The sequence below is a fragment of the Phyllobates terribilis genome, unplaced genomic scaffold (assembly GCF_046119375.1).
Source record: "Phyllobates terribilis strain yellow unplaced genomic scaffold, ASM4611937v1 Scaffold_4__5_contigs__length_816908805, whole genome shotgun sequence".
NCBI classification, from domain to species: Eukaryota; Metazoa; Chordata; class Amphibia; order Anura; family Dendrobatidae; genus Phyllobates; species Phyllobates terribilis.
In genome coordinates this window covers 571,014,713-572,105,065 of record NW_027362764.1, presented here as the reverse complement: position 1 = coordinate 572,105,065, position 1,090,353 = coordinate 571,014,713, and the positions used below count along the sequence as shown (strand labels likewise).

General features: G+C 43.3%; 3 protein-coding genes across 9 annotated transcripts; 2 read left to right on the top strand and 1 right to left on the bottom strand.

Moving 5' to 3' along the window:
• Positions 1-72,052: 72,052 nt before the first annotated feature.
• On the top strand, positions 72,053-92,409 carry LOC141265697 (myosin regulatory light chain 2, smooth muscle minor isoform). Of its 2 annotated transcripts, none has more exons than XM_073679110.1 (4): positions 72,053-72,207; positions 81,129-81,330; positions 84,255-84,416; positions 91,948-92,409. In XM_073679110.1, the coding sequence occupies exons 2-4, from the start codon at positions 81,147-81,149 to the stop codon at positions 92,118-92,120; spliced, it is 519 nt and encodes a 172-aa protein (XP_073535211.1). In that variant the 5' UTR covers positions 72,053-72,207; positions 81,129-81,146; the 3' UTR covers positions 92,121-92,409. The 2 variants fall into 2 exon arrangements, with proteins under 2 accessions (XP_073535211.1, XP_073535210.1); XM_073679109.1 differs by lacking the exon at positions 72,053-72,207 and adding an exon at positions 79,544-79,670.
• Positions 92,410-216,853: 124,444 nt separating this feature from the next.
• Positions 216,854-224,813, top strand: TGIF1 (TGFB induced factor homeobox 1). Its single transcript, XM_073679108.1, has 3 exons — positions 216,854-217,075; positions 221,260-221,486; positions 223,389-224,813. The coding sequence occupies exons 1-3, from the start codon at positions 217,060-217,062 to the stop codon at positions 223,962-223,964; spliced, it is 819 nt and encodes a 272-aa protein (XP_073535209.1). The 5' UTR covers positions 216,854-217,059; the 3' UTR covers positions 223,965-224,813.
• Positions 224,814-247,885: 23,072 nt separating this feature from the next.
• DLGAP1 (DLG associated protein 1) lies at positions 247,886-1,082,399 on the bottom strand. 6 transcript variants are annotated; one of them, XM_073679102.1, is made up of 15 exons: positions 1,082,130-1,082,399; positions 981,408-981,473; positions 837,837-837,913; positions 691,323-691,451; positions 685,501-686,537; positions 617,653-617,870; positions 518,524-518,701; positions 513,124-513,364; positions 511,171-511,260; positions 355,314-355,678; positions 351,803-351,894; positions 316,766-317,190; positions 298,598-298,689; positions 294,845-294,997; positions 247,886-252,410 (listed from the first exon to the last, which is right to left on the bottom strand). In XM_073679102.1, the coding sequence occupies exons 5-15, from the start codon at positions 686,464-686,466 to the stop codon at positions 252,195-252,197; spliced, it is 3,036 nt and encodes a 1,011-aa protein (XP_073535203.1). In that variant the 5' UTR covers positions 686,467-686,537; positions 691,323-691,451; positions 837,837-837,913; positions 981,408-981,473; positions 1,082,130-1,082,399; the 3' UTR covers positions 247,886-252,194. The 6 variants fall into 6 exon arrangements, with proteins under 6 accessions (XP_073535203.1, XP_073535202.1, XP_073535205.1 ...); XM_073679101.1 differs by lacking the exon at positions 691,323-691,451; XM_073679104.1 differs by lacking the exons at positions 981,408-981,473; positions 1,082,130-1,082,399 and adding an exon at positions 877,693-877,866.
• Between the last annotated feature and the right edge of the window lie 7,954 nt (positions 1,082,400-1,090,353).

Below are 1,090,353 nucleotides of genomic sequence, written 5' to 3'. Positions count from 1 at the left end.
TTTACTGAATGTCATTTATACATGTAGGCCGAAAAGGAAATTTCAGACCCTCAAAATCAAATGTTATACGGCAATAGTCCATAACGGTCATTATTAATAATTAAATGTTGTGTGAAACTTGCAAATATATACATACAGTGGGGAAAATAAGTATTTGATACACTGCCGATTTTGCAAGTTTTCCCACCGACAAAGAATGGAGAGGTCTGTCATTTTTATCGTAGGTACACTTCAACTATGAGAGACAGAATCTAAAAATATAAAACAGAAAATCACATTGTATGATTTTTGTAATGCACACGCCCGGGCTGAGTGGCGTGTGCGTGTGTATGTAGTGATTCCACTGTGCCATGAACCGGAAAGTGCCTGGAGGGGCGTAACTAAGTATCTGCCCGATCCGACCAAGGTCGCACGACGGCATACGACGCCAGTGCACCAGGGAGGAACCGGGCAGAGTGACCAGGTGCTACTCCAGGTCAGACCCCGGACACGGCTGTTGACCCACACAGGGGAATACTGGAACAGGCAGGTTAGGCTGGCACACAGACTGGTGGGTATAGGCAGACACGGCTGGAATACAGACGGGTGGATGCTGGCGAGCACGACTGGTATGCAGGCAGGGAGGTACTGGCTGGTATGACAGGTTGGAGCACAGAGTGGATAGGACCCAGTTCAGACTGGGACTCAGGAACAGAGCCGCAGATGCAGCGGACAAACACAGCAGAGTGAGACCGCCCGGAGCGGCGAGCAAGAGCAGAGCAAGACGAGACCGCCAGTAGCGGTGAGCGAGAGTAGAGCAGGACAAGGCCGTCTGGAGCGGTGAGCAAAGGGTCAGAGCAGAGCGAGACTGCCGGAGCAGTGAGCAAGGAGTCAGAGCAGAGCGAGACTGCCGGAGCAGTGAGCAAAGGAGTCAGAGCAGAGCGAGACTGCCGGAGCAGTGAGCAAAGGGTCAGAGCAGAGCGAGACTGCTGGAGCAGTGAGCAAGGAGTCAGAGCAGAGTGAGACTGCCGGAGCAGTGAGCAAAGGAGTCAGAGCAGAGCGAGACTGCCGGAGCAGTGAGCAAAGGGTCAGAGCAGAGCGAGACTGCCGGAGCAGTGAGCAAAGGGTCAGAGCAGAGCGAGACTGCCGGGGCAGTGAGCAAAGGGTCAGAGCAGAGCGAGACTGCCGGAGCAGTGAGCAAAGGGTCAGAGCAGAGCGAGACTGCCGGAGCAGTGAGCAAAGAGTCAGAGCGGAGCAAGACTGCCGGAGCAGTGAGCAAAGGGTCAGAGCGGAGCAAGACTGCTGGAGCAGTGAGCAAAGGGTCAGAGCAGGCCAGAACCGCCGGAGCGGTGAGCAAAGGCAGAGAAGGCTAGAACCGCCGGAGCGGTGAGCAAGGCAGAGCAGGGGGGACAGGGCTCTGTACACACGGAACAGACAGGAAGGGAAAGGCAGAACCAGATACCCACGGGGTATTTGCAGTGTAGTAGCGAGTGGACCACAAACTCACAAACGGAAGTACAGTGACAACGAGCAGGAGTTAGGGACGAGTTCAGACTCTGCAGAAAAAGGGAAGGTACGGACATAGAGAAAAACAGGAAACAGGCTAGGAGAGTATTCAGACAAGAACAGACACAGCAGCAAGATACAGGAGCGGGTCTAGGTATGCGGCCCCTAGAAGGCGGAACGAACAGGCTAGGAGCGTGTTCAGACAGGAACAGGCAAGATACAGGAACGGGTCTAGGTATGCGGCCCCTAGAAGGCGGACAGAACAGGCTAGGAGCGAGTTCACACTGGCCTGGAAATACAGCCTCCAGGATAGGCAGAAGACAACAGGCTAGAAGATAGTACAGACAGGACACAGTTCAGACACGGGAACTGATACCGAAGGCAGGAAACATAGACAGGACCTGGCACATCAGTGACTAAACGCCAACTGACAAAACACAATGCTCAGGCAGGGTTTCCTGGGAGGAGCTGGGTTAAATATCAGGTGACAGACAGCAAAAGGCTGAGGAAGCACAAGGGGTGTGCCCGCAGCAGGTACAAGAAACAGGAAGTAATCGGGCACCGCCCTTAAGCAGCAGAAACAGAGGCAAGCAAACAGCATGGAGGGAAGCCAGGCTAGCAGACTGGACTGGAGATCAAGTGCGCGCTCTTGCACAGTGGGAGATGGACCACTATGCAAGGACGCCGCCAGGTACGTTACAATTTTTAAATAATTAAATTGCATTTTATTGCATGAAATAAGTATTTGATCACCTACGAACCAGCAAGAATTCTGGCTCTCACAGACCTGTTAGTTTTTCTTTAAGAAGCCCTCCTACTCTACACTCATTACTTGTATTAATTGCACCTGTTTGAACTCGTTACCTGTATAAAAGACACCTGTCCACAGACTCAATCAATCACACTTTAACCTCTCCACTATGGCCAAGACTAAAGAGCTGTCTAAGGACACCAGGGACAAAATTGTAGACCTGCACAAGGCAGGGATGGGCTACAGGACATTCGGCAAGCAGCTTGATGAGAAGGCAACAACTGTTGGCACAATTATTGGAAAATAGAAGAAACACAAGATGACTGTTAAACTTCCTCTGTCTGGGGCTCCATGCAGGATCTCGCCTTGTGGGCTAAGGATGATTCTGAGAAAGGTCAGGAATCAGCCCAGAACTACATGAGAGGACCTAGTCAATGACCTGAAGCGAGCTGGGACCACAGTTTCAACCATTACAGTAAGTAACACACTACGCCCTCATGGATTAAAATCCTGCAGGGCACGCAAGGTCCCTTTGCTCACGCCAGCGCATGTCCAGGCTCGTTTGAAGTTCGCCAATGACCATCTGGATGATCCAGAGGAGGCATGGGAGAAGGTCATGTGGTCAGGTGAGACCAAAATAGAACTTTTTGGTATCAACTTCACTCGCCGTGTTTGGAGGAAGAGGAAGGATGAGTACAACCCCAAGTACACCGTCCCAACCGTGAAGTATGGTGGGGGAAACATCACACTTTGGGGGTGTTTTTCTGCAAAGGGAACAGGACGACTGCACTGTATTGGGAGGATGGATGGAGTCATGTATCACAAAATTTTGGTCAACAACATCCTTCACTCAGTAAAAGCTGTGAGGCAGTGAGGGGAATTATATGCAAGGGACAGTATGTATCCCTCAGAATGCGCATAGAAGCATATTGAACCCACTGGAGTGCATTGCAATCACAGACATAGCTGTGGTTGCAGTGCAGAATAGAAGTAAGTTTGCACTTGGTCAAGCTATTTGACCAAGGCAGATTTAGTAAAACCCGGCATGGGCTTTTATTCTTGGAGTGGACTACAGGATGCCAGTGGGGCGGTCCACTCTCTCCAGCCCAGGTCTTGCATGTGGCTCATGTCCACAGTTTTCATTTTAAAACCTGCAGCAAAGGTTTGGGTGTGTCAGTTTTGTGTTTGCAAGCTGCAGAGCTGGAGGCTCTCCAATACTGGCCTGTTTGACCTGAACACAGGACCCAAGAAGGCAAAACTCTGACGCACCTCAGAGTGATACGACGGTACAGTCGCCCACGGCAACAGGTTTTGGAGACGGGCTGTTTAACGCCCCGGCTGCAATCTGGAGCATATTGTTTGCCTTTTCTTTGTGAATTTTTGGAAAATAAAGACATTTGAGTTGAACATTACTAGGTCACTGCCTCATTACAGCACAGTGTGAATAGCGCTGCACTACATATGGTGGAGAATGCGGGCAGTGTGAACTGAAGCATATCCCAAAAGCTGCATGTCCGTGATCAGGCCTGCCGACAACAAGGAGGAGCTACTAAAGCAGTTGGTACTCACTGAGTAGCAGCAGCTGCAGTTTCAGCAGCAACAGCAAGAGCAGCACGAGCATCTCCAGCGGCAACAACAGGAGCAACACCAGCAGCTTCAGTGGCAACAGCAGGACCAGCATCAATTGCAGCAGCAGCAAGAGCAGCACAATCAGCAGCAGCAGCTACTGTACCAACAGCAGCAGAAGACTAAAGATCTTATTCTGCAACAGATTGCGGCTCTGCGGGAGACACCCCCAACATCAAGCCCGGTTCATCATGAGGCTCAGGACAAAGTAAGGACAGCGTTGAGGAAAATGAGTCCTGAGGACGACATGGACATGGAAGCCTTCGTCACAGTCTTTGAACGCACAGTGAAGCGGGAGTGTCTGCCAGCCGATCAGTAGGCGGAAGTGGTGAAGTGGTGGCCCCTTTCCTGATGGGAGATGCCCAGAAGGCGTTCTTTGACCTCACCCGGAGGATGCCCTGAACTATGGGAAGCTGAAAAATGAGATCCTTGCCCAGCTGGGGGTTAACACTTATGTGCGGGCACATCTGTACCAGTGGTCCTTTGCGGAGTCCCGACCCGCTAGGTCTCAGGCATATTACTTGTTACAGTTAGTCAAAAACTGTCTCCAGCCTGAGACCTTGAGCCCAGCCCAAATGTTAGAAAGGGTAGTGGTTAATAGGCTGGTGCGAACTCTGCCAGCAGCCATACAACATTGGGTGGGGCAAGGGGACTTGGGTAACTTGAACCAGGTGGTTAGCTTGATCGAGAATTATACAGCCACCCAGGACTTTCTACGGGAATCTGCCCCAATGCGAATGGCATGCCAGCCCCTGCAATCCCAGGAGTCTGGGAAAGGGACCCGTCCCTCTGCTGGGGACAGTCGGAACCAAGCCCATACTGAAGGGGTACACCGGGGTGAGGGTGGAAGGAGACTAGTTTCGCTTAAATCGGTCTCGAGGACTGGCGCTGCCACCACTAATACGTGCTGGCAATGCCAATGGCCAGGCCATGTGGCTGTCAACTGCCCCAATTGCTGAACCTATGGACTACAGGTTTACACACCAGGTGTCTATGTAAGCTCGCACCGTCTACGGCAGAACCCCATCTGTGTCAAGTGCGCATCAATGGACATCGAGTAGAGACTCTCTTGGACTCAGGGAGCCTAGTGACCCTCGTCCATGGGTTATTGATCTCGGGGTTAGAACCGGCTAGGGGTAAAGTCGGGGTCGTTTGCATACATGGTGAACTCCGCGAATATCGACGGCGGAGGTTACCTTTTCCACAACGTTTGGAGATGTTAAACAAGTTGTGGGAGTAGTAAAGACTCTTCCTTACGGGACTGTGCTGGGAAGAGATTTACCCCTGTTTTGATCCTTGTGGGAGAGTAAGATTAACCAAAATAAAGATGTGTCCGGGTGCAGAACCCGAAGATCCTGAGTCAGGGATACCTGCCTAGGGATCGCCAACCTAGGGGCAGAGTGTAACCCCGATAGGTTCCCCCTAGAGGTATTGGCAGGAGAGATTGAGGAGACCCCATCGATCCCAGAGCTGGAAGTGTCCCCTGGTACGTTTGGGACAGCTCAGCTGCAGGATCCTACCCTGACCTGGTCACGGGAATGGGTAATAGAGTTAAATGGGGTGGCTCAGCAACCGGGTGCAGAGACTGTTTTTCCGCACATGGCGGTCAACCAAGATTTATTCTATAGGGTTGATAAGATCCGGGACAAGGTCATGGAACAACTAATAGTGCCTCAGTCGTACCGTCGGGCGGTTCTCAAGATGGCCCACACACACCTGCTGGGTGGGCATCTAGGGGTTAAAAAGACGCAAGAGCGAAACATGCAGCGATTCTTTTGGCCTGGGATTTTTGCTGAGGTCCAGAGGTATTGTGAATCTTGCCCGGAATGTCAGATGACCACACCTACTACAAGCTTCTGTAGTCCATTGGTACCTCTGCTGGTTATAGAGGTACCTTTTGAACGGATTGCGATGGATTTGGTGGGGCCCATTGTAAAGTCAGCTCGTGGCCACCAACACATGCTTGTGGTCGTCGATTATGCCACCCATTACCCAGAGGCTATTCCGCTACGCCACACCTCAGCTAAACTTATTGCCCGGTAGCTGTTTGCCATGTTCTGTCGCCTTGGGCTGCCAAAGGAGATCCTTACGGGTCAGGGGACTCATTTTATATCCAAGGTGACAAAGGAACTGTGCAAGCTGCTAAAAATAAAAAAAACAGTTGTGCACGTCGGTGTACCATCCACCGACCGACAGTTTAGTCGAGCGGTTTAATAAAACTCTCAAGTCCATGTTAAAAAAAGTGGTCTCCAAGGACGGGAGGGATTGGGACATGTTCCTGTCCTATTTAATGTTTGCGGTCCGCGAGGTACCACAGACTTCCACGGGGTTCTCACCCTTTGAGCTACTGTACGGCAGGCATCCTAGGGGTCTGCTGGACATAGCCAAAGAGACGTGGGAACAGGAGCCTACCCCACATAGGAGTGTAATATAACATGTGGCAAGTATGCAGGACCGGATCGCAGTGGTCATGCCCATAGTAAAGGAACACCATCTGGATGCTCAGGCAGCGCAGAGCAGAACATATAATAGAACGGCCACAGGTAGGTTCTTTAAAGAAGGGGATCGGGAATTGGTCTTAGTGCCCACTGCATAGAGTAAGCTCTTGGCCAAGTGGCAAGGGCCATATGAAGTCCGGGAAAAAGTTGGGGAGGTGAATTATCCATAGTACCAACCCAGGAAGAGGAAATCTGAGCAGTTATATCACGTCAATCTGCTTAAAGCCTGGAAAGACCTGGAATGTATGATTACGGATGCAACTACGGTCGTTTCGTCTGTGGACCCTCCAATGCTGGCCCGGGAGGGGGGCGCAGGAGCGGTGAAGTTAAGTGACGCTCTCACTAAGCAGCAGCGGCGGGAGGCACGGACATTAGTGCAGCAGAATATGGATGTATTCTCCGAACTACCCGGCCGCACCTCTGTCATCCAACATGATATTGTTACCGAGCCTCGGGTAAGGGTGCGGATGAAACTGTACTGTGTTCCAGAGGCCTGGAGGCAAGCCATTGCAGCTGAAGTAAAACAAATGCTCCAGTTAGGAGTCATCGAGGAATTCAGGAGTGAGTGGGCTAGTCTCATTGTGCTGATTCCAAATCCAGATGGATCATTACTATTTTGTAATGACTTCCGAAAATTTAATGAGGTATCAAAATTTGACCTTTATCCAATGCCTCGGGTAGACGAGCTGATCGAGAGACTGAGGCAGGCCCAAATTTCACCATGCTCGATCTGACCAAAGGATACTGGCAGTTGCCACTGACGAAATTGGCAAAAGAAAAGAAAGCCTTTGCAAAACCAGAGGGTCTCTATCACTATGTCGCCTTGCCTTTTGGATTACATGGGGCCCCGGCCACCTTCCAGAGGTTGATGGACATAGTGTTAGAGCCTCATCAGAAGTATGCGTCGGCATATTTAGATGATATGATCATCTTTAGTACCGACTGGCATACCCACCTGTCCTCAGTACAAGCGGTGTTAGATTCACTCAGAGTCATGGAGTTAACAGCGAACCCAAAAAAATTTACAATAGGTTTCAAGGAAGCCCGGTACTTAGGGTCCGGATTGGCTGTGGGGTTATTAAACCACAAATAAACAAGATTGAGGCCATTCAAAACTGGCTCCGGCCTCTTACTACTAAACAGGTGAGAGCGTTCCTCAACATTATTGGGTACTACCGCCGGTTTATACCTAATTTTGCTAGGAGATCGGCACCCCTGACCGATCTCTTAAAGGGGAAGAATTCGGTCATGGTTCGGTGGAACCCTCAGGTGGAAGAAGCGTTCCAATCCATGAAGTTGGCATTGTGTGGACAGATGTTCCTCATCAGCCCCAACTTCAAGAAAAACTTCATCGTGCAAACGGATGCCTCAGAGGTAGGCCTAGGTGCGGTACTGACGCAAGAGATGAACGGAGATGAATATCCAGTCACCTACTTGAGCAGAAAACTTAACCCAGCAGAGAAAAATTATAGCATAGTGGAGGAGTGCTTGGCTATTAAGTGGGCCTTGGCGTCCCTACGCTATTATTTGCTCGGGCGACAGTTTCGTTTGGTAACGGACCATTCGCCCTTCGTCTGGATGAGAAATGCAAAGGAGAGGAATGCTCGGGTCACCAGATGGTTCCTGTCCCTACAAAATTTTAGTTTTTCGGTGGAACATCGGGCTGGGAAGTCACAGGGAAATGTGGATGCCCTGTCACGGGCACCCTGTATGGTGACAAGTGTTCAACCACACAAGTTTGAACAGAGGGGGGATATGTGAGGCAGTAAGGGGAATTGTATGAGAGGGATGCATCCCCCAGAATGCGCATAGAAGCATATTGAACCTGCTGGAGTGCGTTGCAATCACAGACACAGCTGTGGTTGCAGTGCAGAATAGAAGTAAGTTTGGACTTGGTCAAGCTATTTGACCAAGGCAGATTTAGTAAAACCCGGCATGGGCTTTTATTCTTGCAGTGGACTACAGGATGCCAGTGGGGAGGTCCACTTCCTCCAGCCCAGGTTTTGCATGTGGCTCATGTCCACAGTTTTCATTTAAAAACCTGCAGCAAAGGTTTGGGTGTGTCAGTGTTTTGTTTGCAAGCTGCAGAGCTGGAGGCTCTGCAATACTGGCCTGTGTGACCTGAGCACAGGACCCAAGAAGGCAAAACTCAGAGTGATACGGCGGTGCAGTCGCCCACGGCAACGGGTTTTGGAGACGGACTGTTTGACACCCCGGCTGCGATCCAGAGGATACCGTTTGCCTTTTCTTTGTGAGTTTTTGGAAAATAAAGACATTCGAGTTGAACTTTACTGGGTCACTGCCTTATTACAGCACAGTGTGAACACCGCTGCACTACAGAGCATTGAAGGTGGGTCGTGGCTGGGTCTTCCAGCATGACAATGACCCGAAACACACAGCCAGGGTAACTAAGGAGTGGCTCTGTAAGAAGCATTTCAAGGTCCTGGAGTGGCCTAGCCAGTCTCTAGACCTGAACCCAATAGAAAATCTTTGGAGGGAGCTGAAGCTCAATGTTACCCAGCGACAGCCCAGAAACCTGTAAGATCTGGAGAAGATCTGTATGGAGGAGTGGGCCAAAATCCCTGCTACAGTGTGTGCAAACTTGGTCAAGAACTACAGGAAACATCTAACCTCTGTAATTGCAAACAAAAGTTTCTGTAACAATTATCAAGTTCTGTTTTTCTATTGTATCAAACACTTATTTCACGCAATAAAATGCAAATCAATTACATAAAAATCATACAATGTGATTTTCTGGATTTTTTTAAAGATTCTGTCTCTCACAGTTGAACTGTACCTGCGATAAAAATTACAGACCTCTCCACTCTTTGTAGGTGGGAAAACTTGCAAAATCGGCAGTGTATCAAATACTTATTTTCCCCACTCTGCAAAGAAACAAGGATTGATCTGCTATTGTGTGTAAAGTCTTCAATTATTCTGCTTCTCTGTTTCTGACCTATGAGTATCTCATGTATACAAGTAGTCTATCAGTCCTTGCTGAGCAGTGGGGGGAGTCAGAGAGTGCCTGTGAGTCCTATGCATTCTCTATTAGGTGCAATTAACCAAATGACATAATACACAATATTTACACAATATATGGTTTGTGCTGTTTGGGCTAATAGCACAGCGGACCTATCTCCATATTATGTTTAAAGGGGTTCTTCACTACTATAAAATTTAAATTTATTGGGGCCCAGGGCAGAGTAAGAATAAAAAAACCAAAAAAAAAAACCTATAGACACCTTCCTGCATGATTCATTTTCCATCAGTACAGATTTCATAGTGTGTCTCCCATCGGTCTCTTGGCATCAACATCAGGCAGTGAGTATCACAGCCAGGAAAAGAATAAACTGCTTTCTAGGACCACCTCTCTGAGGCAAGACGTGAAAATTGTGTAGCAAGACAGACGCCTCCATCCAAACTTATTGAGATACAGCTAGATTGCAAAGAAGAATGGGCAAAAATTTTAGCCTCTAGTTGTGCAAAGCTGGTAGAGACCTACCCCAAAAACTTGCAGCAGCAATTGCAGCAAAAGGTGGTCCTGCAAAATATTGACTCGGGGGGGGGGGGGAGAGGGGAGGGGAGGCACTGAATAAATGCATGTCACAATTATTAGATTTATATTTTTAAAATATTTAGAAGACCATGTATTATTCCCTTTACACTTCACAAATATTTGCTACTTTGTGTTGGTATATCACATGAAATCTAAATGTAACGTGAAAGAATGTGGAAAAGTTCACAGGATATGAATACTTTTCCAAGGCACTGTATTTTTTCTATAGTGGGGAGCCCCTTAAACAGGGCAGCATTGTATGGTAATTGTTTTCCTTTAACATCGAATTTGGGGCTAAATAGTAAATTCTAATTAAGTCAACATTAAGAAATGTTACAGTAATAAAAAAAAGTCATAAACATTATGTAAAAAAAATTATTAAATACATTTTAATAAGCATAATTGTTACATATTTGACAACAAGGCGGGGGCTACTTGGTGAAATGTGTATCATGATAGCGATTCTAAGACAAGTTGCGTGCCCAAAAACAACTGTGCAGCTTGTCTGCAACTTGCTGTCATGCAACTATGTTGGAAAGGTGATTTTGCTATAAATAAATGGCCAAATCGCAGGCAAGGTGCACGCAAGTCACATGTGACTTGCATTAAAGTCTATGGCAAATGAGGCACGTGCAGCTCGCGAGCAGCAACAGAAAATTGAATACATTTGGAAACATTTACGACTCTGTGTTGCAGTCGGTTGCAGGTAATTATGCGACAACATAGGAAATCATTAGATGTGATATTGTAATTTGACACTGCAATTTGAGTATCACGTGACCTATGTTGCGTGACTCAAGTTGCAATGTAACCCTAGCCTTATTGTAACAAAGTTAAAGGGAAACTGTCAGCCCAAACCATGGGCAGGATGAATTAGATACTGGCTGCAAAATTGCAGTCAAGTATATTTTTATCTGAAATGCTATGACTTTTCAGAGAAAATAAACTTTAAAGATCCTTCTGGGGACCATAGCCAGACATGAGAGTAGTCCAGTTCTGCAACCGGCCGGCACTTTCCAGTGCCGCTAGAGGTGATTGGACACGCCTATTGCTCTGATAGACCTATCGATCATCTACAGCTCTGAGAACAGCCAGTCGGGGGCAGAGCCGTACAAGTCTCGACTCCAGCTATGGGACCCTGGCTGTATATTTAATGTATATTTTCATGCTGCTTAAAACAATCAGGTAACAGGTTCACTTTAACCTTTCATTTATATGTTAAGTAAGTAAAAACTAAATTAATAGCATAACTAACTTTTTTTCTGCATTCCTACACACCATAAAAAATGCATACAAACATGTATCCTGAAAAATAAGCATAACAAATCTACCCCAAAAAGCATCCAATCACTCATAAAACCATAAAAACTAAATAATTTATGGATTTCATAATGAATGCAGGCCAAATATTACAAGCCTCGCCAAGCATAAAAAATAGGTGTGAGTTTTAAGGCAATTTGCAGGTAACATTGCCCTATGGAAGCATCTGGTGCTCCCCTGCTCTGAAATATTTTTTTTGTAGAAATATGCAAATTAGTTTTGAGAGTGCATTTGTGGCTATATCAGTGCACTTACAGTCCTTGGCTTCTCTTAGCATCTCCCTACCTAACTTCACCTTTGCACTTCATTGTCAATCAGGAGAGAGGGTGGCGGTAGTGGGGAGAAGTGTAGAGGCGCAAAGGACTACAAGTGCACAGATACGCCCATGGCCGCCATCAGGGAATTACTGCCCTTACTGCTGTATGGGGCCCAGTGAGCAAAAGTACAGAGGGGGGGCCCGGACTGTCTGGGCCCCCTCTTGTGCTTCTTCTCAACGGGCCCCAGGGTGTAACAAAGTGCTGTGCACCGGGGTGATGCCTTTGGTGGCGCACACCTACTCGCTAGGAGATTTCCCGGAGCCCCACGACTGTCAAATCTGAAAGGCTGCGCAGGTCCAGCTCCTTACGCCTTTTCTGCATTTTTAGTCAGGTGACGGCGAATACGCGATGATGTCATCGCATATGTGCAGTCATGTATGCGAGCCACTGGCCGTTGCCAGGACACCAGAAGTGGAGCTGCTCCTGCAGAAGATAGTAAGTGAGGTAAGTATGAAAAACTTTTTTTTCTTTATAAAATGAATTAAATGGGTGAGGGGGACTGCAAGTGATGAAGTGAGGAGGGGGGACTGCAAATGATGAAGGGAGAGGGACTGAAAATTATGAAGTGAGGATGGGGGACAGCAAATGATGAAGTGAGAAGGGGAGTGGAACTGTAAATGAGGAGGGGGACTGCAAATGATGATATGAGATTGGGAGGGGGACTGCAAATGAAGAAGTGAGGGGGGAAAGGACTGCAAATGATGAAGGGGAGGGGGACTACAAATTATGAAGTGAGGGAGGTATGAGGGACTGCAAATGATGGAGTGAGAGGGCGAGGGGGACTACAAATGATGGAGTGAGGGGTGGGATGGAGGACTGCAAATGATGACGTGGGGGGGCTGCAAATTATGAAGTGAGGAGGGACTGCAAATGACGAAGTGAGGAGGGGAACAGGGGACTGCAAATGATGAATTGAGGGGTGGACGGGGTACTGCAAATGATGAATTGAGGGTGGGGACAGGAGACAACAATTGAATTGAAGGTGGGGGTGGAGAGAGCAAATGATGACTTGCAGGGCTGGGGGAAGCAAATGATGAATTTTGAAGGTAGGGGGAGTAAATGATGATGTATTGATACTGTGGCATGGGGGACAGTAAATGATGATGAATTGAGGATGGGGGCAGCAAATGATGATGAATTGGGAGTAGGGCAGCAAATAATGATAAACTGAGGGAGGGGAGAGTAAATGATGTATTGAATGTGGGGGAGATCAGTTGATAATGAATTGAGGGTGGAGGTGGGAGAGAGAGGATATGACATAATGAATTGGGCCAATGGGGGGCATGTAAATATAACGAATCGGGGGAACCGAAGGTACAGATTGGGGGGGCATTGAGGATGCATGAGTGTGACTGGTATTGAATTAGGGAAAAAGTACAGGTGCTAACTAATTTTATATATTTATTAGGTGGGGAAAGTGGCTATATATAGTTAGTGGGAACGCAGTGGTAGATTACAATTTATATTTGGAATTGTGGGTGGCATAATTACTAATTATATATTAATGGTGAGTTCACGTCTGTATTCAGCTGTGTAGAAGAAGGGGAAAAAGTGGGCAATGTGCTCTGGAGGCGATGTTCTAGATAACTGTGTGTTATTTTCTGCAGAGATGAGTCCTGGCTGGAAGAAGTGATGGCTGTCTGTGCTGGGTGGAGAAAAGCAAAGATGAATATCTTCAACTAGAGACGTCACTGGTGAGTCAATGTATTACCTGTACATTTACCCTATATACTATGTACATAGCGCCCGTGTATAATGTCACTGGTGATCACTGTATTACCTGTACACTATACACTATATACAGAGCTCCTGTGTATAATGTCACTGGTGATCACTGTATTACCTGTACACTGACACTATATACAGAGCTCCTGTGTATAATGTTCCTGGTGATCATTGTATTACCTGTACACTATAGACTGTATACAGAGCTCATGTGTGTAATGTCACTGGTGATCTCTGTATTACCTGTACATTATACACTATAAACAGAGCTCCTCTGTATAAAGTCACTGGAGATCACTGTATTACATGTACACTATCCACTATATACAGAGTGTATAATGTCACTGGGTGGTGGGACTGTGGAAGGTTTGAGGGGTGGAGGTAGAGCCGGGGTGGAGCCTGGGTGGAGTCACAAGGAGGCCTGAAAATTTTGCCAGTATGGAGCCCTGAAATTCCTGGTGGCAGCCCTGGATACACCTACTGCATCACTTGTGAAGCTAATTGGCATATGAATAAAAAACAAATTTCAGAGAGAGGGAGTACCAGATAGCGAAGAAACAGGTATTCATGGAAAGGTTTTACATTGCGTTTGCCTGCAGTAACTCTGCTAGCCTACGACAAATGTAACTGACAGATTCGCTTTAAATAAATCAAATTTAAGGTTAAAAATCCTACAATGCAGATTTTGTTGAAGAAATTTCTGCTTCTGAAAATTGGTTCTGTACATTTGAATGGGGTTGTTTTAGATGAATGGTTGTGTGGGAGTTCACTTAAAGGGAATGTGTCACCCCCCTGGGCGATATCAGACCTCTACTATAGGCATACAGGTGATAGAAAAGTAAATCTATACTTACCTGTATGGCCCATAGCAGAGGTCTGATTGCAGAGAAACATGTTTTTATAAACTCTGTTTTCCAGAGGCTTGGCATCCGGGGGACGGCAAGCAAACCCCTCTTATCTGCTTACTATTCCCCTAAATCGCTGCCTCTGTTCTCAATTACAATATTCCCCCCTCCCCTGCACGTCACAGGGCCCTGTGACTGGCCCTGTGACGTGCCCTGTTCTGTCTACCCTCCCGCGCATGCGCAGAGCGCCGCTCTCATAGAGCGCGCTTTGTTTCCCTCCGACCCCGTTTGGCTGTTTTGTTTTTCCCCCAGACGCTAAGCCTTTGGTAAACAGACTTTATAAAACCAGATTTCTCTGCAATCAGACCTCTGCTATGGGCCATAGAGGTAAGTATGGATTTACTTTTCTATCACCTGTATGGCCATAGTAGTGGTCTGATATTGCCCAGGGGGGTGACACATTCTCTTTAAGATAAAATCTGCAGTGCTGTAATTCACATCAAAGAGTTTTCTAGGCTTAAGATATAAATGACTGATCAATATTGGATTGGAGGGGATCTAGCACACGACACCCACAGCAATCAGTGATTTTCAACTCCAGCTGGATGTAAACAGTGAACATGGTTGGGAAAGCAGAGCTCCGTTCACTGTGCAGTGGTTGTTGGTCATTTCAAGCTTCTATGAAACTGATATTGATGACCTATAGGGACATAAATATTGTACGCTCAGAAAACCCCTTTAAACTACAGTGGGGAAAATAAGTATTTAACACACTGTCAATTTTGTAAGTTTTCCCACCTACAAAGAATGGAGAGGTCTGCAGTTTTAATCATAAGTAAACTTCAACTGTGAGAGACAGAATCTAAAAAAAAATATAGAAAATAACATTGTATGATTTCTACATAATTATAATCAATTTGCATTTTATTGCATGAAATAAGTATTTGATGCAATAGAAAATAGAACTTAATATTTGGCTCAGAAACCTTTATTTGTAAATACAGAGGTCAGACGTTTCCTGTAGTTCTTGACTAAAGCCCCCGTCTCACATAGCGAGATCGCTAGCGAGATCGCTGCTGTGTCACGGTTTTGGTGAAGTAACAGCGACCTCACCAGCGATGTTGCTATGTGTGACACTTTGCAGTGATCAGACCCCTGCTGTGAGGTCGCTGATCGCTGCAAAGTGTCCTGGACCATTTTTTGGTCGTTGCCCACCCGCTGGTCAGCACACATCGCTGTGTGTGACCAGCGGGAGCAGCGATCAGGCTGGTAACTATGGTAAACATCGGGTTACTAGGGGCACACGCGCACCTAGTAACCCGTGGTTTATCATGGTTACGAGCCTGCTAAAGTGAGCGGTAACCTCCCGCTCACTGTAGCAGAGTGGTAACCATGATAAACAACGGGTTACTAGGAGCGCGTGTGCCCCTAGTAACCCGATGTTTACCATAGTTACCAGCCTGCTCCTGCTTCAGCAGGCTCGTAACCAGGAGCAGGACATCGTGGAAAGATTCTTTCCACGATGTCGCTGCTTCCCTGATCGTTGGTGAGCCTGCCTGTTTGACAGCTCACCAGCGACCACATAGCGGCGCAGCAACGATCCCTGACAGGTCGTATCGTTGTCGAGATCGTTGCAGCGTCGCTAAGTGTGACGGGGCCTTAAGTTTGCACACACAGCAGCAGGGATTTTGGCCCACTCCTCCATACAGATCTCCAGATCTTTCAGGTTTCTGGGCTGTCACTGGGCAACATTGAGTTTCAGCTCCCTCCAAAGATTTTCTCTTGGGCTCAGGTCTGCAGACTGGCTATATGGGCGTATATTTCTTTAATTTCAAGATTAGTTGGCATTTGACCAATCATAATGTTAAGGCACATCCTAGTGTAATTACATAACTATCCTAAAATTCTTAGAATATCCCTTCAACAGTAACAAAGATATAGAAGTGTATTTTAAATGGCTTTTAAAAGGGTTGTCCACTACAATAATTTATTTTACTAATGGGTCCATAGAGATTTTAAAAGAAAAAAAAAATCTAACTCACCTAACAGACCCCCGCTGTTTCTTTGCACTACTGGTCAAGTCTCTTGTTGGTTTAGCTTCCACTTCCAGCGGAGGACATTATGTGACAGGCAGGGGACATGGCTAGCTAGGAGTGTGGCTCTCCGATAGCTGGGTATGTTTTTTTTTTTCAAGATCTTCATTTTTAGTCTCTTTTGTCCTTCATTAGTGAAGGACAATATTTTAGAGGATAACCCTTTTATTCTATGTTGGTTTTTCTTCCTGTTCATTCTATGCTTCATGTGACTTTAAGAAAACCAGAATATTTCTATCCATGATGGAGAGACTGTGGATTTAAGGTCTAAATGTATTAGTGATTAGTCACACTTTATAATCCAACATGACAGCATATAGTTTACAAAGACCCAATTATGCAACTATTTTAATCTTTCTAATCGCTTTACTAACAATTTACTTTGTAACTCGGGCGATAGGAAGTTTTTATAATAACCTTTAATTGCTAGAAAATCCTTAGTATTTGCATGCAGAAGAGACTTTCTTCCTATTCTGATTTGCACCTCTAAAGAGGTCACTGGATGTACAGCAACAGCTGCTGAGGGATGATGTCAGGGAAAGCATTTAAAGACCTATTGACATGCAGCTTGAACAAGGTGATATGCTGACATCTATTTTTGACATTTTAATTTTGTTCCCTCTTTACATCAGTTTTGTAAAGATAAATAGTATTATCGATACTTTTAATTGTGTGGTATACAACTTATACCTAAACTATATTATACCTAAACTATAAGTGAACAGTGATGGTCTAGAACTTAAACATTGTATAAATTCCATTGGGAAAGTTAGTGGAGTTAGCAATATAAATTCTATTCCATAAAGCAAACTGCCTCTTCAGAGAGGAAGAGGACTAAAAGGATTGCTACTTCCAATAGGTGGCACTAGAGTCGGCAAATTGAGATTCTGGTTTGGCTTTTATCCTGAGTCATGTGGCAAGGCTTAATAAAGGGTCGATATTAACTTTTAGGATTGCTACTTTCAATAAGTGGAACTAGAGTTCTAGTCCTCTTCGTCTCTGAAGAGGCAATTTGCATATTTCTTTTCCCAGAGGAGCATTGCATGGCTTATAAGCCTCCTGTAAGGGAAACTATAACTAGTTATAGTTTCCCTTACTTTAACTAGTATAGTAAAATAACTAGTTAAGTCTGCATCCACAAGACTGTCTCTACACAAAGGACATAACCTCTTATTGCAGGAACTCAGAACCACAGGGGGTCTCCTGGAATAATACTGAGAGGTGTCAATCGTGACACCTCGGTCTAGTGAGGGAAGCTTCAAAGTGTGGGCAGAGGGTGATTATAACCAAGCTAAATATTTCCTATGTACTGTAGCTAGAGACAAAGGATATTTGAAATGCAAGGCCCTGGCCCTTAAATTAGCCCACCCTCTAGTCACAAACAGCAATTTTTAAATAATCCAATCCAGGCCGACTTGGAAACCCGAACCCAGGATCAAGCATATAAAAGCTTTGTTGCACAAAAGAAAGTTGTTCAGATGTGGAGATCAGCGTCTGCTGATTGTGAGCCATAATTCATTTCTCCTTCCCTCAAGGAAACAAAAGATAAAAAGAAAAATTAGATATTTCTGTTATTTCTCACTTTTTATTTTATAACTGTTTTGCATATTTGTGTGTCACTTTATTTTTACCTTTTAACCCTTGCAGGTGCACCTACGTCACGTGCTGAGAAGGGTGTACGTGACACCTCCTCACACTGGCATGACAGGCATCCCACTCTCTAAAAGGAGAATTGTTATCCTTTAGATTCCATAAGGCAGTGATTCCTATGCAGTGTGTCAGGAGTTCCCCAAAAAGCAGTAGCAAGACTGGTTACTTTTGCGATAGGAATGGCAAACTGATTTTAGCCTATCCTGCTTGGCATGGACATAGGCAACAAACCTTAGCAAGAATATACAGTTTTAAAATACTTTACCTGCTCCTGCATCAAGCTGTGTTATGGTAAGAATGTGACTAAGGGGTCTCCAGAGATGGAAATATTTTCAGGGGTTCCCCAGGGGTAATTTGTCTATGGTGAAATAGTTCACTTGACAATTAAAATGCCATTGCCCCATGATAATAATAAACAATGTGACTCTGGGACCAAAAGGTTGTATCGCTAAGCTCCTGAAATCCCCCATCTGCATTTATACTGAGCATCCTAATTGTCAATACACTGTGCTGATAGAACAAGTATACAGACACCATTTTATTTTACAATTTTTATTACTTTACCAATATTATATAACACAACAACAAACATACAAAATCATGTAGGCAAACCATATAGTATTGAGGACAGTTGTAACAGTCATTATTAAGAAACTACCAAAGAAATAGCGTGTGAGGACAATTACCGCCACCAGTTAAATGGCAAATGTTGCCATATACTCCTCTGTCATCAGAGATGAGGTCAGTAGTTCATGGATTTAGAAATGATCAACTGTTGGTAAAATTAGGCCAAATAGCAGTTAATTGTAAAAGATATATTCCAGAATAAAAATAGGGGCCTTTGTTCTCAAGTATTACAGAAATGATATATGGGTCAAACAAAGTGCAGGTATTTGGTATTATTATACTTGGAAGGATCAAAGGATTAGATTTTGTAATAATTTGTTTTATCTTATTAAACATAATTAGCAGAAAAAAATGAAGAAAATTTTATACTGTACTATTTCATACCTTTTGCCAATTGTTCTCTATATCAAACTTAAAATGAAAAGAAACAGGAGCTTTGATATAAGAAATAACAACCTATGCGCCAAAATATTTAAAAACCAGAGTATAAAATACAACAATATATGCACTTACTTCTGGAGAAATGACATTTAGCTTTGTACCTTGGTTGTGAAGGTATTAGTACTACACAATTCTTGTTCCATCCACAGTTACTCTCACCATAAAGAGTTGTGTAAGGACAGATGACACTATTATAATTCATTCACTAAATAACACTGAAGTACAAAATATGCATTATTAACATTTTTGGACATTTCCATGTAAATACAGTATCTCACAAAAGTTAATACATCCCTCATATTTTTGTAAATATTTTATTATATCTTTTCATGGGACAACACTGAACATATGACACTTTGATACAATGTAAAGTGGACAGTGTACAGCTTATGTTATTAGTGGAAAATTGGTGTGCCCTCTAAATAACTCAACACACAGCCTTTAATGTCTAATCCGATGGCAACAAAAGTGAGTACACCCCTAAGTGAGAATGGAGCTGTTGGATGTTAGAGACCTTGCGCTCCTTCACCTTCCATTTGAGGATGCCCCACAGATGCTCAATAGGGTTTATGTCTGCAGACATGCTTGGCCAGTCCTTTAACCTCAGTTTCTTTAACAAGGCAGTGGTCGTCTTGGAGGTATATTTAGGGTCGTTATTTTGGAATACTGCTCTGCGGCCCAGTTTCCGAAGGGAGGGGATCATGCTCTGCTTCAGTATGTTACAGTACATGTTGGCATTCATGGTTTCATCAATGAACTGTAGCTCCCCACAGCTGGCAGCACTCATGCAGCCCCAAACTATGATACTCCCACCACCATGCTTGACTGTAGGCAAGACACACTTGTCTTTGTACTCCTCACCTGGTTATCGTCACACACGCTTGACACCATCTGAACCAAATAAGTTTATCTTGGTCTCATCAGACCACAGGACATGGTTCCAGTAATCCATGTCCATAGTCTGCTTGTCTTCAGCAAAGTGTTTGCGGGCTTTCTTGTGCATCATCTTTAGAAGAGGCTTCCTTCCTGGACGACAGCCATGCAGACCAATTTCATGCAGTGTGCGACGTCTATTTTGAAAAGACAACCTCTGGATATGACGCTGAGCACGTGCACTCAACCTCTTTGGTCGACCATGGTGAGGCTTCTTCTGAGTGGGCTTTGTCTTGTTAAACCGCTGTATGGTCTTGGCCACCGTGCTGCAGCTCAGTTTCAGGGCGTTAGCAATGTTCTTATAGCCTAGGCCATCTTTATGTACGGCAACAATTCTTTTTTTCAGATTCTCAGAGTTCTTTGCCATGAGGTGCTATGTTGAACTTCCAGTGACCAGTATGAAAGTGTGAGAGCAATAACACTAAATTTACACACATGCTCCCCATTCACACGTGGGACCTTCTAACACTAATGAGTCACATGACACCGACAAAGAAAAATGGGTAATTGGGCACAAATTTGGCCATTTTCACTTAGGGGTGTACTCACTTTTGTTGCCAGTCGTTTAGACATTAATGGCTGTGTGTGAGTTGTTTAGAGAGCACACCAAATTTACATTGTTATATAACAAAGTACACTGACTACTTTACATTGTATCAAAGTGTCAGATCTTCAGTGTTGTCCTATGTGTCTCAGCCCCTACATCATGATGTCCTCAGATTACATAGCAAAACCTAGAATTCAGCCAAATCAGTTTTCAAAGATGGAAAGATCTTCTCCCAAAGGAAATTATATATATGTATAGCAATTTGGGAAATATAAAACATAACTTTTAATTTTCAAAGCTTAAAAACACCACAATTCAGGTATAAGAAACACACACAAACATATAAACCTGACTCACAAGGTACATGTAGAATTAAATATATTGGCTTAACCCCACAGTGATAAGCTGAAAATCTAACAGCAGATTCAAATAGATCTCTCACTGCAGAGAGAAGAGATATATTTTCATTTTCACAATATACACCAGAACAAAACGTAACACATTTCATCTCAAGTCAGTTGTATAATAAATAATAAAAGGAACAATCATACCCAAAGTCAGCAGATCAGCAGACAAGACGTAAAATTTCATAAGCTTTATTCCATCAGGTTAAAAGCATAAGTGTGGATATCCAGACATTTCAAAAACAAGTAGTCATCTTTCTGACGCGTTTCTGGCCGAAGCCCTTAGTCGTACGACTACGACTAAGGGCTTCGGCCAGAAATGTGTCTGGATATCCACACTTATGCTTTTAACCTGATGGAATAAAGCTTATGAAATTTTAAGTTGCTTGCACCTTGTAGATCCTGTTTTTTTCTCTACTTTTTTTTTTGGGATTTTCCATTGGCCAACGGCTTGGGATTCTGGTGGAACAACTGAGGAGCTACCTTTGATTTTTAGCACATGGTGAGTTTTTTTCTCATTTACATTTCTTTCATCAGGGGATGGAGTAGTTCCATTTAAGGGGTGTTAGAGTAGAGTAGGTGAACAAATAGGAGGTGTTATACTACTATAAATAACTATTGGGTGCATTATACTATGGATGTCTATGGGGGTGCATTATACTACTATTGTTGACTATGTGGGTACATTATACTACTACATTATACTACTATTGTTGACTATGGGGGTGTATTATACTACTATGGATGTCTATGGGGGTTCATTATACTACTATGGATGTCTATGGGGTGCGTGCATTATACTACTATTGTTGACTATGGGGGTGCATTACACTAGTATTTTTGACTATTGGGTGCATTATACTACTATTGTTGACTAAGTGTGTACATTATATTACTATTGTTGACTATGGGGGTGCATTATAATACTATTGTTGATTATGAGGGTGCATTATACTACTATTGTTGACTATGGGGGTGCATTATACTTTATAGGATGACTATCGGAGTGCATTATAGTACTATGTTTGACTATAGTGGTGCATTATACTTTATAGGATGACTATGGGGGTACATTATACTACTATGGATGACTATGGGGGTGCATTATACTTTATGGATGACTATGGGTGCATTATACTTTATGGATGACTATGAGGGTGCATTACACTACTATGGATGACAATGGGCTGTGCATTATATTGTATGATGGATATGGGCTGTGCATTATATTATACTATGTGGGTGACTATGAGCTGTGAAGTATATTATATGGAGGACTATGGGATGCATTATACTATTTGGAGGAATATGGGGGGTGCATTATACTTCTTTATGGAGCCCCATGACTTCTATGTTCACCGCTGGTGAGTATAATGGTTTATTTTCTTCAATAAATTAAAGAACAGCGGCAGAACAGGGACACATATACCAGGATGGGGATATATATACCAGGATGGCACCCAGGATATGGGACATATACCAGAATGTGGGATATGTATACCATATTCAGGATGTTGTTGGTGAACCCGGTCCAAATCTTGCACCGGGGCCCATCAGACTATAGTTACCCCGCTGTATAGAGGTATTATCTCTTATTGCAATCCTACCTCTGAAAATAAGAACCTTGCTGAAAACTCTTCTTGAAAGGCCAGGAAATATAAATCTAAAAAAGCCTCTGTGGCCAGGGAGAAAATTGCAAGTTTACTAAAAAAAAAATTCTGAAAGAAAAATGCCATAAAAATACATGTAACACAAAATGCTGATTTAAAAAAATTCTCTGTTTTCTGATGAAAGCTTCTCTATAAGGGACTATTGTACACTGTAACGTTTCCATGTTCTAAATCCACTGCTCAGTAAGAAATGACATAATGAGAAGAAATAAGAGTATCTTACCAATACTATTTCTTGCTGCCCCTGAAAGTCCCTGCCAGTACTTAAAGTGATCCAGTCTATAAGTCACCTGATGGCTGCAGCCAATCAGAAGCTTCAGGTGTCATGTACCAATTTTCTACTGGAGCATGAAGGTCACTGATCAACAGGACATACAGTAAGCCCTTCCTGTATTGTCAGGGATCACTGTTGGTGCGGCGCTGAAGCTGTGGGAAATTCAGTGGGTAAGTACTGCTCATTTTGTAACATTCCCTTGGGAAAACTAGAAATCCTAACGTTCTTGTTGTAAATAGCAATGGCTAGGGGAGCAAGCTGCATATGGGTTTACTCAGCTGTCATTAAACTCAATGGAAACTTCAATTGGGAGCAACAGGCAAAATGTGTGATGTAAAAGAGAAGTATAGAAACCTAAAGAAATGAATTGGCATATAAGTTGGTGTGCATGCAGTACGTAAGTGCATGGTCACACTGGCTACTAAACAGACAAAACCAAAGATAGACACATAATAAGAAAATACCCTGCACTAAATGAATAAACAGTAATAGCGCATGAAAATAATATAGCGTACTTAGTTAACATAATTTTGGGGGAAAAAATGCAAAAGCAATCCCACCACGTCACGGTGACCTTAATCGGGACGGTCCTAACCTCTAATATTAAAACCTTACCGTTTATCAAGTGACATGCATTAGGATAAAGGCTGAAAAGGACTGAACCCGGCTACTACACACACAGCCATGGGGAACCACATGATTATAATGCCCATCTCAAAGAAAAGGCAGGCTACACCTTCATATACACAGGGTGCAAACAAACTGAGAAAAAAACCTAAAGAAATTAACTGGGATATAAGTTGGTGTGCATGCAGCATGTAAGTGCATGTTCACACTGGCCACTAAACAGACAAAACACAAGACAGATCCACATGCATGTCACTTGACTAACAGTAAGGTTTTAATATTAGAGGTTAGGATCATCCCAATTAAAGTCACCGTGACATGATGGGATGGCTTTTGCATTTTTTTTATCACAATTATGTTAACTAAGTACCCTATATTATTTTCATGCACTATTGCTGTTTATTCATTTACTGCAGGGTATTTGCTTATTATGTTTCTATCTTGGGTTTAGTCTGTTTAGTGACCAGTGTGAACATGCGCCTACACGTTGCATGCACACCAACTTATATCCCAGTCCATTTCTTTGGGGGTTTTTTTTTCAGTCTGTTTGCACCCTGTACATACAAAAGTGTGGCCTGCCTTTTCTTTCAACTAGGCATTATATTCATGTGGTTCCCCATGGCTGTGTGTCTACAAGCCAGGCTCAGTCCTTCACAGCCCTTATCCACATGCATGTCACTTGACAAATGGTTAGGTTTTAATTAGTGTTGAGCGAGTATGTTCTGTTCCGAGTATGCTCGGGCCGAGCTCCGAGTATTTACAGCTGCTCGGTGATATGTTTGTATCGCTCCCGTGTGCATGATTTGCAACTGTTTGACAGCTTTAATACATGTGAGGAATGTGTAAGAAATAGACATTCCTCACATGTAATAAAACTGTCAAACAATCGCAAATCATGCACACGGGAGCGATTCAAACATATCACCGAGCAGCTGTAAATACTCGGAGCTCGGCCCGAGCATACTCGCCGAAAGGGTTAATAGAACATACTCGTTCAACACTAGTTTTAATATTAGAGGTTAGGACTGTCCCGATTAGGGTCACCGTGATGTGGTGGGATGGCTTTTGCATTTTTTCCCCCAAAATTATGTTAACTAAGTATCTTATATTATTTTCATACACTATTGATGTTTATTTATTTATTGCAGGTTATTTGCTTATTATGTTTCTATTTTGGGTTTTGACCTTCCAACCAATGTATAATTACATAATAGTTAATCAATAGAATGTGTTATATCTGTATAAAGTTCATGAATCTCATCATTTCATTTCTCTGTGCAGCAATAAAGTAGAATAATATATAATGCATAAAACTACACTGTAGTAAAAATAGAAACTGGCAGCAGCCTAAAGGTATGTTATTACAAGGGCACTTGGCACACAGATAAAACAATCAGAGAAGCAGTAGAATTATGTAAAAGAATGTTGAGGGTGATGATAAGAATCCATAATTACAGTGTAGTCTGGGCTGAAATGTAAGAGCACCAAATGCTAAATGGCGATGAATCCGTCTACATACCGTACATTCGTGTACATACAATACATGATGTATAATGAATGCTGCAGAGCAGGCCGCAGTCCCACTGTACATAGCAGTACCTTACCCTGAAAGGAGCTCCCTCTGCTGGTGTATAATCTCATGGATGGTGCGAACCAATGAGGCTCTAATATTCATTTTTACATACAGATGAGTATTTTGAGGGGAGGCTGGCCTAAAGTAGGAATGGATTCAAATGTATAAACGTATATATTCTTATCTGTAGACAAAAAAAATCATGCCAAAAATCCTTAACCCTTAATTGCTAGGATTCCTTGAATGTTTTGGGGCAGCACTGTGGCTCAGTGGTTAGCATTGCAGCTCTGGGGTCCTGGGTTCAAATCCCACCAAGGACAACATCTGCAAGGAGTTTGTATGTTCTCCCCCTGTTTACATGGGTTTCCCCTGGGTTCTCTGGTTTCCTCCCACACTCCAAAGACATACTGATAGGGACTTAGATTGTGAGCCCCAATGGGGACAGTGATGACAATATCTGTATAGTGATGTGGAATTTGATGGTGCTATATAACAATGTTTTTTTTCTTTCAGAGTGTGAGAAGTGTTAGTGCACTGTGCTCCGATCCTCTCACATGAGAGAATCACAGCATAGGTGCGGAGGAGACGGAGAAAGTAATTTCTCCATCTCCTCCATTGCCGGCTTTGGTGGTAACCTGACTACACTCGGATGACTTCTGAGTGCAGCCCGATGTTTCACATGCACCCATATACTTGTATGGGTGGGTGTGATCCGAACTACACCACAGCCGGAGAAGCGAAAATCACAGGACATAGTACGGAAGTGCACATAGACCTATGTGTATATATACAAACTCATATATGTGAGCATCATATAAAAGACCTTATACAATACGAGCATGGACTACATATTATCACTTATGGGAACTAGAGAGAATGACCTCCATATCTCTCCACATCTAAATAACACATACAGATTATGGGAATAGTTGTACATAAGATATCAATACATAGGTCGAAGTATACTAAATAAATGGAACTACTCTAAGGCTATGTGCCCACGATGCAGAAATGAAGCAGAAAATTTCTGCAGCATTTCTGCATCTCCCTGGCAGAAAAAACGCATGCAGATTGTGCATGCCTTTTTTCTGCAGAATACATGCGGATCCACATGCGTTTCCGCATGCAGATTGACAAGCGCTTTCCAGGCGATAGCATCACTTGGAAAGTGCTTGACAACTAGGTCACACTGTATAAATCCATGCAAACAGCATGGATTTATACAGTGTGAACCGTAAAAATTAAAACAAATAAAGCTATACTCACCCCCGAGGCCCCGGTGTGTGCAGCAGCGCTCGTTCCTGGCTGGTTCCCGGCTGCCGGCATATCACGAGACAGAGCGGTGAAGGGCCTGCGGTCACATGACTGTGACGTCACCGCAGGTCCTCAAGCGATGCCGGCATTCAGAGAAAAACCTTCGGAAAGGTGAGTATAAACTTTATTTGTTATTTTATTCTTTTTTTACAGGTACAAAGGTACCCAGGTCTGGATGAGAGTCTCCTCTCCTCCAGAACTGGGTACCATCCGCACATAGAGACGCATAGAAGCCGCTTGTTCAAATGTACAGTCGCGGTTTCTATGCGTTTCAATGCAAGTCAATGGCGGGAGTTCCGCTGCGCTTCCGCAAAATTAAATGACATGCTGCGGATTTTTGTACGCAGCATAAACACTGCGGAAAAATCCGCAGCATGTGCATAGAACATGCGGAATCCCCTTGGGGACCATGGGGTGCGGATTACCTAGCGTTTAACAAGCGTTTACGCTGTGGAAATTCCGCAGCATAAACGCTTGAAAAACGCTACGTGGGCACACAGCCTAACAAAAAGGTATTAATGCATATATATATATATATATATATATATATATATATATATATATATATATCGCGGAAAGGTATAACAATGTAGCTTGCTACTTCATCATGATTTCTTGATGTGTTGATGGGGTGTCATTTTTCATAGAGCTATACAATCTTGCCATATCCCCAGAGGTATAGAATATCCCATTGTTGCGGCAAGGGCAGAAAACACCGAGGAACTTGAACTGTATGTCAACAAATCCAAAATGGATGCCACAGAACCAGAAGACTTTATGATGATAAAAACACAATAATTAAAATACATAAAAACAGCACATAGCAATATATGTGCATGTTCAAGGCCATGTAGAAAGCTCATACAAGACTGGTGATCACAAAAATGGCACAAAACATAAATTTTCATTCAACCCTGCAGGGTGTAAAGTGTTCAGTGTCCATATCCACCTGCACTCCAATTGGGCCAAGTGATGGGATATCCGTCCACCACGGATTCCCACCTCAATCATATCAATTCCTCTCATCCTTAGTAGGTTACCATTGCTCTGGTGATGTAATTTAAAATGGCGCAAGATCGTTTTCAATGTGGATACATCCATGTGGTCCGCTGCGGCAATCACAGTATACCCAAAACGTGTTCTCTCACACATACCTTAAGTTGGCGTGTCATAAGTCCAACATAAATTAACCCACACGGGTATGTGGCATAATAGATGACATTTCTTGAGAGACATGTAATGTATTTTTTGATCTTATAGTTAGTAGACCACTAGACTCAGAGAAGTCACTACATCGTTCCACATTAGGACAAACCACGCAGCATCCACAAGGAACGCATCCACATTTCTTTACAGCACCATCCAAGAATGAGGGTGTTGGTTCACCCATCTAATAGCTTCTACTAGCCGATCCCGAAGATTCTTCGGGCGCCGAAACACAATGGCTGGTGTCTCTGGTATAAATTTTGAGACTATCGGGTCTGCTTTAAGGATAGGCCATGCTCTACAGAGGGCTTCCCTCATAGCTGGAACTTGTGTATGAAACTTGGTTATGAATCTCACCAAATCACTGTCATTGGTAGCTCGAGATCCATAAAGGAGGTTCTACCGGGATGAATATTTAGCCCTGTTGTATGTTCTCTTGACCATATTCTGGCTATGTCCTCTGTCATAGAATCTGTTTTTTAAGTCTCGTGCCTGATTTTCAAAATCCTGCTGCATGGAACAGATCCTGCGGAGATGCAGGAACTGTCCCACGGGAACAGATTGTACCATGTGTCTAGGGTGAGAGGATGAGGCATGTAGCAGCATATTAGTAGATGTGGGCTTGCTATATATGTTGGTCTGTATAGCATTCTCTCCATCCCTCCTCAATATGACATCCAGAAATTCCGCCTTGTTGGAATCATATTGGTACATAATATGGATGTTAAGGTCATTGACATTCAGATTAGACATGAATGTATTCAACTGTTGAACAGGACCCTGCCAGATCAACAATATGTCGTCAATGTACCGCGTACAGGAAAGGACGTGGTCCATCAACGACCACTGATCGGACAGGAAAAGGTTCCTCTTTCACAGTCCCAGGAACAGGTTAGCATAGGAGGGAGCGAAGGCCACCCCCATAGCTGTTCCCTGGAGCTGCAGGAAGACGGACCCTTTAAAGATGAAAAAAATATGTGTTAGTGCGAATTTGAGTAATTCAATCACCAACTCACGGATGGTGATTGGTAAATTAGAGCCCTCCAAAAAAAATTTAGTTGCCCTAAGGCCATCATTATGCTTAATGTTGGTGTACAGGAACTCGACGTCCGCTGTCACCAACAATGCATCAGGCTAACCCCTTAAGGACTGAGCCGCTTTGTACGCTAATGACCGAGCCTCATTTTCCAAATCTGACCAGTGTCACTTTATGAGGTAATAACTGTGGAACGCTTCAACGGATCCCAGTGATTCTGAGAATGTTTTTTCGTGACATATTGTACTACATGTTAGTGGCGAAGTTTGGTCGACATGATTTGCATTTATTTATGAAAATATCCAAAATGTTACAACATTTTTTAAAAATATTTAGATTTGAGAGTCCTCAGTGGTTGATGCCTTTTAATGGCTAACTGAAAGGATGGTAACAAGTTGCAAGCTTTCGAGACTACTCAGGCCTCTTCATCAGCCATAGTATAACCCAATATCTGAAGAGTCACATATTTATACACATTAGGACACAGAAATAATGCAATAGATGAGACAGGTAACCTTAAGCAGAGCAATTACTGTGGGAGAAAAATAAACAGTTCTGGCTGTAAATATTGGACTGGTTCATAGATAAGGACTGGTATGATGACCCCAAAGTTCTGAGGACCACATTACTTAGTTGATGTAGAATGACATAAATCCATGCGACACATTCATTCCTGCTCTGAAGGTGTCAAAGGTCATCATCAGTTTATATTCCCAAACCTTTCTGTCTCTCTGAGATTTCAAGTTACCTTTTAATACCAATAATTTCATGTCTGTGATGTTGTGATCAGGTAAACAAAAATGCTTGGTCACAGGTAGATCTATTTTTTGCTTCTTTTATTGTGTGGCATTGATGATTCATCCTTGTTCTAAGTTTTTGCCCTGTCTCACCTACATGCAGACCACCTGATGGACATTTGGTGCATATAATTAAGTATACTACATTAGATGTGATGCAGCTGAAAGTACCTGGGATCTTGTAGTCCTGATGTGAATTGGGGATCTTTATCTTGTCTGTGGTCATTATAAATGGACAGGTTTTACATTTTTTCTGGTTGCAGGGAAAGGAACCTGTAGGTGGTGGAGTCACAGGGAGCTTCTGACAATGATGCTTCTTAAATTTGGGGGTTGCCTGAAACACAGAAGTGGGGGGTCTGGAAATATGGATTGTAATCGGGCATCTTTTTGTAGTAAGGGTTGTAGTTTCCGTGCAGCTTTTCTTAGCACCTCCAGATTTGGGTTGTAGGTGAGTATTAGAGGCATCCGGTTGCTTTCTTGTTTAGTTTTGTAATGTAGGAGATGATTCCTTATTATTGGGTTATACTATGCCCGATGAAGAGACCTGAGTAGTCTCGAAAGCTTGCAATCTGTTACCATCTTTTCAGTTAGCCATTAAAAGGTATCAACCACTGAGGACTCTCAAATCTAAATATTTTTCTATCGACTGGCTAACACGGTACAAAAATATATATATATTTTTTCCCTGTAACAACATTTTTGAAAATGTTGCAATTTTCAAACTTTTTTATGCCCTTAAATCAGACAGTTATACCACACATAATAATTAAGATAACATTTACCACATGTTTATGATGCGCCCCTGGGCCTGTGTCGAGCTGCGTTGCGCACGCGGGAGCTTACCCGGAGCCGGATCTCTTGAGGGTTGTAGTCTCGTGGCGGTGATCCGGTCCGTGCCCAGGGAGTCAGACTAAGTGGCGCTGTATCAGCGGTAGATGATGGACGACTACGCCACCCGTTGAATGCAGCTATGGAGCTGCCGCTGCAGGGCAGACCGCTGAGGCCGGTGGAAGGATGGTGCAGCGTGGATGGTATAACCCCCAACGGGAGGGGTATGGCCTCAGGGCAGCCGACGTGGATGATGGGGGTAGCAGGAACCACTCAGAGACGATGCGGTGTAGTTCAGGGTCTTTACTGGTGACAAAGATAGACCCTCCCGGAGTACTGGCTAGCGGTTGGGGCCTGGTCAGTCCTTGAGCAGATGGGATCTCCCCTGGCCAGGCGGAGTTGTAGGCCTCCCAAACTAACGATACTCTTCTGGCTACCTTGCTAGAAGCGAGTATAAGTAGCCCACGTCCCTGAGTGTACCGTGTGGTGCTCACCCGTATGGCCGGTGACTCGGGGCCTTCTAGTAGCTTCCGCTCCATGACGGCGGTGCTGGTCCCATGCGTGTGACCGTGCCTTCGGGTTTCTTGGCCAGAGGACCTGAAATCCCCTGCCTGACGGATTCTGCTGCTGGGTAGGAGTTAGTCCCCACAGCCTCGGACTCCGGGTCCGGTAAGAAATCTTCTCAGTCAGGGCGAGCTCTGCAGCTGCCAGCCCCTGACTCCTTGTAACACTGCTCCCACAGATCTCCTGTTGTTTCTTCCTATGCTGCTTCTCTTCTCTACTTCTTCTCTACTCCTGGCATGGCCCAGGAGCTGGGCCCAGCCAGAGCCACAGCTCCCTGTCAGCCCTCCTGGCTGAACTCTCCCTCTGAACTCTCTAACCCTGCCTCAGCCCCAGGTTTATACAGGGGAAGTTCTTCCCCTCCCAGGACTGGGCAGGAGGTGTGGCATGCATAGGATTCCTGACCAAGAGACCTCCCACCTGCTCTCAGACATAACATTGCATTACTGTGGAAACCAGACCCCTGGGGTGCCACATTTACATTACATTTGCATCATTTTATTTTGTTGGGAAGTTATAAGGCTGTGTGCCCACGATGCGTTTTTCAAGCATTTACGCTGCGGAATTTCCACAGCGTAAACACTTGGGAAACGCTTGGTAAACCTTCCCCCATGGTCTCCAATGCAATTCCACACTTTCAATGCCCATGCTGCGTATTTTTCCGCAGAGTTTATGCTGCGCTCAAAAATACGCAGCATGTCAATTAATTTTGCGGACACGCAGCGTAATCGCCGCCATTGACTTGCATTAGAATGCGCCAATTTCGCAAGACTACATCTGTACTTGCGTAATTGGCGCGTTCTAATGTGCGGATGGTACCCAAGTCTGGAGGAGAGGAGACTCTCATCCAGACCTGGGTACCATAGAATCTGTAAAAAAAAGAATTTAAAATAAAAAATAAAGTTTATACTCACCTTCCGATGTCCTCCTGGTGTTTTGTCCAAGCCGTCCGGTCTCTTGCAATGCTCGCGCTGTTGTGAAGGACCTGCCATGACGTCACTGAGTCATGTGACCCATCACATGACTCAATGACGTCAACGCAGGTCCTTCACAACAGCGCGAGCATTGCAAGAGACCGGACGCAGCAGAGATGACACCGGGAAGACACCGGAAGATGAGTATAATCTTTTTTTTTTATTTTTTACCATTCTTATTCTTTTTTTTAACTATTACTTGGTCACACTATATAAATCCATGCCGGTTGCATGGATTTATATAGTGTGACCAACTAGTCAAGCACTTTTCCAAGTGATGCTTAAAAAATCGCTTGGAAAACTGCTTGAAAAAAAGCATGCGAAAACGCATGTAAAAATGCTGAAAAAACGCTTCTCTCTGGCAGAAAAAACGTATGTAAATCTGCATGCGTTTTTTTCTGCCAGAGAGAGGCAAAAACGCTCTGCATCAAATCTGCTATGTGGGCACATAGCCTAAGGGTTAAAAGTTTATCAGCAGGATTTCTATCATCTCCCTGAAGATGAGTTTTACCTCCCACAGTTTTCACATAATGTCTGACTTTTAGAAATGTCCTTGTGGTCCTTCTATATATTTCCTTGCCTCTCTTTCATTTCTTGTCTTTTATTCTAGTCAATAAACTGTAAGTTGTCTATTTGAGATGAAGAATGGAACCAATAGATGTTTTATATTTCATGAAACGAAGTTCTCTTTGAAAAGGATTTCATAACACATAATATATTTTGCAGAAACTCGTTGTCCCATGTCTTTTTTTTGTTACTGTTGTAAAAGTTAAAAATAATAAAGCTTGAATTGGAAAAAAAAGTTTATTAGCAATTTCTTATTTTATCAACAAAATTTACAAAATCATTTTTTTAGGAATCACCTCACATTTGAAGTGACTTTGAGGGGACTATTTGACAGAAAATACCCAAATGTGACACCATTCTAAAAACTGCACACTTCAAGGTGCTCAAAACCACAACCAAACCATTAAAGGAATATGGAAGGAAAAAATGAAAATGTTACTTTTTTCTCAAAAATGTTACTTTAGCCCCAAATTTTTTATTTTCACAAAAGTAACAGGAAAAAGTGATTTTTGGAGTGCAAATTTTCTGGAATAGTTTGTGGATGCCATGTTGCATTTAGAGAACCGCCAAGGTTTCATAACAGCAGAAACCCCACACAAGTGACCCCATTTTGGAAACCACACCTCTCGAAGAATTCCTCTAGGGATTTAGTGAGCATTTTAAACCCATAGGTATTTCACAGAATTGTATAACATTGGGCTGTGAAAATTAAAAGTTACATTTTTTCCACTAAAATTATGTTTTAGCCCCAAGTTTTAAATTTTCAAAAGGGCTAATAGGAGAAAATTGATCAGAAAATTTGTTATGCAATGCCTCCTGAGTACCAATGCCCCATATGTGGTTAAAAACTACTTTTTAGGCACAGTCAGAGCTCAGAAGGGAAGGAGCGCCATATTGGAGTGAAGATTTGCGTGGAATGGTTTGTGGGACCATGTCACATTTTACAGAGCCTCTGAGGTGTCAGGACAGCAGTACCCCAAAAAGTGACCCTATTTTACAAACTACACCTCCTGATGAATTCATCTAGGGAGGCAGAGATCATACTGACACCACATGTGTTTCACAAAATTATATTCCATTGAGAGGTGAAGAAAAAAAATTACATTTTTACCGCTATAATTTTGTTTTAGCCCCAGATTTTACATTTTCACAAGGAAAGGGTAAAAATGACCAAATGAACCCCATATGTGGCTGTACAGTACTGTTTGGCTACATGGCGAGACTCGGGAAGGAAGAAGAGCTATTTGACTATTGGATACATTTACGTAGAGTACTTTTGCGGACTCCACATACAGAGCACCTAAGTGCCAGAAGAGCAGAATCTCCCTCAATTGACCGCAATTTGGAAACTACACCCTTCTGGGAATTTATCTACAGGTGTAGTGATGATTTTGACTCCATGGGTGTTTTCCAGAAATGAGCAGCAATGGACATTGCTGAGTGAAAGTGCAAATATGCCATTGTAGTGCCCAATACAATGTGCCAAGCTTTTTCTTCTGGAGACATGGACCCCGTAAATTAAGTGGACTATTCTCATTACAGTAATGCCAAACTTGTGGACGCCGACTGCAATTTCAGTTTAGGCACACTGTGTAGCTCAGGAGGAGGGGGCATTTGTATTTGGGAGCGCAGATTGACTGACTGATCACAGTGATCTGTGATGGCACATGCACAAATTTAGATCTTGGCTCCATGACGAGCCAAGACCTTATTCTGCGCATGCGCCGTATCTGGCGGCCATCTTCCTGAAGTCCACCACCGGGATATCAGTGTGCGCAGCGCGAACTCCGCTCCTGCCTCGTACCACCGACATTTTCCTTAAGCCCACTGCCGGGAGATCAATGGCTCCTGCCTCGCACCCCTGGGACACCCCCTCCTCCCAGCCTAGGGCCTGCTGCATTGCCCCACTCCTGCTGCCATTGGCTTCCTGCAGTGGCGACCCTGCCTCCTGTGACCCCGTTCTACCACTGCCGCCCCAGTAAGCTAAATTCGGACTATAAGACGGACCCCTATTTTCACCTAAAAATTTTTTTCCTATTTTCCTCCTCTAAATTTTGTATGTGTCTTATGGTTCGGTGTGTCTTATTGTCCGAAAAATACGATATATGTGTGTAGGGCACCATGCTGGCTAGCAGTCTATCAGTCACACTATTGAATCAGCCCTCAATCACACCTTCTCAGAACATCCCGCAAAGTACTGACACCCCATTTACTCCAACATAATAACATACCAGAAATGTGAGCATTAGATGGAAATCAGAAATGTTTGCTTACTAGTGAGTACCAATCCAACCAGGACACCACAGCTCGATCTTTTGATGTTCCCTGATACAGCTGTATTAACTTTGGCTTTCAATACAAGTGTTGCAAACTTTTTGGACATTTGGCCCTTAAAGTGTATAGGTAAGTCAACGCATATGTGAAACTGTGTAAATTTAATCTAAAACTAGCTAGAGGGTAGTGATATGAATTGATTTTTATACTTAGCTATGCAATATGAGGAGAAGAAAAATGTACTGCTGGATTTGTACAATGGACCCATTAAAACAAATGACTTCTGCTAGATAAAATTCTGGTGTTTCTAATTTTGACAGAAATTATAGTTCTGCTTGCTGCTTTAGACTACCCATAATATATATCAGAACCTGTGACAGAGGCTCAGACAGATGTGACCAGAGTTATGAACATAAAAGGCTACAGCTACATAGAACTTTTCCAGCTTTCTATAGAACTTTTGTCATCATAGGAAACTACGGCACGAGGGGCCTGCATCTGGATGTGTTATCATAAACATTTACAATCATCTGTTAGCAGCTCCTCTCTTCAGTACACCGGTTTACAAATAAATACTACAGGACTTCTACAATATCCTATTCTACCAAGAACACAACTCCGGGCAGGCTCCAGTTTCCTTTGTAGACTCACAGGGATGTGACTGGTAGCGAGTGGAGCTCAGAGACGCTCAAATACAAATCAGAACACCTTGTCTCGTTCTGGGCGCCCATTACATGGCCAAAGACATAACAATTGTCATAAGTGACTGGCTGCTTTCCTCTAGGGTCACATGTGGCAGAAATACTGCAGATTTTATCTGTATTTGTGGATGGAAAATCTGTAGCATATCACAATAGCAGCAAAGAAGATGACATTTTACCAAATCTCATTCACATGCTGGGGAAAAAAATCAAAAATGGAAACTGACCTACTGTAATATGCAGGCCAGTACCTATCCCCGAGGCTTCCTCTTTGGACGTTGAGCGGCCTGCACCTTTATTGACCGTCCAGGCAGTGATAATCTCCTGGTGCTAAAACCTTCATTGTGTGGAAACAATAGCCCACAGCCTAATAAATGACACATCGCTGACACTTGCGTCACAGTTCCTAGCTCATGCTGCCCTCAAATTACATAGCACAAATCTACTGACAATCTCCCTTTAAAACATTTTTTACTTTATTTATTAATCCACCATGGAGACTTGAAAATGTGATCCTACGATTGCATTAGTAATATACAGCACTATTTAGATAACCTTTCCTGACAGTAAATAGCAGACTTGGAAGACTTTTGTCAGGCCTTTGGTTGCCATAGCAACATATAGCATTGTGGGGTTGGCGATGGGCTGACAGAGGGAGTGCGCTCTCTTGGTCAAACTCCTCATGTGCTGCTGTCACTACTGACAACAGGATGTGAGAGGTCAAACTTCCGGGATTGTGGAGAACGCCGATCCTAGTAGTTACAGGAGGACCTCGGCTGTGTGTATCAGTCGGGCTCCTGTTGCTGATTGCATCAGTAAAGAAGTCGCCTGTGTGATCAGTATGACGCACATATCCGTCATGGCAGGGGCAGATATACCATTGGTGCAACCTGTGCAGCCACACAGGGGCCCAAGAGATAAGGGGCCTGTAACATACCTGGCGGCGTCCTTGCATGGTGGTCCATCTCCCACTGTGCAAGAGCGCGCACTTGATCTCCAGTCCAGAATGTCTCTCTGGCTTCCCTCCTTGCTGTCTGTTTGTCTGTTTTGGCTGCATAGGGCGACGCCCGCTGAACTTCCTGTTTCTTGTACCTGCTGCGGACACGCCCCTGTTGCACCTTCAGCCTATTGCTGTCCATCTTTGGGTATTTATACCACCTTCTTCCTCAAGATGGCGCCTGAGCATTGTGTCCTGTCAGTCGGCTTTTTTGTCTCTGACATGCCAGGTCCTATCCTGTTTTCCTGCCTGTTTTCCAGTTCTGTGTCTGAACTGTGGTCTGTTCTTGTGAACACGCTTCTTGCCTGTTCTTTCGCCTTCTAGGGGCCGTATTCCTAGATCTGCCTGTCTGTGCCTTGCGGTATCTGTTCCCGTCTGAACAGAGTCCTGTTTGTGTCCCTGCCTTGCGGTATCTGTTCCTGTCTGAACTGAGTCCTGTCTATTTCTCCTGTCTTGCAGTATCTGTTCCCGTGTCTGAACTGAGTCCTGTCTATGTCTCCTGCCTTGCGGTATCAGTTCCCGTGTCTGAACTGAGTCCTGTCTGTGTACTCTTGCCTGCTGCCTTTCCTGGAGGCTGTATTTCCAGGCCTGTCTGAACACGCTCCTAGCCTGTTCCTCCCGCCTTCTAGGGGCCGATTACCTAGATCCGTTCCTGTATCTTGTCTGTCCTGTCTGAACACGCTCCTTGCCTGTTCGTCCCGCCTCTCTGGGGGCCGTATTCCCAGACCCGCTCCTGTATCCCGCTGCAGTGTCGGTCTCTTCCGTACACTCAGTTCCAGTCTGAACTCTCTCCTATCCTTTACCTGTTTTGCCTCTATGTCCGTTCCTTTCCTTTTTCTGCAGAGTCTGAACTCGTACCTAACTCCTGCTTGTTGTCTCTGTACTCCCGTTTGTGAGTTTGTGGTCCCCTCGCTACTTCACTGCAAGTACCCTGTGGGTATCTGGCTCTGCCTTTCCCTTCCTGTCTGTTCCGTGTGAACAGAGCCCTGTCCGTCCTGCTCTGACTCCTTGCTCACTGCTCCGGCAGCCTTGCTCCGCTCTTGCCCTTTTGCTCACTGCTCCGGCAGTCCTGTCCTGCCCTGCTTCTGCCCGCTGCTCCGGCAGTCCTGTCCTGCCCTGCTTCTGCCCGCTGCTCCGGCAGTCCTGTCCTGCCCTGCTTCTGCCCGCTGCTCCGGCAGTCCTGTCCTGCCCTGCTTCTGCCCGCTGCTCCGGCAGTCCTGTCCTGCCCTGCTTGTGCTCGCTGCTCCTGCAGCCCCGTCCTGCTCTGTTCTTGCCCACCGCTTTGGGCGTTCCCTCTCTGCTGTGGTTGTCTACCGCATCTGCGGTTCTGTGACCCAGTCTGTACTGGGTCTTAACCTTTCTGTGCTCCAGCCCGTCCTTTCGGCCAGTACCTCCCTGCCTGCATACTCGCCTGTATCCACCCCTCTGCATACCTGCCGTGTTTGCTTACATCCACCAGTCTGTGCCAGCCTAACCTGCCTGTTCCAGTAATTCCAGTGTGGGTCAACCCCCGTGTCCGGAGTTTGACCTGGAGTAGCACCTGGTCCCTCTGCCCGGTTTCTCCCTGGTGCACTGGCGTCGTATGCCGTCGTGCCACCTTGGTCGGATCGGCCAGATACTTAGTCACGCCCCTCCAGGCACTCTCCGGTCCATGGTCCAGTGGAACCACAACACCCGCACACGCCAGTCAGTCCGGGCGTGTGCATAACAGCATGCTCAGGCCATGGTTCCCGTTGAGCCCCACGGCCTTCGCTCTCTGAGAAGTTTTCCAGCGAATACATGCATTAAAAATAAATAAATAAAATTTATTTTTTTTTTCTCAGCTGAGTTCCAGGCGAATTACGCACCCGTCCAGATGGATCTATCTGCTCTCGTTCCTGCGGATCCGCCACGTTACTATGGGGATCCAAGACAAAGTCGTGCATTTGTGGAGCAATGCATGCTACACTTCAAGTTCTACCCTCTATGTTTTCCCACCGATCGGGTTAAGGTGGCATTCATTATGTCTTACCTGGCGGGTGATGCCTTGGAATGGATCAACCCCCTATATGAAACACGGGATCCGATCCTCCTGGACCTAATGGCCTTCCTGGTGGCCTTTCTAATGGTCTTCGATGATCCTAACCCGGAGGCTCCTGCTGAAGCTTCACCTCCCAATATCCCGGAGCAGCCCCGATGGGTAATGTGTGTGGGTAGCGCAATAGTCCTCCAGCCCAATGAGACTACTGCCCACCCAGAATCCTCACAGGGTGACTACGCTTTCCGGAATACTTCTCCCAACCTCAAGAGGCAGTCCAGACGTGCTAGACGTAGAGGCAAGCCGTCACGCCAGGGTCTGTCCTCCCTGAGACCTCCTGACCCCAACCTTGAAGTCCCTACTGAAGCTTCATCTCCCTGTATCCCGGAGAAGCCCCAACGGGTAATGTGCGTGGGTAGTGCTCCGGTTCTCCTGCCCGAAGAGACTTCTGCCCATCCAGACTCCACACAGGAGAACTTCCTGCACCCAGCATCAGATGCTTCACCCACTTTAACCGGTGTGCATGTCCAAGGATGCTCCAAAGCTGTGGTTACCTCTGAGTCTGTGCACCTCTACTACCTGGCGGAGGACCCCCTGTTGCCTCCTGAATCCTCCGGGATACCACTCGATGACAAATGGAGAGAGACTTCTCTACACTCGGTACTCGATACTTTGTCCGCTTCGTCCTGTGAGCCTGACAATGGGTACCCCAAAGTGGTAGTTACCCCCGAGTCTCTACACCCCTCCAACCAGGCGGAGGACCTCCAGTTGTCTCCAGAACCCTTCGGGGTGCTACCTGGTAGCGAAAGGACAGAGACTCTCCTATACTCTGTACCTGATACCTCGCTCGCTTCGTCCAGTGAGTCCAACCTAGTGTACTCCGAAGCAGAGGTTACTCCCGAGTCTCTACACCCCTCCGACCAGGCGCAGGACCTCCAGTTGTCTCCAGAACCCTTCGGGGTGCTACCTGGTAGCGAAAGGACAGAGACTCTCCTTTACTCTGTACCTGATACCTCGCTCGCTTCGTCCAGTGAGTCCAACCTAGTGTACTCCGAAGCAGAGGTTAATCCCGAGTCTCTACACCCCTCCGACCAGGCGGAGGACCTCCAGTTGTCTCCAGAACCCTTCGGGGTGCCACCTGGTGGTGAATGGACAGAGACTTTCCTATATCCTGGATCTGATACCTCGCTTGCTTCGTCCAGTGAGTCCGACCTTGTGTACTCTGAAGCAGAGGTTACTCTTGAGTCTCTACACCCCTCTGACCAGGCGGAGGACCTCCAGTTGTCTCCAGAACCCTTCGGGGTGCCACCTGGTGGTGAATGGACAGAGACTTTCCTATACTCGGTACCCGATACCTCGCCTGCTTCCTCCAGTGAGTCCGACCTAGTGTACTCTGAAGCAGATGTTTTCTCTGAGCCTCTGCACTCTTCTGACCCGGCGGAGGACCTCCAGTTGTTTCCTGAATTCTCCGGGGTACCACCAGATAACAAAGAGACGGTGACTTTTCCTCATTATGTACCTGATAACCCGTCTATTTCTTCCTGTGAGCTTGACAAGATGTACCTCGAAGCAGAGATTACCCCCAAGTCTCTGTCCCCCTCCAACCCGGTGAAGGACTTCCAGTCGTCTCCTGTACCCTCTGGGGTGCCACCTGAAAATATGTGGAGAGAGACTTCCTTGTGTGCTGTTCCTGGTACTCCACCCGTTTCGTCTGTTGCTAGGGATGGCTGGATAGGAGGTAGCATCCTAGCTAACCAGATGAGATCAATTTTTCCTGTGGACAGTGGAAGTGATCTCCTTGAAGTGAACGACTGGTCCTCGAATTCCCTGCGGAAGATTCTGGCAGGCCTGAAGAAGAGGGGGCGTAAGGGGGGGGGTACTGTAACATACCTGGCGGCGTCCTTGCATGGTGGTCCATCTCCCACTGTGCAAGAGCGCGCACTTGATCTCCAGTCCAGAATGTCTCTCTGGCTTCCCAGACTTGGAAGACTTTTGTCAGGCCTTTGGTTGCCATAGCAACATATAGCATTGTGGGGTTGGCGATGGGCTGACAGAGGGAGTGCGCTCTCTTGGTCAAACTCCTCATGTGCTGCTGTCACTACTGACAACAGGATGTGAGAGGTCAAACTTCCGGGATTGTGGAGAACGCCGATCCTAGTAGTTACAGGAGGACCTCGGCTGTGTGTATCAGTCGGGCTCCTGTTGCTGATTGCATCAGTAAAGAAGTCGCCTGTGTGATCAGTATGACGCACATATCCGTCATGGCAGGGGCAGATATACCATTGGTGCAACCTGTGCAGCCACACAGGGGCCCAAGAGATAAGGGGCCTGTAACATACCTGGCGGCGTCCTTGCATGGTGGTCCATCTCCCACTGTGCAAGAGCGCGCACTTGATCTCCAGTCCAGAATGTCTCTCTGGCTTCCCTCCTTGCTGTCTGTTTGTCTGTTTTGGCTGCATAGGGCGACGCCCGCTGAACTTCCTGTTTCTTGTACCTGCTGCGGACACGCCCCTGTTGCACCTTCAGCCTATTGCTGTCCATCTTTGGGTATTTATACCACCTTCTTCCTCAAGATGGCGCCTGAGCATTGTGTCCTGTCAGTCGGCTTTTTTGTCTCTGACATGCCAGGTCCTATCCTGTTTTCCTGCCTGTTTTCCAGTTCTGTGTCTGAACTGTGGTCTGTTCTTGTGAACACGCTTCTTGCCTGTTCTTTCGCCTTCTAGGGGCCGTATTCCTAGATCTGCCTGTCTGTGCCTTGCGGTATCTGTTCCCGTCTGAACAGAGTCCTGTTTGTGTCCCTGCCTTGCGGTATCTGTTCCTGTCTGAACTGAGTCCTGTCTATTTCTCCTGTCTTGCAGTATCTGTTCCCGTGTCTGAACTGAGTCCTGTCTATGTCTCCTGCCTTGCGGTATCAGTTCCCGTGTCTGAACTGAGTCCTGTCTGTGTACTCTTGCCTGCTGCCTTTCCTGGAGGCTGTATTTCCAGGCCTGTCTGAACACGCTCCTAGCCTGTTCCTCCCGCCATCTAGGGGCCGATTACCTAGATCCGTTCCTGTATCTTGTCTGTCCTGTCTGAACACGCTCCTTGCCTGTTCGTCCCGCCTCTCTGGGGGCCGTATTCCCAGACCCGCTCCTGTATCCCGCTGCAGTGTCGGTCTCTTCCGTACACTCAGTTCCAGTCTGAACTCTCTCCTATCCTTTACCTGTTTTGCCTCTATGTCCGTTCCTTTCCTTTTTCTGCAGAGTCTGAACTCGTACCTAACTCCTGCTTGTTGTCTCTGTACTCCCGTTTGTGAGTTTGTGGTCCCCTCGCTACTTCACTGCAAGTACCCTGTGGGTATCTGGCTCTGCCTTTCCCTTCCTGTCTGTTCCGTGTGAACAGAGCCCTGTCCGTCCTGCTCTGACTCCTTGCTCACTGCTCCGGCAGCCTTGCTCCGCTCTTGCCCTTTTGCTCACTGCTCCGGCAGTCCTGTCCTGCCCTGCTTCTGCCCGCTGCTCCGGCAGTCCTGTCCTGCCCTGCTTCTGCCCGCTGCTCCGGCAGTCCTGTCCTGCCCTGCTTCTGCCCGCTGCTCCGGCAGTCCTGTCCTGCCCTGCTTCTGCCCGCTGCTCCGGCAGTCCTGTCCTGCCCTGCTTGTGCTCGCTGCTCCTGCAGCCCCGTCCTGCTCTGTTCTTGCCCACCGCTTTGGGCGTTCCCTCTCTGCTGTGGTTGTCTACCGCATCTGCGGTTCTGTGACCCAGTCTGTACTGGGTCTTAACCTTTCTGTGCTCCAGCCCGTCCTTTCGGCCAGTACCTCCCTGCCTGCATACTCGCCTGTATCCACCCCTCTGCATACCTGCCGTGTTTGCTTACATCCACCAGTCTGTGCCAGCCTAACCTGCCTGTTCCAGTAATTCCAGTGTGGGTCAACCCCCGTGTCCGGAGTTTGACCTGGAGTAGCACCTGGTCCCTCTGCCCGGTTTCTCCCTGGTGCACTGGCGTCGTATGCCGTCGTGCCACCTTGGTCGGATCGGCCAGATACTTAGTCACGCCCCTCCAGGCACTCTCCGGTCCATGGTCCAGTGGAACCACAACACCCGCACACGCCAGTCAGTCCGGGCGTGTGCATAACAGCATGCTCAGGCCATGGTTCCCGTTGAGCCCCACGGCCTTCGCTCTCTGAGAAGTTTTCCAGCGAATACATGCATTAAAAATAAATAAATAAAATTTATTTTTTTTTTCTCAGCTGAGTTCCAGGCGAATTACGCACCCGTCCAGATGGATCTATCTGCTCTCGTTCCTGCGGATCCGCCACGTTACTATGGGGATCCAAGACAAAGTCGTGCATTTGTGGAGCAATGCATGCTACACTTCAAGTTCTACCCTCTATGTTTTCCCACCGATCGGGTTAAGGTGGCATTCATTATGTCTTACCTGGCGGGTGATGCCTTGGAATGGATCAACCCCCTATATGAAACACGGGATCCGATCCTCCTGGACCTAATGGCCTTCCTGGTGGCCTTTCTAATGGTCTTCGATGATCCTAACCCGGAGGCTCCTGCTGAAGCTTCACCTCCCAATATCCCGGAGCAGCCCCGATGGGTAATGTGTGTGGGTAGCGCAATAGTCCTCCAGCCCAATGAGACTACTGCCCACCCAGAATCCTCACAGGGTGACTACGCTTTCCGGAATACTTCTCCCAACCTCAAGAGGCAGTCCAGACGTGCTAGACGTAGAGGCAAGCCGTCACGCCAGGGTCTGTCCTCCCTGAGACCTCCTGACCCCAACCTTGAAGTCCCTACTGAAGCTTCATCTCCCTGTATCCCGGAGAAGCCCCAACGGGTAATGTGCGTGGGTAGTGCTCCGGTTCTCCTGCCCGAAGAGACTTCTGCCCATCCAGACTCCACACAGGAGAACTTCCTGCACCCAGCATCAGATGCTTCACCCACTTTAACCGGTGTGCATGTCCAAGGATGCTCCAAAGCTGTGGTTACCTCTGAGTCTGTGCACCTCTACTACCTGGCGGAGGACCCCCTGTTGCCTCCTGAATCCTCCGGGATACCACTCGATGACAAATGGAGAGAGACTTCTCTACACTCGGTACTCGATACTTTGTCCGCTTCGTCCTGTGAGCCTGACAATGGGTACCCCAAAGTGGTAGTTACCCCCGAGTCTCTACACCCCTCCGACCAGGCGGAGGACCTCCAGTTGTCTCCAGAACCCTTCGGGGTGCTACCTGGTAGCGAAAGGACAGAGACTCTCCTATACTCTGTACCTGATACCTCGCTCGCTTCGTCCAGTGAGTCCAACCTAGTGTACTCCGAAGCAGAGGTTACTCCCGAGTCTCTACACCCCTCCGACCAGGCGCAGGACCTCCAGTTGTCTCCAGAACCCTTCGGGGTGCTACCTGGTAGCGAAAGGACAGAGACTCTCCTTTACTCTGTACCTGATACCTCGCTCGCTTCGTCCAGTGAGTCCAACCTAGTGTACTCCGAAGCAGAGGTTAATCCCGAGTCTCTACACCCCTCCGACCAGGCGGAGGACCTCCAGTTGTCTCCAGAACCCTTCGGGGTGCCACCTGGTGGTGAATGGACAGAGACTTTCCTATATCCTGGATCTGATACCTCGCTTGCTTCGTCCAGTGAGTCCGACCTTGTGTACTCTGAAGCAGAGGTTACTCTTGAGTCTCTACACCCCTCTGACCAGGCGGAGGACCTCCAGTTGTCTCCAGAACCCTTCGGGGTGCCACCTGGTGGTGAATGGACAGAGACTTTCCTATACTCGGTACCCGATACCTCGCCTGCTTCCTCCAGTGAGTCCGACCTAGTGTACTCTGAAGCAGATGTTTTCTCTGAGCCTCTGCACTCTTCTGACCCGGCGGAGGACCTCCAGTTGTTTCCTGAATTCTCCGGGGTACCACCAGATAACAAAGAGACGGTGACTTTTCCTCATTATGTACCTGATAACCCGTCTATTTCTTCCTGTGAGCTTGACAAGATGTACCTCGAAGCAGAGATTACCCCCAAGTCTCTGTCCCCCTCCAACCCGGTGAAGGACTTCCAGTCGTCTCCTGTACCCTCTGGGGTGCCACCTGAAAATATGTGGAGAGAGACTTCCTTGTGTGCTGTTCCTGGTACTCCACCCGTTTCGTCTGTTGCTAGGGATGGCTGGATAGGAGGTAGCATCCTAGCTAACCAGATGAGATCAATTTTTCCTGTGGACAGTGGAAGTGATCTCCTTGAAGTGAACGACTGGTCCTCGAATTCCCTGCGGAAGATTCTGGCAGGCCTGAAGAAGAGGGGGCGTAAGGGGGGGGGTACTGTAACATACCTGGCGGCGTCCTTGCATGGTGGTCCATCTCCCACTGTGCAAGAGCGCGCACTTGATCTCCAGTCCAGAATGTCTCTCTGGCTTCCCAGACTTGGAAGACTTTTGTCAGGCCTTTGGTTGCCATAGCAACATATAGCATTGTGGGGTTGGCGATGGGCTGACAGAGGGAGTGCGCTCTCTTGGTCAAACTCCTCATGTGCTGCTGTCACTACTGACAACAGGATGTGAGAGGTCAAACTTCCGGGATTGTGGAGAACGCCGATCCTAGTAGTTACAGGAGGACCTCGGCTGTGTGTATCAGTCGGGCTCCTGTTGCTGATTGCATCAGTAAAGAAGTCGCCTGTGTGATCAGTATGACGCACATATCCGTCATGGCAGGGGCAGATATACCATTGGTGCAACCTGTGCAGCCACACAGGGGCCCAAGAGATAAGGGGCCTGTAACATACCTGGCGGCGTCCTTGCATGGTGGTCCATCTCCCACTGTGCAAGAGCGCGCACTTGATCTCCAGTCCAGAATGTCTCTCTGGCTTCCCTCCTTGCTGTCTGTTTGTCTGTTTTGGCTGCATAGGGCGACGCCCGCTGAACTTCCTGTTTCTTGTACCTGCTGCGGACATGCCCCTGTTGCACCTTCAGCCTATTGCTGTCCATCTTTGGGTATTTATACCACCTTCTTCCTCAAGATGGCGCCTGAGCATTGTGTCCTGTCAGTCGGCTTTTTTGTCTCTGACATGCCAGGTCCTATCCTGTTTTCCTGCCTGTTTTCCAGTTCTGTGTCTGAACTGTGGTCTGTTCTTGTGAACACGCTTCTTGCCTGTTCTTTCGCCTTCTAGGGGCCGTATTCCTAGATCTGCCTGTCTGTGCCTTGCGGTATCTGTTCCCGTCTGAACAGAGTCCTGTTTGTGTCCCTGCCTTGCGGTATCTGTTCCTGTCTGAACTGAGTCCTGTCTATTTCTCCTGTCTTGCAGTATCTGTTCCCGTGTCTGAACTGAGTCCTGTCTATGTCTCCTGCCTTGCGGTATCAGTTCCCGTGTCTGAACTGAGTCCTGTCTGTGTACTCTTGCCTGCTGCCTTTCCTGGAGGCTGTATTTCCAGGCCTGTCTGAACACGCTCCTAGCCTGTTCCTCCCGCCTTCTAGGGGCCGATTACCTAGATCCGTTCCTGTATCTTGTCTGTCCTGTCTGAACACGCTCCTTGCCTGTTCGTCCCGCCTCTCTGGGGGCCGTATTCCCAGACCCGCTCCTGTATCCCGCTGCAGTGTCGGTCTCTTCCGTACACTCAGTTCCAGTCTGAACTCTCTCCTATCCTTTACCTGTTTTGCCTCTATGTCCGTTCCTTTCCTTTTTCTGCAGAGTCTGAACTCGTACCTAACTCCTGCTTGTTGTCTCTGTACTCCCGTTTGTGAGTTTGTGGTCCCCTCGCTACTTCACTGCAAGTACCCTGTGGGTATCTGGCTCTGCCTTTCCCTTCCTGTCTGTTCCGTGTGAACAGAGCCCTGTCCGTCCTGCTCTGACTCCTTGCTCACTGCTCCGGCAGCCTTGCTCCGCTCTTGCCCTTTTGCTCACTGCTCCGGCAGTCCTGTCCTGCCCTGCTTCTGCCCGCTGCTCCGGCAGTCCTGTCCTGCCCTGCTTCTGCCCGCTGCTCCGGCAGTCCTGTCCTGCCCTGCTTCTGCCCGCTGCTCCGGCAGTCCTGTCCTGCCCTGCTTCTGCCCGCTGCTCCGGCAGTCCTGTCCTGCCCTGCTTGTGCTCGCTGCTCCTGCAGCCCCGTCCTGCTCTGTTCTTGCCCACCGCTTTGGGCGTTCCCTCTCTGCTGTGGTTGTCTACCGCATCTGCGGTTCTGTGACCCAGTCTGTACTGGGTCTTAACCTTTCTGTGCTCCAGCCCGTCCTTTCGGCCAGTACCTCCCTGCCTGCATACTCGCCTGTATCCACCCCTCTGCATACCTGCCGTGTTTGCTTACATCCACCAGTCTGTGCCAGCCTAACCTGCCTGTTCCAGTAATTCCAGTGTGGGTCAACCCCCGTGTCCGGAGTTTGACCTGGAGTAGCACCTGGTCCCTCTGCCCGGTTTCTCCCTGGTGCACTGGCGTCGTATGCCGTCGTGCCACCTTGGTCGGATCGGCCAGATACTTAGTCACGCCCCTCCAGGCACTCTCCGGTCCATGGTCCAGTGGAACCACAACACCCGCACACGCCAGTCAGTCCGGGCGTGTGCATAACAGGGCCCAACATCCAGCTCCAAAGCAGGTGAAATTATACACTAGGATGAGCTATTAGTCTTCACAGGGCCTATATATTAATTATTCTTGCTCAGCAGAAGTCTTCTGTCTGTGTCTGCTCCTGCGTCATGGAGCAGAAAGTGACATATACCCATGATGGATATCTATGTCATATAGCGTTAAGGGGTTAAAGAGAAACATTGTAAACGATGGATGCGCCCCAGGTCTCTTCTATAGACAGCTGTGGATTTAAAGCGCACCTGTCAGCAGGATTGTGCTCAGTAATCTAGATACACTGTCAGGTGGGCGACATTACACTGATTAGAATGATACCTTGGTTGATGAAATCCGTGCTGTGGTTCTTGTGTAATCTTTACTTTCAGTTTGGAGATAATGATATGCTCATGCTCCGGGGTGGCCTGTGGGGGGCTCAATCTGGTGCTCTGCTTACATATTCATCTGTATGCTCTTATGACAGCTCACTGTGCCTTCATTGACCTGCCTCCTATTTTTCCTAGCCCCGCACTACTAGATGCATTATGTAATATAGGAGGCAGGTCAGTGAACGATTACTAACCCCATTACTAACTGCGTAGTAAAATGGTTGGCGCATTTTCAATAAAAGACACGGCCAGAATAAAGAATTTTACAAATCTACAATTTTTTTTTATTACCCGCCTCCTTGAAGCCCTCAATCTCCTGAAAAAAAACATAAAAAAACAAACAACAATATTCCTCACCTGTCCGCCGTCAACGATGTAATCCATGTAATGCCAAGGTCCCACAACGATCCGGATCATTTCTACAGCTGTGACATCAGCAATCACTGATGTCACAGCTGTAGAATACAGCACTGTATACTGACAGGGGTGTAAAATCACCCCTATCAGTATACAGTGCTGCAGGAGAGGTCACTGGGGTTCATCAGCTGAAGATCAGCTGATGAGCCCCGGTGAGCTAGAGAGTGTGGGAAAATTCTTGTGAATTTTCCCACGCTCAGCATCAGCTGATCGGTCATAAGACCGATCAGCTGATTACTGGCTTTAACAATCAGCTGATGGTCATGTGACCATCAGCTGATTGCTGCGGAACTGATCACTTGATGGTCACGCAACCATCATCTGCTCGGTGACCATCAGGTGATCAGTGACGTCACCCCAGGTCCTGGAAGTACACTGCGTGGCGCGAGCCCACACCCCACAGTGTGCAGCGAGCCACCGACGGGACAGCATCGGCCAGGAGGACACCGGGGGCCGCCGAAGAGGTGAGTTTGAAGGTTTATTTTTTTATTTTTACTTTTTGATTCTTTTTTACACTGCTGCTGGGAGGCGGGCTGGGAGAAGCAGGCTCCTGCTTCTCCCATCCACGCTGCTGTCCGAGCTCCATGTTTGCGGCGTGATTTTGCGCCTATTGTTTTACATTGAAACGCAGCGTGTATAGATATTATACATGAGGGTTTGCTGCGATTCAATGCAAGTCAATGGGCGCGATTTTGTTGCAAAATCGCGCCTAAATTGGTTGTGCTGCAGTTTATGCCGCAATGATAATCCACAGCGGAAATTTCTACATAATGTGCGCAGCACATGCGGATTATCATTGCTGTACATCGCAGACCTCTTACCAAGCGGTTTTAATGCATTTCCGCTGCGTTTTTTCCGGAAAACGCATTATAAACGGAAACGCATTAAAACCGCATTGTGTGAACTCAGCCTTATGCTGTCCTCTAATGATTATTAATAGTAGAATTATTGTAATTATATGTTAAGATGTTAATAATAATATAAGAGGACAAATATTTAAAAAAAAATGATTTGCAGGAAAGGAAACTACAAAAGTTTACTGTAGATGCAGAGGACTATTTAACTAATGATGCACTGTTATGGGGTAGGGGGTCTGGGTCAGAAATGTACCCCAATTCTGTACTAATATCCCCCATTCTGGTATATATATGCCCCCATCCTGGTATATATGGCCCCATCCCCATCCTGGTATACATGGCACCCCCATCCTGGTATGCATGGAACCCATTGGCGTGGGGAGTAGTGAATATTCATTCTCTTTAGTAGCGAGCACACTGTTAGCCGCAGCTGCTGCAGGAAGCCGGCGGCTGTGCCTGACACTGTGCACGCTATTAAGGAGAATGAATATTCAGTGCTCTACACGCCCATGGGCGTGAGGAGAAGTGAATATTCATTTTCTTTTAACAGCAGGCACAGTGTTTGCTATAGCAGTCGGCTCCTGCCTCCTGTGCCCCGCTCCTCCGCTGCCGCTGCCCCCCACACCATCCACACCTGGACTATAAGACGCACCCCCCACTTTCCTCCAAAATTTTGGTGGAAAAAAGTGAGTCTTATAGTCCGAATACGGTAAATATATTTTTCCTAAGAGTCATTTCGCTAAATCCGTTGGTCAATTACAGTGGGTACGGAAAGTATTCAACCCCTTTAATTTTTTCAATCTTTGTGTCATTGCAGCAATTTAGTAAATTCTAAAAAGTTCATTTTTTTTCTCATTAAAGTACACTCTGCACCCCATCTTGATGGGAAAAAAAACACAAATGTAGAAATTTTTGCAAATTTCTTAAAAAAGAAAAACTGAAATATCACATGGTCATAAGTATTCAGACCCTTTGTTCAGACACTCATATTTAAGTCACATGCAGTCCATTTCCTTGTGATCCTCCTTGAGATGGTTCTACTCCTTCATTGGAGTCCAGCTGTGTTTAATTAAACTGATAGGACTTGATTTGGAAAGGCACACACCAGTCTATATAAGACCTTACAGCTCACACTGCATGTCAGACCAAATGAGAATCATGAGCTGAAAGGAACTGCCCAAGGAGCTCAGAGACAGAATTGTGGCAATGCACAGATTTGACCAAGGTTACAAAAGAATTTCTGCATTACTCATGGTTCCTAAGAGCACAGTAGCCTCCGTAATCCTTAAATGGAAAAAGTTTGGGACCACGAGAAGTCTTCCTAAACCTGGCCGTCCAGCCAAACTGAGCAATCGTGGGAGAAGAGCCTTGGTGAGAGAGGTAAAGAAGAACCCCAGGATCACTGTGGCTGAGCTCCAGAGATGCAGTAGGGAGATGGGAGAAAGTTCCATAAAGTCAACTATCACTGCAGTCCTCCAACAGTAGGGCCTTTATGGCAGAGTGGCCCGACGGAAGCCTCTCCTCAGTGCAAGACATATGAAAGCCTGCATAGAGTTTTCTCAAAAACACATGAAGAACTCCCAGACTATGAGAAATAAGATTTTCTGGTCTGATGACACGAAGATAGAACTTTTTGGTGATAATTCTAAGCGGTATGTGTGGAGAAAACCAGGTACAGCTCATCACCTCCCCAATACAATCCCAACAGTGAAACATGGTGGTGGCAGCATCATGCTATGGGGGTGGTTTTCAGCTGCAGGGACAGGATGACTGGTTGCAATTGAAGGAAACATGAATGCAGCCAAGTACAGAGATATCCTGGATGAAAACCTCTTCCAGAGTGCTCTGGATCTCAGACTTGGCCGAAGGTTCACCTTCCAACAAGACAATGACCCTAAGCACACAGCTAAAATAGCAAAGGAGTGGCTTCAGAACAACTCTGTGACCATTCTTGACTGGCCCAGCCAGAGCCCTGACCTAAACCCAATTGAGCATCTCTGGAGAGACCTGAAAATGGCTGTCCACCAATGTTCACCATCCAACCTGACAGAACTGGAGAGGACCTTCAAGGAAGAATGGCAGAGGATCCCCAAATCCAGATGTGAAAAACTTGTTGCATCATTCCCAAGAAGACTCCTGGCTGTACTAGCTCAAAAGGGTGCTTCTACTCAATACTGAGCAAAGGGTCTGAATACTTATGACCATGTGATATTTCAGTTTTTCATTTTTAATAAATTTGCAAAAATTTCTAAATTTCTGTTTTTTTTTCATTCAAGATGTGGTGCAGAGTGTACTTTAATGAGAAAAAAATAAACTTTTTAGAATTTACCAAATGGCTGCAATGAAACAAAGAGTGAAAAATGTAAAGGTGTCTGAATACTTTCCGTACCCACTGTATGTAAAGTGCAAAATTATAGTGCCAGCAGCAAAACAAACAAAAAACAAAGACAACACATATAACAAATTAATACAATGAAAATAAGGTCATTTTGTGAGGTCAGAAAAACATAATATAAAAACAACACAATATTGCAAACGATCTAAGAAGCTGAACCACAATAAAAAAGATGTATTTCCATAAATCTATGAACAACAAACAATAGCACACACTGTCCTAAGAACGGAGCCCTAATATTAACCCCTTAGTGACCGAGCCAATTTTAATGACCAGGCCAAATTTTTGAAACTTGACCAGTGTCACTTTACGTGGTAATAATTCTGGAACGCTTCAACAGATCCCAGTGCTTCTGAGACATACTGTTCTTCATGATAGTGATATAATTTTTGGATATGACTTGTGTTTATTTGTTAAAATATTGGAAATTTGCCAAAAATGTTTACAATTTTTGGAATTTTCAAACTTTTTACTTTTATGCCCTTAAACCAGAGTTATATTACGCAGATTAGTTAATACATAACATTTCCCACATGTCTACTTTACATCTGCATAATTTTTTAAACATAATTTTTTTTGTTAGGAAGTTATAAGGATTAAAACTTGACCAGGAATTTCTCATTTTTGCAACAAAATTTACAAAACCATTTTTTAGGGACCACATCACATTTGAAGTGACTTTGAGGGGCCTTTATGACAGAAAATACCCCAAAGTGACACCATTCTAAAAACTGCACCACTCAAAACCACATTCAAGAAGTTTATTAACCCTTCAGGTGCTTCACAGGAACTAAAGCAATGTGTAATGAAAAAAATGAACATTTTAGTTTTTTTTCTCAAAAATTTACTTTAGCCCCAGTTTTTATATTTGCACAAGGGTAAGAGGAGGAAAATTACTAAAAATGGTGAACACGGACATAATTTCAAAAAATATCACAGTAAAAGATAATGCCTTACCAACACCAGCAAGCCTCCATGATAAAGGCGGGGGGACCACATGTGCAAAATACTGATGCAGACAGCCACTCACTAACCTACCAATTCAAGGAGGGGGTGGCTGTGTAGTATTATACATGCACATCGATGGAGTCTGCATAGGGCGCCAGTCACACAGATATGTGTGATGCACAGTGTCTGGCTTGCAGCCTACTGATGACGCCCATACTATTAGATCAGGTGGGTTGCCCAGCACTATATACGTGCACCCCCACAGGACAGACGTCCCAATTCACCCAGCCAACACTAAAGAGGCCGGGCCGCATCCTGCAAAACTTGATGAACTTTTGGTATTCATGTAGGCCCTGAACATTAATGCTCTGAACATTAAATTGACCCATAAGATGGGACGTAGGGATATCGACTTCTTAGATGTGCTGTTAGAAATTGATAATTCTGGTACTATCCAAACGGATGTCTATAGAAAGGAAACTGCTGCCAACTCTCTGCTACATGTAGAATCTTCATATCCAAGGAAACTTATCAACAGCACACCCATAAGTCAATTCTTAAGAATGAGCAGGATCTGTTCAAAGGATTTGGACTTTGAGAAACAGTCACATGATCTTACAGAACGCTTTTTAGAGCGTGGCTACTCGGAAAAATCTATACAACGTGGATATCGCCGTGCAAAGTTTACAAAAAGAAATACACTCCTATATAATACAAAATACAGGGAGGGTAAGGACATTGTTAGATTTATATATATCTACGTTCAACTCCAGGAGCAAAGAGATTTGGTCTAGTTTGAACAAATACTGGGATGTACTTACCATGGATCCTATCCTTACGAATCATGTTACAAAACATCCAGCAATCACTTATCGAAGATCGCATAATCTGAAAGATTTATTGGTACAGAGTTATGTAAAGAAAGATGACCAAAAAACACTTTTCAACAGTGGCAGGCCTAATTGGGGTTGTAAACCCTGTGGATCATGTGTGGCCTGCCCGAATATTATTAAGACTGATTCTTTTACGGATTCGTTGAATCTTAAAAACTACAAAATTACTCATGTAATCACATGTAAAACCATTGGTATCATCTACCTGGTTTATTGTCCCTGCAACAAATACTATGTTGGTTTAACCACACGAGGGTTTAAAAGGCGTGTTAGAGGCAGCCAAAGGAAGCACAGACTCTGTTGAACTCAAGACCCTACCACGTCACTTTAAACAATATCATAATTGTGACAGTTCTAGATTATAGGTTAGGGGCATTGACAGGGTGTATATTGACTCGAGAGGTGGAGATTGGAAGAGAATTCTTGCTCAGAGGCAAGTAAAATGGATCACTCTACTTGACACACTTACACCTAAGGGTCTTAAAGAAACAGTAAGTTTTGTCCCGTTCTTATAACTGTATTTTTTAATGAGATATACATATTGTGGTCCCTGTTCTTCTTCTGTTTTTAATTGTTTTTATCTATTTTGTATTTACTCATTGGTTTTAATTCTTCTGTTTGTAGTTCTTTTGCCAACGAGAGGTTCTTCTATTCCATTGGCAGGATGATGAATACACTCGGACTGGGGATTTCTGTTGGAGCTGCTATATGTCCTTATCTTAAGTGTATTTTGCCATAATCCTTATCCAATAATATTAATATGTGATTCTATTTACATCTTTCTATATATTACATTAAGCCCCTTTATGGTTATTCTTCTGTGTTCATTCTGTAGAGTGAGTAGGAATTTGATTTAATATCTATGTCATATTGATTTTCTATTTTTGTAATGCCTTCTCCTCACCTATGAACTACAGTATTTACTTTTGACTTGTACTCTAAGGAGATTGATTATTGCTCTGTGCACTTTATCAGTTGGCACCTTATCTATCTGTGACCTTTTCTGCACATGATCTGGTGCGGCACATATTTCCATTGCCCCCCTCTCCAAGTATGTTTTGATATACCGTTCCAACTTTGGATAATGATTGTTAGGGTCCTATGAGCTCTCTAGTTATTATGCACATTTGCACCTTCTATGCACGGTCACTTTACAAGATCTCCTCACCGCCATTTGATAACAAGTTTTTGTATTGTTACTCAATTAATTAGTGGATAATCTATGGAGAGGTGCTTTGCTACTTATTATTTTTGAGCTCCCGGTACCCTTTATGAATACGGTTGAATTAATACCATTTGGTTTGTCTTTGACCTGCCTTTTGATTATCATGCATATTTTTATGGGTATTTTATATTATAAAATCATGATATACAGTACAGACCAAAAGTTTGGACACACCTCATTTAAAGATTTTTCTGTATTTTCATGACTTTGAAAATTGTACATTCACACTGAAGGCATCAAAACTATGAATTAACACATGTGGAATTATATACTTAACAAAAAAGTGTGAAACAACTCAAAATATGTCTTATATTCTAGGTTCTTCAAAGTAGCCATCTTTTGCTTTGATAACTGCTTTGCACACTCTTGGCATTCTCTTGATGAGCTTCAAGAGGTAGTCACCGGAAATGGTCTTCCAACAATCTTGAAGGAGTTCCCAGAGATGCTTCCACTTGTTGGCCCTTTTGCCTTCACTCTGCGGTCCAGCTCATTCCAAACCATCTCGATTGGGTTCAGGTCTGGTGACTGTGTAGGCCAGGTCATCTGGTGTAGCACCCCATCACTCTCCTTCTTGGTCAAATAGCCCTTACACAGCCTGGAAGTGTGTTTGCGGTCATTGTCCTGTTGAAAAATAAATGATGGTCCAACTAAACGCAAATCGGATGGAATAGCATGCCGCTGCAAGATGCTGTGGTAGCCATGCTGGTTCAGTATGCCTTCAATTTTGAATAAATCCCCAACAGTGTCACCAGCAAAGCACCCCCACACCATCACACCTCCTCCTCCATGCTTCACGGTGGGAACCAGGCATGTAGAGTCCATCCGTTCACCTTTTCTGCATCGCACAAAGACACGGTGGTTGGAACCAAAGATCTCAAATTTGGACTCATCAGACCAAAGCACAGATTTCCACTGGTCTAATGTCCATTTCTTGTGTTCTTTAGCCCAAACAAGTCTATTCTGCTTGTTGCCTATCCTTAGCAGTGGTTTCCTAGCAGCTATTTTACCATGAAGGCCTGCTGCACAAAGTCTCCTCTTAACAGTTGTTGTAGAGATGTGTCTGCTGCTAGAACTCTGTGTGGCATTGACCTGTTCTCTAATCTGAGCTGCTGTTAACCTGCGATTTCTGAGGCTGGCGACTCGGATAAACTTATCCTCAGAAGCAGAGGTGACTCTTGGTCTTCCTTTCCTGTGGCGGTCCTCATGTGAGCCAGTTTCTTTGTAGCGCTTGATGGTTTTTGCAACTGCAGTTGGGGACACATTCAAAGTTTGCCCAATTTTTCGGACTGACTGACCTTCATTTCTTAAAGTAATGATGGCCACTCGTTTTTCTTTACTTAGCTGCTTTTTTCTTGCCATAATACAAATTCTAACAATCCATTCAGTAGGACTATCAGCTGTGTATCCACCTGACTTCTGCACAACACAACTGATGGTCCCAACCCCATTTATAAGGCAAGAAATCCCACTTATTAAACCTGACAGGGCACACCTGTGAAATGAAAACCATTTCCGGTGACTACCTCTTGAAGCTCATCAAGAGAATGCCAAGAGTGTGCAAAGCAGTCATCAAAGCAAAAGGTGGCTACTTTGAAGAACCTAGAATATAAGACATATTTTCAGTTGTTTCACACTTTTTTGTTAAGTATATAATTCCACATGTGTTAATTCATAGTTTTGATGCCTTCAGTGTGAATGTACAATTTTCAAAGTCATGAAAATACAGAAAAATCTTTAAATGAGAACGTGTGTCCAAACTTTTGGTCTGTACTGTATAAATTACTTACAAATATCTATGTGTACTCAGTATGTAACTATATCATTTTCAGTGCCCCACTATTTAATATCACCTGTTGGATTCTGCTTTTCTGAATTTGTTTGTCAATTTTACAAAATAAAGTTGTTGGATTTGCTATTACTTGCTGTTGTGCAATCTATCTATAGGGTGTTATGTTTTGGCGTTTGCACAGCCACTATATGTTGATTTATATTTGCTGCTAATCTAAGGTTTTTTATATTTGTAGATGTTTCATATTAAGATTCTATATGCATATATGGTGGTAGTTCAACATGTCTTTGCTTCTGCTCACCGGGCCCCATACACCAGTAATGGCAGTAATGCACTGGTGGTGGCCCTGATTCCAGGCGAAGCAGGGTAGTGATTTGGCAGCCCTGCTTAATTCCTGCCACTTTTCGTGCTTCTCAGTCAGGGAGCTATGGATTGAACTTCTGGCTGTTTACATTGTTCCTTACCGTGAGCCCTGGGCAGTGCTGTCTCTCACTGCTTATCTACTCTCATTCAGTCCTGTGATTTCAGCTCCTGCTGAGTTTTTTGTATTCCATTTCCTATTTTTTTTCCCTTCTGATTTTGTACCTGAACTGCCTTCCTGGTTCTGACTCGGCTATCTGACCATTCCAGCCACCTTGCATTGGGTACTGGTAAATGGAGTGGCTTGTGATAAATCTGTCTGTGGAGACTATAAAATAAATCACTGGAAAATCCACATTAAATCCGCTTTTTTTCATTGTGGATGTGTGAATTTTACATTTTCCATAGTAATGAATAAAGTCCGCTTAGAAAGTCTGCAGCATTTCTGTAACAAATCGTGCTTGCTGTGGATTTTCAACTAAAAATAAGAACTCGTATGTCTGCTGACAGTTGAAGAACTTTGCTGACATAACTTGTGTAATTTGACAAAATTAAGTTCAACCAACGATCAAAGGAAACCAAACCCATCAAACATATGAGGCCTGAATACCAAATCACCCCAAAAATCAAAGTAAAAAAATTTGAAATCACAGCCGGATCCAGATCTGATGTGACTCAGTAGTTTATGGCCCCCATGTGCCTGTATGCACACCCACAACGTCTGAGCATGTTCCTGACGTCAGATGGTGTCCTGGTGAATCTTCTTCTAGACCTGGATCAGGACATACAGGTGCATCTCACAAAATTAGAATATCATCAAAAATGTATTTCAGTTCTTCAATACAAAAAGTGAAACTCATATATTATATAGAGTCATTACAAAAAGAGTGATCTATTTCAAGTGTTTATTTCTGTTAATGTTGATGATTATTATTATTATTTATTATTATAGCGCCATTTATTCCATGGCACTTTACATGTGAATATGGCTTACAGCCAATGAGAACACAAAAGTCATTATCTCAGTAAATTAGAATAATTGACAAAATACACCTGCAAAGGCTTCCGATGCATTTAAAAAGGTCCCTTAGTCTGTTTCAGTAGGCTCCACAATCATGGGGAAGACTGCTGACTTGACAGATGTCCAGAAGGCAGTCATTGACACACTCCACAAGGAGGGTAAGCCACAAAAGGTCATTGCTAAAGAAGCTGGCTGTTCAGGCTGCTGTACCCAAGCATATTAATGGAAAGTTAAGTAGAAGGAAAAAGTGTGGTAGAAAAAGGTGCACAAGCAACCGGGATAACCGCAGCCTTGAAAGGATTGTTAAGAAAAGGCCATTCAAAAATTTGGGGGAGATTCACAAGGAGTGGACTGATGCTGGAGTCATTGCTTTAAGAGCCACCACACACAGACGTATCCAGGACATGAGAAAAATATGGATATATAGGTCCATTGAATATATTATAAGGAGTTACCCACAAGAATCAATACCCATTAATGTATCTCCTTCATTAGTTTCAAATATTATATAAAATAGTCATATTCATTCATATTTGATCAATACTTTTATTAAGTCACAGCAGACAGAAAAGTGATAAAAAAATCTTCATTATGCCCATAAAAACATTTAAAACCCTTTCGGGCAATGTGGTATACATATATAGCCTAAGGCACATAGATTAGACCATTAACATCACATATTGACAATATTTAAACACAAAATCTTTCTAATGTTGTAGATTAGATTGTGTACACCATAATGTTCTGTGCACTATTAAGTCAATAAATATATATCATGGTAAAGATTAGCTTATTATATTTAGTAAAGCATTACACAATCAATTAACAGATATATACCAAGGTAAAAGTTAGCTTATTATATCCAATAGAGCATTGCATGATCAATCATATGGGTTGCCACATTGTCTTGTACCCCAATGCAGTGCTATATTAAACATTTGTATACCTTAGTAAACAGTTAATATATTATATTCAAATAGATCATTATATTACCAACCATGTGCCATATTAAAGGCTACCACATTGTCCAGCACCCCAACGCGCGTGTCGCGTATATTGCTTCCTCAGGGGGTATTGAAGCATAGTGCCAGCAGATTATAAAGTAGCCCAACTTTTTAATGGGCCAAAGGGTCTGGCAAATCACCAGTCCCACACAACAATGTTGCCTAATAAGGCATAATTACTATTAGTACCTGTCCAATATCACCGGTGTGTGTTGTGGCGCGCTCCCATCGCCCATAATGCGTCACCCACCGCGGTCGGCATTCCGGAAGTTCCACCGCGCATGCGCGCGTGTTGAAACCTCTAATTGGACGCCGAGCGCTGGGGGCGAGGACAGTATGACGCGGCGGGGGCGCGCACCACCATAGATAGTCTACCACCATTTTGCAAATGGGCAAAATTTGCCCTTAGCTATTCACATCTTGCCTTCTAGCCCAACATTATGCAATTTCCACAGAAAAGATCCACAATATCTATTTTAATCATTTAAATGTGGTATGTTTTATATATCTATTATTAAATCTTGTCTTCTAAAGATGTCTTCCCGGGCACTGTGCTTAGGGCGCGCGCGCGCACGCTCCCTCTCTCTTAAAGGGGCCACGCGCGCCGTCCTAAGGAGTCCCCGGCCAATTGCGGGTGGAGCTCCCATATATAAGGCACCTCCTCCAAAATGGAGGTGCCCGAGCAAAGTTGTTGCAAAGCCTTTCACCTCTGCTTCAGCCCTCAGGTCCCGTTGCCAGTCTGTTTTCCAGCTCTGTTTACCTGCTTGCATTCCCTGCGGTCCGACAGTCTGTCTACCAGCATCCGCCAGTATGTCTATGGACCAGTCCGCCTGCGGATTAGGAAGCACCTGCCTGATACGTGTCTGATACCTGCCTGATACCTGCCTGAGACCACCTGCCAGCCAGCCGTGAGACTCTTACCCGCTCACCTGGGAGCGCTCACCTGCTACCCGCCAGCTAGCCTACCTGGAGGCTCTGCCGTCACTTGCCGTGACCACCTGCCAGCCAGCCGAGAGACTCTTACCCGCTCACCTGGGAGCACTCACCTGCTACCCGCCAGCTAGCCTACCTGGAGGCTCTGCCGTCACCACCTGCCAGCCAGCCGAGAGACTCTTACCCGCTCACCTGGGAGCGCTCACCTGCTACCCGCCTGCTAGACTACCTGGAGGCTTTGCCGTCACTTGCCGTGACCACCTGCCTGTCTAGAGACTCTTACCCTGCTGTCACTTGCCGTGACCACCCGCCTGTCAAGAGACTTTCCCCACCACTTGCCGTGACCTCCTGCCCTTCTTCCCAGAGACTGTACCTGCCACTTGCCGTGTCTACCTGCCCGCCTTCCCTGGGAGCCACCCGCTTCCTTACAAGGACTGCCCCTTTGTATAGCAGCTCAGAGGTTCCACCTCCCAGACCCGTTACAGTTTGCTCGGGCCATGGAACCCGGTGGCACCCAAGCTCCCTCGCTCTCGGACCTATGTCATGAACTTTCCCGTCAGAGGTCCCAACAGGACTCCATCTTGGGCCACCTGCGTAGTGTTCACTCCCGCCTGGACACACTGACTGCCTCGTCGGGAGCTGCTTCCACTCGCACAACTACTATCCTGGCAGCGCCGCTGCCCATCAATACCATGGCATCCCTTCCCGGTCCCCGCCTTTCCGCCCCGCCTCGTTTTGGTGGAGATCCTGGTCAGGCACGGGGCTTCATCAACCAGTGCACCCTGCACTTCGAACTTTTGGCACACCAGTTTTCCACCGACCGAGCCAAAGTGGCCTTCATCATGTCCCATCTCACTGGGGAGGCGCTGGCTTGGCTAAATCCTCTATGGGAGAGAGGAGACCCCCTGGTGTCCAACCTGCCAGCCTTTCTCACGGTCTTCCGGAAAGTCTTCGACGAACCAGGACGAAAGACCTCATCCGCCTCATCTCTGCTACGCCTCCGTCAAGGGAGTCTCACCGTGGGTCAATATGCCATACGGTTCCGTACCCTTGCTTCTGAGCTTGCCTGGGATAACGACGCCTTGGTGTCCGTCTTCTGGGAGGGTCTATCCGGCCGGATTAAGGATGAACTTGCCGGTCGGGACATTCCAACCACTCTCGACGATTTAATAACACTTGCCACCCGGATTAACATCCGGTTCCAGGAGCGTACCAAAGAGGTCACCCGTGAGAGGAGGTTTCCTCGCCTTGCTCCTACCTTCCAGAATCCCGTCACTTCCTCTGTTACTCCCCAGGCGCACTCACCCGAGCCTATGCAGGTCGACCAGACCAAGATGGTCAAAACCCGTCAAGAGTCACGCCGAGCCGAGGGGAGCTGCTTCTACTGTGGCAGTAAAGAGCACCGGATCCGTTCCTGCCCGGAGAGGTCGGGAAACGCCTGTGTCTAGGATCAGAGAGGTCGTCCTAGACAAGAATAAACCCTCTCCATCTCTGATGCTGTCGGTCTCTATCATCTGCGGGGAGGACCGTTACTTTGAACTAGCTCAACTTGATTCTGGAGCTGCCGGAAATCTTATTTCTCAGTCCCTGGTAGAGAAATACTGCATTCCCACCAAACCTCTGGCCGAACCCTTATCTGTCGCCTCCGTGGACGGGGGTCTCTTACCGCATCCCATCCAACTTATCACCGAACCCATAACTCTGCAGGTGGGAATGCTGCACTCTGAGAGCATCTTCTTTCATGTTCTACCTGCACTCTCTCATGCCCTTTTGCTTGGCCTACCTTGGCTCCAGAGACATGCACCCGTGCATGATTGGCAGACCGGAGAAGTCCTTCGCTGGGGACAGGACTGCCATAAGACTTGTTTAGTTCCCGTTCGTCCTGCCCGTCCTTCTCCTCCCCCAGCCAATCTACCCGGCCTGCCAGTACCCTATTGGTCTTATGCTGATGTCTTTAATAAAAAGGAAGCAGAGACACTACCTCCTCATAGACCATACGATTGCCCTATCGACTTGGTACCTGGCGCTACTCCGCCCCGAGGGCGTATCTACCCTTTGTCCGCTGCTGAGACCCGGTCCATGTCTGAATATATCGAGGAGAACCTAGCCCGGGGATTTATCCGGAAATCTACCTCCCCGGCGGGAGCAGGCTTCTTCTTCGTTAAAAAGAAGGACGGCTCACTCCGTCCCTGCATAGACTATAGAGGCCTTAACCAGATCACGGTGAAGAATAAATACCCCCTTCCGCTCATTCCTGAATTATTTGACCGTCTGAGGGGTGCTAGAATCTTCACCAAGCTGGATCTCCGTGGGGCCTATAACCTGGTTCGTATCCGTCAGGGGGATGAATGGAAGACGGCATTCAACACCCGGGACGGCCACTATGAATACCTCGTAATGCCCTTCGGTCTCTGTAATGCTCCCGCCGTCTTTCAAGAGTTGGTCAATGATATCTTCCGTGACCTTCTCTACTCCTGCGTGGTGGTCTACCTGGACGACATCTTGGTCTTCTCTCCGGATCTCCCCACACACCGGAGGGACGTTCGTCAGGTCCTGCTCAGGCTCAGGCAAAACCACCTCAACGCAAAATTTGAGAAGTGCCTCTTTGAGCAGACCTCGCTTCCATTTCTGGGCTACATCATCTCTCAGACCGGTCTACGAATGGATCCTGAGAAACTTTCTACCATCCAGAAGTGGCCCCGACCGGAGGGGTTGAAGGCTATCCAGCGGTTCCTGGGCTTCACCAACTACTACCGCCTCTTCATTCCGCACTTCTCTTCCCAGACTGCCCCCATCTCTGCGCTCACCTGTAAGGGCGCTAATCCCAAAGAATGGCCGCCCGAGGCAGAGGAGGCCTTCCTGTCTTTGAAACAAGCTTTCTCCTCCGCTCCTGTGCTGCATCGTCCGGACAGCAACAAACAATTCTTCTTAGAGGTAGACGCTTCCTCCTCCGGAGCCAGAGCGGTGCTCACCCAAAAGTCGTCATCCGGAAGAATGGTAACCTGCGGCTTCTTCTCCAAACTCTTCTCCTGTCACGCTGTCTCTGTGTACTGGAGGTAGGGGGCCTAAGCTGACCCTAAGCTGGGGCCCTGACTAATCCCACTACCTGGAGGTACTGTTAAAGGTACAGAGGTCCAGGCCGCCAGCGTAACCCCTACCTCCTGAGGATCCCTGCACCTAAGTAATCTAGTCCTGAGAAGGACCCCTGATCACAACAAAAGGGGACAGGTAATAATATGCCCACACTCAGTACTTAGACGAACGAGACAGTACAAGGGTAAAACCAAAACCACCTTGCATACAAAAACTACACAACTACAACAGAGGGAACACCAACGGGAAAGGAGATAAATGATAAAGCGAGGAAGGGAAAAAACGCTCCAAATACACTTAGCTCTGAAACTCCAAATACCACGATCCGCTCTGTTAGTCTGCATGAAATGCTTTCACCGACAATTCCCCAACAGACCGGCAGGCATTAGAAGGAGTCCCACTACAGCAGCATTGATTGCAGCTGGGCGAGGCTGGACCTGTCTAGCACAGAGAGAGAGAGAGAGTTAACTCCCTCACTGCCGAAAAACACAAAGCACCAAAAACTCAGCTGCGAGAAGTCAGGCTGTGTAATCGTGACGATCTTCGTGGCGACACACCCGTGACAGTACCCCCCCTTCTACGAGGGGCCTCCGGACCCTCAGGGCCAGGTTTATCCGGGTGAGTCGTGTGGAAGGCCCGAACTAATCGGTCTGCGTTAATATCCGACGCAGGAACCCACATCCTCTCCTCAGGACCATACCCCTTCCAATGAACCAGGTACTGAAGGGACCGGCGATTAAAGCGTGAATCGATGACCCTCGATACCTGGAACTCCAAGTTACCATTGACCACCACTGGAGGGGGAGGTAAAGGTGACGGAACCACCGGCGCCACATACCTCTTAAGCAACGATCTGTGGAACACGTTGTGAATTTTAAACGTAGGGGGGAGGTCAAGACGGAATGCCACCGGATTAATTATAGAACTGATCCTGTACTGCCCGATGAACCTGGGACCCAGTTTCCAGGAGGGAACCTTAAGTTTTATATTCCTGGTAGACAACCATACCCGATCGTTCACACTTAAGTCCGGACCAGACACTCTCCTCCTATCAGCCATACGTTTGTATCGGTTCCCCATAGTATTCAGATTCTTCAGCACCCCTCTCCATACTGAAGCGAGTGATGAGGAAAATCGTTCCTCCTCAGGAACCCCCGAAGAGCCCCCCCTACTGAAAGTACAAAACTGGGGGTGAAAACCATATGCCCCAAAAAACGGGGACTTACCAGTGGACTCGCTCCGCCTATTATGAAGAGCAAACTCTGCCAGAGGTAAGAAAGAAGCCCAGTCCTCCTGGTTCTCTGACACAAAACACCAGAGATATGTCTCCAAGCTCTGGTTCATACGTTCCGTCTGACCATTGGTCTGAGGATGAAAAGCCGATGAGAACGATAAATGCATCCCCCGCCGTGTACAAAACGCCTTCCAGAATTTGGACACAAACTGAGACCCCCGATCTGACACCACCTCGGAGGGTACCCCATGAAGCCTCACAATCTCCCCAATGAACACCTGCGCAAGAGTTTTAGCATTAGGAAGAGCAGGAAGAGCGATAAAATGTGCCATCTTGCTGAACCTGTCCACTACAACGAGTATGACCGTTTTACCCGAAGACGGAGGGAGGTCCGTAATAAAGTCCATAGACAGATGAGTCCAAGGACGCTCCGGGATCTTCAAAGGTAAGAGGGCCCCAGACGGACGGGTATGTGAGGTCTTAGAGCGCGCACAAACCCCACAGGACGCGACAAAAGTTACCACCTCCTTATGTAAGTTAGGCCACCAAAACCGACGCGAGAGGAGATCCACAGTTGCTTTACTCCCCGGGTGTCCTGCAAAAACTGAGTTATGGTGTGCCTCGATCACCTTTTGTCGCAAATGATCTGGAACAAACAGTCTCCCCGGAGGTCCAACAGGGGCGTCCCCCTGAGCCTCCAATACCTCCTCCTCAAGCTCAGAGCATACTGCCGAAACCACCACCCCCTCCTGAAGGATAGGAATCGGGTCGTCCGTATTCCCGGCCCCAGGGAAACTACGAGATAAGGCATCCGCCTTCACATTTTTTGACCCAGGACGATATGTAACGACAAAATTAAACCTGGTAAAAAACAATGACCACCTAGCTTGTCTGGGATTCAGACGTTTTGCGGACTCCAGATATAGCAGGTTCTTGTGATCGGTGATGACGGTGACCGGATGGACTGCCCTCTCTAAAAAATGGCGCCACTCCTCAAAAGCTAACTTAATGGCCAAGAGTTCCCTATTGCCGACATCGTAATTCCTCTCAGCGGACGACAATTTTTTAGAGAAAAAGGCGCACGGATGCCACTTACCAGGGGACGAACCTTGTGACAATACTGCTCCCACCCCTACCTCGGAAGCGTCCACCTCTACAATGAATGGCTGTGACGCATCAGGTTGAATGAGTATGGGTGCCGAGGCAAAACATTTTTTCAAGGAGGAGAATGCTTGACAAGCCTTGTCAGGCCACCTAGAAAAATCCGTCCCCTTTTTAGTCATGTCTGTGAGAGGCTTAACCATGGATGAGAAATTACGAATGAACTTCCGGTAATAATTAGCAAACCCCAGGAAACGTTGTAGTGCCTTAAGATTCTCTGGCCGATCCCACTCAAGAACTGCCCGCACTTTCCCAGGGTCCATACGAAAACCGGACGCTGAAACCAGGAAGCCTAAAAACTGGAGTTCCTGTACGGCGAACACACACTTTTCCCATTTGGCATACAGTTTATTATCCCGCAAGATCTGTAACACCTGCCTAACGTGCTCCTGATGAGACACCAGATCCGGCGAGTAAATTAAGATATCATCCAGATATATGACAACAAACTGTCCCACCAGGCGGCGAAAAATGTCATTAACAAAGTGTTGGAACACCGCCGGGGCATTAGTCAGACCGAATGGCATGACAAGGTTCTCATAATGCCCCTCCGGAGTGTTAAACGCCGTCTTCCACTCATCCCCCTCCTTCATCCTAATCAGATTGTACGCCCCCCTGAGATCCAACTTAGAGAACCATTTGGCGCCCACGATCTGATTAAAGAGATCGGGAATAAGTGGGAGCGGATACGGATCTTGGACCGTAATCCGATTAAGTTCACGGAAATCCAGGCAAGGGCGTAGGCCTCCATCTTTCTTCTTAACAAAGAAGAACCCCGCGGCCACCGGTGAAGATGAAGGTCTAATATGCCCCTTAGCCAGACTTTCTGAAATATAATCCTTCATGGCCAGCCTCTCAGGACCAGAAAGGTTATACAACCTAGCTTTAGGTAACTTGGCCTCAGGGAGCAGTTTTACAGAACAGTCATACTCGCGATGAGGAGGTAGTTCCTGACACCCTTTCTCCGAGAATACATCCTCAAAGTCCGCCAGAAATGGAGGTAAGACCCTAGGAGTAACCGCACCGATGACCGTATTCATGCAGTTTTTATTACAGAATTTACTCCATTGGCTTATCTCTCTGGATTGCCAATTAATAACCGGGTTATGCTTAGTTAACCAAGGAAGGCCCAACACTATAGGAGTGGGAAGACCCTCCAACATGTAGCAAGACAACAGTTCTTTATGCATCGCCCCCACTTGAAGTTTTACGTTATGCACAGCTTGCAAAAAACTTCTCTGACCGAGAGGCCTGGCATCGATCGAGAATATGGGGATGGGTTTAGCCAACTCACTCAAACGCATACCTTGAACCCGGGCAAACCGAGCGTCCACCAGATTAGCCCCGGCCCCACTATCCAGAAGAACAGATATCCTCTCAGTTCTCGTACCCACCACCACCTCCGCCGGTACGAGAAACTGAGACGAACCTAGGGACGAAATACCTACTCCCAGATTGCCGTCCACCACACAACCTGGGATCAACAGTTTTCCGACGACTCTTCACTCTGCAAGGGACGGGATGGACACCCCCCAATAAAATGTCCCTTTCTCCCGCAGAAGAAACACCTTCCTGTCTTATGGCGCACCACCGGTCCCCTCCCCCGAAATAATGTCCCTCCTAATTGCATAGGCTCCTCTGGACTGACCAGGGGAACCACCATATGAGGGGACCTTGTAGGAGGTGGAGTCATCACAGGGGGTGGAGTTATCCCGCACCTCTCCCGAAGCCGTCTGTCAATGCGAATAGCAAGGGCCATAGCGGCTTCCAGTGACGCGGGAGAGTCATACTGTGCCAACACATCCTGTAATTTGTCGGATAAACCTTGACAAAACTGGCTCCTAAGAGCCGGGTCATTCCACTGGGTGTCAGTGGCCCACCTACGGAACTCCAAACAGAATTCCTCCGCCGGACGATCTCCCTGCCGGATCCTACGTAACTTAGATTCAGCAAGGGAGATCCGATCCGGGTCATCATATACAAGACCCAGAGCAGCAAAAAACCTATCCACTGACTGAAGAGCCGGGGAGCCCGGGGGAAGAGAGAACGCCCAAGATTGTGGGTCCCCTTGTAGGAGCGAGATGACAATTCCCACCCTTTGTTCTTCACTCCCCGATGACCGAGGCCGCAGCCGAAAGTACAACTTGCATGCCTCCCGGAAAACAAAAAACTTGTCCCGCCCCCCAGTGAACCTGTCAGGGAGAGCTACTTTAGGTTCTGGTCCGGCTTGCTCCTGAGGATACAAAACCTTGGACCTAACGTCCGCCAGCTCCATGGACAAACTCTGCAACTGCCGAGCTAGACCGGCTACTGGATCCATGGTAGCTGGAGAAAATCTAAGTGGTCGGTGAAAATGTCACGCTGTCTCTGTGTACTGGAGGTAGGGGGCCTAAGCTGACCCTAAGCTGGGGCCCTGACTAATCCCTCTACCTGGAGGTACTGTTAAAGGTACAGAGGTCCAGGCCGCCAGCGTAACCCCTACCTCCTGAGGATCCCTGCACCTAAGTAGTCTAGTCCTGAGAAGGACCCCTGATCACAACAAAAGGGGACAGGTAATAATATGCCCACACTCAGTACTTAGACGAACGAGACAGTACAAGGGTAAAACCAAAACCACCTTGCATACAAAAACTACACAACTACAACAGAGGGAACACCAACGGGAAAGGAGATAAATGATAAAGCGAGGAAGGGAAAAAACGCTCCAAATATACTTAGCTCTGAAGCTCCAAATACCACGATCCGCTCTGTTAGTCTGCATGAAATGCTTTCACCGACACTTCCCCAACAGACCGGCAGGCATTAGAAGGAGTCCCACTACAGCAGCATTGATTGCAGCTGGGCGAGGCTGGACCTCGTCTAGCACAGAGAGAGAGAGAGTTAACTCCCTCACTGCCGAAAAACACAAAGCACCAAAAACTCAGCTGCGAGAAGTCAGGCTGTGTAATCGTGACGATCTTCGTGGCGACACACCCGTGACATCTCCTCATCTGAGCGCAATTATTCTATAGGAGACCGAGAATTGTTAGCCATTAAGTTGGCACTGGAGGAGTGGCGTTACCTGCTCGAGGGGGCTCTTCACCTGGTAATAATCTACACGGATCACAAAAACTTGGCTTATCTCCAGAGTGCCCAAAGACTTAACCCACGCCAAGCCCGGTGGTCCTTGTTCTTCGCCCGCTTTGATTTCATCCTTCATTTTCGCCCGGCAGACAAAAATATCAAAGCTGATGCCTTGTCCCGATCCTTTTTGTTCTCCGATCTAGAGGAGGAGCCAAAGCACATCATCGACCCCGCCAAGGTAATGCTGGTGGCTCCCGTGGATCTAAATCGTCTTCCACCCGGTAAGATGTTCGTAACAGTACCTGATCGTGAGAAAGTCCTACACTGGGGACATTCGTCTAAGCTAGCTGGCCATGCTGGCCAGAAAAAGACCCTCCAGCTTATTACCCGGCATTACTGGTGGCCTACGCTGCACAAGGACGTAATAGACTTTGTCTTAGCCTGTGCGTCCTGCGCCCGCAACAAGGTTCCTAGACATCTGCCAGCCGGCCGCCTTCTGCCTCTTCCCATACCTGCTGCCCCGTGGCAGCATATAGCCATGGACTTTATAATGGATCTCCCTGTCTCTCCTGGTTGTACGGTCATTTGGGTGGTCGCTGACCGCTTCTCTAAGATGGCTCACTTCATTCCCCTGCCAGGTCTTCCATCTGCATCTGAATTGGCTAAAGACTTTGTCCATCATATTTTCCGTCTTCATGGTCTCCCTCTCCACATCGTATCCGACCGAGGAGTTCAGTTCACCTCTCGCTTCTGGAGAGCCATGTGTAAACTGCTGGGGGTCACCTTGGACTTCTCCTCTGCTTATCACCCACAGTCCAATGGTCAAGTAGAGCGGATCAACCAAATTTTAACCAGTTACCTCCGGCACTTTGTTAATGCCCACCATTCCGACTGGGTGGATCTTTTACCATGGGCCGAATTTTCCTATAATAATCACGAGAGCGAGTCTTCCTCCAAATCCCCGTTTTTTATTGTCTACGGTCAACATCCTAGGATCCCGTTTCCAGTCTCCGCCTCGGTGGATAATCCGGCCGCGGAATCTCTTGCTAGCGAATTCTCCTCCATTTGGGAGAGTACCAGATCCACACTTCTTCAGTCCTCCGAGCGGATGAAGAAACAGGCGGACAAAAGACGTCTGGATCCGCCCCAATTCCGTCCTGGAGATAAAGTCTGGCTCTCGTCCAAGTATGTCCGGCTCAAGATTCCTTCCTACAAGTTAGGGCCTCGATTCATCGGCCCACTGGAAGTTATCAAACAAATCAACCCGGTGGCCTATAAATTGAAACTCTCGGCCAACTTGCGGATCCCTAACTCCTTCCATGTATCTCTCCTCAAACCTGTGGTACTTAACTCTTTCTCCAAGTCTACAGGTATGCCTCCTGCTCCGGTTTCCGCTGAAGACGAGTTTGAGGTAGAGAGCATTCTGGCCACCAAAAGGGTAAGAGGAAAGACCTTTTTTCTAGTGGATTGGAAGGGGTTTGGTCCTGAGGAGAGAATGTGGGAGCCCCGGGAGAACATCCATGCCCCGCTCATCCTTGATAAATTTCTCTCCGGCCTAAAAAAGGGGGGGCCTAAAGGGGGGGGTACTGTAGCGTCGGCGTCCCTGCCTCCTGCTAGGCAGAGACACCGTTCCTCTCACCTCCCTGCTCCGTCCTCGGCATCCTCTTCCCACGCTGCTGGCAGCGCTCGCCGCTTCCCGGGCATTGTGCTTAGGGCGCGCACGCTCCCTCTCTCTTAAAGGGGCCACGCGCGCCGTCCTAAGGAGTCCCCGGCCAATTGCGTGTGGAGCTCCCATATATAAGGCACCTCCTCCAAAATGGAGGTGCCCGAGCAAAGTTGTTGCAAAGCCTTTCACCTCTGCTTCAGCCCTCAGGTCCCGTTGCCAGTCTGTTTTCCAGCTCTGTTTACCTGCTTGCATTCCCTGCGGTCCGACAGTCTGTCTACCAGCATCCGCCAGTCTGTCTATGGACCAGTCCGCCTGCGGATTAGGAAGCACCTGCCTGAGACCACCTGCCAGCCAGCCGTGAGACTCTTACCCGCTCACTTGGGAGCGCTCACCTGCTACCCGCCAGCTAGCCTACCTGGAGGCTCTGCCGTCACTTGCCGTGACCACCTGCCAGCCAGCCGAGAGACTCTTACCCGCTCACCTGGGAGCGCTCACCTGCTACCCGCCTGCTAGCCTACCTGGAGGCTTTGCCGTCACTTGCCGTGACCACCTGCCTGTCTAGAGACTCTTACCCTGCTGTCACTTGCCGTGACCACCCGCCTGTCAAGAGACTTTCCCCGCCACTTGCCGTGACCTCCTGCCCTTCTTCCCAGAGACTGTTCCTGCCACTTGCCGTGTCTACCTGCCCGCCTTCCCTGGGAGCCACCCGCTTCCTTACAAGGACTGCCCCTTTGTATAGCAGCTCAGAGGTTCCACCTCCCAGACCCGTTACACCTGCTAGATTAACAGAAACGGTACGCACAGACACTAGTAACACCCCTGTCCACACGCAGCACATAAGGACAAATCCCTGCCAGGTTTAGGGAATAAGCATGAAGTGCCTAAATTGTAAATAGTTACCCAGTTGGGTATTGCCTATTATTTATTGTATGAACTGTCAATAATATGTGTGCATTTAGTTACCCGTCAGGGTATAAAGACTTGTAGGCTGAGGACTGTGAGCAGCCAAAAACTGTTCCTGTATATAGTTTGCACTTATCAAAGTGCCCCTTATTTGACCACAGAACAAAAACCCGTTTGGCGTGGCCGAAGACATGGTCCAGCACCTGGATCACTTATGCCCTGTAGCCACGCCCAGGGCCTACGTTGAGGGTTTTCAGACGGGTTCCTCATGTTTCTCCCTGTTACACTTTCATCGGTGAAATGGACACCTGGTTACGGGACATACTGTAACTCTATTATTGTTGTTGTAATAATTATTGTTATAACCTGTTACAAAATGCTTCAGTCCGGGAGTACTGAATTGTACTAGGGAGGAATGTGGCGCACTGCTGTTCACAGGTGCCGCAGGACCAAGGGTGCATGGACGGACTTCTCCACAAGAGGCCCTCATTACATACAAACACCTCCACCCTTCCACCTCATACCACCAGAGGGAGCCAGTTAGGGATATATATATGGAGGGTGGAGCCAGGCAGTTCAGTTTAGAGTCAGAGAGTCTGAGAGCAGCGAAGACGCAGCACGTCTGCTGCTGAGTTCTGAGGGCCCCGAGTGTGGCCGACAGCAAAGAGGAGAGGAGTTGAGGGGGCAGAGGAGCATCATAGGCTCACCCCAAGATACAAACCGGACACCTGGTCCGCGCCTACAGGGTCCTTTATACCCAGTAGGGACCACCGGCATTCCAGGAGGACTACAAGTCCCTGGCAGACCTGAAGCTAGACCGGACAGGACCAGGAACCACGAAGGCCCCAGCGACCAGGGATAGTGGTTGCCAGCAGAAGGTCCCACTACCAAGTGACAGGTGAAGGAACAGCACGACACATAAGCTAGGCCCAGTTGCAGGCTGGCCAGGAGCATACAGAGAGGCAGACACGGACCGACCAGGAGGCCTTATACCCGCTCACTGGGGAGAAGTCCTGAAGTGCACCCTTCCTACCAAGTACCCTGGACCGTACCTGACATCCGCACCAGTAAAGGTATTGAAGCGAATCCCCTGTCTCTGTCAGTTACTCCTGCTGCACCATTCCGCCTGCACTACAGGTCCCAGCATCACCACCCACCATTCAACTCTACCCTGCCCCGAGGCCCGCTCCACTTGTGGTGAGCCATTCCATCCTAGCTGCCTTTCAACTGCCTCAGAGGTCTGCAGCAGTGCTGGTACAAATTACCAGAAACCACAGGTGGCGTCACAAAATATTTACTTATTTATTTTATCCAAGTTCCAAATCCCCTTTTTCAAGAGTAACCCCAGGGTACAGCCCGGGAGCTGACCACCGCAACATCCCCAAACAAAGTAAAGACCGGGTACCGAGTCGTCCCCATCCCCTGGGCGAGTCAAGTGCACACCTCCAGCAAGGCATGATTGAAGAGTTCAGCTCTGAAGCCTGCATTCTCCTGTGCTATAATAATGGCAGTAAGTGACTGTACTGGTGAGCAGCTCCACGTGTGACCAGACGCTGAGTCTGCAGCCAGACATGCGCTGTGCGGTCACCGAGGCTGCAGCTCCACCCCGGAGTGACTGACGGGTAACCACAGCCGCTGCCGCCGCTCTCGTCTCCCCAGGACGGCAGCTGCTGCAACTCCCGCGAGAACTGAGCGGCCACTGCCATACAAGGACATATGTCAGCCAATGTCTCATGACGTCATCCCGCCTGGAATGCGTCCCACCCTTCACCGAGGACTCTACCATCTGCGGCACGGGAACACACCTCGTTCCTTTGTTATTTAGCTCATAGTTTCCATACAGTAAGAGCAGCCATTTATAGGGGATAATGTAACTAAAGACAGTTAAAAGAAGCCTGATATTTTGTAAGATAAGGACTTTGTTTGAGTCCCCCTCACCCCTAGTTTTTGAGTGGTGCGGTCCATCCGCTCCCAGTGGCGAGTAATGCGGAAGTGAGTGTGGGAGGAGGAGTTGTGTGCGGGTGTTGGTCGGAGGCTGAGCTGATCCTGTCTGTGTGACTGACTCCCGCTCCGGCTTCTCTCCGCTCTTCTCCGCTTAGTGTGCGGTAAGTGGGGAACACTGGGGTCGGGATGGGGAGCCATGTCCGGGGTCAGCGGCACCCGGCGTCCTGCACAGCCGGCACCGCTGCAGTGGCGCTACAGTGGGCAGAGCTGTGCGCGGCCATAGCTGGTGTTAGCAGGGGCACAGCAATCACTGCTCCTGTCAGTCTGCCCTGCCAGACCGTGCTGGGAGTTGTGGTTCCACAAGCTGACTCCCCAGTCCAATGTGCGTATTGTGCTCTCCCTGGTACAAGGCCTGGGCTGGGGGGTGTCCTACAGTAGTGTATCATATGCTGCAGACACTATGGATGCTGTGATGTGCAGCCGCTACCCATTGTATGGCCTAATATTTACATCAGGCCAGAGCCTGTAACTGGTGGGTAATGGGAGCCTGACCCCCTCCCCACTAGTATGACTGCCATGACTTTCTGAAGAACTCCCTCTTTATCAATGAATGATCATATAATCACTGGTGAAAGCTTGTCGTCGTTGTCTGGACAGGTGTCGGCCATGGTTGAAGCTTTCTCCAGTGTTGCTGACTATGGGGGTGAACCTGAGCCACAGTGACCACCGCTCTGGAATACAGTATATCTGTGTAATGCTCTTATGTCAAGCAGGAGCGGGCGCAGGCAGGAGAGACCCCTGAGCAGAACAGTATATGGGCTCTCTGTAGTCCCGTAGCTCCTCATAATGCTGCTTTAGAGGGGGAAATGTCTCCCCTTATCCCTCAGGCCCTGTGCACCGATTCTATGCCCCCTAGTGTTAGACCACTGACCTGATTTGTATGGTCGTCTATAGTTGTACCTCCCTGCTCCCAGCCATCCTGTACATGGCTGATGGTGGCAGACTGATGTATGTGTCAGTCACTGTGCTGCTGAGATGTCACATTGAGACTCGTTCTCCAGGAAGCCTCAGATCTTTCTTCAGTCTTGTGAGTAGATTCTTTATCTAGAGGGTGCACCCATGTTGGCGCGACTTCCTTCCCCTTTGTTTTCCTGTTTCTGATGGGTAAAGTATGAAGTCTGCGATAGGGGTGACATGTTTTACTATGGAGAGGTGGATTATGTTGGGGCCTTAATTAGGACGTCAGTAAAACCTCATTCAGGAGTTCCACAATGTCTTGCTATAGGTCACTGGTTCTTTGCATGTAATTTTTAATTCTTGTATTAATACGTCTCATGTTTCTGAAATTAATGTAATGTTTTTGGGGGCTACTAATATCTATGAGGGTGACTTTTATTAACATTGCAGAGTCTGACAGAGACCCATCAACATGTTGAGATAATTAGGAATTCTGAAAAGCCAACTAAATGAATGCAGATGTTCCTGCCTGAGAGGATTGCACAATCCTAGTCCCAGTCTACGGCTGCGTACATTATGCCCTACAGGTTTGCGCGGCCCTGTGGAGACATCTGTCGGGTGCTCTCCATACATCGGGTTGGGCTCATACACATGCCTCCTATTCTAGTTCTTCTGTTATGATTGGATGCTGCATTACCAGTTGGAGAGATCTTTCTATAGAACAATCTGTGGCATCTTTTTCCTACGTGCCCTGAAATAACAGCCGCTGGGAAACCAGTCCGATACTGCACGTGTGTGAACATGCCCTTCCTGAGTTGCTCCAGGAATAACTTGCCAATATTGCAGAGGGAAGAGCTATATTAACACCGTGTAAAACCTGTTCAGTCATGCCTGGATCAATCGTCACTTTTTTTTTGTCTCTACAGGGTTGAAACTCTTGTATTGTCATAGTGTTGACTAAGGGGCATTTAGGCTATGTGCCCATGATGCAGAAATGCTGCATATTTTTTCCGCATCTCCCTGGCAAGAAAAACGCATGCGAATTTTACATGCATTTTTCCCGCCAGGTAGAAGCGTTTGTCAAGCTTTTTTGCATGCATTTCCGCATGCGGGTTATCAAGCGCTTTTCCAAGCGATTTTAGCATCACTTGGAAAAGTGGTTGACAACTTGGTCACACTATATAAATCCATGCAACCGGCATGGATTTATATAGTGTGACCAAGTTAATAGTTAAAATAAGAATAAAAATTGTAAAAAATAAAGATTATACTTGCCTTCCGATGGCCCACGGTGTTTTCTCCGCTACGTCCGGTCTGTTATATCACCAAGCATTTTTTAAGCGTTTTCACTGCGGAGATTCTGTGGCAAAAACGCTTGAAAAATGCATAGTGGGCTTACAGCGGCTGATCGTGGTCGTTAAACAACTGCCGATCGGTCACTAATTGCTTATTAGCCTGATTAGACAGGTTGATTGCATTTCCATGTGAACAGAATGATCATTAAAAGGATTGCCTCAAAATCCAGCGCACTGCTCTCACTGATCCAATCACTGCACTGTCCCAGGCTTCTAGCTGATGGAGCTTTGACTCTGCCGCATGGGAGAAGCACCGAGGGACTGAAGCTGGCCGGATTGTCAGCTCTAGAGTGACCCGAGCAGGCTGTAAAGCATGGAGCCCACGAGGTCCTAACGTATATAACTGGTCACTCTCGGAATAAAGGCTGGCTGGTAACCTAGGCAACCAGCTTTACACTGTGAAATATAAAGGGGTCTGTGTTTGAGCATGGAGAAGATTTTTAAGGAGTAAACTACAAAGTTGATTGTTACAAGCTCTTTGCAATTGTACCTATTTTTGAACTTGACACCCGTCCCCCCCCCCTTTATTACAATCAATCTGTGCACAAAGAATATTGTTGTTTTTGGCAGCACATCCTATTTACACAGGACAATGTGCTGCCGACAATGATGATTTTTAAGTAAGATTAAAAATCATTTCTCCTTACGAAAGAACACTTTGCTTTCCTTTTGGGCAATTGGCGGCCTGTCGAGACATTCCCATTATCGGGAAACTAGTTTGTCTTGGAATACTTGTTCCCAATTATTAGCCAAGGTACTTGCTTCTTTACACTACAATAATGTGTACCTGCAGGATTGTACTGCTCAATCGCAGAAGATCGCCTTGCCAGACTGCATTTTAATGCCACTAGTATGGTGGTGGGCATGGGTGCCATACAAGTCATAGTCCTCCTTTTGTAATGTGTGCACCTATTGTTTAAAAGGGGGTTATCGTCCAGCTGTCAGAGAATGAAATAACAAATCTGCTTAAAAAACTGACATCCCTTTTATGTAAAAGACTAGGTACATTTGCTTGGTGATCGGTGTTGTATTGCTGGCCATATACCCAGCTTTCCCAGGGACAGAGATGGCTTAATACAATTGTAAGAAAAAAAACAAAACACTAACAATAACAAACTTAAAGGGAATCGGTCACTAGGATCATCCCTCCTAAGCCGTCTATATGGACATGTAGGTCATAGGAAGGTGAATAAAATGATTCCTTGATATCTGACAGTGAGAGGATTGACAGAGAGGAGAGACCCGGGAATAGCAGGGGGCAGGTGGATTAGTCAGGCAGCAGAGTTTAGGATAGATTGGAGGGATGCGAGAGTGTTAGAAGGGAGGCCACAGAGCAGGAGGTTGCAGTAGTCAAGGCGGGAGATGATGAGGTCGTGCACTAGTGTTTTTACAGATTCGTGGTTGAGGAATGTGCGGATCCGGGAGATATTTTTGAGTTGGAGTCGGCAGGACGTGGAAAGGGCTTGGATATGTGGTTTGAAGGAGAGATCAGAGTCCAGGGTTACCCCAAGGCAGTGAGCTTGTGGGACTGGGGAGAGTGGACAGCCATTGATGATAGATAGGTTAGATGGGGGGGTTTAATGAGATGGTGGAAAGATGATGAATTCTGTTTTATCCATGTTAAGTTTTAGAAATCTAGCAAAGAAGGATGAGATAGCAGACAGACACTGTGGGATTTCGGTTAGTTGGGAGGGGGTATCGGGTCCAGAGAGGTAGATCTGTGTGTCATCAGCATAGAGGTGATACTGAAAGCCGTGAGACTCTATGAGCTGTCCTAGGCCAAAGGTGTAGATGGAGAAGAGCAGGGATCCTAGAACTGAACCTTGGGTGACACCGATAGAGGGCTAGATGAGGAGGTGGTGTGTGAGTGGGAGACACTCTGTTAGGTATGAAGAGATCCAAGATAGGGTTAAGTCTGTGATAATGAGAGATGAGTCTGTAGTAAGAGGGAATGGTCCACTGTGTCGAAGGCAGAGGACAGAGTAGTGTCGCTTGTTGATGTATAATGACATAAATCCATGCGACACATTCATTCCTGCACTGAGAGTGTCAAAAGTTATCATAAGTTTGTATTCCAAAATTTTTCTGTGTCTCTGAGATTTGAAGTTGCTTTTTAATACCAGCCGTTTCATGTCCATAATGCTGTGATCAGGGATACAAAAAATGTTTGGCCACAGGTAGATCTATTCTTTCTTTTTTTTGTGTGGCGATGAGAATTCATCCTTGTTCTAGGTTTTTGTCCGGTCTCCCCAGCATACAGACCCCCAGTATCCAGGATCACAGCATCATGGACTTGATGTTACTGGTATTAAAAGGCAAGTTCAAATCTCAGACAGAAAAATTTGGGCATACAAACTCATGACAACCTTTGACACACTGAGTGCAGGAATGAGTCGCATGGATTTGTCATTCTACATCAACTAAGGAATGTGCTCCTCAGACCTGTGGGGGCATCAGAACCCTGGGCCAGACCTCAATCGCAGGACAGTAAAACTTTCACACTCCTTATCTATGACCTGCTCCAAGATTTATGGCCACAGCTTTCTCCCCCCTCCCATACTAATAGTTCTGCTTCACATCACTTGTCTCATCTATTGCATTATTTTTGTGCCCTGTTGTGCATAAATATGTGACTCCTCCGATTTTGTCTTATTCTATGCCTGATGAAGAGACCTGAGTAGTCTCGAAAGCTTGCAATTTACCATCTTTTCAGTTATCCATTAAAAGGTATCAGCCATTGAGGACTCTCAAATCTAAATATTTTTCTATCTACTGGCTAACACGGTACAAAAATACATCTTTTTGCTGTATCTGAATGGTTCCAGTAACTTCTCTGATCAGTGTGCTGTCATGATTAAAAATGGCCTGCACACGGATTACAAAAAAGATGTGCATGTAGCCTAAGACATGAAACTTGTGCAGGCGGGGTGAACAGTAGCGCAGACTACAATGCTCTATGATGAAAACCCAGGAAAAGAACTGACAATGCTGACAGCTGCCATTACAATACAAAAGAGAGGAAAGAGCCGCGGCCCAGCAAAGAGGAAACTGCAGCGATCAAGATATTACAGTACAAAAAATCCAGCATGGCTTCTAGTACCAGGAAATAAGCGACAGAATGGACTATCAGAGCGTGACCTCGAAATATGAACATAGATGGGTGCACGGATGTAGTGACGAGCAGACCACTAGAGGGAGTCCAAGAGCAACAGTCCCTCTTATCCACATTAGTTAAGAGCTTCTTTTCTAAAACTTTCTATGTGCAGGAACAATGAGACATTAGTCATGGTCCTCCTGTTCAGCTCTGCATGATATATTTATACAGCAGAACCTATATATTAGGCTTCCTACTAGATAAAGTATACGTTACCTGTATAGAAAAGGAATTAAACTTCTTTTTGTGATATACCGTATGGAAAAAAGCATTACACCTGCAGCAGCTTTTATGGCACCCTATGCTAAATCCATAATCATTAATGTGGTGTTTCCATTCTTCCAGGAAGGCCTTCTATAAGATTTGCGTGTCTGTGGGGAGTTTTGTCCATTGATCCAGAAGAAGATTTATGTCGGGCACTGATGTTTGAGGAGCGGGCCGGGCTCAGGATTCTGTTCAGGCTGTCATGTTCTTCCACACCAAACTCGCGCAACCATGCTTTTAAGGGCATTGCTCTGTGCAATGGGGCACAGCCATGTTGGGACATGAAAGGACCCTCACCAATCTGTTCTTAGAAACTACAATTCTCCAAAATGTTTTGCTATGCTGAAGCATTAAAGGTCTTTTTTTTTCTCTTTATTTTACTGCTGGAGTGGTGCTACTAATCTAATTCCCTGTCCCTAGTATTATACTTACCAGTTGTCTTCAGCAGGTCGTGAGCTGCTGGATCGCTCCAGTGTTTGCTGGGTGAGCCTGAAGTCATTGTAAGTCCACGAGAGCGAGAACGAGGCAATATAGACAGATTCATAGCTTGTGACTGTTACCTCTGACTTACTGTCAGTCAGAAGTTGTGGTCACAATATGACGATGCGGGACCGGAGCGACGCCGGGAAGAGCTGAAGATGGCAGGTGATGAGTATTATATTAGGGTCATGGACCTTACATTAGTGGCACTACTCCAGTGCTGAAATAAAAAAAGAAAAACAAACAAACTCTGGAGTAGTGCTTTAAGATTTCCCTGTAATGGAACTAAGGGATCTAAGTTGAGCCCTGAAAAACAACCTCATAGCGTCAACTTTTCAGTTGGCACGATGCTGTCAGGCAGGTAACGTTCTCCTGGCACACACCAAACCCAGACTCAACCATCAGACTCGGGAGAAACGTAATTCGTCACTCCACAGAACATGTACATATGGCTCCTGTGGCCTTGTGCTTTACACCACTCCATCTGACGCTTGGCATTGTGCTTGGTGATGTAAGGCTTGTATGTAGCTGCTCAGCTATGAAAACCTATGCAATGAAGCTCCCAGTGCTCAGTTTTGTGCTGTTGATGTTAGATGAGGTTTGGACTCTGCAGTTATGGAGTCAGCAGAGTGTTGGTGAATTTTATGTACCTCAGTACTCTGCAGCCCCGCTATGGAATTTTATGCGGTCTCCTAAACGCTTCCACTCTCAATAGTGCCCTTCACAGTGATTCGTGGAGTATTTAGGAGGGAAGAAATTCCATGAGCTGACTCATTACAATGGTGGCGTCCTATTACAGGACCGTTCTCGAATTCCGGGAGCTCTTTAGAATGATCCATTCTTACAAGTGTTTGTGAAGGCCACCTGCTTGGCGAAGATAAAAATGATCAAGGAGTAAAATATGTCAAAATCGGGGTGTGTTCTTTTACATAGTAAACTTCCTGTAATGAGTTTTGATATCGGAGCTCATTAAGGACCAATTTCAGCTAGTGAAGATCCAGGGGGGTTCACATGAGCAGTTCAGACAATCACATGTTGCCCCTTCTGTCATTAGACAATATCCACTTACACAAGGGGATTTTATTACCTACCACTGATAATTTTCAGGGCCATATAAAAATGTGACTGAGACCCCCCCAGCATGGTTGTCGGCTGATGGCTGGGCAGTGATTGGGAACAAGTGTCTCTATGTATAAGAGCCTTAATTAGACGAGAAGTAGAGACGTGCTGCCTGCCAGAGGATTCGCCCAGATCCCACAGTGATCTCATACAATATATAAAGCTGGCCTTTATTTGGGGTTTGCGTTACATGGCAGTTATGTGACCTTTACGTGCTGGATGACGGTGGCACCACAAAGCCTATTAGAGGTTCTCTGCCGCTGCTGCCGGGTATTGTCCTGTGGAGATGAGTCAGGTAACGCCGGCTCTATGCCGCCAGCTTTATATCTGTAATTCTAGTGTACATGTGTGGATTGAGATTGTGTCCAGTTCACTTGTAGCTGCTGCTAAGGATGTTTGGGTTGTTTAATAGTAATACTGTCACAACATCAATACTAGTCATTGGGCTCATACAGTTTGGGAGCTTTGAGTCAAATGAGGTCTAGGTAATGTCCTCCCTTATAGACATATAAAGGTAGGGCACGGAATTCTGTGTCGGCCATTATTATGTTATTCTGTCTAATTTACTTCCTAACCATTGTCAAGATCTCCTGGTCTCAGGGAATGGAAGCTGTTTTCATTTGTTTTACATTTACCAGCTGAGATATTTGTGCTGCCACATTCAGCGGAGTATGTCCATACTGTGCATTATATCACACTGCTGCTGTGTGAGTAGTAGGTCTGGACCGGGGGGCCGTATCTGGATGTACACAATACTCGGCTTGTCTGCAGTCTGGATCACAGTACAGGCGACATCGTCTCCACATCATGACTGAGGAGCGGATAACGCTCCGAGCCCTAAGTGTCCCTTTGTATGACTGATGTTGGATGCAGTAGGACCCCGCTGCCTATTACGGCTCTGTCTGGGGTCCGTTACATGTCAGACCTGAAGAAAAAGCGCAGCATACACAACTTTTTCTCCTACGCTACAAAATTAACATGTAATGAAACCAAGATGTAGCCCATAATAATCTGCTTCCTTTAGCATCAGTTACCAAATGGATCTGCTTTGGGCATGAATTCAGTTTCTCTGATCCTAAATTGGAACAGACAATCGGACATGTGAACAGAGCCCAAGTTGTAGGGCAACCTGCAAATGTGGAGTTCATCACTGGGTGCAATATGTTTTGGAAATTGATGTGTAATTTTTATTATGATTGTGGACCTGATATCCATGTGGTGATGGCGGTGGGGGTGCTTTATTGTGGGACAGCGCTTTTGATCATTCCCAAATAGTCGTGTGTAGAAGTTGGGGTCTATGAACCCACTGCTGGCATTGAAATGTCAAATTTATTTAACAACTGGATCTTCCTGGTATTCCTGTGTAATTGTCAGACCAGAATATTATACTCTATTGTATCGTAGTTGGACCAGGCAGTGAAATTTCTCAAACACCATGAGTGAATAACTCAAAGTTTGGTGCTTTTAAATTGCTAGGTACCTTACCACCCGGGTCCGGGGATATGTCCAAGCTTCATATCCCTCTGACAAGATATTCCTCGTTGTCCTTCCTCAGTAGCACATCTGTAGTATGATACGTCTTGTAGGACATGAACTTGTCCTGCTATCAAACTTTATAGGTTGCTTGTGAAACGGAAGCCTTGAGTGGCACCAGCAGCCATCTCCTTATTTTTTTTTTACTAACTTATTAACCCTTTTATGCTATGAGACTGTTATTTAGAGATTCACCAATTCAACTTCATTTTCCTTTTAGACTAACACCACCGCCAAGATGTCAAGCAAAAGGGCAAAGACTAAAACCACCAAGAAGCGCCCCCAGCGCGCAACATCCAATGTATTTGCTATGTTTGACCAGTCCCAAATCCAAGAATTTAAAGAAGCCTTCAATATGATTGATCAGAATCGGGATGGCTTTATTGATAAGGAGGATCTGCACGATATGCTGGCTTCCCTTGGTAAGTAATAGCCCTCTGCATTTATCTCCACTTCTTCCATCCATGGCCGATGAGGCATGGATGGAGGACATCAACCTACTTAGGAATTACGTTTCCCAATAAATTATTTCCGTTACAAATAACGTAGTAGTAAGACCTTCATTGTCTGTGACCATCAGTGGTGCCTACATTCTGGTGAGAGTCTGCATTGCAGAGCTAGGGATGTCCATTTCCCCTCAGCCCCGCGAGCATATTGTCAGAGCAGCTCTCATTTTCTAAGGGAAGAAATGCCATTAATTATTATTGGACAGACCTAACAAATACTTGACAATTAAAGGCTGCATTCACAAATTGCAGCTGCGGGGCAAATAAAAATAAAAATGTGTAATCACAGCTGGAGGTCTAACTGATGGTCCAGTTTTGTTTTTTTTTTCTTTAGATTGTACCTGATTTATCTTGGTGTTTAACCTGCTGTTACAGGAAAATGCATGCTCAATTGCAATTTTCTTTAAAAAAAAATTAACTATTACTTGTGCTTCTGCTGCTTATCACCTTGCCAGGATTTGCCAGCAGCCTAGTGGTCAGCGGTAAGTGCAGCAGACGAGTCACAGGTTCACTATTCTGTTCTCTTCCGACACCCGTCCCTATCCTATATTATGACTATTTTTACTGTATCCTGGGTGATGTCGGGTGCTGGCATTAGAAAGGAGGCCAAGGAGAGGAACAGTAGCCAATGAGCCCCTTTAGTAATTCTGAGGAGGGCAACGGGTGCCAACTGGCACTTTCCTATCTGTGGGGAGTAGTTACTCCAAGCTGATTCCTCTCTAGATTTGATTCTGCTAGTCGGTCAGATAACCCTGAAGGCAAGAGGCATGAGGAATTTATTATTGCATTTATATAATGAGTTAATTAAATTTGCTTCTAAAATAGACATCTTGAATTCATTTTAGGTTTGGGCAGGGGAAGGAAGGCACTCAGGAAGGAAGTTCTTATCTGCACCAATAAATCTTTTTACTTTGATATAAAATCCAGCCAAGATGTGGCATAGTAAAGAGAAAAGTGTCTGACAAGGTGACTTTATCACACAGCAAGCGACACTGGTGAATTTGGTGCCGTTTCATGCTGTCTAAATTTAGGACAAGTTCACAGGGAACCTGACGTGTCCCCCATGCCCACCATACCACCAGCAGTTGTATATTCCTTTATAAGTGTTTGACACTTTAACAGGTGTTTTTAGGCTGCGTGCCCACGATGCGTTCTTCAAGCGTTTATGCTGCGGTATTTCCGCAGCGTAAACTCTTGGGAAACGCTTGGTAATCCGTCCCCCATGGTCTCCAATGCAAATCCGCACTTTCAATGCCCATGCTGCATATTTTTCCGCAGCGTTTATGCTGCGCTCAAATCCGTAGCATGTCCATTCATTTTGCGGACACGCAGCGTAATCGCCGCCATTGACTTGCATTAGAACGCGCCAATTCTGCAAGACTGCATCTGTACTTGCATAATTGACGCGTTCTAATGTGCGGATGGTACTCCGGCCTGGAGGAGAGGAGACTCTCATCCAGACCTGGGTACCATAGAATCTGTAAAAAAAAAAAAAAAAAAAAAAGAGAATTTAAAATAAAAAATAAAGTTTATACTCCCCTTCCGATGTCCTCCCGGTGTTTTGTCCATGCCATCCGGTCTCTTGCAATGCTCGCGCTGTTGTGAAGGACCTGCCATGACGTCACTGAGTCATGTGACCCATCACATGACTCAATGACGTCACCGCAGGTCCTTCACAACAGCGCGAGCATTGCAAGAGACCGGACGCAACGGAGATGACACCGGAAGGTGAGTACAATCTTTTTTTTTTTTTACCATTTTTATTCTTATTTATTTTTTTTTTTTTTTTATAACCATTACTTGGTCACACTATATAAATCCATACCGGTTGCATGGATTTATATAGTGTGACCAACTTGTCGAGCACTTTTCGAAGTGATGCTCAAAATCGCTTGGAAAACTGCTTGAGAAAACGCATATAAAGACGCTGAAAAAACGCTTCTCTCTGATAGAAAAAACGTATGTAAATCTGCATGCATTTTTTTCTGCCAGAGAGAGGCAAAAACGCTCTGCATCAAATCTGCTACGTGGGCACATAGCCTTATAGTGTTTTTAATGCGCAAATTTTTTGACTAGTCGATGGGGCGTTTTTTTCCCCAGACTAGTCGTCCCCCTCAGCATGTGATCACTTCCCTATGGGTGTGAGAACATGATTTGCAAGAGCCGGTGTCATCGCTGGCTCTCTACAAATCTTGCGCATGTCATTGTGACATTTCGCACACCTGCTTAAGAGGCGCACTTCACATGTCCAGGGGCGATGAAGCTTGATGATCGGCTCCTCAGTTGACGTAAAGCTTCTTCTTTGCTGCCAGACGTGCGCAGTGCACCTCTGGAGCCGGGTGCAATAACCCGTGGGAAAGAAAGTCATGCGCAAGACTTGCAGAGCGCTGGCGTTGCCATACCCATAGGGGGGGTGTGATGACCTGCTGAATGGGGCGACTAGTCTGGGGAAAGAAACGCCCCATCGGCTAGTCGAAAGATTACTGTAAACAGTTTTTTTTTTAAAGGTCTGTTAATATGTCAAACACAGTACAGGGCTTGTTAGTCAGGATGCTTATAAAGGAATAGAGAAATGCCGGGGATTTGGAGGGCATGGACCTGTCCGGTTCCCTTTAATCTGCCCCGCACTGCAGTAAATAGACCTGGGATGTCCAGCTCTTATATCAATGTTGTATAGAGCTTGGAAACTCTTGCAAACCAGCTTTGTGTGAAATGAATGCAAGTAGATTCTAGTCTGTAGGTTAGTTTAGTGCAGGCTGTAAATCTGAATTACTGATGTACATAGTTTAGAATGAACAGCCTTCTGGAAATTGACGACATTCAATGATTTCTGTTTTAAGGTAAGAATCCAACAGATGAGTATTTGGAAGCCATGATGAATGAGGCGCCTGGACCCATTAACTTCACCATGTTTCTTACCATGTTTGGGGAGAAGCTGAACGGCACAGACCCAGAAGATGTGATCAGAAACGCCTTTGCCTGCTTTGATGAAGATGGGAACGGTATGTAACTGGTTCTGTGGCATCAGGTTGTGTAAAACAGGAAAAAATAATTGGAAACACCAAACTTATTGAGAAGGCTGAAGTGGCATTTCTAATTGTGGCAGAGCATTGTACAATAAGTCAGGGTCCTTTTCTTTAACCCTTTCACACCAGAGCCTGTTTTCACCTTCATGACCAGGCCAAATTTTACAATTCTGACCAGTGTCACTTTGAGGTAATAATTCTGGAACACTTTGATTCCCAGTAATTCTGATATTCTTTTAAATTGAGGCCAATATTTTTTTACCTTTTTATTTGTGAAAATATCGGAAGTTTAGTGAAAGTTTCGCAATTTTCAAACTTTTAATTTTTATTTCCTTTAAAGGAAACCTGTTATCACGATTTATCCCTATAAACTAAAGGCATGGCTATAATGGCGCTGTGATGCTGATTAATGATACCTGATGTGAAGGGATACGCTGAGTGGTTGTTTAATACTTACCTTATGAAGTTTTCAGAACATGACATCTTGGGCGCTTTGGGGTGGGACATGGGGGCAGGTTTTCTTCTCCTTCTCCCCTGTTTTTTTCTGCAGGTCCCTGATTATTCAGCAACCTGCTCCCTTTTAAAATCCAGCACCGCCGCCATCATTATGTGTACGGCACATGTCGTGTCTCTCCCTTCAGCGCGGGCTCCGGCGATGAGCCTGCACCTTTCCGGTGACATGACAGCTGATCCACCCAGCGGTTGGCGCTCATAGCCAATGAGCAATTCTGCTACACACAGGCGATCTGATAATCACAGCTTCTAGTCACCCATGGAGACTATTGAAGCAGGTTTTGTTTTTTTTTAACAAACATTACATTTTTTTCATGACTTAAATAAAAATGAACCTGTACATGTTTGGTATCTACGAACTCTTAATGACCTGGAGAATCATAATGGCAGGCCAGTTTTGGCATTTAGTGAACATGGTAAAAAACGAACAAACAAAAAAAAAAAAGCGAATAGTACAATTTCTCCTGAGTACACAATTACTCCATATGTGGTCGAAAACTACTTTTCAGCACAGTGCAAAGCTCAGACGGGAAGGAGCACCATATTATAGCGCAGATTTTGTTATGGTTTGCAGGTGCCAGATCACATTGTCACAGCCCCTGAGGAGCCAAAAACGGGAGAATCCCCCAAAAGTGAACCTTTTTTACAAACCACACCTCTCGGTTCATCTAGGCATGCAGTGATCATATTGACACCACAGGTGTGTCACAGAATTTTATACCATTGGGCTGTGAAGTAAAAAATAATTCCATTTTTACCACAAAAAAATATTTTTAGCCCAGGGTTTTACATTTTCACACGGGAAAATGGGTAAAAATGGCACCAAAATGTGCCACACAATTTCAGCGGAATGTGGCAATACGCCATATGTAGCAATACAGTATTGCTTAGTCAAACGGCGAGACTCGGGAGGGATGGAGCGCTATTTGCCTCTTGGAGAACAAATTTTTGTAGAATAGTATGCAGACTCCATATAGTGAGCCCCAAAGTGCCAGAAGAGCAGATTTTTCCCCTTTAGTGACCCCCATTTTGGAAATTATACCCCTCTGGGAATTTATCTACAGGTGTGGTGACTATTTTGACTCGGGGGTGATTTCCACAAACAAGCAGCAGTAGTGGATGTTGCTGAGTGAAATTTGCAAACTGCTGTTGTAGTGACCAGTATGTTGTAGTGACAGTACGTTATGCCCAGCTCATGCTTCTGGAGAGACGCACCCCATAACTTAAGAGGGCTCTCATCGCCACACTGGAGAAGGGAGAGAGCATTTGGATTTGGGAGCGCAAAATTTGCTAGATTTATTTTGGGCGAGGAGCCATTTTGCTTTTCCAGAGCCTTTGTGCTACCAGTAATGTGGAAGTCCCCCTATATTTCCGTTAACAGATGACGGACCTGAGTGGGGACTTTTTTTGTGGATTCAGTTGAAGCTTTTGTTACGAACATTTTGCATAACATTTGGGATCACATTTATCCTTTGCTCTACGCTGAGCACTGACATCGGGGTTTCCATCTTAATCTCTGAGTGACTTGATTCAGATGAACCCCTGAGGGATCCATTCACTACAATGAGGCAGCAGAGTTACTCTGGACTCCATGTGGCCTCTGTTCAGCTGTGTCCTTCTTTTCATAGGTGCATAATACTGTGGTTGACCGCGCTTTTATGCACGCCTAAAAAGACTGACACCGCCGGATCACAGGTCAAACGGTGTCCACAGTGTCTCCATCTGCCTCATTACATGGAATCTTCCGCTGGGGTTTCCGTCTGAATCGTGTATCTCAGAAATTTACACGGAAACCCCGGTGTAAGCACTCAGTGTAGAGTGCAGGATAAATGTGAGCCGAGCCTTACTGTGATCTTTGGGAGGCAGAATGAACAAATACACAGCAGATTAAGATTAAGAATTTGCTTTTATTTATTTATTTATTTACGGCTTTCCTTGTGCGGTATAAGTGATTAGACGACCGTATTCTTTAGGTTGGTGCGATACCAGATTTATAGTTTTTCATGTTTGGCTGCTGTCACACTAAAAAACACTTTATACAATAAAATTTAAATTGTTTGCATCACCATATTTTGAAACCTATAATTTTTTTTAGATTTCTCCTTAGTCATTGTTTTTTGCTGGACGAGTTGATGTTTGATACCATTTTTGGTCACATGACTTTTTTTTTTTTTTTTTAATCTTTTTACTGTTTTGATTTTTGGGAGGCAGAACAAAAAACAGCAATTCAGATTGGCTTACGAAACTGTCAAGTGCAGAGGTCTAACACTATTTAATGGTACCTTTGGTCAATGGGCTTGGTACAAGCCTCTGCAACTGTATCACCCAGCGTGCGCTTGCACCTTAACCACATCCATTGTGAAATGACCACAACAGTATGCCTGGAGGAAGGCAACAAATTCCGTTCTTTACACCCTTCCCGACATCCGTTGTACATGTGCAGTGTGGGTGTATGAAGTGGTCTCAGAAGCTGAGCACGCAAAATCTGGCAGATACCAGCTGTTATATAACCAGCATCTGCCTGAACCGTAAAAAATGTGGCGATGACATTTTTGGCAAAAGGTGCCCATGGCCGCCACGGTAATACATGCAGTGCTTCATAGACATCCATGATTTTAGATAAATACCGCAATGCAATATAGATCAAGAGATCAGATGATCGCAGGTTCAAGTTCCCTAGAGAAAAAAAAATGGACCTCATACAGTACAGACCAAAAGTTTGGACACACCTCATTTAAAGATTTTTCTGTATTTTCATGACTATGAAAATTGTACATTCACACTGAAGGCATCAAAACTGAATTAACACATGTGGAATTATATACTTAACAAAAAAGTGTGAAGCAACTGAAAATATGTCTTATATTCTAGGTTCTTCAAAGTAGCCCCCTTTTGCTTTGATGACTGCTTTGCACACTCTTGGCATTCTCTTGATGAGCTTAAAGAGGTAGTCACCGGAAGTGGTCTTCCAACAATCTTGAAGGAGTTCCCAGAGATGCTTAGCACTTGTTGGCCCTTTTGCCTTCACTCTGCGGTCCAGCTCACCCCAAACCATCTCGATTGGGTTCAGGTCTGGTGACTGTGGAGGCCATGTCATCTGGTGTAGCACCCTGTCACTCTCGTCCTTGGTCAAATTGCCCTTACACAGCCTGGAGGTGTGTTTGGGGTCATTGTCCTGTTGAAAAATAAATTATGGTCCAACTAAGCACAAACCGGATGGAATAGCATGCCGCTGAAAGATGCTGTGGTAGCCATGCTGGTTCAGTATGCCTTCAATTTTGAATAAATGCCCAACAGTGTCACCAGGAATGCACCATCACACCTCCTCCTCCATGCTTCACGGTGGGAACCAGGCATGTAGAGTCCATCCGTTCACCTTTTCTGCATCGCACAAAGACACGGTGGTTGGAACCAAAGATCTCAAATTTGGACTCATCAGACCAATGCACAGATTTCCACTGGTCTAATGTCCATTCCTTGTGTTCTTTAGCCCAAACTTGTCTCTTCTGCTTGTTGCCTGTCCTTAGCAGTGGTTTCCTAGCAGCTATTTTACCATGAAGGCCTGCTGCACAAAGTCTCCTCTTAACAGTTGTTGAAGAGATGTGTCTGCTGCTAGAACTCTGTGTGGCATTGACCTGGTCTCTAATCTGAGCTGCTGTTAACCTGCGATTTCTGAGGCTGGTGACTCGGATAAACTTATCCTCAGAAGCAGAGGTGACTCTTGGTCTTCCTTTCCTGGGGCGGTCCTCATGTGATCCAGTTTCTTTGTAGCGCTTGATGTTTTTTGCAACTGCACTTGGGGACACTTTCAAAGTTTTCGCACTGACTGACCTTCATTTCTTAAAGTAATGATGGCCACTCGTTTTTCTTTACTTAGCTGCTTTTTTCTTGCCATAATACAAATTCTAACAGTCTATTCAGTAGGACTATCAGCTGTGTATCCACCAGACTTCTGCACAACACAACTGATGGTCCCAACCCCATTTATAAGGCAAGAAATCCCACTTATTAAACCTGACAGGGTACACCTGTGAAGTGAAAACCATTTCCAGTGACTACCTCTTGAAGTTCATCAAGAGAATGCCAAGAGTGTGCAAAGCAGTCATCAAAGCAAAAGGTGGCTACTTTGAAGAACCTAGAACATAAGACATATTTTCAGTTGCTTCACACTTTTTTGTTAAGTATATAATTCCACATGTGTTAATTCATAGTTTTGATGCCTTCAGTGTGAATGTACAATTTTCATAGTCATGAAAATACAGAAAAATCTTTAAATGAGAAGGTGCGTCCAAACTTTTGGTCTGTACTGTATGTGTCGATGGAAAGATAAGTTATGGTTCTTGGAAGAAGGGGAGGAAAACTGGCTGCGGCAGGAAGGGGTTAAAGAGAGCTTGCATAAAAAGTGTGCTTGTTTTACATATAATGTGGACAAGTTACCAACAACTGTTGTATAGAGCTGCGATCTGTGAGATCTCTCATTAGATGGTGTACTGACAGCTCAGGGTGACAGGTGGAGGAAGGCTGGTATCGCTGCACAGTGATCTCTGCCCGCACTGATAGGTGACAGCCCTGCAGCGCGGCATGATGCCATGTGTGTAATAACTGGATATGCCAAAAAGAAAAATCTAACTTATGAACTTCCAACTAGAGCACTGGATTGTGTATCGCATACAAAGGAACAAATGATTCTATTCAGCTGGGCTTATACACAGATTTCTGACCCATCCCCCAGTATCAGCAATGAACTGTCAATCATTACCCTGTGTGACAGGCCTTACACCCACACGTTTCAGATCAATCCTACATATACTAGATTAGTTTACACACTATTCATTTGGAACCAATTCTCACCTTCCTTACTTATGATCATTCTAATATAAAAACTGTTCTATTCCCTATAAGGGCTTGTTCACACATTGCATTTTTGGGTGTGTTTTTTTTCCTGCATGTTTTTCAACGGTAAAACAAAACTGCTGCAGTTTACACTACCAGCAAAATAAATCAATTTCTAAAATCTCATTCACATACTGGCTATTTTTCCCTTGCGGATTTTAGCCACAAATGTATTGAATCAGCATGTCAATTCTTTCAGTGTTTTTGCAAAGTTTTTCACGCATTCAAGTGAATGGGAAAAAAAATTATGTAAAGTGCATATTTCATGCAGCAGGTTTTTTTTTATTTTATTTTTTTACTCCGCATAAACTGACCTGATGTTTCAAATCCGCAGCATGTCAATTTCTCTTCTGTTTTTAGTGTGTGTCTACAGCGGAATTGCATCAAAAATGCATGTAATCCACACTATAAGTATATCAATAAAGTTTTGTCAAAGCCGAATACCAGGAAAAATAAAAAAAGAAAGCAACTTTGTTTAAAGCAGTGTTTCCCAAGCCCCGTCCTCACGGCCCCCAATACATCATGTTTTTAGGATTTCCTTAGTATTGCACAGGTGAGAGAACAGTTGTCAGTGTCTGATCTCTTAATATTTCCATCACCTGTGCAATCCTAAGGAAATCCTGAAAACATGACGTGTTGGGGACCGTGAGGACTGGAGTTTGGGAAACACTGATTTAAAGCAAGACAAACACAGCATCAAAATCCCATGTTAAACGTGCACAACATGCAAGTAACCTAGTTACATAAGTGCAGAAATTCTGCAACATCAAAAACTCACCAAAAGCTCATCATGGGAACGTAGCCTAATAGTCTCTTTTGTATACTCTATACCCACTATAATAATTGTGATTAGCTAAAAAAAAAAAATATCTAGCAGTTTCGATTTGATAATGGTCTGATTTTACAGATATCTGTATGTGTGATGGCACCCTTAAAGGGGTTGTCCCACAAACAAAGTACATTTCAATTAATAGATCTTGAAATAATAATTGTAAGTTCTGCATTTGGATATGTTAAAAAAAAATAATAATAATAATTTCCTGTGCTCAAATAATACTTTAAATGTACCCCTGTTGTGTACTGTATATTGGCTGTGTTCGACAATGCAGAGCTGCTCCAGTTCATAGTCAGCACTTACCACATCTCCTGACCAGAGGAGAAAGCATAAGTCACTTAGAAGTGAGTAGACCGGGCTTGCAGCTGCTGCTTTCTGAGATGACACATTTCCCTGCCTGAGGTAACACAGGAGTGAGTGTTTTCTACTGCATCTCCAGCCCACTGAGCTCCTCATAAATCAAGTCAGTGACGTAGGAGCTCCAGGCCCCCCTCCCTGCTGACCTTATGTCACTGACTTGATTTATGATGAACTTTCAGGACTGGTGATGTGGCAGAAACACTCCTGTGATAAAACAGGCAGGGAAATATGTTGTCTGAGAAAGAAGCAGCTGCATCTCCCTGCTGTATCGTCTGTATACTCTCTTATCAAAAGGTACGTATTCTCCCCCCTTACATCCCTAGCCGGGAATTGTGGTATGTGCAAACTAATGGCCTGGAGCAGCTCTGCAAAACAAATAAGAAAACCTAGCAGGGGCACATTTATAAGATTCTCAGCACAGGAACTTTTTTTTTTATACATCCAATTGTTGAATTTATAATTCCAAGATCTATTGATTAAAATGTACTTTGTTCTTGGGACAACTCCTTTGCTTTCCCCTGTACTGCGACTGTGGGGCATCAGCAAATTCTAATGAGGTTGAAAGTTATGTACTGTCCTCATACCAGGACTAAGGACACTTAATACATTGGAAATCCGCTGGTTATCAGTGCCGTACTGTATCCCTTTATTTTAAATTAAATGTCAATAAACATGGGAGGATTTTAACCTATTGGAATTTGGACCATTTTTTTCCATGTTGGAAGTTATGTTCACATGTCAGATTAGTTGCAAAAGTTTCTATAATTGTTCCATCCATCTGAATGGGTTGTGCAAAAAAACCGCATGTCTGTGCGCTGAAGCAGCCGTATGTCTGTGATGTATGGATGAAGGCTGATTTTAGGGAAGCCGTAATTTCTGCTTCATGTTTGTACTGTTTGTCTGCAGGTCATATACCAGAAGAATATCTGAGAGAGCTGCTGACCACGATGGGAGACCGATTCACAGATGAGGAGGTGGACGAGCTGTTCAGAGAAGCACCGATTGACAAGAAGGGCAATTTTAATTACATTGAGTTTACACGCATCCTGAAACATGGCGCTAAGGACAAGGATGACTAAGTCTCGGCCTTCATCTCCACTTTTCTCTAGCTTTCTGCTCTGAGTTCCTTCTGGTAGATCTGTGCATGCATGTAGCTCTGTAAACCTTTTTTGTGTATTTATGGATTTATTCCAAGCCAGTATGGCGTACGCACATCTATAAGCAAACTGGAAACAGGAGATGTAATTGTAACATTTTACTAGGAAGTATAAAGAATCGCTGCACAGCCGACCAAAAGATTATGTTTTTTGACTCAAGCTGGATTTTTTGCAATTTTGTAATAAAAAAAAAATAAAAAATAAAATAAAATGGAAAGAACGAGCTGTATCACATTGCATCTTGGTGTGGTCTGGCAGAGTGGAAACAAATGATGCTGAAAGTGGCTATGGTTCAAGAGAAAATGTCACTGTGCCTCTTCACTTCCAAGATGCTAAAACCATACGCCTTGTCTCACCTGCTAAAGGTCACGCTATTCTCTCTGGTAGCTGCCTGCGCTGCACATTGTTCTTTCATCTTCTGGATATTCTATTTCTGAGACTGTGTTACATTAAGTATTGAGGAAGGTGCACAAGGGTGCTCCTATAGGTGTTAGCAAGGAGAATACACCATCAGCATGTATGAAAGGGCCAACAGATACACTTTTATTTTCAGATCAGTTGCAATATGTCAACATTTTTATAAAATAAAAGTGTTTATATCAAATTTTGTTTGTTTTAATGTCTGTGACTTTGACTACTACAGAACTAATACAATTAACAAATGAGTAAAACTAGATTATTGTAGAAAAAAAAAAAAGGTTAATGTTGTCATACATATGAATAAAAACATCAGCCTAAGGCCTCCGTACACCAAAATTGGAATATCACGATTTTCATGGATGGCACTCAGACTATCACAGGTACAAGGGGCCATTCACTACTGTGATTTTTCGCAGAGCGTTCTGCGGACAATCGTGGAGACATGGAAGATCACACTCTGCTCAAATTCTGTTGAAGTTCTGATCCAAAAAAACTGACTATTATAAGTGGAAATATTGGAAGTCTGAATTAGGCTGAATTCCCACATCCGTGTGCCGTTTTCTTTCTTGGACTGGACATGGACCCATGGATCATGGACCCGTGGATCATGGATCATGGACCCATGCATACATCTATTTTAAAAAAACAAATCCACTTGTCCGACTTCTTGAGACTAAGGAGATGTTCTATTTTCATCCTTTTTTGTGGATCAAATTTGGCCATTAGATGTGTATCTGTATAAAAAGGATGAAGCATAGAAAACAGACTTTGTACTCCAGTTTTTCATTCATGTTTCATAAAATTCATAATTGATCCACTGCTAGAAGTCAATGAATAAGCAAAAGTTCAGAAAGTCTACCTTCTTCAGTCTTTAGAAACGGTTGAGAAAAAATCAGGCAAAATGTGAGATGAGAAAAATGGATTGTTTTACACATATGTAAAAATTGATACTGATGCGTGAATGTAGTCAAATTGAGAAATCATGTGTCCATATCCGTTTATTCCTACTTGCACAAATATGAAATTTACATGTACAGAACGGTGTCATTATTTTTTCCCTCAAATGCAATGCACACTAGGAATAGCCGTGTTCCAGCTTTTCATTTTTCCTTAATACCAAAAAATATGAATGTATGCACAAAAAAGCGCACAAAAAACAAGGGCCATGATTCATCAAAGCAATTTTGCCAGAATTCTTGTGTAAACTGCTTTGAAAAGTCGCCAAGTTTTGGCGCAACTCGGAGTTGCGTAAGAATTTAGTGATTTTTATGCATTTTCACAACATGTTTTCCCAGCTTTGCCAAAATGGGTGGAATGGGGTGCGGATGCCACAGGTCATCGAATACATGACTTACTGTGGAGTTCAGGAAATCTTACCCCAGTCACTCACGGAGGTGCACTCCACTCATCAGAAGCTCCTGATTCATGAGGCGTTCACATCTTCATGAATAGGGAGCGTCTATGCCAGCATGTCAAGATTGGTTAAAATGTTTCTGGTCTTGATGGATCTGGGCCAAAATATTTTTTGTTTTGTTTTTGTTTTTTTTGTTTGTTTTTTTACAAGCCAAGAAAAAGTTGACTAACCTTCAAAATAAAGGAATTTTGTAAGTTTAAAGAGGTTGTCCCTACATTGTATAATGCATCCATTGATTTACACCACATCACATGACCACCCCCTCCCCCCAGGCGGCAGCTGCTAAAGACATCCACTGATGCCATGTCAACTTCCAGACTTCCTTGATTCACCCAGTCTCATACACCACACTTCACTGCCCAGTATCCAGCGCGCGCGCTTTCCCTCTCTTCTGCTTTCATTGGCAGAGCCCCGTAAGCACGCGCTGGATCCTGGGCTGTGACATGCGGTGAAACACCGCCCACAGCCTCGTCAATTGGGGGGAGGAGGTGAGGGGTTGCATGCAACTAGGTGAATCAAGGAAGTTGATGTGACATTGGCGGATGACAACAGTGGATGCAGCCGGGGTCACCTGATGCAGACTGAGCAAGCAGCAATGGCACCGCTCACAAGCACATATAACAAAAAGGTATTTACAAAGACTTTATAAAAAGGTGTAAATCGATGGATGAATTATACAATGTAGTGGACCACTTCTTTAACAAACTGTTTATTTGTGGAATTACTGATGAGAAATGTCAGAGGACCTGCACTTGTATTCCCTTTTGTGTCCTTCTTTCATTATTCCCCCTGGAAATCCACACATAAATGTACAACTTTATGATTTTCCATGTCTGAGATGTGCTTCCACATTATCTGACCCTGTCCAATCCCCACATCAGGTGTCCACAATTGGGCTGCATTTTTAGGCTACATAAAATGTCACACACACTGTTCATTTCTGGGGAACTGATCAAGATACAGTGGTGGATCCATAGTACCCTAAAACACTGATTGTTTCACTGGAATTGGCCCAGTTCTTGTCTCCTACATCTAAAAAAATATATGTAGTGTGTTTGTGTGTATATATAATCTATCATCTCTAGAATCAGTTTCCACTTAATATAAAATGACCATGTTGTTGTCTAGGCGGTTTTAGATCTACTTTAGGCAGTATATACTAATCTTTCTTTATCCTGAAAAGCTGTCTTGTTAAATTTAGAGGACAGCTGCATCTATTTGGATTCCTAATCTATGCACAATGGCTCCTCAGAAGTATGCGAGTTATTTATCCCTCTCACTCATGGCAAAGGAATTGCTGTATTATCCAAGACAGATGCAGTAGAAAAACAGAAGTACTGATGACAGGAGACACCAGAAGTAATTATGTAACTAGGACAAAGTGCTGTGACCCTGAAAATGTTATATGTGTGCAGTACAGAATTGGTAATATGTTCCTCTGAAAACTGGAGCCCTTTGTATATGGTCATATGGGGTTGCTGCTTTATGGTCACACATCCACTGTGATGCAGCAGAAAGTGTTTACAAGCAGTGAAGTACTATATGGGACAAGCATTAACAAACTGAGTAAGTAGGATCATGGGAAAGGTAGTGATATCACAGTAGAAGTGCAGAACTACTTCATCAAATTAATGCTGCAATATCAATGTGTCATTGCTTTTTTTTTTTTTTGAAAGGGAACTGGTCATGAAAATGCAGTCCAATTCGCTGGCACAATGTTGTAGATCATGAGGAACTGAGCAGATTGATGTATAGTTTTGTGAGAGAAGATTCAGTATAACCTGTGATTTCATCATGTAATCTTCTAAACCACTACTATTACTGAACCCCCCAGAAAGAACAGAGGTCTAAATGTTTAAACACAGGTTATACTGACTGGGTCTTTTCTCAAACAATTCTATATCCATCTGCTCCTCTCCTCCTGCTCTATATTATTGTGCCTGCAGATTGGACTGCATTTTCATGGTGCCAGGTTCCCTTGAACATAAAGCAGCACTCTACTTGTTTTTACCTGTACGGCTATGTTCCCACGATGAGCTTTTGGTGAGTTTTTGATGTTGCAGAATTTCTGCACTTATTTAAATTAAGTTACTTGCGTTTTTTCATTGCGGGTTTGTCTGCGCTTTCTAACTCCTGTTTTTGAAACTGGGCGTTTTTGTCTCTTTTGGTATGTCATGCTTTAAATAAAGCTGCTTTGTTTTTGATGCTTCATGGTATTTGGCTTTTACAACTTTATTGACATACTTAACTGCAGACTACGTGTTTTTTATTAGTTTCCGCTGTGGAAACACACTAAAAACGCATATGAGTTTTTTTACCTTCAGATTTTCCACAGCTAATGCAAATCTATGGGGAAAATCCACACAGAAAAGTCAGCGTACTTGCAAGAGAAATTGACATGCTGTAGATTTAAAACGCACTGCAGGTCCGTTTACGCTGAGTAAAAAGAAAAGCACAGTAGGCATGAGATTTCTATAAATCCCATCTATTTTGCTGGAGCTGTAAGACGATGCGTTTTTGACACCGCAAAAATACACAGCGTCGCTAAGGCACCAAAAGCTCGTCGTGGGAACCAGATGGTATGAGCATACAAGGGCTTTTTCAGATGGGCAAACCCACTGAATATTTCTAGTGCACACATGCCAAATTTGGCCCTCAGGGTGATTATTTTTGGCCCGCGACGCCATATGAAAGACTATGCCATTATGCTGTATGGAGGGCTATACGGGGCCATTATTCTGTATGGAGGACTATGCGGGGTCCATGATACTGTATGGAATACTATACGGGGCCATTATTCTGTATGGAGGGCTATGCGGGGCCATTATTCTGTATGGAGGGCTATGCGGGGTCCATTATACTGTATGGAATACTATACGGGGCCATTATTCTGTATGGAGGGCTATGCGGGGCCATTATTCTGTATGGAGGACTATGCGGGGTCCATTATACTGTATGGAATACTATACGGGGCCATTATTCTGTATGGAGGGCTATGTGGGGCCATTATTCTGTATGGAGGGCTATGCGGGGTCCATTATACTGTATGGAATACTATACGGGGCCATTATTCTGTATGGAGGGCTATATGGGGCCATTATTTTGTGTTGGGGTCACCATACTTTGCCAGGGTAGTTGAGTGGGTGGGGTATAGTAGGGTCACCATACCATACGTGTGGAGGAATTTGCAGTGGGGTTATACTGTGTTTGCGGGCCAGTTATATTGGCATCATATTTTATAGGGTCAACGAAAGGGCAATCTAGGGGCTTCTATAGGAGGAAAATTACTTTGTAAGGTCTGTAAAGTTGTGAGATATGCTTTTCTGTGACCCTACCAAATATGAAAGTTTTTTTTTTATTAAATATCAAGGCTGGCCTGCGACTTTGTCCAAGTTTTTAGTTTGTATTTGAGTTTGAAATCCCTGTTCTAGAGGAAGGTGCTTCAGGAACCATCAGTGTTTTTGACTTTTTTTTTTTTTTTTTTTCCCACTTTTGGTCTTTGGAAATCTGAATTTTAAAAGAGGCTCAAAAACCTGGACATATAAACAGTGAGTCGTTTTGGCATATGTCCATTCCGTTGAGCATTTTTTAGTTGCTTTTTCAGTCTGTTTTTGGGGCAGAACTGCCTGAGAAAGACATTGTGTGCACATAACCCAACAACTCTAATGAAACGTTCTTCATATGAAATATACTTACATGCCACTAAGTAAGGCTCTGTTCACATCTCCAGTCAGCAAATGTGCAAGGATACCTCCTGACACACCAAAGACATCCACAGGCCGTCCATGTTGCACGTATCTTTTTTTTCACGGATACAGCACATACCCATTATAATCCTTGGTTATATTCACATGTCCGTGTTTTGATGTTTGCTGGTGCAATAATCTATTGAATTGAGTAATAATGTGACCTATATGTGCACAATGGTATCGGCAGACTTTTGATTGTAGGACCCTGTAGTTGGTCCTATGATCCTAGGATGGGACAAGGCATGTCAGTTCTCTGCCCATGATATTGCAGATGCACCATAACCTTATATACAACATTTACACCAACCAGAATGCAAAGTGGTGTAAAGGTCCGGACATCTGGAGCAGATCTCAAGGGGTTAAACAGAGTAAATGTAATATTTTCTGAGATTCTTTTAGGCTATGTGCCCACGTTGCATTTATGAAGCAGAAAATTTCTGCTGCATAAATGCAAGTCCTCTCCCGGAAAAACGCATGCGGAATTCCGCACGCGTTTATCGCGCATTTTCCACATGCGGAATTGCCTTGCGTTTTTTATGCATTGGACAAAGGCAATTCTGCTTGCGGAAACGCAAAATTAAATGACATGCTGCGGATTTTTGAACGCGGCATAAACGCTGCGGAAAAATCCGCAGCATGTGCATAGAACTTGCGGAATCCCATTGGGGACCATGGGGTGCGGATATACATGCGTTTTTCAAGCGTTTACGCTGCGGAAATTCCGCAGCATATACGCTTGAAAAATGCTACGTGGGCACACAGCCTTATACCATGGTTGTTGTATTTCCTCTGTGGAGATGACTGGTGACAGTAATTATACAGAATATATGTTATTCCGCAGTATATTTGGGATTTTTACCCTTTGAACGGAGTAGAAAAGCAGAAGTGTTCGCTTGTTATTGAATGTAGCGTTTCTTCTGGGAACATTTTATTGTGTAAGCTGATGCATGGCGGCGTCTGGCCACACACAGAGTAGACAATGTATACAATGTGCTAGTAAGGAAATGCTAATGTGCTTTTTCCTCTCTGTTAATGCAACCTCCACCTGTGTCCAGGGGCCACACACTGAGCAGCGGGGGGCACAGCCATTGTGTGATCTGTAGTCCTACAGGATCTGTCCCTGCATCCAGCCATCATGTCAGCTGAAGCCAAGGCACGTGACACTAGTATCCTACAATGCACTTTTAGCAGGTGTCCTTTCATGTTATTCCTACTTCATAGTAGGGTTGCCTTTCCCTTGTGGCCCATCCCAAGCAGAGAGGATGAATAGAGGAAAAGCAAACTATTTTGGGGTGCGCTAGAGACCCACAATGCCATTCTGTGCAGCTCTACTCATCAAGACACAGACATGTTTGTCCTCATGGTAGAGAAACTCACTGCTGCCATCCCTCTGAACCAGAGAACTGAACGGTCATTAGAGGGCAGCTGAGTCTTCTCTTCAGGGCAGGACAAATACATGTGAGTGCCCTCTAGTGGCTTCTCAGAGAATTGGTGAGGAGCTGATTGCAGTACCCGTCAGCGACCACTAAGCAGTGTACTAAGCTGTGGAGTTCAGCTTCATACAGTTTCCATCTGGTCACCACCAGAGGTGACAACAGCTGATCACTGGGGGTGCCGGGTGTCAGACCCCCATGATCTGATATTCATGACATATCTTAAGCAACTCCTTTAAAGTAACTCCAGCAACAATAGGATAAGATTTTTTCACTGTTCTTTTGTTTTTACACAGAAATATTATAGTTAAAGAGACCCTGTCTCCAGCTTTGTACTATTTCATCAGAGTGGAGCATAATGTAGGGGGAGAGACCCTGATTCCAGTAATGTGACAATTACTGGTTTGTTTTCTGCAGTTTTCATAGAACAGTGTTTATGCCATGTAATCCTCCATATTCATGAGCTCTGGCTATCCCCGTCCCCACCACTGATTGGCAGTTTTCTGCCTATGCACAGTGTACACAGAAAGCTGCCAATCAATTGCGCGTGGGGTGGAGTGTGAGTTATGCAGCACTCATCAGTGAGAAGACGAGCCGAGATGCAGCCGATAAAACAGGCATTTTATTACAACTAAAATAGAAACCCAGTAAGTGACACACACTGGAATCAAGGTTTTGGCCTCCACGTTGCGCTTTTGGATACGGGACAGCAAAAATCCTGATTGTAATAGGACTTGTTTTATGTCAAATGCAGGAATATATAATTTTTTTTTATGATATGCCTAGATATGATTACTAGTTAGACATTTTTGAGACATTTCACCAATGCACACTACGGGCTCATGCACACCCACGTGCAAATTGGTCTGATCTCGGACCTCAATGCAAAGACTAGTGACAGCTCTACCGGCCCGAGTGTCACAGCTTCATATGAGACGGTCACACTCGGGTCGGGAGAGCTGCAACCAGTGCGTGCATTGAGATCCGAGATCAGGCTAATTTGCAGCAAGGTCTGCGTGAGCTCTTAAAGGGGTCGTTCACTTTTAGGGACAATTTTTTTTCTTACTTACATGAATGTAACTGGAGCTAAAATTACTTCTGCAGTTGATTTTCATTAAAATTTTTGACATATTTGCCTTCCATAGCCTCTGTCTTGTATGGTTGCTGGATACACAATAAGTTGACTTAGAATCCGTTAGTCAGCTTGCTATAATGGTCAGATGGGGAGTTTGTAACTCGTATCTGTCTTTTTCTGAGTTCTATCAGCTGATTTATAACCACAGACCACATCAAAGTTGAATTTTTAATGAAACTCCATTGCAAAAATTGTTTTTTGCTCCAAATACCAGCATTTAAGTAAAAAATAAATCCCTAAAGGTGTACAACCTCTGTGAAGATGCAGAGAAAAACATACTTTAATAGCTGCACTATACACTAGTCAGACAGGCGGGTCCCTGGCGGCTTCTCCTCACCCGCTGCCGTGGATTGACAGGTCTCTGCCTATACGTGCACGTAGGGAGATACTTGTCAATCCATGGTAGCAGGCGGGAGGAGGAGGGACCAAAAAAACACATTGCTGGCGTTTTGATCCTCCTTTCGCATTAAAGCATGTAAACATTTTTTTGATTGAAAAAGCTTTTGATTTTAGTAAATGTGACCTCTTACTGCTGCAATTTCTTTGGAAACTCTTGTGCAGAATAATTAGGAGCAGTGCCTTTAGAGTTTTTTAGTCTAAAAAAAAATACTGTTATCATTGGGAGGTTTGTCCAATAAAATCTGATTTATCATTTAACGGTTGATGAGTCCGTATAATGTTCAAATCATCTATATCAACCATTTAGGAAGATCAGAGAAAAATAGCATTTGTATAATAATTTGGAACGCGGTGTAGTGTCTCAGACTCCTATAGATAAACTTCAGAGGAGGACTAAGATGGCGGTGACGGGGGCTTAGAGTAGACCCCGGCTGCTATAGTAACCCATTTGTGCCCTGCGATCATGTCACAGATGTAAGCCGGTAAGCATACGTAGCGGCGCGTGTTCCATTTAAATGCTGCTGGCAGAGGCTGATAGCGGAGTTTAAATGGTTAAAGCCACAGCTGGAGCTCGGCTCTGGCCACAACTGTTAGAGACAGATACTGACTATCTAATGTAGCCGGTATCTGTCACGTGTGGAAAGAGCTCAGCTCCTGAGTCCACATCTTTCCACCGCACCCTCTGCTGAGCCGTCACAGGCAGCGCAGAGCGGGAAGACGCCGGCGCGGGTGAGGAGTCCGGAGCAGCGGCAGCAGGTGAGAAGTGAAGTGAGTATTTCATTTTTTTTCCCTTATGTATGGACGCATGGGGAATGACATCCTGCATGGAGAATTATATGGGGGGAGTGACATCCTGCATGGGGCATTATATGGGCGGGGGGGAAGTGACATCCTGCATGGGGCATTATATGGGGGGGGGAGAGACATCCTGCATGGGGCATTATATCGGCCGGTGACATCCTGCATGAGGCATTATATGGGGGGGGGGGGGGAGTGACATCCTGCATGGGGCATTATGTGTGTGAGGGGGGACAGCCTGCATGGGGCATTAGGTGGAGGGCACAGCCTGCATGGGGAATTATAAGGGGGCCAGTATCCTGTATGGAGTGTTATATGAGGGCCAGTATACTGTATGAAGTGTTATATGGGGGCCAGTATTCTGCATGGAGCGTTATATGGGGCACATAATACTGTATGGAGGACTATATTCGATCTGCACTGTGAGCTGCGAGGATTCGCCGGTTTCTGAGCTATTGTAGAATTTACAATAGATATCGCTCATGTAATGTAAGAAGTGAAATCTTTGGCCTTGTACTATATATATATATATATATATATATATATATATATATATATATATATATATATATATATATATATATATATATATATATATATATATATATCTGCGGTATCTGTGCATCATGAATCGTGGTTTGTGTTAAAGGGGCCCACTCAGACTCTTTCGCCCAGGGCCCACGGCAACCTGGAGCTGGCCCTGCATAGAAGTCATATACAAATTAGGCTATCACTGCACTGGGGTGTGTCAATGTACTGGGAGGTGTCAGTGCACTGGGGGGGGTGTCAGTGCACTGGGGGGTGTCAGTGCACTGGGGGGTGTCAATGTACTGGGAGGTGTCAGTGCACTGGGGGGGTGTCAATGCACTGGGAGGTGTCAGTGCACTGGGGGGTGTCAATGTACTGGGAGGTGTCTCAATACACTAGGGAGGTGTCAGTGCACTGGGGAGGTGTCAGTGCACTGGGGGTCAATGCACTGGGAGGTGTCAGTGCACTGGGGGGGTGTCAATGCACTGGGGGGTGTCAGTGCACCGGGGGGTGTCAGTGCACTGTGTGTGTGTCAGTGCATGAGGGTGTCAGCGCACTGTGGGGATGTCAATGCACTGGGGGTCTCAGAGCACTGGGAGTGTTGGTGCACTGGGGTGTGTCGGTGCACTGGGGGGGTGTCGGTGCACTGGGAGTGTGACTGTGCACTGGTGAGTGTCAGTGCACTGGGGGTGTCGGTGCACTAGGGGGTTGTCGGTGCACTGGGAGGGTGACGGTGCACTGGGAGGGTGACGGTGCACTAGTGGGTTGTCGGTGCACTGGGGGGGTGTCGGTGCACTGGGAGTGTGTCGGTGCACTGGGGGATGTCTATGCACTAGGAGTGTGTCGGTGCACTGAGGTGTGTCGGTGCACTGGGGGGATGTCAGTGCACTGGGAGTGTGACTGTGCACTGGTGAGTGTCGGTGCACTGGGGGGTTGTCGGTGCACTGGGGAGTGTGATGGTGCACTGGGAGTGTGTCAGTACATTGGGGTGTGTTGATGCACTGGGGGGGGTGTCAGTGCACGTGGAAGATGCAGTCTAATTGCATTGGCAGGGCCCAGTGCGCACTTCCAGTCTGTTTTGCATAGGACTTATTTGCTAGATGACTAGCACGTTGGGTCTCTACAAATAAAGATATACTTTTTATTAGGGGATAAGAGCCAATACTTGCTTGTGTACAAATGAGCTGACAGATTCAAACAAGCGTGAAGATCTTCCATTTCATAAGTTGTATATTTAGTATAAGCGGTCTACTTTAAATCCACCGTCACTTTCAGTCTTTTGTAATTGGAAGTCATTTACCTGAGAATATTCGGGATCTTTAGAAAATGTTGCACTACAACCTACAATTCCAGCATCTGGCAGTGCGGACAGACAGATGTGACTCACCGCTTATGTCAGCACATTGCTTTGGGCTAACTGTATGGGAGGAAAATAACTAATGTTCTAGCTACAGATCGGGGCTGAAGTATAGGATGTGTCAATCGTGTGCAGTAACTGTAAGACCTGACACTACAGAACAAATAATACCTGTACTTATCTAAACTGTTCTCTGTAAGCAGCCACACACGGCGGGCGAGAAGCTGTAGAACTATTCAATGGAAATACTGGCAGGAAGTCTACAAGTTTGGAAGACTTGATTTCACTACTTTGTCTCAAATATTTCCCGTTCTGAGAACCTCCATAAATACGTGCATCCAGTCTAGGCAATGCTCTGCGGCTAATCGGCCAAAACTGCAGATGTACTAAAGAATAACAGCCAGAGGGGTTTATGCTGCTGCTACTGAAAATGGTGACTAAGGCCTCATTCACATGTCAGTTTTTTTTATGTACAAGAAAAACTGACATAGTTTCATCATGCCAGAGCCGGTGTGTCACTCTCCACAAGGAGAAATGTTACCCCTTAGACCTCAGTCCAGAGCCCCTCATCTAGCCAAATCAGTTCTCATACTTTGCACTGACGAGGGTCAACAGCCCGAAACACCGTGTCTGCAAATCGAGATTCTGATTTGGCTTTTATCCTAAGTCATATTGCACGACTCGTTAAAAGGTCAATTGTGACTTGTAGGATTGCTGCTTCCAATAGGTGGCGCTATAGAGCTCAAGTCCTCTTTTTCTCTGAAGAGGCAATTTGCATATATAGTTTCATCAGTAATTTTAGGTCAGAGTTTCATTAGAGTTTTATCAAAGTTTGGTCTGAATTTCATCATTTTTCTCGTACGTGAAAAAAAAAATTTCTTTATCTTTTCTTATCTGTCAGTCAGTTAAAATTGGACAGCACATGGATGGCATCCGAGTGCTGTCTGATTTTTTTCACAGACACATAGACTTGCATTGCAGATTTTGATTTGACACTCAGATCAATATTGGACACATCTCTGCGATTTTGCACGAACCTCTCGGATCATTCACATAGAGTGACGGCAGACTTTCATGCAATATCCCTTTAAAGGGAATCTGTCAGTAGGATCAACCCTCCTATGGGTCTATATGGCCATGCAGGTCATGGGAAGCTGAATAAAATGATACCTTGATATCTGCGATTTGATGTATTATTCCAGAGAAATCCATGTTTTTCTTACAGGTAAATAAGCTGTGAAGATCTATGGGCGCACACTGATCAGCTTGAGGATCTAAATTCAGAGATTATTTTTAATAAAAGTGGGAGTTATCAGTGTGAGACAAGTAACTAACACAGGACAGTAGAACTGAACTTTGTCTCTTAACAAACACATGAGCTCTACAGCTCGGCTGTATTGCAACCCTGGCTGTCTGTGAGATGGAAGCTGAAGCTGAGAGGAAGCTGCAGATGTGTCAGTGATAATCACACACAGCTCTGCAGTGAGATCAGGAGAACAGAGAGCGGCCATTACACATCACACTGGTAACTCCCCCTTTTATTAAAAATAATCTCTGGTGGCAGATTCTCATGCAGATCAGTGTCCGGGCCATAGATGTTAACAGCTCATTTACATAAAAGAAAATTGTGGATTACTCTGGAATAAGACATAAGATCACAGATATCAAGGTATCATTTTATTCAGCTTCCTATGACCTTCATGCACATAAAGATGGCTTAGGAGGGTTGATCCTACTGACAGATTCCCTTTAAGATCCATTTACACTGCACAATATTTGTGAACAAGCTTTTATAAGAACGCTGGTTTCCCAATCATCGTGTAGTCTAAAAAAGCTGTCAATGACCCTACAAACGAGCAAAACGCTCGGTCATCAAATGAAAAGATCTTTTGGGCTGCATGAAAGATCATCATTCTAGGCAGTGCGTGGTCCTGTTTAACCCCTTCACCCTTCATGATCGGAGCATTTTCCGTTATTGCATTTTAATTTTTTGTTCCCCTTTATTCCAGAGCCAGAACTTTTATATTTTTTGGTCAATATGGCCAAGTGAGGGCTTATTTTTTGCGGGACGAGTTGTACTTTTAAACACCATCACTGGTTTTACCATATTGTGTACTGTAAAACGGGAAAAAAATTCCAAGTGCGGTGACATTGCTAAAAAAATGCAATTCCACAGTTGTTTTTTGTTGTTTTTTTGGGGGGTGAAAAAAAATTCCAAAGTTTTCTAAAAAAAAAACCCAAAACCCGTAGCGTCTCCACTTTTCGGGATCTGGGGCCGAGTGAGGGCTTATTTTTTGCGCACCAGGCTGACGTTTTTATTGATACCATTTTGGGGTAGATCCGATGTTTTGATCGCCCGTTATTGCATTTTATTGCAATATTGCGGCGACCAAAAAACGTAATTCTGGCTACGCCATTTACCGATCGGATTAATTATTTTTTTTATATTGATATATCGGGCGATTCTGAACGCGGTGATATGAAATATGTGTAACTGGTTTATTTTTTATTATTTTATTTTGAATGGGGCAAAAGGGGGGTGATTTGAACTTTTATATTTTTTACATTTTTTTAAATACCTTTTTTTTACACTTTTTGCTTGCTTCAATAGTCTCCATAGGATACTAGAAGCAGCAGCTGTCCGATCGCCTCTGCTACATAGAGGCGATGAGCAGATCAGCTATGTGTTATGTGCGCCAACCACTAGGTGGCGCTCATAGCAATCTTTACATGACAACCACAAGGGTCTGCTGCAGACCCCGGGTTGTCATGCCCACACATCGGTGACCCGCGATCAAGTGACGGGGTCACCGATGGGCGGGGCCAATGCCGCACTTCCGGTGCGGCGATGTTAAATGCCGCTGTCAGAGATTGACAGCGGCATTTAACTTTTTAACAGCCGCAGGTGGATCGTGAGTCCACCCATGACTGTTGCGGGCACATGTCAGCTGACATGTGCCCGGTTCAGTGCGGGCTCAGCACTGGAGCCCGCGCTGATCAGGGGGTGCCGACGTGGTGCGTACTATTACGTACCACGTCGGAAAAAGGGTTAAAGCACAATCGGATCACATACAGATGACACTCAGATCAAAATCTGTGTATATGCTTTTTTTTTAACAGCAAACACGCTCAAACTGACGCATTGGGATCCAATGATTTTTTCAGCCCTTGTTCCATGGCTTAGATGGATTGTGTATAATGAAAGTACACAAAAGCTGAAAGTCTAGCTGCACCATGTAATTAACTCATTTTTATATGTTCAGGCCTATAGTTATGGGAGTGGTTCCTGCTGTTTGCCCCAGGTGTAAACGGCATGTCCCATCATTGATGTTACCATGTGTCCCAACATTACTTCTATATAGTCTTTATTTTATTTTGTTTTTACAGGCAGTCACAACAAGCAAATGTAACAATACCGGTTTGTGTCATGCAAAGACAAAAGAAAGTTGGCACATGCAAAAATCACTGGAAATACTGATTCTTTTTCTAGCAAAAGTCTGTTCAGAAGTTCTGAGTTGTGGGAACTCATCATGCTTGTCACAACCCTGCACGGAGACATTTGGAGTCAGACTACGAGATCTCACTGTTCTGACTAAACAGTGCTGTTTGCACTTTAACAAGTTACAGATCGGTACCATTATTGCAGGAGTTACCTGCAGTTATTGTTTAAGGCCACAGCCCCACTATCAGCATTCGGTCAGTATTTGTTCTCAAAACCAGGAGTGGGTGATAAATGCAGAATTGGTGACTTGTTTCTATTATACCTTTTCACTGATTGCTCCTCATCTGGTTTTGGCTCCCACTTCTGAGAAAAAATACTGACTGAATACTTACCAAATACTGATAGTGGGGCCATGGCATTAATGCACAAACAGCACTTGTTCAGTCAGAATAATGATATTTTGGAATACTCTGCATGAACCCAAAACCCAGAAGTTGGACCCCAACTTGCTAGAAAAATTAGGTTCTTTAGAGGCAGTTTATTTTTTCTCTAAATTTTAAATAGAGATATTTAGAAAATAATGTTTAGTATCTGGCTGGCTATTACTTATTTAGATTTTACTTGTGTATATAGCGCCATTAATTCCACAGCGCTTTACAGACATTAATATCGCTGTCCCCATTGGGGCTCAAAATCTACATTCCCTATCACTATGTCTTTTGGAGTGTGGGAGGAAACCAGAGATCCCGGAGGAAACACGGGGAGAACATACAAACTCCTTGCAGATGTTGTCCTTGGTGAGATTTAAACCCAGGACCCCAGTGGTGCAAGGTTACAGTGCTAACCACTGAGCCACCATGCTGCCCTATATATAGTACAATGCTAACCACTGAGCCACCATGCTGCCCTGTATATAGTACAATGCTAACCACTTAGCCACCATGCTGCCCTGTATATAGTACAGTGCTAACCACTGAGCCACCGTGCTGCCCTGTATATAGTACAATGCTAACCACTGAGCCACCGTGCTGCCCTGTATATAGTACAGTGCTAACCATGAAGCCACCGTGCTGCCCTGTATATAGTACAGTGCTAACCACTGAGCCACCGTGCTGCCCTGTATATAGTACAGTGCTAACCACTGAGCCACCGTGCTGCCCTGTATATACTACAGTGCTAACCACGGAGCCACCATTCTGGCCAATTCTCTCCGTATATAAAATAGGCAGCCACATACTGTGGTAGGTATTCTTTAAGATTCACATACACTTTAGGTAGCAAACAGAGAAATGCTCGATTGGCCAACAGCAATCCCCTCCGATTCCTGCATGCATGTGATGTTTTTTGTAGGGAGCTACTTCCAGACACCTTTGTTCCTATATCTCCTGCTAAAACAAAGGATCGGGCATGTTGTAATTCAACATGGCTCATCCTTTTTTTTCCCCTGACATTCTGGTGAACTCCATACAAATTAGATAGTAACTGTCAAAATGTTGGCAAGCTTGGTCAACATTTCACGAAATATATATGGGAACGCCAAATGCCTCAGATATAAGCACTAGATGCCGGGTACGAACTGTCAGCTGGTAGCTTACGGGGTGTTCTTTGGGATTTTCACAATAATTTTTACTATTAGGCTATATATATTGTGTGATCTCTTGTAAATCACATATTAGATAATCATTACAGGAAAATAGTAGATCAGATTAGAACAATTCTCATTTTCCTTCCCAATAGGACAATGCTCATACTGTGTCCTTCAATGATGAGAGATAGGCTTTCAAGCTGCTGTAAATTGAGGTTTCATGTTTCATGTCAGCTCTTCTCACCTAAGGCCATAGTCTTCTGGAATTCTGGAGACTAATTCCATTGTTTACTGCGGCACAGGGTTGGCGGCTGATGACAGCAAAGCCTGTTCTGCTGTTTGACTATTTGGCAATGTGCATTTAGGTGTCATTAGGTGCTGAGTCACTGTCTCTGAATGTCTGATTTGTAATCCTTGTCAGAAGAGCTTCAAGGCTTCTAAAACAAACTATCTGGGAACTGAATTGCTTTACATTGTTGTACAAAACAGTATTCTCTACAATGATCTGTTTTAGCAAAGGTGAACAGGGGATCGTCCACCTAACTGAGCCTCTCTGTAGAGAAAATAAAAGATTAATATCAGTCAATCAGTAATTTACATGGATCTTCCCTTTCCTCTAACAAAAAAATAGAATCTGTGATTGCTTGTATTATTATATACATTAAATGCTCTAGTAGGAACACTGCTGTGATCTTCCCTATGATGTCAAAGTGCTCTAGAGTGCCCACCAAGACCACCATCCACAGTGCCCTCCAAACAGCCCCATCCATTGTGCTCTAAATAATTCCTGTCCCATCCAGTCTCTTGTCTGGGACACTCAGAGTTCGATCAGATAGCTAACAACAATGCACCCCAAATACAGCCAGTTTAAGGCCTTTTACACAAGACAGTAATCATTTAGAGATTGTTCTTATAAACAACAGTTCCCGATCATCACCCAGTGTAAATATTTCCAGGGTTCAATTATTGCAAAATTGTATCACATTTGCTTACCTAAAATCTTCCTGTTACCTCTATCTACCACCCTACCCAGGTTCTCTGGTAATGATCCAAGATTTACCTCCCCCTTAATCTGAACCTCCCAATCCTGTCTCCAAGATTTTTCTCATGCTGCACCTATTCTCTGGAATGCACTACCCCAGACAATCCGGTTAATTCCAAGTGTTTTCAGTTTAAAGTGTGTCCTAAGAATACATACTTCAAGGCAGGCATATCAACACCTCACTAATATAACTTTTATCAGTGCATTCCTCTATTTGTCCTCAAAACTTGGTCCCTTCTTTTTATCAGTTTTCCCCATCTTCCAGGCACTCAGTAGTACTTTGCATCTATACATATACAGGTACGGTATGGATTTAAATTAATACCTTTATTGTAAAATATTGCTGGACAATACCCTACAAGTACTTTTTACCTTTTTTGGCACCACTATTTCCTCACATATTGTAAGTCTGCAGCAGTGCGCTCAATCATTGTTAAACTATATGTTACTCTGTAATCTCTGATATTATTTGTACAAATGGAATAAGTTGGCGCTATATAAACTATTATTATTGTTGGTTGGCAGTACCTGCACCCATGTACACAGGGCATGTCCTGCCAACAATAATGTAAACTAATAGTGGTACATGTAAAATGCTAAATAAACATTATAGATCCAGTGATAATGAGGAGCCATGACCTTTTTACATACAGTCAGGGCCGAAAGTGTTGGCACCCTTGAAATTGTTTCAGAAAATGTATTTCTCACAGAAAATTATTGCAATTACACATATTTTGTTATACACATGTTTATTTCCTCTGTATTAGAAAAACACACAAAAAAACAGCGAATAAAGACAAATTGAACATAAATTCAAACAGAAAGCCAAAAATGGGCCGGACAAAAATGTTGGCACTCTCAACTTAATATGTGGTTGCACACCCTTTGGAATAAATAACTGCAATCAATCACTCCCTACAACCCTCAACAAGCTTCTTACAACTCTCAGATGGAATTTTGGACCACTCTTGTATGTTTGGGGTCATTGTCCTGCTGGAAGACCATGACCAAGGCTGCAAACCCAGCTTTCTGACACTGGGCGCTACATTGCAACCCAAAATCCTTTGATAATCTTCAGATTTCATGATGCCTTGCACACAGTCGGGGCATCCAGTGCCAAAGGCAGCAAAACAACCCCAAAATATCTTTGAACCTCCACCATATTTAACTGTAAGTACTGTGTTCTTTTCTTTGTAGGCCTCATTCCATTTACAGTAAACAGTAGAATGATGTGCTTTAACAAAAAGCTCTATCTTGGTTTCATCTGTCCACAAGAAGCCTGCTGGCCCTCTAAAAATAGTGTGTCCTTTTCTTTGTAGGCCTCATTCCGTTTTAGGTAAACATTTGAATGATGTGTTTTACAAAAAAAGCTCTATCTTGGTTTCATCTGTCCACAAGAAGCTTTCCCAGAAGGATTTTGGCTTACTCACGTACATTTTGGCAAACTGCAATCTAACTTTTTTATGTCTCTGTGTCAGCAGTGGGGTCCTCCTGGGTCTCCTGCCATAGTGTTTCATTTCATTCACACTGACACTGATGCACCCTGAGCCTGAAGAGCAGCTTGGATTTCTTTGGAACTTGATTGGGGCTGCTTATCCACTATCCTGCGTTGCAACCTTTCATCAATTTTTCTCTGCCGTTTACGTTAAGGGAGATTAGCTTCAGTGCCATGGGTTGTAAACTTCTTGATTATGTTGTGCACCGTAGACAAGGAGCATCAAGATCTCTGGAGATGAACTTCTAACCTTGAGATTGTTGACATTGTTCAACAATTTTGTTTCTCAAGTCCTCAGACAGTTCTCTTCTCCTATTTCTGTTCCCCATGCTTAGTGTGGCACACATAGACACACAATGCAAAAATTGAGTCTACTTTTCTCCTTTTCATCTGGTTTCAGGTGTTATTTTCATATTGCCCACACCCATTACTTACCACAGGTGAGTTTGAACGAGCATCGCATGCTTGAAACAAAGTTGTTTACCCACAATTTTGGAAAGGTGCCAACAATTTTGGGGTTTTGTGTGAAATTATGTCCAATTTGCCTTTTTTTATCTGTTTTGTGTTATTCCAATACACACAAAGGAAATAAGCGTGTATAACAAAACATGTGCAATTGCGATAATTTTCTGGAAGAAATACTTTATTTTCTGGAACAATTTCAAGGGTGCTAACAATTTCAGCCATGACTATAAATGTATATTTATTTATAGAATTTATCAAGCTGCATCAAAAGTTTTGAAAAGGATTTTGTAAGATGAAGGGGCCAAGACAGAATATTCAAAATACTTTGCTGCAGAAGGCCGGTATTCTTTGTTTTGCACAACTGATATACCTTCTAAATAGTGATGCGCTAACGTGCTGGGATAAGGGGTTATCCGAGAACGCTCGAGTCCTAACAATGTATCTTCGGCGTGCTTGGAAACCATGTTCCCGTCGCTGCGGCTGCATGTCTCGGCAGCTGTTAGACAGCCGTAACACATGCAGGGATTGCCTGTTTGTCAGACAATCCCTGCATGTCTCGCGGCTGTCAAACAGCCGCGGTAACGCGAACATGCTTTCCGAGCACGCCGAAGATACTCGGTTAGGACTCGAGCATTCTCGGATAACACCTTATCAAAGCACATTCGCACATCACTACTTGTTAACAAATTCAGCAAAAAGGTAATAGAAAAAAACTATGACATTGGTACAGTTCAGTGCAGATGAAGCTGCAGTCAAAGACTTTGGAACAGGTCACTTGTGTATTTCCCGTATCTACATCTCTACTGAATCACAAAGACAAGGAAAAGACAGTGTTGATTTCTGTACATCAACGGCAGCATATCCTGAGTAGAAGATTTAGGGCCAAATGCAAAATAAGGATGAATTGGTAAGGTCCATTTTTTAGCACAGATATAAAAGAAAGTGGCCAACTTCTCAGCATAATTTAAAACAAAGTGGAGTCTGCGGCTCAATTGTTTCAGTAATTGTTAACAAAAATATTGTGTTTACTGTATTTATATATTGACTAGATGGTGGCCCGATTCTAACGCATCGGGCATTCTAGAATATGGGTCGCGGCCGGGTGGGCGCGACCAATCAGCGAAGCGAGGTTTAAAGGGGTTGTCCACTACTTTAAATTAACCCCCCAATGTATCCCTCCGGGGCTCCTAATGAATTTCGTAAATACCTCGTGTTGCCAATACTGCCTGTGCGCGGCGCTATCACTGATCCCACACAGGCAGCACGTGACCCCCGGCTGCAGCCGGCTCTTGCTTCCGCTTACGTCACGACTATTTGGGGCTTCAGCCAGGGGTCTCCCGTTCCGCGTTCCATGGTGAGTGACAGGTTGTGGGCGGGGTTATCCCCCCATCGCGTTACAACCGGCATCTACCGCGCGCCCATTCATTGTGCTAAACTGAGAACGGCTTTAGGCTATGTGCACACGAAGTGTTTTTGCTGCGTTTCCGCTGCGGTTTTTCCGCCACGGAAACCCTGCGAAAACGCTTGCCAATCGGTCTGCCAGCTATTGCAATGGTAATCCTGATGTGCTGTGTACATGATGCGGAAATTTCCGCTCCGGATTACCATTGCGGAAAAAAACGCAGCTTGTCCATTCTTTGCGCGTTCCCGCCGCAAATTCGCATCTATTGACTTGAATTGAACTGCAGCAAATCTGCAGGTATAATATCTATAGCTGCAGATTTGCTGCGTTTCAATTAAAACCAATAGGCGCGAATTTGCGGCGGAAATGCGCTGCAGGTGTTTTCCAGGTCAGCAGAGGAGGACTACTACTCCTCTCATCCGACCGCTGCTCCCGATGATAACACTATACTCACCTGTTCGGCGCCACTCGGTGTTCTCCTTGTCCCTGGTGATGTCTTCAGGCCGGCAGTCGGCAATACACTGCGCTCACTCCCAGCTGTGTACTGCGCTACCAGGACCTGCGGTCACGTGAGCGATCAGCTGATCGCTCACGTGACCTCATCGTGGGAACATTCTGAATAATGTTCCCACCAGTACTGGTGGTAAGCTTACCGGGGCTGATCAGCAGATCTTCAGCTGATGAACCCCATTGATCTCACTCCAGCAGCAATGTATACATTGCTGTCTTCTACAGCAGTGACATCAGTGATTGCTGATGTCACTGCTGTAGAAGTGACCCAGATCGTTGAGGGACAATCGTTGGTGGTAATCGTGGATTGCGTCGTGACGGCGGACAGGTGAAGGATATGGTTGTTTGTTTTTTAACTTTTTTTTTCAGAAGATTGAAGGCTTCGGCGACTGACAGCGCAATAAAAACAATTTTAAAACCAGAAATTACATGAATGGAAATGCTAATGAGGTTGGGTGAATGGGATTAGCTGACACCTAGCTCTTTTGTTTGGTGATGACAAAGTGTCAATCAGACCCTTTCATCACCAAACCTAATTAAAGTAAAGAGTTAAATAAACACACAGAGTAAACACATTATTTGAAATACAACAGACACATTCTTTAATCATTTAAATTAACCGATATACTCACCCCAGTTCTGATGGTAATCCAAGGGTTTAAGCAATGTCCCACCAAATAACTTTATTTAGCGCCAAAAAGCATACATTGATGCACAAAAAACGCTTCAAAACCGCATCAAAAACGCGGCAAAAACACTTCAAAATTGCGGCAAAACCCCACGGTTTTTCTGTAGCGTTTTTTCTTGCCAAGGAGATGCAGAAAAGCTCAGGAAATTTCTGCTTCAAATCCTTAACATGCGCACATAGCCTTACATGGGACACCTGGCTACTGATCTCATGTCGTTGGAACCTTCTGCTTTACACACATTGTAACCTGTTACTTTCACGAGACGTAACATGAACTTTACAAACAGAAATCTAATCTAATGGGTCCATCTGTTTGCGAAGGAAACACTTTTATTACATCAAAACCACAAAACCGACACTCACTGCAGTTTCCAAGGCATTCAACCAAGGGTAAAGCTTTCGCTGAATTCTATAAGTGGCGTAAGTGCCTGATTGACAGAAAATAAGTGATGTTTGTGAAAATAATAACAGAATAATATTTACATATGTCACATCTATACATGTTGCCCTCCAGTCCATGGCTCTAAAGCTGGGTGACAATTCTGTTGGATATATAGACCAAAACAGGTTAGCTGAAAATGTGCAAGCTTGTCTTACCTGATTGTGAAAATATGTTGAGTAAAGGTTCAGCTGGGGACGGTTATAGTCATTCCTCATTATTCCCCTTCTGTCAGATACATATAATTCTGTAAAAATCGTACATGTAATATAATGTACCCATAGGTTTATGTGGGGCAAATGTGTGCCAAAAGGACGTGGATATAACAGTTTCATTCGAATATGCGATTCAATACATCAAAAAGCTTTCGGCCCAATACATCAAGACGGGCGTAGTTTAGTCCGGTCTTGATGAGAAGATGGGCTAAAGTCGGATGCTCCTGATTCATGAAGAAGCATATACCTCTTCATGAATCAGGAGCGTCAGATGAGTGGTGTGCACGTGTGTGCCTCGCCACCAATCCTAGCGGAGGTTGCAACGCCCAATCCAGCGCTGCCCACTTTGTCGGAGCTGGGTGAAAATGGTGTAAGAACGCCAAAAGTTGCAGAATTTTAGCACATCGACTTTTCAAAAGCTTTTTATGCCAGAATATTGGTGTAAAAACTTTGATGTATCAAGCCCTATATGTTTACCAGCACAGTTTTCCTGCGACAGATTTTCAGTTCCACCATATAATATTCGTCTTTTTTTAGAAGACCACCCTCCTACTGGCTGGCTGTCTTAAGAAGTTTCACTGTGTGTAATAAACAGCAGAAATGGTTGTGAAGAATAAGTATTTTCCCTTTGATCCCTATGTATCTGCTTTGGATTTCATGATGATTGTTAAACCTTATATACTTTGATCAAAAAATACAGTTTAAAAAAAAAAGAATAAGTATTTTCTTTAAATACATTCAAATTCTTAATTTAATATAGTATTGTTTAATAAATTTACCCGTTATACTTCTGGACAATCCTTTACTTTACATTGGGGAAGCTCATCAGAGTTAATGCTCATTCATTCTTCTTATTTATTACAGGTCCTGAAAGGATAGATGTTTCCATCTTAAATCATCCGACAAAAACATGTAATTGGATAAATTTGATTATTTCTTCAAAAAAAGATATATACTCGTACATGGTAAGAGACATAACAGACAAACAAGAAAGGATGCCATTTTTACAAAGCCCTTAGACACAATGATCTAGACTATAATTACATTATTACGGTATTTCACTGCAGTAAACATGACACTATTTTACCACTAGAGGGAAGCAAAGCAGGGCTTTACTGTGGGAATCTGGTCTTCAGAGTGGAACAGATTTACAATGACTAGTTCACAAATCAAGATTTGAAGTAGGGATGTTTGTAAAAAAAAAAAAAGGAAACAAAAAGTTTTAACTCCTTTACTAGAACTTGGTTTTATATTGTACAAGGCACAAAAATAATTTGTAAAAAATAATATATAAATAAAGAATTGCTGTGAATGTAGATCTATCCTTAAGGGGTTTTCCACTTTTAGAACAGTCAGAAAAGTAGTCCCCAAGCTACTCCTGTACTGTAAAATAAGTTAATTTTTCTACATATACAGTACAGACCAAAAGTTTGGACACTCCTCATTTAAAGATTTTTCTATATTTTCATGACTTTGAAAATTGTACATTGACACTGAAGGCATCAAAACTATGAATTAACACATGTGGAATTATATACTTAACAAAAAAGTGTGAAACAACTGAAAATAGGTCTTATATTCTAGGTTCTTCAAAGTAGCCACCTTTTGCTTTGATGATTGCTTTGCACACTCTTGGCATTTTCTTGATGAGCTTCAAGAGGTAGTCACCGGAAATGGTTTTCACTTCACAGGTGTGCCCTGTCGGGTTTAATAAGTGGGATTTCTTGCCTTATAAATGGGGTTGGGACCATTAGTTATGTTGTGAAGAAGTCAGGTGGATACACAGCTGATAGTCCTACTGAATACAGAAAAATCTTTAAATGAGAAGGTGTGTCCAAACTTTTGGTCCGTACTGTATATATATATATATATATATATATATATATATATATATATTATTTATTATATCAGAATCTGGTAATAATTAGTAAGCCTGACATATATATATATAGTTATTAAGCTTACTAATTCTGATAATTCCATGAGGAGCCCTCACAGCATGTTTCATATCACACATACTTAGGGGCACACTTACAGTCAGAGGATATGGTCCATTTGTTGTTGAGCCATTTGTTGCCCCTAGATTTGAATTAGAAATTACCTTAGTAAAAGGTGCTGTGTGATTGGTGTCAGACGTGGAAGTCATGTGCTAATTGTGTCCCTGACAGGCAGGATGAGGGAGACATTTACACATCACACAGTTGATCACACATATGGGAGTCGATGGAAGATATGTGTATTTAGAAATAAATATTATTTCTGTACAAGAAATCAAACGTTGATCACAGTGGCTCAGCTTCACGTCTATAGTGAATATATCTTTATAAAATCATCAGAACTGGAGAGACCACTTTTACAATTTTTCAAGAAACTTTCAGAAAGCTATTTTATTAGTGGTTGATTCAGTTCTCAAGTTCCTTTGAGGAGGCAATATATTTCTTAGGCCACAGCCCCACTATCAGTATTCAATCAGTATTTTTTCTCAGAAGTGGGAGCCAAAACCAGATGAAGAACCATCAGAGAAAAGGTATAATAGAAACAAGTCACCAATTCTGCATTTATCACCCACTCCTGGTTTTGGCTCCCACTCCTGAGAAAAAATACTGACCAAATACTGATGGTGGGGCCGTGGCTTTAGAGGCCATACACAAATCAACCCATTTTAAAAAGTGCACCTATTGAAGTATTCAAAATAATATTTATGAAGCCTGATAACACTTCATGTACTTCACATGAATTAACACCAAGTGAAAAGAAAAAAATGAAAAATTTAATTTTTTACATTAAAATATAGTATAAGCCCCAAATTTTTCATTTTCATAAGGCGTATTTGAGGAAAAACACCCCACATTGTTACCAAACTTCTTCAGATTATGACAATACCCTCTATGTGGTAGAATTCTACCGTTTTGGCGCAAGGTACAGCACAGAAGAGAAAGATTTAGCATTTGGAGTGCAAGTTTTGTGGGATTGTTTTCATCTGCTATATCACAATTACAGAGCCCCTGAGGTGGTAGTAGTACTGAGGAAACCTCTCCTTCCCCAAAAAGTGATTCTTCTAAGGGTATAGTGAACATTTTTATTAAACTAGCGTTTTACAGATTTCTTTACCATTGGCCCATGGAAAAGTTATATATTTACTATTTATACACTGCTCAAAAAAATAAAGGGAACACTTAAACAACAGAATATAACTCCAAGTCAATCAAACTTCTGTGAAATCAAACTGTCCACTTAGGAAGCAACACTGATTGACAATCAATTTCACATGCTGTTGTGCAAATGGAATAGACAATAGATGGAAATTATTGGCAATTATCAAGACACCCTCAATAAAGGAGTGGTTCTGCTGATGGGGACCATAGACCACATCCCAGTAGCAATGCTTTTTGGCTGATGTTTTGGTCACTTTTGAATGTTGGTTGTGCTTTCACACTCGTGGTAGCATGAGACGGACTCTACAACCCACAGAAGTTGCTCAGGTAGTGCAGCTCATCCAGGATGGCACATCAATGCGAGCTGTGGCAAGAAGGTTTGCTGTGTCTGTCAGCGTAGTGTCCAGATGCTGGTGGCGCTACCAGGAGACAGGCCAGTACACCAGGAGACGTGGAGGGGGCCGTAAGAGGGCTGCAACCCAGCAGCAGGACCGCTACCTCCGCCTTTGTGCAAGGAGGAACAGAAGGAGCACTGCCAGAGCCTTGCAAAATGACCTCCAGCAGGCCACAAATGTGCATGTGTAGCACCCCGAGGGCTTGGCTGCTACAGGGGTATTGCACCTCAAACCAGAGGTGTGATATTCCACTCCCGGGTAAGGATGGATTGAGGACCAGGACTCAGTAGCTGCATGCACCACACACACCCCATTTCCGAGGGACAGGTCAACGGTGATTGCGGGTGACGGGTTGGCAGAACAGGGTACCGGAACCCAAATTGGTGGAGGCAATAAATTCCTCAGCCAAAGACCGGAGGTTGTGACCACAACTTGGTGCGACCCCTCACTACATCCACCAGGAAGGCATACCACATAGGGTCAGGGAAACCGGAGATAGATTTCGCCAAGAGAAGGCCCGAGGAAGCTGGACAAAGGTGGGTCACTGGTGGGGACGGCCAGAGAAAGGAAGAGAAGGGAGCCCTGTGCCACGCTCTGGAATTGCCTGGGAGTTGGTAGAGCCCCTTGCCTGGTGGACGCAGCACGGCTTGGGCAGTCACCGCCGGTACCGAGGTGACTAGGACCAGTAAAGAACTGTGAGTAAAGCATTGGAAACTGCAACCACACGTCTCTGTGTTTTATCGCCGCACCAGCACCATCAGTACTGGGACGCTCACACCATCACCCTCATCATCCACATTAGCTGCCCTGAGGCAATACTTCTCCCGTGGGGAGTTATCCCATACTTGGCTGCGCATACAGCATCAGCCTCAGCGGTCTGCAGCGCAGTGGCGGTCCCCACTGACCGCAATCCACGGGTGGCGTAGTTGGACACTTGTTATTACACTAAGACTGCCACTGAATTGACCACCCTGGGCACGGACCGGGTCAGCGCCACGGAGACTACAACCCCCAGCGATCCGGCTCTGGGTATTCCCTGCACAACACAGGCCCAGGGGGCGCGTCAACTTTTGGCGTAGTCGGCAGGATTTTTACCAACCCGCCACAAACTGGTATTGCGCGCCTGAAAAGAGACTGTTTTATTGTGTTAAAGATGGAGCCCGCCCCAGAACAAGCGCAATAATGTGTGCGCCAAAAGACAACAGGAAGCCACCTCCCATCGTGGGCCAGGTCCCAGAATGGCGCCAAAGAAGGAGCCCGCTCCCACCAGCCATGAATGCAGCAGTGGAGATGTCCATCAACGTGGGGGGGCTGCCCCTAAAGGTGATTGTCAGCAGATGCCCCCAAGACCACCCCCCATGGGGGCGGATAGGAAAGAAAACTGTGGGGCCGGGTGCAGCCTGGATCAGTCTGGAACTGCTGCACCCGGAGATGGAGGGAGCAGCGAACCCCACCAGCACCCTGGCCCGCAGCCTGCTGCAAGCAGAGCCACCTTGCAGCTTAACGGAATTGCTGCACAGCTGCCCAGAGACCCGGACTGCGCGCGAGCTGCGCTGGAGGACCTAAATAGGAGGATGGTCCGGGCGCAGCGAGATGTGTTTGCCGGGTGGAAGGAGGAGCTGGCCTGGCAGCACGTAACCGGCCAGCAGGAGACACCGCGAGGACCAAGCGGCGCGCCTGCCTCTGAGGGCGGAGAAGATGGACCGGCGGCTGCGGACGACACCGCGGAGGAAGCCACGTAGAGGCCGAGGCAGGTAACGGGGACGTCATCGCCCCAAGCCCTGAGACCACCAGCCTGCCCCCACCCTCCATTGCGGGACCCGAAGCCCCGGGGACCGTACCTGATACCACACCTCCACCGCCATCAGCAAGGCCTCAGGCTGCAGGCGTCGCTGACACGCCCCGCCCCGCGCTGTGCCCTCTGAACCCGGGCGCCATAAAGCAGGAGACGTCACAGGCTGGGACGCAAGGCCTAGTACACCCGGGCGCCGCTGCCTCACCAGCGCCCCCTGCCTTGCCACCCCCGGACACGTCCAGCAGACGACCACCGGCCTGGTCGCAAGGCCGAGTGCCCCCGGGCACTGCTCCTCACCCGGGGCCCCGTGCCATACCACCCCTGGGCGCGGATCTCTTCGCCCAGCATACGGGCCCAGATGGAATGCCCCTGGTGCGGCCGGCCGAGCTGGCGAGCGGCCCCCCAAGGAGAGTTCCACCCCCGCGTGAGCCTCGGATACCAGCTCCGGAGCCCGCGGAAGTCGCCCAGCCCGCACTACAGGAAGCCCAGCCCGAATGGGACCCCACCGGCGAAGATCTAATGGGGTTCCCCCAAGGAACACGGGCGGACGCGGCCCGTCGCCTGGATCCCTGCCGTCAGCAGCTGGCCACCTTTGAAAGAGAGCGACGGCAGAGGCGCATCAGGGAGGAGCGACTCCAAGCCCGGAGCGCAGAACAAAAACGGAGAGCCCGTCAGAACACCCAAGCCATCCGCGGTTCCAGAGCCACAGGGACTGTAGTAAAATTCCAGCGGGAGCATGGCTGGGGTTTCGTCAGAGACCCGGAGGCTGACACCGACGTCTTCGTCACTAGTAGGGACGTTGAAAGCCACCTGCCAGAGGGACATCACGGACGTGACCTGTACCCCGGTGACGTGGTCACCTACACCCGGCACAAGGGCGCAAAGGGACTGTACGCCCTCCATGTCCACCGTCTAACGGAGGAGGAGCTGCGGTACCGCCCAGACATGGACTACCCTGAGGGCCTGGACGGGTCTGAAGATTATGAGGAAGGTGCGCAAGGAGGACATCGCCACTGTAAGGTGACAGTGCATAACTGTAAATAGTTACCCGTAGGGGTATGGGAACTGTTACTGATTGGAGTGTGGTCCCCGTTGGGACTAGTGTGGAACTGTTAAAGGACTGCTACCTGTGTGCCCCTAATCCCTAACCAGGCTGAGGACTGTGAGCAGCCATTCCCCTATCCCCACTGGCCGAGGACTGAGAGCGGCCACCCTTGTAAATAGTTGCGCTTCTTAAAGCGCCCCCCACTGGTTTTATACAAAAACTGCAACGTCTACCTCAAGATTAACTGGACTGTTGCACCTTCACCTGGTCGCAAGTTGCACAGCGGCCAGAACTCAAGAATATGTTCTGAAAATGTTTTACTTGAAAATGCCTTAATGTGAAAGGTCTATGTGCTGCCAAAATAGAAATGCCAAAGTTTTATATGGTGTTTTTGCAAAAAGAGTTCCGGTGGCATTAGCAAAATGTTTTAGAACGATTATACCAGTAACGTTAAAAAGAAAAGAGTACCTCCCATAAAGGGATGAGTAAATAGTTAATGTCTTATATGTGAATGCATTCTAAAAATTTTGTATGTTTAAATTGCTTTTATTCTTTCCAGCCCGAGGACGTGCTGTGATTTACCAGGGGGGAATGTAGCACCCCGAGGGCTCGGCTGCTACAGGGGTATTGCACCTCAAACCAGAGGTGTGATATTCCACTCCCGGGTAAGGATGGATTGTGGACCAGGACTCAGTAGCTGCATGCACTACACACACCCCATTTCCGAGGGACAGGTCAACGGTGCTCCCACGAGACAGGAGTGCAGGCACGACAGCATCTGTCCCTGTCTGGAGTGGGGAGGGGAAGGAAAGCCCAGTGGTGTAGGAGCAGATAGGGGTGGGTCTCTGGGCATAGGTAGGAGCCCATTGGTTGCTAGTCACCTGGGCTCACACATAGAGGGAGGTATATAAGGTGGGCACCATTTTAGAACAGTGTTCAGACCGAGTTCAGTTCAGTGAGAGAAGGAGTTCAGCCAGAGAGGGCTGACAGGGAGCTGTGGCTCAGTCTGGGCCCAGCTTCACGAGGCAGGCCTAGGGTGAAGGCCGGAGCCAAAAGGAAGGAACAGAAACAGAAAGGAAAGTAAGAAAGGAACAGGAACACGGAGAAAGGCCCAGAGACACGAGGACAGAAGGAACCCCATAGGCCTAGGAGATTGCGGGTGACGGGTTGGCAGAACAGGGTACCGGAACCCAAATTGGTGGAGGCAATAAATTCCTCAGCCAAAGACCGGAGGTTGTGACCACAACTTGGAGCGACCCCTCACTACATCCACCAGGAAGGCATACCACATAGGGTCAGGGAAGCCGGAGATAGATTTCGCCAAGAGAAGACCCGAGGAAGCTGGACAAAGGTGGGTCACTGGTGGGGACGGCCAGAGAAAGGAAGAGAAGGGAGCCCTGTGCCACGCTCTGGAATTGCCTGGGAGTTGGTAGAGCCCCTTGCCTGGTGGACGCAGCACGGCTTGGGCAGTCACCGCCGGTACCGAGGTGACTAGGACCAGTAAAGAACTGTGAGTAAAGCATTGGAAACTGCAACCACACGTCTCTGTGTTTCATCGCCGCACCAGCACCATCAGTACTGGGACGCTCACACCATCACCCTCATCATCCACATTAGCTGCCCTGAGGCAATACATCTCCCGTGGGGAGTTATCCCATACTTGGCTGCGCATACAGCATCAGCCTCAGCGGTCTGCAGCGCAGCGGCGGTCCCAACTGACCGCAATCCACGGGTGGCGTAGTCGGACACTTGTTATTACACTAAGACTGCCGCTGAATTGACCACCCTGGGCACGGACCGGGTCAGCGCCACGGAGACTACAACCCCCAGCGATCCGGCTCCGGGTATTCCCTGCACAACACAGGCCCAGGGGGCGCGTCACATGCGTCTGCACAAACGGTTAGAAACCGACTCCATGAGGGTGGTATGAGGGCCCTACGTCCACAGATGGGGGTTGTGCTCACAGCCCAACACCGTGCAGGACGCTTGGCATTTGCCACAGAACACCAGGATTGGCAAAGTCGCCACTGGCGCCCTGTGCTCTTCACAGATGAAGGCAGGTTCACACTGAGCACATGTGGCAGACGTGACAGAGCCTGGAGACGCCGTGGAGAGCGATCTGCTGCCGGCAACATCCTTCAGCATGACCAGTTTGGCAGTGGGTCAGTAATGGTGTGGGGTGGCATTTCTTTGGAGGGACGAACAGCCCTCCATGTGCTCGCCAGAAGTAGCCTGACTGCCATTAGGTAAAGAGATGAGATCATCAGACCTCTTGTGATACCATATGCTGGTGCGGTTGGCCCTGAGTTCCTCCTAATGCAGGACAATGCCAGACCTCATGTGGCTGAAGTGTGTCAGCATTTCCTGCAAGATGAAGGCATTGAAGCTATGGACTGGCCCGCCCGTTCCCCAGACCTGAATCCGATTGAGCACATCTGGGACATCATGTCTCGCTCCATCCACCAACGTCACGTTGCACCACAGACTGTCCAGGAGTTGGCGGATGCTTTAGTCCAGGTCTGGGAGGAGATCCCACAGGAGACCATCAGCAACCTCATCAGGAGCATGCCCAGGCGTTGTAGGGAGGTCATACAGGCACGTGGAGGCCACACACAATACTGTGCTTTATTTTGACTTGTTTTGAGGACATCACATCAAAATTGGATCAGCCTGTAGTGTGTTTTTCCACTTTAATTTTGGGGGTGACTCCAAATCCAGGCCTCCATTGGTTAATAAATTTGACTTCCATTGATGATTTCTGTGTGATTTTGTTGTCAGCACATTCAACTTTGTACAGAACAAGGTATTCAATGAGAATATTTCATTCATTCTAGGATGTGTTATTTGAGTGTTCCCTTTATTTTTTTGAGCAGTATATGTTTAATATTATATATTTTAGGTTACTATAGATTTTGGCTTTTTTATGGCATTCACTAGGAGAGCAATGTGAACAGATAGCTTTTTAAGTTCGGGTCAGTACAGACCAAGCGCCATCAAATATGTGTATTTTTTTCACTAGCGAAGGACTTTAAAAAAAAAAGGCTATTTCAATTTTTTTATGTACAAGCATAAGGAGAATGAATTGCAGGACTCACCTGTGCAGGAAATTCCCAGGACCAGGAAGAAGTGCCTGCTCGGTGCGAAACTGCTGTTGTCCATACACTGAAGTATTCCACATGCTAATACGCTGTATTTTTATATTTTTGCAGAAAAGTCTGCTGAATATTACGCACAGCTGAGAGCCTCAATTTCTTCTCCTTATACTTGTACATTTTTTCTGGACTCCTTTTATCTCCTTGGTGAGCACTTCTGAAGTATGTATCCTCTAAGGATAAGTCATCATCATCATCATCAATGATAATGTAGCGGACAACCTCTTTAAGTTAGAGACATTAGCATGCAGTGTCCAAATCTTCTCAAACTGAACAACTTTTTCAATGTGAATTGCTGGTAATTTTTCACGTACCATAATTTTATTAATTTGAATTATAATCATATCCAACAACAGACATGCTGTCTCCACCACTGTGCCAGTTGGATATGAGCCACCATGGCAATATGATGTAGTAATTTAAAAGCAGGATTTGTAATTTTGGGAGATTTGTTCCCCATGAACATTATAGTGTGATAAAAATTAGTTGTACGACCTATGGCTGCCAAAATTAGCCAGGAGACCCGATTCCAGAATCTCTGGGATACAGGGCAGATCCACCATATGTGAAGATGTGTTTAAGTATCATTTCAGTCTCAGAAGCAAAGGTCCGATACACCATAATATATTCTATTGAGTCCAGCAGGGACCATATAAACATGATGCAGAATGTTTTGTAAAGTTTCTGTCAATGACAGCTATTCTTACTTAAAAAGTGCAGGAATGGTGCCAGCGCTCAGGGAAAATGGTGGTCTAACTTTAATGCCTAATATCCTCAGTAAGGTCGTGACTAAAATGGCAGATTTTGTCACGGAGTTGTCACTTTGAAAGGGTGTGTAAGATATGTCCTTGGCAGGGAAAAGGAAGGGGTTAAAAAGTAAAAATGCCCTCCTCCCCCCTTAAAAGTAATTATGAAAACTGTAAAAAAAAAAAAAAGAATAAAATAAAAAATAAATATATACTTACCTTCCGGCGGCCCGCGATGCGCTCCTCCTTGCTTGGCTGCAGTTCGCGATGGAATGAAGGACCTGCGCTGACGTCAGAGTCATGTGACGGGTCACGCGACGCTGACGTCGGCAGGTCCTTCAATCCACCGCTGCCGGCAGCCGGGACGGTGAAGCAAGACAGGCCGGGCCATCGGAGGGTAAGTATACATTTATTTTTTTTCTTTTTTGACATTCTCTCGGTCACACTATATAAATCCATGCTGTTTGCATGGATATATATAGTGTGACCAAGTTGACAAGTACATACCAAGTGATGCTAAAATCGCTTGGAAAGCGCTTGACAACCTGCATGCGGAAATGCATGTGAAGAACGCTTCACTTCCACATGTCCCTGGCAGGAAAACGCATGTACAATCCGCAGGGAGACGCCGAAACGCTCAGGAAAAAATCCAGAGCATTTCTGCATCGTGGGTGACGCGCCCCTGGGCCTGCTGTGTCGCGCAGCGTCTCGCGCACGGGGGCTTACCCGAAACCGGATCAGATGAGGGTTGTAGTCTCCGAGTGGCGGGGACCCGGTCCGTGCCCAGGGAGTCAAACTCAGTGTGTGGCAGTCTTGATAGGTGTTATTTGAGTGTCGACTACGCCACCCGTTGATTTGCAGCTATGGAGCTGCCGCTGCAGGGCAGACCGCTGAGGCTGGTGTAGAATTGTGCAGCGTGATAGTATAACCCCCAACGGGAGGGGTATGGCCTCAGGGCAGCCGACGTGGAAGATGGGGGTAGCAGGAACCACTCAGAGACGGTGCGGTGTAATTCAGGGTCTTTACTGGTAACAACGATAGACCCTCCCGGAGTACTTGCTAGCGAACGGGGCCTGGTCAGTCCTTGAGCAGATGGGATCTCCCCTGGCCAGGCGGAGTTGTAGGCCTCCCAAACTGACTGTACTCTTCTGGCTACCTTGCTAGAAGCGGATATAAGTAGCCCACGTCCCTGAGTGTGCCGTGTGGTGCTCACCCGTATGGCCGGTGACTCGGGGCCTTCTAATGGCTTCCGCTCCACGATGGCGGTGCTGGTCCCACGCGTGTGACCGTGCCTTCGGGTTTCTTGGCCAGAGGACCTGGAATCCCCTGCCTGACGGATTCTGCTGCTGGGTAGGAGTTAGTCCCCACAGCCTCGGACTCCGGGTCCGGTAAGAAATCTTCTCAGTCAGGGCGAGCTCTGCAGCTGCCAGCCCCTGACTCCTTGTAACACTGCTCCCACAGAGCTCCTGATGTTCTGTTCCTATATTTGCTTCTTTTCTCTGTCTCTACTTCTTCTCTACTCACTAACCCTGCCTCAGCCCTAGGTTTATATAGGGGAAGTTCTTCCCCTCCCAGGACTGGGCAGGAGGTGTGGCATGCATAGGATTCCTAACCAAGAGACCTCCCACCTGCTCTCAGACATAACATTGCTGTTACTGTGGAAACCAGATCCCTGGGGTGCCACATTCCCCCCTAGTGAAATTTAGTACTCCGGGACTAAACATATTTTAGAAAAACATAACAAGATATAACAATAACAATACAATAAAGAAACACATAAAGGTGGTCACGGCATGTCCGTAACCGGGTGCAGTCTTTGAAGAAAGCAAGGTGTCCATTTCACCAAAACAGGGAGACGTAACCAGGTAGGGGTCTGTCCTGCCCCGAGTCCTTAACAGTCTTTAGTCCGTCCTGGGTTACGCTCCAACTATGTACACAGGATTCCCGGTAAATCCACCAAAGACTCCTATAAACAACTAGAAACACATAATTATACACAAGCAACAAGAAAAACAGGTAACCACAAATAAAACAATTTATACACTTCAAATCCTCCAACGTGCGGGTAACTGGCCTCTAGTGGCCCTAGTGGACCTACGGAGCTGACTGTCTGGCCCTGAACTACAGGGTGTAGGAGCTGTTAAGGGTAAACTGGGCAGCGGTCTACGGGCCCTTTGGCTCACTAGGGATATGGCAGGCTCACTGCAAGCAGAGGGTTGATCCTCCTGGTCTGCTGGTGTGGGGTCTTCTGCCTCCTGGACCGGCTGTTCTTCCAGCTCTACCTGTTGCTCCGTAGGCGCTTGGGATGCTGGTTGGAGGAAGGTGAGTACGGGTACCACAACTGCACCATTGACTTGAGTCCAAGACCGAGGGAAGTCTCCGAGCACAGTACTAACCATATCTTCCCTTTCCTCTACGGGTCGATGGTCTTCTTGTTCCTCTTCAGGGTTCCGTAGCTGTTCAGGACACTTCTTCAGGTGATCCCGGGATACAATGGCTGTGGTCTCCCCTCCGTCTTTACTGATGGTACAGACCTTCGGGTTCTCGTGGCTTGAGGGCAGTACGGTGTACGGGTCCTTCTCCCACTGGTCGTCCAACTTGTGGAGCCGTCTTTTCCTCTTCAAGACCTGCTCTCCGGGCACCAGGGGAACAGCGGGAGCATACTGGTTGTAAGTTTTCTCTTGTCTCTCCCTAGCCTGACAGAGACTTCGCTCCACGCTCTCCTGTACTTTCCGGTACTGCTGCTGCCTCTCTGTGTCCCAGTCTGCTTCTGGTGAAGTGTCCTCGGGTGTCAGGACTCCCATTTCCAGGTCAACAGGTAACTTACCAGGTCTCGCCCTCATTAGGTAAGCCGGGGTACAGTTGGTGGAACCTACCGGGATGTGGTTGTATAGGTCCACCAGATCGAGCAGCTTCTCAGGCCACAGACTGCGTTCTTCCAGGGGCAACGTTTTCAGAAGATCCATTACCACCTGGTTCATTTTCTCACAAAGTCCATTAGTTTGCGGATGATAGGGTGTCGTCCTTATCTTCCGGCAGCCATACAGATTGCAGAATTCCTGGAAGACCTCCGCTTCAAAGGCAGGTCCCTGGTCCGTCAGCACTTGGTCCGGGTACCCGTGTGGACGGCAGAAGTGCTGCTGGAAGGCTCTAGCTGCTGTTTGAGCCGTTAAGTCCTTGACGGGGACGACAACCAAGAACCGGGAGTAATGATCCACGATGGTTAACGCGTAGACGTAGCCACTTCTGCTTGGGGTCAGTTTTACATGATCCAAGGCTACCAGTTCCAACGGCTGCCGGGTGACGATGGACTGCAGGGGAGTCTTCTGGCTGGCACGGTCCTTCCTCCTCAGGTTGCACGGGCCACAGTCTCTGCACCACCTCTCGATGGTTCCCCTCATGCCTACCCAATGGAACCGCCCGCGCAGCAGGAACTCCAGCTTCTTCCATCCGAAATGCCCAGCTCCATCGTGGTATGCCTCCATCACCATGGCTGCGTCTCGTCGTGGCACCACTACTTGCCAGATTAGTTCATGCGTCCGGGAGTTAACCATCCTGCGGCACAACTTCCCCTTGTAAAGGAACAGTCTACTCTTTTCTGCCCACAGTTGCTTGGCTTCCTCCGGAGCGTCTGGGTCAAGGCGAGCCTCTGGCTGAGTCAGCATCTCCTTCACCAGCCGGACAGCAGGGTCACTGTCTTGCGTTTCCGCTCAGTTGTAGTGAGGTAAGGGGTTAAGCGTAGCGCCTTGCTTACTCCTTACCCGATGGGAATACTGGATAGTCCCATGACGGTGAAACGCGGGGAGTTCGACTTCTTCCAGTCCCTCTGGATCTTCTCCTACGTCCGGTAGGTTTGGCATCCTGGACAGGGCGTCCGCGTTGGTATTGGAGCGTCCTGCCCGGTATTTGATGGTGAACTCGTAGTTGGACAGGCGGGCCATCCATCTCTGCTCTAGGGCACCGAGTCTTGCCGTGTCCAGGTGTGTCAACGGGTTGTTATCCGTGTACACGACGAACCGGGAAGAAGCGAGGTAGTGCTTAAAGCGTTCGGTGACTGCCCACACCACTGCCAGGAACTCTAGCTTAAATGAGCTGTAATTCTCAGGGTTTCTTTCGGTGGGTCGCAGTTTTCGGCTGGCGTAAGCGATTACTCGCTCTTTCCCCTGCTGGATCTGGGACAGCACGGCTCCTAGCCCGATGTTACTTGCGTCGGTGTAGAGGATAAAGGGCTGGCTGTAATCCGGGTACGCCAGGATTTCATCCCCCGTGAGGGCCATCTTCAGCTGGCGGAAGGACTCTTCTTCCAACTTCTCCCATCTGAAGGGCGGCTTCTGGTTCTTGGCCTTCCGGGACTGGCCTATCAGGAGGTCCTGCATAGGAGCTGCCTTTTTGGTGAAACCGGGGATGAACCTGCCGTAGTAGCCTACCAACCCGAGGAACTGCCGCACTTCCTTTACACTGGAGGGACTTGGCCATTCCTTAATTGCGGTGATCTTATCAGGGTCGGGAGCCACTCCGTCAGCGCTCACCACGTGTCCCAGGTACTGCACCTTTGGTTTCAGGAGGTGACACTTGGAGGGTTTCACCTTTAGGCCGTAGCTTGCCAGAGCTTCGAACACTTCCGCCAGGTGTTTCAGGTGGTCCTCATAAGTCTTAGAATATACGATGACATCGTCCAGGTACAACAGGACCGTCTCGAAGTTTCTGTGGCCCAGACAGCACTCCATTAATCGTTGGAAGGTTCCTGGTGCGTTGCAGAGTCCGAACGGCATGCAGGTAAACTCGCTAAGTCCCATCGGGGTGGTGAATGCGGTCTTCTCCCGGTCCGCCTCTGCTACAGGAACCTGCCAGTACCCACTAGTGAGATCCAAGGTAGAGAAGAAGTTAGCAGATCTTAAAGCAGCCAAAGACTCCTCTATCCTTGGTAAGGGGTACGCATCCTTGTGTGTGATACAGTTGATTGCAGCGGCGGCAGATGGGTCGTCCGTCTTCGCTGTATCGGTCACTGGGTCTTCCTCTGGCCGGTGGGGTCCTCCTTGGTCGACGCCACGGGATGTCCTCCGGTCCGGATGCCAGCTGGATCTTCCCTGGGGTGGAAACCTGTAAAGACTGCACAGTTCGGGTTAGCGCAGCAACGCTCTTAGCTAGCTCTTGGACCTGATGGTGTAGGTCTGGAGCCGGGTCATTGTCCAAAGCCTGCGCATCAGCTCCCACAGGCCCTGCCGACAAGGGCGCCGCCTCCTGGTGGTAAGTGATAGCTGGGCGCCTGTGGGTCACAACGCCACCCGGTGCCGGTTCTCGGAGCACCCGGATGGCTCTGTCCTTGAACTGTGCAAAGCCCAGATGGGGATCCTGTAAGGCCATCGCTCGCAACTGGGTTCGGTGGGCATTACAATATAGTCCCTCTATAAATTCTTCGGTCAACAGCCTGTCCTCGTTTCCCACTCCATCAGGGTCGGTCTGCTTAATGGCCCTCAGGGCCTCTTGTAGGTTTAGTGCATAGTCCCTTATACTCTCATGCGCTCGCTGCTTGCACCCGTAGAATCTAAGCTTAATCTCGGCTGAGGTGCGGGTATCAAAGGTATCCTTCAGCCGGGTTAGTATCCCTGCGACAGTCTTCCTCCCAGGTGGCCAGGATTTTACTTCCCTTTTGGCTGCCCCGGTTAGTTGGGCCACCAGGATGCTCACTTTTTGCTCTTCTGTGAGGGGGTACACCTGGAAGAGGCTATCCAGCTTTTCTCTAAAGTCATGCAGGGTATGTGACTCCCCTGAGTACTGGGGTAGCCAAGCTGCTCCCGGGATATAGGGCATGGTGAAGGGCATAACTGCAGCAGCGGTGGCGCTGGCGGGGGTTGAGGCAGTGAAGCTCTCCTCCGCATCCGACATCTTCCTCCCCCCTAGTGGACCGTGGCCTACCTTGCGATGATCCTGTTCCGTAGGCCGCGGCTCCGCAGTAGATCGTCAGGGTTGAGGACCTTCCGTCGCGCTCCGGTGACGTCGGCGTCTGCTGGGCTCCTTCCAGGACCTTACGCAACGTCCGGACGTGAGGCGGGGCTTCAGTTCTCGCGCGCTTTCGGAGTCCACGCCCCTCTTCTTCCCGCGCGGCGTCCTCAAGATGGCGTCCAATGGCGGGAAAACTCCACGGATGGCGGGAAGAAGGCTGAAGATGGCGCCGGATGGCGGGAAACCTCACCACTGGTAAGTTTGAACAGTCTTTGCTTTTCAGGCACGCAGTACCCGGTGGTTGCGGGCACGAAATCCTGCCGACTACGCCAAAGTTGACGCGCCCCTGGGCCTGCTGTGTCGCGCAGCGTCTCGCGCACGGGGGCTTACCCGGAACCGGATCAGATGAGGGTTGTAGTCTCCGAGTGGCGGGGACCTGGTCCGTGCCCAGGGAGTCAAACTCAGTGTGTGGCAGTCTTGATAGGTGTTATTTGAGTGTCGACTACGCCACCCGTTGATTTGCAGCTATGGAGCTGCCGCTGCAGGGCAGACCGCTGAGGCCGGTGTAGAATTGTGCAGCGTGATAGTATAACCCCCAACGGGAGGGGTATGGCCTCAGGGCAGCCGACGTGGAAGATGGGGGTAGCAGGAACCACTCAGAGACGGTGCGGTGTAATTCAGGGTCTTTACTGGTAACAACGATAGACCCTCCCGGAGTACTTGCTAGCGAACGGGGCCTGGTCAGTCCTTGAGCAGATGGGATCTCCCCTGGCCAGGCGGAGTTGTAGGCCTCCCAAACTGACTGTACTCTTCTGGCTACCTTGCTAGAAGCGGATATAAGTAGCCCACGTCCCTGAGTGTGCCGTGTGGTGCTCACCCGTATGGCCGGTGACTCGGGGCCTTCTAATGGCTTCCGCTCCACGATGGCGGTGCTGGTCCCACGCGTGTGACCGTGCCTTCGGGTTTCTTGGCCAGTGGACCTGGAATCCCCTGCCTGACGGATTCTGCTGCTGGGTAGGAGTTAGTCCCCACAGCCTCGGACTCCGGGTCCGGTAAGAAATCTTCTCAGTCAGGGCGAGCTCTGCAGCTGCCAGCCCCTGACTCCTTGTAACACTGCTCCCACAGAGCTCCTGATGTTCTGTTCCTATATTTGCTTCTTTTCTCTGTCTCTACTTCTTCTCTACTCACTAACCCTGCCTCAGCCCTAGGTTTATATAGGGGAAGTTCTTCCCCTCCCAGGACTGGGCAGGAGGTGTGGCATGCATAGGATTCCTAACCAAGAGACCTCCCACCTGCTCTCAGACATAACATTGCTGTTACTGTGGAAACCAGATCCCTGGGGTGCCACATGGGCACATAGCCTTATACTCACCTAAGCAGGATAATCTAATGAGCACAGCCGCAGGGATGCTGATGACTTGAGTGCAGCCTTAGCATTTTGTTGGCCTAAAGTAGACTGCGGCCTACATGATGGAGAATGTTCGGGTAGAGTGCCAATAGCCCCCTGCTGTACCATCAGTATCAACTGTATCCGCGCCGTGTGGATGCTGATGTAATTGGGAGTGGTGCTCATATAGGAATCTGAAGCAACGGTGGGTCCCATCATGCCAGTGGGCCCAAGGCGGCGGCCTACAATGTACACTTGTTAGTTACATTACTGCCTCATGCAAACATGACCTGTATACAAGTGCCAGTATATTACTGCAAGCTTACACTTAGTCTTAAACTTCGCTAATAGCCCAGGGGTCTTCTAGCCTGGACCAATGTACCAGTCTTCTACTTTTAACAGGCTTCAGGACAAATTATAAATACTATGGTGAGCATGCGTAAAAAAAAACAATATGTTCTCTCATTGCCCATAATGGGGTTTTTATACAATCCTAAAGGCCCCGTCACACATAACGAGATCGCTAGCGAGATCGTTATTACGTCACGGTTTTGGGATCGCTGGAGAGTCGTTTCATGATCGCTGGGGAGCTGTCAAACATGCAGAACTTCCCAACGATTTCGGCCGCCCCAGCGATCTAACTAACGATCTCGGCGGTTGTTGGGACGCTTTCACACAGCAGCTATTTCAACGATCCACACCTTGATAGGGACTGTATTGTGTCACAAAGGCGTGCATAAAATTACTTTTCCGCGCCCACTCATCTCCGATTGGCGGCTGTGACTCTGTATCCATTCATCTGGGCTTTGTTCCTGACAAGCGTTCTGGTTTGTGGATTGTAGTAGTGTTCTTCGGCTGTGACTCCACATATCAACAGCCCGGAGAATTCTGCTAGGATCTGCAATCCAGCACGAGGTCAGAAACAAAGGATGGAATCGCTATTTTGTTGCCTTCTTTATGCACGGCGGAAAATGAGAACGCTGTAGCGACCACCAATCGGGGACGAGGGGTGCGGAAAAGTCCAACTTATGCACGCCTACGTGTCTCAGTTCTGAATCGCTAACGGGGTCGTTGATAAGGTGTCAAATACAGCGATGCACACTGCCCAGCGGGAGCGCAACGACCCAGGAATGGTCCAGGAAGCTTTGTAACGATCATTAATCTCACAGCAGGGGCCTGATCGTTGCTACCTGTCAGACATAACGAGATCGCTAGCAAGATCGCTATTGCGTCACAAAAAACGTGACGTATCAACGATCTCGCTAGCGATCTCGTTATGTGTGACGGAGCCTTAAGATGTGAATATATGGACTTATATATTCACCTGAATTGCAAGTTTTGCTTTGCTTATATAGCACTATCATATTCCACAGCACTTTACATACATTACACAGGTCTGTAAGGGTAAAATTGTATGAAAAGTAAGAGGTGATTTTTATACACTTTCGATCGCTGAACTTAGTAGAAATATCTAAAAAAAAATCCGTCACATACAGTTTTTTCACAAACACTGAGTCCATAAGTTTCTTCTTGCACTTTACTTTGACCCCTTTGCGTGACTTTTGGTGGATGATTTTGGTGTCATTAGATTGGTTAGAAATTAATGGACGCTGTGCTGCAATTGGCTGCTGTGGGCAGGGAAAATTTTCTTAACTCAACATCCAAAGAATGTGGTGGTGTCCATAGCATCCAATCATATCAAATCTTACAATTTACGTCAGCAGTATAAGAAATGAAAGCTGTGCTGTGATTGGTTGTTATGGGCAGTAAAGACAGATTTTGTCTTTGTCACAGTTAATAACAGTGTGGTGATGTCCATAGCAACCAATCAGAGCACAGCTTTCATTTTAACTCAGCAGTATAAGAACTGAAAGCTGCACTGTGATTGGTTGCTATGGGGAGCAAAGGCAGATTTTTTTTAGACAGAGTTCATAAGAGTGTGGTGGTGGTGTGCTTACCACGATTCCCTTCAGTATTTAGTGATTATGGTGGATTAAGCTTCTGCTTCTAACAACGTGATCGAAATGTCTACAAGGAGGTGTCTTAATTCACCCGACAACTTTTGCTACATTTGCGGTTATTTTGTAGTGAAGAAACAATAAAGGAACATTATGGACTTCGTTAGAAAAATGTATTATGCGTACTTTGGTGTAAAACTAGGTGATCAGGAAAAGTCGTGGGCTCCACATGTAGTGTATTCTCTTTGTGTAGAAGAACTACGACAGTGATTAAATGGGAAGAATAAGAGCTTTTGTTTTGGCGTGCCTATCATCTGGTGGGAACTTCGAAATCATAGTGATGACTGCAATTTTTGTACATGCAACATGGAGGGCTTCAACCTTAAAAATAAGAAGTTAATTACCGTATTTTTCGGATTATAAGACGCACCCCAGGTTTAGACAGCAGAAAATAGGAAAAAATGTTTTTCCTATTAATTAAAACTTCCCTGCTGATGTAAAGTGGAGGGATCATTATCACTAATTATAATGTACAAGGGTAGAATAGGGAGGTAATAAATCAATTTTTAGTGTCTCTCTGCAGTGTTATAGACACACAAACAGCTGTGCTACATGCACATATAAACACACAAACAGCTCTTCTACATGCACATATACACACACAAACAGCTCTGCTACATGCCCATACAGACATACACCCCCACACACACAATACATTACCACATTCTGCAGCAGAAGAGCATCTGAAGGACCTTCCACTTGATTAAGTCAAACACCTTTGTGACTGATCACATGACCTGAAAGGTCCTGCAATTACTGTTACAGAAGGTCCTTCAGCTGCTCAGCTCCTGTAGCCTCCGTTCCCGTCTGTAAGCGTCCTCTCCTGCTCTGCATCAATCACATAGATTAGTGCAGAGCAGAAGGGGAGACAGTAGCTCTCTCGGTGATTGGGGAGGACACGTGTTAGCGTTCTCCTCCATCACAGTAAGCTGCCTTCGGACTACAAGACACACACTTTTTAAACAAGAGTTTTTCTTGTTAAAAAATGTGTCTTGTAGTCAAAAAAATACAGTATATATCTGGAACTTCCGTCATGGATTCACCCTGTGACTCACGGTCTAGGAGTACCTGTCCCTTCACCTCCAGGGAAACTTGAAGATATACCTGATTCAGAACATGAACACCAGGATTCTGATGAAGACTTTCATGCTAGTACTAACGAGCCACAACTTTTTTTCACAGCTAAAATTATATGATTTTGTCATGGCCCTGGACCTTCCTAAACATTCTGCAGAACTTTTAGGCTTTAGACTAAAGGAAAAGAACCTGCTAGCTCCTCGTATCTGTTTTTCATGGTACAGAAGCAGAGAAAAGGAATTCCTTCCATACTTTTCTCAAGATGGTGCTCTAGTATATTGCAGTGATGTTCCTGGGCTGATGGAAAAATTTAACATTGAGTACAATGTGAGTGAGTAGAGACTTTATTGATTCATCCAAAAAAAGTCTGAAAGCTGTGCTACTGCACAATGGCAGCAAGTGTCCTTCAGTGCCAGTAGGGCATTTTGTGCACTTGAAGGAAAGGTATGAGAATTTGGACTTTATTCTCAAGAAACTTGACTATAAGGATCAAGGATGGTCGATATGTGGTGATCGGAAAGTTCTCTCCTTGCTCCTTGGGCAACAAGGAGGAAACACTAAGTATCCATGCTTTTTGTGTGAATGGGACAGCCGGGATAGGACTCATCACTGGAACCAAAAAAGTTGGCCAAGGAGAACATGTTTGCAACCTGAACTCATGAACATAGTTGCAGAAAGTTTAGTTGATCCCACTAAAGTTCTACTGCCACCACTACACATTAAGTTTGGACTGAAGAAGCAGTTTGTGAAATGTTTAATGAAAGAAGGAGAGAATTTTAAGTACCTGTGAACCAAGTTTCAGAGACTGTCCAAAGCAAAACTGAAGGAAAGCTTTTTTGTGGGTCTGGATATTTGGAAACTCATGGAGGATGACATGTTTGAAACAAAAATCAAAGCTGTTAAGAAAATGGCTTGGGATTCTTATAAAGAAGCCGTGAAGAAATTTCCAATGTAACAACAAAGATCTAAAATTTAAGTCCATTGTGGAGAATATGCTGAAATGTTTCAAAGCCTTAGGTTGCCTGATGAATTTGAAGTTATATTTTTACATTCTCATTTGTACTACTTTCCGGAAAACCTTGGTGCTGTTATCGAAGAGCAAGGAGAAATATTTCATCAGGATGTCAAGGAGATGGAACAATGATACCAAGATAGATGGAATATGAACATGATAGGGGACCACTACTAGATGCTTCACAGGGAAGATCCGCAGGCCTTCTATAAGAGAAAATGTATCAAAAGGAGCAAGAATTAATTTCCAATAAAGTTGCAGAATAAATGTTCAATAATTTTTTATATATAATAGTGTACATTTTTGACTATAGTAAAGATTTTTTCATCTCGCTTTTACGTAATTTTACATGCGTTTTGTGCAAAATCCATACGTGATGGTTAAAAAGAGAAGTGTTTTTTTAAATCAGGGCATAAGAAAACATAAAAATCAGTCACTGGATTTTAAAAAAATTTCACAAACCCAAATTTTTCATACCTGTGTTATCTTTGCTGTCCCCATTGGGGCTCACAATCTAAATTCTCTATCAATATGTCTTTGGAGTGAGGAAGGAAACCGGAGTACCCCGAGGAAACCCATGCAAACCTGGGGAGAACATACAAACTCCTTGCAGATGTTGTCCTAGGTGGAATTTGAACCCAGAACGTCAGCACTGCAAAGCAACAGTGCCAACCACTGAACCACCGTAATGCCAAAATCTATTTGCACAAAATTTTTGCGAGTTTTGGAATTTTTCTGCCAGTTATGCCAACTTTATCTTACTACTGTACACCCTCAATCAAGACTGGTGTAAGAAATACAGTTTTGATGAATTGGACCCATTGTGTATAAAATTACAAAATATGAGGCACCGCATTTTTAAAACAGTCAGAACAATTGTATCTTCATCTGAGCTTTAATTTCGACATTTTAGGCACCATGGGGCATCACAGTAGCTCAGTGTCTTGAAGTGTTGTTTTTAAGTACCAATCTAACCTGGGAACATCTGCATGTAGTTTGTATGTTTTCAGTGTAATTGCATTGGTTTCCTCTCCTCTCATTTAGTTAATTTGGCTTCTGAAAACCACAAAGGTATACACTGCACTAATGAATATAATGGTGCTTAATAATCAATATATTGGTGTAGGATGGATTCATTTGTATAATAGTGGGTTTATATGCAAAATAGAATTTGTATAAACTGTGACAAACTAATAAGTTTGCACAAGCAATTATAAAATATATCAAGAAGAAATTTCAATGTAAATCAGGATATGCTTTAATACATGAAATATATACAACATTTGCCTATTTTCTATGTCTATTAAAGGGAATCAATTTCAAAAGCTATTGAATGTGATGTGAACATTTATGGACAACTGTTAAAGGGAATCTGTCACGTAGGTCATAGAAAGCTGAATAAAATTATATATTGATATCTGTGATCCATTGTTTTATTCCTGAGAAATCCATGTTTTTCTTTATATATCAATGAGGTGTTAAGATCTATGGCACAGGCATAGATCTCCCTGAGATTCTGCTTCCAGAGCTTATTTCAAATGAAAGGAGTCGTTACCAGTATGAGACATGTACATCAGGAGAGCAGACTGTCAGTCATCACATGTCACACTGGTAACGCCTCCTTTCATTTACAATAAGCTCTGGAGGCAGATTCTCAGGGAGATCTATGTCCAGCCAATAGATCTTAACAGCTCATGTACATATTAAAAATATGTGGATTACTCTGGAATAAAAACATCGGATCACAGATATAAAGGTATCATTTTATTCAGCTTCCTATGACCTACAGTTGAAACCAGAGATTTATATACACTATATAAAAAGAGACATATGCATGTTTTTCTCAATACCTGACATGAAATCAGAACAAACTTTTCCCATTTTAGGTCAATTAGGATTACCATAATTTTTAATATTTGCTAAATGGCATAATAATGAGAGAGAGAATGTTTAAGGCATTTTTATTACTTAATGTAAAGTCAAAAGTTTACATACACTAAGATTACTATGCCTTTAAACAATTTTGGACTGCCCATATAATGATGGCATGTGTTTGGAAGCTTATATTTTTTTTGGAAACATCTGAGTTAATTAGAGACACACCTGTGTATGTATTTTAATGCACACCTGAAACACACTGCTTCTTTGTGTAGCGTCATGGGAAAGTCTAAAGAAATGAGCCAAGAAGAGAATTGTGGACTTGCAAAAGTCTGGCTCATCCTTGGGTACAATTTCAAGATACCTGAAGGTGCCTCGTTCATTTGTACAAACAATTATACACAAGTACAAACAAGATGGGAATGTTCAGCCACCATACCGCTTGTTACGCTCACGCCTGGACCGTCTGGCGTGAGCATGGATTGTGGTCCCACTAGGCCACGGACCGAAGAGTGCCTGGAGGGGCGTGACTAGGGGCCTCGCCAGATCCGACCTCGGATGCACGGCGGCTTAACGATTCCGTGATCTGAGGAGGGAAGAGGGAGGCGGACCAGGTGTTACACCAGGACAGACCACGGACACACAGCTGTCGACCCACACCGAGGTATGCAGGTACTGGCAGGTTAGGCTGGTGTGTAGATAGGCACTGGCAGGTGCAGTAGGACCCACGGGAATGCAGGCAGGCAGGTACTGGTGGGCATGACTGGTATACAGACAGACTGAAAGACAGGCTGGATAGGGCCCAGTACAGACTGGGATACCGGAGCAAAAAAGCAGGTGCGGACAAGAGCGGAGCGGAACCACAGGTGCGGACAAGAGCGGAGCGGAACCGCAGGTGCGGACAAGAGCGGAGCGGAACCGCAGGTGCGGACAAGAGCGGAGCGGAACCGCAGGTGCGGACAAGAGCGGAGCGGAACCGCAGGTGCGGACAAGAGCGGAGCGGAACCGCAGGTGAAGGCAAGAGCGGAGCGGAACCGCAGGTGAAGGCAAGAGCGGAGCGGAACCGCAGGTGAAGGCAAGAGCGGAGCGGAACCGCAGGTGAAGGCAAGAGCGGAGCGGAACCGCAGGTGCGGACAAGAGCGGAGCGGAACCGCAGGTGCGGACAAGAGCGGAGCGGAACCGCAGGTGAAGGCAAGAAGGAACACCGCAAGCGCGGTCAGGCAAGACAAGACTCTGTTCACAATGAACAGACAGGGTAAGGAAAGCACAAGAGAATAGCAAGTACACAGAAGGTAAATACAGAAACAGGGAAGCAGGACAAAGAGCCAAATACACACAAGGTACTTACTATGAAGTAGCGAGTGGACATACTCACAACCTGAAGTACAGAGATGACAGGTAGGAGAAAGGTACTGGAACAGACACAGGAGGTAAAGGGAAGGATCGGACATAGAAGCTAACAGGTAACGGGTAAGGACACAGTTTAGACAGGAACTGACACAGGATAAGGGTACGGGCCTGGGTACACAGTCCCCAGAGTGGCAGAACAAGCTAGATAAGTCTCAGGTACAGGTTCAGGATACAGGCCTGGGTACACAGCCCCCAGAGTAGCGGAAACAGGCAAGAGACAGGACCTGGCAACTCAGCAGTTGCACAGAACATACTGAAAGATAGTGTTGCTCAGGCACCTTCCAATGGGCAGAGGTGCCTTAAGTACCCAGAGACTCACAGCAATAGGTTTGGGACACATTAGGAATACATGCACTGTTCCTTTAAGAATCAGGAAGTGCTGCTGCCGCCGCCGTAAGCATGCAGCCAAGTCACATGCACACAGCAAACAGAGGAACACAGTGTGCAGCCTGAATTGGTGAGTAGGTTGATGGCCTTGCATAGTGGGAGCTGGAAAGCCATGCCAGCACGCCGCCAGGGATGTTAAACCGCTCAGGAAGGAGACGGGTTCTGTGTCCCAGAGATGAATTTACTTTGGTCTGACATGTGCATATCAACCCAAGGATAAAAGAAAAAGACCTTGTGAAGATGATGGCAGAAGCTGGTAAGATTGTGTCAATATCCACAGTGAAATTAGTACTGTATTAACATGGGCTGAAAGGCCACTCTGCCAGGAAGAAGCCATTATTCTAAAAGAAACATAAAAAAGACAGATTAATGTTTGCAAATGCACACAGGGACACAGACCTTCATTTTTGGAGACATGTCCTGTGGTCTGATGAAACTAAAATTGAACTTTTTGGGCATAATGAATATCGTTACCTTTGGAGGAAAACAGGAGAAGCTTGGAAGCCTAAGAACACCATCCCACCTGTGAAAAATGGGGGTGGCAGCATCATATTGTGGGGTTGTTTTGCTGCGGGAGGGACTGGTGCACTTCACAAAATAGATGGCATCATGAGAAAAGAAAATTATGTGGCAATACTGAAGCAACATCTCAAGACATCAGCCAGGAAGAATGTACAATGACCCGAAGCATACTGCCAAAATGGTAGCAAAGTGATTTAAGGATAACAAAGTCAATGTTTTGGAGTGGCCATCACAAAACCCTGATCTCAATCCTATTGAAAATGTATGGGCAAAGCTGAAAAGGCAGGTGCGAGCAAGGTGACCTACAAACCTGGATCAGTTACACCAGTTTTATCAAAGGGAATGGGCCCAAATTCCAACCGACTATTGTGAGAAGCTTTTGGAAGGATATCCCAAACAATTGACCCAAGTCATTCAGTTTAAGGGCAATGGTACCAAATACTAATGAAATGTATGTAAACTTTTGACTTTGCAGTAAATAATAAAAATGCCTTTAAACATTCTCTCTCTCATTATTCCAACATTTGACAAATATTAAAAATGATGGTAATCCTAATTGACCTAAAACAGGAAAGGTTTATTCTGATTTCATGTCAGATATTGTGAAAAACATGCATATGTTTCTTTTTATATACTGTAGTTATGTAAACTTCTGGTTTCAACTGTATATGCCCATATAGACAGCTTAGGAGGGTTGATTCTACTGACAGATTCTCTTTAACAGCTGAGTCCATAAATATTCATATCATATTTAACAACTTTTGAAATTTATTTTTCAACACACTACAGTTGTTAGAAAGTAACATTCCTTAAAAATTCTGGTAAAAAAGTTATTCTCCATTAAATAACACGTTGGTGGTCCTGAGGGACTTAAGGTCAAAAGGAGAGATTGCAGTCATAACGCTGATCATAAGACATTAGCTGAAGGTCTACAACTGTCAAACAATTTGGACAGTTTTAACAAACTATTAGGCCATGTTCCCACTTAGCTTAAATGCATTTTTCCTGCTGTGTAATTTTGTGTTGAAAATCCTTTATGTTTAACAGTGCAAGCAAAGTACGGTAAATGTGATTTTATGAAAACTCATACCCATTGTGTGTTGAATTTAACATAGCGTATTAAAGCTTGTTTTTTTTGTGGGCCAAGTTGTAGTTTCGAATGACACCATTCATTTTATCATATAGTGTACGGAAAAACACAAAAATTATAAGTATAATGAACTGCTGAAAATAAAACAATTTCACCATTGTTTTTTGGGGTTCGTTTTTATAGTGTTCATTATGTGCTAAGAAATATCTGACAACATGATTTTCCAGACCAGTATGATTACTGTGATACCAAAACGTATGATTCTTTTTAGATTTTAGTGGTTAAAAAAAATCTAAAATTTGTAAAAAAATTAAAAAAAAAAGATGGGTTTGTGTCACCATATTCGGAGATCCATCTTTTTTTTATTCTTCAGTAGGTGACCTGTGTGAGGACTTTTTTTTCAGGTCTAGTTTATTTATTTTTTTTTTTATACCATTTTAGGGTACATACAATGTTTTGATCACTTTTTTGCATTTTGAGGGAACTGTTCAGACTGGAAAACACCAAAACTGGAATTTCCATTTTGGCGTTAACTTTATGAGCTAAACATTTTCATATATTTTTAGTTCAGTCCATTAGCTATGCAGCAATACCTAAGATGTTAATCTTTTTATCTTTTACCTTTTGCTTTTTACGATTGAGGAAAACTGGGGTGATTTAAACTTTTAATCCTTTTTTTTAAACTTTTTTCTAATATTAAATTTGTGTTCTAAATAGTCTGTTTTTTAATAGGTCTGATAGGGATTGCTTGATCGCCTATGCAATTCACTTTATGAAACTGACAGTCCCCCTATGAAACCTGAGCCACAGACTGGGTGTCATTGGAGATTTCACCAAGCAGACATGGGGGGCCATCAGAGGGCCCCCAGCTGGCATGACAACCAGAAGTGACTGCGGCGATGTTGAGACCTGTAAAAAGCTCCTAAGCCCACTCATATAGTGATTGTGTGCAGGCACAGTACATGAACGGATGCTGTCATTAAGGAAGATAAAGCTGAAATTTAAGAAGATAAGTATAATACAAAAGTTAGTAACCTATAGAGAGACAAAGGGTATAGTAGATGGCTAGAAACTACCCTCTCCAGAGGCGTACTGTTAGAAAACAAGAAGGTAGGCAACTGGCCCAAAGATAATATAAAGGGTATAATAATAATCTATATTTCTATAGCGTCAACATATTTAAAAACACTTTACAATTCAGAAGGGACATGTACAAATAATATCAGAAATTACCAAACAACATGTAAGAGGAGAGAGGGCCCTGATCATGAACCAGTCATTAACCAGTATCTGTATATATTCAGATACAAAGTGTTATTAATTGCATGGAGGGTATGGACATAGGCGATACAAGGGACCAGATTTCTTTTTTTTTTTCTTTTTTTCAGACTAAAGTGATTTTTTACAGATACGTTTTTGTTGACAGCAGATTAATCTCTCCATTGTCCAGCCGTTCAACAGTGAATATATTGTTATTCAGGAACAAAGATACAGCTTACAACTGGTATTTCCTATAGCTTAGGATCTTAGCATTTTGTCTGTCAGCTTGCAAAGTGAAAGGAAAGTGTGTTACGGATCCGGGTGGTGGAACCTCTGTGCTACGGTGCAAGGAGGGACCAGAGGGGTGTAACTAGGTATCAACTCGGACTGACCAAGGTTGCATGGCGGCTCAATCGACTCCGTGAACCAGGGAAAAACCGAGCAGAGGGACCAGGTGCTACTCTGGACCAGTCCTTATATGAGAGCAGGTGACTTCCATGGGTCAGAAGGCAGGGACTGACCGCTATAGCAGATGAGCGAGCACGGCAGGCAGGCTGACGGGTGATCCAGGAAGATGGACTGGCAGACACCACGGGTAGCTGGCAGGAGCCTCCAGGTAGGCTGGCTGGTAGGCACAGCAGGTGACTGGTACGGTCTCCGGGTAGGCAGGCAGGCCTGGCCCATAGACAGACTGGCGGGTTAGGACCGTAGGCAGACCGTCGGGCTGGAGAGTGTACTTGGCAGGCGGACAAAGGTAGACAGGCTGGCGGACTGGAAGTCAGGCTGGCGGACTGGACTGGAAGTCAGGCTGGCGGACTGGACTGGAAGTCAGGCTGGCGGACTGGACTGGAAGTCAGGCTGGCGGACTGGACTGGAAGTCAGGCTGGCGGACTGGACTGGAAGTCAGGCTGGCGGACTGGACTGGAAGTCAGGCGGGCGGACTGGACTGGAAGTCAGGCTGGCGGACTGGACTGGAAGTCAGGCTGGCGGACTGGACTGGAAGTCAGGCTGGCGGACTGGACTGGAAGTCAGGCTAGCAGTGGGACCTGAGGGCTGAAGCAGAGTTTAGATCACAGAGCTACAACCTTGCACGGGCACCTCCATTTTGGAGGAGGTGCCTTTTATATGAGAGGTCCTCTGGCCATTGGCTGGGGACTCCTTAGGACGGTGCGCACGGCCCCTTAAAGAGGGAGGGAGCGCGCACCCTAAGCACAGTGCTCGGGAAGCTGCGCGTGCCGGCAGAAGCAGCAGGAGAGCCGGAGGACGCCGGGCCCGGAGCGAGGCGGTAAGGCGTCTCTGCCTGTCAGGGGGCAGAGACGCCGATGCTACAAAGTGTGCTTCAGCTACACACAGAGTGAACAGGAACTTCCTCGTTTGCTTTTTTTTGCTTTGTTCTTTTAACAGTTCTTTACTGGCAATATAACACTATTGCTGGAGACATAAATTCATGCACTATTAAACAGTAGTAAATAGCATTTGTTGCAATATATTCAATAATAAGCATTATTCCAACAGTTTTTCTCACCTAGAGCAGAAAATGGGATTAGTGTGTGTGCCAGGGTTGCCATAGTCTGTCCAGGGGTGTTCTGCTTGTAGGGGGTGCAGCTTCAACAAGGGCACTTTCAAATGTATTATGTGTCAAAGCTATGTCAGGACAGGAGGAGGAGGAGATTGGAGCCAAAGATGACTGTAAATTGTTCATTAGTTGCAGGGTATTGATAGCATGCAGATTTCTGTCTGTATGGTATGTAGGAATGTCCTGAGTGGAGTGACACATCTTGACAAAAGGAAAGAAGTTTGTGGTCAGAGAGTGGGAAAGGGGAGTTTGTAATATCATACACTGAGCAGAGCCAGGAGAAGACCAGGTTTTCCTGTCTTCATGTATAGGGGAGTTAGTAAGCTGTGAAAAGTCAAAAGAGAAAGTTAGAGTTAGAAGATGAGTGGCAGATAGGGTGATTGGATTATCAATGGGGACGTTAAAGTCCCCGTGATGAGAGTGGGAATGTCATAGGATAAAAAGTGCAGAAGCCAGATTGCAGAGTGATCCAAGAAGTGGTGGGATTGGCCTGGAGCTCGGTAAGACAGCCACCACTAGCATGAAGAAGGGTGGAATAGTCTGATGGTGTGGACCTCAAAAGAAAGATAGATAAGTGAAGTTACTCAGGGAATGACCTGAAAGAAGATTTTGGTGAAGAAGCAGACCACCTGGTTTGTTCTCAGGTCTGGGGGTATGAGAAAAATGAAGCCCACCATACAAGAGAGCAGCAGCAGAGGTGGTGTCTGAGTGCTGGATCCAGGTTTTAAGGAGAGCCAGAAGAGTAAGGCTGTGTGCCCACTATGCATTTTTTAAGCGTTTCCGCAGCAGCAATTCTGCTGCAGAAATGCTTAAAAAACGCATGGTAGAAGGTCTGCCATGTTCCCCAATGATAATCCGCATGTGCTGTGTACATGCTGCGGAAATTTCCGCTGCGGATTATCATTGTGGAAAAATCCACAGAACTACCAATTATTTTGCGGAATCGCAGCGTTTTCGCCGCCATTGACTTGCACTGAATCGCATGATATCCGCATCACTGCATTTGCACATGCGGATACCATGCGATTCAATGTGCGAATGGTACCCGGGTTTGGAGAAGAGGAGACTCTCCTCCGGACCTGGGTACCATAGTACCTGTAAAAAAAAGAATAAATTAAAAAATATACATTATACTTACCTTCTGATGACCCCCCGTTCTCCATAGCGATCCGTCCTGGCTTTCCGGCAGCTCGAGATGGTCTAAAAAGGACCTGCCATGATGTCATTTAGTCATGTGATGGGTCACGCGACCGCTGACGTCGGCAGTCGCGTGAACCGTCACATGAATAAATGACGTCATGGCAGGTCCTTTTAGTCCACCGCGAGCTGCCGGCAAGCCAAGACGGATCGGATAAGGACACCGGGGGCCATCAGAAGTCAAGTATAATATTTATTTTTTACCATTCTTTTACGATCACACTATATAAATCCATGCCATTTGCATGTATTTATATAGTGTGACCAAGTTGTCAATCACTTTCCAAGTGATGCTAAAATCACTTGGAAAGCGCTTGTCAACCGCATGCGGAAATGCATGCAAAAACGTTTCACTTCCGCTTGTCCCTAGCAGGAAAAACGCATGTAAAATCCGCATGCGTTTTTTTCTGCCAGGGAGATGCAGAAACGCTCAGGAAAAATCCAGAGAATTTCTGCATCGTGGGCACATAGCCTAAGGGAATTAGAAAGGAAGAAGTTGTGAATGTGGGGGAGTTTATAGGGTATAGGTTGCACAGTAAATACCAGGCGTTTCTGTCCAGAGGCAAAAAAAGGGTGAATTTTCATAGGAACCCTTTTTCATTTTAGGGGCTGTTCCACTCCATTTAATTCATAACAATTTGTTACAATGATCTAAACAAATAAATAATACTTTAATGGCCAGTTCCCTGCCACTCTTGTACACATACTTTTCTGGTCTCCTGGCAATCTTTCTAGTGACACCACTGAGGTCACCACTGTGGCTTGACAAACAAAAAGAACATAAAAAGGTTTGCCAGGTCCAAGAACAAAGTCTGGAATCACTATATGCCACGGCAGACTTCTAAATCATGACCACTCAATACAGGAGAATCGTCACCAGCAATACCAGGGAATTGTGAGTGTGCGCACCGCACGCTGTCATAATTTAGTAGTCTGCAATCACATAAAGTGACTGCAGACTTTGTTCTCAAACGTGGACGACCCTTTTAACCCCTTCACGACATGCACAGTACTTGTACAGCGCATGTCGTGTCTCCCCCTTTGATGCGGGCTAAGGCTAAGCCCGCATGTTTCCCGGCACATGACAGCTGATCTGATCTTCTGTCATGTGCCCCTAACAGCCATGGGTGGAATCGCGATCCACCCGCAGCTGTTAACATGTTAAATGCCGCTGTCAATCTCTGACAGTGGCATTTAACATGGCCGCATCGGAAGCGCGTCACAAACCAAGCCCATCGGCGCCCAAATGATCGCAGCTTCTAGTCTCCCATGGAGACTATTGAAGCAAGTAAAACGTTTTTAAAAATATTAAAAAATATAAAAGTTCAAATCACTCCCCTTTCCCCCATTCAAAATAATAAAAAAAAATAATATACATATTTGATATCGCGTAGTTCAGAATCGCCTGATCTGTCAATATATAAAAAGAATTAATCTGATTGGTAAACGGTGTGACAAGAAAAAAAATCAAAATGCCAGAATTACTGTTTTTTGGTTGGCGTAACATTGCAATAAAATGCAATAACGGGCGATCAAAACATCACATCTACACCAAAATGGTATCATTAAAAACATCAGCTCGGTGCGCAAAAAATTAGCCCTCACCCAACTCCAGATCCCGAGGAGCCATTTTTTTTTTTTTTTAACAAACTTTGGATTTTTGTTTCACAACTTAAATAAAAAAGAACCTATACATGTTTGGGATCTACAAACTCGTAATGACCTGGAGAATCATAATGGCAGGTCAGTTATAACATTTAGTGAAGATGGTAAAAAAAAAAACAATTGTGGAATTGCACTTTTTTGCAATTTCACCACACTTTAAATTTTGTTCCCGCTTTCCAGTACACAATATGGTAAAATCAATGGTGTCGTTCAAAAGTACAACTCGTCCCACAAAAAACAAGTCCTCATATGGTCATATTGACCAAAAAAATAAACAAGTTACGGCTCTGGGAAGAAGGGGAGCAAAAAACGAAAGCGTAAAAACGAAAAATGCCCGCAGCGTGTAGGGGTTAATGTTTCAAAAAACATATGCTAAATAATATTTGAGCCAATCAAAACAATATAAAAAAAATCTATGGATTTTACATTGCATTTTGCATTTACCCCACACAATAAATGCCAAAAAGATAAACCCAATTAACAATGGCAAAATTACATATTATATATAATCAACACTACATTATACATTATACAACAGACATTAAAAATACAACTCACCCTACAAAGCCATGTTTTTATATGCCTTTTTATGTAAAAAAAATATATGTATTGCTTTTAAAACATGGAAAGAGTTGCTTCCTTAGTGGGTAAATGTATATTCCTTATGTCATTAATTAATAATGAATATATACTAATGTGTAATATTGATCTTCTTGATTTCTAAGGACATCAACTACACTGTGTTCCAAATTATTATGCAAATAATATTTTCTCAGATTTTCACAGATTACCTTTATGAATTGCAGTCACTGTAATTTTCCAGTCAAATAACTATTAGAGTACAATTGAAAGGAATTTGTACAAACTGCCTATGATAACAGTATATTTTTTAAAAAATAAAACACTCAAACTGCACTCAAAATGCATGTTCCAAATTATTATGCACAGCAGAGTTTTCAACCTTTTCATTTTAATAAAGAACAAAAAAATGGTCATTTTTGAAATTATAAGCATTAACAGGTTATTACACACTGAAATCAAACAGTTTTCAACTCAAAACTTTATTCTAGGTGATGTTACATTTGCACATAGGACCGCTTGTTCGAAAGGAGCTTCTGAACTCTCTCGTCCATTGAATTTGTCAGGTTTTGGATGGTTTCTGCTTCAATTGTTTTGCATGAGGACAGAATACCCTCCCAGAGCTGTTGCTTAGATGTGAACTGCCTCCCGCCATCATAGACACTCCTTTTGATGATGCGCCAGAGGTTCTCAATGGGGTTGAGGTCAGGGGAGCATGGGGGCCACACCATAAGTTTGTCCCCTTTTATGCCCACAGCAGCCAGAGATGCAGATGTGTTATGTGCAGCATGAGACGGGGCATTATCATGCATGAAATGATCTCGATGGTCCAGATGGATGGAGTGGAGGATGGCTAGTTGATGGACACCCCATGCAAACACGGCTACGGCGCCAACAAGGAGGAGGTGAAGTAATGTTTTGGGCTGGAATCATGGGGAGAGAGATTGTCGGCCCTTTTACGATCCCTGAAGGGGTAAAGATGAACTCCATAATGTATGTTGAGTTTCTCAAACAGCACTTCCTGCCATGGTTCAAGAAGAAGAACCGTGCATTCCACAGCAAGATCATTTTCATGCATGATAATGCCCCGTCTCATGCTGCACATAACACATCTGCATCTCTGGCTGCTGTGGGCATAAAAGTGGACAAACTTATGGTGTGGCCCCCATGCTCCCCTGACCTCAACCCCATTGAGAACCTCTGGAGCATCATCAAAAGGAGTGTCTATGATGGCGGGAGGCAGTTCACATCTAAGCAACAGCTCTGGGAGGGTATTCTGTCCTCATGCAAAACAATTGAAGCAGAAACCATCCAAAACCTGACAAAGTCAATGAATGAGAGAGTTCAGAAGCTCCTTTCGAACAAGGAGTCCTATGTGCAAATGTAACATCACCTAGAATAAAGTTTTGAGTTTGATTTCAGTGTGTAATAACCTGCTAATGCTTAGAATTTCAAAAATGACCATTTTTTTGTTCTTTATTAAAATGAAAAGGTTGAAAACTCTGCTGTGCATAATAATTTGGAACATGGATTTTGAGTGCAGTTTGAGTGTTTTATTTTTTAAAAAATATACTGTTATCATAGGCAGTTTGTACAAAAACCTTTCAATTGTACTCTAATAGTTATTAGACTGGAAAATTACAATGACTGCAATTCATATAGGTAATTTGGGAAAATCTGAGAAAATATTATTTGCATAATAATTTGGAACACAGTGTATATCATTTAATTAGAGAGCTATAATATTTAATGTATTAGGTAGATTAATATTTATTTAGTAAAATGATTTCTTGAATGTACGGTAATTACTTCCTCTCTGTTCATTAATATATTTTTGTATGTTGGGAATGTCACTAGCACTCAAGGAGAAGTAAATTACTCAGCTCAATAAAATGGACAATTAGGATGACAGAAGTGTATGGAGCACTGTTAGCTCATTTGAGCAGTGGGATTAACCACCAGCTGCATATAAACTGCGCTATGGAACCTCTGAACAAAGCGATCAGGTTTCTAAATCCTACAGTAATAACTGGGTCACACTGAGACATTATTATATTCTAATAATAAATCTATTCTTCTAAAATAAAATCAAGACCCATGAAATAATCTGAGGTTAGCCTGGTGCAATACCACATTCAAAGTTCATAAACGCCCATGTACTGAGCTATGACCTCAATTCATCAAAGCTTTCAAGCGGGGATTCTGTAGTAAAAGCTTTGAAAAGTCTCACAATTTAGGTGCTACTCGGAGTCATGCCAACATTTTCCGACTTTTGGCGTTTTCACACCAGATTCTCCCAGCTCCCACAAAATGGGCGAAGCTGGGGGAATTCCCTATGGCAGTAATCTCGCTCCAGTACCTGACTAGAGTGAGATTTGTGGCATGGGGCATGGAGTCACAAGCCACTCAGACACTCCAGATTCATGGATCTGAAGCATCTAACTTCAGCATGCCCTCTCATCAAGACTGGTGTGAACAAAGCGGGTCTTAATTAATCGGGCCCTACAACTTTTTAAATTCAAAACAATACAAAAATGATAAACTTCTATTACCTTTAAAGAAGTTGGCCACTACTTTTTATGATTGCCCCAATCGATGGACCCTGTGCCCCTAAGTGTTTTTCTAATTACCTCCTGCAGTCTTTATTGCCTGTGAGTGGCGCTATCACTGGCCGCTCACAGGCATCACGTGACCCCTGGCTGCAGCCGGCTCTGACATCCGCTGATGTCACATCAAGTTCCGGCTGCAGCCGGGGGTGACTTACTTCTGCGTTCCATGGTGGATGCTGGGCTGTCGGCGGGGTTACCCCGCAAATCACACCCAGCATCCACCGCGCGCTCTCTCTCTCTCCACATTCATTGGGAAACCACAAGGTGGATGCTGGGTTTGACGCGTGGGATAACCAAGCCCACAGCCCATCAATCAGGGAGCACGTCACGCCTCACTTGACGTGACATCAGCGGCGGGTCATGTGATGCCTGTGAATGGCCAGCGGTAGCGCCACTCACAGGCAAGAAGGACAGCAGGAGGTAATTAGAAAAACACTTAGGGGCACAGGGTCCAGCGATTGGGGCAATCATAAAAAGTAGTGGCCAACTCCTTTAAAGGGGTATTCCCATCTCCAAGATCCTATCCCAATATGTAGTAGGTGTAATAATAATAATTGTCGTATGGAGTCGGGAAGAAATTTTTTTCCCCAATGTGGAGCTTAGTGTTTGACACAGGGTTTTTTTTTGCCTTCCTCTGGATCAACATGTTAGGCTATGGGTTGAACTAGATGGACTTAGTCTTCCTTCAACCTTAAAAACTATGTTACTATGTAAATACCTCTAATTATAAATGTAGTGTAGTTTTTCTGATTCGCTATGTCTCTTTCCGCATGTGCAGGCATTGCAGGAACTTAGGTATCCATGGTTACGAGCACTAGCAACTAGCTAACTTACTGTCACTATATCAATGGTCATAACTATGGATATCCAAGGTCCTGCAGTGCCTGCACATGAGGAAAGAGACATAGCGAATCAGAAAAACTATACTATATTTTTAATTGGAGGTATTTGCTAATATTATTATTATTATTATTATTATTATTATTACTACTACTACACCTCCTACATATTGGGATAGGATCTTGGAGATGAGAATACCCCTTTAATGCTTAAAAGGAACCTGACAGTTGACACATGTTGCATGATGTATGGGTAGAATGTATCAGACACTGGCTGTATGATGTCAGCCAGGTATGTGTGATGCTGCTACATTTCAGAGAATAACTTAGCCACTGGGAACCAAGCTGCATGGGTGACTAGTTGGACAGTCCCCAGTGGCTTCTCCCCATCCGCTTACCCTGGAGTGACTGATCTCTCCCTGTGTGCCTGTACAGGGAGAGATCTATCACTGCTGGACAGTCGGTGGGGAGAAAGAAAGTGACATCAAAGAAAGTAGGAGAATCGCTGCATGAGCCGGGACTGATCGTTGCAGGTAAGAACAGGCAGGTGTGTAGCAACTACCTGCTGGTAAGTTCTTAGAAAAAAGAACTAAGAAAAATAATAACAAAAAGAACTAAAAGTCGCGAATAAACCCTTTTAAAGAGTAACCGTTGTTTTAATCTTTAGTTTGTAAATCAACATGACAATAACAACTTCGTTATATATCTTATCAGAGATATTTGCTTCTTTCACCTCCTGGACTGATCTTTCACTCACAATTCATTGGAAAAATCTGAATTAAGACAGATTTGATGAGATAGATGACAATTGGAGCTTTTAAAATTAAATAGTAAAGGGAATGGGGAGGAAGAGGGAAGAGCTTCAGATATTCTGCTGCAAGTTCTCATAAAATGAAAGTTACAGTTTTCAATAGAAAGTTATGAGCACCAACCATTATCTCCTATGTCAGTTAATTTTAAGAATGAATGACAATTTTAAGAGTGAATAACAATTCAAATACCTTTAATTTTGCTCTCCTTGGAGATAGGTGACCACAAGTGGTATATGACAGTTACTTAGTATACTTTTCCAACTGAAAGTACGTGAACGCTTGGCAAATGCAAGAATTCAAGTGTATTGGAAATGCATTACATAGGTAATCAATAGCCTTTGGCCAATCAGTTACTGACCTTTGGTCTTTAATTTGTCTATTGTGGAGAGAATGTGGAGATATGCATGCAAAACCTGAAATCATAGGTGATGCGGCCGCTTAATTACACACGTGAGACTGCTAAAGAATGACATCGTTAGAACAGGCTTCATCTTATACTGTCTAACAACACATTTTGCAGCTTTGAATACAAGGACGAAAACATACAGTGTATCAGTAAGGACAGTGATTACAGTTGAGCAAAAATATTCGCAAGACCTTGGTCCAGCGTCAGCATTGGTAGACTGTGGCCACCGGACCAGAGCACTGAGAACCTCTTACTACCTCTAGCATTTTGGGAGCCTCTTCTGATTAGTAGGCTGCCATGATGTCACGAATGTGTCTTTACTTATTAACGTTTTGAGGCCTTCTAATCAAAAAAGGTGCGGAGGATGCCACAGGTAGTAGGAGATTTGCATTGCTCTGGTCCGGCATCCATGATCTACCAACATGGGCATCGGACCAGGGTCCTACGAACCTTTGTGCTCAACTTGATCATTAACAAAAATGACAAAACAACCCCTTTAAAAACCTCAAATCTGAAATGATTTTTTTTCTTTTGTACTGAAAACCACCTACTAGCGTTACCTCGATGGAAATCTAGAGCAGAATGTTCCCTGTTCCATAAATAGAATATTTTTTTTTGTACAGGGAACTTGCAGAGCCATGAATTCTGATGTTTTGACATTACTAGGAACAGATTTTTTTAGGGAAAGAAGTTGTGCAGAAGTAAAAATTCTAAATTGTCACTAGTATAAAAATACTCTATGGAAATATGCAGTTCTGAAATCCTGCAGACAGAAATCATGTGAAGGTCCAGAGTATGAAGCAGACCACCCTTGCAGTGTGATTTATATTATGAGGAACCTAAAGACAGTCACTTCCCAATTCTCACTTGATCCAGTGGGAAATGTTCCTTTTAAATCATTTTGTGTATTTATTCATTCATTTGGTTAACTAGCAGAAAAGAAGAAATACTACTGACTAAATAAGCTTTAAGTCATGTTATAGAAACAAAGCGTCAAAAACGCAGTGCGGTAATAGGATGTAGCTTTATATGTTTGCAATTAAAAATCTTAATATGTTATGTTAGTGAAGGATGTATACCTATAATCTGGTTACAAAAAGCCTGATTCTGTAGTAAGCCCAGGCTGTGGTCTCAGTGGTGCTTTTCTCATTTACTAGCAGCCAACAGTAACTAAAGAAGCCCCCAAAAATAGTTTTCTTTTGCAACAAGTTCCATGTGAATACCATAGATTGTACAAAACACAGGAGCAGATACAAAATTCCTATAATGTATTGAAATGAAGAATTGAAATGTATTATAAAAGTTACAAGAAAAATAAAGTTAAATAACATGTTTGAAAATATTAAAAAAAGGTAAAACAAATAAAATATTTTTTAAAAAAGTAGATGTTTCACTAAATACATTTATTTGGATATCTGACCCCTGGGACCCCTAATAATCGTGAGGGGTCTCAAAGTTCCCTGTGCAAATGGAGCGGGCTGAAGGTCTGTTGTAGTCCAAGGATCCACCATAGTGAGAGGGAAGCCTGTAGAAAACCACAAACTTTAAAAATCCATCCCAATTACATGAATAAAAATAATGTTTATACTTATGACGCGTACTCTTGATGTGAAGGGAACCAAACAGTCAAACAAAATCCACACTCCAAAAGCTAAATGGCAGCCGTTATCTTCTGAGCCATGCAAGATCCATACTCCAAAAGCTGAATGTCGACCAGTTACCTTCTGAACCATGCAGTGTGCCCAGTACACATAAAAAGCATTGTCATATCAAGGAGACCATACTTAACATTTTATGGGGTGTAACAAGCTACACAATGTGTCCAATATATTGTGTGAAGTTTACACATTGCATCATCTGCTGCTCATTAATTTATGAGAAAACAACTGTTGGGTCAAAATGCTTATTACACCACCTGATACATGCAGTTTACAACATGGGGTAACTTTTTTTTTTGGGGGGGGTATTTCACTTAGGTGCTTCTCTAGTTGGTAGATACTTGTACTCTTTCACTCTTGAGCTCTGCTGTGTGTTCAGGCAAATGATTAAAGGGGTTTTCCACTGCTAAAACAACCCCTTCTTGAACTAAATGTTTGTCCCGAAAAAAATCTAAAAACCTATACTTATCTCCCGTGCCAGGGCCGTTTCAGTGGTGTCAGCACTCGCGGTCCCGAAGCACTGATGCTGTGGAATGACACATGGAGAGGGAGTCCGGGCTGCAGCTGAGCTGTGGCTTCCACTTTATTTTCAATCCATAAGTAGGAGGGGGGACAGTGATTCCGGCGCTGATAGGGTGCTGAGCACCACGTGTCATTCCACCGCACCAGAGCTCCGGGACTGCGAGTGCCGATAGCACTAGAACGGCGCTGGCACGGGAGATGAGTATAGGTCTTTCTATTTTATCGGGGCCAAACATTTAGTTCAAGAAGGGGTTGTCCTAGTAGTGGACATCCCCTTTAATGAGTTGTGTTTTCCAGACTTATGGCATTGATAATGACATATCCTTACAAAAGGTAGTCAATACCAGATGGGTACATGGCCGACACCTGGCACCCAACGACTTGGTATGTTGCACAAACCTTTCCTTATAAAACAAGAAGTAATTATTTTTCTCACAAAGAAGCTCAACAAGCTTAGCAGTTACCATCAATTTATGTGGCACAAGATGTCTAATGGTTACACTTACATTTGGAACAACTTAAGAGCAGAATTATTGCAGGGAAATAGACACAGTTTCTTGTTGGAGCCTGGAGGACTCATTGTCATTCCTAAAATCACCCAAGATGGCTTTTTCATCATCACTGTGGGTCTAATGGAAGCTAACTGCTGCCACAGTATGACTACCTCTGCTTTTTCTGGAGTTGCACCACCCATTTGTATATCGATGACCTTATGCCTGTAAAGGTCGCTGTGACTGACAGTCCAATACCTGATCTTCAACAGATGCCTGCATACAGTGTAAATGACCCCAGTGTGCTCAAGTAGAGAATGGCCAATATATACCTTGCGGTCACTGACTATTGGCCAACTGTATTGTTTCTGCCTTCAGGAGAACGGTCACTGCAGACTCCTTAATGTTTACATGCTACAGCACTACAGAGTGTAAGGCTAAGTGCTCACAATGCAGAAATGCTGCGGAGCGTTTCTGCATCTCCCTGGCAGAAAAAACTCCAGGTAGAAGTCTTTGTGAAGCGTTTTGAACATGCGATTTCGCATGCGGGTTGTCAGGCGCTTTTCCAAGCGATTTTAGCATCACTTGGAAAAGTGCTTGACAACTTGGTCACACTATATAAATCCATGCAACCGGCAAGGATTTGTGTTGTGTGAACAAGTTACGATGCTGAAAATGCATGCAGGATCAATAGTAAAAAAAAAAAAAGAATAAAAATGTTGAAAAATAAAAAAAAAAACATTATACTCACCTTCCGATGGCCCCTGGTCTCCTTCTCTGGTGCATCCGGTGTCTTCGGCAGCTCACGGTGCTCTAAAAAGGACCTTCCATGACGTCATTTAGTTATGTGACAGGTCACGCGACCGCCGTCGTCAGCGGTCGCGTGACCTGTCACATGACTAAATGACGTCATGGATGGTCCTTTTACACCACCACGAGCAGCCGAAGAGCCATCAGCGCCGCCGGGAGCAGACAGGGGGACATCAGAAGGTAAGTATGTTTTTTTTAAATTTTAATTCTTTTTTTAACTACAGGTACTATGGTACCCTGGTCTGGAGGAGAGTCTCCTCTTCTCCAGACCCGGGTACCATCCGCGCATTGAATTGCATAATATCCGCATGTGTTTGTGTAGTCATGCGGATGTTATGCAGTCCAATGCAACTCAATGGTGGTGATTTTGCAAAATTAATGGTAGTGCTGCGGATTTTTCCGCAATGATAATCCACAGCGAAAATTTCAGCAGCATGCGCACAGCACATGCGGATTATCATTGGGAAACATGGCAGACAACGTAACAAGCGTTTTTAATGCGTTTCGACCGCGGAAACGCATTAAATCTGCATTGTGGGCACGCAGCCTAACTTTGTTATGTATGGAGATCTCTACTCTTAGTAAGCACCTGTACACACCAGTTTTCTGTTTGGAAGTTACGGTCAGTCTTTTGATATTTATACATAGGCTCTCTGACTGAGCACCCCACCCATCATTTCATATATTCATGTACAACTTTATTTCTTAGTGCTGCAGACTCCTTAGACAGAGATGTCAAACTCAAATACAGAGGGACAAAATTAAAAACTTGAGAGAAAGTTGTGGGCCAACCTTGATATTTATTAAAAAAAAGTCTACTATTGAGGAAGTTTTTCCTTACCATCAAATATAACGATGAACCTTTTCATATGGAAACAAATTTAGAGGGGATGTCCCACAAATAAAGTACATTTTAATTAATAGATTTTAAGAGTCAGATCACATGACCAGAGCATTGGGTATTTCCTCACGGGAGGTGGAGTACATAGAAATCATGGGGCCCCCATAGCAGGAATTCTATTCCCCACCCCCCAAAAAAACACTTTAATATTTGGTGGGGTCACAGAGGAGTATATCTCACAACTTTGCAGACCTTACAAAGTAATTTTACTCATATTAAAGCGCCTAGATTGCCCTTTCATTGCCCCCATAAAGTATGATGCCAGCATAAGTGCCCCCCAAACACAGTATGATACCCCCACAGTGATTTCTTCCGCAGTACTCGCCACACGCACGGTATGATGACCCTCCTGTACTCCCACTCCAATCCCACTGGCAAAGTATGGTGACCCCAACACTTTATGATGTTCCAACTGTGATCTCCATACAGAATAATGGGCTCCACATAGTCCGCCATATAGTTTAATGGGCCCAACATAGTCCTCCATACAGAATAATGGTCCCACATCGTCCTCCATACAGTATAATGGCTCCCTCATAGTCCTTCATACAGAATAATGGCCCCACATAGTCCTCCACGCAGTATAATGAGCCCCACATAGTCCTCCACGCAGTATAATGAGCCCCACATAGTCCTCCACGCAGTATAATGAGCCCCACATAGTCCTCCACGCAGTATAATGAGCCCCACATAGTCCTCCACGCAGTATAATGAGCCCCACATAGTCCTCCACGCAGTATAATGAGCCCCACATAGTCCTCCACGCAGTATAATGAGCCCCACATAGTCCTCCACGCAGTATAATGAGCCCCACATAGTCCTCCACGCAGTATAATGAGCCCCACATAGTCCTCCACGCAGTATAATGAGCCCCACATAGTCCTCCACGCAGTATAATGAGCCCCACATAGTCCTCCACGCAGTATAATGAGCCCCACATAGTCCTCCACGCAGTATAATGAGCCCCACATAGTCCTCCACGCAATATAATGGGCCCTAGATAGTCATCCATAAAGAATAATGGCCCCAGATAGTCATCCATAAAGAATAATGGCCCCAGATAGTCATCCATAAAGAATAATGAGCCCCATGTAGTCCTCCATACAGAATAATGGCCCCACATGCTCGCATCGTGGCCAGGAATGATGAGCTCCTGTGCTTGTATCATTAATGTGACAGCACAATATCGTAAACGATCACAAAATCTCCTGATGAACCCATGATAATATATGGGTGAAACGCGTCGAGGTATGAATGAATAGTGTGAGGGAGGTTGTATATCTGAAACCCCCAAACAAGTAGTGCGACTATAAGAGCCATAGATGGGTGGAGAGGGTCTATCACTGAAAGCTTGGCAGCAGTATTAGCATGATCTGATTAGGTAGAGAAGTCCTGGCAAATACAAAGCATTTCTATTAATGAAGGAGCTAGAACAGCCTAATGCAGAAACCATGTAGGGAGTTATCCGATTCAACCAAAAAACCTTGAATGGGGGATTCAGTGAATGAAATTTGACCAGAGTTACTATGTTAACAGTCACCTAAATTGAGGGCAAGATGCAATAATATCAATTCTAATATATCTATGTGGCTGTAAAGTCTATTAAAATGTGTAATATGTTGCTAGGAAAGGGGAATTTATTATGAATATCTGAGGGCAAAGTGCAATATTTAAGGACTCTGATATGATTACACATTGATGCATAATAATAGACTAAAGGGTATCATTAGAAAAATAATTCCCTTGTGAGTATCTGAGGGTAAAGTAATATCTTGGAAATCTGATAAATATATTTAAGTAAAAATTGAGATATACAGTACAGACCGAAAGTTTGGACACACCTTCTCATTTAACCCCTTAAGCCCCGAGGGTGGTTTGCACGTTAATGACCAGGCCAATTTTTACAATTCTGACCACTGTCACTTTATGAGGTAATTACTCTGGAACGCTTCAACGGATCCCCCTGATTCTGAGATTGTTTTTTCGTGACATATTGTACTTCATGATTGTGGTAAAATTTCTTCGATATCACTTGCGTTTATTTGTGAAAAAAACAGAAATTTGGCAATTTTCAAAATTTTAATTTTTATGCCCTTAAATCAGAGAGATGTCACACAAAAGAGTTAATAAATAACATTTCCCACATGTCTACTTTACATCAGCACAATTTTGGAACCAATATTTTTTTTTCTTAGGGAGCTATTAGGGTTAAAAGTTGACAAGCGATTTCTCATTTTTCCAACAAAATTTACAAAACCATTTTTTTTAGGGACCACATCACATTTGAAGTCACTTTGAGAGGTCTTTATGACAGCAAATACCCAAAAGTGACACCATTCTAAAAACTGCACCCCTCAAGGTGCTCAAAACCACATTCAAGAACTTTATTAACCCTTCAGGTGCTTCACAGGAATTTTTTGAATGTGGAAGAAAAAAAATGAACATTTAACTTTTTTCATAAAAATGTTACTTTAGACCCAATTTTTTTTATTTTCACAGGGGTAACAAGAAAAAATAGACCCCAAAATTTGTTGTGCAATTTCCCCATGGCACGCAGATACCCAATATGTGGGGAAAAAAACACTGTTTGGGCACACGGCAGGGCTCGGAAGGGAAGGAGCACCATTTGACTTTTTGATTGTAAAATTTGCTTGAATAATTAGCGGACACCATGTTGTGTTTGGAGAGCCCCTGTGTGCCCAAACATTGGAGCTCCCCCACAAGTGACCCCATTTTGGAAACTAGACCCACCAAGGCACCTATCTAGATGCATAGTGAGCACTTGGAACCCCCAGGTGCTTCACAAATTGATTCGTAAAAATGAAAAAAAAAAAAAACCTTCATTTTTATGAATCAATTTGTGAAGCACCTGGGGGTTCCAAGTGCTCACTATGCATCTAGATAGGTGCCTTGGGGGGTCTAGTTTCCAAAATGGGGTCACTTGTGGGGGAGCTCCAATGTTTGGGCACGCAGTAGCTCTCCAAACGCAACATGGCGTCCGCTAACAATTTGAGCCGATTTTCCATTCAATTTGTTAGCGGATACCATGTCGCGTTTGGAGAGCCCGTGATGTGCCTAAACAGTGGAGCTCCCCCACAAGTGACCCCATTTTGGAAACTATACCCCTCAAGGATTTTATTAAGGTGTATAGTGAACATTTTGAACCCAGAGGTACGACACAGAATTTGTTTACATTAGGTTATCATATTGAATAAGTTGTCATTAGTCTTGAGCGCAAGTGCTCGCTACTTGAGTTTGCATCGGGTACTCAGGTATGCACCATGTACAGCGTGTGCTCGAGTGACATGCTCAAGTCCCTGCTCTGCATGTTTCACGGTTATTAGACACCCAAAAAAAAACATGCGGGGATCGCTCGTGCATGGCAGGCAATCCCCGTAAAGTTTTTTTGGCCGTGAAGCATATGGGGCAGAGACTCGAGCATGTCACTCAAATACCCACAATACTCAATGCATACCAGAGCACCCGATGCAAACTCAAGTAGCGAGCACTTGCGCTCAACACTAGTCGCCATATCGTCATCTTTTTTTCTTACTTTTGAAAAAAATCCCAACCCTAGCACAACCCTAACCCTAGCACAACCCTAACCCTAGCACAACCCTAACCCCAAACCCAGCCCTAACCCTAGCCCAAGAGTTTATTTTTGACGCCGTTCCTCATGCGGTATAAGTGATTAGACGACTTTATTCTTGGGGTCGGTGTGATTACAGCAATACCAGAATCCTATGGGGTTTTTATGACTGACAGCTGTCACACACTAAAAGACGCATTTTTTGTAAAATCTAGTTTTTGCATCGCCATATTTTGAGAGCTATAATTTTTCCAGATTTTGGCAGATAGTCATGTGACTGCTCGTTTTTTGCGGGATGAGTTGACGTTGTTATCGGTGCCATTTTCAGGCACGTGACATTTTTTGATCGCTTTCTATTCCAATTTTTGGGAGGCAGAATAAACAAAAAACAACAATTCAGGAATTGTTTTTTTTTTTTATTTTTTATTCTGTTCCGCGTGTGGTAAAATTGATAAGGCAGCTTTATTCTTCGGGTCAGTACGTTTACAGCGGTACCACATTTATATAGTTTTTCTATGTTTTGCACTTTTACATAATAAAAGCAATTTTATAGAAAAAAATATTTTTTAGCATAGCTTTATTCTGAGAGCTATAACTTTATTTTTCGGCTGATGGAGCTGTATGGCAGCTTGTTTTTTGCGGGACGAGATGACGTTTTCAGCGGTACCATTTTTATTTATATTTGTCTTTTTGATCGCGTGTTATTCCATTTTTTGTTTGGCGGTATGGTGATAAAGCATTGTTTTTTGCTTTGTTTTTTTTTTTTTTACCGTGTTCACTGAAGGGGTTAACTAGTGGGACAGTTTTCTAGGTCAGGTTGTTCTGGACGCGGCGATACCAAATGTGTACTTTTATTGTTTGTTTGTTTTTTTATAATAATATTTATTGATGGGTACATTATATTTTTACTTTTGGTGGATTATTTTTTTTATATTTTTGCAATTTATTTATTTTTTTTCACTTTCTGAAAGTTTATATACTTTATTACTTTGTCCCACTCTGGGACTTTCACTTTTTTTTCTCTGATCGCCTGCATGGCACAGGAATGCAGCACCATCCCTGTGTCATGCAGGCTGTCAGCGCTGGACAGGGAGAAGATTGTTTGGAGATGCACTGCGCATGTCCAAACAATCTTCCTGCTGTCTGGTGACCCGGATATTGTCATGACAACATCGGGTCGTCATGGCAACACCCGGGAAGCCTTTGCAGACAGCGCTGGAAGCCGGAAGAGGAGGTGAGTATCTGTGATCACCTCCCCTTGCCCCCACAATGCTGCGATCGACTTCGATCGCAGCATCGCGGGGGTTAATGTGCTGGGAGCGGTGCAGGACCACTCCCTGCACATAGTATCGGGTGTCAGCTGTGACAATCAGCTGACACCCGGCGGCGATCGCGCCCGCACAGCCTGTGTGCGCGCGCGATCGCCATGACGTACTAATACGGGTCTGGCTCTTAAGTCCCAGGGCACAGACGCGTATTAGTACGTCAGATGTTGTTAAGGGGTTAAAGATTTTTCAGTATTTTCCTGACTATGAAAATTGTACATTCACACTGAAGGCATCAAAACTATGAATTAACATATGTGGAATTATATACTTAACAAAAAAGTGTGAAACAACTGAAAATAGGTCTTATATTCTAGGTTCTTCAAAGTAGTCACCTTTTGCTTTGATGACTGCTTTGCACACTCTTGGCATTCTCTTCATGAGCTTCAAGAGGTAGTCACCGGAAATGGTTTTCACTTCACAGGTGTGCCCTGTCAGGTTTAATAAGTGGGATTTCTTGCCTTATAAATTGGGTTGGGACCATCAGTTGTGTTGCGCAGAAGTCAGGTGGATACACAGCTGATAGTCCTACTGAATAGACTGTTAGAATTTGTATTATGGCAAGAAAAAAGCAGCTAAGTAAAGAAAAACGAGTGGCCATCATTACTTTAAGAAATGAAGGTCAGTCAGTCTGAAAAATTGGAAAAACTTTGAAAGTGTCCCCAAGTGCAATAGCAAAAACCATCAAGCGCTACAAAGAAACTGGCTCACATGAGGACCGCACCAGGAAAGGAAGACCAAGAGTCACCTCTGCTTCTGAGGATAAGTTTATCCAAGTCACCAGCCTCAGAAATCGCTGGTTAACAGCAGCTCAGATTAGAGACCAGATCAATGCCATATACAGAGTTCTAGCAGCAGACACATCTCTTCAACAACTGTTAAGAGGAGACTTTGTGCAGCAGGCCTTCATGTTAAAATAGCTGCTAGGAAAGCACTGCTAAGGACAGGCAACAAGCAGAAGAGACTTGTTTGGGCTAAAGAACACAAGGAATGGACATTAGACCAGTGTAAATCTGTGCTTTGGTCTGATGAGTCCAAATTTGAGATCTTTGGTTCCAACCACCGTGTCTTTGTGCGACGGAGAAAGGGTGAACGGATGGACTCTACATGCCTGGTTCCCACCGTGAAGCATGGAGGAGGAGGTGTGATGGTGTGGGGGTGCTTTGCTGGTGACACTGTTGGGGATTTATTCAAAATTGAAGGCATACTGAACCAGCATGGCTACTACAGCATCTTGCAGCGGCATGCTACTCCATCCGGTTTGCGTTTAGTTGGACCATCATTTATTTTTCAACAGGACAATGACCCTAAACACACCTCCAGGCTGTGTAAGGGCTATTTGACCAAGAAGGAGAGTGATGGGGTGCTACGCCAGATGACCTGGCCTCCACAGTCACCAGACCTGAACCCAATCGAGATGGTTTGGGGTGAGCTGGACCGCAGAGTGAAGGCAAAAGGGCCAACAAGTGCTAAGCATCTCTGGGAACTCCTTCAAGATTGTTGGAAGACCATTTCCGGTGACTACCTCTTGAAGCTCATCAAGAGAATGCCAAGAGTGTGCAAAGCAGTCATCAAAGCAAAAGGTGGCTACTTTGAAGAACCTAGAATATAAGACATATTTTCAGTTGTTTCACACTTTTTTGTTAAGTATATAATTCCACATGTGTTAATTCATAGTTTTGATGCCTTCAGTGTGAATGTACAATTTTCATAGTCATGAAAATACAGAAAAATCTTTAAATGAGAAGACGTGTCCAAACTTTTGGTCTGTACTGTATATTAAGATTAAATACCTATATGCACTACATTGAGTGATCTTAATTCATTAAAAATCGGATTGAGTATTTGGCAATAAATAATACTCACCCATACAAATGTATATGCTATATATTTGTATCCGTGTCTGACACGTAATAGGTGCGTACAGGATGGACTGCAATTTTGGTACGGTGGATATAGGGGTATTTTTATCTAATAAAATAAAGGTTAAATTTTAATTGAGGATTCTACCGCAGTCAGTGATTTTTGTTTAGGCGAATATTAGGCTATTGACTCCCTATTCCCTCCCTTTTACTTGTTTGTATATGGTACTATTGAAGGGCAGGGATGTCAATTTGATAGCTCTTTGAATTTACACCGTGACTTCAATCATTTATAAAATGTGTTTACTCTATATTCACTGTGTATACTCTGAACTATCTATACTATTGATATTTATTATAATTCAATATATTTATGTCCTTACCAAGTTGGATATGTCAATCTGTTTGTTATTCAGGCCTTTTGCTACCAGTGCCTTATGCTACCCTCAAAGTCACTTTGTTCTAAATATTTGTAAATTGTGTATGTTTTTTAGCTTGATATAATAAATGAAAAACTTTTTTAATGCCTTAAAACTCTCTATTCTCCTATTTATTAATGTTTTCGATGAGTTGGCACGGTTTGGCAATCTGGGATAATACTTTTACCCAGATGCGCAAACGTAACCTTTATAGGGTCAAATTAATAGAATATAATCACCCCGCGGGCCAGAGTCTGACATGTTTGCCTTAAGGTGTCCAACTGGAGTGATTCTTCAGCCTGATTATTGCTTCGGTTTCTGACCATGTGGGGTAAGCCAGTCCTAAATATTATCTTAAATTGCTTATGATGCGCTATCTACAATATGCAGTCACTGGAAATCTGATTCTTAGTAGTCACACACACTGCCCAGTATTACTTGTCGACAAATTCAGCAGTGAACACAGTTACATTAGTGTACAACAAGTCTATAGAAACATCAAACCACTTTTTTACATAAGGAGCAACATACAGTGGGGAAAATAAGTATTTAATCCCTTCCTGTTTTTGTAAGTTTGCCCACTGACAAAGATATGAACAGTCTATAATTTTAAGGGTAGGTTAATGTTAACATTGAGAGATAGAATATCCCCCCCCAAAAAAAAAAAAAAAAAAAAATCATTGTATAAATTAGATACAGCAGGAGATCAAATACTTATTTCCCCCACTGTATATGGTTCACCCTGCTTACAGCCATATACATTATTAGGGCTATCATTTTACATGTAAGGCTAGGCTCACACTTAGTTCAGGGTGAGAGAAGTACTACTGACACCACACCGTTCATCACTCTCAGCAGACACCTGTATTAATCTCAGCTCATGTGCTCAGAGATTCGTTTAGTGGTGCAGATAGCCAAGTTTATGTCCAACAGTAGAGACAAAAAAAAAAAAAAAAAGGTAAAGGCAGCACTCACCGAATCTTCATGGAAAAATCCTTTATTTTCAAATGCAAAACATGGTGGCGGTCGGCATGTGGCAGGATCCCCGGAGGGAAGTACGGGGGAGAGGGGAGCAGAGGACTACAGCCGTTTCGCAACCCTCCGGTGCTTCACCGGAAGGTTGCGAAATGGCCGTAATTCTCTGCTTCCCTCTCCCCCGCACCTCCCTCCGGGGATCCTGCCACATGCCGACCGCCACCATGTTTTGCATTTGAAAATAAAGGATTTTTCCATGAAGATTCGGTGAGTGCAGTCTTTACCTTTTTTTTTTTGTCTCTACTATTAGGCTCAGACTTATACAATGCTCTTCACCATGCACTATCTCGTAGGCCTCATTCAAGTGAATGTCTCCGTCGGTGTTCCTGTCGCAATCCAGGTTTTCAGAGATTCTGACAGACACTCTGATGTAGTGCTTGGTTTAGAGCACTGTATAAGTGTGAACTTAGCCTAACATTGATCTGTAATGCCTGTGTGTGCCTGAATCCTAAAGCTTTTGCTTTCACATTGCGTTTTTTCACATGCTCGGTGGCTCCATCAGGGCTTACGTCCAAACCCCACGCAAAATGGGATTCGGGCATATGCGCCGATGGGGCCATAGACTATAATGGTCCCGACAGAGTGAACCTGCACTCTGTCGCGCATCATTTTCGTCTGAGTGTCCGCCTTCAGTAGGCGTATACACACGACAGAGCTCACGTTCACCCTGTCGGCACCATTATGGTCTATGCCCCCATTGGCGTATACGCCCGAATCCTGTTTTGGTAGACCAAGGAACGTGTGACAAAATGCTATGTGAAAGCACCCTTACTCTGTGTTGGGACCCCTGGTTTGCACTGAGCACTGGGTCCAGAATGTGTGACAGTGACCTCCTTATTGTTGCTTCTTGTAATTTTTACTGCAGTGTAAAACATCCATTTATTTTCTTCTGATTTGAGCTTTGCTTGCACTTAACATATAGAAATGCCCAACGGGAAAAGATTTCTGATACTCCCTCATTTTGTTTAAGCCAAGGTAACCTACACGAGTCTGATTTTATGCTTCTCTGATTTTCTCTTGCTTTTAACATTTATTTTTAACATCTTTCAGTTTTCCTTTTGAAGACTAAAAAACTGCTAAAGAGCCAAATGAAGCAGAGTAGTGTGCTGAGAACCCTGCACGTTTCCATGCTGCAGAGGGTAAAGTGATACTCTGAAAGCTCAAATTACTCTGCATTCCTCCATGTGGTAGAGTGACATAACTGCTGCAACGGCTGGTTTGTGTTTCCAATTGTCCTCAGTTCCTCTCAGCAGATCTGCTGCTATTCAATCCCCACGTTACAGTCTTATTATGATAGATTTGCCTATTTGTTCACATGTCTGAGATCTTCGGAACTGTCAATTAAGATTTACCTTTCAAAAACTACAGGTTCAAAAACAAGACACAGCAAAGCTGATTGCTTTACATTAACCCGTTAGTCTTTCACAACTACAGCTTTATGTGCCTCTATTGCTTTGAAAAATGAGCCATCTATGACCAAGTATAGAAATACTTTACCTGTTGCAAGGGTTTTTACAGCTGTATGGTCTTAAGGCGGAAGGTCAGAGAGGGTCATCTTAAGTGGTTTTAGAAGGCCATTTGTTTTCCTTTTTGCATGTAAGATTGACTTACCATGCAGATGGAGAATGTGAAGACGTTGACAGCATGGTACTGCCCTAAGCTATTAATTAGCATGACGCAGTTATGTGGGATATGCCGCCACACTACTAAATAGTAATGTTAGACTTTATATGTAACAACATATTCCACAGCACTTTATAATACAGATGTTACATATACAAACAAAATCATACATTAAAGTCAAAAATTATTTAAATAAGGCGTTAGGGCCCTGTTCACAAGCGTTTGCAATTCTCGATTTAATGTCACAGAAGGTAAAAAGGGATTGTTCTTTGCAATGCCCCAGACATCTGTAATTTTCAAAAATAGGGAAATATGCATACAGTCAGTTGAAAGATGGCTGGAACATTGCATAAAACAACTACAGTCATGGCCAAAAGTTTTGAGAATGACACCAAAATTATATTTTCACATGATCTGCTAGCCTCTGGTTTTTATTAGTGTTTGTCTGATGTTTATGTCACATACAGAAATATAATTGCAATCATATTATGAGTACCAATAGGTTATATTGACAGTTAGAATGAGTTAATGCAGCAAGTCAATATTTGCAGTGTTGCCCCTTCTTCAAGACCTCTGTAATTCTCCCTGGCATGCTCTCAATCAACTTTTGGACCAAATCCTGACTGATAGCAGTCCATTCTTGCATAATCAATGCTTGCATTTTGCCAGAATTTGTTGGTTTTTGTTTGTCCACCCGTCTCTTGATGATTGACCACAAGTTCTCAATGGGATTAAGATCTGGGGAGTTTCCAGGCCATAGACCCAAAATCTCTATGTATTGTTCCATGAGCCATTTAGTTATCACCTTTGCTTTATGGCAAGGTGCTCCATCATGCTGGAAAAGGCATTGTTGGGCGCCAAACTGCTCTTGGACGGTTGGGAGAAGTTGCTCTTGGAGGACATTCTGGTACCATTCTTTATTCATGGCTGTGTTTTTAGGCAAGACTGTGAGTGAGTCGATTCCCTTGGCTGAGAAGCAACCCCACACATGAATTGTTTCAGGATGCTTTACAGTTGGCATGAGACAAGACTGGTGGTAGCGCTCACCTCTTCTTCTCCGAATAAGCTGTTTTCCAGATGTCCCAAACAATCGAAAAGGGGATTCATCAGAGAAAATGATTTTGCCCCAGTCCTCAGCAGTCCACTCCCTGTACCTTTTGCAGAATATCAGTCAGTCCCTGATGTTTTTTCTGGAGAGAAGTGGCTTCTTTGCTGCCCTCCTTGAAACCAGCCCTTGCTCAAAGAGTCTCCGCCTCACAGTGCGTGCAGAAGCACTCACACCAGCCTGCTGCCATTCCTGAGCAAGCTCGGCACTGCTGGTAGTCCGATCCCACAGCTGAAACAGTTTTAATATACGGTCCTGGCGCTTGCAGTTCTTTCTTGGGCGCCCTGGAGCCTTTTTGACAACAATGGAAGCTCTCTCCTTGAAGTTCTTGATGATGCGATAGATTGTTGACTGAGGTGCAATCTTTGTAGCTGCGATACTCTTCCCTGTTAGGCCATTTTTGTGCAGTGCAATGATGGCTGCACGTGTTTCTTTAGAGATAACCATGGTTAACTGAAGAGAAACAATGATACCAAGAACTAGCCTCCTTTTAAAGTGTCCAGTGATGTCATTCTTACTTAATCATGACTGATTGATCGCCAGCCCTGTCTTCATCAACACCCACACCTGTGTTAATGGATCAATCACTAAAACGATGTTAGCTGCTCCTTTTAAGGCAGGACTGCAATGATGTTGAAATGTGTTTTGGGGGTTAAAGTTCATTTTCTGGGCAAATATTGACTTTGCAAGTACAGTAATTGCTGTTAAGCTGATCACTCTGACATTCAGGAGTATATGCAAATTGCCATTACAAAAAATGAAGCAGTAAACTTTGGAAAAATTACTATTTGTCTCATTCTCCATACTTTTGGCCATGACTGTACTTCTTAGCTTATGTGCCATTTAATCATAGATTGCAAGTTCTTGTGAACAGAAGCCTAACATATCCCAGGCAGGAGCTGAACATACTGAGCTACAAGCTCAGGTGATGTCATGAGAACTTTCTATACTTGATCTGTTATAGCAGGGAGAATAAAAGATTTTTTTTTTCCTATAAAATTACAAAAAAATTATGAAAAACACTTAAAATATTGTCATTTTAATGCACTTTTAAAAAATCAGCACATAACATGGACATATTTGATGTCCCTGTAATCCTAACGACCTGCACAACACAGCGATCAGATTATTTACGGGGATAGGTAAATGGCGTAAAAAAATGCCATGATTGATATTTTTTCTCTATTAAACTCATATAAAATGTATTAAAAACAAGGCTGAGGCTGTATTCACACGTAGTGTAAATGCTGCTTTTTTTCTACAGGTGTCCGCACCACACAACGCAATAACAATCTTCTCTGATTATTGTGTGTTTGCAGTGTTTCTTTTATGCGTTTTCCCCCATATTTGATGCAATTTTGGTGCAGAAGTGAATCCACATTTTTAACACTTTTTTATAGTACAGAAAAGCTTTGATTCTGTGCTTAAAAATGCAACGGCGTTTTTTTCTTCAGAAGAAGTCTATAAAGAAAAAATGCACTAAAACCGCAGAGTTCAGCAGCATCTCCAGATGTACGGAGAGCGGAGTTTCTTGGAATCACATTCACTTTGCTTGGACATTTAGACTGTGTTCACATGTAGTGTATATGCTGAGTTTTTTTCTACTGTTTTTTTTTCTTTTGCACAGAAATTCTGCTCTGTTTAACTGTCCAAGGAAAGTAGATGTGATTTCATGAGAACTCTGCCCCCTGTGGTCTACAGACGCTGCTGAACTGTGCGGTTTAGGTACTTTTTTTCTTGTCTTCTATTTGGAGCCTAAGGCCACGGCCCCACTATCAGTATTCAGTCAGTATTTTTTCTCAGGAGTGGGAGCCAAAACCAGGTGAGGAACAATCAGAGAAAAGGTAGGACAGGCAGGATGAGGGAGACATTTACACATCACACAGTTGATCACACATATGGGAGTCGATGGAAGATATGTGTATTTAGAAATAAATATTATTTCTGTACAAGAAATCAAACGTTGATTACAGTGGCTCAGCTTCACGTCTATAGTGAATATATCTTTATAAAATCATCAGAACTGGAGAGACCATTTTTACAAATTTTCAAGAAACTTTCAGAAAGCTATTTTATTAGTGGTTGATTCAGTTCTCAAGTTCCTTTGAGGAGCCAATATATTTATAAGGCCACAGCCCCACTATCAGTATTTGGTCAGCATTGTGTCAGTATTTTTTCTCAAGATTGGGAGCCAAAACCAGGAGTGGAACAATCAGAGAAAAGCTATAATAGAAACAAGTCACCAATTCTGCATTTATCACCCACTCCTGGTTTTGGCTCCCACTACTGAGAAAAAATACTGACCAAATACTGATAGTGGGGCCGTGGCATTAAAAAAAAAGCATGTAAAAAAACTGCAAATACTTTATTAAGAATCAAAGCTTTTCTGTACTATAAAAAGCAATTAAAAAACGCGGCTTCACATCTGCACCAAAAATGCATCAAATAAGGGGAAAAGGGCATAAAAAATGCAGCAATAATTAGAGAAGACTGTTATTGTTTAGTTTGGTGCGGATCCTGCAGAAAACAAAAAACACAGTATTTCTACAACGTGTGAACACGGCTTTACAGACACAAAAAAGCTGGATGTCATATAGTGAAGCTACATAGAGATGAGAAAGTTCTGGCGGCTCCGACTGTGAATGAGGGAACAAAAAATAATCCACAGGTCCCAACTAGAGATGAGCAGGACGCACAGATGACGTCGTGCTGCCCTGGAAGATCAAAAGCCGCCAGGGACGCTGGATGGTTAGAGATTCGTGGCCTCCCGTCCAGCCGCCAGGTACCACTGATCTGGACGCTGGACCAGAGACCCAGGAATCCATCTGCTCATCTAGTCCCAACTGTCCTGGATACAGCTGACAGGCTGGATTTTGGTCTACGCCCTGCAGTCTCGAGCGTCTGCTGAATGTCCCTCACTACCAGCGCCCCTCTGACAACTCCTCCTGCTAGGGGAGAAAGAAATGGTAAATGGGCGTGGAATGGGGTGTGACCTGGAGTGTGGCCAAAATTTGCCACACAGCGCCACAACATCTGTTCCTCTTTCTGTTCTTCAAAAGTTGGGAGGTATGCCTAGCCATCCATCCAGCTATTATCTACACAGAAAAATAGTGCATTATGGTGGAGGGAGTGTGTGCGGTACGGTTAGGCTTCATTCCGATATCAGTTTTTCACAGATATATATGACGCGCCCCCAGGGCCGTGGGGTACTCGGCAGCCGGGCCTCTGGCTGCTTGCAGGGGAATATCACGGTGGCTGGTCCGGTCAATGACCCAGGGCGGTCAGTGCAAAAGGGGGTTATTATTGGAAAGTTTGTGACGCCACCTGTGGTGTCTGGTGGGGATCACCAGCGCTGCAACAGTCCTCTGAGGCAGATGTTAGGGCAGCTCGTGATGGAACGGCTCCCCACCGGTGGAGCAGGCCTCAGGGCAGTGTGGTGTGAGAGAGGTGGTTGCGCTGGGCGTTGTAGTGCAGGGGATACAATGGCTCCGATGAAAGAATGGACGGAGGCAGTACAGTGCAGTCATCCGAGATTTTACTCACGATTCTTCAGACAGTTCACAGGTGCACTGTACAGGTGCAGGCCTCCCGCGTCGTGCTGCGTTCACCGGGCAGGGGTTCAATCCTTCCTCAGACAGCTTGAGGATACCTGGCAGAACCCCACTTTCTTGTGTTCCTATTTTGACCGTCTTCACACTAGGTCCTTCTCCCTCATGCTCTGCGCTGCCCACTCTCAGTCCTGTTCGGGTACTCTGAAGTCCCTCCTGTCCGTCGGAGTTACACAGACTTGCTTGACCCTCAGGGGACTAGAATGCGGCTACGATCCCTCTGTCTTCTGGCAGATGCGGGGCGTACGGGTGCCATCCTGCACGCGCCGCACCCCCTAGGATCCTTTCTTAGAATGGAGCCTACTCCCTGCTCCCCTCCTGGGCCTCCTGACTTGGCCCTACTTGTGGAGCAGATCTCCTAATGAGACTCTGCTCCTGGACCGTTCTTTTGAACTGTCCCGAGCTGTTCTTCTGAACAGCTCCCTAGAACTAGCCACTTGATTAATCTAATCTCATCTCCTTTGCCTAAGATGGCTTCCCTACTTTATACTCCTACCAAAGTGCTCCCTCTAACTACTTCCTCCACCTACACCAATTACTGGTTCCCCCTACCTTTGGGTTCCCCCCACTCCAGCCAGGGTCAGGGCTCAGCAGCTGCGCTCTGCATGCTGCCCCTCCAGCCGGCCTGGAGTAGTGTAGTGTTGGATGCAGGTGTTTGGGGTTCCGTGCAGCACTCCTACCTTACCTGAGAGAAGGGAGACACCACACCTCTGGGTGAGGTGCAGTACCTCTGTGGCAACCGAACCCTCACTGGCGCCACATATACTATACACATTATAGTCTATGGGGCTGTCCACATGCCCGTGTTTTTTTGCGGACCGTGTTATGCAAAAAAAACATGGAAACATGTCTATTTTTGATCATTGTCATGGATCAAAATCACCCGTACAAGTCTTTGAGTCCCAAGGCAGTGCATGGATGCCATATGTGTGTAATACGTGTGCGGTTTGTTTTTAATGTTGTAATGAGAAGAAGCTTTGAAAATAAGTATATACACTGGTGGCCAAAAGTATTGGCACCCCTGCAATTCTGTCAGATAATACTCAGTTTCTTCCTGAAAATGATTGCAATCACAAATTCTTTGGTATTATTATCTTCATTTAATTTGTCTTCAATGAAAAAACACAAAAAGAATTGTCCTGAAGCCAAATTGGATATAATTCCACACCAAACCTAAAAAGGGGGTGGACAAAAGTATTGGCACTGTTTGAAAAATTATGTGATGCTTCTCTAATTCGTGTAATTAACATCACCTGTAACTTACCTGTGGCACCTAACAGGTGTTGGCAATAACTAAATCACACTTGCAGCCAGTTAACATGGATTAAAGTTGACTCAACCTCTGTCCTGTGTCCTTGTGTGTACCACATTGAGCATGGAGAAAAGAAAGAAGACCAAAGAACTGTCTAAGGACTTGAGAAACCAAATTGTGAGGAAGCATGAGCAATCTCAAGGCTACAAGTCCATCTCCAAAGACCTGAATGTTCCTGTGTCTTCCGTGCGCAGTGTCATCAAGAAGTTTAAAGCCCATGGCACTGTGGCTAACCTCCCTAGATGTGGACGGAAAAGAAAAATTGACGAGAGATTTCAACGCAAGATTGTGCGGATGGTGGATAAAGAACCTCGACTAACATCCAAACAAGTTCAAGCTGCCCTGCAGTCCGAGGGTACAACAGTGTCAGCCCGTACTGTCCGTCGGCGTCTGAATGAAAAGGGACTGTATGGTAGGATACCCAGGAAGACCCCACTTCTTACCCCGAGACATAAAAAAGCCAGGCTGGAGTTTGCCAAAACTTACCTGAGAAAGCTTAAAACGTTTTGGAAGAATGTTCTCTGGTCAGATTAGACAAAAGTAGATCTTTTTGGGAAAAAGCATCAACATAGAGTGTACAGGAAAAAAAAAAAAAAGGCATTCAAAGAAAAGAACACGGTCCCTACAGTCAAACATGGTGGAGAACACCTGTGGGGAGATCTCAAAATGGCAGTTTGGAGAAGGCACCCTTCAAATATCAGGGACCGGGAGCAGTTTGCCAAAGAAGAATGGTCTACAATTCCAGCAGAGCATTGTAAGAAACTCATTGATGGTTACCGGAAGCGGTTGTTCGCAGTTATTTTTGCTAAAGGTTGTGCAACCAAGTATTAGGCTGAGGGTGCCAATACTTTTGTCTGGCCCATTTTTGGAGTTTTGTGTGAAATGATCAATGATTTGATTTTTGCTTCATTCTCTTGTGTTTTTTCCTTGCAAGCAAATTAAATGAAGATAATAATACCAAAGAATTTGTGATTGCAATCATTTTCAGGAAGAAACTGAGTATTATCTGACAGAATTGCAGGGGTGCCAATACTTTTTGCCACCACTGTATATGTAAAATGTTTGTATACAGGAAAATCACTGACAGTAAAAACATATGTGGAAAAACAGACATCTTTATCAGGCCTTAAATGAAGGAATCCATTTCTTGGGAATAATGTAAAAGGTGAAGGTTAAAAGGAAAGGAATCAGATTAGATGTGTTTTAGGGCTCAAAACTGTGGACATTGTGAATTAATCTGATTTTCTGGGATAGTGCATTCCAGAGAAATAGTGCAGCATGGGTAGAGTCTTGAAGGCAGGATTGGGAGGTTTGTACTGTAGAGGATGTGTTATTCTAAGATTGTTGACATACTATAACTTAGAACATGGAAAGGGTGGTAGAAAGATAAAAGGAGGAGATGTAGCATTGTGGAAAGTTTAGGCACATTTAGACAAGCCGATAAATGCTCAGATGCAAACGGTATGACTCACTGTGCACAATAAGGCTACATTCCCACGATGAGCTTTTGGTGCGTTTTTGATGTTGCAAAATTTCTACACCTATTATTTAAATTAGGTTCCTTGCATTTGTCATTGCGTTTTTATGTGCGGTTTTTTAACATGCGTTTTTATCGTGTTTTTTACGCTGCGGTTTTTGTCTCTGTTTGGTTTGTCATTTTTTAAATAAAGCTGGCTTGTTTTTGAAACTTTCTGGTATTTTGATTTCACTGAACTATATTGACATACGTATGTGTGGATTACATGCGTTTTTTATGCGTTTCCACCAAGGAAATACACTAAAAATGCATGTGCGTTTTTTACCTGCAGATTTTCCGCATCTAATGTAAGTATATGGGGAAAATCTGCACAGAAATCTCAACGTACCCAAAAGAGAAATTGACATGCTGTGGATTTGAAAAACGCACCGCAGGTCAGTTTACACAGCGTAAATAAGAAGCACAGTGTGCATTAGATTTCTATAAATCGCATCCACTTTGCTGGAACTGTAAGTTTTTGATGCAGGGAAAACATGCAGCGTCAAAATAAAAGCTCATCCTGGGAATGTAGCCTAATTGTGTAATGTACATTATCTAAACAAGCAAACTGTATGGCCAAAAATGCTCATTCGTGCATTGAATTATTTATGAGAGTGGAAAAAATTATTCTTGCGCATTTATACATTGTGTGTCACCATACATCTCCACTCTCATCTCTATCTGTCCATCACCCTACTCGTGATCTCTATGAACTGATCATCCTCCATAATCTGAACCTCCCACTTTTCTAAAATGCACTGCCCCAGATAATCTGATTTACCTAGCTCCCACATTTTTAAGTGTGCTTTAAAAACACATCTCTTTAGACAGGCCTATTACCTCACTACACTAATCTAACTCTTCCCCCTTTCTAAATTTTCCTCAGAATCTGTTCTCTCCTATTCCTCTGTTTCCACATCCTACATGCACTCAATAGCATCCTTCATCTCACCTAACTCCCCTAGTTGATCTATCCATCTATCACAATAAAGGACATCCGCTGCGTTGGAGTAACCCTTGACTCTGCCCTGTCCTTCAAACCACACATCGACGCTCTCCCCACCTCCTGTCGCCTCCAGCTCAAAAATATTTCCAGAATCCGTCCCTTCCTAAACGCTAAATCCACTAAAATGCTTGTGCATGCCCTCATCATTTCCCGCCTTGACTACTGCAACATCCTCCTCTGTGGCCTACCCGCTAACACTCTCCAGTCCGTCCTTAACTCGGTTGCCTGACTAGTTCATCTCTCAACTCGCTACTCCTCTGCTTCCCCACTTTTTAAGTCTCTTTATTGGCTCCAAATTCCCCAGCGTATCCAGTTAAAACTACTAACACTGACCTACAAAGCCATCCATAACCTCTCTCCTCCGTACATCTCCAAACTAATCTCCTGATATCTTCCCCTCACGTAACCTCTGGTCTTCTCAAGACCTCCTTTTCTCCTCCACAGTTATTCGTTCCTCACCCAATCGCCTCCAAGACTTCTCTGGAGTATCCCCAATCCTCTGAATTTCTGTGCCCCAACATGTCCAATTATCCACCACACTCAGATCCTTCAGGCGGAATCTGAAAACCCATCTCTTCAAGAAAGCTTACAACCTGCAATGACCACACTGCCACCTCAACACTATCGGAGCTACTGCAACCTCCCTACCTACTGTCTGTTTCCCTATCATCCTGTAGAATGTAAGCCCGCAAGGGCAGGGTCCTCTTCCCTCTGTACCAGTCTATCATTGTTAGTTTGCTTACTGTAAATGATATCTGTATTTTGTATGTAACTCCTTCTCATGTACAGCACCATGTAATCAATGGTAGTATATAAATAAATAATAATAATAGCACTTTGTGACTGTACCTAAACAGATACTGGCTGATGACCAGATCATGCAGCTTTATTTTAAAACCCCTATTTATTATAATGATGGCTGGACCACATATGACAAGCACTTTCTTCCTTTTGCCTCCCCCGATTTCCTTATAGTAAGCTTGCAAGCAGGGCCCTCATTCCTCCTGTAACTGTTGAACTATGTGTTACTCTGTAATATCTTTATTGCCTGTACATGTCCCAGCTTAATTGTAAAGTGCTACAGAATATGTCAAGAAGGGAGTTATCTGTAAAATAGCGGATTAGAGGAGAGTGGACCAGCATTCCAGGAGTTTAGAGATGAAGGGGAGATAAGAGACCTGTCTGTAGTTAGCAGAGCAGTTCTTGTCTAGGGATGTTTTTTTTTTTTAGTAAAGGGGTTATGTTTGGATTAGAAGGGAAAGATACCAGAAGAAAGAAAGAAAGAGGTTTAATTATTTTAGTTAGGTGGGCAGTGACAGCCAGAGAGAGGAGATGTGCGGGAATAGGATGATTGGTGCAGGTTTTAGGGTGAGAAGAAGCGAGGAGCCTTGTAACTTCTTCCGTGACAGGTTCAAAGGTGAAAAGTGAACGGGATCCAAGCTGTGACAAACAAACAACAAAAAAAACATTTTTATGACAAAAACTAAAACGGTGTTCTGTAGAAACACAGTTTAGCTTGAAGGTTGTCATGACTGATGAAAAAGGAAATATGGTTTAGATATCTGTCAGGCTCACTATGCCCACAGCTTTTCCTTTCTGATTGCACCATAAACAAAGTTTCAGCTCAGCGATTTAGGAACAAACTCTAATGAGACTGTCACAACTCTGACTGACTGTTGTCAGATATTCCGAGGCCATGGTCTCCTTCCTTGTACCTAACGCTAGGGGCGCCCTAGCAATCCCTGCTCCCCGGATAACTTCTAATGGTGAAAACGCCAGGGCCACATACCTTTCTTAGCACCAAGCAACAGTCTTTAGATAGACATTCCCAATGCCTCCTCAAACAACCAAGCCCAACAGCTCCAGAACCAGGCAGCATGAAGCTAACAATGGCATCCCTGATAGCCAGAGGCATTATATAGAGGACAAGGGAGTGGCCAACACTGAACAGCTGAGATCATCAATGCTGGAGAGCTCCAGAAGCTCTTAACTGAACAAATTAACTCCTGCACTGCAAGCAGAAACATGCACCGTTTAATATGATGGTGAAGTGTGGCTAATCAGTGCAGGAGTACAGGAAATCAGACGTTGTGGTGTTCTGGGATTTGGTGAGTTTTTGATGTTGCAGATTTTCTGCACCATTTCTGCACCTATTAGGTAAATTAGCTTACTTGTTTTTTTTTTACAAGCATTTTTACAGCGTTTTTTTACGCTATGGTTTGTACGTCTTTTTGGTGTCATGTTTTAAAATAAAACTGCTCTGTTTTTGATACTTCCTGGTATTTGGTTTCGATAAAACTTTATGTGTGGATTACATGCGTTTTTTACCTTCAGATTTTCTGCATCTACTGCAAGTCTATGGGGAAAATCTGATCATGAAACTTAGTGGAGCTGAGAAATTGAGATGTTGCAGATTTCAAACACGCACCGCAGGTCAGGTTACGCTGAGTAAAAAACATAGTGGGCATGAGATTTCTATAAATCCCATCCACTTTACTGGAACTGCAAGACGCTGAATTTTTGCCTCAGAGAAAATACATAGCACCAAAAACTCATTGTGGGCAAACAGCCTAAAACACTAAGGCATTGTTCACACGTTGCGTTTTTGCAGCTTTTTATTCTGCAAGCAAAAGCTGCTCTCTTGACAGTAAAGAAGCTGCTTATAAAAGCAGCATTGTGGTGGGTTTTTGCTGCTTTTTTGGTGCAGATTACATGTGTTCTTTGTCTACAGTACATGTTTAATAAAGTTAGTTTTATTCACCAAAAACACAACAAAAAATGCAGCAAAAATGCAGTGTTGTGTTTTTTTCCCAGCATTTTTGCACTTTCTCATTCCTTTGTATGGTGAAAAACCGCTGCAACAACACTGAAAGAATTGACGTGCTCCAGATATAAAAAAAAGCAGCAGTTATCCAAATCAGTTATGAAAAAAAGCAAGAGTGTGCAAGAGATTTCTGAAATCTAATAGCTTTTACTGGTACTATAAAAAGCAATCTATAATTTGCATAAAAAGCAGCAAAAACACAGTGTGTGAACATAGCCTAAGGATGAATTACCATTTTATGCATTTTATCTGCATATATTCTGCAGGAGTCCACACCATGTGCTATAAGACTGCGTGCCCACGATGCGTTTTTCATGCGTTTCCGCTGCGGAATTTCCGCAACGGAAACGCATCAAAAACGCATGGTAATCCACACCCCATGGTCCCCAATGGCATTCCGCAATGTCAATGCACATGCTGCGGATTTTTCCACAGCGTTTCTGCAGCGCTCATAAATCCGCAGCATGTTCATTAATTTTGCGGAAGCGCCGCCATTGACTTGCATTGAGACGCATATAATGCGCGTCTGTACATTTGTACACGCGGATTATATGCGATTCAATGTGCGTATGGTACCCAGGTCTGGAGGAGAGAAGACTCTCTTCCAGACCTGGGTACCATTGTACCTGTGAAAAAAAGAATAAAATAACAAATAAAGTTTATATTCACCTGTCCGGCAGCTTCTCTCTGCATGCCGGCAGCTTCTCTCTGCATGCCGGCAGCGCTGAAGGACCTTCGGTGACGTCAGTCATGTGACCGCAGGCCCTTCACCGCTGTGTCTCGCGATATACCGGCAGCCAGGAACCAGACAGGAATGAGCGCTGCAGCACACACCGGGGCATCGGGCGTGAGTATAGCTTTATTTTAAGCATTGTTTTACGGTCACACTATATAAATCCATGCTGTTTGCATGGATTTATACAGTGTGACCTAGTTGTCAATCACTTTCCAAGTGATGCTATCGCCTGGAAAGCGCTTGTCAGTCCGCATGCGGAAACGCATGTGAATCCGCATGTATTCTGCAGGAAAAAAGCATGCACCATCTGCATGCGTTTTTTCTGCCAGGGAGATGCAGAAATGCTGCAGAAATTTTCTGCTTCATTTCTGCATCGTGGGCACATAGCCTAACAATCTTCTCTGATTATTGCCTTTTCGCAGGTTTTTTAATGTGTTTTTCCAGATTTGAAGTAGCATTTTTAGGCCATGTTCACACGTTCAGTATTTGGTCAGGATTTTACCTCAGTATTTGTAAGCCAAAACCAGGTGTGGAACAATCAGAGGAAAAGTATAAGGGTATGTGCACATGATCAGTAATTGCTGCGGATTGTGTGCTGCGTCCAATCCGCAGCGCCAGATGTTACAGCATAATGGATGGGATTTGTAGAAATCCCATGTCCACTATGCGTCTCCGTACACCCGCGGAAACTGACATGTGGTGCGTCTTTCCAGACCGCAGAATATCAATTTCTCTTGCGGGTCCGCGTACAGACTTTCCTCATAGACCTAATGTCTATGAGGAAAGTCTACATGTGGAAAAAAAAATAGTGCCGCTCATTAGCATATTGAGCGGAAGCCACAGGCGGCTTCTCCGCAGTGTCGGGGCCAAAGGTGGCTCCGTATGGTGGGAATGTAGTCTGATAGAAACATGTCACCACTTCTGTATTTTTCACCCACTCTTTGTTTCCATTTGCAAATACTGAGGCAAAATACTGACCAAATACTGAACGTGGCCTTAATGTGTTGTATAGTACAGAAATGTTTTAACTCTGCACTTAAAAGGAACCTGTCAGGTCCTCCATGCCCTCCAACCAAGCAGCATTCACCTATGTATAAGTAAACTCGCAGCCTAACCAGCCCTGCATAACGTTATTGAGTGAAAACAAGGTATGAAAAAAGCATTTATAATGTCCGTTTCCTATGTTAATGTGGGCTTTGACTAGTCAATGGGGGGTTAGTTGCCCAGACTGGTCAACCCTCTTTCCATGTTATCATACCCCAGTGAGGGTGATAACATAATTTGCATGAGCAGCGTCATACAGGTGTATGCGTCCCGGCTTCAGAGGTTCGCACTGCGCATGCCCGGAAGCTTAGAAAATGGCTTCCGGTCATGCGCAGTGCACGCATCTGAAGCCGGGAAGCATACACCTGGTTTCAGAGATGCAGTAATGCTGCCGGAATGCACGTTGCACATGCGCGAGATTTGCATGAGCGGCAATGACGCCGCTCGTGCAAATTATGTTATCACGTTAACACGGCCGTGATAACATGGAAAGAGGGCTGATTAGTCTGGGGCAGCTAACGCCCCATCGACTAGTCAAAGCCCTCATTAGCATAGGAAACAGGGACATTATAAATGCTTTTTTTAGGCTGTGTGCCCAAGATGCGTTTTTTTAAGGGTTTCCGCCGCGGCAAAAACGCTGCAGAAATGCTTAAAAAACGCATGGTAGAAGGCCTGCCATGTTCCCCAATGATAATCCGCATGTGCTCTGCACATGCTGCGGAAATTTCCGCTGCGGATTATCATTGCGGAAAAAAACGCAGCACTACCAATTATTTTGCGGAAGTGCTGCGTTTTCGCCGCCATTGACTTACACTAGATCGCATGGATTACGCATCATTGTATATGTAAATGCGCATTCCATGCGTTCTAATGTGCGGATGGTACCCAGGTCTAGAGAAGAGGAGACTCTCCTCCGGACCTGGGTACCATAGAAACTGTAAAAAAAAGAATAGAATAAAAAATAAATATATACTTACCTTCTGGCGGCCCGCGCTGCGCTCCTCCTCGCATACCGGCAGTTCGCAATGGAATGAAGGACCTGCGCTGACGTCATAGTCATGTGACGGGTCACGTGACGCTGACGTCGGCAGGTCCTTCAGTCTACCTCTGCCGGGACGGAGGGGATCAAGACAGCGGGGGCCATCGGAAGGTAAGTATAGATATTATTTTTTACTATTCTTTAAGGTCACACTATATAAATCCATGCCGTTTGCATGGATTTATATAGTGTGACCAAGTTGTCAAGCACTTTCCAAGTGATGCTAAAATCGCTTGGAAAAGCGCTTGATAACCCGCATGCGGAAATGCCAGTGAAGAACACTTCATTTCCGCATGTCCCTGGCAGGAAAAACGCATGTACAATCCGCATGTACAATCCGCATGCGTTTTTTCTGCCAGGGAGATGCAGAAACGCTCAGGAAAAATCCGGAGCCTTTCTGCATCGTGGGCACAAAGCCTTATACTTTGTTTTCACTCAATAATGTTATACAGGGCTGGTTAGGCAGCGAGTTTACTCATACATAGGTAAATGCTGCATGGTTGGAGGGCATGGGGTACCTGAAAGGTTCCCTTTAAAAAAAAAAAAAAAACAATTGCGATTTTTTTTAAATGTGTTTTTCCTATAGAGAAAAGATGCATTAAAGATGCACAGTTCAACTGAGTCTTTAGGCGTAAAGTGGGCAGAGTTTCCATGAAATTACATCCACTTTGCATGGACAGTTAAACACAGCAGATTTCTGCTCACAAAAAAATTCAGCTGGTAAAAAACGCAGTATTTACACTATGCGGAAATATGGCCTAAAGGTACAATTTTGGAGGGGGGTGGGTGGGCGGGGGCTATGTACTCGATAATGTGCTGTGCTTAGTTTACAGACTCATTTTACAGATTCCCTTTAACAGAAAACTAGGCAAATAGATCTCCGTGATGTGATTTTCATTGCTGTTATTTTTTTTTTTTACATCAGTAGACATAAGCTCCCACTAATACACATTATTATGCAGATGCTGCATAGCTGAGACATTTCCTGGCTGCAAAAATTACATCCAAAAGATATTTTATTACACATGAATCTCACTGTTCATTAGACAGAAGATGTTAATGATTTCTCAGGACATTACTAAGAAGTCATTGATGAGAGGCAGCAAATAAAACTGAACAGTTCTGCATCTAGAAAGCATAATGAGCAGCCGTAACACACCATTCAGGTCTGTCATTCCTTCTTGTGCTGACCTTTCTATAGATTTTAAGTAAACAAGCACTGCTATATATTAATGTGCACTAGGGCTCATTCACACTAGTGTATAAATCAGACGAGTGCAAAGCGAGAAAAAGGCTATGTGCCCACGATGCAGAAATGCTCCGGATTTTTTTCTGAGCGTTTCTGCATCTCCTTGGCAGAAAAAACGCATGCGGATTGTACATGCGTTTTTCCTGCCAGAGACATGCGGATGTGAAGCGTTCTTCACTTGCATTTCCGCATGCGGGTTGACAAGCGCTTTCCAAGCGATTTTAGCATCACTTGGAAAGTGCTTGTCAACTTGGTCACACTATATAAATCCATGTAACCAGTATGGATTTATATAGTGTGACAGTAAAGAATGGTAAAAAATAAAAAAATAAATATATACTTACCTTCCGATGGCCCCCGGAGTCTTTATCCGATGCGTCTCGGCTTGCCGGCAGCTCGCGGTGGACTAAAGGACCGGCCGACGTCAGCGGTCACGTGACCCGTCACATGAATAAATGATGTCACGGCAGGTCCTTTTCAGACCATCGCGAGTTACCGGCAAGCCAGGACGCATCACTATGGAGACCGGGGGCCATCAGAAGGTAAGTATAATATTTATTTTTTATTTTATTCTTTTTTTACAGGTACTATGGTACCCGGGTCCAGAGGAGAGTCTCCTCTTCTCCAAACCCGGGTACCATGCGCACATTGAAACCTTGGATTCCGCATCTTGGAATCTGCAGCATGTGCACAGCACATGCGGATTATCATTGGGGAACATGGCAGACCTTCTACCAAGCGTTTTTTAAGTGTATCTGTAGCGGAATTGCCGCTGCGGAAACGCTTAAAAAACGCATCGTGGGCACACAGCCAAAAAGGGATTGTGCTTGGAACAATGTTATAACGAGGCAGTGCAGATCTGTGTATTTTTTCTCAGCTGTATTCGGCATGCTGCGATTTCACTCCGAAATCTGATGAGTGTGAGAAAAAAAATCAAATGTCATACGGAGCATCAGTACGGCATCCGATTTTTACAGATATATTCCAATTCTGTAACATAGGAAACTGTAATAGCTGCTAAGTAAAAAAACGGATTGTATACGGATTATAAGTGAGAAAAAATATCGTCCCACTTTTCTGGATGGGAATGGGACTGCTTTTTTTATACGCCAGTGTGAGTTTCGCTGCTAATCATTTTATGGGTAAGTTCACACAAGCATTTAAAAAATTGTTCAAAGAGTGATTCAGAATTTTGTTTTCTCACTTCTCATCCGTGTACAATCTGTTTTTTGACAGCAGCTGCTATAAATCATTCACAGGAACATTTACAGTTTCCGATGTTACAGAATTGCAATGTATCAGTAAACGGATTCTGTACTGTGTATCTGTATAGCATTGGATTTTTTTGCGCACCCATAGACTTGAGTGGGTGAGTCTCATCTGATTTACATAAGAAACTTGTGCAAGATGCGATTTTTTTCACACGCAGATTTAGTTCCATGAAAAAAAATCGTTGGTCTGCACTGCCCTACTGAATAACATTGGTCCGAGTGCCGTCCGTTTTTTCACAGACAGAACCCAGACCAAAAATACATATAAACCTGACCTGTTAGTATATGATGCGCTCCATGGGCATAACTATAGTGGGTGCAGGGTTAGTAGCCGCACCTGGGCTTTGGTCCCTTTGGCACATATGAGAAGACCAATACTATAGAAGACTCGTGATATTTGGGAGCCTTGTTGGAGATTTTGACTGGACCCACAAGCTATAAGTTACACCACTGATTCGCTCCATTCTGCTCTTTCCACCATCAGTTTCTCTAGATATTCCTATGAGGCCTTTGATGTGACTTGGGGAAAAATAGTCCACCATTTTTGGGATTCCGCTGTTTCAAAGTTCATTTTATATTAAAAATATACCTTTGTCCTATTGGTCACTACAGTTATGGTGATACCAAATTTATGTAGCTTTTTTATATTTCTACTTAAAAATAAATAAAGTGGTTCATGTCACCATATTCCAGAGAGATATATTTTTTTTTAAGTCCATGCAGTATTACGAGGGTTACTTTTTCATAGTATGAGTTGTAGGTTTTATCACTACTACTTTTATTTCCACTTTTTGGGAGATGCAGTGACCCCCTAAAAAACCCAAACCACAAAAAAAAACAGTAATTCTGCCATTTTGATTATTTTTTTTTGCTACATTCATCAAATGGAAAAAAATAATAAGACAATTTATGAATTTTGACAATTACGGTATATATGCTGCTCTACCAAATATACTATTTTATTTAAGATAACAAAGGGGATACTTTGAACTTATATATAACAATTTTTTTTATTAATATTTTTCATTGTTTTTTACATTTTTCCAATTGTTCCCAAGGGGCCTTGAACCTGTGATCACTTGTGTAAGACTGTAATATTGCATTGTATTCTATAATTACTGATCTTCTATGCTATGTCATAGCACGTGGCAGACAAGTGGGTCTTCAGTAGACCCCATCTGCAATCACATTGTAAGCGGGCTGAAATGTGTTGAAAGGGAAACATCCCACCCATTTCCAATCTGTCATAATTGACAGCGGTATCTAAGGCCATGTGCACATGTTCAGTGTTTGGTGAGTTTTTTACCTCAGTAGTTGTAAGCCAAAACCAGGAGCGGGTGATAAATACAGAAGTGGTGACGTGTTTCTATTATACTTTTCCTCTGATTGTTCCTCTCCTGGTTTTGGATTACACTGAGGTAAAAAACTGACCAAATCCTCAACGTGTACACGTGGCCTGAGGGGTTAAGTTGCTGCCTCGCAATCTGCATCTTGCTGTGTTGCACTAGCCTAATGAACGTCTTGTAGGCAGGAAATTGAACTACATAAGGCTGGAGTCACATATCCATGTTTTGTGGCCCAAGCAAGGACTGTGGTGCAGGTCTCCTGAGCTCGACAGCCAAATATATGACGCTGAAATGGATCAAATACAAATCAGGTATGCAAGCATCCATACGTGAAACACACTTTATAGGCTTCAATGGGTGTTTTCTATCAGCAGTAGATAAGAGTAGAGCAAGTATTATAAAATATACTGTACATGGTAATTTATAAGGCTATGAGTGTATGAAATACACTGGCTCCACGTAAGACATTTACATGGCAGTATTTTCAGTATTGGTAACCAAGAGTGGCTTCACAAATTATTCAAGGGCAAATCTTTCCCTATAGGCCACATTCACACGTTCAGTATTTGAGGTTTTTTTTACCTCAGTATTTGTAAGCCAAAACCAGGAGTGGGTGATAAATACAGAAGTGGTGACGTGTTTCTATTATACTTCTCCTCTGATTGTAAGCCAAAACCAGGAGTGGGACAAATACTGATGTAAAATACTGAACGTGGCCTTACAGCTCTGTCAGACGCTCCTAAAAACAGCATGAATTTCATGTGCTTATAACCAAGTGTTCCTAGGACATTACTGCTAAATGGAAAGTTTCTTGCACTTTGAGGCTGTGTGCCCACGTAGCGTTTTTCAAGCGTATATGCTGTGGAATTTCCGCAGCGTAAACGCTTGAAAAACGCATGTATATCCGCACCCCATGGTCCCCAATGGCATTCCGCAATGTCAATGCCCATGCTGCGGATTTTTCCGCAGCGTATATGCTGCGGTCAAAAATCCGCAGCATGTTCATTAATTTTGCGGAAGCGCAGCGGAATCAATGTGCGGATGGTACCCAAGTCTGGATGAGAGGAGACTCTCATCCAGACCTGGGTACCAAAGAACCTGTAAAAAAAAAAAGAATAAAATGAAGTTTATACTTATCTTCTGATGTTTTCCCTCCGTCGCGCTGTTGTCTGAAGGACCTGCCACGTCATTGAGTCATGTGACCCACCACATGACTCAATGACGTCACCGCAGGTCCTGCACACAACAGCGTGAGCCGCTCAAGCCTCCGGACGGGGCAGAGAATGCATCGGAAGGTGAGTATAAAGTTTATTTTTTGATTTTTTTTTTTTTTTTACCATTCTGAACAAGTTGTCAAGCGCTTTTCCAAGTGATGCTTGGAGAAGTGTTGATAACCCGCATGCGGAAATGCATGCAAAGACGCCTCACAAACGCTTCTACCTGGCGGGAAAACCGCATGTAATATCCGCATGCGATTTTCCCGCCAGGGAGAAGCGTAAAAAATATGCTTCAGGTCCGCAACGTGGGCACATAGCCTAACGATGATTTGCACGTTGATCATTGATGTGCGTCTAACAGTCACTGCTGCCTGTCACTGAGATGACAGCAGTACTTCCAGGAAATGAAGGCAGACTCCTACAAGCTGAGTCATTAGCTCCCTTCTACTGTCACTTCTTGACTGCCGTTGTTTCCGCTATAGGACTGTTTGCATTTTGCTTCAAGGGCTGCGAGAAGACACTTACTGGATGTGGATAGAATTCCTCGTCTTCACCTGCTGGGACTCTGATTCAAAGGATTAGTCAGACCCAAAACCAGGTTCTCGTGCACAAACACCTGTCATATTGTTAGATTTCGAGCAGCCTGCAGTGCTTGGCCCCTGTAGCATGAGTACTCCCTGCTCTCTTCTGTTACATGTCTTTGTTGTGCTGAAGCCAGATGTTGGCTGGAATTCATTAAGAATCAATGAAAGCATTTTTTAGCTGCTGTTTGTTTTTTTTTTCTCACTTTTGCATTTATTTTTGTGGAAAAAAAATAAAAAAAAATTATATATATTTTTTTTTACACACCATGCTCTACACATCGGTGACAATAAAATGACCAAACAGTTGCAGCGTATTCCAATATCTTCAGCAGGTGTACAGGGCGAAGGCCAACGCCCAGAGTCAAATGGGAGTATCTACGATTTGTATAATGCGTTACACATGGTGTTTACCAGGCAGTTTTTGGCATTTTTCTGTTAAAGCATATAAAATAAATGTTTCACCTGTAAGAACCGTGAGGTCAAAAACTGCTTTACAAATATTCAGTTTTGAATAAGGCCTATATAAAGTCCCTTTTTTTTTTTTTTTACATAAAGACCTAAATAAATAACCTTTTATTGGCTAACTAGATGTGCACCAATTTTATATGGAACGTGGCGAAGTTTTGACACTTGAAAATGGAGAGGAAAAAAATCTAAGGATTTTTATAGGGCTAGGACTACAGACACCTGTCGCTCTACCAAAGTTCACTGTGTCGCTGTTACATTGCAGCTTAATACAAGTGAATGGGGTGGCATTGTGACCCTGAGGGTACTGCAACAAGCAAGGCGCAAAAAATCTGACACTATTGGATTTTTTGCAATTTGCATGCCGTGGTACCCTCATGATCGCCATGCAACAGGTGTCGCTGCCAAAGTCGTTATGTAGCCGCAGCCTAAAGCAGCTGTCCCATGATGGTGAATATTGTATAGAGTTTAGCCCAAACTGTATGTTCAGACACAACGTATTTCTTAAGAGATTCAGTCCTAGCAAAGTTGTTGTGATCCCTTCTAACCTCACTGACACATTTCTTTTATTTTCAAGCTGGAAAGTGACCGGTTTTGCAGACTCTTCTATCCGCAGCATGTCCATTTCATAAATGATACAGATTTTTTTGTGCATTTTCCCAACAGACAACTAGAATGCGTGGCTAAATCCCATAATATATGTGTAACACAATGGAGTCTGTAGATCCTCAGGTGAAGATGTGCATAAAAACCTAAACCCTCCAGCCCCGGCAGAGTCTATATCTGCTGGTCTCCCTACAACCCGGCCCCCAGGGAGGATGATTGCCCCATGTGACGGCTATAGCCAATAAGGGGCTGTAGTGAAGCGCAGGCACAGGGGCTTGGAATCACTGGGACCAGAGACTCCCCTGCACAGGTATAGATTTATATACAAATACGAGGTATAGATTTATATACAAATACGAGGTATAGATTTATATACAAATACGCCGCTAGCCTAAAACATGTAGGATATTGTGCTAACCTGCAACTACTGACAATGTCCACAGTCATCTGCAAGATGTCAATTTACCCAAACCCCATATTTCTCAATGTATCTGACTTGATGACTCAGTTTATCAGTTATGGCGGATACTGAGCCATCAGACATGACTATGGCGGCCATGGTGCTCCACACTTCTGACCACTCCAGATGCAGAAAATACAAAAAAATGTTTAATTGTATCAGAAACACAAATGAATGTGGACTTTGTGCAGATGGTTTTATCCATTGTTTATCTAAAATAAAGCTCAAAGGTTTCCTGCTCCATGTCACAGGCGTCTGAGCAATCCCCCAGCAGGACAGGCTGCAGTGGGGGGTCTGACAATGGCAGAGGGGTCCTGCTGTGGAATCCCACAGCCCAGCAGAGATGAGGGAGCGCGGTCCAGACAGTCTGATGCACTGGGCTGACATGGAGGCAGCACTAGCCCTGCCATGATGGGGGCAGCACTAGCCCTGCTGCCCCTTGCCATGATGGGGGCAGCACTAGCCCTGCTGCCCCTTGCCATGATGGGGGCAGCACTAGCCCTGCTGCCCGGTGATGATGGGGGGGCAGCACTAGCCCTGCTGCCCGGTGATGATGGGGGGGCAGCACTAGCCCTGCTGCCCGGTGATGATGGGGGGGCAGCACTAGCCCTGCTGCCCGGTGATGATGGGGGGGCAGCACTAGCCCTGCTGCCCGGTGATGATGGGGGGGCAGCACTAGCCCTGCCATGATGGGGGCAGCACTAGCCCTGCTGCCCGGTGATGATGGGGGGGCAGCACTAGCCCTGCTGCCCGGTGATGATGGGGGGGCAGCACTAGCCCTGCTGCCCGGTGATGATGGGGGGGCAGCACTAGCCTTGCTGCCCGGTGATGATGGGGGGGCAGCACTAGCCCTGCCATGATGGGGGCAGCACTAGCCCTGCTGCCCGGTGATGATGGGGGGGCAGCACTAGCCCTGCTGCCCGGTGATGATGGGGGGGGCAGCACTAGCCCTGCCATGATGGGGGCAGCACTAGCCCTGCTGCCCGGTGATGATGGGGGGGGCAGCACTAGCCCTGCTGCCCGGTGATGATGGGGGGGCAGCACTAGCCCTGCCATGATGGGGGCAGCACTAGCCCTGCTGCCCGGTGATGATGGGGGGGCAGCACTAGCCCTGCTGCCCGGTGATGATGGGGGGGCAGCACTAGCCCTGCCATGATGGGGGCAGCACTAGCCCTGCTGCCCGGTGATGATGGGGGGGGGCAGCACTAGCCCTGCTGCCCGGTGATGATGGGGGGGGGCAGCACTAGCCCTGCTGCCCGGTGATGATGGGGGCAGCCATGTGCTGTGTCGGCTGCAGGAGGCGGACAGCCCGGCAGGAATGTCTCACTTTACAGCCCTCACAAGCTGCAGCTTGGCGGATAAACAAAAGCAGTTTCTGTTTTTCAGCTGCCAGAGAGCAGTAGTGGGGGAAGGTGGAGGCGGAACCATGCGGAATCAGGTCTCCCGCCCTCAGCAGTGACTCAGGCTGACTGTGTCTGGCCCCTCCGTAAGCCGGATGTGAGCCACAACAGCACGAGTCATGTAACCCACACAGCAGCCACGTCTGCCTCACTGCCAGTGTGTGACTCCACACCTGCCACTCACAGCCAGCGCCCGCCCGCCATGTCCACTGCGCTGCGCTGACGACTGGTGGAGGGAGCCGGCTGCCCTCACGGCGTGTAGCGATGTCACTAATACATGAGGGCAGTAGTCCTGTCAGTCAGTCTAGTCAGCCTCTGCTCGGCTGTTGGAGCTGACAACAGAGAACAGCTTGTTGCTGCACTGTTTGACCACAGTAATGGGCTCTTGCTGACTGACTTCCCTAAATATTCTTCCCCATTCACCCATTTCCAAAAACCAGCACTACGGCCATATTATTGCATTTGCGCCTTTTTCCCCTTTGTGTGCGGAGTATGGGATTTCCAAATATTTTCAGCGGATTCATCACTTGCAACTTCTTTTTTTGTAAAAGGAAAACATTTTTTTTCTGCTGGGGAAAAAAAAAATTGCAAAAGTTTAAAGGCAAAAAGAGCAGCTTTGATTAAAATTCGTGAACAACGTTCATCATGTTGAAGATTTTGTATTTAGCTTTTTTTTTTTTTTTTTTTTCCCCACCAAAAGCAAAACAAACAATCCTGTTAGGCGGTGTGCCCACGATGCAGAAATGCTGCGGATTTTTCCTGAGCGTTTCTGCATCTCCCTGGCAGAAAAAACGCATGTGGATTGTACATGCGTTTTCCTGCCAGGGACATGCGGATGTGAAGCGTTCTTCACTGGAATTTCCGCATGCGGGTTGACAAGCGCTTTCCAAGCAATTTTATCACTTGGTATGTACTTGTCGACTTGGTCACACTGTATAAATCCATGCAACCGGCATGGATTTATATAGTGTGACCCGAGAGAATGTAAAAAAATAAATCTATACTTACCCTCCGATGGCCCCCGGTGTCTTGCTTTGCTCGGTCCCGGCTGCCGGCAGCAGTACACTGAAGGACCTACCAACGTCTGCGTCACGTGACCCGTCACATGACTCTGACGTCAGCGCAGGTCCTTCATTCCATCGCGAAGTGCCGGGAAGCAAGGAGGAGCGCATCGGGGGCCGCCAGAAGGTAAGTATACATTTATTTTTTATTTTATTCTTTTTTTTTTTTTTTTTTTTTTTACAGCTTTTTTAATGGTACCTGGGTGTGGATGAGACTCTCCTCTACACCCGGGTACCATCCGCGCATTAGAACGCGCCAATTATGCAAGTACAGATGCAGTCTTGCGGAATTGGCGCGTTCTAATGCAAGTAAATGGCGGCGAAAACGCGCTTCCGCAAAATTAATGGACATGCTGTGGATTTTTGAACGCAGCATGGGCATTGAAAGTGCGGAGTTGCATTGGAGACCATGGGGGAAGGTTTACCAAGCGTTTACGCTGCGGAAATTCCGCAGCATAAACGCTTGAAAAATGCATCGTGGGCACACGGCCTAAGGCAGTATACCCACGATCAGGATATAGCAGCGCTTTGGACACAGCATAATTTTGCTGCGTCCGATCACGCAGGTAAGTCCGCATGTGTTCACTGAACAATGTAAAGTTACCGCCCACTATAAATTCTGTTGGGGAGACCAGCATCTCCGCTGCAGATAATTGACATGCTGTGGCTCGTAAATCCGTGCCGCTGATGAGTTTACGCAGCATCAAATAGAAGCACAGTGGGCATGGGATTTCTATATATCCATCCACTATGCGTGTGTTGTAGAATGCAGTGTTTTGGACGCAGCGCAGGTGAGCTGCGTCCAAAACACTGCAAATACTGATCGTGGGCACATCCCCCTAATTGATTAATCTGGCCCTGTGTGGTCAGTGGCCATATGACACATGGGCTGCAGTAAACCCACATAAATGAGTGAGCTGGTATGTGAGGGCATGCATTGTACCCTGGAGTGAGTTCACACATGGAGATATGTTTTTAATGCTGAAATATTCCAATGTATCTAACCATAAAAATCACAGTTGAACCGTCAGGGAAAACACCACTTATAAACTCAACCTTAGCGCTCATGTATCACCTCAAACCAACAAGTTGTATGAAAGCACTTTAATACAGAGTTTCATGGGCCCTACTGTACCATCATAATCTCTTGAGAGAGATATATATATTTTTTACAGGTTCTGTATGATATTGTTGCATGTTACATTAGATGTATTATTGCTGAGTTACTCACTCTTGGGTTACGTTCCCACAATTGGTGTTTGGTTAGGCTTTCATGCAGCTGAATTTCCATGTGAATCCTGCACCTCAGTTCACTTGCGTTTTCCTTGTGTTTTTGTCTTTTGTATGTTAGACTAGATGTGCGAATATATCTGTGACACATCAGTGCTTTGCGTGTGTAGTTTACTGTAAATGTATGGTATTAACCTAATAAATGAAGAAAAACGACGTGAGGTCCCCTCTATTTTTCTTAACCAGCCAAGGTAAAGCAGACAACTGCGGGCTGATGTATTTTTAGTCTGGAAAGGATCCTTCCCAACCTAATAACAAGCCCGCAGCCGCTACAGAATTGGTGCATCACATTAGATGCGACAATTCTAGCGCTTGGCCCGGCTCTTCCTGATTGCCCTAGTGCGGTGGCAATCGGGGTACTGGTATTAGGTTTGGATAGGTGTCTATCAGACATCCCATTAATAAAAAAATTAAAAAAACACAAAAAAACTTCATTTGAATAAAGACTCCCTCATTCACCAATTTAATGGAAAAAATAAAATAAAAATCCCATGCAGGTCTGAAGTAATCCACGGAATCCGAAGACGTTGCAGGCGCCGTGTGGTGAAGACAAAGCTCATCAGAGAAGCTGGGTCTCACTGACTGTACTTATGATAACAAACACTGCACTTCCGGGTATACTTTGGTGCACAAGTAGAACCCCAATCCTTTTAAACAGTGTAAGAAAGACTTGGCAATCGCTTCTTCACATAGACTGAAATATTTTATTGTACATAGAAATTCCAGATTCAAGATGTTTCGGTCAGTAAGACCTTCACCAGTCATCTGGGAGTTGATTACACTGCAGTGGGCAGCACTGAAAAGGAGTCTACGATATACACTGCTCAGACAAGTGGCCTTCATCAGTCATCTGGGAGTTGATTACAATGCAGCGGGCAGCACTGAAAAGGTGTCTACAGTATCCACTGCTCAGACAAGTGGCCACTTGTCTGAGCAGTGGATACTGCAGACACATTTTCAGTGCTGCCTGCTGCAGTGTAATCAACTCCCAGAGGACTGATGAAGGTCTTACTGACCGAAACGTCTTGAATCTGGAATTTCTATGAACAATAAAATATTTCAGTCTATGTGAAGAAGCGAGTGCAAAGTCTTTCTTTCACTGACCTTAACTGTGAGCCAGTACAAAGTGGTAATGTTCACATATAGATGTATATGAAGCCATACTGTGGTACCCTGTCGACAGAGTGGAAAAGAAACTGCTGCTCTGTTGACCTGCCCAATGATCTCTACCAGCTCAAAGCGGTCACAACAGGCAAGTAGTTGGCAACTAGTGAGAATAATAACCAAACAGCTCAAAATGTACAATAATACATTTTTAAAAAAAAATCTGTGACCAATGTAGCCAACATTCTGTTCAATAACAGTCGTAAGCCTTCCAGCCATGGAGTCTGTCAGCTTCCTAATTTTGTTGACTATTAACTTTTTTTGGGCAGCACCAACCACAGCCTCCCAGATACTGTTCAGAGAGCTGGACAGTTTTTTCCTTCACAGTAAATCTTCTATTTAGGAAGGGCCCACAAGTTCTCAATAGGGTTTAGGTGAGGAAGGGGATCATGTCATTATTTATTTTTTATCCTTAAGACCTTTACTGGCAGCCAAGCAGTGGAGACTTTGCTGCATGCGATGGGGCATTGTCCTGCATAAAAATCACGGTTTTCTTGAATGATGCACACTTTTTCCTGTACCACTGCTTGAAGAAAGTGACCTCTAAAAACTGGCAATAGGTTTGGGAGTTGACTTTTGAGCCCATCTTCAACCCCTAATGGTACCTGCCCACGATCTGTACTAGCAGTGTTTTGGACACATCCCACCTGCGCCGTGTCCAAAACGCTGCATGGCCCAGTGGATGGTATTTGTGAGGGGGTACAGGGTGGTAGTAGTGGCGAGGGACTGCAGTTGTATATTTAAATTCTCTTCCTGACTGCCCACAAATAAAAGATAATGTCCTTGTTGTATTGTGATTTGCATGTAGTGCACAGCACTCACAATCCCTTGTTGTCCCTCCGTCTGCTTTAGGAGTCCAGTAGTTGAAGGCGAGCAATCCCTGTCACACACAGTCTCTTTTATATAAAAACCTACTTTACTTAACTTTTTCTTCAGTTCAGTTATGGTCATTTAATACATTCTTTTGGGACATCACCGTTACAGTTTCAGCTTCCTCTACAGTCCCTCCCTGTCCTATCCTCAGAGTTAGTTTTCCAGAACACGGTCCTACTCTCCTCAGGTATGACCCGTCCCTTCTCCCCTCCTTGGCAGTAGTGAAGTCTGGCTCCATCAGTCCTTCTACAGGCCTTGGACGATTAGGGGATTTTCCTCCAGAGTTGTCCGCTTTATGGTTCCCCAAGCTGCCCAACTCTTTTGCCATCATCCGTCTGTATCTCTATTGACGTTCAGCCCCCAGGGCCCTGAACTTCTCCTCAGTCTTCCTCCAGCACAGACTTAACATTACCAACAGCAACTACAGCTCTGACTGACCTGATTCCTGACAGGAATAAGGCTATGTGCCCACGATGCAGAAATGCTGCATATTTTTTACGCTTCTCCCTGGCATGAAAAACGCATGCGGTTTTTACATGCGTTTTTCCCGCCAGGTAGAAGCGTTTGTCAAGCGTTTTTGCATGCATTTCTGCATGCGGGTTATCAAGCGCTTTTCCAAGAGATTTTAGCATCACTTGGAAAAGTGCTTGACAACTTGTTCACACTATATAAATCCATGCAACCGGCATGGATTTATAGCAGTGTGACCAAGTTAGTTAAAAAAAAAAGAATAAGAACGGTAAAAAAAAATAAAGATTATACTCTCCTTCCGGTGTTATCTCCGCTGCGTCCAGTCTCTTGCATTGCTCGCGCTGTTGTGAAGGACCTGCGGTGACGTCATTCAGTCATGTGTCAGGTCACATGACTCAATGACGTCATGGCAGGTCCTTCACAACAGCGCGAGCAATGCAAGAGACCGGATGGAGCAGACAAAACACCGGGAGGACACCGGAAGGTGAGTATAAGCTTTATTTTTTATTTTAAATTATTATTATTATTTATTTATTTATTTTTTTACAGTTTCTATGGTACCTGGGTCTGGATGAGAGTCTCCTCTCCTCCAGGCCTGGGTACCATCCGCACATTGAACCGTGTGATATCCGCATGTACAGATGTAGTGATGCGGATGTCACGCGGTCCAATGCAAGTCATTGGCGGCGATTACGCAGCGTGTCCACAAAATTAATGGACATGCTGCGGATTTTTAAGCGCAGCATAAATGCTGCGGAAAAATCCGGAGCATGGGCATTGACATTGCGGCTTGTCATTGGAAACCATGGGGACAGATTACCAAGCGTTTCCGCTGCGGAAATTCCGCAGCATAAACGCTTGGAAAACGCATAGTGGGCACACAGCCTAACCGTTGCGCTCCTCTGGTCCAAACTCCTCCCCCTTTTTAACTGGACCAATCAGAAACCGTCTCTACTGGTCGCTGGGCAACCTTCTCCCTTCACCAATGAACTGCCGTATTCACCCACTAATAACGTACACTAAACTTCCTATACTCTACACTATGCCTTATCTTCTATATACTAATAGGCCACCACTGCCTATCTATCACTAACTAAACCCTAGGCAGTGTCCTATGCTTTCCCTATATACCATGTATAAATAACAACATTATACATTAATCACAATACATTACATTAACTGTGTACATTAATGCCTATAAAACAGATTAATATAGTCACCAAAATATAATAAAACCATGCACTTGGTACAAACACTGTTTAGAGAGGGTGAGGCATATGACAGCCCCTGTCACACCCTTACATATTAATAGAAATCCCATGCCCAATGTACTTCTATTTGACGCTGCGTAAACTCACCGGCGGCGCGGCTTTAAGAGCAGCAAGACTGCTATTTCTGTTGCGGAGGCGCAAGTCCAGAAATTTCCACAATAGAATGGTTAGGGTACTGTAACTCCACATGTGTTCAATGAACACATGTGGGATCGGACGCAGCGAAAATACACTACGTCCAAAGCGCTGCTATAGCCTGATCATGGGCACTTACCCTTAAAGGTCCAACTATCTCACCTTTAATAATACCAGCCCATAACCGTACTCCACCTTATTGGCATCCCAAGCTATTACTGATCGAGCCACGGGCCCATCCATCTAGTCTGTCAAGTGTCACTCTTGTCTCATCAGTCCATAAAATCTGTATTCAGCTATTTCTTGGTCTAGTTTTGACATTTCAACTTTCATGCCTTGTTCAGTGGTGGTCGAGTTTCAGCCTCCCTTGCCTCGACCATGTGTCTGAGCACTGAACACCTTGTACTTTTGGGCTCTCGAGGGAGGTCACAATTTTGGAATATGACATCACTGGAGGATAATGGGATCTTGGTTGCTTCACGTCCAGTTATTCTCAAATCTTTTGCAGTTAACATGCGTTGTTTTTTTATGTCTGTTGTTTGCAGTGCTAAGTGAGCTCAGCGGCTCTGAGCACTCGTGCCATCAACTCTAGCTGAGCTCAGTGTCTGCAGCGCCATCGCGCCACCTCAATTCTGCAGACAATAACAGATACTACGCTGCTGCTCCCAGTGTATCAGCACTGGTCCTGGGGAGGGTGTGTGTATGAAAACTCCTTTTTAAGATGCGCAATGTTGTATCGTTTATCCAGGAATTACTGGTTGGGGCTGCTGTGGAACATTTGGGCTCAGCCAGGATCTTACAAAATATGCATCGAATAAAGGGGAAAATGCAGCAAAAACGCAATAATCAGAAGATTTTGTATTGTGTATTTTAGAGCCAACACCTGTAGGGGGGGGGGGGGGGGGGGACACAGCAGAGAAAGTGTTTTCACATGTGGGAACATGGATGTCAGGAGGTTCCACAAATGACTTTTTAGGAATAATGCTGTTTTCTCTCTCTCTATATAACCATGGCCAGGTGTTTGGTAAAATACATGCACCACATGCAATGCTTATTTGTTTGTGCCATATTATTATTTTTTTTTTTTTTTATCGCTTTTGGTTGGATTTTGGCAGATTTTTATTTTGTTCAGTTTTTCCATATGCTTCTTTAAGTGATTCAAAAAACTCCTGAAATAACAAATGTATAAATGAAAAATCAAAACCACGCACATATCAAATATTAGGAATTTCAAGCGTTCTTTTACAGGACCCTAAAGGGAATCTGTCACCAGAACATACGCTGTTAATCTGCAGGTTAATAGCGTTATTAACCTGCCAAACACTGTCAACATTCGGGTTCCTGTTATAGGGGAGGCGCGGGCTCAGTATAGAGTGGTGGTTGTAACTGTGCCCCCGGCACATACAAACAGCCGGCCCTAATGCATGTGTTTGTTTTTTGTTTTTTTGGTGACAGGTTTTCTTTAAAAATGTAACTATTTGTGAAGAAGGCCATAAAGCATAAATGGCAGGGAGTCCAAAACACACATTCTATTGTCTACAGTCAGACCATCAGATACAATCTGACATGTTCTAACCCTACAGATGGAGACAAACACCTTTTTAAATCAGGGCTATTAGGCTATGTGCTCACGATGCAGAAATGAAGCAGACCATTTCTGCATCTCCCTGGCAGGAAAAACACATGCACAAATACATGCGGATTTGAAGCTTATTCACATGCGTTTCTGCATGCGGATTGACAAGCCCTTTCCAGGCGATTTTAGCATCACTTGGAAAGTGCTTGACAACTAGGTCACACTATATAAATCCATGCAAACAGCATGGATTTATATAGTGTGACCGTAAAAATGTTTAAAAATAAAAAAATAAACCTATACTTGCCTTCCGATGGCCCGGCGTGTGTAGCTGCGCTCGTTACTGGCTGCCAGCTGATCGTGGGACACTGCACTGAAGGGCCTGCGGTCACATGACTGTGACATCACTGCAGGTCCTTCAATCCTGCCCGCAAGCAGAGGGAAGGAGAGCGGGGGCCGTCGGAAGGTGAATATAATCCTTTTTTTTTTTTTTTACAGGTACAATGGTACCCAGGTCCGGAGGAGAGTCTCCTCTCCTCTAGACCTGGGTACCATCCGCACATTGAAACGCATATAATCCGTGAGTACAAATGTACTGACACGGATTATATGCAAGTCAATGGCGGCGATTACGCCGCGCTTCCGCAAAATTAATGGACATGCTGCGGATTTTTGAGCGCAGCATAAACGCTGCGGAAAAATCCGCAGCATGGGCATTGACAGTGTGGCTTGTCATTGGGGACCATGGGGGGCGGATTACCATGTGTTTTTGAAGCGTTTACGCTGCGGAAATTCCGCAGCATAAATGCTTGAAAAACTCATCGTGGGCACTCAGCCTTAGGCTAAGTGCCCACGATGCAGAAATGCTGCGGAGCGTTTCTGCATCTACCTGGCAGAAAAAAAACGTATGCGGATTTTACATGCGATTTTCGCATGCAGGTTGTCAAGCGCTTTCCAAGCGATTTTAGTATCACTTGGAAAAGTGCTTGACAACTTGGTCACACTATATAAATCCATGCAACCAGCATGGATTTATGTTGTGTGACCAAGTTACGATGCTGCAAATGCAGCATCAATAGTAAAAAAACAAACAAAAAAACATTATACTCGCCTTCCGAAGGCCCCCTGGTCTCCACTACGGAAGCTCGCAGTGCTCTAAAAAGGACCTTCCATGATGTAATTTAGTCATGTGACAGGTCACGCGAGCGCGTGACTAAATGACATCATGGAAGGTCCTTTTACACCACCACGAGCAGCCAAAGAGCCAGCAGCGCCGCCGGGAGCAGACGGGGCCATCAGAAGGTAAGTACAGTGCCTACAAGTAGTATTCAACCCCCTGCAGATTTAGCTGGTTGACACATGCAGAATTAACTTGGCATTGTGACATTTGTACTGTAGATCAGCCTGGAAGTGGGAAATGCACTGCAGCAAATTATTATTATTTTTTTTTTTAAAAACGTTAAAAGTTAATTCAGAGTGTCCTTTATTATTCAACCCCTCAAGCCACAGGAATTCTGTTTGGTCCCCCTAAAGTATTAAGAAGTAGTTCAGGCACCAAGAATAATGAGCTTCACATGTGTGGATTAAAGATCTTTTGCCAGCCTTTTCTGACTATTTAAGACCCTCCCCAAACTTGTGAACAGCACTCAGACATGGTCAACATGGGAAAGACAAAGGAGCATTCCAAGGCCATCAGAGACAAGATCGTGGAGGGTCACAAGGCTGGCAAGGGGTACAAAACCCTTTCCAAGGAGTTGGGCCTACCTGTCTCCACTGTTGGGAGCATCATCCGTAAGTGGAAGGCTTATGGAACTACTGTTAGCCTTCCACGGCCTGGACAGCCTTTGAAAGTGTCCTCCCGTGCCGAGGCCAGGCTTGTCCGAAGAGTCAAGGCTAACCCAAGGACAACAAGGAAGGAGCTCCGGGAAGATCTCATGGCAGTGGGGACATTGGTTTCAGTCAATACCATAAGTAACATACTCCACCGCAATGGTCTCCGTTCCAGACGAGCCTGTATGGTACCTTTACTTTCAAAGCGTCATGTCAAGGCTCGTCTACAGTTTGCTCATGATCACTTGGAGGACTCTGAGACAGACTGGTTCAAGGTTCTATGGTCTGATGAGACCAAGATCGAGATCTTTGGTGCCAACCACACACGTGACGTTTGGAGACTGGATGGCACTGCATACGACCCCAAGAATACCATCCCTACAGTCAAGCATGGTGGTGGCAGCATCATGCTGTGGGCTGTTTCTCAGCCAAGGGGCCTGGCCATCTGGTCCGCATCCATGGGAAGATGGATAGCACGGCCTACCTGGAGATTTTGGCCAAGAACCTCCGCTCCTCCATCAAGGATCTTAAGATGGGTCGTAATTTCATCTTCCAACAAGACAACGACCCAAAGCACACAGCCAAGAAAACCAAGGCCTGGTTCAAGAGGGAAAAAGTCAAGGTGTTGGAGTGGCCTAGTCAGTCTCCTGACCTTAACCCAATTGAAAACTTGTGAAAGGAGCTCAAGAATAAAGTCCACATGAGACACCCAAAGAACCTAGATAACTTGGAGAAGATCTGCATGGAGGAGTGGGCCAAGATAACTCCACAGATCTGTGCCGACCTGATCAGGTCTTATAAAAGACGATTATTAGCTGTAATTGCAAACAAGGGTTATTCCACAAAGTATTAAACATAGGGGTTGTATAATAATTGACCCACACTTTTATGTTTAAAAATTAATAAAATTCAACTGAGCAACATAACTTTTTGGTTTGTAAGATTTATGCTTCTGTTCATAAAACCTACTCTCGTTTGCAGTTTGAAGGCTCTAACTTATTTGCATCTTATCAAACCAGCTAAATCTGCAGGGGGTTGAATACTACTTGTAGGCACTGTATGTGTGTGTTTTTGTGTGTTGTGTGTGGTTTTTTTTTTTTATTTATTTATTTATTTATTTTTTAATACTTCTTTAACTACGGGTACTATGGTAGCCGGGTCTGGAGGAGAGTCTCCTCTTCTCCAGAACCGGGTACCATCCGCGCATTGAATCGCGTAATATCCGCATGCGGATGTTATGCGGTCCAATGCAAGTCGATTCCGCAAAATTAATGGCTGTGCTGTGGATTTTCCGCAATGATAATCCGCAGCGGAAATTTCTGCAGCATGTGCACAGTACATGCGGATTATCATTGGGAAACATGGCAGACAACTTAACAAGTGTTTTTAATGCGTTTTCGTGGCGGAAATGCATTAAATCCACATCGTGGGCACGTAGCCTTACCATCCAAGAACAGTTGAAAACCAGATTGCAAGAGCCACCAGGATATCAAGGAATCATCTCCTACTTTACAAAACCAAAGAAGAAAGCAACTGGGTACCGCTAGTCATCATCTGCAATTCGCATCTGAGGTGTTAGGCTATGTGCCCACGTTGCATTTATGAAGCAGAAAATTTCTGCTGCATAAATGCAAGTTCTCTCCTGGAAAAACGCATGCGGAATTCCGCACGCGTTTATCGCGCATTTTTCGCGCGTTTATCACGCGTTTTCCACATGCGGAATTGCCTTGCGTTTTTTATGCATTGGACAAAGGCAATTCCGCTTGCGGAAACGCCAAATTAAATGACATGCTGCGGATTTTTGAACGCGGCATAAACGCTGCGGAAAAATCCGCAGCATGTGCATAGAACTTGCGGAATCCCATTGGGGACCATGGGGTGCGGATATACATGCGTTTTTCAAGCGTTTACGCTGCGGAAATTCCGCAGCATATACGCTTGAAAAATGCTACGTGGGCACACAGCCTTAGGCTGTGTGCCGACGATGCGTTTTTGGTGCATTTTTTGGTGCGTATTTGCAGCGCATAAACGCTCCAGAAACGCATTGCATACCTTATCCCATGACTTCCTATGACATTCTGCAAGTTCTGTGCACATGGCCCGTATTTTTTCTGCGCAGATTTTACTCACAGAAAAAATACGGACATGACCAATTCTTGTGCGTTTCTGCATGCGTATTTGCCTATACAATGCATTGGAAAAACGCATGGCAAATACGCATGCAAAAACGCATCAAATACGCGTCAAAAACGCATGTAATAACCACATGCGTTTTTCTGCCAAAGAGATGCAGAAATGCTCAGGAAAATTTCTGCTTCATTTCTGCATCGTGGGCACTAAGCCTTAAGGGGAGCTGCACAGAAATTACAACTTTTGTTATAAAAAGATGCCCAACTAAAATCTATATTTGCAGAACCTTCCCCCCTCTTCTCCTGTGTTTTAAGAAGCCACTGCAGCTGATATATCATCTTCCATGCTAGGTCGCCAACTTATTCCGCAGCACTTTTACATTTTAGCGGGGACTTGTACAAATAATAAAGACATTACAGAATATCACATAACTTGGCAGATACCAAAAGGAGTGAGGTCCCTGCTCTCAAGCTTACAATCTGAGGAAATGGTGGAGACACAAAAGATAAATGGTAGAAAGTGTTTGTGTTGTACGGTCCAGCCATCAATAAAATAAATAGGGTATTCCCATAACTCTGCATGAAAGTGAGCTAGATGCCATTAGGGAGGGAGAACAATGCATGATGTTAGGGGAATGGGAGAAAATTTCCTGTCAGATATGGTAATTTTTTTATTTTTTTTTTATTTGAAATAATTGGCCAGATTGTCAGTGGTGGGGGGCCTGCACTCTTGGATTGAGGAGAGAATGACAAGTGTCAGTCGTTTAGGATTGTTGGATAGTGAGGATGCTTGAAGTCGTTTTGTTTGGAGGGGTGAAGGGCAGAGTTTTATGTCTGAGGATAAACTTTTATAATGGATGAAATCTTCAGGCAGATTGGATTTTCTCTACAGACGTGGAGACACCGTGGAATATGGAACACAAATTTGTGCGGGAAGAAGCCTGATCGGAGCCACAGGTACCATGTGATGCTGCACATTTCAGGGTCAGTGTAATGGCAATTACTTGCCTCAGTGATGTTCCTTAAGTGACACTGCTGGCCGTGCAGCGGCAGACAGTAGAGCGGCACTCTGATGGGGGACGACCTCACTATTGGGGACACTATTATTTTTAGCATCACTGTATTTCTGGGTCGTCGTCGGTAGACATTCTACTACTGTAATTCATTTTCACATGAGACATCTGAAGTGCAGATTGGGTGGACTGTTAAGTCTGTTGTAAACGGTCCCACACAAGGTCACAGCAGCCAGTGACAGACAACGGAGATGTGTGCGGCCATTCCTGTGCAGGACGGGTCATCTCATAGTAACTGGAGACACGAGCGGTGGCAGCTGTCAGAGTAGACCCGAGCACTGGAGCTTCCTTCCGTCTGTCTGGGAGACTGTATAATGATGCAAAACCATAGGAGATGGTGTACAGACCCCTTTATACATGTTGAATTTACATTATCTAACATTTTATTGTGGGTTAACTAAGAGGGTCGGCCACAGATCTAAAAGTGTGATTAAGGCCTTTAAATTACAACTTACACTTGAAAATTTAACATACAAACCTGAATATCAACAGTGTTGATATCGGCATGAGGGATCAAAATTCTAGATTACCATAAAATTAACTCCATGCAGGAGGTCACTTGACCTGATTACATGATCCTCTGACCCCCAGCCAACATGAAGTGCCCTCTTTATAACATCTTGTAACCCTGACAAAAAGATGTCCATTCCTATACTGGAAAGGAGCACCCTGTCTGCAGTTTATAGGTGTTTGTGCTTGTCAAACGTCCTTCTAATGCCTATGGACAACAATTCCAGATTGCGATCTGACAAAACACGATACTCTTTGCGGTGATTGAAAGTGGTCGTATATTCCTGAACACAATGTCCCCAGTTCCATGCTATGCTGCACTAGGGATGATCTCCGAAAATAAAGATTATTATTATTATCTCCGACGAAGTCAAAACTATTTGTTGGAATAAAGCAGTGAAGCACACCCAAGTCTGACTGAATAATAATAATTTTTATTTATATAGCGCCAATATACTCTGCAGCACATTATAATTAGGCTATGTTCACACATGTTGGATTTTTTAGTGTTTTTTTGCAGCAGATTTTTATGCAAATTCTCAGCTGTGTTTTGCAGTACCAGCAAAGTCTATGAGAAACCAGAATTCTCTGTTCACACTTTTTTTTTTTGCATATTTTGTGCCTTGGTTGGGTTTTTGGAAAATGGAGCATGTCACTTCTTTCAGCGTTTTTCACCCATTGGAAATAATGGGTAGTGAAAAAACGCTGAAAAAAACATGTGTGAACATAGCTATCAGGTTTTGCTGTGTTTTTAGTGAAAATAAGCAAGTACAGCAGTATGTGAAACTCATTTATTTTTGTGATTTTTACAGTCTTGTCACTGAGATGGTTGTTTGTATTAGGAGAGTTTAATTAAATTAGTGATGTGTAATTTCTTCAAATTTAATGTTCATACCATCCATGCAGTGAATAGCCTCTGTCTGGACTGTACGTATACTGGCTGGCGACAAGTTCATGTAGTGTTGGGTACATACACTAAATTGGGTATTATACAACATATGTACATGTTACCTTTTGTGTCTCCCCTATTTCCTCATAGACTGTAAGCTTGCGAGCAGAGCCCTCACTCCTTTTGATATGAGTTATGCTTAGTCTGTATTGTCTATATAATTCCCCCCCCTAAAATTGTAAAGTGCTGCGGAATATGTCGGCGCTATAAAAATTGTGTACAGTGTAAACATTAGCTGAGCTACGTGTGAGATTGAACAATGTCTGCAACTGAATGGCAGACCCCATAGTGTGAAAGTAAATAGTGTCATACAAACTCAATGCATTGCTAGTGTCTAAACTATTCCTGAACAATTCACCTCCCCCCACTATGCCAAAACCAGAATAAGTTGTTTGTTTTTTTTTGTTGTTGTTTTGCTTTTTTTCTGTCACCCATGATAGCACAACGAGAGAGGGGATCTGCCCTTTAAAGACAGGAAATCTTCAAGATAAAAAGGGCGGCTCCTCTCTCCGCCTCAGTGGTTTCCTGTCCTTGATGGGGGACCTTCTTACTCGTCAGCGGTGACGGCAGCAGGAAGATTTCTTACCTGGGCCAGCCTTTTGTGGCAGGGCACAGTCTCTGCTGCGGCCGATCCCGTGTCCTGGAAGCGCCGCGGAGGGCGCTGACATTTGGTCTCCTCGCATGCGGACGGGGGTTTGCGGCACCTACACAGCATGGTGGCCGGCAACCCCGCGTCCCGGATGTGACATCACTGGGCGAGTCCGGAAGTGACGAACCGGAAGTCGTGCCCCGATGACTCACACCGGGACCTCTGACCCCGAATGTAATTTTCGGGGGAGGTACCGGAAGCTGCGGGAATGCCGGCCGGTGATCTCCCTGGCACAATGGGAGTACTTAAGGGTAGATCACGGGCTAGGCAGGGGCGCAGTGCACCGTAATGGCCTCACAGCAGCCCTCCCCACCGCATCAGCAGCAAGAGCAGCAGACCATGCTGCAGCAGCACGAGGAGATAGAGCAGCCTCGGCGCCAGAAGCGCACCCAGGAGCAGCGTCCACCGCAGAGCAGGAGAAGTGGGCATTCTGGGACTCGCAGAACCAAGGATTCAAGATGCAGCCGGCATAGCTCAAGCAGGATTGATGATTCCAGGGTCTCCCGAGGAGAAATGTCTGATACCGTCCTGCCTCCCGTTCCGGTACCCTGTTTTTATCTACTAGATGGTGAGTGAGCTACGTGAAAGTCAACTTATTAATGTAGACTTTTTTTTTTTTTTCTGTTTTCTCTCGCTCTCCCTGAGGGATATTCCTAAGAAATGTACGGGGAAATCCAAATACAGAGTGTGTGCCTTGTGTGAACGGGGTCTGACTAAAGACTGGCCTAAAAAGTTATGCCAGCCATGTATTGAGGAAACCATTTCAGAGGGAACTCTGGACTTTGCTTCAAATTTAAAAACCCTTATTAGGTCTGAGGTGGAAAGATTGCTAAAATCGTTTTCTCAGGCAAAAGAAGCGTCCCAGACCCATAGAGCAAAAACCCTTTCAGACTCTGAATCCGACGAGGGAATGCTGGATGACTCCTCTGACTCTTCCTCTTCGGATAGCGAGACAGACACAGGTCATTGTTTTCCCCTTGAGAGTGTTGATAGCTTGGTTAAAGCCGTCAGGTCCACAATGGCGTTAGTTGACCAGAAGGCAAAAAAATGGGTCCAAGATATTATGTTCGGTAACTTGGATCGGAAGACAGAGTTTTTCCGATTAACGATAAGGTGCAGGGACTTATCAAGAAGGAGTGGGATAGGCCGGAGAAAAAGGGTCCCCTTCCATTCTCCTTCAAAAGAAAATATCCCTTTGATGAGGAAGATACCGCATCCTGGAATAAAGCCACGAAGCTGGATGTTGCGATGTCCAAAGCTTCTAAAAAATCTTTTCTCCCTTTTGAAGATACAGGGATGCTGAAAGACCCATTGGACCGGAAGGTAGATGCCTTCCTTAAGGCTACTTGGGAATCATCAGCGGGGGCATTGAAACCAGCCATAGCGGCAACCTGTACTGCAAGATCCCTCATGGTTTGGTTAGAAGACCAGGTTAAAAGCAACGAGTCACAGGACTCTATTCTGGCCTCTTTTCCAGTATTGAAAGGAGCTGCGGCCGCCTTATCTGACGCCTCTGCGGATTCCGCCAGATTAGCGCCTAGATCTGTGACCCTGTCTAATGCCAGCCGTAGAGCAGTCTGGCTGAAATGTTGCCCAGGGGATATACAGACAAAAAGGAAGCTATGTTCTCTTCCGTGTGAAGGAGACTTTCTTTTCGGTACCTCTCTTGACACAATTCTTGAAAAGGCGGTGACAACAAAAAGGGATTTCCTAAATCTTCCTTCTCGGCTTTTAAACGGTCCTTTCGGAGGAAGAAATTTGCCCGCAGAAGAACATCCACAGAACAACCTAGATGGGAGGATCGTTCCAGAAAAGGAAAAGGTTTTTTATTCGGCGGGCCCTCCCAAGATAGTCATAAACCCCCAAAATATCCTCTCTACCGGAACAGCGGGCACTGGAGGAAGAGATTTCAGGTCTCCAGCGAAAGAACATCTTACGGGAGGTATCACCGCAAGAAGAAAGAGAGGGTTCTATTCCCCCTTATTCCTTGTAAAGAAACCAGACAACTCATATACAGAGTAATTATCAACTTGAAAGCCCTGAACAAATTCCTGAACATTCCATCATTCAAGATGGAAACCATAAAATTAACAATAAGCCTTCTATTTCCCGGCTGCTACATGGCAGTGTTGGACCTAAGAGATGCGTATTATCATGTGCCAATCCATCACGACTTTCAGAAATACCTCAGAGTAGCCGTAACTGTACAGGGAGTCGTCAGGCACTTTCAGTACAGAACTCTTTACTTCGGCCTAGCCGTGGCGCCCCGCATATTCACAAAACTTATAGCAGACGTTACGGCTCATCTCAGGGAGAAAGACAGATTGATCATCCCGTACTTGGACGACTTCCTAATAGTGGGAAAAACTCACGATCATTGCCAGGCCCAAGTGGATCAGGTGTGCGCCATCTTAAAAAACTTAGGATGGTGTTTAAACCTGGAAAAATCAAAACTGATCCCGCAAACAACTCAGATCTTTTTAGGCCTTACTCTGGATTCGGTTCGACAGGAATGCCGCCTGCCAGAACAGAGAAAATAAAAAATTTTTGGTTTCGGCGGCCATAGCAAACCCAGTAATGACTCTCAGGGGGGCCATGTCTCTGCTGGGGTCCCTCACCTCCTGCATTCCAGCAGTATGCTGGGCCCAATTTCACTCAAGGGAATTACAATGGGACATCCTAAAGAATGAAGTCCTCCTCAGGGGGCATCTAGAGGGCAGATTGACACTCCCTCACAATGTAATTCAGTCACTGCACTGGTGGTTAAGGACTAACACGTTCCGAACAGACGTTCCCTGGGTTCCCCTTATTACCAGAGTAATTACTACAGACGCCAGCCCCAGGGGGTGGGGGGGGCGCACCTAAACAACCTCCCGATACAGGGGACTTGGTCAGAGGAGGAGAGTCTGGAGTCTTCAAACATGTGGGAACTACGAGCAGTAGAGAATGCTCTAATCAGCTTCTTACCCCTTCTACGAGGACATCACGTAAAAATTCTGTCCGACAACCAGGTCACTGTAGCATATGTGAACCACCAGGGGGGAACTCGCTCAAAATCTCTAATGCAGGTTGCGGGGAGGATATTTTCTCTAGTGGAAGGGAAAGTTCTCTTTAAAGGCCCTTCATATCAGAGGAGAGGACAAAAAGAAGACAGACTAAGTCGCAGGCCACTATTGCAGGGAGAATAGACTAAAAATCATTCAGTCTTCCATCAGCTAGTGGCCATGTGGGGGTCTCCAGAGGTCGACCTATTTGCAACTCGTCAGAACAGCAAATTTAAAACAAGTTCTGCTCACTGAATCCCACGGAAAATCCTCTAGTAGTAGACGCCTTCCAGTGCAGATGGGATTTCAGTCTGGCCTATGACTTTCCCCCAACATGCCTAATTCCAGCGGTGTTGAGGAAGATCCGGGAGGATCAGGCTCGAGTGGTCCTCATAGCCCCCTTCTGACCCAAGAGACCATGGTTCTTTTGGCTGAAAAGCATGTCAATCACGAACCCCTGGATTCTTCCAGAGATTCCCGACCTTCTTGCTCAAGGTCCTATATTCCATCCTCAGGTGAAAGGATTGCACTTAGCGGCCTAGAACTTGAGAGGTCGTTGCTAGAAGGTTGGGGATTCTTATCGAATCTAGTTACTACTCTTCTAGGTAGTAGGAAACAAATCACTACTAAGATTTACAGTAGAATCTGGAAGAAACTCTTGTTATCTGAGGGATTCTCTCTTGGGGAGGGGGGGGTGGCGGTCAAAAAATCCATTATTGAATTTCTTCAAAAAAGGGCTGGAAAAAGGCCTAGCGGTTAGCACCCTAAAGGTCCAAATCTCTGCCTTAGGGGATTGTATAATTATAATCTGGCCGACAACAAATGGATTTCCAGGTTCGTGAGGGCATGCAGTAAAGCCAAACCAGCCCCTATAATAAGGGTCCCTTCTTGGGATTTAAACTTTACTGTGTTTAGCACTAACAAATTCTCCCTTTTGAGACCCTTGGCTCAGGGTCCATAAAGTTATTTACCCTAAAAACAATACTTCTTGTGTCCTTAACATCAGCACGGAGGGTTAGTGACTTACAGGCTTTGTCTGCAGATCCACCTTTTACCTTAGTTCTAGACGATAGGATAGTTTTGAGACCAGACCCTGCTTTCCTACCTAAGATTGTATCCAAGTTTCACATGTCTCAGGAGATGGCCCTACAATCCTTCTGTCCTGAACCAAAAAATGGCAAAGAGGAAAAATTTCATACCTTGGATGTCAGGAGATGCCTTATACATTATTTAGCATCCACAAGCTCATGGAGGAAGGATAGGGCTCTATTTGTCTCCTTTCAGGGCTCCCAAAAGTGATAGACTGTCTCAAAATGCACTTTATCAAGGTGGATCTGAGAAACCATCACGATGGCCTATACGGGATCCTCCTAACAATCTGAAGGCCCACTCTGCAATGGCCATGGCTGCTTCCTGGGCAGAAACAGCGGACATGCCCATTGAGCAAATGTGTAAGGCGGCCACATGGTCATCTCCGTCCACTTTCTATAATCACTACAGGCTTGACCTCTCTGCCTCCTCTGATCTCACATTTGGGAGAAGGGTTCTGCAGGCTGTGGTCCCTCCCTTACATACCTAGTTCTCTGTAATTCTCTCGTTGTGCCGTCTTTGGTGACAGAAAAACACGTATATTACTTACCGGTAATGTGTTTTTTTTTCGGAACCCATGACTGCACCTTTACATTCCCTCCCTGTCACTATGGTGATCACCTCCAGTTGGTGGGTATTAAAGTATTCACATGGGTGAAATTTGTATATAGTTAATAAGATTTATGTGCTCTAACTGGAGTGTCCTCTCATGCTCTGTAATCCACTGAGGCGGAGAGGCGTCACCTTTTTATCTTGAAGGTTTCCTGTCCTTGAAGGGCGGATCCCCTCTCTCGTTGTGCCATCATGGGTTCCGAAAAAACACATTATCGGTAAGTAATGTACGTGTTGTGTTTTTTTTCACAGAACTTTATGTACATGCATAAATGACAGGACAGTGAAAAAAGACAGCAAAACCTGCATTTTTAACACAGCTGATTTCCTGCCAGAATTGGGTTTTGCTGCAGATTTGAGCGCTGAAAAAACCCAACATGTGGGGACAGATACAAACAATAAATTCAATACAAGGTAAGACAGTTTAAACCGTTACATTAGGAGTGAGGGTCCTGTTTGCAAGCTTACAATCTACAAGGAAATGGTGGAGGGCACAGTAGGTGAAAAGTGCTTGTTATTTCAGGTCTACCAATTATAATAAACAGGGGTTTTCATATAAGGCTGCATGATCCGGTCATCAGCCAGTATGTTTTAGTGCAATTATCAAGTGCAGTTATATGCATGGAGGGTGTGGAGACAGATGAATAGGAGGGAGTAGATTCTGAATAATATTTAGAAGGAGGGAACAGGGGAATGTTAGTTTACTGAGTTGAGGTGGTAGGCTTGTTTAAGGCTATGTGCCCACGATGCAGAAATGAAGCAGAAAATTTCTGCATCTCCCTGGCAGAAAAAACGCATGCAGATTGTGCATGCGTTTTTCCTGCAGAATACATGCGGATCCACATGCAGATTGACAAGCGCTTTCCAGGCGATAGCATCACTTGGAAAGTGCTTGACAACTAGGTCACACTGTATAAATCCATGCAAACAGCATGGATTTATATAGTGTGAACCGTAAAAATGAAAACCAATAAAGCTATACTCACCCCCGATGCCCCGGTGTGTGCAGCAGCGCTCGTTCCTGTCTGGTTGCCGGCATATCGCGAGACAGAGCGGTGAAGGGCCTGCGGTCACATGACTGTGACGTCACCGCAGGTCCTCAAGCGATGCCGGCATTCAGAGAGAAGACTCCGGACAGGTGAGTATAAACTTTGTTATTTTATTCTTTTTTTACAGGTACAATGGTACCCAGGTCTGGATGAGTCTCCTCTCCTCCAGAACTGGGTACCATCCGCACATAGAGACGCATAGAAGCCGCTTGTAAAAATGTACAGTCGAGGTTTCTATGCGTCTCAATGCAAGTCAATGGCGGGAGTTCCGCTGCGCTTCCGCAAAATTAAATGACATGCTGCGGATTTTTGTACGCAGCATAAACGCTGCGGAAAAATCCGCAGCATGTGCATAGAACATGCGGAATCCCCTTGGGGACCATGGGGTGCAGATTACCTAGCTTTTCACAAGCGTTTATGCTGCGGAAATTCCGCAGCATAAACGCTTGAAAAACGCTACGTGGGCACTCAGCCTAAAGAGATGTTTTTTTTTTTTTTTTTTGTTTTTTTTTTTTTTACATGCGCTTGAAGATGTGGGGGCTAGGTATCAGTCGGATCGTCTGGGGTAGTACATTCCAGAGAACTGGCGCAGCACGATTAAAGACTTGGAGACGGAGGTGTGAGGTTCGAATTATGGGGGATGTTAGTGTTAGGTCATTTGTAGAATGGAAGGCGCGTGAATAAAAGCAATCTACTATCCCAAATGAATGTGTCATAGATCACTACCCCCCAACATGAATGAACAGAATAGTGGTGATTTGAGGATGTCTATTGATATCTACCACTTTGGGCAAAGTCTCTAGCCAGCACAGGGACCACGCCAATGTACAGTACAGACCAAAAGTTTGGACACACCTTCTCATTTAAAGATTTTTCTGTATTTTCATGACTATGAAAATTGTACATTCACACTGAAGGCATCAAAACTATGAATTAACACATGTGGAATTATATAATTAACAAAAAAACGTGAAACAACTGAAAATATGTCTTATATTCTAGGTTCTTCAAAGTAGCCACCTTTTTGCTTTGATGAATGCTTTGCACACTCTTGGCATTCTCTTGATGAACTTCAAGAGGTAGTCACCGGAAATGGTCTTCCAACAATCTTGAAGGAGTTCCCAGAGATGCTTAGCACTTGTTGGCCCTTTTGCCTTCACTCTGCGATCCAGCTCACCCCAAACCATCTCGATAGGGTTCAGGTCTGGTGACTGTGGAGGTCAGGTCATCTGGTGTAGCACCCCATCACTCTCCTTCTTGGTCAAATAGCCTTTACACAGCCTAGAGGTGTGTTTGGGGTCATTGTCCTGTTGAAAAATAAATGATGGTCCAACTAAACGCAAACCAGATGGAATAGCATGCCGCTGCAAGATGCTGTGGTAGCCATGCTGGTTCAGTATGCCTTCAATTTTGAATAAATCCCCAACAATGTCACCAAAAAAGCACCCCCACACCATCACACCTCCTCCTCCATGCTTCACTGTGGGAACCAGGCATGTAGAGTCCATACGTTCACCTTTTCTGCGTCGCACAAAGACACGGCGGTTGGAACCAAAGATCTCAAATTTGGACTCATTACAGTCAGACCAAAGCACAGATTTCCACTGGTCTAATGTCCATTCCTTGTGTTCTTTAGCCCAAACAAGTCTCTTCTGCTTGTTGCCTGTCCTTTAGCAGTGGTTTCCTAGCAGCTATTTTACCATGAAGGCCTGCGGCACAAAGTCTCCTCTTAACAGTTGTTGTAGAGATGTCTGCTGCTAGAACTCTGTGTGGCATTGACCTGGTCTCTAATCTGAGCTGCTGTTAACCTGCGATTTCTGAGGCTGGTGACTCTGATAAACTTATCCTCAGACGCAGAGGTGACTCTTGGTCTTCCTTTCCTCGGGTGGTCCTCATGTGAGCCAGTTTCTTTGTAGCGCTTGATGGTTTTTGCAACTGCACTTGGGGACACTTTCAAAGTTTGTCCAATTTTTCGGACTGACTGACCTTCATTTCTTAAAGTAATGATGGCCACTCGTTTTTCTTTACTTGGCTGCTTTTTTCTTGCCATAATACAAATTCTAACAGTCTATTCAGTAGGACTATCAGCTGTGTATCCACCAGACTTATGCAAAACACAACTGATGGTCCTAACCCCATTTATAAGGCAAGAAATCCCACTTATTAAACCTGACAGGGCACACCTGTGAAGTGAAAACCATTTCCAATGACTACCTCTTGAAGGTCATCAAGAGAATGCCAAGAGTGTGCAAAGCAGTCATCAAAGCAAAAGGTGGCTACTTTGAAGAACCTAGAATATAAGACATATTTTCAGTTGTTTCACACTTTTTTGTTAAGTATATAATTCCACATGTGTTAATTCATAGTTTTGATGCCTTCAGTGTGAATGTACAATTTTCATAGTCATGAAAATACAGAAAAATCTTTAAATGAGGTGTGTCCAAACTTTTGGTCTCTACTGTATGTTTGTATTATTGAAGCCTAACCTTACAAAGAATTCAGAACGCCAGCGACCAGTCTGATGCAAACTGTCTTCTCACATGGCTAACTCGCTGGCCATGGTAGCAGCCCCATTTCTAAAGGCGTGTGTATACTGAAATCATTTAATGGGAAAGCCAGCGGATGACATGGAGCATTTTGAAAACCACGGTAGACTAATATCATGGTTTTTTTTTTTTGGTTTTTTTTTGTTTGTTTTTAGAGCACCATTGATTCCATTGTGCTATATGTGAAAAGGGGATTAAATACAAAATATAAATTACAATGAACAAACTAACAATGACAGAGGGGGAGAGAGCCCTGCCCTTGTGAGTTTATAGTCTACAGGATAATGAGGAAGGAGACAGTAGGTTAGGGGGTTGCAGCAGCTCTGATGGTGGTAAGGTGGCAGCTGGGTCATTGCAGGCTGTAAGCTTTCTTAAAGGAGTGGGTTTGAAGATTCGAATGTGTTGGATAATCAGACGTATTTGGGCATGGAATTCCAAAGGATGGGGGATACTCGGGAGAAGTCTTAGAGGCATTTGAGTGAGGAGTCTATAAGTGTGGAGAAGAGAAGGAGGTCTTGGAAGGACTGGAGAGTACATGTGGGTATATGTTGGGAGATTAATTCGGAGATATATGGAGGATACAGATTATGGAAAGCCTTGTAGGTCAATGTTAGTTTGAACTGGATTTATTGGCGAGTTAGAAGCCAAAGAAGGGATTTGTAGAGGGGAGAAGCTAAGGCGGAGAAAGGTAGATTAACTGGGCAGCAGAATTAAGGATGGACTGGAGGAGAGGTGTGAGAGTGCTAGCTGGGAGGCCACCATGGAGGATATTGCAGTGGTCAGAGTGGGAGATGAGGGCATGTACTAATATTTTAGTAGATTCAGGGTTGAGGAAAGGATGGATTCTGGAAATATTTTTGACTTTGAGATGGTGAGAGCTTGAATGTGTGGTTTGAAGGACAGGGCAAAGGCAAGGATTACTTCAAGGCAGTGAACTTCTGGTACAGGGAAAAGCGTGATGCCATTTATTGTGACAGATTGGGTAGGTGAGTTAAGTGGGAGGGAGGAAAGATTATTAGTTCAGTTTTGTCCATATTGGGCTCTAGAAAGCGTGATGAGAAGAAAGAGGATATGGCTGATGTACACTCTGGGATTCCAGATAGCCGAGAGGGAGGTAGATCTGAGCATCATCAGTGTATAAGTGGTACTGGAAGCCAATGGAGTTTGAGTTGTCACAGGCCAAAAGTATAGATGGAGAAGAGTACGAGTCCCAAGACATAGCCTTGAGGGACACCAACAGAGAGATGGTGGGATGAGGAATTAGTATGGGAATGGGAGAAGCTAACTGTGCAGTTAGCAAAGTATGAGGAGATCCAAGGTCTTTGATGCCAAGGGAAGAAAGGCTCTGTAGTAGGAGTGAGTGGTCGATTATCTAAAGCATAGCACAGGTCAACAAGGAAGAGTATTGAGACTTGTCTGTTCAATTTGGTGATAAGTCTTTTTTTTTAATTTTGGTTAGGGCAGTTTCAGTGGAGTGGTGAGCAAGGAAGGCAGATTGTAAATTGTCAAAGAGTGAGTTAGATGCAAGGTGGGGGGGAATAGTCCAATGTGGATCGATTTGTGGAGTTTGAAGGCAAATTGGAGCAGGGATATGGGATGATAGCTTGATGTAGCGTTTGGGTCAAGGGATAGCTTCTTCAGGATAGCTTTGATTGATGCATGTTTTAAAGTGGAAGGAAAGGTACCAGAAGTTAATGTTGGGTTAGGGCTGGGATAAGTGTGGTGGTGAGGTTAGGGAGGAGATGGGATGGGTTCAAGTGCACAAGTGGTGAGGTGCGATTTGTTAGATTTTTCTATCCAAATTGGTCAAATGTAATGCATTCACTCTGTATCTCAAGAGATTACGTTACCGACTCGACCGAGCAAGCTATGGTTTTTACTGCGTAAAGAAATCCAGCATCCTTTACCATAAATGTCAGTTTTAGAGCACTGAATATGAAAACCTAAGTCAGAATTGGATAGAACCAAATCTTCAAAAAAAAGAGGCCTCCAGGCTTCAAGGCACTCAATGGGACGAACTTCAAAATGCTCAGTGTGCCAAAAAATTCCAGGGCAAAAGCAGTTTAAAACCTTGATACCTCAAGTTGTTAAGAATAAATCTGAGGTATGATGGAAATTAATTTTAATAGGATTGAAAAAGAAACCAGTCACAAAGCCTCCTGCCAAACTCTTTTTTTTTCCCAGCACTTTAATATTTAAGAAATTTAAAAAGGACTCTTGCATTAAACCATCCACAAAGCTTGAAAAAGAAAGCTATGCCTGCCAACCATCACTGCGCAACCATTCCTGAGAAGTTCTGTGAGCAAAATTTTTCTAGATATTCCATTGTCACTGTTGCTCACAGACTATCTTCCCTCCCAATGACTCCATCTCCAGCTACTTTCTCTATCTCTCTCCTTTACAAACAAGAAATCGTCTAAGTAGCGTGTGACCGTACCATTCGCGGTTTCATAGTGCAATACCCATTCAAAAAGAACCTAAAAAGTTCGAAATGGAATACCCCATTGGTAAATGCATTTCATAGTAAAAATAACAGTCAAACTGGCAACCAAGCAGGTGAAAACAATAGGGATGGACTGGTAACAAACAAAAGGCTGACTCCACATCTGACTTTACGAAATGAACACCTTGACCTGCCTTGCACACCAGCTCAACTAATCTATCAAAGGAAACCTAAGAATACTGAAACCAGGTCTTTTTTAATGCCATCATTCACAGAATACCCTTTGGTATGGAAAGGTTAATAAGGCAACATTTTTGGCTAACTACACAACCCAAAATTGCAAAAGCCTGTATCCAGTTATTAAAGGCCTTTGCTACATTGGATAAGGAACATTGTTTTGAGAAATGTGTGGGAAACCCAAAGACCAAGAGTCCACATACTCCGTATTTTTGTTTTATTTTTTAATCTCATCTCTGGTGTCACCAGATAGAGGAAACCCTACAAAAATATATCCCTGAAGGTGGGAAGTGGACTTCAGCCATCATTTCTATGTATGACCCTGCGTGAAAGCAACATGTATTACAGCTATAGTGGGTGGACTGGGAGGATGACCAAGAATCTATGTAGACCAGAATGTATCCAGGGCCAAGTTTGCCTGCCAGCATCGGGGAAACTAAAGAAGCTGGCAGGACCACTGGATCAAGGGCATGGGGCTCATGTCCATTTAATTGAGGTTCCCAATCACTGTCAAACAGGGGATCATCAGTGTGAGGGATCTGTGATTCAGTGCAGCCTCACCTGTTGGCTGTGCTGGAGGAGGCAGTGAGCTGTAAGTAGTTGTGGCCATGTAAGCTGCCTTGCTGAGCTCTCCACAGCAGTAGCTGTTTGTCATTGAATGAACAGTACCCAGGGAATGGGACACACACTGCCCCAGAAGTGCGTGAATGAGGCTAGGCTGCTGGAGCGCCCATCCCCCCGAGCTGATGAGGACTTAAAGCACATACTGCCCAGACTGGAGGGGGGATGCAATCCTGACCAGCTCCTTCTATAACTAAAGAGACTGCAGGAGTAGTAGGAGTCACCTGAACAAGAGCATTGGACGTAGCTGAGGAGGAGCAGCAGGTGAATGTGGCAGGGGAGAGCCTGCTAGGAGGGAGAGACTTACGAGGGGGTCATCGCTGGCACAATGTTAGTGTAGCCAGGGACCTATTCCAGACTCTCCCACGCATGAAGCCAGGCAGCCCTTACATGCTGTGTTCACTGCTGGATAGCCTGAAGCATAGTATCGTCTGTAGAAGATATCCTAAGTGGTAGCACTTTCCCCAAACAACGTAACAGGAAGCGACTGCAGGAGAGGAGTGGAGCGCCCCCTGGTGCCGGCTGTGTGTGTGCACCATGTCTGGAGGAAAGGGGGAAGCCATCTCGCCGTCTCTCCTCCCCTTGTGTCTGACAGGCGCTGGGAGGGTTTGATGAGAGCGCAGCTCGTGCATTACCAGTGAGTGAGGAGCAGCGGGACACTCCATCCAGCCTGTGATCGTGTGCGGGACATCCCGGGACACGCCGCCCTCTCCTCTCCGCACTGTCAGCAGCAGCCGGCCACACCATGAAGGCAAAGAAAGGTGGGTGAGGGGATGTCGGGGCCGCCGCTGTCCGGACTCCTGTTTTCTGTGCTGTCATCCCGATAGTGCTCAGCCTCCATGTGCCCAGCCTGTGCACCCAGCTGCCCTTTGTTTGTTGGCATGTGTCTGATCTTCCTGGTACAAGTCCTGCTTGGATCTAGCAGGGCTTATGAGTTGTGGAGGAAGTTTTTGCCAGTCTCTTGTGTTTTGGGGAAAGAAGGGAATTGTTCCTGTAAGTTTGTTGTGATTGGTAAAAGTTTGGTGCGAGGAGTGCAAGCTGCACACAAAGGAAGAGTGGAGCCTGGCTCAGCCTCACTAGTGGAACAAAGAAACTTTCTGCTCCACGAGGGAGGTCACTCCGAGCACATGTTCTCTGGGTACACCAGCAGCTCCACAGCTAGCCCAATGCCACCAGGGGACTTGTGCCCAGCTTTTACCCCTTCCAGAAGTTTATTCCCCCACGGGCTTCACCAGACTGAGCTTCCTGGGAAAGTCTTTGTTTGGAGAGTAGACTTGCATTCCTGAGGGAAGGGCTACATAACTTTTTAGGACAACCATTTTGCTGATTATGAGCTTTTTCAGTCTCGTTAACCACTTTCCTAAAAGTTTGGAGAGAGTTAGAAGCCAGATGGAGGAGTCTTTGTGAGTGCTCTGCTCACTCCATCGCTCCCAGCCTCACAAGTTTGAATTCCTTTGTTCCTCTGAGCACCATGTGCTCCAGCCACTACTGACATAGTGAGTATGGGAGCTGCATGCCTAGAGCTGTGCAGGGCACACAACCCTATGTGGAGAATAAATGGCACAGCCTTTTGACAATTTGCTCTTCAGTTGATCATTTAAAGGTTAATAAGGACTTTGCTTTGACTTGGTCTGAGCATTACACTTTTTTTTTTTTTACCTTTCTTGTCGTTGAATGTTATTTGCCACGAGGAAGTGCACAGTTGAGGATATTCAAAGAGTGAGTTTCACATTAAAAGAGCTGACTATATGTGCCATGTGAGGCTGATTGTGTGTGCTCAGCATTGTTCACATAGAAGACAGCAGGGCACGTTGGAAGGAGAGGAACAGGGTGACAGGGAGGGGGCAGTGCTGCTGACAGATCAGGATGTGAGAAAGTGCTTGCAGATGCTTGAAACTTTTTCAAGCAGTTGAAACAAAAGGCTTGCTCCCCATCCCCCTGCCATTTGGACATGTTTGGAGCTTTTGTTCAGATGGTTGCAAGGAAGAAAGGATAGTAGTGCCGCTTCGCTTCTCTTCCAATATTGTAGTAGACAGACAACTTCAAAGCTATTTAGTGAAGTAATCCGACCACTAAGACTTTATGGCTAGTGTATTGCTGCTGAATGAATCTAGTGAGACATTTATCAAGTTGTTGTTTTAAAGGTCCTTGAAGAGGAACTTGAGAAATGAGTCTTTTTGGAAAGTCCCTTAGATTCCTGTTTGTGAAAAGTCATCCAAGTACAAAGTTGACATTTTCTTCTTTTTGACACTTCTGATGGTACAGATCTGTCGTGTCCCGGCAGTAAGAGAATGCACATTTGTCTTCCTTGGATAATTTTGTTCTAAAAAATGTTTTATTGCGAATCTGTTTAAATCAAATAGAAAGACATGTCATAGAAATAAAAAAGCAATTTTTCTTCAAAGGGCCATGATCACTTAAGTGGATGATTGCTTTGTTGTGTTTGGCATAATCAACAATTGGTGGATTTTTTTTTTTGGGCTGTGTAGCAAATGTTTGAACTTGTTCTTCTACGTCATTCAGTTCCACAAACTCATAAAGCTGTGTGTTTTTATATATTGTTCCCACAATCGCCACGTGCTTTGTTTTCTAACCACTTCCACCCTCACAACAGTATTGTATTGACATCTGTCAGTGTCAACTTTTCAACTTTAAATGTCTAAAAAAAAAATTTTTAAAACATTATACAGTATATTAGTCGATATTGCTTGTATTGAGCTTGGTAAAACAGCTGTTTCTAGTGTAGATCTTGAAGAAAACTCTTTGAAGCTGTATTGGTAGATTACCTCCTGTGGATTCCTCATGTGGTAAGCAAAGCCAGCTCATACACAGGACTAATGACCCTACTACTCCTTTTCTTTGCTTCCAACCAGCAGTGGACTTTGGATGCCAGCACTGCCACCAATCCTAATTTTACAATAAATGCTCCTATGATTGATAAATAGGTAGTTGTGGTTGTCATTGTGCTTTTGGCTAAAAAATGACATTTTCAGCACCATCATTTTTGAAAACTTAACAAAAAGGAGCATGGCTTCGATTTATTCTAAACAGGAAAATGAAGATGAGCAGGTGCTGCCCCATCTTGGGCAAAGTCTGACCTGGAAATTGCACCCGTTCACGTACTTTCAGCTCTGTTTCTAGTATTTCTTTTCTGCACTTTTTTTTTTTTTTTTTTTAATTTGAATATATTGAAGAAAAAAACAACAAAAAAACTAAAATATTGAATTGCCACCATGTGTGAAGTGATCTAAAGCAGGGTTCCCCAACTCCAGTCCTCAAGGCCCACCAACAGGTCATGTTTTCAGGATTTTCTTAGTATTGCACAGGTGATGGAATTATTGCCTGTGCAGGTGATGGAATTATCACCTGTGTAATACTAAGGAAATCCTGAAAAGATGACCTGTTGGTGGGCCTTGAGGACTGGAGTTGGGGAACCCTGATCTAAAGTGTATTGTGCTCGGGCTTTATCTTGTTAAACTCTTCTTCCGTCCAGTCACATATCACACAGACATTTTATGGGTGGTTTTCAGCTGAACAAGTAACAATTAGAAATGACAGGTTCCTCAAGTGAAGCGGTTTGAACGCCACTATTTACTTACGCAACCGATAAGAACTCTGACTACTTGTGTTTTCAGTCTGAGCAGTTTCCTGTTGGGATAGATGGCCTTAAAGCAATTGCAGCTTTTATATCTGTTGGCATATCCAGGCACTGTTTTTAACGTCTGGCAGGCTTCCTGGAGCAGTTCCTTACTTGAAGGCGACTTAACCTTCTTTTTTTTTTTTTTTTCCTTAGCGAACAAATAATCATATCTTCTGCATTCTGCTTTAACAAAAACAATTTTTTATTCGGCTTGGGTTTTTAGGGGATTTCTTTAATCGCTTGTGCTTTGAGAGTAAATATATACTGCTTTAAGTACAGTTTGTACCGGGACAGTATAATGATAGCCCGTCCTCTTTGTGTAAATGCCTCGCAGCCCTGCGCCGGACCTGCCTCTATGTTCTCTGTGTAAATGACGAAACTTTCCTTGCTGCGCGAGGATAAAGCGGTGATGTGAGCCACCCTCAGGTTTCTGTTTTGCAACATACTTGAGTCATCTGTCAGGTCTGTGTCAGTATGAAATGACATAAGCATTGCTCAGAAAGGGAAAGTACTGTGCTAATAACTATTAGCAGTGATTTTATAATGCGGGAGCACTCGTCTGACACACTGCAGTGCTGGCACTGAATTCACAAGACTGTTTTATGTTAATATAACACGAGTAATTTCTTTGAATGTTTATCTTTGTAATGAGAGTTTTATGCATTTGGTTTGTGGTGTTTGCTGTAGTAATGGGGGGCATTTCTGGCTTTTACAACATGGCCATCTCCTGAAAATATCCGTTAGTGTCCCAGCTCATTCAGATTCCACATTGTGTTGGAGACAGCGTCTGTCACATTCATCCTGCGACACAATACTCTTCCAACAATCCTCAGTGATTGATTAATGCTGGTGCCCTTAAACACCGCTCATCTCGCATTGTATAGAGGAGGTAAACAAAGCAATGTCATTGAAGGTTTTATTTTCATGTTAAAGAGCTCTGCGCCTCAGTGAGAAACCGATCTGGGAATATAAATCTATTCAGCCGAGTCCCAATCTATGAGTACAACCATTAGCTGCAAGGTGAAAATATCGTGCTTTAAGAACAGACTTTGTAGGTGCTCCGTGCCTTTGTCTGACTTGTGATACCCTCTAGGTGGGAATACTGGACTGATGCATTCTGCTATGAAAAGTAAATGACATCAGAGGGGGACGGAGTACTGTAAAACACTGCGCTGTGCTCGAGTGATGTCACCACTGCTAGATTCCTGGCATTATACCTACAGGGACCTGGGACGTATTTCCCACCCCTTGATATAATCATATTGCATTTGACACCAAGTTAATTTTGACCTGTCTTTTTCTTAGGGTTAGTTCCGCTATCAGGCAGTGAGACTGAGGATGATGATGGTATGGATATCCCCCTGGATCTCTCCTCCACTGCTGGCTCAGGGAAGAGAAGGAGGCGTGGAAACTTGCCTAAAGAGTCAGTCCAGATTCTGCGAGACTGGTTATATGAGCATCGCTATAATGCCTACCCCTCAGAACAAGAGAAAGCCCTCCTGTCTCGGCAGACGCATCTCTCCACACTACAGGTATGTTTGAGCAACCTGAAACTCCGTGTTGTAATCATCGGAGGCCGAGCTGTTCTTCGTAGGTTTATGCTGGAAATTACGTTGTGCCTTTTAGGTGTCTTTTATATAAGTAGACGCATTGGAGCATGAGGTGGGTTGCCTACGAAAACATGGCACGAGTGATTCTTCTATGTTGTTTTTTCTATGCTGCAGAACATCTTTGTCATTTCAGTATATGAGGCAAACAATAGCCAAATCTCCACATGGCTGAAAATGTTAAATCCATGCACTCCGGATTTTAACATTTCTCCTTTCCTGTAGTTCACCCAGGAAGCATTACATCCTCTCCTAAAAGGAATCTGACCAGTAAACATGTAGTTGTGAAAAGGGGCAGTTCTCATCATTACGTTTTGTGAGGAAAGATACCCATGTGAATTGTAGCCTACTTTATATTTTTGATGACAGATCACCCTTGTTTTGCTGTCACATGGAGGCTTTTAAGTGCTGAGGTTGTATATTCTGCAAAGTTGATGCATTGTGAATAAGTACCATGAAATTGCTCTTTATAATTGTGTAATGTTGGACTATTGCAGCTCAGTTGTCAGAGTTTTTATTTTTTATTTATTTTTTTTTATTCCAAGTTTGAATGAACTTTCTTTTAAGAAAGGAAGAGCACAATAAAATGGGGTATGTTATTGGGGCACTGGGAATAAAGGGTTTCACCTTTACTATGTATGGCAGTCTCCATAAGGATCTGTTCTCTGTTAAGACCTGCTCACTCCCACACACAATTTAGAGAACGCTCGTCTTTTTTTTTTTTTTTCCTCATCCCCAATCTTGAAACTGGGAGGCTTGCTTTGATTGCAGGGGTTAAATCTGTCCAGGTTGGCGGGAGGTAACCAAAGATATGCCTGGTAGCACAGTGAGCTCAGCAGTCAGTGAGTCACATCAGTCTCATCTAACAGACAAACAGCATCTTGTTTCAAAGCTAAACTTCCCACCATTAGCCTAAGGTATGGGAAATAACAACATGTGAGCAGCATTATAAGAAATGAAAGCGTTCAGACGTAACATCCTCAGGCGTTATTAGACAGGGACAAGTAGACCTTTTATTTTAGTAGAAACTTTGATTCTGATGTATAGCAACCTGTACACGGAAGTTTGAGTCAGAGGTCAATACTTAGATCATTAACTGTAGTGACTGGTTCCTGATAATTCTATATTAGGACATCGGTAACTACAGCCTTTCTGGGGCATCTTGTTGGTCTGATTTTGTGTGAAGTTGCGGGTATAAAACACATCTGCAGCGGTAACAGCAATTTCAAAAACCGCAAGGATTTCAGCACGACCTCTTGGGGAATAACGCTGCAAAGAAAGCACCCAAATTTGAAATATTTGCTGCAAATATGACAGAATGCAGGCAAAAATGGCTGAGCTATGGCAATCTATGCATTACTTTGTGCCAAACCTATGTGTGGTCTTATGGTTGTTCAATGGCTTTTATGATGGCATACAAATAGTGGTGTGTATGTATAACAAATGAGTGGTAAAATAACCACCTTGAGCTACTATGGACTTTTGCCGCATTGACATCTCTTAGAAATCAAGTGCATACTTTTTTTCTTGGGCGTAACAATTCTGAGAAGTGTATTGGATGTTTGAAAAATCCAGATACCAAGATGATCAGAATTCATCCGGCATTTCCCATCCCAGAATTACAGCGGGGCTGGGCAGCTTTCCCATTACAGTTGTTCTTAAACCTCACCTCCTAGGATGCTTAGCCTGCCATGAGTTCAGCAACAGCTGAACGCCAAAGAATTCCCATTCTTCCTGAATGTCATGTCAATTTGCTCATTGTGAAGCCTAACTCCAGTGTAATGAGGATGAAAGTCATGATTTTTTTTTTTGTTTGTTTCTTTGTAGGTTTGTAACTGGTTCATCAATGCAAGGCGTAGGCTTCTGCCTGATATGCTGAGAAAAGACGGAAAAGACCCTAATCAGTTCACCATTTCACGAAAGGGAGCCAAAATTACCGATGTGATCCAGATGGACTCTCCGACGGGAACAAAGCCCTACATTCCCACTATAGATGAGAACTCTTTTCATTTCAGTTCTACCGGGTCAAACCAAAACTCAGGGAAGTTACTGGCATCTCAACTGTCATCTCAGCAATCTCTCCTGGCCCGACCCTCCGTCATCTGTCATACCACTGTCACATCACTAAATGACGCTCCTTTCAACTTCACCCATGTATTGAATGCTGGACAAATCCCAGAACAGCACGATTCTGAGGCAAAAAAACTAACTGAAACCTCACTTGTCTGCCACGAAGACACTATAAAATTAGGACAAAACACAAATACACAGAGTGGATTATTCAACACTCCTCCACCTACCCCACCGGATCACAATCAGGATTTCAGTGGCTTTCAGTTATTGGTTGACGTTGCCCTCAAACAAGCAGCAGAGATGGAGCTGCAGTCGAAACTCATGTCCTAAAACTTCACTTGTCAAAAGTGTTCGGAACATTTCCTTCGAACTGCCCAAGTCGATATCAAAGACAATTTGCATTAATTGATACCGTGTTTTTTGTTTTTGTTTTTTTTATATATATATTCGTGTTATTTGCACACGGGATTATGAAAGTGAAGCTTTCTTGACACAAAGAGGTCTTACCCTTTTCAATGACTATTTTTGTTATATTTTTTTTTTCCTTGGTCCTTTATGACTGTGACTACAGCCTTTGACTTTAGTGAGGTTCTCCATTGCCATTCATGGATATTGAATTCCGAAAGTTGCCATGTTTTTTTTTCTTTTTCTTCAGTAATTTAAACAAATCTCAGGGGTGAAGGAGAGCAGATATCAAGTGTTTGTGTGATTGTATATATTATATAATCACACCTACATCCTAACTATACTGTATTTCATTCCAATCTTCAAGATAGAGCTACTGTAGAAACAACATGCTTTACGTTTCTTGGTAGATTTTGCTTAAATGTGAGGTGTTTCCCAAGATTGTGACTTTTTTATAATTTTTGGTACCTTTCAAGCTGTGCAATATTTAGACTGAAACCGATAGACCTTTTTTTATCATTCCAGAGCAGCAGAAAATGCTCACATACTGTCTACATTTTTAGTTTTCATTTTTATTTCCAGTATATAATAAAATATTTTGTTTGAGGTAATGTAGAAAATGTGTTTTTGTTACCTGGGGATGGAATGAGAATGCTATGTAACTGGATACTGTTCCCATCTGGAATATTACTGCTATGTAAAGGTTTTTGTTTTGTTTCTTTGACTTATTTTTTGTATGTTTTTTTTTTGTAATATAGAAAATAACAAATCACAGTGCAGTTTTGTTCGTGTTTTTTTTTTTTTTTTTTTTTTTTTAATTGAAGTTTGTACTATTAAAAAAAAAAAAAAAAAAAAAACATCCTTCTACTGAATCTGAACATCCATAAAAAATTGGATGTGACTGTTTAAAAATCTACCTGGGGGGGAAAAAAAATTACTGTAACCTAGGTTTATCTCTTAACCACCTATAATGTATATTTTCATCACAGGTTGCATGCGGGATGTATGGAGTGAGCTGAACCCGATCCATACCAGGCAGATGTAAGCTGTTGCTATACTGCCAGCATCTGCCTGTAACAGCAGCTACCAGAGCTGTTAGCTCTAACTGCTGCTGTTTAACCATTGAGATGCCGTTGTCAGTCACTGCCAGTAACATTTACATGGACTAGTTGCCGGTGTGCATGCAATAGTTCCTGTTACGACCCTTGCGCCGCAATCACCTAGAAGTCCAAAAAAATAAAGTTTTAAATTTTTTTTTTTTTTCTAAATGAAAGGTTTAAATAAACTTCTTTTTTACTCCCTTTCAAAAAAATGTAAATGCTTGGTATCTTGTCCAGAAGTCTGATCGATCAATATAGCGAAAAATGGAAAATCGTCCGGTTATGAAAGGATTAAGTAGTTATAATCCATATTTAGATCACAATATATTAACATGGACATGTTTTATTAAATGTACTAAAGTAAAATTGAGATGGTTTTTTTTCTAGGATTTTTTTTTTTAATAGTGAATGGATCTAAGGCTTTGTTCACAAATGATGGTGGCCAACCATGCTCCTGCTCTGTACAGTATCAGGAAAACCTTTTATGTGGAATTTCATATATCTTTAAATACAGTAAAGCCGCATGTACCTCACATGGTGCCCAATGACTCCAGATATAATGGAACAGCACTATGGCCTAGTGTGAAAGGCACGTTCACCATAGATTGGCCGCCACTTGATAGACCAGTCAGCTGTCAGAATACATAATTTAGCAGCTTCCTCTCCATACCAATAGGAACATATCTTAAAGCCACGTGCACATGTTGAGTATTTTGTGCATTTATCACCCACTCCTGGTTTTGGCTTACAAATACAGAAGTGGTGACGTGTTTCTAGTATACTTTTCCTCTGTTATACTCCTGATTTTTGGCTTCCACATACTGATGAGTATTTGATCAGTATTTTACATGTGCACGTGGCCTTAATGACTTTTGTACATGTACTCCGGGGGTTAGCCACATCTATCAGACTTGTTGCAGAAATGTCTACGACTGTAAATCCATTGCCATGCAGCTGAATAGGGTTGTATCTGTGGACTCATTCCTACAGAACTCATTCAGATGAAGAAGATGGTTGAAGTCATTTCTGCAACAAAAATGCCTTGTGTAAATATATATTCTGGATCTGCAGAAAATTCCAGATGTTTGCTACGGTGAATACCTTTTATTATCCATGTTATTGGTAGAACCTTTCAGTGCTGGTGTTCCCCAGTAGTTTTAGATTGACATTTTAAGGATTATAATATTTACACAAATTATTGTGAAGCTTAACCATGTGATTGGAGTGTCTGAGTGCAATGTACTTATCCATAGGTCATGAACACGGCTGCCTGTTACTAAAGCAAGCCCTTACTAAAACGTTTGTCAGGAGAACTGACTGTTCCTTTTTTGTTAAAGCCAAGAAAGTGATTTTCAGACACCTTCTAATTACATCCTTTAAGTAACCCCAATAGCTTTTCTTCTGCAGATCCTCTATAGGATATCTAAGGTCTGACACGATGGCATCCTAGTTTGAGAAATTGTGTTACTGCTTCCTATATTTCATTTCATCCGGACAAAAACCGGTAAGGGTTACTTTGGCTCTTTATGCGGTCATAGGACTCCTTTCTCCAAGAAGCCATATGGCTATTTAACGGCTCTTATTACAGACATATTGCCAGAAACCTGTCCCCTTTGGTTCTAAATATTCCATGTACTCTAAACATTGAATCCTTTTAGAATCTAAAAATTGGGTCCTGACTCCTTATGCTTACTGCTTTTATCAAAATGTCCCATAATGTCCTTCAGGACATTATAGGATTGTGTTAGATATTTCTTCACAATTTACCAGTTTTTTATATGTTGTGTATTTTTTGTAAGTAACATGACTTTAATATCCTGTTCATGCCAATTTAGGGTAATACAGCTGTGTTTAGAAGTCATATATTTAAGGCCACAAGATGGAATCCTACCAGCTTTCCTATAACATGTCTGTTTTGTACAGTGATTTATCTATTACTATGACTTCATTACATACCTAAACACCTTTCTAAGAGTGCTGGAAATTGTGCCAACCCAGTAGCTGCTTCCATTGGTGCTTTTTTATTTTTATTTTTTTCAGTCATGGAAAGCCAGGATGAATGACACATTACGAAGCTGCCCTATATACAGTGGTGGCCAAAAGTATTGACACCCTGGCAATTCTGTCAGATAATACTCAGTCTCTTCCTGAAAATGATTGCAATCACAAATTCTTTGGTATTATTATCTTCATTTAATTTGTCTTCAATGAAAAAACACAAAAAGAATTGTCCTAAAGCCAAATTGGATATAATTCCACACCAAACCTAAAAAAGGGGGTGGACGAAAGTATTGGCACTGTTTGAAAAATCATGTGATGCTTCTCTAATTCGTGTAATTAACAGCACCTGTAACTTACCTGTGGCACCTAACAGGTGTTGGCAATAACTAAATCACACTTGCAGCCAGTTAACATGGATTAAAGTTGACTCAACCTGTGTCCTTGTGTGTACCACATTGAGCATGGAGAAAATAAAGAAGACCAAAAGTCTGAGGACTTGAGAAACCAAATTGTGAGGAAGCATGAGCAATCTCAAGGCTACAAGTCCATCTCCAAAGACCTGAATGTTCCTGTGTCTTCCGTGCGCAGTGTCATCAAGAAGTTTAAAGCCCATGGCACTGTGGCTAACCTCCCTAGATGTGGACGGAAAAGAAAAATTGACGAGAGATTTCAACGCCAGATTGTGCGGGTGGTTGATAAAGAACCTCGACTAACATCCAAACAAGTTCAAGCTGCCCTGCAGTCCGAGGGTACAACAGTGTCAACCTGTACTATCCGTCGGCGTCTGAATGAAAAGGGACTGTATGGTAGGATACCCAGGAAGACCCCACTTCTTACCCCGAGACATAAAAAAGCCAGGCTGGAGTTTGCCAAAACTTACCTGAGAAAGCCTAAAACGTTTTGGAAGAATGTTCTCTGGTCAGATGAGACAAAAGTAGAGCTTTTTGGCAAAAAGCATCAACATAGAGTGTACAGGAAAAAAAGAGGCATTCAAAGAAAAGAACACTGTCCCTACAGTCAAACATGGCGGAGGTTCCCTGATGTTTTGGGGTTGCTTTGCTGCCTCTGGCACTGGACTGCTTGACCGTGTGCATGGCGTATTGAAGTCTGAAGACTACCAACAAATTTTGCAGCATAATGTAGGGCTCAGTGTGAGAAAGCTGGGTCTCCCTCAGAGGTCATGGGTCTTCCAGCAGGACAATGACCCAAAACACACTTCCAAAAGCACTATAAAATGGTTTGAGAGAAAGCACGGAGACTTCTAAGGTGGCCAGCAATGAGTCCAGACCTGAATCCCATAGAACACCTGTGGAGAGATCTCAAAATGGCAGTTTGGAGAAAGCACCCTTCAAATATCAGGGACCTGGCGCAGTTTGCCAAAGAAGAATGGTCTACAATTCCAGCAGAGCATTGTAAGAAACTCATTGATGGTTACCGGAAGCGGTTGTTCGCAGTTATTTTGGCTAAAGGTTGTGCTACCAAGTATTAGGCTGAGGGTGCCAATACTTGTCTGGCCCATTTTTGGAGTTTTGTGTGAAATGATCGATGATTTGATTTTTGCTTCATGCTCTTGTGTTTTTTCCTTGCAAGCAAATTAAATGAAGAGAATAATAGTAAAGAATTTGTGATTGCAATCATTTTCAGGAAGAAACTGAGTATTATCTGACAGAATTGCAGGGGTGCCAATACTTTTGGCCACCACTGTATACTAGAAAGCTGCTGGCCGAGCCATCATTCAGCTGATGGCTAGCTTTCCCGACTCTACAAGAGAGCCGCTGCCAGACTCCTTTTTACCAAGGAGGAAAAAACCATCAGACATGCTGGATCATTATTTCTCCCCTACATCGCCTTTTGGGGGTAGACTAAGGAGGCCCTAAAGCACATTAGACTGTCAGCCAGGTTGGGCCTATGTTAATCTAATGTTTATGCAAGCCCTTAAGGAATAGAGGACAAATTGGGTCAATAAATGGTTATACCAAGGGGTAAGTGGTAATTTCCTGATCTTTGGTGTTCCATTGATAGGTCCCCCTTCCCACACCGATCTTTTAGAATGGGTCTCTGATGTTCCCATAAATTGTTTATAGTACTGCTAGAGACAGCCAAGCGCTGAAATCTCCTATACAATGAATCTAGTGTGCATGCACAGGCAATGCTTCATTTGACCATGGCTATTTAGAGCCCCCTTCTCAGGATAATATGGGCTTGAACGTCAAGACGTCACCTATTCTTAACCCTCAACTGGTGAGGTAGGGGTTTGCCACACCCCAGGGAATTTTTGTTCGGCTGCCATTCATTGAAAAATGCTGGTATATGAGGATACGTGTCTCTCACTAGCTTCCATCCATTTGTTGGTGTCAAAAATTTGTTATACTCATGTGTAATCAATCGCCAATAAGAAAATGATTAAAACAAACGTGATCTTTGCATTTTCTGTAAAAATAAGAGATTTCTAAACACTGGGGTATAGGAAACCCCACATCACCAGTTGCGTGACAAAAACCCCCACCTCACCAGTTGAGGGTTAACTCAAGTGCTTTCTTTTACTCTGTATTGGTGCGTTAGCATTTTAATGCTTGACTTTATTTTTTTCTTCCACATTGTAAAGTTGCTCTTGACTGTAGTTAAGGGGGATTGCCATCATCTTCTGTGCAATGGAATTCTTGCTGCTAAGGACAAGTCCGGATCAGTACTGTACTCTGCCATAGTGTTGATGGACGCACCCAATGGGAGACAGAGGAGAAATGGCCACAGTGATAAAATTTGTTTTGTATAATTTTTCAGAGGCCCCTTTTGAAAATGAAGTCAGTTAACTGGTTATCAAGAACAACTATTCTACTTTTTCCTTTGCACCAAATTTGATACATCTCCACTTCAGTTACTCCCAAAATATAAGAAATCATGACACTTTGTTTTCAATTATTTATTTTAACTTTTTCTTTTATAGGTGCTGCATGGAATTTGTACAATGTCTTTCTTCATGTATAACCTACAGCAATCTTTCTAGTTTTTTTTTTTTCAAAGTACAACAATGCAATGCATTCTCATCTACACTGCTCAAAAAAATAAAGGGAACACTTAAACAACAGAATATAACTCCAAGTACATCAAACTTCTGTGACATCAAACTGTCCACTTAGGAAGCAACACTGATAGACAATCAATTTCACATGCTGTTGTGCAAATGGAATAGACAATAGATGGAAATTATTGGCAATTATCAAGACACCCTCAATAAAGGAGTGGTTCTGCAGGTGGGGACCACAGACCACATCTCAGTACCAATGCTTTCTGGCTGATGTTTTGGTCACTTTTGAATGTTGCTTGTGCTTTCACACTCATGGTAGCATGAGACGGACTCTACAACCCATAGAATTTGCTCAGGTAGTGCAGCTCATCCATTATGGCACATCAATGCGAGCTGTGGCAAGAATGTTTGCTGTGTCTGTCAGCGTAGTGGCCAGAGGCTGGAGGCGCTACCAGGAGACAGGCCAGTACACCAGGAGACTTGGAGGGCAACAACCCAGCAGCAGGACCACTACCTCCACCTTTGTGCAAGGAGGAACAGGAGGAGCACTGCCAGAGCCCTGCAAAATGACTTCCAGCAGGCCACAAATGAGCATGTGTCTGCACGAATGGTTAGAAACCGACTCCATGAGGGTGGTATGAGGGCCCGACATCCAAAGATGGGGGTTGTGCGCACAGCCCAACACCGGGCAGGACGCTTGGCAGTTGCCACAGAACACCAGGATTGGCAAAGTCGCCACTGACACCCTGTACTCTTCACAGATGAAAGCAGGATCACACTGAGCACATGTGACAGACATGACAGAGTCTGGAGACGCCGTGGAAAGCGATCTGCCTGCAACATCCTTCAGCATGACTAGTTTGGCAGTGGGTCAGTAATGGTGGGGGTGGCATTTCTTTGTAGGGCCTCACAGCCCTCCATGTGCTCGCCTGACTGCCATTAGGTACAGAGATGAGATCCTCAGACCCATTGTGAGACCATATGCTGGTGCGGTTGGCCCTGGGTTCCTCCTAATGCAGGACAATGCCAGACCTCATGTGGCTGGAGTGTGTCAGCAGTTCCTGCAAGATGAAGGCATTAAAGCTATGGACTGGCCCGCCCGTTCCCCAGACCTGAATCCGATTGAGCACATCTGGGACATCATGTCTCGCTCCATCCACCAACGTCACGTTGCACCGCAGACTGTCCAGGAGTTGGCGGATGCTTTAGTCCAGGTCTGGGAGGAGAACCCACAGGAGACCATCCGTAACCTCATCAGGAGCATGCCCAGGCGTTGTAGGGAGGTCATAGAGGCACGTGGAGGCCACACACAATACTGAGCCTCATTTTGATTTGTTTTAAGGACATTACATCATGGTTAGATCAGCCTGTAGTGTGTTTTTCCACTTTAATTTTGGGGGTGACTCCAAATCCAGGCCTCCATTGGTTAATAAATTTGATTTCCATTGATGATTTTTGTGTGTTTTTGTTGTCAGTACATTCAACTTTGTACAGAACAAAGTATTCAATGAGAATAGTTCATTCATTCAGATCTAGGATGTGTTATTTGAGTGTTCCCTTTATTTTTTTGAGCAGTGTATGTGGATGTTGACTCTCTAGATAGAGCCTTTTATCTGCTCCCTGCGCATTCTTTAGATTCCTAGTAATGACAGTATAGATATATTTGATACTATGTAAACTGTATACGTGGGAATATTAGCATTAAAAGAACAATGTGCGTAAATCTGTCTGTACATATAGATGTAAAGGGAAAATGAAACTGACTGACCCAAAGGTAGCATAAAGTAAAGGCAGAGACCCTAATTCTGGTTCAGTTACAATGTTGCTATCTTATATGCTGCAGTTCTGCTAGTACGCTCAGTCATGAGCTCCTCCTACATGGTCCTCAATATATGTGAGCTTTGACTATCCTCATAAACCCACGATTATTACCAACTTTCTGCCTATATACAGAGTAGGCAGAAAGATGTCAATCAGTTTTTCAAGACTAATAAGTTAGAGATGCGAACCAAAGCACCATGCTGCATCAGAAAGACCAAAGAAACGTCAAATGTATAGTAAGTGTAGCGCTATTGCCGGCGCCCCTGCATGGTGTCCCCTTCTCCGTCCATGCAGGGACGTCTGCTTACTCATTGCCCCTGTCCTCGGCGCAGCCCCTGGCATTCTCCTGTCTCTTGTCACTTCCTCCTCTGTGCACATTGCACTGGGCTCCAGCGGCGTGCCTAGTACACGTATGTGCGCGCTCCCCTGTTCTTAAAGGGGCAGCGCGCGCTCCCCTGCTCTTAAAGGGGTAGCGCGCACATGGCAAAATGCCCCCAGCTGATAGCTTGGAGGCATTCTGCTAAAGTAATCACCTGCAAGGTGTCTCCCAGCCAGTAACTGGGAGATATCTTGTATAAAAGGCACCCTCCCTAATTGGGAGGTGCCTGAACAACCCCTATAGTTATGTTAGGTGGTTTAGTGTGCAACTGTATGTTGCCAGGTGCCCCGTCCCTAGTCTGTTTTAGGTTTGCCGTGTCCTGTCCCTTTAGTCCAGTATAGTTGTCCTTGTTCCTGAGACCACTTCAGCGGAGTCCTTATCCTGAAACTGCATTGGATGTCACATACTGAGCCTAATGCATCTAGACAGTGTCTACACAAACCATCAGAAGATATTTGCATAACATTGGGCTTCAAGCCACACGTCCATGTACAGATGTTATATTGACCTTGCACCACAGCTATCATGGTGCTGAGAAAGATGGCAATGAAGGTTGGAATGGAGGTCTTTCCTCTTAAGCCACTTTTGGCTTGCACACAATGATTGATAGCTAGAGATTGGTCTGGAGACCATGTGGGCAAAGCCAGGAAGAGACCTTCTTGAGGGAATGTCACACCGGTCCAACTCCCGGGATTATGGTTTGGGTCGCATAATATATACTAGGCAGATCCCACTAGTCTTCATTTCGGGTACACTAATGGCTCTGTGTTACATTGATTTAGTCGTGGAACCAATGGTGCATCCATTTTTTCAAAGTGTCCTAGGAACAATATCTCAACACGATGCCAGGCAACATGTTGCCACTGTATTAACAACAAAGTTCCGCACTTGGAATCCTGAAAATTGTTACTGGTTATTAAACTCAATTCACATTGACACACCTACTCTTCTCAAATGAGAAGAGTAGGTGTGTCAATGTTGCCACTGTAGTAAACAATATGGAATATATGGGGTAATTCAATCGTGAAAATGTATACAACCCCATATTATGACTAGTTTATCCATAGAGAGGGGACTACCGAAGTATATATATATACTAAAAATTAAACAACAGAAGAGAAAACTTCGGAACACGTCCCAATTAGAAAAAATCGTAAACTTTTATTTCACAGAATATAGAAATAGGAGGAGACATATATGGATCACACACAGTTATATAAAAACAATAGAACAAAAGAGCTTGGAGATAGGAATGGTATTATCTTCATAAAGGTAAATCAAAATGTAAATACAATGGAAGCACAGATAAAGTGAGTCATAGGGGACAATATATATGTATGTACTGGCATATCAATTAGATTCTAAAATTTATTGAATATCATGTCCCATATATGACTACTCAGTATTGCTACTGCAAGGCCACAGTGAGTATTACAAAAATTTACATATTTTAAACATTAAGTTGCCTTAGATTAATCCTCACAGTAGTACTCTGTATATGAAGATGTCATAATTACACCATGTGTGCCCATAATAATGCATGATAGCGGAGAGTATCTAGACTCATATGCATTCTCAGTCACTGTAAGAAATAATAGGGAAGTTGTGCTTCATAAATATGCATAATGTGATCAAAAGGGATCACTTACTTACAGCAGTTGGGAGAGCCACACCGCTTTCTCCTGCTCTGCCCTACGCGCGTTTCGGCTGGGATTGCCACTGTGAAAATTCTCTGTAGCCTAAATGTGTTACCACATCCTTAAGCGTCTCCAGACTTTTCTCCCATTGAGACACATCTGAGACGTTATTGATCAGCAATTGCAAAGGTAACTGCCAGCAGCGGATCTTGATGACTTGTGTTCCAAGTGAATTCAGCATGGCAGAACATTCCTCATACAACCATTAATAACTTCATTTATAGCAGAGAAGGTGTGAAAGCGATGTTATATTTGATAAGGAATAAATTGAGATGCTTTAAAAATTTTGTTAAATAAAAAGGCCCATATCTCTGCAACTTTTTGCAGTTTTCAAAAAGAAAAAAAGCAGAACGCCCATGGTAGCCACAGGAATAAAATAAGTGCAAAAACTGGCAACTTGTCAACTGGTGACCGATTCTGTTTAACAAAAACTAGGCAAAAATGCAGAAGCATTTCCAACGAATCAATAGTTTGTAGAACCACCTTTTCTTTTCTTTTAACTTTACACTTTTTACCATACAATAAATACCATGTTACACTTATTCTTTGGCTTTAGATATCAAATATACTTGTTTTTTCATTTTACTTTGCTATTTTTGCACAATAAAGCCTATGATAAAAACAATGAGCAAATACCCTGTAGGAAGAAAATAGTAATAGTACTTGTAAATAACAAAGGGTACTTGGTTGACACCATTTAGATCAAAAAAGTGTAAAAGACATCCCACTGTGGCAAGGTGTACCCAATCAGGGTGGTCCCTAATTTGTTTTGTCACCTCACCATGTGCCAGCAGGCCTCAAAAAAGGCAAGGGCAGAGGAGGACCCAGGCCTGACTGTGCTATTTACTTACTACAGGACATTTGCTCATTTTGTTTTTATGCTAAGTTTTGTTTGTTAATGGCCACAGTGTGAATGTGCGCCGACACATTGCACTTATACCAACAAGTGCTTTGGACCATTTTTTCATTTTTACTTTTCTCCAATAGTAGTACGTTTTTATGGAATTTATACATTTTGGGGGAAAATTAAAATGATTGATTCACTTTTACAATTATTTGAAGGGTAATATAGTAAACAAAAAAAAGCAATTCTGTTATTTTTTTTGCAGATTCATTTACGTTCACTACATTTTTAAATAATCTGCTTACTGTACACACTTTGAGAATTGCAATGATACTATATATATATATATATATATATATATATATATATATATATTTCTTTTTTTAAGAAATAACTTGTTTTAGCATGTTTAAAGGGGATATCCAAAAAGGCATGGAGGTGCCAACAGAGGCAACTACCTGATTATTGAACCTGGGCCGGTCATTGACCTCTCCTGCCAGATATTCAGGTACCCCCTGTCAACAGAGCAGCAATTTCTCTTCCTGTTGACAGGGCGGGACTACTGGTGTCATGCTGATTGACTGCCGGCTATCTGATGCCTAATTGGAGGAAGCCAGCTGTCAATCAGCATGAAGCCTGTAGTCTCACCCCTGCTTTTGCAACTTGATGTTATGGTGCTGGAAGGATTTGTAAAGTGCGGCAGAATATTTTGATGCTATAGAGATAAATTTATTATTATTATTATTAGGGCTTACAAACTTTAATAATTCAGGACTTACATTAGCTTAAGCACGCAAATTAACAACCCGACAAAACCACATTATAGTTTTGCACATTCACAACTTTTTGGTTAGTTTGTTCTTGAATAAAAAAAAACTGAGAAAGAACATTTAAAGAGTAACCGTCGTTTTAATTTTTACTGCATAAACCAATAGTACACATGAAAATAAGCACCTCTGTAATGTATCTTATCAGAGAAATCTGCTTCTTTCTCTGTCAGAATTGATCAGTCAATGTCGAAATTCTCAATTCTGAGGTAAAATCTGTATTCAGTGAAGACAGACTTTCCCATTACTGAGATAAGAGATGACAGTTACTATGGATACAATTCTATGTAGAGGGGAGGAGCTAGAGGCAGAGCTCCTCCCCCTCCTATCTAGATAAGGTTCTATCAATAGCAGCTTCCATCTCCAATCACAGCTTCTCAGCAATCTGCTCCCTGCGCTCACTGTCAGACCTGTGTGAGCGTAGGGAGCATACATTGTGCACACTGGGGGTGGGGAGTTGGGGGGAACTCTTATGATGACAGGAACTGCCATGCTCGGCCAGCTGATCGGCCACTGGGAGGACAGAATGGAATAACGTAAGGGGGGGACATACTTCAGCAGATGAAAGCTGGTTATTTTTTGAATGGAGCATAATTTTTAATAACTGTACATTACAAAACCATTTATTTCCACCTTGTCCACTTAGTTAAATGTACTCTTTATAGTGGCACAACCCCTTTAATTTCATCATAAATTTAATAGAAATCATCTGAAGTGATCTTGACATTTTAGACTGTAATATGTATGGGGTCTGTCCCATGTTTCACTGATGGCCGATTTGTGGTGAAGGATGAGTTTCAAGATGCCCCCGCCTTTGTTTCCAAAGGACTATAGTCACCTTCAGGCTCATTCCCATCACCCAGGGAAGTAAACCCACCGATCCGAGTGTGCTCGTTCCTGGCGGAGTTGTAAAGAATAGCTGATACACAAACTACAGCTGACAACTATCTAAATTGTTTGGCCAATTTAACCAATTCTAGATCCCTTAAAACTAATATTTTGCACCAAACTCCAGACTTTAGTCATAACAGAGATTTTTTTTCAGAACAGTAAGCTAATGTGAAGGGAAATGGTAAAGTGTATTTCCCTTTAAACTAACAAAAAACACTATAAATATTTCTAATGCAATTTGGTTGATGAGCTGAGAATATTCTGTGTAGCTGTTACTAATATTTTCTGCAGTTTTCCCAGTCTCCTGAATGATAAATCTGCCCAATTATGCTATCATATATGGTTTCCATAACTAGGCGGATTTGCCAATAAGGGATCTGAAAAAAAGCTGCAGGACAATCACTTGACAAAGTCTCCAGATTGTTTGTTGCCCTCCTCTACTAGAAATAAATAGGTAAGAAATGTCTGAAAATAATATAATAGCACCAGAATTATGTTTTCTGGTAATTTTTTAGTACATTTCTGAAGGCTTATACATTAATATGATAAATAAAAAAAACTATCATCATGTATGATTCTGACACTTGTTAAAGGGTTACCCAAATATGTGTGCTAAAAAAGGTTGACATGAAAATTAGGTTATGAATATTGAGTTTCTATGTAATTTAAGACACAGTGCTAAAAAGGTATATTTTTGTAAATGGTCGTCTTACGGATTTCCTAGATACTGCCATTCCTCCACTGGAGACTTTTGGCATTCCCTTGTAGGCACGCTCAGTCATAAACATCCAGTCTTCCTTAGGCATTCATTAATGTGCTCACTCTTTGGCATCCATTCTTTCACAGCTGGTAGCTGCAGTAGCAGCAGGATTTTGGCATGTGATTAATCTTCCGTGTTCTTCAAAATCTCTTGGGATAAATTACCCAATTACCTCAATAGTCTTCACGCCAACATAGCCCGGTTCTTCACCAGAAATAAGCTTCTACATGTCTGTAAAATTGTCCCAGGCTGACCACTGCGCATTTCTTCAGCCACTTCTTGTTTTTTGGAATGAATACTTTTCCAGTTGGCTCATTCTCAGCTCAAACATCATAACCACGCTGCCCTGCTGCCCTGAAACTATGAGCACTTATGAAATGAGTGCTGAGCTGGCATTGCCTTATGTATGGGCTGTTTCAGCTTAATAGAAGTATACACGTTCCAGGTTACATCTACAGGATGAATATTTGTGACCTGCATGTAAGTAGGGAATATCAAGAACAATTGTTTTATTGATACATGTAGTCTGGCCATTGGTGTTGAATATGTAATATGAATTTTCCAGCATCTGATATTGATATATAGAAGAAAATGTGCACCCCCAGTCTAGTGAAAAGGAACCTACTGGGCCCATAGTCATATTCATTAATTCAATAAGACTGGCGTTGTATGGGCCATTTTCAATGAAAGGGTGTGATGGAGTAAGAGGCACCCCATTCATTAAGAGGTGCACGTCGCTTAATGAATCAGGCGCATCTTACAGGTGGCGTGTGCCTCGCCAGAAATCTTACTCCAGTCCAAGACAACTGGACATGAAATAGACAGGGCGGACGTTGCCGTGCTCCCGTCCCGCCCATTCACTGTCCATGTTAGTGATGCTGGCCGTGACGGGCTAAGTTGCAAAACGTGTATTTCGCAAAAAATTAGCTTTTTTTTTTAAAGTGTTTGAAAGCCAGAAATCTGGCAAAAACACTTTGATGAATTACCCCCCTATGTGTTCTTACTTTATAATTATTTAACACTCTTGGTCAGGTCAATAGGCAAATTACTTTGCCAGCAAACAAATATTGATTAATCTCAAGGCATAATGAGGCTAATATAATAATATAACCAGCACTGCATGCACTCTACAGGTATAACATTCTGAAGTATTTCTGTTAGTTTTTCCAAATTTTTGTGCTCACCACACTTAATAACACTTCACTGCTAATGCTGCAATGGCTGTGGGGGCGCATTTGATCGTGAAGGAGATATCCAACATCCTAACTATTGGTGGTATCAGTAACCTGCAATACTCATGACTTATATATTTTTCTCAGTACTGCATGGTAAGCCTTTTACTAGAACGGGCCAACAATGCGATAAAACAGACTGAAGGCCATTATTGGCCCAGCACTTGCCTTGCTAATTTTCTACTCTGTTCTACTCATTGGAATAATGTATCTGTGCTACGTAAAGGGCAACCACAAAGGTTTTCCTGTTGAGCCCATGATTCTCCCCATTGCAGCCATGGCACATACATCCTGTAAATTGCACAGACTGTAGTGGGAATTAATGTAACCATCGCAGCATTTCTTCCATTTTTTTAATGGGTACTGTGGGTATATTTTTAATAAACATGGAACTGTGAAAAAGAAACTTTTTTTCTGAAATCTTACTTTTTTCAAAATCAAAAATTTACATGAAAAATCTAGTACAATCCTAAAACATTAAATGATATTAAAAATGTTATTTTTCAAGAGTAAAAGGGCTATTGATAAACATATATACAGTACAGACCAAAAGTTTGGACACACGTTCTCATTTAAAGATTTTTCTGTATTTTCATGACTATGAAAATTGTACATTCACACTGAAGGCATCAAAACTATGAATTAACACATGTGGAATTATATACTTAACAAAAAAGTGTGAAACAACTGAAAATATGTCTTATATTCTAGGTTCTTCACAGTAGCCACCTTTTGCTTTGATGACTGCTTTGCACACTCTTGGCATTCTCTTGATGAGCTTCAAGAGGTAGTCACTGGAAATGGTTTTCACTTCACAGGTGTGCCCTGCCAGGTTTAATAAGTGGGATTTCTTGCCTTATAAATGGGGTTGGGACCATCAGTTGTGTTGTGCAGAAGTCTGGTGGATACACAGCTGATAGTCCTACGGAATAGACTGTTAGCTACTTTTTTCTTGCATAATACAAATTCTAAGTAAAGAAAAACGAGTGGCCATCATTACTTTAAGAAATGAAAGTCAGTCAGTCCGAAAAATTGGGAAAACTTTGAAAGTGTCCCCAAGTGCAGTTGCAAAAACCATCAAGAGCTACAAAGAAACTGGCTCACATGAGGACCGCCCCAGGAAAGGAAGACCAAGAGTCACTTCTGCTTCTGAGGATAAGTTTATCCGAGTCACCAGCCTCAGAAATCGCAGGTTAACAGCAGCTCAGATTAGAGACCAGGTCAATGCCACACAGAGTTCTAGCAGCAGACACATCTCTACAACAACTGTTAACAACTGTTAAGGAGACTTTGTGCAGCACTGCTAAGGACAGGCAACAAGCAGAAGAGACTTGTTTGGGCTAAAGAACACAAGGAATGGACATTAGATCAGTGGAAATCTGTGCTTTGGTCTGAGGAGTCCAAATTTGAGATCTTTGGTTTCAACCACCGTGTCTTTGTGTGACGCAGAAAAGGTGAACGGATGGACTCTACATACCTGGTTCCCATCCTGAAGCATGGAGGACGAGGTGTGATGGTGTGGGGGTGCTTTGCTGGTGATACTGTTGGGGATTTATTCAAAATTGAAGGCATACTGAACCAGCATGGCTACCACAGCATCTTGCAGCGGCATGCTATTCCATCCGGTTTGCGTTTAGTTGGACCATCATTTATTTTTCAACAGGACAATGACCCCAAACACACCTCCAGGCTGTGTAAGGGCTATTTGACCAAGAAGGAGAGTGATGGGGTACTACGCCAGATGACCTGGCCTCCAAAGTCACCAGACCTGAACCCAATCGAGATGGTTTGGGGTGAGCTGGACCGCAGAGTGAAGGCAAAAGGGCCAACAAGTGCTAAGCAACTCTGGGAACTCCTTCAAGATTGTTGGAAGACCATTTCTGGTGACTACCTCTTGAAGCTCATCAAGAGAATGCCAAGAGTGTGCAAAGCAGTCATCAAAGCAAAAGGTGGCTACTTTGAAGAACCTAGAATGTAAGACATATTTTCAGTTGTTTCACACTTTTTTGTTAAGTATATAATTCCACATGCATAGTTTTGATGCCTTCAGTGTGAATATACAATTTTCATAGTCATGAAAATACAGAAAAATCTATAAATGAGAAGGTGTGTCCAAACTTTTGGTCTGTACTGTAGATCTTGGAAAACCTCTTTCAAAATTGGAAAGTCATGGAGGACCCCTATCCTTACAGAAAAGTTTTCATTTAATTATTTTATCAAATCAATAGGAGGCGGATGTGCCTTACCCTGCCACGGCCACTATCAGAAGATGGAGCAGCTCCGCAACTGAGCACTCCTGGCTGGCGGCGGCCGTAGAGAGCAGCTGATCGGCGCGGGTGCCGAGTGTCAGACCCTGACCAATCAGATTAATGATAAAGTGGACAACCTCTTTAATGTTTGCACAATAGAAACAGCATTGATAATTTATTACTATATAATGAATATATATTTTGGATTTTTTTCAGAAAAAATTGTAATTATGATGTGAATTTGATGTTGATCATAGCAAGTCCTTGTAAGAAAAGAAAAAAAGTAAGCATCCTGTCCATTGTAAATTAATATTGTTTACTATCATTGGATTTGGAAATCACGTGTAGAGACATATTCACTTTATGAAAAGTATTTAAAAAGTGGCAGAGAAAGTCTTGGCCCCTTTATCCGTACAATAAGTATATGTAATATGTATTATACTGAATCATTCTTTGTAAGCTTAGAAAAGTTAGACGGTATTTATATTAACCATTTTTGTGTTCTTTGGCCCCGATTCTTCATTGCCTTTGCGCCTGTTTTTTGTCTAGTTTTGTGTGTTTTGCGTTGTTTTGTTTGAACCCAATTCATTATTCTATTTGAGCCTTTTTTAAGTCCATTTTATATGTGCTTGTTTGTTATTTTTATTTCTGGTTTGCATGCAGAATTTAGCAATTTCACATGATTTAGCCTGATTCATCAATTGCGACTTTTTGAAAAGGCGCAAATCCGCTCCGGTCTCCCATTGGTGTAGTTTTATGGATGTTTTTCAAAAGTTGCATCTTTTGGTGACATTTTGAAAAATATACGATTTTTTTCTCAAAAAGTCTCAAAAATGTTTAATGACAAGAAAGAAGCCCTTTTCGAACTTTGCACCATACTCATGCACCATGTGAGCCATTTTGATGAATTTGGCAACATAAACATCAACGAATAGCATGAAAAAAACTGACTTTAAAAAAAAAACGCAAATGTTCAATTGGAGCCTTTGTAATTATCATTTTAGTTTATCTTGAAATGAGACTGACATTGTAGAAACCATTTTAAGACTATCACAAAGAGAAGAGCTTCAATACCATATGCGCTCCTGCTCCCCTTACCGGATCCTTAAATTGAGGTCTTGCTTGTTGTCTTGCTTGATGTACAAGGAAGTTTCAACCAATCGGAGGCTCAGAAGGGACTCCCGATATGTTATCTTCTGCCTGCCATTGGTACCCATAGGAATTAGGTGTCAACAATTGTAAAATAAAAAATAAATACTACTAATCTGTTATTTTCCTTGGCGATCCAGTGCTAATGCACTGACCACTGATGCCTGTTAAGTATGATGCGTGACTGCAGTGGCCACTGATGGCAAATAATCCACGAGAACTGCTGAGGCTTCTATACTGATAATCAAGGAATGAAGACATGAGTAGTGTTTATTTTTTACTTTTTTAAAATCTGCTGCTCTTTTTATTTTTTTTAAAGGAGCTTACACATTACTTCTACCTATTCAATTATTCAGTCAATATTTATTGCACAGATAATATCCTCAAAGTATCCTGCACCCAAAGCCAATTTAAAGAATAAATGGTAATAATGTGCTATTCTGGGCTCTGTGTGGTGTGCAGGCATCATTTTTATATGTTGCATTTAAAAAAAAGGGATATTTCCAACCACACTATAAAGAGAATCTGTCTGTGACAGATATGTTAAAATACAGACATTAGTATGAAATTAGTAAAAACAAACTTGCAAGCGTGACTACAGTCATCCCAAAGTGATGGGAGGAAAGCATTTTCTGGTTTGCGTCATATGATCCTTCTCAGCCGGTGTATGGCTCCCTATTGGAACATGTGATACTAATTGTATCACTAGTATCGAAAAAGTTGTGTAGCATACATGTATGTCACTTGATTCTTTGTCAGACCACGTTTGGTACTTTAGTGGAGTGTTCAGAGGGTGAAATTACACTGACTAATAATATCCTATCAAGAATCATATTCATTTATTTGACATACCCAAAACAAGAGGCCCACCAGCTCATTATAAGCAGCTATTGTTAGTCCTCAGCACGGAAGAAAAAGCCCCTGCTTGGCTCATAGTGCAGTCATGACAATCGAAGATCTCCAGCCAGTTAAAACGTCTCTAATTTTATTTAGAAAGCTTTAAAATTCCAGTTCCATTAAAATGTGGCATCAAGACAAAAACCAACGCATTTTGGGCATTGCCGTATCTGAAACGCATTGGATCACATCTTGATGCCACACTTTAATGTAACTGGAAATTAAAAGCTGTCTAAATAAAAATAGAGATGTTTTATCCTGAACCTGGCTGTAGTCCTTCCTTTATCTTAGTGTGAACACATCCAAGTTTTTTTGTTGGCCAACTCCTGGGTGGACTTGGAGGTCAAGGTGGACTGTTGGGACATTGTGACTTTAGCACTGAATGTGTATATGAGTTAGTGACTAATGTAGTCTTCAGATTGAATTTGATGTGTCCTTTATATCATCCTATTTGGTGTAAAGTGTATATTCTTCATGGGCACATGTTACATAGTTACATTCTTCATTGGCACATGTCCCATGTTATATTCTTCAGGTAGACTACTTTTGCTGACTGATTAATGGTATCACTATTTTATTAAAATCATCCACAACCATTACAATAAATGCATTAATAATTTTATTCCGTTTCATCTTTTTATTTCTTTTTTTTTTTGTTTTAATTTTCTTTATTTTTTTACATTGTGGGAAACATTAATTTATTTACAATTTTTCAGTCCACGCACCAAACTTGGAAGGTGACTCGAGGAAAGTTCTAGTCCATAAAAGCATACAAATGCTCTTTCACATCTATCAAAATGCTTTCAATTTTTTTTTTTAAACTGATTGGAATAAGCAAAACACTTAAAATCACAACTGGGAATGCAGGTCTGACACTTGTCACATTCCAGGTATGGTTTTATTTTATGCAATCAAATACAAAAGAAAAATTAAGAAAAAAAAAAATAGAAGAATTGCTGCACAATTTTAAATATAATTCAGAGGTGCACATTCAAACATTGACAATACAGGTAAAATAAAGTGAAATATAAATAAATCAATTTTTTTTCAATATTAAAAATTTCATTTTTATTCATCAACATTCATTACAAAAAAAGGTCCAGAGTTATGGCAACATCTGCAAAAAATATAATACTTAATTTCTAAACAACTCTTAGTACTCAATACAACTCATATCACCATTTTTATGTATATATTTTACTATATTTGCCTATAATGTAATGTGAGAATATTTGTAATGAGAATATTTCAGACTCTTTGGTGAGATACTGGATATGAGTTACATCTTTATGCGAACACATTGGGCTTATTAGCATTAATTCAGGGTGCTGTTTTTGTGTTTCACAATTGCATATGAAAATTTTATTAAGAAAGGCAATGCTTAAAAATGCGGATTGGGATGCAGATCTTAGTAATATAGCACATACTTTTTTTTGTCCCTCTACAAATACAAGCCATTTTAATTTGTACATAGTGTGTAGAAATAAAGAATAGATAGGTCAAAAGTAAAGTAAATCTATACACATGACATCTAGATTATAGCGATGAGCATGTAGATTCACTCTGCCCTGGTCCGCTGTTCAGTTTGGTCCTCCATGCCAGCCAGTCTTCACTTCCGATCCTGGGATCCTTGATCCTTTTCGTGACGTCAGGAACGCCAGAGGTGCCCATGATCTCAGGCTTAGGATGCCCAGGTCCTGGGCACAGAAGTGAAGTCGGGCCGCCACAGAGGACAGCATTGGACATCGGACAAGAGCAGTAGAATTTCTCATCTCTAGTAGATTACTCATTGTGTGCAAAAAATGATAAATCTATTGCTTTGTACTTTGTGTACTGAAAAGCAACAGCTGAGAAAAACTTCATAGAAGGTCATTAGAATTAGTTGCATATTTCTAAAATAGGCTAAAGCTAGGCCAGCGAGCCAACAGAGTTGGATCCTGTTGGGAAAATTTGGCAGAATATAACTATGGCCCATGGAGTTGTAACATGACCAAGTGAACGTGAACAAGCTTTCAATACATAGTCCGCGGACTAGAAAACAAGTGACTATTTCAGTCCCATGGACTTTGAATGGAGCACTACAAATTTAACCTATGAAGTAGAGTGGAGTTGGTTTCACATTTTCTTATGTCATACAACTTTTTTAGGAGAAGTTTAACTAGCAAAGATATTTTATCGATCACTAACAGGTGATAAATACCTAATCACCCACTGCTGAGAACCCTACCGATCAGGAGAACAGGGGTCACTATACTCCATTAAGTTCAGTGTCTAGGGATTTGATGGCGATAGCTATGTGCTGAATTCAGCAATCTCCGTAGACGCAGATTGTCCTTGTTTATCCACCTGCTCCAGTAAATTCTGATTATATTGAGAAGGATCCAGGGCTCCAGTGGTGGGATCTCCCACAATTAGATGTTTATTATGTATCCTGTACTACAACTGATTGCACTGTGTTTATGATGGGATTTCTTAATCCAGAATTTATAATATCTAACCTCTAATCTAAATTCACATTTCCTGTATATCTATGTGAAGATTTCCCTATTAATAAGAAAGCCAATGAACACAGAGCAACATCTCTGGAAACATCTCTGGATATCCATTTTTAAGACAAACCTTTGACAAATGTCCATAAGGATTCTGGATTTCCAAGAATAAAAAGCTGCTCTAAAGCGACCTACTCTTTAAGTAGACCTGTAATCCACATTACAACTGCTTCCTACAATTAAATACTTCCAAAGAATTTAGTTTCTGTTATTGCTTTAATTTTCTTCTTTCAACAAGATTTTTTTCTAATATATTCCTGCTGATCAGAAGAAGGTAGTTATTAAGACCTACACGATAGGAACTCCCTGGACATCTGACAGTGGCTGCTGGACTGTATTTGCTTATAGTGAGCAAAACTGGACTGATAGGACTATTTTTATTAAATTGGGAACTTTACTGTTTACGTTTTTGGGAATCCTTGGGCATGGGCACATAGGCAATCTTATAAACCAATGAACACAGTCTTTGAGAACCCAACAAATGACAGCAACTGAATTGGAATAAACACAAGATATATTATTGTCGGGCCTCGTTAATCATAACAGAAAAATTGGCTTTGATGCTCATCACAACCAATCACAGGGCAGCTTTCACTGAATGCGATGGGTAACAAAGCCAGTTACTCTTTCAGTTTTGATAAGTGAAGGCCAATTACTGACATCACTAATCCAATCTACATGTTCAAAATAAAAGTCCAACTAAAGGGTTGTGTCTAACCACGGGTGATCCCACCACTTAGACCAACACAGATCACAAGATCCAGGCTCCATTAAAACCAGTTTCAATGGAGAAACAGCCGAGCATGAACACTACAGCTCCATTCAAAGATGTGGGACTGACAGAGATAGTCAAGGACAGCGCTTGGGTATTTCAGTCTCGTGGATTTTAAATGAAGTACCACCAAAGATACAGTGCCTTGTGAAAGTATTTGCCCCCCTTGAACTTTTCTACCTTTTGCCACATTTCTGGCTTCAAACATAAAGATATAAAATTCTATTTTTTTTTTAGAAGAATCAACAACATGTGGGACACAATCGTGAAGTGGAAAGAAATTTATAGGATAGTTTAAACTTTTTTAACAAATTAAAAACTGAAAAGTGGGGCTTGCAATATTATTCGGCCCCCTTGAGTTAATACTTTGCAGCGCCACCTTTTGCTGCGATTACAGCTGCAAGTCACTTGTTGTATGTCTCTATCAGTTTTGCACATCAAGAGGCTGAAATTCTTGCCCATTCTTCCTTGCAAAACAGCTCGAGCTCATTGAGGTTGGATGGAGGGCGTTTGTGAACAGCAGTTTTCAGCTCTGTCCACAGATTCTCGATTGGATTCAGGTCTGGACTTTGACTTGACCATTCTAACACCTGGATACGTTTATTTTTGAACCATTCCATTGTAGATTTTGCTTTATGTTTGGGATCATTGTCTGGCTGGAAGATAAATCTCTGTCCCAGTCTCAGGTCTTTTGCAGACTCCAACAGGTTTTCTTCCAGAATGGTCCTGTATTTGGCTCCGTCCATCTTCCCATCAATTTTAACCATCTTCCCCGTCCCTGCTGAAGAAAAGCAGGCCCAAACCATGATGCTGCCACCACCATGTTTGACAGTGGGGATGGTGTTTTGAGGGTGATGAGCTGTGTTGCTTCTACGCCAAACATATTATTTTGCATTGTGGCCAAAAAGTTTGATTTTGGTTTCATCTGACCAGAGCACCTTATTCCACATGTTTGCTGTGTCTCCCAGGAGGCTTGTGGCAAACTTCAAACGAGACTTTTTATGGATATCTTTGAGAAATGGCTTTCTTCTTGCCATTCTTCCATGGCCAGATTTGTGCAGTGTACGACCGATTGTTGTCCTATGGACAGACTCTCCCATCTCAGCTGTAGATCTCAGCAGTTCATCCAGAGTGATCATGGGCCTTTTGGCTGCATCTCTGATCAGTCTTCTCCTTGTTCGAGATGAAAGTTTAGAGGGACGGCCGGGTCTTGGTAGATTTGCAGTGGTCTGATACTCCTTCCATTTCAATATGATCACTTGCACAGTGCTCCTTGAGATGTTTAAAACTTGGGAAATCTTTTTGTATCCAAATCTGGCTTTAAACTTCGCCACAACAGTATCTCGGACCTGCCTGGTGTGTTCCTTGGTCTTCATGATGCTCTCTGCACTTAAAACAGAACCCTGAGACTATCACAGAGCAGGAGCATTTATACGGAGACTTGATTACACACAGGTGGATTCTATTTATCATTACCAGTCATTTAGGACAACATTGGATCATTCAGAGATCCTCACTGAACTTCTGGAGTGAGTTTGCTGCACTGAAAGTAAAGGGGCTGAATAATATTGCACGCCCCACTTTTCAGTTTTTAATTTGTTAAAAAAGTTTAAAATATCCAATAAATTTCGTTCCACTTCACGATTGTGTCCCACTTGTTGTTGATTCTTACCAAAAATTTAGAATTTTATATCTTTATGTTTGAAGCCAGAAATGTGCCAAAAGGTAGAAAAGTTCAAGGGGGCCAAATACTTTCACAAGGCACTGTACAAAAGGGTGGCAAAGGATTGTTGTACTCTTGATCGGTGGGGGTCCCAATGGTCAAACACCAGAGGCCTTTGAACTCCCTTTTATTGTGACCTATCTATACATCTGAGTATTTTGGGGAGTAATTTACCAAATGATACAAAACAATGTTAGAATTTCCATATGCAAGTGAAAGCTGCAGTAAGAATCTCCGGACATGGAAACTGCTGGTGGTGGTGTTACAATTACGTTTCTTGTACATTTCTATATAGTATCTCCCACTTTCATAGGCACCGTTCCTTAAATATATAATATCTAAATGTTTTAATATATTGTACATCGTTATAATGACTAGATTTTAGGTGATATACACAGTAGCCTTCTGTAGTTACAGTGCAATTTAAAAGCATTTCTTCTTGAAGACTCCATAGTTTAGTGGTATATATCCAAAGTTTATATCTATTGTATAAGGCCTAATGAGATTCTACGTAAATGGATTCATGTCACGGTTTATTCTTATCCCATGCATCATTCATATTAAAGATATGTCATTTATCTAGGTTCAAAAGTGCATCAAGTACTCTGAGACCATGTTCCCATGTACACAAATGCTGTTTTTTGTTTCATTTTTTCCATTGTGTTTTATGCACGCTGTCTGCACTAATGTACAAAATAGCAATCTTCTCTGATTATTGCGGTTTTGTATTATTTTTTGTGCATTTTTCCCATATTTGATACATTTTTCCTGCACATCTGAAGCAGCATTTTGCTTAATGCTTCGTTATTTTTGTAGTTCACAAACACTGGGATCTTGCTCTTAACCCAACTGCTTTTTTCTCAAGCTTTTTTCAGGCTCGCTGCACCAAAAAACCGCACAGTTTAACACCATGTTTAAAAGCACAGTGGGCAGGAGTTTTCATGAAATCGTATACACGGATTTTTGCCGCAAAAAACATAAAGCAGAAAAAATGCAGCATTTAGGCTATGTGGGAACTTGGCCTTAGAATTGTATGATACATTGCACATCATGTTTCTGCTGTTGTACAACTGAGTTAAATGGGACCATCATCATGAATTATTACTATGTGCTCAAATTCTAGTACAATGCTATATCTGAATGCAAACTTTGATGATGAAAATCACAGCGTGGATATTTCTCCTGAGCTCCTGTTCTCCAACCATATTAAGGTAAAGTGCATCGTTATATATATATATTTTTTAAAACATTATCTCTCACTGAACTACTGTAGACATTTAGCAAATTATGTACAAAAATAGAAAAACAAAAACTGTTCGAAAAAAATCTCCAAAAAGTTTAATAAAACAATAATGTAGTGTTTTATTTTTGAGAAATTAAACTCTAATGGCATATGATGGGTTAACATATGCTAATGCGAGCAATGGCTGTATGTAGTATAGTGTTCTGGATGTATGGCTATGTTCACACCTTCAGGATTCGACACCAGCATCCAGCATGTATGTTTCACAGAAAACACAGCAGAAAGAGGCTGACTCTTGGTTCTCTGCCGTGAATCTGCTAGCGGATCAGCGCGATCATCAGCCCCATTGTCACAACTTCTCCATGCACAATATTCAGCATGCTGCAGATTTTACAATAAGTGCAATAATTATTTCTCCCAGATTTTTCCACTGCATGTGAATGGGGTATTAAAGGGAATCTTTCACCAGATTTCTGCCACGTATTCTGATAGCAGCACAATGTATAGACAGAGGCCCTGATTCCAGCGATGTGTCACTTACTGAGCTGCTTGCAGTAGTTTTGATAAAATCACTGCTTTATCAGCAGAAGACTATCACTGGAGGACTGGTAAACCTGCTGCCATGTAGACCTCCATATTGATGAGGTGTGTATAACCCGCCTCCACCACTGATTGGCAGCTTTCTGCCTATGGACAGTTACACAGAAACCAGTTAATCAGTGGGCGTGGTTATACAGAGCTCAGCACTCAGAGAACGGGTAGATTTGCCGAAAACAAAACAGTGATTTTATCAAAACTTCAGCAAGGAGCTCAGTAAGTGACACATCTCTGGAATCAGGGTCTCTGCCTCTAGATTATGCTCCTCTAAGATGGAGTAGCATAAACCTGGTGACAAATTCCCTTTAAATCTGACATTTATTTGCTTAGGATGCAGAATGTTAGTAGCTTTGATGAGGATTGAATCTGTATCAAAATCCTCATCGAATTCCTGAAAATGTGAACATTGCCAGTAAGTACCGTACATATATTAAAGAGAGAGCGCTTTCTAAATTGTTGCTTTCTAGCTGGTTCTGGCCTTTGATTTACATATTTTCTTCCATAGGAATAACTGTACTTGTCTTGTCTTCTAGATACTGCAGCTGCTCAGTATTTCCAAAGCAATTTGTTTCCCATAGCATCCCATATAAATGTCTCGGAGGTCTTCTGGCGATAAGACCTTCTTCCCCTCCCCTTACTATAATAAAGGGATGCGCTAACTCAGATTGTCTTGCAAATAAATTGTACGGTGTATTGAAGCCTTTCTGTTACTCCTGCCTCTGCTTAAACAGCAAAATATCTCATTACAGTCACTGTGCTCTCTAGTAACTTGTGTGATGGACTGATCCAAACCAGCTCACCTGAAAAGTATGTTTCCAGCAAGGCAAGGAGAGATCTGGCACAGTTATGGGTATTCCTGCCTTGTTTCTAGAAGACAAGATCTAGTCTTTAAAAAAAGGAAAACTATATGCATAAGATGACTTTTAGGGACATCTGATTTCACACACAGGGAGCAGAATAAAGTGGAAAACTACTTTAAAAAGAGAATCTGTCATCAAGTTTTTGTTGTTCCATCAAGTAGTTGCCAAGACCCCTATTCCAGCGATGTGTCCCCTACTTGCTTTAGTTTTGATAAAACACTGTCTTGTCTCTTGCAGCTCCGCAAGTCCTCTCAGTAATGAACTCCTGACATGTAGTCCTCCACATTCATGAGCTCTATATATCCGTCACCACCACTGATTGGCAGTTTTCTGCCTATGCACAGTGTATTTATTTTTTATTTATTTTAATTCCACAGCGCTTTACAGACATTATCGGAATCGGATATATCAGTTTATACTATAAGCCATCTGTCAATGATGCGAGGGAGGTTAGACAAAACTAATCATTGAGTAGACTAGCAAATAAAACAGTGATATTATCAAAAGGACAGCAAGAAGCTCAGTAAGCGACACAGCACTGGAATCAGGGTCTGTTTCCATACTTATGCTTTTATCAGATTGAGCATGAAGAATGAACCTGGCAGCAGATTCACTTAACGGAGCAAAACAGTTTCTGGACCTTCAAAGCAACCAATGCTCGCACCTATATCCTAACAATGAGCACAAATTTTGGCCTTCTAATTTTCAATCTATCTTTTCAGATTATTGCCTTTATTCCAAAATGATTTGTTGGAATATGAACATTCCATTCTATATTATTACAAGTCTGAATACATATATATTTTTTCCATTGTGAACAAATCTGTAAGTGCACTCTTGTATTAGCATAAGCACGTTTCATAGTGTGTCATGCAGGCAAGTGTGAAAGTCCTGGAGTGTGAAGAGATATATTACCTGCCCGCCTGTTCCTTGGAAGTACAACTACTCTCCTCTGTCACCTGTTGCCTTTGGGGAGAGGTGCGTCTGTGGCCTACAATAAAGTGCTCCATCTGCTCTACATAGAAAAGAAGTTGGGAATTCGAGCCCATGCTTTTCACATTTAGAATAGGAAGACATCAGAGTCCACAGTACTGTATACCCTACAATTTTCTATTGCTGTACACTAGATTACAGACTACTGTAGCTCTAGACAAAAGGGAAATAAAACAGGGCACAATGAGAATTTCTATACAAAGGAGTTATTCTTCCTTTATTTTATGTTTGTAAAATAAAGGAAGGTCCAGTTGAGATGACTTGTGTATAAGATCATTATAAAGAGAACATGAGTGAGAGGGGGAGATGCAGGATCATAGCCTGAGAGAACTGACTGCTTACAGCACAACCCGAAAGAAGGACTTCATGACAGCTAGGTGGAAATGAATGAAGTAAAAGAGAGTATAGAAAGAGAAGAAAAATACAAAATAACATATACACATGATTGTGTTTCCAAACCAAACTAGAGGATATATTATATATGTAACTTTGTGTCATAAATATATATAGATATATAATATTCCCCCAGTGTTGCTTGTGATGGCTTCATAGCCTGGTTTGAGCCTCTGGGATGTAGATCTCAATGCTATCCGCACTCTCAGTAGCTGAATTCTGCCGGACAGACGCAGCGCGCTTTGCCGACATCAGCCGCTTCCGGGCCTCATGCCGCTGTCTCTCTGTGCTTTCCAGAGATCTGTCCCGGACCAGTGGGGCCTGACCTTTCGATGGCTTCTTTGGCACGGGAGGAGGGACCCTTCTCTCCTGATTAAAGCAGAAGGTTTATTGCATTATACAGATTCTCCACACAAGCTATGAAAGCTTTTCTCTCTGTTTCCTTATTATGTTTGAGCTTAATAAATAGATTGAAACATATGGGTACAATTACCAGTTAAAAGGGTTTTCCTGGCTAAGTATAATATTTTAGCAGTAGCTGTATGTGATTGCAAATTACCAATTTATGAAAGTGCGCAACTTTTACACAGTCAGAATTGCCCTTTATTGTCAGCTCAAGTGGTCATCACGTAACCACAAGTATGCGATTGGCGGTCACATGCAGACTAGCAGTTATTTCTGCTTCTCTCAATGTTTTATTCATAGAAGTAGAAACCAGTCAGAACATGACTGCAAGTAGGCAAATCACAGACTTGTGGTCACATGGTGAAAATAGAGGGAAATCATGACAGTGTGCATATAGCACAGTCAGTATTTGGCAATCTGCAGTCACATAGAGCCACTGGAGACATTTACACTCAGACTATATAAACATTTTATTTCCTATATGGAAATAAAAATCCAGCGGATATTTAAGAGAAAATATAATTCAGTGCACATTAATATGAATTGGCAACCAGGTTAGGCTGGATTTTCACATGGTGTTTCACATTGCATTTTTCAACTACATTTTTGAAAACAGGCAGCAAATTTACCTGGAATTTGCCACAGTTGCACAGCAAGTCCCAGTGAGGTACATTAAAATTAGGTCAGTCATCTGTTCGTTTAGCGGATCTCGAAGGAAGCCTAAGAAATCCTTCTCATAGAATGAACATCTCCTGACGATTACAGTAGACCTGCATCAAGTACAGGCAAAGCACAACTTTAATGTGTCCAACCAGGGCTTGCTGAGAAGCCATGGCAAATCACCAGTGGTTTTGTCACATGGTTATCAGACACACAAAACTCTACCACTTCACAGTCGTCATGAAAAAAAACTCAGCCCAGTACATGTTCATCTCCAATCTGTAAAGATTTTACATCAAAGAAGAAATTGGTAGAAGATGCCCATGAACCACATGGAATTCTATGCATAAACCATCATTGATTTCTTCATGGACTATTTGCGATTTTGTGATGATTAGTTATAGTTTACGGAATTACATATTTCCACCTAAAGAGGGAAAAAATACCCAGCTTTTAGAGAGGTTGTACATTATTACTTAGTTTAAGAATGGGCCCATGGTGGTGCTAACAAAAAGAGACCACATGGTCACCTAACTGAACCTCTGATTGTCTTCATTGGTCTTGTTCCATCCAAGCCAGAAGAAGAGCCAGGATTCCAGCTCAGGTGGAGCATGACTGCTGCAGTCAATCAGTGGTCGATGAGTCGCTTGCTGTTCCTTGGAAGACATAGACTTGGAAGCACCAAAGGACACTGGCAGCGGTACAGAGGAGCAGCAGGGTTCAGTAGTTATGTTGGGTTTTTACTGTTAACACCAACATGGACCCATTTATAAGCAAAGTAGTCTACAACCCCTTTATTGATTGTACTAAACAGTATCAGGGAACAAGTCTAATAGAAAGATGAACAACAGGAAACAACATTAATTGTAAAAACATCACAAGGCTTTATTTGTATACAATAATTGGAGGTAACTGATCATAGGAATACTTCATTTGGTCACACACTTCAGCATTGTAGTCAATCACCAAATGTAGACGTGATACCGCAGTTACAATACAGATGTCAATATTCACTATACTGGAACTACATTTTCTATGGTTGTTAATTCTTTCACTTATGGAACTATACAGAGTATCACTGATTATTTGAGACAAAACTGTAAAATAATATTACGCAGATTGTATCGATCTATTCCTTCTGTAGTCAATAAATACTTATGGTTAGATATTAGTGGCGTACAGAGAGAACGCCATGTCCAGTGTTATACCCTCCCATGTAACCATTGAGATTGTGATTAGATTTGCCAATAGAAGTTACTCTCGATGGTTAATATGATATTGTACGGTCTCAATAGGAGATTGTAAGTAAATGTCCTTTGTTCTAGGTGTTACTAGTGAAGGTGAGCTATTCACAAGACATCTACCAGATGGTGACAAAAGCGCTTTCTTGAGTTATTGCAAGGTAATTACCAGTAGATTTCTGGCAAAAGTGTATTCTAAGGCTGCGTGCCCACTGTGCGTTTTTCAAGCGTTTTTATCGCAGAATTTCCGCAGCGAAAACGCTTAAAAAAAGCTTGGTAATACGTGCCCCATGTTTCCCAATGATAATCCGCATGTGCTGTGCACATGCTGCGGAAATCTCCGCTGCGGATTATCATTGCGGAAAAATCTGTAGCATGTCCATTATTTTTGCGGACACACAGCGTAATGGCAGCCATTGACTTTCATTGAATCGCTTAATATCCGCATGACTACATGTGCAGATGAGGATATTAAGCGATTCAATGTTCGGATGGTACACGGGTCTGGAGAAGAGGAGACTCGGGTACCATAGTACCTGTAAAAAAAAGAATTTAAAATAAAAATAAACATTATACTCACCTTCTGATGGCCCCCGGTCTCCTGTACGATGCGTCATGGCAGCCTGGCGGCTCACGATGGTCTAAAAGGACTTTCCATGACGTCATTTAGTCATGTGACAGGTCACATGAGTAAATGACGTCATGAAAGGTCCTTTTACACCACCGTGAGCCATACAAGAGACTGGACGCATCGTACAGGAGACCGGGGGCCATCGGAAGGTAAGTTTAATGTTTGTTTTTTACAATTTTTATTCTTTTTTTTTAACTGTTAACTTGGTCACACTATATACACTGCCCAAAAAAATAAAGGGAACACTCAAATAACACATCCTAGATCTGAATGAATGAAATATTCTCATTGAATACTTTGTTCTGTACAAAGTTGAATGTACTGACAACATAATCACACAAAAATCATCAATGGAAATCAAATTTATTAACCAATGGAGGCCTGGATTTGGAGTCACCCCCAAAATTAAAGTGGAAAAACACACTACAGGCTGATCCAACTTTGATGTAATGTCCTTAAAACAAGTCAAAATGAGGCTCAGTATTGTGTGTGGCCTCCACGTGCCTGTATGACCTCCCTACAATGCCTGGGCATGCTTCTGATGAGGTTGTGGATGGTTTCCTGCGCGATCTCCTCCCAGACCTGGACTAAAGCATCCGCCAACTCCTGGACAGTCTGTGGTGCAACGTGACGTTGGTGGATGGAGCGAGACATGATGTCCCAGATGTGCTCAATCGGATTCAGGTCTGGGGAACGGGTGGCCAGTCCATAGCTTCAATGCCTTCATCTTGCAGGAGCTGCTGACACACTCCAGCCACATGAAGTCTGGCATTGTCCTGCATTAGGAGGAACCCAGGGCCAACTGCACCAGCATATGGTCTCACAAGGGGTCTGAGGATCTCATCTCGGCATCTAATGGCAGTCAGGCTACCTCTGGTGAGCACATGGAGGGCTGTGCGGCCCTCCAAAGAAATTCCACCCCACACCATTACTAACCCACTGCCAAACCGGTCATGCTGAAGGATGTTGCAGGCAGCAGATCGCTCTCCGCGGCGTCTCCAGACTCTGTCACATGAGCACAGGGCGCCAGTGGCGACTTTGCCAAACCTGGTGTTCTGTGGCAAATGCCAAGCATCCTGCACGGTGTTGGGCTGTGAGCACAACCCCCATCTGTGGACGTCGGGCCCTCATACCACCCTCATGGAGTCGGTTTCTAACCGTTTGTGCAGACACATGCACATTTGTGGCCTGCTGGAGGTCATTTTGCAGGGCTCTGGCAGTGCTCCTCCTGTTCCTCCTTGCACAAAGGCGGAGGTAGCGGTCCTGCTGCTGGATTGTTGCCCTCCTACGGCACCCTCCACATCTCCTGGTGTACTGGCCTGTCTCCTGGTAGCGCCTCCAGCCTCTGGACACTACGCTGACAGACACAGCAAACCTTCTTGCCCCAGCTCGCATTGATGTGCCATCTTGGAGGAGATCCCACAGGAGACCATCCGCAACCTCATCAGGATCATGCCCAGGCGTTGTAGGGAGGTCATACAGGCACGTGGAGGCCACACACAATACTGAGCCTCATTTTAACTTGTTTTAAGGACATTACATCAAAGTTGGATCAGCCTGTAGTGTGCTTTTCCACTTTAATTTTGGGGGTGACTCCAAATCCAGGCCTCCATTGGTTAATAAATTTGATTTCCATTGATGATTTTTGTGTGTTTTTGTTGTCAGCACATTCAACTTTGTACAGAACAAAGTATTCAATGAGAATATTTAATTCATTCAGATCTAGGATGTGTTATTTGAGTGTTCCCTTTATTTTTTTGAGCAGTGTAAATCCATGCCGGTTGCATGGATTTATATAGTGTGACCAAGTTATCAAACACTTTTCCAAGTGATGCTAAAATCTCTTGGAAAAGCGCTTGATAACCCGCATGCAGAAATTCATGCAAAATCGCTTGACAAACGCTTCTACCTGGCAGGAAAAACGCATGTAAAATCCGCATGTGTCTTTCCTGCCAGGGAGATGCGGAAAAAATCTGCAGCATTTCTGCATCGTGGGCACATAGCCTAAGTATCAGGAATTCTAGTATGTAGCAATAAACTCCACTCACTATTAAAAGCAATGTATTACATGATCTTGAAGGGAAAGAATATTTCAGAAGTAGCTGGGAAAACGATTATTCACAGCTTTGTAAATTATCACCTATCCACAGCATTGGTGATAACTGATTGCTGAGGGTGTGACTGCTGAGACCCAACTCTTCCTAAGAGCATTGTCTATGGGACTACCAGGGCATTTCAGAACTACACTCTTGGAATCGGTGGAGGTCTCAGCAGTCAGCCCCTCAGCCACCTCCAAGTTATCACCTATTACATGGACTCTGACTATGAAATAGTGGCTCAGTAGGGTCTGACTCCTAGTAAGAGCCTCTTTTTTTATGAAAATTTACTGGTGACACTCTCCTCCATTTTCTGTTCCTGCGTAAAGACCCTATATAATAGCACCCCATCACACAAAATGCTTACTTTGGTGAAAATGCATTCAGATCTCCTACTGCACCCGTTTTTTTTTGTTTAAAACAGCTTTCATTTGTTCTAGGGAATGTTGGCTTTCTATAATACTATGCTAAAGTTTGGAAAGAATTGCACAGAACCTAACGTTACAAATGTTTCATGGCCTGTAAGTAAATACAGATGTATGGTTTTCCTGATTTCTATTAAATACAAAGCAGCTATGGCTACGCCACAGTCAAGTAAGGTTAATGAAATGACATCATTGAGCAGTGTGCACTGAGGAGACAGTAAAAGCTGTTTGGCTTCTATTAAAATCAATTCTATATGCAGATTGTTGGCTCACACCAGCCATAACTAACTCGGTTTAATGCAATAATATAATAAAAGACTACAAAAATAAGGCCGCGTGCCAATATGTATATGCACTGATGATGAGTGCGCTATTAAAACACATCGAAACTAACCCAGCTTCCAATAATACATGCCGTAGTCTATGTAATGTATTTATTGTACATATGTAAGCTGGATACCATGTAGCAACAACTAGATGTGCTGTAATAAACTCCAATCTTTCTTGGCACATCAGGAGTAGTATTGTATCTGAGCCCTTACTGTTGTCTATATCTTTATGGACTGGTTATGGGATACAGTGAGACATTACTTAGAGGGATTGTCTAATACTGACATCACATATTATATAGCACTGTGTACTTAAAATTGCTTATTTTGCCTTTCTTCCCAGCTAATTCTTCTCTTTTCCATTAGGTCTTATTGAATACAGACTGGCTGAATCCGTCTAAGCCAGGGGTCCTCAAACTACGGCCCGCGGGCCACATGCGGCCCGCGGAGAACTTTTATCCGGCCCGCCGGGCTGTGGGCGGAGGAGAGCGGTGCCATTGCCCGCCCTTCCCCCCGCTTTCTCAGAGCCCCGGCAGCCAGATACTTACCTCTCCCCGTGCCTTCGCAGATCCGCTGTCTTCCTGGTCAGCGCTCCCTGTGACGTCTCAGGTCAGAGGGCGCGGTGACGTCTTTCCACCGCGCCCTCCCCTGAGCCGTCACAGGCAGCGCAGAGCGGGACAACGCCGGAGACGCTGGAGTCCGGACCTGAGCAGCGGCAGCAGGCAAGGAGGGAGGTGAGTATTGGATTTTTTTTTTTTAATGTATGGAGGCATGGGACATAATATTAGGGGTGACATCCTGCATGGGGCATAATATGGGGGGGGGGTGACATCCTGAATGGGGCATTATATGGGGGGGTGACATCCTGAATGGGGCATTATATGGGGGGGTGACATCCTGAATGGGGCATTATATGGGGGGGGAGGGTGGCATCCTGAATGGGGCATTATATGGGGGGGTGACATGCTGCATGGGGCATTATATGGGGGGTGACATCCAGCATGGGGCATTATATGGGGGGGGTGACATCTGAATGGGGCATTATAAAGACAGGGGAGTGATATCCTGCAACTGTCATTATATGGGGGGGGGGTGACATCCTGAATGGGGCATTATATGGGGGGGTGACATGCTGCATGGGGCAATATATGGGGGGGTGACATGCTGCATGGGGCATTATATGGGGGGTGACATCCAGCATGGGGCATTATATGGGGGTGTGACGTGCTGCATGGGGCATTATAAAGACAGGGGAGTGATATCCTGCATGTGTCATTATATGGGGGGGGGCGACATCCTGAATGGGGCATTATATGGGGGGGTGACATCCTGAATGGGGCATTATAAAGACAGGGGAGTGATATCCTGCATGTGTCATTATATGGGGGGGGGGGTGACATCCTGAATGGGGCATTATATGGGGGGGGGTGACATCCTGAATGGGGCATTATAAAGACAAGGGAGTGATATCTTGCATGGGGCATTATATGGTGGGAGAAAGGGAAATCCTGCATGGGGCATAATAAGGGGGGAACAGCCTGCATAGGGCATTATAAGGGGGAAACAGCCTGCCTATTGAGGACCTATGCTGCCTATTGGGGACATTTACGTGCCTATTGGGGACATTTACCTGCCTATTGGGGATATTTACCTGCCTATTGAGGACCTATGCTGCCTATTGGGGACATTTACCTGCGTATTGAGGACCTATGCTGCCTATTGGGTACAGTTACCTACCTATTGAAATACCGGTTGATTTAACTTTACTTGTTCTTCATTTTAAATATTGTATTTGTTCCTGTATTGTTTTTTTTACTATAAAATAAGATATGTGCAGTGTGCATAGGAATTTGTTCATAGTTTTTTTTAAAAACTATATTCCGGCCCTCCAATGGTCTGAGGGACTGTGAACTGGCCCCCTGTTTAAAAAGTTTGAGGACCCCTGGTCTAAGCTCTATGTAGAAACAGGAAGTCTCTTTTCCCTGTATGAGTCACCATTAGAACTACAATTCTAACTCACTGCAAAGTCCCTGGCATGGAGGGAGGAGCGGAGCAGCTGGGTTGGGAGTTGAAGAGGGGGTGGAACTTGGCTGCCAGGAACTTTGCAGTTATGTAGACATGTAGTCCTAATGATGACTCATGGAGGAAAAAGAGACTTCCTGTCTCTACACAGAGCTTAGAAGGATTCAGCTGGTCAGTTTTTAATCACGTGCTGTCAGAGAGCTAATAGAAAAGAGAAGAATTAACTGGGTAGAAGGGCAAAATGAGCAATTGTAAGTACACAGTGCTATAAATTATGATGATTGCAATATATTAAAAGCATAAAAACTTTAATGGGAGGGGTGCTTCTTTAATCAATTAACAACAGAGTATTAGAAAACTATTGTTTGTGCAATATCCAAATGTAGAAGTCAAGCATAGAAACTCGGAAAACCACAAATTTTCACAGAGTGTTCTCTATCACTGGACTGTGTAGAGATGCCATGGATCAGCCGAAAATGGAGCAGAACACTCATTATACAGGACCTGTCACATGATGTAAATATAACATTTTTGTACCTGGTATAAATGACACTACTCTCCTGAATCTGACACTGTTTTTCTTTTGTTCCTGCACCTCTTCATTTATGAGATATGTTACTCTCTCCCATATATAAATATAGTCTTGTTAGCCAAGGGGGTGTGGTCCGCAAGAAGACTCCCACAGAGGAGCATTGGGGACTATGCCCACTTGGCTTACAAGCCTAGATTTATTTACAGGGAGCAGGGGGCCATATCTCAGAAATGGACAGACACAAAAGAAAACTACGCTGGATTCAGGAGAACAATGGCATTTACATTCAATAAAAATATGCATTTATCGCAAGTGACAGGTGGGCCTATAAACTGTTATCAGCTGCACATCACCCTGGCTACTCATGGAATGGGCTGTTAACAATATGCCTGCTATTAATGATTATTCTGTCCCATTCTGTTTGTATCAGACAATGTAAAGGGGCCTGTAAAAGAGCAACGATTGACTTGTTATGTTGTTCATCGGTGCTCATTAGGCCAATATCTTGCCTGTGTAAATGTAAATGCCCCTTAAGTGATTGGTTAAAGCAATTGTACACATTATGACTGCTTTTATTTTTTTCTTTAAAATTTCTCTGTGGCTTTGAAGTCCAAGAACAGATTGGTACAAAAGAGGCAAACAACCATTTTTTTTTTTTATAAATGTATCAATGCAGGTCCGTTATACGAGGACAAATGAAATGTACTGCAAGAAATTAGTAATGTGGATTGTTTACTAGATGACATCAGCAAAACAGTTATCCAGGCACCTGAGTGTCACAGCGCCAGCACAAAATGTGCTTGAAAGTGTCCAAACAAGGTCATGTTAGTTCAACTGTATGGTTACAAGTGGATAGAGCAGTGACACAAAAGTATAACTTTCAGCCTGCGGCTGTTTATAGAAATCATTGCTCGATTTATAAAGCTGACTTAACTGGAAAAATCCCTGAACAAAACACAAAGAGCTAGATGCCACTGGGCGTCAAGTTGTTAATATCCAACTTTCTCACACTCATCAGGTGTTAATTAGAAGAGATTGATAACCCCATAAAATTCATAAATGTGTTGACATTTTTTAAATGACAAAAGGAAATTAAAGGGGAATTCTTCTTGGCTTGTATTAAAGCACAGGCTAAAAATACTGGTATTGTAAGGAGTTTTGCAGGATGTCAATGATTGGCTGCAGCGGTCACATTAGTAGACAACATGTGACTACTGCAGTCAAGAAAACAGCGGCAGTCAGGAAGCACTGGAGAAGTGGCACAGGATGGACAAATGTTGCACTATGTAGGTAATGGCTCTTTTGCTATTTTATGCCATTTACTACTTAATTTTATCTGATGCTAGAAAAGCCATCAAAGTTGGTGTTTGACTTTGTGCTGAAAATTAGCAATTAAAAAGATATAGAACATGTATTTATTTCATAACTTTATTATTTACAACAGTAAATAGCAGTTATTAATATTTTAAAGGGAACCTGTCATGTCCTGTGTAGTATCTAAACTGCCCCCATTGCGTTGTTAGTGATGCAATGTGCATCACTAATACGCTTTTTTCATTAAAATCGGCGCTAATATCATGTGTAAAAAACACTTTATATGTTTATATCATACCTGCTCGTTTAGTCATAGGGGTGTGATTCCCCGCATTCAGTCAGGATTGGCACCGCACTTGTTACTCTGGGAGCCACGCATGCGCTGTGACGAGCAGCTCCCTGCGCAGTGAAGCTGTGTGTAGTTCCCTGCTGCACTGTGTGCGGCCGGAGCCGCTCGTCACAGCGCATGCGTGGCTCCCAGAGTAACAAGCGCGGCTGGCCATGACATACTGTGCAAGCACGGCTGGCCATGACATACTGCGCAAGCGCGGCTGGCCATGACATACTGCGCAAGCGCGGCTGACCATGACATACTGCGCAAGTGTGGCGCCCCTGAGGGTTCGACCGCCACAGGGATGCTGCACCTCTTTAATGGGGTGTGGTGTCCCTCCTTCGAGGTAAGAACGGTGCAATGGTCAGGACCCCACCTCCACATCCAACACCACACTTCACCCACCAGAGGGGACTAGTAGGCACTAGAGTGCCGCCCCTACTGGAAAATGGGAGACTGGGGAACCAAGAGATAGGGGGAACCAATTAGTGGGTGAGGGTGGAGGACTCACATCTAGTGACACTTAATATTTCATATTTAATAGACAGCCATCTTGGCTTATGGTTCTTTGATTGTGATCTATCTCCCTGAACGTGGCTTCTGGGAGAACCGGCAGCGGATGGGGACACGGCCCTTGTACCCTGGCCTTGGGTTGAGGGGCAGGTTGCAGATAACATATGTCTCAACCCGGTCAAGGACCATGACCAAGAAGGCCCGGAGCTTAGGAGTGTAGCTCCACCGCAAAAGGACCCCAGGGGGATGCAGACGGAGCGGTATACGCCACCTGTCCTCGCTATTCTGGCCTAGCCAGGGGGATTCCGGCTGCAAGAGGGGTACCGACCCCCGACACCTGACCTTGCTACTCTACGTCCTGGTCAGGGAAGCCCGGTAGGCCCAGAGGATCCCACCGGGTAACGGAAGGAGCGGAGCTGCCACCCGTACCCTTTTTCTGAGCGAAGTCCAGAGGGAGACCCGGCCTATCTACACACACACAGACAGGAAAGGACCCGGTCTGAAGTCTAGGAACACTCTGGTGCAGGGTCCTGATTGAGCACTTGAGTTACTCGGAGGTAGTTGGACCCCCTTTCCTGGTGATCGCAGAACTCTGCGAGGAGCAGGGAGAAGCCTTGCAGCTGTACTCTCCACCGTGAGTAAAAACCCTGGAAGTCGACCCCTATGGCCTCCGGACTCTTTATTCTGCACTGCACCGCACCACTTAGCACCAGATCTCCTACACTACACCCCCCTCCATCCTTGTCTCTGCCCTGAGGCCCAGCTCCGCCTGTGGGGAGTAGTAACAACTTCGGCTGCCACAACATCCCGCCTCGGAGGACTGCAGCAGCGCTGGTGGCCTTCACCAGGTACCACAGGTGGCATAGTCGATAGCAACCACTCAACCCTGATAAGCCCGTACCACCCTTTTTAATGTGACGGCCCTGGGCACAGAGCGGGTCCGGGCCACGGCTTCACCCCACCAACAACATAGGACCCGGCTCCGAGTCCCCCATCTCCCAGGGTAGGGCTGCGAGCGTCACACACAAGCGCAGCTGGCCATGACATACTGCGCTAACGCGGCTGGCCATGACATGCTGCGCAAGCACAGCTGGCCATGACATACTGCGCAAGCGCGGCTGGCCATGACATTCTGCGCAAGCGCGGCTGGCCATGACATGCTGCGCAAGCATGGCTGGCCATGACATACTGCGCAAGCACGGCTGGCCATGACATACTGCGCAAGCACGGCTGGCCATGACATGCTGCGCATGCGCGGTTGGCCATGACATACTGCGCAAGCACGGCTGGCCATGACATACTGCGCAAGCACGGCTGTCCATGACATTCTGCACAAGCACGGCTGGCCATGACATTCTGCACAAGCGCGGCTGGCCATGACATATTGCGCAAGCACGGCTGGCCATGACATACTGCACAAGCATGGCTGGCCATGACATACTGCGCAAGCGCGGCAGGCCATGACATACTGCGCAAGCGCAGATGGCCATGACATACTGCGCAAGCACGGCTGGCCATGACATTCTGCGCAAGCACGGCTGGCCGTGACATACTGCGCAAGCACGGCTGGCCGTGACATTCTGCGCAAGCACGGCTGCCCATGACATTCTGCGCAAGCGCGGCTGGCCATGCCATACTGCGCAAGCACGGCTGGCCATGACATACTGCGCAAGCACGGCTGGCCATGACATACTGCGCAAGCACGGCTGGCCATGACATAATGCGCAAGCACAGCAGAGTGACGTCACCGCAAGCTGGGAACAGAATTCAAATGCGTGGGCAGCAACCCTGACTAAATGTGAGGAATCACACCCCTATGACTAAACGAGCAGGCATGATATAAATATATAACGTGGATTTTACACATGATATTAGTGCCGATTTTAATGGAAAAAGTGTGTTAGTGATGTACATTGCATCACTAACCACGCAATGGGGGCAGTTTAGATACTACACAGGACATGACAGGTTCCCTTTCATAGATTCCTTTTTCTCTCACTGGTCACAGTTATAGTTTGCACTAGGCACAATGGATTAGCTCGGTCAAGCTTGAAGGTCTCATGCATACTGTTATATTACAGCTTCGGACCTGCTGTTATTTGTATGGAGCCAAAATACAGCACCCATAGAAGTCATTGGGGTCCTAATATATTGCTCTGTACTTCTGATTTAATATGGGGGAATAATAAACTGTTGTATGGATCTGGCATAAATATGGCATCTCACGCTATATTGGAGAAATATTACAAGTTAGAAGAATTGCTTCTTATGGTGACATCAAACAGTTGCACATGTCTGGCGCTCCGTGATGCTGTATTCCACATGGAGCTAATAACACATACTATGGGCCTAATTTATTAAAACTGACGTTATGTCGGTCTTATTGATGGGCATGCAGGAGTAGGATGCTCATAATTCATTTTAAAAGGATAGGTCACTTAATGAAATCAGCGTATCTTATCAGTGGTGTGCGCCTCGCCAGAATTGTTACTCAAGTCATGAGCTGGGGTAACATTTCTGGTGCAAGGTACGCCACAACCTTTGGTGAATTTATTGGGTGGGCTTCAGCACATCTGGTCCTGCCCTAGCTGCACCCGCATGGGAGAAGATGGCATGAAATTACGAAAATTCGCAACATGATTGTGCAATATTATGTGATATTTAAGAGTGTTTTATGCTAGTATTCAAGCAAAGGCACCTTCATGAATTGAGCCCTATGAGTTTAACACCAGAAGCCTCCATAGACCGCTCAGAGTTCATGTTTAATACTCATAATAAATATCCTAAAATGAGGCTGTATAATCATCATGTGAATCTGACCTAAATGTGTAAGGCTGCGTTCACACAATGTTTTAAGTGCTTGCTCAGCATATATGCTGGCAAGAATCTCTTGACATGTATGGTGACCTACCCAAAGTCTTTAACAGTCAAACATGTGCAAAAACATTGTGTTTTAGGTATACAATTGATATATTCCACATGCAAGTATTTAATGCGCACCTATCACTACATTTTTTATTATTTAAATGAAATACAGATGTAATAACATTTATCATTTGACCAAAACATTATAAACAAGGCATATACCAAGTGGGAGAAAAACTCCCTTTCTTGGCATGAGCCTCCATTCAACTGAGCCGACTTCAGCTGAAGTCAGCCAGGCAGGGGAAATCCTCCTTCTCTGCTGTGCTGACCTCACTCTCCCATGATGCAGTGCATCAAGGAAAGTGAAGGCAGTCTGCTGATCTGAGCCCAGGCAGGCACAGTGACTGAGCTGGATGTGATCAGTCCAGCCTGCAGCTCTGGGTATGTGCTGTCTGCTGTGCTCCATAACTCACCAGGCAGTGAGCTGGAGACTGCTCTCCTGTTTCCTTCTTCACCTCCCAGTTCCCTTGCTCACACTGTCCAGCAATGAAGCCTGCTGGAGTAGTGATTGCTTGTGCCCCTCCCCCACTGTCACCACAAGCACCTTGAAAGGAGAAAGATGTTGCCAGCTACAAGAACAAACTAAGCTGAGGAAGATATGTGCCAGAAAAATGGGGTGTTCTTTACTTCATATGGTCAGTGTATGTCTAATTGTGTGTATACATGTGTGAAATCTCTGCACATATGTGAAAAGTGCATGCATGAGTGTATGGTGCATTTGAGAAATGTATGTTAAACATATATGCAGTGTGTGTATATGTATATATATGTCTGTCTCTGTGTGTATGTATGTGTGTGTGTATATATATATATATATATATATATGTGTGCGTGTATATAAATTATATAGAGAGAGAGAGAAAAAGCTAGGGATAGCGGTCTTTTATGTAACTGCACAATATGGTTGGGTCTCTGTCTACATAATACATTTATATGTAGCTCTCTCTTGAGATATATTTACAGTACAGACCAAAAGTTTGGACACACCTCATTTAAAGATTTTTCTGTATTTTCATGACTATGAAAATTGTACATTCACACTGAAGGCATCAAAACTATGAATTAACACATGTGGAATTATATACTTAACAAAAAAGTGTGAAACAACTGAAAATATGTCTTATATTCTAGGTTCTTCAAAGTAGCCACCTTTTGCTTTGATGACTGCTTTGCATACTCTTGGCATTCTCTTGATGAGCTTCAAGAGGTAGTCACCGGAAATGGTCTTCCAACAATCTTGAAGGAGTTCCCAGAGATGCTTAGCACTTGTTGACCCTTTTGCCTTCCCTCTGCGGTCCAGCTCACCCCAAACCATCTCGATTGGGTTCAGGTCTGGTGACTGTGGAGGCCAGGTCTTCTGGCGTAGCACCCCATCACTCTCCTTCTTGGTCAAACAGCCCTTACACAGCCTGGAGGTGTGTTTGGAGTCATTGTCATGTTGAAAAATAAATGATGGTCCAACTAAACGCAAACCGGATGGAATAGCATGCCGCTGCAAGATGCAGTGGTAGCCATGCTGGTTCACTATGCCTTCAATTTTGAATAAATCCCCAACAGTGTCACCAGCAAAGCACCCCCACACCATCACACCTCCTCCTCCATGCTTCATGGTGGGAACCAGGCATGTAGAGTCCATCTGTTCACCTTTTCTGCGTCGCACAAAGACACAGTGGTTGGAACCAAAGATCTCAAATTTGGACTCATAAGACCAAAGCACAGATTTCCGCTGGTCTAATGTCCATTCCTTGTGTTCTTTAGCCCAAACAAGTCTCTTCTGCTTATTGCCTGTCCTTAGCAGTGGTTTCCTAGCAGCTATTTTACCATGAAGGCCTGCTGCACAAAGTCTCCTCTTAACAGTTGTTGAAAAGATGTGTCTGCTGCTAGAACTCTGTGTGGCATTGACCTGGTCTCTAATCTGAGCTGCTGTTAACCTGCGATTTCTGAGGCTGGTGACTCGGATAAACTTATCCTCAGAAGCAGAGGTGACTCTTGGTCTTCCTTTCCTGCGGCGGTCCTCATGTGAGCCAGTTTGTTTGTAGCACTTGATGGTTTTTGCAACTGCACTTGGGGACACATTCAAAGTTTGCCCAAGTTTTCGCTCTGACTAACCTTAATTTATTAAAGTAATAATGGCCACTCGTTTTTCTTTACTTAGCTGCTTTTTTCTTGCCATAATACAAATTCTAACAGTCTATTCAGTAGGACTATCAGCTGTGTATCCACCTGACTTCTGCACAACACAACTAATGGTCCCAACCCCATTTATAAGGCAAGAAATCCCACTTATTAAACCTGACAGGGCACACCTGTGAAGTGAAAACCATTTCCGGTGACTACCTCTTGAAGCTCATCAAGAGAATGCCAAGAGTGTGCAAAGCAGTCATCAAAGCAAAAGGTGGCTACTTTGAAGAACCTAGAATATAAGACATATTTTCAGTTGTTTCACACTTTTTTGTTAAGTATATAATTCCACATGTGTTAATTCATAGTTTCGATGCCTTCAGTGTGAATGTACAATTTTCAAAGTCATGAAAATACAGAAAAATCTTTAAATGAGAAGGTGTGTCCAAACGTTTGGTCTGTACTGTATATATACACACACGCATATATATATGTTCGTGTATGTCATAGAGAGAGATGTGAATAAAGTTCCGCTATATATAAAGCTATAGATATAGAGTCAAAATTGGAATAGCACCATATCTTCAAAATATCGGGTGCAAGGCCCCCAAACAGATAAGTATAGACAGTATAGCAAAAAAACGGCAGGCAGCACTCCAAAAGATCTTTGAAAAAAGATGGACTTTATTAGCCCGGTGTGGTGACGTTTTGGTTGCGGTGCGGTGATCAAGCAGTGATGAAGGTTGTCCGCAACCGAAACGTCGCCACACCGAGCTAATTAAGTCTATATTTTTTCAAAAACCTTTTGGAGTGCTGCCTGACATTTTTTTGCTACAGATATAGAGAGATATATGGAAAAATATCAGCAACCAGTCAAAAACCTTCAAATTAGGAAAAAATAGAATGGAAACAGCACTTCAATGAAAATAAGTGGTACAGACAGACGTTATTCCCCCATCTGATCTGGATGGATAAAGTCAGCCTTTCTCACTTATTTCCACTGGAGCGCTTCTTCAGCTCTATTATTCAACTTGTCCATTTTTAGCCAGGAGATGTAAATGAGGATTTTTATTAGCAGATCTGGGTGATACATGCTGTGGTTAATCTGCAGTTTTCTCTGGCTCTACACATAGTACAGTTATATGAAAAAGTTTGGGCACCCCTATTAATCTTAAGCTTAATGTTTTATAAAAATTGGTGTTTTTGCAACAGCTATTTCAGTTTGATATATGTAATAACTGTTGGACACAGTAATGTTTCTGCCTTGAAATGAGGTTTATTGTACTAACAGAAAATGTGCAATCTGCATTCAAACAAAATTTGACAGGTGCATAAGTATGGGCACCCTTATCATTTTCTTGTTTTAAATACTCCTACCGACTTTTTACTGACTTACTAAAGCACTTTTTTTGGTTTTGTAACCTCATTGAGCTTTGAACTTCATAGCCAGGTGTATGCAATCATGAGAAAAGCTGCTTAAAGTGGCCACTTGCAAGTTGTTCTCCTGTTTGAATCTCCTCTGAAGAGTGGCATCATGAGCTCCTCAAAACAACTGTCAAATGATCTGAAAACAAAGATTATTCAACATAGTTGTTCAGGGGAAAGATACAAAAAGCTGTCTCAGAGATTTAACCTGTCAGTTTCCACTGTGAGGAACATAGTAAGGAAATGGAAGAACACAGGGACAGTTCTTGTTAAGGCCAGAAGTGGCAGGCCAAGAAAAACATCAGAAAGGCAGAGAAGAAGAATGGTGAGATCAGTCAAGGACAATCCTCAGACCACCTCCAGAGATGTCACTGTGCATGGGTCAACTATACAACGCACTTTGCACAAGGAGAAGCTGTATGGGAGATGTGATGAAAGCCGGCCGGTGGGTGCAGCTCTCTGGCGCCCCCTTACCTCTCAGGTCAGTCAAGGTACTGCACCTAGAGAAAGTAGTGCCAGGTAGCTGCAACCAGCGCAGGGAACACGGTAGTGTGTTATCCCTTCAACGTCACTAAACCGTAACGTCACTACACAGCACAACTCGCTAGCGCCCTCTTAGCCTCAGGTCAGTCAAGGAACTGCACCTAGGATAAGCGGTCGCCAGGGAGACTGTCCTGTAACCTACTGGGTATCGGGGCCCTCTGTAGTGAGGGCGGTATATATATCTTCCTTGGCCGCGCCAGGAATATATATATCTGAACCTCCGACCGTCACTACCAGCCTTCCCCAATCCCCAGTTGGTATGCTGCCACCAGTCCCTATTTTAGATATACGCCCAGTCCGTGAATGGGCCTATATCGGGTCAGGAACCAACCCTGGGTAGCGTTTTGGCTTGAGCCGAGCTCACACGGACGTGCGTTCGTTATGCAGAATAAAAGGCAGGCCCACAATTACTTGAGGTAATTGATTATAATAATACACTAGATACACGATATACAACTAAATATACACAGGTATAAGGTCAGGCTAAACTATACAACAATGGAATACAACACACAGAATCACCACAGCATATCAGTTACCGGTTTCTTGATTTTCTTGTGACGCAGGGAGAGGATTCTGCGGTCGCAGGCACGGTTCTTTGTTACAGGCTGAGGCCTACCACCGCATGGTCAAACTGCTCCTCCCCTTGGTGGCCTCAGCTGGTGCTCAGATGTTCAGCACCCCACTCTTGGGTCAAGACTGACTTATCTCTTGTCTGTCCTGCTATCTTACCTGCCCCGTCCCGCCCACTGCTGGTGAGGTCAGCTGGCTCAGTCTCCACCCTCAGGTCTAACTTCGATCAGAAGCCCAAATTCTATGGAACCCAATAACTTCTTCTGGGATGGTCTCATGATACCCCCAGGGGTTCCCATGGATTCGGGCCGCCGTAACCGACCTTTTGATATCAATTATGATACCATACGGTCCTCAGGAATGGCTCCGCGCTATATCTTGGCTTCCAGAGCACGTACAAACGTCTACCGCGGAGGCTTGTGTGCGCAATGGCTCCGGGACGCCGTGATATTTTTTTTATTGGCCCATCCCATGCAACATGCGTGTACTTTTCATGTTTCTATATCTTATGCCTCCATGCTTGTGACAGACAAAGAAACTAGTCCTATGGGACAAATGGTCAGGTACAGATAGACGAAGCACCCCCCCCTGCTGGCTGTGTTTCCTCTCGAAGTCTTTGAAGCTCCTAGCATTCAAGTGTTAAGTAGGCCCTGGATGGGGGAAACTATCTAGTTGACGTTTTAACAGAAGGTCCCAAGGGTGGGGGCTGCTGAAGTGTGGCCATCCCTGGATATGATTTATCATTACCAAGATGGCGGCTACGGGTTCATCACACCTCCCCCTATACGAGGGCGCGAGGGGGTAGCACATTCCTGTGTTCCCCCGTGCGTCCTTCTGCACCCTCCCCTTGCCGGGATAACCCGTCAGCGTTACCGTGGTCACGGCCTCTTCTGTGGCGAATGGAGAAGTGGTACTGCTGGAGAGCGAGGCTCCAGCGTAGCAACCTGCCATTCGACCCAGAGACCGTGTGTAACCAGCTGAGGGGGTTGTGGTCCGTCTCCACGGTGAAATGGCTCCCGTACAAGTAGGGCTGCAGACGCTGCAGGGCCCATACAATTGCCAGGCATTCTTTTTCCACCGTGGAGTAAGCCACCTCCCGGGGCAGTAGCTTCCTGCTCAGGTACAAGACAGGATGTTCCTGGCCTGTCGTGTTGACCTGACTTAGCACAGCACCGAGGCCAAAGTCACTGGCGTCGGTCTGTACCACAAACGGCCGGTCGAAGTCGGCAGCTTGCAGTACAGGGGAGCTACTTAGGGCGGCCTTGAGTGCCCCGAAAGCTGTCTCGCAGGCGACTGTCCAGTCAACTGCGACGGGCAGCTTCTTCTTGGTGAGGTCCGTCAGGGGCTTGGCCAGGGTGCTATAGTGTGGGACGAACCTCCTATAGTACCCGGCGGTCCCCAAGAAGGACATCACCTGCTTTTTGGTCCTAGGAGTGGGCCAGGATGCGATGGCATCCACTTTCCCCGGTTCTGGCTTCAGAACCCCCCCGCCTACCCGGTGACCCAGGTAGAGGACCTCACTCATGCCCAGCTGGCACTTTTCCGGCTTGATGGTCAAGCCTGCCCGGTGGATCCGACCGAGCACCTGCCGCAGGTGCTCTAGGTGATCCTCCCAAGTGGGACTGAAGACTGCAATATCGTCCAAGTACGCAGCCGCGTACCCTTCAAGTCCCTCAAGCAGCGTATTGACCATCCGCTGAAAAGTGGCAGGGGCATTCTTCATGCCGAATGGCATCACTGTGGACTCGTACAGTCCAAAAGGGGTGATAAAGGCAGAGCGTTCCCTTGCCGCGGGGGTCAGAGGAATCTGCCAGTACCCCCGGCTCAGATCCATGATGGTCAGGTACTTAGCCCCGGCCATCCGATCGAGCAGGTCATCGATGCGTGGTATGGGGAACGCATCGGTGGCCGTTACAGCGTTGAGCCCCCGGTAGTCCACGCAGAACCGTGTAGTTCGGTCCTTCTTTGGTACGAGGACTACAGGCGAGGCCCACGCGCTGCTGGATGCCTGGATCACCCCCAGCTTCAGCATCTCGTCTATCTCTTGGCGCATGTTTCCCTGCACCTCGAAAGAGACCCGATATGCTGAACGCCGGATCGGCGGGTGATCGCCAGTGTCCACGTCGTGGACAGCCATCTCAGTCCTTCCGGGCAGGCTGCTGAACAGCCCCCGGAAGGGGTGCAGGGTGGTCCCCAGCTGGGACCGTTGGTCCTCCGTGAGCTGGTGGCCAACCCCCACATCCTCGATGGACCCACCCGCCTTGGCTTGGGTGAGCAGATCCAGGAGGGTTTCTACCTCTCCTTCCTCGGGAAGGTTGCACACTGGGTGGGCAGTCGCTTCCCGCTCATGATGAGCCTTCATCATGTTCACGTGGAAGGCCTTCCTCCTTCCACGGGCGTGATCCAGGGTGACCAGATAGGTGACGGCATTGAGTTTCTGGTGCACGAAGTAGGGACCTTCCCAGGCTGCCTGAAGCTTGTTCTGTGGTACGGGGACCAGTACCCACACCTTTTGACCCACCTGGTAGGTCCTCTCACAAGCATTCTGGTCGTACCACCGCTTCTGGTCGGCCTGGGCCTGGGCCATATTGTCCTGCACCAGCTTTGCCAAGGCCATCATCCTGTCCCGGTGGCGCACGACATACTCGATGACCGACACCTCGGGGGTGGCCAAATCCCCTTCCCATGCTTCCTTCACCAGAGCCAGGGGGCCCCGTACCCGTCGCCCGTACAGGAGCTCAAAGGGGGAGAACCCCGTTGAGGCCTGCGGAACCTCCCGGTAAGCAAATAGGAGGTGTGGGAGGTAACGCTCCCAGTCTCTCCCGTGGGAGTCGACCAACATCTTAAGCATCTGCTTTAAGGTGCCATTGAACCGCTCACACAGGCCATTAGTCTGTGGGTGATACGGGCTGGCCACCAGATGTTGCACCTGCATTTGCTTACAGAGGGACTCCATCAGCCGCGACATGAACTGGGTCCCTCGGTCGGTGAGCATTTCTTGGGGGAAACCCACTCTGGAGAAGATCTCCAGTAAGGCGGTAGCCACCTTGTCGGCCCGAATGGACGACAAAGCTACCGCTTCCGGGTACCGGGTGGCATAGTCCACTACCGTGAGTATGAAGCATTTCCCGGAGTGGCTGGGAGTGGACAGAGGTCCAATAAGATCCACAGCGACCCTCGAGAAAGGCTCTTCGATGATTGGCAGAGTTACCAGTGGGGCTTTGGGGCGCGGCCCCGCCTTCCCCACCCTCTGACAGGTGTCACACGAACGGCAGTAGGCACCCACCGCGGCTCCCATCCCAGGCCAGTAGAAATGCTGAGCTATCCTGGCCTTGGTTTTAGCGATCCCTAGGTGTCCGGCCATCGGAATCTCGTGTGCGATCCGCAACAATTCCGCCCTGAACGGATAGGGTACCACTAACTGTCGGTCCCTGGGCCACGCCTCCGGTGAACCCTGCTGGACCGTTACCCGGTACAGCCGTCCCTGGTCCCAGACCACACGCTCGCAGTCTGACTCCATGGGAGGCTGTGCCGCCTGTTCCTTGAGAGCTTTCAGGCTGTCGTCTGCTTCCAACGCAGCCTGAAATTCCTGACTTGATGTGGCCAGAATCGACGAAACTGCCACATCCTCCGTCAGCCCCTCCGGGCATGTCACCTGGCCGCTGTCTGACCTGGCAGACACTTGGTCAGAAGTGGGGAAGCCGTCGGACCTCTGCAAGGCTCCTTGGGCTCCGGCGCTCCCACTCCTGGTGACAGCGGCTATGACCGCTGTGACCGTGGGTAGTGCCTGCTTCCCCTCTGTTTCTGACCAAGCCGCCCGATCAGGCAGGCTTCCTAGGCCTTTGGACCTCTCGGATGTGGGGAACTCCTGCCCTGGGGTCTTACCTGGCGGCTCCTCTCTTGGGACACCCCCACCTCCCATGGCCTGTTCCTCCCCCTGCAGTGGGCCTATACTCAGCAGCCTGGATACCCCTGGGAGCCCTACACTGCCGGTAGCTGCCCCCCTCTCCATCCCTGAGCTTCCCTCTACAGAATCCTGCCCGCCCCCTCCCTCACCGGAGGACAAGAGGTCACGGCACGCCGGCTGAGCACCTCTGCGGGCATCCCCACACTCCCCACCTGCTTTCACTAACCCTGTTTGTGTTGTGTCTGTGCAGGTGTTACCCTCAGGTTTCACTCCCTCCTCCTCAGCAGGACACACACTACATACCACATGGTTGGCATTAGCAGCAGACAAATCAATACACTCTTGGGGGGCCGAACTTGGGGGTTCAGAAGGTACATACTGCGATACTAGACGCCCCAAGTCGGTCCCTAATAAAACATTTGCGGGAATATTTGGCGTTACTCCCACCTCCCGCATCCCCCTTCCGGCACCCCAGTCCAAATACACCATGGCAACGGGAAGTGCCGGCTCCACGCCTCCAACCCCGGAGACGGAAAGAGTCTTTCCTGGTACCAAGTCCTGGGGGGACACCACCTCAGGCCGTACCAGTGTTCGTTCAGCGCCCGTGTCCCGCAGTCCCATGACCGCAGAACGGCCTATGGTGACGGGTTGGATGTTGTCCAGGGACCTACCACCACCCCCTCCCACACACAAAACATTGGGCGCTCTCTGGGACTGGGATGGGGTCTTTTGGCGCTGGGGACACTCAGCCCTAAAGTGTCCTGGTTTGTTGCATAGATGACAACGTCTTACGTCTGGTCCTTGCCTGGAGAGGGCAACAGGGGGATACACCCCTTGTGTTCTAGGGGCCGGGGAAACAGGGGCATGACTGGGCTTACCCCCTCTCCAGGTGCTGCTGGCAGACTTCTTCAGCTCAGGCGCCCTGTTATTGGCATACTCGTCTGCCAGGGCGGCTGTAGCAGAAGCCCCTGTTGGTTTTCGGTCACGGAGGAACTGTCGGAGGTCCTCTGGGCAGTTCCACAAGAACTGCTCCGTGACGAACAGTTCCTGGACCTCCTGGCGGGTAGTAAGCGCTAGACCCGAGGTCCAGTGCTCTGCGGCTCTCAACAGCGCCCGCATATGATCGGTCCAGGTGTCCTTGGGGCCACGCAGCAGGCTCCGGAACTTCTGGCGGTACGACTCGGGAGTGAGGTTGTACTGCCGGATCAGGGCCCGCTTGATGCAGTCGTAGTTCTGTACCTCCCCGGCAGGTAAGTCCCCCAAGGCATCCAGGGACTTACCCCTCAAACGGGGGGTCAGGTATCTGGCCCACTGATCCCGGGCCAGATGGTGCTGAAGACAGGTCCGTTCAAATGCCACCAGAAAGGAGTCCAGGTCCCCATCCTTCTCCAGTAGAGGGAAGTCCTCAGCTCGGACTTTGGACGACTTGGTCTCCTGATGGGTTGGTTGCTCTAGCGGAAGCCCCCGCTGGGCCAGGTCCAGTTGGTGCTGGCGCTCCGCAGCTCGCTCTGCACGCTCCGCAGCCTCCCGGCGCTCTGCAGCTTCACGCTCCGCAGCCTCCCGGCGCTCTGCAGCCCGCTCTGCACGCTCCGCAGCCTCCCGGCGCTCCGCAGCTTCGCGCTCCTCCTCCGCTGCCTTCTCTGATGCTGCCAGGAGGGTTTTGTAGACGGCATCGCCATGAGACTGGAGACTTGCCATAGCCGCTTGTAAAAGGGCTTGTGATCTGGACAGGCTGGGCTGGGTAGGTGGTGGGCAGCCCACTGCGGGACCGTATACTGGGGACTGGCTCCCTGAGGTGCCCGGGCTGGACTCCTCCTCGCCATGAGTAACAATGTCCTCCCCTCCTGCCACACGGACCGTAGCATTAGCCTCCTGCAGGGTCTTGCTCCTGGTGCCGTCTGCCATCTTGGTAACCGACACCGCTGCAACCCTGAGTTTGCACACACCTTGTTATACTTTTAGCCTGACCGTCTAACGTTGGGCTGACCTTAAGACTCCAGCAGTGGAAGTTACCACTGGCAGTCTTTAGTGCCTGGGAGTAGGGGTCCCACAACACTATTATTCTGCAATCCCACCGCTCTGCCACCAATGTGATGAAAGCCGGCCGGTGGGTGCAGCTCTCTGGCGCCCCCTTACCTCTCAGGTCAGTCAAGGTACTGCACCTAGAGAAAGTAGTGCCAGGTAGCTGCAACCAGCGCAGGGAACACGGTAGTGTGTTATCCCTTCAACGTCACTAAACCGTAACGTCACTACACAGCACAACTCGCTAGCGCCCTCTTAGCCTCAGGTCAGTCAAGGAACTGCACCTAGGATAAGCGGTCGCCAGGGAGACTGTCCTGTAACCTACTGGGTATCGGGGCCCTCTGTAGTGAGGGCGGTATATATATCTTCCTTGGCCGCGCCAGGAATATATATATCTGAACCTCCGACCGTCACTACCAGCCTTCCCCAATCCCCAGTTGGTATGCTGCCACCAGTCCCTATTTTAGATATACGCCCAGTCCGTGAATGGGCCTATATCGGGTCAGGAACCAACCCTGGGTAGCGTTTTGGCTTGAGCCGAGCTCACACGGACGTGCGTTCGTTATGCAGAATAAAAGGCAGGCCCACAATTACTTGAGGTAATTGATTATAATAATACACTAGATACACGATATACAACTAAATATACACAGGTATAAGGTCAGGCTAAACTATACAACAATGGAATACAACACACAGAATCACCACAGCATATCAGTTACCGGTTTCTTGATTTTCTTGTGACGCAGGGAGAGGATTCTGCGGTCGCAGGCACGGTTCTTTGTTACAGGCTGAGGCCTACCACCGCATGGTCAAACTGCTCCTCCCCTTGGTGGCCTCAGCTGGTGCTCAGATGTTCAGCACCCCACTCTTGGGTCAAGACTGACTTATCTCTTGTCTGTCCTGCTATCTTACCTGCCCCGTCCCGCCCACTGCTGGTGAGGTCAGCTGGCTCAGTCTCCACCCTCAGGTCTAACTTCGATCAGAAGCCCAAATTCTATGGAACCCAATAACTTCTTCTGGGATGGTCTCATGATACCCCCAGGGGTTCCCATGGATTCGGGCCGCCGTAACCGACCTTTTGATATCAATTATGATACCATACGGTCCTCAGGAATGGCTCCGCGCTATATCTTGGCTTCCAGAGCACGTACAAACGTCTACCGCGGAGGCTTGTGTGCGCAATGGCTCCGGGACGCCGTGATATTTTTTTTATTGGCCCATCCCATGCAACATGCGTGTACTTTTCATGTTTCTATATCTTATGCCTCCATGCTTGTGACAGACAAAGAAACTAGTCCTATGGGACAAATGGTCAGGTACAGATAGACGAAGCACCCCCCCCTGCTGGCTGTGTTTCCTCTCGAAGTCTTTGAAGCTCCTAGCATTCAAGTGTTAAGTAGGCCCTGGATGGGGGAAACTATCTAGTTGACGTTTTAACAGAAGGTCCCAAGGGTGGGGGCTGCTGAAGTGTGGCCATCCCTGGATATGATTTATCATTACCAAGATGGCGGCTACGGGTTCATCACAGGAGAGTGATGCGAAAGAAGCCGTTTCTGCAAGCACGCCACAAACAGAGTCGGCTGAGGTATGCAAAAGCACATTTGGAGAAACCAATTTCTTTTTGGAAGAAGGTCCTGTGGACTGATGAAACCAAGATTGAGTTGTTTGGTCATACAAAAAGGCGTTATGCATGGTGGCAAAAAAACACAGCATGCCAAGAAAAACACTTGCTACCCACAGTAAAATTTGATGGAGGTTCCATCATGCTTTGGGGCTGTGTGGCCAATGCCGGCACCAGGAATCTTGTTAAAGTTGAGGGACGCATGGATTCCACTCAGTATCAGCAGATTCTTGACAATAATGTTCAAGAATCAGTGATAAAGTTGAAATTACGCAGGGGATGGATCTTTCAGCAAGACAATGATCCAAAACACCGCTCCAAATCTACTCAGGCATTCATACAGAGGAACAATTACAGTGTTCTGGAATGGCCATCCCAGTCCCCAGACCTGAATATCATTGAACATCTGTGGGATCATTTGAAGAGGGCTGTCCATGCTCAGCGACCATCAAACTTAACTGAACTGGAATTGTTTTGTAAAGAGGAATGGTCAAAAATACCTTCATCCAGGATCCAGGAACTCATTAAAAGCTACAGGAAGCGACTAGAGGCTGTTATTTTTGCAAAAGGAGGATCTACTAAATATTAATGTCACTTTTCTGGTGAGGTGCCTATACTTATGCACCTGTCAAATTTTGTTTGAATGCAGATTGCACATTTTCTGTTAGTACAATAAACCTCATTTCAAGGCAGAAACATTACTGTGTCCAACAGTTATTACATATATCAAACTGAAATAGTGTAACGGGTCCGGGAGGCGGAACCTCTGAGCTACTATACAAGGGGGAGGCCCTTGTAAGGGAGCGGGTGGCAGTCTCTGGGTGAACGGACAGGGAGTTACGGCAAGTGATCAGGGCAGTCTCTGGGTAAGGGGTAGGTACGACCTGTGATGGCAGAGCCTCCGGGTAGGCTAGCAGGCAGATGGTAGATGTGTGCTCCCAGGTGAGCAAGCGAGAGTCTCTGGAATAGCAGGTGGTCACGGCACGTGACGGCGGAACCTCCGGGCTGGCAGGCAGGTAGGTAACGGAGAAGCGCTCCCAGGTGAGCGGGCAAGAGTCTCTGGAATAGCTGGTGGTCACCGCACGTGACAACGGGACCTCCGGGCTGGCAAGCAGGCAGGTAACGGAGATGCGCTCCCAGGTGAGCGGGCAAGAGTCTCTGAGATAGCTGGTGGTCACAGCACGTGACAACGGAGCCTCCGGGCTGGCAAGCAGGCAGATAACGGAGAAGCGCTCCCAGGTGAGCGGGCAAGCTGGTCCATAGACAGACTGACCGGAGTAGTAAGGCAGACCGTCGGACCTCAGGCAAGCAGGCAGGTAGCTGATATGCGCTCCCAGGTGAGCGGGCAGGCTGGTCCTTTAGGCAGACTGACAGGAGTAGTAAGGCAGACCGTCGGACCTCAGACTGGCAGACAGGTAACAAGTATTCAGGCAGGAATCAGGCAGGTAACTAGCAGGAAACTGGCAGGAAACTGGCAGGTAACTGGCAGGTAACTGGCAATGGGACCTGAGGGCTGAAGCACAGGTGAGACACAGGTGCAAACAACATTGCTCGGGCACCTCCATTTTGGAGGAGGTGCCTTATATATGATGAAGTCCTCCGGCCATTGGCCGGGGACTCCTTAGGACGGCGCGCGCGGCCCCTTTAAGAGGAGGGGAGCGCGCGCGCGCGCGCCCTAAGCACAGGGGCCGGGAAGGAGCGCGCGCTGAGAGCAGAGCGGGAGGAGGACGCCGGGAAGGAGCGCGCGCTGACAGCAGAGCGGGGAGAGGACGCCGGGCACGGAGCAGAGCGGTGAGGGGAGCAGCGTCCCTGCCTAGCAGAGGGCAGGGACGCCAGCGCTACAGTACCCCCCCCTTTAGGCCCCTCCTTTTTTAGGCCAGACAGAAATTTAGCTAGGATGAGAGGGGCATGGATGTTCTCCCGGGGCTCCCACGTTCTCTCCTCAGGACCAAACCCCTTCCAATCTACCAGAAAAAAGGTCTTTCCTCTTACCCTTTTGGTGGCAAGAATGTTCTCTACCTCAAACTCGTCCTCAGCAGAAACCGGAGCAGGAGGCGTACCTGTAGACTTGGAAAAAGAGTTAAGCACCACAGGTTTGAGGAGAGACACATGGAAGGAGTTAGGGATCCGTAAGTTGGCCGGGAGTTTCAATTTATAGGCCACCGGGTTGATCTGACTGATGACCTCCAGTGGGCCGATGAACCGAGGCCCTAACTTATAGGAAGGGATCTTGAGCCGGACATATTTGGACGAGAGCCAGACTTTATCCCCAGGGCGGAATTGAGGAGGGTCCAGACGTTTTTTGTCAGCGTGTCTTTTCATACGCTCGGATGACAGAAGGAGTGCGGACCGGGTACTCTCCCATATGGAGGAAAATTTGTTAACAAGAGATTCCGCAGCCGGATTGTCCGCCGAGGTGGAGACGGGAAACGGGATCCGAGGATGCTGACCGTAGACTACAAAAAACGGGGATTTGGAGGAAGACTCGCTCTCGTGATTGTTGTACGAGAATTCGGCCCATGGCAGGAGATCCACCCAGTCAGAATGGTGGGCATTAACGAAGTGCCGAAGGTAACTGGTCAGGTTCTGATTGATCCGCTCCACTTGACCATTAGACTGTGGGTGGTAAGCGGAGGAGAAGTCCAGGGTGACGTCCAGCAATTTACAAGTGGCTCTCCAGAAACGGGAAGTGAACTGTACCCCACGATCCGACACGATGTGACGGGGCAGGCCATGAAGACGGAAGATGTGGCGGATAAAGTCTTTAGCCAGCTCGGGTGCAGACGGAAGACCTGGCAGTGGAATGAAGTGAGCCATCTTGGAGAAGCGGTCAGCGACCACCCAAATGACCGTACAACCGGCAGAGACGGGTAGATCAGTAATGAAGTCCATCGCTATATGCTGCCAGGGGGCAGCAGGTACTGGCAGAGGTAGGAGGCGGCCGGCCGGCAGGTGTCTCGGAACTTTGTTGCGGGCGCAGGACACACAGGCAGAAACAAAGTCTATTACATCCTTGTGCAGGTTAGGCCACCAGTAGTGCCGGGTAATAAGCTGGAGGGTCTTTTTCTGACCGGCGTGGCCAGCTAGTTTAGACGAATGACCCCAGTGTAGGATCTTCTCCCGATCAGGTACTGGTACGAACGTCTTACCAGGAGGAAGACGATTTAGACTCACGGGAGCCACCTGCATTACTCTGGCGGGATCGATGATATGTTTCGGATCCTCCTCGAGATCAGACACCAGAAAGGACCGAGACAAGGCGTCCGCCTTGACGTTTTTGTCAGCCGGGCGAAAATGAAGGACAAAATCAAAACGAGCAAAAAACAAGGACCACCGGGCTTGGCGCGGGTTAAGTCTCTGGGCATGCTGGAGGTAAGCCAAGTTCTTGTGGTCAGTGTAAATTATTACCGGGTGAAGAGCCCCCTCGAGCAGGTAACGCCACTCCTCCAATGCCAGTTTGATGGCCAATAACTCTCGGTCTCCTATGGAATAGTTGCGCTCAGAGGAGGAGAAGAGTTTAGAGAAGAAGCCACAAGTTACCATCCTCCCGGAAGATGATTTTTGAGTAAGTACCGCTCCGGCTCCAGAGGAGGAGGCGTCAACTTCCAGGAAGAACTGTTTGTTGCCATCTGGGCGATGCAGCACCGGGGCGGAAGAGAAGGCCTGTTTAAGGGAAAGAAAGGCCTCCTCTGCTTCGGGTGGCCACTCTTTGGGATTAGTACCTTTACGGGTGAGCGCAGAAATTGGGGCCGTCCGGGAAGAGAAGTGTGGTATGAAGAGGCGGTAGTAGTTGGCGAAGCCCAGGAATCGCTGAATGGCCTTCAACCCCTCCGGTCGGGGCCATTTTTCGATGGCAGACAGTTTCTCAGGATCCATTTGTAGGCCGGTCTGAGAGATAATGTAGCCCAGAAACGGAAGCGAGGTCTGCTCAAAGAGGCACTTCTCAAATTTAGCGTAGAGATGGTTCTGCCTTAGCCTGAGCAGGACCTGACGAACGTCCCTCCGGTGAGTCTGGAGATCCGGAGAGAAGACCAAGATGTCGTCCAGGTACACCACTACGCAGGAGTAGAGAAGGTCCCGGAAGATGTCATTGACCAACTCTTGAAAGACGGCAGGAGCGTTACAGAGACCAAAGGGCATTACCAGGTATTCATAGTGGCCGTCCCGGGTGTTGAATGCCGTCTTCCATTCATCCCCCTGACGAATACGAACCAGGTTGTACGCCCCACGAAGGTCCAGTTTGGTGAAGATCCTAGCCCCCCTCAGGCGATCAAATAATTCTGGAATGAGCGGAAGGGGGTACTTATTCTTCACCGTGATCAGGTTTAGGCCTCTATAGTCTATACAGGGACGGAGAGAGCCGTCCTTCTTTTTGACGAAAAAGAAGCCTGCTCCCGCCGGGGAGGTAGATTTCCGGATGAATCCTCTGGCCAGATTCTCCTCAATATATTCGGACATTGACCGGGTCTCAGCAGCGGATAAAGGATAGATACGCCCACGGGGAGGAGTAGTACCGGGTAGCAGATCGATGGGACAGTCGTATGGTCTATGTGGTGGTAATGTCTCTGCCTCCTTTTTATTAAAGACATCTGCATAAGACCAATAAGGAATCGGAAGTCCAGGTAGATTAGCTGGGGTAGGAGAGGGACGGACGGGATGGACGGGAACCAGGCAGGTTTTATGACAGTCTTGTCCCCAGCGAAGGACCTCTCCGGTTTGCCAGTCTAGCACGGGTGCATGTCTCTGGAGCCAGGGCAGACCTAGCAAGAGGGCGTGAGAGAGTCCAGGCAGAACATGAAAGGAGATACTTTCAGAATGCAGCATTCCCACCTGCAGGGTAATGGATTCGGTGATGAGTTGAATGGGGCGAGGTAAGAGGCCCCCATCCACGGCAGCGACAGACAAGGGTACAGCCAGAGGTTTGGTGGGGATGCGGTATTTCTCAACCAGGGACTGTGAAATAAGGTTCCCGGCTGCTCCAGAGTCAAGTTGGGCTAGTTCGAAATAACGGTTCTCCCCGTAGATGATCGAAACTGACAACAGCAGGGATGGAGAGGATTTATTCTTGTCTAGGTGGACCTCTCTGAGCGAACCTAGACACAGGCGTTTCCCGACCTCTCCGGGCAGGCACGGATCCGGTGCTCCTTACTGCCACAGTAGAAGCAGCTCCCCTCGGCACGGCGTGAGTCCTGACGGGTTTTGACCATCTTGGTCTGGTCGACCTGCATAGGCTCAGGAGAGTGTACCTGGGGAGAGATGGAGGGAATGACGGGTTTCTGGAAAGTAGGAGCTAAACGTGGAATCCTTCTCTCACGGGTGACCTCTTTGGCACGCTCCTGGAACCGTAGGTCAATCCGGGTGGCAAGGGTTATTAGATCATCGAGAGAGGTAGGAATGTCCCGACCAGCAAGTTCATCTTTAATACGACCGGACAGACCCTCCCAGAAGACGGATACCAGAGCGTCGTTATCCCAGGCCAGCTCCGAGGCAAGGGTGCGGAACCGTATGGCATATTGGCCCACGGTGAGACCCTCCTGACGGAGGCGTAGCAGTGATGATGCGGATGAGGTCTTCCGTCCGGGTTCGTCGAAGACTTTCCGGAAAGCCGAGAGAAAAGCAGGCAAGTTGGACACCAGGGGGTCTCCTCTCTCCCATAGAGGATTTAGCCAGGCCAGGGCCTCCCCGGTGAGATGGGACATGATAAAGGCAACTTTGGCCTGGTCGGAATTAAACTGATGGGACAAAAGTTCAAAGTGCAGGGTGCACTGATTTATGAAGCCCCGAGCCTGGACGGGGTCGCCTCCGAAGCGAGGAGGTGCAGAAAGCCGGGGTCCGGGGTAGGATACCATAGTATTAGTGGGCAGCGGAGCTGCCGGATTGCAAGATATGGCACTGGCGGAGGTTGTTGGTGGATCAGACAGAGTGTTCAGGCGAGTATTAACATTCCGCAGGTGACCCAGGATGGCCTCCTGTTGGGACCTCTGACGGGACAGTTCAAGACAGAGGTCCGAGAGCGAGGGAGCTTGGGTGCCACCGGGTTCCATGGCCCGAGCAAACTGTAACGGGTCCGGGAGGCGGAACCTCTGAGCTACTATACAAGGGGGAGGCCCTTGTAAGGGAGCGGGTGGCAGTCTCTGGGTGAACGGACAGGGAGTTACGGCAAGTGATCAGGGCAGTCTCTGGGTAAGGGGTAGGTACGACCTGTGATGGCAGAGCCTCCGGGTAGGCTAGCAGGCAGATGGTAGATGTGTGCTCCCAGGTGAGCAAGCGAGAGTCTCTGGAATAGCAGGTGGTCACGGCACGTGACGGCGGAACCTCCGGGCTGGCAGGCAGGTAGGTAACGGAGAAGCGCTCCCAGGTGAGCGGGCAAGAGTCTCTGGAATAGCTGGTGGTCACCGCACGTGACAACGGGACCTCCGGGCTGGCAAGCAGGCAGGTAACGGAGATGCGCTCCCAGGTGAGCGGGCAAGAGTCTCTGAGATAGCTGGTGGTCACAGCACGTGACAACGGAGCCTCCGGGCTGGCAAGCAGGCAGATAACGGAGAAGCGCTCCCAGGTGAGCGGGCAAGCTGGTCCATAGACAGACTGACCGGAGTAGTAAGGCAGACCGTCGGACCTCAGGCAAGCAGGCAGGTAGCTGATATGCGCTCCCAGGTGAGCGGGCAGGCTGGTCCTTTAGGCAGACTGACAGGAGTAGTAAGGCAGACCGTCGGACCTCAGACTGGCAGACAGGTAACAAGTATTCAGGCAGGAATCAGGCAGGTAACTAGCAGGAAACTGGCAGGAAACTGGCAGGTAACTGGCAGGTAACTGGCAACGGGACCTGAGGGCTGAAGCACAGGTGAGTCACAGGTGCAAACAACATTGCTCGGGCACCTCCATTTTGGAGGAGGTGCCTTATATATGATGAAGTCCTCCGGCCATTGGCCGGGGACTCCTTAGGACGGCGCGCGCGGCCCCTTTAAGAGGAGGGGAGCGCGCGCGCGCGCGCCCTAAGCACAGGGGCCGGGAAGGAGCGCGCGCTGAGAGCAGAGCGGGAGGAGGACGCCGGGAAGGAGCGCGCGCTGACAGCAGAGCGGGGAGAGGACGCCGGGCACGGAGCAGAGCGGTGAGGGGAGCAGCGTCCCTGCCTAGCAGAGGGCAGGGACGCCAGCGCTACAAATAGCTGTTGCAAAAACACCAATTTTTATAAAACAATAAGCTTAAGATTAATAGGGGTGCCCAAACTTTTGCATATAACTGTATATATAGACAGGAGACCCCTTTATATAGATTGTCCCCCTTTCTATTACAACCATTTGATTAAATGAGCTCTTAGGGTCACTATACTACTGACCAGAGGCGCTGCCTAGCAACCAGCCTCTGGGGGCGTGTCTCAGAACACAGCACACTGAGCTGCCAATCCCAAGATGGCCGCTCCCATAACTGTGATTCTTATTTCATAACGCAAGTAATTCTTCCAAAGGTAATTTATTTCCTGTTTATTTATATCTATAGTCTCCTTACTGTAACATACCGTAATATGTGTGGAGTGATAGGTCCTCTTTAAGTAAGGGGCAACTGGTGTTTTATGCACATTTATGGTGATTTTTGTATCTTTTAGTATATTTTCACCCATAATTGTATACATTAATATAGCAAATCAGAATTTCAAGTTGTCAAAACTTTTTAATTATTTTTTTAGGTGCCCATTCTTAAACAAAGACTGAAATGCAGCCATATTGGGTGTGATTTTTTAATTAGCTTTTTAGAAACTGATGGTAAACTGTCCTTGTGTTAGGCTGGCTTTTGGCACAAAATAGAAATAATAAGCTACTGAACCAGCCTTGATTTTGGTTTAAGTGTGAATTCATGGTAAGGCGGATAGGGTTTGGTGTGGATGTAAAACAATGAATACAGCTAATCACTAGGCTCAGCGATGATGCTAAGGTAGACGGAACAAAACCGCTGAGCCCAGTGATTGGCTGCAGCAGTCACATAGAGACATGACGTCACCACTGCATATCGTCAACCAAGACTGGGGACAGCGTTGTGAGCCGCCACTGAATAAGAGGTCAGGTGAGTAAAGCTCTGTATATTTTTAAACAGTGTAAGCCTATGAGGTAAAAATGTAATTAGTGGAAAAGTACTTTGATGAAGATAAAGCAATATTAAAAAACATAGACTTGAAATGTGATGACTATAGCTAATATGGCCACCAGAGTGGTCATCACTTAGCATTGTTTCTTGGCATCAGAGCAACTTAAATAATAAAAGGTGAAGTCATACAATGCAGTAAACTATTCTCAATAAGTATAAGACGTTTCAGAAAAGAATGGACTTATGCATGAAATTGCTATGAATTGCGCATATACAATTAGCTGAGGCACTTGGGCATGTGAGTTGTTAGAGTTGTGGCCAACAGGTGAAAACTGAGCAAATCAATAGGGTTGGTGTGAATGAAGCTAATAAATGTTTGTATAACTCAATGGTTGTTTCATATTAGGACATGACTGAAGTCACAAGATGACTGGACCAAAAAGATCCAAAGATCTGCACAAGTTCTTGGACTATCTTTGATATACTACAACCCCTGGCAAAAATTATGGAATCACCAGGCTCGGGGGTTGTTCATTCAGTTGTTTAATGTTGTTGAAAAAAAGCAGATCACAGACATGGCACAAAACTAATGTAATTTCAAATGGCAACTTTAGGGCTTTAAGAAACACTAAAAGAAATCAAGATTAAAAAATGTGGTACTCAGTAAGGGTAATTTTTTTCAAACCAAGCAGAGGGAAAAAAATTATGGAATCACTCAATTCTGAGGAAAAAAATATAGAATCATTAAAAACAAACACACAAAAGAACACTCCAATACATTACTAGTATTTTGTTGCACCACCTCTGGCTTTAATAACAGCTTGCAGTCTCTGAGGCATGGACTTAATGAGTGACAAACAGTACTCTTCATCAATCTGGCTTCAACTTTCTGTGATTGCTGTTGCCAGATCAGCTTTGCAGGTTGGAGCCTTGTCATGGACAATTTTCTTCAACTTCCACCAAAGATTTTCAATTGGATTGAGATCCAAACTATTTGCAGGCCATGACATTGACATTATGTGTCCTCTTTCAAGCAGTGTTTTCACAGTTTTTGCTCTATGGCAGGATGCATTATCATCTTGAAAAATGATGTCATCATCCCCAAACATCCTTTCAATTGATGGGATAAGAAAACTGTCCAAAATATCAATGTAAACTTGGGCATTTATTGAAGATGTAATGACAGCCATCTCCCCAGCGCCTTTACCTGACATGCAGCCCCATATCATCAATGACTGTGGAAATTTGCATGTTCTCTTCATGCAGTCATCTTTATAAATCTCATTGGAACGGTACCAAACAAAAGTTCCAGCATCATCACCTTGCCCAAGGTGAATCGCAGATTCGCGATTCATCACTGAATATGACTTTCATCCAGTCATCCACAGTCCACAATTGCTTTTCCATAGCCCATTGTAACCTTGTTTTTTTCTGTTTAGGTGTTAATGATCGCTTTTGTTTAACTTTTCTGTATGTAAATCCCATTTCCTTTAGGCGGTTTCTTACATTGACTCACAGACATTGACTCCAGTTTCCTCACATTCGTTCCTCATTTGTTTTGTGCTGCATTTCCTGTTTTGGAGACATATTGCTTTAAGTTTCCGGTCTTGACGCTTTGATGTCTTCCTTGGTCTACCAGTATGTTTGCCTTTAACAACCTTCCCATGTTGTTTACATTTGGTCCAGATTTTAGACACAGCTGACTGTGAACAACCAACATCTTTTGCAACATTGCGTGATGATTTACCTTCTTTTAAGAGTTTGATAATCCTCTCCTTTGTTTCAATTGACATCTCTCTTGTTGGAGCCATGATTCATGTCAGTCCACTTGGTGCAACAGCTCTCCAAGGTGTGATCACTCCTTTTTAGATGCAGACTAACGAGCAGATCTAATTTGATGCAGGTGTTTGGAAATGAAAATTTACAGGGTGATTCCATAATTTTTTCCTCAGAATTGAGTGATTCCATAATTTTTTCCCTCTGCTTGGTCTGAAAAAAATTACCCTTACTGAGTACCACATTTTTAATCTTGATTTCTTTTAGTGTTTCTTAAAGCCCTAAAGTTGCCATTTGAGATGACTTTAGTTTTGTGCCATGTCTGTGATATGCTTTTTTCCAACAACATTAAACAACTGAATGAACATCCTCTGAGTCCGGTGATTCCATAATTTTTGCCAGGGGTTGTAAGTTATCAACACATTCGCAAAAGTTACATATGATCATATAGGAGTTTAAGCAATGGTATCCATAATGATATCCATTTTACATTTTGGTACTGACCTTATTAAACTTTTATCCTTTAAATGGTACTATGGATTAAAGTGTTGGGAACAAGGATGTACACGTTTTATTCTATGTAAAAAAAAAAATAGTTGATATGAATGATGAACCAAAGAAATTGAAAGCTACAACATGATTGCTGGCGCTATACAACTGCTCTACTTTTTGCACAGTCTAATTATTTTCCATGAGGCCTTTTCTCTTTTATTCTTTGAGATGCTTTAATTGGAAATTCTGGAAAGTTCACAGCCTGACTCAATTTCCCTCACACATCTAGTAAGAAGGTAACTAAATGTTTAATCACTTGGATAAGAAGCACTTGTATAAGAAGCCAAACCAGACACTCCATTTTCAAACACATGTTTCGGGGTGTTTACCTTTCATCAGTGCAAAGCAGGAGGTTTGATTTGACTAGGTAAGAGGCCTTAGATAGGGAGTCTAAGGGAGAAAGTTCTTCTTGTGGAAAGTGCCAAGCCGGCGTAAGGAGACTTATAGGCCATGCAATGCTTCTTTAGAAATTTAAATAAGCAAATAGCCTTTTCATAGAGGAAGAAAACTTGAACTCTAGTGCCACCTAGGCAAACATCCCAAAACACGTATCGTCAAATGAAGTGTCTGGTTTGGCTTCTTATCATAAAGGCCCCCATACACAGTAGACTAATGTCGGCTGAATACCTTGATATCAGCGGGTTAGGCAGACAATCTGATAAGGATATTTCAGCACTGACCAACTGCCGATATTTTCGTTCTCTCAGAGACAAGCCGCCGGCCAACGTTTCATCAGCTTTCTCATAGAGAACACAGGAGCGCTCAGCTGAACAAGCTCTCCTGTATATGGGAGAGTCGGCTGAGATGGCTGTCAACTGATCGGCCAACAATCATCTAATGTGTATGGCGGCCTTAAGTCATGTCACAAGACTCGTCAAGAGTCATTATTGACTTTTAGGATTGCTACTCCAATAAATGGCCCTAGAGTTCAAGTCATCTTCCTCTCTGATTAGGCAACTTGCATATTTAAATTCCAAGAGAAGCATTGCATGGCCTATAAGTCTCCCTAAACCCCATAGTGTCTAATCCCTGAGGGATCCAATAGTATAGTGTCCAGTCCTTTGTGACAGATGAGAATTGTGTCCAATTTTTGTGTAAACCAAAAAATTGCACCATTCCTGGTGTCTGGTCGTAACTTACTTGTCTCCAGGAAGGTAAAAACACAATCAGTGTATCACAAGCCGATCTGGCTTCTAAATTGATTAGTCTGACTGATGTTCTGGCACATGGCAAGTGTGACCCAGGATTGGGGAATCCCAAAGAATTGCCCCAGAAATCAATTATTCTAACACACAAATGTATAGTGGTTTTTCATATGTATGTATCAGAATACATACATTATACAGAAAGTAAAGTGTAGACATGTCACAGCTAACATGGGTGATTTCTTGCTTGTCTCTGGCACATCCATGTGTCCTAACACTACTGAAATTCCTGTCATCAAGATATTTAAGTATATAGTATAATAATGGAAGACTATTGCTTCCGGTGAGGTAGATAACGAAGGTTATATCATACACATTTACTCACAGTATTAATATGTTTTATTGTAAATCAATTTACTTTGGAGGTGCTATAATAGAATACAAACTAGAACAAACTAGTGAATAGGTACTAATAAGTAATCATAAAAAAACAATAACAATTTAAATATTTGCCTATTTAATCCAATATCTTATTATTGTTATTTTAATACTTTTACTATTTATTTTTTATTTTTTATAATTGTTAGAGCATTAAAATATTTGTATATATCTTGGAATTATTAATCTACATAAAAAGTTAATTTTTCTTATCAAGCACTGATCGTATAACTATGCAGATCCTATTGAGAGTTGCATTCACAAATCTGAAATCATTAGAGCTGAAATCTACCAGAATTTATTGATAGCTCAAAATCTTTATAGATTGTTTCCACAATTTGCATTCATCCAACTGTTTGCACCAGAAATCTTTGGGTATATTTGAAATGCCTTTAAATCTTGTGACTTTTGGCATTTCATGCCACCTCCAATAACATTTTGAAAAGTGCACAAATATATCATAATTTACCCCACAAAAGTGGCGCAAGTCAAGACAGGAATGTACTCCAGTCAATGATTGAAGTATATATCTGATGCTGGCACACGGCAGCTTAAAGATGTACTAAATTCATAAAAGGGATTTCACATCCCAAACTATTTATATGTACTTGTAGCTCTTTTAAAGACAAATCCAGCACTACTTTTATATTGCCAGTCCGTTCCTCCATTACTAAGAAATCAGTGTTTGAATTGATATGCAAATGTGTCTGAAGAACTATTTATTGATCTGAAGCTTCTGTCACTACAGCTCTATTTCCTGCCTATCGCCGCTTCCTCATGCTTGACTTAAAGCCACTATGTTATGTGACTTCAGGCAAAGGAACCATCAGTCAAGCAGGAGGAGGAGGCTGTGGGCAGGGAATAGAGCTGGAGTGACAGAGGCTTCAGATCTACAAATAATTTTACAGCCTCAATTTCAAATTGATTTATTTATCCCTATCAATATGACTTTGGAGTGTGGGAGGAAACTGGAGTACCCGTAGGAAGCCCACATAAACACAGGGAGAGCATACAAACTAACTCTAATTTCTCATTAACTGAGGAAGGGACTGACCATATCCAGGTATTGCTGGACTTAGCTTTAAAAGAGCTACATATATACAAAGTTTGTAGAGGAGGATGAAATCCAGCTGAGGGATTCATTGTAAAAGAAGCGATCCCATCAAAGTTTTTATATTTATATATAGCAATAATCATATTATATAGTACTGTCTACTTACAATTTCTTATTTTGACTTTCTACCCAGTAAATTCTTCTCTTTTCTCTGCTCTAATTAGAAACAGAAAGTTTCTTTTCCCTGCAAAAATAATTCCCCTTTTTCGTTCCAGACCCAGCTCTCCGCTCCTCCCCGTCAGTGACTTTTGCAGTGACTCGTGACTTATACAGGGAAAATTGACCTCCTGTTTTTACATAGAGCTTAGAAGTATTCAGCTAGTCTGTTTTTAATTACGTGATGTCATAGGCCTAATGGAAAATAGAAGAATTAATTGGGTAGAAAGGCAAAATGAGCACCTGTAGGTACACAGTGATATATAATATGATGACTGCGATATATTAAGAGGATACAATTTTGATGGGAGGAGTGCTTCTTTAATGAATTTGGTGCATCTTGCTCCAGCAGACTCTTTATCAAGACTGGCATACAAAAATGCCAGCCTTGATGAATTGGATCCGTAGTCTTTAGACCAGATCCTGCACATATTGGATTCTGGAAAAACTGAGCATATATAACATAAATATCAGCCAAATCTGACAAGTTCATAAAGACCAACTGACAGACTAATGTATGTTGTCTAGTATGACTGTACCCCCTCAGCTGGCAATGGATTAGCTCTGGCCTATAATACAGGATGTAACTTAGGTACACACTAAGATACATAATGAAAGGTATGTGTGTACAGCACCATGGAATCAATGGCGCTATATAAATAAATAATAATAATAAAAAAGGTATTTAAAAAAGTTAATAAAATGTTTTTGTAGACATCACCATGGCCATAGTTTTTTTTTAGCCCAACGGAGGCCAAGACCATATATTTTTGTCTTCTAATTGGTCCCTATACACATATAGTATATCACTTATGAAAGAGGATGGCTTGGTTTAATGATATTTCACTCATCAGAATCCAGTAAAAAAACATATACATTAAAGGGAAACTAACACCAGGTTTTTGCTACCCAATTTGAGAGCAGCATAATGTAGGGGCAGAGACCTTGATTCCAGTGAAGTGTCACTTACTAGTCTGAATACCGTAGTATTGTTTTCATGAAATCATTGTTTTATCAGCAGGAGTTTATCATTAGAGGACTACTTGGCTTGCTGCCTGGTAGTTTAGCCATGCCCCCATTACTAACTGACAACTTTCTGCCTATGCACAGTGTACAAAGAAACCTGTCAGTCAGTGGTGTGGGTGGGGTTATACAGAGTTCAGCTTTCAGAGAACTTCTGGATCTGCAGCAGATAAAACAGTTTTTAACCATAACTGCAGCAAGCAGCCCAGTAAGTGATACATCTCTGGAATCAGGGTCTCTGGCTCTATATCATGCAAAACATCTGAAACTTCAATTAAGGTGCAAACTGCATATCAGGGCACATGCAATGGAATGAAAGAATGAAGACTGCAAACTGAAACAATTTTATTAATAAAGGTATACCACTAGATGTTTGCTTTGTAAATAAATATGGTTATATTTTAAAGATCTTATATAATTCTAGATATCGATGATGCTCTGTATCAGATATGAGGTTTGGACTTTTGTTTGTTAGTGCAAAAATACAAAACAAATTGTAATCTGTTCATATAATTTATACATCTTGTTCTTAGCCCATAGCAAGATTCAGTTAGTTGTTAGCGTAGCTTACAAGTGTTAAAATGAATACTATATATATACGAGTATATATGCCATTATAATAGTGGTTACAAGTTGTCCATTATATTGTAAGATGTAGCCTTACTTTAGTCCTTAGGTATAATAAAGTGGCTACGACACACTGTTAGAACATTGACATCTACATTCCTGTAAGATGACCACAAGGTTTCCAGATTTTTATGACCCAGCAAACAGAAAAACTAGAATAGACTTGAGAAACAGGTTGCACAGATCCCTTCATTTAGCTGTTTTCTCAATATTCATCATAAGAGTCTGCTTTCTGCAATATGTCATTTCCACACCTAATGGATATCACAAGTTTGTATTCTCCATTTCTCTTTGGCTATATAGGCTCTGTTCACACCACATGTTTGGTATTTGTTTAATGCATACCCTATGCAAAAAGGTATGCCAAATTATAACAAAGTAATTCTCTAAGTTTCTATATGACCAACATTTGCCAATAATGTGTAGTTTTAGCTCAAATGTACAGTTTTTTTAAAGTAATGTAGCCTGCTACACCATTCTGCACCGCAAAAAAACCCACCAAAAAACGGTGGACCCAAACATATAGCATTGAGCTTTCATATAGTTTCATAGTTGACGCTTGGATGAAGAAAGTTCAAGTTTGCATCTTTTTAAATTAAAAAAAGTAATAAAAAATAAACAAAAAAAGTCTTTTTAATAGAAAAAAGAAGAAACATATTTCCATGTGTATACTTTTTGGAGAATTGTGGAGTGAACAAAACCTAATATTTTAAAAGAGCCCACAGAAATTATAAGGTTTGATGATTTAATTAACCAAAGGCTCTGGTTTTCCAAGTTTATTGGTCTCAGTTGTTTCTTTGGGTCTTTATTCTTCTGGAGTTTCTTTTAAATGCCAACCTACTAAATAACTTATGGAGATTTGTTTTATATAATAGTAAATTGATTGCTTTTATAGTAAGCTCAAACCTAGTTAGATGCAGCCTACTTACAGTGATATTCCTATTCCAAACCGTCACCAGGTTTTTCCCATATAAAGTAGGGCCAGCACCGGTAAGCCCTCTGTCACAGTATTCTAGAATGCTGGCTATACATCCCCAATTCACCTACGGTGCGGTTCGGTCTGATGGTCGTCGATGGTCTTGGTCCGGCGCCTCCTCTCTTCTTACGATCGCCATCCTCCTTCTTGCTTTGTGTGGATGATGCATCCTACCCAGAGCAAAGTATTGTAGTGCGCATGCGCCGGTGCTTTTTCACTATTCCCCACGCATGCATATTACAGTAGTTTGGTCTATCCTCGACAAGGCAGAAAGAAGTATGTCTGCGCAGGAGCGCGATGCCGAGGATACTGTGTGGTGACATAGGACACGTCATCCGCACAAAGTAAGAAGGAGGACGATGATCGCAAGAAGAAACGAGGTGCCGGACCAAGACCAGTGATGCCATCGGATCGGAATGCACTGTAGGTGAGTGTAATAAAAGCTATTTTTTAGCTTTATGGAGAGCGGATTGGGGACATCTAGACAGTATTATACATTAGAACACTGTAACAAAGGGCTTACATGTGCTGGCCCTTCTTTATATGGGAAAAACCTGGTGACAGGTTCCCTTTAAATGTACCCAAAATTGTCATAATTACAATAGTAATCCTACCCTACACACCACCTAGTCAGATAGGGTTGATAAATGTATTGGTGGATCTCGGACAGTCATCAGTTGTTGCCCAGCAGGTAGCTTGTTAAAGGTAGATAAAAAAAATAAAAGGTTCAGACCTCGTCAGATCGGCATCTGAAGTGAAATGTTTTACAATCGGCAAATGATTCATTTTGTAGGGAAAATATTAAAATATTACCTGAGAATGAACACCCCACCAAAAAGATATAAATAATTACGCGTAATAAGTTAAAAGGTATATTGTGTCCTAGTTTTGAAGGATGGCAGAGGTTCCTTTGCAGTTTTTGTTGCTGATTTTTGTAGTTCAGTAGCGTTTTCTGTGCTTCCTTAATTTTCTTGGTAGCACCTCCTAGAATGTGCAAGTAAATTGATGATTGCTCTTTACACCGAAATATACCGCAAGCCTATTTTTTTTTTCAACAGAATAGAATGCCATTGCAAACAATTCATTTCAGCCATACTGAGAAGTACAGCTCTGGGGATTGAGCCCTGTTCTGTATGTCAGTCAGGGCTCAATCCTACCAGTGCACAACAGCTTACAGAATCCCTAGGTTTCATTTTGATAATATAGGATAACAGCTCAAAGTTGTTATTTCTTGTAGTACATACTATACAGCAATATGCTTTGGTATAAATTACTTACCTTTTTATCTATAGAGTCCATCTTTTTCCAGCTATTGGCCTTCATCTGATGAAGTTCATCGAATTTCATACTAATGTTTTCTATTGACAACTGTAGCATATCCCAGAACCCAGCTAAATCCTGAGAAGTAGGTCTTGGATGTGCATTAGGATTCTGCCAGATACAAACACAATGGGGATTATATGGATACTTTTCTTTGGTATGTTTGTTCTTTTTTACAATTGGCTTCCATATGTAATTCTAAAACATTTTACTGAAAAACGAAATATAACACAATCTAATTAGGCTATAAGAATTACCCTACTGATAGAGCACATGGACATCGTGAAGGGTAGGATTCCTCATTTTGATTCCATCATTATGAGCCAGAATGCTATGGTAAACCCAAACTGTCAATACTTTCCATGATCAGCTATTAAAGAAGCACTCCTCCCATCAAAGTTTTTATCCTATTAATATATAGCAATCATCATATTACATGCCACTGTGTACTTACAATTGCTCATTTTGCCCTTCTACCACCTACTTATTCTCTTTTCTCTGTTCTGTGTAAAAACAGGAAGTCTCTTGTCCCTGCATTTATCATTCCCCTCTTCATCTCCAGTTCCAGTTGCTCCTTCCTCCCCCAGCCTGGGACTTTTGCAATGACTTATGACTCGTACAGGGAAAATTTACCTCCTGATTCTGCATACAGCTTAGAAGGATTCATCTAATCAGTTTCTAATTACGTCATGTCATAGACCAAATGGAAAAGAGAAGAATTAGCTGGGTAGAAAGGCAAGACGAGCAATTGTAAGTACACAGTGCCATATAATATGATGACTGCAATATATTAAGAGGGAAGAAATTTTGATGGGAGGAGTGCTTCTGTAATAAGGCCAGACAAAATTTCACCCAACAATTTCAGCTGCTTATCATTTGGTAGACAAGCTAGACCCACAATAATCAGCTGATCTTTTTACAACGGGGATGTCTTCATTACAGAATCCCATTCAATATGCACATCTGATGGTGTGGTTGAAGAATCATTTTGAGCCATAGCACTGCTAATTAATTTATATCAATGACCATTGTTTCTTAGCCTTCTTCTAAGATTTAATTTTTCATTATGATTTTGTGGCTTATACAATTACAAATGATATGTGGTCCATAGGAAAGTCTCTATTTAATACTGCTATACAAATTGATACTGAAATGGAATTATTATGTTCAAGAGAGAAGAATCTCTGGCGCTGCTGGTATTCCTCCTTTATATTACACATCAGAAGATATGCCTCAGGGACATGCTGCTTGTGGCATTGGTGGTGCTCACCAAAGGCAGGTTGTAATATTCCAATCAATAGTATAGGTGAAAAGTCGAAAATTAGGGCACTCACCACTGCTTCACTTCATTCTATTTATTATTGCAGAAACATCAGAACGTGGATGAATAGTGGCCTATGGCCGTTTCACGCTGTATCACGCTTTGTCAGGGCATCCTGTACTACTCCTATACTACTGATTGGAAAATTAAACTATTATATGACCTAATAGTCTCTAAAAATAGATCCCTCCGGACAGATGATGTCAGGGAGTGAGGAATCGGGCATTTTGTATTTAAATGCTCAATCCTTTTGTTCTCCTATGAGATAAGCTTCCACTAGAGATGTCTGACAGCGTCTAAAGCTGGCCATACGCAAGAGGTAACTGTCGGCCAAATGTTCGTTCAGCAGACAGCTGTCTCCCTAATCCACCTTACACATGAGCGTTTGGCTGAGCGTTCATGTGTTTTCAACAGGAAGATAGGGTAAAGCCGCTGCCAGACTCCTCTAGTCTCACCTCACCTGAAAACAAAATTCCATCAGTCTGATCCTTCCCTCTCCCTTAGACATCACATGGTCAACAGGTCCTGCCCAAATTGACTTTCATTTAATATGTTTGACTCTCCTTTCTCATGATAGAACATATGGACTCTCAGTTGAACTGAGCAGACATGTCTATGATGGCGGAAGAGTAAAATTCAGGAGAGATAATTTTCAGACAAAAGAGCATTAGTCAACAGCTCTCAGATGTATATGGACACTTTAAATAGAACATGTCATCACGGTTATGGATATTAAAGACAAGGCATGCACATAACACTGGTATTCTCATTTAATACATACATTCAGTGAAGAAATCCACAGATTGATCTCCTGGCAGTCTTCAGTAAAATGATGCCAGTGTCGGCTCTGGCTTAGACTGAGATCTCAGCTTGTCATTGAACCGAAATCTTAATCTGTGCATGTGCACTGGCTCCGTGTCACGAGTGTGTCAGGTTTGACAGACAGTCATTCTGGATCCGGCTGTAGAAGGTCGTTGCGCTTGGCCTTGCAGACACTTTCTTGATCCTTTCATCAGCCCTCCCTGTCTAGGACCCAGCAGTGATCTCACCTTCTGCTGCTAACACACCCTGGCTGGATCTTTAAATACACACAGTTGCCCCAGCGAATCGCTGGTGATAGAGTATATTCCTCTGTTTAGGTCTGGAGTTCTAACAGTTGCCTACATTCTTCTTAGAGTTCCTTTGTGGATTGTAGTCGTGATCTCTCTGGTGTTTTCTCAAAGCTAAGTGTATGCCCTTGTCTGTTTCCCTTATTTGTCTTTAGTTGCTGTGCTCACCCCTCCCCCTCCCTACCTAGGGCAAAGGTATCTTGCTCGGCGATAGGTGTGGAACCTATTTAGGGACGATAGGGGAGTTAGGGCGTTGTTAGATCTGCCCAGGGGTCTCCATTCTCCCTTTCCCTAGTTGCTGGGCTTCCCCCCTTTTCCCATCATCGTACACTGGGTCCTTCCCATACCTAGCATGACACTCCGTTTTCCTGAAGGCTCCCAGGAGATCAATCTGCGCAAGTGCTGCCCACAACTAGGATGGCGCAGGCACGAAATTTAAATCAGGCAGAAGATAAAGACACCAGAGGCTGTGGAGGGGCCGTGGCAGAGCCAAAGACCCTACCCACAGTCCCACCCCAATACTCAAAGACCAAAACTTCAAAAGATGGTTTTAAAACAACCAGGCTGCGGATTTTTTCACTGAATGTATGTATTAAATCAGTATAACAGCGCCAATATGGGCATAGCTTTAGCTTAATATGCATAACCCTGATGACAGGTTCTCTTTAAAGATGCACTGACTGAAGCTTATCCTCCTAACAACATAAATGGCAAAGCATTATCTATCTTCCCAGCTTACCAAGGTGCCCTTGGGAGGAAAGACAACCATTCCAAAAATGTAAACTGAAGTTGGAGTCATCGCTAAGCTGCTGCACTATTTTCCCATTTCAAAATCATATATGACAGATGTGAGGCGAAGAAGAGTAATTCCAGCAATTACTGGGATTTAGGTCATCAGAAGTGCTAATACCTAATAACTGGAGAGGCATGTTATATCAGTGCATTGGCGGAATAGAGTTCCTCTTGCCAGCACTGGAGTCAGCATGCCTGGGCAAATGTACATATGGAAACACAAACAATGTGCTGTATGCAATACAAGTCATTGATGTTTGCCAGGGAATTGTAATGAGGGGGATTAGAAACAGGAAAACTCTCTGTAACTTTAGAGCATGTTCAACCAGACACAATAAAAGAGTACAGAAAATTCCCAAAGAATAGGCATGCCAGGTCAGCTGCTTATATTTAGCCACAATTTATTATGTCTTTTTTCTGTAAAAAATTCAATAATATAGGAAGCAATAAATTGCTGCTGTTATTGTATTGGATATGCTTTTTACATACCAGATTTTCCTCGCAAAGCTCTCGGAACTGGTAGAATTTCTGTGACATCAGGAGCTGGGCACAGCCAACGGCACTGCGAATCTTCTCTAAAACTAGAAGAATACGGAGAACAGTTTACATTGCTTACATAAGGCCATTGAGTAGTGACTATGTGACACGTGTAGCCAGGAGTATATACTTGTGGCTACAGGTTTGTTGCACCTTTATGTTGCAGAAAGTATAGATGTCATTGCCAGGGAGCTGTCACTTTGGAGCAGATTTGCTCATTGACAGATCAGTGCAATGGTCCTAGATCACGTCTTAGGATTTGACAAGAGTTTGAGATTTACACTGCCTATATTGTGGAGGTGTAACCAGAAAGTAGATACTTAATCGTCAGGAATTTGAAGTTTTTTTACCAATGCATTCAAAAAAGCATGATTACTGGAGATCCAATCTCTGGGAACCCCACAGATCCTGAGATGGAGACCAAAGTCCCCCTGAAAATTGTGTGGTAATGTGTACTTATGGCCCCCACTCCTTTCACTTCTATGGGACTGATAGACATAGCCCCTTAGAAAATCCCGTAGGAAAAGAGGCTCCATGCCAATGATGCAAAAATGCTACAAAATTCCAACAAAACATCACAAAAATAATAAGTATTTTAGGTCTCCTAAATATTTTCTACCTACATGAGAATATTGAGTGATTAAACAATTTCTGGGTCAGAGTTCATTATAATACAGGAAATCAGTTTCTAGAAATTAAACTTGGTTTAGGGCCTTGGTATATTATCCTTTATGTATTCTGACTAAAAACTAATATTACTGCAGTAATATGACAAATATGTCATACTTTGTAATTTGCAAAAATTACGGGTAATCATTAATATTGCCCATGATTAAATATAAGACATAGGAATAGTACATTCTGTGAATGAATATATGATTCTACAGATGTTGTGTTGAACCCTGTCCTATGTAGAGACCTAAGGAGTCTCAACAGCTTGCCATTTGTCATTACATCTTCAGTTAGCCATTAAACCTCTGAGGATTCAGAATTTTTACATTGCACATATTCAGATATATACAGTATATATTGGCGAAAAAAAGGAAGGAAAGAGAAGAAGGAAGGAAAGAAAAGGGAAGGAAGGAGGGAGGGAGGGAAGTAAAGAAAAAGGGAAGGACGGAGGGAGGGAAGGAAGTAAAGAAAAAGGGAAGGAAGGAAGGAAGTAAAGAAAAAGGGAAGGAGTGAGGGAAGGAAGGAGGGAGGGAAGGAAGTAAAGAAAAAGGGAAGGAAGGAGGGAGGGAAGGAAGTAAAGAAAAAGGGAAGGACGGAGGGAGGGAAAGAAGTAAAGAAAAAGGGAAGGAAGGAGGGAGGGAAGGAAAGAAGTAAAGAAAAAGGGAAGGAGGGAGGGAAGGAAGGAGGGAAGGAAGGAGGGAGGGAAGGAAGTAAGGAATGAAGGAAGGAAAGAAAGAAAAGGAAGGAAGGAAGAATAGCATAGAATGTTGGCAGGCAGCACTCATGAGAAAGGCTCACCAGTCACCACTGTTTGTTTTTTTCTGCAGCCGAAACGGCACATTTGAGATGTGTCAATAAGGTCCCATTACTTTTTGCACACTTTATTTGGAGTGCTGCCTGTCTTCTTTATATTTTAGATATATTTTATATAAAATAATGTAATTTGTTTCCAAAAGTGCAGCATTCTTTTCAATTTAAATGGAATCTGTCACCCCCTGAGACGTATATAACATACTAATATGGGCATACAGGTGATAGAAATGTTAAAATAGTCCTACCTGTAGGCCTCATATTAGCAGTCTTGTTGAGAAATCTTATTTTATTTCTTTATGCTAATGATTTCTTCCATACGGATTGTGGAGGGTGTGCAGGACGCAGGGCAGGCGCGGGATTCTGGAGCCATGACTGCACGTTACAGGGCATTGTGACATATATGGGAGGGGGGTGGTATTATAAGAAAGAGAGGAGGCGGGATTTCTTCCGGGCACTGAATGCCGGAGCCTGGAAGAAATCATTAGCATATAGAAATAAAATAAGATTTCTCAACAAAAAGACCTCTAATATGAGGCCTACAGGTAGGGCTAGTTTAACATTTCTATCACCTGTATGCCCATATTAATAGGTTATACACATCCCAGGGGGTGACACATTCCCTTTAAAGGTAACCAGTCAGTCGATTCATTGTGCCCAAACCACAGGCAGCATGATTCACAGCCTGCTAATTACAGCCAGGTATATTTTAATCCCACCTCTTCCGACAAGCCTACAGCCTGCAGAAACCCTCACTCCACCACACCGCTGCACGACCAGCTCTACCCCCACCTACTGTATCCTCACCCATCCCTTGTAGATTGTGATCCCTCGCGGGCAGGGTCCTCGCTCCTCCTGTACCAGTCGCTGTCACATTGTGTTCAAGATTATTGTAATTGTTCTTGTATTATACCCCTTTTTCACATGTAAAGCGCCATGGAATAAATGGCGCTATAATAATGAATAATAATAATAATAATCTGAAATGCTTTGACATTCCAGAAAAAATATAGTTTGAGGTACTGGCTGGGGTCCATAGCCAGAGATGAGACCGGGTTTAACCTTGGCCAGCATCTCCCTGCCAAACACGGACATGTAAACAGCCCTGTAGACTATAATTCATACGTATTCGATCCGCGAAAAACTTGGATAGAACATGTATGTGAGAAACGGATGTTTGAATAAGGCATAAGAAAAAAAAGCCTAATGTGGATGAGGCCTAACCTTTAGTATATACTGATGTAAGTGATGACACTTTCTGTACAAAGCTGCAGAATATATTACCGCTGTACAAGCAACAAGAAATAAATACTAGTTGCCTTTTCTGCTGGGGAACCTTTATTATTGCATGTGTGCACCATAAATGAATGTGCACCTGTAGGATCACTCAGAAAGCCATTTCTTCTTCTACAGCAGCAATTAGATTAAAGAAGGACATAATTGATTCCTTACTTTGTGAACTGCAAAGGATAACAGCAGAGAAGGAATGGTATCTGGTTAAGCATTGTCAGTAAATCTGCCTGGCTGCGCTGTTACTAGGAAGCTAATAATGTCAAGAATGCTTTTATCTTTGCAAGTCTGAACTGACTGCTGTGCTTTCAAGACAGACAGAAGGCTCTTCAGTCTCCATGTAAAGGAAGGTGAGACATCTAAGATTTACACTGGTCAGTAACTTTATATGTGGATCCTCAGTGTTCAGTCTTTGTTATCAGTCTCTGCTGTCAAAAAACATTTTTCTTTCCTTTATTTTTATTTTTTTAAATCAGCGGAAATATTTATCAAATATTCTATTTCCCATGAATGAAGTGACAATATTTGTCACTGGCATCTCTTGACTACATATGTCTTGCAGACGTACAGTTTGTAGCCTGGAATACTAACTATTGAGTTTATCAAGCAGTTTAGCTGCCAGTGAGATAATGGCACCCAGATCCCCGCAGTGTTACAGGCTGTTGTCAAGTTGTAATGAGCTAGCTCCATGAAGCAGCTGTTTCACACAAGGGCTGCTTTGTCCTACAAAGGCCTGGATCATTTTACTGGGAGTGGCCAGGCTTCATGTGCGCTGCAGCAGTTCAAGGGAGACAGATTGAATACAATGCAGATTTTCTGTAGCCGGACCCTCTAGTAAAACTACACTCCAATTACTCAAAGAGGTGGGCTAGCTGGGGTTTTAGATGTAAAAAAACCTTCCATACATCTTCTGTAGAAAACAAAAGTTAGTACCGAAAATATACTCAAAGCCAACACTACCGTAAAAGCCACGTTAACGCCTGAAATATGAGTATATCTGCAAAATGTTTATATAGTATAACATCAGCGTATTACCAAGGATGGAGGTTATAAATGATGGAGCCATTCAATAAGTAGTCATAGGAATGACTACTTCCTGCTATGCGCAGTTAAAGGGTTATTCCAAGAATCAAATTATTTTTCAAAAGACACAGTAACTGCATACTTATTGTTAATATACAGACTTAGCCCAACATAAAGTTTCTATTTGCATCTCCTTCTGCCTCTCTGTGCATCAAGCTTCACATAGCAGAATGGGCTGACCTATTTTATCTGCTAAAACTACATTTCCCAGCAGCACTTTCTTCTCCTCAGTGCTGCTGACCCCTCCTCCCTCTCCTGACTATCCCCACTTCTCTGAGTTATCATTGAGCTAATCAAAGTATTGAATTTACCTAATGCTTCTATTGTGCAATCTCTGCTCCTGTACAGAACCCTTCATCTTCTGCCATCTACATAAGTATAGCTGCTGTTTGGTTTTACATCATTAACTGGTTACAGCAGAGATCTACCTCCTGCATAATGCACTGCAGAGCTTTGTTTGCTGCCTGCTGCAGAAAGATCAGTGTTGCGAGGCTGCAAATGCTGCTCTATTGATGCATATGGCAGAAGACAATCGTCTGTTATATGAATCAACATGCAGTTTTACATCACTGATCTCTCAAGAGCAGGTAACAAAGACCGCTCAACTAATTTCAGCCCCTGTGCACAAAGCCCCATCCTGCAGTATATTTCTTCTCTCAGCTTACTGTACACAGGTAACACAGCCCATCCTACATTATAATGCTTCTTCCAACCACCTCTTTACTGTAATGATGGAGGCTACGCTCATTTCCATTACATCATAAATCACAGTGCAATCTCAGATCTAGACATGTTCCACAGCACAGCCTACTGAGAGAGACTGCACTGCGCTTGTTCGTCCATGAGTTGGAACTACTAAAATGTGGTTCCAATGCAACTGAAGAGTAAATTGTCCTTAGGGTTAGGCATCATCCTGTGCAAAATGGGGCAGATTTTAAAATGTGTTTTATTGTCACACATAAATCTATATATGTACATTATTATAAGATCACATTGTGATTTTGGGAGTACCCTTTTAATTACTTTAATATTAATATGTATTTCCTTAATTTAAGTGAAAAATCTGAAATTCTGAAGTTCTCATACATACACTATGGCATCAGCATTTTTTCTATAAGTTTGTATTGGGCCATACATATTATTTAGCTATCACTTGCTATTTGTACACATTTTATTTTGTTTACTACTCTTGATGCTTGCTTGCCCCTCTAACTCCCAAAAATCTATTATTTATCCAAAATATCAATAAATTGTAACTTTTGCTAAATTATTAACAGATAATTTTACTAAACCATCAACTTTTAAAATTGCTTTTTATTACGACCGTTTATTAGAGATTACAGTAGATGTTTGTAAGTAAGTTAGATGATTTGCAAAAGTGACCGTAATATCGGAGATGAACACTGACTTTAGATGATCGCTTTTTGCAGCATTTTCAGTAGAAATATTACCCATGCGAGGTAAAAAAAAAATAGATAGTCCTTCCCAGTCTTTGTACACTCCTATTCTGTTGTAGCTTTTTTTTAGCCTTTTGTTAGTGCGTTGACCCTTGATTCACTAATATATAAAACGTTTTTTTAACGGACAGGGCTGAAAAGTGCCCAGTTTTTACGGACTGTCCTGGAGTTTCTGGACGGTGGCAACCCTGGTTATACGGCTATAGACCCGAACTAAGAACATTACAGATCCCTATATTGCTGCTAGTTTGGGTCATGAAACCTGCAAAAAGACCAGGATTTGCAGCACTAAGGCTAAGTCCATACTGCATCGGTGCACTGAGCCTACAGTTTACTTTGGTTCCTATTCCCGACATATACTGTAACATTCCCATGGCCCCCGTTGGCCAAACAGAGGCCAAAGTGAGTTTTTGTCAGCCTCCGTTTGGCAGGTATGCTTCTATATATATTTGTTTAACAGTATGGTAAAGCATAGCAGACTGTGCTCTCCTATACAGAGGTCCACTACAAAAAAATGTATACCATGCATACATAGACGGGTTCCTGTGTAAGAGCAGTATGTGGGCCCTATGAAGCCAAATAGTTATGTCTTTGAAAGAAGCTGCTTGCAGCTTTGGAGGTAAATGTGCCCCCCCCCCCCTTACCTCTTGGGTCCCTGTGCGTCTACACAGGTTGCAGAAATGATATGTCCGCCCCTGCCTTGCAGTATAAGTAATATTCTTATAATACGTCCCTATTGTGGATGGATTCCTAGCCATTTATCCTGATAGTAGCCACTGTTGGCTGCATACAGTACCTCCTGAGTGTGCACAGACACATGTATCTAGCCTAAATACGGATGCCAACATCCACTACTGCCATCCGGAAAGTTATTATAACTCAGAAAACCCCTTTAACAAAATTCTGAAGGGTCAAAAGTTTGCTGCGTTCAACTTCCTTCTCATTGTCTATAAACAAGTCTTCATGTCTAATGCTAGTGTGATACCTCAGCCGAACTGTACTTGATTACTTCCTGGGGACCACCCAGAGAGAAGAGGTAAAATATCTCCTAGCTTAATATGATAAATAATGCTTATACTGATGCTAAGTTCCTGAGTTTTGATGTAGTCAGAACACATGTTTCTAAATGCTTTAACTCCTGTAGTGTAACAGGAATGGAAAGAAAGGTTCCTGCTAACAATGCAGAGTAAATGTCTTTCAGCTATGAAAACGTCATAGGGGGCTTTAAAGACAGATTGCTTACATATGTATCCAGTTACATCCAGACACCCACCCTGACACCGCGCATAGTATAAACACCAAATCCTGATCATGGTTTATGTATGTCAAATCATCATATAGAATATATATAAACTGGAACGACCCCGTGATGATTACATTACTAAAGTAGTCTATGTACGTAGACATAAATAGACAATGATATAATAATGCAGCCAGATGAAAGCCACAATATACCCAAGTATTAGACATACAGAAATAAAGCTTCTGCTACTGTGGGTTGTAATACACCAAGGAGCTGTAGGTAAGAACCAAAGTGTCTTAAAGAACTGGTTTTAAGTGTAAAGAGGTGTTGACAAGAGTTTAGTCCAGAGCTGGATATCTCAGACGTAAGGCTCCAGTTGACAGATGGTGCTGGAGTTAATGTGGGACAAGCAGAACGGAATTCCATTAGTAGGAAACAGTCAGCGGTGTCAGAGGGCAGTGATCATCATCAGGCAGGAAAAGAAGGCAAGAAGGAGACTTGTGGGACACATGCCAAGATGAAGTGTCAGCCCCTGACAGTGCTATGTCTTTCCATGGTGAGAAGAGCTGTTTGTGGCCAGTGCCATACACTAGTTAGACTTGTGCAGGAAATGTCATTAGTTAAGATGTGAAAGCGTCAGGGCATTGGGCTATGTCTACATTGTCTGCATACCACAATCTTGTTTTCTATAGAAGCGATTTTAGGAATATTAAATAAGTATAAAAAATTCGCGCTGAGCTGTCGGAAAAGAAGGAGGGAAAGAGATTGGATTATCAATAAAATGAATTTATTACAAATAAGTTAAAAAGGCATAAATAGCAATTCAAAAGGTAATATGAATGTGTCCCCAGAGGTGGGTAAATAAAAGTCCAATTGATAGTAGCCAGTCAGGGTATCAGAGGGACCATAGATTAGCAATGATACCTAGAAGGGAATGAGAGGGGAGGTGTATCAGTAGAGAATGTTTTGGTTCTTATTGTAAAGGCTGATGAAAAGGAATAGTTACCTTCCTTGTACAAGTGTGTTCCTATATTGCGTATTCTCACCGGGAGTGGTATCCAAGTGGCTAGAATATATAGGTGCCTATTTGTGCAAGAGATTTATAAAAAATTGTTAGTTAGAAAGTCTTACAGTAGTACTTATTATTTTTAAAATAGTACTTTTTATGATTTTTTAAAACCACAGGATACCTGGTATCGCAGTTCTGTGTATGATCCTAGGATATTGCTTATAGATAAGAAAGAATCTTATTGGAGGTGGAGCAGAGCACTTAGTTATCCTAGAAAAGATAGAAAGTGATAACTAAATCAAAATAAATGCGTCACTGTATAGGTCTCCCTAATAAGTGGTAGTAACGGGAGGAGGACCCGATACAAGTGTCCACCATATAGGTTATATTGTACCCAACGCAAATATGTGTCCAGTAGGTGCACATATTGGACACATATTTGCGTTGGGTACAATATAACCTATATGGTGGACACTTGTATCGGGTCCTCCTCCCGTTACTACCACTTATTAGGGAGACCTATACAGTGACGCATTTATTTTGATTTAGTTATCACTTTCTATCTTTTCTAGGATAACTAAGTGCTCTGCTCCACCTCCAATAAGATTCTTTCTTATCTATAAGCAATATCCTAGGATCATACACAGAACTGCGATACCAGGTATCCTGTGGTTTTAAAAAATCATAAAAAGTACTATTTTAAAAATAATAAGTACTACTGTAAGACTTTCTAACTAACAATTTTTTATAAATCTCTTGCACAAATAGGCACCTATATATTCTAGCCACTTGGATACCACTCCCGGTGAGAATACGCAATATAGGAACACACTTGTACAAGGAAGGTAACTATTCCTTTTCATCAGCCTTTACAATAAGAACCAAAACATTCTCTACTGATACACCTCCCCTCTCATTCCCTTCTAGGTATCATTGCTAATCTATGGTCCCTCTGATACCCTGACTGGCTACTATCAATTGGACTTTTACTTACCCACCTCTGGGGACACATTCATAATTACCTTTTGAATTGCTATTTATGCCTTTTTAACTTATTTGTAATAAATTCATTTTATTGATAATCCAATCTCTTTCCCTCCTTCTTTTCCGACAGCTCAGCGCGAATTTTTTATACTTATTTAATTTTCATTTTTTGGACAACTGTGGTTTTGTTTAAATTCGCTGCAGACCTCTCGGTTTTATTCCCAAGAGCGCCACTGATATATATTTTTATTTTCTTAGATTTTAGGAATAGTTTGTGGCTCTGCTTCTTTAAGAATCAGACAATTTATCTTGCGGTAATTCATAGAAGCAGTGATAAGATGAGAGGGAAAATATAACAAATCACACTTGGGCCTCATTCAGACATCCATTTTTTTCTTGAGCTTGAAAAAAAGGGAATGATTTTATCACTGTTTGGTCAGTGTGTCTGTTTTTTACCATTATAGCATCATCCGTTTTTTTTTTATATAAAAAAGTGAAATCTTCTCTTAATCATTAAATAGTAAAAACAGACGGCACTCCGATACAACGCGCATAGCATCCTTGTGCTGCCTGTTTTTTTCCACGTAGCCATAGATTTGCCTTCACAAGTTTAATCCCAGATTCGAATCTTTTTGCGGACAGTTGGTGAACAGACCCATAGTGTAAAGGTGAACTGTTTGTGGAACCTGGCAACTCTTAATATGGCTTCCACACAGATTGTGTGCGAGACATTCCATCTAGTAGGTCCCAGAGGTACCCTAGACTTCATTCTTTAACTCCTTTACAGGGATCTGCAGTTACAACAGGGACTCGTTGGAATCTGCATTAATGGATTAGCTGTCGCTGCTGGGGCAAGTTGGTAAAAGAAGGTTGACTAGTTGGGTCAAAACCAAAGAGGGCAGATACTAAACAGAATCAGGAAGCAGAAATGAGGGCAGGAGGTATCTGAGATTAGAACTAGGAGGATGGAGTCAGAGGCAGAATAGCCAGGTAAATAGAGGTTTAAGTGTCACGGGTGTGTCGCCACGAAGATCGTCACGATTACACAGCCTGACTTCTCGCAGCTGACTTTTTGGTGCTTTGTGTTTTTCGGCAGTGAGGGAGTTAATTCTCTCTCTCTCTGTGCTAGACGAGGTCCAGCCTCGCCCAGCTGCAATCAATGCTGCTGTAGTGAGACTCCTTCAAATGCCTGCTGGTCTGTTAGGGAAGTGTCGGTGAAAGCATTTCATGCAGACTAACAGAGCGGATCGTGGTATTTGGAGTTTCAGAGATAAGTGTATTTGGAGTGTTTTTTCCCTTCCTCGCTTTATCATTTATCTCCTTTCCCGTTGGTGTTCCCTCTGTTGTAGTTGTGTAGTTTTTGTATGCAAGGTGGTTTTGGTTTTTCCCTTGTACTGTCTCGTTCGTCTAAGTACTGTGTGTGGGCATATTATTACTTGTCCCCTTTTGTTGTGATCGGGGTCCTTCTCAGGACTAGATTACTTAGGTGCAGGGATCCTCAGGAGGTAGGGGTTACGCTGGCGGCCTGGACCTCTGTACCTTTAACAGTACCTCCAGGTTGAGGGATTAGTCAGGGCCCCAGCTTAGGGTCAGCTTAGGCCCCCTACCTCCAGTATACAGAGACAGCGTGACATTTTCACCGACCACTTAGTTTTTCTCCAGCTACCATGGATCCAGTAGCCGGTCTAGCTCGGCAGTTGCAGAGTTTGTCCATGGAGCTGGCGGACGTTAGGTCCAAGGTTTTGTATCCTCAGGAGCAAGCCGGACCAGAACCTAAAGTAGCTCTCCCTGACAGGTTCACTGGGGGGCGGGACAAGTTTTTTGTTTTCCGGGAGGCATGCAAGTTGTACTTTCGGCTGCGGCCTCGGTCATCGGGGAGTGAAGAACAAAGGGTGGGAATTGTCATCTCGCTCCTGCAAGGGGACCCACAATCTTGGGCGTTCTCTCTTCCCCCGGGCTCCCCGGCTCTCCAGTCAGTGGATAGGTTTTTCGCTGCTCTGGGACTCGTATATGATGACCCAGATCGGATCTCCCTTGCTGAGTCTAAGTTACGTAGGATCCAGCAGGGAGATCGTCCGGCGGAGGAATTCTGTTCGGAGTTCCGTAGGTGGGCCACGGACACCCAGTGGAATGACCCGGCTCTTAGGAGCCAGTTTTGTCAAGGTTTATCCGACAAATTACAGGATGTGTTGGCACAGTATGACTCTCCCGCGTCACTGGAAGCCGCTATGGCCCTTGCTATTCGCGTTGACAGACGGCTTCGGGAGAGGTGCGGGATAACTCTACCCCCTGTGATGACTCCACCTCCTACAAGGTCCCCTCATATGGTGGTTCCCCTGGTCAGTCCAGAGGAGCCTATGCAATTAGGAGGGACATCATTTCGGGGGAGGGGACCGGTGGTGCGCCATAAGACAGGAAGGTGTTTCTTCTGCGGGAGAAAGGGACATTGGGGGGTGTCCATCCCGTCCCTTGCAGAGTGAAGAGTCGTCGGAAAACTGTTGATCCCAGGTTGTGTGGTGGACGGCAATCTGGGAGTAGGTATTTCGTCCCTAGGTTCGTCTCAGTTTCTCGTACCGGCGGAGGTGGTGGTGGGTACGAGAACTGAGAGGATATCTGTTCTTCTGGATAGTGGGGCCGGGGCTAATCTGGTTGATGCTCGGTTTGCCCGGGTTCAAGGTATGCGATTGAGTGAGTTGGCTAAACCCATCCCCATATTCTCGATCGATGCCAGGCCTCTCGGTCAGGGAAGTTTTTTGCAAGCTGTGCATGACGTAAAACTTCAAGTGGGGGCGATACATAAAGAACTGTTGTCTTGCTACGTGTTGGAGGGTCTTCCCACTCCTATAGTGTTGGGCCTTCCTTGGTTAACTAAGCATAACCCGGTTATTAATTGGCAAACCAGAGAGATAAGCCAATGGAGTAAATTCTGTAATAAAAACTGCATGAACACGGTCATCGGTGCGGTTACTCCTTGGGTCTTACCTCCATTTCTGGCGGACTTTGAGGATGTATTCTCGGAGAAAGGGTGTCAGGAACTACCTCCTCATCGCGAGTATGACTGTTCTGTAAAACTGCTCCCTGAGGCCAAGTTACCTAAAGCTAGGTTGTATAACCTTTCTGGTCCTGAGAGGCAGGCCATGAAGGATTATATTTCAGAAAGTCTGGCTAAGGGGCATATTAGACCTTCATCTTCACCGGTGGCTGCGGGGTTCTTCTTTGTTAAGAAGAAAGATGGAGGCCTACGCCCTTGCCTGGATTTCCGTGAACTTAATCGGATTACGGTCCGAGATCCGTATCCGCTCCCACTTATTCCCGATCTCTTTAATCAGATCGTGGGCGCCAAATGGTTCTCTAAGTTGGATCTCAGGGGGGCGTACAATCTGATTATGATGAAGGAGGGGGATGAGTGGAAGACAGCGTTTAACACTCCGGAGGGGCATTATGAGAACCTTGTCATGCCATTCGGTCTGACTAATGCCCCGGCGGTGTTCCAACACTTTGTTAATGACATTTTTCGCCGCCTGGTGGGACAGTTTGTTGTCATATATCTGGATGATATCTTAATTTACTCTAGCCGGATCTGGTGTCTCATCAGGAGCACGTTAGGCAGGTGTTACAGATCTTGCGGGATAATAAACTGTATGCCAAATGGGAAAAGTGTGTGTTCGCCGTACAGGAACTCCAGTTTTTAGGCTTCCTGGTTTCAGCGTCCGGTTTTCGTATGGACCCTGGGAAAGTGCGGGCAGTTCTTGAGTGGGATCGGCCAGAGAATCTTAAGGCACTACAACGTTTCCTGGGGTTTGCTAATTATTACCGGAAGTTCATTCGTAATTTCTCGTCCATGGTTAAGCCTCTCACAGACATGACTAAAAAGGGGACGGATTTTTCTAGGTGGTCTGACAAGGCTTGTCAAGCATTCTCCTCCTTGAAAAAATGTTTTGCCTCGGCACCCATACTCATTCAACCTGATGCGTCACAGCCATTCATTGTAGAGGTAGACGCTTCCGAGGTAGGGGTGGGAGCAGTATTGTCACAAGGTTCGTCCCCTGGTAAGTGGCATCCGTGCGCCTTTTTCTCTAAAAAATTGTCGTCCGCTGAGAGGAATTACGATGTCGGCAATAGGGAACTCTTGGCCATTAAGTTAGCTTTTGAGGAGTGGCGCCATTTTTTGGAGGGGGCAGTCCATCCGGTCACCATCATCACCGATCACAAGAACCTGCTATATCTGGAGTCCGCGAAACGTCTGAATCCCAGACAAGCTAGGTGGTCATTGTTTTTTACCAGGTTTAATTTTGTCGTTACATATCGTCCTGGGTCAAAAAATGTAAAGGCGGATGCCTTATCTCGTAGTTTCCCTGGGGCCGGGAATACGGACGACCCGATTCCTATCCTTCAGGAGGGGGTGGTGGTTTCGGCAGTATGCTCTGAGCTGGAGGAGGAGGTATTGGAGGCTCAGGGGGACGCCCCTGTTGGACCTCCGGGGAGACTGTTTGTTCCAGATCAGTTGCGACAAAAGGTGATCGAGGCACACCATAACTCAGTTTTTGCAGGACACCCAGGGAGTAGAGCAACTGTGGATCTCCTCTCGCGTCGGTTTTGGTGGCCTAACTTACATAAGGAGGTGGTAACTTTTGTCGCGTCCTGTGGGGTTTGTGCGCGCTCTAAGACCTCACATACCCGTCCGTCTGGGGCCCTCTTACCTTTGAAGATCCCGGAGCGTCCTTGGACTCATCTGTCTATGGACTTTATTACGGACCTCCCTCCGTCTTCGGGTAAAACGGTCATACTCGTTGTAGTGGACAGGTTCAGCAAGATGGCACATTTTATCGCTCTTCCGGCTCTCCCTAATGCTAAAACTCTTGCGCAGGTGTTCATTGGGGAGATTGTGAGGCTTCACGGGGTACCCTCCGAGGTGGTGTCTGATCGGGGGTCTCAGTTTGTGTCCAAGTTCTGGAAGGCGTTTTGTGCACGGCGGGGGATGCATTTGTCGTTCTCATCGGCTTTTCATCCTCAGACCAATGGTCAGACGGAACGTATGAACCAGAGCTTGGAGACATATCTCCGGTGTTTTGTGTCAGAGAACCAGGAGGACTGGGCTTCTTTCTTACCTCTGGCAGAGTTTGCTCTTAATAATAGGCGGAGCGAGTCCACTGGTAAGTCCCCGTTTTTTGGGGCATATGGTTTTCACCCCCAGTTTTGTACTTTCAGTAGGGGGGGCTCTTCGGGGGTTCCTGAGGAGGAACGATTTTCCTCATCACTCGCTTCAGTATGGAGAGGGGTGCTGAAGAATCTGAATACTATGGGGAACCGATACAAACGTATGGCTGATAGGAGGAGAGTGTCTGGTCCGGACCTTAGTGTGAACGATCGGGTATGGTTGTCTACCAGGAATATAAAACTTAAGGTTCCCTCCTGGAAACTGGGTCCCAGGTTCATCGGGCCGTACAGAATCAGTTCTATTATTAATCCGGTGGCATTCCGTCTTGACCTCCCCCCTACGTTTAAAATTCACAACGTGTTCCACAGATCGTTGCTTAAGAGGTATGTGGCGCCGGTGGTACCGTCACCTTTACCTCCCCCTCCAGTGGTGGTCAAGGGTAACTTGGAGTTCCAGGTATCGAGGGTCATCGACTCACGCTTTAATCGCCGGTCCCTTCAGTACCTGGTTCATTGGAAAGGGTATGGTCCTGAGGAGAGGATGTGGGTTCCTGCGTCGGATATTAACGCAGACCGATTAGTTCGGGCCTTCCACACGACTCACCCGGATAAACCTGGCCCTGAGGGTCCGGAGGCCCCTCGTAGAAGGGGGGGTACTGTCACGGGTGTGTCGCCACGAAGATCGTCACGATTACACAGCCTGACTTCTCGCAGCTGACTTTTTGGTGCTTTGTGTTTTTCGGCAGTGAGGGAGTTAATTCTCTCTCTCTCTGTGCTAGACGAGGTCCAGCCTCGCCCAGCTGCAATCAATGCTGCTGTAGTGAGACTCCTTCAAATGCCTGCTGGTCTGTTAGAGAAGTGTCGGTGAAAGCATTTCATGCAGACTAACAGAGCGGATCGTGGTATTTGGAGTTTCAGAGATAAGTGTATTTGGAGTGTTTTTTCCCTTCCTCGCTTTATCATTTATCTCCTTTCCCGTTGGTGTTCCCTCTGTTGTAGTTGTGTAGTTTTTGTATGCAAGGTGGTTTTGGTTTTTCCCTTGTACTGTCTCGTTCGTCTAAGTACTGTGTGTGGGCATATTATTACTTGTCCCCTTTTGTTGTGATCGGGGTCCTTCTCAGGACTAGATTACTTAGGTGCAGGGATCCTCAGGCGGTAGGGGTTACGCTGGCGGCCTGGACCTCTGTACCTTTAACAGTACCTCCAGGTTGAGGGATTAGTCAGGGCCCCAGCTTAGGGTCAGCTTAGGCCCCCTACCTCCAGTATACAGAGACAGCGTGACATTAAGTCAGTCCAGGGTCAACAACGGGTATTAAATAAGCAGGGTGAGATAGCTGGGAATAACAGGAGTAACAAACCAGGGTAAGTAGATCTTAGAACTAGCCAGGATCATATTCCTCTCCAACCGCTACACCAATGCCTCTACTCTGTGCCAGTCATTGCACTGGTTGTCCATCCAACTAATCCAATATAAACTTATCTCTCTCACCCACAAAGCTCTCCACAGTTCTGCAGCACCCTACATCTTCTTCCTCTATCTGTTGAATTATGTGTCACTCTGTAATGTCTTTATTGTCTTTACAAGTCCCCTCTGCCTCTGTTTGTGGTTGGCATAGTGATTGGTTACTCAGAAATAAAGTGCTGGTTACTATATTGGTGACTGTGTTGACATCTTGTTCATGCGGCGGAAGGAACCAAATTTGGAAGCTCCTTTTATACGTATAATGGACTGTCATGGACATATTGGAAACTGTAGGATTTGCGCAATGAATGGGACTTAGTTCTAAATCAGACATTGCCAATGAAGATAAGTGGCACTGTTTTTGGAATAAAGAGTGCATGCCTTTTTAATGAAAGTATGTAAGCCCATGAAAGTGTCTTCACCAGTTTTCTGGTGTGTCAAATGTCACAATTTTTTTAGGACAACTCCAGCATTTTGCAACTTTCAATGTTTTTACACCAGTCTCAGACAATTTTACCAAAAAGTGCAGAGCACAACAAGACGTTGCACAGCCCACCCAATTCATCAAAAGTTATGCTACTTCAGTGGCATAACTTACCCCAGAAAAGTGACATTCACACAACGCCAATATTAATGCATCTGGCACTTGGCCTTAAAGAGCATATAATCTCTATAAAATAAAATTACATCTTTAAACCCTTCACCACCTTGCGATTTTCCATTTTTGCTCTTTCGTTTTCTGATTCTTTTCTTCCCAGAGCCATAACATTTTTTATTTTTCCATCAATATGGCCGTATGAGAGCTTGTTTTTTGGGGGACGAGTTGTACTTTTGACTGACGCTATTGATTTTACCATATAGCGTACTGTAAAAAAATTGCCGTGAAATTGCAAAAAAAAGTGCAATTCCACAATTGTTTTTTGGGTTTTTTATTTACCATGTTCACTAGATGCAAAAACTGACCTGGAAATATGATTCTTCAGGTCAGTACACAGATGCCAAACATGTATAGGTTCTTTTTTATTTAAGTAGTGAAAAAAAAATCAGAAATTTGTAAGAAATTTTTTTGCTTATGTTTCCATTTTCTGAGACCTGTAGCGTCTCCATTTTTCTTGATATGGGGCTGGGTGATGGGCTTATTTTTGAGCCTCAAAGTGATTTTTTTATCGATACCATTTTGGGGTAGATACAATGTTTTGATCGCCCGTTATTGCATTTTATTGCAATGTTGTGGCGGACAAAAAAATGTAATTGTGATGTTTAGATTTTTTTTCGTTACGCTGTTTACTGATTTGATTAATTTACTTTATATTTTGATGGATCGGCCATTTCTGAAAGCAACGATATCAAACGTGTATTTTTTATTTTTTTTATTGTTTTATTTTCAATGGGACAAAAGGGGGGTGATTTGAATTTTTATTTTTTTTAATATTCTTTAAAACTTTTTTTTTTTTACTTTTTACTGGCTTTAATAGTCCCCTTAGGAGACTTAAAGCTGCGATCATCCAATTGCCTGTGCTATACATAACAGTGCTTCAGCCCTGCTACGTGTAGCAAAAATCACGATCTCCTATGAATGCTGGACAAAAGCCGGCGTTCATATGAGATTCACAGTGACAGGCACTGGGGTCTTGTGATAACCTCTGGCTATCATGACAACTCATCAACGCCCTGCGACCACGTGAGAGGGGCGCCGATGTGGGGGACTTGTGACGCGCTTCTGCCTGGCGCGTGTTAAATGCCTCTGTATATTGGATTCATCTATCCAGGCCAAGGGGCTTGCTGGATCTCCGTAACCTATGCGATGGTGGATGCCTGCAACATTGAGCTCATTCAGTTTTCTGCTTTTAGGTCATGGCCCCACTATCAGTATTCGGTCAGTATTTTTTCTCAGGAGTGGGAGACAAAACCAGGAGTGGGTGATAAATTCAGAATTTGTTCACTTGTTTCAATTATACCTTTTCTCTGATTGTTCCTCACCTGGTTTTGGCTCCTACTCCTGATAAAAAATACTGACCAAATACTGATAGTGGGGCTGTGGCCTAAATTGAATATGTTTAGGCTGCCCGGTGCACCCTGAGTGTGGCCAAGAGGCTCAGCGCACTGATCCGCCCACTAGTATTGCGAGCCCTACCTCCTTCCCTGGAGAGTGACAGCACTGGCTTGCAGAAAAAGCTTAGCTAAGCCATTGCTGTTAAACACCAATGAGGGAGGTGCAGGCATGCAAAACCAGTGGACGAACATTGCACTGAGCTGTTTAGAGACAGCAAAGGTTAACAGAGCACCCTAATTAGCATTTTTGATTAAACTTCAGTTTCTGCAAGATGGAGGCAGCGATTAGAGCGCTAATTTGGAATTTTTACTGGAACTATATCCCCTGCAAGACTATGTGCTTAGTTTATACTGTCAGTTTGGACGGCTGTCAGACTCCCTTTTATCTCAAACCCCCAGAGTGTGATCCATGCAAGAGGGGAAAAACAAGATATACCAAGCCGCCTCCAACAATAGGTTGATACAAATATGAAGTAATGAAGACAAGTCAAGGACAGAACTAGCCTTATTATCAGAGAGGAATAACAGTTCTAAACTTCAAAGTCAAATGTGAAAGAAAGATTTAGTTGCACTGCAAATCACTGTAATTTTTTTGTTTAGGAGGAACCAGGACTTTCCCTTGTTAATAATTGTAGTGGACTTTTTTTTCAGGAATCACTTTCTACGCAGTAGGTGCTTTCCAAACTTTAGACATTGAAATTGAAACGGCTGTCTAGAACTGAGATAAGGAGTCTGTGCCTTCATGTAAGGTTTTTGACTATTTAACATAAAAAGTAAAAGAAGAGATTTCTATGTCTGTGTATCCAGAGTAGACGTTCTGGCAACATACTATACATTTATTTTCACATTACAGTTTTATATGGTAGGCTTTGATTTATTATGTATATAATGAAAAACTTACTAATATCAGGCAAATGGTTTTCCTGTTCTTCTCTTTCCATTTGTTGACACCAACCCTCCATTCTGTCCTTTTCTGCTTGAAGAAGTTTTAAAAACCAGTGTCCATCTCTATGACAAACTGATCGGTGAACTGCTTCCAATGGATCTTCTGTTATGGAGTCAATCCAGGGGTCTGGAGGAGGTAGTATGGAAGGATCAAAATCAGCATCAAAGTCCTCCTCCACTGCGCAGGCATGGTAATGATTGCCTGAGCCCTGGATGCTGACTGTGGAGGTACATGCATCTCTGGAATACTGTTTGGTCAATGGCCGGCTATATTGAAATTCCTGGTCAGCCAGCTCCACTGGACAATCAAAATGCTCCCTGAGGTCCAAATCTGCTTGCACAGCAGCAGTAACACTGTTTGACCGGGTCAGTCTGCGCAACCTTTGATAAAGAGATAACATGAAAAATTATGCAGTGAACAGCTGAGCATCATAATAACATCTCACGGTCTGACAAATAGAAGAACACTATAGTTTCAATATCTTTCCAATAATGTATGTGCATAGAAGTTCTGGTGTGAAGATTGGAAGTTTCTAAAAACTAGACAACAAAGAAATGCAATATTGTGTCCTAGCACTGAGAACCATAAAAGGACTTAAAAAGCAGCTGCTACTGCTTTAAAATGGACCCAGGGTGGTGTAAGAAATAAGAAAAACTAAACTCACCTACATGACCATGCCACTCTGGTCTCCTGACATCCAGCATGGGGAATCACGTGACCACTGCAGCTATTCAGCATCCACTGATGGGCTGCAGCCTTCACTTTCTGTCCAAACAGGAAGAAATATCTCTTTTCCTGTTTTGACAGAATGTTAAAGATACAGGTGATTGGCTACATCAGTCACGAGACACCCATTCCCACCATATGTGGATACCAGGAGACTGGTTGGAAAGCAGTACTAAGTGCAAGTGTCGCTGTTATGTTAGGTGCGTATATTTTCATTTATTTTTTACACTACTCTGGGCCTATTAATGTTAGCATATAAGTTAGTGGACAACCGTTTTGACAATTTGGCCAATTCTGTACTGGACTTGCACACAAAAGTTTGGGGACTTAAGTACTGGAACCATACACATCTGTAGGTGCCCTATTACAGTTCTGTACTACACAACGTTATAATACAATCCATGGAGTTCAATAAACTGCTGTTAGGATATGTAAAAATATTATATTTAAAGGGGTTGTCCACTACTTAGATAAGCCCTCCTCATTTGCTATAATCACTCTTATAAAATAAAAGCATCCTAAACTCACGTCCAGGGCCAGCACCGTTCCAGCGCTGACAGCACTGGCTCTCCCGGGGCTTGCATGACGTTATGTCACACAAGCTCTGTAGCCAATCAGTGGCTGCTTCACTCTTACTTAGGACGAAACTGAAACCCGGAAAAAGTGAGATCTGTTGCTGCTGTCTGTTGTCCTCCGAATGTTAATTATGTCCAAAGGAAGTAAGAGTGAAGCAGCCGATGAATGGCTGCAGGGCACATGTGACGTAACAATGTCACGTAAGCGCCAGTGCCATCATCGTTGGAATGTCGCCTGAACCGGAGGTGAGTATAGGCTGCTGCTATTTTATGAGATGGAATACACCAATTAAGAAGGTGTTTTCCAAATAGTGGACAACCCCTGTAACTATAAATAATACCTTTCAGGTTTTTTTTTCTCATCCAATGTCCCTTACATCACCAGGTAATACACTGTTCATAAATGTGCCAATCACTACATGGATAGAGACTTGTACAGTGTGCCAGTATTACTATGTTTCCTGAAAAAGGTAGAGAAAAAGCATGTCCCGATTTCTTGGATAAAAACATCCAAATTTTATTCCATCTTCATTAAAAAAGCAGCATATTGTAGTATGGCCTATACTCCTTAGAAAACGCCTGACGCGTTTCTGGCGTTAGAAACGCGTCAGCTGTTTTCCTGATCTTTTCATGCTCTTGTATATATGGATATTACTATGTTTCCCTCTATGTTTGAGTAGTGCAATTTAGGCACAAATTGAGGAATATGTTTTAAGATAGAATACACAATTTATATCAGAGGCTGGATCTTGACGCAATACTCCTGAAATATAACTAACTTCCACATATCTATAACAATGCACACATCAATGACAACACATTTCTAACGCAAGTTACTTTTATCCTTTTTTTATCCTTATATGTATTCATGTATAACCAGGTAACTGAAACAATGTGCCCCGAGGACAACCTGTTAGTGTATGGAAAACAAACTGTATAGTGCTAGTTTGCTTCTTTTATTGTATTCAGTAACATGTGACATTGCCACAATTCAAGCAATTCTAATTACAAAGCAAACAGGACAGAAATGGTTTCTTTAAAGGGAATGTGTCACCCCCATGGGCGATATCAGACCTCTACTATGGCCATACAGGGTATTGAAAAGTAAATCTATACATACCTGTATGGCCCATAGTAGATGTCTGATTGCAGAGAAATCTGGTTTTATAAAGTCCCCCGGATGCCAAGCCCATGGAAAACAGAGTGGATAAAACCAGATTTCTCTGCAATCAGACCTCTGCTGTGGGCCATACAGGTAAGTATAGATTTACTTTTCTATCACCTGTATGGCCATAGTAGAGGTCTGATATCACCCAGGGGGTGTCAGATTCTCTTTAAATATTGTTATATGTAAATCAATGACCAAGGATGAAATATTCACAGAGAAAATATATTTTTATTTTGCATTCATAACAGCTCTGTGGCATGGGCTGTGCAGGTCGTAGCCTATGATTATAATATTAACATAAAGCTTCTGCAGGTTACTGAAAGTGGATGAAATATTTGTGATTCATGTCTGAACCTGCTCAATTTTATACAAACAAAATTCTCTGCACAATAAACATTGCAGGATGTGCTATGTCCTGTATTTGCATCTGATCCCCTTGTGCACAGCACTTCACTTTCATGTAGCTAAGGTTACATATTGCAAATGAAAACATTTATCTCTGTCACAAAAGGTGACATCACAATAGTCTGCAGCGGTTTGGACCCTGTTCAGTGTTTGCATTCCTCTTTTGATAAGTCAGGTCTGTCACTAACAGATAAATCCGTTCCTTTGAAGGCGTGGGAACATAGGTAGAGGGAATGCACATGCTTCACAGTAACATGAACCATTGCTTTGGAGTTCTATAGAATAGTTAAAGCTACAGTGCTGCATACTTGTCAAGTCAATAAAGTTGGCACGTGGTTGGACTTTGATGTTGAAGCAGTGAAATCAAAAGGATTGGTTACTAACGAATATATTTACAGTGCTCAGCATAAATGAGTACACAGATTTGTCAGAAAACATTTATTTTCCTTTCAGAATCAACATTTTCTATGGGATACCATATTAAAAAATACTCCCACAAATGTTGACCATTGTTTGCAAACAAGATTTGTTAGTTTTCACGCCAAAAAAACTAAATTTTCCTAACAAATTCTTTCAAGAAAATGTTGCAAAAGTGAGTACACCCCAATGAAAGTTTTATGAGCAAAGCTACAGTTTAGACTACAATATTCTAATTAACAAGAATTCAGCCACAGGTGTCCAGCAGACAGTATAAAAGAGCATTACTTAACAAAGAAAACTCCTTCCCATTTCATACTGTCAGCAATGGCACCACATGGAAGAGAAATGTCACAAAACCTGAGAAAAAAATCATTTCTTTACACAAGAAAAGTGAAGGCTACAAGAACATCAGCAAAGTTTTACTTATCAATTAGAATACTGTAGCAAAAGAGGTACAAAAATTTAACAAAGATGGAACTGTAACCATCTCACAGAGATGTCCAGGCCGACCATGGAAGTAAACACCTAAACTGGAGCATCTTCTGATGAGAAGGATTGAAGAAAATTAACATGCAAGTTCACTGTAGTAAGCTAAAGAAGTAGTGATAATGATCCAGAACACATATATAACGCCACTGTTGTATTTCTGAAGAACAAGGTGAAAGTGATGCAGTGGCCAAGTGTGTCTCGAGTCCTAATCTGAACGCAAACCGAACACCTATGGGGAATTCTGAAGAGGCAAGTTGAGTATCACTCAGCATCCAGGATCTAACAGAGGTCGTTCTTACAGAATGGAAAAATATAGATGTTTGTATGGGTTTGCTCTGGGAGCTCCGGTTTCCTCCCAAACTCCAGACATACTAATAGGAATCTAGATTTTGAGCCCCAATGGGGACAGTGCCAATAATGTCTGTAAAGCGCTGTGGAATTAATGGCGCTATATAAGTGAGTAAAATAAATAAATGTTGCAACATGTCACCAACTTGTTTATTTCATGCCTAGAAGACTTGGTGCTGCCCTTAAAAATGCTGGAGGGCCTACAAAATCCTAGATTAGTAGTTTTTGATGTAGGGTGGAATTCAGTCTTGTCAAAATTTTGTATATTGTTGTGTTAAGTGAAATACTGATTAAAATCTTTTCAATGGGGGGTGTACTCATTTATGCTGAGCACTGTATATTTGTGTGTATATACAGTCATGGAAAAACCTAAGTACACCCTCTTTGAATTCTATGCTTTTATGTATCAGGACATAAAAAAACCTCAGGTCGTTAGAAAGCCTTGCAATTTGGAAAATATAACCTCAAATGAACAATAACAAATTACACTGTCATTATTTCTTTACAAAAAAAGAGGCCAAAATGCAGAAGCAGTGTGTGAAAAATTAAGTACATCCCCTGAATTAACAGCTTGTACTACCACATTCAGAAGCAATAACTAAGTTTTTCTCATTCATATATATATATATATATATATATATATATATATATATATAGTACAGACCAAAAGTTTGGACACACCTTCTCATTTAAAGTTTTTTCTGTATTTTCATGACTATGAAAATTGTACAATCACACTGAAGGCATCAAAACTATGAATTAACGCATGTGGAATTATATACTTAACAAAAAAGTGTGAAACAACTGAAAATATGTCTTATATTCTAGGTTCTTCAAAGTAGCCACCTTTTGCTTTGATGACTGCTTTGCACACTCTTGCCATTCTCTTGATGAGCTTCAAGAGGTAGTCACCGGAAATGGTAGTCACCCCTTTCTGACGTTTGACCTAACAGTACATCATGGTGACCTGGGCCGATTGGACCAATGACTTACTATTAGGTCATACGGGGATCGCGCCCGCACACAAGCGGTGTGGGGCGATCGCCGGGTGTCAGCTGATAGTCACAGCTGACACCCGGTGCTATGTGCAGGGAGCGGTCCCGCACCGCTCCCGGCACATTAACTCCCTCAATGCTGCGATCGAAGTCGATCGCAGCATTGCGGTGGCAGGTGGAGGTGATCGTGATACTCACCTCTCCTGCCGGCCTCCAGCGCTGTCTGCCGCGGCTTCCCGGATGTTGCCATGACGACCCGATGTCGTCATGACAACATCCGGGTCAATAGACAGCAGGAAGATATTTTGGTCATGCGCAGTGCATATCTTTGCATCAGCAGCACTAACAGCCTGTATAGCACAGGGATAGTGCTCCATCCCTACGCTATGCAGGCGATCAGAATAAAAAAACTGAAAGTCCCAGAGTGGGACACAGAATAAAAATAATTTGTAAAAATATAAAAAAATAAATAAAAAAAATAATCCACCAAAAATAAAAATATAATGTACCCATCAATAAATATTATCATAAAAAAAACAAACAATAAAAGTACACATATTTGGTATCCCCGCGTCCGGAACGACCTGACCTATAAAACTGTCCCACTAGTTAACCCCTTTAGTAAACACGGTAAAAAAAATAAAAAAGACGGAGCAAAAAACAATGCTTTATCATCATACCGCCAACCAAAAAATGAAATAACACGCGATCAAAAATATAAATAAAAATGGTACCGCTGAAAACGTCATCTCGTCCCGCAAAAAAACAAGCTGCCATACAGCTCCATCAGCCAAAAAATAAAAAAGTTATAGCTCTCAGAATAAAGAGATGCAAAAAAATATTTTTTTCTATAATATAGCTTTTATTGTGTAAAAGCGCCAAAACAAAGAAAAACTATATAAATGTGGTACCGCTGTAAACGTACTGACCCGAAGAATAACGCTGCCTTATCAATTTTACCACACGCGGAACAGCATAAAAAAAAAACATAAAAACTATTTTGGAATTGCTGGTTTTTGTTTATTCTGCCTCCCAAAAATCGGAATAGTAAGCGATCAAAAAAAATGTCAAGTGCCTGAAAATGGCACCAATAAAAACGTCAACTCATCCCGCAAAAAACAAGCCGTCACATGACTCTCTCAAAATATGGCGATGCAAAAACTAAATTTTGCAAAATAATGCGTCTTTTAGTGTGGGACAGCTGTCAATCATAAAAACCCGATACGATTCTGGTATCGCTGTAATCGCACCGACCGGAAGAATGAAGTCATCTAATCACTTACACCGCACGAGGAACGGCGTGAAAAAATAAACTCTAGGGTTAGGGTTAGGGTTGGGCTAGGGTTAGGGTTGGGCTAGGGTTAGGGTTGGGCTAGGAATTTTTTTCAAAAGTAAAAAAAAAAAAAGATGATGATATGGCGACTAGTGTTGTGCGCAAGTGCTCGCTACTTTAGTTTGCATCGGGTGCTCTGGTATGCACTGAGTATCGCGGGTGCTCGAGTGACCTGCTCGAGTCTCTGCCCCATATGCTTCGTGGCCAAAAAAACTTGCGGGGATTGCCTGCCATGCACGAGCGATCCCCGCATGTTTTTTTTTGGGTGTCTAATAACCATGAAACATGCGAGCTGGGACTCGAGCATGTCACTCGAGCACCCGTGATACATGGTGCATACCCGTGTACCTGATGCCCACTCAAGTAGCGAGCACTTGCGCTCAAGACTAATGACAACTTATTCAATATGATGACCTAATGTTATCAAATTCTGTGTCGTACCTCTGGGTTCAAAATGTTCACTATACCCTTTGATAAAATCCTTGAGGGGTGTAGTTTCCAAAATTGGGTCACTTGTGGGGGGGTTTCTACTGTTTAGGCACATCAGGGGCTCTCCTAATGCGACATGGCGTCCGCTCTCAATTCCAGCCAATTTTGTGTTCAAAAAGTCACACAATGCTCCTTCCCTTCTGAACTCTGTCGTGCGCCCAAACACTGTATTTTCCCCACATATGGGGTATTGGCGTACTCAGGAGAAATTGCACAACAGTTTTTGGGGTCCATTTTCTCCTCTTACCCTTGTGAAAATAAAAAAATTCGGGCTAAAACGTTATTTTTATGGAAAAAGTTTGATTTTTTTATTTTCACGGCTCCATGTTATAAACTTCTGCAAAGCACTTGGGGTTCAGGGTGCTCACCACACATCTAGATAAGTTCCCTGAGGGAACTCCAAACGCAACATGGCGTCCGCTAATTATTCAAGCAAATTTTACATTCAAAAAGTCAAATGGCGCTCCTTCTCTTCCGAGCTCTGCCGTGCGCCCAAACAGTGGTTTTCCCCCACATATGGTGTATCGCTGTGCTCAGGAGGAATTGCACAACAAATTGCATGGTGCAATTTCTCTTGTTACCCTCATGAAAATGCAAAATTGGAGGCTGAAAAACATTTTTGTTGCAAAAATGTGAAAATGTTATTTTCACGGCTCCATGTTATAAACTTCTGCAAAGCACTTGGGGGTTCAGGGTGCTCACCACACATCTAGATAAGTTCCCTGAGGGGTCTACTTTCCAAAATGGTGTCACTTGTGGGGGATTCCACTGTTTAGGCACATCAGGGGCTCTCCAAATGCAACATGGCGTCCGCTAATTATTCAAGCAAATTTTACATTCAAAAAGTCAAATGGCGCTCCTTCTCTTCCAAGCTCTGCCGTGCGTCCAAACAGTGGTTTTTCCCCACGTATAGGGTATCTGCATTCTTAGGAAAAATTGTACAACAAATTTAGGGGTCCATTTTTCCTGTTACCCCTGCGAAAATAAAAAAAATTGGGTCTAAAGTAACATTTTTGTGAAAAAAGTTAAATGTTAATTTTGTTCTTCCACATTCCAAAAATTCCTGTGAAGCAGCTGAATAAAGTTCTTGAATGTGGTTTTGAACACCTTGAGGGGTGCAGTTTTTAGAATGGTGTCACTTTTGGGTATTTTCTGTCATAAAGACCCCTCAAAGTGACTTCAAATGTGATGTGGTCCCTAAAAAAATGGTTTTGTAAATTTTGTTGGAAAAATGAGAAATCGCTGGTCATCTTTTAACCCTTATAGCTCCCTAATAAAAAAAAATTGGTTCCAAAATTGTGCTGATATAAAGTAGACATGTGGGAAATGTTATTTATTAACTATTTTGTGTGACATATCTCTCTGATTTAAAGGCATACAAATTCAAATTTTGAAAATTTCAACATTTTCTAAATTTTCGCCAAATTTTTGTTTTTTTTTCACAAATAAACCCAAGTAATATCGAAGAAATTTTACCACTATTATGAAGTACAATATGTCACGAAAAAAGAATATCAGAATCAGCGGGATCCGTTGAAGCGTTCCAGAGTAATTACCTCATAAAGTGACAGTGGTCAGAATTGTAAAAATTGGCCTGGTCATTAACGTGCAAACACCCTCGGTGGTAAAGGGGTTAAGTGCTAATTCACAAATAGCCTATTTGATTTTGTTGATGAAACTTCCTCTGTATGCCATAATCCCCAAAAAAGTGTATGATGGAAATAAAAGTAAACTTGTATAAGTTCGGTATAGAAAGAAGATGGGTCACAGAACAGTTTCTTCTGGTGATTTCTGTATATTCTTGATTCCCTCCCCATTTTAGCATGTATTTCTTTGGTACTTTGTGTTCCATTTAGTGACTTGTTTATTCACACTGTACAAGCTCATTGCTCTGCTCACTATTTCATCTATGGTTCATTGGGATCCTTTGATCTCCTGCCCAGGGGTTCATTCTTTATTTGGACAATATCATATTTTCTATAACACAAGGTTATAACAATTCATTTTTATGTATTTTGTGCCACAATTGGCATAGTTATTTTTTGGCAAAGTGAGAGACTGTTGACAGAGAATGAAGTTTATTACAAGCGTCTATTATAGAACTCAGTGCACAAATCAACAATAGCAATATACAGTACTTCTTTATTGTACTTTTAAAGTGTATTTGCCACTAAGAAAAAAAGGTAATATAAGTAACTGAATTGGTGAATTACTAGAAGATCTATTCTGAGAGTTACTCGTTGCTGATGTGGCCAGTAATCTAGGCAACTATCAGTAAACTATAACATTAAAAATCCCATCCTTTCTTGTGAACGGAGAGGATGATTTTTTTAAATTTCTTGCTAAAGGGAATCTGTCAGCAGGTTTTTGTCACCTCATCTGAGAGAAGCATGATGTAGGCAAAGAGAAGCTGAATCCAACGATGTATTACTTAGTTTACTGGGTGGAGTAGTTGTGACACAATCCGAGTTCTTAAGCCCCAGTCTCACATAGCAATATCGCTAGCGAGATCGCTGCTGAGTCACGGTTTTGGTGACGCAACAGCGACCTCACCAGCGATGTCGCTATGTGTGACACTTTGCAGCGATCAGGCCCCTGCTGTGAGGTCGCTGATCGCTGCAAAGTGTCCTGGACCATTTTTTGGTCGTTGGGCTCCCGCTGGCCAGCACACATTGCTGTGTGTGACCAGCGGGACCAACGATTAGGCTGGTATCCATGGTAAACATCTGGTTACTAGGGGCACGTGCGCACTTAGTAACCCGCTGTTTACCATGGATACCACTCTGCTACGGTGCGCGGGAGGTTACCGTTCACCTTAGCAGAGTCGTATCCATGATAAACATCGGGTTACTAAGTGCGCGTATGCCCCTAGTAACCCGATGTTTATCATGGATACGACTCTGCTAAGGTGAACGGTAACCTCCCGCGCACCGTAGCAGAGTGGTATCCATGGTAAACAGCGGGTTACTAGGGGCACAGGCGCACTTAGTAACCCGATGTTTATCATGGTTACGAGCCTGCTCCTGCTTCAGCAGCAGGCTGGTAACCGGGAGCAGGACATTGTGGAACGATTCTTTTCACTATGTCGCTGCTCCGCTGATCGCTGGTGAGCCTGCCTGTTTGACAGCTCACCAGCGATGTATTAGCGACGCAGCAATGATCCCTGACAGGTCGTATCGTTGTCGGGATCGCTGCTGCATCGCTTAGTGTGACGGGGCCTTAAGATGTAGGATGAAGCAGAGCTGAGAAAGCTAACCCCGCCCACACCAGTCTCTGTATGTACATTATCTCTTAACAGTAAGCTGCTTATCACAGGAGGGGGCGGAGTCAGATGAATACTTGCTCCGCTAGTCCCAGCAATGATAATGTCCGAGTGATAAAACCTTCACTGTAAGTAAATAATAGCACACAGGCTGATAAATGACACATTGTTGAATTCTGTGTTTTAATCCCTACCCCATGCTGTCTTCAGATTATATCGCGAAAACCTTCTAAGAGCCCCGTCACACTAAGCGACGCTACAGTGATCCCGACAACGATACGACCTGTCAGGGATCGTTGCTGCGTCGCTATGTGGTCGCTGGTGAGATGTCAAACAGTCAGATCTTCCCAACGACGCAGCAACGATACGGCGACCCGTAACGATCTGTATAACGATGCACGCCTATGTGTTTCTGTGTCTGAGTCGTCAACAAAGTAGTTGGTAAGGTGTCAAACGCACCGATGCATGCTACCCAGCGGGGCTTCAATGATCAAAGAAATGTCCAGACCACTCCGACACGACCAGCAATCTCACAGCAGGGGCCTGGTCGCTGCAAAGTGTCAAACGTAGCGAGATCGCTACTGAGGTCGCTGTTGCGTCACAAAACTTGTGACTCAGCAGCGATCTCGCTAGCGATCTGTCTCTCTTAGTGTGACGGGGCCTTAACAGATTCCCTTTAATCCTTTTTATGAATGGGGAATAATGTTTCTTTTTTTTTAGTACAAAAGAAAATGTCTTACAATCTAGACTTTTAAGTGCGACTGTCTGCCTCACGAAGTGTGCGTGTTACTTTTTTTTTTTGCACATCTGTTTTACTAGTCAAATTTTACATTCATACACACCACACTAATACAGTGCCCGGTTGATGGCGCTGGCTTTTTGGCCATGTATCTATCTAGCATTACTTATAATCGCATCATTTTTTGAAAAATGTTGAATTTTGTTAAAAAAATATTTAAAAAAGGAGACCTTTAACTGTGCATGTCTCTATTTGTACACCTGTTTTACTAGTCCAATTTGACAACCAAACATACCAGGGCTATAATACAGCCTGCGGTCATTTTTTTTATTTATTTGACTCGAATATATAACACCATCACATCCTGCAGCACTTTACCAACATCATCATCGCTGTCCCCATTGAGGAATGAATTTCCTTTCAGAATGCCTTTGGCGTGTACAAACTCCTTGCAGATGTTGCTCTTGGTGGGACATGAACCCAGGACCCCAGTGCTGTACAGCTACTGTGCTAACCACTGGGTCACCATGCTACACATTCTAATTCCTGTACATCCCTACCTAGCATTTCTTATTACATCCTTTTTGGGAAATATTGAATAATTGGGGTTGAAAACATTGTCAAACATTAATTATAGTGTTGTATAAGATGTATGGTAAGTGAAAAAGTAGCAACAGCAATGCATGGGGTTGTGTAAAAGAAAATAAAACCATTACCATGGCTAAGAATGTGGGAGCCATTAGCAGAATCACCACCACCACCACTGGCACCAGCCAACTGGGCAGCAGTACTAACAAACTCAGGCCACATAATGGCCTCTTTGCTTCTGGAAAGTATATTAATGAGGAGGAAGAGGAGGGCGTTATTGAATATATGGACCATTAAATGTCTCAGTCACAGCAGCCTTATTTTACCTTTGACACCATCAGTCTGAGTACGTGTTCTTCACAGAATGGTCTGTCTGATCAAAAATGACTTAAAAGGATAATTTTTGGACTCTTTATTTTAATAAAAAAACATGAAATGTCTGTCAGTGCACTGTATTATTAAGTGGGCTGTTGGTTACTACCGGGCTACTGTCCATTTCTATGGTGAAGTTGCTTTGATATTACTAAGTTTGTTTTTTTGTTAATGAGCTTGAAAGTGGTTGAATAGAGTCTTCAGAGACCTCAGCGTGTCCCACACCTCTTTTCAGGGCAATTAGAGGCTTGGCAGTATTGTGATTTGCTGCCAATTACATTTTTTGGAAAAATTGGTCGAACTTGATGAATTTTAATTTCAAAATATTCACTCATCTCTACATCTACGTGCCACCATTTTTTAGATGGTTTGATCTGCAAATTGCATCAAAAACCAACATGTTTGACAATAATCCGTCACCCTAAAAACAGACAAGTGAACATGGCCATAGAATATAATGGGCATGTGTTCTATCCATAAAAAACACAGATAGAATACATGTTTGAAGTACAGGCGTGTGTGAATGGGGCCTTAGGCTTATTCATATGTAATATAATGTATATTAAGAAAATGCATCTGAAATGGTTAATGCTAAAATAGCAAGCGCCAACATGCATGCTCCCACAACCCACAGTCCTGCTCCATCTGTGCATCTATTGTTGCTTCAAATGAAAGTTTTTCTAACAGGACAACAATGATCTCTTTCATGTATTGGAAGATGTCTTAGTCACCTGAATGTCACTGTGGATAACCGGAGTGCACCAGCTTACGTGCCATCAGCCTGACACACCAGTGAGTTGTAAGCTTCATTTCTGAAAGCAGTTACCGTAATTCAGAAGTAATTATCCACTGCTCTAGATAATGCAGTATATCTAATGCTTAGGACTTTTGTTGCTTTCCCTTTGTAGCAATCTGAGTCATTCATTTTCTTGCATGACTTCACAGAAAAGAAGGCAAGCCACCGCAGGATTATACACAGTATCCATTTGTAGAAGAACCCATCTTTGATGAGACTTGTTAGAGGCCTTCAGATGTAGGTTTTGGTGACCATTAGTGAAGCCTGTAGAGTCGGCGTCTCTGCCTCCTGCCGGGCAGAGACGCCGATCCCCTCATCGCCGTGGTCCCGGTCCAGCGTCCTCCGGCTCCCCTGCTGCATCTGCCCGGGGTGCGCGCACCACTCGCAGTTCCCCGGGCACTGCGTGCGCTCCCTCCCTCTTAAAGGGGCCGTGCGCACCGTCCTAAAGAGTCCTCAGCCAATAGCCGGAGGACTGCTCCTATATAAGGCACCTCCTCCAAAATGGAGGTGCCTATGCAAGGTTGTTGTTTGTTGCTAACACTCTCCTCAGCCCTCAGGTTCCAGTGCCCGCCAGCCTATCAGCCGTGCCCGCCAACCTGTCTATCAGCCGTGCCCGCCAGCCTGTCTATCAGCCGTGGCCGCCTGCCTGTCTACCTGCCGTGCCCGCCTGCTTGCCTTCCCGCATCACCTGCCTGTCTACCAGCCATGCTCATCTGCTGTGCCTGTCGGCTTCAGCCATCAGTCCCGTGGGTTCACCTTCCCGGTCCCTCCTTGGTTCACGGAGTCGACTAAGCCCTGGCCAGGGTCGGTCTCGGTAGGCAATTAGTTACGCTCCTCTGGTCCCTCCTTGCAGCACAGCACAGAGGTTCCACCACCCGGATCCGTAACAAAGCCTAACCTTGTTTATTAGAAAATTACACAAATAACAGTTCCTAAATGTATTCCATACGTGGTATAGTTAAGATAGATTTGTCCATCAAATTCAACCTAGTAAAGATTATGGAAGAAGAAATAAGAAGCGAATCCTAGTTTTCTATTGTTATTTGCATTGGTACCTTGAGGCTGGGGTCCAAGATAGCAGCCTCTTTCTAAAAGTAACAACAGGTTTGCACTGTATAATTAGAAACTCATTGTAAACTTCTTACAATTCTTAATAATAATAATAATAATAATAATAATAATATTAAATGAATAATAATTAAAGGGATAATCTCAACATTGCTCTCTCTTCAGGAGCACACGACTCCCCTGCCTCCCGACTTCCTGCTCATGGAGGGCGGTGTGCTCCTGATTAACAGTACGCGCGGCAGCCTGGTTGCGCCTCTGGTCAGAACTGTACATTCTCTCATGCTGCAAGCAGAGGCAGCTTCGCTTCTGCAGCATCCAAGACACTCAGTTGTACTGAAACGTTCTGGATCCAGTGATCCATGTAGCTTCAGAACAGCACTTGCAAGCTCTATAGCAAAGCCTCTTTGCAAGGAGACCATCCACTTCTGATAGACTGATGAGGTGGCCGTCACCTGGGCAACGAGGTAAATTACAAAGTTGTTTGTTTTTACAAGAAGTTAGCAATTTTAATAATTTATAATATTGAGACAACCCCTTTAATTCTTCTTTATTACACAAGAATTGCTAAAACGCTTCAGGACTTCAGTATGTTTAAATAGTGCTCATGGATAGTGAATGTAAATAAGCTACTGTATAAATGGATTCCCAAAATGGCATCAGCTACTTCCTCTATTGCACAGGTGTTTAAAGGGTTATTCCCAAACTAAAAATGTATCCCCTATTCAGAGGGTTATTAGCTGTTTTTTTGGGGTTCTGAGACCTCCAGCAATACGGAGAAAAAATGTTTGTGAACCCAAGAATGGACCTACAATGGGTACGGAAAGTATTCAGACCCCTTTAAAATTTTCACTCTTTGTTTCATTGCAGTGATCTTGGGGTTCTTCTTTACCTCTCTCACCAAGGCTCTTCTCCCACGATTGCTCAGTTTGGCTAGACGGCCAGGTCTAGGAAGACTTCTGGTGGTCCCAAACTTCTTCCATTTAAGGATTATGGAGGCCACTGTGCTCTTAGGAACCTTGAGTAATGCAGAAATTCTTTTGTAACCTTGGCCAGATCTGTGCCTTGCCACAATTCTGTCTCTGAGCTCCTTGGGCAGTTCCTTTGAGCTCATGACTCTCATTTGGTCTGACATGCAGTGTGAGCTGTGAGGTCTTATATAGACAGGTGTGTGCCTTTCCAAATCAAGTCCTATCAGTTTAATTAAACACAACTGGACTCCAATGAAGGAGTAGAACCATCTCAAGGAGGATCACAACGAAATGGACAGCAAGTGACTTAAATATGAGTGTCTGAGCAAAGGGTCTGAATACTTATGACCATGTTATATTTCAGTTTTTCTTTTTTAATAAATTTGCAAAAATTTCTACATTTCTGTTTTTTTTTCAGTCAAGATGGGGTACAGAGTGTACTTTAATGAGAAAAAAAATGAACTTTTTAGAATTTACCAAATGGCTGCAATGAAACAAAGAGTGAAAAATTTAAAGGGGTCTGAATACTTTCCATACCCACTGTATGTATTTTTATCTTTAATGGAGCAGAGGTGCACATGCTCGACCACCGCTCTATTCATTGTCTATTGGACTGCTAGAGAAAACTGAGTGCAGCGCTCTGTTATTTCTGACAGTCACATAGACGATGAATCGAGCAATAGCTGAGCAGGTGCACCTCTGCTCCTATAATGATCCGTTGTCAAGATCCCATTCTCTGATGGACCTCCAGCAATCAGTAAGTTATCCTCTATGTGGAATAACCCTGTAAAGCTACGTTCCCACAATGAGCTTTTGCTGAATTTTTGATGTTGCAGATGTTTTGCACAATTTCTGCACCTAGTAGATAAATTAGGTTACTTGCATTTTTTCACTGCGTTTATGAATGCATTTTTTTATATGTGTTTTTATTGTATTTTTGGTGCTGCGTTTTTTTTTGTCTCTTGTTGGTATGTCATGTTATAAATAAAGCAGCTTTTTTGTGATATTTTCTGGTATTTGGTTTTGACAAAACTTTATTGATACATCCGTGTGGGGATTACATGCTGTTTTGATGCGTTTCTGCTGCGGAATCCCACTAAAAGAACATGCTTTTTTTTTACCTGCGGATAACCCGCATCTAATGCTAGTCTATGGGAAAAATCTGCACATAAAACTCAGCGTACCTGCAAGAGAAATTGACATGTTGTGGGCTTAAATCACACACCGCAGGTCAGTTTACAGTAAAAAAAAGTTTTCAGTAAAAAAAAAATTTCTATGAATCCCATCCATTTTGTTGGAACTGTAAGACGCTGCGTTTTTGACTCAGCCAAAATGCATAGCACCAAAAACTCACCAAAAGCTCATGGGCACAAAGCTTAAAGTGCCCAGCACAGGAGCAGATACAAACAGCAGAATCTCTTATATTTCAGCTAGTGGAGGACTCTTTTAACAACTGCACAGTAGAAGACACAGCCTCCACCACCTTGAGAATTTATGGATGCCGCAGTTGGCTTATAAACAATGCGAGCTATATAAACCTTCACAAAGGGATACACCATGAAATGGGATATCCATAAGATTTGCCATAGATGTCTCAGATCCGGTTCCCACCCCTGGGAGCCACCCCTGTATAAAGAATAGGTTTCCCTCAGCCACGATCCCACCTGGTAAAGCAGATGTGCAGAATGGAGATGTGGTCGCACATTTGCACATCTATAGCCAGTTATAGTCAGTCTGCTTACAAAACAAATATAGGCATTTTCCAAAGAGAAAAAAAAACGGTAAAGCAGGATCATGTATGTTTATAAAGGGTAAATTCCTTAAAAAACAAAAACAAATCAGTAAGAAAATGGTTAAACTATTGATCTAAAGTGGGCTCCACCCTGAGACACTGCTGTACAATCTGCAGAATCTTGTTTGGAAAGGTGAATGTCACAAAACTATAATTTACAGATGAGTCAGCCCAGGATGGAAAAGAAGAGGTTGAATGGAGCAGAATATAAAGATGGTACAATGCAGAGCGGACTGGGAGCTTCCTGTGGCAGCAGGGGCTGACTGATACATTATTTTCCCATTTTGGAATGTGTAGCACAGATTAAAAGGAACCTGTCAGCAGGATTTTGCTAAGTAAACTACAGGCAGTGTCATGTTGGGGCTGTTGCACTGATTAAAATGATACCACAGAAAGCTCCCAGTCCGCACTGCATTATACTTTTATCTTTATATTCTGCTCCATTCAACCTCTTCTTAGCAAAATACTCCTGACAGGTTCTCTTTAAAGAAGGTTTCTACTACTATGGTGATTTATGCTCAGGATAGATCATTCTATATCATATCAGTGGGGTCCAACAATCAACACCCCCACTGATCAGTTGTCACCAGCTCCAAAAGCGGCAGGATTTATGAATGGAGAAGAACACATACGGCTCCACACAGTTTAATGGCTGCTTCTGGGTACTGCAGATCAACTCCTATTCATTTGAACTGGCCTAAGGCTAATTCAGAAGTTCATAGTGTGTATACAGTATGTGCCGGAAAAGAAAATGTTAATTTAACATTAAAAAATTTTAAAAAAAGAATAATCAGTTTTCACATTCGATTTTTCTAAAATAAAATCAAATACATAACATTCTTTGAACACCGTTATTTCATTATTTTAATGCTTGCAAAAAAAAAAACAACCATGAATCTCATAGTTCATAGTTTTTCTTTTCAAGCATCTTGTGGTGTTTTTATTTTACTACACTTGTAGTATATGTTGTTTTTCTGGTGTTTATGAAGTCTTACATAAAAGCCTTTGGAAACGAGAGGCAGAAAAAAAATATTAAAGTAGAAGCTTTACCTGGACTGAAAAAAAAACAAAAAGCAAGTGAAATTATCAACTCAAGTTTGGTTGTAATTTTTGAGGATTTTTCCATTTTCTTCTATGGAAATGTCACTATTTTCATAGTGCTACCAATGGTGACACAGATAGTTTCCTTTGTGTGTATTCTTCTTTGAGGCTATTTCACCTTTATTGATCTGTCATTTGTATATTAGTTATGGGATTGTCAGCAATCTCTAATATGCTACTATTACCCCAAATACTCTCTTTCCAACCAGCAGCAATTTAGGTAATAGGCAAGATCAAGTTTCCTGTGGCGGCTCTGCCTGGTACCATCAGTAAAATACAGACTGTTTACCATGCCTGCATTCTCTAAAGAGCGAGTGAGCATCTGTCATGATGTGTTAATGGACATAACAACAGCCCCTCGTCTCTCCTCAATGACAGAATGCAGACACCATAAAAGTTGCCTGTAGTTACTGGGAATCTGACTTCCTCTCATCTGTTACACTGTTACTCTCCTTGTGAGTTAAAGGGATGGTTCGAAAGGAATATTGATTTTCATCCAAAATGTCTCTCTATTTCAATAATAGTTTTTCTAACATGATGTTATTAAAAAAAGTCCCTACCCTTTCCACTCTAATCGAACTGCTTTATTTTATTTTGTTACCTATTTCCGTTTTGATGACTCTTCGTTTGAGAATCCCCAGTGCATGCTGGGATACTGAAAGGGGGTGTCATCAGGGGACAGAGGCTGCAGTCACTGCTACAGCAGCGGTCCCCTTCCTGAAATGAAGAGTCATCAACCCTTTCAGGGACTGGACTAGTCCCCGCTGCAGTGAACATGTGTTGGTTGTCTCCCTTCTTACTGTGCAATATTCTTCCCAGTGACAGTATGCTCGCAAGCTGGCTCTAATTAGAAGTGATGAGATGGCAGAAGAGTGCACTGTCAGTGTGCATTGTAAGGAGAGAATGCGGTGAACAGAGATCAGCCCCATCCCAAAACAAACGTCACTTTCGGGGCAGGGCAGGTGTCTGCTTGCTGCGTGCCCTCCTTACAATGTGCACTAACAGTGCGCTCTGTTGCCGGTTTGTCACTTTTCTTTAGAGCTAGCAAGAAAGAGCAAAGTAACTGTGCACTGTGAAGAATATTGCACAGTATGAAGGTAGATCGTACTGACCATACGTTGAAATTGACAACCGACGCATGCACAGTGCAGCAGGGACTAGCCCAGCCCCTGAAATGAACGTCACTGATGACGCTTCGCTTCAGGGTGGTGACAGAGGCCGTGTCAGTGACCGCAGCCTCTGTCCTCTATGATGTCCCATTTGAGTATCCCAGCATGCACTGGGGATTCTCAAATGAAGTGTCAACAAAACGGAAATAGGTAATAAAATAAAGCAGTTAGATTAAAGGGAGAAGGGTATAGACTTTTCAATTAAGCCATATTAGAAAAACTATTATATTATTAAAATAAATAGAGAGACAGGATAAAAATCAAAATTAGTTTCGGACCACCCCTTTAAGGGTAATGGAAGCATATTAGTCAGTATTTGTATATCAATCTTTGTATTCCAGACTAGTTATTTCCTGTAAGTTATATCCCTTGTTATAATGGACTTTACAGTATGTCTGTGTTATGTCCAAAAATCCAGAAAATAGGGGGTTACAAATGTGTCTATTTATAAAGGTACTGACACAGTGAGAATGTGCTGGAAGTGCACCTTAAAACGCAATGGAGTCCAATGATAAAGTCATTCTCCTATACTCTATACTAAGTCCAACTGTGTTCAGCTCTGAAGACAAGTCAGCTGTAAATCCTTTAGACCTGCAGGATACATAGCACCGAGATCCTCCCATGAGAAGTGAACAGAGGGCAGTGATGAGTGACCGGTCAAGAAGAAGGTTAAAAGGTCATGAGACAAAACAAGCTGTGACATTCCTTCCATTAGTATCAGTGGGGGTAGCTTTCCAGGGAGGATAATGAATGCACCTTTATTATCTTTTCTCGCTTTTTACTTTTTTTTTTTTTTATGTAAATTAAACTTATTTCAAAATAAGGATAATATAGAATTAAGAACACAATCCTAGATCTTCCAATTCCAGATCCAGTTAGTGAATCCTGCATTGAGCAGAGGGTTGGACACGATGACCCCAGAGATCCCTTCCAACTCTAACATTCTATCATTCTTCGATCTGTGAGTTTCTGTATAATTCTGTCAGTTGATCCACACTTGCTCCTCAGCAGCAGATTACAAGCTGTCACTAGGTCAACATTCATTACTACTAACAAAGGGGCAGCTTGTAGTTTCCTGCTAAGGAGCAACTAAATATTATATGTTGCTCAATGCAAATTATAGACTGAAATTATGCAGATGACCATCAATTATGTAATCAGGTCATGAACCGGGTGGCCAACATAACTTTTTATTTTTTCTAGAAAGCTTATGAAAAAATCACAGACAGACAATATTTTTTACGGACACATTGGAAAACCGTAATAAATCATTAAGATTATAAGTGATCCACATCTACAGTCCATAATTATGATATGAAAACATAAGCTGTATTCACTGTAAATTGGAAAATAATGCTAATTACAGTCAATTAGTTTCAGTCAATTACAGTCAATTAGTTTCTTCAGCCTCGAAAAAATCATGGATGCCTTAAAAAAAAATTTACGGACAGGGCAAAAAAGTGCCTTATTTTTATGGACCGTCCAGGAATTTCTCGACAGTTGTCAACCCCGTGAGGAATTTATCTAAATATATTAATTCATCAGGACCCAATGTATTCACTCACAATGGGCCAATGTGACCATTAGACCTATATGATGGGCTATAGAGCAACCTTACTTCTGATCTGTATGTCAGTCTGATAACCTTAATGACAGAGACCCCCGATGCTCACAATACTATATGTGGTTGATGAATGCTCACTGGCTGATGATGCATGGTATTACAGAAGTATTACTTATCACATTTGGCAGAACAAGTACCACTTCCTGCTCCGATCAGGACAGTAACCAGAGGGGAACCAAAATAATTCACAGCAAAGCTGAACTTAGAGTAAAGGTAGTGATTTCATCTTCAGAAGAAGAATATATGTTCAACATTTATGGCAACTTATTGAGGCAGAAGAGGGAGACGGCTCAATATTTATGGATCCATCTATGGCCATTTACTAATTTTACACATGTAGTTTATAGGGTTAAAGAAATAAAAGGGTTATTGTTGGGGTCCAGTGCTAAAACCTAATGTCTTATTCTAAATTCGGAACTGTTTAGGAGACTGGATGAGTCCCTGGCTAGTGGGGTTGTGATAATGAGAGGGTGTAACAAAGTTACATCCATAAAAAAGGATTTGTGTTGTATTGTTAATTCTAAATGCCACTTGTAAGGACTTTTACAATAGGCATGGCTGGGGGTTCAGGCTATTTGTGATCAGCTTCTAATAAGTAGGATTTGTCCAAAGCAGAATACTTCTCTAATCCTTAAAGTATGAGGTAGTCCGAAATAAACTTTGTAGGGGTTCTATAGGAATAGAAAAAGAGCTGGGTAGACAAAAGAATTATCATTAGAAATACATTCCTAAATAACTCTAAAGTGGATCGGTATACATAAAAACTGTATACATAATTAAACAGATGTCTTATATCTGATGAAGCTGGTGTATTTACTTTGAAAATTCATGTCAAAATGTCTCTATAATCCTGAATTCAAGATCAGAATTTTATGAATTATGCTATAAAGTGAAATAGCTGATGAGTCCAAATGTATTAAATTTCCACCCAGAGCCTGATTGACAGCTGCGGCTTGTCCTGAGCTGTGAGAGACCTCAGCAGCACCAGGAAAGAGGAGTAATGTGGATTTGTCAAGCTGGCTAGGTGGATGGAGATTCAGTTAATCTTTGATAAAAGGAGTATGCAGCCATTCTGATAAGGCTTTTCAAAGTAAATACAGCATCCTTATCAAATCTAAGAGATCTATAAATTAATGTATGAATTAAGGTCTGCTTTAATTAACAAATCACATTTGCTTTGTTTAGTGTTGTAATCATTGTAATCATTAGAAAGCATTAAAATGGCAGGCAACTTGTTGCAATGACAGAAGCCTGCACTAGAATTTTAATATGACAGGTCCCTGTGAGCATGTGCAGAAGGAAGCTGTGCTGTTGTGACCTGGAGAAAGTTCGACAGTATGTGATATACATTATCAACATTCAGAAATACATAGTGGACAGTAGTGTGAGAAGCTTCTTCTTAGCCACAACACTCTATTATCCAGCACCGCTATCATGTGAAGTATTAGGTAGGAAAGACATGATGGACAGCAGTGTGAGCAGTGTCTTCCTACCTCAGCATCCCTGGTATCTCCAGTATTAGATAAGATAGACACGGTGGACTGCAGAATAAGCAGCCTCTTCTTACCTCAGTACCTCTGGTATCTTTAGTATTAGATCACCAGATAGACAGGGTGGACAGCAGTGTAAGCAGCCTCAGCACCCCTGGTATCTCTGGTATTAAATCAGATAGACAGGGTGGACAGCAGTGTGAGCAGTCTTTTCTTATCTCTGCATCCCTGGTATCTCCAGTATTAGATAAGACAGACAGAGTGGACAGCAGTGTGAGTGGTCTCTCCTTACCTCAGCATCCCTGGTTTCTCCACTATTAGATCAGATAGACAAGGTGGCCATCAGTGTGAGCAGCCTCTTCTTACCTCAGCATCCCTGGTATCTCCAGTATAAGATCACAATATACACTGGGATCACATTTTCCTACATATGAAGGGAAGGAGCAGAGCTTCCTACTGCACATGTCACAGGTACTTGGCCTATTAACATTCTAGGCCATTTATTTATGTCATTATTACATAATGGAGTGATTTGCTTAAGTAAAGATATTTAGAAGTAAATTTATCATAATAATGACATTTATTTCTACAACCCCAAAGAAGTTAGGACGCTGTGTAAAATGTAAAAAAAAAACATGAATGCAATCATTTGGAAATCTCTTATAGCCATATTTTATTCACCACAGAACATAGAACACATATCAGAAGTTGAAAGTTAGAAATTTTTCCTTTTCATTTGAAAGAAATAACTCATTTAGAAATTAATGGCAGCAACACATCTAAAAAAAGTTGGGACACGGTTAAAAAAAGGCTCGAAAAGTAAGTAGTACTGATGAAAAACAACTGGAGAGTCAATTTTCAGCTGAATCACATGACTGTATAAAAAAGCATATTAGAGAGGCAGAGTCTCTCAGAAGGGAAGATAGTCAGTGGCTCACTTGTCTGTGAAATAGTGGATCTAAAAATTGTGAAACAATTTCAGAAAAATGTTCCTCAATTTAAAATTGCAAAGGTTTTTAATATCCCACCATCTACAGTACATAATATCATTAAAAGATTCAGAGATTTGAGAGAAATCTATGTGCATAAGGGACAAGGCCGGCGGGCAATATTGGATGCCCGTGATCAATGGGCCATCAGGCCGCAATGCATTAAATACAAGGTGATTTAGTCATGAAAATCATTGCATGGACTAGGAATACTTAAAAAAAATTATTGTCTGTGAACACAGCTTGTCATGCGATCCAAAAATACGAGTTAGAGCTCTATCATGCCAAGAAGAAGCATATATCAACACAATCCAGAAATGCTGCCGTCTTCTCCTGGCCAAAGATCATTTAAAATGGACTGAGGCAAAATGGAAATCTATTCTGTGCTCAGATGGATCAATATTTGAAATTCTTTGTGGAAACCACGGTCCTGAAGACTCAAGAGAAGAGGGACCATCCAGCTTATTATCAGCGCACGGTTCAAAATCCTGCATCTTTGATGGTATAGGGTTGCACTAGTGCGTACAGCATGGGCAAAATCAAAGCTGAGCATTATATAGAGGATTTAGAACAACTTATGCCCCCATTCAGACGACATATATTTCACAGAAATGCCTTGCATATTTCAGCAAGATAATGCTAAACCACATATTGCATCTATCTATTATTTGGCAGTCCCTCTAATATATTCTATATGCTAAAGGAAGACATCTTAAGACGACCTCTTCACCTTGTCTGTATTCCTCCGTAGCTGCAAAGGCAGCAAGAATAAAACAGCTCATTCCACCCAGATAACCTTATGGCTGGACTCTTGTAATGGCATATACGGAAGCCTGGCTGGCAAATCAATGCTGTGATGAACCTGTAGCCGCCATCTTGGTAATGATAAATCATATCCAGGGATGGCCACACTTCAGCAGCCCCCACCCTTGGGACCTTCTGTTAAAACGTCAACTAGATAGTTTCCCCCCATCCAGGCTCCTGTAAGATAAGAAGCCTACTTAACACTTGAATGCTAGGAGCTTCAAAGACTTCGAGAGGAAACACAGCCAGCAGGGGGGGGTGCTTCGTCTATCTGTACCTGACCATTTGTCCCATAGGACTAGTTTCTTTGTCTGTCACAAGCATGGAGGCATAAGATATAGAAACATGAATAGTACACGCATGTTGCGTGGGATGGGCCAATAAAAAAATATCACGGCGTCCCGGAGCCATTGCGCACACAAGCCTCCGCGGTAGACGTTTGTACGTGCTCTGGAAGCCAAGATATAGCGCTGAGCCATTCCTGAGGACCGTATGGTATCATAATTGATATCAAAAGGTCGGTTACGGCGGCCCGAATCCGTGGGAACCCCTGTGGGTATCCTGAGACCATCCCAGAAGAAGTTATTGGGTTCCTTAGAATTTGGGCTTCTGATCGAAGTTAGACCTGAGGGTGGAGACTGAGTCAGCTGACCTCACCAGCAGTGGGCGGGACGGGGCAGGTAAGATAGCAGGACAGACAAGAGACAAGTCAGTCTTGACCCAAGAGTGGGGTGCTGAACATCTGAGCACCAGCTGAGGCCACCAAGGGGAGGAGCAGTTTGACCATGCGGTGGTAGGCCTCAGCCTGTAACAAAGAACCGTGCCTGCGACCGCAGAATCCTCTCCCTGCGTCACAAGAAAATCAAGAAACCGGTAACTGATATGCTGTGGTGATTCTGTGTGTTGTATTCCATTGTTGTATAGTTTAGCCTGACCTTATACCTGTGTATATTTAGTTGTATATCGTGTATCTAGTGTATTATTATAATCAATTACCTCAAGTAATTGTGGGCCTGCCTTTTATTCTGCATAACGAACGCACGTCCGTGTGAGCTCGGCTCAAGCCAAAAACGCTACCCAGGGTTGGTTCCTGACCCGATATAGGCCCATTCACGGACTGGGCGTATATCTAAAATAGGGACTGGTGGCAGCATACCAACTGGGGATTGGGGAAGGCTGGTAGTGACGGTCGGAGGTTCAGATATATATATTCCTGGCGCGGCCAAGGAAGATATATATACCGCCCTCACTACAGAGGGCCCCGATACCCAGTAGGTTACAGGACAGTCTCTCTGGCGACCGCTTATCCTAGGTGCAGTTCCTTGACTGACCTGAGGCTAAGAGGGCGCTAGCGAGTTGTGCTGTGTAGTGACGTTACGGTTTAGTGACGTTGAAGGGATAACACACTACCGTGTTCCCTGCGCTGGTTGCAGCTTCCTGGCACTACTTTCTCTAGGTGCAGTACCTTGACTGACCTGAGAGGTAAGGGGGCGCCAGAGAGCTGCACCCACCGGCCGGCTTTCATCCCATTGGTGGCAGAGCGGTGGGATTGCAGAATAATAGTGTTGTGGGACCCCTACTCCCAGGCACTAAAGACTGCCAGTGGTAACTTCCACTGCTGGAGTCTTAAGGTCAGCCCAACGTTAGACGGTCAGGCTAAAAGTATAACAAGGTGTGTGCAAACTCAGGGTTGCAGCGGTGTCGGTTACCAAGATGGCAGACGGCACCAGGAGCAAGACCCTGCAAGAGGCTAATGCTACGGTCCGTGTGGCAGGAGGGGAGGACATTGTTACTCATGGCGAGGAGGAGTCCAGCCCGGGCACCTCAGGGAGCCAGTCCCCAGTATACGGTCCCGCAGTGGGCTGCCCATCACCTACCCAGCCCAGCCTGTCCAGATCACAAGCCCTTTTACAAGCGGCTATGGCAAGTCTCCAGTCTCATGGCGATGCCGTCTACAAAACCCTCCTGGCAGCATCAGAGAAGGCAGCGGAGGAGGAGCGTGCAGAGCGGGCTGCGGAGCGGGCTGCGGAGCGGGCTGCGGAGCGTGAAGCTGCAGAGCGCCGGGAGGCTGCGGAGCGTGAAGCTGCAGAGCGCCGGGAGGTTGCGGAGCGTGCAGAGCGAGCTGCGGAGCGCCAGCACCAACTGGACCTGGCCCAGCGGGGGCTTCCGCTAGAGCAACCAACCCATCAGGAGACCAAGTCGTCCAAAGTCCGAGCTGAGGACTTCCCTCTACTGGAGAAGGATGGGGACCTGGACTCCTTTCTGGTGGCATTTGAACGGACCTGTCTTCAGCACCATCTGGCCCGGGATCAGTGGGCCAGATACCTGACCCCCCGTTTGAGGGGTAAGTCCCTGGATGCCTTGGGGGACTTACCTGCCGGGGAGGAACAGAACTACGACTGCATCAAGCGGGCCCTGATCCGGCAGTACAACCTCACTCCCGAGTCGTACCGCCAGAAGTTCCGGAGCCTGCTGCGTGGCCCCAAGGACACCTGGACCGATCATATGCGGGCGCTGTTGAGAGCCGCAGAGCACTGGACCTCGGGTCTAGCGCTTACTACCCGCCAGGAGGTCCAGGAACTGTTCGTCACGGAGCAGTTCTTGTGGAACTGCCCAGAGGACCTCCGACAGTTCCTCCGTGACCGAAAACCAACAGGGGCTTCTGCTACAGCCGCCCTGGCAGACGAGTATGCCAATAACAGGGCGCCTGAGCTGAAGAAGTCTGCCAGCAGCACCTGGAGAGGGGGTAAGCCCAGTCATGCCCCTGTTTCCCCGGCCCCTAGAACACAAGGGGTGTATCCCCCTGTTGCCCTCTCCAGGCAAGGACCAGACGTAAGACGTTGTCATCTATGCAACAAACCAGGACACTTTAGGGCTGAGTGTCCCCAGCGCCAAAAGACCCCATCCCAGTCCCAGAGAGCGCCCAATGTTTTGTGTGTGGGAGGGGGTGGTGGTAGGTCCCTGGATAACATCCAACCCGTCACCATAGGCCGTTCTGCGGTCATGGGACTGCGGGACACGGGCGCTGAACGAACACTGGTACGGCCTGAGGTGGTGTCCCCCCAGGACTTGGTACCAGGAAAGACTCTTTCCGTCTCCGGGGTTGGAGGCGTGGAGCCGGCACTTCCCGTTGCCATGGTGTATTTGGACTGGGGTGCCGGAAGGGGGATGCGGGAGGTGGGAGTAACGCCAAATATTCCCGCAAATGTTTTATTAGGGACCGACTTGGGGCGTCTAGTATCGCAGTATGTACCCTCTGAACCCCCAAGTTCGGCCCCCCAAGAGTGTATTGATTTGTCTGCTGCTAATGCCAACCATGTTGTATGTAGTGTGTGTCCTGCTGAGGAGGAGGGAGTGAAACCTGAGGGTAACACCTGCACAGACACAACACAAACAGGGTTAGTGAAAGCAGGTGGGGAGTGTGGGGATGCCCGCAGAGGTGCTCAGCCGGCGTGCCGTGACCTCTTGTCCTCCGGTGAGGGAGGGGGCGGGCAGGATTCTGTAGAGGGAAGCTCAGGGATGGAGAGGGGGGCAGCTACCGGCAGTGTAGGGCTCCCAGGGGTATCCAGGCTGCTGAGTATAGGCCCACTGCAGGGGGAGGAACAGGCCATGGGAGGTGGGGGTGTCCCAAGAGAGGAGCCGCCAGGTAAGACCCCAGGGCAGGAGTTCCCCACATCCGAGATGTCCAAAGGCCTAGGAAGCCTGCCTGATCGGGCGGCTTGGTCAGAAACAGAGGGGAAGCAGGCACTACCCACGGTCACAGCGGTCATAGCCGCTGTCACCAGGAGTGGGAGCGCCGGAGCCCAAGGAGCCTTGCAGAGGTCCGACGGCTTCCCCACTTCTGACCAAGTGTCTGCCGGGTCAGACAGCGGCCAGGTGACATGCCCGGAGGGGCTGACGGAGGATGTGGCAGTTTCGTCGATTCTGGCCACATCAAGTCAGGAATTTCAGGCTGCGTTGGAAGCAGACGACAGCCTGAAAGCTCTCAAGGAACAGGCGGCACAGCCTCCCATGGAGTCAGACTGCGAGCGTGTGGTCTGGGACCAGGGACGGCTGTACCGGGTAACGGTCCAGCAGGGTTCACCGGAGGCGTGGCCCAGGGACCGACAGTTAGTGGTACCCTATCCGTTCAGGGCGGAATTGTTGCGGATCGCACACGAGATTCCGATGGCCGGACACCTAGGGATCGCTAAAACCAAGGCCAGGATAGCTCAGCATTTCTACTGGCCTGGGATGGGAGCCGCGGTGGGTGCCTACTGCCGTTCGTGTGACACCTGTCAGAGGGTGGGGAAGGCGGGGCCGCGCCCCAAAGCCCCACTGGTAACTCTGCCAATCATCGAAGAGCCTTTCTCGAGGGTCGCTGTGGATCTTATTGGACCTCTGTCCACTCCCAGCCACTCCGGGAAATGCTTCATACTCACGGTAGTGGACTATGCCACCCGGTACCCGGAAGCGGTAGCTTTGTCGTCCATTCGGGCCGACAAGGTGGCTACCGCCTTACTGGAGATCTTCTCCAGAGTGGGTTTCCCCCAAGAAATGCTCACCGACCGAGGGACCCAGTTTATGTCGCGGCTGATGGAGTCCCTCTGTAAGCAAATGCAGGTGCAACATCTGGTGGCCAGCCCGTATCACCCACAGACTAATGGCCTGTGTGAGCGGTTCAATGGCACCTTAAAGCAGATGCTTAAGATGTTGGTCGACTCCCACGGGAGAGACTGGGAGCGTTACCTCCCACACCTCCTATTTGCTTACCGGGAGGTTCCGCAGGCCTCAACGGGGTTCTCCCCCTTTGAGCTCCTGTACGGGCGACGGGTACGGGGCCCCCTGGCTCTGGTGAAGGAAGCATGGGAAGGGGATTTGGCCACCCCCGAGGTGTCGGTCATCGAGTATGTCGTGCGCCACCGGGACAGGATGATGGCCTTGGCAAAGCTGGTGCAGGACAATATGGCCCAGGCCCAGGCCGACCAGAAGCGGTGGTACGACCAGAATGCTTGTGAGAGGACCTACCAGGTGGGTCAAAAGGTGTGGGTACTGGTCCCCGTACCACAGAACAAGCTTCAGGCAGCCTGGGAAGGTCCCTACTTCGTGCACCAGAAACTCAATGCCGTCACCTATCTGGTCACCCTGGATCACGCCCGTGGAAGGAGGAAGGCCTTCCACGTGAACATGATGAAGGCTCATCATGAGCGGGAAGCGACTGCCCACCCAGTGTGCAACCTTCCCGAGGAAGGAGAGGTAGAAACCCTCCTGGATCTGCTCACCCAAGCCAAGGCGGGTGGGTCCATCGAGGATGTGGGGGTTGGCCACCAGCTCACGGAGGACCAACGGTCCCAGCTGGGGACCACCCTGCACCCCTTCCGGGGGCTGTTCAGCAGCCTGCCCGGAAGGACTGAGATGGCTGTCCACGACGTGGACACTGGCGATCACCCGCCGATCCGGCGTTCAGCATATCGGGTCTCTTTCGAGGTGCAGGGAAACATGCGCCAAGAGATAGACGAGATGCTGAAGCTGGGGGTGATCCAGGCATCCAGCAGCGCGTGGGCCTCGCCTGTAGTCCTCGTACCAAAGAAGGACCGAACTACACGGTTCTGCGTGGACTACCGGGGGCTCAACGCTGTAACGGCCACCGATGCGTTCCCCATACCACGCATCGATGACCTGCTCGATCGGATGGCCGGGGCTAAGTACCTGACCATCATGGATCTGAGCCGGGGGTACTGGCAGATTCCTCTGACCCCCGCGGCAAGGGAACGCTCTGCCTTTATCACCCCTTTTGGACTGTACGAGTCCACAGTGATGCCATTCGGCATGAAGAATGCCCCTGCCACTTTTCAGCGGATGGTCAATACGCTGCTTGAGGGACTTGAAGGGTACGCGGCTGCGTACTTGGACGATATTGCAGTCTTCAGTCCCACTTGGGAGGATCACCTAGAGCACCTGCGGCAGGTGCTCGGTCGGATCCACCGGGCAGGCTTGACCATCAAGCCGGAAAAGTGCCAGCTGGGCATGAGTGAGGTCCTCTACCTGGGTCACCGGGTAGGCGGGGGGGTTCTGAAGCCAGAACCGGGGAAAGTGGATGCCATCGCATCCTGGCCCACTCCTAGGACCAAAAAGCAGGTGATGTCCTTCTTGGGGACCGCCGGGTACTATAGGAGGTTCGTCCCACACTATAGCACCCTGGCCAAGCCCCTGACGGACCTCACCAAGAAGAAGCTGCCCGTCGCAGTCGACTGGACAGTCGCCTGCGAGACAGCTTTCGGGGCACTCAAGGCCGCCCTAAGTAGCTCCCCTGTACTGCAAGCTGCCGACTTCGACCGGCCGTTTGTGGTACAGACCGACGCCAGTGACTTTGGCCTCGGTGCTGTGCTAAGTCAGGTCAACACGACAGGCCAGGAACATCCTGTCTTGTACCTGAGCAGGAAGCTACTGCCCCGGGAGGTGGCTTACTCCACGGTGGAAAAAGAATGCCTGGCAATTGTATGGGCCCTGCAGCGTCTGCAGCCCTACTTGTACGGGAGCCATTTCACCGTGGAGACGGACCACAACCCCCTCAGCTGGTTACACACGGTCTCTGGGTCGAATGGCAGGTTGCTACGCTGGAGCCTCGCTCTCCAGCAGTACCACTTCTCCATTCGCCACAGAAGAGGCCGTGACCACGGTAACGCTGACGGGTTATCCCGGCAAGGGGAGGGTGCAGAAGGACGCACGGGGGAACACAGGAATGTGCTACCCCCTCGCGCCCTCGTATAGGGGGAGGTGTGATGAACCTGTAGCCGCCATCTTGGTAATGATAAATCATATCCAGGGATGGCCACACTTCAGCAGCCCCCACCCTTGGGACCTTCTGTTAAAACGTCAACTAGATAGTTTCCCCCCATCCAGGCTCCTGTAAGATAAGAAGCCTACTTAACACTTGAATGCTAGGAGCTTCAAAGACTTCGAGAGGAAACACAGCCAGCAGGGGGGGGTGCTTCGTCTATCTGTACCTGACCATTTGTCCCATAGGACTAGTTTCTTTGTCTGTCACAAGCATGGAGGCATAAGATATAGAAACATGAATAGTACACGCATGTTGCGTGGGATGGGCCAATAAAAAAATATCACGGCGTCCCGGAGCCATTGCGCACACAAGCCTCCGCGGTAGACGTTTGTACGTGCTCTGGAAGCCAAGATATAGCGCTGAGCCATTCCTGAGGACCGTATGGTATCATAATTGATATCAAAAGGTCGGTTACGGCGGCCCGAATCCGTGGGAACCCCTGTGGGTATCCTGAGACCATCCCAGAAGAAGTTATTGGGTTCCTTAGAATTTGGGCTTCTGATCGAAGTTAGACCTGAGGGTGGAGACTGAGTCAGCTGACCTCACCAGCAGTGGGCGGGACGGGGCAGGTAAGATAGCAGGACAGACAAGAGACAAGTCAGTCTTGACCCAAGAGTGGGGTGCTGAACATCTGAGCACCAGCTGAGGCCACCAAGGGGAGGAGCAGTTTGACCATGCGGTGGTAGGCCTCAGCCTGTAACAAAGAACCGTGCCTGCGACCGCAGAATCCTCTCCCTGCGTCACAAGAAAATCAAGAAACCGGTAACTGATATGCTGTGGTGATTCTGTGTGTTGTATTCCATTGTTGTATAGTTTAGCCTGACCTTATACCTGTGTATATTTAGTTGTATATCGTGTATCTAGTGTATTATTATAATCAATTACCTCAAGTAATTGTGGGCCTGCCTTTTATTCTGCATAACGAACGCACGTCCGTGTGAGCTCGGCTCAAGCCAAAAACGCTACCCAGGGTTGGTTCCTGACCCGATATAGGCCCATTCACGGACTGGGCGTATATCTAAAATAGGGACTGGTGGCAGCATACCAACTGGGGATTGGGGAAGGCTGGTAGTGACGGTCGGAGGTTCAGATATATATATTCCTGGCGCGGCCAAGGAAGATATATATACCGCCCTCACTACAGAGGGCCCCGATACCCAGTAGGTTACAGGACAGTCTCTCTGGCGACCGCTTATCCTAGGTGCAGTTCCTTGACTGACCTGAGGCTAAGAGGGCGCTAGCGAGTTGTGCTGTGTAGTGACGTTACGGTTTAGTGACGTTGAAGGGATAACACACTACCGTGTTCCCTGCGCTGGTTGCAGCTTCCTGGCACTACTTTCTCTAGGTGCAGTACCTTGACTGACCTGAGAGGTAAGGGGGCGCCAGAGAGCTGCACCCACCGGCCGGCTTTCATCACAAATGCATTGCCTAATTTATTTATCTATGAATTTATTATTTATTTAGTTAACCTTGAGTTAGTCTAAAACGCTGCAGCTTGGTTAATAACTAAGCAAACAACCCTGCCTTACTGCCATAAAACCAAACCTTCGCACACTGAACTGGCTGCCTAAGAATTAGAAAACTTTTTTTAAAATGTGGATGAAAATCACTAAAGGGAACCTGTCACCATGAAAATGCCGGACAATCTGCAGGACCCATGATATAGAGCAGGAGGAGCTGAGCAGATGGAGATATAACTTTGTGAGAAAAGATTCAGTACAACTTGTGTTTAAACATTTAATCCTCTACCCTTTCAGGGATTCTCGGTCCTGTCAGTGACTGACAGCTTTCTTTATATACGTGTGCACACAGGGATAGCTGTCAGTCACTAATAGGACCGCCTACTGGACTGAAGATCCCAGATATAGCAGAGGATTAAAGGATGAAAACATGGATTGTACTGAATCTTCTCAGCTCCCCTTGCTCTATAACATGATGCCTGCAGATTGGACTGCATTTTCATGGTGACAGGTTCCCTTAAAAGGGAACCTGTTATGTGAAAAAATGCTATTAACCTGCAGATATGGGTTTAATCTGCAGGTTAATAGCATTCTGAACCTTCCCAGCCCCAGCCCTTAGACCCACGCTGCTGGGAGGAAATTAACTTTATTCCTCCTACTAACAGTCACCACAAGTACAGTCACTGCTCTAGTATAGAGAGCGGCGACTGTAACCGCGACCCCCGCACTGACTGACAGCAGGTTAATAGCGTTTTTTCACATGACAAGTTCACTTTAAAGCCATACAAAACTTTAAGGATTCAGATACTTAAAAAAAAAATAGTGTAGCACTAATCTATTCTGTCCTGTTGGACCAGCAGACATGAATAAACTGTCCACACCCAGGATCCACCATAAAATATTTGAAGGCCGTGTCTTCTGTCATTGAGCACCCGCTCTCTGGCTCTCATTTCCTGGATCAATCAGAGAGATATCATCCATCATCCATGGACACATTTAAAATAATCTATAAACCACAGATGTTCAAAGTGATTGACATTGGTGGCACGGCAGATGTATAGACGGTAGTCCACTTCTTCCGGACGTGTGCCACCATATCCTTGGATTTGAATTCCACTATTTCAGTGATGCCTTGTCTCAGGTCGTTCAGATCCTGTGGCTTGAAGGTCAGGATGGAGAAGATACACTTGAGTGTTTGATGTAGCCCCACAGAAAGAAATCTCGTGAAGGTCCGCGCAACATTGGTGAATCGATTTGAGTCAATGCATCACTGAAACAGTGGAGTCCATATCTGAGGATATGCTGACACGCATGTGGACAGAATTGGACTACCACCTAGACATCTGCCGTGGGACTAATGGAAATCACTTTGAACATCTGTAGGTTATAGATACAACTTGGATAGATAGTGTGTCTTTTCATGTTAATAAATTTGTGTTCTGTTCTCTTGGTTATAAATGCTGAGGCTATAATTTTGCACCATGCTTTTTGAATCACCTTGTACATCCAAAATCAAAAATAATGTGTCAAAGTAATAAAATAATAACAATCACCCACCAATCACAATGGCCCAATTCATCAAGAATGTGTTGGAACCAGAAGCTCCTGATTTATTAAGAGGCACACGCCTGTTAAGGTACCATCACACTAAACGACGCTACAGCGATCCCGACAATTATACGACCTGTCAGGGATCGTTGCTGCGTCGCTGTGTGGTCGCTGGTGAGATGTCAAACAGTCAGATCTTCCCAACGACGCAGCAACGATACGGCGACCCATAGCGACCTGTATAACGATGCAACGCAAATGCATTCCTATGTGTCGTTGGTCGTTGGTAAGGTGTCAAACACAGCGATGCATGCTACCCAGCAGGACCTCAACGATCAAAAAAAGGTCCAAGCCATTCCGACATGACCAGTGATCTCACAGCAGGGGCCTGGTCGCTGCTACGTGTCACATGTAGCGAGATCGCTGCTGAGGTCGCTGTTGCGTCACAGAACTTGTGACTCAGCAGCGATCTCGCTAGTGATCTCGCTTAGTGTGACGGGGGCTTTAATGAATCAGGTGCGTCATACCAGTGGCATGTGCCTCCATGCGCCTCACCATACATCTTTTTCAATCTCAGGGACCGGAGTAAGATTTCTGGAATAAGGAACGCCATAGCTCGTCATCAATTAGAATCCACTCCAGCTCCGCTTATTATGTGTTGGAAAAATGCCAAAAGTCACAATTTTTTGCGCAACACTGTTGTGAAAAATTTCTTTGGGACTTATCAAACTGTTTCATTCCATTTTTCTGGAGAAAACACTTTGATTAATTGGGACCAATATTTTAGTCCTGCAAACCACTGCCCAGTACTCTAATGCACGTTTCGCACATTGTGAAATTTTTCATCTGAGGCCACGGCCCCACTATCAGTATTTGGTCAGTATTCGGTTAGTATTTTTTCTCAGGAGTGGGAGCTAAAACCAGATGAGGAACAATCAGAGAAAAGGTATAATAGAAACAAGTCACCAATTCTACATTTATCACCCACTCCTGGTTTTGGCTCCCACTCCTGAGAAAAAATACTGACCGAATACTGACCAAATACTGATAGTGGGGCCGTGGCCTTAATATAAGGATTTTAGATATCATTAAGGCAATTTGTTAGAATAAAATGGTGAGTTTTCAGATTATAGAAATCCTAGATTTATGGCTGACTCCTACTATTCTCTTTATGTGACACTTATGGGCCTATTATTTCTTGCATTACGTAAGTTTGAAACACGCTGCATCATGAACTAGATACATTTTATTTTATTCTTAGGTGTGCATACAGTTAAGAAACACCTTAGTCATGTCAGACAAACTTTATCTCTACTCTCTAATATAAGCCAAGAATAAGTATTCAAGAAGACTAGGGATAACATCACTATTTAGAAACTAAACTGTATACACGACCTATAAATTGACTATTTTACTATAGCTTAGTACTATTAAATAAGATCCAGATTTCTTACGCTCTTTCTTCTTCTACTTGAATTCCTACTGATTGATATCTGAAGGCGGCCTCTCTCTGCTCTGCGATCGCAGCTTCTTCTGGCCCGTCAACCTAAAAAACAATATTAAGCAGCTAATATGATTGTTTACTAGTAATAACAGATCGGTGTGATTAGAATTGTGTAGTCACAATGATAAATACTTTTTTCAGTGATTTTTCTTTATAATAATTTGAGTTTTCATTTCCTTATATTATTTGGAGTTTTCTCAAATTATTAAAGCAGATCTGTCACCAAAATTCAACAATCCAAACTGCATATATTACTATCAAGATCTCTTAGACCTGATGAGGCTAGCTGTACTTACTTTGAAAATTCATGTCTTAATGGCTGTATATTTATAATGATTTTACTTGCTTACATAGCACCATTAATTCCGGCATCACTGTCCCCATTGGTGTTCACAATCTAAATTCCCTATCACTATGTCTTTGGAGTATATCCTGATAAGATTAAGATGAGGATTATCTTCTTATGAAATCTAGCTCATTTTAATATCGAGTGGGAAAACTTTCAAAAATGATTAAACAGCTATTCTGCCATAGATTTTCAAAGTAAATACACCTGCCTCATCAGGTCTAAGGAATCTGTTTAACAATGTATGCTGCTTGTATTGTGAAATAACAACAGATTCCCTATAAATGTAAATGTAATATAGATTTCTTAGAACCACAATAAATAACATCTGCAAATGTTACAAAAGGGCACCACTCCTTGAAAAATATTGGCTTTATTAGGAAATTTAGACCTATGCTTCTAATAAAGAAACAGTGTAATGACAGGAATACATTTTAGATCAATGTTAATAAAATTCTAGGTGAATTGCTCATACTTTTTTAATTATTTCAGTTACTATAGTGTCCTATTAAATTCTGCATTGTTTTAAAGAGCATCTGTCAGTGGGATCAACCCTCCTGAGCCATCTATATGGGCATATAGGTCATAGGAAGCTGAATAAAATTATACCTTGATATCTGTGACCCGATGTTTTATTCCAAAGAAATCCAAGTTTTTCTTAATATGTAAATGAATAGTAAAAAGATCTACTGCACTGGTATACTTAATTTAAAATGACACGAGAGGGTTAGTGGTAAAAAGAGGAATTTATTTATTTATACCAAGAAATTTAAAAAAATTATCTGATAAAAATGCAAGGTTAAAATTCATAGAGAGAGTAGTAGGGGTTCCTTTGAGGAATGTGCTCGGGATTCCAAGTTCTCCTAATTGGTTATTCTTGGTTAGTCCAGGACGTGCGAGTACCTGTGAAGGGTATATATATGCTATGGTAAGCTTTAAAACCGGCTGACAAATTACCTTTTTAGTATGTGGAGGTTCTAGTTATCTGGAAGGCAGTTAGGTGGAGAAGAGGCCTAAACAGCGGTATAGAACTTTTTGATTTCAATAATGACTAATGATAAACACCTCCCACCAGCTCTGATAGGTATATAATGAGAGCAGTGAGAATTATGACCATCCCTGACGAAGGATACCGCAGTATCCGAAACGCGTAGGAAGTTTGGCCTCTCCTGCTCTCCGTCTCCAAGTCACGTGACAAATCAGGACCTTACGCTACGCAGGTCCTAGTGTGTAAACCGCCTCTCTACTTCCGGGCGCTGCACGCGGGTGCCGGAGTCTCCGGTCGGGACTCCGACATCCATCAGCCCAGACACTTACCAACCCTGACTCCACGAAGCAAGTCTTCCATCATAGGACGTCGACTAAGGTAAAAACCACAGCAGCACGCAACTCCCTGGATTATACGATTTGTTACCATCTATTTTCTCTCCTCAAAGAAGCTGGGCTCCCTACAGTAACAAATGCTTATAATAACAATAGAAAGTCTTACCCTCTCTTTTATCCCTGTGTTCACTGATCTTTATACTAATTATTGTTGACATATAGCTTCTCTAGGTCTGAAAAATTAACTTTGATGGCTAAACTGTGACTACGATCCACCACCATTGGATAACAAGTATCACCTAGAATCCATACACCCACCTCCCTACGGGTAAGGTACTTAATTGTGCAAAACTGTGTACTATATATCTATGTACGTTCTATTTTCTGAGTTCCCACTTAACATTACCATATAGTCCTCCAGGCGGACCCAGGACAATGACTCCCCAGTTCAAACAGGGTTAACAGGTTTTATCACCAATTTCAGATCTTCACAGGTAAATATCCAACCTATTCTCAATAAGTGGCAACACTCTGTCTCCTAATAGTTAGCCCCTTCTTTACTCACAGCTGACCGTTTCAGCAGAGCTAGCCAGAGACGCCCATACTCCTGTGATTATTCCTTCTCCACCTAACTGCCTTCCAGGTAACTAGAACCTCCACATACTAAAAAGGTAATTTGTCAGCCCATTTTAAAGCTTACCATAGCATATATATACCCTTCACAGGTACTCGCACGTCCTGGACTAACCGAGAATAACCAATTAGGAGAACTTGGAATCCCGAGCACATTCCTCAAAGGAACCCCTACTACTCTCTCTATGAATTTTAACCTTGCATTTTTATCAGATAATTTTTTAAAATTTCTTTGTATAAATAAATAAATTCCTCTTTTTACCACTAACCCTCTCGTGTCATTTTAAATTAAGTATACCAGCGCAGTAGATCTTTTTACTATTGGTTTTATTCTTATGTGGTATATGGAGCCCCTTACTACTTGCTGCAGGTAAACTGAACTATACCCACCAGCGCCCCTAAAAACCCCCCTCCCTAATATGTAAATGAGCTGTTAAGATCTTTGGGCAGAACATAGATCTCCCAGAGAATCTGCTTCCAGAGATTATTTTATATTAAAGGGGGAAGTTACCAGTGTGAGACATGTAGATCAGGAGAGCAGACTGTCAATCATTACATGTCTCACCCTGGTAACTCCCCCTGTCATATAAAATAATCCCTGGAGGCAGATTCTCCTGCAGATCAGTGTCTGGCCCATAGTCCTGAACAGCTCATTTACATATTAAGAAAAACATGGATTTCTCTGGAATAAGACATCAGATCGCAGATATCAAGGAATCATTTTATTCAGCTTCCTGTGAGCTAAATGACCATATAGACGACTTAGGAGGGTCCATTCAATTGACAGATGCCTTAAAACCGGCCCAAAAGAAACAAGAATGGGAAGGAGATTGGGAGGAAGATGCCTTTAGCAACCAATCAAGTTGCTGCTTTCTTTATTTGATCATCCTTACAATAATAGCTAGTCCTGAAATTATTGTAACTTCAAAGATGGAAAAATGGGGGAAAATATATTATGTAAACATATATTGTAATATTCTTATGACTTATGTGCTATGACTTTCACATATAGTGCTTCTAGTGTTATACATAGCTTTATTGGTGGCCGCAGATTGGGGTGTCAGGGCGCTCAGAGATCGCTTGTGTTGTGATGGTCAGAATACGGCAATTCTGGTCACAATTCAGTAATATGTGAGATGTAGAAGAATGGCTGGAGTACCTGAATTCCAATGGATAAGTTTTTCCTGAACTGATTTCTTTTCCTGTCATCCGCAGTGATGGTGGAAACAGTTGACGTGGAGTTCACGGTCATGGTGTTGTCCATGTGCTGGCTGGCCGGGCCATGAATCTGAGCGTTGGCAGCTTCAATAGCGGCTGTAAGCGCTTTCATACTGTCCAGACTCTCAGTAGAATTACTGAGCCCTGACTGACTGATCATATCCCCCCTTTGTCCATGGCCGTCCATGTAGGCATCTTGGGCAGATTCTGTGCTACTCTGAGCAGTGATGGAGATGAAAGGTTTTGTAGTTGTCCTGGGTGGCACTGGAGGAGGTGTCTTTTTGTATGTGGTGATACATGAAGATACTGAAATAGAAACCAAAGATGATCAATTAACACTTCTGGCCCTTCTCTATGTTCTATGTGCGAATGCGATCGTATTACAGAACATCGTCTTCCTGCAATAACAGTGAGACACAAGGTATAGGACTCCAGGACAGAGAAGGTGCTGAGGACAAAGGTGAGCAGAGGACATGTTGACACGGACTGTGCTGACTCCTACCTATAACATAAGCCGACAGATATGACCATTACAGTAGGTGGCTCTGTTCACATCTGCTTTGGTGGATTTGTTCAGAGCCATTGTTGCAGATTCCTACATATTTGTCAGAAAAACAGGTACAACATGCAGCAACAAAACAGAAAAGTGAAATGGCTAACACAAATGTGACCTTGGCCATAGCGATAACCCATGTGTCTATTAGGTTATGAATGATAGACCTCTTCTTTCTTAGCTATTGATGATTTTAGATATATTTTTAAGCACGTTGTAAATTTTTCAACTTCTTAAGATTGGATTATATTACCTACTTTACAGCTTTTTTTTTAGAAATAATAAAAGGAGCCGACTTCCCCAAAAGTAAGCCCCAGCCTGTATTCCTTCCAATCCATGCAGTCAGGCTATGGCTCGAACTCCATAGAAGCCATATGCCTTAAAGCTTCAAGGATTGCAATCACACCCGGGCCCAAAAAGTCACTTTGGCCTATATGAAAAGACCAATACTATTAACCCCTTTACGACCTTGGACGTATGAGTATGTCCAAGGTCGTATCATTTAACATGCACTCCCCAGAAGCACATCACTAATCCCGCCCATCGGCATGACGATTGGCATGACAACCCAGGGTCTGCAGGAGACCCCTGAAGTTGTCATTGCCGGGATGCTATGGTCGGCGCTCATAGCAAGTGAGCACTTTTGCTACACACAGCCCCGCTGTGTGTAGCACAGGCGATCGAATGATCGCAGCTTGTAGTCTCCTATCGAGACTATTGAAGCAAGTGTAAAGTAAAAAAAAGGGTTTATAAAAATATTACTTTTTAAAAATATAAAAGTTTAAATCACCCCCCTTTTGCCCCATTCAAAATAAACAATAAAAAAAATAATAATATACACATATTTGGTATCGCCGCCTTCATAATCGCCAAATCTATCAATATATAAAAAGAATTAATCAGATCGGTAAACGGCGTAATGAAAAAAAAAATCAAAACGCCAGAATTACGATTTTTTGGTAGCCGCAAAATTGTAATAAAATGCAATAACGGGCGATCAAAAGACCTTATTTACCCCAAAATGGTATCATAAAAATGTCAGCTCGGTGCACAAAAAATAATCCCTCACCCGGCCTTAGATCCCGAAAAGTGGAGACACTACGATTCTCGGAAAATGGCGACTTTAAATAAAAATGAACCTACATGTTTGGTGTCTACGAACTTGTAATGGGGAATCATAATGGCAGGTCAGTTGTAGCATTCAGTAAATATGGTAAAAAAAATCCAAAAAACAATTGTGGAATTCCCCTTTTTTGCAATTTCACTGCACTTTGATTTTTTTCCCCCATTTTCCAGTACATGTTATAGTAAAACCAATGGTGTCGTTCAAAAGTACAACTCGTCCCGCATAAAACAAGCCCTCATATAGTTATATTGACCAAAAAATAAAAAAGCTATGACTCTGGAAAGAGGGGGAGCAAAAAACGAAGACGCAAAAGCGGAAAATCCAAAGGTGGTAAAGGGGTTAAAGACTTGAAATAATTGGGGCTCCATTGGAGCTTTTGCATTCGGGCCCATTAGCTTCAAGTTACGCCACTGCTTAAAGGGATAGTATCAACTTCATAGATGCATTTATCTCGTGAAGACAATCACTTTTGCTATTTACTGTTAAACATGTTCCGCCATTCTTGAGATATTAATGGGAACCTATCACATTGTACAAGCAGTCCGATCTGTGGACAGCATGGTATACAGAAGGGGCATCGGAGCAGAATGATATATAGGTTTATTGGAAAAGTTTGCTTTTATTCATTGAAATCCCTGGTGTTTGTATGCACATGAGTCCAGTGCGTGGTCTTACTCAGTGACTGACATCCGCCTGTGCTTGCAAAGTCATACAGAAAAAACTGACAATCGTGGAATAGGACCGCCACTGGACTCGTAAGCATACAAAAACCAGGGGATTCAATGTATACAATACAAGTACTACTGAAACTTTTCCCACAAAAGTGTACAGTACAGACCAAAAGTTTGGACACACCTTCTCATTTAAAGATTTTTCTGTATTTTCATGACTATGAAAATTGTACATTCACACTGAAGGCATCAAAACTATGAATTAACACATGTGGAATTATATACTTAACAAAAAAGTGTGAAACAACTGAAAATATGTCTTATATTCTAGGTTCTTCAAAGTAGCCACCTTTTGCTTTGATGACTGCTTTGCACACTCTTGGCATTCTCTTCAAGAGGTAGTCATCGGAAATGGTTTTCACTTCACAGGTGTGCCCTGTCAGGTTTAATAAGTGGGATTTCTTGCCTTATAAATGGGGTTGGGACCATCAGTTGTGTTGTGCAGAAGTCTGTTGGATACACAGCTGATAGTCCTACTGAATAGACTGTTAGAATTTGTATTATGGCAAGAAAAAAGCAGCTAAGTAAAGAAAAACGAGTGGCCATCATTACTTTAAGAAATGAAGGTCAGTCAGTCCGAAAAATTGGGCAAACTTTGAAAGTGTCCCCAAGTGCAGTTGCAAAAAACATCAAGCGCTACAAAGAAACTGGCTCACATGAGGACCGCCCCAGGAAAGGAAGACCAAGAGTCACCTCTGCTTCTGAGGATAAGTTTATCCGAGTCACCAGCCTCAGAAATCGCAGGTTAACAGCAGCTCAGATTAGAGACCAGGTCAATGCCACACAGAGTTCTAGCAGCAGACACATCTCTTCAACAACTGTTAAGAGGAGACTTTGTGCAGCAGGCCTTCATGGTAAAATAGCTGCTAGGAAACCACTGCTAAGGACAGGCAACAAGCAGAAGAGACTTGTTTGGGCTAAAGAACACAAGGAATGGACATTAGACAAGTGGAAATCAGGGCTTTGGTCTGGTGAGTCCAAATTTGAGATCTTTGGTTCCAACCACTGTGTCTTTGTGCGACGCAGAAAAGGTGAACGGATGGACTCTACATGCCTGGTTCCCACTGTGAAGCATGGAGGAGGAGGTGTGATGGTGTGGGGGTGCTTTGCTGGTGACACTGTTGGGGATTTATTCAAAATTGAAAGCATACTGAACCAGCATGGCTACCACAGCATCTTGCAGCGGCACGCTACTCCATCCAGTTTGCGTTTAGTTGGACCATCATTTATTTTTCAACAGGACAATGACCCCAAACACACCTCCAGGCTGTGTAAGGGCTATTTGACCAAGAGGCAGAGTGATGGGGTGCTACGCCAGATGACCTGGCCTCCACAGTCACCAGACCTGAACCCAATTGAGATGGTTTGGGATGAGCTGGACCGCAGAGTGAAGGCAAAAGGGCCAACAAGTGCTAAGCATCTCTGGGAACTCCTTCAAGATTGTTGGAAGACCATTTCCGGTGACTACCTCTTGAAGGTCATCAAGAGAATGCCAAGAGTGTGCAAAGCAGTCATCAAAGCAAAAGGTGGCTACTTTGAAGAACCTAGAATATAAGACATATTTTCAGTTGTTTCACACTTTTTTGTAAAGTATATAATTCCACATGTGTTAATTCATAGTTTTGATGCTTTCAGTGTGAATGTACAATTTTCATAGTCATGAAAATACAGAAACATTTTTAAATGAGTAGGTGTGTCCAAACTTTTGGTCTGTACTGTATATCAGTCTAATCTGTTCCTCCTGCTCTATAATATCATGCGTGCGGATCAAAAAACATTTTCAACATGACGTGTTCCCTCTAACACGTTTTGGTGCAGACAGATGTATATTCTCTCATCTGAGAGAATCGGGCCGATTATGCAAATCACACTCTGATCAAGCTCTGATCAGAGTGTGACCATAGTGCGATCCGATTCACTCGGATGAGGAGGAGATGGGGAAAAAAATGTCTCCATCTTCTACATTCTGTCAGTCCGTGGAAATTAGACTGCACTCAGATGTCATCCAAGTGCAGTTCTATGGTTTCAACACATTCATTGAATTGCATGGCCGAATGCGATCTGAATATTGGATCAAACCCGAGCTTGCAGCAAATTTTTCCTTGGACAGACTCTGGCTGAGGAAAATATCGGACATGTGCACGGCCCTATAGACTAACATTGGTCCGAGCGATCTGATGTTTTGTCAGATCTCACTCAATCTTTCTTTCTGGCTGAACACTTGCTCTGTAACTTAAAAAAACAAGCAAAAACCATACTAGTTTATCATGAGCTCTGCATTATTGGCACCTGCCAAAGTGAAATGTATCCACCATTAGCTGACACTTTAGAAAAAAATTGCTGCAAAACGTAAAGTTGCCAAATAATTAAATTCATTCTTAATCACGTGCAAAGTATGAGAAGGATGTTTGCATCAAAGTACAGAAATAAAGCACAGACAGGCTCACTTATGGCCTGAGTCAGGCTCAGACATGCTGTCATTGTCATCTCCCAAATGACTCATGTATGATTAAAGGTACAAGGTGTGCTTTTAGTATACTCGCATGGGACATCTCCTTTAAAAGGAAATCTGAATGGATTTGTGTTTGCGCTTGTTTTACCATTGTATTACAACTTGCTGCCAGAGGAGCCTGCAATTAATTCAAGAACACTGGTCAAATATTCAGCATCCAAGCAAATGCGAAACCAACTTCAAATAAACATCTCCATGTTTCATAGCGAGAACAAAAGAGAACTATGCTCACATGTCACTGCATGCCAAGTGTCTTGTAGAGACTTCAGGATGTGCAATTTGTTCACAATGGAGTAAGTTACACAGTAAGATTTATAAGCAGGGAGCAATTATACCATATATTGACTTCGTTCTTAGTAGTAAGTTATTTGGCCAAAACAAAGAAATTCTCTGAGCATATCAATGGGAGATATTGGCTGATACTCTAAGGGAGGCGCTGTCTCAGCTCTCTATAACTTCTAGGGGGTCCTTAAAATTCCTTAAAATAAGGTGGAATAGGGGCTTCACAAACCTTAAATAGTAATTACACTTCTAAAGACATGAAACTTTACAATATGTCTTCCGAAGGAAAAATGCCTTCTTCTCTCACTTATCAGTCACTTATTCCTGCACTGATCATTTACTCTTAAAGGGAATCTGTCAGCAGGATTCCCCCCCCCCCAACCATTTATATGCGAATGTAGCTCTTTCAAGACAAGGCCAGTAATACCTACATGGCCAGTCCCTTCCTTTCTTACTGAGAAATCACCATTTGAATTGATATGTAAATGAGGGTGAAGAACTATTGCAGATCTGAAAGTCTACAGCCTGCATTAAACCCATTGTCACTCTCTACCACGAGCACTGCAGCAAGCCCCCAACTTACAGTGTCCTTCCCCATTACTCTATATATTGTAAGCCCATGAGACCATGGTCTTCTTCTCTGTACCAGTCTGTCAGTATGTATGCAACCCAAATATGTAGCACCATTGAATTATTGGTGCTTCAAAAATAATAATAATAATAATCTGAAGCCTCTGTCACTCCAGCTCTATTCCCCTCCCAGTTCCGCCTCCTCCTGATTCTACAGCTTCTATGCTGTGTGACCTCAGGCTAAGGAGCCATTAGTCAAGCAGTAGAAATAGGATTTGACATAGACAGAAACGTGCCCATATACAAGAACAATAATGGGCCCTTTCCAGTCTCATAACTCATCATATTGCACAATTCCACCTGCTTTAGAGGTGAAAGTGGGCCCCCTTACTTATTGGGCCCTTGTGTATCTGCACAGGTTGCACAAATGGTGTGTCCACACCTAAGGAAGTGATGGTGCTGGGCAGGGAATGGAGCTCAAATAGCATAAGTTTCACAATAGTTCTTCAACCTCATTTTCCTTACTGTTCAAATGCTGATTTCTCAGAAACGGAGGAGCGGACTGGCCATATAAAGGTATTGCTGGACTTGTCTTTGAAAGAGCTACATGCACATATAAATAGTTGGGATGTGAAATCCGGCCAACAGATTCCCTTTAAAAACTGCTCAAATCTGTCTACAGATCTGCCTTTAGTGAGGGTTCAAATTACACTTGATAAAGATAGAAGTCTATGGAGATGTGAGGAGGGGCAACTGGAGAGAGAAAGAGGCAGAATACACAAAGAGAAACTGTTGAGGATTCCAAACTTTAAAAAAAATGTAGCATTCAAGTCATATAATAGCCACAAATAGTGTTGTTTTATTCCTCATGTACATACACATGACAACTTATGCCAGGTTCACATTACATTCAGGCCACACATTTGTGACTCCATCAGGACTTTCGGCAGATGTCCTGAAAAGCGTGATTTGGATAGATCTACCAGCGGAAACATTCACTATAAGGAGGAGTCTGAAGGAGTCTGTCTGGCCTCCGTTTTGGCAGACACAAAACATGGTCAACCTTAAAATGGTAGAATTTTAAAATCGGTCTTGCACAGGGGCGGATATACTTTTGGTGCAATCTATGCAGTCACACAGGAACCTTGAGAGAAAGGGGGCCAGCTTTCACTTCTAAAGCAACAAGCAGCTTCCGTCACAGAAACATAAAGGGGTACATTATTGTGCTTCAAGGAGCCCATATACTGTTCTTGGACATGGGCCCTCTTCTGTCTGTATCAGATCCTGGTCTTGCAGTAAACCTTGATTTCTTTTATCAGACAGGGGAATATTTGTAATGGAGACCCACTCTGCAGAAGTCGGTGAGGGGGGGGGGGGCATAGGCCTGTGTGTTTTCAAATGCCGAGGCTGAATTTAAGCTTGCATTCCAATATGTAGAACTTGCTCCAATAGTCAGGTATGTCTGTGAGGACTGAATTAATTTATGCTTACGGGCATAATTGCATTAGAATAAATTGCATACAGTCATGGCCGAAAGTGTTGGCACACTTGAAATTGTTTCAGAAAATGAAGTATTTCTCTAAGAAAATTATTGCAATTACACATGTTTTGTTATATACATGTTTATTTCCTTTGTGTGTAGTCTAACAACACAAACAAATAGAGGAAAAAAGGCAAATTAGACATCATTTCACACAAAATCCCCAAAATGGACAGGACAAAATTGTTAGCACCTTTCCAAAATTGAGGGTAAACAACTTTATTTCAAGCATGTGGTGCTCGTTCAAACTCACCTGTGGCAAGTAACAGGTGGGGGCAATATGAAAATCACACCTGAAACCAGAAAAAAAGGGGAGAACTTGACCCAATCTTTGCATTTTGTGTCTGTGTGTGTCACACTAAGCATAGAGAACAGAATGAGTAGAAGAGAACTATCTGAGGACTTAAGTACCAAAAATTGTTGAAATATATCAACAATCTCAAGGTTACAAGTCCATCTCCAGAGATCTTGATGTTCCTTTGTCCACAGTGTTCAACATAAGCAAGAAGTTTATAACCCATGGCAGTTCAGCTAATCTCCCTGGATGTGGACAGCAGAGAAAAATTGATGAAAGGTTGCAATACAGGATAGTCCGGATGGTGGATAAGCAGCCCCAATCATGGTCCAAAGAAATTCAAGCTGTTCTGCAGGCTCAGGGTATATCAGTGTCAGTGCAAACTATCCGTTGACATTTGAATGAAATGAAACGCTATGGCAGGAGACCCAGGAGGATCCGCTGCTGACACATAGACATAAAAAACTAGACTGCAGTTTGCCAAAATGTACATGAATAAGCCAAAATCCTTCTAGGAAAGCGTTTTGTGGACAGATGAGACCAAGATGGAGCTTTTTGGTAAAGCACATAATTCTACTATTTACCAAAAATGTAATGAGGCCTAAAAAGAAAAGGACACAGTACTTACAGTCAAATATGGTGGAGGTTCAAAGATGTTTTGGGGTTGTTGGTTGTTTTGCTGCCTCTGGCGCTGGGTGCATTGATTGTGTGCAAGCCATTATGAAATGTGAAGATTACCCAAGGATTTTGCGTTGCAAGGTAGCGCCCGGTGTCATTAAACTGGGTTTGTGTCCCAGGTCAAGGGTCTTCCAGCAGGACAATGACCCCAAACATACTTCAAGAAGCTCCCATAAATGGATGGAAACAAAGCACTGGAGAGTTCTGTAGTAGCCAGCAATCACTCTGGATCTAAACCCCATTGAACATCTGAACATCTGTAGAGAGATCTTAAAATTGCTGTTGGGAGAAGGCACCCTTCAAATATGGGAGGCCTGGAGCAGTTTGTAAAAGAAGAGTGATCCAAAATTGCAGTTGAGAGGTATAAGAGGCTTGTTGATGGTTATAGGAAGTGACTGATTGCAGTTATTTTTTGCAAATAGTGTGCAACCAAATATTAAGTTGAGGGTGCCAACAATTTTGGGGTTTTGTGTGAACTTACCGTATGTTTAATTTGCCTTTTTTCCCTATATCTGTATAGCAAAACATGTGTAATTGCAATAATTTTCTGCAAGAAATACTTAATTTTCTGGAACAATTTCAAGGGTGCCAACGCTTTGGGCCATGACTGTATGTACCAACGTGGATAAGGCTATGTGCCCACGATGCAGAAATGCTGCGGATTTTTCCTGAGCGTTTCTGCATCTCACTGGCAGAAAAAACGCATGCGGATTGTACATGCGGATTGTACATGCGGATTGTACATGCGGATTGTACATGCGTTTTTCCTGGCAGGGACATGCGGATGTGAAGCGTTCTTCACATGTATTTCTGCATGCGGGTTATCAAGCGCTTTTCCAAGCGATTTTAGCATCACTTGGAAAGTGCTTGACAACTTGGTCACACTATATAAATCCATGCAAACGGCATGGATTTATATAGTGTGACCGAAAGAATGGTAAAAAATAAAAATTATACTTACCTTCTGATGGTCCCCGGTGTCCTTGTCTTGGCTTGCCGGCTGCTCACGGTAGATTAAGGACCTGCCGATGTCAGCGGTTGCGTGACCTGTCACTTGACTAAATGACATCACTGCAGGTCGTTTTAGTCTGCCGCGAGCTGCCGGCAATCCAAGACAAGGACACCGGGGACCATCAGAAGGTAAGTATAATATTTACTTTTTATTTTATTATTCTTTTTTTTACAGGTTCTATGGTACCCGGGTCCAGAGGAGAGTCTCCTGTCCTCCAGACCCGGGTACCATCCGCACATTAAAACGCATCGAATCCGCATGTGCAGATGCAGTGATGTGGATGTCATGTGTTCCAATGCAAGTCAATGGCGGCGAAAATGCCGCGCTTCCGCAAAATAATTGGTAGTGCTGCGTATTTTTCAGCAATGATAATCCGCAGCGGAAATTTCCGCAGCATGTGCACATCACATGCGGATTATCATTGGGGAACATGGCAGACCTTCTACCAAGCGTTTTTAAGCATTTCTGCGGTGGAATTGCCGCTGCGGAAACGCTTAAAAAACGCATAGTGGGCACACAGCCTAACACTTCTGGAACTAATGATAATTGTGTTGGGAAAAGGGGTAGCTTCCTCCCTGTCTCACCAAATGTGACTCATTTATAAAGGTTTCCTCCCACCTAGTATAAAGTTAACAGGTATGCCAGAATTAGAAAATCTCCCCCATATTGTCTCCTTGTCTGAATTATGCATTGTTCTTTCCTTTCTTTCCTACAACATAGTAATTTATAAAGCAATTTTCTTTAAAGTGGAACACTCTTGGCTCTTGAGGTTGAATGCAATGACCCTATGGTTATAACTCACCCAAAATGCATGAAGTGGAGCAGAAATCATTTCCTCCTGTGCTTACAGTCTGCCTGAGCTGTGACTGAGCCCTCTTCTTAATCACATGAGGTTTCCTGTCAGGTCACCCTAGGACTTAAATCCCCTTTCAAATAAATACAGCATGAATAGTCCAGAACAGGAGGATATTTCTTCACGGCAGGCTGAGCAGAGTGAGCCATACCTCGCTCTCAGCTATATTCTGGATATTTGGATTGTCAAAGACTCGGCTGAATACTCGTTTTCTCGGCCTTCATATGTAACGTTTGGTTATCTGCGATCATTCTTTATGGTAGGAAATCAAACGTTTGGTATGAAATATTAACAGGAGGAATCCAGTCTGCCTGGATGAATAAGTCTGGTGGTTTCTCGCTGCCTCTGTGGGAGTGGGTGGGAGAAGCCGTCACGGTTACTTCAAAAGACGCATTCTTACAAGACGATTGGTGGGCTGAATTCAAACTCCTTGGGTGATTAAGCATAATGAACGGACTCAGCTTCAAAGAGCGTGCAAGAAGTATACAGCCGCAGGAGCAACAGTCTGCTCTACGGATTATAGCACTGGGCACAATATTTGGGATTTTTGAGTCATTTTTTTAAAAAAAACAACTCGCCTTTGGATATCTTTAGGTAGTGATTTGGGAATTATTATCTGTCCACATCTCTTAGGCAAATTTACCTACTTTTGGAAGTGGCCACATGGATGATTTTGTAGTGCTACGAGCCTTAAAGAGGTTGTCCACTACTTAATCACTGATGACCCATCCTTAGATCAATGTCTGAACAGTCGGAATGCGACACTCCCACCTACGAGTCGATCCTTAGGATGAGTCATCAATGTCTGATCGGTTGGGGAGCGACAACCGGCACCCCCGCCTATCAGCTGCTCTCAGGGGTGACAACCAGAACTGCTCAATTTCGGAGCTGCTCCGTCTTCTGATAGTGGCCGCGGCTGGGTACTGCACATTCAAATCAATAGCAGGTGGATGTGACGCACCTGGCCGTGACCACTATCAGAAGACGGAGCAGCTCTGCAATTGAGCAGTTCTGGTCGCCAACCCCGGTAACAGCTGATAGGCGGGGGTGCCAGTTGTCGCTCCCCAACTGATCAGACATTGATGACCTATCCTAATGATATGTCATCAATGATAAAGTAGTGGACAACCTCTTTAAATGGGAACTCTTCTTTCAACAAACGTTGTATAAATCAATAATACAGGAGAATATAAAAAAATAAGAAACTTATATATAATGTAATATATCTATATATAGCACCAACATATTCCACAGCACTGTACAACCACTGCTTCTCATCCCCCTGCCTCCTGACCTCATCATCATTCATTCTGAAAAAAAAAAGATCAAATTTGTCTTTCTCAACACAAGATGGACGGCCAGCATAGTGAGGTGCCAGATTGCCCAGTATTTTGAAGTCTATGGAGAGGGAAGGTGGAGGAGGAAAGAGGAGCAGGGAGAGGCAGTGACATACACAGAGAAACAGATATGTGCTGAAGCTTCTCTAGCAAGTAATTTCACCACCCCCAGCTAGAATCACAGCTACTCTGCTCAGTACTGCTGTCCTCCTTGCTGATGCTGCTTCTGCCTTTATGCTACAGTTAGATAAGAGCAGGAATCATTCATGTCTTATATATGCTGTTTATGGGAGACATCATAGCAGCTAGTCTCCACCCACTATCTCAGAGACAACCGACAATAATACAAAGAGCCTGCAGAGGTGAAAGCTGGTAAAATTCAGAATACAAGTCATATAATGGCCAGAGAGAGTGCTATTCCTCTTACATACACACAATGACAGATTCTTTTGAAAAGTTACCCCCTATAGTCAGCAAGTTTTTGCTATGGAATCTGAGAACTTCATGATGTAGAGGCAGAGATCCTGATTCAAGCTTATCACTTACTGAACTACTTGGTGCAGTTTTGATAAAATCCCTTTTTTCTCTACTGCAGATCAAGCAGTGCTATGAATACTGAGCTCTGTGTAACCCAGCCCACACCCCTGATTGGCAGCTTTCTTTGTACTCTGTTCATTGACACCCTGCTGTCAATCAGTGATGGGGGCAGTGTTACACAGATTAGTTGGACTGGCTGACTTGTGATACCTAGTCCTGCAATGATGATTTCCTGCTAATAAAACATTGTATTGAAAGTACAGTAAGCTGCTGAGCAAGTGACACATCTCTGCATTTACGCTATGCTGTTCTTGGATTAAATAGCAAATATCTGCTGACGTGTTCCCTTTAACAGGAGACTTGCCAACTCTTCTGAGGGTGCAAAAGATATTCCTTTTTTGGGCGCTTTTGAACTCTTATGGAGAAATGGAAGATATTATTTTAGCCCATGATCATATGACACAGTTTAAGTCAGTTTTTGATCCTTGAATTTTTCTCAAAGCCAGTGATGGATCCTGCAGAGAGGAAAAGTATGTGCATATATATGAATATACAATATACAGTACAGACCAAAAGTTTGGACACACCTTCTCATTTAAAGATTTTTCTATATTTTCATGACTATGAAAATTGTACATTCACACTGAAGGCATCAAAACTATGAATTAACACATGTGGAATTATATACTTAACAAAAAAGTGTGAAACAACTGAAAATATGTCTTATATTCTAGGTTCTTCACAGTAGCCACCTTTTGCTTTGATGACTGCTTTGCACACTCTTGGCATTCTGTTGATGAGCTTCAAAGAGGTAGTCACTAGTGTTGAGCCACCCCCGTAGTGTTCGGGTTCGGTTCGGTTCGTCGAACACCGGGATGTTCGAGGAACTGTTCGTCGAACACCTTAGAACACCGTCGAACACCGTTAAAACCAATGGCAGGCAAACAAAAACACATAGGAACACATAGAAAACACCTTCAAAGGTGTCCAAAAGCTGACAAACTGCTCAGAAGACGCTTTCTTTAAAAAAGCCGGCCGGCAATTCAGCAGCGGCATACACCGGTACCCGACAATTTAGACATGAAGGAATAGAGCATCACACATAGATTAGATAGATAGAAACATGTCAGTCACATATATATGAAGTACAGTGACAGTGTTGCTTACTGTACTTGTCATTTACTGCAAAGGATTTATTAAAAAAAATAATAGTGTTTTCATGCACCGTCTCTTTAAAAAAGCCGGCCGGCAATTCAGCATCTGTACCCGACAATTTATAACAGACAGAATAGAGCTTCACACATAGATTAGATAGATAGAAACATGTCAGTCACATATATAATAAGTACAGTGACAGTGTTGGTTACTGTACTTGTCATTTAGTATTAAAATAAAGGATTTATTATTAAAAAAAATTGGCGTGGGGTTCCCCGTAATTTTAGTCTCTAGCGGAGGTTAAGCAGACAGCTGGGGCAGATGTTTGAAGCCTGGGAAGGGGGTAATACCCACGGAGCTTCCCAGGCTACTAATATCAGCCCCCAGCTGAATACCTAGCCTTTACTAGCTATTAAAATGGAGGACCCCCCCCAAAAAAATGACGTGGGGTCCCCCCTAATTTAATAGCTAGCAAAGGCTAGGCAGACAGCTGGGGGCTGATATTAATAGCCCAGGAAGGGAGCCATGAATATTGGCCCCCTCCCAGGCTAGAAACACCAGCCGTCAGCCGCCCCAGAAATGGCGCATCCATAGGATGCGCCAATTCTGGCACTTAGCCTCGCTCTTCCACGCTGCACGGTGCGGTGGCAGGGGGTAATAGGGTTGGGGTTGATGTCAGCTTATAATGCCAGCTGACATCAAGCCCAGGTTAGTAATGGAGAGGCGTCTATAAGACACCCCCATTACTAACCCCATAGTCAAAGTTAAAAAAAAAACACAAACACCCAGAATAAAGTCCTTTAATTGAAATAAAGACACAATTCTTTATTGTTCTAAATTAAACCATACTTACCATCACGCCCATTCCAGCTGAAGCCAACGATCTCCTGCAATAAAAGAAAAATAATAAAGCAACCTCATCCTTACCTTTCCATGGTTCCCAGGACAGCTTCAGCTCTGCTACATCGAGATGACAGGCTGGACCGCAGCAGAACGCTGCCATCCAGCCTGTCATCCCTCAGACACTGAGAAGAGCAGGCATGCTTGCGCTCCTCAGTGTCTGACTGTGACGGCATCCAGATGAGCCGACAATGAACTCGGCTCACCTCATGTACGTCACTGACAGCGTGGGAAAATTCTCCTGCACTCAGCGCTTCAGCGTGAGAATTTTCCCACGCTGTCAGTGACGTGCATGAGGTGAGCCGAGTTCATTGGACATGACCTCGGCTCATCTGGATGCCGTCACAGCCAGACACTGAGTAGCGCAAGCAAGCCTGCGCTTCTCAGTGTCTGCGGGATGACAGGCTGGATGGCAGCGTTCTGCTGCGGTCCAGCCTGTCATCTCGATGTAGCAGAGCTGAAGCTGTCGTGGGAGCCATGGAAAGGTAAGGATGATGTTGCTTTATTATTTTACTTTTATTGCAGGAGATCATTGGCTTCAGCTGGAATGGGCGTGGCGGTAAGTATGGTTTAATTTAGAACAATAAAGAATTGTGTGTTTATTTCAATTAAAGGACTTTTTTCTGGGTGTTTGTGTTTTTTTTAAATACTTTACTAGAAATTCATGGTGGTCATGTCTAATATTGGCGTGACCCCATGAATTTCGGGCTTAGGGCCAGCTGATAATGCCAAGCTGGCCTTAACCCCTTTATTACCCAGTGAGCCACCGCACCAGGGCCCTGGATGAGTTGGGTACAGCGCCAGAAGATGGCGCTTCTATGAACGCGCCATTTTCCGGGGCGGCTGCGGACTGCAATTTGCAGCGGGTGGGGCCCAGAAAGCTTGGGCCTCCCTGCGCTGCAGATTCCAGCCCCCAGCTGCCTAGTTGTACCTGGCTGGACACAAAAATAGGGCGAAGCTCCACGTATTTTTTTTTTAAATTCATGAAATTCATGGAATAATTAAGAAAAAAAGGGCTTCCCTATATTGTTGTGTCCGGCTAGGTACAAATAGGCAGCTGGTGGTTGGGAGCAGCCCGTTCCTGCCTGCTGTACCTGACTGGACACAAATATAGGGCGAAGCCCCACATCAATTTTTTTTTCATTATTTCATGAATTTCCTGAAATAATTTAAAAAAAATTGACGTGGGGCTTCGCCCTATATTTGTGTCCAGTCAGGTACAGCAGGCAGGAACGGGCTGCTCCCAACCACCAGCTGCCTATTTGTACCTGGCCAGACACAACAATATAGGGAAGCCCTTTTTTAAAAAAATTATTTCATGAAATAATTAAAAAAAAATTGACGTGGGGCTTCGCCCTATATTTGTGTCCAGTCAGGTACAGCAGGCAGGGACGGGCTGCCCCCAACCACCAGCTGCCTATTTGTACCTGGTTGGACACAACAATATAGGGAAGCCCTTTTTTTCTTAATTATTCCATGAATTTCATGAAATAATTTAAAAAAAAAATGCGTGGGGCTTCGCCCTATTTTTGTGCCCAGCCAGGTACAACTAGGCAGCTGGGAGCTGGAATCCGCAGCGCAGGGAGGCCCAAGCTTTCTGGGCCCCACCCGCTGCAAATTGCAGTCCGCAGCCGCCCCAGAAAATGGCGCGTTCATAGAAGCGCCATCTTCTGGCGCTGTACCCAACTCATCCAGGGCCCTGGTGCGGTGGCTCACTGGGTAATAAAGGGGTTAAGGCCAGCTTGGCATTATCAGCTGGCCCTAAGCCCGAAATTCATGGGGTCACGCCAATATTAGACATGACCACCATGAATTTCTAGTAAAGTATTTAAAAAAAACACAACACCCAGAATAAAGTCCTTTAATTGAAATAAACACACAATTCTTTATTGTTCTAAATTAAACCATACTTACCGTCACGCCCATTCCAGCTGAAGCCAATGTCTTCTGCAATAAAAGTAAAATAATTAAGCAACCTCATCCTTACCTTTCCATGGTTCCCACGACAGCTTCAGCTCTGCTACATCGAGATGACAGGCTGGACCGCAGCAGAACGCTGCCATCCAGCCTGTCATCCCGCGGACACTCAGAAGCGCAGGCATGCTTGCGCTCCTCAGTGTCTCGCTGTGACGGCATAAAGATGAGACAAGCTCATGTCCAATGAACTCGGCGCACCTCATGCACGTCACTGACAGCGTGGGAGAATTCTCCTGCACTCAGCACTTCAGCGTGAAAATTCTCCCACGCTGTCAGTGACGTACATGAGGTCAGCTGAGTTCATTGGACATGAATGAGCTCACCTCATGCACGTCACTGACAGCGTGGGAAAATTCTCACGCTGAAGCGCTGAGTGCAGGAGAATTTTCCCACGCTGTCAGTGACGTGCATGAGGTGAGCTCATTCATGTCCAATGATCTCAGCTCACCTCATGCACGTCACTGACAGCGTGGGAAAATTCTCCTGCACTCAGCGCTACAGCGTGAGAATTCTCCCACGCTGTCAGTGACGTGCATGAGGTGAGCTCATTCATGTCCAATGAACTCAGCTGACCTCATGCACGTCACTGACAGCGTGGGAGAATTCTCACGCTGAAGTGCTGAGTGCAGGAGAATTCTCCCACGCTGTCAGTGACGTGCATGAGGTGCGCCGAGTTCATTGGACATGAACTCGTCTCATCTTTATGCCGTCACAGCCAGACACTGCAGAGCGCAAGCATGCCTGCGCTTCTCAGTGTCTGCGGGATGACAGGCTGGATGGCAGCGTTCTGCTGCGGTCCAGCCAGTTATCTCGATGTAGCAGAGCTGAAGCTGTCGTGGGAACCATGGAAAGGTAAGGATGAGGTTGCTTTATTAGTTTTCTTTTATTGCAGGAGATCGTTGGCTTCAGCTGGAATGGGCGTGACGGTAAGTATGGTTTAATTTAGAACAATAAAGGAATGTGTCTTTATTTCAATTAAAGGACTTTATTCTGGGTGTTTGTGTTTTCTTTTAACTTTTACTATGGGGTTAGTAATGGGGGTGTCTTATAGACGCCTCTCCATTACTAACCTGGGCTTGATGTCAGCTGGCATTATAAGCTGACATCAACCCCAACCCTATTACCCCCTGCCACCGCACCAGGGCAGCGTGGAAGAGCGAGGCTAAGTGCCAGAATTGGCGCATCCTATGGATGCGCCATTTCTGGGGCGGCTGACGGCTGGTGTTTCTAGCCTGGGAGGGGGCCAATATTCAAGGCTCCCTTCCTGGGCTATTAATATCAGCCCCCAGCTGTCTGCCTAGCCTTTGCTAGCTATTAAATTAGGGGGGACCCCACGTCATTTTTTTTGGGGGGGTCCTCCATTTTAATAGCTAGTAAAGGCTAGGTATTCAGCTGGGGGCTGATATTAGTAGCCTGGGAAGCTCCGTGGGTATTACCCCCTTCCCAGGCTTCAAACATCTGCCCCAGCTGTCTGCTTAACCTCCGCTAGAGACTAAAATTACGGGGAACCCCACGCCAATTTTTTTTAATAATAAATCCTTTATTTTAATACTAAATGACAAGTACAGTAACCAACACTGTCACTGTACTTATTATATATGTGACTGACATGTTTCTATCTATCTAATCTATGTGTGAAGCTCTATTCTGTCTGTTATAAATTGTCGGGTACAGATGCTGAATTGCCGGCCGGCTTTTTTAAAGAGACGGTGCATGAAAACACTATTATTTTTTTTAATAAATCCTTTGCAGTAAATGACAAGTACAGTAAGCAACACTGTCACAGTACTTCATATATATGTGACTGACATGTTTCTATCTACCTAATCTATGTGTGATTCTCTATTCTTTCTGTTATAAATTGTCGGGTACAGATGCTGAATTGCCGGCCGGCTTTTTTAAAGAGACGGTGCATGAAAACACTATTATTTTTTTTAATAAATCCTTTACACTAAATGACAAGTACAGTAAGCAACACTGTCACTGTACTTCGTATATATGTGGCTGACATGTTTCTATCTATCTAATCTATGTGTGATTCTCTATTCCTTCTATTTTAAATTGTCGGGTACAGATGCTGAATTGCCAGCCGGCTTTTTTAAAGAGACGGTGCATGAAAACACTATTATTTTTTTTGATAAATCCTTTACACTAAATGACAAGTACAGTAAGCAACACTGTCACTGTGCTTCTTATATGTGTGACTGACATGTTTCTATCTATCTAATCTATGTGTGAAGCTCTATTCTTTCGGTTCTAAATTGTCGGGTACGGGTGTATGCCGCTGCTGAATTGCCGGCTTTTCATGTTTCACTGTGAGCACTGTTCCCATCGATTTGGGCAATCACTGTAATGCCACAACCACCATGGCTGTGGCATTACAGTGAGTGGCAGACAATCCCTGCATGACTGGTGCTCTAAATAGCGCCAGACATGCAGGACACGCTTTTGGTGCACGAACAGTTATCGAACATAACCTCGAACAGCCGAATTTTTTGCAAATCGTTCGGGTTCGTCGAACAACTCGAACACCGCCCAAAACAGCTCGAATTTGAGATTGGCGAACAGTTCTAGTCGAACACCGCTCATCTCTAGTAGTCACCGGAAATGGTCTTCCAACAATCTTGAAGGAGTTCCCAGAGATGCTTAGCACTTGTTGGGCCTTTTGCCTTCACTCTGCGGTCCAGCTCACCCCAAACCATCTCGATTGGGTTCAGGTCTGGTGACTGTGGAGGCCAGGTCATCTGGCGTAGCACCCCATCACTCTCCCTCTTGGTCAAATAGCCCTTACACAGCCTGGAGGTGTGTTTGGGGTCATTGTCCTGTTGAAAAATAAATGATGGTCCAACTATACGCAAACCGGATGGAATAGCATGCCGCTAGATACTGTGGTAGCCATGCTGGTTCAGTATGCCTTCAGTTTTGAATAAATCCCCAACAGTGTCACCAGCAAAGCACCCCCATACCATCACCCCTCCTCCTCCATGCTTCACGGTGGGAACCAGGCATGTAGAGTCCATCCGTTCACCTTTTCTGCGTCGCACGAAGACACAGTGGTTGGAACCAAAGATCTCAAATTTGGACTCATCAGACCAAAGCACAGATTTCCACTGGTCTAATGTCCATTGCTTGTGTTCTTTAGCCCAAACAAGTCTCTTCTGCTTGTTGCCTGTCCTTAGCAGTGGTTTCCTAGCAGCTATTTTACCATGAAGGCCTGCTGCACAAAGTCTCCTCTTAACAGTTGTTGTAGAGATGTGTCTGCTGCTAGAACTCTGTGTGGCATTGACCTGGTCTCTAATCTGAGCTGCTGTTAACCTGCGATTTCTGAGGCTGGTGACTCGGATAAACTTATCCTCAGAAGCAGAGGTGACTCTTGGTCTTCCTTTCCTGGGGCGGTCCTCATGTGAGCCAGTTTCTTTGTAGCGCTTGATGGTTTTTGCAACTGCACTTGGGGACATTTTCAAAGTTTTCCCAATTTTTCGGACTGACTGACCTTCATTTCTTAAAGTAATGATGGCCACTCGTTTTTCTTTACTTAGCTGCTTTTTTCTTGCCATAATACAAATTCGAACAGTCTAATCAGTAGGACTATCAGCTGTGTATCCACCAGACTTCTGCACAACACAACTGATGGTCCCAACCCCATTTATAAGGCAAGAAATCCCACTTATTAAACCTGACAGGGCACACCTCTGAAGTGAAAACCATTTCCGGTGACTACCTCTTGAAGCTCATCAAGAGAATGCCAAGAGTGTGCAAAGCAGTCGTCAAAGCAAAAGGTGGCTACTTTGAAGAACCTAGAATATAAGACATATTTTCAGTTGTTTCACACTTTTTTGTTAAGTATATAACTCCACATGTGTTAATTCATAGTTTTGATGCCTTCAGTGTGAATGTACAATTTTCAAAGTCATGAAAATACAGAAAAATCTTTAAATGAGAAGGTGTGTCCAAACTTTTGGTCTGTACTGTATATATATATATATATATATATATATATATATATATACCGTATTTTTCAGACTATAAGACACTTTTTTCCTCCAAAATTTTTGGGGGGTGCATCTTATAGTCTGAATGTTGGGTCGGTATATGTATATACTGTGTGGGGTGTGGGATGTGGGGGTGTGGTAGCGGCGGAGGAGCGGGGCACAGGAGGCAGCAGCCGCCAGCTGCAGCCTACACTGTCTTCGCTGCCAAAGAAAATCAATATTCACTGCTACCCACGCCCATGGGTGTGGGGAGCAGTGAATATCCATTCTCCTTAATACCGGCACACAGTGTATCTGCAGCGCGGCTCCTGCTGCTGCCGGGCGATCACGTGTGCCCGCTATTAAAGGGCATAAATATTCACCCCCTCTCCATGCCCATGCTGCGGCTACGCTGTGTGCCGGCTATTAAGGAGCATGAAGTCACTTCTCCCTGTGCACACAGTCCCGACGTGGGTAGCAGTGACTTCTGACAGCTGATCTCTCCTTGTGAGCCGAGCATGACAGTGACGCCATGCGCGGCTCACATGGCGAGATCAGTGACGGCAGACAGGACGCAGCGCTGGAGGAGAGAGAAGAAAGGTGAGTAGGAGTGTTTATTTTTATGTGCAGCATGATAGGGATTAGAGGGACCATGCATACTAGGATAGGGATGAGGGGTGCCATATTTTCCTCCTCTAAAACCTAGGTGCGTCTTATAGTCCAAAAAATACTATGGTATATATGTGTGTGTGTCTATATATATATATATATATATATATATATATATGTATATATATATATATATGTATATATATATATATATACATACATACACACACACGTATATACTTCTCTGTCGGTTGTGGATATAAAAATAAATCAATAAAAGAATAAATAGAAAATTGGTTAGCACTGCAGCCTTGCAGCACTGGGGTCCTGGGTACAAATCCCATCAAGGACAACATCTGTCTGCAAGGTGTTTGCATGGGTTTCCTCTGGGATCTCTGCTTTTCTCCCACACTCCAAAGACATACTGATAGGGAATGTATATTGTGAGCCCCAATGGGGACAGTGCCGATAATCTGTAAATTGTCTGAACTATAAAGCGCTGCGGAATATGTTGGCGCTATATAAATAAAAAGATTATTATTATTATTACAATTTCAAAGGTTAAGCTTTGCCTATATGGCCTTGTTCAGACAGTGCTATTTTTATGCAAGAGAAACCACACATCTGTTTGATACACATATGCCCCAAATAAATGTGTTAGCGGAACTGAACAATCTGGGAGTGTTTACTACCATTATTCAGAAGATGAGGAGAGGTGTAATTGGGGATTTCCATTATCCTATAACTGTTTGAGCGCACCCTTGAGGGGGAAACTCAGTATTACATTATTAAAACATGCTGATAAGTAGGAGACAGGACAACAAAAGGAAGCATATCTATAACATGAAACCACTCCACATTGAGCTACTGCTATCAGACTTGTTGCTCAGTGATGACATTTACTTAGGGTGCAGGGGACTTAAGCCCCCGTCTCACATAGCGATATCGCTGCTGAGTCACGGTTTTGGTGACTCACCAGCGATGTCGCTGTGTGTGACACTTTGCAACGATCAGGCCCCTGCTGTGAGGTCGCTGATCGTTGCAAAGTGTCCTGGACCATTTTTTGGTCGTTGGCCTCCCGCTGGCCAGCACACATCGCTGTGTGTGACCAGCGGGACCAACGATCTGGCTGGTAACTATGGTAAACAGCGGGTTACTAGGGGCACGTGCGCACTTAGTAACCCGATGTTTACCATAGTTACCAGCCTGCTCCTGCTTGCAGCAGGCTGGTAACGGGAGCAGGACATCGTGGAACGATTCTTTCCACGATATCGCTGCTCCCCTGATCGCTGGTGAGCCTGCCTGTTTGACAGCTCACCAGCGATGTATTAGCGATGCAGCAACGATCCCTGACAGGTCGTATCGTTGTCGGGATCGCTGCTGCATCGCTTAGTGTGACGGGGCCCTTAGTCTCCTTTTACAGAAGTGAATGGAATTTGTAATTTGCGTCTGTTTATTCACCTCTGATAATCACAATGGCCAACAATCATACAGAATGTGAAAGCACATTAGGACTGATGTAGCAGGCGTTAGCTTAGGACAAGAGCCTTGATATACTGAATATTGCTGTCATGTTCTCTTTGTACTGGGGATCGATGCAAGATAAAAGTTCTGACATATTTGCATCCTTTTTATTACACTGCTTATTTATTTTACTCTCTTATATAGCAACATTAATTCTACAACCCGTTACAGACATCATCATCATCTCTGTCCCCATTGGGGCTCGCAACCTAAATTCCCTACCGGTATGTCTTTGGTATGTGGGGGAATAACAGGAGAAAACCCACGCAAACAGTGGGAGAACATACAAACTTCTTGCCCTGCATTTATTATGTGAAAGAATAACATTTCTGAAATTGATCTTAATGACATTTTTTTTAACCGTTTTGCTTCCAGAGCTTGTGTGTTTTACAATCCCAACGGCCAGACTCCTTGTTTTCTTTTAAACTAATGTAAGCTCAATTCTAATCATATCAGATCAAATCAGAACTCCCACATGAATATGCAGATCGCCCAATTTTAGCATTTGTCAAACACCTCTGGCGTCATGTCAGGAGAACAAAGCATTGGGTATGTCCGGCTGCCTTCATTCACAGATTGTCAACAAATCCTGACATAATTGCGGTATATAATGTGTAAGGGAAGGCGGCTATATGATCTGAACTCATCATCATATCTCTATAAAGCTGTTAGTTCAGATGACGATACCCAAGGTCAGGCCGGGAATTACATCTGTAGAATAGGTCCTGTGACTTTTCCCTAGGGTGTAATTACAAGGCATTTCTGCACACATCCAGCTTCTACCTGTTTATGAAGCATCGCAGTGTTTCTATGATTATGTCGCGCAAAACTGAAACACAAGCACAAAGACAATTAGTTACGTAACATTGGAACCCACTGTGGCTACGTTCACACATAATCCTGTTTTATTTTTTTTTTATAAAACAATAAATTATTATTATTATACACATTTGTTGATTCATGAATTTTATGCATTTCTTCAAGAATTTTTATGAGGGCACATTCTTTTTTCAGACATTGTTTTTTTCCTATGCAAAAGTTTATAGAAAAAAAAAGCCTAAAAGAAAAAACATATAATAATAATAATAATAATAATAATAATAATACAGAGCATGCTGAGTTTTAAAACACTCAAGGCTAAGTTCCCACCATGAGTATTTGGTGCATTTTGATGTTGCAAATTTTCTGCATCATTTCTGCACTTATTAGTTCATTTAGGTTTCGTATGTTTTTTCATTGTGTTTTTTTGCATTGCGTTTTTATAGTGTTTTTGAAACAGCAGTTTGTCTGTTTTTAGTATGTCATGTTTTAAATAAAGCTGCTTTCTTTTTGACACTTCCTGGCATTTGGCTTTGACAAAGCTTTATTGATACAGTAATGTATCAGATTGCTTGCTACAGTTTTTGCGCAACCAAAATGCACGGTATCAAAAATTCATTGTGGGAACTTAAAGGGATTTTCCCACTAATAAAGTTAATTTTATTCAATAGATCTTGGGATAGAATCTTGGAGATGGGAATACCCCTTAAAAGGGTTTTTTTTTCCACAAAGTTACCTTTAAAGTTTATTTTAATCAATAGATCTTGGATTAATAATAATTTCCACAATTTAATGTATTTAAATAAAATGTTCCTGTGCTGAGATAATCTTATATATGTGCCCCTGCTGTGTACTGTGTAATGTCTGTGTCTGACCGTGCAGGGACATGGTCTGATCATACCACAGCTCCTGAGCAGGGGAGGACGCAAAAGAATATACAGACATTACAGCATAGAATCGCAATTAATTCTTTCTTTAAAGGTAAATTTTTTTTTAAAAAACAGGCAGTGAAATGTTTTACCTCACAAAAATAATCAGCTGTGACTCCCTGCTGTAATGTCTGTATACTCTTTTGCTCCCCCCCTGCCCAGGAGCTGTGGTATGTGCAGACCATGTATATATAGAAAAAGGATTAGACTAAGTAGCCCAAGGACACATGATGTGTACCCACTGGGACCATAAAGGATGATCAGACAGCAATGTCATACGACACAGTCCGCACATATGATGAAAGAAAGTACCTTACCAATGTCTCCCACTGTGGACCCTTGTGCCCCAACGCACGTTTCGGTACAAACACCTTCTTTGTGGGGGCTCCACCAATTATGATCATTATAGTCCTGAAATCTTTTTTCTCAATTAGAAATGTAGTATAGTTCTTCTGATTCGCTATGTCACTTTCCTTATGTGCCCCTGTGCAATAGCTTAGGTATCCATGGTTACAACCAATCATATAGGGACAGTTAGTTAGCTGTTAGTGGTCGTAATGATGGATACTTAAGTTCCTGCAATGCCCTGCATATGGGGAAGAGACATAGCAAATCAGAAAAACTATATTACATTTCTAATTGGAGGTAATTGATAGTATTATTATTATTACATCTGCTACATATTGGGATAGGATCTTGGAGATGGGAATACCCCTTTAAACTCTTACCGACATCTGCCATACATATACGGTGCTAGTCGGTAGCAGGTGTAAGGAGCAGGGTCATGCAGTGAGCTTGCCCCATACCCAGCAGGTAGTGGCTGCCTCTAACAGCCACGGACAGAGCTCCGCATCTAACCTATTAAATGCCACTGTCAAACTCTGACAGTGCCAATAACAGCACAGGCATGGGGGTGCTTCATTCAATGCACCCATCGGCCCTCCCGTGATGCGATTGCAGGGCACCAATTGATAGCTATCACAGCAGGGGGTCTGGTGAGGACTTCTGTGCCTGTCATTACAAAGCTCCTTGAAACCCAGCTTGTTTGTAATATATTTTTATCAGAGAAATCTGTTTTTTTTCTCCACCAGGACTGATTGTTCATATTCAAAATTCTCAATCCACAGGTGAAATCTGTATCCAGTGAAGACAGATTTTCCCAAAACTGAGATAGGAGATGGCAGCTGCTACAGAAGGAGGAGAAAGGAGCTCTGCCTCCAGCTCCTCTCACCTCCTCTCCCTCCTCTCGTCTACATAGAATTGTATCAGAAACAGCTGTCATCTTTTATCTCAGTAATGGGAAAGTCTGTCTTCACTAAATACAGATTTAACCATGAATTGAGAATTTTGCATATGAACAATCAGTCCTGGAGGAGAAAAAAGCAGATTTCTCTAATAAGAAATATTACAAAGTTGCTTATTTTTATGTGTACTATTGATTTAAAAAATAATAACCTATAGTACAAAAAAAAAGTAAAAATAAAATAACGTCAGCTGACATCTAGCTGCAGCTAAAAATACATATAAAAAAACACTGAGGAAAACCACATAAATTAAGTAACCACAGTGTGTATCAGCACCATAAACGATCCGTAATGTGCTTGTAATTCTTCATAATTCCACTAAATAGAAGAGATTAGTTAGCACTGCTGTGTAACCTGTGGCTCTACAGTTGGGAGACACCTTGCATATCCTGACAGCTGTGGGATACTGGGGAATGTAGTTCTCCGAAGCACTGAGATGTCGGATCAGAGTAACATGTCTCATCCCAGCCCTTTAACATTCCCAGGAAATACAGCAAATGGAAGTCATTGTGTAGAAAGAACATAATTTCCCTTTAGAAAGCGGCAGATCCTCGCAGAGAGGAATTGGACTGGCATAGCTCTCTGTGCTATCAGTGGTGTGCAGCGAATGAAGCCATCTGTTGTGCCCCTTATCTGGGGAAGATCAGCAGGATTCTTTCCTTCACAAGAATAACCGTTGCTCTGGAAGGACGGGTGTGTCTGAGGGAAACATTTTCTAACTCTTATATCAACATGTGCTTTTCTTTGTTACTTCTCTTACAGTTGGCGGTTGCTGGATCTGGCAGCGGACCAGTAAGTTTGACAGCTGAATCCAGCACATGTGGATTATTGCCTAAGAGCTGTAGAGTTGATATGGCAGCAGACAAAAGCATACGCTTATCAGTTAAACTATGACTAAGAGGATGTTATTGGCAACAGGTTACACAACGTCCTTCTATAGTTCACAAGCTGCATCCTTTAAAGTCCATAAACAATCAACTTAGATCTACAGTCACTCTTTATATAGCTGCTTTATGTAGTTTGTGTTTTTCATTACGTCACTGTCTTTTTTTTTTACACATACATTGGCCTTAATCATGACAGCAGACTAAAAAGAATAATTACTCAACGCTTAAAAGGTTTTTGCCACCTAAGCAGCATGATGTAGGCAGAGACCTCATTTCCAGTGATGTGTCACTTACTGAGCTGCTTGCAGTAGTTTTGATAAAATCACTGTTTTATCAGCAAGCGATTATCACTAGAGGACTGGTAAACCTGCTGCTATGTAGTGCTCCATGCTCTGTATAACCCCGCCCACACCACTGATTGGCAGCTTTCTGCCTATGCACAGTGTACACAGAACTACCAATCAGTGGTGTGGGCAGGGTTATTCAGAGCTCAGCATTCAGAGATAAAACAGTGATTTTATCAAAACTGTAGTGAGCAACCTAGTAAGTGACACATGGCTGGAAGTAGGGTTTCTGCCCCTACATCTTGATACTTTCTGATGGGGTAGCAAACTCCTGGTAAAAGATTCCCTTTAAAAGAAAAAAGTTTGCTTGTGTATCAGTACTTAGTGCTCCACGACTCCTCTCCTGTATGCCTGACTTAGGCCGGGGCTATATGGCACTGGGTGCCACACAGGTCACGAGGCCAATTATGCTGCATTGTAGAGTAATGCAGGTGAATGAGGTCATATTGCCAGTGAATGGGGTACTGCAATCATGAAAAGCTAGTCACAAAAATACAACTGGGTCTGATTTTTCTTTGCAGCCTTATTGCCCACCCAGTTGCCCACCCAGTTGCCCACTACTGCCATCAATCAAGCACAGAGTGGAGGGGTTGAGAAGTGCTCAGTAGAATGAGTGCATTTCAGATCTCGGATCCACCACTATTAGACATATAGGAACGGCAGGCGCTGGAATAAGTCTATATTTCAAATGGATGCTACCATGTACTACCTATTTGCAGGTAGAACATAAGATGCAGATCTCCCATTTTTCTATCTACTCCTGTCAGTAGTTTGGCATGGTCCAAACTACTTGCAGGTTCCTTACATCTTATAAAAATATAAAGACGTTGGTCATGATGAAAAATGTTGACTTTTGTGACCCAACAGTTGGTAGGAATTCTAATAGCTATGAATATGATTAGTGCCATCAAACTTTAATGTGTAATTAACATAATTTCCTTTTTTCATTTTTTTTCTTAAAAATATTGAACATCTACAGCCCACCCTCCATTCCATTTCATAGCCCCATTTACAGGATCGTCTGGGGGTCTAGATGTCGGACCCCCACCGATCTACAAGTCACTACCTATCTTTTGGATCTTGAATATAATAAGGTATAGTATAAAGCATCATTTTGCACTTTTAGTTTGTCAAAACTAAAAAAAGGTTTTGAAAGCGAAACAAAACAAAAGAAATAACAAAACATTGGGGGCGACCACATGTCTATCATGTACAGTTGGAGATTGCTAGTGATAGGGTGGCATAATAACAGGTGTCACTTATGTAGCTTATTTCAAGAAATGCTAAATGTCTACAGATCTACAATATCTTTTATTAAACACAACTCAGATTACACACGCTCAGCTCTATAATCACAGCGTTAATCATTAAGCTTTTACTCCTTCCATATTGAATTGCTCATGAAGTAATCTATAAAGTATTCTTTGTTTTATAACTAAATGGTTGAGTGTTTCCAGTGCATTTCTGGTCCTAACTGGAAAGTGTATGAGGAAAGACTACAATATGTACAGTAAATAAGAAGTATTACATTACCTTCATATACCGCCCCACATAGGATCATCGTGGACGTGGACCTGAGGTGCACTTTGTGCAATCAGACTACAGTTATTCCAAACAACAAACTCTTGTTTCCACATCTGACAAACTCCTCTCTGCTACTTTTGTAGTGAAAGTATTTATATTCTCATCAAATATGTTACACTGGTTAATATGCAGTATAGAAACCAAAAATGCAGGCCTCCATACATATCGAACATCCCAACCATACAGATTCCCAGAGTTTCACCTTAAAATAGACACTTATGGAAATGAACTACAAAGTGGCTTATTTTTGGACATTTTTGGGCATATTGAGAGTGAATTTATTACCAGGATCCTATAGAAAAGCAGTATAATGGAAAAGTTTGTACCTTTTCTGGTCTTGATTTTCTTCTACAAATACTGGCGTAAAATACTGACCAGAAAGCTGCCTTGTAAATGAGACCTTACATTGTGTGATTCATTGATTTTCTCCATAAATCACTGAGCTGGGGTAATATGTCCATAGAAACATATATTTTACTTTGCTGTTACCAGTAGTGTACATACAGGACAGAGGGCAGGGCGACAAAGATAAAAATGTTACCCCTTTTCAAATGTGGCTTTATGAGGACCTGACACCAAGTCCAAAGAGGCCAGCTTCTGCTCTTTATTCCCGTTGCTCACATGAATGATACGGTTTATATTTTAACCTGAGATTTGGGCTAAGGGAGTGCAGTCCACAGGGTAATAATGCAGATCATCCTAAAAAAAGACGTCCATTTAGAATCCTGTCAATCACGCCCCTTTGGAAAAGTTATAAACATTAGCATTAAATAAAAAGGCCCAGATCTCTGTAACCCTATGGCAGATTAAAAAACAACAACAAAAAAACAAAATCTGAATACGCAAGGGAGCACAGTGAATAAAATAAGAGCGAAAACTGGCCACTTTTGACCTGGTGATAGGCCCTCTTTAACAGTACTAAACTCTTGACTATAGGAGGTCTTGGTGCCCCATCCCATTTTCTTTGACATGAGTACATTTTCCACATTTTGTCAACATTGCACAGAAGACCACATACCTGTGCAGGTTCTGACCAACTTGGAAGGGGCGCGTCTCTCTCGAGAGGGTCAGATGGGCTGATTTCATGTTGTCTTGGGCCATTATTATTACACCACCACCATAACTGTACTAACCATAATTGTTAGTTAGAACGCTTCTCAGCTCTCACCAAACACAAAGCCCAGAGGATACTTCTCTCCTCTATGTTCCCTTGTTGCTGTTCTACTGCAGTTAGATGTGAGAGGCTAGTTAGCCAAATACAAGGTGGCTCAGTGGTTAGCATTGCAGCTCTGGGTCCTGGGTTCAAATCCCACCAAGGACAACATCTGCAAGGAGTTTGTATGTTCTCCCCATGTTTGTGTGGGTTTCCTCCAGGTTCTCAGGTTTCCTCCCACACTCCAAAGACATACTGATAGGGAATGTAGATTGTGAGCCCCAATGGGGACAGTACCTATAATGTCTGTGAAGCGCTGTGGAATTAATGGTGCCATACAAGTGAGTAAGATAAATAAATAAATACACAGTAGGAGGGTCCTGATTCAGAAAGGCTCTCCTTCTGATTGCTCAAACCTGGAGGAAGATGCAGGATGCCTGTGGACCAGTGTAAACAGGCCTTTATTATTAGGTTAAGTTCAGATGTCCTCTGAACTTTGTAGACCAGTGATGTCCACAAATTGCAGAGGTGTTTAGCTCCTTGTAAAATTCTGTGGGCTTAGACAACTGATGCAGGAGCTGCCTAACATGTCCATGCAGTAGTCTTGACCATACTTCATACCAAACTAGTGCATGCTGCGATTTTTGGAAATTTGCCCATGTGCATTGGCACATAGTCGGCAATTGGTGTGTGTGCTATATGTGGATGGTTTCTTGTGCACAAAAACAGCACATGGACTGAAGATATATTCGTGTGAACATACTCTTATGGAAAAGTCAGACGGCCATATAACTCGGATGGGGATCACAACACAATGCTCGGAGTGGCCAGTGGCAATCCAGACCAGAGAGTGACAGAATATATTTCTATGCAGATGTCACGCTGGGGTCGGGAGAGCCACCGGCCAGTCCGAGCATTGTATTCTGATCCCTGTTAGAGATATACGGCCGTCTTACTCTTCCCTTAGGGTGAGATCACTTACCGTTGTCCAAATGACTTTCTTGCTATGCAAAATTGTGGAAAAAAACTGATTTGACCACAACTCACTCACCCATAAAGGAGTTTTCAATTTATAGTTTTGTATAAATGAAAACATGTACTTTTCATTTATACTGTGATTAAATGTTATTAATATAAAAGTCAGATGTCCCTTTAATTAATATATTTCTATATATCTCATGCTTTTTTTCTGCATTGTGAACACATGGGAAAGCAGCTGAGATTGTCTTCTTATATAAAAAGGGGCATGCGCTGGCAGCTTCACAAAGCATTTGTGCACAAAGCCACAGCCCAGACATACAGCGTGTAAAAATGGATGTATTCTGGTGGGATGCTGCCCTGTAGGTAATCCAGGCGGTGTGCTCTGCAGTGAGCCAAGCCACCTGGCCACCAGCACAATATCAATAATCCTCCCTTTTGTCAGTGGAGCAGAGAAGGAAGCTGCAAGGATCTGGATCCCACCTACTGTAAATGCAATCTGAGCACACTGACTGCCTGTCAAGATGGGGAAATGACTACAGGCAGGAAATTACATCTGTCCTGCATTTGATTTAGGAAACAAAAAGTCTTGAGAACATGAACTTGTCAGAACTGCAGTGGAGGATCGTCTTACACACAGATTCGTCATAAACATACTCCTACACTGTTACTGAAGACACCAGAGTAAGATCCCGACTATGTCTGCAACCGCCAGCACTGCATGGACACATTGTAATACCCGCAAAGCTGAAAGGAAACGTTTATAACAACTCCAGAGGTCGGCTTCTATTGTTCCACATTATATGGGAAATGTAGAAGAAAAGAAAGATAAGTAACAATGTAGAGTGGATTTGTATCTCCTTGTATGGATTGCTCTTCATATTACCAAAATCAACTGTCTGTACATACAGACATGGGATCACAGCAGCCAATCACTGGCCATCGTTCACCACTGCAGCCACTGATTGCCTGCAGTGGTCCTATGATGACCTCTGTAGGAAGAACAGGCTCGGAGACCAACTGAAAAAGTAGGCTCCAACATGCTTGATCCTTATTTTCCCCCAACATCTGCCACAGGGGAGTCACTATTCCCAGCTGATCTTGCAGACTTAACATGAGAGAATTTTCCAACACTCACATATTAAAGGGGTTTTCAAGTATTTATTTTTATTTATCTCGCTCAGCTACATGGGCATCACCACTAAGCCCGGTGATTGGCTGCATCCGTCACTTGTGCTGTAGTTATGACATCACTTCTGCAGCAATGACTGGGTGCGGTGGTGCAGAGGAGGCACTGGAACTATGGGGGCTGAATAAAGATTATTTTACTATTTTTTTCAGTGGGCAAGTGACAAGAATAGAAAAAAATCTTGGAAACTACCTTTTGGATAACCTTAGATTGGCAGTGGATTTGTCTGGCTGCAGTATCTCTCTCAGCTCCCCCATACATGTGCTGGGAATGCCTGTATTATCACAGGAATAACGGGAATATGCAGACTTCCTAATTTGATTGCACTGTAGACATTACAATTACCTGTCATAAAACAAGGGATGACTTTTCAAAGGATTTCTAGCGTTTAGCAAGTTTAAGACTGGCAGACTGAAAGATCAAAAGACTTTTTCAACTTTTGTGGTGTTAACTAATATAGCTAGAGGAGCTTTAGTCCTTGGGCCTTGGGTACGTTTTCGGCAGACACTAGTTGAGTACATGCTTCAGCTGGCTGGAAAGCCAATAACAGATGTCAACTGAATATAACTACATGTCACTTCTGATGCTGTTATTTTTACAAACTTACCTTGGGCTTGTTAAGGATACAACCTGCTCAATTAATTATTTTAGCTAAGTTTTCACTGACTTACAGGTTACATACATGTGAAATATTTAGGAAAGGGGAAAAAACCCATGTACAGTACCTCTGACACTATGTATCCCCAGGGAATAAAGCATCAGGCATATTGAAATCCACCCTTCTGTCTTCTCCCTTAGGGCAGACCGTTGGGATTTCCCCATACACATAATATACAATGACATCTTATGCTTTAGTCTCCTGCATACAATCAGCATTGGAGCAATACAGCACACAAAATGTAAGAACAAAATCTTATTAATGCTAAAAGTCACACAGATGATGAACCCGAACATTGCCTAATTCATCTTACAAATAGCACACCTTTTTCTGTATCTTTTGGCCTATTTCACATAGTGCAAATTTATGTCATTTTTTTTTACAAAACCATTGAAATCCTATATAGAGAAATACCATATTTTTCAGACTATAAGACGCACTTTTTTCCTCCAAAATTTTGGAGGAAAGTGGGGGGTGCGTCTTATAGTCCGATATACATAAATACTGTGGCTGTGGGTGGTGGGGGATGTGGGGGAATGACTGCGGAGGAGTAGCTGGGCACAGGAGGCAGCAGCCGCCTACTGCAGCCTACACTGTGACCGCTACTAAAGAAAATAAATATTCATTGCTCTCCATGCCCATGGGCGTGGGGAGCAGTGAATATTCATTTTCCTTAATAGCCAGCACACTGTGCCAGCAGCACGGCTCCCGGTATGTATGGCACCCATTATCCCTATATGTATGGCCCCCCCTCATCCCAGTATGTATGGCCCCCTCATCCCTCTTCCTGGTATGTATGGCACCCTTCATTCCAGTATGTATGGCCCCCCTCATACTGGTATGCTTGGCACCCCCTGATCCCCGTCGCTCTGCACAGAAAAAAAATAAACAATTATACTCACCTCCTCTCTCCTCAAGTGCTGTGTCCTGCTATGTGCCGGAATAGTCACTGCTCCCCATGTCGGGACTGCGTGCGTGGGGAGCAGTGACATTTCATTCTCCCTTATAGCATGCACACTGTACCCGCAGCACGGCTCCTGCTGCACTCGGCTGTCAGCGTGCCCGCTATTAAAGACCATGATATTGACCACACCCATGGGAGTATGAGGGGGGATGAAGGGTGCCATACATACCAGGAAGAGGGATGAGGGAGGCCATACATAGAGGGATGAGGGGGGCCATACATACAAGTATGAGGGGGGCCATACATACAGGGATGAGGCATAAGGGGGGCCATACATACAGGGATGAAGGGTGCCATACATAACAGAAAGAGGAATGAAGGTGCCATACATACCAGGGTGGGTGTGAGGGGGGTGCATACATACCAGGATGAAGGGTGCCATACATACCAGGAAGAGGGATGAGGGGGGCCATGCATACCAGGATGGGGGATTGGGTGTCATGCATATCAGCATGGGGATGAGGGCCACGTATAACAGGAAGGAGGGGGCCATATATACCAGGATGGGGGATATTAACAGAATTGGGGGACATTACCCCTATAACAGTGGCAGCAGCTGACCACCTCTCCCTTAACAGGGCATCATGACCACATTGTTTGCTTACATTTTTTTTCTATTTTCCTCCTCTAAAACCTAGGTGCGTCTTATGGTCCGGTGTGTCTTATAGTTCAACAAATACGGTAATTGCATTGGATTGCAGTGTCGTAATTTGCAGCTCATGGGCCTCAATGCAAAAGCTTGGTTTTGACCAAGACATAATAATCAATAATGGATTATTGTGTGAATGCATAATGCCTACCAAACACATAATACTGTGATTGGCCAGATTGTTGGATCAGACCATCAACATGACAAACTTAACTCTGAACAGTTAAATAATAACCATAATTTAAAATTTTATTTCATAAATCAATAGTACACATTTGCTTCTTTCTCTGCCAGGACTGATCATTCATTTTCAAAATTCTCAATTCCCAAGTAAAATCTGTATTCAGTGAAGACAGATTCTTACATTACTGAGATAGGAGATGACAGCTGCTACTGATAAGATTCTATCTAGAAAGGAAGGAGAGGAGGGGGGAGGAGCTGTGCCTCTAGCTCTTCCCTCCTCCTATCTACATAGAATCTTATCAGTAGTAACTGAGATACTGGGAAGTGAGATAGGAGATATCTCAGTAATGTAACAATCTGTCTTTACTTAATACAGATTTTACCCTGGAATTGAGAATTTTGAGAATGACTGATCAGTCCCGGTGGTGTACTATAGATTTATGAAATATAAATTAAGATGGCGGTTACTCTTTAGGACTGATAAACTAAGTTTGATTAAGCCTTCAAACAGCAGGAATTTTAAGATACGGTAAATTAGAATGGTTTACAGGACTCCCCCCCTATGTATAAAAGTGGCTAGTTAACTGTCAACCTACCACTCGTTCGGCCAACAGCTATGTCTTCCCACTCCTTATAAGCATGCATGCTCAGCTGAGTGTGCATGTTTATTACCATGATGGAGGTGGGTGGGAATAAGCCTAGGTCATATTGTTTTGGTAGTTACATCTTTGCTGTAGCAACAGAGATTTGGTATTTTGAAATTCAAGATTCTTCTTACCTCCAACATGTGTCATTAATGAAGATTCTGGGAGACCGTCATACACATTATATACAGTACAGACCAAAAGTTTGGACACACCTCATTTAAAGATTTTTCTGTATTTTCATGACTATGAAAATTGTACATTCACACTGAAGGCATCAAAACTATGAATTAAGACATGTGGAATTATATACTTAACAAAAAAGTGTGAAACAACTGAAAATATGTCTTATATTCTAGGTTCTTCAAAGTAGCCACCTTTTGCTTTGATGACTGCTTTGCACACTCTTGGCATTCTCTTGATGAGCTTCAAGAGGTAGTCACCGGAAATGGTTTTCACTTCACAGGTGTGCCCTGTCAGGTTTAATAAGTGGGATTTCTTGCCTTATAAATGGGGTTGGGACCATCAGTTGTGTTGTGCAGAAGTCAGGTGGATACACAGCTGATAGTCCTACTGAATAGACTGTTAGAATTTGTATTATGGCAAGAAAAAAGCAGCTAAGTAAGGAAAAACGACTGGCCATTATTACTTTAAGAAATGAAGGTCAGTCAGTGCGAAAAATTGGGAAAACTTTGAAAGTGTTCCCAAGTGCAGTTGCAAAAACCATCAAGCGCTACAAAGAAACTGGCTCACATGAGGACCGCACCAGGAAAGGAAGACCAAGTGTCACCTCTGCTTCTGAGGCTAAGTTTATCCAAGTCACCAGCCTCAGAAATCGCAGGTTAACAGCAGCTCAGATTAGAGACCAGGTCAATGCCACACAGAGTTCTAGCAGCAGACACATCTCTTCAACAACTGTTAAGAGGAGACTTTGTGCAGCAGGCCTTCATGGTAAAATAGCTGCTAGAAAACCACTGCTAAGGACAGGCAACAAGCAGAAGAGACTTGTTTGGGCTAAAGAACAGAAGGAATGGACATTAGACCAGTGGTCTGATGAGTCCAAATTTGAGATCTTTGGTTCCAACCACCGTGTCTTTGTGCGACGCAGAAAAGGTGAACGGATGGACTCTACATGCCTGGCTCCCACCGTGAAGCATGGAGGAGGAGGTGTGATGGCGTAGGGGTGCTTTGCTGGTGACACTGTTGGAGATTTATTCAAAATTGAAGGCTTACTGAACCAGCATGGCTAACACAGCATCTTGCAGAGGCATGCTGTTCCATCCGATTTGCGTTTAGTTGGACCATCATTTATTTTTCAACAGGACAATGACCCCAAACACACCTCCAGGCTGTGTAAGGGCTATTTGACCAAGAAGGAGAGTGATGGGGTGCTACGCCAGATGACCTGGCCTCCACAGTCACCAGACCTGAACCCAATCGAGATGGTTTGGGATGTGTAGGGCAGGCAAGACAGGTTCTGGTAGTGGGTGACTCTATTATTAGGGGGACAGACAGGGCAATCTGTCACAAAGACCGGGATCGCCGAACGGTGTGCTGCCTCCCTGGCGCTCGAGTCCGGCACATCGCGGATCGGGTTGACAGGTTACTGGGTGGGGCTGGCGAAGACCCAGCGGTCATGGTCCACATCGGCACCAATGACAAAGTGAGTGGTAGATGGAGGGTCCTTAAAAATGATTTCAGGGACCTAGGTAGGAAGCTTAGGGCAAGGACCTCCAAGGTAGCTTTCTCAGAAATACTACCAATCCCGCGAGCCACACAGGAGCGCCAACGGGAAGTTAGGGAGGTGAATAAGTGGCTAAAGAGTTGGTGCAAGGCAGAAGGGTTTGGGTTCATGGAGAACTGGGCCGACTTCGCGGTCGGCTACAGGCTCTACCGTAGGGACGGGCTGCACCTCAATGGGGAGGGTGCAGCGGTGCTGGGGAAGAAGATGGCTAATAGGTTGGAGGAGTTTTTAAACTAGAGACGGGGGGGGGAAACCAAGGAAATAGGTGGGATGTGAGGCAAGCAAGGGGGTAGGGGAGAAGTGAATATAATGAGGGTGGAGAGGGGGGTGGGGATAGTACAGTTAGATCGTTAGAGAAGAATAGGATGCTAAATAACCCCAAAGTTTTATCTTGCATGCTGACCAACGCAAGAAGCCTGACCAATAAGGCGGATGAGCTGCAGGCGCTTATATCGGAGGAGAGGTATGACATCGTAGGTATAACAGAGACTTGGCTAGACGATAGCTAGGACTGGGCAGTAAATTTATTAGATTATAGTTTATTTAGAAGGGACCGGAAACAGGGGAAAGGCGGAGGAGTCTGCTTATATGTAAAGTCATGTCTAAAACCCAGACTAAGGGAAGATATAGGAGAGGGAGAAGAGGGGGTCGAGTCCATGTGGGTAGAGATAGAGGGAACTAAAAATAATAATAAAATATTACTGGGGGTCTGCTATAAGCCACCAAATATAACAGAGGAGAATGAGAATCTGCTATTAGGACAAATAGACAAAGTAGCAAAACATAATGAAGTGATTGTAATGGGGGATTTCAACTACCCGGATATTGACTGGGAAACAGAAACCTGTAGATCTCAGAAAGGTAAAAGGTTCTTGACAAATATTAAGGATAATTATCTCTCCCAACTAGTGCAGGAACCAACGAGAGGGAAGGCCGTGTTGGACTTAATATTGACTAATAGGCCTGATAGAATAACTGAGGTACAGATAGGGGGGCACCTAGGTAATAGCGACCATAATATTATCGACTTCAAAATGCCCTTCAGTAGGGTTATCAATAAGGGAACAACAAAAACATTAAACTTTAGGAGGGCGAAGTTTGATCAGCTGAAAGAAAGCCTTCAACTTATTGACTGGGACAAAGTTCTTAATCAAAGGAATACGAATAGTAAATGGGAAACCTTCAAAAGAATTCTGAATACTCAGTGAGAGAGGTATATACTGTATGGGAATAAAAGGGCCAGAAATAAGAGGAAACCAATATGGTTGAACAAGAACGTAAAAGGGGCGTTAAATAGCAAAAAAGAGGCATTCAAGAGATTAAAACAGGAAAACAGTAAGGAGGCACTAATGTGTTACAAGGAAAAAACGAGAACCTGTAAAAAACAAATAAAAATAGCGAAGGAGGAAACAGAGAGACGTATTGCTAGGGAAAGTAGATCAAATCCCAAACTGTTCTTTACGTATATAAATAGTAAAAGGATTAAATCGGATAATATTGGACCGATAAAAAGTGAGGAAGGCAAAATCATAGAGAAAGAGGAGGATAAAGCTAATCTATTAAATAATTTTTTTTCGACAACTTTCACAAAGGAAATCGAACTAACAGGAGAAATGAGAAGCGACAAACTTAATCCTCCGCTAAGTATGACAAATCTAACCCAAGCTGGGGTACAGAAACGCCTCAGTAACATTAAAATAAACAAATCACCAGGACCTGATGGCATACACCCACGGGTACTAAGGGAACTAAGTAATGTGATAGACAGACCGTTATATCTTATATTTAAGGACTCTGTTGAGACTGGGTCTGTACCACTTGATTGGCGACAGGCGAATGTAGTGCCAATATTCAAAAAGGGAGCGAAAAGTGACGCCGGAAACTATCGGCCGGTGAGTCTGACGTCCGTTGTGGGCAAAATTTTTGAAAGCTTCATTAAAGAGGCAATTACGGAGCATCTTGATGCTAATAATCTTTTAATCCCGAACCAACATGGATTCATGAGGAATCGCTCCTGCCAAACAAACCTGATTGACTTCTACGAGGAGGTTAGCTCTCGAGTAGATCAGGGGGAACCAGTGGATGTCGTGTATCTCGACTTCTCAAAAGCGTTCGATAGCGTGCCACATAATAGGTTGGTATACAAAATGAGAATGATGGGGCTGGGGGAAAATGTCTGCAAGTGGGTAGCTAACTGGCTAAAGGATAGAAGGCAGAGGGTGGTTATAAATGGAATATACTCAGATTGGGTAAGCGTCACTAGTGGGGTACCACAGGGGTCTGTACTAGGCCCAATGTTATTTAATATCTTTATTAACGACATAGTCAACGGGATAAATAGTAAAATATCAATATTTGCAGATGACACAAAGTTATGTAAAACAATTAATACAAAAGAGGACAGTGCAGACCTACAGAGGGATTTTGGATAAGCTGGGTAGGTGGAGCATTAAATGGCAAATGAGGTTTAACGAGGAGAAATGTAAGGTCATATATATGGGAAGGAAAAATGGAAGTCACCAGTACTCACTGAATGGGAAATCATTGGGGAATTCAGAGATGGAGAAGGACTTGGGCATCTTGATTGATAGCAAACTAAATTGGAGTGCCCAAAGTCAGGCCGCTGCTGTAAGGGCAAACAGGGTAATGGGATGTATCAGAAGAGGTATAGCTGCAAAGGATGAGAACATTGTTCTTCCACTGTACAAAGCACTGGTCAGACCACACTTGGAATACTGTGCTCAGTTATGGGCCCCAATATATAGAAAGGATATAAATGAGCTTGAAAAGGTACAAAGGAGGGCAACAAAATTAATAAAGGGAATGGAGGGACTGCAATACCCAGAGAGGTTGGCAAAACTAGGACTATTCAGCTTGGAAAAGAGAAGGTTGAGGGGGGACATAATAAATGTGTACAAATATGTTAGGGGACAGTATAGAGATCTTGCCCGGGATTTGTTCAAAAGGAGGGATATTACGGTAACAAGAGGGCACTCACTAAGACTGGAAGAGAAAAGGTTTCAGCACCAGCATAGGAAGGGGTTCTTTACGGTAAGAGCAGTGAGAATATGGAATTCACTGAGTGAGGAGACGGTAATGTCAGATTCACTACACCAGTTCAAGCGGGGACTGGATGCATTTCTAGATACCAGGCAGATTTCAGCATATACTTAAAAATAAAATAAAATAGTAGGTTGATACAGGGATTTATTCTGACTGCTGGTTTCAGAGTCGGGAGGGAATTTTTCCTCAGGTGAAGATTGGCCAAATCATTTGGGGTTTTTGCCCTCCTCTAGATCAACTTTAACAATTACAGAACTAACAGGTCGAACTTGATGGACGCAAGTCTTTATTCGGCTTTACAAACTATGTTACTATGTTACTATGTTACTATGAGCTGGACCGCAGAGTGAAGGCAAAAGGGCCAACAAGTGCTAAGCATCTCTGGGAACTCCTTCAAGATTGTTGGAAGACCATTTCCGGTGACTACCTCTTGAAGCTCATCAAGAGAATGCCAAGAGTGTGCAAAGCAGTCATCAAAGCAAAAGGTGGCTACTTTGAAGAACCTAGAATATAAGACATATTTTCAGTTGTTTCACACTTTTTTGTTAAGTATATAATTCCACATGTGTTAATTCATAGTTTTGATGCCTTCAGTGTGAATGTACAATTTTCATAGTCATGAAAATGCAGAAAAATCTTTAAATAAGAAGGTGTGTCCAAACGTTTGATCTGTACTATATATATATATATATATATATATATATATATATATATATATATATATTGCTCAAAAAAATCAAGGGAACACTTAAACAACACAATGTAACTCCAAGTCAATAACACTTCTGTGAAATCTACCTGTCCAGTTATGAAGCAACACTGATTGTGAATCAATTTCTCCTGCTGTTGTGCAAATGGAACAGACAACTGGTAGAAATGATAGGCAATTAGCAAGATACCCCCTATAAAGGAGTGGTTCTGCAGGTGGTGACCACAGACCATTTCTCTGTTCTCATCCTTTTTGCCTGTTGTTTTGGTCACTATTGCATTTTGTCATTGCTCTCACCCCTAGAGGTACAGTAGCATGAGATGATGTCTACAATACAACCCACAGAAGTTGCTCAGGTAGTGCAGCTCATCCAGGATGGCACATCAATGTGAACTGTGGCAAGAAGCATGTCCAGAGCATGGAGCAGATATCAGGAGACAGGCCAGCACACCATGAGACGTGGAGGGGGCCGTAGGAGGGCAACAACCCAGCAGCAGGACCACTACCTCCTCCTTTGTGCAAGGAGGAACAATGCCAGAGCCCTGCAAAGTGACCTCCAGCAGGCCATGAACATCCACGTGTCTGCTCAAACCGTCAGAAATAGACTCCATGAGGGTGGTATGAGGGCCCGACGTCCACAAGTGGGTGTTGTGTTCACTTCCCAACACAGTGCAGGGCAATTGGCATTTGCCAGAAAACACCAAGATTGGCAGATTCGACATTGTCGCCCTGTGCTCTTCACGGATGTGAGCAGGTTCACACTGAGCACATGTGACAGACGTGACAGAGTCTGGAGACTCCGTGGAGAGTGATCTGCTGCCTGCAACATCCTCCAGCATGACCAGTTTGGCAGTGGGTCAGTAATGGTGTGGGGAAGCATTTCTTTGGAGAGCCGCACAGCCCTCCATGTGCTCGCCAGAGGTACCCTGGCATCCATTAGGTACCCGGATGAGATCCTCAGACCCATTGTTAAACCATATGCAGGTGCAGTGGGCTCTGGGTTCCTTCTGATGCATGACAATACTAGACCTCATGTGGCTGAAGTGTGTCAGCAGTTCCTGCATGATGAAGGCATTGAAGCTATGGACTGGTCTGCCTATTCCCCAGAACTGAATCCAATCAAGAACATCAGGGACATGATCTCGTTCCATCCACCAACGCACCACAGACTGTCCAGTTGACTGATGCTTTAATCCAGGTCTGGGAGGAGATCCCTCAGGAGACCATCCGCAACCTCATCAGGAGCATGCCCAGGCGTTGTAGGGAGGTCATACAGGCACGTGGAGGCCACACACAATACTGAGCCTCATTTCCTTGTCTTGAGGCATTTCCACTGAAGTTGGATCAGCCTGTAATTTGATTTTTCCACTTTTATTTTGAGTATCATTCCAAATCCAGACCTCCATGGGATATTAATTTGGATTTATATTGATCATATTTATTGTTCTCAACGCATTCCACTATGTAATGAATAAAGATTTGCAACTGGAATATTTCATTCAGTGATATCTAAGATGTGGTATTTAAGTGTTCTCTTTATTTTTTTGAGCAGTGTATATTTGCCTGATCCCTCCTACTTGGCAGAATCAGATGATTTTGATCAATGAGTGTGGCCAGCTTAACATTATGAGTCCACTTGAGAGAGGATTAAGTTAGCAGTGAAGTCAGTTAGGTTGTATAGTTAGTTAAATCTATGAATCAAGACAAAATCAATTACAATAATCCTTTGTTTTCCATTCATGAACGGATCCAATTTACAACCATAAATGAACATATCTAAAACAAATGAAAGCCGCTCATATCATGGAGCAAACGTATGAAGATCAGAAAAAAAGACTAGAAAATCTGCTTCTTATCTGTCATCAATTGATACCTAGATTGTGAATGACTTACTCAGTGTAGTGCATGAGACCAGCACAGCCAGGAGGTAAGGGACGCTCAGTACAACTAGTAGTTCTGTATTTTGTAGCTTATTGTTATAATCCTACTGATAAATAAGACGTGGCTGAAGCTCAGAATTCCTGAGATCTGACAGCATTGTATTAGCACAAAAGAGGTCTTAGTGATGTCTTGATTTCAGTTCCCAAGGGCACAAAGAAAACCAAATGAAGGCTTTCCAACCCCCACTGTCATTAATGATCCCTATTGTTTAAAAGCCAAAAAAATAGGAGCTTTGCACCTGGGTGTCAAAGTCATTTGTTGCATTTACCTTACAATGCTGGCCAGGTATTTTAGATATCTGTCACAGTTTAGGGCAAATTTACATTGCAAGATAATTGCGAATGAGGTTAAAAATCTTGTTTCATGATTATATTGTCGTGTAAACAGGTTGCCCGATGAAGGAGCAAAACATCATCTTTCTTGGTGGTGCATCGTCCTGTATAAAGAAAACTCTCACTGTTTAGAAAAATGGCAGCCTATGTGAACTTGCACTGAACCATATAGTATAGATCGCTCAGATCGTTTGCTTTGGTTTGCCTGTGTAAACAGGCAAACAACTGCTGATGGGTAAAAGTTTAACGATTGGCTGTCGTGTCGTGCCGCCGATCGGTCTCTGTAAATGAACCCTTATTCTTCCCAGCCCTATCATACACATGCACACTTCACTCAAAAGACAACAATTATGGCAGTTTATCTACCTTAAAACAAAAGGATTGGGCATATGTAAATACAACATGCCTGTTCCTTCTTTCTTACAACATCTTTCAATGAGTGAGTGCGGACACCGTCAGGACACATAAGATGGCCGACTGCATATTATAAGTACTGTTTACTTAGGATCAAGAGAAATCGATGTCTCCTGTTGTTCAATTTTAATGTAAGTTTGGAGACCCATCTGACTGCGGTCATCTTTTATGGCAGGTGGGCTCACACAATCTGATTTAAAGGTGTAATATAATATTGCATTATGTATATTTTCAGTGTTTGCATACATTTTAGCACCTGTCAAGTGCATCTACATGTAGTTCCCATCTATACAGTGAAATTCTGGCACCTAATATACCCAAAATCTGGTAATCCAGCACTTGTATGTAACAGACAGCTACAAGATAGTATAGGATGTGACTACTAGTAGCATAGATTTAGTTGTAAGATCCTGAGTTGTGTACTTTTCTATTGGTGAACCGATAAACCAGAACATGTGATAATCCAGCACGCTTCAGGTCCCGTAGATGATGGATTATATTGTAGCATATCGTGCAACACATTGTACTAATCTTCATATGGAAGTACAGGGATGTAAATCCAGGCAGATCTATACTTGATCTAAGTAAAAAGATCAAAAAGTCAGTAGTCAGGAAGCGCACATCCGCCAGATGGAAGTTATGTCAATGATAAGACTAATGACAATAATGTGTAATTATGTGGAATATGCTCTGTGTACAGCACGGGGTGTGTATATCGGCTTCTTCACCCCTCAGGCATTACACAGGAAAGGTGAAGCCCCTGGGGAGAGGCATATACTTGTCTAATCTGTGTGAGAACTAATTCACTGGAGATTGTTGTACTAGTAGGCCCGGCTTTTCAATCAGAGCCTCAAATGTTTTGAACTTTTCATTATAGTGCAAGTGGAATGTTAATTAATGGAGGCAATCTGCTATTTAGAGATGTATTGAAAACAAACATTTCCTTATCAACAAGCCAATATAAAAAGACAGGTCTGCATGCTACCATTCCTCCATACTCCAGTATATTAATAGTTTAGCTACCTGACATATAAAGGTAAAAGTATAATACATGTAACAGGAGTAACGTTTTTCTTGTGGAGAGTGACATACCGGCTCTGGCATGCCAAGGTAAGGAGGCTTATTCTCCGTGCAATGCTCCTCTGGGAAATTTAATATGAAAATTGCCTCTTCAGAGAGAAAGAGGACTTGAACTCTATAGCGCCACCTATTGGAAGCAGAAATCCTAAAAGTCACAATCAACCCTTTAACGAGTCGTGCAATATGACTTAGGATAAAAGCCAAATCAGAATCTCAATTTGCAGACACGGTGTTTCAGGCTGTTAGCCCTCCTCAGAGCAAAGTATGAGAACTGATTTGGCTAGATGAGAAGCTCTGGACTGAGGTTATAGGGTTGATTGTGACTTGTAGGATTGCTGCTTCCAATAGGTGGCGCTATAGAGTTCAAGTCCTCTTTCTCTCTGAAGAGGCAATTTGCATATTCAATTTCCCAGAGGAGCATTGCACGGCGAATAAGACTCCTTACCTTGGCATGCCAGAGCCGGTATGTCACTCTTCACAAGGAGAAATGTTACCCCTTAGACCTCAGTCCAGAGCCTCTCATCTAGCCAAATCAACCTGTTGGCGCATACATACGAATCATGTTCTATGGGGGGGTTCGGACATAAGCCCCGATGGGGCCACCGAACTAGTGCTGGAACACAATGTGAATGTACCCTTAGGAGCCTTGAAGCTTTGATCGTCCAATCTCTTGTGCTATACATAGCAGGGCTTCAGCACTGCTATGTATAGCAAAAATCACGATCTCCTATGAACGCCAGTCATGAGCTGAAGTTCACAGGAGGATCGTGGTGACATGGCAAGGGGGTCTTCAGCAAACCCCCAGCTGTCTTGACAACCCATTGGCACCCCGCGATAATGAGAAGGGTGCAACAGTGGGCAGGATCTATGATGCACTTCCTGTCTGTCCTAACGCCGCTGTCAGTGATTGACAGTGGCATTTAACTCTAACAGCCATGGGTGAATCTCCAATCCACTCACGGCTGTTAGGCTGTGTGCTCACTATCCGTTTTTCAAGCGTTTTTGCCGCGGAATTTCCGCAGCGAAAATGCTTAAAAAATGCTTGGTAACATGTGCCCCATGGTCCCCAATGATAATCCGCATGTGCTGTGCACATGCTGCGGAAATTTCCGCTGCGGATTATCATTGCGGAAAAAATACGCAGCATGTCCATTAATTTTGCGGACACGCAGCGTAATCGCCGCCATTGACTTGCATTGGACCGCGTGACATCCGCATCACTACATGTGAACATGCGGATATCACACGGTTCAATGTGCGGATGGTACCCAGGTCTGGAGAAGAAGAAACTCTCATCCAGACCCAGGTACCATAGAACCTGTAAAAAAAGAATTTTAAATAAAAAATAAAGATTATACTTACCTTCTGATGTCCTCCCGATGTTCTCTCCGCTGCGTCTGGTCTGCTGTATGGATTGCGGTGTTGTGAAGGACCTGCCATGACGTCATTGAGTCATGTGACCTGACACATGACTCAATGACGTCACCGCAGGTCCTTCACACCACCGTGAGCTGCCCAAGTCACCGGACGGAGCGGAGAAAACACTGGGAGGACATCGGAAGGTGAGTGTAATCTTTATTTTTTACCATTCTTATTCTTTTTTTTTTAACTAACTTGGTCACACTACTATAAATCCATGCTGGTGAACAAGTTGTCAAGCACTTTTCCAAGTGATGCTAAAATCGCTTGGAAAAGCGCTTGATAACCCGCATGCAGAAATGCATGCAAAAACGCTTCACAAACGCTTCTACCTGGCGGGAAAAATGTATGTAAAATCCGCATGCGTTTTTCCTGCCAGGGAGAAGCGGAAAAAATATGCAGCATTTCTGCATCGTGGGCACATAGCCTTAGAGGCACTAGATGGCTGATTAAATCAGCCATCAATTGTGGGGAAAGACAGGGACACAGCTGATGATGTAAATATAAATGTAAATTACATAAAAAAACGGTGAGTTTTTCCAGCGGAAACAGTTTTAGGAAAAGCTCCTTCTATGGAGAGTTTTTGGAGGAATCTTTTAGTTTCTTGTAGCAGTTTTAGGATATGTGCACACAATGTATTTTCCAGGCAGGTGAAATCGCAGAGTTTTTCGAGAGGATAAGGCAGTTTTTTTTTTTTTTGAAGAGTCTGTTTTAGCATTTTTTTGCCAGTTTCCTGAGAGCTTTTTTGACATCTTTTTTTTCCCTCTTCTGTCTGTTTTAGCATTTTTCCAGCATATTTGTGGTATCTTTTTTTCACTTTTTACTTTTTTAAGTGGTACTTCAGAGCGAACACACCCGAAAAGAAGTCGTGTGCATATACGCTTAAAGGGTTTTTGAAGCGTTTTGGAAGAGTTTTCTCTTGACGCGTTTTTTTTTAAAAACTTTTTGGGAGTGGCTTGTTAGGAGCGGACTCCAAACCCGAACAAGGAAAAAAATGCAGAAAACACTGAATATATGAACAGCGAAGTGGTTTTACAATGGAAATGAATAAGAAGAGTCTTTCAAACATTTTTTAAGTGATTTTTGAGACTTTTTTTTTGGAGAACATTACTTTGTGCAATTGTTGTTTTTTTTTTCCAGTATAGGAATCATTCAATTTATATTGATTTTTTGGATCTAGTATTCAATGACCTTTTGCAAACAGACAAGCTTTCTTTCATAAAGAATTTTTGACTGTGCTGGAAAATTCAGGTCCGTACTAAATGTCCTATTGAAGTTAAGCTCCGTGCAACAACAGCAGATGGTCCCACAACCACGTGAACATTTATTTCCTTGACTCTCGGCTAAGAATGCAAACAAAAGCTGTGTCTGGTTTACATGCCTTCTGAGCCCGAAGTAAAGTTCAGCTCCTGGGAACACAATAATGCACATTACCTCACTGCTCAGCCACCCACTCCAAACATATAATTACAGTAAATCCGGCCTTTTCTCTCAGTCATACATGAGTGCTGGAGGATAGACTCGCAGTGCCCTGCTCCAGCCTACAACCTACTCCTCTTTACCGTTTCCACCTTGTCTGCCAAAGCCATGAAATGCTTTCTAATTGTACCAAATTGACACAAGGATTTAGGTTTCAAACTGGACTAAGTCTGAATGACCCATATAAGCGTTTACTTAGTGAAGGCAATATAATGCGAGTGCACAGCAGGAATCTGAGTTTTACAAGTCTCGCTAAGCTATTGCTAAGTGTATTTATTAACAGGCACGGAGAATTTGTAAAGTCGTCTGCAAGGTGATTCATTTATTTACTCACGTATGCGTCATGATGTTACCAGAACACATATGATCACCTATTTATACAATATTACTACACAAATAGTGTTGTCTGGGATTACATGTACTTCTTCCAAGCAGCCATTCTTCCCGCTGGCGAGATAGTTACTGGAGGTGATAAACGTTCATGCGGTACTATATAGCTGCACTAGCTGAATTTGTCTTTTTTTTTAGATATGAGATCACTGCATAGATTGAATCAGTCAAGCGTAGACTCTAAAGGCATCCATACAGGGTCTGATACAGACAGTAGAGGGGCCTTGAGCCAGAACAATATATGAGCTCATTGCAGACCAATAGCTCATAATAATGCACCTCTATATGAGTGTGTGACAGAAGTTACTTTGGAGGTAGAAGACGTCCCCCTAACCCCTTGGGCCAATGGTAAACCATTAAAGTTGGCCAAAACCAGCTGATTTCAGGGAGATCCTCTGACTATCCAATGTGTATATGATTCTTTCTGAAAGTTGTTGTCTGGGAACAAAAGGATCGGGAATCTCGAATTATAACACACAATCCTTCTGTTTAACTATGAGATAAGCCGCCACCACCGGTGTCTGAGAGCAGCTAAAGGCCCCGTCACACTAAGCGAGATCGCTGCTGAGTCACAAGTTTTGTGACGCAACAGCGACCTCAGTAGCGATCTCGCTATGTTTGACACGTAGCAGTGACCAGGCCCCTGCTGTGAGATCGCTGGTCGTGTCGGAGTGGTCTGGACATTTCTTTGATCGTTGAGGCCCCGCTGGGTAGCATGCATCGGTGTGTTTGACACCTTACCAACGACCTTGTTAACGACCCAGACACAGAAACACATAGGCGTACATCGTTATACAGATCGTTACGGGTCGCCGCATCGTTGCTGCGTCGTTGGGAAGATCTCATTGTTTGACATCTCACCAGCGACCACATAGCGACGCAGCAACGATCCCTGACAGGTCGTATCGTTGCCGGGATCGCTGTAGCGGCTCTTAGTGTGACGGTGCCTTAACTCCACTATCCCTATGTACATATTTTGGAGAGTTGGGAGAAATGGTTGGTTTGGACACCCCCTATCTAAGGTGTATGGGCCTCTAAAGTCTAGTTACAGCATACACCAAATTCCAATAAGATGCAGTGACATACAGCAAATTTAACTATTTGTTCCATTTTAACAGTATTGACCATAGTAGGTTTTGAATTAGATGCAGCACCAAAAGGAGCAACACATTATCGACAAGTGTTACATGCACGCCAATAGGTTCAGATGGGGCGAGACAGGTTACATGAATTCTTTGGAATCCTGGGGGAAACGTTACTCAGGGCGACCATAGACCATGTGCTGCAGCTTCTGTCAGGCACACAGGGGTATGGCACGGACACATAGGTTGTTTCACTTGCTGACCAGACACACTTGACAAGAGTCCTCATAAACGATAGAACAGTATCATTTAATAAGAAGCCGCACAGCCAGTGCAAGTTAAGTCTTATGTGCAACAGGTTCCAGTGACAAACAGTACAGTTTCCTTAGCAGCACAGCAGTTCACAGTTTTCCCAGTAGTAGAGGACAGCACAGTTCTAATGCAAAGGCACATTAATGAACTCAGCATTCTTTACAGCACAGTGAGATGGAGGAGAGAGGGAGGGTTTGCTGAGGGGGATGATCCCTGTGACACCATTTCTTCCAGTACTTATCTTTCTGTCTGACAATACTCTGCACTGCTAGTTCAGGAACTCTACCTGACTTATGCTTAGCTTCACTCCTGACTTGAATCCTTTTCACTTGCAGGGGCGCTTCTGTGAGATACTGATCACACACAACACCCTTCTCTTTGGCTCCAGCCAGACTACAATAACAAGTTCCCCACAATCTCCCTGAGGCTCTGCTAAGACACTCCCTGTCTCCTGTGACTGTGTTAACCTCTCTAGTTGCTGGATGCTTCTGAAGCACACCACTTCCTGTCTCCTGTGCTTGTGTTATTTCTAATACTTGCTGGATGCTTTTGAAGCAACAGCACTACTTCTGCATGTCACATAAGCACTAATTTTTGTCACATAATACTGGTCTACAACTATGGAGGGTCAAGAAAAATGTGTCTCACAGTGAACCAGTTCGATATGTTACAAACTTTGCACCAACCGTATAAGTATTGCATGTATTGTCACCATTATGGCTGAGGTTGTTAGCTTTTCCAAGCCCAAAAATGACTGCGATACAAATGGCATTGTGGCTTCTACCTCTGAGCAGTGATGATGACTGGTAAGGCACCTGACAATTACTGCCACTGATTGGCTGCAGTGGTGAAATGATGCTCACATATAAACAAGGGGAGCGCTGCACGAGGGTCAGTCCTGAACCACTGGACGACTGGAGGAGTGAGAGGATGATTAGTGATGAGCGAATCTTCTGTAATTCAAATTTTTCAGTTAACCCAAATTTGGCCAAGAAAATCAAGTTGAAGTTATTCGGGGTCTCTCCAAATCCCATAATAAACATAGGGTTAAAAAAAAATACTCATTGCTCATTTATCTTGCCGCCACAGTCCCCCAGTCTACGAAGCAACATCTGGCCACTTCTTTCCTTCAGCTCACGATATCCGGCATCTTCATTCAGTGTCTGGGTTTCTGGCACTGATTAGGCCTCTGATGTCACAACCCAAGCTGTGCAGTTACAACGTCATTGCGTGTGTCACCTGAGGCATACCCGGCAAGCTGATTTGTTGCCAAGACAGTCAGGGGTCTGCTGAAGACCCCTGTGCCTGTCATGACGGTGCTCATATAAAGACCAGAAGACAGTGATTTTTACTATTTCGTACATTATACATTCGTATTTTGGTGTATATAGTAAAGACAATCACATGATCGCAAGTTCAAGTCCCCTAAATGGACTAAAAAAATTGGTTTAAAAAAAAAAAATATATATATATATATATATATATACATATAAGTAAACATAAAAATTCAAATCACCTGTCTTTTCCTCCATTAAAACTAAAGATATAAAAATAGAAAAATACACATATTTGGTATCACTGTCTCCATAAAAGTCTGATCTATCAAAATATAGAAATTAATTAAACCCAATCGGTAAAAACTGTAAAGATAAAGATAAATTGAAATGGCAGAATTGCGATTTTTCGGTCATTGCAGGTCTGCAAAAAATTGCAATAAGAACCTATAAAATGTTGTACCTACTCCCCAAAAATAGAAACTTCAGATCACCACACAAAAATAATCCATTACACAGCTCACGCAACTGAGAAATAAAACCATTACGGGTCTCAGGCAAATTATTATTTAGGAATTTACAATTTTTTTTCCCAGGACATTTTTAACAAACAATGAACGTCATAAAAACTTAACCCAAGTGTCATTCAAAAGTACAACTTATGCCTACAATAAACAAGCCTTCATGCGGCTATATTGATAGGAAAATTTTAAAATTATAGCTCTTGGAAAAAGGCGAGGAAAAAACAAAAGCACAAAAATGAAATATTGCCATTCCTTTCACCAGTTTTAGCACATTAAATTGGCTACATCTTGGAATAGAGGTTGTAGAGCTGAATAAAACAGTTTTTAATTTTTACTTTTTCTTCGGCATTGCAAAGATATTAGCTTAAAATTTATGTTAAATCTAAGTAGAGTTTCTTCTCTGAGGGTGTGTACTTCTTCCCCTATATGACGTTGATCAATCATAAGCAGGCTATAACACAGAGGGGAAAAAAGAACATGCCCCGGCAATAGCTTAGAATAGGCTTTCTCCTATGTGAGATGTCATGAGACATGTAATGACAGACAGCTCTGCTCTCCTCACTGATCTCACTGCAGAGCTGTGTGCGATTACACAGTACTGGGAGCAGAGCATTGATAAGTGTAGCTACAATGTGATATGAAGGGGATACATCAAATCTGACAGCACTGTGATAGGTGTTTGTAATGAAACAAAACTCAACTCTGCTGTACTGCCCCTCACTCCACAATGACTACTGTGAGATGAAAGAAGCAGAAGTGTTAGTTATCACACTCAACTTGACTCTATTCCCATAACTTTGTTATTACACAAAACACTGTAGAAATATCAGTGAGTAGAGCATGCTGTCTGTCATTACATATCTCACACAGGAGAAAGCCTGTTCTAAGCTATTACGGCGGCATGTTCTTTTTTCCCATCATGACACCTAATTCTTATGATTGGTCAACCTCATAAAAGGGAAGAAGTACATGCCCCAGGTGGCAAATCTCTGGTAGCATGCATTTGGACTTAACATAAATTCTAACCTAAACTTTACAAACTAATATTTTAGCAATTGAAAGGAGAAAATAAAAAGTAAAAACTATTTAGCTCAGTATCTACTATTCCATGATGTGGCCAGTTTACCATGCTAAAACTGGGGAATGGTTCTCTTTATGTGGTAAAAGAATGGACCTATTGGCTGACAACCATTTGTTTCAACCAAGGGCTTACAGATTGCCGTCCTATAGGGTGCAACCACGACCGGGCCAATGTGGGAAACGCCATTGCCTATTTCAGTTGGATTTGCGTCTGAGGGACATTCAGCTGAAATGTATTGCATCACAGAGACCCACATGCTCCCATAACTGCAGTACATGCCACTGGCCAATCAGAGGCTGGCAGGTGACATTGGCACATGGCAGTGATGTTATGCGCGGTCCATGGCAAGCACGCCAAAGCCAGCTGCATTTCTCTGCGCCGACTATGGAAGAGGATACCGCACATCATTGGAGTGGGGGAAGGTAAGAAGAATTGTTTATTTTTTTAAATGTATTGGAAAAGAGAAGCAGAACGAAGGACATTACAGGAACATGAGCAGGATTGGGGACATTATTATAGGAAAGGGCCCAGGATGACGTACAATCTTAAAAGAAGGTGCCCAGGATGGGTGATATTATTAGAGGAAGGGGCCCAGAATGAGGGACATTATTACAGGAAGTGCAGAATGTGAGACATTACTACAGAAAAGGGCCCAGGATGGGGGATATTATTACAGAAAGGGGACCAGGACGGAGGACATTAACACAGGAAGGGGCCCATGATTGCGAACATTATTATAAAAAGAGACCCAAGATTGGGAACATTGTCACATAAAGGGGCCCAGGATGGGGACATTATTACAGTAAGGGGCCCATAATGGGGGACATTATTACAGGAAGGGTCCACTACAGGGAACATTATTACAGGAGGAGCCCATGATGGGGACATTATTACAGGAGGAGCCCATGATGGGGACATTATTACAGGAAGGAGCTCAGAATAGGGACATTATTACTGGAAGGGGCCTAGGATGGGGGACATTATTACAAGAAGGAGTCCAGGATGGAGACATTATTACAAGAAAGAGCCCAGGATTGGGACATTAATACAGGAAGGAGCCCAGAATGGGAGACATTATTATAAGAAGAGGCCGGGATGGAGGACATCATTACATGGAGTGTGAACACATATGTCTTCATAAGATCTAGAATTCTATAAGAGCTAATACAACCAACCAACATGCTGGTGGGAACACATGTCCAAATCAAACTCTATGTACACCACTGGTTCAAACAATAAACACTTGATAAAAGAGAAGAAAACTATTACTTTTTTAATACATTAAAACTTGTCAAAAGATCACCTGTCTGATAAGAGCACACAAGCCATAGATTTTCAGTTCTTTCATACACTATGCATACTGCCCATATTCTATGAGAGGACCACTCATCTTATTGGTTTGAAGACTTTTTACTGTATAGGCATAATAGATATAGAATTTTAGTCATTAAATATTTCTTAAAGTAGATTTGTCACTTAAAGAGTAACCAACATTTAAATTTTTATTTAATAAATTTGAAATGAAAAGAAGCAACTTTGTAAAATGTCTTACCAAAGAAATGTACTTGTTTTGCCTCCTGGACTGATCTTTCACTCTCAATTCATGAATAAATCTGTATTGAGTGAAGACAGATTTTTCACATTACTGAGATAAGAGATAACATTGGTGCTCATAAGATTTTCTGGAGCGAGGAGGAGGGAGGAGCTGGAGGCAGACACTGACATTTTAATGCAAGTTCTCCTGAAATGACAATTACACTTCTTCATAGAACTTTATGAGCACCAACTGTCCTCTCCAATTTCATTAATGGGGAAATCTGCATTCACTAAAGTAAGGTTTTACCCTAGAATTGAATATGCAAATTGTCCCTGCAGAGAGGAAGAGGACTAGAACTCTAATGCCACTTATTGGAAGTAGCGATCCTAAAAGTCAATATCGCCCCTTTAACGAGCCTTGCTGCATGATGTAGGATAAAAGCCAAACCAGAATCTCAATTTACAGACACTCTGTTTTGGGGTACTGCCCTTCGTCCGTGCAGAGTGTGAGATCTGTTTTGGATGGGTAAGAGGCGTCTGACTGAGATCCAAGGGGTAACATTTCTCCTTGCTGAGAGTGACATGTCACGCCTAACATACAAAGGTGAGAAGACTTTTAAGCCTTGCAATGCTCCTCTGGGAAATTAAATTTGCAAATTGTTTCTGCAGAGACGAAGAGAACTAGAACTCTAGTGCCACCTATAGGAAGTAGCAATCCTAAAAGTCAATATCGACCCTTTAACGAGCCTTGCTGCATGATGTAGGATAAAAGCCAAACCAGAATCTCAATTTGCAGACAGTGTGTTTCGGGATACTGCCCCTGGTCAGTGCAAAGCGTGAGATCTGGTTTGGCTCTGTGAGAGGCGTCTGACCGGGATCCAACGGGTAAAGTTTCTCCTTGCGGTTCTCACCTTGGCATGTCAGGCTTGACATGTCACTTTCCGCAAGGAGAAACGTTACCCCTTGGACCCTTGAATTGAGAATTTTGAGAATGAAAAATTAATCCAGGAGGAGAAAGAAGCAGATTTTTCTGATTAGATATATTACAAAGTTTCTTGTTTTCACATTTACTATTGATTAATGAGAGAAAATAAATAAAACGATGTGAACTTTATTGCAGTATATTTTTTGATTACTGCGAGCGGAAGCATTTTGGCAGGAGTTTGTCCTATTGGAGTCATTGGGATCTGTTGCCTGATTTTTTTTTTTACATAAAAGCATAAGGTAACAAACTACTAATGAGTACACACACTAAAGCTTAATTACTTGTAACGAGTTAAAAAAAATAAGATTTGCTGATCTACTATAATACTTGACATTTATCTTGTTTTTGCCATATGTGAGGCATATACAAAGAAGACTGATGTGTGTTGTGCTACTAATGTAGAATAAAAGGTGTCCAGATCACATAGGGTGCAGGACGTTTTTATTGAAGGACAGGCATTTTGATTCATTTTCTTCATCAGGTTCAAGGATAATTTTGTCTTGCACCTTTTATTCTATATTGACAGCGTGTCCCACCCCAATCTTGTTTGTGGAAGCCTCCCACTTAGTTTTTTCAGTGGGCTCCCACTTACAGCACCTTCTATCAGACTTGTACTAGAGTCATGCCTAACCTTGCCCTGCCGAATCAGCGTACCACCCTACGTATCCTTCTTTACCTACATTCCCCTTTTTTACAATTTGGCATTGTAAAGTGCTTCTTAGTTATATTTCTACTCCTTTCAGGTAGGATAAGAGTAAAACAACTAATAGAATAAGCATGTCAAGAAACTATTATGTAATTTGTATTATGTAAAAACAAAATAAAAGCTGAAACAATTGCCCTTAGGGCTCGCTGACGTATACATTGGATGAGTGCTATCCTGTGTTTTATCGGACAGCACTCGGAACAATGTTATACTATGGGGCAGTGCTGATCAGTGTTTTTTTCTCGTGTCGATTCAGCATGAGAAAAAAATCTCAGCATGCTTTGCAAATTGGAGCACGCACACCCATTCAAGTCTAAGGGTGGAAATCATCGGACTGCACTCGTAAGACATCTGAGTGCAGTCTGATTTCTGTGGACTCACAGAATGGAGAAGATGGAGAAATTTTGTTCTTCATCTTCTCCTCACCTGTGCTACGATTCTAATCGGATCACACTAAGATGACACTCTGATAAAACTTGGATCAGAGTTTGCTCCGAATGTTATTACCATAATCGATCTGACTCTCTCGGAGGAGAGAATATACGATTATGTGACCCGGGCCTTAAAGTTTCCCTAGGAACCTCACTTTAGGAATTTACTACCAAACAGGTGAACTGGTCACTGGATCCAACATAACCAACACATTCATCTTCTGCTGCCGTGCTAATAAAACCTGACATGTCTTGCCTAGACTGACTTGCATGGCTTGTAATAAAATCTGTAAGGAATATTTCTCCCTTCCCATTCATTCAAAGACGTTACATAATGAATATTTCATAACCAGGATGGCATTCTTCTCTGTGAATTTGAGACACAAGGAAGTGATGTGAAATGTGATCTTAGGAACAGAAGAAGACCCAGGAATGAATATTAAGGGCTTTTCAGATACATCCAATTGACCTTTAAATACAGCCTTCCTTGTGATCACAGAAATGGGCTGAAGGACTGTATAGCTCACCTTACATATCCTGCAGTTTCCCAGTAGGTCTATTTTATGGTCAATGCCCACTTTTTTTTGGAAGGATGTAGTCTGCTTCCTCGCCACATGAGCAAATCAAAGCATTCCATAAACCATTAGGGACCAGACAGTCTCAGGAATGCATAAGTCAATAGTTTCCACGGCAAGTTTTGCTGAGCACATTCTTTGCTGGGTTACATTAGGTTTTTCTGCTGTAGGGTTTAGGAGTCCACAATAAGCTTATGTACATCCCCCCTCCTCTTACTGTATCATTGCAGAAATACGTGTTATAGCAAAATATACAATACCGTAGTCACCTTTTCCTTAAAAGACGTCATTCTAAGGAGATGCCAGAACCAGCTCCTTAGCTCCACAGCAGCATGCTGTGCCAGTGACAGAGAGTTTTCCTGAGTCAGACTTTGGCAGTTCAGCATCATATACACCAATAAGTGGGTTGTCCAATATTAAGAAAGGGCTGCTTGTTTTCTTGTTTCCTCAAACAGCGCCAAACTTTTCTGTAGGCTGTGTCTGGTATTGCAACTCAGCATCATTCACTTGAATGAGGTGCCATACCAGCTGCAACCCCATGGACAAGGGGGGCGCTGTTAGAAGAAAACAGACACTTTTTTCTTCTAGCCTGAAACAAATCTCTTGAGAGATGGACCATTCTCACTGCAGATCAGAGGGTCACATATTAGCCATTAAACTCAGCTCATGGATCCTTGAAGTTTGCATTTAGGAAAGCATTGGATTTTTGGGCACTTAAAAGCTAAACCTGAAGCTGAGAGGGTTAACTAAGTCTGGGTAATGATTTGGTAAGGGAGGCTTGTGGTAAAGCTTCAGTTCTGCGAAACATCCATGTGAGAGGTTACTGTATAGATCACTTGTTGTCAGTCTTACGCCCGATTGCAAAATAGATGAAAGTTATTTTCACTGCAAAACCTAAGAGGGATATTAAGCAAGATGGACAACGAATGGGCACGGGGACGTTATGCAGTTATTCCAGATTGCATTGCTGCTTAGGAACCTCAAGGTATCCCTGTGTCTGGTATCTGGGGGAAGATGTCCATGTCTGTCACTCATCGCTCACGTCTGTACACTTCCACCATCATTGTCAAAAGCTTTCTAATTTTGATTTCATCCAATGTTTGCGGCTCTAGCGCATTATATGTGGGGTCTGCTCTACATGTTCACCTCAGATTACACGTCTTCCAGACGACTTCTGGTTGTACTGCGCCCTCTACTGGATTATGAATGTTGTAACAGTCCATGGAACTGCAGAACAAGCTGCTCATGTCTTATTAGTAGCTATAGAATATAGCTTAGAGATTATATATAGAGTTTAAATCCAAAATAAAGGTAAATGTCGAGTTAAAGAGTAACCGTCATTTTAATTTTTATTTAATTTTTGCAATATGTCAAATCAGAGATATTCGCTTCTTTCTGTTCCTGGACTGATCTTTCACTCTCAATTCATGGGTAAAATCTGTATTCGCATTACAGGAGATGACAATTAGTGCTTTTAAAATTCTCTGTAGAAGAAGGGGGAGAAGCTATGTGCATCACGGCGGCTCAGTGGTTTGGCATAGTTGGAGTTCCTGATAAAATTCAAAACTTTACTGGAAAAATTAAAAATTAGATTTCATATTACTCCCAGAAAAGGGAGTTTCGGATGCACTCTGGCGCCTTAGTCTGGGCCCAGGACGCGCGTTCAAATTGTGTAGCTGTTTTTTCTTGGAGTAATATGGAATCTCATTTTTTATTTTTCCACTAAAGTTTTGCATTTTATCAGGAGTTGGAACTACTTTTAGATTTTCTGTGTTTGGTCAAAAAGGAGTCTCGTATCCCTGAACTTCACGAGCCATATGTGGTGAGCTGGCTGCAACTTTTTCCTTTTTGCTGTTTAGATAGCATAATTGCTTTGCTTGTCCTGTTTTAAAATCCCACCGCTGACAACATCTGCAAGGAGTTTGTATGTTTGCGTAGGCTTCCTCCATACTGATAGCTCTGTAAAGCGCTGTGGAAATAATGGCGCTATATAAGTGACTAAAATAAATAGGGAAATTAGATTGTGAGCCCCACTCCTGTTCTATATAAAATGTGACTCTCCAGATATTGTGTAAAACCATGCCTGATGAAGAAACCTCAGAAGACTCAAAAGGTTTCTGTCCTTCATCCCCTTTTTACTTAGCCAAAAGGATAAGTGATAACTTGCTGATTGGTGAGGGCGCAATCACTTGGAACCCCACAGATCCGGAGAACGAGGCTTTAGGGAGCCGTATCTGAATGATAGACATGGACCGCCATCCGTTCTCTATGGGACCGCCAGAGATTGCTCAGTACAGCACTTGACTTTTTCCAGCAGTCCCATAGAGAATGAATGGAGCGTAGTGCACGTGTCTGACCACCCAGCTCAACTCAGACAGGGGTCTATTGAGCTTTGTTCTCAGGAATAGTGGGGGTGCTAACAGTCGGATTCCTATCAGTCAGCATGTTATCAGCTATCCTATGGATAACATAACTTCTAACGGTGGGAATAAGCATATAAAAAGATATCAACCACAGAGGATTCTCAATTCTAATTTTTCTCTCTACTGGCTTACACTATACAGATATATATAATTTTTTACTGTGCATTTTATATGAAATGATCATGCACTGGAATAAATAGTTATCACCATGGATTACAATATAAAAACAAACATGGAAGCTTCTTTTGTAGAACAAAAAACCCATAAAGTTACAGTTTGGTTTCATCACTCTACAAAACATAATCCAGAGACCTCTGTTACTTATTTAGATGGTGTTGAACATATGGGAGATGACTTTTCTTGTGCTCTTGGGTTAATAGCAATGTATGTCTTTGAGTTCGGGCATGAAACCTTCAGCGTTTAGTATGCTTCTTACTATGCAAAGTGATGTGCCTGCTGCCACCAAATCTTGCTGGAGGTCTTTTGCTGTCACTCATGGGTTTTTGACCACCTGCCTCCTCAGTAATCTGGTAGCCGCCGGTAATAGCCTCCTCTTTCTGCCACATCCAGGTAGTAGCAATGGATCCTTTATGCTTCCATGTGTATCCGTAGGACCATTCAATGGCTTTGCTATCTTTTTATATCCTTTTCCTTGTTTGTGGAAGGCAATGATCACTTACCGTAAGTATTTGAACCACTCACTTGACAACCCAAAATAATTGTGAAGTGGAGGCCATTTCCCATGTGGAATGGGCTAAAATTCCTCAGGAACGCTGCCAGAAGCCGGTGCCTGGCTATGTATCATGCTCGCAGCAGGTCACAACAGCCAAAAGTGCTCTACTAAGTACCAGAGACGCTGACCCAAATAATTCTGAGACTGCAGTAGTTATTAAAATTGTCATTTTGTGCTGAATTTGGAGAAACCGCTTGTAATATTAGTCGTGTTGAGCTATTTATATTGTTCTTGTTTGATTGATTTATTGCAAACAGCGGAAAGTTTGAAAATTTTGCTGATAATTTAGCTAAACTTAATTTACAATGAGGGTCAAATAATTTTGATTCTTAGATAACAGAGGAGGTGATGGGCACAGCTCTCCTCCTCCCCCTCTCTGCATAATTACCTCCTCACAGGTCAAAAAGTAGGTGTAGAAAACTCTCCCATAGAAGTCAATGATAATTCCCCATCTATTGAGTACGGTCCATGTGAAAAATAAATAAAGCACTGTGCAGAGAAAGAATAAAACGAAGATGGTATAAAGTATTGGTAAATTCTATGGGCGACTTGTTCTTCATGTCTGAGGCAGGAGGGCATTTTTACCCCCCAAAGCACATTGCATGGACTTTTATTGTAATCTTATAATGTTTAATATTAATACCTTTGTATTTGGAGGCTTTAACGTGCATATAGCAGCATTAACTGACTAATGACTAACTGACTGTTTAATTGTTTTGTGGTTGATTTTATCAATTTGTTCCTAATTGTAGCAGTTTTGGTTACCTGTACAGCAAAGCCAATTCCACACGTCGGTGAAACACAGACTATGCTTACAACAACTAGCCCGACCGCGTGCTCTTCTGACCTGGGCTATCTCCATCATATATGCCGAAGGCCTCATTCAGACGTCCAAGTTTTTGACATACTCAAAAAAAGGTTCAAGCTTCATCAGTGTTCGGTCAGTGTGTCAGTTTTTACGATTGGTGATTTTCACAGACCCATATACTCGTATGGGTAAATTTGATCCATGAAGTGGATCAAAACTGGATATGACTCCGTGACTTTTTTAAGGAACATGGTCCGCAAAAAACATGGAGATAGGTTATTATGAAAACAGGTTCTATCCATGAAAACCACAGACAGGCATGTGAAAAAAAGACGTCTGAATGAGGCCTAAGAGGCGGTTAGCGCAAGTAAGGAGATCCGGCAGTCGGGCTGGATGTTGTGATGGAAGCACGGTCAATGTTTTACAGATGCTTGAAACTGGCCTTAGGCTATGTTCACATGCCCAGTAGTTATTTCTGCTTTTAGAACCGCTCTGGGGTGGCAAAATTGGAAATAAAATGATTCAATCGGAAATATCCTAAAATTAATTCCATTTGACTACGATCAAAAATTGAAGTTTGCACAACTTTTCTATCTTGCCCCCCCCCCCCCAAAAAAAATAGTTAACAGCTGGATTTTTTTGCTTTTCATTGAAGTCTAAGGCCAAGTTCCCAGTATGAGGTTTTGGTGAGTTTTTGATACGGCATATTTTTGCTGTGCCAAAAACACAGCGTGTTAGGCTGTGTGCCCACGATGCGTTTTTGGTGCGTATTTTGGTGCGTATTTGCAGTGCGTAAACGCTGCAGAAACGCATTGCATACCTTATTCCATGACTTCCTATGACATTCTGCAAGTTCTGTGCACATGGTCCGTATTTTTCCTGCGCAGATTTTACTCGCAGAAAAAATACGGACATGACCAATTCTTGTGCGTTTCTGCATGCGTATTTGCCTATACAATGTATTGGAAAAACGCATGGCAAATACGCATGCAAATACGCGTCAAATACGCATGTAAAAAACGCATGCGTTTTTCTGCCAAGGAGATGCAGAAATGCTCAGGAAAATTTCTGCTTCATTTCTGTAATCGTGGGCACTAAGCCTTACAGTTCCAGCAATGTGAATGGGATTTATAGACATTTCATGCCCAGAGCTTTTAAGCAGTGTAAACTGACCTGCGGTGCGGGTTTTAAATCCACAAAATGTCAATTTTTCTTGTGGGTACGCTGAGTTTTATGTGCAGATTTTACCCATAAACTTGCATCAGATGTGGAAAAATCATATTTGTTATTAGCAAGCTTCTGCTGTGAAAACTCACTAAAACCACATGTAATCTACATGAGACCGTATGAAAGTTTAGTCAAAGACAAGTACTGGAAAGTATTAAAAATATTGCAGTTTTATTTAAAAAATGACATAACAAAAAGAGACAAAAACCACAGCATCATAAATGCGATGAAAAGTCATGAAAAAAAACACAATAAAAAAATGAACATTAAAAGCTCACCCAATACTCATTGTGGGAACGTAGTGTAAGGGAAATGGATCCTAATGGGCGGTCTACAGTTATGTCATCCCGTAACACAACAGTTTTTCACTCTGCACATTTCCAGAACAATAGAGGCACTCGGAGACCCCGCTAATAAAACAGATTTATTACAAATGTGTCCCCTTTTTTGAATAGATCAGTTTTTTAGAGACAGATTCATTCAAAAATGGAAAGTTTACTTTACACTGTGCATCGGTTTTGGTCATTTTTGAAAAATCCTGGATGTATTACAAACAGATGAGAACTGGACATGTGAACAGAGCCGAAATGGAGAGATGTATTATTGTATAAACCACAATGTAAGCAAACTGATAAGCTCATTATAGGAGGACAGTTTTACTCAAGGACGACTGCCACTAATAACTGTTTATTTCTGTACAGGTTGATTATTGCCATTGTATTAGAATATATTTCAAATGCAAGAAATACATAGAACAGTGGGATATTTCATTATGTGTTACTTTTATCACCAAGGGAAATCCTGAATTCCAGCTTTGGGGTGTAGCAGTTTATGGTCAGCTGGAGGGTGTCTGCTGCATTCTTCAGCTAAAAAGATATTGTACACAAGACTTTATCATTTCATTGTGCTGAAGAATCCTACTAAGAAAGCCATTGATGGATAATTTCCCTGGTTTACAGCCTTTCTCCACATGGTAAACTGGAGGGACCCTCCAGTTACTATGACATGATGCATATTTTTCTGTAGAAACTGGTAAATTATGGTGATTGACATGTGTCCTGCAAATGTGCTTAGCACCTTGGATATAAGTCCTTATTAAAAATCTGGGTATACGCGGCCAGAACGCTCAATCACTGGCTGATGACGCTGGATGGGGATGTGAGCCACCATTAACCCACTAAACTGTTTCCCTGAGACGAGTGCGCTTCAGCACTGCTTCACTAATAGCTCATCCAAATTGATATTAATACATTTACAAAATAATTGCTTGGATGTGAAGAATCATCAAACTAACCATTAGGGATGAGCGGACCAGTGGAAGTTTGAGTTCTGGTACACGCCCCAAACTTCCACGGTTCAGGGACCAGAACTGTACCCGAGCTTGAACCAGAACCCAAACCCCATTGAAAACAATGAGGACTTTTGAGCTGGAAAATCTCTCTCTCTCTGCAACGGGCTTCCTCCAGAACTCCGAACATTGCAACGGACTTCCGGGAGAAGTCCGTGTTCAGCATTTGGCACCGGACTCTAACTATCAGGTACGAAACCCAAACTTTTAAGTTTGAGTTTGCTCACCTGTACCCATCTAAGTGGGACCTAACCTCTAAAGTGTCACTGTGTGATCTCATACATATATTTGTGAAACCTCCTCTGTCTCCCCCTAGGTCTGAATATTAACTTTGATTTAAATTACAGTACAGACCAAAAGTTTGGACACACCTTCTCATTTCAAGATTTTTCTGTATTTTCATGACTATGAAAATTGTACATTCACACTGAAGGCATCAAAACTATGAATTAACACATGTGGAATTATATACTTAACAAAAAAGTGTGAAACAACTGAAAATATGTCTTATATTCTAGGTTCTTCAAAGTAGCCACCTTTTGCTTTGATGACTGCTTTGCACACTCTTGGCATTCTCTTGATGAGCTTCAAGAGGTAGTCAATGGAAATGGTCTTCCAACAATCTTGAAGGAGTTCCCAGAGATGCTTAGCACTTGTTGGCCCTTTTGCCTTCACTCTGCGGTCCAGCTCACCCCAAATCATCTCGATTGGGTTCAGGTCTGGTGACTGTGGAGGCCAGGTCATCTGGCGTAGCACCCCATCATTCTCCTTCTTGGTCAAATAGCCCTTACACAGCCTGGAGGTGTGTTTGGGGTCATTGTCCTGTTGAAAAATAAATGATGGTCCAACTAAACGCAAACCGGATGGAATAGCATGCCGCTGCAAGATGCTGTTGTAGCCATGCTGGTTCAGTATGCCTTCAATTTTGAATAAATCCCCAACAGTGTCACCAGCAAAGCACCCCCACACCATCACACCTCCTCCTCCATGCTTCTCGGTGGGAACCAGACATGTAGAGTCCATCCGTTCACCTTTTCTGCATCGCACAAAGACACGGTGGTTGGAACCAAAGATCTCAAATTTAGACTCATCAGACCAAAGCACAGATTTCCACTGGTCTAATGTCCATTCCTTGTGTTCTTTAGCCCAAATAAGTCTCTTCTGCTTGTTGCCTGTCCTTAGCAGTGGTTTCCTAGCAGCTATTTTACCATGAAGGCCTGCTGCACAAAGTCTCCTCTTAACAGTTGTTGAAGAGATGTGTCTGCTGCTAGAACTCTGTGTGGCATTGACCTGGTCTCTAATCTGAGCTGCTGTTAACCTGCGATTTCTGAGGCTGGTGACTCGGATAAACTTATCCTCAGAAGCAGAGGTGACTCTTGGTCTTCCTTTCCTGGGGCAGTCCTCATGTGAGCCAGTTTCTTGCAGCGCTTGATGGTTTTTGCATCTGCACTTGGGGACACTTTCAAAGTTTTACCAATTTTTTGCATTGACTGACCTTCATTTCTTAAAGTAATGATGGCCACTCATTTTTCTTTAATTAGCTGCTTTTTTCTTGCCATAATACAAATTCTAACAGTCTATTTAGTAGGACTATCAGCTGTGTATCCACCAGACTTCTGCACAACACAGCTGATGATCCGAACCCCATTTATAAGGCAAGAACTCCCACTTATTAAACCTGACAGGGCACACCTGTGAAGTGAAAACCATTTCCGGTGACTACCTCTTGAAGCTCATCAAGAGAATGCCAAGAGTGTGCAAAGCAGTCATCAAAGCAAAAGGTGGATACTTTGAAGAACCTAGAATATAAGACATATTTTCAGTTGTTTCACACTTTTTTTGTTAAGTATATAATTTCACATGTGTTAATTCATAGTTTTGATGCCTTCAGTGTGAATGTACAATTTTCATAGTCATGAAAATACAGAAAAATCTTTAAATGAGAAGGTGTGTCCAAACTTTTGGTCTGTACTGTATATATATTTCAAAAGTAAAGATACACTCAGACATACCTGTGAATGTTACCACCCAAAAGACACAGAACGATTTGTTTTCTTAAGTGTCATCTTATTAGTATCCTAATTGTTTTTCTAGTTTCACCATTTTTTTTCTAATCCCTGTTTTTTCACTGAAGCACGTAGACTGTTCGAACTTTTTTACCCATTGACGCGTAACTCGTATCAGCTAAAAACAGATTAAGGTAGTATGGGACTCAGAGTTTTAGGCCACGGCCCCACTATCAGTATTTGGTCAGTATTCGATCAGTAATTTTTCTAAGGAGTGGGAGCCAAAACCAGGAGTGGGTGATAAATGCAGAATTGGTGACTTGTTTCTATTATTCCTTTTCTCTGATTGTTCCTCACCTGGTTTTGGCTCCCACTCCTGAGAAAAAATACTGACCAAATACTGATGGTGGGGCCGCGGCCTTAGCACTATTTTCTTCTGAGTCTTAGATGAGACTCACCCATTTAAATCTAGGGGTTTGGAAAAAAAATCTCATTCTACATGGAACATCCGAGTGCTATCAGATTTTGACAGATACATTTCAATTATAAATTTAGGAAACTGTGTGCAATCATGTACATTTTTTAATGTAGCTGTATTAAAATGGATCACATATGGACATCACTTGGACATAAAAAACAGACACACACATGGCACACAGATGAAAATTATTTGAAAATTGTCCAAGTTTTCTGGATAAAACTCGTCTTTACAGTAAAGAAAAAGCTATAGTGACATGTCAGGTTGAGAGAAGCCAAAACAGGACCTAACCTATAAGAGTTTGTGCAAGTTTTATTTTATACAAAAAGATGCAAATTTTGTCGCACATCATTTTTCCACAATTGCAACTTTTTGCCATTTTACACCACTTTCGCCACTTTGATAAAGTGGGTGTAATCTGTGTCTAGATAGCTATACAAATAAAGTCTAAATCAGATTTAGGAATCACAGCTTTTTAGAAAGTTGCAAACTCACTCCAGTAGTGAGATAGAGTAAAAAGTGGAAAATCTGCTCTAGAAAGAAAAATTATTTCTAAAGACGCATGACATTGATAAAAGTGGTGCGAACAATTGACTCTTATAGTGAATTCCCCCCAAAAATGTGGAATGAAAAAATAAATTTTCTTCTATTTCCAGAAGATGGCAGCGCACACCATGGGATATATAAGCATTCAGAAGACTTGCCATGTATTGCGCTGCCAGAAGACTGTCACAGAGATGTGTTTGCAGATTCTAATAGGTGGGAAATCAGCACGTATCATGGAGTCTAATAAACTGACAGCGGGATTATTCTCGGGAACCCCATAAATATACTAAGAAACTAGACATGTTGAAACAGAACAGAATCCACAGAACCCGAGCTTTTCTAGATGATAAGGAGACTTGCAGGAGGGTGAACATGCGGGAATATCATGGAACATGACAATAATGCAGCTTTATCAGTTTGATCTGTGCAAAGCATTTCCTATGTGAATATTAAAGACTGATTCTTGATTTTAATCTATCCCCCTTGTTAACCATTGCTGTGATTCTAATCTTTGCTTGAAAATGATTAGCATGAGAGCTGCACCATTAAAGTGGTTGTCTAAAGTTATTAAATGGGTAAATTAGAAAGTGCTTATAGAAACAAGCAACTTTGCAATTTACCTCCTTCTAACGATCCTCTCTGTTCTCAAGAAAGACTTTTAATTTGATACTGTACAGCTCGTTGCCTTGGTTACCAGCTCCCTGCAGTGTCAGAGTGGCCGGTTACCTGGGTCCAGAGCGCAATCCACGTGTAGGCTCTATGCTTTATAGCCTGGTTGTGATGCAGTAAAACTGGCAGAATCACTGCCTCACACCAGCTTCAGTCTTTCTGTACTTCTCCCATGCTGTAGAGGCAAAGCTAATCTAGCGGCCTGGGAGAGCGATAAGTCCAGACTAGTGGCACAACCATGCTGCTAGTCCGATCTGTCAATTTTTAGGAGCACACTACCCCGCTGCAAATAGGAAGCTTGGAGGCAGAGGAACAGCCCCTCCTAAAAAGGGAACATCTGAACAACCCAGGAGTGTACTGTCCATAGGGTAGACCACCCGGCCTGTGAGTTTGCCCCCCGCCCTTCTTCACAATTTCATCGGTATCTGCATTTTTAGAATACACATATTATTTAGTAAAATAGTTTATCAGTGAACCATCCCCTCTCTTCTGCACCATTCTCTATGTGCGCCTGAGACTCAACTAAGGCAGTGCGATGATATCACTAACTATAAACTAGGGACATCATACTGTTGAGGAGCACTTTAGGGGCATAATGCTATGTGGGGTATTATAATGTGCTGGAAACACTGTAGGGAAATCATACTGTTCTGGGGGCACTTTGGCTGCATCTCAATTTGTGTAGGGCACTTTGGGGGCATCATACTTTGCTGGAAGCACTGTGGGGTCATCATACTGTGCATGTGGGGGTACTGTGGGGCGGAATTTCTCTTTGGTTGTATCATACTGTGTGGGTGGGGCATTTTGGGGTACATAATATAAAGGTCATGAATAGGGTATCGTAGTGGGTGAGAGCTACATGGGGCTTCATTACTATATAGGTGCCACAATACTTTTCGCTCTCCCTGTTTTTAAAAGTTGGGAAATGTGACTATGGCTATTTTGCCAAGTATTTCTTTTGGGTGGGGTTAAAATTAAGAGGCCAGTGTCTTAAATGTATCTAACATTGCACTTTTGCGGACATGTTTAGTGAATTGTCTGTGGTTTTTTGCATGCACTTGTGCTACTCAGTGACTTACTCAGCATACAGACTGTAGACACACAAGACTCAGCTGTCTGTGTACCTTGTACCTTGAGACCTATATCAGTAACTAGATGGTGGCCCGATTCTAATGCATCGGGTATTCTAGAATAGGTATGCGACCGACCGGGCGCAATCAGCAGAGCTGTGTTTAAATTTGGGGCCAAAATCGCTGATTGGTCGCGTTCGGCAACCGCGACCAATTAGCAAAGCGGTGTTTAAATTTGGCGGCAATATCGATGATTGGTTGCGGGCGGCGGCCGCAACCAATCAGCGAACCGTGTTAGTGAGGACTGGAGAGCGTGTTTAAATTTGGCACCAAAATCGCTGATTAGTCGTGACCAATCAGCAGAGCGGTGTTTAAATTTGGCGCCAATACTGCTGACTGGTCGCGGCCGCCGACCGCGACCAATCAGCAGAGCGGGGTTTCAATTTGGCACCAAAATCGCTGATTGGTCGCCGGCCGCGACCAAACAGCAGACTGTTGTTTAAATTTGGCGCCAAAATCGCTGATTGTTCGAGGCCGGCGACCGCGACCAATCAGCAGAGCGTTGTTTAAATTTGGCGCCAATCTCGCTGATTGGTCGCGGATGGCGGCGGCGACCAATCAGCAGTGCGGTGTTTTAATTTGTCACCAAAATTGCTGATTAGTCGCGACCGCGACCAATCAGCAAAGAGGTGTTTAAATTTGGCGACAATAGTGCTGATTGGTCGCCGACGCTGTGCGCGACCAATCACCGATTTTGGCGGCACATTTAAATAGCGTCCGCGATCAATCAGTACAGCGGTGTTTAAATGTGGAGCCAAGATCGGTGATTGGTCGCGGCCGATATTTAAATTTGGCGCCCAAATCGGTGATTGGTCGCGGGCAGCGCCAGCGACCAATCAGCAATTTTTAACACAAATGTCCGGATCTTTGTAACACCATGCGGATACTGTGGGGACATCAGCGGCTAGGGTGTGAAGGGAGGACCGGGGAGCGGCGCTGCGGGTCGGGATACTTCTGCTCCGAGCGCCCGCTCATGTCCCTGGTTCTCGGAGCGGAAGTATCCGCACAGGCAGCGCCGCTGACATCCATGCGGCTAGGGTGTGAAGGGAGGACCGGGGAGCGGCGCTGACATCCAATTGGTCGCGGCCGCTATTAAAATGTGCCGCACAAATCGGTGATTGGTCGCCGACTTGGCCCGCGACCAATCACTGATCTTGCGGCCAAAGTTAAACAGTACTGTGCTGATTGGTCGCGGACGCTGCCCGCGACCAATCACCGATTTGGGCGCCAAATTTAAATATCGGCCGCGACCAATCACCGATCTTGGCTCCACATTTAAACATCGCTGTGCTGATTGGTCGCCGACGCTGGGCGCGACCAATCACCGATTTTGGCGCCACATTTAAATAGCGTCCGCGACCAATCCGCACAGCGGTGTTTAAATGTGGAGCCAAGATCGGTGATTGGTCGCGGCCGATATTTGAATGTGGCGCCCAAATCGGTGATTGGTCGCGGGCAGCGTCCGCGACCAATCAGCACCGTAGTGTTTAACTTTTGCGGCAAGATCCGTGATTGGTCGTGGGCCAAGACCGCGACCAATCACCGATTTGTGCGGCAGATTTAAATAGCGGCCGCGACCAATTGGATGTCAGCGCCGCTCCCCCGTCCTCTCTTCACACCCTAGCCGCATGGATGTCAGCGGCGCTGCCTGTGCGGATACTTCCGCTGCGAGAACCCAGGACATGAGCGGGCACTCGCAGCAGAAGTATCCCGACCCGCAGCGCCGCTCCCCGGTCCTCCCTTCACACCCTAGCCGCTGATGTCCCCACAGTATCCGCATGGTGTTACAAAGGTCCGGACATTTGTGTTAAAAATCGCTGATTGGTCGATGGCGCTGCCCGCGACCAATCACCGATTTGGGCGCCAAATTTAAATATCGGCCGCGACCAATCACCGATCTTGGCTCCACATTTAAACACCGCTGTGCTGATTGGTCGCGGCCGATATTTAAATTTAGTGCCCAAATAGGTGATTGGTCGCGGGCAGCGCCAGCGACCAATCAGCGATTTTTAACACAAATTTCCGGACCTTTGTAACACCATGCGGATACAGTGGGGACATCAGCGGCTAGGGTGTGAAGGGAGGACCGGGGAGCGGCGCTGCGAGTCCGGATACTTCTGCTGCGAGCGCCCGCTCATGTCCTGGGTTCTTGCAGCAGAAGTATCCGCACAGGCAGCGGCGCTGACATCCAATTGGTCGCGGACGCTATTTAAAATTGCCGCACAAATCGGTGATTGGTCGCTGTCTTGGCCCGCGACCAATGACTGATCTTGGCGCCAAAGTTAAACACTATTGTGCTGATTGGTCGCGGACGCTGACCGCGACCAATCACCAATTTGGGCGCCAAATTTAAATATCGGCCGCGACCAATCACCGATTTGGGCGCCAAATTTAAATATCGGCCGCGACCAATCACCGATCTTGGCTCCACATTTAAACACCGCTGTGGTGATTGGTCGTGGCCGATATTTAAATTTGGCGCCCAAATCGGTGATTGGTCGCGGGCAGCGTCGGCGACCAATCAGCACAGCGGTGTTTAAGTTTTGCGCTAAGATCAGTGATTGGTCGGGTCCGAAGACCGCGACCAATCATCGAATCGTCTTGGTGAGGACCGGGGAGCGGCGCTGCCTGTGCGGCTACTTCCGCTGCGAGAACCCGGGACATCGCGGGCACTCGCAGCAGAAGTATCCCGACACCCAGCGCCGCTCCCCGGTCCTCCCTTCCGCATGGAGGTCAGCGGTGCCGGCGGTCCTTCCGCTGATACCGGCCGGGAGATGAGCGCCTCGCGCCGCTCATCTCCCGGCTGCATCTCCGTCCCGCAGATGGGTCCGGCAGTCGGGTTCCTTCTTCTGTTGCCGGCCGAGAGATGAGCGCCTCGCGGCGCTCATCTCCCGTCTGCATCGCCGCTCAGCTCCGTCCCGCAGATGAGCCGCTAACGGCCGCCATCTTTTTTCAGAAATCCCACGGCGCTGATTGGCCGCTGCCGGACCAATGAGCGACGCGGGATTTCCTGGACAGACAGACAGACAGACAGACAGACAGACGGGATAAGACAATTATATATATAGATGGGTCTGGTCTGGCATCTAAATTAATCTCAAGTTTCTGATTTGTGGTGTGAATGAGTTTAGAGGATGAGTTCACATTATGTTTAAGCCACATATTGAGGCTTCCGTCTGAAGCCCTGAAAAACGTGTGTTTTGCTTGACCATGCTTTTGAACCGACCTCAAAAAGGAAGATTACTAAAAATGAGGTCAAACAGAGTGCAAAGTTACTTAATTTGTCTGATTAGAATGAATGTCTCCATAGGGGGTTCTTTCCAAAAATGCTACAAAGTTTTAGAAACTTTAATGAGACAAAATGCTTACATCAAAATGAATTCACTGCCAAAGTAACTGGTTTTAGGAGAAACAGTGAATTTGAAAAAGTCACAATGTATGGAGCATCTATCTTGAGAACTGACCTCAGGAATGGAGAGGTGGCCAAAAGTGATGAGCGAGTATGCCTCATTAACCCTTTCGGCGAGCACATTTTGGCATGCTCGGCATTTCATTCATTGTCGCTGCGCCTGCAAGTGCCATGGCTGTTAGATTATTAATGAGGCATACTCGCTCATCACTAGTGGCCAACTGTGTGCAGCTCTCTCCCTTCACTTGTATGAGCGGTCCAGCTGCTTGGGAATTGTGGAAACTTTTGTACAAATGGATGGAGAAAGTCGCAAATGTGTGTCTACCTTTCCATTGGCATTAGAATAACACGGCCACCATCCTCAGGTAGATCAGGGTCCTATCTGACATTCATAGCATAAATGTCCATGGTGAGACAACCACTTTAAGGTCATTTTGACTTCTCTGTAAATTTACATCTTTGAAATTTTGACTTGTTTTTGATGAAGGAAAAATCTTCGTCTTATGTCATGTTTAAATGCTTAGATGAATCGTGGCCGGTTAAACATGCAGTGTAATCTGCCAGCAGAATGTCATAGAGCAGAAGGAGCTGAACAGATTGATATTGTGGAAAAAGATGAAGTATTATTCATTTCTGCATCAATATCCCTGCTCCTTCAGGGTAGTCAAGGAGGTGGTCCTAATGACTGACTGACAGCTAACTGTATACACACTTATATATGGCGGCCATCAGTCACAGATTAGGACCGCCCACTGGACTGCTAATCCCAGAATAAATATGGATTTCTATGAATAACATACAAGTACAGCATATGGAATTTTTTCCCAGAAAACTATATATAATAATCTACTTAGCTCCATCTGATCTATAACATGCTGCCCATAGACTGCCCAACATTTCAAAGCTGACTTGTTCCCCTGCACAGATAAATGCACATGGGATTATATGTCTAGGTATACAAGGTACAGAGGCATAGCCTACAATTAAAGATAATTAGCAGAGAAACATATACTGCAGACTGAGGATTTTATTCACAGCATACTGTAAGGCCACTAATGTATATATACCACTGTACAGCAATTATCCATGTCATATTCTTTTCATTGTTAGACTCGCATTATATTGTAGGATAATTGCTGTAGTTTGCCATTTTTACACCGTCTTCTGATATAACCACCGCAGAATAATAGTAGCAGAAGCTCAATGAGCAAGTTTCCAGCATTCCTGCCCCCCGTGGATCTCCCCCATTATCAGCAGTTATCCATACAAGTCTAAATTGGAGGAAATGGAGTAATGAACATCCAGATGAAGTAGCAGAGCCTCATGACACGGCAATTAATCTTCTGAGATACACTACCGTTCAAAAGTTTGGGGTCATTTAGAAAGGTCATTATTTTTTAAAGAAACATACATTTTTTTTCAAGAAGCTAACATTAAATGAATCAGAAATACAGTCTATACATTGTTAATATGGTAAATGACTATTCTAGCTGCAAATGTATTGTTTTTATTGCAATATCTACATAGGTATATAGAGGCCCATTTCCAACAATCACCACTGCAGTGTTTTAATGGTACATTGTGTTTGCTAACTGTGTAAGAAGGCTAATGGATGTTTCGAAAACCCTAGAAAACCCTTGCACAAGTATGTTAGCCCAGCTGAAAACGGTTTGGCTGATTTGAGAAGCTATAAAATTGACCTTCCTTTGAGCTAGTTGAGAATCTGGAGCATTACATTTGTTTGCTCTATGAAACTCTCAAAATGGCCAGAAAAAGAGAACTTTCATGTGAAACTTGACAGTCTATTCTTGTTCTTAGAAATAAAGGCTATTCCATGCGAGAGATTGCCAAGAAACTGAAGATTTCCTACAACGGTGTGTACTACTCCCATCAGGCTCTAACCAGAGTAGAAAGAGAAGTGAGTGGCCCCGCTGCACAACTGAGCAACAAGACAAGTACATTAGAGTCTCTAGTTTGAGAAAGCGACGCCTCACAGCTCCTCAACTGGCAGCTTCATTAAATAGTACACGCAAAACGTCAGTGTCAACGTCTACAGTGAAGAGGCGACTCTGGGATGCTGGCCTTCAGGGCAAAGTGGCAAAGGAAAAGCCATATCTGAGACTGGCAAATAAAAGGAAAAGATTAATATGGGCAAAAGAACACAAACATTGGACAGAGGAAGATTGGAAAAAAAGTTTATGGACAGACGAATCAAAGTTTGAGGTGTTTGGATCACACAGAAGAACATTTGTGAGACGCAGAACAACTGAAAAGATACTGGAAGAGTGCCTGACGCCATCTGTCAAGCATGGTGGAGGTAAAGTGATGGTCTGGGGTTGCTTTGGTGCTGGTAAAGTGGGAGATTTGTACAAGGTAAATGGGATTTTGACTAAGTAAGGCTATCACTCCATTTTACAACGCCATGCCATACCCTGTGGACAGCGCTTGATTAGAGCCAATTTCATCCTACAACAGGACAATGACCCAAAGCACACCTCCAAATTATGCATGAACTATTTAGGGAAGAAGCAGGCAGCTGGTATTCTATCTGTAATGGAGTGGCCAGCGCAGTCACCAGATCTCAACCCCATTGAGCTGTTGTGGGAGCAGCTTGACCGTATGGTGCACAAAAAGTGCCCATCAAGCCAATCCAACTTGTGCGAGGGGCTTCAGGAAGCATGGGGTGAAATTTCTCAAGATTACCTCAGCAAATTAATAGCTAGAATGCCAAAGGTCTGCAATGCTGTAATTGCTGCAAAGGAGCATTCTGTGACGAAAGCAAAGTTTGAAGGAGAAAATTATTCTTTCAAATAAAAATCATTATTTCTAACCTTGTCAATGTCTGGACTATATTTTCTATTCATTTTGCAACTCATTTGATAAATAAAAGTATGTGTTTTCATGGACAACACAAAATTGTCTGGGTGACCCCAAACTTTTGAACGGTAGTGTATGTCTCCTGAATTCCATTCTAGCAGAGGGCTCCTGCCATTGACAACATGGCACTCATCTTATAATCAGCACGCCAAGGCAGATGTTTCATTTCTTTTCCATGAGAAATGTATTTGCTGGCAGAATACTGACATTATGCGTGTAATGTGAGTTACAGGTGTTAGCATATAGCATAATTTCATATGGAAGCCACGGATACTGCCGCGCAATATTAAAGTAAATGGAATGGTTTAAAGGGGCTGTCTGGTGAAAACAAAGTATCAGCTATCTGCAGGATTGGAGATCACTTGCTGATCGGTGTGGGTTCAACCACTGGGACCTACATTGATTGGCAGAAATTGGAACTTTTATCCCCATTCCAAAATTTCATGGCAGGTTGAACATTTGACTGTCTAGTCGTTCTAGTCGTTCATTCTCTATGGGGCTACCAGAAAAAGCCGAGCGCAGCTCTCAGCAGCCTCATAGAGAATGAATGGAGCACATGTTCAACATGTTTACTTCTACTACATTCTAACAGGAATAAAGTTTCACGAATGGTCAGACATGAACCAATCAACAAGTTATCACCCATCCTGTGGATAAATGGGGTCATAGTATAAACACCCCTTCCTATCAACTGTTTGGATAGACCATGGTGTTCATGGTTTTCAAGAATTTCAACAGCTTGAGGGATGGTTTGTACTTGTTGGTTTGTACTTTCAGGTTCATACTTGCCTATGTACAGTACAGACCAAAAGTTTGGACACACCTTCTCATTTAAAGATTTTTCTGTATTTTCATGACTATGAAAATTGTACATTCACACTGAAGCCATCAAAACTATGAATTAACACATGTGGAATTATATACTTAACAAAAAAGTGTTAAACAACTGAAAATAGGTCTTATATTCTAGGTTCTTCAAAGTAGCCACCTTTTGCTTTGATGACTGCTTTGCACACTCTTGGCATTCTCTTGATGAGCTTCAAGAGGTAGTCACCGGAAATGGTTTTCACTTCACAGGTGTGCCCTGTCAGGTTTAATAAGTGGGATTTCTTGCCTTATAAATGGGGTTGGGACCATCAGTTGTGTTGTGCAGAAGTCTGGTGGATACACAGCTGATAGTCCTACTGAATAGACTGTTAGAATTTGTATTATGGCAATAAAAAAGCAGCTAGGTAAAGAAAAACGAGTGGCCATCATTACTTTAAGAAATGAAGGTCAGTCAGTCTGAAAAATTGGGAAAACTTTGAAAGTGTCCCCAAGTGCAGTTGCAAAAACCATCAAGCGCTACAAAGAAACTGGCTCACATGAGGACTGCCCCAGGAAAGGAAGACCAAGAGTCACCTCTGCTTCTGAGGATAAGTTTATCCGAGTCACCAGCCTCAGAAATCGCTGGTTAACAGCAGCTCAGATTAGAGACCAAGTTAATCCCACACAGAGTTCTAGCAGCAGACACATCTCTTCAACAACTGTTAAGGAGACTTTGTGCAGCAGGCCTTCATAGTAAAATAGCTGCCAGGAAACCACTGCTAAGGACAGGCAACAAGCAGAAGAGATTTATTTGGGCTAAAGAACACAAGGAATGGACATTAGACCAGTGGAAATCAGGGCTTTGGTCTGGTGAGTTCAAATTTGAGATCTTTGGTTCCAACCACCGTGTCTTTGTGCAACGCAGAAAAGGTGAACGGATGGACTCTACATGCCTGGTTCCCACCGTGAAGAATGGAAGAGGAGGTGTGATGGTGTGGGGGTGCTTTGCTGGTGACACTGTTGGGGATTTATTCAAAATTGAAGGCATACTGAACCAGCATGGCTACCACAGCATCATGCAGCGGCATTCTATTCCATCCTGTTTGCGTTTAGTTGGACCATCATTTATTTTTCAACAGGACAATGACCCCAAACACACCTCCAGGCTGTGTAAGGGCTATTTCACCAAGAGGGAGAGTGATGGGGTGATACACCAGATGACCTGGCCTCCACAGTCACCAGACCTGAAGGCAAAAGGGCCAACAAGTGCTAAGCCTCTCTGGGAACTCCTTCAAGATTGTTGGAAGACCATTTCCGGTGACTACCTCTTGAAGCTCATCAAGAGAATGCCAAGAGTGAGCAAAGCAGTCATCAAAGCAAAAGGTGGCTACTTTGAAGAACCTAGAATATAAGACATATTTTCAGTTGTTTCACACTTTTTTGTTAAGTATATAATTCCACATGTGTTAATTCATAGTTTTGATGCCTTCAGTGTGAATTTACAATTTTCATAGCCATGAAAATACAGAAAAATCTTTAAATGAGAAAGTGTGTCCAAACTTTTGGTCTGTACTGTACTTTTGACAGCAGTGATGCAATGTATTTCAGTGTTGTCCTATTCATTTAAAGTGGTTGTTTCCTGCTCATACCGCTCTCAAGCTGGACTGATCACTAGATCAGACCCATCACAGTTCCTTCTGTATTTCTCCTAAGCTGCAGATGCAAAGCTTCCTCTGTTAGTTGCATGGGAGAGCGCTCAATCTTCAGGAGCGCACCGTCTCCCAGCAGACAGGAAGCTGGGGGCAGGGAGCAGTATGCTCCTGAAGAAACGAAGATGAGGACAACCATTTAATAGAATAACTCTGCAATTATCACGCAGCTGCTAATAAAAAGACGCAGCGTGCAAATTAGCCTGCATGCAACTGTCTACTTTAAAGCTCCTCACCTCTAAACCAGGTGAGGAACAATCAGAGAAAATAGAAACAAGTCATCAATTCTGCATTTATCACCCACTCCTGGTTTTGTCTCCCACTCCTGAGAAAAAATACTGACTGAATACTGACCAAATACTGATAGTGGGGCCGTGGCCTTAATCTGATTTCAGAAGACGTGACTAACTGCAACCCTTTACTTCCTCCTTGCTGAATGGAGTGCAGTTTGTACATGCGTACTGCCGATCCATTCTGATGGGGATAAAATGTGCCAATCTGCCAATTGGTGCATGTCTGAATAGTCAGACCCTCACTGATCAACAAGTTATCACTTCTCTGGATAAGAGATAACTTGGTTTCACTGGACAACCTCATTTAATTTCTCATCCAAACAGGAATTTACTTGCTGTTTGAAAGACTGTCGAGAGAATTTGGCGGCCAATAAAGTCCTGTGATTCCAGCAGCATCAGCAAGGATCTGGACTCTCTTTCTCTCTCTTCTTTCGTCTCTTCGTTTCTCTGGAGTGTCATGAAGTGAAGTAATGCGTGCAGTAACGTGAGCTAGTGACCTTGTACATGGAGTGACTGAGACCAAGCAGTAGCTCCACCTTATGTATAACATGGCTATGATTACAAAGCAAAAGTTTCACAAAGGTTCAATAAAGTTGTAAAAACAATCTGAATCATGTATTTGTTACTGCAGATACGCTTTGAGAGGACTAATGAAAGAAACTTCTTTGAGACCAACCAACTACCAGCACAGGAACTTTATCCATTCAAGCAAATGCCAGAGTTGTCAGCTTACTAATTCAGACATTTGCTGGAGTATGGACGGTATAAGTAATAGTATTAATAGTAGCTCAATGATAATGTAGTAGGGGTATGCTTACAAGGAGCAAATACACGCTGGGAAATGCTGGTGTGTATTTGCTCTGGAATCTGAGGTTACTGTTCTGTAGTCTAAATTTCTGCAGATTATTGCGGAATCAAAGTGCGCCTAAATTTCTTTCCTAAATCCAATATATCTAGAACTATGCATACAGAAATTGTGAAATGCATGTTGGCTCTGTATCTTTAATAAAAACACTCTGCATGTAAATGCACAGAAATATGCAATAGAGAATGTGGCTGTTTCATTGTAAAGAGTAGAAGGCCATGTGCTGAGAAGTCTATGTACGTAACATTTTTTTATCGGCTCCCACATCCTGCAAGCATTATTCATCTGATAACAGTATATGAGTAATCATTGCACACAACAGATGTAAGAAGACTAAAACAGAATATTGAGAAGACCCATCACTATGTCATTGCATTATGTAGGGTGGCTTTACCCAAGTCTTCACCCCAGGTCAACCATTCGGTTCCTCTGCACCTATTTGCAGGCACATGTTCACCACAGTAATTCTTCAATTGTACTTTGCTGCTCTGGAAAGTTATTTATATTCTGCTTCCACCCACTCATAGCATTAGATTCAAGGCATGAACACATTGAGCAGGAGAGAACCCACATTGTTATGACTCAGATAGAAAGCCTTAGCAGAAATGCATTTTAATTGCCTCGTCACATTCAGCCCTGCAGAGTTGTACAATGCATATTCCCTAATACAATGGATTTCACTGCTGTAGCAGACAGAACTGCTTTCCTTCAATTGTATTTTTATAACAGGATTTGTATTGTCTGATATTAACTTACACCGGAATCAAATGAATACTTGCCGTGTTCTTTCCGGTAAGAATAGAACTACTGGCAGAGTATGCAATTGAGGTGTAATGAGTATGACAGCATGTTCTCTAACCATCTTTGGCTTCTGGTGGTGCTCAGGAAACTAGGAACAAGTACGTTGTCTGGTCTGGACAACCTAAATATATCAGGAATTCCCTTTCCTTTATGAATCTACCTATATTAATCTGTATGCCGAATTTAGGTTTATTGCCTGCTGGGGCACAATTGTACCTCATCTCTCACATTTTATTCTCAAAGAAGAGAAGAAGAGAGAGGAGGACATTATGGCCTAACTAGCCAAAGCTGTAGATAGATATTTTGTTTTTATTAGGGGTAGAGAGTCAGTGTTATACTTACACCCCCCACAACTAGGACAATATTTGTCCATCACATAAAATGTAACATCAGATATATACCAGTGCACCACCATTATTCATTGTACCTATATACCACACAAAATCATGGTACCATTGTACTGCACACAAACATAGAAGCGTTATACACAGACATACACACATATATATACGTTAATAGAGCTAGAAAAAAAATCCAACAGATGCAGAGAAACACAAGCAGAAAATGGAGACTTGTTGCATTTGTAAGAATCTGCCTAGATAATTTGGTTTCTGCTTCTGTACAAGCCAACCTAAGATATTTTTCTAGTTGTAGTTGTATGCAGGCACACACAAAGCCTTAAAGAGGTTGTCCTTAGGATAGGTCATCAATGTCTGATCGGTCGGGGTCTGACACCCGGCACCCTCCATCGATCAGCTGTTCTTGGTGTTGGCGGCGGCAGCAGCCGACCGGAAATATTCACTTGTGGAGCTGGCCATCTTCTGGTAGTGGCTTCCGCATGGTACTACACATCCTCCTATTGATTTGAATAGGAGGCAGATGTGTAGTACCAAGCCTCGGCCACTATCAGAAGATGGCCAGCTCCACAAGAGAGTACTTCCGGCCGGAGGCGGCCGCCTCCAACACCGATAACAGCTGATTGGCGGGGTACCAGGTGTCAGACCCCGACCGATCAGACATTGATGATAGGTATCAATGCTAAAGTAGTGGACAACCTCTTTTAAGTAATTGTAATATAAGTAGCTCATGTGTGTTATGTACAGTATATATTGGAAAGAAGAATCTGCCTCATGGTGCACAAGAACAGTAATAAATGTGCAATAAGTTTTCTCTAAACTTTGGCATAAAAATCTAAGGGAATTGAGCCTGACATCCTTACACATAAAATGAGAGTTCTTTTTTTTTAGACAACTAATATGACAGTAGGGATGTCAGTAAGCAAAAACTCAGACTCCCTTCAAACTGGATAGTGCTGATCAGTTTGTTTTCTCCACTATTGTACTGTAAATCAGGTCTCTTTTGAAGATTTGTTTGCACCAGCTTGATTGCTAAGAGCTTCATATGCTGCACATATTGTTTGTATAGAACAGCACAGAATTTGCATTCTACCTTCGGAGATCACAGGAACATTACTATTTTTGATGTTACGTTTCATAGCAACAGTTGGAGTTCAGTGACGTATTATTGTGAATGACAGCAACTCACTTGTTCTGTTACCATATTTATCCAAATGTTCTAGGAAAGAACTGTCTGAAATCCCTCTATGTTTAACATTAACTGTAGTATGTTAAAATGTGTATGTGCCTGTATGTGCCTGTGTGTGTATGAGCATGTGTGTATGTACCCATAAGTGTGTATGAGCATGTGTGTATCTATATGCCTGTGTGTGCATGTGCCTGTGTGTGTGTGCCTCTGTATATGTGTGTCTGTGTGCGCTTGTGTGTGTCTATGCATGTGTGAATATGCCTGCATGTGTCTACATGTGCCTGTATGTGTATGTATGTGCCTGTATGTGTATGTATATGCATATGTGCCTGTATGTGTATATGTATGTGCCTGTGTTTATGTATGTGCCTGTGTATGTATATGTATGTATGCACCTGTGTGTATGTGCCTGTGTTTATGTATGTGCCTGTGTATGTATATGTATGTATTCACCTGTGTGTATGTGCCTGTGTGTATGCATGTGTGCAGGGGTGGATTAAGAGTAGCCAGGGCCCCGGGCAGTTTAGAAGGCGTGGGCCCCCCCCACTCCGGGCACCTGATGTATCACGTGACATGTCACATGAACCCCTTTGATAGATCATGTGATAGGTCATGTGAGTAACACACAGATGCTTTGATCACATCTGTAGACGGAAAATGATGGAATTTTTTTTCCATTATGTACAACCCTATACATAACATAGCGCTATACATAATAGAGCAGTGGTGGGAGATTATTTTTCCCAAGGGGCCACATGAGAGACTGTGACTGTTGTGGAGGCCAAACCAAGCGGCTGAAATTAATTCTGCTCAATATTAATAATATTAACTAAATAATAAAAAATAATATTAATTTTATGACTTAATATTGAGCAGTTTTAAGTATGCTGACATCCCCCTATATACTGTATGAGTCCCCATATAACTCCCTAGATACAGTATGAGCCCCTACACAGCCCCATACATACAGTATGAGCTAACACACAGCCCCCTACACACAGTATGAGCCCCCACACTGCCACCTACATACAGTATGAGCCCCCACATAGCCCCCTAAATACAGTATGAGCCCCCACATAGCCCCCTATATACAGTATAGGCCCTCACATAGCCTCCTAGATACAGTAAGAGCCCCCACATAGCTCCCTATATACAGTATGAGCCCCCACATAGCTTCCTATATACAGTATGAGCCCGCACATAGCTCCTTATATACAGTAAGAGCCCTCACATAGCTCCCTATATACAATAGGAGCCCGCACATAGCTCCCTTTATACTGTATGAGCCCCCACATAGCTCCCTATATACAATAGTAGCCCTCACATAGTTCCCTATATACAATAAGTGCCCGCACATAGCTCCCTTTATACAGTATGAGCTCCCACATAGCTCCCTATATACAGTAAGAGCCCGTACATAGCTCCCTATATACAGTAAGAGCCCGCACATAGCTCCCTATATACAGTAAGTGACCGCACATAGCTCCCTTTATACAGTATGAGCCCCCACATAGCTCCCTATATACAGTAAGAGCCCATACATAGCTCCCTATATACAGTAAGAGCCCGCACATAGCTCCCTATATACAATAGGAGCCAGCACATACCTCCCTATATACAATAAGAGCCTGCACATAGCTCTCTATATACAATAAGTGCCCGCACATAGCTCCCTATATACAATAAGTGCCCGCACATAGCTCCCTATATACAATAGGAGCCCGCACAAAGCTCCCTATATACAGTATGAGCACCCACATAGCTCCCTATATACAGTATGAGCCCGTACATAGCTCCCTTCTCTGATCGACTGTTGGTTCCACAGCCAGCTCAGAGAATGGTCGAATGCAAAATGCAGCTGCCTGGGAGACACCTCTGACCACCGCATGAGGTGGCCCGAAGGCACCCCCCTGACGAATGTATCCAGTAGAGATGAGCGTTGTTCTACTCGAACTGTTCGCCAATCTCAAATTCGAGCTGTTTTGGGCGGTGTTCGAGCCGTTCGGCGAACACGAACAATTTGAGAAAAATTTGGCTGTTCGAGGTTATGTTTGATAACTGTTCGTGCACCAAAATCATAACTGGATTTTTTCTCAGTAATGATGAAAATTAATGTTAATACGCAGTTTGAGTGTACAGCGGGGCGGGGGGAGGGGCAGGGGATGGATCTCTGCAGGAACAATGAAGATCTCCATTTTTTTTTCTCTTTCCCGCATTTGCAGTGGGGAGGTGCAATCTGTCAGCCTATCAGCAGCGCACACACGGAGCGAAGTGCTTTTTTTCACACAAGCAAGGGCATGTGTGATTGGCAGTGTATGTCACATGTCCTTGCCCTATAAGACCAAGCCATTTTCCCCGTCGCCACCATTTTCTCACTGCTGCAGCTGCGTGTTAGACGGCACCGCTGTTGCTGTGTGCGCTATACCTTGTTAATTTCAAGCCAATTTTCGCACAAATATACAGATAGCTTGGGAGTAGGGAATAGTTGTGATTGCAGTCCTTTTAAGGACTAGGTTACAGCATTTCCTACGACTTTTATCAGGGAGGTCTGTGCTCTTAAATAGATAGGTTGTGGGAGTAAAGACTAATTGTAATTGGAGTCCTTTTCAGGACTAGGTTACATGAGTTCCTATCAGTTTTTGCCAGGCAGGTCTGTGCCAGTGCTGTGCAAGTTTTTTTCACAGCATTTGGCTGAATCTAGCAAAGCTAATCCTTTTTGGCCTATTGCAGAGTGTGTTAGTCAGTGGAGTAGCCTATCTGTGTTGCAAGATATAACACCTGTGTATAGAATACCAATTTTTTTACTGCACCTAGTGAAGTAAAATCTTTTGGGCATAGCATCATTCTATTAGTCCATCTATACTGACCTCCATCAGGTTGCAAACTGAATATAATTTTTTTCTGCATCTAGCTCTGAAAAAATATTTGGGCTTCTAGCAGTGTGTGGGACTTGGTCTATTAGTCCATCTATACTGACCTCCATCAGGTTGCAAATTAAAAATAATTTTTTTCTTCATTTAGCTCTGAAAAAATATTTGGGCTTCTAGCAGTGTGTGGGACTTGTTCTATTAGTCCTTCTATACTGACCTCCAGCAGGTTGCAAATTGAATATAATTTTTTTCTGCATCTAGCTCTGAAAAAATAGTTGGGCTTCTAGCGGTGTGTGGGACTTGGTCTATTAGTCCATCTATACTGACCTCCATCAGGTTGCAAATTAGAAATAATTTTTTTCTGCATCTAGCTCTGAAAAAATATTTGGGCTTCTAGCAGTGTGTGGGACTTGGTCTATTAGTCCATCTATACTGACCTCCATCAGGTTGCAAATTAAAAATATTTTTTTTCTGCATCTAGCTCTGAAAAAATATTTGGGCTTCTAGCGGTGTGTGGGACTTGGTCTATTAGTCCATCTATACTGACCTCCATCAGGTTGCAAATTAAAAATAATTTTTTTCTTCATTTAGCTCTGAAAAAATATTTGGGCTTCTAGCAGTGTGTGGGACTTGTTCTATTAGTCCTTCTATACTGACCTCCAGCAGGTTGCAAATTGAATATAATTTTTTTCTGCATCTAGCTCTGAAAAAATAGTTGGGCTTCTAGCGGTGTGTGGGACTTGGTCTATTAGTCCATCTATACTGACCTCCATCAGGTTGCAAATTAAAAATAATTTTTTTCTGCATCTAGCTCTGAAAAAATATTTGGGCTTCTAGCAGTGTGTGGGACTTGGTCTATTAGTCCATCTATACTGACCTCCATCAGGTTGCAAATTAAAAATAATTTTTTTCTGCATCTAGCTCTGAAAAAATATTTGGGCTTCTAGCGGTGTGTGGGACTTGGTCTATTAGTCCATCTATACTGACCTCCATCAGGTTGCAAATTAAAAATAATTTTTTTCTGCATCTAGCTCTGAAAAAATATTTGGGCTTCTAGCAGTGTGTGGGACTTGGTCTATTAGTCCATCTATACTGACCTCCATCAGGTTGCAAATGAAAAATAATTTTTTTCTGCATCTAGCTCTGAAAAAATATTTGGGCTTCTAGCAGTGTGTGGGACTTGGTCTATTAGTCCATCTATACTGACCTCCATCAGGTTGCAAATTAAAAATAATTTTTTTCTGCATCTAGCTCTGAAAAAATATTTGGGCTTCTAGCGGTGTGTGGGACTTGGTCTATTAGTCCATCTATACTGACCTCCATCAGGTTGCAAATTAAAAATAATTTTTTTCTGCATCTAGCTCTGAAAAAATATTTGGGCTTCTAGCAGTGTGTGGGACTTGGTCTATTAGTCCATCTATACTGACCTCCATCAGGTTGCAAATTAAAAATAATTTTTTTCTTCATTTAGCTCTGAAAAAATATTTGGGCTTCTAGCAGTGTGTGGGACTTGTTCTATTAGTCCTTCTATACTGACCTCCAGCAGGTTGCAAATTGAATATAATTTTTTTCTGCATCTAGCTCTGAAAAAATAGTTGGGCTTCTAGCGGTGTGTGGGACTTGGTCTATTAGTCCATCTATACTGACCTCCATCAGGTTGCAAATTAAAAATAATTTTTTTCTGCATCTAGCTCTGAAAAAATATTTGGGCTTCTAGCAGTGTGTGGGACTTGGTCTATTAGTCCATCTATACTGACCTCCATCAGGTTGCAAATTAAAAATAATTTTTTTCTGCATCTAGCTCTGAAAAAATATTTGGGCTTCTAGCAGTGTGTGGGACTTGGTCTATTAGTCCATCTATACTGACCTCCATCAGGTTGCAAATTAAAAATAATTTTTTTCTGCATCTAGCTCTGAAAAAATATTTGGGCGTCTAGCAGTGTGTGGGACTTGGTCTATTAGTCCATCTATACTGACCTCCATCAGGTTGCAAATTAAAAATAATTTTTTCCTTCATTTAGCTCTGAAAAAATATTTGGGCTTCTAGCAGTGTGTGGGACTTGTTCTATTAGTCCTTCTATACTGACCTCCAGCAGGTTGCAAATTGAATATAATTTTTTTCTGCATCTAGCTCTGAAAAAATAGTTGGGCTTCTAGCGGTGTGTGGGACTTGGTCTATTAGTCCATCTATACTGACCTCCATCAGGTTGCAAATTAAAAATAATTTTTTTCTGCATCTAGCTCTGAAAAAATATTTGGGCTTCTAGCAGTGTGTGGGACTTGGTCTATTAGTCCATCTATACTGACCTCCATCAGGTTGCAAATTAAAAATAATTTTTTTCTGCATCTAGCTCTGAAAAAATATTTGGGCTTCTAGCAGTGTGTGGGACTTGGTCTATTAGTCCATCTATACTGACCTCCATCAGGTTGCAAATTAAAAATAATTTTTTTCTGCATCTAGCTCTGAAAAAATATTTGGGCTTCTAGCGGTGTGTGGGACTTGGTCTATTAGTCCATCTATACTGACCTCCATCAGGTTGCAAATTAAAAATAATTTTTTTCTGCATCTAGCTCTGAAAAAATATTTGGGCTTCTAGCAGTGTGTGGGACTTGGTCTATTAGTCCATCTATACTGACCTCCATCAGGTTGCAAATTAAAAATAATTTTTTTCTTCATTTAGCTCTGAAAAAATATTTGGGCTTCTAGCAGTGTGTGGGACTTGTTCTATTAGTCCTTCTATACTGACCTCCAGCAGGTTGCAAATTGAATATAATTTTTTTCTGCATCTAGCTCTGAAAAAATAGTTGGGCTTCTAGCGGTGTGTGGGACTTGGTCTATTAGTCCATCTATACTGACCTCCATCAGGTTGCAAATTAAAAATAATTTTTTTCTGCATCTAGCTCTGAAAAAATATTTGGGCTTCTAGCAGTGTGTGGGACTTGGTCTATTAGTCCATCTATACTGACCTCCATCAGGTTGCAAATTAAAAATAATTTTTTTCTGCATCTAGCTCTGAAAAAATATTTGGGCTTCTAGCAGTGTGTGGGACTTGGTCTATTAGTCCATCTATACTGACCTCCATCAGGTTGCAAATTAAAAATAATTTTTTTCTGCATCTAGCTCTGAAAAAATATTTGGGCGTCTAGCAGTGTGTGGGACTTGGTCTATTAGTCCATCTATACTGACCTCCATCAGGTTGCAAATTAAAAATAATTTTTTTCTTCATTTAGCTCTGAAAAAATATTTGGGCTTCTAGCAGTGTGTGGGACTTGTTCTATTAGTCCTTCTATACTGACCTCCAGCAGGTTGCAAATTGAATATAATTTTTTTCTGCATCTAGCTCTGAAAAAATAGTTGGGCTTCTAGCGGTGTGTGGGACTTGGTCTATTAGTCCATCTATACTGACCTCCATCAGGTTGCAAATTAAAAATAATTTTTTTCTGCATCTAGCTCTGAAAAAATATTTGGGCTTCTAGCAGTGTGTGGGACTTGGTCTATTAGTCCATCTATACTGACCTCCATCAGGTTGCAAATTAAAAATAATTTTTATCTGCATCTACAGTACCTCTGAAAAAATATTTGGGCTTCTAGCAGTGTGTGGGACTATTTGTATTAGTCCATCTATACTGACCTCCATCAGGTTGCAAATTCAAAATAATTTTTTTCTGCATCTAACCCAGCCAATAGTTTTGGCCTAATACCACAGTTTGGCCACTCAGCTCTGCTCGGTTACCATCCATTGTTTTTTTGTGCAAACAACTCCAGAGTTGTGAATTAGTTAACCACCAAAATGAGTGGAAAAAGGCCTGCTGCTGGTGGAAAGGGGAATAGGCGTGTTGGGAAGGGGAAAAAAGGTTGTGTCCGTGGGGTAGGTGTTAAAGCAACAGTAACATCTGCAGAAGAAAGACCATCTTCCAGCCAAACTAAAATGTCTACTTCTTTTAGCGGACAATGTGATAAGATCCCTTTCTTACGGCCACGCCAATCGCTACAAATTCCAGATGAGGCACAAAAACAGCAGGTGCTTCAACGGCTATCAAGTGCTCCTTTAAGTGGGCTCTCCTCCACATCAACTTCAACATCACAAATACTCCAGTCCTCAAAGGTGTCACCCAAATCGCACTTGCTTCCTCACAGCTCCCAAATCTCCAGCTGCCCGTCTGAGTATGAGGTAGAACAGATGGTTGAGTCTGCAGAGCTGTTTACTCATACTATAGCCTGGGAATCAGAGGTCGACTCCAGCGCTTCTGTGAATCCAGACGAGGAAATGATCTGCACTGATGCCCAGAATCTTTATGAGTCGGATCCAGGACCAGACGCAGAAGGTTCTGACCATAATGTAGACCCTCATTCCCAAACTGTAACTCCTGTTGGTGGAGACAATGAGGAAGACGATGATAAGACTCAAATACCTGATTGGAGCGACAACTTTAGTTTTTTGTCAGGGCAGGAACAGGTTGGCTCTGAGGACGACGGGTGTGATAACGCACAGGGTGATGATGATGAGGTCGGAGATCCCACTTACTGTCAACCCACAGTCAGCCAAGAGATGAGGTCAGCAGAGGAGGTGGAGGAAGATGCTAGTGACGACGAGGTCAGGTTGCGCCTTCCTGGACAGAGACGTAGTACTGGAAGCACGTCAACAACTGCATCCTCAAACACAACTCTGCCTCTCACCACAAGTCGTGGTGGCTCTTCAGGTCGCATGGGTGCTAAGCCTTGCATAGCCTGGGCATTTTTTCAGATCGATAAAGATGACCCAACTCGTGTTATCTGTAACATTTGTCAGCAAAAGCTAAGTAGAGGCCAAAAAATACATAGTTTGAGTACTTCATGCATGAACCGGCACATGGACATGAAGCATAAGTTGCAGTGGGAAGCTCAGTGTGCTACAATGCGGCCTAGCCGGCCGGGCCAATCACCGTCTGCCATATCTTGTGCATCCGCGGCCTCTTCATCCTCTGTGACTGGGGGGACAGCAGTCACACCTGTTTTGGGGCGCAGACCTGCCACCTCTTTACCCGCAACAGCCAGCGTGATTGGCAGGTCATCATTTTCTTTGGAGGTGGTAACACCAGCTGGTGTTGAGCGCTGTCCGACATCGATAGCACCACCTTTGGATCAAGGCAACCTAACATGTCCGCCTGCATCTTCCTCACAGACCGGCAGTTTGCCGGGGACACCCTTATCAACCCCGTCTAAGCACAATAGCCAGCCCTCGGTCCCTCAGATGTGGACAAGTAAAAGACCATTTCCTCCTAGCCATGAGAAAGCTAAGAGGTTGAATTTCACCATCTGCAAGCTCTTGGCTACAGAAATGCTGCCTTTCCGCCTGGTGGACACAGAGGATTTTCGAGACCTTATGTCCGTCGCAGTGCCCCAGTACCAGATGCCCAGTCGGCACTACTTCTCAAAGAAAGGTGTGCCTGCGCTCCACCAGCATGTCGCACACAACATCACCGCTTCTTTGAGAAACTCTGTGTGTGACAGGGTGCATTTCACCACAGACACTTGGACGAGTAGGCATAGACAGGGGCGTTACATGTCGCTGACTGGGCACTGGGTAACTATGGTGACAGCAGGACAAGGGGCTGCTGTCCAAGTCTTGCCGTCCCCACGAGTTGTGCGTCAATCCTCTTTATGTCAAAGTTCCTCCACTGCTTCTGCCTCCTCAACCTCCTCTCGGTCTTCCACCTGCACCCAAAGCCTGTCTGGTCATGCCACAAGCTTTCTAACTGCGCAGAAGGGATCCTGCACACCTCCTTACTATGCTGGCAGTAGGGCTCAACGTCATCAGGCGGTTTTTACATTGAAATGTCTGGGAAATGTGAGGCACACAGCTGAGGAGTTGTGGTCAGCTCTGGAGAACCAATTTCATGAATGGTTGTCTCCACTGGACCTGAAACCAGGGAAGGCCGAATGCGACAATGCTGCAAACCTGGGTGCGGCCCTTCGCCGGGGCAATGTCACACACGTGCCTTGTATGGCTCACGTGTTGAACCTGGTTGTCCAGCAATTTTTAGCCCACTATCCCAGACTAGATGGCCTTCTGCAGAGGGCACGGTCGCTGTGTGCTCACTTCCGCTGTTCGCATCCCGCAGCTCAGCGACTTACATCTCTACAGAAGTCGTTGGGCCTGCCACTTCACCGGCTAAAATGCGATGTGCCTACCCGGTGGAATTCAACTCTGCACATGTTGCAGCGACTGTGGCAGCACCGACAAGCCCTGGTGCAATACGTTCTGACGTATAGCCTGGGCCAACGAGATTCAGAGGTGGGGCAAATCACGCTGGAGGAGTGGTCTCAGATCAGGGACCTATGCACCCTTCTGCACAGTTTTGAAATGGCGACGAAGATGTTTAGTGCTGACGATGCCATTATCAGCATGACTATTCCGGTGATTTACATGCTGGAGCACATGTTAAACAGAATTCGGAGTCAGGTGGTGGCACAAGAGGAGGTGGAGGAAGTAGAGGAGGAGGAGTTGTATGCGGAAGGGCTAACATCTGCAAGGTCCAGACGGTCGGCAGCACCAAGGCGGCAGGCATGTGAGGGTGGGGGAGATGGTTTTACCAGGGCGCATGGTAGCAGCCAAACTAGTGAGGAAGGTGCAGGAGCCCAGGAAGAAGTGGAGGACGAACTGATGGAAGACTCATCAGATGAGGGAGACCTTGATCACATTTCTGTTGTGCGAGGTTGGGGGGAGAGGACAGAGGAAGGAAGCATGATTGTTACCTCGCCACCAACACAACAGGGACTTGGTGCTCCTGGATGCGCAACACACATGAGTGCCTTCTTGCTGCACTACCTGCAACATGACCCTCGAATTGTGAGAATTAGAAATAATCCTGACTACTGGGTTGCCACACTGTTAGATCCCCGGTACAAAAGTAAATTTGCAGAAATTATTCCTGCCATAGAAAGGGATGCACGCATGCAGGAGTATCAGCAGAGACTGTTGCAGAATCTTACATGTGCTTTTCCACAAAATACCAGTGGTGCACGTAGTGAATCTCACAGTTCCAACTTGCCAACCGTGGGACCGTCAAGTGTTCAGCACTCAAACCGTAACAGAACCACAGTAACTGCTGGTAACATCAATTTTGCAGAATCATTTCACCACTTTTTTAGCCCATCCTTTGCAAGGCCACAGGAGACAAGAAGTCTGACACATAGTCAACGCCTAGAGACGATGGTACAGGAGTATCTCCAAGTAAACATTGAAGCCACGACTGTGTCACTGGACCCTTGCTCTTTTTGGGCTTCCAATCTGGATAAATGGCCGGAGCTAGCCACTTACGCCTTGGAGATCTTGTCATGCCCCGCAGCCAGCGTTCTGTCTGAACGTGTGTTCAGCGCTGCTGGTGGTGTGCTGACAGATAAGCGCACGCGGCTCTCCACTGATAATGTAGACAGACTCACGTTCATAAAGATGAACAAATCATGGATCCGAAACGACTTTTCTACCCCTGTGTCATCCTGGGGAGAGTAAAAGCTTGATGATTGGTTAAAATCACCCTACCAACCGTTTTAAGCTTTCAAATTACTAATCATGTTTATCTGTATCTTGACTGGAAAATAATTTGGGCTTTGTAGCAGTGTGCAGCACTGATCCTATTAGGCCCTCTATACTAAAGCTTCACCAGATTTAAAATTAAAAATAATTTTTAGCTGCATCTAGCCCGGAAAATAATTTTGGGGCTCCGAGATGTGCAAGGCACATAAGTGCCTTCTTGCTGCACTACCTGCAGCATGACCCTCATATTGTCAGAATTCGAAGTAATCATGACTACTGGGTTGCCACACTCTTAGATCCCCCAAACTTTTCGATCAACCTTTTCATTTTAATAAAGACCAAAAAAATGGTCATTTTTGAAATTATAAGCATTAGCAGGTTGTTAGAAACTGAAATCAAACAGTTTTCAACTCAAAACTTTATTCTAGGTGATGTTACATTTTCACATAGGACCCCTTGTTCGAAAGGAGCTTCTGAACTCTCTCGTCCATTGAATTTGTCAGGTTTTGGATGGTTTCTGCTTCAATTGTTTTGCATGAGGACAGAATACCCTCCCAGAGCTGTTGCTTAGATGTGAACTGCCTCCCGCCATCATAGACACTCCTTTTAATGATGCTCCAAAGGTTCTGAATGGGGTAGAGGTCAGGGGAGCATGGGGGTCACACCATAAGTTTGTCCCCTTTTATGCCCATATCAGCCAGAGATGCAGATGTTTTATGTGCAGCATGAGATGGTGCATTATCATGCAGAAAAATGATCTTGCTGTGAAATACACGGTTCTTCTTCTTGAACCATGGCAGGAAGTGCTGTTTGAGAAAATCCACATACATTATGGAGTTCATCTTTAGCGCCTTCAGGGATCCTAAAGGGGCCGACAATCTCTCTCCCCATGATTCCAGCCCAAAACATTACTCCACCTCCTCCTTGTTGGCGCTGTAGCCGTGTTTGCGTGGGGTGTCCATCAACCAGCCATCCTCCACTCCATCCATCTGGACCATCGAGCGCTGCACGGCACTCATCCGTGAACAAAACAGTTTTGAAATCAGTCTTCATGTAATGTTTGGCCCACTGGAGCCGTTTCTGCTTGTGTGAAGTGGATAGAGGAGGTCGACAGGATGGCGCATGCACAGCTGCAAACCTCTGAAGGACCCTGCATCTTGTTGTTCGGGGGACGTTGGAGGCACAAGCAGCTTCAAAAACTTGTCTGCTGCTATGACAAGGCTTTTTTGCCGCTGCTCTTTCAACCTGACGTAATTGCCTGTAGGAAAGAGTCCTCAATTTGCCCTTATCAGCACGCACACGTGTGTACTGTGAATCAGCTACATACTTCTTGATTGCCAAGACACTTCATCCTGATCATCGCACAATGTTGATTGTAGTCATGCCTTGACCTAAACACTCCACAATTTGTTGCTTCTCAGCAGCCGACACATCCTTTTTCTTTCCCATTTTGGCAGAAAATGTAGGCTGCTTAATAATGTGAGAGAGCCTTCTTAAGTAGTCTTGCCTTTCATTGGACACACCTGCCAAACTAATTAGCACAGGTGTCTGCAATTGCTTACAGTGATATAAAGAGCCCTGACACACATCACCATCAATGAGTTTAACTGACAAACAAACAAATTCTTCCCTTATCACTCCTAAACACTTTTTGTATAATAATTTGGAACGCAGTGTACATGTGCTTTTCCACAAAACACCAGTAGTTCACGTAGTGAATCTTACAGTTCTAACTTGCCAACCGTGGTCTGTATGGAGTTGTTCAATAAAGGGCCCAAAATTAAGATAACATAGATGGGAGAGGTCTCTATGAATAGGAATTCCTAAGTATTTGATACCCTGTGAGGGCCAGGCAAAGGGAAAGTTGGACTGGATGGAATCCTATATGGATTTGGGGAGGGAGACATCGAGGGCCTCAGACTTCGCTGCATTGATTTTAAAATTTTACCATGTAACAAAGTGATCTATTTCAGCCATAACAGCATAGATGGATATATGTGATTGAGTGATATATGCTAGGACATCATCAGCAAATAGAGAGCACTTGTACTCGGTGCCTCCCACCTCAATCCACCTAATATTGGGGTTATGGCGAATTGATGAGAGCAGGTGCTCCGTCACTAGGATGTATAAGAGAGGGGACAGAGGACATCCCTGCCTTGTCCCATTGGTGATTGTGAAAGGTGATGAAAATGTTCTGATGCACCCCCTGGGCCTTGGGACACCCGGAGCCGGACCCTTTTTGGTGGATGCTGGTGGTTGTAGTCTTCGTGGCGGCGACCCAGTTCCGTGGCTCAGGGCGGTCAAACCAGTGGCGGAACTATTTATGTGGTTTTCATGTTTAAATGTCCGACTACGCCACCCGTGGATTGCGGTCAGAGTGAACCGCCGCTACAGGGCAGACCACTGAGGCTGGTGTTGTGGGTGCAGCAGAGCGTAGCATAACTCCCCACGGGAGGAGTATAGCCTCAGGGCAGTGTATGCGGAGGATGGGGGTGATGGTGCAGGGCAGCAGCAGTAACGACACGGAGTCAGTGATGCAGTTCAGGGCCTTTACTCACAGTTCTTATTATCCAGACCACGTCTGCAGGTAACGGCTGCCCACGTCGTACTGTGCTCACCAGGTGAGGGGCTCAGACAACTCCCAGATAACTTTGGAGCACTTCACAGGACCCCCTTTGTGTGTCCTTTGTCTGGCCTTTCTTACCAACACTTCTGTCCGGCTGCCTCGGGCCTCCTCTTGGTAAACTTGGTGCCAGTTTCCCTGACCCTATGTGGTGCCTTCCTAGCGGGTGTAGCGAGGGGCTGCGCCACATAAAATGTCAGAGCCTCCGGTTTCTAGCTGAGGGTCGTTTCCTGCCTCCACTAGTTCGGGGACCGGTCTCCCCCTTTGGCCTGACCCCTCCATGCAGGTGGATTCGGGCGTGCGGTGGCGACTCGCCCGTCCGCACCCCTGGGATCCCTTCATTCCTCGTTCCTGGAGCCTTCTCCGCTCCTCTTCCTTCCTTCTCCCTCTTCCAGGCCTGGGCCTCTGTTACTAGGCCCGCCTCCGGAGCAGAGCTCATGCAGAGCCCCTGCTCCCTGCCACTTCTGCTCAGACTTCTCTGCACTGAACTAAGATGGTGCCCACCTTTTATACTCCCTTCTCAATGCACCCAGGAACTGCTTCCTCCCTGCTCCTGCACTACAGGGTTCCCCTTCCTCAGTGTTCCCTCCCCCCACTCCAGCCAGGGACAGGGACTGTCGTGCCCATCTCAGGGGCATATTGGTCGCCCTGCCCCACGGCAATGTGGTGTAATGCATGCAGGTGTCGGGTCCTGATCCACACTCCATCCTTACCTGAGAGTGAGATATCACACTTCTGGGTGAGGTGCAATACGTCTGTAGCAACCGAGCCCTCAGGGTGCTACAGTTCCATTTATCTTCAGCCTAGGTGACGTATTGCGATACAGGGCCGTGATTTTGGCTATAAAAGGGTCCCCTAGACCCCTACCCCAAGCTTTTTAAGAGAATCATATATGGCGTGCCAGGAGACTCTATGGAATGCTTTCTCAGCATCCAACGAGAGTATCTAATTACAAATTTTTAACTGCATCTAGCCCAGGAAATACTTTGTGCCTAGTAGCAGTGTCTGCTAGTGAGCGGATTATCCCGGCTGTTAAGCAAGCTGCACCACCTGTAGTTTAGACACTTAATTTTTTCAAAGGAAATGCTTCGGGACCATGGGATACTTAGTGAAGAGCATCAGGAGGCACCCCAAGGCATAGGGGCTGGGACTGGCAGTAGGATGCCTTGCGGTGGACAGCCGAGCTCGATCCTTATAAAAGCTTTTTAACTGCAGCAGCTTTAGTGGACGCTACTGGAGCTGGAATTACCGCGGCTGCTGGCATGAGACTTGCCCTCCAATAGATCCTTGTAAATGGATTTAAAGTGTATTCATTCAAATTAGAGAGACAATTTAAATTAAAAAGCTTAGAGCTGCCTCCACCACAGGGGGGCTCGCTCGACCCACCAGCGGACAGGCACCAGTATTGGGAGAGGGGGGCTGGCCGTCAGGGTTCACCGCGGCTCTGGCACAAACCCGGCGACACGGAGGTGGCACGGGCAGGAGCGGACTGGCCGTGTCGGCTTCTCACTTTTTGGATTTTAGAAGGGCATGACATGCCTATATCTGTGTCTCCCCCTCCTTTTACTCCTCCACCTCTTTTATTTTCGCATGACTATATGTACTTGTCACTTTTCCATGTGTTAGTTATGTCTTCTGAGCAGTTTGTCAGCTTTTGGACACCTTTGAAGGTGTTTTCTATGTGTTTCTATGTGTTTTTGTTTGCCTGCCATTGGTTTTAACGGTGTTCGAAGGTGTTCGACGAACAGTTCGACGAACAGTTCGGCGAACACACGGGTGTTCGACGAACCGAACCGAACTCGAACACTACGGGGGTGGCTCAACACTAGTATCCAGGTCACATGCCCCCCCCGATTCCCCTAGGTATGGCCCTGTACAGTCTATATGACAGTACATGACTGGTATCTATAGTACAATCAGGGAAGTGTCCTTCTGTCAGAAGCCTCTATAGACTGCGCAAGTGTAATACCTGCTCTGTCTGGCCACAGACAGAAAGACACATCCACATCCCATGGACCAGAATGGGGTAGTATATACCAGGATGGGGGATTATATACCAGGATGGGGGGACCAGGATGGAGGAGCAAACACCAATAAAAAAGTTTGCCACCCGGGCGTAGAACGGGTTCAATAGCTAGTATGATATACTGTTATACAGACATCAGATGTTATATACTATACACATTGTTATATCCCATCTGATGTCTGTACCACAGTATACACTGTACACACTAATCTGTATACTGGATGACATTTTTTGTACAGGGATATACACTGTACTGATCACACCTGGACCTGCCTACAGGACCGCCCATATTATATATGGAGCAGTATAGTATGTGATGTCCTGTAGGTTCAGGGTTGATCAGTCAGTGTGGGATCCTGTATGCGATGTCTGTGGTCGCTCTGCTGGGGCTCACTGTGATTTATTGCAGGACTCTGAATTTTGTTGCAGATCTGGTGACGCTTGAGCCAATGACCCAGAGTGACCTGATCTGCAGCAAAGGTCAGACTCTGGCAATAAGTCACACAGAGCCCCATCAGAGCGACTGAAGACCTGACACTAAGGGATCTGTGTGAACTCATCAGGAGGAGAGCAGCGTCCTGCAGCCCCCTCCTCAATCCTCATATTTACCGCCATCCACTGAGGTCTGCTGCACGAGCTCCTCTCCGGCAGGCTGATGCTCCTCTCCGGCAAGCTGATGAGCTCCAGGCGCCACTGTGTGATGTCAGCTCTGGAGACGCAGCACACAGCATGCAGGGGGCGTGTCTGTCTCCCTGATGCGGCCAGCCGGCGTCTAAAGCACAGTGCGGTCCCCCTCTGCCGAAAACATTATAATGAGGGCAATCTGGCCATGGGCCCCCTGGAGGCCCGGGCTCCGGGCGGTAGCCCAGATTGCCCTCATTATAATCCGCCTATGTATGTGTGTACACGTCTGTGTGTATGTACCTATAAGTGTGTATGAGCAAGTGTGTATCTAAATGCCTGTGTGTGTATGTGGCTCTGTATATGTGTGTCTGTGTGCGTTTGTGTGTGTCTATGCATGCTTGAATATGCCTGCATGTGTCTACATGTGCCTGTATGTATATGTATGTGCCTGTATGTGTATGTATATGCATATGTGCCTGTATGTGTATATGTATGTGCATGTGTTCATGTATGTGCCTGTGTATGTATATGTATGCACCTGTGTGTATGTGCCTGTATGTATATGTATGTGCCGGTATGTATATGTATGTGCCGGTATGTATATGTATGTGCCTGTATGTATATGTATGTGCCTGTATGTGTATGTATATGCATATGTGCCTGTATGTGTATATGTATGTGCCTGTGTATGTACCTGTGTGATAATATATATGACTAAATGGGCTTTCATTTTTACTCCGACGAAACTTCAAGTTATCAGCTTAAAAGTATCTGCAATAATCTTGTTAAAATTGCATAGAGTTTATTAGAAAGGCAGGCCAATGCCTTGCTTTGTCCTCCACTGACAGAAGGGGCAGTAGAGAAGCTTTCTCACGTACCAAGCTTTATACTAAACAAATTAAAATAAGAGTAAGATAAGCCTCTTTCTTCAAGCCTATTATTCACACACTGTACCACTGAAGGGGCTATAAGTAGGAAGAAATATAATGAATACCTACAGAAAAACATATAGAAGACAGTGGTGTCCCTTTAAGATAAATATCCATTAGGTGCAATATATACAGTGCTGGCCAAAAGTATTGGCACCCCTGCAATTCTGTCCGATAATACTCAGTTTCTTCCTGAAAATGATTGCAATCACAAATTCTTTGGTATTATTCTCTTCATTTAATTTGCTTGCAAGGAAAAAACACAAAAGAGAATGAAGCAAAAATCAAATCATTGATCATTTCACACAAAACTCCAAAAAAGGGCCAGACAAAAGTATTCGCACCCTCAGCCTAATACTTGGTTGCACAACCTTTAGCCAAAATAACTGCAAACAACCGCTTCCGGTAACCATCAATGAGTTTCTTACAATGCTCTGCTGGAATTGTAGACCATTCTTCTTTGGCAAACTGCTCCAGGTCCCTGATATTTGAAGGGTGCCTTCTCCAAACTGCCATTTTGAGATCTCTCCACAGGTGTTCTATGGGATTTAGGTCTGGACTCATTGCTGGCCACCTTAGAAGTCTCCAGTGCTTTCTCTCAAACCATTTTATAGTGCTTTTGGAAGTGTGTTTTGGGTCATTGTCCTGCTGGAAGACCCATGACCTCTGAGGGAGACACAGCTTTCTCACACTGGGCCCTACATTATGCTGCAAAATTTGTTGGTAGTCTTCAGACTTCAATACGCCATGCACACGGTCAAGCAGTCCAGTGCCAGAGGCAGCAAAGCAACCCCAAAACATCAGGGAACCTCCGCCTTGTTTGACTGTAGGGACCGTGTTCTTTTCTTTGAATGCCTCTTTTTTTTCCTGTACACTCTATGTTGATGCTTTTTCCCAAAAAGCTCTACTTTTGTCTCATCTGACCAGAGAACATTCTTCCAAAATGTTTTAGGCTTTCTCAGGTAAGTTTTGGCAAACTCCAGCCTGGCTTTTTTATGTCTCGGGGTAAGAAGTGGGGTCTTCCTGGGTATCCTACCATACAGTCACTTTTCATTCAGACGCCGACGGATAGTAGGGGTTGAGATTGTTGTACCCTCGGACTGCAGGGCAGCTTGAACTTGTTTGGATGTTAGTCGAGGTTCTTTATCCACCATCCGCACAATCTTGCGTTGAAATCTCTCGTCAATTTTTCTTTTCTGTCCACATCTAGGGAGGTTAGCCACAGTGCCATGGGCTTTAAACTTCTTGATGACACTGCGCACAGAAGACACAGGAATATTCAGGTCTTTGGAGATGGACTTGTAGCCTTGAGATTGCGCATGCTTCCTCACAATTTGGTTTCTCAAGTCCTCAGACAGTTCTTTGGTCTTCTTTCTTTTCTCCATGCTCAATGTGGTATACACAAGGACACAGGACAGAGGTTGAGTCAACTTTAATCCATGTTAACTGGCTGCAAGTGTGATTTAGTTATTGCCAACACCTGTTAGGTGCCACAGGTAAGTTACAAGTGCTGTTAATTACACGAATTAGAGAAGCATCACATGATTTTTCAAAGGGTGCCAATACTTTTGTCCACCCCTTTTTTTAGGTTTGGTGTGGAATTATATCCAATTTGGCTTTAGGACAATTTGTTTTGTTTTTTTTCATTGAAGACAAATTAGATGAAGAGAATAATACCAAAGAATTTGCGATTGCAATCATTTTCAGGAAGAAACTGAGTATTATCTGACAGAATTGCAGGGGTGCCAATACTTTTGGCCAGCACTGTACATCTGTAGAGTCCTCTGATTAGATGTCTCTCCTACCTTACTTTACCAAGGCTAGCCAACTGTGCAATCAGACAGATAGATGGCCCTTCTACCTTACTTTACCAAGGCTAGCCAACTGTGCAATCAGACAGATAGATGGCCCTTCTACCTTACTTTACCAAGGCTAGCCAACTGTGCAATCAGACAGATAGATGGCCCTTCTACCTTACTTTACCAAGGCTAGCCAACTGTGCAATCAGACAGATACATGGCCCTTCTACCTTACTTTACCAAGGCTAGCCAACTGTGCAATCAGACAGATAGATGGCCCTCCTACCTTACTTTACCAAGGCTAGCCAACTGTGCAATCAGACAGATAAATATACAATTTCCTATTTATCCAATGTAAGCAAGAATTTGAGATTTCTAAGAGTCACAGCTTTATCCGTTTCACAAATCTTTAGAGGTGAAAATGCGCTCATGCAAGGTAGAGAAACACAAAGGAGAATTAATGTGAAATACAGAAAGTGCATTGGTGGACATACCATTGGTGTAACCTGTGCAGTTGCACCTGGGCTCGGTAGATATAGGCAAGAGGAAGGGGGTCAGCTTATAAGAGCCCAGCAGTTGACCTTGACTTCTCTTCATAGGCTGTGCAATGACGTCTGCATTCCACCGCCCGTCTGCACTGGCTATGCTGGAAGAAGAGGCTGCAGCTTATCATGGGAGTGGCGGACAAGTGAGAGGAATCTTTATTTTTACTTTTTTCATGTCTATGTGAAGAGCTCCAGGACAAGGGACATTATTTCACTATTGGGGTCAGGATGAGCGACATTATTACAGTATTGGAGCCAGAATTGGGGACATCATTGCTGCATAGGGCCAAATGGGAGACATTATTTTTATATAAGTTCCTTTTGGGGGCCTTATAAGTGTATAGGCCCAATTGGTGGACAATATGGCTATGGCTATGAAGTTCCAATTGGGGGACATTATTAGTGTATATGACCAATTGGGGGACAGTACTATATTGGAGCTAAAATAGGAACATTATTACTATATTGAGGCCCGAATGGGAGACATTATATGGCACGGTGCCAATTGTGGGGCATTATTACTATATGTTGCCAATTGGGAGACATTATTATTACATAGGGCCAATTGGGGGACATAATTACTACATGTGATCAATTGGGGGACATTACTGCCATATTGGGTTAATTGTGGAACATTATTACTGTATTGAACCAATTGGGGGACTGTATTACTGTACAAGGCCAATTTGGGGACATTATTATTACATAGGGTCAATTAGGGGATTGTATTACTATATTGGGTATATTATTATGTTGGGACCAGAATGACATAATACTCTATGGGGCCAACTGGGGGACCATATTACTATATGGGGGCCAATTGAATGGATATTATTACTGTATATGGCCAAATAGGAAATATAATTACTGTATGAAGTCAATTAGGTGATATGATTACTATATAGGGCCAATTGGAGGATATTATTACTGCATAGGACCCATTGGGGGACATTATTACTGCATAGCGCCAATTGGTAGGCACAATTACTGTATGGAGTCCAACTGGGCAACATTATTACTGTATGAAGGTAATTGGGGCACATTATTACTGTATGCGGGCCATAATGGTTGTGGTCACTATTACTACACAAATTGGGGACATTAATAATAATCCTCCTTGTGGCCAGTACATTATTAATTGTAAAGCACAAAGATAGAAATTACTACTGTATAGGGACAAAAAGGGGAATTGTACTGTTCTATGGGGGCAAGAAAAGGGGACATGAAGGGTGATATTTCTTCGGCAAGGGAGTCATAAAAGGGAAATCATTACTGTAATATACCGTTTTTATTTTTGGGGATACTGTTACTGTGGGGGGAACAAAAGGGAGGTACTATTACTGTGCATTGCACCAGGGCAGCACTATGTTGCTTTTCTTCTTCATCTGGTACAGTGTATAAAAGTGGGGAGGGTGATCTAGAACTCAACAGCCATAAATGTCTGTGTGTTACTTTCAACAGATGCAAGTCATAGTGTGAAGAAGTTATTGCGGTCTGTGCTGGATGAAAAATAAAAAATATAATGAAGGACTTCCATTGGAGATGTCACTGGATTTACCTGTATTGAATACATATACTGTCTACAGAACTCCTGTGTGTAACTGTCACTGGTGATAATACTAGTGATAGTACAATGAGTTTTGGTACTGATCAGTATGGTGGTATTATTTGATCACTATGTAGTGGTGACATGTGGTCTGGTCTTATGCATCTAACCAACATGCTGGTGGGTGAGAGAGGCCAGGGGTCCCCCAGGGGTGAGGGAGGGAGCCCAGGTCCACGTTTTGCACTAGAGCTAACTATGAGCTTAACTATGCCTCTATGTATAGAGTTCCACTCACCTTACAAACAGATTTCTACCATGTTTTAAATTGCAGGTAAATGCCTGAGCTAATGAATTTCATGGCTCAAAATTATTTGTGAATTGTCAGAGAGACATAAGGGGTGCTTTATGATGAGATGCTGAATACCATGGAGCCCAAATGCTGATTTGCCAGGAGCCCTTAGCTGTCTGTCTGCCTCTGAGAGAGGTTATATCATTCCCTCAGAAAGACAATCCCAAAAGTGAAAGTCTCTATGGCACCCGAATAAAATCAAGAAGGAGGGCACACGTGGTAACCAACAACAAAAGATGGTATGTTGACCAATTTCTAGTTATCTCCTCTATGAGCCCTGTGCAGAGGGTTGGCATGTCTCAATATTTTACCATCATTTACCACCTTGAGCTTCATTATTCTGGAATATTGGAAGGTTTATCAGCTGTTGGAACCTGCCGATACACTTACAACTCAATGTAATTGGCTGAGAAGCTGTAGAATAGTAAATAATGTGGGAAACGCTTACTATGCATACAGTACAAAGTTACACAGCTATACTCAATATCAAATACAAGCAAAGGTGAATGAAGGCAAAACAAGGGAGACATATGAAGTTACATAGTAGTAAAAAGAACTGACGGTTTAAAACCAAGGAGTCTTCACAATCACAACATGTAAAGTTGCATGAAAACAGCAGCCTTTTTTCTAAGGCAGTGAGGAATCTGTGTCACGTTGTGGATTATTTATACACATATTATTTTGATTGTTCCGGACAACAATAAATATTTTCTACATCACTTCTTGTTCAGCTTGCCTTTATTCTTAGGGCTTAGAAAGGCTTTGTAGTTTAATTTATGAATTTTGCATAAAGATCACCCTCATAGAATTTTTATAACAGTGTTAATAAGAAATCATTTGCTACTTAGTTTGATCTCAGTACTGTCTAAATTACCATTTGGTACATATTTCTTGAAGAAATAATCAGACAGATGAACAACAAATCCTTTAAACCCCCTTCCTGGAACTTCTAAGGGAAATAAATAAATGACTTAGATATCCATTCTCCTCCGCACCTTTTAGACTTCCTAATGAATAATGACACAATAAAGACAGTAGAAAGAAAGATTACACTATGTATAAACTCTCCCCCTGCACAGCCTTCCAGTATGTGAATATGACCTTTTTAAATTTTAGAATTCAGATTTTACTTTTGCATGTCATCATGTATGTATATATGTACAGTATATGGTATGCATGAAAAAGTATGAACAAGTAGTGGCATCAAAAGGGTTAATCAGGTTAATAACTTATTTCAGTTAGACTGTCAGAATCATACAGTAATGAGTTAATATTTATATGTTCTGTAATCTGTCACAGATTCAAGAGTGCTAGAGAAGAACTGTGTAGAGTCAAAAAACAGTCAAAGCATAATCCACAGCACTCTCAAGAATCAAGAGGCAAGGTTTTCAATTATTTCTTTTTTTTCTAAATTGAAGCAAGAAAATCCAGTTCATGCATTAATTTTGCATTTAAGTTACGTATAATCCATCTATTATACAATCAAAATGGACATTTTGGTGGTAATAGATCTTTTTTAATGGATTGACTGAGGTCAGCAAGTAAGACTGTCTGGAAAGCATGGCTATAAGAGACGGAGATCTGTCACACAATGTCCGTTAGAGTAGCTCTCAGGAAGGAGCTCCTTATATTGATTTTTTTTGTTACAAAATACAAAAAATGCATATTCATTTTGAATCGGAAAAGTTTGCATGATTAGGTCAGGAACTCACTAAGAATGTAAGAGGGTTGAAAACAAGTCTACCACACTCTTACCAATATGAAGGACTACCAAAACGCCACTGTTATATTCTGGACTTTCAAGGACTCTCATGTCCTTTGCTGTTGCCATGGATGACAGATGACCCTGTGGAGGAGATACCACTCAAAATGTATGCACATTTGTATGGTGTACTTCCCTATTGTGTATCCATAGCCAGGCGCTGTTCCTATATATATAACAATGGTCACTGTCGCTATGCCTGTTGTAGTTAGATATGACTATACTGTGTGACATGCAGAAGTAGTGCTGTTGCAGAGTGTGACAGTCACAAGTAGTGCTGTTGCTTTAAAAGCATTCAGCAACTATTAGAAATAACACAAGCACGTGAGACAGGAAGCGTTGTGCTCCAGAAGCATTCAGCAACTAGAGGGGTTAATACAGTCACAGGAGACAGGGAGGGTTTTAGCAGAGCCCCAGGGGGATTGTGGGGAAGTTGTTTACTATCTGGCTGGAGCCAAAGAGAAATGTGGTGTGTGTGTTCTGTATCTCACAGAAGCACCCCTGCAAGTGAAAAGGATTCAAGTCAGGAGTGAAGCTAAGCACAGGTCAGGTAGAGTTTCTGAACTAGCAGTGCAGAGTATTGTCAAGCAGAAAGATAACGACTGTAAGAAATGGTGTCAAAGGGATCATCTCCCTCAGCAAACCCTCCCCCCTCCTCCTCCATCTCACTGTGCTGTAAAGAATGCTGTGTTCATTAATGTGCCTTTGCATTAGAATTGTGCAATCCTGTACTACTGGGAAAACTGAACTGCTGTGCTGCTAAGGAAACTGTACTGTTTGTCACTGGAGCCTGTTGCTCATAAGACTTAACTTGCACAGGCTGTGCGGCTTCTTATTAAATGCTACTGGTCTACTGTTTATGAGGACTCTGGTCAAGTGTGTCTGGTCAGCAAGTGAAACAACCTACGTGTCTGTGCCTGAGGGTCAATACCACTGTGTGCCTGAGAGATGCTGCAGCACATGGTCTATGGTTGCCCTGAGCAACGGTTCCCCCAGGATTCCAAAGAATTCATGTAACCTGTCTCGCCCCTATCTGAACCTAGCGGCGTGTGTGTAACATTGGTGGCCCATATGGGGAATCCTGAGTGGGAATTAGCGTGTAGATGGAGAAGAGGAAAAGTGTGTGGAAAAACACAGCAGCACAGCACCTCAACTCAACTCTGCTACACCAGTTAAAGGGGACCAGCCCTAAAGAAAACTCACTAGCAGCAATGAATGTGGAAATACAAATGGACAGAATTAGTGAGCTGCTTCTTCAGTCTTGCTTGGAGTCAGAGAGCGAACAGAAGTTAAAGAAAGGCTCTGCTCCTAAAATCCCCAAAATGACTCAGCTGAAGTTGGAGACCCCCAGTGGCCAGTCCGAAGATCATCATGGAGACCCTCCAGTGCCGCCTACCAGAGGGAACCTTAAATCACCAACAAAAGAGAGAACCACCAGCGCTGACTGGAAGTACTAGGAGAACTGCGAGCCGAGCTAATTGAGATGAAAAAGATGATTCGTTCCAGGCCAGAACTTGTATCCCTCAGACCCAGGAGTAGGTTCCAAAACAGAAGATACCCGGCTTGTGAAGCGTGCCGTTCATCAGATCAGAGTACGGTGTGTGTCCACTGTCTAAGATGTGGTGAGGAAGGACATTATGCCAAGGAATGCCAATGGTCACGGTCATTTGGGTTAAAAGACAGGAGGTTGCCAGTGCGGGGCGACTGGTAACCATGACATGGAGGAGGCCCCAGAAGCAAATCCAAATCTCACCAAACCCCAGAACGGTGCATGAGGTAAAACGGCTGCATCAGCACTATCCCTAAGTGTGTTCTTGTCTACAACAGTTGCAAGAGAGACAGGGGCATCAGTTACTTAATGCCCAGTGTGGAGGTCAAATGATGTACTCCTGGGAGGAGGATTCCTCGGTCAGTAAAAATAGCCTCTTCAGCCTAATCGGTGAAAGGTGCTTTATACAGTGCCAGCTAGATGGACTCCTGGTAAAAGCACTGTGGGACACAGGAGCCCAAGCGAGCCTTTTAAATGAAGAATGGAGAAGGCGCTACCTGCCTTCGGTCGCTAAAAGAACTCTTAGGACCAGTGGAACTCCACGGCAAAGCTGTTAACCAGACCGAAATCCCTTTCATAGGCTGGGTGGAAGTGACTTTCCAACTGAGGGCCATGAAGAACAACAACACCATTGAGCTTTTGGTACCTTTTCTCGTGAACAGTGATCAGAACGTGGCAGAGGTTCCTATCCTGGGTTATAATGTAGTCAGTAAGGTAATCACAAAACACAAGTCAGGGACGCTGGTGGTGGATGCAACTGCCACATCACTTGCCATGTCCAACGCCGTGGCGGAAAATTAGATTCATAGAGTAAAGAAAGCTCAGAATACAATGGACCTAAAAGAAGTTAAGGTAGGCTGGCGTCCAGTCATTATCTCTGCAAACCAAATGATGGGGTGAGGTGTGGAGTCGGGGTAGAACTGGAAAGAAAAGTCCAGAAAAGACTGTTCGTGTCAAAAGAGTCCTCAGAACTTCCGGAAGTCCTAGTGCAAGGTGAGACTGTGCTTACGATTCCTACTGGTGGGTTTGTTCGAGTGACAGTACCAGTGATGAATACTATGAAACACGAAATTAGACTGGATCCAAAGCCTGTGTTAGGTCACATTGAAACCGTTAAAACAGTATATCCAGCCAGTGTGAGACCCGCCCAGGGATCTACAGTGAATTCAGTCTCCCCACCAAGGAACAGGAGTTGCCTAGGGGAAAAATTTGCACGACCCACCTCGGAGTCCTGGGATCCCCCAGTACCCCTGGAACACTTGTGTGCTGAAGATCGAGCGGTAACAAGACAGATGCTGAGAGAAGAGTGTCATGCATTCTCCAAAGATGACTCTGATATAGGCTGTATGCTATCGTTGCAGTTGAAAATCAATTTGAAAGACACAACACCAGTAACCAGAAGTTACATGTCTGTGCCGAAACCATTACACCGTGAAGTGAAAGAGTATTTACAAGACCTAATCAACAGAGTTTAGGTCCAAAAGTCGAAGTAGTCTTATTCCTCTCCTATTGTTTGTGTTAGAAAGAAGGATGGTACGTTGAGACTCTGCTGTGATTAACGGGAACTAAACCGAAAGTCAGTACCTGATCGGCACCCAATACCAAAGATCCAAGATATGCTGGATAGCCTATCAGAAAGTATGTGGTTCTCTGTCCTCGATCAGGGTAAGGCATACCACCAAGGGTTTGTTGAAGAGTCCAGTAGACTCTTGACAGCATTCATCACACCGTGGGGATAATGAGTGGATCTGCATACCGTTTGGGCTCAGTTCAGCTCCAGCCGAATTCCAGAGGAGCATGGAGACATGTTTAGAAAGATTGAGGGACGACATCTGCCAGCCGTACTTGGATGACAATGTGGTACACAGCAAAACCTTCCAGGAGCATGTTGAACACGTGAGGACTGTATTGCAACGGTATCAACAACACTGAGTTAAGTTGACCCCAAAGAAGTGTGAACTGTTCAAAAGGCATGTCCGATTTCTAGGGAAAATTGTGTCCGAAGAAGGATATACCATGGACCCAGCAGAAATCGCTCCAGTACTGACCTTAAAAGACAAGCGGCCCTCTACATTCGGGGAGTTGAGGCAGATATTAGGATTCCTCTCCTACTATCGTACTTACATTCAGAACTTCTCCAGGATTGCTTCCCCACTATACCTTCTCTTGGGGGGAACAACAGAGACGACAACACCCACGGAGAAAAAGAAGGACGCGGGTAGGACCAAGTTTAAAAGAAACAACGCCGTTTTGTCCCAACAGCCCATTCTCTGGACAGCAGACCATCAGAAGGTATTGGAAGAACTAGTAGACTACCTGGTAAAACCACCCACCTTGGGATATCCTGATTTCAATTTACCATTTGTTCTTCATTGTGATGCTTCTCAAGTTGGACTGGGAGCTGGCCGGTATCAGCATCAAGATGGAAAATTTGTTACGGTTCTAGAACATTGACAGATGTTGAGAAGAATTACCATCTACATTCTGGAAAATTGGAGTTCTTGGCACTGAAATGGGCTATCTGTGAACGATTTAGAGATTATCTCTACGACAGCAAAGAGTTTGAGGCATACACTGACAACAACCCTTTGACCTATGTCCTTACTACAGCCAAACTGAATGCAACGGGTCAGAGATGGGTCGCTGAACTAGCTGACTTCAATTTCTGCATCAAGTACAGGCCAGGAAAATGCAATGCGGATGCTGACGGATTGTCAAGAATGTGAAAACAAAGGGGGTGGGGAGGAGAAGCGCTGTGCCTGTGTGAACCTGTATATACAATGCAGTGCTAATAATCCTCCCAGGTGCTTTTTGCAGTCTCTGGCGCCCCCCATTGACCACAATCTTTTTGCACACGGATTGTCAAGAATGCCACTAGAGCCTGAGGAGTTCATGCAAGAATGCTCGGAGGAAGTCAGTCTGGAAGCAATTGAGAGCACTACCCAAGCAGCACAAGCATATTAGGAGGAAGACACACCATTGTGGTGTCTGTTGACGGTGGATACCACCATAAAAGAGAGAGACCAAGATCACCCCCGGTCTATTCAACAACTACCAAAAGGGAAAATCTGTAGAGCACAACAGGAAGATCAGATAATTGGTAGAATACTACTTTATGTGGACCAAAATAGGTTTCCAAGTAAATGGGAGAGAGACAATGAGTCACCAGCAGTATCTGCTTTAATTAAAGAATGGACGAAGCTCTACCTCAGTGAAGACGGTATCCTGTATCATAAAGGAGGATAATACAAGCAGTTGATACTACCCAGAGAATTCCGTAGGTTGGTCTTCAAAGAACTCTATTAAAACATGGGACACCTGGGAGTGGAAAGGACAACCAACTTGATCCATGAAGGTTTCTCCTGGCCGTACATGCAGAGAGATATTGAGAGGTACGTGACCAGGGAGTGTGGGTGTCTGAAAGATAAACGTCACAACACATCAACCCGGGCACCTATGCGCAACATCCAAACTACGTATCCGTTTGAGATGGTCTCAATAGACTTTCTACATCTTGAGACGTGCAAGGGTGGCTACGAATACATCTTGGTGGTGATGGACCATTTCACTCGATTTGCTCAAGCATATGCCACCACCAATAAATCAGGTCGAACAGCAGCCGAAAAGATCTTCAATGATTTCGCTTTGAGGTTTGGGTTCCCTACGAGGTTACATCATGACCAAGGAAGAGAATTTGAGAACCAGCTAAGCTAGGAAAGTACTGTAGAATTCAGGGATCCCACACAACGCCCTATCACCCAGAGGGTAATGGACAAGTGGAAGGTTTTAACCGGACATTATTGTCGATGTTGTGCACTTTAACTGCTGATGATATGAAAAACTGGAAGAGTTCTCTGTCAAAAGTGGTACATGCATAAAACTGTACAAAGAGTGATGCAACAGGTTACTCACCCTTTTTCCTATTGTATGGACGATCGCCAAAACTGCCAATCGACATCATGTTCGATACTCCGGTGTCAGAGACTTACAGAATGTATCCGGAGTACATTCGGAAATGGAAGGAACGGATGGCAGAGGCATACAACATAGCGTCCAAAGTAGTTACGCAAGGACAGAGCAAGAGTAAGGAGTACTATGATCGAAAATGTTATGGAGCAGAATTGGCATTGGGAAGACGGGTGCTAGTCAAGAACGTACGTGAGAAAGGTGGTCCAGGAAAACTTAGTTCGTACTGGGAAGACAAGGTGTATGTGGTCATAAGGAGGAAAGCTGATGACAGCCCAGTGTATGAAATCCGATTGGAAACGGGAGACAAGAAAACCAGAATAGTCCATCGGAATTTACTACTACCCTGTGATTATCTCCCACCACAACAAGACTTCCCAGAAGTAGACCGACATCATCCGAGATCGAATAAGGGACTACCACAGACTGAAGCTCCGGAGGTGGATAGTGACCTTGAAAGTTCCGATGGAGAAGAACACACCATTGTATTTCTCAGACCGGTAAAGAGAGGGATATACTATCCTCAGGAGAGTGAACTAAGTCCTGAGGTTCCAGAGTTCGTACCAAGGTGTATAGATGAAGTCCAATTCAGATCTGATGATCGAAAACGGGTCCTTGAAGAGACCGATCGACACTCAGGAGGAGTGGAATTACCAGACCGTGCGGAAACAGGTGACTCAGAAGAAGTACATGAACTTGCAGAGGCAGCTCCAAGAGCATCTGAGGAAGCACGGCAAATGAGTGTAGCGGAAGACACTCCTGTGACCGAAGAACCCGTGGTATCTAATTAACAACCCACCAGGAGGATGTCGACTCGAGAAGTGAGGAGGCCCATGGTGCTGACGTATGAGACACTTGGTGAACCGAGTCACGTGCCAAGGACTGTCGACTGGAAAAAGGTATCTTCGCCTGCGGACCAGGTAAGCCCACTTGAGTGGTATTCACCACCGAGAGGCAGTATGGAAGATGTTGCCTACTGGAAAGACTTGTTTTCATGCTTTGATTTTTCCTAAAAGACTTTGTAGTAACCAAGAACTGTTAAAGCATAGATAGAGAGAGCTGGTTGAAGATGTATGAAAAGCTCCAGCTGAAGAGATGCTGATTGTTTTAATTGTGTTAATTGTTTATTTCTTACAGGCGTCCTACAAGAAAAAGGTCATAAGAATAGGTTGTTATCAATGTATACCAATTTGTCAATGCCAATTTGTATATAAAGATATCCAACTTTCACCACTGTCTCAGAATTGGTCAGATTGACCAATTAAGATGAATGTCGAGGACGACATTCAAAAAGGAGGGAAGAGTGTGACATGCAGAAGTAGTGCTGTTGCAGAGTGTGACCGTCACAAGTAGTGCTGTTGCTTTAAAAGCATTCAGCAACTATTAGAAGTAACACAAGCACATGAGACAGGAAGTGTTGTGCTCCAGAAGCATCCAGCAACTAGAGGGGTTAACACAGTCACAGGAGACAGGGAGGGTTTTAGCAGAGCCCCAGGGGGATTGTGGGGAAGTTGTTTACAGTCTGGTTGGAGCCGAAGAGAAATGTGGTGTGTATTCTGTATCTCACAGAAGCACCCCTGCAAGTGAAAAGGATTCAACTCAGGAGTGAAGCTAAGCACTGGTCAGGTAGAGTTTCTGAACTAGCAGTTCAGAGTATTGTCAAGCAGAAAAATAAGGACTGTAAGAAATGGTGTCACGGGGATCATCTCCCTCAGCAAACCCTCCCCCCCTCCTACGCCATCTCACTGTGCTGTAAAGAATACTGTGTTCATTAATGTGCCTTTGCATTAGAACTGTGCTGTCCTGTACTACTGGGAAAACTGTGAACTGCTGTGCTGCTAAGGAAACTGTACTGTTTGTCACTGGAGCCTGTTGCTCATAAGATTTAACTTGCACTGGCTGTGCGGCTTCATATTAAATGCTACTGTTCTACTGTTTATGAGGACTCTTGTCAAGTGTGTCTGGTCAGCAAGTGAAACAACCTACGTGTCTGTGCCTGAGTGTCCCCTGTGTGCCTGAGAGAAGCTGCAGCACATGGCCTATGGTCGCCCTGAGTAACAGTTCTCCCAGGATTCCAAAGAATTCATGTAACCTGTCTCGCCCCTATCTGAACCGAGCGGCGTCATGTAACAACTGTGTCGTGTATATATATATATATATATATATATATATATATATATATATATATATATATATACAGTGCCTACAAGTAGTATTCAACCCCCTGCAGATTTAGCTGGTTGACACATGCGGAATTAACTTGGCATTGTGACATTTGTACTGTAGATCAGCCTGGAAGTGGGAAATGCACTGCAGCAAATTTTTTTTTTTTTTTTTAAAACGTTAAAAGTTAATTCAGAGTGTCATTTATTATTCAACCCCTCAAACCACAAGAATTCTGTTTGGTCCCCCTAAAGTATTAAGAAGTAGTTCAGGCACCAAGAATAATGAGCTTCACATGTGTGGATTAAAGATCTCTTTTGCCAGCCTTTTCTGACTATTTAAGACCCTCCCCAAACTTGTGAACAGCACTCAGACATGGTCAACATGGGAAAGACAAAGGAGCATTCCAAGGCCATCAGAGACAAGATCGTGGAGGGTCACAAGGCTGGCAAGGGGTACAAAACCCTTTCCAAGGAGTTGGGCCTACCTGTCTCCACTGTTGGGAGCATCATCCATAAGTGGAAGGCTTATGGAACTACTGTTAGCCTTCCACGGCCTGGACAGCCTTTGAAAGTGTCCTCCCGTGCCGAGGCCAGGCTTGTCCGAAGAGTCAAGGCTAACCCAAGGACAACAAGGAAGGAGCTCCGGGAAGATCTCATGGCAGTGGGGACATTGGTTTCAGTCAATACCATAAGTAACGTACTCCACCGCAATGGTCTCCGTTCCAGACGAGCCCGTAAGGTACCTTTACTTTCAAAGCGTCATGTCAAGGCTCGTCTACAGTTTGCTCATGATCACTTGGAGGACTCTGAGACAGACTGGTTCAAGGTTCTATGGTCTGATGAGACCAAGATTGAGATCTTTGGTGCCAACCACACACGTGACCTTTGGAGACTGGATGGCACTGCATACGACCCCAAGAATACCATCCCTACAGTCAAGCATGGTGGTGGCAGCATCATGCTGTGGGGCTGTTTCTCAGCCAAGGGGCCTGGCCATCTGGTCCGCATCCATGGGAAGATGGATAGCACGGCCTACCTGGAGATTTTGGCCAAGAACCTCCGCTCCTCCATCAAGGATCTTAAGATGGGTCGTAATTTCATCTTCCAACAAGACAACGACCCAAAGCACACAGCCAAGAAAACCAAGGCCTGGTTCAAGAGGGAAAAAGTCAAGGTGTTGGAGTGGCCTAGTCAGTCTCCTGACCTTAACCCAATTGAAAACTTGTGGAAGGAGCTCAAGAATAAAGTCCACATGAGACACCCAAAGAACCTAGATAACTTGGAGAAGATCTGCATGGAGGAGTGGGCCAAGATAACTCCACAGACCTGTGCCGGCCTGATCAGGTCTTATAAAAGACGATTATTAGCTGTAATTGCAAACAAGGGTTATTCCACAAAATATTAAACATAGGGGTTGTATAATAATTGACCCACACTTTTATGTTTAAAATTTAATAAAATTCAACTGAGCAACATAACTTTTTGGTTTGTAAGATTTATGCTTCTGTTCATAAAACCTACTCTCGTTTGCAGTTTGAAGGCTCTAACTTATTTGAATCTTATCAAACCAGCTAAATCTGCAGGGGGTTGAATACTACTTGTAGGCACTGTATATACTACACTGAACAAAAAATTAAACACAACACTTTTGTTCTAGCTCCCATTTTTCATGAGCTGAACTCAAAGATCTAAGACTTTCTGTGCACATAAAAGTCCTTTTCTCTCAAATATTGTTCACAAATTTGACTAAATATGTGTTAGTGAGATCTTCTCCTTTGCCAAGATAATCCATCCACCTCACATATATATAGACATATTTGTGTATATATATAGATTTCTCCCAAAGCTTTTGGGAGAATGTCTTTTTGACAGATGAAACAAAACTGGAGTTTTTTGGCAAGTCACATCAACTTTATGTTTACAGGTGCAAAAATCAAGCATAAAAAGAAAAGAACATTGTACCTACTGTGAAACATGGAGGAGGCTCGGTTATGTTTTTGTGCTGCCTTGCTACATTTGACACAGAGTATTTTGAATCTGTGCAGGGTACAATGAAATCTCAAGAATATCAACGCATTCTAGAGCAAAATGTGCTGCTCAGTGTCAAAAAACTGGGTCTGAGTCGCAGTTCATGGGTTCTCCAACAGGATAACTAAATACTGCTAAAAATATCCAAGAAAGACTAACAGCAAAGCATTGGACTGTTCTGAAGTGACTTCTATGATCCCTGATCTAAATCCTATTGAACATCTCTAGAAGGAGCTGAAACCTGCAGCCTGGAGAAGGCACCCTTCACTTCTGAGACAGCTGGAGCAGTTTGCTCTAGTAGTGGGCCAAAGTACCTGTGGACAAGTGCAGAAGTCTCATTATCACATACATAATATCTATATACTGTAAATACATTGATGCTGCAACTGCATTGTGACAGATATGTGCAACTTGTTGTTCTTCAAAATGTAGAACATTGTACTAGTGATGTGAGTGATGACATGTTTAATGGAAGAAATCCAGAAACGTTAGTAGATGCTGCACATTAGGAGTAAAGGTTACGTTACACAGTGTCTTTTAAGAGTTAATACACTGTGTTGCTTGTGACAATAGCTGATTTAGAGGACAAATTGGGGCTGGCATTAGAACATATGCCCAAACCTCATGAAGGTTTCTGTTTCCTGCCAGTAGAGGTCATACATATGCAGACTGACAGCCGGGCAGAAGGGTTGCAGCCTAGCAGAGAGCTAGCTACTGAGGTTGAGTAGCATTCCCTATTAGGTTGAGCCACCCCTGGGCTATAAGGGCAACAGAGAAGCAAAGAAGGAAGATTTATCTTCTGCTGCTATCCCTATACTCTGTCCCAGAAGAGGGAGACCAGCTGACCTGCAAAAAAAATGAGAGGGTGAGGATATTTACCAGAGAGGTAAGTAATGATTTTCCCACCTCAGGAGTGTAAAAATGATTGCCATACAAGAGATTGCTGGAGACTGGTTCCTGATTGTGAGGAACTAATATGCAGGAACTCTGTGCATAGGCAGCAGGAGTGCACAAGATTGCCAGATTGGTAGTTTCAGTTGATAGCTGTTCAGAGAAGTGACCAGAGAATCAGCTGAGTACAGCATGTAGAGTGAGAGTGCAGTACTGATCTCAGAGTACAGATGCACAGACATGGCCAGAGGAGCTACTAAGGAGTCTATCTGCAGGTTGTGCAAAGTGCGAGGCCACTGTTGATGTTTATGCCATTCCGTCACTTCTGTTCAAGTTGTTGCCTCATATGAGAAGGTTTGTAACCCCCTCTTTTAAGAGAATCTGTAACGATCAAGCTTGCTGCCTCTTTGTGAGTAAAGCTATCTTGAAATGGTTCCAGTGCATGTCTGCATTCCTTCTGCCACCCCTGGATGGGGACAACAGACAGCACTCTGTAGCTTACATTAAAGGGGCACACTACCACCCAACTAGATACACCCACCTTAGATCAGGTTTCTACTAGTATTGTTTCTTTAACTGTTAAAAATGGCAAAGAAAAAAATAAAAGCAAAACCACTTCCAAAAAATATATATTTTTTTGCTATGGGTTTCCTTTGAATAATGGTGTTTTTCACACTGATCTTGATTAGGTGGTGTGCTGGAGTCAGAGGCATCTGATTAAGAAGCGCCTTGCCACAAACCTTACTTCAGTCAGAGACTTGAATAAGATTTCTGGTGTAAGGTAAGCCACAGCTCTTCATGAATTAGACAAGATGTGGCGTCACGCCCCAATCCCACCCATTTTGGCAAAACTGGATGAAAATGGCATGAAAACGTCAAAAATCAAAAATTTTGTAACTTTTCAAAGCAATCTACCTCAAGAAATCTGGTGGATGAGGTGCAGAAACTGGAATAACAATAAGCGTAATAGGATTTTATCCAAGTAACAGTGGGGAGACAAAAGGCAATAGTACTCAGCTGGTGTGGTTGTGTGACCACAACCACAAGAAAGGCTTAAGGCTACTGCAGACCCACAACTCAATATGTGAATTGGAATTAAAGAGCTAATTCTGTGCCACCGGCAGATCAAAGATAGAAGATGAAAGTGGTGTCCAGATATGCGGTTTATTAGTCAACGCGTCATGAAGTTACAAACTTCTTCATCAGGACACTATGGTTTGTCCTGATTAGTGTTGAGCGAATTTGGAAGATGAAAGCTTATTCAGATTAGCGGTTTATTAGTCAACGCGTTTCAAAGTTACAAACTTTTTCATCAGGACTAGTGTTGAGCGAATTTGTTCGGCATTTCAAATTCGGGTTCGTGTTCGGGGTTCCGGCTTGTTCGTGCCAAAAAATCGGCTCCACTCATGAACATCCCTGATTTGCAGTTGTTATCTGCGTGACAGTGTGGCAAATAAGGGATGTTCATGAGTGGAGACGATTTTTTGGCACGAACAAGCCGGAACCCCGAACACGAACCCGAATTTGAAATGCCGAACAAATTCGCTCAACACTAGTCCTGATGAAAAAGTTTGTAACTTTGAAACTCGTTGACTAATAAACCACTTATCTGAATAAGCTTTCATCTTCCATCCTCGATCTACCGGCAATTCACAAGAATTCTGGTGGATTCACCTTGAATCGAGGCCGTATTGTTTTATAGAGTTTGCACATTTTTTCTATAAGTTAGACATCTTTGTCTTATGCCAACTCATACTTAGCTTACTTTATACTATCTATTTGTGCAAAATATCCTGGGTTGTGCCATTATAACTTACAGATTAAACTTATTTTGAGGCAAAAGTGTCAAGAATTGTGCACACAGTAACATTTTTTGATACAGAACATTAAAGGGGTTCCTCCTTTTATCTTGTATAAAATCATGCTTACCATGATAAAAATAACAAGGTCAGCTGGTACACCTCCTCCCCGGGTCCAGCTGCTCATCCGGTGATTGTGAACAGGTTGCAGCGGTGATGTCACATTGACAGCACTGCAGCCTATCACTAAGCTTAGCGGCTTGTGCTATCTACATCGGCAGAGTTGCTGAGCTCAGTCTAAAAAATGTTGTACCAGAATCTTGGTGCGAAGTATGCCTGAAATCATTACCAGCAATCTTAGGAAATGTGTCACAGTGTTTGCTCTGGGTTTTACATAAAAAACCATTAAAATCATCATCATACATCACAATAATGTTTGCATTATAACGACATAAAGTACCTGTTATATGGTTTCTGGTGAGAGAAAAGAATATTTCCCTTTGCACTGAACCAGATGACAGTAATGATCACTCCGTCCTCTTCTATCACTTCTCTACGTAGAATTCTATGTATATTTCTACTCTAGTTTTCGTAATGTACAGCTGTGCTATTTGTAATGCTTATTTCAAGACCTGCAATCATATATAGGCTCTACAAAGCACCATCTGTAGGAAAGGTTACTGCGGCAGAACATATCACCACAATCAAATTATGTTGAAAATACAGGCTTTGAATTGCTCTGTAAAAGTGGGAAATAATGAAGAGGATTGAAGAGGGCTTAAACAGGAAAACCATTTTGTCTCATAATTAAACCCACCAATACAATGAGAAGTCATCTCATATGCACTCACAGCTGGTTGCTTGGGAAATTTGGATTTGGTTCTCACATAATTACAATTTCGTTTATTACGGTGATAAATGCTTCTTAGATATTTCGGAATTGGCATTAGAATTTGTTACCACTCTGTTCAACCAGGACAGAAAGTGCTACCTGTGTGATAACTACAGACCAGTGTCTTTAATCCCGCATTGCTGCCATTATCCGCCAGTGTACCTTGAGTGAACAATGAGGAAAGAGAAAAGGAGAAAATGCCAGCGTTCTGCTGCCCGATGTTAGACAAAAAATTGCTCTTCTAAAAACTTTCCTTGCGGCAATGCGTTTAGACCACAAAGTTCTTTTTGAAAGCCTTATTTCCAGGTCAGAATTTGCTCCTCTAATACCTACCCAGGTGAGCTGACAACACATGTATAGAACTAACACACATATATAAAGATTAGTGATGAGCGAGCATGTTCTGTTAACCCTTTCGGCGAGCATGCTCAGGTGCTCGTCGAGTATCTTCAGCTTGCTCAGGTGTTATGTTTTAGTCACTCCGTGCTCATGATTTGTGACTGTTTGACAGCTTTAATACATGTGAGGAATGCCTAAGAAACAGGCATTCCTTACATGTATTAAAGCTGTCAAACAGTCGCAAATCGTGAGCATGGAGTGACTAAAACAGAACACCCGAGCACGCTGAAGATACTCGGAAAACACCTAAGCATGTTCGTATATCTCGAGTAACGAGCATGCTCGCTCATCACTAATAAAGACACTAGAGACATACTTAGAAATGTTCTCCTCATGTATTCCAGTATTTGTAAGTAGAGAAGGATGATATCACGTTGAATGGGCTGCACTGCGGTAAATGAGAAGCCTTTTGTTTTCCAAAATGGTTCTTTATCTTCCAGCGGACCGGTACCTTTCTCAAGGTAAATAAAAAACAAAAGTGAGACAGAAGATCCAATATGTCTCACATTTTAATAGAAGTCGTCTCCTATCCCCTCCTCTACATGTACAGTAGTATTAACCTTTTCAATGCCTGTTTCCTTAACAATACTTGCACCAACACTATGACATCCTGCAACATGCTTTGTTACTTGCAGAAATGTTATGACTGTTCTGAAAAACTCCTGAGATACAGTCATCATATGAATAATAAATAGTCCCTAAAGCTAAACATTTTAATAGAGTGAAGTTGTATGGACAGCTAGCTCACTGGCATGTTTAGGCGTATGACATGATTTAACTCACCATTCTCATGTATAGTAATACTTGAACACACGAGGAGAACATTTCAAAGTATAATGTTATTGTTTATAACATTTTATAGCAGCGTGCTAGTTTTATATACAGTATGTGGGCTCCGATTCATCAAAGTGTTTCCGCTAGAAATCTGGTGTAAAACACTTTGAAAGTCGCAAAATATTTGTGCAACCTGACTCGGTGTGACACCCATACTACTATTAGATCAAGTGGGCCGCTTAGCATTATATAAATGCACCCCAAAAAGGATAGTCCAGACAGCACTAAAGGGGCTGGCAGCATCCTGCATTAAAACATGGAAAATGTGCGATAAAAAGATGAAAAAATGTATAAAATACATGAGGTATTGGTCAATATATAATACACAAGCTCGCAACTCACGTCAGGGGTCCTCATTGTCTTGTGAGTTCCTCCAGTAAAACCAAAAGGAACACAATGAAAAGAGTTGCAGGCTTGCATATTTTGCCCAAATTATTGACCAATATCTCATGAATTTTATACTTTCTTTAATTTTTTATTGCACTTTTTTTTTATGCAAGATGCAGCCAGTCCCTTTCGTATAAACTGGGGTGTCTGTTCTTGTGGGGTACATTTATTTAGTGCTAAGCAGCCTGCCTGATCTAATAGTATGAGCGTCACTAATAGTCTGTAAGCCACTCAGTCACTTTTCATAGCCCAGCCTTTCTCACTGTTTTTCTTTATGCCAGTCACCTTTCACAAGTCTTTTATCGTAGCCCAGGTTCTTCACTGTTCTGTGTGCATGTCACTCTTCACCAGTCCCCTCCCCAAACCAAGTCCTTCTTAGGCCGAGGTCACAAGAGCATATTTCATGGTCTGTATACAGACCACAATGTTGGTCTGGCGACAGGTCTCCCAACCCAAACTTATAGCCTCGTATGTGTCTATGAAGCTGTTAAATTGGGTCAGGAGACCCATGGTCAGTCAACTTATTGTGGTCCATGTTTGGACTGTAAAATATGCTCATGTGAACTGGGTCTTACTCTTGAGCAGCAGTTCTTTGCACTATTCAGCACCTTTCCTTGTACCTGTTGCTCAAGATGCATGCTATTCTGTTGAAGACGCCCTATACAGAACACGGAATCTATATCAAAAGCTGTGAATGAGGAGAGTTGCCTCGTTTACAAAAAAAAAAGCTTTGAACAAACATTTTAATACTGAAATAAGGACTGCAAAGCGACTGCATTTAGTCTAATGACTTTGATCATAAATTTTCAAAGGATGAAAATGTTCTTTTAATAATGCAGCAAAAGGGTCTCCCGAGTTAAAGGCAAAATATATGTACAATATTGTTCTTGTTCATCTGATGAACTTCACAATCTGCCTTGATCATTGTGGGCAATATCAATTAAACACAAAAGCTGGTGTCATAGCAAATTGTGACTTCAAACAACTAAGTAAAAAGCCAAGTACCAAAGACTAGAGTCTGATACTCTCAAGGCTCCTAAGCTTCAGAAGACAATAAAGAACTAATTGAAAATTGCATATTAAAAACAATTAAAGTTACTCTATGGGTATATTTTATTTACTTAAGAATATTTTATTTACTTAAGTTAAAACATTAGTATGTATAAATAATATTTATGTATATAGTATGGACCATATCTACCCTCCGTGGGAGTGGGAATGAAGCGGCTGCTTCTTCTCTCCCTCTGTGCTGGGAGTGGACGGGGAGGTGGCTGGCTCATGTTACAGTCTGGGAAAACTGAGCAACTGCAGGAGCAATCTGTACAGGGCAGAGGTCCTACACCAGACTAGGAAAAGCTAACACTCAGCAAACTCCGAGATAAAAAATGTATACTTATCCAAACCAGCACAGGGAAGGAAAAAAATATCCAACACATACAGTCTACTCTTCACACAACAAATTCATTTTCATAAACCAACAAGGGTACTTCCTAATTTCTATTTTCCCTTAGGATACTTGGACAGTTGGGGCAACTAGCAATAAGGTCTGTAAAGTAAAAAATAAAAAAAAAGACTGTATATCACTATTGTTTGACTGTCTCATTTTAGTTACCCACTGAGTACATTGTCATAAATCTGCTAGTCTGGTAATATAAAAAGGTAATTATTTCCTGTGTGTCTCATCTTGTCCAGAAGTCCACATAAATGTCTACATCCTAAATCCCCTATTTTAATCAGAATGTAGTATGTAAAGGGAACCTGACATGTTCCCCGTGCCCTCCAAACCACCAGCAATTGTATATTCCTTTATAAGCACCTTGCCTAACAAGCCATTTACATGGGGTGTTGGTTTCCCCAGACTAGTCGACCCCTTCAGCATGTGATCACTTCCCTGTGGGCATGAAAACATCATTTGCAAGAGCTGTCATCATTGCCGGCTCTCTGCAAATCTCGCACATGCGCAAGACTTTCTGGCCTACACATCATTGTGCCTCTGAAGCCAGGCATATGCTTCAGAGGCGCACTGCGCATGTCTCGAAGTAAAGAAGCTTGATCTTGGGCTCTTTAGTTGACGTCCTTCTTCTTCTTTGCTTCTGGTCAGGCACAGTGCACCGCTGATGATGAGGAAACATACACCCGGCTTCAGAGGTGCAATGACGTGAAGGAAAGAAAGTCACACGCATGCGTAAGTTTGCAGAAAGCTGGTGATGACACTGGCTCTTGCATATCATGTTACCTCGCCCACAGGAGTGTGATAACATGCTGAGTGGGGCGACTATTCTGGGGAAGCCAATGCCCCATTGACTAGTTAAAAAGGTATTTGCATGTTAAAAAGGAACTTCAAAAATACTTTATTTTAAAGATATGTTAATATGTCAGACATAGTGATGAGTGAGTATGTTCTGTTAACACTTTCGGCGAGCATGCTCGGGTGCTCGCCGAGTATCTTCAGCATGCTCGGGTGTTATGTTTCAGTCACTCAGTGCCCATGATTTGCGACTGTTTGACAGCTTTAATACATGTGAGAAATTCCTAAGAAACAGGCATTCCTCACATGTATTAAAGCTGTCAAACAGTCGCAAATCATGAGCACGGAGTGTCTGAAACATAACACCCGAGCACTCTGAAGATAGACAGAAAACACCCAAGCATGCTCGTTGAGTAACGAGCATGCTCGCTCATCACTAGTCAAACACTATAAAGGGCTTGCTAGGCAGGGTGTTTATAAAGGATTGGTGGTATGGAGGGCATCGAGGATCTGTCAGATTCCCTTTAAGATGAACTGTGATTCACACAATGCCCATAAGCCACTTTTGAATATTGAAAGGGTTTTTTCATCTATACATTTCTAATCTGCTTGCTGTATATAAAAATAATACAACCAGCAATACTAACCAATCCCTGCTTCAGAGGCAGTTCTCCGCTACTGATTCCATTCTTTGCTGGCAGGCTGTAGCAGTTGATGTCTCAGCTACAATGCACATGACCACTGGAGCCAATTACTGATCTCGTCTGCGCTGTTGATGTAGATGGTATGAGCCCAGCCAGTGAATGGATCCTCCGGTAGGTGCAGGTTCCTTTAGAACAGTGTTCCCCAACTCCAGTCCTCAAGACCCACCAACAGGCCATGTTTTCAGGATTTCCTTAGTATTGCACAGGTGATGTAATTATTGCCGGTGCAGGTGATGGAATTATCACCTGTGCAATACTAAGGAAATCCTGAAAACATGGCCTGTTGGTGGGCCTTGAGGACTGGAGTTGGGGAACACTGCTTTAGAATAATGAGCCCAGTCTCTCTAAAAGGCCTTATTCAGACGTCCATTTTAAAAAAGATATAAATGTGTTGTATTCATGTTTTTCACGTCAGTGCAAAAAAAACTCACAGAGACATCAATTTTTTTCCAGTATCATGGAAAATAAAGGCCAATACAAGTCTATGGGGCCGTGAAAAGCACGTACAGCACACAGATGGCATCCGCATGGCATCCGTGTGCTGTCCGCATTTATCATTGAAAAGTATTGGAGAAGCTTTGTAATTTATTTATTTATGCATCCTTGAAATACACTGATGACACACGGATGGTAAAAATGGACACACGGACCATACACTAAAGACACACTGATGGTAAAAACAGACACATGGACCATACACTAATGACACAATGGCAAAAACAGACACATGGACCATACACTAATGACACACTGATGGTAAAAACAGACATATGGACCATACACTAATGACACACTGATGGTAAAAACAGACACATGGACCATACACTAATGACACACTGATGGTAAAAACGGACACACGGACCATACACTAATGACACACTGATGGTAAAAACGGACACATGGACCATACACTAATGACACACTGATGGTAAAAACAGACACATGGACCATACACTAATGACACACTGATGGTAAAAACAGACACATGGACCATACACTAATGACACACTGATGGCAAAAACAGACACATGGACCATACACTAATGACACACTGATGGTAAAAACAAACACACGGACCATACACTAATGACACACTGATGGTAAAAACGGACACACAGACCATACACTAATGACACACTGATGGTAAAAACGGACACACGGACCATACACTAATGACACAATGATGGTAAAAACAGACACATGGACCATACACTAATGACACACTGATGGTAAAAACAGACACATGGACCATACACTAATGACACACTGATGGTAAAAACAGACACATGGACCATACACTAATGACACACTGATGGTAAAAACGGACACATGGACCATACACTAATGACACACTGATGGTAAAAACAGACACATGGACCATACACTAATGACACACTGATGGTAAAAACAGACACACGGACCATACACTAATGACACACCGATGGTAAAAACGGACACATGGACCATACACTAATGACACACTGATGGTAAAAACGGACACACAGACCATACACTAATGACACACTGATGGTAAAAACGGACACACGGACCATACACTAATGACACAATGATGGTAAAAACAGACACATGGACCATACACTAATGACACACTGATGGTAAAAACAGACACATGGACCATACACTAATAACACACTGATGGTAAAAACAGACACATGGACCATACACTAATGACACACTGAGGGTAAAAATGGACACACGGACCATACACTGATCACACACTGATGGTAAAAACAAACACACGGACCATACACTAATGACACACTGATGGTAAAAACGGACACACGGACCATACACTAATGACACACTGATGGTAAAAACGGACACATGGACCATACACTAATGACACACTGATGGTAAAAACGGACACACGGACCATACACTAATGACACACTGATGGTAAAAATAGACACACGGACCATACACTAATGAGACTCTGATGGTAAAAACAGACACACGGACCATACACTAATGACACACTGATGGTAAAAACGGACACACGGACCATACACTAAAGACACACTGATGGTAAAAACGGACACACGGACCATACACTAATGACACACTGATGGTAAAAACGGACACATGGACCATACACTAATGACACACTGATGGTAAAAACGGACACATGGACCATACACTAATGACACACTGATGGTAAAAACGGACACACGGACCATACACTAATGACACACTGATGGTAAAAATAGACACACGGACCATACACTAATGAGACTCTGATGGTAAAAACAGACACACGGACCATACACTAATGACACACTGATGGTAAAAACGGACACACGGACCATACACTAAAGACACACTGATGGTAAAAACGGACACACGGACCATACACTAATGACACACTGACGGCAAAAACGGACACACGGATCATACACTAATGACACACTGATGGTAAAAACGGACACATGGACCATACACTAATGACACACTGATGGCAAAAACGGACACACGGACCATACACTAATGACACACTGATGGTAAAAACAGACACATGGACCATACACTAATGACACACTGATGGTAAAAACGGACACATGGACCATACACTAATGACACAATGGCAAAAACAGACACATGGACCATACACTGATCACACACTGATGGTAAAAACGGACACATGGACCATACACTAATGACACACTGATGGTAAAAACGGACACATGGACCATACACTAATGACACACTGATGGTAAAAACGGACACACGGACCATACACTAATGACACACTGATGGCAAAAACGGACACATGGACCATACACTAATGACACACTGATGGTAAAAACTGACACACGGACCATACACTAATGACACACTGATGGTAAAAACGGACACATGGACCATACACTATTTGACACACTGATGGTAAAAACGGACACATGGACCATACACTATTTGACACACTGATGGTAAAAACGGACACATGGACCATACACTAATGACACACTGATGGTAAAAACGGACACATGGACCATACACTATTTGACACACTGATGGTAAAAACGGACACATGGACCATACACTATTTGACACACTGATGGTAAAAACGGACACACGGACCATACACTAATGACACACTGATGGTAAAAACGGACACATGGACCATACACTATTTGACACACTGATGGTAAAAACGGACACATGGACCATACACTAATGACACACTGATGGCAAAAACGGACACATGGACCATACACTAATGACACACTAATGGTAAAAACAGACACACGGACCATACACTAATGACACAATGGCAAAAACGGACACATGGACCATACACTAATGACACACTGATGGTAAAAACGGACACACGGACCATACACTGATCACACACTGATGGTAAAAACAGACACACGGACCATACACTAATGACACAATGGCAAAAACAGACACATGGACCATACACTGATCACACACTGATGGTAAAAACGGACACATGGACCATACACTAATGACACACTGATGGTAGAAACGGACAGATGGAGCATACACTAATGACACACTGATGGTAAAAACGGACTCATGGACCATACAGTAATGACACACTGATGGTAAAAACGGACACACGGACCATACATTAATGACACACTGATGGCAAAAACGGACACATGGACCATACGCTAATGATACACTGATGGTAAAAACGGACACATGGACCATACACTAATGATACACTGATGGTAAAAACGGACACATGGACCATACACTAATGATACACTGATGGTAAAAACGGACACATGGACCATACACTAATGATACACTGATGGTAAAAACGGACACATGGACCATACAGTAATGACACACTAATGGTAAAAACAGACACACGGACCATACACTAATGACACAATGGCAAAAACGGACACATGGACCATACACTAATGACACACTGATGGTAAAAACAGACACATGGACCATACACTAATGACACACTGATGGTAAAAACGGACACACGGACCATACACTGATCACACACTGATGGTAAAAACAGACACACGGACCATACACTAATGACACAATGGCAAAAACAGACACATGGACCATACACTGATCACACACTGATGGTAAAAACGGACACATGGACCATACACTAATGACACACTGATGGTAGAAACGGACAGATGGAGCATACACTAATGACACACTGATGGTAAAAACGGACTCATGGACCATACAGTAATGACACACTGATGGTAAAAACGGACACACGGACCATACACTAATGACACACTGATGGCAAAAACGGACACATGGACCATACGCTAATGACACACTGATGGTAAAAACGGACACATGGACCATACGCTAATGATACACTGATGGTAAAAACGGACACATGGACCATACACTAATGATACACTGATGGTAAAAACGGACATATGGACCATAAACTAATGATACACTGATGGTAAAAACGGACATATGGACCATACACTAATGACACACTGATGGCAAAAACGGACACATGGACCATACACTAATGATACACTGATGGTAAAAACGGACATATGGACCATACACTAATGACACACTGATGGCAAAAACGGACACATGGACCATACACTAATGATACACTGATGGTAAAAACGGACACATGGACCATACACTAATGACACACTAATGGTAAAAACAGACACACGGACCATACACTAATGACACAATGGCAAAAACGGACACATGGACCATACACTAATGACACACTGATGCTAAAAATGGACACATGGACCATACACTAATGACACACTGATGGTAAAAACGGACACATGGACTATACACTAATGACACAATGGCAAAAACGGACACATGGACCATGCACTAATGACACACTGATGGTAAAAACACACACATGGACCATACACTAATGACACACTGATGGTAAAAACGGACACATGGACCATACACTAATAACACACTGATGGTAAAAACGGACACACGGAGCATACACTGATGACACACTGATGGTAAAAACGGACACATGGACCATACACTAATGACACACTGATGGCAAAAACGGACACACGGACCATACACTAATGACAGACTGATGGTAAAAATGGACACATGGACCATACACTAATGACACACTGATGGCAAAAACGGATACATGGACCATACACTAATGACACACTGATGGCAAAAACGGATACATGGACCATACACTAATGACACACTGATGGCAAAAACGGACACACGGACCATACACTAATGACACACTGATGGTAAAAATGGACACATGGACCATACACTAATGACACACTGATGGCAAAAACAGACACACCGACCATACACTAATGACACAATGGCAAAAACGGACACACTTACCTGTCATGGTACCTAGTTTTCCCTGTCCTGCATTTCTGTATAAAATGTTATGATGTGATGTAAGTACATGCCCTTTCCCAGATCTTTGTTCCTCAACCATAATTTAACTTGGGCTTGTGTCAACACCACTAGAGGACTCCCCATTGTTCTCTTAAGCAGGGGGAGAACTCACAGTACACATCTTAATAGACACATCGGAGCCATGCCATGGACTAAACCATCGACTAGGAGGGGGGAAACCTCTCCTCCCCTACCCTTGGGCTGTTCCTGGTAGCCCAAGACAATGGACTTATGCGTGACCAGTGGTGTGTTGGGAGATCTCTGGAGGAAGAAGAGTGGGGGCTCTTAGCTGCGGCAAGACCTCACGCCCGTCGGTGATTGTGGACATATTATGGACCTTAGGAATAACATGGATTTTTGATTTGGTATGCTGCCTGCCTTAATAAACCCCGTTGGATTGTTTTTAGTCCGGTGGTCTCTTCTTGCTCTGCGGCATACCCCGTCACAAACTGGTTGGCAGCGGTGGCATCAGAGCAGAAGGAATGGAGAACAACGGCCCATCAACTGCTGGAACCAGAGCCTCAGAGTACAAGAACTGGACTGTGGTGAGCTTACAAACAAAGGCCCGTGAACTGGGGGTCAGCTACAAGGGACTCTCAAAGGAGCAGCTAACTGAGGCTTTGGAAGGAGTTCGCCTGCAAGAGGACGCTGAGGAAGCACCTTCATGGCCAATGGAGGAAAGGCGACAGGCAGAGGTAAATACCCAAAAAAGTCAGTGGGCTGTGTGGTACGAGGAGGAGATGGCAATGATGGGAGAGGAGGTCTCCATAGACTATAAGATGGAGGTCATGTGAGGAGCAAAGGAGATGGCATTGCTGGAGAGGCAGATAGCTTTGGAAGCAGCTAGAAGCGCCAGACAGACTGTAACCCCAGCACCCACCATGAGGGAACTCCCCAGAGTGTCCCGCAAAGATTTCAAGCCGTTCCAGGAGGCTGCAGGTGACATTGAGGGCTTCTTCCAGGACTTTGAGCATCAGTGTCGATTAATGGAAGTCCCAGAAAGGGAGCGAGTCCGACATCTGGTGGGGCTCTTAGAGGGTGGAGCTGCCGCAGCCTATGGAGCTATGGACCCTCGGGGGGACTGTGAGTATGCAGACATTAAACGGACTATTCTGGAACACTGCGCTGTGACCCCAGACACTTATAGGACCCAGTTTCGTACTTTGGCCTGTGATGAGGAGGTGTCCTTCAAGATGTATGCCCACAGACTCAAACAAATATGTCATCGCTGGCTGGAGGGAGAGGAGGCCTTAACTTGGGGGGCCTTCCTCCAGGTCATCTTGAAAGAGCAGTTTTACTGCAGCTCTAGCGGATGAGGCTCTCACCATCAAGCCTCAATGGAAAAAACTACTACTCAGTGAGAAAAGAACTACCAGCCCCCCGACGATGGCGGCCCCTGGTCCTTCGGCCTCCCATACTCACCATCCCAATAGACCATCCACTTATGGTGACCTTCGTGTGACTGTGCCTCGCATTACTCCTGCTCCGCCTTCGGGACTACGACGTGGAGGAAGAGTCCCAGAGCGCAGATGTTATAGATGTGGACAGCCTGGTCATCTGCAATTCCAATGTCCAGGTGTTCGGAGGCAGGACAGCTACAGACCGCCTTTGCCGGTTCATTATCTACAGACACCCTCACCAGGAGAAGAGCTGGATTCAGTCCCTGACGACTTGCCAAGTGACTCCGATACCCTGGCTCCCATACCAGGAGTCTATGGGGTGCGAGCCCCAGCCACCTGTTCTTCTGACCGTCAGCACAAACATCTACAGGAGGTCGTGCTGGATGGCCAAAAGGTTGTCGGCTTCCGTGACACTGGGGCTTTTCTCACCATAGCCGATCCCCGCGTACTTCAGCCAGAAGCAATTCATAAGGGACCAGGAATTGCCATTGAATTGGCTGGAGGCACCCAGAGATATATTCCAAGAGCGAGGGTGACCCTGGATTATGGCTTTGGGGCCAAACAATGCGTGGTCGGTGTGATGAGCGGCCTCCCCGCAGACGTTCTTTTAGGAAATGATGTGGGACATCTGCATTGCCACTTCGTCGGTGCGGTAACCAGAAGTTAAGCCAAGAGAACAGCAGATGGGGACACATACAACTCATCCATGGAAATGAGGCCACCAGAACCGCCGACACCGCCGGTGAGTGATTCTTCTTGTGGGGACAATGTGAGTGATACCTGGGATAGAGTTCAGTTTCGACAAGAGGTCGATACTGACCCCACCCTAGCTAGTTTTAGAGCACGAGCTGAGACAGGGCTGTTAGGGGAGAACAGGGAAAGGATTATTCGAGAAAATGGACTTTTGTAAAAGGTTACCAATGCTGCCTCCCCAGATAAGCCCTGGACTTGTAACAAACAGATGATTGTTCCTCAGAAATACAGGATTCCCCTACTACACCTTGCTCATGATATCCCTACTGCTGGCCATCAAGGCAAAACCCGCACGAGAGACGATTGACTCAAACCTTCTATTGGCCAGGGATTTCTCAGGCAGTGGCGCATTTCTGCCGAACTTGCGATATATGTCAGCGCAGAGGGCGACCCGGAGATCACCCAAAGGCCCCTCTGCAACCACTCCCTATCATAGAAGAGCTATTTCAAAGAGTAGCTGTCGATATCGTTGGGCCTCTAGCTAAGCCAAGTAGATCAGGAAAGCAGTACATTCTCACTGTTGTGGACTATGCCACCCGATATCCGGAAGCTGTGGCCTTGTCCAGTATTTCTGCAGCCAAGGTGGCCGAGGCCCTGGTTACCATTTTCACCAGAGTAGGATTTCCCAGCGAGATCTTGTCGGACCAAGGCTCCCAGTTCATGTCAGAACTAGTCCAGTGTCTGTGGCGCACCTGTGGAGTACGAGCGATTCGAACGACACCATATCATCCACAAACAAATGGACTTTGTGAACGATTTAACGGCACTCTGAAGAATATGCTGAGGGCCTTCACGGACAGAGATTCAGACTGGGAGAAGTACCTGCCCCATCTCTTGTTTGCCTATCGGGAAGTTCCTCAGGAGTCCACCGGGTTTTCCCCCTTTGAACTCCTCTATGGAAGAAAGGTCCGAGGACCCCTAACTCTGCTCAATGAATACTGGGCGGGGCAAGTTGAAGATACAGGAGCCCCTGTTGTCCCTTATGTCCTAAAGCTGCGAGAAACCCTGGCTCAACTTGCTAGTTTCGCCCAGAGTCATGTGCATATGGCTCAAACCCGACAGAAGACCTGGTATGACCGTAAAGCACGCTATCGGGAGTTTGTAGAAGGACAACCGGTCTTAATGATTATTCCCCATCCACAAAATAAACTGCAGACCACGTGGGAGGGTCCCTTCCGGGTACTCAAGAAACTAAATGACACCAATTACCTTCTTGCTCTAGATGATCAGGGACTAAGACAAAAGACTGTCCATGTGAATATGATTAAGGAATACCACGACCGGAACCTTCCAATGATAGCAAGCTGTCGGCTAGCTTCAGAAGACGGTCCCAAGGAAGAGGACTCCCTACCGGATCTCGTGGAAGCCACGATAGCCCCATCCACTGTGGAACAGGTTCCTCTGGGAGATCACCTGGACCCCTTACAGAAAGACCAGATGCTGGGAGTGCTTCAACAGAGACGGGCTGCTTTCTCATCTCAACCAGGTCGAACCACCATCACCCAACATCATGTAGACACTCAGGGTATCCGTCCCATACAACAGGCTCCTTACTGGGTACCTGAATCAGTTCGAAACACCATGCAGCACAAACTAGAGGAGATGTTACAGCTGGGGGTAATCCAGGCCTCTCATAGCCCTTGGGCCTCTCCTGTGGTGTTAGTACCAAAGAAGCATGGGAGTACTCGATTTTGTGTGGACTACAGACGACTTAATGACCATACTGTCAGTGATCCTTACCCAATGCCCCGTATTGACGAACTTCTAGACCGAATGGCTGGATCCCGATATGTCACTACCTTAGATCTCAGTAAGGGATACTGGCAAATTCCTCTGACGGAGGAAGGGAGAGGACGGTCCGCTTTTATAACCCCCTTTGGTCTGTATGAATTTCTAAGCATGCCTTTTGGAATGAAAAATGCCCCGGCAACCTTCCGGAGAATGGTAGATCAGATCCTTCGGGGATGTGGGGACTTTGCTTGTGCCTACTTAGATGATATCGCCGTCTTCAGCCAGACGTGGGAGGAACATCTGAATCAAGTAGCCGTTATTCTTGACCTGATTCTTGCAGCCGGCCTAACCATTCGACCCGATAAATGTCAATTGGGGATGGGTGAAGTCCAGTACCTAGGGCATAGAGTAGGGGGAGGGAAGCTCCGTCCAGAAACCTGCAAAAATCCAGGCTATTAGAGACTGGCCTGTACCCCAAACTAAGAAACAAGTTATGGCTTTTTTGGGCACTGCTAGCTACTACCGAAAATTTGTTTCTCATTTTAGCACTGTGGCCAAGCCTCTTACCGACCTGGCCAAGAAAACGATGCCAAGGCTGGTAATCTGGACTCCAGCCTGTGAGGAGGCTTTTAACCGGCTGAAGGACGCCCTGGTCTGTGACCCTGTTCTGGCTGCTCCCGACTACAAGAGGCGATTCATTGTGCAGACGGACGCCTCTGCTTATGGATTGGGAGCTGTACTCAGCCAGGTGAATGCAGCGGGGGACGAGCACCCCGTCGCCTACCTCAGCAGGAAACTGCTGGACCGAGAAGTGGCCTATGCAATTGTGGAAAAAGAATGTCTGGCTATAGTGTGGGCCCTCCGGAAACTAAAGCCGTATCTGTATGGACGAGAATTCACTGTGGTTACTGATCACAATCCCCTCACTTGGCTGAACAGAGCCTCTGGGGACAATGGACGCTTACTACGATGGAGCCTGGCTCTGCAGCCCTATAACTTTACAGTACAGTATAGAAGAGGCAGCCAACACCAAAATGCAGATGGACTGTCCAGGCAGGAGGAGCCCTGAGTCCGGTCAGCCCTGCCTGTGTGTACTTAACAAGCGACCTGTAGAGGTCCCTCGTACGTACACAATATTGGAGGGGAAGGAATTGTCATGGTACCTAGTTTTCCCTGTCCTGCATTTCTGTATAAAATATTATGATGTGATGTAAGTACATGCCCTTTCCCAGATCTTTGTTCCTCAACCATAGTTTAACTTGGGCTTGTGTCAACATCGCTAGAGGACTCCCCATTGTTCTCTTAAGCAGGGAGAGAACTCACAGTACACATCTTAATAGACACATCGGAGCCATGCCATGGACTAAACCATCGACTAGGAAGGGGGAAACCTCTCCTCCCCTACCCTTGGGCTGTTCCTGGTAGCCCAAGACAATGGACTTATGCGTGACCAGTGGTGTGTTGGGAGATCTCTGGAGGAAGAAGAGTGGGGGCTCTTAGCTGCGGCAAGACCTCACGCCCGTCGGTGATTGTGGACTTATTATGGACCTTAGGAATAACATGGATTTTTGATTTGGTATGCTGCCTGCCTTAATAAACCCCGTTGGATCGTTTTTAGTCCGGTGGTCTCTTCTTGCTCTGCCGCATACCCCGTTACAGGACCATACACTGATCACACACTGATGGTAAAAACGGACACATGGACCATACACTAATGACACACTGATGGTAAAAACGGACAGATGGACCATACACTAATGACACACTGATGGCAAAAACGGACACATGGACCATACACTAATGACACACTAATGGTAAAAACAGACACACGGACCATACACTAATGACACAATGGCAAAAAAGGACACATGGACCATACACTAATGACACACTGATGGTAAAAACGGACACATGGCCCATACACTAATGACACACTGATGATAAAAACGGACACATGGACCATACACTAATGACACACTGGCAAAAACGGACACATGGACCATGCACTAATGACACACTGATGGTAAAAACAGACACACGGACCATACACTAATGACACACTGATGGTAAAAACAGACACATGGACCATACACTAATGACACACTGATGGTAAAAATGGACACACGGACCATACACTAATGACACACTGATGGTAAAAACGGACACATGGACCATACACTAATGACACATAGATGGCAAAAACGGACACACGGACCATACACTAATGACACACTGATGGTAAAAACGGACACATGGACCATACACTAATGACACACTGATGGCAAAAACAGACACACGGACCATACACTAATGACACACTGATGGTAAAAACGGACACATGGACCATACACTAATGACACACTGATGGCAAAAACAGACACACGGACCATACACTAATGACACAATGGCAAAAACGGACACACGGACCATACACTGATCACACACTGATGGTAAAAACGGACACATGGACCATACACTAATGACGCACTGATGGTAAAAACGGACACACGGACCATACACTAATGACACACTGATGGTAAAAACAGACACATGGACCATACACTAATGACACACTGATGGTAAAAACGGACACATGGACCATACACTAATGACACACTGATGGCAAAAACGGACACACGGACCATACACTAATGACACACTGATGGTAAAAACGGACACATGGACCATACACTAATGACACACTGATGGCAAAAACGGACACACGGACCATACACTAATGACACACTGATGGTAAAAACGGACACATGGACCATACACTAATGACACACTGATGGTAAAAACGGACACATGGACCATACACTAAAGACACACTGATGGTAAAAACGGACACATGGACCATACACTAATGACACACTGATGGCAAAAACAGACACACGGACCATACACTAATGACACAATGGCAAAAACGGACACACGGACCATACACTGATCACACACTGATGGTAAAAACGGACACATGGACCATACACTAATGACGCACTGATGGTAAAAACGGACACATGGACCATACACTAATGACACAATGGCAAAAACGGACACACGGACCATACACTAATGACACACTGATGGTAAAAACAGACACATGGACCATACACTAATGACACACTGATGGTAAAAACAGACACATGGACCATACACTAATGACACAATGGCAAAAACGGACACACGGACCATACACTGATCACACACTGATGGTAAAAACAGACACATGGACCATACACTAATGACACACTGATGGTAAAAACAGACACATGGACCATACGCTAATGACACACAGATGGTAAAAATGGACACATGGACCATACACTAATGACACACTAATGGTAAAAACAGACACATGGACCATACACTAATGACACACTGACGGTAAAAATGGACACACGGACCATGCACTGATGACACACTGATGGTAATAACGGACACATGGACCATACACTAATGACACACTGATGGTAAAAACGGACACACGGACCATACACTAATGACACAATGGCAAAAACGGACACACGGACCATACACTGATCACACACTGATGGTAAAAACGGACACATGGACCATACACTAATGACACACTGATGGTAAAAACGGACACATGGACCATACACTAATGACACAATGGCAAAAACGGACACACGGACCATACACTGATCACACACTGATGGTAAAAACGGACACATGGACCATACACTAATAACACACTGATGGTAAAAACGGACACATGGACCATACACTAATGACACACTGATGGTAAAAACGGACACATGGACCATACACTAATGACACACTGATGGTAAAAACGGACACATGGACCATACACTAATGACACACTGATGGTAAAAACAGACACATGGACCATACACTAATGACACACTGATGGTAAAAACAGACACATGGACCATACACTGATCACACACTGATGGTAAAAACGGACACATGGACCATACACTAATAACACACTGATGGTAAAAACGGACACATGGACCATACACTAATGACACACTGATGGTAAAAACGGACACATGGACCATACACTAATGACACACTGATGGTAAAAACGGACACATGGACCATACACTAATGACACACTGATGGTAAAAACGGACACATGGACCATACACTAATGACACACTGATGGTAAAAACAGACACATGGACCATACACTAATGACACACTGATGGTAAAAACAGACACATGGACCATACACTGATCACACACTGATGGTAAAAACGGACACATGGACCATACACTAATAACACACTGATGGTAAAAACGGACACATGGACCATACACTAATGACACACTGATGGTAAAAACGGACACATGGACCATACACTAATGACACACTGATGGTAAAAACGGACACATGGACCATACACTAATGACACACTGATGGTAAAAACGGACACATGGACCATACACTAATGACACACTGATGGTAAAAACGGACACACGGACCATACACTAATGACACAATGGCAAAAACGGACACACGGACCATACACTGATCACACAGTGATGGCAAAAACGGACACATGGATCATACACTAATGACACACTGATGGTAAAAACGGACACATGGACCATACACTAATGACACACTGATGGTAAAAACGGACACATGGACCATACACTAATGACACACTGATGGTAAAAACAGACACACGGACCATACACTGATCACACACTGATGGTAAAATCGGACACATGGACCATACACTAATGACACACTGATGGTAAAAACGGACACATGGACCATACACTAATGACAGACTGATGGTAAAAACAGATATATGGACCATACGCTAATGACACACTGATGGTAAAAACGGACACATGGACCTTACACTAATGACACAATGGCAAAAACGGACACACGGACCATACACTGATCACACACTGATGGTAAAAACGGACATATGGACCATACACTAATGACACACTGATGGTAAAAACGGACACATGGACCATACACTAATGACACAATGGGAAAAACGGACACACGGACCATACACTGATCACACACTGATGGTAAAAACGGACACATGGACCATACACTAATGACACACTGAGGGTAAAAATGGACACACGGACCATACACTAATGACACACTTTTGGTAAAAATGGACACACGGACCATACACTAATGACACACTGAGGGTAAAAACGGACACATGGACCATACACTAATGACACACTGAGGGTAAAAACGGACACATGGACCATACACTAATGACACACTGATGGAAAAAACGGACACATGGACCATACACTAATGACACACTGATGGTAAAAACGGACACATGGACCATACACTAATGACACACTGATGGTAAAAACGGACACATGGACCATACACTAATGACACAATGGCAAAAACGGACACATGGACCATACACTAATGACACACTGATGGTAAAAACGGACACATGGACCATACACTAATGACACACTGATGGTAAAAACGGACACATGGACCATACACTAATGACACACTGATGGTAAAAACGGACACATGGACCATACACTAATGACACACTGATGGTAAAAACGGACACATGGACCATACACTAATGACACACTGATGGTAAAAACGGACACATGGACCATACACTAATGACACACTGATGGTAAAAACAGACACATGGACCATACACTAATGACACACTGATGGTAAAAACAGACACATGGACCATACACTAATGACACACTGATGGTAAAAACGGACACATGGACCATACACTAATGACACACTGATGGTAAAAACAGGCACATGGACCATACACTAATGACACACTGATGGTAAAAACGGACACACGGACCATACACTAATGACACAATGGCAAAAACGGACACACGGACCATACACTGATCACACACTGATGGTAAAAACGGACACACGGACCATACACTAATGACACACTGAGGGTAAAAACGGACACATGGACCATACACTAATGACACACTGATGGAAAAAACGGACACATGGACCATACACTAATGACACACTGATGGTAAAAACGGACACACGGACCATACACTAATGACACACTGATGGTAAAAACGGACACATGGACCATACACTAATGACACACTGATGGTAAAAACAGACACATGGACCATACACTAATGACACAATGGCAAAAACGGACACATGGACCATACACTAATGACACAATGGCAAAAACGGACACACAGACCATACACTAATGACACAATGGCAAAAACGGACACACAGACCATACACTAATGACACACTGATGGTAAAAACAGACACATGGACCATACACTAATGACACAATGGCAAAAACGGACACATGGACCATACACTAATGACACACTGATGGTAAAAACGGACACATGGACCATACACTAATGACACACTGAGGGTAAAAATGGACACACGGACCATACACTAATGACACAATGGCAAAAACGGACACATGGACCATACACTAATGACACACTGATGGTAAAAACGGACACATGGACCATACACTAATGACACAATGGCAAAAACGGACACATGGACCATATACTAATGACACACTGATGGTAAAAACGGACACATGGACCATACACTAATGACACACTGAGGGTAAAAATGGACACATGGACCATACACTAATGACACACTGAGGGTAAAAACGGACACATGGACCATACACTAATGACACACTGAGGGTAAAAACGGACACATGGACCATACACTAATGACACACTGATGGAAAAAACGGACACATGGACAATACACTAATGACACACTGATGGTAAAAACGGACACACGGACCATACACTAATGACACAATGGCAAAAACGGACACACAGACCATACACTAATGACACACTGAGGGTAAAAACGGACACATGGACCATACACTAATGACACACTGATGGAAAAAACGGACACATGGACAATACACTAATGACACACTGATGGTAAAAACGGACACACGGACCATACACTAATGACACAATGGCAAAAACGGACACACAGACCATACACTAATGACACACTGATGGTAAAAACGGACACACGGACCATACACTAATGACACAATGGCAAAAACGGACACACGGACCATACACTAATGACACAATGGCAAAAACGGACACATGGACCATACACTAATGACACACTGATGGTAAAAACGGACACACGGACCATACACTAATGACACAATGGCAAGAACGGACACACAGACCATACACTAATGACACACTGATGGTAAAAACAGACACATGGACCATACACTAATGACACACTGATGATAAAAACAGACACATGGACCATACACTAATGACACACTGATGGTAAAAATGGACACACGGACCATACACTGATGACACACTGATGGTAAAAACGGACACATGGACCATACACTAATGACACACTGATGGTAAAAACAGACACATGGACCATACACTAATGACACACTGATGGTAAAAACGGACACATGGACCATACACTAATGACACACTGATGGTAAAAACAGGCACATGGACCATACACTAATGACACACTGATGGTAAAAACGGACACACGGACCATACACTAATGACACAATGGCAAAAACGGACACACGGACCATACACTGATCACACACTGATGGTAAAAACGGACACACGGACCATACACTAATGACACACTGAGGGTAAAAACGGACACATGGACCATACACTAATGACACACTGATGGAAAAAACGGACACATGGACCATACACTAATGACACACTGATGGTAAAAATGGACACACGGACCATACACTAATGACACACTGATGGTAAAAACGGACACATGGACCATACACTAATGACACACTGATGGTAAAAACAGACACATGGACCATACACTAATGACACAATGGCAAAAACGGACACATGGACCATACACTAATGACACAATGGCAAAAACGGACACACAGACCATACACTAATGACACAATGGCAAAAACGGACACACAGACCATACACTAATGACACACTGATGGTAAAAACAGACACATGGACCATACACTAATGACACAATGGCAAAAACGGACACATGGACCATACACTAATGACACACTGATGGTAAAAACGGACACATGGACCATACACTAATGACACACTGAGGGTAAAAATGGACACACGGACCATACACTAATGACACAATGGCAAAAACGGACACATGGACCATACACTAATGACACACTGATGGTAAAAACGGACACATGGACCATACACTAATGACACAATGGCAAAAATGGACACATGGACCATACACTAATGACACACTGATGGTAAAAACGGACACATGGACCATACACTAATGACACACTGAGGGTAAAAATGGACACATGGACCATACACTAATGACACACTGAGGGTAAAAACGGACACATGGACCATACACTAATGACACACTGAGGGTAAAAACGGACACATGGACCATACACTAATGACACACTGATGGAAAAAACGGACACATGGACAATACACTAATGACACACTGATGGTAAAAACGGACACACGGACCATACACTAATGACACAATGGCAAAAACGGACACACAGACCATACACTAATGACACACTGAGGGTAAAAACGGACACATGGACCATACACTAATGACACACTGATGGAAAAAACGGACACATGGACAATACACTAATGACACACTGATGGTAAAAACGGACACACGGACCATACACTAATGACACAATGGCAAAAACGGACACACAGACCATACACTAATGACACACTGATGGTAAAAACGGACACACGGACCATACACTAATGACACAATGGCAAAAACGGACACACGGACCATACACTAATGACACAATGGCAAAAACGGACACATGGACCATACACTAATGACACACTGATGGTAAAAACGGACACACGGACCATACACTAATGACACAATGGCAAGAACGGACACACAGACCATACACTAATGACACACTGATGGTAAAAACAGACACATGGACCATACACTAATGACACACTGATGATAAAAACAGACACATGGACCATACACTAATGACACACTGATGGTAAAAATGGACACACGGACCATACACTGATGACACACTGATGGTAAAAACGGACACATGTACCATACACTAATGACACACTGATGGTAAAAACGGACACATGGACCATACACTAATGACACAATGGCAAAAACGGACACACGGACCATACACTGATCACACACTGATGGTAAAAACAGACACATGGACCATACACTAATGACACACTGATGGTAAAAACAGACACATGGACCATACACTAATGACACACTGATGGTAAAAATGGACACACGGACCATACACTGATGACACACTGATGGTAAAAACAGACACATGGACCATACACTAATGACACACTGATGGTAAAAACGGACACATGGACCATACACTAATGACACAATGGCAAAAACGGACACATGGACCATACACTAATGACACACTGATGGTAAAAACGGACACATGGACCATACACTAATGACACACTGATGGTAAAAACGGACACATGGACCATACACTAATGACACACTGATGGTAAAAACGGACACATGGACCATACACTAATGACATACTGATGGTAAAAACGGACACACGGACCATACACTAATGACACACTGGCAAAAACGGACACATGGACCATACACTAATGACACACTGATGGTAAAAACGGACACACGGACCATACACTAATGACACACTGATGGTAAAAATGGACACACGGACCATACACTAATGACACACTGATGGTAAAAACGGACACATGGACCATACACTGATCACACACTGATGGTAAAAACAGACACATGGACCATACACTAATGACACACTGATGGTAAAAACAGACACATGGACCATACACTAATGACACACTGATGGTAAAAACAGACACATGGACCATACACTAATGACACACTGATGGTAAAAACAGACACATGGACCATACACTAATGATACACTGATGGTAAAAACGGACACATGGACCATACACTAATGACACACTGATGGTAAAAACGGACACATGGACCATACACTAATGACACACTGATGGTAAAAACGGACACACGGACCATACACTAATGACACACTGATGGTAAAAACGGACACATGGACCATACACTAATGACACACTGATGGTAAAAACAGACACATGGACCATACACTAATGACACAATGGCAAAAACGGACACATGGACCATACACTAATGACACAATGGCAAAAACGGACACACAGACCATACACTAATGACACAATGGCAAAAACGGACACACAGACCATACACTAATGACACACTGATGGTAAAAACAGACACATGGACCATACACTAATGACACAATGGCAAAAACGGACACATGGACCATACACTAATGACACACTGATGGTAAAAACGGACACATGGACCATACACTAATGACACACTGAGGGTAAAAATGGACACACGGACCATACACTAATGACACACTTTTGGTAAAAATGGACACACGGACCATACACTAATGACACAATGGCAAAAACGGACACACGGACCATACACTAATGACACAATGGCAAAAACGGACACACGGACCATACACTAATGACACAATGGCAAAAACGGACACATGGACCATACACTAATGACACACTGATGGTAAAAACGGACACATGGACCATACACTAATGACACACTGAGGGTAAAAATGGACACACGGACCATACACTAATGACACACTTTTGGTAAAAATGGACACACGGACCATACACTAATGACACACTGATGGTAAAAACGGACACATGGACCATACACTAATGACACACTGAGGGTAAAAACGGACACATGGACCATACACTAATGACACACTGATGGAAAAAACGGACACATGGACCATACACTAATGACACACTGATGGTAAAAACGGACACACGGACCATACACTAATGACACAATGGCAAAAACGGACACACAGACCATACACTATGACACACTGATGGTAAAAACGGACACACGGACCATACACTAATGACACAATGGCAAAAACGGACACACGGACCATACACTAATGACACAATGGCAAAAACGGACACATGGACCATACACTAATGACACACTGATGGTAAAAACGGACACACGGACCATACACTAATGACACAATGGCAAGAACGGACACACAGACCATACACTAATGACACACTGATGGTAAAAACAGACACATGGACCATACACTAATGACACACTGATGATAAAAACAGACACATGGACCATACACTAATGACACACTGATGGTAAAAATGGACACACGGACCATACACTGATGACACACTGATGGTAAAAACGGACACATGGACCATACACTAATGACACACTGATGGTAAAAACGGACACATGGACCATACACTAATGACACAATGGCAAAAACGGACACACGGACCATACACTGATCACACACTGATGGTAAAAACAGACACATGGACCATACACTAATGACACACTGATGGTAAAAACAGACACATGGACCATACACTAATGACACACTGATGGTAAAAACGGACACATGGACCATACACTAATGACACACTGATGGTAAAAACAGACACATGGACCATACACTAATGACACACTGATGGTAAAAATGGACACACGGACCATACACTGATGACACACTGATGGTAAAAACAGACACATGGACCATACACTAATGACACACTGATGGTAAAAACGGACACATGGACCATACACTAATGACACAATGGCAAAAACGGACACATGGACCATACACTAATGACACACTGATGGTAAAAACGGACACATGGACCATACACTAATGACACACTGATGGTAAAAACGGACACATGGACCATACACTAATGACACACTGATGGTAAAAACGGACACATGGACCATACACTAATGACATACTGATGGTAAAAACGGACACACGGACCATACACTAATGACACACTGGCAAAAACGGACACATGGACCATACACTAATGACACACTGATGGTAAAAACGGACACACGGACCATACACTAATGACACACTGATGGTAAAAACGGACACATGGACCATACACTAATGACACACTGATGGTAAAAATGGACACACAGACCATACACTAATGACACACTGATGGTAAAAACGGACACATGGACCATACACTAATGACACACTGATGGTAAAAACAGACACATGGACCATACACTAATGACACACTGATGGTAAAAACAGACACATGGACCATACACTAATGACACACTGATGGTAAAAACAGACACATGGACCATACACTAATGATACACTGATGGTAAAAACGGACACATGGACCATACACTAATGACACACTGATGGTAAAAACGGACACATGGACCATACACTAATGACACACTGATGGTAAAAACAGACACATGGACCATACACTAATGACACACTGATGGTAAAAACAGACACATGGACCATACACTAATGACACACTGATGGTAAAAACGGACACATGGACCATACACTAATGACACACTGATGGTAAAAACGGACACATGGACCATACACTGATGACACACTGATGGTAAAAACGGACTCATGGACCATACACTGATGACACACTGATGGTAAAAACAGACACACGGACCATACACTAATGACACACTGATGGTAAAAACGGACACATGGACCATACACTGATGACACACTGATGGTAAAAACGGACACATGGACCATACACTAATGACACACTGATGGTAAAAACAGACACATGGACCATACACTAATGACACACTGATGGTAAAAACAGACACATGGACCATACACTAATGACACACTGATGGTAAAAACGGACACATGGACCATACACTAATGACACACTGATGGTAAAAACGGACACATGGACCATACACTAATGACACACTGATGGTAAAAACGGACACATGGACCATACACTAATGACACACTGATGGTAAAAACGGACACATGGACCATACACTAATGACACACTGATGGTAAAAACGGACACATGGACCATACACTAATGACACACTGATGGTAAAAACGGACACATGGACCATACACTAATGACACACTGATGGTAAAAACGGACACATGGACCATACACTAATGACACACTGATGGTAAAAACGGACACATGGACCATACACTAATGACACACTGATGGTAAAAACGGACACATGGACCATACACTAATGACACACTGATGGTAAAAATGGACACATGGACCATACACTAATGACACACTGATGGTAAAAAGAGACACACGGACCATACACTGATCACGCATTGATGGTAAAAACGGACACATGGACCATACACTAATGACACACTGATGGTAAAAATGGACACATGGATCATACACTAATGACACACTGATGGTAAAAATGGACACACGGACCATACACTAATGACACACTGATGGTAAAAAGAGACACACGGACCATACACTGATCACACACTGATGTTAAAAAGAGACACATGGACCATACACTGATCACACACTGATGGTAAAAACGGACACACGGACCATACTCTAATGACACACTAATGGTAAAAACGGACACACAGACCATACACTAATGACACACTGATGGTAAAAACAGACACATGGACCATACACTAATGACACACTGATGGTAAAAACGGACACATGGACCATACACTAATGACACACTGATGGCAAAAACAGACACACGGACCATACACTAATGACACACTGATGGTAAAAACAGACACATGGACCATACACTAATGACACACTGATGGTAAAAACGGACACATGGACCATACACTAATGACACACTGATGGTAAAAACAGACACATGGACCATACACTAATGACACACTGATGGTAAAAACGGACACATGGACCATACACTAATAACACACTGATGGTAAAAACGGACACATGGACCATACACTAATGACACACTGATGGTAAAAACAGACACATGGACCATACACTAATGACACACTGATGGTAAAAACGGACACATGGACCATACACTAATGACACACTGATGGTAAAAACAGACACATGGACCATACACTAATGACACACTGATGGTAAAAACGGACACATGGACCATACACTAATGACACACTGATGGTAAAAACGGACACATGGACCATACACTAATGACACACTGATGGTAAAAACAGACACATGGACCATACACTAATGACACACTGATGGTAAAAACGGACACATGGACCATACACTAATAACACACTGATGGTAAAAACGGACACATGGACCATACACTAATGACACACTGATGGTAAAAACAGACACATGGACCATACACTAATGACACACTGATGGTAAAAACGGACACATGGACCATACACTAATGACACACTGATGGTAAAAACAGACACATGGACCATACACTAATGACACACTGATGGTAAAAACGGACACATGGACCATACACTAATGACACACTGATGGTAAAAACAGACACATGGACCATACACTAATGACACACTGATGGTAAAAACAGGCACATGGACCATACACTAATGACACACTGATGGTAAAAACGGACACACGGACCATACACTAATGACACAATGGCAAAAACGGACACACGGACCATACACTGATCACACAGTGATGGCAAAAACGGACACATGGATCATACACTAATGACACACTGATGGTAAAAACGGACACATGGACCATACACTAATGACACACTGATGGTAAAAACGGACACATGGACCATACACTAATGACACACTGATGGTAAAAACAGACGCACGGACCATACACTGATCACACACTGAGGGTAAAAACGGACACATGGACCATACACTAATGACACACTGATGGTAAAAACGGACACATGGACCTTACACTAATGACACAATGGCAAAAACGGACACACGGACCATACACTGATCACACACTGATGGTAAAAACGGACACATGGACCATACACTAATGACACACTGAGGGTAAAAATGGACACACGGACCATACACTAATGACACACTTTTGGTAAAAATGGACACACGGACCATACACTAATGACACACTGATGGTAAAAACGGACACATGGACCATACACTAATGACACACTGAGGGTAAAAACGGACACATGGACCATACACTAATGACACACTGAGGGTAAAAACGGACACATGGACCATACACTAATGACACACTGATGGAAAAAACGGACACATGGACCATACACTAATGACACACTGATGGTAAAAACGGACACACGGACCATACACTAATGACACACTGATGGTAAAAACGGACACATGGACCATACACTAATGACACACTGATGGTAAAAACAGACACATGGACCATACACTAATGACACAATGGCAAAAACGGACACATGGACCATACACTAATGACACACTGAGGGTAAAAATGGACACACGGACCATACACTAATGACACACTTTTGGTAAAAATGGACACACGGACCATACACTAATGACACAATGGCAAAAACGGACACACGGACCATACACTAATGACACAATGGCAAAAACGGACACACGGACCATACACTAATGACACAATGGCAAAAACGGACACATGGACCATACACTAATGACACACTGATGGTAAAAACGGACACATGGACCATACACTAATGACACACTGAGGGTAAAAATGGACACACGGACCATACACTAATGACACACTTTTGGTAAAAATGGACACACGGACCATACACTAATGACACACTGATGGTAAAAACGGACACATGGACCATACACTAATGACACACTGAGGGTAAAAACGGACACATGGACCATACACTAATGACACACTGAGGGTAAAAACGGACACATGGACCATACACTAATGACACACTGATGGAAAAAACGGACACATGGACCATACACTAATGACACACTGATGGTAAAAACGGACACACGGACCATACACTAATTACACAATGGCAAAAACGGACACACGGACCATACACTAATGACACAATGGCAAAAACGGACACATGGACCATACACTAATGACACACTGATGGTAAAAACGGACACACGGACCATACACTAATGACACAATGGCAAAAACGGACACACAGACCATACACTAATGACACACTGATGGTAAAAACAGACACATGGACCATACACTAATGACACACTGATGGTAAAAACAGACACATGGACCATACACTAATGACACACTGATGGTAAAAATGGACACACGGACCATACACTGATGACACACTGATGGTAAAAACGGACACATGGACCATACACTAATGACACACTGATGGTAAAAACGGACACATGGACCATACACTAATGACACAATGGCAAAAACGGACACACGGACCATACACTGATCACACACTGATGGTAAAAACAGACACATGGACCATACACTAATGACACACTGATGGTAAAAACAGACACATGGACCATACACTAATGACACACTGATGGTAAAAATGGACACACGGACCATACACTGATGACACACTGATGGTAAAAACAGACACATGGACCATACACTAATGACACACTGATGGTAAAAACGGACACATGGACCATACACTAATGACACAATGGCAAAAACGGACACATGGACCATACACTAATGACACACTGATGGTAAAAACGGACACATGGACCATACACTAATGACACACTGATGGTAAAAACGGACACATGGACCATACACTAATGACATACTGATGGTAAAAACGGACACTCGGACCATACACTAATGACACACTGGCAAAAACGGACACATGGACCATACACTAATGACACACTGATGGTAAAAACGGACACATGGACCATACACTAATGACACACTGATGGTAAAAATGGACACACGGACCATACACTAATGACACACTGATGGTAAAAACGGACACATGGACCATACACTAATGACACACTGATGGTAAAAACAGACACATGGACCATACACTAATGACACACTGATGGTAAAAACAGACACATGGACCATACACTAATGATACACTGATGGTAAAAACGGACACATGGACCATACACTAATGACACACTGATGGTAAAAACGGACACATGGACCATACACTAATGACACACTGATGGTAAAAACGGACACATGGACCATACACTAATGACACACTGATGGTAAAAACGGACACATGGACCATACACTAATGACACACTGATGGTAAAAACGGACACATGGACCATACACTGATGACACACTGATGGTAAAAACGGACTCATGGACCATACACTAATGACACACTGATGGTAAAAACGGACACATGGACCATACACTGATGACACACTGATGGTAAAAACGGACACATGGACCATACACTAATGACACACTGATGGTAAAAACGGACACACGGACCATACACTAATGACACACTGATGGTAAAAACGGACACATGGACCATACACTAATGACACACTGATGGTAAAAATGGACACACGGACCATACACTAATGACACACTGATGGTAAAAACGGACACATGGACCATACACTAATGACACACTGATGGTAAAAACAGACACATGGACCATACACTAATGACACACTGATGGTAAAAACAGACACATGGACCATACACTAATGATACACTGATGGTAAAAACGGACACACGGACCATACACTAATGACACACTGATGGTAAAAACGGACACATGGACCATACACTAATGACACACTGATGGTAAAAACGGACACATGGACCATACACTAATGACACACTGATGGTAAAAACGGACACATGGACCATACACTAATGACACACTGATGGTAAAAACGGACACATGGACCATACACTGATGACACACTGATGGTAAAAACGGACTCATGGACCATACACTAATGACACACTGATGGTAAAAACGGACACACGGACCATACACTAATGACACACTGATGGTAAAAACGGACACACGGACCATACACTAATGACACACTGATGGTAAAAACAGACACATGGACCATACACTAATGACACACTGATGGTAAAAACGGACACATGGACCATACACTAATGACACACTGATGGTAAAAACGGACACATGGACCATACACTAATGACACACTGATGGTAAAAACGGACTCATGGACCATACACTAATGACACACTGATGGTAAAAACAGACACACGGACCATACACTAATGACACACTGATGGTAAAAACAGACACATGGACCATACACTAATGACACACTGATGGTAAAAACGGACACACGGACCATACACTAATGACACACTGATGGTAAAAACGGACACATGGACCATACACTAATGACACACTGATGGTAAAAACAGACACATGGACCATACACTAATGACACACTGATGGTAAAAACGGACACATGGACCATACACTAATGACACACTGATGGTAAAAACGGACACACGGACCATACACTAATGACACACTGATGGTAAAAACGGACACATGGACCATACACTAATGACACACTGATGGTAAAAACAGACACATGGACCATACACTAATGACACACTGATGGTAAAAACAGACACATGGACCATACACTAATGATACACTGATGGTAAAAACGGACACATGGACCATACACTAATGACACACTGATGGTAAAAACGGACACATGGACCATACACTAATGAAACACTGATGGTAAAAACGGACACATGGACCATACACTAATGACACACTGATGGTAAAAACGGACACATGGACCATACACTAATGACACACTGATGGTAAAAACGGACACATGGACCATACACTGATGACACACTGATGGTAAAAACGGACTCATGGACCATACACTAATGACACACTGATGGTAAAAACAGACACATGGACCATACACTAATGACACACTGATGGTAAAAACAGACACATGGACCATACACTAATGACACACTGATGGTAAAAACGGACACATGGACCATACACTAATGACACACTGATGGTAAAAACGGACACATGGACCATACACTAATGACACACTGATGGTAAAAACAGACACATGGACCATACACTAATGACACACTGATGGTAAAAACAGACACATGGACCATACACTAATGACACACTGATGGTAAAAACGGACACATGGACCATACACTAATGACACACTGATGGTAAAAACGGACACATGGACCATACACTAATGACACACTGATGGTAAAAATGGACACATGGACCATACACTAATGACACACTGATGGTAAAAACGGACACATGGACCATACACTAATGACACACTGATGGTAAAAACAGACACATGGACCATACACTAATGACACACTGATGGTAAAAACGGACACATGGACCATACACTAATGACACACTGATGGTAAAAACGGACACATGGACCATACACTGATCACACACTGATGGTAAAAACGGACACACGGACCATACACTAATGACACACTGATGGTAAAAACGGACACACGGACCATACACTAATGACACACTGATGGCAAAAACAGACACACGGACCATACACTAATGACACACTGATGGTAAAAACGGACACATGGACCATACACTAATGACACACTGATGGCAAAAACAGACACACGGACCATACACTAATGACACACTGATGGTAAAAACGGACACACGGACCATACACTAATGACACACTGATGGTAAAAACAGACACATGGACCATACACTAATGACACACTGATGGTAAAAACGGACACATGGACCATACACTAATGACACACTGATGGCAAAAACAGACACACGGACCATACACTAATGACACACTGATGGTAAAAACGGACACACGGACCATACACTAATGACACACTGATGGTAAAAACAGACACATGGACCATACACTAATGACACACTGATGGTAAAAACGGACACATGGACCATACACTAATGACACACTGATGGTAAAAACGGACACATGGACCATACACTAATGATACACTGATGGTAAAAACGGACACACGGACCATACACTGATCACACACTGATGGTAAAAACGGACACATGGACCATACACTAATGACACAATGGAAAAAACGGACACACGGACCATACACTAATGACACACTATTCCAAACCACTGATGATTCTGATACCATTTTTTCACGAACGTGTTTAAACACAGACATGTGAATGAGGTCTTAGTAAATCAATTGGTAATTCCAGTGCAGGGGACCGTGACATATATTTTATGAATGATATGTAGATGTGCATTGATATTTAATACATTTAGACTCAATATAACTAAACGTCTATTCCTAAAAAACCCTTTAGCCTAATTGTACGTTACTCAAGGAAAAGAAATGTCTGATTGTCTTTTCATTTATTTTCATATCTTCTACCTGAATTTAAGTAAGAAGCCTACGTCACCATCTAATCAGTATATAACAGCATCCACTATAAGCAAAGGATCTTTTCTGAACAAAACACATTTGCAGCACAGCTCCTTCAAAGAATTCTAACACTCCCACGCATCACCAAGTAAAGTCACAAAGAGATGAACATTTTCTACTGGGGGGAGAGAAAAACAGAAAATGCTTTTGGTTACTGTGACATTTTATTCCAACCGACACATCTAAATCTCTCTTTCTCTTGCTCTGTCTTTACAGGTACATACAGTATATATATTTTTTTCTTATATTCCCAATATCTATCTATCTATCTATCTATCTATCTATCTATCTATCTATCTATCTATCTATTATTATTATTATTATTATTATATTATTACTCTGTATAATATTAGGGATTTTATTTTTCGATATGTAAAAAAAATAAAGAAGAACATTTTCAAAGGGTCCTGTTTGATTTTTCTGGTTGTAAAAAAACATACTTGTACAAAAAAAATCTATTGGAACTGGGCTTAACAGATGGAAACATGGTTGCTTGCTCACTCTAATTTACATTAGAAACTGGTATAGAGCAGAAATATACAGTACTGGTCAAAAGTTTGCACACACCTGTTAATGCAATGGTTTTCCATGTTCTTATTCGAATGTGCACATTGCAGATTCAGACTGAAGGCAGCAAAATAATGAACACATATGGAAACAAGGAGTAATGATACACGTTCGAAAGAAACGAGAATGAGTTAAACCTTAGATTCCTCAAAATACTCCATTTTACTCTAATGACAGATTTACTTTGTGGAATCTTAAGTTTTAACACATTCTGTTTTTTTTCACTCTTGATTCTTTATTTCTTGATTCAATATGTGTTCCTTCGTGGTTTAGCTGCCTTCAATCTGAATCTACAATGTGCACATTCCAATAAAAACAAGGAAAACCACTGCATGAACTAGTGTGTCCAAACTTTTAACATTTGTGAACCAGCTCAACCTGAATGAGGCTTCCAGAATTATTCAACATGGAAACAATATTCCTGCCCGATGTGGTAAAACAGTAATCAAAGATTTAAGATTTTCAAGCCAGTTTTTGGGTTAAAAATATTTCAACACTTTATTCCAAAAGTTCTAAAAATGACAATCCTGGTACATCCAAAGAATGTTATTTTTCTACACGTTTGAGACTGAATCTAAGTCCGAATAAGAACTTAGATTTAGTGTGAAACGCATAGTAAAAATAACATATTCTTTGGATGTACCAGGGTTGTCATTTTTAGAACTTTTGGGAAAAAGTCTTTTATTTATATGCATTTTTTTATACTTTTAATCCAAAAACTGACTGGAAAATCATTCATCTTTGTGTCCACTCTTTTGACCAATACTGGACAGCAACTGGTGTAGATTTCAGTTTGCAGCTTTACTGCTGCCTCAGATGTACTAAATCTATTAGGAGGCAAGTGCCTCCTCATAACTTTGGAGCATCTTTCATCGGCATTCTAGAATAGGTTTTAATTATATAGTTGACTTTTTCTTCTTTGGCAGGGTACTCCTAAAAGCCTCATAACATTCCATAAATCACTGAATTCAGCCCTTCTAACCATTAAGTTCTCCATCGAATGAAATAAAGAACTTCCTCTGCTTTCCTGAAAGTCAATATTGAGGTACATGACAAAAAGTTTTATTGTGATCAATTCCAAAAATTCAGTAACAGTTTGCTACTCTTCACCTCTCCAGCCATCCAGCTTCTTTTCCCTCAGGTGTGCTTGGTATCTGCCTATGGAAAGCTGTATATAGACAAAAATGCCACCCCGATTGGGTACACCATGTCAAGGGTGGGAAGGCTTTTACACCTTTTTTTTATCAAAACAGGGTCAACTAAGTACCCTATGTTATTTACATGTACTATTTATTTATTTATTTACTGCAGGGTATTTGCTCATTTTGTTTTTATTTTAGGTTTTACTTTGTTTTTTTTTCTCTGTGGAGATTTCCTTTAAATGTCTATCATGAGACACACATTTATTAATGAACATAATTGTCCCCAATATAAACCCTAACACCTGGGAGGGCTACACTTCACAATCAATAGCAACATAATGGCTCCCCAAAAATTGTCCTATCAGAATCAAGGTGTGTACCGAAAATATTAAATATAAAAAATTATCTTTATTTAACAGTCATAATAATACACAATATAATAGAATAAAATAAGGTGCCTCATGGCAAGAGGAGACGCAGTAACACAAAACCTTTGTACGCAATAGGGTAACTGGTGACAATGAGATTTTTCATCTCCGCCCACTTGATCATGATGAAACCTATGCGTTCCACTGCAGCCGTCGACAGGAAGTCACATTAGACGTAATGGTGCCAAGACCAGGTGCGCCATGGTAACCACATGCACTCATCTCTATGATGTGTCATCCTCTGATTTGTACATAGCCTGTAAGGGTTAAAAACTCATGACTTTCTAATTGGCTGACTCGGCTTTACATAGCAATGGTACTTCCTCACTGTGAAACGCTCCCAGAAGAAGCAAGGTGAAACGCGCATCGGGGTGCAGAGACACAGTATTACCTCTCTGGTGGATGCTATCAGCACTCTTGCTTTAGGTAAAATATTTTTTTTACCATATTTATTACTATGCTCAATCTACTTAGGGCATTTTTGCTTGGAATTCTGCATTATTGTCTATAATGAAGGTGTAACGGCGGAGAACATCCTGGTGGACCTATCTAGGCCTGCACAAGATCAATCTTTCTACATAGCGTTCATTCATCAAGTCACCATGACTCAAAATCGAGCTGAAGGCCGTTAATATAATACTTTACCAGGATTATTAATGTAGCAAGTAGATGGCAGTTACCCTACATATTGCCTACAAAGGTTTTTTGTTACTGTGTCTCCTCTTGGCATGAGGCACATTATTTTATTCTATTCTATTGTGTATTATTATGATTGTTAAATAAAGATAGTTTTTACATTTAATATTTTCTGTACACTTCTTGATCCTGAGAGGACAATTTTGGGGGGGTCATTATGTCACTACTGATTGTGAAGTGTTGCCCTCCCAGGTGTTAAGGGTTATTTTTGGGACAGTTATGTTCATTAATAAATGTGTGTCTCATGACAGATATTTAAAGGAAATCTCTACAGAAAAAAACTAAATAAAGCCTAAAATAAAAACAAAATGAGCAAATACCCTGCAGTAAGTAAATAAATGAATAGTAATAGTACATGTAAATAACATACTTAGTTGACTCTGTTTTGATAAAAAAAGGTGTAAAAGCCATCCCACCATGACAAGGTGTACCCAATCGGGATGGCATTTTTGTCAATATACAGCTTTCCATGGGCAGATGTCTGAACAGTTGGGCCTGGGTCCTGCTCTGTCCCTAACTACATTGAGGTCTTCTGACAAATGGTGAGGTTTAATACTAGAGATGGGACTGCCCCGATTGGGTACACCTTGTCGTGGTGGGGTGGCTTTTATGCTTTTTTGATCAAAGCAGTTTCAACTAAGTACCTTATGTTATTTACATGTACTACTATTTATTTATTTATTTACTACTTTATTTGCTCATGCTGTTTTTATCTAAGGTTTTGTCTGTTAGGCGGCCACAGTGTGAACATGTACTTTCATGTTGCACTTATACCAACATACTGAATGTTCTGAGTCATTTCTTTGGTTTCGAAGAAACTAAATGCTCTGTTGATCTTTGTCATATTTGCTGCTTAGATTAACACAACTATATTAGCCACCAACATATAAAGATGTGGACTCTGCTCTTCCACCATTAGCTCCTTTTAGCTGCCCTATATAACTGTTGAAAGCAGTAGTGTGAGATCGGAGAGACTTTACATCAGGATTATCTGAGTGAGTAAAATTTCAGCTGAAATTTAATTTAGATTTCCCATGATTTATTACCCCATTAACATAAACAAACATTTTTAAAATGTCAGAATTTGTATCAAATCAGCTAATTTGTCTTTTCCTTACTGGTTATATTTGCATTTCTTTCAGCAAGGTTAAATGTGGAAATCCTGTCAAATGGCCTTTGTCACAAATCATGCATATATAGTAGGCTCAGGCTGTGAAGGGAACAATTATTATCAACATGTCACCCCGATACTGACATAAAATAACAAGTTATTCTGAGCAATGCGAGCATCACTGCCGTATCCTCTCAGTATCACAGAGTACCAAAACAACATCTGTTTTAAATTCCATGTGAATGTTTTTGGCATGGTTTTTCCTCGCTGTCACCACTCTATGATTAAGGGGATGCAAATGAGAAAATATTCTGATTCGGTCCCTCATTAATTATGGATAATTCATAATCGTATCTGCTAATGAAAGGGAAAACAAGTTCTGTAAACTACTTCATAGATAAAGTGATTAAAACCTATCATTTGAGAAATTGCACTGACATGTTACACATCTTCCATTTATTTCTGCCTTTGCCTCTTCACCTTCAGCTTATTGATTGCCGATCTGTGCTGAAATTTTAACTCTACCATAGACTTGGATCAATAAGCAGCAAGTGTTCAGGTCATTAGTATTGTGAGCTGTTCTTTCTCTAAAACATATGGCTTTGATGTAGTGTATTTTTATATTAGATTCCTATAATTTTTTTTTCAAATTTTATGGCTTAGTGTATTGTGGTATCATTTCAGCATTAGCAACAGCATTCAAGTATATAAATAATAAACCTTAATGATCTAGAAGGAACCTCCCGCTTATTTACTCACACCACTAAGTAAACTGCCAAGAAACTAGTCTTAAACAGTCCAATTATAGACATCCCGTGCCTTTTAGGTCTAAAATGGTCTAGGCTGTTTAATTTCACAATATACATTTCTAAACAATAGAGCTCAATTTTGCTAATACAAAGCTTCAAATTCCCTTAAAGGGAATCTGTCAGCAGGTTTTTGTTGTCTAATCTGAGGACAGTATAATATAGCAGCTGAGACACAGATTTCAGCGATGTATCATTTATTAGGCTGTGTGCTGTTGTTTCCATACAATGAAGGTTTTATCACCAGACAATTGTCACTGCCCCGACTACAACTCAAATGAGCCCTGGTCTGACCACGCCCCCTCCTCTGATAAGCAGCTCACTGTCAATAGACAATGTACATAGAAAGCCTGGTGTGGGCGGGTTAGCTCTCTTAGCTCTGCTACATGCTACATCTAAGAACTCTAATTGTATCAGAACTGCTGCACCGAGTAAGCTAATTGATACATTGTTGGATTCAGGGTCTCTTTAACTACATTATGCTGCTTTCAAATTAGGTAGCAAAAACCTGGTGGCAGATTCCCTTTAATACAGATATAGCAGTCACCAAACAAACACTGTGGCATGTCATGCCATTACATAACATACATATGCTATGTTTGTGGTGTGATGTGCAAAAAACTAATATTAAAACATGTACACTATGTAAATATTGTGATGCACCATGGCGTGTTTCATAACAGCTTAGCACACCAGCTGTTTATTTGATGGCTGACGCTTATTTAGCTTTCCACTTCGATGATGATAATTTGACTGCCTAAAGCCACGACTGTGGGAGCTTCAGGGCTTATTGTATACTCATTTACTAGTCAGTTGCATGGAATATCAGTGACCGCAGTGAGCACCCTTTGATGGTGGTTGAAGGCAGACAGCATTTTTCATTTAAAAGGGTTTTCTGCTACTAAAAATGTTAATCTTAATGGGCACAGCTTGGTGTAAGAAAAAAAATGCTTACATTCCAGAACAGTGACTGCTGCAGTTAATCATCAGCCGCTGATTGGCTGCAGCCTTTACATTCCATCCAAACAGGAAGAAACCGCTTATATGGGGTGTAAAGGCTGCAGTCACTCACTGGCAACTGATTGGCTGCAGCAGTTATGTGACAGTTTTTGTCAGATTTTGATGTTGGGAAATACAATACGGAGTGCAGCGGAGCAGTGCCGATTCGGGAGGTACGTAGGCTCTTGGCCCATTAAGATTACCTTTTGTAATAGTGGAGAACCCCTTTTTTCACACAGACAAAAAGTTAAACAGGGAATAACAGATAAACATAATTCAAACCATTATAAAGATGTATTATGAAATTAATCTATGCAGAATTCTGAGCTTAAAAAGTAAATGTTAACTATCCTAAAAAAAATTATAAGTAAATAATGTCAAAGGTAGATACATAAGATGCAGTGACTTCTAAAGTGTCTTCTGAGCTTTAACAATTATCTTTGTATTCAGTATGACTAAATATAGTGCAGGAAACTCACAACAGTTAACTTAAAAGCTTAAAAATATACCTTGAGCTGGAGAGACCAATTAATTATCTCTCAAAGTTAAACCAGTTAAAACATTGCTGTACTTTTGATAAATTTCCTAGTTAATACTGTGTAAGATCGTCAGCTCAAAAAGGCAACGTTAGACAAACTTGGCACTCTGTTTACCAGGCACAGAATTATGCTGGCCTTCATCCTTTAACTCCTATACAGGGATCTATACTTACACTGGGGCCCCCTGGGTTGTGTCCATGGAGTAGCTGCTGGCCGGAGCCGCGAGCCTGAAGCAAGAGTAGTCAGACTAGCCAGGTCAGTAACTGGAGAGACAGAACCAGGGACAGAATCAGGAGAAAAAACCCTAGTGTGAGGAATAGCCGGCGTCAAATACCAGGAGGGCAGTCAAGAGTGGAGTCAGATAAGGTGGGGGGTCAGTGTCAGGAGGGATAGTAGAGAATATGAGGTCTAAATCAAGTCAGGAACTCATACTCAGTAAACAAATAGCACCAGAGATGTCTACAGTAAACTAAACAATAACTGGCAACCTACTTGATTGCTGAGAGTTTAAATAAAGCGTGGTACTGCCTCATTGGCCACAACAGAGAGGTGTTTCCCTCTACTTAATAGCTGGACAGAAAACACACACATAACCTGGATGGATGGTACGACAAGTCACAGCCACAGCAGTATTCTTAGATGTATAGTTTCTGTGTTGTGCAGTGATACCGGTAATGTTGCCTCTTGCATTACCAGCGCCACCCGCAGAGTAATTGCAATGGCGCCTGATGACGGAGGCAGACATTACTGGTGTAGGTAAGGGTAAGGCTATAACACTTCATGACAACTGCCACTGTATGTACTAGAACTAATCAAGTACGGTTGAAACCAGAAGTTTACATACACTATATAGAAAGACACATATGCATGTGATTATGTGGCAATACTGAAGCAACATCTCAAGACACCAGCCAGGAAGTTAAAGCTTGGGCGGAAATGGGTCTTCCAAATGGACAATGACCCGAAGCATACTGCCAAAATGGTAACAAAGTGGCTTAAGGATAACAAAGTCAATGTTTTGGAGTGGCCATCACAAAATCATGATCTCAATCCTTTTGAAAATTTATGGCTGAAGCTGAAAGGGCAGGTGTGAGCACGCGACCTACAAACCTGGATCAGTTACACTAGTTTTGTCAGGAGGAATGGACCCATATCCCGACCAACTATTGTGAGAAGCTTGTGGAAGGATATCCCAAACATTTGACCGAAGTCATTCAGTTTAAAGGCAATGGTACCAAATACTAATGAAATGTATGTAAACTTTTGACTTTGCAGTAAGTAATAAAAATGCCTTAAAACATTCTCTCTCTCTCATTATTCTGCCATTTGGCAAATATTAAAAATTATGGTAATCCTAATTGACCTTAAACGGGAAAGATTTATTCTGATTTCATGTCAGATATTGAGAAAAACATGCATATGTGTCTTTTTATATAGTGTATGTAAACTTCTGGTTTCAACTGTAAATGGTTGTAATTTGTTTCTAGGGGACAAATGAAATAAATCTAAATGTGTTAGGAAAAACTCACTATAAGCCTTTTATTCATGCTGTGTTTTCCGTGCCCGACCAGGGTTTATATTCAGAGTATTTCCAGATGGAAACCTTTCGTATATATCTTTAACAGATAGTACAGAATGGCCTCCATCACCTATAGGTTTCCAGGTTAAAAAAAATGGTGAACGGGTGTCTGTGGACCAGTTTAACACATTTGCGGTGATTTAACGGTGTTAATACAGCTGACATACGCTGAGAACGTAATGTGAAAGGAGTCTAGAGGTCCGAATTATTTATAGGTCTAAGACATTTGAAGAGTGACCTTCCTTGTGTGAACAGTCTGCTATCTTTAGCCATCCATGCTAAAGCGGGCACCACAAATGGCCTGTGCTTAATTCATAGGGGTGACGGCAGAGGGTGAGTGTAAATAATTTTGCTATTTTCACCCCATGCCATTTGTAGGGTTTTTTGTTTTTCTCATGAATGAATCTATTGATAAACAAATCACTTGTCACAGATATTAGTATTCAATGTGAGATATTGCTTTTACTGAAATGTCTTACGGTGAATAAAACAAAGGCTTAACAAAAATACTACTACTAGTACTAATAATAAATGAACTAGTACTAACCGGTGCTGCTCTGGATTGTCCTCACTGTTGTAGTTGTGCGGGGAGGCGATGATGGTCTAAGCAGCACGCTATCGTCATCTTGAGAACATCCTTTCTCAATTGCTCTAACATAGCTGTGGCTTCTCATTCGAAAACAGCCGGGCATTGGAAGATCCAGGGCCTCCACCGCCTGAGATTCTAGTTCACTAAAAACGGATTCACATACCGACTCAAACTGACCATTGACTTCCATTTCACTGACCTGAAAATGATGAAAAGTTCTTATAAGTACATATTTGTATAACATACTGAACATGAAACTAAGACTGTAATATGCATAGCTGAGGAGTGTTGCTGGCTGTTCATTCTGATTGCAGGTGTTGGTGGCAGAATTTTTGAGTACATTGCATCAAAGTGTGTCACCCTGGCCTGGATGCCACAAAATGTAATAAAGCTGTGTCTGAGAGCAGGGGGGAGGTTCTCTAGTCAGGGGAACATTAGCATGCAGTACCTCCTGTCTCAGGCCAGTAGGGGGAGCAGGCTGCCCCTATAAAAGCTGGTACTGGGGGCAGGGTTAGGGAGAACTGGATGACCTGTCTCAGTACTGAGACCTGTCCCGGAGCAGAGCAGGGACAGAAAGTTGTATTGCACCTAAGAGGAAGTGTGGCAGGAGGAGAGCCACAAGCCAGAGACAAGAGGCGAAGTGAGCCTGTCTTAGCAGATAAAGGACTTAATTTACCAGACTTTGGTGTCTGAGGCTGGGAGGATTCCACATCCCACAGCAGATAACCAGTCCGCAGGGGACTGTATGTTCCTTGGCCTAAGAAACCTGGAGGCTCTGCCACAACAGAAGGGACCAGTAAAGCCGTACCAGGCCGGGAGCAGAAAGGAACCCATGTCGCAGGCAATACAGGCGAGAGTACATGGAAAGCTCGGAAACGTGGGCTGTTACCCCATAAGGAGGAGATAGCCAGAAGGAGCACAGAAAGCACGGTAGGCCTACACCCTCACCCTGACCAGGGCCAATTTCCCCATTGCTCTCAGACATCCAGGTCCCCTCCTAGCCGGGACTGTTTATGGGTCAGTTTACCTGTTTTAGTAAAGGCCCTGGACTGCAACCTGTTGTCTGTGTGCTCCTTCGCGCCTCCAGCACTACCAGTACTGGGACTCTCACCACCATCACTCCCACCATCCATTATACTGCCCTGGGGCCGCACTCTTCCTGTGGGGAGTCACACTACCCTAGCTGCACACCTCATCAGCCCCAGCGGTCTGCATGCAGCGGCGGTTCCTAATAACTGCAATCCACGGGTGGCGTAGTCGGACATAATCATCAGCGCATAACGGACTACCACTGGCCTGACCACCCTGAGCCATGGAACCGGGTTGCACTACTACTCCCATCGTTCCCCTACTGCCCGGATCCGAGTGCCCCACGGCCCAGGGGGCGAGTCAAAAGGATCGAATCTGGCTCAATATAGTATATCAGGCTTGTGGTAGTGGTGGTGATATAACTCTGAAGATTTAATACTTGCTCTTCTTGATACGCAAACCCATTGACATCAAATGTTATATTCTATCTGAATATTGCTGCTTGCCATGTACATCGTACAGCCAGCATACAGAGCAGAGATGAGCAGATCTTTTGAAATTTGAATTTGCCAAATTAGTTGAATTTTTCTCAAAAAATTTGAATACATTTGCAAAATCTCAATACTGGAAAGCTTGTAATTACTCAAAAATTACACGTGGGGAAGTGGAGAGAGATAGAACCCTGTTGACCATAAGAGCTTACACTTTACCATGAGAGCTTATACTCTATACAAGAGGGAGAGACAGAACGAGAAGCCCGCTGACCATAAGATCTCACACACTTCAGAAGTAAGAGACTTATCCAGTGACGCTAGAGAACGAAAATGACTCTGCTGTACAAACTGTGGTCCACTGAGAACCGCTGATCTGTGATGCCCCAGGTACTGCCCACCATTGTACAAGGTATGATAATAGCTGCACGGTATTAAGGGGCAGCAAAATTATATTAGCCCACTCTTTGATGCTTCAGCAGTGTGGGAAATAATTCCAGACATGTTTTTTTGCGATCCTCGAATCAAATCTTAAAATGTACAAATTCAAGTGAAACCACAAATTTAAGGAAATTTAGAAGCATAGAAAACTTTTAGAAGGCTTTAAACAGTCCATTTTTATTAGCAATTGAAGCTTTCTCTAGGCTGAAAATGGAATTGCATAAAAGGAGACTGTGTCCTTACACTGACTTCACATCAGAATTCACTGTTTCAAATGGACTATCTTAATTTTGGCAAACCATATACCGTGTTTCCACAAAAATATGACGGTCTTATATTATTTTTTGCTCCGAAAGATGGGTTAGGGATTATGTTCAGGGGATGTCTTATTTTTTTTCCATGAACAACAATCTACATTTATTCTAGAACAAAAAAATCAACATTTATTCAACTATAATCATGTCATCACACACACATGTATACACACAAACTGCACATACACATGTATATACTCACACACTGCACATACACATGTATACACACACTGCACATACACATGTATATACTCACACACTGCACATACACATGTATACACACACTGCACATACACATGTATATACACACACTGCACATACATATGTATATACTCACACACTGCACATACATATGTATATACTCACACACTGCACATACATATGTATATACTCACACACTGCACATACATATGTATACACACACACACTGCACATAGACATGTATATACTCACACACTGCACATAGACATGTATATACACACACACTGCACATACACATATAAACATACACTGGACACACATGTATATACTCACACACTGCACATACATATGTATACACACACTGCACATACACATGTATATACACACACACTGCACATACATGTATATACTCACACACTGCACATACATATGTATATACTCACACACTGCACATACATATGTATACACACACACTGCACATAGACATGTATATACTCACACACTGCACATACACATGTATACACACACTGCACATACACATGTATATACTCACACACTGCACATACACATGTATACACACACTGCACATACACATGTATATACTCACACACTGCACATACACATGTATACACACACTGGACACACATGTATATACTCACACACTGCACATACACATGTATACACACACTGCACATACACATGTATATACACACACACTGCACATACACATGTATATACACACACTGCACATACACATATAAACATACACTGCACACACATGTATATACTCACACACTGCACATACATATGTATACACACACTGCACATACACATGTATATACACACACACTGCACATACACATGTATACACACACTGCACATACACATGTATACACACACTGCACATACACATGTATATACACACACACTGCACATACATATGTATACACACACTGCACATACACATGTATATACTCACACACTGCACATACACATGTATACACACACTGCACATACACATGTATATACACACACACTGCACATACACATATAAACATACACTGCACACACATGTATATACTCACACACTGCACATACATATGTATACACACACTGCACATACACATGTATATACACACACACTGCACATACACATGTATACACACACTGCACATACACATGTATACACACACTGCACATACACATGTATATACACACACACTGCACATACATATGTATACACACACTGCACATACACATGTATATACACACACACTGCACATACATATGTATATACTCACACACTGCACATACATATGTATACACACACACACTGCACATAGACATGTATATACTCACACACTGCACATACATATGTATATACTCACACACTGCACATACATATGTATATACTCACACACTGCACATACATATGTATACACACACACACTGCACATAGACATGTATCTACACACACTGCACATACAGTACATACCAGCCTGTCTCTTCTTCAGTTCCTCTAGACTCCTGCAGTTAAAAGAGTCTTTGGTGACATCGTGGTCGCATGACCGTGATGTCACCAAAGGCCCTTAACCTTGGAATATAAATGACACAGTAGTGATATTCATTATGCCATATTCACACAGACCGACCTCAGGACTCATGACCCAAACTTGACTGCTTCATAAAGATATATGAGACTATCATTTTTGGGTTAGGAGACAAGCCTTCAGCCTGTGCGTTATGGTCCATGATCAGACTATGAAATATAGATGTGTGAATGCCACCTTAATCTTTGAGGTCTATAATAGTTTACTCTAAAGACTTTATGTTTTTGTTCTTTAAAGATTTGGACTTTTCACCTGGACTTAGAAATCATATAATAACTGGTTTGTGAGTGTACACAATTCCAAATTAAAGGGAACCTGTCACCAAAAAAACGCTAGTAACTTGCAGATATGGGGTTAATCTGAAGGTTAATAATGTTACTAACCTGCCCGGCACCAGCAGGTAGCCAAACACTGTGGGGAGAAAATTAACATTATTTCCCTTGGCAGCGTTTGGGTTTCTCACCGCTATGAGAATACAGAGCGGCGACTATAACCGCGTACCCGACCCTTACTGACAGCCAGCCCCAATGCAGAGCCAGTGTCAGACAATGCCGGGGGCACGGTTACAGCTGCCACTATATAAACATAGAGCGGTGACTGAACCCTCGCCAGCATCCTCCCCGCAACTGAAAATAGAACACCACCAGGGAGAATAAAGTTAATTTTCTCCCTACAGAGTTCGGTTAAGTGCAGGCGCTGGGCAGGTTAATAACACTATGTGCAGGTTAATGGTGTTTTTTCTGGTGACAAGTTCTCTTTAAGCCAAAACCCAGCTTCAAAGCTTGCAGGTATTTTGTCCTTCTTCTACATCAATCTCTTTTATCATGAAACAGTTGTTCTTCTTATTCTTTTCTTTTTTCAAATCCTGATTTGTGCTGTACCTGTTGGCTGCCATTTGTTTTGGTTTATTTTGTATTTTTTTTTAAACGTATAGATTATAACTGTTTTGGCTGTTCTCAATGGCCATGAGAATATTTGAGCAGATCAAGGTCATAATAAGAGTATAAACGTTTTTAGGCTAGCCACCAGGCTAGTCACACCTGTGTCCCAATCCCCTGATAATGCCGCAGTATAGGTGAAACATGTTTTGGACATTTGTAGCATGTGTAACATTTTAAACACCACAATGTGCTGGGATGAAATTAATTCACGGTGTACCATACTAAAATACAGCGATTGTGATGTGGGTTGTGCCAATCAATTCTCATAAGCCCCAGATCAATACTGATCCTTATAAGCCTTACGTGAATTGTGAACTGGTGGGGAACTCACCTGACTGATTGTGCTCATGGCTCTCATGTAGCTCTCATTTCTAGATCGGAATTTAGGAGACGTAAGGAGAGTTGATGGGTCAAGGGTGTCCATGCTCCTATTGATGGAAACTTCACTCACTGCTCGCAAGTAACTATGGCTCCGAATTTGAAGCTTTGGAGAGTGTTCATTGGAGATTCTGCAAAATAAAAACAATGTAACTGAATGTTATAATTCTACTATTCTTGGAAGAATAATAGTTTATTTGTGTGTTAAAAACATTTAGTCTTGGAAAGAAGTGCCAATAAATATACCAACAAAACATGGCTGCCATTCAGGTACCTTAAGCATGAGCTTCAAGAATTTTCAGTTATATGTCCCTTCATAAAACCCTTGTTATAATCAACTTAATGGCTAAAAATACATTTGCACTAATTTATTTGTCAATGTGGACATATGTACTAATTTCAATTTGCTTAAATGCAAACAAGCAATTTTCTAAATAACTCAAATATTAAATTAGACATTTACTACTAGATCGCTGTTGTAGAATCTGAGCAATTCCTTCAAACAGCTGGCAGTCCAGTTGATTCTGATGTAGATCTGACAGCACACTGCTCCTGACTCTCCTGGTCTCTATTCACCCAGTGTTAAAGATAGCAGCAGAGAGAGATAGAAAGTTGTAGACAGGGGAAAGTATAAAAGTTTTCAGTGAGAGCAGATGATACAAGCCGTTACTGTATTAGCATTAGTGAATAAAGATAAGAAAAGCAGACGTAGTAGGAGTAGAGGGAGCTACAAAGGCCATGTACAGAGAGAGTGAGGCACCCATAGAGGTAGCTGAAGGAATGCCCTGCATCAATGTTTGTCAGCATCAGGGAGAATAGAATCCTTATTAACTGTGGAAGAAAAGATCAGTTTGGAAAGCTGTACCAATACATGGAAGCTAGTAAAGGTAGCAGCATTCTGGATTCACAAATATCATCCAGCATGTATTACAGGGAGAAATATGATCAAGATGATGAATGTTTAAAACTAGAAGCAGGTTCTAACTATATAAAAGGTGGTCTAAAAATGAATGAAGTTAGAGACCGCATCGTGAAACATCATGCACTTTTTTTTAACCAAAAGGTAACTAACCAGTAATACTTCCATAAAAAATTATTTTTTCCATCTCAAGAGTTTCTATAGACTCGACTGGGGTGCCAAGGGCCCACCAGTAGCCAACTCCAGCGCCCCACTTTTCAGCTGCATGCAAATGTGACATTTTCCTCAATCAGAATTTTATACAAAAATGAACTGGGTATATTGTTAAGTGAATAAGATGTTGCCTTTGTCTATACATAGTGATTCACATATATTGTGCCAAGTACTGCTGATATAAGAGGGTGATGACCCACTCTTGCATAGGGGCCCACCGGAGGATTCTCCTGTTCTCCTGTGGGCCAGTCCAAGCCTGGTTGTTATGACCTATAATTAAGATATGTCATCAACATCACATCCATGGGGGTCCAACACTCGACACCCATCATAAGGCATAAGCTCCAGTGGTGGCCAGAAGTAAATGCATCGGATGAAGCTGCAATGCGTAATTCCATTCAATGAGTATGGACGCTGCTTGATATTGAAGAACAGCTATTTTCTTGAAAAAAAAAATATTAATCTTCCCATAGTGGTGGCTCCAGACAAGAAAAAAATGTATTATATAAATATAGGTAATTACTAGGGAATTAGGAGCTCTGCATCAGAAATGTGGACCCTCATATAATATACAGTGCTGCTCACCATTATTATTATTATCTTCAGAAATAAATGGAAATGTACCAAAGTTAATCCTCAGGATTTTTTAATTAGTGATCCAAAGTAATACAACAGTAAAACATTGTTTTTCAACTTCCATGTTGCAATTTCAAAGAAGAAACACAATAAACAGCATGTGCAGGAATAAAAGCACCTCTAATTAATACTCGGTTGCACACCCTTTGGCATTGCTGACAGCCTCCAAACGTTTCTTGAAGCCATCTATAAGCTTCTTGCACTTCTCAGCTGGAATTTTCTCCCACTCTTCCTTTGTAGTTTGTTCAAGCTCTTGAATGTTTGCAGGGTTCTTTTTCCCAATGGCAGATTTCAGCTCACCCCAAAGATTTTCAATGGGATTGAGGTCAGGACTCGTTGCTGGCCATTTTAAAACAGTCCATTTTTTCTTTTTCAACCATTCCTGTGTACTTTTGGATGTGTGCTTTGGGTCATTGTCTTGCTGTAGGACCCATGATCTTCGACTCAAACCAAGTTTTCTTACACTGGGTAGGACATTTTGCTCTAAAATCTCTTGATAATTCTCCGATTTCATGATTCCTGTTATACAGTCAAGGTTTCCAGTACCAGACGAAGCAAAGCAACCCCACAGCATTATGGATCCTCCACCATGCTTAACTGTTTGTAATGTGTTCTTTTCCTTATAAGCTTCATTGCACCGTCTGTAAACAAACTGTTGCTTTGCATTGCAAAAAAACTGTATTTTTTTTTCATCTGTCCACAGAACATTTTCCCGGAAGGATTGTGGTTTGTCAAAGTACTATTTGGCAAAGATCAGTCTTTCCTTTTTATGTCTTTTCTTCAGCAATGGTTCTTCCTTGGCCTTCACCCATAAAGCTCTGCTTGGTTTAGTGTACAGCGTATGGTACTTGTTGAAACCATGACCCCAGACTGTTCCAGGTTGGCTTTTGGGTCTTTGGATGTTTGCCATGGTGTTTTTTCCACGATTCGCACCAACCTTTGAAGAAATCTCTTGTCAATTTTCTTCTGTCCCCCACATCCAGGGAGGTTCTTGACGGTTCCATGATTGTCAAACTTCTTAATAACATTGCACACTGCTGAAACTGGGATACCAAGATCTTTGGAGATGGCCTTACAGCCTTTGGAAGTCTTGTCTTTGCTAATAATAGCAGTTCTGATGTCCTCAGGCAGCTCATTTGTCTTCACCATTGTGACAAAGAAACAGAGCCTACCATGTAAAAACACTGAAGTCATCATTCATTGGCTAATTCATGTCACATGGGCACTGAGAATTAATCACAGGTGAATCTCTTTTATGATTTACCACAGGCGAGTCAATTAATGTAAAGGGTGCAAATACCAGTGTCACTGCAAGCTTTAGGTTTTTCTATTTTTCTCTCCCATTGTTTTTGGCTTTAAATTATTGTTTATCATTTGTTTAACTTGATTCATTTTTCTCAGGAGATATTCCACATTATGTACTTAAACTTCATTGGTGCCAATAACGATGAGCAAGAATGTATATATCAAATGTATATACGGTATTATAATAAATCAACTCAAAATTTTAGACCCATTTAGATAAAATGTATATATTAGAAATAAAAATATAAATATAAAGTTAGGTCTATAAATATTTGGACAGTGACACAAGGTTTGGCATTTTAGCTTGTTACCGAAACTTAATCAAGATACAGTTATATCAATAAGGGCTTAAAGTACTGACTCTCAGCTTTAATTTGAGGGTATTCACATCCTATTTGGAGTAAGGGTTAGGAAATTTAGATCTTTTATATGTAGCTGCCTCTTTTTGAAATGACCAAAGGTAATTGGACAATTATCTCAAAAGTTCTTTAATGAGCTGCATTGGTTTTTCTCACTTTAATCCATCATCAATTAAGCAGGTAAAAAGTCTGGAGCTGATTCCATGTGTGGCATTTGCATTTTGAAGCTGTTGCTGTGAACCCACAACATGCAGTCAAAGGGGCTCTCAATGGAAGTGAAACAGACAATCATTAAGTTGAAAAAAATATGAAATCCATCAGAGAGATAGCAGAAATGTTAGGAGTGGCCAAATCAACAGTTTGGTTGGTGCATTCCACAAAAAAAATGCACTGGTGGGCTTGGGAACTCAAAAAGGCCTGGACAAAGACAACAGTGGGACTCTCCAGGAAATAGGTGTTTCAGTATTTAAGTCTACCATAAAGAGTAGACTTTATGAGAACAAATACAAAGGGTTCACCACAAGGTGCAAACCATTACTCTTAAAAACAGAAATTCCAGATTAGACTTTGCCAAAAAACATCTAAATTCTTCAGAGAGATGAAACTAAGGTCAACCTGAATAAATTCTGAAGTGTATAGGGCTATACAATGACCCAAAACATCATGTGAAAGCAATCTGGGAGTTAAAGGCAAAGAAGTGGAATATTCTGCGAGTCAATCACCAGATAATAACCCCATCGAGAATGCATTTCACATGCTTAAGACAAAACTTAAGGCAGAAAGATTCACAAACAAGCTAAAGCCAGCCGCAGTAAAGGCCTGGCAAGCATCATAAAGGAGGAAACCCAGCGTTTGGTGATGTCCATGGCTTTCAGAGTTCAGGCCGTCATGGCCTGCAAAGGATTCTCTACAAACTATTAAACATGAACATTTTATTTATGTTAAAATTAATTTGTCCAATTACTTTTAAGCCACTGAAATGAGGAGGTTTTGTAGAAAAATGGTTGCAATTCCTAAAGGTTTCACAGGATATTTTTGTTCAACCTCTTTAATTAAACCTGAAAGTCTACACTTCAATTGCATCTGTGTTGTTTCATTTTCAATCCAAAATAGAGGCATGCAGAGCCCAAATCACAAAGATTTGGCCACTATCCAAATATTTCTGGACCTAATTGTATTGTAAATAAAAATAAAATACATAAAAATTCACCCTCTTTGAATTCTACGGTTGTAAGGATCAAGACATAAAAAAATAAATATCTATTCCTTAGAAGGACTGAAAATTAAAGAATAACCATTGTTTTAATTTTTATTTTAGAAATAGTTCACATGAAAATAAGAAACTTTCTAATATATATTATCAGAGAAATCTGGTCTTTTCTCCTCCAGAACTCATTGATTATTTTCAAAATTCTCAATTCACTAGTAAAATCTGTGTTCGGTGAAGACAGACTTTCCCTTTACTTAGATAGGAGATGGCAATTGGTTTTTATATGATTCTATGTAGAAGGGAGGGAAAAGAAGGAGAAAGGAGCTCTTCCTATCTACATAGAATCTCATCAGTAGCAGCTGTCATCTCCTATCTCAGAAATGGGAAAGTCTGTCTTCACTGAATTTAGATTTTACCTAGGAATTGAGAATTTTGTAAATGCCTGACCAGTCCTGGCGTAGAAAGAAGCAGATTAGATTTCTCTGATAACAAATATTACAAAGTTGCTAATTTTCACATGTACTATTGATTTATGAAATAAAAGTTTAAATGACAGTTACTCTCTAAGTAAATACAGCCTCAGATTAACTACAACACATCACATTATATATTTAATATAAAACTAGTCCAAAATGCGAAAGCAGTGTGTGAAAAAGTAAGTACACCCCTATGAATCAATAAGTTATTGTTTTCTGTATGACTTTATTTGTCTCTCACATTTTTCGTGAGGAATGTTGGCACACTCTTTTTTACAGTGTAGGTTTTTGCTGCTCCATCTGAGAGCAGCATGGTGTAAGGGCAGAGATCTTGATTCCAGTGTTGTCACTTACAGGGTTGCTTACTGTAGTTTTGTTAAAATCACTGTTTTATATGCAGTAAATCTACCATTTCTCTGAATGCTGAGCTCTGAATAATCTGACTCACACCACTAATTGGCCGCTTTCTGTGTACACTGTGCATCGGCAAAGAGCTGCCAATCAGTGCTGGGGACAAGGTTATACAGAGCTCATGTATATGGAAAACTACATGGCAGCAGGTTTACTTTTCCTCTACTGATAATCTTCTACTGACAAAACAGTGATTTTATCAGGACTATAGCAAGCAGCCCAGTAAGTGACACATCGCTGGATCAGGATCTCTGTCCATACATTATGCTTCTCTCAGATGAGGCAGCAAAAACCTGGTGTCAGAGTCTCTTTAAGTTCCTTTGGGTTTATGAGGATTTGCTTATGCACAGCCACAACATTTCAGTTCAGTAGAGGTTTAGATTTTGACGGGACCATTGCAACACTTTGATTCTTTTCTTTTCCAGCTAAAGTGTTGTAGATTTGCTGGTATGCTTAGGGAGATTGTCCTGTTGCAAGACCCAGTTTCGGACAAGCTTTAGGTTTAGATAGATGGCTTCACATTTGATTCAAGAATACTTAGGTATAATGAGAAGTTAATAATCAACTCATTGACTGAAGGTGCTCAGGTTCTGTGGCTGCAAAACAAGCCCAAATCATCTCTCCTTCTCCACGAGTTGGTATAAGCTGTTTATGCTGATTTGTCCAACATGGTGCAGAGCATTATAGCCAAACATCTCCACTGTGGTCTCATCACTTTAAAGAGATTGTCCACTACTCAAACAACCCAGTCTCAATCAATATATTTGTCCCCATGTTAGTCAGGGCTGTGGCTTGCTGCTCACTTCCTCTTGATGTCTGATACATCTGAAGGTGGGGAGAGTAAAGCTAGTGCTGATTGGGCTCAGGGATCACGTGACATAACAATGTGATGCAAGTCCAGGGAGAGCAAATGCTGACATTGCTGGAATGGTGCTAGCATCGGAGGTGAATAAAGTGCTGTTATTTTACTGGGGGCAAACATGCCGATTAAGACAAAGTTGTCCAGTAGTGGACAATCCCTTTAAAGTTTTCATGTGCCTCCACAGCTTAAATTCTAGAGTAATATATGTATTATTTTACCTATGTCCACATATATTTTGCACATATAAAAATATAATATATAGTATAAAGAAGATAGATTCCCTTTATTTAGATAAAGTGACAAAAAACAGTTTCTCTCTGTTGTAATTCCATAGAACATGTTTATTTCAGAGCGGACAACATTGCAGTTGATTCGTCGCAGTACACTATAATGTCCCCGCTTGTAATGTGTCAGATGTTACTTTGAGGATAATACAGTAAGAAATGCATGCAATGTACTAGAGAAAAAATATATTAAAAAATATCCCCTGAAGGTACTAATACCCTTTACAAAATACAATAGCAAAGTTGGACTTTTCCTTTGGAGAACTGAATGGTTTCATCTACTTTCTTGTTGGTAAAAACAAGTCTATAAATGCTGTTTCAATGCAAACAGTGGCTCTAGGCGTAAGTTCTGTTATTGTGGAAATGTATATGCGCTTTCTGAGTCTTGAGGGCAACTAGTGTAAAACAGAGAATAAAAATACAAATTTCATTGATGGATGGTTTTAATAAGGTGCTTTGAGTGTCCTAGGAAGAAATAGATTTTTTGCTGCCAGGAGGAAATATTTAGAGATGGGGGCTGCTGGTGTGTCCAGTGGGGCACGTGCTGAACTACAATACTAGGAAAATAGGGAGCACTGCCTAGAATAATGTTATATACCACTCATAAGTAAAGGGGTTGTCCACTGCTGGCCAAACCTTGTTTAAAGGGAATCTGTCAGTATTATTTCACCCGCCAAACTATTTATATGCACATGTAGCTCTTTCATAGAGAAGTCCTACAAAACCTTTACATGGCCAGTCCGCTTCACAATGAGAAATCAACGTTTGAATTTATATGCAAATGAGGCTGTAGATGTTAAGCCTATGTCACTTCAGCTCTATTCCCCGCACAACCCCACCTCCTCTTGCTTAACTGTCCACCTCTATGCTGTGTCACTACAGGCAAATGAGCTGTCAGTCAAGCAGTAGGAGGTGGCACTGGGCAGGGAATAGAGCTGGAGTGATAGAAGCTTTAGATCTACGGCCTCATTGCATATCAATTCAAACGGAGATCTCTCAGTACTGAAGGAATGGACTGGCCATGTAAAGGTATCGCTGAACTTGTCTTTGAAAAAGCTACATCCGCATATAAATAGTTTATGAGGTGAAGACCTGTTGACAGATTCCCTTTAATCAATTTAGTGCCCCATAGAAAATAAAAACAATGTTCCAGTGATGTCGGTGCTGCTGTTACTAATTGGTGACGTGACTGGATGGTGAGGTGTTGTGTCTCGTGACCACTGTAGCCTATCCATGGCTGCTGATTGGCTGAAGCCTTTACTATTTCATCAGAGCGGACATCCGCTTTGAAAGAATGTTGATGAGCTGTTTGGCCTTGTGAAAATAAAAACACCTATACTCACCTCCGGTGCTGGCGGCATTTTCCAGGTGTGTCGGCACTCGCGTTCCCGGTGCTCACGTGAGGTTATGTCATGTAAGCCCTGAGCCCAATCAGCGCTGGCATCACTGTCCCCCCCCTTTGGACAAGTCGAACATCAAGAGGAAGTCAGAGAACAGCCACCGCCTTGACTTCCTGCTGATGTTCAATATGTCCCAAGACGGGGACAGTGACGCCAGCACTGACTGGACGCAGGACTCACGTGACATAACAACTTCTTGGGAACGCGAGTACCGACACCGCTGGAACAGCGCTGACATTTGAGGTGGATATAAGTATTTTTATTTTACCGGGGTAAACATGAGGAATGAGAAGGGGTTGTCCTAGTAAAGTAGTGGACAACCTTTGAAATATAGCTGTCACTCTGCACCTTTACAAGGCCAATTTATACTGGTTTTACATAATAAACATGGAAACATCCTTGGTTAAGTGATAGGTACACTTGTAATATAACACATAATACTATATTGAATATACCAGTTACCATCCGCCACAATTTTATTTCCAGTAATTAGCTCTCTCTAATGGAATTCATGTACAGAAAACTACAAGCAACGGTTCAGAGAGCTGGGATTCATAACACCTTGGCGAATGTATGAGATGCTGTTCAATATTGTACGTTCCAATGCACCTGGCCATTGCGCCTTGGATGCATGCAAACATCTGGTTTTATGTCTATATTTCTGTGCATGAAAGGCATAAGATTATTGAGTGCATAGAATGCAGAGGCATTCGCATATATATATATATCTATATCTATATATATCTATATATATATATATATATATATATATATATATACACATGTATATATCTATAGATATATACATACATATATATGTATATATATATATATGTACACACATCAACGATATTTCTTCTGTCTCTTGTGTAATGAGCAGGCTGGAGTCTATTATACCATTGCATCTATACTCATAAAATATACAATATATGATGTATAGATAGACATCATTGTTATTCTGGCTGGCACTAGTGTAAGAGCAGAAAGTGAAAGCAATTCAAATGAAACTGTTTTAAGATGAGAAAAATATGTGAGTAAAAACTAAGTGAGTCCCCAGTGGGACTGACAAGCAATGGTTTCTCAGTTAATACATAGCCTTCTGGACCCCCCTGAGCTATAAGATAAGATATTCATAGCAACCTCGGGAAAGAAATTGTGCTTAGCAAGTTTGAGTCACCCTCATTTTGTTTATTATAGAATTATAGATTATTAGAATTATGTCTTTCATTATCATTCATTCATCATTATTCTTTTATAGTTACTAGAAGTGATTTTGTAAGCCCCCATTCTTAGGAATCAGATTTAGTGACAACAAAAAAACTCACATGGAAGTCTATGGCCCCAACTCGTCCAAGTGTTTAAATCAGAAAATTAGTATAAAATACTTTGAAAAATTGCAAAATGTTTGTACAACACGGAATTGCGAAATTATTTTGCGACTTTTGGACTTTTTATGCCAGTTTTGGACATTTACACTAAAATGGGCAGAGCTGGACAGGATCTGTGGTGGGATGGGAATTTATGAAAAGTGGAGTGACATTTCTGGCAAAGCGCATAAAGGTACATGCCACTGATAAGATGTGCCAAATTCATTAAGTGGGATGCGCTTCTTAATGAGTTCAGGGCATCTTATTCCTGCGTGACCCTCATTTACAAAATCTGTCAGCATATTATTCCTATGTAATCTGAGAGCAGCATGATGTAGGGGCAGAGAACCTGAGTTCAGTGATGTATCACTTACTAAACTGCTTGTTGCAGTTTCAATAAAATCAGTGTTTTATCAGCAGCAGATTATCACCAGAGGACTAGTTGTCTCATGCCTTGTAGTCCTCCTGCTCTGTATAACCCCGCCCCCACCACTGATTAACAGTTTTCTGCCAACTTACAGTGTAAGCAGCCAATCAGTGGTGTGGGCGGGGTTATACATTGCTTAGTACTCAGAGAACTGGTAGATCTGCAGCAGACTAGTAATTGAAACATTTTGACAGATTCCCTTTAATAAATTAGGGTCTATATGGTTTTATCATAGAATTTGTCAGCTGCTATGTATCCTTGTATCACCACTACCAGTCACTCCATGTCACCTAATTGAATGACATCATGGTTCTTCGGATCCTGTCCTGTTCTGAAGATGTTAGTTGTTGGCTACTTTGGATTTGACCCAGACTGTTTCCTGACTCTGCCTTGGGATTGCTGCCTGTCCTGACCTGACCTGTATTTATCTATCTGCTTTCTTACGTGGCACCATAAATTCCACAGAACTTTACAGACTTTATCATCATTGTCCCCATTGGGGCTCACAATCTAAATGCCCTCTCAATATGTCTTTGGAGTGTGGGAGGAAATCTGGGAATCTGGAAGAAATTCGAGCAAACACAGGAAGAACATACAGTACAGACCAAAAGTTTGGACACACCTTCTCATTTAAAGATTTTTCTGTATTTTCATGACTATGAAAATTGTACATTCACACTGAAGGCATCAAAACTATGAATTAACACATGTGGAATTATATACTTAACAAAAAAGTGTGAAACGACTGAAAATATGTCTTATATTCTAGGTTCTTCAAAGTAGCCACCTTTTGCTTTTTATGACTGCTTTGCACACTCTTGGCATTCTCTTGATGAGCTTCAAGAGGTAGTCACCGGAAATTGTTTTCACTTCACTGGTGTGCCCTGTCAGGTTTAATAAGTGGGATTTCTTGCCTTATAAATGGGGTTGGGACCATCAGTTGTGTTGTGCAGAAATCTGGTGGATACACAGCTGATAGTCCTACTGAATAGACTGTTAGAATTTGTATTATGGCAAGAAAAAAGCAGCAAAGTAAAGAAAAACGAGTGGCCATCATTACTTTAAGATATGAAGGTCAGTCAGTGTAAAAAATTGGGAAAACTTTGAAAGTGTCCCCAAGTGCAGTTGCAAAAACCATCAAGCGCTACAAAGAAACTGGCTCACATGAGGACCGCCCCAGGAAAGGAAGACCAAGAGTCACCTCTGCTTCTGAGGATAAGTTTATCTGAGTCACCAGCCTCAGAAATCACAGGTTAACAGCAGCTCAGATTAGAGACCAGGTCAATGCCACACAGAGTTCTAGCAGCAGACACATCTCTTCAGCAACTGTTAAGAGGAGACTTTGTGCAGCAGGTCTTCATGGTAAAATAGCTGCTAGGGAACCACTGCTTAGGACAGGCAACAAGCAGAAAAGACTTGTTTGGGCTAAAGAACACAAGGAATGGACATTAGACCAGTGGAAATCTGTGCTTTGGTCTGATGAGTCCAAATTTGAGATCTTTGGTTCCAACCACCGTGTCTTTGTGCGACGCAGAAAAGGTGAACGGATGGACTCTACATGCCTGGTTCCCACCGTGAAGCATGGAAGAGGAGGTGTGATGGTGTGGGTGTGCTTTGCTGGTGACACTGTTGGGGATTTATTCAAAATTGAAGGCATACTGAACCAGCATGGCTACCACAGCATCTTGCAGCGGCATGCTATTCCATCCAGTTTGCGTTTAGTTGGACCATCATTTATTTTTCAACAGGACAATGACCCCAAACGCACCTCCAGGCTGTGTAAGGGCTATTTGACCAAGAAGGAGAGTGATGGGGTGCTAAGCCTGATGACCTGGCCTCCACAGTCAACAGACCTGAACCCAATCGAGATGGTTTGGGGTGAGCTGGACCGCAGAGTGAAGGCAAAAGGGCCAACAAGTGCTAAGCATCTCTGGGAACTCCTTCAAGATTGTTGGAAGACCATTTCCGGTGACTACCTCTTGAAGCTCATCAAGAGAATGCCAAGAATGTGCAAAGCAGTCATCAAAGCAAAAGGTGGCTACTTTGAAGAACCTAGCATATAAGACATATTTTCAGTTGTTTCACACTTTTTCGTTAAGTATATAATTCCACATGTGTTAATTCATAGTTTTGATGCCTTCAGTGTGAATGTACAATTTTCATAGTCATGAAAATACAGAAAAATCTTTAAATGAGAAGGTGTCCAAACTTTTGGTCCATACTTTACAAACTCCTTATAAATTCTGTCCTTGGTGGGATTTGAACCCACGCTGCCACACATTGCATGAAATTTGCCATATGTGAGCTCAGATTTGTATAACCATGCTTCTGTTTAGTGAACCTAAAAGACTATCTGCAGGGGCGAGCCGTTATCAGGGATGGCGTAGTTAGAGTTGTATGCGGCCCAGGCCCCTCCTGGACTCCCTTTATTTCGTAGATACCACTAGAATCTACATATGCTCATCCTCCCTAAAAAAATAACACAAATATAAATGTAATAATATATATTACTTTATATATCAATATTTTCGGTAATAAGGGACACCACATCATGAGAATCATATACAGTAGTAACTATATAATACCATTAAACTGTAGCTGAACAAAACCAAGTATTCCAAGGCCAATACTACCAATAATGCCACTATATATGGGACAAATAATACTACCATAAAATGACTGACTAAATATTACAATGAGCAAAAACACTGAACTAAGTCCAATATGACACTGATCATATAGTGGTAGATAACAGTTTTACTGACCGTATAAGTAAATACTGCCACCTCTGTGCCACCACGTATTATTAATGCCCCTCTATTCCTCAGACTAAGAATGCCCACTCTTTACTTCCATATAATAATAATAATGCCTCCGTGATGCCTTCATTTATTAATAATAGTCCCTTGTGGCTTCATGGATTAATAATGTGCCCTTATATAATAGTACTTCCATACCCTTGTTGTGCTGTTAAATAAAAACACATTGGAACTCACCTCACCCCACTCTCACAATGAGCAACGCAACTCAACTCTCCTCTTCCCTGCAGTCAGCATAGGGCAGGCATCAGGATGAAGTGATGTCATCGAGCCGTCTGACATGAAAGAAATCTGCTGGTTGCCAAATAAGTTTTGGAGCAGGGAGGTTATGGATACAGTTTTCAACTTTGTCAACATCATACCATTGAAAGCACTATCTGTCTGGGAATTCAAACGGAGCCCCTTACCCTCAAGGCCTGATCTTGGTCATGGTCTTTGTGAGCGCTATCGTTACGCCACTGGTTCCTATTAGTGACTACTCTACAAAAGCAGCCTTGGGATTCTTTATGAAAAGTCTTTCCTCACCCTAGTGAGTGCCATTTTAAGGTGGTTTAGCCCCATGCCAAATCTAATAGTGACATGCTAGGTTCTCTTTTTCTCCAGGGGCCTAATGACATGTCTTCTGTAGCAGATTTTTTTTTTATTCAACATAAATGCTCATCTAAATAAATCTGAATAGAAATTGGGAATAGAGTGAATGATATTGTATTGATTTATTAAATCTGAGTACATAATTTTATCCAAACTTCAAACATATCATAAAAGTTTCTCAAATAGAACTTAGCATCACAAAAATAAAAAAAGTACAAGAAACTGTATAATGCTTACAAGAGAATCCCAGGACCAGATGGCACGGTCCCAAGAACACTTGAAGGTGGTTAGTGAATAAATAGAGTAGATACTAATCATGATCATTCAGCAGAGATAGTAGCTGTGCCAAAAGACCTGACGGCGCCAGATGTTATGTTTTATAGAAAAAATAAAGCCTGAGCCAGGCAATTAAACAAAGCACCTCACTTATCAATAGCTGCTGCATGGAAAATGCTCAAATTGTTTATTCTGCTTTGTTTTATTGCTAAGCAGGTGAAGATATTTTTTATTCTCTAACACTAGAAAATTCAAACTAAATAGAACAAATTTAACATATATACCATATATATATATATATATATATATATATATATACATACATACATACATACGTATATATACAGTTGAAACCAGAAGTTTACATACACTATATAAAAAGACACATATGCATGTTTTTATCAATATCTGACATGAAATCAGAATAAACCTTTCCCGTTTTAGGTCAATTAGGATTACCATAATTTTTAATATTTGCCAAATGCCAGAATAATGAGAGAGAATGTTTTAAGCCATTTTTATTACTTACTGCAAAGTCAAAAGTTTACATACAGTAAGATTACTAAGCCTTTAAACAATTCTGGACTGCCCATATGATGATGTCATGTGTTTGACTTTTGATAGGTTTTTTGGCAACATCTGAGTTAATTAGAGACACACCTGTGGATGTATTTTATTGCACACCTGAAACCCACTGCTTCTTTGCGTAGCATCATGGGAAAGTCTAAAGAAATCAGCCAAGATATCAGGAAGAGAATTGTGGACTTGTAAAAGTCTGGCTCATCCTTGGGTACAATTTCAAGATACCTGAAGGTGCCTCATTCATATGTACAAAAAATTGTACGCAAATACAAACAAGATGTGAATGTCCAGCCATCATACCGCTCAGTAAGGAGACAGGTTTCTGTGTCCCAGAGATGAACATGCTTTGGTCCAACATGTGCATATCAACTTAAGGACAAAAGCAAAAGACCTTGTGAAGATGATGGCGGAAGCTGGTGTCAAGATTGTGTCAATATCCACAGTGAAACAAGTACAGTATCAACATGGGCGGAAAGGTCACTATGCCAGGAAGAAGCCATGACTCCAAAAGAAGCATAAAAAAGCCAGATTAATGTTTGCAAGTGCACACAGGAACAAAGACCTTAATTTTTGGAGACATGTCCTTTGGTCTGATGAAACTAAAAGTGAACTTTTTGGGCATAATGACCATTGTTCCGTTTGGAGGAAAAAGGGAGAAGCTTGAAAGCCTAAAAACACCATCTGAACTGTGAAACACTGGGGTGGCAGCATCATGTTGTGGGGTTGTTTTGATGAAGGAGGGTCTGGTGCACTTCACAAAATAGATGGCATCATGAGAAAAGAAGATTATGTGGCAATACTGAAGCAACATCTCAAGACATCAGTCAGGAAGTTAAAGCTTGGGCGAAAATGGGTCTTCCAAGTGGACAATGACCCGAAGCATACTGCCAAAATGGTAACAAAGTGGCTTAAGGATAGAAAAGTCAATGTTTTGGAGTTATGGAAAAATGCAAGAGTGCAATAGGGTCTTATCCTCATTATGAAGCCCTTATGCTGTTTTGGAGTGGCCATGACAAAGCCCTGATCTCAATCCTATTGAAAATGTATGGGCAAAGCTGAAAAGGTAGGTGCGAGCAAGGCGACCTATAAACCTGGATCAGTTATACCAGTTTTGTCAGGAGGAATGGGCCCAAATTCTGACCAACTATTGTGAGAAGCTTGTGGAAGGATTGTCACGCAAGGTAAGGAAAGGAACAAGTGTACAACAACGGTAAGAGGCATAAGGGAGCCCAACAACTAGGGAAAGGGGAAGTGGAGAGCCCTAGGCAGATCTAATATCACCTTGACTACCCTGCCATCCCTATATAGGTTCCGCACTTATCGCCGAGCAGGAAACCTAATCCCTGATTGTCCCTAGAGCTTGGCCCTAGGTAGGCAGGTGACGGGGTGAACACTAGTCAGGCCCCACTGTAACTAAAGACAACAAGGTAAACAAACAAATGGGATGCACTTTGCTTGAGAAGACACCAGATAGATAACGCCAACTGTCCTCCAAGGAAAGTCCGAGAAGAATCTAGCCGACTACTAGTACTCCAGGCATGGACAGAGGAACATAGAACTATCACCGGCGACTCTCTGGAGACACTGAGAGTTTTTAACTACCAAGCAAGGGTGTGTCAATTAGCAGCAGAAGGTAGAGGTCACTGCTGGGTCCTAAAGAAAGAAGGATATCACTACACTACAGACATTAGAGGATCAAGAAGGCATGTGCAATGCCAAGCGCAGTGACCTTCTACAGCCAGATCCAGAGCGACTGTCTGTCACACTTGATACACCCGTGACAAGGATATCCCAAGCATTTGACTCAAGTCATTCAGTTTAAGGGCAATGGTACCAAATACTAATGAAATGTATGTAAACTTTTGACTTTGCAGTAAGTAATAAAAATGCCTTAAAACATTATCTCTCTCTCATTATTCTGGCATTTGGCAAATATTAAAAATTATGGTAATCCTAATTGACTTAAAACGGGAAAGGTTTATTATGATTTCATGTCAGATATTGAGTAAAACATGCATATGTGTCTTTTTATGTAGTGTATGTAAACTTCTGGTTTCAACTGTATATATATAGATAGATAAATATCTACAGATCTGTATATATCTATATATTTTTACTATTACCCAGTGCTGTCGGTCAATCCAAAAGATTTATAAACCTGAAACCTGAATATTTAAGAAAGTAAAAATTAGGTTTTCTCTTTCATAGGACAATACCTATGTGTGCAGAATTATTGGGCAACTATTAGTTTGCAGCATTATTATGCAACTAAATGAAAAGCATACATTTTCCATCTCAATTGTTTTCATCTGTTGCTTTGCGAATAATAACCAAACAACTCAAAATGTACAAAAATACATTTCTGACATTTAAAAAAAAATATCAGTGACCAATACAGTCACCCTTCTTTTCAATAACAGTCATAAGACTTCCATCCATGGAGTTTGTCATTTTCGAAATCTCTTAAAGACATCTTTCCAGACACTGTTCAGGTGTCCTGTTTTCCTTCACCATAAATCTCTTGTTAAGAAGAACCCGCAAGTTCTCAATAGGATTCGGGTCAGGTGAGGAAGGGGCCATGTCATTGTTCTTTCATCTTTAAAGGGAATCTATCAGCAAGGTTTTGCTACCTCATCTGAGAGCAGCCTGATGTAGGCAAAGAAAAACTGAATCCAAAGATGTGTCACTTAGATTACTGGGTGCAGCCGTTCTCACACCGAGTTTTTAGATTTAGAATGAAGCAGAGCTGAGGAAGCTAACCCCGCCCCCACCAGACTCTCTGTGTATAAATTCTATAGACAGTGAGCTGCTTAGTTGCCGATTAGTCCTGCAATTTTAATCTCTTAGTGATAAATCCTTCACAGTAAGTAAACAACAGCAAGCACTTTGGCAAGTGTCACATCCCTGAACTCTGTGTTTCAGCCTCTATCTCCTCCCATCTTCAGATTACATAGCAAGAGTCTGCTAACAGATTCCCTTTAACCCCTTCACCCCCAAGCCTGTTTTCACCTTCATCACCGGGCCAAATTTTACAATTCTGACCACCATTACTTTAGGAGTTAATAACTCTGGAATGCTTTAATGGATCTTACTGATTCTGAGATTGTTTTTTCATGACGTATTGTACTTCATGAAAGTGGTAAAATTTATTCGATATGACTTGCGTTTATTTGTGAAAAAAAACTGAAATTTGGCAAGAATTTGGAAAATTTTGCAACTTTCAAGCATTACATTTTTATGTCCTTAAATCAGAGAGTTATGTCACACAAAATACTCAATAAATAACATTTCCCACATGTCTAATTTACATTAGCACAATTTTGGAAGCATAATTTTTTTTTTAGAAAGTTGTAAGGCTTAAAAGTTGACCATCGATTTCTAATTTTTCCAACAACATTTACAAAACCATTTTTTTAGGGACCACATTTGAAGTGACTTTGAGGTGTCTATATGGCAGAAAATACCCAACAGTGAAACCATTCTAAAAACTGAACCCCTCAAGGTGCTAAAAAAAACACATTCAAGAAGTTTATTAACCCTTCAGATGCTTCACAGGAATTAATGGAATATGTAAGGAAAAAATTAACATTTAATTTTTTTTCACAAAAATTTTAATTTAGACCCAAATTTTTACATTTTCACAAGTGTAACATGAAAAATTAGACCCAAAATGTGTTGTGCTGTTTATCCTGAGTATGCCGATACCCAATATGTGAAGTAAAACTACTGTTTGGGTGCACAGCAGGGCTTGGAAGGGAAGGAGCGCCATTTGACTTTTTTAATGCAAAATTTACTGGAATAATTAGCGGATGCCATGTTGCATTTGGAGAGCCCCTGATGTGCCTAAACAGTGGAAACCCTCACAAGTGACACCATTTTGGAAACTAGACCCATCAGGGAACTTATCTAGATGTGTGGTGAGCACTTTGAACCCCCAGGTGCTTCACAGAAATTTACAACGTAGAGCCATGAAAATAAAAAAAAACACATTTTCCCCACAAAAATGTTCTTTTAGCCCCAATTTTTTTTTATTTTCAAATGGGTAACAGGAGAAAATGGACCCCAAAATTTGGTGTGCAATTTCTCCTAAGCATGCAGATACCCCATATGTGGGGGAAAACTATTGTTTGGGCGCACAGCAGGGCTCAGAAAGGAAGGAGTGACGTTTTGGAACGCAGACTTTGATGGAATGGTCTGCATGTTTCATATCGCGTTTGGAGAGCCCCTGATGTGCCTAAACAGTGGAAAACCCCATGAGTGACACCATTTGGAAACTAGACCCCCCAAGGAATTTATTTAGATGTGTGGGGAGCACCTTGAACCCACTGGTGCTTCACAGAATTTTACAAACTGGATCTGTAAAAATGAAAAATATATATTTTTCCAACAAAAATGTTGTTTTAGTCCAAAGTTTTTTCATTTTCACAAGGATAGCAGGAGAAAATGGACCCCATTTTTTTGTGCAATCTTTCCTGTGTACGCCAATACCCCATATGTGGTCAAAAACTACTTTTGAGGCACAGTGCAAAGCTCAGAAGGGAAAAAGCACCATATTGGAGTTCAGATTTTGCTGGACTGATTTAAGGGTGCCATGTCACATTGGCAGAGCGCCTGAGGTGCCAGAGCAGCAGACCCTTCATAAGAGATCCCATTTTACAAACTACACCTCTCAATGAATCCATCTAGGGGTGCAGTGGTTTGTGTCACAGAATTTTATACCATTGGGCAGTGAAGAAAAAATAATTAAATTTTTACCACAAAATTTTTTTTTAGCCCCAGATTTTACATTTTGGAAATGGGTACAAATGGCACCAAAATTTTTTCCACAATGTCTGCTAAATGTAGAAATACCCCATATGTGGCTGTACAGTACTGCTTAGCCACATGGCAAGACTCAGGAGGAATGGAGCGCTATTTTCCTCCTGGAGCACAGATTTTTCTAGAATAGTATGCGGACTCCATATACAGAGCCCCTAAGTGCTAAAATAGCAGAATCCCCCCTCAAGTGACCCTATTTTGGAAATTATACTCCTTTGGGAATTTATCTTCACATGTAGTTACGATTTTGACTCCATGGGTCTTTTCCAGAAACAAGCAGCAGTGGATGTTGCTGAGTGAAAATTGCAAACTGCCGTTGTAGTGAACAGTACGTTGTAGTGACCAGTACGTTGTGCCCAGCTCATGCTTCTGGAGACACATACCTGTAAATTAGGCGGGCTCTCATTGCTACAGAAATGCTAAACATGTGGATGCTAATTGCGGTTTAGGCACATACTGCTCAGAAGGGAGGAGGGCATTTGGATTTGGGAGTGCAGAATTTGATGAATTTCTTTTGGGGGGCAAGGAGCCATAGTGCTTTTCCAGAGCCTTTGTGCTACTATGGCACCCCAGGGGTCTGGTTACCACAGTAATAGAAATATTACGTCTGAGAGCAAGTGGGAGGTTTCTCTGGTCAGGAGCCCTTAAGCATGCAACACTTCCTGCCCAGACCCTATAAACTGGGTCTGGGGTGGGATTAGTCAGTCAGAGCCTGGAGACAGTTCCAGACACAGGGAGAGTTACAGCAGGAGCTCTGTAGGTGCAGTAGCTGAAGACCAGGGGCTGGAGCTGAGTAGAGCTCGCCCTGGCAGAAGAAACCAAGTACCGGACACCGGAGTCTGAGGCTGTGGGGACTGATATCTACCCAGCAGCAGAAACCAGCTGGCAGGGGATTCCAGGTCCCCTGGCCATAGAAGCCCGGAGGCTCAGTCACAAGGAAGGGACCAGCACTGCCATCCAGGAGCGGAGGCTAACAGAAGGCCCCAAGTCACCAGCCATACGGGTGAGCACCGCACGGTATACTCAGGGACGTGGGCTACTTCTACCCGCTTACAGCAAGGTAGCCAGAAAGAGTGCAGATAGACGGGGAGGCCTACAACTCCACCTGGCCAGGGGAACTCCTGTTTGCTCGCAGACTGACCAGGCCCCTTATGTTAGCCAGTACTCCTGGGGGGGTCTGCCTTAATATCACCAGTAAAGACCCTGAACTGCACTGCAAAGACTCTGAGTCGTTCCTGTTTCATCGCCGCACCAGCACTACTAGTGCTGGGACTCCCGTGCACTATCACCCTCACCATCAACTACACTGCCCTGGGGCTCCACTCTTCCCGTGGGGAGTCACACTACCTCAGCTGCACACATCATCAGCCCCAGCGGTCTGCCTTGCAGCGGCGGTTCGCGCTGACCGCAATCCACGGGTGACGTAGTCGGACAATTAACCTAAAACCCCCACAAAATACCGCCATCGGCCTGACCACCCTGAGCCACGGGACCGGGTCACCGCCACGGATTCTACAACCCCCAGAGACCCGGCTCCGGGTATCCCACACACGTCCACACTAGGCCCAGGGGGCGAGTCAGCTTTGGCGTAGACGGCAGGATTTCGTGCCTGCAACCACCGGGTACTGCGCGCCTTCAAAAGACTGTCCTACCTGCCGTGGTGAAGGTCCCCGCCATCCGGAGCCGTTTCCCGCCATCTTCAGTCGGTTCCCGCCATCCGGAGCCGTTTCCCGCCATCTGCAGTCGGTTCCCGCCATCTTCAGTCGTTTTCCCGCCATCAGATGCCATCTTCAGGAAGCCGCGCGGGAAGAAGAGGGGCGTGGACGCTGAAAGCGCGCGAGACCCGATGCTCCGCCTCACGCATCGACGCTGCGCAAGGTCCTGGAAGGGAGAGAGAGCGACCCTGACGTCACCAGAGCGCGACGCAAGGTCCTCCACCCTGACGATCGTCTGCTGTGCTGCGGCCTACGGAGAAAAAACCACAGAAGGTAGGCCACACTTAACTAGGAGGGAGGAAGATGATGGACACGGAGGGACCCTCTACCACCAGCGTGGCCGTTGCCGCAGTAATGCCATTTACAATGCCCTATATCCCCGGAGCGGCCTGGCTGCCCCAGTACTCAGGGGAGTCGCATACCCTAAGTGACTTTAAAGAGAGACTGTACAGCCTGTTTAAGGTATACCCCCTGACAGAAGGACAAAAAGTGAGCATATTGGTAGGCCAGCTAACCGGGGCAGCCCAACGTGAAGTAAAATCCTGGTCAGTCCGGGACAAGGAGACTGTAAAAGAAATCTTAACCTGTCTGAGAGACACTTTTGATACCCGTACCTCAGCAGAGGTCAAAATGAAATTCTATGGGTGCAAGCAGCGGGCCCAAGACAGCATAAGAGACTATGCTTTGAATTTGCAAGAGGCCATGGGAGCCATTAAACAGGCAGACCCTGACAGTGTGCGGAATGCAGATGAACTGTTAACTGAGCAATTCATTGAGGGTCTGCTGTCCAACGCCCACCGAACCCAGTTACGTGCAATGGCCTTGCAGAATCCTGGTTTAAACTTTGCAAAGCTCAAAGACAGGGCCATCCGGGTGCTCTGAGAACTGGCACCGGGTAGCGCTGTAACCCACCGGCGTCCTGCTATTACCTATCACCAGGAGGCTGCGCCCTTGTCTACAGAGTCTGTAGGAGCTGGTGCGCAGGCTTTGGATAACAACCCGGCTACAGACCTGCACCATCAGGTCCAAGAGTTAACCAAAAGCGTAGCCGCGCTAACCAGAACTGTGCAGTCTTTACAGGTTTCCCCTCCAGGGAAGATCCAGCTGGCATCCGGACCGGAGGATGTCCCGTGGCACCGACAGAGGAGGATCCCAACGTCCAGAGGAAGACCCAGCGACAGATACAACGAGGACGGACAACCCATCTGCCGCCGCTGCAATCAACCCGGACACATGGCAAGGTACTGTCATTTAAACGGGCACAACCTGGGGTAGAGGGCCAACCCGCAGGCATAAGATTATCAGGCCCATCGAACTGGCGTGATAAATACGTAGGGGGATGTCCGGTTTTGCCTGTGGTATTAGATGGCATTCCTATGAGTGCCCTACTGGACACTGGGTCACAAGTGACTACCATCCCGTACATGCTCTTTAAGCGGTACTGGAATGACTCGGACATAACCCGCTACCCAGAAGACGACCTGAGTATCATTGCCAGCAATGGTCAGCCCGTGCCGCAGGTGGGATTCAAGGAGGTGACCATTAAGATCGGTAAAGTCGAACTGGCAGCACAAGGACTGATTATTGTGGACATAGACCGTCATGAGAGCCACCCTAGAATAACCTTGGGAACTAATGTGATTGAAAATTGTCTTGCAGAGGTGATTCTCATTTTACAGCAGGTTGCCAAGAACGCCAGTTCCAGCCAGCAGCGCGTGCTCCAAAAAGAGATCCGGGCACTGATGAAGCGGCAACAAGTGGAACTATCTGATGGTGAGATAGGTAGCGTGAGAATGTGTGACCCGTTCCCTATTGCCATGCCCCCGAAAAGTGAGATGATGATCTGGTGCCGGGCAGCTATTGGTCTAAGAGGTAGAGACTACCAAGCAATGGTAGAACCCGTCTACTCAGACAGTAGGCCCACCATTTTGACAGCACGGGGGGTGGTAGATGTACGCCATGGGAGGGTGCCCGTCCGCATCATAAATATCGGGGAGAGAGATGTATACCTGCCCCGGTATGCCACGCTAGCCAAATTGTTCACCATAAACCAAAATTCTGTAAGGGCCGTGGAACCCTTGCCTCCATCTCAACCAGAGGAAGGTAACGGCTCTGAGAAACAAATGGAGGACTGGTGTAAGCAACTGCATTTGGGTACTGACTCCACTCCCTCACACCAAAAACAGGGAGTCTACCGGGTGGTTCAGGAGTACGAAAGAGTCTTTAGTAAACACCCGCTAGACTTCGGGCGAGTAAAGGGGGTAGAACATCACATCCCCACAGGAGACCATCCGCCCATAAAGGAAAGATACCGACCTGTACCCCCTGCACACTATCAGCATGCAAAAGGGATGTTGCAGGACATGAAGGAGGCTGGGGTAATGAGGGACAGCTTTAGCCCCTGGGAAGCTCCACTAGTTCTAGTGAAAAAGAAGGACAACACCATGAGAATGTGTGTAGACTACAGAAAGGTCAACCGTATCACATACAAAGATGCGTACCCGTTACCTAGGATAGAAGAATCTTTAGCTGCATTAAAATCTGCTAACTTCTTCTCCACTTTGGATCTTACTAGCGGGTACTGGCAGGTTCCTGTAGCAGAGGCAGACAAGGAGAAGACTGCATTCACCACCCCGATGGGCCTCAGCGAATTCAACTGTATGCCGTTCGGGCTCTGCAACGCACCAGGATCCTTCCAACGGTTGATGGAATGCTGTCTGGGACACCGGAATTTCGAGACGGTCCTGTTATACCTGGACGATGCCATCGTCTATTCCAAAACCTACGAGGACCATCTGAAACACCTGGCAGAAGTGTTTGACGCCCTGGCAAGCTACGGCGTCAAGGTGAAACCCTCCAAGTGTCACCTGCTGAAACCAAAGGTGCAGTACCTGGGACACGTGTTGAGTGCTGACGGAGTGGCTCCCGACCCCGATAAGATCACCGTGATTAAAGACTGGCCAAGACCCTCCGGCATAAAGGAAGTGCGGCAGTTTTTCGGGTTCGTAGGCTAGTACCGAAGATTCATTCCCAGTTTCACCAAAATGGCAGCTCCTATGCAGGACCTCCTGATAGGCCAATCCAGGAAGGCCAAAAACCAGAAGCCGCCCTTCAGATGGGAAAAGCTGGAAGAAGAGTCCTTCCGCCAGCTGAAGATGGCCCTCACGGGGGATGAAATCCTGGCGTACCCTGACTACAGCCAGCCCTTTATCCTCCACACGGACGCGAGCAACATCGGGCTAGGAGCCGTACTGTCCCAGATCCAGCAGGGGAAAGAACGGGTAATTGCTTACGCCAGCCGAAAACTACGGCCCACAGAGAGAAACCCTGAGAATTATAGCTCATTCAAGCTAGAGTTCCTGGCAGTGGTGTGGGCAGTAACCGAACGTTTCAAGCATTACCTTGCCTCTTCCAAGTTCACCGTGTACACGGATAACAACCCGTTGACACACCTGGACACTGCAAGACTTGGTGCCCTGGAGCAGAGATGGATGGCCCGCCTGTCCAACTATGAATTCACCATCAAATACCGGGCGGGACGCTCAAATGCCAACGCGGATGCCCTGTCCAGCATGCCAAACTTACCGGACGTAGGGGAAGATCCAGAAGAACTGGAAGAAGTCGAACTCCCTGCGTTCCACCGTCATGGGATTACCCTGTATTCCCACCGTGTAAGGGACAGGCGCTCTGCCACGTTCAATCCCTTACCCCACTACAGCTGGGCGGAGACACAAGACAGTGATCCCGCAGTCCGTCTGGTGAAGGAAATGCTGACACAGGCTGATGCCCGTCTTGACCCAGACGCTCCGGAGGAGACCAAGCAACTGTGGAAGGAGAAAAGTAGACTGTTTCTTTACAAGGAGAAGCTGTGCCGGAGAATGATCAACTCTAGAACACATGAGCTGACCTGGCAGGTAGTGGTCCCAAGACGAGATGCGGCTATGGTTCTGGAGGCATACCACGACGGAGCAGGACACTACGGATGGAAGAAGCTGGAGTTCCTGTTGCGTGGACGGTTCTACTGGGTAGGCATGAGAGGAGCCATCGAGAGGTGGTGTAGAGACTGTGGCCCGTGCAACCTAAGAAGGAAGGACCGTGCCAGCCAGAAGACTCCCCTGCAGCCCATCATCACCAGGCAGCCACTGGAACTGGTAGCCCTGGACCATGTGAAACTGGCTCCAAGCAAATCTGGGTACGTCTACGCCCTCACAATCGTAGATCACTACTCCCGGTTCCTGGTGGTGGTCCCTGTCAAGGACTTAACGTCTCAAACCGCAGCTAGAGCCTTCCAGCAGCACTTCTGCCGTCCACACGGGTATCCGGAGCAAGTGTTGACTGACCAAGGGCCAGCCTTCGAAGCGGAGGTTTTCCAAGAGTTCTGCAATCTGTATGGCTGCAGGAAGATAAGAACAACGCCCTATCACCCTCAGACCAACGGACTATGTGAGAAAATGAACCAGGTGGTGATAGACTTGCTAAAAACGTTGCCCCTGGAGGAACGCAGTCTGTGGCCTGAAAAACTGCCTGATTTGGTGGACTTGTACAATCACATCCCCGTAGGCTCCACCAACTGTACCCCGGCTTACCTAATGAGAGCAAGGCCAGGTAAACTGCCTATTGACCTGGATATGGGAGTCCTGACACTTGAGGACACCTCGCCAGAGGCAGACTGGGATACAGAATGGCAGCAGCAGTATCGGAAAGTACAGGAGAGCGTCGAGCGAAGTCTGTCTCAAGCAAGAGAAAGGCAAGAGAAGACTTATAACCAGCATGCTCCCGCTGTTCCCCTGGTACCTGGAGAGCAGGTCTTGAAGAGAAAAAGGCGGCTCCACAAGTTGGACGACCAGTGGGAGAAGGACCCGTACACCGTACTGCCCTCAAGTCATGAGAACCCAAAAGTATGTATCATCAGAAAGGATGGAAGAGAGACCACAGCCATTGTCTCCAGAGACCACCTGAAAAAGTGTCCTGAGCAGCTGCAAAGCCCTGACGAAGATCAAGAGAACCCTCAACCCGCAGAGGAAAGGGAAGAAATGATCAGTACCATACTCGGAGACTTTCCCCGGTCCTGGACTCAAATCAACAATGCAGTCGTGGTACCCGTCCTCACCTTTCTCCAGCCAGCCCCAGAAGGGCCTACAGAAGAACAGGTAGTGTCAGAAGAGCAGCCAGCCCAGGAGGCAGAAGAATCCATACCAGCAGCCCAGGAGAATCAACCCTCTGCTAGTAGTGAGCCTGCCATGCCCCTAGTAAGCCAAAGAGTACGCAGAAAGCTGCCAGGCCTGCCCGTAACACCTTCTACACCCTGTAGTGCAGAACCAGATAGTGGGTTACGTAGGTCCACCAGGAGCACTAGAGGACAGATGCCCGCTCGCTGGAGAATCTAAAATGTAATCTGTAAATTGCAAATGTTGAAAAAGGTTTATGTTTTTGTTACCTGGTTACTAATTATGTTTCTCTAGTTACCCTGCAGGCTTATTTGGACTGACAGGTTATGGACGCTGAATAACCGGAACTACATTGTAGATAGTTGCACCTTGGTGCCTCTTGCGAAGATGGCCACGGAAGAGAAAACCTGTCTGGCGTGGCCTCCTTGTGGCCCAAAGTAGCTAGCCTCAGTCTTTCAGCCACGCCCAGGGCCAACGCTTGGGGTTTGCTTTGGACAGGTCCCCTACTCTGTTCCAAGACTTCACCTTGTTGGGTGATATGGACACCCGGTAACGGACACGCCGTGACCTCTAAAGACTAAAGCTTTTTGTATATATGCTATTGTATTATTGTTTATACCCTGTATTTGTGTTTTCTTAAAAATGTGTTTAGTCCCGGAGTACTAAAATTTATTAGGGGGGAATGTGGCACCCCAGGGGTCTGGTTACCACAGTAATAGAAATATTACGTCTGAGAGCAAGTGGGAGGTTTCTCTGGTCAGGAGCCCTTAAGCATGCAACACTTCCTGCCCAGACCTGGGAGGGGAGGAATCTGCCCTTATAAACTGGGTCTGGGGCGGGATTAGTCAGTCAGAGCCTGGAGACAGTTCCAGACACATGGAGAGTTACAGCAGGAGCTCTGTAGGAGCAGTAGCTGAAGACCAGGGGCTGGAGCTGAGCATAGCTCGCCCTGGCAGAAGAAACCAAGTACCGGACACCGGAGTCCGAGGCTGTGGGGACTGATATCCACCCAGCAGCAGAAACCAGCCGGCAGGGGATTCCAGGTCCTCTGGCAATAGAAGCCCGGAGGCTCAGTCACAAGGAAGGGACCAGCACCGCCATCCAGGAGCGGAGGCTAACAGAAGGCCCTAAGTCACCAGCCATACGGGTGAGCACCACACGGTATACTCAGGGACGTGGGCTACTTCTACCCGCTTACAGCAAGGTAGCCAGAAAGAGTGCAGATAGACGGGGAGGCCTACAACTCCACCTGGCCAGGGGAACTCCTGTTTGCTCGCAGACTGACCAGGCCCCTTATGTTAGCCAGTACTCCCGGGAGGGTCTGCCTTAATATCACCAGTAAAGACCCTGAACTGCACTGCAAAGACTCTGAGTCGTTCCTGCTTCATCGTCGCACCAGCACTACTAGTGCTGGGACTCCCGTGCACTATCACCCTCACCATCAACTACACTGCCCTGGGGCTCCACTCTTCCCGTGGGGAGTCACACTACCTCAGCTGCACACACCATCAGCCCCAGCGGTCTGCCTTGCAGCGGCGGTCCGCGCTGACCGCAATCCACGGGTGGCGTAGTCGGACAATTAACCTAAAACCCCCACAAAATACTGCCATTGGCCTGACCACCCTGAGCCACGGATTCTACAACCCCCAGAGACCCGGCTCCGGGTATCCCACACACGTCCACACTAGGCCCAGGGGGTGAGTCACTACCAGTAACGTGGAAGCCCCTATATTTCCATTGACAGATGATGGACCTGAGTGAGGACTTGCTTTTTTTTGTGGATTGATTTGAAGCTTTTGTTAGGAACATTTTACATAATATTTTGGATCACGTTTATCCGGCGCTCTATGATGAGCACTTATATCGGGGTTTCCATCTAAATCTCTGAGTGACGTGATTCAGATGAAACCCTTGAGAGGTTCACTATACGGAGACAGTAGAGTTACTCTGGACTTCACCTAGCCTCTGTTCAGCGTTGTCCTTTTCAGACGTGTACAAAAATGTGGCCGACGGCACTTTTATGCACGCCTAATATAAAGATGGACACCGCCGGATCACAGGTCAGACAGCGTCCACAGAGCCTCCATCTGCCTCATTATAGGGAATTTTCTGTCTGGGATTCCGTCTGAATCACGTATTTACACCCTAGTGTAAGCATTCAGCGCAGAATGCAGGATTAACATGAGCCAAGTCTTACTGCGATCTTTAGGAAGCCGAACAAACAAATCAACAGCAGGTGAAGAATTGGTTTCATTTATTTTTTACGAGGTTCCTCGTACGGTATAAGTGATTAGACGACTTTATTCTTCGGGTCGGTACAATTACAGCGATACCAGATTTATATCGGGTTTTTATGTTTGGCAGCTGTTACACACTGAAACAAGCTTTTTATAGCAAAGCATTGCTATATTATGCCAAAGCGGCCGACAGTCATATGAGGGCTTGTTACTTGCGGGACAAATTTACATTTTTATTAGTACCATTTTTGGGCACGTGACATTTTTTGATCACTTTCTATTCTGATTTTGATAAGGCAGCTTTACTCTTCGGGGTGGTACGATTACAGCGATACCTAATTTATGTCATTTTTTTATGTTTTGGCACTTTTACACAAAAAAAACTATTTTATAGAAAAAATTATTTTTGCATCGCTATATTCTGAGAGCTATACGTTTTTTATTTTTTCACTGATGGAGCTGTATGGTAGCTGTTTTTTTTGTGGGCAAAGATGACATTTTCAGCGGTACCATTTTTATTTACAGTCACCTTTTTGATCGCGTTTTATTCCATTTTTCGTTAGTTTTTTTTTTTACGGTGTTCACTGAAGGGGTTAACTAGTGGACAGTTTTATAGGTTGGGTCGTTTCGGACGTGGCAATACCAAATATGTGTACTTTTTTTGTTTATTTTTTTTCATAAAAAATATTTATTTATGGGTACAATATTTACAGTTATATGAAAAAGTTTGGGCACCCCTATTAATCTTAAGCTTAATGTTTTATAAAAATTGGTGTTTTTGCAACAGCTATTTCAGTTTGATATATGTAATAACTGTTGGACACAGTAATGTTTCTGCCTTGAAATGAGGTTTATTGTACTAACAGAAAATGTGCAATCTGCAATCAAACAAAATTTAACAGGTGCATAAGTATGGGCACCTCACCAGAAAAGTGAAATTAATATTTAGTAGATCCTCCTTTTGCAAAAATAACAGCCTCTAGTCGCTTCCTGTAGCTTTTAATGAGTTCCTGGATCCTGGATGAAGGTATTTTTGACCATTCCTCTTTACAAAACAATTCCAGTTCAGTTAAGTTTGATGGTTGCCGAGCATGGACAGCCCTCTTCAAATGATCCCACAGATGTTCAATGATATTCAGGTCTGGGGACTGGGATGGCCATTCCAGAACATTGTAACTGTTCCTCTGCATGAATGCCTGAGTAGATTTGGAGCGGTGTTTTGGATCATTGTCTTGCTGAAAGATCCATCCCCTGCGTAACTTCAACTTTATCACTGATTCTTGAACATTATTGTCAAGAATCTGCTGATACTGAGTGGAATCCATGCATCCATCAACTTTAACAAGATTCCCGGTGCCGGCATTGGCCACACAGCCCCAAAGCATGATGGAACCTCCACCAAATTTTACTGTGGGTAGCAAGTGTTTTTCTTGGAATGCTGTGTTTTTTTGCCGCCATGCATAACACCTTTTTGTATGACCAAACAACTCAATCTTGGTTTCATCAGTCCACAGGACCTTCTTCCAAAAAGAAATTGGCTTCTCCAAATGTGCTTTTGCATACCTCAGCCGACTCTGTTTGTGGCGTGCTTGCAGAAACGGCTTCTTTCGCATCACTCTCCCATACAGCTTCTCCTTGTGCAAAGTGCATTGTATAGTTGACCGATGCACAGTGACACCATCTGCAGCAAGTTGATGCTGCAGCTCTCTGGAGGTGGTCTGAGGATTGTCCTTGACTGATCTCACCATTCTTCTTCTCTGCCTTTCTGATGTTTTTCTTGGCCTGCCACTTCTGGCCTTAACAAGAACTGTCCCTGTGTTCTTCCATTTCCTTACTATGTTCCTCACAGTGGAAACTGACAGGGTAAATCTCTGAGACAGCTTTTTGTATCCTTCCCCTGAACAACTATTTTGAATAATCTTTGTTTTCAGATCATTTGACAGTTGTTTTGAAGAGCCCATGATGCCACTCTTCAGAGGAGATTCAAACAGGAGAACAACTTGCAAGTGGCCACTTTAAGTAGCTTTTCTCATGATTGCATACACCTGGCTATGAAGTTCAAAGCTCAATGAGGTTACAAAACCAAAAAAGTGCTTTAGTAAGTCAGTAATAAGTAGGTAGGAGTATTTAAAACAAGAAAATGATAAGGGTGCCCATATTTATGCACCTGTCAAATTTTGTTTGAATGCAGATTGCACATTTTCTGTTAGTACAATAAACCTCATTTCAAGGCAGAAACATTACTGTGTCCAACAGTTATTACATATATCAAACTGAAATAGCTGTTGCAAAAACACCAATTTTTAGAAAACATTAAGCTTAAGATTAATAGTGGTGCCCAAACTTTTTCATATAACTGTATATTGTTATTATTATTATTATTATTATTTAGTGATTTTTTTAATATTTTTACAAAAAAAATCACTTTTTTATACTTTTTTACTTGGCTGCTATCAGTGAGGTTATGTATTGTCTCATCTGAGGAATGTTCTACCACACTAAAGGTACTTGGAAACGCAAATCATTGTGATCCGCTGCTGGCAGCTCCCTCTGATATTGTTGACGTCCCAGAGGTGCTCGATGGAAGACAAGCTCAGAGATGCTGCAGACCCTGGTAGGTCATTTGGGCCACGCAGACTGCCAACAGTAGACCGAGCGAAATGCAGCCTGGTGTTGTGTTGAAATTTGACTTCTGGCATACGTTGGAGAAATAGCTGTACCGCTGGTTCCATCACCAAAACAGAATAATGCTGAGCTGTTACTGTACCTAGAATGAAGACTAGGGGAGTCCAGTTACTGTATATTATTTCAACCCACACTGTAATCCCAGGAGAAGGATAAGTTTAACTTTCCATCATGAAGCCCTCCGCGTGGTGTTACCCACATGGTCTCATCTGAGTCGAAGAATGATGACGATCCATTCTACAGTGCAAGTGAAAATAGATATCAAATACCAAGGCAAACAGCGCCTTCACAAACCATCAGAAGCTGTTTGAATGACATTGAGCTACAAGTCAGAAGTCCAGCTACAGATGTTCCATTTACTTAATGCCACTGCTATCAAAATACTTCATAGTGCAGAGCAAGAAGGCAATGGAGGCTGGAATGGAGATCTATCTTCTTCAGTGATAAGTCTCACTTTTGTCTTGGACACAATGACAGCCGGAGATTGGTCTGGCGATCATATAGGCAACACCATGAAGAAGCATTCACGAGGGAATGTAAAAGTGTCCCAAAAGACGTTTTTCAGCATGACAAGGCCAGGCCGCATATTGCTTGTGTTACTGTGAGCAGCCTATGTGGCCTAAATGTGCTACCATAGCTTGCACCTTGACTTATATTGACCACATTTGGGACATCATTGATCAGCAATTGCAAAAGGAGCTGCCAGCAGTTGATCTTGACAATTTGCATGCCATTAACATGTCTACCGATTCTGTGATTTTTATAATTCAGTTATCCCCAAATTTATAGCACCACTTCTAGCAACAGGACTCAAACTTATCAAGCTGGATACACTCAACTCTCTAGCATCGGAAGACTAATCATTCTTCTATTTATCAATTTTAGTTGTACGATTTTACATTAATAAAGTGTCTTTTAAGCATCCATTTTTAATTATTCATTTTTAGCTCATTTATCCAGCAGTTCAGCGCAAATTCAATATATTATATTTAATTACTTTTTCTTCTCGATGTTGGAATTTCATTGTTGAGGTGTGTGAGTATTTATATTTGTTAATATTATATATATAGATAGTAATATTATTTGCACAGAATTATATGTCTATTGATATAGACACTGTTATCTCTTTCTCTCTCTCTGTATATACAGATATCAGTTTTAAAACTGCATAAATAATATTAGTTTTGCCAAGTTGGTAGATACCAAGATGTTGATTGAACGGACAGGGAAAGGGAGGGCTGGCTTTAGTTTCAAGGAGAAATATTTGAGGTGCACCCTCACATTTTTACTGAATTTTTGTAAATCATCTCTGGGTTTTCCTCATACAACTTTATAAAGTATTCTGACATGACATATAAACTGCTTCTTTGGTAAAAATCAATAGTAGAGTTTTGATATTACGGGGTTTGAAATGATCCTGTTTGGTGATTCATGCTGTCCAAACAACCGGCAGTATGATTCAGGACAGAGGTGTATGTAGGTCTTCTAGCATCCGGGGCAAGAATTCAGTTTGGCGACCCCCTTCCCCAGCACATATGCGATTTGCACACTAAGGCCACGGCCCCACTATCAGTATTTGGTCAGTATTCGGTCAGTATTTTTTCTCAGTAGTGGGAGCCAAAACCAGGAGTGGGTGATAAATCCAGTATTGGTGACTTGTTTGTATTATACCTTTTCTCTGATTGTTCCTCACCTGGTTTTAGATCCCACTCCTGACAAAAAATACTGACCGAATACTGACCAAATACTGATAGTGGGGTCGTGGCCTTAGTCACATGCCGACGAGTTGCTCTTCCCAATTCTCTCTGAGAGAACCGTAAGTATGGAAATCGCACGTAAGTGAAGTGGCCATGTGGTGACTGATGGAACCTGCAAGCAGAGCCGAATCCTGACAGTGAGGATATTACACGCTGCTTAGATTGGCTACAGGGCTTTATTTTATAATTAAAGAGCTTGTCCAGGTTTGAGATGAAAGTCTCTCCTGCCCCCCTGAATAATTAATAAATAGCCCCCCTGCACAATTAATAAATATCCCCCCTGCACAATTAATAAATAGCCCCTCTGCACAATTAATAAATATACCCCCTGCACAATTTATAAATATACCCCCTGCACAATTTATAAATATACCCCCTGCACAATTTATAAATAGCCCCACTGCACAATTAATAAATAACCCCCTGCACAATTTATAAATAGCCCCCCTGCACAATTAATAAATAGCCCCCTGCAAAATTAATAAATAGCCCCCCTGCACAATTAATAAATAGCCCCCTGCACAATTAGTAAATAGCCCCCTGTACAATGAATAGACCCCTGCACAATTAATAAATAGCCCCTGCACAATTAATAAATAGCCCCCTGCACAATTAATAAATAGCCCCATGCACAATTAATAAATAGCCCCTCTGCACAATTAATAAATATACCCCCTGCACAATTTATAAATAGCCCCCTGTACAATTAATAAATAGCCCCTCTGCACAATTAATAAATAACCCCCTGCACAATTTATAAATAGCCCCCCCTGCACAATTAATAAATAGCCCCTCTGCACAATTAATAAATAGCCCCCTGCACAATTGATAAATATGCCCCCTGCACAATTACTGTAATAAATAGCCCCTCTGTACAATTAATAAATAGCCCCCTGCACAATTAGTTAATAGCCCCCTGCACAATTAATAAATAGCCCCCTGCATAATTAATAAATAGCCCCCTTGCACAATCAATAAATATCCCCCCAGGCTGAATCTTCGGTGTCTTCAGCTCCATAGCCACAGGAGCACTTACCACTGATGATCTTCTCTCTTTTGGGCGCTAGCGGGTAACGTCAGCTGCGCGATTACATGACCTGATCACGCTGCTGACGTTGCTCTAAGCCGATAGTCAGGGTTTCAATCGTACTTGTGTCTAAAAGACGCGAGTACAATGGAACGCTGGGAGCCGGAGCGCTGCAGCTTCTCTGAGCCAGTGTCAGCTTGACAGCCTGCTCAGAGAATGGCCAAATCCCAGGCCGGGGGTGGCAGAATGCAGCCACAAGGGGGGGCACCTCGAACCGCTGTATTAGGCGGCCAGACAGCACCCCCCTGCCGGCTGCGCCTGGGGCACATGCCCCGCCTGCCCCCCCCCAGATACGCCTCTGATGCAGGAATAGGCTCACTCATTGTAGACATCTGTGCTTAAAAACAGTCTATGAATGGAGAAAACAATCATTGGGGTGGGTCTCTGCTGGTTTCTATACCACCAACTCAGCTAGATTGGCAGCTCCATACCCAAATAGTGAAAGACCTATTAATCTAGCCAAGCCGGGCACAAAAAAGCCGTGAGGAAGTCACTCAGATGATGTTCTCCTCATTCCCATGTAGTTCATAAATTGTTTTCTGTGAATTTTTTCTCATTTCTGATGAAAACATAGATGTCTGTAATGAGGGAACCTGGCCCTGGTTTATGCCCCCTGTGGTTCGAGCAGCAAAATCACAGGTTCATTAATATTTGATTATTAGATCGTATCACTTTGTTAGGTGTGCTCTGAGATCTGAGAGCCATATTGTAGGACTGGGATTTCAATGCAATAAAAAATAAATCTCAAGCTTCAAACACATTTACTTGGAATAGGCTTTATTTCTATAAGATATTACAAATTCTGTCCGTTGTATTCCATGTGTGAAGCTAGAACTATGTGGCTACATGGGATGGGTTTTGTCAGTTAGCAACATGAGACCCTTTAATACTGCAATGAGTATGTCACATACATTTACAAACCGAGGAAGGAGGTCCCATTTGCAGTCAGGTCACAGTTAGACTGTCCTGCCAAATTCGTGACTATTGGCACGTATGTATTAGTGATGTAGTATATTTGGCAGAGTAGTGATTGGGCCGGCTAGTCATTATTAGGTCTTGTAGATAACCAAAGTGACTGTATATATCAACTAAATAAAACTATATAAAACTCTTTGGATCCTGAGTTTCAACCTATATTATAATCTAGAAATGTATTCACTATTCTTCAAGCTTTCCCTAAAATGACTTGCTGAATGCACAGATGTCTGTACAGATGTTTTCCTTTGATGATTGGCATTCCGGGTACTTTTCACATAAGTTATTATACAGTAACCTGTCTCACTACATTAAAGTGGCTCAGATAATCTTTAAGAAATGTGCTTAATGAGCAGCTTGTTGACTGTTTCCAAAAACAACCAGCAGAACAGACTATAGTACACAATGAACAAAAGATTGATTGATCAGCTTCCAATTTACATTGCAAAGAAGAGATTGAGTGCCTATTCTACTGGAGCAGACCACATTTATCCCAAATTCATCAGAAAATTAATAGTGTATCAAGGAATACCACTCCAAGTATAGGCATAAAAAGGATACAATTTTTAAGGCTATGTATTTTTCTTCCCTCATATCCCATAAAAAGTTATTACATCGCAAGTTGAAGTATAGCAACGTTTTGGGTAATGTACCCTTTGTCAGACTAAAGTGAGATATGTGTGGAATGTTCTTCTTGGACGAAAAAAAGAAAAATCCACTTATACCAGTATATGAAGGAACAATTTTGTTCAGCCCATTTTTGGGGTTTTGTGTAAAATTATGTCCAATTTGCCTTTTTTTTTTTTTTTTTTTTTAGTTTTTTTGTGTTGTTCCAATACACACAAAGGAAATAAACATGTGTATAACAAAACATGTGTAATTGCAATAATTTTCTGGGAGAAATACTTCATTTTCTGGAACAATTTCAAAGGTGCCAACACTTTCGGCCATGACTGTGTGTATATACTGTATATATATATATATATATATATATATATATATATATATATATATATATATACACACGTGGTCAAAATTGTTGTTACCCCTCGTTTAATGAAAAAAAAACCCACAATGGTCACAGAAATAACTTGAATCTGACAAAAGTAATAATAAATTAAAAATCTATGAAAATGAACAAAATGAAAGTCAGACATTGCTTTTCAACCCTGCTTCCACAGAATTTAAAAAAAAATAAACTCATGAAATAGGCCTGGACAGAAATGATGGTACCCCTGAAAATAATGTGACGAAAGGGACATGTTAAATCAAGTTGTATCCACTAATTGGCATCACAGCTGTCTACAATCTTGTAATCAGTCAGTGGGCCTGTATATAGGGCTACAGATACTCACTGTGCTGTTTGGTGACATGGTGTGTACCACACTCAACATGGACCAGAGGAAGCAAAGGAAAGAGTTGTCTCAGGAGATTAGAAAGAAAATTATAGATAAGTATGTTAAAGGTAAGGTTATAAGACCATCTCCAAGCAGCTTGATGTTCCTGTGACTACAGTTGCACATATTATTCAGAAATTTAAGATCCATGGGACTGTAGCCAACCTCCCTGGACGTGGCCGAAGGAAGAAAATTGATGACAAATCAAAGAGACGGATAATACAAATGGTAACAAAAGAGCCCAGGATAACTTCTAAAGAGATTAAAGGTGAATTTCAAGCTCAAGGAACATCAGTGTCAGATCACACCATCAGCCGTTGTTTGATCCAAAGTGGACTTCATGGGAGACGACCAAGGAGAATGCCATTGTTGAAAAAAAATCATAAAAAAGCCAGAATGGAATTTGCCAAACTACATGTTGACAAGCTACAAAGCTTCTGGGAGAATGTCCTATGGACAGATGAGACGAAAATGGAAGTTTTTGGCAAGGCACATCAGCTCTATGTTCACAGACGGAAACATGAAGTATATCAAGAAAAGAACACTGTCCCTACTGTGAAACATGGAGGAGGCTCTGTTATGTTCTGGGGCTGCTTTGCTGCATCTGGCACAGGGTGTCTTGAAACTGTGCAGGGTACAATGAAATCTCAAGACTATCAAGGGATTTTAGAGAGAAATGTGCTGCCCAGTGTCAGAAAGCTTGGTCTCAGTCGCAGGTCAGGGGTCTTGCAACAGGATAATGACCCAAAACACACAGCTAAAAACACTCAAGAATGGCTAAGAGGAAAACATTGGGCTATTCTGAAGTGGCCTTCTATGAGCCCTGACCTAAATCCTATTGAGCATCTTTGGAAGGAGCTGAAACATGACGTCTGGAAAAGGCAACCTTCAAACACGAGACAACTGGAGCAGTTTGCTCATGAGGAGTGGGCCAAAATACCTGTCGAGAGGTGCAGAAGTCTCATTGACAGTTACAGGAATCGTTTGATTGAAGTGACTGCCTGAAAAGGTTGTTCAACAAAATATTAAGTTAAGAAGAACCATCATTTCTGTACAGGTATATTTCATGAGTTTAATTTTTTAACAAATTCTGTGGAAGCAGGGTTGAAAAGCAATGTCTGACTTTCATTTGTTCATTTTCATAGATTTTTAATTTATTATTACTTTTGTCAGATTCAATTTATTTCTGTGACCATTGTGGGTTTTTCTTTCATTAAATGAGGGGTACCAACAATTTTGACCACGTGTGTACATATATACTATGGATTGCACTATTTATATTTAGTTTTAATCAGCTAAGCTCTAATTGCACTGGCACATAAATATGTGCACTAGGTATCATGCGTTATGCTTGATAAAGGCCACAGATGAGAAGCTGAAAGGTTGCAGTTGCATGTTTCTGGGTGAATTAAGTTCACTTCTTTCACTTCTTTTAATTGGAGTGCTGCTTTCATTCTATATATATATGTATATATGTATATATATATATATATATATATATATATATATACAAATATATAACTATGATGTACCATTTCCCCCATATACTATCTAAAATGTATTTATTTACTCCTTTACACCTTTCAGGACCTTGGATAGTAGACTGAAATCGCTTCTATATTTTAGTGGTTTTCTTTGGTTAAAAAGTTGCACTAAGTATTTGTTTGTAATCTTCATATCTAGATGCATTACAAAATTACATCATTTGCAGCTTGCTTTGTTTTGCAAACCTTTCTCATGTGAGCGTGTCCTGCCTTGTAATACATATTGCATTTCAGTTCAGTATGTTGGGGATGCAGCAGTCTTGTCAATGGTTTCTAGTTAAGGTGTTCCAGCACAGCTTCATTCCTGTTCTGCTCGTTCCCTCTATGCCTTTGTCTGGAACCTCTGTCAGCAATGTTTGCAAATCTTACTAAAATGAAGCATGGTTTTGTCTATAAAAAATTACAGAAACCACAATGAAACTGTACAGAGCAAATAACAAGTCTGTGAGGTCGAAACCTGAGGCGTCTGTCATAGATGGAACAGCACATCATATATTAGTTACATCAGGGCATTGGGGCTTCTATTACCCTGTGTAATCTCATTCCCCTGTATATGAAGGCTGGCATGTTGCTGAGTGGAGTGTGAGATTTTTCAGCTCTTCACTTTGATTCTGCTCAGTCTCAACAATGTTTGTCTTTCTTTCCTGCTGATTTTTGCAGTGGGGTTTTTCCTCTCTCTTTTTACACATGTGATAGAAGAGCAGATGATATCAGTCCTGAGCTAACAAGAGCAGTGTGCTTTTGGATTCATCAGTAGCAACTGCACAGTCAGCTATGTAAAGGAGAAGCACAGACTCTACTGGAGTAAAGTGGTAGCACATTTTTAATTAGGACTAGAAACACAATTACTTAATTTTTCATGTGAGAAGCAAATTAACATTTAAAAAGCAGTATAAGGCAGTCTTGAGCATTAAGTGCAAAACTAATAGTTGCAGATACCAGGACCAAAACACATCCCTCATGCTCATTATACACATGTAAAACCCAGGATTGATTTTATTATATCTAATTCTAGGCAAAGAACATATTTACCATGTGGTCAAACATGCAACCGCTATAGGCTTATGAGAAAGGGGAGAGCGCAGATTACACTTGCCGTATAACCTTTACTATTGGATAACAGATTAATTCCACCCTCCTTTCCTAAGAGCATTGGAAAGGGTATTGAGGAGGGGAACAAGTACCTACATGATTTTGTTGGCTTAAAACAACAAAGGCAGAAAGTTCCTTTCTCATTTTTGTTTAGGTTCTTCGTTATCTTTGTGCTTTAGAATGCTAGAGCATGTTACATATTGCGCTTACCAGAAAATCCTACAAAAACTCCACAAACTACATGACTGTGCTTGTAGCATTTACTATATTTTAGTGTACATTTAAAAATAACATCTGGCTGCAATTTTGTTTTTGAGGGAAGAAAATGTCACTAAAAACTAGTCAAAACGCTTTGTGATAAAGCAAGCTCAAGCAGATGTGTAGTTACTTGGAAAAAGTACCTGAAACACCTGACTGATCTCCTAACGAGCAATCTTTATACATCTGATTTAATCCTTGAACAAAACATGGGAAACCTTCTAATTCCGGAACATTCCCTGACAAAGTGAATAATAGTTCTGATCAGCATATGAAGTTAATCCAAGCACTAAGTATGAACCTTCTTCTCCATGCCTGACAGATGCTGATCAGATAATGTGCACCCTCACATTTCTGCACTGCAATTAACCTTACTATTAGTGTTGAGCCACCCCCGTAGTGTTCGAGTTCGGTTCGGTTCGTCGAACACCCGTGTGTTCGCCGAACTGTTCGTCGAACTGTTCGTCGAACACCTTCGAACACCGTTAAAACCAATGGCAGGCAAACAAAAACACATAGAAACACATAGAAAACACCTTCAAAGGTGTCCAAAAGCTGACAAACTGCTCAGAAGACACAACTAACACATGGAAAAGTGACAAGTACATATAGTCATGCGAAAAGAAAAGAGGTGGAGGAGTAAAAGGAGGGGGAGACACAGATATAGGCATGTCATGCCCTTCTAAAATCCAAAAAGTGAGAAGCCGACACGTTCAGTCCGCTCCTGCCCGTGCCACCTCCGTGTCGCCGGGTTTGTGCCAGAGCCGCGGTGAACCCTGACGGCCAGCCCCCCTCTCCCAATACTGGTGCCTGTCCGCTGGTGGGTCGAGCGAGCCCCCCTGTGGTGGAGGCAGCTCTAAGCTTTTTAATTTAAATTGTCTCTCTAATTTGAATAAATACACTTTAAATCCATTTATCTATTGGAGGGCAAGTCTCATGCCAGCAGCCACGTAATTCCAGCTCCAGTAGCGTCCACTAAAGCTGCTGCAGTTAAAAAGCTTTTATAAGGATCGAGCTCGGCTGTCCACCGCAAGGCATCCTACTGCCAGTCCGAGCCCCTATGCCTTGGGGTGCCTCCTGATGCTCTTCACTGAGTATCCCGTGGTCCCGAAGCATTTCCTTTGAAAAAATGAAGTGTCCAAACTACAGGTGGTGTAGCTTGCTTAACAGCCGGGATAATCCGCTGACTAGCAGACACTGCTACTAGGCACAAAGTATTTCCTGGGCTAGATGCAGTTAAAAATTTGTAATTAGATACTCTCGTTGGATGCTGAGAAAGCATTCCATAGAGTCTCCTGGCACGCCATATATGATTCTCTTAAAAAGCTTGGGGTAGGGGTCTAGGGGACCCTTTTATAGCCAAAATCACGGCCCTGTATCGCAATACGTCACCTAGGCTGAAGATAAATGGAACTGTAGCACCCTGAGGGCTCGGTTGCTACAGAGGTATTGCACCTCACCCAGAGGTGTGATATCTCACTCTCAGGTAAGGATGTAGTGTGGATCAGGACCCGACACCTGCATGCATTACACCACATTGCCGTGGGGCAGGGCGACCAATATGCCCCTGAGATGGGCACGACAGTCCCTGTCCCTGGCTGGAGTGGGGGGAGGGAACACTGAGGAAGGGGAACCCTGTAGTGCAGGAGCAGGGAGGAAGCAGTTCCTGGGTGCATTGAGAAGGGAGTATAAAAGGTGGGCACCATCTTAGTTCAGTGCAGAGAAGTCTGAGCAGAAGTGGCAGGGAGCAGGGGCTCTGCATGAGCTCTGCTCCGGAGGCGGGCCTAGTAACAGAGGCCCAGGCCTGGAAGAGGGAGAAGGAAGGAAGAGGAGCGGAGAAGGCTCCAGGAACGAGGAACGAAGGGATCTCAGGGGTGCGGACGGGCGAGTCGCCACCGCACGCCCGAATCCACCTGCGTGGAGGGGTCAGGCCAAAGGGGGAGACCGGTCCCCGAAACTAGTGGAGGCAGGAAACGACCCTCAGCTAGAAACAGGAGGCTGTGACATTTTATGTGGCGCAACCCCTCGCTACACCCGCTAGGAAGGCACCACATAGGGTCAGGGAAACTGGCGCCAAGTTTACCAAGAGGAGGCCCGAGGCAGCCGGACAGAAGGGTTGGTAAGAAAGGCCAGACAAAGGACACACAAAGGGGGTCCTGTGAAGCACTCCAAAGTTATCTGGGAGTTGTCTGAGCCCCTCACCTGGTGAGCACAGTACGACGTGGGCAGCCGTTACCTGCAGACGTGGTCTGGATAATAAGAACTGTGAGTAAAGGCCCTGGACTGCATCACTGACTCCGTGTCATTACTGCTGCTGCCCTGCACCATCACCCCCATCCTCCGCATACACTGCCCTGAGGCTATACTCCTCCCGTGGGGAGTTATGCTACGCTCTGCTGCACCCACAACACCAGCCTCAGCGGTCTGCCCTGGAGCGGCGGTTCACTCTGACCGCAATCCACGGGTGGCGTAGTCGGACATTTAAACATCAAAACCACATAAATAGTTCCGCCACTGGTTTGACCGCCCTGAGCCACGGAACCGGGTCGCCGCCACGGAGACTACAACCACCAGCATCCACCAAAAAGGGTCCGGCTCGGGGTGTCCCAAGGCCCAGGGGGCGCGTCAGAACATTTTCATCACCTTTCACAATCACCAATGGGACAAGGCAGGGATGTTCTCTGTCCCCTCTCTTATACATTCTAGTGACGGAGCACCTGCTCTCATCAATTCGCCATAACCCCAATATTAGGTGGATTGAGGTGGGAGGCACCGAGTACAAGTGCTCTCTATTTGCTGATGATGTCCTAGTATATATCACTCAATCACATATATCCATCCATGCTGTTATGGCTGAAATAGATCACTTTGTTACATGGTCAAATTTTAAAATCAATGCAGCGAAGTCTGAGGCCCTCGATGTCTCCCTCCCCAAATCCATATAGGATTCCATCCAGTCCAACTTTCCCTTTGCCTGGCCCTCACAGGGTATCAAATACTTAGGAATTCCTATTCATAGAGACCTCTCCCATCTATGTTATCTTAATTTTGGGCCCTTTATTGAACAACTCCATACAGACCACGGTTGGCAAGTTAGAACTGTAAGATTCGCTACGTGAACCACTGGTGTTTTGTGGAAAAGCACATGTACACTGTGTTCCAAATTATTATGCAAAAAGTGTTTAGGAGTGATAAGGGAAGAATTTGTTTGTTTGTCAGTTAAACTCATTGATGGTGATGTGTGTCAGGGCTCTTTATATCACTGTAAGCAATTGCAGACACCTGTGCTAATTAGTTTGGCAGGTGTGTCCAATGAAAGGCAAGACTACTTAAGAAGGCTGTCTCACATTATTAAGCAGCCTACATTTTCTGCCAAAATGGGAAAGAAAAAGGATGTGTCGGCTGATGAGAAGCAACAAATTGTGGAGTGTTTAGGTCAAGGCATGACTACAATCAACATTGTGCGATGATCAGGATGAAGTGTCTTGGCAATCAAGAAGTATGTAGCTGATTCACAGTACACACGTGTGCGTGCTGATAAGGGCAAATTGAGGACTCTTTCCTACAGGCAATTACGTCAGGTTGAAAGAGCAGCGGCAAAAAAGCCTTGTCATAGCAGCAGACAAGTTTTTGAAGCTGCTTGTGCCTCCAACGTCCCCCGAACAACAAGATGCAGGGTCCTTCAGAGGTTTGCAGCTGTGCATACGCCATCCTGTCGACCTCCTCTATCCACTTCACACAAGCAGAAACGGCTCCAGTGGGCCAAACATTACATGAAGACTGATTTCAAAACTGTTTTGTTCACGGATGAGTGCCGTGCAGCGCTCGATGGTCCAGATGGATGGAGTGGAGGATGGCTGGTTGATGGACACCCCACGCAAACACGGCTACAGCGCCAACAAGGAGGAGGTGGAGTAATGTTTTGGGCTGGAATCATGGGGAGAGAGATTGTCGGCCCCTTTAGGATCCCTGAAGGCGCTAAAGATGAACTCCATAATGTATGTGGATTTTCTCAAACAGCACTTCCTGCCATGGTTCAAGAAGAAGAACCGTGTATTTCACAGCAAGATCATTTTTCTGCATGATAATGCACCATCTCATGCTGCACATAAAACATCTGCATCTCTGGCTGATATGGGCATAAAAGGGGACAAACTTATGGTGTGACCCCCATGCTCCCCTGACCTCTACCCCATTCAGAACCTTTGGAGCATCATTAAAAGGAGTGTCTATGATGGCGGGAGGCAGTTCACATCTAAGCAACAGCTCTGGGAGGGTATTCTGTCCTCATGCAAAACAATTGAAGCAGAAACCATCCAAAAACTGACAAATTCAATGGACGAGAGAGTTCAGAAGCTCCTTTAGAACAAGGGGTCCTATGTGAAAATGTAACATCACCTAGAATAATGTTTTGAGTTGAAAACTGTTTGATTTCAGTTTCTAACAACCTGCTAATGCTTATAATTTCAAAAATGACCATTTTTTTGGTCTTTATTAAAATGAAAAGGTTGATCGAAAAGTTTGGGGGATCTAAGAGTGTGGCAACCCAGTAGTCATGATTACTTCGAATTCTGACAATATGAGGGTCATGCTGCAGGTAGTGAAGCAAGAAGGCACTTATGTGTCTTGCGCATCTCGGAGCCCCAAAATTATTTTCTGGGCTAGATGCAGCTAAAAATTATTATTAATTTTAAATCTGGTGAAGCTTTAGTATAGATGGCCTAATAGGATCAGTGCTGCACACTGCTACAAAGCCCAAATTATTTTCCAGTCAAGATACAGATAAACATGATTAGTAATTTTAAATCTGGTGGAGCTTATTATAGATGGCCTAATAGAATCAGTGCTGCACACTGCTACAAAGCCCAAATTATTTTCCAGCCAAGATACAGATAAACATGATTAGTAATTTGAAAGCTTAAAACGGTTGGTAGGGTGATTTTAACCAATCATCAAGCTTTTACTCTCCCCAGGATGACACAGGGGTAGAAAAGTCGTTTCGGATCCATGATTTGTTCATCTTTATGAACGTGAGTCTGTCTACATTATCAGTGGAGAGCCGCGTGCGCTTATCTGTCAGCACACCACCAGCAGCGCTGAACACACGTTCAGACAGAACGCTGGCTGCGGGGCATGACAAGATCTCCAAGGCGTAAGTGGCTAGCTCCGGCCATTTATCCAGATTGGAAGCCCAAAAAGAGCAAGGGTCCAGTGACACAGTCATGGCTTCAATGTTTACTTGGAGATACTCCTGTACCATCGTCTCTAGGCGTTGACTATGTGTCAGACTTCTTGTCTCTTGTGGCCTTGCAAAGGATGGGCTAAAAAAGTGGTGAAATGATTCCGCAAAATTGATGTTACCAGCAGATACTGTGGTTCTGTTACGGTTTGAGTGCTGAACACTTGACGGTCCCACGGTTGGCAAGTTGGAACTGTGAGATTCACTACGTGCACCACTGGTATTTTGTGGAAAAGCACATGTAAGATTCTGCAACAGTCTCTGCTGATACTCCTGCATGCGTGCATCCCTTTCTATGGCAGGAATAATTTCTGCAAATTTACTTTTGTACCGGGGATCTAACAGTGTGGCAACCCAGTAGTCAGGATTATTTCTAATTCTCACAATTCGAGGGTCATGTTGCAGGTAGTGCAGCAAGAAGGCACTCATGTGTGTTGCGCATCCAGGAGCACCAAGTCCCTGTTGTGTTGGTGGCGAGGTAACAATCATGCTTCCTTCCTCTGTCCTCTCCCCCCAATCTCGCACAACAGAAATGTGATCAAGGTCTCCCTCATCTGATGAGTCTTCCATCAATTCGTCCTCCACTTCTTCCTGGGCTCCTGCACCTTCCTCACTAGTTTGGCTGCTACCATGCGCCCTGGTAAAACCATCTCCCCCACCCTCACATGCCTGCCGCCTTGGTGCTGCCGACCGTCTGGACCTTGCAGATGTTAGCCCTTCCGCATACAACTCCTCCTCCTCAACTTCCTCCACCTCCTCTTGTGCCACCACCTGACTCCGAATTCTGTTTAACATGTGCTCCAGCATGTAAATCACCGGAATAGTCATGCTGATAATGGCATCGTCAGCACTAAACATCTTCGTCGCCATTTCAAAACTGTGCAGAAGGGTGCATAGGTCCCTGATCTGAGACCACTCCTCCAGCGTGATTTGCCCCACCTCTGGATCTCGTTGGCCCAGGCTATACGTCAGAACGTATTGCACCAGGGCTTGTCGGTGCTGCCACAGTCGCTGCAACATGTGCAGAGTTGAATTCCACCGGGTAGGCACATCGCATTTTAGCCGGTGAAGTGGCAGGCCCAACGACTTCTGTAGAGATGTAAGTCGCAGAGCTGCGAGATGCGAACGGCGAAAGTGAGCACACAGCGACCGTGCCCTCTGCAGAAGGCCATCTAGTCTGGGATAGTGGGCTAAAAATTGCTGGACAACCAGGTTCAACACGTGAGCCATACAAGGCACGTGTGTGACATTGCCCCGGCGAAGGGCCGCACCCAGGTTTGCAGCATTGTCGCACACGGCCTTCCCTGGTTTCAGGTCCAGTGGAGACAACCATTCATGAAATTGGTTCTCCAGAGCTGACCACAACTCCTCAGCTGTGTGACTCACATTTCCCAGACATTTCAATGTAAAAACCGCCTGATGACGTTGAGCCCTACTGCCAGCATAGTAAGGAGGTGTGCAGGATCCCTTCTGCGCAGTTAGAAAGCTTGTGGCATGACCAGACAGGCTTTGGGTGCAGGTGGAAGACCGAGAGGAGGTTGAGGAGGCAGAAGCAGTGGAGGAACTTTGACATAAAGAGGATTGACGCACAACTCGTGGGGACGGCAAGACTTGGACAGCAGCCCCTTGTCCTGCTGTCACTATAGTTACCCAGTGCCCAGTCAGCGACATGTAACGCCCCTGTCCATGCCTACTCGTCCAAGTGTCTGTGGTGAAATGCACCCTGTCACACACAGAGTTTCTCAAAGAAGCGGTGATGTTGTGTGCGACATGCTGGTGGAGCGCAGGCACACCTTTCTTTGAGAAGTAGTGCCGACTGGGCATCTGGTACTGGGGCACTGCGACGGACATAAGGTCTCGAAAATCCTCTGTGTCCACCAGGCGGAAAGGCAGCATTTCTGTAGCCAAGAACTTGCAGATGGTGAAATTCAACCTCTTAGCTTTCTCATGGCTAGGAGGAAATGGTCTTTTACTTGTCCTCATCTGAGGGACCGAGGGCTGGCTATTGTGCTTAGACGGGGTTGATAAGGGTGTCCCCGGCAAACTGCTGGTCTGTGAGGAAGATGCAGGCGGACATGTTAGGTTGCCTTGATCCAAAGGTGGTGCTATCGATGTCGGACAGCGCTCAACACCAGCTGGTGTTACCACCTCCAAAGAAAATGATGACCTGCCAATCACGCTGGCTGTTGCGGGTAAAGAGGTGGCAGGTCTGCGCCCCAAAACAGCTGTGACTGCTGTCCCCCCAGTCACAGAGGATGAAGAGGCCGCGGATGCACAAGATATGGCAGACGGTGGTTGGCCCGGCCGGCTAGGCCGCATTGTAGCACACTGAGCTTCCCACTGCAACTTATGCTTCATGTCCATGTGCCGGTTCATGCATGAAGTACTCAAACTATGTATTTTTTGGCCTCTACTTAGCTTTTGCTGACAAATGTTACAGATAACACGAGTTGGGTCATCTTTATCGATCTGAAAAAATGCCCAGGCTATGCAAGGCTTAGCACCCATGCGACCTGAAGAGCCACCACGACTTGTGGTGAGAGGCAGAGTTGTGTTTGAGGATGCAGTTGTTGACGTGCTTCCAGTACTACGTCTCTGTCCAGGAAGGCGCAACCTGACCTCGTCGTCACTAGCATCTTCCTCCACCTCCTCTGCTGACCTCATCTCTTGGCTGACTGTGGGTTGACAGTAAGTGGGATCTCCAACCTCATCATCATCACCCTGTGCGTTATCACACCCGTCGTCCTCAGAGCCAACCTGTTCCTGCCCTGACAAAAAACTAAAGTTGTCGCTCCAATCAGGTATTTGAGTCTTATCATCGTCTTCCTCATTGTCTCCACCAACAGGAGTTACAGTTTGGGAATGAGGGTCTACATTATGGTCAGAACCTTCTGCGTCTGGTCCTAGATCCGACTCATAAAGATTCTGGGCATCAGTGCAGATCATTTCCTCGTCTGGATTCACAGAAGCGCTGGAGTCGACCTCTGATTCCCAGGTTATAGTATGAGTAAACAGCTCTGCAGACTCAAGCATCTGTTCTACCTCATACTCAGACGGGCAGCTGGAGATTTGGGAGCTGTGAGGAAGCCAGTGCGATTGGGGTGACACCTTTGAGGACTGGAGTATTTGTGATGTTGAAGTTGATGTGGAGGAGAGCCCACTTAAAGGAGCACTTGATATCCGTTGAAGCACCTGCTGTTTTTGTGCCTCATCTGGAATTTGTAGCGATTGGCGTGGCCGTAAGAAAGGGATCTTATCACATTGTCCGCTAAAAGAAGTAGACATTTTAGTTTGGCTGGAAGATGGTCTTTCTTCTGCAGATGTTACTGTTGCTTTAACACCTACCCCACGGACACAACCTTTTTTCCCCTTCCCAACACGCCTATTCCCCTTTCCACCAGCAGCAGGCCTTTTTCCACTCATTTTGGTGGTTAACTAATTAACAACTCTGGAGTTGTTTGCACAAAAAAACAATGGATGGGAACCGAGCAGAGCTGAGTGGCCAAACTGTGGTATTAGGCCAAAACTATTGGCTGGGTTAGATGCAGAAAAAAATTATATTCAATTTGCAACCTGATGGAGGTCAGTATAGATGGACTAATAGAGAAAGTCCCACACACTGCTAGAAGGCCAAATATTTTTTCAGAGCTAGATGCAGAAAAAAATATATTCAGTTTGCAACCTGATGGAGGTCTGTATAGATGGATTAATAGAACAAGTCCCACACACAGCTAGAAGCCCAATATTTTTTCAGAGGTAGATGCAGAAAAAAATAAAATATATTCAGTTTGCAACCTGATGGAGGTCTGTATAGATGGACTAATACAACAAGTCCCACACACAGCTAGAAGCCCAATATTTTTTCAGAGGTAGATGCAGAAAAAAATATGTTCAGTTTGCAACCTGATGGAGGTCAGTATAGATCAGGGGTCTCAAACACGCGGCCCGCGGGCTGCATGCGGCCTCTGAGGCTGCTTTATGTGGCCCGCAGGCACAGACCCCTTGATGATCCCGACCAGGTCCAGGAGGAGCCGCCGACAGCAGCACTGCATTGCCGCACAGAGACTGTTTCCCAGCATTGCATTTCCAATGCCAGCCGCTGGCCAATCAGAGGCCAGCAGCTGATATCTGCGTGTCGGCGCAGCGAGTATGACGTCATTGCCATACGCAGCTATCAGCTGCTGGCCTCTGATTGGCCGGCGGCTGGCATTGGAAATGCAGTGCTGGGAGACAGTCTCTGTGCGGCAATGCAGCGCTGCTGTCGGCGGCTCCTCCTGGACCAGGTCGGGATCGTCAAGGGGTCGGACTCTGTGGTGCCTGCGGGCCACATCTGCAGGAAGGCCGCCGAGGGAACGGAGGACAGGTGAGAATCATCTTTTTTTTTTTCTATTTTATGTGTGTGAAGAACAGGGGGCACATAGCCACAAGAGGGGACCTGAATGGGGCACATAGCCACAAGATGGGGACCTGGATGGGGCACATAGCCACAGGATGGGGACCTGGATGGGGCACATAGCCACAGGATGGGGACCTGGATGGGACACATAGCCACAGGATGGGGACCTGGATGGGGCACATAGCCACAGGATGGGGACCTGCATGGGGCACATAACCACAGGATGGGGACCTGCATGGGGTACATAACCACAAGATGGAGACCTGGATGGGGCACATAGCCACAGGATGGGGACCTGGATGGGGCACATAGCCACAGGATGGGGACCTGGATGGGGCACATAGCCACAAGATGGGGACCTGGATGGGGCACATAGCCACAGGATGGGGACCTGGATGGGGCACATAGCCACAGGATGGGGACCTGGATGGGGCACATAGCCACAGGATGGGGACCTGGATGGGGCACATAGCCACAGGATGGGGACCTGGATGGGGCACATAGCCACAAGATGGGGACCTGGATGGGGCACATAGCCACAGGATGGGGACCTGGATGGGGCACATAGCCACAAGATGGGGACCTGGATGGGGCACATAGCCACAGGATGGGGACCTGGATGGGGCACATAGCCACAGGATGGGGACCTGGATGGGGCACATAGCCACAAGATGGGGACCTGGATGGGGCACATTACTACAAGATGTTTGCCATTATTACTATATGATGCTAATTGTAAGACAATATTACTGAATGTGGCCAATTGGGGGAAACAAAATTGTAAAAATCAAAAAAATAAAAATAAAGCATGAAAAAATATTGGGCACTAAAAATGCTGTTTTATATGTAAACTAAAGTAAACACAAAAAAGTGCACGTTTATTATCGCCACATCCATAACGACCCAAGCTATAAAAAAATAAACACGGAAAAAATGTTCAAAAGGTGTATACAAAAAAAAATGGTATCACTAAAAATGTCACATTGAACAAAGAATGCGGCCCCCCAAATTCACATTTTTTCCATGTGCGGCCCATATACCCAGCCGAGTTTGAGACCCCTGGTATAGATGGACTAATACAACAAGTCCCACACACAGCTAGAAGCCCAATATTTTTTCAGAGGTAGATGCAGAAAAAAATATATTCAGTTTGCAACCTGATGGAGGTCTGTATAGATGGATTAATAGAACAAGTCCCACACACAGCTAGAAGCCCAATATTTTTTCAGAGCTAGATGCAGAAAAAAATATATTCAGTTTGCAACCTGATGGAGGTCTGTATAGATGGACTAATACAACAAGTCCCACACACAGCTAGAAGCCCAATATTTTTTCAGAGGTAGATGCAGAAAAAAATATATTCAGTTTGCAACCTGATGGAGGTCTGTATAGATGGATTAATAGAACAAGTCCCACACACAGCTAGAAGCCCAATATTTTTTCAGAGCTAGATGCAGAAAAAAATTATATTCAATTTGCAACCTGATGGAGGTCAGTATAGATGGACTAATAGAATGATGCTATGCCCAAAAGATTTTACTTCACTAGGTGCAGTAAAAAAATTGGTATTCTATACACAGGTGGTATATCTTGCAACACAGATAGGCTACTCCACTGACTAACACATTCTGCAATAGGCCAAAAAGGATTAGCTTTGCTAGATTCAGCCAAATGCTGTGAAAAAAACTTGCACAGCACTGGCACAGACCTGCCTGGCAAAAACTGATAGGAACTGATGTAACCTAGTCCTGAAAAGGACTCCAATTACAATTAGTCTTTACTCCCACAATCTATCTATTTAAGAGCACAGACCTGCCTGATAAAAGTCGTAGGAAATGCTGTAACCTAGTCCTTAAAAGGACTGCAATCACAACTATTCCCTACTCCCAAGCTATCTGTAGATTTGTGCGAAAATTGGCTTGAAATTAACAAGGTATAGCGCACACAGCAACAGCGGTGCCATCTAACACGCAGCTGCAGCAGTGAGAAAATGGTGGCGACGGGGAAAATGGCTTGGTCTTATAGGGCAAGGACATGTGACATACACTGCCAATGACACATGCCCTTGCTTGTGTGAAAAAAAGCACTTCGCTCCGTGTGTGCGCTGCTGATAGGCTGACAGATTGCACCTCCCCACTGTAAATGCGGGAAAGAGGAAAAAAAATGGAGATCTTCATTGTTCCTGCAGAGATCCATCCCCTGCCCCTCCCCCCACCCCGCTGTACACTCAAACTGCGTATTAACATTAATTTTCATCATTACTGAGAAAAAATCCAGTTATGATTTTGGTGCACGAACAGTTATCGAACATAACCTCGAACAGCAGAATTTTTCTCAAATTGTTCGTGTTCGCCGAACGGCTCGAACACCGCCCAAAACAGCTCGAATTTGAGATTGGCGAACAGTTCGAGTAGAACAACGCTCATCTCTACTTACTATATCATTTGAGAAAAAGTAAGGTGTTATATTTACGTCCTGTTCAACGGTCCTTGGAATATCTTTAGAGGCTCTTGGTATTTTAACATTTGCCTATGAAATAGCATGCACAGAAATATTATAAATGACAAATATACAAAAACTTAACTTTTATTGCTTTATACACATTTTTATAATTTCACCTGTATATAAAATTAGAACAAAAAATATAGGATAATATGACAAACCTAACGTAATCACACACAAAAGCTACTGTATATTTCAAAAGCCTGCTAGTTATAATTCAAATGCTGTCAGCGAACAGCTTTTTCATCCAGCTCTGCCATTAATCACGTTTGCTTCAATCAGGAAGGGGACTCCATAAGTACATCCTTCTTTCCACCAATTTCTGCTACTGGAGGATAGTTGGAACGCACCCATACACACAAGATTGACTTATCTAATATATTTGATCAGCTTAACCATTTCAATACCAGGCTATTTACCCCATTCCTTACCAGGCACAGTTTCTGTTTTTTTTCGTACATGCAGTTTAAAAAGCTGTAAAAATGTTTCTCATTCAAATATTCTAACAATTTTTACATATTTTCATCGAGATATATGGGACATCATTTTTATGACATTGTCAAACTAATTTTTTCCGCCGATATCGGGCAATATCGGTAGGAAAATAAGGTAAGTTTGTGTATTTCACATTTTCACATTTCCTTCTTTTTTATGACCTCAAAGGACCACTAAAATACATTTAAAATGTAAGTATATTTAAAAATGTTGGATGGAGTGGGACTAATAACAATAAATTGAATTGGCAGTAGCTTTTTATTGATTGTTTGCCTGTTTTTTATTTTATTTCTTGTATTTCTTAATTTTTCATTTATTTCACATAATTTAATGATTTTTTTACCAGATTTTCCCTGTAACTGGGGCTGCTATATTAGCCCCAGTTACAGTGGCAGAGCTGACTAGGTCTTTCTGTAAATGTTAATGTAGTGTATTGTGTGTTAATATACTAACTGATCACTGTCTTTCCCGGTTTCCAGTACCATTCTGTTCCAACTTGCTGGCTCACACTGAGGTTTATGTGTGAGCCTGTAGTGGCTTTTACAATATCAGTGTATGAAGCATCAGAACAAGTCTTTATAGGTTTACATTGTAAAAGAGACTTTTGGCTCACACATCGAACACAGTGCGACTCGATAGGCCTGGAGCGACACTGGACATGATGGTCAGTGAGTATATTAACACATATACACTACATTACACCAACATTTACACAGGTTTAGGGAATTTAAAAAAATAACAGGAGTTCTTCTTTAATTTAGTTCAGTTGTTTTGTATGGGCAATGAAATAGCAAATTTATGGAGAAGAAGGAACCCAAATAGTATGTTACTTCATGCTGCTAATTGAGAAAAGGTAAAAAGAAGAGGTGCAAGGTGACCCCAAATACAGTGGCTTGCAAAAGTGTTCACCCCCTTGGCTATTTCCCTATTTTGTTGCATTACAACCCGTGTTTAAATATTTTTGTATCTGATTTATGTGTGATGCATCAGCACTAAATAGTCTAAATTGGTGAAATGAAGTCAGAAAAATATAGGCATAGATTTAATTTATAGAATCAAATAACTAAAAATTGGCATGTGCATCTGTATTCACTCCTTTTGCTATGAAGCCCCTAAAAATTTCTGGTGCAAACAATTATCTTCTTTAGTTACTTACACACAAAAATTGTAAGGCTTGTTTTGAGTTTGCCAAAAGACATGCGGAAGACTCCCCAAATGTATGGAGGAAGGTACTGTGGTCAGATGAGACCAAAATTTAACTTTTTGACCAGAAAGGTAAACGCTATGTCTGGTGACAAACCAACACAGCTCATCACCCCAAGAACACCATCTCCACAGTGAAACATAGTGGTAGCAGCATCATGCTGTTGGAATGTTATTCGGCACAGGGACAGGGAAAATGGTCAGAGTTAAGGAGAAGATGGATAGTGCAAAATACAGAGATATTCTTAAGCAAAACCTGTTTCAGTCTGTCAGTGATTTGAGGTTCACCTTCCAACAAGACAATGACCCAAAGCATACTGCTAATGCAACATTCGAGTGGTTTAAGGGGAAACGTGTAAATGTTTTGGAGTGACCTAGTCAAAGCCCATACCTTAATCCAATTGAGAATCTATGGTTAGACTTGAAGATTGTGTTCACCAGATTAAACCATCTAACTTGAAGGAGCTGAAGCAGTTTTGCCTTGAGGAGTGTGCAAAAATCCCAGTGGTACGATGTGGAAAGCTCATAGAGACTTATTTAAAGTGACATGCAGCTATAAGTGCCGCAAAAGGAAGCTCTACAAAGTACTGACTTTAGGGTGGTGAATAGTAATGCACACTGAAGTTTTCAATTATTTTGTCCTATTTGTTGTTTGCTTCACAATAAAAAGAAAACCAAATGGTCTCAGTTGTAGGCATATTCTTTACTGAAGTAATGTAAACCAGTGAAATTCCAGGTTGTGAGGTGACAAAACACGAAAAATGCCAAGGGGATGAATACTTTTACAAGCCACTGTACCTTCCCATGAGTGTTAGAGCTTGCTTAGGACTCTCCTTCTCCATCTCAGACCACTCCCCTTATTTAAATAGGATGGCTATGGAGGTGTATCTATGCCTAGCCATGACTTAACACCACAATGAATAAAAATTACCTACTCGATCCCAGACACAATTAACCTCATATTAGTTATACTTCTCCTTGAAATCAGTTTTTTTTCCAACAGAAAACAAGATAATTTCATATCATAAATAGTAATACAAGTAACCAATCATGGTAAAGACTCATAAGACTGTATGATGTTAAGCTCTATCTTAAATGAGCACTGAGCCTGGAGATAATAAATTGGAGATGCAAAGATGGGCAGCTGATTTTTACAGCATGTTCCTGTCTGCAGCTTTAATACAGAATGTGCTGGCTCGTAACACTACAATATGAGCCATTTTTATTTTCCATGATCAATCTGGCCACTTTTTAGTAACAGTAACTAGAAACTCTCAGAAAGAAGTAGAAGAATATTCATGCAGTTGAAATTGGCATTTTATTTAGTACACAGTAAAGTCATATTTAATTGAGGCATAGATCAAGCTGCACAACCCAACTTCTCATTCCCAATCTGCAGAATGTATTTATACATGCAAGGGCCTACAACACAACTCACCTTAATGTAAGAGCTACGATATTATACCATCATAACGTTTTATATTCATATGAGAATAAATTGAAATACTAAGGTTGAATGTGTAAATGTTAACCAGTAGATCTGCTGAGTTTGACTTTGTGAAGGATGGTTATCAAATAATATCGGATTTTACACTTGACAATCTGAAAACTGAGCTCTGCAACCCAGTCTTGGATGGAGTGGAGGTGCGCATGCTTGTCTTCTTCTAAGGGAAAGACAGAACATGGCTGTTTCCAGCAGTTACTTAGAAAATGAATGGAGTAGAGTTTGTAGAGTTTGGGCATGTGCACCTCTGCTTTATTCAATATGGAACTCTGCAGAGCCAGAACCCCATTGTTGAGATTGGTGGGGTTCCCGGTTTTGGACCCTTAGCATTATCCCCTATCCTGTAGATAATGGTTAACTCTCAACTCTGGGAATACGCCTTCAATTATAAACTAGTTAACCTTTGTCACCATTTTACAGTTCACAGAAAATGCTGCTAATGGGTTGATATCTGTATTCTTAGTAGTAGACATATATTTTATAATGCTAATGTTTCATTACAGTGTCCCCAATGTGTCTGTCAATATTTCAGTCGTCTGTTTATTTTTGTAGGTAGTTTAAAAAAAATATAAACTCAAGTTGACAACCCTGAGCAAGACAGAACTGCATATGGCAGGTCAGAAACATTGGCTCACATGTACTAAGGCTCCAGTCTAAGTAATAGACCATAGTGTTATTTGGGGCTAAATTTATTAGAAGGAGCACTCCTCTCAATATATTTAGCCGATTTGGACTGTGTAGTAGTTGAAATCCAAATCTCGGTCTGCAATAAGCGAATGTGGATTTGCTCCAAAATTTGCACCATATTTAGACTTTCATAGTTTCTGAATATAAAGTTTGGAAAAACCCCATATAAACTATAAATATGTTCTTTATTGGTACTCAGAGAATGCCCGCATTTTTTGGATACAGGTGTCCCAAAACGAATATAGTTCAGTAAGATAGATCACTTTTATAAGTACTTTCCTTCTTAAACAAGATTTACTATATTAGTTCAATTCAATTAGGAGAACTCTAAAATATTTAAGGTCATCATGATGACCTTAAATAATTAATGGTTGCTTTACCTTTTGTAAAATTCTGATTTATGTGTTCTATACTTTTTGGGCACGTCTCCTCACTGTATTCTCTGTCTTAATGGCTATAATAGATTTAACGTAAAAAGTAATAAACGGTGCTGATCTGAATCCACCCTTTGCTTGGTTACAAATGACTCACTACAGATATTCTAATTAAACATTAATATGATTTTTGGCAGGCGAAATAGGAATGCACACAGCGTGAAACATTATATGTTGATCTCTCTAATTAAGCCCATTACAAAAGCTTAACAATCACAGTGTATTTAGAATTATTATTTTGGATTATTATGAATCCTTGGTGAAATGTTTGCTGGATGTGAAGAACATGTGGTGTCCATTTCTTAAGAACCTTATTTTTTTTTTTTTTTTAAACCAATTATTTTTATTTAGGTTTCAAAAATTTTACAGCAAACAGTTATCAATATACATATAACAATTCACATAACGTGTAATAATACAGTCAAAACCCTCTCCCCCCTCCCGCCAATACTCCTTATGCCGGGCATACCTGGGAACATTGACAATCATATTACCGCCATCCATGCGGACCATATTTTCCCAAAAGTTCTCTCTCCATGCCTCCGCCTATAAATGCTTTCCTCTAAATGCATTACCGTACGTGTCTGAGCAATAAATTCCCTCCTAGTGGGGGGTTCCGAATCTGTCCATTTTCGTGCTATTAGTTTGCGTGCCACATATAGCAATCGCGCTATCGCCACTTTGTAATGTTCTGAGACAGGTATTCCATCCACCTCCCCCAAAACACACAGCACCGGGTTTCTGTCAATTGTACATGTATAAGCCCTCTCAATTTTGCTGACAACGAACAACCAATAAGCCACCAACCGTGGGCATGACCATAGCATGTGTAGCAGTCCGGCCTGGTCCGTGCCACATCTAGGGCAATTGGAATCTCCCCTCAAGCCCGCCTTGTACAGGCGCAGCGGTGTTTTGTATGTCCTATGTATTATGTATAATTGGGAAATCCGTGCCTGCTCGCTTAAAGAGATCTTCGGGACATATTCTAGAATCGCCTCCCATTGTTCTGTTGTGAGGGTACCCACCTCCCTTTCCCATTTACTCTTTGCAATGAGGTGATTCCCCCCCAGATAGGAGTGCAGTAGGTCATGATATAAGCTCGATATGACTCCCCTCGTCCCTCCCTTCATACACACAAAGTCTAGTACAATGTCACCCTGAACCGTCATGTCTCCCAATCCACACTGTGCCCTCCAAGCATGTCGAAGCCTATAGTATTGAAATCCCCATACCAAAGGCAAATCAAATTCTTCTCTCAATTTCTCAAAGGTCTTCAGGTCCGTTCCACTCTGCAGCTGGCACACATATCTCACTCCTTGCGCCTTCCAATTGCCCATTTGACACAGCTTATTAAGTTCCGGCAGATGTTCATTGCCCAACACCGGTGAGTACTTAGTCAGCCCGTCCACCCCCCTGATCTTTTTAATAGTGTCCCATACCTTCTGAGTCAAGCCTAAGGTAGGATATATTGCTCCCAATTTCTTAAAGGTACCATCCTCTAACGCCTGGACCAGTGGGCGTCTCCCCGACACATGTACCAGCACCCGGCAAGCTGCCCCTCCACAATCGGGCTCTCTCCATCCCCTGACATGCTGGCCTTGTACTGCCAAGAAATAGACCCAGGGATTGGGAGCGGCCAATCCTCCCTCCTCCTTCCCATTTTGCAGCGTTCCCAATTTAATCCTTGCCTGCCTCTTGCCCCATATCAAGGATCTGAAGATAGAATCAATACCCTGAAACCGTTTTTTTGGTAGCCATATCGGTGAGTTGTGCAAAACGTACATTAGTTGTGGCATAAGGACCATCTTAATCAGGTTAGTTCTACCCGTCACCGTCAAAGCCAATTGGCACCATGCGCCTATTTTCTTTTTAAATTTCTCTAGCAGAGGAACTAAATTCAGATCCGTGAATCGTGTCAATGGAAGCGCCACCCATATCCCAAGGTATTTAAATTGTGAAACCAGCTGGAGCTGCTTCCCCCTCTCATCTATCTCCTCCGCTTTTATTGGTCTATCTACAGCCATGACATAAGACTTGTGCCAGTTTATCTCCAGTCCCGAAATGCTCCCAAATTGTTTAATTACATCCATCGTGCACCCCAATGTCTCTCCTGCATTTTCCAGAAATAACAGGATGTCATCGGCATACAGTGATATTTTTTCTTCCAGCCTCCCAAATTTAAATCCGACCACTCCTCTCTCAGCTCTTATTTTGGCCGCCAGGGGCTCCACAGCCACCGCAAACAATAGCGGGGACAGCGGGCACCCCTGCCTTGTGCCCCTATGTAAGTCAAACATCCCGGACCGTTCACCATTCACCTTAACTACCGCCCTTGGGGATGAGTACAATAACTTCACCCAGGCCATGAATGCGGGGCCAAATCCCATTATTTCCATGATTTTCCATAAATATTCCCATTCCACGCTATCAAATGCTTTCCTAGCGTCCAACGACATCACTATTCTCCCGCCACCATTATCAGCAGGCAGCTGCATATTAAGAAATAATCTTCTCAAGTTAACAGCCGTGGAGCGGTTGGGCATAAAGCCCGACTGGTCCTCGTGAATAACAGTATGCGCAACCCCGGTGAGCCGGGTGGCCAGGATCTTAGCGAGTATTTTGACATCCGTTGTCAACAACGATATGGGCCTATACGACTCCGCATCCATGGGGTCTTTCCCCTCCTTTGGCAGAACCACTATCACCGCTTCCTCCATTGATCTCGGTAACGCCCCCTTCTCCAAAGCCTCATCAAACACAGATTTCAATTTTGGGGCTAGCAGTTCCACCAGCTCCCTGTACACCTCCCCAGGTAGACCATCAGCACCCGGTGATTTGTTATTGGGCATAGACAGAATTGCACATTCCACCTCCTCCACACTCACAGGTTCATCCAACCTTAACCTATCTTCCTCAGACAATTTAGACAGTGAGATGCCCTCCAAGAATTCCTCTACGGCCCCCTCTGTGTCCCGTACTCTTGAATTGTACAGTGCCATGTAATATTCCTTAAAGACCTCCAATATGTCCTTTGTGTCTGTCAGAGTCGTCCCCGCTTGGTCTCTCAACCTGTACACCCTGGAAGACTCCCTCTGTGCCGCAGATATCACCGCCAACAAGCGACCCACTCTCTCTCCTTCCTCAAAGAATTGGGCTTGCTGAAATGCCCTTTTCCTCTCGGCTTGCATCATGTGCAGTTTATTAACTGCCTCCTGTGCCAATTTTAGTCTATTGTGAGCTACACTCGTTGGCGCCAAAATCATGTCTGCCTCTGCCCTTGTCAAGTCATCCTTTATTTGTTGATCTGCCAATTTAGTTTTGGTCTTACACCGTGAGATCTCACTTATAAAGAGTCCCCTCGTAAATGCCTTCATAGCCTCCCACACCACTGTAGCCTCAGCACTCCCTTCATTAACTTGGAAGAAGTGCTCTAGTTCTTTGGTTATGCCACCCATATCCACCACTTTAAGCCACGTCGGGTGAAGACGCCAACCTCCCCTCTGACCCTGAGCAGATCCCACTAGAAGCGTGACAACCATAGGACTATGATCCGATAGAGTCCTCTGTAGGTATTCCACCTCCCCCACCATCCCATCCATAGCAGTATCCCCAAAAGCCAGGTCTATCCTTGACAGTGTTCCGTGTGTAGCCGAGTGACACGAGAAGGTCCTCTTACCCTCATTTCGTACTCTACACAGATCCACCAGCCCCAGCTCCCCCACGTAGGTGCCAAATGCAGTCATTCCGTCCCGTCCAGCTTCCATACCTGCCGGACGTACTTTATCCCAGTGATCATTCATGGTGTTGTTAACATCTCCCATAATCAACATCGGAGCCTCCCCCCATCTGGCCGTCAAGTCCATTACTGCTTGAAGTTCCTTTTTAGAATAAGGTGGAGGGATATATAAAGCCACTAAAATCATTTTGTGTCCATACAATCTGCACGCAATCCATACATACTGCCCTTCACTGTCTACTTGCACTGCCAGCTCTTCATAATGAGCGTTTTTGTGTATTAGGACTGACACCCCCCTGGAGTACGAGGAATAAGTAGAATGATATGTCTTTAACATCCACCCTCTCGATAGCCAGTGCCTAGTATCTCTAGTGAGATGGGTCTCCTGTAAGCACGCAATCATAGGATCACAAGATCTGATGTGATTCAGAACTGCTGCCCTCTTAATCCTGTCAGATATACCACGTAAATTCCAACTTAAAATCCGAACCGTACGGTTACTCATTGTGCATTAGAAAAAACAATCCACCATCATCAAGTAACATCTTTCCATTTTGTTCCCCAGCATACCAGGTCAAACAGCATAAGCAACCCCATTTTCCCGCAAATCCAACCCATCCACCTCCCCCCCTCCCTCCCCCCCCCCACCCTTCTCTTGTCACTCTCTTCCCAACGTGAGAGTGGGAGCTCAAAGAACCTGAGCAACATCGTAGTATACCGCATATCAACATGCGCCGTGTCCTCCTCCAGCATTGGCAGTCTCTCCACCACATAATCAATAGTATGCATAGTCCCGAACCATTAATCAAACAAATTAACTATAAAACTATAAAACGTAGATCCCAGCGGGGGTTTCTCCCCCTCCTCTGCGGTTTCGCAGAGCAATGTAGAACCACAACCCTGTCCAGTAGTCAGGATAGCAGGGTCGTGTATGCACCGTGCCGAGTCCTCAGCTTCTCTCAATTTGCTCCGGTTCCGCTCCAACCACGAAGCGGCCTCTACCGGTGACGGGAAAAAATTGACCTTTCCAAAGGCTTCCACTCTTAATTTAGCAGGATAAATTGTAGAGTATTTCACATTCAAAGACCAGAGCTGTTTCTTCACTTCACCATACCGTAGCCGCAGCTTTTGCACCTCAGCCGAGTAATCCGGGTATATTTCAATGCGTTTGCCCTCCAGGGTGAGATCTGTCAATTTTCTGGCCTTACGTAAAATAGTGTCCCGGTCTCTGCAGTTCAGGATTCTGGCTAACATCGTACGAGGGCCCTCTCCAGGCACTGGGGGTCTCATGGGCACACGATGGGCACGCTCCACAGCAAACACCCTCGACAGGATATTAGACCCAAACTTTCCCAGCAGCCAGGTTTCAACAAAGGTCGTGGGGTCAGCACCCTCAGCTCTTTCACGGATGCCCACAATACGCAAATTGTTCCTGCGTGACCGGTTTTCCAGGTCATCGTTTTTATTAGCCACTACCGTGATCCTCTGAGTGTGCTGTTGTTGCGTCTTTTGCACTGAGGTTAAATGATCTTCTGTTACGCCAACTCTGCCCTCCACCTCAGTCAATCTGGCTGTAACTTTCTGCATAGAAGCCTCAATGCCTCCCATGTCGGCTTTCAGACCATTCACCTGCTTTGTCAGAGCCGTTAAAGCAGTCTTGCAGTATAAGATAGCCTGGAATACATCTCGCAGAGTCGGCTCTGCCTCATCTGAACTTTCAGCTGCCAGCACAGTGTCACCATCCCCCTCCTCCTGCTGTACATTATGTAGCACAGGCATCTCCTCACCGTCTTCCTCCTCATCTCCATGCTTCTCACTGCCTTCACTTCCTTCTTCATCTGCCTCCATGCCCCTCGCATACCTGTGCAGCCGTGCTGAAGCCTCCAGCCTCCGAGCATAGGCTGTGTTCCTCCTTCCCGCCTCTTCCTCTGTCTCGGTGCCATCTTGGGCTGAGGCACTGCTGCAGGCCCCGGCATCCTTCTGCCTTTTGCGGCCCATGTTGGTCTCTCTGAGTCTGGCAGAAGCTCACCTCTGACTCCCGGGACCCTCAGACAGCAGTTCCTGATAAGGGATTTGGCTGATTCGGGCTCTGTGCAGGATAATTGAAGCTAATGGTGGTGGAGAGGCACTGCCATCCGACCTCTCACATCAAGAGCTACGCCACGCCCCCCTCTTAAGAACCTTATACAAGCGCTGACAAACGAGCTATCATAAGATTGAATGCTCCCTATCATTGGCCAATGAGAGCATAACAACCATCATGATGAATTAGCAATTTGCTTGTTCATGGGCTTCCCATATCTTTTATGTGGTCTAAAAGATAATCGTTTTCCGCAGCACATCTCCCGGTGTAAGGACAGCGAACAATCAAATTAATAATCAATCTTCCGCAAATCATTTGTACCGACTCAAGCATGGAAAAATGTGTATAGTTGAAAAGAAAGGTGCGCAATATGGGCAGTAATAATGGACAGTCCATATAAACCTGTCTTTACTTAAATTGCAGATCATTAATATCCACATGGTGCTGACCACTAAGCCCACATTATGTTTCATTAACCTTCATCTATGAGAGGTAGGATATGTTAGGAATTGGATGTATTTTTTTTTATATAAATATGATATGCAGGGCACATATTATTGCAATTATACTTTTTTTCTCACTTTTTGCTAGTATAGAAAAATAACAATAGTAAAATATATTGGACAACTACAATCAGAGTACAATGTCCGTCAGAAGACGGAGGCTCAAAAGGATCACCTTGGACAGACTTGACTCTAGCCTCTCTGTCTGGCAGATTCCATAGAAACTCCAGCCTTTGCCCCTTAACCCATGCACAGGAATATGATTTTACAGTGGAGTCCACTGAATTGCTTCCTCTGAAGGGCTACTGGCCGGATGAGTGAACGAGAGACAAGAGAAGTCAAGGTAGCTGGTCAGAACAGTAAGAGCAGTCGAGACATAAAGTCAGTAGACAAAGCATGGTCAGGAACAAGATGAAGTCAGGCCACAAGAATTCAACAAGCAAGAAGGAGCAGATAGCACAAGACAGAGCCAGAGAAGATAAACTTCAACTGGCAGTGAGAGAGATTCAGAGCCCTCACGGCCAGAGTCCTCGCTCCTCCTGTACCTGATTATTATACTTGTTTTTTATTATACATACTCCCTTTCACATGTAGAGCGCCTGTTACGGGCGTGTCAGAAGTGACAGTCTACCTGCAGTTGGTTGCAGAAGATCTCTTCGTTTGACATTACAGATGCCTTCTTAGATCTGTATCACTCTAGGACCCAGCGGCTACCTCCCTCCTGCTAATTGACACCCAGGCCTGGGTGTTTAAATACGTTCTGTTTGCTACAGGGAGTCACCCTTGATATTCACATGTTCTCTTGTGAAGGCTTAGAACTATTGCAGTCTGCTTACTTCCTCTCTGGTGTCTTGGAGGATGTTTGGTGTAATCTCTCTGAAGTCGGCTCAAGCTCAAGTTACTTTCCCCTGTGTTTGTCTCCCTTGTCTTTAGTTGTTAGTGGGGAATGAGTAGTGCTCATTCCCCCCTTCCCTATCCAGGGCCAAGCTCTAAGGAAATACAGGGTTTAGGTTCCTGTGCGGTTGTTATTGGTGAGGAACCAATATAGGGACCTTAGGGGAGACAGGGTGATATCAGATCAGCCTAGGAGGTCTCCACTCCCCCTTTCCCTAGTGTCTGGACTCCCTTTCCCTCTTCCCTTTGTGTTGCACTTAGTCTTTCCTACACCTTGTGTAACAGCGCCATGGAATAAATGGCACTATAATAATAATAAATAATAATAATAGATTACAGTCTTGCCCAGGGCTTAAAGAAAGGAGCCAGGAATTAACCCCATAGCTCCCTGACTGAACAGCATCAACAGATCCCTGATTTAAACAGCGACCAAAGTTGAAACAAAAGGGACAGGCACTGGCCTGGCTATAACACATAGAATAAGTCTATTATAGACAAATTTCCCTTCCTTAAATCCAAACACTTAAAGAAGTTGTCCACTACTTTATATGAACCCCCCAATGTATCCCCCTGGGGCCCAGAAGTGTTTTTGTAAATACCTTGCGGTACCTTTTCTGCCTCTGAGCGGCGCTATCGGTGGCCGCTCAGAGGCATCACGTGACCCGTCACTGATGTCACGTCAAGTGAGGCGTGACATCAGTGACGCGCTCCCCACAGTGGACGCTAGGCTGTGGTGGGGTTACCCCGTGCTTCACACTCACACCCAGCATCCACCGTGCGTTTTCCCAGTGAATGAGGAGAGGGAGACAGCGCGGTGGATGCCGGGTTTGACGTGCGGGTTAACCCCGCCCACAACCCAGCAGCCACCGGTGGAATGCTGAAGAGGGACCCTCGGCTGCAGCCTGGACTTGTCGTGATGTCAGCGGATGTCAGAGCCGGGGGTCATGTGATGCCTGTGAGCGGCCAGTGAGAGCGCCGCTCACAGGCAGAAAAGGCACCACAAGGTATTTAGAGAAACACTTATGTGCCCTGGGGGAATACATTTGGGGATCATATAAAGTGGTGGACAACCCCTTTAATAGTCAATTTAACTTTCAAAGGCATATCTGACCCATAAATTCAGATAAAAGCCACCATGTATCCTATAAAGAACTTAGCATGACCTAATATTAACCATTGTGAGCAATGTCACCATCGCAGCATTACCCAAATATGTCCATTGTCTGGCCTCTATCCAAAAATACTTAGCCAGTACAAAATGAAAATAAGCAGAAAATGAGAGACTGAAGTTATTAAACTGGAGATTGGTGGCCCCAGTGAAAGTCCTGTGCAAAACATCACTTCTGTTGAATCTGTTTTCCCAGATACTGTTTGTCTTACTGGGGGACCTTATAGTTGGAGTAGTACTTTTTTATGTTGTAGGCTGAAATTAATGGAATTACTTTTTTCAGTATTACAAACTATGTTAATATGTTTCTTTCGGGAGAAATGTAGTCGCCATTTTATACCAAAACATTGTGAACAGTGTATGGGCACCTCAAAAGGGTCCTCTGTGATTTTTTCAAAATTAAGCTAAGAGAAGTAAATGGTAAAAAATAATAATAAAAAAATACTTATTTAATCCCCCACCATAACAGCACCATCAGTCTGGTGGTCTTCACCCGTTTGCAGTGATGACTTCATGTCAATCAGTAACTGTCACAATCAATTATTGGCCTCTGTGGTCATATTTTGTTCTAGTGATGCATGGGTGGGGCACATCCATGCCATCAATGTCTTTATTGAGACAACCTATGTTGTAATATTGAAAGACTATGGAAATATTAAAAAGGTGCACTAAATTCTGGACTAGGATATTTAAAGATATTCAGTTTATAACTTCCTCCTAGTTTCAAACTCTTATTTAAGACTGCCAGGGAAGGCTGATTAGGAAGATAATTATTTATCATGCGGTACCATCAGAGAGGCACCTGATTGGCTCTGAGTTTATTCGGAGGCAGGACAATGATCTCAAGCACTCAGCCGTCATTAGGAACTACCTTCAGGAGAAAGATCAAATTCTGGAAGTGAGGAAATAGCGCCCACAGAGTCTTGATCTCAAGATCATCGAGTGTCTGGAATCACATTTTCACGGACTAACAGAATAGAGAATAATTTTTTTTCATCTTCTCCACATCTGAAAAAGTGGGACCACACTGTGATCAAATTCTGCTCAGAGTTTGACCAAAGTGTGATTAGCATAATCGGACTGATTTTCTCAGAAGAGATATGGTCGTATGACCTGAGCCTCAAAAAAAGACTATAAACAAAACTGGTGCAGTTCTAGTGAGCGACCACCCAGGCAGACCTAGATAGTGATTGAGGGAGACGACCATAGGTAATTATTGGCATCATAATGTCCTACCCAGTTCTTGCAACATTATAACTTGAGCAAAATTCACACAGTAATATATGCGCCTAGTTATCAACCGAATTACATTGTTTGATATATGTGGCACCCCTGTGGGTCCAGTTGCCACAGAGGTACTGCCTCTCACCCAGAGGTGTGGTACCCCAAATCTCAGGTAAGGAGGGAGAACTACCCGGGACCCACACACCCACATCCAATACACTCCACTGCAGTAGGGAAGGGCGAGATTGCTCCTAAGGGAGAGCACAGTCCCTGGTCCCTAGCTGGAGGGTGGAACTAGGTAGAGGAGGTGGGTGGAGGAAGAAGTTCAGTGGAGCACAGAGGGTAGGAGTATAAAAAGGAGGGTAGAAAGTTCTAGAGAGAGTCTGTTCAGAGTTGAGAGTGGAGTCAATTGGGAGCTGGGAGCTCAGGAGGAGCTCTGCTCAGGAGAGTAAAGAAGGAGAGAGGAGTCGGGCCCAGTCAGAGAGGCCCAGGAGAAGGAAAGAGAGGAAAGAAGACGGGGAGCAGTGAAGAGGGCTCCAGAGAGAGAGAAGGGATCCCAGGGGCACGGCGAGTGCAGAGGCCACCCATGCGCCCGAATTCAAGCTGACGTGGAGGGATCAGGCCGCAGTAGAGGACCGGCCCCAGCCTAGTGGAGTACTTTAGGTCTCAGCTAGCAAACCGGAGTCTGCAGCATTTCAGGTGCTGCAGCCACACTCCACACTTAATCGCCAAAAAGGTGGCCATAGAGGACCAAGGGAACAAAGAGGACGTCACCTGACAAGGCCCGCGGCCACTGGCTTGGGACACTGAGTGTGAGACGCAGGGCAGGAGGGTGAGAGCCAGCGCAGTGAGACGACCTGGAAAGGTACATAGAACGGGGTCCCGTCCAAGTGCTTCCGAGACACCTGACAGTTTGCTGGATCACTTCCCCGGAGGACACAGGACGGCGTGGGTGGTTACACACCAGTAACTGTAACTTGGAGAACTGAACAGCTGTGAGTAAAACCTGAAGACTGCACCCCACTGTGTCCTTGAATAATTGCTGCGCCATCATCAGCCCTGCACTACACCGCACCAACAACATCTACGTCATAAAATCATCATATCCTGCCCTGGAGCTAAGCTCTGCTCGTGGAGAGCTGAACCAACTCTGCTGCGTCACCATCAGCTCCAGTGCATCTGCACCGCAGCCGCGGGCCCATATAGCCGCATACCACGGGTGGTGTTGTTAAAGATAAGATTCTAAAATCTACTAAAAAACATTATATGAAACTCTGATGTATACTAAATATCTATACTTATATTCTGTTATATGTTGTGAATCTTGTTTTGCATATATTTCTTATATTGGATATCATTTAGTCATATATACCCTCACTTTAATATATTATGAAAACCTTGATATATATCAGATATCTGCACTCGTGTGGCACTATACAAATATCCTAAAAGGACTAGTTGGAATTAGTTATAGAAGTGGACTTTCAAATTGTTTACAAGAAGGAGACGAGACAAAGGATTCAACATGAGACCTCCCAAGAGAATATCCTGAGGAATGAGGAGAATATTTGGGGAGGAAACATTTAACCCCATAGGACAACATAATGAGACTTATCTATACCATGGGCCAGAGACCACTGTGATTGCTCAATTGCCTCAGGGTGACACCCTATTGGGACCTTCCTCCATACTGAATGTATATATGTTATGCTGGAATAATAAACACATCTTTCCTGCGCCATTTCTCTTCAAGAGAAGTTCAGTATCTGACTCTGTCTGTCCGATATCAAAGCTTCACGTATACACTTGAATAAGTTAATTTGGCAAGGGATAAGCAAAGGGTTGGGGTCCTTTGAACCTCACTTCCACAGTGTCACGAACATTATCCCAAAAATCTTTATTCCCCTTTTTCTTTAATTATTTGACCGCCCGGGGCCACGGACCGGGTCACTGTCATCGTGACTACCCTGATACAGGACAGGCCCGGCTACCGAGTACTCCACGGCCCCAGGGGTCGCGTCATATACTTTGACTAGATTTCCATAATAACTATCACACTCAAATATGAAGCAATACAATGCAAATGACTAGACAGGACCACATGTATAGCCTTTTCTTCATGTGCAATTATCTATGGATACTTTTTAACCTCGGTGTCTTTGCACTTACTTATTTTAGTTATTTTATCAGATTTAGACAAGTGTTGATTTTGCTTAGTTTTGTAATAGTTCACGGGAAGCAGAGCAAGCTGTAATTAGTGTTATGTAATTGCACAGAGAGTTTACATAATTATGAGCACAAATTAGCATCTAAAAATATAATAAAAGCGTATGAGATATGAGCTATGGAGGCTTGAAATGAAAATGGAGGAAATCATATTCCACAAGGATATATCTTAAAAATGAAAGTGGACCTTCAGGCACTTATTACAATCAGACCAGTGTTTTGATCATGTCTGAATATTTCTTGATTACAGCTACTCAGCTGGAGACATTACAATAGAATGTTTTGCTTTTTCTGGGATTGTCATTTACACTTGACCACTGCTACAGGAAGCCTTAGTGGTTAACGTGCATGCCTTTACCTGGTGTGTGTGCTCCAAAAGCCTGTTTGGTGGGAGCACCTTGTAGTGTGAATACCTGTCTACTCCAGATACAGTGGGTACAGAAAGTATTCAGACCCCTTTAAATTTTTCACTGTTTGTTTCATTGCAGCCATTTGGTAAATTCTAAAAGGTTAATTTTTTTTCTCATTAAAGTACACTCTGCACCCCATCTTGACTGAAAAAAAAAAAAAATGTAGAAATTTTTGCAAATGTATTAAAAAAGAAAAACTGAAATATCACATGGTCATAAGTATTCAGACCCTTTGCTCAGACACTCATATTTAAGTCACATGCTGTCCATTTCCTTGTGATATTCCTTGAGATGGTTCTACTCCTTCACTGGAGTCCATCTGTGTTTAATTAAACTGATAGGACTTGATTTGGAAAGGCACACACCTCTCTATATAAGACCTCACAGCTCAACAGTGCATGTCAAATGAGAATCATGAGCTCAAAGGAACTGCCCTAGGAGCTCACATATAGAATTGTGGCAATGCACAGATCTGGCCAAGGTTAAAAAAGAATTTCTGCATTACTCAAGGTTCCTAAGAGCACAGTGGCCTCCATAATCCTTAAATGGAAGAAGTTTGGGACCACCAGAAGTCTTCCTAGACCTGGCCATCCAGCCAAACTGAGCAATCGTGGGAGAAGAGCCTTGGTGAGAGAGGTAAAGAAGAACCTCAAGATCACTGTGCCTGAGCTCCAGAGATGCAGGGAGATGGGAGAAAGTTCCACAAAGTCAACTATCACTGCAGCCCCCCACCAGTCGGGCCTTTATGGCAGAGTGGCCCGACAGAAGCCTCTCCTCAGTGCAAGACATATGAAAGCCCGCATAGAGTTTGCTCAAAAACACATGAAGGACTCCCAGACTATGAGAAATAAGATTCTCTGGTCTGATGAGACAAAAATAGAACTTTTTGGTGATAATTCTAAGAGGTATGTGTGGAGAAAACCAGGCACTGCTTATCACCTGCCCAATACAATCCCAAGAGTGAAACATGGTGGTGGCAGCATCATGCTAGGGGGGTGTTTTTCAGCTGCAGGGACAGGACGACTGATTGCAATTGAAGGAAACATGAATGCGGCCATGTACAGAGATATCCTGGATGAAAACCTCTCCCAGAGTGCTCTGGACCTCAGACTTGGCCGAAAGTTCACCTTCCAACACAACAATGACCCTAAGCACACAGCTAAAATAATAAAGGAGTGGCTTCAGAACAACTCTGTGACCATTCTTGACTGGCCCAGCCAAAGCCCTGGCGTAAACCCAATTGAGCATCTCTGGAGAGACCTGAAAATGGCTGTCCACCAACGTTCACCATCCAACCTGACGGAACTGGAGAGGATCTGCAAGGACGAATGGCAGAGGATCCCCAAATCCAGGTGTGAAAGACTTGTTGCATCATTCTCAAGAAGACTCATGGCTGAGCAAAGGGTCTTAATGCTTATGACCATGTGATATTTCAGTTTTTCTTTTTTAATAAATTTGCAAAAATTTCTACATTTCTGTTTTTTTCAGTCAAGATGGGGTGCAGAGTGTACGTTAATTAGAAAAAAAAATGAACTTTTTAGAATTTACCAAATGGCTGCAATGAAACAAAGAGGGAAAAATTTAAAGGGGTCTGAATACGTTCTGTACCCACTGTATAACACTGGGTTTGGTAGCAGCAGTTGTCCTAACCAGACTCCGACAGGATAAAATATTGCACAGCTATTGCTTGAAGCTACAGAGCAGAGTGAATGCTGTATTACATTAATACCAGAGGCATAACTCCTGGGCTCCTATGCAAAATCAGTAACAAGGCCCCCTAATCTACCCTGAGTCATTTATAAGAATGGAATTTTTCACTGCTGTACACAACTAAGGCTGGGTTAAGACGAACATATGAAATAGCTACTATTTTTCATCTTGAAAAAACAGTGATTTTCATAAGTATTATCATCCGTATGCCACAGTGTGTCGTCTGTTTGTCCATTTTTTTTATATCCGTATGTTAAACGCTCCTAGCAGGTCAACAATGGTTCATTTTTGTTCACATCACGCTAAGGGGGTGGGCTCACAAACAACATCTATCCACATGAGAGATGATAAATGTACTGTATGTTTGCTGGGAGGGCCCCATCGATCACTGAAGAGAGAGGTGGTCATACATGAACAAAACCTCTTATTATCTATGAAATTGGTGGTAACAGCAGAGCTCTATAATTAACCATATTCTTACTTTGCCAACATTGTCCTGAAACCCGGGTCTCTCTGATAAGACAACCCTAGAATTATAGCATACAAAAGAATTTTAGGCTCAGCGATGTTCTCCTGTAGTATAAACACCACTGTACTTTCATTAAGAATTATATTACCATTGTCCATGGCCCATAAATTTATGTCCTCAACTATCTACTTTCATTGCCTAATTCTGCACCTCATGCTTGTATTGGCTGCTGGAAGGGATATGACCCCACAAAACCCTGATTTCAACATCATCGAATGTCATGAATAGCCAAAAAAGATTTGCACAAGCCTACATCCACCGAACATCTGTGGTTAGTTCTCCAAGATATTTGGAACAACCTCCCTGCTGACTTTTTAAAAACTGTGGATGAATGTATCTAAAGAATTGATGCTTTGATGCTATTTTCACGACAAAGGGTGGTCACTAGTGATGAGCGAACGCGCTCGCCACTACTCGGTACTCGCCCGAACATCATGGTGCTCGACAAGCTCAGCGCTCGGCGAGTATTTCTGGGTTGCTCGGGCGGGAACTTGGGTCCCCTCCCTGCATGTTTGGCGCTCTTTAGAGAGCCAATGAACATGCAGGGATTGCCTGCCATGCACTGTAATGCCGTAGCCATGTTGGTTGTGGGCATTACAGTGATTGGCTGGCCGCACAGCGTCATCAGGTCTATGTAAGACCTGGCGCCGCCATGCTTGTCACAGTCACTCCGGATCAGACAGTGTAGGGAGAGCTCCTGCTTTGTCAGGGAGAGATTTAATCGTGTATTAGGTAGTGTAAGGAGAAAAACCGTACATTACACATATCCATCTTAACAAACAGGACTTTTGAGGACTAATCCATCTGCAGAGATATCAGGCAGGCAGTGTATATAGGCAGGCAGGCAGGGTATATAACAGACTGCAGTGCACATTGGACATGAGGCTCCATTCCAGTTCTGCCTTCTGCTGCTGTTATATTTGTAGAAATAGGAGCAGGTCTCAGGGGCCAGGAATATTTTTTTTTGCATCTTAATCCTCATAATTTGCTTAAAAAGCAATCCAGAGAATACCGTTTTTCTGCGCCATTTGCTTGTTGGCACTGCAGAATACAGCCAGGTCCTTTCCATATTACAGCGATAGAAATCCAGCTATTTAAAACTGTGTTTTCTCCATCACACAGATCACATATACGTTTTCAGAAAATACTGCCATTTCTGGCCTCCATTAAAAATTTTTTTCAGTGTGTCAGTGAAGCAATTGACACCAGATTGCTGTTCAAAATAGTTACCTACAGTCCAGGTATTTAAAACTGTGTTTTCTCCGTCACACGGCTCACATATACGTTGTCAGAAAATACTGCCATTTCTGGCCTTCCTTAAAAATTTCTTTCAGTGTGTCAGCAAAGTTTTTGACACTGGTTTACTGTTCAAAACAGTTACATACAGGCCTGGTATTTAAAACTGTGTTTTCTCCATCACACAGATTACATATACAGTACAGACCAAAAGTTTGGACACACCTTCTCATTTAAAGATTTTTGTGTATTTTCATGACTTTGAAAATTGTACATTCACACTGAAGGCATCAAAACTATGAATTAACACATATGGAATTATATACTTAAAAAATTGTGAAACAACTGAAAATATGTCTTATATTCTAGGTTTTTGAAAGTAGCTACCTTTTGCTTTGATGACTGCTTTGCACACTCTTGGCATTCTCTTGATGAGCTTTAAGAGGTAGTCACCGGAAATGGTTTTCACTTCACAGGTGTGCCCTGTCAGGTTTAATAAGTGGGATTTCTTGCCTTATAAATGGGGTTGGGACCATCAGTTGTGTTGTGCAGAAGTCAGGTGGATACACAGCTAATAGTCCTGCTGAATAGACTGTTAGAATTTCTATTATGGCAAGAAAAAAGCAGCTAAGTAAAGAAAAACGAGTGGCCATCATTACTTTAAGAAATGAAGGTCAGTCAGTCCGAAAAATTGGGCAAACTTTGAAAGTGTCCCCAAGTGCAGTTGCAAAAACCATCAAGCGCTACAAAGAAACTGGCTCACATGAGGACCGCCCCAGGAAAGGAAGACCAAGAGTCACCTCTTCTTCTGAGGATAAGTTTATCCGAGTCACCAGCCTCAGAAATCACAGGTTAACAGCAGCTCAGATTAGAGACCAGGTCAAAGCCACACAGAGTTCTAGCAGCAGACACATCTCTTCAACAACTGTTAAGAGGAGAATTTGTGCAGCAGGCCTTCATGGTAAAATAGCTGCTAGGAAACCACTTCTAAGGACAGGCAACAAGCATAAGAGATTAATTTGGGCTAAAGAACACAAGGAATGGACATTAGACCAGTGGAAATCTGTGCTTTGGTCTGATGAGTCCAAATTTGAGATCTTTGGTTCCAACCACCATGTCTTTGTGCGACGCAGAAAAGGTGAACGGATGAACTCTGCATGCCTGGTTCCCACCGTGAAGCATGGAGGAGGAGGTGTGATGGTGTGGGGGTACTTTGCTGGTGACACTGTTGGGGATTTATTCAAAATTGAAGGCATACTGAACCAGCATGGCTACCACAGCATCTTGCAGCGGCATGCTATTCCATCCGGTTTGCATTTAGTTGGACCATCATTTATTTTTCAACAGGACAATGACCCCAAACACACCTCCAGGCTGTGTAAGGGCTATTTGACCAAAAGGTAGAGTGATGGGGCGCTATGCCAGATGACCTGGCCTCCACAGTCACCAGACCTGAACCCAATCGAGATGTTTTGGGGTGAGCTGGACAGCAGAGTGAAGGCAAAAGGGCCAACAAGTGCTAAGCATCTCTGGGAACTCCTTCAAGATTGTTGGAAGACCATTTCCGGTGACTACCTCTTGAAGCTCATCAAGAGAATGCCAAGAGTGTGCAAAGCTGTCATCAAAGCAAAAGGTGGCTACTTTGAAGAACCTAGAATATAAGACATATTTTCAGTTGTTTCACACTTTTTTGTTAAGTATATAATTCCACATGTGTTAATTCATAGTTTTGATGCCTTCAGTGTGAATGTACAATTTTCATAGTCATGAAAATACAGAAAAATCTTTAAATGAGAAGGTGTGTCCAAACTTTTGGTCTGTAGGGTACGTTTTCACAAAATACTGCCATTTCTGGCCTCCATTAAAAAATTTTTTCAGTGTGTCAGTGAAGCAACTGACACCAGATTGCTGTTCAAAATCGTTACCTACAGGCCAGGTATTCAAAACTGTGTTTTCTGCGTCACACGGATCACATATACGTTTTCAGAAAATACTGCCATTTCTGGCCTCCATAAAAAAAAAATTTCAGTGTGTCAGTGAAGCAATTCACAGCAGTTTGCTGTTCAAACTACTTACCTACAGGCCAGGTATTTAAAACTGTGTTTTCTCCGTCACACGGCTCACATATACGTTGTCAGAAAATACTGCCATTTCTGGCCTCCATTAAAAATTTCTTTCAGTGTGTTAGCAAAGTTTTTGACACTGGTTTGCTGTTCAAAACAGTTACCTATAGGCCAGGTATTTAAAACTGTGTTTTCTCCGTCACACGGATTACATATACGTTTTCACAAAATACTGCCATTTCTGGCCTCCATTAAAAAAAATTTTCAGTGTGTCAGTGAAGCAATTGACACCAGATTACTGTTCAAAACAGTAACCTACAGGCCAGGTATTTAAAACTGTGCTTTCTGCGTCACACGGATCACATATACGTTTTCAGAAAATACTGCCATTTCTGGCCTCCATTAAAAAAATTTTTCAGTGTGTCAGTGAAGCAATTCACAGCAGTTTGCTGTTCAAACTACTTACCTACAGGCCAGGTATTTAAAACTGTGTTTTCTCCGTCAAATGGCTCACATATAAGTTCGCTCCAAACTCAGTAATTTCTAGTGAGCGTGGAAGATACTGTCCTCCATTTAAAATGGGCAAGGCACGCGGCAAGGGACGGGAAACTGGACGTAATGGTAATGGTGCATGCAGAGGCCGAGGACAAGGCCGTGGGCAAGAAGAATTGTGCCACAACAAACACCCACATCTTCTCGCCTGACCTTCCTGTCCCAATCTCTAGGGGACCGCATCACACCACTATTGAACCCAGAGCAGTGTCAAAAGGTTGTTGGTTGGATAGCGGATAATGCTTCCAGTCACTTAGCCATCACCAACACCACCCTGTCTTCCACACGGTCAAGTCTCAGTAGCCGTGAGTCTGGACCGCATATTCCTCACCCTGATCCTCCCACCATGCCGAGTACCCAGAGACAACTGATCCCACACTTGGACACTCTGAAGAGCTGTTCACTTTTCCTTTTATAGATTCGGGCCTGTCGCCCGGTCCACTTGAAGCAGGGCAAGAGGAGATCGCGTGTAGCGATGCCCAAATATTTGAGCAGCCACGGTCACACGAAGGCAACGGTGGTAAAGTGTCACAAGCGGTGGATGATGATGAAACACAATTGCCAGAAAGTCAGGAGGAGGACCAGGGTGCGGAAGTGGAAGACGAGGTGGTGGACGATATAGTAACTGACCAAAACTGGCAGGAGGACATGCAGAGCGAGGACAGCAGCATACAGGGGGAGGGAGGCAGAGCACCCCAACAGGCAGGAAGAAGCAGTGTGGTGGCCGCAGACAGAAGTCAGGCAACCGTTCCCCGTAACACCAACACGAAGGAAGTTGCCAGTACAACTGTTAGGTCTTCCTGAGTCTGGTTGTTTTTTTAAAGACTCTGCCGATAACCCCAAAAAGGCCATTTACACCACCTGCCAGGCCAGCATCAGCAGGGGTGGCAAAACGACCATCCTGACCACCACCAGCATGATCAGGTACTTGGCAGCAAAGCACCCGACTTTGTGGGCCGAACCCCAGGGTCCAGTAACAGTGTCTGTGGGTGGCAGAATTGCTTCTCCCGCTGTTGTGGATGCAAGCCAATGCCCTGTCCATGGTGTATGCGAAGATGCCTCCTGCCCTGCACCTGTCGTTGCACACTCTCAAGTAGCAGCATCAGGAAGCACGTCCATGTCCTTGTCCCAGCGCAGCGTTCAGTTGTCCATACCCCAGTCCTTGGAACGCAAGCGCAAATATGCAGCCAACGCCCCACAGGCCACACTACTAAATTCTCACATTTCACGACTGCTTGTGCTCGAAATGTTGCCTTTTAGGCTCGTGGAGACGGAAGCACTCCGCAACCTGATGGCGGCGGCCGTCCCTCGGTACTCGGTCCCCAGCCGCCACTATTTCTCCCGGTGTGCTGTCCCCGCATTACACAAGCACGTGTCCCAAAACATTAGCCGTGCTCTCAACAACGCAGTTACCGGTAAAGTCCACCTAACCACGGACACGTGGACAAGTGCTTATGGGCAGGGATGGTACATCTCGCTGACGGCACACTGGGTTAACATAGTGGAAGCTGGGACCCAGTCAGACCTTGGGACGGAACACGTCCTCCCGACGTCAAGGATTGCAGGCCCTAGGTCAATCAGGGTTGCCCCCACGGTCTACAGCTCCTGCACCTCATCCTCCTCAGCCTCCTCCTCCTCTTCAGCCTCCATCTCCGAAATGACCACATCAGTCACAAGCTGGAAGCACTGCAGCACTGCCTCGGCCAAGCGACAACAGGCTGTGCTGAAGCTAATATGCTTAGGTGAAAACCGCACAATGCTAAAGAGTTGTGGACAGCTCTGAAAGAGCAGGCAGATCTGTGGCTCACACCGCTGAACCTACAGCCAAGCATGGTCGTGTGTGACAATGGCCGGAACCTGGTGGCGGCTCTGAGGCGTGGCGAGCTCACACACATACCATGCCTGGCCCATGTGCTTAACCTCGTGGCTCAGCGGTTTCTCAAATCCTACCCGGAGCTGCCGGATCTGCTTGTTAAAGTACGCCGCCTGTGTGCCCATTTTAGAAAGTCAGCTACAGCTTCCGCCGCCATTGCAGTGTTTCAGCAGCGTTTGCAGCTTCCGGCTCACAGACTGCTTTGTGATGTCCCCACACGTTGGAACTCTACACTGCAGATGTTGGGAAGGATTTGTGAGCAGAAGAGGGCAGTTGTTGAGTACCAGCATCAACAAGGTCGTCGGTATTCAGTTTAGACTCCACACATAAGACCTCGGGAGTGGACATGGATGTCAGACATATGTACCATCCTCCAAAACTTTGAGGACTCCACCAAGATGGTGAGCAGCGACGATGCCATAATTAGCGTCACCATCCCGCTTCTCTGTCTTCTGAAACGCTCTCTGCTCACAATCAAAGAGGATGCATTGCAGGCGGAGCACGAGGAGCAAGGAACCATACAGGGTGATTACACACAGCCAAGCCTCATCTCATCCCAACATGGATTGGGTGACAATGAGGAAGAGGAGGAGGAGGAGGAAGGACAGGAGCTAGTTTCATGCACTATAGACGGTACTACCTGCACAGCTGTCATACCATCTGTTCAGCATGGATGGCCAGAGGACAGAGAGAAGGAGGAGGAGGAGGAGAGCATGGTCAGTCATCCTCTTGGTGAGGACACGGAAGTCTTGCCAGTTAGTAGTCTGGCACGCATGGCTAAGTTTATGTTACGCTGCCTTTCCCATGACCCTCGCGTTCTCAAAATTTTGGGTGACATCCATTACTGGTTGGTGCGGGGTACTCTCACAAGCGGTGCAAAGTTTGGGAAGATGCTGAGGGAGTACCTTGCTGACCGTACCAACGTCCTCTGTGATTCCGCTGTGCCTTACAATTATTGGGTATCCAAGCTGGATACGTGGAATGAACTGGCTCTCTATGCCTCGGAGGTCCTGGCCTGCCCTGCCGCCAGCGTTTTATCAGAGCGGGTTTTTAGTGCCGCTGGTGGAATTATAACTGATAAGCGCATCCGCCTGTCAACTGAAAATGCTGACAGGCTGACTCTTATAAAAATAAACAAGGGCTGGATTGGGCCAGACTTCTCAACACCAACGAATAATAGCAGAGTAACATAAACTCCAACCCAGTGTCTTTTCTTGAGAGGTGTATTCCCATGCACCTTTTCACACCCACACATGGGTATACGCTTCCTGATTTTGGCTATTTGCTCTTGTCCTCCTCCTTCTCCTCATCCTCCAACACCATATCACCAGGGTGACCGTGGTCCATGATGCAACACCCACCTAATTTTTTAAAGGGTGTTTATGATGCCCGTAAAAATTTTTTTTGATACAGTATGTTCATGTATACCCCCCCAGGGGTAAATGTTTGTCAGCCCATACACTTACTGCATAGGCATTACAAGTATAGGAGGCCCGCTCCTTTCTAATGGGAACATTTTTTTATGAGGCCCTCCTCCACGTCTCTTCCAAGGGGCAATGAAGTGCCTCCAAATTTTTTGCAGCCCTTGCATTCACTGCATAGGCCAACACTATGGGAGACTCTCTCCTTTCTAATGGGAATTTGTCGTTAATGTGGCCCTGCTCTATGTGTCTTTAAATTCTTAGTAGGGTTTTTCCTAAAATTGGTCAGCCGTTGGACTCACTGCATAACCTATAACTGTATAGCAGACCCTCTCCTTTCTAATGGGAACATGTCGTACCTTGTTACTGTGGCCCTGCTCCGTGTGTCTTTAAATTCTTAGTGGCGTTTTTCCTAAAATTAATCAGCCGTTGGACTCACTGAATACCCTATAACTGTATAGCAGACCCTCTCCTTTCTAATGAGAACATGTCGTACCTTGTTACTGTGGCCCTGCTCCGTGTGTCTTTAAATTCTTAGTGGGGTTTTTCCTAAAATTAGTCAGCCATTGGACTCACTGCATACCCTATAACTGTATAGCAGACCCTCTCCTTTCTAATGGGAACATGTCGTACCTTGTTACTGTGGCCCTGCTCCGTGTGTCTTTAAATTCTTAGTGGGGTTTTTCCTAAAATTAGTCAGCCGTTGGACTCACTGCATACCCTATAACTGTATAGCAGACCCTCTCCTTTCTAATGGGAACATGTCATACCTTGTTACTGCGGCCCTGCTCCGTGTGTCTTTAAATTCTTAGTGGGGTTTTTCCTAAAATTAGTCAGCCGTTGGACTCACTGCATACCCTATAACTGTATAGCAGACCCTCTCCTTTCTAATGGGAACATGTCGTACCTTGTTACTGTGGCCCTGCTCTGTGTGTCTTTAAATTCTCAGTGGGGTTTTTCCTAAAATTAGTCAGAAGGTTGGACTCACTGCATACCCTAAAATTGTATAGCAGACCCTCTCCTTTCTAATGGGAACATGTCGTACCTTGTTACTGTGGCCCTGCTCCGTGTGTCTTTAAATTCTTAGTGGGGTTTTTCCTAAAATTAGTCAGCCGTTGGACTCACTGCATACCCTATAACTGTGTAGCAGACCCTCTCCTTTCTAATGGGAACATGTTGTACCTTGTTACTGTGGCCCTGCTCCGTGTGTCTTTAAATTCTTAGTGGGGTTTTTCCTAAAATTAGTCAGCTATTGGACTCACTGCATACCCTATAACTGTATAGCAGACCCTTTTCTTTCTAATGGGAACATGTCGTACCTTGTTACTGTGGCCCTGCTACGTCTGTCTTTAAATTCTTAGTGGGGTTTTTCCAAAATTTTGCCAGCCCTTGCTGTCACAGCATGGGCATTACCACTATAGGAAACCCTCTCCTTTATAATGGGAACATCTTTTTTTACTGCGACCCTCCTCCATGTCTCTTCAAAGGGGTATTGGGTTGCGTCCAAATTTTTGGCAGCCCTTGCAGTCACTGGATACGCAATAACAGTATAGGAGACCCACTTGTTAATAAAGGGAACAACAAAGCATAGCCGGCTGATGGCTCTCTAACAATAGCTAGGGCCAACTGCTGGCCTTTTAAGAATAGTAAGGGCCGTCTGATGTCCCTATAAAAATAGGCTTTATGACTTTCAGAGTCCCTCCATCATAAATAAAACAGGAAGTGTCTGATGATGTGTCACACACCACATTGCCAGCTAAGGTTGTAAAATGTTAAAATGACATTTCCCGGTGAATGCATTTGTCTTAAAAAAAAACAAAAAACAATAGGATCTTTCTTTAGTATAAAAAACACATTGTTCAGCTCATGCACCTCCTCCTCCATCTCCGAATTACCACATCAGTCACAAGCTGACAGCACTGCAGCACTGCCTTGGCCAAGCGGCAACAGGCTGTGCTGAAGATAACATGCTTAATGCTTAATTGACAAACCGCCCAGCGCTGCAGAGTTGTTGAATTCTGTAGCACAGATGCCCCATCTGTGGCTCTCACCGCTGAACATACAGCCAGGCATGGTCGTGTGTGACAATGGGCGGAACCTGGCGATGGAGAAATGACAGCCGGGGTAGATACAGTTTCCCTCTATGCCAGTCCTTTCACCGAGCTAAAGAATATGGCTGTGGTGAAATGCAACTCCCACTGAGAAGCTGTTTCAGATTGAAAAACATTGTGCCCACCAGAGGATTTGATTCTGAGGGCTAACCTTTCTCCCCCGCTTAAGAGCCCCATAGCAGCTGCAAAGTTAGCGCTATCATGAGCTCTCCTGAGGTAGAAGCCAAGGAACACCAGAGGATTCTCTGGTGGGACCGTCCAACCCTGCCAAGAAGCAGTCCTGGCTAAGAAAAGTGTGTGGAAAGGTTCCCGGACACTCTATGGCTTTTTTACTGAGGTGGAAACCCACGCAAACACGGGGAGAACACACAAAGTCCTTGCAGATGTTGTCCTTGCTGGGATTTGAACCCAGGATCCCAGCGCTGCAAGTCTTCAGTGCTAACCACTGATTTATGTGCTGCCGTTCACCCTCTAATATCTAACAGGCTGGAGAAACTTGCACCTGCTGTCACTCTATCTTCAGCTCCTTTGTGAGAAAATGTATTTGGGCAGCCACTCAGTCTACCAAATAAAATTCCTGAGAAGGAAATTGGGGATGGCTTCGCTACTGGTACTGGGGGCAGTGCTAATACCATGGCGTCGTACCATAGTTTGCTGGAAATATTCCAGGCTGGTAGGAGGCAAGCAAATTCCCACAGAAAAGTACCAGCAGTAATGTTCAGGGACCTGCGCTTGTAGAAGACGGAGACAACACCGGGAGAAATAGTGACGGCTGGGGACCGAGTATGGACACGAGGTATGAGGCATGTGGTTGTGAAAAGCTTCCGCCTCCACGAGCCTAAAAGGCCACATTTCAAGTGCAAGCACCTTTACAGGACTTCCTGTGAGAAATGACATGCAGGCTAGATAGGGTTTCCCTCTATGCCAGTCCTTTCACCGAGCTAAATACAACTGTCAGCAAAAATAGTTGTGGACTGGCTCCGTACTGTCCCTGGCCACATTCACCTGTCTACGTGTTTGTGGTTAGGCGGTCCTTCCCAGTAAGTGCACTGGGGAGGGCACGGGTAATGTTGTGGGACCCGTGCTTGTGGAAGGCGGAAGCGATACCGGGAAATATAGTGGCGGCTGGGGACCGAGTATGGACACCCGGCCGCCGCCGGCATGAGGTTGTGAAAAGCTTCCGCCTCCATGAGCTTAATAGGCCACATTTCAAGTGCAAGCAGCTGTCAAAAATTTGGCAGTATAGTATTGCAGCCTGTGGGTGGGTGGCTGGCTGCCTGCATACTTGCGCTTGCATTCCAAGGAATGGGGTAGGGACAACTGAACGTTGCAGTGGGACAATGACGTGGACGGTGATTGTTGAAAGTCTGCAATGACAGGTGCATTGCGGGAGGCATCTTCGCATGCGCCAAGGATCATTTATGATGGGCACACTTTTAGGCAGTGACCTGGAAGTCAGAGATGCTTCCAGAGGTCTTCCCCATGCTGTTCCCATGTCTTTTCAGCACTGTATGCATGTGTCTGATGAAGTGTCACACACCACATGGCCAGATAAGGTTGTAAAATGTTAAAATTACATTTCCTGGTGAATGCATTTGTCTTGGTTGAAAGCAATGCAAAAGTGCAAAAACGCATCAAAAACGCTACGTGTGAACATAGCCAAAGGTGTGGAGGAGTATGTTTGGTTTTGGTTATATATTTTGCCTTCTATACAAGTCATTACCCTGGAAAGGATGTTCCTTAACATATTTCCCAGGAAAATCCATTTTGGTTTCGTTTTTGTATGTTTTATTGTGAGTCTGTAAAAGTGGCGTAATACTCTGACAACGTTGTTAACAGCAGTGACCTGGGAGTCAGAAATGCTTCCAGGGGTCTTCCCCATGCTGTTCCCATGTCATTTGAGCACTGTTCCCATCGATTTGGGCAATTTTTAGGCCCTCTGCAGACCGCCGGGGGGAGCCGCCTGAAAAATGCTCAAGTCTCCCAAACTTACATTGGGCTTGTTGCTTGGGTTGAGCACCCGAGTATTCCAATTTGCTCGACCCGAGCAACGAGTACCCGAGCATTTTAGTGCTCGCTCATCACTAGTGGTCACCCCAAATATTGATTTGATTTTGATTTGTCTATTCACTCATTTTGCATTTTGCTCATTAATAAAAAGTCAACTATTAACAATTCTAGCTTTTCAAATATTTAGTACATTTTTCCCACACCGACTTAAAACTCTTGCACATTACTGTATTTCTAAGGCTGTGTGCCCACTATGCATTTTTTAAGTATTTCCACAGCGGCAATTCTGCCGCAGAAACGCTTAAAAAACGCTTGGTAGAAGATCTGCAATGTTCCCCAATGATAATCTGCATGTGCTGTGCACATGCTGCAGAAATTTCTGCTGCGGACTATCATTGTGGAAAAATCCACAGCACTACCAATTATTTTGCGTAATCGCGTCGTTTTCACCATCATTGACTTGCATTGAATCGCTTAATATCCGCATCACTACATGTGCACATGCGGATATTAAGCGATTCAATGTGCGGATGGTACCCAGGTCTGGAGAAGAGGAGACTCTCCTCCAGACCCGGGTACCATAGTACCTGTAAAAAAAAGAATAAAATAAAAAAAAACCTTTCTACTCATCTTCTGGTCTCCATAGTGAAGCGTCCTGGCTCTCCTGCAGCTCACGATGGTGTAAAAGTACCTGCCATGATGTAATTTAGTCATGTGACGGGTCACGCGACTGCCGACGTCAGCGGTCGCGTGACCTGTCATATGACTAAATGACGTAATGTTACACAACCGCGAGACCCCGGGAGACCGGACGCATCGGATAAGGTGACCTGGGGCCATCGGAAGGTGAGTATAATGTTTTTTTTTTTTTTTACCATTTTTATCTTTTTTTTAACTAACTTGATCACACTATATAAAATCCATGCCGTTTGCATGGATTTATATAGTGTGACCAAGTTGTCAAGCACTTTCCAAGTGATGCTAAAATCGTGTGGAAATCGCATGTGAAAAACGCTTCACTTACACTTGTCCCTGGCAGGAAAAACGCATGTCAAATCCGCATGCGTTTTTTCTGCCAGGGAGATGCAGAAACACTCAGGAAAAATGCGGAGCATTTCTGCATCGTGGTCATTTAGCCTAACAGTTCCATAGACAATAAGTGGAGCAAAGATTGAGCATGCGCATCTTCATTTCATTAAAGACAGTTTTGTGGGGGATCCAGAGCACCATTCTCAGGATTGCTGGAAACACCCCATTAAAAAAGACTATAGGCAGAACTGTTGCAGTTCTAGTGAACTATGACCCAGGCAAACCTACATAGTGATTGAGGGAGAAGACTGTAGGCTATGGTTCATGTAGCTTTACGTATAGTGATGAGCGAGCACTAAAATGCTCGGTTACTCATTGCTCGGGTCGAGCAAATTGGAATACTTGGGTGCTCGACCCGAGCAACGAGCCAAATGTAAGTCTATGGGAAATTCGAGCATTTTTCAGGCGGCTCCCAAGGCGGTCTGCAGAGGGCCTGAAAATTGCCCAAATCAATGGGAACAGTGCTCAAATGACATGGGAACAGCATGGGGAAGACCCTTGGAAGCATTTCTGACTCCCAGGTCACTGCTGTCAACAACATTGTCAGAGGTATTACGCCACTTTTACAGACTCACAATAAAACATACAAAAACAAATCCAAAATGGATTTTCCTGGGAAATATGTTAAGGAACATCCTTTCCAGGGTAATGACTTGTGTATAAGGAAAAATAAAAAATCCAAAACCAAAAATACTTCTCCACACCTTGGGCTATGTTCACACGTAGCGTTTTTGATGCGTTTTTGCACTTTTGCATTGCTTTGAGCCAAGACACATGCATTCACCAGGAAATGTCATTTTAACATTTTACAACCTTATCTGGCCATGTGGTGTGTGACACATCATCAGACACATGCATACAGTGCTGAAACAGCATTTGGGAACAGCATTTGGAAGACCCCTGGAAGCATCTCTGACTCCCAGGTCACTGCCTAGAAGTGTGCCCATCATAAGTGATCCTTGGCACATGCAAAAATGCCTCCCGCCATGCACCTGTCGTTGCAGACTTGCAACAATCACAGTTCACGTCCTTGTCCCAGTGCAGCGTTCAGTTGTCCCTACCCCATTCCTTGGAATGCAAGCGCAAATATGTAGCCAGCCAGCCACCCACCCACATGCTGCAATACTATACTGCAAAATTTTTGACAGCTGCTTGCACTTGAAATGTGGCCTTTTAGGCTCGTGGAGGCGAAAGCTGTCCACAATCTTATGGCGGAGGCGACCGGGTATCCATACTCGGTCCCCAGCAGCCACTATTTGTCCCAGTGTCGTCTCCTCCTTCTACAAGCACGTGTCCCACAGTGAACTTACAGAGAAGGACCGCCTACTCACAAACACGTGGTCAAGTGAATGTCGCCAGGGACGGTACGGCGCCAGTCCACAGCTTTTTTTGCTGAGTTGCATTTCACCACAGCCATATTCTTTAGCTTGGTGAAAGGACTTGGGAAACCATATCTACTCCAGCTGTCATTTCTCCCAGAAAGTCCTCTAAAGCTGCTTTCACTTGAAATGTGGCCTTTTAGGCTCGTGGAGGCGGAATCTTTTCATAACCTCATGCCAGCGGCTTCCGGGTGTCCATACTCGGTCCCCAGCCGCCACTATTTCTCCCAGTATCGTCTCCACCTTCCACAAGCACGGGTCCCACAACATTACCCGTGCCCTCCTCAGTGCACTTACTGGGAAGGACCGCCTAACCACAAACACGTGGACAGGTGAATGTGGCCAGGGACGATAAGGAGCCAGTCCACAGCTTTTTTGCTGAGAGTTGTATTTCACCACAGCCATATTCTTTAGCTCGGTGAAAGGACTGGTTGGTATAGAGGGAAACCATGTCTACTTTGGGTGTCATTTCTCCCAGGAAGTCCTCTAATGCAGCTTGTTGCAGAAGCAATGGCAGCCCGTCCAACATCAGCTCACACTTGTCGGTGGTGCTTTGACACACAAATATCTTTCTTTGCGCATTTAGTTTCATGACTACAGAGTTGGGCAATGGCCTGATCTGCAATGCGGTTCGAGAAATAACATGCATAAGCACGTCCGATCCACATTAAAAAAGCAGTCATAAAGTGTCCGGGAACCTTCCCCCACACTTTTCTTAGCCAGGGCTGCTTCTCGGCAGGGTTGGATGGGCCCACCAGAAAACCGGAGACTCCTCTGGTGGGCCCTGGCTTCTCCTTCAGTGCCGAGGTGAGGCCATGATGATGATAGAGGCCACCGTCTGCTTAGTTTTCTGTTACTTGGAATGCAAGCGCAAGTATGCACAGGCCGCAATACTAAACTGCCAGATTTCAGGGCAACAGCTTGCACTTGAAATGTGGCCTTTTAGGCTTGTGGAGGCGGAAGCTTTTCACAACCTCATGCCGGTGGCGGCCGGGTGTCCATACTCGGTCCCCAGCCGCCACTATTTCTCCTGGTGTCGTCTCCGCCTTCCACAAGCACAGGTCCCACAACATTACCCGTGCTCTCCCCAGTGAACTTACTGGGAAGGACTGCCTAACCACAAACTGGTTTTTTGACTTGTTTGCATTCTGTGCAATTTAAGGGTGTGGCATGCCCTTTGTTGAGCTGATTGGTATATATGTAGCTTACCACGGGCCTAGGTGGTCTGGAGTTGGGACCCGGTCCTATTTGTCTACCCTTTTATATGCATTACTTCAACTTTGATATACAGTAAGGTTTTTAATATAGGCAGTATAGGTACCGTCCCAATTTAGGGTCACCTTGCCGCTGGTGGGACGGCTTGTATACTTTTTTTGATCAAAAATAGTTCACTAAGTACCCTATATTTATTATGCAATTTTGCTTTACATTTATATATAATTATGGTAGGGTATGAGATATATTTTTGTCTTGCTTCTTTTTTGCTAGTGTGAACATGCCTCTGTTTCTTGTATGTCTGCCATCTTAGACCTCAGTTCACATTGTCTGGTTTTTTGACTTGTTTGCATTCTGTGCAATTTAAGGGTGTGGCATGCCCTTTGTTGAGCTGATTGGTATATATGTAGCTTACCACGGGCCTAGGTGGTCTGGAGTTGGGACCCGGTCCTATTTGTCTACCCTTTTATATGCATTACTTCAACTTTGATATACAGTAAGGTTTTTAATATAGGCAGTATAGGTACCGTCCCAATTTAGGGTCACCTTGCCGCTGGTGGGACGGCTTGTATACTTTTTTTGATCAAAAATAGTTCACTAAGTACCCTATATTTATTATGCAATTTTGCTTTACATTTATATATAATTATGGTAGGGTATGAGATATATTTTTGTCTTGCTTCTTTTTTGCTAGTGTGAACATGCCTCTGTTTCTTGTATGTCTGCCATCTTAGACCTCAGTTCACATTGTCTGGTTTTCTAACCACAAACATGTGGTCAAGTGAATGTGGCCAGGGACGGTATGGAGGCAGTCCATGGCTTTTTTTGCTGAGTTGTATTTCACCACAGCCATATTCTTTAGCTTGGTGAAAGGATTTGGGAAACCATATCTACTCCAGCTGTCATTTCTCCCAGGAAGTCCCCTAAAGCTGCTTTCACTTAAAATGTGGCCTTTTAGGCTCGTGGAGGCGGAAGCTTTTCACAACCTCATGCCTCATGCCATACTCGGTCCCCAGCTGCCACTATTTCTCCCGGTGTTGTCTCCGCCTTCTACAAGCGCAGGTCCCTGAACATTACTGCTAGTACTTTTCTGTGGGAATCTGCTTGCCTCCTACCAGCCTGGAATATTTCCAGTAAACTATGGTACGACGCCATGGTATTAGGACTGCCCCCAGTACCTGTAGCAAAGCCATCCCCAATTTCCTTCTCAGGAATTTTATTTGGTAGACTGAGTGGCTGCCCAAATACATTAGTTTCTCACAAAGGAGCTGAAGATAGAGTGGCAGTAGGTGCAAGTTTCTCCAGCCTGTTAGATATCAGAGGGTGAACGGCAGCACATTGGATCAGTGGTTAGCAATGAAGACTTGCAGTGCTGGGATCCTGGGTTCAAATCCCAGCAAGGACAACATCTGCAAGGATTTTGTATGTTCTCCTCATGTTTGCGTGGGTTTCCGCCTCAGTAAAAAGCAGCCATAGTGTGTCCGAGAACCTTCCCACACACTTTTCTTAGCCAGGACTGCTTCTCGGCAGGGAAAATCCTCTGGTGTGCCCTGGCTTCTACATCAGGAGAGTTCATGATAGCGCTAACTTTGCAGCTGCTATGGGGCTCTTGAGCGAGGGAGAAAGGTGAGCCCTCAGAATCAAATCCTCTGGTGGGCACAATGCTTTTCAATCTGAAATAGCTTCTCAGTGGGAGTTGTATTTCACCACAGCCATATTCTTTAGCTTGGTGAAAGGACTGGCATAGAGGGAAACCATATCTACTCCGGCTGTCATTTCTCCATCACCAGGTTCCACCCATTGTCACACATGACCATGCCTGACTGTATGTTCAGAGGTGAGAGCCACAGATCAAACTGCTGTGTTACAGCTTTCAACAACTCTGCAGCGCTGAGCAGTTTGTCACCTAAGCATTAAGCATGTTATCTTCAGCACAGCCTGTTGCCGCTTGGCCAAGGCAGTGCTGCAGTGCTTTCAGCTTGTGACTGATGTGGTCATTTCGGAGATGGAGGCGGAGGTGCAGGAGCTGAACAATGTGATTACATTGAGGTTACATTAGCGACTCTGCTTTTTATACTAAAGAAAGATCCTACTGTTTTTTTTTTTACGTTATTTTTTAAGACAAATGCATTCACCGGGAAATGTCATTTTAACATTTTACAACCTTATCTGGCAATGTGGTGTGTGACACATCATCAGACACATCTTGTTTCATTTATGATGGAGGGACTCTGAAAGTCAGAAAGCCTATATTTATAGGGCCATCAGGCAGCCCTTACTATTCTTAAAAAGCCAACAGTCGGCCCTCGCTATTGTTAGAGAGCCATCAGCCGGCTATGCTTTGTTGTTTCCATTATTAACGAGTGGGTCTCCTATACTGTTATTGCGTATGCAGTGACTGCAAGGGCTGCCAAAACTTCGAACGCAACCCAATACCCCTTTGAAGAGACATAGAGGAGGGTCTCAGTAAAAAAAAATGTTCCCATTATAAAGGAGCGGGTCTCCTATAGTGGTAATGCCCACGCTGTGACTGCAACGGCTGCCAAAATTTGGGAAAAACCACACTAAGAATTTAAAGACACATAGAGCAGGGCCACGGTAACGAGTACGACATGTTCCCATTAGAAAAGAGAGAGTCTGCTATACAGTTATAGGGTATACAGTGAGTCCAACGGCTGACCAAATTTAGGAAAAACCCCACTAAGAATTTAAAGACACATAGATCAGGGCAACAGTAACGAGTACGACATGTTCCCATTAGAAAGGAGAGCGTCTGCTATACAGTTATAGGGTATGCAGTGAAACCAATGGCTGACCAAATTTAGGAAAAACCCCACTAAGAATTTAAAGACACATAGAGCAGGGCCACAGTAACGACAAATTCCCATTAGAAAGAAGAGGGTCCCCAATAGTGTTGGCCTATGCAGTGAATGCAAGGGCTGCCAAAAATTGGGAGGCGCTCCAATGCCCCTTGGAAGGGACTTAGAGGGCCTCATAAAAAAATGTTCCCATTAAAAAGGAGCGGGTCTCTTATACTTGTAATGCCCAAGCACTAAGTGTATGGGCTGACAAACATTTACCCCTGGGGGGTGTACATGAACATATGTAGCACCCTGAGGATTCGGCTGCTACAGGGGTATTGCACCTCAATCCAGAGGTGTGATATTCCACTCCCGGGTAAGGATGGAGTGTGGAACTGAGCTCGGTAGGCTGCATGCACTACACACATCCCATTTCCGAGGAGCAGGCCGACGGTACTTCCACTTAGAAATGTGCAGGTACGACCGAGTCTGTTCCTGGCTGGAGTGGGAGGGGGGTGGAACATCCCAAGTAGTGTAGGGGCAGATAGGGGGAGCAGCCTGGGTAAAGATAGGAGCTCATTGGGTGCTGGTCACCTGAGCTCACACATAGAGGGTGTATATAAGGTGGGCACCATCAGAGATCAGGGTCAGTCAGTCTGTGAGAGGTCAGTCAGTCTGTCAGCCTTTTGCAGAGAGAAGTCAGAGGAGGAAGAGGAGCAGAGAAGCCCTAGAGAGAGAGAGAGAGGAGAAAGAAGGAAAGACCCAGAGAGGGGATAAAGAGAGGACTCTGAGAACCCAAATTCAAGCTACGGGTGAAGAGTCGGCATTAGGGTACCGGAACCCAAGCTGGTGGGGGCAAAAACACACCCCAGCCAGAGACCGGAGGCCGTGGGCAGCGTCTGCCACGGCCACCCACCACATCCACCACGAAGGCATACCACGTGGAGGGTCAGGGAACCCAAGGCCAAGGGTCACCCAACAGAAGGCCCGAGGGAGCTGGACCTGGGTGGATCAATAGTGGGGACGGCCAGAGAAAGGACAGAAGGAGAGCTCAGGGTCACGCTCCGGACTCGCTTGGGGGTTGGCTGGATCCAGGACCTGGTGGATGCAGCACGGCTCGGGAGGTCACTTGAAGCTGGAGTGACCGGAACATCAGCAGTGAGTAAATACCCTAAACTGCACAACCCGACTCTGTCTTCCTTTAACATCTATGCTGCACCACCACAACCCCCATCCTCTGCACCTGACCCCCTGAGGCTATACCCCACCCGTTGGGGGTTATACCACCAAAAGCTGCACCTACACCATCAGCCTCAGCGGACCCTGCTGCAGCGGCGGCCATAGTGACCGCAATACAACGGGTGGCGTAGTCGACAATAAAGAACTTTATAACATCTGTAGGACTGCCACATACAACTGAGTTTGACACCCTGGGCACGGACCGGGTCACAGCCACTCGGAAGACTACAACTCCCATCTGATCCGGCTCCGGATATTCCCCCTAAAGAATATGGCCCAGGGGGCGCGTCACATACTGTATAAAATTTTTTTTTTACGGGCATCATAAACACCCTTTAAAAAAATTATGTGGGTGTTGCATCACGGACCATGGTCACCCTGGTGATATGGTGGTGGAGGATGAGGATGAGGAGAAGGAGGAGGACAAGAGCAAATAGCCAAAATCAGGAAGCGTATACCCATGTGTGGGTGTGAAAAGGTACATGGGAATACACCTTCCAAAAAAGACACTGGATTTGAGTTTATGTTACTCTGCTATCATTCGGTGGTGTTGAGAAGTCTTGCCCATTCCAGCCCTTGTTCATTTTTATAAGAGTCAGCCTGTCAGCATTTTCAGTTGACAGGCGGATGCGCTCAGTTATAATTCCACCAGCAGCACTAAAAACCCGCTCTGATAAAACGCTGGTGGCAGAGAAGGCCAGGACCTCCAAGGCGTAGAGAGCCAGTTCATTCTACGTATCCACCTTGGATACCCAATAATTATAAGGCACAGAGGAATCACGGAGGATGTTGGTACGGTTGGCAAGGTACTCCCTCAGCATCTTCCAAAACTTTGCACTCCTTGTGAGAGTACCCCGCGCCTCAGGGCTTGTGCAATGGGAGGGGCCGGGAAAATTCTTCCAAAACTTGGCCAGGGTTCCCCTGCCTCTGTTGGATTCGAGTTGTGTCTCTCTCGCCTGTAGTCCTTGGTTGTCCAATGAACTATGACCTCTGCCGCCAACGTTTTCAGATGGGAATTTTTTTAATAGTTCCGCAACAAGGGCCTTCTGGTACTGCCCCACTTTTGTAGACCTGTCCGCCTCAGGAATAAGAGATATAAAGTTCTCCATGTAGCGTGGGTCTAGAAGTGTCACCAACCAGTAATGACTGTCACCCAAAATTTTGAAAACGTGAGGGTCATGGGAAAGGCAGTGTAACATAAACTCAGCCTTCCGTGCCAGACTGCTAACAGGCAAGACTTCCATGTTCTTACCAAGAGCACGAGTGACCATGCTCTCCTCCTCCACTCTGTCCTGAGGCCATCCACGCTGAACAGACGGTATGACAGTTGTGCAGGTAGCACCGGCTATAGCGCAAGAAACTAACTCCTGTTCTTCCTCCTCCTCCTCTTCCTCATTGTCACCCAATCCACGTTGGGATGAGATGAGGCTCGGCTGTGTGCAATCACCCTGTATGGTTCCTTGCTCCATCTCATTGTGCTCCGCCTGCAATGCATCCTCTTTGATGGTAAGCAGAGAGCGTTTCAGACAGAGAAGCGTGATGGTGACGCTAATTATGGCGTCATCACCGCTCACCATCTGACATCCATGTCCACTCCTGAGGTCTTATGTGTGGAGTTTGAACTGAATACCGACGGCCTTGTTGATGCTGGTACTCAACAACTGCCCTCTTCTGCTCACAAATCCTTCCCAACATGTGCAGTGTAGAGTTCCAACGCGTGGGGACATCACACACCAGTCAGTGAGCTGGAAGCTGCAAACGCTGCTGAAGCACGGCATGGGTGGCGGAAGCTATAGCTGACTTTCTAAAATGGGCACACAGGCGGCGTACTTTGACAAGCAGATCTGGCAGCTCCGGGCAGGATTTGAGAAACCGCTGAACCACGAGGTTAAGCACATGGGCCAGGCATGGTACGTGTGTGAGCTCGCCTCGCCTCAGAGCCTCCACCAGGTTCCGGCCATTGTCACACATGACCATGCCTGGCTGTAGGTTCAGCGGTGTGAGCCACAGATCGGCCTGCTCTTTCAGAGCTGTCCACAACTCTTCAGCATTGTGCGATTTGTTACCTAAGCATATTAGCTTCAACACAGCCTGTTGTCGCTTGGCCGAGGCAGTGCTGCAGTGCTTCCAGCTTATGACTGATGTGGTCATTTTGGAGATGGAGGCTGAAGAGGAGGCTGAGGAGAATGAGGTGCAGGAGCTGTAGACTGTGGAGGCAACCCTGATTGACCTAGGGCCCGCAATCCTTGGCGTTAGGAGGACGTGTTCCGTCCCAAGGTCCGACTGGGTCCCGGCTTCCACTATGTTAACCCAGTGTGCCGTCAGCGAGATGTACTGTCCCTGCCCACAAGCACTTGTCCACGTGTCAGTGGTTAGGTGGAGTTTCCCGGTAACTGCATTGTTGAGGGCACGGCTAATGTTTTGGGACACGTGCTTGAGTAATGCGGGGATGGCACACCTGGAGAAATAGTGGTGGCTGGGGACCGAGTACCGTGGAACAGCCGCCGCCATCAGGTTGTGGAATGCTTCTGTCTCCATGAGCCTAAAAGGCAACATTTCTAGTGCAAACAGTCGTGAAATGTGGGAATTTAGTAGTGTGGCCTGTGGGACGATGGCTGCGTATTTGCGCTTGCGTTCCAAGGACTGGGCTATGGACAACTGAACGCTGCGATGGGACAAGTACGTGGACGTGCTTCCTGATGCTGCTACTTGAGAGTGTGCAATGACAGGTGCAGGGCAGGAGGCATCTTTGCATGCACCATGGATAGGGGATTGGCTTGCATGCACAACTGCAAAAGAAGCAGTGGTGCCACCCACAGACACTGTTCCTGGACCCTGGGGTTCGGCCCACAAAGTCGGGTGCTTTGCTGCAATGTACCTGATCATGCTGGTGGTGGTAAGGCTGGTCATTTTGCCACCCCTGCTGATGCTGGCCTGGCAGGTGGTGCAAATGGCCTTTTTGGGGTTATCGGCAGAGTCTTTAAAAAACAACCAGACTCGGGAACACCTAACAGTTGTACTGGCAACTTCCTTCGTGTTGGTGTTACGGGGAACGGTTGCCTGCCTTCTTTCTGTGGCCACCACACTGCTTCTTCCTGCCTGTTGGGGTGCTCTGCCTCCCTCCACCTGTGTGCTGCTCTCCTCGCTCTGCATATTCTCCTGCCTGGTTGGGTCAGTTACTATATCATCCACCACCTCGTCTTCCACTTCCGCATTCTGGTCCTCCTTCTGACTTTCTGGCAATTGTGTCTCATCATCGTCCACCTCTTGTGACACATTCCCACCGTCATCTTCATGTGACCGTGGCTGCTCAAATATTTGGGCATCGCTTCATGCGATCTCCTCTTGTCCCGCTTCAAGTGGACCGGGCGAGAGGCCCGAATCTATAAATGGAAAAGTGAACAGCTTTTCGGAGTGTCCAAGTGTGGGATCAGTTGTCTCCCGGCACTCGGCATGGTGGGAGGAAGGAGGTTCAGTTTGAGGAAAATGCGGTCCAGACTCACAGCTACTGACACTTGACCGTGTGGAAGACAAGGTGGTGGTGGTGGTGGCTAAGTGACTGGAAGCATTATCTGCTATCCAACCAATAACCTTTTCACACTGCTCTGTGTTCAATAGTGGTGTTCTGCGGTCCCCTATTAATTGGGACAGGAAGGTCGAATGAGAAGATGTGGGTGTTTGTTGTGGCACAATTCCAGCTTGCCCGCGACCTCGGCCTCTGCATGCACCATCACCATCATATCCAGTTCCCCATCCCTTGCCACGTGCTTTGCCCATTTTAAATGGAGGACAATATCTTCCACGCTCACTACAAATGACTGAATTTGGAGCGAACTTATATGTGATCCATGTGACGGACAATCCACAGTTTTAAATACCTGGCCTGTAGGTAACTATTTTGAACAGCAAACTGTTGTCAATTGCTTCACTGACACACTGAAACAAATTTTTAATGGAGGTCAGAAATAGCAGTATTTTCTGAAAACTTATATGTGATCTGTGTGACGGACAAACCACAGTATTAAATACCTGGTCTGTAGATAACTATTTTGAACAGCAAACTGGTGTCAATTGCTTCACTGACACACTGAAATTTTTTTTAATGGAGGCCAGAAATGGCAGTATTTTCTGAAAACGTATATATGATCCGTGTCACGGAGAAAACACAGTTTTAAATAGCTGGCCTGTAGGTAACTGTTTTGAACAGCAAACTGGTGTCAATTGCTTCACTGACACACTGAAATTTTTTTTAATGGAGGCCAGAAATGGCAGTATTTTCTGAAAACATATATGTGAGCCGTGTGACGGAGAAAACACAGTTTTAACCCCTTTACAGCATATTAATATGCGTCTGTGCCCTGGGACTTAAGAGCCTGACCCGTATTAGTACGTCAAGGCGATCGCGCGCACACAGGCTGTGCGGGGAGCGGTCCCGCACCGCCCCCGGCACATTAACCCCCGCAATGCTGCGATCAAAGTCAATCACAGCATTGCGGTGGCTAAGGGGAGGTGACCGCAATACTCACCTCCTCTTCCGGCCTTCAGCGCTGTCTTCCGCGGCTTCCCGGGTGTTGCCATGACAACATCCGGGTCACCAGACAGCAGGAAGATTGTTTGCTCATGCGCAGTGCATGAGCAAACAATTGTCTCGCTGTGCAGCACTGACTGCCTGCATAGCACAGGGATGGTGCTCCATCCCTATGCTATGCAGGCGATCAGAATAAAAAAAGTGAAAGTCCCAGAGTAGGACAAAGTAAAAAAGTGTAAAAACTCTCAGAAAGTGAAAAAAAAAATAAAAAAAAATTGCAAAAATATTAAAAAAAAAAAAAAATAATAATCCACCAAAAATAAAAATATAATGTACCCATCAATAAATATTATGAAAAAAACAATAAAAGTACACATATTTGGTATCGCCGCGTCCGGAACGACCCGACCTATAAAAATTTCCCACTAGTTAACCCCTTCAGTGAACACAGTAAAAAAATAAAATAAAAAACGAAGCAAAAAACAATGCTTTATCATCATTCCGCAAAACAAAAAATGGAATAACACGCGATAAAAAAGACGAATATAAATAAAAATGGTACCGCTGAAAACGTCATCTTGTCCCGCAAAAAACAAGCTGCCATACAGCTCCATCATCTGAAAAATCAAAAAGTTATAGCTCTCAGAATAAAGCTATGCAAACAAATTATTTTTTCTATAAAATGGCTTTTATTGTGTAAACGCGCCAAAACATAGAAAAACGATATAAATGTGGTACCGCTGTAAACGTACTGACCCGAAGAATAAAGCTCCCTTATTAATTTTACCACACGTGGAGTAGAATAAAAAAAAAAAAGAAAAAACAATTCCTGAATTGTTGGTTTTTGTTTATTCTGCCTCCCAAAAGGTGGAATAGAAAGCAATCAAAAAATGTCACATGCGTGAAAATTGCACCAATAAAACTGTCAACTTGTCCCGCAAAAAACAAGCCATCACATGACTCTGTCGGCCAAAATATGGAAAAATTATAGCTCTCAAAATATGGCGATGCAAAAACTAGATTTTACAAAATATGTGTCTTTTAGTGTGTGACAGCTGTCAGTCATAAAAACCCGATATGATTCTGGTATCTCTGTAGTCGCATCGACCCGAAGAATAAAGTCGTCTAATCACTTATACCGCACGAGGAACGGCGTCAAAAATAAATGCTAGGGCTAGGGTTGGGGTTAGGGTTGTGCTAATGTTAGGGTTGGGGTCAGGGTTGGGCTAGGGTAGGGTTAGGGTTGTTTTTTTTTTATAAAAAAAAAATAAAAATGACTATATGGCAACTAGTGTTGAACGCAAGTGCTCGCTACTTGAGTTTGCATCGGGTGCTCAGGTATGCATTGAGTATCGCGGGTGCTCGAGTCTCCGCCCCATATGCTTCGCGGCCAAAAAAACCTCACGGGGATTGCCTGCCATGCTCGAGCGATCCCTGCATGTTTTTTTGGGGGTGTCTAATAACCGTGAAACATGCGGGCGGGGACTCGAGCATTTCACTTGAGCACCCGTCATACATGGTGCATAGACTAATGACAACTTATTCAATATGATGACCTAATGTCATCAAATTCTGTGTCGTACCTCTGGGTTCAAAATGTTCACTATACCCCTTGATAAAATCCTTGAGGGGTGTAGATTCCAAAATGGGGTCACTTGTGGGGGGTTTCAACTATTTAGGCACATCAGGGGCTCTTCAAACGCGACATGGCGTCCGCTCTCGATTCCAGCCAATTTTGCGTTCAAAAAGTCACACAGTGCTCCTTCCCTTCTGAACTTTGCCGTGCGCCCAAACACTGTATTTTCCCCACATATGGGGTATTGGCATACTCAGGAGAAATTGCACAAAAGTTTTTGGGGTCCATTTTCTCCTCTTACCCTTGTGAAAATAAATAAATTGGGGCTAAAACATCATTGTTGTGGAAAAAGTTTGATTTTTTTATTTTCACGGCTCCATGTTATAAACTTCTGTAAAGGACTTGGGGGTTCAGGGTGCTCTCCACACATCTAGATAAGTTCCCTGAGGGGTCTAGTTTCCAAAATGGTGTCACTTGTGGGGGGTTTCCACTGTTTAGGCACATCAGGGGCACATCCACTAATTATTCAAGCAAATTTTACATTCAAAAAGTCAAATGGCACTCCTTCCCTTCCGAACCCTGCCGCGCGCCCAAACAGTGGTTTTCCCCCACATATGGGGTATCTGCTTACTCAGGAGAAATTGAACAACAAACAAAATGGTGCAATTTCTCCTGTTACCCTTATGAAAATGCAAAAGTGGGGGCTGAAAAACATTTTTGTGGGAAAAATGTGTAAATTTAATTTTTACGCCTCAATGTTATAAACTTCTGTGAAGCACCTGGGGGTTCAATGTGCTCACCACACATCTAGATAAGTTCCCTGAGGGGTCTAGTTTCCAAAATGGTGTCACTTTTTGGGGGTTTCCACTGTTTAGGCACATCAGGGGCTCCCCAAATGCAACATGGCGTCCGCTAATTATTCAAGCAAATTTTACATTCAAAAAGACAAATGGCGCTCCTTCCCTTCCGAACCCTGCCGTGCGCCCAAACAGTGGTTTTCCCCCACATATGGGGTATCTGCTTACTCAGGAGAAATTGAACAACAAACTGCATGGTGCAATTTCTCCTGTTACCCTTATGAAAATGCAAAAGTGGAGGCTGAAAAACATTTTTGTGGGAAAAATGTGAACATTTTATTTTGACGGCTCAATGTTATAAACTTCTGTGAAGCACCTGGGGGTTCAAGGTGCTCACCACACATCTAGATAAGTTCCCTGAGGGGTCTAGTTTCCAAAATGGTGTCACTTGTGGGGGGTTTCCACTGTTTAGGCACATTAGGGGCTCTCCAAACGCAACATGGCGTCCGCTAATTATTCAAGCAAATTTTACATTCAAAAAGTCAAATGGCGCTCCCCTTCCGAACCCTGCCGTGCGCCCAAACAGTAGTTTTCCCCCACATATGGGGTATCTGCTTACTCAGGAGAAATTGCACAACAAATTTCGGGGTCCATTTTTTCCTGTTACCCCTGCGAAAATAAAAAAAATTGGGTCTAAAGTAACATTTTTGTGAAAAAAGTTAAATGTTAATTTTTTTCTTGCACATTCCAAAAATTCCTGTGAAGCACCTGAAGGGTTAATAAAGTTCTTGAATGTGGTTTTGAGCACCTTAAGGGGTGCAGTTTTTAGAATGGTGTCACTTTTGGGTATTTTCTGTCATAAAGACCCCTCAAAGTGACTTTAAATATGATGTGGTCCCTAAAAAAATGGTTTTGTAAATTTTTTTGGAAAAATTAGAAATCGCTGGACAACTTTTAACCCTTATAGCTCCCCAATAAAAAAAAATATTGGTTCCAAAATTGTGCTGATGTAAAGTAGACATGTGGGAAATGTTATTTATTAACTATTTTGTGTAACATATCTCTCTGATTTAAGGGCATAAAAATTCAAATTTTGAAAATTGCTAAATTTTCAAAATTTTCACCAAATTTCCGTTTTTTTCACAAATAAACGCAAGTGATATCGAAGAAATTTTACCACAATCATGAAGTACAATATGTCATGAAAAAACATTCTCAGAATCAGGGGGATCCGTTGAAGCGTTCCAGAGTAATTACCTCATAAAATGACAGTGGTCAGAATTGTAAAAATTGGCCTGGTCATTAACGTGCAAACCACCCTCGGGGGTAAAGGGGTTAAATAGCTGGCCTGTAGGTAACTATTTTGAACAGCAAACTGGTGTCAATTGCTCCACTGACACACTGAAACATTTTTTTAATGGAGGCCAGAAATGGCAGTATTTTCTGAAAACGTATATGTGATCCGTGTGACGGAGAAAACACAGTTTTAAATACCTGACCTGTAGGTAACTATTTTGAACACCAAACTGGTGTCAATTGCTTCACTGACACACTGAAACAAATTTTTAATGGAGGCCAGAAATGGCAATATTTTCAGCGCAATTATATGTGATCTGTGTGACGGACAAACCACAGTTTTAAACAGCTGGATTTTTAGCGCTGTAATATGGAAAGGACCTGGCTGTATTCTGCAGTGCCAACAAGCAAATGGCGCAGAACAACGGTGTTCTCTGGATTGCTTTTTAAGCAAATAATGAGGATTAAGATCTAAAAAAAAATTATTCCTGGCCCCTGAGACCTGGGCCTATTTCTAGAAATATCTAACAGCAGCAGACAGAACTGGAATGGAGCCTCTTGTACTATGTGCACTGCAGTCTGCTATATATCCAGCCTACCTGCCTATATACACTTCCTGCCTGATATCTCTGCAGATGGATTAGTCCTCAGAAGGACTGTTTGTTGAGATGGATATGTGTCTCTAATATTGTTTGGTACACCTACACTAACTAGAAACAAGCAAATCTCTCCCTAGCTCAGCAGCACCTCTCCCTACACTGTCTGATTCCGGAGAGACTGTGACGAGTATGGCGGCGCCAGGTCTGATATAGACCTGATGACGCTGTGCGGCCAGCCAATCACTGTAATGCCACAACCAACATGGCTATGGCATTACAGTGAGTGGCAGGCAATCCCTGCATGTTTATTGGCTCTGTAAAGAGCGCCAAACATGCAGGGAGGAGACCCGAGCTCCCGCCGAGCAACCACGGAAAAACTCGGCGAGCGCCAAGCATCTCGAGCAGTGAGATGCTCGGGCGAGTACCGAGCAGTAGCGAGCATGCTTGCTCATCACTATTTATGTGTACTTCCATTGGCTGGGATGTCTTTGGATAAAATTAACATCTAGACTGAAAGCTCTCGCCTTTTGTTCATTAGTTTTATTAGTTTGTTACGTCTCCAGTTGTAAATCACTGTAGAATATTTAGTGCTTGATGATTCATTTTTATTACTTATTTCAGAATTTAGGCTGGTTGAGTCGGTCAACATACAATAGATGAATACTGCTGACAAAATTAAAGTCTCTCTCTCTTTGTATCCTAAAAAAAACCCCACCTACACAGAGTTTCAAACTGCAGAAAATAAAGGGAAGATAGAGACTCTTTATAAAACTATATTAAAAGGAACCTGTCAGAAACTTTTACCTGCCTACCCTCAAACCATTAATGTAATTGTGTAGATCTTTAAATGATAAGCCAGCCGAACCCTTTATGACCCATAAGCACTGCTCTATGAGTGAAAAATCATTATTTGTAAAGTGTGACCAGAAGTGCATTGGTGTGTGACAATGCACTCCTAACTTTTCAGACTCAAGCTGTATTGTCTACGTAAACTCACCCTCCCTTGGTTGATTGACAGGTCAGTGGCCGTATACCAGAGCAAACAACCTGTCAATCAGCCAGGAGAGGGTGCTGCTAGTTTGTGAATATTGTGAAGGTTAAGAAGCTAGAAGTGTATTGTCACACCCCAATGAACTTCCAGACACAACTTCAAAACTTGATTTCTCACTGCTGGAGTAGAGCTTTGGGGTCATAAAGGGAATGACTAGCTTATCTTGTAAAGTTCTACAACGTCCTATAAATGATTTTAATGTGGGTAAAAGTTTCTAACAGGTTCCCTTTAAGAAATTCAATTCAACTTATTTTTGCTTTTGGGTCCAACATCATAACAAGTATGAAGGGTTCAAAATGAACTTCTTACATAATCAGTATCCAAATTTTAAGCTTTTCTTGTCATTAATGCCAACTGCAGTGTGTCTAAATGAGGGACATATCCTGTCCCACAGGACATACCTTACAATGAAGACTAAAAAAAACTGTCTTACTTGAGAGTAGTGAGTTCTGTGAGTGATGGCTGCGTAGCCTTAAGGTAGCTCTCCCTTCGTGCTGCAATCTTTGGAGATGGCTTTGGGCTGTTTGTGTCGGAGTCTCCGCTGTCATCATCTCCCATGGCTTTGATGTAGCTGCCACTGCGCATTCGTCGACATGGAATCTCCTCTTCTTTGCTCTTGGGGGTATACCCACTCCATTCATCTTGTGGAACCTAAAAATAAAGGACAAGGATGAATATAATAACTTAAAATGAAATCTCTCTGCATAAAATAATAACTAAATGCAAAACTAACAATAACTATTGAAAAATAATGCATTTAAGTAAATAATTTACAGATCGGATCTGACCTTGTATAAAATTCCTCATAGCTTGTAGAGAATACAATGCCAATGACTAGTGTTGAGCATTCCGATACTGAAATATCGGGTATCGGCCGATATTCGCGGTATCGGAATTCCGATACTTAATTCCGATACTATTGCAATATCGTATACCGGAATCGGAAGTTCCCATAATGCAATGAGACATTTTCATTTTATTCAGCCAATGAGGATCCTAAGAAGTGTGGGCACATCCTGTTAGGCATGTAGGCATCTTAACTAATGGCATGGCTGTGATTGGCTGCTGAAATGATGTCATGATGCACTATAAAAGCCACCGCCGCCATTTTGAGCTCACTCTGCTGTGAATTCAGTTAGGGATAGGACGCTGTTGTTCTGAGGGACAGTTTTAGCTACCTATTTGCTCTATACTGCTTTACCCAAGCTACTTTCTAAATCACTGTGCCTTGCAGTGCTAGTGCACAGTTCCCTGTGCTGTTCACCGCTATCTGCAAGGTCTGTGTGTGTGAGTGCAGCTCACCCTGTAGTGTGTGCTTCAGCCAAGTCTGGTTGTAGTGCACTCAGTGTGTGTCACTGCCTCATACATTGTCCTTTTTTGCCAATTCATAATTTTTCCTGATATCTCCTATTAGTGTGGTGGTTCCATCTGTATTCAGCTAAATTGGTTCCAAACACACTATATAGGAGTAGATAGAGAAATTTTTTTCCGTCTTGCAGCACTAGTGCACAGTGCTCTGCATCTGTACTGTTCACCGCTGTCTGCAAGGTCTGGTGTGTGAGTGCAGCTCACCCTGTAGTGTGTGCTTCAACCCCGTCTGGTTGTAGTGCACTCAGTGTGTGTCACTGCCTCATACATTGTCCTTTATTGCCAATTCATAATTTTTCCTGATATCTCCTATTAGTGTGGTGGTTCCATCCATATTCAGCTAAATTGATTCCAAACACACTATATAGGAGTAGATAGAGGAGCCTTTCTGCAGCATTGGGCCCTGCAGCCCCAGCCAGATTAGTATTAGCCTATTTTTTGCAGCCTCATCTATTGCATTGTAGGTTACCTTCCTACATTGTAATAGCTACAAAAAGTTTGTGATACTATCGTTATTACATCTTTAGGCACATCCAGTGTCTTTTTGTGACAAAAAAAACCTAAATAAAGTTCACCAAACACTCCACTTTACAGTTGTGTAGGCCACATTAGCTCATATTAAAGTCTAGTCCACACTTTATAAAATTAGTGTTTCTTATACCTGTTAGCAGCTGTTCAGGAATAAGCACACTAAGCCCTTAGTACTTTTCTGCCTATCTTTATCAGTCTACCAAGATGAAGAAGGCAGGGAGTAAGGCATGTGGTCGTGGTCGTGGGCGTGGGCGTGGAGTTTCTGCAGGGAGAGGACGTGAGGATTCTGTGCCTGCAGGGAGAGGACGTGGGGATTCTGTGCCTGCTGCGGGCACCAGTGACTCAGCATCCCCCAGTTTTACCAGGGAACAGTCCTTTATGCGCAGCTTTGTAGGAGCTAGCCGTACCCCACTGCTGCGCGAGGACCAAATTGAAGCTGTTGTCGGATGGATGGCAGCTAACGCATCGACTTCAATTAGTTCCAGATCCTCTCAGGTCCTGAGCACTGAAGAGCACCCATCTGTCTCTTCACCACCTGCCAAATTGCCCAGGCAGTCAGAGAGCCCTGGACAGGAGCCATCTCTACTTCTGTTCTCTGAATCTCTTGGCTTGGAAAGAGGGGGCCAGCCAAGCAGAATTCGAGAATTTGAAGAAGAGGTAGTATGCAGTGATGCGCAACCGTTTTGTCTCTCTGAATCTGAAGAGGCGGGTGGGCCAGTGCCTATGGTCAGCAGCACACCTCAGTACGCATCTGATGATGAGACTCAGGTGCCACTTTCTGGTGCGTACTGTGCTGTCGAGACTACCCAGGAGAAGCAGTTGTTTGAAGAGGGTGGTGTAGATGATGAGGTCCTTGACCCATCATGGCGTGAGGGACAGGAAGGTGGTGGGAGCAGCTCTGAGGAAGAGATTCCCCGAACGGCCCAAAAAGGAGGGAGAGGGAGGGGGCAGACTTGGTTGCCTGTAGCCTCCACTTCGGCACCCATTAGGAGCATGGCTCTTCCAAAATCCAAAGCGGGCGCTCCCAAGACTTGCAGTGCCTGGTCCTTTTTTGACACAGTTGCAGATGACATTTGCTTTGTCAAATGCAAGCTGTGTAATCAGAAGGTGAAAAGAGGGAAAAGTGTCAGCAACCTCAATACCACAAATATGTGGAAACATGTGCGGACCAAGCACGTGGTGGAGTTACACAAACACACTGAAGACCTAGGCCAACCTACAGCGCCACCTACCACCTCTTCAGCTCGTGTTGTAGCCTCTTCCTCCAGCTCACACACAGCTGGTTCGGCTTCCTCACAGGATCGCCATGGAAGAATCTCTGGCACTGTTGTACAGAGACACAGTGTAATTCCACCCACAGCACCACTTTCCCAGTCATCCTCACACTCCCAGGCCAGTCTACAGCCATCGTTAGCACAGGCATGGGAGAAAAGGCGCCCATACTCGGCAAACCACCCCCGAGCACAGGCTCTGAATGCTGGCATTGCTAAACTACTGGCCCTTGAAATGCTATCATTCAGGCTGGTGGAGACTGACACATTCCGTAACTTTATGGCATTGGCAGTCCCACAATACAACGTGCCCAGCCGCTTTTATTTCAGCAGGCAAGCCGTCCCTGCCCTGCAACATCATGTGGAGGGAAAAATTAAACATGCGCTACAAAACGCCGTCAGTAGCAAGGTCCACCTGACCACTGATGCGTGGACCAGTAAGCATGGACAGGGACGATACCTTTCCCTCACTGCCCATTGGGTAAATGTTGTGGAGCCGGGTACAGATCTTGAGAGTGGCGCTGTACGTGTTCTGCCAACTCCAAGGATTGCAGGAATCCAGTCTGTACACATTGACTCCTCCTCATACTCCAGTTCCTCTGAATCAGCGCTGCAGGAGCCGTCACGGTCTACCTCCACATCGACCCGTGAACGGTTACCTGTTATGATGACCGATATGAGCACAGCCGTGGCCAAACGTCAACAGGCCGTATTAAAATTAATTTCTTTGGGGAATCGAAGCCACACAGCGGAGGAGCTCTGGAATGCCATCAAGCAGCAGAGTGACGTGTGGTTTGTGCCAGCGAATCTCCAGCCAGGCATGGTAGTGTGTGACAATGGCCGAAATCTGGTGGCAGCTCTGGGCCTAGGCAACCTCACTCACATCCCATGTCTGGCACATGTGCTCAACTTGGTCGTGCAGAGTTTTTTGAGGGACTATCCGGATCTTGATGCACTGCTTCACAAGGTCCGCATAGAGTGCGCTCACTTGCGGCGTTCCAGCAATGCAAGATCACGCATTGCAGCTCTGCAGCGCCGATTATGTCTTCCGGAACATCGCATCATATGTGACCTACCCACCAGGTGGAATTCAACGTTACATATGTTGGAGAGGTTGTGTGAGCAGCAGGCAGCAGTAATGGAGTACCAGCTGCAGCAGGCGCAAACAAGTCGCAGTGCGCGCCGTTCACACTTCACCACCACTGAGTGGGCCACTATGAAGGACATTTGCCACGTTTTGCGTGCCTTCGATTATTCCACGCGGATGGCGAGTGCAGATGATGCACTAGTCAGCATGACTATCCCCCTTATCTGCCTGCTTGAAAAAACACTGCAAGCACTAAGGGACGAGGTTTTGGAAGAGGTGGAGGATGAGGAGTCACAAATGCCATCTGCTTCTCTACAGTCTGCGCAACGTGGTTCCTCACAAAGGCCTAGGCAGGGGACACTTTGTGAGGAGGATGAGGAGGAGTCAATGGATGAGGAAGACATCTGTCCAGAGGAGGGAGGTACACAATGCTCTAGTAGTCAGTATCTAGAGCGAGGGTGGGGTGATGCAGAGCAGGCAGAGATCACGCCTCAAGCAGGGGACAGCGTTTCTTGGCCAGTTGGCAGTCTGCAGCACATGGTTGATTTCATGCTGCAGTGCCTCAGAAACGACCGCCGCATCGCCCACATTCTCAACACGGCTGATTATTGGGTGTCCACCCTCCTAGATCCTCGCTACCGGGACAACTTACAAAGCCTCATAACACCATTGAACCGGGAGCGTAAAATGCGGGAGTACCAAGACGCACTGGTGCATTCCATCATGTTCTCCATTCCAACCGAGAGCAGTGCTGCTAGTGCTTTACAAAGCAGCTCAGTGCGTCGAGGCAGTGGAGGAAGCTCTGCACAAAGAGGGAGCAGAAGCAGCGCCTCAGCACAAGGCAAGACCAGTATGGCCGAAATGTGGCAAAGTTTTGTGTCCCCGCCGCCACAAATGTCTACACCATCACAGACAGCTCCAGTCAGCAGGAGGCAACGTTTCCGTCAGATGGTGACAGACTACATGTCTTGCCCTCTTAGTGTACTCCCAGACGGCTCTTCTCCCTTCAAGTTTTGGGTCTGTAAGCTGGATACATGGCCAGAGCTTAGTCAGTATGCACTGGAGGTGCTAGCTTGCCCTGCTGCTAGTGTATTATCGGAACGCGTCTTTAGTGCCGCAGGTGGTGTACTAACAGACCGTCGCATGCGACTATCCTCCGATAACGTTGACCGGCTTACTTTTCTCAAAATGAACAAGGCCTGGATCTCTCATGAATTTGCCAGTCCTCTTCCAGAATAAATAATTGGTTGGCAACAGTATCCAGGTCTCCTGTTCTGTTCATGTTTCTACCACCTGAACTGTAATCCCTGAGCTCCAACACCGCCAGTTGGCGCTCGGAAGTGCCGTCTGCACAGTCAACACTTGCTGCCGTGTTATTGGGGTTCAGTAACGTCAGCTGTTCTCCTGCTGTGCGGACGGCAATTTCTCCTGATTTGTCCACATCCACTGTACTACACATTTTAAAGTTGCTCCAATTACTCCTCTGGCTCCTCTGTTTTCATTCTTATCCCTGGGCTCCAGCACCGCCAGTTGGCGCTCGGAAGTGCTGTCTGCACAGTCAACACTTGCTACCATGTTATTGGGGTTCAGTAACGTCAGCTGTTCCCCTGCTGTGCGGACGGCAATTTCTCCTGCTCTGTCCACATTCTCACTACTACAGATTTTAAAGTTGCTCCAATTACACCTCTGGCTCCTCTGTTTTCAGTATTATCCCTGAGCTCCAACACCGCCAGTTGGCGCACGGAAGTGCCGTCTGCACAGTCAACACTTGCTGCCGTGTTATTGGGGTTCAGTAACGTCAGCTGTTCTCCTGCTGTGCGGACGGCAATTTCTCCTGCTTTGTCCAAATCCACTGTACTACACATTTTAAAGTTGCTCGAATTACACCTCTGGCTCCTCTGTTTTCATTCTTATCCCTGGGCTCCAGCACCGCCAGTTGGCGCTCGGAAGTGCCGTCTGCACAGTCAACACTTGCTACCATGTTATTGGGGTTCAGTAACGTCAGCTGTTCCCCTGCTGTGTTCACGGCAATTTCTCCTGCTCTGTCCATATTCACTGTGCTACTTATTTAAAACTTGCTCCAATTACACCTCTGGCTCCTCCGTTTTTAGTATTTACCCTGGGCTCCAACACCGCCAGTTGGCGCTCGGAAGTGCTGTCTGCACAGTCAACACTTGCTGCCGTGTTATTGGGGTTCAGTAACGTCAGCTGTTCCCCTGCTGTGCGGACGGCAATTTCTCCTGCTCTGTCCACATTCTCACTACTACAGATTTTAAAGTTGCTCGAATTACACCTCTGGCTCCTCTGTTTTCATTCTTATCCCTGGGCTCCAGCACCGCCAGTTGGCGCTCGGAAGTGCTGTCTGCACAGTCAACACTTGCTACCATGTTATTGGGGTTCAGTAACGTCAGCTGTTCCCCTGCTGTGCGGACGGCAATTTCTCCTGCTCTGTCCACATTCTCACTACTACAGATTTTAAAGTTGCTCGAATTACACCTCTGGCTCCTCTGTTTTCATTCTTATCCCTGGGCTCCAGCACCGCCAGTTGGCGCTCGGAAGTGCTGTCTGCACAGTCAACACTTGCTACCATGTTATTGGGGTTCAGTAACGTCAGCTGTTCCCCTGCTGTGCGGACGGCAATTTCTCCTGCTCTGTCCACATTCTCACTACTACAGATTTTAAAGTTGCTCCAATTACACCTCTGGCTCCTCTGTTTTCATTCTTATCCCTGGGCTCCAGCACCGCCAGTTGGCGCTCGGAAGTGCCGTCTGCACAGTCAACACTTGCTGCGGTGTTATTGGGGTTCGGTAACGTCAGCTGTTCCCCTGCTGTGTTCACGGCAATTTCTCCTGCTCTGTCCATATTCACTGTGCTACTTATTTAAAACTTGCTCCAATTACACCTCTGGCTCCTCCGTTTTTAGTATTTACCCTGGGCTCCAGCACCGCCAGCTGGTTCTCGGCAGTTCCATTGGCTCTTGTACCTTCTGCTACCCATCCGGGTTCCAGTACCGTCAGCTGGTTCTCGGCAGTGTCTTTGGCACGGGTACTCCCTCCTGCCCAGCCTGGTTCCAGCACGCCAGCTGTTTCCGGGTAGTGTCAACGTCACTTTGCCTCCAATGCGTTGTCCTGTCGTGTTGCGGTCGGGTTAGCCGACTCTATGGTGCCTGCAGTTTAGGTGACTCCTATGTGGGCTGCGGGATCTGGCAATGAAGGCTGGTTCCATAGTGCCAATAGGACAAGCACCCTCTGTAGGACTGTGGGTTTTGGTAACTGCGGCCGGCTCGCGGCCTTGAACTTTTTTTTTACATGGGTACCTTCTGCTACCCATCCGGGTTCCAGTACCGTCAGCTGGTTCTCGGCAGTGCCTTTGGATTAGGTGCCTCCTTCTCGGTATCCAAGTTCCACCAACGTCTGCTGGTCCTTGGTAGTGCTTTCTGGCACAGGTACCTCCTGCTTAGTAACCGAGTTCCAGTAACATCAGCTGGTCCTCGGTAGTTCCATTGGCTCTTGTACCTTCTGCTACCCATCCGGGTTCCAGTACCGTCAGCTGGTCCTCGGTAGTTCCATTTGCTCTTGTATCTTCTGCTACCCATCCGGGTTCCAGTACCGTCAGCTGGTCCTCGGTAGTTCCATTTGCTCTTGTATCTTCTGCTACCCATCCGGGTTCCAGTACCGTCAGCTGGTTCTCGGCAGTGCCTTTGGATTAGGTGCCTCCTTCTCGGTATCCAAGTTCCACCAACGTCTGCTGGTCCTTGGTAGTGCTTTCTGGCACAGGTACCTCCTGCTTAGTAACCGAGTTCCAGTAACATCAGCTGGTCCTCGGTAGTTCCATTGGCTCTTGTACCTTCTGCTACCCATCCGGGTTCCAGTACCGTCAGCTGGTCCTCGGTAGTTCCATTTGCTCTTGTATCTTCTGCTACCCATCCGGGTTCCAGTACCGTCAGCTGGTTCTCGGCAGTGTCTTTGGCACGGGTACTCCCTCCTGCCCAGCCTGGTTCCAGCACGCCAGCTGTTTCCGGGTAGTGTCAACGTCACTTTGCCTCCAATGCGTTGTCCTGTCGTGTTGCGGTCGGGTTAGCCGACTCTATGGTGCCTGCAGTTTAGGTGACTCCTATGTGGGCTGCGGGATCTGGCAATGAAGGCTGGTTCCATAGTGCCAATAGGACAAGCACCCTCTGTAGGACTGTGGGTTTTGGTAACTGCGGCCGGCTCGCGGCCTTGAACTTTTTTTTTACATGGGTACCTTCTGCTACCCATCCGGGTTCCAGTACCGTCAGCTGGTTCTCGGCAGTGCCTTTGGATTAGGTGCCTCCTTCTCGGTATCCAAGTTCCACCAACGTCTGCTGGTCCTTGGTAGTGCTTTCTGGCACAGGTACCTCCTGCTTAGTAACCGAGTTCCAGTAACATCAGCTGGTCCTCGGTAGTTCCATTGGCTCTTGTACCTTCTGCTACCCATCCGGGTTCCAGTACCGTCAGCTGGTCCTCGGTAGTTCCATTTGCTCTTGTATCTTCTGCTACCCATCCGGGTTCCAGTACCGTCAGCTGGTTCTCGGCAGTGTCTTTGGCACGGGTACTCCCTCCTGCCCAGCCTGGTTCCAGCACGCCAGCTGTTTCCGGGTAGTGTCAACGTCACTTTGCCTCCAATGCGTTGTCCTGTCGTGTTGCGGTCGGGTTAGCCGACTCTATGGTGCCTGCAGTTTAGGTGACTCCTATGTGGGCTGCGGGATCTGGCAATGAAGGCTGGTTCCATAGTGCCAATAGGACAAGCACCCTCTGTAGGACTGTGGGTTTTGGTAACTGCGGCCGGCTCGCGGCCTTGAACTTTTTTTTTACATGGGTACCTTCTGCTACCCATCCGGGTTCCAGTACCGTCAGCTGGTTCTCGGCAGTGCCTTTGGATTAGGTGCCTCCTTCTCGGTATCCAAGTTCCACCAACGTCTGCTGGTCCTTGGTAGTGCTTTCTGGCACAGGTACCTCCTGCTTAGTAACCGAGTTCCAGTAACATCAGCTGGTCCTCGGTAGTTCCATTGGCTCTTGTACCTTCTGCTACCCATCCGGGTTCCAGTACCGTCAGCTGGTCCTCGGTAGTTCCATTTGCTCTTGTATCTTCTGCTACCCATCCGGGTTCCAGTACCGTCAGCTGGTCCTCGGTAGTTCCATTTGCTCTTGTATCTTCTGCTACCCATCCGGGTTCCAGTACCGTCAGCTGGTTCTCGGCAGTGCCTTTGGATTAGGTGCCTCCTTCTCGGTATCCAAGTTCCACCAACGTCTGCTGGTCCTTGGTAGTGCTTTCTGGCACAGGTACCTCCTGCTTAGTAACCGAGTTCCAGTAACATCAGCTGGTCCTCGGTAGTTCCATTGGCTCTTGTACCTTCTGCTACCCATCCGGGTTCCAGTACCGTCAGCTGGTCCTCGGTAGTTCCATTTGCTCTTGTATCTTCTGCTACCCATCCGGGTTCCAGTACCGTCAGCTGGTTCTCGGCAGTGCCTTTGGATTAGGTGCCTCCTTCTCGGTATCCAAGTTCCACCAACGTCTGCTGGTCCTTGGTAGTGCTTTCTGGCACAGGTACCTCCTGCTTAGTAACCGAGTTCCAGTAACATCAGCTGGTCCTCGGTAGTTCCATTGGCTCTTGTACCTTCTGCTACCCATCCGGGTTCCAGTACCGTCAGCTGGTCCTCGGTAGTTCCATTTGCTCTTGTATCTTCTGCTACCCATCCGGGTTCCAGTACCATCAGCTGGTTCTCGGCAGTGTCTTTGGCACGGGTACTCCCTCCTGCCCAGCCTGGTTCCAGCACGCCAGCTGTTTCCGGGTAGTGTCAACGTCACTTTGCCTCCAATGCGTTGTCCTGTCGTGTTGCGGTCGGGTTAGCCGACTCTATGGTGCCTGCAGTTTAGGTGACTCCTATGTGGGCTGCGGGATCTGGCAATGAAGGCTGGTTCCATAGTGCCAATAGGACAAGCACCCTCTGTAGGACTGTGGGTTTTGGTAACTGCGGCCGGCTCGCGGCCTTGAACTTTTTTTTTACATGGGTACCTTCTGCTACCCATCCGGGTTCCAGTACCGTCAGCTGGTTCTCGGCAGTGCCTTTGGATTAGGTGCCTCCTTCTCGGTATCCAAGTTCCACCAACGTCTGCTGGTCCTTGGTAGTGCTTTCTGGCACAGGTACCTCCTGCTTAGTAACCGAGTTCCAGTAACATCAGCTGGTCCTCGGTAGTTCCATTGGCTCTTGTACCTTCTGCTACCCATCCGGGTTCCAGTAACATCAGCTGGTCCTCGGTAGTTCCATTGGCTCTTGTACCTTCTGCTACCCATCCGGGTTCCAGTACCGTCAGCTGGTTCTCGGCAGTGCCTTTGGATTAGGTGCCTCCTTCTCGGTATCCAAGTTCCACCAACGTCTGCTGGTCCTTGGTAGTGCTTTCTGGCACAGGTACCTCCTGCTTAGTAACCGAGTTCCAGTAACATCAGCTGGTCCTCGGTAGTTCCATTGGCTCTTGTACCTTCTGCTATCCATCCGGGTTCCAGTACCGTCAGCTGGTCCTCGGTAGTTCCTCAGCTTTCTTGTACCTTCTGCTACATTTCCAAGTTCAAGCTTTTTGAAATGGTTCTTGGTAATCACTCTGGATCTCCCTGACGAGGACCCTGAAGACGAGGACCCTGAAGACCAACCCTAAGAAGACGAGGACCCCGAAGACAATGACCCTGAAGACGAGGACCCTGAAGACCACCCCGAAGAAGACGAGGACCCTGAAGACCACCCCGAAGAAGACGAGGACCCTGAAGACCACCCCGAAGAAGACGAGGACCCCGAAGACGAGGACCCAGAAGACCAACCCGAAGAAGACGAGGACCCCGAAGACGAGGACCCCCGAAGACGACGACCCTGAAGACCACCCCGAAGAAGACCAAGAAGATGACCCTGAAGAAGTTGACCAAGAAGACAAAGAAGAGAAGACAAGCACCAAGATACAGAAAAACAAGAGACAGAAAACCAAGAAGCAGAAATACAAGAAGCTGCAGAACAAAAAGCGGAAGAACATTAAGCATAAGACTAAAAATCAGAGCAAAAGATAATATCTAAATTATAAGCAGAAGATGACTAAGCAGTGTATGGGGGTGAGTCCGTTCCTCCTCGTGGTGCCCCTGGAAAAGACCTGCTGCTGCAGGCCAAACTGAACGCGGACAAATCCTGTTGTAAATCTTTTGTGACGGGCAGAACGAAAGGTGTAATGTCCAACCTTTTATAGATAACAACTACAGGAATGCCTGTCACAAATAAGAATATGATGAAGAAGAAGAATATGAAGAAGATGAAGAAGTAGAATATGAAGAATGTAAAAAAAAGAATAATACGAAGAAGGTGAAGAAGAAGAAGGTGAAGAAGAAGTGGATGAAAAAGATGCTGAGGATGATGAAGGAGAAAGTGTGGGAGAAGTAAAAAAGAAGGTGAAGAGCATGGAAGTAGTGAAACATAAATATCTGACAAAATATAAAAATACTTAACATAGTTAATATTTCCGTAACTCAGAACATAATAAAAAAATATTAATTCCTGCTATTCCATTTGACTGGGCTAAACCTCTATGCCTTTATTGTCTCCCCCACCTCCCCCAATACATTCTACATTATTCTTAGTTGTTTTCCTTCATGTAGAAATAACCTACAAGGAAAGAAAGGGTTTATTTTAATTCCGATATTTATGTCCCATTGACTTGCATTGGTTTCCGGTATCGGAATCGGCGATATCCGATACTTTTTCGGTATCGGTCCGATCCAATCCGATCCGATATTTCCCGATATCGGAAGGTATCGCTCAACACTACCAATGACATATATTTCACCCATATACTATATTTTATATAATGTATGCCAATGGAAAATTTCTATTGTTATGCTTGCCATGAATAATGAATGTATGAACATCACATTTTGAGTATGCAGAAAATGGTGCTATATAGACACTTCTTATATCTTCCTGCAGAATCATCCTGTTGTTTATTGATTAGGAAAAACATTTAAAAGAAACATTGGGACTAGTGGCAAATTTCATTGTTAGGCCACTTTCAGAAATTCTGATCAGCATTTGTATTAGTAAGCCAAAGCAAGGTGGGGAACAAACAGAGAAATAGTAAAATGGGGAAAAAATCCGCCGCTTCTATTTGTAAGTCTCTCTTACTCCCTTCAGTAAAAATTTTAATTTTTACACTTACGTTTTTTCCTACCCTTCTTTCAAGGGTACTGAAAAATTGCAAACAAATTTAAAGTTTGGTAAAATGGCAAAAAAACTGCAGTTCTTCGGGGTGATTTGTTTTCATAGCATTCATTGATGGGAAAAATGAGCAGCCAGCATTATTTTTCAGGTAGGTAGATACCAAATTTGTAGTTTTTTATGTTTTATTTTAGTGGTGAAAAAAGCACAGACATTTGTAAAAAAATGGTGTGTGTCGCCATTTTGTGTAGTGATATCATACTGTGGAGATGGCATATGGGGATGTATACTATGTGGGGAGCATCATACTGCGTGGGGCTTCATACTATGTAGGTAAGCACTGTTGGGGGCATCATAGTGTGTGCAGGGAGTCATATTGTGTGGGATCTGAGGGGGAAATGTACTTTGGGGACAACCTACGATGTGGAGGGGAATGTATTGTGGGGGCCATGAAAGGGGTATCATACTGTGTGGGAAAACTAATAGACTTTACTAGGAGTTATATTTATGTTTGGGCACAGATAAAGGACTGAGAGAAGTTAAGCAATTTCCTTAGCAGAAAATAAAAATTGCTGCAGCGCCCTTAGTTCGTCACAGTATTCTTTACTTTCTTGTAAAGTTGGGGAGGTATGAAAAAGCTAACAGCTCAGTGCTTAAACTTACAGAGGCCAAACAATCACCAACTTTGGTGACAGTTACCAACTTTGGAAGTTTAAATAGAGATGTAGCAGTCCAGAGATCATTTATGGGCTGTTATTACTACAGAGAGACCACAGAATATAGCAAGCACAACAACAGAAACAATTTTGAAGAGGAACTAAACAAAAGCTCAAAGCTACAATTTCTGATCCATTTGCATAAATGTGAAATGGAAGCTTTAAAGTGACAAAAAAAATAAAAATTAAAAGGTTGGTGCAGCAACACTGGAGCAACAAGTCACATGGCAAGTGATAGAAGAACTTGACAAAGAAAAACTGTTTCACAGAACTTCACAAGGAGAGAATGGATCTTGCTGATAGGACAAGAATAAATGCAGAAGATACTGGACATGTGTAAAGGGGTGGGGAGTTGAAGGTGCGGTTCATCAGAGTTCTGCAACACTTGCGAAAAAAATGTCGCCATCGACTGAGCAAGCCAAGTAAGGTGGAACCGGAAAATCGAGGGAGTGTTTCTGAGGGAGCAAAGTTAAAGGGAGCACCGGGTCAGGTGGTAGCTGTGGCCGAGTTACAAAATATAAAAGGGTGGAGCGGCAAGGCGGGAGAGAAGTTGGCGCCAACCAGTGAGAGAGTAAGTACGTGTGAATGGTGGAACGCAGAGGCAGAGCGACCGAGGAGTGGCTGGGGACAGAGACCAGTGGGACATCGTGGGTCAAGCAGCGAAGTCCAGACTATGCCGTTCAAGACCGGAAACCCAGACGGCGCGGTTCAAGACCCGAAGCCCAAGTACGCCGGTCAAGACTCGATGTCCATACTTTGCAGGTCAAACTCTGATCATTGTGCGGGGCCGGACGACTGCCGAGGTGGCCAGGAGATGTGAGTGAATCAGGCCATTACTTCCAGCATATATGCATGATCCAGTGTGGGCTGAGTCCATGCAATGGAAGGGATCGGGGCCAGCCAGTGTGAGGCACGCACATGGAATATTAAGTGACTGGCTGCTAAAGACTTGTGGCCTAGCGGGAAAGACCGGTGACCCCCGTTTGTGGCAGTATAATAATCAAAACCGTTTGAAAGATTACTGTAGTGACGGGCATATCGTTGCGAGTGCTGCCCATGAAAGACATTAAAGCACCGTTCACGTTGAAAGATAGAATAGAGAATAATATATTGAAACTGTTGAATTGTTGTTATCGCCATTACTGCTAATATTGTGTGACTTGATACCCTGTGCGCGAACAACAAAAAATTATTAGCTTAGTTGGTTACTTCTGCCTTATCTCTATGTGCGTTTTGAATTGTTGTAACCTGTTCACACATGGATTCCTGATGTGCTTCAGTAAAAATGGACAGAATTTATCCATACCAGAAAAAGAGATACTGTATGTTTCCAGACGAAAAGGAGGACTTTTATCAGTAAAGCATATGACAGCTAAACAACTCACTGTAAAATTTCTAGGCGGAAAGTGTGCTATCCTAAATGGAGAGTGCATAAGAGCTGATGCAAAACAGATAAGCGATAATATAATCTCAATACAGTAAAGGAAGAGGTAAGACAAGGCACACATGGACATACTGTAGATATCCGAATGTGACACACACAACTGGGTCACAGTCATCCAGAAAGTGTTGAAAAAAATGCAAAAATGAGTCTGACAAAGGATCTTATAGAGTACATTTGGCCAAATATTGTGAGATGGGAATGCTTTAATAAACCCAAGAATACAAGGGCACCACTTTCTAAAGAGAGTCAGCGCATAGCTTCTCAATCACTTGATCTAATACACTGTGACAGTTAAAAGAAATACAGAATCCTAAAACCCAAAACAGACAGAGCTACTATTTGCAACAGCATTACATATGCTGAAGTTCTGGAACATTATGTGATGACATAACTGAAAAGAAGAACAGAAGTGAAAATTGACAGTGATCTGTCTACCTCTGAAGAAATGGCTAAGTCAGCACAAGCCCAAAACACAAGTGAGCCGACACAATCAAACTCAGATCCAGAACCAAGGTGTTTAACAAAAGAGCGCAAAGGTAAACCACATGTACGTCTCTCCCAAAGCAAGCACAGTCAATGTGTATGAAACCATATGTTTGGAGGGGAAGGCAATAAATGTATAAAGGGAGCAAAAGAAGAAATGAAATCTATGTATGACAAACAAAGATTTCCAGAATTCACACAGATAGAAAGAACCATCTTCCATTTCTTCAGGGATCATCAAGAGCAAAGATTTTTGGACTCCAACACTGCCCAACTGAGGACATAACTGTGGATGTTTTTGCACAGCCATTAAATACTGAGATGTTTTTTTCTGATGAATGGCTGGACCTAATGAACTAAACCTTAGCTGTTGGAGTACACAACAGCTGCAGACTATTATCGTTTGTATAAGTGCATGTAGTTCCTCGGGATTGTATTGTATGACTTCTTTTTTTGTGTTTGCTCTCTTCCGGTGATACAGATAATGGTTACTGTATGTCCCAACCAAAACAGTTCATTCTCTCACAATGTCTGAGCACTGAATGATTGTGCTGGAAGCTGAAATTCTGCAATAAACTCAAGCTGAACCAGACCCACAATAAAATGCTTGCATGAATCAACTGAACATAAAATCCAAAATCAAAAGGATATATGCAAATTGGTAAAATGTTCTACAAACTACAGCACTGAAACTACAGTATTCCCATACATTCAGTTCTGAACAACATTTACAGTTTACATAAATAATCAACATAATGAGACAAGCATTTCCAAATACAATGCTCACTTATAGTCTCTGCATTACACCTCATTAAGACATTCGTGATAAAATACACTGCTCAAAAAAATAAAGGAAACACTCAAATAACACATCCTAGATCGGAATGAATGAAATATTCTCATTGAATACTTTGTACTGTACAAAGTTGAATGTGCTGACAACAAAATCACACAAAAATCATCAATGGAAATCAAATTTATTAACCAATGGAGGCCTGGATTTGGAGTCACCCCCAAAATTAAATTAGAAAAACACACTACAGGCTGATCCAACTTTGATGTAATGTCCTTAAAACAAGTCAAAATGAGGCTCAGTATTGTGTGTGGCCTCCACGTGCCTGTATGACCTCCCTACAACACCTGGGCGTGCTCCTGATGAGGTTGCGGATGGTCTCCTGTGGGATCTCCTCCCAGACCTGGACTAAAGCATCCACCAACTCCTGGACAGTCTGTGGTGCAACGTGACGTTGGGGGATGGAGTGAGGCATGATGTCCCAGATGTGCTCAATCGGATTCAAGTCTGGGGAACGAGCGGGCCAGTCCATAGCTTCAATGCCTTCATCTTGCAGAAACTGCTGACACACTCCAGCCACATGAGGTCGGGCTTGTCCTGCATTAGGAGGAACCCAGGGCCAACCGCACCAGCATATGGCCTCACAAGGGGTCTGAGGATCTCATCTCGGTACCTAATGGCAGTCAGGCTACCTCTGGCGAGCACATGGATGGCTGTGCGGCCCTCCCACACCATTACTGACCCACTGCCAAACTGGTCATGCTGAAGGATGTTGCAGGCAGCAGATCGCTCTCCACGGCGTCTCCAGACTCTGTCACGTCTGTCACATGTGCTCAGTGTGAACCTGCTTTCATCTGTGAAGATCACAGGGCGCCAGTGGCGACTTTGCCAATCCTGGTTTTCTGTGGCAAATGCCAAGCGTCCTGCACAGTGTTGGGCTGTGAGCACAACCCCCATCTGTGGACGTCGGGCCCTCATACCACCCTCATGGAGTCGGTTTCTAACCATTTGTGCAGACACATGTGTGGCACCCCAGGAGTCCAGTTGCCACAGTGGCATTGCCTCCCTCACAAGGGGTGATGCCATGCCTGGAAGCAAGGAGGGGTCGCCTAATCAGGTACACCAGCATACAACACTTTCCTGGCTCCAGACCAGAAAGGGGAGCTCCTCCACTTAGCAACTGGAATCTGGAGATGGGGTTAGTTAGAGAGGAGTTGAAGACAGGACAGTGACGAGGAAGGACCTGGGGAGTGGAGCTGTAAGCCAACTCACCCCAGAAGAAAGAAGCGCAGGAGAACCGGACACCAGAGTCCGAGGTTGTGGGGCACTGAAGGCCCAGCAGCAGAAACTGGAGGGCAGGAGACTGCTGGCCTCCTGGCCCCATCAGACGCCCGGTGACACAGCAGCACCATAGGGCCCAGCACCGCCATGTGTGAGCGACACATAAGGAAGGCCCGAGCAGCCTGCCATACGGTTGAGGAACAGATGTTTTACTCAGGGACGAGGGCCACAGCATAGCTATAAGCAGCAGGGCCAAAGAGACTAGCGCAGAGGGAAGGCCTACAACTTCACCTGGTGAGGTGGATTCCCAACTTGCTTCCAGGCTGCCCGGACCTCTACTATCAGCTAGTACCCGTGCCCCGGTCTGCTTAACAACCGCAAGTAAAGATGAGAGGAAACCGCCATTAAGTTGTGGACTGGTCATTATCTGCGCCATCACCTGCACTACACTGCACCAACAACATCTACCCTATAGAATCACTATATCCAGCCCTGGGGCTAAGCTCTGCCTGTGGAGAGCTGAACCAACTCTGCTGCGTCACCATCAGCTCCAGATGATCTGCACCGCAGCGGCGGCCCCATATAGCCGCATACCACGGGTGGCGTCACGAACATTATATATAAAAACTTTATTCCTTTCATTTTATTCCCCTTTTATTGACCGCTCTGGGTCACGGACCGGTTTACTGCCACCGTGACATCGCCCAGCATCGACCGGCCCGGCTATCGAGTACCCCACGGCCCAGAGAGGTGAAGTCCTGGCCAGGCAGGGACAAAAGCACTGTTAAGGAAATACTGGCCCAGCTGAAAGATACCTTTGACACCCGCACAGCAGCAGAGATTAAAATGAAGTTCTACGGGTGCAAACAAAGGGTGCAGGACACTGTGCGGGACTATGCTCTAAACCTGCAGGAGGAGCTGTGGGCCATTAAACAGGTAGACCCCGACAGTGTGCGAGACGAGGACAGATTGCTAACTGAGCAGTTTATTGAGGGGCTCCTGTCTAACGCTCACCGGACACAGCTGCGCATTATGGCTCTGCAAAACCCTGATCTGGACTTTGCTCAATTTAAAGAACGAGTCATCGGGTGCGAGAATCAACCCCAAGTGGTACTGCACCCCTCCGGCGCCCAGCTATCACATACCACCAAGAGGTGGTGTCCTTTTCCCCGTCACCTGTGGAGGCTGACGCGCAGACCCTAGATAATGACCCCTCTGCAGACCTACACCTTCAGGTCCAGGAGCTGACCAAAAGTGTGGCTACGCTAACCAAAACAGTGCAGGCCATGCAAGTGTCTCCAAAGGAAAAGATCCAGCTGGATTCCAGTCCAGATGACGTCCCATGGCTACGGCAGAGAAGAATTCCACCGACCAGAGGGAGGAACAGCGATCGCTACGAACAGGACGGACAACCCATCTACCTCCACTGTCAAAAGGCGGGGCACTTTGCAAGATTCTGCGATTTAAAACGAGCAACCCCTGGGGCAGAGGGCCAACCCCCAGGAGTAAGACGACCAGGCCCACAAAGCTGGCGAGACAAGTACGTGGGAGGATGACCGGTCCTACCTGACGTGCTTGATGGCATCCCGATGAACGCGTTGCTGGACGGGTTCCCAGGTGACAACAATGCCATATATCCTTTATAAACGATACTGGACTGACTCAGACATTACCCGCAGTCCAGATGAACATCTTAACACCTATGCCAGCAATGGTCAGCCCTTGCCTCAGGTGGGGTATAAAGAGGTGACCATAAAAGTTGGCCGAGTAGAATTGCCATCACAAGGAATGATTATTGTTGATATTGATCGTCGGGAAAGTCATCCCATGATAACTATAGGCACCAATGTGATAGAAAATTGTCTTGGAGAAATTATTGTTTTGTTGCAACAGGTCGCAGAGACTGCCAGTTCCAGTCAGCAGCGAGTTCTGCAGAAGGAGATCAGAGCCCTGATGCAGAGACAACAGGTAGAGCTGTCTGGAGGAGAAGTCGGTAGTGTCAGAATGAGTGATCCATTCCCCATTGCAATGCCCCCTAGGAGTGAAATGATAATATGGTGTCGAGCAGCAATAGGTCTCAGGGGTCAAGATTATCAGGCCCTGGTAGAACCTGTGTACTCTGATAGTAGGCCCACCATCTTGACAGCCAGGGGTCTAGTCGATGTCCGCAAGGGGAGAGTACCGATATGCATCCTGAATTGTGGGGAGAAAGAGGTCCATTTACCCTGGTATGCCACCTTTGCTAAGCTGTTCACTGTCAGTAACAACGCAATCAAAGCAGTGGAACCCTTGCCTCCATCCAAACCGGCGGAGGATAATGGCTCCAAGGGGCAGATGGAGGATTGGTGTCAGAATCTACAAGTAGGCACTGACTTCACCCCTTTGCACCAAAATCATGGGGTGTACCGGGTGGTCCAAGAATATGAGCGAGTCTTTAGCAAACACCCACTAGACTTTGGGCAGATAAAAGGAGTCCAACATCATATCCCCACAGGAGATCATCCGCCCATTAAAGAGAGGTACCGGCCTGTACCCCCAGCTCACTATCAATGTGCCAAAGGAATGTTACAGGAGATGAAGGAGGCTGGGGTGATCAGAGGTAGTTGTAGCCCCTGGGCAGCTCCATTAGTTCTCGTTAAAAAGAAAGATGGTACAATGAGGATGTGTGTTGATTACAGGCATATTAACCGCATTACACATAAGGACGCCTACCCATTACCCAGAATTGATGAATCATTAGCAGCACTGAGGTCCGCTAACTATTTCTCCACTTTGGATCTGACCAGTGGGTATTAGCAGCTTCCCGTGGCAGAGGCGGACAGAGAAAAGACCGCGTTTACAACACCAATGGGCCTCAGCCAGTTCAACTGCATGCCATTCGGACTCTGCAACGCCCCAGGAACCTTCCAGCTGTTAATGGAGTGTTGCCTGGGACACAAAAACTTCAAAACCGTCCTGCTGTAACTAGACGACGCAATCGTCTACTCAAACACATATGAAGACCACCTGAAGCACCAGGCCGAGGTGTTCGAAGCCCTATCTGGTTATGGCCTGAAGGTAAAGCCGTCCAAGTGCCACCTCTTGGAGCCCAAGGTGCAGTACCTAGGTTATGTGGTAAGCGCCGAAGGTGTAGCACCATACCCTGAAAAAGTCATTGTGATCAAGGACTGGCCAAACCCTCCACTATCAAAGAATTGCGGCAGTTCCTCTGGCTGGTAGGCTACTACAGGAGATTCATCAAGGGTTTCACCAAGATAGCGGAACCCATGCAGGACCTCTTAGTGGGCCAGTCCAAGAAGTCCAAGAACCCGAATCCTCCGTTCAAATGGGGTAAACCAGAAGACGAATCCTTCACTCGACTGAAAGTGGCTCTTACTGGAGACGAAGTCCTGGCCTACCCCGACTATGGCCAACCCTTTATACTCCATACGGATGCCAACAACGTGGGATTGGGAGTGGTGCTGTCCCAAGTACAGCAGGGCAGAGAGAGAGTGATTGCCTACGCCAGCAGGAAGCTCCGTCCTACGGAAAGGAACCCCGACAACTATAGTTCCTTTAAGTTGGAGATTTTAGCCATAGTCTGGGCTGTAACAGAGCACTTCAAACACTACCTCACCTCCTCCAGATTTACAGTCTTCACGGATAACAACCCGCTGACGCACCTGTAGACTGCGAAGCTTGGTGCCCTAGAACAACGATGGATGGCACGACTGTCCAACTACGAGTTTACCATCAAGTATCCGGCGGGGCATAAAAACACTAATGCTGATGCGCTGCCCAGGATGCCCAACTTGCCAGATGGGGGAGAAGACCCGGAAGAGCTGGAGGAGATAGAGATACCCGCTTTCCATCGTCACGGGGTGACCCAGTGCTCCCACTATGTGAGGAACAAGCGCTCCACCAACAGAGTGGCCATGTTTAACCCATTGCCCCACCATGGATGGACAGAGACGCAGGATAGTGACCTGGCTGTCCACCTAGTAAAGGAGTTGCTGACACAAGCAGACTCGCACCCTGATCCCGATGCTCCACAGGAGACCCAACAGTTTTGAAAGGAGAAGGGTAAGCTGTTCATCTACGAGGGAAAGCTGTGTCGGAGAAGCATCAACTCCCGGACACACGAACTGGTCTGGCAGGTTGTAGTCCCGAGGCGGGATGCGCCAATGGTCTTAGAAGCGTACCACGATGGAGCAGGGCACTTCGGGTGGAAGAAGTTGGAAACCATGCTATGTGAGCGATTCTACTGGGTTGGCACTAGGAAAGCAATCGAGAGATGGTGTCGAGAATGTGGTCCATGCAACCTGAGACGGAAGGACCGTGACAGCTAGAGGGCTCCCCTGCAGCCCATAATCACCAAACAACCACTTGAACTGGTAGCCTGGGACCACGTGAAGCTAGCCCCAAGCCGGTCAGGCTATGTCTACGCTCTTACCATAGTAGACCACTGCTCCCGATTCCTGGTAGTAGTGCCAGTGAAAGATCAGATGGCGCAGACGGCAGCCAAAGCGTTTCAACAACACTTTTGTCGCCCGCACGGTTACCCTGAACGAGTGTTGACCGACCAAGGTTCAGCCTTTGAAGCAGAAGTGTTTCAAGAACTCTGTAACTTGTACGGCTGCAAGAAAATAAGGACGACGACGTATCATCCCCAGACCAACGGGTTGTGCGAGAAAATGAATCAGGTGGTAATAGACCTGTTGAAGACGTTGCCTGTGGCCAGAGAAGTTACCAGATTTGGTGGACCTATATAAGCACATCCCGGTGAACTCCACCAACTGTACATCCGCCTACCTGATGAGGGCAAGACCTGGCAAGCTACCCACTGACTTAGACATGGGAGGCTTAACACCTGAGACGACATTACCAGATGCAGACTGGGATACGGAGTGGCAGCAACAATACCGCAAGGTGCAAGAATGTGTGGAAAGAAGTTTGTCCCAGGCAAGAGAGAAGCAGGAGAAAACTTACAATCAGCACGCACCTGCAGTTCCCTTGTCACCTGGAGAACAGGTACTCAAAAGGAAGAGACGAGTCCACAAATTAGATGACCAATGGGAGGTGAGCCATACACGGTCTTACCTTCAAATTTCGATAAAACCAAGGTGTGCCTCATCAGTAAAGATGGAGGGGAAACTTCAGCGGCAGTCTCAAGAGACCACTTGAAGATATGGCCTGATCAGTTGAAACACAAAGAAGAAGACCAAAACAACCCCCAGCACACAGGAAAGGTGGAAGAAACAGGCCAAACAATCATTGGAGAATTTCCCCGGTCTTGGACGCAGGTGAACCGAGCAATCGTGGTACCTGTCCTGACCTTTCTCCAAGCGGCCTCGCCAGAAGCTGCAGAGGCTCCAGAACAGCAGGGAGACCAGTCGGCCCCAGAAATAGATGCTTCATCAGCAGCAGATTAGGAGAATCTACCCTCTGCTAGCGGTGAATCTGTCATACCCATGGTGAGTCAAAGAGTTCGTAGAAGACTACCAAGCTTACCGATGTCACCTCAGACTAACCGTAGTGTAGTCCACACTGAGCCCACCACACCAGCGGTAGACACTAGAGACCAGGTTAGGTCAGTGGCAACAAATGTACTGCGCAGATCAACCCGTAGTACTAGAGGTCAGCTCCCTGCCCGCTGGAGGAACTAAAGTGTAAGAGAATAAAAATGTAAAGTATATAGTTGTTAAACTTATGGACAATTGGACCACAGGACTAGGTGTGGTCAGGACAATGTTGAAAATAGTTAATAATTGGCCTTGAAAATAAACTGCAGGCATGGCCTAAAACCAGGCCCACCAACAGAGTGCCCTGAAGCCACGCCCAGGGACGATACACGAAGTGGGTTGATGCGGTTCCCACCAACCAAACTTCAGTTATCCGGAAAAAAAGACAATTCTCGGATAGCGGCGTAAAGACTAAGCGTCGCAGTGACTGCTACCAATTTTTGTTGTTTTTTTTGTGATTTTGCTTATGGAGGCTTTGTAAACTATTTGTAACGAAAATTGTTATTGTTGTTAATTGTTAATTCTAAAGGTGTCCTCAGTCCGGGAGTACTGAATTTAACTAGGGGGGAGTGTGGCACCCCAGGAGTCCGGTTGCCACAGTGGCATTGCCTCCCTCACAAGGGGAGAAGCCATGCCTGGAAGCAAGGAGGGGTCCCCTAATCAGGTACACGAGCATAAAACACTTTCCTGGCTCCAGACCAGAAAGGGGAGCTCCTCCCCTTAGCAACTGGAATCTGGAGATGGGGTTAGTTAGAGAGGAGTTGAAGACAGGACAGTGACGAGGAAGGACCTGGGGAGTGGAGCTGTAAGCCTGCTCACCCCAGAAGAGAGAAGCGCAAAAGAACCGGACACCGGAGTCCGAGGTTGTGGGGCACTGAAGGCCCAGCAGCAGAAACCGGAGGGAGCGACACATAAGGAAGGCCCGAGCTGCCTGCCATACGGGTGAGGAACAGACATTTTACTCAGGAACAAGGGCCGCAGCATAGCTACAAGCAGCAGGGCCAAAGAGATTAGCGCAGAGGGAAGGCCTACAACTTCACCTGGTGAGGTGGATTCCCAACTTGCTTCCAGGCTGCCCGGACCTCTACTACCAGCTAGTACCCATGCCCCGGTCTGCTTAACAACCGCAAGTAAAGATGAGAGGAAACCGCCATTAAGTTGTGGACTGGTCATTATCTGCGCCATCACCTGCACTACACTGCACCAATAACATCTACCCTATAGAATCACTATATCCCTGGGGCTAAGCTCTGCCTGTGGAGAGCTGAACCAACTCTACTGCGTCACCATTAGCTCCAGAGGATCTGTACTGCAGCGGCAGCCCCATATAGCCGCATACCACAGATGGCGTCACGAACATTATATATAAAAACTTTATTCCTTTCATTTTATTCCCCTTTTATTGACCGCCCTGGGTCACGAACCGGGTCACTTCCACCGTGATATCCCCCAGCATCGACCGGCCCGGCTACTGAGTGCCCCACAGCCCAGGGGGCACGTCACATGCACATTTGTGGCCTGCTGGAGGTCATTTTGCAGGGCTCTGGCAGTGCTCCTCCTGTTCCTCCTTGCACAAAGGCGGAGGTAGTGGTCCTGCTGCTGGGTTGTTGCCCTCCTATGGCCCCCTCCACGTCTCCTGGTGTACTGGCCTGTCTCCTGGTAGCGCCTCCAGCCTCTGGACACTACGCTGACAGACACAGTTAACCTTGCCACAGCTCGCATTGATGTGCCATCCTGGATGAGCTGCACTACCTGAGCAACTTCTGTGGGTTGCAGAGTCCGTCTCATGCTGCCACGAGTGTGAAAGCACAACCAACATTCAAAAGTGACGAAAACATCAGCCAGAAAGCATTGGTACTGAGATGTGGTCTGTGGTCCCCACCTGCAGAACCACTCCTTTATTGAGGGTGTCTTGATAATTGCCAATAATTTCCATCTATTGTCTATTCCATTTGCACAACAGTATGTGAAATTGATTGTCAATCAGTGTTGCTTCCTAAGTGGACAGTTTGATTTCACAGAAGTTTGATTTACTTGGAGTTATATTCTGTTGTTTAAGTGTTCCCTTTATTTTTTTGAGCAGTGTATATGTGCTATCTATGGTTTTCTTAGATATACAAAATGCCAATTGAAATCTATGGTGCAATTCACATGTCCATGTTTTTTGGAGACAATGTGTTTGCAAGAAATCATGGAGACATGTCTATTTTTGATCGATGTCACGGATTAAAATTACCTATACAAGTCTATGGGTCTATGAAAACTACTGACACCATACAGATGCCATCATTGTAGAGTCCATGTGTTGTACAGAATTAACATAGTAAAGGATAGCAAAAGCTTTATAATTTATTTCTTTATTTGTAAATGAAAATCACTGATGAAACACTAATGGTAAAAACTGAAACACTGACCAAAAATTGATGAAAATCGGATCCAAAATATGGGTGAATCTCAGACCGTTTTTTGTATACATGAAAAATGACATATGTCTGAATGATGTCTTAGTCGAGAGCTGTATTCACAATTCTGCAGATTTTAAAGCTGAATTTTTCCCAGAATTTTTTTGCTACCTCAATGTCTGCTCAAGTCTTGTTCTAAAGAAATGTTTTCTGGAAAGTCTAGTATTTGCTATAGTCATTAAACAGTAATCTAAGGTAATAAAATTTACAGTAGAGTACAGGTGGATTAAAGGATCCCAGTAATGACAAAGCAGGGTAGCAATGCTATACAGACAAGTGAGGATCTGTGTGCATGGCCCCGGGTCTCTAGGTGAAGAGTTGTGTCACTTTGTGAAGACATTTCTCTGTCAATTGACTCCTATTTATGTTAGCTCCAATAAAACCATACTTGCTAATGTTATTACATACTTACAAAAGGAAGATATAATGTAGCTCACCAAATGTTTCCTTCATGCTCCACCCATTCATATAGGACATGCTCCCAAACTACCACATTTAAAGCTAAAATAGTACATATGACATCCTTCATAACACCTAAAAATGAAAAAAGACACCATACCAAACCCTTAAATGATTTAAGACCCCCTAAATAAAAACAGACTAAAGACAAGATGAGCTAAAATGAATTCAGATAACAGAATCGTTTAATAAATGCAAAACCCAAACTGAACAAATACTGATCATCCAGAACCCTAATAAAAAATGTAGAACTGACTCCCCTTCTATTCAGATAACAGACCAGACTACCCCTTAATGAAGACCTCAAACCAAACATCTCCTTAAAAAGATCCCATACCAGACTACCCTTAATGCATGCTCTAGTACTGATTTCCCCTAAATACAGACTATAAACCAGACATCCCCTTGATGCAAACTTCTAATCAGATATCCTGTAAATACCGTAAATACTCTAGTCCAACAAAAAATAGGGATTGCCTTCAGAAGTTTTGAAAGGTTTGGGAGATATGGTGTGACGACTCACCACTAACACTAACTACTCCGGCGTGACGCTGTCCAATGCTTTGTCTCATTACATTAGCTGATTGAATACCGGAAGTGAATGTACATGTCTTATTTCTAATGTTAACCCCCTGAAGATAATCTTACTGGGTCTAATGCTTACATGTTTAATTGCTGTTGTGTGAAGTGATGTAGTTACTCTTGGCTTCTCCTTGAGGTATCTCTGATATTGTAACAGTCGTACCACTGATATATGGATTAATGTACATTCCTGAAAATGCTACCCTCTAATGTACTTATGGCCCTGTCAGATGTGAGCATTTGTTCATTTATCTGTATTGTTAAATCTTGTGCACTTGTGAGTTATCTTCAATAAAAAAAGTTTTAAAAAAGTCTCTAGTCCAAGTTCCCCTTCAATTTTGACGCTAAACTAGGCTCCCATTAAAGGGGTTTTCAGGGTATAAAAGGAAAAAAAAATGATCTAGCCCCAAAATTATAACACTCCTTGAGACTCTGCTGCAGTCAATAATACTTTTGGTGCTGACACTCATCTGGTGAGGTGATTAGCCAAAGCCATAGTCCAGGGTGAACAGCATGGATTGAAGTCAATAGAGCGGGCCTTGAAGGTCAGCACGTGGATCTTCAAGGATTAAGACAGTAGGGTACGCAGGAGGGCAGATTGAGAATCAGGAAACACCAAACGAAGCATACCCAGGTATGCAGATGCACAAAGAAACACAAGATGTATAGTCAATCTGGGACTTACAGCAGGAAAATGGTTAATAGCAGAGATCTATGCAATCATATACTTGCAGGAAACAGATGTTTAAAGGCAAAGATGTATGCAATCAGGGAGCTGTAGCAGGCAAATGGTTAACCACAGAATAGTTAACTGAAGTGGATGATGAGGCAAACTCCTGTAATACATGTGTTATCTGAAAGCTATGCTGCCTAAATATTCAGACAGCTCACAGCTGCCTGAGCCAGCCATAAAAGGCCTTGAGTGATGATGTCAGAGGTATTTGTCAGATTACCACAGTAACCTGTCGCACACTAGCATAAAGGGAGACGGCCATTATGGAAGGAAACAAAGCCTGGCAGCTGACACAGGCATAGTGTAAGGGAGCAATGAGTTATATAATGTATTAATGTATTATAATATAATCTAGTGCTCTAGAATGGCACCATGCATTCTGGACAAAGTTACTCATTTATAATCTTACTATTCTTCTCTGTGGAGCCTGCAGTGCCTTTTTGCCTTCTGCTTTCCCTCCCTGCATATAACCCTTTACCCCCATCATTCACTCACAACTGGCCAAGGATCACAGGCCAAGCCCTCCATGATATCGTCATTCAGAGCAAACTGCACAGCTGCTGGCTGACAGACTATGATCTGTTTAAAGCACAGACAGGAAAACTCTATACTCTGTGCTTTGAATTGACTGTAGCAGGAACTAAAGAGCTGGAGGTCACATCCTTAAATCTTACAGTTCAGTAACAGAACAACATTTTTTCAGAAATTACAAAAATCTACAGTGGGTATGGAAAGTATTCAGACCCCTTTAAATTTTTCACTCTTGGTTTCATTGCAGCCATTCGGTAAATTCTAAAAAGTTCATTTTATTCTCACTAATGTACACTCTGCACCCCATCTTGACTGAAAAAAAACAGAAATGTAGAAATTTTTGCAAACTTATTAAAAAAGAAAAACTGAAATATCACATGGTCATAAGTATTCAGACCCTTTGCTCAGTATTGAGTAGAAGCACCCTTTTGAGCTAGAACAGCCATGAGTCTTCTTGGGAATGATGCAACAAGTTTTTCACACCTGGATTTGGGGATCCTCTGCCATTCTTCCTTGCAGATCCTCTCCAGTTCCGTCAAGTTGGATGGTGAACGTTGGTGGACAGCCATTTTCAGGTCTCTCCAGAGATGCTCAATTGGGTTTAAGTCAGGGCTCTGGCTCGTCCAGTCAAGAATGGTCACACAGTTGCTCTGAAGCCACTGCTTTGTTATTTTTGCTGTGTGCTTAGGGTCATTGTCGTGTTGAAAGGTGAACCTTCGGCCAAGTATGAGGTCCAGAGCACTCTGGAAGATGTTTTCATCCAGGATATCTCTGCACTTGGTCGCATTCATGTTTCCTTCAATTGCAACCAGACTTCCTGTCTCTGCAGCTGAAAAACACCCCCATAGCATGATGCTGCCACCACCATGTTTCACTGTTGGGATTGTATTGGGCAGGTGATGAGCAGTGCCTGGTTTTCTCCACACATACCGCTTAGAATTATCACCAAAACATTCTATCTTTGTCTCATCAGATGAGAGAATCTTATTTCTCATAGTCTGGGAGTCCTTCAAGTGTTTTTGAGCAAACTCTATGCAGGTTTTCATATGTCTTGCACTGAGGAGAGGCTTCCGTTGAGCCACTCTGCCCGATTGGTGGAGGGCTGCAGTGATAGTTGGCTTTGTGGAACTTTCTCCCATCTCCCTACTGCATCTCTGGAGCTCAGCCACATTGATCTTGGGGTTCTTCTTTACCTCTCTCACCAAGGCTCTTCTCCCACGATTGCTCAATTTGGCTGGATGGTCAGGTCTAGGAAGACTTCTGGTGGTCCCAAACTTCTTCCATTTAAGGATTATGGAGGCCACTGTGCTCTTTGGAACCTTGAGTACTGCAGAAATTCTTTTGTAACCTTGACCAGATCTGTGCCTTGCCACAATTCTGTCTCTGAGCTCCTTGGGCAGTACCTTTGAGCTTATGATTCTCCTTTGGTTTGACATGCACTGTGAGCGGTGAGGTCTTATATAGACGGGTGTGTGTGACTCGCCCAGAGGGATGGGGATGACTCGGTACCCGGGACTTTGCCTTTGGGGATGTCGCAGTGGTCGGCTCCCGGGCCCATACCCTTGGGTCAGCTTTTAAAAGGAGATAGTTTGTTCATTTTATGAAAGTTTATGACACCACCTGTGGTTTGTGGTGAGAATCACCAGCGTTGCGGCAGTCCACTGAGGCCGGTGACAAGGCAGCTCGATTATATAGCTCCCCACAGGTGGAGCTAGGCATCAGGGCAGCGTACGGAGAGGGGGATGCAGGACAGGCGAGACCCAGCCGGGTCAGAGCAAGAACGGGGACGGACACGGTAGTCACTTCAGTACCTTTTACTGATGGAAATTCAGGCACGTCCCGGCGTACTGTAGGGTGAAGGGTGCATATCAGGATCCTCCCCAATGAGCGGGTGTAGGGCCTCCTGTTTCTTGACTGTGCGTAGTAAGTTTCTGACCTGCCTGAAGCTAGGTCTAACTTTATCTCTGTCCTGGACCGGCTGACGTTGTGGTAGGGCCTTCTCTTGGAGTGCATGCTCCCAGCTTACGGGGCCTATGTGTCTCCTGGCTCTGTTACGTATCAGCTCTCTGGTGAACCTGGGACCTGTAGTTCTCCAGGGATTCTGGTTATGCCTTACTGGGTCGTAGAGATCCCGGTAAGCTCGGACCCGGTGTCCGGTATATGTTTCGGGGTGAGCTGGGTAAGCTCCTCTGCCCCCACTGCTACTCACTTTCCACTCGCCTTCGGCCACGCTCGGGCCCTCACTAGGCTACTCACACTAACGGCAGTTTTCCGGGCTTCACCGATCTTATGGCGCCGGCACACATTAAGCTCACTATTCTGAGCTACAACTGAGTCTTAGTCTGGATGCGCTCCACTGCAGGCTAGCAACTGCAGGAGCTGGAACAGGCTCTGTAATCTGAGGTAACTCTTCTCAGACTGTACTGGACTAGACTGCAAACTAGACTGAACTAGACTAAATTCCAGACTCGACTGGGCTACCTAGCTCCACCTTCCCTATTTATATCCCTAACGGGCTCAATCTGCTGGTCTGAGGTGGAAGGTGGAGATGTGTGAATGTTTATGGGGGCCTCTTGTGGAGGATTCCATCAATGCACTCTTCTAGGATCTGTGATACCAAGCGCAGCTGGGCGTCACATTCCCCCCTAGCAAAGCTCAGCACTCCTGGGCTGAAGTACATTTTAAAACAACAGGAAATATGAACAATCTTCCCTTTATGGGAGGCACCAAGCTTAAACTTTACATAATAACATAACCGAATACAAAGTGTCCTCAGAATTCAAGTCTCTTGTGGTGAGGTTCCCAGACAGGATGTCCATCTCACAGGGTAGAGTACTTGGTGGTTTGAGGGACTTGTCCCAAACCCTCAACGTAGGCCCTGGGGTGGCTGCAGGGCATGAAGATCCCGAGTTGGACCTCCAGTAGAGCCACTCCAGACAGGTTTTACTTCTGAGGTCACCTAAAAGGGCACTCTAGGGAGCGCAATTATATACAAAAGCAGTTTTTGGGCTGCACATAGACCTCAGCCACGCAGTTCTTAGGTAAATAAAGAAGTCATTAGGCAAAACACAAAGTAATATACATATACATGAAGATACACAATAATTCAGTACAATCATACACAGTAACTATTTTACTGAGTGTATCTGACAGGCGGTTTACCTCTAGTACTACGTGTTGATCTGCGTAGTGCGCTGGTCTGTGTGGTATCAGAGTCTGCATTGTCAGTTACCCTACCAGTTCTACGTGTGACTAAGTTGTAAAACTGCCTTAACCTCTCTCTGGGACTAGCAAGTGTACCATTGGCTGGGCGCTCTGGCTCTTCTCCTGCCGGGGATCCTTCTTGAGCTGGCTCTTTTGCAGCACTAGGCTCTTCTGCAGCACTCACAGGTTCATCTTGCTGTGGAGGGTCTTCTGGCTGTTCGAAGAATTGGAGTACGGGGATGATTACTGCTCCTCCTAGTTGTGGCCAATCTGCCAGGAAATCCCCTAAGTCAGTGTGTATCACTGCTTCTTTAGGCTCCTCCGGGATAACGAGAGGCACTTCTTCTTGAGGCTTTAACAGGTCTGGACACAACTTTAGGTGATCCCTGGACACTGTCGCAGTCGTCCTTCCTCCATCTCGATTAAGTAAGCAGGTCTTCTTATTGTCGAATCTTGAATTCAACACAGTGTAGGGTTCTCTCTCCCACTGGTCATCAAGTTTGTGGTTTCCTTTTCCTTTTCAATACTACTTCACCAGGTGTGAAGGGTTCTGCGGGCGCGTTTTTGTTGTAGTGCGCCTCCTGCTTATCTCTCACCCGAGTGAGACTGTCCTCGACACAGGCCTGTACTCTCCTGTACTGCTCCTGTCTGGTCGTGTCCCAGTCCTCAGTGGTCATATCAGCTTCAGGCTCAACAACACCAAGCTCCAGATCCATGGGCAGCTTTCCTAGCCTTGCCCACATGAGATACGCCGGAGTACAGTTGGTGGAACTTACTTTGTATGTGATTGTACAGATCTACTATATCCGGTAGTAGGTCTGGCCACTGATTTCTCTCCTCAAGTGGTATGGTCTTCAGCAGGTCGATGATGATGTTATTCATCTTCTCACAGAGACCATTGGTTTGTGGGTGGTACGGTGTAGTTCTTATCTTCTAACACCCGTATAGATGGCAGAACTCCTTGAAGAACTCAGCCTTCAAGGCCGGGCCTTGGTCCGTCAGCACCTGCTCAGGATAACCATGGGGTCTACAGAAATATGCTTGGAACGTCTTTGCTGCTGTCTCTGCCGTCAGGTCTTTGACGGGGGCGACCATCAGGAAACTTGAGTAGTGATCCACCATGGTCAGAGCATAAGAGTACCCTGACCTGCTGGGGGACAGCTTGACATGGTCCGGGGCCATGATCTCCAGGGGTCGAGTCGTCTTGATGGGTTGCAGGGGTGCCTTCTGGCTGCTGTAGTCTTTTCTTCTGAGGCCACAGGGTCCACAGTCCCGGCACCACCTCTCAATGGAGCTGTGCATTCCTACCCAGTAAAATCGACACTTCAGCAGGGTCTCTAGCTTTTTTCAGCCAAAGTGCCCCGCCTGATCGTGGTAGGCCTCCAACACCATTTGGATGTCTGTCTTGGGGACCACTATCTGCCATACCATCTCATCAGTTTTTGGATTGACGTACAGTACAGACCACAAGTTTGGACACACCTTCTCATTTAAAGATTTTTCTGTATTTTCATGACTATGAAAATTGTACATTCACACTGAAGGCATCAAAACTATGAATTAACACATGTGGAATTATATACTTAACAAAAAGTGCGAAACAACTGAAAATATTTCTTATATTCTAGGTTCTTCAAAGTAGTCACCTTTTGCTTTGATGACTGCTTTGCACACTCTTGGCATTCTCTTGATGAGCTTCAAGAGGTAGTCACCGGAAATGGTTTTCACTTCACAGGTGTGCCCTGTCAGGTTTAATAAGTGGGATTTCTTGCCTTATAAATGGGGTTGGGACCATCAGTTGTGTTGTACAGAAGTCTGGTGGATACACAGCTGATAGTCCTATTGAATAGACTGTTAGAATTTGTATTATGGCAAGAAAAAAGCAGCTAAGTAAAGAAAAACGAGTGGCCATCAGTACTTTAAGAAATGAAGGTCAGTCAGTCCGAAAAATTGGGAAAACTTTGAAAGTGTCCCCACGTGCAGTTGCAAAAACCATCAAGCGCTACAAAGAAACTTGCTCACATGAGGACCACCCCAGGAAAGGAAGACCAAGAGTCACCTCTGCTTCTGAGGATAAGTTTATCCGAGTCACCAGCTTCAGAAATCGCAGGTTAACAACAGCTCAGATTAGAGACCAGGTCAATGCCACACAGAGTTCTAGCAGCAGACACCTCTCTACAACAACTGTTAAGAGGAGACTTTGTGCAGCAGGCCTTCATGGTAAAATAGCTGCTAGGAAACCACTGCTAAGGACAGGCAACAAGCAGAAGAGACTTGTTTGGGCTAAAGAACACAAGGAATGGACATTAGACCAGTGGAAATCTGTGCTTTGGTCTTATGAGTCCAAATTTGAAATCTTTGGTTCCAACCACCGTGTCTTTGTGCGACCCAGAAAATGTGAACGGATGGACTCTACATGCCTGGTTCCGACCGTGAAGCATGAAGGAGGAGGTGTGATGGTGTGGGGGTGCTTTGCTGGTGACACTGTTGGGGATTTATTCAAAATTGAAGGCATACTGAACCAGCATGGCTACCACAGCATCTTGCAGCGGCATGCTATTCCATCCGGTTTGCGTTTAGTTGGACCATCATTTATTTTTCAACAGGACAATGACCCCAAACACACCTCCAGGCTGTGTAAGGGCTATTTGACCAAGAAGGAGAGTGATGGGGTGCTACGCCAGATGACCTGGCCTCCACAGTCACCAGACCTGAACCCAATCTAGATGGTTTGGGGTGAGCTGGACCGCAGAGTGAAGGCAAAAGGGCTAACAAGTGCTAAGCATCTCTGGGAACTCCTTCAAGATTGTTGGAAGACCATTTCCGGTGACAACCTCTTGAAGCTCATCAAGAGAATGCCAAGAGTGTGCAAAGCAGTCATCAAAGCAAAAGGTGGCTACTTTGAAGAACCTAGAATATAAGACATATTTTCAGTTGTTTCACACTTTATTGTTAAGTATATAATTCCACATGTGTTAATTCATAGTTTTGATGCCTTCAGTGTGAATATACAATTTTCATAGTCATGAAAATACAGAAAAATCTTTAAATGAGAAGGTGTGTCCAAACTTTTGGTCTGTACTGTACCTCCGGCACAGCTTCTCACGGTAGATAAACAGCCGGCTTCTCTCGTTCCACAGCTGCTTTGCTTGCGGAGACGCTTCTTTTTGCAGGGAGAAACCTTCTTGGGTTATCAGCTCCTTGGTGCGGCTGACAACCGGGTCACTGTCCTGGGTCTCTTTCCAGCTGTGGTGATGCAGGGGGTTTAACGTCTTTCCATGCTGCTTCCTGGAGGCTCGTTGCTTGTGGATCATCCCATTCCGGTGAAAGGCAGGTAGCTCAATCTCTTCCTGGTCATCCACTTCTTCTTCTGTGTCTGACTGGTGAGGCATCCTGGACAGGGCATCGGCGTTGGCGTTCTTGCGGCCCGCCCGGTATTTAATTGTGAATTGATAATTTGACAGCCGAGCCATCCATCGTTGTTCCAGTGCTCCCAGCTTAGCTGTTTTAAGAAGGGTCAAGGGGTTGTTATCAGTGAAGGCAGTGAACTTACTGGAGGCTAGATAGTGCTTGAACCTTTCAGTGATGGCCCAGACCAAAGCCAGGAACTCCAACTTAAAGCTGCTATAGTTCTCTGGGTTCCTCTCAGTCGGGCGGAGCTTCCTGCTTGCGTATGCGATTACTTTCTCTTGGCCATTCTGCTTCTGACTTAAGACAGCTCTCAGTCCTTCGTTGCTGGCATCAGTATACAGCAGGAATGGTTGGCTGTAGTCAGGGTAGGCTAGGATCTCATCGCCTGTCAGGATCTCCTTCATCTCCTGAAATTACTCGGCTTGCTCCTTACCTCAGTGGAATGGGGGATTTCTGCCTTTGGGGGACTGCCCTACCAGGAGGTCTTGCAGAGGAGCTGCTTTCTTGGTGTAGTCTTTTACAAACCTCCAGTAGTATCCTACTAGTCCCGAGAACTGACGCACCTCCTTGAGGTTCTTCGGCTCCGGCCACTTCTGGATGGCAGTGACCTTCTCCAGGTCTGGTGCTACCCCTTCTGGACTGACAATGAGCCCCAGGTACTGTACCTTTCTCTTGAGCAGGTGGCACTTTGAGGGCTTAAACTTCATCCCGTACCGGGACAGTGACTCAAATACCTCTGCCAGGTGCTTCAAGTGGTCCTCATACATTTTGGAGTACACTATCACGTCATCCAGGTATAGTAACACAGTCTCGAAGTTGCGGTGTCCCAGGCAGCACTCCATCAATCTCTCGAACGTTCCAGGGGCATTGCAGAGTCCAAACGGCATACTGTTGAACTCGCAGAGTCCCATCGGGGTAGTGAAGGCCGTCTTCTCCCGATCCTCCTCAGCCACAGCTACTTGCCAGTACCCACTAGTGAGGTCAAGGATGGAAAAGTAATTTGCAGACTTTAAGGCAGCTAGGGACTCCTCTATGCATGGTAAAGGGTATGCATCTTTATGTGTAATGCGATTTACTTGTCGGTAATCTGCACACATTCCCATGCTCCCATCCTTTTTCCTAACTAGCACTAGGGGAGCTGCCCAGGGACTACAACTATCCCTTATTACCCCTGCCCTTCTCATGTCATGCAACATCTCCTTTGCCTTCTGGTAGTGAGCTGGTGGTATAGGCCTGTAAAGTTCTTTGATTGGGGGATGGTCGCCTGTGGGGATATGATGTTGAACCCCCTTAATCCTCCCGAAGTCAAGTGGATGTTTACTGAACACCTGCGCGTATTCTTGAACCACCCGGTGTACACCCTGTTTCTGATGGGCAGGAGTGGTGTCTGTCCCAACATGGAGCTGTTGACACTAATCCTCCACCTGGGTTGCAGGGTCATTATCCTCCACTTCGTCTGGTGAAGTTAAGTACTCCGCCTTGTGAATGCAGTTGTTATTTACAGCATGAAATTTGGCAACAGTGGCATAACGTGGCAATCTGACCTCATCTTCTGGACAGTTGAGAAGACGGACGGGCACCCTCCCATTGCGTACATCTACCACTCCTCTGGCAGTTAAGAGAATGGGTCTGTGCTCGGAACAAAGGGGTTCTACTACCGCCTGGTAGCTCTGTCCTCTAAGACCTATGGCGGCTCTACACCAGATAAGCATTTCACTCATTGGGGGGATCACAATGGGTATGGGGTCCGTCACCCGCACATTAACGATTTCACCATCTGTTAACCTTACTTGCTGTTGGTACATCAGGACTTGGATCTCCTTCTGCAGCGCCCTCCTTTGTCCTGGTCTGGCAGTGTCAGCTATCTGTTGGAGCAAGAACACAACTTCTCCCAAACAGTTACCAACAATGTTAGTGCCAAGTACCATATACGGATTTGTGTCATCAGGATTAGTCTCTACTACAATTAGCCCCTGGTCCTTCAGCTCCACTCTCCCCACCTTTACAGTCACATTCTTAACCCCGATTAGGTTAAGGGGGAGTCCATTTGAGGCATAAACAGTAAGATTTGGAGCTGGCGGACTTAGGTCATCCATGGACCAGAACCTCTTGTAGAGGACATCAGGCATTATTGTTACCTGAGATCCTGTGTCCAGCAGAGCGTGCGTCGGGATGCTGTCCAGCACAATGGACAGGAAAGGTCTTCCTCCGACGAACCTGTTGTACCAGTCTGAAGGGCCTGGGGAATTTACTCCTGGATGTCGGCCCTCGGCCCCAGGGTTTTCTCGTTTAAAGGACAATTCTGGGTGGTGTGTCCAGTCTTGCGGCAGCGGTAGCAGGTAGGGTCCTTCTGTGGACGGCGCTGGTCACTGATTCTCGTAGAAGGTGGTGTTGTCCTCCTCCTCCTTCGCATCCAGGGGACATCCTCAGGGCTATCGGCTAACAGGATTTTCCCTCCTTCCTCGGGCTCAGTCCGCAGCTGCAGAGCACTCAGCACAGTGGTCAGGGTTTTGCTCAACTGGCGCACTTCAGAGCGCAGACTGTCCAGCTTTCTAGGGGACATTGCTGGAACCTTGGCTTCAGCAGCCACTGGGGAAAAGGTGGGTGTAGCAGGCACTGGGGTAGCCCCACCCTGGTAACATTGGATGGCATTTGTTTCCAGGGGCTGCAGTCCTTTTATAGCCATGTCCTTAAGATTGTCAAAGGTGGCATCTGGATGATCTAAGGACCACCATCACACAGTTCTGCTCTCCTCTGGAGACCTCAGTCCCTGGACAAACTGTTCCTTTAGCATTTTGTTTTCATTGTCGATGCTGGTCGGACTAACCTGTTTCAGAGCCCGCAGGGCCCCTTGTAGACGCCAGGCACAGTCCCGAACATTGTCCTCCGGCTGTTGAGAACAGTTGTAGAACCTCATCCGGAGGTCCGCCTCAGTATGATCCTCAAAAACAGTCTGTAGCTTTTTAACCCCTTAAGCCCCGGAGCATTTTTCGTTTTTGCATTTTCGTTTTTGCTCCCCTTGTTCCCAGAGCCATAGCGTTTTTATTTTTTGGTCAATATGGCCATGTGAGGGCTTATTTTTTGCGGGACGAGTTGTACTTTTCAACGCCATTACTAGTTTTATCATATCCTGTACGGGGAAACGGGAAAAAAATTCCAAGTGAGGTAAAATTGCAAAAAAAGTGCAATACCACAGTTGTTTTTTATTTATTTTTTTTACCATGTTCACTGAATGCTAAAACTGACCTGCCCTTCTTATTCTACAGGTCATTACGAGTTCATAGACACCAAACATGTATAGGTTCTTTATATTTAAGTGGTGAAAAAAAATTCCAAAATTTGGTAAAAAAAATAAAAAAATAGCGCCATTTTCTAAGACCCGTAGCGTCTCCATTTTTCGTGATCTGGGGCTGGTTGATGGCTTATTTTTTGCGTGCCAGGCTGATGTTTTTATTGATAACATTTGGGGTAGATCCGATGTTTTGATCGCCCGTTATTGCATTTTATTGCAATTTTGCGGCGACCAAAAAACGTAATTCTGGCGTTTAGAATTTTTTTCTCGCTACGCCGTTTACCGACCGGAATAATTCTTTTCTTATATTGATAGATCGGGCGATTCTGAACGCGGCGATACCAAATATGTGTATGTGGGTATGTGGGTTTTTTTTTTTTATATATTTTATTTTGAATGGGGCGAAAGGGGGGTGATTTAAACTTTTATATTTTTTTATTTTTTTTAATATTTTTAAAAACTTTTTTTTTTTACTTTTTGCATGCTTCTATAGTCTCCATAGGAGACTAGAAGCAGCAACTATCCGATCGCCTCTGCTACATACAGGGGACGAGCAGGTCCCCTGCATGCAGCAGAAATGGTCCTGTGCTATGAGCGCCGACCACTAGGTGGCGCTCATAGCGACAAGATCATGACAACCACAGGCGTCTGCTGCAGACCCTGGGTTGTCATGCACGCCCATCGGCGACCCGCGATCACGTGACGTCGCCGGTGGGCGGGGCTTATGACGCGCTACCTGGAAGCGCGCGTTAAATGCTGCTGTCGGAGATTGACAGCAGCATTTAACTGGTTAACAGCCGCGGGTGGATCGCGATTCTACCCGCGGCTGTTGCGGGCACATGTCAGCTGTAAGAATCAGCTGACATGTGCTCCGTTCAGTGAGGGCTCAGCGCAGCAGCCCTCACTGAACCCGGGGCACGCTAATACGTCCCTGGTAAGTAAGGGGTTAAAGATTGCGGACACTGACTCCTGGTCTGCGGCCGACCATGTTTCCACTTCCCGTTCCGCAGCACCAGTCAGTTGTCCTAATACAACAGCGGCCCTCTGCTTGCCTGTCATAGAGTACATGTCCAAGATACCGCATATCTTCCGTTTGAATCCAGACAGGGTATCTGGTTTGCCGTTGTACTGGGGGAGCCACTTTGCCCCAGAGATGTATGGTAGAGTTATGGGAATGACAGGGGTTACAGGCGCCTCTGGTGGAGCGGCCGCCTCGGCCCGCCCGGCGTCGGGCGCGGGTTGTACATCAGGGCCGTTAACTGGTATTCCGGCGTTGTGCTGTTCGTCGGACATTCTGGCGCCCCCCTAGCGAACCGTGGCCTACCTTCTTTTCTTTTCTTCCGTTCAGCGACGCTCCTTCCAGGACCTGGCGCTTCTTGGTTTGACGTCGAGGCATGGGGCGTGTCCGGGGCTTTGCGCGCTTTTGCAGGTATGCCCCTCAGTTTCCCGCGGTTATGCCCTTCTTCTCGCTCGGCGGCCCAACAATGGCGGCAATCTTCATCACAGTTTAAGGAACACAGTTTTTAATTAAAGGCGCATATTCCCCTGTGGCAACGGGCATAACACTCCGTCATTGCAGCGGGCACGCAATCCTGTTCGTGACGCCAGGAAAGATGACTCGCCCAGAGGGATGGGGACGACTCGTTACCTGGGCCTTTGCCTTTGGGGATGTCGCAGTGGTCGGCTCCCTACGGGCCCTGGGGTCAGCTTTTAAAAGGAGATAGTTTGTTAATTTTATGAAAGTTCGTGACGCAACCTGTGGTTTGTGGTGAGAATCACCAGCGCTGCGGTAGTCCACTGAGGCCGGTGACAAGGCAGCTCGATGGTATAGCTCTCCACAGGTGGAGCTAGGCATCAGGGCAGCGTACGGAGAGGGGGATGCAGGACAGGCGAGACCCAGCCGGGTCAGAGCAAGAACGGGGACGGACACGGTAGTCACTTCAGTACCTTTAACTGACGGAAATTCAGGCACGTCCTGGAGTACTGTAGGGTGAAGAGTGCATATCAGGATCCTCCCCAATGAGCGGGTGTAGGGCCTCCTGTTTCTTGCCTCTGCGTAGTAAGTTTCTGACCTGCCTGAAGCTAGGCCTAACTTTATCTCTGTCCTGCACCGGCTGACGTTGTGGTAGGGCCTTCTCTTGGAGTGCATACTCCCAGCTTACGGGGCCTATATGTCTCCTGGCTGTGTTACGTATCAGCTCTCTGGTGAACCTGGTACCTGTATTTCTCCAGGGATTCCGGTTATGCCTTACTGGTTCGTAGAGATCCCGGTAAGCTCGGACCCGGTGTCCGGTATATGTTTCGGGGTGAGCTGGGTAAGCTCCTCTGCCCCCACTGCTACTCACTTTCCACTCGCCTTTGGCCACGCTCGGGCCCTCACTAGGCTACTCACACTAACGGCAGTTTGTCGCGCTTCACCGATCTTATGGCGCCGGCTCACCTTAAGCTCACTATTCTGAGCTACAACTGAGTCTTAGTCTGGATGAGCTCCACTGCAGGCTAGCAACTGCAGGAGCTGGAACAGGCTCTGTCCTCTGAGGTAACTCTTCTCAGACTGTACTGGACTAGACTGCAAACTAGACTGAACTAGACTAAATTCCAGACTCGACTGGGCTACCTAGCTCCACCTTCCCTATTTATATCCCTAACGGACTCCCTCTGCTGGTCTGAGGTGGAAGGTGGAGATGTGTGAATGTTTATGGGGGCCTCTTGTGGAGGATTCCATCAATGCACTCTTCTAGGATCTGTGATACCAAGCGCAGCTGGGCGTCACATGTGCCTTTCCAAATCAAGCCCTATCAGTTTAATTAAACACAGCTGGACTCCAATGAAAGAGTAGAACCATCTCAAGGAGGATCACAAGGAAATGGACAGCATGTGACTCAAATATGAGTGTCTGAGCAAAGGGTCTGAATACTTATGACTGTGATATTTCAGTTTTTCTTTTTTAATAAATTTGAAAAAAAATTCTGCATTTCCTTTTCATTCAGTCATGGTGGGGTGCAGAGTGTACTTTAATGAGAAAAAAAAAAGAACTTTTTAGAATTTACCAAATGGCTGCAATGAAACAAACAGTGAAAAATTTAAAGGGGTCTGAATACTTTCCATACCCACTGTATGTGCGCAGAAAACCACACTCTTTTTAAATATAAACCAGACCACAGATTAGATTGCCCCTAAATACAGATAATAGACCTGACTACTCCACAATATATACCCAGACTCCCCAATACAAATCCAAGACCAAACAACATGCTAGTACAGACCCCAAGCTACTGTACCTGTGTGTCTCCAAGATGGCTGCCCCATTGAACATTTTATAAATAGTAGAACTAAAATGAACATACAATTCCTTTTAAATGTACATTCTAAACCTAAACATGGTCTCCAGATGGAGACCGGAGGCTGGAATGGAGGTCTATCCTCTCCAATGAGGAGTCCTGCTTTTGTCTTGGACACAATAAGATTCAGAGTTTGGGGTGTAGACAGCATAAAAGGACCCCTATAGTCTCCATTACAGGTTACACTAACATCTCTGCATTACATTGATTTGGTCATAGAACCAGTAGTACAGTAATCTATCCAATGTGCTTTCCTGGCCTGCAGTATCTTCGGACTTGTCTTCCACTGAGCACATCTGGGACGTCATAGGTTGGCAAGTGGAAAGGGAGCTGCCAGCAGCAGATATTGATGATTTGCGTGCCCAAATGCAATCAGCGTGGCAGAAAATTCCTCAGACAACCATTAATAACCTCACTGATAGCAACCAAGGCATGTAAGTGTATGTACTTCTGTTTGTGGCGATCATAGTTGATACTGAATATATGGAGATATTTTGAAAATGATGTTTCTATTTTTTCATCATTTCCAAAATCATTAACATTTCTATTGATCCAGTAATTTCAATAACTCCATGACTTTCACTTCTTGGTGTTGCAATTTCAATGTTGAGTGTACTAATAGAGTATATAAATAAGAGATGTTAAAACAGAAATTGCATATGACAAGAAATTAATTTCTGCCCATTCAAGAGGTTCAATAGAAGGAATAAAAAAATAACTTCTTGAATAATACAGAACAGACAAACTTCTCTTCTTCAACTTAAGTGAAAATCCATTGGTTATGTACATGAGATCTATTGACCTCAAAAATGTGCACAGAAGTTATTTGAGAGAATGTTAACTTGATTCAATTTATTCCAAGTGTTGTGCAGCTGAAATGAATACAAGAAGGAAGAGCAAATTTCCTGAAAGAAGCTAAAAGATATGTCAGCTACTTCAGCAATCAGCCTCGTGCCCTTGACACAGAGGGGACTTTGATATGTGAACGCAAGGCTCTGACTACAATGCTAACTCGCAGATTTAAAAATAAAGTTCTCTGATGTATTTCGCCATTCACATGCATTGATCCTCATGAATACGTCTTATCAGGCCTGATGGAAGACTTCCTAGCTTGATGCACCGCTCTAGTAACGGATTTTAAGTCCTTTACTGTATGACAGCTGGTAGAAGTCTAAAACTAATATATCAAGAAAAAAATGTTCCCAATAATGAGCAATAATATAATCCCAAGAACATTAGTTAACACTTTATACCACTTTCATGCATTTATTGACTGCTGAGGGTGTTAATCTTTTTCAAGATGTAAATATAGGATCATTGGCTTTACATCTAAACAACAATATTTCATCTCACTGAGGACCTCAAGGGCATGAAAAAAATTGTTAAAGGCAACCCGTCATGTAAATTAGCGCTATTGACCTGCAGATATTGGGTTAATCTTCAGGTTGATAGCATTCTGACACAATGCAGCCACCGCACTGAGAGCCCCGCTGCCAGGAGGAGATGCACTTTATTCTTCCTGGCAGTGTTCGGCTTCCAGTTATGGGGGACGCGCCTGCTCGGCTCCAGACATCACTCGGTTCATAGAGAGCGGCTCCGGCACTGACTGACAGCAGACTCAGCATTAGGGCCAGCTGTCAGTCAGAGCTGGGGGCGCTGTTACACCCGCCGCTCTCTATGCATAGAGTGGTGACTGAAGCCGTGCCGGCACCACCCTTATGACTGGAAGCCGAATACTGCTGGGAGGAATAAAGTACATTTTTCCCGGCAGCGGAGCTCTCAGTGCCGGCGCCACACGGTGTTAGAATGATATTAACCTGCAGATTAACCCCATATGTGCAGGTTAATAGTGTTTTTTGACACGTAAGGCTCCCTTAAAATGCACCATTGTCATATTACAGATGTAGTGTCCTCTGAAAGTATTGCTTCTAGGAGTGATTAATATGTTGCAATGAGGCGCCATGTGGTGACACAAAGATTGTGAACATGGCTTTTCCTGACCATGTCCCGTGTCCAGTATTATTTCTATATTGAAGGTAGTGCTTATATTAATATCATCATTTCGTCAGTTTTCATAAGAAGGCAACAGAAATCAATTTTTTAAATTTAATTTTACAAGCTTATTTATTTATTTATTTTTTAAAGCGTTTTTTATATATTTTTTAAAGCAATAAAGCACAAAAAACTGGCATCTCCATAATCATATTCTCCCTGAAAATAAAGTTAATGTAATTTTTACCCCGAAACAAAGTAGCAGAATTGCTGTTTTTTTAAATAAATCATTTGCCCCAACAAAACTTTGTGATATGACATATCTAACATTGTGGATCTATGGAACCAGTAGTACCATTTATTTCCATGATTTCATCTCTATCCTATAGTAGGGAATAGGGGGATGAGGCAGAACTAGCAGTGCTTTTTAGAATGGATGTGGTATATAAAAACTGGCGTAATAATAGAACCATTACAGGGTCTTTTATTTATGAGAACGTGTTGGATCCATCTCACCCTAATTAACTAAACTGAGTTTGAAATATTTCCGTAAAAATAAGAAGTATACCAGACAGCCGGGGTTTGTTGCCATAATGCTAGAATTGCTCAGGGAGTTCAAAGTTATCTGTCCATTGGGATTAAACTAATCACTATGACAGATCAATGTGCGGAAAGTTGAAATAGTTAATTCCTCTCTTCATAGAATTGTCTCGCTCTGTAGGGTCTGAGATTCCTTCACAAACATAATGATGTTACATAATACTATTTCTACCAGCATCACATGTTAATGTTCAAATAATAGATGACTTATTGCAACCTAGCCAAGTGAAAAGGCATGTAACACGGATGCCATTTCACTACCGTCAACTGAAATATAAGCCTAGAAGTTGTCGCAGTGAATAGTGCAGAATAATGCATTATTCCAGTTATGATGTAATATTCCTGAACCTATTGTCAGGGATCAACACAGAGATGCACAGGTTTTTTTCTTGGCATTTTTATTGCCTTATTAAAAAAGCCTCTAGCTTAGCTCTACTAGTTAGAAACTGAAAATTCAAGTATGACTGCAATCAAGCTCAGCATCCCTCTCCACGTTGCGTCTTAGTCATATACACTCACAGAGTTCCGGAAGTTGAGCTATAGGATTTTTTTTCCCAAGGTCATCACAATGGAGCACTTGTGGTTTTCTTTCCATTACAAAATAGTTGTTGATACTTAGTCCTGATGGATTTTGGAGTTCAAAATGTTGATTATTAGAAACCGACAGCTCTATAAGGAGCATGATCTATTAAAGAAGCTTCCGTATGTTATCCTTCTTGGTCAGAAGTATAATGTGGAGATTGTTAAGTGAGTGATGTTATTTCAGGTTTTCTGTAATCTTAAATGGAATCCGTCAGTAGGTTTTTGCTATGTAATCTGAGGGCAGCATGAGGTAGGGGCTGAGACATTGTTTTCAGCTATGTGACACTTATTAGGCTGTGTACTGTTGTTTCAATACAATGAGTGTTTTATCAGCAGGAAATTATTACTACAAGACCAGCTGCTCTGTGCCTCCGGGTCCAACCACACGCCCACCACTGATTTGCAACTCACTGTCAATATACAGTGTACACAGGAAAAACCCAAGACAAAAACAAAATGAGTAAATACCCTGCTGGGTGTCCATTATTCAGGGCCTCAAATCTTCTCAGCCCTTATTCACACATAGGTCATTAGACACATGATAAGATTTTAATACTAGAGATTAGGACCATCCCGTATAGGGTCACCTTGACGTGGTGGGATGACTTTAAAGGTTTTTTTTTATCAAAACTATGTTAACTAAGTACCCTATGTTATTTTCACGCACTATTGCTATTTATTTACTTGCTCATTTTGTTTTTGTCTTGGGTTTTGTCTGTTTAGAGGCCAGTGTGAACATGCGCCTACACGCTGAATGCGCACCAACTTATATTCCAGTTCATTGTTTTTGGTTTCAGTGTACACAGAAAGATGCTAATCAGCAATGTGGGTGGGGTTAGCTTTCTTAAAAACCCTGATTTTGTCAGAACGGCTACCCTCAGTAAATTAAGTGATACATCACTGGAATCAGGGTCTTTTTCTCTACATCATGCTGCTCTCTCGTGAGGTAGCAAAAACCTACTGACAGATTCCCTTTAAGGTCTTATAAAACCCAAATCTTACACGTCACTTCAAATAATATTTACTTCCAGCTTTATATTTTATGGAAAGTAGATGATTCTCTATGCCACGAACAGGTTTTTTTAAGGCCTCGATTTTCAGTTAATTAAATGTAATTTACAAGCTCTGCATAATTATGATAACGTAAATATTATATCAACTGAGGCGACGTGTCTGCTGCTGCTGAGTGTCGTACAGAATGCAGATGTAGCAGCGTTTTGACTCTTCTTATGATTGCATTTCAGCAATGATCTAATTATACACCTGTATAGCCGCTACCAATCTCAAACTATTCTTTAGAATATGCTATAAAAAAAAAACTAGAATTTTATTGGAACAGCAAACTATTGGAATGCTTCCCGTTAGATCTGTATAAAATGGCATACCATAACATAAAATGAAAAATTTCATCTAGAAATATACAAAAGGCAATATAACAAAATAAAAACAATAAACATACATGTGCTATTGGCTTAATATAGGCAGTGCATGATGGCATTTACTGTTGGACGACACTAAAGACCTATGAGCTGCTCGAATTAGCATCAAGTGCCACAAAATAGAACGTAAAGGCATTATATAACAGCATGGTATAACAATCAGGTTCATAGGCTTACACTTAGATCCCTTACATCTCACAAAGGGTTAATGCTGCATACAATATACATGTTTACTTGCTTGAAAACTAGATTATTTTGATTATTACTGCGGACTCAGTAAAATGATAATTTATGACAACAAAAACGCGTTCTTCATTATTTGAGGCATATATCTGTATAATCTCACATATAAAAGCCAATGCAAAACTGATGGCCACTAACAAAATGCTAACAATTAATAATAAAAAGTGAACTATGATAAAAGCAGCACGATGTCACAAGCAAATTATCGCATTAGCCCCAGTGACATCAAGGTAGTCGGTGTGTCTGACACCTAGGACGAGCATGTAATATTATGCATGCATAGTAATTGCCAGAGACTTACCTTTCGTCTTGAATATGCAAATAAACATTCTTTATGATAAATTATGTTCATCATCTCTTCAGCTCTAGGCAACAATAAAGATCTAGGTTTTTCTCATCGTTCTGCCATTTCAAAGTGGGTGAGTACAGCAGTAAACACGGGACCGGAGAGGAGTGCTTAACAATCACTCACAAAACACTATATTTGTAACTTAAGCTTTCTTTTAGCATGCAAATAATTAATGAAATGAGATCACAGAACGAGAGAACAATGCTTAATGACTGCTCAGAACCGACTGTCTAACACATGTAATTTAGTGTCCTCGCCAGTTATTACTCAACCTTAACTTGTTAGATGTTATGGCCAAAAAAAAAAACCGAGGACTGTATCATTTTCCTGATTTCTTGGCTTCTCTTTATATATCGAGATTGCCTGGTTTTTTTTTTTTTAGAATAATAGCTCAATGGATGCCAACCTTCAAGAGCAATGTCAATAACCATTCATTGGCATGCAGAGCAAGCTGAATATTCCTCAGTCTTCGAAAGTGGAAGACTCAGCGTGTAATTCTGCTTCATTGCCACAGAAACCAGTTTGTGATAATAGGGCAGGCTCACACAAAGAAGAGAAACAAATAACCAAATCTAAATAAATCAGCAAAACGTAACGAAAAAGAAAACGATTGTTGATTTACAAAAGTGTCACAGCGAGAGGCAACAAAAGTTCAGATGTCGTAAACATCTTATATGTGCTGGAAGCCAACTAGTAAGTATGGCCTCAACCCATGAAAATCTTAGCCAAAGGGTCACATTTGTCAGAAACATTAAAATGTTTGCCCATTTCATACTAGATGGTAGGATGGCAATTTTAATACAAGAATTTCAACAGGTCAGGTTTTTCAACAGTGAATCTTTTGTTAGAAAATGGCCTTCATTGAAATCAAAAGTTTATTACAGATATTTTTTTAGGTAATTAGGAGTCCACGCTATATATTAACATAATATATATAAATCCAGAAAAACAGCAGAACTGACTACATGGGTGCAACACTCCCCCAAGGAAACTGCCAAGGCTTCCTATCAAAGATAGAAAAATCCAAAAGTGGAGGAAGCACATCCAAAATAGTGAAAACAGTGAAAAAGTAAAGATGTATTCACCAACAACAGCTACATTTCAGCTCTATCTATAGAGCCTTTCTCAAGCAGTCTGCTTTTTAACTATTTCGGATGTGTTGCCTCCTTTTTTGGATATATATACATGCTCACTTTTCATTTCGTCTGTACGTTGCAAGCAAGGCCAGTGCTAATTCTCTTCATCAAAAATTATGATACAAACTTAGAGCTTTCTTAAAAACCTGGAAGACACTCCTCTGGAACCTACTGATCCAATTAGTTTCATAACGAAAGATTAAATTGCTAAAATATCCATCTCGTAACTTTTTAAACTTTCAATATGACGTCTAAAGCATCCACAATTATTACAATTACTCAAGAGCAGCATCATGTTGTGGACATGTTTTTCTGCAATAGGCCTTGAAAGCCTGATCACAGAGGTTCACACCTTCAGTATTTGGTGAGTATTTTACCTCAGTAGTTGTAAGCCAAAACCAGGAGTGGGTGATAAATACAGAAGTGGTGACGCGTTTCTATTATACTTTTCCTCTGATTGTTCCACTCCCGGTTTTGGCTTACAAATACTGATGTAAAATACTGACCAAATACTGAACATGTGCACATGGCCAAACTGCAAGAGTCTACAAGAGATTGAAATTTGTTAGGCTTTGTGCACATGGAGTCTTTTTGCTGAGTTTTTAGAGTTTTCAGATTTGGAGAAAGATTTGGAAACTTTCCACTCAATGGCTATGTGCACACGGAGTCTTTTGATGAGTTTTTTGAGCCGAAACCTAGCGGAAACTTAAGTTTTTGAGAAGTTTTGAAATTTTCAGGTAGATTTGGAGAGTTTCTGTTTAGGTTCTGCTTAGTTTCCTCTCCAAAAACTTATTGAAAAACTCAAAGTACATATAGCCAGTTTCTGCTCAGTTTGTGCTCCAAAACCTCCTAAAACTCAGTGTGCACAAACCTGTAGAGTTTTTCAAGCAGAAGACAATTCATTAAACTTTGGCATTTGTTTTACTCGGTTTGTGTCATTTTCTTGGTCATTTTCTAAGCATTTTTCAAAAGGTGTTTTGGCCACGTTTGGAGAGATATCTCCCAGTGTTTTTGTGGCATCTTTTTTACAGTTATTTTACAGTCATTTTTTTCACTGCATTGAATAATGAGGAAACCATTAGCGGTTTCTTTCAAATAAAAATGATAGCTTTCCAATTGACTTGATTTGTAAAAACAGAGTGTCTTCCGAGTGGAAATTGCCAGAAGAATGGACATGTCCCTTCTTTTAACCACTTGGTGTTTTTAGAAACTTAAAGTTATTAACCTTTTCACCCCCGGGCGATTTTCCATTTTTTCATTTTCATTTTTTCCTTCCCTTCTTCCAAGAGCCACAGCTTTTTTATTTTTCTGTCCACTTAGCAAACTGAGGGCTTTTTTTTGTGGGACAGGTTGTACTTTTGAATGGTATCATTCATTTTATCATGTAACACACTGGAAAGTGGGAAAAAATTCAAAGTGCGTTGAAATTGAAAAGAAGTGCAATTTCACAATTTTTTTAATTTATTTTTTTAATATAGCATATTCACTATTCGGTAAAACTGACTTGGCAATATGATTCTCCAGGTCAGTATGATTACATAGATACCAAACATATGTAGTTGTTTTTTATTTAAGTGATGAAAAAACTTTGGAAATTTGTAAACAAAAACCCCTTTGCTTGTGTCACCAATTTCCAAGGGGTAACCAGGGGTGGATTAAGAGTAGCAAGGGCCCCGGGCAGTTTAGAAGGCGCGCCCCCCCCCCTCCCACACACACACACCTGATGTATCACATGTCACATGATCCCCTGTGATAGATCATGTGATAGTTCACGTGAAATTAATTTGGCACAATATTAATATATTAATTATAATAATTTTTTTTTAGGCTGTGTGCCCACTATGCGTTTTTTAAGCGTTTCCGCAGCGGTAATTCCGCTGCAGAAATGCTTAAAAAATGCTTGGTAGAAGGTCTGCCATGTTCCCCAATGATAATCCGCATATGTTGTGTACATGCTGCGGAAATTTCCGCTGCGGATTATCATTGCGGAAAAATCCGCAGCACTACCAATTATTTTGCAGAAGTGCAGCGTTTTCACCGCCATTGACTTGCATTGGAACGCATGGAATCCGCATCACTACATGTGCACATGCGGAATACATGCGCTTTAATGTGCAGATGGTACCCGGGTGTAGAGGACAGGAGACTCTCCTCCGGACCCGGGTACCATAGAACCTGTAAAAAAAAAGAATAAAATAAAAAATAAATATTATACTTACCTTCTGATGGCCCCCTGTGTCTTTATCCGATGCGTCCTGGCTTGCCGGCAGCTCGCGGTACACTAAAGGACCTGTGGTGACGTCATTTAGTCATGTGACGGGTCACGCGACCGCTGACGTCGGCAGGCCATCAGAAGGTAAGTATATATTTATTTTTTATTTTTTACCATTCTTTTACGGTCACACTATATAAATCCATGCCGGTTGCATGGATTTATATAGTGTGACCAAGTTGTCAAGCACTTTCCAAGTGATGCTAAAATCGCTTGGAAAATCGCTTGATAACCCACATGCGGAAATGCATGTGAAGAACGCTTCACATACGCTTGTCCCTGGCAGGAAAAACGCATGTACAATCCGCATGAGTTTCTTCTGCCAGGGAGAGCAGAAATGCTCAAAAAAAATCCAGAGCATTTCTGCATCGTGGGCACATAGCCTTACATTAATTGTATGGCTTAATATTGAGCACACGTAGCCATCTATACACAGCAGGAGGCCGCACGTAGCAATCTATACACAGGAGGAGGCCGCACGTAGCCATCTATACACAGCAGGAGGCCGCACGGCGCCATCTATACACAGGGGGAGGCCGCATGTAGCCATCTATACACAGCGGGAGGCCGCACGTAGCCTTCTATACACAGCAGGAGGCCGCACGGTGCCATCTATACACAGGGGGAGGCCGCACGTAGCCATCTATACACAGCGGGAGGCCGCACGTAGACATCTATACACAGCAGGAGGCCGCACGGTGCCATCTATATACAGGGGGAGGCCGCACGTAGCCATGTAAACACAGCGGGAGCCCGCACGGAGCCATCTAGACACAGCAGTAGGCCGCACGGCGCCATCTATACACAGCGGGAGGCCTCACGTAGCCATCTATACACAGCAGGAGGCCGCACGGCACCATCTATACACAGCGGGAGGCCGCACGTAGCCATCTATACACAGCGGGAGGCCGCACGTAGCCATCTATACACAGCGGGAGGCCACACGTAGCCATCTATACACAGTGGGAGGCCGCACGGAGCTACCTATACACAGCGGGAGGCCACACGTAGCCATCTATACACAGCAGGAGGCCGCACGTGGCCATCTATACACAGCAGTAGGCCGCATGGTGCCATCTATACACAGCGGGAGGCCGCACATAGCCATCTATGCACAGCAGGAGGCCACAGGGTGCCATCTATACACAGCGGGAGGCCGCACGTAGCCATCTATACACTGCGGGAGGCCGCACGTAGCCATCTATACACAGCGGGAGGAAGCACGTAGCCATCTATACACAGCGGGAGAAAGCACGTAGCCATCTATACACAGCAGGAGGCCGCACGGCGCCATCTATACACAGCAGGAGGCTGCACGTAGATATCTATACTCAGCAGGAGGCCGCACGCAGCCATCTATACACAGCGGAAGGAAGCACGTAGCCATCTATACACAGCGGGAGGCTGCATGTAGCCATCTATACACAGCAGAAGGCCGCATATAGCCATCAATACACAGCAGGAGGCTGAACGTAGCCATCTATACACAGAGGGAGGCCGCACGTAGCCATCTATACACAGCAGGAGGCCGCACTTAGCCATCTATACACAGCAGGAGGCCGCACGGTGCCATAAATACACAGCAGGAGGCCACACATAGTCTTCTATACACAGCGGGAGGCCACACTTAGCTATCTATACACAGCGGGAGGCTGCACGAGGCCATCTATACACAGTGGGAGGCCGCACATAGCCATCTATACACAGCGGGAGGCCGCATGGCACCATCTATACACAGCGGGAGGCCGCACGTAGCCATGTATACACAGCGGGAGGCCGCACGGCGCCATCTATACACAGCGGGAGGCTGCACGTAGCCATCTATACACAGCGGGAGGCCACACGTAGCCATCTATACACAGTGGGAGGAAGCACATAGCCATCTATACACAGCAGGAGGCCGCACGTAGCCATCTATGCACAGTGGAAGGCCGAACGTAGCCATCTATCCACAGAGGGAAGCCACACGTAGCCATCTATACACAGCAGGAGGCCGCACGGTGCCATCAATACACAGCAGGAGGCTACACGTAGTCTTCTATACACAGCAGAAGGCCGCACGGTGCCATCTATACACAGCAGGAGGCCGCACGTAGCCATCTATACAGAGCAGGAGGCCACACAGCGCCATCTATACACAGCAGGAGGCCGCACGCAGATATCTATACTCAGCAGGAGGTCGTACGCAGCCATCTATACACAGCGGAAGGAAGCACGTAGCCATCTATACACAGCGGGAGGCTGCATGTAGCCATCTATACACAGCAGGAGGCCGCACATAGCCATCAATACACAGCAGGAGGCTGAACGTAGCCATCTATACACAGAGGGAGGCCGCACGTAGCCATCTATACACAGCAGGAGGCCGCACTTAGCCATCTATACACAGCAGGAGGCCGCACGGTGCCATTAATACACAGCAGGAGGCCACACATAGTCTTCTATACACAGCGGGAGGCCGCACTTAGCTATCTATACACAGCGGGAGGCTGCACGAGGCCATCTATACACAGTGGGAGGCCGCACATAGCCATCTATACACAGCGGGAGGCCGCACGTAGCCATCTATGCACAGCAGTAGGCCGCATGGCACCATCTATACACAGCGGGAGGCCGCACGTAGCCATGTATACACAGCGGGAGGCCGCACGGCGCCATCTATACACAGCGGGAGGCCACACGTAGCCATCTATACACAGTGGGAGGAAGCACATAGCCATCTATACACAGCAGGAGGCCGCACGTAGCCATCTATGCACAGTGGAAGGCCGAACGTAGCCATCTATCCACAGAGGGAGGCCACACGTAGCCATCTATACACAGCAGGAGGCCGCACGGTGCCATCAATGCACAGAAGGAGGCTACACGTAGTCTTCTATACACAGCAGAAGGCCGCACGGTGCCATCTATACACAGCAGGAGGCCGCACGTAGCCATCTATACAGAGCAGGAGGCCACACGGCGCCAACTATACACAGCAGTAGGCCGCACGGCGCCATCTATATACAGCAGGAGGCCACACGTAGCCATCTATACACAGCAGGAGGCCACGCGGCGCCATCTATACACAGCAGGAGGCCGCATGTAGCCATCTATACACAGCAGGAGGCCGCATGTAGCCATCTATATACAGCAGGAGGCCGCACGTAGCCATCTATACACAGCAGGAGGCCGGATGGCGTCATCTATACACAGCGGGAGACCGCACAGTGCCATCTATACACAGCGGGAGGCCGCATATAGCCATCTATACACAGCAGGAGGCCGCACGGTGCCATCTATACACAGCGGGAGGCCAAATGTAGCCATCTGTACCCAGCAGGAGGCCGCACGTAGCCATCTATACACAGCAGGAGGCCGAACGGTGCCATCAGTACACAGCAGGAGGCTGCACGTAGCTGTCTATACACAGCAGGAGGCCGCACGTAGACATCTATACACAGCGGGAGGCCGCACGTAGCCATCTATACACAGCAGGAGGCCGCACGGTGCCATCTCACACATAAATACACACACACATACACACACAGACATACACACACACACTCACTCACACACACACAGTAGGAGGCCACACGTAGCCATCTATACACAGCAGAAGGCCGCACGTAGCCATCTATACACAGCAGGAGGCCGCACGTAGCCATCTATACACAGCTGGAGGCCGAAAATAGCCATCTATACACAGCAGGAGGCCACACGTAGCTATCTATACACAGCAGGAGGCCGCACGTAGCCATCTATACACAGCGGGAGGCCGCACGTAGCCATCTATACACAGCAGGAGGCCGCACGGTGCCATCTATACACAGCAGGAGGCAGCACATAGCCATCTATACACAGCGGGAGGCCGCACATAGTCATCTATACACAGCAAGAGGCCACACGTAGCCATCTATACACAGCAGGAGGCCGCACGGTGCATCTCTATACAGCAGGAGGCCACACGGCACCATCTATTCACAGCAGGAGGCCACATGGCGCCATCTATACACAGCGGGAGGCCGCACGTAGCCATCTATACACAGCAGGAGGCCGCACGGCGTCATCTATATACACCAGGAGGCCACACGTAGCCATCTATACACAGCAGGAGGCCGCACGTAACCATCTATACACAGCAGGAGGCCGCACGTAGCAATCTATACACAGCTGGAGGCCGAACATAGCCATCTATACACAGCAGGAGGCCGTACATAGCTATCTATACACAGCAGGAGGCCGCATGTAGCCATCTATACACAGCAGGAGGCTGAACGTAGCCATCTATACACAGAGGGAGGCCGCACGTAGCCATCTATACACAGCAGCAGGCCGCACGTAGCCATCTATACACAGCAGGAGGCCGCACGGTGCCATAAATACACAGCAGGAGGCCACACATAATCTTCTATACACAGCGGGAGGCCGCACTTAGCTATCTATACACAGCGGGAGGCTGCACGAGGCCATCTATACACAATGAGAGGCCGCACGTAGCCATCTATACACAGCAGGAGGCCGCACGTAGCCATCTATACACAGCAGGAGGCCGCATGGCACCATCTATACACAGTGGGAGGCCGCACGTAGCCATGTATACACAGCGGGAGGCCGCACGGCGCCATCTATACACAGCAGGAGGCTGCACGTAGCCATCTATACACAGTGGGAGGCCACACGTAGCCATCTATACACAGTGGGAGGAAGCACATAGCCATCTATACACAGCAGGAGGCCGCACGTAGCCATCTATACACAGTGGAAGGCCGAACGTAGCCATCTATCCACAGAGGGAGGCCACACGTAGCCATCTATACACAGCAGGAGGCCGCACGGTGCCATCAATACACAGCAGGAGGCTACACGTAGTCTTCTATACACAGCAGAAGGCCGCACGGTGCCATCTATACACAGCAGGAGGCCGCACTAGCCATCTATACAGAGCAGGAGGCCACACGGCGCCATCTATACACAGCAGGAGGCCGCACGGCGCCATCTATATACAGCAGGAGGCCACACGTAGTCATCTATACACAGCAGGAGGCCACACGGCGCCATCTATACACAGCAGGAGGCCGCATGTAGCCATCTATACACAGCAGGAGGCTGCATGTAGCCATCTATACACAGCAGGAGGCGCACATAGCCATCTATACACAGCAGGAGGCCGGATGGCGCCATTTATACACAGCGGGAGACCGCACAGTGCCATCTATACACAGCGGGAGGCCGCATATAGCCATCTATACACAGCAGGAGGCCGCACGGTGCCATCTATACACAGCGGGAGGCCAAATGTAGCCATCTGTACCCAGCAGGAGGCCGCACGTAGCCATCTATACACAGCAGGAGGCCGCACGGTGCCATCAGTACACAGCAGGAGGCCGCACGTAGCTGTCTATACAGAGCAGGAGGCCGCACGTAGCCATCTATACACAGCGGGAGGCTGCACGTAGCCATCTATACACAGCAGGAGGTCGCACGGTGCCATCTCACACATAAATACACACACACATACACACACACAGACATACACACACACACACTCACTCACACACACACAGTAGGAGGCCACACGTAGCCATCTATACCCAGCAGAAGGCCGCACGTAGCCATCTATACACAGCAGGAGGCCGCACGTAGCCATCTATACACAGCTGGAGGCCGAAAACAGCCATCTATACACAGCAGGAGGCCACATGTAGCTATCTATACACAGCAGGAGGCCGCACGTAGCCATCTATACACAGCGGGAGGCCGCACGTAGCCATCTATACACAGCAGGAGGCTGCACGGTGCCATCTATACACAGCAGGAGGCCGCACGTAGATATCTATACTCAGCAGGAGGCCGCACGTAGCCATCTATACACAGCGGAAGGAAGCACGTAGCCATCTATACACAGCGGGAGGCTGCATGTAGCCATCTATACACAGCAGGAGGCCGCACATAGCCATCAATACACAGCAGGAGGCTGAACGTAGCCATCTATACACAGAGGGAGGCCGCACGTAGCCATCTATACACAGCAGGAGGCCGCACTTAGCCATCTATACACAGCAGGAGGCCGCACGGTACCATAAATACACAGCAGGAGGCCACACATAGTCTTCTATACACAGCGGGAGGCCGCACTTAGCTATCTATACACAGCGGGAGGCTGCACGAGGCCATCTATACACAGTGGGAGGCCGCACATAGCCATCTATACACAGCGGGAGGCCGCACGTAGCCATCTATACACAGCAGTACGCCGCATGGCACCATCTATACACAGCGGGAGGCCGCACGTAGCCATGTATACACAGCGGGAGGCCGCACGGCGCCATCTATACACAGCAGGAGGCTGCACGTAGCTATCTATACACAGCGGGAGGCCACACGTAGCCATCTATACACAGCGGGAGGCCACACGTAGCCATCTATACACAGTGGGAGGAAGCACATAGCCATCTATACACAGCAGGAGGCCGCACATAGCCATCTATGCACAGTGGAAGGCCGAACGTAGCCATCTATCCACAGAGGGAGGCCACACGTAGCCATCTATACACAGCAGGAGGCCGCACGGTGCCATCAGTACACAGCAGGAGGCTACACGTAGTCTTCTATACACAGCAGAAGGCCGCACGGTGCCATCTATACACAGCAGGAGGCCGCACGTAGCCATCTATACAGAGCAGGAGGCCACACGGCGCCATCTATACACAGCAGGAGGCCGCACGTAGATATCTATACTCAGCAGGAGGCCGCACGTAGCCATCTATACACAGCGGAAGGAAGCACGTAGCCATCTATACACAGCGGGAGGCTGCATGTAGCCATCTATACACAGCAGGAGGCCGCACATAGCCATCAATACACAGCAGGAGGCTGAACGTAGCCATCTATACACAGAGGGAGGCCGCACGTAGCCATCTATACACAGCAGGAGGCCGCACTTAGCCATCTATACACAGCAGGAGGCCGCACGGTGCCATAAATACACAGCAGGAGGCCACACATAGTCTTCTATACACAGCGGGAGGCCGCACTTAGCTATCTATACACAGCGGGAGGCTGCACGAGGCCATCTATACACAGTGGGAGGCCGCACATAGCCATCTATACACAGCGGGAGGCCGCACGTAGCCATCTATACACAGCAGTACGCCGCATGGCACCATCTATACACAGCGGGAGGCCGCACGTAGCCATGTATACACAGCGGGAGGCCGCACGGCGCCATCTATACACAGCAGGAGGCTGCACGTAGCTATCTATACACAGCGGGAGGCCACACGTAGCCATCTATACACAGCGGGAGGCCACACGTAGCCATCTATACACAGTGGGAGGAAGCACATAGCCATCTATACACAGCAGGAGGCCGCACATAGCCATCTATGCACAGTGGAAGGCCGAACGTAGCCATCTATCCACAGAGGGAGGCCACACGTAGCCATCTATACACAGCAGGAGGCCGCACGGTGCCATCAGTACACAGCAGGAGGCTACACGTAGTCTTCTATACACAGCAGAAGGCCGCACGGTGCCATCTATACACAGCAGGAGGCCGCACGTAGCCATCTATACAGAGCAGGAGGCCACACGGCGCCATCTATACACAGCAGGAGGCCGCACGTAGATATCTATACTCAGCAGGAGGCCGCACGTAGCCATCTATACACAGCGGAAGGAAGCACGTAGCCATCTATACACAGCGGGAGGCTGCATGTAGCCATCTATACACAGCAGGAGGCCGCACATAGCCATCAATACACAGCAGGAGGCTGAACGTAGCCATCTATACACAGAGGGAGGCCGCACGTAGCCATCTATACACAGCAGGAGGCCGCACTTAGCCATCTATACACAGCAGGAGGCCGCACGGTGCCATAAATACACAGCAGGAGGCCACACATAGTCTTCTATACACAGCGGGAGGCCGCACTTAGCTATCTATACACAGCGGGAGGCTGCACGAGGCCATCTATACACAGTGGGAGGCCGCACATAGCCATCTATACACAGCGGGAGGCCGCACGTAGCCATCTATACACAGCAGTAGGCCGCATGGCACCATCTATACACAGCGGGAGGCCGCACGTAGCCATGTATACACAGCGGGAGGCCGCACGGCGCCATCTATACACAGCGGGAGGCTGCACGTAGCCATCTATACACAGTGGGAGGCCACACGTAGCCATCTATACACAGTGGGAGGAAGCACATAGCCATCTATACACAGCAGGAGGCCGCACGTAGCCATCTATGCACAGTGGAAGGCCGAACGTAGCCATCTATCCACAGAGGGAGGCCACACGTAGCCATCTATACACAGCAGGAGGCCGCACGGTGCCATCAATACACAGCAGGAGGCTACACGTAGTCTTCTATACACAGCAGAAGGCCGCACGGTGCCATCTATACACAGCAGGAGGCCGCACGTAGCCATCTATACAGAGCAGGAGGCCACACGGCGCCAACTATACACAGCAGTAGGCCGCACGGCGCCATCTATATACAGCAGGAGGCCACACGTAGCCATCTATACACAGCAGGAGGCCACGCGGCGCCATCTATACACAGCAGGAGGCCGCATGTAGCCATCTATACACAGCAGGAGGCCGCATGTAGCCATCTATATACAGCAGGAGGCCGCACGTAGCCATCTATACACAGCAGGAGGCCGGATGGCGTCATCTATACACAGCGGGAGACCGCACAGTGCCATCTATACACAGCGGGAGGCCGCATATAGCCATCTATACACAGCAGGAGGCCACACGGTGCCATCTATACACAGCGGGAGGCCAAATGTAGCCATCTGTACCCAGCAGGAGGCCGCACGTAGCCATCTATACACAGCAGGAGGCCGCACGGTGCCATCAGTACACAGCAGGAGGCTGCACGTAGCTGTCTATACACAGCAGGAGGCCGCACGTAGCCATCTATACACAGCGGGAGGCCGCACGTAGCCATCTATACACAGCAGGAGGCCGCACGGTGCCATCTCACACATAAATACACACACACATACACACACACACACACACAGACATACACACACACACTCACTCACACACACACAGTAGGAGGCCACACGTAGCCATCTATACACAGCAGAAGGCCGCACGTAGCCATCTATACACAGCAGGAGGCCGCACGTAGTCATCTATACACAGCTGGAGGCTGAAAATAGCCATCTATACACAGCAGGAGGCCACACGTAGCTCTCTATACACAGCAGGAGGCCGCACGTAGCCATCTATACACAGCGGGAGGCCGCACGTAGCCATCTATACACAGCAGGAGGCCGCACGGTGCCATCTATACACAGCAGGAGGCAGCACATAGCCATCTATACACAGCGGGAGGCCGCACATAGTCATCTATACACAGCAAGAGGCCACACGTAGCCATCTATACACAGCAGGAGGCCGCACGGTGCATCTCTATACAGCAGGAGGCCACACGGCACCATCTATTCACAGCAGGAGGCCACATGGCGCCATCTATACACAGCGGGAGGCCGCACGTAGCCATCTATACACAGCAGGAGGCCGCACGGCACCATCTATACACACCAGGAGGCCACACGTAGCCATCTATACACAGCAGGAGGCCGCACGTAACCATCTATACACAGCAGGAGGCCGCACGTAGCAATCTATACACAGCTGGAGGCCGAACATAGCCATCTATACACAGCAGGAGGCCGTACATAGCTATCTATACACAGCAGGAGGCCGCATGTAGCCATCTATACACAGCAGTAGGCTGAACGTAGCCATCTATACACAGAGAGAGGCCGCACGTAGCCATCTATACACAGCAGCAGGCCGCACGTAGCCATCTATACACAGCAGGAGGCCACACGGTGCCATAAATACACAGCAGGAGGCCACACATAATCTTCTATACACAGCGGGAGGCCGCACTTAGCTATCTATACACAGCGGGAGGCTGCACGAGGCCATCTATACACAATGAGAGGCCGCACGTAGCCATCTATACACAGCGGGAGGCCGCACGTAGCCATCTATACACAGCAGTAGGCCGCATGGCACCATCTATACACAGCGGGAGGCCGCACGTAGCCATGTATACACAGCGGGAGGCCGCACGGCGCCATCTATACACAGCGGGAGGCTGCACGTAGCCATCTATACACAGTGGGAGGCCACACGTAGCCATCTATACACAGTGGGAGGAAGCACATAGCCATCTATACACAGCAGGAGGCCGCATGTAGCCATCTATACACAGTGGAAGGCCGAACGTAGCCATCTATCCACAGAGGGAGGCCACACGTAGCCATCTATACACAGCAGGAGGCCGCACGGTGCCATCAATACACAGCAGGAGGCTACACGTAGTCTTCTATACACAGCAGAAGGCCGCACGGTGCCATCTATACACAGCAGGAGGCCGCACTAGCCATCTATACAGAGCAGGAGGCCACACGGCGCCATCTATACACAGCAGGAGGCCGCACGGCGCCATCTATATACAGCAGGAGGCCACACGTAGTCATCTATACACAGCAGGAGGCCACACGGCGCCATCTATACACAGCAGGAGGCCGCATGTAGCCATCTATACACAGCAGGAGGCTGCATGTAGCCATCTATACACAGCAGGAGGCGCACATAGCCATCTATACAGAGCAGGAGGCCGGATGGCGCCATTTATACACAGCGGGAGACCGCACAGTGCCATCTATACACAGCGGGAGGCCGCATATAGCCATCTATACACAGCAGGAGGCCGCACGGTGCCATCTATACACAGCGGGAGGCCAAATGTAGCCATCTGTACCCAGCAGGAGGCCGCACGTAGCCATCTATACACAGCAGGAGGCCGCACGGTGCCATCAGTACACAGCAGGAGGCCGCACGTAGCTGTCTATACAGAGCAGGAGGCCGCACGTAGCCATCTATACACAGCGGGAGGCCGCACGTAGCCATCTATACACAGCAGGAGGCCGCACGGTGCCATCTCACACATAAATACACACACACATACACACAGACATACACACACACAGACACTCACTCACACACACACAGTAGGAGGCCACACGTAGCCATCTATACCCAGCAGAAGGCCGCACGTAGCCATCTATACACAGCAGGAGGCCGCACGTAGCCATCTATACACAGCTGGAGGCCGAAAATAGCCATCTATACACAGCAGGAGGCCACACGTAGCTATCTATACACAGCAGGAGGCCGCACGTAGCCATCTATACACAGCGGGAGGCCGCACGTAGCCATCTATACACAGCAGGAGGCCGCACGGTGCCATCTATACACAGCAGGAGGCAGCACATAGCCATCTATACACAGCGGGAGGCCGCACATAGTCATCTATACACAGCAGGAGGCCACACGTAGCCATCTATACACAGCAGGAGGCCGCACGGTGCCATCTCTATACAGCAGGAGGCCACACGGCACCATCTATTCACAGCAGGAGGCCACACAGCGCCATCTATACACAGCGGGAGGCCGCACGGCGCCATCTATACACAGCAGGAGGCTACACGTAGTCTTCTATACACAGCAGAAGGCCGCACGGTGCCATCTATACACAGCAGGAGGCCGCACTAGCCATCTATACACAGCAGGAGGCCACACGTAGCCATCTATACACAGCAGGAGGCCGCACGGCGCCATCTATACACACCAGGAGGCCACACGTAGCCATCTATACACAGCAGGAGGCCGCACGTAACCATCTATACACAGCAGGAGGCCGCACGTAGCAATCTATACACAGCTGGAGGCCGAACATAGCCATCTATACACAGCAGGAGGCCGTACATAGCTATCTATACACAGCAGGAGGCCGCATGTAGCCATCTATACACAGCAGGAGGCCGCACGGCGCCATCTATACACAGCAGGAGGCCGCACGCAGTCACGCACACACACAAACATATACAGACATATACATACATGCATAAACACATTTGAAACACAAAAATACATATAAACAGACATCACACAATGATATCTGCCTGCACACATACACACTCAATCACACACACACACACTCACACATAAACACACACACACATACACACACACACACACACATACACACACACTCACTCACTCAATCACGCACATATTATAATGAGGGCAATCTGGCCATGGACCCCCCGGAGCCCCGGGCCCTTTGGAGCCCCGGGCGGTAGCCCAGATTGCCCTCATTATAATCCGCCTATGCCCGTAGCGCTTTCAATTTTTTGGAATATGGGGCTGTGTGAGTTCTTATTTTTTGCTCCCTGAGCTGGCATTTTTCCTGATACCATTTTGGGCAAGATACGATGTTTAGATTGTCTCTTATTGCATTTTATTGCAAAACACTTAATTCTGGCATTTTGCCTTTTTTTTGTTACACTGTTTACAAATCGGATTAATTTACTTTATTATTTTGATAGATCGGACTTTTACGAACACAGCAATACCAAATATGTGTATTTTTTTTTCAATTGTTTTATTTTTAATGGGGCAAAAGAGGTATGGTTTGAGCGTGTGTTTGTTTCATATTTTTTAAAACTTTTTTTTAAACTTTTTACTGTATTTAATAATGTAAGGCACTTGAAGCTGCGATCGTCTGATCGCTTGTGCTATACGCAGCAGTGCATGAACACTGCTATGTATAGAGAAACTCATACTCTCCTATGAACACCAGCAAAATGCAGGGGTTGAAAGTAGTGTTGAGCGAGTATGTTCTGCTCCGAGTATGCTCAGGCCGAGCTCCGAGTATTTGCAGCTGCTCGGTGATATGTTTGAATCGCTCCCGTGTGCATGATTTGCAACTGTTTGACAGCTTTATTACATGTGAGGAATGTGTAAGAAATAGACATTCCTCACATGTAATAAAGCTGTTAAACAGTCGCAAATCATGCACACGGGAGCGATTCAAACATATCACCGAGCAGCTGTAAATACTCGGAGCTCGGCCCGAGCATACTCGGCGAAAGGGTTAACAGAACATACTTGCTCAACACTAGTTGAAAGACATTCAAAAGCCTGAACATATGCACAATACGTCGTTTTTACATAGAAATTCAAGTTTATTCTTTGAGTGGTTTCTAATAGGTTTTTCAGGTGGTTTGCAAGGTAAAATCTGCCTGAAAAAAGATATTGCGTGCACGCACCCTTAAAAAGATTTTTCATGCAAAAAACTCCCCCACACACAAAGCCAAATTTGTAGAAACCAGGAAGTAATGGATTAAAATAATAGTGTTAGCGCCCTGAGGCCGGTTCTCCTATAGGCTCTGCCTAAGGCCTTCCATGGGATGCTTGAGGTCTGTCCATTAGGGGAACCATAAAATAGGTAGGGATATAGTTTACACTACATTACTTAGATATTAGATAGCTAATTCAGGGATTACATCATTAGTTGAGAGGGGTTAAAACAGTTTTATAGAAAACAATTTCCGGTTGCAGAGAGTTAGTTGGGGAGTTAGGCAGAGAGTCTGCCAGAGTGTAGTTCATGACACGGACACCCAAGTTCTGGGCCCACGACCCTTATAGAATGGGACCAGTACAGGTCCCATACGAACGAGAGTGGAGTGTAGAAGAAAGGCTGAACGGACAGGGAGACAGACTTCAGCAGCAGATACAGTGGTGGAGAAAGTGTTTTATCCGCGCAAGTTTAAGGAGCAGAATGAGGACACGTTTCATACTCGATCTGGACGCCGGCACAGTCCTGGGCTTACAGCCTACAAGAGATACTGAGAAGCAGGCCTCTATAGCCCTCATGCGGAGATTCTCAGCTGGGTTGCAGAGGAAGTGGAAGATGGTGGGTCTCAGGACAGGACGAGGACGAACACTGGAAAAGCACATAACCAAGGGTACTTCACTAACAAAAGACTATGTCTTAATCTGTATGCTGGAGCCGTGTGTAGAAGAATTGCACAATAAAAGTGAGTCTGTTAATCCAGATCTAAGATCTCCTGTCTTGTTTGAAGCCAGTTCCGGTCCCATGGATATTGTAACAGTGAGTACAGAGAATCCTTCATCACACTACACACTCCACTCTCAGTCCTTTATAAAAGAGGCGAAGTAGGGCGAAGAGAACTCAGTCCAGGCCCACAGCACATTGTTACCGGCCCTGTGCCTCCCCCCTTCACTGGTATAAAAATAAGAATAAAATAAAAAAATTCTTATACTCACCTGTCCGAAGGTGTTCCCCGCTGTAATCCATCTGACTGCTCACGTCGAGTAGCCGGGAAGAATGACTCGCTCCAGCGAGCGGTGTCCTGTCACTCACTGAGCTCAGCACAGAGCAGGAGCCCACTCACTGTGGCAAGTAATTCTCCCCGGATCCTCTACGTGAGCGGTCAGATGAATTACAGCAGGGGACACCTTCGGACAGGTGAGTATAAGGATTTTTTAAATTTTATTCTTATATTTACACCGGGACACAGCAGGAGCAGAATACTTACATACATTATATAAAAATACACATATGGCTGTTTTTCTCAATATCTGACATGAAATCAGAATAAACCTTTCCCGTTTTAGGTCAATTAGGATTACCAGAACTTTTAATATTTGCCAAATGCCAGAATAATGAGAGCGAGAGAATGTTTTAAGGCATTTTTATTACTTACTGCAAAGTCAAAACTTTACATACACTAAGATTACTATGTCTTGAAACAATTCTGGACTGACCATATGATGATGTCATGTGTTTGACTTCTGATAGGTTTTTTGGCAACATCTGAGTTAATTAGAGATACACCTGTGGATGTATTTTAATGCACACCTGAAACACTGCTTCTTTGTGTAGCATCATGGGAAAGTCTATAAAAATCAGCCAAGATATCAGGAAAAGAATTGTGTACTTGCACAAGTCTGGCTCATCCTTGGGTACAATTTCAAGATACCTGAAGGTGCCTCGTTCTTCTGTACAAACAATTATACGCAAGTACAAACAAGATGTGAATGTCCAGCCATCATACTGCTCAGGAAGGAGACAGGTTCTGTGTTCCAGAGATGAATATTCTTTGGTCCGACATGTGCATATCAACCCAAGAACAAAAGCAAATGACCTTGTGAAGATGATGGCAGAAGCTGGTAAGATTGTGTTAATAACCACAGTGAAACGAGTACTGTATTAACATGGGCTGAAAGGCCACTCTGCCACGAAGAAGCCATTACTCCAAAAGAAACATAAAAAAGCCAGATTAATGTTTGCAAATGCACACAGGAACAAAGACCTTAATTTTTGGAGACATGTTTTTTTTGGGCATAATGGCGATCGTTACATTTGGAGGAAAAAGGGAGAAGCTTAGAAGCCTAAGAACACCATCCCAACTGTGATACACACGGGAGTCAGCATCATGTTGTGGGGTTGTTTTGCTGCAGGAGGGACTGATGCACTTCACAAAATAGATGGCATCATGAGAAATGAAGATTATGTGGCAATACGGAAGCAACATCTCAAGACATCAGCCAGGAAGTTAAAGCTTGGGCGTAAATGGGTCTTCCAAATGGACAATGACCCGAAGCTTATTGCCAAAATGGTAACAAAGTGGCTTAAGGATAACAAAGTAAATGTTTTGGAGTGGCCATCACAAAGCCCTGATCTCAATCCTATTGAATTTTATGAGCAAAGCGGAAAAGGCAGGTGCGAGCAAGGCGACCTACAAACCTGGATCAGTTACACCAGTTTTGTCAGGAGGAATGGGCCCAAATTCCGACCAACTATTGTGAGAAGCTTGTGGAAGGATATCCCAAACGTTTGACCCAAGTCATTCAGTATAAGGGCAATGGTACCAAATACTAATGAAATGTATGTAAACTTTTGACTTTGCAATAAGTAATAAAAATGCTTTAAAACATTCTCTCTCTCTCATTATTCTGTCATTTGGTAAATATTAAAAATTATGGTAATCCTAATTGACCTAAAACAGGAAAGGTTTATTTTGACTTCATATCAGATATTGAGAAAACCATGCATATGTGTCTTTTTATATAGTGTATGTAAACTTCTGGTTTCAACTGTATATACCGTAATACATGCATACTGTGATACATACAGTACATACAGTTATACATGCATACTGTGATACATATATGCTGTGATACATACATACTGTGATACATACATACTGTGACACACATACACGCTGTGACACATACACGCTGTGATACACATATACTGTAATATATAAATACTGTTATACATACATGCCATGACATGCTTCTGTTGGTCCAAATTCACTAATATATTTCCAAATACATTTACTTCAAGAAGTAGAATCCTCTAAGAACCGGGGTCATTGCCATTTGTGTATTATCCATAAAAAGTTCTTTGTTCTCTAACAGCAATATGAGCAATGAGAAAAATAATTAATTTGCGCAGCAGTGTAAATGGTTTTTAATAACCAATATTTGTGACATCTGTGGTCTTGCAGATTTATGATGTACTTAGGAATGTCCCAAATGCACTTAGTTTCTCAGTTCAGTAAAGAGATTTAATGCTTAACACTTTAATGGGAACACAAATTGCAGAATAGTCAATAAATGTAGAACCCGAGATTCTAATGTCATCATTGGCCAGAGACTAAAAGAAGATGTTCAGGCATATAATATAATCTATCCTTAGAATAGGTCATCAATATCAGATTGGTAGAGGTCCCACACTCAACTCCCCCACCGATCAGTTGTCATTGTCTCCAGCGGCAGTAGTATGTAAACATTGTATGAAACTGAACAGCACAGATTTATTCATTGTGCAGCGACCATTGACGAGAACTGCAGATGAGGAAAATTAGAGCGGATCTCGACAACAAGTTCTACTTATTTAATGAAGCTTTGCTGTTGAGCCCCATTCAGTTTTTACTTCAAGTCGCAAAAGCTAATGACAGATTGGTGTGGGTGCCTGGTGTCGTACAACAAATTACCCCAGGGGGTAAATAAACCCTATTTAAGGGACATACTAAAATGTGACTTTTATTGATTTTAATTAAAAAAGTGGTCAATAGTTAAAATTACTGAAGTGAATCTATCTTAGTCCATTATTTTAAAGGATTCTTCTCACTGGAGATCTAAACGTAGTTAGTACTCAACAATACTGAGTCTATCCTCTTTTAACTACTTAGATCATGGCTGCAGTCCGTGATTCTAACTGACATACATTAAGTACATAGATTTTCTTTCAAATAGGTTTCACTAGAGAACATAAAATAAACAATTATAGCTTCCCCAACAAGTTTCGCCTATACAGGCTTTCTCAGGGGGCTGGGGCTATAATGCTCACACTTTGGTAATCGGTGCCCTTGAGAAACAATGAAATGCAGAGTTATATTGTTTGATCCAGAGAGTTTCTCATTTATTTTTCTGGTTCTCAGTGATCTGATGTTGTTCTGATATTAATTATTATTATATATTTATCTGTTTTTAAGGTGTATTAATAATACTAGTTTTTTTTACATTTTGTTACTTGCCTGCACATCTTTTTTAATTTGTGGACTAATATTCTACATGGCCCTTTAAAATAGTGACGTCACTTGGGGGACGGCGCTGGTCGCTGCATGCCAGGTATTTTGACAACACACATTGACAGTGCACTCTTTTGCTTGCTCGTTATTACTGATCTGAGCCAGTGAGGGAGCGCACTGTCATTGTGCACATCGCATAGTGACAGAGCAGGGACTAGCCCAGCCCATGAAACAAACATCACTGGGATTCTCAAACGATGTCATCAAAAAGGAAGTAGGAAAAAAAAAAGAAAAGAAGTTAAGCAGTGTAGTTAAGAAGGATATGGAATTTTTAATACCAGTACATTAGAAAAAAGTTTAGATTTTGGCATTAAATAAGTAGGCATTTAGGTGTAAAAATAATTTGTATTTCAGACCACCACTTTAAGGACACTATAAGATGTCAGTATTTTGTATCCTAATTTCTAAGCTCAAACTAGAAAAGTTATAAAACATAGAAGACTGAAAATTATTCCATTATACTTTCTCTCTGTAGGTTCCACTCCTGGCTTATGAATATTGATCCAAATTACTGACTAAAACACTTGCATATCAAAGTGGCTTAAGACTGGCATTGTGTTCTAGTTTTTTTTACAGGATTATGGTTCAGATTTTTTGTAAAGAAAGTTCTATAAATCTTATATGAAAATCTTGAGTTGTGGTTTTCAATGCTAGTTTTCCCTTTGGAAGTGAATAGAGAAAAATACAGAAAAATTGTAACAATTAGAGTTTGCAGCAATAAAAACACCACAGAAGATATGTGCCTTTCAAATGTAAATGAGATTTTTACAAATAGAATTGAAAATTATATTCCTTCTGGATAGTGACATTTTAAAGCTGTAGAAAGCCACAGCTTGAAAACAGCAAGAAAGTAAAGGGCTAAACCCAACTTTAGTACAATATGTTTTTGAAAATCTAAGGAAACAGGAAAATCAATAGAATTAAAGTGTGTAGTCTCATACAGCAGTCATATTCCTCGCTTCCGTGATTTACACCGATATAGTAATATCATTTCCTTGAGACTTCATTGTATATTGTGATTATATGTTCACCTTCTTTACTGCTGTCAAAAGCTCGCGACGGACTGAAGTTTGATTCAATAAAAGACAAGAATATAACTTCTATGATTGTTGGGACTCCTTAGATTACATAGTATCACTTACTTCCAACACTTCTACTATTGTACTATATATATTTTCATGACAAGTGAGTCCTGATGAAGAGTGTATGACTACAGTCAGACTACACAGTTTGTTTGCAGTCTGTTACCATGGAAACATAATTCTGCACAGGAACCTTAGACACAAAATAGTTCATTTTTTTAATCAGGATCATTTTCACATATTTAATATAAACTAATGAATAGTCATGTAGGGCAGACATCACAATTGCTTTGTATTTTTTGTTGTGTGAATCTTTTCTCAGTAATAATAACACATGCTTCACATGATTTAACAAGGACAAGTGAGTAAGGAACAAAATTTTGTAAGCCTACCTGCAGATACTGCAATGACCTCTCTTGTTGACATGAGTCAGACTTCACCAATGCTTGGTCCATGTTTATTGCAGGTTTCTGGTACACTTCCCGTGCCCTGCTTACTGTGAGTGTGGATGCCCAAGAACTTTTCTTTAACATCTGGCTGTCCAAACTTACAGGTAAACTCACAGGTAGATTTGTACAAGTGTTGCATTTTACATCATTATTGCTTCTTGATGACTTTAATGCATGTTCGCTAAGTGTGTTATAAGCTTCCATAAAGTACTGAGACGTGGAGCGGTCCGGGCATCTCCCCATAGTCATGACAGCAGTGGGACCATGGTACATGCAGACATCATTGTCTAAGTTATCCTGTGAACCCCACCACCCTGAAATGTTTGTTCTTGGTTTCAGTTCAGCTCTCCTCTCTTTGCTCTTACTTCGCTTGCCATACCTCACAGTTTGCATTTCTTCTGGACTGGCTTTGTTTCCATTAGAGTTTCCTTTCGTTGGTCCTTCAAGGGAATGTGATTTTGTGAACAGTTTCTGGACAGAATGAACCAAATGTCGTATCCTACCAGGACTGTCACTGCGGTGTTCCACTGCACTCCTTTTGTATTGCAAAGTGTGATATCCATCCCGATTGATAGGAATCTGCCTTTCAAATTGATCCAAGAGGTTGGTGGGAAGTCGGTTACCTTTTCCAACACTTCCATGGGGCACTAGAGCACACTCATCTTTAAGCTCATGGTGGGAATTGTAATGTCTCCTTGGAAATGTACTGCTGGCAATCTGATCCCCATAGGGCATTATGCATTCTACTGGGTAGGAGTTCCTTTGAGCATAGTACGGGTGATCCGCAGGATGAGGATCTACTGGGTTGAGCAAATATGGCTTTCTATCTGTATGGTGAGGGAGGGCATCACATACTGAGTCACATACAACCCCATGATGATGGCTGCGGTTGCTTGATAATCCTTTCATAGTTGAGCTGAAAGATATTCCAAAGTCATTGACTATTTATTGTAGCCAGTGCTCAGGTTCTCAACCAAGGCCTATAAGAGAATAAATATGTTAGGAAAGTTTATGTAATCTGATTCACAAGTATAGAAAACATGAACCTGTTACATGAAAAAGTTAAATTGAAAATTTGAACATGGCTGGTATCTCAATTAGTACAGTAGAATTATAGTATAAATGGTTTGCTCAATGGTGCTGTCCACCACTTATATATTGATGACCTATGGTCAGCAATGGTCATCAATATTAGATCAGTGGGGGTCTAACACTTAGCACTCCTACTGATCAGCTGTTTGCAGCGCTGGCAGGACATAAACAGTATACAGCGCGGGAACAGTAACGCTCCATAAACTGTGTAGTGGTTGTTCTCAGGTACTGCAGCTTATCTCCTATTGAAGTGAACAGAAGCTGAGATGCAGTATCTGAGAATGGCCAGTGAACAGTGTATGTAGCTGTGCTTTCTGCCTCTGTGCAAGGTTTACATCCACCCACTGCAAATAGCTAATTGGTTGGGGTGCTGAGTTTTTTGACCCCCATCAATCTGGAATTGATGACCTATCCTAAGGATAGGCCATCAATATCTAAGTAGTGGATAACCCTTTTAACATATTAGTCACAAGTATAGTCAGATATAGTCAATTCCACCTTTCCATTGCCTATCATGCACTTTTTAATGAAAATTCTATTAAAAGGCTCTATCACAAATGCAACGAATATTGAAATCTAGAATATTATCATTATTTAATCAGGTGTTTAAACTGGTTATTCCACGAACATCACCAAAATGTGGGTCCAGTGACCCCTTGGGAATGAAGAAATAGGGTACCTATGTGACCAGCAATGATGGTTGTACATGCACATTACTGCTCCATTCATATGGGGAACATGAGGCCACTATCTTGTGATCCAGGCAGTTGGACCTCCAGCTATCATATATTTATCACCTATCTTATGAACAGGTTATAAATACTGTTTGTAGGATAACCCATTGAACTAAAGGGAGGACAGAAATTGTGGTCACAAACAGTCCTGCAGTCTTTGGAAGCTCCTGGGTCCCTTTGCCCTGTATGGGAGGAACTGCATTAATCGCATTGTCCAAACTTGGGGCAAAAGTCTGCACTCGGCGAGGTGGTAATGTTAGAGCAAGCGGGCAGTCATGTGACTGCATGTAAGTGATTTGCATACTTGTGGTCACATGCTGACTAGACATGTCTAGCTTCTCTCAATTCACTTCTATGGAGAGAAGTCGAACGTGTCTAGTCTGCCCATTACTGCAAGTATGCAAGTCGCATGCATGTGGTCACTTGACCGCCAACTTGCACCAGCAATACGGGGAATCATGGCAGCGTGTGCACCGCGTGCTGTCATGAATCAGTAGTCAGCAGTCAGAGTGACTGCAGACTTTTTCCCAAGCCAGACAACCTGTTTAGAAAGCTTTTGGGCCCCCAATACAAAATCTTAACAGGGTCCTAACCTACCTTATACCATTTTTATTATACCATTTATATCAACATTTAGATTAGTGGTGTTTTATGTTTCAGAGGAGCAACTGCACCCCTATAACTACACCCAGGTTATACCTTTAGCTCTAAAGGCAGCAGAATGAACTTCTCCCTCATATATATACAGTCATAACTTTACCATAAGTACACAAAGTAATTTTGGTATTTATGCCCCATCTAAACCAATAGTAAAGTAGGTAAATGAACTTTAACAGCACTCTGCTGGAATGACCCAATTACAATGCATTGGTTAACATAACTTGGCAAGTTATCTAAGAGCTGTTAGAACTTTTAATAAGCAAATGTTTATCTCACAAAGTAACAGCTACTGAGAATTTGCCATCTGAGATAAAAAGAAATGAGCACCTTGAAACTGCAGACGCAGATGGAACAGGCATTTCCATGAGATCTCTTCCTTAGCACAGCAGGAATAAAACAGACTGAAAAATGACATGCTTACATGCCTTTGATCAGCACTATTTTCAGTGGCGCATTCTAGCTTCAAGGGGTATTGAGAGCCATTTCTGAGCATCTAAAGATATAGTAGGGCATTGAGTGACGCTTGCTCGTTCCTTGCAGCGCAGGTAATCACAGTGTGGCTCTTTCAGAGGGGATGTAGTACCCCACTGATATGATTACTTCTATAAAGGAGCAATTGCCAGGTATAAGGTAGTGTTCCCATTATCTCACTCCAAAATCATATTGTGACATGTCGTCTCCTTACTACAATTGAAAGCTATAAAAAGTGATATCAGCATTGAGTTCAGGGTAATATGACAATCTGCAGAGTGTTTGAATGACAGTCACACATATTAATATGCTTTATTCATGTAGCACTAATATATTCCACAGTATATAACCATCTATAGTCAATAAAATACCTAAGAGGCTAAGTTATAATATTATAAAACTTTGTATTAAATCAACAGTAAGAGGAACTTTGTAAAATATTTTATCAGAAAAATATGCTTCCGTCTATATTTATGAGCCATTTCTTCTCCTCTGTGACTCTTGAATTCACCATTCACTCTAAAAAACAATGTTTAACTCCATCTTACCCAAGACAAGGCAATGACAGACTGCCAGCACAGTGACTGCCAACACCTCTCCAACACATCATGGAGAGGTGAGGGGAAAGGTGGAGCGAGGAGCGGAGTAAGAAAACAAGCAGAGGGAGACACAGAAAGATTGTGTTGACCTTTTTAAACAATTCTTTTACCTGATCCCACAGCTGGATTCACAATCACACTGATCACTGCTGCTTTATAATTCCTCCCATGTCTCAGCTACTTTTGACCGTTTACTAATTAAGCAATGTAGTGCAGGAATCCCCCTCTGTGTGCTGTGCTGTGAATGGGAGACGTCACAGAAGCAAGTCTCCTGCCACCAGGTGACAATCAATTATGAATACAGAGATAGAGCACGCAAAAGGGAAAATTGTTAAAAATGCAGACAATAAATCATATAATGGCCAGAAATAGTGCTATTCCTCATGTATATACATGACAGCTTAGTCTGAAAAGTTACTTGAAAGTATAGTTACTTTTTATGTTAGTTTGCTGACATGTCACAGTTTAAAGAGCACCTGTCAGCAGGATTGTGATTAGTAAACAACATACCCTGTCAGGTGGGCGCCGTTACACTGAGTAAAATGATACCTTTGTTGATGAAATCCATCCTGTGGTTCTGTTATAATCTTTATTTTCAGTTCTGCCATAATGATATGCATGTGCTCTGGGGCGGCCTTTGGGGAGGGGCTGTAACTGGTGCTCTCATTATGTATTCCTATCTCCGGCCTCTGACAGGTCACTGTGTTTTCAGTGACCTGCCTACTATTTTAAATACTGCCTGTGTAATTTCTCTGCCAATTTGAAATTTACATCCCCCAAAATGGCCGCTGAAGCCCAGGGGTGTTTTACTTTTAATATCTAACACTCTGATTGTCATCCTGATGTGTTAAGAGTTTCAGACACGCTGTCTATTTGCATGGTAAATTACATAGCCAAAGTAAATTGGGAGTTTGCAGCCAGTACTTGGGTGGATGGAAATAAAAATTGACTATAAAGACATTTTATCATTAGACCCCTTTAAGAAATTATGTAAATATAAAGTCACTTGGAAATAGATATGTAGTAAATTAGTGCCCCCCAATTTACTTTGGCTATGTAATTTACCATGCAAATAGACAGCATGTCTGAAACTCTTAATACGTCAGGATGACAATCAGAGTGTCAGATATTAAAAGTAAAACACCCCTGTAGTTTGTGTGCTAAATAGGCATAATTAAAAAAAAAAAATCTTATTCCTATCAGTATTTGAACTCTAACACTGTAGTTTCAGAGGCTGATACCTTACCATTGCACTCTCCAGTCAAGTGATAGTTGCTGGTAGCTTTTCTAGTCTTATGAGATCAACCATGAAAATACTCAGGGTGACTAAAAGCCATTGTGATTCTGATGTTTGAAGAAAGTCACCCATCAGACTCATACATCAAAATCAAACATCATTTGAATTTGGCTTGCTTGCAGTCTGTGCATAAGTCCCAATGAGTTATAGACAAGTTTGCACTGAAAATCATATAAGCAAATAGAACTCCTAGGTTTTAACAACTGAGTTTATAGCTTAGTGGTTAGTGAACTGGCTTTGGGACACAGAATTTTGGGTTCAAGTCCCATCAGGGAACAGTTACTTTTTATATTATTAAAGTTGTAAAAGTCACTTGTCAAAGTCACTCGTCAGGATCACGTGTCAAAATCACTCGTCAGGATCACGTGTCAAAATCACTCGTCAGAATCACTCGTCAGGATCATTTGTCAAAATCACTTTGTCAGAATCACTTGTCAGACAGGGTATTTAGCCTCAAACTGACATCATTCTGATGTTTGATTTTGATATCTGATCATGTCGTAAAATGGACACTGTACATTCCTACAAAAATCAAGGCGCCAAAGTCCAAAGAAAGTATATACCAAATACTTTTATTAGGGGAAATGTCCTTACCCATTTTCAACATGTGTGGACCCGCTGTGCCTGCAGCCCCAAAGTTAGAGCATTTCCCCTATCTATATTCTGTTTCTGGCTGAACTCCATGGAAACTTTTTTTTTATAAAAGGTCTCAGAGCAGGAGAGCCACAGCAGATAGCAAAAGCAAGTCAATTGCACATTAGCTTATTTTCATGCTGTCTTGCTAATTAAAGCAATTTAATAACAAATAACTTGAGAATACCCCTTTAACGAGATATGTGAAAAGAAAAGAAAGGGCGCATGTGTAGACTCACAGGGCTATTTAATTAATTTAAAAAGTGCCAGTACACTCACCTGTAATAACAAATAACTTGAGAATACCCCTTTAACGAGATAATCTTGGTATCACACGCTGGTCCCTCAATCTATGCATTGGCTGTATCACAGTATATCAGTTTTGCAAAGATAACGTTAGCAGTAAAACTAAGTAAAAAAGAAGAAGTAAAAAACATTTGTAAAGTGAAATAAATGATATTTGGTGAAAGCTTCTAATATCCGATCAGATTACAATTACATAAATGTTCCATTTGCTTATTGTCTACTATGATCCAGTTCTTTCTGGAATGACCTATGTATGTAGAGCATGGGTACCATGTCACTATTAACCTATTATTAGTGATAAGCTACCAGTGCTACTGTGCCTGAATATCTTAGAATGTAATATAGACAACCAATTGTTTCTAAAAGTAAACTTTACTAACTCATTATACTTTTAAAACTGATCTACAAGTAAACATCTGCGATATTATTCAGAGAGGAGAATCTGCATATCTGAATACGTTTCAATATGAAATTCAAGAGCTTTCTTTGGGAAATAAAACACAAATATAAATGTGTAGAATATCAATCAACATCACGTTTGTTTTCTTCCTTTGGTTTCACAATTGACAGAAGAAATGAGAAGAGAGTTGAAATATGAAATGTTTTTGACATTTACAAGATGTTTTATTCTTATTAAACTGATTGATAACTGTAAACAGTATTTTGGTTTCACAAAAACCTTAGTCTACCGGGTATTATGTTTAATGTATTTATTATTTATCCATAGCTAATATTTTTTTCCTATGACTTTATAAAATATAAAAATAAGATAAAATGATAGCTGCACCATTGATAGGTCACACATCATCTGGGTGCAAGCCTAAGTATCCTGGCCAGGTCAGCACTCCAATTCTTCCAGTGGAAAAATTGTGATATATTCACCCCTATGACATAACACCAAAATGTAAAACAGGTTCTATTACTAGGCTAAAACATTGTATTGGATGGGAGAATAAATCATGATTTTTTTTCACTGGGAGAATGGGAGTGCTGCTTTTTTCCATGTGTGTGTATGGCAACATATGCCAGTAGAACTGACCTGGCCTAAAGTATTCTTGTCTTACATATCGAAAACATTTGTTAAAACCTTCTTATACACTACGTATGCATTTTTTTCTGAAATGTTACAAACCATTTAGTCTGCAAGCTGCTGTATAGGCATAACAATTTTGAGAAACATAGGCGGTAATAACCCATGGGGCACTGGAATAAATATTGAAGTTTTTCCTGGAGCAGGTTACAAAAATCTCATTTTTAAACAGTTTGGTGAATATGAAAAAAAGCTGCTGCTTAATATGTACTGAGCGGTGACTAAAGCCATGCTGGCCGCTCCTCTATGACTGAAAGTCCAAGGCTGCTGGGAGGAAAAAAGTTAATTTCCTCCAGGCAGTGAGGCTCTCAGTGTGGCAGTGGGACCCTTCAAAACGCTATTAACCTTCAGATTAACCCCATATCTGCAGGTTAATAGCGTTTCTTTTTACATGACAAGTTTCCTTCAAGATGTTCTCCCTATGTTTTAAAGCAACCCCCTGATAAATAAGTTGTAATTGCTTTTTTTTTTGCTAAGCACTACCCAGATATTTCAGGCTTCAGGAAAAACCAGGAAAATATTGTTGTTTGAAGATCAAGGGCCTTTAAATAGAGGAGATGTTCACCACAACAAAGGTGTGCACAAGGTTTCGTTCCTATCATTGCCTAATTTAACCTTCCTCTTGTGTTAGCTTTCTGTTACTCTTTCTTATGTTAACGGGTCGGTTTTGACTCGTGTCTTAAATCACCCCTAGGATACCCTAAAAACAGTTATTTATGATCCAATTTGTTTCTTACCTCTTAGTTACCTTGTTAGGGTTTCTCATCCATGGAAGGATTGATTTTAATATTTTTGTTGTGGCCCCCTGGGCCTTTCATTTGAGAGCATACCCTTAATTTTCAATATAAAAATATTGTCAAATGAACCTCATGAGAATAATAGAAACTTATAAAAGTTTGTTATATTACCTGACTATTACTGAAGGGTTTTAGAACATATTTCTTAAATGGAAAAAAAAGTATACATATATATATTTTATATTATTAACTCTAGTAACATCTATAGTGTTACGGGTCAATTTTGACCCATATCTAACTACTTTATGAAAAAGGCAAAAAACTGATTTTTTTTTTATAGAACTTTAATACAAATGAAAGATGAAAATTATATTAACATTAATAGCAATAATAATAAAAAGTAGCTTTTCTAGGTCAAACAAACAAACAAACAACAATCAATCAAGCAAATCAACAGAAATCAAGTACTAGTTTTTAGATGCATTAGTATTTAGATGCATGTGTGGCAAAAAGTGACACTTTTTGTGTGTTCTTTGCAGAGGTATTTTTTGCAGCCGAAGCACGATGTGTTTGTCTTTCTGTCCTTATTGCTAGGGCAGACCTGACACCTCTTTCTTTTAGAATCAGGTGGTCTCACTCTGGTTGTGGCTGTTGTGGTTGATGTTGAGGCAGGCCTGGTTGAGGAGGATGCTGGTGATGATGCTCTTTGTGTTGCTGTGGGTGTGGACGAAGCACTTGTTGAGCTCTGGAGTTGTCGGACCAAGGCTGCAGCGACTGGGTCTCGGGGCACTCGTTCCCTTTGGTCAATGTGCGCCTTGACAAGGGATCTTCCTAGTTCCTCAAGAAACATCCTCCGCTTGTGTTTTTTCTTTGAATTCCATCCTTGGTGAATGTGGGTCCACAACACAAATGAATTGCATGCTGACACATCAAGGATGTTGTAAAATACAACCATTGGCCATCTCCTAGTCATTCGCTGGCAAGTGTAGGTGGCAGTCAGCTTGTCCAGGTTGTCCACTCCTCCTTTGTTTTTGTTATAGTCCAGGATGATTCTGGGCTTTTTGTCACTTCCTGATGACACAGCTGCATCTTTGTGAAGTGTGGACATCAGTACCACATTCCGTCGTTTTTTGGGGCAGTATGAAACAGCAGTGGTGGTGTCTGTAAAAACAAACTTTGAGGAAAGTGGAGCCCTGTCCTTCATCTGCAACAATTCAGCAGGCAGCTCAGGTTTGTTTTTTTTCACTGTGCCCACCATGGTGATTTTCCTCCTGAGAAGTTCTTGTCCAAGGTCATAGCTGGTATAAAAATTGTCACAAGTAATGTTGTGACCCTGCAGTCCAGTAGTCATATCGAGGACTACACGTTTTCCTTGTTTTTTTTCAGGGATGCCGCTTTCAGACTTGCCTGTGTAAATCTGTAGATTCCATGCATAGCTAGTTTTTGCATCACAGGCTGCCCAATTTTTATGCCGTATTTGCCTGGCTTACTTGGCATGTATTGCCGGAAGGGGCATTTTCCGCGGAAAGGGAGAAAACGTTCGTCTACTGTCACCTCTGGCCCTGGGTTGAACATCAGTGGAAGGAGCTGCACCCATTTCTCCCAAACATCCCTGATGGGAGCAAGTTTGTCAGATTTTCTTCTGGTGTCTCTGTTGTCAAATCTGAGGACTCTTGATATCATTTGAAAATTTTGAAGAGACATTGTTGCCCGGAACATATTCCTGCCTGTCCATGCGTCCCAGAGACTATCAGTGGCCTCATTGCAGGATTTGTACACTCCAGCAAGGAGAAGAACACCAATGTAGGCATCCAGGACATCATCATGAAGGTCATTCCACATGTTGCCGTGGACTTTTTTTCCTTCAAGCTTTGTCATAGCAATAATGACTTTTTTTATTGACAATGGCATAAACAGATCAAAACATGACTTGATGTCACTTACTCTAGTCACAGCAAACCTTGTGATCCCAGGGGTCATTTTTATGACATTTGCAGCATCTGCCCTGCCATGTACATCTGGAGGTACTGAGCTCCAACTGATCTTGCCACTTTTGGATTTGAATCTTTCAGAGGGAGCAGCTTCAGCACCAGTGACCTCCTCATCAGACTGATCAGAACTGTCTGTGTCTTCCGGTTGATACTCCACATCATCTTCCTCTTCAGAAACCTGTTCATCTGTATCAGTCTGCTGCTGTGTGTCCTCTGATTCATTATCATCTAAGATATAATCCAGAATTTGGCTTACATCAAATCTTCTCCTCATTGTTGCATGAGTAAAATGGAGATGTATACTCTGCTAAGTACCAACTCTAAGCTGATTTGGCCATACATGCCTGGACATGTCCCTAACTCAAGTTGTTGGAGGTAGAGCTGGCTGTGGGCTGTTGGTTTATATTGTGTTTATGAGTTCAGTTTTGGGACTTATTATTGTTTTTTTACTCTTATATTAGACCTGGGTCGAAATTGACCCCAACAACACAAATGTTATAATTTTAATAAGAGCATTTTTACAATTTAGTAAAATAGTTTTATTTATTGTATTTTGTTTAAAAATAAATTCCTCAAAAAGTCAAAAAGTCTTGATGCAATAAACAAATGTATGTAGAATTTGTATGCATTTAAAACCTAAAACGGGTCGGTCACGACCCTAACACAAGAGGAAGGTTAAATAGACTCTGATTTTAAGTGATAAATCAAATATTAACATAAAAATTATCATTTCTCGTCAGAACAACCTCTCATGTAAACAGGGGATATACTGCTGGTAATAATGTAAAAGGTTTTCCATGAACCTTCTTAATATATCCAATATGTAAAATGTTATTAAGTAAGTGTGAATTGACTTGCTATATTGTCCATTGCCAGTCATTGTATAATAAGGACTTTAGAAGCACTATAAATGAAAATGTGAAAAACACTCAGAATTTTACACTATTTTAGGGTCTGAATGAGAAGAAGATGGTGATTTACAAAAGAACAGATGCTATTTAATTGTGATAACTAGAAGTCTAGGGTTAATTATTTTCATGAAAAGGAATTAGATGTCACTACAATGAAAATAAGTAGTTATTACTATATACCACTATTGCTTTGCTTAATTAGTAATTATGTTCTTATTAGTATATATTATACTGCATTGCACATTTCTCTGTTCACCTATTCAGAATGTTTTGAAAAACAATAATTTAGGACACAGACTCAGGTTTATAACCGAAAGGCTAATGCTGACTTTTATCAGTATGAGAACGGTATTTAGATCTTTTGGGCTTCCTTAAAATCCTGGAAATTGTTTATGCAAAACCGCAATATTATTTTGGTTTGGGCATATGCAGAGAATCCATGGCTGTGAGACAGAATTTTGACGTAAAGGGAATCTATCAGCAGGTTTTTGCTCCCTCATCTGAGAGCAGCATGATGTAGAGAAAGAGACCTTGATTCCAACGATGTATCACTTACAGTAGATTGATGGGTGTAGCCGTTCTGACACAATTAGAGTTTTTAGATGTATTTTTCACTCTCAAATTCATGGAGATCATCATTTTTATCTCTTATTTTTATCCATTTTTAATTATAACTTTGATTCTAAATACATCTCCTTTTTATTCAAATCACCTGTGAAGACTGAATCTTTCCTAGGTAAAGTATTCCAAATGAAGAATGACCTTAAAGGGGTATCCCCATCACCAAGATCCTATCCCAATATGTATTAGGTGATATAATAATATTAGCAAATATCTCCAATTAGAAATGTAGTATAGTTTTTCTGATTCGCTATGTCTCTTTCCTCATATGCAGGCATTGCGCGACCTTAGGTATCCATGGTTACAACCACTGATACAGTGAAAATTAGCTAGTTGCTAGTGGTTGTAACCATGGATACCTAAGGTCCTGCAATACTCTGCACATGAGGAAAGAGACATTGCGAATCAGAAAAACTACACTACATTTCTAATTGGAGGTATTTGCTAATATTATTATTATTATTACACCTACTTACTTACATATTGGGATACAATCTTGGAGATGGGAATACCTCTTTAATTAAGACGTAACCAAGATTATAAAGTTGTGGAAAGCTGATTGTGTAGCATGTAAAGCTAAATAGTCAATGTAAAGACAAAGGTTGATTTTTGGGAGGATCACACTGGAAAAAAGCCTGAAACCAGGTTACAAAAATGTCCAATAAAAATGCATTCTATCTCAGCAAATAAAAAGTATTTCACTCAGATGCAAAGGTTTGTACAGGACTTGTGTTTACCTGACACAAATAAATGATTCTGATCCTATTCTTACATTTCTGTGGATTAATGCTATCCAGGCTTTGTTTCTTATAGCTAACTTTTACATAAGTGTGATATATAATAATTCATCATTTTGCTTTGTAGAAGCTTCTCTTTTAAACTGCAATTAATTTGTTACAATTTTATTTCCTAAAGTCTTTTCACACTTGCATGAGATTGATATTAGATTGTGCAGATTTGATATCCTTCCAATAACAGAGAGACCTTCTGTTCTAAGCAGCTTAATGTTCATACTAATTGATAAGAATTTATTCTACTTCCGATTCTCTAATTGACATTTTCCATTTCATAAAACAAATAGTACTATTGTTATACAAGACACACTGAATTAAATGAAGTAATTATGATTTCTGTGTATACTTATCCTGCACTTTATACAGGACATTAGAGTTGGTGGGAATTCATTCGCTTTACCCAGTCCAGCGGCCAGTTATGGTTGCTACACTAGAGCCCTGAGAACCATCTCGCACCTTCTGGCATATGCCGTTCTTCTTTTGATTAGACACCCTGGCACAGCATCACATGTGCATCATGATGCAATGATTACTTTCTGCCAGGCCAATTAATCAAAAGAAGAGCCCCGGATGTTAGAAGATAGGAGGCAGATCTCAGGTCTCCGGTCTAGGAACCAGAGATTACTGATCTGCTGCTGGAGCGCGTCCTGAGAATCATTTTGCACCAATTTTACTGGATATACAGTACATCTACCACATAATCTATAGCATAACATTTTCATAGGTGTGACCCACTGTCTACCAGTGGAATACCAGCTTTTATCAGAACCGATGAGCTATATTTGACATCCTTCATAATATTTTAATTAGTGGGGGTTTTCCTGCCCAGACCCCAAATGATCTTGCACAGGGAACTGCAACACAGGTACATTTAATTTACTATGCAGTGGTGCTGTGCAGCAGAAAAAGTAAACCATTGGATTAAGTTGGAAGAAACCCACTGTTGGGAAAAGTATGACACATCCTTTCAAGGGAATTTATGTTCTCTACGAAGGAAAAAACATTTTAAGACACATCAAAGATTTTCATGATCCTTTCACTTTTTTTTAATATATAATTGAATACACTTTCTATTTACCGTATTTTTCGGACTATAAGATGCACCCCAAATTTTGGGGTGGAAAATAGAAAAAAATATTTTTTATAAGATGGGGGTCCATCTTATAGTCTGAATAGGTAAGGTATCTTACCTGGGGGGCAGTGGAGCGAGGATCACAGGAGGCAGGGTCCCTCAGGAAGTCGGTGGCTGCAGCAGAAGAGGTTAGATGCTGTGGAACCTGTGCCAGGGCCTGTGCCTGGCTGAGGCCCTTAGCCTGGCTGGTTCCTGTGCGGAGGCTTCTGGCTGGGGCTGAGGCTGGGGCCTCTGGCTGGGGCTGGGGCCGAGGCCTATGGCTGGGACTTGGGCCAAGGCCGAGGCCTCTGGCTGTGGCCTCGGGCTGGGGCCTCGGGCTGAGGCCCGGGTCTCGGGCTAGGGCTGGGGCCTCTGGCTGAGGCTGGGGCCTGTACCGGGCTGCAGTCGGTGCCGGGCTGTGAGTGGCGAAGCAGTGCGGCCTGCGCAGGTTTCAGGTCTGAGCGGCCATCTTCCTAGAGCTGTGATCTACAGGAAAATGGGCGCCGGAGCTACCGGTCCGTGCATGCGCCAGCTCTGGCGGCCACTTTCCTGTAGATCACAGCTCTAGGAAGATGGCCACGCACACTGGAAACCGGTGCAGGACGCACGCCGCTCACAACCCGACACCAGCCCCAGCACCGGCCAGGCACAGTTGCTGGCCCCAGCCGTTCACATCTGCTACCGCTGACGACGCCACTACCGCAGGCGCTACCACCACCGCTACCACCACTGCGTTCCCAGGGGGCCCTGAGATCCCACTTTACCACCACTGCAGGTAACGTTCGGACCATAAGATGCACCCCCCATTTTTCTCCCAAATATTGGGGGAAAAAAGTGCGTCTTATGGTCTGAAAAAGACAGTATTTGAAAAGTAATGTGGACATGCCCAAGGTAAGAAAGGCTGAAACCCGACCACCACTGAACAAGATGCAGAAGTTGAAACATCAACACTGGGCCATGAAATATCTGAAGACAGATTTTTCAAAGTTTTTATGGACTGATGAGATGAGAGTGACTTGACGGACCATATGGGCTCATGGCTGGATCAGTAATGGGCACAGACCTCCACTTCAACTCAGACGCCAACAAAATGTAGGTGCGGTACTGCTATGGGCTGGTATTATTAAAGGTGAGGTAGTTGGACCTTTTCGGGATGAAGATGGACTCAAAATCAACCCCCAAACCTACTGTCAGTATATAGAAGACACTTTCTTTAAGCAGTGGTGCAGGAAAAAGTCTACATCTTTCAAGAAAACCATGATTTTTATGCACAGAGCAATGACGTTCCAAATCTGTTCAATGGGGGACAAGTCTGGAGACACTGCAGGCTGTGGAAGCACATTTTACCCATGTAGGCTGCTCACACTAGCACAAACAACATGTGGCCTGTATATTTATATATAAATATATGGTATATTATCTAAAAGTTATTATTCTCCTTCAAAATTCTTAGATTATTCCTTCTTTATCTGGCATTTCTAAGCAGATAAAGACAAAACACCTTGAAGAGTAATAAATAGTAAGCTCGTGTTTTTGGACTGTATTTCATCTCCACCTATGCCTTCTTTACTCCTTTTTACTACTTACTCTTTTAAGACTCTTTCCATCTTTCTTTCCCCATAAAACACCAGTAATCCCGTGCACTTCTACAAGACTTATAAAACACGAACAATCATGTAGGAATGCATTTCTAGCCTTAATATACAAACCATATTATTTTATGATATTGTCCTTCAAGAACAAACTCTTGCCCTGTGAATTAAATATTGATAAGACTTATCCTGCACGCAGGGAAGCATTACACACAGCGCTGCATGCTTCTACATATGAATAATTTATAGGTTTGCCAATGTTTATTTATGGTGGCAAAACTCTGCATCATAGCAAATAATGTGAAATCCATATGGTCACCTTGTAACCTGCAGTGATTGCATATTAGTGTTTACACTGGTAAAGTAAGAGTTTGTGTGTTTTAATACATTGTTTTTTCGCCAATCAAACTGTAACAGAAGTGTCATATCTTGTCACTTTGCATATATCTACATGCCTAGTAATAATCCTTTGACTTCAGAATGACTGTTAATTGCCATCTTTAATAAGTAATTTTTCACATTCATATGCAATATAAAGCCAATGAACTAGTATGTCTGCAAACATCTTGAGTTAGTTATATACAGTTCTACATTTAAATACAGTGGTGTGAAAGTGTTTGCCCCCTTCCTGATTTCTTATTCTTTTGCATGTCTGTCACACTTAAATGTTTCAGATCACAAAACAAATTTAAATATTAGACAAAAATAACACAAGTAAACACAAAATGCAGCTTTTAAATGAAGGTCTTTATTATTAAGGGAAAAAGAAATCCAAACTTACAAGGCCCTGCGTGAAAAAGTCATTGCCCCCCTCCCATAACCCCTTCACCACCTTGGGTTTTTCCTTTTATCGTTTTTTTTGCTCCCCTTCTTCCCAAAGCCATAAATTTTTTATTTTTCCGTCAATATGACCATGTGAGGACTTTTGAATGACAGCTTTGATTTTACCATATAGTGTACTGGAAAACGGGAAAAAAATTCCAAGTGTAGTGAAATTGCAAAAGAAGTTCAATTCCACAAATGCTGTTTTTTTCACTAAATGCTAAAACTGACCTAGCATTATGATTCTCCAGGCATTGTAGATACCAAACATGTATAGGTTCTTTTTTATTTAAGTGGTAAAAAAAAACAAAGTTTGTAAAAAAAAATGCAAAGTTGTGGTGACCAAAAAAACGTAATTCTGGCGTTTTAATTTTTTTCTTGTTACGCCGTTTACCGATCGGATTAATTCTTTTTTTATATTGATAGAACGGGCGATTCTGAACTCGGCAATACCAAATATGTGTATTTTTGATTGATTTTTAATTGTTTTATTTTGAATGGGGCGAAAGGGAGGTGATTTTTTTTCTTTTTGCTTCAATAGTCTCAATGGAAGATTAGAATCTGTGATCTTCCGATCGCTTGTGTTACAGATAGCAGGGCTTCAACAAAAATGCTCATCTGCTATGACAACCACAGGGGTCATCTGCAGACCCCGGGTTGTCATGCCAACCCATGGGCGCAATTGGCGTGGCTTGTGACACACTTCCGGTGTGGCCATGTTAAATGCCGCTGTTGGAGTTTGACAGTGGCATTTAACATGTTAACAGCTGCGGGTGAAATCTCAATCCACCCGCAGCTGTTAGTAGCACATAACAGCTGATCTGATCAGCTGTCATGTGTCCAAAACGGTGCGGGCTCATCGCCACAGCCTGCACCAAAGAGGGGGAGGCGACCTTGGATGTACCTATACATCCAAGGTCATTAAGGGGTTAAAACATAAATCAACTGTGGTTTATCACATCTTTGGGAAACTGAGTTCAATTTCATTAGCCACACACAGGCCAGATTACTTCAACACTTGTTTTCAATTAAGAAATCACGTAAATAGGACCAAATAGACCAAAAGATCCTCCAAAGCTAGACATCATGCTGCAATCCAAAGAAATTCAGGAACAAATGAGAAACAAAGTAATTGAGATCTATCAGTCTGGAAAAGCCATTTCTAAAACTTTGGGACTCCAGCGAACCACAGTGAGAGTCATTATCCACAAATGATGAATACATGGATCAGTGGTGAACCTTCCCAGGAGTGGCCGGCTGACCAAAATTATCCCAAAAGCACAGTGACTACTCATTCAAGAGGTCACAAAATACTCCACTACAACATTCAAACAACCTCAGGCCTCACTTGCCTCATTTAAGGTCAGAGTTCATGATGCCACCATATGAAAGAGACTGGCCAAAAATGGCATGCATGGTAGAGTTCCAAGACAAAAACCACTGCTGAGCAAAAAGAACATAAAGGCTCTTCTCACTTTTGCCAGAAAACATCTTGATGATCGCCAAGACTTTTGGGAGAACACTCTGTGGACTGACGAGACAAAAGTTGAATGTTTTGGAAGGTGTATGTCCCATTACATCTGGAATAACAGCATTTCAAAAAAGGAACATCATACCAACAGTAAAATATGGTGGTGGTAGTGTGATGGTCTGGGGCTGTTTTGCTGCTTCAGGACCTGGAAGACTTGGTGTGGTAAATGGAACCATGGATTCTGCTGTCTACCAAAAAATTCTGAAGGTGAATGTCCAGCCATCTGTTCATGACCTCAAGCTGAAGCATACTTGGGTTATGCAGCAGGACAATGATCCAAAACACACCAGCAAGTCCACCTCTGAATGGCTTAAGAAGAAGCAAAATTAAGACTTTGGAGTGGCCTAGTCAAAGTCCTGACCTTAATTCGATTGAGATGCTGGGCCTGACCTTAAAAAGCTCAGAAACGCCCCAATGTGGCTGAATTACAACAATTTTGCAAAGATGAGTGGGCCAAAACCCCTCCAGAGCGTTGAAAAAGACTCATTGCCAGTTATCGCAAATGCTTGATTGCAGTTGTTGCTGCTAAGGGTGGCCCAACCAGTTCTTAGGTTTAGGGGGCAATCACTTTTTCACACAAGGCCCTGTGGGTTTGGATTTCTTTTTCCCTTAATAATAAAGACCTTCATTTAAAAACTGCATTTTGTGTTTACTTGTATTATCTTTGTCTAACATTTAAATTTGTTTTGTGATCTGAAACATTTAAGTGTGACAGACATGCGAAAGAATAAGAAATCAGGAAGGAGGCAAACATTTTTTCACACCACTGTAATACAAATCATCAAATAGTGTTATCACATAGGAATGGGCTCATTTACCAATATTGTCTATGAAGCAATATGATTTCTGACATTGCATCCATAGGCGGATTATAATGAGGGCAATCCGGGCTACCGCCTGGGGCCTCGGGTCTCCAGGGGGCCCGGGGCTCCGGGGTGTCTATGGCCGGATTGCCCTCATTATATGTGCGGCGCTGCGGCACATACCGGCAGACACAGTGGCGGGGGGAGGGGCCCCCGGACCGCTCCCCCAGCAGCGGTGCACGGCTGCTGCTTCTTCTTCGGCCGGGCCAGCACTGCAGCAGTTAACTTCCCTGTGCTGGCCCGGCCGCGTCACTGCTAGGAGACACGGCCCTGTGCGCGGACGTGTCTCCTAGCTGTGACGTCACGCAGTGCGCGCCCGGCCTGCACTGCTACTTACCACCGGAGAGGAGCAGGAGCCAGGAGGACTGGAGCCGAGCCGGGGGATGGTGAGTGTGCGTGTGTGTGTCTGTATCTGTGTGTGTGTGTATGTGTATGTATGTATGTGTGTGCAGGCAGATATCATTGCGTGATGTCTGTTTATATGTATTTTGGTGTTTCAAATGTGTTTATGCATGTATGTTTATGTCTGTATATGTTTGTGTGTGTGCGTGACTGCGTGTGGCCTCCTGCTGAGTATAGATGGCGCCGTGCGGCCTCCTGCTGTCTCTGGGGGGGGGCGTGCAGCCTCCCGCTGTGTATAGATGGCACCGTGTGGCTCCCTACTGTATATAGATGGCACCGTGCGGCCTCCCGCTGTGTATAGATGGCTCTGTGCGGCCTCCCGCTGTGTATAGATGGCTCCGTGCGGCCTCCCGCTGTGTATAGATGGCTACGTGCGGCTTCCCGCTGTGTAGAGATGGCTCTGTGCGGCCTCCCGCTGTGTATAGATGGCTACGTGCGGCCTCCCGCTGTGTATAGATGGCTACGTGCGGCCTCCCGCTGTGTATAGATGGCTCCGTGCGGCCTCCTGCCGTGTATAGATGGCTACTTGCGGCCTCCTGCCGTGTATAGATGGCTACGTGTGGCCTCCTGCTGTGTATAGATGGCTATGTGCGGCCTCCTGCTGTGCATAGATGGCTACGTGCGGCCTCCTGCTGTGTATAGATGGCTACGTGTGCTCAATATTGAGTCATACAATAAATGTAAGGCTATGTGCCCACGATGCAGAAATGCTCCGGATTTTTTTTGAGCGTTTCTGCATCTCCCTGGCAGAAAAAACGCATGCGGATTGTACATGCGGATTGTACATGCGGATTGTACATGCAGATTGTACATGCGTTTTTCCTGCCAGGGACATGCGGATGTGAAGCGTTCTTCCCATGCATTTCCGCATGAGGGTTGACAAGTGCTTTCCAAGCGATTTTAGCATCACTTGGAAAATACTTGACAACTTGGTCACACTATATAAATTCATGCAACCGGCATGGATTTATATAGTGTGACCGTAAAAGAATAGTTAAAAATAAATATATACTTACCTTCTGATGGCCTGCCGACGTCAGCGGTCGCGTGACCGGTCACATGACTAAATTACGTCATGGCAGGTCCTTTTCAGACCATCGCGAGCTGCCGGCATGCCAGGACGCATCGGAGAAAGACACCAGGGGCCATCAGAAGTATGATATTTATTTTTTATTTTATTCTTTTTTTACAGGTTCTATGGTACCCGGGTGCGGAGGAGAGTCTCCTGTCCTCCACACCTGGGTACCATCCGCACATTGAAACGCATGGATTCTGCATGTACAGATGCAGTGATGCGGATTCCATGTGTTCCAATGCAAGTCAATGGAGGCGAAAGCGCCGCGCTTCCGCAAAATAATTGTTAGTGCTGAGGATTTTTCCGCAATGATAATCCGCAGCGGAAATTTCCGCAGCATGTGCACAGCACATGCGGATTATCATTGGGGAACATGGCAGACCTTCTACCAAGCGTTTTTTAAGCGTTTCTGCAGCGGAATTGCCGCTGCTGAAACGCTTAAAAGACGCGCAATGGGCACACAGCCTAAAAAAATTATTATAATTAATATTGTGCCAAATTAATTTCACGTGAACTATCACATGATCTATCACAGGGGATCATGTGACATGTCACGTGATACATCAGGTGTGTGTGTGCGTGTGTGTGTGTGCGCCTTCTAAACTGCCCGGGGCCCTTGCTACTCTTAATCCACCCCTGATTGCATCTATGTATAAAGATTGCCCGTGTGGACATTTCTTACAGATCAATGCACAGGGGACAGAACTTGAACACAACGATAATATTAGCAAATGAGAGTATGTAAAGTGAATATCCACTTGCTGCACTTTGTCTCCCCCAAGCTTTAGTGCATAGACACACTGTATAAACCTTTGCATGATAGAGATACAGTTTGGTAATATGGCAGACAGAACTTTCTGTGATCAGCAAAACATATAGTCACATTTAATTAAGTATTCAAATACTGGTCAGGTAGTTGCTAGGAAACCTGAGCCTGCAGAATAAAATTGAAAGTAAATGAATATTCTACAAAGTTTCAACTACATAATGTATAATCTTTCAAGTGAGTGGGAAATAAACTGCAGTAATCGTCAGCAGCCAATAATCAATGTACACAGCTGTGGTGCCCTGCTCTATACATTGCTTACAGCCTCCGATCTCATTGATGACCTATCTTACAGATTCACAAAAAAAGTACAAGTGCGGCCTGGTTGCCTTTCTTGAAAAATATATCATTACACTTTTAGGTACTGTGATGGAATGTTGATCCAAAGAACTAGTCTGATTGCCGTATGTGAAGTCAGGAAGGAATTTTGCCCCTAGTATGGGGAAATTAGCATCTGCTTTATGGGCTTTTTGCCTTCCTGTGGGGTCAACGTGTTAAATTATAGGCTGAACTTGATGGACTTGTGTCTCCATTCAAACTTAAAACTATGAAACTATGACTTTATTAATACCAAACCCTTTTAACTTGTCTTTTGTGTTAAAAAGAGTTAAAGGGTTATTCTGAAAATCACAATGTAGTTTTATAATAATGTGCACATATATCTATTAATTTGTGTCATTATAATCCATTGAAAATCTGCTCATATCACTTCCCCCCTAATAATGCCCCTCCAGGCTCTATTTACCCCCCTCCAGTGGCCTTTGAAAACATCCTAGAGTAGTTCCAGCTCATAGTCGATCATGAGCAGTCTCTGTCAGCTGGTTTTCTGCCAGTATAGCTCTGCTCTGAGACATGTCTAGAATGGAACTTTAACTGTGACGGTTGACGTTATGGGAACTTCCTTCATTAGAGTGCAGAGCTCATATCATGAAGCAGTGGTGCGCTAATATCAGAGGAATGATGTAATACATTAAGGGATGTTCATAGGGGGCTGAGCAGAGATATACTGCAAGTGGGGGCTCTGTATAGAGCAGCTGAAAGGAGAGCTATAGGATAGGGCTGTATTTATGGTGTTCAGTTTATTGGAGCTGTGTTTGTTGGCTGTTGCTTAGAGACCAGTGATGTAAAACTGCATATGATGCATATGACAAAGGATTATCTTCTGTCATATGCATCAACAGATCAGCATTTGCAGTTTCACATCAATGATCTTTCAGCAGATATGAAAGAGAAAAGAATGGAAAAAGAGGGGATCACCTATAAATGATTAATGTTTATTAACATGCAAGTTAAACAGAACACATAAAAAAACATTTAAAAAGCACAAATGGCTGTAACAAATAATGACCAGAACTAGCCACTTAGGTCTACCCTATCTGTCAATATGATAATTTAGGAAACTGATAATAACTATTGCCAACTTAATAAGAACATGTTAAAGTATACACTGTAAAGGTGTATGTTCGAAAAGACAAAGGCTGCCACATTATAAACTTGAGCATATAATAAGGACTAGTACTATAAAAGCTGCATCAAGGCAATCCACCTGATAATAAATGATATAGAGACCACAACACAAAGAAAAAGACGATCAAAGGGGCCACAAGGTATATTTAATCTCAATAAAATTACTCTTTATTAGCAACAGTTAACAGAAAAATAGGAGAGAGTACCTTGTGGCCCCTTTGATCATTTTTTTCCTTGTGTTGTGGTCTCTTTATAGGTTTATGACGATTGGCCTTTTACAGTCCAGTGATGGGGTAGCTAATAAAATATATATATATATTGATATATGGATTGTACTGCTACCGTTCCTATGAATCACCTTTATTAGTGATAATAAAAGAGCATAATAAATTATGTACACCCAGAGTGAAAGTTGGTCAAAAAATACAGTATCTACAAAAAATTAACACTCTAAGTGAGCAGGTAATGCAACGATGTATACGTAAAGATAAAACAATTTTACAATAGTAATTGCACAAAAACCATACTGCCCGGACAAATAAAAGAATTGTTCAAATTAAAAAAGAAGATGAAAAATTAGACATGTTGAGGTTACCTATGTGACGGAATATAGATAGCTAGGGAATACCCCACGTGTATCGCCACTAGGGGCATGGCTTCAACAGGGGCGAAATGTCAGAAGCAGACAACAAAGACAGCTCTGTAGTGCTGTTGAGGAGGAATGCAGGAGAGTGGAGCTCTGCAAGAAAAAGCTAATGATATACAGCCACACTGCAACAACACCGATGTAGATGGCAGAAAGTAAAATCAGTCAGGCAGGGTACTATATAAGATCAGAGTGCACTGAAGCATAAAGTGATTTCTACACTTGCATTAGCTTGATGATAACTCAGAAAGGTGGGGCTGGTCAGGAGCACACAGAAGAGGGAGGAATATGCAGCAAGTGCAGCTGTTAAAGAAGTTGGCCACAACTTTTTATTATGCACCCAATGTATCCCCCCGGGGCCCATAAGTGTCTTTGTAACTACCTTCTGTTGCAGTTTCTGCCTGTGAGCGGCGCTATCGGTGGCCGCTCACAGGCATCACGTGACCCCCCCGCTGACGTAACGTCAAGTGAGGCATGACATCAGTGACACGGTCCCTGCGGTGGATGTCGGATTGTGGACGGGGTTACCCCACGCGTCACACCCAGCATCCACCGCGTACTTTCCCGATGAATGAGGAGAAGGAGGGTTCGTGGTGGATGCTGGGTGTGAGGCGCAGGGTAACTTCACCCACAACCCAGCAGCCACCGGTGGAACGTAGAAGAGAGATCCCCGGCTGCATCCGGAATCATGACGTGACATCAGCAAATGTCAGAGCCGGCTGTAGCCGAGGGTCACGTGATGCCTGTGAGCGGCCAGTGATAGCGCCACTCACAGGCAGTAACTGCAACAGAAGGTAATTACAAAGATACTTATGCGCCCCGGGGGGATACATTGTGGGGGGAATAATAAGTAGTGGACAACCCCTTTAAATGTAGTTTTCAGCAGATAAGAATAGGACAGGCCACTCAACTGTGAAGCTGAATGCATAGGGGAGCAGATAAAAAAAGAAAGAATACACAAAAGGTGCTAGAAAGAAATGTTATGTTGGACTAAGTCTATATATTAACCATAAGTATGCAGTTATTATGTTCTGTGTAAAATTATGCAGTTCTGGGAATAACCCTTTAACAAAAAAGACCACTTTTTATTTGGGCAACCATAATGCTGGGTTTATTGTCTGCGAGGCATAAGGAGCAATTGTTTTTTAGCAAAATGACAGAGGCCTAAATGGAAACCTAAATGGAAACTAACAGACCCCATTACATGACAATGAGATCTGCAGAGTGTGATCATGTGATGGATCCATCAGAAGGCCGACGCAAACTGGAAACATATCAGTATGCAGGATAGTTTCACAATTACTCTTTGGGTGAATAGAATTACTTGACAGACTCACTTCACTATAAAGTTATTGGTGGGTCAGTTAGGAAACCCTTCCTGAACTATGGATACATACTTCTTGAATAGACATGATTATCCTCAGAAATATCCAGAATGTAGATGCCCAAAAGGTAAGAGCTTCTGAACTACCAATTATTTTTAACAACCTTTTGTACCATAGTGAATATCTTGGGGACAAAGGGAAGGCTTTTCATGTACTAATTTGGAGATGTAGAGGAATACTATAATATTATTGCAGCCTTTTAAGCCCATTTAATAAATTCAGTGGGTCAATGGAAAAAGAGTTTGGGGCTTATATTAGAACTATATTTGAACTTATTTATGTGACATAAAAGGCACCATACTGGGAACTCAGTTTGCCCATTTTAACCAATTAAATACCATTTTTCCCCAAAAATAAGGCAGGGTCTTATACTATTTTTTTGCTCCGAAAGATGGATTAGAGTTTATTTTCAAGGGGTGTCTTATTTTTTTCCCCACATCTATTCTTGAAAAAAATAAATTAAAAAAATCAACATTTATTAAAATATAATCATGTCATCACTCTCACACTGCATATACATATGTATACACATGCTGCACATATATACAGTTAGGTTCATATATATTTGGACAGAGGCAACATTTTTCTAATTTTGGTTCTAGACATTACCACAATGAATTTTAAACAAAACAATTCAGATGCAGTTGAAGTTCAGACTTTCAGCTTTCATTTGAGGGTTTCCACATTAAAATTGGATGAAGGGTTTAGGAGTTTCAGCTCTTTAACATGTGCCACCCTGTTTTTAAAGGGACCAAAAGTAATTGGACAGATTAAATAATTGTAAATAAAATGTTCATTTCTAGTACTTGGTTGAAAACCTTTTGTTGGCAATGACTGCCTGAAGTCTTGAACTCATGGGCATCACCAGACGCTGTGTTTCCTCCTTTTTGATGCTCTGCCAGGCCTTCACTGCGGTGGTTTTCAGCTGCTGTTTGTTTGTGGGCCTTTCTGTCTGAAGTTTAGTCTTTAACAAGTGAAATGCATGCTCAATTGGGTTGAGATCACGTAACTGACTTGGCCATTCAAGAATATTCCACTTCTTTGCTTTAATAAACTCCTGGGTTGCTTTGGCTTTATGTTTTGGGTCATTGTCCATCTGTAGTATGAAACGACGACCAATCAGTTTGGCTGCATTTGGCTGGATCTGAGCACACAGTATGGCTCTGAATACATCAGAATTCATTCGGCTGCTTCTGTCCTGTGTCACATCATCAATAAACACTAGTGACCCAGTGCCACTGGCAGCCATGCATGCCCAAGCCATCACACTGCCTCTGCCGTGTTTTACAGATGATGTGGTGTGCTTTGGATCATGAGCTGTACCACGCCTTCGCCATACTTTTCTCTTTCCATCATTCTGGTAGAGGTTGATCTTGGTTTCATCTGTCCAAAGAATGTTCTTCCAGAACTGTGCTGGCTTTTTTAGATATTTTTTAGCAAAGTCCAGTCTAGCCTTTTCATTCTTGATGCTTATGAGTGGCTTGCACCGTGCAGTGAACCCTCTGTATTTACTTTCATGCAGTCTTCTCTTTATGGTAGATTTGGATATTGATACGCCTACCTCCTGGAGAGTGTTGGTCACTTGGTTGGCTGTTGTGAAGGGGTTTCTCTTCACCATGGAGATTATTCTGCGATCATCCACCACTGTTGTCTTCCGTGGGCGCCCAGGTCTTTTTGCATTGATGAGTTCAACAGTGCTTTCTTTCTTTCTCAGGATGTACCAAACTGTAGATTTTGCCACTCCTAATATTGTAGCAATTTCTCGGATGTGTTTTTTCTGTTTTGCAGCTTAAGGATGGCTTGTTTCACCTGCATGGAGAGCTCCTTTGACGGCATGTTTACTTCACAGCAAAACCTTCCAAATGCAAGCACCACACCTCAAATCAACTCCAGGCCTTTTATCTGCTTAATTGAGAATGACATAATGAAGGGATTGCCCACACCTGTCCATCAAATAGCCTTGGAGTCAATTGTCCAATTACTTTTGGTCCCTTTAAAAACAGGGTGGCACATGTTAAGGAGCTGAAACTCCTAAACCCTTCATCCAATTTTAATGTAGATACCCTCAAATGAAAGCTGAAAGTCTGAACTTCAACTGCATCTGAATAGTTTTGTTTAAAATTCATTGTGGTAATGTCTAGAACCAAAATTAGAAAAATGTTGTCTTTGTCCAAATATATATGGACCTAACTGTATATATATATATACACACACTCTGCACAAACACATGTATATAAACACACACACACTGCACATAGACATATATATACATACACACACACAATCTGCATATACACATGTACAGTATATACACACTGCACATTCATACACAGTATATACAAACACACACACATGGAGATACACACACTGCACATATGGTATATACCAGCCTGTCTCCTCTTCAGTTCCTCTAGACTCCTGCAGTTAAAGAACCTTTGGTCACATGATGGTCACATCCTTAAAAAGTATTAAATAAATGCTGGGGGCTCCTAAGACAGTAGAGGTCCTGAGCAATTGCCCAGTTTGCACTCCCCCAACACCATTACTGACTGTAACAAGGGCTTATTTTTGTACTGAGGCTTATATTTCAAGCTAACTCCAAAACTCCTGTAAAAATCATACTAGGGCTATTTTCGGGGTAGGTGTTATTTTCGGGGAAATACAATAGGTCAACTTTATAGCTGCCAAACAGCTTGTTGTTAGCAGCCCAAAGATGCGTTTTGGCCCCTTACTGTCCTTGTGCCAGGACAGTGGTAACACTATACTAACCTAAAGTGTATGTTTTTTCATTGAGTCCTACTGCACTGTTTTAAAAAAATGTAGCAATTTATTCAATATAGATTATGTAACCGGAAGACAACTATTAACAAGATGTGATTAATAATCAATACATTGCTAAGAATAAAATAAATCATAAAATAGAATTAATAAGACACGAGGAACCAGTAACTGGAGGATGATGCTTACCAGTGTAGTGAATGAGTGATTGTACTAAATGAACAATAGACTAGGCGCAATCATTTCAGGGCTGTACTGTAATCATAGCGTAGCCATAGACTATTTAGGGAACCAAAAATGCTACTGCAGCAGATTTGTTTTATATCCTCTTGCTTCATGCACTTCTGAGGTATATCTGTTATATGAAGCATGACACAACCAATGAAACACATTCTGTCTGACTGTATTATGTAAAATTCCAGCGGTTTTGGTTATATGTCACTTCTAATTTCGTTCAACAGACTGAAGATAGGGATTGCATTAAATATTACAATGACAACTTAGGCATCGTCTTTTTACAGCTAGAGAATAGATTAACTCACTCTGAGGGTATGTGCACACGATGCAGAAATGAAGCAGAAAATTTCTGCATCATTTCTGCATCTCCCTGGCAGAAAAAACGCATGCAGATTGTGCATGCGTTTTTCCTGCAGAATACATGCGGATCCACATGCAGATTCACATGCGTTTCCGCATGCAGATTGACAAGCGCTTTCCAGGCGATGTTAGCATCACCTGGAAAGTGCTTGATAACTAGGTCACACTATATAAATCCATGCAAACAGCATGGATTATATAGTGTGACCCGAGAGAGTGTATATACTTACCTCCGATGGCCCGCGCTGTCCTGCTCACTCCGTTCTCCCGGCTGCCGGCAACTTTGAATTGAAAGACCTGCCGACGTCAGCGTCACGTGACCCGTCACATGACTCTGACGTCACCGCAGGTCCTACAACTCACTGCAAGTGCCGGGAACCAAGCGGGAGCGCTGCGCGGGCCGACAGAAGGTAAGAATACATTTATTTTTTATTTTATTCTTCTTTTTACAGCTTTTTTAATGGTACCTGGGTGTGGATGAGACTCTCCTCTCCTCTACACCCGGGTACCATCCGCACATTAGAACGCGCCAATAACGCAAGTACAAATGCTGTCTTGCGGAATTGGCGCGTTCTAATGCAAGTCAATGGCGGCGAAATCGCCGCGTTTCCGCAAAATTAATTGACATGCTGCGGATTTTTGACCGCAGCGTTAACGCTGCGGAAAAATCCGCACCATGGGCACAGCACATGCGGATTTCCATTGGGGAACATTGCTGCCCTTCTACCATGCGTTTTTCATGCGTTTCCGCGGCGTTTACGCAACTGCAAAAACGCCGCGGAAACGCATGAAATACGCATCGTGTGAACACAGCCTGAATGTGTATTTATGATTTGCTGCTTCTACCCAGCCATAGAATGAAGGGAGTTTTCACAGAAATAAATAAAAATCAATCAAAAAACCTGTAATAAATAAAAATCTATCAATGTTTTTTGAATGTAAAAAAAATATTTGTTTCTGACCTCATGTATGGTCTTTTTATATACAGTTCAGACCAAAAGTTTGGACACACCTTCTCATTTAAAGATTTTTCTGTATTTTCATGACTTTGAAAATTGTACATTCACACTGAAGGCATCAAGAAATCCCACTTATTAAACCTGACAGGGCACACCTGTGAAGTGAAAACCATTTCCGATGACTACCTCTTGAAGCTCATCAAGAGAATGCCAAGAGTGTGCAAAGCAGTCATCAAAGCAAAAGGTGGCTACTTTGAAGAACCTAGAATATAAGACATATTTTCAGTTGTTTCACACTTTTTTGTTAAGTATATAATTCCACATGTGTTAATTCATAGTTTTGATGCCTTCAGTGTGAATGTACAATTTTCATAGTCATGAAAATACAGAAAAATCTTTAAATGAGGTGTGTCCAAACTTTTGGTCTGTACTGTACATAGTTCTTAGTTCTTATACTAAATGTACAGTACAGACCAAAGGTTTGGACACACCTTCTCATTTAAAGATTTTTCTATATTTTCATGACTTTGAAAATTGTACATTCACACTGAAGGCATCAAAACTATGAATTAACACATGTGGAATTATATACTTAACAAAAACGTGTGAAACAACTGAAAATATGTCTTATATTCTAGGTTCTTCAAAGTAGCCACCTTTTGCTTTGATGACTGCTTTGCACACTCTTGGCATTCTCTTGATGAGCTTCAAGAGGTAGTCACCGGAAATGGTTTTCACTTCACAGGTCTGCCCTGTCAGGTTTAATAAGTGGGATTTCTTGCCTTATAAATGGGGTTGGGACCATCAGTTGTGTTGTGCAGAAGTCTGGTGGATACACAGCTGATAGTCCTACTGAATAGACTGTTAGAATTTGTATTATGGCAAGAAAAAAGCAGCTAAGTAAAGAAAAACGGGTGGCCATCATTACTTTAAGAAATGAAGGTCAGTCAGTCCAAAAAATATGGCAAACTTTGAAAGTGTCCCCAAGTGCAGTTGCAATAACCATCAAGCGCTACAAAGAAACTGGCTCACATGAGGACCGCCACAGGAAAAGAAGACCAAGAGTCACCTCTGCTTCTGAGGATAAGTTTATCCGAGTCACCAGCCTCAGAAATCGCAGGCTAACAGCAGCTCAGATTAAAGACCAGGTCAATGCCACACAGAGTTCTAGCAGCAGACACATCTCTTCAACAACTGTTAAGAGGAGACTTTGTGCAGCAGGCCTTCATGGTAAAATAGCTGCTAGGAAACCACTGCTAAGGACAGGCAACAAGCAGAAGAGACTTGTTTTGGCTAAAGAACACAAGGAACGGACATTAGACCAGTGGAAATCTGTGCTTTGGTCTGATGAGTCCAAATTTGAGATCTTTGGTTCCAACCACCGTGTCTTTGTGCGACGCAGAGAAGGTGAACGGATGGACTCTACATGCCTGGTTCCCACCGTGAAGCATGGAGGAGGAGGTGTGATGGTGTGGGGGTGCTTTGCTGGTGACACTGTTGGGGATTTATTCAAAATTGAAGGCATACTGAACCAGAATGGCTACCACAGCATCTTGCAGCGACATGCTATTCCATCTGGTTTGCGTTTAGTTGGACCATCATTTATTTTTCAACAGGACAATGACCCCAAACACACCTCCAGGCTGTGTAAGGGCTATTTGAAAAAGAAGGAGAGTGATGGGGTGCTACGCCAGATGACCTGGCCTCCACAGTCACCAGACCTGAACCCAATCGAGATGGTTTGGGGTGAGCTGGACCGCAGAGTGAAGGCAAAAGGGCCAACAAGTGCTAAGCATCTCTGGGAACTCCTTCAAGATTGTTGGAAGACCATTTCTGGTGACTACCTCTTGAAGCTCATCAAGAGAATGCCAAGAGTGTGCAAAGCAGTCATCAAAGCAAAAGGGGGCTACTTTGAAGAACCTAGAATATAAGACATATTTTCAGTTGTTTCACACTTTTTTGTTAAGTATATAATTCCACATGTGTTAATTCATAGTTTTGATGCCTTCAGTGTGAATGTACAATTTTCAAAGTCATGAAAATACAGAAAAATCTTTAAATGAGAAGGTGTGTCCAAAGTTTTGGTCTGTACTGTACATGAAACTTCCTGGGCAGCAGAGTAAAGACAGATTTACATGGGGAGGTTTTCTGCCCGAATGAATTTCGATCAGTAATATAACAAGAAGCTAATGGATCGCTTTCAGGTCTTCTGAAGTGGATAAACTGGGGATGAATGATTGTTAATATGATCGTTCAGTCCCCATACAGTTTGCCTATTGCGGGCAGCACATCCTCTGGTACACTGGCGGACACAGACAGAAAAGGACTCCTGTGCAAGAACAATATATGGGACCTTTGCAGCCCAAAAGTTCCTAAAATTGCAAAATTGCACCTGCTTTGGAGGTAGAAATTGCCCCCCTTAACTCTTGGGCCCCTGTGCGGCTGCACAGGTTGCACCAATGATATGTCTGCCCCTGCTCTGGTATGATGGGAACACGCGCTGCCAACAATGATGATTTCTAAGCTGATGTTTGAGCATGTGTTAGAACCCTCCTGTTTGTTTTTTCTATCTTGTGGTTTGCGGTCATGTGACCATCTGCCTTTATATTCCAGCTCCGCCCTTCTGACTGTGCTGGACTTCAGTGTTCGACTGTCTCTCTAGCCTGGTGCTTCTGTGCCTTTCTCTGTCAAGTTCTCTTGGTCCTCTGAGACCTCTAGTACTTTTTGTCAGTTTGTCTTTTTGTGTTCTGCAACAACTTCTGTTTAGGAGGTGTCCCCTTTTTGTCCCAGTCCTTAGTTCTTTCAGGGACCCCTCCCTTAATTCTATAGGTCTTCGTTCAGACTAGCCGAGGACTAAGGTGGGTCTGTTCACTAGGAACAGGCAGCCCACTACATCGTAGGGATTCAGCTTAGTCTTACTGTAGGGACAGCTTTCCCCTATCTTTCCTTAGTACATGTTGCAGATCATAACAGCATGCTACCATTTGTTAGCTGATCACTACCATGCTTACATGGTCACTAATGGGAAAAAAAAGCATTTGCTCACTCATTTCACCAAGGGCAAAATGTAATGCAAGTGTATTAATAAAGTCACCTATTTCTCCGGTGTCCAGCGCCATTCTTCACTGCTTCACTGTGACTAGTCGACTCGTTCTACACGTTCTATGTGTGGGCCAGAAGTCTCAGTTACAATGAAAGCCTATGGATCCTCATTCTGACACACCATAGGCTTTCATTGTAAAAGATACTTCTGGGTCATTTAGAGCACAGCGTGACCCAGAGGTGACGTCACACAGTAGCAGAAAAGACCGGCGCTGGACAGCGGTACATGAGAATATTAACACACTCACACTACAATACATCCACATACAGTACACACACATTTAATGCCTACAAAGTTTGTGGTGGGAGTGCTTCTTTAAGTGGATTTATATGTGGAATTACATGCTACATAATATGACATCATTGACTGTTTATATATACAGTATATATAAGGCACAATATTTTCTCATGGCATAATTAAAGTAGACATAGACAGCCATGAAGACCTTTATTAGGCAAGGCTGTCCATATACACCTATCATAGTCTCTGATCCCATTACTATTGCTGGCAGGCAAGTCACAAAGTTATGTTAATAGGGTTTTTAGGGAATAGAAAAAAAAATAAAAGAAATGTAATTATAAATAAATTCGTAAATATCTTTAATTAGTAAATCACAATAGTTTGTCTAGAGATGTAATCACTGTAGAATTCAAAATGGCCGCCATCTTGTTACCATGACAAGATCCTAGAATGTTAATAGGACAGATCACTGTGGGCATGTGCAGTAGGAAGCTATGTCCAGCTCACAGCGCACCCTCAGTATTCATGAAGACAGGGTGGAGAGCAATGTTAGCGACTTCTTCTTACAAAGGAAGGAAGGGATCCGGGCTTCCTGCTGCACATGCTCATAGATATTTTGTCCTCTTAACATTATAGAACAGGTTTTGGTCAATGTAACAGAATGGTGGCCATTTTATTTTATTTTATTGCGATTACCTCTTTAAACAAAACGAGTGTGATTTGCTGATTAAACTTATTTGTGAATTTATTTATAATTACAATTACATTTTTAGTTATTTTGTTTACTCCCAGAGAACTGCTTTAACTTTGGTGATTACAGGCCAATAACTAATTCTTTTTTTTCCATTAATACTGAACATCTGCCAAGGCTGCAGTCAACATGGAGAAGGAGTAACATTAGCACATGAACAGCCAATAACAATTTTTTTCTCTACCACATTAATCCAATCTCTAAACAACCATTTCAGCTTTGTTCTCTGCATGACTACTCCCATTTTGCACAGTGACGCCGTATTCTGATGGAAATGACTTAAATGCCTTCTTCAAGCTACATAGTTATATACCAACCAGCCTAGGTGACCACTCTAGCAGTGTATCTTGGCCTTATTCACACAGAGTAGATTTGGTGCAGATTTAGTGTTCATGTTTTCCATAAATTGTATTACAGATATCTTTCATACTTTATTCAGGCATTTGAAATACAGTTGAATAAATCATTTAAAACTGGAATATTAATAATGTATAATTATAGTTTGTTAATGTATTTTTAATCATTAGTTGCTTAGGCTGTATAGAACTTTGGAAGAGGCCATCTGGTTTCAAGTCGTTTTGCAGTAGTAATCTAGATCATTACATTTTTTAGTGAACCGACCTGATAAAGTACATTAACACTAGTTTCTGTATCATACCTGGTGGAGGAGTTTAGTTCTACAATGTTTAAAAGGAATCTGTCAATAGGATTAACTCTCCTGAGCCGTCTGTATGGTCATGTAGGTCATAGGAAACTGAATAAAATGATATCTTGATATGTGTGATCCAATGTCTTACTCGAGAGAAATCAACGTTTTTCTTATATGTAAATGATCTGTTCAGGACTATGGGCCGGACTCTGATCTGCATGAGAATCTACCTCCAGAGATTATTTTAAATTAAAGGGGACATTAATAGTGTAAAGTGCAGTGATTACCAGTGTGATGTGTAATGGTTACCAGTGTTACCAGTGTGATGTGTAATGGCCACTCTCTGTTCTCCTGATCTCACTGCAGAGCTGTGTGTGTTTATACCTGACACACCTGTAGGTTCCTCTCAGCTTCAGCTTCCATCTCACAGTGTTGCCATATTTTTGCAATACAGCAGAGCTGTGAGAGCTGCAGCTGCTAACGTTTGTTATGAGACAAAAGTTCAGTTCTCCTGTTCTGTGTTAGTTACTTGTCTCACACTGGTAGCTCCATTTATTTCAAATAATCTCTGGAGGCAGATTCCGATGCCCAAAGTCCTGGACAGATCATTTACATGTAAGAAAAACATTGATATCTCTCAAATAAGACATCAGATCACAGATATCAAGGTATCATTTTATTTGCTTCCTATGACCTATATGCCCATATAGAAAGCTTAACAGGGTTGATCCTACTGACGGATTTCCTTTAATGAATACATGTATATCACAACACTGTACTCATTTTGTCAGTTTTGTTATTGAGCCTCTATTCGTTTGTAGTAGAAATGACTGAATATACAGGTGGTACTTTCCTGAATTTATCTAATGATCGTCAGGAAAAAGTCTTCTGTTTTACTTACAACACTATACAGGAAACCACAAAGAGGTTAAATCTTAAGTTCAAGAGGATTCTGTTTCCCCTTCAGTTCTATCTGATCTTCCTGAACAGCAGAATGGGTTTTCAAAGTATTTCAGCTTTTGTTTCCGAAGATTTTCTTCCCCAAGGCTTTTAAACAAATGCTTTTGAAAATATGTAATGCTCAGTAAAAAAAAATATGTCCCTGGAAATCAAAATAAAAGTCTACATCTTTCAATATATGTACTGTATGCTTGGTGCATACTATGGTTAAATGTAGCCTATTTAAACGGCACTGTCCTCCTGAGACCTCAAGTCCAGCAGCTATTCGCAACCTTTCTCCACACAAATATTGTCTATAGTTTCTGATGCAAAAAAAAGCTACTGCCTGTCATTCATGTTAGCTCCCATGAGGCTAATATCTTGGTCTACCAGTCCAAAGCCTCCTTCACCCCTCCCTCTGTCAGCTCACTCCAGGAACATTCCCATCACAGTACTGCAACATGTTGTTGACGCGCCCAGGGGATGGGGACGACTCGGCGCCTGGGCCTTGTTGTTGCCTGACCTTGGGGGATGTTGCGGTGGTTGGCTCCCGGGCCTGTACCCTGGGGTCACTCTTAAAAGAAGGGGGGAAAGTTATATGGGATAGGGAATGTTCGTGACGCCACCTGTGGTGTCTGTTGAGGATCACCAGCGCTGCGACAGTCCTCTGAGGCCGGTGTTCAGGCAGCTTAGTTGGTGCGGCTCCCCACAGGTGGAGCGAGGCCCAGGGCAGTGTAAGTGTAGGGATGCAGGACAGAGGGGACCCAGCCGGGTCAGAGGAAGAATAGGCACACACACAACAGTTCACTTCAGTACCTTTACTGGTGGTGTTTCTGGCACGATCCAGGGTACTTCAGGGTGAAGGGTGCATATCAGGACTCTCCCAAGTGAGCGGGTGTGGGACCTCCTGTTCCTTGCCTTTCCTTGATAAGTTTCTGACCTGCCTGGAGCTAGGCCTAACTTGGTCTCTGTCTTGCACCTGCTGACCTGGTGGTAGGGCCTTCTGTTGGAGATCACACTCCCTGGTCTCTTGGTGACTCATGACCCTGGTACGTAATCAGCTTTTGGTGTTCCAGGGACATATAGTTCGCCAGGGGCTCCGGTTGTTTCTGCTGGATGTAAGGAATCCCTGCAGACGCGGACCCGGTGTCCGGTAAATGGTTTTGGGGTGAGCTGGTTAAGCTCCTTTGCCCCCTATGTTGCTCTCATTCCACTCGCCTTCGGCCACGCTCGGGCCCCTTTCTAGGCTTCACAAGGGCAGTAGGCCTCGCTATTCACCGCTCTTTTGGCGTCGGCACACCCTAGGCTCACTAACTCGAGCTCTCTGAGTCTGGACTGAACTGACTGAGCTCCACTGCAGGCTGGCTTTCGCAGGAGCTCCTCTCAACAGACTGACTTTCTAACAGACTGACCTTCTCCCAGACTGTAGACTCTAGACTGCGACTCCAGACTGAGCTGCCTAGCTCCACCTTCCCTTTTTATATCCCTAACGGGCTCCCTCTGCTGGTCTGCGGTGGAAGGTGGAGGTGTGTGAATGCTATGAGGGCCTCTTGTGGAGAATTCCATCCATGCACCCTTCTGGGATCTGTGGCACCAATGCGCAGCAGGGCGCCACATTGTCAGAATCTGATCTTGTATGTGTAGAGCTCAGGCTATTGTTTTGTGTAAATGTACAGTTCTGTGCAAAAGTTTTAGGCAAAAGTGGAAAAAATGCAGCAAAGTAAGAATGCTTTCAAAAAAACAAAGTGAATGAACAAAATAGAAAACTAAATCAAATCATTATTTAGTGTTTGCCTTCAAAACAGGATCTATTACTCTAATTACACTTGCACATAGTTTTTGAAGAAACTTGACAGGGAGGTTCCAAACATCTTGGAGAACCAACCACAGATTTCCTGTGGATATAGGCTTTCACAAATCCTTCTGTCTCTTCATGTAATCCCAGACAGACTCTATGATGTTGAGATTAGGGTTGGAGCCAATCAGATGTTTCCCTGATGGTATTGCATAAATAAGCATCTGTCTTTATTTCTCTGCTTTTATGACACCATTAATCCTGACCACATAACTTCATTTGCTGATATGCAGCCCCAAACGGCCAAGGAATGTCCAGCTTGCTTTACTATTGCATGCTGACACTCATTATAGTACTGCCCTTCATCTCTTTGGTAAACAAACAGCCTTCTGTTACAGACAAATATTGCAAATTTTGACTTTTCAGTCCACAACACATGCTGATGTTTCTTCTGTACCCAAATTCCTATATTTTTATGCATAACTTATTGCAAATTTTGACTTTTCAGTCCACAACACATGCTGATGTTTCTTCTGTACCCAAATTCCTATATTTTTATGCATAGCTTATTCATCTGGCCTTGCTTCTCTGTCGAAGGTAAGGCCTTTTAGGGGCAAAAAACACTTCTGGTAAGACTTCTATGAGCAGTATATGGGTGTAGCTGGATCCCTCTGGTTGGTTCCAATTTTGAGCTGATGGCACTGCTGGACATCTTCCGATTTAGAAGAGAAGTAAGCTTGAAGTGTCTTTCATCGGCTGCACTAAGTTTCCTTTGCTGACCACTGTGTCTATGGTAGTCAACGTTGCCCCTTTCTTGGTGCTTCTTCAAAAAAAAACTTGAACAGTACATCTTTGCTTTGAAATCTTTGCTTAAGAGTGACCTTACTGGTGAAGGATAAATACCTTTTGTCTTTTTGCTGTGCTCAGACTAGCCATGGTGTATAATTTGTGACATGAAACTGTGTTCCACAAACACACAGAGTGTGGCTATTGCTCACCCAGTTTTAAGTCTTCTACACAGATGTTTCTATTTTAGTTAAAGGAGTTGTTCAGGTTTAATACGAAAGGCTGCAGTCACTCTATATGACTGCAGACTTGTGAATCCTCAAAACATGCACAGTGTGTGCTGTCAGAATTGTCCTATGCCGGGTGCAGGTGGTCATGTGACCGCAAGTATGCGATATACATATTTCTGGTCACTTTCCGACTATACGTGCACGTCCTCGTTCAATACAAGTGAATTCAGCAGGCCGTGCACGTCTATTTGGAATGTGGGCTGAAGTATGCATATCGCACACTTGCGGTCACATGAACGCCCGGTCTCACAGCCAAAACCAGAGAATCCTAGCAGTGCACGCTGTATGCACTGTGAGGATTCACAAGTGTGCAGTCACATAGAGTGACTGCAGACTTTCGTGTTAAACTTGGACAATCCCTTTAACGACTGTGTTTCAGTCTACATAAATGATGACCATGGTCACCTATTTGGTATAATTGGTTACTCATACACCTGAATTTTAATCCTACAAAATCTCTGGCTTTGTGCAAGTATATCTGGAAGAATTGATGTTGCTCAGAAGGCAAATGATGATCACACCAAATATTAATTTGATTTTTGATTTCTCTTTTGTTCATTCACTTTGCATTTTATTAAGAAAAATAAGCTAATAACACTATTTCTGAAAGTTTTCTTACTTTCAGCCATTTTTTCCATAACTGCCAAAAACCTTTGCACGATACTTTACGTAAACACTGACACAGATATTCATTATAGAGTTTAGTACTTGTACATTTTTATTTTTTCATTGTTGTGAATAAAACCAAATTATTGCAATGCATAGAAATGTTTCATGCATTGGTATCATTTGGACATGCCTGAGTCTTTTTGGAACTATAAATTCTTGCGATTTTCACATACAACAGTCTCTAAAGCTAACGTTGTGTTTAAAACAAAAGAGACACCAGAAGGTAGGCCTCCGAGAGTGTATAACCCATCGAGCCTTACATGGTCACAGATGTTACAACAAACTTGCCATAAATCAATAATATAAGCAAATAAAAGAAACTTAGTAATATATCTTAACTCTATCTTGGTCAAAGCAAGATGGACTGCCAGCACAAATAGGTGTCAGGTTACAGCTTCTATTAATCTTTATGAAGAGAACAGGAAGAGGAGAATGGAGAACTCCAAACAGGGGACACAGGCAGCCGCTGCTGCAGCTCCCAGCAGATATTTTATTCCACTTAAGTGCTGGATTCACAGCTACACTGCTCAGTACTGCTGTATAATGTCCTTTATTCTGCTGCTCCTTCTGTCTATGTGCTACATAGAAAAAGAAGAACTGAAATCCTTCATATGTGTATGCAAAGTATAGGAGACATTACAGCAGCTCGTTTTTACCCACTAACTCAGAAACATCAGCAAATTAGAGATAGAGCAGATAGAGGGTAAAACTGATTAAAAAAATCAAGGGTCATAAGACTGCCAAAAATAGTTATTCTTCATATACACATACATGACAGCTTATTCTGAAAGTTACCTGAAATGATTAGAGCAGCAGAAAACCACACTTGGCCCTATTGTATTTTTGCTAAGTACTAGAAAGGTAGGCTCAGGAAAACTAGTACTTTAAAAAAATAGGCCTGCTGTACCCTACAGGGTCCAAAGATCCATAGTTTTATCTAATATTATATCAACACTTCAGTATGGATATGGTATACATATTCCTTATGAATATTAGCCCATAAGCACCAAATAGACATTACTGGTTCTCACGGTCTATAGGTTACCCATTACCCATACTAATGATGTATTCTAGCAGGATATAATATCATTTAAAGAAAGAAAGGGAGAGGTTTAATAAGCTAGCTGTAAAAAGAATTAATTTTGTATTACATGGCTTACGTCACAGCCAAATGATGTTGGGTATAATAAGAAAAGGGTAAGAATGAGACGTGATACTTAGTGTTAAAATTGCACCAAAATTTTAGCTCAAATTTCTGTCTCTGTGTAGGCCATCTAAGAGGTAGTATAATTTCAGACTAGACAGTCAAAAGATCCACCAAATTTATCAAACAGCATTACCCACTTTGATCATTTTTTTTGGATTTTATTATTGTCTAGTCTAAGTTTGCACTGTCGAAAGCAGTTCTAGTAAATCTGCCTCAAAATCTCAAGATAATTGCACAAATTTGATTTTGAGTTTAACGTATTGCAATAGCTTACGCATATCTCAATTTGACACATTATCTTCAGTATGTAGTGGAGGTAGAGATGTATAGTATATTTTTGCTGCTGATACATTTTGAGCAATGGCAAGATGCCTTTATGTTAATATGGACCATAATCTCTAAAGACCTTGTTAAATTCACACCAGAAAGAACAGAGGCTCTTAAAATGGTGAAAGATCTCTACCAAGCAGCATAAAGGTAAATCTAAAAAAAAAGTAACCACTATCTGCATGTTACAACTTATTTAATGGTATGTTCGTATTAAGGTATAAGAAAATAAAATATATAAATACTGTCACAACGTAAAATAAATGCAATTAATACAAGTAACAATATCAAAACTTACTATAAGTTACATTATTTACTTTCTACAGTTATTTAGGGTAAGATTTTAGTAATAGGACTAACACAAGTGAATTATATCATAATATATTGAAGGGGTAGTCCGAAATACAAATTAATTTTCATTCTAAATGCCTGTCTACTTAATGCCGTAATCTAATCTATTTTCTAACATACTTTAATTAAAATGTCCCCATCCTTCCCTGACTATACTAACTGCTTTATTTTTTTTACTACTTCCTTTTTAATGATGCTTCATTTGAAAATCCCAGTCTATGCTGGAATACTCAAACGAATTGCCACTGCTGCAGCCTCTGTCCGCTTGCTGAAATGAAGTGTCATCAGTGACCTTCATTTCAGGGGCTGAGCTAGTTCTTGCTCTACTGAGCATGTGCTGTCAATTCTGACAGATGCTCAGTGGATTCTTGACACTGTCTATGTGCACAATGACAGTGCGCTCTATCTCCAGCTCTGATCAAAAGTAATGAGCCGGCAAGAGAGCACACTGTCAGTGCGCATTGTAAGAATAGCTGGCATGCAGAGACCAGCGCAGCTTCTGTAAGTGATATCACTTGCGGGGGCGTCGCTGGTGTCTGCATGCCGAGTATTCTTAAAATGCGCACTGACAGTGCAATCTGTTGCCGACTCAGAGCCGGTGAAAAAGCCACTGTCATTGTGCACATCACACAGTGACAAAATTCTACTGAGAATCCGTTGGAATTGATAACTGACGCATGCCCAGTAAAGCAGGGACTAAGCTAGGCCCTGAAATGAAGGTCACGGCATGCACTGGGATTCTCAAATGAAGTATCATCAAAAAGGAAGTAGTAAAAAAAAATAAGACAGTTAGATAGTGCAGTTAGGGAAGAGTAGAGACTTAATTAAAATATATTAAAAATAGATTAGATTATAGCATTAAACAGACAGGCATCTAGAATGAAAATTAATTTGTGTTTCAAACCACCCCTCTAAAGAATTGCATATGATTCAGTTCTCTAGTACAGAGGTCCCCAACCGCCGGTCCGCGGACCAGGACCGGGCCGTTGGGGTTTTTCAGCCGGTCCGCGGGGAGAGGGGGCCCCTCCAGCCTCCAGCAGGGCCGCCATCAGGGCATGACTGCCCTGACTCCAGTATGGGGCCCGGCCGGTAGGAGCCCCCTCGGAGCCCCCCTCTTGTGCGTCTCTCTCCTCATGGGGCCCCCGGCCGCATGCTAAGCGCCGGGTCCGGGACATCTTAGCGCTGCGCTGCTGCGGCAGCACCTTCATGATTCCCCTGACTTCCGGTCATGTGACGGCGCCGTCACATGGCCGGAAGTCAGGAGAACCTGGTGTCAGCGATTTGGACGAGCGCCAGGATTCTGCAGGGATCGCATGGGGGTAAGTATAACAAGTTTTATTTTTTTTTAAATACAATTAACTAGGAGTGGGGGGAATGGGAGATGCACATGGGGGGAGGGGAGAGATGAGAGATGCACATGGGGGAGGGGAGAGATGAGAGATCCACATGGGGGGGAGGGGAGAGATGAGAGATGCACATGGGGGAGGGGAGAGATGAGAGATCCACATGGGGGGGAGGGGAAAGATGAGAGATGCACATGGGGAGGGGAGAGATGAGAGATCCACATGGGGGGGAGGGGAGAGATGAGAGATGCACATGGGAGGGAGGGGAGAGATGAGAGATGCACATGGGGGGAGGGGAGAGATGAGAGATGCACATGGGAGGGAGGGGAGAGATGAGAGATGCACGGGGGGGTGAGAGATGCACGGGGGGTGAGAGATGCACGGGGGGGATGAGAGATGCACGGGGGGTGGATGAGAGATGCACGGGGGGGTGAGAGATGCACGGGGGGGATGAGAGATGCACGGGGGGTGGATAAGAGATGCACGGGGGGGTGAGAGATGCACGGGGGGGTGAGAGATGCACGGGGGGGATGAGAGATGCACGGAGGGGATGAGAGATGCACGGAGGGGATGAGAGATGCACGGGGGGTGGATGAGAGATGCACGGAGGGGGATGAGAGATGCACGGAGGGGGATGAGAGATGCACGGAGGGGGATGAGAGATGCACGGGGGTGAGCTGCACATGGGGGGGTGAGAGATGCACATGGGGGGGTTATGTTTACATAACTTTGTTGCCTTATGAAGGGCGGGGGGGGCCCCCAAAAATTTCTTGCACAGGGGCCCACTACAGTCTGTGTCCGCCCCTGGGATGAAGTAAATGCAGCTGAACAGCAGCTGTCAGGACAGCTGCCCTGTCCTGCTGCAGGGCGTGATGGGGCCTCAGTGATGCGGCTCCTGGCACAGCACATTATGTGGGGCTCCTGGCATAGCTCCTGGCGGGGACCTGGTCTACACTATATGATAAGTATGCACTAAACTCCAAATCCCTCCATTACCCCGCCCCCATATGACCAAAGCCCCGCCCACCCCACACCCTCCTTGCTGGGCCATGGAAAAATGATCTTGCTTCAAGCCGGTCCCTGGTGCAAAAAAGGTTGGGGACCACTGCTTTAGATAGTTGAAAATGTACCTTCAATGTTCAACAAACTTTTTTAATGCAAAACCGGATATAGACATTAAGAAGAATACTATAATAAAAACGTATTGTTTTGTTAAGCTTCTGTTGATCATATTTACACACTCCTGTTAAACAGCAGAGATGTTTGACGAGTTAGCCCCGTGCATCTCTCATCCCCCTCCGTGCATCTCTCATCCCCCTCCGTGCATCTCTCATCCCCCTCCGTGCATCTCTCATCCACCCCCCGTGCATCTCTCATCCCCTCCGTGCATCTCTCATCCCCTCCGTGCATCTCTCATCCCCCCCGTGCATCTCTCACCCCCCCGTGCATCTCTCATCCACCCCCCGTGCATCTCTCATCCCCCCCGTGCATCTCTCACCCCCCCCGTGCATCTCTCATCCACCCCCCGTGCATCTCTCACCCCCCCCGTGCATCTCTCACCCCCCGTGCATCTCTCACCCCCCCGTGCATCTCTCATCTCTCCCCTCCCTCCCATGTGCATCTCTCATCTCTCCCCTCCCCCCATGTGCATCTCTCATCTCTCCCCTCCCTCCCATGTGCATCTCTCATCTCTCCCCTCCCCCCCATGTGGATCTCTCATCTCTCCCCTCCCCCATGTGCATCTCTCATCTCTCCCCTCCCCCCCATGTGGATCTCTCATCTCTCCCCTCCCCCATGTGCATCTCTCATCTCTCCCCTCCCCCCCATGTGGATCTCTCATCTCTCCCCTCCCCCATGTGCATCTCTCATCTCTCCCCTCCCCCCATGTGCATCTCCCATTCCCCCCACTCCTAGTTAATTGTATTTAAAAAAAAATAAAACTTGTTATACTTACCCCCATGCGATCCCTGCAGAATCCTGGCGCTCGTCCAAATCGCTGACACCAGGTTCTCCTGACTTCCGGCCATGTGACGGCGCCGTCACATGACCGGAAGTCAGGGGAATCATGAAGGTGCTGCCGCAGCAGCGCAGCGCTAAGATGTCCCGGACCCGGCGCTTAGCATGCGGCCGGGGGCCCCATGAGGAGAGAGACGCACAAGAGGGGGGCTCCGAGGGGGCTCCTACCGGCCGGGCCCCATACTGGAGTCAGGGCAGTCATGCCCTGATGGCGGCCCTGCTGGAGGCTGGAGGGGCCCCCTCTCCCCGCGGACCGGCTGAAAAACCCCAACGGCCCGGTCCTGGTCCGCGGACCGGCGGTTGGGGACCTCTGATCTAAAGGATAGATGATAACATAGATCAATGGGGGTCCGACTGCTGGATCCTTTACTGATCGGCAGAAAAGGGCACTTTTGTTATGCTCATTTAGTATGGAGTGGCAGTGCTAAGAATGGGATCTAAGCGGTAAGGTTTCTCCTTTGCATATTTAATTTCCCAGAGGAGCATGCAAGATGTTTAAGTCTCCTCATAGTGGCATGCCAGACCTGGCTTGTCACTCTCCACAAGGAGGAACCTTACCCCTTAAATCCCAGTCTTAGCCTTTCACCTAGCCAAATTAGATCTCATACTTTGCACTGACGAGGGGCAATACCCTGAAACACCATGTCTGCAAATTGGGATTCTGGTTTGGCTTTTACTTTAAGTCAGATTACAAGGCTCGTTAATGGGTCGATATTGACTTGTAGGATTGTTGCTTTCAATAGGTGACACTAGAGTTCAAGTCCTCTTCCTCTCTGAATAGACAATTTGCATATGTAATTGACTTGTAACACAATCTAAGTGAATGAGCATGCACAGACAGGGTGGTACACACAGGACCCAAACCATTCCAAGGTACCCCCCTCTCATCAATAATTGTGCCTAACAAGAAGTAAACGATAGAAAGCTAAAAAAAAATGTGCTTCTCTATTTTGTCACTTTAAGAATCTTACATAATTAGTTTCCAATTGACCTTTCCAAGGTTTATGTCTCCTGCTGATCATCTCGAGATGTTGAAGAAAAGCAATTAGAGATGATTGGTTACAACCTCTGTAACTGCTATCTCTGATCACCCTTTTGCACAATGAATGTAATACTATATTATAGTATAGTTTTATAATTTATTGGCAATGATATCATAGTTATAAACAGGTCTCTAAAATATAAGAGGTGGAACCTAATTGATTGTTTCAGGTAACTCCTCTAATTTTACCCTGCACTAGTTTGATCAATCTGCGCTATTATGTGCATGCTGGATAATTGTTTCATTTATTGGTATTCCTACACTACAGCCTATACATACCGTTACAGAATCCAATTATTTTCTACATTATTGATTGGAAAAGTAGTGTACATGATTTTCGTTTATGAGTGATTAAAACTTGTAATTGTATTTGGATAGCTCCATGAATCAGTAATCAGGGGGAAAAGTTTGGAGTCAAATTGTTTTAACAAATAAGATAAAAAGGCTACCTGACATATATAAATGTGCGGACTCTGCGAACGGCACACTATCTTTAGTCTTTGTCAGTTAGGATTGATTTCACAATTTACAAAAAGCCTACAGGAAGAAGTAAAATTAATGATTCCTCAAGTAACAAATCAGCTCTCGTTCAGGTGTAGCTGGAAATAAAGAAAGAAAATACTGAGCCGAACACTATTATAAGGTGTCTGGATTTCACAATTTCATCTTATTACCCTGCAAATCCACTGATTTAGAGAAGCGATGGAAATGAATTGATTGTTGATTATAAACTTTTCTGTTTTATTAATTTTATAAGGTGGTATTCCCACTTGTATTAGAGCATGACTTAAAAGGGTTGTCCAGTACTTTTAAAAATATGTCAATGTGTTTTAATGACAAATAGAAGCTTCTTTCTAATTAGCTCCTGGTGCTGTTTCTGCCTGTGAGGGGCGTTATTGGTGGCCGCTCACAGGCAGCACATGACCCCCTGCTGACGTCAGATCAAGTGAAGCGTGACTCAGCGCTGGGGTCCCAGCGGTGGCTGCTGGGTTGTGGGTGGGGTTATTCCCCGCATCACACCCAGCATCCACCGCACGCTCTCCCTGTCCCCATTCATTGCGAAAGCGCGCGGTGGATGCCTGGTGTGACGCGCATGGTAACCCTGCTCACAACCCAGCAGCCACCGGTGGAACGCGGAAGAGGGACTCTCGGCTGCAGCCCGGACTTGTTGTGACATCAGCGGATGTCAGAGCCGGCTGCAGCCGGGGGGTCACGTGCTGCCACTCACAGGCAGAAAACGCACCAGGAGGTAATTAGAAAGAAGCTTCTATTTATCATTAAAACACATTGGCATATTTTTTAAATAACTGGACAACCCCTTTAATTTGTACAAATTTTTGTATTAGAGATTCCAGTAGGTATGTTGTATAACATTTGCTTCTCAAATTGCTTTGTTCACCATTTTTTAAATTCGTCTTATAAAATATTCCTTTAAAAGAATTTTAAGTATATATCTTATTTTATTGAAATATAAATTGGTCAATTTTCCATGCACATAAGACATCTCCCAGATAAACATGCTTGCTTTATTTGGCTGAGAGACAGAAGGACACTATGTTGGCTCAGTGGTTAGCACTGTTACTTTGCAGTGCTGGGGTCCTGGGTTCACAAAGGAAAATATCTGCAAGGAGTTTGTATGTTCTCCCCATGTTTGTGTAGGTTTCCTCCAGGTTCTCCGGTTTCTTCCCACACTCCAAAGACATAGTGATAGGGAATGTAGATTGTGAGTCCCAATGGGGACAGCAATGATAATAATAATTGTGTGGAACCTGATGGCACTTATATAAAAAACGCATAATAAATTAAATAAAAACAACAAATATCATTTTAGCCTGTCATTATCTCTTAAGAAGCCGTCCAAGTATAAAAGATCCAAAGTATAAAGATCCAAAAGGTTCCGCTAAACATTGTCCTTTGCCCAATATCATTGAACATATATAGAAAGTTTGAATAACTAACAGCCAATGTCGAGGAAAATGTGTACCAATGCATTGGCGTAACAATCTATCAAAAGATGTATTCGTTTTCTGGTTGTTTAATCATCAACCTACTTGTCTCTAATGTGTATGGCCACCTTAACACCTGCTCTCTGCAAAATTTCTGCTACATTTTACAGACTGATGGTGTTTTTTCTGCAGCTTACTGTTTTTTGTTTGTTTCTTCTTTATAGGTTAGTGTTAGGGCTCGCTCACACCACCATATAAATGGACAAATGGTATCTGATTTTTTATCAGATAGCACTCGGACCAATATAATTCAATGGGCCATTTTTTTTTTCACTGAAATAAATCGCAGCATGCTGTGACTTCACTTTGAAATTAGAAGACACTCACCCATTCAAGTCTATGGGGGCGAGAAAAAAATTGGATGCCATACAGAGCCACAGTCTAGCGTCCGATTTTTATGGATACATTGTAATTTTTTAGCATAAGAAACTGTAAATGGTCCTATAAATGATTAAAGGGGTATTCCCATCTCCAAGATCCTATCCCAATATGTAGTAGGTGTAATAATAATAATATTAGCAAATAACTACAATTATAAATGTAGTATAGTATTTTTTATTTGCTATGTCACTTTGCTCATGTGCAGGCATCGCAGGACCTTAGGTATCCATGGTTACGACCAATGATAAAGTGACAGTTAGTTAGCTAGCTGCTAGTGGTCGTAACCGTGGATACCTAAGGTCCTGTATTGCCTGCACATGGGGTAAGAGACATAGCGAATTAAAAATACTATACTACATTTATAATTGTAGATATTTGCTAATATTATTATTATTACACATATTACATATTGGTATAGGATCTTGGAGATGGGAATACCCCTTTAATAACTGCTTAGTAAAAAAACGGATCGCATACGGACTGCACACAGATGACAAGTGAGATAAAAATCATAGCACTTTTCTGGATGAAAAGTGGACCAATTTTTTTATATGCTCGTGTGATCCCAGCCTAAGAGTCTTGTCTTTGAATTACTTTATAGGTAATTATTCAGACATATTGAGTTAAGAGTTTTCACCAATCAGGTTCATTGTAGCACAGTCATATGACTAGCAAGTTAGCAGAAACTATATAGGTGGGAATATCTAATTAATATTCATGATCACCCAGGGGAATCACCTCTGTAAGTAAATCACATACCAGACAGGAGAAAAGAAATCTTACAATGTGAAATATATTTATTATATTATTCTAAAAGGATTTGAGCAAAAATGTCTGATTCTCTTTAAGAGTCTACTATGCTATTTACTGGTAAGGAAATGGAAACCTGATGGACTCATTATATGTCAAAGGAATCCATTACCATCTGTTACAAAACAGATGACAATGGATCTGTCACATTTGTTACGGCTCCTGTAAAGAAGAACCCATGATATCAATATGAAAAGAGTCTAACTCAACTCAGAGGACACATTTCCTTCAAGAGTAAAAATGGAGCAATGATGGCTTCCTAGATATCTGGGGTGACGGACCATTATGAAAACAGACGTACAATGCTGACTCTTGTCATCAAGTTTGCAGCTTATTGAGAATTTAATCCTGTAACTAATAAGTGGTTAATGTCTAATGAGGTTGTCCATCTTTAGTATTATAGTACTGGCAAATAAGTGTGGAATATACTTACACAGAATTAGAGATGAGCAATTTGATTCACGTTGCCCTTGTCTGATGTCCAGTCCGGGTCCTCCTTGGTAGTCTGTCTTCACTTCTGCGCTCCACATCCTTGGTCTGGCATTCTGGGTGCTTTTGGCCACTTATCAGGCCCCACGATATCATGACGTCCATTGTGCTTTGACATCAAGAGGTGGCAGGGGCTTCGCAAGTGACAGGTTTCCAGAATGCCAGGTACAGAAGTGAAGACCGGCTGCCATACAGGACCAAACTGGACTATGCAGATTGAAGTGGTCATTTCTACATAGAATACACTATAAATGGAAAATGCTTAGAACGACATTTAACCCCTTCACTTCTGGGCCATTTTCCATTTTTGCGTTTTCGTTTTTTGCTCCCCTTCTTCCCAGAGCCATAACTTTTTTATTTTTCAGTCAATATGGCCATGTGAGGGCTTGTTTTTTGTGGGATGAGTTGTACTTTTGCACAGCGTCATTGATTTTACCATGTAATGTACTGGAAAATGGGAAAAATATCCAAGTGCGGTGAATCTGCAAAAAAAGTGCAATTCCACAATAGTTTTTTGTTTGTTTCACCATGTTCACTAAATGCTAAAACTGACCTGCCATTATGATTCTCCAGGTCATTGCGAGTTCTCAGATACCAAACATATATAGGTTCTTTTTTATTTAAGTGGTGAAAGGAAAATTGAAAGTTTGTAAAAAAAAAAAAATGGTGCCATTTCCCAAAACCGGAAGTGTCTCCATTTTTCGGGATCTGGAGTTGGGTGAGGGCTTATTTTTTGCGCGTCGAGCTGACGTTTTTATTGATACCATTTTGGGGTAGATACGATGTTATTGCATTTTATTGCAATGTTGTGGTGACCAATAAACCGTCACTCTGTAATTTTGATTTTTTTTCTAGTTACACCGTTTACTGATTAGGATTAATTATTTTTATATATTGATAGATCAGGCGATTCTGAATGTGGCGATACCAAATAAGTGTACTTTTGATTTTTTTATTGTTTTATTTTGAATGGGGCAAAAGGGGGGTGATTTGAACTTTTATATTTTTTCATTTTTTTTATATTTTTAAAAAGATTTTTTTTACACTTTTTACTTGCTTCAATAGACTCATTAGGCGTCTGAAAGCTGCGATCGTCTGATCACTTGTGTTACTCATAGCAGGGCTAAAACCCTGCTGTGTGTAACAAAAATGCTCATCTGCTATAAACGCCGACCGCTGGGCAGCGCGCATAGCAGAGCGGCTATGACAACCACAGGGGTCTTCTGTAGACCCAGGGTTGTCATGCCAACCCATCTGTGGCCCATGATCATGTGACGGGTGCGCCGATGGGCAGGTATTATAATGTGCTTCCGGTGCGGTATTGTTAAATGCCGCTGTCGGAGATTCATAGCGGCATTTAACATATTAAAGGTCATGTCATGTCTCCCCCTTTGATGCGGGCTCCGGTGCTGAGCCCGCATATTTCACAGCACATGACAGCTGATCAGATCATCTGTCATGTGCCTCTAACAGCTGATCAGATCATCTGTCATGCGCCTCTAACAGCTGCTGATCTGATCAACTGTCATGTGCTAAGAAATATGCGGGCTCAGCACCGGAGCCCACATCAAAGGGGGAGAGATGACATGTGCTGTATATCTACGGCACATGTCGTGAAGGGGTTAAATAAAACTAGGTAATGGAGAATAAATTGAATTTTAACTATATACAATTAATACAATCACAATAGACAGTTAAATCTATATTGCTAAGTAAATGAGTTATTTCAAGTCAAATCAAATGACAAGTGACAGGCTCACCTTAGATGTCATAGACGAAAAATATGTATTGGTTATTTGATCAAAGAATATAGTATGTCATTTACATTACGATGGGGTTCAAAGACATTCAGGCATTTTCCACTTTGATGAATCACTTCTGTATTGCTGGGGGTTGAGAGGTTTGGCCATCCTAAAATGCTTAAAGAGTACCTGACACCTGATATATGTTGCCCAATCATTGGGCAGTATGTATCAGGCACTGGCTGTGCGATCTCAGCCATGTATCTTTGTCTCGTGCTGTGCACCACTAGGACAGGAGGGTCCCTGGCGACTTCTACCTGCCCACTGCATTGGATTGACATGTTTCTGTCTACGTGCATGCATGTATAAGCAGAGATCTGTCAGTCACTGTCAGTGGGCGGGGAGAAGCTGCCGAGGACCCGCCTGTCTGACTAGTCAATAGCGTGGCTCGGTCCGAGGTTGCAATAAAAAGCATGTTTACTCTGAAACGCCGCAGCGTTTCAGATTCAGACATGCATGGCTGTGGTCGTACAGCCAGTGGCTGATACATGCTGCCAACGGATTGGGCAGCGTGTATCAGATGTCAAGTCCCCTTTAAAATGAAGGAGCTACAGCTCTGGCTAACTGCTATAGGCCTGTCACAGATCTCCATTCCAATATCCATCACCACTGATGACCATAGATTCTTTTTCAGGATGTAAACTTTTTAAACCTGTGGTACAATAATATTTAGAAAAAAACAGCTACTTCCTTCTCAATTCTATGATAAATGTTCGTGAATAATAGAGCTAAACCAATGTATAAATCTCCCGGTATGAGTCACTTACTCCACCGAGCAGCTGGCTATTCATTAGGCAAATGCTGTTAATTTAAATTCATACAGTCAAATGAACACCCTGTACCAGGCAAAATAACAAGGTATAGATGCTCTCCAGCAGAGAAAATATACTATTCACAGGTCGAAGGGTTTCTGTTCTATTCACTCAGACACAGATAAAATATCAAGATTCCCCTGTGTCCGTTTCAGCTCTTTCCAAGCGCTTATTTGTCCTACAGGGTTCAGAAGATCAAGCTGAGCTGTGCATGACATGAAACAATTATACCCAAAGACAACTTCAATAATTATAGATTTGCCTTGTATTATTCATAAACAATTACTGGTTGCAGGTTTTTTTCCTATACATTCTAAGAAACGAAAACTAATAATTGAAGTATACTGTATTCATTTATTAAATTACAATAAGCTGTTTGTTTACATCCTATAATATCTATCTATTGTAGGGAATCAGCTCTTTGGCAGTAGGCAGCGTTCACACATACAAGCAGTTTCTTGTACAAACAGGAAGGTTTTTTGCGTCCATAAACTTCCAACAGAAAGTGAAACAGTCTTTTCTCCAGAAAAAAAGTACAACATAACAATAAATAGTCACTACTACTCTTCCAGCCTCTGGCAGAGACTGAGCCTTTTGATATCAGCTGCAACTGCTGGATTGGAGGATGGGAATGACTAGTCCCGTTCATCTCATCTATAACCTGAGCTCATACTGGTTCTGGTAGGCTATGTTCACACACGTTGTGTTTTTTTTTAATGTCAGAAATTTGCTGCAAACTTTTCTCTGGCAGGAAAACAGCTGCATCAAAAATGCAGGTTTTGGTGCGTTTTTTGTCGCGTTTTTCATGTTTTTTTTCAGCATTTTTTTCACAGTCCTTCTGTCTCTATTTATGCATGTACATAAAGTCCTGCGGAAGAAAATAACTCCATTCTATTTTGCCATCAAAAACGCCAAAAAAAAGTAGGTTAATTTTTTGCTGTGTTTTTGCTGTGTTTTTTCAGCGTTTTTTTCACCACCCATTAATTCCTATGGGTGAAAAAAAGCTGAAAAAACACTGAAAAAATGCTGAAAGAAGTGACATGCTCTATTTTCCAAAAACCCAACCAAGGCAAAAAATAGGCACAAAATAGGCAGCAAAAAAAGAAGATGTGTGAACAGAGAATTCTGGTTTCTCATATACTTTGCTGGTACTACAAAACGCAGCTGAAAATTTGAATAACAACGTATGTGAACATAGCCTTAATCCTCTCAGCACCTATCAGTGCTAGAGCCTGCTTACCAGGCTTCATATTCCCAAGGCTTGCCAACTTTTGATGAATTAGACAGGCCGGCTTAAACTGACTTAAAAAAAGTCACAAAATTTTGAATTGTGCAAAAATTTTTACATTTGAAGATGTTTTGCCAGTTTTCTGGTCTAAGCACATTCATGAATTGAAGCCTTTGTATCTAAAATACCAACTCTTTCATAACATGCATAACAAATTATTTTAACATCTAAAACATGCTTGTACACATTATATTGTTTAGGGATCTGCCAACAGTGGGCCTCCTCACTGTCCGCCCAATGAAAGATGCCAAAGGAATTACACCATTCTTGGGCAATTGGAGACATGCAATGGGCAGAGGTGTCCAATAACTTGTCTTTCCCTCATCAAAATGACCATACATAGTGAACGTATGGCTACTGCTTGTTTAATACGCAAATTACATTCATAATAATACAGAAATACCCTTTTTATTGCCATCATATGACATTAAGAAAAATAGCTATTGTAATGCACGAGGACATTTACTAAAACTGACTTCTATTCTCCAATTTTAAACAGAAGCCTAAATGATATGCCCAAGTTTTTAAGATACTAAGACTCTTAATACATTTGCTACTATGAGACAAGGAATATAATGTCCAATATAATACAAGACTAATGAGCACAATAATTTCACAGCACAGGGATGATAAACTAATATTCTCTTATTCCTGAAGTGACTGTTGGGCTTATCATAGCCCAAGGGCAAAGTGCAACTGTATCCTCTGCACCCTATATAGAATAAATAGATATCTAGCCAGACAGATATAGTATATACTGTACATTTTAGATAGATAGTATATATGGGTATATATATAGTCATTTCTATAGCACCATTAATTCCACAGTGACTTACAGACACTTTCAGCACTGTTCTCAATGAGGATCAAAATCTAAATTCCCTATCTGTATGTCTTTGGATTGTGGGAGGAGCACTTGGAAGAAACCCACACAAACTCATTGGAGATGTTGTCATTGGTGGGATTTGAACCCAGGCCCCAGCACTGAAAAGCAACGGTGCTAACCACCGAGACACCATGCTGCCCATACATAAGCATAATGTTATGACTGCCAAAGCACATTCACATGGGTAACGTACAAACAAGGAAGACAAATACCTGAACTTGACAGTTCAGACTAGGAATGCGCCCATCTCTGACCCTGGTCTGTCCCTGCTTGACCATAAAGGTTAGCACCATAAGGTAACACAATGGCGCCCTCACTCTACAGTGGCTTACCCTGAATGTCCTTCGCAAATCTTAGGATCTCTAGAGTAGCAGTTCCTAAGGAGAAAAGGAATCACACACAAAGCAACTGCAACCAACACAAACTACAGCAAAGTGAATGAATTCAACAAAGTCTATCACCAGCAGAAAACACCAGTAAGGAAAGGTATTTAAAGCTGCACCCAAAAGGCGATAGGAAAGACAAACAGAGTAAATGAAAAGCATGTTACCCAAAACTGACAGAAACAAAGATAACAGAACTAAAACACCCAATAAAAAGGTGGTTCTCTTGTGGGTCAGTGGGAAGTCATGCCGACCACAGAACACAGGATTAAGGGTTTGAATCTAGAATTATGACACATATGTATTTATGGATAGATGATACATTCAGGATGATTGATAGATGAGTATATTTTTATAAAGAATGTTTTATAATATTGAAGATCAAGAAAACTATTTCCAACATGAAGAGTAAAGTGAACAAAGAAGTGCAATCTGCTGGCTCAGTTATTGCATTTATTTATCCTTATTGTCCTAATTTTATTTTATAGCTCCCATTGTGAACACTACAAAAACAAATATCTATGCTCCAAACATAGGTTTTCTTTAGAAATGTCCATTAAGAAAATTCTCCAGGGTCAAGTATTGTCTGAGTTTCATCCTTGTCTGTATTTTTATGAGTTTATGATTAAATAACAAAGTCTCTCGTTCATTCATCACCCTGTACACTAACATCCGGACCCGGGATCTGTACTGAATTTATATATTGTTCTTCATATCTTTTTAGTACTGATGTAAACAGAAAGTGAATACATAATAAAACATGACACGTGCCCTAACAAAGAATAATCACCTATATAAATTAAAAGGCGTCTAGGACATAAGAGATGCAGAACGCAGTCTTCCTTGGAATGCTTTATGTTGTTATTTCTTTAGGCTTATAGAGATTATGGAGGATGTTTATGTGGTATACTTTTACCTGTGATAGATAGCATTTTGTATTGCTGTCCTATAGAGATATATCTCCGCACTGTGGCTCATTACCTGAGAAGCTAATCTATGGAATATATTGCTAAGTGTGAAGTCTACCATAAAATAACACTCTGCTTGAAGTATAAAGTGACAAAAATTACTATTGGAGAACAATAACACTTTGCAATGTTATTTAAAGAAATAACTTTCCCAAGCTACACATTATAGGCTGCCCTAAAGAAGAGCGATTGTTCCACAGAAATTCAGCTTTACCATCTAAATTTTCATCTATTTCAATAGTTACATCTTAACCTAATTAAAGAACAGTATAACTGTAAAACTATAAAATCAGATCTGGGTGAGATATAACACTTCTGAGAAAGCAGCAGCAATATGTGACTTTTTGCTCTCTTCCTCACTCTGCTCCTTCTTCCTCTCCATAGACTTTACTAGACAGCTGTAAACTGATCCCTAAGTGATTCAGCTGTCCTTTTTCTCTTAAATTGGGCAGATTAAAGCAGAATTTCAGAATGATTTATTAGTGAGTCATGGGTGGAGAAGGAAGCATATTTCTCTGATAAGATATAATACAAAGTTTCTTACGTTCGCTTTAACAATTGATTTATCCACAGTGTGTTAAAGGCAATGTCCTACATGAGAATATGCAAACTGCAAACTCGTAATGAAACAGAATCTAAAAACTAAAGTTAATTTATGCCTAAAAATTAACATGTAAAATGATTCTCTGCTTTTGACTTTAGGGTTTTATGCGCTAAACATACAGAAACCATTAGTTCTTATTTGCTTGCTCTGCAATGCATATAAAAACTTGATTGCTAAAGATTAATTGAGTCGGTGTAAACTACAGCAAATCTGATGTCAACATAAAGAAATTAACAGTTTAGGCCAAATTTGAATAATTCACATTTGCAATGTAAATCTTTGGAAATGCTCTCCGTGCATATCCATATTACTACTGAAAAATCATTTAAAACTGAGGTAAATAAGACAGGAGGATAGAATAAAGATATACTAGATTCACAATAATTCATCTTATATGTACCCAAGATTTCCCGGTGTGATGAAAATATATGAACAATGTTGCTATGGCTATGGTTTTCTGCAAAGGCATGTGATGCTCTTCTTCTTAGTCTTGTTTTATTTTCAAAGGCATTATATATATATCTACATATATATGTATATATATATATATATATATATATATATATATATACATATATATATACCCTCTGTGTGAAAGTTGTGGATTGCTTGAAATTTTTTATATTGCAATACTGGCTGTGTGGTTGCATTGGATTCAGAGTACTAACATCGGTCAAATATACAAATATCAGTTATTATTCATTGATTCAACTAAATATGTCAGAATTCCAAAAATCATACTTCATCCTCTTCCCAACATATGAGACTCCCATGCCAGCAGAAAACTTAATTCTATAGTTTCATTTTTTTTTCTCGCTACGCCATTTACTGATCAGATTAATTTATTTATACTTTGATAGATTGGACTTTTACGAACATAAACGATATGAAATTTGTTTATTTTTTTTCTATAATTATTACTTTATTTTTAATGGAGCAAATTGGGGTGGTGGAGTGATTTGAACTGTTATACTTGTTTTGTTTTTTTCATATTTTTAAAAACATTTTTTTACTTTCTGCTGTATTCAATAGTTTCCTTATGGGACTTGAACCTGCAATCAGCTGTGTGTAACAAAATCACGGTCTCCTATGAACGCCAGCTACAGACTAGCTTTCACAGGAGTACCATAATGCTGAAACCCCACTGATTAAGACATCTGGTATGGCACTACAACATGTCAGAAGTTAGTTAAAATGAATGGTGCCTTTTAAACAGTATTATTGCAGTTCCAACGAGTTAGTAAGATTCTAGCATATGTTGTCATCTTAAATTTAAAATGTTTTATATTTTATAAATACCCTAGTGGATATTAATTGATTACAAAGGCCTCCATTTCTGTTTCTCACGTTACATATTAATGAATGTCTATCTACTTGCAAAGAGTAACATATACAGTGGCATGTAAAAGTTTGGGCACTCCTGGTCAAAGTTGTTATTGTGAACAGTTAAGCAAGTTGAAGATGAAATGATCTCTAAAAGTCCTAAAGTTAAAGATGACACATTTCCTTTGTATTTTAGGCAAAAAAAAAATATTGTCATTTTTTTCATTTTAAAAATTACAAAAAAGAAAATGGGCCAATGTAAAAGTTTGGGCACCCTTAACGATTTGTGTGTTCAGATAACTTTGACCAAGGTTTCAGACCTTAATTAGCCTGTTATGGTTATGGCTTCTTCACTATTGTTGTAAGGAAAGGCCAGGTGATGCCAATTTCCAAGCTTTAAAAAAAAACAGCCTCCTCTAACCTTCAAGTTGCCCTTTCCTCAGTTTGAAATGTAATTAAGAAATGTCAGTTAACAGTAACAGTGGAGGTCAAGCTAAGGTCAGGAAGAAAAAGCAAAATTTCAGTGAGAGCTCCTTGTAGGATTGCTAGAGAGGTGAACCCCCACTTGACTGCAAAAGACCTTCAGAAAGATTTTGTAGATTCTGGAGTTGTGGTACATTGTTCTACTGTTCAGAGACACCTGCACAAATATGGCCTTCATGGAAGAGTCATCTGAAGAAAACCTCTCCTGTGTCTTCACCATAAAATTAATCGTCAGAAGTATGCAAAAGAAGGTCTAAACAAACCTGATGCATTTTGGAAACAAGTCCTGTGGACTAATGAAGTTAAAATTGAACTCTTCGGCCACAATGATCATAGGTATGTGTGGAGAAAAAAGGGCACAGAATTTAAGGAAAAGAAAATCTCACCAACCTTTAAGCATAGGGGTGGATCAATCATGCTTTGGGGTTGTGTTACAGCCAATGACACGGGGGAATATTTTATGGGTAGAAGGAAGAATGAATTCAATGAAATTTCAACAAATTCTTAACGCAAACATGCAGGATGGCTTCTACAAATGGATAATGATCCTAAACACAAGTCAAAATCCACAATAGACTACCTCAAAAGACACAAGCTGAAGGTTTTACAATGGCCCTCACAGTCCCCTGACCTGAACATCATTGAAAATTTGTGGCTAGACCTCAAAAATAGACAACCCAGGAATCTCACAGAACTGGAAGAATTTCCAAGGAAAAATGGATGAAAATCACTCAAACAAGAATTGAAAGACTCTTGGCTGGCTACATAAAGCATTTATAAGCTGTGATTCTTTCTAAAGGGGGTGCTACTAGGTATTAACCATGTAGGGTGCCCAAACTTTTGCATCAGCCCACTTTCCTTTTTGTAATTTTTAAAATGTAAAAGATGAATAATACACACGTGGTCAAAATTGTTGGTACCCCTTGTTTAATGAAAGAAAAACCCACAATGGTCACAGAAATAACTTGAATCTCACAAAAGTAACAATAAATTAAAAAACGATGAAAATGAACAAATGAAAGAAATGGCCTTCTATGAGCCCTGACCTAAATCCTATTGAGCATCTTTGGAAAGAGCTGAAACATGCCGTCTGGAAAAGGCAACCTTCAATCACGAGACAACTGGAGCAGTTTTCTCATGAGGAGTGGGCCAAAATACCTGTCGAGAGGTGCAGAAGTCTCATTCACAGTTACAGGAATCGTTTGATTGCAGTGATTGCCTCAAAAGGTTGTTCAACAAAATATTAAGTTAAGAGTACCATTATTTCTGTCCAGGCCTATTTCATGAGTTTAATTTTTCTTAAAAATTCTGTGGAAGCAGAGTTGAAAAGCAATGACTGACTTTAACTTGTTCATTTTCATAGATTTTTAATTTACTATTACTTTTGTCAGATTCAAGTTATTTCTGTGACCATTGTGAGTTTTTCTTTCATTAAACGAGGGGTACCAACAATTTTGACCACATGTGTGTATATATACAGTACAGACCAAAAGTTTGGACACACCTTCTCATTTAAAGATTTTTCTGTATTTTCTTGACTATGAAAATTGTACATTCACACTGAAGACATCAAAACTATGAATTAACACATGTGGAATTATATACTTAACAAAAAAGTGTGAAACAACTGAAAATATGTCTTATATTCTAGGTTCTTCAAAGTAGCCACCTTTTGCTTTGATGACTGCTTTGCACACTCTTGCATTCTCTTGATGAGCTTCAAGAGTAGAGATGAGCGTTGTTCGACTCGAACTGTTCGCCAATCTCAAATTCGAGCTGTTTTGGGCGGTGTTCGAGCCGTTCGGCGAACACGAACGGTTTGAGAAAAATTTGGCTGTTCGAGGTTATGTTCGATAACTGTTCGTGCACCAAAATCATAACTGGATTTTTTCTCAGTAATGATGAAAATTAATGTTAATATGCAGTTTGAGTGTACAGCGAGGCGGGGGGAGGGGCAGGGGATGGATCTCTGCAGGAATAATGAAGATCTCCATTTTTTTTTCTCTTTCCCGCATTTACAGTGGGGAGGTGCAGTCAGTCAGCCTATCAGCAGCGCACACACGGAGCAAAGTGCTTTTTTTCACACAAGCAAGGGCATGTGTCATTGGCAGTGTATGTCACATGTCCTTGCCCTATAAGACCAAGCCATTTTCCCCGTCGCCACCATTTTCTCACTGCTGCAGCTGCATGTTAGACGGAACCGCTGTTGCTGTGTGCGCTATACCTTGTTAATTTCAAGCCAATTTTCGCACAAATCTACAGATAGCTTGGGAGTAGAGAATAGTTGTGATTGCAGTCCCTTTAAGGACTAGGTTACAGCATTTCCTACGACTTTTTTCAGGCAGGTCTGTGCTCTTAAATAGATAGGTTGTGGGAGTAAAGACTAATTGTAATTGCAGTCCTTTTCAGGACTAGGTTACATCAGTTCCTATCAGTTTTTGCCAGGCAGGTCTGTGCCAGTGCTGTGCAAGTTTTTTTCACAGCATTTGGCTGAATCTAGCAAAGCTAATCCTTTTTGGCCTATTGCAGAGTGTGTTAGTCAGTGGAGTAGCCTATCTGTGTTGCAAGATATACCACCTGTGTATAGAATACCAATTTTTTTACTGCACCTAGTGAAGTAAAATCTTTTGGGCATAGCATCATTCTATTAGTCCATCTATACTGACCTCCATCAGGTTGCAGATTGAATATCATTTTTTTCTGCATCTAGCTCTGAAAAAATATTTGGCCTTCTAGCAGTGTGTGGGACTTGTTCTATTAGTCCATCTATACTGACCTCCATCAGGTTGCAAACTTAATATAATTTTTTTCTGCACCTAGCTCTGAAAAAATATTTGGCCTTCTAGCAGTGTGTGGGACTTGTTCTATTAGTCCATCTATACTGACCTCCATCACGTTGCAAATTCAAAATAATTTTTTGTCTGCATCTAGCTCTGAAAAAATATTTGGCCTTCTAGCAGTGTGTGGGACTTTCTCTATTAGTCCATCTATACTGACCTCCATCAGGTTGCAAATTAAAAATAATTTTTATCTGCATCTACCTCTGAAAAAATATTTGGGCTTCTAGCTGTGTGTGGGACTTTCTCTATTAGTCCATCTATACTGACCTCCATCAGGTTGCAAATTAAAAATAATTTTTATCTGCATCTACCTCTGAAAAAATATTTGGCCTTCTAGCAGTGTGTGGGACTTTCTCTATTAGTCCATCTATACTGACCTCCATCAGGTTGCAAATTAAAAATAATTTTTATCTGCATCTAGCTCTGAAAAAATATTTGGCCTTCCAGCAGTGTGTGGGACTTTCTCTATTAGTCCATCTATACTGACCTCCATCAGGTTGCAAATTAAAAATAATTTTTTGTCTGCATCTAGCTCTGAAAAAATATTTGGCCTTCTAGCAGTGTGTGGGGCTTTTTCTATTAGTCCATCTATACTGACCTCCATCAGGTTGCAAACTGAATATATTTTTTTTCTGCATCTAGTTCTGAAAAAATATTTGGGCTTCTAGCAGTGTGTGGGGCTTGTTCTATTAGTCCATCTATACTGACTTCCATCAGGTTGCAAACTGAATATAATTTTTTTCTGCATCTAGCTCTGAAAAAATATTTGGCCTTCTAGCAGTGTGTGGGACTTTCTCTATTAGTCCATCTATACTGACCTCCATCAGGTTGCAAATTAAAAATAATTTTTATCTGCATCTAGCTCTGAAAAAATATTTGGCCTTCTAGCAGTGTGTGGGACTTTCTCTATTAGTCCTTCTATACTGACCTCCATCAGGTTGCAAATTAAAAATAATTTTTATCTGCATCTAGCTCTGAAAAAATATTTGGCCTTCTAGCAGTGTGTGGGACTTTCTCTATTGGTCCATCTATACTGACCTCCATCAGGTTGCAAATTAAAAATTATTTTTTGTCTGCATCTAGCTCTGAAAAAATATTTGGCCTTCTAACAGTGTGTGGGACTTTCTCTATTAGTCCATCTATACTGACCTCCATCAGGTTGCAAACTGAATATATTTTTTTTCTGCATCTACCTCTGAAAAAATATTTGGGCTTCTAGCTGTGTGTGGGACTTGTTCTGTTAGTCCATCTATACTGACCTCCATCAGGTTGCAAACTGAATATATTTTTTTTCTGCATCTAGCTCTGAAAAAATATTTGGGCTTCTAGCAGTGTGTGGGGCTTGTTCTATTAGTCCATCTATACTGACCTCCATCAGGTTGCAAACTGAACATAATTTTTTTCTGCATCTAGCTCTGAAAAAATATTTGGCCTTCTAACAGTGTGTGGGACTTTCTCTATTAGTCCATCTATACTGACCTCCATCAGGTTGCAAATTAAAAATAATTTTTATCTCCATCTAGCTCTGAAAAAATATTTGGCCTTCTAGCAGTGTGTGGGACTTTCTCTATTAGTCCTTCTATACTGACCTCCATCAGGTTGCAAATTAAAAATAATTTTTATCTGCATCTAGCTCTGAAAAAATATTTGGCCTTCTAGCAGTGTGTTGGACTTTCTCTATTAGTCCATCTATACTGACCTCCATCAGGTTGCAAATTAAAAATTATTTTTTGTCTGCATCTAGCTCTGAAAAAATATTTGGCCTTCTAACAGTGTGTGGGACTTTCTCTATTAGTCCATCTATACTGACCTCCATCAGGTTGCAAACTGAATATATTTTTTTTCTGCATCTACCTCTGAAAAAATATTTGGGCTTCTAGCAGTGTGTGGGACTTGTTCTATTAGTCCATCTATACTGACCTCCATCAGGTTGCAAACTGAATATATTTTTTTCTACATCTACCTCTGAAAAAATATTTGGGCTTCTAGCTGTGTGTGGGACTTGTTCTGTTAGTCCATCTATACTGACCTCCATCAGGTTGCAAACTGAATATATTTTTTTTCTGCATCTAGCTCTGAAAAAATATTTGGGCTTCTAGCAGTGTGTGGAACTTGTTCTATTAGTCCATCTATACTGACCTCCATAAGGTTGCAAACTTAATATAATTTTTTTCTGCATCTAGCTCTGAAAAAATATTTGGCCTTCTAGCAGTGTGTGGGACTTGTTCTATTAGTCCATCTATACTGACCTCCATCACGTTGCAAATTCAAAATAATTTTTTGCCTGCATCTAGCTCTGAAAAAATATTTGGCCTTCTAGCAGTGTGTGGGACTTTCTCTATTAGTCCATCTATACTGACCTCCATCAGGTTGCAAATTAAAAATAATTTTTATCTGCATCTACCTCTGAAAAAATATTTGGGCTTCTAGCTGTGTGTGGGACTTGTTCTATTAGTCCATCTATACTGAACTCCATCAGGTTGCAAACTGAATATAATTTTTTTCTGCATCTACCTCTGAAAAAATATTTGGGCTTCTAGCTGTGTGTGGGACTTGTTCTATTAGTCCATCTATACTGACCTCCATCAGGTTGCAAACTGAATACAATTTTTTTCTGCATCTACCTCTGAAAAAATATTTGGGCTTCTAGCTGTGTGTGGGACTTGTTCTATTAGTCCATCTATACTGACCTCCATCAGGTTGCAAACTGAATACAATTTTTTTCTGCATCTACCTCTGAAAAAATATTTGGGCTTCTAGCTGTGTGTGGGACTTGTTCTATTAGTCCATCTATACTGACCTCCATCAGGTTGCAAATTGAATATAATTTTTTTCTGCATCTAACCCAGCCAATAGTTTTGGCCTAATACCACAGTTTGGCCACTCAGCTCTGCTCGGTTCCCATCCATTGTTTTTTTGTGCAAACAACTCCAGAGTTGTGAATTAGTTAACCACCAAAATGAGTGGAAAAAGGCCTGCTGCTGGTGGGAAGGGGAATAGGCATGTTGGGAAGGGGAAAAAAGGTTGTGTCCGTGGGGTAGGTGTTAAAGCAACAGTAACATCTGCAGAAGAAAGACCATCTTCCAGCCAAACTAAAATGTCTACTTCTTTTAGCGGACAATGTGATAAGATCCCTTTCTTACAGCCACGACAATCGCTACAAATTCCAGATGAGGCACAAAAACTTTAGGTGCTTCAACGGATATCAAGTGTTCCTTTAAGTGGGCTCTCCTCCACATCAACTTCAACATCACAAATACTCCAGTCCTCAAAGGTGTCACCCCAATCGCACTGGCTTCCTCACAGCTCCTAAATCTCCAGCTGCCCGTCTGAGTATGAGGTAGAACAGATGGTTGAGTCTGCAGAGCTGTTTACTCATACTATAGCCTGGGAATCAGAGCTCGACTCCAGCGCTTCTGTGAATCCAGACGAGGAAATGATCTGCACTGATGCCCAGAATCTTTATGAGTCGGATCCAGGACCAGACGCAGAAGGTTCTGACCATAATGTAGACCCTCATTCCCAAACTGTAACTCCTGTTGGTGGAGACAATGAGGAAGACGATGATGAGACTCAAATACCTGATTGGAGCGACAACTTTAGTTTTTTGTCAGGGCAGGAACAGGTTGGCTCTGAGGACGACGGGTGTGATAACGCACAGGGTTATGATGATGAGGTTGGAGATCCCACTTACTGTCAACCCACAGTCAGCCAAGAGATGAGGTCAGCAGAGGAGGTGGAGGAGGATGCTAGTGATGACGAGGTCAGGTTGCGCCTTCCTGGACAGAGACGTAGTACTGGAAGCACGTCAACAACTGCATCCTCAAACACAACTCTGCCTCTCACCACAAGTCGTGGTGGCTCTTCAGGTCGCATGGGTGCTAAGCCTTGCATAGCCGGGGCATTTTTTCAGATCGATAAAGATGACCCAACTCGTGTTATCTGTAACATTTGTCAGCAAAAGCTAAGTAGAGGCCAAAAAATACATAGTTTGAGTACTTCATGCATGAACCGGCACATGGACATGAAGCATAAGTTGCAGTGGGAAGCTCACTGTGCTACAGTGCGGCCTAGCCGGCCGGGCCAACCACCGTCTGCCATATCTTGTGCATCCGCGGCCTCTTCATCCTCTGTGACTGGGGGGACAGCCCAGTCGGCACTACTTCTCAAAGAAAGGTGTGCCTGTGCTCCACCAGCATGTCGCACACAACATCACCGCTTCTTTGAGAAACTCTGTGTGTGACAGGGTGCATTTCACCACAGACACTTGGACGAGTAGGCATGGACAGGGGCGTTACATGTCGCTGACTGGCCACTGGGTAACTATGGTGACAGCAGGACAAGGGGTTGCTGTCCAAGTCTTGCCGTCCCCACGAGTTGTGCGTCAATCCTCTTTATCTCAAAGTTCCTCCACTGCTTCTGCCTCCTCAACCTCCTCTCGGTCCTCCACCTGCACCCAAAGTCTGTCTGGTCATGCCACAAGCTTTCTAACTGCGCAGAAGGGATCCTGCACACCTCCTTACTATGCTGGCAGTAGGGCTCAACGTCATCAGGCGGTTTTTACTTTGAAATGTCTGGGAAATGTGAGTCACACAGCTGAGGAGTTGTGGTCAGCTCTGGAGAACCAATTTCATGAATGGTTGTCTCCACTGGACCTGAAACCAGGGAAGGCCGTGTGCGACAATGCTGCAAACCTGGGTGCGGCCCTTCGCCGGGGCAATGTCACACACGTGCCTTGTATGGTTCACGTGTTGAACCTAGTTGTCCAGCAATTTTTAGCCCACTATCCCCGACTAGATGGCCTTCTGCAGAGGGCACGGTCGCTGTGTGCTCACTTCTGCCGTTCGCATCCCACAGCTCAGCGACTTACATCTCTACAGAAGTCGTTGGGCCTGCCACTTCACCGGCTAAAATGCGATGTGCCTACCCAGTGGAATTCAACTCTGCACATGTTGCAGCGACTGTGGCAGCACCGACAAGCCCTGGTGCAATACGTTCTGACGTATAGCATGGGCCAATGAGATCCAGAGGTGGGGCAAATCACGCTGGAGGAGTGGTCTCAGATCAGGGACCTATGCACCCTTCTGCACAGTTTTGAAATGGCGACGAAGATGTTTAGTGCTGACGATGCCATTATCAGCATGACTATTCCGGTGATTTACATGCTGGAGCACATGTTAACCAGAATTCGGAGTCAGGTGGTGGCACAAGAGGAGGTGGAGGAAGTAGAGGAGGAGGAGTTGTATGCGGAAGGGCTAACATCTGCAAGGTCCAGACGGTCGGCAGCACCAAGGCGGCAGGCATGTGAGGGTGGGGGAGATGGTTTTACCAGGGCGCATGGTAGCAGCCAAACTATTGAGGAAGGTGCAGGAGCCCAGGAAGAAGTGGAGGACGAACTGATGGAAGACTCATCAGATGAGGGAGACCTTGATCACATTTCTGTTGTGCGAGGTTGGGGGGAGAGGACAGAGGAAGGAAGCATGATTGTTACCTCGCCACCAACACAACAGGGACTTGGTGCTCCTGGATGCGCAACACACATGAGTGCCTTCTTGCTGCACTACCTGCAACATGACCCTCGAATTGTGAGAATTAGAAATAATCCTGACTACTGGGTTGCCACACTGTTAGATCCCCGGTACAAAAGTAAATTTGCAGAAATTATTCCTGCCATAGAAAGGGATGCACGCATGCAGGAGTATCAGCAGAGACTGTTGCAGAATCTTACATGTGCTTTTCCACAAAACACCAGTGGTGCACGTAGTGAATCTCACAGTTCCAAGTTGCCAACCGTGGGACCGTCGAGTGTTCAGCACTCAAACCGTAACAGAACCACAGTATCTGCTGGTAACATCAATTTTGCGGAATCATTTCACCACTTTTTTAGCCCATCCTTTGCAAGGCCACAGGAGACAAGAAGTCTGACACATAGTCAATGCCTAGAGACGATGGTACAGGAGTATCTCCAAGTAAACACTGAAGCCATGACTGTGTCACTGGACCCTTGCTCTTTTTGGGCTTCCAATCTGGATAAATGGCCGGAGCTAGCCACTTACGCCTTGGAGATCTTGTCATGCCCCGCAGCCAGCGTTCTGTCTGAACGTGTGTTCAGCGCTGCTGGTGGTGTGCTGACAAATAAGCGCACGCGGCTCTCCACTGATAATGTAGACAGACTCACGTTCATAAAGATGAACAAATCATGGATCCGAAACGACTTTTCTACCCCTGTGTCATCCTGGGGAGAGTAAAAGCTTGATGATTGGTTAAAATCACCTCACCAACCGTTTTAAGCTTTCAAATTACTAATCATGTTTATCTGTATCTTGGCTGGAAAATAATTTGGGCTTTGTAGCAGTGTGCAGCACTGATTCTATTAGGCCATCTATAATAAGCTCCACCAGATTTAAAATTAATAATAATTTTTAGTTGCATCTAGCCCGGAAAATAATTTTGGGGCTCCGAGATGCGCAAGACACATAAGTGCCTTCTTGCTGCACTACTTGCAACATGACCCTCATATTGTCAGAATTCGAAGTAATCCTGACTACTGGGTTGCCACACTCTTAGATCCCCCAAACTTTTCGATCAACCTTTTCATTTTAATAAATACCAAAAAAATGGTCATTTTTGAAATTATAAGCATTAGCAGGTTATTAGAAACTGAAATCAAACAGTTTTCAACTCAAAACTTTATTCTAGGTGATGTTACATTTTCACATAGGACCCCTTGTTCGAAAGGAGCTTCTGAACTCTCTCGTCCATTGAATTTGTCAGGTTTTGGATGGTTTCTGCTTCAATTGTTTTGCATGAGGACAGAATACCCTCCCAGAGCTGTTGCTTAGATGTGAACTGCCTTCCGCCATCATAGACACTCCTTTTGATGATGCTCCAGAGGTTCTGAATGGGGTAGAGGTCAGGGGAGCATGGGGGTCACACCATAAGTTTGTCCCCTTTTATGCCCATATCAGCCAGAGATGCAGATGTTTTATGTGCAGCATGAGATGGTGCATTATCATGCATAAAAATGATCTTGCTGTGGAATACACGGTTCTTCTTCTTGAACCATGGCAGGAAGTGCTGTTTGAGAAACTCCACATACATTATGGAGTTCATCTTTACCCCTTCAGGGATCCTAAAGGGGCCGACAATCTCTCTCCCCATGATTCCAGCCCAAAACATTACTCCACCTCCTCCTTGTTGGCGCTGTAGCCGTGTTAGCGTGGAGTGTCCATCAACCAGCCATCCTCCACTCCATCCATCTGGACCATCGAGCGTTGCACGGCACTCATTCGTGAACAAAACAGTTTGGAAATCAGTCTTCATGTAATGTTTGGCCCACTGGAGCCGTTTCTGCTTGTGTGAAGTGGATAGAGGCGGTCGACAGGATGGCGTATGCACAGCTGCAAACCTCTGAAGGACCCTGCATCTTGTTGTTCGGGGGACGTTGGAGGCACCAGCAGCTTCAAAAACTTGTCTCCTGCTATGACAAGGCTTTTTTGCCGCTGCTCTTTTAACCTGACGTAATTGCCTGTAGGAAAGAGTCCTCAATTTGCCCTTATCAGCACGCACACGTGTGTACTGTGAATCAGCTACATACTTCTTGATTGCCAAGACACTTCATCCTGATCATCGCACAATGTTGATTGTAGTCATGCCTTGACCTTAACACTCCACAATTTGTTGCTTCTCAGCAGCCGACACATCATTTTTCTTTACCATTTTGGCAGAAAATGTAGGCTGCTTAATAATGTGGGACAGCCTTCTTAAGTAGTCTTGCCTTTCATTGGACACACCTGCCAAACTAATTAGCACAGGTGTCTGCAATTGCTTACAGTGATATAAAGAGCCCTGACACACATCACCATCAATGAGTTTAACTGACAAACAAACAAATTCTTCCCTTATCACTCCTAAACACTTTTTGCATAATAATTTGGAACACAGTGTACATGTGCTTTTCCACAAAACAGCAGTGGTTCACGTAGTGAATCTTACAGTTCTAACTTGCCAACCGTGGTCTGTATGGAGTTGTTCAATAAAGGGCCCAAAATTAAGATAACATAGATGGGAGAGGTCTCTATGAATAGGAATTCCTAAGTATTTGATACCCTGTGAGGGCCAGGCAAAGGGAAAGTTGGACTGGATGGAATCCTGTATGGATTTGGGGAGGGAGACATCGAGGGCCTCAGACTTCGCTGCATTGATTTTAAAATTTGACCATGTAACAAAGTGATCTATTTCAGCCATAACAGCATGGATGGATATATGTGATTGAGTGATATATACTAGGACATCATCAGCAAATAGAGAGCACTTGTACTCGGTGCCTCCCACCTCAATCCACCTAATATTGGGGTTAACTTTCCAGCTGAGGGTCGTTTCCTGCCTCCTCTAGTTTCGGGGACCGGTCTCCCCCTTTGGCCTGACCCCTCCACGCAGGTGGATTCGGGCGTGCGGTGGCGACTCGCCTGTCCGCACCCCTGGGATCCCTTCGTTCCTCGTTCCTGGAGCCTTCTCTGATCCTCTTCCTTCCTTCTCCCTCTTCCAGGCCTGGGCCTTTGTTACTAGGCCCGCCTCCGGAGCAGAGCTCATGCAGAGCCCCTGCTCCCTGTCACTTCTGCTCAGACTTCTCTGCACTGAACTAAGATGGTGCCCACCTTTTATACTCCCTTCTCAATGCACCCAGGAACTGCTTCCTCCCTGCTCCTGCACTACAGGGTTCCCCTTCCTCAGTGTTCCCTCCCCCCACTCCAGCCAGGGACAGGGACTGTCATGCCCATCTCAGGGGCATATTGGTCGCCCTGCCCCACGGCAATGTGGTGTAATGCATGCAGGTGTCGGGTCCTGATCCACACTCCATCCTTACCTGAGAGTGAGATATCACACCTCTGGGTGAGGTGCAATACCTCTGTAGCAACCGAGCCCTCAGGGTGCTACAGTTCCATTTATCTTCAGCCTAGGTGACGTATTGCGATACAGGGCCGTGATTTTGGCTATAAAAGGGTCCCCTAGACCCCTACCCCAAGCTTTTTAAGAGAATCATATATGGCGTGCCAGGAGACTCTATGGAATGCTTTCTCAGCATCCAACGAGATTATCTAATTACAAATTTTTAACTGCATCTAGCCCAGGAAATACTTTGTGCCTAGTAGCAGTGTCTGCTAGTCAGCGGATTATCCCGGCTGTTAAGCAAGCTACACCACCTGTAGTTTGGACACTTAATTTTTTCAAAGGAAATGCTTCGGGGCCACGGGATACTCAGTGAAGAGCATCAGGAGGCACCCCAAGGCATAGGGGCTGGGACTGGCAGTAGGATGCCTTGCGGTGGACAGCCGAGCTCGATCCTTATAAAAGCTTTTTAACTGCAGCAGCTTTATTGGACGCTACTGGAGCTGGAATTACGCGGCTGCTGGCATGAGACTTGCCCTCCAATAGATCCTTGTAAATGGATTTAAAGTGTATTCATTCAAATTAGAGAGACAATTTAAATTAAAAAGCTTAGAGCTGCCTCCACCACAGGGGGGCTCGCTCGACCCACCAGCGGACAGGCACCAGTATTGGGAGAGGGGGGCTGGCCGTCAGGGTTCACCGCGGCTCTGGCACAAACCCGGCGACACGGAGGTGGCACGGGCAGGAGCGGACTGGCCGTGTCGGCTTCTCACTTTTTGGATTTTAGAAGGGCATGACATGCCTATATCTGTGTCTCCCCCTCCTTTTACTCCTCCACCTCTTTTCTTTTCGCATGACTATATGTACTTGTCACTTTTCCATGTGTTAGTTGTGTCTTCTGAGCAGTTTGTCAGCTTTTGGACACCTTTGAAGGTGTTTTCTATGTGTTTCTATGTGTTTTTGTTTGCCTGCCATTGGTTTTAACGGTGTTCGAAGGTGTTCGGCGAACACACGGGTGTTCGACGAACTGAACCGAACTCGAACACTACGGGGGTGGCTCAACACTATTCAAGAGGTAGTCACCGGAAATGGTCTTCCAACAATCTTGAAGGAGTTCCCAGAGATGCTTAGCACTTGTTGGCCCTTTTGCCTTCACTCTGCGGTCCAGCTCACCCCAAACCACCTCGATTTGGTTCTGGTCTGGTGACTGTGGAGGCCTGGCCATCTGGCGTAGCACCCCATCACTCTCCTTCTTGGTCAAATAGCCCTTACACAGCCTGGAAGTGTGATTGGGGTCATTTTCCTGTTGAAAAATAAATGATGATCCAACTAAACGCAAACCAGATGGAATAGCATGCCTGCAAGATGCTGTGGTAGCCATGCTGGTTCAGTATACCTTCAATTTTGAAGAAATCCCCAACAGTGTCACCAGCAAAGCACCCCCACACCATCACACCTCCTCCTCCATGCTTCACGGTGGGAACCAGGCATGTAGAGTCCATCCGTTCACCTTTTCTGCATCGCACAAAGACACTGTGGTTGGAACCAAAGATCTCAAATTTGGACTCATCAGACAAAAGCACAGATTTCCACTGGTCTAATGTCCATTCCTTGTGTTCTTTAGCCCAAACAAGTCTCTTCTGTTTGTTGCCTGTCCTTAGCAGTGGTTTCCTAGCAGCTATTTTACCATGAAGGCCTGCTGCACAAAGTCTCCTCTTAACAGTTGTTGAAGAGATGTGTCTGCTGCTAGAACTCTGTGTGGCATTGACCTGGTCTCTAATCTGAGCTGCTGTTAACCTACGATTTCTGAGGCTGGTGACTCGGATGAACTTATCCTCAAAAGCAGAGGTGACTCTTGGTCTTCCTTTCCTGGGGTGGTCCTCATGTGAGCCAGTTTCTTTGTAGCGCTTGATGGTTTTTGCAACTGCACTTGGGGAGACTTTCAAAGTTTTCCCAATTTTTGGTACTGACTGACCTTCATTTCTTAAAGTAATGATAGCCACTCGTTTTTCTTTACTTAGCTGCTTTTTTCTTGCCATAATACAAATTCTAACAGTCTATTCAGTAGGACTATCAGCTGTGTATCCACCAGACTTCTGCACAACACAACTGATGATCCCAACCCCATTTATAAGGCAAGAAATCCCACTTATTAAACCTGACAGGGCACACCTGTGAAGTGAAAACCATTTCCGGTGACTACCTCTTGAAGCTCATCAAGAGAATGCCAAGAGTGTGCAAAGCAGTCATCAAAGCAAAAGGTGGCTACTTTGAAGAACCTAGAATAAAAGACATATTTTCAGTTGTTTCACACTTTTTTGTTAAGTATATAATTCCACATTTGTTAATTCATAGTTTTGATGCCTTCAGTGTGAATGTACAATTTTCATAGTTATGAAAATACAGAAAAATCTTTAAATGAGAAGGTGTAGAATATATGACATATTTTCAGTTGTTTCACACTTTTTTGTTAGGTATATAATTCCACATGTGTTCATTCATAGTTTTGATGCCTTCAGTGTGAATGTACAATTTCCATAGTCATGAAAATACAGAAAAATCTTTAAATGAGAAGGTGTGTCCAAACTTTTGGTCTGTACTGTACATATTTATATATATATTGGCCTAAAATACAAAGGAAATGTGTCATCTTCAACTTTAGGCCTTTTAGAGTTAATTTCATCTTTAACTTGCTTAACTGTTCACAATAACAGTAATTTTGACCATGCCACTGTAAGAATCAGAACATTTACAATAAGTTGAAAATTTGAGATTGGTGTTGCCAGACTATACATATGTGATCATAAAAAAGTATGGTTTTAAAGAAACAGCATTGATTTACTATTATATATGTTTTCCTTGACTTGAAAATCTAATATCTTAATGAATTAGGTATATTCAGAAATGGCTGAGCCTACTTATATAGCCTATGGCTTAATAATGTAAAGTGACAACGTATAAATAAAGTTACACTGATTTTTGGACATTGTCTGTTATTTCACAGTATCCACATCAGACAAATGCCAAATATGCAAATTTACGCTCAATTGTCCTACCGCTTACTTTCCACAAAGCCTTAAAGGGAATCTGTCAGAATGATCAACCATCTTAAGCCATCTATATTAGCATGCTTACGATAGAAAGTTAAAAAAATTATACCTTGATATCTGTGAAGTCTTATCCCAAAGAAATCCATATTTTTCTTAATATGCAAATGAGCTCCTAAGATCTATAAGTAGGGCAGAGATCTTACAGAGAGTCAGCCTCCAGAGCTTATTTTAAATGAAGGGGAATTTACCACTTTTGAAACATGCCATGACTGACAGTCTGTTTTCTTGATCTCACTGCAGAACTGTGTGTGATTACAAATAACCCTACTTCAGGTTCCACCTCACTTTCAGTCTATGTAGGGGATAGGACAGTACAGCACAGTTGAGCTTTTTCTGCATACAAATACATTTCCAGCTGTAGTTCTGCTCTTATGGTGCTCTCAGCTCTGCTTTACTTCCTTTTCATCCACACTGACTGCCAAAAGAAAGCTGAAGTGTTAGTTGTAATCAGACACAGCTCTGCAGCACAGATGACAGCACCGTGAGAGGAAAGCTACAGCGTTTTATGTGTTTGCAATAAGATAAAGCTCAGCTCTGCTGTACTGTGTTTGTTATAATCACACCCAGCTCTGTGGTGAGATCAGGAAAAGAGTCTATCAGTCATTATACATGTCTCACACTGGTAACTCTCCCCTTCATGTAAAATAAGCTCTGGAGGTAGACTGTTTGTGCCTACAGATCTAACAGCTCATTTACTTTTTAAGAAAAATATGGCTTTCTCTAGAATAAAAGATCAGATTGATGATTTAGGAGCATTAAGGGTTGAACCTTCTGACAGATTCCCTTTAAAGAGGACTTCTCTCACCAGTTTGAGCATGTTAAACTGCACACATCATAAAATAGTGGCTGCAGAGCTGAGTAAAACAGTTTTTATTTTTTCATTTTCTATCTCTGTTGCAGGGATATTAGCTGGAAAAGTTAAAGTCATAATTTATGATAATCACAAGTGGGTGTTACGTTTATCTGGGGAAGTTCTTTCTTCACCTGTATGATGTTGACCAATCTTATGCAAGCAGCAAGATACAGGGGAAAAAGAACACACCCCCACAAAAGCTTAGAATAGGCTTTCTCCTGTGTGAAACATTGAATGACAGGAAGCTCTTCTCTCACTGATCTCACTGCAGAGCTGTGTGTGATTATAAAGATTTCTTCAGCTTTCATCTCATGGCAATCACTGTGGAGGGAAGGCCAAAACAACAGAGCTGAGCTTTGTCTAATTGCAAACACTTCTAGCAGCTCTCCTCCTAAAGTGCTATCAGCATTGCTGTGCTGCCCATCTTCCCCGCACTGGCTGTAATGAGATGAAAGCTGCAGAAATTAGTAATCACAAACATCTCTGCTCTGCTCCTGGCACTTTGAAATCACACACAGCTCTGCAGTGAGATCAATGAGAAGATCAGACTGTATATTATTACATCTCACACTAAGAAACCTGTTCTAAGTTTTTGTAGGGTGGGGCATATTCTTTTTGCCCTGTATGTTGCTGCTTGCTTATGATTGGTCTACATCATACAGGGAAAAAAGTACATGCCTCCAGAGACAAATATTTTGTAACACCTATATGAACCTATCATAAATTGCAACTTATATTTTCCAAGCTAATATCTCATAGAGGAGAAATAAAACAATATAAACTACATTTTAATCACCATTGCAACCACTATTTCGTGATGTGGCCAGTTTAACATGCTCAAACTGGTGAAAGTTCCTCTTTAATCCAATCAGGCATAGAATCAATGAGTTCTGATATCTTGACCTGTAGAATGTTAGTCCACTTAGTGCACAAGTAATCTCAAAACTCTCCACGGGAAGCAGGTTTTCATGAATATTGTCTCACTGTACGATTAAACATAGCCCAAACATGTTCTATGGGATTCTTGTCAAGTGATTGACTGGCCAATGGAAGTTTCTGGATTTCATTTTTTGCCTGTAAATCTTGTTTTTTTTCAGTAGTGTGGCAAGTAGCTCCATGAACAGTGGATATTTCGTTCAGTAGCCCATCTAAGGAATAATGTGTCTTCTTAGGTGCATTAAAATGACATGCACAGGATTAGTTATCTATGCTAAATTAAAATTAACTTGTCACAAACTAAGCAAAATAAGTAGGTACAAAAAAGAACAAACATAATAAATTTTCCCCAACGTTTCCAAGTAGATCTCATGATTGTGGATTTAGGTGAATATTATGCATTTCTTTAAATTCAGTGTCTAGCTTAATTGCTAGAATACGCTTGAACCACGAGAGAAGCTTCGAATGAAAATGCACAACACTACGGTTACCTTACAGATTTTCCCTTCTACAGAGGTATTCACATCTGCATGTTGTGCAGGGAAATGCATGCCCATACATTTAAATGGAGTTATGATGCAGTTGCAAGGCCATAAGGTGGAAAGTAGTGATGCGGTGCAGAGAAAAGCTAAAGGGGCCTTTAAAACAATAGAAATGTATCAGAGACCCATATTTATCAATGAATCATTCAAACCATGTGGACAGAAATTTCACAATATCTTAACAAAAGCCTTTATTTATTCCACCGACCTTCAAAGCAAGTGCTGCATAAAATGCTTCAAGCCTTGATCAGAAGTCCTCAAAAGCTTTTATAATGCAACTTTTTACTAAATCACTGTTATTTTTGGTATCCGATTTTTTCATAATTTTTGTGCTTTTTACTTTAGTTTTGGAATTACATTCAAGCAATTTTCATCAAACTGAAAAGGTATTGTTGCTATTTGGCCTTACATATTATGCTGGTTATTAAAATGGTACAAACAATGGGGTTGTTTAAAAAAAATGTTAAGTGGAAAAGTTCCCATAGAGACTAACATGTGGCTAGAAGTAAAAAATAACCACCACAAACAGACTAAAATGAATAAAGCTTGCTTTTTTAAAATTCTTAATGATTCTCATTGACACCGTTGCTACAAAGATGCAACCATCAGTTTGGGGCTACATGGAGGCTTTTGTAGCACAAATGCAAGTAAAAGTTGCATTACAAAGTCTTTAGCCCCATGGACCCACAAATAGTACATGTCATAAATGGCATGTAAAGTTGGACTCCGTTACATATCGAGGTATTCTCCTTTAGAAGCATTACTTCTAGAGGAGAATATCTACATCCATACGGCACTCCATGAAGCCTGTGTACTACCAGCCATATGGAGTTTATGCCATATTCTACACTCTCAGTACAATTGGCTGTGACATGTACCTGAGTCCTAAGACTATAATGGAATGTAAAATTCATACTTTCTTGATATTCATGCTTACATTTACATACTTCCACATTCTCATTTAAACACATGAATCATAGCTGAAGCCCCAATGTACTGCATGCCCCATGTTAAGAGCTTGGACAGCTGTTATTAAATGCCATAATGAAGCAAACATGAAATTATAAGACATAGCACATAAATATAATATCAATAATGTGCAAATAAATATGACTTGCTAGCAAGTGTTGCCTTATTATATTGTGTATTAAAGGGGTTGTACACTACTTTATATTACCCCCCCAATGTATCCCCCTGGGGCCCCTAAGGATTTTTGTAATTACCTTACATTGCAGATAATGCCTGTGAGCGGCGCTATCGGTGGCTGCTCACAGGCATCACGTGACCCCGGCTGCAGCCGGCTCTGACATCCGCTGATGTCATGACAAGTGCTGGCAGCAGCCGGGGGTCTCTGTCTTCCGCGTTCCAGGTGGATGCCAAGCTATGGGCGGGGTCACCTCCCCGCATCACACCCGGCATCCACCGCGCGCTCTGCCTCTCCCCATTCATTGGGAAAGCGCACGGTGGATGCTGGGTGTGACGCGGGGGGTAACCCCACCCACAACCTAGCAGCCACCACTGGGACCCCAGCGCTGAGTCACGCCTCACTTGTCATGACGTCAGCGCGGGGTCACGTGATGCCTGTGAGCGGCCACTGATAGCGCCGCTCACAGGCATTATCAGCAATGTAAGGTATTTGCAAAAAGTCTTAGGGGCCCCGGGGGGATACATGGGGGGGGGGGGTAATATAAAGTAATGTACAACTTCTTTAACATCTGAGGGGATCAGGGTAAGCAACTGTACATACTGTGTGTAGTAGGCATCAGGGGCATAACTACCGCGATCTCAGCGGGCCACTGCGACCGGGCCCACCAACACCAGCAGAAACTTCAACTGGATGTGCGTCCACGGATGCACATCCAGTTGAAGTGTGTTTCAGCGCACAGACCCACTCGGTCAGTGCACTACAATACACACTGCCGGCCAATCAGAGGCCAGCAGGTGACGTTGGCGTGCATGTGATGGGTCTAATGGGAGTGACGTTATACACTCCTGTCGCAGGCCAAAGTCAGCTGCTGACTTCACACGAGGACGCCGCACGGCAGGAGGGCAAAGGAAAGGTGAGTATTTATTTTTTAAAATCAGTGGCCATACTAATACATGGATGACTATAGGGTGCATTATACTTTATGGATGACTATGGGGTGCATTATATTTTATGGATGACTATGGGGTGCGCATTATATTATATAATATAATATAATATTTTTATATTAAAGAAATAGAAGGCTATCTGTAAACAGAAAGATTGTGAGGGAATATTTAGCTAACATAAATGAGTTCAAGTCTCCATGTCCAGATGAATTACACCCCAGAGTACTGAAGGAGATCGTAGAAGAAATTTTAGAACCACTCTCCATAATCTTTGAAAATTCTTGGAGAACAGGAGAAGTCCCAGAAGACTGGAGAAGAGCAAATGTTGTTCCTATCTTCAAAAGGGGAAAGAAGGTGGATTCAGGGAACTATAGGCCGGTGAGTCTGACTTCTATATCAGGAAAGATCTTTCAACAAATTATTAAACAACATGTATGTAAGTACCTGGATAAGAATGAAGTGATTAACCAGAGTCACCATGGGTTTGTAACTAACAAGTCATGTCAGACTAGCTTAATTTCCTTCTATGACAGAATCACTAACTGGGTGGATCAGGGAAATGCTGTAGATATAGTATATCTTGACTTCAGCAAAGCATTTGACAAAGTATCTCACACCATCCTTATTGAAAAAATGACCAAGTATGGAATGGACAAGGCAACTGTTAGGTGGATTCATAACTGGCTTAGTGATTGGACTCAAAGAGTGGTCGTAAATGGCTTCACATCCAGTTGGATGAATGTCTCAAGTGGGGTACCACAGGGCTCTGTCCTGGGACCTGTATTGTTCAACATCTTTATCAATGATTTATATGAAGGAATTGACGGTAAACTGATTAAATTTGCTGATGACACAAAGCTAGGAGGGATAGCTAATACTAGAGAAGAGAGAGAGAGGATTCAAAAAGACCTAAATAAACTGGAGCAGTGGGCAGCAACTAACAGAATGGTTTTTAACAGGGAAAAATGCAAAGTACTACATCTGGGCAATAAAAATGAAAAAAGCATCTACAGAATGGGAGGAATAGAGCTAGGCAACAGTACATGTGAAAAAGACTTAGGTATACTAATAGATCATAGACTGAACATGAGTCAACAGTGTGATGCAGCAGCAAAAAAGGCAAATACAATTCTGGGATGTATTAACAGAAGCATACAGTCTAGATCACGTGAAGTCATTATCGCACTTTACTCCTCTTTGGTCAGACCTCATCTGGAATACCGTGTCCAGTTTTGGGCACCACATTTTAAAAAAGACATTGACAAACTGGAGCAAGTTCAGAGAAGAGCGACCAGAATGGTGACCGATCTGCAAACCATGTCCTATGAGGAATGGTTACAGGATTTGTGAATGTTTAGCTTGCAAAAAAGAAGACTGAGAGGAGACTTAATAGCTGTCTACAAATATCTCAAGGGCTGTCACATTGTAGAAGGATCATCTTTATTCTCATTTGCACAAGGAAAGACTAGAAGCAATGGGAAGAAAATGAATGGGAGGAGACACAGATTAGATATTAGGAAAAACTTTTTGACAGTTAGGGTGATCAATGAGTGGAACAGGCTGCCACGAGAGGTGGTGAGTTCTCCTTGAATGGACGTCTTCAAACAGAGGCTGGACAGACATCTGTCTGAGATGATTTAGTGAATCCTGCTTTGAGCAGGGGGTTGGACCAGATGACCCAGGAGGTCCCTTCCAACTCTACCATTCTATGATTCTATGATTCTATATGAATGATATGGGCTGTGTATTATACTAATATGGATGAATATGGGCAGTGCATTATACTACATAGAGGACTATGGGCTGTGCAGTATATTATATGGGGGACTATATGATACATTATACTATATGGAGGACTATGGGGGGTGCATTATACTTCTGCTATGGAGCCCCATGACTTCTATGTACGCCCCTGGTGAGCATACTGGTTTATTTTTTTCTATACATTAAAGAACAGAGGCATAACGGGGAACATATACCAAGATGGAGAATATATTTACCAGGATGGCGGGTGCATATATATATATACACATATATATATGGTATATATATATATATATATATATATATATATATATATATATGTGTGTATATATATATATATAATTTATTCAGGATGAGGGGTGACCCCGGTCTTTGGACCGGGGCCCATAAGACTCTAGTTACGCCCCTGGTAAGCAGGGTGTACAGATTATATAAATTATATTTATGTTCTGCACCATGTAAACTGTTGTAGAAGTGTAATTCAGTATAGTCATAGCAAGGCCTCATACAGCAGTAATATTCGTACAGTATCTTTTCATTATTTTATATCTGCAATGAACATATCACAGCAAGACAAACAAGTCTATAGCGTAAACTTAACTAATACTAATGACGTCTAAAATCACCTCCATCCATAAAGCCACAATATGACAATGATATGCATCAAATATTTTGCAGCAAAATAGGATTTGTTATCATACATGATACAATCCACTACCACCAAATAATAATTAGGTTGTTGTAAGCTGGAAGACAAACTTCTAATTGCATTGTCATAACATTGGAGGAGGTGTAGTAATTATACACAAGTCCCTAGGACATATGTCCATTATTGTAGCCCAATTTTTTGATCACATAATTTCTTCTTCTTTGATGATGACTATTACCTTTAGCTGCTCCTACCTTAATTGTCCAAACTATACAGGAGAGGAGGAGAGTCATTTTAATGTGGCCAAAAATCCACACCAAAAGTGGAATAGTTGTTAGAAAGATTTTGTCAGAAGCCTCTAGATACTTTCTAGAGGTCCATACTCCACGTTATCAGTATAGAAAAGGTTACTAAGTCAAAAAGAGAGAAAGACTGCTCCAAAATGCTATTGAAAAGCGTATTTTGGATCCTAGAATTGGGAACCTTAGCACTAAGTGGCCTTAGTCGTATCCTAAAACTGATTTAATGTATTTCTATTGAAATGTACAATTTTGGATATTTGGCATGTAGTTATTTAACCATTTTTAGCAGCAATTATTTTAGATGTATTTTTACGTTCTATAGGTGAATGACTATGATGCTGTAACATAAAGGCAAAAATATAGTTGTAGATTTTTTTTCTTGTGAATGGTGGATGTGCCGTTTTCTTCAGGCACTCTCCATTACTATCCTGTGCCATATGACGTAGTATAATACAGTGGAAGCTTTATTTTAGACACATTGTGATTGATATATGACAGGGAAAATTAAGGAGACTAGAAGTGAATGGAGTGAGTGGAGTGAGACTAGAAGTGAATGGAGTGCCCTTTTCTGGGCAGTGATTTTGCCGTGTTTAGGTCTCGGGTTGATGGAAGACCGATTGTCACTTCTTGTATGATTTCAACCCTTATTTTACAGCAAAATATTTGTGCTCATTGCTATATTGTGACATTACTGATGTAAGTGATTTTATATAAATTGATAAAGGAGTTGTCTCATTGAAGACTTTTTATGTCCACTGATATTTCATAAATTTCTAATGTACCTTTGAGATCCTCAACTATCTCCAGAATCAATGCTGTAACTGGAGAGAGTATCAAAAACAGCTAACAAGGGGCACCATTGGAAGCAGACAATTAGGAGACCACCATTGTGGATAGGTGTGGGTCCCAGAGCTAGGACTTGCATCTATGGGACATTTATGCCATATGTGGATATGCTTTAAATGTAAGATAACCCCCTTTGAGATAACTTGGCTGACAGTGATTCATCGATATGTAGAAATGCAACTATAAAGGCATAGAAAATATTTACTGAAGGGCCTCCTCACATCAGTTTCTTAGTAGAAAGAAGGTTTAAATGGGAAAAATGCCCTAAAAAATGCCACAACATAGGATGTTGGACTTTCGGAAAACACTTTTGTGTTGAAAATGCCAAGAGAAGACACCAAAAGAAAACTGCTTAGTGAGTAGAAAATGTTATCGTTTCTTATGAATGGACAAAACTGGCCATAGGGTTTGACCACTGCCAAGATTTCATTGCTAGAAATTACAGATCCAAATGCTATTCTCCCAAAAAATTACCCACAGAGTTACCCGCACATACACATAGTGTAGGGTATTGTAAATATTGTATTTGATGACAAATAACAGTACAGGAAAGAAATATATCAAGCAATTTTCCCATTAAACAGCATTAGGCTGGATTCATACATCTAGGTCTCAAAATATTATTTGAGTTTTTCCTGTAATATTATTTGCCTGTCTTTCTTTTTTGCACTTGCCAATTTTGCATCAAATTTACCAAAATGGGCACAAAATGCTTGATGAATTATCACTAATTCTAGGATGCTTAGTTTTTACCTCTTCTATGCCTTTTAAGAGTAAAAATCCTTTCAATAAGCTTGAAATATTAGTCTTCAACTATACAAAAAGAAGAAAAAAGCTTCCATTTTTTTACTCCACTATGGTGCTAGTGTACAATTGTTCAAAAAATTTGCAGTATTTTGAGTAATAACAAATGATCAATAAGGCTGAAACATCTAGATAACCAACACCACGATTTGCATCTGAAAATTGGATCACACTTGGCTATGCAAGTCAACAAGTCTGTGGAAAAAAAATCGATTTCCAAACTGACAGAATGGAAAAGATGTAGAAATTTTTTTCTTCATCTTCTCCGACGAGAACATCAGATCACACTATGGTCAAACGCTGATCAAACAAGAAGGATAAAGTCGGGCTACCGGCCTGGTACATATAGTTGCTCAGTGGTAGAGAAATTGTAGCATAAATAGTAAAATACCACGGCACTCGATTCAGTCGATGTGAAATTTATTTGAAACTGGCGCAGCAATAATGTATCTGTACAGTAGGGAAGCCAACGTTTCAGTCCGTGGACCTTGTTCAGGGCCTAAAATAATATACACATATACAACACAAGGGTTTCCTCCCACTCTAATGGCTGACAAGGTTCTCCCCCACGCCTACCATTTATTAATAAGTATCACCCTCTTATACCTATGATCCTTGCTGTTATACGCAGACATTGGTCTATTCTTTCTTTAACTTATCCACAGGTCACTGAATTTAAATTTCCTCCATTAATCTGTACAAACGTGGTAAAAATTTACTTGATCGACGTGTAAAAGCTGATATTGGACCACTACAATCCACATCAAGACAACTTATTCTTTTGTCTATCAGACATGGCACGTGCCCTTGTCTTGGTTGTATTCAATGTTCAAATGTATTGAAGGGCGATCGTATTGTACACCCACATACAAGTCAGATTTTCCATGCTAAACTATTCTATACATGTGATTCATCATTTGTTGTATATGCAATAAGATGTCTTTATGGTCTCATTTATGTATGTGAAACCATCCAACGAATACCAGACCCCATATCCAAGCACAAATCCACCATTAGATGCGTATTCATCTCCTTCATGTGTATTTATTCAGTGGAGGTGTAACTAACAATGTTTTATTCAATCATGTTTTCTGTTTTTTGCAATCATGATACTGTATGTTAAGGGGAAGGTTGCAAACAACTTTATTTATAATGGAAAGCAACCGAACCCGGGGTCCGCGATGCAGCCTGGTGGACTGCGGCCAAACACCTTCCGGGTGAGAAGGTAAAACAACCAACTTAAATGACAATCCCTTCCGTGTTACAGCACACCGGGACGGGAATAGGGATTCACACTATCTCCGTTAACAGCACGAGAGATGTGCGATAAATAATATATCTGTAGTCCTGCTGCAGCACAGGGACTACACAGTTGGCGCTAGGATGCGTGTGCGACTCACGCCGGCGGATACGTGCTCCCAGCCGGCGTGCTACCGGACTGAGAAGGATCCCTCCACGTGGCTTACAGGTGGTACCGGGAATAGGGTGTCTGCAGACTGCTCGGGGTGTAAGGCGACCCCTTTGTCAGAGCCAGGCTGTCAGATGAAGCTACCTGCCTATTTCATCTAAGCCTGCCTATTTCCACTAAACCTGCCTGCCAGAAACTAAAGCACACGTGGAGCCCAAGAGACCAAGCATCCACACAACACCATCACAGCTCAATGATCAGAGTGCCGCCATGTTTGTGGGCGGGCTTTTTAAAGATTAAGCCCTGCCCACCGTCGCACCATTGGTGACATCACCCGCGACCAATCAGGCGGTGCGAGGTCACCGGATCAGCTGACTCCCAAACCACCAATCACGGTCCGCCATGTCACGGGCATGCTCAGTACAGAGAATCCTGGACTTAGGCTTTAACAGCCCTGTCTCCCTCCGCAACCTATCCTTCATGTTGCTAGGAACGAAGACCTGAGAGACAACCTGTACATCTCGTGCACCAGCTAGGTGTTGGGACTGATGACAATGCTGAGCAGCTTCAGCCCTGGCTGGAACAGAATAGGAGACCACAGAGTCCACGGAAGGTTCTGAACCCATTTCAAATCCAGCAAACGCCTAACACTGTATCTATGCTTTGTAATCTTGACTATGCAAAAGCACATCATGCTACATATACTTTTTTATGTGTACATTATTTTAGCCCATTAACAAGGTTCACAGACTGAAACGTTGGCAGACCTACTGTACAGTATATTATTGCTGCACCAGTTTCAAATAAATTTCACATCAACTGAACTGAGTGCCGTGGTATTCATGGCGCCTCTCAGACGCTGGTGTATCTGCATAATTTTTGCTATAGGTGCTTAGCCAGCGTTTTCTCTGAAGCATAATTTCTGACAGCCTTTGGACGTCTTCTGTGGCGGCTTTGCTGTTGGGTCTCTTTTTTACCTTCTATATATTGTGGTAGATCAGCTCACTCAGCTTTACACGGAGGTGTCTCTTTAAATTCTTCACTGGTTTGTTATACAGGTGTCATAAACCATGGTGAAGTAAGCCTAGCCTCTTCAGACCTACTGAACATTGAATGCCTCAGCAGGAGTCTATTTAAACCCCAGACCATACCCTGGGGTGTAGCGATGGTGAACAACCTCCCACCTGCTCTATGGTCCTCCACAAAAACCCAGCCCTTTTAAAATAGCTGCATAACCCCTTGCAACACTTAGTGGGCTGGAGCAAAACTTCTGGGTTTCAAATCACTGCTAGCCTCAGTAAAACATACCTCCTCTCCAGCACTTTGCCAGTGACTTTGTCACAATATACATTTGTTTACATTTTATAAATTAAATAGCTTGGAAGCTTTTAGAAGAATAAACCAGTGACTTATTTTAGGTATTTTGATATTACTGTGCATACATTCATTCTTTTTGACATTTTTTAAGTGTTTCATCAAGCAGAATACACCTGAAAAAGAATGTTGTGTGTACACAGCCTAAGTCTTTTCTTTGTACCTTTCCTTCCCTTTTTATGCATTCCTAGAGTTGACTACTTCAGAAGTGATGAATGAAGCCAGCCTTGAATATTTCATGTGTCATGGATGGTTAAAACATTTGAATGACAATAGGTATCAGCCACTTGGAGGTGCTGCAATAATGTAAATAAGAAATGTTCTCTTTTCTTTACCTTCATCTCCGTTCTCTCCATTTCGTCTCTCACATTCTTTCATTCTTTTCCTTCAATATAATGAATTCATGTAATGCACTGAAAAACGTAGCTGCAGAGCCCAGAAATTAAAAGACCAGCATGGCAGATGCATAGGGATAGGGGCTTAGAAAAATGATTAATATATTCCTTGATACTTATGCAATTGCAAATGAAATGTACTATCTTTTTATAGTTATCGCTATATCAGTAGACTGTCTTTGGAAGACCTTGGTCTAATTCACCTTTTGCCTACAATATATTAGCATTAGAAGCTTGACCTGTTTTACGACCCCTACAAGAAATGACAGCCAAGCTCCATATGTCAAGCTTCATCTCCTTTATTCTAGTACATATGGATTTCTCCTGACATAGTGCTGAGGTGTAAAATGCTTGGTGATGCTCGGCAGAAGCTTGATGAAAGCTCACATGATAAAGTGGATGCCAAATAACAACTTATGCTGCCTAGAGGTGTAAAGGAGACATCAATGTGTATCTACAGAAGTAGAGGTGAGATTGCCACTAAACAAAAATTTACATGTCTGTACAGTCCTCTTTAATGGGGTCTTCCCATCTAAGTGATAGAATATTGCTAGAATATGCCAACACTTACAAAATGCTGAGGATTTGATCTCCAGGATCCCAACCACTCGTGGGAATAAACGCTCTGCACACACTACATTAGTACAGACTGAAAAAAATAATAAATATCTATATGCTAGCACAGTTGTCAAATATGGTGTGAGCAGATGTGTGCAGATTAAACGGTCACTGTTGCTGTAACAAACTTTGCATGAATCAATAGTGCAGGCAAATATAGAAACTTTGTATTCTTTTTTTCCAGATAAGTGTGTTTTTCTCCACTTATAAGTCACTTCTTTCACTGTCCCTTACTCGTCATGCACTCTGGAAAAACATAATGGTGAGGTGTCAGTTTATAGGAGGATATTGAAGTCTATTGAGGGTAGAAGGTGTAAAAGTGAGGCTCACTCAGCAGGGAGAGAGGCCAGGTAGATACAGATAAATCGAGATGCAGCTTCTACTATATTTGTATCACTTGAGTGCAGGATTCCCAGCAACACAGCTCAGTCCTGCTGTATAATGTCCTTCATGCTACTGCCTCTTCTGTTCTTGTGCTACAGAGAAAGAAGAGAAGGCATCCACCTCTCTGTGTACTGTGTATAGGAGACATCATAGCAGGTAGTCTCCACCATCAACTCCAAGAAAATTGAAAACTAGAGATAGAGCCAGAAGAAGGGAAAAGTGATGAAAACTGCAGGATATAATGATCATTAAATTGAATTATTGCTTGTGCACGCATAGGGTCTATATTTTTTTCAACAACAGCACTTCTCTTTTCCATGCTTCACTCTTATTCATTCTATATGAGACTGTGCAGCATTCCTGGCCACAGTCAATAAAAAAAGGAGATAAAAAGCAGACTTTTTCTTTGTAATTCTGGAAAATCCTTTCATTATATAGATAGAAATAGAATCATAAAAAATTCCTCTGTATAGTATCAGCCGTAAAACCACTTTTAGAATCATGTGAATAAATGAAATACATTCATATGAGTATCAGGGATTGAATTATGTGAAAATATCTATGGGTGGAATTTATGCCACTTTTTGGCTTTAAAAAATGTGCACAAAAATATTGTGACTTGTTACCCTTTTATGCACACTGTTCAAAAAAGTCGATGAGGCTTAATTGAAGGGGATGAGGCTTGACAGATTTCACTCTAATTTGTGCTAGAAAGTGGAATCGATTATAGCAGGAATCTACTCCAGCTCGTAGTGGGTGGGCATTCCAGATTGTGGAGTATGGGCAGAAGATATGCCAAACTAATTAAAAAGTGGGAGAAATACAAGTCTTGATGAATTGGTGTCTATGCATCTATATTACACAACTGTATTAATTACAAATTTGACACTGAGTCATAGTAAAAGTTTAATAAGCTTGTCTCATGACAAATGGACAGGGTTTGTTGTCTTGATACAAAGACAACCCCTTTACTTCTTTAAGCTGTCCCTGCAAGACTTTAGATGGAAAGTGCCAGCTGTTTTTTGCTACTTCATCTGAGAGCAGCATAATGTAGGAAAAGAGAAGTTGAATCCAATGATATATCACTTAGAGTGCTGGGTGCAGCTATTCTGACACAAGCAGAGCATTTAGATTTAGAATGAAGCAGAGCTGAGGAAGCCAACCCCGCCCACACCAGGCTCTCTGTGTACAAAGTCCATAGACAGTGAGGTTCTTAGTTGCCGGACTTGTCTGGCAATGTTAATCTCTTAGTAATAAATCCTTCACAGTTAGTAAACAACAGCACACACTGTGATAAGTGACACATCCCTGAATTCTGTGTTTCAGTCTCCATCTTTTGCTGTCTTCAGATTACATAGCAAAAACCTGCTGACAGATTCCCTTTAAATAACTGTCAGCCAAACGCCTGTTCAGCTAGCACTTATCTCTCCTGACTGACTTATGTATATGCATGCTCAGGTGAGTGTGCATGTGTTGTAATGGAATGAGAAGTGAAGATAGCTGCTGCCAGGCGCTTCCGATAGGGCCTTTTTACCTAGGAGAACAAAAAGATCAAAAATTGAAATTCAGCATGCCATGTTCCTCTTTCCTTTGATATTATCTGTTATGAAAGAGTCAACAAGCCTCCATGCACATTAGATGGTCAGCTGGAATTTGATAAAATTGGCACGTTCGTCAGAATTTTATCTAACAGATTTTAAGAATGTTCTGTAATTGTCCGCGACCTGCTTGATACATTCACATGCATTTAACTTGGTCTTAATTTACTAGAAAAATCTTTATATTGATTCTTGATGGCAAAGACCATGGTAGACCTATCTAGGCTTGACCAAGATCAATTCTTCCTACAGATCGTTCATCCATCAAGTCACCATGGCTCAAAATTGAGCCAAAGCCGTAAAAAAAAAATCTTTATATTATCATTACTATCATCATTATTGCTGCTGGAATTCATTATCATGGGTTGAAAATCTTTAAAAAAAAAAAATCTACGCTCAGACCTGGTGATCAATTCCACCATCTCTCATTTTTGGCTTTATTACACTTTTTGGTTTTGCTAGCAGTATTGTATGCAGCAGGATCCTCCACATTTCACATTTTGTTCTAACTGAAATTCAAGGCTAGTTAAATAGACCTTCATTATAATTGCTTCCATCCAATTAAGATCCATTTTGTTACCTTTTTTGTCTAGAGATGAAACGCACAAGACAAGTTGGTAAACAAGATGCAGTTTATTAGGGACTCGGGCAGCAATGATTACAAGAGATGCACTTTTGACTAAATTTAGTAAGTGTGACACTTTTTAGAAGCAAATGTACAATTATCCAGTATTATCCCTGTGCTGTGTTAGTCACTTGTAAAATTAGTAATCTCCAGCATTACATCGTGCCTAAATGAGCACAGTAATTTGGCGCTATGGCAACCGTGCTCCTAAATTTTGTTCTGCCATCACAACTGAGCTGTGAACGCAGTTTAAAGGGAGATGAATTATCCGTTTCCATTTTGTTTTTAGGCACAAGGCTCAGCAGTGAATAAATCCTCATATTACGCTTTCAAAAAAAATCTCATAAATATTGATTTGCAATAACAATTATTTGCAGGAGCATTTTCCAGGGCAGAAGAATACAAACGCCATTGACTTATGAAAACAACCAATAAATTAAAGTGTCTTTACACGCTGAATACGTGTGCGGGGACGCTGGTTAGTACATTCCCGTAAAAAAGACCAAATTAAACAAGTATGTCTAATAATTAAAAAATAAATAAAAAACATACAGAAACTTTGACCCTCAGACTAGGGTTAAAGGGAATCTGTCTGCAGGATTTCATCCCCACACTATTTATATGTGCATGTAGCTCTTTTAAAGACAAATCCACCAATACCTTTATATGGCCAGTCCGCTCCTCTGTTACTGGGAAATCAGTGTTTGAATGGATATGCAAATGCCTATGGCAGATCTGAAGCCTCTGTCACTCCAGCTCTATTCTATGCCCAGCTCCGCCTCCTCCTGCTTAACTGATGGCTTCTTTGCCTGAAGTTACACATCATAGATGATGTCAGTCAAGCAAAAGGCAGAGCTGGGTGGGGAATAGAGCTGGAGCGACAGAGTCTTTGGATCTACAAACAGTTCTTCAGCCTCGTTTGCATATCAATTCAAACACTAATTTCTAATTTCCCTCAAAATAGATTAATGAAAATGATTCAATATTGTATGGGGAGAGTCCATCATTGCCTCTATGCCAGAAATCAAAATAAAAAAGTCATAAAATGTGTCCTCAGTGGTATTTGCGACAAAGTTTAAGACTTTTTGATCTTTTGCGCCAGTTTTGGCTCACAAGCTTCTGTCCCAATGTACTAGGACAGGTTTCTGTCAGTGTAACTGGACAGTAGCCATTTTAACGCTAAATTAATCACCTCTATAGGCAAAACAATTGTGATTTGCTAATTAAATGTATTTAGGAATTTATTTATAATGACATTTCCTTTAGTTTTTTATTTATTCCTGGAGAATCCCTTTAAGACTCAAACTAGACCATAATCTTAAGGGATTAAAGATGTGCGCCTTGTTTTGGTGCAACATATAGGTGCATACGTACTACAGACATGAAACTTGTGAGAAAAAATGACCAACACTGTTCCATATTCTATGAGTTTTCAAAGTTCTCTGTTTGGCCAGTTTACCTTGCCAGCTATACAAAATGTAACAAGCCTTGTGAACTATTCTAATACATTTTGTAACATTCTTTGCCTATTTTTCTGCCGTTACCTCACCTGCATCCTATGACAAAGACACAATTGAAGCATGATCAGCTAATGTCCGATAAAGGGGAAAGCCGGTTGACAATGTCTTTAAATCTAATGTTTAAGAGATGCTTAACTAACACTGACAGGGTAATGCTCACACATCATTACTCTTAGTTAAACCCCTTAAAGGGGTTATCTGGTCCAACCGATAAGTCTGCAGTCCCTCTGTGTGACTTCAGACTAAGGAATCTCCTCAGTGAACGTACTGCGCACTGCAGGGATTCGCCGGTGTCTGAGCCGGGAACAGAGGGTATGCATGAGTTATACATACTCCTGGGCAGTGAGCGTGGCCTCACTCCATATACTTGTATAGAGCCGGGGCCACGCGCCTTCTAGTGACCCGGCTGTCTAGTGGGCGGCCTCGCTCCATACAAGTGTATGAAGAGCAAAGCCACGCCCACTGGCCGGGACCTCTGTTCCCGGGTCTAAAACCGGCGAATCCCCGCAGTGCAAAGTGCGTGCGCTGGGGGGATTCATAAGTCTGCAGTCACACAGAGTTACTGCAGCCTTATCAATTTGGACTGGACAACCCCTTTAAGGATGGGTGATTTTTTTCCTTCCATTCTTCAAGGAAGCATAACTTTTTTATTTGTCTATTGGTATAGCCATATGAGGGCTAGTGTCATGCAGGACAAGTTGTAGTTTTGAATGACACACTTCACTTTATCATTTGATGCACTGGAAAACAGGAAAAAAATTCCAAGTGCAATGAAAATGTCAAAAAATGCAATTCCACCATTGTTTTTTGTGCTTTGTTTTTACGGTGTTCATCCTGTAGCTTAAATGAGCAAGAATTATGATTCTCCATATCAGTATGTTTACAGCGTTAACAGATTTACATAATTTCTTTTATTAAAGTGGAGGAAATCAATTAAAATTCCAAAATCTATAAAAAAAATAATTTGGGGGTGAGGTTTGAGTCGCCATTTTCCAAGACCAATAACATTTTTATTTTTACATTGCTTCACCTGTGTTACATCTTGGGTTTGTGTGGCAAGCTGCGGGTTTTAATGATTTTATAAATTGCCTCACACATAAACATTAGGATTGTTTTTTATAGTATTTTTTAGGTAGGTATGGTGACCAAAAAAACCAATCACAATTCTGCCATTTTTATTTCTTTTTTTCCATTAGAAAGTTTATCGATTGGGTTAATTAATCTTATATTTTCATAAAGCAGATTTTACAGATGTGTCAATACCAAATTTGTTTATTTTTTACAATTTATTTATTTTTAAAGTGGGGGAAATAGGTTGATTTGATTTTTATATTGTTTACATTTTTCTTCATATTTTTAAAATACAGTGGGGAAAAAAGTATTTAGTCAGCCACCAATTGTGCAAGTTCTCCCACTTAAAAAGATGAGAGAGGCCTGTAATTGAGGCAGACCTCAACTATGAGACAAAATGAGAAAACAAATCCTGAAAATCACATTGTCTGATTTAGAAAGAAATTTTTTTCAAATTTTGGTGGAAAATTACAAAAGTTCATCTCAATGCTTTGTTATATCCTTTGTAGGCAATGACAGAGGTCAAACGTTTTCTGTAAGTCTTCACAAGGTTGGCATACAATGTGGCTGGTATGTCGGCCCATTCCTCCATGCAGATCTCCTCTAGAGCAGTGATGTTTTGGGGCTGCCGCTGGGCAATATGGACTTTCAACTCCCTCCAAAGGTTTTCTATAGGGTTTAGATCTGGATCTGGCTGGGCCACTCCAGGACCTTGAAATGCTTCTTACGAAGCATTGCCCTGGCAGTGTGCTTGGGATCATTGTCATGCTGAAAGACCCAGCCACGTTTCATCTTCAATGCCCTTGCTGATGGAAGGAGGTTTGCACTCAAAATCTTACGATACATGGCCCCATTCATTCTTTCATGTACACGGATCAGTGGTCCTGGTCCCTTGGCAGAGAAACAGACCCAAAGCATGATGTTGCCACCCCCATGCTTCACAGTAGGTATGGTGTTCTTTGGATGCAACTCAGAATTCTTTCTCCTCCAAACACGACGAGTTGTGTTTCTACCAAACAATTCTACTTTGGTTTCATCTGACCATATGACATTCTCCCAATACTCTTCTGGATCATCCAAATGCTCTCTAGCAAACTTCAGACGGGCCCGGACATGAAATGGCTTAAGCAAGGGGTCACGTCTGGCACTGCATGATCTAAGTCCCTGGTGGCGTAGTGTGTTACTGATGGCAGCCTGTGTAATGTTGGTCCCAGCTCACCGCAGGTCATTCTCTAGGTCCCCCGTGTGGTTCTGGGATTTTTGCTCACCGTTTTTGAGATTATTTTGACCCCACGGGGTGAGATCTTGTGTGGAGCCCCAGATCGAGGGAGATTATCAGTTGTCTTGTGTGTCTACCATTTTCTAATTATTGCTCCCACAGTTGATTTCTTCACACCAAGCTGCTTGCCTATTGCAGATTCTGTCTTCCGAGCTTGATGCAGGGCTACAATTTTGTTTCTGGTGTCCTTCGACAGCTCTTTAGTCTTCACCATAGTGGAGTTTGGAGTGTGACTGTTTGAGGCTGCGAACAGGTGTCTTTTATACAGATCACAAGTTCAAACAGGTGCCAGTACTACAGGTAATGAGTGGAGGACAGAGGAGCCTCTTAAAGAAGAAGTTACTGGTCTGTGAGAGCCAGAAATCTTGCTTATTTGGTGACCAAATACTTATTTTCCACCAAAATTTGAAAAAAAAATTCTTTCCAAATCAGACAATGTGATTTTCAGGATTTGTTTTCTTATTTTGTCTCTCATTGTTGAGGTCTATCTATGATGTCAATTGCAGGCCTCTCTCATCTTTTTAAGTGGGAGAACTTGCACAATTGGTGGCTGACTAAATACTTTTTTTCCCCACTGTAACTTTTTACATTTTTTAGTCTCCCTGAACCTGTGATTATCTGATAGCTTATATTAAGTAGTGCAATACCACAATATTGCAGTATATAGTGAAAATCTCCTATGAAGCTCAGGCTGTAGCTTAGCTTCACAGGAATACCAGTAAGGCAGTGATGGGGGCCTTCAACAGGCCCTGGCTGACATGGTAACTCATCGGTGCCCTGCAATTGCATTGCAGAGGGCCAATGGGAACCAATGCACATGAGCACCGATGCGTGTTGCATTTAAATGCTGCTATCATACATTAACAGCGGTGCTTGAATGGTTAACAGCAGCAATCAGAGCTCTGTTGTAAGACACAGATGCCAGTTATATACTATAGCATCAGACGTGCATGGAGAGAGCTTGGCTCCTTAGCCCTCTATGCTGTAACCCCTGCAATCACATACATGATTTTACATTACAGGGTTAAAGGTCAGACAACAGGATAATCATCCGTTTTGATCTTCATTAGTAACTTGTATCATTGCTCAAAAAGTGTCTGTGCATGTAAACGTGTATCCTTACCGCCATGTGATTCACCCTGCAGTTTTTTTTTGCAGTAAGTGCTTCAAAATGGCAAAAATCCAAAATATCTTTTGTGTTTGACCAGTTTTTGCAATTTTTTAGAATCAAAAGTCACAAATTCTTAACATTTTTGCAAAAATGCATCAAAATGAAACCTGCTCCTTAAACCTTATAGAAAAGAGTGAGAGGTGCCCCCCAAAAATGTGACATCTGGTAAAAGTCTCTTTTCTTGAATTTGTCTAAAACATCTGGATAAGCAATATTGTTAAGAAAAAAAAACATCTTAAAGCCACTAAAAAGGAGCAAATTATTCCAGAAAAGTGGGCTAATAACAATTATGAATAGAGGCCTTAATGATTTTAGGGAAAAAATGGTGACTACCCTCAGCCACTATAAGACGGAGGGGGTTGGCTAAGGGGCAAGTGCTAAGAACTTACTATTATTATACACTGAGCTCAATGAGAAAATGGAATACAGAAAGATCCCAACCCATTCTTAATGTCAGCTGCGGGTAGCCAGCATGTTAGCTTTTAAATCTATATCTATGCAGGGGATTGGATCAATGTACCAATAAAATGGAGTTACAATCACATCAATGATGGAAGACATTAACACAGAATTTAGGCCCTAGAAATAATATAATAATTAAAGCAGAGAGATTGACTTTAGGGAAAGGTTATTGAGTTTTGTTATATTTTGTTTACTTCAACTAAAAGAGTGGATGTAAAATGGGGGAATACTACTAAGAAGGGCAAAAATGAAGGAATATTTATTACTAAGTGGATGTAAAATGGGGAATACTACTAAGAAGGGCACAAATGAAGGAATATTTATTACTAAGTGGATGTAAAATGGGGGAATACTACTAAGAAGTGCACAAGTGAAGAAATATTACTAAGTGGGTATAAATGGGGCAATACTACTAAGAAGCGAACAAATGGAGGAATATTACTAAGTGGGGGTGAAAATGGGAGAATATGGATAATTGGCACACAACTAGGGGGATATCACTAAGTGAGTGCAAAAAAGGAGGACATTACTATGAAGTTACCAAATAAAGGAAGAGGGAAAGCACTTTTACTTTTTGGGGGCACAGACATACCACTATTACTATGTTGAGGGACTAATACAATGCGGGGGGGCACAGACACAGCATAATTACACTGTGGGAGTACTATTATGTGGAGGCACAGAAGTGGCACTATTACAGTGACTCTATTGACCAATGTGACACTATTACTGTGTAGAGGCACAGAGGGGGCACAATTACCAAGTGGGTGAGATATTATTCAGAGGGGCTCAAAAGGAGGCTACTATTGCTGTGGAAGACACCAGTGAGTCTGGGGCACATTAAATGGGTATGGTACTATGCAGTTTGTGTAGAGGTTGGAAAAAGTAGACAAGTTGTTGGAAAAGCAATGAACCAAAGAGGTCTGAGCTTTACATTCTGCAGAGATGAGTCATGGAATGGATCTGAATGGAGAGGAAAATGGAAAAAGAACGCCTATGATCAGAGAGAACATCACTGGTGAGTCACTGGATTTATTGGTAAATTATACATACAGTGGCATGTAAATGTTTGGGCACCCCTGGTAAAAAAAATACTGTTATTGTGAACAGTTAAGCAAGTTGAAGATGAAATGACCTCTAAAAGGCCTAAAGTTAAAGATGACACATTTCCTTTATATTTTTGGCAAAAAAATATATATTTTGTTATTTTTTACAGTTTAAAAATTACAAAAAGGAAAGTGGGCTGATGAAAAAGTTTGAGCACCCTTGGAGATCTGTGTTCTCAGATAACTTTGACCAAGGTTTCAGACTTTAATTAGTCTGTTAGGATTATGGCTTATTCACTATCATCGTTAGGAAAGGCCAGGTGATGTAAATTTCCCAGCTTTATAAAAACTCAGCCTCCTCTAACCTTGTGCCAAAAAACTGCAGCTTTGGGTGCTGCTAAGCAGTTGATTAGCACTCTGAAAATGAAAATGGTGGAGGCACACAAAGCAGGAGAAGGCTATAAGAAGATAGCAAAGCATTTTAAGTTGCCCTTTCCTCACTTCAAAATGTAATTAAGAAATTGTAGTTAACAGGAGCAGTGGAGGTCAAGATAAGGTCTGGAAGACCAAGCAAAATTTCAGCGAGAGCTGCTTGTAGGATTGCTAAAGAGGCAATTAAGATCCCCCTCTTGACTGCAAAAGATCTTCAGAAAGATTTAGCAGACTCTGGAATTGTGGTACATTGCTCTACTGTTCAGAGACACCTGCACAAATATGGCCTTCATGGAAGAGACATCAGAAGAAAACGTCTCCTGCATCCTCACCATAAATTCAGCATTAGAACTATGCAAAAGAACATCTAAACAAGCCAGATGCATTTTAGAAACAAGTCCTGTGGACCAATGAGGTTAAAATAGAACTCTTTGGCCACAATGATCAAAGGTATATGTGGAGAAGAAAAACACAGAATTTTAGGAAAAGAACATCTTGGTAACCATTAAGCACAGGGGTGTATCAATCATGCTTTGGGGTTGTGTTGCAGCCAATGGCACGGGGAACATTTCACGGGTAGAGCAAAGAATGGATTCAATGCCATTTTAACAAATTCTGGATGCAAACATAACACCATCTGTAATAAAGCAGCAGTTGAAAAGAGGATGGCTTCAACAAATGGATAATGATCTTAACACACATCAAAATCCACAATAGCCTACCTCAAAAGGAGCAAGCTGAAGGTTTTACAATTGCCCTCACAGTCCCCTGATCTGAACATCATTGAAAATATGTGGCTAGACCTCAAAATAGCAGTGCATACAAGATGACCCAGAAATCTCACAGAACTGGAAGAATTTTCCAAGGCAGAATGAATGAAAATCCATCAAAGAAGAATTGAAAGACTCTTGGCTGGCTACAAAAAGCATTTACAAGCTGTGGTATTTTCAAAAGGGGATGCTACTAGGTACTAACCATGCAGGATGCCCAAATTTTTGCATGTGCCCATTTTCCTTTTTATAATTTTTAAAATGTAAAATATAAAAATATATAATTTTTATTTGCCTAAAATACAAAGGAAATGTGTCATCTTTAACTTTAGGCCTTTTAGAGATAATTTCTTTGTTAAGTTGCTTAACTGTTTACAATAACAGTAATTTTGACCAGGGGTGCCCAAACTTTTACATGCCACTGTATATATATTGTATGGTCTATTATTTATCAATATATGGTCACTGAATGGTGGTAATATCAGACTCACTACAGTGGTTATGGTCTGTAGGTGTTGATGGTAATATTTGCTTTCGTATACTAGATTTTGTTCAAGGACAGTATATTAGGACTATTGTTACATTATCTATAGAGTAAATAATCAAGCAATAAAAGCTTTTGGTTTGACTCCTTTGTAATATTCTGAACAGGAAATGATGGGAAAGAAAAAGGAAAGCCAGCTTCCAATGTTAAAGTGATACCATTCCAACTTTAATTTATTTAGATTAAAATATTACCTGGATCATCTCCACCGTTACATTACCTGTAGAGTGTTATCACTTTGTTCTATTTGTAGAGTTGCATAGGACTGCAGATAACATCGACTACTACATTATAAGTACTTAAAGAGTTATTGTATGTTATCCGTGGTGATACATAGGACTGTGAATATTATCTGTATTATCTATTGACAACTCTTTCAAATTAGCTATTTCTTATCTGCTGTTAGTCAAAGTCATTATATCCAGGCATTGGACTTCTTCAAGAGTCAATATATCAACTCTGCTTGAACTTGACCAGGGCTCTCATGAATTGGCCAATTTGTGCAATAAGTACCTTTATTTTATAAGTATCTTCTTTATAGCAGTAATGCAGTAAAAATTCCACATATTCAGTATTTTCATACATCTTAGCACTTTTTTACTTATGTAAATTATTATTAGAATTTTTTAAGCTGCTTTAATGATTGCAGTTTGCAAAAAAGCTGAATACAGTTTCTATTCAATATGAAGCTACAATAACTTTAAAGTGGGATAAAAAACAATCACTGAATTTTAGCTTTACAGATAACAATGATAAAAGTCGAGAAATTAACTTTAAGGAAAGTTCACTGTGTTTAGTTGCATTTCACTTCCTGCAATTTAAAATAAATATTCCATATGTGTTCGACTTGTTTGTTTTTATAGTGAAAGTTATCATAAAAGTAAGGGAGTTATTTTTTACCAAATGAGTCCCATCTGCCATGTAACTTCATCTAATTGATAAAATTACATTGAATTTACTGCTGCATTGCAGCAATTGGTTAGAAGAGAAAGCTAAAAGTTGGAAGCTAAATATCAGGGATATTCATTCACTATATAAGAAAATAAGCACTTTGGCAGTGGAATAACTTGAAGCTTGTGCAAAATCATGGCCTTACTTATCACGGCTCTTTATTAGTATTTGCCTTATCATTTAGGCCAGAAGATTATCTCACTTAGGAGAATTAAGACAATTTAGCACTGCACAAGCCACTGAACTATGTCTGGTTAGTTGTCAAAATCCCCTTTTTTTGCGCTGTAACATCACAGTCTTATCTGTGTTCAGGTAAATTTGGCTACTTCTGTAAGTCAATGGGTTTGTTGAATCCCAGGGAGCATTTTGGTTTATATTATGAACAGAGGTCATAATGGAAATATGAACACAGCTTGAAAGAGGTCCAAGCTTGGGCTTCAGGTCTGCCGTCACTCTATGTGACATCAGACTTGTGAATCCTCGCAGCATTGTGAGTGCTGTCAGGATTCTCCGGTACCAGGTATTCTAGTCAGAATGTGGCCGGAAGTATGCAAATCGCATACTCGCGGTCACATGACTGCCTGCTCTCAATGCCCGCAACGGAGAGTCCTGACAGAGTGCTCTGTGCAAGTTGTGAGGATTGAGAAGTCTGCAGTCACATAGAGTGACTGCAGACTTGAAGCTCAAGCCTGGACACACCTTCTAAATAGAGACTTCAAGGCACAGGTGTGATTGTTTTATTCTGCTTGTCTCTCTCTATTTAATTCTGCTCTTGTTCTGATTTCACATTTTAGTGGTCACTGAGTAGAACCTCCCTCCCAACAACAAAGGAATATAAGAGATAACTACTTTCTTGGCTGGCACTGTGTGAGGGGCCTCTTTGGTTCATACTGTGGGGCAATGTGGCTAGGTTTCTGGATAGCACTGTATGAAGGACACACCACTTTGACTTTTTTGAGGAGCACAGGCTGACACTATGTGGACACCAGGACTGGTGGCTGGCCCTTTATGACAAGTTCTGTGACTGGCACCATATCAGACCTTTCTGTAAGGCAGGAACTGTCACTGTTTGCACTGCAAGAAGAAACCTTTCTGTGGCCATTGTGGTTGCCACTGTTTGGGGTAAACTGCAGCTGACACTAGCAGCATTGTTGCTTGTATTGAGTTTAGCAATGCATGAGGCACCAGAGATGGTACAACTATTGGGGCACTCGGGCTGGCACCGTGAAGAAAGAGGCTGGCAACAGCTGCATTAACTAAGTTGCTGCAGGGCCCTTTTCTGAAGGTAAAAAGGAGATGAATATTATTCAGTGAGAGACAGATATGAAATTCTGGCTTCATCTTCAAAATTAGGTCATGCATCACGTAGGCATTCTGTTGGGCTTGATGTTTTAGTGCTTTTATATGATCATCATACTTCTTAATAACTAATATTCTAACCATTTACTGCAGAGATACAATAGCACTATATAATAATAATATTACTCATAGTCATAAAACTATGACGTTAAAGTAAATCATGCAATGATTTTGCGCCATGTCGGTTAATTATCTAAATCTATAGGCTTTCAGTGACTACATCACATCTTTAAATAGGGCACATCTGACAACTTGCTTTCAAATGTTCTACTAATCTCCACTATTTTGGTTTGTTGCATAGTGACACATTTTCCACACGTCTCCCTAGATTATCTTCACACTAGTTGTACGATATGATTTTCTGCTTTTGCTATGCTTTTAATAAGATTATCAATAGCCATCAGAGTTTGCGATTTAAAATACACTGAAATGTTCTTCACCATCTCACTGTGGCTTAACCTCGTAATTCTGACTGACAATTGCTACATTAAAAATATTATGATATCACTAGAATTAGTACATTTATAAGCAAGAATTATCTGATGGTGATTGGTCAACCCAGAGAAGTTTATTTATTTTATTCATTTTATGCACTTATATAGTGCCATTAATTCCACAGCACTTTCATGTCTCATGTCTTGAGAATTATACAGTACTGTATTTTCATTGTATTGTTGTTGTTACACTGCTATAGAATCACGGTTGCCCCCTTTAGTAGTTTTCCTGTCTCTCTCCCTGTAGCCCAGCTCTTATGTAAGTAACCCCTCCCTACTTCCTCCTGTGTCAGTGTTTGACAGCCATCTTCCTCTGAGGTTCATCTCTGTACAGCTCAGAATTGTCTTTTTACCAACTACACTGCATCGGTTGTTGCTACTATTGTGCATAATACAAGAATTCAGCCTGGGACTAAAACTTCTTCTGGAATCCTCATACGTGCCGCTGCAGTCGAGTCAAGCTATTCTGATGAAGTTTCTTGGTGTGAGCCCTGGTTCATTAACACATTCATAGAAACACTGTCTAAGGTGCCCCAAACTCGCAGCTTAGTAATAATCAGAAAAGCGCTTTATGGACATCATCACTGTTCCCAATGGGGTTCATGATATAAATTCTCTATCAGTATGTTTTTGGAGAGTGGGAGGAAACCGGAACACCCGGAGAAAACCCACGCAAACCCTGGGAGAATATATTTTTCCTAATATTCGTTTGTTATGTCATCAGATATATACAGGAGTTGATTATTCTCTCAAAGATCTCAATAATATGTTTGGTAGAAACTGCAGAAGTTAGTGTCAGTAAAGCATTTGCAGAGTAAAGGCTGGTTTGAAAAATACATGTATTCTACTGATGGTTCTTGTGGCTCCTGCAGGGTTATTACTAAATTAATCCTGCTTATATGTTGAGGGATCGGAATAATTAAATTGTGTTAGTTATGCAATTTTCTATTAGAAAAATTAAAGCCGATCTTGTGCTGACAACTATGTCGGAGGAGTCGAAAATCATTTTCCTTGTTAAACTGATGAACACCTTGTTCGCTCCTGATTATACAGATGTAGCCAAGTCTATCTTGACAGATAACGCTCCATCTTGATAACTTGTCACAGAAGAATATCTCACTTAAGAGAATTAAGAGAATTTAACTCGGCACAAGCCATTGGCCTATCTCAGGTTAGTTGTCAAATTACCCTTTTTTGTGATATCACTTTGTTATCTGTGTTCAGTTAAACCTGGCCACTTCTGTAAGTCAACAGCTTTGTCGAGTGATGGATCCCAGGGAGCATTTTGGTTTATATTATGAATTATATATTATATGAGTTCATAATGCAAATATGAACATTGCTTTAAAGAGGACCTGTCAGCAAGTCAAAAGTAGCCAATTTTTGTCTTATTTTATTCCCTTGGGGCCCCTGAGTATTCTGTTTTTTTTGTATGTTTTTTTTAACTACCACACAGTTCCAGAGATATAAGCCTTTATATTTACTGCTATTTTTTCTGATTTTTACCACAGGGGAGTGGTTCACAGTATTTTATTTGGTTGTGATTTTAGTCTTTTATGCACAATTACTAAGTGAGATATGCCTCCATGGAACAAACCAGAAAAATTTGCACAAAGTAAAGAGACCCATATTTCTAGAACCCTATTGGAATGCAGTGTGCAGTGAGCAGAGGAGGGGCTGGACAGGTGAGCGGTGGGGTGAGTAAATTTTTTTTTACACCTTCCACTTTATTATGCTTTGGGGTCTGGGAACATAATAAGGGACATTCAATTCATGAAGAACAACTTAGCTGCAAATTGAATTTCCTGGGAAAATACGCGCAATCTGGTGAATTCAAATTCTGTCAGATCTGCTCGTCTCTAAACAGCAGTTTCAGAAGTTATTAGATCTCGCGGTATCTGAATGGAAATACTGCATGGAGACGAACAATACAGCCTCGTTCAATGTGTAGTGGCCACTGCCAAGTACTGCACATTAGCTCCTATTCATGAGACTAAGCTGATCTACAGTACTCGGCAGCAGCTACAACACATGGAACAGCGCTGAATGGTGCAGCTCCGTACAAGGTTTACATCTGGCCTTTCCTGAAAACTGCACATCTGCTCCAGTTTTCTTTAATAAGAACCGATGTGCACTACTTTTTAGTGACTTCTACATATTGAACAGAGCTGCACAGTAGAGATCCATTCATTGTTTAGATCCAGCCACCACTAGATCTAGTAACAGCAGATCTGATACTGATGGCCTATCCTAGGGATACAAAAAGAAACAAAAGAAGGATAAGTCATCAATATCATATTACCGGGGCAGCCCTTGAGCCAATGACACATACACTACTGACCTCGCCTCTCTGAGTATCAAACCTGGCCCATCTCAGCTGAGCATTTCTGCACCTTCTCTTCAGGGGTCGGTGAGGTCTTAGGATGGTGGCCCCCCACTGATACATCATTTGAACCTGGTACTAAAACAGATCTGATGTTTTAAAATAATATTTATATAGCTACATATATGTGCATCTGTAACTTTTCGTGAATTGGGTTAAGTTATACAATTTGTCATTATACCAAAAGAATACGATCTAAAGTCATGTAGTTAAAAATAAAAGTTAGCACAATAACCTATCAGTGATAGATAAGTGATAAATGGCATCCATCAGACGTAACTGTCACAGCAATTGAATTTAAAAAAACGTATGGGTTAATGTATATAGTTTTCAAATATGAGAACCTAATGATGACCAATGGTCCATGGGTGATTGATGGATGGCCGGTACATTGTGTCTGTCAAGGCACCCATTATCATCTCTCACCATACACGTCAAAAAATAGAAAAAAGAATACATATTTGGATTCACAATTACCAATGAGAAAACTAGAAAGCTTAGGTGCCTACATGGATTGGAGCGATAAACACAGCCATATTAATTATTATCCTGATTTTTTACACTCCTGCATTTCAGATGGAGTGATACAACTGAAGCACCTATATTTTTTAGTGATACATACCTTTAGTGCTATTTAGAGCTAACCGTGCCATCTGCATTACAATTACCTACAGTACAGAATGATATGGGAACACAATCAGAAATAAGATTCAAGGACGGCATGTTAGATAGTTCGACAGACTGATTGATAGTGAGATAGATAGATACAGTGGCATGTAAAAGTTTGGACACCCCTGGTCAAAATTACTGTTATTGTGAACAGTTAAGCAATTTGAAAATGAAATGATCTCTAAAAGGCCTGAAGTTAATGATGACACATTTCCTGTGTATTGTAGGCAAAAAAATATGTATATTTCTATCTTTTACATTTTATAAATTACAAAAAGGAAAATGGGCCGAAACAAAAGTTTGGGCACCCTGCATGGTTAGTACCTTGTAGCCCCCCTTTTGCAAGTATCACAGCTTGTAAACGCTTTTTGTAGCCAGCCAAGAGTCTTTCAATTTTTGTATGAGGGATTTTCATCCATTCTTTCTTGGAAAATTCTTCCAGTTCTGTGAGATTACTGGGTCGCCTTGCATGCACTGCTATTTTGAGGTTGAGCCACAGATTTTCAGTGCTGTTTAGATCAGAGGACTGTGAGGGCCATTGTAAAACCTTCAGCTTGCGCCTTTTGAGGTAGTCTATTGTGGATTTTGACGTGTGTTTAGGATCATTATCCATTTGTAGAAGCCATCTTCTTTTAAACTTCAGCTTTTTACAGATGGTGTTATGTTTGCATCAAGAACTTGTGGAAATTTAATTGAATCTATTCTTCCCTCTACCCGTGAAATGTTCCCCGTGCCATTGTTTGCAACACAACCCAAAAGAATTATTGACCCACCCCCATGCTTAATAGTTGGATAGATGTTCTTTCCTGAAATTCTGTGCCCTTTTTCTCCACATATACCTTTGATCATTGTGGCCAAAGAGTTCTATTTTAATCTTATTGGTCCGCAAGACTTGTTTCCAAAATGCATCAGGCTTGTTTCGATGTTCTTTTGCAAACATCTGATGCTCAATTTTATGGTGAGGAAGCAGGAGAGGTTTTCTTCTGATAACTCTTCCATCAAGGCCATATTTGTGCAGATGTCTCTGAACAGTAGAACAATGTACCACAACTCCAGAGTCTGCTAAATCTTTCTGAAGGTCTTTTGCAGTCAAGCGGAGGTTATGATTTGCCTCTCTAGTAATCCTACGAGCAGCTCTCAGTGACATTTTGCCTGGTCTTCAAGACCTTATCTTGACCTCCACTGTTCCTGTTAACTGCCATTTCTAAATTACATTTAGAACTGAGGAAAGGGCAACTTGAAAACGCTTTGCTATCTTCTTATAGCCTTCTCCTGCTTTGAGGGCCTCCACCATTTTCATTTTCAGAGTGCAAGCCAGCAGCTTAGAAGAACCTGTGGCTTCTGTTCTTTGGCACAAGGTTAGAGGAAGCTGAGTTTTTTGCATCACCTGGCCTTTCCTAATGATGATATTGATAGTGATGAAGTCATAACCCTAAAAGGCTAATTAAGGTCTGGAACCTTGGTCAAAGTTATCTGAGCACATAAATCTGCTAGGGTGCCCAAACTTTTGCATTGGCCGATTTACCTTTTTGTAATTTATAAAATGTAAAAAATGACAATATAAATATATTTTTGCCTAAAATACAAAGGAAATGTGTCATATTTAATTTTAGGCCTTTTAGAGATCACTTAGTCTAAAACTTGCTTAACTGTTCACAATAACAGTAATTTTGACCAGGGGTGCCCAAACTTTTACATGCCACTGTAGATAGATGGGCAGATACATAGAAAGATAGATAGATGGGCAGATAGATAGATAGATAGATAGATGGGCAGATTGATAGTTAGATAGATAGATAGATAGATAGATAGATAGATAGATAGGCAGATGATAGATAGATAGATAGATAAATAGATAGATAGATGGGCAGATAGATAGATAGATAGATAGATAGATAGATAGATGGGTAGATAGATGGGTAGATAGATAGATGGGTAGATAGATGGGTAGATAGATGGGTAGATAGATAGATAGGTAGATAGATAGATAGATAGATAGATAGATGGGTAGATAGATAGATGATAGATAGATAGATAATAGATAGGCAGATAGATAATATAGGCAATGACATAGACACATATGTATATAGGAATATGTACATGCTGTATACTGCTGTTCACACATGCAACTCCTTTTAATTTTCCTCCCATCCATTTTGCTTGCATTTTGTTATAAAGAATATTACTGAGATACATAGATAATGACACTTTGCCCGATGGGTGCAACTTGAACATTAAACTAAATGAGTACATGGGAAAGACTTGAAACTGCCTCTGGCTTACAACCAACATCCTTGAACCAGAGCAGAAGTAATGAAGAAAAAAGAAAATCACAAAAAAAGAAACCGTTTTCTCCAGTGTTAGCTTTTTATATTAACAGAACCAATTATTTATTTTACCGTCAAGAGTTTTGTTATTATTATTTTATTTTCAAGAAAACATTTACAGATTGCTCGGGGTCTGATTATCTTAGATGTGTTCATGTACATCATTACCAAAGTGACTTAGATGCCAATTACAAAATTGAAATATCAAGGTTTATTGTGTGTCATGGCTTCCAGTTTAATCAGGCTGAAGTCCTCATTCATTAATATATATCTGCTTTTATTATTAGGAAAGTAAAAGTCAGAGAGAGATTTGTGATGTACGTGCTATGTGTAATTTACATATGTAATGATTAAGATATAGTGGAATAAAACTAATAGCACCGGGAGCAAAGACAACGAATGTGACAATTTATGCACAGTAAATCTATGGGCTGTTACTATTGATATTGTGTGAACATCTCTTTGCCTTTGGTTACGTTTTGTTTAAATGACCTGAAATACAAAATGTTCGCATATACAGTAGTCACACATAAGCCATCATCCAACCTTCGCCAGCAACTGGGCCAAAAACCACGCTCAGTCTCAGATCTGCTTATCTGTGTATGACACTGTCTTTGGATGTTTGATTTGTATAGTATACTGTAAACTTCTATTTTATTACGATATACTGCAACAAAGCAGCAATGTGTAAATTGTGGCGAAGGCATAAATCTAAACTTCTCTAAGCTCCTCTATGTCCAACATGTGAAAAGTTTTTTAAAAGTTTAACTACCATTACCAATTTAGGCTACTTTACCAATATGAGCATTTTATGAATTTTTGATGTTATAGATTTATCTGTTAGGTACATTAGATTACTTGATTTTTTTCATTGAGTTTTTTTACATGTACAGTACAGACCAAAAGTTTGGACACACCTTCTCATTTAAAGATTTTTCTGTATTTTCATGACTATGGAAATTGTACATTCACACTGAAGGTATCAAAACTATGAATTAACGCATGTGGAATTATATACTTAACAAAAAAGTGTGAAACAACTGAAAATATGTCTTATATTCTAGGTTCTTCAAAGTAGTGACCTTTTGCTTTGTTGACTGCTTTGCACATTCTTGGCATTCTCTTGATGAGCTTCAAGAGGTAGTCACCGGAAATGGTCTTCCAACAATCTTGAAGGAGTTCCCAGAGATGCTTAGCACTTGTTGGCCTTTTTGCCTTAACTCTGCGGTCCATCTCACCCCAAACCATCTCGATTGGGTTCAGGTCTGGTGAATGTGGAGGCCAGGTCATCTGGCGCAGCATCCCATCACTCTCCTTCTTGGTCAAATAGCCCTTACACAGCCTGGAGGTGTGTTTGGGGTCATTGTCCTGTTGAAAAATAAACGATGGTCCAACTGAACGCAAACCGGATGGAATAGCATGCCGCTGCAAGATGCTGTGGTAGCCATGCTGGTTCAGTATGCCTTCAATTTTGAAGAAATCCCCAACAGTGTCACCAGCAAAGCACCCCCACACCATCACACCTCCTCCTCCATGCTTCACGGTGGGAACCAGGCATGTAGAGTCCATCCATTCACCTTTTCTGCGTCGCACAAAGACACGGTAGTTGGAACCAAAGATCTCAAATTTGGACTCATCAGACCAAAAGCACAGATTTCCACTGGCCTAATATCCATTCCTTGTGTTCTTTAGCCTAAACAAGTCTCTTCTGCTTGTTGCCTGTCCTTAGCAGTGGTTTCCTAGCAGATATTTTATCATGAAGGCCTGCTGCACAAAGTCTCCTCTTAACAGATGTTGAAGAGATGTGTCTGCTGCTAGAACTCTGTGTGGCATTGACCTGGTCTCTAATCTAAGCTGCTGTTAACCTGTGATTTCTGAGACTCGGATAAACTTATCCTCAAAAGCAGAGGTGACTCTTGGTCTTCCTTTCCTGGGGCGGTCCTCATGTGAGCCAGTTTCTTTGTAGCTCTTGATGGTTTTTGCAACTGCACTTGGGGACACTTTCAAAGGTTGCCCAATTTTTCGGACTGACTGACCTTCATTTCTTAAAGTAATGATGGCCACTCGTTTTTCTTTACTTAGCTGCTTTTTTCTTGCCATAATACAAATTCTAACAGTCTATTCAGTAGGACTATCAGCTGTGTATCAACCAGACTTCTGCACAACACAACTGATGGTCCCAACTTCATTTATAAGGCAAGAAATCCCACTTATTAAACCTGACAGGGCACACCTGTGAAGTGAAAACCATTTCCGGTGACTACCTCTTGAAGCTCATCAAGAGAATGCCAAGAGTGTGCAAAGCAGTCATCAAAGCAAAAGGTGGCTACTTTGAAGAACCTAGAATATAAGACATATTTTCAGTTGTTTCAGACTTTTTTGTTAAGTATATAATTCCACATGTATTAATTCATAGTTTTGATGCCTTCAGTGTGAATGTACAATTTTCATAGTCATGAAAATTCAGAAAAATCTTTAAATGAGAAGGTGTGTCCAAACTTTTGGTCTGTACTGTACATGTAAAAAAACTCAATGAAAAAAATCAAGTAATCTAATGTACCTAACAGATAAATCTATAACATCAAAAATTCATAAACTTTTGGTCTGTACTGTATATTTTCCTCATCTAAGGCCATTCAATGGGGAAAATCTACACATAAAACTCAGCATACACGTAAGAGAAACTGATATGCTGAGGATTTCAAACACTCACTGCAGGTCAGTTTATGAGGCATTAAAAAAAAACATAGTGTTCAGGAGGGTTCCGTAAATCCCATACACGTTACTGAAAAATATTGAATAATTTTAAAATATTTTATAATAAAAAAAATGTAATTTAAAGACTATGTCTTGTTCTGATTACACAGTCTTGATGAATAGAGATAGGTGGATCTTTTGAAATTCAATTCTTTGCTGAATTTTCTCCAAAAATTTGTTTTGCTGCAAATAAAATTGAGCAAATCTCAATACTGGAAAGCTTGTAATTGCTCAGAAAATACATGTGAGGAAGAGGAGAGAGAGAGAGAGAACCCTGCTGACCATAAGATCTTAAACTTTACAAGCAAAAGAGAAAGAGAACCCTGATGACCATAAGAGCTTACACTCTATAGGAGAGAGAGAGTGACCCAGTGACTCGGGAGATGGAAAACAACTCTGCTAAACTGTGCTCTACTGGGAACCGCTGATTTGTGATGGTCCAGGTACTGACCACCACTTTCCAAACTATAATACGCCATAAGATATAGTTACAAAGCATTATGGGGAGGCCCATGTGGTAATGCAAAATGACATCAATCCACTCTGTGATGCTTCAGCAGTATCAGAAATGTAAGTAGAGAACATTGTTTTCCTCATTGTGAGGGGAGAACATAGCAAGTGAGGAGAGCAGAGACCAATCCTGCCCCTGAAACAGACGTCACTTTTGGGGATGGGGCTAGTCCCTGCAGGCAACATTCTCTCCTTACAATGCACACTGACTGTGCACTCTCTCATCGCTTTTCATTAGTACCGGTGAGGGAGTGCACTGTCACTGTGCATTGAAAAGAATATAGCACAGTGACAAGGGAGCTCATACTAAGCATACATCAGAATTGACAAACGATACATGTTCAGTAGAGCAGGGACTATTCCAGTCCCTGAAATGGACGTCACTACTGATGCTCCATTTCAGGTTGGGGACAGAGGCTGTGACAGTGACTGCAGCCTCTGTCCCCTGATAACATCCTGCTTGAGTATCCCAGCATACACTGGGAATTCTCAAACAAAATGTCATCAAAACGCAAGTAGGTAAAAAAAAAAAAACTGATTACAGAGGGAACAGCAGAGACTTTTTTTTAATTAAAGTATATTAGAAAAGCGATTAGATTATTAGTATTACAATAAATAGACATTTAGGGTTAATATCAATATTAGTGTCGGACCAATGCTTTAATGACTTAGGCCAACTGAACCCAACACAGTTCGCTACAGTGTTACCACGACGCATAGCAAATACTGTTCAATGTCAATACTGAAGGTTGTCTATTAGTATATTGGTGATATTGACAATGAGGTTCAGAATATGTTCCCTGGTAGATAGTCAGACCACAAATAATTAACTTAAGCTACCAGATGCATTTTCTGCTGCCAAGCTTCATGCTTTAAACAGGAATTTAAGTGTAAAATATGAAACTCTTAAAATATCATGATACTAATATGCCATACCAAATTGTAGTTACAGAAAGAAAATTACATTTTCCATTAATCTGGTGTTATTAACCACAATAATCCAACTCAAAATTATGTAAAATATCCAGGATAGCTGAAACAGTGTAAATAATTATGATAGTTGACATAGTGTATCTATCAAAAAATAGGGGTACCTTGTGAAATACTTATTATTCCTTATTGGCCCCCAGAGAGGTGTGAGTACATTATAGAGCTTTGAATGTGTCCCCACTCTTCTTTTTCATCATATTTCCTGGTTCTCTGGAAAATGCTTTGTGGTATCAGCCAAGGATTTAGCTTCTGAAACTGTTGAAATTTTGTCTCCTTCAGACAACTTTTTTTTTATGTCTGTGGGCAGATCATATAATTTCCCAAAATAGAAAACCATGAGCACATATTTCTACAAATAATCATAAAAATACTTTTAGGAATATGTATTCATTGCTATTAAAATCATCTATAGCCATGTACAAAGTTGTATGTTAGAGATGAGTGGATTAAGTTGGAGTAAAATTTCCTGAAATTCACAGTTTCACTCAAATTTGAATATATTGAGATTGTATACACGATTCACAAAATAAAAAGAACTTCCCCATCACTATTTCCCTCACCCCTGAAGCATCAGAGAGGGGGCTAATGTCATTTTTTATGGCCATGCGGGCTTCCTCATAATGCCCTACAGCTTTGACATCTAGCGGGTTATCATATCTTGTACAGTAGTGGTCAGTACCTTGGCCATCATAGATCAGCGGTTCCCATTGGAGCACAGTTTGTACGGCGGAGTTGTTTTCCATCTCCAGATTCACTGGGTAAGTCACATTCCTGTAGATTGGAAGCTGTTTTGGTCAGCGGGGTTCTCTCTCTCTCTCTTGTAGAGTGTAAGCTCTTATGGTAAGCAGGGTTCTCTCCTGTAAAGTGCAAAATCTTATGGTCAGCAGGGTCCTCTCTCTCCTGTACAGTGTAAGCTCTTAAGATCAACAGGGTCCTCTCTCTCCTGTAGAGAGTAAGCTCTTATGGTCAGCTAGGTCCTCTCTCTCTATTCCATAGAGTGTAAGTTCTTATTGTCAGTGGGATTCTCTCCTGTAGAGTGTAAGCTCTTATGATCAGCAGGGTCCTCTCTCTCCTGTAGAGTGTAAGCTGTTATGGTCAGCGATGTCCTCTCTCTCCTGTAGAGTGAAAGCTCTTATGGTCAGTGAGGTCCTCTCTCTCTATTCCATAGAGTGTAAGTTCTTATGGTCAGCAGGATTGTCTCGCTCTCTCCTGTAGAGTGTAAGTTCTTATGCTCAGTAGGGTCTTCTCTCACTTTCTCTTCTGTAGAGTATAAGCTCTTATGGTCAGCTGGGTTCTTTCTCCTCTCACCCCACATGTATTTTCTGAGCAATTATAAGCTTTCCAGTATTGAGATTTGCACAATTTTTGGGGAAAATTCAGCAGAGTCTGATTTGAATTTCAAAAGATTTGCTCATCTCTACCATATATCCCTCACATACTTTCTCAAAATTGGCTATTCAGTGCTATTTTTTTTTAGAAAATGAATTATTCCATTTCCAGTGCATCAAGAAAGGCACAATAAAAATCTCTATATTTTTAATATCAGAGAACTCCACTGAAATATCAAAATCAAACACTAATTTTGTGGAATTATACCTTAGCCATTCATTCTTCAGCATACAGATGTAAGGCCAGAAAAAGAAAGTGCGAATTTTCCTAAATTATAAAGATATATCTCTTGTTCGGAACCAAAACAAATGAAGTCCAGCAGAGGAACCCTTATTTCAGCATTTTTCTTAAAATCATCATTCCTTTTCGGACCAGGTATGTACATACAGTGGGCACTTTATGGCAGTATAGAGGACACAGCTGTCTAGGAACAGACTACGCGTTTCAACCGTATAGGTCTTCTTCTAGACCTGGAAGAAAAGGAATGATGTTCTTTTAAGGATTGTTGAAGAATAAAAAGATTTTAAGAAAAATGCCGAAATAAGGGTTCCTCCGCTGGACTTTATTTGTTTTGGTTCCAAGCGATTACAGGAGGGCGTGCGTCCCTCATCTCCGTACAGATCCCTGGAAGATTATTGGACCAAGGAGAAACTACGATCTGGGTAAGCTGGCTACTATTGACTTTTTGCATATATCTCTTGTTTATCCGTTACTTTAATGCCTCACTCAACATCATTATCAAACCAAAGATTTAACAGGAATCATATTTACAATTCATTAGTGGGAGATTTAGTGTCCCCCAGAGTGAGAAGCTGGGATAAACGTATTTCCCATGTAATTCATACTTTGAAGTTCCTATTTCATCAAAGTTCTGGGGTAATGCCTGTCACAATTTTCAGTGTTATATTTTTAAAATAATAAGAAAGACATGTGTCATATCCTTTACACTTCACAAATGCTTGCTACTTTGTGTTGGTATATCACATAAAAAGTTGTGGAAAAATTCACGGGTATGAATACTTCCTTGAAGCACTATATACATATATATATATATATATATATATATATATATATATATACTGTATATGTTTCTATATACAGTGGTGGCCAAAAGTATTGGCACCCCTGCAATTCTGTCAGATAATACTCAGTTTCTTCCTGAAAATGATTGCAATCACAAATTCTTTGGTCTTATTATCTTCATTTAATTTGCTTGCAAGGAAAAAACACAAAAGAGAATGAAGCAAAAATCAAATCATTGATCATTTCACACAAAACTCCAAAAATGGGCCAGACAAAAGTATTGGCACCCTCAGCCTAATACTTGGTTGCACAACCTTTAGCCAAAATAACTGCGAACAACCGCTTCCGGTAACCATCAATGAGTATCTTACAATGCTCTGCTGGAATTGTAGACCATTCTTCTTTGGCAAACTGCTCCAGGTCCCTGATATTTGAAGGGTGCCTTCTCCAAACTGCCATTTCGAGATCTCTCCACAGGTGTTCTATGAGATTCAGGTCTGGACTCATTGCTGGCCACCTTAGAAGTCTCCAGTGCTTTCTCTCAAATCATTTTATAGTGCTTTTGGAAGTGTGTTTTGGGTCATTGTCCTGCTGGAAGACCCATGACCTCTGAGGGAGACCCAGCTTTCTCACACTGGGCCCTACATTATGCTGCTAAATTTGTTGGTAGTCTTCAGACTTCATAATGCCATGCACACGGTCAAGCAGTCCAGTGCCAGAGGCAGCAAAGCAACCCCAAAACATCATGGAACCTCCGCCATGTTTGACTGTAGGGACCGTGTTCTTTTCTTTGAATCCCTCTTTTTTTTCCTGTACACTCTATGTTGATGCTTTTTCCCAAAAAGCTCTACTTTTGTCTCATCTGACCAGAGAACATTCTTCCAAAACGTTTTAGGCTTTCTCGGTAAGTTTTGGCAAACTCCAGCCTGGCTTTTTTATGTCTCGGGGTAAGAAGTGGGGTCTTCCTGGGTATCCTACCATACAGTTCATTTTCATTCAGACGCCGACGGATAGTACGGGTTGACACTGCTGTACCCTCGGACTGCAGGGCAGCTTGAACTTGTTTGAATGTTAGTCGAGGTTCTTTATCCACCATCCGCACAATCTTGCGTTGAAATCTCTCGTCAATTTTTCTTTTCCGTCCACATCTAGGGAGGTTAGCCACAGTGCCATGGGCTTTAAACTTCTTGATGACACTGCGCACGGAAGACACAGGAACATTCAGGTCTTTGGAGATGGACTTGTAGCCTTGAGATTGCTCATGCTTCCTCACAATTTGGTTTCTCAAGTCCACAGACAGTTCTTTGGTCTTCTTTCTTTTCTCCATGCTCAATGTGGTACACACAAGGACACGGGACAGAGGTTGAGTCAACTTTAATCCATGTTAACTGGCTGCAAGTGTGATTTAGTTATTGCCAACACCTGTTAGGTGCCACAGGTAAGTTACAGGTGCTGTTAATTACACGAATTAGAGAAGCATCACATGATTTTTCAAACAGTGCCAATACTTTTGTCCACCCCCTTTTTAGGTTTGGTGTGGAATTGTATCCAATTTGGCTTTAGGACAAATCTTTTTGTGTTTTTTCATTGAAGACAAATTAAATGAAGATAATAATACCAAATAATTTGTGATTGCAATCATTTTCAGGAAGAAACTGAGTATTATCCGACAGAATTGCAGGGGTGCCAATACTTTTGGACACCACTGTATGTACATATAAAGTTGACTTTTATTTGTTTTGTTTTTTTCATGCAGCCTTTAATAATCTAAGTACCCAAAACATTTAAAGAATATGGGCACCTTTATACGTGGCTTTTTGGCTTAAAATCATTTTTGAGATAGGTTTCATTAAAATGTTTTAACTGTGTGGCGTCTGTATCTTCTATGTGTCACAGTTAGTTAATGTTATGATCTGCTACAAGCACTAAGGAAAGAAAGGAGATCTGTCCCTACAATAGAACTAAGCTAGATCCCTATGATGTAACGGGGAACCTGATCCTGCGATCAGACCCGCTAAAGTCCTCGGCTAGTCTGTACGAAGACCTATAGATGCAAGGGAGGGATCCCTACAAGAACTAGGGACTGGGATAAAGTTGGACACCTCCTAGCAGAAATTGTAGCAGTAAAAGACAAACACACAACATAGAACAAAAAGGTCCGAAGACCTAGCTAAACTGACAGAGAAAGGTAACTAAGCACCAGGCTAGCTTAAGAGTAGAAATTACAATGAAGTCCAGCAAGGCCAGGAGGGTGGAGCAGGACTAAATAGGCAAAAAAGGTCATGTGACCAGCAAGATAGAAAAAACCTAACAGGAGAGTTCTAACAGTACCCCCTCTTCTATGAGGATCCTCTGGATCCCCTAGGCCCAGGCTTATCAGGAAACCTCTTGTGAAACGCTCTGACAAGTCTGGAAGCTGAAACATCATCCGCCCTCACCCATGAGTTATCCTCGGGTCCGAAACCCTTCCAAGCGACGAGATACTGCAAACTCCCTCTATACCGTCTAGAATTTAGGATGCGGGAAATTTCGTATTCCCCGTCCTCCACCACCGGAGGAACAGTGGCAGAGGCGTCTCCATCCGACACATAAGCTCTTTTCAACAGAGAAACATGAAACACCGGATTAATCTTCCAGGAGGTAGGAACCTCCAACCTAACAGCAGATTGGTTAACTACCTGAAGCACCTTAAAGGGCCCTACAAACTTGGGACCCAATTTCTTAGAGGACAACCAAACCATGTCACCAATAGCAAACAAAACCTCTTGCCGTTTCCTATCAAAGTACCTCTTAGATTTTTTGTTAGCCTCCTGAAGATTACCATGCACATCCGTCCAAACTCTCTCCAAATCATCGGAAAAACTCTCCTCCTCAGGCACAGCCGATACCAATTTGGAGAATGACCCAAAAGACGGATGTCTCCCAGAACAACAAAAAAAAGGCGAACAACCAGCAGAAGAGGATGCATGGTTGTTGAGAGCAAACTCAGCAAGTGGCAGAAACTCAGACCACCCCTCCTGATTGTCTGCCACAAAACAATGCAAGAACTGCTCAACATCCTTATTCTTCCTTTCTGTCTGGCCATTAGACTCAGGATGATATCCGGATGAAAACGAAAAATGAACTCCCAACCTGTCACAAAAAGCACGCCAAAAACGAGCCACGAACTGAGGTCCCCTATCCGAAACAATGTCAGTAGGAACGCCATGTAGTCTGACAATTTCCTTGACAAAGGCCTTAGCGAGTGTCTTAGCGCAGGGCAGTTTGATGAAAGGAACCAAGTGACACATCTTGCTAAAACGGTCCACGACCACCCAGATGACCGTGAAACCCTCAGAGGGGGGAAGGTCAGTAATAAAGTCCATAGCCAGATGTGTCCAAGGTGCACTAGGAACCTCCAGAGGGCAAAGCAACCCCACTGCAGGAGTATGTGAAGACTTAGATCTAGCACACACCGTACATTGACGCACCCACTTAATGACTTCCTTCTGCCATCCAGGCCACCAAAAACTGCGACCCACAAGTCTCTTGGTCTCAGAAATTCCTGGATGACGTGCCAACTGAGACTCATGACACTCAACAAACAAATCTCTCCTAAAGGTCCTAGGCACAAACAACCTCCCATGGGGAGTGTTAGATGGGGCATTCTCCTGTGCTTTAAGAATCTCATCTTCCAAAACGGAGTCCAAAGCAGCAATCACAACACCTTCTTGTAAAATGCTCTCCTCCTCCTCAGCACCGACCATGGGAGAAAAGCTGCGAGACAAAGCATCAGCTTTAACATTCTTGGTACCCGGGATGTAAGTAACGGAAAAATTGAACCGCGAGAAAAAAAGTGCCCACCTAGCCTGACGGGCATTCAAGCGCTTGGCAGCATCAAGATAGATCAGATTTTTATGATCAGTGAAAACCTGAATGGAAAATTCAGCACCTTCCAAGAGATGACGCCAGTGTTCAAATGCGAGTTTAATAGCCAGCAATTCCCGATTACCAATATCGTAATTAAGTTCAGTCTCAGAAATTTTTTTTGATAAAAAGGCACAGGGATGTACTCCATCCTTGTTTTTCTGAGACAACACCGCACCGACCCCTACCGAAGAAGCATCAACCTCAACCAAAAACGGCTTAGTCACATCAGGCTGCATAAGGATGGGAGCAGAGCTGAACCTCTCCTTTAGAAACACAAAAGCTTCAATGGCCTCAGTAGTCCACTGAACCGCATTAGCACCTTTCCTGGTGAGATCGGTCAGTGGTTTGACAATAATAGAAACATTTTTAATGAATTTTCTGTAATAATTGGCGAAACCCAAAAACCTCTGTATCGATTTCAAACCAATAGGCCTAGGCCATTCCTGCACAGCTTGAACTTTCACCGGGTCCATCTCAAAGCCCTCGCTGGAGATAATGTAGCCCAAAAAACGAATTCTCTGTACAGCGAACTCACATTTCTCCAGCTTAGTAAAAAGCGAATTGTCAATTAATAACTGTAATACCTCACGTACGCTCCGCCAATGAGACTCCAGATCCGGTGAATAAATCAAAATGTCATCCAAATACACAACCACATTTTTGCCGATCAAAGGTCTAAGGATGTCATTAATAAGATTCTGAAAAAATGCTGGAGCATTGGTAAGACCAAAAGGCATAACCAGATTCTCAAAATGACCCACAGGAGTGTTAAAAGCAGTCTTCCATTCATCACCCTCCTTCATGCGCAACAAATTGTATGCCCCCCGGAGATCAATTTTAGAGAACCACTTGGCCCCCACTAACTGGTTAAACAAATCAGGAATCAATGGCAGTGGGTAAGGATTGCGTACAGTAATTTTATTAATCTCACGAAAATCCAGACAAGGACGTAAACCGCCGTCCTTTTTTATAACAAAAAAAAATCCAACAGCCACAGGAGACTTGGAAGGCCTAATGTGACTGGCGGCCAAGCTTGTCTGTATGTATTCCTCCAAAGCCTTTCTCTCAGGAATAGTAAGATTAAATAAACGACTTTTAGGAAGAGTCGCTCCAGGGACAAATTCAATGGTACAATCATAGTCTCTATGGGGAGGCAGAATTTGTGACTCCTCTTCAGAAAAAACTCTCCAAAAATCCTGAATAGGTACAGGTAATTCCCCTTTTTCCACCGCAGCAATACGTCCATTACAACACTTGTCCTAACACTTAGGGCTCCATGACTTAATTTCATTGGTAGACCAATCCAGTACAGGATTGTGCAGTTTTAACCAGGGCAACCCCAAAACTACTGGAGAAGGCAAATTATTTAATACTACCAAATCCAAATTCTCTTGGTGAACACCATTAATAGTGAGGGGAAATTCACAGACCTTGAGAGTAACACTCTTCAAGGGAGAGCCATCGACAGAAACCACAGCAATAGGGGATGACAAAGGTTTGGGTTTTAATTTAAGTTTTTCCAAGAATCCCACATCAATCACATTCAGAGTAGAACCACAATCCACAAATACCCGAAATTCAATTAATTCTTCCTGAGCAGCAGTAGTAGCAGAAAGAAATACCCCCTTAGTGTTTAAACAGGCTATACGGGCGTAACTGACCTCCTTTTTTTTCTTTGTTCATACGAAGCACACAGTTCTTAATAAAATGGTCAGATTTCCCGCAATAAAAGCACAAACCTTCAGAAGACCTGCGGTCTTTTTCCTGAGAGCGGGGTGCCATCGCCCCAATCTCCATCGGCTCTCCAATGTCAGTACAGACCCTCTCAAGACTCGGAGCTGACATGGCAGAGGATTTACTCTCATTAACCCTTGCACGCAGTCTCCTGTCCATCCGTATAGCTAATTGCATTGCCTCCTGCACGTTTCCAGGTGTGGGATAAGCAATCAGCAAATCCTTAACCCTTTCACCTAGCCCCGCAAGAAACAAACTTTTCAAAGCTGAATCGTTCCACCCCTCCTGGGCAGACCAAGGACGGAAGTGAGAACAATATTTTTCCACATTACCTGATCCCTGTCTCAAACGTCTCAATTCAGTCTCAGCTGACGAGACACGATCAGGATCATCATAGAACAAACCCAAAGCAGAAAAAAAACTATCCACTGATCTAAAGCATGGATCACTAGGTTGGAGAGAAAAGGCCCATCCCTGAGGTTCTTTGCGCAAAAGTGACATTATGAACCCTATGCGCTGTGATTCATCACCAGAGGATCTGGGTCTCAAACAAAAATACAACAAACAAGCATTTTTAAAGGAAAAAAATTCTTGTTGAACACCAAAAAATAAATCAGGCAAACGTACCTTTGGCTCCACAAAATGTGCTCCAGAACAGCAACTCATGTGTTGTTGGAGCTCGGCCACCTCCAGAGAGAGTCCCTGCAGGCGTTGAGCCAAATCCTGAACCGACACCATGATGGAAACTGGAAGTCTTTCCTTAGAGATATTTTTGGGCTGGACTTACTGTTATGATCTGCTACAAGCACTAAGGAAAGAAAGGAGATCTGTCCCTACAATAGAACTAAGCTAGATCCCTACGATGTAACGGGGAACCTGATCCTGCGATCAGACCCGCTAAAGTCCTCGGCTAGTCTGTACGAAGACCTATAGATGCAAGGGAGGGATCCCTTATGAGAACTAGGGACTGGGATAAAGTTGGACACCTCCTAGCAGAAATTGTAGCAGTAAAAGACAAACACACAACATAGAACAAAAAGGTCCGAAGACCTAGCTAAACTGACAGAGAAAGGTAACTAAGCACCAGGCTAGCTTAAGAGTAGAAATTACAATGAAGTCCAGCAAGGCCAGGAGGGCGGAGCAGGACTAAATAGGCAAAAAAGGTCATGTGACCAGCAAGATAGAAAAAACCTAACAGGAGAGTTCTAACAGTTAATATCTCTTAGTAAATCTGAACTTTTGGGTACTTAATTTGTTCATAATAAGCATAGTGATGGCCAGTTAGTCTCTATTTTTCTGGATTTATATGGGCTGTGAAACAGTTATAAATAATAAAATATCATACACGCCTTTCCCCTCATCCGTCCCTCCTTATGCCGATCCTCCACGGACTTTCTAAGGGATCTGCTCCACTCCGGCATAGGTCTCCTCTTAACTCTTCGGTGGCGTTTCCTCAACACAGGTTCTGATGTCATGACATAATCATGTGCGACACCCTATGTGGTCATATGTGAGGGTGCAAGAGAGGAAATTATGATGTCAAGGCCTAGCTAGTGTCAGAAGCATCGGAGAAGAGTAAAGAGGAGATTGGTGCGGTGGAGCGGGGCCTTAGGAAGCCAGCAGATAACTATCGAGAAGCTGTGGCTGTAGGGACAAGTCACGGACTAATGTAGGTGAGTATTAAAATGTATTTTTTTATATCCCTTCCCAGCCAATCTATTAATTATGGTTTTTGATCTGGAGATCTTAGAGCAGGATAAATAGCTATTTTTAATGGTAATTGAGGCTCAATTCATTTGCATCAAATAAATTTAATACAAATGTAATTACCCTTCAAATTTGAATTTTAGCAGATTTGCTCAATTTTAATCATACTACATAGTGTTGCTTCAGAAATACAGTGGGCTCCAGAAATGGTATTTTTATAACGCCCCTACCGCTATAAGAGTAAGTTATCTCAGTCTGGTGTTAAGAAATGTCCAGCCAGCGGGAGAACAAAATACACAGACACATGGTGTATACGTTAAAGTCTCTCTCTCTGGGGGCCAAACCTGTGGTGCCCCTTTTACTATAATAGGAGTAAATATTAGAAAATAACCAATAAGAGTTTAACAAACTGCAGAAAGAGTTAATAGTGAATCTGTTAGTAAATTAGTTCTAACGGCAGGGTCTGTAAGTCTCATCTCTCTTCTTCTAAATTTTGGAAAATTCTGTACTAATTTATAACCACATCAAAGTACAGTTTAACTTAATTTACAAGACCTCAGAAGAAGAGAAGGCTTACAAGCCATGTGATCAAAATAAACTCACTGACGAAATCAATGATATTTCATTCTACAGCAAGTTATGCATAGTGGTACATGGAGGCTGTTGAAGCCAAATAGTTCACATTTTTTACTGAAACCCAATTGGAAAAATTACTTTTAATAAAAAATGCATGCATTTAAGTTAAGATAAAAATGGTCCCCAAAGTTTCTGTATCCTTTAGGCTACAAAAATGCACCATTACTACTTGAAAGGACTATCCCACAAGTAGAATTCAGTTTACACTGTTAGAACGTAGAGGACACAACACATTTTCTTTTGGAAACATAGTAAAAAAAGGTTCCGAATGACCACCTAATGTATTCAGAGCTGATGGTCACACGTGCACTGTAGCTTAGTCAGCCCTCCCCGATCTCATCTGGTAGATTCCTGATATTGTGCATGCCAGACAATAAGAATCAGTTGCATCTGCTGACGAGTACAGAACATATTAGGTTGATATTTTCAGTGAGAATCAGAAGAACAGCACGGCATGCCATCAAAAGAATGTAATCCATTTTTGATGGTCATAAACTCATATAATAACCCCCCTCCTAAAAAAAAAAAAAATCCAATGTTACCATAATATTCAAGTTATTTTATTATCTTTTCCTTTTAGATAAATGAAAATGTTTTTATTATTTGTGAAAAACCTTTATATGGGTACATTTTAAAAATTCCATATTATTAAATTTGAAGCATTATTATTTATTAGGTCTTTTTACAGGAAATTAGTAATCGTTACAAACGTGTTTAAAATTACTTGGGAGTCTATTAAAGTCATTGATCATCAACACTTAAAAAAATTCAGAGAAATTTTAGAAAATGAATTAATCATATATTCATATATAATATGCAAATTAGCAAACAGAATTAATTTTTAATCAATAATGTACAGAGCGCTCAGCTGTTCCCTATAAAAATGCTAAAGTCATTTCCGATTTATCACAAACTTGAAGACTATGGGTTTTTTCGGCTTAGCAGCCTCAATATCCTAGTGTAAACCGAAGCTGTAATTTAATAGAGGTGTAAGCAAAATGTATTTTTAATGAAATGTGTTGTGCAAAGTATAAGTGATTTAAAACACTGTATCTTGTTAAACTGTAGACATTCTCACCCGGTAATTCTGTTATTTCCGTGATTGCGAGTATTTGATGTTTTGTTTATTGAGACTTAGAGTACACTGAGTAACTTTACTTCTTATTTAGATCAAGTTTTATTTGTCAGAGCTGCATTCACAATTCTTCAAGCTCAAGAGCTGTAATCTCTATTCATTCTTTCATGCCTTAATGAATGCACAGAGCACAGAATGGTTATTTTTGTTGAAAAACAACTATTGCTTCACTGTTGTATTAAAGCACAGGTATATTGTGAGGCCTTGTTCACACTGGTGTATAACACGGCCGAGTGCTATCCAATGTTTTATCAGATAGCACTTACTCCAATGTTATACTGTGGGGCATTGCTGACTACTGCTGATTCGGCATGAGAAAACAAATTGCATCACGTTGCGGATTCGTCCAATAATCAGACCATGCCCACCCATACAAGTCTAAGTCACCCAAGTGCAATCAGACATTTGCAGACTCAGACAATGGAGAAAATGGAGAAATTAATTCTCCGTCTTCTACGCATCTGTGCTCAGATTCTCTAATCCAAGAGAATTGAATAACACTGAGATGACACTTGGCTCAAACTCTGACAGAATTTGATCCGAGTGTCATCAGCATAACCGGCAAGAACTCTCTCGAATGAGAGAATCTACAGTCATCTCACCGCAGCCTTAGTTTGGGTCTGACAAGTATTCTGACACCAAGACACAATATTAAATGCACTGCAGGATGCAGCAGGCCTCAGTGATAAGGACAGAAGCAACGCAAATGCAAAATACTGATGAAACGACCAGTCACACACCGACCATTCATGGAGGAGGTGGTTGTTATCAATGCACACAGATAAGGCTTGTATGTAGGGTGCCAGACAGAGAAATACTTGTGGTGTCTGACTTGCAGCCTATTAGTGACGCCCATACTATTAGATCAGGTGGGTCGTCCAGCACTATATAAGTGCACCCCGCAAGGACAAACGCCTCAATTTCCTTAGCCAACACTAAAGAGCCTGGCTGTACACTGCAAAAATGAAAAATGCGCAAAAAAAAAATAAGATAAAAAAGATGTATAAAAATCATTGGATATTAAAAAAGAAAAACAAAACTAATACTCATGGTCCTCTTCTTGCCACATTCACACGCTATTGTTTTCACTCTTGAACTTGCTGACCCCTATACAGTTAATCAAAATGGCAGCTGCGGCTGCAGTTGGCCTTCATTTTGCTAAATTTGTGTTGAGAGATTTACAAAAAAACTGACTTTTGAGGCCTGGTAGAGACCAGAATCCCTGTTCTAAAGTGAAGACAACAGTGCGCATAAGCGTAAAGAAGAGGCTCTAAGACAGACAGTCATCGGGCACCGCAGTCAGCGGGGTGCTGGGCCTTTTGAGTGGTGAGGTGAGTATTAGGATTTTTTATACTTTTCATATGTTATGTTTATTATGCTTTGGGGTCTGACGAGAACCCAGAGCACAATAGAGAACATTCAGTTTGCGAAGAATAACTTTACTGCGAATTGAATCTCCCGGTAAAATCCACACGATTTGGCAAATTTGAATCTAGCCAGATCCACTCATCTCTAATTATCGTTTCTGCAATAAATTTAGCACAATGCACAACAGGGTTCAATTTAGTACATATCAAAGTAATGTTTTACTGGCCTTTTTTCCACAATTTCCAAGGACATTATTTATTCCATACATCTTAATGTGCTTTTTTGTATAACAGGCACATGAATTTCTGCAAGCCTCATTCAGAAGTCCACATCATTGCTGTGGAAAAAAACAGGACAGTTACTTATCCAGTCCTAGGATACAAGTCTGCAGTCTGTGAGGATTCCCCGATGCCTGTGTCGGGAACATGTGGTCATGTGACTGCAAGTACGCGATTTCCATACTTCATGCCACATTCCGACTAGACTGTTTCTGGCCTCGCTCCATACACTTGCATGGAGTGAAGATACACCCATCTATTCGGCACATGACCACATGTATGCAAATCACATACTTGAAGTCATGCGCCCGCCGACACCGGAGAATGACTGCAGACTTGTTCGCTAAGGCTGCACAACCCCTCTAATATTATGTTGCTCTTTGTGCAGTATATGATTCTCTTACACAGAAAAAAAGCAGACAAGAACCTCTGAGATCTAAGGTTTGAGGAGTAGGATAATGACTCTAACCTATAGTTTCATTTCAACCAAACCAAACATTGCATGGGATATTTCATGTTTTAAAAAGTATAGTAAAATGCTCATTACATTAAATTGAACCACATGCATGTCTTATTTTATTCCACTAATGCATGGTCCTTGTTTTTTTAGAATAAAGAAGGTTCCTCCTATGATTTGCACATCATTATCTCTATTGTTAGCACTGAACCCAAGCTTTAAGGGGATGATACCCTATAATTATTAGTAATCATAAATGCTCATTACATTTAGCACTACCATCAAAGCCAAGAAAGCCATGCATATTTTTTTTAACATGAATTAAATATTTGCTGAGATACTCTCTTCTCATTAGAAAACTGACATGACGCATCATTAATTGTCTTCTTATCAAGCGTTTGCCTAAATGGAGACTGACAAGTTTGCTCAGTGTAGCATCGGCGTCTCTGCCCCCTGCCAGGCAGAGACGCCGTCCCCCTACCGCCGCGGTCCTGCTCCGGCGTCTTCCGGCCTCCCTGCTGCTGCTGCTGGTGCACGCAGCTTCCCTGGCACTGTGCTTAGGGCACGCGCGTGCGCTCCCTACCTCTTAAAGGGGCCGCGTGCGCCGTCCTAAAAAGGACCCGGTCAATGGCCGGAGGACTTTCTCTATAAAAGGAACTTCCTCCAATATGGAGGTGCCCGTGCAAGGTTGTTGCTCTGTTATACTTACTTTGCTTCAGCCTTCAGGTCCTCTGAAAGTCAGTCCTGTCCGCCAGTCAGTTCTTCAGTCCAGTCCGCCAGTCTGACTACTTTCCAGCCCAACAGTCTGCCTACAGTCCAGTCCACCAGTCTGTCTATGGGCTCTGCCCGCCTGCTTACCTGGAAGCACCTGCCTGTTACCTGCCGTGTCCGCCCGCCTGCTTACCTGGAAGCACCTGCCTGTTACCTGCTGTGCCCGCCACCCTGTTTACCTGGAAGCACCTGCCTGTCACCTGCCGTGTCCGCCCGCCTGCTTACCTGGAAGCACCTGCCTGTTACCTGTTGTGACCGCCAGCTAGCCTACCTTAAGCACCTGTCTGGCTATCAGCCAAATCAGCCTGCCTGTTTACCCTGACCACCCGTCAGCCCGCCTGCCGTGCTTTTCCGCTGTACTGGTCAGTTCCTGCCTTCTGACCCGTGGCAGTCACCTGCTCTCATACAAGGTTGGTCCCAGAGTGGCACCTGGTCCCTCTGCTCGGTCACTCCCTGGTTCACGGAGTTGAATGAGCCATGCGACCTTGGTCAGGCCGAGTAGATACTTAGTCACGCCCCTCTGGTCCCTCCTTGCACCGCAGCACAGAGGTTCCACCACCCAGATCCGTAACACTCAGCTCTTTCCATAACTCTAATAGAGTGGAGTAGAGAAAGACACCCATAGTGAAAAAACTAAAAAATCTTTACCAAAAATAGTTGTGGTAGGAAGAATATGAAGGAATTTTATCAAGTATCTACATCCACAGAATAGGTAATAATTTCTCAGGGCTCCTGGATTGCCGTTCTAGTGGTGGTAGCGATGGAAACCTCTCTATTGGGTACTGTGCTGTTGATCTTGATCACTTTGTGATATATACTGCATTCTTCTTATTCTATTCATCATGGCAAGTAGTTTCCTGATACCAATCCAATGCACATGATTGCATGTTCGACAAGCCTAGTGCCGCCAATAGACAATTAAGTGGCATTTGCTATAGAGAATAATTTGACACTGCATTTCTTGAGAAGAGTGCTGACAACCCAAGTCTTTGCTGTGCTTTATCTACATGACTGTCAAAATACTTTTCTTTTCTAGCAAACATAATCAAGTCGGCCAATTAAAATGTTGCAGCCATTACATCCTGATCATTGATTGGGTGAAGACGGTGAATTTTGATTCTTATCCTACATGTACAGGGAAACACTACAAAGGTCACATGTTCAATTCTAGCAGCGACATATAATCAATAGTGAAAGACCGTCTGAGAGGTGACTTTTATTGGACAAGCCGAGAGATTTTAATTGTTTATTTTAATAGCAAAGACTTCAGTACAATTGATTACAAGCTAGCTCCAAACTGGGTATCGAATCTTCCAATTAAAAATACACGTATGTTCAGCCTAATTATTCACTATTGTCCCTGCTGTCATGAAAAACTAATGGCAACTTTGTAAAAAAACAATACAATAAAAATTACACATACTAACACTTGGCCACATTCCTTTGTGATAATAATTTCAGCTGCTAACATTTGACAATCACTAATATTTTATATTTTTTGAAGCGGAAATATTTAGAAAAAAACTTTCAATGCCAAGTTACCATAGAATCTTAGACATAGATATACACCTTTAACATCTTCAAAAATGTATTAACTAGTTTCAAAAAACCTGAATACATTCATAACGTATAATAGTATTCCATTAAGACAAATAATTATGGGCATTGAAATGAAACATGTGCTTTGGAAAATCCCTTTATGGAATAAAGGTTTCTTGACAATGTACAGCTCACAAAGAGTCCCTCCTCTAGGATCCTTAGCCTTTGGCAGGAGTCACACCATCGTATTTTCTCTCATAGGAGAGAATCGGGCCGATTATGCAAATCACTCTCCGCTTAGAGTTTGATTAGAGTGTGATCATACTGTGATCTGATTTTCTCACATGAGGAGAAGATGGAAAATAAAGTTCTCCATCTTCTGCATTCTGTCAGTCTGTGAAAATCGGACCACACTCAGATGTCATCCGAGTGTGGTCCAATTTTTTCCACGGACTCACTGACTTGCATGGCCAAGTGCAATCTGAATTTCAGATGCAATCGTGCAAGCTGCAATTTTTTCATCAGACACACTCGGTCTGAGGAAAAAATCGGACATGTGCATGGCCCCATAGAATAACATTGGTCCGAGTGTGATACAATGTTTAGTCGGATTGCACTTGGACCGAAAACTTGGTTGTCTGCACAAGCCCTCATAAATATATTGGTTGGAAACCTTGTAGTAGGCGTTTAGTTTCCCTTCAGTGTCACTAGAAGCAAGCGAAGCATTACACATTGTAGATTCAAATTAATGAATTGTCTGGTTAATGTAAGGAACGACAGGTACTCTATTGCAAAAGACACATTTTATAATATGCTCCTTGGTTCACGTGATGAGGACCCCATCTATAAAATCAGAATTGCCTAACAGATTATAAAATATCTGGAGAAGGAATGTTGGTATATATCACATGCATTTATACAAGTATATTGTTGACTGCAGATTGTCATGATCAATGATGAGGACATGCTACCATCTGCTATACGTACTAGCAATTAATCATTTTACTAAATTAACTAACGTCTCTAATAACACGGACTGTTAATAAATTACCATTTTGAAGTTGAATTTATTGTTCTCTTTTTCCGCCATGTACACCATGTGGTCTAAGAAACAGGTAACAGTGATCCAGAAAGGTCATATTGTAGAAAGATATAGTGCCAGCAAGGAGGGGCCATTACTTTGGTGACCTGTGCCTAATTTTACAGTAGAGGTTGCATCACCAAAGCCATGCCATTAGCGGGCCTGTAGGTGAGGCTGAAGGGAGTCCATAAAGGTGGAAGCTTGGTGGATTGGTGATTGTATATGCAGTCTGCATAAGGATTCTTACTGCATAACAGTAATGTACATTGTGAATGGGGGGAACAGGACCAGTGAACCTTTCTGTACTGAGGTCTCTCGAATTAAAGTATTCTACTCCTACCCGCAGTGCTTTCAGAAGGGCTATCTTTTAACCAATCCTATCAACAGCCCAAGATACCAATGGAGGGAACCTCGTGGGCACTTTAAAGAGGTTGGCCACTTTCTGTGGTTATTGTAGCTTTCCTCAGAAATTGACCAGCACTTCTGTCCATAAAATGCTAGTGAAGGAACATGTGACCAGACCTGTCTATTAGCCTCCTCCAATTGTAAAACATCTCACATGAGAAAGCTTCTTTTTCTATTGGAGGAGACTGATGGACTGTCCATTTTATGGACAGAAATGCTGGTCGGGTTGTGGGAAATTGGACAACCCCTTTAAGGATAGGTTAGGTTCACACTTAGCAGTGATCTCTGCTGAGCACTATTTCAGGGTTTCTGTTAGAATCTCCAAAACACAGAATTCCAATAGTAACCACCATAGAGCCATGCACTTCAATGAAGCTAACGTCTGGCCTCCATCCTGGAAGTATTCGTCTTTTTCAGACATCCAATAAAACATTGTCTGCCATATTTTTGTGTCTATCTAAAAGAAGATGAAGGATGAAGGCCAGACATTGTCTACAATCACAACATTGGCTTCATTGAAGTGAATGGCTCCATCAAGTTTCTGTTGGGGTTCCTATCGGAATCTTGTTTTTTGGCGATTCCGACAGAAAACTCAACATAATGCTTGGCGGACAGCACTCTATAAATAGACATAACTATTCTTAGGCTAGGTTCCTCCCAGGCTTATGTAATATTTTTGCTTAGGTTTCTTACAATCTTTGGAAAAATAATTTATTTCTTTGATAGAATTTCTGTATAATTTGATATTTACAAATACATCCATACTGGTCCAGTATGTCCTATATGTGAATTACGCTCTATTTCTATACACTATTATCACTGCTAACCTCTAGTTACAGTTAAACTTATAAAGGAAATACAAAGTCAGTGACTGGGAAATATAAAGTACTTGTATATGTGCCAAGCAAACCGCAACCATATTAAGCTTTCACAAATGGGTAGAAAAATATAAATGTAATCCAAATCCAATCTATGTTACTGTTCTGAGCTATTAGGTGCTCGCCTGTGCTTTTGTGTGTATCTAAATCATAGAAACCAAAATGATTGTAGTTGTATAGCAAAATGTCCTTGTTATGTCAGATTTTATTATTTCAAGAGATTCAAGTAATTTGTCCTGCTACAACCTAACCCAGTCTAATGAAACTCATGTCATAGTCAATCAAATGTAACAGAGATGTAAAGAGGAACTTCATCTGAAGTGGGTTAGTCTATGTGGAAGTTCAATAGCAAGGGCTGCTAGATAATGTGGTATAAGGTATCAAGGCTATTTAGGATGTAAGAAAGCGTACAGATACACAACAAATCCAGTGCTGGAAATAGTTTATATAACCCAGACAATATTCTAGAAGTGTAGACTAATTCCGCAAAGTCCCACAGATACTACAGCAACTCCAAATTAACAAAATGAAAACAATTTTCCAGGATAATGGTGTAATAATTAATAAAAGATCTTTATTTTTTTACAATTTCATTTCTGTAGTTCACTACAAGAAGTACATTTCTGGAATCGTCCCAGGGCAACTGAATAGACAAACATACTTAAAGGGGTAGTCCTGTCTCAGAAGAAAAGTCTGCAGTCACTTTATGTGACTGCAGAATGCTGAACTGTGACAATGGGAACTCCCCTCCACTCCCACTGTGGGTGGGTGGTCACATTACCGCATGTGTGATTTGCATACTTGTGGTCCTAATATACAACCTACAAATTCTGTCATCAAGCCAATGGGCCAATGTGAATAGCAGTAATCCAAAATGTAGTCATAAGTAACAATCAAACGCACAACCTACAAATATTATTTTATTTATTTATTATTATATTCATTATTATAAAAACATACTAGAGAAATAGGGGCGATAAAATCTAAGAATTATACCAAATAAGATACAATGTAGAAGCTGGAGAAGAGTGGAAGTAAATTGTCGCTGCCAACTGTATCAAATGCAGAGAGAGAACGTAGAAATTCAAATGTGGTTTTTATTCAACGTGTTTTGAAGCACACCTGTTTCTTCCTCAGGACAAACTACAGTTCTCTTTGAAACACATTGAAGGAAGTCTAACGATGAAACATGCGTAGGGGTTGAGGGACCAGGCTCCATATTGGCAGCTTGACCAGGGCTACGCTATTAAGGTATGTTATGATACTCTTACAATGAAATCTAACTCTATGATACTCTTACAAGGAAGTCTAACGATGAAACGTGCGTAGGTGTAGAAGGACCAGGCTCCATACTGACAGCTTGATCAGGGCTACTCTATTAAGGTATATTATGATACTCTTACAATGAAATCGACTATCTCCATGTCTGATCAGCACTGTCTTACATGTGGCACTATAGGGAGATTGGTAGATCTTTCATTCTTAGCAGCATACCATAATTCTACTATAAATCTTGTGGTCAGGTGCGTTACACAGCCTGTAGCCCCTCACAGTTGGAGGTGCTTTTTATCTTTTTTATGTGTTTTTTGAATTTTCTATTAATAAAATTATATTTATTTTAACAAGTTTCCTGCTACTGTTTGGTTTATGATCAGTTATTAGATCTACTTACTGAACTCTATGATATCCACACCAAAGAGAGTAATTGATAGCAAAATGCCTCAGCCTAACAGTCGGCGCTTAATGATTAATAACCATAGTAAAAAGCTAAGTAAGTAAGGCAGGAGTAAAGCTCTTACTAAAATAAATAACTATGGTAAATGAATCAAATACAAAAAGGAATAATGAATAGCACAATGCCTCGGCCTAACAGTGGGAGCTTAAAGGGAACCTGTCACCATGAAAATGAAGTAGCAGGCCCAATGTTATAGAGCTGGGGGAGTTGAGTAGATTGAGATAAAGCTTTGTGACAAAAGATTCAGTATAACCTGTGATTTAATCTTTTAAACCACGTTCCTTTCTGGGATTTTTGGTCCAGTGGGCCGTCCAATAGGTGACTGACAGCTTTCTTTGTATAAGTGTGCACATACACATAGCTATCAGTCACTGATAGGACCGCCCACTGGACCGAAAATCCCTGAAAGAACAGAGGTTTAAATGATGAAAACACAGGTTATACTGAATCTTTTCTCACAAAACTATATATTGATCTGTCTAGCTCACCCGGCTCTATAACATGATGCCTGCAGATTGGACTGCATTTTCATGGTGACAGGTTCCCTTTAATACACAATAACCATGTAATGCGGTACCAATGGTGTTCTGATTGATATAAGCAAAACCACAGTAAGTGCATAGTGCATTATATACAAAAGATCCAATATCTTTGATGCCTGATGCATGTTTCGCCGTGGCTTCTTCCAAGGGACGATCAAAAAGTTAATTGAGAGAAGCGCAGGGTGTAGTTGGGACATGAGGTCACCTGATTGCCCATCCGCACAGGAAATCATGACAAGGTGCTCATTGTACGCTGTCACAAGTCAGCAGTCTGCATTCTGATAGACTGACTGTAGACTTTAATCCTGAGACCAGAAAATCTCTTTTTAAATAGAATTCTAAGACAGGAAACCAGAACACAATTTTGACTTCAAAGAGAAGGTATCACCTTTATTTAAATTTACTAATTAAAACCAATACTGATAAATATATTTTTTTCTAAACTGTTTTCATTTTCTGATCTTGCCTGAACTGCTGTATTCCTTTCTAAAATGAGTTGCTGTACAATAGCCACAGGTCATGGATATGAGGAAACTCATTCAGAAAATGAATTCTTCACTTATATGAGGAAGTATTTAAGACATGCCCTGTGACATGCTGGAAATAGGGAGGAGGTGAGCAATTTTCATGACGTATTGACCATCGTATTTATTTATCCACATAGAGCTGTTATCTTTCACAGCACTCCTGCCTGTGATGATAATGAAACTACAGCAAAGTGATCTCGACAGTGCAAGAAATGTTAACTTAAAAATATGTAATCAATAAAAGTTTGATTGTAACAATATGTCCTTTTCTGATGACAAATATGTTCTATAATGGCAGGAGTCAATCTTTTAATTGTAGATTTGTAATATAAGTACTTTAGAATTTTTGTTTTAGAATAGTATACATATTACATGGCCCCAGGGTTCTTCCACGACATTGACAGCAGTAAGCCCCATGATAAAAGTGCCATCTTGCTGCCCCATGGCTGATTTGTGGAAACTAAAATTCTTTTCTCTTGGTTCTCAAGCTAATATTTTGCTGTTTTGCTACAGCAATACATATTAAGTTGTGGAATCATCAACTTAATCCAGTCCCTTATAAGCAAACTTATTAGAATTTTTAATAATATATTTAATCTGCATGTGTTTAAAACTTGAGAATGATTAATATTATGTACTGTAAATTAAAGAAATCCCAAGAAATGGCGGATTATGTGAAGCAGCACTTTTTTAATTTATAGTAATTAACAATAAAACATCTTATATATATATATATATATAATATGCTAAGTAGTACCCAACACTCAAAAGAATGGTTAGTAACACGCTAACAGTGATACATGCAATGTAAGTTGATACCCATAAGGGTTGGTACCATGAGGAAGCTAAGTGTAGGCTAGCCAGAGATTATATTGATGCTTAGTGAATAGGCTAGACATACATGATACATGAGTGTATACACTTCAAAGCACAGCCATATAAAGAATATATGCATTTGTACCACCTGGATAGAGTGAAGATAGGTACCCCAACGACCGTTTTGCATTAGCTTCTTTCGAGGGGAATACATAGGACAGTGCATATGGCTCCTTTAAATAAGATACCTTGATACCTTATGGGTATCAACTTACATTGCAAGTATTACTATTAGTGTGTTCCAACTCTTATTTTGAATATTGGGTGCTACTTCGCATATTATATATATATATCTGTACTACAACATTAGACATGCAGTTCTATTGGTTTACTTATTGCTTGTGTATCTACATTCCCTATATTATAGCTTTATTTACTGATTAATTCTGCATGGATATTTGGATTCTTTACCAAGCTGCATGTACCTAGATACCTTGATTCACATGTATATCCTTTATGTGTGGCACATACTATCAGTGTAAATGCTACAATTTTTCATCCCTCTGTTATCTAGACCTGTGGGGTCTCTTTGCCATTCTCTTCCTGTTTTAATATGTTTTTATTGTTTATTACTATGAATTAATTAAAAATTAAGCTGCATTAGCTTCCTTGTTTTCCCGAGCCCCTATGTATTTTAAAGGGCTCAGAGCTTTAAATTCCTGCTTTCTGTGACATAGCTATTTAAAAAGTACTTCACAAAATCAAACTACGGCATATAGCAGAATCTTTGATTTGACCAACACAACTCCAGTCCAGACCCAGAATTATAACTCACTGGAATTGGGCCATGTTACAGTTTACATGGTCTATTAATATATGGCTCTGAATAATAGCAAAGGTAGTTAGCCAGAATTTTGCCATCTTACTCTGTGATTCTGTCTGTGTGCTATTCTGCTTTAAAATTGAGTTAGAGCCCGCTGTGGGCACTTTCTGGACATGATGAATTTCGAGAACTTTGGGTGCAGGCTATGTAAACCGCTATTTCTCAGAGGTCTGTAAAATCTATGTTCAGTGGGCAAAGTACAAGAAACACTGTAGAAAACATTCCACATTATGGCTTAATTTGAGAATAAATTCCATGACAGTTGAATGCACTGAAGTCTTATGTAAGATGTTTACACAAAAGGAGGCCAGTGAAGCAAGGAATTTACAATTTTATAAGACATCTTCAAAAATTTAGTACATAACATGTCAGCTCTGCGCTTCTTCCTAATTGGATGTAAACTTCTCCAATGCTTTTGGAGTAAGTTTACATAACTTAAACATTACTTTTAGAATCTTTCACATACTTTCAAATATTGCAAGGAATATAATGGAATATAATCAACTAATTCCTTAAAATGTAGACATATCATCACATCAGAATAAAGATATGGATTCCTTCAGGGACAATTTTTTTTTTTACTTAAATGCATGTCATCTTGAAAAAAAAAATTACAATAGGACTTGTTTAAAAAATTTCACCGTTTACCTTCTATAGCCTCTGTGTTGCTGGCAATAAAATGTGTTAAATGAGAATCCGCCAGTGAACTGGTTCTTATTGGTGAGTTAACTTATCTTACTGCTAATGAGCTCTTCATAGCTGATATGTGACCACATGAAAGTTGTGGACATAAATCAGCTCAGAAACAGGAAGATAAAAATTATAAATTCTCTAGTCTGAGTGAACAGACTGACAGATTTGTGGCTAACCCATTGTGAAGCCAGCAATAGACCGTGCAACACAGAGGCTATAGAAGGCAATGGTGCGAAATAAGTAGATGAAAGTCAATTGAAAAAAAATGCTTTTTAGAACAAAATGCATGAATTTAAGTAAAAAATGCCAGCCTTAAAGAAAAATTCACTGTTTTTAGATGCATCAAATTGCTTAAAAGGCATACAGGCTCACCTTTGGGCTCCCTGTGCTATATTTTATGTCTAGAGATGAGCAAATTGATTTAATGCAAATCAAATTTGTGTTGAATTTTAGAAAGATTGAAGGTCCTGTGAAAAATTTGAAATTTGATTCTAGTACATTGCCAAAAAATGCAAATCGCCATTTTATACATTGAAGAAAAATGCATCTACACAGAAAGCTCACATGACATCAGGCGCGGCCATACAGGCTTTCCCATAAATCCTTGTAGCTATCACATCACATGGTATAGTACAGATAATTAGGAGGGACTATTAGAGCCTGTATAAAAGCCAAGGCAGGGAAAGCAGCAGCCAAAGTCATTTTAGGGTTATTCAGTTTAGTGAGAAGATGTCAGAACTCACAGTTCAGCAATAGAGATAGGGAAAGAAAGCCATAAAACATAAGATACATGTCCATTTGTCCTGCTGCACTTGAAATACACATTTTGATTTGCTTCATTCTTTTTTTCAATCAGAAACATTTTTATTACAATTTTTCAGATCTTAACAGGTAACATATCCAAACAAAGAAAAAACAACCATAAGACAACAAAATAAGACATAAACTGACCAGCTCCTCCTAAAGAACAAGCAAAGTCCAGAAAAGGTTTAAATCAAAGAAGTCCATTCCATATGAACCTAAAAAGAAAAGCATAAAACACAATTTCCCAACAAGTGATTAAAGAAACAATAAAGCCTTTTGAGCAAGCATGTGATATGTATATGCTTAGGGAAGGCGGATATGTATTTGGCTGCTTGTTTATGTATTTGTATTAACTAAGAAGCATAATTATGCTATAGAATAAAAAGGCATTTGAGGGCAAGTCTCGAGTATCTATCCACAGACCCCAGATGTTATAACTTTTTCTCAACTTTTCCTTTTTAAATACATTTCCTTTTCCAATTAAAATATTCCAATTAATTTCATTTAGAAATTCGTTAATATTGGGAGATGAAGGTTGTATCCATCGGGAGACAATTAATTTCCTTGCATTGTAGAGTATTCTAGAAATGCCAACAGCAACCGGGTCCTCATTAGACATATCTCCTACTATACCCAAAATACACAGTTTTAGCTCCAGTTGTAGTACAACACCATATACTTTATCTATTAAATGTAAGACTCCTTTCCAGTAAGAGCCCAGGGCGGTACATTTCCATATCATACAAGATAAGCTTTAGGGAGATTACACCTCGGGCAGTTTAAATTTCCTCTGCAACCAATTTTGTGTTAGATAGGTGTCTTGTATTTTCTACAAAACAAATATAGTTGCGACAACCCTTACGGATGGTGAGCTGATCCTAAGACTGATTCCCATTGGTCCATTCACCTACATTGGCTTCCCATTTGTCCCTAGCAGATAAGTATGAGGATAACATATTTATAAATATTAGATTTTAACCCTCTAGCTGAACTCTCCCCTTCTCTATTATAATAATTATCCACTGTTAGTTAGAACGAGCCTGACAAGAATGTGTTTATAAAATTGCTGATGTGGCAGATAAAAGTCTTCATGCAATTGTGTAAAGCTCTTCCTGTATTTGAGCCATAGTGTATATTCCCTTTGCTTCTCAATAAAGGAATCCATCTAATTTGATACATTTTGAAGTAAAGAATTACGCCGCAAAGAGGTAAATGATGTCCTACTCTTGCAATTCATTAACTCTTTACATCTGTCCCATACTTTATAGAACAGAGACAATGTTGGCCCTAGAGATGGACCCTCCTTCCTGCTTCCATGAACTGCAAAAGAACATTCCATGGGAGCACCTGTTGACCCAAATGAACACCTATACTCTGGTATCCCCATCCTCTTATGATTTTAAGTGTCAAATGCATATAAAGATATTTATTCTTCCATCCCACCACACATAAATCCTGTTATGTCAGGGCAGACTCTCATGCATGCCAAAGTTTCTATGGCCATGGCAAACAGGAGTGGGGACAAGGGCCAACCCTGTCTTGTGCCCTTACCCAATAGCAATGGGTCAGATAGTTGTCAGTTTGCTTTACCTATAGCAAACAGATTACGGTATAAAATCTGTATATTAGACAAGAACTTGGGACCAAAACTCTTTTTTGCCAAGGACCACCCACAGAAAATTCCACTTGATGCTGTCAAAGGCCTTGGCAGTTTTGAGGGAGAGAACTGCCCTCATGCCACTGCCAGGGTGGCTATACTGAAGGTTCAGAAAGAATCAGAGTTAGCTTAGTGTCGTCAATTTATTAGGCATAAATCCAGACTGATAATCATAAACTATTTCTGAAATTACACCCACAAGTCTATTTGCTAGTACTTTAGTACTTTATATTTACTGGCAACAAGGAAATTAGCAGATGCGAGTCAGGTATTTGAGGATCTTTCAGAATGAGTATCATCATAGAGTTTAAGAGAGCACTAGACTCTGTTGGCTCAGTATCTGAGCCCGCTCCATACAGGACAAATGACAGCTATATTACATAGCTGATATCTGCCTTTAACAGCCGTGATCAGTTCTAGCTCTGATCACTGCTGTTAACCTCTAAAATGACACTGTTAATCACTGGCAGCGACATTACAGTGCAGCGAAAAGATTACAAATTCCCTTTGTATTTTAGACAAAAAATATATATATTTTCATCTTTTACATTTTAAAAATTACAAAAAGGAAAGAGCTTAATCGTGTAGACTGGGACCATGTCAAGTAACTGGGGATACCGAACGTAAATGGGGCATGTTTAACCCCTTCGCAACCTTGGGTTTTGTCGTTTTTGCTTTTTCGTTTTTTGCTCCCCTTGTTCCCAGAGCCATAGCGTTTTTATTTTTTAGAGAATATGGCTATGTGAGGGCTTATTTTTTGCGGGACAAGTTGTACTTTTCAACGCCATTACTAGTTTTACCATATCGTGTACGGGAAAACGGGAAAAAAATTCCAAGTGCGGTAAAATTGCAAAAAAAGTGCAATACCACAGTTGTTTTTTATTTATTTTTTTTACCACGTTCACTGAATGCTAAAACTGACCTGCCATTCTTATTCTCCAGGTCATTACGAGTTCGTAGACACCAAACATGTATAGGTTATTTTATATTTAAGTGGTGAAAAAAAATTCCAAAATTTGGTAAAAAAAACTAAAAAAAAGAAGCGCCATTTTCCGAGACCTGTAGCGTCTCCATTTTTCGTGATCTGGGGCTGAGTGAGGGCTTATTTTTTGCGCGCCGGGCTGATGTTTTTATTAATAACATTTTGGGGTAGATCCGATGTTTTGATCGCCCGTTATTGCATTTTATTGCAATTTTGCAGCGACCAAAAAACTTAATTCTGGCGTTTAGAATTTTTTTCTCGTTACACCGTTTACCGATCGGATTAATTCTTTTTTTATATTGATAGATCGGGCGATTCTGAACGCGGCGATACCAAATATGTGCATGTGGGTTTTTGTTTTTTTTTATTATTTTGAATGGGACGAAAGGGGGGTGATTTAAACTTTTATATATTTTTTATTTTTTTTATATTTTTAAAAACATTTTTTTTTCACTTACTGCATGCATCAATAGTCTACATAGGAGACTAGAAGCAGCAGTTGTCTGATCGTCTCTGCTACATACAGGGGACGAGCAGATCCCCTGCATGCAACAGAAATGGTCCTGTGCTATGAGCGCCGACCACTAGGTGGCGCTCATAGCGACCAGATCATGACAATCACAGGCGTCTGCTGCAGACCCTGGGTTGTCATGCACGCCCATCGGCGATCCGCGATCACGTGACGGGGTCGCCGATGGGTGGGGCTTATGACGCGCAACCCGGAAGCGCGCGTTAAATGCCGCTGTCGGAGATTGACAGCGGCATTTAACATGTTAACAGCCGCGGGTGGATCGTGATTCCACCCGTGGCTGTTGCGGGCACATGTCAGCTGTAAGAATCAGCTGACATGTGCTCGGTTCAGTGAGGGCTCAGCGCAGCAGCCCTCATTGAACGGGGGGTACGCAAATGTGCGTACTAAGACGTCATAGGTTGGAAAGGGTTAAGGAAATATTACTTGAATCCAAACTTTTGCATTGGCCCATTTTTCTTTTTGTAATTTTTAAAATGTTAAAAATTACAATATATATATTTTTTGCCTATAATTAAAGGAAATGTATTATCTTTAACTTTCAGCCAATTGGAAATCATTTCATGTTCAGCTTGCTTAAAACCCATTACTTGCCAAATTAGCAATTTTCATTTTTGCTTTTTTGGACCTAATTGGACCTAATTAGAAAATCTTAGTTGCTAGAACCAAAAAATTAGGCGTCCTAAAAAAAGGACATTGGTAGATAATGGGTTAACTGTTCACAATAACAGTCATTTTGACCAGGGGTGCATTAAAGTTTACTTGCCACTGTACTCTGTTAAATCACTACAGCTCCCATTGGAGCTGTGTATCTTGTGTAATATAAGAAGCCTAAGCCATAGGCTTCTAAGTTAAACAAATCTACTTTGAGGTGTCCTGTTTAAGAAAACAAATCTCCCTGATGGGAAATGCATTGAGTTAGTATAATGTAAGAAACCCTTATTACAAAAAGGCCCCATTTTGAACTCCACCCAGAGACAGAACACAGTGCAGAGTGAGTTACCAGCATTAGTGGAGCCAGTATGAACACCTAGTAGACCAAGTCTAGTGTGTGGACATCTCATTTAGACTACCTTACACCTTCCTTATGTGAACAATAGTGATACATTCCAGCTGACAGTAGTAAAGCTGTGTTACAGATCACTGTTTTTTAGACAGTTCAAGAGGTACAGTTGAAACCAGAAGTTTACATACACTATATAAAAAGACACATATGCAGTTTTTCTCAATATCTGACTTGAAATCAGAATAAACCTTTCCCGTTTTAGGTCAGTTAGGATTACCATAATTTTTAATATTTGCCAAATGGCAGAATAATTAGAGCAAGAGAATGTTTAAGGCATTTGTATTACTTACTGCAAAGTCAAAAGTTTACATACATATCATTAGTATTTGGTACCATTGCCCTTAAACTGAACGACTTGGGTCAAACGTTTGGGATATCCTTCCACAAGCTTCTCACAATAGTTGGTCAGAATTTGGGCCCATTCCTCCTGACAAAACTGGTGTAACTGATCCAGGTGTGTAGGTCGCCTTGCTCGCACCTGCCTTTTCAGCTTTGCCCATAAATTTTCAATAGGATTGAGATCAGGGCTTTGTGATCGCCACCTCAAAACATGGATTTTGTTATCCTTAAGCCACTTTGTTACCATTTTGGCAGTATACTTTGGGTCATTGTCCATTTGGAAGACCCATTTTCGCCCACACTTTAAGTTCTTGGCTGATGTCTTGAGATGTTGCTTCAGTATTGCCAGATAATCTTCTTTTCTCATGATGCCATCTATTTTGTGAAGTGCACCAGTCCCTCCTACAGCAATTCAACCACACAACATGATGCTGCTACCCCCGTGTTTCACAGTTGGGAGGATGTTCTTAGGCTTCCAAGCTTCTCCCTTCTTCCTCCAAACGTATGGTCATTATGCCCAAAAAGTTGAATTTTAGTTTCATCAGACCACTGGACATGTCTCCAAAAATGTAGGTCTTTGTTCCTGGGTGCATTTGCAAACATTAATCTGTTTCTTTTGGAGTAATGGCTTCTTCCTGGCAGAGTGACCTTTCAGTCCATTTTGATACAGTACTCATTTCGCTGTGGTTATTGACACAATCTTACCAGCTTCTGCCATCATCTTCACAAGATCGTTTGCTTCTGTCCTTGGGTTGATATGCACATGTCAGACCAAAGCACGTTCATCTCTGGGACATAGAACCCGTCTACTTCCTAAGCGGTATGATGGCTGGACATTCCCATCTTGTTTGTACTTGCGTATAATTGTTTGTACAGATGAACGAGGCACCTTCAGGTATCTTGAAATTGTACCCAAGGATGAGGCAGACTTGTGCAAATCCACAAGTCTCTTCCTGATATCTTGGCTGATTTCTTTAGACTTTCCCAAGATGCTACACAAAGAAGCAGTGTGTTTCAGGTGTGCATTAAAATACATCCACAGGTGTGTCTCTAATTAACTCAGATGTTGCCAAAAAAACAAAAAAAAGTCCAGAATTGTTTAAAGGCATAGTAATCTTAGAGTATGGAAACTTTTGATTTTGCAGTAAGTAATAAAAATGCCTTAAACATTCGCTCTCTCTCATTATTCTGGCATTTGGCAAATATTAAAAATTATGGTAATCCTAATTGACCTAAAACGGGAAAGGTTTATTCTGATTTCATGTCAGATATTGAGAAAAACATGCATATGTGTCTTTTTATATAGTATATGTAAACGTCTGGTTTCAACTGTATGTTCATGTTATTAAATTAATTTACTTAGCTTGAATATAAATAAGTTTGCAATTGACTTGCTTTTTCTATTTCCTGTCATTTCCCTGCAATAAGAGCTTATATCTTACATAGTGTACAACTTTTTTCTATTGCGCTTGGCCACTAGTGACTGGCCGAGTGTGCATAGTAGTTATATTCAAGGAAAGGAGTTGACTCCTGACATCTCAGTCAGCTCTCATAGGCTCATTGATTTCCAAATATCAGGTGTTTTCTAAGATTTATTCCCAAAGGCGTTGTCTGAAACAAAGAAAATGTGTTTGGTATTTTCACTTAGGAGCTCATTTCAAAGGGTAACTAATAATTCCTTGGCGGTAATAAAGCTGTCTATAAATTAAAACAGCTCCACATGGTGTAATATTGTAAAAACATCCAAGCTATCGAACAAAGAACAGCAATTATGCTTATGAAAAAAGTGAGTAAAAGGCATATGACAAAAAATTCCCTCAACCTAACCCAGAGTTTCAAGTTTCTGGCTTCTTCAAAGGACATAAACTGATTAATATATGAACCATCTGCTGTGACCATAGGATTACCACTTTTGTCTCTACCAAGGGCTGTCTTTTATACAGAAAGACAACCAAATTTTTAAGGCAACCCCTTCTTATATAAAGTATGAGAGTACATGAGTTTTTATGCTTATACAGTGCCTTGTGAAAGTATTTGGCCCCCTTGAACTTTTCTTCCTTTTGCCACATTTCTGGCTTCAAACATAAAGATATAAAATTCAAATTTTTGGGGGAAGAATCAATAACAAGTGGGACACAATCGTGAAGTGGAACAAAATTTATTGGATATTTTAAGTTTTTTTAAAAAATTAAAAACTGAAAAGTGGGGCGTGCAATATTATTCGGCCCCCTTGAGTTAATACTTTGTAGCGCCACCTTTTGCTGCGATTACAGCTGCAAGTCACTTGGGTTATCTCTCTATCAGTTTTGCACATTGAGAGGCTAAAATTCTTGCCCATTCTTCCTTGCAAAACAGCTCGAGCTCAGTGAGATTGGATGGAGAGCATTTGTGAACAGCAGTTTTCAGCTCTTTCCACAGATTCTTGATTGGATTCAGGTTTGGACTTTGACTTGGCCATTCTAACACCTGTATACGTTTATTTTTGAACCATTCCATTGTAGATTTTGCTTTATGTTTGGGATCATTGTCTTGTTGGAAGATAAATCTCCGTCCCAGTCTCAGGTCTTTTGCAGACTCCAACAGGTTTTCTTCCAGAATGGTCCTGTATTTGGCTCCGTCCATCTTCCCATCAATTTTAACCATCTTCCCTGTACCTGCTGAAGAAAATCAGGCCCAAACCATGATGCTGCCACCAACATGTTTGACAGTGGGGATGGTGTTTTGAGGGTAATAAACTGTGTTGCTTTTACGCCAAACATATCGTTTTGCATTGTGGCCAAAAAAGTTCGATTTTGGTTTCATCGCACCTTATTCCACTTGTTTGGTGTGTCTCCCAGGTGGCTTGTGGCAAACTTCAAACGAGACTTTTTATGGATATCTTTGAGAAAAGCCTTTCTTCTTGCCACTCTTCTATAAAGGCCAGATTTGTGCAGTGTACGACTGATTGTTGTCCTATGGACAGACTCTCCCACCTCAGCTGTAGATCTCTGCAGTTCATCCAGAGTGATCATGGGCCTTTTGGCTGCATGTCTGATCAGTCTTCTCCTTGTTCGAGATGAAAGTTTAGAGGGACTGACAATTTGCAGTGGTCTGATACTCCTTCCATTTCAATATGATCGCTTGCACAGTGCTCCTTGAGATGTTTCAAACTTGGGAAATCTTTTTGTATCCAAATCTGGCTTTAAACTTTGCCACAACAGTATCTCAGACCTGCCTGGTGTGTTCCTTGGTCTTCATGATGCTCTCTGCACTTGAAACAGAACCCTGAGACTATCACAGAGCAGGTGCATTTATACGGAGACTTGATTACACACAGGTGGATTCTATTTATCATTACCAGTCATTTAGGACAACATTGGATCATTCAGAGATCCTCACTGAACTTCTGGAGTGAGTTTGCTGCACTGAAAGTAAAGGGGCCGAATAATATTGCACGCCCGACTTTTCAGTTTTTAATTTTTTAAAAAAGTGTAAAATATCCAATAAAATTCGTTCCACTTCACGATTGTGTCCCACTTGTTGTTGATTCTTCCCCCAAAAATTTGAATTTTATATCTTTATGTTTGAAGCCAGAAATGTGGCAAAAGGTAGAAAAGTTCAAGGGGGCCAAATACTTTCACAAGGCACTGTATATATTATATATATTATAGTCATCAATATTTTCAACCATCGGATCATAAGCCACATGCATTTCTCTGGCATATACAGATATTCGAGATTACTAAAGGAAATGGTAGCTATAAACATTCATGAATGTGAAGTATTGCTCTCCAGAAGCCAGCTGCTTGGATGGAACATGCTTTGACTTCCTAGAAATCTAAGGCTGGCAGAACAACAAGCAGAAGGAATCATTAGTCAGAAGCATGAGGAGAATACTAGGCTTAGAAATGTTCAGTAGGTTGGCAATCACTGGCCTATATTATTATCTCAGTAGTAAGTCTCAGTATCGCTAATACCTGGTACCAAAGAGGTAACTATATTTCTAGCAGTGGACAAATTAGTTTAACACATATCATGCAATTTTTAGGTCATAAAAATTTGTTAGGTTCTTTATACTGTAGCATTTCATTAATAAGAATCTATTCAGTATCAAATGTTATATAACATTTTTTCACGTTAAAATGTTTTTTTGTATGTGCACCAGTTAATAATTGTAATGTATTATTAATGTATCCTTTATTTGACTTAGATTATTATTATTATTTATTATTATAGCGCCATTTATTCCATAGTGCTTTACATGTGAAAAAGGGGTATACATAGCAAAAACAAGTACAATAATCTTGAACACAATGTGATAGCGACTGGTACAGGAGGAGCGAGGACCCTGCCCACGAGGGATCACAATCTACAAGGGATGGGTAAAGATACAGTAGGTGAGGGTAGAGCTGGTCGTGCAGCGGTATGGTGGAGCAGTAGTTACTGCAGGTTGTAGGCTTGTCGGAAGAGGTGGGTCTTCAGGCTCCTTTTGAAGGTTTCCATGGTCGACGAGAGTCTGATGTGTTGGGGTAGAGAGTTCCAGAGTAGGGGGGAAGCACGGGAGAAATCTTGTATGCGATTGTGGGAGGAGGAAATAAGAGGGGAGTAAAGAAGGAGATCTTGTGAGGATCGGAGGTTGCGTGTGGGTATGTAGCGGGAGACTATGTCAGAGATATATGGAGGAGACAGGTTGTGAATGGCTTTGTGTGCCATGGTTAGGGTTTTGAACTGGAGTCTCTGAGCAATGGGGAGCCAGTGAAGAGATTGACATAGAGGAGAGGCCGGGGAATAGCGGGGGATAGGTGGATTAGTCGAGCAGCAGAGTTTAGGATAGATTGGAGAGGTGTGAGAGTGTTGGAAGGGAGGCCACAGAGCAGGAGGTTGCAGTAGTTAAGGCGGGAGATGATGAGGGCGTGCACTAGTGTTTTTGCAGATTCATGGTTGAGGAATGTGCGGATCCGGGAGATATTTTTGAGTTGGAGTTGGCAGGAAGTGGATAGGGCATGGATATGTGGTTTGAAGGGGAGTTCAGAGTCCAGGGTTACCCCAAGGCAGCGAGCTTGAGGGACTGGGGAGAGTGGGCAGCCATTGATTAGATAACTTTTATAGATGATTTTAATCAGTACTTAAAGGGCTGTTCCTACCATAGACATTTATAACACAAATGTAAGACATGGAGCTTGCTTGACTATTTATGTAACTTCAATAGACTTGAATAATGAGCTACACAAATACAGTTAAAGCTCCTCATTCAACCTTTGCTTGGAACCACCTTACTTAGAAGAGTAAAAATCAAGGAATATTAATGACAAATATTGTGGTTATACCAGAAAAGTTTAGAAGTCAGAGAGCGTTGACCAGCTGATAATTAGTGGATCTCACTTTGGTGGACTCAAGCTATCCATGAATTACATTCAGATAACAGTATGAACTACTGTTGTAAATAGAAGATGGATTTTTTTCCGATCTCAGGAGCTACACACACAATGACAAGAGTCCTTTAACCTCTCAGATTAAAGGTGTTTTCTGTTATGAGACAAGCCATTTAAATTAAAATTCTGCGAGTCAACAGTCACAAATTTAAAAAGAAATGTTGGACAGCACACACTGGAAATTGTTTTGGGTGCACATTAGCAAAAATCCCCCTCATAAATAAATAGTGTTCGCATGTGACGTACAGAGAAATCACAGGGCTCCATAGCAAGAGTCCTAATTGGGTCTCCCTCTACATGCTCACCCCCAGAAAAACTTGGCGGAGTAGGCGGGGTCATATCTCCAAACTTTTAGAACCAGAGAAAGGAACACATATTTTGACAGGTAGAGGTACCTTAGAGTTCTCACCCTTTCATGTCCCTTATAGAGTATAATTGTTATGTGCTTTGCAGAGGGACCCAGAAAGACTCGCACCAAACCAGCAAAGACACAGCCACAGACGCACTTGGCACAAGCTGCCCAGCTAGGCGAGCCCTTGAGGGCCAGGAATACTCTTCACCAAGCTACCAGTAAATGGTAGGGGAACTTTGGCAGAGCCCTTCCCAGGCCCACTGTCGCCGGACAGCTGGCGTCTGGTGACGCGGCTGGCGCCTAGTCAAGAACCAGGTGAGTACCTTTGCAAGAACCCCAGGAAGTGAAACCAGAAGAGAAAATGAGAAAACCCCTGAAAAGATAGCAACACTAATGCTAGCACCACTCACCACCACTGCACATAGGAATTGCAATACACAGCAAAGCACTGAGCAGGGAGCAGGATTAAATAGCCCGCCTAATGATCAGGTGTTGAATACCTCCCAATCATCCCCAGACAGCCACTCCCTGCTAGCTTGCACAGCAGAATAAACATAATTCCACCAATACTTAGTGCCAGACAAAGCAGTTGCCTGGTAACTGGAGAAATCAGTGAGGGACACGGTGTCCCGCATCCTCACACATCCTACAGCACCAGATCGCGATGCTCCATAACATTGGGATAGTCTCCATACACATGTAGTAGCTCCACCTTCATGGTCAGGACAATGGTTCGCTCCTGCGACCGGAATAGCATAGACCCGGACCTGCTCCATTCCCAGATGGGAGCACAGAATCACGATTCCTAATAATAATACCATTAAAAATGCTCCCTCCCATACTGCATGATACCTGCCACAGGTCCCCTCACACATTATGATGATCCCACAGTGCCTGCAACAAAGTATGATGCTGCCACTGTAACCCCAATACAATATAATTCATACCACAGTATGAAGCCCCTAAAGTGCCCCCTACACATTATGATGGCCCCACAGCCCCCTATATATAGCATGGAGGCCCCACAGCCTCCTATACAGAGGATGGCCCCCACAGCCCCAACACAAAGTATGAGGGTTCCCACACACAATTTGATGTCCCGTAAAGCCCCAACATGCAGTATGAGGGCCCACACAACCCTCTACATAGTATGAGTGCCCCTACACAAAATATAATGTAACCCACAGATCCCACAGGCAGTGTAAGGTTCCCTACAAACACTATATTATCACCCACAGAGAATGAGGGCCCCCACAGCCACATATATATACTGTATATATATATATATATATATATATATATATATATATATTTTTTTTTTTTTTTTTTTTTTGCTCATGTTTTTTTCTTTTGTGATTTTCAGTAAGTTATAGAAGATGTTTTTTTATGGCACAGTTCTGCATAAAAATAAAAAAGGGAACATGTGAGAGCATGGGTCACAGCATGATCACACACAGGAAAATATGCAAATAGACTCACCACACAGAATGACAGCATGGTCTCTAGTGCCATCTTTTGGAAGTAGCAATCCAAAAAGGCAATATATAAAGGGACTTGTCACATGGCTCAGGTTGTGAAACCAAACCAGAACCTGTATTTACAGACAAATGTTTCATGGCTTTTGCCTCTCATCAGTTCAAAGCTGGACAATTTTAGAACTAGTTGGTTAAGTGTAACCCGGAAACACATAATGATGTTCAGGTTTGGTTTCATATTGAGGGGTCTCTTACAGGGTAGATATTGACTTTTAGGATTGGTACTTCCAATTGTAGCACTACAGACCCTGCTCTCTTCCTCTGTGAAGAGGCTGTTTGTATATTTAATTTTCCAGGAAGCATTTCATGGCCTATAGGTCTACCTATGTCAAATTTGTGCTCTCGCTTCCTCCCTTAGCCCTGAATCGATTAAAGACACATGCCTAAACATTTAAATAAAGAGACTATTAAATGCAATAATAAGCCTACTACATCACACCACCTCCATTCTCTATGCCCGACCGTCACTACCCATCTAACTAAAATCTTTAACCTCTCTTTTGGCATCTTTCCTCCCTCTTTAAATCCCATTACTAAAAAAAATATCTTCTCACTTCATATCCAGCTTATTACAGACCAGTCTGTAATCTCTGCATCTCCAAACTCATGGAATGCTTGGTCTACTCTTGCTTAACCCTCTATCTTTCGCATAATCCTCTTCGCAACCGCTTACAATTTAGTTTTTGGACTCTACACTCCATAGAAACTGCCCTTACTACATTCTATTGATCTACAGCAAGATCTAATGGTAGCTATCCCTTCTGATTCTTCTGCATCTCTCTGCAGCAATTGGCACTGTAGATGACCAACTACTCTTCACTATGCTCGGCTCTATCGGCAATAAGGATAATGCTTTCTCTTGGTTCCCTTTTTACCTCTCATACCGCTCTTACAGTGTCTCATTTGCTGGTTCTTTTTCATTTCCTCTTCTCCTTACTGTCGGGGTTCCTCAAAGTTCAGTCCTCAGTCCTCTCCACTTTTCTCTTTAAACTTGGACAAACTATCAGCAGATTTGACTTTCAATACCATCTCTATTCCGATGATACCAAATTACACACGGCTTCTCTTCATTATCATCGTGCATACTGCAATGCACTATTAAGCAGTCCAGCTCCCATAACACGCTCCCCTCTCCAATCTATACTGAATGCAGCAGCCAGGCTCATATTTCTGTCTGGCCGCTACACAGATGCCTCGACTGTGTGACAGCCCTTTCCCTTGGTGCCCATAGGTACAGATTACAATAGAAACTTATCACTCTCTTGGCTCATCTCTGTCTACCATGATACTTGTGATTTCCATTCTGCTCATGATTTAAGACTAACATCCTTCATAGTATGAACCTCCCACTTCAATCTCCAAGATTTGTCTCATGCTGCACCAGTTCTCTGGATTGCACTATCATAGTCAATCAGGTTTATTCACAGTGTCCACAATTTTAATTGTGCCCTAAAGGCCACGGCCCCACTATCAGTATTCGGTCAGTATTTTTTCTCAGGAGTGGGAGCTAAAACCCAGTGAGGAACAATGAGAGAAAAGGTATAATAGAAACAAGTCACCAATTCTGCGTTTATCACCCACTCCTGGTTTTGGCTCCCACTCCTGAGAAAAAATACTGACCGAATACTGATAGTGGGGCCGTGGCCAAATAGATATATACAGAATACTGGTGATCGGTTCATGGAATTTACATGAATAACATTATTTATTATAAAACGTTGCGGGACCATACCCTTCCTTATAGATTGTAAACTTGCGAGCAGGGCCCTCACCCCTCTTGTTTGAATAGCTGAATTATGTGTTACTCTGCAATGTTTGATACTGACTTTACAAGTTCCCTTTGAATTGTAAAGTGCCAGCTAAAATATTGTAGGCAGAAGGATGTACTACTCCCTCTAGCAAATAAACCCTAAATGATGTTGAAACTTAAGTACAGAGTTGGTAAAAAATCTTAGTAATCTGTGCCATACAGTGTTATAAAGGGCCTGTCCATTTTTCAAGGTCCATTGTAGTGATAAAGGTGCATTTCCATCTTAGGCATTTATTGCATAAGCCATCACTTGGACCTATATTTCTGTACAGAATTCCATTTGAATTTATTGGAATAGAAGCAACAGCAGCCACCGCTGCATTGAAGTATATGAAAATTAGTGTTTTCCTGAAAGTGAACCCTTTGGAGAGGTGGGATCATAACTTTTTATGGCTTACACTGTTGCGTATATGACATTGGCTGTAGATATGCCATAAACGTCTGTAATTTGTTTACACGTTTTAGTTAACATTACAATATGAAGTTCTTGAGGTTATTGAAAGTATGGTGGACACTGACAGGTTTAAATTCTGTGTCCCAGACTGTGGAACAAGCATCCTTGATAACCATCAAGTTCCGCCCCATACTCCTTGATTGACTATCCTTGTATTCCTCCCCCCCACATCCCCATAGCCAATAGGATCTTGCAGCCTTCCCATATATATACAGTACAGACCAAAAGTTTGGACACACCTTCTCATTTAAAGATTTTTCTGTATTTTCATGACTTTGAAAATTGTACATTCACACTGAAGGCATCAAAACTATGAATTAACACATGTGGAATTATATACTTAACAAAAAAGTGTGAAACAACTGAAAATATGTCTTATATTCTAGGTTCTTCAAAGTAGCCACCTTTTCCTTTGATGACTGCTTTGCACACTCTTGGCATTCTCTTGATGAGCTTCAAGAGGTAGTCACCAGAAATGGTTTTCACTTCACAGGTGTGCCCTGTCAGTTTTAATAAGTGTGATTTCTTGCCTTATAAACGGGGTTGGGACCATCAGTTGTGTTGTGCAAAAGTCAGGTGGATACACAGCTGATAGTCCTACTGAATAGACTGTTAGAATTTGTATTATGGCAAGAAAAAAGGAGCTAAGCAAAGAAAAATGAGTGGCCATCATTACTTTAAGAAATGAAGGTCAGTCAGTCCGAAAAATTGGGAAAACTTTGAAAGTGTCCCCAAGTGCAGTTGCAAAAACCATCAAGCGCTACAAAGAAACTGGCTCACATGAGGACCGCCCCAGGAAAGGAAGACCAAGAGTCACCTCTGCTTCTGAGGATAAGTTTACCCGAGTCACCAGCATCATAAATCGCAGGTTAACAGCAGCTCAGATTAGAGACCAGGTCAATGCCACACAGAGTTCTAGCAGCAGACACATCTCTTCAACAACTGTTAAGAGGAGACTTTGTGCAGCAGGCCTTCATGGTAAAATAGCTGCTAGGAAACCACTGCTAAGGACAGGCAACAAGCAGAACAGACTTGTTTGGGCTAAAGAACACAAGAAATGGACATTAGACCAGTGGAAATCTGTGCTTTGGTCTGATGAGTCCAAATTTGAGATCTTTGGTTCCAACCACCGTGTCTTTGTGCGACGCAGAAAAGGTGAACGGATGGACTCTGCATGCCTGGTTCCCACCGTGAAGCATGGAGGAGGAGGTGTGATGGTGTGGGGGTGCTTTGCTGGTGACACTGTTGGAGATTTATTCAAAATTGAAGGCATACTGAACCAGCATGGCTACCACAGCATCTTGCAGCAGCATGCCATTCCTTCCGGTTTGCGTTTAGTTGGACCATCATTTATTTTTCAACAGGACAATGATCTCAAACACACCTCCAGGCTGTGTAAGGGCTATTTGACCAAGAAGGAGAGTGATGGGGTGCTACGCCAGAAGACTTGGCCTCCACAGTCACCAGACCTGAACCCAATCGAGATGGTTTGGGGTGAGCTGGACCGCAGAGTGAAGGCAAAAGGGCCAACAAGTGCTAAGCATCTCTGGGAACTCAAGATTGTTGGAAGACCATTTCTGGGGACTACCTCTTGAAACTCATCAAGAGAATGCCAAGAGTGTGTAAAGCAGTTATCAAAGCAAAAGGTGGCTACTTTGAAGAACCTAGAATATAAGACATATTTTCAGTTGTTTCACACTTTTTTGTTAAGTATATAATTCCACATGTGTTAATTCATAGTTTTGATGCCTTCAGCGTGAATGTACAATTTTCAAAGTCATGAAAATACAGAAAAATCTTTAAATGAGAAGGTGTGTCCAAACTTTTGGTCTGTACTGTATATATATATATATATATATATATATATATATATATAAATGTTATGGTGTACTGTCCATCTCTCTTTCCCCAGTACATTGGGATCTGTTATGCTGTTGCTGTGCTGTGGTTGGGTCTCCTGATATCCTCTGTACTGTTGTGGCTGGGTCTCCTGACATCTTCTGTGTTCCTATGGCTGGGTCTTGTGACATCCTCTGTGCTGCTGTGGCAGGCTCTCCTGACATCCTCTGTGCTGCTATGGCTGGCTCTCTTGACATCCTCTGTGCTGCTGTGGCACGCTCTCCTGACATCCTCTATGCTGCTGTGGCACGCTCTCCTGACATCCTCTATGCTGCTGTGGCAGGCTCTCCTGATATCTTCTGTGCTGCTGTGACTGGCTCTCCTGACATCCTCTGTACTGATGTGGTTGGCTCTCCTGACATCCTCTGTGCTGCTGTTGCAAGATCTCCTGACTTCCTCTGTGCTGCTGTGGAAGGCTCCCCTGACATCCTCTGTGCTGGTGTGGCAGGCTCTCCAGAGTTCCTCTGTGCTGCTGGGACCTGCTCTACTGACACCCTCTGTGCTGCTATGGCTGACTCTCCTGACATCCTTTGTGCTGCTGTGGCTGGCTCTCCTGACATCCTTTGTGCTGCTGTGGCAGGCTCTCCAGAGTTCCTCTGTGCTGCTGGGACCTGCTCTACTGACACCCTCTGTGCTGCTATGGCTGACTCTCCTGACATCCTTTGTGCTGCTGTGGCTGGGTCTCATGACTTCCTTTGTGCTGCTGTGGCAGGCTCTCCTGACATCCTCTGTGCTGATGTGGCTAGCTTTCCTGACATCCTCTGTGCTGCTGTGGCACGCTCTTTTGACATCCTCTGTGCTGTTGTGGTTTTCTCTCCTGACATCCTCTGTGCTGCTGTTGCAAGGTCTCCTGACATCCTCTGTGCTGCTGTGGCAGGCTCTTCTGACATCCTGTGTGCTGCTGGGGCTGGCTCTTCTGACATCCTCTATGCTGCTGTAGCTGGCTCTCCTGAAATTCTCTGTGCTGCTGTGTCAGGCTCCTTGACATCCCCTGTGCTGCTGTGGCAAACTCTCTGGACATCTTCTGTGCTGTTGTGCCAGGCTCTCCTGACATCCTCTGTGCTGCTGTGGCAGGCTCTCCTGACATCCTCTGTGCTGTTGTGGCTCGCTCTCCTGACATCCTCTGTGCTGCTGTGCTTGGGGCTCTGGAGGGGGCTGTGTATATATGATTGGTTGATGTAGATGAGAGAGAGAGAGCTCACAAAGAGTCCGGCTGACAGAGGAGTCCCTGCACTCCCAGCAGGGGAATTCCTAGCTTCAGTGCAGTGTGGGGCTCAGATTGCAGGGACCCCAGCACTTGAGCACCAGGCGATACTCGGCACTGCTCTGTACTCCTCCAAGCACCTAAATGCTCAATCAAGTATCGAGCAGTGCGGAGTGGTTGGGTTTGATAGTGGTTGGGTATTGATATTTTCATCAGCCTTTCTCTGGTTTTATCTGCTGATTATGTTGTATTTTTTGTAGCTTTGTACAAAGTAGTGAAATAAAAAAAGGAAGGCTCAAATTAAAAGCCATAAGTGCATTCAATTTAAACATATTCAAATAAAAGCACATCATGTTCTGTGTGTGCCACTAGTCTATGAATGCTACCTATTTGATTGCCGTGGCTGGTAAATAGTAGCCTTCGAAATGCAAAGTAAACTTTCAGCTGGCTTTGTCTGTGAACCCTATGAGGTATCTTCACCAGCAGGTGAAAATTCTTATGGCCAAATATAGTTCCTTTACAGAATGGATGGAAGCTGAGTAGGTGGAAGCACTGCGAGAAGAAAAGAATTATTTGAAAGCTAATAATTCCAGCTTATTTAAATATATTATGTGCCCTTATGGGTTTTTTTTTTAGAAATTCGTTTTGTGCAGTAAAACATTTTGGCATAGACTATTTAGGACCCGCTGTTAGCAGCAATATATGATCTTTGTGTGCAAGTGGAGCATTTATGTCATGTTTCATGAAAAACTTTGTTTATTAAATTCTCTGCAAAACTTAATGTATATTTATAAACCACTTTGGATTTCTGAATATCTTCCAATTACACAAAATGACCTAGATTCTCATGCTTTAGAATTCTATTACTGCTTCTGTGTCTTTATTTTAATAACTGTATACATTGAGGAAGAGGCTGCAGTGACTTTGAAATGTAGTATGTTTTCAGTAGAATGTAAAGTATCAAATATTAATATCTATTAGATCAAGCAAAGCATTAATAGAATCAATACATTGAGAGTGTAAATAAAGTATTTTACATAAAGCAGCACATGCATAGCCTTAAACGGGTATTCCAGCCTGAATAATAATTTATGTTAAAGTATAGAAAAAAATAATCCATGTCAGTCATTGGTGGTAACTTGTTAAACTGTATCTGATACTAGAAAAAAAAAACTTAAAATACCCCTTTTTATTGAATTGTCTACAGAATGTTATCTCTGTTTCCTGTAGTCTATCAACATACTGGATGAGCATGCACAGTTTCTCTATACTTGTTAGGGCCTGTGCACACGTTGCAGATTTGTCACAAAACCTGAAGGGTTTCCTGATGGCAGCAAAGTGAATGAGAATCCTGATGTCTCGTGAACACGTTGCTAATTTGTGACTTGCAGATTTAAATCTGCAGCTTGTCAATTCATTCAGCAGTTTTGCTGCAGATTTCACCAATAGTAATGAGTGGGGGAAAATCCGCACCAAAAATGCAAGTAAAAAATAAAAAACGTGCCTATTTTACCCTGCATTTTTCCTGCCATGAGATTTCTGCACCAAATACATAACGTGTGCACATACCCTTAGTACAGCAGTGTATGGATGCAGATTATCTGTGTATGTGCAGTTGTACTGTCCTAAAAGCATAGGGCAGGCATACCCATTGCTGTCCTGTACTTTACTGTTGCCAGTGTATATGTATATACATTAGCTCCTCAGCATGTAAAACTTCTTATAGTTTAGAATTGACCATGTTCTGATCCATTGACACATGAGCTAACAAAGAGAAAAATCCTCATTAAAAAACCTCCACATTTATTATTTAAAATGACAGGTTAAATCCGCGGCCACAGAGGAGAGAGAAGAGGAGTCATGAGTAGACATGGGCCACTCATTCTGACCTAAGGATACAGAAAATGTTATACAGCCAAAAGGGCGCAGATTTTGGAAGTAAATGCACATAAGTGGTAGGTAAATACAGACTTGTACCTTAAAAAGTTTTGTTTTTTTAAAAATGTGGTGCCCCAACTGATCAGCTAAAAGTAATATATAGAATTAGTACTCACCCTTTATCGGTTCGTTGACGGTTCCCCGCCATTGCTAAGATGCCTGTATTTTGGCTGGGCTGCAGCAGTGATGACATAACTACACCACACATCACCACTGCAGACAATCACTGATGTCAGCGGTTCATGCCGCTAACAATAACAAAGCCATTGAGCTCAGTGATTGGCTTCAGCAGTGATGCCCACTGTAGTCGTAACGTCACTGCTGCAGCCAAAACACAAACAAAGGATCAGCGGTGGGGAGCAGGCGCTGGACTGAGGTAGAGAGAGAACTATTGGTATTTGTTTGGTTTTTCACTACTGTCTGATTAGTTAGGGTCCACTTTTATAAAAGTGGAAAACCATTTGAAGGAAATGTAAATCATTGGTTAAAGTTCAGAAAATTTGCCACATGAAATATGGAATATAACACATACAAGTCATTACAAGGTATGCGGCTTTTATTTGAATCATTATGGGTGTATAAGGTTACAAAGAAGTCTGGGCATTTGTATATATTTGTGGTCTAAATATAATAATAATCTTTTTTCCTTCATTTTCTTTTCTCAAATGATGGCTTGTGTAGAAATGCAAGAATATTATTATGCAGAAAGGAAAATCATTATCTGAGATGACTCGACTGAGGATGAACTGCAATACAAGACCAAAAATGGAGATTTTGAAAATTTCACTTTAGTGCTATCCTGCACTGATACGCAGTTTATAACCTGCTGCCATTTTTTTTACTTTCCTCATTTGGGTATGAGGTAAATTAAAAATGATGTTGTGATACCATGTTTGCTAGAAAAATCAATGTAAATACTTTTATGCCCAAAAAAGACAAAAGTATTCTATGAGTACTAACTTTATTGGCTAACCAGAATCATATATATGGTATGTACAAGCTTTCAGAGAACACAGGCTCCTTCATTTGTAAATTTGCCTGAAGAAGGAGCCTCTCTGCTCTGAAAGCTTGCGAATATAATTTTTCTGGTTAGTCAATAAAGGTATCACTCCATGAATACTTTTGTCTTTTTAGGGCATACATGTAGTTAGACTCATTTGGGTATGTAATAGTATATTCACGCACAAAAAATGAGTTACTCACGGCAAATCATTTCTATTTAACTGAAATGGATTGCATTTATACTGTTGTCTTCACTAGCTCGCATATATCTTAATTCCTGTACCAATTTCTCCTTCTACTGAACACAGAGCATCTCATTTCTGACGTACTGACAGATACAGATGCTGAGGATCATGTGATTCACTCTCTCTTCTTTCCACACTGTCTTGTGTATGCTTTCCTCCCAATTTCTTCAGTCTGTGTGATCTGCCCTCCCTGAAGACTTGGATACTTTCACCCCTCTACATTCTGCTCTGCCTTGTACAACCTGTGAGGTAGGTTAAGATTGGAGAGGACTAATAATGATTGCCCTGGGCCCACAGCATCCATAGGAAAGTCTGCTGTCAGATCTAAGCCAGGAGCAGCAAGACAGCCAGCAATGTGAAGAAGTTTTACAGACTACACAGCATGAAAACTGAAAGGAATTTTAACGAAGACTGTTTAGAAAATTGCTTAATTTTACATTTAAGAAGCAATGAACACAATAAGGCTATGTTCCCACGATGAGCTTTTGGAACGTTTTTGATGTTGTGTATTTTTGCTGCGTCAGAAATGCAGTGTCTTATAGTTCCAGCAAAGTAGATGGGATTTATAGAAGTGTCATACTCACTGCGCTGTGTGTGCGTGTTTCAAATCCGCAGCATGTCAATTTTTATTGCGGGTACGCTGAGTTTTCTGTGTGGAATTTCTACATAGATTAGCATTAGGTGTGGAAATTCCGCAAGAAATGCATCAAAAAAGCATGCGAATGGCACCTAAATATGTCAATATAGTTTTGTCAAAGTTAAATACCAGGAAGTATCAAAAACAAAGCAGGATTATTTAAAGGGTGACACCAAAAAGAGACAAGAAACACAGAATCAAAAACACATTAAAAAAAACAAAAACACAATGAAAAAACGCAAGTAACCTAATTTAAATAGGTGCAGAAATTCTGCAGCGTGAAAAACTCACCAAAAGCTCATCATGGGAACATAGCCTAATAGTTCAATGCAAAGATGTCCATATCATATAAATATTTATTTTAAAAAAATAGATCTTATAAATATATGAAGTCTGTACAGTACACATACCTTTTTTGTCAGATTTTCATTGTTATTGTGCAATATGAAGGGAAATGCGCTGGTAGGGTCAGTGATGTTACACTGTACTGTAAAAAATAAATAAATATGTATTAATAAATTGTTTTTTTTTAAAAGAAGCTCCTACAAAACTTCTTTACTCTTCATGGAGACATAGGATATTTGCTGTTTTATGCCACATAACACAATAGATACTTCATTCTCAATTATTCTAGTAATAAATATGTTAAGTAACCCATATACACATTCAGTCAAGTGCCCCTGTGTTGTCTATAAGAAAGTCGTCTAGCAGCAGCTTATTTCTCCGCCAAACAAAAGGATCGGGAGATTGAATTCCAACTGCTCAATCCTTATGTCCCCAATATAACTGGTTGGCCAATTAAGTGGAAATCAGTGAGTTTGGATGACTTTTATACAATGTAAATAGGGGTCTTTATCAAAGATTTTCAAGGATTTTTGGTGCAAAATCCACACCAAATTGCAGTTCAATAAAGATTTGATCCAGATCTGATCCACACATGGTAGATTAAATGGGCATTTATACCATTTTGTTACTTTTCAATTCTGCAGTATATCCATTCTGACACTGGAATGCTGCAGATTCAAAGTAAAATAGTCAGAAAAAGCTTTGATTTTTCATAAATCATAAAAAAGCCGTATTATAGCGCAAACTGAATTTTAAGCAAGTGGATACATTTTTATAAAAAAAATCAGGTAGAATATGAATTTATATTTTCCCCTCTCACATATTGCTTTAATATTTAAATCTAACTCATACCATCTGTTTCTAAATGCACAGTAGAAAAATAACAGCCTGGGAAACTACACGGCATAATTCTGTGGTTAAAATAACTTCATCTATAAAAATAGTTTTAGAAAGTATTACTTTCATTGCTATACACAAATACCTTCATGGAAAAGAGATCACCTATTTGTGCAGAACCAAGAGATTCAAGCCCATCTGGGTAGTTATGGAGGAAATAGCAGACACTTCCAGTATTGGAAAATTAGTCCTTGAGAATTATATCTTCTAATATTCACTTTAAACCAGTACGAATCATTTAGGTAAAGCAGATAGAAGACTGCTCAGAAGACCACTGCAGGCGGTAATTGGCTATGCAATCATTATCTGGGTGTCGAGATGAACCAGGAACTAGAGACCAGTGGGCAACCTCAGATATGTCTGGAGGGAGGGAGAGAGGAGGGATTAGAGGGGTTTTACTTTTTTATGTTATTCTGCCCATCATTTTTGTTGTTTTTACATCCAAAGATGACATCTTTTTTAAAGGAAAAATGCATTCAAAATTAACTTTTGATATATAATTGGGCGACTGTGGCTGAGGTTTGCATCCACGCCCAGACACGCTACAGAAAAATGGGGATCCAGACTGGGTGTGTGTGCTTTTACCTTAGCAATCCGCCACTGCAGACCACATGCTACTACTTGACAGGGCAGCCCAGGACCCAATGAAGTAGAGATGAATGAGGGAGAGAAGGGTCCAAAATAAACTTTTCTTTACTGGACAAACTGATGAGAAGTATATACATCAGATAGAAGGCATAACACTTTAATAATACATCTTGTGCATAATCCAGAGGCAGGAACTTCACAGTTAAACGTGGCGGTACATTACTTCTGTTACATTAGACCAGAAACCACTATGGGAATTTCCATCTTTCCCCTTGTGAGGACTTTACTGGCTCCTCACTACTATTCCATTTGATGAGGGCTACCCACTCCTTTGTGTGCAACTGCATTTCCAGTTCCCGGTAGAAGAACACATGTCCCAGCCTGGCCATTTTCTCCTTCTATGACCCTCAGGTCTGGCAACACTTCCACTCCGTATCTAGTATAGATAACGTTTACTGTAGGCCCCACTTGTCTGAGATAAGGAATCCTTCTGCCACTTAATCCTTGATTACTTCAGAACATACTATCTTAGTATGGTGGTCTCCCTTCTTCACACACACAACTTTTTTTTATTTCAGGTCTGCGAACAATACCACCATAGGTCCTTCTCCTTTCAACACTCTTCCCTATCTGCCTAACAACATGAGCTGAGTTCCTAATGTCCATGTAACTCCTCCCACCATGGGCTGACCCCAATAGTTAACCCTATCTGCAGCTAACCAACTGCTGCAGACCACAAACCAGATGAAACAGCATTCAACCATGTCAATGCATTATATCACTATATAACCTTCAAGGGGTGTTGACAGTTTCTCCACTCCTTTACAAATGTATAATTAGTACCAAAAGTATGCTGACCGTCTTCTTGTGACCATTTTACATGTATCTTTTATACATCGGATGAGGATTTCTATTGGATTTACCATATGATACAAAATGTGACAACTGAATATCTGCTATTACTCTTCTTACCAGGTTGTCACCCAGAGTTTAATTCTGCCAAGTCATGCAGTGATGCTTTCCTGTTCTGCTGCAAAGCTGGACACATTGTCCATTCTGGAAATGATGGGTGACACTGACGTCCTCTGCCAGAGTTATAATGATGGTCATATTGGTTGTAATCCAACTTTTTCAGAGACTGAGAGTAATAAAGAATGGCTGAATAGTAAGCTATTTAATTGTTCAAACATACGTTAATATTACCATACTGTTTAGGTTTATTGTAGATGCTGTTAGCACACAGCGAAATGCAATGCTATCGCTTTATACCTGCGTCACAATGCTTTCAGCCTGTAACCGCAGACTATGGTAATAGACATGCATCAATAATTCTTTCTGGAAGCCCAAAATAAAACTATTGTGGCACATTAATAATTAGGGATATGCTACAAACTCTTATCTGCACAATCCTTTAATATATAGCTTTGCCACAAAGGGCTAAATGATCAATTTTAGTCCCTTGGGACCTTTGCACAAATGGATATCATTATCTTATGTACTTTAACATTTTCCCCTGTGTATTTAAATGGCCATTTGTGGTGTATTATGAGATTACTCCCACACAGTCACCTTTTAATTGCTCTTGGTGGTTTTTGATGCCACTTTATTTATTGATGCATATATCCTGTCTATCAGCATATCTGAAATCTTATGTCTCTCATGAAATCATATGTATCTCATCAAAGGAGAACAGAGACAGACATCCCAGCACGATATTGTTTTATTGATTTAAGCACTCTAATAAAAGAAAAAACTACACTACATTCTTTTTTTTTACTTTTTATACATATGTACTCAGCAGTCTTCCTCTAACACACATATAACCTTGGGAAGACATTACATTAGTTCTCTTGTACTGATTGTAAATTCCAGCCTGTATTTTAATCCAGAACTGCATTCACAAATCTGCAGACTTTAGAGCTGAGATTTCCCAGTATTGCTTGCTGGCAAACATCTACAGCTGTTTGGCAATTTTTCAGCTTAATACAGATGTAGAAAAATGTATCAAAATTGTATCTGGTGGAATATTGTTGCAATATATTGCCATTTTAAAATAAATATGAGTTCCGGCAACAACACTAAAAAAACAAAAAAATATTTGCAAATTATTTCAAAGAAGCACTCCTCCCATCAAAATTGTTATCTTATCCTGTTAATAGATTGCAATCATAATATTATATAGCGCTGTGTACTTACAATTGCTCATTTTGCCCTTCTACACAGATAATTTTTCTCTTTTCCATTAGGTCTATGACATTACATTATTAATAACTGACTAGCTGAATACTTCTAAGCTCTATGTAGAAACAGGAAGTCTATTTTCCCTGCATGAGTCATGAGTCACTGCAAAAGTCCTTGGCAGGGGGGAGGAGGAGCAGCTGGGTCAGGAATTGAAGATGTGAATGATAGATGCAGGGAAAAGAGAAGAATTTACTGGTAGAAGGGCAAAATGAGCAATTGTAAGTACACAGTGCTATATAATATGATGACTGCAATGTATTAAGAGGATAAAATCTTTGATGAGAGGAGTGCTTCTTTAACAAGTATTTTCAATGTCTTGCATGACTTAACCTTCATGCACACAACAATATTATGTCTCAATACAAGCACCTAATGAATTTTATGGTGCTACAGCACTTTTTCCTAGAAGGTATACAGTAGATATAGATAGAAAACATATTGACATTTTCCATTTATATATGGTGTAATGGAATCTGTGTTTCTAAGGGAGACTATGGGCCCAATCCATCAAAGGTTTCACACCAGTATTCTGATGTAAAAGCTTTGAAAAATCGCAAATTTTTGGCACAACTTGGAGTTGCTGAGTTTTGCGACTTTGGGCGTTTTCACGCTAGTTTCATCCAGCTCTGCTAAAATGGGTGGAGATGGGGCATGAAGAGTGACACCACAGCTTGTCTAATTCATGAAGAGCTGTGGCGTTCCGTAAGCCAGAAATCTCTCTCCAGTAAAGTGTAGAGCACGGAGGCGCAAGCCACTCGTCAGACGCTCCAGATTCATGAAGAGGCGTGCACCTCTTAATGAATTAGGAGCGGCTGACTCCACCACGCCCCCTCATCAAGACCGGCAAGAAAATTGTCGGTCTTGATGAATCAGGCCCTAAGACTGTTATACGATGGCGTACAGAGGCAAAAATACTAGATAACTATGGACTTTTTTAAAATGGGTAACAATTAGATGCTACTATTATTTACAAATTATTTACTATTGAGACATTTTTCTAAAATTAAAAAAAAATAAAACAGTATGGTAAATGATAAGCTTTTATTGATACATTGTTTTTTGTTTTTTTTCTATTTAAACTGTAAAGGTCATCATTAGGAAGCTTATTAATAGGTTCTTCTTTAAAAATGTATCTATCACAAAGACCTTTTCACTGTGCATAAATTATTTAGTTCTCCTTTCCTCCCCTTTAAGTGAAATTATATATCACTCAGACACATTAGGAAACACCAGTGACTAATGTGACAGCTGATTCCAGTAAATATGATCCGAGGCAGCTATTACTAGCACTGTCTAAGTTCACCGGAGAGAAAACCCCTCTGAATTACCATATACCTACCGTAGTAATGCAATATTTTTACAGTACTCTTGTAAAGTTTCATGTGGATGGGAAGACATATATTGTCCACAAGGCATCAGCACTCTATTATTTGCAGTCATCTTTTATAGACCTATATTTTTACAATTCTCCCATGTCCGTTGTTCCTACACAAAGGGTTTGCAGTAAATTCAAAGAGAAGGATCGAACTGCACAATAAGATGAGAGTGGAAAAATTATAATTTCACACAACCCCAGGAGTGACTGAAACCACAAATCAATAGTCAAAGGAAAAAATAGCAGCATCTATTGTATTAACAGTATGGTCTGAAATCATAGAGAGGATTTTTTACACGTATTTATAAAGTCAACTTTGCCTTTATTTGCAGCAAATTTGTCAAAGGGTCTCAACATGTCTAATAAATTTGGTGCAACTTTTGAGACAACACTCCTGTCTAAAATCTGTTTTTTTAACTCATTTTTTAAGCCAACTTCTATTGGTGTTAGAATTTTGACTTTTAAAATAAAAGTGGAAATTCATCAATGTTTCTTAGACCTATTCGCACAGCTAATCATGCATACTTTCTAACCCACAGATCATAAGTGGCGAGAACATCATAAAATCACAAAAATGCAAAAAAGTTGTGAGCAAAAATACTGTGCAACTAAATTTGGAACATTTTGATGATAAAAAAAACTGGCGTAAAAGACTTCATCCAATAATGTTTATTTTCTACTGCACAGACCACGATGGCTACCAATGGCTTACTGTACTTATCAGCTGTAAACAATTTTTTTTTTCTAATTTTACAGTTTTTACTCCGACTACTTAACCTCACAATAGGCTGCCACTTCCTGTTGTGTATAGATCACGTCTCAGCAGTTATCTCATTATCTTCACAGGCAGGTTAATAATGATAGAACTCTGTAGATAACTCAAGATCAGACCATTTATGATAGGTGGTGTGCACAAATCATCTCCTCCTTTTCTCTATGCACAGGTCAAAGAGCATGCTCAAAAAAAACTCCCCCATAAAGGTCTATTAGTCATCCCCTTGTTTATAGCTGTTGTGGCTGCTGTAAAGTGTATCTCTGAACTGCTATAGCAGCTTTGGCGAGATGAGTGCCATATAATGATGTAAAGAAAATACAATAAAAAAAATCTAGTATCAGAAAATAAAAAGAAATTCTAAAATAAGTATTATGTTCCAAACAACTGATTTACATTAGTAAAGAAAAATCTAGAAGATACCTTCCCTTTAGGTACAAAGTTAGAGAGCAATTTATCTGAGATCCTGACCAGAAGAGGAGCTTTCTAATCGACTATTTAAAACGTAGAAAATAAACTTTACAATCAAGTGCACTGCACTACACATCTAATCATCAAGGGATTAATCATAATGGAATTACTAGATTTGCTAAATTACAAGAAGAGTGGGTTCAAAAGGAAAGATACAGATACAACATGCTGGAAAAAAATGTGCAAAGTTCCTTCTAACACAGTATTAGGTTAATACTTTTATTTCACGCTCTAAAATACAACAAAGATGCACAAAAATGTCTTCATTACTTCATATATTCTATTAAATTTCTACAGCACCAGACAGTCTTCAGAGCACTATCTAATAGAAACGTGAATTTTCCTAATTTTCTATTATTGGGAACATTATAATCTTTTCTCCTCCATAGATTGCATAAAGGGACTGCTTGGCTAAAGACAAGATTTACAGAGAATTGATGATTTGCTCATGATTAGCGCTGTGTGCATGAGAGAGGTATTCTTTCAGGTGTTCTTTTCATTCCTGTGTGTTGCACCACCCTAAATTTAAGGTACTTCTAGTCATAAAGTTTGTTTTTCATATGGCAAGCCAGTAGATTAAGGATGTTTCCATAACTCCATACCATACAATGCATCCAGGGACAATATCTTGCAACAGAGTCACTGGTGATGTATGTGAGGGGGGATATGTTTCACTGTGGCTGTTAGCTTCAGCGGACTGAACCTAGAAGTTTTCTCCAGCATGTTAGGTGCTGAAGAGGTTAATCAGCCACCTTAGAATGTTTTTTTTTTGTGAGTAGGTGTGAGATAGGTGGGACACATACTCACCATATCTCCACCTCAAGGGTGTGGCTGGAGAAGATAAATCTCCAGCTGTGAGTTTTTTGTTCTCTGGTGTTGTTTGGGGAAGGAAGTCTCCAGACTGTGTATTTGGAAGTCAGAGAGCTCCATAGAAGGACTTTGTTGAAACTTTGTTGTGCCAACCAGAGTGGGCGAAGCCCCGCTCACTTATGAATTGTGCTAGACTTTATTTTTGTTTTGTTTCTCGATATGCTGGAAAGGCCGTGTTTATTTCCTGGAACCCCTGTAGTGGTTTATGCCATGTTCTAATAAACCAGCAGGAACTTAACCCAAGAAGAGTTCTACCTCTGTGAGAGCCGAGCGAGTCAATCTACCACACTCCATAAAACACCAACTGATAGGAAACCACAATTTATTTTCTTTTGTTTGATGTACTAATGCAACAAGAAATATCTCTATATGCTTTGGTGTGAAAACTGAGGCATAAGAAAATGCCATAGAGCCTTCTAGGTGACTACAACTCTGGGCTTGTGTAGAGCTGTATTATGGCCCTGTGTATCGGTTGAACACATTGTATACCAACTTTAGTTCTAATTTTGCTTTTAGGAATCCTGCCAGAATCTTTCTTTTAGCTTTTAATTATTACAGAATTACATATTGAATACAGGTTTATTATCAACATGGTTGAATAATAGCGTATAATGCAATTCTCTGAAACAAGAAATTGTCATGAGAATTTAGGTATAATTTAAGCGATGGTTGCTCAATTGGATGAACTTACATACTTGTATTTTTGAGATCTGGGATCCACAGTTTTAAAAAAAAAGATAGTACAATGTAGCTAGCAGAGACTGAAGGAAACAAATGACATTTTTTTCTGTAATTTTGAACAAAAGCAAGAAAGAAAGCTTTGTGTGTGCAAAGTGCTATAAAGCTTTCTCAAATTCATTATGTATAATTTGAGTCCTACACATATAAAGATGCCACTTTCCAGAGTTACGTATAGACAATGTGCATTTACTTCTCAAAGTCAAGAATGAAATACCAGAGGTGCTCAAGATGTGACCTACAAATCTACTTGTCCTAGGGGAGTCAGTCTGTGCACAGTCTTTTGAGTTTAATCATTTGCTCTTTCAAACCTTGTACAAGAACATACTGTTGGACCCCACTGCTACATGATAATCACTGCTGGACTGAGCTTTCATCAAGCAGGGGGATAATACTAGCCTGTGTGATAGAGGGCTGGAAGCAGCAAAACAATTCCAAATAGTTATGGGCAATTACTAAGTTATGTTGGCATTTTAGCACTTGGCAGCTTTAGCACTTAGTTTCGCTGAAGGCTCTGTATGTCTCCCAATCAGATAGGAATAAAGGGTACCATGAGTCCTGGGCTGTCCAGGAACCGTGTGTCCATTGTCCTGTTCTCATTTTATTCTTTACATGCATATTCATTAGATTTTCACCACCACGAGGCACCTAAATAATCTGTGCAGCAGGCTTCACATTCAATAATTGATATATGACCCATATTGTATTCCGAAACTATAGACTCATTAAGACTAGTACTGTACATGCCAGTCTTAATGAAGGAGCATAGCGGAGTAAGATTCATTAAGAGGCTCATACCACTTAATGAATCAGGCGCATCTTACAAGTGTGCACCTTGCTAGAAATCTTACTCCAGTCATTGACTGGAGTAAGATTTCTAGCATAAAGTAAGGCAAGTCTAGTAATAAACTTGACATACCGGGCATTGCTACACTCCTTCTTCCCACCTCAGCTCTTCCCATTTTAGCAGAGCTGATCAAGACTGGCATGAAAACGCTAAAAGTCGCAACAGTTATTCACAACTTTGCGATGAGCAAAAAAAAATGTTACTTTTCAAAGTGTTTTACAACAGTTTTCTGGAGTAAACATTTTGATGAACAGGGGCCTATGTTTTTCCTGTACTGTGCTGAAAATACGTAGGTATCAACTTAGAACCATAAAGATTGAATTCTAGATTTCAATATTAATCCAATGGAAAATTTGTGGTTGAATTTGCAAGTAGCTGAAGCTTTCTTTGTCAGCAAATCTATGTAGATTGAATATCAAAGAACATTTTTGCATAACTCTACTATTCACTCATTATCCTCATACATCTTGATTGAGCTTGAAAGAGATCTTTAGTATGAAATAGTAGCTAAAGCTTCCTTTTCTACATGCTGAATAGGCAGTTAATTATTTTTAGTTTTATATTAGTAAGAAATATTAGTATATTGGTAGACCTAAAAAGTGAGTGATTAACCTTCGTTCTACACATGATGACTGTATAAATATGGACACCTGCTGGTAACAGAGGTTTCCAATCTCATAATGACTGTATTTATATAATAGCAGTCCAATGTGACTAACCACATTAATCACTGCTTTTAGTATAAATTATATTACCACATGTCAAACAATTTACCAGTTGGGACAGTAGATTCTAAGGAAAGCAACAGACTCCGCATTCATGATCTGCATGTTTTTGAGTCTGTGTATTTGAATGTGTTCAAAATAATAGCACTTGCAGCCAGTTAACATGGATTAAAGTTGACTCAACCTCTGTCCTGTGTCCTTGTGTGTACCACATTGAGCATGGAGAAAAGAAAGAAGACCAAAAAACTGTCTGAGGACTTGAGAAACCAAATTGTGAGGAAGCATGAGCAATCTCAAGGCTACAAGTCCATCTCCAAAGAGCTGAATGTTCCTGTGTCTTCCGTGCGCAGTGTCATCAAGAAGTTTAAAGCCCATGGCACTGTGGCTAACCTCCCTAGATGTGGACAGAAAAGAAAAATTGACGAGAGATTTCAACGCAAGATTGTGCGGATGGTGGATAAAGAACCTTGACTAACATCCAAACAAGTTCAAGCTGCCCTGCAGTCCGAGGGTACAGCAGTGTCAACCCGTACTATCCGTCAGCGTCTGAATGAAAAGGGACTGTATGGTAGGATACCCAGGAAGACCCCACTTCTTACCCCGAGACATAAAAAAGCCAGGCTGAAGTTTGCCAAAACTTACCTGAGAAAGCCTAAAATGTTTTGGAAGAATGTTCTCTGGTCAGATGAGACCAAAGTAGAGCTTTTTGGGAAAAAGCATCAACATAGAGTGTACAGGAAAAAAAAAGAGTCACTCAAAGAAAAGAACACGGTTCCTACAGTCAAACATGGCGGAGGTTCCCTGATGTTTTTGGGTTGCTTTGCTGCCTCTGGCACTGGACTGCTTGACCGTGTGCATGGCATTATGAAGTCTGAAGACTACCAACAAATTTTGCAGCATAATGTAGGGCCCAGTGTGAGAAAGCTGGGTCTCCCTCAGAGGTCATGGGTCTTCCAGCAGAACAATGACCCAAAACACACTTCCAAAAGCACTATAAAATGGTTTGAGAGAAAGCACAGGAGACTTCTAAGGTGGCCAGCAATGAGTCCAGACCTGAATCCCATAGAACACCTGTGGAGAGATCTCAAAATGGCAGTTTGGAGAAGGCACCCTTCAAATATCAGGGACCTGGAGCAGTTTGCCAAAGAAGAATGGTCTACAATTCCAGCAGAGCATTGTAAGAGACTCATTGATGGTTACCGGAAGCGGTTGTTCGCAGTTATTTCGGCTAAAGGTTGTGCAACCAAGTATTAGGCTGAGGGTGCCAATACTTTTGTCTGGCCCATTTTTGGAGTTTTGTGTGAAATGATCAATGATTTGATTTTTGCTTCATTCTCTTTTGTGTTTTTTCCTTGCAAGCAAATTAAATGAAGATAATAATACCAAAGAATTTGTGATTGCAATCATTTTCAGGAAGAAACTGAGTATTATCTGACAGAATTGCAGGGGTGCCAATACTTTTGGCCACCACTGTACTTACACACATTCACTGTGTAAGCATAAGCTCGTTCTCACTGCATGCACATATGTAACATATACCGTATACACACTTATTACTTATATAGATATACAGATGCAATCAAAATTATTTAGCTTCCAGTGCAAATTAGGTTATTAGCAAACTTTACAAAATGTCTGCTGTTTACAATAAACCAATCAAACAAGAACAATGCAAATAGCGCAACAGGATATGCACTATTATAACAAGTGGTATCTCCATATTCATCACAAAATAACCCTTTTATTGACTTCTTCATGACAAGCATATTTAATATTTAGAGCCCCTTTGGCTTTTATGACTTGCTTCTAATGTGATGCATAGCCAGACATTAGCTTTTAGAAGATTTCCTGATGGATCTTAGCCCATTCCTGATTTGCAATGGCCTTAAGTTCACTAATATTTTTGTGCTTGCATGCTGCAACCACTTTCTTTGAAGCCGAACAATTCTCTATAGAAATCAAGTGAAGCAACTATGATGACCACTCCAGAATCTTGCTCATCTCTAGTCCAAGCTTCAGCTTCCTCAGAGTAGGCATTAGGTTTTCTCCTAAGATTTCCTGATACTTAATTGAATCCATCTTTCCCTTGACACTCTTTAGGTTTCCAGTGCAAAAGGAAGCAAAGCAGCCCCAGGGCATCACTGAGTCACCACCATGCATTACTGTAGGGTATTGTTTTCAGCATATGCTATATCCTTCCTCATACAGACATGCCCAAAAAAATACAGTTTTACTCCATCTCTCCACAGAAAAAAATTCAGTGTCTTATTTACATGGTTTTCAGCACATTGGAGTATATTTTTCTTCTACCTTTTGTGTTGAATGTGAATTCGAACATTTTGATATTTCTTAGTTTGCACAAAAAAATAACTTGCCTGGCACCATTTCCCATATTGCTGAAGCATCAGTGAGTGGGCTAACGTCATTTTGCATTGCTGGGTGGACCTGTCATAATGCCCTGCAGCTATGACATCTTATGGACTATCATACCTTGCATAAGGGGGGTTCAGTACCTGGGCTATTACAGATCAGCATCTCTCAGCGGAGCACAGTTTGTATGGCATGGTCATTTTCCATCTCCAGAATCACTGAGTAAGTCTCTCTCTGTAGAGTGTAAGCTTTTATGGTCAACAGAGTCCCCTCTCTCTTCTCTCTTGTAGAGAGTAAGCTCTTATGTTCAGCAGGGTCCTCTCTCTCTCTCTCCTGTAGAGAGGAAGCTTCAATGGTCAGCAGGGTCCTCTTTCTCTCCTGTAAAGTGTAAGCTCTTATGGTCAGCGGGACCCTCTCTCTCTCTCCTGTAGTGTGTAAGCTCTTATGGTCAGTGGAGCCATCTCTCTCTCCTGTAGTGTGTAAGCTCTTATGGTCAACAAAGTCCCTCTCTCTTCTCGCTTGTAGATTGTAAGCTCTTATGGTCAGCAGGGTCCTCTCTCTTTCCTATAGAGTGTAAGCTTTTATGGTAAGCAGGGTCCCCTATCTCTCCTGTGGAGTGTAAGCTTTTATGGTCAGCGGGGTCCTCTCTCTCCTGTGGAGTGTAAGCTTTTATGGTCAGCGGGGTCCTCTCTCTCTCCCATAGAGTGTAAGCTTTTATGGTCAGCGGGGCCCTCTCTCTCCTGTAGAGTGTACACTTTTATGCTCAGCAGGGTCCTCTTTCTCTCTCTTTTCTGTAGAGGGTAAGCTCTTATGGTCAGTGTGGTCTTCTCTCTCTCTAGTCTAGAGTGTACGTTCTTATGGTCAGCGGGATCCTCTCTCTCTCTCTCCTGTAGAGTATAAACTCTTATGGTCAGATGGGTCCTCTCTTTCTCCTCTTCCCCATGTGTATTTTTTGAGCAATTTCAAGCTCTCCAGTATTGAGAGTCACACAAATTTAATCGCCGAATAAAAATTTTGGGGAAAAATTTAGTGAAGTTACATACATTTAGGTCCTTCATCAGGTTTAAGTGTATGAAGTGGACTTACGCGCTGACCACTGCATACATGGCAAATTCTAGCTGTGTTATGCAGCTGGAACCTGCTTCTAACAGCAGCATTTAGAGCTGGCTCCAATTGCTGCTGTTTAACCATTTTGCAGCTGCTGGCAATCCCTGGCAATAGCTATTAAATGTGTCCAACACACCAAACGACACAATCTGAGGTGTCTCACATGTGGGGATGTTACATTTGACACAACGTGGAAAAGATGTTTAATTGCAGAAGTATTATCAGAACCAGTCCACATATAGTCCTGTGGGAATGCCAGAATAGAGTTGGTGAGTAGGCAGAGATTCTGCGTATTGGGGCAATGGGCCATCTACTGGGCATCTCTTACCAAATGCAGGTAGGATTCTGATCTCCTGCAATGCAAGCAAACCCAAAGACATATACTATTGACTGTAATTGTGTGCATTGTCTGTAACTGCTAAGATTTCTGCCCATTTTGGAGTAAAGTTACATTTTCAAAATCTCTGAAGAGGCAATTTGCATATTACATTTCCCAGAGGAGCATTGCACAGCGAATAAACCTCCTTACCGTGACATGCAAGAGCCGGTGTGTCACTCTCCACAAGTAGAAACATTACCCCTTAGACCTCAGTCCAGAGCCTCTCACCTAGCCAAATCAGTTCTCATACTTTGCACTGACGAGGGCCAACAGCCCGAAACACCGTGTCTGAAAATTGAGATTCTGATTTGGCTTTTATCCTAAGTCATATTGCACGACTCGTTAAATTGGTTGTCCGGTACTTTTAAAAAAAATGGCAGTGTGTTTTAATGATGAATACAAGCTTCTTTATAATTACCTTGCGCTGCTGATACTGCCTGTGAGCGGCACTATAGGTGGCCGCTCACAGGCAGCACGTGACCCCCCGCTGATGTCACAACAAGTGAGGTGTGACTCAGCGCTGGGGTCCCCACTGTGGCTGCTGGGTTGTGGGTAGGGTTATTCCCCTGAGTCACACCCAGCATCTACCGCGTGCTTCCCCAATGAATGAGGACAGGGAGAGCACGCAGTGGATGCCGGGTGTGATGCAGGGGAATTACCCCACCCACAACCCAGCAGCCACTGGTGGAACACGGAAGAGGGACCCTCAGCTGCAGCCTGGACTTGTGACGTCAGTGGATGTTAGAGCCGGCTGCAGCCGGGGGCCACCGATAGCGCCACTCACAGGCAGTATCAGCAGCGCAAGGTAATTAGAAGGAAGCTTGTATTTATCATTAAAACACACTGGCATTTTTTTAAAAGTACCGGACAACCCCTTTAAAGGGTCGATTGTGACTTGTAGGATTGCTGCTTCCAATAGGTGGCGCTATAGAGTTCAAGTCCTCTTTTTCTCTGAAGAGGCAATTTGCATACTGCTATGAACCAGAGATTTTGGAAGTACGCCACAGAGGTGAAAGATAAGTGTTTTGCATTGCTCTGTCCATTGTCCTGAAACGAATAATAACATGCAAATATCTTTAGGTTATGAAGGCAATGCAGTACTTTTAAAGCATTATAAAAGAAGTTCACCAATCATTATCCCTTGTACAGTAAGACTAGTAAATTCACTGCTCATATTTCAGAGCAGCTTGCAAATGAATTACTCAGCTCCAGCCAACTCCTTTGATTCTTTATCCTCAGGCTGTCACTGACAGTTTGGGTCCATTAATGTCATCATCTGCAGGAATGCATGTCCGCCAATGCCACCCACTAACAAGCAATCTGTAGAAATGGATGGTCGCAAAAGAAAAAAAATATTGTTTGCAGCTCATTGCGATAATTGCAAAATGCCACTAGATATTTTTTTCGATAGGTGCAACATTTTGCCCTGGCATTGCATGTGGAATTAGATTTACTAATTACAGCAGCAGATATAAGTCAAACCACGCAATACAAACGCTTAGACCTTCAGAATGCTGCCTGGTATTAGCATACACCTTTAATAAAGGCTAACTGTCATAGACTCACATTCCATCTCATTTTCAGACAAAACATTGTAATCCCTTAGATAAGAGACAATAAACATAAGCAGATATGCTCTGGTATAATTGTTTCCCCGTTTCTTTTCTCGTGTATCTGTTTTCTTCTCTATGATGCCACTAGGATTTCATTTTGATGCTAAACAGGAAACAGCCGCGCTCAGACCTTTTTCTGCAGCCCTGTTAATTGTGCTATTTTGATCCATATGTAGTCATTATGTGCCATGTGTATGCTTGTGTTTTGTTTGCTTTTCCCCCCGATCTGTCCTGACATGTGAATCATAAAAGAACTGCATCTTGCCTATTACACAGAAGAGAGATTGGATTTCCTAAAATAATGCAGAACATCTACGTCACTGTTGCCAGTGGCATCCTCTGCTCGCTGAATACCACAAAACTGTACGAGACTGATAAAAGCCTCAGCACCAAAAAGAGATTTGACCGCATAGTAAGGAGGTTATCCAGAACATTGATCAGTGCATCGAAGACCATTTCTTGTTCATAAAGTCAAAACCGTCTGTCTTACTTCTGATGAATTGTCCTTATTTTCATATTGATGGATGATATTGTATTTATTAAGTTTCTTTGCAAAATTAACCTTAAAATTATAACCAGCTTTTTTCCAGGTGAATCTTACACCCATCCTTCTATCCTTTCAATCATTTCGAAAAGCCTAAGGAGATTGAGATTTCTTCTTCCCAACTCCTCCATAGCATAACACCCACGGAGCTTGTTGTGCAGAGATGTGTCATGAGCTGCCCAGTTCTGAATACCTCCTCTGAATCACATAGTGCCTAGCATATATTGGGCATGGAGGGTGTCATCAACAAGTGGAAGGAGATCAACAGGAGTCTATGACTTTAGACAATAGTGCACTTCAAACCAGCTCTAGATATCGCATCATAATCTCTCACCACCATACAGCTAATACCTTCATATAATTTCTTAAAACACCATAGACCTCAATTATCAAAATTTCCTAAAAGGAAATATTGCGGGGAGTGGGGAATTTATAAACTTCTTGGCGTGACAACCAGTTTTGGTCTTTATGTCAGACCATTTTTTTTCACTCTTTTTTCTTTCCTTTTTTTACGTGACATAGTCATTTGAGGGCGTTTTTTTGGTCCGGATGAGTTGTATTTCTTGGTGGCATTATTTTAAGCAGAGGCATAACGATTATAGTCGCAGAGGGTGCTACTGGGCCCATGCAGAAGGGGGCCTGCCAATGCCAGCACCATGTCCTCGGAAACACATTTGGCTGAAATGGATTGCGCTGCAATACACGCTGCCAGTCAATCAGAGACCGACACCAGACATTGGATTGCCCATGATGAACAACGTATGTCAGTGACGACATGCGCTCCAGATGCCAGAACAGCGAAGTCAGTTGAAGACTTCTGTGCCAGCTATAGAGGGGGATGCCCCACGTCATGGAAGCGGGGGAAGGTAAGAATAATTGTTTGTTTCTTTTTAAAATGTGCTGGAAAAGAATGGAAGGCGCATTATACCAGGAAGGGGCCCAGAATGGGAGTCATTGTACCAGGATAGGGGACATTATACCAGGAAGGGAAAAGGATGAGGGGCATTGTTATAGGAAGGGGTCCAGGATGGGGGACAATATTAAATAAAGGGCCCAGGATGGTGGACATTATTACACAGTGGGGAAAATTATACCAGGAACGGGCCCAGGATGGGGGACATTGTTATAGCATGGGTTCCAAGATGGGGGCAATCCTACTGGAAAGGACAAGAACGGTGAACATTGTTACATGGTAGGAAACATTATACCAGGAAGAGGTCCAGAATGTAGGGCACTGTTATAACATGGGGCCCAGGATGGGGGGCATTATTACTGGAAGGGTCCAGGACGAAGGGGCATTATTACTGGAAGGGGCCAGGATGGGGGACAATATTACAGGAAGGGGCCAGGATGTGGGATACTATTAAAGAAAACAGACAGGATGGGGGACATTAATACATGGGGAGGCGACCGTGCATGTCTTTATAGGATCTAGAATGATTCAAGGGCCCATACATCTGACCAACATGCAGGTGGGGGCTCAGGTCCAAATTTTGCACTGGGTCCCATGGGACTCTAGTGACAACACATTTTAAACTACATATAATTTATTAAGCAACTTTTATTATCTGTGTATCGGAAGAAATATATACAAAACAGAAATTCTGACACAGTTTTTTAAGTTTATAATTTTACGCTATTTGTTGTGCTGCTTTTTTGCAGCACTATTCAATGGATCAGTGTGAATATAGCAATACCAACTTAATGTAGTTTTATTTTTTATTATTTTTGTACAATTAATACACTCTTTCATAAAAAATATTTGGGGGTCACCAAATTCTGTGAGCTATAGGTTTCACAATTTTCCGTCAGCATAGTAGGACAAGCTATAGTTTGTATTGGTGCCATTTTGTAGTACATATGAGGTTTTGATCACTTTTTGTTAACTCTTAATTAGAATCTTGCACCTGTGCTGCCCCCGCCTTTATCATGGGGGTCATCTGCATCCTGCTAAGAAATTTCTATTGTGATAAAAAGAAAAACAGAAGCAGCACCAGCAAGCAGCCAGGGAGCCAAGCCTCTCAAGTAAAGACCAAGGAATATGGAAATGGAGGCAGTACACCAATTTGAAAAAGTTAAAAATGGTGCTATTAATTATCCCATAATGGTGATGTTTTGGTTTTGGCTGAGAACCCTCTTCAAGCCTATATATATATATATATATATATATATATATATATATATATATATATATATTCACATGCTGGGATAAAGCTTGCAATGCGTTTTTGGGGCCACATCCGCGTGGATTTACCGCATCAAAAACGCATAAATAGCGCACCATGCGCACATACCCTTAAATGAGCTTAACATGTTGCAATTATTACTTGAAGCGATGTATTTTCTAAAAATGGTTGTTAATATAAATGTTACAATATTCCAATGTGAATCACAATAATACCTAGCACTTTTTTTATCTACTGCATATAGATTTGTCTTCTTTGAAAAAAAAATGAAAATCAGGGAGAAAAACTGGAAAAGTGAGAGTGTCTAGAATATTCAGATTTTTTCAGACTCAAAGGCTGCGTGCCCACTGTGCATTTTTCAAGCATTTTTCCCGCGGAATTTCCGCAGTGAAAACGCTTAAAAAATGCTTGGTAATACGTGTCCCATGGTCCCCAATGATAATCCGCATGTGCTGTGCACATGCTGCGGAAATTTCCGCTGCGGATTATCATTGCGGAAAAATCCGCAGCACTACCAATTATTTTTGCGGAAACGCAGCGTAATTGCCGCTATTGACTTGCATTGAATCACTTAATATCCGCATGACTACAAGTACACATGTGGATATTAAGCGATTCAATGTGCGGATGGTACCCTGGTCTGGAGAAGAGGAGACTCTCCTCCAGACCCGGGTACCATAGCACCTGTTAAAAAAAAGAATTAAAATAAAAAATATACATTATACTCACCTTCTGATGGCCCCCGGTCTCCTCAGTGATGCGTTCTGGCTCCCCGGCGGCTCGCGATGGTGTAAAAGGACCTTCCATGACGTAATTTAGTCATGTGACAGGTCACGCAACCGGTCCTTTTACACCACCGTGAGCCGCCCAAGACACCGGACGCACCGTACAGGAGACCGGGGGCCATCAGAAGGTGAGTCTACAAATCAGATTAAAATTGGACATCTTTGGTTTTTCTGCAGACTCTCAATCTTAAAAACAGTTAGACTATAATGGATATGTAGTCTCTCCATGTACAAAAAGCATAGCACACATATGCAAAACACAGTGACACAGTGGTGTGAATGAGACCTTTTCTCTTTTCTAGGTAAACTATTCCCAACAATTCATCTCCCCCCACTGTTACATTTGTAATTATGTATTTTTTTCATGAACTCATATGAACTTTTTTATTCAGAATAGTCAATATTTTGTTAGACATAAAAATCTTATTCCACTAAATAATTTGATCAAATTGCCATTTTTTCCAAAATGGTTTTATGATTTCACATATTTCTTGCATTGGTGACCTAACACCTTGCATTGTTCATGCTTCTGTGCTGGAAGAAAAGCTGAACTTTGGGATCCTGAAAAACACAGCAAAAACGTAGCAAAAAACGCAGCAAGAACTGCAGCTTCTTTACTATCACGAGAGCAGGTTTTACCTGCAGAAAAAAACGCAGCAAAAATGCAACGTGTGAACATAGCCTTACTGAGCTAAAACTGACACGCAGTGCAGATTTTCAGGCCTGGAGCATGTCAGTTTCTGATGCAGATTTTAATCATGGGTTTCACCCTTTTCAAAGTAGTGTGAAATCCGCGGTGCATCTGCATCAATATATGATTATTACATATATGGATTTTACTCTGTGCTCACCAGTACGTGTGGACCGGCCTTGGCAATGCAATATATGCTCACATTTTGTAAAATAAAGATAGTTGTGCAGCTTAAAGCACCACTTCAATGTTTTTTTGTTTGCTTTAATCCCTTTGTTAGGGATCATGTATGTGAGTGTAATGCATTTGGTCACCTACTCAACAGTAACGTCTTCACCCGTTTTCAGTCCTGCTTCGGCACCACGTGCCTGCAGTTGTGACCTGTGAAATCACACAGTGGTTGCTCCGTAGCCTTCTTATGAGTCCTATAGACTTATATTGAGAAAAGTGACCTTCGGCACTTACTTACTTACTTGGTACCATAATGACTGGAGCGGGGCTGAAAACAAGTGAAGATGCCGACCGGAGAGTATGAAACTAGATGATTTACACTTACATTTGTGATCACTAACAGAGGGATCGAAAAAAAAAAAGCTGGAGTGGAGCTTTAATTGGGCACAAATAGGCACTATATATGTTATCAATGTAGTGAAGGCATAGTTGTACCATATTGACATTTTTATACAGGTTTGTGTATCAAAATGGTAAGATACCAATAAAATATTTATTTTTCAGTGGTTCCCGTTCCATACAGAAATACCTACATGATGCAGTCCATACAGTTGTGCCATATAGAAATTAATACAGTGATAATCACAATGTTGTATCGTGTTTTTCAAGCCTTAATGCCCTATATTATTTTATAATAAGAAGGCACATAGAGTAGTGCAGCAGTATTATGGTAATATTTGACGGTTTGTTCATCTCTAGTCTTACTGAATATCTAGACTTGTTGATAATAAATCCCATAGTGAATTTATTTGTCTTTAATTGGTCAGGTGTACAAGAATCAATGTTACATTACAATGCATTGAGGAGCATATACCCTGCTATAGTCAGAGTAATCCATCGTTCAGGCAGAAAGTAAAAGTAATTGAAGACAGGTCAGTAGTGTCACTCTTTACAGACATTGTCATACAACTCATTTATTAATGCTCCAAATACCCAGCAGCTCTGTGAGAACTAGCAATATACTATTATTAGTATGGCACGTGATTGTTAAAGGGAATCTGTCAGTCTAATCAACCGCCACGAACCGTATAAAGTGAATAGGCAAGGTTCATGAAAGTTAAATCCATCAACACCTTTATATCTTCTATCTATTGCCAAATTCCCAAGAAGTAAGCATTTAAATGAACATGCAAATGATCTATTAAGTGCTCTGGGCATGATGAGAGCACTTCCTGAACCTCTGCCTCCCAAGAGTATTTCTCCACCAAGCAGCAGCCTCTTTAGCTTGAATGATAGCTGGCTGAATTCCTTACCTGGTGCCTGATGTCACACAGATGGTGAGCAATCAATCAACTAAAGAGGCTGGTGCTAAGTGGGGAAACAATCCCAAGAAGCAGAGGCTCGGAAGTGCTCTGTCATGCCCAGAGCATATAACGCCTCAATTGCTCATGAATTAAAACACTTATTTTTCTCTAATGCAGTAATAGATAGAAGATATAAAGGTGTTACTAGATTTAGCTTCGAAAGACCATTATGGCCAAATATCAGGTTTGGAGGTGGGTAGCTCTTACTAACAGATTCACTTTAAAGGGAAACTCTAATCAGAAAATTGCCTAATGTTTAAATCTGGTCTTTACTTCACATGTATGTTTTTCTTAATTTGTAATGTTTTTTTTCATATCACAACCTTTATTTAAAAAAAACAAAATAAAATTACCGTATTTTTCGGACTATAAGATGCACTTTTTTCCTCCAAAATTTTGGAGGAAAATGGGGGGTGCGTCTTATAGTCAGAATGTTGGGGGGGTGTATATATATGTGGGGTGCGGGGGGAGCGGTAGCAGTGGAGGAGGGGGGCACAGGAGGCAGCAGCCGCCCGCTGCAGCCAACACTGTCCCCGCTGCTAAAGAGAATGAATATTCAATGTTCCCCACGCCCATGGGGCATGGGGAGAACTGAATATTCATGCTCCTTAAGAGCGGCACATAGCTTAGCCGAGCTGTGGCAGCTGCCGTAATCGCCTGAGCCCGCTGTTAAAGGGCATGAATATTCAACCTCTCTCCACGCCCATGGGCGTGGTGAGGGGGGTGAATATTCATGCCCTTTAATAAGCGGGCACACGAGATAGCCGGCAGCAGCAGGAGCCGCAGCGCGGCTAAGCTGTGTGCCGGCTACGAAGGAGAGTGACTGCTCCCCGCGCACACAGTCCTGGCGTGGGGAGCAGTGACTTCTGGCAGCTGATCTCTCCTTGTGAGCCACGCATGGCAGTGACGTCATGCGCGACTCACATGGAGAGATCAGTGCAGGCAGACAGGACGCAGCGCTGGAGGTGAGAAGAGAGGTGAGTAGTAGTGAGAGGTGCCATGCATACCAGGATGGAGGGCTTCCATGCATACCAGGATGGAGGGATGCCAGGCATACCAGGATGGGGATGGGGACCACGTATAAAAGGAAGGGGGGGTCATATATACCAGGATGGGGGATATTGTCAGAATTGGGGGACATTACCCTTATACCAGTGTCAGCAGAAGACCCCCTCCCCCTTAAAAGTGCATCATGACCACATTTTTTGCTTAATTTTTTTTTTAAATTATTTTCCTCCTCTAAAACCTATGTGCGTCTTATGGTCCGAAAAATACGGTAGTAAACTTGCAGTTTTCATACTACGATTGGGTCTTTTTTAGACTCATACTTCCTGTTCTTTAAGGAAGAGTTTTCTACACTGAAAACAATAGCTGATGTCACAGCTCCCCTGCTCCGCCTCCCTTCACAATGACCTTTGCACTTGCTCATTAGATACTTTGAAACAAAATATAGGGACTATATATGACCATTGTTGTTAGGTACATGTGTTTCCTGAAACAACAAGAAGTTAAGTCTAAAAAAAGCCTCAGTGGCCAATGTGAAAATTGCAAGATATTTTTATTTTTAATACAGTTTCTGACATGTAAAATAAAAAAAAAATGCCAAAATTATTTTAAGAAATACAATTTTCACAAAAAAACTGATTTAAACAATAGATCATTTTCTTCTGATAGCTTCCCTTTAAGTGAATATAGCTCTTAGCTGTATGGTGCAAACATGGTCTACAAGGGGCTTATAAATCTGTATAGCACCACCATATTAGAGACGAAGGTATTGTGTCTGATATAAGCAAGAACATTGTGTCTGAAGTTGTAAGATTTGCCAAGGTTTATTAGCAGTCTGCACGGTGGCATAGCTGTTGTTTTCGCAACCTGTGCACATAATTTGTATGGGGATCCATTTTTAGTGCATGGTTTTGCATAGTCTTTACTCATGTTTTCTACTGAATCTATATATTTGCATAGTATGTAGAAAGCCTCCTCAGTCATTCTGCACTCAACAGATAAAAACATCATATGTTTATGCAGCAAATCGAAACAGTACTATACGGTATTAAGATGCCACTAGACACTAAATGGTGAACGTTTCTTGCCATGCTTCAGTATCTGAATATGCCAGGCGCACATGTTTTATCTCACACAAAAAAGTTTAATACTTTTTTTTTCAAGATTACAAAACATTATACCCAAACAATACTTGTTCAGTATACTCTTCAGTGCATACCTAATGCAATAATAAATGATTGGTTATTGATAATGAATAATTATTATTAACAAGTGATCGCCTGTTAAAAGCTTCTACCAAGTCTGGTTTCTACTTAGACACATATAAGACACTTACATTTAAGTTTTATGCTATAAACACAACATACTGATTTATATCATGGAAAGATACGGGTTAGTTTATTTTTTTGCAAGTTTGCTCTAATTTTATAAAGTATCATATTTGGTGTTGAACTGGTCAAACCCAACGTACAAAAGCCAGAGATTGCAGAGCCATGATAACAACCCAAAAACCTACTCCTATTGTGTTTAATAAGAAATCTGTATTGCCGATCATATGGTCGTGGATTTTCCTTCCTCTGGTTTGAAAACAGTTTCAATGAGTGACAAAAATAAGGCAATTTGCCTGCAGAAACATAGCAGCTCAAAAGGAACGACAGAAACCCTAGCGTCAGACATATACGTGTAAACATGAAAACTGCTATTGTTTCCCATTGTTCTGTAATTATGGATGAGCGGGCCCGTGGATGTTCGAGTTTGTGGGTTTGCCCGAACTTTAGTCCAATGTTCGGTTCGGGTAGCAGAACTCTACCCAAACTTGAGCCTGAACCCCATAGAAGTCAATGGGGACCCAAACTTTGGTGCTGTAAAAGGGATGTAAAATGGTCATAGTAAGGGTTAGGGGGCTGCCAGATGAAGCAGAGTACCCCCACAGAGCCAGAGTCTGTCTCTCCCTCATCCTCTATCTCTCTCTCCATCCGAACTCCGAACGCTAAAACGGACTTCCAGGAGAAGTCTATGTTTGGGTTTGCTCATCTCTACCTGTAATCTCTTACCAAATAAACATTGCACCTTCAGGTTGGAAATGTAAAATCCTAAATGTAAGAGAAATTAGGAATAAGCTAGTTTGAGTTTGTAATAAAAATGTACTTAGTCCCAAAGGGCAACTATGCTTTGGCTTTAGTTAAAAATACTGGGACAAATTTTTGCAAACTGTGTAAAACAAAAATTGCTAATTTATTATTGCTGTTCAGAGTAACTAATCATCGATTTTGTTTCATAATCTTGAAAAATGAAAACTGTGCTGTGAAAAGTTGCTATGGGCATGAGCAGTTTGGCTAGAATAGCCATTGAAAATCTAGGGCTACCTATACATATGCAATAAAACTTGAATAATTTATCCAATCTCATCTGTAAGGAGGCATGAATTATAATGACAGATTGTTTCTAAAAAGGTTTTTGAGGCTGATGTCCTGGACAAAACAATCTCTGCAGATATAAAGGTATCATTTTATTTACTTATCATTTTATTCAGCTTCCTATTACCTGCATTTCCGTATAGACGGCTTAAGAGGGTTGATCTTACTGACAGATTTCCTTTATCTTATAATATCTGAAAAACGGAGACCTCAGCAGTAGTGATGAGCGAACGTGCTTGGATAAGGGGTTATCGAGTCCTAACCGAGTATCTTCAATGTGCTCAGAAAACATGTTCGCGTCGCCGCGGCTGCATGATTCATGGTTGTTTGACAGCAGCGAGACATGCAGGGATTTCCTGACAAATAAGCAATCCCTGCATGTGTTGCGGCTGTCTAACAGCTACGAGACACACGAACGTGTCTTCTGAGCACGCCGAAGATACTCGGTTAGGACTCGAGTGGATAACTCCTTATCCGAGCATGTTCGGCATCACTACTCAGCAGCAATAGGTTCTTTATGCTTGTTTTGGCAATTAAATGTTAAAGCAATGCTAATTCTGTCAGTGGTGCGTCCTTTTTTTAATCTCTTTTTATTTCATTTCCTCTATTCACTGTTGCACTTATGATCAGAAAATCTGGTTTTCTTTTGCTAACAGATCACTATTTAATTTATCTAAATTAGACATTTCCCTCAAGATGCAATGGATGTTGTTCACTGCAGGGAGTTCTTGAACACAAAATATAGCACATCTAGGGTATGGGCACACAACGTCTTTTAGATGCCAGTATGCCTGCTAAGATTCGCCAGAGAAAGCCGCTTCAGAACACACTGGCTTCTTTTGTTCTTAAGCATCTTCTTTGGCATCTATTTCGTTTTCGCAGGTGGGTTTTATTTGGGACATTTTGATATAAAACTATTGAGTGGCTTCCAAACAGAAGCTGCCTGAAGAATGGTCAGGTCACTTCTTTTAGCCACTTCACAGTTTTCGAAGCCTGAAGCGGTTAAAAAAAATTAAAACATATGCACAAGTCATTTTGACATTGCAAAGCATATCTTCATAGTTTCTAGCATTTTCAAAGTGCTTTTGCAGGCAGATATTGTTTAAATAGCATTTCATCATATAATTGAAGCCATTATTCTAATAATCCTTCTGCTTTTAGATTGTTAAAATATTTATTAAAAAATTATAGACATTAAGAAATATAGAGAAGTTCCTCTAGTCAGTTATATAAGTGGCTGGTTTACATTGCTGAGCATAGACGACGCTTCCCCAACTGTCCAGTATAGGAGCTACTACATGGGACATAGAAACACAGCAGAGGCAGGCATAACTGGGCCAGTGTGCTTACTTTTCTAGTAATCCATTCTGTACTACACGGAGGCCTAGTGTGCTTCCCTAGAGGCTACAAGGGTAGATCTATGTATACAGTCATGGCTGAAAGCGTTGGCACACATGAAATTGTTCCAGAAAATGAAGTATTTTTCCCAGAAAATTATTGTAATTACACATGTTTTGTTATAAACATGCTTAATTCCTTTGCGAGAAAAAAAGGCAAATTGGACATAATTTCACATAAAACCCCAAAAATGGTCCGACAAAATTGTTGGCACCTTACCAAAATTGTGTGTAAACCACTTTGTTTCAAGCATGTGATGCTCGTTCAAACTCACCTGTGTCAAGTAACAGATGTGGGCAATATGAAAACACACTAAGCATGGAGAACAGAAAGAGGAGAAGAGAACTGTCTGAGGACTTGAGAACCCAAATTGTTGAAAAAATATCAACAATCTCAAATATTCTTGCATGGAAGCTTTGCCTCTTGTAGAGTATATCACAAAGTAGATCATCCAATGGAACATGTCACGTTTAATTGCTTTTGGATTTGTACAGAATCTGAGGAGAGAACCTCTGTATGTCTCTGTATATAATTTGAGGTATATATGGACACAGTAGGGTCTATGCCACCCTTATCATGGCTCTTTATAAACTAGCTATAATAAGGCTTTGTGTATGAGTTTACATCTGTAGGCACAATTACAGTAAAATAATAGTACATTTTCTAACACTGCATAAAATAATTTAGTTTATTGAGTGTTAAGGTAAAATTCAGCTCTACGTCCAGCTTATGCGTTTTGAGCCTACATGGATCTTAGTTGGCGCAGGATGGCTGTTATAGGAAACAGTCCACAGGTTTGTGGACTAATACGCTTCTACAGTTTATTTGAGCGCAAATCTCCATGCTACACTGGCTGTTTAGTTGGATACACACATCAAGCAATTGTCATCCCAGTGTTCATTAGACAGACAGTTATATCTCCTGACTAGTGTTGAGCCACCCCCGTAGTGTTCGAGTTCGGTTCGGTTCGTCGAACACCCGTGTGTTCGCCGAACTGTTCGTCGAACTGTTCGTCGAACACCTTCGAACACCGTTAAAACCAATGGCAGGCAAACAAAAACACATAGAAACACATAGAAAACACCTTCAAAGGTGTCCAAAAGCTGACAAACTGCTCAGAAGACATAACTAACACATGGAAAAGTGACAAGTACATATAGTCATGCGAAAATAAAAGAGGTGGAGGAGTAAAAGGAGGGGGAGACACAGATATAGGCATGTCATGCCCTTCTAAAATCCAAAAACTGAGAAGCCGACACGGCCAGTCCGCTCCTGCCCGTGCCACCTCCGTGTCGCCGGGTTTGTGCCAGAGCCGCGGTGAACCCTGATGGCCAGCCCCCCTCTCCCAATACTGGTGCCTGTCCGCTGGTGGGTCGAGCGAGCCCCCCTGTGGTGGAGGCAGCTCTAAGCTTTTTAATTTAAATTGTCTCTCTAATTTGAATGAATACACTTTAAATCCATTTACAAGGATCTATTGGAGGGCAAGTCTCATGCCAGCAGCCGCTTAATTCCAGGTCCAGTAGCGTCCATTAAAGCTGCTGCAGTTAAAAAGCTTTTATAAGGATCGAGCTCGGCTGTCCACCGCAAGGCATCCTACTGCCAGTCCCAGCCCCTATGCCTTGGGGTGCCTCCTGATGCTCTTCACTGAGTATCCCATGGTCCCGAAGCATTTCCTTTGAAAAAATTAAGTGTCTAAACTACAGGTGGTGTAGCTTGCTTAACAGCCGGGATAATCCGCTGACTAGCACACACTGCTACTAGGCACAAAGTATTTCCTGGGCTAGATGCAGTTAAAAATTTGTAATTAGATACTTTCGTTGGATGCTGAGAAAGCATTCCATAGAGTCTCCTGGCACGCCATATATGATTCTCTTAAAAAGCTTGGGGTAGGGGTCTAGGGGACCCTTTTATAGTCAAAATCACGGCCCTGTATCACAATACGTCACCTAGGCTGAAGATAAATGGAACTGTAGCACCCTGAGGGCTCGGTTGCTACAGAGGTATTGCACCTCACCCAGAGGTGTGATATCTCACTCTCAGGTAAGGATGGAGTGTGGATCAGGACCCGACACCTGCATGCATTACACCACATTGCCGTGGGGCAGGGCGACCAATATGCCTCTGAGATGGGCACGACAGTCCCTGTCCCTGGCTGGAGTGGGGGGAGGGAACACTGAGGAAGGGGAACCCTGTAGTGCAGGAGCAGGGAGGAAGCAGTTCCTGGGTGCATTGAGAAGGGAGTATAAAAGGTGGGCACCATCTTAGTTCAGTGCAGAGAAGTCTGAGCAGAAGTGGCAGGGAGCAGGGGCTCTGCATGAGCTCTGCTCCGGAGGCAGGCCTAGTAACAGAGGCCCAGGCCTGGAAGAGGGAGAAGGAAGGAAGAGGAGCGGAGAAGGCTCCAGGAACGAGGAATGAAGGGATCCCAGGGGTGCGGACGGGCGAGTCGCCACCGCACGCCCGAATCCACCTGCGTGGAGGGGTCAGGCCAAAGGGGGAGACCGGTCCCCGAAACTAGTGGAGGCAGGAAACGACCCTCAGCTAGAAACCGGAGGCTGTGACATTTTATGTGGCGCAGCCCCTCGCTACACCCGCTAGGAAGGCACCACATAGGGTCAGGGAAACTGGCGCCAAGTTTACCAAGAGGAGGCCCGAGGCAGCCGGACAGAAGGGTTGGTAAGAAAGGCCAGACAAAGGACACACAAAGGGGGTCCTGTGAAGCGCTCCAAAGTTATCTGGGAGTTGTCTGAGCCCCTCACCTGGTGAGCACAGTACGACGTGGGCAGCCGTTACCTGCAGACGTGGTCTGGATAATAAGAACTGTGAGTAAAGGCCCTGGACTGCATCACTGACTCCGTGTCGTTACTGCTGCTGCCCTGCACCATCACCCCCATCCTCCGCATACACTGCCCTGAGGCTATACTCCTCCCGTGGGGAGTTATGCTACGCTCTGCTGCACCCACAACACCAGCCTCAGCGGTCTGCCCTGCAGCGGCGGTTCACTCTGACCGCAATCCACGGGTGGCGTAGTCGGACATTTAAACATCAAAACCACATAAATAGTTCCGCCACTGGTTTGACCACCCTGAGCCACGGAACCGGGTCGCCGCCACGAAGACTACAACCACCAGCATCCACCAAAAAGGGTCCGGCTCCGGGTGTCCCAAGGCCCAGGGGGTGCATCAGAACATTTTCATCACCTTTCACAATCACCAATGGGACAAGGCAGGGATGTCCTCTGTCCCCTCTCTTATACATCCTAGTGACGGAGCACCTGCTCTCATCAATTCGCCATAACCCCAATATTAGGTGGATTGAGGTGGGAGGCACCGAGTACAAGTGCTCTCTATTTGCTGATGATGTCCTAGTATATATCACTCAATCACATATATCCATCCATGCTGTTATGGCTGAAATAGATCACTTTGTTACATGGTCAAATTTTAAAATCAATGCAGCGAAGTCTGAGGCCCTTGATGTCTCCCTCCCCAAATCCATATAGGATTCCATCCAGTCCAACTTTCCCTTTGCCTGGCCCTCACAGGGTATCAAATACTTAGGAATTCCTATTCATAGAGACCTCTCCCATCTATGTTATCTTAATTTTGGGCCCTTTATTGAACAACTCCATACAGACCACGGTTGGCAAGTTAGAACTGTAAGATTCACTACGTGAACCACTGGTGTTTTGTGGAAAAGCACATGTACACTGCGTTCCAAATTATTATGCAAAAAGTGTTTAGGAGTGATAAGGGAAGAATTTGTTTGTCAGTTAAACTCATTGATGGTGATGTGTGTCAGGGCTCTTTATATCACTGTAAGCAATTGCAGACACCTGTGCTAATTAGTTTGGCAGGTGTGTCCAATGAAAGGCAAGACTACTTAAGAAGGTTGTCTCACATTATTAAGCAGCCTACATTTTCTGCCAAAATGGGAAAGAAAAAGGATGTGTCGGCTGCTGAGAAGCAACAAATTGTGGAGTGTTTAGGTCAAGGCATGACTACAATCAACATTGTGCGATGATCAGGATGAAGTGTCTTGGCAATCAAGAAGTATGTAGCTGATTCACAGTACACACGTGTGCGTGCTGATAAGGGCAAATTGAGGACTCTTTCCTACAGGCAATTACGTCAGGTTGAAAGAGCAGTGGCAAAAAAGCCTTGTCATAGCAGCAGACAAGTTTTTGAAGCTGCTTGTGCCTCCAACGTCCCCCGAACAACAAGATGCAGGGTCCTTCAGAGGTTTGCAGCTGTGCATACGCCATCCTGTCGACCTCCTCTATCCACTTCACACAAGCAGAAACGGCTCCAGTGGGCCAAACATTACATGAAGACTGATTTCAAAACTGTTTTGTTCACGGATGAGTGCCGTGCAGCGCTCGATGGTCCAGATGGATGGAGTGGAGGATGGCTGGTTGATGGACACCCCACGCAGACACGGCTACAGCGCCAACAAGGAGGAGGTGGAGTAATGTTTTGGGCTGGAATCATGGGGAGAGAGATTGTCGGCCCCTTTAGGATCCCTGAAGGCGCTAAAGATGAACTCCATAATGTATGTGGATTTTCTCAAACAGCACTTCCTGCCATGGTTCAAGAAGAAGAACCGTGTATTTCACAGCAAGATCATTTTTCTGCATGATAATGCACCATCTCATGCTGCACATAAAACATCTGCATCTCTGGCTGATATGGGCATAAAAGGGGACAAACTTATGGTGTGACCCCCATGCTCCCCTGACCTGTACCCCATTCAGAACCTTTGGAGCATCATTAAAAGGAGTGTCTATGATGGCGGGAGGCAGTTCACATCTAAGCAACAGCTCTGGGAGGGTATTCTGTCCTCATGCAAAACAATTGAAGCAGAAACCATCCAAAACCTGACAAATTCAATGGACGAGAGAGTTCAGAAGCTCCTTTCGATCAAGGGGTCCTATGTGAAAATGTAACATCACCTAGAATAAAGTTTTGAGTTGAAAACTGTTTGATTTCAGTTTCTAACAACCTGCTAATGCTTATAATTTCAAAAATGACCATTTTTTTGGTCTTTATTAAAATGAAAAGGTTGATCGAAAAGTTTGGGGGATCTAAGAGTGTGGCAACCCAGTAGTCATGATTACTTCGAATTCTGACAATATGAAGGTCATGCTGCAGGTAGTGCAGCAAGAAGGCACTTATGTGTCTTGCGCATCTCGGAGCCCCAAAATTATTTTCCGGGCTAGATGCAGCGAAAAATTATTATTAATTTTAAATCTGGTGAAGCTTTAGTATAGATGGCCTAATAGGATCAGTGCTGCACACTGCTACAAAGCCCAAATTATTTTCCAGTCAAGATACAGATAAACATGATTAGTAATTTTAAATCTGGTGGAGCTTATTATAGATGGCCTAATAGAATCAGTGCTGCACACTGCTACAAAGCCCAAATTATTTTCCAGCCAAGATACAGATAAACATGATTAGTAATTTGAAAGCTTAAAACGGTTGGTAGGGTGATTTTAACCAATCATCAAGCTTTTACTCTCCCCAGGATGACACAGGGGTAGAAAAGTCGTTTCGGATCCATGATTTGTTCATCTTTATGAACGTGAGTCTGTCTACATTGTCAGTGGAGAGCCGCGTGCGCTTATCTGTCAGCACACCACCAGCAGCGCTGAACACACGTTCAGACAGAACGCTGGCTGCGGGGCATGACAAGATCTCCAAGGCGTAAGTGGCTAGCTCCGGCCATTTATCCAGATTGGAAGCCCAAAAAGAGCAAGGGTCCAGTGACACAGTCGTGGCTTCAATGTTTACTTGGAGATACTCCTGTACCATCGTCTCTAGGCGTTGACTATGTGTCAGACTTCTTGTCTCCTGTGGCCTTGCAAAGGATGGGCTAAAAAAGTGGTGAAATGATTCCGCAAAATTGATGTTACCAGCAGATACTGTGGTTCTGTTACGGTTTGAGTGCTGAACACTTGACGGTCCCACGGTTGGCAAGTTGGAACTGTGAGATTCACTACGTGCACCACTGGTATTTTGTGGAAAAGCACATGTAAGATTCTGCAGCAGTCTCTGCTGATACTCCTGCATGCGTGCATCCCTTTCTATGGCAGGAATAATTTCTGCAAATTTACTTTTGTACCGGGGATCTAACAGTGTGGCAACCCAGTAGTCAGGATTATTTCTAATTCTCACAATTCGAGGGTCATGTTGCAGGTAGTGCAGCAAGAAGGCACTCATGTGTGTTGCGCATCCAGGAGCACCAAGTCCCTGTTGTGTTGGTGGCGAGGTAACAATCATGCTTCCTTCCTCTGTCCTCTCCCCCCAACCTCGCACAACAGAAATGTGATCAAGGTCTCCCTCATCTGATGAGTCTTCCATCAGTTCGTCCTCCACTTCTTCCTGGGCTCCTGCACCTTCCTCACTAGTTTGGCTGCTACCATGCGCCCTGGTAAAACCATCTCCCCCACCCTCACATGCCTGCCGCCTTGGTGCTGCCGACCGTCTGGACCTTGCAGATGTTAGCCCTTCCGCATACAACTCCTCCTCCTCTACTTCCTCCACCTCCTCTTGTGCCACCACCTGACTCCGAATTCTGTTTAACATGTGCTCCAGCATGTAAATCACCGGAATAGTCATGCTGATAATGGCATCGTCAGCACTAAACATCTTCGTCGCCATTTCAAAACTGTGCAGAAGGGTGCATAGGTCCCTGATCTGAGACCACTCCTCCAGCGTGATTTGCCCCACCTCTGAATCTCATCGGCCCAGGCTATACGTCAGAACGTATTGCACCAGGGCTTGTCGGTGCTGCCACAGTCGCTGCAACATGTGCAGAGTTGAATTCCACCGGGTAGGCACATCGCATTTTAGCCGGTGAAGTGGCAGGCCCAACGACTTCTGTAGAGATGTAAGTCGCTGAGCTGCGGGATGCGAACGGCGGAAGTGAGCACACAGCGACCGTGCCCTCTGCAGAAGGCCATCTAGTCTGGGATAGTGGGCTAAAAATTGCTGGACAACCAGGTTCAACACGTGAGCCATACAAGGCACGTGTGTGACATTGCCCCGGCGAAGGGCCGCACCCAGGTTTGCAGCATTGTCGCACACGGCCTTCCCTGGTTTCAGGTCCAGTGGAGACAACCATTCATGAAATTGGTTCTCCAGAGCTGACCACAACTCCTCAGCTGTGTGACTCACATTTCCCAGACATTTCAATGTAAAAACCGCCTGATGACGTTGAGCCCTACTGCCAGCATAGTAAGGAGGTGTGCAGGATCCCTTCTGCGCAGTTAGAAAGCTTGTGGCATGATCAGACAGGCTTTGGGTGCAGGTGGAAGACCGAGAGGAGGTTGAGGAGGCAGAAGCAGTGGAGGAACTTTGACATAAAGAGGATTGACGCACAACTCGTGGGGACGGCAAGACTTGGACAGCAGCCCCTTGTCCTGCTGTCACCATAGTTACCCAGTGCCCAGTCAGCGACATGTAACGCCCCTGTCCATGCCTACTCGTCCAAGTGTCTGTGGTGAAATGCACCCTGTCACACACAGAGTTTCTCAAAGAAGCGGTGATGTTGTGTGCGACATGCTGGTGGAGCGCAGGCACACCTTTCTTTGAGAAGTAGTGCCGACTGGGCATCTGGTACTGGGGCACTGCGACGGACATAAGGTCTCGAAAATCCTCTGTGTCCACCAGGCGGAAAGGCAGCATTTCTGTAGCCAAGAGCTTGCAGATGGTGAAATTCAACCTCTTAGCTTTCTCATGGCTAGGAGGAAATGGTCTTTTACTTGTCCACATCTGAGGGACCGAGGGCTGGCTATTGTGCTTAGACGGGGTTGATAAGGGTGTCCCCGGCAAACTGCCGGTCTGTGAGGAAGATGCAGGCGGACATGTTAGGTTGCCTTGATCCAAAGGTGGTGCTATCGATGTCGGACAGCGCTCAACACCAGCTGGTGTTACCACCTCCAAAGAAAATGATGACCTGCCAATCACGCTGGCTGTTGCGGGTAAAGAGGTGGCAGGTCTGCGCCCCAAAACAGGTGTGACTGCTGTCCCCCCAGTCACAGAGGATGAAGAGGCCGCGGATGCACAAGATATGGAAGACGGTGGTTGGCCCGGCCGGCTAGGCCGCATTGTAGCACACTGAGCTTCCCACTGCAACTTATGCTTCATGTCCATGTGCCGGTTCATGCATGAAGTACTCAAACTATGTATTTTTTGGCCTCTACTTAGCTTTTGCTGACAAATGTTACAGATAACACGAGTTGGGTCATCTTTATCGATCTGAAAAAATGCCCAGGCTATGCAAGGCTTAGCACCCATGCAACCTGAAGAGCCACCACAACTTGTGGTGAGAGGCAGAGTTGTGTTTGAGGATGCAGTTGTTGACGTGCTTCCAGTACTACGTCTCTGTCCAGGAAGGCGCAACCTGACCTCGTCGTCACTAGCATCTTCCTCCACCTCCTCTGCTGACCTCATGTCTTGGCTGACTGTGGGTTGACAGTAAGTGGGATCTCCAACCTCATCATCATCACCCTGTGCGTTATCACACCCGTCGTCCTCAGAGCCAACCTGTTCCTGCCCTGACAAAAAACTAAAGTTGTCGCTCCAATCAGGTATTTGAGTCTTATCATCGTCTTCCTCATTGACTCCACCAACAGGAGTTACAGTTTGGGAATGAGGGTCTACATTATGGTCAGAACCTTCTGCGTCTGGTCCTGGATCCGACTCATAAAGATTCTGGGCATCAGTGCAGATCATTTCCTCGTCTGGATTCACAGAAGCGCTGGAGTCGACCTCTGATTCCCAGGCTATAGTATGAGTAAACAGCTCTGCAGACTCAACCATCTGTTCTACCTCATACTCAGACGGGCAGCTGGAGATTTGGGAGCTGTGAGGAAGCAAGTGCGATTGGGGTGACACCTTTGAGGACTGGAGTATTTGTGATGTTGAAGTTGATGTGGAGGAGAGCCCACTTAAAGGAACACTTGAAATCCGTTGAAGCACCTGCTGTTTTTGTGCCTCATCTGGAATTTGTAGCGATTGGCGTGGCCGTAAGAAAGGGATCTTATCACATTGTCCGCTAAAAGAAGTAGACATTTTAGTTTGGCTGGAAGATGGTCTTTCTTCTGCAGATGTTACTGTTGCTTTAACACCTACCCCACGGACACAACCTTTTTTCCCCTTCCCAACACGCCTATTCCCCTTTCTACCAGCAGCAGGCCTTTTTCCACTCATTTTGTTGGTTAACTAATTCACAACTCTGGAGTTGTTTGCACAAAAAAACAATGGATGGGAACCGAGCAGAGCTGAGTGGCCAAACTGTGGTATTAGGCCAAAACTATTGGCTGAGTTAGATGCAGAAAAAAATATATTCAGTTTGCAACCTGATGGAGGTCTGTATAGATGGATTAATAGAACAAGTCCCACACACAGCTAGAAGCCCAATATTTTTTCAGAGGTAGATGCAGAAAAAAATATATTCAGTTTGCAACCTGATGGAGGTCTGTATAGAAGGATTAATAGAACAAGTCCCACACACAGCTAGAAGCCCAATATTTTTTCAGAGGTAGATGCAGAAAAAAATATATTCAGTTTGCAACCTGATGGAGGTCTGTATAGATGGATTAATAGAACAAGTCCCACACACAGCTAGAAGCCCAATATTTTTTCAGAGGTAGATGCAGAAAAAAATATATTCAGTTTGCAACCTGATGGAGGTCTGTATAGATGGATTAATAGAACAAGTCCCACACACAGCTAGAAGCCCAATATTTTTTCAGAGGTAGATGCAGAAAAAAATATATTCAGTTTGCAACCTGATGGAGGTCTGTATAGATGGATTAATAGAACAAGTCCCACACACAGCTAGAAGCCCAATATTTTTTCAGAGGTAGATGCAGAAAAAAATATATTCAGTTTGCAACCTGATGGAGGTCTGTATAGATGGATTAATAGAACAAGTCCCACACACAGCTAGAAGCCCAATATTTTTTCAGAGGTAGATGCAGAAAAAAATATATTCAGTTTGCAACCTGATGGAGGTCAGTATAGATGGACTAATACAACAAGTCCCACACACAGCTAGAAGCCCAATATTTTTTCAGAGGTAGATGCAGAAAAAAAATATATTCAGTTTGCAACCTGATGGAGGTCTGTATAGATGGATTAATAGAACAAGTCCCACACACAGCTAGAAGCCCAATATTTTTTCAGAGCTAGATGCAGAAAAAAATATATTCAGTTTGCAACCTGATGGAGGTCTGTATAGATGGATTAATAGAACAAGTCCCACACACAGCTAGAAGCCCAATATTTTTTCAGAGGTAGATGCAGAAAAAAATATATTCAGTTTGCAACCTGATGGAGGTCTGTATAGATGGATTAATAGAACAAGTCCCACACACAGCTAGAAGCCCAATATTTTTTCAGAGCTAGATGCAGAAAAAAATATATTCAGTTTGCAACCTGATGGAGGTCTGTATAGATGGATTAATAGAACAAGTCCCACACACAGCTAGAAGCCCAATATTTTTTCAGAGGTAGATGCAGAAAAAAATATATTCAGTTTGCAACCTGATGGAGGTCTGTATAGATGGATTAATAGAACAAGTCCCACACACAGCTAGAAGCCCAATATTTTTTCAGAGGTAGATGCAGAAAAAAATATATTCAGTTTGCAACCTGATGGAGGTCTGTATAGATGGATTAATAGAACAAGTCCCACACACAGCTAGAAGCCCAATATTTTTTCAGAGGTAGATGCAGAAAAAAATATATTCAGTTTGCAACCTGATGGAGGTCTGTATAGATGGATTAATAGAACAAGTCCCACACACAGCTAGAAGCCCAATATTTTTTCAGAGGCAGATGCAGAAAAAAATATATTCAGTTTGCAACCTGATGGAGGTCTGTATAGATGGATTAATAGAACAAGTCCCACACACAGCTAGAAGCCCAATATTTTTTCAGAGGTAGATGCAGAAAAAAATATATTCAGTTTGCAACCTGATGGAGGTCTGTATAGATGGATTAATAGAACAAGTCCCACACACAGCTAGAAGCCCAATATTTTTTCAGAGCTAGATGCAGAAAAAAATATATTCAGTTTGCAACCTGATGGAGGTCTGTATAGATGGATTAATAGAACAAGTCCCACACACAGCTAGAAGCCCAATATTTTTTCAGAGGTAGATGCAGAAAAAAATATATTCAGTTTGCAACCTAATGGAGGTCAGTATAGATGGACTAATACAACAAGTCCCACACACAGCTAGAAGCCCAATATTTTTTCAGAGGTAGATGCAGAAAAAAATATATTCAGTTTGCAACCTGATGGAGGTCAGTATAGATGGACTAATACAACAAGTCCCACACACAGCTAGAAGCCCAATATTTTTTCAGAGGTAGATGCAGAAAAAAATATATTCAGTTTGCAACCTGATGGAGGTCTGTATAGATGGATTAATAGAACAAGTCCCACACACAGCTAGAAGCCCAATATTTTTTCAGAGGTAGATGCAGAAAAAAATATATTCAGTTTGCAACCTGATGGAGGTCTGTATAGATGGTCTAATACAACAAGTCCCACACACAGCTAGAAGCCCAATATTTTTTCAGAGCTAGATGCAGAAAAAAATTATATTCAATTTGCAACCTGATGGAGGTCAGTATAGATGGACTAATAGAATGATGCTATGCCCAAAAGATTTTACTTCACTAGGTGCAGTAAAAAAATTGGTATTCTATACACAGGTGGTATATCTTGCAACACAGATAGGCTACTCCACTGACTAACACACTCTGCAATAGGCCAAAAAGGATTAGCTTTGCTAGATTCAGCCAAATGCTGTGAAAAAAAACTTGCACAGCACTGGCACAGACCTGCCTGGCAAAAACTGATAGGAACTGATGTAACCTAGTCCTGAAAAGGACTCCAATTACAACTAGTCTTTACTCCCACAATCTATCTATTTAAGAGCACAGACCTGCCTGATAAAAGTCGTAGGAAATGCTGTAACCTAGTCCTTAAAAGGACTGCAATCACAACTATTCCCTACTCCCAAGCTATCTGTAGATTTGTGCGAAAATTGGCTTGAAATTAACAAGGTATAGCGCACACAGCAACAGCGGTGCCATCTAACACGCAGCTGCAGCAGTGAGAAAATGGTGGCGACAGGGAAAATGGCTTGGTCTTATAGGGCAAGGACATGTGACATACACTGCCAATGACACATGCCCTTGCTTGTGTGAAAAAAAGCACTTCGCTCCGTGTGTGCGCTGCTGATAGGCTGACAGATTGCACCTCCCCACTGTAAATGCGGGAAAGAGAAAAAAAATGGAGATCTTCATTGTTCCTGCAGAGATCCATCGCCTGCCCCTCCCCCCACCCCGCTGTACACTCAAACTGCGTATTAACATTAATTTTCATCATTACTGAGAAAAAATCCAGTTATGATTTTGGTGCACGAACAGTTATCGAACATAACCTCGAACAGCCGAATTTTTCTCAAATTGTTCGTGTTCGCCGACCGGCTCGAACACCGCCCAAAACAGCTCGAATTTGAGATTGGCGAACAGTTCGAGTAGAACAACGCTCATCTCTACTCCTGACCCCTCCATACACATGCACACTTGGCCGAGCACGCATCTGTTCTGATAAGGAAGAAAGGAGTAAGCAGCTAACAGACACCTTTAGTGACTATTTACCGCCCCTGAAAATAAAAGCATCTTGCATTGAAATTCAAAATGCCTGATACTTTTTTTCCCCCAATATGATCTGTTGAAGGACATAGTAGATGCAATTGTTCATTGTCTATGGGACTGCAGGAGATAGCAGAGTACATCACCAGAAGTCCCACAGACTGTGAATCTAGTGGTGGTGCACGTGCTGCATGCTGGACCTCTGCTCTATTCAGACCAGATACTTCAGATCCTTGTACATGGGATTAGTGGAAGTCCTAAGGTCATCAAGTTATCACCTATCCTATCCCATGCATTGGTGATAACTTGGTAAGTTACAGAAATGTGTTTAACAAATTCTTTATAGTGTGAATTCACCCATAAATTTGTATAAACCAGAACATTACCTCTAGTACCTCTTGTACCTAAACAGTCATTTAAGTAAAAAATTACATTTTAATCAATTTATCTTGGAATACTAATATGTTTCACAATTGGTTGTGTTAAAAAAATGTTCCTGTGCTGAGATAATGTTATAAATGTGCCCCTGCTATGTTCTGTGGCTGTGTCACTGTACAGGGACATGGTCATGGTCTGACCGTACAGGAACATGGTCTGATCATACCACAGCTCCTGGCAGGGGAGGAAGCACAAGAGTATACAGACATTACAGCAGGGGATCACAGATGATTCTTTTTGTGAGGTAAAACATCTCTGCCTGCTTTTAAGCAATGTTTTACCTTACAGAAAGAATCAGCTGTGATCCCATGCTGTAATATCTGTATATTCTTTTGCTTCTTCCCCTGCCCAGGAGATGTGGTATGATCAGACCATGTTCTTGTACGGTCAGACACAGCCATTACACAGCACACAGCAGGGGCACATTTATAAGATTATCTCAGCGCAGGAACATTTTATTTAAACACATCCAATTGTGGAACTTATTATTATTTAAAGATCTATTGATTAAAATGTTGATTACAATAAATTTTGCTCTTGGGAAAACCCCTTTAAACTCAGCATCTCATCTTTGGAGTAGACAAAAAATATAGGAATTGGCCAGCACTACCTATAGTATTAAATGAATAAGCAGGTACAAATATTCCATGGCTGCATTACAGACGTCCATAAGCAAACACTATTCAACAGGACTCTATAAACATTATATACATGAATTCCAGTATTGCTAGAGACACGTAAAAACATGAGGCTGTAACTTAGGAACAGAACCAAGATAAGTTACCTAACTTTTTATGTAGCATATATATATATATCTTTTAAAATATATTTCAAGTCTAAACATATTTAGTGGATTTTGTTATATTTTTTACCTATAGACTTACAATATTAAGAATATTTACGCTGGTCAATAAAGGTCATATGTTTGTCCTCTAAAACAAATTACATGCTGATTTCCAACACAGAAGTACGCCTACAGATTGCGATACATTTTGCAGCATTTGATTCATGCAATCTTAATCACAACATACAATACAGCATGATTAGGTAATTTGCCTTTCTAGCTCCAGTATGAATTGCCATGTTCCCTAAAAAAATTGTAATAAACAGCAGGTGTTTATAATGTGCTAAATGTCTGTTATCATCCATCCATAGGCATAGAAAGCTAAAAATACATGTACTCGCCATACATCCCAGATATACAATGCACTTTAATAGACACACAGTTGTCGGGGAAGGGGGATTTCCTTACCTTTCATAGGTAAATTCACTCCAGGTGAGCTGCTATCTGCTCTGCCATCTCACCTGGAGCAGTGAGACCTGGCCACGCCTGCCTTTCTAATGATGTCAGTCTCAAAATAAACATCTTCATCAAATATATGTGAGAGTTAAGCTGGCAGATCATGTTCTACAGGAGCACGCATAAAAAAAAAATTCCATAGCAACAAAGATGACAGCATGACAACCGTTGTTACTACTGCATAAGCAATAAAAAAAATATACTCTCAAAAAATACTCCTACACAAGAATGCCTTAATGATATCGGGAAAGTGGATACAGAATACATCACGAAGGATATTTGTATTGCCACTAAATGAAAATTGAATTCTTAAAATGTCAGAGAGGAGATGTTAAACATAGCTGTAATGTGTGACTGACAGATCAGTGTAGTACATCTGCATTACTATGACTACCATACCATTCCTTCTGTGCAGCATGAAGTTAGGATGAGCAGTAAAGCAACGTCTGTCAAACTTCTCCCAGTGTTGTATTGTAAATGTCAATGTCAAAGCCGAAACCAAGTTATATTAATACAATCATGCTACAATAGAGAATGCAGCCAAGATAGTTGAAGTGGAATGAAGAACAAGATTCATTGTTGTAATGGCACCAGCCAACTGCAGGTCTTGTTGGGTGTTCCTGTTATGCAGTGGTCAAAATTGCCAAAATTGGTCTAAAGACAATTGGGGAATCTCGAACTGCATGATGGGCTGGAGAGCAAAGTCCACCTGATCTGATCCCACAGACATGCTAGTGTACCATAAATTCCTAAAAACATGTTAACGTCTATTGTAACTATTCAGGAATAATGAAAGAAGTTAAAAAAATCTTACTGTTAAGTTGTCCATTCACATCAGATGGCTGTCGGCTAAACTATGGCTTCTGACGATCATCTGGCCAACAGCCAACTCTCCCTCAAAGCTCTCCTGTGTTATCTTTGAGAAAGCCGCCGACAGACATCTCTGCCGGTGGCTTATCTCCAGGAGAACAAAGTCATCAGCAGTCTGAAATCGGACGTAACCAATCGACATCTCACCGACGATCAGTTGTCTACACATTAAAGTTTTGTCAGAACTCATCAATATCGACAGGTTCTGCTAACATTAGTCTAATGTGTGTCGGAACCTTTAGTGTCTACAGTTCCTGCAGGACTGAGGCTAGGTTGACATGGAGGTTTTTAAGGAAGGGATTGAAGAAAATACACTCCAAAATTCATCCTTCCTATAAATTTCAATGTAAAATCCACTTTTAAGTCCACACAAGGAGTTTTTTTAGGCCTTTGTTTTCTGACAAGATTTTGCAAAACATCCAGCGGAGAAAAAAAAAGTTATTTGCTTATATATTACTTCTTTCCATGTATAATATGGTCCAAACTTAACACTGTCAATTCTGCAAAACACCATAATAAAAACACTTTAAAATCTTTCAAAACCACTTCAGAAAATGCTTCAGATAAAAAAAAACAATTCCTCCAATAACAAAGCGTTTCCTGAAGCTGATTCTACTTGAAAAACTCACCAGATTTTTCCACCTCAAAAAAACTGTGCTCAATCCTAGTCATGAACCTAGTCCAATGTGTGACTTTAATATTAAACTATAGATGTGTCCTTTAATTACCTTCCCTCTGGCTCCACATACAATTAGATTAGATAATAGAAAAAACTTGTTGACAGTGAGGTAGATCAATGAGTAGAACAGGCGGCCACGAGAGGTGGTGAGTTCTCCTTCAATGGAAGTCTTCGGAGGCTGGACAGACATCTATCTGAGATGGTTAAGTGGATACTGCATTGAGCAGGGGGTTGGACATGATGATCCTAGCGGTCCCTTCCAACTCTAAGATTCTATGATTCTATGATACAACTGTAAGGCTGCGTGCCCACTATGCGATTTTCAAGCGTTTTTGCAGCGAAAACGTTTAAAAAACGCTTGGTAATACGTGCCCCATGGTCATCAATGATAATCCACATGTGCTATGCACATGCTGCGGAAATTTCCGCTGCGGATTATCATTGTGGAAAAATCCGCAGCATGTCCATTAATTTTGCGGAAACGCAGCATAATTGCAGCCATTGACTTGCAATGAATCGCTTAATATCCGCATGACTACATGTGCAGATGCGGATATTAAGCGATTCAATGTGTGGATGGTAACCGACTCTGGAGAAGGGGAGACACTCATCCAGACCCGGGTACCATAGTACCTGTTAAAAAAAAGAATTAAAAATAAAAAATATACATTATACTCACCTTCCGATGTCCCCCGGTCTCCTCGATGGTGCGTCCTGACTCCCCGGTGGCTTGCGATGGTGTAAAAGGACCTTCAATGACGTCATTTAGTCATGTGACAGGTCACGCGACCGCTAACGTCGGCGGTCGCGTGACCTGTCACATGACTAAATGACGTCATGGAGGGTCCTTTTACTCCACCGCGAGCCGTACAAGAGACCGGACGCACCGGAGAGAAGACCGCGGGCCATCAGAAGGTGAGTATAATGTTTTGTTTTTTATTTTTTCCCATTTTTATTCTTTTTTTAACTATTAACTTGGTCACACTATATAAATCCATGCTGGTTGCATGGATTTTTATAGTGTGACCAAGTTGTCAAGCACTTTCCAAGTGATGCTAAAATCGCTTGGAAAAGCGCTTGATAACCAACATGCAGAAATGCATGCAAAAACGCTTGACAAACGCTTCTACCTGGCAGGAAAAACGCATGTAAAATCCGCATGTGTTTTTCATGCCAGGGAGATGCAGAAAAAATCTGCAGCCCTTAGCCTAAGGGTGTGACAGAGACTGTCGTATACCTGCCCCTGAAGACAATAATTGTAGTGTGAATAATAACATGCTGTTTATTGTGTTTTTTGGTATAATGTAAAATGTAAACTTGCATAGAATGTTATAGGTACTGATGCTGCTGTTTAGGTACTGTATTGGTAATGCCTAAAGTAATCTGGTACACTCAGCTCAGGGGCAGGGACAGTGTAGAGCATAGTTTAGTGTTTAGCTAGTGATAAGAAGATTAGGGCAGATAGGCAGTGGTGGGTGTATTAGTGGGTAAAATATAGAAATTGGTTAGGATACAGTTAAATGTTTGGGACCAGCCCAGCATGGGAGTGGATAGTTCAAACAAAAAGGGGAATCATTTTCTGGTTTAGTCAAACAGTTTTAGTATGTGAGGTTTGTGTCAAGTTCAGGTGCAAATGGCAATGGGCACAGCATTCTGACAGCATGAGGTCATACTGGATTTCCAGCGGACATTCCCGTAACGTCTGGGGCCTATGGCCTGAACTAGGCACTGGGAAGTGTACCTTATTGCCTTCCATACAGAGGAAGCCGGATGGGGAAATACGTGAGGGAAGCGTTGCAGAGAAATCCCTTGGGCTGACAGGAGGATCAAGCATAGGGATTGTCAGAGCTGAATGTGAGCAAAGGCTTGAAATGTGCAGTATTGATGAAGCAGGAAGCGGAGGGTGCTGTGCCCGAAACTGCATGATAAAGACTGTTGTATCTGAACTGTTATGTAAAGTTGAACTTGTCCCCTGATGTGTGCGTGGCTGATTCTGGACCAAAAGACGTGGATGCAGTGAAGTCCACGGCTATTGCCCTGAGCACCTTACATAACTTGACACTATAGCATGTCTACATCATTTGAGCCGTCCAGTCACTATGAACATAGTGCATTATATTGGCTGTTGCTACATTTGTAACCTGTGATGTGTTGCATGTGTGGTGTACATGCCATACTTAAAAACATTGTGTAGGTTAGTATATTGCTGTGCTGCATGTTATTATGGATTTTAAAATGCTGAAATAAAGAATTGATTTTGTTTGTATCATTACAACTGGATCTATACTTCTTGTCTAATTGGCTTGAGGCATGTTGTTTAAAGAAAAACAACTTGATTTTGCAAGAGTCTATTGGATTATATATAATATATACAGTGTTATGATTTACAATTTATTACATTTGTACTGTGTGTAATTTGAGCAACATTTGTGGAAAGCTAAAAGGGCTGTCTTGGTCATATAAGAAACTAGTGAGAGAATTTAATATGTACAATCCTAACATTGTGCAATGTACTCACTATTATGATTCTGCTCTGGTCCACAGTCCCAGTGGTCGTCCACCAGCTGTCATCTCATTTGCGATTTGCATATATGCATATTTACCATTAAGTGCTGACAGCTTTCTTTTCTGCTTCTCTCAAATGAGACCAAAGCAGTCAGTATCTGATCGTATTCCATATAATTGGCCACATGATGGCAACCAGGACTGTGAAACAGAGCAGAATGCTAAGGCTATATTCACACGACGAGTGCTGCCCATGGAAAAATCTGACGGTACTCAGATCAATACTGTTCAGTTGAGTTGTTCAGATTAACTTCTTTTTTTTTAACACAGACCAAATGGCCGTCTGAAAAAAATTGCAACATGCATTAGTCTCTTCCATATTTCAGATGAGACTCACCTATTCAAGTCTATGGGTGCGCAGAGAAAATTGGATGCCATCCAGGTCAACCATATAGCATCCAACAACTAACATAGGAAACCATTTTTGGTCTTGCAAATTTTATTAATTGCTGATATAGAAGAATGAATGGCATTCCGATTGCATACAGGTAACCATACAGATGAAAAATTGTCCATCTTTGATGAATGAATTTAGCTTAAGCCAGGATCACATGAGTATATAAAAAATTATCCGAGCTTCATCCGGTAGCAATTTTTTTCCCATTTGTCATCCGTTAGCAATCTGTGTGCAATCCATATTTTTACAACAGCAGTTATTAAAAATTAAATACAGTAGGCTATGTAAAAAAATTGTATCCATTGCATCCAAAAAAATGGAATCCATATTTATATGCACTGATAGACGTGAATGGTGAGTGTCATATAACACATGGAAGAAACAAATGCATTCTGTGATTTTTTTCACACGTATATTGGGTCCGTGAGAAAAAAAAGCTCATCTGCACTGCACTATTGAATAAAGCATTGGTTTGATGATTGTCCGTGTGCCATCTGTTTTTTAATAAACATCAAACAGACCAAAATTACGGTTGTGGGAACCCAGTCTAAGGGGACAGTCAGATGATTGTATAAATTGGACCGAGATCGGAACGCAGGGCAGGACTGGCCAGCACCTCTCCTGACCCGAGCGTGACAGTTTCATGTATTTCTATGCAGCTATCACACTCGGGTTGGGAGAGATGCCGGCCAGTCCATGCACTGCATTCCGGTCACATTTATTTGGCTGTCTGACTGCACCCTAACAATGAGTAAATTACACACTTATAGGATCCTGAATATTAGATCCCTCAGCAGTTTTTTTTATATGTCCTGGACAACCCCTTTGTGGACAAATCAGTACACAAATTTTATGTTGTCTATAACCATGGAAACACATATGTCTAATTAAAAGTTGTAAACATCTTTTTTACTTTTTAAATGGATTTTTGTTTTAGATGCACTGGACCAAAATTTAAAAATGCAAAATTGAACATATTTTTTAAAGAATTATTCATATGGTTTAATAAAACTTGTTGTGAGAGAAGGAAAAAAATAAGTAGAAAAGAGTAAAAACTTTGAAGAAGTCACAGCCCACATTTAGTCTGTTTCTAATAGACTTTTTGCAGCACCATTTCAAAGTGGTGCACATAACAGATTGTCTGAAAAAAGTTACCATATGTAATTCTAGCCAAATCATTTAGAACTTCCTGAATTCATTAATGCTAGCTGGAAAAACAGAGCTAGCCATAGTTAGCAGTAAAGTGACCACGTTACAGCCTCTTTTATACACAAGCAGAGATGCCAAACTTTTATATTTTTTTACTGGACAACGTAGCCAAAAATTCAGACAGTATAAAAAGTTATTAATAAATTGGAAATCTACAAATTAATCATAGTTACTACATATATTGAGCAGATTCTAATAAGAACAAATTAGTAGCATTTACTGTGAACTATAAAATGGAGATAAACAAAATATCAACCTCAGGGACATTTCCCCAAAGTCCCATATTTAACTATCTATGGACCGCACTATGATTTAAAACCACAGGCCACATAATATCAGTGGTCATGAACAGGAAACAATGACCCAGTCTTCTGCCGGTTAATGTACTGTAAATTAAGTTATAATTACACAATGGTGCAAAATTTAGTTCTAATCATACAATAATGCCTCCCATTATGACGCCCACCTATTAGTGGCTGCCCCTTACACTTCTTCTCTATTCTGCATAAGTGTAAATACTACCTGACTATAGCTGTAGACTTATGATTTGTATAGGGAAAACGAATAATTAGGATTGATCACGAGAGACTCGATAGGCTGATAATGCTGTAAGTTAGCAGTGTAGTACGGATTGAGCAGCACTACAAAATAACATAGTCTGGCTAAATGTAATGCACTCGATGATAAGCATTGAGTGCAGGTTTTTTGATACCAGCCACAGGGTGTGGTTGGGCTCGAAACGAAGAAGGAATTCTTTTGAAGGCAATTTGCAACTCTCGAATAAGAGGTACTCACGCATAATGGTTATGAGAGGCATAATGCAAATGGCTGTAATGAGACTCAAAAGCTTAGTAGTACTTAAGCGAAGGCATAGTACTTCCAACATTTTAATTTGGAAACATGCGACAAATAAGCACAGCATTAGAGATCTTCTCCTAAGTCCTCAATGTTCCTAAGGCGGCTTATCTCAGTGTCCCTATACAATTCTTAGGGCATATTCACATAGGCCCCTCTCAGTAGCTATAAGGAAACTCTGTTTTCAATCTGTCTAAAATTCCTCAGGGAGTCTCTATACTTGATCCGCCCAAGTCAAGTTATACATGTAATTTTTTATTCCAACCTGCTTGTCAGCTTCAGACCTCAATCTCAATTTAGCGATTCCTCTGTAGTCAGTTTTGCAGCAGTTAGCAGTAATTGCTTGCTCTTTAGCAATAACATGTGGTGTCTGATCCATTGTTCAACATCACACTCACACATATAAAAAAACTACCCTTTAAACATAAAACTCTAGAGCCATACCCAGCACTTTGACATCAATATATGAACAATGCGTCACTTCCTTAACCCCTTTACCCCCGAAGGTGGTTTGCACGTTAATGACCAGGCCAATTTTTACAATTCTGACCACTGTCACTTTATGAGGTAATAACTCTGGAACGCTTCAATGAATGCCCCTGATTCTGAGATTGTTTTTTTTCGTGACATATTGTGCTTCATGATAGTGGTAAAATATATTCGATATGGCTTGTGTTTATTTGTGAAAAAATCGTAAATTTGGCAAAATTGTGAAAATTTTGCAATTTTCAAACTTTTAATTTTCATGCCCTTAAATCATTGAGATATGTCACACAAAAAAGTTACCAAATAACTTTTCCCACATGTCTACTTTATATCAGCACAATTTTGGAACCGTTTTTCTTTCTTAGGAAGTTATAAGGGTTAAAAGTTGACCAACGATTTCTAATTTTTCCAACAAAATTTACAAAACCATTTTTTAGGGACCACATCACATTTGAAGTGATTTTGAGGGGCCTTTATGACGGAAAATACCCCAAAGTGACACCATTCTAAAAACTGCACCCCTCAAGGTGCTCAAAACCACATTCAAGAAGTTTATTAAACCTTCAGGTGCTTCACAGGAATTTTTGGAATGTGGAAGAAAACAATGAACATTTAACTTTTTTTCACAAAAATGTTACTTTAGACCTAAATATTTTTATTTTTGCAAGGGTAACAGGAAAAAATGGACTCCAAAATTTGTTGTGAAATTTCCCCTGAGCATGCCGATAACCCATATGTGGGGGAAAACCACTGTTTGGGCGCACGGCTGGGCTCGGAAAGGAAGGAGCGCCATTTGACTTTTAGAATGTAAAATTTGCTTGAATAATTAGTGGACGCCATGTCGCATTTGGAGAGTCCCCGATGTGCCTAAACAGTGGAAACCCCCCCCCCCCCCACAAGTGACACCATTTTGGAAACTAGACCCCTCAGGGAACTTACCTAGATGTGTGGTGAACATCTTGAACCCCCAGGTGCTTCATAGAAGTTTATAACATTGAGCTGTAAAAATAACATTTTCACATTTTTCCCACAAAAATGTTTTTCAGCCCCCAAGTTTACATTTTCATAAGGGTAACAGGAGAAATTGCACCACAACACTAGTTGTACAATTTCTCCTGAGTAAGCTGATACCCCATATGTGGGGGAAAACCACTGTTTCGGCGCATGGCAGGGCTCAGAAGGGAAGGAGCGCCATTTGACTTTTTGAATGTAAAATTTGCTTGAATAATTAGCGGACGCCATTTCGCATTTAGCGAGCCCCTGATGTGCCAAAACAGTGGAAACCCCCCACAAGTGACACCATTTTGGAAACTACACCCCTCAAGGATTTTATCAAGGGATATAGTGAACATTTTGAACCCAGAGGTACGACACAGAATTTGATAACATTAGGTTATCATATTGAATAAGTTGTCATTAGTCTTGAGTCCAAGGGCTCACTACTTGAGTTTGCATCGGGTACTCGGGTATGCACCAAGTATCGCGGGTGCTCGAGTGACATTCTCGAGTCCCTGCCCCGCATGTTTCACAGTTGTTAGACACCCAAAAAAAAAAACATGCTGGGATTGCTCGAGTATGCCAGGCAATCCCCGCGTGTTTTTTTTGGCTGTTTAACAGCCACAAAACATGCGGGGCGGGAACTTGAGCATGTCACTCGAGCACCCGCGATACTCGGTGCATACCCGAGCACCCGATGCAAACTCAACTAGTGAGTACACACAACCTAACACAACCCTAATCCTAACCCTAACACAATCCTAACACAACCCTAATCTTAACACAACCCTAATCCTAACCGTAACCCTAATCCTAACCATAACACAACCCTAACCCCAACACAACCATAACCATAACACAACACTAACCGTAATCCTAACCCTAACACAACCCTAATCTTAACCCTAACACAACCCTTACACAACCCTAACTCTATCCCGTGGAATCCATTCACTATAATGAGGCAGCAGAGTTACTCTGGACTCCGTCTGGCCTCTGCTTAGCTGTGTCCTTTTTTTCAGAGGTTCACAAAACTGTGGCCAACGGCACTTTTATGCACGCCTAATAAAAAGATGGACACCGTGGGATCACAGGCCAGACGGCATGCTTCCATCTGCCTCATTACAGGGAATATTCCACCGTGGGTTCCGTCTGAATCATGCATTTCAGAGATTTACATGGAGACCCCGGTGTAAGCCTGATCTTGGATGACGATACAGTTGAAAACAATGATGGGAGAGGGAACCGTCAACTGACACTGCCTTTCCTATCATTCCCCTTTGCGCCTGAGCTCTGTGATGTCTCAGCGCAGAGGGTGCGAAGACGTCACTACAGCGCGTCCTCTGTGCTGAGCAATGCAGAAGGTCAGAAGACTCCAGAGACTGGAGCAGCGGGGAAAGGGGAGAGGTGAGTATTTATTTATTTTTAATGTAGGGCCCATAATACTGTATGGAAGACTACATGGGACCTATAATAATGTATGGAGGACTAAATGGGACCCATAATAATGTATGGAGAACTATATGGCGCTCATAATACTCTAAGGAGGACTATGTGTGGCCCATAATTCTGTATGTAGGACTATGTGGGGCCCATAGTTCTGTATGGAAGACTATGTGGGGCCCATTATTCTGTATGGAGAACTATGTGAGGCCCATAATTCTGCATGGAGGACTATGAGGGGCCCATTATTCTGTATGGAGGACTATGTGTGGCCCATAATTCTGTATGTGGGACTATGTGGGGCCCATAATTCTGTATGTAGGACTATGTGAAAACCATTATACTGTATGTAGGACTATGTGTGACCCATAATACTATATGGAGGACTATGTGGAGCCCAGTATACTCTATGTAGGACTATGTGGAGTCCATATAAACCCTGTAAAAAGCTTTGCCACATGACTTGGAATAAGAATCCAAAACAGAGACTCCATTTGCAGACATGTATTTCAAGGTGTTTGCCCCTCATGAGTGCAAAGGAGGAGATCTGATTTGGCTAGGTGAGAGATCTCTGACAGCAGTGACACTGACAGCGTCACACATATGCAGTGTATAGCAAACACCAGAAGCCAACCTTTTCTCTGTTCAGGTATGAAAATAAGAGTTTTATGTGTGAGAGGTGAAGGATCTAAGAGTAAAGCTTTCTACATTTCAAAAGGCTGAACCAGTGGATGCACTATAGACCTGACAGTGGCCATGGAGAGAGCAGCTGAAGAGGCTGATATTCACATCAGACTTTTAACGTGTGAATTTAATAGATAGAAAGATCTTTTATGACTGTAGTTTAACTAAGTGGAGAAAGCACAAGCTGTGGCTTAAGCCTGGATACAAACACAGCAACCAGTTCAGATTTTCGTGCCTTTCATTGCCATTTTTCAGCTTTTTTTTCTGTTTGTAGTTAAAGGGTCATTTCCATATCAACCATTCATACAGTAGCTGTGATGGGATTATTTGCCTCTATGGACTGGCCACAGGAGGTCAGGACTTTGAAATACAGTCAATTGGATATGCTACACATAAATAGCATTGCAAGGTGAGCTACACTAGTTCTCATGGTCTTCTGTATAAAATGTAGGAAGATGACCAAGCTTTTCCACAGGTAGCTGCTCAAACATTGGCAATACAAAGACGCGGAAACTGCCATGCATGGCAAGGGGTGCATGTCATGTCTCTTGGTACTCTATTTATGATCATTCTATGCTTTTAATACACAGTGCATAATTTATGATAGCCAAGAGGGTACTTCAGTGTAATTTGTGCAGAGGGTATTTCACTTAGAAATTTTGAGCAAGGCTGCTTTTTAGAAATTCTTGTTGACAGCAATATGTTCAGGTTCATGAAAGAGGTCCCAGGCAGACGATTCCTTCTATGACATCTATCGGGGAAATTTATAATTTATCCTCCGCTACTCTTCCGGCATAAAAAAAAGTTGAGGTACATGAAAGGGGTAACATAGAGAAGAAAAATTCCATCATGCGCCATGATATGAAATGTTAAAACATGACTTTTAATTTCGTTATTTAAAATATGTAAGAACAAAACATTTCAATAAAATCAGGGAGACATGAGGGGGAGGGGATTAATCAGGATTAAGAGCATTCAGCTCCAAATGCGTAGAACTGTGTCCCCCCGTTTTTCTCCCACCCCTGCCTCTCTTTTTGTCTCCCCGATTTTATTGAAATATTTTGTTCTTACATATTTTAAATAACGCAATTAAAAGCTATATTTTAACATTTCATACCATGGCGGATGCTGGAATTTTTCTTCTCTACGTTGCTATCTGCCCAGTAGCCCGTCTGGAGTCTGTGCACCGCAGTTTTTGATGGAGGCATTTCTCCCACACTTGGTGAGCTGAACTTCCTTTCCAACCTCCCCCTTCTACCAATTTTTCTTTTGACATGAAAGGGGTGCCAAGCAGGGGACTCCTTCTATAACATATATGGGAGAAATTTATCATTCATCCTTCGATACTCTTTTGGCATAAAAAAAAAAAATTGCACATTGTGGTGCACACCATCTTTGCGTGAACATTTATGACTTTTTTTCTTTTTTCCATTGTTCAGGGCACTATTCTAAAAAAGTGGATGGAGCTCAGGGTATGAGGCTGTGAAGCCATCCATGACCCAATATATTTATTATATTTATATCAGAAATTACACCAGTAATGTAAATCTACATTCTCCCATGGTGCATGGACTGCCAAAAATTTCTTCTTAGTTGAGTTAGTGGCACCTAACTCTGGCAGACTGGCAGGCCCCCCATATGCTGTAATGAGACATATAAAAAGAGGTTTTCCAAAAATAAATTCAACTAAGAAATTGCTCAAAAGAGCATATTATACAGATTCATGGTATGCTCAGACGATACTGCAGGTGCATTTGCTTATTTGCAGTCTGAGCAAGGAAGGTGTAATTTAACTACTATTCCAGTGAACTAGCAAGATAATCATCACTGTGTGAATACTTCAGATACATGAACCATGATCCTCTCCAGATCACAGCTATTTCACACTGAGTTTATGATTTGAAAAATAATTCCAGCATTTACATAGAAAACCAGCGCTGCTCATGACCTACATTCAGTAAGATGGTTCCTGTCTTCAGCTGAATAGTTTTACAGTGTATATATCTTTGGAGAACACTTTACAAGCCAAGAGCAATTTTGCGCGGAAGGCCTTTTAGTTAATTTGTGAAATACTATTTCATGTAAGATCAGTGAGACGTCAGACAGTGTCGAAAAAATACTGCGCTCTAAAAGGAAAAAAGGAACATATGGCAAAGGCTGCGATCTAAGAACTAGGGATCGGAAGGCAAAGGTAATGTAGGTTCAGCAAAAATAGAATAAATGCTCATTGCTTAACAAGAAAATGCATTTGATTACATTTTACTGTAGATTGACTTCCATTCAGCAGCTTTGTCTTGAAATCTGGCTTTTGTTTGTTAATGTAAGCATGTCTTTGTTAAAATCTAGCTCCTGGAATTAAGAGCAATTTTTTAACTCCCCCACAAATTATAGTCACAGAAGCCCTGGAAGCAAAGAATTGGGTATTCTTATGTAGAGCTCTTTCACTGCTACTTTAGCTGTTGCTATCAATTTCTTATCTTGACTAACAGAATGGATACACATTATTAAAAGGGTTGTCCGCGACTAATATATTAATGACCCATTTCAAGATAGCTCATCAATATGAGATCAGTGGGGTTTGACACCCAGTATCCCCACCAATCATCTGATATATCTGTAAGCGATGTACGGAGCAGAACATCACAGCTCGGTGAATTCTCCACTGCATTCTGCCAATTATTGCAGTTTATCTCCCATTCAAGAGATAAATTGCAGCAGTGCGGCAGCTGTAGTGTTGAGTCTGTATATAGGGTGCATGCAGCTGCTGTGGGAGCAGATATCAGCTGATGGGTTGGAGTGCTGGATATTGGAACCCCACTGATCCCACTAATAGTCATCACTATGCTAGCCCTTACAACCTCTTTAAGGCCTCATTCACATGCCAGTGTTTAAAACATACGTGATAAAATGGAACCGGTGCCGTCAGCATTGTGCAACAGTGTGTCATCAGGCGTCCGTTTTTACCATCAGTGTCATCCGTGTCTCCGTTTTTACCATCAGTGTCATCAGGGTTCCGTTTTCACCATCAGTGTGTCATCAATGTGTCCATTTTTACCATCAGTGTCATCCGTGTGTCTATTTTTACCATCAGTGTGTCATTAGTGTTCGTTTTCACCATCAGTGTGTCATCCGTGTGTCCGTTTTTACCATCAGTGTCATCAATGTGTCTGTTTTTACCATCAGTGTCATCAGTGTGTCCATTTTTACCATCAGTTTGTCATCAGTGTGTCCATTTTTACCATCAGTGTGTCATCCGTGTGTCCGTTTCTACCATCAGTGTGTCATCAGTGTGTCCGTTTTTACCATCAATGTGTCATCAGTGTGTCCGTTTTTACCATCAATGTGTCATCAGTGTGTCCGTTTTTACCATCAGTGTGTCATCTGGGTGTCCAGTTTTACCATCAGGGTGTCATTTTTAAGGATGAATAAAGAAATAAATTACAAAGCTTCTCCTTTACTTTGCTATGTTAAACACAGACAGGACAAGGATGCCATTCATGTGCTGTACGTGTTTTTATGGACCCATAGGCATGTAGTGGCCGTTGTCATCTGTGCTGTCGGAAAAAAACGGACATGTGAAGAGCATCATAAATAATAATGAGTACGTGTTGTATCGGGGGAAAAAAACAACATACAACTCGTATGTGCAACAGGAAAGTCTGAATGAGGCCTAAGAATGTAAGCACAAGATACTGACCGACTCACAATGTTCTTAAAAAAGTAAAGGATATCAGTCAGTGCCGCTGCTACATTGCAGGACAATGGAAGTGAATATTCTTGCACTGCTTACCGCCTGGTGCCACGGTTCTGATAAGCTGGTGGCAAAAAATCCACCTGGTTCCAACTTTTTGCAGCTTGCTTGTGGGTCAAAATGTGACGTCCTTCACTTCCATTTTAATACAATATCAGTGCCATAGAGTGGTCTTAGGCCACAATGGAAATAACTTTGCAACCCACAAGATGCCGTGGCTGTAACAAGCAAATCACAGAAAATCCAATTTTTAACAACTTGCTTGTGGTCCCAATGTGAACTCATTAATTTCCATTGTGCTGCAATGTAGCAGTGGGACAAAACGATCTTTGGCTACAATGGAAGTGACTAGAGTTGCATTGTGACCAGTAGGGTGTCACGGCCATAAAAAATTAGTCACAAAAATCCACCTGTTCCCAACTTTATATGTCTTGCTTGCGGGTAACATTATGACCTCATTCACTTGCATTGCAGTGCAGCAGATGCACAGAGCGATCCTTGGCTGTGTCGAATCCAAAGTCGAAAGCATGCATAATGCATGAACTTACTTTAAAAAAAAAGGATATTTCTCAGATTTTGCAATAGTAACACTTTTACTGGAGATACACAAGATATACTTCTATGGATTCAGGAAGATGGGTGTACATGAGCTCTGTTAGTTGTCATTTACAACCGGTTATTACCAGGTGTTTTTCAGTTTTTGCATATTTGGTTTTCCTTTTCCTCTTCCAAGAGCCATTACTTTTATATTTTTCTGTTGACAAAGCTGTATAAGGGCTTTTTTTGTCAGTGAGTTGAGTTTTGAATGATGAGTTGTAGTTTTGAATGATGCCATTCATTTTACCATAGAAAGTACAGGAAACAGGAAAATAATTTCAAGTGTAGTTATACAGGGAAAAATAACACAATTCGATAATTGTTTTTGGGTTTTGTCTATATGGAGTTCCTTACAAATTACTTGCCTACATGATTGTACAGTTTATTATGATTATGTTTACAACAATGCCAAACTTAAAAAAAATAATTAAGTGATGAAAACATTGAAAGTGTAACATTTTCATTTTACCATCGACAGAGCTGTGTGACGGCTTGTTTTTTTGCATGCTGAGCTGTATTTTTTATTGGCACAATTTTGGGCTGCATACAATCTTTTAATAGCTTTTTATTGCATTTTACGGGATAGGGGAGAGTGGCGTCTAAAATAACAACACTTCGGTGTGTTTTTTTTTTACAGCGTTTACGGTATGGGTTATATAGCTTTACATTTTGATAGAATGGATTTTTACAGACGTGGCAATACCAGATGTGTCAATTTTATTTTATTTCATTATTTTTAAACTGGGAATAGAGATGACTGGAATGTTTATATTTTTTTCTAAAAACTTTCTTTTTATTCCCCTTAAAAGATTAGAACCTGCTATTGGTTGATTACTTGTTCTATATATTGCAATACTAAAGTTTTGCAGTACATAGGCAAATTGCCTCTTCAGAGATAAAGAGGACTTGAACTCTATAGCGCCACCTGTTGAAAGCAGCAATCCTATAAGTCACAATCGACCCTTTAACGAGTCGTACAATGTGACTTAGGATAAAAGCCAAATCAGAATTTCAATTTGCAGACACGGTGTTTCGGGCTGTTGACCCTCGTCAGTGCAAAGTATGAGAACTGATTTGGCTAGATGAGAGGCTCGGGACTGAGGTCTAACGGGTAACATTTCTCCTTGTGGAGTGTTACATACCGGCTCTTGCATAAACTGATGGTCTACTTGGAAGCCTAGGCTGTGATACACGAAACTCTGCACCTCCAGGGTTGCAAGCCACTGTCCGAGACTGACAGCAGCATTTAAAATACTAAACAACAGAGATTGGCACAGCTGCTATCCAGTGTATCTGGAAAAGGCTCCGATCCTGAGCTTGCACCATACACCCTCACCCAACATAGTACCAGTATATCCTATGTCAGGTGTCAGGAATAGGATAAAATGCTCCACATGCCCCAGTCATGGCAAAAAAAAGAATACATAAGACTCTCAAGTTAGTTTGCAAAGTTTAAAGTGGATCTGTCATCACAATTCACAGGATTAAATACATACATTATTAAATATCTCTAATACCCAATGTCCTTACTTTAAAAATCCATGTCAGAATGGTGATATAATGCTCTGTTGTCAAGTATAATATTGAAATGACCATTTTAGCTTCTGCTGGACTCATAAAATGCTCAATTTAATATCAGACACGTAAACTTCTAAAAAGTACTAGTGATATTCTTTCCCTAATTTCCTGACTGAAAGGAGAGTTAGAGGTGTAATTTCATCTGAGACATTTATGGCACCACCACAGGATACATCATAAATGTCTGATTGATAAGGTTACTCTCAGGGACCTGTAACTATCTTAGGATTGAGGGTCCCCCTACGTCTGCCTTGTAGTGGATGTCAGTGGAGAAGTGGCATGTGGGGCTCTGTTGCTCATTACTGCTGATCTGAGCCGACGACAGAGCGAGCAATGTCGTTGTGCACATTGTGCAGGGACTAGCCCAGCCCCTGAAATGAGAATCATTGATGAAGCTTCATTTTAGGGAAGGGGCAGGGGCTGGGGCAGTGACAGCAGCCTCTGCCCCCTGAAGACACTTTGTTTGACTATCCCAGTATGCACTGGGATTATAAAAGGAAGCATCATCAAAAAGGAAGTAGGGAAAAAAATAGAAAAGCACTTAGATTGTGTATTTAGGGAAGGATAGGGAATTTTTAATGCATTAAATATTAGAAAATAGTTTAGATTATGACACTAAATAGATATATTTTTTTTTATAATGAAAATTGCAAATTAGCCTTCAAACCACCCCTTTAAGAACTATGTCTGTACATATATCTCCTGAGAGTTACCAGTGTCAGACATGTAATGACTGACAGTTTGCTCTCCTGATCTAGATGTCTTACACTTAAATTGTACAAATAGATGAAAGGACGATAGAGATCTTTCTAGTGATCTTTTTTTACACATAGGCCTGCAATGATGACAAGGGCGCATCTTCTACGTCTAGAGGAAAGAAGGTTTAATCATAATCACAGATGCAGATTCTTTACTGTAAGAGCAGTTAGATTATGGAGTTCTCTGCCACATCATCTTGTAATGGCTGATTCACTACAAAAGTTCAAGGATGGCTTGGATACCTTTCTTGAAAGATATAATATTTGCATTCATCAAGTAATTATTTGCCTGCCTTTTGGCGCAAAATTCTTGCATTTTTATGCCAGTTCTGGGAAACTCCATCAACTTTTTGAAAGAAAATCAGAGCTTGGGTGGGATAAGGTGTGGCCAAGCGTGCCTAATAAATCCATCAAAGTGACATAAATTATGACAGAAATGTGCTCCAGTCCTTGATTGGAATAACATGTCTGGCAGTGGCGCATGGCATGAATTTGGCGCTTTAAATTCTAGCGCACAAGTCATCAAGACTGGAGTGCAAAACGCAAGTCTTGATTAATTTGGGCCTTTCAGCTTATAATTATATCTGAGTTATAATTTGAGCTAATAAAATTGTACTTTGCATGATACTTAGTGTGCAGTGCCATTTTTGTATGTGGCCTCGCTTTTCCTTGAGCTGGACATTACAATTATATAGTTCTCCATGGCTGGGTGTCCATTAGCCGGGTCTCAGTCCATCTCAGCCCTTATTCACATTACGTCACTTGACCAATAGTAAGGTTTTAATACTAGAGATTAGGACCGTCCCGAATAGGGTCACCTTGACATGGTGGTGAGGCTTTTACGTTTTTTTTTATCAAAATTATGTTAACTAAGCGCACCCTATATTATTTTCATGCACTATTGCTCTTTATATACTGCAGGGTATTTGGTTATTTTGTTTTTTTTCTTGGGTTTTATATAGTTCTTGGTCTTTAGGGGATGATACCTCCTACATATAGCACTTAATGGAACATGTGTCGCCGTATAGCCTACTATATATAAGAATACATAAATATAGATAACACATGTGCAGTAGATAGTAAGCAGATAACAATGTTATTGAATACAATAATACTAAAAACATATATAATACAGTACAGACTAAAAGTTTGGACACACCTGCTCATTTAAAGATTTTTCTGTATTTTCATGACTTTGAAAATTGTACATTCACACTGAAGGCATCAAAACTATGAATTAACACATGTGGAATTATATACTTAACAAAAAAGTGTGAAAGAACTGAAAATATGTCTTATATTCTAGGTTCTTCAAAGTAGCCACCTTTTGCTTTGATGACTGCTTTGCACACTCTTGGCATTCTCTGGATGAGCTTCAAGAGGTAGTCACCGGATATGGTCTTCCAACAATCTTGAAGGAGTTCCCAGAGATGCTTAGCACTTATTGGCCCTTTTGCCTTCACTCTGCGGTCCAGCTCACTCCACACCATCTCGATTGGGTTCAGGTCTGGTGACTGTGGAGGCCAGGTCATCTGGCGTAGCACCCCATCACTCTCCCTCTTGGTCAAATAGCCCTTGCATAGCCTGGAGGTGTGTTTGGGGTCATTGTCCTGTTGAAAAATAAGTGATGGTCCAACTAAACGCAAACTGGATGGAATAGCATGCCGCTGCAAGATGCTGTGGGAGCCATGCTGGTTCAGTATGCCTTCAATTTTGAATAAATCCACAACAGTGTCACCAGCAAAGCACCCCCACACCATCACACCTCCTCCTCCATGCTGCACGGTGGGAACCAGGCATGTAGAGTCCATCTGTTCACCTTTTCTGCGTCGCACAAAGACACGGTGGTTGGAACCAAAGATCTCAAATTTGGACTAATCAGACCAAAGCACAGATTTCCACTGGTCTAATGTCCATTCCTTGTGTTCTTTAGCCCAAACACGTCTCTTCTGCTTGTTGCCTGTCCTTAGCAGTGGTTTCCTAGCAGCTATTTTACCATGAAGGCCTGCTGCATAAAGTCTCCTCTAAACAGTTGTTGTAGAGATGTGTCTGCTGCTAGAACTCTGTGTGGCATTGACCTGGTCTCTAATCTGAGCTGCTGTTAACCTGCGATTTCTGAGGCTGCTGACTCGGATAAACTTATCCTCAGAAGCAAAGGTGACTCTTGGTCTTCCTTTCCTGGGGCGGTCCTCATATGAGCCAGTTTCTTTGTAGCGCTTGATGGTTTTTGCAACTGCACTTGGGGACACATTCAAAGTTTGCCCAATTTTTCGGACTGACTGACCTTCCTTTCTTAAAGTAATGATGGCCACTCGTTTTTCTTTACTTAGCTGCTTTTTTCTTGCCATAATACAAATTCTAACAGTCTATTCAGTAGGACTTTCAGCTGTGTATCCACCTGACTTCTGCACAACATAACTGATGATCCCAACCCCATTTATAAGTCAAGAAATCCCACTTATTAAACCTGACAGGGCACACCTGTGAAGTGAAAACCATTTCCGGTGACTACCTCTTGAAGCTCATCAAGAGAATGCCAAGAGTGTGCAAAGCAGTCATCAAAGCAAAAGGTGGCTACTTTGAAGAACCTAGAATATAAGACATATTTTCAGTTGTTTCACACTTTTTTATTAAGTATATAATTCCACATGTGTTAATTCATAGTTTTGATGCCTTCAGTGTGAATGTACAATTTTCAAAGTCATGAAAATACAGAAAAATCTTTAAATGAGAAGGTGCGTCCAAACTTTTGGTCTGTACTGTACGTGAAACAGAAAATAAAATGCTAAAAGTGTAAGTGATCAAAAGAGGTTGAAGGACCAGAGTCGTATATCATAAGTAGAGATGAGCGGTGTTCGACTAGAACTGTTCGCCAATCTCAAATTCGAGCTGTTTTGGGCGGTGTTCGAGTTGTTCGACGAACCCGAACGATTTGCAAAAAATTCGGCTGTTCGAGGTTATGTTCGATAACTGTTCGTGCACCAAAAGCTTGTCCTGCATGTCTGGCGCTATTTAGAGCACCAATCATGCAGGGATTGTCTGTCACTCACTGTAATGCCACAGCCATGGTGGTTGTGGCATTACAGTGATTGCCCAAATCGATGGGAACAGTGCTCACAGTGAAACATGAAAAGCCGGCAATTCAGCAGCGGCATACACCGGTACCCGACAATTTAGAACCGAAAGAATAGAGCTTCACACATAGATTAGATAGATATAAACATGTCAGCCACATATATACGAAGTACAGTGAAAGTGCTGCTTACTGTACTTGTCATTTAGCGTAAAGGATTTATCAAAAAAAATAATAGTGTTTTCATGCACCGTCTCTTTAAAAAAGCCGGCCGGCAATTCAGCAGCGGTACCCGACAATTTATAACAGACAGAATAGAGCTTCACACATAGATTAGATAGATAGAAACATGTCAGTCACATATATATGAAGTACAGTGATAGTGTTGGTTACTGTACTTGTCATTTAGTATTAAAATAAAGGATTTATTATTAAAAAAAATGGCGTGGGGTTCCCCTTAATTTTAGGCTCTAGCGGAGGTTAAGCAGACGGCTGGGGCAGATGTTTGAAGCCTGGGAAGGGGGTAATACCCACGGAGCTTCCCAGGCTACTAATATCAGCCCCCAGCTGAATACATAGCCTTTACTAGCTATTAAAATGGGGGACCCCCCCAAAAAAATGACGTGGGGTCCCCCCTAATTTAATAGCTAGCAAAGGCTAGGCAGACAGCTGGGGGCTGATATTAATAGCCCAGGAAGGGAGCCATGAATATTGGCCCCCTCCCAGGCTAGAAACACCAGCCGTCAGCCGCCCCAGAAATGGCGCATTCATAGGATGCGCCAATTCTGGCACTTAGCCTCGCTCTTCCACGCTGCCCTGGTGCGGTGGCAGGGGGTAATAGGGTTGGGGTTGATGTCAGCTTATAATGCCAGCTGACATCAAGCCCAGGTTAGTAATGGAGAGGCGTCTATAAGACACCCCCATTACTAACCCCATAGTCAAAGTTAAAAAAAACACAAACACCCAGAATAAAGTCCTTTAATTGAAATAAAGACACAATCCTTTATTGTTCTAAATTAAACCATACTTACCGTCACGCACATTCCAGCTGAAGCCAACGATCTCCTGCAATAAAAGAAAAATAATAAAGCAACCTCATCCTTACCTTTCCATGGTTCCCACGACAGCTTCAGCTCTGCTACATCGAGATGACAGGCTGGACCGCAGCAGAACGCTGCCATCCAGCCTCTCATCCCGCAGACACTGAGAAGCGCAGGCTTACTTGCGCTGCTCAGCGTCTCTCTGTGACGACATCCAGATGAGCCGAGTTCATGTCCAATGAACTCAGCTCACCTCCTGCACGTCACTGACAGCGTGGGAGAATTCTCCTGCACTCAGTGCTTCAGCGTGAGAATTCTCCCGCTGAAGCGCTGAGTGCAGGAGAATTTTCCCACGCTGTCAGTGACGTGCATAAGGTGAGCTCATGTCCAATGAACTCAGCTCACCTCCTGCACGTCACTGACAGCGTGGGAGAATTCTCCTGCACTCAGCGCTTCAGTGTGAGAATTCTCCCACGCTGAAGCGGTGAGTGCAGGAGAATTTTCCCACGCTGTCAGTAACGTGCATGAGGTGAGCCGAGTTCATTGGACATTAACTCGGCTCATCTGGATGCCCTCACAGAGAGACACTGTGGAGCGCAAGCAAGCCTGCGCTTCTCAGTGTCTGCGGGATGACAGGCAGGATGGCAGCGTTCTGCTGCGGTCCAGCCTGTCATCTCGATGTAGCAGAGCTGAAGCTGTCATGGGAACCATGGAAAGGTAAGGATGATGTTGCTTTATTATTTTTCTTTTATTGCAGGAGATCATTGGCTTCAGCTGGAATGGGCGTGATGGTAAGTATGGTTTAATTTAGAACAATAAAGAATTGTGTGTTTATTTCAATTAAAGGACTTTTTTCTGGGTATTGTGTTTTTTTTTAAATACTTTACTAGAAATTCATGGTGGTCATGTCTAATATTGGCGTGACCCCATGAATTTCGGGCTTAGGGCCAGCTGATAATGCCAAGCTGGCCCTAACCCCTTTATTACCCAGTGAGCCACCGCATCAGGGCCCTGGATGAGTTGGGTACAGCGCCAGAAGATGGCGCTTCTATGAACGCGCCATTTTCCGGGGTGGCTGCGGACTGCAATTTGCAGCGGGGGTGGCCCAGAAAGCTTGGGCCTCCCTGCGCTGAGGATTCCAGCCCCCAGCTGCCTAGTTGTACCTGGCTGGACACAAAAACAGGGCGAAGCCCCACGTCAATTTTCTTTAAATTATTTCATGAAATAATTAAGAAAAAAAGGGCTTCCCTATATTGTTGTGTCCGGCCAGGTACAAATAGGCAGCTGGTGGTTGGGGGCAGCCCGTTCCTGCCTGCTGTACCTGACTGGACACAAATATAGTGCGAAGCCCCACGTCAATTTTTTTTAAATTATTTCATGAAATAATTAAGAAAAAAGGGCTTCCCTATATTGTTGTGTCCGGCCAGGTACAAATAGGCAGCTGGTGGATGGGGGCAGCCCGTTCCTGCCTGCTGTACCTGGCTGGACACAAATATAGTGCGAAGCCCCACGTCAATTTTTTTAAAATTATTTCATGAATTTCCTGAAATAATTTAAAAAAATTGAAGTGGGGCTTCGCACTATATTTGTGTCCAGCCAGGTACAGCAGGCAGGAACGGGCTGCCCCCATCCACCAGCTGCCTATTTGTACCTGGCCGGACACAACAATATAGGGAAGCCCTTTTTTTCTTAATTATTTCATGAATTTCATGAAATAATTAAAAAAAATTGAAGTGGGGCTTCGCACTATATTTGTGTCCAGCCAGGTACAGCAGGCAGGAACGGGCTGCCCCCATCCACCAGCTGCCTATTTGCACCTGGCCGGACACAACAATATAGGGAAGCCCTTTTTTTCTTAATTATTTCATGAATTTCATGAAATAATTAAAAAAAATTGAAGTGGGGCTTCGCACTATATTTGTGTCCAGCCAGGTACAGCAGGCAGGAACGGGCTGCCCCCAACCACCAGCTGCCTATTTGTACCTGGCCGGACACAACAATATAGGGAAGGCCTTTTTTTCTTAATTATTTCATGAATTTCATGAAATAATTAAAAAAAAAGTACGTGGGGCTTCGCCCTATTTTTGTGTCCAGCCAGGTACAACTAGGCAGCTGGGGGCTGGAATCTGCAGCGCAGGGAGGCCCAAGCTTTCTGGGCCCCCCCCCGCTACAAATTGCAGTCCGCAGCCACCCCGGAAAATGGCGCGTTCATAGAAGCGCCATCTTCTGGCGCTGTACCCAACTCATCCAGGGCCCTGGTGCGGTGGCTCACTGGGTAATAAAGGGGTTAGGGCCAGCTTGGTATTATCAGCTGGCCCCAAGCCCAAAATTCATGGGGTCACGCCAGTATTAGACATGACCGCCATGAATTTCTAGTAAAGTATTTAAAAAAAACACAACACCCAGAATAAAGTCCTTTAATTGAAATAAAGACACAATTCTTTATTGTTCTAAATTAAACCATACTTACCATCACACCCATTCCAGCTGAAGCCAACGATCTCCTGCAATAAAAGAAAAATAATAAACCAACCTCATCCTTACCTTTCCATGGTTCCCACGACAGCTTCAGCTCTGCTACATCGAGATGACTGGCTGGACCGCAGCAGAACGCTGCCATCCAGTCTGTCATCCCGCAGACACTGAGAAGCGCAGGCATGCTTGCGCTCCTCACTGTCTCGCTGTGACGGCATCCAGATGAGCCGAGGTCATGTCCAATGAACTCGGCTCACCTCATGCACGTCACTGACAGCGTGGGAAAATTCTCACGCTGAAGTGCTGAGTGCAGGAGAATACTCCCACGCTGTCAGTGATGTGCATGAGGTGAGCTCATGTCCAATGAACTCAGCTCACCTCCTGCACGTCACTGACAGCGTGGGAAAATTCTCCTGCAATCAGCGCTTCAGCGTGAGAATTTTCCCACGCTGTCAGTGACGTGCATGAGGTGAGCCGAGTTCATTGGACATGAACTCGGCTCATCTGGATGTCGTCACAGAGAGACGCTGAGCAGCGCAAGCAAGCCTGCGCTTCTCAGTGTCTGCGGGATGACAGGCTGGATGGCAGCGTTCTGCTGCGGTCCAGCCTGTCATCTCGATGTAGCAGAGCTGAAGCTGTCGTGGGAACCATGGAAAGGTAAGGATGAGGTTGCTTTATTATTTTTCTTTTATTGCAGGAGATCGTTGGCTTCAGCTGGAATGGGCGTGATGGTAAGTATGGTTTAATTTAGAACAATAAAGGATTGTGTCTTTATTTCAATTAAAGGACTTTATTCTGGGTGTTTGTGTTTTTTTTAACTTTGACTATGGGGTTAGTAATGGGGGTGTCTTATAGACGCCTCTCCATTACTAACCTGGGCTTGATGTCAGCTGGCATTATAAGCTGACATCAACCCCAACCCTATTACCCCCTGCCACCGCACCAGGGCAGCGTGGAAGAGCGAGGCTAAGTGCCAGAATTGGCGCATCCTATGAATGCGCCATTTCTGGGGCGGCTGACGGCTGGTGTTTCTAGCCTGGGAGGGGGCCAATATTCATGGCTCCCTTCCTGGGCTATTAATATCAGCCCCCAGCTGTCTGCCTAGCCTTTGCTAGCTATTAAATTAGGGGGGACCCCACGTCATTTTTTTTGGGGGGTCCCCCATTTTAATAGCTAGTAAAGGCTATGTATTCAGCTGGAGGCTGATATTAGTAGCCTGGGAAGCTCCGTGGGTATTACCCCCTTCCCAGGCTTCAAACATCTGCCCCAGCCGTCTGCTTAACCTCCGCTAGAGCCTAAAATTAAGGGGAACCCCACGCCAATTTTTTTAATAATAAATCCTTTATTTTAATACTAAATGACAAGTACAGTAACCAACACTATCACTGTACTTCATATATATGTGACTGACATGTTTCTATCTATCTAATCTATGTGTGATGCTCTATCTTTCTGTTCTAAATTGTCGGGTACCGCTGCTGAATTGCCGGCCGGCTTTTTTAAAGAGACAGTGCATGAAAACACTATTATTTTTTTAAATAAATCCTTTACACTAAATGACAAGTACAGTAAGCAACACTATCACTGTACTTATTATATATGTGACTGACATGTTTCTATCTATCTAATCTATGTGTGAAGCTCTATTCTTTCTGTTCTAAATTGTCGGGTACAGATGCTGAATTGCCGGCCGGCTTTTTTAAAGAGACGGTGCATGAAAACACTAATATTTTTTTTAATAAATCCTTTACACTAAATGACAAGTGCAGTAACCAACACTGTCACTGTGCTTCTTATATGTGTGACTGACATGTTTCTATCTATCTAATCTATGTGTGATGCTCTATTCCTTCTTGTCTAAATTGTCGGGTACCGGTGTATGCCGCTGCTGAATTTGCCGGCCGGCTTTTTTAAAGAGAGTGTCTTCTGAGCAGTTTGTCAGCTTTTGGACACCTTTGCAGGTGTTTTCTATGTGTTTCTATGTGTTTTTGTTTGCCTGCCATTGGTTTTAACGGTGTTCGACGGTGTTCTAAGGTGTTCGACGAACAGTTCGACGAACAGTTCCTCGAACATCCCGGTGTTCGACGAACCGAACCGAACCCGAACACTACGGGGGTGGCTCAACACTAATCATAAGTATCCTTTTCAGTATGTTGAATAGTATAATCAGTAACTATAACTGTGTAAGTCGGACATTATTACTGACATTTAAAGCTTTTCCAAGTTATATTATATACTGAAAAAGATAAATCGGCAATAACAATATATAAAATGTTCACAGCTTTCAGAAAATTTGGAGGGAAGCCATCAAATTCACATCATCACTCACATTTCTTTATCTTTATATCAACATGAATGCATTACATACAGGTTTTTTTTTTCACTGTGCAAAAAGTCGACAAGCAAGTTACCATGGAAACACACAATTCCTATTTAAGCTTTGAATTATCAATGGGTAAAAATGGCTCCTTCCGGTATAAAGCTGGAAGATTTTCCATATCAATAAGGGGATTTTGCTTGCTGGAAACAAATAAATAATTTATTCTTTTTCATGTCGTATTAAAATTGTCGTGTAATAGTTCAAAAGGGGAGAAAAGCCATTGTTTGATGAGTCTATCAAAGTAAATGCATTACTGAGATGATCGGAAATTACTGAAATATTTGTTTTTCTGTTCTGCAACAGGAACCCAGGCTAGGATTGTAAAGGTGTTGTATCGCAGCAATCAGGCTGATAGGTCTACAATGCTGCGAAATGTACAAGTTAGATTGCTTGATTCTCACAAAAGAATCAGAATCAAAGTCATGGCAGCCGCTTGTCTGATTAGTCATCCCTCAGGCAATTTTGAAGGCTATAAGGATTGCACATAGGATTAAAATCTTAAACTTTGTAAAATAGCTATAGTCATAGAAATGAACTTAAAGAGCCGCGCATGCACTGCCAACCTCTCCATTCACAGTGGCCCTGACCGTAAAATAAGTACAGATCTCCTGATAGGATGGTAATACCCCTTAAATAGAGAGAAAATCTCACTCGGGACTGCCTTCATTAACTATAGCCAGAGTTAGAGTAGCTTCAAGAATGGGGCCTAAGAATTGGAGTTACTGTGTGCTCTGTCGTGCATTATTTTCGACCATATACGCCAATTGGAGGCAAGACTTAGTAGACTACGTCTTGCTGCCCATCTCAACTACGTGTGTACAGCTGAAAATGATGCACGACAGATCATAATGTGAATCCGTCTGTATCATACTAGTCAATGGACCCATCAGCGCATACGCGCAAATCCCATTTTGCAGGCATTCGGATGTAAACCCTAACATAGCCCCTGCTATATGAACCTAGCCTTAGAGCACACGTGTCAAACTCTGGCCCGTGGGACAAATCTGGCAGGGTCGTTATATTTGGCTCTCGACATCAGAATCGCCAACCCTATGTGGGGCCATTATTCTATATAGAGGACTATGTGAGGCCCATTATACTGTTTGGAGAACCCTGTGGGGTCTATTTTTCTGTATGGAGGACTATGTGGGGCACATTATTCTGTATAGAGGACTATGTGGTGCACATTATTCTGCATGGATGACTATATGAGGCCCATTATTCTGTATGGAGAACTATGTGGGGCTTATTATACTGTATACTGGTTGCCCTGCAGCTTTGTCCAGGTTTTTCATTTTGGCCCTCCGTATGTTTAAGTTTGACATCCCTGCCTTAGGGGGAATAATAATTCACCCCCATAAAGTCTTGTTCTTGAAAACTAGGGTAGGTATGCGCCCTACAACTCCAGTTTTTGTCTGAACTACTATATTTATGCATGAAGTCTAAAATAGGAAATGTTCACGTAGTCATTATTCTCCAAAAAAATGAATGTATATGACTAATATTATAATATTGTCAGAATTCATGAAAAATGTCATTATAGAGTACATTCAGTAGGTTTTACTAATCAAATCTATTTTCCAATGAAACTACCATAAGTCTGAAATAATTTAATAATTGTAGACAACAGGACGAGAGCATTACTTCTTCGTTTTGGCAGCGCAACTTGAACATCCTAACCAGAAGGTCTCGAGCTCATTATAATTGCCAACTAACAATAATCCGGATTGTAATTTATTTCACAAAATGAGGAGACAATCGCCTTTCCTGTCAAAGCTGAACACTTTTATTAAATATAACAAACACATAAGCCCTGGATACTGCAAGTTGATTTCAAAGACAAGCAATGTTAATTTACCTTTTTATGTGCCAGAATGAATAGTCCCTCAAGATCTAGATACAACAAGTACCATTTCTTGTGACAGATGGCAAACTAACAATGCTTATTTCTATTGTGAAATGACTTTTAATTGTCACCAAACTATGGTCATTATGTGATGACATAAATTAAGTGCCACCAATTTCTTTTAGAGGAATACAGAATTTTTTTGTGTCGGAATCATACAGAAATAAACAATTACAAAGTTGTGGCATCCTCTATTGGACATCATATTACGAGTTGTGCCCATATTTGTATGGCTCCAATTTCATACGGAAGCCGTCCTAAATTGTCTGGTAGTATTCTCCTCCAGAATGACAGAAAGTTTGTTTTTAGGTAAGAAAAACTCTTTAAATATGGCAGCTGATAAATAGGGATAACAGCAAAGAGTCAGTATAGCCTTCGTGTGTTGCCATGTAGGCTTTCTATGTGCGCGGGTCTAATGTAAGGTCATATGGAAGCACTATATGGTAGAACGTTAAGTGCCTATGACTGTGTGCTATCCTTGCTGTCAACTCCTTCACATGCATGACCTCACTGAGATTGGGCGTGGAGGATTTTTTATATCCATCTGCTCTACTGTTCGGAAAAAGGTTTGTATACTAACATATTGATACATTTTTGGAAGTGAAAGTATACATGGAAGCCATGGAGGCGATAGCAAAAGTTTTGGAAATGTTTAACCCCTTTACCTACCTAATGTTGTATGCACGTTAATGACCAGGCCAATTTTTACAATTCTGACCACTGTCACTTTATGAGGTAATAATTCTGGAACGCTTCAACGGATCCCCCTGATTCTCAGATTGTTTTTTCGTGACATATTCTACTTCATGATAGTGGTAACATTTCTTCGATATTACTTGCATTTATTTGTGAAAAAAATGGAAATTTTGCAAATATTTTGAAAATTTCGCAATTTTTAAATAAACTTTGAACTTTCATGCCCTTAAATCAGAGAGATATGTCACTCAAAATAGTTAATAGATAACATTTCCCACATGTCTACTTTACATCAGCACAATTTTGGAATTTTTTTTTGTTAAGGAGTCATAAGGGTTAAAAGTTGACCAGCGATTTCTCATTTTTACAACAAAATTTACAAAACCATTTTTTAGGGACCACATCACATTTGAAGTGACTTTGAGGGGCCTTTATGACAGAAAATACCCAAAAGTGAAACCATTCTAAAAACTGCACCCCTCAAGGTGCTCAAAACCACATATTAACCCTTCAGGTGCTTGACAGGAATTTTTGGAATGTGGAAAAAAAAAATGAACATTTAACTTTTTCACAAAAATGTTACTTTAGACCCCATTTTTTTTATTTTTGCAAGAGTATCAGGAAAAAATGGACCCCAAAATTTGTTGTGGAATTCCTCCTGAGCACAAAATTTTTTTTCAACCCCCAATTTTGCATTTTCATAAGGGTAACAGGAGAAATTGCACCATAGTATTTGTTGTGCAATTTCTCCTGAGTAAGCCAATACCCCATATGTGGGAGAAAACCACTGTTTGGGCGCACGGCAGGGTTCGGAAGGGAAGGAGCGCCATTTGACTTTTTAATTGTAAAATTTGCTTGAATTATTAGCGGACGCCATGTTGCGTTTGGGGAGCCCCCGATGTGCCTAAACAGTGGAAATTCCCCACAAGTGACACCATTTTGGAAACTAGACCCCTCAGGGAACTTATCTAGGTGTGTGGTGAGCACCTTGAACCCTCAGGTACTTCACAGAAGTTTATAACATTGAGCGGTAAAAATAAAATTTTCACATTTTTCCCACAAAAATGTTTTTCAGCGTCCAATACCCCATATGTGGGGGAAAACCACTGTTTGGGCGCACGGCAGGGTTCAGAATGGAGTAAGAGCGATTTGACTTTTTGAATGTAAAATTTGCGTTTGCATTTGGGGAGCCCCTGATGTGCCTAAACAGTGGAAACTCCCCACAAGTGACTCCATTTTGGAAAATACAGCCCTCAAGGATTTTATCAAGGGATATAGTGAACATTTTAAACCTAGAGGTACGACACAGAATTTGATAACATTAGGTCATCATATCGAATAAGTTGTCATTAGACTTGAGTGCAAGTGCTCACTGCTTGAGTTTGCATTGGATACTCGGGTATGCACCAAGTATCGTGGATGCTCAAGTGACATGCTCGAGTCCCCGTCCGCATGTTTCACGGTTGTTAGACACCCAAAAAAAAACATGCAGGGATCGCTCGTGCATGGCAGGCAATCCCCGCGAGTTTTTTTTGGCTGTATAACAGCTGCAAAACATATGGGGTGAAGACTCTTGCCTCCTGGTGTCCCGGATGTTGTCATGACGACATTGGGTCACCATCACAACATCCGTGACCTGGCACAGACACAGCAGGATGCTGGAGAGGAGGTAAGTATCTGCGCTTACCTCCCCCCTTGCTCCCGCAATGCTGCAATCGACTTTGATCGCAGCATTTAGGGGGTTAATGTGCAGGGAGCGGTGCGGCACCACTCCTTGCACATAGTACCGGGTGTCAGCTGTGACAATCAGCTGACACCTGGCGTTGATCGCGCCCGCACAGCCTCTGTGTGGGCGAAATCGCTAGGGCGTACTAATACGTATCTGGCCCATAATAATGTTATTGGGAACATTTTACATAACATTTTGGATCACATTTATCCTGTGCTCTACGCTAAGAACTTGCATTGGGGTTTCCATCTAAACCTCTGAATGACGTGATTCAGATAAAACCCTTGAAGAATCCATTCACTATAATGAAGAAGTAGAGTTACTATTGACTCCGTCTGGCCTCTGTTCAGTGGTGTCCTTCTTTTCAGAGGTGCACAAAACTGTGGCCGACAACACTTTAATAAACACTTAAAAAGACGGACACCACCAGTTGATAAGTCAGACAGAGTCCACAGTGTCTCCTTCTGCCTCATTATAGGGAATCTTCCACCAAGGATTCCATCTGAATCACGTATTTCAGAGATTTATATGGAAACCTCGGTGTAAGTGCTCAGCGTAGAGCACAGGATAAATGTGCGCTGAGCCTTACTGGGATCTATGGGAGACAGAATGAACAAATTAACAGCAGGTCAAGAATTGGTTTTTATTTTTTATGCCATTCCTCATGCGGTATAAGTGATTTGACGATACCAGATTTATATAGGTGTTTTATGTTTGGCTGCTATCACGCTTTTTTTTGCAAAAACAAGTTTTTGCATCGCCATATTTTGAGATTTATATTTTTTCTATATTTCTTCCGACAAAGTCATGTAAGGGCTTGTTTTTTGTGGGACGAGTTGATGGCCGAATTTTTATTGGTTCCATTTTGGGGCACAAAACATTTTTTGATTGCTTTCTATTCTGATTTTTGGGAGACAGAATGAAAACCCCGCCAGAAATTTAGGAATTGTTTTTGTTCTTTATGTCGTTCACCATATGGTAAAAGTGATAAGATGGCTTTATTTTTCGGGACCGTAAGATTATAGCAATACCACATATATATAATTTTTATGTTTTGCTGCTTTTACACCATAAAAACTATTTTATAGAAAAAATAATTGTTTTTGCATCGGAATATTCTGAGAGCTATACAATTTTTATTTCTTCGCTTGCAGAGCTGTATGGCGGCTTGTTTTTTGCAGGACAAGATGAAGCTTTCATTGATACCATTTTTATTTATGTTTGTCTTTTTGATTGTGTTTTATTCCACTTTTTTTGGTGATAATATGAAAAAAGCATAGTTTTTTGCCACGTTTTTCATTATTTTTTTTACGGTTTAAAAATTGTGACAGTTTTATAGGTTGGGTCATTCTGGATACCAAATATCTGATTTTTTTTTCTTTTTTTATATAAATATACTTATTTATTAGTTTAACTTTTTTTTCATTTTTTTTGTCCATTTATATTATGATTTTTTTTTAAATATCTTCACAATTTTTTTAAACTTTTTTTTAAACTTTTTTTTACTTAGTCCCTCTATGGGACTTTACCTTTTATTAGTTTGATCGCTGGTATAATGAATTGCAATGCTCTCAGCATGGTCTAACATGCTTGCTGTATCTGGCTGACCCGAAGATCAGCATCATGATCTCTGGTTGCCATGACAACGATCGGATGATGTCGTGGGGGCGTCAATCTGAAGGGAGAGATCCCCCTCTCCCACCCTTCTAAATGCTGCGATCACTATCAATCGTGGCATTTAGGTGGTCAAAAGGCCCGTGGCGCACCGCTCCTAGCAGTGACAGCCGGAGCTCAGCTATAACTTTCGCCGAGCTCCCGGCGGCAATTTTGCGGACACAGCTCGTCATGATAGCCATGATGTAAATTTACGTCATTTTGCGGGAACCCCTTCCCGATCATGACGCAAACTTACGTCAAATGTCATGAAGGGGTTAATAACAATAATTAAAGATGAGCAGATTGATCCAAGGATTATCAAGTTTGAGTCAAATTTCCTGAAATTCGCAGTTTCACACAAATTCGAACATTCTGAGATTCGATTTGCGGATTGCCAAAAATAACATGCCCGGAACCATTTCCCACACTGCTGAAGTATCAGAGAGCAGGCTAATGTCATTTTGCGTTGCTACGTCGGCCTCCCCATAATGCCTTGCAGCTATGACATCTTAAGGATTATCACACCTTGTACAATAATCGTTTTCCATCTCCAGAGTCACTGGTTAAGTCTCTCCCTCCTGTAGAGTGTAGGCTCTTATGATTAACGGGAGCTTCTCTTTCTCGTCTGTATAGTGTAAGCTCTTAGGGTCAGCGGGATTCTCTCTCATTCTCTCTCCTGTAGAGTGCAAGCTGTTATGGTCAGCAGGGTTCTCTGTCTCTTTCTCCTGTCCTTATCAGTATTTTCTGAGCAATGACAAGCTCCCCAATATTGAGATTTGTGCAAATTTATTCAATGCAAATCATTTTTTTGGGAAAAAGAGGTGAAGTTGGAGAATTAAAATGTCAAAAGACTCACTCATCTCTAATAATAATAATACCAATGATAAAACAATCCTCCACTGCACAGAAATAAATAAAAATATAAAGGTTAAGTAATATAGTAAATACAAAAAAACATATCATAGCTCAGTACAACCTACATCAGAGTCATATGGAAGCCAACAGAGGCAATCTGCAGAGGCATGTGGCGTGCCTAAACCTCTGTAGTGCAAGCAACAATGGGATTCTCTTACTCTCCATACTAAATCATAAGACTACTACAATCGATATGAATTCTACATATTATAAGTCACATTTTTATAGGCAACCCCTTTTCTTCAAGACTGAAAAATTTCAATTGGCCGATTTGTAAGCTTAAAAGTATACACAGCGTGCCACCACTATCAGGCAACATGATAAACGCTTCTGCTTTTGCATAATTTATTTCTTACACATTGGTGTTCAAGCTTCTTTACCCCCTCAATTGTGGATTCTCACATGATAATTAAAATGGGAAATGTTGATACTCAGCGGCAGTTCGGTATTCACATAGCATTCACTTAACAACCACTTCAATAAATGAATGAATGAATGAACAACTACATCATTATCCATACTGCTCCTAAATATAGATTTTTTGTTTGGTTTTTCTCTTCTATGGGCTTATATTGCTTAAAAAAATGTATACAAAAATGACATTATAGCAGGAAAATACAAATGCTTCAGAGAATTTAGATTTTGAAAAAGCAAAAATTGGTTTCCACTCCCCTCTTATAAATTTCCAATATATTATTCTATGATCTATCCATTTTTTATCTGAGGGTTCTTTCACTGGAAATAAAAATGATCACTAACAGATAGTAAATTGCTTGCTATTATTTTATTATCAGATATAATACAATGGAATGGGATCTTTAACCAGATTGAGACTACGAAAGAAATGTGGATCCCAACTAAAAACTATTTTGAAACAATACCAATCTTTGTATTAATATTATTTAGATGTATTCCAACCCACAACTCAACTTACTCATGTATTAGCTAAATTAAAGGGATTGTACAGGATCAGAAAAATATGGCTGCTTTCTTTCAGAAATGGCACCACCCCTGACCATGGGTTTTGCTTGATATTGCATCTTAGCTCCATTTACTGAAATAGGGTTGTCTTTCAATACCAGACACAAGCCTTGGTGAGGGGTAATGCTGTTTCTGAAATAAAGCAACCATGTTTTTCTAATCTTGGACAAGCCCTCTAAAGAGGACCAGTTGCTGTAAATATATATATTTTTTTTACCAGGTGTGAACGCTACTGTTCACTGGAATTTGTTTTTTTATTTTTTTGTTTCGACTCATCTCCAGTCCTGAGAAATTGCCCTCTTTTTCCTATACAAAAAATCAGCCTTGTTAGGGAGCAGGCAGACAGCCATATAAATCGGAACGAGTTAGGAACGCAGTGCATGGACCGGCCAGCCCTCTCCCAACCCGGGCGTGACAGCTCCATATAATTCTATGCAGCTGTCACGCACGAGTCAGAAGAGTGGCTGGCCAGTCCGTGCACTGCGGTCTCATCTCGGTCCGACTTATATGGCTGTCTGACTTGCTCTCTTCTCGCTCTTCTCTTCTTCATAGAAGCCATATTGCGACCAATCGTGAATATCTGGTCATTAAATTACTATCACTAGTGGCTAGAGGGTTATTCCGGGCTTTCCAGGTTAATGTGGGCAGGTGTATCTACTACTCTTTCCTAAGCTACATTCAGACTGTTGTAAAACTTGGGCCAGTCATGTCCGCAAATTTAGAAATTGGCTCTATATCCAGCTCCCTTTAATTGTCACCATAGTGGACAGGTGAAGGAACTGTCTATTTCCTTGCATTATTCTGGCCCGTAAATCTGACCAGACTACTGTGATTTGCTTTTTTTTTTAGGGATAACATTTGATAGCACATGGGCCAAAAATAAGTTTGTTTGAATGTACTTGTGAGGAGCTGCCCACATCGTCATTGTTTTTAGCTAACAGTAAATGCTTAAGGGGGAGGGTGATCACTTCTGACCTGGGAGGGGACTGATCCCAGTGAAAGAAATGACAGACATGTTTTAGAGTGTGTGGAAGGATTGAAGGAAGAGGATAGAGACCGTGGACTTGGAAGGATAAATGGATAAACATGTTACCATTATGGATTATGTCATTTGGATTTAAACTTTCTTAAAAGGACTGCTGCTACTGGATACCTGTGCTTTCATCGTTTTATCTGCTGTCTAGAGGATCATGGACTGTGGCTACAGACTATACTGGCTGGAGATACAAAATCTGTGGGCCAATCAAAAGTTGGGAGAAAGTGAGTATGGCCTTATACAAAGCCAGTGGAACTACTGAACCCATATTGGGAATTTGAGGACTGAGAGATCTGTATTTTGGCCATTTACCTGGAATTGCTTTATCACCATGGCTGTGATCAATAAAATATTGTTGCATCGTTAACCTGCCTAAGTGATTACTTACAACCCACAACCTCAGATCTTTACAGTACTTTAAGGCTGAATTGAGAAATCTGCATATTATGGTCCCACCATAATTTTTCGGACTGACCGCATATATAAGACTACGTTCAGGATAGGAGACTCTCAGTCAGTCCCTAAATGGCGGTTTCAGACCATGATATATGGATGTCTGAATGAGGCCTTTTGCCGAATTAAGCCATCTAGATAGAAAGAGTGGTGGATGGATCTGATGGTTCTCTGCGACTCTGTTATATTCAGCAGTATCTGTATCCTGGGAAGACAGATAAATCTGATGTGATGTCGGGACATAGCGCCTACTCCACAAATTCAGGACAGTCCCACTGGCTCTGGGGCAGTTGGGAGGTATGGAACATATAGGAAGTTGTCAAGTTTGGCATCCTCTTCCTCTTTGTCCAGCTTGTTGCTGTTTGCTCTTACACTAATGAGCAGTGGAAGCAAACAATTGTGAACCACACAGCAGAGGCTCACTAGCCACATCAGATACAGGTTGGGGAAACCCTGATCTAGAGATTACAATGAAAAAGTTTGAAAATCTAAAAAGTGTTGGAATAAAAAGAGGGCTTAGTGTAGACAGTACATTTATAGGTTATTATATAGTTTCCATTTCTGTGAAGAATCATACATAGAATTCATTGCTTTGCTTCCCTCATGCCCCTAAGAAAATGATATGACACTAATAGTATTGAGGGATACATATAATAATGGACTATGTTGAACAATGCTGATCACAGTATATAATAATTATCTTTTGATCTGCTAGTTAATAGTCCTTTTAATAAATGTTCAGTCGTCTGCTGACTTATAGAAATAGCCGCTGCTTTAGCAATGGAAACCTTTTCGATGAGCAAGGAATCCACTGTGGATAGTAGATAAAAAAGAGGGAAACCGTGGGCAGATGCCGCAGCACAATGACAACATGAACATCGGCTTTAGCGGCCTGCAATGCTTCTTTTCATTTATTTACTGAAGCAGTTTATTAAATGTGTGATTTGTCACATCCTTACACTTCCTTACCTTCAGATAACTACATATTTACAGATATTTCTAGAGCTTTTCAGGCATCTGAATTCTATTTATTTCTTACCCCCTACTTATAACGTGCCAACAAATTCTGCTGGGATGTAGACAGCTGAGGGGATCATCATAATAAAGTATAACAATTAAATAACAGAATGTATTTTTATGCCATCAGCATGAAACAATGCTTATGAATTGTCATTAAAATAGCTAGTTTTACTATGGACTAATCACAAATTAAGGGCCACTTGCGTTTTTCTGCATTTTAGACCGAGTTCACATGACTATTTTCAGTGTGAGTGCTTTCCATGAAAAATCGGACAACACACAGACAGCACTCAGACCAATGTTATCCAATGGGACAGTGCAGATGAGCAATTTTTTTCACAGACCGAATAGATGTGTGAAAAAAACCGCATCATGCACTAGTTTCTTATGTCTGCTGGATGTCCCACGACCATTCAGGACTACGGGTGTGCAAAAAATTAGATTATATATCCAGCCGCCATATAGCATCCGATTTTTACAGATACACTGTAATTCATTTACATAGGAAATGGTATTTAGTCTTTTAAGGGAAAAAAAGGAATGTATAAGCCACTTTACCATATGAGAATAGTTTTATTATAAAAGCAAATACAAAATCAAGAAACAAAGGAGAGAAAGGGGAGCTCCTAAGATATTACAGCCCTGAACTCAGTATACACAGTACACACACCCCCCACATATAGATTAGGCAGCCAAAACTTCTTATATGAACACCCTTGTAATCAGTAAAGATGTCAGCTAAGAATTAGAATAGGATGTGCAGACTAATCCAATAATGCTTCACATGATTCACAGTCCGAAAAATGCTACCATGAACAATAACATATAGTTACCATGTATGTAGTTCTTCTGATTGCAAATCTCTGACAGTAAATATATGAGGCATCCTTTCAGTGGAACAGAATATTCAATATGAGGTTATGTTGACAGAATATCATTAGCTGTATATGACCTTTAGAGGGCGCTATAATAAAAAAAACTGTGTATTACAGATAGGAGTGGAATTGAGTTCTCCTCAAATTTTACCAAAATCCATATTCTCTAAAATACATATTTTTTTGTAATTCGCTCTGTGAGAATTCAGCAAAACAGCACCAAGCTGGCCTCCATTTTGATGAACTATGAAAGGCCAGCAAACGGTAAAAAAATCCCAAAATACTTCACCGCTTACCTCTCTGGCAGCTCCGCTCCTCCCTGCCTGCCATTGCGTCCTCAGGGCCTCATCTTTTCACCATTGTGTTCCACATCTCAGGTGTCTTCACTCTAGAACAGGGCTTCCGGGCATGACTAGGCCTCAGAGGTCACTACGCATTATATGATCACGCTGAATGCCGTGATGCCACGATAATAAGACAATACGGCACTCGGGGACATCCTAGGTCTGGATGCAGGCAGAAGCCCCATTCTAGAGTGAAAACACCAGAGAAGCAGACTGCAATGGTGGAAAGAAGAAGTCCTAAAGACTATGCGGCAGTAAGTGAGGAGTGGGATGACTAGAATGATAAGTAATATGGTATTATTTATTTTTTTGTTTGATTCTTAATTCTTATGTTTATTAAGCTCTGGGTAGACCCCGGAGCATAATAAGGGACATTCAATTTACAGAGATTAACTTTGCTGCAAAGCTTCTTAGCAAATTGAATCAGACACTTAAATGGCAACAAATTGCCAGGCGTAAGGTATGTGCCCACGATCCGGAGCTGCTGCGGCTTTGATGTTGTGTGATTATGCAGCGTTAAACCCGCAGCGTCCAGATGTTACAGCATAGTGGATGGGATTTCTAGAAATCCCATGTCCACTATAAGTGCATCTGAGGCTGCGGATCACCCGCGGAAACTGACATTCTTTCAGGACCGCAGCATGCCAATTTATCTTGCGGGTCCGCATGTGGACTTTCCTCATAGATTTGAATCAATGAGGAAAGTCCACAAGTGAAAAAAATCGCAGCCGCTCATTTACATAATGAGGGTGGAAGTGGTGCAGCTATTCTGCAGTGTGGGGGCCACAGCGGCTCCTGATCATGGGCACAATCCCTTAGGATATTCGGATGATGTCTCTGGGTCATCTTGTTCTGTTTTCTTACTGTCATCACCTTTCTGATCTTGGTCTATACAATCTCTGAATCACAGTCTATTTGAGAAGATCCTGCAGCTCATCCAGTAGGACTTGTGTTGCCTGTGTCCAGCTCTAATGAATGTTTTCTCACCTTGTCTTTTCCTGTTTTCTTCTATTTCTTCTTCCAGTAATCTTATTTAATTTCCTTCTCTATACAACTATAAACCATCTTGCATGTGCCTTGTTTAGCTTCCTACTAAAGGATTTGTGTCTCTTCCAAGCTATATCCTAATTCTACAAATTTGTTAATGGAATTGTCCATACACAATATCAGCGCTGTCAGAGTTCACTGTAGATTATTCTTTCACTCATGCAGAAGCAATCACTTCTTTTATGGCATTGGATGTCGCCATAGAAACTGTACAAGGTTTTTCTACTCTATATATATATATGATACAGTAGTTGGTACCAAACTTAACTTTTACAATAGAATTATTAGAAACAAGATTCAGTTTTAAAGTGACTTCCCAGCTGGGGGCTCACCATTGGGGGCTGTGACAGGAAGATGTTGTTAATCAGCATTGCATAAGCAGATAAAAATAAAAAATTATTAAAATGTTTAACTGATAGAAGCCTGCAACGTAACGCCACATAAAGTCACTACAGCTCTGTACTGCTTTGTGCCACCATATGGTGTCTCAGTATGGCACCATATTACATTGTATTCTCTTATAGAAGCAATCTGATTGAACATTTTTCTGCATGAAATCAATAAAAATACAGTATACTTCTATACATTTAATATGACGGCCTTATCACAATTCGATACAACTAAGGCTAAACTAGTATCACAAATACATACAGATGCTTATCCATTGTGCAGTGCCATCAGGGAGCCATTTGATTTGCTCCAAGTTTATTCTGCAGCAGTCAATCACCCCAAACATACAGCCAATGTCATTAAGAACTATTGGGGAGATACCGGTGATTCTCTCGCCGATCTTGATGAAGGAGCATTTTGGAACAGACGTTCCTGATTCATTTAGATGCTCATGCCCCTGAATGAATCAGGTGAGGCGCGTAGTGGCGTGTGCCGCTATGTGTGATGTGTGCCTTGCCACAAATGTTATTTCAGCCCTTATTGGGGTATGAATTGTGGTGTAGTGAACACTGCCGCTCATCATGAATTTGATGAGCGCGGGTCATCACGCCTCCATTACACTTCAGCTCAGCCCACTTTGTCGGAGCTGGGGCAAGAATGGCATGAACATGCCAAAAGTCACACATAATGCGTAACCACGCATTTACGTAAAAAATGCCACTTTTCAAAGCTTTTTTTAAGCAGAAATCTGGTGAAAAAGCTTTGATGACTTGCCCCTATGTCTTCAGCTTATAGAAGAACAAACACTCCTGGAATTGATGATATGGCCCCCACAGAGTTATGATCTCAACATCATTGAGTCTCTCTGGGATTACATGAAGAAACAGAAGGATGTGCGCACGCCTACATCCACAGCCGGTCCAGTGATGTCGGCACTCGCTCTCCCCGGACTCGCGTGAGGTTGTTACATCATGTGAACCCTGTGCCCATTCAGCGCTGGCGTCACTGTCCCAAATTCTGAAGGTGGAGACAGTGACACCAGTGCTGATTGGGCAAAGGGTTCATGTGACGTAACAACCTAACGTGAGTCCTTGGACAGCGAGTGCCGACATTGCTGGAATGGCGCCGACACGGGAGGTGAGTATAGGTTTTTTCATTTTATTGAGGCCAAACACTCAGATTGAGAAGAGGTTGTTCTAGTAGTGGACAACCCCTTTAATAAGCATACACTTATGGTAAGGTGCGCAGTTTTTTATCATGGAGGCCAAAAACAGACATATGTGTATTCATATATTACACAGTCTATGATTGGTGTGGTGTCTTCTTAGTTAAAAAAAAAGTTCATTTTATAATAAAATGAGTAAAGAGGCCTACTAATTTCATGGCAACTGTATGCTACTGCATGCCAACTTATAATTATAATCATAATAATCATACAAAATTAATTGTATCACACATCACACTAAAAAGACACAGTCTATAAATACAGTCTTAAGAAGGAAATATCAACTTCAGAATATGTTTACACATGGCAGATTTGTTGCTGAAATTTCTGAAAAACTGTACCATACATTTGAATGGGGTTGTTACTGCAACACATACATTTAACTTTCTGCAAGCCCTATTCATAAATGGGATAGTAACAAATTTGTACCACAAATCTGTAGAATGTGAACCATGCTTAGATTCCCATTTGCATAAGGAATCCACCACTGATCAGCTGTTATCTGCTCCAGTGGTGGCTGGATGTGCCTGGCAGCTCCTGGGTACTGCACTTTATCTCCCATTTACATTAATAGAACATAAGTCTCAGGGTCTGGGTGCAGTTAATAAACAATGTACAGAGTCACACTGTTCCAGTTCCGTACATTGTTTACACCTGGCTGCCCCGAAACAGATAACTACTGATCAGTGGATATGCCAGGTGTCAGACACTCATAATCCGATATTGATGCCCTATTCTAATATATTTAATATCCTTTAAATATATTACCTGTTGTTATATCAGTCTGACCAAAAATAAATAATATAATTTGATATAATATGATATGATACAATGCAATATAATATTATATGTTTATAGAATGTTGTCTTGGATTATAAGTAGTTTTTGGAGAAATCCATTAATAATTTCTAGTGATACTGTGAAAACTATGCTATGATATATCTTAACATTTTATTAGATGTAATACTTTTTCCTTCTGCCACATCAAAAAATTTCCTCAACTTATTTTTATTACTTTTATCGTTAGGTTTGATTAACCTTTGTGCGGATTTTTATTAGATATCTTCATACAGTTGTATTGTTGCAATATATCATTGACCTTTTTACAAAGTTATTGGATGTAGCAGGTTGGCAAAGTGCCCAGGAGATCACTAGGTTATGCCTAGATAATAGGACATTTGTAGAAAAGGAACAGCAACTGCAAACACAAGCAGTATGAAGCCAATAATGGGCACCACTTTTAGCGATTACCGTATATACTCGAGTATACGCTGACCCGAATATAAGTCAAGGCCCCTAATTTTACCACAAAAAACTGGTAAAGCTTATTGACTCGAGTATAAGTATATGGTGGGAAATGCAGCAGCTACTAGTAAATTTTCCATCCTGGTATGCATGGCCCCTCTTCATCCCCAATCCTGGTATGCATGGCCCCCTCATCCCCAATCCTGGTATGCATGGCACCCTTCATCCCCAATCCTGGTATGCATGGCCCCCTCATCACCAATCCTGGTATTCATGGCCCCATCATCCCCAATCCTGGTATGCATAGTCCCTTCATCCACAATCCTGGTATACATGACCCCCTCATTCCCAATCCCCAATCCTGGTATGCATGGTCCCCTCATCCCCAATCCTGGTATGCATGGCCCCCTCATCCCCAATTCTGGTATGCATGGCACCCCTCATCCCAAATCCTGGTATGCATGGCCCCCTCATCATCAATCCTGGTATTCATGGCCCCATCATCCCCAATCCTGGTATGCATAGTCCCTTCATCCGCAATCCTGGTATGCATGACCCCCTCATTCCCAATCCCCAATCCTGGTATGCATGGCTTTTTCATCCCCAATCCAGGTATTCAAGGCCCCTTCATCCCCAATCCTGGTATGCATGGCCCCTTCATCACCAGTCCTGGTATGCATGGCCCCATCTTCCCAAATCCTGGTATGCATGGCCCAAACATCCCCAATCCTGGTATTCATGGCCCCCTCATCCCCAATTCTGGTATGCATAGCCCCTTCATCCGCAACACAAGCAGTACGAAGCCAAAAATGGGCACCACTTTTAGTGATTACCGTATATACTCGAGTATACGCTGACCCGAATATAAGTCGAAGCCCCTAATTTTACCACAAAAATCTGGGAAAGCTTATTGACTCGAGTATAAGCCTATGGTGGGAAATGCAGCAGCTACTAGTAAATTTTCCCATCCTGGTATGCATGGCCCCCTCATCCCCAATTCTGGTATGCATGGCCCCCTCATCTCCAATCCTGGTATGCATGGCACCCCTCATCCCCAATCCTGGTATACATGGTCCCCTCATCACCAATCCTGGTATGCATGGCCCCATCATCCCCAATCCTTGTATGCATAGTCCCTTCATCCACAATCCTGGTATGCATGGCCCCCTCATCCCCAATCCTGGTATGCAGAGCCCCTTTATCCCCAATCCTGGTATGCATGGCTTTTTCATCCCCAATCCTGATATGCATGGCCCCTTCATCCCCAATCCTGGTATGCATGGCCCCCCTATCCTGGTATACATGGCCCCCCATCACTGCACACATGAATAAAATAAACACTCCTACTCACCTTCCTTCCCTATGCTCCAGCGCTGCATCCTGTCTGCCAGCAGCAGATCACCACAGCATCCGAGCAGTGCAAGACATCACTGCCATGCGCCCTCAGACACTGAGGTGAGCTGCCAGGATATCTGTGTGGAGAGAAGTGAATATCCATGTTCTTTAATAGCGGGCACACAGTGTCATCAGTGCCGCTGCTCCCGCTGAGGCTCAGAAATCCTCCGTGCCCGCTACTAAAGAGAATGAATATTCACCATTTTCCACGCCCATGTGAGTGGAGAGGAGTGAATATTCATACTCTCTAATAGTGGGCACACACAGTCACCGCAGCCCACCATGTACAGGTGCCCCAGTCTGCGCAGCCCCTCATGTCCTGCTTTCTCAGTCACCACAGCCCCACCATGCCCCTGAGGCCTCAATTGTCAGGCCCCGCCCCCCACTGTCATGGTGCCCACTGTCATGGTCCCCGCTGTCATGGCCCCTGCGGTGTGCTGGAGGTGGCTTGGTGTGGTGGCATGTATGCGGAGCTGCTGTTGAGCCCCGTGAGCCGCTGCTCCTGCCAGTTACCTCACCTCAAGGACGTGGCACTGTCAGCGCTGCTCAGGTGGCTCCTCAGGGCGCAACGCTCGCTGGAGCTCTGCATCTTCACCATCTCCAGCTGGCCCGGGCCATGCTTCTGCTCCGTGGCCATCAGGTGCGGGTGCGAGTCCTCACTGACAGCGACTAACTAACAGGATCCCAGATTGGAGAACTGAGGAAGGCGGGTAAAATAGCGGAGAGGAGGATGGGGGGCAGCGGTATATGGGGGGGCTTCGGTGACTGAGGCAGAGTACATGGGGGGCTGCGCAGGCTGGTGACAGCTTCCTTTAGCAGCGGGCAAATGTGGTAGCTGCAGCAGTGGCTACTGTGTTTGCCCCGCTCCTCCACTGCCACAACCCCCCCACACCACCTTTCACAGCTTATATATATATACAGTAAGTATACACTCGAGTATAAGCCAAGGGGGACTTTTTCAGCCTAAAAAATGGGCTGAAAAAGTCATCTTATAATGGAGTATATACAGTAGCCTTTTTTAGTATTTCTTTAAAGCTTGTTTTTGATTCAGTGATTATTGACAGTTAATGGTAATATTGTCCACATTTAGCAACATATTTCTCTTACAAATTGTGATCTTGTCATGATTACTCAACGCCATGGCCAGATACACTGGTCCCCAATCCGCTCTAGTGCTCATCCTTACTTTCCTTCTGTTCTCCAACTGTGGTTCAGGGGACACTTGGTACTATCTCAAGGGCAGTTCATCCTCCTTCGTCAATTCCCAGCTAACCCAGGATACTTAAAAAGGAACCTATCACTGTGAAAATGCTGTGTAATAGAATGTCATTGTGAAGGAAAATATATAATCAATAAGGGAAAAAAACATAACAGCAGTAGTTACATTTAGTTCACAAAAGGGTGAAACTGGATATACCAGTATTGTAAGCACAAAGGGGCTTTTGGCTGGAGGTGTCAAATCTGGCACCTTAGTCCAGGAGTTATGAGCTTCAAAGGGGTTAAGGAATGGTCTGTACTAGGCAGAATATTTCCTATTGTCTGTATAAGGAGACTTGGCTCATTGGCCATTTACAAACAACAGCTTTTAAATAGAACAATCCAGGTCGTCCTGGAAATATGAGTCTGTGGTCAAGACTATAGAAAGCTGGGTGACACAAAGAGAAGCGTTCACATGTGAGGGCAGCTTAAAGGCTGATGTGTTCCATAATCCACTTCTCTTTCTCTCAAGGAAAACGGAGGATAACTATAGATGGGAACGTTTTGGTATTTCTGTTATTTTCTCCCTTTTTATTTTATAACTGTTTTGCATATTTGTCATTTTATGTTTACCTTTTATATATTTATTGAAAGCACTGTATATTTTTATATTAAAGCCTAAAATCTTTAATAAGTTGATCCTTGTATGCTCTAAAAAAACCTATAGCCTTAGAGAGTGTGTGACTTTTTTGATTGGCAGATAGTAACATAGATTAGGGACTCATCACTGCCTGTGTTTGATTAGTGGTGGCAGCGAGTTAAGTAATCGGGGCGTGCTGAATGTGTCAGGGTGTGATTTATGTTCACTTTATAGCCTAAAACAGAGGTTGAGTCCTGGATTGAGTGAGAGGAGATAAATAGCAGGAGTAGTTACTTTGCTTTTCCTGCCAAATAACATGGTGCTGGCGGATTAGTCACCATGTTCAATCTGACGCGTACCCTTTAAGGGACCCTTCCCAATCACTTTTTGCCCGCAGCAATGGATTCTTTTTCTCTTGTTTGTGCTAAAAATAAGCTCCTGAAATTATTCCTGTATAGTGGTTAAAGGGAAAAGACCAGGAAATCATTAAGATTGGGGCTACAAGGCAAGTGAGACAAATTGTATGACCAAATACAGGGCCAGCTCCAGTTTTTTGTCGGCCCTGGGCGAAAGAGTCTCAGTGGGCCCCTTTAACATATACCACGATTCATGATGCACAGATATCACAAAGAAATATATAGATATAGTACAATGCCAAAGATTTCACTTCTTACAGTTATATGAAAAAGTTTGGGCACCCCTATTAATCTTAAACTTAATGTTTTATAAAAATTGGTGTTTTTGCAACAGCTATTTCAGTTTGATATATGTAATAACTGTTGGACACAGTAATGTTTCTGCCTTGAAATGAGGTCTATTGTACTAACAGAAAATGTGCAATCTTCATTCAAACAAAATTTGACAGGTGCATAAGTATGGGCACCCTTATTATTTTCTTGTTTTAAATACTCCTACCTACTTTTTACTGACTTACTAAAGCACTTTTTTAGGTTTTGTAACCTCATTGAGCTTTGAACTTCATAGCCAGGTGTACGCAATCATGAGAAAAGCTACTTAAAGTGGCCACTTGCAAGTTGTTCTCCTGTTTGAATCTCCTCTGAAGAGTGGCATCATGGGCTCCTCAAAACAACTGTCAAATGATCTGAAAACAAAGATTATTCAACATAGTTGTTCAGGGGAAGGATACAAAAAGCTGTCTCAGAGATTTAACCTATAGTAAGGAAATGGAAGAACACAGGGACAGTTCTTGTTAAGGCCAGAAGTGGCAGGCCAAGAAAAACATCAGAAAGGCAGAGAAGAAGAATGGTGAGATCAGTCAAGGTCAATCCTCAGACCACCTCCAGAGAGCTGCAGCATCAACTTGCTGCAGATGGTGTCACTGTGCATCAGTCAACTATACAATGCACTTTGAGCAAGGAGAAGCTGTATGGGAGAGTGATGCGAAAGAAGCCGTTTCTGCAAGCACGCCACAAACAGAGTCGGCTGAGGTATGCAAAAGCACATTTGGAGAAGCCAATTTCTTTTTGGAAGAAGGTCCTGTGGACTGATGAAACCAAGATTGAGTTGTTTGGTCATACAAAAAGGCGTTATGCATGGCGGCAAAAAAACACAGCATTCCAAGAAAAACACTTGCTACCCACAGTAAAATTTGGTGGAGGTTCCATCATGCTTTGGGGCTGTGTGGCCAATGCCGGTGCCGGGAATCTTGTTAAAGTTGAGGGACGCATGGATTCTACTCAGTATCAGCAGATTCTTGACAATAATGTTCAAGAATCAGTGATAAAGTTGAAGTTACGCAGGGGATGGATCTTTCAGCAAGACAATGATCCAAAACACCGCTCCAAATCTACTCAGGCATTCATGCAGAGGAACAATTACAATGTTCTGGAATGGCCATCCCAGTCCCCAGACCTGAATATCATTGAACATCTGTGGGATCATTTGAAGAGGGCTGTCCATGGTCGGCGACCATCAAACTTAACTGAACTGGAATTGTTTTGTAAAGAGGAATGGTCAAAAATACCTTCATCCAGGATCTAGGAACTCATTAAAAGCTACAGGAAGCGACTAGAGGCTGTTATTTTTGCAAAAGGAGGATCTACTAAATATTAATGTCACTTTTCTGGTGAGGTGCCCATACTTATGCACCTGTCAAATTTTGTTTGAATGCAGATTGCACATTTTCTGTTAGCACAATAAACCTCATTTCAAGGCAGAAACATTACTGTGTCCAACAGTTATTACATATATCAAACTGAAATAGCTGTTGCAAAAACAATTTTTATAAAACAATAAGCTTAAGATTAATAGCGGTGCCCAAACTTTTTCATATAACTGTATATTACATGAGCGATATCTATAGTAAATTCTACAATAGCTCAGAAACCGGCGAATCCTTGCAGTACACAGTCCAGACCGGACATTATAGTCCTCCATACAGTATTTTGGGCTCCACATAATCCTCCATACAGGATTATGGGCCCCTATAAATTGCTCCATACAGAATAATGGACATCATAAAATGCTCTATGCAGAATACTGGCTCCCATATAATGCTCCATACAGGATACTGGCCCCCATATAACGCTCCATACAGGATACTGGCCCCCATATAATGTCCCATGCAGGCTGTTCCCCCCCACATAATGCCCCATGCAGGCTGTTTCTCCCCCACTTCACTTAGATTACTGGTTGCAGCAGTTCTGACACATTCAAGCTTTTAGATTTAGAAGGAAGCTGAGCTGAGAAAGCTAAACCCGCCCATACCAGGCTCTCAGTGTACAAAGTCCATAGACACTGAGCTGCTTATCACAGGGGGAGGGGGCATTGCTGGACTAGAATAGTCTAACAATTTTAATTACATAGTGGTAAATCCTTAATAGTTAGTAAACAACAGCATGCACTGTGACAAATGACACATCCCTGAATTCTGTGTTTCAGCCTCTAACTCCTGCTGTCTTCAGATTACATAGCAAAACCTGCTGACAGATTCCCTTTAACGCCCATTAACACACACCTGTGACATGGAGGCTCTAGTGTTTCTTGTTTGGTATGCACCATTATCTATACTACTGTGCTTCAACTCGTATCCATTCCTGAAGGGCTTCACTCCATCTGTCCAACTGCTCCTGTGTTTCCAGTTAGTAATAGTCCCCATGATTTCAGAGTCCTCTGGAAGCTGCAACAACACCTGGGGTCCATGTGCCCAACCGGACCGGCAGCTTAACAGATCCACTTCACCTGGTGAGCCTTTACAAGAGGTAGACTATGGCCAAATATACTTCTATAAAACTTGGAGGCCGAAGTGCTACACCAACATCACTATTTCGACACACAAAAAAAAATCACAGTACAAAAAACATTATTTTATATTACTTTCTGTAATATCCTCTTAAATTTAAATTTTCAGTTTTTACCCCCATTTAGGATACACATATTGAAGTTTTAAAGCAAAATGTATTCCATTCATATATTATCATGATGTTGCATTATATTCACAACAGAAAAAATGCTGCAGAAAAGCTGCAATGAAATGCAATATATATTATGTTTCCGTCTTTATAAATAGACAAAGATGAAGATTGGTCTTACTACTTGAAACCTCTATTATTCACCAGAAGTAAAAGCCCTTGCTGCAATAAGACTATATCATTGTCATCTGGCTGTAAATAGAATGATCCCTCTGTGTGTTCTTCATAGGAGTTGCAGATCTGACATTCATTGACTGTCCCACAATGTGTAGACAAAGAATTAGATAGCAATATGGCTGCTCAGAGAGTGAGATGATTTATTAAAGCGGATCTCCAGGGAACGAGGGGGTGTCACAACTAATAAAATGTCAGGGTCTATATTGTTAAATTCAGCTCTGACACTTTATTTGCACAGTAATTGTGCTTGCAGCTAATAACTGCCAGCATGGTTACACCTGTTGTCATGGTGATGGAAGATGCTATGATTTCAGACTAGGCCCCCATTACACATGGGAGATAAGGAAGTCAGGAAACTTCTGTACTAGACAACAATACGGTCTAAATGGTGTGGTAAGCCAGATGATTCACATGAATCTTAATGTTTCTGGTCCTGGAGACCAAGCGCATATACAATGTAAGAAAGGGTAATGTTGTAATCGGAACATTGCATGTTGGACTAATACACTTAGAATCATAGAATCATAGAATGGTAGAGTTGGAAGGGACCTCCTGGGTCATCTGGTCCAACCCCCTGCTCAAAGCAGGATTCACTAGATCATCTCAGACAGTTGTCTGTCCAGCCTCTGTTTGAAGACGTCCATTGAAGGGGAACTCACCACTTCTCGTGGCAGCCTGTTCCACTCATTAATCACCCTAACTGTCAAAAAGTTTTTTCTAATATCTAATCTGTGTCTCCTCCCATTTAGTTTCATCCCATTGCTTCTAGTCTTTCCTTGTGCAAATGAGAATAAAGATGATCCTTCTACAATGTGACAGCCCTTGACATATTTGTAGACAGCTATTAAGTCTCCTCTCAGTCTTCTTTTTTGCAAGCTAAACATTCCCAAATCCTGCAACCGTTCCTCATAGGACATGGTTTGCAGACCAGTCACCATTCTGGTCGCTCTTCTCTGAACTTGCTCCAGTTTGTCTATGTCTTTTTTAAAATGTGGTGCCCAAAACTGTACACAGTATTCCAGATGAGGTCTGACCAAAGAGGAGTAAAGACCGATAATGACTTCACGTGATCTAGACTGTATGCTTCTGTTAATACATCCCAGAATTGTATTTGCCTTTTTTGCTGCTGCATCACACTGTTGACTCATGTTCAGTCTATGATCTATTAGTATACCTAAGTCTTTTTCACATGTACTGTTGCTTAGCTCTATTCCTCCCATTCTGTATATGCTTTTTTCATTTTTATTGCCCAGATGTAGTACTTTGCATTTTTCCCTGTTAAAAAACATTCTGTTGGTTGCTGCCCACTGCTCCAGTTTACTTAGGTCTTTTTGAATCCTCTCTCTCTCTTCTCTAGTATTAGCTATCCCTCCTAGCTTTGTGTCATCAGCAAATTTAATCAGTTTACCCTCAATTCCTTCATCTAAATCATTGATAAAGATGTTGAACAATACAGGTCCCAGGACGGAGCACTGTGGTACCCCACTTGAGACATTCATCCAGCTGGATGTGAAGCCATTTACAACCACCCTTTGAGTCCGATCACTAAGCCAGTTATGAATCCACCTAACAGTTGCCTGGTCCATTGCATACTTGGTCATTTTTTCAATAAGGATGATGTGAGATACTTTGTCAAATGCTTTGCTGAAGTCAAGATATACTATATCTACAGCATTTCCCTGATCCACCCAGTCAGTGATTCTGTCATAGAAGGAAATTAAGTTAGTCTGACATGACTTGTTAGTTACAAACCCATGCTGACTCTGGTTAATCACTTCATTCTTATCCATGTACTTACATACATGTTGTTTAATAATTTGTTCAAAGATCTTTCCTGGTATAGAAGTCAGACTCACCGGCCTATAGTTCCCTGGGTCCACCTTCTTCCCCTTTTTGAAGATAGGAACAACATTTGCTCTTCTCCAGTCTTCTGGGACTTCTCCTGTTCTCCAAGAATTTTCAAAGATTATGGAGAGTGGTTCTAAAATTTCTTCTACAATCTCCTTCAGTACTCTGGGGTGTAATTCATCTGGACCTGGAGACTTGAACTCATTTATGTTAGCTAAATATTCCCTCACAATCTTTCTGTTTACTGATAACTTGGATTCCTCTATTCCTTTAAAAGGACAGTGAAGATCAGTTGATGTTACATTTTCTTTCTGAGAGAAAACAGATGCAAAATAGGAATTAAAAAGTTCGGCCTTCTCAACATCCTCTCTTACCATTTCTCCATTTTCATCCTGTAAAAATCCTATAGCATCTTTGACTTTTCTTTTACTTTTGACATACCCCCAAAATCCTTTTTTATTGCTTTTGACATCTCTTGCAAGCCTTAATTCATTGTCAGCTTTAGCTAACCTGATACGTGCCCTACAGGATCTGCAGACTGCATTATAATCTTCTTTAGATATGCCTCCCTCTTTCCATTTAATAAACATTTCTTTCTTTCTTTTTAGCATGTGTTTAAGTTCTGTGTTCATCCATCCTGGTTTCCTTAAATGCTTCCCATTCTTCCTACTTTTCGGGATTGTTAACGATTGTGCTTTGAGAATCTCATTTTTAAAAATTTCCCATCCTTCCTGGACATTTTTGTCCTTAAGGACATCCAGCCATTGGATCCCTCCTATTCTCTTTCTGAGTCTCTTAAAATCTGCCTTTCTAAAATCTAACCTTGAAGTTTGAGTCTTCACATGTCTTCCTCCTCTAGTTATCCAAAATTCTATAATAGCATGATCGCTGCCTCCTAGGGTCCCAGCCACCTTTACCTCCTCAACCATTTCCTCCCTGTTTATAAGAATTAGATCCAAAGTAGCAGATCCCCTTGTTTTCTCCCCTACCTTTTGGAAGATAAAGTTGTCAGCAAGAGAGGATAAGAATTTGCTTGACCTGTTAGTTTTACTTGAGAGAGATTCCCAACAAATGTCTGGATAGTTGAAATCTCCCATGACCACTACGTCATATTTTTTGGAGAACTTGGTCATTTGATACATAAAGAGTTCATCCATATCTTCAGCTTGCCCAGGTGGCCTGTAGTAAATGCCTACAATGGTGTCCTTTCCGTTGTTCTCTCCTTGTATTCTTACCCAAACAGTTTCCACAGAACTCCCAGTCTCTGAAGCTTCAATCTCTGTGCAGATATACGCTTTTCTAACATACAATGCAACACCTCCTCCTCGTTTATCAAGTCTGTTTCTTGCAAATAAGTTGTATCCTTTTAGCCTTTTATTCCAATCATGTGTATCGTCCCACCAAGTTTCAGTGATTCCAATGACATCATATTCCTTTTCCTGCATTAGTAGTTCAAATTCTCCTTGTTTGTTGCCCATGCTTTGTGCATTTGACGCGCCCCCTGGGCCATATTCTTTAGGGGGAATATCCGGAGCCGGATCAGATGGGAGTTGTAGTCTTCCGAGTGGCTGTGACCCGGTCCGTGCCCAGGGTGTCAAACTCAGTTGTATGTGGCAGTCCTACAGATGTTAATAAGTTCTTAATGTCGACTACGCCACCCGTTGTATTGCGGTCACTATGGCCGCCGCTGCAGCAGGGTCCGCTGAGGCTGATGGTGTAGGTGCAGCTTTTGATGGTATAACCCCCAACGGGTGGGGTATAGCCTCAGGGGGTCAGGTGCAGAGAATGGGGGTTGTGGTGGTGCAGCATAGATGTTAAAGGAAGACAGAGTCGGGTTATGCAGTTAAGGGTATTTACTCACTGCTGATGTTCCGGTCACTCTAGCTTCAAGTGACCTCCCGAGCCGTGCTGCATCCACCAGGTCCTGGATCCAGCCAACCCCCAAGCGAGTCCGGAGCGTGACCCTGAGCTCTCCTTCTGTCCTTTCTCTGGCCGTCCCCACTAGTGATCCACCCAGGTCCAGCTCCCTCGGGCCTTCTGTTGGGAGACCCTTGGCCTTGGGTTCCCTGACCCTCCACGTGGTATGCCTTCGGGGTGGATGTGGTGGGTGGCCGTGGCAGACGCTGCCCACGGCCTCCGGTCTCTGGCTGGGGTGTGTTTTTGCCCCCACCAGCTTGGGTTCCGGTACCCTGATGCCGACTCTTCACCCGTGGATTGGATTTGGGGTCTCAGAGTCCTCTCTTCTGTTTCCCCCTCTGGGTCTCTCTTGCTTTCTCCTCTCTCTCTCTCTGGGGCTGCTCTGCTCCTCTGCTTTCCAACAGACTCTTTGCAAAAGGCTGACTCACTCCTCCTCTACAGCAGACTGACCCTGATCTTTGATGGTGCCCACCTTATATACTCCCTCTATGTGTGAGCTCAGGTGACCAGCACCCAATGAGCTCCTAACCTTACCCAGGCTGCTCCCCCTATCTGCCCCTACACTACTGGGATGTACCACCCCCCTCCCACTCCAGCCAGGAACAGACTCGGTCGTACCTGCACATTTCTAAGTGGGAGTACCGTTGGTCTGCTCCTCGGAAATGGGATGTGTGTAGTGCATGCAGCTGACCGAGCTCAGTTCCACACTCCATCCTTACCCGGGAGTGGAATACCACACCTCTGGGTTGAGGTGCAATACCCCTGTAGCAGCCGAATCCTCAGGGTGCTACATTCCCCCCTGGTAAATCACAGCACGTCCTCGGGCTGTAAGACATAACACCAAAACATACAAATTTTTGCATAAACATATAAAACATATAAAACATTATATATATATATTTCAATTTAAAACATTCTCGTCGCCTCTGGCTCCTCCTCCGGTCACTGTGCAACGTGTGACCGGGTAAAGTGCGACAGTCTCTCTGGAAAACTGGTTTTCCTATAAAACCGGTAGGGGGCGCTTTAGGACGCGCAACTATATACAAGGATATGGCCGCTCTCAGTCCTCGGCCAGGTATTAGGGAGGAATGACCGCTCTCAGTCCTCGGTCAGTGGGATTTAAGGGAAATACGGGTAAACAGTTCACACATGCTGGTCCCAACGGGGACTATATTAGCAACAGCAACAGTTTCAGTTTCAGTTTCAGTTTCAGTTCACGGTTTCAGTTTACTGTGCCCCGACGGGCAACTATATACAGCTTCTGCTTCGCTGTCCTTAGCGACAGCGTCCTCCTGCTCTTGCTTTATGGTTACCTTTGGCTCTAGTTTCAGACCCGTCCGGGTCCTCTTGTTCTTCCTCCTCACACCGCAGCTCTTCCTCCGTCAGGCGATGCACATGGAGGGCGTAGGGACCTTTGGCACACTTGTGCCGGGTGAAGGTGACCTCGTCCCCGATGTAAAGGTCACGACCTCTGTGTCCCTCCGGTAGGTGGGACTCAACGTCTCTCCTGGTTACGAAGACGTCGCCTAAGGTGTGGTGGTCTCGGATGAAGCCCCACCCATGCTGCAAGTTAAACTTTATCACAGTCCCGGTGGTGCGGGGACTATGCGCTGCACGGGGGTCTCTCCTGGCCCGGCTCTTCTGCTCCGCGCTCCTTACTTGAGCTAGCTGTTCCCGGACCCGCCTCTCTCTCCGCTCCCTCTCGAAGTCCTCGAGCTGTTGGCGGCAGCACTCAGCACGCTCCGCTGCAGCTGCCCGAGTCTCTTGAGTGAACCCCATAAGATCTTCTCCGGTGGGGTCCCACTCAAACTGCGCTTCCGCTAGCGGGGGCGAGATCCTCTTTACGGGCTTTGGAGCCGGGATCAGGGGTTCATCCAGGGGTCTCTCTCTCCGGAGTCGGGGATGGTGGAACTGCGGTGGCCATATAAATGGCTGCCCATCCGGGCACGTATGCTGGGCGTACAGGTCCTCTCCCAGATGCGGCACTCTTGGTCTTATGGGCGCGGTGGTGTTAGCGCCCGGGTTGTCCGGGCCTTGCGGCCAGGCCTGAGGTATCTGGAAGGTAAAGGGCACCGTAAGGACGGCGGCGCCCTGGGCTACTTGGCCCTGCGACCAGGCCGGGGGCTCCGCGGAGGTAGGGGGCGCTGTCGGTATTGCGGCGCCCGGGGGTACTAGGCCTTGCGACCAGGCTGGTGGTACTTCCTGCTTGGTCACGCTCGGGGTCGAGGCGTGTGACGTCACAGGGGTCGCGGCTCCCGTTTGAGGCCTAGTCTGCGGCGGTGACGTTGCAGCGACGGGCACGGCAGGATAGACTTCGGGCTCTGCGACGGGGAGCTGGGGCAGGTGCGCGGTTTCCCGGTTTGGGGTATAGACGTCCCCTTTACCTGCCTCCACTCGTTCGGCTCCCTTCTCGGCGCCGTCTCCGGCCTTCAGTCCTCCCGCGCCATCCTCAGAGGCGGTCTGTCTCCTCATCTCGGGTGGCGTGCTCCGCTGACAGGTCTCAGTCTGCTGGGCCATCTCACGGCTCCACTCCGCCAACGTCTCTCGCTGCACCCGGGCCATCCTCCTTGCGAGGCCCTCCAGCGCAGTCTGTGCACACTCCCGGTCTCGGGGGAGCTGTGCTAGGACCTCCACTAGGCCTAGTGGGGTCGTTGCTTCTAGCAGGCTCCTGACCAACGGGTCGGTGCTGCTCTGCTCTCCTACAGTCGTCTCCAGCAGGCTCCTGGCCAGCGGGCAGGTGCTGCTCTGCTCTCTCGCCATCTCCGGGTGAGCTTCTCTGCTACTCTTCTCCAGGCTTCCTGCCTCCGGGTGCGCTCGCTCCAGACTGCTCCAGGCGGCACCCATCTTCGTTCTTTTCTTTCGTCTCCTCCCACCTCGAGGGCGGTCCCGGGGCCACTTGGTGACTGTCAGCTCCAGGGGCTGTTCTTTCACGCTGACAGACACCTCTAGCATCACAGTCTCTGTTGGTGGGGGCGGTTTCCACTTTTGGCGCCATTTTCGGTCCTGGCCCACGATGGGAGGCGGCCTCTTGCCACCCTCTGGCACGCCCATAATGGCGTCCGCTCTGACAAGGCGGGAAACCTTTGGAAATGGCGGGAATCGCTTCCCAGTGGCGGGAAACTCTGCAGATGGCGGGAAAAAGCTGTTAATGGCGGACAACCGGCGGGAATCGATCTGTGATGGAGTCCGATGGCGGGGACCCTCCGGAACCGGCAGGAGACTTCTTTTTGAGGTAAACTTGTTCTTTTCTTCAGGCACGCAGTACCCGGGTGTTGCGGGCACGTAATCCTGCCGACTACGCCAAAGTTGACGCGCCCCCTGGGCCATATTCTTTAGGGGGAATATCCGGAGCCGGATCAGATGGGAGTTGTAGTCTTCCGAGTGGCTGTGACCCGGTCCGTGCCCAGGGTGTCAAACTCAGTTGTATGTGGCAGTCCTACAGATGTTAATAAGTTCTTAATGTCGACTACGCCACCCGTTGTATTGCGGTCACTATGGCCGCCGCTGCAGCAGGGTCCGCTGAGGCTGATGGTGTAGGTGCAGCTTTTGATGGTATAACCCCCAACGGGTGGGGTATAGCCTCAGGGGGTCAGGTGCAGAGAATGGGGGTTGTGGTGGTGCAGCATAGATGTTAAAGGAAGACAGAGTCGGGTTATGCAGTTAAGGGTATTTACTCACTGCTGATGTTCCGGTCACTCTAGCTTCAAGTGACCTCCCGAGCCGTGCTGCATCCACCAGGTCCTGGATCCAGCCAACCCCCAAGCGAGTCCGGAGCGTGACCCTGAGCTCTCCTTCTGTCCTTTCTCTGGCCGTCCCCACTAGTGATCCACCCAGGTCCAGCTCCCTCGGGCCTTCTGTTGGGAGACCCTTGGCCTTGGGTTCCCTGACCCTCCACGTGGTATGCCTTCGGGGTGGATGTGGTGGGTGGCCATGGCAGACGCTGCCCACGGCCTCCGGTCTCTGGCTGGGGTGTGTTTTTGCCCCCACCAGCTTGGGTTCCGGTACCCTGATGCCGACTCTTCACCCGTGGATTGGATTTGGGGTCTCAGAGTCCTCTCTTCTGTTTCCCCCTCTGGGTCTCTCTTGCTTTCTCCTCTCTCTCTCTCTGGGGCTGCTCTGCTCCTCTGCTTTCCAACAGACTCTTTGCAAAAGGCTGACTCACTCCTCCTCTACAGCAGACTGACCCTGATCTTTGATGGTGCCCACCTTATATACTCCCTCTATGTGTGAGCTCAGGTGACCAGCACCCAATGAGCTCCTAACCTTACCCAGGCTGCTCCCCCTTTCTGCCCCTACACTACTCGGATGTACCACCCCCCTCCCACTCCAGCCAGGAACAGACTCGGTCGTACCTGCACATTTCTAAGTGGGAGTACCGTTGGTCTGCTCCTCGGAAATGGGATGTGTGTAGTGCATGCAGCTGACCGAGCTCAGTTCCACACTCCATCCTTACCCGGGAGTGGAATACCACACCTCTGGGTTGAGGTGCAATACCCCTGTAGCAGCCGAATCCTCAGGGTGCTACACATTTGTATAAAAACATTTTAGTTTGTGATTGGTTTCTCTTCCTCCCATATTTTTATTATTTAGATTTTTTTGTCTTTGTTCTTCTTTTCCACTTCCAGTAGCAGAGATCTCAATAGTATTTGTCAGCTGTATGGCTTTTTCTGGCCTTTTGCTTCCCTTCCCACATTGTTCTAGTTTAAAGCTCTTCTGATGAGTGTAGCAAGGCGACTTCCAAATACATGTTTTCCAGTCTTCGTAAGGTGCACCCCATCTCTAGCAAGTAGTCCATCGTATAGGTAATTCATTCCGTGATCCAGAAATCCAAATCCTTGTTGACGGCACCATCGACGTAGCCAGTTGTTCACCTGTAGAATCTTATTCCACCTCATTGTTCCATGGCCATCCACTGGGAGGATGGATGCAACTAGCCTGGAGTGCTGTCTCCTTCTTCTTATATTTTTGTTCTTGTGTGGTGGTCTGTCTGGTATTATCCACCAAGTGGTGTGTACACGGATGGATGCCTCAAAAGTCAGGACTTGAAGTGATGTTTATACCATTAACATTATTCGCTTGAAGATATGTAAGAAAAATGAAGCAGTTGTCCATGGCAACAAAAAGGTTACAGTATTAAAGTGCATAAACAAATCATACATTTCATTAAGGGCTCACCTGCTAATGTAGATATTCTGTCCTGTATGTCTGATAAAGCTGTAGGGCCCAAAGGCAATGGTGCAGCAGGGCGGGCAGTGACGGATGATTGTGTATTAGCAAAAACCAGAACAACAGAGAATGCACGGTAACAGACAAAAAAGAGGGACAAGTAGCACAAATGATGCAGAGTCTGGTGTGTGGATACACACAGGGACAGTAACTGTATAGGAAACTGGTATCTTGAGGGCAGGGAAGCAGGTAATCACAGGAATTCAGTCTGGTTTCTTCTAGCAGAGCAATGGTTAAATACCAAAGTAACAAAGAAGTAAATTCAGTCTACTATCTTTCAGCAGTACAATGGTTAACAGCAGGGATATATGCAAACTGTGACAAGTAGCAAGGATATAGACCACAGGAAAGCAATTTATTGGAGGAGTCCTGAGGAGATAATTTGCATATTCCCACTGCATTTTGGGGTAAGTGAAGAGTCTCCGTGAGCTCAAAGAACACTGGATTTTGGCTGTTGGAGCTGAAAAGAGGACATCGGTAAACCAGGGGAGGAGTCCTGAGGAGATAATTTGCATATTCCCACTGCATTTTGGGGTAAGTGAAGAGTCTCCGTGAGCTCAAAGAACACTGGATTTTGGCTGTTGGAGCTGAAAAGAGGACATCGGTAAACCAGGGGAGGAGTCCTGAGGAGATAATTTGCATATTCCCACTGCATTTTGGGGTAAGTGAAGAGTCTCTGTGAGCTCAAAGAACACTGGATTTTGGCTGTTGGAGCTGAAAAGAGGACATCGGTAAACCAGGGGAGGAGTCCTGAGGAGATAATTTGCATATTCCCACTGCATTTTGGGGTAAGTGAAGAGTCTCCGTGAGCTCAAAGAACACTGGATTTTGGCTGTTGGAGCTGAAAAGAGGACATCGGTAAACCAGGGGAGGAGTCCTGAGGAGATAATTTGCATATTCCCACTGCATTTTGGGGTAAGTGAAGAGTCTCCGTGAGCTCAAAGAACACTGGATTTTGGCTGTTGGAGCTGAAAAGAGGACATCGGTAAACCAGGGGAGGAGTCCTGAGGAGATAATTTGCATATTCCCACTGCATTTTGGGGTAAGTGAAGAGTCTCCGTGAGCTCAAAGAACACTGGATTTTGGCTGTTGGAGCTGAAAAGAGGACATCGGTAAACCAGGGGAGGAGTCCTGAGGAGATAATTTGCATATTCCCACTGCATTTTGGGGTAAGTGAAGAGTCTCCGTGAGCTCAAAGAACACTGGATTTTGGCTGTTGGAGCTGAAAAGAGGACATCGGTAAACCAGGGGAGGAGTCCTGAGGAGATAATTTGCATATTCCCACTGCATTTTGGGGTAAGTGAAGAGTCTCCGTGAGCTCAAAGAACACTGGATTTTGGCTGTTGGAGCTGAAAAGAGGACATCGGTAAACCAGGGGAGGAGTCCTGAGGAGATAATTTGCATATTCCCACTGCATTTTGGGGTAAGTGAAGAGTCTCCGTGAGCTCAAAGAACACTGGATTTTGGCTGTTGGAGCTGAAAAGAGGACATCGGTAAACCAGGGGAGGAGTCCTGAGGAGATAATTTGCATATTCCCACTGCGTTTTGGGGTAAGTGAAGAGTCTCCGTGAGCTCAAAGAACACTGGATTTTGGCTGTTGGAGCTGAAAAGAGGACATCGGTAAACCAGGGGAGGAGTCCTGAGGAGATAATTTGCATATTCCCACTGCATTTTGGGGTAAGTGAAGAGTCTCCGTGAGCTCAAAGAACACTGGATTTTGGCTGTTGGAGCTGAAAAGAGGACATCGGTAAACCAGGGGAGGAGTCCTGAGGAGATAATTTGCATATTCCCACTGCATTTTGGGGTAAGTGAAGAGTCTCCGTGAGCTCAAAGAACACTGGATTTTGGCTGTTGGAGCTGAAAAGAGGACATCGGTAAACCAGGGGAGGAGTCCTGAGGAGATAATTTGCATATTCCCACTGCATTTTGGGGTAAGTGAAGAGTCTCCGTGAGCTCAAAGAACACTGGATTTTGGCTGTTGGAGCTGAAAAGAGGACATCGGTAAACCAGGGGAGGAGTCCTGAGGAGATAATTTGCATATTCCCACTGCATTTTGGGGTAAGTGAAGAGTCTCCGTGAGCTCAAAGAACACTGGATTTTGGCTGTTGGAGCTGAAAAGAGGACATCGGTAAACCGCGCGCCTACCGGCGCGCGCATTTTGAAGCTTTTTTTTGAAGCTTTTTTCACTGTTTTCAGAACATTAACAGTAAGAACATGGAAGAGTCCAGGAGCCATTTGGTGAGCTGCATATCCTGCTACATGTTCACAGACTTGCCAGTGGAAAAGCCAAACTTCACATGCCAGAAATGCAAGCTTGTGTCCCTGTTGGAGGAAAAGTTGCGAAATCTAGAAGAGAGGTTAACTACCTTGAAAATCATTAAGGAAGGTGAAGAGTTCTTAGACAGAGCAGAATTATCTCTTCATGATTCAGAAAGAGAAGAAATTCGAACTGCACCTGAGGAAACAGAGGAATGGAAGCATGTGACCCAGAGAAGCAGGAGGATAGAGAGGCAGTCAGCACCTATACTGCTCAGGAACCAGTACCAGGCTCTCTCGCAGGAGAACCATGAAGAAATACAGCAAGATAAGACTTTGCCAGCAATGAATAACCTTGCAAGCCCTCAGAATCCTCCTGGATGGAGAAAGAAGAATGTTGTGAAGAAAAAACGGAGAGTGGTGGTCATGGGGGATTCCCTGTTAAGAGGAACAGAGGCTGCTATCTGCAGACCAGACATAACCTCAAGAGAAATGTGCTGTCTTCCAGGAGCAAAAATTAAAGATGTGTCTGACAGGATATCAAGACTCTTCAGACCTACAGATCACTACCCATTCCTGCTAATACATGTGGGGACAAATGACACCGCAAGAAAGGACCTGGAAACCATCTGCAGTGACTTTGAAGACTTGGGCAAGAAAGTGAAAGAATTGGGAGCGCAGGTAGTCTTCTCATCCATCCTCCCAGTGGATGGCCATGGAACAATGAGGTGGAATAAGATTCTACAGGTGAACAACTGGCTACGTCGATGGTGCCGTCAACAAGGATTTGGATTTCTGGATCACGGAATGAATTACCTATACGATGGACTACTTGCTAGAGATGGGGTGCACCTTACGAAGACTGGAAAACATGTATTTGGAAATTGCCTTGCTGCACTTATCAGGAGAGCTTTAAACTAGAACAATGTGGGAAGGGAAGCAAAAGGCCAGAAAAAGCCATACAGCTGACAAATACTATTGAGATCTCTGCTACTGGAAGTGGAAAGGAAGAACAAAGACAAAACAATTTAAATAATAAAAATATGGGAGGAAGAGAAACCAATCACAAACTAAAATGTTTTTATACAAATGCACAAAGCATGGGCAACAAACAAGGAGAATTAGAACTACTAACGCAGGAAAAGAAATATGATGTCATTGGAATCACTGAAACTTGGTGGGACGATACACATGATTGGAATAAAAGGCTAAAAGGATACAACTTATTTGCAAGAAACAGACTTGATAAACGAGGAGGAGGTGTCGCATTGTATGTTAGAAAAGCGTATATCTGCACAGAGATTGAAGCTTCAGAGACTGGGAGTTCTGTGGAAACTGTTTGGGTAAGAATACAAGGAGAGAACAACGGAAAGGACACCATTGTAGGCATTTACTACAGGCCACCTGGGCAAGCTGAAGATATGGATGAACTCTTTATGTATCAAATGACCAAGTTCTCCAAAAAATATGACGTAGTGGTCATGGGAGATTTCAACTATCCAGACATTTGTTGGGAATCTCTCTCAAGTAAAACTAACAGGTCAAGCAAATTCTTATCCTCTCTTGCTGACAACTTTATCTTCCAAAAGGTAGGGGAGAAAACAAGGGGATCTGCTACTTTGGATCTAATCCTTATAAACAAGGAGGAAATGGTTGAGGAGGTAAAAGTGGCTGGGACCCTAGGAGGCAGCGATCATGCTATTATAGAATTTTGGATAACTAGAGGAGGAAGACATGTGAAGACTCAAACTTCAAGGTTAGATTTTAGAAAGGCAGATTTTAAGAGACTCAGAAAGAGAATAGGAGGGATCCAATGGCTGGATGTCCTTAAGGACAAAAATGTCCAGGAAGGATGGGAAATTTTTAAAAATGAGATTCTCAAAGCACAATCGTTAACAATCCCGAAAAGTAGGAAGAATGAGAAGCATTTAAGGAAACCAGGATGGATGAACACAGAACTTAAACACATGCTAAAAAGAAAGAAAGAAATGTTTATTAAATGGAAAGAGGGAGGCATATCTAAAGAAGATTATAATGCAGTCTGCAGATCCTGCAGGGCATGTATCAGGTTAGCTAAAGCTGACAATGAATTAAGGCTTGCAAGAGATGTCAAAAGCAATAAAAAAGGATTTTGGGGGTATGTCAAAAGTAAAAGAAAAGTCAAAGATGCTATAGGATTTTTACAGGATGAAAATGGAGAAATGGTAAGAGAGGATGTTGAGAAGGCCAAACTTTTTAATTCCTATTTTGCATCTGTTTTCTCTCAGAAAGAAAATGTAACATCAACTGATCTTCACTGTCCTTTTAAAGGAATAGAAGAATCCAAGTTATCTGTAAACAGAAAGATTGTGAGGGAATATTTAGCTAACATAAATGAGTTCAAGTCTCCAGGTCCAGATGAATTACACCCCAGAGTACTGAAGGAGATCGTAGAAGAAATTTTAGAACCACTCTCCATAATCTTTGAAAATTCTTGGAGAACAGGAGAAGTCCCAGAAGGCTGGAGAAGAGCAAATGTTGTTCCTATCTTCAAAAAGGGGAAGAAGGTGGACCCAGGGAACTATAGGCCGGTGAGTCTGACTTCTATACCAGGAAAGATCTTTGAACAAATTATTAAACAACATGTATGTAAGTACCTGGATAAGAATGAAGTGATTAACCAGAGTCAGCATGGGTTTATAACTAACAAGTCATGTCAGACTAACTTAATTTCCTTCTATGACAGAATCACTGACTGGGTGGATCAGGGAAATGCTGTAGATATAGTATATCTTGACTTCAGCAAAGCATTTGAAAAAGTATCTCACACCATCCTTATTGAAAAAATGACCAAGTATGCAATGGACCAGGCAACTGTTAGGTGGATTCATAACTGGCTTAGTGATCGGACTCAAAGGGTGATTGTAAATGGCTTCACATCCAGCTGGATGAATGTCTCAAGTGGGGTACCACAGGGCTCCGTCCTGGGACCTGTATTGTTCAACATCTTTATCAATGATTTAGATGAAGGAATTGAGGGTAAACTGATTAAATTTGCTGATGACACAAAGCTAGGAGGGATAGCTAATACTAGAGAAGAGAGAGAGAGGATTCAAAAAGACCTAAATAAACTGGAGCAGTGGGCAGCAACCAACAGAATGGTTTTTAACAGGGAAAAATGCAAAGTACTACATCTGGGCAATAAAAATGAAAAAAGCATATACAGAATGGGAGGAATAGAGCTAAGCAACAGTACATGTGAAAAAGACTTAGGTATACTAATAGATCATAGACTGAACATGAGTCAACAGTGTGATGCAGCAGCAAAAAAGGCAAATACAATTCTGGGATGTATTAACAGAAGCATACAGTCTAGATCACGTGAAGTCATTATTGGTCTTTACTCCTCTTTGGTCAGACCTCATCTGGAATACTGTGTACAGTTTTGGGCACCACATTTTAAAAAAGACATAGACAAACTGGAGCAAGTTCAGAGAAGAGCGACCAGAATGGTGACTGGTCTGCAAACCATGTCCTATGAGGAACGGTTGCAGGATTTGGGAATGTTTAGCTTGCAAAAAAGAAGACTGAGAGGAGACTTAATAGCTGTCTACAAATATGTCAAGGGCTGTCACATTGTAGAAGGATCATCTTTATTCTCATTTGCACAAGGAAAGACTAGAAGCAATGGGATGAAACTAAATGGGAGGAGACACAGATTAGATATTAGAAAAAACTTTTTGACAGTTAGGGTGATTAATGAGTGGAACAGGCTGCCACGAGAGGTGGTGAGTTCCCCTTCAATGGACGTCTTCAAACAGAGGCTGGACAGACATCTGTCTGAGATGATTTAGTGAATCCTGCTTTGAGCAGGGGGTTGGACCAGATGACCCAGGAGGTCCCTTCCAACTCTACCATTCTATGATTCTATGATTTATTTTACTTTTACTCACTTATATAGCGCCATTATTTCACAGTGCTTTGCAGACATTATCGGCACTGTCCCCAATGGGGCTCACAATCTAGATTCTAGATCAGTATGTCTTTGAAGTGTAGGAGGAAACCGGAGAACCCGGAGGAAACCCTTGCCAACACGGGGAGAACATACAAACTGGAGTTTGCAGATGTTGCGCTTAGTGGGATTTGAACCCTGGACCCCAGCGCTGCAAGGCTGCAATGCTAATCACTGAGGCACCGTGCTGCCCTAAAGCAATGAAGTGATGGATGATTGATAGGTAAACTTGAGATTGAATTGAAGAGATGGGTTACCTTGATTGCAGAAGCCAAATGTGAACAGGACCAAAAACAGTTGTAAGGATTTGATCATTTGTGTGCTGAGAGGTATTTGTGGACAACACCTAGCAAGCTGGACTGTGCTTTGAAATAATGCTGGCTGTAACATGGACGTCAAGAGTAGCAGAGGTGGATGATTAGACACCTGGCTGGAGCTGAGTGAAGCAGAAGCAAACTCCTGGCACACTTGAGGAAACTGTGAACAATGCTACTTAATATCCAAGCACCCGACCAAAGCCTGACCCAGCTTTAAAAGTCCTAAGGAGATGATGTCAGAGGCGTTGCCTGAGAAACCCAGACTACTGCATAGTAATGGGATCATAGGAGAATGGAACAAAGTCTGGCACTGGAGCCAGGACAGGTAATGAAATGTTTTGAAACATGTCCCCATTTTTGTTGCATACTGTTAGAGCTCATATGGTAAGGTGGATTCACCAAGTTTCAGGGCCAGAGTGAACACACAGGTTGAAAAATGGAACAGTGGGCTGGACTTGCTAAATGACATGTGGAACAGCAAGGACTTGGACAACTAGCTATGCTGGACAACAGGTGCACAAACGGAGCTGAAAATGTAAAGGTAACAGTTTGTTATGCTTACAGCAGATGATGGGTTAAACAGCACGTCTGAACCAGGATTTACATGCAGGATGTAGAAACCAAAGTTGTTTTCAGAGATAACTGCAGTGTAGTGCGAATAATCCTTGGAAAACAGTTCATAATGCTTACAGCAGACAATGGGTTAAACAGCAGGTCTGAAGAGCAGTAGATGCAGGTTGTATAAACCACAGGACAGACATGATTGCAGCTGAAATAACTTGATAGTGATAAACTCCATAACGAATGGTAACTGTATACATCCCTTACTGAATAATCAGTCAACAAGGTGTGTTTAAGTTTAGCTTAAAAGGCCTTGGGTGAGTGATGATGTCAGAGAGGTATGTTGAGCAACCTGTTAAGCCCTACGTGGAACACAGCAAAGGGCAGTGACCATAGATGAAGGGAGCCTGGCCATGGAGAGGGACAGATGCATAACTCAAACATATACAATAAGGCTTATTAGCAACATCCTTCAATTGAAAGTGAACTGAAAGTGCATTTTTGGAAAAAAAAATCTTAAACTTAGTCTCACCTTGACCCCCCATGGTATAGTATGTTCCCATTACATTTTGTCACTTTTCCACCAGAATCTGCTCCAGCGATGTTTGCTTCTGTCGCCAGGCACCGCTGTATTCATTCTGCGGGTGGCGCTGGTAATAACAGAGATGTTAGAACGAGAAGCTCTGGACGACACAGGCTCTGTCCGGCCACTAATATTAGGTTGGCTAAGATCAGCAGTGTTGTCCAGTCTGGCAATATGGCATGTGTGTTGTCCAGCTGGAGTTATTAGCTCCCAGCTTCAGCCAATTGTAGAGCACCGCACCCTACCTAAGCTTCAAGCTTACTGCTGGAAGCTGCCAGATATAGCCTTGTGCCCCTCTGGTTCAGTCCTGTTAGTTCAGCTCCAGTATACTATGTTTGTTGTCTGTTTTTGACATCAGCTTGTTTTATAGACTACTCTTGCATCTTCTGATTTTGTATCTCTCCTGCCCTCTTGGTTCTGATCTTGTTACCTAACCACTCCTGCCAGCCTGGACCACCATACAGCAGCTTATTCCATGGCCCCAGTCCAGGGGCCCGTTTAAGTCCAGATATCTCTACAGGGGTAAAGGGTGAAGGCCTGGGCAACCCCAGGGATCTGGTAAGAGGAGTGGCTTGCGCTGTCCGTGATAGCCATTTTAGAGCTGCCAGGTGACCACTGACAGAGTCACATTACACATTTTGACCACACATTCGTGACTGTGTTTGGGTTCTGCCCGCATCCATCTTTGAAATCGGAAACAATAGATTATGCGATTGTTCTCATCTTCAAAAATGAATACAGCCTTTTAAAGCTCCAAAGCTATGTGTTTTGGACTTTTTTTTTTTGCTAATTTAAGTCTATGGCTCTTTCACAGGCTTGTACAAATCACGTTTATTTGGTTGTTAGTCCCAAAAAGAGTCACAAAACTGTCCAAAACATAATATGAGCTTAACCTTATAGTGAAGCTGCCACAGTGATCATGGTGGATCCAGCTTATTTAACTCTTCACAATCAGCTCAATGAGAGAAACCTTGTTTGGCTGCTCATTTACCCTTAATGGGGAATGCAATATTATATGTCCCTCATTCAGATGACTGTCTATGTAACATATAGTTCCATTGAGTCTGCAGGTAGGCTTCCTAAAGAAGAATCTATCCCTAAGATGCTCGTATGCCCTAATCCAAGAAATAATAGAATTCCCATTGAATATGATGAACAAACACATTTCTGGTGTATGATAAACTATGTCATAGAAATGATTTGATAAGAATCTTGGCAACAAACAGTAAAAATGTTTGGGCATCCAAAACTTGAATACTATTATTAAAAGCTATTAAAATCTTGTGAAATAAAAACTCCAAGGGAGCTCTTCATCTGATGTGCAAGAACAGTATTAGAGCTATAATTTTGAATCAGATTGTGTTTAAAATAAATATGAATAATTATATTTCTCTTGAAAAGTTTTGTTGCAATCACCCTGCATAGTATACTGAGCACCTATTGTTAAAATAATTAGGTAGATGAAGGATTTGTTGTATCCATGACAACAGTAAGAGCCGAACCAATCCTGGTAATGTTCTGAAAATGAGAACTCACTTTGTGCTCTGCAGAATCAAGACACTTGATTGTGTAAGTCATAACCCACCATCAATCATGCATAATTTATCAGCATTTCACAAAGCCATCTTTCATGGATGAAGAAATCCAAGCACAACACTTTGCATGCCCTATGAAGAAAGCAGGAAGCATTCATCTATCTCTGGCAGTCTTATTAAAATGTTACTGACTAAACTTTGCAGCAAAATTGCAAAGGCCAAAATTCTTCCTCAAGGGCCTAAAATAGAGAGATTTTCCTTGAGGAAAACGAAAAGAGATGGAGATGCTTTAGTTTAAGATATCTAAAGTTAAAATGTGAATAATGTCTGATACAGCAAAAAGAGCAGAGGAAAAGAATTAATATTAGATGAAAAGTCTTCAAGTAGCATAATGTTTCCCACGGTGCTCAAGAAAATATAATGTATCCAATTTACATTCATTTCTAACATAAAGAATGCTCATGTAGCTGAGCGATATAAAGCGTATTATATGCTACCTCTTTGTAATGGCATTGATAGAAGTCCATGGAGCCCTAATGTGCCTCCATATGTTTGTTATTTCATATAAAAGTGTTTGCCATAGAAATATATATGTATTCAAGGGGAAAAAGTAGTATAATAATCAGATGCCATATTTCAGAGGTTTTCTTGCCTAAAACTTCTTTCTATGGAAAATCACTCTGTAATACTGTGACATACAAATATACCATACTGTGGGTGGCAGATGGAGTACCTATAGCTTCTCAGACTTAATATGTCACCTAATGGTACAAGGAAGAAAAAAGACAGAAAAGCGCTGCCTGTATGAATCAGCAATCACCTAGGACAAGGTCCAAGTACGCTCACCTCCAAGGTCCAGCTCACCTTCACTTGTGCTGGACAGACACAACACAGCTATAGGGTAGAAAATGGAGAATTCTTCTGATCAGCTGCCACACCGGCCATCAGCCTCCCACCCTGACCGGGCAGGAGCAGCACCACAGTACTGAATAAGCACACTCTTGGAAGAGGTTTATGCCGAATGACTTCCCCGATCAGCTGCCACACCGACCGTCAACTTCCCACCCTCATCGGGCTGGAGCTGCACCACTGTACTGAATAAGCCGGATGGCTTCCCCGATCAGCTGCCACACCGACCGCCGGCTCCACAGCCTCCTATTGGCCGATTCACACAGGGAGAGCTTTTCTCCCTTTTTTCTTCCACCCAAAGGTACATGACACTTTTTTGTCTAACCATCCCATTTAGGGTAGAATGTATGAGCTGGAATTCTCCCCAATGTCTGTCTGACTCTAGGCATTCTGTATGTCGCTTAAAAGCTTTGCACTTGTCAGAGATATATTTTTCTATTGAAGATTTGTTGTTTTTGATGTGTCTCAGTTCTATTCACTTTATTTCCTGGCAGGCTTTGCTTGAAGTGAATGATTCACAATTTCTTGGAGTTGGTGTTCACTGCAAGCATATGTGAGCCTTTTCAGGCAGACTGTGTTACCCACTTCACTCCACTCAGGAGCAGTGTGGTGGGCTGGTTTTTAGATGCAAACATATTGGAGGTTGACTGTTAAGTCTGTTCGGTAAAATGCTTCAGTTTCAGACAAAAGATTAATTTTGTTGGCTTTTTAACACTTATGTCTCTGAATGTAGAATTATTTTGTCTTTAAAATTATGATAAGGTAATAAACTGTTTGCATTAATAATACTATAACCCTAAAAATAACCCCACCCCCCAAGATTGTATTATTTACTTTACCCCTACACATTCTAATCTTTGTGTTAATAATGACAAAGATTAGTGAGTTTTCTGCGAATAATAGTAGCCGCTACTATTACCAAGCACAAGCAGTCTAAAGGGTGCAATACTATCCATAAAGAACCTTGCATCTTGGCTTTAGTAGTCCAAAATGTTCTAAAAAATTTGCTCAAGGTACAGTCAAGAACTTTCCAGTACAAGGTGGAAAGAAGATAATTGATGCGAGAACTTAATGACAGATGATACAAAATATACCAAAGAAGCAATGTTATTCAATGGGAAGAAATCTGTATTATTCTTTGATATAGTTTTGTTTTTATTTATAGAATATTGTTGTTATCGTTCAGTGAATTTGAAAATGGAAAGATATCTATGTAAACATTTACTTTGAAAGTCATTATCAAAGAGCTAATATATCATCCATTTCTATGTCCATCATATTAAAAAATTAGCATAACCTTTTCGTTTGGCAAAAAGCTAATTTATATTATATGTATGTTGCACTTTCTAGCTTCTAAACAGTAGGAAAATAAATGTGTGGCATTTAGGAAACTAACCTTTACTGAATGGGTCACTTACTGTGAACTTTTCAAACTAGACTGCAATGTTAAAACAAAGAATATGCTGTGTGCTAAATACAGTTCTTCTTCGAATAGGTCACTTCAAGATGTTAGTCCTTTTTACAAAGTCCATAAGTAATTTTGCGGAAAACCAAGTAATTAAACGAGAAATGTAAATGTTATGTTCTTTTGTTTTTGGCTCAAGAGAGGTCGGATGCTGCTGCCAAGCAATTGTGTCCCTATGTAGCCTTAACAATGGAAGAAAGGAAATGTGTTGGTTATAAATCAATACCAAGCACAGCAATTTTACTGTACGTCAAGAATGGGTATGGAAATTGAATTACAAAAAGCAGTTTACAGCAACTATAACCATAAGGAAAGCATGCTACAAACCTCAACAAAAGAAAAGTGTCTATAATGTCATTAACAGCACTCATTTTCAATTTTATATTTATAGACCAGCTCATGAAAAACTATTTCTTCATTACCTCTTGTTCCCCCAGTCCTATTACATAAGAAAAATCAAATATCCACATAATTTATAGCTATATGGGACATTTCTTTGGGTGCAGACAGTCAAAGGCTGACACTTTGTAAGCTTTGTACACAGATTTTAATGCTAATCTGTCTTATAATGGACACTTGTATAAGTAAATACAGTTGCAAGCAAAAGTAAACCCTTTGGAATTACCTATATTTCTGCATTGATTAATTATAAAATGTATTCTGATCTGGTATCCCAATCACGATAATAAAGCACAATCTAGCAAAACTCATAACACACTCAGAAGTACTATTCCTATCTTTTATTACATCCACAGTACAGGGAAAATAATACATGAGCCCTTGAGCGTATGAATCTATAGATACCTATTTAGCAACAATCAAAATAACAACAATAAAATAAAAAAATTATATTCACACAGTTCTCAAATTAGATTCACTTGGCTCTCATACTGGGCAGCCCTGCTCTGAACTCGTTGTCTTCTTCTGTCCTCTCACTAGTTTCTTCAAAAGAGTCTTCAGTGCCGAATAGTCTTCATGATGTCACAATGTCATGTGTTTCACAACCATATGAGGTTGCAAGACAATGTGCTGAAGATTACATGTGCTGGAGACGCTGAAGATGCATTTGAAGAATCTGCACCAGTAACTGGACTGAAGAAGACAACCGGCTTGGGGGGAGGGGGGACTGGGGAGCAGGATAGCTGAATCCTGTGTGAGTATAATTGTTTTTATTTTTTTTAGCCCTCACCAGTGAGCCGAAATTATCCTGCATTCGTACAGAAAGAAAAATCCCCAAAACTGGATCCATGTGAATCTGATTTTTTTTTTGAGAACTCCTTTCACTTAAAACCGATTTGCTTATATCTACTTGAATGTCCACTCTAGGGCATGTCACAACTGGAGGCTTAAGGTCATAACTCTGATATGGCCATTTCAAAACACAAATCTTCTTTTGAACCATTCTTGAAAATTTACTTGAATCATTATCTTGTAGTATCACCAACCAGCTCTTCAGTTTCAGGTCTTGAACTGCTCTCCTTACATTTACCTTTAAAATGTTTTGGTACACATTTTAAATTGTTGTTCCTTTAGTGCTTCCAAAGGTGTCTAAATCCTGAGGTAACAAGTCAGCTCCAAACCATGATATTCCTTACATTATGTGTCACAGTTGGGATGAGGTTTTAGTATTGGAGTGCAGTGTTTTTTATTCCCTCTGAACATAGTAAATTTGTGTTAAAATATTCAACACGGTCTCATCTGTCAAGAGAAAAATTTTTCAGAAAAACTGTGCAATATCTAGGTGGACTCTGAAAACTTGAGATAGCCGTCATATATTTGGGGGACTTCAGCTGCTTTCATTATAATGTCCTTCTATGCAAACTTTTCTTGTTCAATGTTTTCCCTTATAGTTTACAAATAAGCAAAGGTTTCTCCAGTTTGTAGAGTCGTCAGTGGGTTTTTTTCTTTTACTGTTAGGTTCTTACTTACCTCTTTCAAGATCGCCTGTTGTGTTCTTAGAATGCTCTCTTTTAGGGAGAGTAGTAACAACTTTGAATTTTCTCCATTTGTAGACAGTTTAATCGGCCATGGATTGATGTTCAGTCATATATCCAGGAATGTTTATTCAACCTTTCCCAGATAATTTTTTTCTCTATAGCATGCCTTGTGAGGTCTTCTGAAAGTATTTTCTTGAGTCACGGCCCACACTAAACAATCTTTCTTGAGAAGAACATTCGTTAGTAACTAGGCTTTGTGTGACTTTATTTAATGTGCAAAGCACATATGAAACTCACGCTTCCAATCTTATCTCCTTATTGAAACACCTTTTGCCAATTTTCAAAAAAGTTATTAACACATGAGATTTACCTACCTTTTCATTACTGCAGATGTTTTCTCAATGTGCTCAACAAAAATATATGAACAGACATTACAGCTGTTGAAGTGTTATAATTTTAGTTAGATTGCGTTTGCTTATAATTTTAATTTAGATATCAAACAGGCCACATTTTATTAGGAATTAATGCGGAAAGTAGATAATCTCAAAGGGTTCACTTACATTTTCTTGCAACTTTACTTAGGCACTTATAGGGTTATAGGAAAGCCGGATGACAGCCCCAGATTGGACAGTATTGTTGACCATACAAAACAGCCACTAACAATTTTGATTGATATCACTCAACTGCAATAGTTTAATACAAAGTTTAAATTCAAAGTTTTGTGAAGCCATAATACAGCATCAATAGAAAACTACAGGCCCATACTGTATATCATGGTTGTATTCATTTTCATATTGCTGCATAAAGAGGATTTTTATTAGTTCCATAAGAAAAAAATAATGTGTCGTGTGACCTGTTGTAACTTTGCTTCCAGGAGAAAAAAAATCTCTGTAATATTTTGCCAAAGTGACACGCCATACAAGCCCATACCGTTTGCCCACAGATTAGTTGTATATAGTACAGTACAGTTTGGAGGAAAGTGTCTGTTTTTCACTAGTATTAATGCATAATTGCAATGGTTGAATAATTGCAATAAAAATTAGAAACAGGAAGGAGTAAGCTAATGTAATTTGCATAAAGTAAAGCAAAAGAAGATTTGTTATTACCGGCTACTGTTAAGATTTTTCTTCAGATAGAAGCTGGAGAAAAGTAGAGGTAAATCCATGCTGCTGAAGGTATCGAATGCAATAGGAGACAGTAAAGATGTAGAGGCGGTTTTTACTTATCAACGCGTTTCGAAGCACACCTGCTTCTTTCTCAGGACTAATCACAAAGATAAAAGTACAGCTCACAAGTTGTGAGTATAAGTAGACAACTTATTTAAAAAAAGATGCGCAAATAACAGCCCTCTAAAATAATATAACATGGTAACCACATCATTGTGTTGAAAAAATATATAGTATAAAAAATGAAATGGAAAGAAAAGACATGGGATAGAACTTATTCGGTATGCATTAATTGCAAATAGTAAGCATGAGTGGTGATACAGAGGCATAAGCCACTGGACGTGTGTACCACCTCTATATCACCACTCATGCTTACTATTTGTGATTAATGCATACCGAATAGGTTCTATTCCATGTCTTTTCTTTACATGTAATTCTTTATTTTTTTTTGCTATATATTTTTTTTGCTTTTCATTCTGCTAAAATGTTTTTCCTTTTTGCTTTTTTATTCTCCTATATTATTTCCCCCTTTTTGTCTTTTACATGAAATTTCTCATTAATCGAGTCTATACACTTCCACACATTTGTTCAACACCATGACATGGTTACCCGGTCATATAATTTTAGTGGGCGGTTATTTGAGCGCCTTTTTTTTAAATAAGTTGTCTACTTATAATCACATCTTGTGAGCCGTATTTTTATCTTTGTGGTTTGTCCTGAGGAAGAAGCAGGCGTGCTTTGAAACGCGTTGATAAATAAAAACCGAATCTACATATTTACGGTCTCCTACTGCATTCGCTACCTTTGGCAGAGCAGATTTACCTCCACTTTTCTCCAGCTTCTATATGATATACCATTTGTGGATCTGCAGCAGCCTAAATCTGTTCAAGCTGACATAGGGGTTGTGACATAGGGGTTGTGATCATTTTCTCTGCCTTTGTTCCTCATTTTAACCCGGATAAGACCCAATTGAGCTCTTTATCTTTCCAGTTTTTATTACGATCGAGATTTTTCTCCAGAACTATGCAGTGTAATTCAGATTTTGCAAGCACAAAGACATCTTTAAACATCTGAGCCGGAATGTCTACATTTTTCATCTCAACTGTAAATGTATCAATAAATCTCCCTCTTTTTCAGATCTTGTCATTTTTAACACAGCTCTGTGATTTAGAAAAAGCTTGTTAAGGAATTCATCAAATAGTGAGAAACATCAGTTCTGGATATATAATTTTTCTTTGTTTTAAAACTACAAATGTAGAATATCAGAAAGCTTTAGAAGTTGCTCTGTAATCACATTTTACAATGGCATGCAGAAAGACACACACGGTAATAAAAAAACGAGTGACAAATATTGTGCATAGTAGATAAAATCTCTTACTCAAAATTACGTTGGGAAAATAAAAAATAATGACAAAATTCAAGACAAACTCAGATGGACAATTGAGATTTAAGCTGACAAACCTGTAGCGATCTTGAGTTGCTTTCTAGTGAGAATCCATTTTCCCATTCACCTAGATGAGAAAACCCTTTTTGTAGAGATATTTTGAATATACTTCTTCTAGAGATAAGCAAATCTTTAAAATGTGTAATTTAGATTCTCCAAAATACAAAGAATGATATGATTAGCTGTGGATCTTGAAATTGGTAAATTGATTCTACCATCTCTGAACAGTTGCTAACAAGGAAGTTGATTGGGTAATCTAATTGCATTTGAGATAATGTGGTTATTTGTTTGGTGAGACATGAATCATTGCTGTTTTGAAAAATGAGATTTCATAATGACCATTACTTTTTTTTTTATCAAACAGCATCAAGTTTGAAGCCCAAAAGACAGAACAGCCATTAGTAAAATGCAACAATAGATATGCTCTTAAATAGAACCCATTACCTCCAGAGAAACTTCATGAATTAAAAGGAAATTGAAATATAAAACATGTGATAATTTACATAATTAGGAAAGGTAATACCTGTTTTAAATTTAGTGATAAAAGCTCTGTCACTTTAAAACACTGAAACCATAGTCGGCTGAATTGGGCTCTCTAATGTCCCACTATTTTGACAGCTCTGTGAGAATTTGTGCTTCTGAGTTGGGAGATACCACTTTGTGTGTGTGGGGTGTGGAAACTGCAAAGGTGCAGTATGGAAACACAGAGGAGGTCTGTGGTGCTGTCATGCTTAGTGCTATATAGGAAGCAAAGTAAAATTTGTTTCTGCGTATTAAAGGAGGCGGAGGAGGAGGCTAGAACATGCAACAACAAAAGTAAAACCTATAATAGATAGGCTGCTGCCAGCTGTGTGTATGTAGTAATAGACTCAGCTCAGCCATTTACAGGCAGCTGTTTCCTTTGCTTGCAGATTAACCCTTTAGAAGCAGCCATGACCTGTTCTTTCAAATTAACCCTTTTGATGCAGCTTTGTCCTCCTCTTGCAGCTAAACCATTTAGTTGCAGCTGTGTCTTCCTCCCTTTTTTGGGCTATATAATGCACAGAGAATGCTGATATATTACTGGAATAAATAAGAAGTCATCACTAACGTATTGAGAGCGGTGCACATCCACCTGCGTCCACACTGCTGAAATATGTTAAGCCAGTCCCACAGATAAATGGATGGCACACACAGATACATAATGGGTGATATATTCCAACACTATTCTGTATAAAATATAGTTCATACTCGTGGTGGTAGAGGTGAGGACCATTTGTGCATAATTTTCTAACTTGCTGCCCATCGGCATGCAGTGTTGAAAAAATTCACAATGTCTGTGTTTCACTTTTGGCAAATTTATGAAAATAATAAGTGAATAATTTCTCCCAGTGTAAACTATGAACCTGCTACTCAACTATACAGGCAAATAATATTTTTCATCCTATATACTGATTACATTTCAGCATACAGCTCTATGTAGCATTCAGATGCTGTATGGAATCAGATGATTCCCTCTCAGTACATTCCAGAGAAGAGAGTCACACAAAACATTGTTCTTACTCTGTTAAAGGGAACATGCCATCAGAAAATTACCTATTGTTTAATTTAGTTAAATGTATTTTTTTATTGTGTTTGTTTCCACATCATAATGGGCATTGGGCATTTCCCAATGCCTATCCGCCATCTCATCCTTCTTCTCCGCCCGATTCCTCAAACTTAACATGGACAAGACCGAGACAATCGTCTTCCCCCCCAACCGCTCTCCCCAGCTCCACAACTTATCCATCACAATCAACGACTGCACCCTCTCACCCGTCTCCCACGCCAAGTGCCTCGGGGTAATCCTCGACTCCTCCCTCTCCTTCAAGCCCCACATCGAAGCCCTCGCCACCGCCTGCCAACTCCAACTGAGGAACATTGCCCGAATCCGCTCGTTCCTTGACCAGGACTCGGCAAAAACGCTTATCCACACCCTCATCATCTCCCGTCTCGACTACTGCAACCCTCTGCTCACTGGCCTCCCCGCTTCCTCCCTCGCACCTCTCCGCACCATTCTCAATTCTGCTGCCTGACTCATCCACCTATCTCCCCGTTTCACCCCCGCCTACCCCCTCTGCCAAGCCCTTCACTGGCTCCCCATTGCCCTGAGATCACGGTTCAAAACCCTAACCCTAACATACAAGGCCATACATAACCTGTCCCCTCCCTACATCTCCGACCTGGTTTCCAGATATGTCCCCCCCGCGCGATCTTCGCTCCTCTCAAGAACTTCTCCTCTTCTCCCCTCTCATTTCCTCCTCCCACAACAGCCTACAAGACTTCTCTCATGCATCCGCCATACTCTGGAACTCTCTCCCCCATCACATCCGACACTCCCCTACCCTGGGAACCTTCAAGAAAAACCACCTCTTCCTTCATGCCTACAGCCCACACTGAGACCCATCCGCTACACCATCTCACCCTCTCCTCTCCCCTTCCTCCTGTCTCCTCACCCACCCCCTATAGACTGTGAGCCTTCGTGGACAGGACCCCCTGCCCTACTGTACCAGTGTGCCTCGTTTGATGTTTCATGTTCGTGTCCCTGTCTGCCCCTACACTTGTAAAGCGCCATGGAACCTAATGGCGCTATATAAATATTTAATAATAATAAAAATAATCTGCATTTTTTACATTGGGCACAGCACAAGGGCTAGTCTACACTCATACTTCCTGTTATTTGAATATATATATGTTCATTAACAGCAATAGACTGAATCTGACACTGTCTTTTCTATTGAAAAATCTAATAAACATGTGTAGAGGACATTTTGAAGAAAAGGGGACAGGAGAAGCTGTGACATGAACCATTGTGAATGGTGGATCATCTGTTTTTAGCAGTAGAGGTGTAGAGTTGTTACTTGTCATTGCAATCTTGTGTTTGATGATAATGAAACTTCTGAAAACTGTTCCTGAATGGACAGGAATTATAAGTCTATACTTAATTGCCACTGATAGCCCCAGTGGCCAGTGTGAGAACTGCAAGAATTTTTTTTCTCCAATCCCCTCCATGACAGCACAATAGGAGGTTGCCTCCCCATCCTAATTAGGGACAGAAAACACAAAAGGTTAAATAGACCCCCCACCTTCTATCCTCAGTGTTTTACCTGCCCCTAAGGGATGAAGAGGTTATCTGGGATGTGCTGTGGCTGGCAGTCTCCTTGTAAAAGTACCTGGAAGCCGGGCTGCAGAGATCAATTGCTCCTAGCCTTCCTCCTCTGACAACTCCTGTTCCGTCTGGAGCGGGACCTTCCCACTCTCCTGTGCCTGATGGTTCAGCTGAGTGGGGTCAGAGGCTGGGAGCCTTCCGCAGGTCCCCAGCCGGCGTCTCCTTTGGTCCCCCATAGCAGCGTGTGGCATGCATGAAGGACGAGCCAGAAGTCCTGGGTTTCCCTGGGCCGATAACGTCACTTCCGGATGCATTCCACGATGGAATGCAGGGTGCCGTGGCGGTAAATTTAAAAAAGGAATCCAGAAACCAGGGTTTCTGCGAGGAAGGAGGAGGAATCTTTCACCTTATTGGTGAAAGTGGCACTGGATCTCGGTCTCAACTTATAAAAGGCCCTGATGAGAAGACACCATTAAGGTAGGACAGACATCCTTTACTATGGAAGGTGTGTAGTCCCTTAAATCAGCATCTGCAGAGCCCAGCGTGAACCCAGGCCCAGTAAGTATACCTGGTATGGCTGAAATCCCACTCTCTTTGAGCAGGATTCATATTTAAAGTCTCCCTTTCTTCAATTTTTCAGGAGACAAGGATCCTGCACCAAGAGTGGGGCAGAACATGATGGTCTGCAAATGTGCCATCTGTAGGAAAAAGCTCGCTCCTGCCCATAAAAAGCCCCTATGCCAGAAGTGTACAGAGAAGGTTTTAAAAGAGGAACAACTTTTCCTTATGGAAGAAGGGGAATTGTTCAGCAGGAGACACAATCCTCCCTAGCCTCCTTCTCACAAACCTTCTCTCAATCAAATGCTAGAGGTCCATCTCCTGCAAAAAGAGGAAGTACAACCACAGGGATAGAGAAAGCATTTCTATGGCAGACGGATGGTTAGAGGAAGGTGAACTAAGCACAAATCAGGAAGTAGAGGAAGATAAAAAATATTACTTTTCCTCTGAGAATATTGAGGAATTATTGTTGGCAGTGAGAGATACTATCCAGGTGGAAGAAGAGAAAACCGGTACAGTTCAAGATGAAATGTTCAGAGGATTAAAATCAAAAAAGTAACTAGTATTCCCCGTCCATGATAATATTCAAAGCTTAATAATGGATGAATGGAAGCTTCCTGAGAAAAGGCTAGATATTTCAGGAGAGATGAAGGATAGGTTTCCCTTGGATGAAAATATATCCAAATGATGGGCTGAGATTCCGCAAGTAGTTGTCCAAGTGGCTAGAGTGGCAAAGAAAACGACTCTTCCATTTTGAAAATTCATCTCAACTGAAAGATCTGATGTACCGTAAGATAGACAGTTTATTAAGGAAAGCTTGGGAATCATCTGCGGCCTCTCTGAAAACCAACAACGCCTCAACATGTGCAGCAAGGTCCATGTTCTGCTGGTTACAGCAGCTGGAGGAACATCTCTAGAAAAGTACTACTAGAGAAGACCTACTTACATCTCTGCCTTTACTAAAAAAGCCACAGGGTTTCTGGGAGACGCTTCGGCGGAGTCAGTCAGGATTGCAGCAAGTTCTTCAGTCCTGTCTAATTCAGTGAGAGAACTCTGGTTAAAGATGTGGAGCGGGGATAATGTTTCCAAATCCAAACTTTCTCCATCCCCTTCAAAGGAGAATATGTGTTCGGATATGCCTGGATGATCTGTTAGAAAAAAACATTAGATAAAAAGAAGTCGCTGCCAGAGCCTAAGAATCCTAAACATTCTAAGAAGAGGTCCTTTTTTCCATCACAGCAGAAAACCTTTCAGTTTAAAGGGAAAGCTAAATCTGTTCGCAGGAGTTACCCCAATGGTGGAAGAGGAAAGAATATTTTCCAGAACACGAGACAAGACAGGCAATGACGCCAAGCGCGTAGGAGGAAGAATCGCAAAATTTCTTCCACAATGGCAAAAGATATCAACAGACTGGAAAATTTTAGAATTAGTTGGAGTGGGAGCAAAAATCGATATATATATATATTTTTTTTAAAGTATCTTTAATAAACTTGATATTTTTTATCTTCATTATTGTATGGTGGTTTATGGTTACTCTCTGGGGTGGCAACACCATTTGTTTCAATGTTGTCACAGAATGGTAGTTAGTGAGCTTGCTGGGAGAAGATGTCTAATAGATTGTGAGTTTGAAGGAGTCATAATGTAGATGCTATGGTTTGACTTCAAGCATGTGGACAATAAAGACCATGGGGTCTGCATGGAAAAGTGCTTGCTGGTAAACACCCAAACCGAATATCACATGAGGGGCCTAATAGACAGAGACAACCAGCAGACACAAAGCCCCCCTAAAAAATACCTTTTAATAATTTACTTTAAAAAGGACTCAAAAATTCCATAGACAAACAACAATAATACTCCTAATGATAGGACATTAAGAATTAGGTAATTCACCGACCGGGAGGGAATACAAATTAATCAAATTAATTTGTATTCCCTCCCGGTCGGTGTATTACCTAATTCTTGATGTCCTATCATTAGGAGTATTATTGTTGTTTGTCTATGGAATTTTTGAGTCCTTTTTAGAGTAGATTATTAAAAGTGCTAGCTGGGTCAGAGTGAATTGTGTGAAATTAGAAGTGGCTGCTTTTTGGCATGTAAAGTGACCTACTTACTTTTGTCACTAATGACTGACAAAGAGAATACAAGTCATGAACTGCTCTTGAGGTCCAATAGGCATAATCAGTTCTTCCCAAAGTATTCTTTCAACAATGAATATAAATACATTTAGGATTAGTACTGTGTGAAGATAGTTACCTGCAGAATAATTTCTCTAGTCTAATGATAATCTTGATACACTTTGCTACCTGATCATCCATCTATTCAACAAACGCCTGATCTACATGTACCCATTATCTACAATATATGGAGAATTCAAGATGCTGAACCCTCAAGCACATTGCTTTCATTAATCACAAACTGGATGTACTGACTGACTGATATATAAGTAGAAACTGACAAAAAATTCCGATATTAACTAATTAAACTTACGTAGGATTGCCAAAGTCCAGGAAAACATTGTGGGAGGACATTGTGGTAAACAGCTAGAGAAACAGGAGGCCAAAGGATGGGAGACACCTGCGATATCCAAGCAAGGGCTTCATTTTATATGATTACGTTAGAAATAATAATTAAGCAGCTTAAAATCCTTTACCTTACAACCAAATAACATTTATATGCAAAGTCCCCAGCTGTGCATTGGATACGTTAGACTTTTATGGACGCAACAGTACCAAATAAAATATATATTTTTTTTACTTTTTAAATTTCTTTATTTTTAAATTGAGAATAGTGTGTGATTTAAACTTTTATATTTTTACATTTTCTAAATGTATTTTAAATTTTTTTTTTACTTTATTTGTTAATAGTTTGATTGCTTGTACTATATACGTGTATACTGATCTCCTAAAAATCCCAGCTAAGCACCAAGATGGTGGCGATCAGAGTTTACTGTATTTGAAGGCAAACCATCGGCTTCCCGAGATCTTGTTGTGGGGGAGGTGAGTGATTGAGGCGATGGGCGCCATAACAATTATGTCTCACAATTGTTCAAAGTAAATGCCACTGTCAGAGTTTGACTTCAGCATTTATTTTTTGTCATCTTTTTTATGAAGTTTCTGTTCTATTAAATAATCAAATAAGGCATTTTTACTGCATTCACTTTGTACAATATGCATCTCTAAATCATATAATGCTATGAATGAAAAGGAAAATATCCTAATCCAATAAGCTACAGTTGGTTTGTCTATCACAGACTATCACAGCATAATACAGCGCATTGTCAGTGGTATATTCTTTACAGCATAGTAAAATATTATTGTACAGTAATATAAAATGTATGTTACTTGTAGTAAGACAAGAAAAATGAAAGTGCAATGTAATCTTTCTAAGAAAAGCAAGCAAGCTGTACAGGGTATTGTCCCGGGAGAAGTGTCTTTCTCTTAGATAAAAATGGCATTAATAATTACTTGAAATGAAGGTGAATTACTGGCTATTCTCATAGCTCCCATGACTAAGATTAGTTGTCCCTGTCTAGTATAGATCTTTCCTTATAACTCATAAAAGCACAGGTATATAAGTCTATACACTGGTGCCATGCTGCGCTGCCCCTATAGGAATAATATCAAATGATTTAAAAAAAAAAAACTAAAAAACCCCCAAAGAAACAGATGGTTTGATGTATCATTTTGTTTTAACTTCTTAAGATGAAATGTTTTTTGTCTTTACAATTCTCTCAGCCATCACATTTTTAGCATATATTTTTATATAGGTATTTAAGGGCCCTGTTTTTAGCAGGATCAGTTTTATATATTTTTTAGTATGAGTATATGTGTGCATGTATGCATATATATAAATACAATGCTTTGAAAAGTATTCATAGCCTGTGAGCTTTTACACATTTTTTCACGTTACACTCACAAACTTAAATGTATTTTATTGGGATTTTAAGTGATGCATCAACATAAAGTATCAAGTATTTGTGAAGTGTAAAGAAAATGATACATGGTTTTCTAATTATTTCAAAAATATAATTCGTAAAATTGTGATGTGCATTTGTATTTAGCCCCCTGCAGTCTGACACCCCTAAATAAAATCCTGAGTGACCAATTGCCTCCAGTAGTAATTAGTAAATTGAGTCCATCTGTGTGTAATTTATTCTCAGTATAACTACAGCTGTTCTGTGAAGGCCACAGAGGTTTGTTTGAGAACATTAGGGATCAAACAGCATCATAAAACCCAAGGAACACACCAGATAGGTCAGGGATAAAGTTGTGGAGAAAGGTAAAGCAGGGTTAGGTAATAAAAGCAGCCAAAGTTCAGAACTCAGAGCACTGTTCAATCCATCATCCAAAAATGAAGGCGTATGGCACAACCGAGCGAGATATTAATGCCATATTTCCTATCACAATTTTATGAATCCATTGACAGGAAACATGACATATATATTGTCATCCATCTGCTCGATATTAAATTGGAGGTGCTGCCTCGACCGCCAAGTGATTTAAGACAATGCGTTACGTTCACCATTTCATCACGTTGCCGAAAATATGTCTCTCATATCTGTCATATCTATGCTGTTCATAAAAAAAACAATATTCATACAGTAATTGAAGTTTGGACTCAAGCAGTCTGTTTGCCTTTCTGGTCACAGTGAGGCCCACGGTGATAAGTTCTCTCCACTGGCCATAAAATGTGTCGCCTCCTGCATACCTCTGCCAGCTGTGCCTGGTATTCATGTCTGCATGTCTGCGATCCATCAGATAATCCACTTTAATTACCTGTTCACAGCAAGGGAGATCTCGGTGAACCAGGGTCATCAACAGTGTCTTAGCTAATTTTTGTTTCCTACAATTCATGTTTTAATTATGCCATGTCTCAATGTTCACTATGAGAACTATGAGATGGCTTATAGATTTTACACACATCTATGACAACTGTCTTTACACTCCACAAATACTTGTTACTTTGTGCTGGTATATCACATTAATTCCCAATAAAATACATTTAAGCTTGTGGGTGTAACGTGAAAAAATGTAGAAAAGTTCACGGGGCATTTTCAAGGTACTGTATATACATATACTATATACAGGGTAGGCCATTTATATATTAGTATATTTCAACGGTGCAAACACTTTAAGCCACAATTGTATATACATATATACAGGGTGGGCCATTTATATGGATACACCTAAATTAATTGGGAATGGTTGGTGATATCAACTTCCTGTTTGTGGCACATTAGTATATGGGAGGGGGAAAACTTTTCCAGATGGGTGGTGACCATGGCAGCCATTTTTAAGTCGGCCATTTTGTATCCAACTTTATTTTTTTCAATGGGAAGAGGGTCATGTGACACATCAAACTTATTGAGAATTTCATAAGAAAAACAATGGTATGCTTGGTTTTAACGTAACTTTATTCTATCATGAGTTTTTTACAAGTTTATGACCACTTATAAAATGTGTTCAAAGTGCTGCCCATTGTGTTGGATTGTCAATGCAACCCTCTTCTTCCACTCTTGACACACTGATAGCAACAACGCAGAAGAAATGCTAGCACAGGCTTCCAGTATCTGTTGATACAATGACCCAAACACACACCTCCAAGCTGTGTAAGGGCTATTTGACCAAGAACGAGAGTGATGGGGTGCTACACCAGATGACCTGGCCTCCACAGTCACCAGACCTGAATCCAATCGAGATGGTTTGGGGTGAGCTGGACCACAGAGTGAAGGCAAAAGGGCCAACAAGTGCTAAGCATCTCTGGGAACTCCTTCAAGATTGTTGGAAGACCATTTCCGGTGACTACCTCTTGAAGCTTATCAAGAGAATGCCAAGAGTATGCAAAGCAGTCATCAAAGCAAAAGGTGGCTACTTTGAAGAACCTAGAATATAAGACATATTTTCAGTTGTTTCACACTTTTTTGTTGTTTCACACTATGTGTTAATTCATAGTTTTGATGCATTCAGTGTGAATGTACAATTTTCATAGTCATGAAAATACAGAAAAATCTCTAAATGAGAAGGTGTGTCCAAACTTTTGGTCTGTACTGTACATTTAGGTCCAGAAATATTTGAACAGTGACAAAAGTTTTGCCATTTTAGCTGTTTACCAAAATATATTCCCGATACAGTTATTTAATCAATATGGGCTTAAATTACAGACTCAGCTTTAATGTGAGGGTTTTCATATCCTAATTGGAGTAATGGTTTAGGAATTAAAGCTCTATAATATGTAGCTGTCTCTTTTTAAAGAGACCAAAAGTAATTGGAAAGATATCTGAAAAGATCTTTACTGAGCTGCATGGGCTTCTCCCTCTTTAATCCATCATCAATTAAGCAGATAAAAGGTCTGGAACCGATTCTAGGTGTGGCATTTGCATTTGAAAGCTGTTGCTGTGAAATCACAACATGCAGTCAAAACAGCTTTTAATGTAAGAGAAACAGACTATCATTAGGCTGAAAAAAAAATCTATCAGAGAGGTAGTTAGGCATGGCCAATTCAACAGTTTGGAATATTCTGCAAAAAAGAGTGCACTGGTGAGCTTGGGAACACAAGCCATGGAAGTCCATGGAAGACTATGGTGGATGATCACAGAATCCTTTCCATAGTGAAGAAAAACCCCTTCACAACATCCACCCATGTGAAGAACACTCTCCAGGAAGGGCGTAGGTGTTTCAATATCTAAGTCTACCATAAAGAGAAGACTTCATGAGAGCAAATACAGAGGGTTCACCACAAGGTGCAAACCATTAATCAGCCTTAAAAATAGAAAGGCCAGTTTAGATTTTGGCAAAAAAAACATCTAAATAAGCCAGCCCAGTTCAGGAAAAGCATTCTTTGAACAGATGAAACTAAGATCAAACTATACAAGAGGGATGGGAAGAAGAAATTTGGAGAAGACTTGGAACGGCTCATGATCCAAAGCACACTACATGCTCTGTAAAACATGGTGGAGGCAATGTCATGGCATGGGCATGCATAGCTTCCAATGGCACTGGGTAACTAGTGTTTATTGATAATGTGACTGAAGACAGAAACATATGGATGAATTGTGAAGTGTACAGACCTACACTTTCTGCTCAGATTCAATAAAATGCAGCAAGGTTGATTGGACGGCACTTCATAGTACAGATGAACAATGACCCAAAACATACTGCAAAATCAATCCAGGAGTTTTTAAAGGGAAAGAAGTGGATAATTCTGCAATGGCCGAGTCATTCACCAGATCTCAATCACATCAAGCACGCATTTCACATGCTTAAAAGTGTTGTCCACTACTTTCACATTGATGCCCTATCCATAGGATAGGGCATCAATGTATGATCGGCCGGGGTCCCGCACGCGGAACCCCTGCCGATCAGCTGTTATCGGTGCCGGCGGCGGCCGCCGGTCGGAACTCCTTACCTGCGGAGCTTGGCCGTCTAACTGTAGAGGCCGCCGCGGGGTACTACACATCCGCCTCCCATTCAGTTGAATGGGGCATCAATGTAAAAGTAGTGGACAACTTCTTTAAGACAAAACATAATAAGATAGAAAGACCCACAAACAAGCAACAAGTGAAGTCAGCTGCAGGAATGACCTGGCAAAGCAGCAAAAAGGAGGAAACCCATCATTTGGTGATGTCCATGGATTCCAGATTTCAGGTAGTCGTTGCATTCTCTACAAAGTATTAAAAATGAACATTTTAGTCACCATGGTTCAAGATTGAGCCAAAGGCCATTAAATAAAAAAGTTAATTTATCCAATTACTTTTGAGCCCCTGAAATGAAGAGGCTTTGTAGAAAAATGGTTGTAATTCCTAAATGTTTCACAGGATATCTTTGTTCAACCCCTCAAATTAAACCTGAAAGTCTACAATTGCATTTCAGTTGTTTCATTTTAAATAAAAAATAGAGGCAACGGTTTAGTCGCTGTCCAAGTGTTTCTAAGCTTAACCGTATATACTGTGTATATACACTGCTCAAAAAAATAAAGGGAACACCTAAACAACAGAATATAACTCCAAGTAAGTCAAACTTCTGTGAAATCAAACTGTCCACTTAGGAAGCAACACTGATTGACAATCAATTTCACATGCTGTTGTGCAAATGGAATAGACAATAGATGGAAATTATTGGCAATTATCAAGACACCCTCAATAAAGGAGTGGTTCTGCAGGTGGGAACCACAGACCACATCTCAGTACCAACATTTCTGGCTGATGTTTTGGTCACTTTTAAATGTTGGTTGTGCTTTCACACTCGTGGTAGCATGAGACGGACTCTACAACCCACAGAAGTTGCTCAGGTAGTGCAGCTCATCCAGGATGGCACATCAATGCGAGCTATGGCAAGAAGGTTTGCTGTGTCTGTCAGCGTAGTGTCCAGAGGCTGGACGCACTACTAGGAGACAGGCCAGTACACCAGGAGATGTGGAGGGGGCTGTAGGAGGGAAACAACCCAGCAGGAGGACCGCTACCTCTGCCTTTGTGCAAGGAGGAACAGGAGGAGCACTGCCAGAGCCCTGCAAAATGACCTCCAGCAGGCCACAAATGTGCATGCGTCTGTACAAATCGTTAGAAACAGACTCCATGAGAGTAGTATGAGGGCCCGACGTCCACAGATGGGGGTTGTGCTCACAGCCCAACACCATGCAGGACACTTGGCATTTGCTACAGAACACCAGGATTGGCGCCCTGTGCTCTTCACAGATGAAAGCAAGTTCACACTGAGCACATGTGACCGATGTGACAGAGTCTGGAGACGCTGTGGAGAGCGAACTGCTGCCTGCAACATCCTTCAGCATGACCGGTTTGGCAGTGGGTCAGTAATGGTGTGGAGTGGCATTTCTTTGGAGGTCCGCACAGTCCTCCATGTGCTCGCCAGAGGTAGCCTGACTGCCATTAGGTACCGAGATGAGATCCTCAGACCCCTTGTGAGACCATATGCTGGTGTGGTTGGCCCTGGGTTCCTCCTAATGCAGGACAATGCCAGACCTCATGTGGCTGGAGTGTGTCAGCAGTTCCTGCAAGATGAAGGCATTGAAGCTATGGACTGGCCCGCCCGTTCCCCAGATCTGAATCCGATTGAGCACATCTGCACCAGAGACTGTTGGTGGATGCTTTAGTCCAGGTCTGGGTGGAGATCCCACAGGAGACCATTCGCAACCTCATCAGGAGCATGTCCAGGCGTTGTAGGGAGGTCATACAGGCACGTGGAGACCACACACAATACTGAGCCTCATTTTGACTTGTTTTAAGGACATTACATCAAAGTTGGATCAGCCTGTAGTGTGTTTTTCCACTTTCATTTTGGGGGAGACTCCAAATCCAGGCCTCCATTGGGTAATAAATTTGATTTCCATTGATGATTTTTGTTTGATTTTGTTGTCAGCACATTAAACTTTGCACAGAACAAAGTATTCAATGAGAATATTTTATTCATTCAGATCTAGGATGTATTATTTGAGTGTTCCCCTTATTTGTTTGAGCAGTGTGTGTGTGTATATATATATATATATATATATATATATATATTTATTTAGATACATTCACAAACACACACACATACACAGGATATATGTTATTTAGATGTTTTAACTTTTTTTCGACTTTTAAAGCAGAGTACTTATTTTCATTTGTGACTTTTTAATGTAATTAGTGTAATTTAATTGTTTTTAACTTTCATTTGAAATTGTATTATAATTTTTACTATGTTGTGTCTGCATGCTGGTAAATATAGAAATTATATTATACACAGATATAAATTAGGGAAAACTTAGAGTATGACCTAACTTTTAATGTCACGGGTCAGCCCGGGAGGCTTTATTTAGGCCATTGTCTACTTGCTCTATGTAATGCATTGAAACAAGGCAATCACAATGCTAGTGTTTTCTGAAGGTGCAAAAGGGGAACCTCTTCCCTTTGTCAATATTTCATGGTCACTGATAGTGGTGTTTTAAAGATAGTTGACTGTTTTTCTGACCTCATCAGTGAATGTACCGGTCAGTGACAGTCGCCTTATCACTCACTATAACTAATCGGCTTCTGTGTTTTTGTGATCGCTTAAATTATGGGAAATAGTTCCTGGTGAGGTTAAACATGTATAACGTAAGTTCATACATGTATAACTAAACGTGAGAAGATTCATACTGCATTAGGAAAAAAAAAAAACTAAAACTTGTCTTTTAGAGTTTTTTAACCCTGTAGCAACCGTCCACCTTGATACTGAATAGCCACAATGCATTAGCCATGTACAGTCACCCTATCTGGTGCTCTCTGTTTGGCTCCCACTGCTTCCTCCACTCAGAAGAGTGTTCCAATCCTTCCGTTCCAAGTTGGCCACTGCAGTGGCACAATGAGTCCAATGCAAAGTCTAAACCTCATTTCCACAGCACCGTAAAGGCAGGAAAGACATGGTTTAGGCTTACCACTGCACTCTCCATGCCACTATGACAGCCATCTTGAAAATCAGGAAACAAAATGTCAATTTTTAGTCCCAGGGTGAAGGGTCTTTTTAATAATTTTTATAGTCATTAAACTGCACATTTTATTTTTCACTACTATTGGATTGTTCTCAAAAGGCAAAATACGGCAACTGAATAAATAATGACATGTTAATAGCTATAGAACTAAAAGATAGGAAAAAACAAGATTTTGTCTGACCTTCTTGTCAAATAGAATTTGATTTCAAACCACATCCTTTCTGCACTGAAGAGCATCATTATCTTGAGTACTGTAACTTACTCGAATGACTACTGACTCAAAAAAGGACAAGAGATGATGACATGGCTGCTTAAGCCATTTGGTACACTTGTTGTTAACTGACAGTCATTAAAATCTATATAACCATGGAAACATTCATTGGAATCCAGAGCTTGTCTCCCAGATTCAAGATGTTCCTATACTCTGACACAACATAACATTCCCTTAGACATTTTTAGCAAGCTGACTAATAATACCTTTCTCACTAAAGAACATGTATTCATTGCAAAATGTATTCCATGGTCACCAGCTTAGTCTACGAGTTAAATATTAATATGTGATTAGAGATGAGCGAATCAATTCGATGTGAATTCCATAGAATGTGCAGGTCCCAGCAAATTTGAACAACTTGCCATTCAGTTCACATGGTTTGCCCCTCAAAAATGCCTGCTGCCATTTTACACAATGCCGAAGATTGCAGAAGCAAGAGACGGCAGCTCACTTTGCCTCAGGTCACAGTCACAGTCCCCCACATAACGCCTTGCAGCTATCACACTGCATGGTATAGCACAGCTGAATCAGAAGTTACTATCAGAGCCACTATAAAAGAGGCAGAGAATGAAGTAGCCATTTTAGGGTTATAGAGAGGTCCTCAAAGGACACAGCTCAGCATCAGAGCTAGGGAGAGAAAGGCTATGACACTGGACAACTACTACAGACAGAGCGTGGTATATAACTGCGACACTGAATATAGAACATAGGAATAATAATCTGTGAATAATGCAAAGGCTCATTGATTTGATTGATAGGGGAATAGAAAGATTGGGGAGGTGCCAGTAGCAGCAGCAGTCAGTGTGATTGATCAATGATACACTTAAAGAAGCACTCCTCCCATCAAAGTTTTTATCCTCGTATTATATTGCAATCATCATATTATATAGCACTGTGTACTTACAATTGCTCATTTTGCCTTTCTACCCAGGTAATTATTCTCTTTTCTCTTCTTGCTCTATGTAGACACAGGAAGTGTCTTGTCCTTACATTTATCATTTCCCTCTTCAACACCTGACCAGTTGCTCAACTCCGGCTGCCAAGGACTTTTGCAGTGACAGGGAAAATTGATCTCCTGTTTCTACATCGAGCTTATAAAGGTTCAGCTAGTCTGTTTTTAATCACATGATGTCATAGACCTGGTGGGAAACAGAAGAATTAGCTGGGTAGAAAGGCAAAATGAGCAACTGTAATTACACAGTGCAATATAAAATGATGACTGCAATATATTAAGAGAATAAAAACTTTGATGAGAGTGCTTCTTTAAGGAGCACTGACACCTTGCCCTGCTGGCTGTGAATTACACACTTTTTCTTATTCTTTAAGCCTTAAGGAGCAGCAGGAAGACAGAACAAAACCATCAGCACAATTTTTTGTGCTGAAGAAAAAACTGAAAATCGGTACTAGTCAGAGAAATGTGCTTGCTTCCTTGTGACAAATGATAAGTGACTCTTCTAAGTTTTCACATTTCTTGTGCAAATCTTTTTGTGAAAGGGGTGACAAAGTATATGCTCCCATAATGAGATTTTGGCGAATTTTTTATGTTGCATGTTTTCAAAAAATGTAAAAGCTATTTTACTTAATGTGTGCAGAAATGGTGCGAAAATGTGCAACATCAAAAACTCACCAAAAGCTCATAGGAAAGTAGCCCAAGGCTGTGTGCCCACTATGCGTTTCTGATGTCGGCGGTCGCGTGACCTGTCACATGACTAAATGACGTCATGGAAGGTCCTTTTACACAACCGCGAGCCGAACAAAACACCGGACGCACCGGAGGAGACCGGGGGCCATCGGAAGGTGAGTATAATGTTTATTTTTTACCATTCTTTTACTATAACTTGGTCACTCTATATAAATCCACTTTCCAAGTGATGCTTAAATCGCTTGGAAAGCGCTTGACAACCCGCATGTCCCTGGAAGGAAAAGTGCATGTAAAATCCGCATGGGTTTTTTTCTGCCAGGGAGATGCAGAAACGCTCAGGAAAAATCCGGAGCATTTCTGCATCGTGGGCACATAGCCCAAATGTTTAAAATAAAAAAGCACAAAAGACAATTCCAACAGTCTAGACATTTAACTGCACCTGTCTATCTCATAAATTGTACATTCAATTTTTTTTATTTTTATACACCTGTTTTTACAGCCAAATTTCATATCCTTACATGTCACACGAATACAATGACATGTTTCAGGTGCTGGCTTTTGGGGTGTGGACCTACCTAGCACTTATTGGTACATCCTTTTTGGGAAAAGGAGAGCTGAATTTTGTTAAAAAAATACACATTTTTTTACTACAATTTTTTTTTACTGTCTCTGCTTCTTCTTCATTTTTTGTGAAATCACATTTTTGGGCATCAAATGGGGGGAATTCCCTTGATAGGACCTTGTGCAGGGCTGGGCACAAAAGTTGAAAGATTTTTTCTCAAATGAAAATTATTTGTATTCCGTGACTATAACTTTCTTTAACCAAATTAAAAAAATTTGTAAAAATGAAAATTGCTTTGTTTTTCAACTGATATGACGTTCCCATGCAGAAACCTATGCAGAATAGCGCCCCTGCAATGGACTGAAAACATAAATGTCTATTATAGTATTATTTTTCGCTGCTAATTCACAAGGCTTGAGAAGATGATCACATCAGAACTTGAATCTTAACTTTTGTTTCCCATAGTTTGGACACCATAGTACACAGGAATTAACATTTAATGTTGATAGGAGACACGGTGTCAATGACAGAAAATGGATGCTTGTCATCAAGTCCAAGACCTTGCGTGAATCATTTATAAAATGCATGGTCAACCCAGTTTGGCGTGGACCACAGCCTAGGCAGGTGAATTCTTAGTAGACCCTTGCATAGAAAAGGTCAGGCAGCGACAAAAAGGTCTGCCTTGTTCAAAAAAAACTAGGAGGGATCAATTTAGACTTTTTTTATTTTTTAAAAAGCATGAAAAGCCTGTAAGGGCAGTATGCTATTAAAAAGACTGTTACCACCAGTTACCAATCATTTATGTGGTGAGGTTACTTTCACATTACTAATGCAGTGTTTATGTTAAAGAGCTCAAATGTGGTTTAGTATAATCCTGGAAGATCTCAGCGTATTACACATGACTTTTCTGAGCAATTGGGGGCTTTTTTTTAGTATTGTGAGTTGTGGTAAATCGATTCACTTGAAGATGAATTTTTAAAAATAAATTGACCAAGTAAACTAATTGAATTAATTTAGAATTTCCCAAAATTTGTGAATTCAGATGAATCCAGATTTTGGGCAATTCATTTCCCACTAATCCAGAAAAATGTTTTTTGCCATTTTGCTGGGATGTAATGGGTCCGGAAAGGGATATATATAAAAAAAAAAATTGTACCCACCTATCATCTGTTCACCTGCGCAGCCCATTTCTGCTTTCCTGCCACGTCCTGGCATCTCTAATCTAGTCCTCAATAAATGTCCTGATGGTTTGAGGCCTAAACAGCATGGAGAGTCCGAAGCAAAGATGCTTGGACATGATGGTCGAAGACGACTGAAGACGAGAGCGGGCAAGCAGTCCGGAGTGGAGATTGGCTGCGTGGCTGGAAAGATGAGGGCCAGGGTGAGGTAGGTATAACATTTTTTATTTATGTTAACCTACATTATGCTTTGTATTCTGGAGAGACTTCAGAGCATAAGAAGACATTTTCAATATACAGATTAATAAATTAATTTGATGCAAATAGAATTTTCCTTGCCAAATTTGAGTGGATCTCTTATATTGAATTTCAGTAAATTTGCTCATCACTACTGATGATACAAGCAAACAACAGGAAGCCTCTTAGCTTACACACGAGAAACTGTGTAGTGTAAAAAACATTTTGATTTTGTGACTAAAAAGCACATAACCCAACATCCCGATGGTCACCTTAGAGAGACTAGTATGCTAAACCTGTTTCCGTTTTCTTCTGTCTGTGTTGTTTCAAGTTCTCTTGGAAACAGAGTTTAACAAGGACCCAGGAGAAGCCACTGTTAATACCATCAGAGACTGTGCATACTGTTAGGTTTATTATATCCATTAGTTCTGTAACCTGTTGTTATATTGCTGATGAAAAGCACTGCATCAAAAAACAAGACAGTTCAACCAACAGAGTCTGTGCCTTGAATGGTCATCATCCAGTACAACTATTATAGTTGTTCAAGGCTGTAATATGTTTGTGCGCACACTGTATATAAATCATTGAGAACTGTTATCTCATATAAATAGCCACCAAGCGTAAAGCATCCCTTAAGTAAAGATTTCCTTAGGTAAAAAATGCAAGACATGTAGTCATCTCTTATCATCTAACAGCCCACATACCCAAAACTCAACTGGGCTATAAAATTTCTGGGACAGTTTCATGTACATTCCCCAATTTGGTGTACATGCTGCCCTTTAAAAGATACCCCAAAGAAACCTATGTTGGGGAAACTAAACAAAAATGGACATTTTTTCATCTGTATGGTCATCCATATGGAATTCATTTTAAACATCAGCAGTTATTAAAGTTTACAAAAACAATACAGTTTCCTATGTTAAAGAATTACAATGTGTGTTTAGAAATCAGATGTTATACGGTTGATCCGCATGGTATCCGATTTTTTGTGTGCACCCACAGACTTGAAAAGATGAGCATCATATGAAATACAGAAGACAATAGTACATTGTGTGATGTTTTTTCAGCCCGTGTGAGAACATGGACATCTGAACAGCCCTATTGAATAACATTGACCAAGTGCTGTCAATTTCTTTTGACAAACAGCACATAGATCGAAAATATGGTCATGTGAGTGTAGCCCATTACAGATTTAAAAGTCTAATGGACTAAATTATCATTGCTTTTGCACCTATTTTTATCTAGTTTTGTGCCTGTTCGTTTGCACCATATTCATCTTTTCATTTGCAACTTTTTAAAAGTCACTTTTTCATGTGTTAATCTGTCTTTTTCTTTTTCTTTTTTAGCTTGCCATTATGGACGGACATTAAACTTTTCAGATGCTTTCAAATGGTTCACCAATCGCAATTTTTCAAAAAGTTACAATTTTTTATTTTGCACAAATGTACTCCAATGATTATATGTATGTCGGAAAATTATTGCGTGAAGTAGGTGACATTTTCCAAACTTTTTCTGCTAAAAGGTCACAAAAAAGGTCAAAGGCAAACATGTAGCTGATCTTGTGCAAAAAAATTAATGAAGAACATGCACCATTTTGAAGAATTTGGTACTAAAAAAGTCAAAGAATTCCACAAGAAAAACAACAAAAGTGACTTAAAAATGCAAATGATGAATATTAATATTAATATGGAAAGGTCATTTTAAGATTGAAGAGTTAGTCTTAACATTAAAAATGATCACCTATCCACAGTCTACACAAAGGATCCCAAGTATGCGGCTCTGACAGGGGCGGATATATCATTGGTGAAACCTGTGCAGCCACTCAGGGGCCCAAGAGGTAAGGGGGCCCCCTTAAACCTCAAAAGCAGGCGGGATTGTGCCTTATGATCAGCTACTGGACAGAAAAGGCCCCATGTACTGTTCTTGCACAGGGGCCCTCTTCTGTCTGTGTCCGTCACTGGGCTTTGACATGCCCAGGAGGAATGTAACAGTTACCACATATGCATAAAGGGGTCTCTGTGCTCCAAAAGATTTCAAATACAATTTAGGCAATAAAATTATTCCAATAATATTAGTCCTATAACAATATTGCTCTTTCTAATGCAAAAATGTATTTATCACCACACTGAAAATGTTGTATTCCACATACATCCTACAAAATAGGAAAAAAATAGGAAAGAAAAACGTTTCTTTGAATGTGCTCACAGACCTCGTTTACTTACTTGTTTTCATTGACTTTTCCAACATCTGAAGCTATTTAGTGCCATTGACTTTCTATATATAACAAAAGAGGAATCCACAGAAAGCGGTTCCCTTTTCTATCACAGCATTGGGAACCATTATCTCTGCTCAGTTTGTGATAGATTTCAAGCACTTTTCAATTATATGTACAAATGCATTGAAATTTAATTAGCCATTTCACTCAGCTAGAAATTAACCAGACCTTTTCACCATTTCGCATGTTTTTTTATAGTAACAGTCATACAATTAATTTTCCCAATAATTTATTTTTGTGTCCAGCGGTTGTTCTGTAAAACTGTTTTCCGCAGGAACAATATTCATTTTAGAAGGAAAAGTTTTATATAACTGGGCAATTTTTATTTTAATAATTTAAATTATTGAAAGATACAGATGACTACAGCTAAAGCACTGCTGCATTAAGATATACTGTCTAGATGTTAATATTCTGTTTCATAAAGTAAATGCAATTTGATGTAGTAATAACATTAAAGACTTTGAAAATATTTCCATTGGAGATATAAAGCATAAATCCGTTCTATTATTTTCAGCTGTAAGGATACAAGTGTTTTTCATTTGCCCAATGTGTTTTAAAAGGTTTATTACCTTACTACATGTGAAAAGTAACAATTTATACGCATAAATTCAATATACTTTTGATTTATTTTAAATGTATCACCATTCTCCTGTCTGAATAGAAAGTGGAGTTGGAAAACAATAGCAACACAACTGGCTGTTAAGAAGATTGTCTCCTCTTTATTTTCTTCTACAACAGGGCCCCGCATGGCCTAAAAATAAAAATGTATGCTCCCCTAATGATTGTCTACCCCTCACTAGTGTCTGATCTAGGATTGGCATGTGGCCACTGCAGTCAATCAATGACTACAGTGGTTACCAACGTATCACCACATCAGTCAGTGATTGGCAGAAGCCGTAACATTCCCATATGACCAGATCTGTAGACAGAGTTCAAGACAATCACTGCTCCCCGCAAGGACCAGTGATTGGCTGCAGGGGCCATATCTACATCCTCAATGGAGGAGGCAGCTTGGAGACCATTCAGTCGTACAGACATCTGACTGCAATAGCCATTCACGGGCCACAGCGGTGATGTGTTAGTCACTGCTCCAACCTTTGATTGACCATCATGCCCATCATCAACAGACAGCCTTTTTCGGTGTCTTACCCCTCATCATCTTACTAGGTGAACATTTTTCAAATAAAATAATAAACTATGGGGACAAGTCATTAAGATATCTATCCCAGAATTCTGGCATAAAACACTTTAACAAGTCACAATACTTTTGGGCAATTTGGAAGTTGAGCAAAAATATTACAACATCTGGGGTGTACACACCAGACCCGGTCAACTACACCAATATGGGCAGAAATTGTTTTTGACAGGGCATGATTATGCCCATCCATTAAAATTATGATAAGTTACACCACTTTAGTGGCATAACTTACTCCAGAAATGAACTCCCTGACTAGTGTATATTCCTGACAGCCGTCCATAAGCCACTTAATGAATTAGGTGCATTGTACTCAAGCAAGCCCCTTTGGTAAGACTGCCATATGCGATGCCAGTTTTAATAAGTCATGTTACTTTACTCCACACCCTATGTTACTTTAAATATTACTTTACTCCACATCCTATTGTACAGCACTTTTGAAAACGTTTGCTTAAAAATTATTATTAAACACTTGTCAATTTACTTTATAATTTCTTACTACTCACATACTATTACTTTTTGAGAACCCTGGCTCATTTGTTTAAACTTCATACATAATAACATGTCATCCTGTTACTTTGTGAGGATTTGTATAATGATAAAGGAGTTCCAATTACCACAATCCAATGAAGTTGAACTCGGCTTTTGTTAAATAATAATCAATGAAAAATTGGCAAAACGCAAATGCAACGCTTTTCAGATTACTTAAGATATAGCAATGCTATGAAGAATGATTGTAAGTGATCCGAAATGCGTTGCATTTTTTTGTATTTGTACCTTGTCTGTTTTCTGAAGATTATTTAATAAAAGACGATTTAACTTCATTGGATTATGGGAGCTGGAACTCCTTCATCGTTTCTCATTTGCTGCACACAGACCGTGTGATCTGTGCACCTGGGAGTGAGATAGCTGGATATTCTTTATACTGTTGGGATCTGTAATCTGCAATAATTTCACCATACTGGACTGTGGTTGAACGACGCATCATTATGCAGGTTTTTAGAAAGAAATGTGGTGAAGGGTTCAAACAATAGCAACAAGAGACATATTTGAGAATTTTTCAGCTTCTTTAAACTCCTTTAGTAACTCCTAAAGTAAAGTAAACATTAAACTATCAAGAATGTTATCTGAAGCTTGGTACCCAAATGGAAAAATGTAAGATATTATCTATCTGAGTTGTGGACGAAGCTTCTGATGAAACAATGTTCCTGCTTCACAGGTTCCTTGACATCACATCTCTAACTTGTACCAACTTTTATCAACACATGTATGACATTCTTCCAAAACAACATAATATGTTGATAGATAAAATTAGTTCATACCAGTTAAAAAAATACATTGGCTTTTCTCTAAGTATCATCCCGTGAAGAAACAGCATTACCTTTAGGCTATGTTCACACATCATGTTTTTTGGCGTCAATTTTCTGCAGCAAAACCTGATCTTCAAGGACATTTCGTTCAGGATTTTTCTTGCAGTTTTAGTGCTTTTTTGATGCATTTTTGGTGTATTTTTTCAGCATTTTTATCACTGTTCTTCTGTCTCTTTTTATGCATGTACACTGCTCAAAAAATAAAGGGAACACTCAAATAACACATCCTAGATCTGAATGAATGAAATGTTCTCATTGAATACTTTGTTCTGTACTAAGTTGAATGTGCAGACAACAAAATCACACAAAAATCATCAATGGAAATCAAATTTATTAACCAATGGAGGCCTGGATTTGGAGTCACCCCCAAAATTAAAGTGGAAAAACACACTACAGGCTGATCTAACTTTGATGTAATGTCCTTAAAACAAGTCAAAATGAGGCTCAGTATTGTGTGTGGCCTCTACGTGCCTGTATGACCTCCCGACAACGCCTGGGCATGCTCCTGATGAGGTTGTGGATGGTCTCCTGTGGGATCTCCTCCCAGACCAGGACTAAAGCATCCGCCAACTCCTGGACAGTCTGTGGTGCAACGTAACGTTGGTGGATGGAGTGAGACATGATGTCCCAGATGTGCTCAATCGGATTCAGGTTTGGGGAACGGGCGGGCCAGTCCATAGCTTCAATGCCTTCATCTTTCAGGAACGGCTGACACACTCCAGCCACATGAGGTCTGGCATTGTCCTGAATTAGGAGGAACCCAGGGCCAACCACACCAGCATATGGTTTCACAAGGGGTCTGAGGATCTCATCTCGGTACCTAATGGCAGTCAGGCTACCTCAGGCGAGCACATAAAGGGCTGTGCGGCCCTCCAAAGAAATGCCACCCCACACCATTACTGACCCACTGCCAAACCGGTCATGCTGAAGGATGTTGCAGGCAGCAGATAGCTCCCCACGGTGTCTCCAGACTCTGTCACGTCTTGCACAAAGGCAGAGGTAGCGGTCCTGCTGATGGGTTGTTGCCCTCCTACGGCCCCCTCCATGTCTCCTGGTGTATTGGTCTATCTCCTGGTATCGCCTCCAGCCTCTGGACACTACGCTGACAGACACAGCAAACATTCTTGCCACAGCCGCATTGATGTGCCATCCTGGATGAGCTGCACTACCTGAGCAACTTCTGTGGGTTGTAGAGTCCGTCTCATGCTACCACGAGTGTGAAAGCACAACTAACATTCAAAAGTGACCAAAACATCAGCCAGAAAGCATTGGTACGGAGATGTGGTCTGTGGTCCCCACCTGCAGAACCACTCCTTTATTGAGTGTGTCTTGATAATTGCCAATAATTTCCATCTATTGTCTATTCCATTTGCACAACAGCATGTGAAGTTGATAGTCAATCAGTGTTGCTTCCCAAGTGGACAGTTTGATTTCACAGCAGTTTGATTTACTTGGAGTTATATTCTGTTGTTTAAGTGTTCCCTTTATTTTTTAGGAGCAGTGTACATAAAGTTCTGTGAAAAATAAGAACCCCATTCTATTTTGGCATCAAAAGCGCTGAAACAAATTTTGGTGCATTTTTGATGCATTTTTTTCAGCGTTTTTCTCACTACCCATTTCTTCCTAAGGGTGAAAAAAACGCTGAAAGAAGTGACATGCTCTATTTTCCAAAATAAAACATGAAAGGCACAAAATCCTGAACAAAAAAAAACATGATGTGTGAACATAGCCTTAGGGATAATTGTGGCTCCATTTGTAACCAATATTTGGAACCAAAAGGCATTAGCAACTACGTAGTGTTTATTACGGGAGCTAGTTACTAATGTAAGGATATTTTTTTCTTGTAGAAAATCTGCTTCCAGAAATGCTTTTATTTATATGCACAAAACCTGCATAAATGAAATGATTATGAAGACACAAGGCATCCATTACAACATGCCCTCCTGGAGTCCCGGATAGCATCGGCCAAAAATGATTGTGTGCTTTCCTTTAGCTCGATAAAGGCTCCATCTGGTGATGTGCTACACTGCTAATCTAAATGAGGCATCTGAGACAATATCTTCCCAAAGCTTATTACAGTTATTATCACAGCTGCATGGCAAAGCACTCTGGGAAAGTAGAAAAATTTATGAATGAGTACATAACTGCGACCCAGTATTTAGGAACCTTTGTGATGCTGACCTATCAGATTCAGAGAAATCTTGGAAGAAAGTTTAAGTGCAATTATGTTTGCCTCAGTAAATCACATCCTGGGGTTTTACTAACAAAGCACAAATGTGCACCAACACCAATCTTGTAAGTAGAATTAAGTTATAGACTCAATAAAATATTTATGGATCCATAACTAAGTGCAAAACCAAACATTTACTCTTTCAAGGTGAAAATTTTCATTTATATAGGAATCGCAGGGGAAAACTGGTTTTATTAACATTACCAGACATTTATTTTATAAGTTTTGAACCGTTTAGGAATACAACAAATTTTCATTTTTGAGTTTTCCTTCTCTTTTTCAAATTTCTATAACTTTTATAGTTTTCCATCAACATAGACATATTAGGGCTCGTTAATTTTCTGGTTGTTGTTTTGAATGACACCATTCATTTTACCGTATAGTAATGGAAAATTACAACAAAAAATTCCAAGTGTGATGAAATGTGAAAAAAAATGCAATATCGCCATTGGTCTTGGGTTTTATTTTTACGGCATTCATTGTTCAGTAAAAATGACTTGATAGCATGCTTCCTGATTCTCCAGGTCCTTAGGATTATGATGGTATCAAACATAGATTTTGTTTTCTATTTTAATGGCTTAAAAAATTCTGAACTTTATAAAAAAAAATTTGGTTTGTGCTTTCTAAGTCCCATAGTTTTTTTATGTTTCTATTGATGGAGCTGTACAAGGGTTTAATTTTTGCTTGGCGAGCTGTTGTGTTTTCTTACGAGTATATTATTTTGGGGTAAATACAACATTTTTATCACTTCTTACTGCAATTTGGGTGGAGCTGTGGTGACCAAAAAAAATGCAATTTTGTAGCTTCTCATTTTTTTCTGTTTGCAGTGTTTACTGGGTTAATTCATATCTTGATAGATCAGAATTTTTTGGATGCTGTTTTTTTTCTAATTTTTGTCTAGGGAAAAAAGAGGCGATGACAATTTTTATAACTCTTTATTTTTTTAATATCTTTATAATTTTTTTTCTTTCACTTTATTTTTAGTCACCTTTAAGGGACTTAAGCCTGTATTCTTTTGATTGCATGTACTACATAAATATTACTGTAATAATACTGTAAATAGTAAAAATCACAGTCTCCTAAGCTGCCCAACCTATGTATAGATGTCATATGAGAATTAACAGGGCACCAATGGGGTCCTACAGCAGTCCCATGGGAGACATGGCAACTTATTGTTGTCCCGTGATAGTGTCTTAGGGGGGCTAATGGATGCCTGAAATAACGCCCAGGCCATATTGTGGCTTTTAAATGCTGCTGTCAGTGATTGACAGTGGCACTTAAAAGGTTAACAGCAGCGTTCAGCAGTAGTGCCGATCACAACTATTAAAATGTTGTGTGTGGAGCGGGCTCATCCTGACATGCACCATGATGTGTATGTCTGTCATGGAGCATTAAGGGGTTAAAATCATAGTGGGTAATAGCATAGAGGAATACTAGACAAAAAATTGTAAAAAATACAGCAGAGCTTAAGTAATAAGCCCTATAAAAAAACTATTTTAATCTGCTAAATTGATAGAGAAATATTGGGGCAGATTTACTAATCCTATCTAATATATAAACAGTGTAAACCTATACTGGGCAGTCTGAAAAGGCTCCAAATTTATTAAAAGGGCTTATAAAAAAAAAGATAGATGCCAGCTCACTCCTGCCATGTGTCGTTGATGCCTGTGCACGGATTTCACCACTAATTAGGCTTGATTATAAACTAAGCAGAGATTCCCCTGGCAAATACTGTAGTTTTAGACAACTTGATCTCCATTGATAGTTAATGTGCGAAATAGGAAATCTTGCAAATCACTTTAGGCCCGATTCATCAAAACTGGCATTTTGTACGCCGGTTTTGATGAAGAGTGTATTGAAGTTAGACTCGGCAAATTCATTAAGAAGCATTAATAATTAATTTGGCTCATCTTTCAGCCTCCGTGGGCGACCACAAGAAATATTTTTCCAGTCAATGAGTGGAGTACATTTCTGTCCTAATTTACTTTGTTACATAAGTTCTGTGGAATTTGTCAGCCGCTCTTGGCAATGCCCCATCGTAGCTAAGCTCCACTCTTTTCAAATAAGCTGGCACACCTGGCTAAGACTGGCATAAAAATGTCACAAATCTTGAGTTACTCAAAAACGTTCAGACATTTCAATCTGTTCTGTTGAAAAGTGTTCGATGAGTCAGGACTTTTATTTGTTCCCTTCCGGTATTCCGACTGTCTGAGAGAAGTCAAGTCATTGATTAATGATAGGAGCAGAGCATTCTGGGAAGTAAGGAAAAGAAATTCCCAGTACTTTTAGTGCTGACAAGATGCTGATGAAGAGAAACAACCTACTAAAAAAAGAGTAGATTGCAATTACAGAACAAGATTTTTAAGACCAATCCTGACCATGTAGTAGGCCTAACCAAAAGCAGCTTTAATATGTGGAGGATGAGGACAGCAATACTGTGCTTTTCCACAGGTTTTGTGTACACTGTTAGTGTTTTACTAATGTAATCCTACCTGGTAGACTGACAAATGCATAAACCGATGTCTTCAATATTTATGTTATTTTGTCTTTGTGCATCTATGTATGTCCTGTCATATATACTCACCAAGAGATACTGACATAACAAGAATAAAATGTAATAAGTGCCATATCTACAAGGACACTGCTTCATTCACTAGTGCATTGTACATTGTTACTGTCTTATTCTTTCTGTGTTCATTCTCTTCAAGGCTTCTCTGATCATTCATTTTTAATGTCTATTCATCTCTCTCTATTGTACATACTATTTCTTATCCTCTCTGAATTTCTGTCTACACTTCTGGATAACCGCTTATTAACAGTCAGAGGGTGCATTGGGCAGCCCCTTTATTAAAAAAAAGAGTTGCATTGCAAGGCTGTGTGCACACGTTGCAGATTTGTTTTTATTGTAGTTTTTTCTGCGCAAATTTGTCACAAAACCTGAAGGGTTTCCTGATGGCAGCAAAGTGAATGAGAATCCTGAAGTATCATGCACATGTTGCTTATTTGTGACTTGCAGATTTAAATCTGCATCATGTCATTTCTTTCAGCATTTTTTGCTGCAAATTTCACTCATAGTAATGAGTGGGGGGAAATCTGCACTAAAAATGCATGTAAAAAATGCAGCAAAATGCACCAAAAATGCGCCTATTTTATGCAAGTGTTTTTCCTGCCAAGAGATGCAGAAATGATGCACAAATTTCTGCGCCAATTACTTAACGTGTGCACATACCCTAATACAGAAAGTACTTAAGTATTTTTTTTAGCAATTGTAGATGCTATACTTCAACATATGCATTGAAATGTCCCCTCAAGCTGATGTGTCCTGTATAGGGTGGCAAAAGATTAGGAAATTTTGGTGACTAATATAATATGTATAATATAATTTGTCAGCACCTAGAAATGGATACAAGAAGTGGCAGAATATGCAGGGAACCAAAGACAATGGACGGGAGAGGAATTTTTTTAGTTCCATATTTTCTGTTAAAACAAAAAAAAACCAACAGAAAAAAATTCTGGATAATGAAAAGAGACTGGAGGCCAGTACAGCTCTAATTCTCTTGTTATTAAATCTATTTCTGGCAATGCGATAACTATCGGCAGCAAAGATGTCTCTTCTGATTATTTTAAACCCTCACAGGAGTCAACATTGGATACAACTGTATCAAACGCTCAGGAGCAAGGGTTGATTCACATGCAGTGGTCATGTCTGCAATTTGCTGAAATTTTTCAAAATGACAATTTTTAGTCACGATTTTGGAAGAAAAAAACTTTCGAAAAAACATCTTATTATAACAACATGTGAATTTACCATAAAGAGTATTAGTTCTGAACTGGAATTTCTTCTTGGGAATGGTAACACAGGTTCCTATCCAATGACTGCAAAAATATATTTCTAACATAGTGATTGTGTTTCTCCACCTTTTCCATTTGGCCAGTCCTTGAAAATCAGAACGCAGTAAGATGTCATCCGAGTGCGGTCCAATTTTTTTTCACAGACCCATAGACTTGCATTGACAATTTTAATCTGATACCCGGCTCAAAATTGGACGGGTCACTGATTTTTTTCAGTGGACCACTCTGTCCGAAGAAAAAATCAGATGTGCACAGCCCCATTGAATATCATAAGTATGAGTGCTACCAGTAAAAACTGTGGATAGAAAGTCATCTGAGAAATTCGGTCGTGGGTACGAGCCCTAAACATAATAAAAAAGCTACGTATATTAGGCCACTGTTGAAGTTATGCAAAGGACAGAAAGCGTTTTAAGAAGGTTACAGATGGAGCATATAATCATGTCCGTGAGAACAGACTCTCAGGAAACTGAAGTTTAGAGAGAATAAACATGTATTTTTCAAAAAAAAAAGAACAAAACGATCCCTCTACCCTCAACATGGCAGTGACTTGTTGGTGTACCCCAAAACACCAAACCCACTGCCAGGAATGACAGAAAGAATAAAAATAGCAAGTGTCTCATCAAAAAATCAAGCATATTTTCCTAAAATTCTGCTTAGTTTGTATGTACCTCATTATTAAGTTAAAGCATACCTGTCAGCAGGATTGTGTTCAGTAAACTACATACAGTGTCAGGTGGGCGACATTACACTGATTAAAACTATACCTTGGTTGATGAAATCCATCCTGTGGTTCTTGAGTAATCTTTACTTTCAGTTTGGAGTTAATGATATGCTTGTACTTCGGGGCGACCTGTGGGGGGCGCTCTATCTGGTGCTCTGCTTACATATTCATTTGTATGCTCTTATGACAGCTCCCTGTGCCTTCACTGACCTGCCTCCTATTTTTCCTAGCCCCGCACAACTAGATGCATTATGTAAAATAGGAGGCAGGTCAGTGAATGATCAGTGAGTTGTCATAAGAGCATACAGATGAATATGTAAGCAGAGCACCAGATAGAGCGCCCCCCACAGGCCGCCCAGGAGCGTGAGCATATCATTATCTCCAAACTGAAAGTAAAGATTACACAAGAACCACAGGACGGATTTCATCAACCAAGGTATCATATTAATCAGTGTAATGTTGCCCACCTGACAGTGTATTTAGTTTACTGAGCACAATCCTGCTGACAGGTGCGCTTTAAATTTAATAATAGATAAATAGACCTTTCACATTGTATAAACGGTAATATAATTATTAACATCTCAAATAAAAAAATAAGAAACATTTCTGAATGCAATAGTAAATACAATAGTAACTCACATCCAAAGTGACCCTAAAGGCTGGTGAGCAAAGCGAAGATGAGCAACATTCTGCAATGTGACTTTCCTGAAAAAAATAGAGATTTAAATAATATTTAGTAATGGCATGTCACAAACAGTGAAATAAAGTAGCCCTACATTAAAAGATAACATTCAGATGTGCCATATAGTTATGATTAACTTCATGCCAAATGTTTTATAGATATAAATTGTATAACATTAGCATTAAAGAGGATGCGGTGGTACGTTACATAGCACCACTCCTTCATTAATTTTGATTAAACTGATCTGCAGTATCAGAGACAGCCACAGAGACATGATTGTCGCTGACTCAGTTACTCCAGAAAAAATGAGAGCACTGAACATTCCTTTAAAATGAACATTCACCATTAAACACTATTTTATTTTTTTGTATTCTGGATAAGTTCCCAATTCTGCACTGTTTAATAATCTAATATAGAATAATATATTAAACATATCTTTATAATGGTCAGAGGTGTTTTTTCCTGATACACAGATTTAAAGTAACTTGAAAAACAGAGACCTAATGCTAAAATTTTAGCTTTCTGCAGTGTCCACAAGGGGGGGCCCTATAAGCTTACTTAATACTGTGTTATCAATGTATAAACAGTATACTTAAACTTACATATGAGGATGAGTCAAATCACATGTGGGGAAGCCATTGTTTCTCGCGCCGCAGTTACAGAGGAACTGAGGTAACACATGTAAACCTGCACAATAGTGACTAGGGAGACAGCAGCTTCAGATGGAAAGTGCTGATCAGACAATGCAGCCAACAGAAGTTTTAATGGGAATCTGTTAGCAGGTTTTTGCTATGTAATCTGAGAGCACAATGATATAGGGGCTGATACCCTGATTGTAGACATGTGTCACTTATGAGGCTGTGTTTTGCTGTTTCTATACAATCAGTGTTTTATTAGCAGGATAATATCACTGCAAGACAACTGGCTTTGTGCCTCATTGTTCAACTACATCCCCACCACTGATTAACAACTTTTTGTCAATATACAGTGTACACATAAAGTAATGATGTGGGTGGGGTTATACAGGGCTCAACATTCTGAGCTCTGATAAATCTGTGATTCTATCACAACTGCTGTACCCAGAAATCTACATGATACATCAGTGTCATTTTACTGAAGACTGCCGGGAGATCCATCTGTGCATACGCCAGCCACAGCGAGGACGGTGCCGGTGTGAACTTTAAAACATGAGAAAGATACAAACACCAGAGGTAGGCGGAGGGGCTGGAGCAGGAAATGAAGACCCAAAGTCCCATCCCTATGCATTGAACTTTATTTCACCCATAATCTTATTCGAGTTAAAATAGTATGCAGAAGCTAAAGGGAATCTGTCAGTAGGGTCAATCCTCCTAAGAAGTCTATATGGGCATGACGGTCATAGGAAGCTGAATAAAATGATATCTTCATATCTGCGATGTTTTATTCAAGAGAAATCCATGTTTTTCTTATATGTAAATGATCTTTTTAGATCTATGGGCTGGACACTGATCTGCATGAGAATCTGCCTCCAGTGATTATTTTAAATGAAAGGTGGAGTTACCAGTGTGAGATATGTAACTAACACAGAACAGGAGAAGTGAACTTTGTTTAATAACAAACACATTTGCTGCAGCTCTCACAGCTCTGCTGTATTGCACCACTGTCTGCCTGTGAGCTGGAGGCTGAAGCTGAGGGGAACCTGCAGATGTGTCAGTGATAATCACACACAGCTCTGCAGTGAGATCAGGAGAGCAGAGAGCGGCCAATACACATTACATATCACATCTGATTCCAATGATGTGTCACTTACTCAGCGGCTTGCAACAGTTATGATAATTTTACAGTTTTATTTGCTGCAGATCTACCAGTTCTCTGAATGCCGAGTTCTGCATAACCCCGCAGAACTCTGTGTACACTGTGAATAGACAGAAAGCTGCCAATCAATTGGGGGTTGGGGGTTATACAGAGCTGATGAATATGGAGGACTACATGGCAGCAGTCCTCACTAGTCCTCTAGTGATAATATCTTGCTGATAAAACCATGATATCACCAAAACTACAACAAGCAACCCATTAAAAGACACATCGCTGGAATCAGGGTCTCTGCCCCTACATTATGCTGCTCTCAGATTAGGTAGCAAATATGACAGATTCCCTTCAAGTACTCTGTCATGCCCAGAGAACTTAATGCCTCATTTTCATATGAATTAAAACACTCATGTCTATGGAATGCAGCCAGAGACTATATAAAAGTGTCAATGGATTTACGTGCCCATATATGCAGTTTGGCGGGGGACGTGATCTTACTGACAGGTTCCCTTTAAATGATAAACTAGCCCTGCTAAAACAATACAATGGATAGCTCATCTGCAGATAGTTAATACCCATATTGCTCATTGTGCCATACACATTGTGTTTTATGTGGGGTAAGAAATGGTTTTGGATGAGTAATTGTAAAGCCCTCTTTTTTTTGTTTGTCAGAAAGGAGAAGAGCTTGATAAATGCTTATATAACCTATCCTGATCACCAGTCGTTGACTTCTGTGCTACAGTTTTAGCTTGTGCATTGCTTCCCAGCAGGCATAGCAGCGAGTTGACTCAGGCTGTGTGAAATGTCACTCTGCTTCGCTGTCTCACTAGCTGTGCTCTATAGAGCATAAAATTAATCTTGGCATATTTGTAAAAAGGGAAAGAAGAGTATGTAATTTTCGAAGGGTTCTAGAAATCATTCTACATGGGAAAGCTATCATCTTGTTTGTTCTCTGAAATTTTTCATAAAACAGTTAAGCCTAAATTTCAGTTCAAATGAGCACCAGATTATTATGTAATATCCACCTAGAATACGCTTGACATGGCTGTCATCGGAAAACTAGTTAACGAGACACACTGCACTATGAAACAATAAGAACAGAAGCAGACACCTAAGGACTTCTAATAATAAAAGTGATCAATAATTTTATTGATAATTATTACACAATGAATACAGACTTAACAAAGAATTTTATGTAACAATGTAACTCTATATAATAGACTATAAAACTCCTGGGTCAGAAACTAAAAGTCTATTCCAGGATCACAATCTGGTCCATATTCCCTTTACAGTGCAGTGTATAAATCATGCATGGTTACCATAGTGCACGGAGGGCAATAAAGACCACCTGTCCAACAGACCCATCATTATACAGAGAGCTTAGCACATACTGTACTAACGTTCCCAAATACAAAAGCGTTGCTTATTACAGGATTGGCACAGAAAACAACCCATGCATAGCATTAACCCACTTGCATCATGCACACTGTCATGTCCTGTTTCTCACTGGTCTTTAATCTTTATTGTGCTCCTTTATACCTGACCTTCCCAATCTTCACATACCCCAACTTTTAATTAAATTTGTAGAAATGTATACGTTATAGATATTTATATTTTAATATCTCGTTCCAAGCATTTTAACCATTATAACTTTACATATGTAGCATAATTTTCTCTATGATTAATTAATGAAAGTTAATGTCATAATCAGCATCAATGATGCAGTTGCATTGCTAAGATCTTGACAAATGCCAGCACCCACCCCCTCACATTTTCAGCACCTTCCCCACCTATTCCCAACTTATTCAAACTCCCCATTCTGCTGCTACTCCTAATTCTGTTGCTCAAGTAATAATACCCCCTGAGTCTTCCTCCTGTAATGATGCTCACTCTAGTAATCATGCCCCCTTAGTGCTCCTTTCAAGTAATAATGCCCCCCCCGAATGCCTCCATCAGTTAAAGTGCCCCTCAGAGTGACAACTTCAGTAAGTAGCCCACAAAAGGCCCCCTTCAGTAATAATATCCCCTTACTCTGAGTGCACCCTACAGTATTAATGCTCCAGCAGAATACCCCTTCAGTACTAATGCCCCCCCATAGTGACTCCTTCAGTAATAATGCCCGCCTACAGTGCCCTCTTTAGTTATAACACCCCCAGATTGCCTCCTTCAGTAATAATGCCCCTAGAGTGCCCCTTTAGTAATAATGCCACCCCCGGAGTCCCCTTTCAGTGATAATGCCCTATAGAGTGACGCCTTCAGTACTAAGTCTCTCAGTGTCCCCATTCAGAATTAATGCTCTCCTCCAGAGTGCCCCTCCATAATAAAAGTTTATATTATAATAAACCACACTTGCTTTGCACTGGTAAGTGAGTAGACCGAGATGTCACCAAAAGTCCTGTATCCTGCGTGAGTCTACAAAAACTGCAGAAAATGAGACAGACTGGTAAATCCTCTACAGTGGGTGAATGTATGTGTGTATATATGTGTGCTCTGTGTATACATATGTCTGTATGTATGTGCTCTGTGTATAAATATATGTCCATATGTATGTGCTGCATGTATATAAATATATACAGTACAGACCAAAAGTTTGGACACACCTTCTCATTTAAAGATTTTTCTGTATTTTCATGACTTTGAAAATTGTACATTCACACTGAAGGCATCAAAACTATGAATTAACACATGTGGAATTATATACTTAACAAAAAAGTGTGAAACAACTGAAAATATGTCTTTTATTCTAGGTTCTTCAAAGTAGCCACCTTTTGCTTTGATGACTGCTTTGCACACTCTTGGCATTCTCTTGATGAGCTTCAAGATGTAGTCACCGGAAATGGTTTTCACTTCACAGGTGTGCCCTGTCAGGTTTAATAAGTGGGATTTCTTGGCTTATAAATGGGGATGAGACCATCAGTTGTGTTGTGCAGAAGTCTGGTGGATACACAGCTGATAGTCCTACTGAATAGACTGTTAAAATTTGTATTATGGCAAGAAAAAAGCAGCTAAGTAAAGAAAAACGAGTGGCCATCATTACTTTAAGAAATGAAGGTCAGTCAGTCCGAAAAATTGGGCAAACTTTGAAAGTGTCCCCAAGTGCAGTTGCAAAAACCATCAAGCGCTACAAAGAAACTTGCTCACATGAGGACCGCCCCAGGAAAGGAAGACCAAGAGTCACCTCTGCTTCTGAGGATAAGTTTATCCGAGTCACCAGCCTCAAAAATCGCAGGTTAACAGCAGCTCAGATGAGAGACCAGGTCAATGCCACACATAGTTCTAGCAGCAGACACATCTCTAGAACAACTGTTAAGAGGAGACTTTGTGCAGCAGGCCTTCATGGTAAAATAGCTGCTAGGAAACCACTGCTAAGGACAAGCAACAAGCAGAAGAGACTTGTTTGGGCTAAAGAACACAAGGAATGGACATTAGACCAGTGGAAATCTGTGCTTTGGTCTGATGAGTCCAAATTTGAGATCTTTGGTTCCAACAACTGTGTCTTTGTGCGACGCAGAAAAGGTGAACGGATCTTCATTTATTTTTCAACAGGACAATGACCCCAAACACACCTCCAGGCTCTGTAAGGCCTATTTGACCAAGAAGGAGAGTGATGGGGTGCTACGCCAGATGACCTGGCCTCCACAGTCACCAGACCTGAACCCAATCGAGATGGTTTGGGGTGAGCTGGACAGCAGAGTGATGGCAAAAGGACCAACAAGTGCTAAGCATCTCTGGGAACTCCTTCAAGATTGTTGGAAGACCATTTCCGATGACTACCTCTTGAAGCTCATCAAGAGAATGCCAAGAGTGTGTAAAGCAGTCATCAAAGCAAAAGGTGGCTACTTTGAAGAACGCAGAATATAAGGTTAAGTATATAATTGCACATGTGTTAATTCGTAATTTTGATGCTTTCAGTGTGAATGTACAATTTTCATAGTCATGAAAATACAGAAAAATCTTTAAATGAGGTGTGGCCAAACTTTTGGTCTGTACTGTATACAGTATATATACTGTGTATATATATATATATATATATATATATATATATATATATATATATATGCATACACAGTAGGGAAAATAAGTATTTGATACACTGCCAATTTTGCTAGTTTTCCCACATACAAAGAATGGAGAGGTCTGTCATTTTTATCGTAGGTACACTTCTACTGTGAGAGACAGAATCTAAAACAGTAAATCACATTCTATGATTTTTAAATAATTAAATTGCATTTTATTGCATGAAATAAGTATTTGATCAACTACCAACCAGCAAATATTCTGGCTCTCACAGACCTGTTAGTTTTTCCTTAAGAAGCCGTCCTACTCTGCACTCATTAACTGTAAAATAGACACCTGTCCACACACTTAATCAATCACACTCCAACCTTTCCACCATGGCCAAGACCAACGAGCTTTCTAAGGACACCAGGGACGAAATTGTAGACCTGCACCAGGCTGAGATGGGCTACAGGACAATAGGCAAGCAGCTTGGTGAGAAGGCAACTGTTGGCGCTATTATTAGAAAATAATAAGAAATACTAGATGACTGTCAATCTTCCTCAGTCTGGGGCTCCATGCAAGTTCTCGCCTTGTGGGGTAAGGATGATTCTGAGAAAGGTCAGGAATCAGCCCAGAACTTCATGGGAGGACCTGGTCAATGACCTGAAGAGAGCTGGGACCACAGTCTCAAACATTACCGCTAGTAACACACTACGCTGTCATAGATTAAAATCCTGCAGGGCACGCAAGGCCCCCTGCTCACGCCAGCACATGTCCAGGCCCGTTTGAAGATCACCAATGACCATCTGGATGATCTAGAGGAGACATCGGAGAAAGTCATGTGGTCAGATGAGACCAAAATAGAACTTTTTGGCATCAACTCCACTCACCGGGTTTGTAAGAAGACGAAGGATGAGTAAAACCCCAAGAACACCGTCCGAACCATGAAGCATGGTGTAGGAAACATTATGCATTGGGGGTGCTTTTCTGCAAAGGGGACAAGACGACTGCACCGTATTGAAGGGAGGATGGATGGGGTCATGTATCGCGAGATTTTGGCCAACAACCTCCTTCACTCAGCAAGAGCATTGAAGATGGGTCGTGGCTGGGTCTGTAAGCATGACAATGACCTGAAACACACAGCCAGGACAACTATGGAGTGGCTCCGCAATAAGCATTTCAAGGTCCTGGAGTGACCTAGCCAGTCTTCAGACCTGAACCCAATAGACAATCTTTGGAGGGAACTGAAACTCAATGTTACCCAGCGACAGTCCAGAAACCTGAAAGCTCTGGAGAAGATCTGTATGGAAGAGTGGGCCAAAATCCGTGCTGCAATGTGCACAAACTGGTAAAGAATTGCAAACAAAGGTTGCAATACCAAATGTTAAGTTTTGTTTATTATGTAAAAATGCAATACAATGTGATTTACTGGATTTTTTTTAAAGATTCTGTCTCTCACAGTTGAAGTGTACCTATGATAAAAATTATAGACCTCTCCATTCTTTGTAGGTGGGAAAACTTTCAAAATCGGCAGTGTATCAAATGCTTATTTTCCCCACTGTATAGATATATATATATATCTATATATGTGCTCTGTGTATACATGTGCCTGTATGTGCTTTGTCTATACATGTGTACTTACAGTGGTGTAAAAAACTGTTTGCCCCCTTCTTGATTTCTTGTTCTTTTGCATGTTTGTCACACTTAAATGTTTCAGATCACAAAACAAATTTAAATATTTGACAAAGATAACACAAGTAAACACAAAATGCAGTTTTTAAATGAAGGCCTTTATTATTAAGGGAAAAAGAAATTCAAACCGCCTACAGGGCCTGTGTGAAAAAGTGATTGCCCCCCCCTCCCTTAAAACATAAATTAACTGTGGTTTGTCACATCTTGGGAAAGCTGAGTTCACTTTCCTTAGCCACACACAGGCTTGATTACTGCTACACTGGTTCTCAGTCAAGAAATTACTTAAATAGGACCTGCCAAACAAAGTGAAGTAGACCAAAAGATCCTCAAAAGCTAGACATCATTGTGCGATCCAAAAGAAATTCAGGAACAAATGAGAAACAAAGTAATTGAGATCTATCATTCTGGAAAAAGTTATAAAGCCATTTCTAAAACTTTGGGACTCCAGTGAACCACAGTGAGAGCCATTATCCACAAATGACTAAAACATGAAACAGTGGTGAACCTTCCCAGGAGTGGCCTGTCAACCAAAATTACCCCAAGAGCACAGCGACGACTCATTAAGGAGATCACAAAAGACCCCACAACAATATCCAAAGAACTGCAGGCCTCACTTGTCTCCTTTAAGGTCAGTATTCATGAAAGAGACTGGGCAAAAATGGCATGCATGGCAGAGTTCCAAGACGAAATCACTGCTGAGCAAAAAGAACATAAACGCTCTTCTCAGTTTTTCCAGAAAACATCTTGATGATCACCAAGACTTTTGGGAGAATATTCAGTGGACTGCCGAGACAAAAGTTGAACTTTTTGGAAGGTGTAAGTCCCAATACATCAGGCGTAGAAGTAACACAGCATTTCAGAAAAGGAACATCATACCAGCAATAAAATATGGTGGTGGTGGTAGTGTGATGGTCTGGGGCTGTTTTGCTGCTTCAGGACCTGGAAGAGTTGCTGTGGCAAATGGAACCCTGAATTTTGCTGTTTACCAAAAAATCCTGAAGGAGAATGTCTGGCCATCTGTTTGTGAGCTCAAGCTGAAGTGCACTTGGCTTATGCAGCAGGACAATGATCCTAAACACACCAGCAGGTCCACCTCTGAATGGCTTAAGAAAAAAAAATTAAGACTTTGGAGTGGCCTAGTCAAAGTCCTGACCTTAATTCAATTGAGATGCTGTGGCATGACATTAAAAAGGCAGTTCCTGCTGAGAAACCCTCAAATGTGGCTGAATTACAACAACTTTGCAAAAATGAGTAGGCCAAAATTCCTCCAGAGCGCTGAAAAAGACTCAATGCTGTTTAAACATTTAATAGCTTGCTGAGCGTTTCGGAGCTGTTCTTCAGGCAGAATGTATTACTGTATCGTTGGAGATTTGTGATGATCTGGCTAGTAGAGGGCAGCTGAGAGAGGCCGTAGTTGGAGCACGGGGGTTTGTTGGTTGGTGGGCGGTTGAGAGAAGTCAAAGGAGAGTCTGGGTGGAAGTGAAGCTGAGCATCCTTGGAGAAAGTCTGCATATAGCGGTGCAACTCTGGTTCTGTTGGTCAGTCTGGAATTCGTTGTTTAGCTTGACATGAGCCGATTCGGTGAGGACGACCAAGTACACATAATCTTGGGCTAGGCCACGTGAGGCCCTATCTGTAAGGACTTAGGGAAGCCCTGCGTTGGAAAGATCGGCATTCCATAAGAGCTTCAAGATGCTGTTTCAATCTCTAGGGACTTAGGAAAGCCTTGCGTTGGAGAGATCATCATCCCCTAAGAGCTTCAAGATGGCATTTCTGATTATTTGGGACTCAGCCCAGTAAGTACCCTTCTACTTCAGTCTCAGGACGTATCGGTACCATCTTACATCTGAATGTATATGCGCATATATAAATAGCCTTATAGAGGTCCAGTTAATTATGAGAAAAGGCTTCTTCTGTAAGAGATACTTCGAAAAACTGCTTTGAGTAGGTGATTACTAAAGTGCTGGCACAACACTGTCGTTTTATTGATTTATGCATAGAAAAGGTTAAACGCGTTGTATTTTGCTTGAATATTACTGTTAATTTTATTTAAGTGTACCTGCGTATACTATTATTAGGTGTTATTGAAAGTAACTACTGTCATTGTATTTGTTACTTATACTCTGTTTACCTACCTTCCTTTGTTTTATAAACTGGTTAGTAAATATTTATATTATATTATCTAATCTTTATGCTTGTTTGCTGATTGTTGCTGTACCCCCTCATCCTGTGGCCGTCCCTCGTCCATGTTTCATTTGGTGCTGTGAGCGGGGTGCAGTATCACAATGTAGAAGGTGTCCAGGGTTGGTAATGTGGTACAGGCCGCAGGGTCCGGGGGGAAGCACCTTTCCCAGTCGTTCTCCCAGAGCTTCTCAGCAGAGTCCATACTGAGATAACTTTGACTCCAATAACAAACCAATCGAAGAATGGGCTGATCGTATGTGAAATACATACAGACTGTACAACCTAGCTGAGGAGCTGCACTCTGACGTCACGCTGCATGTGTTAAGAGGGAGAAGCCCGGGAAACAGTGACACGGTGTCCTGCGTCAACACGAAAAACTCTAGAAGACATTGTGGCCATATTGGTGGAGGTTTACGGAGGGAGAGTCTCAGCCGCTAGTTTCCAGATATGCTTTCTTAATCGGTGTCAGCAAGAAGACGAAAGCATCTCCCAGTATATAAATGCTTTACAGAGAATGTTACAGACCTGCCAAAAAAATGCAAGGCTGGAGCCTATTTTCACTAATCCTGACACCATCCTGAAAGAACAGTTTGTTCAGGGACTGATGGATTCATAGCTGAGGTGGACATTGCGGGATCAGATATGGGCGAATGAGACACTTCAGTTTGCCCAAGTTGCTGCAGAATCTTTGGCTTTGAAGGTGAGGATGACATGGGCTCCAGCACTGTGCGGATGTATGGCCCCAGAGAGCAGGAAGTCCAGGTTGAAAATCAGCAGTCCGACTCCTTGGCTGAGATGAGGGCCGCAATCCAGGAACTGACCCAGCAAGTGGATCAGCTAAGAAGGTCTCACGCCCAGTTACTCCATCAAGTGGGGTGTGGGAAGTCAGTCCATTCAATGTATGACCCATTGCCACAACAGATGGGGTGGGAAGAACTGAGACATCCGAAAACGTCTCTTTGAATATGTCACCAGAAGAGACCTCTGACCGGACAGCCCCAGCACGGCCTGACCCACCCCCAAGGACAACCTCATCCAAACCAGGACCAAACCCAAGAACACCTGAACATTCTCTACCCCTGGGCCCAATATGCTGAAGGTGCCGAGAAAGTGGGCATGTCTCCTGGAACTGCCCACAGCTCAGACAACAGATGGAAGAGTGCGAGCCAAGACATTTAAACGAAGATCACCTTCAGTGGTAGGGTGCACTGGAGGAAATGCCCCATGAAGGTGAGGCCTGAAATGCCCTAAGAACCTGGTGTCCCAATGTCCAGTGATGGCCGTATTGTTGGAAGACAAGACTGTTCATGGCCTAGTAGATACAGGAACCGAAGTCTCCACAATGCCACTGGAGTAATTTGAGACCCATTTCGGTCACTTTATCAAAGCCGAGCCAAGAAAACTGATTAAGCTGACGGCCGTTAGCCAGACAAAGATTCCAGTCCACAGGATAGCATGGATGCATGTGAAGATTGGAGACCTGGATGTGGGTCAAAAAGGGGTCATGCTGATGGATGGGGATTCACGGTCAGGAACCTCAATTATATTAGGAATGAATATCCTGCGTGATCTTGACCGGTCGATGTTCCACAAAGATGGCCCATGATACTGGCAGTCACCAAACATTGGCCTACATAAAAGGCATTCCAGAGACTTAGCCTGGTAAGTGGGATTCGCTACAGTGTTCCCGAAGACGAAGTGGTGGGGATTATGACCATCCCACCAGGGCGTCAAAATATTACCTTGCCTCTTCAGGAGCAGATCGTACAGATGGATGTGGGTAGCCAGTAAAGACTCAATAGAATAGTGGCGATTATTGAGCCCCAGAAGCCAATAGGAACTGGACAAGGCCTGACGACAGCACATAGTATGGCGACACTGGTGGATGGCCAAGTGACCATCCGGAATGAATATGTACATGATTCTCCTGTCATGCTTCGTGCAGGTGAAAAAGTTGCGGATTGTACGTGTATGGAGGAGAGACAGTCCCTGAAGTACAACTGGCCCTGATTGCTGAGGAACAGAAACTGTGGACTGTGGCTGTGTCCGAAGCTCCGAGGACAGAGTCGACTCCGGAGTGGAATGGCTGGAAGATCCTCAAGATAATACGACTGGACACCAGTCAGTTCTCCTCTGAACAAATTCAGCTGATTGAAGACCTGTTATAGGAGTTGCAAGCTGCTTTCTCCAGAAATGAAGATGATTTGGGATGTACAACATGCAATGAACACGAGATTCAGACTGGAGACACCCTGGTTGTGTACTTTTGATTAATGAAAACACGTAGTTTGTTATGCCACCCTTTCCTAACCAGTTGAATCTTCACTTATGTGCTTTTGTTTTTTCCTACTCTTCTGAGAGCCATCATTTTTGTAGTTTTGAATCTGATGGCTTGTTTTTTGCAGGACAAGTTGTTGTAATATGAATAATGACATTAATTTTACTGAATAAAGTACTGTAAAAGGGGGAAAAATTCCATATGCATTGAAATTCTGAAGTTGTTTTTTAGATTTTGCAATTGCAACATTTATTCAGGTCAGTACAACTATGGTGATTGCAAACTTTAGCTTTTTATATATATTTTAGTAAATACAACAAATTCTGTACTTTGCAAAAAAAAAATCACCCGTAACACTTACATTTTTCTGTTGATGTAGCTGTGAATTGTTTTGCGTGCTAAGTTGACAATTTTGATGGTAACATTTTTGGGGGATCCACAAAGCTTTTTATTGCATTTTTGGAGGTAGGTGCAGTGAAAAAATGACAGCAATTCAGCATTTCGATTTTTTTTCTTTCTGTTTACCATATGGGTTAGTTCATTTTATACTTACACAAATCTGACTTTTATTGATGTATCAATACAAATATGTTAATTTTTTAAATTTCTTTATTCTCAGCTTATGAAAAGGGGAGGGGGGGGTAATTCTTTAACACTTTAAATCCAGAATGGCCTCCAAAGTTTCTTTGTGATTATAACTAACATTTCCTAGCTTTCCTTGAGAGACAAGTTTCTAACCTAACCTTGATTAGCATGACTTGAAGTAAAATAAGGCGCTGTACAGCAATCTGTTGCAAGAAAATCTATTTAAATGCTTACTGCAGTTTCAACAAATGTTTCATAAATCAATAGTAAAAGCAATTATATTTGTAATATAAGTATATTTTTTTCAGAGAAATATGCTTCTTTCTCCACTTATGAGCCACATCATGTCCTCTAACTTGCCACCTAAACTCATCATTCACTCTGAAAACCAGGTAAAATCCATAAATCTCAAAAAATACAGACTGCTAGATCACTGCGATCTCAGATTACAGCTGCCTAATAAAGTCTGGAATGTAAGGAGTTTACAGAGAAGCAATGTGAAAGTGAGAGGCACAGACACAAAGATCTGAGTGTTTTATATCACCGTGCTGGAATCATAGCTACAATCCTCAGTACTGCTGAATGATGTCTTAAAGTGACCCTCCACCATGACCCAAACCTGACAACCTCATATATGTCTATGAGGCAATCAAGTTCGGTCCATGAGACTCTGGACAGTCCATGCATCACAGTCTGTGACACACGGACGTGGCATTAGAGAGGAGAGCAGGACTCCCTTATGTCCAATATTAAGCTTGTTTTTGAGATTCATTAGTTATAGGCTCCAATTCATCATTGCTGTTTCTCCAGTTTTCTGGAGTAATATGCTCCATTTTAGTGACTTTAGTATTTGCACATTATTTTTTATAAGTTTTGCACCACTTGTTTGTTATTCTAAGTCTTTTCTATTTTTCCTTAACAATTATGCTTTATCTACATGTTTTAGATAGATTCATGAAATGCGATTTTAACCAAATGTCGCATTTTTTGGACGGATCTCACTCGAGCTCCCCCTGGAGTAAGGTTTCTGGAAGAGTTTTCAATTTGGCGTATTTCTAAAACAATAAAAATTTTGCAACTTTTGGTGCTAAAAGTTTGCAAAAACGGGTAAAACAAAACAAAAAAGCATTTTTGATTTTGTGCAAAATTCATGAACTGTGTATGCCATTTTGAAACATTTGCTTCCAAAAAGACAAATAAAATAAAAATGACTTCAATAAATCGCAAATGTTAAATCGGGCCCCGTAACTTTTAAATCAGTAAAAAATCTTATTTCTATTAAACATGTTTTAAATTTTTCATTTTTGATGGAAAAATATTTGATTAAATAATTAATGTGTATTTTTTGCTGGATGACAATACAATCACTGTGCAGCTTTTGTAGAGCTGATAAGAGTGCTTCAAGAAAAACTGGATTTTTGTTATTTAAAGAAAGATATCCTCGAAGCATATAAGATTGCCTACTTATCACAGTTTGAGGAAGCTTTTGAAATTAGCCTCCTGTAGGTGGCTTTTGACTTCTCAGATTTGCAATCATTAATGTAGAAAATGTGCGCTCAACATTTGATGTACAATAGTACCAGATTTAAATCAACCAATGTTAATTGAAAGTCCAGTCCAATCAGTTGGATTGCAGCATATATTGTCATGCTATAAAAACATTCTTTTTTAAAAAATACTTAGTAGCGCTATTGAATACTTACTCTATGCCTTTAAATCTGCAAATAGTGCCAACTATTAGAGGTAGCTGTCACGCTAGGTATGGGGAGAACCCAGTGTATAACGACGGGAAACGGGGAGGGAGCCCTGCAACTTGGGAAATGGAAAGTGGAGACCCCTAAACAGATCTAACGACAAATCCCTGACTCCCCTATAGACTCTAAAAAGATTCTGCGCCTATCACCGAGCAGGAAACCTGGCCCTTGCTGACCCTAAGACTATGAGCTATGTAGGGAGTGGTGAGCACTAAGTCAGATCCACTACAAAGTAAACTACACACAAGGGAAACAAACAAGGAAATACACTTAGCTCCAAGATGACACCAGAGAAAGCACAGCACCAATCTACGAAGGAACTCTAAGGTAATTGTAGTCGATTACTAGAATCCCAGGCCTGAATAGTTATAAAACGCTATCACCAGCAACTCTCTGAGGATCTGAGTGTATTTAAAAACACAGTAAGGAAGTGCTGAGTAACAGCAGAAAGGTGAGGATACCTCAGGGTCCTAAAGGGAAAGTTATAATCCCCAAGCAAGGTGAGGATCACCGCTGGGTCCTAAAGAGAGAGGAATCATAAAAGGATCAGGGAGATGTTTGTAAGGCCAAAAGCAGCGACCTTCCAAAGCCGGACACCGTATGACTGTCTGTCAACCCTGACACACCCGTGACAGTAGCAATACAAAACGTCAACATTGACCCTTTAAAGAGCCTTGCCATGTGACTTAGGGTATGAAGCCAAACCAGAAACTCTATTTACAGACAACTTGATGCTCTCCAGAAGGAGAAACTTTACCCCAAAGACAATCTGTCAGAGGCCTCTCATCCAGCCAACCAAATCTCATGCTTTGCACTGATGAGGGGCAAAAACCTTAAAACATCTGCCTGCAAATGGAGTTTCTGGTTTGGCTTCCTATCATAAGTCAGGAGGCAAGGCTCTTTAAATGGTAGTTATTGCCTTTTAGGATTGTTTTCTCCAATAGATGGTACTAGAGTTCCTGTCCTTTTCCTCTCTGAAAAGGTTATTTGAATATTTGAAAAGTAACCCCTCTTTTTTTTTTAACTAATTGTTAATCAGTTATGAATCTTTGTAATGTATGGTATTTCATTACCTTATCTTGCTTCCTTTTCTCTCCATGCTAAAAGGGCTGTTTAAACCACCTTGTTTGTGTACTTGTAGCAGCAGTTTTAAACTGATGGTCTAGCAAATATCTGTTCTCCTATGTGAGCTTCTCTGCTCACTCCTCCATGCTCAGACAAGGAGTGTGTATGTAATTAGTGTCTGAGTGAAACGTGGACGAGGGACAGCCACAGGACGAGGGGTACAGCAACTGACGCGCCCCCAAGGCAGTGGGGTACTCGGTGTCCAGGCCTATGGATGCTGGGGGGGATATCTCACAGTGGCTGGCCCAGTCCGTGGCCCAGGGCGGTCAACAAAAAGGGGATTGTTTATATGGGATTTGTAGTTCGATCGTGACGCCACCTGTGGTTTCTGGTAATTTGTACCAGCACTGCTGCAGACCTCTGAGGCAGTTGAAAGGCAGCTAGGATGGAACAGCTCCCCACAGGCGGAGCGGGCCTCAGGGCAGTGTAGAGTTTGATGGTGGGTGGTGATTCTGGGGCTTGTAGTGCAGGCGGGATGGCGCAGCAAGAGTAACTGACAGAGACAGGGGATTCGCTTCAATACCTTTACTGGTGCGAATGTCAGGTATGGTCCAGGGTACTCGGTAGGAAGGGTGCACTTCAGGACTTCTCCCCAGTGAGCGGGTATAAGGCCTCCTGGTCCGTGTCTCCCTCTCTCTAAGCTCCTGGCCAGCCTGCAACTGGGCCTAGCTTATGTGTCGTGCTGTTCCTTCACCTGTCGCTTGGTAGTAGGACCTTCCGCTAGCAACCACTATCCTTGGGCGCCGGGGCCTTCGTGGTTCCTGGTCTTGTAATGGGTCTAGCTTCAGGTCGGCCAGGGACTTGTAGTCCTCCTGGTATGCCGGTGATCCCTACTGGGTATAAAGGGACCCTGTAGGTGCGGACCCGGTGTCCAGTTTGTGTCTTGGGGTGAGCCTATGATGCTCCTCTGACTCTCTGACTCTGTGTGACTGAACTGCCTGGCTCCACCCTCCATATATATATCCCTATCAGGGCTCCCTCTGGTGGTATGAGGTGGAAGGGTGGAGGTGTTTGTATGTAATGAGGGCCTCTTGTGGAGAAGTCCATCCATGCACCCTTTTGAGTCCTGTGGTACCTGTGGTAGCAGGGTGCCACACAACAACCAGCAGACACGCACAAAGATTGGATAATATAATATGAATATTTATTAACCAGTTTATAAAACAAAGGAAAAGATGGTAGGTAAACAATGTATAAGTAACAAATACATTGACAGCAGTTACTTTCAATAACACAGAAAAATAGCATACTCTGGTACAATAAACAGAATTATAGTTATATGCAAGCAAGATACAATGCGAGTAACCCTTGCTATGCATAAATCAATAAAATGACAGTGTTGTGCCAGCACTTAAGTAATCGCCTACTTGGAGCAATTTTTGAAGCGTCTCTTACAGAAGAGGCCTTTTCTCCTAACTAACTGGACATCTATATGGCTAATTATATATGCACATATATATACAGATGTAAGATAGTACTGGTACGTCCTGAGACTAAATTAGCAGGGTCCTTGCTGGGCTGAGTCCCGAATAATCAGAAACATTGTCTTGAAGCTTTTGGGGAATGCCGATCTCTCCAACGCAGGGCTTCCCTAAGTCCTTAGAGATGGAAACGCCATCTTAAAGCTCTTAGGGAAAACTGATCTCGCCAATGCAGGGCTTCCATAAGTCCTTAGAGTTATGGCCTCACATGGCCTAGCCTAAGATGCTGTGCACTTGGTTGTCCTCCATGAATCGGCTCATGTCAAACCAAACAACGCATCCCAGAGAGTCACCAACAACAGATCCAGAGTCGCACCGCTCTATACAGACTTTCTACAAGGATGCGTAGCTTCACTTCCACCCAGACTCTCCTTCGACTCCTCTCAACCGCCCACCAACAGCCAAACCCCCATGCTCCAACTCCAGCCTTTCTCCGTTGCTCCAACTCCAACACATACTTATTATAATCTATGGAGCTGTTCACATGTCTGTATTTTTTAAGGACCGTGTGTATAAAAATCACAGAGACATGACAGTATTTTATCCAAATCAAGGCTCAAATCACCAATACAACTCTATAGCTTTGTGAAAATCACTGACAGCATATGGATGCCATCCATGTGCCTTCCTTATAATGTCCATTTTAACAATGGAGAGGAGAAGATTAGCAATTTTTGTTTTGAATGCCAGAACATCACTGCTGAAACACTGTTGGAGAAACTGAAACACTTACCAAATGAAAATCTGTGTTCTGTGTATGATAAAAATCAATCACATCTGAATGCAGCCTACCTCATAAAAAAGTACAAATTACAAAGAAACAGAGCAATTTGGTTGAGCAGGGTCTCCACATCTCCAATAATAGTGTTAATAAAATAGGGGGACACAGATAAATACCTTAGATTTTTATGTGTAACAATGATTTATAGCAATTTTATGTAACTTATCTCACCTGGGGAATCACATGCAACAAAACGCAATGTCAATTAATTTCCTTATGGCAGATGGGAATTGTTGGTTAGGAGCTGTACCTTTCACACTGTAAAGCAGGTGTCCTCAGGGCAAGTTCAGAGTAAGCAGATGCCTCAGATGGAGCAGAAAATAGTGTCATCAGCTCGCTGGACACTCTCTCAACAGGGTGTCATTTTACACATTTTACAGGTTTGTCTTTCAGTGTCTAACTCTGTATTCTCAAAAATGTTGTAAAATAGTTTTTTTTTAAAGGACCAATAATGCACTGAACAAAGTAAATTACCGCCATATTACAGCATTGTGAAACATGATGTCGCCTGAACTCATAAATATATATATATATATATATATATATATATATATATATATATATATATATACAGGGTGGTCCATAAGTAGGTGGACAGAAAATAATAACATTTATTTTGATTTATATATAAAATTATATTTACTAACACAAGCATAACATTGACAATTAAATTTTATTCTGAACAATAATACAAAAGCCCTTCAATTTTATCAACGCAGGTGCTCAAACTATTTTCCATTACAATTTGCACAGCTTTGAAGTCTGCCTCTTACGCTTCAACAAACTTTTTTGCACAAGTCTCTTTGGGTATTAATTCTTGAAATGCATCTCTTATGTAATTTTTCAAATCACTGACACTTTTTGGTTTTTGACTATAAACTTTGTCCTTGAGTACTCCCCAAAAGAAAAAATCCATTGGGGTCAAGTTTGGTGAACATGCCGGCCAATCAAGTGGGCCTCTTCGGCCAATCCATTTATTAGGAAATGTTTAATCAAGACACTCGCGGACTACTCTTGAAAAATGTGGAGGGGCCCCATCTTGTTGGAAATAATTTGAATTAGGCTGTTGCTGTAACTAGGGAACAACTTGATTCATTAGAATTTCGAGATACTTATCTCCTGTGACTGTTCCATCAAAATATATTGGTCCTAAAACACCAAAACTTGAAATACCACCCCAAACATTGACACCAGGCTCATTTAGTTGTTGCTCTAATGTTAAATGCATGTTCTCATTATACCAGTAAATACAATTATGTCTGTTAATATGGCCGGATAATTTGAAAGAAGCTTCATCACTCCACATAATGTTATCTAAAATTACTGGATTTTCTTCAATTTCGTTAAGCATAATCTCAATAAATTGCAGCCGCCTGTCTGGATCATCCTCCATTAAACCATGAGTTAGACGTGGACGATAAGCTTTCCACCCAATAGATTTCAGGATTCGCATGATAGAAGCTCGTGAAATTCCCAATTCCAAAGAGGCTCTTCTGGTGGACTTTTTTGGACTCTGAACAAATGTTTCAGCAACAAGTTGTTTATTATCTTCTGTACAGACTGTTTTGGGTTGTCCAGTTTTTGGAGCATTAAGGATTGAGCCAGTGGCATTGAATTTGTCACGAATGCGGTAAATGGTTTGTCTCTTTGGGGCTTGAGTACCAAATGTTTCAACCCAATTTGCTCTAACGGTTTCAGCATTTTGAGATTTCCAATACTATGTTAAAATCCATTTTCTTTGATCTGTATTTAAATTATTTGCCATTATGTGCTATCTGAATTATCTGAAAAGAAAACAGATTTGGGGGAGATCTATCTGTGAAAACTAGATCTGTGAAACTGGCTCAGTTGCCCTTAGCAACCAATCAGATTCCACCTTTCATTTTCCAAAGAGTCTGTGACGAATGAAAAGTGGAATCTGATTGGTTGCTAAGGGCAACAGAGAAAGTTTCACTTTACACCATGTTTGATAAATCTCCCCCTTCATAACCTTATTACACTTTCTGTCCACCTACTTTTGGACCACCCTGTATATATAGTACTGTGCAAAAGTTTATGTAGGCCTGTGCAAAAGTTTTAGACATCGGTGGAGAAATTGCTACAAACTAAGAATGGTTTAAAAATGTTAATATTTTATTTGTATAAAGTAATAAAATGTAAACAGAATGAACAAAAAAGCAATCTATATTAAATCAATATTTAGTGTAACCACCTTTTATCTTCACAATAGCATCAATTCTCCTAGATAGACTTGAACAGTTTTTGAAGGAACCCTCAAGAGCAACGTCTCCCAATGATACAAGAGCAATTTGGTAAGGAACAATGCTTTTTCCAGCATCATGGTGCACCATGTCATGGGCCAAAAGTGTTAACTAAATGACTCGACAAACAAAACATTGAAATTTTGGGTCCATGGCCAAGAAACTCCCAGTTCTCAATCCTGATTTTTTTTCCATTTTTTTTTCACACAATGTAAGCAAACAGCCGGTATTAAACCTCTCATTGCTAACTGTGCAACTAAAACTAAATTCAAAGCTTGTGTGTCACTCAAAGTGTGATTTCTGTATTTTGAGATGCAGAAGCCAAATATTTATTTTTTAAAGAGAAGTTTCCATAATTCTGAATCTTAAACACATCTGTTTACCTACTAATGATAATCGGGGAGAGCCACCAGGCTCAAAAAAATGATGATCCAACAAAAATATTTTATCAAAATATCTAAATTTTATTATGCAAATACAATTACGAAATTTAGTGGATAAGCATACATAGAAACCACAAAGTGTATTAAAATGATGCGCCTAGTGGAAGCAGTCTCTCCATAGTCCTGTGAAAAATCATTAGGACTCCTGAGGGTAACTGATTAAAGTATGGTAAAGTGTGACCCCACCAGGTGTCATAACCATGACAGGTGCTTAATTAATACATACTTAGACATTATGCACATATATAAAAAATATTAGAAATAGTATATCCATAATATACCTGTCAATTGAGAAGCCACCCTTCAGTCACTGCCACCTGTGCGCCAGCCCCGACGCTCGTTTCAGCAAACGAGCCTTTGTCAAGGGTTTGTTAGGTATGTATTAATTAAGCACCAGTCATGGTTATGACACCTGGTGGGGTCACACTTTACCATACATTAATCAGTTACCCTCAGGAGTCCTAATGATTTTTCACAGGACTATGGAGAGACTGCTTCCACTAGGCGCGTCATTTTAATACACTTTGTGGTTTCTATGTATGTTTATCCACTAAATTTCGTAATTGTATTTGCATAATAAAATTTAGATATTTTGATAAAATATTTTTGTCGGATCAACATTTTTTGAGCCTGGTGGCTCTCCCCGATTATCTATTGCCTTATGATGATTCCTCTATATTTGAGGTCCTAGGTGGGCAGATGTGAATGATGGAGTATAATAATATTTTTACACTTATACTGCCCAAATCTGTCAGATACTTTTTATCTACTAATGAGTACGTTGGTTGAAATAATATTTTCAGCCTGCTTTGTTGCTTTAGGCTATGTGCCCACGATGCAGAAATGAAGCAGAAAATTTCTGCAGCATTTCTGCATCTCCCTGGCAGAAAAAACGCATGCAGATTGTGCATGCGTTTTCCTGCAGAATACATGCGGAATACATGCGGATTAACATGCGTACCCACATGCGTTAACGCATGTGTTTCCGCATGCGGACTGATAAGCACTTTCCAGGCAATAGCATCACTTGGAAAGTGCTTGACAACTAGGTCACACTATATAAATCCATGCAAAAGGCATGGATTTATACTGTGTGACCGTAAAAATAAAAAAATAAAGCTATACTTACCCCCGATCCCCCGCCGCGTGTGCTGTCGCGCTCGTCCTGGCTTCTGGGTTGCCGGCATCTCGCAAGACAGCCTGCGGTCACATGACCGCGACGTCATCTCAGGTCCTGGAAGGAGAAGCGCTGCAGGGGCCGCCGGACAGGTGAATATAAACTTTATTTATTATTTTATTCTTTTTTTCACAGGTACAATGGTACCCAGGTCTGGATGAGAGTCTCCTCTCCTCCAGAACTGGGTACCATCCGCACATAGAGACGCATATAATCCGCTTGTACAAATGTACAGACACGGATTCTACGCGTCTCAATGCAGGTCAATGGCGGCGCTTCCGCTGCACTTCCGCAAAATTAATGAACATGCTGCGGATTTATTTGCGCTGCAGAAACGCTGCAGAAAAATCCGCAGCATGTGCATTGACATTGCGGAATGCCATTGGGGACCATGGGGTGCGGATTACCATGCGTTTTTGATGCGTTTCCGCTGCGGAAATTCCTCAGCGGAAACGCATGAAAAACGCATCGTGGGCACGCAGCCTTAATAGTCTAATATACATTTAAACACACCACTAGAATAAAGCATCCTGTATATGTACATCTACCTACATTTTCTAGTTCCATCCTATTTTCTAAAGGCACGTAGGCATCTCGCAATGGTATTCTTTTTTATTTTTACAACTTTAACATAAAAGATCTCTTTTTACTTTTTCTGCTTTGTCTACATAAAACACCATATACCCCTCAACCATTCTACGTGCTGTTGCCACATGTTCATTTCCGGTCGTGAAACTGCGTGTAGTAACTTCACAACCTAGCATTTGTTTGTTTCCTTACATTACGTTTCAGTTTGGTTAAAGGAGAGAGATTATCAATATTAAAAAAAATGAAAACGTTTTAAAAACTAAAACACAATAAAAAAAATATAAACCAAGAAAAAAGAAAAGATTTTCTAACTTATTGACTAGTCGCATTTAACAACTGTAGGCACCGCAACAATACTGCTGGCTGTTGCTGCAAATTACTTTCCGTGACTGTACCTATATAGTAACCTCTTTATTTAGAGTTAAGTATTTTCTGTTAAGGGTGGGAGAATTTTAAACCAAAAATCCACCCACCACCAAAAAAAAAGAATCTAAAAAAGTTCAAAAAATAAACACAGTTGCACACATTTTACTTTTTGCCTGCATATTTAAATTCCCAATTTTGGCAACGGTGCTCCACCTATCTATGTGGTCTATTGCAGCATTATTAGGCAGTGTTCCTACTTCTTAGCATTAGTTTTTTTGTGGATTATTCACCGTGAATTGAACTTTTGAGGAAACATTTGTCAAAGCCGGTGAATTTGAATTCCAAAAAAATTGCTCATCTCTAATTAATAGTACATAAATTAAAATACCTTTAAAAAAAAATTAAGGGAAAATTTGCATAATCACAGTATAACTACAACTCAGTTAGACTTCAGGAATATCAATCTGTCCATTTAGGAAGCATCAGTGATTGCGAACCATTTTTACCTGTTTGGGTTCAAATGAAAATGACAAGAGTCAAGATCAAGACAACCCACAAAAGGGAATAGTTTTGTTTGTAGGTGGTGGCCACAGATAATTATTTTCTCCTTATTCTTCCAGATTCTTCTCTAGTTTATCCTTGTCTCTACTGGTAATATGAGACAGTAAATGTAGTCCATTCAGGTTGATCAGGTAGTCCAGCTCATCCAGAACGGTGCATCCATATATACCATCACAAGAAGGTTCGCTCTGTCTCCCAACACGTTCTCAAAAGTTAAGAGAAGATACCAGGACATGGGCTGTTACTTAAGGAGATGATCAAAGCCAAATAAAAACATCCCAGCTGCACAATCAGTACCTGTTCCTTTGTGAGTAGGACAAGAGTATTGCCAAAATCCCACAAAATGATATCTAATAACCCACTGAGCATGTTTCAGACCAACATGAGTGTGGCATGAAGGTCTACATACAGGTAACTTGCAGCCATGTTCATTGCTGAGTAATATTATTAATCTGACTGCAATTTAAATATTTTATTTTGATTTAATTTGGAATCCAGTCCTCTGCTGGTTGATGATATTGCTTTTCAACAACTGCTGAGTCGTCATTTTTATTCTCAACAAATTACACAATTTATTTTAGTATTCACTTGATTCACTTGAATCTTTCATTAATTGAGATCCGATGTGTAATTTGTATTCCCTTAATTTTTTGGAGAAGTGCAAATTTGAGACAACCTTTAATGAATTACTTCCCATGAGCATCTGCTCATGATTGACTGAATGGGTCCCTGTACATTTACTTCACAGTTTAAAAAGATAGAATTTCAGATATAACAGATGTTTATCTAACTTAATATTGACAGCAGCACAGAGGGCTATGACGAAAGGTCATTAGTCAGGCAGAGGCTTGCAGGGAACTAGTTCAAGAGCTCAGATGTTTTACTGTGTTATTGATGGTCTAAAGAAGATGCATAACTGGAAGTCTTCTCTGATTCTCCAATAACAGCCACTCAGATACAACAGTAAAAGGACATTCAACTTCCAAGATGGAATTAACCCTGAAATGGACCATTCTTTTCTTCAAGGGAAATTGGACATCAAATACCAAGCCTAAGGTGTCAGTGTCTACATAAACCATCAGAAGGCATCTGTACGACATTGGGCTATAAGTCAGACATTCAACTACGGGTGTTCTATTGACCTCACACTACAGCTTGAAAGGACATTTATCCTCTTTATCGGGGAGTCTCGCTTTTGTCTTGGACATAATGATAGTCAGAGATTAGTCTGGAAACTACATGGGCAGCACCATGAAGAGGCCATTAACAAGGGAGTATCACAAGGGTCCAATTCCCAGGGTTATGTTGTAGGGTCACAAATTGTAAGGTAGCCGGACCCCTCTAGTCTTTATTCCATGTACACTAATAGCTTGGCATTATATTGATTTGGTCATGGAACCAGTGGTACGGCCATTTCTTCAAAGTGTCCCAAAAGCCGTTTTTTAACACAACAACACCAAGCCGCCTGTTGATTGTGCCTCTGCGAGCAGCCTGTATGGCCTGAATGTGCTACCATGGCATTCAGCATCTCCAGACTTGTCTCACATTGTATACATCTGAGATGTCATTGGTCAGCAATTGCAAAGGGAGCTGCCAGCAGCAGATCTTGATGATTTGCGTGCCCAAGTGCATTCAGTGTGGCAGAACATTCCTCTCACAATCATTAATAAACTCATTGATACCAGCCAAGGTATGTATTTCTGCAAGTGGAGCTCATACTCAATACTGAATAAATTAAGATATTTTGAAAATTTTGTTTCCATGATTGACTACTGAACAGTGATACCACCTACCAGCCTTTTCAATGTGATCAGCAAATGTTAAACCTCCTATACTGTCCAGAGTGGTTCTTAGACTTGTACCATTAGAAGATGCTTTGCATACTTCCTATAACATGGCATTATACAGCTGTATATTTTCCAAGACACTGGTCTAGTAATTGGACAGAATACACTAAACCTAACACTGAGGCTGAGTTCACACATTGCGGACATGTTGCGTTGTTTTTACCTTGATTGTAGTAGAAGAGCAATAATTTTTTACGTGATTGTTGCAAGAAACGCAAAGTGAACACAGCCTTTGGAATTACTTAAAGAGAACCTGTCAGGTGATTCATGTTGCTCAAACAGCGAGCTGCATGAATCAGATCTTGGCTGCGTGATTGCAAAATGGGCCAAAATCACACCTAAGCAGTGCATGCAACTAGTTTTTCCATACAGGAGGCGTCTTGAAGCTGTCATCAGCAACAAAGGCTTTTGTACAAAGTATTAAATACATTTCAGTAAGTGTGTTCAATATTTTTTCTCTGTCATTTCTCATTATTACATATAACTTAATTTATGGACATCTATGGTTTGGTTTCTTTACTTGTGTGGACTGGATTGGTTGTTACCAACATCTGGTGAGAATTTCATATCAATAGCACCTTTAGAAATATATTTACTTAGAAAATTGGTGACTTATTCAATACTTATTTCACCCACTGAACACTATTCTCTAAAACACTCCAGCATTTCAGAGAACATATACTTTAAAGATCCAGGCTGAGCCTATATCTGGAGATGAGACTGGTTTAGCTCCGACTGGCTCTTCCCAGCTGCTCCAGGTGATTGACAGATCTGTCCTTTATGTGTACACAAGAAGAGACCTGTCAATTGCCTCCAGTCCATGGGTAAAGCCGGACTAGTCGTGTTTCCAGTTATGGTCTCTGGCTGAATCTTCAAGCTGGAATAATTCAGAAAATAATATACCTGAAAACACCCCCTGACAAAACTTGATGCAAAACACGCTTCGGGTGCATTTTCTTTGATAGGTAACGTGTGCTCCATGCCACTGTGCATTACTATCAGTATGTGTGCTTTCATGTGATATCACTCTCTCCCTGTTTACCCTCAGCAAGGCGAAACGTGCGTTGGGAGTTTGTGGGGATCACCCTCAGTGCATACGGTATGTTACTCCTATCTGTCTTGTCTGCTTGCACCGTGGTCTGCAGCTTCTTATGCACCTGGGCACTTTATCTTACTTAATATACTGCTAGCTATATTTATTATGCACTGTCACTTTATTTTCTGACATACAGATCTTGTGTGTTTGTTAATCTGCCCATTTCCCACATTACAATTATTTTTCCTTTGGGTCCAGCTGCCATTACGTATTGTTTATAGCATTTGCTACGTGTATTTTCACTTTAGGCTTTGCTGTTTCCCATATATATGGAAAACATTTTATATATGGGCATTTTATATCACACCCAGTAGTGCTAGCTTTTTTCATTTTGTATTGCTATTCTATCTATTCTAATGCAAACTATTTATGCATGCTTATCTGCCCAGCTTCCTCACTATGAACCTTTCTTTGGTTGAGGTGCCAGTACAGATGAAATTTTTTATAGAATGATGTTAATCTTATCAACATTTGTGACCCAGTGCATCGGTGATCCCCATATATAGTCTGTTCCCCTGTCTGATTTAAAGATTTTTCTGTATTTTCATGACTATGAAAATTGTACATTTACACTGAAGGCATCAAAACTATGAATTAACACATGTGGAATTACAGTGCCTACAAGTAGTATTCAACCCCCTGCAGATTTAGCTGGTTTGATAAGATGCAAATAAGTTAGAGCCTTCAAACTGCAAACGAGAGTAGGTTTTATGAACAGAAGCATAAATCTTACAAACCAAAAAGTTATGTTGCTCAGTTGAATTTTATTAAATTTTAAACATAAAAGTATGGGTCAATTATTATACAACCCCTGTGTTTAATATTTTGTGGAATAACCCTTGTTTGCAATTACAGCTAATAATCGTCTTTTATAAGACCTGATCAGGCCGGCACAGGTCTGTGCAGTTATCTTGGCCCACTCCTCCATGCAGATCTTCTCCAAGTTATCTAGGTTCTTTGGGTTTTCAATTGGGTTAAGGTCAGGAGACTGACTAGGCCACTCCAACACCTTGACTTTTTCCCTCTTGAACCAGGCCTTGATTTTGTTGGCTGTGTGCTTTGGGTCGTTGTCTTGTTGGAAGATGAAATTACGACCCATCTTAAGATCCTTGATGGAGGAGCGGAGGTTCTTGGCCAAAATCTCCAGGTAGGCCGTGCTATCCATCTTCCCATGGATGCGGACCAGATGGCCAGGCCCCTTGGCAGAGAAACAGCCCCACAGCATGATGCTGCCACCACCATGCTTGACTGTAGGGATGGTATTCTTGGGGTCGTATGCAGTGCCATCCAGTCTCCAAACGTCACGTGTGTGGTTGGCACCAAAGATCTCGATCTTGGTCTCATCAGACCATAGAACCTTGAACCAGTCTGTCTCAGAGTCCTCCAAGTGATCATGAGCAAACTGTAGACGAGCCTTGACATGACGCTTTGAAAGTAAAGGTACCTTACGGGCTCGTCTGGAACGGAGACCATTGCGGTGGAGTACGTTACTTATGGTATTGACTGAAACCAATGTCCCCACTGCCATGAGATCTTCCCGGAGCTCCTTCCTTGTTGTCCTTGGGTTAGCCTTGACTCTTGGGACAAGCCTGGCCTCGGCACGGGAGGGCACTTTCAAAGGCTGTCCTGGCCGTGGAAGGCTAACAGTAGTTCCATAAGCCTTCCACTTACGGATGATGCTCCCAACAGTGGAGACAGGTAGGCCCAACTCCTTGGAAAGGGTTTTGTACCCCTTGCCAGCCTTGTGACCCTCCACGATCTTGTCTCTGATGGCCTTGGAATGCTCCTTTGTCTTTCCCATGTTGACCATGTCTGAGTGCTGTTCACAAGTTTGGGGAGGGTCTTAAATAGTCAGAAAAGGCTGGCAAAAGAGATCTTTAATCCACACATGTGAAGCTCATTATTCTTGGTGCCTGAACTACTTCTTAATACTTTAGGGGGACCAAACATAATTCTTGTGGTTTGAGGGGTTGAATAATAAATGACACTCTGAATTAACGTTTTAAAAAAAAAAAAAATTTGCTGCAGTGCATTTCCCACTTCCAGGCTGATCTACAGTACAAATGTCACAATGCCAAGTTAATTCCGCATGTGTCAACCAGCTAAATCTGCAGGGGGTTGAATACTACTTGTAGGCACTGTATATACTTAACAAAAAGTGTGAAACAACTGAAAATATGTCTTATATTCTAAGTTCTTCAAAGTAGCCACCTTTTGCTTTGATGACTGCTTTGCACACTCTTGGCATTCTCTTGATGAGCTTCAAGAGGTAGTCACCGGAAATGGTCTTCCAACAATTTTGAAGGAGTTCCCAGAGATGCTTAGCACTTGTTGGCCCTTTTGCCTTCACTCTGCGGTCCAGCTCACCAAACCATCTTGATTGGGTTCTGATCTGGTGACTGTGGAGGCCAGATCATCTGGCGTAGCACACCATCACTCTCCTTCTTGGTCAAATAGCCCTTACACAGCCTGGAGGTGTGTTTGGGGTCATTGTCCTGTTGAAAACAACTAAACGCAAACCGGATGGAATAGCATGCCGCTGCAAGATGCTGTCTTAGCCATGCTGGTTCAGTATGCCTTCAATTTTGAATAAATCCCCAACAGTGTCACCAGCAAAGCACCCCCACACCATCACACCTCCTCCTCCATGCTTCATGGTGGGAACCAGGCATGTAGAGTCCATCCGTTCACCTTTTCTGCGTCGCACAAAGACACGGTGGTTGGAACCAAAGATCTCAAATTTGGACTCATCAGACCAAAGCACAGATTTCCACTGGTCTAATGTCCATTCCTTGTGTTCTTTAGCCCAAACAAGTCTCTTCTGCTTGTTGCCTGTCCTTAGCAGTGGTTTCCTAGCAGCTATTTTACCATGAGGGCCTGCTGCACAAAGTCTCCTCTTAACAGTTGTTGAAGAGATGTGTCTGCTGCTAGAACTCTGTGTGGTATTGACCTGGTCTCTAATCTGAGCTGCTGTTAACCTGCGATTTCTGAGGCTGGTGACTCTGAAAAACTTATTCTCAGAAGCAGAGGTGACTCTTGGTCTTCCTTTCCTGGGGCGGTCCTCATGTGAGCCAGTTTCTTTGTAGCGCTTGATGGTTTTTGCAACTGCACTTGAGGACACTTTCAAAGTTTTCCCAATTTTTCGCACTGACTGACCTTCATTTCTTAAAGTAATGATGGCCACTCGTTTTTCTTTACTTAGCTGCTTTTTTCTTGCCATAATACAACTTCTAACTGTCTATTCAGTGGGACTATCACCTGTGTATCCACCAGACTTCTGCACAACACAAGGGATGGTCCCAACCCCATTTATAAGGCAAGAAATCCCACTTATTAAACCTGACAGGGCACACCTGTGAAGCGAAAACCATTTCCGGTGACTACCTCTTGAAGCTCATCAAGAGAATGCCAAGAGTGTGCAAAGCAGTCATCAAAGCAAAAGGTGGCTACTTTGAAGAACCTATAATATAAGACATATTTTCAGTTGTTTCACACTATATATAATTCCACATGTGTTAATTCATAGATTTGATGCCTTCAGTGTGAATGTACAATTTTCATAGTCATGAAAATACAGAAAAATATTTAAATGAGAAAGTGTGTCCAAACTTTTGGTCTGTACTGTATATCTGACTTTTATATGTCTATTTTTATGATTCTATTTATTATGTTATCCAATAAAGAACATATTTTTATTGATTTTGAGCCTTGCACACTTCTATATAGGTATTCTTGAATAATATACCTGACTGCGATTGTGCAGCCAGGTAACAAATCCAGCTGTCTGCAGTTTGGACAGCATGAATCAACTCACAGGTTCCCTTTAAAGATGTCATATTTCTGTCTGAATTGTATAAAAAATGTTAAACAATATTTGATGTAAACTTATAGACAATTCTCCAAAATGTCTATCTCCACTCCACAAGCTGTGTGTTAACAGCCATCAGCATAATTAAGTTTATAATTAATTTCATTTCCTTCCGTGCCGTTTATCCACAACACACTGACTGAATTGTAGAATTGTAGATGGGACCTCTCCTATTGTCTACTCAACAGTATCATTTCCATTGCTAAAGCCAAAACCATTATAGGTTTTGTTATTTAAACTAACAATGTGCAATGTGCACCCAACAAAAAAAAAATATTATTTATTTTGTGGTGATGAATACCATAGTCTGCCTCAGCATTACTACTAACCTTTTGCTTTAGTTTATGGCAAAAGTATAACCATCCTTTTAGGGGAAGCCATCGTCAAAAAATAATTTAGTTACATATGTTTTATAAAAGAAAAATAATTGGCATTGGCACAATCTTTATTAAAAAAAAATCTAATTTCATAACATTGCAATTTTCACAGTGGCCTCAGGGGCACTGTTACTGTAGATTCATACTTCCTGTTCTTGAAGAAAGGGTTTTGAGCAAAGGGTATGAAAATTCACTACAGATTGTGATATGGAAAGAAACACAATATTTTCAAAAATACCTTTAACTCAAAAACCTGATTTAAACATCAGGTCATTTTTTGATGACAGATTCCCTTTAATGACAATTTTCAGTCAGATGTCAGGCCAAGTTATAAAGCAGATATCATCTCAGAGTTTTTCTGCAAACATGAAAATCGGTTCAGTGTAGTCCAATGACTTGCATTGTCAACAGATCCAATCTTATGGTAAGTGTAACGCAGACGGATAAAGTTAAAAACTCTCTTGGAGTAAGAAGAGTATCCTATGTCACTGGATCAAACATGACAATTAGTTATCAGCCTACCTTTTAATTAATCCATTACAATCTAACATTATTCAAGAAACATCCAAACTAGTGGTGGCTGGTATAGGCCCAATTCCAAAAGGAACTTGGCCTAGGTGAATAGCAGCATAAAGATGTGAAAAAGAAACAATCCGGTACTCAAAGGTGGAACAAAACTAAGGTGCCCCAGAATATGGATACATTTAGAGCATCACTACAGCTGTTTTTTGTTCAGTTTTAGAGTGGTGCTTCTAATGTAAGGTCCCTGAGCCCGGTCTAATACCCTCCAGCACCTTCATCTTCTTTTCACATCGCTTCGGTCCTGCGGCACCATCTTGTGACCGTAACGTCACATGTTCTCAGTGCAAGTCTTTGAGAGCCAGAACGAGACTCTCAAAGACTTGTATGGAGTTGGGACCTTCGACTCACTCCATGAAGGACTGGCGCAATCTGACAGGTCACAAATTGCAGGAGACCGATGGGAGCGGCAGTGATAAAATGTGAAAAAGTCAGCAGATGAGTATAAGTGTATGGTTAGAGACCTTAGATTAGAAGCACCACTTCAGCGGTAAAATAAAAAATGCTGGTGCATTGTTTTAATGGTGATTTGCTACATTGTAGGGCGCAGTAGCTACACCACTGAGTTACACCCTTTTTGGATCTCTTATTTGTGGTCTTGCCATCCATGATGAAGACGACTGTCCAATTATTGGATCTTTGGTGCTCCACCAAAAATCCACCTTCAGAGGTATAATTATTGAACATATCTACTCTATAATTGTCTTATCCCGTCTGTCTGTCTGTCTATCTGTAAATCTGTCTGTCTGTCCAGGAAATCCGGCGTCGCTCATTGGTCCGGCAGCGGCCAATCAGCGCCGCGGGATTTCAGAAAAAAGATGGCGGCCGTTAGCGGCTCATCTGCGGGACGGAGCTCAGCGGCGTTGCAGCTGGGAGATGAGCACCGCGAGGCGCTCATCTCCCGGCCGGTACCAGCAGAAGGACCCCGACCGCCGGACACATCTGCGGGACGGAGATGCAGCCGGGAGATGAGCGGCGCGAGGCGCTCATGTCCCGGCCGGTAGCAGCGGAAGGACCGCCGGCGTCGCTGACATCCATGCGGAAGGGAGGACTGGGGAGCGGCGCTGCGGGTCGGGATACTACTGCTGCGAGCGCCCGCTCATGTCCCGGGTTCTCGCAGTGGAAGTAGCCGCACAGGCAGCGCCGCTCCCCGGTCCTCACCAAGACGATTCGATGATTGGTCGCGGTCTTTGGACCCGACCAATCACTGATCTTAGCGCAAAAGTTAAATACCGCTGTGCTGATTGGTCGTGGACGCTGCCCGCGACCAATCACCGATTTGGGCGCCAAATTTAAATATCGGCCGCGACCAATCAGCACAGTAGTTGTTAACTTTAGCCGCAAGATCAGTGATTGGTCGCGGGCCAAGACCGCGACCAATCACCGATTTGTGCGGCACATTTAAATAGCGGCCGCGACCAATTGGATGTCAGTGCCGCTCCCCGGTCCTCCCTTCACACCCTTGCCGCATGGATGTCAGCGGCGCTGCCTGTGCGGATACTTCCACTGCGAGAACCCGGGACATGAGCGGGCGCTCGCAGCAGAAGTATCCTGACCCGCAGCGCCGCTCCCCAGTCCTCCCTTCACACCCTAGCCGCTGATGTCCCCACAGTATCCGCATGGTGTTACAAAGATCCGGACATTTGTGTTAAAAATCGCTGATTGGTCGCTGGCGGTGCCCGCAACCAATCACCGATTTGGGCGCCAAATTTAAATATCGGCCGCGACTGACGCGCCCCCTGGGCCATATTCTTTAGGGGAATACCCGGAGCCGGATCAGATGGGGGTTGTAGTCTCCGAGTGGCTGTGACCCGGTCCGTGCCCAGGGTGTCAAGCTCAGAGTATGTGGCAGTCCTACAGATGTTACAAAGTTCGTTATGTCGACTACGCCACCCGTTGGATTGCGGTCACTACGGCCGCCGCTGCAGCAGGGTCCGCTGAGGCTGATGGTGTTGGTGCAGCTTTAGATAGTATAACCCCCAACGGGAGGGGTATGGCCTCAGGGGGTCAGGTGCAGAGGATGGGGGTTGTGGTGGTGCAGCGTGGATGATATTAAAGACAGAGTCGGGTTGTGCAGTTCAGGGTGTTTACTTACTGCAGATATTCCGGTCACTCCGGCCTTGAGTGACCACCCGAGCCGTGCTGCGTCCACCAGGTCCTGGATTCAGCCAACCCCCAAGCAAGTCCGGAGCGTGTCCCTGAGCCCTCCTTCTTGTCCTTTCTTCTGGCCGTCCCCACCAGGGATCCACCTAGGTCCAGCTCCCTCGGGCCTTCTGTTGGGAGACCCTTGGCCTTGGGTTCCCTGACCCTACATGTGGTTTGCCTTCAGGGTAGATGTGGTGGGTGGCCGTGGCAGATCCTGCCCACGGCCTCCGGTCTCTGGCTGAGGTGTGCTTTAGCCCCCACCAGTTTGGGATCCGGTACCCTTTTGCCAACTCTTCACCCTGGGTTTGTATGTGGGTTCTCAGAGTTCCTTCTTGTTTTCCCCTCTGGGTCTTTCTTGCTCCACTCTCACTCTCTCTGGGGCTTCTCTTTCTCTCCTCTCTTCCTCTGACTGCTCTGCAAAGACTCACAGACTGACTGACTGTGGCTGACTGACTGACCCTGATCTTAGATGGTGCCCACCTTAAATACTCCCTCTATGTGTGAGCTCAGGTGACCAGCACCCAATGAGCTCCTAACTTTACCCAGGCTGCTCCCCCTATCTGCCCCTACACTACTGGGATGTACCACCCCCCTCCCACTCCAGCCAGGAACAGACTCGGTCGTACCTGCACATTTCTAAGTGGGAGTACCGTTGGTCTGCTCCTCGGAAATGGGATGTGTGTAGTGCATGCAGCTTTCTGAGCTCAGTTCCACACTCCATCCTTACCCGGGAGTGGAATATCACACCTCTGGGTTGAGGTGCAATACCCCTGTAGCAGCCGAATCCTCAGGGTGCTACATTCCCCCCTGGTAAATCACAGCACGTCCTCGGGCTGTAAGACAAAAACACATCCAAAACATACAATTTTTTTTTTCATAAAACATAAACACATAAAACATATAAAACATCATTAGCAGCATATTAAACTTTTCATTTTTAAAGATTCTTGTTTCCTGGTTCCTCCTCCGGACACTGTGCAACGTGTGCCCGGGAAAAGTGCGACAGTCTCTTGAAGAAACAAACACGGTTTCCTATAAAACCGGTAGGGGGCGCTTTAGGAAGCGCAACTATTTACAAAGTGATATGGCCGCTCTCAGTCCTCGGCCAGGTAATGGGAATAGGGATGACCGCTCTCAGTCCTCGGTCAGAGGGATTAAGGGAAATACGGGTAACAGTTCAATTTGCTGGTCCCTACGGGGACTATATTAGCAACAGTTCACTGTGCCCCGACGGGCAACTATATACAGCTTGTACTCTGCTGTACTTAACGACGACGTCCTCCTGCTCTTTCTTTATGGTTACCTTTAGCTTCAGACCCGTCCGGGTCCTCTTGCTCTTCCTCACACCGCAGCTCCTCCTCCATCAGGCGATGCACATGGAGGGCGTAGGGTCCTTTGGCACACTTGTGCCGGGTGAAGGTGACCTCGTCCCCTATATACAGGTCACGACCTCTGTGTCCCTCTGGTAGGTGGGACTCAACGTCTCTCCTGGTCACGAAGACGTCGCCTGGGGTGCGGTGATCTCGGATGAAGCCCCACCTGTGCTGCATATTGAACTTGATCACAGTCCCGGTGGAAGGGGGACCATGAGCTGCACGGGGACTCCTCCTGGCCCGGCTCTTCTGCTCCGCGCTCTTTATTTGGGCTTGTTGTTCCCGGACCCGCCTCTCTCTCCGCTCCCTCTCAAAGACCTCGAGCTGCTGCCGGCAGCACTCTGCACGCTCCGCTGCAGCCGCCCGGGTCTCCTGAGTGAACCCCATGAGGTCTTCTCCGGTGGGGTCCCACTCAAACTGTGCCTCCTCTAGCGGGGGCGAGATCCTTTTTACGGGCTTTGGAACCGGAATCAGGGGCTCGTCTAGGGGTCTCTCTTTCCGGAGTCGGGGATGGTGAAACTCCGGTGGCCATATAAAGGGCTGCCCATCCGGGCACGTATGTTGGGCGAACAGATCTTCTCCCAGATGCGGCACTCTTGGTTTTATGGGCGCGGTGGTGGTGGCGCCCGGGTTGCCCAGGCCTTGCGGCCAGGCCTGGGGCACCTGGAAAGTGAAGGGCACCGTAAGGACGGCGGCGCCGTGGGCTACTTGGCCCTGCGACCAGGCCGGTGGCTCCGCGGAGGTGGGGGGCGCTGTTGGTATTGCGGCGCCCGGGGGTACTGGGCCTTGCGACCAGGCCGATGGTACTTCCTGCTTGGTCACGCTCGGGGTCGAGGCGTATGACGTCACAGGGGTCGCGGCTTCCGTTTGAGGCCTAGTCTGCGGCGGTGACGTTGCAGCGACGGGCACGGCAGGGGGTACTTCGGGCTCTGCGACGGGGAGCTGGGGCAGGCACGCGGGTTCCCGGCTCGGGGTAGAGACGTCCCCTTTACCTGCCTCCATTCGTTCGGCTCCCTTCTCGGCGCCGTCTCCGGCCTTCAGTCCTCCTGCGCCATCCTCAGAGGCGGTCTGTCTCCTCGTCTCGGGTGGCGTGCTCCGCTGACGAGTCTCGGTCCGCTGGGCCATCTCTCGGCTCCACTCCGCCAACGTCTCTCGTTGCACCCGGGCCATCCTCCGTGCGAGGCCCTCCAGCGCAGTCTGTGCACACTCCCGATCTCGGGGGAGCTGTGCCAAGACCTCCACTAAGCCTAGTGGGGTCGTTGCTTCTAGCAGGCTCCTGACCAACGGGTCGGTGCTGCTCTGCTCTCCTTCCGTTGTCTCCAGCAGGCTCCTGGCCAGCGGGCCGGTGCTGCTCTGCTCTTCTTCCATCTCCGGGTAAGCTTCTTCTGGACTCAGCTCTAGGCTTCTTGTCTCCGGGTGCGCTCTCTCCAGACTGCTCCAGGCGACACCCATCTTTGCTCTCTCCTTCTCAGTCCTCCCACTTCGAGGGCGGTCCCGGGGCCACTTGGTGATTGTCAGCTCCAGGGGCAGTTCTTTCACGCTGACAGACACCTCTAGCATCACAGTCTCTGTTGGTGGGGGCGGTTTCCACTTTTGGCGCCATTTTCGGTCCTGGCCCACGATGGGAGGTGGCCTCTTGCCACCCTCTGGCACGCCCATAATGGCGTCTGCTCTTCCAAGGCGGGAAACCTTTGGAAATGGCGGGAATCGTCTCCCAGTGGCGGGAAACTCTGCAGATGGCGGGAAAAAGCTGTTAATGGCGGACAACCGGCGGGAATCGATCTGTGACGGAGTCCGATGGCGGGGACCCTCCGGAACCGGCAGGAGACTTCTTTTTGAGGTAAACTTGTTCTTTTCTTCAGGCACGCAGTACCCGGGTGTTGCGGGCACGTGATCCTGCCGACTACGCCAAAGTTGACGCGCCCCCTGGGCCATATTCTTTAGGGGAATACCCGGAGCCGGATCAGATGGGGGTTGTAGTCTCCGAGTGGCTGTGACCCGGTCCGTGCCCAGGGTGTCAAGCTCAGAGTATGTGGCAGTCCTACAGATGTTACAAAGTTCGTTATGTCGACTACGCCACCCGTTGGATTGCGGTCACTACGGCCGCCGCTGCAGCAGGGTCCGCTGAGGCTGATGGTGTTGGTGCAGCTTTAGATAGTATAACCCCCAACGGGAGGGGTATGGCCTCAGGGGGTCAGGTGCAGAGGATGGGGGTTGTGGTGGTGCAGCGTGGATGATATTAAAGACAGAGTCGGGTTGTGCAGTTCAGGGTGTTTACTTACTGCAGATATTCCGGTCACTCCGGCCTTGAGTGACCACCCGAGCCGTGCTGCGTCCACCAGGTCCTGGATTCAGCCAACCCCCAAGCAAGTCCGGAGCGTGTCCCTGAGCCCTCCTTCTTGTCCTTTCTTCTGGCCGTCCCCACCAGGGATCCACCTAGGTCCAGCTCCCTCGGGCCTTCTGTTGGGAGACCCTTGGCCTTGGGTTCCCTGACCCTACATGTGGTTTGCCTTCAGGGTAGATGTGGTGGGTGGCCGTGGCAGATCCTGCCCACGGCCTCCGGTCTCTGGCTGAGGTGTGCTTTAGCCCCCACCAGTTTGGGATCCGGTACCCTTTTACCAACTCTTCACCCTGGGTTTGTATGTGGGTTCTCAGAGTTCCTTCTTGTTTTCCCCTCTGGGTCTTTCTTGCTCCACTCTCACTCTCTCTGGGGCTTCTCTTTCTCTCCTCTCTTCCTCTGACTGCTCTGCAAAGACTCACAGACTGACTGACTGTGGCTGACTGACTGACCCTGATCTTAGATGGTGCCCACCTTAAATACTCCCTCTATGTGTGAGCTCAGGTGACCAGCACCCAATGAGCTCCTAACTTTACCCAGGCTGCTCCCCCTATCTGCCCCTACACTACTGGGATGTACCACCCCCCTCCCACTCCAGCCAGGAACAGACTCGGTCGTACCTGCACATTTCTAAGTGGGAGTACCGTTGGTCTGCTCCTCGGAAATGGGATGTGTGTAGTGCATGCAGCTTTCTGAGCTCAGTTCCACACTCCATCCTTACCCGGGAGTGGAATATCACACCTCTGGGTTGAGGTGCAATATCCCTGTAGCAGCCGAATCCTCAGGGTGCTACACGACCAATCACCGATCTTGGCTCCACATTTAAACACCGCTGTACTGATTGGTCGCGGCCGCTATTTAAATGTGGCGCCCAAATCGGTGATTGGTCGCGGGCAGCGGCCGCGACCAATCAGCAGAGCGGTGTTTAACTTTAGCGCCAAGATCACTGATTGGTCGCGTGCGGAGAGCGAATCGTATTGGTGAGGAGCGGGGAGCGGAATCGTATTAGTGAGGACCGGGGAGCGCCGCTGCCTGTGCGGATACTTCCACTGCGAGAAGCCTGGAGATGAGCGACTGCTCGCAGCAGAAGTATCCCGACCCGCAGCGCCGCTCCCCGGTCCTCCCTTCACACCCTAGCCGCTGATGTCCCCACAGTATCCGCATGGTGTTACAAAGATCCGGACATTTGTGTTAAAAATCGCTGATTGGTCGCGGGCGCTGCCCACGACCAACCACCGATTTGGGCGCCAAATTTAAATATCGGCCACGACCAATCACCGATCTTGGCTCCACATTTAAACACCGCTGTACTGATTGGTCAGCGATTTTGGCGCCAAATTTAAACCCCGCTCTGCATCGCTCTGCTGATTGGTCGCGGTCGCCGGCCGTGACCAATCAGCAGTATTGTCGCCAAATTTAAACACCTCTTTGCTGATTGGTCGCGGTCGCGACTAATCAGCGATTTTGGCGCCAAATTTAAACACCACTCTGCTGATTGGTCGCGGCCGCCATCCGCGACCAATCAGCGAGATTGGCGCCAAATTTAAACAACGCTCTGCTGATTGGTCGAGGCCGGCGACCACGACCAATCAGCAGAGCGATGCAGAGCGGGGTTTAAATTTGACCCCAAAGTCGCTGATTAGTCGCGTCTGAAGGCCGCGACCAATCAGCAGAGCGTTGTTTAAATTTTGCGCCAAAATCGCTGATTGGTCGCGGCCGGCGGCCTAGACCAATCAGCGATTTTGGCGCCAAATTTAAACACCGCAGCCGGCGACCAATCAGCGATTTTGGTGCCAAATTTAAGCCCCGCTCTGTATCGCTCTGCTGATTGGTCGCGGTCGGCGGCCGCGACCAATCAGCAGTATTGGCGCCAAATTTAAACACCGCTCTGCCGATTGGTCGCGACTAATCAGCGATTTTGGTGCCAAATTTAAACACGCTCTCCAGTCCTCCCTAACACGGTTCGCAGATTGGTCGCGGGCGGCGGACCGATATTGCCGCCAAATTTAAACACCGCTTTGCTGATTGGTCGTGGTTGCCTAACGCGACCAATCAGCGATTTGGGCGCCAAATTTAAACGCCGCTCTGCTAATTGCGCCCCGTCGGCCGCATACCTATTCTAGAATACCCGATGCGTTCGAATCGGGCCACCATCTAGTGCGATTATAAAAGTCATCTGTAAACACAATGAGTTTTCCTGTAAAAGGGACAAAGGCATGTGATATTATGGAATTAAATTCAAATATCTTTATTTAAAGCACTTAAGACTTATGGGTTTATTGTCACTCTATACAACATCTGAGTTCCCCTAGAAGCATTGCTTCGAGGGAAGAATATCTCTGTAATGCGGTGCCGTATGGCGGCACCATATGGTGGCAAATGTAGTGCCTACAGACTCACGGGACTGTGTGACTCTATAGGCTCTATGCACATTTTAGTGGTTCTGGAAATAAAAAAGACCTTATGATTTTACAATTTCAACAAGGAATGCCTCAATATTCACTAAACAGAAACAGCATAAAGTTAACTCAGTCAGAAATTCGTTATCACGCAAAGGAAAACACAAGGACGCGGCTTTTCTATCAGGTCAATATTACCGTTTTAGCTCTTCAAATAGTAGATTTCAGATGGAACTTTAGTCAATCTTGCAAAGACAACATCAGCGCAGAAATCTATAAACCAAAGAAAAACACTCTGCGCCTGGTAACTTCAAAATCTCCAACCCAGGAGAGAGAATAACAAAAGCTATCGATGAAAGGGTTCTGCCTCTGTCAACGGTGGCCTCAGTTGTGTTTTTCTTCCTTTCGCCGTAGGTGTGGAGTTGTGTAAAATTTATGAATCAACTCAATGTTACTGAATGCTAAATACAGCGCTGTGAATAAATGCTACCGTCCCCATCACACGCAGCTCGCCAGGTCAGTGACTCCGCAGCAGAGCTGCTGGGACAGCACACTTTTGGCAGACACATCAACACACTGACATTTTCGACATTTTCTTAAAGAGTACATACGGTGAGTTCATCACCTGATCAGGCGCAATTACAGTATATGGGATAGTATGTCCTTGGTTTTGTATATACATTATTGCAACATTTTCATGTAGGAACCTTGACTGCAGGACAGGTATATTTTTCATTTAACACATGCAATCTGTGTTTTTTTTGCAAGGTTACAGGGATGGCTATTGTGTTTTGTATTCTGAGAGTTAAAAATCCCAGAATGAGGCCATTCTTAATGATACAAGAGCAGCAGCATGGAGAAGCCATAATGTTGTATGGGGGAGGGTACGCGCAGGTGCAGTGCAATAATAAACTGGCCCTCATGCACCTATCACTCATGGGAGAGTATTATACTTGCTCATAGATAAGGCTTATATAGGGCACCGGGCATACGGTTAAGTATAGTACAAAAGCCATCTTACAGACTATTAGTGATTGTTAGATCAGCTGGGCTACAAGCTGCTAAAAGCTCTTCTGCAACCTCTTGACTTGGTCTTTGCGTTGCTACAAGAGAATTGAGCTTAGCGTTTATACATTTTTAAAGAATCCTTTTAAAGTGAACAATACTGATATTTTAAAAAACACCCCAGTGTTTTGTGCATTAGTCACAATGTCCAATGCTAAAGCTCAATTGAAAGTACCACTTACTAATCTAAAGAGAATAAAACACAGCCTACAATCAATGGCCTACCGGGCTCCGTCACCAGGACGTTGTGGTCAGTTTTGTCGTCTTCGTGCTGTCTGTTTTGCCACGGACAGAATAGTTACACGTTATACTTTATAAGGCTGTTCACACGTCAGTTTATTTTTGTGGCCTGACCATCAGACATGTCCTACTCTGGTCCATTTTAAGGACAAAACTCCATTCAAGAGAAAAGGTCCACGAAAAGGAATTCATGTGCTGTCCATTTTTCGCAACCAGCTTGAGAAATCTCCATTTTTGCATACAAGAAAAATGGATGACACACAGATACTAACAGAAAGAATACAAATTAAAAATGAATAATCGCAATAAGAAAAAATAGTCAGTATTTTTGAAAGTTCTAAACTGATATGTATGCATGATCGAGGCCTAACACTTATGGATGCTGTTTAACAGTTATCCATTTATCTGCCTGACATGTTTCGCTGAAAAAAACAGTGTCTTCAGGAGACCTGGACACAACAGTTAAACTTATTTTTCAATATATTATCTAATAAAAATTATTTGCTCAGTAGTTCCATGACCATATAAATCACAAGGCTACAGGGTAAATGCATCTATAGATAATCATCAAGCCCACAACTTTTAATTTTCCTTTTAAATTACAGTGGAAGTATATTATTTATTTTAAAACACATCTAAGCTTTTGAAAAGTGAGGAGAGATTCCTATTTATCATTAATTAATTAATAAGAAATTACTATCCTTTTCAAGCAAAAGGTCTACAGTACAGGAGAAATGTATTATGTTGACTTGAAGCAACAAGGATATAGTATTGTCTAATATACACTGCACGGTTGAATCGCCATAAAAAAATAAATTGGAGTACAACCATGGTCATAGTTAACTTACTGATATATTGTTGTTCCAGTTTTGATACTTTCTAGGCAACTTGCTCGAAAGCATGTGATTAGCTGCAGAGAAATATAGAGACTTCACCGCCAGTCTAGTTACGTGATTAGCTACAGTGGTCAGATGGTTGTACCGCCTTGGATACAGAGACTGATGGGGGGTGCGAGAGCATCTGCACCAGATCAGCAGGGTATCAATAAGTTGAATAGATCTTTTTTTTTTTACATTCTAAGACGCTTTTAGATATTTTAGCTGGACAAACCCTTTAAGATTCGTTTTTCAAAAGTGAGAAAAATGAATGCTATTAAATCAGTAGAAAATTAAATTCCTGGAAGACCGAAATGGAAAGCTAGTGACTATGAAGGTATAACTATAACGATATGAAAGTGCAATCTATATGACGCTGACTACACAAAGACACATAAGCCAGTCCCAATTTTACATTTAATACAAAAAAATGAAGGCCTCCATACATATTAGATGATTGTTGGCCGATTGTTTGGCCGAGAACAATCTCAGACGAGTCTCCCATTCATAAGAGCGCTCATTTGCCCGGGCAACCCTGTATTATTGGGTAGATGTTGATCGGGAATGTCCAATTTCAGACTACTGATTCTTTTATTCTCCCGGAGAACAGATATTTCAGCCAGTGGATTATCTCCATGAGAAATATAGGTATCAGCAGTCTAAAATCAGATATGTCTGATTAACATCTCCCCCAACCGTCAGTTGGCCGGCGCCCCCATACATATTGATATTAGTTTATTGTGTGTGAAGATCTTAAGTGAAGTATTTAAAAAGTGTAATCCACAGTCCATTTTCATTTCAAAGAGGAAATACTGGTCTGTACACACATTCTATATTCCTGAGCGCATTTCAACTGTCATTCCAATGGTAATTCATCCAAATGATTGTGGCAGCTTGGGAAGAAGATCTCCATTGTCAGGGAGATTGGTAATGCCAACAATAACTGTCAACAATCATTGTGAGAAACAATAATCATAATGTAATAGCTGTACTACAATACCGCTTTCAGTGGTTTACATCTCAACATTTGACACAAAAATGAGCTGACACCTTTATTCACAGGGGGGTTTCTTTACGTTATTTTTGTATGTTCATAGGTTGACAGCGTTCCACTGATCAATTCTACAGAACAGTCCTTTCAAGAATAAGATGTCAAGGTAAAATGATGTAAAGACAAACTTTTAAAAAATAAATATTTCTATTAATCTGTAATAGAATATAATTTGCAGAGGAAAAAAATCCATTGCAAATTCGCTGCAAAATCTGCAGCAAAATTTTAATCTTTCACATGCAATTTTTTTTGCAGATCTACCATAAACATTAGAATGAGTGAAATCCAGAAAATCACACTCGAACCAATGTTAGTCTAAGGGACAAGGCACATGTACGATTTTTTCCTCGGACAGAGTCTGTCCAAAGAAAAAATCACTGCATGCCTGATTTACATCCGATATTCAGAACGCACTCGGCCATGCAAGTCAATGAGTACATGGGAAACCATTGGACTGCACTCGGATGACATCTGAGTGCAGTCCTATTTCCGCACTCACAGAATGTGGAAGATGGAGAAATGTTTTTCTCCATCTTCTCCTAATCTATGAGAATAGAATCACACTATGATCACATTTTGATAAAACTCTGGTCAAACTTTGATCAAAGTGTCATTTGCGTAATCGACCCGATTTTCTCATATGAAAGAATCTACGGCTGTCTGCACCTGCCCTTAGGTTAATTTTTGTATCGAATATACACAGATATTTTACACAACATGTAAACTCAATCTAATGGAATGAAAATCTACACCGTGTCTGTCACATATGAAAATACTATTAAAGGGGTTTTCCCATGATCAAAAGTTCATTTTAATCAATAGATCTTGGAATGATTATAATTTCCACAATTGAATGTATTTAAATAAAATGTTCCAGTGCTGAGATAATCTTATGAATGTGCCCCTGCTGTTTACTGTGTAATGGCTGTGTCTGACACTGCAGGAACATGGTCTGATTATACCGCAGCTCCTGGGCAGGGGAGAAAGCAAAAGAGTATACAGACATTACAGCAGGGGATCGCAGCTGATTCTTTCTTTGAAGTAAAATATTGTTTAAAAACAGGCAAGAAAATGCTTTACCTCACAAAAAGAATTATCTGTGATCCCCTGCTGTAATGTCTGTATACTCTTTTGCTTCCTCCCTTGCCCAGGAGATGTGGTATGATGAGACAGTGTTCTGTACATGGTCAGACACAGCCATTACACAGGGGAACATTTATAAGATTATCTCAGCACAGCAACATTTTATTTAAATATATCCAATTGTGGAAGTTATTATTATTCCAAGATTTATTGATTAAAATGAACTTTCATTCATGGGAAAACACCTTTAATCTTATCCTCTTCTTTGATCATATTTTGTCTCATATTGGATGAAAACTGAGAAATATATTAAAAACTCTTTTCAGGTGATCAGCCATTTCCTCCACCTTCACCAAAGCTCTGTTAGGTCAGTTTCACACGAACATATTTTATGGTCCATATTGGACTGGCAGCGGATCTCCCAACCCGAATTAACAGCCACATACAGTACAGACCAAAAGTTTGGACACACCTTCTCATTTAAAGATTTTTCTGTATTTTCATGACTATGAAAATTGTACATTCACACTGAAGGCATCAAAACTATGAATTAACACATGTGGAATTATATGCAACAAAAAAGTGTGAAACAACTGAAAATATGTCTTATATTCTAGGTTCTTCAAAGTAGCCACCTTTTGCTTTGATGACTGCTTTGCACACTCTTGGCATTCTCTTGATGAGCTTCAAGAGGTAGTCACCGGAAATGGTTTTCACTTCACAGGTGTGCCCTGTCAGGTTTAATAAGTGGGATTTCTTACCTTATAAATGGGGTTGGGACCATCAGTGTGTTGTGCAGAAGTCTGGTGGATACACAGCTGATAGTCCTACTGAATAGACTGTTAGAATCTGTATTATGGCAAGAAAAAAGCAGCTAAGTAAAGAAAAACGAGTGGCCATCATTATTTTAAGAAATGAAGGTCAGTCAGTCCGAAAAATTGGGCAAACTTTGAAAGTGTCCCCAAGTGCAGTTGCAAAAACCATCAAGCGCTACAAAGAAACTGGCTCACATGAGGACCGCCCCAGGAAAGGAAGACCAAGAGTCACCTCTGCTTCTAAGGATAAGTTTATCCGAGTCACCAGCCTCAGAAATCGCAAGTTAACAGCAACTCAGATTAGAGACCAGGTCAATGCCACACAGAGTTCTAGCAGCAGACACATCTCTACAACAACTGTTAAGAGGAGACTTTGTGCAGCTGGCCTTCATGGTAAAATAGCTGCTAGGAAACCACTGCTAAGGACAGGCAACAAGCAGAAGAGACTTGTTTGGGCTAAAGAACACAAGGAATGGACATTAGACCGGTGGAAATCTGTGCTTTGGTCTGATGAGTCCAAATTTGAGATCTTTAGTTCCAACCACTGTTTCTTTGTGCGACGCAGAAAAGGAGAACAGATGGACTCTACATGCCTTGTTCCCACCGTGAAGCATGGAGGAGGAGGTGTGATGGTGTGGGAGTGCTTTGCTGGTGACACTGTTGGGGATTTATTCAAAATTGAAGGCATACTGAACCAGCATGGCTACCACAGCATCTTGCAGCGGCATGCTATTCCATCCGGTTTGCGTTTAATTGGACCATTATTTATTTTTCAACAGGACAATGACCCCAAACACACCTCCAGGCTGTGTAAGGGCTATTTGACCAAGAGGGAGAGTGATGGGGTGCTACACCAGATGACCTGGCCTCCACAGTCACCAGACCTCAACCCAATCGAGATGGTTTGGGGTGAGCTGGACCGCAGAGTGAAGGCAAAACGGCCAACAAGTGCTAAGCATCTCTGGGAACTCCTTCAAGATTGTTGGAAGACCATTTCCGGTGACTACCTGTTGAAGCTCATCAAGAGAATGCCAAGAGTGTGCAAAGCAGTCATCAAAGCAAAAGGTGGCTACTTTGAAGAACCTAGAATATAAGACATATTTTCAGTTGTTTCACACTTTTTTGTTAAGTATATAATTCCACATGTGTTAATTCATAGTTTTGATGCCTTCAGTGTGAATGTACAATTTTCAAAGTCATGAAAATACAGAAAAATCTTTAAATGAGGTGTGTCCAAACTTTTGGTCTGTACTGTATGTGTCTATGATTCTGTAAGGTTGGGTTTGAAAACCCAAGGTCAGTCTGTGTAGTACGCTCATGTGAAAAAACTCGGCCTTAACCAAAGAATGTTAGTTACTTCTCCAAACCTAAGCCCCAACCTCCTAACCTTTTGTCATTGGAAGAGATCAGGGGGAAATTAACAATAACAATATTCTGCAGAGTGCACAGAAATACACTGCTCAAAAAAATAAAGGGAACACTAAAATACCACATCCTAGATATCACTGAATGAAATATTCCAGTTTCAAATCTTTATTCATTACATAGTGGAATGCGTTGAGAATAATAATACATAAAAATGATCAATTTAAATCAAAATGAATATCCCATGGAGGTCTGGATTTGGAATGATAGTCAAAATAAAAGTGTAAAATCAACTTACAGGCTGATCCAATTTCAGTGGAAATGACTCAAGACAAGGAAATGAAGCTCAGTAGTGTGTGTGGCCTCCTTCCTACAACATCTGGGCATGCTCCTGATGAGGTTGCGGATGGTCTCCCGAGGGATCTCCTCTCAGACCTGGATTAAAGCATCAGTCAACTCCTAGACAGTCTGTGGTGCAATGGATGGAACGAGACATGACGTCTCAGATGTGCTTCAGGTTTGGGGAATGGGCAGGCCTGTCCAAAGCATCAATGCCTTCATCATGCAGGAACTGCTGACACACTTCAGCCACGAGGCCTAGCATTGTCATGCATCAAAAGGAACCCAGGGCCCACTGCACCTACATATGGTCTCACAATGGGTCTGAGGATCATATCCTGGTGCCTAATGGCAGTCAGGGTACTTCTGGCTAATATATGGATGGCTGTGTGGCACTCCAAAGATATACCTCCCCACACCACTACTGACCCACTGCCAAACTGGTCATGCTGGAGGATGTTGCCGGCAGCAGATCGCTCTCAACGGTGTCTCCAGACTCTGTCACGTCTGTCACATGTGCTCAGTGTGAACCTGCTCTCATCCGTGAAGAGCAAAGGGTTCCAATGTGGAATCTGCCAATCTTGGTGTTTTCTGGCAAATACCAATCGCCCTACACAGTGTTGGGCTGCAAGCGCAATAAACACCTGTGTACGTCAGACTCTCATACCACCCTCTTGGAGTCTTGTTCTGACAGTTTGAGCCGACACATGGATGTTAGTGGCCTGCTGGAGGTCACTTTGCAGGGCTCTGGCACTGTTCCTCCTGCTCCTCCTTGCACAAATGAGTATGTAGCGATCCTGCTGCTGGGTTGTTGCCCTCCTATGGCCCCCTCCACGTCACCTGGTGTTCTGGCCTGTCTCCTGATATCTGCTCCATGCTCTGGACACTGTGCTGACAGACACAGCTAGCCTTCTTGCCACAGTTCGCATTGATGTGCCATCCTGGATGAGCTACACTACCTGAGCAACTTCTGTGGGTTGTATTTTAGACACAGCCTTATATTACTGTACCTCTAGGGGTGAGAGCAATGACAAAATGCAAAAGTGACCAAAACAACAGCAAAAAAAGGATGAGAACAGAAAAATGGTCTGTGGTCACCACCTGCAGAACCACTCCTTTACAGGGGTTATCTTGCTAATTGTCTATCATTTCTACCAGTTGTCTGTTCCATTTGCACAACAGCAGGAGAAATTGATTCACAATCAGCGTTGCTTCATAACTGGACAGTTTGATTTCACAGAAGTGTGATTGACTTGGAGTTACATTGTGTTGTTTAAGTGTTCCCTTTATTTTTTTGAGCAGTGTATATTGATAAACCTGAGAAAAAAATGGAAAACATGTATTCCTAAATTTAGTGATTCCAGTGTACACATTTCCAGTTTAGATCACAGATACCCCTCCAAAGAGCTAATAGATTAGAGTCTAGATACTGAGAAGTACAGATGTAAGGAAAGTTTTCATGACTCACAACTCACCATCTTGATAACTTATCACAGAAGATTATTCACTTAAGAGGCTTAAAATAACTTAACACTGCACAAGCCATTGACCATGTCATGTTAGGTGCTGAACTGCACTTTATTTTGTCCTGTGATATCATTGTGCTTTGCTTTATGAGTCAAGGTAACCTTGACTAGTTCTGTATGTATTAACGCTTGTCCATGGGTAACTAACGAAAATGTAGACAATCAACAACCATTTCTATAATATGTTTTAACTTAAAAAACATAATTGTGGTGGCCTGCTTGTACCTCATGATATAGCAATAGAAAGTACCGAAAGCACAAAAACATAAAGAGACCACAAATACTACAAATAAAGGATTGATTGATAATGGTACTGAGATCAATGTCCATGAAAGCAGATATAAAGTGTCACTGGACCACCAATAAATCAGGGAGGTGAATACATGCATAGATTAGAGGTTTAGTCAATTGCATGGAGCGCTTATTCATTTTAGCATTTTGTTGCCATCTAATTGGGTAATGATTGCCTTAGGCGCCATATAAGAACCCACTGAAGCATTACTAACATCATTCTGAGGAATATATACAGTGTGCTGAATATAAGATGTGTATACTGTAATTACCTGACAATTGTGCTAATAAAGATCAATACAACCTATAAATAGTGGAATGGTTAAGTACTGATGTTTGACACCAATATTTCCCTGCGATGAAGGAAAATGACAAGTCACTTGCCATTTGTATTACCATTAACATGATGACATTGTATCTATACAAATGAGTATTTACCTATAAAATCTTTTTTTACAACTGTTAAAAGGGTGGTCCAAAGTCGAAATTAATTTTCATCCAAGATCCCTATCTATTTAATGTCATAATCTAAACTATTTTCTAATATACTGGAATTAAAAATGCCCTATCCTTCCCTAGCTACACCACTTTACTTTCTTCTTTTTCCAATTCCTTTTTGATGGTGTTTTCTTTGAAAATCCCAGTGCATGCTGGGATATCAAACAAATCATCATCAGGGAGTATTCAACTGCCACAGTCCCTGACAGCCCCTGAAATGAGCGTCGCTGATGAAGCTCTGTTTCTGGAAGGGGCAAGGGCTTGCGGCAGTGACCCCACCTCTGCCCACTGATGACGCTTCGATTGAGTGTTCCAGCATGCACATTTGTCTCAGCTTCTCCTTAGTATGCTGTTGGGTGGCACGGTGGCGCAGTGGTTAGCATTGCAGCGCTGGGGTCCTGGGTTCAAATCCCACCAAGGACAATATCTGCAAGGAGTTTGTATGGGTTTCCTCCAGGTTCTCCAGTTTCCTCCAAAAGACATACTGATAGGGAATCTAGATTGTGAGCCCCGATGGGGACAGCGACAATAATGTATGTAAAGCGTTGTGGAATATGATAGCGTTATATAAAGATTATTATTATTATAATATAGCTGACTATCTGTGTGCAGTAAGACTGAGACTAAGCGTTTAGTCCATATATCCTCCTCTTGAAGATTAACCCTTTACAAGCATCTTATCTTGCAGATTAACCATTTAGAAGCAGCTGCACCATCCTCTTTTATTTGGCCTGTACAATACTTGTGGGTTCTAAAGTAAGACAGATTTAAGAAGACGTCTGCAATGCCAAACGAAGTGATCTTCTGCAGCCAGCTGCAGAGCGACTGTCTGTTACATCTGACACAGCCGTGACATTATCTCTCTGCTGTTTATGTTCTTTATACTGCACCTCTCTTCTGTTTCTTTTTAGGAAGTAGGCAGCATATCCTCTAACAGTACATTTTTAATCCTTTATTTTGTATTTCATGTTTTTTTTTACTCACTCTTTCGTCTCTTTCTATTTTAGTGGTTAGGGCTATCTCAGCTTACGCAGTAACCACTAGGGATTGTGGGGTCAGGATCTCTAGTCTGTACAGGAACCAGCAGGGTCACTTGCAGTTTTTAGTGTGTTACCTATTTTCTCGAGTGAGTTGCTACAATATCATGACATGTGGCATGCAACAGCATCATCATGATAATGTGTCAACACAAACTGCATAGCAGTTTTAGAGTGGCTGTACTTTAGGCTGTGTGCCCACGTAGCGTTTTTCAAGCGTTTATGCTGCGGAATTTCCGCAGCATAAACGCTTGTGAAACGCTAGGTAATCCGCACCCCATGGTCCCCAAGGGGATTCCGCATGTTCTATGCACATGCTGCGGATTTTTCCGCAGCGTTTATGCTACGTACAAAAATCCGCAGCATGTCATTTAATTTTGCGGAAGCGCAGCGGAACTCCCGCCATTGACTTGCATTGAAACGCATAGAAACCGCGACTGTACATTTGTACAAGCGGCTTCTATGCGTCTCTATGTGCGGATGGTACCCAGTTCTGGAGGAGAGGAGACTCTCATCCAGACCTGGGTATCATTGTACCTGTAAAAAAAGAATAAAATAACAAATAAAGTTTATATTCACCTGTCTGGCGGCTTCTCTCTGAATGCCGGCATCGCTTGAGGACCTGCGGTGACGTCACAGTCATGTGACCGCAGGCCCTTCACCGCTCTGTCTCGCGATATGCCGGCAGCCGGGAACCAGACAGGAACGAGCGCTGCAGCACACGCCGGGGCCTCGGGGGTGAGTATAGCTTAATTATTTGTTTTAATTTTTACGGTTCACACTATATAAATCCATGCTGTTTGCATGGATTTATACAGTGTGACCTAGTTGTCAAGCACTTTCCAAGTGATGCTATCGCCTGGAAAGCACTTGTCAATCTGCATGCGGAAACGCATGTGAATCCGCATGTGGATCCGCATGTATTCTGCAGGAAAAACGCATGCACAATCCGCATGCGTTTTTTCTGCCAGGGAGATGCAGAAATGCTGCAGAAATTTTCTGCTTCATTTCTGCATCGTGGGCACATAGCCTAACACTTTGTGTGCAAATGGCTGACGTGCCAAACATGTGGCAGTCCAGAATTACAACTTATCAAAGATTAAATTACCATAGAGAAGAGGAAAAAAATACTGCCTTTACAAATGATCATCTCCATTCACTCGTTGTTTGGCAACGATTAGACATCTAATTGAAGGTATGATGCCAAAATTGAGGTATTATAGCCCCAGCCCCCTGAGGAAGCCCTTGTGGTGAAACTTGTTGGGGTGGCTATGTGACTGTTCTTAAAAGCATTGAGTGTGCCCGTGTATTAGCAACATAGGTTTAGATGAGTTCACTAATAACTTATCATGAGCTGCAGTCATTACGAGTAAATATATAGATAGGTAGAACCTCAACTTGTTGCGTATTGAACTAATTGGTGGTTCAGATATAAGATAGTACTGACACTAATTTTTACATGATTACTGACACTGTAGACTTTGTATGCCTCATTGAAGTCAATGGTTCAGTCTGGGGAACGTCTAAATATTGTTTTTTTTGGATTTTCAGATGGAAAACCGTGAAGGCGGTGAAAACCAAGTCACCCCCTACATCTGTTTTATCAGATGGATAGAAAATGGATAGAAAATATGACACAATTGTTAAAAAATATGTTATACATTTTACGGATAGAAATATCCAACAAATTGTTTAGGAGAAAATGTCTGGAATTAATACACCATCCCGTTGGTAGCCATAGCAACATGTTGTCTCAGGGAGAAAAAATAACAGCGCTATTTATATAAAATGCGTTTCCAATCAGGCTGTCACTTCTGGCATATCTTTCTGTACAAAATGCAAAGTCACACAGGAGTCTTTATCCGTTTTCAGAAAAAATGGTAAGTATGTAATTTTGGATAATAAGATTGAAACATGGGCTAACAATGTGTGGCACAAGTGTGCGTATGTGTAAAATGTGTCAAAAGTAGCAATGAAGAATCGAAATATGCAAATAAAGACATTGTCAGGGGATTCAGATATTCAACTTATCTTACTGATGACAGATAGACATGATAAAAATGATCTGCCCAATTTGAGATTCTAGATTTATAGGAGTGATTTGCATTTTAAGAAGTCAATGGAGAAAAGAATTAGAAATATTTTCTAATTTCAAAAGACAGATCTGTTAAAGGGAACCTGTCACGTAAAAAATGCTATTAACCTGTAGATATAGGGTTAATCTGCAGGTTAATAGCGTTCTGAAGCTGCCCGGCGCCTGCACTTAGAGCTGGGAGGAAATGAACTTTATTCCTATCGGCAGCGTTCGGATCTCAGTCACCGTGGTGGCGCCGATGCAGGTACTGCCACCGCTCTGTGTATAGAGAGCTTCAGCTGTAACCGCACTCCCCGCACTGACTGACAGTAGGATCAGCACTAGGTCAGCTGCCAGTCCCGGGGCGCAGCCACAGCTCTCTATACACAAAGCGGTGACTGTACCCGCATCGGCGCCAACCCGGTGACTGAGACCTGGCCGCTGCCGAAATAAAGTTAATTTCCTCCCGGAAGTGGGGTGGTAAGTGCAGACGCCGGGCAGTTTCAGTATATTAATAACCTGCAGATTAACTCCATATAGTGTTTTTTCACGTGACAGGTTCCCTTTAAGTAGTAGCGCTTCATATAGGACACCAGGCTTGTTTGCATCTGATATCTGTAAAGTGCTGAGGAATAAATGGTGCTAACTAAGTGAGTAAAATAAATAAATGAAATAAATAAATCTAAAGTACACAGCGCTTCTCTCTTTTTTTCTGTAAAGGAAGACTAGCACAAGCAGAAGAGTATTCCTACATACCATTACTGCATCTACACTACATCGTTTATTTTTTGCCTGTCATTAGACTGTTAGTTCTAGGGCCAGAAAATTCTCTTCAAATGTGATGAATACAGGTCAGGGAGATGGAGAGCGCTTTTACAATAATCATAATTATATTTATTCTGGACGCGGCAGAAAGAAATCTCTGTTACTTGTTGCTTCCAGCTTTCATTCTTATAACCTTCTTATTAAATAATTGATCATTATACTGAAACTTTTTGTAATCTTTTGAAAAATCCGCAAACCTCTTCACAAGGACATCCACATTAGCCAACGAGTCAAAGGAATATGAGACCAAAGCATACAAGTCTATTTTGTTCTGCCAGAAGTTAAGAAGCACCGGACTATTGCAAAAATGGCATTGTGACAGTAATCATCACTAGAGATGAGCGTTGTTCTACTCGAACTGTTCGCCAATCTCAAATTCAAGCTGTTTTGGGCGGTGTTCGAGCCGTTCGGCGAACACGAACAATTTGAGAAAAATTCGGCTGTTCGAGGTTATGTTCGATAACTGTTCGTGCACCAAAATCATAACTGGATTTTTTCTCAGTAATGATGAAAATTAATGTTAATACGCAGTTTGAGTGTACAGCGGGGCGGGGGGAGGGGCAGGGGATGGATCTCTGCAGGAACAATGAAGATCTCCATTTTTTTTTCTCTTTCCCGCATTTGCAGTGGGGAGGTGCAATCTGTCAGCCTATCAGCAGCGCACACACGGAGCGAAGTGCTTTTTTTCACACAAGCAAGGGCATGTGTGATTGGCAGTGTATGTCACATGTCCTTGCCCTATAAGACCAAGCCATTTTCCCCGTCGCCACCATTTTCTCACTGCTGCAGCTGCGTGTTAGACGGCACCGCTGTTGCTGTGTACGCTATACCTTGTTAATTTCAAGCCAATTTTCGCACAAATATACAGATAGCTTGGGAGTAGGGAATAGTTGTGATTGCAGTCCTTTTAAGGACTAGGTTACAGCATTTCCTACGACTTTTATCAGGGAGGTCTGTGCTCTTAAATAGATAGGTTGTGGGAGTAAAGACTAATTGTAATTGGAGTCCTTTTCAGGACTAGGTTACATGAGTTCCTATCAGTTTTTGCCAGGCAGGTCTGTGCCAGTGCTGTGCAAGTTTTTTTCACAGCATTTGGCTGAATCTAGCAAAGCTAATCCTTTTTGGCCTATTGCAGAGTGTGTTAGTCAGTGGAGTAGCCTATCTGTGTTGCAAGATATACCACCTGTGTATAGAATACCAATTTTTTTACTGCACCTAGTGAAGTAAAATCTTTTGGGCATAGCATCATTCTATTAGTCCATCTATACTGACCGCCATCAGGTTGCAAATTAAAACTAATTTTTATCTGCATCTACAGTACCTCTGAAAAAATATTTGGGCTTCTAGCAGTGTGTGGGACTTGTTCTATTAGTCCATCTATACTGACCTCCATCAGGTTGCAAACTGAATATATTTTTTTCTGCATCTACCTCTGAAAAAATATTGGGCTTCTAGCTGTGTGTGGGTCTTGTTCTATTAATCCATCTTTACTGACCTCCATCAGGTTGCAAACTGAATATAATTTTTTTCTGCATCTAGCTCTGAAAAAATATTTGGCCTTCTAGTAGTGTGTCGGACTTTCTCTATTAGTCCATCTATACTGACCTCCATCAGGTTGCAAATTAAAAATAATTTTTATCTGCATCTACAGTACCTCTGAAAAAATATTTGGGCTTCTAGCTGTGTGCGGGACTTGTTGTATTAGTCCATCTATACTGACCTCCATCAGGTTGCAAACTGAATATATTTTTTTCTGCATCTACCTCTGAAAAAATATTTGGCCTTCTAGTAGTGTGTCGGACTTTCTCTATTAGTCCATCTATACTGACCTCCATCAGGTTGCAAATTAAAACTAATTTTTATCTGCATCTACAGTACCTCTGAAAAAATATTTGGGCTTCTAGCAGTGTGTGGGACTTGTTCTATTAGTCCATCTATACTGACCTCCATCAGGTTGCAAACTGAATATATTTTTTTCTGCATCTACCTCTGAAAAAATATTGGGCTTCTAGCTGTGTGTGGGTCTTGTTCTATTAATCCATCTATACTGACCTCCATCAGGTTGCAAACTGAAGATATTTTTTTCTGCATCTACCTCTGAAAAAATATTTGGCCTTCTAGTAGTGTGTCGGACTTTCTCTATTAGTCCATCTATACTGACCTCCATCAGGTTGCAAATTAAAACTAATTTTTATCTGCATCTACAGTACCTCTGAAAAAATATTTGGGCTTCTAGCTGTGTGCGGGACTTGTTGTATTAGTCCATCTATACTGACCTCCATCAGGTTGCAAACTGAATATATTTTTTTCTGCATCTACCTCTGAAAAAATATTTGGCCTTCTAGTAGTGTGTCGGACTTTCTCTATTAGTCCATCTATACTGACCTCCATCAGGTTGCAAATTAAAACTAATTTTTATCTGCATCTACAGTACCTCTGAAAAAATATTTGGGCTTCTAGCAGTGTGTGGGACTTGTTCTATTAGTCCATCTATACTGACCTCCATCAGGTTGCAAACTGAATATAGCTTTTTCTGCATCTACCTCTGAAAAAATATTGGGCTTCTAGCTGTGTGTGGGTCTTGTTCTATTAATCCATCTATACTGACCTCCATCAGGTTGCAAACTGAATATATTTTTTTCTGCATCTACCTCTGAAAAAATATTTGGCCTTCTAGTAGTGTGTCGGACTTTCTCTATTAGTCCATCTATACTGACCTCCATCAGGTTGCAAACTGAATATAATTTTTTTCTGCATCTAGTTCTGAAAAAATATTTGGCCTTCTAGTAGTGTGTCGGACTTTCTCTATTAGTCCATCTATACTGACCTCCATCAGGTTGCAAATTAAAACTAATTTTTATCTACATCTACAGTACCTCTGAAAAAATATTTGGGCTTCTAGCTGTGTGCGGGACTTGTTGTATTAGTCCATCTATACTGACCTCCATCAGGTTGCAAACTGAATATATTTTTTTCTGCATCTACCTCTGAAAAAATATTTGGCCTTCTAGTAGTGTGTCGGACTTTCTCTATTAGTCCATCTATACTGACCTCCATCAGGTTGCAAATTAAAACTAATTTTTATCTGCATCTACAGTACCTCTGAAAAAATATTTGGGCTTTTAGCAGTGTGTGGGACTTGTTCTATTAGTCCATCTATACTGACCTCCATCAGGTTGCAAACTGAATATATTTTTTTCTGCATCTACCTCTGAAAAAATATTTGGCCTTCTAGTAGTGTGTCGGACTTTCTCTATTAGTCCATCTATACTGACCTCCATCAGGTTGCAAACTGAATATAATTTTTTTCTGCATCTAGCTCTGAAAAAATATTTGGCCTTCTAGTAGTGTGTCGGACTTTCTCTATTAGTCCATCTATACTGACGTCCATCAGGTTGCAAATTAAAACTAATTTTTATCTGCATCTACAGTACCTCTGAAAAAATATTTGGGCTTCTAGCTGTGTGTGGGACTTGTTGTATTAGTCCATCTATACTGACCTCCATCAGGTTGCAAATTCAAAATAATTTTTTTCTGCATCTAGCCCAGCCAATAGTTTTGGCCTAATACCACAGTTTGGCCACTCAGCTCTGCTCGGTTACCATCCATTGTTTTTTTGTGCAAACAACTCCAGAGTTGTGAATTAGTTAACCACCAAAATGAGTGGAAAAAGGCCTGCTGCTGGTGGAAAGGGGAATAGGCGTGTTGGGAAGGGGAAAAAAGGTTGTGTCCGTGGGGTAGGTGTTAAAGCAACAGTAACATCTGCAGAAGAAAGACCATCTTCCAGCCAAACTAAAATGTCTACTTCTTTTAGCGGACAATGTGATAAGATCCCTTTCTTACGGCCACGCCAATCGCTACAAATTCCAGATGAGGCACAAAAAGAGCAGGTGCTTCAACGGATATCAAGTGCTCCTTTAAGTGGGCTCTCCTCCACATCAACTTCAACATCACAAATACTCCAGTCCTCAAAGGTGTCACCCAAATCGCACTTGCTTCCTCACAGCTCCCAAATCTCCAGCTGCCCGTCTGAGTATGAGGTAGAACAGATGGTTGAGTCTGCAGAGCTGTTTACTCATACTATAGCCTGGGAATCAGAGGTCGACTCCAGCGCTTCTGTGAATCCAGACGAGGAAATGATCTGCACTGATGCCCAGAATCTATATGAGTCGGATCCAGGACCAGACGCAGAAGGTTCTGACCATAATGTAGACCCTCATTCCCAAACTGTAACTCCTGTTGGTGGAGACAATGAGGAAGACGATGATAAGACTCAAATACCTGATTGGAGCGACAACTTTAGTTTTTTGTCAGGGCAGGAACAGGTTGGCTCTGAGGACGACGGGTGTGGTAACGCACAGGGTGATGATGATGAGGTCGGAGATCCCACTTACTGTCAACCCACAGTCAGCCAAGAGATGAGGTCAGCAGAGGAGGTGGAGGAAGATGCTAGTGACGACGAGGTCAGGTTGCGCCTTCCTGGACAGAGACGTAGTACTGGAAGCACGTCAACAACTGCATCCTCAAACACAACTCTGCCTCTCACCACAAGTCGTGGTGGCTCTTCAGGTCGCATGGGTGCTAAGCCTTGCATAGCCTGGGCATTTTTTCAGATCGATAAAGATGACCCAACTCGTGTTATCTGTAACATTTGTCAGCAAAAGCTAAGTAGAGGCCAAAAAATACATAGTTTGAGTACTTCATGCATGAACCGGCACATGGACATGAAGCATAAGTTGCAGTGGGAAGCTCAGTGTGCTATAATGCGGCCTAGCCGGCCGGGCCAACCACCGTCTGCCATATCTTGTGCATCCGCGGCCTCTTCATCCTCTGTGACTGGGGGGACAGCAGTCACACCTGTTTTGGGGCGCAGACCTGCCACCTCTTTACCCGCAACAGCCAGCGTGATTGGCAGGTCATCATTTTCTTTGGAGGTGGTAACACCAGCTGGTGTTGAGCGCTGTCCGACATCGATAGCACCACCTTTGGATGAAGGCAACCTAACATGTCCGCCTGCATCTTCCTCACAGACCGGCAGTTTGCCGGGGACACCCTTATCAACCCCGTCTAAGCACAATAGCCAGCCCTCGGTCCCTCAGATGTGGACAAGTAAAAGACCATTTCCTCCTAGCCATGAGAAAGCTAAGAGGTTGAATTTCACCATCTGCAAGCTCTTGGCTACAGAAATGCTGCCTTTCCGCCTGGTGGACACAGAGGATTTTCGAGAGCTTATGTCCGTCGCAGTGCCCCAGTACCAGATGCCCAGTCGGCACTACTTCTCAAAGAAAGGTGTGCCTGCGCTCCACCAGCATGTCGCACACAACATCACCGCTTCTTTGAGAAACTCTGTGTGTGACAGGGTGCATTTCACCACAGACACTTGGACGAGTAGGCATGGACAGGGGCGTTACATGTCGCTGACTGGGCACTGGGTAACTATGGTGACAGCAGGACAAGGGGCTGCTGTCCAAGTCTTGCCGTCCCCACGAGTTGTGCGTCAATCCTCTTTATGTCAAAGTTCCTCCACTGCTTCTGCCTCCTCAACCCCCTCTCGGTCTTCCACCTGCACCCAAAGCCTGTCTGGTCATGCCACAAGCTTTCTAACTGCGCAGAACGGATCCTGCACACCTCCTTACTATGCTGGCAGTAGGGCTCAACGTCATCAGGCGGTTTTTACATTGAAATGTCTGGGAAATGTGAGTCACACAGCTGAGGAGTTGTGGTCAGCTCTGGAGAACCAATTTCATGAATGGTTGTCTCCACTGGACCTGAAACCAGGGAAGGCCGTGTGCGACAATGCTGCAAACCTGGGTGCGGCCCTTCGCCAGGGCAATGTCACACACGTGCCTTGTATGGCTCACGTGTTGAACCTGGTTGTCCAGCAATTTTTAGCCCACTATCCCAGACTAGATGGCCTTCTGCAGAGGGCACGGTCGCTGTGTGCTCACTTCCGCCGTTCGCATCCCGCAGCTCAGCGACTTACATCTCTACAGAAGTCGTTGGGCCTGCCACTTCATCGGCTAAAATGCGATGTGCCTACCTGGTGGAATTCAACTCTGCACATGTTGCAGCGACTGTGGCAGCACCGACAAGCCCTGGTGCAATACGTTCTGACGTATAGCCTGGGCCAACGAGATTCAGAGGTGGGGCAAATCACGCTGGAGGAGTGGTCTCAGATCAGGGACCTATGCACCCTTCTGCACAGTTTTGAAATGGCGACGAAGATGTTTAGTGCTGACGATGCCATTATCAGCATGACTATTCCGGTGATTTACATGCTGGAGCACATGTTAAACAGAATTCGGAGTCAGGTGGTGGCACAAGAGGAGGTGGAGGAAGTAGAGGAGGAGGAGTTGTATGCGGAAGGGCTAACATCTGCAAGGTCCAGAAGGTCGGCAGCACCAAGGCGGCAGGCATGTGAGGGTGGGGGAGATGGTTTTACCAGGGCGCATGGTAGCAGCCAAACTAGTGAGGAAGGTGCAGGAGCCCAGGAAGAAGTGGAGGACGAACTGATGGAAGACTCATCAGATGAGGGAGACCTTGATCACATTTCTGTTGTGCGAGGTTGGGGGGAGAGGACAGAGGAAGGAAGCATGATTGTTACCTCGCCACCAACACAACAGGGACTTGGTGTTCCTGGATGCGCAACACACATGAGTGCCTTCTTGCTGCACTACCTGCAACATGACCCTCGAATTGTGAGAATTAGAAATAATCCTGACTACTGGGTTGCCACACTGTTAGATCCCCGGTACAAAAGTAAATTTGCAGAAATTATTCCTGCCATAGAAAGGGATGCACGCATGCAGGAGTATCAGCAGAGACTGTTGCAGAATCTTACATGTGCTTTTCCACAAAATACCAGTGGTGCACGTAGTGAATCTCACAGTTCCAACTTGCCAACCGTGGGACCGTCAAGTGTTCAGCACTCAAACCGTAACAGAACCACAGTATCTGCTGGTAACATCAATTTTGCGGAATCATTTCACCACTTTTTTAGCCCATCCTTTGCAAGGCCACAGGAGACAAGAAGTCTGACACATAGTCAACGCCTAGAGACGATGGTACAGGAGTATCTCCAAGTAAACATTGAAGCCACGACTGTGTCACTGGACCCTTGCTCTTTTTGGGCTTCCAATCTGGATAAATGGCCGGAGCTAGCCACTTACGCCTTGGAGATCTTGTCATGCCCCGCAGCCAGCGTTCTGTCTGAACGTGTGTTCAGCGCTGCTGGTGGTGTGCTGACAGATAAGCGCACGCGGCTCTCCACTGATAATGTAGACAGACTCACGTTCATAAAGATGAACAAATCATGGATCCGAAACGACTTTTCTACCCCTGTGTCATCCTGGGGAGAGTAAAAGCTTGATGATTGGTTAAAATCACCCTACCAAACGTTTTAAGCTTTCAAATTACTAATCATGTTTATCTGTATCTTGACTGGAAAATAATTTGGGCTTTGTAGCAGTGTGCAGCACTGATCATATTAGCCCATCTATAATAAGCTCCACCAGATTTAAAATTAAAAATAATTTTTAGCTGCATCTAGCCCGGAAAATAATTTTGGGGCTCCGAGATGCGCAAGACACATAAGTGCCTTCTTGCTGCACTACCTGCAGCATGACCCTCATATTGTCAGAATTCGAAGTAATCATGACTACTGGGTTGCCACACTCTTAGATCCCCCAAACTTTTCGATCAACCTTTTCATTTTAATAAAGACCAAAAAAATGGTCATTTTTGAAATTATAAGCATTAGCAGGTTGTTAGAAACTGAAATCAAACAGTTTTCAACTCAAAACTTCATTCTAGGTGATGTTACATTTTCACATAGGACCCCTTGTTCGAAAGGAGCTTCTGAACTCTCTCGTCCATTGAATTTGTCAGGTTTTGGATGGTTTCTGCTTCAATTGTTTTGCATGAGGACAGAATACCCTCCCAGAGCTGTTGCTTAGATGTGAACTGCCTCCCGCCATCATAGACACTCCTTTTAATGATGCTCCAAAGGTTCTGAATGGGGTAGAGGTCAGGGGAGCATGGGGGTCACACCATAAGTTTGTCCCCTTTTATGCCCATATCAGCCAGAGATGCAGATGTTTTATGTGCAGCATGAGATGGTGCATTATCATGCAGAAAAATGATCTTGCTGTGAAATACACGGTTCTTCTTCTTGAACCATGGCAGGAAGTGCTGTTTGAGAAAATCCACATACATTATGGAGTTCATCTTTAGCGCCTTCAGGGATCCTAAAGGGGCCGACAATCTCTCTCCCCATGATTCCAGCCCAAAACATTACTCCACCTCCTCCTTGTTGGCGCTGTAGCCGTGTTTGCATGGGGTGTCCATCAACCAGCCATCCTCCACTCCATCCATCTGGACCATCGAGCGCTGCACAGCACTCATCCGTGAACAAAACAGTTTTGAAATCAGTCTTCATGTAATGTTTGGCCCACTGGAGCCGTTTCTGCTTGTGTGAAGTGGATAGAGGAGGTCGACAGGATGGCGTATGCACAGCTGCAAACCTCTGAAGGACCCTGCATCTTGTTGTTCGGGGGACGTTGGAGGCACAAGCAGCTTCAAAAACTTGTCTGCTGCTATGACAAGGCTTTTTTGCCGCTGCTCTTTCAACCTGACGTAATTGCCTGTAGGAAAGAGTCCTCAATTTGCCCTTATCAGCACGCACACGTGTGTACTGTGAATCAGCTACATACTTCTTGATTGCCAAGACACTTCATCCTGATCATCGCACAATGTTGATTGTAGTCATGCCTTGACCTAAACACTCCACAATTTGTTGCTTCTCAGCAGCCGACACATCCTTTTTCTTTCCCATTTTGGCAGAAAATGTAGGCTGCTTAATAATGTGAGAGAGCCTTCTTAAGTAGTCTTGCCTTTCATTGGACACACCTGCCAAACTAATTAGCACAGGTGTCTGCAATTGCTTACAGTGATATAAAGAGCCCTGACACACATCACCATCAATGAGTTTAACTGACAAACAAACAAATTCTTCCCTTATCACTCCTAAACACTTTTTGCATAATAATTTGGAACGCGGTGTACATGTGCTTTTCCACAAAACACCAGCGGTTCACGTAGTGAATCTTACAGTTCTAACTTGCCAACCGTGGTCTGTATGGAATTGTTCAATAAAGGGCCCAAAATTAAGATAACATAGATGGGAGAGGTCTCTATGAATAGGAATTCCTAAGTATTTGATACCCTGTGAGGGCCAGGCAAAGGGAAAGTTGGACTGGATGGAATCCTATATGGATTTGGGGAGGGAGACATCGAGGGCCTCAGACTTCGCTGCATTGATTTTAAAATTTTACCATGTAACAAAGTGATCTATTTCAGCCATAACAGCATGGATGGATATATGTGATTGAGTGATATATACTAGGACATCATCAGCAAATAGAGAGCACTTGTACTCGGTGCCTCCCACCTCAATCCACCTAATATTGGGGTTATGGCGAATTGATGAGAGCAGGTGCTCCGTCACTAGGATGTATAAGAGAGGGGACAGAGGACATCCCTGCCTTGTCCCATTGGTGATTGTGAAAGGTGATGAAAATGTTCTGACGCACCCCCTGGGCCTTGGGACACCCGGAGCCGGACCCTTTTTGGTGGATGCTGGTGGTTGTAGTCTTCGTGGCGGCGACCCGGTTCCGTGGCTCAGGGCGGTCAAACCAGTGGCGGAACTATTTATGTGGTTTTGATGTTTAAATGTCCGACTACGCCACCCGTGGATTGCGGTCAGAGTGAACCGCCGCTACAGGGCAGACCGCTGAGGCTGGTGTTGTGGGTGCAGCAGAGCGTAGCATAACTCCCCACGGGAGGAGTATAGCCTCAGGGCAGTGTATGCGGAGGATGGGGGTGATGGTGCAGGGCAGCAGCAGTAACGACACGGAGTCAGTGATGCAGTCCAGGGCCTTTACTCACAGTTCTTATTATCCAGACCACGTCTGCAGGTAACGGCTGCCCACGTCGTACTGTGCTCACCAGGTGAGGGGCTCAGACAACTCCCAGATAACTTTGGAGCACTTCACAGGACCCCCTTTGTGTGTCCTTTGTCTGGCCTTTCTTACCAACACTTCTGTCCGGCTGCCTCGGGCCTCCTCTTGGTAAACTTGGCGCTAGTTTCCCTGACCCTATGTGGTGCCTTCCTAGCGGGTGTAGCGAGGGGCTGTGCCACATAAAATGTCAGAGTCTCCGGTTTCTAGCTGAGGGTCGTTTCCTGCCTCCACTAGTTCGGGGACCGGTCTCCCCCTTTGGCCTGACCCCTCCACGCAGGTGGATTCGGGTGTGCGGTGGCGACTCGCCCGTCCGCACCCCTGGGATCCCTTCATTCCTCGTTCCTGGAGCCTTCTCCGCTCCTCTTCCTTCCTTCTCCCTCTTCCAGGCCTGGGCCTCTGTTACTAGGCCCGCCTCCGGAGCAGAGCTCATGCAGAGCCCCTGCTCCCTGCCACTTCTGCTCAGACTTCTCTGCACTGAACTAACATGATGCCCACCTTTTATACTCCCTTCTCAATGCACCCAGGAACTGCTTACTCCCTGCTCCTGCACTACAGGGTTCCCCTTCCTCAGTGTTCCCTCCCCCCACTCCAGCCAGGGACAGGGACTGTCGTGCCCATCTCAGGGGCATATTGGTCGCCCTGCCCCACGGCAATGTGGTGTAATGCATGCAGGTGTCGGGTCCTGATCCACACTCCATCCTTACCTGAGAGTGAGATATCACACCTCTGGGTGAGGTGCAATACGTCTGTAGCAACCGAGCCCTCAGGGTGCTACAGTTCCATTTATCTTCAGCCTAGGTGACGTATTGCGATACAGGGCCGTGATTTTGGCTATAAAAGGGTCCCCTAGACCCCTACCCCAAGCTTTTTAAGAGAATCATATATGGCGTGCCAGGAGACTCTATGGAATGCTTTCTCAGCATCCAACGAGAGTATCTAATTACAAATTTTTAACTGCATCTAGCCCAGGAAATACTTTGTGCCTAGTAGCAGTGTCTGCTAGTCAGCGGATTATCCCGGCTGTTAAGCAAGCTACACCACCTGTAGTTTAGACACTTAATTTTTTCAAAGGAAATGCTTCGGGACCATGGGATACTCAGTGAAGAGCATCAGGAGGCACCCCAAGGCATAGGGGCTGGGACTGGCAGTAGGATGCCTTGCGGTGGACAGCCGAGCTCGATCCTTATAAAAGCTTTTTAACTGCAGCAGCTTTAGTGGACGCTACTGGAGCTGGAATTACGCGGCTGCTGGCATGAGACTTGCCCTCCAATAGATCCTTGTAAATGGATTTAAAGTGTATTCATTCAAATTAGAGAGACAATTTAAATTAAAAAGCTTAGAGCTGCCTCCACCACAGGGGGGCTCGCTCGACCCACCAGCGGACAGGCACCAGTATTGGGAGAGGGGGGCTGGCCATCAGGGTTCACCGCGGCTCTGGCACAAACCCGGCGACACGGAGGTGGCACGGGCAGGAGCGGACTGGCCGTGTCGGCTTCTCACTTTTTGGATTTTAGAAGGGCATGACATGCCTATATCTGTGTCTCCCCCTCCTTTTACTCCTCCACCTCTTTTATTTTCGCATGACTATATGTACTTGTCACTTTTCCATGTGTTAGTTGTGTCTTCTGAGCAGTTTGTCAGCTTTTGGACACCTTTGAAGGTGTTTTCTATGTGTTTCTATGTGTTTTTGTTTGCCTGCCATTGGTTTTAACGGTGTTCGAAGGTGTTCGACGAACAGTTCGACGAACAGTTCGGCGAACACACGGGTGTTCGACGAACCGAACCGAACTCGAACACTACGGGGGTGGCTCAACACTAATCATCACTAAGAGGAGGTCGCAGAAAGACAACTCCCATTAAAGGGAATCTGTCACCAAGTTTTTGTCGCTTCTGAGAGCAGCATGATGTTGAGACAGAGACCCTGATTCCAGCAATGTTTCACTTACTGGGCTTCATGCTGCAGTTTTTATAAAATCAGTGTTTTATCAGCAGGAAATTATCACTAGAGGATCAGTAAACCTATTGTGATGTAGTCCAACTGTGTCCTCACTAATAATTGGCAGCTTTCTGCCTATGCACAGTGTGTACAGAGAGCTGTGGGGTTATACAGAGAATTGATAGCTCAGCAGCAAATAAAACAGTGATTTTATCTGTAGCAGCAAGTAAAGCAAGTGAAAATCTCTTAAACCAGGGTCTCTGCCCCTTTGTCATACTGCTCTCAGGTGGGGTAGGAAAAAAAACTATTAACAGATTTTGTTTAAGGAATGGCGCTGGCTCTACCCCTGATGATCAACGGTTAGCCACAACATCTTAGTAAGCATTTTTTTTTACAGTAGCCATCTATGCAGTGTATGGTCATACTGAATACATGACACAGAGGGGACGTCTGAGTGGGGGATCTTCTGCTAAAACGCCCATATGACTTAACAGGGCATATAAGTGTGGCACCCCAGGGGTCTCGTTTCCACAGTAATAGCAATATTACGTCTGAGAGCAGGTGGGAGGTCTCCTGGCCAGGAATCCTATGCATGCCACACCTCCTGCCCAGTCCTGGGAGGGGAAGAACTTCCCCTATATAAGACTGGGGCTGAGGCAGGGTTAGGGAGAAAGAAGAAAAAGAGGAGAAGAGGAGTCCCAGACAGAGACATAGTCTGGTCTGGAGAGGAGCAGCTATAGGAAAGAAAGATCAGGAGCTCAGTGGGAGCAGTGCTAAAAGGAGTCAGGGGCTGGAAGCTGTAGAGCTCGCCCTGATTGAAGAGTTCTCACCGGACCCGGAGTCCGAGGCTGTGGGGACTAATCCTTACCCAGCAGCAGAAACCGACCGGCAGGGGATTTCAGGTCCTCTGGCCAAGAAACCCGAAGGCACGGTCACACGCAAGGGACCAGCACCGCCGTCGTGGAGCGGAAGCTACCAGAAGGCCCCGAGTCACCGGCCATACGGGTGAGCACCACACGGTACACTCAGGGACGTGGGCTACTTTTACCCGCCTCTAGCAAGGTAGCCAGAAGAGTACAATTAGTTGGGGAGGCCTACAACTCCGCCTGGCCAGGGGAGATCCCATCTGCTCACGGACTGACCAGGCCCCGATCGCTAGCCAGTACTCCGGGAGGGTCTACCTTTGTCATCAGTAAAGACCCTGAACTACACCGCACCGTCTCTGAGTGGTTCCTGCTACCTGCATGCTATTCTGCTACCCCCTTCAGACACGTCGGCTGCCCTGAGGCCATACCCCTCCCGTTGGGGGTTATACCATCTACGCTGCACAATCGTACCACCGGCCTCAGCGGTCTGCCCTGCAGCGGCGGCCTCATAGCCGCATTCAACGGGTGGCGTAGTCGAACACCGTACCATCTTCTGCTAAACTCTGCCACTCAGCTTGACTCCCTGGGCACGGACCGGGTCACCGCCACGAGACTACTACCCCTATCGGATCCGGCTCCGGGTAGGCTCCCGCGTGCGCAACGCTGCGCGACTCAGGCCCAGGGGCGCGTCATAAGCATGGGTTGTCTATGTGAGACAATCAGTATTTGACTTGTCAGAGACTGAAACTTGGCTATCACTGATACCTGGTGAATCCACTGGAAAGGATTAAGAGATCATTTACATAGCAAAATATAGGATATAGATAAATCTGGTACAATGTTCATTTGCCACTTAAGCAATCTGGTAATAAATACATCTCCTATTTTCTGTCATTGACAAAATCTAAGTGTAGACGGCTATTTAGGACATTTTCAATATTCAATGATCTTCAGAATGAAGGTTATCAAACCACCTGTGTCTGCTGATGGTGAATTCCCGTCCATCTACTAGCCGTGGAAGTGCTAACAAGGATATCTCCGACCTCTCATATCAGAAGGGAGAGCAGACAATCGGAATTTTCTTTTATTATGCAGAAATGCAGAAATTATGAACAGACTAGAAAATACTGATATAAAGCACAATATATAACTGTCATTCCATCTGGAAAGCTATGCTAGCTCTATCTCACATCTGTAAAATGCATTTATTAAACACACATCTGCAATGCATACCCATCTGCACTTCTGCCATGAATCACAATGTAGTCTGTGGTGTTATGGCATGTACAGTCATGGCCAAAAGTATTGAGAATGAGACAAATAGTAATTTTTCCAAAGTGTACTGCTTCATTTTTTGTAATGGCAATTTGCATATACTCCTGAATGTCAGAGTGATCAGCTTAACAGCAATTACTGTACTTGCAAAGTCAATATTTGCCCAGAAAATGAACTTTAACCCCCAAAACACAATTCAACATCATTGCTGTCCTGCCTTAAAAGGAGCAGCTAACATCGTTTTAGTGATTGATCCATTAACACAGGTGTGGGTGTTGATGAGGACAGGGCTGGCGATCAATTAGTCATGATTAAGTAAGAATGACATCACTGGACACTTTAAAAGGAGGCTGGTTCTTGGTATCATTGTTTCTCTTCAGTTAACCATGGTTATCTCTAAAGAAACACGTGCAGCCATCATTGCACTGCACAAAAATGGCCTAACAGGGAAGAGTATCGCAGCTACAAAGATTGCACCTCAGTCAATAATCTATTGCATCATCAAGAACTTCAAGGAGAGAGCTTCCATTGTTGTCAAAAAGGCTCCAGGGCGCCCAATAAAGACCAGCAAGCGCCAGGACCGTATCTTAAAACTGTTTCAGCTGCAGGATCGGACTACCAGCAGTGCCGAGCTTGCTCAGGAATGGCAGCAGGCTGGTGTGAGTGCTTCTGCACGCACTGTGAGGCGGAGACTCTTTGAGCAAGGGCTGGTTTCAAGGAGGGCAGCAAAGAAGCCACTTCTCTCCAGAAAAAACATCAGGGACCGACTGATATTCTGCAAAAGGTACAGGGAGTGGACTGCTGAGGACTGGGGCAAAGTCATTTTCTCTGACGAATCCCCTTTTCGATTGTTTGGGACATGTGGAAAACAACTTATTCGGAGAAGAAGAGGTGAGCGCTACCACCAGTCTTGTCTCATGCCAACTGTAAAGCATCCTGAAACCATTCATGTGTGGGGTTGCTTCTCAGCCAAGGGAATCGGCTCACTCACAGTCTTGCCTAAAAACACAGCCATGAATAAAGAATGGTACCAGAATGTCCTCCAAGAGCAACTTCTCCCAACCGTCCAAGAGCAGTTTGGCGCCCAAAAATGCCTTTTCCAGCATGATGGAGCACCTTGCCATAAAGCAAAGGTGATAACAAAATGGCTCATGGAACAAAACATAGAGATTTTGGGTCCATGGCCTGGAAACTCCCCAGATCTTAATCCCATTGAGAACTTGTGGTCAATCATCAAGAGACGGGTGGACAAACAAAAACCAACAAATTCTGGCAAAATGTAAGCATTGATTATGCAAGAATCGACTGCTATCAGTCAGGATTTGGTCCAAAAGTTGATTGAGAGCATGCCAGGGAGAATTACAGAGGTCTTGAAGAAGAAGGGGCAACACTGCAAATATTGACTTGCTGCATTAACTCATTCTAACTGTCAATATAACCTATTGGTACTCATAATATGAATGCAATTATATTTCTGTATGTGATATAAACATCAGACAAACACTAATAAAAACCAGAGGCCAGCAGATCATGTGAAAATATAATTTTGGTGTCATTCTCAAAACTTTTGGCCATGACTGTAGGTCCTGTGCATTGCGGGATCAATTTAGCTCTAAGGCTATGTGCCCACGTAGCAGATTTGATGCAGAGCGTTTTTGCTTCTCTCTGGCAGAAAAAAACGCATGCAGATTTACATGCGTTTTTATGCCAGAGAAAAGCGTTTTTACATGCGTTTTTTCAAGCATTTTTCCAAGCGATTTTGAGCATCACTTGGAAAAGTGCTTGACAAGTTGGTCACACAATATAAATCCATGCCACCGGTTTTTTTTATTTTTAAATTTTTATTTAATTTTTTCACCACGTGGTAGCCGGGAAGAGGAGGAGTTGTAGTCTCCTTTTCATCCCGGGTACCACATGCACCGCGATTACGCTGCAAATTCGCGGCCATTGAATTTAATTGAAACGCAGCAAATCCACATATACCTGCGAGTTTGCTGCGTTTCAATGTTCCTAAATGGCCACGAATTTGCAGCGTAATCGCAGTAGAAATGGTCATGCAGTGTTTTGCAACGCAATGCGAATTCGGCGCACTAATTAGCGCATCATACATCCGAATTCACATTGCTTTGCATGGCAGACGGTTTTACAAGCATTTTTGCGGCCTTATAAACGCCGCAAAAACGCTACGTGGGCACATGGCCTAAGGCTATGTTCACACATCATGTGTTTTTCAGAATTATCTGCTGCAGATTTTTATGCAAATTTTCAGCTGTCTTTTGCAGTACCAGCAAAGCCTATGAGATTCTTCTTAGTTCACACATCATGTTTTTTTTTTTTTTCAGGATTTTGTGCCTTTCATGTTTTTTTGGAAAATAGACCATGTCACTTCTTTCAGCATTTTTTTAATGGGTGGTGAAAAAAACGCATCAAAAACGGAGGTAACTTTTTTTCAGCGTTTTTTGTGCATTAACTAGAATGAGATTTTTTTTTTCACTGAACTTTATGTACATGCATAACAGAGACAAAAGGACAGTTAAAAAAAACGCTAAAAAAACGCACCTATATAAAAGCAAAAAACAAGAGAACTGCAACAAAAATCCTGAACAACTTCCTGGCAAGAGATCAGGTTTTGCTGCAGAAAATGAATGCAAAAAAAAACATGATGTGTGAACATAGCCTAAGGGTGCGTGCCCACTATGCGTTTTCTCAAGCGTTTTTGATGTGGAATTTCCGCAGCGGAAACGCTTTAAAAACGCTTGGTAATACGTGCCCCATGGTCCCCAATGATAATCCGCATGTGCTATGCACATGCTGCGGAATTTTCCGCTGCAGATTTTCCTTGCGGAAAAATACGCAGCATGTCCATTATTTGTGCGCTTCCGCATGCGGATTTGAGGTCACAATGCATTTGAAAAACGCAAGTCAAATCCGCATGTAAAAACGCTGCAAAAACGCTTAAAAAACGCGTGTAAAATCCGCAAGCGTTTTTACTGGCAAGGACATGCAGAAACGCTGCGGAAATTTTCTGCTTCAATTCTGCATCGGTGGCACATAGCTTTAATGTAGCTGCACAACCACAACTGACATTAAGAATACATAGGTTATCATTGATTTTTTTAAGCTGTCCACACAAATAATGTAAATCTTGGTCATATTCACTGATTTTGGCACAATCTATTGTGCATAGTTGAAAGCATGAAGATTTGGGTGACTCGTCCAGGGGGATATGGGGGAAACTCGGTGCCCAGGCCTTCACCTTCTGTGAGATGTCACGGCAGTCGGCTCCTGGGCCCGTACCCTGGGGTCACTCTTTAAAAGGGGCTTGTTACTTGAAGGGGTGAATAACAGTTTTGTCTCGTGACGCCACCTGTGGTTCCAGGTAATGGGTACCAGCCAGGGGCGTACATAGAAGTCATGGGGCCCCATAGCAGAAGCTCTAATTGGCCCCCCCCCCTACAAAAAAATAAATATTTGTGTCACAGAAGAGCAGATCTCACATCTTTCCAGCCTTTACATAGTAATTTACCTCCTTCTGAAGTCGTAGATTCCTCCTTCATTGCCTCCATAAAGTATGATGCCAACAAAAGTGCCCCCCAAACAGTATGATACCCCTATGGTGCATTCCTCCACATGCACAGTATAATGACACTATTGTACCCCACTTCAACTCCCATGGCAAAGAATGGTGTATGGTGATCCTAACACAGTATAATCCCCCAACTGTGAACCCCACAGAGCTCTCCATACACTCTCATGGCCCCACACAGCCCTCCAAACAGTATAATGACCCCACACAAACATTCACACTGTATAATTGCTTTCATACAGTATAATGGCCTGCATTAGCCCTCCAAACAGTATAATGTCCCCCCACATAGCCCTCAAAATATTATAATGGCCCCACATAGCCTTCCATATAGTATAATGCACCACCAATAATCTTCCATATAGTATAATGCGCCCCCATAATCCTCCATATAGTATAATGCTCCCCCCATAAACCTCCATATAGTATAATGCGCCCCCCATAATCCTCCATATAGTATAATGAACTTCCCATGGTCCTCCATAGAATATAATGCACTCCCCATAGTCCTCCATACAGTATATTACACACCCCATAGGGTAAAATGCAGCCTCCATATAGTATAATGCACGCCACAGTCCTGCAGTATTATGGGCACCACGTACTCACTCAAAATACCGTATATTTTAAATAAGCCGACCTGAGTATAAGCCGAGGCCCCTAATTTTACCACATAAAAACTGGAAAACCTATTGACTTGAGTATAAGCCTAGGGTGGGAAATGCAGCAGCTACTGGTAAATTTCCCCATCCTCGTATGTGTGGTCCCCTCAATCCCACAATCCCTGGTATGTGTGGCCTCCACAATCACTGGTATGTGTGGCCCCCACAATCCCTGGTATGTGTAGCCTCCTCAATCCCCAAATCCTGGTATGTGTGGCCTCCTCAATCCCCCATTCCTGGTATGTGTGGCCTCCTCAATCCAAGTATCCTGGTATGTGTGGCCTCCTCAATCCCCTAATCCCTGGTATGTGTGGCCTCCTCAATCCCCAAAATCCTGGTAAGTGTGGCCTCCTCAATCCCCCATTCCTGGTATGTGTGGCCTCCTCAACCCCCCAATCACTGCACACAAAACAATAAACACTTATACTCACCTTCCTGCCTCACCTCTGCTCCAGCGCTGAGTCCTGCCTGCAGCAGCTCATGCCGGCATCTGAGCAGCGCGCGCTCTCAGAAGCCGAGGTGAGCGGCTGCCGGCACATTCACTCCTCTGCACTGACAGCAGGAGCCGCGGCTTAGCGCTCCTCCGTGCCCGCTACTAAAGAAAATGAATATTCCATCTTCTCCACGCCCATGGGAGTGGAGAAGAGGGAATATTCATGTCCCTTTAGCAGCGGGGACACGTGGTGGCTGCAGCAGCGGCTACTGCATGTGCACCGCTCCTCCACTGCGCAACCCGCTCCTCTGCCGCCGCAACCTCCTACTCACCTAGCCTCCTCGTTCCTACGCTGCTTGGGGCCCTCACGGGCCCCCTCCGGCCACGGGCCCCATAGCAGTGGCGTGGTCTGCTGCCATTGGCGGTACGCCACTGGTACCAGCACTGCTGCAGACCTCCGGGGGTGATGGGATGGCAGCTGAGATGTTTCTGCTCCCCACAGGCGGAGCGGGCCCCCCGGGGCAAGGTTGATGGAAGGGATGCAGGTGAGAGGTGGCCCGGTCGGGTCAGGGGGAATGACGGACACGCACACAGGGGATTCACTTCAGTACCTTTACTGGTGTAATGGCAGGTATGGTCCAGGGTACCTAGTAGGAAGGGTGCACTTCCGGACTCTCCCCAGTGAGTGGGTAGTAGGCCTCCTGGTCTGTTTCTTCCTCTCTCTAAAGCTCCTGGCCAGCCTGGAACTAGGCCTAGCTTCTGTACGGTTTCACTCTCTCACCTGTCTGCTTGGTAATAGAACTTTTCTCTGGCTACCACTATCCCTGGACTCTGGGGCCTTCGTGGTTCCTAGTTCTGTAAATGATGGTAGCTTCAGGTTGACCAGGGGTCTGGAATCCTCCTGGTATGCCGGTTGTCCCTACTGGGTGTAGAGGACCCTGTAGGCGCGGACCCGGTGTCCGTCTTGTGTCCTGGGGTGAGCTTTAGATGCTCCTCTGCCCCCTTAACTCCTCTCTCCTTGCCTCCGGCCATACTCGAGGCCCTCGGCACAACAGCTCAACAGGTGCTGCTTCTTCACTGGTCTAAAGTGCCAGCACACTCTGCCTACCTAACTCCACCCTCCAGTATATATATCCCTAACAGGGCTCCCTCTGGTGGTATTAGGTGGAAGGGTGGAGGTGTCTGTGTGTAGTGAGGGCCTCTTGTGGAGAAGTCCGTCCATGCACCCTTTTGGGTCCTTTGGTACCTGTGTGTAGCAGGGTGCCACATGGGTATCCTGAATATGTTAATTTCTATGAAATAAACATGCAAATTCTAATTAAAGAAAGCATTTTATAGGAAAAAATAACTTTGTTTGCTTTCATATCACAATCAATTCTGTGGAATAGCTAAGACGATGTTCTGCAACCTGCATCTGTCTAAAATCGGAAGCAGCAACGCCAGCGTAGCCCGACAGGTACTACTGACTTTTAGCAGAGTCTGTCAGGTCTCACCAAGAGGTGTGTGGTTGGGCCAGGAAAAAATCACAACACCCTTGGACACAGATATGATCAGAGCTTATATCAGCCATTCAGAGACTGGGTCGGACCTAGATCTGCGCTTCCTACACACCTTTTAATAAGTGTGGGAGGGAGATTTTGCTTAACTAAATCATGTTTGCACAGTAACTACACTTATATTTTTATACATCAATAATACAAGTGAAGATAAGAAACTTTATTTTCCATATATCATATTAGAGATCAGTCGGTTTTGGTCACTTGTACTGATCATTAATACTCAAAAAACGTTCAAATCTGTCTACGAATCTGTCTGCAGTCAGCGATCAATTACATCGGGAAATGAGAGAGATAAAGGCTGAAAGACAAAAGAAGATGCTGGAACCACATCTAGTACTGGAGGAGAAAAATTGCTCAAAGTACTGGATACAAGTCAAATAATGGCCAGAAACAGTTTTAACACAGAAAGAAAGCCAGAAGTATAACATGCCCTCTCCCACAGCAGGAGTGGAGAAAAGAATTTGAAATATGTAATTTAATTTTTAAATATATTATGTTTTTCATTTTTAAAAGTACATTTTTGAAAAAAAAAAGACACCTAAATGCAGCTGGTAGCGGCCAGAGCACTTGTTGTACTGCAGATATGTATCACACCATTATATTTTTCTATTAAACATGATGAATCAGTAGAATTCCGCCTACACGCATGTAGCTGCTTTCTACCTTTAGGGAATAAACTAGAAAGTAATGTGTTCCTGCACATTACCACAAGCAAGGGAGATTTCTATAATTGCTTCTCTCTACTTTATGGGAGTAGAATAAGGATAAGGTGCTTGGCTAAATACTCTGGTTCTATACATCTCTCAGGGATTTCTTAGCTTTTATCAAAGTAAGCAAAATAAATGTTCAAGGAATAAGTGAGAACGCTACAAACAACCTTAGACAATAGACAATAAAACGCGTAATAAAAACAATAAGGGAGATTTATCAAGGTCATAATGTCAGAATTCTAGTGTAAACTGGAGAAAACAAACATTATATCATGACTTGTACTGTATGTATTGTGCGGTTTAAACACTTTCTGCACTTTGTCCGACAAAGGAGCACGGCTTCTCTGAGAAGGAGCAAGTCTTGGTGGAAAGAGGACATGTAACAAAAATAAACCAACTAATAGGTGTCCTAGACTAAGTTTGCACAGTCTGTAAAATACAGTATTCATAACTATGGCCAGAGTGATAACAGCAGAATTTTGTCGCATCTGTTGGGTTTGCTCTTTACATCTCCAAAGTGCAGCTAAATCATGTTTTTTTTATCAGGCTGTTAAGAGGATCTCCAATCTAGAAAACCCCTACAGGGAAAGATACCTTTATCTCAACACCAATTTAACACTTAATATTAGTAAATAATATGCAAAATGCACAGTTGAAAAAAAACCATTAAAGTTGGTTACAAAGCTACTAGCAAAACACACAGTCCTGGAATTGTATATATTCCAGAACACTGAGCTGTTTATTTTTTAAGACGTACAGTACTATAAAAATAGAATATATTATACAATTCCATGTTTACATAGATAACACAATCCCAACAAAGAAACCCCTAATTACTGATTTTGGTCCTATACTATATTAACATTTTGAACAGACTGTATTTAATATAATATCCCAGCACCTGACCACAATTCACAGAAAAACAAATAAATATAATATCTATGTATTTACCATCTTCACATTGACGGGCACAATGTGATTGATTTTCTAACTACTTGAGGAACCTGTAACATGTAACTAGAGATGTTCCAGTTAGGAGACCATCCAACCACTAACCTAACAGGTTTACTGTGCCTTTAGGATAATTAGTAATTTACTATTATTCATTAGATAACTGTACCTGTATAGTAGATTAAGCTGCTAAAGTGTTTTTGGGTCTTTCACCATCTTTTTGCATGTATTTTGAAAAGGCCCTTTTTCTCAAAACATGATTGCTAAGTGAAAAATTACTGCTCTGTCCAACACCCTCAGTCCACCAGAAGTCCCCCATGCTGTCTCTTCACTATGCAAATTGTCTCTTCAGAGAGGAATAGGACTAGCACTCTAGTGGCACCTATTGGAAGCAGCAATCCTAAAAGTTGTAGCGTCGGCGTCCCTACCTCCTGCTAGGCAGGGACGCTGTTCCCCTCACCTCTCCGCTCCGTGCCCGGCGTCTTCCTCCCGCTCTGCTGGCAGCGCGCATCTGCTACCTGCCTGCTAGCCTACCTGGAGGCTCTGCTGTCACGTGCTGTGACCACCTGTCTGTCCAGAGACTCTTACCCGCTCACCTGGGAGCACTCATCTGCTACCTGCCTGCTAGCCTACCTGGAGGCTCTGCCGTCACGTGCTGTGACCACCTGTCTGTCCAGAGACTCTTACCCGCTCACCTGGGAGCACTCATCTGCTACCTGCCTGCTAGCCTACCTGGAGGCTCTGCCATCACGTGCTGTGACCACCTGCCTGTCCAGAAACTCTTACCCGTTCACCTGGGAGCATCCGCCTGCTACCTGCCTGCTAGCCTACCTGGAGGCTCTGCCATCACGTGCTGTGACCACCTGCCTGTCCAGAGACTCTTACCCGCTCACCTGGGAGTGTCCGCCTGCTACCTGCCTGCTAGCCTACCTGGAGGCTCTGCCGTCACCTGCTGTGACCACCTGCCTGTCCAGAGACTCTTGCCCGCTCACCTGGGAGCGTCCACCTGCTACCCGCCTGCTAGCCTATCTGGAGGCTTAGCCGTCACTTGCCGTAACCACCCGCCTGTCAAGAGACTGTTCCCGTCACTTGCCGTGACCTCCTGCCCTTCTACCCAGAGACTGTCCCCGTCACTTGCCGTGACCTCCCGCTTCCTTACAAGGACTGCCCCTTTGTATCGTTGCTCAGAGGTTCCACCTCCCAGACCCGTTACAAAAGTCAATATTGACCCTTTATCGAGCCTTGCAACATGACTTAGGATAAAAGACTCTTCCTCTCTCAAGAGACAATTTGCAGATTTAATTTCCCAAAGGAGCATTGGAAGGCTTAAAAGTCTCCTCATCTTGGCATGCCAGGTTTGACATATCACAGTCCGCAAGGAAAAATGTTACACGTTGGATCCCGGTCAGATGCCTCTCACCCAGCCAAACCAGATCTCACACTCTGCACTGACGAGGGGCAGTACCCTGAAACACAGTGTCTGCAAACTGAGATTCTGGCTTGGCTTTTATCCTAAGTCATGTGGCAAGGCTTGTTAAAGGGTCGATATTGACTTTTAGGATTGCTTCTCTCAATAGGTGGCACTAGAGTTCTAGTCCTCTTTCTCTCTGAAGAGACAATTTGCATATTTAATTTCCCAGAGGAGAATTGCAAAGCTTAAAAGTCTCCTCACCTTGGCATGCCAGGCTTGACATGTCACTCTCCACAAGGAGAAACGTAGTCTCTTCACTGAAACAAACCAACACTGCATCCACCGCCTCCTTTTATCCCCCTGCCTAATTTATAGTAAGCCTCATCCCCACAATTTTCTATCCAAGAGGCAATACTTCTTGAGAAGAATACTCTCTGTAATACAGCTTGTATGATCATGTGCCACTGTACTTTTACTCATGCAATCCATAAGAAAAACAGCTTCTGAACGATGATACAACAGGAGCACATAGAAAACTATTGGCCCTGTATTTGGCATCCATAACATGTGGAACACATGTACTGCAGTGTCCATAAGACCTTGTTCTCAACTGTTTGGGGGCACTGCTAGGAATCAGGATCCTAAGCATTTACAAAGAGCCTATAGACAGGGTTAAAAAGAAATATGGACTCAGAGATATTGAGGCAGATGTTACTTTTCCCCAATAATAAATATTATTGCCAAGGTTTCTTGCATTCACATTTAATACTGTATTGTACTGTATTGCACTGATTTTGATAAAAAAACAATAGACGATCATACTTCATTTACAACATCCATTTATAGAAATGTACTGTTTTATTGTCAGTTCCTTCTTTAAAACCAGGAAAGCCAAGGTTATGAAGTTACTAGTGTTGAGCCACCCCCCTAGTGTTCGAGTTCGGTTCGGTTCGTCGAACACCCGTGTGTTCGCCGAACTGTTCGTCGAACTGTTCGTCGAACACCTTCGAACACCGTTAAAACCAATGGCAGGCAAACAAAAACACATAGAAACACATAGAAAACACCTTCAGAGGTGTCCAAAAGCTGACAAACTGCTCAGAAGACACAACTAACACATGGAAAAGTGACAAGTACATATAGTCATGCGAAAAGAAAAGAGGTGGAGGAGTAAAAGGAGGGGGAGACACAGATATAGGCATGTCATGCCCTTCTAAAATCCAAAAAGTGAGAAGCCGAGACGGCCAGTCCGCTCCTGCCCGTGCCACCTCCGTGTCGCCGGGTTTGTGCCAGAGCCGCGGTGAACCCTGACGGCCAGCCCCCCTCTCCCAATACTGGTGCCTGTCCGCTGGTGGGTCGAGAGAGCCCCCCTGTGGTGGAGGCAGCTCTAAGCTTTTTAATTTAAATTGTCCCTCTAATTTGAATGAATACACTTTAAATCCATTTACAAGGATCTATTGGAGGGCAAGTCTCATGCCAGCAGCCGCGTAATTCCAGCTCCAGTAGCGTCCACTAAAGCTGCTGCAGTTAAAAAGCTTTTATAAGGATCGAGCTCGGCTGTCCACCGCAAGGCATCCTAGTGCCAGTCCCAGCCCCTATGCCTTGGGGTGCCTCCTGATGCTCTTCACTAAGTATCCCGTGGTCCCGAAGCATTTCCTTTGAAAAAATTAAGTGTCCAAACTACAGGTGGTGTAGCTTGCTTAACAGCCGGGATAATCCGCTGACTAGCAGACACTGCTACTAGGCACAAAGTATTTCCTGGGCTAGATGCAGTTAAAAATTTGTAAGTAGATACTCTCGTTGGATGCTGAGAAAGCATTCCATAGAGTCTCCTGGCACGCCATATATGATTCTCTTAAAAAGCTTGGGGTAGGGGTCTAGGGGACCCTTTTATAGCCAAAATCACGGCCCTGTATCACAATACGTCACCTAGGCTGAAGATAAATGGAACTGTAGCACCGAGGGCTCGGTTGCTACAGACGTACTGCACCTCACCCAGAGGTGTGATATCTCACTCTCAGATAAGGATGGAGTGTGGATCAGGACCCGACACCTGCATGCATTACACCACATTGCCGTGGGGCAGGGCGACCAATATGCCCCTGAGATGGGCACGACAGTCCCTGTCCCTGGCTGGAGTGGGGGGAGGGAACACTGAGGAAGGGGAACCCTGCAGTGCAGGAGCAGGGAGGAAGCAGTTCCTGGGTGCATTGAGAAGGTAGTATAAAAGGTGGGCACCATCTTAGTTCAGTGCAGAGAAGTCTGAGCAGAAGTGGCAGGGAGCAGGGGCTCTGCATGAGCTCTGCTCCGGAGGCGGGCCTAGTAACAGAGGCCCAGGCCTGCAAGAGGGAGAAGGAAGGAAGAGGAGCGGAGAAGGCTCCAGGAACGAGGAATGAAGGGATCCCAGGGGTGCGGACGGGCGAGTCGCCACCGCACGCCCGAATCCACCTGCGTGGAGGGGTCAGGCCAAAGGGGGAGACCGGTCCCCGAACTAGTGGAGGCAGGAAACGACCCTCAGCTAGAAACCGGAGGCTCTGACATTTTATGTGGCGCAGCCCCTTGCTCCACCCGCTAGGAAGGCACCACATAGGGTCAGGGAAACTGGCGCCAAGTTTACCAAGAGGAGGCCCGAGGCAGCCGGACAGAAGTGTTGGTAAGAAAGGCCAGACAAAGGACACACAAAGGGGGTCCTGTGAAGCGCTCCAAAGTTATCTGGGAGTTGTCTGAGCCCCTCACCTGGTGAGCACAGTACGACGTGGGCAGCCGTTACCTGCAGACGTGGTCTGGATAATAAGAACTGTGAGTAAAGGCCCTGAACTGCATCACTGACTCCGTGTCGTTACTGCTGCTGCCCTGCACCATCACCCCCATCCTCCGCATACACTGCCCTGAGGCTATACTCCTCCCGTGGGGAGTTATGCTACGCTCTGCTGCACCCACAACACCAGCCTTAGCGGTCTGCCCTGTAGCGGCGGTTCACTCTGACCGCAATCCACGGGTGGCGTAGTCGGACATTTAAACATCAAAACCACATAAATAGTTCCGCCACTGGTTTGACCGCCCTGAGCCACGGAACCGGATCGCCGCCACGAAGACTACAACCACCAGCATCCACCAAAAAGGGTCCGGCTCCGGGTGTCCCAAGGCCCAGGGGGTGCGTCAGAACATTTTCATCACCTTTCACAATCACCAATGGGACAAGGCAGGGATGTCCTCTGTCCCCTCTCTTATACATCCTAGTGACGGAGCACCTGCTCTCATCAATTCGCCATAACCCCAATATTAGGTGGATTGAGGTGGGAGGCACCGAGTACAAGTGCTCTCTATTTGCTGATGATGTCCTAGTATATATCACTCAATCACATATATCCATCCCTACTGTTATGGCTGAAATAGATCACTTTGTTACATGGTAAAATTTTAAAATCAATGCAGCGAAGTCTGAGGCCCTCGATGTCTCCCTCCCTAAATCCATATAGGATTCCATCCAGTCCAACTTTCCCTTTGCCTGGCCCTCACAGGGTATCAAATACTTAGGAATTCCTATTCATAGAGACCTCTCCCATCTATGTTATCTTAATTTTGGGCCCTTTATTGAACAATTCCATACAGACCACGGTTGGCAAGTTGGAACTGTGAGATTCACTACGTGCACCACTGGTATTTTGTGGAAAAGCACATGTAAGATTCTGCAACAGTCTCTGCTGATACTCCTGCATGCGTGCATCCCTTTCTATGGCAGGAATAATTTCTGCAAATTTACTTTTGTACCGGGGATCTAACAGTGTGGCAACCCAGTAGTCAGGATTATTTCTAATTCTCACAATTCGAGGGTCATGTTGCAGGTAGTGCAGCAAGAAGGCACTCATGTGTGTTGCGCATCCAGGAGCACCAAGTCCCTGTTGTGTTGGTGGCGAGGTAACAATCATGCTTCCTTCCTCTGTCCTCTCCCCCCAACCTCGCACAACAGAAATGTGATCAAGGTCTCCCTCATCTGATGAGTCTTCCATCAGTTCGTCCTCCACTTCTTCCTGGGCTCCTGCACCTTCCTCACTAGTTTGGCTGCTACCATGCGCCCTGGTAAAATCATCTCCCCCACCCTCACATGCCTGCCGCCCTGGTGCTGCCGACCGTCTGGACCTTGCATATGTTAGCCCTTCCGCATACAACTCCTCCTCCTCTACTTCCTCCACCTCCTCTTGTGCCACCACCTGACTCCGAATTCTGTTTAACATGTGCTCCAGCATGTAAATCACCGGAATAGTCATGCTGATAATGGCATCGTCAGCACTAAACATCTTCGTCGCCATTTCAAAACTGTGCAGAAGGGTGCATAGGTCCCTGATCTGAGACCACTCCTCCAGCGTGATTTGCCCCACCTCTGAATCTCGTTGGCCCAGGCTATACATCAGAACGTATTGCACCAGGGCTTGTCGGTGCTGCCACAGTCGCTGCAACATGTGCAGAGTTGAATTCCACCGGGTAGGCACATCGCATTTTAGCCGGTGAAGTGGCAGGCCCAACGACTTCTGTAGAGATGTAAGTCGCTGAGCTGCGGGATGCGAACGGCGGAAGTGAGCACACAGCGACCGTGCCCTCTGCAGAAGGCCATCTAGTCTGGGATAGTGGGCTAAAAATTGCTGGACAACCAGGTTCAACACGTGAGCCATACAAGGCACGTGTGTGACATTGCCCCGGCGAAGGGCCGCACCCAGGTTTGCAGCATTGTCGCACACGGCCTTCCCTGGTTTCAGGTCCAGTGGAGACAACCATTCATGAAATTGGTTCTCCAGAGCTGACCACAACTCCTCAGCTGTGTGACTCACATTTCCCAGACATTTCAATGTAAAAACCGCCTGATGATGTTGAGCCCTACTGCCAGCATAGTAAGGAGGTGTGCAGGATCCCTTCTGCGCAGTTAGAAAGCTTGTGGCATGACCAGACAGGCTTTGGGTGCAGGTGGAAGACCGAGAGGAGGTTGAGGAGGCAGAAGCAGTGGAGGAAAAATGACATAAAGAGGATTGACGCACAACTCGTGGGGACGGCAAGACTTGGACAGCAGCCCCTTGTCCTGCTGTCACCATAGTTACCCAGTGCCCAGTCAGCGACATGTAACGCCCCTGTCCATGCCTACTCGTCCAAGTGTCTGTGGTGAAATGCACCCTGTCACACACAGAGTTTCTCAAAGAAGCGGTGATGTTGTGTGCGACATGCTGGTGGAGCGCAGGCACACCTTTCTTTGAGAAGTAGTGCCGACTGGGCATCTGGTACTGGGGCACTGCGACGGACATAAGGTCTCGAAAATCCTCTGTGTCCACCAGGCGGAAAGGCAGCATTTCTGTAGCCAAGAGCTTGCAGATGGTGAAATTCAACCTCTTAGCTTTCTCATGGCTAGGAGGAAATGGTCTTTTACTTGTCCACATCTGAGGGACCGAGGGCTGGCTATTGTGCTTAGACGGGGTTGATAAGGGTGTCCCCGGCAAACTGCCGGTCTGTGAGGAAGATGCAGGCGGACATGTTAGGTTGCCTTGATCCAAAGGTGGTGCTATCGATGTCGGACAGCGCTCAAGACCAGCTGGTGTTACCACCTCCAAAGAAAATGATGACCTGCCAATCACGCTGGCTGTTGCGGGTAAAGAGGTGGCAGGTCTGCGCCCCAAAACAGGTGTGACTGCTGTCCCCCCAGTCACAGAGGATGAAGAGGCCGCGGATGCACAAGATATGGCAGACGGTGGTTGGCCCGGCCAGCTAGACCGCATTGTAGCACACTGAGCTTCCCACTGCAACTTATGCTTCATGTCCATGTGCCGGTTCATGCATGAAGTACTCAAACTATGTATTTTTTGGCCTCCACTTAGCTTTTGCTGACAAATGTTACAGATAACACGAGTTGGGTCATCTTTATCGATCTGAAAAAATGCCCAGGCTATGCAAGGCTTAGCACCCATGCGACCTGAAGAGCCACCACGACTTGTGGTGAGAGGCAGAGTTGTGTTTGAGGATGCAGTTGTTGACGTGCTTCCAGTACTACGTCTCTGTCCAGGAAGGCGCAACCTGACCTCGTCGTCACTAGCATCTTCCTCCACCTCCTCTGCTGACCTCATCTCTTGGCTGACTGTGGGTTGACAGTAAGTGGGATCTCCGACCTCATCATCATCACCCTGTGCGTTATCACACCCGTCGTCCTCAGAGCCAACCTGTTCCTGCCCTGACAAAAAACTAAAGTTGTCGCTCCAATCAGGTATTTGAGTCTTATCATCGTCTTCCTCATTGTCTCCACCAACAGGAGTTACAGTTTGGGAATGAGGGTCTACATTATGGTCAGAACCTTCTGCGTCTGGTCCTGGATCCGACTCATAAAGATTCTGGGCATCAGTGCAGATCATTTCCTCGTCTGGATTCACAGAAGCGCTGGAGTCGACCTCTGATTCCCAGGCTATAGTATGAGTAAACAGCTCTGCAGACTCAACCATCTGTTCTACCTCATACTCAGACGGGCAGCTGGAGATTTGGGAGCTGTGAGGAAGCAAGTGCGATTTGGGTGACACCTTTGAGGACTGGAGTATTTGTGATGTTGAAGTTGATGTGGAGGAGAGCCCACTTAAAGGAGCACTTGATATCCGTTGAAGCACCTGCTGTTTTTGTGCCTCATCTGGAATTTGTAGCGATTGGCGTGGCCGTAAGAAAGGGATCTTATCACATTGTCCGCTAAAAGAAGTAGACATTTTAGTTTGGCTGGAAGATGGTCTTTCTTCTGCACCTACCCCACGGACACAACCTTTTTTCCCCTTCCCAACACGCCTATTCCCCTTTCCACCAGCAGCAGGCCTTTTTCCACTCATTTTGGTGGTTAACTAATTCACAACTCTGGAGTTGTTTGCACAAAAAAACAATGGATGGTAACCGAGCAGAGCTGAGTGGACACTGTGGTATTAGGCCAAAACTATTGGCTGGGTTAGATGCAGAAAAAAATTATTTTTAATTTGCAGCCTGATGGAGGTCAGTATAGATGGACTAATAGACCAAGTCCCACACACCGCTAGAAGCCCAAATATTTTTTCAGAGCTAGATGCAGAAAAAAAATATTTTTAATTTGCAACCTGATGGAGGTCAGTATAGATGGACTAATAGACCAAGTCCCACACACTGCTAGAAGCCCAAATATTTTTTCAGAGCTAGATGCAGAAAAAAATTATTTTTAATTTGCAACCTGATGGAGGTCAGTATAGATGGACTAATAGAACAAGTCCCACACACTGCTAGAAGCCCAAATATTTTTTCAGAGATAAATGAAGAAAAAAATTATTTTTAATTTGCAACCTGATGGAGGTCAGTATAGATGGACTAATAGACCAAGTCCCACACACTGCTAGAAGCCCAAATATTTTTTCAGAGCTAGATGCAGAAAAAAATTATTTTTAATTTGCAACCTGATGGAGGTCAGTATAGATGGACTAATAGACCAAGTCCCACACACTGCTAGAAGCCCAAATATTTTTTCAGAGCTAGATGCAGAAAAAAATTATTTTTAATTTGCAACCTGATGGAGGTCAGTATAGATGGACTAATAGAACAAGTCCCACACACTGCTAGAAGCCCAAATATTTTTTCAGAGATAAATGAAGAAAAAAATTATTTTTAATTTGCAACCTGATGGAGGTCAGTATAGATGGACTAATAGACCAAGTCCCACACACTGCTAGAAGCCCAAATATTTTTTCAGAGCTAGATGCAGAAAAAAAATATTTTTAATTTGCAACCTGATGGAGGTCAGTATAGATGGACTAATAGACCAAGTCCCACACACCGCTAGAAGCCCAAATATTTTTTCAGAGCTAGATGCAGAAAAAAATTATATTCAATTTGCAACCTGCTGGAGGTCAGTATAGAAGGACTAATAGAACAAGTCCCACACACTGCTAGAAGCCCAAATATTTTTTCAGAGCTAAATGAAGAAAAAAATTATTTTTAATTTGCAACCTGATGGAGGTCAGTATAGATGGACTAATAGACCAAGTCCCACACACTGCTAGAAGCCCAAATATTTTTTCAGAGCTAGATGCAGAAAAAAATTATATTCAGTTTGCAACCTGATGGAGGTCAGTATAGATGGACTAATAGAATGATGCTATGCCCAAAAGATTTTACTTCACTAGGTGCAGTAAAAAAATTGGTATTCTATACACAGGTGGTATATCTTGCAACACAGATAGGCTACTCCACTGACTAACACACTCTGCAATAGGCCAAAAAGGATTAGCTTTGCTAGATTCAGCCAAATGCTGTGAAAAAAACTTGCACAGCACTGGCACAGACCTGCCTGGCAAAAACTGATAGGAACTGATGTAACCTAGTCCTGAAAAGGACTCCAATTACAATTAGTCTTTACTCCCACAATCTATCTATTTAAGAGCACAGACCTGCCTGATAAAAGTCGTAGGAAATGCTGTAACCTAGTCCTTAAAAGGACTGCAATCACAACTATTCCCTACTCCCAAGCTATCTGTATATTTGTGCGAAAATTGGCTTGAAATTAACAAGGTATAGCGCACACAGCAACAGCGGTGCCGTCTAACACGCAGCTGCAGCAGTGAGAAAATGGTGGCGACGGGGAAAATGGCTTGGTCTTATAGGGCAAGGACATGTGACATACACTGCCAATCACACATGCCCTTGCTTGTGTGAAAAAAAGCACTTCGCTCCGTGTGTGCGCTGCTGATAGGCTGACAGATTGCACCTCCCCACTGCAAATGCGGGAAAGAGAAAAAAAAATGGAGATCTTCATTGTTCCTGCAGAGATCCATCCCCTGCCCCTCCCCCCGCCCCGCTGTACACTCAAACTGCGTATTAACATTAATTTTCATCATTACTGAGAAAAAATCCAGTTATGATTTTGGTGCACGAACAGTTATTGAACATAACCTCGAACAGCCGAATTTTTCTCAAATTGTTCGTGTTCGCCGACCGGCTCGAACACCGCCCAAAACAGCTCGAATTTGAGATTGGCGAACAGTTCGAGTAGAACAACGCTCATCTCTAGAAGTTACATTGTTCTCTAACACACAGCAGCTCTATGCTGAAAATTCCAGGTTTCTGTACATGAGGGACATTTTATGTACTCGTCGGTATCACTGCTAGCACTGAAAAGATCTGCCAACAATTTAATACGACATTTTCGGTCTTACCTTAGGCAGACAAGTGGGACTTTGGGGACTGAACAACTCTTGAAAACTTAGTATGACACGGATATAGATTAACTTATTCCTGTTTCTTAGTGTTATTTTAGTTTGCCATTTCTTTAAGGTGATGCTACTATAAAATATCCTATTTAAACCATAGATCACATTAGAAATTATACAAATAAACAAAAGACTAAAAGATGCAAATATGAGGGTCTGCATTAAATCAGTATGGATGTATATGTTATACAGCACAGAATTAACAAATAAATGGTTTAAATATTAATTATCTTGGAGCCAATAAGATAGATAGCTCTATTCATACAATTGAGCATTAGGGAGTTTAAAAAAATATTTTTTTTTGTATAATTTCTCGATAATTTCTCTTGTCTTTTTTCATACCTATAGAGTTATCCATAGAAACAAACTTGTTTGTCCACTGAGCATCATCATTAAAGTGAGTAACAGAAATTGCTTTGAATCATTTAGTAATGGTATTGAGTATGACATTGGTAAAAAACAGTTACATACCAACTAGTCTTTAGAAAGCAATTCATTAGACACATTAACATCACAGATTTGATGGACAGGCATGTCCATGCTTATTATACTTGACAGCACTAAAGCAATTATGAACATAAAACTCCCTCTGTTCTGTGCTGTATAACTGTATGATGGATGAAAGATTATCTTGCCTTTTCAATGCACACTTCTTACACACGTGCACTACAAATTATCAGATCATTACAATTATGAAAGCTGTTAAAAAGTACTGTAAATACTAAAAGACTGGTCTATCCAACCTAATGTAACACATATTATTTCCTTTTACATTTCAGAGGAAATGTGGCAAATGTGGAAAAATTAATCTAAAGAAAAGGTTATGGATATATGTAACTGTTGTGTAACATAAATTACATAAATACCTACAAAAGTCTACACAACAACCATACTGTTCAGATAAAAGTAATATTTTATTAGCTATAAAATTAAAATCACATGAGGAATAAAACAACAGGTGGGAAAGCAAGGCAGGGGACAGATAGTGGTCCACACAGGACTAGTTGCGGAAGTGTATGACAGTAATTAACCTCAGCTAAGTAAATATTTTGTCACACATACATATATTGCAAAATAATCAAGACAAAAAATTATTTCAGTTCGAAACTGAAATTATTTCGCCGACGAGTTGTATCTGATCCGTTTGGAGCCAATATAGGAAACCTTTTCAAGATTTGTCCTGTAATCTCTAATCTTTTATTTTACCTTTTGCTATTGTATACATATTGTTGTTGTATAAATCCCTTCGTCAGTTGTACATAATTGTAATGTGTATGAGGACTTTTTGTTTGCTTTTACTGCAATATTAATATTTTTAGTGCTACTATATTTTATGTAGTATAGGTATTTTTATTCTACCCTGCTGGGTGTTGCAGTATAATTTCTAGTTACACTAATTCACATGAATATGTTTATTTACATATTTATTTGCATTTGTTGTTCCCTTTTACTTTGTACACTTCCACATTTACATCCTTTTCACACTATTCACTCTTATTTACATTCACACTCACATTTTCATTTTTGCTCTATTTCTCACTCATCAAATCACACCCCTTTTCTGATAACTGGCAGTATGTGCCTTTAATACATATGTCTCCATTATATGTGCCTCTGCGTTCCACAATGGAGCGCACTTCCTGCCCCAATGCGCTCCACTGTGACATGAATCCGACATCACTTCCGCCCTGCAGATACGATCCTACTGGAGCACGTCAGACGGACCGGAAGTGATGCTGGACGTAATGCATGACAATTCCCGGCCAGGCACAGCTGCGGTCACTTACCCCCCTGCTCCGATTGGCTCCCGGTGACTTTAAATACCTGTCAGTTCTCTCGCTACATATCCCTTGTCAAAGCACTAGCAGCGAAACATGCGTCGGGACCAGGCTGCATGGACACCACATAACTTGACTACTGCGGTATGCAATCTACTTGTATTCGATCACTACTCTGACATCATGCACTGTCACTTTAGCAGTGTTACTATATCTTTACTATGCAATACCACTTTACCAGTGTACTTCCCATTTTCTAAGTACACTGACTTTCATCAATAGCTTTATTGGTTCATATATACCACATGGAAGATTATATTCATAATATTTATTTATTTACTGATGCATTGTCACTTTACATATGTATTTAATCTATGAATTTTTCTGACTATACGGCATACTTGCACAGGGGCTATACTTATTGATTGATTATTTACCTAATACAAATAATTTTTGCCTTGATTATTTTGCTATATACGTATTTTTTTCTGTGCCAAAATATTCACTTAGCTGAGGTTAATTACTGTCATACACTTCCGCAACTAGTCCTGTGTGGACCACTATCTGTCCCCTGCCTTGCTTTCCCACCTGTTGTTTTATTCCCCATATGATTTTAATTGTATATCTAATAAAATATTACTTTTATCTGAATAGTATGGTCGTTATATAGACTTTTGTAGGTATTTATTTAAATATGGAAAAATGTAGCATAATAATGTTGCAAAATACATCAAAAATTGAAATAAATTGTTTGCACAATTTTAATTATGCATTTTAGACACTTTTTACCAATCACAACATTTGTCTAAAGAATAGTGGGCTAAGATGAGCTTAGCTAAGAGTGTACTTAACATATCTAGTGAGAACCAAATTTTTAATTATACAATTATATATTTGTATCATTTTTGCCAACTCCTAAATACATGCATTCTTTAACAGTATTTCTGCTATTAGGTTTAATTTACTAGTCTGAGCAAATTACTGAGACAAAAAAAACCTAATACAAATAGAAACCATTGAATACAACCAAGCATTCACTGCATTTTTTGCCTCTATTTGAGGACATTTCTTTTGAACACATCAGTTTCCTCCATTGTTTCAATGTACTGGCATTGGAGAATGTGTGTGAACAAGATACGTAAATTAGGTATTATAGGGAATCTATCAGCAGGATTTTGCTATTTAACCTGAGGACAGCATAATGTAGTAGCTGAGACATAGATTTTCAGCAATGTGTCACTTTTTAGGCTGTGTTCTCCTGTTTCCATACAATGAAGGTTTTATGATCAGGAGATTATCAGTGCCTGGACCACAGCAGCACGTGAGCCCTAGTCCGTCTCCGCCTCTTCCTCTGATAAGCAGCTCACTGTCAATAGACAATGTACATACAGATCTGTGATGTAGGCAGGATTAGCTTTCTTAGCTACATCTAAAAACTCTGTCACAACTGCTGCATCCAGTAAACTAGGTGATACATCGCTGGATTCAGGGTCTCTTTTCCTACATTATACTGCTCTCAGATGAGGTAGCAAAAACCAGGTGACAGATTCCCTTGAAGTCCACACTGGTGGCAAATGACGTATTAATATAATATAAGTACCATTTGATATCCATTCAGTTTAAGTATAAAGTAACCTCTACCATTTATTTACCAGAGTAATTTGTATATTAGAAAATATGAAAAACAAGTAACCTAAGGAAAAGGGTTTTTTATCATTTCACCCAACTTTTAGTGTTTCTAATAGTTTTCTAACAGTAATATAGATACAAAATAAACCATCCAAGCATGTGTTGCTCTATGTGAGCCACACAACACTGTATATTACTTGCAATATTATACATCACATACTACAAAATGTGAATCATTGAAATTTTTCTGTTTAGGCAAAGGTTTTTTCAAAACCAAAATATTTGCTTTCTAACCAAATAGAACACAATTTCCAGAATATAGACAATGGAAATAGCCTGATTGAAATAATTAAGCTTTACAAATAAAATTCACTATCTGCACCAGTCATCTCAGGATACAATTTTCCTAAGACCTGCAATGTGTGACCTTGGGTCAGTGTCCTAATGTCAGCACAGCTGAAAAGAGGAAAAACTAAAAGCTCAAAGGAGGGAAAAAAAACTAAAAGCTTCCTAACAAAACATGAAAATGAAATTTCAAGTGAGCACAAGCTGTTAAGAAGCTCATGAAATTGACAGTGATGAGTTGATACATATTAGATGATACATGATAAAAAGAAAGAAAGAAATAGAAAAAATAAAGCAGCACCAGCTAAAAAAGATTTAATGGTACCAAGCCTCCCATATAGGGATGAGCGAGTATACTCGTTACTATTCGGTACTCGCCGAATAGTACGGTACTCGGGCTACTCGTTACTCCTCGAGTTTCCTTGTGATTACTCGCTAGGAGTAACGAGTACAATGTAAGTCAATGGAAAATGCGAGTAAGCCAAGTAATTGTCTGCTGGAGCCTAAAAAGCGGTCTGGGGGCTGAGAAACAGGCTGAAATGGGTGCATGATTGTTTAAAAGCCGGCGGTAAAAAGCCGCCGGCTTTTAAACAATCACTCAGCCCCATACTCGCTTCCCCGCCACCTCCCATCCCAATTCTAAGTTAGGACCGGGCGGGGAGCGAAGCACCAGGGAGCGGGGAGAGCAGCATCAGTGAGCGGGGAGCGAAGGACCCGGGCGGGGAAGCCGGCAGTGAAAAGATTTCATCGCCGGCTTTCACGTTCGGTGCTGCGCTCTCCGCTCCCTGATGTACGCTCCCCGCTCCCTGGTGCTTCGCTCCCCACCCGGTCCTAAATTAGGATCGGGATGGGAGGCGGCGGGGGAGTGGGGAGCGTACATCAGGGAGCGGGGAGCACAGCACCGAACGGGAAAGCCGGCGGTGAAGTCTTTTCACTGCCGGCTTTCCCGCCGGTTATTTCAAATGAACAGCTGAGGTATCAGCTGATGCTGATCAGCTGTTCATTTGAAGTAGCCGCGGTGCCCTCAGAGGGTTCATGTGAGTTCATGCTTGACTGCATGAACTCACATCAACTTTCCCACAGCCGCACAGCTCAGCTACATCTCTGGCAGAAAATCTCTACCAGAGATGTAGCTGAGCTAAAGAAAAAGACTCCATTGGACTACGTCGGACGGAAAATAATTTTTAATAAAGATGGAGTCTCTAATTTATTTTTTTTTTGTTTTATTTCTAATAAATTTATTTCTGTGTTGTGTTTTCTTTTAATATTTCACTTAGAAATTCTTGGCGGTCATGTCTAATATTGGCGTGACCTCATGAATTTCAGGCTTAGGGCCAGCTGAAAATACAAAGCTGGCCCTAACCCCTTTATTACCCAGTGAGCCACCGCACCAGGGCCCTGGATGAGTTGGGTACAGCGCCAGAAGATGGCGCTTCTATGAACGCGCCATTTTCTGGGGTGGCTGCGAACTGCAATTTGCAGTGGGGGGGGGGGGGGCAGAAAGCTTGGGTCTCCCTGCGCTGTGGATTCCAGCCCCCAGCTGCTTAGTTGTACCTGGCTGGACACAAAAATAGGGCGAAGCCCCATGTCAAATTTTTTTAAATTACTTCATGAAATACATGAAATAATTAAAAAAAAGGGCTTCTCTGTATTTTTGTTTCCAGCCAGGTACAAATAGGCATCTGGGGGTTGGGGGCAGCCCGTTCTTGCCTGCTGTACCTGGCTGGACACAAAAATATGGAGAAGGCCACGTCAAATTTTTGGTGAAAAATTCATTAAAATTTAAAAAAAAAAAAACATATTTAGGGACTGCATCTTTATTAACCCCTCCACTTGAGGGGTTAATAAAGATGCGGTCCCTAAATTATTATTATTTTTTTTTTTTTAATTTTTCCCAAAGATTTTGACGTGGGCTTTGCCATATTTTTGTATGCCAGCCAGGTACAGCATCCAGGAACGGGCTGCCCCCAACCCCCAGGTGCCTATTTGTACCTGACCGGACACAACAGTATAGGGAAGCCCTTTTTTTTTTTTAGTTCATGAATTTCATGAAATAATTAAAAAAAAAAAATACGTGGGGTTTCGCCCTATTTCTGTGTCCAGCCAGGTACAACTAGGCAGCTGGGGGCTGGAATCCGCAGTGCAGGGAGGCCCAAGCTTTCTGGGACCCCCCCCCCCCGCTGCAAATTGCAGTCCGCAGTCACCCCAGAAAATGGCGCATTCATAGAAGCGCCATCTTCTGGCGCTGTACCCAACTCATCCAGGGCCCTGGTGCGGTGGCTCACTGGGTAATAAAGGGGTTAGGGCCAGATTTGTATTATCAGCTGGCTCTAAGCCCGAAATTCATGGGGTCACGCCAATATTAGACATGACCACCATGAATTTCTAGTGAAGTATTAAAAAAACACAACACAGAAAAAAAAAATTTTATTCTAAAAAAAAAAAAACAACAACACTTAGAATCCCCATCTTTATTAAAAAAATAATCTTCCGTCCGACGTAGTCCAATGGAGTCTTCTTCTTTAGCTCAGCTACATGTCTGGTAGAGATGTAGCTGAGCTGTGCGGCCGTGGGAAAGTTCATGTGATTTCATGCTGTCGGTGTATGTACAGCTCTGTCTGCTGCTGCAGGCAGAAGCCGGCGGTAAACAGACCGCAGCAGACAGAGCTGTGCATACACCGCCAGGAAGAGAAGGGAGCACAGCGCCGTAAACAGCGCTGTGTGCCCAGCTCCACTGCCCACGGGACAGCCGCTGTCATGAGCGATTATACTCGCCTCGCAATATTTGAACCTCCCGCCCAGCATTAGCCAATCACAGTAATGCCGCAGCCTTCTTGGTTGTGGCATTGCTATGATTGGCTAGCCGCCCAGCATCATACATGAGTCATACATGACTCATAGGCTCTATATAAGCCTTGCCCCCACCATTTTATGCACATTGCATGAAGAACACAGCTAGTGTAGGGAGAGTGTGAGCGGCTGCAAGGGAGAGTTAGTCGTGAAAAAACAGAAAAAAAACTATATTTAACCCAAAAGCTCTTCTCAGAGCTACCAGGGGGAGTATTTTTGTAGCAAGGGACTGTAGTGCAAGGAGACAGGCAGGAGGTAGCGTTACAGTTCCACATAGTACCTCAATAGCAGAGCTGACTCAGCTCTTCTCCGAGTTGAAAATATAAGCTTAGGGACTAGTTTGTGTTCCCAGATAATTTGGGGGTCACATTTACCCCTCCAGGAACAAGTTTTTGGGCCATTGCAGTGCTGTTTTTAAAAGAAATAGCACGCACGGTACTTCAGGTCTGACACGCAGCCAGCACCTCTGTCCAGGGTGGTGACTGGTTCTGCGTAATCTCTAACAATTTTTTGTGGGCCATTGCGTTGCTGTTCTAACAAATAGCACGCATGGTACCTCAGGTCTGACACGCAGCCAGCACCTCTGTCCAGGGTGGTGACTGGTTTTGTGTAATCCCGCCTGTAACCTCTGGCCAATTTTTGTATGCAGTTGCGTTGCTGTTTGTTAAACACCAAGCATTAGTAGCCTGTAGTGTTATCCTTCCACAAAACAGTAACTGCTACTTGTTTGTCAATATCTGCATCTAAACATCTGCAACCATGTCACAAAAACCACAAAATCCGAAAAAGACTGTTGTGAAGGGACGTGGGTGTGGGCTTGTCAGTCCTGCCCAAGAAGGCACTGAGTCTGGGAGACAGAGGAAGATTGATGCATCTATGTTTCTGTCTAAATTTCCCGGTCTGGAACGTAAACGTGTCTTGAAGCCAGAAGAGCAAGACCAGATAATGTCTTGGATGGCTGATAAGACCTCAACGAATTGTTCTAGCAGCACCCAATCTTCCTTGAACACACAGTCTCCTGTCGATAGAAAGAACGCTGGGTCATCCAATCCTCAACCTCTTCCTATTTCCTCACCCCGTCAGCAGTCACAGGAAACATTTGACCCCAAGCTTGGCCACTCTGAGGATTTGTTTGGTACATATGATCCTTTGGTTGACTCTGGCCTCTCAGCCTGCAACATTGACGAGGAAAGTGAGGATGTATTCTCAGTTCATGGCCAAATATTTGAAAGACCACGGCCCAAAGAAAGCCACTTTCAGCCATGTCATATACCGCCTGAGGAGGTGGAGGCTGATGATGATGAGACTCAGTTGTCATCTGGCCAGCCGACTATACCAACCCGGAATCAGGATGAAATAGACGACGAGGTGGTTGATGATGAGACCACTGATCCTTCCTGGAATGTTGGCATGCATAGCCAGCACAGCAGCACAGAGGAAGAAAGTGGATATGTAGCACCTACAAAGGCACCAAGGGCTACTGGTTTGAGCAGAGTGCTAAGTGTGTCAACTCTTGCCAAGAGAAATCCCTCTGCGCCCCAAGACAAGGCAAGAGTGCGTTCAGCCGCTGTCTGGAAATTTTTTTCGTATACTCCTTCTGAACCAAATGTTGTAATCTGTAGCATCTGCCATACAAAGCTAAGCAGAGGTCAGGGTAAAGGCAACCAGAGCACCACGAGTATGCGGAAACACATGGTAGCTAAGCACCCTACTAGGTGGGCGGAACAACAGGGTACAAAATCTGTGCCTTCGGGTCAAAACACTGCCATGTTAATTGTGATCCGTCCTTCCCAATCTGCTGGCCAGGAAGCAGGTGCTGCTCATACTTACTGCCCACAAGCTGCGGTTGTAGAGAGACAGGACACAAGTCCATCCACTTGTTTGTCACAGCCAACCGTCCTGTTGTCCGTGCCCCAGATCTATGAAAGGAAGCGGAAATACCAAGCTTCGCAGCCACAAGCACATATACTTAACTCGCACATTGCCAAGTTGCTAGCCGTGCAGATGTTGCCATTTAGACTTGTGGGGATACAGTCTTTCCGCGATCTGTTGGCTGTGGCTGCCCCACGATACTCTGTTCCCAGCCGGCACTATTTTTCACGGTGTGCCGTCCCCGCGGTACACCAGCACGTCTTAAGCAATCTAAAGCGTGCTCTCACCAATGCCGTAACCACGAATGTCCACCTAACAACGGACACCTGGACAAGTAGCTGTGGACCATCACATATACTACCCACGCCACGAATAGCGGGCCCAACATCATTCAGGGTGTCCACCTCATCATATACATCCAGTCCACACTCTTCCTCCTCCGCTTCCTCATCCAATGCTGAATTACCCTCAACATCACTCCCAAGTTGGGAGCTTTGCAGAAGCGCATCAGCAAAGCGACAACATGCTCTGCTCAAGCTGATCTGTTAAGGTCAAACACCGCACACTGCAGCAGAGCTCTGGAAAGGTATAAAGCAACAGACCGATCATTGGCTCTCCGAACTGCAACTCCAACCCGGTTTGGTCGTCAGCGATAATGGGCGTAACCTCGTGGCGGCTTTAAAGCTCGGGAAGCTGGTACACGTGCCATGCATGGCTCACGTGCTGAACCTAGTGGTGCAGAAGTTTCTCAAAACCTACCCGGACTTGACGTACCTACTTGACAAGGTGCGCCGGATTTGCGCCCATTTCAGACATTCATCAACAGCTGTTGCCAGTCTTGCAGCGCTTCAAATGCCGAGCGCCGAGCAGAGCAGTGAATAATCCAGAAGTCATTAAATTACGGTATTATTCAATGCTCTGCCCGGCGCTTGGCAATATCCGCCAAAGTCGGCAGAGTTCGGGCTGTGCCGGCAGGGTTCACCCACGGTCATAGCCCAAGCTATGACCTGGGGTGAACCCTGACTGTCACAGTCAGTTCTCAGCATACTCTCGCTCTGCATATACGTGTGTCTATGCAGAGCGATGTAGCAGTGCTGAAATGGCGTTTTTGGACTACGTCGGACGGAAGATAATTTTTTTAATAAAGATGGAGTCTCTAAGTGTTTTTTTGTTTTATTTCTAATAAAATATTTTTTTCTATGTGTTGTTTTTTTTAAATACTTTACTAGAAATTCATGGCGGTCATGTCTAATATTGGCGTGACCCCATGAATTTCGGGCTTGGGGCCAGCTGATAATACAAAGCTGACCCTAACCCCTTTATTACCCAGTGAGCCACTGCACCAGGGTCCTGGATGAGTTGGGTACAGCGCCAGAAAATGGTGCTTCTATGAACGCGCCATTTTCTGGGGTGGCTGCGGACTGCAATTCGCAGCGGGGGGGCCCAGAAAGCTTGGGCCACCCTGCGCTGCGGATTCCAGCCCCCAGCTGCCTAGTAGTACCTGGCTGGACACAGAAATAGCGCGAAGCCCCACGTATTTTTTTTTTATTATTATTTCATGAAATTCATGAAATAATAAAAAAAAAAGGGATTCCCTATACTGTTGTGTCCGGCCAGGTACAAATAGGCAGCTGGGGTTTGGGGGCAGCCCGTTCCTGCCTGCTGTACCTGGCTGGCATACAAAAATATGGCGAAGACCATGTCAAAAATTTTTTGAAAAATTCATTTAAAAAAATAAATAAATAATTTAGGGACTGTATCTTTATCAACCCCTCAAGTGGAGGGGTTAATAAAGATGCAGCCCTAAATGTGCCCCCCCCGCTGCAAATTGCAGTCCGCAGCCACCCCAGAAAATGGCGCGTTCATAGAAGCGCCATTTTCTGGCGCTGTACACAACTCATCCAGGGCCCTGGTGCGGTGGCTCACTGGGTAATAAAGGGATTAGGGCCAGCTTTGTATTATCTGCTGGCCCTAAGCCCGAAATTCATGGGGTCACGCCAATATTAGACATGACCGCCATGAATTTCTAGTAAAGTATTTAAAAAAACACAACACATAGAAAAAAATATTTTATTAGAAATAAAACAAAAAAACACTTGGAGACTCCATCTTTATTAAAAAAAAATTATCTTCCGTCCAATGGAGTCTTCTTCTTTAGCTCAGCTACATCTCTGGTAGAGATTCTCTACCAGAGATGTAGCTGAGCTGTGCGGCCGTGGGAAAGTTGATGTGAATTCATGCAGTCAAGCATGAACTCACATGAACCCTCTGAGGACACCGCTGCTACTTCAAATGAACAGCTGATCAGCATGAGCTGATACCTCAGCTGTTCATTTGAAATAACCGGCGGGAAAGCCGGCAGTGAAAAGACTTCACCACCGGCTTTCCCGTTCGATGCTGCACTCCCCGCTCCCTTATGTACGCTCCCCGCCCGGTCCTAACTTAGGATCGGGATGGGAGGCGGCGGGGGAGCGGAGGATCGGGATGGGAGGCTGCGGGGAAGCGAGTATGGGGCTGAGTGATTGTTTAAAGCCGGCGGCTTTTTACCGCCGGCTTTTAAACAATCATGCACCCATATCAGCCTTTTCCTCAGCCCCCCTACCGCTTTATAGGCTCCAGCAGACAATTACTCGGCTTACTCGCTTTTCCCATTGATTTACATTGGACTCGCTACTCGTAACGAGTACCCGAGTATTGGGACCTACTCGTTATGAGTATAGCGAGTCTGATTATTTCACTACTCGCACATCCCTACTCCCATACCATTCCTCCAGTATAAATTTAAAAAATGGAGGCAGCACACTGATTGGAATCATAGAAAAAGTAATTTTAAAGGGAATCTGTCACCTCCGGCACTTATCTGACCTCTAATATGGGCATACAAGTGATAGAAATGTAAATCCATACATAATTCCCCTTTTACGCAAGGAGCACTTCCTCCTGCCATCTATGTTCATTGTAGAGCTGGGATCTTGTGCGCAGGCGACGGCGAGTCACTGTGATTTCCCGATGCCTGCGCACAAGATCCCAGCTCTACAATGAACATAGATGGCAGGAAGAAGTGCACCTTGGGTAAAAGGTGAAGTGTGCAGGTGTGGGACTTGGCCGCGGCAGCTGCACGTCACAGGGCAATGTGACGTTCAGGGGAGGGGGGAAACATTATAATTACCACAGGAGGCGGGATTTCTTCCAGTTCCCGGGCCTGCGAGCATCAGAAACCTAATTGAATAAACAGACATTTCACAGCAACAAGATCTCTAATATGCGGCATACAGGTATGAATAGATTTACATTCATATCACCTGTATGCCCATATTAGAGGTCAGATAAGTGCCAGGGGGTGACAGATTCCCTTTAATAGCCCATAGTGGTGGCGCCCTTTCGATTCAAAAAGTGAGAACCTATCACAAGCCCTTAAAAAACCTTGACATAGGTTCTCACTTTTTGAACTAAAATGTCACCGCCACTATGGGCTATTAAATTACAAATTTTTCCATTACTCCAATTGGTTTGTGCTGCCTCAATTGTTTAACTTTAGATAGATAGATTAATAGATAGACAGACAGACAGATACAGTTGAAACTCGAAGTTTACATACACTATATAAAAAGACACATATGCATGGTTTTCTCAATATCTGACTTGAAATCAGAATAAACCTTTCCCGTTTTAGGTCAATTAGGATTACCATAATTTTTAATATTTGCCAAATGCCAGAATAATGAGAGCGAGAGAGAGAGAATGTTTAAGGCATTTTTATTACTTACTGCAAAGTCAAAAGTTTACATACATTTCATTATTATTTGATACCATTGCCCTTAAACTGAATGACTTGATTCAAATGTTTGGGATATCCTTCCACAAGCTTCTCACAATAGTTGGTCAGAATTTGGGCCCATTTCTCCTGACAAAACTGGTGTAACTGATCCAGGTTTGTAGGTCGCCTTGCTCGCACCTGCCTTTTCCGCTTTGCTCATAAATTTTAAATAGGATTGAGATCAGGGCTTTGTGATGGCCACTCCAAAACTATGACTTTGTTATCCTTAAGCCACTTTGTTACCATTTTGGCAGTATGGTTCGGGTCATTGTCCATTTGGAAGAACCTTTTCCGGACAAGCTTTTAAGTTCCGGCTGATGTCTTGAGATGGGCCATAGAACCCGTCTACTTCCTGAGCGGTATGATGGCTGGACATTCCCATCTTGTTTGTACTTGCGTATAATTGTTTGTACAGATAAACGAGGCACCTTCAGGTATCTTGAAATTGTACCCAAAGATGAGCCAGACTTGTGCAAGTCCACAATTCTCTTCCTGATATCTTGGCTGATTTCTTTAGACTTTCCCATGATGCTACACAAAGAAGCAGTGTGTTTCAGGTGAGCATTAAAATACATCCACAGGTATGTCTCTAATTAACTCAGATGATGCCAAAAAAAACAGAAGCTTCTAAACACATGACATTATCATATGGGCAGTCCAGAATTGTTTAAAGGCATAGTAATCTTAGTGTATGTAAACTTTTGACTTTGCAGTAAGTAATAAAAATGCCTTAAACATTCTCTCTCTCTCTCATTATTCTGGCATTTGGCAAATATTAAAAGTTATGGTAATCCTAATTGACCTCAAAAGGGAAAGGTTTATTCTGATTTCATGTCAGATATTAAGAAAAACATGCATATGTGTCTTTTATATAGTGTATGTAAACCTCTGGTTTCAACTGTAGATAGATATATGGATAGATACTGTAGAGAGATAGATAGATGAATGATAGAGAGATAGATAGATAGATAGATAGATAGATAAATGAATGATCGATAGATGAATGAGATAGATAGATAGTTTTAAAGAGAGAGTAACAACACCAAAAAGTTATAAAATTGGGTACAAGGCCTCCTAGACATTAATTCTATTAGTCAGAGCAACATATAATCCAAAAGAGACGTAGGCAGCAGTCCAGATTTAGAGAAAAAAATAAGGACTTTATTAGCCCATCAGATGTGTCGACGTTTCGGCTGAGAACAGCCTTTATCAAGCCAAGCCAAGATAGATATATAGATAATAGATAGATATATGGATAGATAGATAGATAGATAGATAGATAACAGATAGATATATGGATAGATAGATAGATAGATAGATAGATAGATAACAGATAGATATATGGATAGATAGATAGATAGATAGATAACAGATAGATATATAGATAGATAGATAGATAGATAGATAACAGATAGATATATGGATAGATAGATAGATAGATATATGGATAGATAGATAGATAGATAACAGATAGATATATGGATAGATAGATAGATAGATAGATAGATAGATAGATAGATAACAGATAGATATATGGATAGATAGATAGCTAGAAGGATACACAGATACTGTAGATAGATAGATAGATCATACAGTAATGTAGGCATAAGCTGGTTAGAATGATGACGGTGTGAAAAACGTGTGTAGCACTGAGCTTGCACATGACTTCTCAGTGTCTGGCTTAATAGAAGGAGGTCCATTGTTAGGTGTCTTGACCTGACATGAGATATTAAAAAAAGATCCCTCATCAGTAAAGAAATCTTACAGAACTGCATGACAAACTCCAGACCACTGCTGGCTGCTTCTGATAACCTCGGTTTCACTTGCTGAGATCACCAGGGATCTCCAGCGCCACACTCTGTTTAGAGTCGGTATCAGCTCAAAGTCATCTTCCTAAAGCTTCCTAATAATTGGCCAGCATTGTGGTTGTAGTTACATGTTACATGTTTGTGAAATACTGCAAGAAAATAGATTTCTGACAATAAATGTGTGATACTTTCATTTAGGGCTCCGCATGCAATGACCAGGCTGTTGCTTACAGTTATACAACAGTGGGAGAAATTCTTTAACTTTGGGAGTTGTGGATCCACAGACAGACAGATAAATCGGTGCAGATGCTGTGTATGTATGATGTGTTAGGCAGCATATACAGTATAAAGATAGATATTCATACTCAGTATATACATCAGAATAACAGCAAATACATTAACTACTAAGCAAATATTTCTATGTAGAGCACATATGATCCTAAGGCAGAACATGTCTAGTACTGAATAGTTAAGATGATTGCAATATCTATCGGACCAGTAACTTTTATTGCATGCTTGACATTACAGTTACAAATACAGTTCTTCCTTATTTACAGCAATACAATCTATTTGGGTCAAGTCCTTAATTCTTGACATTATACAATTTCTGCCACAGGACCAAAAAAAACCCTACAGAGTAATGCATGCCTTCAGCATGGAAACCCAACATCCCAGGTTCTGTGATAATTGGACTGTGGAGCGTGTAGAATTATTTACCCCTCTCCTGCAGAAAAATTAAAATGCTTCATTGCCGGTGCAAAATACTTCTTATTGGAATAACATGGTGGTGACTGTGCTCATGTCATTCATAAAGAAAAAGAAACAGGCTGCAAATAAGGTTTTATAATAAATTCTGTGGCTTCTTACTGCAGAGCACATCACTGCGAAGTAACTGCTCTAGTTATAGCTTGCTGAACATCAGTTATTAGTCTATTCATCTAACGCATATATATATATACATATATAAACACACATGGTATATACTGTATAAATACACATATATTGTGTATATATATATACACACACACATATATACTGTATATATATATATACACACACACATATATACTGTGTATATATATATATATATGCACACGCACATATATACATATACTGTACATACACACACACATATAAATGTGCAAAATGTGTATATACATGTGTGTAATATGTGTATACATATATACTGTATGCACATGCATAGTTCACACATACATGCTGCTGGCCATGCTGTGCTTACAATACAAGGCATTATTAACAGAAGTAGTAGCAGCAGTTGGGGGGATCCAGTGTTGGTTATGGGCACAGTATATATATGTATTCTTTCCATACAGCAGCTATTCTGGAGTGGAGCCCATAGGCAGTGGGAGCTGAGTGCATGCCGGGGTCGCAGAGCTGAGTGCATGCCGGGGTCGCAGAGCTGAGTGCATGCCGGGGTCGCAGAGCTGAGTGCATGCCGGGGTCGCAGAGCTGAGTGCATGCCGGGGTCGCAGAGCTGAGTGCATGCAGGGGTCGCAGAGCTGAGTGCATGCCGGGGTCGCAGAGCTGAGTGCATGCCGGGGTCGCAGAGCTGAGTGCATGCCGGGGTCGCAGAGCTGAGTGCATGCCGGGGTCGCAGAGCTGGGCTACACTGCGATGTGCACGATCTAGGAAGAAGCAGCAGTGTGGACAGCGACAGGTGCTGAAAGCTTTGGCTGCCTTCTAAGCAGAGCTGCTGGGAAAGTCCGCTGTCCCTGACTGATGGGATATAACACCAGGTCTTACCTGCCGGACCCAGCCTGGAGCCAATGGCTGGCTAATCCTGCGTGGAATGAGTGGGCTGATCCCCTGCTCCCGGCCTCGGCTCCTGTGATTGCAGAGCGATGTAGCAGGCTTGTATGGAGCAGTCTGTGCAGTAGTCCAGTGAGTGGTGAAGCTGGAGGAGGAGCAGCAGCTGCAGCCCTGGGAGAGGGCGACGCTAATGTGGCAGCTTTCTATTTTTTTCCCCAGCAGCCTCAGCCAATTCCCATACAATTGAGCCTGCAAATCAGAGCCTCATTGGGTGCTGCAGCCTTGTAAAGCCTGACATTAAAGCCGAGCCTGACACTGTATCATGTGCTGTATAAGGAGACAGCACATCATGTAACAGAGCTTGTACAGTGAGGACTGACTGAGGATGAGGAGGCAGAGGGACAATGAAGGCCACGTGTGGAGCAGCAATGAAGCATGCCCTGTCTGCTGCACACACTGCACAGGACATGGCAGACACTAGTCACAGCATTGTCTGCATCTTCCTACAATCCTGTGCAGCTAGGTTGCAATAAGGCTTTAGTTATATCAATCACTTACATTGTTCTGTGATTTCCAACAACTATGCAAAGTGTGAATATAGCGTAAAAGGCATGAACGCATTATATTTCTATATACTGCTGCCTCTTATCAAAGATAGATCAATAGATAGAATTATATTTATAATACATCTGGAGTGTTGGAGAGCGCCATCTTTTGAAAATTATTAAATTATTTCATAATTCCATTCTAATTAACTTCATACAGCCTCGATCTACTACCAGGGGGAGATTGGATTTACACATTCATCTCTTATTATTGTATCCAGAAGGCTCTTCAGCTCCCTCTAGAGGTAGCTGTTGAATTGTACAGTAAAGAGATAGAAAAATGAGTCAGCACAGAATTTTTAAAGGGATTGTTCCAGCTTGGGACAAAAGTCTGTTATCACTATGTGACAGCAGACTGGTGAATTGTGACAGTGCGGTGAACATGTGTGGCACCCCAGGGGTCTGGTTTCCACAGTAATAGCAGTATTACGTCTGTGAGCAGGTGGGAGGTCTCCTGGGCAGGAATCCTAAGCATGCCACACCTCCTGCCCAGTCCTGGGAGGGGAAGAACTTCCCCTATATAAACTGGGGCTGAGGCAGGGTTAGGGAGAGGAGTTCCAGACAGAGACGGAGTCTGGTCTGGACACGCAGAAACAGGGACAGATAGACATCAGGAGCTCTGTAGGAGCAAAGGAGAAGCGCCAGGGGCTGGAGCTGTGCAGAGCTCGCCCTGGGAGAAGGTACTAAAACCGGACACAGGAGTCCGAGGCTGTGGGGACTAAGATATACCCAGCAGCAGAATCCATCCGGCAGGGGATTCCAGGTCCTCTGGCCATAAAAGCCCAGAGGCTCAGTCACAACGAAGGGACCAGCACCGCCATCCCGGAGCGGAGGCTAACAGGAGGCCCCAGGTCACCAGCCATACGGGTGAGCACCACACGGTATACCCAGGGACGTGGGCTACTTGTAACCGCCGAAAGCAGGGTAGCCAGGAAGGGTACAGACTAACGGGAAGGCCTACAACTCCACCTGGCCAGGGGGACTCCGGCTTACTCGCAGACTAACCAGGCCCCAACTACTAGCCAGTACTCCCGGGGGAATTTGCCTTGTACCATCAGTAAAGACCCTGAACTGTACCCTCGCGTCTCCGTGCTTCCTTGTCGCACCATTAGTGCTGGGACATCCACACCATCACTCCCAACATCAACCTCATCCTCTGCCCTGAGGCCATACCCCTCCCGTTGGGGGTTATACCATCCACGCTGCACATCCGTACCACCGGCCTCAGCGGACTGCCCTGCAGCGGCGGCTTCATAGCCGCATTCAGCGGGTGGCGTAGTCGGACACTAATACCATCATACCAATAACTGCCACTTAGTTTGACCACCCTGGGCACGGACCGGGTCACTGCCACACGAAGACTACTACTCCCATCGGATCTGGCTCCGGGTATTCCCCGCGCGCACGCGTGCCGCACTACAGCACTGGCCCAGGGGGTGAGTCACATGCTGTACCAAGTCCATGATATTTCCCGTATTGGTGGGCGTCATACCAGGAATACCACACCGCACATGGTCACTATTGAGTGACTGTAGACTGAAGTATACAGTAAAATGTAACTTTTGAATATACTTCTTATTTTGGAACTGCCCCCTTTCTCAGATTCAGAACACTGTACCCTGTATGAGACCCCAACACATGATTTGGTTCAGTCTCACTCTCTCATTCACTTGGTGCATCATCAAATCACATGGCTTCCAGAGGCTAGTACTGTACTGAGAAGAAGGGAGACATGTTGAGACCTGTAGTTTTTTAGCACATGATGAAACTGCGAGTTCTGCCTTAACACCAATACATGAAGTTCAGGTCTGATATTATATTGAATTGTAGTAAGTAACCCCAAAATGCAACGTTTACAGTGAAAATGACTGTTAGACATTAGAAAAGTTGTGGAAATGGTATTGGGGTAATTGAATTTAATTTTGGGTTCCCCTTTAACCTCTTCACGACATGTATGGTGTATGTCGGAGTGTATGTACGGAGCGGGCTCACGCAGTGAGCCTGCCCCATACCTGGCAGTTGATGTCTGTGTCTTACTGTCAGGACCTACTGCGGACAATCGCGGGTGGAGCAGTGCTCCACTCATCATAGTTAACTTGTTAAATGTCGCTGTCAGTCTCTGAAAGCAGCATTTAACACACTCTGATGTGCGCACATGTCATTATCTCCTCCCATCGGCACACCAGTGACGTGATCATGGGTCACAGAAGGTTGTCATGACTAGTGTTGAGCAAATTTGTTCGGCATTTCAAATTCGTGTTCGTGGTTCCGACTTGTTCGCGCGAAAAAATCGGCTCCACCCATGAACATCCCTGATTTGCCACGCAGTCACGCAAATGTCACACCATGGCAAATCAGGGATGTTTGAAATGCCGAACAAATTTGCTCAACACTAGTCATGACAGCCGGGGGTCAGCTGATAACCCCTGTCCCTGTCATTACGGCCCCCCTTTGAAACCCTGCCTGTGGCCGGTCTTCAAAGGAGACTGTTATTTTTGCTATATGCGATGATGTTGTGGCATCGCTGTATATAGCACAAGCGGTCGGACGATCACATCTTCAAGTCCCCTAAGGGGGCTAACAATAACAGTGAAGAGTAAAAAAAAAAATAATAATTTTTAAAGCTATTTTAAAAATGCACATACGTGCTATTGGTGCTTTCCCAAAAGTCCGATCTATCAAAATATAAAAACAATTAACCTGATCGGTAAACACCGTGAATGGAAAAATGAAAAAATTCCAAAAATGTTTTGGTTGCAGCAATTCCACAAAAAAGACCGTAACAAGCGATCAAAAAGTCACATCTTTCCCAAAATGGTACTGATAAAATGATGTCTCACCCTGCAAAAAATAAGCCATTAAACAGCTCCATCGACTGAATAACAAAAATGTTACGGGTCTTGGAAAATGGTAAAACAAGCACCCAAATTTTGCTTTTTGCAAACTTCAGATTTTTTTTCACCACTAAAATAATATAAAAACAGGACATGTTGGGTATCGCCGTAATCATATTGATGAGGATAATCATATTGCATGGTCATTTTTACTACAAAATGTATAACATAAACAATTACCAAAAAACAATAAAGAATTGGGTTTTTTTCACAATTTCACCGCACTTGAAAAAATTTTCCCATTTTCCAGTACACTATTGTTGTGAAATGAATGGTGATATTGAAAAGTACAACTCGTCCCTGATTTATGGCTCTGGGAAGAAGGGGAGGAAAAAACAGAAGTGGAAAAACGGAAATTGGTTGTGGCATGAAGGGGTTAAAGTTAATTTGATTGTACTTTGTACAATGCTTGTGCTGCTATGTGTTTAGAGCTACTAATTTCTTGCTACTATTGATGCCCAATTGCAGTGGAAAGACTGCAGAATAAAGGGGAAAAATTGTGATACCTAGGGATCTTTTATCCTTAAAAGAAATGAAATACACAGTATATATGTGTGTGTATCTATCGTATTTTGCGGTTTATAAGACGCAACCCAAATTTTGGGGAGGAAAATAGGAAAATATGTTTTTTAATAAACCAGTGCATATTATAATCAGTTTACCTGATTACCGGCGTTGGTAGACCAAAGTCCCAGGGTTGCCGCTGGCTAAGGAAGGAGATGCTGCGGAGGTAGTGGATACTGCAGGGTCCTGGAGATGCTGCGGAGACAGGACGGGGTGTTCGGAGGCGGCTGCGGGCCCCATGCTGTCTGCCAAGTTCTGCTGGAGGTGTTCGGTGGTGCGGGGGCTCCGCTGACATTTTCTGGCAGTCGGAGCCCCGCACCTTCCATACTGTCCTATGTGGTGGACTCCGGGAAAATGGCTGCCGGAGGTGGCGCATTGAGAGAGGAGATCTTGGCGCTGAGATCTCAATCAGAGCATGCGCCGACAATTTTCCTGGAGTTCACCGCATAGGACAGGTGCAGGGCTCTGTCCCCCGAAATCTGGGGGGAAAAAAGTGCGTCTTATAAAGCGAAAAATATATATTCAACAGCTCGTCGTTACATTGATTTGTGGTAGAACCAGTGGGATGGGCTTTCCTCTAAAGTCTCACAGAAGTATATTTTTCAACAGGACAATGCCAGACCTCATGTTTCTCATTCTACTGTGAGCAGCCTGCATGGCCTATACTTGTTACTGTAATGCACACGCCCGGGCTGAGTGGCGTGTGCGTGTGTATGTAGTGATTCCACTGTGCCATGAACCGGAGCGTGCCTGGAGGGGCGTAACTAAGTATCTGCCCGATCCGACCAAGGTCGCACGACGGCATACGACGCCAGTGCACCAGAGAGGAACCGAGCAGAGGGACCAGGGTCTACTCCAGGTCAGACTCCGGACACGGCTGTTGACCCACACCGGGGAATACAGGAACAGGCAGACTAGAGCGCAGGCTGGGTAGGGTCCAGTACAGACTGGGAGACAAATTCGAAACCGCAGACGCGGTGGACAGGGCAGAGCAAAGCGAAACCGCAGACGCGGTGGACAAGGCTGAGCAAAGCGAAACTGCAGACGCGGTGGACAGGGCAAAGCAAAGCGAAACCGCAGACGCGGTGGACAGGGCTGAGCAAAGCGAAACCGCAGACGCGGTGGACAGGGCTGAGCAAAGCAAAACCGCAGACGCGGTGGACAGGGCTGAGCAAAGCGAAACCGCAGACGCGGTAGACAGGGCTGAGCAAAGTGAAACCGCAGACGCGGTGGACAGGGCTGAGCAAAGCGAAACCGCAGACGCGGTGGACAGGGCTGAGCAAAGCGAAACCGCAGACGCGGTGGACAGGGCTGAGCAAAGCGAAACCGCAGACGCGGTGGACAGGGCTGAGCAAAGCGAAACCGCAGACGCGGTGGACAGGGCAGAGCAAAGCGAAACCGCAGACGCGGTGGACAGGGATGAGCAAAGCGAAACCGCAGACGCGGTGGACAGGGCTGAGCAAAGCGAAACCTCAGACGCGGTGGACTGGGCTGAGCAAAGAGAAACCGCAGATGCGGTGGACTGGGCTGAGCAAAGCGAAACCGCAGACGCGGTGGACAAGGCTGAGCAAAGCGAAACCGCAGACGCGGTGGACAGAGCTGAGCAAAGCGAAACCGCAGACGCGGTGGACAGGGCTGAGCAAAGCGAAACCGCAGATGCGGTGGACAGGGCTGAGCAAAGCGAAACCGCAGACGCGGTGGACAGGGCTGAGCAAAGCGAAACCGCAGACGCGGTGGACAGGGCTGAGCAAAGCGAAACCGCAGACGCGGTGGACAGGGCTGAGCAAAACGAAACCGCAGACGCGGTGGACAGGGCTGAGCAAAACGAAACCGCAGACGCGGTGGACAGGGCTGAGCAAAGAGAAACCGCAGACGCGGTGGACAGGGCTGAGCAAAGCGAAACCGCAGACGCGGTGGACAAGGCTGAGCAAAGCGAAACCGCAGACGCGGTGGACAGAGCTGAGCAAAGCGAAACCGCAGACGCGGTGGACAAGGCTGAGCAAAGCGAAACCGCAGACGCGGTGGACAGAGCTGAGCAAAGCGAAACCGCAGACGCGGTGGACAGGGCTGAGCAAAGCGAAACCGCAGACGCGGTGGACAGGGCTGAGCAAAGCGAAACCGCAGACGCGGTGGACAGGGCTGAGCAAAGCGAAACCGCAGACGCGGTGGACAGGGCTGAGCAAAGCGAAACCGCAGACGCGGTGGACAGGGCTGAGCAAAGCGAAACCGCAGACGCGGTGGACAGGGCTGAGTAAAGCGAAACCGCAGACGCGGTGGACAGGGCTGAGCAAAGCAAAACCGCAGACGCGGTGGACAGGGCTGAGCAAAGCGAAACCGCAGACGCGGTGGACAGGGCTGAGCAAAGAGAAATCGCAGACGCGGTGGACAGGGCTGAGCAAAGCGAAACCGCAGACGCGGTGGACAGGGCTGAGCAAAGCGAAACCGCAGACGCGGTGGACAAGGCTGAGCAAAGCGAAACCGCAGACGCGGTGGACAGGGCTGAGCAAAGCGAAACCGCAGACGCGGTGGACAGGGCTGAGCAAAGCGAAACCGCAGACGCGGTGGACAGGGCTGAGCAAAGCGAAACCGCAGACGCGGTGGACAGGGCTGAGCAAAGCGAAACCGCAGACGCGGTGGACAGGGCTGAGCAAAGCGAAACCGCAGACGCGGTGGACAGGGCTGAGCAAAGCGAAACCGCAGACGCGGTGGACAGGGCTGAGCAAAGCGAAACCGCAGACGCGGTGGACAGGGCTGAGCAAAGCGAAACCGCAGACGCGGTGGACAGAGCTGAGCAAAGCGAAACCGCAGACGCGGTGGACAGAGCTGAGCAAAGCGAAACCGCAGACGCGGTGGACAGGGCTGAGCAAAGCGAAACCGCAGACGCGGAGGGGACAGGGCTCTGTTCACACGGAACAGACTGGAAGGGAAAGGCAGAACCAGATAACAGGCTAGAAGAGTATACAAACAAGAGCAGGCAAGATACAGGAACGGGTCTAGGTATGCGGCCCCTAGAAGGCGGAAAGAACAGGCTAGGAGCGTGTTCACACTGGCCTGGAAATACAGCCTCCAGGATAGGCAGAAGACAACAGGCTAGAGAGCGTGTACAGACTGCAGGTTAGAGCACACAGGTAGGACACAGTACAGACACGGGAACAAATACTGCAAGACAGGTAACATACACAGGACCTGGCATGTCAGAGACAAAAAGCCAACTGACAGGGCAAGATGCTCAGGCATGGGTTAATTGGAGCAGCTGGTTTAAATACCAGGTGACAGACAGCAATAGGCTGAGGACGCACAAGGGGTGTGCCTGCAGCAGGTACAAAAAGCAGGAAGTGATCGGGCGCTGCCCTTAAGCAGCAGAAACAGAGACAAACAAGCAGCATGGAGGGAAGCCAGAGAGACATTCTGAATTGGAGATCAAGTGCGCTCTCTTGCACAGTGGGAGATGGACCACTATGCAAGGACGCCGCCAGGTATGTTACTGTTACAATGACCTGCAGCATGCTCAGACTTGTCTCCCATCAAGCACATTCGGAATGTCATTGGTTGGCAATTGCAATGGGAGCTGTAAACACCGGATCTTCATGATTTGAATTCCCAAGTGCATTCACTGTGACAGAACTGTCCTCAGACAACCATTAGTAACCTCATTAATGCAATGCAAAGACATACAAGTGTGGGTATTTACTTTCCCTTCTTGGTGCTACAATGTCGATATATATTGTAACGTGCACAAGTTTGGACATACCTTCTCATGCAATGGTTTTCCTTGTTCTTATTGGAATATGCACATTATATAATCAGTCTGATGGCAGCAAACCCATGAAGAAAAACATATGGAAACAAAAATATAAACAAACATATGAAACATGCCTGAATATGTGTTAAATCTTAGATGTCTCAAAGTATTCCCCCATCCCCTTTTACTCCGATGACAGCTTTACACACCTTTGGAATTGTCTGAAACAGCTTCATTAGGTAGTCACCTCGAATGGCTTTTAATGAACAAATATGCCTTGTCAAGACTTAAGAAAGTGGTTGCGACCATCTGGTTGGTATTGCCAAGCAGTGTTGGTATACAGTTCCATGCAATGATGAGCCCTATTTCACAACAGTTCTAAGCCAAAATATGGCAATAACCACATAACAAAG

Excerpts from the sequence above, each read along its gene's own strand:
- LOC141265697 (XM_073679109.1), top strand. Across the intron at positions 81,331-84,254 it reads CGATATGCTGGCTTCCCTTG|GTAAGAATCCAACAGATGAG; the intron begins GTAAGTAATAGC and ends TTCTGTTTTAAG. Across the intron at positions 84,417-91,947 it reads CTTTGATGAAGATGGGAACG|GTCATATACCAGAAGAATAT; the intron begins GTATGTAACTGG and ends GTTTGTCTGCAG.
- TGIF1 (XM_073679108.1), top strand. Across the intron at positions 221,487-223,388 it reads CGCATCTCTCCACACTACAG|GTTTGTAACTGGTTCATCAA; the intron begins GTATGTTTGAGC and ends GTTTCTTTGTAG.
- DLGAP1 (XM_073679102.1), bottom strand. The coding sequence starts at position 686,466 with ATGAAAGGATTATCAAGCAACCGCAGCCATCATCATGGGGTTGTATGT. Across the intron at positions 617,871-685,500 it reads GGTCATTGCAGTATCTGCAG|GTTCCACAAGATGAATGGAG; the intron begins GTAGGCTTACAA and ends CTTTATTTTTAG. Across the intron at positions 252,411-294,844 it reads TGGACTCTATAGATAAAAAG|GAGAGAAGGGTCCCTCCTCC; the intron begins GTAAGTAATTTA and ends TGCTTTAATCAG.